Consider the following 807770-nt stretch of genomic DNA (forward strand, 5'->3'; position numbering starts at 1 on the left):
AATGAATCATTTCAAAGAAACATATAATCTCAAAAAACAATTGAAAAGTAACACACAGGGCGAAAATCTACTTCAAAATAAACATATATTTAATATATGATAAGTGTAGAAATCAGGGAGTAAAAGGATTTGAAGCAACCAAACCTAGGGGTCGATTATGATGGTGGACGGATTGCCTCCGCAGGGCTGGCGGGGGCAATCCGTCCGCCATTCTCCCTGAAATGACCCTCCGCCACATTAGGATGGCTGGAGGGGTCCGCGGCGGATGGCAAGACCGTCCGCCGCTTTTCCGCTGGTCGCAAAGCATTAGTTAAACCTACGCATGATAACACTAAGCTCCATGAACAATGCAGTACGTACAAACAATGTATTCTCATTTCAATTCCGTAGCATCCTTTTGAATCCAGAAAACATAATCTGGTCGGCTCCAGTTACTTGATAGAATCCATTAAGAGATTTTCCTGTAAGTAAGCATTAGCAATTATCTGTCTTACTTTACGGATGATGTTTTCTCACTTAAGTATAAAACTAGACATCAGCCAATATATTATTTTGAGACTTACACCCTCTGACCATTCGCATTTTTTGGTGAAGGTTTAAATGTGTTCACGATCCTATTTCTTTCTTTTTTTCACACGGGTGCGTTTATTCTCTTCATTAATCGCTATAATTTAGTTTGGCATAGGATGTTGAAATATTGTTATTTGCATTGTATTGTACAGAGATTTTCACCAACCTTTCGTCCTGAAGATGGTCTGACGGTCTTATCGCCATCACAGACCGAAACGTCGACTACGGCATCTTTTTCTTTATATATTGATTGTTTTGAAGGAACTGTTTATTGATATATTGAATAATATCCTTCTAGGAATCTATGAAAAGATGTCAACATAGGTGTTGTGCAGGTTAGCTCACACCACCTCACGAACTATGTTTGGTTGCTTCAAATCCTTTCACTCCCTGATTTCTACACTTATCATACATTAAATATATGTTTATTTTGAAGTTGATTTTTGCTATGTGTGTTACTTTTCAATTGTTTTTTGAGATTATAGGTTTCTTTGAAATAATTCATTGATTGTTTGATTAAATCTGTTGTTCACCACTAATAAGAGTGTAACCTTGAAAAATATCTGTGAGATAGTATCTCCAAAACTGTTCAATAAGTAAAATCCCTTGTAGGCAAACCTTTCTTTTTTCATATTTTTATCGCCCAAGCCTCCAAGGGTATACTGGGTTCCCCACTTCTTTTGAAACTGTGTTTCAGTAAGGCCACGATCAACACCTCCCTCATTGATTTAGGAAGACGACCAGTGTGTCTGGCTAATTCATACGTCTGTATTCAGTGCAACACTAGTACTGATCCGAAAGTGGCATAATATTTCAAGATGGGACCATCTGGGCCCATTGTCTTGTCCCTGACCATTAGCATAATTGTTTGCATTTCCTCCGGACGAAGGGGTCTGTCTAGTGCAGCTTTCTGTACTGCAATAATGCTAGGGAGGGGAATTGCACTCAGATAATCAGCTTCTTGTTCATTCAATTTGGTCCCGGGTGTATAAAGGGCAGCATAATGTCTTTGAACAACCTGTTAATCCCAGACTGCCCTTTAACTACCATTTCGGCAGTGTCCGGGATCGCGACCACTGAGGTTCTGGGGGAATCAGATTGCAGGAGCCATGCCAACACTCGTCCCACTTTATCCCCCTCCCCACGTTGTCGGGCTGCACTCCCCCTATATTCAAGGCATCCACATCCCTGTAGTGCCTCACTTTACTCTGCTTGGACAGTGAAGAGATCATGTCGTGTTTCTGATGTCTCAAGTGCCTCGCACTCAAGAGAGCATATGCAGTCCTTTAGGGTGCCAAGGTCCCTCCTGAGTGTGTTTCATCCTGTGGAATGTCTTGATAAACAAACCTCGCAACATCCCCTTAAATGCATCCCATTCTATCAATCTATCAGAAGCTGTCCCTTTGTTCTCTGTAAAGTATGTCTTTATGTGGTTCCCAAGTGCAGCCGTTGTCAAAGCGTTGTGCAACATTACTAGGGACATCTTCAAAATAGAGGGCAAAACACACTTCGAGGTTATGGTTATCTTAAGAAGGTTGTGATCGGAGAGTGAGCCCCCAAACATTCTGCATCTAACAGGTCACCTACTAATGTGTTGCTGCAATAAAACAGGTCTATGTTTGTTTGTAAGGTGTGCACCCAAGAGTAGAATGAGTACTCTCTACCAACTTGGCACAGTGCTCGTTATATCACTGACTTAGACATTTCTTGCCCATTGGATTATGCCCTCAATGCCGCCAGTAAGTACACCCCAGAGACTGGGGAAGTGATTTGTCAATGTCAGTGTTTGGTAGAGCGTTGGAGTTCCCTCCACAAACACATGGCAAAGTTGGATATGTAAGAAAACAGTCCATTTGCAGATCCCCCAATTTTTCTCCCCCAGGTTGACAACTAGATCTTGGTTTTGGGGTTCACCTTCAAGGTATTTTCATTATAATAATGTCCTGATGTGTATGCATATGTGTGTCTGAATAATACAGTTGTGTTTGTTTGATTTATGGTTGACTAGTGTTATATGTCCAAGAGAGCCTTCTTTTTATATTCACTTGTGGTACCCCGTCTCTTGGCCAGTGGGGTTGCTCCCTTTTCTTATACACCTTGATTCCCCCAGACACATGGACCCCTGTAAGATCATGAAGCATCTTCAGACTGCCCTCGACTAGTGGCACTAGTCCCCTGCAAACTGCAGGTAAAACAATGCTCCTGATCCAAATAATCGCTGGCCATCAGGCAATCAACCAAATCCAGATGGTCTAGTGCATTGTGAGAACTGTAGTTCTGCCTTGCACAAAGTTACTGGTTGCTACCGTATTCCCTGGGACGAATGGACATCGAAATACCCATTTGCTGGACTTACCGCTGACAAGGCTTGTTGGTCACCAGTCTGGCAACTGACCCCTGCACTCAATGCTGCACTTAGAGGGAACTGCATCAGGCTTTCATCACACATCAACAGAAGCCCTGTTGTTGTGTTTTTACATCCTGTTCTCTGCAGCACTGTGTAAGCGGTAAGAAGCAGATCTCCTGCTCTATCCATTCAGCACCAGGGATAGCCAGGACAACTGTGCACCCACGAACCACAGGCCAGGTAAAATTGAACTGACTATTGTGCCTTGGACATGGGACCTGCATCACCTTTACCCTCTGTGGGTTCCATGTAACTCGACCTGCAAGTGACCGATAGTGATCAGTTGTTTTTACAGTTGACCGCAATACCGTTTCACTGAATTATCCTGCACTGATTTTCTCTTGCTTTTAAAATCCATAATTCTGGTTATATGTATCAGATTCCATTCATTTTGGTGTGGAAATTAAGATACAATTCTGCTTTATTTTTACAGATTGGTGTTGGATTTCTTTTGATATGTGTCAATTACTTACCGTCCATGTTGGTACTCTGAAATGATTAACACATTTTCTGCTAGTAAAGCCAGACTGCTCTACCAGAACTGAGCTAAGGATTTATTATTGTGAATCCAAGGACAATCTTTGGGGTTTGTGACAGTAATGCATGGTGAAACCTAACCAGCATCACCACATAATATTCCACCTTCCTACAGAATCGCAGAGAGCAAAGAGGGGATGAGTGTGGTAAGAAAGGTCACCACTTGCGTGTTGGGGGCGTATATTGCTATCAAAGCTATGCGCTCCACAACAAGCAGCCCCTCCATTATTACATACCAGCCTTCCTGGTCTGCCTTGGAGTAGGTCAGCGGAATGGAACCCTTAGATGCAACCCAAATGAGTATCCCCCTGGAGTAGAGTATGTGGTGCCCACCAGTGCGCCTCGCCAATGTTTGCGCAGTTTGTAGAGTTCCATGGTGATCATGGATGTTTCTTGTAAGCATGCAAAGTGTATACCACTGCCATTAAAGTAAGCATGAATTCTGTAATGCTTGGTGTGGGTGCCCATTTCCGAACATTCCAGGTGAGTATATTATATTGAGAGGGAATGTGTGTGAGTGAGTGTATCCCTTTTGTCGTAGAGTATACAAAACAACTCCACCTCAGCAGGCCTGGCAGGTCTACATATAGTTAGGCCTGTGTGGTGAATTCAGCTACGTTCGCAGAGTTTGCCGTGTTTTCCGCACTGAGTGGAGCACGCAGAGTTCTGGAAAACTACACTCTGCGGAGCAGAGTTTTTCCACGCTCGTGCTCTTCAACATTAAGTTGGCAAGCATGAGCAAGGAAAATCCAATGCTAGTCCACCTGCCAGCGAGATTTCTCAATGTGGGCTGTCGCAGATGGTCACGAACGCTTGTGTTGAGAAACTATCTGTTCACGTTAAAGAAGCTGCCGCTCGAGCAGAATATCTACTCAAGTGGCAGAAAGAAGCAGTGAACTCTTGTGCTGTACATCAGGACAAACACCCAGTGCTAAAAATCATAGTGACAAGCGTGACCTAATGCACTCCATGTGCCTGCAGAACTCTAGGTAGAGCAGCAGAGTTTTTTGGAACTCTGCAAACTCTGTCAAGGCCTAAATATAGTATCCTTACAGTCTGAATTCCAGTACATGCACTCAAAGTTGGAACTATGAAAACCCCAACTCCCCATCCTTGGTCAAGAACTCTGTAACTGCTTTGACAAAACTTCAGTACCCCACAATGGTGCCTAAGTGACATGTCCATTCAGTAGTCAGTGGGGCTGTATGTAGGTATGCGCTCAATTCTGTGTCCCACACCAGGTAGCTCTCCATAGAGCATCCTCCATCCCCATCCCCCTCACTCTAACCTCCACCGCATTTGGTTGGGTTGATGGCCATTGAAACCCCTCATGCAGGGTGCATTATATTACATATGAGGACATATCCGATGAGGAGACATGCCCATGCACTGGTCAGTTTCATTACTACCAGTGCAAAAGAACAGGGAAGCCATTTTAAATCATGCGCTGGACACTGATACAAATGAGTTCTCCAGCTACATGATGGCTTCACTGAAACCAGGGATGTTTGGTATTAGACAGTTCACATTGATAAGCTCACACTGATTCTAGCGTTGATTTAAAATAGATGACCACAGGGGCCACCTTAGAGTTGCTCCCTGAAATCTACCAGTTATTGGTGTGCTGAGTGACTGGTTTTTGCTGGTCTGCCACCAGAGACATGTTTCTGACCCCAAAGGGTGAGGGCTTTTGCTCTCAGGAGTCCAGAAACATTATCTGATCAGGCACCCCCTCCCACAGGATGACCTGCAGATTAGCATTCGAAGTCAGGGGATCTTCAAAGAGCTCACCGCCTTTGGCATGCAAATCTGGCTTTCCTCACAGGAGAGCATGCTGGCCCCCTTTATCCCACATGGAGACGTGATAAAATTAGGTAGTGAGGTAGGCATGTCCACCTTCAGGGTAGTACCACCCCTAAGATGGGCTGCCTGAAGTGTATACAATTTTTCAGAGTTGGCCATCTTGGTGATGGCAAACGTAGGAAGGCTGGGACAGGGTTAGGCCCACTTCCCACAGGAAGTGGTCATAAAGGGACCATAGTGACCCCAGAGGTCAGTAGCCCATTGGTTACTACCCACACTCCCTTAAATTCAGTATATAGGGGAGCCCCTGGCACCAGAGAGGTAGATTCTGATGACCTACGAAGTAAAAGGACACAGAAGAGCCACAAAACTAAAGACTGAAGAAGAGCAACTGACTTGGCCCTAGCCCTGCAGGCCTGTTTGCAGTACCCCATGAAATTGCGCTCAAGTTGTCTTGTCCATCAAGCTGTCATGCCTCTAAAGCTTGGGAGTACTGCCTGCGTTCAAAAAAGGCTCAAGTACTCTCATGGAGCAACGGGAGCTGCTCTCCTGCATCCTGCAGGCACCCCAAGAACAATCCGGGACTCCAGAACTGCCATAACACAATGCCATCAAGCACCACTGCAATCAAGCCCCCAGTCTAAGTCGAAGTAGGTCAATGGCGTCAGCAAGGTCCCTAAGCCCTCAAGACACAGAGTCCGCTTTGGTTTCACCCCTCACAAACTCCCTGATGCCGCCTGCAATGTCTTTGTGCAGGCCCACACAACTGCAAGTGTTCCCAGACAAAGAAACCCGACACCTCAAAGACCATCTGCACCCGGCTGCCCCACCAGAAGGAGAAGAGCACCACCGGTGTCCCCACATCCCCTAACATCGCAAGACCTGAGCCCACTCGTTGGTTGACGTCTCAGTCCCCCCTGACCGGACCGATCCCATTGGATAACATTGGGCACCCCATGCTGGTTAGTAACACTGCACCTGTCTGCACTAGTGCCACTGGAGGTAGCCCGCTGGAGCTTCCTTGGACATCGCCTCATACTCACCTTGAACCCAGGAGATTAGTCCCGTAAGTAGCTGCCCCGGGAGGGCCATTCCCAAGCAGAGATCTACCCACTAGACACCAGGGGGGGAGTGGCCCCTTGGGCAAGGACCTTTGCACCCCCATTGTGTTTCGGGCACAACAGTCTTTCTGCCCCCCTTGGGTTTCGCTTCCACTAGCCATCCCCTAATCATCCAGTAGACCTGAATTTCAGGAAGCAAAATATTATATATATTGAGTGATCATTTCTTTTTTTTTCCTTTTATTTGTTTATTTATATATTTTTTTCCTTTCATATTTTCTTGTCTTTTTTTTCCCCTTTCCTTTAGTGATTCTTAAACCTCCTACCCCCCTAACCCAACCCGGTGCTTTACCCTATATCTTTACAAACTGAAAGAGAGAGAGAGATCTCCCTGGCCTGATCCATTAAATCCCCCCCACCGAGCTCTCCCCCATCTTTCCTAAAAATTTAGATTTTTCACAGCCTGCTGGGCAGAAAATCTGGATTTTATTAAGGACACGGAGGCTAATATTATGCAAATCTCCTTTATTACCACAGCTCAGTAGCAACAATAGAATGTAGAACATCAATGAACATTCTGAGTAAGAATAAAGTCCCTTAGAAACCATCTCCCATCCTTCTTTGTTCAAAAACTGCGAAGAAAGATCAACGTGAGATAAACTTGAGGATCCAAAAACTTGAAGATCCAAATTCCACAGTTAAAATCCAGAATCACGTTATTCTGAAAGAAAAAAGTAAACATCATAAATGTATTCTAAATGGGAGGGTATAATAAAGAGGTGGGATAATATTAGCCTCCGTGTCCTTAATAAAATCCAGATTTTCTGCCGAGCAGGCTGTGAAAAATCTAAATTTTATGGCACGACACGGAGGCCATATTATGCAAGTTTAAAGTGCATTAAGAACATTATCAATCACATTAGGTATTGGTTTGAAATAACATGCTCTAAACATACTATCATTTGACCAATCTGCAGCTCTAAGGATGTCTTGTAATCCTCCTCCTAAACAGAAAGCTTTTGAGGCTGAGGCACCTCTTAATGAATGAGCACCAAAGATGGATATATCAATACCACTTTCATGCATAACATTTTTAACCCATCGAGCAAGGGTTGAGGAAGAGACCCCTTTATGAGGAGATCTATAAGAAATTAAGAGTTGTGATTCATTCATTCTTAAATGTTTCATCTTTTTTCATACTCTTTTAAACAATTAACCACGCAGAGTCTATCATTCGTAGAGAGAAATGGATAGAAAATAGTAGAGGACAGAGTCTTAGTTCTTTTCTTTAGGTAAAAGCAAACTCCTTCAGGTTGAAAAGCCCTACTTGAAATGTCTAAAGCCATAACGTCTGAAGTTCTTCGAAAAGATACCAGACATAATAAAACAGTAATTTTAAAAGAGATGCGTTTGAGTGAAAGAGAAGTATTATCTCCCCATGAAGATAAAGTCCTAAGAACAAGAGTAACGTCCCAGAGTGTGGTATATTTTGGGCCAGGAGGGTTTAGAACCCTCATGCTTCTCATTATCTTTTTAGTTAGAAGATTTTGTCCAACTGATAATCCATTAATTAAGGAATGACCGGCTGAGATCGCCGATCTATAAAAATTAACAGTTCTGTAAGACAGACCTGAAGTAAAGAGATCTGAAAGATAATTGATAACATTGACTAGATCAGTTGAAACGGGATCGTAACACCGTTGAATGCACCAGCGAACCCATTTGTTCCATGCCGTCTATATGCTTTTCTTGTTCCAGGTGCCCACGACTCAGAAATGAGTCTGAAAGCATTTGACGAAAGTCCAGCGACTCTCCATTGTCTCCTGAAATCTTTCATGCCGCCAGAGTTAGAAGGCCCTGCTCTACAAGGGGGTGTGTATGACCCTCTGGATCTAGAAGGATTTCCTTGAAAGAAGGAATTAAGATTGGGAAATCTATGCTCATTTCCAGAATAATTGGAAACCACGCTTGGGATCTCCAAAGAGGGGCTATCACGACCATGCTCTGATTGTAACGTCAGGCATGGAGGAGAAGTCGAGGGAGCATTGAAAAGGGAGGAAAAGCATAAGGTGCTAGGTTTGTCCAGTCTTGTAAAAAGGCGTCCACTTTCGTTGCCTGAGGGTCTGGTCTCCAACTGAAGAAGTCTTTCAGATGGCTGTTTATACGGTCTGCAAACAGGTCTGTTGTGAATGGGCCCCAGATCGATTGGATGGATAGGAATACATCTCTGTTCAGTCTCCAATTGCTGGAGTCCCTGAAATTCCTGGAGTACCAATCTGCAACTTCGTTCTTCAGTCCGGGAATATGTTCCGCAACAACTGAAATACCTTTGTTCAAACAGTAGTACCATAGGCCCTTCGCTAAGTCTGTCAAATCTTTGGAATGGGGACCGGCCAGTTTGCTGACATAGCGAACTGCTGACACATTGTCCATTCGTAAAGTTACACAACATTTCATTGAGTCTTGAGTGAAACAACGAACCGCAAATGAGCCTGCTAGTAACTCTAAGCAGTTGATATGCAATTCTTTTTCTTGTTGGGTCCAACGGCCCCCTGTTGACGAGTTTCCACATCTGGCACCCCAGCCTTCTAAACTCGCATCTGATTCTATTATTAAATCTGGTAGTTCTCCGAAAATGGCTCTTCCATTCCATGCCTCTAGATTTTTGAGCCACCAAAGTAGTTCTGTTTTGGATTCTTGGTCTAGGGAAATTAGTTGGGAATACGATCCGTTGGATCTCAAGTGTCTTGACTTGAGTCTTTGTAATGCCCTATAATGAAGGGGTCCTGGAAATATTGCTTGAATTGTGGAGGAAAGAAGGCCCAGGATTTTCGCCAGGTATCTTAGGGGAAAGACTTTCATATGAAGTGTTTTCCTCAATTCTTTCCTCACTTTCCTCACTTTGTAGCTGGGAAAACGGAGTTCTGTTTTCCCAGTGTCTACTAAAAAGCCTAGGAATTGGGTTTGCTGAGAAGGAATTATACATGACTTTTTTAGATTTATAACAAAACCCAGGTGTTGTAAAAGGCGTATTGCAAGATCCGTATGGAGTGAGACAGTCTTTTTCGACTGGGCCATTAAGAGGATATCGTCTAGATAAATAATCATCCTCACTCCCCTTTATCTCAACCAAGTCGCGACGGGTCGAAGTACCTTGGTGAAGCACCAGGGGGAGGAGGAGAGGCCGAAAGGAAGGCTGCAAAGCTGATAGAGATGGCCTTCCCATGTAAATTGGAGAAACCTTTGATGGGGTTTCCAGATAGGAATTGTTAGGTATGCGTCTTTTAGATCGAGTCTTGTTAACCAGTCCCCTTTTCTTAGAACATCTCTTAGGATGTGAATTCCCTCCATTTTGAAGTGTTGATAAACCACCCATTGGTTTAGTTCTTTCAAGTTTATTACAGGTCTTTGTTCTTGGTTTTTCTTTTCTACTAGGAAAATGTTGCTCAGGAAACCCACAGAAAAACTCTCTATTATTGCGCCTTTTTTCAAGAGTTCCTGGACTTCTTGAGAAACTAATACCTTGTCCTTGCCAGAGAAGGTAATCTCTCTTGGTGTCTTTGTCTGAAAGGGAGTGTCTATAAAATCTATTTTGTAACGTTTTACGGTATTGAGTACCCAGGGGTCTTTGGTCACTAGGTTCCAATTCCCAGCAAACTGGAGTAGTCTCCCTCCCACCTTTGGAGGGGTATCTGAAGGGTCTGACAAGAGTCTTACATGTAGAGAAGGAGCGTTGTCTTCTCTCGCCCCTGAAGTTTCTGCCACGGGGTCTTTGCCTTTGAGGGTAGAATTGTCCAAAGTTGCTGGAGTTATTGGTATTAAATCTGCCTCCTCCACGAGACATGAAGGGTCTTGAATTTGAGTTTCCTCGGCCGGGAAAACGACCCCGCATTCTCCCGGCCCGTGTAAAAACACGATCTTGGAAAACTCTTTTTATATCTTTTTGTGACTTTTGAATAGAGCTAAATGCTCCGACATATCTTGCCATTTCTTTAATAAAATCTTCCCCAAAGAGGAAGCCTTGGATATTTTGCCCCCCCTCGTTTTTTGCTAACTCAATTAGTTTGGGGTCGATCTTGAACAAGATCCCTTTTCTTCTTTCAATGGAAAGAGCAGCATTGGCATTACCAATTAGACATATAGCCCTCTGGACCCACTCTCTCAATTCTTTAGGGTCGACCTGCCGGTCCTGTAGATATGCTGTTTCTGCCATCTCAAAGATTTTTGTTATTGGGCCAATTGAGTCGAGTAGGCGATCTTGGCAGGATCTAAGACCTTTGTCTAGTCCTTTTCTAGGCTCCCGAGAGGTCTTTGAGATGAATGCTACCACCTTAGGATCAAGTTCAGGTGTAGTTGTTATTTTGTTAGGTAGGGAAGATCTGGGACATTCGGATCTAAGTCTTGTCCTGACCTCCTGTGGGATCTCTTTTCGTAGCCAGAATGAGAGGTATTCTCCCACATGTTGGGAGGGGGCCCACTCGGGGGACAGAGGGTGTTTAATTAAGAGTGGGTCGAACATAGGGTCTCCAAATGGGTCTATCAGGGCTATGTTTTTATCTAGGACCTTAGGTGTCCCATCAGAGCTCCCTGTTCCCCTATTTTGTGTCTCATCTTCATCAGTATTAAAATCAGACGAATAGGATAGATCTATTTCTTGGTCTGAATTTTCATCGGAATCAATGTTAATAGGGGGCTCTGGGCCTTCATCTTGCCCGAATGGGGTGCCCGAGGCACCATTCTTGTCACCACCCCGTGGGCGTGAGAGGGCGGAGGATATCTTAGGTTTTTTAGAATCTTTGCGTTCTTTACCTCCAATTGCCCGCTTTCTGGGAGCCTTAGTTGCTCCTGATTCATTTCTTCTGGTAGAAGGGCGGGGGGATTGTAATGCCTCAAGTTTCTTATTAATATTTCCGTCAATGGAGACAAGGACCTTTTCAAAGGCCTTGTTGACTAGTTTTTCAAGTTGTCCCTCAATGTTAGGGATAGGGTCTGACATATTTGGGGTAGAGTAAAGATATATTAAGGGTTAAATCTCGATTTAATATAGAATCGAGGTATAATGAGGTAAGTCTCGTTGAAAAAATATATGAGGCACTCTAGATTAAAAAACGCTGTTGATCTTCGAAAGCCGAGGCTGTCTGTGGGGTTAAACTGTCACTGGATCGAGGTAGTGATCGATCCCAACCTCCTAAAATGGCCGTTCAGTAGGCCTTCAATGTCGAGTTCCCAATCGCCTAAAATGGCCGCCATGCACGCATTACGCGTGCGTCGGGCGTTGCCAAGGGCAATTTTTCTAATCTGGCCCCTCTCGAGCGATTGTTACGAGGGGGCCGGAACATTGCGATAAATTTAGGGACGCACCGTCTTCACGGTGTAGTCCCGGTGAGGATTAGGCGTGTTCCGGGGGCGGGGAGACTCGCAAGGGTGAGTCAGCTGAAGCGCTATTCCGCTTGCGAGCGCGCGTGTATTTAAAGGATAATAGGCAACGAAACCTGTCCGAAATAGAACCGGAGGGGGTATAAATATTATAATGAGACCTATCACCAAAGGGAAAGGGCTAAAAGGTTACAGGTACACCACAAACGGGAAAAGAAATTTAAAACACGAAACATGTAAAAATATCAATAAAATATGTGCTGAATTACAGGGAAGGTAGTTCCTGTTGTAATAGTTACCATATACTGTAAATATAGTATAAAACAAGAGGTAATTAATAAAGTAAGTCAGAGAGTAAGGAGGAGTTACTTATCTTTCTGAGCAGCAGCAACAAAGAAGGATGGGAGATGGTTTCTAAGGGACTTTATTCTTACTCAGAATGTTCATTGATGTTCTACATTCTATTGTTGCTACTGAGCTGTGGTAATAAAGGAGATTTGCATAATATGGCCTCCGTGTCGTGCCATAAAATTCATCCACTTCAAATGGGGATCGAAAGTTGTACATCTTGTTGTACATTACACGCAGGAAAGCGGGGAACCGCATCTGGACCGTGGCCCCTACTACCCTGAGCTTTTTCATCCTCAGCCCCAACTCCCAATGTCGATCTAATGTTACTTTTGAAAGGTCTGACCTAATTTCACACAGAAAGTCGGGGCCCTTGAGTGTTTTTGCTTTCAAAGCAAGGTTCAAAAATTTTTCTTTCAAAGTATATGTTTGAAAACTCACCAGAATCTTACGTGGTTAAACTCTTCCAGGGTTCAGGCGGAAGGCGTCGCGATGAATCCGCTGAATGTCTTTGTCCAATGCCTCGGTTGTTTCATCCAAGTTTAGAGAATCTCTCAAAAGCGAAACCACAAAAGCTTTTAGGTCCCCCCCCCCCTCCTCTCTACCTTCGGGGACTTTCAAAATACGCAGATTATTCCTCCGCGAAAAATTCTCAAGTGACTCAACCCTCTCCTTCATGGCTTTCCCTTCCCTCCGTAGTGTCTGAATCTTGGATTCTGCTGCCTCCAAATTTGCCTTGATGGTCCCAACCTCACCTTTCAGACACTCTGTTCTCTCATGCAACCCGTCCACCTTCTTTTCCAATATTTCACAGACCGCTCCTATTTCGGTTTGGTTTGCCTTAGATATTGCGAAGTCGCTCCTAATTTCATCCCTCATAGCTGACATGGTGTTCAAAATAGTTTCAATGGGGTTATTTGGCTCGCAAGCTTGGTTTGCATCAATACCACCGATAGGGGCATCAGTGGAGATAGAGGCTGAAATAGAGTAAAAAACAGGGGCGGGGATGGAGGTGAGAGGGGCAGAGAGGGAGGGAGGAGATACGGGGGTGCCGAGCTCCCAAGAGAAAGGGCCTGTAGAGGCGAAGGCGTTACTGGGGAAAGCAGCTTACTTATTGTTCCACCCTTATTAAGACCGACGCTTATTTCAGACGAATCAGTTTCAGCCATAGTAACCCCTTTTGGTGGCATACTAGGTCTTTCAGGGTTAATAGCCAGGACCTGATGTGAGCCTTCAGTGGTCACCCATGTCAACTTTGTTTGAACTTTTATTGTAGGAGACCATGATAGAATTGGGCTTTTCATATGTACCTTGCCCTTTCTTTTCTTTCCAGACTCTTTACTCACACGTTCCTCCTTATCCTGCTCACTAGAATTATCTGAACCCCAGCCCCCTTCAGCTTTATCCTTCACAGAGCTAGGTATCTTGAACCGATTCTCCGCCTCTGAATTCCTCAGGCTAGTTTTTACAGCAGTCTTTGAGCCACGTACACTTTTCCCCTTTCCCAGTCTTTTTCCCTTACTTTTTACCGGGGTCTCCCAGAGTACCTTCTGTTGCTTGTTCTGCTTAGTACCTACCCCTTGCTCCTCCGACTTTCCCCCACCCGTACTCTCCTCCCCTGAATCACCCTCCTTATTGAGTTGTGTGCCTCATTTATTGAATATTGTTTGTATTTGCAGATGTCTAACACTTCTCTCTGATAAGTCTAAGGCTGCTCGATCACACTACCTCGTAAAAAAGCACTTCTGGATTCAAGCTCCTATCCAGTTATAGGGGAATATGTGGACTCTTTGCACATCATACCTCTTTTTGGTAACTATATAAAGAGCCAGCTTCCTACACCGCTCTGATGACAATTAGTGATCTAAGAGGAGAGTAAGATGTCATGTAGCTTAGATTCCGATTATACACGGAGCAACATTATGATACATTATATTAAACTAGAGGTTTCTACAGCGCCCATCCTTAGCTCATCTATTTACAGGGGCTCTTATGTGACAAGAAAATGAAAGAATGGTGACAATATTTGCCTTGGTTAACACAATTGGATCAAACGGCAAAGCCAAGATTGATCCATTGATCCCTGGTTTTCTGGTTTCAGATTATGAAACTCAGACATTAGATAGATATGTTTCTCATCAATGTTTTATGCTTGGTTTTCAAATCTTGGCTCAGGAAGGTAGAGCTTGGGGGGCAGGCAGAAGGCACATGCTAGTTTGGTTCAGTTTGAGGCCCTCTTGTCGCTCAAGCCCAAATCGAGCCAGAGGTAGGCCACTGATGTGAGCCTTCAGTGATCGCCCATGTCAACTTTGTTTGAACTTTTATTGTAGGAGACCATGATAGAATTGGGCTTTTCATATGTACCATTGTTTCAGATCCCTCTCACAAGAGAAGACTTTTACTATGATTTTTAAACTCATGGTTTCATTGCCAGGTCAGATATCCGCCAATCCCTTCTCCTAAAAGGGATCCATCACCAGCTTTGTCCAGACTGGTATTGAAGCAGCCTTGTGACCTTCAATGACTTTCCATATCATTTTTGCTAATGAGCCTGACAGAACCCCAAGAAGGCAACTTACACTGCTAATGTAAAATTCAAGTCTGATTTGAGAGATGGACTTGGGTACCCAGAACAGCCTCCCAAAGGTATTACATTAACTAAAGTAAACGGTCCCCCCAAAAGAATAACAGATTGATGACTTTTTAAGCTTCGGCACAAGGCACACCTTGATCGGTTATGTGCTCCAGGAATACCTTTGACCCACACTATCAGGTCTTACTAAAGAGCAGAAGGCATTTAAGCAAATGCAGCATTTCAAACTGACTACTCTTGAGTACCTACATCCAGGGGATTCTTTCCTACTGGTGTTGGATAGATGATCCAGGACACACCATATCCCATCAGATACCAACATGTTGGTTCTCGACTCCTTTACTGATGTTCACCATGTTGGTGACACAGATTGGCTCTGCTTCCACCAGGAAATTGCTCTTCCGGCTATACACGTCTGTGTAGAAAGAAGCACCAATATGCATGCCTCAGACTAAGGTAACATTTCTAGTCTATTTATGTGTGTCTTACTTTTTAACAGTGGACGATTTGTTGCTCTTACTGGGAAACTCATCTTACCCCCAACTACAGAATTAGACTGAGCAATGTAAACTTCAGGCATAGGACAAATGATACTCCTAAACCACTGCATAGACCGGGCTTTAAACATAACTCTAGCTTCACTAGACGCAGGGACCAAAAAGCTGTGTTTCTGCATTTGACATGACACTGCCCATTAGTTTCCAGCTTCTGGGCAAAGATTCCACTGACCCTCATTGAAATTATTTGGCTTGTGGTCCTGACAACTGCATTTATAACCTTACTCAGTGACGTCAGAGTGAGTAAATTACATCTCTTAAGCTAAAGCTTGAGAAACTGAGAGTGGCTGTACTCTGGGACCATGACATCCCCAAAAACTAAAGACTATTGGAGGGATATCACATGCTGTAACTAAAAGAAAATTAGATAATTACTAGGAATTGTTGTCTCTCCAATCCATGCTGTGGGAAATAGGGGAACCCTCCCAAAGAACTTGTCTCCTGCAACACAATGAGTGAGTCTGCAACCACAGACGATCCAGCAACAACTCCAACTCTATAAATTAGAGAGATCTCAGGTATAGAGTGGTCTACCCTTCTAATCAGCTTTCAATTTCTTGTGAACATGCCAGTGGCAATTTATGGTAATCTGTAATGCCTCAGATCTACATGTACTAACTATGGTAGGGCTGCAGTTATGGAAATCATAGGGTGGTGGGGTAAATGCTTCTTGATGTTTAGATGACTGTAGCTGAGATGTGGACTACTGAAACGCTGTTCAGGGGCAAAATATGCTGGAAATTTTAAAATAAAACCAAAAAAAAGTAAAAATGTTTTAAGTTGCTCATGAACGTGCTCATAGGCATTCTCAATCACCCAGCCCAGAGATAATTATAGGTAGCTGAATGTGATAAATAAGGAGAACCCACTTGCTAGGTGCCCCAGTTTTTCCACATATTGCAATTTTTGTTTTGCTTCAATTGAGGACAAGCAGATTTGTCCTATTGTTTTCGGGCAGTACCTTTAAGGATCTCAAGAGGCCATTGAGCGTCCCATCCATAATTCTCATGCCGGTTTGCGACAATACAAAGCCCTAATCAGCTGTGTAGACAAAACGGAATGGGCGCTAAAATGCACCACTGTTTTAAACATGTGTTACTGTTAATACATTCAGATATTGAAGAGCCAGTTTCAAATATTATCCTTGCCTGCGCACCAAGGTAGATAGCCTGAATAGCACGTACCTATACATGTAAAATATCCACATTTTGCAGTTTATTTCACAGTCTGTATTTGTCCCACAAAGTGTGGATAGATTAAAACAAAGTTAATTATAGTGCAAGTGGGTTGAAAGCCAGTGTTGGAGAGGAATGCACCCTGCATGGTATGCAGACAAGTTCCCCTGTCCAGAGGGTCTAACTGCCTGTTCATCTGGTATTCTGACTCTTGTCCCTGGCGTCATGCTAATCTAGGGTGCACACAGAGGTACATCCCTGTGCCTAACAATACAAGATCCATGATCTGTCCTGTGACATGGATGGACACACCAAGTATGCCCTCATTATGGACAGAGGGCTGTTCCTGTCCACGGATAAGCACCTATGCAGTGGAAGCAGCGTACTGTGTTGTACAATTCCTTTGTATGACCACACATTTTTATCTATGTCAAACCGTGGTCTTCTGACCACTTGTGTATAGTTCTACTGTTATGTGCACCAGAAAGTTGTGCTCATATTCCATATGTAAGTCAACAGAATGCAGGTAGTACATGTGTGATAATACAACTGTGTGTATGATTCAGAGTGAAGCCAGTGGAATTCATTTTGGATGCCCCTGATTTGGTTTGACACAATATGGATGGTGGGAGCAGATTCCCCAGTACATGAAAGTTTATTGCCTGTATTCCTCTGGCTGACTGAGGGGGAGGGGGGATGTGGGTGAGGATCCATCCTCTGAAGTTAGGAGGGTGGAGTATGGACTACCTTTAGAAATTCCAATCAAAACTGTTAGCAAGGGGCTGTTGATTAGTTCTTCCTGAGAGCTGCCACCATTTGGTTAACTGTTGGGGTGGGCGGTGGGACTGCAGTGTGTGTTTCTCCATGAGGAAGTTTCTAGGCCATGTCTGCCCTTTTGTCTGTCCCCAATTACTGCTTTAGAAAGGCTGTTAGCCATGTTTAGAAATGCCACACTTCATTGTGTCTGTATCATGGATACTCCATCTTGAAGACAACCCAAATATTACCTCTATGCAAGAAGCATCACTTTACACAATGGCTGTGTCTATAGAGCAGCCTGAGCAGGTCACTTGAAAGGAGGACCAACACAAGGTGAATATGAAGTTAGAGACCTAGCTCAACCAGACTAGGTGACAACCATGTGTGACTTTGTTTTTGTTCTTGATTATAACACTCTTTTTCTTTCCAATGTATTGTTCAATTACTATTATGTACCACAAATATCTGTCTTGTAACATATATTGTTCGTAACTATATAATACAATAAAAATAGATTTTAAAAAAGGATAATGAAGTTAAAGACCTGGGATTCCCATCACATCTCTGGAAAATGTTTATAAAAGTGTGACACAAACAACTCCACTTTCTTCCAGTCCCAAGTTCTTCTTGACCAAGAAAGGGGGCTCTCCATTTGTTTCGGGAGTGAGTACCCTGGCCTCTGCCCAGTTAATACTAGAAATGTCTCTTCAAGACTAGACAAAATCAAATGTGTCCAGCAGTCACTGTGGGTTGTTAATTAGTGCCGCCGTTGACATCAGTAGGTAAAGAAAGTGTCTCACCACAGTGAGCAAGATCGGCCTGGGAGGCATTAACTGCACCTTGCTGAGGTGAACCTTATCAGCCTAGAATGCCACAAATGCCCTTTATCTCTGTGAGATTGATTGGCAGTGGGAGGCTGAAACTGCGCATAGTCCCTTTGAGCCTGATTGGCTGGGAGACCACAACCACTGGAGGATCATGCTGAGGTCCCACAACAGCCATGATGCCTTTACCCAACAATGTTGGCACCAGAGAGGATACAGCAAAAATGGAAGACAAGGGCTGCACCACCTGATCTTTGAGAACTGGTGTGCAAGCATCACGAGGCACAACCAAGACCAGAATAAAAGGTCTGTAATGCGCTTCAAAGATGTGGAGTATGGAGACTTGAGACGTTCTACCCAGAATTAACCAAGGATAAGAAGAACAACTAAGTTGTGCTCCAAGTCCCACAGTGCAAACTGATAATATGCACATTTGCCTAATTCATGCCACCTGATCCAGGGCACTGCAGTTCCTGTTGCAGGGATTCTGCGCAAACACTGAACTCTGCGTGGGATTATGGGACCTTAGTATATAGGAAATGAGTCATCCTACCACCTTAGTACCCATGAGCCTGCGACCGACTAGCTATATATTGTCTCACTTGCCCTCCTACTCATTCACAGAGGAACAAGTGATTAGACACCCCAGAACACAACACTTCAGACTCTCTAAGGAATCGCGGTTGTGAGCAGCCGCGGACGGTAGTGGGAGTACCGGCCGGGCAGTGACGTGGGGAGTGGGAGGGGTAGGGTGGGGGGTAGTAATGTATGGATTAACAGGTAAGTAAACATAAAAATAAATAAAACAAATTTCGTTGCTTGCACTGCATCACCAAATGCGATGCAGTGCGCGCAACGAAATTCGTTTTATTTATTTTCATGTTTACTTACCTGTTAAAGTTCGTAATCCATACATTACTACCCCCGACCCTGCCCCTCCCCCTCCCCACGTCACCGCCCGGCCAGTACTCCCACTACCAGCCACGGCTGGTTGTGAGACACACCCTTTTGTTCACACTCTTGTACTTTGTCCACAATAAGATCTAACAGACACAAACAAGTTTAAAATATTTATTTTAACTAACCTGCTCTAATATGCAGTATACGTGCCACAATAAGGAGAAAAATGCATAACACAAATTAGGTCAACATAGGAAGTAGTCCATGAATCTTAAAGGGAGCTGTCATTGTAAAAGACAGCGTAGCCTAACCTCCCTTCCCTTGCACAGAAGCAGGATGATTATATATTAGAAGATCTCTGGACGTAATCTGCAGACCCCGTACCTTAGTCTATAGATGGTAGATTTTCATCATAGGTACTGTCATGCTCTTCTACCTGGAAAGGTCCCAATCCAAGTGTTAGCTACCTATCTGTGTATTCCAATAAGACAACAGCTGCAACTGTATGTTTTGTATAGGTGCTAGGGCCTGACCAGAACAGAATAACAAGGGGCATTGGTGTTCAACCTTGTTCACAATGTTCAGGCAAAATCTCAGGAACCTGCAGAGAGTGAAAACTGGTAAGTTCTTGCGTGAAAATTTCAAAAGAGGCGTTTGCAAAATAAACTGGAACAGGGGGATGGAGAACCTTCTTTGGAACACAACCTGGATAAAACCGTTATTTGCTTACCATTGAATTGCATTGTTCAGCATGTAGTTCTGTTGTGTGATTAAAGTACTTGCTTTTTCAAAAAAACAAAAAAAAAGATTGGGTTGCACAATGTTATTGTGCCTGCTAGTGGATTGATGAGCTCTTGCCTGTACTCTACAGGCCAGAATAACCTGCAAGTGCCCTTAAAGCTACCTTGAGTCAAGGGCAGAAAGGGTTGTATTTGGCCCAGTTTGCAGGACTATAGCTGGACAGAGCCTAGGACACCAGTGGTAAGCTAGCTCAATCATCAGGCATGGGGTCCAGTAGGCCCTTACTGTCCTGTCCCACACCCTTCTTATCCGCCTGTGACAGAGTCTAAAAGCTGATGATGGTAAGCCAGCTAATGATGTTTGGCCAGCCTTGCGGTGTTGTTATTGGCAAATTCCTTATTTAAAAAACATCTCTGTTCAGTCTCCAATTGCTGGAGTCCCTGAAATTCCTGGAGTACCAATCTGCAACTTCGTTCTTCAGTCCGGGAATATGTTCCGCAACAACTGAAATACCTTTGTTCAAACAGTAGTACCATAGGCCCTTCGCTAAGTCTGTCAAATCTTTGGAATGGGGACCGCCCAGTTTGCTGACATAGCGAACTGCTGACACATTGTCCATTCGTAAAGTTACACAACATTTCATTGAGTCTTGAGTGAAACAACGAACCGCAAATGAGCCTGCTAGTAACTCTAAGCAGTTGATATGCAATTCTTTTTCTTGTTGGGTCCAACGGCCCCCTGTTGACGAGTTTCCACATCTGGCACCCCAGCCTTCTAAACTCGCATCTGATTCTATTATTAAATCTGGTAGTTCTCCGAAAATGGCTCTTCCATTCCATGCCTCTAGATTTTTGAGCCACCAAAGTAGTTCCGTTTTGGATTCTTGGTCTAGGGAAATTAGTTGGGAATACGATCTGTTGGATCTCAAGTGTCTTGACTTGAGTCTTTGTAATGCCCGATAATGAAGGGGTCCTGGAAATATTGCTTGAATTGTGGAGGAAAGAAGGCCCAGGATTTTCGCCAGGTATCTTAGGGGAAAGACTTTCATATGAAGTGTTTTCCTCAATTCTTTCCACACTTTCCTCACTTTGTCGCTGGGAAGACGGAGTTCTGTTTTCCCAGTGTCTACTAAAAAGCCTAGGAATTGGGTTTGCTGAGAAGTAATTATACATGACTTTTTTAGATTTATAACAAAACCCAGGTGTTGTAAAAGGCGTATTGCAAGATCCGTATGGAGTGAGACAGTCTTTTTCGACTGGGCCATTAAGAGGATATCGTCTAGATAAATAATCATCCTCACTCCCCTTTATCTCAACCAAGTCGCGATGGGTCGAAGTACCTTGGTGAAGCACCAGGGGGAGGAGGAGAGGCCGAAAGGAAGGCTGCAAAGCTGATAGAGATGGCCTTCCCATGTAAATTGGAGAAACCTTTGATGGGGTTTCCAGATAGGAATTGTTAGGTATGCGTCTTTTAGATCGAGTCTTGTTAACCAGTCCCCTTTTCTTAGAACATCTCTTAGGATGTGAATTCCCTCCATTTTGAAGTGTTGATAAACCACCCATTGGTTTAGTTCTTTCAAGTTTATTACAGGTCTTTGTTCTTTGTTTTTCTTTTCTACTAGGAAAATGTTGCTCAGGAAACCCACAGAAAAACTCTCTATTATTGCGCCTTTTTTCAAGAGTTCCTGGACTTCTTGAGAAACTAATACCTTGTCCTTGCCAGAGAAGGTAATCTCTCTTGGTGTCTTTGTCTGAAAGGGAGTGTCTATAAAATCTATTTTGTAACCTTTTACGGTATTGAGTACCCAGGGGTCTTTGGTCACTAGGTTCCAATTCCCAGCAAACTGGAGTAGTCTCCCTCCCACCTTTGGAGGGGTATCTGAAGGGTCTGACAAGAGTCTTACATGTAGAGAAGGAGCGTTGTCTTCTCTCGCCCCTGAAGTTTCTGCCACGGGGTCTTTGCCTTTGAGGGTAGAATTGTCCAAAGTTGCTGGAGTTATTGGTATTAAATCTGCCTCCTCCACGAGACATGAAGGGTCTTGAATTTGAGTTTCCTCGGCCGGGAAAACGACCCCGCATTCTCCCGGCCCGTGTAAAAACACGATCTTGGAAAACTCTTTTTATATCTTTTTGTGACTTTTGAATAGAGCTAAATGCTCCGACATATCTTGCCATTTCTTTAATAAAATCTTCCCCAAAGAGGAAGCCTTGGATATTTTGCCCCCCCTCGTTTTTTGCTAACTCAATTAGTTTGGGGTCGATCTTGAACAAGATCCCTTTTCTTCTTTCAATGGAAAGAGCAGCATTGGCATTACCAATTAGACATATAGCCCTCTGGATCCACTCTCTCAATTCTTTAGGGTCGATCTGCCGGTCCTGTAGATATGCTGTTTCTGCCATCTCAAAGATTTTTGTTATTGGGCCAATTGAGTCGAGTAGGCGATCTTGGCAGGATCTAAGACCTTTGTCTAGTCCTTTTCTAGGGTCACGAGAGGTCTTTGAGATGAATGCTACCACCTTAGGATCAAGTTCAGGTGTAGTTGTTATTTTGTTAGGTAGGGAAGGTCTGGGACATTCGGATCTAAGTCTTGTCCTGACCTCCTGTGGGATCTCTTTTCGTAGCCAGAATGAGAGGTATTCTCCCACATGTTGGGAGGGGGCCCACTCGGGGGACAGAGGGTGTTTAATTAAGAGTGGGTCGAACATAGGGTCTCCAAATGGGTCTATTAGGGCTATGTTTTTATCTAGGACCTTAGGTGTCCCATCAGAGCTCCCTGTTCCCCTATTTTGTGTCTCATCTTCATCAGTATTAAAATCAGACGAATAGGATAGATCTATTTCTTGGTCTGAATTTTCATCGGAATCAATGTTAATAGGGGGCTCTGGGCCTTCATCTTGCCCGAATGGGGTGCCCGAGGCACCATTCTTGTCACCACCCCGTGGGCGTGAGAGGGCGGAGGATATCTTAGGTTTTTTAGAATCTTTGCGTTCTTTACCTCCAATTGCCCGCTTTCTGGGAGCCTTAGTTGCTCCTGATTCATTTCCGCTGGTAGAAGGGCGGGGGGATTGTAATGCCTCAAGTTTCTTATTAATATTTTCGTCAATGGAGACAAGGACCTTTTCAAAGGCCTTGTTGACTAGTTTTTCAAGTTGTCCCTCAATGTTAGGGATAGGGTCTGACATATTTGGGGTAGAGTAAAGATATATTAAGGGTTAAATCTCGATTTAATATAGAATCGAGGTATAATGAGGTAAGTCTCGTTGAAAAAATATATGAGGCACTCTAGATTAAAAAACGCTGTTGATCTTCGAAAGCCGAGGCTGTCTGTGGGGTTAAACTGTCACTGGATCGAGGTAGTGATCGATCCCAACCTCCTAAAATGGCCGTTCAGTAGGCCTTCAATGTCGAGTTCCCAATCGCCTAAAATGGCCGCCACGCACGCATTACGCGTGCGTCGGGCGTTGCCAAGGGCAATTTTTCTAATCCGGCCCCTCTCGAGCGATTGTTACGAGGGGGCCGGAACATTGCGATAAATTTAGGGACGCACCGTCTTCACGGTGTAGTCCCGGTGAGGATTAGGCGTGTTCCGGGGGCGGGGAGACTCGCAAGGGTGAGTCAGCTGAAGCGCTATTCCGCTTGCGAGCGCGCGTGTATTTAAAGGATAATAGGCAACAAAACCTGTCCGAAATAGAACCGGAGGGGGTATAAATATTATAATGAGACCTATCACCAAAGGGAAAGGGCTTAAAGGTTACAGGTACACCACAAACGGGAAAAGAAATTTAAAACACGAAACATGTAAAAATATCAATAAAATATGTGCTGAATTACAGGGAAGGTAGTTCCTGTTGTAATAGTTACCATATACTGTAAATATAGTATAAAACAAGAGGTAATTAATAAAGTAAGTCAGAGAGTAAGGAGGAGTTACTTATCTTTCTGAGCAGCAGCAACAAAGAAGGATGGGAGATGGTTTTTAAGGGACTTTATTCTTACTCAGAATGTTCATTGATGTTCTACATTCTATTGTTGCTACTGAGCTGTGGTAATAAAGGAGATTTGCATAATATGGCCTCCGTGTCGTGCCATAAAATTCATCCACTTCAAATGGGGATCGAAAGTTGTACATCTTGTTGTACATTACACGCAGGAAAGCGGGGAACCGCATCTGTACCGTGGCCCCTACTACCCTGAGCTTTTCCATCCTCAGCCCCAACTCCCAATGTCGATCTAATGTTACTTTTGAAAGGTCTGACCTAATTTCACACAGAAAGTCGGGGCCCTTGAGTGTTTTTGCTTTCAAAGCAAGGTTCAACATTTTTTCTTTCAAAGTATATGTTTGAAAACTCACCAGAATCTTACGTGGTTAAACTCTTCCAGGGTTCAGGCGGAAGGGGTCACGATGAATCCGCTGAATGTCTTTGTCCAATGCCTCGGTTGTTTCATCCAAGTTTAGAGAATCTATCAAAAGCGAAACCACAAAAGCATTTAGGTCCCCCCCCCTCCTCTCTACCTTCGGGGACTTTCAAAATACGCAGATTATTCCTCCGCCAAAAATTCTCAAGTTACTCAACCCTCTCCTTCATGGCTTTCCCTTCCCTCCGTAGTGTCTGAATCTTGGATTCTGCTGCCTCCAAATTTGCCTTGATGGTCCCAACCTCACCTTCCAGACACTCTGTTCTCTCATGCAACCCGTCCACCTTCTTTTCCAATATTTCACAGACCGCTCTTATTTCGGTTTGGTTTGCCTTAGATATTGCGAAGTCGCTCCTAATTTCATCCCTCATAGCTGACATGGTGTTCAAAATAGTTTCAATGGGGTTATTTGGCTCGCAAGCTTGGTTTGCATCAATACCACCGATAGGGGCATCAGTGGAGATAGAGGCTGAAATAGAGGAAAAAACAGGGGCGGGGATGGAGGTGAGAGGGGCAGAGAGGGAGGGAGGAGATACGGGGGTGCCGAGCTCCCAAGAGAAAGGGCCTGTAGAGGCGAAGGCGTTACTGGGGAAAGCAGCTTACCTATTGTTCCACCCTTATTAAGACCGACGCTTATTTCAGACGAATCAGTTTCAGCCATAGTAACCCCTTTTGGTGGCATACTAGGTCTTTCAGGGTTAATAGCCAGGACCTGATGTGAGCCTTCAGTGGTCACCCATGACAACTTTGTTTGAACTTTTATTGTAGGAGACCATGATAGAATTGGGCTTTTCATATGTACCTTGCCCTATCTTTTCTTTCCAGACTCTTTACTCACACGTTCCTCCTTATCCTGCTCACTAGAATTATCTGAACCTCAGCCCCCTTCAGCTTTATCCTTCACAGAGCTAGGTATCTTGAACCGATTCTCCGCCTCTGAATTCCTCAGGCTAGTTTTTACAGCAGTCTTTGAGCCACGTACACTTTTCCCCTTTCCCAGTCTTTTTCCCTTACTTTTTACCGGGGTCTCCCAGAGTACCTTCTGTTGCTTGTTCTGCTTAGTACCTACCCCTTGCTCCTCCGACTTTCCCCCACCCGTACTCTCCTCCCCTGAATCACCCTCCTTATTGAGTTGTGTGCCTCATTTATTGAATATTGTTTGTATTTGCAGATGTCTAACACTCCTCTCTGATAAGTCTAAGGCTGCTCGATCACACTACCTCGTAAAAAAGCACTTCTGGATTCAAGCCCCTATCCAGTTATAGGGGAATATGTGGACTCTTTGCACATCATACCTCTTTTTGGTAACTATATAAAGAGCCAGCTTCCTACACCGCTCTGATGACAATTAGTGATCTAAGAGGAGAGTAAGATGTCATGTAGCTTAGATTCCGATTATACACGGAGCAACATTATGATACATTATATTAAACTAGAGGTTTCTACAGCGCCCATCCTTAGCTCATCTATTTACAGGGGCTCTTATGTGACAAGAAAATGAAAGAATGGTGACAATATTTGCCTTGGTTAACACAATTGGATCAAACGGCAAAGCCAAGATTGATCCATTGATCCCTGGTTTTCTGGTTTCAGATTATGAAACTCAGACATTAGATAGATATGTTTCTCATCAATGTTTTATGCTTGGTTTTCAAATCTTGGCTCAGGAAGGTAGAGCTTGGGGGGCAGGCAGAAGGCACATGCTAGTTTGGTTCAGTTTGAGGCCCTCTTGTCGCTCAAGCCCAAATCGAGCCAGAGGTAGGCCACTGATGTGAGCCTTCAGTGATCGCCCATGTCAACTTTGTTTGAACTTTTATTGTAGGAGACCATGATAGAATTGGGCTTTTCATATGTACCATTGTTTCAGATCCCTCTCACAAGAGAAGACTTTTACTATGATTTTTAAACTCATGGTTTCATTGCCAGGTCAGATATCCGCCAATCCCTTCTCCTAAAAGGGATCCATCACCAGCTTTGTCCAGACTGGTATTGAAGCAGCCTTGTGACCTTCAATGACTTTCCATATCATTTTTGCTAATGAGCCTGACAGAACCCCAAGAAGGCAACTTACACTGCTAATGTAAAATTCAAGTCTGATTTGAGAGATGGACTTGGGTACCCAGAACAGCCTCCCAAAGGTATTACATTAACTAAAGTAAACGGTCCCCCCAAAAGAATAACAGATTGATGACTTTTTAAGCTTCGGCACAAGGCACACCTTGATCGGTTATGTGCTCCAGGAATACCTTTGACCCACACTATCAGGTCTTACTAAAGAGCAGAAGGCATTTAAGCAAATGCAGCATTTCAAACTGACTACTCTTGAGTACCTACATCCAGGGGATTCTTTCCTACTGGTGTTGGATAGATGATCCAGGACACACCATATCCCATCAGATACCAACATGTTGGTTCTCGACTCCTTTACTGATGTTCACCATGTTGGTGACACAGATTGGCTCTGCTTCCACCAGGAAATTGCTCTTCCGGCTATACACGTCTGTGTAGAAAGAAGCACCAATATGCATGCCTCAGACTAAGGTAACATTTCTAGTCTATTTATGTGTGTCTTACTTTTTAACAGTGGACGATTTGTTGCTCTTACTGGGAAACTCATCTTACCCCCAACTACAGAATTAGACTGAGCAATGTAAACTTCAGGCATAGGACAAATGATACTCCTAAACCACTGCATAGACCGGGCTTTAAACATAACTCTAGCTTCACTAGACGCAGGGACCAAAAAGCTGTGTTTCTGCATTTGACATGACACTGCCCATTAGTTTCCAGCTTCTGGGCAAAGATTCCACTGACCCTCATTGAAATTATTTGGCTTGTGGTCCTGACAACTGCATTTATAACCTTACTCAGTGACGTCAGAGTGAGTAAATTACATCTCTTAAGCTAAAGCTTGAGAAACTGAGAGTGGCTGTACTCTGGGACCATGACATCCCCAAAAACTAAAGACTATTGGAGGGATATCACATGCTGTAACTAAAAGAAAATTAGATAATTACTAGGAATTGTTGTCTCTCCAATCCATGCTGTGGGAAATAGGGGAACCCTCCCAAAGAACTTGTCTCCTGCAACACAATGAGTGAGTCTGCAACCACAGACGATCCAGCAACAACTCCAACTCTATAAATTAGAGAGATCTCAGGTATAGAGTGGTCTACCCTTCTAATCAGCTTTCAATTTCTTGTGAACATGCCAGTGGCAATTTATGGTAATCTGTAATGCCTCAGATCTACATGTACTAACTATGGTAGGGCTGCAGTTATGGAAATCATAGGGTGGTGGGGTAAATGCTTCTTGATGTTTAGATGACTGTAGCTGAGATGTGGACTACTGAAACGCTGTTCAGGGGCAAAATATGCTGGAAATTTTAAAATAAAACCAAAAAAAAGTAAAAATGTTTTAAGTTGCTCATGAACGTGCTCATAGGCATTCTCAATCACCCAGCCCAGAGATAATTATAGGTAGCTGAATGTGATAAATAAGGAGAACCCACTTGCTAGGTGCCCCAGTTTTTCCACATATTGCAATTTTTGTTTTGCTTCAATTGAGGACAAGCAGATTTGTCCTATTGTTTTCGGGCAGTACCTTTAAGGATCTCAAGAGGCCATTGAGCGTCCCATCCATAATTCTCATGCCGGTTTGCGACAATACAAAGCCCTAATCAGCTGTGTAGACAAAACGGAATGGGCGCTAAAATGCACCACTGTTTTAAACATGTGTTACTGTTAATACATTCAGATATTGAAGAGCCAGTTTCAAATATTATCCTTGCCTGCGCACCAAGGTAGATAGCCTGAATAGCACGTACCTATACATGTAAAATATCCACATTTTGCAGTTTATTTCACAGTCTGTATTTGTCCCACAAAGTGTGGATAGATTAAAACAAAGTTAATTATAGTGCAAGTGGGTTGAAAGCCAGTGTTGGAGAGGAATGCACCCTGCATGGTATGCAGACAAGTTCCCCTGTCCAGAGGGTCTAACTGCCTGTTCATCTGGTATTCTGACTCTTGTCCCTGGCGTCATGCTAATCTAGGGTGCACACAGAGGTACATCCCTGTGCCTAACAATACAAGATCCATGATCTGTCCTGTGACATGGATGGACACACCAAGTATGCCCTCATTATGGACAGAGGGCTGTTCCTGTCCACGGATAAGCACCTATGCAGTGGAAGCAGCGTACTGTGTTGTACAATTCCTTTGTATGACCACACATTTTTATCTATGTCAAACCGTGGTCTTCTGACCACTTGTGTATAGTTCTACTGTTATGTGCACCAGAAAGTTGTGCTCATATTCCATATGTAAGTCAACAGAATGCAGGTAGTACATGTGTGATAATACAACTGTGTGTATGATTCAGAGTGAAGCCAGTGGAATTCATTTTGGATGCCCCTGATTTGGTTTGACACAATATGGATGGTGGGAGCAGATTCCCCAGTACATGAAAGTTTATTGCCTGTATTCCTCTGGCTGACTGAGGGGGAGGGGGGATGTGGGTGAGGATCCATCCTCTGAAGTTAGGAGGGTGGAGTATGGACTACCTTTAGAAATTCCAATCAAAACTGTTAGCAAGGGGCTGTTGATTAGTTCTTCCTGAGAGCTGCCACCATTTGGTTAACTGTTGGGGTGGGCGGTGGGACTGCAGTGTGTGTTTCTCCATGAGGAAGTTTCTAGGCCATGTCTGCCCTTTTGTCTGTCCCCAATTACTGCTTTAGAAAGGCTGTTAGCCATGTTTAGAAATGCCACACTTCATTGTGTCTGTATCATGGATACTCCATCTTGAAGACAACCCAAATATTACCTCTATGCAAGAAGCATCACTTTACACAATGGCTGTGTATATAGAGCAGCCTGAGCAGGTCACTTGAAAGGAGGACCAACACAAGGTGAATATGAAGTTAGAGACCTAGCTCAACCAGACTAGGTGACAACCATGTGTGACTTTGTTTTTGTTCTTGATTATAACACTCTTTTTCTTTCCAATGTATTGTTCAATTACTATTATGTACCACAAATATCTGTCTTGTAACATATATTGTTCGTAACTATATAATACAATAAAAATAGATTTTAAAAAAGGATAATGAAGTTAAAGACCTGGGATTCCCATCACATCTCTGGAAAATGTTTATAAAAGTGTGACACAAACAACTCCACTTTCTTCCAGTCCCAAGTTCTTCTTGACCAAGAAAGGGGGCTCTCCATTTGTTTCGGGAGTGAGTACCCTGGCCTCTGCCCAGTTAATACTAGAAATGTCTCTTCAAGACTAGACAAAATCAAATGTGTCCAGCAGTCACTGTGGGTTGTTAATTAGTGCCGCCGTTGACATCAGTAGGTAAAGAAAGTGTCTCACCACAGTGAGCAAGATCGGCCTGGGAGGCATTAACTGCACCTTGCTGAGGTGAACCTTATCAGCCTAGAATGCCACAAATGCCCTTTATCTCTGTGAGATTGATTGGCAGTGGGAGGCTGAAACTGCGCATAGTCCCTTTGAGCCTGATTGGCTGGGAGACCACAACCACTGGAGGATCATGCTGAGGTCCCACAACAGCCATGATGCCTTTACCCAACAATGTTGGCACCAGAGAGGATACAGCAAAAATGGAAGACAAGGGCTGCACCACCTGATCTTTGAGAACTGGTGTGCAAGCATCACGAGGCACAACCAAGACCAGAATAAAAGGTCTGTAATGCGCTTCAAAGATGTGGAGTATGGAGACTTGAGACGTTCTACCCAGAATTAACCAAGGATAAGAAGAACAACTAAGTTGTGCTCCAAGTCCCACAGTGCAAACTGATAATATGCACATTTGCCTAATTCATGCCACCTGATCCAGGGCACTGCAGTTCCTGTTGCAGGGATTCTGCGCAAACACTGAACTCTGCGTGGGATTATGGGACCTTAGTATATAGGAAATGAGTCATCCTACCACCTTAGTACCCATGAGCCTGCGACCGACTAGCTATATATTGTCTCACTTGCCCTCCTACTCATTCACAGAGGAACAAGTGATTAGACACCCCAGAACACAACACTTCAGACTCTCTAAGGAATCGCGGTTGTGAGCAGCCGCGGACGGTAGTGGGAGTACCGGCCGGGCAGTGACGTGGGGAGTGGGAGGGGTAGGGTGGGGGGTAGTAATGTATGGATTAACAGGTAAGTAAACATAAAAATAAATAAAACAAATTTCGTTGCTTGCACTGCATCACCAAATGCGATGCAGTGCGCGCAACGAAATTCGTTTTATTTATTTTCATGTTTACTTACCTGTTAAAGTTCGTAATCCATACATTACTACCCCCGACCCTGCCCCTCCCCCTCCCCACGTCACCGCCCGGCCAGTACTCCCACTACCAGCCACGGCTGGTTGTGAGACACACCCTTTTGTTCACACTCTTGTACTTTGTCCACAATAAGATCTAACAGACACAAACAAGTTTAAAATATTTATTTTAACTAACCTGCTCTAATATGCAGTATACGTGCCACAATAAGGAGAAAAATGCATAACACAAATTAGGTCAACATAGGAAGTAGTCCATGAATCTTAAAGGGAGCTGTCATTGTAAAAGACAGCGTAGCCTAACCTCCCTTCCCTTGCACAGAAGCAGGATGATTATATATTAGAAGATCTCTGGACGTAATCTGCAGACCCCGTACCTTAGTCTATAGATGGTAGATTTTCATCATAGGTACTGTCATGCTCTTCTACCTGGAAAGGTCCCAATCCAAGTGTTAGCTACCTATCTGTGTATTCCAATAAGACAACAGCTGCAACTGTATGTTTTGTATAGGTGCTAGGGCCTGACCAGAACAGAATAACAAGGGGCATTGGTGTTCAACCTTGTTCACAATGTTCAGGCAAAATCTCAGGAACCTGCAGAGAGTGAAAACTGGTAAGTTCTTGCGTGAAAATTTCAAAAGAGGCGTTTGCAAAATAAACTGGAACAGGGGGATGGAGAACCTTCTTTGGAACACAACCTGGATAAAACCGTTATTTGCTTACCATTGAATTGCATTGTTCAGCATGTAGTTCTGTTGTGTGATTAAAGTACTTGCTTTTTCAAAAAAACAAAAAAAAAGATTGGGTTGCACAATGTTATTGTGCCTGCTAGTGGATTGATGAGCTCTTGCCTGTACTCTACAGGCCAGAATAACCTGCAAGTGCCCTTAAAGCTACCTTGAGTCAAGGGCAGAAAGGGTTGTATTTGGCCCAGTTTGCAGGACTATAGCTGGACAGAGCCTAGGACACCAGTGGTAAGCTAGCTCAATCATCAGGCATGGGGTCCAGTAGGCCCTTACTGTCCTGTCCCACACCCTTCTTATCCGCCTGTGACAGAGTCTAAAAGCTGATGATGGTAAGCCAGCTAATGATGTTTGGCCAGCCTTGCGGTGTTGTTATTGGCAAATTCCTTATTTAAAAAACATCTCTGTTCAGTCTCCAATTGCTGGAGTCCCTGAAATTCCTGGAGTACCAATCTGCAACTTCGTTCTTCAGTCCGGGAATATGTTCCGCAACAACTGAAATACCTTTGTTCAAACAGTAGTACCATAGGCCCTTCGCTAAGTCTGTCAAATCTTTGGAATGGGGACCGCCCAGTTTGCTGACATAGCGAACTGCTGACACATTGTCCATTCGTAAAGTTACACAACATTTCATTGAGTCTTGAGTGAAACAACGAACCGCAAATGAGCCTGCTAGTAACTCTAAGCAGTTGATATGCAATTCTTTTTCTTGTTGGGTCCAACGGCCCCCTGTTGACGAGTTTCCACATCTGGCACCCCAGCCTTCTAAACTCGCATCTGATTCTATTATTAAATCTGGTAGTTCTCCGAAAATGGCTCTTCCATTCCATGCCTCTAGATTTTTGAGCCACCAAAGTAGTTCCGTTTTGGATTCTTGGTCTAGGGAAATTAGTTGGGAATACGATCTGTTGGATCTCAAGTGTCTTGACTTGAGTCTTTGTAATGCCCGATAATGAAGGGGTCCTGGAAATATTGCTTGAATTGTGGAGGAAAGAAGGCCCAGGATTTTCGCCAGGTATCTTAGGGGAAAGACTTTCATATGAAGTGTTTTCCTCAATTCTTTCCACACTTTCCTCACTTTGTCGCTGGGAAGACGGAGTTCTGTTTTCCCAGTGTCTACTAAAAAGCCTAGGAATTGGGTTTGCTGAGAAGTAATTATACATGACTTTTTTAGATTTATAACAAAACCCAGGTGTTGTAAAAGGCGTATTGCAAGATCCGTATGGAGTGAGACAGTCTTTTTCGACTGGGCCATTAAGAGGATATCGTCTAGATAAATAATCATCCTCACTCCCCTTTATCTCAACCAAGTCGCGATGGGTCGAAGTACCTTGGTGAAGCACCAGGGGGAGGAGGAGAGGCCGAAAGGAAGGCTGCAAAGCTGATAGAGATGGCCTTCCCATGTAAATTGGAGAAACCTTTGATGGGGTTTCCAGATAGGAATTGTTAGGTATGCGTCTTTTAGATCGAGTCTTGTTAACCAGTCCCCTTTTCTTAGAACATCTCTTAGGATGTGAATTCCCTCCATTTTGAAGTGTTGATAAACCACCCATTGGTTTAGTTCTTTCAAGTTTATTACAGGTCTTTGTTCTTTGTTTTTCTTTTCTACTAGGAAAATGTTGCTCAGGAAACCCACAGAAAAACTCTCTATTATTGCGCCTTTTTTCAAGAGTTCCTGGACTTCTTGAGAAACTAATACCTTGTCCTTGCCAGAGAAGGTAATCTCTCTTGGTGTCTTTGTCTGAAAGGGAGTGTCTATAAAATCTATTTTGTAACCTTTTACGGTATTGAGTACCCAGGGGTCTTTGGTCACTAGGTTCCAATTCCCAGCAAACTGGAGTAGTCTCCCTCCCACCTTTGGAGGGGTATCTGAAGGGTCTGACAAGAGTCTTACATGTAGAGAAGGAGCGTTGTCTTCTCTCGCCCCTGAAGTTTCTGCCACGGGGTCTTTGCCTTTGAGGGTAGAATTGTCCAAAGTTGCTGGAGTTATTGGTATTAAATCTGCCTCCTCCACGAGACATGAAGGGTCTTGAATTTGAGTTTCCTCGGCCGGGAAAACGACCCCGCATTCTCCCGGCCCGTGTAAAAACACGATCTTGGAAAACTCTTTTTATATCTTTTTGTGACTTTTGAATAGAGCTAAATGCTCCGACATATCTTGCCATTTCTTTAATAAAATCTTCCCCAAAGAGGAAGCCTTGGATATTTTGCCCCCCCTCGTTTTTTGCTAACTCAATTAGTTTGGGGTCGATCTTGAACAAGATCCCTTTTCTTCTTTCAATGGAAAGAGCAGCATTGGCATTACCAATTAGACATATAGCCCTCTGGATCCACTCTCTCAATTCTTTAGGGTCGATCTGCCGGTCCTGTAGATATGCTGTTTCTGCCATCTCAAAGATTTTTGTTATTGGGCCAATTGAGTCGAGTAGGCGATCTTGGCAGGATCTAAGACCTTTGTCTAGTCCTTTTCTAGGGTCACGAGAGGTCTTTGAGATGAATGCTACCACCTTAGGATCAAGTTCAGGTGTAGTTGTTATTTTGTTAGGTAGGGAAGGTCTGGGACATTCGGATCTAAGTCTTGTCCTGACCTCCTGTGGGATCTCTTTTCGTAGCCAGAATGAGAGGTATTCTCCCACATGTTGGGAGGGGGCCCACTCGGGGGACAGAGGGTGTTTAATTAAGAGTGGGTCGAACATAGGGTCTCCAAATGGGTCTATTAGGGCTATGTTTTTATCTAGGACCTTAGGTGTCCCATCAGAGCTCCCTGTTCCCCTATTTTGTGTCTCATCTTCATCAGTATTAAAATCAGACGAATAGGATAGATCTATTTCTTGGTCTGAATTTTCATCGGAATCAATGTTAATAGGGGGCTCTGGGCCTTCATCTTGCCCGAATGGGGTGCCCGAGGCACCATTCTTGTCACCACCCCGTGGGCGTGAGAGGGCGGAGGATATCTTAGGTTTTTTAGAATCTTTGCGTTCTTTACCTCCAATTGCCCGCTTTCTGGGAGCCTTAGTTGCTCCTGATTCATTTCCGCTGGTAGAAGGGCGGGGGGATTGTAATGCCTCAAGTTTCTTATTAATATTTTCGTCAATGGAGACAAGGACCTTTTCAAAGGCCTTGTTGACTAGTTTTTCAAGTTGTCCCTCAATGTTAGGGATAGGGTCTGACATATTTGGGGTAGAGTAAAGATATATTAAGGGTTAAATCTCGATTTAATATAGAATCGAGGTATAATGAGGTAAGTCTCGTTGAAAAAATATATGAGGCACTCTAGATTAAAAAACGCTGTTGATCTTCGAAAGCCGAGGCTGTCTGTGGGGTTAAACTGTCACTGGATCGAGGTAGTGATCGATCCCAACCTCCTAAAATGGCCGTTCAGTAGGCCTTCAATGTCGAGTTCCCAATCGCCTAAAATGGCCGCCACGCACGCATTACGCGTGCGTCGGGCGTTGCCAAGGGCAATTTTTCTAATCCGGCCCCTCTCGAGCGATTGTTACGAGGGGGCCGGAACATTGCGATAAATTTAGGGACGCACCGTCTTCACGGTGTAGTCCCGGTGAGGATTAGGCGTGTTCCGGGGGCGGGGAGACTCGCAAGGGTGAGTCAGCTGAAGCGCTATTCCGCTTGCGAGCGCGCGTGTATTTAAAGGATAATAGGCAACAAAACCTGTCCGAAATAGAACCGGAGGGGGTATAAATATTATAATGAGACCTATCACCAAAGGGAAAGGGCTTAAAGGTTACAGGTACACCACAAACGGGAAAAGAAATTTAAAACACGAAACATGTAAAAATATCAATAAAATATGTGCTGAATTACAGGGAAGGTAGTTCCTGTTGTAATAGTTACCATATACTGTAAATATAGTATAAAACAAGAGGTAATTAATAAAGTAAGTCAGAGAGTAAGGAGGAGTTACTTATCTTTCTGAGCAGCAGCAACAAAGAAGGATGGGAGATGGTTTTTAAGGGACTTTATTCTTACTCAGAATGTTCATTGATGTTCTACATTCTATTGTTGCTACTGAGCTGTGGTAATAAAGGAGATTTGCATAATATGGCCTCCGTGTCGTGCCATAAAATTCATCCACTTCAAATGGGGATCGAAAGTTGTACATCTTGTTGTACATTACACGCAGGAAAGCGGGGAACCGCATCTGTACCGTGGCCCCTACTACCCTGAGCTTTTCCATCCTCAGCCCCAACTCCCAATGTCGATCTAATGTTACTTTTGAAAGGTCTGACCTAATTTCACACAGAAAGTCGGGGCCCTTGAGTGTTTTTGCTTTCAAAGCAAGGTTCAACATTTTTTCTTTCAAAGTATATGTTTGAAAACTCACCAGAATCTTACGTGGTTAAACTCTTCCAGGGTTCAGGCGGAAGGGGTCACGATGAATCCGCTGAATGTCTTTGTCCAATGCCTCGGTTGTTTCATCCAAGTTTAGAGAATCTATCAAAAGCGAAACCACAAAAGCATTTAGGTCCCCCCCCCTCCTCTCTACCTTCGGGGACTTTCAAAATACGCAGATTATTCCTCCGCCAAAAATTCTCAAGTTACTCAACCCTCTCCTTCATGGCTTTCCCTTCCCTCCGTAGTGTCTGAATCTTGGATTCTGCTGCCTCCAAATTTGCCTTGATGGTCCCAACCTCACCTTCCAGACACTCTGTTCTCTCATGCAACCCGTCCACCTTCTTTTCCAATATTTCACAGACCGCTCTTATTTCGGTTTGGTTTGCCTTAGATATTGCGAAGTCGCTCCTAATTTCATCCCTCATAGCTGACATGGTGTTCAAAATAGTTTCAATGGGGTTATTTGGCTCGCAAGCTTGGTTTGCATCAATACCACCGATAGGGGCATCAGTGGAGATAGAGGCTGAAATAGAGGAAAAAACAGGGGCGGGGATGGAGGTGAGAGGGGCAGAGAGGGAGGGAGGAGATACGGGGGTGCCGAGCTCCCAAGAGAAAGGGCCTGTAGAGGCGAAGGCGTTACTGGGGAAAGCAGCTTACCTATTGTTCCACCCTTATTAAGACCGACGCTTATTTCAGACGAATCAGTTTCAGCCATAGTAACCCCTTTTGGTGGCATACTAGGTCTTTCAGGGTTAATAGCCAGGACCTGATGTGAGCCTTCAGTGGTCACCCATGACAACTTTGTTTGAACTTTTATTGTAGGAGACCATGATAGAATTGGGCTTTTCATATGTACCTTGCCCTATCTTTTCTTTCCAGACTCTTTACTCACACGTTCCTCCTTATCCTGCTCACTAGAATTATCTGAACCTCAGCCCCCTTCAGCTTTATCCTTCACAGAGCTAGGTATCTTGAACCGATTCTCCGCCTCTGAATTCCTCAGGCTAGTTTTTACAGCAGTCTTTGAGCCACGTACACTTTTCCCCTTTCCCAGTCTTTTTCCCTTACTTTTTACCGGGGTCTCCCAGAGTACCTTCTGTTGCTTGTTCTGCTTAGTACCTACCCCTTGCTCCTCCGACTTTCCCCCACCCGTACTCTCCTCCCCTGAATCACCCTCCTTATTGAGTTGTGTGCCTCATTTATTGAATATTGTTTGTATTTGCAGATGTCTAACACTCCTCTCTGATAAGTCTAAGGCTGCTCGATCACACTACCTCGTAAAAAAGCACTTCTGGATTCAAGCCCCTATCCAGTTATAGGGGAATATGTGGACTCTTTGCACATCATACCTCTTTTTGGTAACTATATAAAGAGCCAGCTTCCTACACCGCTCTGATGACAATTAGTGATCTAAGAGGAGAGTAAGATGTCATGTAGCTTAGATTCCGATTATACACGGAGCAACATTATGATACATTATATTAAACTAGAGGTTTCTACAGCGCCCATCCTTAGCTCATCTATTTACAGGGGCTCTTATGTGACAAGAAAATGAAAGAATGGTGACAATATTTGCCTTGGTTAACACAATTGGATCAAACGGCAAAGCCAAGATTGATCCATTGATCCCTGGTTTTCTGGTTTCGGATTATGAAACTCAGACATTAGATAGATATGTTTCTCATCAATGTTTTATGCTTGGTTTTCAAATCTTGGCGCAGGAAGGTAGAGCTTGGGGGGCAGGCAGAAGGCACATGGTAGTTTGGTTCAGTTTGAGGCCCTCTTGTCGCTCAAGCCCAAATCGAGCAAGAGGTAGGCCACTGATGTGAGCCTTCAGTGATCGCCCATGTCAACTTTGTTTGAACTTTTATTGTAGGAGACCATGATAGAATTGGGCTTTTCATATGTACCATTGTTTCAGATCCCTCTCACAAGAGAAGACTTTTACTATGATTTTTAAACTCATGCTTTCATTGCCAGGTCAGATATCCGCCAATCCCTTCTCCTAAAAGGGATCCATCACCAGCTTTGTCCAGACTGGTATTGAAGCAGCCTTGTGACCTTCAATGACTTTCCATATCATTTTTGCTAATGAGCCTGACAGAACCCCAAGAAGGCAACTTACACTGCTAATGTAAAATTCAAGTCTGATTTGAGAGATGGACTTGGGTACCCAGAACAGCCTCCCAAAGGGATTACATTAACTAAAGTAAACGGTCCCCCCAAAAGAATAACAGATTGATGACTTTTTAAGCTTCGGCACAAGGCACACCTTGATCGGTTATGTGCCCCAGGAATACCTTTGACCCACACTATCAGGTCTTACTAGAGAGCAGAAGGCATTTAAGCAAATGCAGCATTTCAAACTGACTACTCTTGAGTACCTATATCCAGGGGATTCTTTCCTACTGGTGTTGGATAGATGATCCAGGACACACCATATCCCATCAGATACCAACATGTTGGTTCTCGACTCCTTTACTGATGTTCACCATGTTGGTGACACAGATTGGCTCTGCTTCCACCAGGAAATTGCTCTTCCAGCTATACACGTCTGTGTAGAAAGAAGCACCAATATGCATGCCTCAGACTAAGGTAACATTTCTAGTCTATTTATGTGTGTCTTACTTTTTAACAGTGGACGTTTTGTTGCTCTTACTGGGAAACTCATCTTACCCCCAACTACAGAATTAGACTGAGCAATGTAAACTTCAGGCATAGGACAAATGATACTCCTAAACCACTGCATAGACGGGGCTTTAAACATAACTCTAGCTTCACTAGACGCAGGGACCAAAAAGCTGTGTTTCTGCATTTGACATGACACTGCCCATTAGTTTCCAGCTTCTGGGCAAAGATTCCACTGACCCTCATTGAAATTATTTGGCTTGTGGTCCTGACAACTGCATTTATAACCTTACTCAGTGACGTCAGAGTGAGTAAATTACATCTCTTAAGCTAAAGCTTGAGAAACTGAGAGTGGCTGTACTCTGGGACCATGACATCCCCAAAAACTAAAGACTATTGGAGGGATATCACATGCTGTAACTAAAAGAAAATTAGATAATTACTAGGAATTGTTGTCTCTCCAATCCATGCTGTGGGAAATAGGGGAACCCTCCCAAAGAACTTGTCTCCTGCAACACAATGAGTGAGTCTGCAACCACAGACGATCCAGCAACAACTCCAACTCTATAAATTAGAGAGATCTCAGGTATAGAGTGGTCTACCCTTCTAATCAGCTTTCAATTTCTTGTGAACATGCCAGTGGCAATTTATGGTAATCTGTAATGCCTCAGATCTACATGTACTAACTATGGTAGGGCTGCAGTTATGGAAATCATAGGGTGGTGGGGTAAATGCTTCTTGATGTTTAGATGACTGTAGCTGAGATGTTCAGGGGCAAAATATGCTGGAAATTTTAAAATAAAAACAAAAAAAAGTAAAAATGTTTTAAGTTGCTCATGAACGTGCTCATAGGCATTCTCAATCACCCAGCCCAGAGATAATTATAGGTAGCTGAATGTGATAAATAAGGAGAACCCACTTGCTAGGTGCCCCAGTTTTTCCACATATTGCAATTTTTGTTTTGCTTCAATTGAGGACAAGCAGATTTGTCCTATTGTTTTCGGGCAGTACCTTTAAGGATTTCAAGAGGCCATTGAGCGTCCCATCCATAATTCTCATGCCGGTTTGCGACAATACAAAGCCCTAATCAGCTGTGTAGACAAAACGGAATGGGCGCTAAAATGCACCACTGTTTTAAACATGTGTTACTGTTAATACATTCAGATATTGAAGAGCCAGTTTCAAATATTATCCTTGCCTGCGCACCAAGGTAGATAGCCTGAATAGCACGTACCTATACATGTAAAATATCCACATTTTGCAGTTTATTTCACAGTCTGTATTTGTCCCACAAAGTGTGGATAGATTAAAACAAAGTTAATTATAGTGCAAGTGGGTTGAAAGCCAGTGTTGGAGAGGAATGCACCCTGCATGGTATGCAGACAAGTTCCCCTGTCCAGAGGGTCTAACTGCCTGTTCATCTGGTATTCTGACTCTTGTCCCTGGCGTCATGCTAATCTAGGGTGCACACAGAGGTACATCCCTGTGCCTAACAATACAAGATCCATGATCTGTCCTGTGACATGGATGGACACACCAAGTATGCCCTCATTATGGACAGAGGGCTGTTCCTGTCCACGGATAAGCACCTATGCAGTGGAAGCAGCGTACTGTGTTGTGCAATTCCTTTGTATGACCACACATTTTTATCTATGTCAAACCGTGGTCTTCTGACCACTTGTGTATAGTTCTACTGTTATGTGCACCAGAAAGTTGTGCTCATATTCCATATGTAAGTCAACAGAATGCAGGTAGTACATGTGTGATAATACAACTGTGTGTATGATTCAGAGTGAAGCCAGTGGAATTCATTTTGGATGCCCCTGATTTGGTTTGACACAATATGGATGGTGGGAGCAGATTCCCCAGTACATGAAAGTTTATTGCCTGTATTCCTCTGGCTGACTGAGGGGGAGGGGGGATGTGGGTGAGGATCCATCCTCTGAAGTTAGGAGGGTGGAGTATGGACTACCTTTAGAAATTCCAATCAAAACTGTTAGCAAGGGGCTGTTGATTAGTTCTTCCTGAGAGCTGCCACCATTTGGTTAACTGTTGGGGTGGGCGGTGGGACTGCAGTGTGTGTTTCTCCATGAGGAAGTTTCTAGGCCATGTCTGCCCTTTTGTCTGTCCCCAATTACTGCTTTAGAAAGGCTGTTAGCCATGTTTAGAAATGCCACACTTCATTGTGTCTGTATCATGGATACTCCATCTTGAAGACAACCCAAATATTACCTCTATGCAAGAAGCATCACTTTACACAATGGCTGTGTCTATAGAGCAGCCTGAGCAGGTCACTTGAAAGGAGGACCAACACAAGGTGAATATGAAGTTAGAGACATAGCTCAACCAGACTAGGTGACAACCATGTGTGACTTTGTTTTTGTTCTTGATTATAACACTCTTTTTCTTTCCAATGTATTGTTCAATTACTATTATGTACCACAAATATCTGTCTTGTAACATATATTGTTCGTAACTATATAATACAATAAAAATAGATTTTAAAAAAGGATAATGAAGTTAGAGACCTGGGATTCCCATCACATCTCTGGAAAATGTTTATAAAAGTGTGACACAAACAACTCCACTTTCTTCCAGTCCCAAGTTCTTCTTAACCAAGAAAGGGGGCTCTCCATTTGTTTCGGGAGTGAGTACCCTGGCCTCTGCCCAGTTAATACTAGAAATGTCTCTTCAAGACTAGACAAAATCAAATGTGTCCAGCAGTCACTGTGGGTTGTTAATTAGTGCCGCCGTTGACATCAGTAGGTAAAGAAAGTGTCTCACCACAGTGAGCAAGATCGGCCTGGGAGGCATTAACTGCACCTTGCTGAGGTGAACCTTATCAGCCTAGAATGCCACAAATGCCCTTTATCTCTGTGAGATTGATTGGCAGTGGGAGGCTGAAACTGCGCATAGTCCCTTTGAGCCTGATTGGCTGGGAGACCACAACCACTGGAGGATCATGCTGAGGTCCCACAACAGCCATGATGCCTTTACCCAACAATGTTGGCACCAGAGAGGATACAGCAAAAATGGAAGACAAGGGCTGCACCACCTGATCTTTGAGAACTGGTGTGCAAGCATCACGAGGCACAACCAAGACCAGAATAAAAGGTCTGTAATGCGCTTCAACGATGTGGAGTATGGAGACTTGAGACTTTCTACCCAGAATTAACCAAGGATAAGAAAAACAACTAAGTTGTGCTCCAAGTCCCACAGTGCAAACTGATAATATGCACATTTGCCTAATTCATGCCACCTGATCCAGGGCACTGCAGTTCCTGTTGCAGGGATTCTGCGCAAACACTGAACTCTGCGTGGGATTATGGGACCTTAGTATATAGGAAATGAGTCATCCTACCACCTTAGTACCCATGAGCCTGCGACCGACTAGCTATATATTGTCTCACTTGCCCTCCTACTCATTCACAGAGGAACAAGTGATTAGACACCCCAGAACACAACACTTCAGACTCTCTAAGGAATCGCGGTTGTGAGCAGCCGCGGCCGGTAGTGGGAGTACCGGCCGGGCAGTGACGTGGGGAGTGGGAGGGGTAGGGTGGGGGGTAGTAATGTATGGATTAACAGGTAAGTAAACATAAAAATAAATAAAACAAATTTCGTTGCTTGCACTGCATCACCAAATGCGATGCAGTGCGCGCAACGAAATTCGTTTTATTTATTTTTATGTTTACTTACCTGTTAAAGTCCGTAATCCATACATTACTACCCCCGACCCTGCCCCTCTCCCTCCCCACGTCACCGCCCGGCCAGTACTCCCACTACCAGCCACGGCTGGTTGTGAGACACACCCTTTTGTTCACACTCTTGTACTTTGTCCACAATAAGATCTAACAGACACAAACAAGTTTAAAATATTTATTTTAACTAACGTGCTCTAATATGCAGTATACGTGCCACAATAAGGAGAAAAATGCATAACACAAATTAGGTCAACATAGGAAGTAGTCCATGAATCTTAAAGGGAGCTGTCATTGTAAAAGACAGCGTAGCCTAACCTCCCTTCCCTTGCACAGAAGCAGGATGATTATATATTAGAAGATCTCTGGACGTAATCTGCAGACCCCGTACCTTACTCTATAGATGGTAGATTTTCATCATAGGTACTGTCATGCTCTTCTACCTGGAAAGGTCCCAATCCAAGTGTTAGCTACCTATCTGTGTATTCCAATAAGACACCAGCTGCAACTGTATGTTTTGTATAGGTGCTAGGGCCTGACCAGAACAGAATAACAAGGGGCATTGGTGTTCAACCTTGTTCACAATGTTCAGGCAAAATCTCAGGAACCAGCAGAGAGTAAAAACTGGTAAGTTCTTGCGTGAAAATTTCAAAAGAGGCGTTTGCAAAATAAACTGGAACAGGGGGATGGAGAACCTTCTTTGGAACACAACCTGGATAAAACCGTTATTTGCTTACCATTGAATTGCATTGTTCAGCATGTAGTTCTGTTGTGTGATTAAAGTACTTGCTTTTTCAAAAAAAACAAAAAAAAAGATTGGGTTGCACAATGTTATTGTGCCTGCTAGTGGATTGTTGAGCTCTTGCCTGTACTCTACAGGCCAGAATAACCTGCAAGTGCCCTTAAAGCTACCTTGAGTCAAGGGCAGAAAGGGTTGTATTTGGCCCAGTTTGCAGGACTATAGCTGGACAGAGCCTAGGACACCAGTGGTAAGCTAGCTCAATCATCAGGCATGGGGTCCAGTAGGCCCTTACTTTCCTGTCCCACACCCTTCTTATCCGCCTGTGACAGAGTCTAAAAGCTGATGATGGTAAGCCAGCTAATGATGTTTGGCCAGCCTTGCGGTGTTGTTATTGGCAAATTCCTTATTTAAAAAACTCATGAAATAGGATATTGCATTTTGGCTAAACATATTTTCTATGGTAGTTCGGAGTAAGCCTGGTGCTGGTAATTGTTGTATTATTCGCACCACCTTTCTGTGGGATGCCATACCATAAAACCTTTCTGTTCCGCTAAACAATGTCACTGAGTTTGTGAATGGACTCCATTAAGTGCTGTGATGCCTCCGGGTAACCAGACGCTCTACAAATGCTGATTCATTCATTCATTCGTTCAAATCACCAATGTAAAAAGGGCCAGAAAACTTCAGTATTGGTGAGGTTTGCTGAGCCCCCGTACCCAGTTTAGAATAATGAACTTTTCATGGGTCCTGGTGTAAAAACCAGTTCGGAATTAGACCAAGTGTGATAGGTAAAGCAAGAGAACCCTTCATTCTCTAAAGTTTTTTTAATAGGATTTGCATTTTCTCTCTCTCTCTTTCCCACCCCCCAGCAAACTAACACTACTGCGCTTCAAGTCTCCTTAACAACTCTCTCTCCGATGCATGGTTTTTTTTATAGCGGAAGGCAGTTTAGTTTGGAGGTGGTTGGTGTGGAGAAGCACAAACTCAGAATTTAAAACGTACCACCAAAGTTGAGAATTCTCTTTAACTCCTCCCATGCTCGTGACGGAACCGCTCTGTCACGAGCCTTGGGTGGGCTGTGCAGGTGATGGAGCAGTTCCGTCACGGCCCGCTCGGCGTGCCCGCTCCGTCACAACCACAGCCCTCCCGATGCTCATGACATAGCGGCTCCGTCACAAGCATGTGAGCGCCGCGCGGCCCCCCTTCCCCCTAGCGCTGCGGCGGATTTGCCGTCGTAGGGAAGGGGTTAATAATAAGAATTGTTTTCTACCCAAATGAACCCTTTTTACAACATTAGGATAATGAAAGACGGGTAAAAAATCACAATTCTCTAAACTATTCCTTGCATTTTGCATGCAGCTCTTTGATGACATTTAATAGTTCACTGTGCTATATTAGGATTTTAACTTATAAACTGCAAGTAACAAAATGATCTCTCTCACATAAGTAGTAAATGGCTGACCGGTTTACATTATATGCACTAGTGATGTGCATGGCACACACGTTCTTTGCAGCAAGCATATTAACCCTCAGTGCTGCCTTACAATGAGTCGAAACTCCGATCTTGCTCCAGGAAGAGCTTTAATCACAGGAGTTATCTTGACCTTTTTAATTGTTGCCTGTAAATTGCTACAAGTCGCAACTCGCTCTCTCTCCAGGAAGAGATTTAATCACAGGAGTTATCTTGACCTTTTTAATTGTTGCCTGTAAATTTCTACAAGTCGCAACTCGCTCTCTCTCCAGGAAGAGATTTAATCACAGGAGTTATCTTGACATTTTTATTGTTGCCCGAAAATGACTGGAGGGTAGGACAACGGCAGGAGGTGCTTTTTAAAGCCATAACCTACTTGCAGACGTCCACCCACCCGAAGTCAGTACAAGTGCGGAGGGCACCGGTCGTACAGCTCTAGAGCCGGCGCTGTGATTTTGGTGCCTGGCACATGAACCTTTCTCCAGACTGATGCTTCGTTTAACCCCTTCCATGTTGATGACGGCCCCCAGCCGTCATGCATCAAGGTGGGCGTGTGCTGATAAATGCTGGGGCCCGTCATGAACCCGCCCACTCAATAAAACTGCCGCACAGGCGCAAAATCGCGGCCATGCCCAAGGGGTTAAGTGTGGTGTGACAAATTGTTTATTTGTTTTCGGTAGTTGTGTTCAGCATGCCCAACTGGACAGTATGCAAAAACACTAAACAGCCTTTTTGTTCAGATTGCCAGGTAATTGAGATGTTTTTGCGCTTTCACTGTAGACAATATTGCATACAATAATTCCCAGAGTCAACCATTGCTCATGATCAGATCGTTTTTCTTCTCAGTTCCTTGATCTTAGGGGTGGCTTTCCTCCTTATTTTGGGGTAGTCCCTCCCCTGGAGCTTAGCTCTTTTAAGCGTATCTTTGATTTTCCTATAACAGACTGCAGACATTGCTGGCAGTCAGGAACTATTTTGTTTTTATAATTTAAGTACTCCATGGGAGTGCATGCATTTTGCTTGTTCTTTAGTGTGCTGCTGCACCGTCTGCCTTCCCCCTTACTCTGGGTGGCTAAGCTCTCCCTCCAGCTCATGTGTTGCTTCCCCCAGCCATCCTCGGTTTTGCAAAAAAACATGTCCCGCTCTGAACTTTACTCTCCTCCCCAAACTTTGAACACTGTTGAAGAGAGAACAAGAAAGACAATAACAAGAAGTTCTTGGCCCAATTAAACCTTTCTCAAGGTCAGGCTTTTTTTGGATTTCGGATTTTCTTAAATTTCGCCTCTTTGGATGGACACTTAGGGTTCTTTCCCAGGCTGGGGGGACCATAGCTGCCACCAGCCCTGGCCGGACTGGACAGAAAATAGGCATTGGAACCAAATTAAAAAGTGTCTCCGCTCTCTTCAGCAAATCTCATCAGTAAAAAAAGTGCCCTACATTTGACTGTCACTCAAAGTTTAGAGGAAAGTAAATCGTGTTACTCTCCACATTACTGCACTAAGGTGAATTGACACGCAAATTAGGCAACTGGAGTTCTGTGAAGCACTGAGGTATTAAATCAACTTTCACGCTGGTGCCGGGACACTGATTTAGTAATTCCTCATGGAGCAAACTATCTGCATTTAGCCTGTGCCAGAAGTCGTGGAGGTTACGACCTCTTTGACTGTGTACTGGGCAGACCTGGCAAGCCCTCCTCTGCAACGTACATGGGGTCTTGGGGGGGAGCCAACCACCAGAGGTCTGTTCCCAAGGCAGATTGTGAGGGTGATGCAGCCCATGAGCTGCCATTTTGTGTTGGGCTATTTTTGTAGCCCAAATTAGCCCAATCTATAAATAGTTTCCGGTTGGGCTCCCTGTCACCATTTTAGGTTCAGGTGACCCGGTGGCTGGTAACAGGGAGAAAGTAGGCATTTTTCAGATTTTCAGATGATTTTCATAACGGTATAGTCGAGTAGTGTGAGAGGACTTACTAGTCATAGTTAATAGTGTCAGCAGCAGATTTAAAAGATGCGGAGGGGATGCGTTTGTTGAAGGAGGTGGGGTGCCTCGACCTTGTGGGCAGTTGTGCAGCAGAGGGGCCTGTGACTCGCCTGGCTCATCAAGCATTGGCACGCGTGGCCACCGCTGTAGTCACATGCTCGCCGTCGCACAAGTGGAGGGTGGCGCATCATCCCCAGTGAAGGTAAGTGTGAGGAGAGCGGTGCCTTGTGGTGCGGGTAAAAAAAGAGCAAATGCATCTGGGGCAGGTTGGACTGCGATGCCCAAGAGGTTTCTGGTGTGGGGTGTGAGCAGGGGAGAGGAGCGTTGCGTCAAGGGGGCCGAGCTGGTGGTGGGGATTAATGCGCCACCAGTGATGCCTGCACGCCCCAGTGAATGAGGAATGCCGCACCTGCACGCCAATTCCATGTTTATAAGGGCCACAGGAAGGCCGCAGTTGAAGAGGTGGGCGGCGCCAGCTGGACCGCCTACGTTAGTCAAGCGCCAGGTAGGGGCAGGCCCAACAGGGTAGTGACATGAGTTAGAAGCTCTGCTCCTGGCTGAGGAGTTACATGTGAGGAAAGCCCAAAGGGGGAGGAGCGGTTGGTGGGGTCAAATATGGATGATAGGGATGCCCTTGGGGAACTTATTGAGGAATGGCAGCAGGGGGAGAAGGGAGATAATTTAACACAGTCCCACATGGGGACATTAGTGGAGGGTAGTTCGTTTTTCCAGACCCCGGTGCCTGGCAAGGAGAGTTTAGAGGGCAGTAAGAAAAAGTCATATGGACAGACTCCAGATCTGGCAGGGATACCATGGGGTGACCCAGGGGAGGAAGGCAGGGACATGTTTAAATGGTATGCTAGAGGGTGGCAGGAGTCCAGAGGTGTTGTACATTCTCTTAGGTGAAAATGACTTGGTGAAGGAGATCGGTGTGGTTTTAATGAGGGACATGCAAAAGGATTTGCTACAAATCAATGAGAATTGGTCTGGCTGCTTTGTCTTATGAACAGTTTATCCCGAGATGGCCCAGTTTTTGCAGGGAGGCTGGCTTCAGTAGAATTTGTAAAAATGACATAAAATTTAATGAAGAGGAGTTTTCTTTGGGGACAGCGTGCATCTGTCACTCAACGGCATGAACCTATACTTATTGGAATTGAAAGGTCTTGTCTCTGAACATCAGGAGATGAGGCTTTTCAAAAATGTCTAGAGAGGGGCTGGGGGCAGAAATATTAGCTGTCTCTTTTTTATGGGCGGTGGAGGTCTTGAATGTTTTGCAGGACTTTTCAAAAGTTTGTATGGCAGTGGCAGTTGGACAAGCATGTCCAAAGGGAGGGTAGACAGGTAGTTCAATTGTTATGATGTTTTGATGCTTAGGGGCTCATACATGCTGTCATAGGTTGAATGGGAAATATAAAGTTTTAAATGTTTTAATGCACTCCAGTTAAATGAGATAGCTGATGGGTGGGCTTGCGTGGGGGACTGAAGGCGTGGGGGACATTGGTTAGTTACATTTGATGTTTAGTGAGGTTTCGTTTTGTAAAGTGCTTTGCCAGGTAACATTTGTTATGTGCACCTGTTTCCATAAAGTAGCCTTTTTCACACTATAAGGAGGTCTGTGATATGTGCTGCGCCCTTCTCTCCCACTGAGAATTTAGGGGGCAGCCAACCACCAGGAGGTCTCCCCCCAGGCAGATTGGGAGCATGGTGCTGCCCCTGAGCTGCCATTTTGTGTTGGGCTATTTTTGTGTCCAATATATCCCAAACTATAAATAGTTTCTGGTTGGTCACCCTGTCACCATTTTAGGTTCAGGTGACCTGGTGGCTGGTGACAGGGAGCAAGTTGACAATTTTCCCCGCCCACCCAGCTGTTAAGCTACGCTGCTGAGACAGGTGCACAGGAGCGTTGAGATTGTATCGTTGTTGCTTGGAACAGGTGCGTGTTGTGGTCTCAAAAGTTTTGCAGGATTTGTCCCAAGTTTGGTTGGCGTAGCTAGTTGGGAAACCATGTCCAAAGGGACGGTAGGCAGGTAGTTCAAGATTCATTTTTAGGACATTTGGTTGCTTAGGAGCTCATACATGCAGTCATAGGCTGTAGGTGAAATATAACGTTTAAAATGTTGAAATACACTTCAGTTAAATGAGATGTAGTAGGACCGCAGGGGTGAAAGCTTTTGTTTTGGGAGGCTGTTTGCCAGGTAAAATTTGTGATGTGCACCTGTTTCAATAAAGTGGCCTTTTTCACGCACCAAGGTGGTCTGTGGTATGTGCGGCACCCATCTCTCCCAGTGAGCGGTCATTGTAGTGGAAAAAGAAAAGATGAAAGCGTATGCTATCTTAAGCAATAGTGGGTGCATGGGAACGCGGACTGTTAAGCAAGTGAATCGCTTGAAAGAGACGAAAAGAGCGAGACAGACACTTTCCCTATGAAGTTAAGACATATTAACAAAGGTTTGTAAGAGGATCTTAAAGCGGTGGCTGGTATGACACCCACCAGTGATATGTACGTTTTTCTGGCATTGAAAATGGCATTGGTCAAAATACCACGGCCAATGAGAGTAGAGAACAGGTGCCGGCAACACAGTTCTGTTGAGCATACTAAAACGTCCTGGCAATTAAAGTATACAAGATCCAGGGATGGATTAGGAAGGCTGATACTTGGGACATGGGCCAGTGTAAGAGTTGCTGCTTTGGGCAGTATGGTGGCTGGCAAGGGGTCAGTATGTGATGTTCAGATGCCGGCAGCGGCCAAGTGGGGGTATGTGTAGTCTTCCTTGATGCCTGTGGGTGGAAGCAGATGGACCTCTGTTATCCTCCCCCTGTCCCTAAGGGGCTGGAGTTGTCAATCCCAATCCCAGTCCCCAGCAGGCGGCCCATTATTATAACAAGCATTGACAAAGCCAATAGGTCTTGGTGATGTGAGAGTTATTGTCTTTGTCAATTTTACTGTCTTTTAGCTATATAGCCCAGGAGCACACAATTTAAGTAGGTAAGCAATGATTTATTCCTGTTTTCTGGTTTGCGCCTTTATTTTTCCCTATTTTCTGTTTCTTACAAAGCGCATTGCGGCAGCTGTAAAGACACAGGTCGACATCACCAACATGTATAAATAAATACTCAAGCAGAATGCTGAAATAGTGCTGCTCAAAAGTAACATGTTTGAGCCAGAGTACACTTATTTTTCTGTTTGTATTTCGGAAAGAGTATTTGTGAGAAACGGTGATCTTCAACAGAGAGAAAATATGAAGACTAATGTTATAGCAGAAATGAAGTCAGTTGGTTTTGCTGTGCCTTTATTTCTTTTACGTTCCCTAGATGAAACAGACCACATTTTTTTTTGGACAGCACTCCATGGAAAATCAGGTTTTAGCTCACTTCAGAACTCTGGAAAGATTTATGAGAGATGGAGGCGTAGTCACACATTTGAAGCTGGGGGCGGTTAGGGAAGGACTTTCTAGTGCCCGCCAATGTTTACCTTATCAGAGAGGAAAATAAAATGTGCAAAGGAAGCAGAACCTGGCTGTTTGTTTGAGCTGACACCGACATCAGGCACACCCCTATGGCTGCTTCAGATCATAGATCCCTGCCACGACCCCAGACTCTACTTGTATGTGACAGAATGTTGGCAGAAGGATTCATGCTTCTGTGTGTGCCAGAAGCTTGTCCCACACAGGGTTTAAGAAGAGATAATCACACCTCATCAGGCACAACGTGAAAACAGGTTTAAAACAGGCTAAAAATCACACTTACAAACATACATCTACATGGTGTAGCTTGCTAGACGTGTTGATAAGCGCATCACAGCTTCAAGCACGCAGGTAGTAGCCACTAGACAAATGCTACATAAAAATGTGAAACTATGAGGAAATAAAATGTGGACTCCAACTGCGTTTTCTACAAGGAAATTTTTATAAAATTAGAGCTCCTGTGTAAGATACCTCAAAGTGATTAAAACATGTTAACAGTAAGTTGCCCCTTACTTATTTGCAAAATGAGTCCTCTACAACTGCCCCCAAAGCATAAAATTAGGAAGAACAGAAATGCCAGCTCGCTTCAGTGCTAACAGACTGGGGAACATGAAAGGCGCACCTTGGTTACAAGCAGTGTTCCTGTTAATTCTTTTCCTCTGTGTGTGGCAGCATAAGGACTCTGTGGGCGGCAGCCAAGGCTATGTGCACCAAGAACCCGACCGCGCGTGTTAGTGCAGCGACAGGGGTATTGTGCAGGGTATCCTGCTTGATTGTGCAGATAACTCACCTAGGTACTGGAACCCAGGAGGCCTGCTTGATGGGGCAGGCAGGGCCGGACTGAGATCCCAAAGCAGCCCTGGCAATTTTGCCAAACTGGCCTCTACCCCCTGGGGAGGGTGCACAATGTCAAGCACTACTGCTTAAAAAACACGGTCCCTAGCTCTGCTGCTTTTTAGGGCTCCCGTTTGCGTTGCAGTGCGCAGCACTGCTCCCGCAGAGCGAGAGCCCTTTTGTCTGGGGTTTTGAAAACTGACCACACGCTCGTGCGTATGATCATGCTTTCGCCCTCAGGCATCGGCTTCCGCGTCTTTTTTTTTACAAAAAAGGCACACGATTGGGCAAAGGCGGGCACATGTCCTGCCTTTGCTCCACCCATTCCCGGCGGTGGCTGGCACGCACAGCAGCGCGCGTTCGCCTAGCTGCCGCGCTCCCTCCCCCCGCTTCTCTGTGGTGCACGTGCACCACTACTTTTGATTCCCTGCCCTGCTCCTCTGTGGTGTGCGCTCACAACTGGTTAAGTTTGAGCTGGTCTCCTGTCGGTATCTTGCAAGACTTTTTTTTCTCAAAGTGCATGCTCACAAGATAATGACAAACTTCTTTCCCCTCTAAATCTATCCTGGAAATAATCATTTTGACAAATTTTGAGGAATTTCATGGAATGACCCACCCTGTAGTCAGGAGTGCGAGCCCCACGCAGCCTACAGTATCACTGGTCGCACAGCTGTAGGTGTGTAATGTCACCCGCCCGCCTGGACAGGGGTTCCTGTAGAGTTTACAGTGATGCGGCACAGGAGATGAGTAGTGCTCCCACTAGCACAGATTCATGGGTGAGCAGCACCCAAGTGACTCACTGTAACACAAGCACCTCAGAAATACGGGGGTAACCGCTCCTTCTCTGCCCTGGTTGCTTCTGTGTTTTCCCGGGGTGTTGGGAGCCCGAGTTAAGGCGGCACTGCCAGGAGCCGATCTGCTGTCTCTGGCGAGGGCCTGTGAGGCTGGATGGTGCGGGTAGATGAGCTTGGCTCCGTCGGCGGCATCCGTCAAGTGCCTACGGGCAGCGAGGCATCCATCCGTCTCCGTGCGTGCCTCCTCCCGCGGATTGAAGCCTTTTTATCTGCCTTGTCAGGTTCATTATTCAGGAGGCAATTAGTAACACCCAGTGCTGTAGTACCATCATGGCGACACTCCCCATCCCCAAGCACCTAGCATGCATGTAAATAAATACACACCACACAAATTGTTATTGGGAAAAACTGCTGCAGGTTTATTACATACAACGTTATGTAATATGGTGGGTTATCTTACGGGCGATCCAAGGGAAGGCAGCATACTCTCCACCTGCCCATCTGATGAGCCAAGCAGCACTGGGGCGAAGCCCATTTGTGCTGCCCCTTCTGGTGATCCTCCTCCCAGATCATGTGACACTTATTACTCATGCCCCTTTCAGGGCGGAGCGTAGCAAGGCAAGCCCCCGGTTGTTCAGGCCCACAACCGTCCGAAGGACAAACGGGGCGCCAACACGGTTTCCAGGAACCTCTTATAAGGCTCCTGGGCTCTGGCTCTGACACCCCTATGTGCCGTGCAGAGGTACTCTTCTGTACCCAATTGCTTCCAGGTCGCCCTGTAACTCCGCCTGCAATGAAAAAAGAACAAGATTACAACATTCTCTCCATGCTTCCTACTCCCGACCACGCCGGGTAAGCGGTAGGGTGGGAGACGGCGTGTCCGGTGCGACGACAAAGAGGTCATCAGTGTGGTGAGGGGGGCATATATACCCTCACCCCACCTCCCGCGCCGGACATGACGCGGCACTGTTTGAGCCCAGGAGGGGACTCCCCTAGAGTCCCTGCCCCTTTGGGAGGAAAGGAGGGGTGTGGTCTGCCCGATGGTACTACAGGGCCGCCCTCTTGAGTGGCCTTCTGCGGTGGCCTCGGGCAGCCGCATAGTACCATCATGGCGACACTCCCCACCCCCAAGCACCTAGCATGCATGCAAATAAATACGAACCACACAAATTGTTATTGGGAAAAACTGCTGCAGGTTTATTACATACAACATTATGTAATATGGTGGGTTATCTTACGGGCGATCCAAGGTCAGGCAGCATACTTGCCGCCTGCCCGCCTGATGAGCCAAGCAGCACTGGGGCGAACCCCATTTGTGCTGCCCCTTCTGGTAATCCTCCTCCCAGATCACGTGACACTTATTACTCACGCCCTTTCAGGGCAGAGCATAGCAAGGCAATCCCCCGGTTGTTCAGGCCCACAACCGTCCAAAAGACAAACGGGGTGCCGACACGGTTTCCAGGAACCTCTCATGAGGCTCCTGGGCTCTGGCACCCTTATGTGCCGTGCAGAGGTACTCTTCTCTACCCGATTGCTTCCAGATCGCCCTGTAACTCCACCACAGCTCTGGCGGCGGCCACCGTTGCTGACAGGGCCCCCCACCAAAACCGCTCATTTCTCACCTGCAACTTCTCATGAACAGGCCCCCTGCCAAAATTGGGCAGGAGACCTGATCTATATCCCAGTCACCCTTGACGGAGGCCTTTCAGGCAAGTGAACTTGTGCCAAGAACTAATCCCGCTATGGGAAAGTTCCACTGCTTCACATGACTCTGCCCCATGCCACTCTAGGCGGGGCGGATTTAGACCCTATGGCACACATGGCCCCTTGAATTTGCTGATCTCACCTAGTGCCGTACAACTAGCACCGTGTGTCCCGTAAGCATGGGCGGATCTAGCGGATCTCGCGTACGCGAACTTGCGGATTTACGGATTCGCAATCCGCGAAGATCCGCGAACTCTAGCGGATTTGCGGATTTCCCCGTTTTTTGTGTTTGCGCGCGTTCGCGCCGATTTTGGGACAAGTTCGCAATTGCGAACTTACTTTTCGGCTCGCAACGGCCACGACTATGTTGTTTCTACGTCTGGTTTATCATCACAGGTTCACAGCACCCTCTGTTTCACCACTGCCACCCTCTGGGACACCCATGCCACCCTCTGGTACATCCTCACTGCCACCCATTAGGTTTATTTATCACTGTAGATTATGGTGGTTGAAAAAAGCAAGCACACCTGCCCTTCTTCAACTGCCATCAATTAATTTGTGTTTCATTAATGTGTCAGTAATTTTGAAAGTTCCAGTCTGGCTGGCACCTGCTTCCTTCCTTATCTGTAATTTGCTTTTTGTTGCAGTGAAAATTTTTATTCACAGGACCTTTATGGTCTACTTGTAGCTATTCTATGAGCCTGCTGTTTGGGTCATAGCAGGGTCATAGAATAGTTGCAAACTCTGGAGGGGCCCATCAGGAAGCACTACCTTGAATGTTACTAATGTTAAGTTTGAACTTTTGCACCTGCTCATTGCTTTCAGTTTAGCTAAAATCGTTTTTTTCTGCAATTTCGCGCGTTTTTTGGGGCGCGAATCCGTGCGAGATCGATTTCGGAAGCCGCGAATACGTGCGAATACAAAATTGTTTTTTTTGCGACGTGTATGTTCGCGTGATCTTGCGTGTGTTCGCGAGGCGCTTCTAGCTATACGTTTGCCAAGTTACCCTATCGGTCGTACACGGGCGCGGCCATCTTGTTTGCGTGACGTATTCCGTTTCCGGCCGCTATGTGTAATCTCGCAAAGTGTGCTGCTCGCTAGTACAATTTTGCGCGTACTCGCAAGGAAAATCTTGCGCGAACTTACCCACGCGGTCGTGAACGGGCGCGGCCATCTTGTTTCTCATTCATTGCTATGGTTCTGGGCATGCTTTCTCTATCCTCTCTCAATCACTGCCATCCTTTGCTTGTTTGAAGTTTTTTGGATCTAATTTTACTTATTATCTATCCCTCTATTTTTCTAGCTCTATATTTTTGTGTTTTCTGCAGCTTTTAGTTACTTTTAAACTACTTTTTTAAACTCTTTTCTTTTCTTCTTCACTATTCTATTTCTTGTTTATCATTTAACTCTATTTCTGCCCAGACCATGGTAAAGGGAGCCGGGAAGCACCCTGAGAAGGGGAAGGGTCCCGCACCCCGTGCCCGGCTCCCGTGCGGGCGTTTAAGGGGGGAGCAAGTGGTCCCGCGGGAGATCTTCAGCGCGGAGGAAGTGGCGGCACTGATCTTCCACGTCCAGCGCCGCCTCCCCAAGACGATCCTGGGAGGCGGCAAGATCGCGACTGGCTATGGCATCCGGGAGCGTCGCAAGCGGTGGGAGAAGGTGTGCCGGGCCATGTACAAGATCTCTGGGGTCCGGCGCACATATAACCAGGCCACCCACCGCTGGACCGATGTCATGGACCGGGAGCGGGACTTGCTGGACGCGCTCGGCGTAGAGGTCCCCGGGCTTGGTGAGTAGTAGTAGTAGTACATTTACTACTCTGTTTTATCCTGCTCTGTTATTTGCAAATCTTTGTTCTTTACCAAGAGCAATAATGCTGCCGATTACATTGAGGTAAATTATATTTCAAAATCTTCTATGCATTTCAGGTGCACTGCTCTCCTTCTCAGTAGCCTTGCTTGCTACTATGCTTCTTTGTTTTGTATGTTGTGTTCAGAAGCATTTCATTGGCCTGAGAAATTATGTATGAGTGTAGTGTAAAGATAAGAACTGCGTAATGCTAGACAGTAAGGGTCATATTTTCAATTACCGGCGCATCCCTGCAAAGTAGCAGGGATGCGGCAGTAAATGTGTGCCATGCCACCACCACCCATTGGCCCAAAACGTCACAGAAGCCTTACGCATCTGTGCCGTAAAGGCAGCGCATTGCTGGAGTTGCGTGCCAACGATGGCGCAGCTCCAGCAATGCTCTGGGGTACCCTATCTCCCCAATGCTGCATCAAGCCGTACGTCGGCTTCAAGCGCGCAGGGTTTGAGTCATGCATCATTGTCCTAAAAGTGACTGATTGACATCTTGTAGATTTCCCTCAGCCACTTTTAGGATTCGTTCCTGCGCAGGTACGTCCTCCCTTGCGCCGGAACGCCCCCTGATGGCGCAGGGCTTTACAACGTGATGCATCGCCCATATGCCCATATGTGGTTTTTTTTTAATATATACGCCGCACCAACACCATGGCGAGTCTTTTGTTCTGCCGCTGCGTCACAAAAGGCACGCAACAATGGAGGAAAATGAGCCGCAACTTCCGCAAGGGACTTCTAAATAAGCCCCAACAGACTGAAGTCCAGTCCTTCCTTTAGACACATGGCTATAAGAAGAAATAGTGGCGGTGGTGGCGGGTGGATTGATAGTTTGAGTATTCACTGATCTGCAAGCAGGATGGACTTTGTCGGTCACTTCGCGTGCTGCGCACTGCTGCCTGCAGTGCCAGGCCTAGGCAAACCTCTTTAGTAGTCTGTTTATTGAGTTACATAGGAACTTTCTAAGTCAACGTTCCGCAAATCAGGCAATACGAATAACGTAGTATACCACATGAGATAGATCCCGTGGAATAGTTGTCTATCTATTTGCTATTTTTCCAAAATATTTTGTTATTGTTCTTTTGAGATGTTTGATTTGGTTGAAAAATCTCATCCATGTTTTCTGGTTTTTCTTTCTTTCATGTTGTACATCAGCTCCCCCCAAGGGCAAGAGGACACAGGAGGAGGGTGCTGAGGATGCAGGCCAGGATCGGGCAGGCGAGGGCTCCTTTGCTGGCCCCAGTAAGTTTACATTTTAATAAACAGTACCTATTTTTTCCTAGCGTTCCTCATTCGATTTTTTCTAAATCGTCTTTGATCTTCTTGTAGACTGGATATAAATTCTTATCCTGCCTCGAATATGACTCCCTGTGGTATTACTAGACTATTCTTATTAGTCTGTCTGTGTAGCTAACTAAGATTGGACATTTGGCAATTCCATTGGACTCCCATTCTATTCAGCAATACCTCTATGCACTGTCTCCTTACTGACTAGATAGTGTGGCAGAGTCATTCAGCTCCCGAAGTCACCGATTATAGATCCCCAATGATCTCTAGATTATCGTACGCAGGACAAGAGAGTAGTACGGAGTCACAGCACAGTCAAGAAGTGTCAGAGGCACTCATGCTTGCAAAAATTCCAAAACCTTTAGCTCATCCCCTCTAGTCTGGAGGAACAAAAACCACAGAGTCTATTTAAGTTTAAAAGCTTTATTAAAAGTAAACACATTTATTAAAATCTACTTTGTCATAAAACTATTTAACTGAAAACGGAAAAGTGGTTAGTGCTGACGATTAATTGGACACATTTCTTGTGGTCGAGCCGAGCTCTCACCTGGTTTGAACTTGATCCTGGTCGTGTTCTTAGGAGTCAAGCTTCTGTCTGTTAGGAGAAAAAGTGGTGCGTGTTAAAAATCAAAAGCAAGCATTCATCAGTTGTGCATAAAAGTGCAGCAAGACAACAGCCTTCCCTGGAAAATGGGACATTTTTACTATGGAGTAGACAGTCACAAATTATTAATTGTATTCAGTGTTTTTAACATTTCTCGTAGACCAAATATTATATAGTAGTGAGTGGTGTATTCTAACATTCTTAAATGTACTTTGTAGGTGTAACATCTGGTGACGGGGCCAGCGCGGAGGTGGCTGTGTTGGGCGAGGACTCGGAGGACTCTGGGGAGGAGGCGGTGCAAGAGCCGGCGGACGGTCCTGTGGGGGTTCAAACGGTGGTGGCGGAAACAGGTAAGCTATATATTCCTTACTTATTGAGATTGAAGACTGCATAGTGTGCTTTCTGCACGGGTGTATTACAATTACAAATCAACCAGGTAGTAGCCTCCTCGAAATGTACTTCGACTTAGCTGTGAAGTTTTTGGTGATAAGAATCCCAATAAGTTCTTAGACGAACGTGATGGATGGGATGAGCGAAAAGCGAAAGAAGGGTGTAAGTAAGTGGGACGCGAACTTGTATGATGGCTGGCAAAGAAGAACGATATGTGTTTGCTTGGCCCCCGAGGTGGCTGGGAAGGAAAGAATATGGTATGGTGCATGGCTGGGTCAATGATGAAGCAAGGATGGGTGGAAGGACAGCAGCCTGGGTGGGTGAAACAGAAACTGTATGTGTGCGTATACTTTGACTGAATGGATGCCTGGAGCATGGTATTCTCTGACTCTTAGATAGCACATGTGTATCTAGAGAGAGTAGATGGTCGCCAGGTGAAGTAAGTGTTACCTTGAAGAGCATGTACCACCGCACCCGCACGTCCGTTCCAGTGCAGGGAAGGCATGGAAAAGAAATTGTAAATGTGTCCAATACTACCATGAATAGTAGCAGTACTTTGTATTGCGTTTGCAATCACAGCATATATCTGGTTATTACGGTGGACACTCCGTACCTCTCTTAATAACTTTAGTTTACTTGTAGTACGTCATTCATGTGTGGGTGTATCACTGTTCACTCAATATTAAGCAAAGCACCTAAAGTCATCTCATATGTCATCAAATACGTCCCATGTGAAGTGATAGATAATCAAATTAGTTAGCTTCTTCATTTTCCTTTTCTAGTACTCATTTGCACTGTAGGGTGAAAGGTAAATTAATTAAGCAGTAGCCCTTGTAACAGAGTATTCTCAGTGCCACCCGTAATAGAAAAGTAATAGCTTCACCACCTGCATGTACTGTACCGGTACAGTAACGCAAGTCTGTCTCACTCATCATGGTGTGCAACTTTTTTTCTCGGGTGCAAGTTCACTGTGCTGTCCATGTCATTCTGCCGGCTTGCATAAGATAACGTACCAATTTCCCTAAACAAGAGAGAAGAAGAAGAATAAGACTGGTGTAGGTGTACTGTCATAGTCGACTGTAATGGAAGTCCATAGTGGTCGTAGAATTTGTTCATTAAACTACCACTAATGTTAGTGCAAGGATGCAGAAGTGGGAGGTTACATAGATACTGTCCTCAATAGTTATGTACTGTACTTTCAATTTGCTACTTGTACTCTGTGACCCAACTTTCGGCTCAATCACTTTGTGTTATTAATAAGGAGCATTGGTTACAGACTATGTCTTTCTTTCTTCATATAGTTGCTCCTTCCAAATCAACAACACGGAGGGAGCAGGCTAGATTGGCCCGGCAACGGAGGCTGGAGGCCACTGTCGCCGAATATCGGCGGCTGGTGGCCCTGGAGGAGGAGGAGGACACGCAGTCGAGCGGGGCAACAACGACATCCTCGACCGTGACCACTGCATCCTCCTCCGTGACTAAGCCAGCGGGACCGAGCCGGGCTAAGAAAGACGACCGCCACCGCCAAGCAACCGAAATACCAGCTGCCCCCCACAGTAGCTGCAAGGAACGCCAACGCCGCCTACGAGTCCGCATGTCCAACCTGGAGCAGGAGGTCCTGAAGTATAAGAACTTGGTTAAGGGCCTCCGCTCCGAGCTTGCCACCCTCCGCAAGGAGTATGATGCCCATGCCGCATCATGCACCAGCACCAGCACCCTCCAGTAGTGGAGTGTCCCTTGCCCTTTTTTTATAGACTTTTGGGGGGTGGGATTTGGGAGTTGGGATCGTTTTGGGACGTTTCAAAGACAATCGTTGGGGTTAGGGTGGGTGAGGGAGATTATTTTGTTAGGGCTAAATAAATATATTTTTAAACTTTATCTGACCATACCTGTTTTTTACTGCTTTTCAGTCTGGTGGGTGGGGGGCGGGGGTGTAACAGTAACTTTGTTTTCCTGAACAGTCGTAGGACTTTAGTAGTACAACCGTCAATCTCTTGTCTACTCCGAAATAATACTCCATTATACTACCTCCCACCAAACGCTTATCTTACCTGTAATTTGTGTTAGAAATTAGTGCTAGGCCCAGGGCTGGCTCCAGGTGAAATGGGGATTAACGTTGTCAATCCTGGGCGGGTGACATTTCCTCATTGCGGTGGTACTAGTGGTGTGACACAGTGGCAGTTGCATGCCTATGGAAAAAAAGAAAACGAAACCTTGTTTGTCCTCCTTACTGTAGCATTACAACGGTTACGGTACGATCGAGAAAATAGCAGGTGACAGTACACTAGAACAGTGCCATAATGTAGCCTAACAAATGGTAAAGTATTTGCTTGCAAGTATAACTAGTACTTGCGTTGAATTTATTTGACATTGGCTACTACTACTAGAAGATATAGTACTGAAGCTGAGTAAGTCTAGAAGATATCCTCGTATTCCTTCACCAGCCTGTTGCTATGACCTTATCCTCCCCAGCAAGTGTGTGGAATTATTGATGTCATTTTAGTCAGACATCAAGCAAAACAACACAGCCCGGGGGAAGAGGGTTAGGGTTTGTAAAATGGATGGGAATGGGGGTTTCTTTTTGGGTAGGTTTTGTTGAGAGAAGAAAAAAAAAGCAGAGCATGGACAAACAATAATTGAAGATACAGACAATCTTTGGTTACAAACTAAAGGTAAGCACATGCAGTCACACTCATAGAATAAAAGACAACAATGGATACTGTATCTGTATTGCGTATGTTGTTGGAGTTGTCCTGTTGAATTTGGTAAGTAAGTTGCATGCAGCAAACAATTCCTCTTATTGGCGGCACTCCTCCATTCCAGCTGACGCTTCGTCCATCAATGTGGCTGGTGACCACTGACAGAAGACACCCTGTCCACTGCCTGCCTGGCGGATGTTGACTGAAACCCGGCCTGTAATTATTGAACGGAAAACAGGAAGTGCTATTACAATACCACTGATAAATAAATAAAAGGTATGTACGCTGTGTGGTTCAAAAAGTGACACTTTGATTTCCCTAATAGACAGTACAATATTTTTGAAATTGCGTGCTCTGTCTGAGTCACCTTTTTAAGGATCAATAAGTATGGCCAAAATATTATAGCGGATCTTTCCCCTCAAGGTAGGTGTACTGTAAACTGTGTTTTAGAACAAAATTTGACCTTCCCAGCAATGCTCCCACCAAGACCCTTACTAAAGCCAGTCGCAAAAATGTAGAAGAACCCCAATCAGATCTCCAAAAACGATGCCTAGCAGAAAAATGGTTACAAAACGTACTTTGAAAGTAACAGTAGGCCCAAATACAGACCGTGGATTGTATTCAAACCACTTGCAAGCAAGCAAAAGTATCCAAAGCCAGCATCGCTCCAACAGTGCTCTACAACAACAGAACTGCGTTGCAATAGAACCCCCCGAAACACATGCAATCCTGCTGCTAGGGCTAACCCTAACGAACCCTAACTTACAAAAAGTGCCAAAACTGGTGTTTCCTTATGGATTTTGTCCAACAAACTTCTATCCGGTATTAGACCTTCCCAGGAATGCCCCAGGCAAGACCCGCCAACCCACCCGCAAAAAAACACCCGACAACACCCCCAAACAGCGAAAAAGCTAAATCTCATACTTACAATGTCTCTCGGCCTTCGGTCCAAACGCGGCGCTGTGCAGCTAGGTCATCATCATCATCAATCATCATAACTCCTGTTTTCCACCACGGATTTCCTGAAAAGCAAATGCAATCAAGATTAGACTGTCGCAGCAGTGCTTCGACAGAGACCCCGGCCGCAACCCACCCACGAACAGCAGGAAGCCCCCCAAAACGCTACATTGAGCAAGATGTCAGAAGAAATAGCAAAAAAAAAGGCTGTTCCTTATGGATTTTGTCCAAAACACTTCTATCCGGTATTAGACCTTCCCAGGAATGCCCCAGGCAAGACCCGCCAACCCACCCGCAAAAACAACACCCGACAACACCCCCAAACAGCGAAAAAGCGAAATCTCATACTTACAATGTCTCTCGGCCTTCGGTCCAAACGCGGCGCTGTGCAGCTAGGTCATCATCATCAATCATCATAACTCCTGTTTTCCACCACGGATTTCCTGAAACGCAAATGCAATCAAGATTAGACTGTCGCAGGCTCGCAGCAGTGCTTCGACAGACACCAAAAATTACCCACAAACACCCGGAACCCCGCCAAAGAGCACCTCAAAGGCAAGCAAGTCAGCAAAAACGGCAAGAAATTTCCACCTCATATTTGGTACAAAACACTTTTGTTCATTATTAGAGCTTCACAGCAATGGGCCCAAATCCGTCAACTCACCCGCAAAGAAGTACAACACCCCCACAAGTGCTGAGTCTTTCTTCATTGGGCGTAATCCAGCACTCTGCTTGGAGGGAAATCGCAGTCTGGAGGAGGAGGATAGAGAAGCATGTTCTTCAGAACTTGTGAACCTGAGGAATGTAGACTGCGGCACCTTCAAATCAATAAGCAAACAAGTGAAGACAGTTCTGATGATGGTCTTGTTTTTGGGATTAGGTGATTAAAGTTTGAATTAAATTAACTGTGCAAAACAAAGAAAGAGAGACACAAAGCACACAGGAATAAAAGTGAAAAGGACGAAAAAGAAAGTTCTTGATTGATTGTCTCATTTTCAGGGCTCGGTGTCAGGGAATAAGAACAAGATTTCGTCATCATACTCTGCGAATTCAGGCTGGATGAGGTCAGTGCCACCGAACAGAGAACAAATCCCCTCATCTACGTTGCCGTCCTCCTCGTCTTCATGCGGCGTGCTTTCTCGTACTTTGTAATCTGGTGGTATGAGGTGCTGATTCATCTTGATCATTGTCAGCCTCTCCACATTTTTGGGCGAGAGGCGGCTCCGTTTGGGAGTTACAATGCCACCAGCAGCACTGAAAACACGTTCAGAAGACACACTTGCGAGTGGGCAAGACAAATAGTTTATAGCCAGGTTGAAGACCTGTGGCCACAATTGTTTTTTGCCATGCCAATACTGCAATGGCTCATCATTAAGAAAGACCTCTGTTGAGTCATTCAGATAGTCCTGCACCATCGACTCAAGGTCATCAACTGTTCCTCCACTTTGCTTACTTTTTGCTGAGCCTGTGACATTTTTTCGAGAACCATACCCCATCAAACTTAGCCAATCCTCCTCCGCAGCCACTGTTAGTGTTGTCATTGTGTGTGGTGCAGATGATCCAGTTGCCGGTGTCTTTAACGGCTGAGAGGTCACTTGTGCCCCAGCCACAGGTGCAGAAGTGGATTCTTGTGACTGGGGATGGCCTGCTGATGCTGATGCTGATGTACTGGCTTCTCCTTCAATAACCTGCCGTTCTTTTTCATACCTCTTGGCTGACCAGGCTAACCAATGTTTGTACTTTTGAACATCTGCATCAGCAAAAGGAAAGAATGCTTCGCCTGCCAGCGCCTTTTTGTAGCGTGGATCCAGAATAGTAGCACAAATGTAATGCTGATCTGACTTGATCTTTTCAAGACGTTCATCACCACGTAGGCGCTCTAATAATTTCTCAGACAAAATAAAATGGTCTTTTTTTTTTTCATCTTTTTCAAACTCAGAAGACACCGCCATCAGTTGGTGCTCCAGCATGCACAACAATGGGATAGCTTTTCCCAAATTACAGTCCTCCTGGCTGACTGCACGCGTGAAGAACTCAAAAGGACGAAGCATGTCTGTCAGGCTTTTAACTATGTCCCATTGCGCCGCACTCATCCGCAGGTCCTCCTTCTGAGATGTACCCTCTGTGAAGAAATAGTGATCGAGTACCGTATACTGCTCATACAGACGCTCAAGCATGTAGAAGGTTGAGTTCCAACGTGTTGCCACCTCCTGGATGAGTGCTTTCACTGGAATTCCACGTATAAATAGCAGTCTCCGCAGATGCTTCCGGGCCTTAAAAGAATGGCTGAAATGGTTGCACATTTTGCGGCAGGTGGCCATTACCTCGAACGCTGTACTCTGTTTATCCATCAAGAATTTTTGAACTACCAGGTTGATACAGTGCGCCAAACACGGCACTCTAACATGGTCACCCTTCAACATGGCCTTAACTACATTGGCGCCATTATCCGTGGAAACATAACCAATCTTGAGTTTTAGGGGGGATAGCATTTTCAACACCTTTTTGTTAAACTCTTCCAAAAGGTTTTCTGCTGTGTGACTTTTCTCCAAGCCAAACATGGCTAGTGTTGCATGTTTCCGAGCAGCTTTGAAAACTTTGTCCGGGTCAACACCTGCGTTTAGCTTTGCTATAACACCTGAAAAAGAGACCCAGTGTGCAGTGATGCACATGTAATCAGCGCCTGCGCCACTGGTCCACATGTCTGTTGTCAGATGTATTGTGTGAACAGCACTCTTCTGCAAAGCTGCCCCAATCGCCTCCAGCACATCTTCATGTAGTGCTGGAACCGCAACTCTGGCAAAATAGAACCGGCTCGGAACCTTCCATTTAGGGCAGAGCGTTGCCACTAATTCAAGAAAACCTACCGCTTCTACAAAAGAAAAAGGTAGAAGGTCCACAGCTAGCATTTTAGCCAGCTTAGTGTTATACAGACGCGTCAGTGGGTGGTTGCGTTCATATGGCACGTCTGAAGTAAGCATTGTTCTAATGTTGCCCTGGACCAAGCATTTACGGGCTGATAATGACTTCGTTGACCCAATTTTGCTCGCTGGTGAACTTTTGTGCGTTGGTGTCTCACTCGCTCCAACACTCTTAGTGTGCCTCACATTGGGTGTGCTGCTGACAGGGGTACTGGGTGTAAGGGAAGTGTTTGACACGTCTTCTTCCTGCTCGTCATCATCAGATGAAACATCAACGTTTCCTTGAATTTGGCCTTTCTTGATCGCATCTAGGTGCGCAAACCATTTGACAGTGTGCTGTCTCCTAAGATGACCTCTCTGGCCTCCGGTACCATAGTTGGTACCTGGCTTACCACGACTAACCGCTTGCTTACAAATGGTACAAATGGCAAACTTTGGATTTTTTGGACAAACAGTAAAGAAGTCCCAAACTGGGGACTTGAAGTGTCTGTGGGACATGGAGGAGGCGGCGATACTGGTGGTGGTGGTCATGAAGCTAATGCCAGATGAAGTGGAGGATCTGGATTGCCCAACTTTTGTACGTTTTGCACTTTCACCGCCACTAATTAAGGTCGAGGTTGACGGAGGTCTCTTCTTGCCAGAAAGAAATATGGAAGCGGGACGAGTTGGTGTACTACTTAACTCCAATGATTGTGGTGTTTCCACTGCCTCCTCATCGACAACATTATCATCATCATCACACTCAGCAGCTCTTCGGGCTAGGGTCAAAATGTCTGTTTGCTGCATGCCCGCTGGGGCTGCAGTGACCTTTATGATGACTGGGTCGTCGTTGGCAGAGTCTTCATCAGCAGCAGTATCCGCCACTTCTTGTTGATACTCATCACACTCCATAACTCTGAGACTTTGGACGAGCTTCCTTTTACGCTTAACTACCTTTGTCGGATCATGGTGTGCCTCACTCTCAGACGGCTGTGGTGCTGGTTCCCAAGTTTGATCCGTATCATTAGAAGGAGGTGTGCTTGAAGAAGATGTAGACACCACCCTTGATCTCTTCCTTGCTAGGGGTGTGGAAGACAATGAAGGATCATCAGGAGGAGTGGCTTCCTCAAATGATACCTCGCCTTGATTGTCGATTTCCTGATGTGCCCCTACTTCGGGAGGAACAACTATTGTGGGCACTTGTTGTGACCCTCCATGCACCTCTGCTTGCGCATCTCCTTGCGCTGCCTCTCCTTCCACATGTACTTGGGCTTGTACTTGCACATGTGATTGTTGTTGCGGCTGTGGTTGTTCAACACTCGTCAGATGAGCTACAACAACCTGTGTTGATTCAGGGACATTGCTGCTGCTTTCTTGCGATGAGCCAACATCACTGGTCGATGGTGATTGAACAACTATACTGGCTGCATCTGCAGCACTCAAGGGCTTGGACTTAAGTTGGCGTGGTGGTGGTGGTGGCACTGAGCCCAATGGAGCGGGAGTGCTGCTGCCAGCTTGGTCCCCAGCAGATCCCGCTGCTGCTGCTGCAGGCATACTTTTTTTTTTACTCCCAAAAAAAGGGGCGGGCAGCACACCAGTGTCCTTGGTAACTTGCTTCTTCTGCTCCTTACTGGCACCTTTCTTGCTAGAGGAGCTACGGGTTACTTTTTTGGGGGCCATCTTCTTCAGAGCAGGTCAGCACGGCAGCAGTTGCACGAGTTGCAGAGGGTTCTGTGTCCAGACGTGACGTCGCGTGACGTTATGCTGCACACACACACCGCTGCAGGACTTCTTCCTGGCACTGGTGGTTCTCTTGAGTCTTTTTGTGCACCTAAAAGCAATGGAAGACAGAGGAACATCAGTTCAGTTATACACCCCAAAAAATCGACAAAGCACAGAAAAATGAGCACAATCCCATGCCATCCATGATGTTTACATTGAAGACACCCCACAGAAAGACTAGGGAGTGGGACATGCAAGTAGGCAACACTCAGTCACTACCCCTGGGCATAATGGATGAAAAGTAGGCAAAATAAGTGCAGGCCTCAGACACTGCCTCTCCTCAAAATGGCCCCTCCCTTACACCCCAAGCACATGTTGCCTGTACCAGCCAGCACTCAAGATGGCCACCACCACCACCCACATGGCCAGTCCACATCAACAGTACACCCCCAAAAAACAGAAAAACAGCCAGAAATCACCACAATCCAATGCCATCCATGATGTTTACATTAAAGAGAGTGAGACCACACCACAGGCACACTCAGTCCATGCACCACCACCCCTGGGCAAAAGGCCACACCAGCACCCCCCCAAAAACGACAAAAAACAATAAAATCAGCACAATCCCAGGCCATCCATGGCCTCAATTATGTTTAAATTCAAGAAGACACCCCACAGAAAGACTAGGCCCATGCAACACTCACCACCCCTGGCCAAAGGGCCCCACCAGCAGGCCCAAAAAAACGACAAAAAACAATAAAATCAGCACAATCCCAGCCCATCCATGGCCTCAATGGTGTTTAAATTCAAGAAGACACCCCTCAGAAACACTAGGCCCATGCAACACTCACTACCCCTGGGCATAATGGATGAAAAGTAGGCAAAATAAGTGCAGGCCTCAGACACTGCCTCTCCTCAAAATGGCCCCTCCCTTACACCCCAAGCACATGTTGCCTGTACCAGCCAGCACTCAAGATGGCCACCACCACCACCCACATGGCCAGTCCACATCAACAGTACACCCCCAAAAAACAGAAAAACAGCCAGAAATCACCACAATCCAATGCCATCCATGATGTTTACATTAAAGAGAGTGAGACCACACCACAGGCACACTCAGTCCATGCACCACCACCCCTGGGCAAAAGGCCACACCAGCACCCCCCCAAAAACGACAAAAAACAATAAAATCAGCACAATCCCAGCCCATCCATGGCCTCAATTATGTTTAAATTCAAGAAGACACCCCACAGAAAGACTAGGCCCATGCAACACTCACCACCCCTGGGCAAAGGGCCCCACCAGCAGGCCCAAAAAAACGACAAAAAACAGTAAAATCAGCACAATCCCAGCCCATCCATGGCCTCAATGGTGTTTAAATTCAAGAAGACACCCCTCAGAAACACTAGGCCCATGCAACACTCACTACCCCTGGGCATAATGGATGAAAAGTAGGCAAAATAAGTGCAGGCCTCAGACACTGCCTCTCCTCAAAATGGCCCCTCCCTTACACCCCAAGCACATGTTGCCTGTACCAGCCAGCACTCAAGATGGCCACCACCACCACCCACATGGCCAGTCCACATCAACAGTACACCCCCAAAAAACAGAAAAACAGCCAGAAATCACCACAATCCAATGCCATCCATGATGTTTACATTAAAGAGAGTGAGACCACACCACAGGCACACCCAGTCCATGCACCACCACCCCTGGGCAAAAGGCCACACCAGCACCCCCCCAAAAACGACAAAAAACAATAAAATCAGCACAATCCCAGCCCATCCATGGCCTCAATTATGTTTAAATTCAAGAAGACACCCCACAGAAAGACTAGGCCCATGCAACACTCACCACCCCTGGCCAAAGGGCCCCACCAGCAGGCCCAAAAAAACGACAAAAAACAATAAAATCAGCACAATCCCAGCCCATCCATGGCCTCAATGGTGTTTAAATTCAAGAAGGCACCCCTCAGAAACACTAGGCCCATGCAACACTCACTACCCCTGGGCATAATGGATGAAAAGTAGGCAAAATAAGTGCAGGCCTCAGACACTGCCTCTCCTCAAAATGGCCCCTCCCTTACACCCCAAGCACATGTTGCCTGTACCAGCCAGCACTCAAGATGGCCACCACCACCACCCACATGGCCAGTCCACATCAACAGTACACCCCCAAAAAACAGAAAAACAGCCAGAAATCACCACAATCCAATGCCATCCATGATGTTTACATTAAAGAGAGTGAGACCACACCACAGGCACACTCAGTCCATGCACCACCACCCCTGGGCAAAAGGCCACACCAGCACCCCCCCAAAAACGACAAAAAACAATAAAATCAGCACAATCCCAGCCCATCCATGGCCTCAATTATGTTTAAATTCAAGAAGACACCCCACAGAAAGACTAGGCCCATGCAACACTCACCACCCCTGGGCAAAGGGCCCCACCAGCAGGCTCAAAAAAACGACAAAAAACAATAAAATCAGCACAATCCCAGCCCATCCATGGCCTCAATGGTGTTTAAATTCAAGAAGACACCCCTCAGAAACACTAGGCCCATGCAACACTCACTACCCCTGGGCATAATGGATGAAAAGTAGGCAAAATAAGTGCAGGCCTCAGACACTGCCTCTCCTCAAAATGGCCCCTCCCTTACACCCCAAGCACATGTTGCCTGTACCAGCCAGCACTCAAGATGGCCACCACCACCACCCACATGGCCAGTCCACATCAACAGTACACCCCCAAAAAACAGAAAAACAGCCAGAAATCACCACAATCCAATGCCATCCATGATGTTTACATTAAAGAGAGTGAGACCACACCACAGGCACACTCAGTCCATGCACCACCACCCCTGGGCAAAAGGCCACACCAGCACCCCCCCAAAAACGACAAAAAACTATAAAATCAGCACAATCCCAGCCCATCCATGGCCTCAATTATGTTTAAATTCAAGAAGACGCCCCACAGAAAGACTAGGCCCATGCAACACTCACCACCCCTGGGCAAAGGGCCACACCAGCAGGCCCAAAAAAAGGACAAAAATCAGCACAATCCCAGCCCATCCATGGCCTCAATGGTGTTTAAATTCAACAAAACATTTGTATCATGCACCCCTAACCAACCCTGGTCCTACTGGATACTGTGGCTACCCACAATATAATTTATTTAATGTTCTGAAAAAGTTCCAAAATTTTACTTGCAGCAACTGTAATGCCCCAAACAAACTTACTTGTGAAAGTTGATTTCTAATCCAAAAGTGATCCAAAGACAGTCAAAAAGGCCTCAAATCCAAATATCCAGCAGCACCCACAAAAAGTAATCCTTCCAGCTCCAGATCCAAATGAAAGTGACCAGGAGATGGACAAAGCACTGGGAGGAGCCTGCTGGACAGGAACAGGAAGTTGGAGACTGTGGGGCACTTCCTTCCCCCCCCCCCCAAAATGGACTCCTTGCAAAAAAAAAGGCCATGCAAATGTCAACCTGAGGAGTGATTCTGATAAAAATCATAATTTTCTGAAGGTTTATCCTGTTTGCTGGTGATTTTCTTGTGCGAAATTGCAAAATCTCTATTTCGCAAGTGCGAGATTGTTCCTTTCCGCCGCAACTACGTGTTCGCAATTGCAAACTCTCGCGAGGTGTGCTGTGCAAGGTGGCAAGCCGCGAGTACGTATTCGCGGGCGCTAAACTCCCGCGGGAACACGCAGCAAGATCTAAAATGGCGCGTCACTCGCAAAGAAAAACAACTCGGCAAACGCTAAATGACGGAAAGTGAATGCCGTGCACCACGCCGCGCGCCGCAACCAAGCAAAAAATCCGCCGCGAGCGGATTCACGGATTTTCGACAAACTCGCGAGAGTTCGCGGATTGCGAATTTGCCGAAAATCCGAAAAATCCGCGATCGGAGCGGATTTTACGCCCATGCTTAGTGTCCCGCACCCCTGTGCCCCACCTCTAAGGGACAGCAGCCCACTTTTTAGCTGACCGCTCCCACACGCCTGCCTACTATAGGCTGGTGGGGCGAGAAAGATTATACTTTAGCATTTGCACTGTCCTTTTGCTTCCTAATCATGCCACACCTGAATGTCCATAACTATAAGTATGTGACAATGAGCAGGGGGGGGGGCACTTCTGCCCTTGCACGGCATCCCTTAGCCCTTATGGCGATTGCCAGCTCCGCTCCCTTTCTGGTGAATACACCTAGGCATACCGGCTCACAGCATGTTTGAATTATACAGTGCCCAGTGCCAGTCAGATGGTGCCTAACATTAAGGAGTGACTAAGTCCTATTTACCCCACCCTAACATGTTCACAAATCGGGGTGCGGGGCCTTCACCTGCCCACACTGAGCAGCTCCAGAGGTGGAAAATAACCTGCCCAGCTTAATTAAATTATTGTTGCACACTGGACGTTCCAAATGCTCTATTACAAAGTCTTTCGTGCTTGACACCTTATTTCCCCGTTTCCTGGGACGGCAGCACAGGATGACCGCAGTAAGCTTGGTGTGCTCCCATCACCGCAGTGCTCATGGGAACCTTGAAAAGCACCCAATTTCCACCTGGGCGTACCACCAATCGAGACAGGCCTCACACAGCTGTAAAGCCATAGAGACACATCTTAAACTTATTTACTGGTTGTTGCCACTTGGCACTTTCCCGGTTGCAGCTCTGGGTTTCTGTGAAGGGCACGTGCACCCAGGGCCCGCTGTTGCTGAATGGACGGTATATTTTACCCACTCGTTGATACTGTGTATCACTAACCGCCCTACTTGGATTGAAGGAATGCTGAATGGACCCAAGGACTTTGGACATGATCCTCCACTCAGGTGGCCCCAAGCAACATCCTACAAACACACATCCACAAACTGCATTGGTCATGAGAACCTTAAGAAGCACCCGAATCTCACCTGGGCGTACCTCTGACTGATAGTGGCCTCACACAGCTGTAAGGCCAGAGACACCTCTTAAACCTATTTACTAGTTGTTGCTACTTGGTACCTTTGTGCTTGAAGCTTTGTTTGCAGAGCGAGCGTGCCCCCGGGGCACGATGTTGCTGAAGAGCCGTGTCTGTTACCCACTCCATGTTACTTATCTCTCGCTAAAAGTCCTTACTTGGATAGGAGGAATGCTTCATGCTTCCTAAGGACTGTAGACTTAATGCTCCCACCTAGTTAAACCCCATAACTTAGGGAAAACCCAAGAGGTGATCAGGCCCTTCGTGGTACACCTACCCCCGCTTAGACTATCAACATATTTTGGACACCGGAGCAGAAGATGCCCCTTCAAGTCTCAGGCTGTGACCCCTAGAAAGAACACCCATGGGGGCAGACAAGTTTCTGTGAACCAGACGGGAACATTCAGTGCAAATACCTGCCCTTTCCTGAATATTGCGAATGCAGAACAATAATACCCTGGCTCAAACTGACCAGGCACTGACTTGAGTCTTCACCTGCACAAGGGAGTCACTGTTTTCTCCAGGGTACATCTCCCCAACATGGACTATCAATGAATTTGGGACATCGGTGGTAGAAAAAGCCCCTTCCCGTCTCGGGTTCTGGCCCCTTGAAGGATACCCAGGGAGCAGGCGAGTCTTTGGGAATAGGGGGAGTATACATGCAAAAACATGCCCTTTCTGGATATCGGGCCGCCACAAGGTCTATAATATCCTGTCGCCACTTTGCTCTGACCCAGTGTTACCAAACTTCTCTGCGCCACAGCACACTTGTTGGATGACAACTACCCCCCCGCCTGCTGCCCTGGCTAAAGCGCAGGTGAATGTGTCTTAACTGAAGCGACCTGAAACCTGCCCTTGGCTGCCAAGGCATGCCTACCCAGGGTACAGGGTACCTGGTACCTAATTCTATATGGTGCCCTCTGGTGTTCCCCACGAAGGCCCTCGTAGCCAATCGAACATTGCAGCCTCGGTATTTCGCAGTGCCTCTCTCTCACTGTTTAAATTAGTGTGAGATTGTACTTTCCCACCATTGGGCTGGTAACCGGTGTCAAAGGCAGATTGTTAATTTGAGGCTTCTGACATTACCTCTGAGTATACACTACAAAAACCGTAGTGCAAGTACAACACGCCAGTACCATCGGCTTTAACATTGCTTGTTAGTTGCATAAGATCACTGAAGCCACAATTCTGGCTTTGCTGCGTGGCATATTGAAAATGCATCGATATACACTGGTGGGAATCTAACCATAATATGTTGAGCATTGCATTAAGTGTCTCCCTACCATGAGTAGCAAGCTCAACTGCAATTGGGACCATTACACTAATCAACTTCCGCAACAGCCAGGCAGGTCACCTGCATGTAAGCCAGATGCCAAAAGCAGAAAACGGGAGCCCTTTGGAAACGAAATAGTGGCGCACAATCCCCGCATTGGAGACCAGGTTGACCTCATTGTACTGCAAAAGAGGCACAAGCGGAGACAAAATAGCTATTCTTTGCAAAACAGAGCCTGTCCCTAACTTCTGTCTATATTGGGACAAAGGGTGACCAGCATATTATTACTGATCACGTCTGTGGCGTCATAAATGCTACCTCTGTCATATTTCTCATAGTTCGCCTTATATCACTGACAATGCACCCTCATCCTGTGCTTTGTGTGGTCTTAGGCCAACCTAGGTGTGAGCAGAGCCCAGTGAAGTGATGGGTTTCAAGGCCGCTGCTGCAACGTAATAGGTGAGAAAGATGAAGCCATGCTTGCCGAGCCCCGGCCAGAACCGCAACCATTTGACCCTCTGACCTCAGTAGCATATTCATCCATAAGACCTTGAGAAGGGCCACATGCATAACACCTCGTGGCCAAAGGCCCTTGGTGGCTGAGCAGCGAAGTCTTCGCTCACTGCAAAAATACAAAGCAGACTTCTCACGGCGCACGCCATCCAGTCGCCAAGCAGGACACTGAGGTTTACACCGAACATCCCAACATTAAAGGAAAAGCACCCCAGGCCGTGCACTTAAGCCTGGTGTAGGGGAGGTACTCTACTGCTGTGGATGGTGTGGGATTCTCACACCCGGGCCACCGCACCATATCCTTCAGGTTGTATGCACACAAGACATGGCAGCTAATAGCTAGTTCCCCCGCTAAACCCTACTTGCCATCCTGGCCAGGGTAGACCTAAGGACTACTTTGCATGCATCATTTTACCCAAGTGCCTTAAAAAGACCTTTGTCGTGCTGTAGTTGCCTAAAGATTCTGACCTTGCACTACAAGCTCTCATTCCGGTGCTGGATTAAAACCATTCATCAGGCCCGATCCTGGCATAGTGTGCTGCATGGTTCTGCCTCCTCCGTCGTTACATCCAATTATGTAATCAACACTTAGCATCCCACCTACAGGAAACTGAATTATGGACACAAAAGTTACTTCCAGAGTCACAGCCCCTGTACCGGAGACGGCCGGGCTCACCCCTAACCTAATGCTGCTCAGTGCGAACCAACGCAGCAATACACGTCTCTTCTTCTCTCTCATCCTAGGCACTTCACCCGTGCCATCAGCATCAGGAGACTAGGATGTAAAAAGTCAAAACAGGACAAAACATCAGACTACACCTCTAACAAAGGAGAACAACACCTACAACAAGCCCCTCTAGTGGCTTTGTCAATGCTTACTAGCCACATTAGATAAATACGCCACCCCGTGCACCCTTGCCTGGTGTAGGGATAGTCCTCTAATGCTGTGAAATGTGTAGATGTGGAATTGTCACTACCAGGGCAAGCATTAGAATAGCGACTGATAATCACTTAAAGGGGTAGAGCCCTGAAAACCGTTTGCCTGTTCTGCTGGGCGAAACTGTTGCATTCCTGTGCCCTTGCTGCATGCATCTGAGCGATAACCCCAAGTCTCAAGGCTGGACAGTACCCCCCGGGACCCGGAAAGAGTAGACCAATTTGGAGCCGCAGTACATCCAAGCACGCAATCGCTTATTCTGTCAGCCTCGCAACATTCACTTCCATATAAAGGACGAAGCACAACTTGACTTGCCAAGAAAACACCGGCTCAACTTGGTAAGATTCTTGCGCTCCTGATGAGCAGTTGGAAAGATTAAAACATTGAACCTTCTCGACTTTGTCGTGATGCCATGCTGCAGCTGGTGCCTCCAGTGTTGTAAACAGGCAGCCCCGCCCAGAACAGTAGTCCGCGGTCATTAACACATGCATCACAACTCTGCTACGACACCAAAAAAGGTTTAATAAATTCATAACTATAGATGTTGTGAATTAGTTTACGTTTGGGATGCCCAATGCAAGTGGTTGACTGCCCGGACTGATATAACAACCTTACAAGCCTCTGTGTACCACACTCCTCATAGTGGGGCTGGGTCGCAAGCCACACTGCATGCGGCAGAAAAAGGAGCCGGGCCAAGCCACCTAGCCTTTAACTGGCCAGCATGTGTTTCTGAAAGCAGTGGATCCCGTAGCCTAACATTTTGGTAAATGAGTGACTCGTCACGTTGTCAACAAGGCCGCTTTCAGGGCCCCCGGCTTCCTGGCAGCAGTGTCAGCACTGTAGTACACTGGCCCCTAAGGTGTGGCCCGAAACGTAAAACATGCATGGCACATTGATGCTGAGTAAGTACTTGGGGGCTGAGAACAGACACGCCCAGCCCAGTGACTGCTGCTTGGGCCTAGTGACCTTCCTGCCAGACCTGACCCCCCGCTTGTGTATTCCTGTCCACTGTCCCTTGTGGAGCAGGAAGCAGTGCTCGCTGCCCCCCTCCACAAGCCCCAACCTGCCTCTGCAGGTTGGTGTCTGGGCCGATGCATAGCATCCCTGCCCTTACGTGTTGAGGACGCATGCTTTCCGGGGACGCTCGGAGGGAGTTCGGAGTGAACAATCCCTGCCCCCTCATGGTGGTGGGGGGAAATTCCATGTACATGAAATAAAATTGCACGAGATTTGCACCACCAATTGGCAACATGATCTACGCTCTGAAAAACATCAAATATAGGGCTAGCATAAAATGACCTCACCCTAAACACATCCTTTGCAAATTGGTGGGAAGTGCCAGGGATCCACCGTGGCTGACATCACCTGTATTGGTACCGCAATGTTGCCATGGTGCAAGTGGCCCCCCCCTTGGTGAATGGCCCATCAGGCCATTACTAGTGAGTAGGGTGTGCGCGCTGGATCCGTGGCCCCCTGTTAAGGCCCACCTGGGCAAAGGAGCATGCAACCAGGCCGGGATCGGCAAGTGGTGCATGTACCTGCCCCTGCTCGTGCTCGCACCCCTGCTCTATCAGCTACTCCTGGGCCACAGTGTCAGCTACCCCACAAGTTCCTCCCCACCCACACCGCTTCCCTAGTTGTAGCAGGTTTGGTCCCCCTCCCATTGCTACCGGGGTCGGGTTGTGATGGGTCATGGTCGGTTGGTGGCTAACCGTTCCTGACACTATTGGGGAGGGGTGGGCTCTCAGCCGCAACCTGCACCTCACTCCACCGCCGTGCAACCAGTGCGGGGAGGGTGGAGCAAGCAATCTACCTTGAGACCTCCGCGACTCCGATATCGTTGAGGATAGTGGAAAACAGTTAACAACTTGGACGGACTACTGCGCCTGAGCCTGCGGCCTCTGATCGGGCCCGACCGGTAAACCTCACTGCCTCCCGCACCTGAGTATTTATTCCCAGGTGGTCTCGAACCTGCAATTTGGCAGCATCAGTGGCACCCGGGTCTGAGATAGGCTAGTGAACTCAAGGAAAGCTACGCTTTCAGTTGGTCCAGACTATTACGGCTCGCTGAAATCAAAGTTGTAAAAAACTTGTTGCTGGTTGTTATCCCTTCGAGTCACAATTTATTTCATTAAACCCCGAGGCTCGGACCCTCGTTGACCCTGTATGTTCATGGTGCCTCAGCATGTTGCTGTATACCATTGTGTCGTAATAGGCTCTAACAATATTGGTCATACGAACACTGTGAATTTCACATTGTGTTAATAATGAGTCCTCCAGCGCTCTGCTTCTTTAGGAAATAATCTGCTGCCATGGTCAGAGCATTACTAATAAAGATCTGCGGCCCATTCAGGAGCAAGGGATAGGCATTGCGCGACCTAAAGGCACTGCCTGCCCCACGATCATTGAAACATGCAACACTCAGCTGTGGGGCCCTCAGTGGCTTGCCCCATAGTGATCACTCAAATGTGCCTGGTGAATGCCCACAGTGGGATCCGCACGAGCACCGCATGACTGCTAGGGATCCATAACAAACACATTGTGGCTGGTGCCAGCATCAGTTTACTGCAACACACGCCACACATGCAGCCTCCTCACGGTCTACGCACCGTAATCACAGTCAATGAAGGGGAGAAGCTGCGAGGCCAGTACCGAACTCCCATTGCCATGCCCGCGTCCCGCAACTTATCTATGGAGTTAAACACTCCCTACCCATTACCTGGAAACGTGCTTTCTTTCCAACGGGGGCAGTGCCATTCATAGCAACCACAGCGGATGAATGGGGATGCCGACTAGCCCCCTACCGAATTTGACCGGCAACTCGCTCAGCCATCTGACCTGCATGCAAGAAAGAACCACACGCCTCGCGGACGGGAGGGATAGTGCTAGAGGAGCCCTAGACTCTCCCCTCACTCAAACACCAACAGCATGCGGTGTGCCTTTACACCCCTAGGCAGCCATGCCACCCCAACCCCCTCCCGGAGCCAGTGAAAGCACACCCGCGCATGACACCGCGTGGGTGCCCGGGAGCCTGCCACCGCACAAGCCTGGTCAAGGAGGACCCAGATGGGCTGGAGGGAAAAGCAAGGAGGAGAACCCTCCGGGGCTGTGTGGTCTGGGTGTGTGGAGGCATTGCAACCTAGTCTCGCTAAAGGGGCTCGGGAAGCGAACTGCAATGCGCTGCAAAGGCGGACGACCCCGGCCCAATCCCCGTGAGGCTCACTATGTATCTCTGCCTTAGGGTGGCCTGCGCGATGGTCACAGACGCACATCCCTCACATGCGTGTGTGGGACGGGTGGCATTCCCCCAAAATATCCGCCACTCGCGTTCGGCGGCCCCTTCCATTGCAAAATGACTGCAACCGGGCCAATGTACTCTTTAGACCGGTAGCGCTACCCGCCGGGGGCCACGGAACCAACAGTGAATTGCCAGCCATAGACCTTGGTGTTTGGGCTCGGGTTCCGGCCAGCCCGCCTCTACCCGCCTGCCTGCTTGGGCCACGCTGCACCAAGGCAGTAGTTTCCCCATGGTGGCCTCACCTCGCAGGGCTCTGGGCGCGCTTACCAGCGACGGCATGGCTAGGAGTGAGGCGGCGGGGGAAGGGGGTTTTACAGCACGCACCTGCAATCCCCACGGCCTGCCCCACTACGATGGCCAACGATGCCAGCGACCTGTCGACGACCACCGAGTGCAGCAAAAGATCATGGCATGCACCTAAGACGGAACAACCCTTCGACAGCATGTCCCAAGCGGCAGCGGCAGCGCGTGTCCGGTGCCATGACAAAGAGGTCGTCAGCATGGTGAGGGGGGCATATATACCCCTCACCCCGCTTCCCGCACCGGACATGACGCGGCACTGTCCGCGCCCAGGAGGGGGCTCCCCTAGAGTCCCTGCCCCTTTGGGAGGAAAGGAGGGGTGTGGGCTGCCCAATGGTACTGCAGGGCCACCCTCTTGAGTGGCCTTCTGCGGTGGCCTCAGGCATCTGCATTTAAGCCATTCATCTGCTCGAAGCCCAGCCCGCGCCCCTCCCCCCCGCCACCCATTCAAAGTCCAAGACTCAGGGGGGTAGAAAAAGAACCAGAGGGAAACAATTCATTGACACATGCTGCTAACGCCAAGACTACATTTTAATATGTATCTGTCACGCGGAATGCAGCGGAGTTTGGTGATAGTCAATTACCTACGGCCTCGGTGGGAGATGCCGAACAATAAGGTGGGTGATGCCATGCTGCTCGTTTCCACAGAGCGCTGTCACCCAGTGGCATCCTTCCCGTGCTCACGCCTTACTCCCCCCTAGAAAGCCCGCCTCCCAGACTCTTAAACGGAGCATATTGTACCTGGAGAGGCGCCACTCATGGTGGAGGGGGAGGGGGTGGTAGGCCCTGCATCACTGATTAAATAGGATACAAAATACAGGTGATGTTCACTGTCAGAATCAGGCATGGATTTGACCTTTATGGATCGCAATCAGAAACCCATGGTCTACGTGAATCTCAGGCCTTGCTTATCAAGACTTGGGACTCCATTGTGCACGTAGATGACACTGGACAAATCATCACTGAACCAGTATCATCTTCATCTGCTTCCAAGATGGTGTCCTGGTTCTTGGGTACTGGGGTCCCACTTAGGATAGGACTATCCTTTGGATCATTCTATCCTTATCAAGAAGCTGTCCAATGCCTTCTTCGATGACGCATACACGTTCATATCATTTCTCTAAAATGGGTTGCTTTATGCATGAGAGTGTCACTCTCCTGGGTTGCCCAAGATTTCTGTGCACTCTACCTCATTTACTACTTTAATTGTCCCATCTCTCCCATTATGATGCCATCACTCTTGAACATCAAGTCAGCTCTATTGTAAGCAGGTGTTTCTTTTAGCTTCATTAATTCAGGAAAATCGAGTTGTTGCAGTTTCCTAAACATAAGGCCCTCCACGTTGGTGCCACAATTCATGCCCACTTTGATGATGCCAACTCCCTTCTCTTAGTCCTTCCAGAACCTCTTTTAAATATACTTAGGTTGGTTCAAAATGGTTATGAACTGAGGAAAAGGGTCCATCTGTTGGTAAACAAATGTCTGCATGCCCACCGCTGGTATACGCAATGTAATGTAAATGTGTTGGACTTGTAAAGCACACAGCTGCCCGTAAGCGTCCCGGCGCTTGCTTAGGGAACCCGTCCTGGTATTCCCCTGTGAGAAACCCCGGCAGGGTGTCCACAAGGTGAAAGCCAGGCATCCCGCCGCGAGGGGCCATAGTGGAGATTAAGCAAGCTATTGCCCAGAGTCGCAGAGTGTGACCCCGTGAGTTGAGTAGGCACCAGAGCGAGAATTGTCGAGTCCATGGAATTTTGAGCCCGAGACCCGCCGAGGCGGGGAATCGAACCCTGGTCCACGGTCGATCTCAGCTTCCGGGTCTGCCGCCTCTAACCACTGAGCCACGCTTCTCCCAATGTTCAAGAGTTCTAATCCTGGTCACGCAGACTCAGTCTGCCAGTGCTTAATTTAAACTTTTGGTTTCCAGTGCTCGGCACCAGTACTTAATTGTCAGCTCTGGTTCTATTGACAGTGCACCCATGTGGTAGTGTGGTCTGTAAAATATGTGAGATAAGCACAACAACAGCATTTAATTGTTCGATATACGTTAAAAATGAATAACATCTGTAGCTCATACCATTAATATAGCTTTGGGTGGCCTGGGATAGTTTGAACTGTCACACTTCTAGCAGTGCCTTGGCTAGTACTTGTGTTGGTTCTGTTATTGCCAGCGCTGGCAGGGGCAATTAGTGGTGCAGGATACAGTGACTTCATGAGAAGGGCCCTGGCGCCTATTAGTATTATTATGTCCGGTGGCACTAAGCTCCCCACTCTAAGAAGGGGTGAAAAACAAGATAGCCTTGTTAAGTAAAATGGTTGTATACAGACAGGCGAAGTACTTAGGTGTGGCTGCAGTTAGACAGACACCAGAACACAATAGCTCCTCTTCCCCCCACCACGTGAGCCAGGCAGGGGGCCTGGTGTTGCTCTGGCCCTTTGGCCTTTCACACCTCGGCTTCCCATTCTCCTGTCTGTCTTCGCCCCCTGCACTCTGTGTTGCACTAAACAATGTCAGAACGTTCTTTAATGGCCAGTGAGGTAAACAACGACAATGCTCGACCACTTCAGTGATTCTGAAAAATGTGGACGGATGGTAAATTGTTAGTTACATGCAAGGCAGGAGCCTGATATGCGACTGACTCGGTCTCACACCAATAGGTCTTTAATTCAATCTTAACGTTTCCCTAAATGATATACTTTTGATTTATGTATGGACTTTGCATTAAGCACTCGCTGTATATGAACAAGATCAAGACCCTTTGCAGTCGTAAATAACCTTACTGCAGAAACTAGGCACTCTCTGCAAACAGCATAGGAAAGATGCTCTGGATCAGCAGAATCAGTCATCAAGAGCTCATATCTTTGAGAAAGTATGCCTCAGAGGCAGGTAAAAGCCAGATGTAACAACAAAAATTGCATGTTTAAAAGTGGCAAGCTTTGCACAGATGAATTCCCAATGTGCAATACACTAAATTCAAATTGTAATTTGCAAAACGAACGATGGAACAATTTCAGACATCTTTCACTGTATGAGGGCCAGCTGATGAAGACGGGGTGAGGGCGTGACACACAAATTCCATGGATGGCTGGCGACTTCTAACTTGCAATGTTGGTGCAAGTCAAAAACTAATGGAGAAGTTTATTCCCCAGCCTCCATCCCTTCAATCACTTGCACTGGGTCAAATCCTGTCTCAGGAAAATGAATGACCCGGACTATCTGTAACTCCATTGTGTATGGATCTAATGCACTGTGAACCAGTTGTTTCCGATAGCTGACTCCAATAATGTGCCTCAAGAATGTACCTTGTACAACTCCACCCAAAGGAAGAGGGGGAACCGGAGGTGGGGCGAAAGAAGGTCCCTTGCTCTGTAGATCATAGGAACACACTTAGAGTGGCAGAAGATCAAGCACACTTGCAAAAAGAATATATAACACCCCATCGAAAGACCTGGTCAAAGACAAACAGTAAGCAAACGCTTAAAAATAGGATGTTTTGTTATTCAAAGGTCTATTAAAACATAAGCGGAACACTGATCCATCATTTGTCACTATCTCTAAAAGTGGCAGCCAGGAAGATCTATTTCACTCAGGGGGTTGAGAAGAATTTTGTTGCTCTATCCATCTCTGTAATGCATGTGGACAGACAGAAGGGCAACACCTAGCCATGCAGTGAGAACTCCCACTTAAGGTAAACACCTTGCCATGTAGTGAGAACTCAAAAAGAAGATGACCACACACTGCCTCAGGGATATTAAAAAGCAAGACAGAAACTGATGTACGTTTTCGATCCCCCGCCGGCCTTCTCTTCCTACGGCAAAGACCATTCACAGACAAGAAATTACAATAACAATATCAGGAAGAAACAGGTCTTAGAGAGGCTTCAGGAACGACATTGCACTGTAGGGCAGCTTCGGACAGAGGAATCACTTGTGAGTTGTATCTCTGGTCAAAGAAAACTCAGTGGGTTAATGCGCTCGTTGCAGAATTCTTCTGTTTAATGCTAGAATTGTGGAGCAGCAGCTGATACACCCATGCCTTGCTCTTTGTTATTCTCAGCACTGTCCCATAAGCAGCGTAAGTCAGCACTTAAAACATGTGTGTATGTGAAGGCAACAAAGGCAGAGGCTGTGTGTCATTCTCTTGTTTGTCTTCGCCCCCTGCACTCTGGCGCTCATGAAAAGCGCTCTGATACCTCCGGGTTTTGTGTGCACTATATAAAACCCTCCCCCCTAAAAACGCTTCTAGAATCGCCATTGTGCCCCGGGCCTCCCCCAGAACTTGTCACGGCTCTCCTGTCGGTACCCCTGGAGTTGTGTGCAGCACTCCACTTCAGACCTCGCTCTGGAACTCACGACGCCTTTGATCTTATGAAAAGGAAACTTCTCTTGTTAGGGCTGCACAATAAACACACCCACAGTGGTGCACTTGACATGTTTCAGAGAAAACTCAGTGGGTTAATGCGCTCGCTGCAGAATTCTTCTGTTTAATGCTATAATTGTGGAGCAGCAGCTGATACACCCATGCCTTGCTCTTTGTTATTCTCAGCATAGTCCCATAAGCAGCGCAAGTCAGCACTTAAAACACGCGTGTATGTGAAGGGAACAAAGGCAGAGGCTGTTTGTCATTCACTTGTCTGTCTTCGCCCCCTGCACTCTGGCACTCATGTAAAGCGCTCTGATAATATGTAAATGGTCTTTTTAAAGACCTGTGAAGTACTCTGGTGCAGCTCTGTCTGTGCCTGGGAAGTTTTCTAAGCAGGGGCTGGAGGGAGGGTTTAGACTGCAGCCCTTTGAGCTCCATGGGCGTTGTGGGTCTGCCTGCCAGCATCTTGACCTTCCAACACAGCCTCCTTACTGCTTACTGATTAATTACGTTAATTTTATTATTGATAATAATAACGCAAAGGCAGGTCAATTAATGCACCACTGAACGATGCCCTGCCACCTTTCCTGTAAAACAGCTCCCTCGCAGGACTTATCTGCTGAGTCTTGGAGCACCAGCAGTCGTCGTCTCCTCTTGATATTCAATGCGGGCAGAGATGTTTGGGGACAAATAATCATGACATCAATTAAAATACGATCTGTATTGTAATACATGTGTGCCTGTGATTTTTTTTTTTTTTTAGAGGGAGTGACTCTGTTATTGTTCGAGGTGAGTGCCGGATTGAGATCCCTGGAAGCTGGTTACCTCCCACACTAATTAGGGAGTTTAGCAACTTTAACACTGAATGCATTACCCGCAGAGCACTCCACAGTGGAACACCACCAAAACCTAGCGCAAATAAAACTGACACTTACAGGGGTTGCTCAGTACGCAGTTGCCAACCAATTTGGTGCCCCTAATTTAATGGGGGTGACTCATTGTTTCCCGCTGTTTGCTTCCACAAAGCAAGTTCCAGGATAGTCTGTGTCCCTTTATAAGCTAAGAGAACTCCTTTTGTTGGTGCCGCCCCTCGGGCTGTTCTCAGACCGAGGCGCGACAGGAGACACTCTGCTGCCTTTGTCCAGCGAATGCGGGGCGTGGGCTTCTCTCTGCTGCCCCGCGACCCTGCTGGCTTAAATCCGCAGCAGTGGGAGGACATTCCTCAAGGATAGTTCTTTTTTGTGCTCCTTTGGCTCCCTCAAGTGGCCAAGCGGAGCAACAAATGTGTAAAAAAAATCAGTGACACTCGAAATATATAAAAAATCAGTGACACTCGGTTTAAACCAGGTCATCTTATTTTCAATCGGTAGGGTACTATCGTTTACAGTCGGTTTTAACCGAATTCCGGACAGCCTATTTATTAAGCACTGCAAGCCTGCTATCCCGCCACGCTGGGGAAAGTGCCTACCTTAAGTTGTTAGGTATTAGTAACATTTTTTGTTTATGGTGCTTCAAGATAGCAAAAATGTGATATTCAGAGATGGAAAAAAAAGTAATTTATTGTTATTAGCTGTGTTATTACTTCTTCACCGAATTTCTGACGACAGTATTTGGTTCAAGGTTGTTAGGCTATCATTTAAATTCCAACAAGGCATCACCCTGCTTATCACACATTTAAAGTCGCACCTGACATCCCCTGTATACGCTGAGATGCTCTGCCAAATTTCTCCTGACAGTGCCATATTTTATTCTTTCCTCAAAAGAGAAAATACGTTTACCATGTCAAGCTGCTCTAATAAACCCTATCCTAAATATTTCTTTTTTCCCCCAAGAAAATATTATGTTCCATCATACACAGCACTGTTTACTCATAGCACAGGTATGACACTGTCTTTTAAACTGTTGAAACGGAAAACGTGCACAATAAACGGATCAATCTTAGTGCATGTTTGAGCTATAGCAAGAATCACAGCCAAACTGTTCCTCCACCAATTTTCATCATCACTGAAGTGGATTTTGTTACTTTTCAGGAAGTGTTTCTGTTTTGGAAAAAAAATACTCATGAATATGTTTTTCTCGTATACGGTTGGGAAGACAATTGTGTGCAGTTTTATGAGCCAATAGCTTTCTCCTTCATTCTTTGTGCTCCATGTTACTGCAAGATGGCAGTGTGCTACTGCTTCTTCATCAATTTCCGCTGCAATGTCTGCAATTTGACCATATTATAAAAGCCAGACAAACGCCGCGTCTGAAAAGCAGTGAGTCCTGAATACGACTGCACACTACATGCACAAACTATCACAGCATGGAAAAATTGTGTCGTAGAGAAAGTTTACAAACCATTCCTCAGGAAGAACTCTTTGCTGGTTCCATTTTGTCTCTGTACTAAAGTAGTTTGAGCAGAAAGAAGATTCTTCAGGTATATAGGCCTTAAACTGTGGTATAGGTGATAATAAGTCCTTCACCAGAAAATTCCTCTTAAAATTTATTAGTTAGCCTTTACATTTCTTTTCGCTCCCCCTGTGCAAACCCTTTAATGTAGGAAACCTTATCTCCTTTAAAGTCATGATGCTTCTTTGAGTGAAGGTTTTGCACACTAGAAATAACAAGCATTTGCAATGCAATACGTCTCGCATGTGCGAGAGTTTAAGCTATTAGCATTGTAAATGGAAATGCCTTTTATTTATGTGTTAAAAATCAACACATTAATAAAAGGCATTGTCATTTTCAATGCCAATAGCTCAAACTCTCCTAAATGCGAGACCTATTGCATTGCAAATGCTTGTTTTGCTAGGACCTGAAATTGTAGCATTGCTGCAAAACTACCCGCCAATAAAAAACAGGCCCCATTGATACAAAACTGACTCCCACTCTTCCAGCCTCCAAGCCAAATGCCCGATACCTGCTATGGCCAGTGCGGCCTTTGGGAAGACATTTGTGTTGGCGACTGGCGTACACTGGTTGTGTCATGTTGGAAATTATAAAGTGCAGTGCAGAGCATCTGCAACCATGACAAAGCTACACTGATATATACTTGGAAACCTGGGCAACCTGCCTCATTCCACTGCACCAGTGAACCTCTGATTTCCTAACTAAGTACACAAAAGCGGCTCAGGGACATTGTAAGGATTTTGAGAGCCCTGGGCCAAACGTATTTTGGGGGTGCCCTGTGCGGATCAGCTTTGAATTTTTGAGCCAGTTTCTGCCCTCTCTCGTGTCCTTGTTCGTCAGATCACAAACAGTACACAGACTCACTGGTTCAAATTCTAAATGTGTTTACATTTAATATTCAGGGATAGTGATGTATTTTTCAATGTAACAGTAGAAGCTCTCTAATACTACTGCAAATAATCATTGTGACACAGTAGCAGCCCTTTCTCTGCCAGAGTATGGGAGCCAGCCAGGCCGGAGGAGGGAAGAGGGAGGTGGGATTAGGGGTAAGTGGACAACAACAACAAAATACATGTTTTAAAAAAAAAACGTACCTAAAAACTGCTGCCATCCACCGCATCAGACCTTTGGAACTGGACATAGGCTCACAGCCTGCCCTGCGGCCAATGATGAAGCTGCTCTCACAGACTGGGAGACTGTGCATGCTCTCTCTAGCACCAGTAACGCAGCTGGGGCTGGAGCGAGCTTCACTGCACATGAGGGGTTTGGCCAGCCTGAGATGAGCAGTGAAGGTAGTCCCCACCACTCCCCCTCCAGCGTTTTCATCGCCCTGGACCCGCCCCAATGACTTGTCAGAGTCCTGAGTGCGGGTCCAGGGGGATTAAAAGGAAATGATAATAAAACGGGTATAAAACCCATTTTATTATGGTTTTATTTGCTGGATTTGCTGATGGTGGCGGGAGCGGAGCTCCTCCGCTCAAATGGAGTGGCCACCACTGCTGTGACATCCTCTCATTTCTCATATCTGAAATCCTGTTTGGTTCTAAAAGAAACAGTTTTTATGGATGTTGCATAAAACAAAAACTCATTTATTGTAAAATATCTGTGATAGACTCTCACACATTACCCAGATGAAAAATAATGAAAGGAAAATGCTATTTGCAACAATCTGTTTAAGAATAGTTCAAGGTGATCAGAGCCAGCCTCTCTGCAGAATAGAGCTGGCTCTACTGAGGGAATCACTCCACTCTTCAGAACTAATAATCATTAGTTCACTTATGAGCTCCGAAGATGGTTTCCTGGATACACAGTGGGAGGAATGTACTTAGAAGTCAACCATGTGTGCTTTCAGAATCACTAATATATGTTAGTGATTCTGAAAACACATGTGGTGCGTTTAGGCTTTCTGCGTGCCTTTTGTTAATAGAGTGTGGCTACGGGCAGATTGTGTGCATTTTCTAAAGTACACATGTTAATTGCAGCACTGTATAGGCATGACAGGTGCTGCAATTGACATGAATATTTAAAAAGTTGCACAAAATCTATCTGCAGCTACTCTCTGTTAACAAAAGGTATGCAGCACCTCCAGAAGCACAACGTATATTAGTGATTGTGAAAGCACACGTTGTGCTCTTAGGCTTACTGCATGCCTTTTGGTAACAGAGCGCTGCAAATTGTGTGCTTTTTTGAAAGATTTCATGTTAATTGCTAATACACAGGTTGATTTATAATTAGGGCTCCTGCTTTTCCGTTTAAACGAATATTTACATATAAATACAGACAGAAAACTATTTTTTCTTTGTCTGTATTCATATTTAGAAGCAGTAAAATACTAGCAAATTTTGCTGCGCTGATGTGCTCCAGCCAAGGTGCCTCTCCACACCCATCTCCCTGATTCTAGGGTTGTGTCTGCCCACGAAACACCTGCTGGGCCCTATTGCTTGTGGTTTACTGGAAATTCCTTCCAATTAGGGTCTTTTCAAAAACACATGGGCAGAGCTGTACATTGTACCCGCCTCTCTGCATCCAGAAGATATACTCTCTCTGTCTATCTCCGTCCGGGGAGCTGTTCCAGAAGCTGTGCAATGAAAGTAATTGCAAGAAATAGAAAAAGAGGGATTGTAGCCAGACGTCAGAGTGAACAGTAAAAACTAAGAAATATGTCGAAATACAAAATATACTACAGCAGTAGCGAATTGTGTGAAAACTGCTTTGTGAAAAAAACATGTATCATAGCGGCCTTGCGAAGCTTTATTCTTTTGTGGATTTTTAGTCTTTTGAAAGCCCTATTATATAAATATTTGAAAGATTTTTTAGAAGCCAGCTTCGGCACAAGTGAGGGCCAATCCCTCATCTCTGTTAGCTCCATGCAATGCAATCGGTCTCGCATGTGCTAGAGTTTAAGCTGTTAGCATTGTAAATGGAAATACCTTTTATTTATGTTTTAAAAATCAACACATAAATAAAAGGCATTGTCATTTTCAATGCCAATAGCTCAAACTCTCCTAAATGTGAGACCTTATGCATTGCAAATGCTTGTTTTGCTAGGAGCTGATATTGCAGCATTGCTGCAAAACTGACCGCCAGTACCAAAACAGGCCCCATTGCTACAGAACTGGCTCCCACTCTTCCAGCCTCCAAGCCAAATGCCCGATACCTGCTATGGCCAGTACGGCCTTTGGGAAGGCATTTGTGTTGGCGACTGGCGTACACTGGTTGTGTCAAGTTGGAAATTATCAAGTGCAGTGCAGAGCATCTGCAACCACGACAAAGCCACACTGATATATACTTGGAAACCGGGGCAGCCTGCCTCATTCCACAGCACCAGTGTACCTCTGATTTCCTAACTAAGTACACAGCAGCGGCTCAGGGACATCGTAAGGATTTGGAGAGCCCTGGGCCAAACGTATTTTGGGGGTGCCATGTGCGGATCAGCTTTGAATTCATGAGCCAGTTTCTGCCCTCTCTCGTGTCCTCGTTCGTCAGATCACAAACAGTGCACAGACTCACTGGTTCAAATTCTAAATGTGTTTATATTTAATATTCAGGGATAGTGATATATTTTTCAATGTTGTAACAGTAAAAGCTCACTAATACTACTGCAAATAATCATTGGGACACAGTAGCAACCCTTTCTCTGCCAAAGGAGGGGAGCCAGCCAGGCCGGAGGAGGGAAGAGGGAGGTGGGAATTAGGGGTCCGTGGACAACAACAACAAAATACATGTTTTTAAAAAAAAAAATTACCTTAAAACTGCTGCCATCCACCGCATCGCGCTCTTCAGACCTTTGGAACTGGGCACAGGCTCACAGCCTGCCCTGCGGCCAATGATGAAGCTGCTCTCACAGACTGGGAGACTGTGCATGCTCTCTCTAGCACCAGTAACGCAGCTGGGGCTGGAGCGAGCTTCACTGCACATGAGGGGTTTGGCCAGCCTGAGATGAGCAGTGAAGGTAGTCCCCACCACTCCCCCTCCAGCGTTGTCATCCCCCTGGACCCGCCCCAATGACTCGTCAGAGTCCTGAGTGCGGGTCCAGGGGATTAAAAGGAAACGATAATAAAACGGGTATAAAACCCATTTTATTATGGTTTTATTTGCTGGATTTGCTGATGGTGGCGGGGGCGGAGCTCCTCCGCTCAAATGGAGTGGCCACCACTGCTGTGACAGCCTCTCATTTCTCATTTCTCATATCTGAAATCCTGTTTGGTTCTAAAAGAAACAGTTTTTATGGATGTTGCATAAAACAAAAACTCATTTATCGAAAAATATCTGTGATAGACTCTCACACATTACCCAGATGAAAAATAATGAAAGGAAAATGCTATTTGCAACAATCTGTTTAAGAATAATTCAAGGTGATCAGAGCCAGCCTCTCTGCAGAATAGAGCTGGCTCTACTGAGGGAATCACTCCACTCTTCAGAACTAATAATCATTAGTTCACTTATGAGCTCCGAAGATGGTTTCCTGGATACACAGTGGGAGGAATGTACTTAGAAGTCAACCATGTGTGCTTTCAGAATCACTAATATATGTTAGTGATTCTGAAAACACATGTGGTGCGTTTAGGCTTGCTGCATGCCTTTTGTTAATAGAGTGTGGCTACGGGCAGATTGTGTGCATTTTCTAAAGTACACATGTTAATTGCAGCACTGTGTATAGGCATGACAGGTGCTGCAATTGACATGAATGTTTAAAAATTTGCACAAAAACTATCTGGAGCTACTCTCTGTTAACAAAAGGTATGCAGCACCTCCAGAAGCACAACGTATATTAGTGATTGTGAAAGCACACGCTGTGCTCTTAGGCTTACTGCATGCCTTTTGGTAACAGAGTGCTGCAAATTGCGTGCTTTTTTGAAAGATTTCATGTTAATTGCTAATACACAGGTTGATTTATAATTAGGGATCCTGCTTTTCCGTTTAAACGAATATTTACATATAAATAGACAGAAAACTATTTTTTCTTTGTCTGTATTCATATTTAGAAGCAGTAAAATACTAGCAAATTTTGCTGCGCTGATGTGCTCCAGCCAAGGTGCCTCTCCACACCCATCTCCCTGATTCTAGGGTTGTGTCTGCCCACGAAACACCTGCAGGGCCCTATAGCTTGTGGTTTACTGGAAATTCCTTCCAATTAGGGTCTTTTCAAAAACACATGTGCAGAGCAGTACACTGTACCCGCCTCTCTGCATCCAGAAGATATACTCTCTCTGTCTATCTCTGTCCCGGGAGCTGTTCCAGAAGCTGTGCAATGAAAGTAATTGCAAGAAACAGAAAAAGAGGGATTGTAGCCAGACGTCAGAGTGAACAGTAAAAACTAAGAAATATGTCGAAATACAAAATATACTATAGCAGTAGCGAATTGTGTGAAAACTGCTTTGTGAAAAAAACATGTATCACATCGGCCTTGCGAAGCTTTATTCTTTTGTGGATTTTTAGTCTTTTGAAAGCCCTATTATATAAATATTTGAAAGTTTTTTTAGAAGCCAGCTTCGGCACAAGTAAGGGCCAATCCCTCATCTCTGTTAGCTCCACCCAAACGCTGACAGGTCTATTTAAAAGAATACATATTATGAGAATCAGTTTCTCTATGACGGCCCCTTCTATGTCTCACGGCAGCCGCCACGTTGTAACTGCACTTAAAGGCTAGGGCAAGTATATGACCGCAGCTAATTTCTACACACTGACACTATTGTAAGATCATATGAGATTGCATTAAAATGTGAATATAATAAATCGTGGTAGTACTGACCTGTTGATAGCCTTAAATAAATGTGGAAAATACTAGCTGCAGTGTCATCTTTTGATTGCGGAAAAAATAAATGCGGATAAATACCCAAAATATAAATATGGATAAATACAGACGGAAATGTCATAAAAATAAACACCATAAAACCGGGAGCCCTAATTATGATGAAAATTTTCAAAAAGGCACGCAATCTGCCACACTCTGTTAAGAAAAGCCAAGCAGCAAGTTTAAAAGCACACCATGTGCTTTCATCATCACTAATACATATTAGTGATTGGGAAAGCACATTTTGTTCTTTTAGCCTTGCTGATTGCCTTTTCTTAATGGAGCGCTGCTGAGGCAGATTGCCTCCCTTTTTTTAGGTCTCGCCTACGCAGCGCGCATGCGCTGCTAGGAGGGCCTTTAGCCGTCGCTCTGCTCATTTTCAAGCACACACTCATGTTTGTGGCGGCATCCACCTTGTGGGAGCGAGCAGGGGCATGCCACAAGCACAAGTGCAGTGCTTGAAAATGAGCAGACTGTGCGCGCACGCAGGCACCACTCCCGGGCTCACCTACTGCTCCCCCTCTCTCCAACGCGCATTCCTTGTTTTTTTAAAACTTTAAGTGCGTTTTCACATGGGCATTCCTTGTTTTTTTTTTTTTACTTTCAGCGCGTTTTCCTTGCCCGACAACAACACGCTTTGCGATTATCTTGTTTTTGTTCTGCTTGCCGTGTGCTTCATGTTTTTATCAGCACAGCATCCGCTTCACGGATGCCGCGCTCTATCTAAAAAGGAAAGACTGGTAAGATCTCAGTAGAAAAAGCTTGCTATCTTTCAGGATTTTCTTTTTTTAATCAAAGGTTGTTATGATAAAACAAACTGCTTCGCCGTGTCGGTACAAAAATAAGCCTTCTAACCTGAGGCGGGTGCCTATCTCAGCATTAGACTATGACAACCACCTTAAATGTGTATTGGCTGCGGGGACGTGGACTGTTGTGCGAAGGGCTTGCTCATTAGGTCCCATAAGCACTAATCAGTTTTGTAACCACAGCAAAAAATATATATTCACTGAGGAAACCTGAATAAATGCTGCATTGCACATCAGAGGAACTGGACAGTGTGGTAGAATGTAGAAGTTTTTTTCTCATCTCATCTCTCTTGCGCCCAGCATTGTTAAAATGGACCTGTAACGTCCAAAGTAGATGTCGAGATACCTGCAGTTTTCCAGATACGCATTCCCCCTCCACAATTACACTATACAGGGGAGATTGTCGCTCTTAAGAGAATTTGGTTGGACACATTCGGGCAAGTGCGTCTTCCATTACGGTGGCAGGGCCGTAGCGCCATTCAAGACATTACCTGTTTTGCCTTTCCCGCCTCTGCTGCGCTGGTCGTGTTGAGTTGTTTTTGTGCTACAGAAGGAGATACAGTGTGGGCTCTACACATTTTTTTGTGATCTAGTTTTTTTGCCTTCCACAAGTGTTATGAAATATTGCACTGCTAGGCCATTTTTCATCCGTAGAGAGTTGTGTACAGAGACTCGGGACTCTGCGGACAAGGAAGCAGTGAGCTTAGTACAGTTAAAGTCTCTTGCTCCTCCAATGCTCGTAGACCCTGCTACTGAACATGTCTGCTCTTTCTGAGTCATTATACTGCAAATGTATCGTTAATAACAAATGTATTGGTTTTGCAGTGGTACTGGAATAAGCAGTCAATTGAACTAAAGAGAGTAAATTGGTTTGGGTGATATTGTCGCGAAAGCTTGTCAAATTATAAACTATAATTTAAATGTTATTAAAAGTATGTGTTCAATCAAGCAAGATTAAAGGTGTAAACTTTTACAAAGACTCCTTTCGGAGATACCATTTCCTTTCATAAATCAAGGGTTTTGTCTAGACTCGCATTTCTTAAGATGCGTCCTGGGAAAGTATGGGCATTTCTTGCTCTCCGTGGACATCAAAACTTTGGGTGTATTTTGTAAGGTATTTACCTTTTTGTGTGTTTTATATAGTGTAAGCATGTTGTCATTAACTGTTCATAGAACTTTAAAGCACTATATCCCAACAAACAACAGCAACAACAAAATCATCAGCACAGTGCCACATCTGCATCATTGCACAAACATCAGCATATCACCAACTCCGCACCAACACAGCCCTAACACAGCATCTGCGCAGCACCACCTCAGCACCAGCGCATTAACACCTCATTAGAAAAACCAATAGCTCTAGCTAAACACTTACAAGGTCCCAAAGGCGAGACCTACTGGCTTTGCCAATGTTTGTTTTAAGTATTCATGTTGCTCGCAGTGCCTGTCGTGATTTTAAAGAGGATGCTGCTATTAACATGAATACTTGTCTCTCAGGGGATGTGCTGTGTGTGTGCGCATTTCAAAGAAAACACTGCACACTCGCAGTGACAAGGGACAGTGGTTACAAGACATCACTAACCTTAAAAAATGCACAATGCAAAGCTTCCATTAGAGCCAGACACACGAAGAAGCAAACATGTGCCACAATCATGGAGTTGTGCTGTTTCCAAATACTGGGCGAATTGGAAAGATTAATTGGGAATGCAAAGGTTTTTTATACATAACCCATGCTCCTTTTCCTATCGTTAAAGAATAATACATTGCTCCTTTTACACAAATACATATTTAACCTCTATGCAATTCTTGCATATTTATATAGGTAAAGCATGCAGGATGTTTTATAAACGTTTCAGAAGACTAGGCGGTTCCATATTGAAATTGTAAATCCCAAATTACAAATCCCAACTTAAAGATAATCAAGCAGAAAACTAACAGTATCAACAATTTATGAACATCACACTCACAGCAACACATCATGCTACTATTTACTGTGTCTGTCTTCTATTTCTGTGGTCTACGTCGCAATCTAAAAAATATTTATTTAGAAGCGCTCCTCCTGGGGGTGTGGCTTAGGCGCCGTACGGGATGGCCGCCTGAAACGACAGCTCCGCCGCATCGAAACATTTCTTCAAGTCGTGGACTGTTTCTCACGGACCTTCCTGCCCACAAATTGTCGAACCATGCAGCGGAAACAGTGCGGCCCACAGTGAGAACTCTCTGACGCTCAATCGCGACGCACTTAATGAATTAATTCAACATTTTACCGCTGCCTCGCATATTTCAATGCGGCCGCCATTTTGAAATTGGGCATTTCGTGCCTGTGCCTCTTTTGTCTGCGAACAACATCCTCTGAATGACTTTCTTCATTTTTTGCCTCTTCTCTTAAAAAGAAGGTTCTTCTATTTGCCATATTCTCTCATAACACCTGCTCCAGGACATTGGTTTACTCTCTCACTGCATTATATATGCTCCTGCTTGACTGTACATTCATGTCTCTTCAGGTCGTCTGCCATTTTAGATAGGACCCCCCTGTTGTTTCTTCATATGGTGACAAATTCTAATATTTAAGCTGCAATTATTTTTGACAAGATTCCCTTTGAATTTTATTGCAGAGTGCTCATTTTTATATATTTTTTTTGTGGACCTTGGCTTATATCAATATTCTCTGTGGTTTACCTTTTTCATTTACGTCACCTGTGTGTCTCTGGATGCTGCACTGACTGGCTCTTCCATGACGCTGTTGTTGGCATTTCATTGAATCTGGTAATATTTTTCTGCGCTGTCTACGCCCTGACGGCTTATGTCTATGGGCAAACTGCGCAATCCAAAGTTTGTTTTTGTTCCCTCCAATCCTATTGCTTCAACGCCATCTTCATTGCCATCAACATCAAGTCTTTCCTCTGCTGTAGACCAAATGGTGGGTGTTGCCTCTAATCGCTCCTCTACTACACAATCCACTTCAAATAAGACTTCTCCTCCTGCTATTGCTTCCAAACGTTTGAAACACGACCCTCCATCTCCTGACAAATCATCATCGTCTATATCTATGGATTTGATTTTAGAGGAGATTCGCGCTTTGCGCCCATTTGTTGAAGAGACAAATAGCAAGATGCAACTTCTCGAGGAGAAGTGGTCTACTATGGACAATAGAGTATCGTCTATGGAGCAACAAGTAACAGAAATACAAGATAATTTGCGCATTACTTTCTTGGAAAAATCGGTACTTGCTCTTCAACAACACACTAAAGACTTGGAAAATAGGAATAGGAGAAACAACCTACGTATTTACGGTTTACCGGAATCTCTGGAAGGTGATAACCCTGTACAATTCTTCACTTCCTTTATTCCAAAACTCCTAGACATGCCAACAACGACCTCTCTTAGCATCCAGAGAGCCCATAGACTTGGTCCTTGGTCATCTGACTCCACTTCATCTAAGCCACAGGGTGTTATCATACTTTTCTTGAAATTTACGGATCTTCTTTCAGTTCTGTCTGCAGCCCGATCTAAACGTCAAGTCTCCTTGTTAGAACTAAGAGTATTTCTATCTCAAGATGTATCCAAAGCCACCGCTGCGAGACGAAAGGAGTTTTTGAACCTTCGAGCCCCTTTACGGTCTTTGGGTGCTAGATTCGGTTTATTTCATCCCTGTGTCTTCAAAGTCACTCACCACAACCAAACTTGGACCTTTCAAGACCCTGCAGAACTCAAAAACGTTATTCACATTCAAACTCCTAATAATATGGATATTTCTACTTCTGCAAATGGATGATTATTTAACATTCTTATTCTCCACAGGTTTTTCATTGTTGCTTGTACTGGCTTAATTGAACGCTGTTTTGGTTCTTGTTTCTAATTGACTCTTTCTCAGAATTATACCTTTTCACGTCATTCTGTATTGATATTGTGATACTTCTGTTTTTTCCCTGTTGTTACGCAATATAGTTATTGTGATAATTCTATTTTTTCCCTGTTGTTACGCAGACTGTTGTTCGGTCGTACTTGGCCTAATCTACTTCCTTGATGTTATATATTTCCTATATATGTTTTCTTTTTTCCCTTTTTCTTTATAGATTCGTTGATGTGTCTCTTCTCAGCCCATTTGGTCATTTTTCTTCGTTCCTCATCCTGATGCGGTTTGGATTCCTGTTGTTGGGTGGTTCGTATTGTTAAGTGTCACCACTCCCCCGTTGTCTTCTTTTTTTTGTTACCCTCGGGTATGTGCCTCTCAGTCGTCCTTTTTGGATATGCACTGTCTCTTCTTCTGTTTCTCTTCTTTCTTCCTTTCCCCGCTTTCCTTCTTTTTTCTTCCTCTTCATTGATTATATCTGTTTCTCTATCAACTTTCTCTCTCTCTCATAACTATCTCAATGCAAACTTCCCTTCCTTTGACCTTATTTCCTTTCCTCGCCTTTTCTATTGTTCTCTACTTTCTTTCTTTTTCTTACCTATCGGCAAATCTGTACTCCTCTATACTGTTGCACTTTTTGTTTCTATTAATTTTGTACTTTATATAAATTCTGAGTTGTTTCCTGGAATGTAAAAGGTTTTATTAATCCCATTAAACGGCAGAGTGTTCTTTCCCATTTAGCATCCTATAACCCTGACTTAGTCCTTTTACAAGAAACCCACCTTACTGAAATTGAGTCCCTTAAATTAAAAAAGAATTGGGTGGGTACAGTCCTATTTTCCCCCTCCAACAACAAAAAGAATAGAGTTGCCATTTTGTGTCATAAAAAGTTAAAATGTAAAGTTTTGTCACAGGAAAATGACGACGATGGTAGATGGATACTTACTAAGTTGCTAATCAATTCTATACCTATAACTGTTTTTAATGTCTACGGTCCTACTCAACCTGACTGTTCCTTCTGGCCTCTAATTACGAACAGTGTATTCAGCATAAGGATGAATTATTTATTTTAGGTGGAGATTGTAACCAGATTGTCAATCCATTCCTTGATCGTAAATCCTCAGTTCACTTCATCCCTCATAAAACACTTAAACAATTTCTTGACACTATTTTGAAATTATATTTTACTGACTCTTGGAGGCTCTCCCATCCTGACACTTTGGATTATTCTTTTTTTCTCTCCTCACACATCTTTCTCTCGATTGGACTACATTTTTCTGTCTCAATCCCTATCTCAAAATTTACTATCTTCCTCTATTGAACCCATAGTTATTTCGGGCCATGCCCCCATTGTAACAGACATTGATTTGCTTCCGCCGCATCCCAAGCCATCTCGTTGGCGCTTTAAAAAAAAAAGAAGAAGAAAAAGAAGCAATATCTTCAGAAACGTAAATCTTCCCTAGCATATATAAATCTTTAGAACATACATTTTACACCTCTTCGGATAAACATATGTCACCAGATCTTTTACGTGCAAAATTAGAATTTAATAAATTCACTACTGATACTGCATCTTCTATTCTCCTTCGTAGTAGCGCTCGTCACTTTGGTGGTCGTAATAAATCTGGCAAACTCTTAGCTACTTATCTTAAATCTCGTAAAGAACGGACTCTTATAGAATCCAGTTACTCTACTGATAATACTCTCCTACATAAAGATTGTCTTATTCCAAAAGATAGCCGTGATCACACATTTTGTAAAAATTATCGCCCGATTTCTTTAGTTAATGTGGACTATAAGTTGTTTGCTAAATTAATTGCGTTGCGCTTAGACCCCTTTATGCCACATCTTATTGGCAAGGAGCAATGTGGCTTTGTTAAAGACAGACTCACCTCTGATAATTCTCGTCTTTTTCTTAATGTTTTGAATAAAGCCCCATCTCTTTCTTTTCCATTGGCCACTAACTCTGTTGATGCGGAAAAAGCTTTTGACAGGATCGATTGGGCTTTTTTGTTTGTTTCTTTACGTTGGCATGGCTTTGGTCCTAAGTTCTTATCCCTTATATCTTTGTTATATTCTGCACCCAAAGCTTTAGTGCTTGTAAATGGTCAACTTTCTTCATCCTTTACTCTTCAACGAGGAGTTCGTCAAGGCTGCGCATTATCTCCACTTCTTTTTATTTTAGCCCTTGAACCGTTTCTCTCTTCCATTCGTAACAATAATTCCATTTCTGGTTTTTCCTATGGTGACAATCAATTGAAACTCTCTGCATATGCAGATGATATTATTTTGTTTATTTCTAATCCAGAAGTATCCATTTCCCCTTTACTATCTGAATTCGACTCCTTTTCTCTAGTCTCATATTATAAAATTAACTCGGGTAAGACTGAAATTCTTCCTTTAACCAAATCTTATGTTCCTCACCTTTTCTCTTCGACTGGCTTTGCATGGAATAGTTCGAAGATTAAATATTTAGGTATTTGGTCTTCCAACTCTATTTCCTCCTCAGTTAAATTGAATATGTCTGCAGCCTTGTCCCGAATTGATCACCTCTTCTCCTCCTGGAATCCTCTTTTTCTCTCCTGGTGGGGTCGATTGGATTCAATTAAAATGATGATAGCCCCTATACTAATTTATATTTTTCCATGTTACCTGTTCATATTCCTGCCCTTTATTTTAAACATATTGATTCCTCCTTTTCGAAGTTTCTTTGGAAGAATAAGAAATCTAGAATCTCTCTTGTTGCCCTTCGTAAATCTAAAACTAATGGTGGAGTTAAATTTCCATATTTCCCCCTCTACCATAAATCCTTTTCTCTACTCCAGGCATCGTGATGGCTTTCACCAGAACCTTCCCCTTTTACTCCTCTTTGGCTCCTCTTTGAACAAAATTTACTACTACCCTTTTCTATCGGTGAAGTGGTACGCTTCTCTGCCAAATCTCCTTATACTTCATTTCCTTTATTCAAGCATACTTTTTCTCTTTTAAAACCATTGATTCTCCCATCTACTATCACACGTGAATCTTTTTTAAACACCCCCATTTGGTATAACTCGCTTATCCTTTTTTTTCACCCCATGCTCCTTCCACGAAGTGACGACAGACGCCGAGTGCCGAGTGCGGGAGCTGTGCTGCTCTCCGGTGTTTCCTGCTCTCCGGTGTTTCTTGCGCCCCCATCCGCGTCCTTTCCCAAGCCCCGGGTGCCGTGATCTGTGAGCCGCGCCAGGCCGGGCCGGGGGGGCTGAGACGTGCGGACTTGTGGTGCAACTCGGAGCTATTTTCAGCCAGTTTCTAGAAGGCATAGGACTCGGGCTTCGGGCTTCGGGCTTCAGACCCGCACCGGATCAGACTTGCACCTGACCCTCAGGACCCGCACCAGGCTCACCTGGCCCACCTGGTTTGCTGTGCTTAGAGACTCGGAGACTCGGAGACACAGTTCTCCTTTGTAGCAGGCGGAAGCATCCAGTGCAAGGACCCTGCGGGAGATCGTGCAGGTGCAGGTGGGTGGCGTTGTGCGGCAAAGTGCAGCCCGTTCCAGTCCCCTCACTTATTGGAAATCTGAGGGCAAGGAAAAGTCTGGGGCCGAGGGGTCTGGGGAGTGAGGACCTAGAAACTTGCACACCTCGTCCTTCCCCTCACCCGCCTACATTCCTGACCGGGTCCTCACCTGGTGTAGAGCCATTAAGGGATTGGAACGGGCGCGGGAGTCAATCGGCAACTCACGGCAGCAGCATAAGGCGTCGCAAAGAATTACAAGGTCATTTTGCACACGCGAGCGCGGCTGCCGATAGAGGCGGCTACTGAGTAAGAGCCTGGGGGGTGGCCGGAAGGCAGCTCGACTAGGTCCTGCTGACCTGTGGTCCTCCCCATGTGCACCGCTCGCCAACAACAGTGTCCACTTGTCCCCTCAGTACGCAAGTATGTCAACACACCTTAGATCGTAGACCGACTGGGCAGCCCGCAGCTACAAACCAGCCACCATCTAGAGAAAATATCTGCTACTCTTCGTGCGAGCACCAACTACCAGTGACCAGCTACTACCAACTATATCTGTGATTAAACCTGGAAATCACACGAGCGCGGCTGCCGATAGAGGCGGCCGCTGAGTAAGAGCCTGGGGGGAGGCCGGAAGGCAGCTCGACTAGGTCACGCTGACCTGTGGTCCTTCCCACGTGCACCGCTCGCCAACAACAGCGTCCACTTGTCCCCTCAGCACGCCAGTACGCCAGCACATCTTAGATCTTACACTGACAGGGCAGCCTGCGGCCACAAGTCAGCCACCATCTAGTAATTATCTACTACTCTTCGTGCGTTACCAACTACCAGTGACCAGCTACTACCAACTACATCTGCGATTAAACCTGGAAATCACAGCCTATCGACCAGCTGGCCTCTAGCAGGCCTCAACCATGGGCGCGGTCACACTACCGGAACAAAATTAAGATTAAAATTATAACTCCTGTTAGGGTCACCCAAAAGCATAAGCAAACAAGGATAAAACTGAGAGGCGACATACGACCAAAATAAAGAGATCAGGTAGGGTCAGGCTACAACTAAAGCCCAAACCAAAAGATAAGCATAAAGCATGGAAAAGGAAACTTGGAAATCTAGAACCAACGTCCCCACTAAAACCAAATAACTCTCAGGCCATTAATCCATTCAACCACAATAAAAACACCCAGGAGGATCCAACTGTGTCTGTTATGGAAACTCTACCTTCAAACCAAAACCCAACCTCAATTCCAGCTTTAATTCAGACGACAATTAAAAATGACCAGGTAAATACTCCCCTGAGATCACACTGCCTGATTTTGGCCCCTCAGCACCTAAATGGGTCTGCACAAATTGTATTTTTCTCAGCATCAAAGACCCCTATAACATCTCCGGACTATCGATGGCCTCCCAGCAAAGAAAAGAATATGCATTTTTCAACCCAAGATTTATACCAAATTTTTCTTCCTTAAAGACCATGTAACAGCTATCTACTCTAAGACAGAGAACATTCGTGGCCTCCAAACCCCGCTCCTACAATGCGACCCTCTCTGCAGCCACATGGTGATGAGCCATGAGGATCCACCCCAACCAGTTAACATCTTCCTTCCATCCAGGAACGGGGCCGCCACGGACATACACATACCAACATCCCCTGATCTAAGAAAAATCACAGCTCCTACCAGTCTAGCTGATTATGATCCTGTTACCTTCAACCCCTTGGGAACGGAATCCGACAGCAAAACTTCCTTGAGAGATTGGAGCTCACCAATGAATGCCGAACTGCTTGAACCAGGAAACCATCGACATTTGGTGAAGCAGAGTGAGACCCACAGTATAAAACTTGGGCCACACTCCCTAGGAAGCAAAAACACGTCAATGGCAATCGAGGCCATGATACACAGAGAGGAGGCAAGAGATGAGGCACCCAATCTCCAGCCTGTCAGCAGCGCTCCGATCGCAGTGAAGGTTACCCGAGAGGTATCCACAACCTCTCCAACGGTCGTCAAGGGACAAGGATGTGGTCCTCCTCTCCCCCACCCGTTGGGAACTTCTCTGACTCTGCCTAAAACACTCCATCCGAATTTGAGCAGCATCAGTGAAAAAATTACTCCAAACACCAGGCCAGAAGTACCAACGGCATCTCAATGCCTTACCTTACTTCCGTTTAATGATTCCCAACCCACAAACAACTCCATCAACAATGACATGTCCTCAATGGCAGTCCAGGAGTGGGAGGAACTTGTTGCTACCTATAACGCAAACTCTCCCGAAGGGAAATCGCCTCCCGCCGTCCCGCCTAAAATAGAAGGCCACACTAGCTTAGGCAAACCAGCCCTCGATACTCCATGGATAACAATCCTAAATACCCTGCAATGTTCGGCTTCCGCTCTGGACTTTCAGTCACAAAAAATGGACCTACAACTTTCTGTCTTACAATCAATGGCTGACTCCATTGCCGGGATTGATTTGAAAATCTCAGAATTGAACGGCCTCATAAGGCGAGGCCAAGATGCTGTCTTTGCAGCTCAATCATCTCCGTCAAAACTGGCACTTTATGACCCTCTCCTAGACAAGCTCTCATCTCTCCCATCGATGTTAGGGGACTTGATAAGTGATTTAAATTCAACAACCCTCCGAACCCTAAAGCTACAAACTCCTGACCCAATTCCAGCACCTTCATCATTGCCAACATGGCCAGTGATCAAACCGTCGGGCAACCTGATTCCTGTTACCACCTTACCCTCAGCTCAAGCATTATCCCACGGACCTCTTGAACCAGAGTCGACGTCTACCACTCGGCTCACAGCAGAACCCACCTTATACTCTAATGACAAGTCTAGGAGAAAGAACAAAAGGAAAGGTAGGAACCAGACATTAACGGGTGCAACATACAACAAAGAAGAACATTCGATATCCTCTTCCTTAGCAGCTGCTGATACTGGGAGTTCGACAACTAATGACCAGCCTCTCCCCCTGCACAAAATCGCATGTAGCCCCCCTCCAGTGTCTCCATCACAGAGTGTAAAATCAGGACCCAAACCTGCAAAGAAATCGGCACCTAAAAAAAAAAAAAAAAAAACTTTAAACTTTAAAACAATACAACTGGACCACAACACTGTTACCATAAAATCCAAACCAGCCGAAGAGGTCTTAATCACAGGTTACGTAGACACTCTCACGGCCACCGCCACAGAGACACCTCAACAGACCAAATCAAAATCAAACAGCATATCGGGGTCTACGAGGTTAGACGATCTACAAAGTGGGCTCCCCCCTGTCCCTGATACAGTACCACCAAGTTCCTTTCCTGAACGAGGGCGACTGCAGAACAAGAGCCCGGCAATTGTCTCAGCAATAACGAAGCGTTCAGGCACCCCAACTTCAATCTTTTTCATTCCTGAATATAGATCCACAGGCAGGGCCGACATTCTGAACAGGGGCAACATATTAAAACTCATGCACTCACTAACAAACCTCTTAAATATCAGCACCACGGATCTTTTACAAGTAGAGTTTCAGTCCAACACTGCCCCTCAAGGCCCGACATAACAAAGACTACGTGGATCTCTTTGGAGACAGCGCATAAAATAATGAAGGAAGAAGCAACGTTCCAGCAATGGGGGATCGCCCTGAAGCTCGAAAAGCAACCGCGCTATCCCACTCCTCTTCTACCCCTTACTTGGCCTCAGCCTCAAAAAAACACCAGTTCAATACTAAAGGGAGCCAGGAGCAGTTCACCCGGAATTCTCACCGGAAACTCAAAAAGGCCCAGTCCTGGACAAAATAATAACCAAGCTAGTCAACTCTTGCTTACAACCAACATCAATTGGAAGTCAATTCAGCGCACAATCATCACTACGACTACAGATGACTGAAAAAAAGAGCAAATACTCTCTAATCCTTCAGCGAGGCGTAGGGATACAAGAATCTGTTCCTGGAACATCAATGGTCAACAAAGCAAAAGGAACGACCCCGAATTTCTGCAATACCTAGCCACGTTTGACCTCCTACTACTACAAGAAACCTGGGAAGATAAAGCATTTGACCTTCAGGGGTTTACGTCTTGCTTTACCCCGGCAAATAAAAACTCAATCTTTGGACGCAGTTCAGGAGGGTTGACGGTCCTCGCCTCTATATCAACAATAGGCAAAATTGAGGCAATGGATTTTCATATATCCACACTAAGCATGGGCGGATCTAGCGGATCTCGCGTACGCGAAATTGCGGATTTACGGATTCGCAATCCGCGAAGATACGCGAACTCTCGCGGATTTGCGGATTTTCCCGGTTTTTGTGTTGGCGAGCGTTCGCGCCGATTTTGGGACAATTTCGCAATTGCGAACTTACTTTTCGGCACGCAACGGCCGCGACTATGTTGTTTCTACGTCTGGTTTATCATCACAGGTTCACAGCACCCTCTGTTTCACCACTGCCACCCTCTGGGACACCCATGCCACCCTCTGGTACATCCTCACTGCCACCCATTAGGTTTGTTTATCACTGTAGTTTATGGGGGGTGAAAAAAGCAAGCACACCTCCCCTACTTCAACTGCCATGAATTAATTTGGGGTTGATTAATGTGTCAGTTATTTAGAAAGTTCCAGTCTGGCTGGCACCTGCTTCCTTCCTTATCTGTAATTTGCTTTCTGTTGCAGTGAAATTTTTTTTCACAGGACCTTTATGGTCTACTTGTAGCTATTCTATGAGCCTGCTGTTTGGGTCATAGCAGGGTCATAGAATAGTTGCAAACTCTGGAGGGGCCCCTCAGGAAGCACTACAGTGAATGTTACAAATGTTAAGTTTGAACTTTTGCACCTGCTCATTGCTTTCAGTTTAGCAAAAATCGTTTTTTCTGCAATTTCGCGCGTTTTTTGGGGCGCGAATCCGTGCGAGATCGATTTCGGGAGCAGCGAATGCTTGCGAATACACAAATTTTTTTTTTGCGACGTGTATGTTCGCGTGCTTTTGCGCGTGTTCGCGAGGCGCTTGTAGCTATACGTTTGCCAAGTTACCCTAGCGGTCGTACACGGGCGCGGCCATCTTGTTTGCGTGACGTAATTCCGTTTCCGGCCGCTATGTGTAATCTCGCAAACTGTGCTGCTCGCTAGTACAATTTCGCGCGTGCTCGCGAGGAAAATCTCGCGCGACCTTACCCACGCGGTCGTGAACGGGCGCGGCCATCTTGTTTCTCATTCATTGCTATGGTTCTGGGCATTCTTTCTGTATCCTCTCTGAATCTCTGCCATCCTTTGCTTGTTTGAAGTATATTTAATCTATTTTACTTATTATCTATCCCTCTATTTTTCTAGCTCTATATTTTTGTGTTTTCTGCTACTTTTAGTTACTTTTAAACTACTTTTTTAAACTCTTTTCTTTTCTTCTTCACTATTCTATTTCTTCTTTATCATTTAAGTTTATTTCTGCCCAGACCATGGTAAAGGGAGCCGGGAAGCACCCTGAGAAGGGGAAGGGTCCCGCACCCCGTGCCCGGCTCCCGTGCGGGCGTTTGAGGGGGGAGCAAGTGGTGCCACGGGAGATCTTCAGCGCGGAGGAGGTGGCCGCGCTCATCTTCCACGTCCAGCGCCGCCTCCCCAAGACGATCCTGGGAGGCGGCAAGATCGCAACTGGCTATGGCATCCGGGAGCGCCGGAAGCGGTGGGAGAAGGTGTGCCGGGCCATGTATAAGCTCTCTGGGGTCCGGCGCACATATAACCAGGCCACCCACCGCTGGACCGATGTCATGGACCGGGAACGGGACTTGCTGGACGCGCTCGGCGTAGAGGTCCCCGGGCTTGGTGAGTAGTAGTAGCTATTCATCACTACTCTGTTTTATCCGGCTCTGTTATTTGCAAATCTTTGTTCTTTACCAAGAGCAATAATGCTGCCGATTACATTGTAGGTAAATTATATTTCAAAATCTTCTATGCATTTCAGGTGCACTGCTCTCCTTCTCAGTAGCCTTGCTTGCTACTATGCTTATTTGTTTTGTAAATTGTGTTCATTTCATTGGCCTGAGAAATTATGTATGAGTGTAGTGTAAAGATAAGAACTGCGTAATGCTAGACACTAAGGGTCATTTTTTCAATTATTGGCGCATCCCTGCAAAGTAGCAGGGATGCGGCAGTAATTGTGTGCCATGCCACCACCACCCATTGGCCCAAAACGTCACAGAAGCCTTACGCATCTGTGCCGTAAAGGCGGCGCATTGCTGGAGTTGCGTGCCAACGATGGCGCAGCTCCAGCAATGCTCTGGGGTACCCTATCCCCCCAATGCTGCATCAAGCCGTACGTCGGCTTCAAGCGCGCAGGGTTTGACTCATGCATCATTGTCTTAAAAGTGACTGATTGACATCTTGTAGATTTCCCTCAGCCACTTTTAGGATTCGTCCCTGCGCAGGTACGCCCTCCCTTGCGCCGGAACGCCCCCTGATGGCGCAGGGCTTTACAACGTGAAGCATCGCCCATAATTTTTTTTTTAATATATACGCCGCACCAACACCATGGCGAGTCTTTTGTTCTGCCGCTGCGTCACAAAAGTCACGCAACAATGGAGGAAAATGAGCCGCAAGGGACTTCTAAATCAGCCCCAACAGACTGAAGTCCAGTCCTTCCTTTAGACACATGGCTATAAGAAGAAATAGTGGTGGTGGTGGGTGGATTGATAGTTTGAGTATTCACTGATCTGCAAGCAGGATGGACTTTGTCTGTCACTTCGCGTGCTGCGGACTGCTGCCTGCAGTGCCAGGCCTAGGCAAACCTCTTTAGTAGTCTGTTTATTGAGTTACATAGGAACTTTCTAAGTCAACGGTCCGTAAATCAGGCAATACGAATAACGTAGTATACCACATGAGATAGATCCCGTGGAATAGTTGTCTATCTATTTGCTATTTCTCCAAAAAATGTTGTTATTGTTCTTTTGAAATGGTTGATTTGGTTGACAAATCTCATCCATGTTTTCTGGTCTTTCTTTCTTTCATGTTGTACATCAGCTCCCCCCAAGGGCAAGAGGACACAGGAGGAGGAGGGTGCTGTTCAGGATGCAGGCCAGGATCGGGCAGGCGAGGGCTCCTTTGCTGGCCCCAGTAAGTTTTAATTGTAATAAAGAGTACCTATTTTTTCCTAGCGTTCCTCATTCGATTTTTTCTAAATCGTCTTTGATCTTCTTGTAGACTGGATATAAATTCTTATCCTGGCTCGAATATGACTCCCTGTGGTATTAGTAGATTATTCTTATTAGTCTGTCTGTGTAGCTAACTAAGATTGGACATTTGGCAATTCCATTGGACTCCCATTCTATTCAGCAATAGCTCTATGCACTGTCTCCTTACTGACTAGATAGTGTGGCAGAGTCATTCAGCTCCCGAAGTCACCGATGATTGATCCCCAATGATCTCTAGATTATCGTACGCAGGACAAGAGAGTACGGAGTCACAGCACAGTCAAGAAGTGTCAGAGGCACTCATGCTTGCAAAAATTCCAAAACCTTTAGCTCATCCACTCTAGTCTGGAGGACCAAAAACCACAGAGTCTATTTAAGTTTAAAAGCTTTATTAAAAGTAAACACATTTATTAAAATCTACTTTGTCATAAAACTATTTAACTGAAAACGGAAAAGTGCTTAGTGCTGACGATTAATTGGACACATTTCTTGTGGTCGAGCCGAGCTCTCACCTGGTTTGAAATTGATCCTGGTCGTGTTCTTAGGAGTCAAGCTTCTGTCTGTTAGGAGAAAAAGTGGTGCGTGTTAAAAATAAAAAGCAAGCATTCATCAGTTGTGCATAAAAGTGCAGCAAGACAACAGCCTTCCCTGGAAAAAGGGACATTTTTACTTTAGAGTAGACAGTCACAAATTATTACATTGTATTCTGTTTTTTTAACATTTCTCCTAGACCAAATATTATATAGTAGTGAGTGGTGTATTCTAACATTCTTAAATGTACTTTGTAGGTGTAACATCTGGTGACGGGGCCAGCGCGGAGGTGGCGGTGTTGGGCGAGGACTCGGAGGACTCTGGGGAGGAGGCGGTGCAAGAGCCGGCGGACGGTCCTGTGGGGGTTCGCACGGTGGTGGCGGGAACAGGTAAGCTATATATTCCTTACTTATTGAGATTGAAGACTGCATAGTGTGCTTTCTGCACGGGTGTATTACAAATCAACCAGGTAGTAGCCTCCTCGAAATGTACTTCGACTTAGCTGTGAAGTTTTTGGTGAGAAGAATCCCAATAAGTTCTTAGACGAACGTGATGGATGGGATGAACGAAAAGCGAAAGAAGGGTGTAAGTAAGTGGGACGCGAAATTGTATGATGGCTGGCAAAGAAGAACAATATGTGTTTGCTTGGCCCCCGAGGTGGCTGGGAAGGAAAGAATATGGTATGGTGCATGGCTGGGTCAATGATGAAGCAAGGATGGGTGGAAGGACATCAGCCTGGGTGGGTGAAACAGAAACTGTATGTGTGCGTATACTTTGAATGAATGGATGCCTGGAGCATGGTATTCTCTGACTCTTAGATAGCACATGTGTATCTATAGAGAGTAGATGGTCGCTGGATGAACTAAGTGTTACCTTGAAGAGCATGTACCACCGCACCCGCACGTCCGTTCCAGTGTAGGGAAGGCAAGGAAAAGAAATTGTAAATGTGTCCAATACTACCATGAATAGTAGCAGTACTTTGTATTGCAACTGCAAGCACAGCATATATCTGGTTATTACGGTGGACACTCCGTACCTCTCTTAATAACTTTAGTTTAGTTGTAGTGCGTCATTCATGTGTGGGTGTATCACTGTTCACTCAATATTAAGCAAAGCACCTAAAGTCATCCCATATGTCATCAAGTACGTCCCATGTGAAGTGATAGATAATCAAATTATTTAGCTTCTTCATTTTCCTTTTCTAGTACTCATTTGCACTGTAGGGTGAAAGGTAAATTAATTAAGCAGTAGCCCTTGTAACAGAGTATTCTCAGTGCCACCCGTAATAGAAAAGTAATAGCTTCACCACCCGCATGTACTGGACGGGTACAGTAACGCAAGTCTGTCTCACTCATCATGGTGTGCAACTGTTTTTCTCGGGTGCAAGTTCACTGTGCTGCCATTCTGCCGGCTTGCATAAGATAACGTACCAATTTTCCTAAACAAGAGAGAAGAAGAAGAATAAGACTGGTGTACTGTCATAGTCGACTGTAATGGAAGTCCATAGTGGTCGTAGAATTTGTTCATTAAACTACCACTAATGTTAGAGCAAGGATGCAGAAGTGGGAGGTTACATAGATACTGTCCTCAATAGTTATATACTGTGCTTTCAATTTGCTACTTGTACTGTGACCCAACTTTCGGCTCAATCACTTTGTGTTATTAATGCTAAGGAGCATTGGTTACAGACTATGTCTTTCTTTCTTCATATAGTTGCTCCTTCCAAATCAACATCACGGAGGGAGCAGGCGCGAATGGCCCGGCAACGGAGGCTGGATGCCACTGTCGCCGAATATCGGCGGCTGGTGGCCCTGGAGGAGGAGGAGGACACGCAGTCGACCGGTGCAACAACAACATCCTCGACTGGGACCGCTGCATCCTCCTCCGTGACCCCACGGGACGCCAGCATGCGCAGTGCTTCAGCGGGACCGAGCCGGGCTAACAAAGACAACCGCCACCGCCAAGCAACAGAAAGACCAGCTGCCCCCCACAGGAGCTGCAAGGCACGCCAACGCCGCCTAGGAGTCCGAATGTCCTACCTGGAGCAGGAGGTCCAGAACTATAAGAACTTGGTAGAGGGCCTCCGCTTCGAACTTGCCACCCTCCGCAAGGAGTATGATGCCCATGCCGCAAAATGCACCAGGTCCAGCACCCTCCAGTAGTGGAGTGTCCCTTGCCCTTTTTTTATAGACTTTTGGGGGGTGGGATTTGGGAGTTGGGATCGTTTTGGGACTTTTCAAAGACAATCGTTGGGGTTAGGGTGGGTCTTGAGGGAGATTATTTTGTTAGGGCTACATAAATATACATTTTTAAACTTTATCTGACCATACCTGTTTTTTACTGCTTTTCAGTCTGGTGGGTGGGGGACGGGGGTGTAACAGTAAGTTTGTTTTCCTGAACAGTTGTAGGACTTTAGTAGTACTACCGACAATCTCTCGTCTAGTCCTAAATAATACTCCATTATACTACCTCCCACCAAACGCTTATCTTACCTGTAATTTGTGTTAGAAATTAGGGCTAGGCCCAGGGCTGGCTCCACGTGAAATGGGGATTAACGTTGGCAATCCTGGGTGGGTGAAATTTCCTCATTGCGGTGGTACTAGTGGTGTGACACAGTGGCAGTTGCATGCCTATGGAAAAAAAGAAAACTAAACCTGGTTTGTCCTTACTGTAGCATTACAACGGTTATGGTACCATCGAGAATATAGCAGGTGACAGTACACTAGAACAGTGCCATAATGTAGCCTAACAAATGGTAAAGTATTTGCTTGCAAGTATAACTAGTACTTGCGTTGAATTTATTTGACATTGGCTCCTACTACTAGAAGATATAGTACTGAAGCTGAGTAAGTCTAGAAGATATCCTCGTATTCCTTCACCAGCCTGTTGCTATGACCTTATCCTCCCCAGCAAGTGTGTGGAATTATTGATGTCATTTTAGTCAGACATCAAGCAAAACAACACAGCCCGGGGGAAGAGGGTTAGGGTTTGGAAAATGGATGGGAATGGGGGTTTCTTTTTTGGGTAGGTTTTGTTGAGAGAAGAAAAAAAAAACCCAGCATGGACAAACAATAATTGAAGATAAAGAGAATCTTTGGGTACAAACTAAAGCTAAGCACATGCAGTCACACTCATAGAATAAAACAATGGATACTGTATCTGTATTGCGTATGTTGTTGGAGTTGTCCTGTTGAATTTGGTAAGTAAGTTGCATGCAGCAAACAATTCCTCTTATTGGCGGCACTCCTCCATTCCAGCTGACGCTTCGTCCATCAATGTTGGTGACCACTGACAGAAGACACCCTGTCCACTGCCTGCCTGGCGGATGTTGACTAAAACCCGGCCTGTAATTATTGAACGGAAAACAGGAAGTGCTATTACAATACCACTGATAAATAAATGAAAGGTATGTACGCTGTGTGGTGCAAAAAGTGACACTTTGATTTCCCTAATAGACAGTACAATATTTTTGAAATTGCGTGCTCTGTCTGAGTCACCTTTTTAAGGATAAATAAGTATGGCCAAAATATTATAGCGGATCTTTCCCCTCAAGGTAGGTGTACTGTAAACTGTGTTTTAGAACAAAATTTGACCTTCCCAGCAATGCTCCCACCAAGACCCTTACTAAAGCCAGTCGCAAAAATGTAGAAGACCCCCAATCAGATCTCCAAAAACGATGCATAGCAGAAAAATGGTGAGGGTGACAAAACGTACTTTGAAAGTAACAGTAGGCCCAAATACAGACCGTGGATTGTATTCAAACCACTTGCAAGCAAGCAAAAGTATCCATAGCCAGCATCGCTCCAACAGTGCTCTAAAACCCCAGAACTGCGTTGCAATAGAACCCCCGAAACACATGCAATCCTGCTGCTAGGGCGAACCCTAACGAACCCTAACTTACAAAAAGTGCCAAAACTGGTGTTTCCTTATGGATTTTGTGTAAAACACTTCTATCCGGTATTAGGCCTTCCCAGGAATGCCCCAGGCAAGACCCGCCAACCCACCTGCAAAAAACCACCCGACAACACCCCCAAACAGCGAAAAAGCTAAATCTCATACTTACAATATCTCTCGGCCTTCGGTCCAAACGCGGCGCTGTGCAGCTAGGTCATCATTAATCATCATAACTCCTGTTTTCCACCACGGATTTCCTGAAAAGCAAATGCAATCAAGATTAGACTGTCGCACCAGTGCTTCGACAGAGACCCCGGCCGCAACCCACCCACGAACAGCAGGAAGCCCCCCAAAACGCTACATTGAGCAAGATGTCAGAAGAAACAGCAAAAAAAGGCTGTTCCTTAAGGATTTTGTCCAAAACACTTCTATCCGGTATTAGACCTTCCCAGGGATGCCCCAGGCAAGACCCGCCAACCCACCTGCAAAAAACCACCCGACAACACCCCCAAACAGCGAAAATGCTAAATCTCATACTTACAATATCTCTCGGCCTTCGGTCCAAACGCGGCGCTGTGCAGCTAGGTCATCATCATCAATCATCATAACTCCTGTTTTCCACCACGGATTTCCTGAAAAGAAAATGCAATCAAGATTAGACTGTCGCAGCAGTGCTCCCAGACACCAAAAATCACCCACAAACACCCGGAACCCCGCCAAAGAGCACCTCAAAGGCAAGCAAGTCAGCAAAAACGGCAAGAAATTTCCACCTCATATTTGGTCCAAAACACTTTTATCCATTATTAGAGCTTCACAGCAATGGGCCCAAATCCGTCAACTCACCCGCAAAGAAGTACAACACCCCCACAATTGCTGAGTCTTTCTTCATTGGGCGTAATCCAGCACTCTGAATGGAGGGAAATCGCAGTCTGGAGGAGGAGGATAGAGGAGCATGTTCTTCAGAACTTGTGAACCTGAGGAATGTAGACTGCGGCACCTTCAAATCAATAAGCAAACAAGTGAAGACAGTTCTGCTGATGGTCTTGTTTTTGGGATTAGGTGATTAAAGTTTGAATTAAATTAACTGTGCAAAACAAAGAAAGAGAGACACACAGGAATAAAAGTGAATAAGGACAAAAAAGAAAGTTCTTTATTCATTGTCTCATTTTCAGGGCTCGGTGTCAGGGAATAAGAAGAAGATTTCGTCATCATACTCTGCGAATTCAGGCAGGATGAGGTCAGTGCCACCGAACAGAGAACAAATCCCCTCATCTACGTTGCCGTCCTCCTCGTCTTCATGCGGCGTGCTTTCTCGTACTTTGTAATCTGGTGGTATGAGGTGCTGATTCATCTTGATCATTGTCAGCCGCTCCACATTTTTGGGCGAGAGGCGGCTCCGTTTGGGAGTTACAATGCCACCAGCAGCACTGAAAACACGTTCCGAAGACACACTTGCGAGTGGGCAAGACAAATAGTTTATAGCCAGGTTGGAGAGCTGTGGCCACAATTGTTTTTTGCCATGCCAATACTGCAATGGCTCATCATTAAGAAAGACCTCTGTTGAGTCATTCATATAGTCCTGCACCATCGACTCAAGGTCATCAACGGTTCCTCCACTTTGCTTACTTTTTGCTGTGCCTTTGACATTTTTTCGAGAACCATACCCAAGCAAACTTAGCCAATCCTCCTCAGCAGCCACTGTTAGTGTTGTGTGTGGTGCAGATGATCCAGTTGCCGGTGTCTTTAACGGCTGAGAGGTCACTTGTGCCCCAGCCACAGGTGCAGAAGTGGATTCTTGTGACTGGGGATGGCCTGCTGATGCTGATGTACTGTCTTCTCCTTCAATAACCTGCCGTTCTTTTTCAAACCTCTTGGCTGACCAGGCTAACCAATGTTTGTACTTTTGAACATCTGCATCAGCAAAAGGAAAGAATGCTTCGCCTGCCAGCGCCTTTTTGTAGCGTGGATCCAGAATAGTAGCACAAATGTAATGCTGATCTGACTTGATCTTTTGAAGACGTTCATCACCACGTAGGCGCTCTAATAATTTCTCAGACAAAATAAAATGGTCTTTTTTTTGTACATCTTTTTGAAACTCAGAAGACACCGCCATCAGTTGGTGCTCCAGCATGCACAACAATGGGATAGCTTTTCCCAAATTACAGTCCTCCTGGCTGACTGCACGCGTGAAGAACTCAAAAGGATGAAGCATGTCTGTCAGGCTTTTAACTATGTCCCATTGCGCCGCAGCCATCCGCAGGTCCTCCTTCTGAGTTGTACCCTCTGTTAAGAAATAGTGATCGAGTACCGTATACTGCTCATACAGACGCTCAAGCATGTAGAAGGTTGAGTTCCAACGTGTTGCCACCTCCTGGATGAGTGCTTTCACTGGTATTCGACTTTGAAGTAGCAGCCTCCTCAGATGCTTCCGGGCCTTAAAAGAATGGCTGAAATGGTTGCACATTTTGCGGCAGGTGGCCATTACCGCGAACGCTGCACTGTCTCTATCACTCAAGAATTTTTGAACTACCAGGTTGATACAGTGCGCCAAACACGGCACTCTAACATAGTCACCCAGCGACATGGCCTTAACTATATTGGCGCCATTACCCGTGGAAACATAACCAATCTTGCGTTTTATTGGAGATAGCATTTTCAAGACCTTTTTGTCAAACTCGTCCAAAATGTTTTGGGATGTGTGACTTTTCTCCAAGCCAAACATGGCTAGTGTTGCATGTTTCCGAGCAGCTTTGAAAACTTTGTCTGGGTCAACCCCTGCGTTTAGCTTTGCTTTAACACCTGAAAAAGAGACCCAGTGTGCAGTGATGCACATGTAATCAGCGCCTGCGCCACTGGTCCACATGTCTGTTGTCAGATGTATTGTGTGAACAGCACTCTTCTGCAAAGCTGCCCCAATCGCCTCCAGCACATCTTCATGTAGTGCTGGGACCGCAACTCTGGCAAAATAGAACCGGCTAGGAACCTTCCATTTAGGGCAGAGCGTTGCCACTAATTCTAGAAAACCTACCGCTTCTACAAAAGAAAAAGGGAGAAGGTCCACAGCTAGCATTTTAGCCAGCTTAGTGTTATACAGACGCGTCAGTGGGTGGTTGCGTTCATATGGCACGTCTGAAGTAAGCATTGTTCTAATGTTGCCCTGGACCAAGCATTTACGGGCTGATAATGACTTAGTTGACCCAATTTTGCTCGCTGGTGAACTTTTGTGCGTTGGTGTCTCACTCGCTCCAACACTCTTAGTGTGCCTCACATTGGGTGTGCTGCTGACAGGGGTACTGGGTGTAAGGGAAGTGTTTGACACGTCTTCTTCCTCCTCGTCATCATCAGATGCAACATCAACGTTTCCTTGAATTCGGCCTTTCTTGATCGCATCTAGGTGCGCAAACCATTGGACAGTGTGCTGTCTCCTAAGATGACCTCTCTGGCCTCCGGTACCATAGTTGGTACCTGGCTTACCACGACTAACTGCAAGCTTACAAAGGGTACAAATGGCAAACTTTGGATTTTTTTGACAAACAGTAAAGAAGTCCCAAACTGGGGACTTGAAGTGTCTGTGGGACCTGGAGGAGGCGGCGATACTGGTGGTGGTGGTCATGAAGCTAATGCCAGATGAAGTGGAGGATCTGGATTGCCCAACTTTTGTACGTTGTGCACTTTCACCGCCACTAATTAAGGTCGAGGTGGATGGAGGTCTCTTCTTGCCAGAAAGAAATATGGAAGCGGGACGAGTTGGTGTACTACTTAACTCCAATGATTGTGGTGTTTCCACTGCCTCCTCATCGACAACATCATCATCATCACGCTCAGCAGCTCTTCGGGCTAGGGTCAAAATGTCTGTTTGCTGCATGCCCGCTGGGGCTGCAGTGACCTTTATGATGACTGGGTCGTCGTTGGCAGAGTCTTCATCAGCAGCAGTATCCGCCACTTCTTGTTGAGCCTCATCACACTCCATAACTCTGAGACTTTGGACGAGCTTCCTTTTACGCTTAACTACCTTTGTCGGATCATGGTGTGCCTCACTCTCAGACGGCAGTGGTGCTGGTCCCCAAGTTTGATCCGTATCATCAGAAGGAGGTGTGCTTGAAGAAGATGTAGACACCACCCTCGATCTCTTCCTTGCTAGGGGTGTGGAAGACAATGAAGGATCATCAGGAGGAGTGGCTTCCTCAAATGATACCTCGCCTTGATTGTCGATTTCCTGATGTGCCCCTACTTCGGGAGGGACAACTATTGTGGGCACTTGTGACCCTCCATGCACCTCTGCTTGCGCATCTCCTTGCGCTGCCTCTCCTTCCACATGTACTTGGGCTTGTACTTGCACATGTGATTGTTGTTGCGGCTGTGGTTGTTCAACACTCGTCAGATGAGCTACAACAACCTGTGTTGATTGAGGGACATTGCTGCTGCTTTCTTGCGATGAGCCAACATCACTGGTCGATGGTGATTGAACAACTATACTGGCTGCCTCTGCAGCACTCAAGGGCTTGGACTTAAGTTGGCGTGGTGGTGGTGGTGGCACTGAGCCCAATGGAGCGGGGGTGCTGCTGCCAGCTTGGTCCCCAGCAGATCCCGCTGCTGCTGCAGGCATACTTTTTTTTTTACCACCAAAAAAAGGGGCGGGCGGCACACCAGTCTCCTTGGTAACTTGCTTCTTCTGCTCCTTACTGGCACCTTTCTTGCTAGAGGAGCTACGGGTTACTTTTTTTGGGGCCATCTTCTTCAGAGCAGGTCAGAACAGCAGGCAGCAGTTGCACGAGTTGCAGAGTTGTCTGTGTCCAGACGTGACGTCGCGCGACGTTATGCCGCACACACACACCGCTGCAGGACTTCTTCCTGGCACTGGTGGTTCTCTTGAGTCTTGTGCACCTAAAAGCAATGGAAGACAGAGGAACATCAGTTCAGTTATACACCCCAAAAAATCGACAAAACACAGAAAAATGAGCACAATCCCATGCCATCCATGATATTTACATTGAAGACACCCCACAGAAAGACTAGGGACATGCAAGTATGCAACACTCATTACCCCTGGGCATAATGGATGAAAAGTAGGCAAAATAAGTGAAGGCCTCAGACACTGCCTCTCCTCAAAAGGGCCCCTTACACCCCAAGCACATGTTGCCTGTACCAGCCAGCAGCACTCAAGATGGCCACCCACCACCACCCACATGGCCAGTCCACATCAACAGTACACCCCAAAAAACACAGAAAAACAGCCAGAAATCACCACAATCCAATGCCCTCCATGATGTTTACATTAAAGAGAGTGAGACCACACTACAGGCACACTCAGTCCATGCACCACTACCCCTGGGCAAAGGGCCCCACCAGCAGCCCCAAAAAAACGACAAAAAACAATAAAATCAGCACAATCCCAGCCCATCCATGGCCTCAATGGTGTTTAAATTCAAGAAGACACCCCTCAGAAACACTAGGCCCATGCAACACTCACTACCCCTTGGCATAATGGATGAAAAGTAGGCAAAATAAGTGCAGGCCTCAGACACTGCCTCTCCTCAAAATGGCCCCTTACACCCCAAGCACATGTTGCCTGTACCAGCCAGCACTCAAGATGGCCACCACCACCACCCACATGGCCAGTCCACATCAACAGTACACCCCAAAAAACACAGAAAAACAGCCAGAAATCACCACAATCCAATGCCAATCATGATGTTTACATTAAAGAGAGTGAGACCACACTACAGGCACACTCAGTCCATGCACCACTACCCCTGGGCAAAGGGCCCCACCAGCAGCCCAAAAAAACCGACAAAAAACAATAAAATCAGCACAATCCCAGCCCATCCATGGCCTCAATGGTGTTTAAATTCAAGAAGACACCCCTCAGAAACACTAGGCCCATGCAACACTCACTACCCCTGGGCATAATGGATGAAAAGTAGGCAAAATAAGTGCAGGCCTCAGACACTGCCTCTCCTCAAAATGGCCCCTTACACCCCAAGCACATGTTGCCTGTACCAGCCAGCAGCACTCAAGATGGCCACCCACCACCACCCACATGGCCAGTCCACATCAACAGTACACCCCAAAAAACACAGAAAAACAGCCAGAAATCACCACAATCCAATGCCATCCATGATGTTTACATTAAAGAGAGTGAGACCACACTACAGGCACACTCAGTCCATGCACCACTACTACCCCTTGGCAAAAGGCCCCACCAGCAGCCCCAAAAAAACGACAAAAAAACAATAAAATCAGCACAATCCCAGCCCATCCATGGCCTCAATGGTGTTTAAATTCAAGAAGACACCCCTCAGAAACACTAGGCCCATGCAACACTCACTACCCCTGGGCATAATGGATGAAAAGTAGGCAAAATAAGTGCAGGCCTCAGACACTGCCTCTCCTCAAAATGGCCCCTTACACCCCAAGCACATGTTGCCTGTACCAGCCAGCACTCAAGATGGCCACCACCACCACCCACATGGCCAGTCCACATCAACAGTACACCCCAAAAAACACAGAAAAACAGCCAGAAATCACCACAATCCAATGCCATCCATGATGTTTACATTAAAGAGAGTGAGACCACACTACAGGCACACTCAGTCCATGCACCACTACCCCTTGGCAAAAGGCCCCACCAGCAGCCCCAAACAAACGACAAAAAAACAATAAAATCAGCACAATCCCAGCCCATCCATGGCCTCAATGGTGTTTAAATTCAAGAAGACACCCCTCAGAAACACTAGGCCCATGCAACACTCACTACCCATGGGCATAATGGATGAAAAGTAGGCAAAATAAGTGCAGGCCTCAGACACTGCCTCTCCTCAAAATGGCCCCTTACACCCCAAGCACATGTTGCCTGTACCAGCCAGCACTCAAGATGGCCACCACCACCACCCACATGGCCAGTCCACATCAACAGTACACCCCAAAAAACACAGAAAAACAGCCAGAAATCACCACAATCCAATCCCATCCATGATGTTTACATTAAAGAGAGTGAGGCCACACTACAGGCACACATAGTCCATGCACCACTACCCCTGGGCAAAGGGCCCCACCAGCAGCCCCAAAAAAATGACAAAAAACAATAAAATCAGCACAATCCCAGCCCATCCATGGCCTCAATGGTGTTTAAATTCAAGAAGACACCCCTCAGAAACACTAGGCCCATGCAACACTCACTACCCCTGGGCATAATGGATGAAAAGTAGGCAAAATAAGTGCAGGCCTCAGACACTGCCTCTCCTCAAAATGGCCCCTTATACCCCAAGCACATGTTGCCTGTACCAGCCAGCAGCACTCAAGATGGCCACCACCACCACCCATATGGCCAGTCCACATCAACAGTACACCCCCAAAAAACAGAAAACAGCCAGAAATCACCACAATCCAATGCCATCCATGATGTTTACATTAAAGAGAGTGAGACCACACCACAGGCACACTCAGTCCATGCACCACCACCCCTGGGCAAAAGGCCACACCAGCAGCCCCCAAAAAACGACAAAAAACAATAAAATCAGCACAATCCCAGCCCATCCATGGCCTCAATGGTGTTTAAATTCAACAAAACAGTTGTATCATGCACCCCTAACCAACCCTGGTCCTACTGGATACTGTGGCTACCCACAATATAATGTATTTAATGTTCTGAAAAAGTTCCAAAATTGTACTTGCAGCAACTGTAATGCCCCAAACAAACTTACTTGTGAAAGTTGATTTCTAATCCAAAAGTGATCCAAAGACAGTCAAAAAGGCCTCAAATCCAAATATCCAGCAGCACCCACAAAAAGTAATCCTTCCAGCTCCAGATCCAAATGAAAGTGACCAGGAGATGGACAAAGCACTGGGAGGAGCCTGCTGGACAGGAACAGGAAGTTGGAGACTGTGGGGCACTTCCTTCCCCCCCCCCCAAAAATGGACTCCTTGCAAAAAAAAAGGCCATGCAAATGTCAACCTGAGCAGTGATTCTGATAAAAATCATAATTTTCTGAAGGTTTATCCTGTTTGCTGGTGATTTTCTTGTGCAGAATTGCAAAATCTCTATTTCACGAGTGCGAGATTGTTCCTTTCCGCCGCAACTACGTGTTCGCAATTGCGAACTCTCGCGAGGTGTGCTGTGCAAGGTGGCAAGCCGCGATTACGTATTCGCGGGCGCCAAACTCCCGCGGGATCACGCACCAAGATCCAAAATTGAGCGGCACTCGCAAAGAAAAACAACTCGGCAAACGCTAAATGACGGAAAGTGAACGCCGTGCACCACGCCGCGCGCCGCAACCAAGCAAAAAATCCGCCGCGAGCGGATTCACGGATTTTCGACAAATTCGCGAGAGTTCGCGGATTGCGAATTTGCCGAAAATCCGAAAAATCCGCGATCGGAGCGGATTTTACGCCCATGCTTAATCCACACCAAGTGTCATCCAGGTGGTAAAGCTTTGTCTTGGGCTAAAAACGCAGCCCCAGGAAGCAATTATAATCAACACATATATCCACCCTAAACAGAAACATAAGGTGATAGAAGAGCTTGAGAAAGTTCTAGAAAAAATAAGGGAAGCAAGAGTGTCTGACTTAATCATCCTGGCTGGTGACTTCAACACGCTTCTCATCAGCAAAGATCAAGATAGCGACCTCATTGAAGAACTGAATAGAGTGTGGGGCGTGCCGCCACAGGGCTCCCTAAAAACTAATAACCGAATGAAGCCCTCGAAAAAACTCCTTTGTCAACGGGAACAACTCAATCTAAGGGCCTTAAACGGCCGCTACGTTGAAGACGACCCTCCAGTAGCCACTTTTTCCACACCAACTCACAAACCTCGCACCTCGACTACATGTTCGTATCTCTGAATATGTTTTGCTGGGTTTCTTCATTCAAAATAGAAGCGAGCGATCTTAGTGACCACTTGCCTATAGCGGCCGAAATAAGTTCCAACTCGACACTGGAAATTGAGCACCTTACTGACCCAGACATATACGTCAGCTCAAACGTAAAGCGACTACAGTGCAACCCCGGTAACATCGATTCCATCAGCCTCACTGCAAAAATCCTCTTCTCCCAAGCCTCTGGGTCCTCAACCAAGCTGTCGGACGTCTGGCAAAACTTCATCGACACCATGATGGCAAAAATGAGAAGTACGGTGTCAAAAAACTCTGGCCAATCAAAGGGGATTTCAGTTTGGAAATATTTATCTCCGGACATGAAAATACAAAAACAAATAATAAACCAAACCCTAAGACTTATGAGGAAGGACCAGGCAAACCATAGCTTGCAAACAGCTCTGCGGGAAGCGAAAAAACAGCTCAAAAGAATGAAATGGGAAAGACAAAAGCAAAGAAATGATGATCTTTGGGCTAAACTCGTCCATGAGGGGAAGCAAAAAAACAGCTCCAGGTTCTGGCAAATGGTAAAAAGGTTACAGAACCCCGACCATTTGGGGCTAAACTCGCATATATCAGAGGAAATATGGGCAAAATACCTAACATCACACTTCAACGAAGATGACACCACATATGACATGGTAATAATGCCTTCTGGCACAAAAACCTTAAGGCCTGGCACCAAGGAACAACTTAATCATCACATGGTCGTAAGCACACAAGAAACATGGGAGTGTGAAGGAATAAGGCCAATAAAACATGACTACCCCAATAAGCAAGAAAGACCTGCAAAAGATGTCCAGCTAGGGCCAATGAAAGCTACCCCAGCAGACATCAGAAGGCAAATAAAAAAAGGGAGACCCAATGGAGCGCCAGGGCCGAATGGAATACCATCTATGCTGTACAAATCAGATGCAGAATTCTGGAGTACATCTCTAGCTCCAATATTCAACAACGCAAACCTAACTCTGACGCTTCCAGACTCATGGCATGGGTCCGTCACAAGTCCGATTTACAAACTTGGGAACAAGAGTCATCCAAATAGTTACCGTCTCATTGCCTTGCTCGACGTAGAGGCAAAATACTTTGCAGGTCTTATCCTGGAGGAATTATCATCTTGGGCCTCCGACAATAACATCATCCCTCTTAACCAAACAGGTTTCTGTAAAGGCCAAGGGACCACAACTAACATCATGGCTCTGTCCCTCCTGATGGCTGAAGCAAAAGCAACTAAGTCACCCTTGTTCCTTACGTTCATTGACTATGCTGCCGCCTTCGATCATGTGGACCGCAATAAACTTTAGCAGAAATTATACAACTGGGACATTCCAAAGTGCCTCTTAGACGCCCTAATACTGCTCCATTACAACACCTGGATCAAAATCAAGCTTGGGGCAGGCACACACCTTTCAAACCCAATTAGGATGACAAAAGGATTAAAACAAGGCTGCTCATTAGCGCCAATCTTATTTAATCTTTTTCTAGCGGATCTGCCTGCTGAACTCGATAAATGCAGCAACCACGCACCTAAGCTAGGACGAATTACCCTTTCAAATTTGCTATACGCGGACGATCTGGTGCTGATAAGCCGCACTCAAATAGGCCTTTAGCACCTCCTGAATGTGACCTACCCATTTTCGGAAAAGAACGCCCTCCAAATAAATCTTCACAAGTCAAAGTCCATGACGGTTAATTACAGTAAAAAAAGGAATCTTTGTTGGTACCTGAATGGCGAAAAACTTGGCAGGTTAGCCACATATAAATATCTGGGTGTCCTCTTGGACTCAAACAACAACTCTAGGCCTCAACTGCACTCCATCCGAGGGAAAGCTACAATGACTTATCTAGCACTAAAATCATTAAAGGCAAAACTCCCCGATCTTACACTTAAGCCACTCCTTGGAATCCTGCGTGCGAAATTACAGCCAACGCTCACGTATGGGAGTGAATCACTTCACGGGAAGGATGCCGTACTTCTGGACACAGTCATAGCTAAGTCTTATAGGGCCATTTTTAACCTTCCCTCATACGTTTCCCCCGCCCAGATTCATTTGGAATTCGGCATTGTTAAACAAACTTTAGAAAGGCGGAGTGCGTACGTAGCAAGGTGGCGTAAGATCCGCAACGCAGAGGCCGACTCCCTAAATGCCAAGGTATGGGAAGAGTTACTGTGGCACCGCACCTCGCTGCCTAGAGCCTACCTTTTTGAATCAATTGAAGTCCTAGGTTTGTCCGACATCTGGGAAACGTCTACAGACCTCCAGTCCTTTAAAAAACTGGCAAACAAAATCGGCACGCATCATTTCAGTGATCGAAGATAAGAAAGACCTAGCAAACAGAGCGCATGGATGGACAACCCTGGGGAACTATGGCAAAATACAGCCACAAGCCTATCTTAACATCGGGATGAAAATTCAAGCTAAAAGTTTCTAAAACTACGCCTTGGGGTAATCCCGATACTTGGGAGAGAACACTGGCCTCGCAACAGTGTCGCCTCTGCAAGTCCGGAAAAGAGGACATTGTACACGTGATCTGCATATGCCCTAGACTGAGGGACTTGAGGTGCAACCTTCTGCTTCCATCCTTCAAGACATATGCTGTTTGGACCTGCAGGCAGGCAGTCAAACTATGATTTAACTCTAGTGACACAAAATTCAACTGCCAGGTGGTGAAGTTCTTTGACTCGATAAGAAAAAGACTTGATATCGTTTGAAGTTCTTCATGAACACCCCAGGACAACTTTGATCTGAGCATTGCAATCTTTGATCTTTTTAACCTCAAATACAAAGTGGTTTTAAATGTTCTTATTTGTGTTTTATATTTTTGTAAAGATTTTAATTAATCGTGTACAAATAAAATATTACCTTACCTTACCTTACCGCTTACCCTTTTTAATAACAGGCCCATTTTTTGGAACTCTTGGAGATTAAAGGGCGTCATGTGGGTTGACCATCTTTTTGATGGGTTATTACCTTGTTCTTTTCCTCAATTTAAACTTTTATTCAACTGTCCATGATCTTTTCTGAAGAAATGTACTACTCCTATGGCAATAATTCTTGATTGTTTTTATCCTCTTCCTTCCTCAGCCTCAGTATTACCTCAACCTCCTCTTCTTAAAATCCTGACTACTCTCCCTAAAGCATCTCTTATTTATACATTTTTCTCCTCTTCTAATCCAGATTGTGCTAAAACTAAACTGGAGCTTGCTTGGGAAGTGGATTTAGATTGTACTTGGTCTGTTGCTCTCTGGGACAAACTCTGGTCCAGATCTTTAAAGATTTCTCGTTCTGCTTCTCTCACTCAATCTTTATTTTATTTCTATCTTAGACTATATCTTTCTCCTGTTTCTTTGTCTCGATTCATACTCTCTTCTGATTTTAAATGCTGGACTTGTGGTGCTTTAGATTCACAAAACAAGCACAGGGGTCAGAGCTATACTAGACCAGCACCGATTTCCACTATTTTTGACGCTTTTCTGATGTTAAATTCCTTGTGCGACAAAGTCAGGGATGTGACCCATATACATCCCCTAATCGTGATTAGAAGATCACTTAAATACTGAACAAAAAATGACCAGACTTGTGGTGCTTTACATGCTGATCTTCTACATCTGTTCTTTTCCTGTCCTGTTGTTTCTGCTTTTTGGGACAAAGTTTGGTCATATCTATCTCGCATCTTTACACTCTGTTCCATACTCCATTACTCTTCTCTTTCTGGGTAGTCTTTCAGATTCCTTGGCGCTCCCTGCACATACACATGGTCTCTTTGATCTCATGCTTGCTCTTGCATTTCAACACATCTATTCCAATTGGAAATCCCTTACAAATATTTCAATACAGGGTTGGTGGAACACTTTCTGTCACTTTCACAGGCTGGATGTCGCCTTTGCCTCTTCCTGCAAACCAATACGTAACACTGATCTCTACTGGTTACCTCTCACCACATATCTGGATCGCTTTGCTTTGAAAAAATCTGCTCATGTCAGCTCAGAAAAATGTGCAATGTTAGTGCCTTTCCCCCCTTCCCCTTCTCTCCCCTTTTTCCTTTCTTTAAAATCCCCATAAAATGCTTTTTTGACTTCTAATCATTGACATTAGCCATAATGTTCCCTGCTATGTTTCAACAATTTTATTGTCCTACTGATGTCTTTGTTTCCTTTAAATTTGTCTTCAATAAAGCTTTTCAAACATAAAAATAGCGCTCCTCCTAAAAGCAAACCCAAATCGTAAAAGAAGAGGTGCAAGATTGCAAAGCCTACAAACAGAATTCAAGCAGTTTACCTTGACTATTTGGCTGGAGTTAGGATGGGTTGGGTAGGAGTGGAAAGAGGCAACTGGCGACGGAGTACAGAATGAGGGAAAACACGGGCACTCCAAGTTCTCAAACACAAAGAAAAAAGTAGATTCTAAAACATGAGCAGTGGGTGGACACAAGTACGTGGTCCATGCTCTGGGGGAGGGCACAAGAACAGGCAGGATGCATGCCATGGACACATGGGAACAAAGCTTATAAGAGCATTGATTGAGCAAACAAATGGGAAGCCTATGGGTGGGCTTAAGCCCACTGAAAAGCAAACACGTCTCTTCGAGACAGCACATGTGCTGTCCAGCCAAGGCATAAAAAGCTGCCTTGGGTCTGCTACCAACACATTAATTTATGCAGACTGAGCAGGGTTGCTGAGCAGAAGTGGCCTCACTGATATTCAGCTGTGGTTCATCAGTGTGAACTAATCCCTGCACAAGATGTGCTGGCAACGTTGGACTTTTTTTAAAATCTCAGTGAAGTTAGGAAAACAAAAGTTAAGTGTCAATATGTGCTTGACAGTGCTCTTCAGCTGGACTAACAGCCCCTTAGGTTAATATGCTCACTGCATGTTTATTTTCATCATCAGAGGTTCACAGGTTCAATTCAGTATCCCATAATGCCATGGTATAATAATGTTAACTGCAGTCACAATCTCCCATGTGCTCTCGGGAATGGTACAAGGGTTATCAGTGCCATACATAAAAAAACCTTCTGCTTTCGTCTTCTCTAGCAAAATGGCCCAATTTGCAACCCCAGCTACAATACAATAAAATACTCTTAGCTCCCCTTGCTGGTGGTGCTGTACAACGTCCATATCTTAGGGACTTGCTAAGCCAGCCTACACTGCTCGCAGGAGTGCAGGCGAATCACCATGTCGAAGGTGTGGACATGCATCTGTGCTGTCAGCTGCAGTACTAAAATGCTTGTAGAACATATACTTCTCTCTGAAGTAAAGAAAAATAAATCTTGGTCAGGCTAGCAATGACTTGATTCTCTGGACATTTCCAGTGCACAGTACCTCAGTTTTAACAGGATCGTGTCTGAGTATGGAAGTAGTTTTGAGAAGCTCCGCCTTTTTGATACCCGGTGATCTCCTCTTTGAGATGCTTCCATGCTTCAGAGGGCTACTTGGTTACACATGGCATGGAGCAGAGGTGTCTACCATGTGCCAGATCCATGCTAGTGTTTCAGGACCTACGATGAAGATGCATCACCTGCTTCTCCCCAGCTCCCTCCTAATTTATTTCTCTCCCTCCACCCTTAGTGTTGCTTCCCCTGGTGCTCCTTCTTCCCAACCCTCTTCTTCTTTTAAAGGCGCTTACACTTTTTTTTCTTTAGTTACTGATCCAACTTGGACTTTGATACTGCATTAGAAGGTTAAAAGGCATGTCAATTTCTGCTCCCTCTCACATTATGGCTTTCCTAATTGACATGTTTTTCATGGTTTTCTTTCTGCTCATCTTCTAATGGTGAACTTGGGGACACAGTCTTGAAGCAACAACAAACACAGCGAGCTGCCGAGATACTGGTCAAGCACAGTAATTAAGGTAACATGTTTTAAACCACATCCTTAATCACATGGCCAATGCTTCTTGGAAATAATTCAGTTTTGCATTTTTGGCCAAGACATTGAAAAAGTAATTTGCGAATGGTAATCAGCAAATGTGGACCACTTTTTTGGGGAGTGCTTGGGCATATATTTGATTCAAATCCAATCCTTACGAGATCCTTATCTTAAAGAAGCTAACATACTGGAGTTCTAAGTAACACTAAATATGTGCATTAATTAGAATGAATACTGCACGTTTAGCTGACAGAAATATACTCATTTTCCACTGGTCACCACTTGGAAGATGAATGAATGAATGAAATTACATTTTTATAGCACGTTTCTACCCTGAGGCCTCGTAGCGCTTGTGGACCGGACAGCGGAAAGCACATCACATTAGTGCACAATGCTAAAAAGGTGGGTTTTAAGAAGCTTACGGAAGGCCTGCATGTTTGGTTCCCTTCGAACAGTGGGGGTTAGAGAATTCCAGAAGTTTGAGGCATTCAAGGAGAAAGAACGTCCGCCCCACCTAGATCGACGTACTTTCCTTGTGGTTGCAAGGAAAGCCGAACTGGAGCGAAGACTCCTAGAAGGTTGGTAAGGGGTGACCAGGGAATGGGTGATAGCCGGGCCAGATTTCCAAATGGCTCTATGAGCCAGGCACATGGCCTTGAATTGTATCCTGGTCTGAATTGGGAGCCTGTGGAGATTCCTCAAAGCGGGTTTTTCTGATTGTCTCCGAGTAATTTGGAGCAGTTGGCGGGCCGCGCAATTCTGGATCACTTGTAGTTTCTGGATGGGCGCCTGCGGGGTGCCTAAGTACAACGCATTCCTGTTGTCCAGGCGGGAGAGTATGAGAGCTTGGACCATAATCCTTCTCGCCTGGAAGGGGAGCAGGGGAAGGATTTTCCTTAACATCCTCATCATGCCAAAAGATGTAGCGGCGAGCTTGGTGACTTGGTAATTAAAACAGAGGGAACTGTCCAGCCACATGCCGAGGCTCTTGTTCTGCTGCTTTGGAACAGGCATCGGGCCAAGACAAGTCGGCCATAGGAATGCAGAGGAGAGAGAAGGGGATTTGCCCAAAAACATAAACTCGGTCTTGTCTCCGTTTAGCTTAAGGTAAGATAGTTCTAGCCATTAGGCTACTGCCTCCAGGCAGGTGCCTAGAGAGCAAGAGGATCCCTCAGGGTGGTTTATTGCCACCACCAATTGGGTAACATCTGCGTAGGTGATGATTTTATGCCGAATGGAAGGACTATCTCTGCCAAAGGAGCCATATAGGTGTTAAAACGCGTGGGCCTCAGGGAGGAACCCTGGGGAACCCCACAGCTAAGAGGCTAGCGGTTGGATGTGACACGTCTTCTTCAAAGCACTATGCTCTATTTAATCGGAGTATGATTGTTTCATAGCTGTAGCTCATTCCTGTGATAGAGTGCTTCATGGTATGGTTCTTTGTAGCGGTTACAAAGAGATAGGAACTAACAATGCAACTAGTCGGTCCTGTAAAAAAGAAATAAAAAAGGGGTGTTAGACCATGGATCCCTGGTTGGCTGAGGTAGGTAACTTAGGCCAAATAGGAACCCGCAATTTCACGTCAGGAAAAGGAAGAACACATTCTCAGATAGCCCCTTCTCACTCCCCTGGTAGCTTGGCACGAGCAGCCAGGCTTACCTTCAAGGCAAATGTGTAAAGTATTTGCAACCACGCCCAGGGCAACCCAATGATGACACCACAAATGGACTCCACATAAGTTTCATAAAAATGAGTATAAATTTATATAAAAAGATATACGATAAGACCACACGATATAAATCCAACATATGCATATTTGTAATATTCCTCTTGTAAGTTCTGGCGATATTAATGAGCACTTCTAAACGTTCCACTGCAGTCCTAATACAATGCTATGCAGTTTGTAATGCTAGAATCAGGCACTTTGCAATGTAACCAAAATGCAACTAGTAATGCTAGATTCAGGCACTTTGCAATGTAACAATAATGCAACTTGTAATACACTAATCAGCTAGTGTTGTATGCAGGAATAATGCAATGCGTAATACCCTAATCAGGTAGTTTGTTATGCAGTAATATTGCAATGTGTAATACACTCCAGCACCGATCACGGTGCCTTAGGCAGTCTTTCTGATACTCCTTCTGACTCGCAGTCAGCCTCTGTCAACAGTTGCCCCAAACACAGGTATGGTGTAACAAAAAGTGCAGCTCCGCACTCCGGTCCCGGTACTGCCACTCCCTTGGCAAGTACGGGCTGCGATACAAGCCAAAGCAGAGGCTCGAGTTGCAGGAATGAGAGAGGTCGAGAGCATGTCCCTCCGAGCCTGCACCCCGCCCCAGGCATCGACACACGTTACATGGGGGGTGCGACCTCGCTCTCCTCTCCGCTTCCAGCGACTTGGGCCTCCGATGCAATCTTTGAGAATTCCGGGCAGCGGGACTCAGATTCTCCCTCGAAGAGGTTGGCTCGAGGTGCCACTGTGGCAACGGCAGGCTCGGGCCGGCGGCTCAGCTCCTCCGGGGCTGCCGTTCTGGGTCGCTACTGCTAGGAAGAGCTCAGGCTGCCACAGGGCACAGACACACAGCGTTGCTGAGACTCACTTGAGCTTTGGTTGCAGGATCACCGGGCACTCCTCAAGAAGGTCTCAAGCTGCACGAAGCACATGCACACAGCGCCACTGAGACTCACTTCGACTCCAGGTGTTGACGATAACAAGGCGATCCTCATGAAGGCCTCAGGCTGCACAAAGCATACGCACACAGCATCGCTGAGACTCACTTGGATTCCGGGTGTGCACGATAACAAAGCAATCCTCAAGAAGGTCTCAGGCTGCACAAAGCACAAGTACACAGCGTTGCTGATCCTCACTTGGACTACAGGTGCCCACGATCACAGGGCACTTCCTACGAGGGTCTCAGGCTGCAACACGCACACAGCGTTGCTGAGACTTTCATGGAAACATTTGTGTTCCTGAGTTTCCGCAACAGGGAGCCAGCTCACCTGGGGCCCATGGGGATAAGTTACTTCCTGACACAGCACACAGAAAAGTCTTTTCAAGCAGGGTGACACAGCACACAGCAAAATCCCTTAAGCCTCTCCTTGGTAAAAGCAGCAAACTACAGGCCAGCCCCAGAACACATAGCAAGGGTCAGTCCTTTCCTTCAGTCTCTTTAGCTGTTTCTTCCTAGGCAAAGATTGAGAATTATGGGCGATTTTAACACCAACTCAAAAAAGGACGACTTTAACAGCTGCTCAACAGGTCTTAACCATGAGATTTGGGACATACAGCCAATCAATGCACAATATCAAAGGAGCGAGAAGCAAAGCAAAGCACTTGCAGAGCTATTAACCCAAGTGGGCCTCTGGATCATAAATATCAATGTAGCTCCAGACATTTTTATTTATGTATTTATTTATTTAAACAGTTTTATGTAGCGCTGGCTAGACCCAAAGGTATCAGAGCACTTTACAAGGGTTGGGAGTGAAACAAATTGCAACATAACATTTGTACAAAAAGGAAAAGTGCAAGATAATAAGAACAAAATTCAAAGAACAGTAAATACATGGACATGAAAATAAAGAGTACAATTAGTCCATAACCAGAATTGGATAGATGAGCTAGCATGGGTAATCAGGGATGGGGGGAGTATGGCGGTAGGGAGAAACTGAGGAGGGTGATGGGAGAGGAGATAGCATGTAGGAGTAGGCAGGGATTATAAGAGAACTAGTAGGGGGAGGTTGGAAGTATATGTGAGAATGAGAGGGGGGCAGTAAGTCAGGTGTATTGTGATGAGAGCATAGCAGCGTCATGGGCAGGTTGTGAAACCCTGTTAGGTGGCAGGATTAAGGACTCAAGTATTTGTTGTGAAGGTGCCGCTTGAGATCTTTTTTGAAGCTGAGGTAGGAGGAGTTGCAACGTAGATCTTTGTGGAGTGAGTTCCAGATAGTAGGCACATTTCCGGAGAAAGAGCGTAACTGGGTAGATTTCTTGTTTACCAAGGGAGATACTAGCATGAGAGTATTTATGCTCCTCATTTCTCTAGAGCAGCCCGCTTTGTGGAGTTTTTCTGAGAGATTCAATGGGGTATGATGATGGAAGGCTTTATGCGTAATGCAAGCATTCTTGTAGGTGGATTTGCCTTCGATGGGAAGCCATTTGAGAGCTTTGAGGATGGGGGAGATGTGATCAAACCACTTACAATCTGAAATAAGCCTGGCCGCGAGGTTAAGGACTGATTTGATTGGGGCTAGGTGGACTTTCTGTGTTCCAGAGAGAATGGCATTACCATAGTCCAATCTAGAAAGTACTAGTGATTTAACAACTAATTTAAAGTCATCAGCAGGGATGAAGGGTTTAATTTTCTTGAGGTGATGTAGAGAGAAGAGAGCGCCTTTGGCTGCATTTTTTATGTGGGGAGAAAGTCTGAGGTTCTGGTCCATGTTTATTCCAAGGGATTTAACTGAGTTAGAGGTGGACAAAGAGCAGTTGAGAGCTTAAAGGTCAGAGAGCCAGTGTTGAATGGGGAGCCGGTTGTTTTTAGGAGCAAAGAGAATGACTTCCGTTTTTTAGGGTTGAGTTTAAGGTGATTGTGATGGAACCATTGTTGAATCTTAGTCAGGGCATCATTGAGGTGCAGAATGTCAGCTTGGGACTTGATTTTATTGTAAAGCTAGGTATAGTCAGCATAGAGGTGGTAGTTGATTCCTGCTTGCTTAAGAATGAGTGTGAGGGCTTCAATGAAGAGGTTAAATAGAGAGGGAGAAAGAATAGAACCCTGGGGAACACCCAGGGAGACAGGAAAAGGTTTAGAGAGGCATTTGCCGATTTTAATGTGTTGGGTTCTGTCCTGAAAGAAGGAGGTGAACCATTCGAGGACAGGACCATTGAAGCTGAACCGATCTTTGAGGGTGTTGTGCAAGGCGGAGTGGTTAACAGTATCGAAAGCAGCAGAGAGGTCAAGAAGAAATAGAAGGGAGGCCTCCCCCTTGTCGAGGGAGTGATGGATGTCATCAACAATGTTAAGCATAGCAGTTTCAGTACTGCAGCCCTAGACTAAAGCCTGACTGTAATGTGTCCCAAAGGCTGAAAGAGTCAATGTGCTTGTCCTGTTGGAACAAGGCGCATTTTTTGTGGGCCTTGGATAGAAGAGGAAGATTAGAGATAGGACGCAGATTGTTAAGGTCGGTGGGGTCAGCAGTAGCATTTTTGAGGGTGGGAGTGATTTAGCCAAGCTAGAGGGAAACAGGGACACACCAGCGACCTTCAAGATAGATACCCTGGACTATATGTGGGTGTATTTGGTCAGTTTTTAACGTATAGGCAAATTTAAGGTCACCATGAATTTTCCAGAGACCAGGCCATTCCTAGCTGCAAAGCCACGATACTGCACCCCCAGCGCCCTAAAGCGGGCCTCATCGGAAAGCAAGATGACTTTGAACCCATTAATAGGGTATAGTGGAACTTGGAAAACCAGGAGGGGCATGAAACACGAGTGGACACTGGCAATGAATATCTTAACTCAAATCTTTGGGAGAGTCTCACCACCCATTTAAAGGAGGCAGACGGTATCCAAACAAGAAATGCCAGCAGCATAGAACCAGGCCATACCACGACTACAAGTAGCAAAAATCAAATTGGCGCTTTAAAATGACAATTAAACAAAGCCCTGAAGACCCATTCTAGAAACAAGGGGTGGAACAAATGGCTGCAACTCCAGATTACCACAATAAGCCAAAAATCTAGAAAAGCCCTCTACACTCAGAGAGCTGAGGTAGCCAGAAAATGGGTGGAATAGCATATGATCATAAAATCAAAGGACTAAATGAAATTCTGGCTGTATATCAATAAAAGTCTCACTCCAAAGTCTCAGGTGAGAGGTGGCAATGTCACTCCCACCAACTGGACATCATATATTACAAGTCTATGCAGGGAACAAGTGGGGGATAAACATCAAAGCAAGGCCTCTGTTATGAGCTCTTTATTTCAGCAATATCTATTGGGTCAGCTGTCCCTGAGGCATGGATGGGCTCATCATTGGTACCACTACACAAAAGGGCCTGGGAACTACTGGATACTTGCACTCCTTGATACAGAAGGAAACTGCTTTGCCAGTATAGTATTATAAACAGTGAGCTCCAAGACTGGACAGAGTTAACAAATTAATTCTGATTAGCCAAACAGGTTTTCAATTTGTCTGCCATATTGAGAACAATTTTCTCTGCCTGTCTCACCTGAGCAAAGTAACCCTGGCCATAAAGGCCCTCTATGCCCGGGGAATTCCAAACAATTTACTAAAAGCCATCACAAGGCTCTATTCAGATACGTGGGTCAAAATAAAAGTCATTGTTGGATGGGCTACTATGACAAAAATCAAGACAGACAAAGGCCTAAAACAAGGATGTATATTGGCACCTCACCTGTTTAACTTGTATTTGGCTGACCTACCAACCCTCCTGGAAATGATGATGGTTTTTCTACCAAAAAAGCTATAAATACAGTGGTTCCTCACAAGGAGAAATAAATACAGAAATTCAATTAGATCTATATTGCGCTATCCAGCCGGACAGGAATATCTTTAATATTACAGAATTGGGACAAACAATAAAGTGGGAACGCAATCTTGCGTCAAGCAAGATACCGACAAACAGAAAGGCTCACGCAAAACTTAATGCTTGAAATATTTAAAGAATTAGGCAAGCATAATGGAAGAGAGACACCATTACACTTTGAAATAATAATTATGATTGTGTTTAAGGTGTTGAGGAGTCGACAACGTTTCGATCCTATACATAAAATTGCGGTATCATCATCAGGACATTAAATTGCATGCTGTAGTAATTGCATGTGGAAAAATGTGAAAAAGATAGTCCTGACGATCTATCTCTCTCTGACATTCAGCCTGGTCTTAAAGCGGGAGCTAATGAGGCTGTGATTGGGGTTAATCCCATTGAAATTGTACTGGTATGACCTGAGAAACTTCGATGAGCACAACAGATGCTGGCGAATTTGCACAAGGCAGGTGGAATGACTACTTCACATACTTTACATTTGTGAAATGCTGCTCCAAATAAGAATATGTAGGCTGTGCCTAATATAGCATGCCTTAAACATCAAAATTTGTCATGCAACCATTGAAGAATGCTTCAAAAACGAGTACTCACAGGTGGCAGCTCATTTGCTTAAATTCCTAAGAGCCGTCTGGTTATCACCCACATATGTACCAGATGCTGTGCCCCAATAGACCGTCAATGGCATCATAATCTTTAAATGCTCATCTTGCTTAGCGGGTCTAACATGTTTTTCTACACAGAAGAACAGCCTGAGTTAAAATCATCCCCACATGCTTTGAGGAACAGTTCAGTAATTGCACTTTAATTTGAGCTTTGTTAAGATGTTCTGTGCATGGATAAGTATCTTCTTGACCACATTACATGTCCACTTGTGTGGCTAGTCTAGATGCACAGGCACAGATACCTGCCCCTGACTAGATTACATGCCGGTTATGAGGTCAGTCTTGTAGCTCACTCCGGGGCAATAATTGCACATTAGATTTTTCATAATGCATTTTATTATCTGAACCTTATATTTATGCTTCATTAAAAAGGCACAGAAATCATCTTTTCCAATTTTTGCTAATGCCAGTTTGTGTGGATTTTAAGCCTTTTTTAAGCCTCCATAAGTACTTGCTATGCTGCTTATATGTAAATATAAGTTTGGGGCTCGCATTGTAATGATTTTAAATAATCGCACAAGGAAGCATTTATCTATCTTCTTGAGACCACCTCTGCAGCTGTGGAAGACAGAAGAACTGCACCTGCTTTAGAACTAGTGGAGAAAAACCCCAAGGGCTGGACTTGCTCCTACTTGTAGCCAGAACTGAAGAGTGGACGCCAAGGGCTAGTAGGCGAGCAGGATCTCTTTATAACAGCAGCTTTGAGAAAGGAAATGCAAACCACCTGAGCAAGTGCACGGGGAGTAGAGAAGCAGCTAATATGAGATGAAGGGCTTAGAAAAAAATAGCTGGAAATAAGAAGTGATGATGATGGCGTGCAAGCCCTCTGAGGTGGCAAGAGGCACAGGCTGGTGATATGGTAGCTAGCGAACGGTGTGAATCAAAGATAAAGTGTAATAAGCACACAAGATACTACAAAGTGCCTACCAGTGAAGACTGATTCTCATCAGAAGCATGGCTGGAGAACTAGAGTGAACCAGGGTCAACATCAGCTCAAGTATGAGGTTCTGTATAAGAAAAAGAAAACATCACAAGAGAGGGACAGATGACGTTCCACAGGACAAAGGAAGTGAGGGGAGAAGACAGGATTGATCCAGAAAATGGAATGGGCACGGGGTGACACTAGATAAGGTATAAGCAGATTTAACAAGTGTATCAAACCCATCACTTCGTCTTTTCTGGTTCATGGTCAGGAAGACCGGAACTGGAACACGAAATCAAAACAGAGGGGGCAGCATAGAAAGGACACCCCTGACCAAAAACAGAGTGAGAGGATACATGAGCCAACCAGCAATACTGGAAATAGGGAAACAAAGGGACCCGAAAGATGAGGTTAGCCTGACACAGTAAGGAATGGGGAAAGTGGTGAGGAACTAGGGAGATATTTTCCCACTTTTGCCAAGTGTCAAAAATGTTATCTGTGTCCATGCAGTGATATGAAAAAGACATTTTGGTAAAACATGAAAAGAGACATTTGATTTCTTTAAAGAAGCATCTTTTTTCTCCACATGCCCTGGCTAAAAACATTTGTAACAGATTTTCATGAAACATTTTGATGGAGTGATCAGACAAACCAAGCTATATTATCTTTTAATATTAAAGATATTAATGTTCTTTTTTTCATTGATACATGAGTATCATTATTGAAAAGAGGCTAAAGTCAGATTGGGGACACAGAATATTAAATATTTACTAGCACGTTTTTCTTGTAACAATGGCGATTTTTGAATGGGGAGAGCATGAACTATTCTCCCCTGTGTGCATAAATGTCTGCAGATATGTTACTTTGGATATGTGCATTGATGCTCATCTTTGTCAAGGCTTGTTTTTACGCATTCTCCTTTAAGCAAATTACTTGTAAATAGGTTGAAATGTGCATAGTCTTATTCTTGCTGGTGTGCTACTCACATCCACCTGAATCTAATCTTTGTTCTTATGTCTCTCACCTCCTCATTTATTAAAGACCCAAAACTACATTTACTCCATCAATGGTCTACACCAGAAAAAAAAGGGATACAAACAAGTACACATTTCTAAATAGTTCAAAGAAAAGGACACATTTTATGATCATGTCTTTATTTTGCAAAGATTGTTTATTAAAGTTTATTACAAGCACGAATAGACAATCAGTGTGCCTACATTTGTATTCCACAATATTGTTTGTTCAGTGATTTCTCTAATGGTGACAGGACTGCATCAATTACATACTTCTCTTTCTCTCAGCCAATCAATGTTATCTAAAACTTATTGAGACACAACAGAGAAATCTCTGGTTTCTTCATCTTTTAAGTACATCTAAGACATATGTTTGGAAGATGCCAGATGCCAATTAGCTCTTGTTTGTAAATAAAATGCCATGCTTTCTGTGAATGCTTCTCTCTTGCTGCACTTGACCTATTCCAATAACAGACTGTTTCCGTTTATAGCACCTGTAACACTGGAACTCTTGAAGTGACCCCTGACCAAGGTCCAGTGATGCTAATACTTGACTGGTCAGAATCTAGAACAGAATGGGATGTGGGCCTAGAGATGCAATTTACTCACTAGGGAGGAGCGTGGGATCTTCTTGCTGGTTGTTTAGTTAGTTGCAGTTATATGGAGACGCTGTTCTCAATCACTTTTGGGTTCAGGTAGTTGTACTTGATAGGCAGGGATGCGTTTCTGCTTTCAATCTCTGCAGATATATGGGACAGGCGTTCCTGGAAGGCCTTGATGCACCGTTTGGGTTCCTCCTCTGTAAAAAGTTCATCAGGATATGTGCCTAAAGGCCTCTTAAAAAATAAAAGAAACATTTATTATCATAAATCAAGAGAATATATGAGTGAAGCAACAAAAAAAAGCAAGGAAGGATGGTGGATGTTTTCCAAGTGATCATGTTGGTTTACGACAGCCTAAACATGGAATCAGCTTTACCTGTTTCCCTCACCTCCAACTCTGGGTCTCAAGGGTCTATGCTAGGCCAACTTTTTATTCTCTGTATACACCAGCTTCCTTGATGACCTCACCTGTAACAGCTCTTGCTGCCTTTACACTGATTACACAAATAGTATCCTTTTATACCCTCTACCCATAAATCTGACTGCTTCTCTACGGTCAGATGTAGGGTAGCTCTGATGTCTTTTGTTTAATTCCCCCCCCCAATCTGAGCGTCTTTACTTTCTCTCCACCTCCTCATCGGCATCCCAGATTCCAGATTATAGACTATCATTGAGACATCTACACTTTCTCATACTCAGCCAGAAACCTTGGGGATCACTTTAACTCTTCTATTATCACAGACACTGCAGAATGCGATCACGTTAAATATAAGAGAAATAGACAGGTCTTATTTTTAACACCACCAAGACCAATTAAGTCAGTAACAGTTTGTAAATTAGATTAGCTACTCAGTACCCACCCTCAAAAGCCCTTTTCCCCACTAGACAGGGTTCAGAACTGTGCCTTCAAAAACTTACTCAACCTCCCAAGGCAGAAGGTCACCACTTCCTTTCACAGAAAGATGGGAGGACATGTCGAAAATGCGCCCTTCTGCAAAACATTTGCAGTCACATAAAAAGAGGTCACGCTCTCTCCAGGAATTTACTATCAGAACTTGCTGTCAACACCCAAACCACAGAGTACAGGTCCCAGAGTCTGATTGTGCCATTCTAGGCCACATCACTGGTACTCACTGCTTCCAAAGAATGCCCCACACTCACTGTTTCCAAAATAACTCTGAAGTGCCAACCCATGAGTCTATTAAAGAAAATTTAAAGAAGCACACGGTGCAACAAATGAAAATGACTCTACCTAGTTACTATGCCAAGCATAATTGTATTATTGTTGGTGTGTTGCATTCCTATTACAAAAGCAGCTGTTTTATTCAAAGCGTGAATCAGCTCTTTGGTTCATTCATTCCATCATGCTGAATTATCTATGTAACAATCCACCTTATGGAAGACGGTGTTGGACAAAATGTAATGCCAGTTAATCCTAGGTAAATAATTCACAAGGAGGTACTGTTTACCCACAACTCAAGACTCCTAACATACACAAGGGGAGTAAGCAATGCTTACCCTGTCACCGGGCTCATCACTCAGGACCTTGACAGTCAACATTAAGCTGGCAGTGGCGTCCACATCGGGCAAGATATCGAGGACACTTTCCAGGGTTGCGGTGCCTTTGGTCTTCGGGGGAGGTTGACGCATTGTCCCAGGAGTGTTCGGCATCCAGGAGATGAAATCAAACTAAAGTGGCACAAGCCCAAAAGAAAGAAATAAGCTACATTTGAAGGCTGCAATTATTTTAATGAATTAGATTTATATAGCACAACCAGAACCAGGACTGTTAGACTGCCATATAAAAAAAATCTATTCCACTTGAAAAGCCAAACAAATATAATTCTAAGACAGAAACAAGAGTTCAGTGCAGGAAAAGTGTGATTGCTAGGTATAAAATCACCATTAGAGAGAAGGTTGGAAAAGTATGTGTTTTAATGAAGAGTTAGAATGTCAGCTAGAGTTTATATACAAGGAATTATCACAGACCAAGGGGTAATTCCAAAAGGATATGAACATTGAGTCTCCTTCTTGAGGCATCCATACTCAGGTGATAGCGTACCATCTTTCCAAACGTTGCCTGGTTACTAGGGTGCAATGAAGGAAAACACCTGCGCAAGGAACCATCATGAGTAAAGTCTGCCCCAATTGTTTAAATTCAGATTTGTGCTCCTGTCCAAAAGTGCACTGGGCACATTGGTGAAGACTTTTAGTTCTAGGAAAACCGGAACTTCCCCTCCCAGAGCAATGCCCTCTGGTAACCTCTGAACCTCCTCGGGTCAACTTCTAAGGTAACAAACACAATGTGCTCTAACGAGCCCCTTGTTTTTTTTAAACTATTTTATTTTGCATTTCCCCAAAAAAACAAGTAAACAAGACACATTGTACAAATCTGCCAGGAATAAAGCTTCTTGCTCAGTAAAAAACAAAAACAAGATAATACAAGTGGACAGAATAGCATAACAGCCACACCTGGGTATTTTGGGAATAATCGATACAGATCCTCGCCCCACCACGGGCACAGACACAGATATTACATTTCACCAGATCCCTCCACAGGGTCAGAAGCGGACATAATGTGGCTATCACAGGTGCTTATTACATTGGACATTGTCATATGAAGCCTTCCCGCCCACTGCTGGCTCTTGATATGGGTAGTAAAGGGGCGTCATATAACATTGAATTTGGCCACCCGGTCCTGATAATAGCAGTCAATTTCTCCAGTGTGTAAATGGGCCACATCTTTCCCCACCACATCATTAGGAAGAGGTTGCTTCCACATCTATGCCACACACAACCATGCCACAAGGACCTGAGAGAGGAAGTGACCCATAGGATTTGATATGGGAAAAATTCTATTGTCCCCTGGGTCACTTAAGAGAAGCATAAGTGGTTCCCGTGGGAGTAGAATATTTGTCATGGATTTCACTGTCCTTGAATCTCAACCCAGAATGTGTGTGGAAATGTCCCCCTCTATCCACACCTCTTACAACACAAATCTGAACTCCCAAACATCTTATCCAGTCTAACAGTGGGTCAGTATCTTCTAGGCGCTCTCTTTATAGCAGACACAAATTGAAGGTGTTGCCGTTCTTTGACAAATGCCCCCCCAAGTGTCCTCAGATATCTCTGTTGCCAAACCCCTTTGCAATTGCTGTACATAGGCCATGCTTGCGAAGAGTTGTCAACTGTAAGAGATAGCGGTAGCGGCAAGATATGCCTTTATGATGTACGTTAGTGAGATAGATTGACTATAAGGGATGCACGTTGCCCTGGAGGGCCAGGCATGTGAAGGGATCGCCATACTAATGGGGTGCTTGAGTCATTTTACATTTAAAATTGTTTTTATTTTGTTTAAAAAACCTTAAAAGAGTGCTTGAGTCAATCGAAGCTGTTGTGTCGGGTTAAGTCAAATTTGGGAAGCCGAGGCCACCCTCTGAAACCTGTATACTCAGTGTTGCTCTCGCCACACGTGGGGACTTACCTCCCCATATAAAATCCAGGAGTTTTGCATGAATATGTGCATGAATCAAAAAAGCAAGGACCAGTGGAAAGTCTGGAAAACAACTGAAGTATAAAATTCATTTTCACACTGTTGAGTCTGCCTAACCAAAAGATCTCAAGTTTCCACCAATAATATAAATCCTTAAAGAGGGTCGTGAGTTGAGGGGGTATGTTGCAAGGAGATAAATCTTTGGTCAGAGGCAGGATATATATCCATAGATAAATAATGGATAGGGTTTCCCATTGGAAACCACAGTCTCGAATTGGGCCTTGAAGACTGTTGTGGGGCTCAGCAATCTCCATATCCTTTGACTTCAGATAATTAATTTTGGAGGTGGACACCTGAGAGAAGGCCGCAAGCTCCTCCATCAACCCCAGAACAGTGATATAAGAAACAAATAATGTCATCAGCGCATAAAGCAAGATTATGTTCCACACCATCAACCACCACACCACTAATGCAAGGGTTAGCCTGAACTTTAGCCACAAATGGTTCTATTGTAAGGGCAAATATTGAAGGGGACAATGGGCATTCCTGATGGGTGCCTCATGTGAGCTGAACAGATCGGGAAAAGGAGCAATTAAGTTTAAGCTTAGTGGAAGGTTTCTGAAAGTTGTCCAGAATAAAAGTTTTCATTTTATGTCCTAGGGAGATTTTATCTAGGATCTTAGTGAGGCAGGCTTTCCCATTTTCAGAAGAAGTGTATTCTGTGACACAAACATGGTATCTGTGACCACACCAGACCTCAAAAAAGATTTAAAGACCCGCACCAAAGAATCAATCAGGAGGGCGGCATAAGATTTATAAAACTTTGCAGTATAGCTGTTGGGTAACTACAGAATGCGAGGTTTATGGCGGGACTCTATCCGTTGAGGGAATCTTCCTTTCACACAATTTTTCCTACCCGGTTGAGGTAGAGGAGCTACAATGGACGGAGCTTTTTGAGTGGGTCCGAGGGAAGATTATACTATATCAGAATATTGGAAAACTCAAATTTCGGAATTAATGCTGGAGACGTGGCTGTTCATCCACAGTTTACAACGATTCGATCCCCTCTTTTTGATCTCTATATGTATAAAGACATCAGACAATTCGAACCGCATGTCGAGGCGGTCGTCGCCATACAGTGTTCGACCTAGGATAAGGTCTTTGCTGTAGATAGTCTTCATCGAATGTTGCCTATTTTCTGCAAATTCGATTGACAAAGCTTCAATTATGAGTATTTAATGCCTTGTTAAATGAAAATGAATGTAAAAGACTTAATAAAATATGTAACATACCATCAGCGCCCTGAGGAAGGATGGTACATAAGATTCCGAAACATGTTTCGGCACAATTTTTGTGGTTGTGAATGTTTATAATGTATGTTTTGTTTTTGTTAAACTGTTTTTTTCTGATTATCAACTTTCTTCACTATTTTTGTGGTTGTTGTTTATGTATATATTATTCTGTTTTTGATGTTGTTGAGACATGTACCTCAATTTTCCATACTGCTTCGTCTATGTTGGGACTCCAATTAATTAGATTTAGATGTGAGTCATATTGAATTGTATTGATTATATGTACAAAATATTTATTGAACAATTATGGATTGTTAATTGAAAGAAATTAATATATATTTTTTGAGAATAAAACACAAAAACGTTATATAAATGTGTTGCTTTCTGTGTGGGACTGTCTTGATGTGATTAGGATTCAGGTTTTTTTTCTGCTGTATATTTTGTTGTATAGCTGTTGGGGACCAGTCCCTTACGGATGGAGAGGCGGCCAATTGTCACTTGAACCTCGTCCGGAGTAATGTCATCGCTCTGAAGGCACAACTCCTCAGATCTATTGGGGGGGCATAGGTGGTCAAGTATACTTTTTGAACCTGAGAGCCAAGCTGTTGAGCATGATATTGAGTGGAATAGTAACTATGGAAGATCTCAAGGTCTCCTCTGCCTCTAGATGGATGCGACCCTCTTCATCCACCAGCTCCCCAATATGGCTGCAAGTAGCACAAATGCATAATTTATGAGCCAGGAGTCTGTCTGGTTTATCCCCCTTCTCATAGCAGGCTTGGTTGACATACAGAAGCTTCTTAGCAGCCAATTTCATTAATAGATGTTCAAGCTTGCATCTAAGCTGCCGCTACTTCCTCAAAGGCTTGTCGAAGCTAACCTATTTATGGCGCATCATGCCTGTTGGATCTGATTCTCAAGCTTCTGTCGAAAAAGCTTGTTCACCCTTTCAAAGGCTGCAGAATGGGAAATAAGTCTGCTCTGAAAAAAAGCCTTTGTGGCATCCCACAGGGTTGCAGGTGACAGATCGCCCATATTATGTGTTCAAAAGTGTCCTTAATGCCTTCACTGAGAAGCGCCACCTCATTGAGGATCCATGAATGAGGGGATGGATCTTTGCGGAACTCGGCCAATAGTAGCCTAATTTCCTTTTTTGTCACAGGAGCCTGGGAATCAGGATCTCTGGTGTGGGCCATAGGTTGGGGCTGAGAGTCAGTATCCGCCAATCATGAGGAATAAGACCTTTGAAGTCTGTAGCGGATGGTAGAAGAACATTGAGGTTTAACCTTATGCATGCCATGGTGGGACAAACTTAATACTCCCCTCAGCCTGAAGCACTCAACCAGTTGAAGGCAGGTCCCTCGCCAGCTGTGCTACAGAAGATCAGCAGTGCCCGAGCAAAGGGCTCAAAAGGAGCAAAGGCCCAGTATGTCCAGCTAGGCACAGTGAGTCATCATCAATCAGCTTGGATGTGTACACCACCAACAGTGTTATGCCCACACAGTCACTGGCCCAAAAAGATGAGCTGCAGGGAGCAGTCTGAAGGGTGTCAGATCATCTCACTGTGAAGAATGCGCTCAGAGTAGCACACCAAAAAGTGGATGAACCCAACCCACTGAATTGCATGAGGTGATTGTAGCATCCAGTAAGATGGATGGAATAGTCAAGTTCAAGTTCAAGTTCGGGCATTTGTATAGCGCGCTACTCACCCAGAGGGTCTCAAGGCGCTTGGGGAAGGGGTTCATTATTTGTCGAATAGCCAGGTTTTCAGTTCTTTTCTGAAGGAGATGTGGTTTTGAGTAAGGCGGAGGTGTGTTGGGAGTGAGTTCCAGGTCTTGGCAGCCAGGAAGGAGAAGGACCTGCCACCCATGGTGGATTTCCGGATGCGTGGGACTGTGGCGAGGGCTTGATTGGACGATCTTAGTTGGCGGTTGGGTTTGTAGAAGGATAGTCGAGTGTTGAGGCATTCGGGTCCTATATTGTGGAGGGCTTTGTGTGCGTGGGTGAGAAGGCGGAAAGTAATTCTTTTGTTGACGGGGAGCCAATGAAGGTCTTTTAGATGTCCGGAGATATGATCTTGGCGCGGGATGTCTAATATGATTCTCGCTGACGCATTTTGAATACGCTGGAGTTTTTTCTGTAATTTTGTTGTGATTCCGGCGTAAAGTGTGTTACCATAGTCCAGTCGGCTCGTGACCAGAGCATGGGTGACAGTCTTTCTTGTCTGGAGTGGGATCCAACGGAAGATCTTTTTGAGAATGCGAAGGACATTGAAGCAGGAGGACGAGACGGCGTTGACTTGTCTGGACATCGAGAGAGAGGAGTCCAAGATGAAGCCCAAGTTGCGTGCGTGGTCTGTGGGTGTGGGTGCTGTGCCCAGAGCGGAAGGCCACCAAGAGTCGTCCCAAGCTGAGGGGGAGGATCCTAGGATGAGCACCTCGGTTTTGTCTGAGTTGAGTTTTAGGCGGCTCTGTTTCATCCATTCGGCTACTTCTTTCATGCCTTCGTGAAGGTTGGATTTGGCTGTGTTGGGGTCATTGGTGAGGGAAAGGATTAGCTGGGTGTCGTCGGCGTAAGAGATGATGTTGAGGTTGTGTTGACGCGCGATGGAGGCGAGAGGACTCATGTAGACGTTGAAGAGGGTGGGACTGAGTGAGGAACCTTGTGGTACGCCGCAGATGACTTCGGTGGCCTCTGAGTAGAATGGGGGAAGTCGGACTCTTTGAGTTCTCCCAGCGAGGAATGAGGTGATCCAGTCCAAGGCTTTTCCTTGAATGCCGATGTTGCTGAGTCATTGTATAAGGGTGCTGTGGCAGACTGTGTCGAAAGCGGCGGAAAGGTCATGTAGGATGAGGGCCACTGTTTCACCGTTGTCCAGGAGTGATCGGATGTCGTCGGTCGCTGCAATGAGGGCTGTTTCGGTGCTGTGTTTGGCTCGAAACCCGGATTGAGATGGATCAAGGGAGTTGTTGGATTCAAGGAAGGCAGCGAGTTGGCTGTTGACGGCTTTCTCGATGACTTTGGCCGGGAATGGGAGGAGGGATATGGGTCGGTAGTTTTTCAGTTCTGAGGGGTCTGCTGTGGGTTTTTTTTCAGAAGGGCGCTGAGTTCGGCGTGTTTCCAGCTTTCTGGAAAGGTGGCAGAGTTGAAAGAGCAGTTGATGACATCGCGGAGTTGGGGTGCGATTATGGAGTCAGCTTTGTTGAAGATGTGGTGGGGACAGGGGTCAGAAGGCGAGCTAGAGTGTATTGAGTTCATGAGGCGGATGGTGTCTTCAGTGGTGATTGTGTTCCAGGCACTGAGGTTGTTAGTAGGGGGAGTAGGGTCTGGAGGGGGTGGGGCGTGTTGATCGCTGGGAGAGTTCTTGAAGCTGTTGTGGATGTCAGCAATTTTGTTGTAGAAGAAGGAGGATAGCGCGTCGCAGAGGTCTTGGGAGGGAGTGATGTTGTTGGATGCTGCGGTGGGGTTGGTGAATTCTTTGACGATATTGAAGAGTTCCTTGCTGTTATGGGTGTTATTGTCGAGACGATCCTTGAATGCTGATTTCTTGGCGGAACGAATCAGTTGGTGGTGTTTGCGGGTGGCTGCCTTGAGGGTGGACATGTTGTCGGTGGTTTGGTTATTTCTCCAAGTTTTCTCCAGGGTGCGGCATAGCTTCTTGGAATTTTTAAGGTCATCATTGAACCAGGGAGCCTTTTTGCTGGTTGATTTGATCTGGTGCTTTTTCAAGGGCGCTAATTCGTCAGCGCTGTGGGTGATCCATTGCTTGAGATTGGTTGCCGCTTGGTTTGGGTCCGATGAGAGGGTGGGGGGGTTTTGGTTGAGTGATGTTAGGATTTGTTCGGAGGTGATTTTGTTCCAGTTTCTTCGGGGAATTGGTTGTGGGCTGATGTGGGTCAGGGTGGTTTTGTAGCTGAAATGAACACAGCTGTGGTCCGTCCAGTGGAGAGCTGTGGTGCGATCGAAGGAGATGTGTTTGCTGGAGGTGAAGATAGGGTCGAGCGTGTGTCTGGCTACATGGGTGGGGGTGTCAACAAGTTGTTTGAGTCCGAGGTTGGCCAGGTTTTCCAGAAGGGTGGTGGTGTTGTTGTCGAGTATATTTTCAAGGTGATAGTTGAGGTCTCCTAGAAGAATGTAGTTTTCGGAGGCGAGGGCGTGCCGGCATATGAAGTCCGAGATGTCATCGCTGAATTGGGTGCGGGATCCTGGAGGCCTGTAAATGAGGGTGCCTCTAAGGGTGGTTCTGGGGTCGGTGTGGATCTGAAAGTGGAGATGTTCGGCGGTTGTGAGATTGTCGTCGGGACTGGTTGTGATTTTGATGGTGTTTTTGTGGACGATGGCGAGGCCTCCTCCTGTTTGATCGGTGCGGTCTTTTCGAATAATCTTGTAGGCGTCCGGTATGGCTATGGCGATGTCGGGAGCAGAAGATGTGTTCATGCATGTTTCAGTAAGGAAGGCGATGTCAGGTGACGCAGAGTCCAATAGGTCCCAGAGTTCTGTTGCATGTCTGTGGATCGATCGGGTGTTCAGTAGGATGCATTTCAGGCCGTTGGGTTCGGAGCTGTGTGTGGAGGACGTGGGTTTGGTGAGGGTCCTGGAACAGTTGAGCTTGCAGGAGAGGCAGGCGAATGGGCCGTGGGTGCGTCCTGGGGTGGCTTCGCAGCAGTGTGGTGCGCGTCCGGGGTTGAGGGCGAGGAGAGTAGCGGCATCATATGTGATTCTAGGGGGTTGGGTGCGGCGAGGACCAGGGGGTCTGGCGCTGGGCGCGGTCCAGGCGCAGACGGGCGTAGACGGGCTTACCTTTGGCGCACCTTCGGCGCAACTAGGGCGCGACCGCTGCGCGTGAACGCTGCGCGTAGGGATATCGGTCATATATGGATAGTGGAGGGGGAGGGGCGAGGGCGGAGCAGCTGGGAGGCGGGAGGCGGGGTGGATATCCGGGGAGGGAAGGCTAAACAACAACAACAAGAGACTAAACAAGATGGCAGTCGGCCAAATCCAATGCAGAGATGGGGGCACAAAGTATTAATGACACGCTCAAACTAACAAACAAATTCGGGCACAGACAATCAAAACAAATTATTGAGAGGCAAGGCAATTCAGACAAAGCTCAGCGTTTCAGCACGTTATGGAGGCTAGCGCTGTGTAATTATGCTAATTGGTGCAAGTGGGACAAGCGCTACGTTGCGAAACAAACTGCGCAGCTACTGAGGTGTTGGAGCGCTATGGGGGTGATTCATTAAAGATGAAATCGGGCGCTATGGGAGTAAGTGATTAAGATCCGGTGCAGCTCAGAACAAATCAGGGCGGGGAATAATAATTAATTAATATCGGCCACTATGCAGGTCAATGGTTGAGATCGGGCGCTGTGGGAGAAATAAAAGCAATCGGGTGCAGCTCAGAGCAGCTCAGGGCAGGTTACAATACCGCACTTAGGTCGGGGAGGCAGCTTGAGGTGGAGCGACCGCGTCTGACGAGTCAGGACGGTCACAATTAAATGCATTGGAAATAATTGGAAAAATAATTGTAATGTATATATATTTTTTTATGTATGACCTACAGCCTTGAGAAAGCCCATATGGGGCGAAACGCCCGCCGGCTGTGAAGAACCTGTTTTTAAAAAGAAATAACAATTGATTTGTGTCTACACTACGTGTTTCCTTTGGATTAAGAAATCGTATTTTGGCGTGCGAATTGCACATGGATAAAAGAAACTATTGATGATGTGCACTGATGTGATTCAATTTTTTCATGGATGTGACATTCTATACCACCTTTGGTGGGCGGATTGTCCATGGTTAATGCTTTAGGAGGATAAGCATTTTCATATCATAGTTGCACTCAAAAATTGGTGTATGTTCGTAAATATTGTTCTTGGATAACAAGGAGACAAATGCTGATGTGCAGATCGAATATAGCAATCCTTCCTTCTTTTTGTAAATGTATTATGCCCACACAGTCACTGGCCCAAAGAGATGATCTGCAGGGAGCAGTCTGAATGGTGTCAGATCATCTCACTGTGAAAAATGCGCTCAGAGTAGCACACCAAAAAGTGGATGAACCCAACCCAGAGTTCAGTATGGTGTACATCATAGGCCTCGTTGAAAGCACAATCCATAACCCACTCAACCTCTCATAGATGGGGGGTCGCAGTCCCAAGCGCATCACAGGGCCCATCCTCACAAATAAGTACTATTCCCCCTATGTACTTCCCCAGTCAGGCCTCAGTGCCAAACCTGTCATAGCCTCTGTGTATCACAGGCCCAAGTCAATCATAAAGCCTAATCTTGGGAGGGAGCCGTTTTCAAGTAATCTCGTCAGAATCAAGGGATAGACGGCAAAGGCAGGGGCCAGTGCGCCCCTGTCATGCTCTCTCTGGCATCCATGAACAAACTGTCTGCTGAGTAAGGCATGTGTGAATAACTTATAACATACAAGGAAGAAATAGCTATTATGCTAAAATAGCTATGCTGTAGACTAGGAGATTGCTGCTATGATGTTTGATAGCAGAGACTTTGCAAGGTCATTGACTGTAATTATGGACTCAGTGCTTTAGTGCATGCACTATCTGATTGTGTAAAGTTCATTGTTTCACTTCTCAAATGCAGTAGAATAATGCATCACAGTTTCCTCAGTTCTGCACGTTAGGAAGATAAATTGCGCTTTTTGTTATGTTATTATTCTCTCTTTTAAGTTGTACCCCATGCGTGATGTGCAGACGTTGCGGCCGCCATAGTCCTATAAAGACGACCACACCCTGCCTGAGTGAGGATTATTGCTGTCGTAAGCAGCTGGGTAGTGCCTATATAGGCAACCCTTCCCAACCTTGCAGAACTCAGCATGCTATTGGAAAAAATAATGACGCAACACAATTTTGCTGGGAAAAGTTTGCTGCGGGTTTATTCCATACAAAGTACGCCAATGTGGTGAGTTAAGTTACGGGCGATCCAAGGGCAGGAAGCAGTGACTGACCTAAACTGCCCTGCCCGCCTTAAGAGCCAAATTGCACTGTGGCCAACCCAATCGGTGCTACCAGTTATGAGGGGATTCCCCCCTTGAATACCGTGAACCACAGGTCCACCCCTTTACTCAAGCCCCCAGTTGTTCAGGCTTACAACTACCCAAAGGACCAACGGGGCACCAACGATTTTCTTCCAGGGACCTGCCATAAAGACTCCTGGAGTTCGGCCCAGGCACCCCTATTGTGCTCCTGAAGAGATACCTTTCTGTACCCTTCCACCTCCAGATCTCCCTGCAGCTGCGCCTGCAACACAAATGACAACATTAAACAGTCCTACCTAGATGTGATCTCCAGCCGACAGGCCGGGTATGCCGTAGGGTGGGAGACGGCAAGTCCCGAGCTAAAGAGGTCGCCAGATGGACGGGGGCAGGAATCAGTACCCGAACCCTGCAATCCATGTGCTGGAAATCATGTAACATGCATGCCAGACTTTGGGACTCCTCCCAAGGGTCCCCTTGCCTCGATGGGGGTGGTAGTGTGCCTAATGAGGCACTAAGGTGGCCGCCCTTTTTAGGTGGCCCACAGGGCCGAACTGGCCATAGCGGGCACCGGGCACTCCCCCGGTGCGCCGTACGGGTGGGGGCCGGTTTTGGGCCCCTGGGGCCGTTTTTGTTACAGTGCAAAATCGTCCCTGTACCAAAATCGGCCGAAAACCGGCCCCGGCAAAGAGCTTGGTGGCACCTCCACCCCTCCCCCCTCGAGTGGGGAGGGGGGGCGGCCAAGCACTTAGTTAGGGCCGGTTGTGGTTCCCAGTCTGGTCCTGGTGGCCCACTGCGTGAGCCATGGGCAGCCTCTTGGTGCCTATATAGGCAACCCCCCCACCCTTGCAGAACTCAGCATGCAATTGGAATAAATAATCACACAGCACAATTTTGTCCAAAAAGGTTTACTGCAGGTTTACAAAGTATGCCAATGTGGTGAGTTAACTTACAGGCGATCCAAGGACAGGCAGTGGTGACTGACCTAAAGTGCACTGCCTGCCTGAAGAGCCAAATTGCACCGTGGCCAACCCAATCGGTGCTACCAGCTATGAGGGGATTCTCCCTGTGAATACCATGAACCACAGGTCCACCACTTTACTCATGCCCTTTTAAGGGCAGAGCTTTGCAAGGCAAGCCCCCAGTTGTTCAGGCTTACAACGCCAAAGGACTAGCGGGGCACCGACGATTTTCCTCCAGGGACCTGCCTTAAAGACTCATGGGGTTTGGCCCAGGCACCCCTCTTGTGCCCCTGAAGAGGTACCCTTCTATACTCTTCCACCTCCATATTGCCCTGTAACTCCGCCAATGCTCTGAATTTGGCCACTGTCACCACCAGAGCCCCCCCACCAAGGCTGTCAGTTTACTTCACTTGCATCCAGCTGTTTTCAGCGGTTCTCCAATATCTAATAAGAACCGATCAATGCCCACCTTAGACAGGTGCACCCCGTCCTCTTAAAAATACCCTTTGGTGTTGGCATGTATTAGCCCGTGTCTGATGAAGCCAAACCCCTCTGCTCCGCGAACTTGCGTATGGCACGGTTTACCCTTCTTCGGCAATGTTCTATAGCCTCTCCGACTTGGCACCCTGCCAGACGCTAGGCGGGACTATCTCTAACCACCATAGCTCACATTGACCAATGTATTTGCTGGTTTCACCCATATCAGCCTTCATTGCCTGTAACAATGCCCCTCTTCCCATAACCATGAGGTTGTTGCCTCCAAGGTGGATGGCCAAAATGTTTGGGGGCCCTCCTCACCCAGCTAGTCTCTCGCGCAGTTTGTTGAGCAAGCTGTGCCATCACATGCTGGGGTACCCCAGACAGTCTATCTGTGTCTGGGACAATCCATGCGTCCAAGTCCTGTTTTCTGCCCATTACGCCAACCCGGTGATGTACATGTGGGCGATCACCCACACCTTGAACCCTGGTGAAAATAAAGGGATGCAAATTTTCACAAGCTATTTAATGTTTACACATTACACACATCAAACTCGAGTAGACTGTTTCACCTTGCCATCCCCTTTGTCCCGTTAAAACCATCATGGGTGAATGTAGCTCTCATAAAAGCATGAGTCCGAAGTCCCAACTTTTTAATGTGCTCAGCTGGGAGACCAATCTTGAAAGCCGATGTGGCCGCTCCAACGTAATGAATGGCTAGAAAATTGCTTCCCTGGGTGAGTTTGCCCTGATGACACCAGGCAAGACCTCATAATCCGGTCCACCTGGACTTTTGTGAGGGGCACTAGGTCTGCATGAATTATGAACTACCCTGCTTACCTAGGATGGATGGCTAAATAATTGCTGACCGGCCCAACTGGGCAGTACCCTCTTTCCCCCAAGGGCTGTAACACTACTTTTTTCCCTTGCCCCCCCGCCCAGTCAGTTTTGGATCTTCTGATGTGCATTCTTAGAGAGTTACTTATCAACAGGATAAAGTGTCCCCTGACCCATCCTTTTTCAACCTAGCTACGCGTTCACTGATTCTGAAGGCCCCAAAAAATGCAAGGCTGAATGCAGCCGCAAAGAGACTGGCCTTGAAAGGTGAATATGTGGCCTTATGAATAGCATCCATCATGCCCTGCAATGTGTGGAATTCAATTAGTGACCTGGTGAGAGGAAATGTTCACCCAGTTTCTTTAATCGCTTTTCCACCCAAGAATATGCCAGAGTAGTGCAGGGAGAGGTAGTCTCTGCTCTTGCTCGCCACTATTCCTCCCGGAAACTGAGCCACTGAAAACGAGAGAGAGCGTCAATGGCCATGTTTTTGACTTCTTGAATGCGCCTCACCCGTAAATCGACATTGTTGTGCAGACAAGCCCTCACTAGCTGCCTTAGTAAGCAAAGTACTAGAGGGCACTTTGCTGCCTGCCCATCGATGGCCTGCACCACTGCCATGTTGTCTGACCAAAGCAGAACTCTCTTTGATGCTAAAGCCTCAGGGCATAAGTGAAGGGCTGTCACTATGGGAAACATTTCCAGTACCATGCCATTTGCAGTGATTTTCTTTCTCCTCCAAGCATTCAGCCATTTCTCAGCACACCACTCATTTCCCATTATGGCGCCAAAGCCCTCCCAGCCTGATGTGTCCGTAAATAAGCACAGTTCAGGGCTGCCTGTCCATGGTGATTTCCATATCACAATGCCATTGAAATCCACCAAGAATTCTGCCCAAATTTTGAGGTCATCTTTCAAACCTTTGCTCAGACTGACCATGTGGTGTTTCTTCTTTACTTTGGCTGTGGCTCTGGCTAGCCTTCTAGAAAAAACTCTGCCCACTGGGACTACCCTGGTTGCGAAATGTAGTTTGCCTAAGATGCTCTGAATTACACCTAAGGATGCCTTGTCATTTTCCAGGATGGCCTGGATATCCTGGTATCATTTTTTAACCTTCCCTGCCGGACGTCTTGACACTCCCTCAACCGTCTCCAGCTAGATGCCCAGGAAAGTGAGTACCTGCGCTGGACCCTCTGTCTTACCTGGCACCAAGGGGGCTCGTAGGTGATCCGTCAGCGCTTGGAAGCACTGTAGTGCTTCACTGCAATCCTGTGTCCCCACTTCTCCAAAGAATAGGAAGTCAACTAAGTAATAACTCACCCCTTCTACGCCATGGAACCATGTGAGTGCCCATTGCAGAAAACAGCTGAATACCGCGAAGTAAGAGCAGGATTTAGCGCTGCCCATCAGTATACACTTGTCAGAGTAAAACTGTCCCTGTCACTTGAAACCCTGCATGTGATGACTCTCTGGGTGAAACAGCAACAAGCGGATAGCTGATTCAATGTCCACATTTGCTAACCAGGCCCCTTTCCCCGCTCTCCTCACCATGTACACTGCCACGTCAAAAGAGCAGTAGGAGACTGAACAGGTTCCTTACCCCACCCAGTGGTTCACTGAATTGCCTTTGGGGTGTGACAAATGGTGGATCAATATGAAACTCCCTGGCTATTGTTTAGGGACCACTCCCAAGGAAAAAACCACAACGTTATCAAGTGAGGGATAAGAGAAAGGCGCAGCACACCTTCCAAAAGCTGCTTCCTTTGTAAACTTCTCCTGTACTACCTTTGGGAATTTTTTAGCTGACCTGAGGTTGTCCGCATCCTTGCATCCCAGAGGGCCTAGATAAGGGTTTCTGAGACCTTCAATAAAGCCATTGGCGAAGAGCAAGCCGTCCTTAATATTGTGGTAAGCCCTGAGCAAAGGGAGGAGGTTGTCCAAAGTTAGCAGCAAGGAGCCCTTAGCCACACTGCCACTATCTGGGCAGGCTGACCGGGAGGTAGGCTGGTCTTAGGCCAGAGCTGTCAGCCACTGGTGTGCTGAAGGTGGGGCGGCATGGGCTGGGTGATTCAGCTTCCTGATGCTGGCTAACTGTCCTGTCTGGTTGTGTATGTGGACGGGGTCTCCCGCTTGATGCTGCAGGCCGCTGCTGTGGAGGAGACCCACACTTGTTGCAACTGTGGGTAAAGTTGCACGCCTTCCCCCAAGAGCAGGACTGTGTATTGAACAGCCTGAAAGTGCCGACGTTGAACTGTTTCCCACCCTTCCTCTGGCCAGCACCTCCCTTCGCACCTCGAAAGGGCTGCTTGAAGAAGCACCTCCCTGTCAGGCCCTGTGCTTTGAAAGGTGCCGGCCCATTCTGGTTTTTGCTAAATGCATCATTTTGATGTGGGGTGAACTTACCCATATGCTCCATCCAAAGCTGGACTTCCTTCTGATCCCAACCTAGCTCCGGACACATGGCCATCTTCTTCCTAAACTCTCTGTCGTAGTTGTACCACCCAATGCCACCCGACTTTATGGCCTCATTATGGATAGAATGGTAACACTTAAAAAGCCAGGGACCTGATCTGGATATTTCTCCATTACTACAGCTGAGAGTATGGAGAAAGACTCTAATCAGTTCTCGGTGATCTTCTCAGGCCATGCCTGGTATTGCTTTTTTATCATCATCTTTTCCTCCCATCTTCCTCCTGTTTAAACCATCCAACCTGTGCATAAAGAGTGAAAATCTGTCTACAAATGCCTGCCTCCAGATCCCCTCGATGGCCACCAATGGCACCTGCCATGCCAAAGAGCATTTGCCCGATACTAAGGGGGCAACTGTAACCAACGGCAGCCACTCTGCCATCATGGAAGTTGCTTTAGCTGCCTCATTCACATGGTGCTGGGCCGGACATCTTGGGAATAGATCAGTGGGTCCAGTATCACACATTGCGGGCTGGGCTATAGAGTGCCTGCTGGGAGGACAGGGGTAGTGGGTACTTGTTTGGGTTGACCAATTGATGCTGGGGAGCTGCTGCTTGGTGTTACTAGTGGCCTGGGCCTATGCGGATAAATGTTTTGTTATGTAAATTGTAATGTAATGATTTTGGTGGGGGGGTGGCGACTGGACTCCGTATGCTTGGCACTGGCATGCTTGCCCCATACCGTTGCCATTGCATGGGCCACTCCTCCCAATGAAGCTGTGTCCACGCACGTTTGAGCTGTGGTCTTGGGTTAACAAAACTGGTTTTGAATTCCTCCATAATGCTCAACATGGAGTCCATCAGCTTACTCATTTTGTCAATGTTTTCACTGCTAGCTGAGGTTGTGTCCACGGTGCTTGCCGAGACAGCCACGGTCTCTGCTTCGAGCTGCAGCGCTGTCGCTCTAACTTTTGGTGCAGGTGCCACTGCAGGGAATTCCTGGCCCCTTTCAGCTGGCCTGTCTGGAATGTCAATATAACCCCAGAGTATTCTGGATCTCGCATGTGGAGTATGCCCCGGGCACACTCCAGTCCTTTTGCCTTCGCAATTTCCATCAAACGCATCCAAACTGCATTCTGCGACATGCTAGGCTGGGAGTCACTGACAGTGGTCATCTGCGCAAACAGAGGTGGTGATCCCTGTCTATCCATGCCCTTGCCCTGGAGCACTAGAAACCCCTTAGCAGGTCCTGCAAGGATTGAGAAACGTGATAGAGGTTGGTCCCTGCATCCCAAATCGACAGCTGATCCGAGCAGATCCGGTATGCTTATGTTGCCTCAGGGTTTGTTCCTTGTGGCCCCAACTTTGCCATACTTACTTTCTCACTTTGTTTCAATACAAATGATGACCTGATGAAGCATAGTCTGATGAGTCTGAGGTATAAGATATAAACACTGGTTATCATTCTACACCAAGCTAGCATGCACTACTCCAGGACCCAACGCCTGGGTCCACCCCCCCGAGGCTTCAAACCCCAATGCCAATGCCTTACCTGGAGCACTTTAGACCCCAGTTTTGCCCTTTGCGTGGTTGAACCCGCACCCTAGCCATTTACAGAGATTGAACTTACCAGTCACGCTACTCCTAAAATTATGCATGAAGACCCCACACTAGCAAGCCGGTGAGCCCAACCATAAAACCACCCCCCAAGGGCTGGCTCGACCCCTGGGAATACCTTCTGGGTGGATGACATGCAGACAGGACTTGCCAGGAGGAGCTGGTGTAAATCTTTCCCAGAGCCTTATACCATAACGCCTCCCAGTGGACTATTCTCGTCTATCTTGGTGAGTGTCCCGAGAGGCCAGGGAGGGGGACATGTAATTAAAATTAGGAGCTCAGAATTGTTGCCACCCCTGTATCCCAACACCGAGTGACTGTGCCGCTCTCTTGTAGCCCATGTGCTTGCAACAGCTGCAGAACTGTGGCGGGGGGCAAACTGTCCCATCTACAAGAGACTGGGGACACCAAGAAGAAAAAAGGGGGGAACAGCCAACTCACGGCCAAATCTCCTGACTCAACCAGAGTTCCTGCCCGACAATGCGCAGATACATATATTATGCTTCCTGAGATTCTTTCAATGTGGAACATTGCTATTGTTCTTCTATAAGATAAAGCAATGCCTTTCATATACAGAAAATATATAGACAAGAGCATGCCTTTCGTCTTACAGGTAACCAAATACTACAGGTCAAATGCATATGTGCCAAATAGAATGCTGTAATTGGGGTTTAGAATACATTTGCTCACCTGCTGGATCATCTGTTTTAGGTCTCCCTCCCCACTGTACGCTTCATAATACCCTTCCCCTCATTTGGCCATTCTGATCACCTTTGTTTTAGAAATCAGAGTCAGAACTGCCAGAAGGTGGGCCTCTGGAGGGTACTGCTCCTGAGGAACATATCTTGCCTTGACAGTCCCCCAGCCAGTCCCCCATCCAGCCCCCGTAAACTCCATGGTGGTTGCAGTGCTCCGGGCCTGGGCCCGGCACGGCCCCTGGGCCACCGCAGGCATGTTGGTGCATGAGCCATGTACAAAGGGGATCTGACCCACAGGCAGCACAGTGGGTGGGCACAGAGGGAAATCACCCCCACCAGTGCTCCTGACTCACATAGATGGTGGTTAATGGTGGGCCACCAACACAGTCGTCTGTCACCAGTGGAGGCCTCCACTCAGATCAAATCAGACCACTCGCCTCTCCAGGTCACTCATAAGATGGCCACTGTCACTCCTCTCCCCAGACCGACCAGCCTTCCTGCACCATCTCACCAGGTCAGGGGAAGGTCTGCACACTCATCACCAGGATTTCTGCCCAGGAAGAAATTGCTGAGGAACAACCTCAATGCCAATAACGGGTCATGACGGGGAGATTGGGGGCTCGATGTGAGGAACTCAGGAGAGAAGTACCTTGCAGGGTCACAACTCTGGCCACGCCCCCTACTGATATTCTTGTACTGTTGTTTGTATGTATGCGATATTTATATATCGAAGACCGAGTCTAGAGACAGTAAAGTATCAATACCTGGCAATTGCTTGTCGTCGTGAACACCTTTTTAAGATGTATATCTTACAGATGAGTTTTCTACACACTTATGTTCCGTTAGTTACTTTTTCCACCACTTACAGTACTAGAGACATATTTACAATTACCTGCCCACTGTTGACAGCAGCATGCTGAGCGGAACTTGTGAAAATCACCATAGTCAGATACTTGATCAATTCAGCACGGGTCTGTAGAGAAGATGGCACTCCTGAAAGAATACCGGAAAAAATGTTATGAAGACATACGACACATTTAACTGTGTCAGATCCTGAGCCTCAAGGCCATCGATAGGTAGGCCTGCAGTTGTTTGGTTGAAATGATGTCTGCAGGATATTTATTTTTGGCAAATTAACTACATAGTTCCAATAAGCTGCCACAATCCAATGTCATTGACAGCATTGTTGAAAGTGCTTTCTGAATTCTAGTACACTGAAACATGGTACAGAATTATAGATAAGATTGAGTTATAAAAGCAAAATTTGCATTTTAACAGCATTAAAAAAATTAAGCATACAGAAAATGAATTCCATCCGTCTTAGAAGCTTTTAATTTCTTAACTTTGGAAGACACTTCAATCATGAAAATTCTTTAAACTTTTGGTTTCGCAATCCGTATCAAAGCTTATTGCTTAGGATATCAAGCAATCAAGGATATTGAGGAGAGGTGTGGCGAAGCAGCCAGAGGGGGCTGACTCCAGAGCGTGGGTCTCCAAGTTCGATCCCAGCACTTACAACAGCTCAGCTCAGCCTCATGTGACTCTAGGCAATATCTCACTTTATCTCCCAGATGGCCCCCAGTGCCTTGAGACCCTTAGGAGTCATTAGTTTGTACTTTACAAATAACGGATTATTATTAAGCCATAATCAGTGAGAAGAATGTGAATGGGGAGGACAAACAAAAACACTTGGCAATAAGTTCAAGCAATCATACCAGAGGATTGCCTTTCCAGGAAGCCTTCTTTGAAGATCTCCCTCACCCATGCTTGAAGCTCTTGGTCCTTCTGGATGCTCTTGTCACCCTTATAGTAGAAGTCCACAATTCCAGACACATAGCTAAGAGCAAGATAAAATAGAATAAAGTCAATGGGTACAAGACCACATGGAACACTTCCAAATCAAGAGAGATCAAGCTCTACTCCTTAATACAGAGGAAGTAAATGTTGTTCATCGAACATTTATTTAGTGTGTCAACTGTATAACAATAATTCAACGTATGTCTCCTACTGAGATTACGTCTGTTAGGTTCATCAGACAACCATATCTGATTGCCTTTACAAAAAGTTTTTTGTTTTTTTAATACAGTCTGTTTTCCTCCAATGAATCATGGCTACATTTAAAAGTAAGTTGTTTTTTGTGTGAAAAGTTAAAAAGTTGGCAGTGGTTCCCATGGACCACCGCTTGTTCTTGAACAAGCCTTCTTTTAAATTCGCAAAGGAGAGTGAGATCCTGCTTGCCCCTTTCCCCTTTGTGAATGACTCCCCACCTCAAGTCAGAAGTCTTCAGTTTTAAATTGTGTTGCAACTGGATTTCAGTCATCTCATACCGACTGAGTATTTAAAAGGGACTTCTACAATACACACCTTCCGAACAGTGAATCAGTATGAGTTTGAAATCCTATTTTAGAAGTCAATAAAAGTTTAATGACTCCTAAAATGTTACTGAACTCGGGTTCAGAGTATTTGCGATTGTAAAATAGGTTTGTAAATCGTGCCCCAATTTCCCAGTGGTGTGCATGCTCATCACACCTCCATTCATTCAATAAAGCAGTGTTAATGTGGATTCTCTACATGTATACTCGATGGAGAGCAGACACTTAGTGCAATATGTACGAAGCCATTTTGCATTTCCAAATGGTGTGAACCGCTATTTCAGCCCGTTAGGAAGTGCAAAATGGCTTAACTGTATGTATGAAAGCCATTTTTGATGGTCCAAGGTGAGAATTCCATCATGTAGAAATCGCGTTGTTTGCATTTTGAAATTGGAACTCACAAATTGGTATTACCAAATAGTGAGTCGCCAACACTACATACAAAGGATTTTCTAATTGTGATCGGTCGCAAAATGGCCATTTAGGAAATGCAAATACCATCAATGTGTAACAGGTGGTAATGAGGTGCAAAGGGTAAAAAGTCGTCACCCAAATGCATCTGGCTCTACCAGAATGGCAGGTCTGTATGTCTTGGCAAGTAGGATGAGGATTTTTCGATGGTAGGCAGAGATGGAGGAGGAGAAAGGAGAGGTTATTAAGGCTCAGGGGCCCCTTGTTTGAGCAGAATGAGGAGGAGATTTATGACAAGTATAGACTGAGTAGGGAGGCAATTTTGCATTTAGTTTCTAAGTTACATCCTCATCAACAAACCCCAACAGTTACAAGCAAATCAATCCCACCACCTGTACAAATAATGTGCTGTCTACTCCTTTTAGCTTCTGGCAGTTACCAGTGATTTATAGCAGTGGCAAGAGGAGTATCACTAAGTGCATTTTCTAGGTTCTTTAATAGGTTTATGAACATCGTGATTGGCAAAGTGAACCATATGTTTTTTTTCAAACACTCACTGCTTTATCGGGTAGCACTGTTTCCAAACATTATTGGTTTGTTGATGGCACACATGTTGCAATATGTCCACCACTCTGCAAATGAATGTATTTATAGAAACAGCAAAATGACCCGTTCACTCAATGTACAGATTATGTGTGAGGTCTCATGCTTCATAACTGACCTTGTAGCCAGATTCCTTGGCAGCACGCATGACTACTTTATGTTAAACAACAGTTGAATAAATAACCGTCTCATACTGAGAATTTGGTGATGGTTTTCTTAGTTAGTAAGAGGACTGCAAAGTCAACTCATACAGTGTTTAAAAGTATATTTGGTAAAATTAATCAAATTATTTCTCCTTCTCAAACTATTTAAAGATACAGTACATATGCCTTGGCCCTTGGAAACTGACACCATACTTTCATTCAAGGCCCAGAAGTGAAAGACAGTACAACAGGGCATATAAAAGCAAGTGATCAATAATTGAACAGACTTTTGGAATTCTCAAATCATGTTTTACATGCCTACACATGAATGGTGAAGCACTAACTCTACAGACCGGAGACCTGATGCAAAAACATTACCACATGTACCATTCTTCACAACATAGCCATGAGGAAGAAATCTTCACAATATCAACATAGAGCCAGAATCAGACTAAGATGAAGGGACACAATCCGCAGAGGGTCAATGACAACGCAACTTTTTTATGTAAGAATGATGACTGCATCTAAGAAGTAGCCAACACACATAATGGTAAGGTTTTTACATGACTGAAATAGTACCTTTTATTCATGTTGTAACAATGTATTGTTATTGTGTATCATCAACTGTATCTTTATAGAATGTAATTGTTTAAAACAAGGCAACAACGTTTGGAAACAGAAACATAACACACTAGTATAATACATCAGAGTTTATACAAAAGCCACATTTTACAACTTGTGGTGTTAGTCACCTCAGCAGGGCTTGGCTGTGGAGTTTATTTATTTAAGGAGTTTTATATAGAGCTAGCATGACAGGAGGGTATCGGAGCGCTTCACAACAGTTTTTGAGCAAGATCCATACAATAAGCAGTATTCTAACATATAGGTTTGGTAGTCCAAGTGTGCTGAGCAGCAATAAGGTAGTACGTGAGTCCTGGGAAAACCTCTTAGTGTGCATGTTGTCTAGGGGTTGATACAATAAAGCAGGGTTCAACAAAATAGGTTCAGAAATCCAAGTGTGCTGAGCAGCAATGAGGTCGTCCGTGAGTCTTGAGATAACCTCATAGAGAGCACGTTGTCTTAGGGTTAAACCAATTAAGGTGGAGGGGTGCAATTGGAATAGCAGGGAGGAGGAAAGTATTAGAGCTACAATGTCAGGAAGAGATGACGAGCAGGGAAAAGCGTATTCATGGCGGAGTTGGGGAATATATCTGTTCAAGATGTCTGTCAAGGTATTTGCCTTGTACAGCATTCACCAGGCAAATATATGCCACTGAGCCTACATCTGTCTTTGCCTTCAGATGGTGGTAAAATATTCAGGACAAACGTTGTCACTTGGCCAGCCAGCATGCAACATTTTAGCAGAAGTGCCCCATGTCATTTTGGATGTTCACAGTTCTCCTGGCAAAAGTGGTATTAGCTACTAGAAATCGATTGATTGATTTTGCAAATGCGCCGTAGCATGTCATGTGCTGCTTGTGCCTGTGGCTTTGCATATGTTACTCCTTCTCCGTGGCAGAAATATCTTGGCCTTCCTGCAATTGCAGCATTGAACGTGACATGCTTTGCAGATGCCTATTCACAGTTTTTATCGGTTTGGCTTGTAGGCACTGTACGGTGATGATTGATTTCTCATGGGCACCAAACAATTGAGAACTGTCTGACCTAGAGACAATATCAGTGTAAACTGTTTGCAGTTTGACTTTACGTTGTCTGTGTGTCCAGTGCACATACATTGTTGTATTCCTTCCTTGTGTTTACTCCTCAACACCTTCCTCAAAGTCTGGCAGTGGGACCACATTTGATGTCATAGTAGTTGCAGTTATGGGCATGGGAGTAGCAAATTTGATGTCTTCAATATAGATTTGTGTGTCTATTGCTTCATCAGCTTTAGTGGTTTCAGACATGTTCTGGGTGTCATCTGTGCTATTGTATGTGCAGAGGTATTATGAATAAATGGTTACTAAGTTTGCGTAATATTTTTGAAAATGTGATTTATGTGTTTTTGAAATGAATATTATATATAGATATGTGTAGTTTATTCATCAACACACAGTACACCATATCACTTAGTTGTACTACAACTCCCATAATGCATTTCTAAATTGCAGCAAACATCTACAAGGAGTTTTGTTACTAACAAACAATATGTTATGGAAAAATATATAAAAGAAAATGGTTTACCTGCAGGATTGGATGTGTCAATGTCTTCCACTTCACAGCACTTTCAGGTTTAAGTGTCCCCTTGATAAGTGATTCCACTGGAGAGGGAGAAGGATGTTTATAGGGGGCTACCACCTGTACTACGAGTCTCAGTCATTGTGCTGGTCACCTTCTCTTTGGTAAGAATTTTTAGGTCATTCCAGCGTTTCTTTTTTTCGAGGCTGATCCTCTGAGTGGGACCAAGAGAGCTCACTTTTTCCAGTATGCTGTTCCAAAATGTTGGTTTTCTGGGCCTCAGATACTGAAAATGATGCTTTGCCAAATGACGGAGGAACTTGTGGCACACATGAACCAGCTAACAACTCAAGCACCTTATCAGAAAATGCAACTTTCCGCCTCCCGCCCCAAGGTCCTTTTCCCCGTCATTCTTAGCCTTAGAGTTGTAGGGAAATTTGAATGTCACTGACTGAATTGCTAATAGTGAAATACTATCTTACGTACATCTCATTTTGCAATTTCCGAATAGTGATTCCTATCAAAACGCTATTTGGTAATCGCAAACAGTAACTTTTGTAAATATGGCCCTTAGTCTCTAGATTAGATGGATTTTGTCAACTTGCTCAAACACTTTATAGATGGGTAATTATGTACAATCTCTGGTCTTGCTGCATTCTCCAAATTACTCTCCCATTCATCCTTGATACAGGGGGCTTATGAGGAATTCAATAGAGGCCCAGAATAATAGGCCCATCCTGTAAGTTTAAGCTGCATATTGATTCTTCTGAGCATAAGGAGCAACAAGTACACCATAGGACTGATAACATGCTTCTACCTTAACCACCAGCTTATAGTGGCCCTATTCAAATTGCAACCTTTACGTTCCCCAATCAGCATTGTATCACACTTCCACCATTCTGTCATCCGCACACCACAATAAGAATCTACTGACATTCCCTCCATTACTCCAATTGTATACACAATCTCTAGATGCTACTCTAGAGGTGACCCAGGCTTATTTCCATGGTAAGAGCACAAGTTGTTCAAGTGCACTCGGCGCAAAGCCACTAGTTAGGTCAAAAATCAAGCAACAATGATCTTGCCACAATGACGCCCAATCAATAGAGTTCACCTGTCCTTTCTGATAGTCTGCCTTTCCTGACAGAATGTGAACACATACAGGGCTGGCCTGGAAAAATAACAGCCCTAGCAAAAAAGATCAAATATGCCTCTCTCATTATTTTCTCACCCGGCTATGTCTGCTTCAATAAAACCTGGGAAAATGGAGCATATTTCTGAAGGCCCACCAGGAGGGGTCAGTTCTCAAAAACCTGTCTCCAGTAGCTCCAACCCAGGAGGAAATGACCAATGGGTTAAATGACCAGTCTAGCCTTGCAAGAATTGGAGACTTCTGATGGGGTTCTGTGGACCATTTAATGAAAGATCTGAACTGAAATGTCACATCTTTCCTTAGACCTTGGCTTTCATCCAACATGTACATTTAGCAGTAGGGAACAGGAAACACCATAAACACCATATTCTGTTGCAGAAATATGCTAGCAACCTTCCCCTCACTCACCAGTTGGAAATCAACAGAGAATTTTAACTCCAAATTTAGATTAAAATAGGAGCTAATTCTCCGGTCCCCAGTCTGCATCCAGCAGACAACGTTTTCAAACTGTGTTTAACTTCTCCTAATAAGGCATCCGCAGGACAGAATGGGAGCTGTGTTTGAGAGTTTTTGCGAAGGCCACTGTCCATCCCCACCTCTCCCCAGAACCATCTTTGTTTTCAACATTCTCCATCACTGTTCATGATGGAGAATGTTGAAAAAAAAGATGGTTTGATGTGCAAGGAGAGATTTTCTTTGGAAGAGAAGACATGAAACAAACAAAAATAGATTTCATTTTTAAGCTTCTATGGGAATCCTTATGTCTTTGCTCTGCATGTGAGACTGTTCACGACCTGCATCCAGCATTTGAGGTGGCACTCACTTCACCTGGCACTAACAGGGCTTGGAGTGCTTCATGGAACTATGTCAGATGAGCAAGTAGGCCTTTGCTAGGCCAGTGCCTTGGTTAAACTCAAATTTGTCACTTGTCTTGGTCCTCCTCACTGCTCTATTCCATGGTGCTGATGGTAATAATCTCATCAGGAGAGCCTCTTAGTTTTCAACTGTGGAGAGTGTGCACCTTGGTCTCTGCTTCACTCTAAACAAAAGTGTTTTTTCATAGTTTTGACGCATCAAACATGACAACCATATATGGTCCCTGAGCAATACTTCCATGGTGATAACTTGGAGTCACCTGAGCATCGCTCTAAGGCAAAGATACATCTCTAAAGTGTAGCACTCCTGAAAAGAAACTGACCTTTCACAGGACTGACACTGGCAGCAAAAAGTTTATTAAAGGGCAAGCCCTTTTTGCCTTTCAGCGGTAAACGTGAATTCTTACTGGCTGCTCCTCGTAAAAGATCTACCTAGACTTGCACAACATAGCCTTTTACTTTTTACATGTGACGTAGGACATAAATGGTTTACTGTGTGGCTGTAGTAGTGTGAGCTTCAATTGCATGCATGGTGCTTGACTATATGGGGACAGATGTCCATTTTTGAATGCATGTATATAGATAACTCACAAAATGGTGACTGCAGGTGAGCCTGCTGAGGTTTCATTTTGAGTGTATTCTAGAAACTTCTTGACCAACGTTTGAACTGAGCAAGACCCATAAACCTCGGTCACTGGTGTAACCTAAAATAAAGGGGGCCCCTGAAGAATGTGAAAAGGGGCCCCTGAATCTACTACATCTCACAGCTGCATAATTGAATTTTGGCAGAATGGTAATCCTTTGATGTGTTTGGGGGTCCCTGAGGGATTGTGTGCCACCTCCCCGTGGTAAAGGGCCAAAGGGGCCTGTGTTAATCCCAGGGCTGGATGGTGTAGTGACTGTCCATTCTAGTTTTAACTATATCAAATACAGAAAGTCACCCAATAAAGCCAGAAGGTACTGGGTAGTTCAACACACTAAACATAAAAAGGATCCCTTTTGTGCTGAGGATTTCTGGATCAACCAATGGTCTAGCACAGTGTTTCCCAAACTGGGGTCCGTGGACCCCCAGGGGTCTGTGACACATTCTCAGGGGGTCCTCAGGCAGCAGATTAAAAGCACTACAAAGTTCCTTTTAGAATTAACTGTTTTCGAGCAACAATAGAAGTGTCAAGATAACACCAGTGATTAATGTACCTGCTGGAGAGAGATGAGAGTTTTGTCTAGTGGCAAGTTTGATTTATCTAATGTAGCTCAGAGGGTTAGTATGCCTGCTGCAAAGAACGCGTACCATGCATCTTAAAAAAACGTATTTTAAGTGCGTAGGTCAGTGGGTTACTGTTTTGTCACAGATATTCTTGTGTTACTCTACAGCTCATAAGAGACAATCATAATTTAGCACAGTGACCTATAAACTGTCACCATAGAGCTGCTTACACACTGCTTGGTACAAGTTAGTAACTTATGTTTTTCCCGGTGTTTCATTATCTTGATGCTGCTAAAAGGGTTTCTTTGGGTGGAACAAACCCTGAGCCTGGATAAGATGAACGGATACTCGGTTAAATGGGCAAAAGTAGACCCAGATATTATAACAGCCAAGGTGATAAATAGAGCACTTCCCTTGTTGGAAACTTGTCTTAACCTGGAGTCTTCTAACAAGCTGCTTCTATTTAGTTTTATGGACATCATTAAAATAATTAGTGAAGAGCTATTTCGCAAGCAGAAGCATAATAACAAACTAGATAAGGGGTGGTTTAACCCCGAATGCAGGAAGGCACTTTCACGTTTAAAGGCCGCTACACATAAAACTATTAGCGACCAAGATGAAGTTCGAAGATTAAGAAAGGAATATAATCTGGCCAAGAAAAAATGTAGGCAGGAAATAAAAAAGGGTCTATGGGAACAACTTCATGAGAGTTGTCGCACAAAAGATAGCTCCACCTTCGCGCGAGTAGTAAAAACTCCTTTTCTCTCGGAAACAACCTCTGCTCCCAGAATTGAAGTAGCAGTGAATGCAGAGAGTTGGGTAAGCGATTTCTCGAAAATCTTCAACCCTGAAGAAAGTCTGAATCATACTGATACTGAGAGTGGCTGGGAGTGTACCCCCCCAATCGACAAATATATCCCATTCAGTTACACTTTGATCATAGTGAAGTAATTCACGCTCTGTCTGCCTCAAAGTCCGGCAAAGCACCTGGCCCAGATGGGGTTCCTCTGGACATATTTACAAATAATATGGACTTATGGTCTCCAATTTTAACTCGGGGCATCGAAGCTGCGACATCGAATGGGCTTATTAAATCCTGGTCAACAGCAACGTTACTTCCAATCTTTAAAAAGGGAGATCGTAATAACCCAGCCTGCTACAGGCCCATATCCCTCCTGGATTCCCTCGGCAAAGTAGCCGGTCGGTTAGTCCTCGAACACTTACAGGATTGGGCCGAAACAAGCCACATAGTGACAAATCTACAATATGGGTTCCGTGAGGGCCTGGGCACTGTTGAGCAGGCCTTAAATCTCTCCCTACTGATTGGTAAATACGCTGGGGCAAAGAATGGTAAGTTACATTTGATTTACGTGGATTTGACCACAGCGTTTGATTGCGTCTCTTACTCCAAACTGTGGTCAATTCTCACGAAAATAGGTGTGGACCCTCCGTTGGCTGTATTCCTACGTGAATTGTACTCAGAGGCCTCAGCCAGAGTCAGATACCGTGTTGACGGTGAACTTACCAATTCATTTCCTGTGACTAAGGGAGTCAGACAGGGCTGCATTCTGGCTCCCTTTCTTTTTAATCTTTACACAAATGGTCTTGAATCAGCCTTGCTGGAAGGGAGCCAGGACCTTCCGGCAATTGATCACCGCCCAATCCCCGCATTACTTTATGCTGATGATGCGGTGATCATGGCAAGAACCCCCCTTCAATTACAGTATCTTCTTAATAGTCTTAATAGTTATTGTAAATTCATGGCTTTCTTGGACCTCATGGTCAATATTAAGAAGACCTTTGTAATGCACATAGGCAAAAGGGTAAAGAGGCCAAAACCAATTTTTATCAATAATAATAAACTGGAATGTGCCAACATATACCCGTATTTACGCATTTTATTCGATAATAAATCATGTTGGCAACAGGCCATTAGCACAAGGAAATTATTATTCCTAAGAGCCACGACTGCCCTGTTTGCTTTCGCCCCAAAACTCGGGAAGCCTCCTCCCGAAGAAATTATTAAAATATTTCAGGCGAAAGGCCATAGCGTAGCAGTTTATGGTGCTGGGGTGTGGGGCTATGTTGCCGTAGATTCTCTTCAGAGGGTAGAGAACGGATTTATTAGATGTTTGTTGGCAGTCCTGCAGAGTTCTCCGACCTACGGTTGCCATATTGAGTTGGGTATGGACTATATAACAGATAACATCAGAACCCAGCCATTTCTTTTACGGACCAGTGTAAATTGACTCGTTCCCTTATTACGGACTGTATAGGCCTTGCATACTGGGTATAAATTCCATGGTTGGTATACGTTAGGAACTTCCGGATTTAAATCTTGCCTCCTATTTTTTCCAGCCTTTATCTATAGTAAGCATTACGAGGAAGAATCTGAAAATCCTATGTTTATCTCATTTAAGGGAGTTGCGTTTAACTCAGGAAATTAATAAAGTCACGAATTGTCAGATCTTAACCATCCAGACCCGATTAGGTATTCCACCCTATTTATTGTACCATTTGAATACCTATGAAAAGTATCTTTTGACCCGGTTTCGTTTTAATACTTTTTTTCGTATTGTAATTTTTCCGAAGAAACAAGATTGGTCAAAATTGCATATCAAATGTCCATGTGATGAAATTTCAGTACAGTCCACAATTCATGTAACGCCATTTTGTAGATTTTACGAGTTATCACGCAAGCGATGGATTATTCCACTATTACAAGCCATGGGCCTGAGAAGCTGTCGCCCCGCTTTTCTCGCTCTTCAATATTTAGAATCTGAATTTTATGCTAAATGTATTGCCTGTTTTCTTAAGGCGTGTATAAAACATCACTGTAATTATGACTAACTTTCAGATGCACTAGCACTTTACTAAAATATGACCTGTTTTGCTCCCTTCGAATATTTTACTTTGTAAGTGTGATTGTATAATTAATTCCGCTCTCTTTTTATATCTGTATTTTGAAATGTTTTTATGTACTTTTTGTGGTTCCTACTAAATTAGGGCAACCGAATAAAAGATATATGACTGACTGACTGGGTGGAAATAGATTTTTATTGTTAAAGTCAATGCTAACCACTGTGTTATGTTCTGAATACTGAGCTTGTGCTTTTCCAGACCAAGCACTCTTTTAAAATGCCTACCAGTATGAATGGCATGTGAATCCTACACCCTGTGGTCCGCTTTGTCTTATGTAACATTTTCTCTACACTGATTTACATGTATGGTTTATTGTCTCTATATGTGTGTGATGTAAAGTGCTCTGACATCCTACAATGGTATTAGAGATGCTATTAAAAAAATGTAATGCATGACAGATGTGCTATGGAGAAATGAGAGGCAATGTTGAAGGGTGATAATAAGGGAATCATTGAAGAACCCCAACAAAGTTTGTTGCATCCTGGTGCATAGCAAGGTCATCATTTACTATTCTTTAAAAGCTAATACAATTGAATATATAATGATAAATTGGTTGTAGAAAGCACCAATGTATCCTAAATTTTCTTGAGGGGAGAGCCTCCCAAAGCCCCCTTTGTACTGGTCAGGCTCACTCAATGCACTTGATGTGCACTGTATGGGGACTAGTCTGAAAACATTTGCCAGGGCTGCTTTGGGTTTCCACTCTGGCCTTGGCAGGAGCAGGAGCCTTGTACTGCGAAATAAAACTAACCAATTAAAAGTTAATCACGGCGATACAGCACCAACCTTCCCTTTAAATGTTTCCTTTTTTGCAAACTCTTTCAATATAACATGCTAAAATCCTTAGTATTTCAAGTGTTTGTTTTGTGTGCACTTGTGTGTTTATTTTTGTAGAATTACTCTTTTAATGTTTGAAATTAACAGCTGGTTCTGGAATCCTGAGATCAGCCTATGTAAGGGTCAGAACCAGGGCGGCCATTTTAGAAGTGTGGAGAGGGAGAGTGCAGTTAGGAGATTAGGCTGCTGGGCAGGGAGGCTAGTGCACTGTAGGAGGGTTTGACTGTCCTCCGGGGCTGCTACTCCTCGCTGTTGACGCTTCCCCCTGTGTGTTGACCTAGCCCTGCTGTTTTCAAATTGGAAAATTGCATCTCCCCCCCTTTTAACGCCCCTGTGAGAGAAGTCTTGGACTGATTCTGGGGTGAGAGGGCATACAAGCCGGCAGGAGGTGAGGTGAGGTCAGCGTCCTCCTGTAGGGGACTGGATTTACTTTCATTAACCCCCCCTTGCCCTCACTGAATTGCCCCTGGAGTCTTCCGATTTCCAGACTCCTTATTATACTGTCAGAGCTTCTCAGAATTTGCCCTCCATTGCGGGTCCCAAGATTGTCACAGACCCTGACTTAATCAGCGTGTACCTGAACGTGCTGCTGCAGGCCTGCTTAGAGCCCCTGTAGTGGGGTTGGTACTGTCTGGGTTCCGGACCCGCTGATACCCTGGTTCCCGGTCTGGCGAGCGTAGGAGGAGTAGAGTGGAAGCTGCCAGCCGCCGGAGCTCCTGTCCCGCTAGGGTGGATCGGCGCGGGAGGGAGAGATTCCTGATTCTCTGTGAGGAGATCGAGAGCAAGAACGAGTGGAGTCCCGCCCAGCGCTGACAGAAAAGAGCTCAAGGAGGCGGGACGAACTCGCAGGAGGCCAGACCCCGGGGAGGTTCCTTCCTCCTCGGAGAGCGGAAGGGAGGTGACACCAGAAGCAGGATTTACCAATCGGAGTCAGCGGGAATTCCCCTCTATGAGCCAGCCGCTAAGGGCCCTCCCAGCTGAAGAAGACGTCGGATGTGGGAACTCTGTACCTCCGACTGCCAGAGTACTTGGGGCCTTTTGTTACCGCTTTAAACGACAAGTAAGGTGGGAATTGGGCTTGTGGGAGGCCAGGCAGTGCTCCTAGGTCCCCTGTTGGGCAATGAGGTGATCGGCCCCTTCAGCCTAAATAGGAAGAGTGACAGGAAAACCGGGGAGCGAAACTGACAGAACTAAACTGCCGGGGGGAGTTATTGTCTGACAGAACTAAGAGCTCAGGAACCACACCAGCAAGACTTGGGCTAATCTGAGTCTAGTACTTAGAAAGACAATCGAGGGGAACAGAAGACTGTGCTGAGATAAATGAGAAGCCAGGATTCATTGATGAAATAAGCCCCCCCAGTGATTAATTTAATTCAAGACTTGCCTTCATTAAGTGGGTAATTCTTTCCAGCAATCCAAAGCCTGTATGTATTGAAAATCTGATCTATGATCTTAAACGAATGTAAAATGAATGCAATGTAAGAAAATGATGTACTGTTTTGACCTGCAGATAGCATACTAGGCAGTCAGCTGATTGATTCCTTTATCAAAGCACCAGTGTGCAGAATTACTATTAGAACTTATTCTCTTTCTGATAGGAAATGTAATGAATTTATGATTACATCTAATGATTCTCCAGTAAGGGTGCCAATTCACACTCTATCGGCCCCGTTGCTTATTGTTGTGTCCCCGCTTCTTTATTTTTTCAAAGATGATAATTTTGTGTTTCTATAAATGTTTTTAGATGGATGCTATTTACTTGTTGTATATTTTATATTGTCTTTTTGAGATCTGCCACTCTTGATGGCTAAATTGTATAATTGTTCTCATTTTTATATCGATTTTTTACTGTGACGCTTTTATGAAATGAAATATTTCGAAATAAAGCTATACAACAACAACGATTACATCTAATTTACTTCATGATACTATAAGTAAAACGGAAGAATCGTTAATGTAATGTGTTCCTATGCTACAACATGTGCTTTCAAATATAGATGTAACAGGAAAACGGTCTAGATGATGATTTAATAAATTGCGTGCAACTGCTAAACTAATTTAAGGAAAGATAAAGCTTTTCCAACTTTTATAATTACGGTGTAGTGTCATTTTTGGGTGGACGTACGCTGGATTACTGTGAGAGTGTGGCGCAAGTACCGCAGACAGCCTAAGAGTTAGGCCTTCCCACTTGAGCCAGGCTACCCAAGGTGGGCCGGTTACCCCCGGGTCCAACATATTGGTGTTCAGCGGTGGGATAAGAGCTGATGCTTGCATCCACTTAGCAGTAACGCGGTGTGCACCACATGCCTACACCTGGAGTTTTCTCCTAGCGGACTCCCTAATTAATAATTTTTGCTTTTCCAAATTTATTCCTGGTGGTGGGTGGAGGTAACTCTCACTTTACCCCCTTTCTTAACTTCTTCCAAGTGGCTGTCCCTGTCCCTAATTGGCAAAATGGAATTTGATCTGGAAGAATTGGAGACCTATACTGTGGCCCAACTCAGGGAATTTTGCCAAAGTATGGGGGTGTTTTTCAAGCGTGGTGCTAAAAAGGGGGAACTCCAAACCAGCTTGAGAGCGTGGGTGGCAGCTCACCCAGAGGGGAAGGAGAAGGAGGAAGAGGGGGATCGGGACACTGTCATCGGAGTGGATGGATTGTACCAACCTGAAGTGGGGAACCTAATAACGGGTCCTAGGACACTTTCAAGGGAGGGCAGCAGTGTCTCTAAAAGAAGTTTGACCGAAGCCGAATTAGCTGACCGAAGAGAGAAAAGGCAGTTGAAGTGGGAGCTAGCTAGGTTGGAAAAGGAGAGGGAGGAAAAGAGGATGGCTCATGAGTTGAGTCTCAGAGAGTTATCAATCAATCAATCAATCAATGCATTTATATAGCGCACTACTCACCCGGAGGGTCTCAAGGCACTTGGGGAGGGGGGGTCCGCTACTGCTCGAACAGCGAGGTCTTGAGCTGTTTCCTGAAGGCGAGGTGGTCTTGGGTCAGGCGGAGGTGGGTCGGGAGGGAGTTCCAAGTCTTGGCGGCCAGGTAGGAGAAGGATCTTCCTCCTGTGGTGGCTCTTCGGATACGGGGGACGGCGGCGAGGGCGTGGCCGGTCGATCGAAGCTGGCGTGTGGGATTGTAGAAGTTGAGGGGGCTGTTTAGGTATCCTGGGCCTTGGTTGTGTAAGGCTTTGTGTGCGTGGGTGAGGAGCCGGAAGGTGATTCTCTTGTTGACCGGGAGCCAGTGCAGGTCTCTCAGGTGTCCGGAGATGTGGCTGTGTCGGGGGATGTCGAGGATGAGTCTTGCTGAGGTGTTCTGGATCCGCTGGAGTCTCTTCTGGAGTTTGGCAGTGGTTCCGGCGTAGAGGGAGTTGCCGTAGTCCAGTCGGCTGGTGACGAGGGCCTGGGTGACCGTCTTCCTGGTCTCGGTGGGGATTCACCAGAAGATCTTACGTAGCATGCGCAGGATGTTGAAGCACGACGAGGAGACGGCGTTGACTTGTCTGGTCATGGAGAGGGAGGAGTCCAGGATGAAGCCCAGGTTGCGTGCATGGTCTGTTGGTTTGGGTGCGCTGCCCAGGGCGGGGGGCCACCAGGAGTCGTCCCAGGCGGAGGGTGAGGAGCCCAGGATGAGGACTTCCGTCTTGTCTGAGTTCAGTTTCAGGCGGCTGTTCATCATCCACTCGGCTACGTCTTTCATCCCTTCGTGCAGGTTGGCTCTGGCGGTGGCGGGGTCGTTGGTGAGGGAGAGGATCAGCTGGGTGTCGTCGGCGTAGGAGATGATGTTGAGGTTGTGTTGGCGTGCGATGGCCGCGAGGGGGCTCATGTAGACATTGAAGAGGGTGGGGCTGAGCGAGGAGCCTTGAGGAACGCCGCAGATGACTTCGGTGGCTTCTGATCTGAACAGGGGGAGGCGGACTCTTTGTGTCCTTCCGGCGAGGAAGGAGATGATCCATTCTAGTGCCTTCTCCTGGATTCCAACGTTGCAGAGGCGCTGTACTAGGGTGCGGTGGCAGACAGTGTCGAAAGCCGCGGAGAGGTCCAGGAGGATGAGGGCCGCTGTTTCTCCATTGTCGAGCAGGGCCCGGATGTCATCGGTGGCTGCGATGAGGGCGGTCTCGGTGCTGTGGTTGGCCCGGAAGCCAGACTGCGAAAGGTCGAGGGATCCGTTCGTCTGGAGGAAGGCGGCCAGCTGCTTGTTGATGGTCATCTCGATTACTTTGGCCGGAAACGGGAGGAGCGAGATGGGGCAGTAGTTTTTGAGTTCGGTGGGGTCCGCTGAAGGTTTCTTCAATAGAGCGCTGAGTTCGGCGTGCTTCCAGCTCTCCGGGAAGGTCGCGGTGTCGAAGGAGGTGTTGATGATGTCCCGCAAATGGGGTGCGATGACAGAGTCGGCCTTGTTGAAGACGTGGTTAGGGCAGGGGTCGGTTGGCGATCCGGAGTGGATGGAGTTCATCGTGCGGATGGTGTCTTCGGTGCTGATCAGGGTCCAGGCAAGGAGGGTGGTGGTGGGGGGCATAGGTGCGGTCGTGGGGTGCGTCGGTTGTGAGCTGAATCTGTTGTGTATGTTTGCGATCTTGTTGTGGAAGTAGGAGGCGAGGGAGTTGCAGAGGTCTTGTGATGGGGTGATGTCGTTGTTTCCGGCGTTGGGGTTGGAGAGCTCTTTAACGATGTTGAAGAGTTCCATGCTGTTGTGTGCGTTGTTGTCCAGTCGATCCTTGAATGCAGTTTTCTTGGTGCCGTGGATTAGTTGGTGGTGTTTTCGGGTGGCGAGCTTGAGGGTGGTCATGTTGTCTGGTGTTGGGTTTCTGCGCCAGGCTTTCTCGAGGGCTCGGCAGTTCTTCTTGGAGCTCTTGAGTTCGTCGGTGAACCATGGGGCTTTCTTGCTGCTGGGTCTGCTAGGCGGGGTCCTCAGAGGGGCGAGGTCGTCTGCGCAGTTCATGATCCACTTCGTGAGGTTGTTGGCGGCCTGGCTGGGGTTCGCTGCAATGGTGGGAGGGTTCTGGCTCAGGGAGGCGGCGAGCTGGTCGGCTGTGATCTTGTTCCAGCTTCTGCGTGCAACATGTTGCTGGTGATGGAGTCCGGTGGCGTGGCTGAAGGTGATGTCCTTGGTGGGTGAGAAGACGGGGTCGAGTGTGTGTCCGGCGTAGTGGGTGGGGGTGGTCACCAGTTGCTTGAGTCCGAGGTTGGCGAGGTTGTCCAGCAGGGTGGTGGTGTTGCGGTTGTTGATGTTCTCCAGGTGGAAGTTGAGGTCCCCGAGGAGGATGTAGTCAGCGGAGAGGAGGGCGTGCGGGCTGATGAAGTCGGCGATGTCTTCGCTGAATTGTGTGCGTGGTCCCGGGGGTCTGTAGATGAGGGTGCCTCTGAGGGTGGTCTTGGGGTCGGTGTGGATCTGGAAGTGCAGGTGTTCGGCGGTTTTGAGGGTGTCGTCGGTGTTGGTTGTGATGCAGATGGTGTTCCTGTGGATGATGGCGATGCCTCCTCCCGTCTGGTTGCTGCGGTCCCTCCGGGTGATCTTGTAGCCGTCCGGGATGGCGATGGCGATGTTGGGTGCTGAGGAGGCGTTCATCCAGGTTTCCGTGAGGAAGGCGATGTCTGGGGATGTTGTGTCGAGGAGGTTCCAGAGTTCGATGGCGTGTCTGTGGACGGAGCGGGTGTTGAGCAGGATGCACTTCAGGTGGTTGCTGCTGGTGCTCGACTTGGTGGGTGCGGGTGCCGTGCAGGTCCGGATGCAGGAGAATTTGCAGGAGTGGCAGCTGAAGGGTCCGTGGGTGCGTCTCGGGGTGGCTCGGTAGCATCCCGGGCTACGGCCGGTGTTGAGTGCGTTGAGGTCGGTGGCGTCGTAGGACAGGCGGGTGGGCTGGGGTCTGCGGGGGCCAGGGGTCCGGGCGCTGGGCGTGGTCCAGGCGCGGACGGGCGCAGACGGGCTTACCTTTGGCGCGCCTTCGGCGCACAATCGGCGCGCCCGCTGCGCGTCAACGCTGCGCGTTCGCACGGTCGCCATTTATGGCGAAGTGCAAGGGAGGGAGGAGCAGCTGGGAGGCGGGAGCGGGGAGGGTACAGAAAGAAAAGTGGGCGTGTCGGACCTCATGGAGGCGGGAAGCGGGGAGCGGGGCGGGCGGGCGCAGGGGACGACAATGGGGATAAACAGCACAGGGGGACAGGCGAAATCTAGTGTTTACAGCACAGGGGGGCACACAGATAGCGAAATGAAGGGGCAAAAATGCCTAAATGAGGCAACAGGCAACAGGCAAACTACGTACACACAGACCGCAGGAGACCACGCCGAGCGACGGCAGGGGGCGTGGTCAGCCGGCAGCAGGCAGGCTCAGCGAGGCTGGCGGGGAGCACATGCTACAGCTGGTGGCCGTGCGGCACGGGGGTGTCCTAGGAATAGGTCACACTCACCTGCGCCGCACGGTCGCCATTTATGGCCAAGTGCGAGGGAGGGAGGAGCAGCTGGGAGGCGGGAGCGGGGAGGGTACAGAAAGAAAAGTGGGCGTGTCCAACCTCACGGAGGTGGGAAGCGGGGAGCGGGGCGGGAGGGCGCAGGGGACGACAATGGGGATAAACAGCACAGGGGGACAGGCGAAATCTAGTGTTTACAGCACAGGGGGCACACAGATAGCGAAATGAAGGGGCAAAAATGCCTAAATGAGGCAACAGGCAAACTACGTACACACAGACGGCAGGAGACCACGCCGAGCGACGGCAGGGGGTGTGGTCAGCCGGCAGCAGGCAGGCTCAGCGAGGCAGGCGGGGAGCACACGCTACAGCTGGTGGCCATGCGACGCGGGGGTGTCCTAGGAATAGGTCACACTCACCTGCGCCGCACGGTCGCCATTTATGGCCAAGTGTGAGGGAGGGAGGAGCAGCTGGGAGGCGGGAGCGGGGAGGGTACAGAAAGAAAAGTGGGCGTGTCCAACCTCACGGAGGCGGGAAGCAGGGAGCGGGGCGGGCGGGCGCAGGGGACGACAATGGGGATAAACAGCACAGGGGGACAGGCGAAATCTAGTGTTTACAGCACAGGGGGGCATTTAGATAGCGAAATGAAGGGGCAAAAATGCCTAAATGAGGCAACAGGCAACAGGCAAACTACGTACACACAGACCGCAGGAGACCACGCCGAGTGATGGCAGGGGGCGTGGTCAGCCGGCAGCAGGCAGGCTCAGCGAGGCAGGCGGGGAGCACAGGCTACAGCTGGTGGCCGTGCGGTGCGGGGGTGTCCTAGGAATAGGTCACACTCACCTGCGCCGCACGGTCGCCATTTATGGCCAAGTGCGAGGGAGGGAGGAGCAGCTGGGAGGCGGGAGCGGGGAGGGACCTCAAGGCCCTGCAAATAGGGCTCCCAGTACTCCTGTTGGTGGCAGCGAGCCCAAAGACCTAACCAGGGAGCCCAGACCCTATTTGCCCAAAGACGCAGTCGCCAGATACAGCGCAGGGGATGACATTGCAAAGTGGCTGGCTGCCTATGAGGTCTCCTTAAGAGCCCATGGGCTATTGGAAAGACACTGGGGAGGTGGCTTGTATAAATACATGCATCCTGCAGGAAGGGATACACTTTTGGCCCTAGAGCAGGGAGAGCAGACCCACTACCCCACCATGAAAGTGGCGCTGATAAAAAAGTTCGGGCTGACTCCAGAAAAATACCGACAGAAGTTTAGGAGTAGTCACAAACTAGGCACACAGAATTGGGTGGATTTCCTAGACTATGCAAAGAAGGCTCTGGAGGGGTGGGTACAAGGCAGCGAGGTGGGGGAACTACGAGGGGTTGTATGATCTTATCCTCAAGGAGCACCTACTCGAGAAATGTTTTCCCGAGCTGCGACAACACCTGGTGGACAGCAAGGTGACCAGCCCCCGGAAGCTTGCTGAGGAGGCGGACATCTGGGCTAGTACCCGGGTGTCCTCAAAGGGGACTGGAGGGGATTCCCAAAGGACCGGACAGGTCACTCCCCAGAAGAAAGAGGGGGAGATAAAAAGAGGGAGTTCTCAAGAGGCCCCCAAAACAATTTCCAGGGAAAAGTAACAGGATACAGTCCCAAGGCTAACCCGCCAAGAAACCCTCATCCTGGCCAAAGTCAGCAGCCAAGGGTTGTCCACTGCTATGAGTGTGGTGGGGTTGGGCACTATAAGGGAGATGTTAAGTGCCCAAAGAGACCACCCCCTCCCACTGGAGGAAAAGCCCCGGGAGTAGCTAGTGTAGTGCTCGGGGAGGAATTGCCCTTAGATAAAGGGGGGGAGTGGGCGGGTGTCACCTTAGTGTCCCTGGGAGATCGGGAGATGGTTCCTAAGATCCAGGTGCCCTCAAATACTACTAAGTATGGGCAATGGGTCACCATCAATGGCCAAAGAGGGGAGGCTCTGAGAGATACAGGAGCCAGTATGACTATGGTAAGAAGTCATCTGGTGTCTCCAGAGCAGGTGATTCCACATGTACTCCACCCCGCCGCAATGGCTGACGGCAGAATGGGCCACTACCCAGTGGCCGAGGTTCCATTTGAGTGGGAAGGGGTTGCAGGTCTACTTCGAGTTGCCGTAAGCCCTGCCGTGCCAGTTGATTGTCTGTTGGGGAATGATATGGAGCACAATGCTTGGAAGGAGGTGGAATACCGGACTCATTCGGAGATGCTGGGTACACCTGACTGGGCCTGTGTCAGCACAAGGTCCGCGACTACCCGGAGGGGGAGTTTGCTTGGGCTGGAGCCTGGAACAAAGGCACAACCAGCTACCAGAAAGGGAAAGATTCGGGGACAGGAGAAGCCTGCCCTGGCATCCACGCCCCGTGAGACGGATAGGCCACCTGCGGTGGTAGACCAGGAGTCCACGGAGGGGGATGTTATCTCCCTGGAGAAACTACCTATCCCTGCCGAGTGGCATGTGGAAGGAGGGCCTACCAGGGAGGAGTTTTATAAGGGCCAGAAGGGATGCCCTACCCTTGAGGGACTGAGGCGACAGGCCGAAGCCCAAGCAGCAGGTAACATTACGGGGAACTACCATATTTACTGGGAGGATGGTCTCCTCTACAGTGAGCCAAAGGCACCAGTGCACGGTTCGTCACGGGCCTTGGTTGTCCCTCAACGGTACCGAGCCTTTCTTTTAGAACTGGCTCATGAGATACCCTTGGCAGGACACTTAGGTCAGGACAAGACCTTTGCCCCACTTTTATTGGCCTCAGATGAAGGTGGCGTCCGACACTTACTGCCGGACATGTGTGTCTTGCTAAGCCAGTGGGAAAACAGGGGTGAAGCTGAAAGCTCCCCTAGAACCACTTCCTGTCATTAGCACCCCCTTTGAAAGGGTGGGCATCGACATTGTGGGGCCATTAGATCCACCAACGTCAGCTGGTCACAGGTTTATCCTGGTTCTGGTGGATCACGCCACACGGTACCCAGAGGCCATCCCTCTGAGGACCATTACTGCACCTGCAGTGGCAAGGGCCCTGATGGGGATCTTTACCCGAGTGGGTTTCCCCAAGGAAGTTGTGTCAGACAGGGGGACCGACTTCATGTCAGCTTACATGCGGGCTATGTGGAAGGAGTGTGGGTTTACCTACCGGTTCACCACTCCTTACCACCCACAGACCAATGGTCTAGTGGAAAGGTTCAACAAAACCTTGAAAGGCATGATCAGAAGTTTGACCGAGAGCCTGCGGAGGAAATGGGACGTCCTCCTACCCTGTCTGCTGTTTTCCTACAGGGAGTGGGCTTCAGCCCCTTCGAGCTTCTGTATGGGCACCCTGTGCGTGGACCTCTCCGCCTGGTGAAAGACGGATGGGATAGGACTCCCAGGAAGCTTCCCCAGGATGTGGTGAGCTATATGCTGGCCCAGAAAGTATGGGTGATGGAACCTGGAGAGCTTAGTGCCCTCCAGGATCGCTGGACAGGCCCCTTTGAGGTGATGGAGAAGAAGGGTAAGGCCACTTACTTAGTGGATCTGAAGACCCCCCGGCAGCAGCTAATCGCCTCAAACCCCACCATGAGAGGCCCAAGGTAATCCTGATGATGGTGACTGATGGAGCAGAGGAAGAGGAAAGTGAACCTCTCCCTGATCTATTTTCGTCTCAGGAAAAGGATGGGTCGGTGGAGGGAGTGATTCTCTCCCCATCCCTAACTCCTGAACAGCGGGAGGACTGCCGCCAGGTCCTGGAGCAGTACTCCTCGCTGTTCTCCCTTATCCCGGAAAGGACCCACCTGTGTACCCAGACAGCCCACCAGTGAAGTCTAAGACCTACCGGCTGTCAGATAAGGTGAAGGCCAGCATCCACAGTGAAGTAACTAAAATGCTGGAACTAGGAGTAATTGAACCTTCAAGTAGCCCCTGGTCCAGTCCGGTGGTTCTGGTACCAAAAGCTGCCCCACCGGGCACCACTCCAGAACTAAGGTTCTGTGTGGATTACCGGGGACTGAATTCAGTGACCAAAACTGATGCTCATCCGATCCCTAGGGCGGATGAACTTATTGACCGGCTAGGAGCTGCCCAATACTTGAGTATCTTTGACCTCACTTCAGGGTACTGGCAGGTCTCCTTTACAGATGGAGCAAAGGAAAGGTCAGCATTCTCCACACCTGAGGGCCACTACCAGTTCTGTGTAATGCCCTTTGGGCTCAAGAACGCCCCTGCCACCTTTCAGCGGCTGGTGAACCAGGTCCTTTCTGGGATGGAGGCCTTCTCCGCTGCTTATCTGGATGACATTGCCGTCTTCAGTAGCAGCTGGGAGGACCACTTGTGTCATCTACAAGCTGTTCTCCAGGCCCTGAAACAGGCTGGCTTGACAATCAAGGCCAGTAAATGTCAGATCAGGCAGGGGTCGATGGTGTACCGAGGCCACTTGGTGGGCAGGGGAACGGTGCAGCCCCTCCAGGCGAAGATTGAGCTATCATTGCCTGGGAGCCCCCCAAGACCCAAACTGCGGTCCGAGCTTTCCTGGGCCTCACAGGATACTACCGTCGCTTTATGAAGGGGTATGGCACAATTGTGGCCCCCCTAACTGAACTCACTTCCAAGAAACAACCCCGACGGGTAGTCTGGACTGAGGCTTGTCAGCAAGCCTTTGACAACTTGAAACAAGCAATGTGTGCAGCTCCAGTCCTAAGGGCCCCGGATTTTTCCAAGGAATTCATTGTCCAGAGAGACGCATCAGAGCATGGCATTGGGGCAGTGTTATCGCAACTCAATGAAGAGGGTCTGGATCAACCTGTTGTCTTCCTGTCCAGGAGACTGCTTCCCCGGGAACAGAAGTAGAGTGCAATTGAGCGGGAAGCCTTTGCAGTGGTATGGGCTCTGAAGAAGTTGCGGCCATACCTGTTTGGTTCGCACTTCCTGGTTCAGACCGACCACCGACCCCTTCGTTGGCTGATGCAAATGAAGGGGGAGAATCCCAAGCTGTTGAGATGGTCTATCTCCCTACAGGGAATGGACTTCCGGGTGGAACATCGGCCTGGAGTGGACCACGCCAATGCAGATGGTCTCTCTAGGTATTTCCGCCTTAGTGATGAGAACTCCCAAGGGGTTGGGTAGCTCTCCCCATTTTCAGCTGGGGGGGACACATGTTAGACCTGACAGAACTTTGGGTGGTCCCTCCTATTATTTATTTATTTTGTCCCCTTTTTGCCTTCTACTTCTTGTTATTTTTTAAGTCCACTGGAATTTTTTCAGTGTTTCCCTGGATTAGGTGCCTCTTTTACCCCATTCCTCTTGTTTTATACTTTAGGCCTTAATGCCCTCACAAAATGGTGGCTAGTAACTGCCACAACTGATTACCTCAGGGAATGGACCCATAGGACAACATAGGAAAACTCCAGAACCTTCCAGCTGGTTCTGGAATCCTGAGGTCAGCCTATATAAGGGTCAGAACCAGGGCAGCCATTTTAGAAGTGTGGAGAGGGAGAGTCCAGTTAGGAGTTTAGGCTGCTGGGCATGGAGGTTAGTGCACTGTAGGAGGGTTTGACTGTCCTACGGGGCTGCTACCCCTCGCTGTTGACGCTTCGCCCTGTGTGTTGACCTAGCCCTGCTGTTTTCAAATTGGAAAATCGCATCTCCCCCCCTTTTAACGCCCCTGTGAGAGAAGTCTTGGACTGATTCTGGGGTGAGAGGGCATACAAGCCGGCAGGAGGTGAGGTGAGGTCAGCGTCCTCCTGTAGGGGACTGGATTTACTTTCATTAGCCCCCCCCTTTCCCCCGCTGAATTGCCCCTGGAGTCTTCCGATTTCCAGACTCCTTATTATTCTGTCAGAACTTCTCAGAATTTTCCCTCTAGTGCGGGTCCCAAGATTGTCACAGACCCTGACTTAATCAGCGTGTACCTGAACGTGCTGCTGCAGGCCTGCTTAGAGTCCCTGTAGTGGAGTTGGTACTGTCTGGGTTCCGGACCCGCTGATATCCTGGTTCCCGGTCTGGCGAGCGTAGGAGGAGTAGAGTGGAAGCCGCCGGAGCTCCTGTCCCGCTAGGGTGGATCGGCGCGGGAGGGAGAGGTGCCTGATTCTCTGTGAGGAGATCGGGAGCGAGAACGAGTGGAGTCCCTCCCAGCGCTGACAGAAAAGAGCGCAGGGAGGCGGGACGAACTCGTAGGAGGCCAGACCCCGGGGAGGTTCCTTCCTCCTCGGAGAGCGGAAGGGAGGGGACACCAGAAGCAGGATTTACCAATCGGAGTCAGCGGGAATTCCCCTCCGTGAGCCAGCCGCTAAGGGCCCTCCCAGCTGAAGAAGACGTCGGATGTGGGAACTCTGTACCTCCGACTGCCAGAGTACTCTGGGCCTTCTGTTACCGCTTTAAACGACAAGTAAGGTGGGAATTGGGCTTGTGGGAGGCCAGGCAGTGCTTCTAGGTCCCCTGTTGGGCCGTGAGGTGATCGGCCCCTTCAGCCTAAATAGGAAGAGTGACAGGAAAGCCGGGGAGCGAAACTGACAGAACTAAACTGCCTGGGGAAGTTATTGTCTGACAGAACTAAGAGCTCAGGAACCACACCAGCAAGACTTGGGCTAATCTGAGTCTAGTACTTAGAAAGACAATCAAGGGGAACAGAAGACTGTGCTGAGATAAATGAGAAGCCAGGATTCATTGATGAAATAAGCCCCCCCAGTGATTAATTTAATTCAAGACTTGCCTTCATTTAGTGGGTAATTCTTTCCAGCAATCCAAAGCCTGTATGTATTGAAAATCTGATCTATGATCTTAAACGAATGTAAAATGAATGCAATGTAAGAAAATAGTGTACTGTTTTGACCTGCAGATAGCATACTAGGCAGTTGGCTGATTGATTCCTTTATCAAGGCACCAGTGTGCAGAATTAGTATTAGAACGTATTCTCTTTCTGATAGGAAATGTAATGAATTTATGATTACATCTAATTTACTTCATGATACTGTTAGTAAAAAGGAAGAATCGTTCATGTAATGTGTTCCTATGCTACAACATGTGCTTTCAAATATAGATGTAACAGGAAAACGGTCTAGATGATGATTTAATAAATTGCGTGCAACTGCTAAACTAATTTAAGGAAAGATAAAGCTTTTCCAACTTTTATAATTACGGTGTTGTGTCATTTTTGGGTGGACGTATGCTGGATTACTGTGAGAGTGTGGCGCAAGTACCGCAGACAGCCTAAGAGTTAGGCCTTTCCACTTGAGCCAGGCTACCCAAGGTGGACCTGTTACCCCCGTGTCCAACATCATGTTACTAGAACTTCACTGCACATCTCTTACTAAATCGACACCAGATTTCCTCAAGTTCTTATGGTGAGAATACCGCTACTCTTCTTAGAGTGCTTCTCACCTTCTAAGTCCAGTATTTACACTGTAAATAGATTAAATAAGCATTTACAATGCAATAGGCCTCGCAGTTACATTATTTTGAGCTATTGACTTTGTAAATGACATTGCCTTTTCTTTTTGCTTTTGTTTTTAAAAACATAAAGAAAATACATTGTCATTTACAATGTCAACAGCATTAGCGAGAGTTTAAGCTATTGGCATTGTAAATGACAATGCCTTTTTATCTATCTGTTTTGATAATTAACACATATAAAGGCAGTATGAGTTACAATACCAATAGCTGAAAGTCTTGATCATTTCTTCAATTTCTGTCAGAAATACAGAACAACTTCAACCCTCAATGTATCTGCCCCGCTCAGGCCCCGGCTCACATGGCCCTGTCAAATGCGTTGTACATTCTACGCTCCAGCCTCAGAGTGCCTCAGACTCCATGAGAGACAGTGAATAGTACTCAAAGCTTTCTCCAGCAGTCAGATGTCCCAGTTTTCCTGAGACAGTGAATAGTACTCAATTCTTACTCCACTCTGCCAAGCACATTCATTGTAACATGACTATTTTAAATTAGCCGATGTGACCCCCATACTCATAAACACACACATCTTTCCATTCACTGTGCAGGAGCGCACAACCCCGCATGCAGAGGTGCACAGCCTCGTGCTCAATCTCTGTCTGCTGGTGACCAATTGATATACACACTAAGCCATAGTTTATTCTGTTTTGGTAAAAATAAAGGAACATAAAGGCGCTTAAATTGCACGGAAATGTGAAATCCTTCATAAGAACTATTTGTGCCTTGAAATTAGATCTATCATAACATGGTAGAACTGTTACCAATATTCATGCAAAAACCAGAGCAAGCGATGACTGTACCAATGTTATTTTATTGCTGAAATAAGTATACACCGATCAGACTTCCTCAATTAAGACTGGTAGCTGTTTTTTTTTTAAAAACTGACCATTTCTCTGAAAAAGTGAGTGCATAACATAACAAGCATTTACAATGCAACGGTCTCGCCTTTGGAAGTGTTTGAGCTATTGGCATTGTAAATGAAATGTTTTTATGTGTTGGTTTTGAAAAAAGATAAATAAATGGCATTGTCATTTACAATGCCAATAGCATAATCTCTCGCAAATGCGAGACCTATTGCATTTGCACCCACACACACACACAGAGACACACACACACACAGAACCACACACACACAGAGCCTCACACCCACAGAGCCTCACACCCACAGGGCGCCACACACACATAGAGCTCCACACACACACAGAGCTCCACACATACACAGATCCCCCCACACACACAGACCCACAAAAAACACAGAGCCACACACACACACAGAGCCACACACACACACACACACACAGTGCCACGCACACAGAGCCACACACACACAGAGCCACACACACAGAGCCACACACACACAGAGCCACACACAGAGCCACACACACACACAGAGCCACACACACACACACAGAGCCATACACACACAGAGCCACAAATGCAGATGACCAGACAGCAGGTGCCTGCACCCAAGTTGATTACTACAGTCGAGTTGCGCAGACACACAACGAAAACCTCTGCAATCTATACACGTAGAAGAGCACAGTACAATGCACGAAAAGTGCTACAGTCGGCAAACAACCCTAGGTGGGTGCTTAGAAGTGACCTGAACCTCTGACAGCGCTTCAAAGTGACCTGAACCTCTGACAGCACGTACATATCTTATCAGCGAAGCACCTTTACAACACCCTTCAAACACCTACGTTTGTCATACCAGAGTAATACGAGCATACAGAACAATAGACAATAGACCAATCATTCACTACATCCGTAAAACGAAAACAGAAATCAAAAGTTCTAAAACCTACACCTACACAATAAAGTCAATCGTACAACACGTGCCATTAAAACAACAACATAATAAGCAATCAATGAACCAAACAGCACGTATTCATAAAAGTAACCACATTATGAGACAAAGACCAAACAAACGTATTACACACTGAACTAATGACCTCAGAGGTAAAAGATCCATGCAATACCCACATACCCAAGGATATGTGACAGCTGAGACTGTGCAAATTCGAACTGACAAAAGGTTGAGAAAGGACAGGTGGCCGGGGGTAACACACAAGGGTGAGGAGTGTTTACAAAGCCTTTACTTGTCTGAATTCATGGCAATGTAGTAAGATATGAAATGTGAACACTCGTGCTGATATATTTCCCCTTCTCTCAACTACTCTTACAATACGTAATCCCCGTTTTTCCGTGGCTTATTTAACGTGTATACATGTTGACGTTTTAGACGAGTGTTTTTCGGTACTTGGTTTATATATAACTCAATCCTGGCTTGGGATGAGACCTTTTGACATAAAAATCCCCGCATAGGCGGAGAGTGCCCATCTTGACAAAAGTACCTCCACGGTGAAAATCTCAAAACGGACAACAGATACCGCTAGAGAAAGCGTAAACAAAGAGCTTCCCTGCCTGCTCCGAATTAGAATAGACCCGAGGGAGAAGATGTCTCACTTCCCCCTAGGCAATGCGTGATCTCTGGAACGGCAATGTCCGGGAGCCCTGGGGCACACAGTGTTCCTGGAGCCTACAGCAACCTTCAATCCTACAATTACCACACTGGGGAGGACGGGGTCTCATTCTGAGACAGTACGCATATCCCACTCTCCAGTCACAGTCCCCCCACCCACCACCCCCGATCTGGCCCGGATCTTGAACAGGATGTAAACACCAAACACCCTTAATGCCCGACACCCGACAACAAGCAGGGCACCTTACTCTCCAGCTTTCAAAAGCACTTCTGAGTGAGTCTGGGATATGACTAAAAGCCCTTAAATAAAAAGTGTAACCTGCCCCCACCCCTCTAAACGCTACATATATGTTCCTACTGCCTCTCAACAATTAGGGCAATCTTTAGATAGTAAAGCACACACTCCCTCCGCTGCACATGAGAGTGGGTTGCACACCTCAAAACAGGGGGGAGTCCTCCTACCTCCAACTCTCAAACTTTGACAGGGAGCAAGTACCCTCTCTGAAATCTCACCATGACAGGCCGGAAGTGTCTCCAGCCTCTGGCATCAAGATGCTCACATGCCTTCTCTTGCCCCAAGGCCTACACGCTTAACGACTGGGGCTCGGAAGCGCCCCGCTCCTCCCCTTTGGCTCTCAGGGCTCCAGGCCCTACACTTGAGCCTCAGTGGCAGCACTTCCGTCTCTACCAAGATTCACCTCCGGAGTCACAGCTCACTGTGATGCCCTCACACATGGATCCTGGGACTACAAACATAAACAGAGGAATGAGTGCCACCACTGGGTGATTGAACCACAGAAGCAAAGGGGAGTTCTCAAAGCGAAGACCGTCAGAGAATTTGAACATGCAAAGAGAATGGAGTTTCCAGCATCAATCGTTTTTTTGCCTTTATTTTAGGCCTCATTGAGGCATTTTTAAATCACATTTAATCCATTTTAAAAAGAGTCGGGAATTTCTCGCTGAATGGAGGTGTAGGTAAACCCGAGCTTGACACGCACCCCAGCACCCTTCTACTCTATCAGTGTTCATATCCTTAGTGTAGCTTTTGCCTTCACCGGGAAAAGATGCCTGCAGCTCCACCGCAGCCCCTGCTCGGTCACCGCTTACCGCTCCCTGCAACCTCTGATCACTTGTAAACAGCTAATCCTCAATGTAGGTTTCCCGTTTGGCAGATCCAGCCGCCGCAACCCCAGCTCCTTGCCAGGATCACTGCTCCAGACGACAGCAAGCCGATTCCGGTTCTGAAAATCTGACGTCCTAAACGACCTGCAACGAGAAAGAAACAAGCGAGCTCCGGCTGGAAAGCGGACCACGCCATGACACCACCATGTTTCTCCGAGGTCAAGCAGAAATGCCTCGGAGAATCATTTTCGGATTCGGGGGTGTGTTTTTCTTTCTCTCCTCTTCCCATTGGCTGGAATGTAAAATTCAAGCAAATGGGAAGAGGAGAGAAAGAAACTAAAAAACACACCTCTGAATCCCAAAAAGACGGCGCTTAAATGGACAAACGCCCCTCTCCTCCAATGGCTGGCCTCCGTTTAGGAAGCCAGCCAATGGAGAAGAAGGGCGGGTTCAAGCCCCACTCTGAAAAACATAAGATCTCCCCAGCGAGACAAGCACAGCCTACGCAGGCTGAAACCTAAAAACACCCGTGTGTTTAGACAACAATAACAAGGGCAGTTGTCAATATGTGCTAAATATTTCTTGAATATACAAAATACTCCAAATATGGAGGACTGGGGGTGTAAATTTAATCTTTAAAATTACATTTGTGCAATTATTTATTCAGGGCTGGCGATAAACTACACGCTCATATGTTGTTGAAAATAGATTTCGTGAAAGACAGTCGAATGCTCTCCACAGGCTTTGTTAAAGTTGGTCAGTTGATGCCATTCCCCTCCCCCTTCCTCAGACAGCCCCCCCCCTCCACTCCCCAGAACAGAGCTCTGGTCAAATAAGGAGGGGCAAGGCCTCCAGCAGGGCGCTTATTCATGAATGTTTTGTGCTTGTTAGTAAAGTGACCTGACTCACTACCCAGCACCAACAACTTGGTCTCCTCACACCACACAAATTCACAACAGACCTGGTAGCAAAGAAGTGGGGGTCTGGGGAGAGCCCCTGCAGTCTCTGCCCATCAGAGGAGCCCAGTGCAGCGGTGGCGGGGCATTCACACTGGCCCTCAATTTGTTTCACCGTTGACATCCCATCATCTTCACAGCTCAGACATGAGTCTGAGCTGTGAAGATGATGGCTTGAATTCTGTATGCCATGTGCCCAAACACAAGCACTTGTGTGGGGCGGTGCTTCTTGCTCCCCCACCCCCGCTCAAGGGCACAGGGATGTTGGTTGCAGCCCAAGGCGTGGAAGTTTAAGCCAACAAAGTCTGCTCCAGAAAATAAACCAGGGAGCAGAGGGTGTTGGGGCCCTGCCTTTAGGGGCTCCTGTTTGCACTGCATCCCGGGCAGGCCCTGTGCACACTGCAAAGTCCTTCACAGCACTTCAGAGGCCGCTCGCTGCTGTGGGAGTTAGGGGAGGTGTGCGAGCCCTGCAACCACACTCTCATTGTCTGTGAAGGGAACACAGTAGGGGCATGAACATGTGTGTGTGTACCCGCCTAAGTGTACACACTTGTGAGCAGTCGTTAACATAACGGTATGTCCTTGCCAATGTGTTCTTGTATAACGTAATCGGTGCTAATGTAAAGCACTCACATATATTTGGGTCGCATTCGCGCTATATAAAATATATATAAATACATACACATGCCAGCAAAGTGCTTCACAGCACTTCAGAGGCCGCTCACTGCTGGGGGGATGGTTCAGAGCCCTGCAACCACACACTCCTTATTGTCTGTGAAGGGAACACAGGAGGGGCGTGTGTTTGTGTGCGCGTACCCGCCTGCATGTACACACTTATGAGTAGGCGTTACCATAACGATATGTCCATGTCAATGTGTTCTTGTATAACGTAATCGGTGCTAATGTAAAGCGCTCGCATATATTTGGGTCGAGTTTGCGCTATATAAAATATATATAAATACACACACACAGCAACAAAGTGCTTCACAGCACTTCAGAGGCCGCTCACTGCTAGGGGGATGGGGGTAGGGATGCGAGGCCTGCAACCATACACTCCTTATTGTCTGTGAAGGGAACACCTTAGGGGCGTGTGCATGTGTGCACGTACCTGCCTGCATGTACACACTTGTGAGTGGTCGTTAACATAACAATATGTCCATGCCAATGTGTTCTTGAATAACGTAATCGTGGTAATCTGAAGCACTCAAATATATTCGGGTCAAGTTTGTACTCTATCAAATATATACAAGGTAATAGATTCTGCATTGACGAAACCTAATGCTTTGCCAGTGCTTTCTATTAAAACATTTCCTAAATCATGTTCCTGCATGCGTAATATGAGGCAGCGTACGGACAGATGGCCTAGATAAGTTGTGCCTATTCTGAATCTCCCTGCAGCCCAAAACCAGGGGTACGAATACAGTGGAGGAGGGAACAGGAGATTGAAAGGTGAGGACATACACTGATAAGTAAACATAGCGTGAGAACAAATACTGAGCTAGGCCATAAATTAGTGAATAAAGCCACAATACAGGGTGTGTCTACCAAAATCTACCTTCCATATTGAGGAAACAAACCCCCACATATTCCAAAAATTATCGAGCTCATTAATGACAGAATTTAGGAGGCAATGGGTGTGAGAGACTTCAAAACAATACATAAAATGTGTACTCATTTGGAGAAAATGCAAAATGATGGCAACTCCTTCCACTGCGATACAGGGCAGCACCTGAAAAGCGCTCCTCAGGTTTTCCACTAACACAGGAACGATGATTGATAGAATACTGGTGCATGTATGAATTCACAAATGAGAGTTTTATTTAGCTTATAGCAAAGGTACAAGCACACTCGGCCGGAGGCAAAAATAGAAATCAGTATGAGTGCCTCAACGAAAAAGGCAGTCACCTAGGACGCCATGTTAGGTGAGCTATCATTCGATGAAAAAAATAAACAGAACATTTTAAATAAAAAAAAATAGTACAGATATGACTGCATAATTCGCTTCCGGTGGTAACTGCTGACAAAGTTAGTCTAGGGAAGGCAGGATCCAGAGTTTTGATTGACCTAGCTCTGAAGGTTTGTAGTCTCAGAATATCCTGCAATGCTTCCAGCATTTCACGCAGTGGCGCAAACATAGAAGTAGGGTGACTGGGATTGCTGCCTTGGGATTGAAACAGTACCGTTTAGCCTTCTAGCCATAGTTTTCTTCCCCACAGGACCCTTGCAGGCTTTCTTTGGGATACCTTGCATAGGTAGGTGGAAGTCAGCGACCCTTGCAGAGCACTTTAAACTCTGCGTAAGGGCACACTGACATCCAGGCCTGCAGCAGCTAGTTTCCTTTACTGTAATGTGATGTGATTGCCCTTGCCCCCATACATAATTTAAGCTGTGTAATTGTTGAAGATTCCAGCAGTATTTCACGAGGCCCTTGGCCGTGTATCAGCACAGCCCAAGTAATGGAATAGGAATTGCCATCATGTCAAAATTAAATAAGGTTACCTCAATCATGCCTAACTCCTAGTCCATATGCAGTCTCCCCAATTCTAACAAGCGAGTGGTGCACGCGAGCAGCCCACATCTCTTTCTTTCTTTCATTTAGTTGCTTCCGTGTGAAATGGATCCAAAAACAGAAGAAGCCCGCGAGTGGTGCGTGTGCACGCGCGCCACAGCGAGACATGTGGTTTCAGTTATCGTGCCCGTGTCTGGGCACGATAATTGAAACCACATGACGGCCGGTGCACGTAATAGATACCAATAGGCCACGGGCAGAGCAATGCGCCTGCCTTTGGCTAATTGCGTGCAGTCTTTTATAAAAAGACGCACGCAAAGGCCAATAGCGTGGCCCAAAATGAAAAGCACAATCACGAGCATGTGCGATTCCTAGGGTTATTTTCAAACCCCCTCCAAGAGGTCTCTTGCTGCGCGGCAATGCTGCGTACTGCAACGCAGGTGCGAGACCTAAAAAACGAAAGACCTGTCAAACAAGTGTCCCCATTTCTGTTCTAGTAGCGTGTCCAAAGAAATCTCAAACACGCGTCTCTTACCCGATCACAAGCGACGTTAGTGGTTCAATAAATCCAATTCACCAGTATTGTACACGGACTTCCAAAATGCCGTGTTCGCAAATACAATGATTACAAGCTCTCCACGATCCCAAGAACATTATTTCCTGCTCTCGCGGGAGTCCGTCAAAAACATCACCAAAACAAGCGTCATCTTTAAACGGGTAAAGCCAACCATATCGCTTCCTAAAACATCAACTGCACAATAAGCGCCATCTTTGAACGTGAAAATCAACGCAAACCACCACTGTGTATCCCACACACTCATCCACACAGGACACTTGGCCCACTTACAATCTCATTAGAGATTTCATGATTAATTTCATGTAGTAGAAACATATTAGTGGATGTGATCTCTGACAACTCCTTGCATTTTGGAACAGTAACTGTCAGCGATGTAAATCTACATGTGCTCAGACATCAAGTAGTAGTTAGACATGGATATCTCCAATACTAACATGACTAATAACGTCTGATCAAGAGTCTACTAACAGTTACCCACATCGGTTACAATATGATCTAATGTGTTATTACATTACCCATGAATCAAATGACCAATGGTGATGTGTTATGACTCCTGCCAACACAATTATCAGCATGATGGTTAACCCCTACACAAAAACACAGTTCACATCAAAATGAAAATGATACAAAATAATCATGTCTTGTGATGTATGCAATGATAACTAGGGTAATCTCTGAGTTCTTCTTATGTGTGTTGTCTCTTAGTATAAAAGTATTATAGATGCTTCAAAGGAAACATGTCATGTCCAGTTTGTCATTCAACCCATTTGTCATCTCGGTATTAAGCAGTTTACTCAAATGATCTTCCCTTTGCAACAGTAATTTTTAATTATCCACACCTTCACGAGGGGGTATATGTTCAATAATTTGACATTTGATTTGCGCGATGGTGTTTCGGGCTTCCTCCCAATGAATCGCTAGGCTCGTGGTTGTGTTTTTGTTCCTGATATGACTCTTAAGTCTAGCGAATCTTCTTTTTTTTTTTGTTGGTTTTCCCGACATATAATAGACCGCAAGGATATTTGATCGAGTAGACTATGCAAGTGGAATTACAATAGAATGCTAGTTTGATTTTAATTCGTTCTCCAGTTCTGGGATGTAGTAACGTGTCGCCCACAATGGCATTTCAGCGCTGCCACTCCCACCAATTACTGTGCATGTAAACTCAACAGACCAAAAAAAAAGGGTGGAGGGCTAGCAATCATATACAAAGATCATTTTAAACTCACAATGGTAGAGGCAAAACAACCTGAGTGTGAGGCGCTTTTGTTCACCATTGGTATTTCAGGAAAAACCTCATTTAAGGGTATCCTTATCTATCGCCCCCCCGGATCTATATCGAAATTTCTCACGAATTTGGACAATCTAATTGAGGCCTCTACAGGATCCCCTTACTTCACAATGCTGGGTGACTTCAATTTTCATCTCGAAGCCCTAAATGATCCTGATACATCACTTCTAATTAATGACTTAGAAGCAGCTGGCCTTCTTCAAATGGTAAAAGAACCCACCCATCAAGCGGGGCATACCTTAGATGGGATATTCACTAGCAGTCCTCACATCTTTGTCACCCAGGTAATCCCCCTAATCTGGACTGATCATGCAGCTGTCTGCTTCTCGATAAAAACTACCCCGACCATATTGCCAGCCACCTCCTCTAGTTCAGTCCCGTGTAGGGACTGGAAACATATTAACATCAATTTACTAGAGGAGATGTTGCTTGATAGCACCCTGCCAGATACACAAGATCCGGAGCTAGCCTCCTCCAATTTCCTGAGCTTGCTTAACACAGCATGTAACAAATTAGCTCCAGTTAAAATCTCTCACTGCAAGAGAACGCGCCCCTCGGCACAATGGTTCACTGAACCCTTACGTTTACAGAGGCAATATTGCAGGAATTTAGAGAGGCAATGGCGCCGCAGTTACAGTCCCGACGACAAGACAACTTACAAAAACGCCCTCTCCTACTACAAAAGGCTTATCATATCAGAAAAAAGCTTATACTATTCATCTCAAATCAACCAGGCACAAAATTCGGTAGGACAACTATTCCAGGTCGTCACCCTCTTGTCTAATCCACCGGCCCCGCGCTTATAAGGCTCCCAGGTTCTCTTGGACATTTTGGCCAAATTCTTCGAGACAAAAGTCAGTTCCATCTTCTCAACCTTCTCTCATGCCCCCTTTGCCCCCTCACCCAAAGCACTACCCACCCCCAAAGTATCAAAATTCACAGCCTTTGAACCAACCACCCAGGAACATATCCGACAACTTGTGGCCTGCACGAAATCGGGCTCTCCTCTTGACCCATGTCCGCCCATGATCCTGAATCGCATTCCGGAAGCTATCTCACCTTCCCTAACTTCAATCTGCAACACAATGTTCCTAACAGGCACCTACCCATCTGTCTGGAAGGAGGCTATTATCAAACCTCTTTTAAAAAAAACCATCCTTGGACCCCCTTCTCCCTGCCAGCTATAGACCTATTGCCTGTCTCCCTTTCCCAGCCAAGATATTTGAGAAAGTCATAAATACTCAACTTTCTACATTTATTGAGGACAATAACCTATTGGATGATACCCAATTCGGGTTCAGAAAAGGCCACGGAACGGAGACAGCGCTGCTTAAAGCAGCAGACGAGATAAGGGCCACAATGGACAAGGGAGGATCGGCGGTTCTAATACTCTTGGATCTCTCCGCGGCTTTTGACACGGTCGATCATGTCACTCTGATCGACCGTGTCTCAGCATTAGGAATCAAAAACAAAGCCAAAGAGCTCCTAACCTCGTTCCTGACAAACCGGCCTCAGACAGTTAAAATGGGCAACTACACCTCCCAAACATTCTTCCTCCCCTGCGGAGTACCACAGGGCTCCTCGCTAAGTCCGACGCTTTTTAATATCTATGTTGCGGACTTGGCGAGGGTTATAAAAGCATATGGAATTGCCCTGACAACCTATGCCGACGACACACAACTGGTGCTATCAGTATATAACAACGGTACGTCGGTGGCAGCTAACTTTCAAGAGGGTATGCTGGCAATAAGTTCCTGGATGTCATCCAACTGTTTGAAATTAAACTCTGACAAAACAGAGGTGATGACATTCGGGAACTTGCAACCCATTTGGTCCCCTCAGTGGTGGCCAACACAAATGGGTGCACCCCCCCTGCCGGTGACTAAGGTACGCAACTTGGGAGTAATCTTTGATAACAAGATGACTTTTCTCCAACACGCCAATTCGGTGGTATCATCAGCTTTCTTTATTCTAAAACGGATAAAGAAACTGCTCCCATACCTACCTCCAACCGCGGGGAAAATGCTAATGAGTACACTAGTGTTCTCTCGAACAGACTACTGTAACTCACTCCTACTGAACTCCCAAGAAAAAGTCCTCAATAGACTGCAGACCGTGCAAAACGCCGCAGCCAGAATCCTTTTAAAGATTCCTAGATTCACATCAACCTCCCCGTATATTAAACAGCTACACTGGCTTCCTATCAGGAGCCGCATCAAATTCAAAGCTCTATGCATAGCATATAAAGCCACCAATAAGCAAGGACCACTATATTTACAAAAAGCTTTTGCCCCACCTGAGTACTCAAGAACTCTACGCTCAGCATCAGCCCACTTGTTGAAAGTCCCACGGACAAGAAAGTCCAACTGGGGAGATAGATGCTTCACCACGTCAACGGCCAGGCTTTGGAACACATTACCATTCCATATAAAAACTGCTCCTACACTTCTGCAGTTTAGAAAGAAACTTAAACCGTGGTTGTTCCCAGCATAATCACTACCTTTCCACCTTTTTTGAGAGAGTTCTGCAACACTAGCGCCGAGACACCCGCAAGGGTATTTGTGCGCTCTAAAAATCGAATAAATAAATAAATAAATAAATTATTGCAATGAATTATTAATTATTATTATTAATTAAAACTTATATAGCGCACAGCTACCCTGGGGCATCCCGGCGCTATGAACAGTGCGTCAACCGTGGGACCATGAAATAATAATAACGACTCACAGGGGAAACAGATGTGTTTTCAAACCTCTGCGAAAACGCAGGGTACAGGTCTCAGCGCGGAGTTTTAGGGGGAGGGAATTCCAAAGCATTGCTGTATGCACAGAGAATCGCCTCCCACCCGTGCGTGATCTTTTTACTCTCGGGACCTGGAGCAAACACCTCTGGTCAGACCTCAGTGCTCTATTCGCTTTATAAGGCACTACCAGGCTCCCCAAAAGAGGAGGCCCACCGCCCTGGAGTGTTTTATGGGCGATGGACAGTGCCTTGAACTTTACTCTCTCCCGCACTGGTAGCCAGTGCAGTGCCTTGAGAGCGGGTCTGGCAGATTCAGTTCGAGGGATACCCATGAGGAGTCTGGCCGCCGCGTTTTGCACCTGCTGAAGCTTGTTAAAAGTAGATTCAGGGGCGCCCAGAAACAGACTATTGCTGTAATCAAGGCGAGATGTTATCAAACCCTGAATCAACAGCTTCCTTGATGGAAAAGGAAGAAGCGGAAGAATTTTACGCGCCGCCCGCAGCAGGGCAAAACAAACTCCCGCAGTTCTTTTGGCGTGAATTCTGAGGGAGAGATCTTGCTCCAGCCAGACTCCCAGGCTCTTGATCTCCTCTTTCATGGTTGGAAAGTCACCCATACAGCTTGGCCAACATGATGGTGACAGTTGCGGCGTTTTGTTTCCAAGCAGCATGATCTCTGTTTTAGAGCCGTTCAGCTTCAAGGCTGAACTGCTCATCCAGGTGTGGACGTCCGTCAAACATGAATGCAACAAGTCAGGGTTCTCCACCAGTTGAGGAAGGGCGACCACCAGCTGAGTATCATCAGCATAGCTGATGATTTTGATGTTATAAGGGGTCACCACATCCTCCAGGGGGGCCATATAGACATTAAATAATGTCGGGCTCAGGGACGAGCCCTGCGGCACCCCCCACTGGAGAGAAATAGATGGAGACTTGTTGCTTCCTTCCCAGACCTGATAGGAACGATCTTCCAGAAATGAGCAGAGCCATTTCAAGGCGACACCTGCCACACCCACCTTTGACAGCCGTTGGGTCAACACCTGATGGTCAACGGTGTCGAATGCCGCACTCAGATCCAGGAGGATCACTGCCACTGATCCTCCCGAATCTAAGATGCGCCTCGATTCCTCAACGACCGCCAGGAGGGCCGTGTCGGTGCCTTGGCCGGGACGGAAGCCGGTCTGCGAGTCCCGGAGCAGACCATTCGACTCAAGAAAGTTGGACAGTCGATGGTTAGCAAGCTTCTCAGCAATTTTGCTGAGGCCTGGCAACAGAGAAATGGGCCTAAAATTGGCCAGCTCAGCCGTGTCAAGGTTAGATTTTTTTAGAAGAGCCTTGACCACGGCTTTTTTTCCAGGTGGGTGGCACCAAACCACGAGAGAAAGAAGCGTTAATCAGGTCCGTAATGGGCCCTACCACCGCGATTGCCGCTTGTTTTAGGATTTTAAAAGGGACTGGGTCCGTGGGGGAACCGCTTTTTATGGAAGCTATAGCTTTTAGTGTTTCACTTTCTGAGACTGGGCCAAACGTATCAAGGGAGAGAGGACACTCTTTTATCCCAATAAGGGGGGGTTCTTCTTGAATCCCATGAGATATAGCGACCTGGGGTAAAGAGTCAAGTATTTTTACAATTTTAATATGAAAAAAATTGGCCAACTCCTTACACCTCTCAGGGTCATGGGTGACTGCTGGCTCAGGATGAATGCAATTCCACATCTAGTCGTTCCAGGTTTAGCAACTACAGTGTTAACCTTTCGGCTAGATAAGATTTCTTGAAGTTGCATGCTCTTGTGAAAGCAAACAGAGGTTTACCAGACATGATTAGTTATGTTAGTATTTGAGAGATCCATGTCTAGCTAATATTAAGGGACTAGGGGCCAGATGTAGGTAATTCCTATTTACCGACTCTTAAATACCGAATCATACCGATTCGGTATTTAAGAGTAGGTAAATAGGAAGGAGGCATATGTAGGTAAATCTTATTTTCCAATTACCGATTCGGTAAGAATCGGTATTTACCGATTCTGTAAATACCAAATCGGTATTTCACATTGATTCCTATGGGCCTTGAAGCCCATAGGAATCAATGGGAAATACAGATTCGGTATTTACAGAATCGGTGAATAGCGAATCCTGCAAGGGTGCAGGGGGTATCACTTTGACACCCTCTAGCACCCCAAGTACAGGCTTGTGTGACATGTGGCACACATACATGCCCTAAGGGCATGTCTGTGTGTCACATTGCACAGGTGTGCATGCACAGATGTGCATGCACACCTGAATTCGGTATTTTACCACACAATAGGATTGTGTGGTAAAATACCGACTCTTAAGGGCCTGTGGCACTCTTAGGAGTGTCAGCTACATATGGATTTACAGAATCGGTATATTTACCGATTCAGTAAAATACTGAAGTGGTAAATTTACCGAATCAGTAAATATACCGAATCTGTAAATTACGACCCACCTACATCTCAAAAGCCAAATACCGGTCGGTAACGGCCGAAATCGGCCGTTACCGACCGGTATTTGGCTACCTACATCTGGCCCCAGATGTCTGAGCACATGTACATTTACATCGCTGACAGTTACTTTTCCAAAATGCAAGGAGTTGTCAGAGATCACGTCCACTAATAAGTTTCTACTACATGAAATGCATCACAAAATCTCTAATAAGATTGTAAGCATGCCAAGCAGGGGTGTGCGGAATTTGTGGAATTGTGTTACGCAAATCTCCGCAAAATGGTAAAAAATCTCCGCGAACACGCAGCCATTCCGCGAACATGTCGAATTGCTTGTTTGCGATGCTTTTTTACTGTTTGCAATCGCTGTTTGCGTGCTCGGGGGAAAATATCTTGCGAACACGCATTTGAGAATGCGAACAAGCAAAAAATTTCGCGAAGCCGCGGAACACAGAATTTTGGGCAATTTCGCGTTCTCAGTGGAACGCAAAATTACCCAAATTCCGTGAGCGGAACGGAATTTACCGCCGAGGCCTAGTGCCAAGTGCCCTGTGTGGATGAGTGTGTGGGATACACAGTGGTGGTTTGTATTGATTTTCATGTTCAAAGAAGGCACTTATTGTGCAGTTGATGTTATAGGAAATGATATGGTTGGCTTTACCCGTTTAAAGATGGCGCTTGTTTTGGCGACATTTTTGACGCGCTCCCGCGCGAGCATGAATTAATGTTCTTGCGATCGTGGAGAGCTTGTAATCATTGTACTTGCGAACACTGTGTTTTGGAAGTCCAGGAACAATACTGGTGAATTGGATTTATTGAACCATTAACGTCGCTCGTGATCGGGTAAGAGACGCATGTTTGAGATTTCTTTAGACACGCTACTAGAGCAGAAACGGTGACATGTGTTTGACAGGCCTTTCGTTTTTTTATCTATTTCCAGTGTAAATACCGGGCATAGAAGGTGAGAAGCACTCTAAGAAGAGTAGCAGTATTCTCACGGTGAGGAAATCTGGTGTAGATTTAGTAAGAGAAGTGCGGGAAGGTTCTATTAACATGATCATTGTTTTCAATCACAGTGTCTTTTTGATGGCGTGGACTCTCTAAGTGTTCACTGCTCAACCTGGAACCCCTCACGGGGTCACAATTTAAGGTACGAGTCACGGGTGAACATGTCATAACTCATGACAGTGTATGACGCTAGGTATTTAACTGGTGTTTTCATGGAGTTTTCTTCTGTCATTCAGGAATCATCCACTCCGTATTGGGCAGTGGATTACTGCTTTGAGAATTAGTAAGTGTTGTTTAGTTCAAAGAGTGTCTCCCTTTGTTGTGTGACTTTGGGCACACCATTGTAATTGGATAGACATTGTTCAGACTTGTTGAATGTGGTTTGCATAATAATTCAACCACTTCCTGGAGCACTTTTCAACACAGGGCTTTTGGCATGTGGAGTACTGGTTGGCTCGTTCAGATTTTATGTAAAAGGATAGCGCATCATTGAACAGTTAGCTTTTTTTTAAAAAAAAGTTCTCAAGATGATGGTTCCACAATGTGCATAAGAAATTATTTCACTTGTTGTGTATTCTTTTCAGGTTTTAACCCTGATGAAGGGACAGCAGGTCCCGAAATTATTTGGGCCTCGTTTTCTTTGGATTTTCCTTTGTTTTCATTTTGTTGCAAAAAAGCAATTTGCAATTAATGATGATCATTTGAATGACTGTCTAACGAATATTAAATGGAAAGCATAAGCAGTCAAATTGTTTGCGCTGCATTAAAATAATTTAAGGTAAAAACGGATTTTAGTTAGTATTTATCCCCTTAGGCTGTGCAGGTTTGATTCCAGGTTGAGTTTCAGGGACCAGGCCCCTCGTCACTTAACTATACATGTAGGGCAGACACAAGTCAGACGTAGCACGCACTACAGTTTCAAACAGTGGACTGGTTAGTGTAAGTTTAAAAGTAAGGGTGTGCACGATCTACACTCTCATTACTCCTTTATCCAGCCACACCATCCAGGCCAGACTTGATGCAAATCAGAACAGCAAATGGGAACCTATATTTGTGTTTGCAAGTCAGGTATCAAAAATAAGTACAAAATCAAGGTCTTTGTCTTTGTCTCAGGTTACCTTTAACCACAATGAAAGTTTACATTAATCTTCATGGGTATCCTTTAAGTTTGTATGACGGCTAGTTCCCTTTAGTAAGTCACGGAAAGTTTTACTAATCAATATTTTTTTTTAGTTACTTGCATTTATTTATAAAGCTCACATATGCTCATTTACAGAGTATTTTGGAGCTAATGAACTACTTTCCCCAGTTCAGGAAAGCGCCAGTATTGCGCTTATGTAGTATTGGGCCAAGTTTTTAACATTTTACTCAATTCAAAATTATTTTATTGAACACGGATATGAAGAGTTAGTGAATTCCAGAGTGCTGGTCCTCAAACATGTAGTGATCTGCCTCTCCATTTGGACAATTCAAAATTTAGAACAAGAAAAGTGGGCTAAATATAAGATTTCAACATATGGGTAGCTGAGTATTTCTTTAATCTGCCAGAAAACAATGGCACAGAGCCCAAAATCTTTTCTGTGCATCAGACAGGCAACCTTAAACTGTGTACGTTTGTTCACTGGCAACCAATAAAAATATTCCATATGGGGTGCTATCTTTGGAGACTATCCAGACCATTTTTCAGGAGACCCAGAAACATTGTATTTCCATAACATATTATCCAGCATAGACTGGTTGGAGGAGTTGGGTTAAAAAAATATATGGGAAAATGTAATCTATGAATATGATCGAGTTGTGTCAGCTGACAGATACAAGATTGTATCACAGCCAAAACCTGCAAATCCAGCAAGAGATTGTCAATAAGTTTAATGGAAAGATTTAAGGCAATTTTCACATGTGTGGGACCAAGGCCCATTGCTTGGGGTTAGAGTTGATTCCCATATATCTGTCCTACTGGTAATCAACAATATTTTTATCTCGCTAGAATGATTTATTTTCTACTAGCTGTACCCTGCCACGTGTTGCTGTGGCTCAGTCTGGTTGAATGGGAGAGAAAGAAAAGAGTAAGCGCACATTTCTAATATGTTTAATTTCATAATGCTTGTGGGCACACAATATGTTTTTGTGACTACTCACGTTATATATAAGCACGCGCTAATGTTGCATAGTGAACCAACTCCTCCCCGCTCCCTCCACCCACTTCCCTGTGCCTTCCTGACACCAACTGTTCATCCTAATATATGTAGACTATTGTCTCTATGCATCCCTTGTAGTTGTTGCTCAGCAACCAAATCGATAGGGTGTGTTCGGCCTTTCATTTAAAAACACGCATGTATTGGACACGCACGTATTCTAATCCCACTTTGTGTATTTATAAACACGTGCTTAATCAAATCCAACGTAGTGTCAAAATTTCAAATCAATCAGTGAAGAACTTTAGGAGATTTAAGATTTTGAACAAAGGAACATTGACACTTTTATGTGTCTGTTCGGGCTTTCGATTAAAAACACGCGCATATTCGACATGTGCGTATTGGAATCCAACGTTGTGTATATAAAAACACCCCCCTATTCTAATCCAATGTTGTGTCGAAATCGAAATTTCAAAGCAATCGGTGAAGAACTATTGGAGATTTGCGATTTTGAACAAACAAACATTTAAATTTTTATTTATATAGATCATTCGAGCGCAGAGGCCACATTGGAAATATTCCTAACTAAACTGCCTCAGAAACAGCAAATAAATTGCATGTCCTCTGCATAAAAGTAGTTCTTGGGTCCATATTCTTAAAGTAATCATGCATATGGATTTAAATATGAATTTAAAAAGTGAAGGGTATATAGTCTTTCCTTGTGCCACCCCCATGAGCAGAGGTTTTGGAGGCAAGCAATATTTCTCTGGGTAATTTCTGTTAGATGAAAAGGAAATAATCCATTGTAGATTAGTCCCACATATTCCTAGATCTCTAAGACTTTGAAGAATAGTATAATCAAGCATGTCAAAAGCAGTGGACATGTCCAAAAGAGTTAGGACCACCCCCATCCCCTTCGTCGGCATTCACAATTTCCTGTGCTTAGTCACTCTAGCTCAACTACTTTTATATTTGGCCCTAGTTGTTTCCACTTGACCTCAGGCTCACTTAGGCTCCCTATCTCAATATGGCGTTATAATGGTTGCCAACACCCATAAGTATTCAAAACCTGCACATCACATCCAAAACCATGTAGCAGCAGCAACAATAGCCACACTTTAAGATCCACTTCATGGACCCTCTGTGCTGCATACCACAATGTCTTTGACAGTGTGTATGATCTATGGGCGAAACAAATCTTGACTGTTTGAAAGGTCTCATGACAATGGCCATAAAGTATCCCTCTCTAACCACATTCCTGTTATACTACAGATTTAAAAATTAAGCCAGATTTCAGGTTGATCTTGTCCCCCACCACCTCCAGCAGTTTTAAAGCACTATGTAATGCATAACCGCAGCTGCATTTGACCCCCAGGCCTAGGAATCTTAGTGCTTAGGCACTGCTAACCATCTGTAGCCACCCCTTGTTAATTACTCTTCATTGAGACTACCTCTTATCTCCTCTCTTCATAGCCAGCAAATGGTTTACCACAGTGGACTTGACATTGTTTGGGTGAGAGGCAAGTGTTCAGAAAGTATTATAGAAGTTAAGAATAAGGGAGAAATTTCACCATGAACTGTCTGTGAAAACAATGATGAGCAGGCACTTCTCTCTCACCACTAAGCCTCACATATATCCAGCATGACTGCACTATGTTCTGCCTCACCACCCTCATCAGGCACATGTGTGAACACCATCAGATGAGGGCTGTGAGAACACCCGAAGGAACCTGGTAGGTATTTGTCAGAGTGTGCTATCCAGAGGCATTGTCTTGAGTGGAGAGCTCAGATAGTTGTGTTAAAGAGATTGACTTACTACATGAAAATCCTGTTAACTTGATTTCATCTCATTTTCTTCCTTTGTTTTTTTATTTTATGTGTAGTATTAAAGTATAATACTAGTTTAATATCAAAGTTCCCTAGCAACTCTATTAGTCAATTCAATTCAATATAGATTTATCCGATATTCAATTCAGAAATCATAAAAGCTTACAATAAAGTTATATAGGTTAAAAACAACAACGCTAAAAAGAAAGTAGATATATGTTATTGTACAATTTATGTAGGGGCGTATTCTGTTATATCCTTCGCCCCACGCAGTGCACTTTCTCTATCAATTAACAATAGTTAGAAAGATATGTACAAGTTTATATATAAGCGTATCAAGTGAATAAAATTGTTTTGTTCAACTACGTGTACATTACTGTATTTGATAATTGATTTTAAATAGGAAGATACTGTCTTAACAACCAGTTCGTTCTCAAGCTGTGTTAATTTGAGGAGTGCTGCTCTGCAGCTCCGCAGCCCCCAGGCTTTCAGTAATGGTTTTAAAAATGTGTTCCTTGGGGTTTGATAAAACTTACAGAACAATATGCAGTGGATGTTAGATTGGTATGAAGTATCGTCACATGGGCATGTTACCTTGTCTCTTGTCCACTCATTTGGCTGTGGGAAGGTTATCAGTCTAAAAAAGGTATCAGTACGCAGACGGGTTAACAACATGTGGGTATAGCAGCATGGCTCTAATAAAAGGTAAGGTTGAATCCCTGAATTAATGGTGAATAACACATTTTCTGCGACTGTGGTCTTGGTCTTCTCCACAAGCCATCTTTTATCTTCTAGGTGTTCCATGGCCATCTTTTTAGTGTCTTTCTGGGCACAGTCTCCATGTTTTTTGGGGACTCAAAGAATTCTGGGTGCCCAATCTCTTTCATCATGGTTTTTACGTAATTAAGCCATTTTATATTTGCTACCCCGTCCAGGTTGAGGCACTCATTAATGACATTTCTATTTAAGCTTGTCTCAGGTGTTATCCAGACTTTATACCACAGTAGTAAAGGGGAGATTTTAATAATGTCAGTGATATATGGCAGGGCCACTTCGCTATGGGAGACATAGGTGGCTATTGATTTGGGGGCAGCTAATAGATAAGAACTATAGAAATGATCCCTGAAAGTATAGTCTTGGGGGGGCAGCTAATAGATATACGAATGAAGAGGTTCTTACAGGATTGGATCTGGTCCACCTGCTGGATCCCCCAGATTCCTGCTCCATATGTACCGGTTGGAATACATTTTGCTTTATAAATTTGTAAGAGTTCTCTTACAGGTCTCCCTCCTAATTTTTTTGCGAAGTTTATTACTGCTCTGGAAAAGGCTAATTTCCTGGCAGTCACTGCTGCCTGCCATTTTCCCTGCCTCTCAAAACGTATTCCTAGATAGGAAAAGATATTTGTACTCTCAATCGTATTCCCATCTAGGAAAATCGGGCAGGTCATCTTCTTTCCCCTCTCCCCGCAGCTCATAGTGTAAGTCTTGGAGACATTTACTTTTAAACCTCTGCTGGCCATATAATTTGCAAATTTAGTGACTGCCCTCTGTAGTCCTATCCTGGCCCGCGACATGATTGCGGCATCATCCGCGTATAAGAGGATTGGTATGGGAGTTCCCTTTATTGATGGGTAATCATATTTGTGTTTACTAAGACGTTGCCAATGGAGTTGATATGCAAGGTGAAGAGTAAGGGCGCGAGAATGCACCCTTGTCTCACGCCCCTCTTAATTTCAAACTTTGCTGAACACTCCCCCTTAGTGCCATACCTTACCCTAGCTCCCTCTCCCCTATACAATTCTTTGATGAAAGAAAGTGTTTGGCCGTCAATGCCAATGTCGCTAAGTATTGACCATAATTTCCCATGGTCCACGCAATTCGAACGCACAGCTTAAGTCCACGAAAGTGACAAAGAGATTTTCTGTTTTGGCCTGCCTATACTTTGCTATTAAAAGTGCTAAGTTGAGCCCCTGTTCAATTGTTCCTCTTCCCGCACGGAACCCGTATCGGAAGTTGGAAATTGTCTCGTTATCCTACGCCCATTCCTGTAATCTATTTAAAATTATTCGGCCTGCTACCTTCATTAATGCATCTAATAATGATATCGGTCGGTAGCAGGTAGGGTTATTCCTATCCCCTTTTTAAAAATTCGGCACCACAATGGCATCTGACCAAGTTTTAATAAATCCAAGATTATTTGAGCAGGTTAAAACGTTTGTTAACAATGGTGCTATAGGTTAATTTCAGCTTTGTAGACATCGACCGGCACGCCGTCTGGGCCTGGTGCTTTGCCTGAGATACTTTCCTTAAGTGCCCTTGTCACCTCTTTATACTCAAATGCGATGCTCAGGGGGATGCATCAGGTAGAATTATATCATTGGATGTTGCTTTTTTGTTATTAATTGTATTTACAAGGTCGTCTGGGCTAGCTTTATCATAGAGGGCCTTGAAATGTGACAACCATGTTTCCCCTGTGATTGCTAGGTCAATTTCATCAGTCTCCTTTATTTGGAAAAATGGTGCATTGACTGTTTTCCAGAAGGCTGTGTTGTCGTTTCTTTGGCAAGCTTCATGTAACGCCAACCAGGCGTCCTTCTTTAATAGTTTTTTCCTATCTTTTTTTTGTTGTTTGACAGAGTGTCCTTGCCTGTTTGACTAGTTCAGTTGACCTTGGGGAGTTGTGTAGGGCATGTTTTAAGTTAGTGAGGGCCTTAGTGCAACTCTCATCTAACCATCTATGGGTTTTGTGCAAGTTTTGGTTATACTTCCTGGTTAGCAAATCTTTAGCATCTGCTGTGATTTTATTAAAGGAATCAAGCACTGTATATTTGTCTTCCGTTTGTGAGAGGCAGATAAGCATATGGTCATAAGTGTTTGTCACTAACTTTTTTAAGAAAGTCGCAGGCTTGACTTTATCCCATTTAATGGAGTATCCGTTTTAGTTGCCAAGCTGATCGGAAGGTTGTAAAGGACAGTTCCTGATATTTTTTGTACCAGCTTTTTAGTTTTTATGCCAAGGTAGATAGGATAGTGGTCACTCAGCGCAGTGTCAAGTTAAAGGTGGGCTGGAAGGGCATGATAGGTAAGCATAGTTCATTTGAAAATGATAGGTTGAAATGAAAAATTATATTATTTAAAAAGTCTCCTAGTTTTGAATGGCTGAAATGAGTAGGGGCGTCCTCTCTATACTCTCCTAGGCCACAAGTGCTAGCATGGCTGTTGAGGCATATGGTGCAGTTAAAATCGCCCATCCAGAGCAGAACCATATCTCCTGGCACCTGATCCTCCAAGCTTAGTATGTTATTCATAAGGCTACTTATAACGTTTTCAAATGATGTTGGTGGAATATTGTTATTGAAGTTAATTATTGCCATGTTTTTTATATCACTCCAGGTAACTAATAGGATCTGGTAATGTTCTGTTGAGAGAAATTTAGCAACTGTAAGCCCTCCCGTGGTTGAAACATATATGCACAGTCCCCCCCCTATTTCTGCCATGTGGGCTGGCAAGGGCTGGTGTATGAAAGGTTTGATACCCAATAATGTGTATTTATCTGATAGTCCAGGTTTCCTGTAGACATAGTACACTATAACCAGTTATTAAATCCTGCCATGAGGGATTGTTTATTTTGTTTGAAAGCCCTGCAACATTCCAGCTTAGGATCTTTCTAATGGATGTAATCACATCTGAAGGTGCCTTTGCAGTGTTTTCAATTTCATCATCCTCAGCACACCACCCTCAATATATAATGGCTGGTGTGCTTTGGGTTTTAGCTGTGTATGGTTAACTGGTAAAATCTTATTTTGCTCGTCCTTATCAGTTTTAACTGATTTGTCTTTTTCATCCTGTCTTATCTTAGCATTTACCTCGCTGTGCTTTTCTGTAACCTGATGTCTATTTAATTCTGCTTGTGATGGACTTTTTAGGTCAAATAGTTTTTCCTCCCTCCTACTCTTCTCTTGTCAATCGAGACCTTCCATACCGGATATGGCTTTGTATTGATTGAATAGCGATATACCCCAAATTGGAATATGTCTTGCCTGTTGATTTCTACGCTGATGGTATAGGTCCAGAGTCTGGGGTCCATTGTAATTTGATATAGTGCGATCAGTCCGAGATTTTGGGAGTAAAAACTCTTTGTTGGTAATTGACTTGGTCACAGGTGTCTGTGGAAATACCCCAGGGGAAGAAGAGTTGTGTTGCACTCCCATTGGGACGGGGGGGAGGGGCATTTGCAAGTGTGTTCCATGCCCAGTCTGTGGATCTAAAATTTATAATTACACAGTCCCCGTCTAAGTTTTTCTTAAGGGGACCCACCCAACCTACCCTTTGCCTTTGTGTTAATAATATCTAATGAACCCCTTCCATGGGGAAGCCACAATTTTTAGACAGCCAGTACAGGGTTTTTTTGTTAAGTGTTTTGTGTGTTTCTGGTTGGACAGCCCTTAGTTTTGGTACGTTTATGAGGACCGTCACGTAGGCATCGCATTCAGGTGGTAGGTTGATAAATGCCGGGACCTTATTTGTGGTTGAGGGTAGGGAATCTGGGCGGAATGTCTTAGGCACCTCTGTGGGGGCTGTCATTTCTTTTATATTCTTGTCTGGGATGGGGGCAAAGGTTGATGTTTTTCTGCTAGGGGTAGGGTTGGCTTTAGATGCATCCCTAATTTCTGCAATTTCTTTTGGTAGTCTCTCTATAGTTGGCGTACTCAATTTTGAGGCAGTTTGGAGACTTCCAGTTTCCCTGATATTGTCTGCCCTCTTTTTGCCACTATTTTCTTGCCTTCTTAGTTTGTCTCTCTGTGCTTCTATAGTTATTTTTTCCATATTGCCACTTAGTTTGTGTACCTCCCTGGCTAAGTTATCGACCTTTTCATGGAGGGGTCTAATCAATTCATTGAGCTTGTCGTATTTTATGACTTCCAGATCTAATGTAGTATAATCAGTTGGGGGGATTTATTTAGATCTCGTTATGACCGTATTACCCTTTACAACAATTTTTTTGTCCTTTTTGGCTAACTGGTTTTCATGCCCTTGTGTTTTCTTTTTTACGGCCTTAGTTCTATTCGGGGAAGTCGGTGGGATGTATGGGGGAGATATCCACTGCCGATAACCTGGGAGTAGTGGAGATGCGAGAGTCAATAGTATCAATAGTGATGGAATCCTCCATTAATCCTATGTCAGGGGTCTCCTCATTGTGGGGGGTAAGATCTATACTCAGATTAATCTGATCACCTGACTTAGTACTTGACTCTAAAGAAATGCACCTTTCAGTGCGATCGATTTCTTCAGCGACAGCGCTTACTGTGTTGTAAACTTATCTAGGACCCTATTTAAATATCCCCGATTCATGCCCTTATGTGGTTATAACAAATCATACCCTTATAAAGGCATAAGAATCATATCTATATTTAGTCATAGACAATGCAGTCCAAATACGGGAAGGCTACTCCCATAGACTCCTAGGAAGTACAAGGCGTTCTATAAACAAACCAAGCGTCCAGCAGCCCGGGAATTCCCCCTGCTTTTGTTTTGATTTGTCCAAGAACTCCTGGAGTCCTGAAAGAACTCTACGTTCTTAGTGACGTCTTATGTCCAACCTTACGTCAAACTCGGCACCTTGCAGGTATAAATATGCCGACATCTGCCTTAGCAAACACACGGTGGTTTGGAGCAGATCGGCTATCTACTTACCTGAAGCCCAGCTGTAACGAGAGCCGAAGGAAGCTGACCCTCCCATTGACGCACTGAGAGAGACGCTGTCTTTTCTCCTGCCGAGAAATACAGCTCCAGTGTTTCCAGTCACCCTTGCGGGTTGCTGGGAGATCAAGTCCTGAGAGCGAGATACAAGTCCTCCTCCATTCTATAACCAAGGTACGGAGCTGATTAGATCCTTAGAGAATTCTTGATTCAGATTCTTGGCAAAAACTATCTTAACTTAAACTGCAGTTCACCTACTCCTTCCCACGCACTAGTCTTAGGTTAGGTACACCGGGGTAGGCTTATTTTAGAAACACCAGTTGAGTACGTTTAGTCAACTTTTATCATTGTATGTATTTCATCCGTTTTAAGTATCTTATGGCTCAGAAACCATATAAATGCTTTTACAGTATTATTTCATAATACTCTTTTTACTGTACGCACTTAACTTTATGACAAGTACTGCAATTGTGGCAATTCACTTCTCTTGCATGAGAAAGAAGACTGCTCAATAAATAACCACTTTTATCGAAAACACCCGTCTCTCTATTTCTCTGCACTCCTTGTGAAACTAAGCATGCACAATTGACTGAGTGAAATAGCCATCTATTGTTTCCGCGACTCTGGAGATATACTCCTTGTTCTGGGGGGAGCAAAGTTGTCATGTTTATGCGATTGTCAGACGCTAATCCCTTCTTGCCTATTCAGGGAAGTTAACACCTCCTTGTTTACTCGAGAAAGTTTCTAGTGACCTCTGAGCTAGCTGGCATTCATAATTAAGTCTAACATATTCAATAGAGACCTAGTCGACCTCAGTCCTACGTCTAAACTATCATTTATGTTATTCCAATGCGCAGAGCCTATTGGGAATATAAGAACTACACTAGATGGCGCCCAAAGTTTGGCAAGGCGATAATTTAACGCTAGATACTAGAGTAACTCAGTCGTGCTTTTCACACAGACCCCTTTTTCCCGTAAAAACTCCAATAGACGTCTGGAGTGGGTAAAAGGTTAATATCCGCCAGAACTTAGTAGGATGAGAATCCTATGTATTAGTTTTTGGTTTAGTCAACGTTGAAGGATACAGTGTTCCAAACTATTGTGCACCTAATCTTTGTTTCCTTGAAACTTGCTCTGCAACAAAAACTTTCTGTCAAGAAAAATGTCGGATAGTGACGACGAAAGGGAGAGAGCTAAATTGGCAGCTCAACTGTTGTTAGAAGACACAACTCTCCAAGAAAATGACCAGGGTGCCATACTCATCCCAGTCAATGTAAGGAAGAGTGTAACTTACAAACTAATAAATAATGGAGTATCACAAAGAGGTGGTACAGTCATATTTGTGGTAGAGGCCCATGAATATCGGCAGACAGAGGTATTCTATTCCTGGATACACTTTCCAGCAGCACATGCTGTGACATGAGAATTACACTACTACAAAATAGGGTAATCTCTAACGGAATACGTTCCTTTTGAGGACGTTGAAATTCCTATAACATACCAAGATCACCGGCTCTGGTTTAATGGTGCCCTAAAACATCAAAATCACTTCACCAGGCTTGGTCCACTAGTTAGACCAGGAGTCACATGGCCGGTTCTAGCCAGCTATACACCACATCCCGACATTGAAAAAATATCAGACCAAGAACTTTTAGTTAAACTAAAAGAATTAACAACAGCATATAAAGAATTAGTTAAATTAACAATTGACGGTATAACGATCCGCCAGAAATTGAAAGAAACAGACATAGCAGAACAACCTTTTGAACTTGCCAGAATAATTGAAAAATCCTATGAAGAACTAGGTAGAGATAGTTTGGGTGGGAAACCACTAAAACCACAACTAACTGAAAATCCTGAAAAAACATTTATTAAAAATATTCTCAATACTCCAAAAAAGAGGTGGGAGGGTAATAAACAAACCACTCCCAGAGAAAAACAGTTTCAGTCCAGAGGAAGGTCTCCTCAACGGAGAGATAGATCTCCAGAACGAGGTGGCAGGTCTGCACAACGGGAGCCCTCTGAGAAAAGATATAACCTTAGAGATAGGGATAAATTAAGAAAACCTGACAGATATCAAGATATTGATACACGTCCCTCTCGAACTTTTCAAACTTCCTCACAGAAATCGGAAAGAAGAGGACGTTCAGAACATAAAGAAGAGCACGTCAAGTCCAAAGACAAGGAACCTGCTCATCAAAGTAAAAAATTACAATTTCCAAAAAAGAAGGGAGCTACTATTAAAATAAAACATGCCGAGGATTCTGAGGACACAACTGAAAAACGGAGAATGGGCCCAGACAATGCTAGACAGCGCAGCAGAAGTGACCATAGCTCGCAAGATCAGTGGACACGAATGAATACATTCAGGTGGAAACTGCAGACACCAGAGTTAGCGTGCCCCATAAGATATACGAAATAACATTACGTATAGAAGGGGACAAAATTAGGAAAATAGGAGGTCTCTTTTGGGATAAACTATCTAAAGGCTATGATATCCTTCTAGCAGAAAAAGACTGGCCACCAGCGATTGTCAGGGAGTGCCCACATGGCGAAGAAATGATTATGCCTGCCTTCTCAAATCACATTCCAATTCATAAAAAATACACATTTGCTAGAAAATGGGCAGTAGCCCAAGCCCCTGCATTATATAAAAATCATGTAGGATGGGATGAGGATTCTCCTCACCATAAAATACAGTTAAAAAATCAACCTACTGCACAGAGGCAGTATCCTGTTAAGCAAGAAGCTAAAAAACAAGTCAGGGAGATCTTAGATCAACTTGAATATCAAGGGGTGATTGAAACATGCACCTCACAAATGAACAATCCTTTGTTTCCTGTCTCTACAGACACTTAAACACTTGTTGCAAAACATTTGCAGTACAAAACTCACACAGTGCAGCACTAATGAATAACATCGTGCGCAAAAAATATAAAACGACATTAGATATTTCAAATGGCTTCTTTTGTCAAAACATTGCACCATAAAGAAGGTATTTGACCGCTTTCTCCTGTATGGGGGCCCAAAAACAATTGTGTCGTCTCCCACAGGGATTCAAGAATAGTCCAGGATTATTCTCAGCCAGGGTAACAGAGGTACTACAAATGTATGATGATGAGGCATTATCCTATGTCGATGACATCTATCTTACAGACGATGACCTGGAGACACACTTGAGAAGAGTGAACACCATCATACATGGGTTCGCATCTAAAGGGTACAAATTCAACTTTAAAAAGTCACGAATTGCCCACAACACGGTCCTGTTTTTAGGATATGAGTTATCAAGTAAAGGCAAAAGCCTAGCAGACAACTTCTTAGAGAAGTGTGCAGTACTCCAAGCTCCAAAAACGCTGAAAAACTTACAATCAAATCTAGGTTTCCTGAATTTCGGAAGAACATACATTCTAAATTATGCAGAGAGGGTTAAACCTCGCTATGAATTAATAAAACCTGATTTCAAACCAATTAATTGGACTCAAAAACACACAGAAATTTTAAGATCATTAAAACAGACATGTTAACTAAAACAAAACTGCTAACACGCGCAAACAAACGCAACCTTGTAATCCGAGTCATCCCAGGAAGATGCGGATTCACATACCTGACCTCTAATGAGGGAGAAACGGTACCAATAGCTTATAAATCACACTTGTACACACAAGCTGAAATGAAATTCAGTTCTACTGAAAAAATTCTAACTGCGGTTCAAACTGCTGTAGCAAAAGAAAGAGCGCTAGCTCAAGGGAGGGACATATCTGTTTTAACAGCAGCACCAGCCCTTGAGGCAGTAACAAGACCACGCATTCCGAATGCTGAAGCTTTAGATCCCAAATGGATACAATGGGAAAACTCTCTTGCTGCAACAGACGTGAAACACGCATTTCATCTGAAAATGAAAAAACTAGAAGATCTGGAATACGAACATGAATACCCTCTGTCAATCGAAATTCTGCCTCTTGAACAATACACCTGTGTAATCTACACGGACAGATTTGCACACCACTACGTTGTGGATAAACAAATTTACAATGCAGGGTGCGCGATTGTTAAAGGTCGCTGGCGCCTAGGTAAATTCAGACCGATGGTCACTAAAACTGAATCACTCAGAAGCTGTACAGCTCAGCGAGCTGAAATAAGATCTTTAAAGATGGCGCTTGAAAATGCCGATCGCTAATTCCCCACACTAATAGTGTGCGATTCGCATGTCTGCGTCCAGTCTTACAATAATCACATGCAGACTTGGATCAAAAACGGTTACAAAGATACGGCAGGTGCCACAATAAAGCATAAAAAGCTCTGGGAACAAGTAGTTCTTTTACAGAAAGAACTACAAAAGACTAACGTGATACATACACTGAGTCATCAATGTGATGGGGTTCAGGTTGCAGGGAATTCATTGGCTAACAGAGCCAAAGCGGCAGCTGTCAAACCAGCTTCCGTAGCCACAAAAAAGCATTCCAAAAAACAAATAGACGGTGAAACGCTACTAGCAGTAAAAGCCTCAATGGAAGGCAACTATGCGGCGTTACCTCTAAATTATCCACTCGGAAATAGATATCTAATTGATGCGAACTCCGTTCCTTTTGCTCAAATCCCTGGAGTGGGGGATAGAGTAATTCCAAACACAAACTGGAGAGCTTACTTGATTCAAGAAGCACACATGGGAATGGGTCTGAGGCACCAAGAGATCTTGAAATCTCTAATAGAATTGCAATCAGAATGCTGGTGGCCGGGGATGAGCGTGCAAATTTATAATTTTGCAATGGATTGTCAGGACTGCAACAGAGATCGCAGTTGTGAACCGGACCAGATACCAGCCCAGACACCTCTATTAGACAGCATTAGGCTATCTATGTGCAGACATCCAGACGGAAAAATGCGATTCCATACTTATTAAGACATGATTCATTTAGATGAGGCCCCAGCGCTCGGCTGACGCCAAAACTGTTATAAAAGATTTGTGAGTCTTTATCGGCACATACGCAATTGGCATGCTACATTCTGACCAGGGTCCTGCGTTTAGCTCTCGAGCTTACAAGGAGGCCATGGCCAGCTTGGGTATTGCATTGCGGTACTCTAGTCCATTCCATCCCGAGGGAAATGCGGTAGTGGAGAGAAAAAACCGTGACATAAAGAAATCTATAACAGCGAGGGTATTAGGTTCGGGTGACGGGTGGGTCAAACATCTAATAAGTGTCCAACGTAGTCTTAATAATCTGCCAAGAAATCCTCTAGGAGGTATCACTCCCTACGAACTATTGTTTGGTACTAGAATGATCATTCATGATCTCGATAGTCAGACTTCAGTGGTGAAACAAAAAACATTTGATATCAAAGATCTATTGGCTGTTTTACAGGACTTAAATGAAACAAGAAGAAGTCTAAGTAACACAAAGCTAAAGCCAACGACCACTGAAGAAAAACCACCTGTCCCAGCAAGACCTGTCTGGATTCCAAAGATTGGGGATCTGGTCAGAGAAAAGATCGCGGTGAAGAAGGAATTTGGGCCTTCTTACAGAAAAGCAATACCTGTCTTAGCTGTCAGCGGAACAAGATCAGTAGTAATACCGCCCCTTGCTGGTAAAAAGGAGAACCGTGTTGTATCAATCGACCTGGTAATACCACAATCATGTGGCCAATAATAAGTAGTAGGCCCAGTTGACTCCCAAGAAGTAGCAGAAGATCCAACCTTGCTACAATCCAAGAGGTTCAAACTGAAAGACTAATCACATTTGATAAACCTGCAGTGAAAAAAAAAGGACTATGCAACAAAGCCAAGAAACTTGTGCCTCTTGAAACCTAAATTGCAACAGTTCGTCAAGAAACACCTGTCTACAATGATGTAACCTCTGAACATACAGAATCAAAGATTAATAACAATCCGGAAGCAATTCCAACAATTGACAGAACTGCATCTGGCTACTTCATCAATTTAGATGACTTTTCTGATGATCCAAGTGAACATGAAGAAACGCCAGCAACTAAAACTTTCAAAGAAAAAATGACTGAACTCTTTCATCAACTCAAAGAAAAATATCTGATTTCACCATGGATTGAATTATGGATTGTGTTAGGTGAACTTTTCCTCCTTCTGTGGCTCATCTTGGTTTTAAGTTTGGGTAGATTTATTGATGGAAAATATAGTACAATGGACACAGCAAGTCAGGACACCAACTTGGTTCTAAAACCCCAAAGATCATCTCACATCGAAAAAAGAGAACTGTCATCAGTGAACATCACAGCCAATCCTATACCTGGTGGTGTAGCATGGGACGCAACTGAAAATGCAATAAGGAAAAGCAAAGAGATGAATTTTCAATGAGGAGCAGCAAAGCGATCAATTTCCAAAGTTTTAGATAAAAAAAATAGTTCCAAAAAGCACAAAGGGCCAACTAAGGGCAGGGTCATGTTAGATTGGGGTAGAGGCACTGGGTGGATATGGAGATTGGATTTGTCCTGGTCAACAGTTACCTTCTTTACTTTGAACCAGTTCTGGAGATTGATGGAATTGTTAGTGCGAAGGCAGGATACGGAAGCTGGAGCAAGGTTCGATGACACCAGATCCCATCAAGACAGGTTCCCGATGTGGTGGTCAACAGCAGTGGGAGAAATTTGGGTTTCTATGCCATGGAGATCTTCAGTGTTAATAGAGTTCTCCTCAATGGCTGCGTTGACAAAGCCACAGGATGGAGTCAAAACGCCCTCAACCAATCTTAAGGTAGAAGGGAGAACTACGCAGGAGCTGTGGAGAAATCAGGCCCACCTACGCTGTACATTCAGCAGATCAGCTTGGCGTGTTGGACCCAGACTTCTGTCAGTTCACCAAGTAAAAAAAGTATTGAAAACATTTCTGAACTCCAGCTTTTTGGGTTAGACAGGATACTTACACACTGATGCCAGCCAAGTTTACCAGGGTTTCAAGAACAGCACTTGGGAGTCATGACGCAGTTCAACTGAAGCCACTAGCAATATCCAGTTGAAACTGGTCCGCTGAACTCCTTCATGGAATAGGGCTTCTTGCAGCTTTTGTGTCCCTGTAGCTTAATAGGAGGAAAGCCAACTGACCCCTGGATTCAACTTCTTTGTCCTGGGTACATGTGGGAGCAGGAAAAGTCCTTTGGTTTCCTCTCACAGGTCACAGCAGCAGATGATGCAGTCCTGTTGTAGGGATTCTAGACATACACAGAACTATGCACAGGAAAACAGGGCCTCAGTGTATAGGGGTGTACCAACCTATTACCTTAGTACCCAAAATCCCAAAACCGACTAACTATAGTGTCTCATTTGTTCTCCTCCAAAAATCACAAAGCTACAAATGATTAGACAACCCAGAACACAACACTCCCGACTCTCCGAGGAATCGCGGTAGCAAGACATAGTCTTTCACTCACTCACTCATACCTGTCCACAATGAGAATTGGCAGAGTCACTGAAATAGTTCAACATTTTTATTTTATTTATTTTGCTCTACAATACAGTATATGAGTCACTACCAGCAGCAAAATGCATAAACTCACAACAATTAGCATTGTTACAATTCCATTGAGTACAAAGGGGAAATTCATTATATAAAGACAGTGGAAAAAGGACTTTAAGGCCAACTACCCTCCCCTTGACTGGAAGAAGTTTATTTATGTAATGGAAGATCTCTGGGCTTTGACAGCAGACCCCATACTTAATGCCTGGATGTAAGTTTTACATCATAGGAACAGCACAGCTCTTCTCCATGGAAAGCCTTTCTCCAAGTGTGTTAAAACAACATGCAAGCCAGTAATATCAAAGCACGAGTCTCCAGCTTTGCAGTTGTGTTTAGCATGTTATGTCTAGGTGCTAGGGATTGACAAGAACAGAATAATAAGGGGCATTGTTTATTAACCTTACACATCGTGTTCAGACTAAACTCCAGGAACTTAGCAGAGAATGCGAAAAGCAGACCGTTCTCCTGTGAAAGGCACAAACAGAGTCTTGCAAAAACAAAGTCACTTAGTAACATGCGCTAAAGCAACATCATAGCAGCAAAGCTCATGCTAACTTAGAAATGTTGACAATGTCCCTAAGGAGCATATAACACCCTCCCCTTGGTAAGATCATATGACATAGACAAAGGACAAAAAAGAGTCAAAAAAGCAAGCAGAGTTCAAAAAGTTGGAGAAAACTGAAATTAAAAAAAAATCGTAATACGGCTATTGAAAGAGTGCTGTCTCTGGTATGCTACAGTGATTATAAAGAAGATGGTGAGTGAGTGAACCTAAGAATTCAATTCCGTCCAAAAGATAATACCTATCATTGGTAAAAAGGGATGCCATCCAATTTAGTAGGTCAAAGGAACAAACATGCTCCTCATGATCAGCTGGCTCCAAAAGCATAACTGGACAACTTGCCTGATATTCGATGAAACTCTGATGTAGGAAATTCTGCGCACCCCCACAGATATCCCATTCAGCCAATATTCCAAGTGCTGCCACACGCGCCATACCGCCATCCCCAAAACAAGCCTGGTCATGAGTCTCTAAGGGACCCATCAAATGGTTCAAATCCGGGACGGGACATGACTTGTTGGAGAGGCAGAAATTCATAGCCCAATAGAAGGGGCATCGTCAACAGTAAAATACTGGTTGCACGCAAGTAAAGTAGGCAAATCAAAAAGTTAATCCATATCTCACGCCAATCGTTGCTAATGGCAAGCATCCAAAAACCTGTTGATTCTGATTATGGTACAGTTGAAACTGGCCTGTTCTGTGCATTACCACAAGATGAGCAGCCATTGCACAGCAGGAACAGAAGAAGCAGGATTCCACCACCTAACGCCAATACTAGGGGAAACCCTCCGAAGACGCTGGAAAAAATAGATTGAATAAAAGCCGGTATTACTCCAAATATCGTCGGAAAAGAAGTCACAAGGCTGGATCCCACACATTAAAAAAAAAATGAAAGTCCTTTAGTGTCAGAGGCACTAAATATTTGATGTATGAGCTCCCAAAAGTGAAGTGGGAGGTTAGTGTTCAGAAGGGACTGTATCTCACTAGATATCCTAGCCACCTGTAACTCGAAGGTCTCTCGAGCCAAAGGGAGAGCCACCTCTTGTTTGAATAATAAAGTCGGAATGAAAGGCCAAATGGAACAATCTAGACTCCTATGCAGGGGAGGAAAAAGCACATTGCTACAACAAGTTAAACGCTGTAAAAAACATTACTAAATATGGGATTCCTACCCGTAAACCACAGCAATCTTAGTTGTTCAAAATAACATAACTACTGTTAGTAAGCAAGGTAAAAGTGGGAATTATTGACGGCACTGGTATTCCTTTTAAAAAACAAGCCATATTTGGCGCTGATACATTACACGTGCTGTGCAACTTAACATGTTTACAAACCAGGAATGACCGACTGTAGAATCGCAGCCCTCCCCTAGTAAAACCTACTTATCCTCCCTCTGACATCTGTAAGTGGAAGGTAGGGATCATAATTCATGGAGAAATGCACTGCCCAGGTTCAAAACAGCCAATCGGAAAATGCTGCATACACGATTTAAATTGAAACAGAGAGAAAGGGAGAGGGATAACCCCATAAATAAACCAAACAGCGGAGTCCATTTCCGCTACCTAGAACGGCAGGGGATCCAATTGTTCAATATACAAATGTGTATATGCAACATCTTTCATGGACATAAATCTCTGTGTATAAGTCAGATTAAACGGTAGAAACAAAGCATAAGCATTTGAATATTCCCATGGGACTTTCCCATTTTGAGAGTTTGCAATGTCCATGCTTATTGCATACCAGATCGTAATTGATTTTGAACATGACATAACACAGATACATCACTTTGACCAATATCAATAACAGATTAAACAATATTATCCAATGTATAAATGTGTGATGAAAGTGTATTGATGCTGTTGTCGACCACCGCAAGGACTTTTTCAAAATTAGCTTGATCAATTTAGCACAGACGGAGAGCTACCTCAATCTGCGAAAGTTTCCAAATTTCATTGTAAGCGGCATAAATAAATCTCTTAGATCTAGGAGTCCTAAGTCCTGAAAATGAAATCTGCCAGATTTATGTCATTCGACAAGAGTGTAAGGTGTTGTTGCTCTGATGCTAATGTGGAATGTTTACCCACTGAGTATGTGGTGACCGAATGTGTAAGTGGATAACGGGGATCCGGCCTAGTCTGAGTGAAGTTAGGTGTTACATTATAAAAATGCAATTGGCATGCATTTGTATTTGTGTGACATACCAACCACCCGGATGTATCAATTTCAGAGTCTTTGAAGGTCTCATTTCGGAACAAACCTTGCAGTGCATCAATAGTATAATTTGTCTGAGTGCGCCAATTATCATATTCTGCTAAGGGCGGAATGGATGGGGTATTTACATTTTTTACAGTTGCCAGGTCGAAATAAGTGGTTTGGCACACTGTATCATTTAAAAACACAATTTGAGTCAGGATCAGGCAGGCATGATGTAAATCCGCAGTTCCGTGAACCTGCCAAGGCTTTGTGCCGCAGATTGATTTTAAATCAACCGTCTCTTTCCAGTGATCATAACCCTGTCTGTGTAGCTAATTTAGTCTTAAGTAAGTTGACATAAAGCAATTTAGTATGGGTAAATATAAATTCGGATTGAGATGACAAATGCAGTTTAAAGAAATAGGATTCTGGATTAGACGTTTTATAATCTGTAAAATAAGTGAATTTATCACAATGAGTTTAGAACTCCCTTATACGGGAGTAGGACAATTTTCCCAATGAGTGTAATTAAGAACTGGTCTTAACATGTTTACTTTGTGCAAAAAATGATGCCCATGATATTGATAACAAAAGAGATCAGCATAATTGGCAGAATTTAGATACAAATCTTCAGCATCAAAAGCAGCATTATGTTTTAAATCTTAAAACAATGAATTTACTGCTTGCACATCCCAATCGTCCGAATGTATGTCCTGTGTTATCACATCTCCTAATGTGATGCAAAACACGTATGGCACCCTGAGTACCTCGGCCGTGAATTTCGAAGGCTACTTTGTCCGAAATGATGCCTTCTGCAACTGGGAATGCTGAAAGGCTCACAAGTGTCTGATCAAGTTTCATGATATGGGACAATGTGTGAGGGGACAGAATTCCATCAACCAAGTTCACAGCAGAGCGTTCTGATAAATAATGACCATTAATGAGTAAAAAAATACTGTCACAAATCCAATTGACATGAAGAGGAAAATTAAGATAAGCACCAAGCAAATGTGGGTCTATGGAGGGACCAGGTAAGTCTTTTTGAACCAAGAGAAGAAAATACTTAATTTAGTGGGTGGGACTGCCAAACTGGAAGTCGAGGAGGATGAGTCAGAAGAGAAGCTGGCATTATCTCCAAAGTAAACACTCGCAGTTCTATTAATCAGAGGTGGCAGAGCCGAGTCCACCTGATATTGTCAAGGACTGGTCGGCACCTCACCAATGGACTCATCTGTAGGATATGTATACTCGATGTTCCCATTGGAAGAAAGAGGTCGGATGGGTGAAAGGTCAATTACCGTGTCCACCACTTCCTTAGCCAAACAAACACCAGTGGAAGAGGATGAAGTGAGCGGGTCCAATGAAATTGCGTTGCACGAAACAGCAAGCGTGACACTATTCAATATTGGCCACACTGTGTAACTTGACATTGCCACTGAGATGTATCTGTTGTCTTTCCGACCAGGTAAAGGTGGTAAAATGACTGTATGAGTACCATTCAGTCCAAGCACTGGAACCAGTGCACAATAAGAGGGACCAAATTATTTTTTGTCCTCAGCTTTTCTCATACCAGATCTCCAATTTTGGGAAGCTAGCCGGCAACTGGAATCAGCAGTGCTGCATCAGTGAAAGAGGGTAAATGTTCAGTCGCATAGCTGTCACGGGTCTTTTGTCAATCCTGTAACACAGTGGAATGATTATCTACATCAAAAGTTGTGGCTGCCGCCACAACGTCTAGACCATCAAGATCTGGTGCAAACATTTTAATGTCAAAGAACATTTTATATGGGGTCTGCACACCCAGAGATCTTCTAGGGAGATTATTATGTGCACGTTGAACCCCATACAAGTGGGCAAGACAGTTCGTGCCAGTACCTAAGAGTCTAGCTGTCAAGGATTGCTTTAAGTCACAGTTCATTCGCTCCACAATTGAATTGCCACCAGGCCTGTATGGAGACGAAAACTGCACCAGCATCCCCATTTACTTCATTGCGTCCTTGTACGCCTTAGAGTTGAAAGCTGGACATTGGTCAGAATGGAAGGTGCCACAAGCAAACATCCTGACAAAGACGCCCAAATCCCTGATGACATTTTGAGCGTCAGCACTGCGTTGTGGCCAAACCCAAAGGAATCTAGTCCACAAATCAACTGCAACAAATATATATTTATACGCAGTATCAGAAGAGAGTGGGGAGCATGGCTTGGCGGTCCAGAATGGAGGATGATCCTTAGCGAAGCTCCAGGAGCCCGCTAATTATTGCTTTACTAATCCTGCCACATCTACACATTAAATGCAAATCACAGAATCGGCGGAGCTCAGAAATACTCGACCAAGCTATATTAATAGCTCCAGAGAGTGTGATATAGTGGATTGGTGGCTGGGGTGCAGTTGCTCAGTGGGTGGCCCTGACCTGGGGGTGAGACACACATCCAAGGAAGATGCACTGCTGACATACCTGGACGCCTGCCTGGCAGGGGCTTGCAGGGGCAGCAGCGCCCAGCGAGGTGAGGCAGTGGAGTCGGCTGTCCCTAATTGAATCCTGTCGGCGCCTCGGTGGCCTGATTGTGCCACGGTGTGGGGATAGTTGTGGGCTGTGGCGGTCTCCCGGGCTCTGCTGTGGTGTGGCTTCTGCCCATGGCCCTCCCTGTTGGGTGAGCCCCCGGGGTGAGACGGGGTGCAGATAGGGTGACCAACTGGCATTGGTGCAAATTCAGGACAGTGAGTCTAAAAATTCAGGACAAAGGGTCAAAATTCAGGACAAAAATTCAGGACAGAAGGTCAGAATTCAGGACAAAAATTTGGGACAAAAGGTACATTTTACCGACACATCAGAGGAGGTCGCGCAATATTACATAAGTAAACAGACAACCAACACACGTACAAGTCAAAATAAGTTTACATTAGATTGAGAGAACATTGCACTGCATCTGTTGTGTGCCGGACTGAAACTTAAATACCTGTGTTTGCATATGGGTAACATTAGCCAAAATGAAACCTCCACCCCCCAGAGCTGGGCCCCTGGTGAGGTGACAGAAGCCCATAAACAAAAACAGTTTGCCATGCTCTGGGCTCCGCAGGAGCAGTTGCCGCTGGTTACGTTTGAAAGTGGTGGGCGTAAAAGTTTGTGATGAGTGCCCGGTGGCGAGCGCAGCGAGCCGGAACGTCATTAGGCGAGGTGGTGGTGGTGTTAGGGGAGTTCTTCCCTGGGAAAAGTTTGCAAAAAGAATGGGCAAATGGTGCCTTTCCAAGAATATTTGAGAAAGCAAGATAGTTAATAAAGCAATTGTGAAAGTGTAGGTATTGCATCAATAAGGAGATTTGACGTAGGGAACCGCTTATTTAGTATAACCACATAGCTGTTAGCTTGTGTGACATGGCTACCCATATCTCTCTGCCCTGGCTCCTCTCGAGCCCCAGCCTCTATCTTCCCTCCTGCCAGGCCCTACTGTTTTTGTGCTCTCCCTTATCTCCACCTAGTTCCCAGACAGTCAACCCCTTGTGCTGCCTGTATTCCCTCGGTTGCAGTACAGTGTTTGTGTGCTAGAAGTCTCATGTGCTATCGTTTGACACCTTTACATTGCTCGTATGCTCCCTTTCCACCTGATGCTCATTCTGGGCCATCAGCCTCCTGTGCCTACACACAGGCATGCATCCACCTATCCTGGCCATGGTCCCACCATTTGCTGTCTCTCTAGGTCATATCCACCACCAACATCCATGCACTCACATGTCCACCCACACCAAGTCTGCATGCATCAGTCCAACAATACAACTGCTTCAATCTCCCCACAACACTGTAGACACCCACAGCTTTGAACTGCCTACTCACCCTTCTTTACACAGCCATCAATCCACACATTCATCCAGCTGTCATTTAAATATGACTGTATGGGCACTTATATGTGTTGTTTGACTGAATGCATAACTAAATACATTTCTCTGTGTGTTTCTGAGTGTATATGTGCATCTTGGTATTGTCTAGTGCATATGGGGAGCTTAGATGTGTTTTTTTCTGTTCATGCAGTATACAACTATGGGTTTTTTTTTATAACAAATTTTTATTAGTTTAAGACAAAGCATACATCCATTGGAACAGTCCCCACCTCCCCACAATCACATTCAGGTGGGTCCGTCCGATGGAGTACTCAGTAGTAGTCCCCAAATTAAGCTCGACCCTCCGGATATGCAGTATACAACCATGTTACTGAAGAACATTCAACACATGAACCTAAACAGGCCGTACCTATTGGCTTTGCCAGTGTTTATTGGTAGTGTGGCATAAGCAGTAACCCCCGCCCTCTTGTTTTGTAACAAAGCAACCAAACAACAATGCTGTTAAAAATAAAAAGAATTAAAGGAATACATTCATTTTAATAAAATAGGGAAGGAATGGTAAGTGACAAAAATCACAGGGATAATGCTAAAATATACCTACCTACACAACAAGCAAACATGTTGCAGGTTACCAGTATGTTTTCCAGTAGATTCATGAGAAGAGTTGGATATTGCTCCCTGCTGTTGGTGCGGGAATTATTCCAGGTAGCACACGCACTGGTTTAAGATGTCTCCTGTTCTCGCAGACTGCCAACCTTACATCTGAGGAAATCTCCCAGAAGTCATTGTAAGCAAAATACAACGTGGCCCAAGTCATCATTATCAAGACAGAGCTCTTCACAAGGTTGCCCTTTCCCAAGTACAAAGGAATTCGAGTGCCTTCTAGAACTGATCCCAACAGGGTATACCACAGACAAAAAGCATGTGCAATTCAATAGGTTTCACATTTACGCAAATTTGAACTATTCACATTGTAAATAACAATGCCTTTTGTTTTTGTTTTCGTTTTAAAACATAAATATAAGGCATTGTCATTTACAATGCCAATAGGTTAAACTTGTGTAAATGCGAGACCTATTGCATTGCAAATGCTTGTTATTCATACCTCTGCTCTTCCAGTCCTGCACTGAGTAGTAGTTCCACTACACCCTAACAATGCTGAGCGAGTAGGACAAATAAACTTATCCTAGCTTATTAACCCTCAGTACACTTGCCTAGTTAGTGCCGAGATGCCCCAGGGTGATTTGAGCTCTTTCATAAATATTTACATAACATAACATTTAACATAACACAGCATAGACAGAAGTATATAAAGCTTCACTGTCCCCTGATGACTGAAGCCATTAATGTAACCCCTTAACCTTAAAGATGAAAGTGGCATTGCAGTGGTAACACTCACTGAGCAATGCTGCAGCACACACAATAGATCCGATCTGTGAAAAGAGCAGGGAGTGAAAGAGGAGACCCAGCATATTCTGTCACTGGCCCATTATCACTCTGTATGTGATAATTAGCCAACATACAGAATGATAATGGGCCTGATAGCAATCTGTGCCAGGTCGGGGAGGGGCTGCCACAGGCCTCTGATCACAGCAGGAGCGCAAGCTGGCCCCTGCTGTGACATTTACAGGACTCTCAGGCTGTGTGCAGGGGGGAGCTGAAATTACGGACAAAAGGCGTCCGTGAAAGAATCCTTCACGGACAACGGACAAGAGGCCCAAATTACGGGCAGTCCGTGAAATTTACGGACGGTTGGTCACCCTAGGTGCAGAGCGGCACTCTGTGTCCAGCCGATGTCGATTCTAAGCCAGCTTAGGTGCACAGCAGAGTGTGTGGAGGGGGTGCCCCAGTTTGACTGCCATGAGACTGCAATCCCGTTCTGTGATGCAGCCTGGCTGGATCGGCTTAAATGCATCTCCCCCGCTCCAGCAATTGTCACGTCTTGAGTTGTAGGGACTGAAAAGTACCTGAATGAGACAGCGAATGCTGGGGTCTTGCAGGGTCCTGTATAAGAAAAAGGTGGCAGAACACCCTCAAATTCCATACCTTTACATTGTTCCAAAAATTCATAAACATTCCACCAGACAGCCGTTCAGACCAATTGTGAGTGCACGCAACTCCATCCATGAACCGATTGGCATTTACATTGACAAACACCTGCAACTCAGTGTACGAAAAGTCGTTATTCAAGACACAACATATTTTCTGGGAAAAATTAGCAACATCCAAATGGAGCCTAACTAACAGATTTATCTCTGTACTATGTTATGTTATTAATTTTTATAACGCGCACAGCTGCCCCAGCGAAGGGGCGTCCTGGCGCGTGAACAGGTACTAGAACATAACATAGACAGAAGAGGAAAAAAAAAAACCTAACCAGATACAGAAAACAAAAAAGTTTTAATCGCACGTCTAAAAACAGTAAGGTTATTCAAAGCAGGGATGTGCACCGGGAGAGTATTCCACAGACTAGCGGCAAGCACTCGATAGGAGCGGCCTCCCATCCTGCTAAGTTTAAAACGGGGGCAGACCGCAAGATGAAGAGCCTCCGATCTCAGAGACCTCAACGGGATGTAGGGGCTAAGCAAGTTCGAAAGTGCTGGCGGCGAGGAGAGCTTCATGATTTTAAAAGCCAAGCATAGCGACTTGAACTTAATTCTTTGCCTAATCGGCAGCCAATGAAGGGCAGAAATCGTGCTGGACACAGAGCAATGTTTAGGCAAGCCAACAATAGCTCGAGCCGCAGCATTCTGAACCCTTTGAAGCCTGGATGCCTCAGCCTGGTTGATCCCCAGCAGCAACGCACTGCCATAGTCCAGCCGAGATAGAACCGTGGCTTGAACCACGAGCTGCCGGGTGGAAGCATCAAAAAACTTGAGGACCGGTCTTAGGCCTCGCAAAATACCGTAACAGGTAGCTGCGACCTTCTTCGTATGACTCGAAAAAGTGAGGGCTGAATCCATCCAAATTCCCAAGTTCTTTACCTCGGAAACTGGGATGGGAGTGACGCCCAATTCAGGCGGCCACCACTGATCTCCCCAGAGCTCTGCATGTTTCCCCAACACCATAACTTCCGTTTTTTTGGCGTTGAGTTGTAAGCAATTGGATCTCAACCAATTTGCTACGGCCAAAAGTCCTGCTCGGAATCTAGGAGCATCCACCTCAGGGTCACCACTCAGTGTCACCGCCAGCTGCGTATCGTCAGCATATGAGGTCATCGTCAAACCCCATTGTTTGACGATCGCAGCTAGCGGTTTTACATAGAGGTTGAACAAAGTTGGGCTCAACGAGGAGCCCTGAGGAACCCCTAGATCCAGAGGATGGAAAGTGGACTGGCCAGTTGGTATAGCCACTTTAAAGGACCGACCGGATAGGAAAGAGCAGAACCACTGAAGAGCAGTCCCCGCAATACCAGCCTCCTCTAGGCGCCGAGTCAGAACTCGGTGTGGAGTTCTGGACTTTTTGGTTCCGTCCAGAGGTGTCAGGGATAACACCCGAAGACCCCGGAGTTCCACCTGTCTCGGTGCACAAACAAACAGAAACACGGGCTTCTCGATGGTGGCGTCAAAGACCAAAGGTTTATTACTGCAGGGACACAGAAGTCACAGAAACTACACATGGGCAGTATCTAGGAGCCTGTTCGATTTGTACAAAGAGGGTTGCTCCTTATATACTAAATATTGGGCTTCAGGCAAATTCTTTACATGTTACCACAGTTCTAAACATTCGTGTCTTAAACAATAAATATTTGGCGTTGCACAGGGATCGTCAACAGTATCTGATGTCAAAACATTACAAATGAGGGGTTCCCACTAGTCCATCATAATCCCATGTCAATTCTTCATTCAAGACCCGGACCGCCTCATCGTAAATTTCGTTACCTCCCCCCAATAAAGGCCCTGAAGGAAAGGAGCAGAGCCAGGTGCAGAAGATAGAAAGACAGGATAAGAAATGTTTGTGGGTCGTAAATGGGCACGGTTACCAGCTTCGGCCGCCTAATCATGATCAGGCCAACGAACACAAGAACCAGTATAGCAGGACTGGCCTCAGGCTGGGGAGGCAGTTCTTGCCGAGTCATGCTGCTACAGCGTTGCTGGCCTAAGGTGCACGTGTCACTCGCAAGGTGAATCGCCGGTTAAAGCCTACGTGTCCTTTAATAAAAAAGGAGAGGTCATTGCGTGTCCATTGACTATGTGAGGGCAAGGAATACAAAATGGCTTCCGTGTTCTAAGATGGATGCCACGGGTAGAACAGAAATGTGTTTGTAACTGGAGTGCTCTTGCTCGTAGCATAGCGAAAACACCAGGATATACTAAATGGATCATTTGCGGTTCACTGATACCAAAATTATGTATTTACGACAATGTTACAAACACGAGTAAAATCGTCACGGAACCTCAGACCCTCCTTTTGCCCTTACATAGGCAATTACTCAGTCTATATCAGAGTCAGAGTCTAATTCTATGCTCATTAGGTTAGTGACATGTTGTTGTATCATCATCCTGTCTCGTGCCTTTTCTCCTAATGCAGGTGGTTTTCTGAAACAGGTTGCAGCACAGAGGCTACACAGAGCGGGACCACATTGGATAATAAGACAGCACGAGAACAGAAATACTAGGATGACACCAATGACCATCAGAACCTTCCATCCCCACGCTGAGACCAGAGTCCAAAACCACTCCATGAAGGACCAGTTTCCCTTATCTACGTGTATAGAGTCGGAAATCTTATGTAGCTTAGAGATTGCTTCATAGACTGTTGGAGCATTATTTGGAATAAAGACACAACAGCTCGATTGGATCATTCTGCATACCCCACCTCGATCTGCAAGTATTACGTCTAGAACCATACGGTTCTGCAACGTCATGAGACGATCCGCCTGAAGCTCAGCTGTTAAGTTACTAAGGGCACCAGCAGTTTCTGTAATTGTAGATTCAACTACCCGTGTTAGTTGACGGAGGTTTCTACTATTGGCCATAGGCCCCCAAAACGGAAGAAAACCTTTGAAGAAGTCTCCAGCTTCTTGACCAGCGGTATCTTCCTTGCTGAAGACACCTCTTGCTACTCTGGGTTTGTGATAATCTGAAGAATGAGTGTATGTCGGGGGTAACAATCGAGCAATATAACATGAACCTGAAAAGTCAGCAGGCAGCCATGTATATGCTCTGTCCTGACAAATGAAGTAGGTACCCCTAGCAGTCAGAAAGGCAGGGGAGGAGTTAGACGGAAATACGTAAGTCTCAACGCACTCACTCCTCTCTAGCTGAGCTCTCGGATTTCTCCCATTTCCTTGCAAACAGACCTGACCTCGGTGAGGCACGACCCAAACTGAAGTGGAGCTTTTACGCTTGCTTTCTCCCAAACTAAGGCGATACTCTGTAGAGTTCCAACTCAAATACACCAGTAATTCATCTCTAGGATAAGATGGAGTATTATTGACGTCTTTAATCATATCAATAATTCCCTGGACTAAAGCTTTGTTGGCTGAGTTGTATTTAGTGGACCGTGGTGGACGCGAAGGATAGGTCTCAAGGGCATATGAGAAAATGGTCTGAAAGGCCTGAAATGATCCATTATAGCTGAAAGGCAAGACTAGATAGGGAATGCCTTTATCCATAGTGTGAGGTATCAAGCCACACACCCAGCAGTCTGTAGTATTAACTATCAGTTGGTGTTGATGCAAGAGCTGTACAAATGTATTGTTAATAAATTCTGAGCGTCGAGCTTGTTCGTGTTCAGGAAATGAGTAAAAAGAATGCATAGAAGAAACCGTAGAAGTAGTAGGATCAAGGGAAGGTACTGTAGTTACTGGCATAAAAATCAAATGTACACCAAAGACGATTCCACCCACCAACGTTATCAAAACAATTAAAAATGTAACTGCACATTGCATTAGAAAGCATTTGCTGTGTAGTATTCTGTTCAGTCTATTTCTGCGAACATAAATTACATTTTCTCGTTGTAGCTCAGGAAGCTCCATCTTCTACGACCGTTCGCGACCACTGATGATGTGTACGTAGATGAAAATGCCTCTATCAGCCCTGGGAGTTCCCAGAACTAACAGAAAGATCGACCTTGTGTCGGACCCCCGCAGATTCAACTAGGCACACAGCCACGACCCTACGGCTACCCAGACGGCAAGGCAATTTTAAAACAAAAAAAACAATACAAAGTATTAGCAAACTTCCTGGCCGTAGGCAATGTATAGCAAATTCAAATCTGAAAATAGGCAGTTTCCTGCTTTATTTGTCCATATTGCGAGAACGTAAGTTGTATCTCAGTTTTGCAGGAGCTGTCTGATCTGGAAACAATGTATTTTCAGCTGACGTTGCAATGTTCACGTTCGCAGATGGCAAATGTTCTTTTGGTGCAGATGGCAAACGTTCATTGGGTGTGGATGACAAATGTTCAGGGTTCAAAAGAGCAGTTTCAGGAGGAGAGTCAGAATTTGGTGAATCCGTGATCAGTTCTGCATCGCTGAAAGGTATGAACCTGGGGACTTGTCCCGTTTCAGAGGCACCGATTCCTTTCTTTACCCAGTTGTCGTAAGGAAGTGGCAGAGGCACACGTTTAGCATGTGTCGTATGGATCCAATTTCTCCTTCCGGCCACACGAATAGCAGTTCTCGTTGCTAGCAGGACTTGGAATGGGCCAATGAATCTGGGCTGAAGATTTTTTGTTCTTGCAAAATTTCTGATGACCACCTGATCACCCGGTTTCAGCTGATGGCCTGGACTCTCCGGTGGCTTTGGTAATGCATCGAAAACCTGTTGGTGAATAAGACTCAATTTAGCAGTCAAGTCGAAAAGGTAATCAATTAACATTGGGTATTCCAGCTGCTTAAATTCTTTCGGTCTAGGTACCCCCCAAACATTTGCAGGACGGCCAAAAACTATTTCGTAAGGACTAAGCCCTACTCTAGAATGTACAGTTGCTCTTGTTGATAGCAAAGCCAGAGGCAATGCGTCTGGCCAGGACAAACCCGTGGATGCTTGTATCTTAGCGAGTTTCAGTTTAAGGGTGCCATTGTAACCCTCGACTAAACCCGCGGACTGGGGATGATTCGCACTATGAAATTTCTGTCTAATCCCTAGGCCGGCACACACACTCTGCATAACTTTCCCTACGAACTCACTTCCGTTGTCTGACCATACAATCCGTGGCATTCCGTATCTGGGGAAGTATTCTTTAAGAAGAATTTTGGCAGTGGATAAGGCAGTATTGTCCTTTAGCGGGTATGCTTCGATCCATCTGGAGAAAGCACAAACTACCACTAGGACGTATTTCAGATTATTGCAACGATCCATGTGAATGAAGTCTAGCTGGATCACCTCAAAGGGGCAGGAAGGAGGAGCGAAGTGACCTGCAGGTGTGGGGATTCCCTTGCCAGGATTATGCATCAAGCATACCATACAATTTCTCACCACTCTCTCTGCATACTTACTAATCCCGTCATTCTTCCAGACCGGGGCCAACATCTTACAAATCCCTTTTGAACTGATGTGCGCTGTTCCATGTGCCATCGTTACTACTGCAAGCACATACGCATCAGGCAACATCCAACGCTGTTGTTCCGACAAGTCAATCCAACACCCACTCGAGTCCAATTTACCCGTGCTCTCTCTCCATGCAAGTTTTTCCTCCTCAGTCGCCTCTTTCTGAATTTCCTTCACGCTTTCCACTGTGTCCTCACACATTCCAGACTCAGAAATCCATCTTGCAGACGTTGCAACATACATTCTACTCATCATATTTCTAGCTGTCTGTTTTGCGATCTCATCAGCAAAAGCATTCCCACGACCAACATCATCCGTGATTGCTTTATGAGCACTGCATTTCACAATCGCAACTTCAGTCGGCAAGGTTAGAGATTCCAACAAGTCATTAACTAGCTGACCATGTTGAATCTTAGTCCCATGGGACGTAATGAAACCTCTTTCTTTCCACAAACGGCCAAAACTATGGGCCACGCCGAACGCGTACTGACTATCTGTGAACACATTCACTCTCTTTCCCTTAGCTAAAACGCACGCTCTTGTTAGCGCGATCAATTCTGCAGCCTGGGCAGAATTCTGACTCACTCTTGCAGTCTCCACAATCGTATTCAAAGTTGTTACTGCATAAGCAGCAGTCACATCACCATTCTCCAATTTGAAGCAAGACCCGTCAACATACAACGTGCCATCTGGTTCTGACAACGGAGTGTCTTTTAGATCGATTCGTCCTTTTGTTTCTTCCTCAGTTCTGAAACAACAGTCGTGTGGTTCGGAATCACTCGACTCTTCGCTAGTCGGCAACAATGTTGCTGGATTCAATACATTGCATCTTTTGATCTGAATATGACTAGCTAACAGTGTCAGTTCATAACCTGATAATCTAGCACTGGTAAGGTGTTGCGTCTTGGTTCGGTTCATGAGTGTATCCACAGCATGAGGAACCATGACTACTAGCATGTTGTTCATTACTAAACCAGCAGATTGTCGAATGGAAACTGCAGCTGCGGCTGTAGCTCTCAAGCAACTAGGCAATGCTCTAGCTACTGGATCTAATGTTGATGAAAAATACGCACAAGGGCGTTGTTTATCACCAAATTTCTGCGTCAAAACACTCAATGCACAACCTTCTCTCTCGTGGACATAGAGTGTGAATGGTTTACTGTAGTCGGGTGTACCCAATACAGGTGCTGAACACAGTGCATTTCGTAACTCAGAAAAACTCTGCTGACATTCAGCAGACCATGGTACCGGACTCGGAACACCTTTCCCAGTCAAGGCTACCAATGGTTTTGCTAGAAGAGAAAAATTTGGGATCCATTGCCTACAATATGAGGTAATACCCAAGAAGGCACGTACTTCTCTCTGCGTGCTAGGAACGTTCATCTGTGTAATTGCTTTTATTCTCTCTGGGGTCAACTTCCTTCCCTCCTTTGACAAGAGATGACCTAGGTAGGTCACTTCTTGGCAGCAGTATTGCATTTTTGAAGGTGACACCTTGTGATTCAAATCTGACAAGTGATGCAATAAAGAAATTGTAGCTGTTTTGCAAGTTTCCTTGTCATCGGCAGCCACTAGAAGATCATCGACATACTGTACTAAAGCAGAACCACGAGGAAGTACGAAGGAATCTAACTGGCTTTTTAATGCTTGACTGTAAATGGATGGGCTTTCACAATAACCTTGTGGAGCGCGTTTAAATCTAAAACTTCGTCCTCCTAGAGAGAAACCGAAGATATCTCTGCTTTCCTCGGCTATCGGAATGCTGAAAAAGGCATTTTTCAAGTCGACAACTGAAAACCATGCTGCTGTAGCAGGAATCAACGTTAACAATGCAGTAATGTCTGGAACCACAGGAAACTGTGGGATCACAATTTTATTAACCTCTCTGAGATCAATTACGAACCTATATACTGGAGGCTTTGTAGGGTCAGTTCGTTTCAAAATAGGCAGTACAGGACTATTACAGACATTTCCTCTAGTCTCTTCTACAACATCTTTCTTGATCAGGTCTTGTACTATCAGTAGGAGCGCACGCTCGCCTTCATTAGAGATTCTGTATTGTGGAATTCGTGGAAGTTTGACATTTGCTTTCAAAGTTACTACATAGGGTGGAATTTCCAATAGACCTACATCATTAGGACCAGTCGCCCAAAGAGTATCAGGGAGTGAACGCAGCTCTGGTGGGAGCGCATCCATCGACAGGTACATCGGGGATATTATTCTTTTACCCAACGTAAGCTGTACTCCTGCTGGAGAACAGTACAATGTCGCGTACAGGCGTTTTAACAAGTCTAAACCAAGCAGATTTTCGTTACAACCTGTCGTCAAAATCAGGGGTGCTTTCAATTGACGGGGTCCAACAGAAATAGACAAAGGACCAGAAACAGGGTTGTGAACAGGGGCGCCCGAAAAACCTACTGAAACGTTTGTTGAGCCAGACAAAGGTGCGCCAGGGAGTTTCGCATGTATGATAGAACTTTTTGCTGCACCAGTATCCAACAGAAACGGTTCGACTATACCTGATGTTGCTACTGCGACATAAGGCCCACTCTGATCTACTGGAACTGATACTACTCCCTCTCTTTGTCCATGGCTGTCCTAGTACTCACTTTGCTGAATTTCCTCACTAGCTTCATAATAGTCTTCGACATGATACTGTGGAGACCTATTCTGTTGGGCAGATTGTCCATTTCGCTGGTCGAAATAATTAGAGGGGCGATCACTCGTCTGCGGAGGCATAGCACCTCGTCCTCGACCTCTAGAGTTTTGCATAGAACTACCATGACCTCTCTGAGCTGCCGCAGCATTATTTTGCGTTCGAACTGGACACTCACTTTTGTAATGACCTTCCTTTTTGCAATAAGCACATTGATTCCATTGGTATTGTGGCCTTTGAAAATTATAATCCGTTCTTTGATATGACCCTTGCTGCATATTCGTCTGATTCATGCGAGGCGGATAAGCTTGCTGTAAAAGTACTTTAGTTTTTAAATCTTTCGTCTTTTTATCTGATTTTTCCTTCTCTTCTTTATCCCTATTCTCATAGTACTGAGCAGTCGCAAGTATTTGCGCAGTCGTAGAGACAGCCCACGCACTTTCAGAATTCTTTAATTTACCACTAAGTTCTGGCAACAGATTGTGCACAAATTTATCAACAAATAATCTCTGGCCTCCTTCTGTGCTCATATCCTGACCACTATGATCCACGAAAGTCTCCTCGAATCTTGTGAAAAAGTCGGAGACGCTTTCGTCTTTCTTTTGTTTGCACGCGGACAATTTGTCCCAGTTAACGCGTAATGCTGGCATCAAGGTTTTCATTAAATCGATTATTCTACCAGGCAAATTAGCAATTAAAGGTTCAGGTTTGGAACCACCTATTTGTTGACCATCCGCTGCAATTATAGCTGCCCAGTCACCACCTAGGGCAACTGGATGATTCTCTTTACGAATTTTAGCCCAAATTGGTTGCGGTACTACATTACCAAATAGCAGATCTATGTCAGCAAGATTCAATACACAAGCGTCAACTGTTTGAGCCAACTCTTTGTAGTACCCTGCAGGATTTTTACGCGGATCTGGCAAGGCCTGTTTCACTGCTAATACTTCAGCTCGCTTCCATGGAATATGTATCCAGACTCTCTGGAATTGGGCCGGAGCGGCTGCAATACCAAGGTTTGCATTAGCTTGCACAGCTTCACGCCAAATTGGTGGAACCTCTCTCATTGGATATTGACGATTTCGTTTCGTACTACGTTTCTCTAATTCCCTCGGTGAACGAAGGGATGAGTCATTCCTATAACTTAAAATCAGTTCCATCGCTTCTTTTATATTTTGTCCAACTATCATACCTGCAGCAAACTCTTTTTGAACATTAATTAATTCTCCTAGATTTGATTCAGGGTCATCCTCTTCCAATTCCTCACGTAGAAGGAAACACATTTCATCGAACACATATCGTTGTGTCGGTTCGTTCCATTGCATAAATGTATCTAATACATTTTGTACATTATATCTTCCAACTTTCGAAACCCATCTAAGAGCAGTGGAATCTAATATTCCTTTTTCTTCAGTACTGGGAAGCTGACTACGTCTCTGCACAGAGTCAGAGGTAGGAGTCTTAATCAGAGTTTTATAGAAGGGAGATAGAATATTGGAGACAGAATCAGTGATTCTTCGACGAACAGAAAGCGGAGTCATAATATTAACAGAGGCAGTGAATAGAGTAGCAGTTGGAACAGATAGATCAGGAACAGTAGGAGTAGCAGGAAAAATAGCTTGCCCCGGAGTAGCAGGTGTGAGCGACACAGGCATAGGTAAAGAAGCCGGCAACCCTAGAAGAGGGGTTGTCGAAGGAACATTAAAATTGACCACAGGAGGTACAGGAACTTGATTCAGGGGAGCGGGAACAGGGACACCAGGTTGTCCAGCAACCGGTAATTGAACATTCGGTATAGGTGGAGCCGTAGCACCCTGTGCATACGGTGGGGGTGATCGTAACAAGTAAGACAACAGGGGATCCTTTTCAGGGTCCTCTACTATCTTAGCCGTACTCGATGGCAAAGCAGGATAGCACTTGTCTATCGCTAAATTACGCTCTCTATCGGCCACCTCCATCGCTTTCTCAGACTCGTTGAGTTGCAGCTGTCTAGCAGACTGTTCTAAAGTCAACTCTTGCTCTTTCTGTTCTTCCTTCAACTTTTTAATTTCTCTCTGTTTAGATTCTTTTCGCCAATAACGGAAAGAATCAAACATTGCCGGCCGGGCTTTCTTCTTAAACAATCTTCTTTCTAGATTATCGAGAACTTCAGGTTCAAAACTACCATGTAGTGGCCAACTAAGGACACCATCTTTCTCTGTGTAGCGGAGCCATACCTCGTTATAAGAGATAGGGCCCACACCAAATTTGCAATATAGATCATAAAGGGGAGTTCCAATCGGAGGAACTAAACACGAGTCCTCCAACTGGGAATCACTGTTGCAACTAAAACAAGACAATATACGATTTTTCCGACTTACCATTTTATAATCCGGAACACAAAAAAAAACAAGACACAAACAGAAAAGATGCGCACTCGAACCAAGAACTTAGGCCTACCAGAACTGACAAATGTATCGATACCTGAACTGAACAGAATGATTATCGTAACCAGAATAACCAGTGATAACCTTACAGAACTGAACTGAACTGAGAACTAAAAGGATTATCCAAATAGGAGCAACCCTTACAAAATAACCAACTAGCAACCACTAAATACTTAACTGAGGCACTGAAGACGTCACCAAGGAGAAACCCGTCACGTTTTGCCGTACTGAGGACTGCACCTCGGGTCCAAGACAGGGCGACGGTCAAGGCAACGGACCACTGCAGCCGTCTGAACGGGAACCCTCGTGGAAGAGAACGTCGGGGCCACTTTTGCGATATGCCGGGATCGATGAAGTGGGGCGCCTCCCTCTGAAATCTTCACACGAAGCTCCTCGAACTCTTCAGGCTTTTGGACCGGTACCGAATGACGTCGCCCCACGTTGGGCGCCAATTGGAGTTCTGGACTTTTTGGTTCCGTCCAGAGGTGTCAGGGATAACACCCGAAGACCCCGGAGTTCCACCTGTCTCGGTGCACAAACAAACAGAAACACGGGCTTCTCGATGGTGGCGTCAAAGACCAAAGGTTTATTACTGCAGGGACACAGAAGTCACAGAAACTACACATGGGCAGTATCTAGGAGCCTGTTCGATTTGTACAAAGAGGGTTGCTCCTTATATACTAAATATTGGGCTTCAGGCAAATTCTTTACATGTTACCACAGTTCTAAACATTCGTGTCTTAAACAATAAATATTTGGCGTTGCACAGGGATCGTCAACAGTATCTGATGTCAAAACATTACAAATGAGGGGTTCCCACTAGTCCATCATAATCCCATGTCAATTCTTCATTCAAGACCCGGACCGCCTCATCGTAAATTTCGTTACCTCCCCCCAATAAAGGCCCAGAAGGAAAGGAGCAGAGCCAGGTGCAGAAGATAGAAAGACAGGATAAGAAATGTTTGTGGGTCGTAAATGGGCACGGTTACCAGCTTCGGCCGCCTAATCATGATCAGGCCAACGAACACAAGAACCAGTATAGCAGGACTGGCCTCAGGCTGGGGAGGCAGTTCTTGCCGAGTCATGCTGCTACAGCGTTGCTGGCCTAAGGTGCACGTGTCACTCGCAAGGTGAATCGCCGGTTAAAGCCTACGTGTCCTTTAATAAAAAAGGAGAGGTCATTGCGTGTCCATTGACTATGTGAGGGCAAGGAATACAAAATGGCTTCCGTGTTCTAAGATGGATGCCACGGGTAGAACAGAAATGTGTTTGTAACTGGAGTGCTCTTGCTCGTAGCATAGCGAAAACACCAGGATATACTAAATGGATCATTTGCGGTTCACTGATACCAAAATTATGTATTTACGACAATGTTACAAACACGAGTAAAATCGTCACGGAACCTCAGGTGGGACACAGTATCGAATGCGGCGCTCAGATCTAATAAAAGGAGCGCCGCCGTTCGCCCAGAGTCGAGCACCCCACGTAGGTGCTCGGTCATATAGAGCAATGCAGTCTCGGTACTGTGTCCCGGCCGGAAACCATTCTGACTTGGGTCCAGAATATGATTATGATTACGAGCAAGATGTTCAGATAGGATGGAATTTACATGGGTCTCGGTAACTTTGGCCATCCAAGGAAGAAGGGATATGGGGCGGTAGTTCTCAGGCAAGAGCGGATCTAAATTTGCCTTCTTCAGAACAGGGGTGACTACCGCCCGCTTCCACGAGGAAGGGACCGTTCCTGTAGATAGCGACAAATTAACCAAAGAGAGCATCGGAGCACGACACCAGAGGGGAAAAATCCTGATTTGATCAGGCTTCAGCGGATCCAACGGCGAGCCAGATTTGATCCTCAGACTCAGCGTGTCAAAAGCCTCCGAAGACAGATCCGGCAAGGAAGACAAAATCTCCACAGCCGGAAAGTTAAAGGCCACTGGCTCTGGGTCAGGCAGCGACAGATCAAAACCTCGATAGATAGTCTGCACTTTCTCTAGAAAGAAGGATGCCAAACTTTCACAGTGGGCATCAGTGCAGATTTCAGCCGAGGAAGCCCTTTTATTCAAAAGGTCTTTGATGACCTTGAAAATTAGTTTAGAGGGGTTGGTGCTGGATTGGAATTCCTGAGCATAGAATGTGGCCCGGGTTCTGCAAATTGCCCTATGATAGATCTTCAGTTTGGCAAAATAAGAGGACTTCAGACTAGGATCGTAAGTCTTCCTCCATTCCCTCTCAGCTTTCCGGCAGATTTTTTTAAGCTCGGCAAGAGAGTCATTATACCAAGGGCTCGGTACTTTAGTATGACATTTTGACCAGCGCATTGGTATTAGGGAGTCGAGGGCGTCTGAAATCCATTTGCAGAATAGTTCGTAACCTTGTTCCACATTCAAAATAGAGCTCAGGGGCTCTTTCTCCAATTGATGTGAATTCATTATATACGTCCGTCCCCACAATCTGGGACTCCAAGGTATGGAGGCATTTCTGTTAAACAGCGACAAACCATTGGATTTACAAGTTTTTTTTATGGAAATTATGCAGTTCACTTTACACCACAGCTATTTCAGATGCTTATACAAATTTTTCATTCAACTATCTGGAGTGGCCATGGGCAACTGTGCTGCCCCGGCGTATGCGAATCTATTCATGCATAAATAAAAACTGGACTACATTCTCTCGAATCCTGAGTGGCAAGAACATCTAAGCACGTACTACAGATATATTGATGACATTTTCCTGGTTTGGAAAGGTACGGATACCCAACTACTTGTAGCTATTAACAATTTGAACCAGGTTAATGAGAGAATCCAATTTACTCACCACATAAGTCAGTCGCAAATTGCATTTCTAGACGTCAATTTTAGAATTACTGACAACGGGTTAGAGACCTCAGTGTATACCAAGCCCACAGATCGCAATAACTATTTACACTTTCGCAATTTCCATCAAATGAGCCTGAAGAAGCATCTTCCATATTCTCAACTATTGTGAGCAAAAGAATTGCATCATCCGATAAGCTGTTTGAAGAAGACTGCCGCATCATCACCAACAAATTCACACTAAGTGGTTATCCTAACTCCATTATTCAAATTGCAGAAAACAGAGTGAAAACAACGGATTAAGCTCATTTACTAGCAATCAAACCTGCGCAAACCACAGAAGAACGTGATGTATTTGTTTCCAAGTAAATGTAAATGTACATGTATTTATATAGCGCAAATCACCGACACGGTATCTAAGCGCTTGCTTAGGGAACCCGTCCTGGTATTCCCCTGTGAGATAACCCCGGCAGGGTATCCACAAGGTGAAAGACAGGCATCCCGCCACGAGGGGCCGTAGTGGAGATTAAGCAAGCTATTGCCCAGAGTCGCAGAGTGTGAACCCGTGAGTCGAGTAGGCACCGGAGCGAGATTTATCGAGTCCGTGGAATTTTTGAGCCCAAGACCCGCCGAGGCGGGGAATTGAACCCTGGGCCAGGACCGATCTCAGCTTCCGGGTCTGCCGCCTCTAACCCCTGAGCCACACTTCTCCACTCTACTCTACTCAAAGTACCAAAATCAAACAATCAATTCACAAACACTGGCAGTTGTTACATTTTTCAAATTCATCCCATATTTGCTTATCAATGCACCAAAAACTTACAACACTTACTGAAAGCCCGTAAAACCATTACTGATACAACATACAAGGGGACAATTCCCTGCCACAATTGTGGAAATTGTAACAGTATTATCAAAGGCACGACCATACCTCATCCTAACCAGGGCACTCCCATTATATTGAGAGTGAATGCCACGTGCAATACCACCAATGTTGTTTATCTCCTCAAATGCCCGTACAGTCTTCCGTACATGGGAAAAACTGAACGTAAAGTTAAAACTCGACTAACGGAGCATAGGAGCAACATCTGCACCAAAAATCTGAAATCCTGAGTGGCCGCGCATTTCGTAAACTAATCTCACAACGTCAGCCAAATACGGTTCCTGATATTGGAATTCGTTAACAAGACAGAAGGCAGAGACAATAACAAGTTTTTACTGCAACGTGAACTTTATTGGATGCACAAATTGAACGCCTTATATTCAAAAGGGCTTAATGAGAGACTGGAATTTAGTTGTTTCCTATAATACCAACTGTTCACCTTGCCCTACTCCCCTGGCTGTTGTTTCTCTCTGTCCCTGTGATATTCAGCAAATATTTTTCTCTCTATAGCTTTCAGCTGTTTCCGCTTTTTTCATTTCATACTTTACCACGTGCAGTCCTCTTACTATTTTTTTTGTTGTCGGTAATAATTTGTTTACATTCGTAATTTCTCTTCACCTCACCTCTCTGATTCACTCCTCTTCCATAGCTCCATGAGATAGTTTCCCTCTTTTTTCTTTCTTTTTTCTACTGGTAATGCTTATATGTTCTTTGCCATTTCCACCTACCCTTGCGTCATCCTTTATGTTTATATATTTTTAATTGAATGTTTGTACATGTACAACTTTATTAGTTCACGTGCTGACCAACGCGCGCAGTGCACACTGGACTCCGCTTTAGAAGTCCTCTTTCTATATCTACACCGGCTTACTCCTTGCATTTCACCCAATTCCGGTTTCACTGTAAGGGCTAGCTGCGTTAGTTCTGGTCCACGGCGTCCCTCGAATTTCGGTACACCCGTGTGGCTGCGTTGAGGTAAGAGGCTACGCATGCCTTCAGCCTGTTATAGCACGTACACTTATAATTCGTGAGCACTTTGACACTGCATTTCGCTGACTGAGCATTGGTACTGGCTTCACGCTCTGTTCGTGAGTTAATGACGGCGTATCCGAGCACGCACGCTGCACCTTTTATATATGATCGGCGTTTCTTTACATACGAGTTTGCAGTGCTCACCATGTTTTTATTCAGTCACTTAACACATGAGTTTCTTCCCATTCACGTACGCCCTGCGAGCGCTCACACCTGGTTTAACGCTTACTGTTAACTCCTGTTTCTTTTTCTTCATTAATGTTTGGTTCGATTGAGCTTTTTCACGTGGGTTTTCATTTTGGTTGGGCGGATCTGTAATACCCGTTGCACATCACACACCCTCGGGCTTTACTTTGACCATCTTCCCTCACTTCATTTTATGATTATCACCTTTGTGCACCAGTATCACGCTCGTCTGTTTAGGTCACCCCCTGATTACTTCCCAGCATGTGTCAGTCACTCCACATTCATTGGTACTTATAGATAACTTTCTGGTATCTTCATTGTTGCATTCCCCCTTGGAATGCGATATGTGTGGCTTTTTGTATTTTTTCCAGATATTCCCCCTGAAGAAGAGCTACGGCTCGAAATGCATCGGGGATACACTTTCAACGTGCTAACATTATACTAATGGAGTACTAAAGATTCTATTGATGTTTTCCCATTTGAATGAATTTCCAGATGGAATATCGATCATATGAAATAAAATGATTCAAACTTAAGATTGAATAAATTTGGGACCGTCTTAGAAAACTCAACTGGCTTTTTCTCTTATTCTTGAACACAGCGATTTGGATTGCTAAAGCAGTGCTCTAGATTTTACCTTTCACTGTGAAAGGTCTCTCTGTAGGGTCCTGTGAAGGCCATGGGGGTTTGATTTGCCCCAGTTAAGACCTGGAGTTGGGGTCAGAGTGGAGACCCCCTACTCTTGCAGACTCTCATATCCTGGGGGGAGCAAGAGGGAACACCCGCCCCTGGACTGATAACAGGCCCGGAATTGGGACATCCCAGATAGCAGTATAGCCTAGACACCTGCTTCCAAGGGATCTTCATTGATACTATACGAACACCTCTAGAGACTTACCTGTTGGGACAGTGTCTGATTGGGGGGAGCATAGGCGCCCGCTAGGGCAGGTGCGGATGCCCTGCTTACAGAAGCAGTTGCGCTTGATGCAATGCTTCTTAAAGGCTTGGCACTCTCACCTGGCTGACCCCCCCCAAGTGTAGACCTGCCAGAGAGGGCAAACCATTGCCATTGCTCTGCGCTAAGTGTGGGACCTTGAATCGCTCACGGCTATACACTCAGAGGACCGTCCTTTCAATACCACTACAGAATGGCCAAAGATAAGCCACAGGGCACACCAACCAAGCATAGCACAATGGATAATATAGGGACCGGCTCCGGGAGTCGTCCATGCCAGATAATGCAGCACTGCTTGTAGCAATCACATAGTCTTGGGAAATGCTTGAGGCCAAGATAGGTGCTGTGGGATTGGACATTATATTGCTCAGCCAAGATCTAAGAAATGCTGTGCAGCGCATTGCAGAATCAGAATCCCAGATCTCAACGGTGGAAGATACCGTAAACAGCCTCCAAAAGAAAGTATCCACCCTAGAGACACTCACAAAGGGCCTGGCGATGTGAGTAGAGGATGCAGAATGGCCAAGAGGAGGTATAACATGTGTGGGGGGAAGACATTCTTTAAGATCTGGCTCTCGAACCCAAAGCGTGTTATGCCTAATTGCTCTGCCTTTAGAGTCTCGATAGTCATTTTTAGACGGAAAAAATAAGTTGTCATTAAAAGACTGGACACAGTAATAGAAATCGCACACAATAAGAGTAGGATCAGCAAACTCGAGAGCAAGAACAGGAGCACGCAGCTCCACCAATTGTGCCGTACGGTTCCCAAGTGCCTGAGTGCGCACTATGGAAGACTTAAACTCTCTATTGACAATTGAGCCAGCAACAATTGCGGAAGCCGCTGAATAAGCGTGTTTGAAAACTGTGGCCGGTTGAGCCTAGCCATCGGTATAAATGATGCATTTGTACTCATGTAGAGGAAGCAACGACAAAGAAAGAGGATGAATGTGTTCATATTGTAAAAACTCCTGTGTCTGACGTGCAGCATCAAAGTTAAACGTGAGATCAGAGGATGTCATAGAAGTAGCACATTGTATCCAATGTGGTGCAGTGCTTTTAAGTTAGGTACACTTGCCTTGGTCAAAGCTTCCAAAGCAGGGAAGGGCGTGACCATAAGAATGCGTTTACCTTACTCTAGTGAGCGTTTCTTCAGAACCGCCATCTGTACCGACGTCAAGATTTTTTGAACAGTTTAAAAATGCATTTCAGCAGCAGTATATAAATGTGACTTGTATGTAATAGGTATTGTGTCTCCCTCATTGCACGTTAAGTAAGTAAAACCTACAGACCCTGAAATTATACGTATCACCAGGTTTGTGATGTTATTACGCATCAACAAGTAATTAGTTGCAAGCATGTCAGATTGCAAACAATGCAGGATAGAGGTATGTTCCGGAAGCCAGCTGGCAGAAGAAAATGTGGGCTGTATCAACTCATGAAGTGGTTTGATACGCTGGGCATAATCGGGAATGTATGTCCTACCAAAATTCAAAAAGCCCAGCAAGGACTGAAGTTTCGTCAGTGCAGAAGGGGGTTGCAACTGTGCACATTTTTCCAAGAAGTGGGGGGCTGCCATTCCTTTCATTATTAAGCTTGTAGCCCAAAAAGAGTATCGCAAAATGGGCGATGTGCGATTTTGCAAAATTGAACTTGTATCCATAGTCGGTAAAGGATAAACTAATTCCATCGACTCGGACCTGATCCGGCATAAGTCTGTCGTCCGTTAGACATATGTCATCAATGTATGAGAGCGCATCTGGGTCTATGTCATGTAACAAAGACACAACTTGTGCCGCAAATGACCCGGGGCTATTCGTATACCACACTGGCAAACATGTAAATGTTTTCTGATTTCCAATGGCGATAAAAGCTGTCATGTCAAGTCATGGCTCTCAGGTGCGAGAATATGACTGTAGAAACCATTGGAAATATCTAGTGTAGTTTTGTATTTTTTATGAACAAGATTGTTCCCAGATCAGAGCTGTGTGTGTTCTGCACCGCAAAAGTGAAACAATGACTATTCAAATATTGGTAATCCAATACAATCTGATATGAACCGTCAGGTTTTGATACTGTAAAGAGAGTATTATTCATCGGTGATGTACATGATTCAATCACTCCTTGATACTCAAACTGTGATAGAATGCCACAAACATGAGCCTTTGCTTCATGTCTGATTCGATATTGTGTTTGTGGCTGTAGCATAAATCGTAAATGTATTTCGTGAGCCATTGAATCAACCTCCCAACCCACCTGATTACTATACACCGCTGTGGCAAGGGCCAAGGCCCACTCCGCTGCGAAACCTTTTGCATGCTCCTCAGGGTCGTAACACGAAAAACTCGGAAGTATCAAGTCCTCCCCTCTAGAAGTGGCTAACACAAAGAGAGGTGGCCTGTCCGCCTCTGCATTACAAAATGATATACAAAGAGGTTAGATTCTCCCAGAAAACCGCCTTGATTGGACAAGGTATATCCCCTTCAATCTGGAAAATAATCTCTTAGAGCCTATCCGGGGGGGCAACCTGGGCATCTGCTGTCTCTACTGTAATGAATGTATCAGTTGCTGTCACCTTCAGACAGGGACGCAGAGCCTCCCCCACTATGGTAGCCTCCGCTACGCTGTTGAGCAGAGTAACTCCCATGTCCAATCCAGGAGTTCCATTCTCACCATCTGAAGCATACCTTGCTGTTAACGTACCATTTTTTTTTCTTTTGAAACGGGGGTTGAAAACGAGGTAGATCCTCTTGTTTTCCTTAAACATCAAATTATCAAGGCTGATCTCATCCCTGTGTTGCAGGTTGAGTTTTGCCATGATCCTGGTGTTCTCCTCCACTGACTTGAGAGCCTCATGGGTCCTGTGAAGAACGAGGAGAGCACTGATCAGGGACCTGAAATCTATCAGGAGTCTTAATTTTTGCGTGGTCGCACATATCATAAGTACGCTCAGAAGACTCTGGTATTGGTGAACCAGCACGTGAACCTTGCTTCTGCTGTTGCTGCCCCTGTTTCTTGTTCTTCCAGTTCTTTTTAGGAAAGAACGGACGCCCGTCGTTATCAGACTGGGCCTTTGTTGAGATTGAGTGTGTGTTTGCATTTGAGTAAAAGGCTTAACTCCCAGACTATTGCGGCCTATGGTCTTATAAGCCTTGGTAATAATCTTTGGTAATTTGCGTGGCTTGTCTGCATCTGGGATAGGCCCCATCTATCGATAAAGGACTTAATCAGACTGGTGCAATTGGGTGAGGAAGACCGCCATTTAACCAAATTTGGTGTTGCCAAGCTGTGAGCGGAATCTCAAGAGTACTACACGGTCGATAAGCTTGAGGCAGGGCCATGGCAGTGTATTCATGAAACAAATTATCTGTTCCATCCACTGCCGTAAGGTGACGCAAGAATAAAACACCTCGAAGAGGTATGCTGCATCCGTTTCTAGAACAAAAATAAGTGCAACACCCGCATCAGGTACTCCATATTTAGTCAAATATGCCCCGAGCGGCACGCGGCTATGAGGTTCAATATCTACTGTCATAATGAAAAAGAACGAACAATAATCAAAAGTGCGGCAGCGCAATAACAGGCCATAAAGAGAAAGAACTTTTTAAAACTTCAAGCTTGAAAGAACCTATAAAACATCAATATAGGAGGTTACACCATCACAGCTGGCTCGGGAAACAGAAGTGAGGGTTTTGTGGACAAGCACAAGCACTACTCAGGAGTCTTGCAGATAAGAACCAGACCAAATGTTGGCAGCGCCATGTTGCAGGGACTCTACACATACACAAAACTATGCGCAGGAAAACAGGACCTCAGTGTATAGGGGTGTACCAACCTATCCCCTTAGTACCCAAAACCGACTAGCTACAGTGTCTCATTTATTCTTCTCCAAAAATCATGAAGCTAAAAAATGATTAGACAACCCAGAACACCACACTCCCGACTCTCTCAGGAATCACGGTAGCAAGACATACTCTTTCACTTACTCACTCACTCAATGAGTCACTGAAATAGTTCAAAATGTTTATTTTAACTATTGTGCTCTGCAATACAGTATATGAGCCACTACCAGCAGAAAAATGCATACACTTAAAACAATTAGCATTGTTACTATTCCATAGAGTACAAAGGGGGAAGTCATTACATAAAGACAGTGGAAAAAGGACTAAAAGGCCTAACAACCCTTCTCTTGACTGGAAGAAGTTTACTTATATAAAGGAAGATCTCTGGGCTTTGACAGGAGACCCCATACCTTAAAGCCTGGATATACGTTTTACATCATAGGAACAGCACAGCTCTTCTCCATGCTCTTCTCCATAGAAAAGCTTTCTCCAAGTATGTTAAAACAACATGCAACCCTGTAATATCAAAGCATGAGTCTCCAGCTTTACAGCTGTGTTTACCATTTTATTTCTAGGTGCTAGGGACTGACCAGAACAGAATAACAAGGGGCATTGTTTATCAACTTTGCACATCGTGTTCAGACTTAACTCCAGGAACTTAGCAGGGAACGCAAAAAGCAAACCGTTCTCATGCGAAAGGCACAAACAGAGTTTTGCAAAAACAAAGTCACTTAGTAACATGCGCAAAAGCAGCATCATAGCAGCAAAGCTCATGCTAACTTAGCAATGTTGAAAATGTCCCAAAGGGCCATATAACAGTCCTGACTCCCACAGTTCCAATAGTGTTCTGAAGAGTGTGCCCAGGGGTGCCAAATTTCAGCCTGGCACAATTCTGGCCCCTCCATGACTAATAGTGATTAAGTTTCCATGGGTAACCCTACATACATTTGTAGCAGTGGTTGTGTGCCCTACTGCAAATATTCCCCAAGTGCCCCCCTACACCTAAATCATGAATCCAGCAAGGCAGAACCTCTCCTCCCTTGTTCATAGCTCCTGTGCCCACACCAGAAGAGTGACCAGGAAAATAAACAAACACTCCCCTGTGGTCATTTAAAACTAGCAAACCACAAAATTCCACATCATCTACTGAAGTGTGGTCTGAATTCACTCATGAATTAGACCTCGGAATTAGACCTTACTGGAATTACCTTTTCAGAATCTCACACGAGTGTAACTCAAAGCAACCAGGAAACTCCTATTTGTATGTGTAAACTTTAATCACATTCAAAACTTCAAAAGAACATGGCTCAGGTATGAAGCCTTGAAGGCAGAAAGGAAAGTCTCAAACAAACCTGCTTGCATAGCATAGCACTGGTCTGCACTCTACATTTGAGATGGCAAAACAATTCAATCAAAATGATGAGACAATCTAATGTGAATAAACTGAAGATTTGCAGAACTGGCTTATGAACAATTTACACATTACAGGACATTCTAATGAGAATCTATAAAAAGTTCCCATGGTAGAGAACTAATCTTTTAGTCAAACAAACTACACAACACTGGTGGTAGGCTGAGAATTCCTCACTTTAGTCTGTCACATTCAGCTACTTGGGTTCACTATTAAGTCTTCCCCTCCCACCTGCTATTTTGAGTTTCATCATACTAGGAGTCCTAAAAGTCCATACTTTAATAACGTAACCACTATTTCACTTCTCCACATTTAACTAGCTTTGCTCATTATCTTATTTGGATATCTGCTTCACCTTTATATGGTGGACACTCATTGTTCTACGTTTCTTTTCAGTCCCTTACCCAGCCCCAATGTATCTGCCTGTCTGTCTAAAGGCTTTTTGATGACAAGTTGATTCCTCTGCGGCCATCCCTCTTGCGTCTGTGGCTCAGAAACTTCGATGTAATCGAATCAGAATTACAATTTCATAAGCCCATCACTCAGACTTGATTCTCTCTAACTCCCAGTTTTAAGCATTGGTAGTAACATACCTCAGCTAATAATGTTCTGTATGTAGGATGCCAGGACAGTATAATTCCTCTTTTTTTTCTGTCATTCTCAGCTGACCACATTCTATGTAGGGAATGTACTCATATTTTTTCCCTCCAGCCATTTTTACAATGACTTCTTTCCCTGTGGGCTTCAATGTCATTGCTTATTAAATCCTTAGCACATCACTATGTCATCATTGATCTTTGATTTGTCAACCATTAACCCCTTTTTGATCAGCTTCTTACCTGTATTTAGGTGGATTTGCCAATCTCCACAAGATATCTGGACCCTACATTGCTGCCCCTTACTTTTTATTTGGCACCCTAATGCATTCTGGGAGTAGTAGCTTTAATTTACTGTCAACTGGACAAGAACAGCTAATGTCAATGATCTGTAAAATAAATTCAGAGGATCAGACATCACAATAAAATGGATTGTGGGGACAACTCTGCCAAAGGCCTCCTGTGCCCTCTCTATATCTTGGATGTTTCCAGCATCCGCCTCAATCTGTGGTAGGTGTTATCAATGGTTCTTCTACGTTTCTCCATGCTAACACAGGGTGAATCATGTTTTTTTTATACATGACGTTTTCCTCCTTTTAGCTATTTAGTTGTGTGTCTCATTTAAATTTTCCTATCAATCAGTCAATCACGAATATTCTTTTTCATTTGCAACTGGACTTTGAGCTATTCATATTTTACGTACAATGCTTTGTATCAAGATATTCTGTATAAATTCTTAAAAAGATGATAACCCATTACTTGAAGCAAACAAAAAACTACGAGGAACAAAGAAATCATGCCTCACCTCTCGATGGCTGACCAGATCTTCAACCCATCATCTCTGTAGTAAAAGTTGGGCAAGGACTCAACCTCACGGGATTTGAGATCGTCTGCGATGCAAATGGAAGTGTAGGTCACGGATTGCATTTCTCTCGATATAAGCTCAATAAGACCTGCTACACCAATCCCCGTGCACTGTAGTTGAAAATTGCAGATTCTGGTTAGCTCCCTTTTCTAGGCTGCACCTGACTGATTCACTGCCAGACCAAAGTCATCAATTCATACATTTTGCATATTTTCGTTTGCTCTGTATCTAGGGTGTGTGCCGCTGATTTATTCATGTAGCTTTATGAGTATAGAATGCCACAAAGGTGGTAGTGGAGCATATATCCAATTGTTAATACATTCCACAGGACAGAAATCCAGCTGCCTTTGGTTACAAATAGACTGAGTTTAGGTTAAAGATAATGTAGCCTATTTGACTGTTTTGGGCATTACTGTGGCTCTACCAAATATTTTCCTTGTGAAGCAATGGCACTGAGGATTTGTCCAGGTTCTTTAGTGACAAGCATTTGGAGTGGTGTCAAATGTGTTTCTGTGTTGTCTGCCAATAGTGGATGCCGTATATAACTATGTTGAAGCTTTTCTATATTACTCTGGGTAGTTTAGATTTTGTGTTTGAAGTTACATATTGTGCTTCAGCGTCCCATAATTTTTAGCAACCAATGTGGTATTTTACCAGCAAACTGGACTACAGAAACACTCTCTACGTAGCAAATACTGCACACCTCCTGAAGAGACTCCAGGGAATACAGAACTCAGCAACAAGACTCATACTGTACCAGCCCAGAAGGACCCACATCTCAGAAATTACACTTGCTCCCGAATCAGAAGTGATGCCAGTTCAAGATGCTGACCCATGCCTACAAGGCCCTGCACAACGAAAGACCAGCATACATCAACAAACGCCTGACTCTCCACCAACTGACCAGACACCCTCAATCAGCTTCCCTCTCCCTTGCAGAAACCCCACAGATCCGTCGAGCCAACAGCGGAGGATGCTCCTTTTCACAACTGGCAGCCAAGGGTTGGAGAAACCTCCTCCTGAACCTCAGGACCGCACCATCACTCCAGCAATTCAGAAGAGAATTAAAGACCTGAGGGTTTGAAGGATCAAACCTCCAAGCAGCAGCAAACAGCTCCAGTGCCTCGAGCCTCTCACGAGTGATTTTCTGTGCTCTATGAATGTTTGATTGATTGATTGATTAGTGTAAAATATTCTATTGAATGTTTCAGTAAAACATACATGGTAGTAAATGCTTGTCAGAGCACCACAATAGACAATTATACGACATGTATATTATATTTAATGACAATACCTTCAAACTATTCACATGTGTGAAATAACTTATTTATTGAAAGATGGGATAGGTGAAGGTCTTTTTCCAGTCATCAAAATGCCCACAAATCTGTTAGTGAACCAAGTCCCACGGGAATGATGTGAGAATATGGCACTGAAGCAACATTTGTGAATGATCAAGGCGATTCCAAGAGGCCATGAGCCAGACTACAGATAGAATGGAGGTGGCAATCTAAGAGTAAGAACAAGATTGGCTTTAATTTACACAATGAAGCCTTGTATGAGGGCAGTACTGGTCAAAGCTAGCTGGTTCCTGTCTAGGTTAAGAGGCATCCACCCAAAGGACAGGAGACAAATAGGTGTTTTCCAGAATGTGCAAGGTATCTATAGATTGGAATAGTTTATTTTCCAGGTTCATGTGGTGTTCTTGTATAAGCAAAAAAAATCACAAATATCAGAGCATCCAGCCTCCATGTCATACGGCTGAGAGTATTCTCTCGCTTCAGGATTAAAAACCCTACTCAGAGACAGCCTCTGAAAAACACCCAGAAACAATTAGTGATAGGTTATGGAAATGTTCTACTTTACTTCAAGTAGACCTGCCCAATAAAATAATTAAATCCCATTCCACTGTATGGGCTTCCCCAACAACTTCAGGCAAAGTGAGTGAAGAGATAAAAGTACTGCCAGGTGATACCTTCAAAGCTTATTTTATCAAGTACAAACATCTGTCTACACTCAGTGGCCACAAGGCTTGTAAAAGAGCAAACAAGAATCCTTCATCCTGCATCATTTATGTATGGTTTTTATATGTCAGGTGGGGACTAGGAAGATTCCTTTTTAGGATGCCTCTCACATAACAATGTGTTAACAAACCTTTGGTAAAGAGAAAGTAATTAGTAGCCTGTGTGAAAAGGCTGCAGGTGGATGCACTGTGCAATTATGTTTAATAAGGTCAGGTAAGAATATGTCATAAGGTAGGGAAAAAGCTAATCTCATTCCAAGCAGGTTCCATCTATTTTTTTTCTGAATGCTGTGCTCCTCTACTATGGCATCATAGCTTTCATTCCATCCAACTCATCTAGCTGGGTCTGGTGGGTCAGTGGACTAATGCATTCACTCCATGGATCTGTGTTTGGCCTCATGGTCATAGGTTTGAATACAGGATGTCCCACTTAGCATTTCATACTTCAGAGGTCAATGAAATTAGTAGCACTGAGTTGAGCATCAATAAACATCTGTTATTTCAGCGCCAAGAGGCCGAAGGGTGAACATGTGCTTTACAATGTCCTGAGCCATGTTTATTATTTTATGTATCTTCATCATGGCCTCTCTTGAATGCCAACAACAGAGGTGGTCTACAGATATGAGTTCCAATCTTACCTTATCGAAAGATCCTCCTGGTCCAATAAGGACTTCTCTGGCGAGAGCATTAATTTGCAAAGTATCGCGATGGTGGGGGATCAGGAGCTAAAGAGAGACCATTTGAGTTATTAGAGACATAGGTACAGTGATTGCTTAAAACAGACCTTATATTTTCACTGTCTCTGCTCTTCTATAGCATGTAGCTATATACTCTGTATCTCAATCATTCTTGATATGTTGTACCCAACAATGCTTGGGCATCATGACCCATGAGAGTCCATTTTGTTATCTTGGAATTAACAGTCTCTTTGTGCTGTCCAAATTGTCTTTCTTACCTTGTACAGAGGATGAGACATGGGGAGCTGCCTCAATGTAGAAATGCAGAACACCTCTGCAAAGACGTGCGTACGCAGGAAGTGGGAAAGAGCCTGGTGGGTATAACAACTGGAGTTCCTCACCCACATCTTGGCAAGCAACCAGTCCCACTCATTATCGCTTGGCAGGAAGATGGGATTCTCTGGACCTGGAGTCTGATTTAGCTGCAGAGGAAGATGCACGAAGAGGTAGTCACTGGTCTTTCATGGATACTGACCAAGCGCTGCATTCAGAACTTAGCTCAAGAGTGAAACACAACACATTAGACTCAGAGAATGTTTGCATGATGTTTACTGAAACAGAATGCAAAAAACATTTCACACTTTCTAACAATACGCATTCTTTGATTCTCAGACATCCTACAGGAGGAAAGCGACAGCTAAGAAATTGATCCAGACCTATTGTGAGACACAAATGTAAAACCAACACAAAAGTGAGGTACAGACACTGGACGCATGTTAGCTCTCAGAAAAAAGAGCTGTTAAAATTAAGTGACTATCCACTCATATGACTCAGTCCACTGTGGGAACCTTTTACACTAAATGTGATAAGCAAGAACCATTAGAACAATCAAGATGTGTCTTACTGCGATCTAATAGGAACTATTTAATGAGGTTTTTTTGGACAATGAGTTGCTTGACCTCCTCTTTCAATTGAGGAGTAAGTCAGCATACTCACAGAATAATGCTTATGAATAAAGCACAAGATAAGCAAGAGGGTTCTCTTGTAAAATAGATTTTTCTACTTGAGGGCAGACACCACTGATTACATTTTGAAAAGAAAAAGGGAAAAATGTGCCTGAGAGATGCGAAGGACAGAGGCCACCTACAAAATGAGAAAGAAGACGACAATACATTGGCCTTTCGCAAGGAAAGCAACGACAACTATACAAATAAAGTACATTGCCCATAGATACTGGTCGATACTCAGAGGTAGAGCACGGATGAGAAAGATATGAGCACTGAAATGGACCTTGAGGAAAAGAGATTTGCATTGCCTGATAGTATTCTGTATTAGTCGTTTATATATAAATCACTGTGTGCACATGTAAAAAAAACTATTAGTGGTTACAAATGCAAGTGCCTAGAAGAGGGTTTGATAGAGTGGGGTTACTGAGCTGTTTTCATTTCTTTCTTTGCTCAACCAATTAAAATAGAACTGTGCACAGTTAACATTTTCAAACAGATAAAGTCTAGTTCCATAGTACAAAACATCCCCTGTCGTCATAAAGGCAACATTTTGTGACAATAAAGAGGTGTGTTGCTTCTAGCTAATAGGAACACTATTAGTCATTATTGTTCAATTAACACCTGACACATCCTCTCAGAATGCTGATCACTTATATGTATTCCCATTCTGAATAAATTAACTAAAGTTTTTTTTTTTTTTTTTTCACAACAAATTTTATTTGTAGGATCGAGCAAGGAATACGTGTGGCTCCCCACATTCAGGAGAACACCACCAAGCATTGTGGTACAGTTACAGCAGAGGACCAAGCGTCCAACCAAGTAGTCAAGAGAAAGCAATTATAAAGGAATACAACTATACCCTCTCCTACCCCTATGAACCCCAACTACCCAACCCTCCCACCTCCACCCCTGTGTCCCACCCTACCCCCGTGCACGTGTGTACAAATAGCCTCGGTATGTAATCATGATATGATACTCGTGGCGTAATGCAAGGACTTGCAAATAACATGAGACTAAAGATTTTTAAAAACTAAAGTTTTGAAATGTCAAAGTTTTCGACAGGCTCAATGGCTCAAAGACAACACCTTACCTGGATTGCTAGGGGTATCATCTCATCCTGGGGTGAGAGGTAGAGAAGACACAAGGGAGCAGCTATATACAGCTGACGACCATTCAATATATTTGCAGGAACGCCTTCCAATATCTTAAAATCGGCAACGAAGATCTTTCCTCTCTGCAAACAGAGGAAACAATACAGGTGAGCTTGGACCGGAAGTAGACATACCATGAACACACTCCTATAGAATTGCAAGAAGGCATGGTGGTGCAGGTGCAGGTGCAGAAAATATCATATCTGATGACTCACACGCTCTTGACATCATTCTTGTCCAGATACAAATAAACATGAACATATAAGACACCTCTGATGAACATTCAATAGTGTCTGTACTTGAAAAGTACATATTATTTCTAACTAGGACTCTTTATAAATGGGCACTCTATACAGACATATCTTGTAAAAATATCCCTTCTGGCTTATCAAACAACGTATTCCACTAAAATAACCTTATTTAAGAAGAGGACTGTATATAAATCTGTAAAGAAAATATACAGATTTCTAATCTGCATCTCTGGCATTACATTTCCCCTATTTAGTGGTAGAATTGCTGAAGTTAGCTTCAGTCTCAGACACGATCTGAAGTTAACTTTGTGCTGCATGCATTCCAGGAGCTTCCATAGGGAGGAATGTGCTCAGAAAAAGAGGGAGCACTTATTGTGCAGTCGGTTAGTGCATCTCAGGACTCTGCAAAGGGCAGGGCATCCTCCTGGGCTAGGCTGCACCAGCGTTGAAGCATTTGTGGACACCCCAAGTGCTGCTCTGCTAATTGCACAGAGAATCAAAAGGGAAGAGCAGTGGTTGAAATATAAAGCCCTGCATCAGAGGAAACATCTCAAGTTTGGGGGTTCTTTATGTGCCTAGTTGACAATAGGAATGAAACGGGAGGGGGCGGGTGGACAAGCCTAATGCAAGCCCCTTTCCAAGATTGTGGTCTGTCTAGAGATTATTACCAGAGTTTTCCAACAGGGGCGGCTCTAGGCTCATGGTGGCCCTGGGCAGGGCCCCGGAGAGGGTATCCGGGCGGGGAGGAGCACGGAGGCCAGTGAAGAGGGGGGGGGTCAGGGTGTTTGGAAGTGGAACAGAGCCAGAGGCCGCCAAATCCCTGCCAGGGGCCTCCACGCAAATATGTATCCATCCTCAGAGGATTATTATATTAAGGATATATAGTGGCGTAATGGCCCCTGGGGTTTGGTGGCCCTGTGCATGTGCACAGCTTGCATATGCTTAATGCCGCCCCTGTTTCCAACTCAAGATGACGGTATCTTTTTCTGTCATGTCAGTTCCTATCTAAATCCGATATAAAGGACGCTTTGACAAGTAATGGAGAAATTGTGATACATTAATTCTCTTGAATTTCTCACACACCTGCTACTGATGTTATCTCTGATTATTTCTCTTTTACAGTCAGATTTCCTATTGGATTTTCTTCTGAAAGTCTTTGCTTGGGTCTTTTTCTCTGTCCAGATGAGAGTGAGAGTTTGTTACCTTGCTTACCTACTTCTACATAAATTAACATCTCCAAGCAAGAGCGCCACTTGACAACTTTTGAATGTACTAATGAGTGCAGGGTGGCACACTGGCTACTGGGTGGAGCCACACTTTCCACAGGCATTCCTGATTTAAATGTAACAGACCTTAACAAAGTTGTATGTTTGTCATGATTCCGTCTCAATAGTAAAAGTGATCTCAGGTCTGGGTAAACATCTGACAACCTGGCATGTTATGCAAGATGTACTGATACCTCGGAGTATTTCACAGCTGGGAGCACACTTAGAAGTAAGGGTCAGCCACACATAAAATAGCAAGTTGCAAAACTCTTATCCAGGTTACAGATGGTTTTTACTACCGAGATGGGGGCTTGACGCATATATACAAGTGTATGTTCACAACCTTCCATCACATATTTCCTTGCACTAAAAGAGCCCTAAGGTTCACCATTGAGAGCACACAGCAGATCTACCTAATTTACCATTGTGGCAGTGGGCACCTGGAGCTATCTGAGGCATTTGCTGCATGACTTATTGAAGTAGACTTAATGTTCACACACTAGGTTGTTGAGTCCTGAGGTGACGGAAAGTGAATAGAATGAAATCATCAACCATATGTAATGCGGAGTACACCATGGAAGGCTAAAGAGGGATGTAACTGAAGTTCCCAATAAAAACTGGAAAAACGTGTCGCTATTACACAAACTGGAAACTTGATATTTTCTGAACTATCTACAGGTGGGCCATTTTCAAGTTATAGGACTGGACGTCTCATTGACCAAATTGTGATGTGAACAAGAACAGTGCAGAATTCGAGGAACTTAAATGCATGTACTGTACATAACGTAAAATAAAATTTGATTGGAGAGCTTTCCAATAAGTTGACATTTGGTTAGATTTTTTTTGTCTACTCAACCAGTATAAGATTAGGCGGGAGAGATCGATTGGCCTAAGTACAACCCATATCTACAAAATACAATGTCTAGTAATACTCAAGTGTATTATTGTACCACAGGGAATTTTATGCTAGATCACCATGTTAGGTACTTTTTTCCATTCCAGCAGCACTCCGATGTGAGAGTGGAGGGAGCACTGTTGTATATAAAGTAAATATAAGGACCCCCTGTTACTAATAAATGTTCAGAGGACAGGGAAAATAGAGTCGTTCATATGAGAAATCCCTAGGCAACTAGTTGGTCATAATATATATCAGACAATAAATCTACAGTAATATCACTAAAGTCAATGCACCACTGTTAATATATACAAATAATCTATTTTATTAGTACAAACAGTTGCTCAATAGGCTCCGAATCTCATGAAATCATGAGGTTCAATATCGATAGACAATAAACATACATGAAGTAACAGAACAATAAAGCACAAATTCAGACAAAGAATATTTGAAAACTATTTCACAATAAGATTGTTGTTGCCATAAGTGCCTTGATATTATTTCACAAAGAAAAGTCTAAGTAATCAAACAAAATAATGCAACATCCCAATATATACATACAGGCAAATCACAGTAAATATAGGGACAATAGAATTAATGGACAACATAGTAATAGATAAAAATGATGCAATGTTGGTTCTTCGAGGTGGGTTTCAGCGAACATGGCGCCTTCACCAGGAAAACCACATTGAGCACTTATGCCGGGACCATACCAATCAGGTCTGTTTGAATGCACTCCCAGTCTAATAACTGGAGAACATCCAACAGATTCAGGAGGAGATATATCTTGTCAATAAGATGATAGGCCAGTATATAAGGTTATTGTGGATATCCAATCATGTGGGGTAACATCAAACAATAGGGAAAAATCTTTAGAGTGTATCAATGGCTGATACAAATGTTGAAATATAGGAGAAAAGCATTCCTATATCATTGATTACCAGTAAATTATTTTATAGAGCGAGACAGGGAGTCTTAAATGTGGCGTCAGGGTTTGCAAATGCCTAGAGGCTCAACGCCTCAAAAGGTGTATGGGTCAATGAAGGATATTTCAAAAGGAGCGCTGTTGTATATAGTCTACCCACTACTGATTTGCTGAATGATTGAAATCATAGCAAAATACACTTCCTTTCTCAAAAGTATAACACAACTTCTCTGAATACATATAAATGTTATCCTACAAGGCCATGTTCTACAGCTTAGAAAGATAGCAGTTGAGATCCTTGGCAAAAATTCTATCTGCCTACCATATAACTCCTCTCAAACGTTCATCCCTTGCAACCCAGTTAGGATTACATGGTAAGATAAACACACCCCTTCCAGTAGTCCCTAGCCCTCTGAGTTCTGCATTTGCACATAGATGGAACCAATGGCGTAAAAACTTGGCGACCTCAGAAGTCAAAAGAGAAAAAGGTGGCAGAATACCATACTCTTCCTTTAAAGAGGCTGTTGAGACAGAAGGCAGAAACAAGCAGTCTATCCTTTATCACAGCAGGTCTTTGAGCCGAAAAATCCCATGAGATGTGCCTTTCAAACTGGAGGCAGGGTAAAGCTCAAGGGGCTAAAGCTCAAGATGTCTAGTGTCCCGGGAGAGAGGGAAGTATGTGGCCTATTCACAAATTTATCACTGCTGCTTTTAAGAAATCCAAGCCAAGGAAGTAAATTATATGCAAAAGGTTAAACCTGGTTTAACTGAAAGCAGGACTTGTGTACAAATTAATGTTTACAGTGTATGAAAATACTGGTTAGAACAAGAACTACATTGATGAACTCTTATTGCCTGACCACCTTGTCCATCCAACATGCCCTCACCATGCTATTGGGTGACCTCAACCTCTCAGAAAATACAAACTAAAAAAAAACACCCTCATCGATACACAACATGATACAGTGTGTCACACAACCCATAAACTAAAAAGGCCATGTCTTCAACCCTAACATCTCAGCGTCACCAGCAATCCAAAGCAAACCACTAATGCCCTTGAGCAGACCAACCAATTTGCCATCCCTACCTTCCTGCTCAATGTACTACTTATAATTCAAGGTCAACACCAAAGAGAACACCAAACTTTCAGATCATTTGAGTACTTTAGCCATGGACATGCTTGAATACATTTTTCACCCCATCAATACCAAATCTGATGTAAACACCGTTCTAAACAACATCAAGATTGTTTGGGAAATCTATGTGAAAACCCACACCCCAATACCAACACAGTCTTCAGCATCTGGTATTCTGGAGATGCTGTTGAAAAATAACACATCTGCAGACACAAAAGAAAAAAAAACTAGAACATATGAGGACCTCTTGATACTGAGGTAACTCTGAGCAACATACAGAGAGGTTATCACATTAGCCAAATAAAGTAATACCATCAACATCAATGAAGCCACAAACAGAACAAGAATGCTGTTAAAGACATGTATCACATCAACTCCCTGTTGGACCCAGTTACTCCACACAGAAAAGTTCAATGCCATCAACGTCTGCCACAGTGAATAAATATAGAAAAGTCATCATCACATCAATGATACAAAGCCTGATTCATCTTGTACACCCAACTCTTCCTGTAGAATCCCACAATGGTCAGCCTTCACACCCTTAGCTCTCCGAGATCTGACTGACATTCTTCACTCCTTCAAAGGCACTTCTTATTATGATGTCTAATCATCTTTTAAAGTTCTTTGGGGAGGAGGCAAGATGGCGCCCGCTTAAGAGGCTGACAGCGAAGCTAGCTGGCTGTGGCAGAGTTTCTAGAGTAATGACAGGATCAAGACTTAGTTAATCCTGGCAAAATTAGGAAATTGTTAATACCTCCCCCAGGATCCCCCGTTACCAGCGTTTGCCGCCTGCACAACGACCTCTGTTCCTGCTTGTGCATCCTTCGTCCGAAGGAGCAGCTCGGCTACCGTAGGACCTGCCGGGCGAGTTTTGCTGCTTGTCCCCCCCTTCCTCTCCTATGCACCGGCGGATCTGGAGAGAAGAGCTGGTGCGGGAGGCCGGGTGAGTCCTCCCGCGTCGCTGCCTCCGATGCAGCCTCCATCTGAGTTTTCCGTGCTGCTGCAGCCTTAGCGGATTGCGCCATCACTTTCGGAGCCATCAAAAAGCCATCTCTGAGCAGCTGCCGGAGGAACTAAAACAGGTAACTCTCAAGGAGACACTTGAGTCGCAGCAGCACAACATGCTTTAAGCTTTTCCTGTTGCGGGGGTTCAGCATCAGGTGGAGGTGTTTGGGACTGGTCAAGGCGGCATTGAGGTGAGCCTAAGGAGTGCAATTGTTTGCGAGGAGGGTCAAGAAGGATTAGATGCCGATACCAGCGAAATCTGAAATAATTTAGTTTTGCAGCTGAAGGAAATGGCTACGTGTGGAACCGGGGAGCTGGGGGGCAGAAATGCCGAAAGTGAATTAGCTTTGACATCTGGAGAGATCAGCTCACACCCCCCCCCCCCCCCGAGCACGTGGTCAGGGAGGATCTGCTTAGGGGTAAAAGCAAAAGTGGCAGTAATAATGATAACAGCAACAACAGTAAGACACTGAAGGACAGACATAAGGCGGATGAATTAGAAACGCTTCAGGAGGAAGCTATTCAAAATCAAAACCAAAATAGCAAGCAACCTAGCTGCACCGCCAAGGCTGTTAATGAAGTAAATAATGTGGCGGTTTCACCTGGTGCAACTGATAAAAGTAGGGCTGATGGCGATATAGATCCCAGTGACTGCTTCTTTTCAGTATCAGAAGGGGCAGAATGGTCAGATGATGGTTTGAGTACATCGCAAGGGGGCAGCAGCCTAGAATTAGATCCTGAAGACAGCAATGAAAATCTCCCTTAGTCGACAAAAAAATTGAGGAAAACGGCGATGCAGAGCGGAACGCAGAACAGGGAGAGGAAGGATTTGAGATGGGACCATTCATCAGCTATGTCTCTATCTGGTTCACTCCCTCGTAAATCTCCATTGACATTACCTGATGGGGATCCCCCACATTGGATACAATTCATCAAGCAAGCCGAGGGGGGGTGTTTTTCACTTGGGTGGGGGGGGGGGTAGAAAAGGGGAAAAAATCAAATTACCTGGTATGATAGTGTGTGCATATGGATTCAAGGAGTTTCTGGGAGCTATTTGAAGAACTGGAAATTAATGATTGGCGAGAAACTCCAAAGAAGTAATGGTGAAGCTTAAGGTTTGCTCTATTGATATTGGGGGCTTGAATGCTTGGGGTAAAAGACAAAGGATGGGGCATTTTGTTAGATCAAATCAATTGGATGTCGACTGTCTCCAGGAGACACATCTACCCTGGGCTAAAAACATCTGCTTGATATTGGAGGTTATGATATATTGGCTTGCTCCTCACAAACATCTAATATCAGAGGAGTGGCTATACTGGCTAAGTCTAGTTTGGGGGGCTAGACGCCATCTGGCAGATCCGCATGGTCGATGGGCACTGGCTGAATTTGAGCTGGGTTTTACACTGTGCACAGTTTATGGATCTAACCAGGATGACCCAGAAATTTTTGATAATTTGGATGTAGAACTTGCAAATTGTCCATGCCATCTTTTAGTATGTGGTGACTTCAACATCTCAGCTGATTTTACAGAAATAGTAATACCCCGTATTTGGGCCGTAAGCCTAGGGTTTTTCGAGCGGTGAGCTCATTGATTAAATCTCATGGGCTATTGGATGTGTGGGGAGCAAAAGAGCCGAAGAACCCAGGGTATACGTACTTTTCATGCCCATTCAAAAAATATTATAAGCTAGATTATTTTTTTATTTCAGTAATGGAGGTTAGTAGTGTAGGAATTAAAAAGTACCAGAAAGTTATATCCGGTCATAATCCGCTAATACTACACTATGATGTTGATACTATATCGAGGTCACCTTTAAGGTGGACTTTTGAGAGGAGACTGCTTGCAAACACTAAATTTAGGGAACACTTAAAGATTTGGGCTCAATTTTTTTTATATTAACCGGTATAGTACATCTTGTAATATGGTGTGGGACTCATTTGAAGCAGCCCTGAGAGGCGAGGTAATTAGTTATTCCACCAGGCTAAGGAAGGAGGCTAGGATCAGAATGTGAACCTCTTGATTCAACTAGCAGAGGCAGAGGAACTGCATGTGAGGGATATAGTAGGGGGGCTTGAGGCCGCTGGGAGTCAGCAGAGAGTCCTAGTAATTAAAGCCAAATTAAATAACAGATGGCTCATAAAGCAGCAGTCGAGTACCAAACATATAGGGGTAGGATGTATGAGACTGGGGAGCAGGCGGGTAAATTCTTGGCTCTTAGGATTAGGCAGGATCGTAGCAGGAATATTATAAAAAATATTCGGGAGGGGGCTCAGGATTACACAGATCCAGATCAGATCCGGAATGTTTTAAAAAACCTCTGTCAGGCTCTATATGAACAGGAGGCTAGAGTGGATAGGCCCCACTTAACGAACGATGATTTAGGCCCTAAGCTGACAGAACAGGATGGAATGGCATTGGATGAAGATTTCTCAATGGAAGAAGTAGTTGCAGCACTTGAGGGTCTGGCAATAGGGAAGGCCGTAGGCCCGGATGGTATTCCATTGGAGGTATATAAGTGTCTACAGGATGTTATAGTACCTATACTGTTGGATCTATTTAATGGCATAATCTGTAATAAGGCCATACCGGAATCTTGGAAAGAAACAAATGTAGCTGTTTTTCATAAAAAAAGGTAAGCCTAAGGAGGACCCAGTGCATATCGTCCAAAATCCCTCATAAATTCCGATACTAAGATCTACGCTAAGGTCCTGGTCAAAAGGATAGGAGGAGTCGTCGCAGGTCTGGCCTCCCCGTGGAAGCATGGGTTTATCCCAGGCCGAAGAACAACTGAGCATGTAAGAAGGGTTATCGCGTTATTTGACATGCATGTTGCCTCGGGGGGCGGATGGCGATGATCCTTCTGGATGCCGAAAAGGCTTTTGACCGCGTAATGTGGAGGTATTTATGTGGGATATTAGAATAAAGAGGATTTGGCCCCAAGATAATGGGAGCGGTAAAGGCTATGTATGTCGATCCCAGGGCCAAGATTCAGTTGATGGGGGGCAGTTCGGAAGAAATTTTAATTTCCCGTGGGACACGTCAGGGTTGCCCCTGCTCCCCGATTCTTTTCGCCCTTTATATAGATCCATTGATACGTAGCATAATAAGGTGTGAGGCTATCAAGCCAGTAGTATGCAAGGGGCTTGAGACCAAACTATTGGCTTATGTCGATGATCTGGCTATAACTACTACAGATCAGTCTGCGGCCATGACAGCTCTCACACGGCTAGCTCCTGAATGAGAGTAAAACAAGAGTGGTGTGCACCAACAATGTGGAAGAACAGGATGGGAGATTTGTTGACTCGGCAACCTATTTAGGGGTCAGGATTAACCCTGTAATGACCTTAATTATTGAAGACAACTTTTCTCCGCTGGTGGCGTCTATTACACAGGAGTTAAAGCGAATAGACACTATTCAGTTATCTATAATAGGTCGAGTCAACGTAATTAAAATGACTATGCTCCCTAAAATTTTACACCTCTTTTGCTCGATCCCTCTTATGGTAGGTGAGCGGTGGATAAAAACTAGAGAGTCAGTATTTATGAACTTTATTTGGCAATACGGCAAAGTTAGAAGATCTATGAGATTTGTATCCCTTCCACAAAAAAGACGAGGGTTAGCTATCCCTAATATAAGATTTTATCACTGGGCCTGTTTGCTGAGTCAGATGGCGGTATTATTTGATCCAGCTGTTAATTCGGCTGACTCCCCTTTTGCGAGTGGTAATCTTCCATCTATTTTTGAACTACTTGTCTGTGGGAGGCGTATGGCCTCTTGCTACGTAGGACAGAGAGACAGTATTATAGTAAGACCCGATATAAGATACTGGATGGAATTTGGACAGTATATAAAGGTGTTCAAAAAATGTTGGGAATCCCGAAAAATAATTATTACACGCCTCTCTGGAACTCTAGCATTTTTCCACAATTCAGTAGTGATAGGATGGGCATTGTTTGGGAACAACGGGGAGTTAAAAGAGTAGGGGATATTTTTAAAACTAATGTAGATAACCTGCTGGGCTTTGATGATATCCAATTTAAATTTGGAATACCCTCTAATCATGGATTTAAATTTCTCCAAATCTTCCATACGCTTTCCGGTATTAGGCCGCGCATCCACCCAGGGGGGAGAATAAACATGATTGATTATCTCTTAGGAGGTGGAACTAGAATTAAAATGATTTGTAAAACATTAATTGAAATGCTACAAGATGATATGGATAAATGTGACTCATCATGGATGGAGAAACTAGAGGATCTGGATTTTGATTTAGATAAAGCATTATTTGCAGGCAAACTGTTTCGTTCCACGAATTTAAGAGCGAAACAATATTAGACTCTTTTTAATCTGTATTTTACCCCTGCTAAGCTATTTCAATGGGGTAAAAGAGAGGATGACAAGTGCCTAAGGTGTCAGGAAGGGCCAACTAATCTTATCCACATGTTTTATCAATATGAAAAATTGAAGGGAATTTGTGCTGAGATTGAGAAATTTTGGGAGGGGCTGCTAGGTATTGAGATCTGCCTATCCCCTACCCTTATGATATCGGGATCTGATAGTAATTTAGCCCTTGACACTGATAAGGAGCCCTTTGTGTTTATATGTGTGGCAGTCCTTCCTATTATATTGGCGGCAGGATGGAAGGATAGCTCAGCACCTACTTTCCAGATGTGGTTAGCAAGGCTTATGGGAATTCACAACATCAAGTCCTCTCTTTATACGCGGAGAGGTAAAAAGATGAGAGAGATGGGCCAGCGTATCTGGGCTCCCCTTAAAATCTGGAGGGAATCCCATAGCTAATTTACCCCATTGTATATATATGAAGTTTTTCCCCTGATTTTATTATGGTAATTATAGATGTATATAATATGTATGTTTTTTACTGTATTTGTTGCTGAATTTCTAGTGTCTTAATATATTTATATCTATGTATCTATGTATTGATCATATGAAGGTTTTTTTTTGGACCACTCTGCATATTGTATTGTACCAGGTATTATTTTTTTTTTTTTTTTAAAGTTCTTTGAGGATGCTCCTATCCCAAATTACAATTGTCAATGCTTCCTTAATTCAAGGAATCTTCTCAGAAGTTCTCTAGACAGGCCAGATTCTCCTACTCCTAAAGAAACCTACACTAGACCCGGGTGACCTTGCCATCTACCAGCCCATCACTCACCTACTCTGCAATATCATTAAAAAAGCAGTCTATTTCCAACTTCACAATAATATTACTTATAACTATCCCCAATCTGGCTTCAGATCATGATGCAGGATCGAAACTACAAGGTACACCTTACACATGGTAGACCTTGCCCTCTTGATAACAGAAGATGAAGATAAACCCTGTCTCCTGCTAGTGGTGGAGCTCTCTGCTGCCTTTGACACAGCTGACTGTACCACCCTAATACACACAATTGGGCTGCAAATGGGAATGACTGGCAAAGTCCTTCACTGGTTCTCTTCTTACCTTTCTAACCGACATCAGTTTGTTCACATGGGCACCTCAGATCACAAAAGATCCCCATCGTCTGTGGAGTCCCAAAGTTTCATACTATCTCCTTTTATCTTTAACATTTATATGGAACCATTTGGTGCTCTACTCAAACAGCATAATGGTTCACCAGTATACAATGAAACACAGCTCTGGTTGAAAGCCTTATTTGCTTCACACATCAATCACCTCAACCACTACCTACACATCATCCGGACCTGGTTTTCCAGATCCTACCTGAAGCTCAATCCAACCAAGACAGAATCTCTTTTATTTGCTAAGAACAACAAACAAGATGCAGTACATACCAGACTCAATGACATGAACCTTTTCAGCTTGATCCCAAACTCTTGCTCAATGGCAATGTACTTGGAATCACTTTATACTCCAAGCTTGCCCTAACAGGAAAAAAACAGACAGCCTGGTAGCAGCTCTCTCTAACAAAAGAGAAAATGTTTCTTCCAGAAAGCAACATCAAAGTGGATATTGAAGCCCTTCTACTCTTATATCTAGATGGTGGTAGTAGCCTACTCCATGGTCTCCAAGCATCTGCATTGACACCCCTTAAAGGCATCCACCAGCCACAGTAAGTCTCATCTAGGCGACTGAAGAAACAGGATTACATTACCCCCATCATGAAGGCCCTTCATTGGCTCCACTTGCCAGCCCACATCATTTTCAAAACAAGTCACATTTACAAAGCCATCATGACTGGGACCTATACTTCTCATGTAGATAAGCTCACCATATCTGGTGCTTCATGGCACACATGCAGTTAGGACACTATCAAACTGCAGACCAAGTATAAAAAAGACAAACAATGCAAAACGTTTTCATCTACACAACAAGGGTTTGGGACATCATCCATACATTTATCAGTGACACCCCAATGCTGTTCCAATTCAGGAAGACGATAAAGACTCACATCTTTAATTAACACGATATCACAATTCATTAATCATCCACATCACAGCTTTCTCTCACATAACTTATTGACTACAAGTTTGACTTTTAATCATGTATGCTCTGCTGCCTTTAGGCTAGGTATACACTATAGAAATACCACATACATCCCTAAGGTCTGGAGTGTACATGGGGAAGTGGAGCCTGTCCTCTCATCCTTACACAGGGACTTAAAAGAGCTAAATGGTTAAGATGACTGGCACAGAAACATAGATCATGTTCTGTCCCAGGACGATTACCACAAAGATTTGAAAAAGGCTATGGTTAAAGAGTGTCATTTTGAAGGGTGGATGGAAGCTTGTCACAGGAGTAAAAGGCCTTATAACTCTAGGGCTATATGATCAATCACAGGAAATAGACACAAGAGGATGTAAAGCATGTCACCTTCAGTGCTTTGACAGTGCAAAAGGGCAGACCATCATCTGAAACATGGTATCTGTCACTAATGAGCATTAATAGGTTAACTCTGAGACAAGTCAAGTAATATATTCAGTAGCTGCCTCCTCATAGACCTGTCATCATCCAACCTAGTAGCGTCTAATTGTTCTGAAACAGACTCCAGTGTCATGAACAAAAACCTAGCATCCATTACTTGCGGTCGGACTAGGAGAAATTTAAAAGTTGGCCAAAAAAGGTCAAAGGACATAGGCATGAGATACCTGTATGGTTCCTTACATTTAGTCAATAATAACATTTATATCTTAAAATATTGAATTCATGTCATTCATATTGAATATAATTTTAAGCAATGTTTTATATTTCAAAGATGAAATGGTGAATGGTGAATGTTTGCTATATAATTCCCAAACCAAGGAACCATACACATGAAAGTCACATTGCAAATGTAAACACATATCACCTAGAATGTGGTGGCCATCTTTGAACTGTAGTAAAATATGGCAACAAAAGGATGTGCTGACAATAAGACCCACTCCATGACAACTGAATGTGGGACCCTATATCTGGAGAGGAAGCTCTTTGTGGCACACCTGTTTGGTTTGTCTGACACCCAGATTTTGCACTGCTCTGTTTACAATTTTGTGATTGGGCCTGGTGCTATCCAACAGAGCATTTTAAAGCTGTTCCCAAATTCTGAGCAACTCACATCCGACTTCATAAAGATCATACAGAGTAAACTGCCCAATATAAGCTCAGAATGCTAATTAAGGCCAGGGCATTTACGGGCATCAAGCTCTATTTTAGCTAAAGTTATTCCAATATTATCATGATTAGCAGCATCAACAAACCCAACAAAGGGAGGGTTGGAACACAACTATACCCCCCACTTATCAGGCTAAGCTCCTTGCAGAGGGCGTCCTACCCATAACCTCTCCTGTCTCCAATATAATTTCTCAGAATACAGATTTAACACCTCAACCATTCTAGCATGCTGAGCCAATGAAGCCTAAGCTGAGCACATCTCCAGCCCTCAGGCACAAATTAACTCTACCCACAAGAGGACAGCCCTCACCTAGACCTTTCAAACCACTCAGATTTGTTCTGGCCTGCATTCTCTCCTGGCCAAAATACTACAAGACAACACAAATGATATCTGCACCCCAAACAAATAATAGTTGACATTAAGCGCTACAAAATGTTGGTCAGGTCTCAAGTGAATAGGAAGCAACATACTTTAATTATCAAAACACATCCAAAGATCTGAAATACAATACAGACTCCCATATGTTGCAACCCCCGAGAAAGAGTGGTTAAGTAACTAACATTTATCTTATGATAATCTAAAACAAGCATTGGCAAAGTTAATAGGTCTGCCTTTTGACATGCTGAGTGTCTAGAAAGTAACAAGAAATTTCAGTGTTTCAAGCTAAACGATATTTCATAATTTCTGCATCCGCTGAGGTTGTCGATATGTATGTATAACTTTACTGCTAGGGCCTGTGCTGTATTGAGCTATGTGTGTGAAAGAAGCTTGCACTGTTGCTGCAAGTGCAATACTTGAGCAGTTTGCTGCAGTGAGAAAAAAATTAATAATTTTTTTCATTCAGTGTACCTGCGAGATGTTAAATAGTAGGTCATGAATCTGAATGCAAACACTCCATACATTACACTTAACAGCCCAAAACACGAGAAGAGAGAGAAACAGTCATCTGGGCAGAGATCAACCCAACTTTATGTGAAGGGTTAAGAGCTAGTAGCAATAGCTCTTACAGACAGTTGTACTATAAAGCTACACTTAAAAACAAAAGAGATGGTGAAGCCAACAGCTGAATGCATTTTATACACACACCAGTTTGCAGGTCTTTGAAACCAAGAACAAATGTGCATACCTGTAACTCCACTGCAAGGTTTGTCTCTGGCCCCAGGATGTTTGCCAACATGCTGTCCGTCACTGGAAAGTTGTCCGGGATTTTGTTACACTTCTTTATCATCGTTGGATCAACACCATTGAGGAACTGGTACCCAAAGAAAGCATCTTCTTCCCAGTGTTGGGATACATACTCTAAGTGACAGAGTACAGTAATGTGAATAAGATTACACTGTCAAGAAAATATTTTGCTGTTATCATTAGGAGGATAGGTTCTTAGCACTTATTCCTCCAGAATCTGCTGCCCTATTTAGAGCTTTTTACTTTCCAGTGGGTGTATTCTTCCTTTGTTGGAATTGGAACGAAGAGTCTATTACCATGGAACATGGGAATTAATACATATACAATATTTTTGAAGTATTGACATGGTACAATTAACAGAGCTAAATTAATTTATTCTTAACTCGGGGAGCACAGAGCATTAACTGGTGCTAACAGACGTAGGGCCCGATTCCGATCTCGCTCAGGTAGCATGCCGATCGACTCGGGTCCGGATGCTTTCCGTACGACTCAGAATGGGGGAGTCTGACTGAACGATTATGATGCTTTTGAATGCATCGGATACGATTCAGTCAGACATCCGTTGACTTCAAAGGGAGCCTGTGTGCTCAACGCGTACACAGACTCGCACTAACAAAAAGGGATTGTGGGGGGCAAAGGTGTACCATGTGGCAGGCACCCCATGGCGCCTGCCACCCTGTGCATGATTGTGAAGATGGGACCCATGGATACCCCCATGGGCCCTATTCAGATGGCCCCGGCTGAACCGGAGCCTGCAACGTGCCCCCAAAGACTGATTTCAGAAGCCTTTTCTATCCGGGAAAACCAAATCGGAAAGGCTGTCTTAATTGGCTATCGTACTTGCTCATATGGAAAACCTAGTCCATAGAGCTGTACAAATCAGTTGCTGAGGTTCTATCTGTTCGAAAGCCTTTCAGTACAAATTCGGTCAGCGTTAAGGCTTTACAGGCATCGTACTTGGTAGTTCGGAACTGTGAATGATTCGGTCAAAAACAAGGCCTCTGGATCGGTTTAGGCAATTCGGAATCCGATTCGGAGCCCTTCTGACCGAAATTGGAATCAACCCCTTAGATGCATGGAATTTTGATAAAATAAAGGGTTTTCAGGTAACTCAAAGAGAATGAAGTGGTCATGATTTGCTAAAATGGGAATTAATTGGAAAGGAGTTTGTGAGATACAGTAATCCCTGTACAAATGAACTACCCAAAGCACCTTACCATTAGAATGGCAGATGAATACATGGTGAAATTGGCTAACTTCCAATAGAACCAAACACTGGAAAATGCCTGTGCAATGAATCTAGAGTGGCATGAATATACAATCAGCCAAGTGGTTCAAAGTTTTAGGGTTAATTTAAAAGGAAAAGAAATCAGGGATAGGAAGTACTGGAGCAACAGTGGAAAAAGAAAGGATTGGTTCAGTGTAGCGTGTAGAAAATTAAAGGCGCCGATAAGGAAAAGTGAAAGAAGCTTTAAAGAAAGATATGTTATTGAAAGTAATAATAACCTTGCAAATAAAAGGAACCTGTATCAAACGCTTATTATAAATCAGAAAAGACATTTTAAAGAGAAATATTGCGGAAACTTGCTGGAAGCAATGCAAACAAAAAAATGCAAAAAGTTTTGGAAGTTCGTACAGAAAGGCTCAGGTAAAAGACAGGGATCAATGAATTGTTTGGTGGAGGTAGTTGCATGGGAGGAGGATTTGGAGGAAATATATGGTAAGATGGCAGAGTCAGTGAAAAGAAGTATAATTCCCTGGAAAGGGGTGGATGGTGACATCAGATCCCAATTCACACTATGTAATATGACGCATTATAGCGAAATTAATTTTTGACTCGAGCAGTCGCACCTGATAACCTCCCCACTATCATAATAAAGACACGGCAGGAGTGGTGGGCAGAATTTCTATTTCAGAAGTTCTCTGTCATTTTAGACACAGGGCAGATCTCTGATAGCTGGAGGGGTGCTATAATCAGACCCATCCATACCAGGTTAGACATAAAGGCCCCAAAAAAGTATAGGTTGATTAACCTTAGTTTTTGCAAAAAATATTTGGAGAATATTGAGGGAATGGTTTGACTCAAGACTAACTGTGACCTCCACAATTGATCATTGTTTTGCCCTCTGGTCCATTGCACAGAAATCAATTGAGCAGAGAGACAGTTTGTTCTGGTGTTTTGTAGATTTCCATGCTGCATTTGATCTGGTGGACCAGAACTGCTGATGGGAAACCTTGATAAAATGTGATAGCCACAAGAGAATATTAGTCTTAATCCAAGATTTGCATAGGCATAATGGGCCCATGTCATTAAGGATACTGAGGGGACGATGACACAGAAAATAGCAATTAATAATGGATTAAGACAGGGTTCGTTTTGGCTCTACTACTATGGAAGATGGCGAGTTTGTACTTCTGAGAACCATGCAGGCTGGTTTGGCTCTTCTGAAAACGCAGGGGCATATTCTCGAAGACTTATCGCTGAGTTGTCGGCACATTAGCGCAGCAAAAGTGGGGAAAGAATCATCACCCCATTCTCAAGTTGGTGATATCGCCAGTTTTCCAGCGATAGATTCCGCAAAAACCATTGCCACAGATGAGAGCGACAACTAACGCTAACGATATGCAGAGTAGACATTTCCGTGCAAAAACACATGAAAATGCCACTTCGCAACATGCGCAATGACCAGCCATATCTGCGATGCGATCCAAAAACAGGCGATTATGACGCATTTGCAGCAGGGCTTTAACTCCTGCCTTTTACTGGTGTAAAGCAGGACGAATACCTGCAGTATGAAAGGGAGCCCAGCCCAGAGCCACATCTGAAGACCAAAACATGTCATGGAGACACTGATCATGCAGGTCGGGGACCCAAGAGGTCCACAGCACCCACCGCCACGACCCCCATGCCCCCCCTGGACTGCACCCCCGGACTATCTCCGAGGCAGCCCAGATCAGGACAGTGGATTTTCCTAACACGCACCAGCCTCAGAGACTCAACGCCAGAGGAAGTCATTGCCCACTACAGGCACGAAAGGACAACCATCCCCTGCATCCAGACCCACATTACCCACAGGCTGACGGTACCAACACAGTGGACAACCAACATCCCTCCGCAGACAAAGCTGCTGGCTGTGCTGCACGTGTTGGCCCCTGGTACCTCCCAACCAACAACTGCGAGAGTCGGAGGAGTCTCACAGCCAGCCCTATCAAACTTCCTCACACATGTCTTGGATGGATGTCCACAACAGCAGTGGCGGGCCCCTGTATCCACACCATACAACAGTCCCAATTTGTAGTGTTCCTGGGCAACCAACCCCAACGCCAGCCATTGCCAGATGCCTTAGTGCCCCAGATCCAAGATTGTAGTAACTGAAATGGGGGTGCGCACGGTCATGAAGTCCAGAAGTCAACCGTAGTGCAAAAACAGTTCTTTATTATAAATACACAAATAAACAAAATGAAAAGCACAGCCAACGCCCAACGGGGAACTTCATCAGGGCAACGTGTGGATTCAAGTAACTGCATATGCTGCGGGAACTCCCCAATACAATTCCATACTTCAAAAGTCAATATTCAGAAGTCTGCTGGACAAATGGTGACAATAGTCAAGCATCCATATGGTCACAAACCCAATCTGGTACAGTTTATAGCACGTGGACAAACCAGAATGCTTACAGGAAAGACAAATCCTGCTGAAAAAGACCGTAACACAAGTACGTGTGGTCATAACCTTCGTTGGAAAGAAAAGGAAGGTTACGTCACACGACCTTCTGTTACGGTCTCATGATGCAGGATTTCTCATACATGTAAGCATCACGGTTTGTATCAGCCTGATACCTATGCACCTTCGCTCCCCCACCCAGCCACGAGGGTGCAGCTGTGACCGGTGGTGCCTACGCGACCCTGTGCGCCTGCTGCACCCCAGCCCTGGTCCCCAGACCGGTCCGCCGCCCAGTGATGACTGCCCACCCCTGCGCACCCAGGCCTCAATGCTCACCTGCCGCCACCGGCATGTCTCCAAGAGGGCCCATCATGTGCTGGTGCAACCTCCTCAGCCGATCTCTGGATTCTGTGACACAGGCCCCCAGCGCACCCTGCTACACCGCACAGCAGAGTCATTTCAATGCAGCCTGCTTCCTTTGAACTACACTGCGGTCTAGCTGGGCACACAATTAAAATTGAATGTTGAGTGTCAGGACGGCGTATCGAGGCCTCTGCATCATCGCAGGCTGCACATCCTCTCAGCTCTAGTGCCACTAATTCAGTGCAGCGCATGTCATCGCCACGTGGCAGGAGGCCCGTGCCGGCCAAAGTGCCTCAGCTGCCACCAACTCTGTGCACCGCAAGTCAGCGTCTCGTGGCGGTAGGCCCGTGCCGGCCAAAGTGCCTCGGCTGCCACCAACTCTGTGCACCGCAAGTCATGGGCCATTTATGATTGAGTCTCATGGTGCGGACGCCATCATGTCACCTCTAGCAGCGGGGAATGTGATGTGGTAGGGCCTTAGGCCCTCATGCATAAATAATGACCACACGGACACATTAAGATGGATAGTGGAAATGGCCTCGAACACTTGTGCCTGGCCCTTTTTGTTGGCAGGGTCACATGTCCTGTGACACCTGTGCTGGATGGGTGTGGTGTGGGTGTTAACCAGTCCTCAGGGAGTGGCTGTGGCATGCAGACAACTAGACCTGTGATCAGCAAATCACTACAGGGAAGACCTGGGACATGTAGCGTTGTCACCCCCCCTGTAAGCGTAAGTGGAGTGAGCTGGCCTGGCGTATGCCAGTTCAGTGTAGGGTTTTGAACAATGACCCCGGGGCTCTGGGCGTGGTTCCGTTCTGGGCTCAACAAGGAAGTAACTAATGCATGTATCTCTGTTGTAATGTTGGCGCCACCCGGACCGCAATCTGTAATGTTGCACCCTGTGACTCAAGTCCCACAACATGAGCAATATGGACTAAGGGGGAATCACTGACCCTACATTCATCCATACTTACACACTTGAATGATCATAGACATGACACATCTGTGTGAATTTGAATGTTCAATGCACATTCAGTGGAGTGTTGGAGCTGGAGCAGTTTAGAGCCATGCAAACCCCACTTTACATTGTTGCCCCGTGGAGGGCCAGCCAGGGTCCTTTAGGGAATTACAAGTTCATCGGAAGAGTTCAATCTGCAGTCTGATTGCTGTGTCATTGGTAACCAAACAGAATATGGCAGTCCATGTCGAGGTCCAAGGTGAGTGTCGCAGAGGGAATCGGGGGACAGTGGAAGGTGATGATGCAGAGAGCAGAAACAGGCCATATGGCGGAGATGAATGCTACTGCATCCTTCCTACCACTGAGGCAGAATCTTCTGCATCATTGTCCTCTGATGTATCATGTGCCTCCCATGTGGGTGGTGTTGTTTTATCTGCATCACTGTGTAACAGTGACACATCAGGGGCCAGATGTGGAATGTCCGCCACACTGTGTGGTACTAACACTTCAGGGGGCAGAGATGATGTGGATGGAGTGGCAGCAGCAGTGTTCATTCGCACCAGGCCGTGTGGCAGCAATGCCATGATGAGGTCTGCAAGGCATGGAAGAACCCAGCTACCTCTCTCTGGTGTGCAGCCATGGCAGCCGTTCTTTCCACCTGCGTCCGCTCCATGTTCTCCATGATCCTCCACATGTTTCCCAACTACAAGCTGACATCACTGGAGTCACCTTGACTAGACGGTTGTTCTTGTCTTCGAATCACGACTCCATCGATGTCAGCCATGGATCATTGGAGAGCATATAGCGGACTGTGGGTGTCCGTTAAGGACTGTGAGTTGTCCCTGATGGGACTTAGACACCCACGTACGGCACCTAGTTTGGATGCCATGAGGATGAACCCCAACCACACCTCTTCAGCCATCCTCTCCTGGCACCACAACACACAGCATTTTTTGTGGGGCTCCTGGGAGAAAGCCGTGGTGGTGGGTGCTTCCTGCTGTGTGGTCTGTGCAGGGGGCGGGGTCTCCTCAATGCAGTGGGCTGCGCTGCTCCTGGAGGTTGGGTGCCGAAGCTCTCCATGAGCTCTTGGAGGGCGTCGGTGTCAAAGGTGGGGAGGTCCTCTTCGTTATCAGTGAAGAGTTGTTGGTTCTTCTCTGCAGGAGGTATTCATTTACCCTCTGCAATGTGAAGGGGAGATGCAGTTTAACATTGTGTTCACATGTATGTTGATGTATTTTACATGTTTACATACAGACTACATGACAGTGTAAATTGTGACTGTTTGGGAGGAGCTGCCTATTTGATGTGGAACAGTGGCCATTTCGATGTGTGTCTGTACTTGACCATTATCAACTCACATTTCCCTGCTATGCCAAGAGTGATTAGCTAGTTTCTACACACAAGTGGCACCAGTTGTGTCCTCTGTTCTGAACATGTTGCAGTTTGTACCACATTATTGTCAATGTACATGTGCTATGACTGTTATGTGTGTGTGCTGCATTTTGGGAGAGTTGCCCCTGCAGCTCTGATTTTATGGCTCGACACGGAGGCCATATTATGCAAATCTCCTTTATTACCTCAGCCCAGCAGCAACAATGAGAATGAAGAACATAGAACTTCAATGAACATTCTAGAGAATTATATAGTCCCTTCGCGACCAGCCATCTTCCTTCTTTGTTGCTGCTCAGAAAGATAAGTACTGCCTATGAACATTCATAGATCTTATATACATTCTAATATGCTTAATAGATTGATCGATTTAACTGTTAACTTTGTTTGAAGGTATTTTTTAACCTTGTTTAAGGGTTCTCATGTGCCTTTACCTTGGCTCTCTATTGCCTTTTTCCTACTGATTTCTGTATTGTTGTTTCTTTCTCTACAACCTGAAGGTGTAATCTCACCCCCCTTCCGGGGCTCTTCCCCGCAGGTTTATGCCGCTTAGTTCCCCCCTCCGGTCCGATTTTGGACCGGATTAGGCTTAGTGTACTTTTAAATTTCTTGCCCTATGACGGCCTCGCGCTTTCACAACGCGCACACAATCCTACCTCTCTCTGCCAGCGAGGGTCGTCCCCTTAATTCAATCGGGACTCATCAGCGCGTACACCCCGCGTCTCCTTCCGTTACTCTGCCCCCTGCCCCGATACGCCTAATCGCTTGCGGGGCTGGCCGGGATTAAAGAAAAGTACCTTGCGAAACAGTCACGCACGCTACTGCGTGCGTGGCAGCCATCTTAAGGAATTGAGAAACTTGGATTGTTTCTCATAATGCGGACATATTATATGATTGGGACACCGCGATCTCACATAATTTCGACAGTTTAACTAAACTGCCGTTTTTCGACGATCAGCTGTCAAGCTCTCTCTCTTTCACTCGGTAGGATACCAACCCCACAAACTTTTGCCTTTTGCCTATTACCATCTTATTTTCTATCCCAAAAATTAGATTAATTATTTAAATATATAATTAACCACCTGAGGAATGTATTAACCCAATTAATTAAAATGTCTACTCCTCAGATTAACATTGAAGATAAATGAGAAGACTTAGTTAATAAAGCTCTTGAGAAGGTACTAGGTTCGATTGATGACACAATCAACAGAAAATTAGAGCCCTTCTCCCTCAAGTCCCCGCACCCTTCCACTAGTACCCAACAAGAAGGAGCAGTTGAGGCTCCAAAAAAGAGGACGCTTGGAGGCAATTGTAAAGATTCAAGAAAGAATAAATCCTTTGCGCCAAAAAAGGCCAAAACCTCCGCTCCTCCCTCTCGCTTTCAAGGCGGTGAAAAGACTGGTGCCTCGGGCACCCCATGTGGGCATGATTCAGGCCCTGCGCTTCCGATTAATATTGATAGTGAGGACAGTGAGGACAATTCCGAACTGGAAATTGACCTATCATGTTCTTCTGGTTTCAATACAGATGTGGAAGAGGCTTCTAGGGGGACCGGAAGCTCTGAAGAGGCTTCAAAGGCCTCACAACCTAACATGGGACTCTTGGACCGTCAGGTCCAGACTATGTTCTGAATGCCCAAGACCTACCCTCCAGAATAAGATAGCTGCTACTCCAGAACTGGACCCTAAAGTTGTGGATTTTATAGCCAAGACATCCAGAGATCCCAGGAAGGGCATAGATAAAGGCCTGAAATCCTGCCAAGATCGTCTTCTTGACGTCATTGGACCCCTTGCTAAAATCTTTGAATTGGGCGAATCGGCCTACCTGGGGGACTCTTCTGTCGACCCAAAAGAACTCAGGGAATGGGTCCAGAGGGCCATATGCCTTGTCGGGAATGTGAACACTGCTCTCTCCACCGAGAGAAGGAAGGGGGTGTTGTTCAAAATAGATCTCAAACTCATTGAACTGGCCAAAAATTATGGAGGCGCTAACTCCCAAGGCCTCCTCTTTGGTGAGGAGGACTTTATTAAAGACATGGCCAAATACGTTGGCGCTTTTAATTCCATCCAAAAGTCCCAAAAAGATATTAAAAAGGTATTTCAGGATCGTGTTTTCACCAGGGCCGGGAGAATGCGGGGTCGTTTCCCCGGCCGAGGAAATTCCACCTCAAGACCCTTCATGGCCCCTGGCGGAAGGTATAACACAACTTCGGGATTCAACAGTTTTACCCCCAGAGACAGAGAGGTCGTGGACGTCCCTTCAGAGGTGAAAGGAGACAACGCTCATTCTCTTCAGGTAGGAATCTCGAAAGACCTTTCCGTTACCCCTCCAAAGGTGGGAGGGAGATTGCGTCTATTCGCAGAGAATTGGAATTTAGTTACCAAAGACCCATGGATCCTACAAACGGTGAAAGGCTACAAGATAGATTTCACCGATTCTTCATTCCAGATAAAACTTCCATGGAATATTTCCTTTTCAGACAAAGACAGACGCCTAGTCTCCCAAGAAGTACAAGATTTGTTAAAAAAAGGTGCGATTGTCGAAAGCGATTACCTAGGCTTTCTCAGCAACATCTTCTTGGTAGAAAAGAAAAACAAGGAACAGAGACCAGTCATAAACTTAAAAGAATTAAATCAGTGGGTAGTGTACCAACACTTCAAAATGGAGGAGATACACCTCCTGAGGGACATTTTAAGAAAAGGGGACTGGTTAACCAGACTGGCTCTAAAAGACGCATATCTAACAATCCCAATATGGGGACCTCATCAAAGATACCTCCAATTTGTCTGGGAAGGGAAACTTTACCAGTTTTGCAGTCTCCCCTTCGGACTGTCATCCACCCATTGGTGCTTCACCAAAGTGCTCCGACCCCTAGCCGCCTGGCTCAGACAGAGGGGTGTAAGACTAATTATATATCTCGACGACATCCTCATAATGGCCCAATCAAGAGACACCGTATCTCTTCACACGGACCTCACAATTCGCCTACTGCAACACCTTGGGTTTATTATAAACACAAAGAAATCTTGTGTAATTCCAAGCCAAGAGACACAGAAAGAGAAAGCAGAATTAAGACTTCCTACGGAGAAAGTAAGGAAGGTGAGGTAGGAAATCCGAAAACTACTCAGTCTAGAGCTTTTTCCCTTAAGGATCCTTGCAAAGATCCTGGGCCTACTTTCTTCGACGATTCCAAGGATCATTACACTATCGTGCACTTCAGAAACTGAAGGCCAGGTCCCTGAGGTCGACCCACTCCTACTCTCATCTGATCTCTCTGGATCTAGACTCCAGGACCGAACTCCTCTGGTGGTTGAAGAATGTAGAGGCATGGAATGGCAGAGCCATTTTTGGGGAGACTCCAGATCTAATAATAGAATCCGTCGCGAGTTTGGAAGAATGGGGCGCCAGATGTGGGAAGTCATCAACAGGGATTCTTTGGACTCCTCAAGAGAAGAGGTTGCATATCAACTGCTTAGAATTATTAGCGGGTTCATTTGCAATTCGCTGTTTCACTCAGAATTCGGCGAAATGCTGTGTAACACTACGGATGGACAATGTCTCCGCGGTGCGTTACGTTAGCAAACTAGGGGGGGGGGGGTCCTCATTCCAAGGGTTTATCGGACCTAGCGAAAAGTTTTTGGGATTTTTGTTTGAGCAAAGGAATATCTGTAGTGGCGGAACACATTCCTGGGCTGAACAATGGTGTAGCGGATTGGTTCTCGAGAAACTTCAGGGACTCCAGCAATTGGAGACTAGACAGACAGACTTTCTTAATCATCCAATCCCAATGGGGTCCTTTTCGGACAGACCTATTTGCAGATTGTCTGAATACTCAATTGACCGATTTTTTCAGTTGGAGGCCAGATCCTCAAGCTCTCAGAGAGGACGCCTTCCTTCAAGATTGGAGGGGTCTAGCTACTTATGCTTTCCCACCATTTGCATTAATTCCACGTCTACTCCTTCATGCTCGACGTTACAACCAGAGCATGGTCGTGATAACACCACTCTGGAGATCCCAAGCTTGGTTCCCCATAATTCTGGAAATGTCCATAGACTTTCCCATTCTGATCCCTTCTTTCAAAGAGGTACTCTTGGGTCCAGGAGGGGAGTTTCATCCCCTAGTAGAACAAGGTCTTCTGGTGCTGACGGCATGGAAGATTTCAGGAGACAATGGCGAATCCCAGGACTTTCGTCAAACGCTTTCACACTCATTTCTGAATCATGGGCGTCTGGTACAAGGAAAGCTTATCGATTGGTGTGGAACAAATGGGTTCGCTGGTGCCTTCAACATCACTATGATCCCGTTTCAACTGATTTAGTTCAAGTGGTCAACTATCTTTACGATCTCTTTACCTCTGGTCTCTCTTATAGAACCGTTAACATTTACAGATCCGCAATTTCGGCTGGCCATTCTCTTATTAATGGTATCTCCATTGGACAAAGTTTACAAACTAAAAAGATTATGTGGAGTATGAGAGTCATCAACCCTCCTTCTGCTAAATACACCATCTTATGGGATGTTACTATTGTTCTTAGAACTCTATCTTCTTGGGGAGATAATTTTTCTCTTTCCCATAAACGCATCTCATACAAGCTTACTGTTTTACTATGTCTAGTATCTTTTAGAAGAACCTCAGATGTTAAGGCATTAGATATATCTAGCAGAGCCTTCCAACCCGAGGGTGTTTGCTTTTATCTAAAAAAAAGAACTAAGACAATGTCTTCCTCTATCTTTTATCCTTTCTTTCCACAGAATGAAAGACTTTGCGTAGTTAAATGTCTGAAAGAGTATGAGAGGAAAACTAAATATTTAAGATTGAATGAATGCCAACTTTTGATTTCCCATAGGTCTCCTCATAAAGGAGTCTCTTCTCAAACCTTAGCAAGATGGGTTAAAGAGGTTATGCATGAGAGTGGAGTGGATATTTCTGTTTTTGGAGCTCACTCCCTCAGAGGTGCTTCGGCTTCCAAGGCCTTTTCCATGGGAGGAGGACTACAGGATATCCTTAGGGCGGCTGACTGGTCGAATGATAGTATGTTTAGGACTTGTTATTTTAGATCAATTTCTAATCCGATTGATAATGTTCTTAATGCACTTTAAACTTGCATAATATGGCCTCCGTGTCGTGCCATAAAATTTAGATTTTTCACAGTCTGCTGGGCAGAAAATCTAGATTTTATTAAGGACACGGAGGCTAATATTATCCCACCACTTGTTTATCTTTTATCCCTCCCATTGTGCATAAGATTTTATGTGATCTTGTTCTGTTCTTTCGGAATGAAACTTATTTTTTCCTTCGGACCATTTTTGGAGAGCTATCTTCAGTTGTATTCCTGTGTCTGCATGTTGATCTCTCCTCGCAGTTCTAACAAAGAAGGAAGATGGCTGGTCGCGAAGGGACTATATAATTCTCTAGAATGTTCATTGAAGTTCTATGTTCTTCATTCTCATTGTTGCTGCTGGGCTGTAGTAATAAAGGAGATTTGCATAATATTAGCCTCCGTGTCCTTAATAAAATCCGGATTTTCTGCCCAGCAGGCTGTGAAAAATCTAAATGTTGCTGCCCCTTATCCCTTTCATGCTGTGTGCCTTTGACATCTGTGTTTGTACAATGCTGAGATTTTGCATACTTGGGAACATTGGGCTCTTGGTGGGAGTTGGGAGTCTGGGGCATGGTTTGTCCGCAGATGTGTCATTGACATCAAGGGTTGTTTGTGCACGTGGTTGTGTCAAAGGGTGACCTGTTCCCTTATGATGTGGTCCACACTCAGCCACCTCAGTGTCGTGGCGTGCAACATTTCATGATATATTGACTGCAGCAATGCTATTTGTCATGCAGTGTCAATTGTTTGTCAGTGATGCTCACAGACACGCCGCTTTGCTGGGTTTAGCACATGTGCATGCATTGGTTTTGAGATTGGTGGTGTGTGGGAAGGGCCCCCTCTGGGCACATAGTCGACGGGGCCTTCTTGCTGTTTCTAGGTGTGCTGCAGTGTGCCAAGGGGGTCAGGGACATGATCCAGATTCATTGTGGGTGTGCACTGTGCATGTGTGCCATTGTGCCCATCTCCTCCTGTCCCCCCAGTCCCTGGACTCTGCTTGGTTTTGCACATTACAACATTCCAGCACCTCTGGACCTCTTCCATAGTCTCCCCAGCACTCCTACTGCATTCACCTTGTCCACAATGGACTGCTATATTCAAGTTTTTGTTGCCAATGACACAGTGGAGGTGACGAACAGTAATTGATGGTGTTCTATTATCTCCGTTATCAGGATCCTGTTTTCCTGCCGACTGAACAGCTTCCTCCTCTTCTTCTTCTCCTTGCCCTTCCCTGACCCCAAGGTCCCAGGCTGGTCTTATTCTTGTGGGGTTCTGTTTGTCCTCTGTACTTGCTCCAGCTACCTCCATTGTGCTTTACAGTATTTTTTTTTTTTTTTTTTTTTTTCTACTTTTACAGTGATTTTTCCTGCCTGATGTGTGTGAATTGCAGGCCTGGAGAAGATTATCGCTGAATTTTTTTATCGCAGTTGGGCCCATTCCTACTTTTTTCACGTTTGGGTTTTGACGCGTTATTGGAAAACTATGGCATGTTACTGTCGTGTTGTGAATAGGACGTTAACGCTGAGTTATTTTCCCATGATAGACAGTGGTATGAAACATTGCGTTAACCTATTTTAGTGATGATTATTGCACGTTCTTGAGAATATCCCCCGCAGTTTTTATAAGCGACAGCAGTGTCAAGGGCCTCAATAATCCAGTTACGGAAGCCCTCCACCATGGGAGGGAACGGGCTGTGCCTCCCGGCACTGGCTGCGGCCAAGGCACGCTCCTATTTGGTAGTCGAAAGCTTTTTCAGTCCCCTACAGGGAATGCACCTAGGGATAGTGCATTCCTTTGCAGTGATGGGAAGTGTAGGAAAGACTTTGAACTCAATCAGCCAATGTTCAACCCAACTAAGGGACTGAACATTCTTGATCACTAAATTATCATAGTTGGTGAAAATGCCATCTAAGGTAGGACTGGCGGTGAGCATGGGGGATTGAACAAGTTGCTCAAGTCTCAAGTATGACATGAGGTCTAGGAGGTGTGCTGAGTCATTGTCTTGTTTGTTTTCGAGATGGTAGTTAAAATATCCTAGAATGGTGAGGTGAGTAGTGGTAACAAATGGTTCCAGTGTTTTGCACCATGATTCAGTAAACATGGTTCTGGGACCTGGCGACCGATAGACTAGCAGGCCAGAGAAATTATAGTTACTGGACAGCTTAATCCTAAAGAGGCGGCTTCTGGTGGCTTCTAGTGGCGAGCCAGCATCCCCATCCACTGTAGTGAGGGTGCAACTAAGAGAGTCCCGGGCCACCAAAGCCAGACCGCCACCTCTGCACTCAAGGCGGTCACACCTGAGAATAGTATATCCAGGAGGGACAGCATCCACCAGGTCGGGACCCAAATTGTCCCTGACCCAAGTCTGGGTGACAAACAGACAGTGCAAATTGGGTGTTTGAATAGTCAAAGCAATTTCGATTTTATGTTTGGGCATGAAGCAAGCATTTATCAATGCCCCCAATAGAACTGATCTTGAGACCAGCCGTGGTGAAGGTCCAGGTACTGGTCCTTCTTAATACCCCCCCCCCAGTTCCTAGGGCCCCATGCGGGAGCCAAGTGCAGGTGCCAGACCGTTGGTGGGTCTTAAATTGCAATGTTGGCAGTGCACCGGTTTACCAATGGAGATGTCCAACTTAGCTGAACATTCCCTGTGTTAAGGTTTAGCACGTAATTCAAGGATACCAGGCCTGGAATAAGTTCTTGCCTGGGCGCCCTTGTATCCTGGGGGAAAACGGGAAGCATACCTGACCCCTGGTGCTATCGAGGCAAGGACGGGTGCAAACAGGATTGCCTTTGGCGTGCCAGTGGGGTACCAGCTGCTCGGGACTGCTGCTTACCCGGGGTTATGTCAGCATTTAATGCCCCAACCCGAAAGTGTATGTGAGGCTGGACCGCCAACCTCCAAAATGGCTCGCAGCCAGGGGAAAGTTTTGGTACAGGGGACTCTTGCCGCACATTCGGGAAATCCCGTGGCAGACTGAAGAGACCCTAGGGGAACGAGGGAGAGAGAAAAAATATGCCAGAGATGCCCCCCAGACACCGCCGTCTGTGAAGGTGAGGCGGCAAAGTGTATGCACACAAAATGTGCAGAGTAAAAGACCCACACACCCCAAAAATAGTTTTTTTTAAACACTAGCACTAGTAATTAAGAAGAATTAAAATGTGAGAGCACTAGAGTAATTTAAAAATTAAGTAACATGAATGACAATAAATATCAGCAGAGGCGCATCTGACTGCTCCTTGCATCCGCTGTGTGCCCGCGGTTGTTTCAGCATTTAATGCCCAAACCGGGAAGCATATGTGAGGTTGGACCGCCAACCACCAAAATGGCGGCCAGCCAGGGAAAAGTTCCGGTACATGGAACTCTCTCCGCAAAATCGGGGAAACCCGTGGCGGACCGGAGAGACCCTGAGGGAATGAGGTAGGGAGGAAGAAATCCCCAGACACTCCCCCGGGGCACCTCCGTCTGTGAAGGTGAGGCGACAAAGTGCTCTAAAAGTGCAGAGTAGAAGCTCCCACACACCCCAATTTTTTTTTTTTAATGTTAGCACTAGTAATTAGGCATTATTAAAACGCCTGCATTTCATAAGCGGAGGAATGGAGGCCATTTTCCAGTTGAGAAACCCCTGTAATAAACATTGTATTGAAGATGGCTGCAAAATGTGCACCTATCAAGTCAGAGATAATTTTCAGAACCAAGGGGATGCACAGGTCAGATGATGAGCCAGATTTGGTCTTGCTCACCAGAATGGCTATCTGTTCATTGGTAACCAAAGGGAATTCCATGAAAGTGGAGACCTCGGGCAGCTCCTTGCCTGAATCTGATGCTATATCGGGACAGGCAGAAGCCTCAAAATTGGACTATATTTGGTGTACTTTAGTCTGGAAGCACTGTCCTAAAAAGTCAAAGAAGGCCAAACTGCAGCCCTGGTTGATGTTAGCAGGCGCGTGTAATTGGTGTAGTGATCCGCCGCCTGAGCCCCGCTACAGCTCTGGTTGATGCTAGCAGGCGCGTGTAATGTCATTGAATGAGAGAGTTATCAGCCGCTGGTAAATCCGTTTAATGAGAGAGTTGAGTGACAGCGAGCAGGAGAGGCTGCAGTAATTGTCCCCGCAGACACGCTCATTTGCGTGTTCCCCCGCTTGAGGCCCAGATGCAGGCCTGCTTGATGTTAGCAGGCGTGTGTTCCCCCCGCTTGAGGCCCAGCTGCAGCCCTGGTTGTTGTTATCAGGCGCGTGTAATTAGTGTACTGATCCACCGCCTGAGCCAGGCTAGTGCCTTGGTTGATGGTAGCAGGCGTGTGTAATTTCGTTGAATGAGAGAGTTCAGTAACAGCGCGCAGGAGAGGCTGCAGTAACATTACTTACCAGACCTCCAGGTGAACGTGTTTGTCACGCCCCTAGCACACGGCCACAGCAGACGATCTTCTGATTAATGTACGACCCACATGGCATGAAGGCCGGACACACGCCCCCAGCGTTTCTCACGCTCCCAGCATGTCACGCTCCCAGCGTGCCCCTTGATGCTGTGCAGCAAAGTAATTGGCGCTTGTATGTATGACTCACGTGGCATGAAGGGCAGACACACGCCACCAGTGTTTGTCACGCCCCCATCATTTGTCACGCCCCAGCAGACGCCCACAGCCCACGATGTGATGGCCTTACCACAGGCCCCCAACGTTAGTCACGCCCACAGCACAACGCAGACACGCCCACTAGGGACTACTTTGCTGGCACGGTTCTTTTACCTTTTAAATGTAGGAGTTGGTATAACGGCTAAGGCGATCGACCTCGGACCTGGGGATCTGGGTTTGAGTCTTGGTAACGACGCCAAACGTCCTGTGATTCTGGGCAAATCACTTAATCTCCCCATGCCTAACAAAAATGAAAGTGTGTCCTCATGTAACGTAACTGGTGCTATGTAAAGCGCTCTGATACCTGAATCAGTTGGGGTCAAGCTCGCGCTATATAAAACTCTGCAAAAAAAAATATATATGGTGGCCGTCTGCATAGCCTATGTCCTTCTGCTGCAACTGCCCTTTCCAATCCTGTATTGGGTGTTGTGAATGGTGCTGTGGTTACTGAGATTACCCGCCTCAAAGATTTGGGCTCTCTCTTTATAATATTAGTATGGATTTGTTGGGCTTTCATTTCTGCAACATTTCTTTTGGCGGGTGTACAAGCAGTGATGCAAATAGAGCAAAGCATGGGACCACATTTTATACATATGCAGCATGTAAATAGTATCACCAATAGTATACATAGCATAGTCAGTAGCTTCCAGCCCCAAGTATTAAAGAGTGTCCAGAACCAGTTAAAAAAGTCCATGTACCAGTCTCTGGGTGAATCTCCGCAGCAATCTTATGTAGTTTAGAGATTGCATCATATAGTGAAGGCGAGTGATCCGGAATGAAAACACTGCTGCTGATGATACGACATGCACCACCTCGATCAGCCAAGATCACATCAAGTGCCATGCGATTTTGGAGTGCTACAATCCGCGCCACTTGCAGCTCCTCTGAAATGTTCCCAAGTGCCATGGCTGTCTGACTGGTAACAGCTTCCACAACACGAGTCAATTGCCTTATCTTTCTGCTGTTCAATGCAGCACCCACAAAGAAAAATAAGCCCAACTTAAAGTCGACATACCAGACAATATTGTGGGTCTTGATATGCTCAAGTATTTCAGGGCTACTGTCATTAGGGTTGTAGAGATGATCATATTTGCTGCTGAATGTTAAAATTCTTCCACTCTCATAATCGGTGTAGTCTCAATCTAGTTTCCTCTCTTTCCTTGCCTTGATATCCTCCTCATACTTTTTGAGGCGCTCCTTCATGTTGTTAATAAATTTGTCGACAGCGCCTGTATCGGGCTGTTTTCTAAGATCATCCATGACATCCTGTATTTGTTTTAACAGTAAGTCTCTATCAATCCAAGCGTATTTGACTAGGATTTCTAACATCCTGCGTGTACTCAAGGCAGAATTTTCTGACCATTCGGTAAGCATAGCAGGATTCGAGACCTCATAAGTTGGTGTAGTGAAGATTCGCAATCCTCTAGGACCATTTCCTGATCTATATAGTTTTGTAGGGAAATGGCTTCCCACCATTTTGATATCATCCTTTTCTTCAATTTTTCCAGTTTGGTAATTTTGTCATTTGTAGTTTGTAATTGATCCGTTTTTGCCTCTGTTGCAGCTTGGAGTGCTTTTTTTCTCCTTGTGAACAGCACCTGAGCAGCTGCTCTGCGTTCCTCCTCCTCCTCCATAATGCACAATTCCCTTGTGATATACTCTGAGATAGGCGGTAGTGATTCACCCCTGAGTAATCACAGGTTCCTCCTGCGCGTTCGATTCCCAACCCATGCACAGTATTATGTGTGTATCAATGTTATAACATCCAAAGTCCAGCCTGAACTATTTGGTCCCGCTTCATATTGACAGCACAAGTGTACCAAAAATAGCACGTGCGGCCAAAGCCCACAACAGAAACCAAGTAAATGTACACTTCGTGGTGTGAGAAACGCTGCGAGGGAGTAAAAAATGAACGTTGAGCCACAGATCACCATGCCATTTACCCTGGGGAGCAGAATAAAGACCCAACCAACCGCTAGGCTTACATCTCTCGACCCATCAGGACGGACACATCGGATCTCCCTCGCCAGACTCACCTCGGCTGTGTGTTATGCTGTCTTCATCAAATCTGTTCAATAGGAAAACAAACGCGCCATTCCAATTGCAGCTTCCATAAATATCCACAAAAAGAAGCTCCTTCTGGCTGCTTGGGCCCCGTGGGAGGTGGCACACACGTCGGCGAAGCACACCGGTAATAAATTCTCATGAAAAGTTCCAAATATGTGCGCTCTCAGTGAACAAAACCGCCAGTCTTCAACAGTTCCAAGGGTGTTTATTCAGCTACAACATGTTTCGGCTTGCAAAGAAGCCTTGATCACGTAACTGGACGGTGCAGTGGAGTTCAACTAATAAAGTTACTGGCAGCAAAGTAATAAACATAAGAGAAGGACAACAGTACATCTTCTATGTCATCAGAGTGGCAGACATCTTGGAAAATTCAAAATTCATCGTAATAAACATAAAGCCTATAAATCATGATAGATAATGCAATCAGCGGCGTCACTAGGGGGGTGCGGGGGGTGCGGACCGCACCGGGTGTCACCCCATCTGGGGTGACACCAATCTAGTTACTTAGCTGCCTGGCCACTAGTGCTTCTTTAGTGCAACTTGAAGCGCACGCCGCCACCCCGCCACGCACCGCACCAGATATATGCATAATGCATTGTGATGATCGTCACTGGCGGATGCGCGCGGCACGGCATACCCAGCAGTTTGGTCCCAGGGCCGTCAATCTTAGCTCTACCAATGACGGCCCTGGGACAGCCCCCGCGCGCTGTGCGCACCTGCTCTGACGTGTCACTGCGTGGTCACGCACCCGTCAGTGTGGTCGGAGTGGATACGAGAGTGCGTACGCGGTGGTGCAGAGAATAAAGAATGAATACGCGACGACATCAGAGACTTCTGCACCACTATTCTTAGCGGTCATGGTCTCTCTCCCCTTCAAATTTGGACGGTGAGACGTGAGAGAGAAATAATATATAATTTACATTTATTTATTAATATGCAGTGAATACTATTACTGCATGAACTAAGTAAGCAAAAATAAATGTGGCAGCGCAGTGGCACGCAAATGAACTGATCAGATTCAGTACAAGTAAATGCTTTTTTTTACTGGCACAACAACCGAAAATACGGCCCTCTTCGGGCGGATGCACCAGGCTAAGCTTTCTTCCTTCTCCGACATTGGGCAGTCAGCAGCACGATAGGCCTGGGGACTAGTCTGCGCGGTAATGGTATTTTGTTTGCTTTGTTACTTGCACATCATTGCACAAGTGAAACCATTGCCTATGAACGTAACGTTTGTTCTTGTGTTTGAGTGTCCATTTCAGTATTATCCTTCTACCTCCGTTTGGTACTCCTTTGTAACATGCACAGGTCACTTGTTGGAACACAGTTTGCTACGCTACCTCCTACATTTTGTTTGGTTTAGATACTTGCACAAGTGTGCCACCATTGCCTACGTAACGTTTGTTCTTGTGCTTGAGTGTCTACCATATATTGCAGTATTATACCTCTTCTAATTGTGCTTTGTTTTCTCTCGAGCAGACTTCACTTTAAAATAGTTTATTGGGATTAGACATTTAGAGGCATATTTACAAGCCCCTTGCGCCGCTTTTGTGTCGCCGTTGCCTCACTTTTGTGACGCAGCGGCGGTGCAAAAGATTCGCCATGGTGCGGGGTATTTACAACGTGACGCATCTGGGAGATGCGTCACGTTGTAAAGCTCTGTGCCAGAAGGAGGCGTTCCTGCGCAGCGGGGGGCGTTCCGGCACAGGAACGCCTCCTGAAAGTGGCTGGGTGAGATCTACAAGATTTCACTCAGTCATTTTGGGGCTCATCCTGCATCAAAACCCTGCGCCTGCTTGAAGCAGGCGTAAGGATTGACACAGCATTGGAAGAATAGGGCCCCCGAGCATTGCTGGAGCTGCGTCGTGCTTACGACACAACTCCAGCAATGCGACACTTTTACGGCACAGATGCGGCACGCATCTGTGCCATTTTTGCACCATGGTGCGCCGCATTGTAAATGCAGCGCAACCATGTTAGCGTAGGCATGGCGCACAATAAGTGGCACATCCCTGCTGATATGCAGGGATGCGCCACTTATTGTAAATATGCCCCTATGACTGTAGACACCTGGTGCAGAGATCTTTGTTTACCCAACAAATTCCAAAGCATTGTAGCTGTAAGATTAAGATAACTTTGGTGGTGAATACACTTGCTGGCGTCGCGAGATCTGTGTGCAGTCTAGTTACAGGCCGGACTGACTCATACGAAGTATAAAGATTTAATGTGATGTCCCAGCTGCAAAGTGAAGCATGCACCGTGCAGGTAACAAATTTGTATTTTACGTAGGAAGCTCAGCGAGTTACTGCTTCCATTGCAGACTTAGTAATATACTTATACCTGCTTAATGAATTATGAACCATCTTTAAGGAATTGCATGCTAACTGCAAGGTATAAGTTTAAGAAACAGTGCTTTTTGCTCAGTATTTCATTATTCAAATTTTTCACAAAAGTGTTCCTTTAGTAATAAAGACGCATTAGTAATTGCTTATATACACTGTTATTAGTTTAATTACTCGTCTAGATAATGCATCTGACATTCAGACAGTGGATGTGAAGTTGTTACATTCAGGGATTGGAAAATTCAAAACCTGCCTTCAGTCATAGTTTATCTTTTAAGCACTTGTAACCTGCACACATGTCACTTTTTTCCTCCTGTAATGCACAGTTTGCAACCTCATGTATTTTGTTTGCTCACAATTGTCACTTTTGCCTCTTGTAACTTAACGTTTGCTTTTGTAATTTGTTCACTTGTAATTTTCTCCTCACGTTTCATTACTGTTCCTATTGCGCTCTGACGCCTTTGGGTAAAGTCTGCGCTATATAAAAACGCATAAATAAATAGAAGACCCTGTCTGGCCACGCCCTTCCAGCCTCCTAGGTTAGTCCTGACCAGGGCGGTGCATTGTGCTTGCAGTTGCACACGGCCGGCTGCATGATTCATTGCTCAAGGCAGGGAGCAGGCCAGGCCTTTCCTTGAACTCATCACTTCACTTGCAGGTGGGTCACTTCACAGTTAGTTCACCTCATACGAATACTATGAAGTGAACTGCTTTGGCTGAAATATGCCTGCTTTGCTTGCCGGTCTTCATCCTGCTGCCTTATTGTCCATCCTAGCAGTGGCAGCTTTTATGTCCCTGTGCTTTTGGCTGTGGATTTGTGTTTCTGCTGACTTGTGATTTGTTATTTTGGTCATTCCCTCGGTTGGGGCCCTGCTTCTCTGGGTACACACTGGCTGTGCCATTTCTCTTTTGGGTTTCTGGTCTGTTGGAGGTAAAATCGGCCTTATGGGGTTACCAGTTAGAAAATAGAGCATTCATGCTGCGCCTTTCAAGTGTCCACATGCCCACTTACCCCATGCGGTAAGTCGTGAGGGGGTGACACCATGAGTTACACGCACCGGGTGACACCAACCCTAGTGACGCCACTGAATGCAATAATCGATAGAAAGAAATAGTAGCAATGCTGTAAATACAACAAAGCTGCGGCACCCATTGTAACTACAAATATTGCACATATTTACACTCCAATGTGTACATACTGCATGTTACCTATGTACAATGCGCCCTGTTCATCAGTATAGCAAAAATAGTGGCAGCAAAGTGAAAAATGCTAGTGAGGGACCACAATACGTATTAATTGTGAGCAGAGTGGCAGAAATCTTGGAACACGGGCATTTCACATATTCAGCATCAAGCATATAGATCAAAATGAAAAAATGAAAAAATTCAATAATCGATTGAAAGAAATGAGACCAATGCTGTAAATACAACATAGCCGTGTCACACATCGTAACTGCAGAAATTACACATATTTATGTCTCCTGCGTACAATGTGCCCTGTTAATCTGTATTGCAAAAATTGCCGGCAGCAAAGAGATAAACATAGGAGAAGGACAACAATATGTACTTTCATGTAATGAACGTAAAGCATATAAATCATAATGAAAAAATAAAATAATCAAATCACATGATCTAATTCCAATGCTGGAAAAAGCCTTATAACGTAGAAGTATGTTCCACTAAATAATGCACGTCATGTGCCACAGAGGTCATAGTGATAGCATAGTTATATACAACAAACCCTCCGGAGTTCAGAAGGGAGAGGCCACACAAGGAATCAGAGGGAAAAGCTTTATTGGACAGCAGTTAGGGCATAATGCATTTCAGCCATAGGGCCTTCGTCGGATGCCTGCTGCTAACCTCAGACACAGTCACGCCTCTTCTTTTTAAATGTTCCTGCCGTACTCCAAGTCCTCGGGAGCATGCACCTCCCCCAACCATGTGATCATTCACCTGCTGCAGCGCTATGGGCCTACAGCTCCCAGGATGCAACATACCTGGGAGGGTGGTACGTGGGGAAACGTGAAGAATACAATCCATGTGGCGGTGTCCTGCAGGGCAAGGCACGCTGCGTCAGGTAAGTTACAGTCCTTAAGCTTCCCTGGGTCCCCGCACACGTTTCAACCTTCCAGGTACAAGTCCCGCAGCGGCTGGCTGATATACAGGACACGGACACCAGTTGAGTGCAGAATTTCTTCTTTTATATATATATTTATTTTATATACATATCTTTATATATATAAAAAATATATATATATATATATATATATCAAAACAAAACCCTTTCAGGCATAGAGTGAGGCATAAATTATGCAAAAAAGGAGAGAACTCTGGGTAGTTCTCAAGTTTAGGTGGAAAGCAGCTCCTGTTAAAGCACTCTCAACACCAGCGACACTCTAAATCTGCTCACCTCAAATGTATGTTTTTCTATCAAAGTTTTTAAGCATAGGATTAGCACAGTGCTATCCACGCCGAGATAGAAAATGACAAACTCTTTTGCATTTATACAGCAAAGTCTTTAAGCATAGGACTAGTACAGTGCTGTCCTTGCCGAGCTGTAAAATTACAAAAGCCATTTATCACTCCAGGCACAGTATTACAGCTTTGAATTGGTAAAATACCAACTCAAGCCAACCTGAAATGAGTAAAAGCAACCCCTGACACAGTGTTTCGCTCTAATTAGAGCTCTTCAGAGAGGTATAGCTTTGTCCAGACACAAGGGAGCACCCAGTATTAAGTCAAAACAAAACCCTTTCAGGCATAGAGTGACGCATAAATTATGCAAAAAAGAAGGAGAGAACTCTGGGTAGTTCTCAAGTTTAGGTGGAAAGCAGCTCCTGTTAGAGCACTCTCAACACCAGCGACACTCTAAATCTGCTCACCTCAAATGTATGTTTTTCTATCAAAGTTTTTAAGCATAGGATTAGCACAGTGCTATCCACGGCGAGATAGAAAATGACAAAGTGATTCACGTTGCCGTTCACCTCGCCCGAGCCTGAAACTTTTTGACGGACATAAACAACGACGGTTTCCTTTCTTAATATAATCTAATCCTCGTTCTTAGCGAAGGGATATAACTATTAAAAAAGATTACGGTTGTAAGGAAATCTTTTTCGTCCGATACACCTTCAATTTTACAGAGTCTGTCTTCGGCCTCTATGACTGGGCTCTCTGCCGGCGTTTCCAGTGTTCAAGGAGGGGGTGGAGTAGACGGAGTAGACGGAGGCTGCTCCGTGCCGACCCCCACAGCTTCCATGCCCCTGATGCCCCCGCCGACCGTGCGGAGGTGGTCCGCGGCAGCCCTGGAGCTGCGGCGGGGCAGGAAGGCACGCAGTTTGTTGCATACTTCATGTGCTGAGGCTGGCGTCTCAGTGATTCGTCCCTTGAAGCATCACTTGCAAGCTACAGTGGACGCCTCAGGGACCGAGGGGGAGAGAGACAGCATTGTAAATGAGGCAGGAGAATCGGATCTGCAAAGTATCTCCGGGGGGTCTGAAGAGGAAGAGGGCTCGTCTCTACGCTCTCAGCGCTATCAGCAACGCCATAATTATCAACAGCAACAGCAACAACCTAAAGGTAAGGTGAGAGGTAATCATAGAAGGGGCAAGGCTTTGACCAAAACACAATCAAGGGAGCCTGCCCCCAGCGCCAGCTCAGGCATCAACGTTGCCGCATCTCCTCCATTAGGTAAGAGAGCTTCTCCTTACCTTTCAACTGAAGTTAAGGCTAAGGGTAACAGAGGGAAAGTGAGAGGTCTAACTAAATGTAAACCTACCGCTCTGTCTGAGTCAGGGTCTAAAATCACCCCTTCGCTGCGCTCTTATTTTAAAGCAATACCACAAGTATTGAGCCTCACGGACTCGCAGGGCAAGCCAGCACTTTCAGGATTGGGGATGTCTTCTATTGATAGCCTAGCAGCCGTTCCACCCCCTTCGGACCAGACCCCTCTGGAAAAGGGTTCTACCCAATTTACTGAAGTCGGAGCAGATGGGTCCTCTGTCTCTACAGTTGTACATCAGTTAGATCACCTTTTACCTAATACTCCTTCAACTGATGTAGCTGATATAGCTGTTGTAGCTATGACTAATATAGACGTGACTGTTAATGTAATGGGATCAGGCGAGTTAGATAACGCCTTGGATGGACATATGGTTATAGGCGATAGAACAGGTGACTCCTTTCCGTCCCTTCTGGTTGAGTCAGCTTGTATAGCAAATGCCGGCATGGAGGCGGCAGGGGGATTGGATCCACCAGCTAGATGTTCTGAATTAGCGCAGCATTTACCAGACCCGGACTCAGATACTGTCTTATCTTTGGAGGAAGGTGGTATTACGGCTGCCTCTTTGTTGCTAATGTTTTCAACTCTAACCCGAGATATAAAAAGGGGGTTTGAGGAGTCTGCGTCTATACAGGAACTATTGCGAGTCACTCGACAACAAAATAGATGGCTTAACTTCTATAACTGGTGTGTTAGAAGAGACTGTTGGGGCGATGTCGATACACCTGGATAAGGCAGTAGAAGATATCGGCAATCTAAAGAAGGAGGATCAGGCCCTCCTGGACAGAATGGAGGTGTTGGAGAACAATGCCAGAAGGGGTAACATCCGCATTCTTAACATTCCAGAAGGAACAGAAGGGCCAGATATCAAGAATTTCATCGTTCATCTACTAAAGGAATCACTTTCTTTGGATCAGTCTCTAGAGGCTTTGGCTACTGACATTCAGAGGGTCCATAGGGATCCCTTTAGATTAAATCCACAAAGGTCGAAACCTCGTAAAATGTTGGTTAATTTTCACACTTACGCCCTTAAGGAGCAGATTCTAAATTTAGCGTTAAAGCAGAAGTCATTATCTGGCAAGGGCTTCACTTTTCTTATAAGGTCAGACCTATGTAGGAACACGCTGGAAAAGCAATGGGAGTTGGGTAAGCGATTGGATACCTTTAAGAGGCTAGGTGCAACAGCTCAGCTTATATTCCCGGCCTCATTAAGGGTTATGTACAACAATAAGATGTTGAACATCAGGTCTGTCCAAGCTGCTGATGAGCTCCTTCTAGACCTGGGAAAAAAGCGATCAGATAAATAACATCAGGCCTCCTATTGATATAATCTAATCCTGTGTTACGAATATAAGTGTTTATATCCATATTGAATATACTCAACAAGCAAATAAATGATCCTAAATTAAAAACGCAAAAATTTTAAAAATGTTAAAAAAAAAAAAAAAAAAGAAGTTGGGGAAATTAAGGGACGAAAAGAAGATGAACTATAGTTAAATCTTGCACATAATTCCTCTTTATTTTTCTTATATTTTACGAACCAATCGCCTTAGTATAAGGGCTTTTTTTCATTGATTTTACCTTTCTAGGCGGGCAGCGGCAACCTGAGGGAGGGGTGCCATCTACTGGACTTGATCCGGCTAGATACAGCACGGGTTCTCCAAGGGTGGGGGGCGGAGGGTGGGGGGGGGCACGGGGTCAGGGGGGGTTAAAACTTAACAGAAAATTCCTCATTTGCCAATTTGAGGCTTCATTGGACCTAATAAGTTATAAATACCTTTGTTACGTGCTGCTAACTTTTGAAGGGGGGGCGCAGCATACCTCTGACCCTTATTTTGAGGTTGTGATGGGGTGGAGTTTGAAGTGGCTAAGATGTCTAATTTAAATATAATTTCATGGAACGTCAATGGCTTGCGAACTAAACCCAGAGCCAGAACACTTCTGCAGTATCTTCGTGACTCAGCTGCTCAGGTTATTATTCTTCAAGAGACACATCTGGTTCAGGTCGAGATCGATGAACTGGTTAAGGTTAATAAATGGATTGAGTTTGCGATCTTTACCTCTCAATCTCTGACATGCAGAGGTGTATCGATTATCTTCAAGAAACATCTTAAAATCAAGCTTCTAGACTCAAAAGTGGACCCAGATGGCAGATGGGCTATTGCTTTTTTATCCATTTGGGGGTTTCAATTAATAATAGTGGGGTATTATGGGCCTAATCTAGATAATCCTTCTGTCTTAAGTACTATATTTTCTCATCTCTTGTCTTATCCAGAGCCTGTAATATTTGCAGGTGACTTTAACATTGTTTTAGACCCCATATTGGATAAAACACCTAATAATAGATCAAAAGTCCCGTTGAAGTCAAGATCTTTTTTGATAAATGCTATGAAGCAATATGGGTATGAGGACATTTGGAGGCTAAGGGCGGGCCAACAGCAAGGCATCTCATTTAGGAATTATAAGTATCACCACCAATCGAGAATAGATTATATACTAGTTAACCAGACCTTGGTAGATGCTGTTAAGTCCATTAAATATCTTCCCCTACATTTATCAGACCACTCGGCTGTGCTGCTGGAACTCACAATTCCCTTGACAGCGCCGGTAAGGATTTGGTCTTTTGACCGTTCACTACTTTCTCACTCTGAGGATGTCCTATTCATAAAATCTGAGGTAGCACATTTCTTGAATATAAATGTAGGTTCTGCTGGTATTGGAGTTGTCTGGGACTCACTTAAGGCATTTTTGAGAGGTCTAATTACAGCTAAGGTAGCCTATAGAAGAAAAGAATATAGAGAGGCTGTTACCTCGGTGGAGGCAAATATAGCCATGGTCCAGCTTGAGATTAATTCCAATGCTACTCCCACCGATGACGTTTTGATACCTCTCCACGAGAGATTACTCTCCTTAAAGGCTCAATTAGCCTCAACTCTCAACCAGAGAGTACAAGAAAGATGGGATGCCAGTAAGCTTGCACATTTCCAGTATGGAGAGGGTGCTGGGAAACTACTGGCATGGAAGGCCAAAACGGATCAGACCCGTAACAACATTGACCTGATCAAAGTTAATGAGGCCCCCCTATCTGTGGATGTTGATATTAGAACAGCCTTTAAAGAGTATTTCCAAGCCATATACCGGGAAGACAAAATATTGGATCCGGTTACCATCAGGAATTGGCTTGATAAAATCTCCCTCCCATGTCTTTCTGTTAACCAGAGTGAGAAGCTAGAGTCTGAAATCTCAGAAGATGAAGTTAGGACAGCTATCCAGAAGGCCAAGAAAGGGAAGGCATCTGGCCCTGAAGGCCTACTTGCAGAGATTTATAGATCGTTGGAACAAGAACTCGTCCCCTTCCTGACAATCCTGTTTAATCAGATTCTTTTGGACGGGGTACCTCCTCCAGTGTCATGGGACAATGCTTCAATTACTGTAATATTAAAGCCTGGAAAGCCATCAACGGCATGCGGTTCGTACAGACCAATCTCTATTTTAAACGGGGACTACAAGATATTTTCATCCATACTTGCAAATAGATTAGCCGTAGTTGCACCTTTAATTTTACATCCGGATCAGAAGGAGTTTGTCATGGGGCGACAGCTTTACAAATTGACATACGATTTAATTGGAGCCATAGATCTGGCAGTTTTGAAATCTCTCCCACTCGCAGCTTTAACGTTGGATGCCACAAAGGCCTTCGACAGGGTCAATTGGTTGTACCTGTCGGAGGCCTTGGAAAGGTTGAACGTGGGAGATGGATTTCGTCTAGCAAGCGGCCTCCTCTACTGGAATCCTAAGGCCAGCGTTCTGGTTAACGGAGTATTATCTGACCCTATTGACATCTCGAGGGGAACTCGGCAGGGCTGCCCACTTTCTCCACTTCTTTTTGATCTATATGCTGAACCCTTTGCCCAGAGTTTGAGGGATAGTGTTGACATCAAAGGTTTCACATACAGGGGTTGGGAGAGAAAGGTGGCCCTATATGCGGACGACATTCTCATCTTTACGTCCGTACCTCACTTGGCCCTTCCTGCAATATTCAAACTGGCATCGGAGTTTGGGGACGTGTCTGGTTATGAGATCAACACATTAAAAACTGAGATGTTGACCTGGAACATCGATCAGAGTTCCTTTACTTCAGGTATTCGGCCGGGTAAGGAGATGAGGTATCTAGGTCTTGATGTTGTTGGGAATATTGATCAGATTGCTACTAATAACTTCTTGAAAGTGGCGAAAGAATGTCGCAAGTTGCTCCGGAATTGGGCACATCTCCCGTTATCTTTGTTGGGTAGAGTTAATCTTGTTAAGATGACCATTCTGCCCAAGATTACATTTTTATTTAACATTATTTCTTTACATTTTGAACCTCTTTTTATTAAAAAATTGCAGACTGATATTAACACCTCGATTTGGAATAATCATCTTCCAAGAATTTCTTGGAAGAAAATCAGGAGACGTAGGGATAAGGGTGGGCTTGCAGCCCCTGACCTGCAGATCTACGCCTGGGCCTTCCAGCTATCTCATGCTAGGATGTTATTAAAGAATCCATCAGACCATGGAGTTGGTGCCATTTTTTCAACTTTGCTGATGGCAGAGGGGGTTAGCCAGTCAAGTTTTCTCTTTAAATTCGGAGACCCCAAGTTCTTTAAAAAAGTTAAACTGAAAATCTTACGGGTTATGGCAAGAATGTGGGTCCAGTTAACAAAAGGTATCAAAATAGGTTACTATGGTAGTAAAACACCTTTGTGGAGTCTTCCCGATAGCCCGGCTTGGCTGGGAGATACACTTGCGCTATCTATTAGAGATGCTGGACTTCTGGTGTGGGGAGTTCTATTTGTTGATGGTATGTTGTTACCTTGGAACTGTTTAAGTAACACAATAGGTCCGAACTTTTCCAGACTTAAATACATGCAAATATCTAGTTGGTCCAGAGCATATGAAGATTCACCATCTAGAGGAACTAAATTTCCACTGGGCACTCACAGTAACCTTATTACCCTTTTAGTTGATAAGCCTCCCACTAAGAAGGAGATTTCATTTTGGTATAACCTAATCCTTGAAGAATTGGATGGCGAATTTTTGCTACCGGTACAGCTCTGGTTACCACATCTAAGTATCCCCAACTTACAAGACCTTTGGATTACATCATGTGCTATGATGTGAGATATCGTCAAACCGGCATGGTTACGTAGAAACCATATTTTTACCATTCACCAAGCTTATTATTCGCCTGAACGACTCTCTAAATTTAATCAGGGAAATAGGGTGGCTTGCGCGAGATGTGGGCTCTTAGCTGCAGCAGATACACACATGTTTTTTGAGTGCCCTCATCTTTCTCTGTTTTGGGAAGCCATAAGTAAGACCCTTTCAAGATCACTTCGCACCAACATTGTTCTAGATCTTACCTCCGTAATCTTCAGCATTGTGGACAGGGTTCCAACATCGGCAAGGAAGTTGATTTTCTACTCTATCCTGCTTGCTAGGAGGGAGATATGCAAGAAGTGGAAAGACTCTCTACCTCCCTCTATTAATGACTGGTATACCTCCGCCCTACAGGTCTCTAGGTTAGATTTGGCTAGAGCTGGAAACAGTGACAAAAGATCATTCTGGCACCTCCTGCGGTGGGACCATTGAGAACCTGTTTTTTTTTTCCCAGGTCCAATGATTAAGCCATCAATCCCATCTTTGGGTATAGCCGAATTTTAATGCTATTTTAGCATTCTGGCTGCACTCCTAAGACCTCCGTATGGTTTTCTGTCTTTGCAAGGCTGGTCTATGCACTATGGCTGAGGGATGATAGCCCCGTTCCTTTTCCACACTCCCCCCCCAGTTGAAAATACTGAGGCAGCATGGTGCATGTATATATCGGCAGATTGCACAATCAGAACCTAGGTAGCATATGAGGACAAAAAAAAGAAGGAGAGAACTCTGGGTAGTTCTCAAGTTTAGGTGGAAAGCAGCTCCTGTTAGAGCACTCTCAACACCAGCGACATATACAGTTTTTGTTTATTGATCTCCTTCAATCCTGGGTCTTGTGCTTGAAGGAATTCACATTTTATGCTGACCACCGAGCATGATTTCTAAACCCTTCTTTCAAATGGATGTACTCATGTATTCACTTTTTCTTTATTCTAACTTTGGCCCTAATGAGATAGCCTAAAGATATTAACTGAGTCAAGGGTCACTGCCCATGGATTTCCGATATTCACCGATGCCGTGTTGCCGTTTGGGAGTTGTAATTTTGTGGGGACATGAGCGCGCACCTGCTGGCTTTCATTTATATCAGAAAACCACAATGTGTATTTATTTTGGCCCCGTGGTTTCGCCTATTAACATTATGCCTCACTGTCTCCAAAGGATACTTAATTGGAACAAGTGAGGAAAACAGGCAATAAACAGCATGGGTTTTGCAGCAAAAGAGACAGATCGAACGTAAAGAAACCCTTGGCATCAAACAGTATTGCTTCAAGGGCTTAAGAGAGAGATCGTAGTGACACGAGTCATAGGGTTCCCACAGTCCCTACTATTTCCTTCTGACTGTGGACAGTCTTGGCTCCTGGGTAAGGAGAACCCATATGATCTAAAAAGATGGCAGAACAGATCGGCAACTGATGGGAAAATTCCACCTACCCTTGAGGTTTTTCGTTCCCAGATTTGTTTGCTCACATTTATTTAATTTAATTACACATAATGGATCACTTAGCTTTTCCACCTACTAGAAACTAACACTTGTTATGTCATTGGTTATCTTTGAGTTATACCGGTATATGGGATAACCCCTAGAATTAGGAGGTCTATCAATATGTATTCAACTGAATGTATTACTAACAAAGATCTATATACATTATTTTAGATGCCCGCCATTTACTGAAGAAACCCTGATGGGTTCCACAATACTTTAAAAATTACACATGTAAAAGAGAGAGACGCCATTGGGGATACACCATACTACCATTGGCAATGTAAGTAGAACTATCTGGATATTGTCCAACACTCTAACATGGTACATCATATAGAGCGAATTGTAATTTAGGTGTCTTATTTATTTGTAGATCTTTGTGATGCGGATGATAAATATTGAATACTGTTGTATAATATAGAACTACACCTGAAAATTACATCAAATACGAAAGGGACCAGGAAACACGACTCTAAGTGTAAGTGTCACCTGAATGTGTTTTCTAATATATACCATCCACAAGAATATATATTAACCTAATATGTGATTTCAACATCTCATAGGTCCTTTCTCCTTCTTTTTGGTGTATCTCTGCTCAAGTGATGCGAGCTCTATCCATTACATTTCTACCAATTTTAGAGGTATGACGTAATGTTTTAAAAGGTTCAATAAGTGTGCTGTGTGTGGATTTATTCCATATAAATCTTGGCATTAAACTGATTAAGTTAGAAACATGGTTTTTGTGACATATCTAGAATGCATAACAATTTTTTAGCCATACATGATATTCTAAATATCCGATCAAGTAATAACAGATAGTATTCATTTGATCAGCAGCAAAAGAAGAGGGTAATTTTGAATCTAACTTTCCTCCCTGTGTTAGCTTCTTACCCAAATCTTGTGAAAGACTGTATATGAAATATGAACACAATGTAATCTTGTTTTTCGCTTTCCTAATGTGTGAAGCATAACAAAGTAAATCTGTACTTGTTAGATTAGTTTATAATAAGTGTAGCACACAACAGAAAAAATGAATCTTATGGAGTATAACATCCAAAGGTTAGTTGTACTAGGCTTAGTACAATTACCGGTTTTTAAACTGTATATGTTGCATATACATATATGTGTGTACTCGTTTTTATTATGTAAATATTTTTCTATGAGTAATTTTTTGTTTTATGTACAATTGCTTCTAGCCCTGAAGAAGTCAAGTTTGTGACGAAACGCGTTGGCAGCTAGCAATTTTCTGAACTTCTATTTTTTCATGAATAAAAAGTTTTCCTACACAACTCTCAAGACTTGGACTTCACCTTTTTCTGGAAAGCATTCACGTTATATATTTGAAAAATACTGTTGCATTATTTGGCAAAAATTACAATTTGTGTATAACTTTCCTTGTGCGGGTCATTGTGTTTTTTTCATTGTATGTGATGTTTTGCATCACTATCTAGGGGGTGTTAATGGGTCACGCCCTCGACCTATACGCACAGGTTTTTGAGTAACTGACAAAAGACTATACATAGTGGAATAGTGTGCAGGTAGAAAATAGCTCTGACCCCAGTTTTGTTGTGTGTTTTAGTATTTGAGAGCTTACCTTGCACTGCCCTTAGTCAGAAAAAGAAAATAACTAGTCCTCACACAATGTACTTTGATGATAACAGGGAGGAACTCCTAGGGGGTTTATTCGATAAATCTAACAGTGGGATAACATCCACAGCACCTAAAACACCTAAAGTTGAAGGCCTAAAGAACAAGTTTATAAGGTTAGAAAGGCTTAAAAAATCTGAACTCGCCAAATGGTGGGATGGGGCCACCCTAAAAAAATACCTTGAAAATCGAAGAATACCAAGAGGACTACGAATTCTCATTTTTCCCAACTACGAAGACTTAGAATCAGACCATCTGGTAGAATGGGAGGAGGGCCTCTATGAGGCCTCATACAAAATGATGGATATTCTGATAAGAAATGCTGACCGTAAAGTCAAAAAAATTAGAGACAAAATAATGACTCTAGAAAAAGAAATTAATGAGACTAAACTCACTGAGATCATTAAAAAAAAACAGGCTATTCTTAAAACAGAACTGAACAAATACCAAATGTATCTCAAAGATAAAAAACTCCAAAAAAATAGAACGAGATCAAAGGGATTACGACAAAGGTCGAATATTCACTTTCGCCAGAAAGTATGATGACTTAACAACCAAACCAGCACAGATTTCAAATAAGCCCAGTAAAGAACCAAGTATCTCATCTAGCTCCACATCAATTTCCTCAATAGAGAGTGTAGAGAGTGAGGAACCCAGTACCAGTATGGGAGCTAGCGGGCAAAACTCGGCTTTTTTACAGGAAGTACAGCGCTTCAGGCTGGGCAACAAAAGGAAAAATCAAGGAAGCGAGTCAGGCGGGGTGGCAAAAAACACAAGGGCAGGCGTAAAAGCAATGAACTCGAATGCCCAGATTTAGTGACAAATGAGAATGTGAACCACCAGGTGGGCAGCAATGTTGAAATGAATAATGCTAATGAGTTAAATGTGATCAATCTGTCTTCCAGAATACTGACTCAAGAAGAAAATACAATACTATGTAAAGGCTTGAATTATTGTGTGACTGAAACACCAGCATTGGAAAATGTACATATAGACCTTTACAAGTTTGCACGTAAACTAAAATTAAAAACTTATTTTGCAGAACGTCCGACTGTTTGTAATCTATCTGGTGGGCATGTATCTAATTCTGATTTTACTATTGCTGATATTCAACTATCACATACTATTGCTACTCTGGATAATGATTCAGAAATGGAAAATTTGGTGGATTTTGCACGTAATCTTGATATAGTAGAAGACACCACATTGGACAGTGGATTAAGACCTACATCCAAATTTGTACCACCCACAAATAGCTCCTCAGCAATAGATGAGTTCATAGCCAGAGTTACTCAAGATCTGTACAAGCTAGAAGAAACCCATGGCCCTCAATCGAAGTGTAAGCACCATTACAATCTCACCAAGCACGAGATATCCCTTTTGAAACAACTAAAGGAGGATCCCAATCTGGTGATCCGCGAGGCAGATAAGGGAGGTAACATAGTCCTAATGGACTATGGTGATTATGTTGGTGAAATAGACAGACAACTTGGCCAACAACAGTGATATAGGCGTCTGATGTCTAATCCCACGACTCAAATTGAAAATAACATCAATGCTCACCTGGTAGAGTGGAAAGAATCAGGACTAATATCTGAGACTGAATACAGATATTTACAACCATGCAAGTCGTGACACCCCTGTATCTACATACTCCCTAAGGTGCATAAAGGTGGGATATTCCCACCCGGCCGCCCTATTATATCTGGTAATGGAGGGCCCACGGAGAATCTGGCCGAATATGTAGATACTTTCTTACAACCATTTGTGAAGAATTTACCCTCATTCAATAAAGACAGTAGGGAATTACTGTGCAAGCTGGAGGATTTTCAATGGGAACCGGGTACTCTCACATTCATAACTATGGATGTAGAGAGTTTGTATACCTGTATCGAAATAGAACAGGGGACTCGGGCATTAAATCATTATTTACACAAGAGGAATGCAAGCCATTTGCAACACTCTGAGATGCTTCTGCAAATGGCCAATTTGGTATTGACACAGAACGCATTCTTGCATGGAAACAAATGGTTTTTACAGTTACAAGGTACGGCCATGGGTTCAAGACTGGCACCGTCGTATGCGAACCTCTTTATGGGGTTATACGAACGGGAACATGCTTGGGGACGAAATGCAGGCCAATGGCTTGACAACATCTTATTCTACGTCAGATATATTGACGACATTTTGTTAATATGGAAGGGCAGTCAAACAGCTTTTGCAGAATATTTCAATTATCTAAATGAAAACAATTTCAATGTCAAACTAACCACCAATAGCTCTAAAACTGAGATTGTATATCTAGATTTGAAGTTGTATGTGGTTGAAAATAAAATCCAGAGTGACATGCACAAAAAAGCTACAGCTTGCAACAGTGTGTTGCATGCCGATAGTTGCCACTCCAGCACGACCATTTCAGCCATCCCATATGGAGAAATGGTTCGTGCACGAAGGAATTGTAGTCAGGAGGACAACTTTAATAGAACCATAAAAGATATACAGAGCAACTTCAAGACAAGAGGATATTCAAAAACGTGTCTAAACAAAGCTGAAAAGAGAGCCAAAAAACTTGTTAGATCGGAAACCTTAGTTTCTAAGCAAAACAGAAAGAAAGATGAATTCAATGAGCAGGTTGCATTTATAACAGAATATGGCATGTTCAGTGGCCATATTTATAACATTCTGAGACGACATTGGGGCCTTTTACATTGCAATACAGTGCCAGCCAATGCCATTTCCGTGGGACCAAAAGTAGTTTACCGTAAGGGTAAAACAATTAGAAATATGCTGTGTCCCAGTCATGTTGAAGAACCAAAATCCAATCCGCGTATATGGATGCCGACCAGCCCAGTGGGTTTCCATACATGCGGAAAATGTAATGTCTGCCAATTCGGAATTAACAGGTGTACCAATTTTCAATACAATCGATCAAAAGATTATCGCATATTCTCGTTCATGAACTGCAACACTACTTTCTGCATATACGTGTTGCGATGCCATTGTGGGAAAATATATGTGGGAAGCAGTAGCAGACTGCTCAAAATAAGAATACAAGAACACGTTAGGGATATCAAGAAGAAAGACGAACGTTCTCCGGTAGCCCAACATATAGCAGAGATGCACCCCACCCAGACTGAGATCCAGTTCCATGCTATAGATCACGTATGTGCAGGGAACAGAGGAGGAGATAGAATGGTCAGACTGAGACAAACAGAGGCGAAATGGATTTGCCGTTTGAGGGCCGTCTCTGAAGGGTTACATTTTAATAATGAATTTCATCATTTCCTATAAACCTGTTTGAGATTGCTAATTTGTCTGACACTGGCTATTTGTCTAATATCAGACATAGACACAAATAAGTGCATGTCTTATTGCGTGTTTCAATGCTTAAATATGAATCGCACCTGTTAGCGTGACGATGTTAAAACTGCAGTCATATAATTTGTCGTACGGTGATTTCATTAAGCATTTTATCATAACATGCATTAATAACTTCTTGAAGCATTAATGTCCCCATTAGATATCTCTAAATTGTAATCATCTAATGTGTATGTACCTTGTGTTAATAGATAATAACTGACACTGGACTCCAGGACCTGTTATAGTCACAGGCTAGGGGACCATATATATATTATTCCTTACTTCCGAATTGGTGACATCTAACATGCCGCTGTACTATTCCAAATGCTGTGATATTGAGAAGGTATCGTTACTATTATAGGAGGATAGTTGGACATATAAACTTTGGTACTCGGATCACTTAAATATTAAAAATATCCATCACTCCATCGCCCTTCTTAAATAGTATCATAGGGACAGTGATGACTATAGCGCAATTTCTTTGGAATTTTTAGGATCTTACAGCCATCTATTAGGAATAATGACTTATATATTGTGTCTTAGACATTTGGCAATGGCGCAGGTTTTTCCTGACGAAAAACACAGCTGGATAGTATATTTGTGAATATTATGTATATGTTTGGACCACATTTCCCAGTAATCGCTATCGTTTCCGCCTACAAAAGGAAGTGACAGGTTATAACTGATATCCTGGCTTTAACAACAACATTTCCCATCTCTATTAGTACGTCGGCATGACGCCAGACGTTTTTATGTTTAGAAACGTTAAAAATAAAACGTAATTTCAGTTGTAAAGGGACTTCATTTCCCATGACCATGTCAGCGGTATGAACCACGTGAGCCTCAATGACAGCGTTGCGCGGTAAAAATAATTACGTGCAGCTGTTTGGAAACGCCTAATTTTGTATGGATAATACGGGTATTTAAGATGCTCGCACAAGGGTTCCTCTACTTGCTTGGAAAGGACCCTGTACAAAACGCCGGCGGCACGCCAAAAGTAAGTGCTGCGAGAATTTCTCTGGAGAACTCGTCACTCTTTCAGGTCGATGTGGTTTTCCTTCTAACCCGACTAATAGATTTCTGGCTTGTTTTAATGTTTGTGTGGTCCATTTAGTTTACAACTGCAAAATATTTTTTGCTCGCCAATATATTCGGCTTTAGTACAAACCTTTTGTCTTATATTATGTCACCATAGAGAAATGGTCATATATTTCACCAGTACTACTTCTCTATAAAATAATGTTGAAGAAATTTGGAAAGAGGGATTATTTCAGACTGTTAATGAGGTATAGCTTAAAAATCCTTACGTATCCTCGTGTAAGGTTTCTATATATATTGGAGTGGACTAGAGTAAACTATAGAGAGACTCTATCAGAGAAACAATAGTACACTCATTTTGTGTGTCATTTGGGGCTATGTTTATTATAACAAAAGCCCCAATTAGAGCCCGTATATGCTATACTAGTGGGACAAAATGAGCCACCATAGTTTTCTTTTGCTGACACCTAGACCTTGTGTCATTAGCTCCAGATTGCTATATTCTTTACCTCTCATACAATGCAGGGGACTACCGGGTATTAGGCAGTCACTATGCACATGCAGTATAAGCTACCGTCTACCCGCTATACCGGTATATGGGATAACCCCTAGAATTAGGAGGTCTATCAATATGTATTCAACAGAATATATTACTAACAAAGATCTATATACATTATTTTAGATGCATGCCATTTACTGAAGAAACCCTGATGGGTTCCACAATACTTGAAAAATTACACATGTAAAAGAGAGAGAGACGCCATTGGGGATACACCATACTACCATTGGCAATGTAAGTAGAACTATCTAGATATTGTCCAACACTCTAACATGGTACATCATATAGAGCGAATTGTAATTTAGGTGTCTTATTTATTTGTAGATCTTTGTGATGCGGATGATAAATATTGAATACTGTTGTATAATATAGAACTACACCTGAAAATTACATCAAATACGAAAGGGACCAGGAAACACGACTCTAAGTGTAAGTGTCACCTGAATGTGTTTTCTAATATATACCATCCACAAGAATATACATTAACCTAATATGTGATTTCAACATCTCATCTCATAGGTCCTTTCTCCTTCTTTTTTGTGTATCTCTGCTCAAGTGATGCGAGCTCTATCCATTACATTTCTACCAATTTTAGAGGTATGACGTAATGTTTTAAAAGGTTCAATAAGTGTGGTGTGTGTGGATTTATTCCATATAATCTTGGCATTAAACTGAGTAAGTTAGAAACATGGTTTTTGTGACATATCTAGAATGCATAACAATTTTTTAGCCATACATGATATTCTAAATATCCGATCAAGTAATAACAGATAGTATTCATTTGTTCAGCAGCAAAAGAAGAGGGTAATTTTGAATCTAACTTTCCTCCCTGTGTTAGCTTCTTACCCAAATCTTGTGAAAGACTGTATATGAAATATGAACACAATGTAATCTTGTTTTTCGCTTTCCTAATGTGTGAAGCATAACAAAGTAAATATGTACTTGTAAGATTAGTTTATAATAAGTGTAGCACACAACAGAAAAAATGAATCTTATGGTGTATAACATCCAAAGGTTAGTTGTACTAGGCTTAGTACAATTACCGGTTTTTAAACTGTATATGTTGCATATACATATATGTGTGTACTCGTTTTTATTATGTAAATATTTTTCTATGAGTAATTTTTTGTTTTATGTACAATTGCTTCTAGCCCTGAAGAAGTCAAGTTTGTGACGAAACGCGTTGGCAGCTAGCAATTTTCTGAACTTCTATTTTTTCATGAATAAAAAGTTTTCCTACACAACTCTCAAGACTTGGACTTCACCTTTTTCTGGAAAGCATTCACGTTATATATTTGAAAAATACTGTTGCATTATTTGGCAAAAATTACAATTTGTGTATAACTTTCCTTGTGCGGGTCATTGTGTTTTTTTCATTGTATGTGATGTTTTGCATCACTATCTAGGGGGTGTTAATGGGTCACGCCCTCGACCTATACGCACAGGTTTTTGAGTAACTGACAAAAGACTATACATAGTGGAATAGTGTGCAGGTAGAAAATAGCTCTGACCCCAGTTTTGTTGTGTGTTTTGTTATCTTTGAGTTGAGCTTTCTTTTTCTTCTGACTCCTAGATACTTGTTGTGTATTAATGTTATAGGTAGGGGCGTGTACCTAGTTCTGAGTCTTTAAGATAACTTTTGAAACCTCCTGAGTCACAGCCGGGAGTAGCCTGATAGCATTTTCACTGTTTTAAACTGTAAAAATGTAGTTGTTTTGAAACTTACTCACCCTCCCTGACACACGATTGCAGTGTGCAGGCACCCCTCCTTGTACCAAAACGGGCGCTGGTAAGGGCGAAATCGACGATCTTCCGCAACCGCCATTCCCCTCGCCCTGACTGGGACATGCCCACTCCGAGGCCACGCCCCCCTGCAAACGTTATAAAAGGCGCGCTGACTTGCTAGTGCGCAGATAACTTTTAAAACCTCCTGAGGCACAGCCGGGAGTAGCCTGATAGCATTTTCACTGTTTTAAACTGTAAAAATTTAGTTGTTTTAAAACTTACTCACCCTCCCTGACACACGATTGCAGTGTGCAGGCACCCCTCCTTGAAAGAAAACGAGCGCTGGTGAGGGCGAAATCGCCGATCTTCCGCAACCGCCATTCCCCTCGCCCTGACTGGGACACGCCCACTCCGAGGCCACGCCCCCCTGCAAACGGTATAAAAGGCGCGCTGACTTGCTAGTGCGCAGATAACTTTTGAAACCTCCTGAGGCACAGCCGGGAGTAGCCTGGTAGCATTTTCACTGTTTTAAACTGTAAAAATGTTGTTGTTTTAAAACTTACTCACCGTCCCAGACACACGATTGCAGTGTGCAGGCACCCCTCCTTGCACCAAAATGAGCGCTGGTAAGGGCAAAATCGCCGATCTTCCGCAACCGCCATTCCCCTCGCCCTGACTGGGACACGCCCACTCCGAGGCCATGCCCCCCTGCAAACGTTATAAAAGGCGCGCTGACTTGCTAGTGCGCAGATAACTTTTGAAACCTCCTGAGGCACAGCCAGGAGTAGCCTGATAGCATTTTCACTGTTTTAAACTGTAAAAATTTACTTGTTTTAAAACTTACTCACCCTCCCTGACACACGATTGCAGTGAGCAGGCACCCCTCCTTGCACCAAAACGAGCGCTGGTAAGGGCGAAATCGCCGATCTTCCGCAACCGCCATTCCCCTCGCCCTGACTGGGACACGCCCACTCCGAGGCCACGCCCCCCTGCAAACGTTATAAAAGGCGCACTGACTTGCTAGTGCGCAGATTACTTTTGAAACCTCCTGAGGCACAGCCGGGAGTAGCCTGGCAGCATTTTCACTGTTTTAAACTGTAAAAATGTAGTTGTTTTAAAACTTACTCACCCTCCCTGACACACGATTGCAGTGTGCAGGCACCCCTCCTTGCACCAAAACGAGCGCTGGTAAGGGCAAAATCGCCGATCTTCCGCAACCGCCATTCCCTTCGCCCTGACTGGGACACGCCCACTCCGAGGCCACGCCCCCCTGCAAACGTTATAAAAGGCGCGCTGACTTGCTAGTGCGCAGATAACTTTTGAAACCTCCTGAGGCACAGCCGGGAGTAGCCTGATAGCATTTTCACTGTTTTAAACTGTAAAAATGTTGTTGTTTTAAAACTTACTCACCCTCCCTGACACACGATTGCAGTGTGCAGGCACCCCTCCTTGCACCAAAACGAGCGCTGGTAAGGGCAAAATCGCCGATCTTCCGCAACCGCCATTCCCTTCGCCCTGACTGGGACACGCCCACTCCGAGGCCACGCCCCCCTCCAAACATTATAAAAAGTGCGCTCACTTGCTAGTGCGCAGATAACTTTTGAAACCTCCTGAGGCACAGCCGGTAGTAGCCTGATAGCATTTTCACTGTTTTAAACTGTAAAAATGTAGTTGTTTTAAAACGAACTTACCCTACCTGACACACGATTGCTGTGTGCAGGCACCCCTCCTTGCACCAAAACGAGCGCTGGTAAGGGCGAAATCGCCGATCTTCCGCAACCGCCATTCCCCTCGCCCTCTGACTGGGACACGCCCACTCCGAGGCCACGCCCCCTGCAAACGTTATAAAAGGCGCACTGACTTGCTAGTGCGCAGATTACTTTTGAAACCTCCTGAGGCACAGCCGGGAGTAGCCTGATAGCATTTTCACTGTTTTAAACTGTAAAAATGTAGTTGTTTTAAAACTTACTCACCCTCCCTGACACACGATTGCAGTGTGCAGGCACCCCTCCTTGCACCAAAACGAGCACTGGTAAGGGCGAAATCGCCGATCTTCCGCAACCGCCATTCCCCTCGCCCTGACTGGGACACGCCCACTCCGAGGCCACGCCCCCTGCAAATGTTATAAAAGGCGCGCTGACTTGCTAGTGCGCAGATAACTTTTGAAACCTCCTGAGGCACAGCCGGGAGTAGCCTCATAGCATTTTCACTGTTTTAAACTGTAAAAATGTAGTTGTTTTAAAACTTACTCACCCTCCCTGACACACGATTGCAGTGTGCAGGCACCCCTCCTTGCACCAAAACGAGCGCTGGTAAGGGCGAAATCGCCGATCTTCCGCAACCGCCATTCCCCTCGCCCTGACTGGGATGCGCCCACTCAGAGGTCACGCCCCCTACCATCGTCCCCTCATTACAAAAATGTGCATGTACTGGAAGCGCAGCGGTCGAGCGCAGCGGGCGCGACGATTGCGCGCCGAAGGCGCGCATAAGGCAAGCTCGTCTGCGCTCGTCCGCGCCGAGTCCGGGCCTTGGGCCATCCCCCCTTCATCCCAGTCATCAGAGCCCAGATACTACAACGCGGAAACCCTCCATAGCCTTAGGCCTTCTGCCAGCATTTGCACTCGGCATATTTTTCAAGCCGACGCCCTGCCACAAGTCTGTCCCAAATGCCTTCTTCCCCTCAAAGCCAAACCAAGCTCTGAACTCACATTTGACTTTTGCATGTTCCTACTGAACTGCCGCTACCTGCCAAAACACAGGGCCGAAATGGCTCTTTTAATAGAGGAACACACTCCTGATATTTTCTTCCTGACAGAAACCTGGCTTACTTCTGAGTCCGACCCCGATGTTGTAGATGCTCTTCCGTCAGGCTTCCAAATCATGCAGCAAGACCGACCAAAAGGGAGAGGAGGGGGCCTGGCCATCATTTATAAGGAACAATTTCACTGCCGAGTTGCCTCTGAAACCATCCCGTATTGTGGGAGTCTTGCCTTTAACTTCGAATTCTCACCCAACAGTTGCTTCTCAGGCACTCTTATTTACCTCCCCCCTGGCCCTTCGAAGCAGTTCCAGGAAAACTTACCCTCTAGTGTGGCCGAACGAGTCAGCACTACCTCCAATTTTACTCTGCTAGGCGACTTTAACCTTCACTTTGACTCCCCTTCAGACCACACAGCCGCCACCTTGGCAGACGATCCAGCAGCCTTGCAACTCACTCAAGGGTTACTACTCCCACGCACATCAAAGGCCACCTGCTGGATCCTGTGTTCAGCAACTGTCCTGATCTTTTAGCCGGTCCACTAATCCCTCTGCCCTGGACAGACCACTTCCTGGTCCCTATCAGCTGGACCTCGCTCAAACCATTACCAACTATACCCACTACGAGGCTCACACGAGCCTGGTCCCGTCTCGCGGTTGATAACTGGTCTCTCAAACTTGCCAGCACTCAACCCCGTGATCAGGAGGATCCTGACCTAGCCAACCAGGCCTACGTTAACTGGATCACTCAAACCCTAGACGCGACACTCCCAATAAGTAAGATTACGCTGAAGCGCCCCCAAAAAACTGCCCCTTGGTACACAGAGGCTCTCAGGGACAAGAAACGTCTATGTAGAAGGTCGGAAAGACGTTGGCGTTTAGATTACTCTGTAGACAATAAAACCCGCTACCGAGAATCTATCGGCGAATACAAAGCTCAAGTAAAAGCAGCCCAGGCCACCTATTTGTCCAATAGAATACTACTGGCCAAGTGAAAACCTAAGGAGATTTTTCAGATAGTTAAAAAGCTAATGAATTCCCCCCCCAGCCCCTCAGGCCGAAAAATCCACCACTCACTGCAATAACGTTGCTGAGTTCTTCTATCAGAAAGTAAATACTATCTACACAGCCTTCCCCCCTAAAAAAATCACCTCTTCAGTTCAATCTAATAAACCCCCAGCTCCCCCCCTTTTTTTACCTCAACCCACTATGACTCATTTTCCCCTACTAGACTCTACCACCCTTGAATCATTAGCGCACAGAGTTAAATCCGGCTCTCGGCCGACCCAGCCCTGCCGGACATAATAATGGCTGCTTCTCAGATCACCCTGCCTACTATTAGGGAGGTATTAAATGCATCCATTACCTCCAGCACTGTCCCGACCGTCTGGAAGCAGGCCATGGTCAGATCTTTGCTGAAGAAACCCAACTGACCTGGGTAACTACCGTCCCATCTCCCTGCTCCCATGGGTGAGCAAGGTGTTGGAAAAACACATAAATCAACAGCTAGTAAGCTTTCTGGAAGATCATCACCTACTGGACCCCACCCAGACGGGTTTCAGACCGAAACACGGGACCGAGACCGCTCTCCTCATGGTCACCGAGGAAGCTAGAAAAATCCTGGATCAAGGAGGATCAGTGGCAGTGATCCTCCTTGACCTAAGTGCGGCGTTTGACACGGTCAGTCATGACACCCTACTGTACCGTTTGTCCTGCGCCAGGATTAAGGATAAAGCCTGGTTGTGGTTTAAGTCCTTTTTAGAGGACAGATCTTTTAGAGTCTTTGAGGGCGAGTCCGTGTCCTCCAGCAGACCTCTAAAGTGTGGAGTTCCGCAGGGCTCCTCTCTGAGACCCGCACTCTTCAACCTGTACATGAGGCCACTGGCTGAGGTCGTCCGTCCATTCGGGGTTAAGATCATCTCTTATGCGGACGACACGCAGCTGGTGGTCTCACTGGCGCAGGAGGCCAACCGGCCTACGCCAGGTGGGCTTAGAGAATGCCTAGAGGAGGTGAAGACCTGGATGTCCTCATCATCCCTCAAGCTGAATGGGGACAAAACGGAGCTGATGCTCCTAGGCCCCCCAGATCTCTGTCTCCCCGCCTCTTTGTGGCCTCCGTGTCTGGGTCTTCCTCCATCTCCCAAAGACAATATCAAGAGCCTCGGAGTGTGGTTGGACAGATCCCTGTCTTTCATCGTTCAGGCCACAAAACTGTCAGCCACCTGTTTTGGCATCATGAGGATGTTAAATAAAATCTTTCCCCTTCTTCCCATGGAAGCCAAACAGGTGGTTATACAGGGTCTTATACAGTCACGCCTTGATTTTAACAATGTGCTCTATCTCAGCGCCCCAGAGTACACCCTGCGCAGGCTGCAGACAGTGCAGAACTGTGCAGCGCGCTTACTGCTTAAGATCCCTCGGAGACAATCAGTGAGGGCCGGACTGGTTAGCCTTCATTGGCTACCGGTTCGCCAGAGAGTTCTTTTTAAGGCAATGTGCATAGCCCATCAAGCTTTCTGGGACACTGGCCCTAGCATTACCTGCGACCTAGTCACCCACTACACTCCCAACAGAAGTCTTCGCTCCAGCCAGACCTTTCTAGCAGTGGTTCAGAGAATAAAAAGATCCAGATCGGGCGGCAGGACGTTCGCCCACAATGCGTCCAGAACTTGGAATACCCTGCCACTGCACCTCAGAGCCAATCCCAATCTCTCTGTGTTTCGTAAACAGTTAAAGACCTTCCTTTTTAACTTACCCCTTTAACTGAGCTAACCTCCTTCACAGCTCTCTGGTAGGTTCTGGTTATTTTTAGCGCTTGGACGCCCCCGGGCAGCAATACGCGCTCTACAAGTCCACATCTAAATCTAAATCTAAATCTAAACTAGCCCTTGGACCCCCTTTTGAAAATAGTGTGTGTTGTGAGTAAATTAAAGCATTGGGGATGTCTCTTCCAGGGTTCTCTCCCAGGAGCAGGGGCAGCGCACACAGACTTTGCATGGTGGTGGGTGCTGTGCCAGCTGCGGTTCTCCCACAAGAGCCTTCGCTGAGTCTGTTCGGTGCCCCCGACCCTGGTGTACAGCAAGCTACCGAGGCCAGGCAGTGCCAGGAGGCGCCAAATACACGCTCAGGCGCACAGTATCAAAGGAAGCCTTTAAACACTCCCGTCTGTCTTGAGGGCTGCCCTGCCCCTGGCAGACTCGTGCCTCGCTCTGCCCCGGACCCGGCAAGGCTCACAGGAAGCCGGAATGAAACAAACTGCAAACAGGCCTCAACTCTGGGCAGCCGCAAGGGGTGTAGTGGAGGGCTCCATCGCAGGACCGTGCTGACCTGCAGCTCGTTGGGTCAGTGCACCGGCTGCGGAGATCGGAGGTAACACGAACGCAGGCACTAGTGCCAATCTTCTCCGATTGTATACTTCAGTCACATGTCCCGATATGTCAGAGCCATGGCCTTGCCCCACCGAGTCTCTTCTCGGCCACGAAATACTATTCCCCACCCCCAATGTGTCTATCCTTTCCAAAGTGTCTCTCATCATTCATTCCCCAGTGTCTCCCCTCATCATCCAGAGTCTCCCCTCTACCGCACTGCATCTCACCTCATGTCCTACATGTATCTTCTCGTCCCCCTAAAGAGGCTCTCCTCTTCCCCAAATGTGTCTCATCCCCCTCAAAGTGTCTCACCTGCTCCCTCATCTGTCAGAAATGAAAGCATGTTCATCATGCGAACATGGGGCAATGCATTAATCACATCATACGACTAACACACAGTCGTATGATCGCAGGAACAGGCGGGCAACTAGAGCCAAATTTTGGGGGGGGGGGCTGAAAAATATTTCGGGGGGGGGCTAATTCTTCCACCTTAGACAGAGTGGCTAAGAAGGGGTCAACACACAACAAAAGCCTCATTTGCAACTTAATGGTCTTTTAAAGACCTGTTAAGTACTCGGGTGCGGCTGCAATAAGATGCGCGCCAGCCCGCGAAGCTGTCTCTGCCCGGGCTGACGGACACGACGGGGGGGCTCAAGCCCCGTGAGCCCAATGGGTGTTGCGCGCCTGCGCAGGAATACAACCTGTAGAATGTTTCATTCAAATCATTTCCCCTGTGCTGTTGCTGGCACTGGGAGCGGCGGGCCACCTCCTCTGCACATGCACAGTAGCTCCAGCGGTGCAGCCAGGGGCTACAACGTGTGGCTGGCAATGAGTCCTCTGGGCTAGTGGCCAGCACCCACCTTTTCTTCTAACTGTAACACGGAGCATGGTGTCCTTTATGCGGGCACTGCGCTTAGTGTTAAAGTTAAAAAACAAACAAAAAAAACAAAAAAAAAGAGCGCGGTGTCTCTGAAGTGGACGCCGCGAAAACACACACAAGCAAAAGGCAGAGGGCCCGAGGCAGACTTTTAGCACGCATGCGTACAATGCATTGCATCGCGTGCATTCAAGTTCGGTCAGGTCAGGCAAAAATAAGTGCCAATGCAGGGAGCCAATGAACTGAAAAACAAGCATTTACAAATGCAATAGGACTCGTATTTACGAGAGTCCTATTGCATTGTAAACAAAAATGCGGGTGCCGAAGAAGATAGGAACAGGAGTGGGTGGGGGGGGTGGATGGGGTGGGGGTGGCCAGAAAAGTCAGGGACTGCAGGAGGGATCAGGGGGAGGCAGGGGAACAAAAGAGTGGCTAAAGTAAAGGGGCTGATAGAAGGATAAACATGACATCATGGCAGTAAGGAGGCGGAACTAATACACCTGCAACCAATCAGAATGCAGCTTTTGAGATTTTAGCTAATCAAAAGCATGGGCAGAAAGTGGGCGGAGCTTCCCCCACAATACTGTTTACAGCATCTCTCTGAGGAGACCGTGCATGCGCTGCCTAGTCCGAGACCTAAAAATGAATGAACAGCCTTCATGAACATTTGAACCAAGTAATCACATAGGCCCTAATTAAAACCATTGCCCTGGTTAAACAGATACTATTTGCACGTGAAAATAAATCGTGCTGCATTAATCTTAAGCTGTAGGTGAGACGCCACTTTACAACATTAAGGGGCTCATTAGGATGGCGGACGGACTTGCGCCCGTCCGCCACCCTAGAGGAGGAGGGACCGTCCGCAGCGGCTGCGGCGGTCCCTCCAGTGCAATTAGGATGTGACCGCCAGGGTGGCGGTCACATCCTCTATCTTTAACATTGCGGCGGGTGCAGCTTCAAGCTGCACCAGCCGCAATGTTAAAAATGCATACATTGCATTTGTATGCAGAAAGCGGCAGGCACCGTGCGGTGCCTGCCGCTTTCTGCATACAAATGCAGGGGGGTACCATAGGTACCCCCTATGTGCACCCCCCAGCCCCCCTTCACCTAGGGGGCCCGCAACGGGCCCCCGCAGTGAAGTTCCACATGCTTTTCCAAAATCCGCCGTGGAAAAGCATCTTTTCAAGCCCATCCTAATATGGTGGACGGTGTCTGAGAGACACCGCCACCATAGCAGAGCTTTTCCGCCGCGGTTGTAAGCCAACCGCGGCTGAAAAGCTGCGGACGGAAACCAAGACCCACCAGCCATCCTAATGTGGCGGTGGGTCTTTGGTGAGTCCGCAGAGGATTTTCCGCATCCTCCGGGCCGGCGGTGGCTTCCGCCGGCCCGGAGAATGCGGAAAATCCGCCATCATAATGAGCCCCTAATTCTTTACGAAGGCTGCAGGCCCCTTTCAAAGTAAACTCGAAAGGTCCCATTTGGTTCTTATTTTGAAATGAAAGACAGATATCGATGTGCATTCTCGGGGTTGCTCTTAAACAAACATTACTGTATAATAGCTGTGCGCATGATTCCACACAAGATACAGGAGCCAACATACATATGAAAATATAGCATTGCAAATGTGTACCACGTGCCTCCTTTATCTATACTACTATTATAAAGAGAGAACACAAACCTTTGAGCCAGGTAAACTAGGGAACCACAGCGCCAATCCACACACCTGATACAGGCTATAAAAATTGAAAATAAATACGTTAGTAAAAAATATAAGTTAAAAAAAGTAGTCCCTTCTGAAGTAGCGCCGGCCGCGACGTGTGTGCTGACATCAGGAGCGGCGTACAGGAGCGGCGGAGATCAGCGCAGGAAGGAGCAGTGACGAGGAGTGGCGGAGATCAGGGGAGCAGCGGACATGACCGGCGGACAGGCGGAGAGGATCGGCGGGCAGACAGTGAGGAGCGGCGGCGGGGAGGAGTGCTCAGCGGTGGATGAAGTAGGGAGCCAAGTTACCAGTCAGCAACGTGAAGGAGGATCGGCGGCGGGGATGAGCGGTGAGCGCGCCACAGGTAAAGGAGGAAAAACAAACGTGTGCAGGAAAAAGTAACGTGGGCAGGTTAACAGGAGGAAAAAGAAATGGGAGGAGCGGTAAGCGAGCCACAGGTACCGGAGGAAAAACAAACGTGTGCAGGAAAAAGTAACGTGGGCAGGTTAACAGGAGGAAAAACAAACATGTGCAGGTGACAAAAGCGTACCAAGTGGAGCGGGGAGCAAACGGGCCATTACAGGACGAAAAAGTGAAACGGGGCATTACAGGAAGAAAAAGTGACGTGGGCAGTGACGTGGGCAGGTTAACAGGAGGAAAAACAAACGTGTGCACGGGACAAAAGCATACAAAGTGGAGCGGGTAGCAAACGGGCCATTACAGGACGAAAAAGTGAAACGGGGCATTACAGGAAGAAAAAGTGACGTGGGCAGTGACGTGGGCAGGTTAACAGGAGGAAAAACAAACGTGTGCACGGGACAAAAGCATACAAAGTGGAGCGGGTAGCAAACGGGCCATTACAGGGCGAAAAAGTGATGTGGCAAGTGACGTGGGCAGGTACCAAACGGGGCATTACAGCAGGAAAAAGTGACATGACCAGTGAGGTGGGCAGGTTACACAACGTCAGGGCGAGCGGGGGCCCTGAGCAATAATTGCTCCCGGACAACGTCGGGACGGGCTGCTAGTACTTCATAAACAGTGTCCAAATCTTCCAGCCGGGACTACTGCTCCCATAATGCCTTGGTCTGTATCATGCAAAGCGTTACGAGGCTTCATCAGTATGCCGACACCAAAGAACAAACAGGTACACAAAAATACCATGGCGTTCTTATGCTCTAAGGTAAAGTCTAAAAATCTCCCCAATTTGTAATCGTATATCTTTCATCTCTGAGTTCGAGCCTGGACTCTCTGGGTCTTTAAACATGAGTGAATTGATCCCATATATATCAGGTGTTAGATCAGGGAGTCTCCACTTATTGCAGCCACATGCATTGTGTAAACACATAAGCAGGGTCGGGAGAGGCCAATAAATAAAAATGGGTCAGCCCAATAGTCCTCCCCGCTGAACACGGTGTAACGTCACCACGAGGCACGTCAGCCTTCCGAGTAGAGCATTTTGAGACAGGAGGAGGACTGGACCCTGTGCTGAATGTACAGTGACTTCCTCGCTGCAGGAACACTGCCTCTGATTCTGCTCTCATCCACAACTTCTCTTACTGGCGGACATCATGGGGGCCGTCAGTATAGCATTACCATGCTTGCTGCCTCCAGATTGCAGCTGGAACTGGTGGCCCTAAACAACTAGTGTTGCATGAACAGAGCCAACCGCAAACGCTGATAAGTATCAACATGAAACCTCTGCTCCACTTAAGGAAAAGAGCACGCACATAAGGGCTTTTCAGGTAAAGGCTCTTTTATTCAATTTAAGCCTCCTCCGACCAGCACATAGAGATGCGTTTCGGCTGTTGCAGCAGCCTTCTTCATTCTGATTGGCGCCAATTTGGTATCAGCCTATATACTCTACTGTAATTATAGACATAAAAGAAGTCATGTTAACTAAAATGTGTTCATATTTAAATTTGGTAGACCAAATGCTTGTTTAATACATATATACAGTGTAAATTGTGTCTATAGAGGGAATTATTGTTGTGAACAACCACTAATGCACCCAATAAATTATATCTACTTGCATAATGTACAGAAGTAGCCACTGTGACATATAGAATAAAATCTACTAGAAGCACCAAAATAGTACAATAGAATGAACAGCCTTCATGAACATTTGAACCACGTAATCACATAGGCCCTAATTGAAACCATCTCGCAGGTTACTATGATAATATATATATATATATATATATATATATAAATATGCAGCTCCAATTCCTAAACTTTCAGCTAGGAAAACAGCACTCGAAAACCAGGCTGGTGCTCGTACTTGTTATTTTATTATTTAGAACAGAGTGATATATATGATATATATATCCTACTGGGGGTTGCCATTAGGTAGTTATAGTTAGGACCTAGTTACCATAGGAAAATCTCAACATTCTATTCCCAATAACTTTGGCAGCGATTGACGAATCTTTGCAAAATTTTCAAAACTTATGGCCCGCTTCGGTCCGCTACTATCTTGGAAGTTGTGGGATAATTCGGCAAGCGGGGTTCGAGAAAAAAGGGGGGTCCCAAAACGTGTTTTCTCCATGCAATTTTCCATAGGAACTGCTGAACGGAATTACATTGAATTTGGCAAAAAGGTAGCTGGTTCAGAAAGAGCCCTTTTTGATAAATGGTGTAAATCAGTTCAGTAGTTTTTAAAATATTAATGGAAAAAGAAACATATATATCATTGTGAGATCTGATTGGCTGTCAGCACTTCATTCAAGAAGTGTTGGCAGCTATCTTGGCACCAATATACATGATAGCAACTCATTAAAAAGCATTGCAGTTAATAGAAGGTTTTAAGACTTTAGTTACATTATAAATCATTTGTTGATGGTACCATACTCATTTTAGGAGTTTTGGTGTGTTCTAAGGTGATTTTACCATGTGAAAAAACCTTCTGCTGGAATTATCATGAATCACGTTTGAGAGAAAACTATTTTCTCATGCTTTTCTCACAGAAGTTTGGAAGGTGATCTATAAGCTAAACTGAGAGCATATTTTCTGTAAATTCACATTATCTTTCTCAGTCATGTGAGAATGAAGTCTGACATTCTCAGTAAAACATGTACATCCAGCAAGGGCAGAGACTGTCAGTTGATACCTTTGTGTTCTACTGCACTTTCCCAGAGTGTTCTAAAGAGCAACTAGAGCGCTAACAGTCCTACTTATGACAAATGTATTGCACACTTGAAGCATCTTGATTGGAATAAAGTAGTAACTCTTAAAACATTTAATTTTAAAAGGAACAAAATGAGGGGGTTCATTTTGCCATAGAAAGTATGATTAGTGCTGCAGAAAGAAAAATTAGGGGACATTGTGAGTGACTTCTCAAATCCTCTTCTATTTCATTAAAACATTCTGACATGCAGACTTAAACATGCACTTTCAATACCAGTAGCAGACTTCCCTGGTGAACAGTAGCTTTACTACAGTGATCTAAGTGCTAATATTCTGAATTTATGGCAAATGAGTGACACATCCTCAGCCAATCACAGTGCAGGCGGGGCGGAGTTTAGGCTGCCAGCGGTTATTTCCTTGCCGACTTCAGCGCGGGAACTGTTACTTTGTTTTTATGACCTCCTAGCTCGCTTGCTAAAATCTGTGTTGTGCTCTTTTTAAAATGTGCTACTTTGAAACAATTGTGTTTGGAAAATAACTCACCTTGGGGTAAAATCTCCTGCAACTCGCTAAATCACGAGCGAGGCAGGACCTGCTACTGCCAGCTGATTCCCTCAGCCAATCACAGCGCAGGCGGGGTGGAGTTTAGGCTGCCAGCGGCTATTTCCTTGCCGACTTCAGCACAGGAACTGTTACTTTGTTTTTATGACCTCCTAGCTTGCTTGCTAAAATCTGTGTTGTGCTCTTTTTAAAATGTGCTACTTTGAAACAATTGTGTTTGGAAAATAACTCACCTTGGGGTAAAATCTCCTGCAACTCGCTAAATCACGAGTGAGGCAGGACCTGCTACTGCCAGCTGATTCTCTCAGCCAATCACAGTGCAGGCGGGGCGGCGTTTAGGCTGCCAGTGGCTATTTCCTTGCCGACTTCAGCGTGGGAACTGTTACTTTGTTTTTATGACCTCCTAGCTCGCTTGCTAAAATCTGTGTTGTGCTCTTTTTAAAATGTGCTACTTTGAAACAATTGTGTTTGGAAAATAACTCACCTTGGGGTAAAATCTCCTGCAACTCGCTGAATCACGAGCGAGGCAGGACCTGCTACTGCCAGCTGATTCCCTCAGCCAATCACAGTGCAGGCGGGCGGAGTTTAGGCTGCCAGCGGCTATTTCATGCCAATCACTTCGCGGAAGCGCAGCGGACGCACCGGGGGTACGCCAAAGGCAAGCCCGTCTGTGTCCGTCCGTGCCTATACGGAGCCTGTGGCCTGTCACTGTGCCCAAAACCCTATCCAGTACAGCAACTTTTGGCACAGCACACACTGCCTGCCGCCCTTGATACCCTGCATATTCTACTTTACAATCCCAGGGGATCTTACCGTTCAGAACCTCATTCCCTGAATTAGTTACTTCTCAATCAGCAACCCCCGCCCAGACTCTGGAGACGAATGGCGCTCGAAAACTCTCTGTCATATACCTTAACATCCGCTCTCTGGTCAAGCACCAATTAGATATCTTCTTGTTGCTCAAATCTGAGCAACCAGATTTTCTATTGCTCACTGAAACATGGTTATCTCACAAATCCTCCCCTGACAGTTTAGCTGCTCTCCCCTCTGGCTATCTCATCATTCAAGCCAATCGCCCTCAGGGGAAAAGGGCGGAGGAGTAGCCATTATCACCCGCCATGACTGTAAAAATTCCACGCTCCCCTGTCTAGCTTTACCCTCTGTGGACAATTTAGTGCTCAAACACGAATGCGAATCGATCACGACATCTCTGGTCTGTGTCCTGCTTTATAGGCCCCCTCAAAGGATGCCCCATGTCCCTCATTCCTTGGGTGAACAGTTTGCACCCTTAGTCACCACTCACGGGAAGGTCACGCTGATTGGTGACTTCAACTATTGGGCCAATGATCCACCGGGTGGCCCCCCAATCGATCGAACTCAGTGAGTTACTTTCTGGACTCAATCTGGTGCAACAAGTTACCGCAGCCAGTCACATCAAGGGGCACACCCTTGACCAGATCTGGACTGTTAATATAGCCATGTCCCCGTGTCTGTACTCCCTTGCACTTGGTCTGACCACTATATTATTAAATTCACCATTTCTGACAATTTCTCTGTCAAATAATCCTGCAAAGGAGGAGGCACTTACAGAAATTGGAAGATAAGTGATAAAACATCCTTCCATCACTCTCTTGCTAATTCTCTCCCCCCTATAAATCCATCTATCAACAAAGCTGTCAAACAGATTGCTGGCTGGTTGTTGGCCACTAGTAACAAATTTGCGCTCCTTAAGAAAGCACATGCCCCTCGTCGGCATGATGCTCATAAGTGGTTCTCTGACGAGTTAAACACTCAGAAATTAGGCTTGAGGCAATTAGAAAGAACTTGGAGATGCAAGTACCTTCCGGAAGACAAACGCCTGTATATCAACTCGTTGAAGATCTATAAAAAATCCATCTTGACGGCCAAAGCTACATATTTTTCTTCTAAAATTGTACTAAAGCGATTTTTTTCCATAGTAAATGAGTTATCTAATCCTGAAAGATTTTCTATCAAACCCGTCCCTTCGCAAGAGTTATGTAACTCCTTGAACTCCTTCTTTATTGAAAAAATTGAACTGATAAAGGCTAGCATCCCGTCTTGCAATAACCCGCCGCTCTGTTCCACCATTGTCCAAAACCACTGCACCTTTACGCAATTCCCAAGTATCACCGAGTTTGCCTTTTTGGACCTTCTTTCTAAGGTCAAGACAGGCTCTCCCACTGACTGTTGCCCCCCCAGCATTTTGAAATAAATCTTCACTACCCTACCCAGTCCTGCACTCCATATTCTGAACCAATCACTTTCCCAGGGTATTGTCCCCGCCACCTTCAAGGAGGCCATTGTCATTCCCCACTTAAAGAAGTCCGGGGCTGACCCCCAACTGTTAACAAATTATCGCCCTATTTCCCTCCTACCCTACCTTGCCAAGGTGCTAGAAATTTATGTCACTAGATGTCTTACTGAGTTTCTAGAAGATTCTGAATTTCTTGACTCTAACCAAGCAGGGTTTCGCCCGGCTCATTCTACCGAGACTGTGTTCCTCACAGTCTTAGACTCTCTTTGAGACACAGTCGACTCTGGTTCTCCACAGGCCCTTGTCCTGCTTGACCCCTCCGCGGCATTTCACACGGTCGACCACACTCTTTTGGTCGTTCGTGTCAGAGACGGGGGAATCACGGGACCTGCCCTTGGCTGGATTATCTCCTTTTTGGAGAATCGATCTCAGGCAGTCAGCACAGCACCCTTTATTGCTCCCAGAGTGAGCATCTCCTGCTGAGTCCCTCAGGGTTCCTCGCTCTCTCCCCTGTTATTTAATCTGTACCGTCTCCCTCTCATCCGAGCTCTGAAAGAACGTAAAGTCTGCACCTTCAACTATGCAGACGACTTTCAACTCATCTTTCCCATTAGTAACTCTCCCGAGTCTGTCCTCACTTTTCAGTCCACCATACTGTTCATCCGTCAGTGGATGAACTGTAATCGGCTTAAGCTCAATCCGGATAAGACAGAGCTAGTTCTCACTGGAGGTATCATCAAGAACCCCTGGGGCCCTCATTTTTGGCCCAGGGAACTTGGTCAAGCTCCCTCTCCATCGTCCACGGCCAAAGCTTAGGGGTCATTATCAGCCAGGACCTCACGATGAAGACTCAGATCGGCTCAGTGATCTCTTCCTGCTTTTTCCAACTTAGGAAAATAAAAAAGATCTGCAGGTTCCTCACCTATGAAGCTCAAATCCAGGTGATTCTTGCTATGGTTATTTCCCATGTTGATTATGCCAATTCTCTTTACTATGGCATTCCCCTCTATCTTTCCAAACGTTTACAAATGGTTCAGAACCAGGCGGCTCATTTGATTACTCATCAACCCAGACATCTCCACATCACCCCCTCTTGAAACAACTCTATTGGCTACCTATAATCCAGCGTTGCTTCTTTAAGGTTGGGTGCCTCATTTACAAGTCCCTCAATGGGAAAAGTCTAAAATTTGTGAATAATCTGATCCACAAGCATGCTCCCTCCCGTAACCTTCGTTCAGCTCACAAGCTACTGCTGTCTCCGCCTTCTTACAGACTAAAGCACACTGGTGGTGCCAGGTTTGCTGTCCTGGCACCCATGTTCTGGAACTCTCTCCCTTCTGACATAAGCTTTTGCCACACTCTTCTTAATTGCAGAAGCTGTCTTAAAACTTGGCTATTTCGCCAGGCTTTCTAATTATGCATTCGAACTTGGGTTCTGAAGACATTGTAGCGCCAAGAAACCTCCTTGGTGTATGTACGCTTTTTAATTTTTTTTTAACATAACATCACATAACATATCTGAATGCCTTCTTGATGGAATCAAAGTAAAAAACTGAAAGTATTTCCTACTGAGGAGACTGTTGTAAATGAGGAAATTAGGAAACTTCATAACAAATAAGTCTCCCAAGATGGCCACCAGAGACAAAAGAACCCAAATGTAGCACAAATATCACCCAGATGTAGCCCAAGTATAGCCCAATGACAGAATGTCTAAGAGTGTTGTACAGAACAACTAGGGCGCTAACAGTCTTATTTATGACAAAAGCATGGCACACCTGAAGCCATCTTAAATGGAATAGTGTTAACACTTAAAACATTTAATTTGCAAAGGAACAAAATGAGAGGGTTAATTTTGACATAGAAATTATGATTAGTGCTGTAGAAAGTAAAATGAGGGCACATTTTGACTTCTCAAATCCTCTTCTATTTAATTTAAAAAATCTGACATGCAGACAGAAACATGCACTTTGAATACCAGAAGCAGACTTCCCTGGTGAGCAGTAGCTTTACTACAGTGATCTAATGAGCAAATAGAGTGATAACATTCAGAATTTATGGCAAATGTGTTACTCATCTGAATGCCTTCTTAATGGATCCAAAGTAAAAAAACTGAAAGTATTTCCTACTGAGGAGACTGCGGTAAATGGGGAAATTAGTAAACTTCATATCAAATAAGTCTCCCAAGATGGCCACCAGAGACAAAAGAGCCCAAATGTAGCATAAATATCATCCCGATGTAGCCCACGTATAGCTCAATGACAGAATGTCCCAGAGTGTTCTTAAGAACAACTAGAGCGCTTAATGTCTTACTTATGACAAAAGTATGGCACACCTAAAGCCATATTGATTGGAATAAACTGGTAACACTTAAAACTTTTAATGTAAAAAGGAGCACAATGAGGGGGTTCATTTTGCCATAGAAATTAGCATTAATGCTGAACAAAGAAAAATTAGGGCACATTTTGAGTGACTTCTCAAATCCTCTTCTATTTCATTAAAAATGTCTGACATGCAGACTGAAACATGCACTTTTAATACCAGCAGCAGACTTCTGTGGTGAGCAGTAGCTTTACTACAGTGATCTAATGAGCAACTAGAGTGCTACCATTCAGAATTCATGGCAAATGTGTGACATATCCGAATACCTTCTTGATGCAATCAAAGTAACAAACTGAAAGCATTTTCTACTGAGGAGACTGCAGTAAATGAGGGAATTAGGAAAGTTCATAACAAATAAATCTCCCAAGATGGCCACCAGAGACAAAAGAGCCCAAATGTAGCACATATATCACCTAGATGTAGCCCACATGTAGCCCAATAACAGAAGTGTGCCAAACACTTTTTATTTTTTGGGTGCTTTACATGAGTATTTGTTACATCACACAAGAACAAACTCATTTTGGTTTCAGACATGGGGAGATTAAGTGATTTGACCAGAATCACAGTATGTCAAGCTGAAGCAGAAACTCCAACCTGGTTCGCCAGTTGCAAAGTCTGCAGCTCTGGAAGTAACACCACATCCTCTCCCCTAAGTGCAACATTTAATCAAGTGCTCAACTGGTTAAAAAAAAAAAGATAACAAATAATTTAAAAGTGCTTTGTCGCTATTTGAAAACTCAGAAAATATGTCCTCATTTTAGTTTTAGAGCACTAACCATAATGTTGATGCAAATAAGACCCTCTCATATATGTAATTTCTAAAGGAAATGCTCCAGGTATTACCGTTTTGATGACATCAAGATGACGTCAGGCATTGCTCCCTTTTGTAATAAATATAGAATGTTAGCAATCTAGTTGTTCATTAGGATACTGTTGAGAGGCAGAGGCCAGGGGCACGGACTCTGAAAATTGAAGGCAGGTAGGAAGGTGCAGACGCAACAATTTGACCACACTGGGCAGGCAAGAAGGGCAGTGGCAGCACAACAGACTATAGAGGGCAGTGGAAAGGGGGGCAGGGGCAACAAACAAACAATTCGGGACTAGCAAGAATGGCTGTGGCAATATAATAGATCAGTGTGGGCAGAAGGAAGAGGCAGTGGTAGTACAACCATACATATCTAAAATACAGATAACCTAGGGACAGGCAGCCCTACGACACTTAGCTGAACGCTAAAGATAGATACAACTGATACTAATTTGATACAAGTAGACAAATATCCCCATAATAAGGTGTGCTAGTGGCAACCTATACTTAACTCAATTCAGTACAACCATACATGCCAACAGACCCGATTCAGCCAGGAAACGTCCAATGTTTTAAGCCCAAATTGGCTTAATTTTATCTGTCTTCTGTCTACAATCTCCTCTTTTTGAATGTAAGTCAAATGGGAAAATCAACACCCCAATTTTTTCGAAATCTCCCTCTTACCAAGTTCAAAATTTTTGCAAGAATGGTACATTGGTTCATGGAAGGCAGGAGGAATTGGGGTAGGGACATGGACTTGGATAACAGAGGACAGGCGGGACATGGGGAGGTGCATGGGGAGGGTTTGCAGCAGCACAATACACCACACAGGGCATGCGGGACGGGAGTGCAGCACAACAATCCATAGAAAGCAATAGGGAGGGGACAGGACCATGCACAAGCACATGGACAACAGAGAACATAGGGGAAGAGGCAATTGTAGCTAGCTAACCATAATGGACAGACAGGAGAGAAATCTGCAGCATAACGGACCATAAAGGGCACATGGAAACAGAGGGCTGGGGTCATGGGGGCAGGGCAGGAGCAGCAAGATAACCATGGAGGTCAGGCAGGATGGGCACTAGAAGCAAGATACACCATGGAGAGCAACAGTGAGACTATAATGGCATTCACACAGACCATGGAGGGAAGGTGGGAGGGGTCAGGGGCAGCTAGCTGACCACAAAGGGAAGGTGGGAGGGGCCGTGGCAGCACAGAAGACCATGCATGGCAAGCGGGAGGGTTAGTGGCAGCACAATGGCTATGATGGTCAAGAAGGAGGGTGCAGGGGCATGCACAAAGGACCATGCAGGATAGAAGGGAGGGTCAGGACCACCTGTTCATAGACAAGATAGATCAGGGGAAGGGTCCTCACAACAGACCACGCGGGGCAGGCAGGAGGGCCAGTTGCAGCACAACAGACCAGGGAGGGCAGAAGGGTGTGGAAGTAAAAATCAACCATGGAGGACAGGAGGAAGGGGATAGGGACATGGAATGTGGTCAGACAGGGTAGAGGTGGCAGGGACAGGTTACAGTCATCCGACAATGCTAGGCAGGTGGGAGGGGAGTGGCAGTTCAACAGAACACTCAGAGTAGATAGGAGTGGCAGGTCCATGGAACATGGTGGGCAAAAAGGATGGAGCAGGGGCATGCGCACAGACATCAGAGGGCAGGGGGAAGGAGAATAGGGGCAGCAAGCTAAGCACAGAGGCTAAGCAGGATGTCAATGATGGGGCTTAGAATTGGGCAATGGAGGGCAGGAGGATTGGACTGGTACATCATGCTAAAAGGAGGGCAGTGGCAGCACATCAGACCATGCATGGCAGGAGGGAGGAGGCTATTCCATGGGTTCAGACACCGGAGGATAGGGAGGAGGTGGATAGGGCAGCAAGCTAACTGTTCAGAGAAGGCGGGAAGGCCAGTGCCAGAACAAGGGCCACACAGGGCTGTAATAAGGGAGCAGGGACATGGACTTGGACAATGGATGGCTAGGAGGAGGGAAGGCCGGAGCAGCAAGCTTGGGTGGGGGCAGCACAATGCCAGGCCCTGCTTCCAACGCCCCACCATCCATTGTGATATGCATCTTACTTAATGCAAAAAAAAAATCTAGAAAATCTAAAAAAAACAAAGATTACAGGGATGTATACTTAGACTCAGATTTCATTCATACACAACCAGTGAAATTCAGCCATTATAGTTACCTGAGACAACTAAAGCTTATGCCCCTGCAATGTACATTGCATCATTCATGACATGGTCAGTTACATCACTCATGACATCTCAAATGAGCTGTGAATGGAATGGCACTACAATCGCCAGAACTTCATTTAGGGATAGTGTGTGTATATTAACATCCCTTTTTTTCTTTTCTTTCGTGTAATACACATTATAATACGCAACGTGCCCAAATTAATATGGCCGATAGCCTTTCACTTTAAAGTAATGTGTAGTCCATTGTTTATGTTGATGTTTGCAATCCTAAGTATGTTTATTATGAATAAGTCACGTTGACGAACATACAGGTATGGCAGTCACTTGGCAAGATATGCTGAAATGACATTGTGTGCATATTAACACTTGTTTTCTTTTCTTTATTGTTTCAATTCCTGAATTTTCACATTGTGACCAGGCCAATATGTCCACCAGCTTTTTGGATTAAAGTAATATGTAGTCCTTTATTAATGTTGGCAACTTTAGGCATTTGTACATTTAAATAAGGATGCTAAAATGACATCTTGTATCGTTATCAAGGTTCGGACGGGCCGAAATGCATGGATCACATCCTTTGCAGATTAAATACTTCGACTCTACACCTGAGTGTTGATTCCTTCCTTATAAGAGTGAGAGGAGATTAAATACATATATATACAATTCACTGAAAAAACCACAAGTTTCTGGGACATTATAGTTAGAAATTAGCATTAAAAAAACCTCAGAAATTTACTGAAAAAACCACAGGTTTCATAGACGTCATAGTTAGTTGGACATTTCACCTGTACAAAACAAGAGAAATTCAGCCGTTATAGTTAGTTGTGCTAACTATAACTCATGCCCCCGCAATGCACTGCTGATGACGTCACATATTACATCACTCATGACATGGTCAGTGACATCACTGATGACATCTCAAATGACATCACTGATGACAGCATCCACGTGATCATCTGATGCACCTCCTCACACCCTAAAATACAGACTACCATTCTCGAAACCATAGACATACCAATACTAGTACAGCTACAATATTCTGTGCACCATGCATGCAGACCTCTAACCAGCTACATACTATTGAAACTCTCTTCTAAATACCCAGTTAGTACCTATGCAGTCTAGGAATCCTTCTGTCGGTCCCATGCACTTCTCAATTCACCCATCCAGGACTATCTACGTAACCCATCACTCCACCAATACCTAAGCACGTATACATTCAGCATGCACTTTCTTTGCAACACTGAAATTACTCCAGTTATTAGTCATATACTTTAGGATTGGTGTAGTCTCTAACACAAGTGCAGGTACAATATTTTGTACACTATGCATGCACACCTCTAACCAGCTACAAACTATTGATACGTTCTTCTAAATGCCCAGTTAGTACCTATGCAGTATAGGAAACCTCCTGCCTGTCCCATGCATTTCTCCAATCACCCACCCAGCCCTATCTACTTATCCCATTACTCCACCAATACCTGAGGACTTATAAATTGACTATACACACTGTTTGTAATACTGTAATTATTCTAGTTACTTGTCATGAACTTGTGGAATGGCCTTGCTACCAACACAAGTACATCTATAATATTTTGTGCACTATCCAAGCAGACCTCTAACTAGCTACGTACTATTGATACACCCTTCTAAATACCCAGCTAGTACCCATGCAGTGTAGGAATCATCCAGTCTGTGCCATGCACTTCTTTAATCACTTATCTACCACTATCTACTTATCCTACCACTCCACCAATACGTAAGCACTTATAAATTAAGTGTTCACTCTGTTTGCAGCACTGTCATCTTTCCAGTTACTAGTGGTATTCTTATAAAATGATCTAGGCACCAACACAAGTACACATAAAATATTCTGTGCATAATCCCTACAAATCTCTAAGCAGATACATACTATTGGTCCACTCCATTAAATACTGAAGTAGTACCCATGCAGCGTGGTATACCTCCTGTCAGTCTCACAGTCTCATGCAATTCTTCAATCACCCATCCAGCTCTATGTTCTTATTGTATCAGTCTGCCAATACCTAAGCACTTATGGGGCAGAATTACAAGCACCCTGCGCCACCAGTACGTCACTTTTTGTAATGCAGTGATGGCGGCAGGCACTCCTTCAGATTTACAAGGAGAGGAAAAGCCACCCTGCATGGTTTTTCCTCTTCTTGTAAATACGACCCCTTCATACACAGAACTTTGCGTTAAAGGGGCGTTCCAAATGTGTTGCTGTGGGTGTTCCCATGCAACACCCATAGAACAAGACACATCTCCAGATTCATGAGAAATCGTAAATCTGGAGATGTGTATGAATGCTGCGTCATCCTAGAGTTGGTGTAGCAAGGCGCAATGAGGAGAATTGTTTTAATTTCTCCTATTTTTTTCCTCTTTCAATGCATGCTGCATTCCACAGCATACATTGAAAGAGGAAAATGCGTGTACTGATTGTTTTTGTGCAGGAAGGTGTCCCTTCCTGCACAAAAACAATCTCTGCACGACACAGAAATCATTGCACCATGGTGCAAGGGTGCCTGTGTCACTGCATGACTGCAGTTTTTGCAGCAGTGCAGAGGGAAGCACGGAGTTGCAACACATTCATGTACATATGTCACATCCCTGTGCTTCGGAAGTGCCACAGTGCAGTGCAGCTAAAGAGCTTGCACTGTCATGCTGCAGTACTTCCTCATAAATCTTCACCTATAAATTCACCATACACTACTAATGCATTGTTTCAGTCAATCATGCTGTATACATATATTCAACCAAACGTTCACACATTACCTTGCAATTATAGTTCTTTCTTTAACCAGATAAGGTAGTTCTAATAAGAACTTTTTTTTCTTGTTTTTTCTTTTGTATTTGTTTAACAATTTTGTATTTTTTTGGTGTTTTTTCAAAAAATGAACAAAAAAAGAACAAATAAAACAGGAATTACTTATAATTCTAAAAACAACAAAAACATTTTTATCAACGAAGCTTACGCAGCACAAACTGCTTCCACGGACTGCTCACCGAAGCATATAAGTTTCTTACACTTAACGCAGTGTTGCTCGAGAAAGGCATATTCTGGCCTAATGTCCATTGCAGGTGTTCCTGAGGATGCTCCAGGCGTACTTGCCACAGCAGGTGAGGTGTTCATAGCAGCTCGCCTCATCTCCTCCCGAGCAAGATTGAGAGGATGTGTTGTCCGGAGATGCTTGTACATAGAAGCAGTGCCACAATAGTATTTTTTTTCACTGCCTCTTGACAGGACTCGCTCACAAATTTTGCACGTCACCTTTCTCGCATTTACTTTCTTCTCTCCAGGTGGAAAAGTGTCACATTTCCAAACAACAGATTCCGGCCTCTGTGGACGTGGTGCCTCCTGCAAGAATTCTTCTTCAGAAGATACTTTCTCCTGCTGCTGCTGCTGTCCAGATGCCATTTTGTTTGATATCTTTTGAAAAACACAAAAAAACAAGCAAAAAGGGTTCTTGTAGGAAAAGAGATGTCTCTCTAAAGATGCTCCAACAAGAATGACTAAAATGGGTGGGGTCCTTCAATAGTTACAGTGGGAAATGTTATGAACCAATGAAATCTTTTTTTTTAGGTCACATGGGATCCGCGCACTTTGCGCTCAGGAAGCACGCACCCGACATGAATTCGCGAAAATATATTTATAAGTACACATCGATTATTTTTTTGAATATCTTAGATAATCTCTTGCCCTAATATGTATATTAAAGACACATACATATCATTTGAGAACATAACATTTTTTTACGGGAGTCGCGCACCCAATACGCCCAGCACGTATATGACGTCAGGCGGGACCCTCCACCGCGCAAGCATCGCATACCGTAATGTGCATGTGTCCCAAATGCGCGGGAGTAGGAGTCACGGACTGGTCGCATGCCAATCGCGCACATCACGTAATATTTAATGTATATAATGTAACTGAAAAACACGCAGCTGTCGCATACCATACGCGGATCCTTCACGACTTTTCCAAAATGGCGGCTAGAATCCGCACACCCACCTTGATGTGTACGCTTTGGGTGTGCGACTCCGGAAACTTTTTTGAAAAAAAGTAAATAATATAAATATATCAAAAGAAAAAAGAAAACAAAAAATGTATCAACATTTTAGTTTGAATGTTTTAATTTTTTTTTTACAATTTTCAGAGAAATATATTATGTTATTTAATGAATAAAATATTTATAAATAAACAGTTAAAAGACTAGAAAATCAGCACAAAAAATAGGTATAACTACTAGTACACTTAAAAATTAGCATTTAAAAAAGCTTTGAAATTCACTGAAAAAACCATAGGTTTCAGAGACGTTATAATTAGAAATTAGCATTTAAAAAACCTTAGAAATTCACAGAAAAAACCATAGGTTTCAGGAGTGTTATAGTTAGCTGGACATTTCACTCGTACAAAACCATAGAAATTCCTCCGTTAAAGTTATTTTTGTTAACTATAACTCGCGCACCTGCAATGCACAGCTGTTGATGTTACATATTACATCATTCATGACATGGTCAGTGACATCACTGATATCATCTCAAATGACATCACTGATGATATCATCCAGTGAATGTGATTTAGTTTGAAATTCAAATACGTATTATATATGTACCAATCTGTATTGAAGATTGAGTGGATATATAATTGTCTGGATGGAGGATTTAGTAGCTTTGTGACTGTCTGTTTAAGTGAGTAATTAAACACAGCTCATGGCATACTGTTGCTCGGAGGATGAAGTCCACTTGTGTCCAGAGGACTTCAGGAAACAAGTGGACTTCATCTTCCGAGCAGCAGTGCACCAGAAGCCAGGGGCATAGCCGGCTCTTCGAACTTAGCAATGCTATTGTGTCAGACTTACTGGAGGTAATAGGAGGGGTAGTTGTCCAAGGATGTCCGTGAGGGGGCAACACCCCTCTTGTTACCTCCAGTAAGTCCTGCACAGTAGGATTGCTAAGCCGTCTTTGGAGGCCATGCCCTCCCCCCTTTCATCACCATTCTGCAAACGCGCCTCCTGGCAGACTACGGGATGGGGGATTATGTCTAATTTACTTCTGAGGGACTTTGGGGGCCAAAAAGCACTACTGTTACCTTCTGTAAGCCCTCTGCGCTGGAATTCCTGAGCTCTGGTCAGAGGCTCAGCACCCTTTCTCCACCACTCTGCAAACGCGACTACTAGTTAAAGAAGTGTTTGCAATATAATAGGTTTCACATTTGCGAGAATTAGAGCTATTGGCGTTGTAAATGCAAACGTTTTTTACTAATGTTTTTTGGAGTGGAGTGGATGTGTGTAGTGGAATTATGTGATATGTTGTGGAGTGAAATTATGTGGATAGAAAGTATGTGGTATTTAGTGTATAGGAATTAGGTGAAGTGGGATTATGTGTTATGAAGAGTAATTATGAGGTATGGTAGTCTGTGTTGTGGAGTGGTGACCTCAGGTTTAGTCTTCCTCGTTTCCATAGAAGCTCAACTATGAACTCAGTAAGACAAAAAAGATGTAATCACTGAGAAGCACTTGTGGACCTAGTCAGAGGTATGAGCAGGGCCACTGGAATTATGTGACTGTTTGGCTGAACCGACCTTTCGCATAATTATACACAAAATTCATCATCTGCACCCTAATCTGCAGATTTGAACAAAAAAAGCCTTGTTTCTAGCTGAAACGGGTCAAACGTTACCAAAAATGCAGCGACATGCGTTACAGCGTGGTGGAAGGCCCTTTGCAAACCTAGAATAGTCACCTGTTACTTATTGCTATATGTGAGTGTTAAATTGGAACTAATGGTGTGCAAGCCTCTCTTGCTTCCCTCTGCACCTCTCTTGCCGCTTTCTGCATTTCTGTTGCTTCTTTCTGCATGTTTCTTTCTTCTTCTGCACTTTTTGACCCAATTCTGCAAATCTCTTGTACTTTCTGAACCTCTCTTCCCTCTTTCTACACGTCTGTTGCCTCTCTCTGCACCTCATTTGCTTCTTTCTGCACCTCTGTTGTCTCTTTCTGCACTCGTCTTCCCTCTTTCTGTACCTTTTCTGCCTGTTTTTGCATCTCACTTGCCTTTTTCTGCACTTTTCTTGCTTCGTTCTACACCTCTGTTGCTTCTTTCAGCAATTCCCTTGCCTCTTTGTGCACTTCTCTTGTCTGTTTCTGCACCCCTCTTCCCTCTTATTGCACCTCTGTTGGCTCTTTCTGCACCCCACTTGCTGCTCTGCTTTCTACACTTTTCTTGACTCTTTCTGCACCCCTGTTGCTTTATTCTGCACTTTCCATGCTTTTTTTCTTCACCTGTCTTGCTTCTTTCTGCAACCCTGTTGTCTCCTTATGTACCTCTTTTGCCTCTTTCTGCACTTTACTTTGCCTTTTTCTGCAGTTCTCTTGCCTCTTTCAGTACCTCTGTTGCTTCTTTCTGCTTTTCTCTTGCCTTTTTCTGCACCCCTGTTGCCTCATTCTGCACTTTACATGCTTATTACTGCTCCTGTCTTGCTTCTTTCTGCACCCCTGTTGTCTCTTGATCTACTTCACTTGCCTCTTTCTGCACTTCATTTGCTTTTTTCTGCACCTCTTAGTTAGAGGTAGTTTTAATCCCCCTGCCCTATTATGTACTAAGGCCATACAGGGGAGGTCATGCCAATCACAGGGGTAGTGTACCCTAGTGTATGTAGGTGTTTTCACTGTGTTCTAAGTGTCTTGCAGCACAGCACTTGCTCCAGGCCTGTTTAGTCAGAGTCAGTTAATACCAGTACCCGTCAGCAAAATGTTGGGGGCATAGGATGACTTTGTATCAAGGCCTCTTTCTGCTTCTCTGTTGGTTCTATGTGAACATCTCTTGCTTCTTTCTGTACCTTTCTTCGTCTTTCTGGACTTCTGTTGCCCCTTTCTGCATTTCTGTTGCCTCTTTCTGCGCCTTTCTTCCTCTTTCTGCACATGTTCCACCTCTGTAGGCATAGTTAGAAATTAGCATTAAAAAACCTTTGAAATTCACTGAAAAACACAGATTTCAGGGGTGCTATAGTGAGAAATTAGCATTTAAAAACCTTTTGAAATTCACTGGAAAAAACATAGATTTCAGGGACGTTATAGTTAGAAATTAGCATTTAAAAACCTTAGCAATTAACTAAAAAAACACAGGTTTCAGGGACGTTATAGTTAGTAGGACATTTCACTGGTACGAAACCAGAGAAATTTGGCTGTTATAATTAGTTCAGCAAAACATAACTCGCACCCCCGCAATGCACTGACGATGTTGTCACATATACATTATTCATGACATGGTCAGTGACATCACTGATGACATCACTGATGACATTTTAAATAACATCACTGATGACATCACTGTTGACATCAAATACGTGACAATCTGATGCACCTCTTAATACCCTAATATAACGTTTGATACACCCACTTTAAAATACAGACTACCATTTTCTTAACCATGGACACATCAATACCAGTTAGTATATACCAACTCACTAATCCCTAGGTCAACCCACGCATCCACTTATTCACTCATACAGTCACTCATAGATTGTTAGTCAACATCAATACGGTACTATCATATGCCCTCACACATCTATACAGACACTCACACACCACCACTCATCCGTAGAGTTACTCACACACCTAGTCAGTCATGCAAAGAATCAATCACAGTCCCATTTACTCACCTATATAGTTATACACACACCACCTCACTTATTCAAACATATACTAACACATACTTACACTCATATACAATAACTAATACAAGTACACACTCATCTATACAGCCACTCTAACAATCACTCACTCTCACATATAGTAATATATATTCTCCAACACTCACACATACTGCCTTTCACATATGCAGTTACTCACACATGTACCACTGAGACATCCATTCACTTACCAACACATCCATACACACATTCAACCACCCAAACAGACCTTCACAGATACACCCTTGAACCCATGCGCCCAGTGAATCACCCACTCACATATCTATGCACAGAGTCACAGCCCCCACCCACCTACACAGATACTCAGGCACCCATACAGATACTCAGACAACCAATCAATAACCCATATAGACCCTCATTTAGCTCCTCACCAACCCATGCAACGACTTACACACCAACTGACAAACTAAACTGTGTGAACTAACCCATGCATTAAGTAAGACACATTTATTCACTCATTTATACAGTAAGTCATGCACCTACTAAATCATCCATTCAGACACTTATACACCCACTTGTTCTTCAATACACCTTGGCCTATATATATATATAAAACATAATTAAACTTTACAGAAACACACAGTCACTGGATGATGTCATCAGTGATGTAATCAGTGATGTCATTTGTGATGTCAACAGTGATGCCATAAGTGATGTCACTGACTATGTCATGAATGATGAAATGTGTGATGTCATCAGCAGTGAATTGCAGGGGCGCGAGTTATAGTTAACTGAACTAACTAACTTTCTCTTGTTGTGTACGAGTGAAATGTTCAACTAACTATAACTTTCCTGAAACCTGTGTTTTTTTCAGTGAATTCTAAGGTTTTTTTAAATGCTAATTTCTAACTATAATGTCCCTGAAACCTATGTTTTTAGTGAATATATATATATATATATATACACACATATACCAATATCATAAAATATTATAGATTAAAACATGAAACTATTTAAAAATCTTTAAACTTAAATTTCCCCCTCTAGTCAGTGCAACAGTAGGGAAAGTGTTGGATAACGGAGGGGTAAAAATTACTATTCCCACTGCAGTGAGTTAAACAGTAGGGAAAGTGTTGGATAGCGGAGGGTTAAAATGTACTATTCCCACTCCAGTCAGTGTAACAGTAGGGAAAGTGTGGGATAGTGGAGGGGTACAAATTACTATTCCCACTCCAGTGAGTGCAACAATAGGGAGTGCGTTGGATATTGGAGGGGTAAAAATTACTATCCCCACTCCAATGAGTGCAACAGTAGGGAAAGTGTTGGACTGCGGAGGGGCAAAAATATATATTCCCACTTCAGTCAGTTCAAAATTAAAAACAAACCAAATATCAACAACAAAATATGTAAAAAACAAAATAAATAAAAAACATGTATATATATGTTAAAAAATAAAAATACAAATATATTCCATATTAAAAATTAAAAAAATAACAACATATAATCTTAAATACAAATGAGAAATACCTACACATATTGAATTAAAATGAAAAATAATTTTCAAACAAATATTTAAAAACAAAAACAATAATTATATTTTTTTTTATTTCCTACTCTATAACACCACATAATTTAAAACCCTCATCTAAATGTTTGAAAAATGTACTTCTATAATTAACATATTTAGCAATTAAAGAAATATTAATTAAAAAACAAATTAAAACTCATAAAAATTAATTAACTTCCCAACCTTTACCCCTAATCCCAACAACCTACAGTTAAAATTAAACTGTAAAAGAATGAATTACACAAGTAAAATGTATTTAAAAATGTAAAAACTAATTGTAATTAAGAACTAATTATAAAGTATGTAAAATTAATTTACTCCCTACCCTTTACCCATATTAAAACAAAACTAACAGAAAAAAATGAAAAATACTTTAACTATCAATTAATTAATAATGAATTAAACATAAATTGCTTCGGACCCTTTACTCCTATAAACCCCACAACCACACCTAAAAGTAATAACACAATTTCCATATCTAATTTTCAACTCATTAATTAATAATACCCCAAGGTACCCCAGATTAGGAGAGCAAGGTTAGGAGGGAAAGCCTTTCCTCACCTTGCCCCGTCTTATTGAAATAAGCTTCCCATTCAACTTCGACAATGCTCCGATTACCGTTGCTTTAGAAAGCCATTGGTCTTTCAGCTAAGCCTTATGTGTCCTTTGCCCTGAGATACCCCTCTGGGGGGTGATTCAAGCGCATTATAAAACTTACAAATAAAGAAATTATAACCCCCACAACCCGCATCTAAAATTAATTAAACAATTTCCGTACTTAATTTTCAATTAACTAATACTAATTAATAACTAATTAATAATTAATTAAAAATAAATTACTTTCTACCCTTTTCCCACTATAAACTCCTCAATACACACCTAACAAAAATTACACAATTGCCATAGCTAAATACCAATTGGTTAATTAATATTAATTAACAAAAAAATATTAATTAATTAATAATAAATTACTTCCCAAAATTAACACTATAAAATCTCAATTAAATAAATATCAATACATTAAAAAAATATTATAATTAAATTACTTCCCACCCTATTCCATTATAAACCCACAATCCTCTACAGAGCTAAAAAACACAAAATGTAATTAAAATAAAATTGATAACTACTAAAAATGTAACACATATATTAAAACACAAACAATACTTATACAAAGTCACATACATTTAAAATATATACTAAAATACATAACAACTATCTGGCACATGCATCAACCAAAATTGCCCTTGGTAAAATAGCGAATCCGTAAAACAGGCCATTACCGAACACAAAACCTGAAATCGCAATGCATCAACCCCAATTCCTAATAAAATAAAGAATCGCAAATAAACCCACGCGCTAAATTACCGAATCCCAAAATATCGATTCAGTAATACCGAGAAAAGTATCAGTCTCAGGAAATACCAAATTGCTATTAAAAAACTGCAACGGAATGCATCAAAAATCGCAAATACCAAAAATCCCCTAAATCGCTGTTTAGCATGAGCAAAATAAGGGAATCTCAACCAGGAGGTAAAGTTGGTGATAGGAAATAGAATTTTTTTTTTTAAATACTACAGGTGGATACAATCAGAAACCCTTTCAAGTATGCCTCTGGAGACCCTGTGTGTCTTCCAAAATGGCTGCCCTCTACGTGCTTGCTAGGAGGATGAGAATTAATGTAGCAGCACAGCGCAGGAGGAGGATCCAGGAGAGGGTATTCAGGGTGCGCATCACATTGCTGGGCCAGAATGAGGGCCAAATCTATGACAAGTACAGACTAAATCGTGCCATGATCATGCGCCTTATTGCTGACCTGGAACCACTACTGCAGCACCAGACCCGTAGGACCAATGCCATCCCTGCACACGTCCAGGTCCATTGCAGCCTGCACCTGCTGGTGTCGGGAAGTTTCCAGGGGGTTGTAGAGTTTGCCGGAGGTGTATTGCAAAGCGCGTTTTCACACTTCTTCAGCAAATTCCTAGATGATTTGCTGACAATGATACATACCCACATCACCTTCCCCACAACCCCACAGCAGTTGAACCGGACGAAACAGGACTTCTACCAGGTGGCACAAATTCCAAATGTCATAGGATGCGTTGACTGCACTCATGTTCCCATCTGTCCCCCCTCAGCCAACGAATACATATTCCGTAACTGGAAGTCCTATCACTCTATAACTGTGCAGGTCGTGTGCACATCATTACGGACATTGTAGCGCAATTTCCTCACATATGTAATTGTATTCATGCCGCTAACCCTTTGCTCCCCGACCTGCAGCTGACAGTGCATATGCCTTGCGTGAATATCTCCTCACTCCCTACCTCAACCCAGAAACACCTCAGGAGCAGCGCTACAACGCAGCACATATCAGTACCAGGAATGTGGTAGAGCAAACCTTTGGTATCCTCAAGAGTCGCTTCTGGATCCTACACAAGACAGGAGGTGCATTGCAGTATAACCCTGTAACCTGCTGCCGGATAATAGCAGTGTGTGCCATGCTGCACAACATTGCCACAAGAAGGGGGATACCAATAGAAGTGAGCGGAGATGACAACTTTCATGCACAGCAACTCTCCCCCATCATCGACAGGCACACGTGCCAAACACAGCTGAAGGTCAAAGGAGGCGGGCATACATCACACAACATCACTTCAGAGACAAGTAAGAATGAGCCATCACTACATTATCTGGTGTGCAAATGTTTAAAGCACATGAGCACTTATCAAGTGAATATGAAAAATATGTCAGATACTGGCCAATCACATTTGGCATTGCAGGGAAATGGGAGTTGACAATGTACAAGTACAAACACACATCCATGATGTTGTCGTAATTGGCAGCTCCTCCTAAACAGTTACAATGTACACTGTCATGCAGTCTGAATGTAAATATAAACAATGCGTCAATATACATGTGAATACAATGTTAAATTGCACCTTGCATTCACTTTGCAGGGGGAAATCCAACACCTCCGGCAGAGCAGTCCGAACCTCTCTTCTCTGATGATGAAGAGTACCACCACACCTTTGACTCTGGTGCCCTCTAACAGCTCGTGGAGAGCCTCCGCAGAGCCCACTTCCAGGAGCAGGGCAGACCAGCTGCTACGAGGAGAACCCGCCCCCTGCACAAAACACACAGAAGGCAGCAACTACCACCATGACTGCATCCCAGGACCCCCATGACGAACACATGGCCTTCCAACGCCATGTGTTGGGGTGACAGGAGAAGCTGGCTGAACAGGTGCAGGTGGGTTCCGACTGCAAGGCAGTCAAACTAGAAGCCGTATGTGGGTGTCTAAGTCCCATCAGGGACCACTCACCGTCCCTAACGGAAACCCACAGTCCGCTCCATGCTCTCCAACGAACCATGGCTGACGTTGCTCGAGTCCTTAGAAAAGAATGACTGTCTAGTCAGAGTGGCTCCAGCGAGCTCGCCCGGGAGTTGGGGCACATGCGTTGGATCATTGAGAACATGGATTGGACGCAGGCAGAAAGAGCAGCTGCCACTTATGCACACCAGCGAGAGATAGCTGGGAACCTCAATGCCCTAAAGGCTTGGCGCTGATGCATGCTGCTGCTACCACTCCATCCACATCTCCGGCCCCTGATGTGTCAGTGCCACACAGTGCAGCAGACATTCCACCTCCGGCCCCTGAGGTGTCACAGCCACACAGTGCTGGAGACAGAACACCCCCACCCACATGTGAGGCACATGCAACAGCAGAGGACGAAGATGTGGATGAATCTACCTCAGTGGTCAGAAGGACGCAGTAGCAATAATCTCCGCCATATGGCCTGTTACTGCTTGGTTCTGCCCTCTGCATCATCACCTTCGACTGTCCCCGGATGCACTCTGCGACATTCACCTTCCACCTTGACATGGACTGCCATATTCTGTTTGGTCACCAATGACACAGCTATCAGACTGCAGACTGAACTCCTCTTCTTCTGATGTACTTGTCATTCCCTGAAGGACTCTGGCTGGCCCTCTATGGGCCAACAATGTAAATTGGGGTTTGCATGTCCTGTACTGCTCGAGCTGCAACACTCCACAGAATGTGCAATAAACATTCATATTCACACAGATGTGTCATGTCTATGATCTTTCAAGTGTGGAAGTATGGATGAATGTAGGGTCAGTGATTCCCCCTTAAGTCCCTGTTGCTCATGTTGCGGGACTTGGGTCACAGGGTGACATGTTGTCGATTGCGGTCCTGGCGGCACCGACACTACAACAGAGACACACACATTAGTTACTTCCTTGCCCAGTCCATGACGGAACCACGCCTGAGCCCCGGGGTCATTGTTCACATCCTTACACTGGACTGGCATATGCCAGGCCAGCCCACTCTGCCTACGCTCAAAGGGGGGAACAACACCGCTACATGTCCCAGATCTTCCCTGTAAGGATCTGCTGCTCACAGGTCTAGTTGTCAGCATGTCACAGCCACTCCCTCATGGCTAGTTTACACCCAGACCACACTCATCCTGCACAGCTGTCACAAGACATGTGACCCTGCCAATAAAAAGGGCCTGGCGCACGTGCTGGATGCCATTTCCACTCTCTAACTGGGTGTCTCCGTGTGGATATTGTTTATGCATGAGGGCCTAGTGCCCTGCCACCTCACATTGCCCAGTGTCAGGGTGACATGATGGCATCCACACCTCGAGACTCAATCATAAAGGGGTGATGGCTTGCGGTGCACAGACTTGGTGGCACCGGATACACTGAGGCAGGCATAGGCACACCACCACGGGACGGTGTCTTTCAGTGCACTGAGATAGGGGTATCTAAAGTGCTGAGAGGGTGCTCAGCATGCCATGATGCGCTGTCCTTGCGGTCTGGACTGGGAGGATTAGTGTGAGCCCTGCAGTACTGCAGTGTAGGCCTGAGCCAGCGGGCGGTGCAGGGCTGCATGATGTGGAGGGTGCCATGGCCGCGGGCCCCGGGCTTGGAGCTCCCACCAGCACGTAGTGGGCCCTCTTGGAGACACGCCGGTGGCGGAAGGTGAGCAGTGAGGCCTGTGTGCGCCGGGACGGGCTATCATCGCTAGGCAGCGGGACGGGCTGGGGTGCTACAGCCTGTGTGCACAGGGGTAAGTAAGCGATGATGGCGGGTGCAACTGTATGGATTCTTCCATTCATGTCTCTGGAAAGTGTTTCAGATAAGGGACCTAGGGGACTGCAGTGCATACTGGCATGTGGTAGGAGACACACTGGTGGCATAAGGTGAGCAGTGAGGCCTGGGTCCACAGTGTCGGCACTATCTCTCACTCTTTTTCTCTCTCCCTCTTTCTCTCTTTCTCTTTTATGATTTGATGTGCAATATCTTTGTCCAAAGGGGGGTGCCAGGGGTAGGGATGTGGGTGGGAGTGGTGGGGGTCCTGGGGGTGGTGGCAGTGGGTGTTGTTGCCCTATTGGGGCTCCAGGCTGCATGTTCATTTGCTCCGGGGCATCTGTAGTACTTCATGCGTGGCTCTGGGCTGTGCTCCCTTGTCTGGTGCCAGTTGTCCTCCAACCTTACACCAGGTAAGAGCAGGTGTTAAAATCCTGCAGCTAACATACCTTATCACATGTTTTGGGATCGTATCGCCGATCTGGCTGGTTGTCGAGAATTTTGCGAAGTGGTGTTGTTGCGGCTTTTTGGACGGAAACGCTTACTCTGCATATCATTAGCGCTAGTTGCCGGGGTCATCTGTGACGATGTGTTTTGCGACTGCTATCGCAGGTAAACTGGTGATGGGGGCTGTTAGCACCAGCTTGTGAATTGGGTGATACATTTATAGCCACTTTGGCTACGATAAAGTGCTGTTAACTCGGCGATAAATCCTTGAGAATATGCCCCTTCATCTTTATGTAAATGTAAATGTGGGATACTTGTAAAGCGCACTGTTACTCTACCCGAGTGTCCTGGCGCTGTAGACTGCTGGGGAACCCGTCCTGGTTTTCCCTGTGAGATGGTCCCTTTCTGGGTATCTCCAGGGTGAAACCAGGCATCCCCGGCGTCTGTGGGGGGCCGTTGTAGAGATGAGGCAAGCTTAATGCCCAGAGTTACCGAGTGTGTTCCCTGGTTAGAGTAGGCACTGAGGCGAGAATTATCGAGTCTGTTAACCCTGATCCAAGAACCTGCCGCGTCGGGAATTGAACCCTGGTCCCAGGCCGTTCTCTGCTTACAGGTCTGCCACTTCTAGCCAGTGAGCCACACCTCTCCACAATACGATCCATACATTTCCATGGACCAAATCCCTGGAAAACAAATTCCCGGGGGGTTTGTAAACATTTCCCCAAAGAAAATGGTACTCCCACTGCCAGATATTTCTGGGACTTGGCGTTACATTTTTGGGAGGATAATTAATCATTTTAAAACTCAAGCTAAGTCACTCAATATGTTCTCCTCTTAACAATCTAGGTGGGTCTTGCAGAAGGATTTCTCAAATTATGGTCAGCAAAACCAAGTATACGAGCAGATATTTACACTTCTTTTGATTTCAAACATAGTTCAAGGAATGTTGACATCTTAACGTTAATATTGTCTTTCCTCTTTGAAGTGTAACTTAGTCTTAACATATTATTTTTACATTTCTACGCGGATGCTTTTGAAACTGCAGCTTCATCATACTTTTTACCACAGGAGTAGATGAAAATGACAACTGCCAAGACTGTAAAACAATTTATATACAATGCCTAAAACTCTTCCCTGATGTTGAGAGTTGGGCTGTTTTGTACTATGTGGAGCACCATGCTAGAAAATGGCCATGGCACTTCATCTAAGCATTGTTTTATTCAAATGTATTGAGCTAAGATTGTTTACAAAATAAAATGTAAGCATTATTTGTAGTGTTCTGTAGTCCAGAATCATAATATGGAAAAAACCAAAGCATAATACAATAATGTAATGAGTTTCCCTTTCATGCATTGGTCGCTTTTCTTTCACATTTGGGATCCAATCACAGGACAGCATGCATGGCATGGGCAGGGTGTTAGCAGAGTTTAGCCACTAACGTTGTTGTCAATGTCATTCATATTTTTGATCAGCCAATAGCACAGCCACTTAGTGTTTGAGGTACTATGCAGGGTGAGAGACATTGTGTTGCCTTACGTAGGCTTGCACTGGTAAGTGGAAAACATAAAACACAAGCGTTCTGTTCTACGACCACCACATACATTCAGCACTCCATGCTGTTGTGTGTGGGACAAGTGGTGTGGCTGGAGAAAGCAGCATAGCCCTCACACAATGCAAAACGAACAATTGATGGACGGAATGCTGAACAATGTAAACATTCACCCCCAGGCACAAGGATTGGGGAGCAGAAAAGCGATGGATTTAGACCCAGATCTCTGTCCTTGGGTGAATGCTTGACATTGTTCAACATTCTGTCCACCAATTATTCTTTTTGCATTTGTCACCCGAGTGGGACTGGTATAGCCAGACATGGGTCCAGTGCTCTCTATGCCACTGGAGTGAAGCTAGCTTGGCTGATGAGGATTGAAACCCCGAAACCGTTCCCAGCATGCTTGTTTCCGGTCGAGTGAGGACCTGGCCTGGCAGCTCAGGCTGGACTGTTCCAGCAGGGAGCAGGGTCAAGACTGATTTGCTTATAAGTGCATTTAAATTCGAATGGCACAAGGCTCAGACAGTGTCTAGGTGACTGTGACATTTCTCCAACCCGTCTGTGTAACACAGCCGGGTTGGAGAAACCTAAGTGTGCATGTCTGTTTGGCCAGCCAAAGATGGCAGGCCAAACAGACCTGCGCACGTACGCTGCGCCTACCACTCCACCCTGCTGTGCCAGGCCCTGCCACACCCCACACTGCTGGCATCAGCTCAGTTATTTGCTAGACTGCTGACTGACTGACCAGTGGGGTGACGGTCCTCTGCCATTATGAAGGAACCGCCCCTGTTTGGAACTGGGAAGCAGGTTCAAGTACCCATGTCTGCTCAATATACTGTGATTCTGGGAAAATGGTTTAAACTTCCTCAGTCTCATAAACTGAATCTGACCATGTGTAATGTAGATGGTGCTTGTCTAAAGCAGTCCAATGTCCCTGGCCCACTGAGTGTTACGTAAACTGCTAAAAATAGTTTATACGTCACACAAGTACACACAAACACTAATGCTTCTTGCTGCCCTGTACTCGCACAACCTCTAAGGCTATCTCTGAGGTTAGGAAATCCTGCTTTTCAGCCTAACCAATGTACTCCAATTTTAATCATGATCATTTTCAGTTCCAGTAAGATGACGCCCTGTGTTTTAAAATCTGCACATGTAATGGGTTGATCAGCTGTATAAATCACAGTGGTTAACCAGATTAAACAGCGATGTGCCTAAGGGTTTCAAGTGCCAAGCTGACTCATTCCTCAGCCATCTACAATCAAACACTCATTTGTCCTACAAGCAGGAAAAGGAGGCAACAAGGCAGATTTCAAATGCATAACAGTCCTGTCAGCCAGATAAAGATTCATAAATCCTCTTGTTTATACTGAAAATCACATCCCGGAGTTGGATCGCTGGTAATCCTTAAATTCTAATTTATTTGTGAAGAATTGGAATGCCTGCAAGCCTCAGCAATCAGATTGCCTAAAGTGAGCTGGACACACAATGTACACACTGCCTCTTGAAAGGAAATTTCCTACCTGAAGTAGCAGTTTTATGAGTCCAAAAAACCCTCTTGAGGTCTTGAAGTGATTTCCAGGATTCCTGACATCTCAAAAATCCTTTCAGTTTGACTTCCAGAAATCTAGGAGCATGAGAGACCATTACATCACGATGAGTATAATGCATAATGGAAAGTTCATTTGAACATGGTGTTCTTTTGTTTTTTTACCCCTTCCATGCTCATGACGAGCTCAGCTCGTCCTGCAGCACAGTGCTCGTGTGCTTAGGACGAGCTGAGCTCGTCATGACCACACCCGTTTTTATTGCTGTCCAGCACAGCAGGGGAAACTCTCAAGCAGCGATGAGGTTAAAAGATAGTTTTTGTCAAACATGAATGATGTCTCTATTTTGTCTCTATTTTGAACATTTGTGGATTGTGACAAAGCAGTACAAAATTGAAGCTGAGACACAAACCCAGTTCCCCAGCTTCAAGATTGGCCACTCTAGCTGTTATCTACATCCTCTTGTCTATGCTAGCATAAAGGAGAAATAACAATGTATGAAATACGTCTGTTCTACAGTCAGGAAAGAGTAAGATAGAAACATTTTCTAATGCAAGACTATTTTTAGGACAAAGTGTCATCACAAAAACTATTAGGTTGGGGCATTGGGTTAGAAAAGGACTAGCAGTAGGTTAGAATAGGACGAGCAAACTATTTTTTCACTCAAATATTTACTGATTGCATGGAACCAGTGGACATAACATCAATTTAGTTCAATGAAATCATGAACCACAAACAACCATGATAGTGCCAAGGAAGGAATGACAAGTCTGCCTAATAAATCAGGCCTGTGTCCTTAAGAGTCAAAACTGATATAGAAATAGGAGATGGTCCTTGTGGTGTTTCTATGTTGGATGTCATGCCAAACTATTGGCAAGCAAAATTGGCCAACTTGTAGTGTTTGTCAAGTACTGTTGCCGTTGATAATGAGAGCTTGCCAAACTCTGCTCACTCTGCTCACTCACTAGCAGTGCAGTGCACCACTCACATTTCAGTGGATGGGCAGTAAGCTCAAGTATGACTTTAAAAATAGCATAGTAAAATTTAAAGATTGATTTGTATGAGTATATAGAGTTAAATTACTTGATGATTTAACACCATCATCTCTCTGGTAATTCAGTCAATTCTAGGAGACAGGCATCATGCAGATACAAAGCTTGTGCATAACATGCACACGCCATAACTATGAATGCTTAGATGGAGAACACTAAAGGGCATGTTAGACTTTTAATGACAGAATGAGTTTAGAAATAAGACAAAATGTTCTTTCACTCACTCTTAATTCCATATGGCATGGGCGCAAGACATGGTTCATCTTGAAATGTGTTTAACAAAATGGCTGCTCATTCGTAGTATGGCTCTTAAGCAGGATCCATGCTTTATGAACACTCTACAGTTACAACTACGGTAAAAGAACTTGAAATTCGAAAGAAAAACCTTAATCGAGTCATGCATGATTTCAATTACAAGAGCCCACTCTTATTGTCTTATTATGATTCCAATTGCTGTAGAGAGTATGGCTCCCTTTGAAGCACCAACATATAATTGTTCTGAATGCCATGACACTCAATACTTACGACGTTCCCAGCGTGAGGCCAAAATGCAATAATTTGGTAGTAGAGTATTTAACGTTCGAGTCTAGTTCCTTGGTGTCTTCCACATCAATGCATCTTGGAAAGGCGGTGTGGTACTCTTTCCACCTAGCAGAGGTAGAAGGATAGAGAAAAGACAGTAGAAACGTGCCAATGAATACTTCAGTCTGGAAAAGTGTTCTAGAACCCTGCCCTTATAGGCATAGCAAAATGGCTGCCATTTGTGTCAAAATTCTTTATTAAATAAATATTCATAAGTAATCAAGACATGAAAAGAAAGTGTGTGTGTCTGAAAGCGAAGGGAATGGGCAGAGGTAAGCGTGTTGTGTGGTGTAAGAAATTGGGCTGTTGGTTGACTGGGGTGGGCACTTTGGTCAAACAGCACACATAAGCCTTGTCATGAGGAAGCACAATCTAACCCTAAATTAACCTGTGCTCAACCCCCGGGTAGTTTCAAACAGTAAAAAGTGAAAAATCCCACACAAAAAGGAACTTACACCAATTTGGAAAAAGAGTCTAATACATAAAACAAGACCAGAAATGACAAAAATCCAAGGAGTATAACCGGAGATATGCAATTGTAAACATTCTAGTGAAAATAGCGCCAGGAAAAATACATCTTCCAACTGTGGTTATCTGTTTATGCCGGCAGGGCGTTGCCTTACTTGGCGTCTGTTCCAATGGAGCTTGCAGCTGTGAGGTGAGGTTTTGAGGGGCTATGCATCTGTCCCAATGGGTACACTAGCTGGACTTTGCAGGAGCACCTTCAGGCCCATTTAGAAGGGCCCATGGCTGGGTGGCACCATTTAGGATGGCGAGACACAGATAGAGCCCAGGTGCTGGGTTTAAGGTTGTTGGAAACCTGGTGTGCCCCTGAGGCGTCTGATCAGGAAGCCAGACAACAAGCTCTTGGAGTCACTCTGGGTTCAAGAGATGAAAGTCATGACCCCACCCAGGCAAGAGAGCAGCAGGTCAGCAGTCCTCCAGAGCAGCAGTACAGCCGAGTGGCAGTCCTTCCTGGCAGAACACCCACTGATCCAAAGGTGTATTGAAGAGGTGGTGTCTGAGGTCCATTATTTATACCTGGTGCCCTTCCCTTGGAACTAGTGGAGGGGGGGACTTCTAGAAACTCTCTTTGAAATTCCCAGTAATCTTGCCTTACATGCCTTGGCTTCAGATTACCTACATGGAATGTGTGGCCCATTGTGTGGCAGAAGGACACACCTATTCAAATATAAGTATTACTGTGCCCAGCTCCTCCCTATCATCCTGCTAATGACAGTCCATCCAGGCACACCGAAGCTTTCTATTGTGAGTGACTGTTTAGAAGGAATATCCGAAGTCCAACTGCCAACTACACTGGCTAGGGCAGGAAAATGGCAAATTTCTAAAAGCTTTTCACTAGTTCTATGAGCAGGAGATGCTGCACACATTGATGGACTCTGCTAGACTTGATTTATGTGCTGACTACTTAACCAGTAAGGTTTAGACTCAAACAAATTATTTGTGATTGCTCACCATATGCACTGTTCATTTTCTTTATGAATTCTTATGGGGTCTCCTTACAATTCCTTTAATTTAATTGTACTGACAATGACCTAGAGAACTCTGCACATTGATACCAAAACATCAATACCAAGTCCTACTCTATCCAGTGACAATGTCTGGATCCACATGAGAATAATTTGAGTGGACTTTGCAGACAATAATCTTTGATGTGCGTAATCAATCAATTGTGTTTTTCATAATTAATGTTTATATAGAACCTTAAAATCTGTATCCTTAAGAAATGTCATCTATTGAATACAAGTCTTTTGTTGAGATCATTATTTTTATAAATATATTAAATTTATTTTTGATCGGTTACTGTGACCTGTTGGGACAGATAATAGAAAATTGAACATAGATAATCTTGTGTTGTTAGAACTGAATCCCACATTTGCCAGTGACACTGCAAAATGATTCATACCCATTGCATGCAAGGGTTAATTGGGTTGCCCTTCTTTCTAAAATAACGCTCTAAAAGTGGATTTTCAAAGTTATACTAAGTTATACTATAAAATCTGAAGTCACCATAAGGTAGGATTTTTAAGTACAGTTCCAAAAACACCAAACAAGAACTAGTTACCTGCTCCCATTTGGATATTACAGCTTATTAAATGTAAGTATGTAACTCTAATCTAATCTTATCCTATGGAAGAGTTAGGTCTTGCTGTAGAGAAAATCGAATGGAAGGTTTTTTTTCACTAGCAGGACGTGTAAAAGTAAATGTGTCACTTTATAAATACACTGCATCCTGCCCTCTGGGCTATCCAGGGCCTAACCTAGGGGTGGCATACTTATTAAAAGGGAAGGTATTAGCCTGGCAAAAGGTATATTTGGCCAGGTTCTAATGGCAGTTTAAACTACACATACAGGCTGCAATAGCAGGCCAGAGCAATGTTTAAAGTGCTACTGAAGTAGGTGGCACAATCAGAGCTGCAGGCCTACAAGTAGCATTTAATGTACAGGCCTTAGACACAGGTAGTGATCCCTTTACTTGGGACTACAAGTAAATTAAATATGCCATTTGGCTATAAGCTAGTCTTACCATGTTTTAAGGAGAGAACACAAGCATTTCAGCAATGGTTAGCAGTGGTAATGAGCGCAAAGACCAAAGGCCAGCAAAAAGGAAGTCAGCAAAAACAGGAGGTCTGAAGACAGAGCTTTATGGGGTAATCACACCAAGGATGCCAGGTCTAATAGTGGGTGTATTTCTTGTACAAAACATTTTGCAAGCATTGCCTTCTCTTTCTTGTTCAAATTTTCTTTATGCTCAACAAAGTATGTCTTCTTTCTTTGTTCACTTCTGGACTTTAAGCTCCTCTTCATGAAGAAGAACTAATAAGGCTAGCCTTACAAAAAAAACCTTCAAGGTTTTCATCTGTCCTTTGATAGACACCCTAATGAGTGATCAGCAACCATTCAGCTTCTGTGGAAGAGGTGTGGTGCAACAGCCAGGGTGCCTGACTCTGGACCACAGGATTCACCGTTTGATCCCTGGCTCCGGTGGCAGGTTAGCCCAGCACCATGTTGCTCTGGGCAATTGCTTGCTTAATCTTCCTGATGGCGCCCAGTGCCGGGACACCTCTCCGGAAGTAGCTGTGTGCTTTACAAATACTGGTATTTCATTTTCAATTGTTGCTGGCTCACCACGCCAACTCAGTTCGTTACATTGAGTGGGGTTTTGAGTAATTTATCACTGTATTTGATCTACAGGTGGTTACTCCTGTAGATCAACATTTGTCTTCAAGCCCATCTTGGGAGTGGACAATGTTGAATAGATTGGTGTAGCCTTCTTAATCTCTGAAACAAGAATCCTTCTCCTGCGGAACCTAGCTCCAAATTCTGAAGCACACCCAAGTTTGCTTATGAAACAGGCTTGACATTATTGTTTTGGGGGTTGAAATGAAGCATATGTGCAGAGTTAGTCTCATTTTTATAAGAGCTTATGAGATATGTTGCAGCAGTGAGTTATGTGGTGTTGTGTGATGAGGTGTGTTCTAGTTTAATGAGGTTTAGTATGATGCAATGTGTGCTGTAGCATCGTCTGACATGCAGTACTCTATGATGCACAGTCATGGTGTTGTGTAGCGCGATATTGTGTATTGTGTTACTTAATATGATGTGATATTGAAGAGTGGTATGGTACATGCTAAAATGCATTATGTATTTGACAAACTACACCAGAGACATCGGGTATCAGAACGCTTTACATGAGCACCACTTTCGTTACAGAGGGACATATTCATTTTTGATAGGCACAGGGAGATTCTGGGCCAGATGTAGGTCGGTCGGTAACGGCCGAAAATCGGTATTTTCGGCCGTTACCGACCGGTAAATAAGATTTGGTATGTAGGGCCCCGAATTTTACAGAGACGGTAAATTTACCGATCGGTAAATTTACCGAATCTGTAAAATACCGATTCGGTATTCATACCTATTCGGTATTTTTGCTATGTAGGTGGGACTCTTCTGAGTCCCACAACCCTTACCGATTCGGTATTTTACCATCAAATATATTTGATGGTAAAATACCGATTCAGGTGTGCATGCAAGTGTGCACACCTGTGCCATATGACAGGCAGACCTGCCCTTAGGGCAGGTATGCCTGCCACATGGCCCCCGAATCTTTTTTGGGGGTGCTAGAGGGTGTCAAAGTGACACCCCCTGCACCCTAGTCACAATCTGTATTTACCGATTCGGTAAATACCGACCGGTAATGCCCCATTCATTCCTATGGGCTTCAAAGCCCATAGGAATGAATGGGGCATTACCGGTCGGTATTTACCGATTCGGTAAATACAGATATTTACCGATTCGGTAAAAGGAACATCTGGATGTTCCTACATCTCCACACCTTAGATTTACCGATTTTTAATTACCGAATCGGTATGATTCGGTAATTAAAAATCAGTAAATCTATTTTACCTACATCGGGCCCTAAGTGATTTGCCCAGAATCACAGGATGTTGAGCGTCGGTGCCAAGACCCCGGCTCTTCAAGGTTGACGACTCTAGCTGTAAGGCTACATCCTCTCCCCATCCTCTGGTATTGTTGTGTATGGTATGGTGTTTTGTGCTATGATGTAATACAGTTGGTAGTATAAGATGTGATGGAGCATATGGTGAGGTAGTGTTGCATGGCCTCTGGTGCTGTGGGTAGAGGGTTGTGGAGTAGTTGTGTGATGTTGTATGAGGAATGTGGAACAATAAACACAGGGCTGAAGGTTGTGGATCTGTCTTTCTTCTGCCCTCTCAGGACAGAGGCCAAAGTGAGATGGATATTTCCTGCACCGTCCTGATACGCCTAAAGCCCTACTTGTTGTATGCAGGTTAAAACGGATGTATCAGAGATGGTGGTCCAGCCCTCTTCACTTAGTAGGGATAGGAAATAATATATTTAGCCCCCTGAAAACCTGTCATAAGGGACAGAGATGGTCACCCTAATACTCTAGCATTTATACCTTTAAAGATACCAGGCTCAGCAGGAGCCAAATTGAAATTACCTTCTGGAATACGTATCTGGTATTCACAGATAAATATACAATAATATGAAAATGTGGCAACATAATATGTTTTTTTACAACAATTAATACTCACAGATCACCACATCATATCCCCTATATAAAGGTTGCTAAGTTAGACTTCAGATTGTAAGATAACTCCCTGAATTTTTGTGAAGGGTCTACATCTAACTTTCAATGTAGTTTGGTCAGATTGCGCAGTATCCCTGAGAATATGGAAGCCTTGTATAAAGGTGCTGTGCACAATGGTCTGCGTGGTGGTGGTGGATGATGTAATGTGGTTATGAACAGAGTGGTGTAGAGAAGAGCGGTGTACTACAGTGAGGTGTTGAATCAAGTAATAAAGTGTGATCAAACACATGGCATGTGATATAGTAGGATGAGGCATTAGATGATTGACTAAGTGTGGCACAGTGGTTGGTGTTACATGATGTGGTCTTGTATTCTATAGTGTTATCAAGTGTAATGTGAAGACGTTTATTATGGTGTATGTTTGCGGATGGTGTGTTGGGGTAAATTTTGGAGTGACCTTTTATAGTGTTTTATGGACTACATTAACTATCATTTTGATCTGAAACAGTTCGTTAAGAGGTCTGTTAAGGTACAATGTACTAGCAATCTGGACATTTTATAATTAGTTAAATTATGATGTAATGTGTATGGTTATGATGAGACAGTGTACATTTTGATGCAGTGTGATGTTGAGTTGCATGGTGTGCTATGTATGTGCCGTGGAGGGATGTCAAGTTGGGTGTAGTGTGGTATTGATTTAAATGTTGCAGTGAAGTAGGGCGCCATGTTGTGTTTAGGGTGTTATAGGGTCCTGAAGTGCTGTGCAATATATGATGGTATGTTGACATCCTGTATGGTGAGGTATGTTATAGTATGGTGCAGGTGAAGTCTAAAGTAACTCAGTGAGTGGGACACATGTATTGTGACTCCCTGTGCCCGCAAGACCCTTACCATACAAGCGATCTCCTAAAGGCCAATTCTATATTGCATTTCTCTCCCTTTGCAACCACAGATGGGGCAGGGTTAGGAGCTAGGGCAGTGTGATCAACAGCCACAATAGACACAAGAGTGTTCTTATCTTATTGTTCCACTTATTAAAGAGGGACTGAAAATCAGGATAGCCTCCCTTGAGGCAGGTCTTTATATTGAGAAGCTGGTCATGAATCTGGGTCAGAGGCGGCAGATCAGTCTACTTCTGCTGCAATGCCACTGTCCCATTCCCAAAGGATGAGAGCAATAAGAAGTGTGAGAACGGGTCAATCTGGAACCCATAACAGCCCTTGATGCATTTATTTTTGGAGTCAGAGTCAAAATCAATTCTCTAATTGTGTTCTATCTTTTTACATTGGCGTTTAGATCCTCTTATAGTGTTAGAATAGTATGGGGTGACTAGGTGGCAATTTACTCACTTTAAGCAGTGAAAAGTTGTTTAACAATGACAATATCTAGGAGATAAAGCTAATAGCACCCTCCATGAAAGCGGAAATTAAGTGAAAGCTTTGGATAAATTGTCAGCATCAATCTTAGACCTAGTAGTAGACAATGTATTACAGCTTTCCGGGATGAGTGACAATTGTCTAGGATTGAGGAGTGATCTAACCATAAAAGGAAACAGGTGGTAGAAATTGATTGCTAGGCATGTTGTTTATAAGAAGGTTTAATCTGTGGTTGAGTATAAATATAAAGCACTAATGAAAGTCAAACTCTAGCTTACATAGCAACTATAGGCCTCATATGCCACCATTTTTGGACGTTTGGTTCCATAGTTCTGTATCAAATGGACAAACTTTATTTGTATTTCCTCCTAGTAGAATGTTTGAATGTGTTTTCACAAGCAAGACAATACCCCACAAGAATTTTTAAATATAATTTCTGCAAAGTTTAGCATGTTCAAGGTCCCACCTAGTGGCCTTAGCAGAATCATACTAATTGGAGCAATATTTGTTTTACTGTAGGTGGCATCTGTGAGGTGATCGTTGTTGTAGAATGAGAGATTTTCTAAATGTATTCACTTGCAACTGTTTCACTCTGTTTAATTCTGATTGGTCTATTTTGTGGCAACGTGTACAACTACATTGAATTTAGGAAATCCATTGTTCTGAACCCTATAAAAATGTGTTCTTTTTGGATGCGTTAGGTGGCTTTTTCTTCCGGACCTGAGGAGTCGAAGCCGTATCTGATTGATCTCATTCTATACTCTGTATTTTGCTGACCTGAAATGTACTAAGTTCCTTGAATCTGTATTTTAACTGAGCTTTTATCACTCTTATAAACTATATAATTTGAATTCTGTAATACTATAATTCAAAAATAAACTTTTAAGGTTTAAGCCATCCCTGTCTGTCATTCTTGTAGGACCAACTGGGTTCTACGTGTCAATATTGAAATTGTCATTTAGAATGCTTTAAAGAGGAACAGGTCCAGCTAGAAGCACCAAAATCCATTAAGTTATTAACACTGCTCCTGGTCCATCAGTTGCACACCCAGACAAAAATTGACCCTTGAACCTATCTGCATTCTTGATTCTTGAAGGCAGTGTGGAGTGATAGCAGTTGTTGGAGGGTTTCAGAAGCACTTTGTCTCACTAAGGATTGACTGAAACGTTAAGGCCATGTAATTAATTGTTAAATACGTTTTCATGTGGATAGGTGGAACCTAGTATTTACATTATGAGTAAAGAAACATGGGTAATATTTCTATGAAGTTTGTGAAGGTTAATTGCAAAAAAGTTGTTGCCTCCCAAAGGTTCACTCTCTAGAGAGATGAGCACACAGAAACAGAAAGGGTTTTATATGTGCATGCGGCTCAAACAATGACATAAGTGCACAGTCAGTCAGTCAGTCAAATAACTTTATTCGGTTATTTAAAATAACAACCATAAAAGCATTACACACAAAACGTATATTGACTCATATTTACAGAAAAGAAGTTAAAAATGACTTGGTTAAATTGATTATATATGATTACAAAAAAGTTACAGGCAAGATATACGCTCAAATGTTTAAAAAAAAGGGTTATTCGGCAGACATAAGAAAATTAATATTTTTCTAAAATATGTCTGTTACAAGCACAGTTAGCCTTCCATACTTTTCCTAAATTTGAGTGCTAGTTTTAAAAAAATACACACAAATAAGGTACAATCCCAGCCTAACATCTGAAGATAACAAAGTGCTGGTCTAAATTGAGAAAAATTCAGTTTTTTAAGACAGGGTTTTAAATATAACCTCCGTGGTATAATGTAAAATGGACAAAAAAATAAAAAGTGTGCCAGGTCTTGCGGAGACTTTTCGTCGCAGCCGCAAGCCGGCAACACTTGTCCACGGTGTGCTCCCTTTGGCACGGCCAGCAATAAATGAAATAAATCCAGCCTAAATCTTGTCAGCAGGAAGCGATCATAGCTTGTCATTGGCCATGACAAGTACGGTTCCATGAGCAGGGTTGTTTTTAATAGCACATGTTTGCGTATGCTTCCTTTCCTTATTTCACCGGCCTCCCTGTCTAAGTACCTAGAGGAAACAAAAGCCTTCTTCACAAGAATAACATCCAATTTCGTAATGGATTTTGGGTTTAAGAAGAGTTCAGGGCGCCCAATTTCCCTGAAACAGTTACATAGATACTTTATCCAGGGAACCTTAAGCCTGTTTTCCCATGTTAACGCTTCCCTCAGTATTAGCTGGGTAAGAGGGACATCGTTATTTATCCAACAGTTTAGTCAACATATTAAGGGTTTTACTGCTATTTTGTCACATAGAAATGGTACACCTAGCTCTTCATGTACGGAGAAGTTTGCTGTTCCGCCAGGGACCCTTAGTATCTGTTTGAGAAAATTATTTTCTACTATCTCCAGGGCTCCGAGTGGGACATATTCCCATATCTCACTGCCATAGCATGCAATAGCAACACTCTTGGCCTGATAAAGTTGAAGTAATGCAGCCACTGGGCTGTTGCCCATTTTTCTTGCAAAATTAAGTTTTGCAGCATTTGCCCTAATTACCTCTCCCTTTTTTTCTGTACTACGGGTCCCCAGTTCAGTTGGTGATCGAACAGGACTCCTAGATAGGAGAATGTTTTTGTTGTAGGGATTGAAACCCTATTAACATTTAAGCGATTTGGCTTTTTGTTACCTTGTCCAACCTTCATTACGAAAGATTTAGAGTTATTTATACTCAAATCTCGAGATTTCATGAATGTAAAAAAGGAGTTTAATAATGTTTGAAGACCGTTGGCAGTTCTGGACAAAAGGACTGCGTCATCCGCATAAAGCAGAACTGGCAGTCCTTTACGTCCAATGTAAGGGTAATCAGCTCCTGTGCTTAAAAGATGCTCTTCCAAGTCGTTTATATATAAGTTAAAAAGGAACGGGGCTAAAATGCACCCTTGTCGAACGCCCCGGTGCACACCAAAATCTTTTGTCACATTTAAATCCTGTGTGTACCGGACGTTTGCCCTTGTGTCAGAATGCATATCTGCTAGTAAATTAATTAAATTCTGCTCTACACCCATTTTCATCATGGCGTTCCAGAGCTTTCTACGGCTCACGCAGTCAAAGGCCGACGACAGATCCATGAACGCCATGTGAATTGTACCTTGTCGGGGCTTAGTATACTTCCCTATAATTAGGTACAAGTTCAAACACTGGGTGATTGTAGAGTGACCGGGCCTGAATCCGTATTGGATTGGGGATATTACTTTATTTTCATCTGCCCATGCGACCAATCTATTTAAAATTACACCCCCCACTACTTTGACAACAGAATTGATTATAGATATTGGTCTATAGCAGAGGGGGCTATTTCGGTCTCCTTTCTTGAACACGGGTACAATAGTGGATACCCCCCAAGACTTTGGGCAACCGGAAACCACATCCGCATTAAGTACTGCGGTGAGGACTGGTGCCCATAGTGATCTGCAGGATTTAAAGAGGTCCGGTGGAAGACCATCCGGTCCTGGGGCCTTGTTACTAGTCAGCCCTTCAATTCCCTTTTCAACCTCGTTTATTGAGAAGAGCACTAATTTCTCCTTGGGTTCAACCGGGATACATTCTGCCTGTAACTCATTACTTTTAAAAATAGAACTAAAATGGTTAACCCACTCTTCCTCTGGGATATTTGTACCCATGGTGGAATTGTTTGAATGATCAAATAGGGGTTTATTTATAATATCCCAAAACTTGGCGCTGTTTCTCAATATTTCGGGATCTAAGAGAGACTCCCATACATTTTTCTTTACTTCTCTCTTACGATTAGCAAGGAACTTTTTGTACCTAGCACGCATAACCTTATTATGCACCGGATCTCTAGGTTTGGTTTTCAGTGCTAACTTGAGCTCGCGGCTGGCCTTGGAGCAAGCATTATCAAACCATTTTGGGTTACTACTTACATTCCCTTTAACTGTCACCGTTAACATCGATCCTACTATTTGTGCGACACCCTCAAAGGATGCCAAGATTTGTTGCGATGTTGATTCGGGTGATGTACATAGCAAAAGTTCAGAACTGAATGAGTTATTAATAGAGTTATACAGATTTTCATGGTTCACCATTGACCATTTTAAGCGACGCTTCCCATTTGTACATTTTGTGGACCCACGATCCACTCGTAGCTTTCGCTGTTCAAAAATTCCCCCACCCATTTTGATACATATAGGATTGTGATCACTATAAATACTCATTTGGATGTAGAAGTCCAGAACAGTATTGGCAAGGTCAGCAGACAATAAAATATGGTCTATGTATGATCCAGTAGTGTGGCCTTTAAATGTGGGAATGGGAAAAAGAGTTTGGTCCGCCACCGTAGACATTGCTATAATTAAATTATTTTCATTTATTAGTGTATTTAAGACTGTTCCACGCCGCGAGTGATCAAAGTGGAAACCTTCCAGGCTGGTACATCCTAGTTGGTTAATGACAGTCACTCCGGGGTTTCCAAATGGGTGTGTGTTAAAATCACCTGCGAGCAGCAATTTGCGGGGCAATCTCTCAACATTTTCTCTCAAAAAATCACATAAAGGCTGTTTATTACAGTCACCTGTCTGATTAATTGCATTATAAAAGTTGATCAGGGTGAAAGTAGTTTTGCCTCTCTTTAGCTCTAAAGCCTGAATGTTTCGATTACCAGAATGGTACTCAGCTTTAGAGCATATAAGAGCCAGGTTAACATAGATTGCCAGGCCCCCTTTTGCTCTACCGCTAACTGAGGGTTCTGCTGGGATGAAAAAGCTCTGAAAACCCTCGATATGTAAAAATTTTTCCACCAGCCATGTTTCCTGGAGACATATTATCGCATATTGTTTGACTAAAGACAGCCAACCAATATCATTAGATTTATCACAAAGCCCTGCTATATTCCATGATATTAAGCTTTCATTACAGGGTGATGATAAACACAAAGTTTTGGTATCTGTGTCTGTGTCAGCCTTTTCAGCTGAGGAAACATGCATTTGGCTTGTTCGTCTATCTGCCTGTTCTGCCACAGAATTATGTATTGTGTCTACATGTATAGAGGCTGGATAATACATATCTGATGAATTAATAAGTTGATTTACCTGAGCTGGTAAAGCAGTCAACTCGTGGTTAGATCCGTGCATCACAGTTATAATATCCTCATACCCTAATTCTACACCTTGTTGTGTACAGTTACTATGAGCGGGAGAAAGGAATGTATCAGATAGTCATTCAACCCCTTCCATCCCGCCCTGTCCATAAAGGACGTCAAACCTGTTGGAAATAGGGATGTTGTACTGGTTGTTAAAATGGGTAGGTTATTGATGTTCGTGTTGGTATATCTGTTGTGGCCCTTCCCACCTATCTAAACTGCACCCCCAGTTATTAGCAGGTGCACCTATGCCCCATCCATTTGATGTTCCATTCCAGGCTGACCTTATGGAGGGATGGGTTATCTTAGGATAAGTCATGCTACGCTGTTTCTTGCCAAAGAATTCTAAAGTAAGTGGGACGATGGTGCCTCTCCTGCGTTGGGGGGGGAAGTATGTTTGATAGGATGTTAGGTAGTGTTGCTGAGTTCATAAAGTTTAAGACTATACAGTCGCCAGTAAACTTTTTTGGGTTTTGTCCTATCCATGGTACCCTTCTGGCTGACCTAACCTCTCCTGCTAACTGGTGTTTTCCTCGGGGGGCCATCTGCATATTACCAGACAGCCAATGCAGGGCCTTACTTGTCAATGATGTGGGAGATTCTTTTTGGCCAGTAACCATGCCCGCACTGGCTGAACAACTCTGTCCAACAATTGTAGAACTGTTGAATCTCTCACTTAGCTCAGGTACCGTCCACAAGGAATGGAAACGAGCCCTTGTCAGACCCATAAGGAAAAACACTGCTGCACCATGGACTGACTTAACCAACCTAAGACCCATTTCCCTACTACCTTTTTTGGGGGAAATGATTGAAAAACACGCAAATCGCGATCTATCTGGACACATAGAACTTGCTAATGCCCTGGACTACTCCCAGTCTGGGTTCCGCCCTAAGTGTAGCACTGAGTCCACCCTCTTGTCTGTCACTGATGATTTACACATGTATCAGGACAAGGGCTTCTCAGTCATCTTGGTTCTATTAGATCTGTCGGCAGCGTTCGACACCGTATCTCACACCATCTTGACAGAACGGTTGTCGAACGCAGGCATTAAGAACAAAGCCCTTGACTGGTTGAAGAGTTTCCTATCTGATCGTACCCAGAGAGTCACCATGGGTGCATATCGCTCAGCGGAAGTAGAGATCTCTAAGGGGGTGCCATAGGGCTCCTGTTTGAGCCCCACCCTTTTTAATATCTACGTGGCACCCCTGGCAGGAGTAATGCGTAGGTTCGGCTTTATCCCCGTATCATACGCAGATGATACGCAGCTCCTCTTTCCTTTTAAGACTCTCTCCGCTGAGGTTAGGAACTCTTTTTCTCTAGGCATGAAGGCAGTGGCAGAGTGGATGTCCTCCAACTACCTCCAATGTAATGTCAACAAAACGGAAGTTATGTTGTTTGGAGAGGCTTAAATACTATGGACTCCGGAGTGGTGGCCATCAGACTTAGGAGCAGTTCCTGAACCCAAACAGGTCGTGAAGAATCTGGGAATTCGGTTTGACCAAGAGCTGTCACTCAAACAACACACGAATTATATTTCAGGAATATGCTTCTATACCATCAGTCTACTACTCAAAATCTTTCCGCTGCTCCCCAACTCCGCCAGGAAAACCCTTGTTCAGGCACTGATCCTTAGTCGGATCGACTACTGTAATGGTCTGCTGCTTTCGGCCAACGAAGGGGTGTTGGCCAAGTTACAGGTCATTCAGAACACAGCAGCTCGCCTTGTTCTTAATGTCCCCCCGAGAACTGCCTCAAAACCACTCCTTGAGCAGTTGCATTGCCTTTCTATCCGACAGAGAGCCAAATTTAAAATATGCTGCTTGATCCATAAATGTCTGAATGGACAAAGGCCCGTCTATCTTGAGCGGAAATTTGTCCCCTATGTCCCAACACGATCCCTCAGATCTAGTAACAATCTCCTTTTAGTGGTCCCCCGTGCCAAAAAATCCAGACACGGATGTAAAGCTCTGTCTTTCACGGGACCCAATCTATGGAACAAGCTCCCTCTGGCTCTGAGACAATGTAAAGAACATCTTACATTCCGAAAACTTCTGAAAACTGTACTGTTCAAGAATGAGATCTAGCTCCCATTTTCACGCATCCTATATTACCGGTTCCAAAAGCGCAGAGATACTCTTGTTAGAGTCGATTCAAGCGCTATATAAACCAACAAATAAATAAATAAATAAATAAACCAAAGGTGGGTCATTTGCGAGTACCAATACTAGGGGAGAGGCATCTTCTATGAAATGTAATGAATCATTTTCTGAGTGTAATGGGATCAGTTCAGATGGTTTTGGAGGTGGAGCTTCTCTTAACGGTAAAAGATTATTGTGTGTTACTGATATGTGTCCAGGTGAATTGGTCTGTGCTACATTTGCACCTCCCTCTATCCCACTCATGTTAAGCTCTTTGGTTGCATTAGCTAGATTAGTGACTATAGTTGATAGGTTTGTCACCTCATCCGTTATCGTTTTCTGAGCCGTGCCTAGTTTCTTTACTGCGGCAAAGAGCTTGTCTAGTTTAGCCACCACCGGTTTAATAAAAGCCTTAAGCTTACTATCAAACATATCCGCTATCCTGCTTAATATTTCATCATCCACGTTTTTTTTGTCGCTATCGACCCCTTGCCCCTTGCTTTTGTCCCTAATTTTTGGTGGTGTTGCAACCCTTTTTCTCCCACCACGATTTGTCTGTGCCTTTCTACATTTTCTAATCGCCCGTGTAGCAGGCACAAGAGCTGGGGGATCTTCAGCTGCATTATCCGCCTGTGTGTCCACGTGTATGGGGGAATCCTGTACAGTATCGTCAGGCTGGGACTCAATATCGGTAACATGATCTAAATCTTGATCGGACTCTAAGAGTGCACTGTGATTATGAGACTCGCTATCATGTATCTCAGCGTCTGGGATTTTGTTTCCAACATCCTGAGATGATATATCTACCCACGGGGAGTTTGGTGGTGGGCTCATAGGGTGAAGAATGGGGGATTGGCTTAGTCCCAGCGACTGTCTTCTTTCACTATTGATTTTAGTTACTACATGTACCATGTAACTATCCATAGTGTTTGCCGCGACAACAGGAATCCTTTTTGGCATCCTAAATAGAGTTAGTTGGAACACAAGTTTTTAAACTGTACAATTACAGATGGGTTGAGCGCTGAAAGAAGAAGGGGAGCAGTAGTAGGTTACAATGTAGTTATAACAAGGCGCAGGTACTCTTACTTTAGCCAGGTATCTAATTGCCAGTACGGGCAGTATGGCGTGCCCAGTCCAGTCTCTGCCAGTCTCGGACTGTCTTAGACTGTCCGCCCTTTGTCCGGGCTTCGTCCGGCGTCCCGCACACGCGTCCCGCTCTGCGAAGGAGGGCGGGCCTAAATAGGAGGAGCAGGGGCGGGAAGAGTCACCAGGTGCGCTGTGTTGAGCGTGCGCAAGGTCCCCTGGTACTCGCAGTCCCGACCCCTGTGTGCAATCCGTTAAGGGCGAGGTCCAAATCTCAGGTCTTTACTCCCCCTCTGCAGGGCTCCAAGGCTCTCTACACCAGAGGAAGGCTGAGTCCGTGTGCGTGATCCCAGAGACAGCTGCGAGCGGCTCCCGCAAAGCGGGGGCCGCAAGCTGTAAATGAACAAAAAACGGGGAGGAGCAGGGGCGGGAAGAGTCACCAGGTGCGCTGTGTTGAGCGTGCGCAAGGTCCCCTGGTACTCGCAGTCCCGACCCCTGTGTGCAATCCGTTAAGGGCAAGGTCCGAATTTCAGGTATTTACTCCCCCTCTGCAGGGCTCCAAGGCTCTCTACATCAGAGGAAGGCTGAGTCCGTGTGCGTGATCCCAGAGACAGCTGCGAGCGGCTCCCGCAAAGCGGGGGCCGCGAGCTGTAAATGCACAAAAAACGGGGAGGAGCCGGGGCGGGAAGAGTCACCAGGTGCGCTGTGTTGAGCGTCAGCAAGGTCCCCTGGTACTCGCAGTCCCGACCCCTGTGTGCAATCCGTTAAGGGCGAGGTCCAAATTTCAGGTATTTACTCCCCCTCTGCAGGGCTCCAAGGCTCTCTACACCAGAGGAAGGCAAAGTCCGTGTGCGTGATCCCAGTGACAGCTGCGAGCGGCGCCCGCGAAGCGGGGGCTGCGAGCTGTAAATGCACAAAAAACGGGGAGGAGCAGGAGCGGGAAGAGTCACCAGGTGCGCTGTGTTGAGCGTGCGCAAGGTCCCCTGGTACTCGCAGTCCCGACCCCTGTGTGCAATCCGTTAAGGGCGAAGTCCAAATTTCAGGTATTTACTCCCCCTCTGCAGGGCTCCAAGGCTCTCTACACCAGAGGAAGGCTGAGTCCGTGTGCGTGATCCCAGAGACAGCTGCGAGCGGCTCCCGCGAAGCGGGGGCCGCGAGCTGTAAATGCACAAAAAACGGGGAGGAGCAGGGGCGGGAAGAGTCACCAGGTGCGCTGTGTTGAGCGTGCGCAAGGTCCCCTGGTACTCGCAGTCCCGACCCCTGTGTGCAATCCGTTAAGGGCGAGGTCCAAATTTCAGGTATTTACTCCCCCTCTGCAGGGCTCCAAGGCTCTCTACACCAGAGGAAGGCTGAGTCCGTGTTCGTGATCCCAGAGACAGCTGCGACCTAGTAGTAGACAATGTATTACAGCTTTCCGGGATGAGTGACAATTGTCTAAGAGTTAAAAAAGGATTGAGGAGTGATCTAACCATAAAAGGAAACAGGTGGTACAAATTGATTGCTAGGCATGTTGTTTATAAGAAGGTTTAATTTGTGGTTGAGTATAAATATAAAGCACTAATGAAAGTCAAACTCTAGCTTACATAGCAACTATAGGCCTCATATGCCACCATTTTTTGGACGTTTGGTTCCATAGTTCTGTATCAAATGGACAAACTTTATTTGTATGTCCTCCTAGTAGAATGTTTGAATGTGTTTTCACAAGCAAGACAATAACCCCACAAGAATTTTTAAATATAATTTCTGCAAAGTTTAGCATGTTCAAGGTCCCACCTAGTGGCCTTAGCAGAATCATACTAATTGGAGCAATATTTGTTTTAGTGTAGGTGGCATCTGTGAGGTGATCGTTGGTGTAGAATGAGAGATTTTCTAAATGTATTGACTTGCAACTGTTTCACTCTGTTTAATTCTGATTGGTCTATTTTGTGGCAACGTGTACAACTACATTGAATTTAGGAAATCCATTGTTCTGAACCCTATAAAAATGTGTTCTTTTTGGATGCGTTAGGTGGCTTTTTCTTCCGGACCTGAGGAGTCGAAGCCGTATCTGATTGATCTCATTCTATACTCTGTATTTTGCTGACCTGAAATGTACTAAGTTCCTTGAATCTGTATTTTAACTGAGCTTTTATCACTCTTATAAACTATATAATTTGAATTCTGTAATACTATAATTCAAAAATAAACTTTTAAGGTTTAAGCCATCCCTGTCTGTCATTCTTGTAGGACCAACTGGGTTCTACGTGTCAATATTGAAATTGTCATTTAGAATGCTTTAAAGAGGAACAGGTCCAGCTAGAAGCACCAAAATCCATTAAGTTATTAACACTGCTCCTGGTCCATCAGTTGCACACCCAGACAAAAATTGACCCTTGAACCTATCTGCATTCTTGATTCTTGAAGGCAGTGTGGAGTGATAGCAGTTGTTGGAGGGTTTCAGAAGCACTTTGTCTCACTAAGGATTGACTGAAACGTTAAGGCCATGTAATTAATTGTTAAATACGTTTTCATGTGGATAGGTGGAACCTAGTATTTACATTATGAGTAAAGAAACATGGGTAATATTTCTATGAAGTTTGTGAAGGTTAATTGCAAAAAAGTTGTTGCCTCCCAAAGGTTCACTCTCTAGAGAGATGAGCACACAGAAACAGAAAGGGTTTTATATGTGCATGCGGCTCAAACAATGACATAAGTGCACAGAGACTGGCATATGCACTTCCATTTATTCTCTGCACTTTTCACATAAAGAGACTCGAGGTTCCAAGGAAAAGAATGTACAGATGAAACTCTAACCCAAACCCATACAATTTAAGGCTTTAAACATCTGGAACCATGTGGCAACTGTACAGGAGCGTGAGACAGAAGATTTAGATACAAATAAAGTTAGCCATCTTCATGCTTTGTGGAGGGCTGGGGATGGCTGCTACGGAGAACCACACCTCCGAGTAGCATCAGGTGATCCTTGCTCCTCCCCCGGAAATGGTGGAGTGTACCTGACGGCATGTGAAGTAACAGGCTATGAGCTACTGCCGATATTCACCGGACAGATTCGGCTGGCGGCGTCTCCTATTGTTTTTTCTCGTGGTTTTGCGGTAATTGAAGGAGGCTGCTTACAGCGGTCATACGGCGGAATTCCCTTGCAGCACGAGTCGAGCAGATATTGCCATCACTCAGCGAGGAACCGCGGAGCTCCGTGAGAGGCAGCTACGAGGAGGTCTGGCGCTTTGTAAAGAGGTGGTGGAGGTGAGGAGGCTTTTTGGGAAGTGGCTGTTCAAAACTCAATTTTGAGTAGAGCTGATCCATTCTCCTAAGCGTTGGAGGCAGAGGCGGGCCACCAGATTTAAATACTGACTTTATAAGCCTAAAAGCACTGGGGCAAAACAGAGCTAGCAAGGCAAGGCAAGGCAAGGCTGACTCAGAACGTATTCCTCCGCGCAGAGAGAACTATTGAACTATTGAAGTTTGAATCAGAGGCAGTGTAAGCACCATAAGTCTAGAGCTGGGGAAACAGCTAAATACTCGTCTTGCAAAAGCCAAGGCGCGGGGCTACCCAAGGAGGCAAGGGAAGCTAAGAAAGCGGCACGACTAGTAGGGGTGGAAAGCACCCCCCGCCTCGTATCGTTGATTCAACACCTGAGAGTTCCGAGGGTGAAGTGGAGGAAGAGAGCTTGGACACAGCCACTAAGCAGTTAGTACTCCCTGAAGAGAACACCAGCAAAGACCCGGCCACCATAAAAACTGTTGCCAATGTTGCCACTGCAACCGCTGTCTGCCCTCCAAGATTGACGCAAGATGAATGTATTCTGGACAAGGAACCGGATTTACAGAAGAAGGGATATATAAAGGAGGTCAAGCAATTTCCACTATTCCTGAAAAAGCCTATGCCGCAGGCCCCTTTTCCTAGCTCCTCATCAGATACCCAGAACACTAAGAACGCTAAGAAGGTTGCAGATAACGGGGGCTCGGCCAGACTAGAAAGTCCGAGTCCGGGTTTGGGCCATGATTTTAGTCCACAAGATGAACTTAATATGGTGCACTGCATCACTCAAATTGCCTTATCTAACCTGCCCGCCTCCTGCAATTCTGACAAAGAGATCAATCCTAGTTCTGCTAACCAAATTGAGAGGCCAATGCTTAATCTGCCGAAACCCGGGAAGGTTCAATCAAGAGAGCAATGGCCCAACTCTGCAAAAAATCCTGTCCCTGTTTCAATAGCTCCAACAGTGCCGATACCCTCGGTCCAGGGGCCATCTCGCCAGCAAGAGGATGCAGCGGCAGTGGATCTGAGAATTCCTCCCTCTGCAATGCCTCCACCTCCGCCACAGTTGTCATCCTTGCCTTCACCTCTTTTCAATGCTAATGTTAATATTGATACCGACTCAAATACACTGATCGACTCTACAGGAGAATTCCAGATGAGTATCAAGGATATGCTAAATTTAATCTTAGACGAGGTGCGGGACTTAAAAAGGGTTCATAAAGCAGAATTGGCCTCCCTCAGCCTACGATTGGAGAAAATAGAGAACACTATGGGGAGCTTTCCCATCCAGCTTCAAGAGGCTGAGGAAAGAATTTCGCTCTTAGAAGATCAACTCGCTTCTGTTCTCAAAGTGGTCAAAGTCGCTACTAAAAGTAAACAAGCAATGGAAATGAAACTGGAGGAGTTGGAAAACCATTCTCGGAGATCCAATCTCCGCTTGGTTGGGGTACCCGAGGGTCTGGAAGGGTCCCAACCCTTGAGCTGGGTCAATAACTTCATCAAACAAAAGGTCATCCCTGAATTTAAGGGGGACCTCACGATTACGAGAGGCCACCGTGTCCCACCTCAACCCTTTCCCAACTCAACACTCCCGCGCACGATCTTGATCAATTTTGCAGATTTCCACATCAAAGAGACAGTTCTAACAAAAGCTTTTCAGCAAAGACAGTTCTCTGTGAATGAGACTTCAAAATGTCGAATCTTCTCAGACATGTCTGCCTCTGCGGCTCGCCGCAGGAAAGAATTTGTCAAAATGTTGCAATTATTCAAGGCAAAGGGGGCGCAGGCGTCTATAGCTCAGCAATCCAAGCTAAGAGTCCTGCTGAAGGGGAAGTTTTTCATGTTTACAGATGTTGATGAAGCCCAGCGGCTTCTGGATCAGATATCTCTGAACGTATAAGGGCTAAAATAATTAGAGTCCCAGGATGATATTGACACCTAGTCCGCTGTTAGGATTTATGGGATTGTAGTAAAAGGGTCAAAATTTTTCGCACTAGAGAAAAACATTTTTCTTTCTTCTTTCTCTTTTTTTGTTGTTCTTCTTTTGACTATATGTCTTTGCAGGGTAACTAAATAGTCAGTTAGCTGGCCAGCATTGGAGGCTAGTTGTCAAGGGGCACAGGTAGCCCACACTCCCGGGAAGGCGGGAGCTGAGATCACCAGGGTGTTAAAACACGACACCCGAATTGAGTTGGGGTAGGGGAAAGTGGAGGGTGTGGTGGAGGGGGGTAGTCCACATTCTCTTGGGGGGTGGGGAGGGGTTGGGCTGGCAAAGGGGAAAAAATGAAGCTGGTTGTTTGTCTAGAATTTATTGCTTTTTTCTTTTTTTCCTTATAAATTCATTAGTTTTTATTTTTGGCTAGTACTTCAAATTTAAAGGTATCTTTTAATGTTAATGGACTCAATAATAAGAGACAAATGCAGGCCATTGAAGCTTGGATAAAAACGGAAAACCCTGGTGTAATTCTTCTACAGGAAACCAATATTACTACCACAAAGATATCTGAATTTTCTATGTTCAGACTTTGGGCAGCCTATCGGGGGTTTTCATCCTCTTTGGCCCCCAACAGAGGGACCGCTATATTTATTAATAAAAGCTTACAAGCAGAGTATATCAACTCGGGTAGTGATCCATCGGGGAGGTGGTGCTGGGCTTCCTTTTTGTTCAGATCAAAACCTTACCCTCTCACATTTGTGAGTTTTTACGCACCAGTGGAGGATAATACGAACCCCCACGAGGAACTCTTTCTATCACTGATCAGGATCCCGGTTGATTTAATTGTGGGGGGGGATTTAAATATTTTGATGGACCCGCGGTTAGACTCTACAGTACATGGGAAGAGGCAGACAAACCCAAGATCCTTTAAAATCCTGAGGAATTATGAATCTATATTGAACCTCCATGATCCATGGCGATTAGCGTTTCCGTCTCAAAGGAAATTCACGTGTGGATCAGGATGGTTCTGTTCCTCTTCCCGCATTGACTTTTTTCTGATTTCCCAGGGGTTAGAGTTCATTCAACAAAGCTTTTTTCTTAATGCCTTTTCAGATCACGCAATGCTGACTCTGGAAATCCACCTGGGGGCAGGGTTGAGACTGCTGAAACGGTGGATCTTCAATAAGTAATATTTAAATGATAAGGAGTGGGTGAAACTGATGGATTCAGAGATTAGACAATTCTTAAGCCTGAATACTCTATCTGCTGCTCCTCATATAGTCTGGGATGCACTTAAAGCATTTGTCCAGGGGCAGATAATAGGCAAGGACGCAGCTATGGCTAAGAAAGCTAGGCTCGAGAAGCTACATTGTGAAGATAAGATCCATGCTCTTAATGAGACATTTCTAAAAAGATCCCTCTGTCTCTAATACAAAGCTTCTTGATCAGGCCAAGCGTGAGCTATGCTCTGTCTATAACACCCAAAGTGAGATCTTTTTTCAACGCTTCCAACAGAAGGTATATGAGGAAAGTAATTTCACAGGTAGGCGGTTGGCGTGGCAGGCCAAAGAGCAAGCCGCGGCAAATCAAATAAAGGCATTAAAATCCCCTTTGACAGCTGCTCCCACAGAAGATCCAGGGATAATTGCCTACATCATGATGGCCCATTACGATTCTATTTACGGTAAACTTCAAAGGGTCGATGCCCAACTACTTTCTACCTTCCTGCAGGATAATCCATCACCAACTCTGTCCGAAACAGATAGCCAATCTATGGCTAGCTCTTTTTCTTTGATAGAGTTGGAGGATGTTGTAAAAAGCTTGGTGAACGGCAAGGCCTGTGGCCCAGATGGACTACCGGCAGAATTTTTTAAGGTCTTTTTTGGGGCAATATCAGATTTTTTTTTAGCCCTGATTAATTCCTTATTAGAAGGAGGTCCAGTCCCAGAATCTTTTAGGCAGGGTAACATAGTTAGTTTCCCAAAGAAAGGCAAAGATAAAACTGACCCTAGCTCTTATCGTCCGATCACGTTATTGAATTCGGACTATAAAATTGTTACAAATTTTTTTATCTTGTAGGTTCAACAAATTTGCAGCACAGTTGATCCATGCTGATCAAAACAGGTTCTTAGCGGGTAGACAATTGGTCACCAATACCCACTTCCTTGCAGATGCGCTGGATTATTTTGAGGTTCAGAAAATTCTGGCTCTTGTGTTATTGTTTGATGCAGGAAAGGCCTTTGACCTTGTGGTTTGGGAAACATTAATTTCAATTTTATATTCCTTTAATATCCCACAGTCTATCATACTTTTAATTCAGAACTTATATGAGAATGTGGTGGCTAATATAATTATTAACTCTGAAATAGTAGGATCTATTAAAATCAAGCGAGGCACAAGGCAAGGATGCCCTTTATCGCCTGTGTTATTTGCTTTTTTTATAGAACCCCTAGCAACAGCTATTCAAAATTGTGTTGATATTCGCCCTCCAATTCCAGCAATGCCTTAAATAAAGTTATACGCAGATGACATCTTGCTGTTAATCAAGCCAACAGTGGAGGTACAATCTAAGGTTTTTAAGCTGTTTGAGGAATTTGAAGCTTTAGGGGGTTATCGAATAAATAAAGGCAAGACGGAAGTCAGACAGAGTGGGAGCGATATGATAAATCTAGATCCCGATATACAGCGCTCTGTTAAGTCCACCCCTAAGAGATACTTGAGAATATTTTTTTCCAACTTAATAGAAGATCTATATGAATTGAATTTTGTCCCCTTAATAAAGAAGGTCAAAGGCCTATTTTCCAAATGGAACCTACTACCTCTGTCTATAATAGGATGTGTTGCTTTGATTAAAATGTCTGTGTTGCCATTATTTAATTTTCTGTTCTTCTCAATTCCATGCACTTTATCGGGTTCCTTTTTTGCTCAGGTTGAGTCCATGTTTACAACCTTTATTTGGGAAAAAAAAACACGTCTAGCACTCAGCACTTTATATGAAGATTTAGATCAGGGTGGTTTAGCAATTCCCAATCTTATAAGCTATTATGATGCGTATTTTGCACAATATTTATCAAGGTTCAAGCCTTCACCTCAAGTACATTTTTTCTCTAATATTTTTATCAATCTCATGTGCCATGAAAGTCAAATTCTTTCTCCTCTACTAATGTTTAGGTCTCCAAAGTTGGTCCATTATAAGAGTCTGCAATGGCTTTTTAAAAGAAGGCAGGCATTTTTTTTTTTAAATATTCCATTCCAGTGTTTAACTCCACTTCATTATTAGAAGAAATCCTCCCCCTGATAGGCGTTAGACCAACCACATACTTGGCCACAAAATGGGCGACAGCCGGCTATCTTAAAATTTCAGATTTTATAAGGAATGGCAACTGGGTGTCTATAGCAGACATACACCAATTAATGATTAATGATTTTATTCTAATGAACTCTTATGGCACTATATTCAAATACCTTGCTGAAATAAATGTCACCTCCTTTTTGGATCAAAATCAGTTGGTAGAGGATTTATTAGTCAAGACTTCTGATAGGAAGCCAGGCGCCTGGAAGAAATATTTAGCCTCCATCAGGGGGGTTGATCTTGAATCTAAAGCTTTAAGTAAATGGTCAGGGCAGGAGAACTGTGAAATTTCTCCCCATATTTGGTCTACGATCAATAGGCTAAACTTTACTTCCTTAAGAGGCACAAATTGGCGAAGGATGCTATGTTTTAGTAAATGGCTGCTGTATCGAACTCCAGCTGCCCTTGCAAAGATGTACACCAATCAGTTGTCCCAATGCTTCCGATGTTTGAATTATCCTGTTGCTAATTGGTCACATATTATGCTCCGCTGCCCAAAAATTAATCTGTATTGGGTAGAGGTATTTGAGTATTTGGAAAAAGAGTGTGATTTACAATTGGTATTAAATGACAGGTTAATTCTATTTGGTTTTGATCCTGACCTCCTTTGTTCAGTTTCAGTGACTAGATTTTTGTACATAGCTATGGCAATCGAAAGGTCAAAGGTTTTACAAAAATGGCGCTCGGATTCAATTCCGTCAGCCCTGGAATGGGGTCCCAAGATAAGAAGGGTGAAGAAAAGTGAATATATTTATGCGACAAGAATCGGATTACTCAAGAAATTTAATAAAATATGGGGTTCCAGCTTTGACTAATTAGTAGAGGGAATGACTACAGTCGCTGTCACACGGTAGAGGACTGGAAGGAGATTTTAGACCTCGTTAATTATTTTTCTATCAATTTATTGTGTATATGTGTACAGGGGATTGTTTCTGTATGATTTGTATAACTGGTGAAAATCTTTTTATAGAATGCTCAATAGATTCATAGTGACTTAATGGTGATTTATATTGTCAAGATAGACTTCTTAATTCCGTGTCCTTTTTTGTACGATATAATGCTGCATTTGTAAATGTCTTTGTTCTACAAAACTTGGCTTCAATAAAAAACAAAAAAAAAGTTAGCCATCGGTTGGAAGCGCACTGTAATGAGAGGAAAAGGATCTGATGTGAAGACATGAAGAATGCTGTGGGTGCTTAACCCATGATTGTGTGTGAGAATTCAGAAGAAGAGAAATAGCAGGAGAATTGTATAGGGACAGAAGTTGACGAGGATCTTGAGTTTTTAGATGATGAGCTGAGGTCAAGACCAATCAATGACAATTTAGCCCAGCGTGCAGGGCAACCCAAACAGACGTCCCAAGAGGACAGGGCGTGACAGGTCTCTTTACAGATTCAAGTACACCCCTGATATATGCAGATATTAGTGCTCCTCAGAAACCTGTAGTTCTAAGTGTTACCTAAAGTTCAGCAGCAAAATGTGTTTCCCCAAAGTCATCATACCCAAACACACCCCAGATTTCAGCAATCACAAGAATTCCTCTTATGCAAATATTTATAAGCACTGATTAGGTACAAGGGTAGAGCATGCGGCCTAATGGCTAGACCGGTCAACCTTGAACCTAGAGAACCAGGTTCGAGTCTTGGCAGGGACGCTAAACATCCTGTGATTCTGGGCAAATCACTTAAACTTCCTGTGCCTAACAAAATGAATGTGTCCGTCTGTAACACAACTGGTGCTCATGCAAGCGTTCTGATACCTTCAGGTCGAGTTTGTGCTATCTAAAACTCCCCCAATAAAAGCAATTGGGAGCCACCCCCCAGATCCGAACAATGGTTCACCCTCCACTAACAACCCCAGAGAGAAAGTTCCACTGACAGATATGCTACAGATGGGGCCATTGTGGTTGCAGCTCCCAAATCATCAACCGAGATTAAAGAAAAAGTCCACCAAAAGATCTAGATTGTGCAGTTGAAACAGATTGAAATTATGAAGGGAAATCTAGGCACAATTTTTCTGAAACACCATAGCGAGAGTGATTTGGTGTATATGAGCAAGCAAGGAAGACGCTACAGTTGCGTATGAGACATATGCAAAGATAAAGACTTTGGCTGAGGAGTGTGGGTGTATCACAAATGTAGCCACAAAAGAATTTCTGAATGAGTGACAGGAATTTGAAGGCAAATTTGCTTGGCTTTAAAACATGTCAGAGGAATTAGTAGATAGAAGAGTAGGGAGATTTAGAACAATTTAGAGAGCAGTAATCAAAGAAGGAAAGTCAAAAGTGAAGAAAAGAGTAATGTCAGAAGGAGAGAAAAATAATAGTACCAATGAAGCAGAAGCAAGAGAGCACCCTTTAAGAGAGGTACAGGGAGGCTCACACATGTAGTGATCTCAAGGAGACCTTTTCTATTTCACAAACTGTTGTCCGAAGTTAAGAGATAGGAGATCTAGACATGTTCTTTGAGCTGGTTGTTCCCATAGACTTGTGGTCAGAGTAACAGCTGTTGATTGTCCGACTCAAGAGCCTGGAGAGTTGTAAATGCAAAAGCCCTTTCTCTCTTGGTTAAGGCAAAATATGATGCTGTGATTGTACATTTGAAGACAAGCGTACCACAGAATGAAGTAAACTGTGCCAAGATTTTGAGGATGCTGGAACCAAAAGACTCAATACATACTTTCTTTGAGAGATTGATGCAGGTATACAGGGAAAATTGTGGGATCGAAGATCTGATTGCTGAGAATTTGAACAGTTTTGTCCTCACAAATAAACTCCAGCAAGGTCACCGTCAAGTAACTTAACTCCGCTCTCTCCCGGGGATCTGACACAAAAACCGCAGCCAGAGGACTCAAACTGTGCAGACGAGCTCACCCTGCTATGCAACCTCAGCAAACAACGCCCCAGAAAAGCTGCCTGGTTCACCACCGACCTCCAAGGAGCCAGGCGCACCTGCAGACACCTGTAAAAGAACTGGAGGAACTCCAAGACAACCGATAACTACTCCACCTACAAGGATGCCATGACGGACTACCACAACTGAATCAGAATAACAAAAAGGAATTTCATACTCAACAAAATCCTCACCAACTCCACCAACTCCAAGGAACTCTTCAGTGTCATTCAGGAATTCACCAACCCATGCAGTGACGCTACAGACATCACCCTGTCCCAAGACTTCTGCGACAAGCTCAGAACCTATTTCCACATCAACGTCAGAACTCTCTATGACAACTTTACTGACCACCCACAAGACACCTCAGCCAGCCCACTGCCTACCCAAGACACCAGCCAGCCCACCATCTTGAATTGGACACCAATCACGACCAGGGCCACTGCCGCGACCAATGAAAGTAATCCATTTGGGGGCCTCCACTGGCCCCTGCCCCCAAACATCTACCAAAGAGCCTCAGACACCTTCGCACCCCAATTACAAAACAGGCACTTTCCCAGATAACTGGAAATGTGCCGAAGTCAGACCTCTGCTCAAGAAGCCCACGGCCGACCCCAATGACCACAAAAACTACCGGCCCATCTCGATACTCTCCTTCGCAGCCAAGGTGGCAGAGAAAACAGTCAACAGGGAATTGACACATTTCATTGAACAGCACACCATCCTAGACCTGTCCCAATCCAGATTCCGAACCAACCACAGCACCAAGACCTCCCTACACGCCGCCACACATGACATCAGCAACCTCCTAGACCAAGGCCACTCTGCAGCCCTCATCCTCCTCGACCTGTGTGCAGCCTTTGACACCATCTCTCACCTCACACGGGTTGCCAGACTATATGACGCCGGCTTACAAGGAACTGCCCTCGACTGGATCCGCTTGTTCTTCACTGGAAGAAGCCAGAGGATCAGACTACCGCCTTTCCTCTCCCACGGAAATCACCTGCGGATTCCATCAGGGGTCGTCTCTGAGCCCGGCCCTCTTCAATATCTATATGGCCCCCCTCGCAGACATCGTCCGACAACACTGCCTTAACATCATATCCTATGCCGACGACACCCAGCTCATCCTCTCCCTCACCATAGACCCTCACCTCCACGAAACTCAACTTCCAGAAAGGAATGCAAGAAGTCACAGTCTGGGTGACCAACAGCTGCCTAAAACTCAATGCAGAGAAGACAGAAGTCCTCAACCGTGGAATCTGACCTTCAGCATGGGACAACACCTGGTGGCCCACCATCCTCGGAAGCCCTCAACCCCCACAGACCACGCCAAAAACCTTGTCATCGTACTTGACTCATCCCTCACTATGAACCGAAGGTCAACGCCGTCACCTCCAGCTGCATCAACATCCTCCGCATCCTCTGCAAGACTTTCAAATGGATCCCCTCAAAGTAGAAGAAAACAGTCATCCATGCACTCATCACCAGCAGACTGGACTATGGCAATGCACTCTACGCCGGCATCAACAAGTTCCTACGCCGCAAACTCCAAACAATACAGAACACGGCGGCCAGACTCGTCCTTGTCATCCCCGGGAACGAACACATCAGCCAACACCTGCGGCGACTCCACTGACTTCCCGTGGAGAAGAGAATCATCTTCACAATACTCACTCATGCCTACAAATGCCTACACAACAATCGACCCAAATACCCCAACGACAAAATAAACTTCTAGGTACCCAAAAGAAACCTGCGATCGTCCTACCGCACACTGGCAGAAACCCTGCGGAATATAGTTTTCCCACAGTGCAGCCAAAGACCTGGAACGAGTTACCGGCAGACATCAGACACGCCCCCTCCCTGAACACCTTTAAGAAAACTCTCAAGACCTGGCTCTTCGGCTGAACCAGTCTGACCCTGTGCCTCATGGGAACAGTCCAGCCCGAACTGCCAAGCCATGCCTTCCCTGTACCGGACTCACGCCTCCTAGGACCGGTTTCTGGCATTACAGCCGTCTTCAGCCAGGCTTGCTTGAATCCAGTGGCAAAGTGAGCAAAGGACTCACGTCTGAGCATGTACTGGGGTGAATGTATGACATTGTTCTGCATTCTGTCCATCACCTGTTGTTTTTGCATTTGTCACCCCGAGTGAGATGGGTATGCTCAGACGTGAGTCCCATGCTCTCCAGACCACTGGAGTCAAGCTATCCTGGCTGAAGATGGCTGATAGCCAGAAACCAGTCCTAGGATGCTTGATTCCGGTCCAGGGAAGATATGGCTTGGCAGTTCGGGCTGGACTGTTCTCATGAGGCACAGGGTCAAGACTGATTTGCATATGGCCATGTCTGAACTGGGGTGGCTTGGTGAGCAAAATAACGATGGATTTAGGCCCAGATCTCTTTACTGGGGTGAATGTATGACATTGTTCTGCATTATGTCCATCAACTGTTGTTTTTGCATTCATTCCCATTTTAGACATTGTTGGAAATGGTCCTTTTTGCAGGGTTATCCCCAAACTTTGTACTTCTTCCTCCCTTATTTTTCCTGACCTGTGGTTGTTGGCAACAGGACTCTGGGCATTTTACCACTGCTGATCAGTGCTAAATGGCATATGCTCTCTGTGTAAATTGTTATTGTATTTTGGTTATCAATGATTGGCATATTTGTATCACCAAGAAGTCCCTAGTAAAGTGCAAGGAGTGTTCCAAGGCTGGTGATACAAATGCTACTAGTGGGCCTGCAGCACTGATTGTGCCACCCACATGAGTAGCCCTAAAATGGTGTCTCAGGCCTGCCACTGCAGTGCCTGTGTGCAGTCTGTGTACTGCCATGCCCTCCTGGTCAGTGTCCCCACTGACCAGGCCTAACCCTTCCCTTTCTGTGCAAATTGGTCACCCATATGGAAGGCCCAAGGTACCCCCTTGGGCAGGGTGCAGTGTATGTGAAAGGTAGAGCATGTACTAGTGCAGGTGACATGCTCTGGTAGTGAATGACAGCCATTTTTGTTTTTCACTATTGTAAGGCTACCTTGCCCATAGACTGTCATGGGGAATGCTGGCTACAGTGGCTATCAGCATATCTTCCCATAGGAGCAAGGTAGGACATAAAAGTCTGGTATCCCTGAACTAAGAATTTAATAACACATCTTTTAGGAAAGGTTGTTTTTAAATCCTGTGTTTGAGAATAGCACTTTTAGAAAATGGCTGTTCTCTTGTCTGACCTTTCTGTGTGCCTTGGCCTGTTTGTAAATTGACTGTCTGGTTTGTGAGTGACAGGGGCTGGATGGCTCCCAGAGGCTGAGTGGGCCATCCCTGGGCTGAATAGCTCCATCTGCATCTAGAATGGTGTGAGGGGTTAGCACCTGGGCCTGAATAGGGCTGTGCCTGCCTTCCACAATGCTGGCTCCACCTCTTGCTGGGTGGCTGACGACCCTGCCCCTCTCTCTGAAAGGAAAGGAGAAGCCAGGAAAACAAAGTGCTCAAGGAACACCCAGAACTGGTTCAGACCGGGTTCAAAGCCCCCCTGCACAAAGGCAACAAATAATTTTAGGGGTATAAGTAAAGGACCCCTGACTACAGAAAATTAGATCATCCTGGAATCAAGAAGGAACCTCTGCCAAGGAGAAAGCTGGAAGACTGAAGAAGGAAGACTGTCCTGCTGTTGCTTTGCTGGACTGACCTGCAGTTGCTTTGCTGCCAAGGAGAGGGGAAGGGTTTTGCTTTGTGCTGTGTCCCCTTGCTTGAAGGAATCTCCAAGGGCCTGAAGAAGAGCTGGCTCCCTGTTAAGAAGTCCCAGGCACAAAAGGACTTCACCCCCAGCTTCCCTGAAATCTGCTGAGAGAGTTCTGTCCTTCCTAGAGTGTTTGGGCCAGTTGTGGTGCCTCTGGAAGTTGTACCTGTGTTGGGAAGCTGGAAACCAAAATTTTAAGGACTTTCTGTAAGTTTTATCTCATCGCTCACTTGTGGAGCGCATCCCCATCAGTGCGAGGAAATTCCTGCCTCTACGAAGGCCGAGATCGTCGCAGTGTCTGTTGCCGCTGCCAGAGTCGTTGCATCCTTAGTTTGCGGACGCACCAGTCTGGTGCGGGGAGATTACCATCGCTGCAAGTATCGTCGCACTGGGTGAGATTGTCGCACCGCTTGCTTGTGGACCGCATCACGTCGCTGCGAGAGTCATCGCAGAGCCATTGCATCGAGGGGCCACGAGAGTAGAAGATCGACGCTGAGCCGCGCATCGTCGCCGCACTGGAGATTGTCGCCACCCTGTACCTTTTACGAGCCGCTTCCGCTGAAACCTGTGCACCAGAATCCACACAAGGTAACGCGTCCCTCTCCGTACAGACCAGAGTCACTGCAACACACCCGCTACATCGAGCGGAGTTGTCGCATCGCCTCCCCAGGGTCTCAGGAGAGACGCATCGCTTGCTTTTCACCGCTACAGCTTTTCACTTGGAACCTTTGTCGCAACTAAAGGAGCTGTTGGCTAAAGTGTGACGCAACTGTGAACAATTTTAACGCAACCTTAAGAACTCTTTTTGAAACCATATTCTTGAACTGTGTATGTTGGATTTATGTCATTTTGGTTTTGTGTAGTTTAGATTGAATACCTTTATTTTTCAAAACTGTTGTGGAGTCAGTTTGTGGTGTTTTCACTGTGTTACTGTGAGTGTTGGTACAAATACCTTGCACTTTGCCTTTAATAAGCCTGACTGGCCATACCAAGCTACCAAGGGGGTGAGCAGGGACTATCTGAAGAGTGTTTCCTCCTTACCCTGACTAGAAGCATGTGTCCCTATTTGGACAGTGGCTCCTACCTCTGCCAACTAGAGACCCCCAGTTCTAACATTGTTGGTCAGCGGTGGGATTTGAACTTGTATTTGTACTAGACCCACAGTGACTAGTGTACATCATTAGTGAGTGCAGACCACTATGCCCCCCCATACTACGGTTGAGCTTTTTTTGATTGGTTCTGTTTTGAGGAGGTTGAATAGATACGTGCCACAAATGTCATGTACTGTGCTTGCAAGTTGCTAGTGCTACTGTGACACAAATTTCTGCTGAATTATTTTATGTTAATCTTAAAGAGGATTAGTTACAGTTGTTGTTGTTGAATAGCTTTATTTCGATATATTTATCATATCATAAAAGCATTGCAATACAAAACAGTTAAAAATACAATACAATTTGACAAATCATCCCTCCATTCAATTAATACAGTTTGTCAATTCTTCAGTTTTTAGTAACCCTCCATAAAATAACATAAAAAAGAATTCATTTACCATAAAATTAGTAAAACATGCTAACTCAGTGCAAAACTTATTACTGAAGAAGCAGTTTCCTCACGGATCTTATCCGCCAAACCCATCCCAGAAATGTTGCCAGGCAACAGGCATACAAGGGGCGAGCATCAGATCTTAAGATGCTTAAAGCCTCCAAGTGCGATCGAGTGCCAAGGCTCATGCATAGTGGTTTCAACCATCTGCACCGAGGTGCTACATAGGCTGGGCACTCAAACATTAAGTGGGCAATGGACTCATCCCTTTTTTCGCAAAAAGGGCAATACGGTGTGGTTTGCAGCGGTGGCTTCCAGCTTGCTGTCCACTGACCTAAAGGCAGGACTCCCACCCTGAATTTAAAATACAACGACCTATCCATCGGGTTAACGATCAAGTCCAGGTAGGGTTCTCTAAAGGGGAGGTCCTTGATTAACAGAAACTCGACAGCAGATCTGCATAATTTAAGATTACTCAATCTCTCATTTGCCACCCATGACCAATATAGTTTCTTTAACACCTGTTTGGGAGGAGCTGATCTATTAACCCAAGCGTCTCCAAGACCCAGTGCACAGAGAAGCCGCTTTACTTCCATGAGCCAGCCAACCTTATGCTAGCCAGGGGATGAAAGAAGTTCTCTCAGGGCTTCTGCGTAACTTGACAGTTCTGGTACATTCCATATACGAGCCCACAGTAAAAGGGGGCGTAACCTTGCTTGCTCGGATATTGGGCGTGTACCTACATCTAATAGGAGAGGGAGTGTGGGAGTGCTGTGTGGTAGCCTCATGAGATCTTTGTGGAATTTGTTTTCAAGGTGAGTCAAAATATCGACTCTCTGAACGCCCCACAGTTCCGACCCATACAACGCCACGCTCACCACCCTTGCCCTATAGATGTCTAATATCACCCCAATGGGTTTAAGGGACGAGGCACGATGTTCTTTTAGCAGGGCCCCTGTAACCCTCTTATGTGTCAAGAAGACTTTTTGATGGTGGGCCTTCCAGCTCATAGAGTCACATAGTCGGATGCCTAAATAATCAAATTCCCTTACCCTTTCAAGTGGGACTGAGTCTAGGGTTGGAGGGATGACTGTCTTCCTGGGAGGGTTTAGTACCAGGAATTTGGTTTTACTTATATTAATAACAAGGCCCCTAGAATCACAAAAGTCATTGAACCTGGAAAGCAACGTTTGGAGGCCTATCGGGGTTTTTGAAATCAGGAGGGTATCATCTGCAAATAGGAGGGTAGGTATTTTTCTGCCCGCCAGGGAGGGTGCATCTGCTGGGTGTTTAAGCAGGTGCTCCACCACTCCGTTCACATAAAGTGAAAACAGAGTGGGGGCTAGCACACAAACCTGGCGGACACCCCTATCTACAGGAATACGAGATGTTTTTTGGCCCTGGTCTCCCCACCTGATTTGAGCAAAGTTGCTTTCATGAAACTTAATAAGCAAACCCAGCAAGTACGGAGGGATACCCAAACCCTCTAAGACATTCCACAATTGGTCACGTGGGACTAGGTCAAAGGCAATCCGCAGGTCTATGAATGCGAGGTACAGACTGCCTTTGCCCAATACGACCACTTTCCAATAAAGCATTAAAAAACGAAATGTCCGTTCAATGGTACCAGTTCCTGATCTAAAGCCGGCCTGGAAGTCAGACAAAACCTGATTTTCTTCGGCCCAGTGCAAAATCCTACCTAAAACTACTTTGCCTGCTACCTTCTGGGTGGAATCAAGCAAGCTAATTGGACAGTAGTTGGCAGGGTCGTCCCAACAGCCTTTCTTAAAAATCGGGACGACCTCCGCGCCCCTCCAGGAATCCGGAAGGCCACCTCCCAACACGGCCTCGTTCAGAAGTGAGGCAATAAGTCTGCTCCAGACCTCTACATTGACCCGCAACAAATCGCCTGGAATGCCATCTGGGCCTGCAGCCTTATTAGCAACGAGGCACCTGATTGCCCCTTCAACTTCCTTCGCAGCAAAGGGGTGGTCAACAGTTGTACTAGCGACCAGCGCTCTATGCGAAAAACCCCTATTTGATTCTAGTGCGTCTAATGAAATGGAATAGAGCTTAGAAAAATGGGCAAACCAAGCCTCCCCTGTAATGTTACAAGTTAATTGTGAAGCGACGGGCCTGTCCCTGGCTCTGAGCAAATCCCAGAACCCCTTAGTATCCTTTTTAGAGCTCGCATCCATTAGCTCTCTCCAGAAGTGGGTTTCATGCGCTTCCCTTGCCACGGACAAAACCTTTTTATAACTTGTCCTAGCAAGTTTTATTCGAGCTGGGTCTTTTAGTTTCACAGCTAGGATAAGTTCACCTTTGGCAGCACGACATGCAGAGGAGTACCATTTATCTCTACCCTTAGTTGCGAGTGTACTTACGGCCCTTGCCCTACTCTGAGGAACTATGAACAGTTCACTTAAGGCTGAGACAGTTTCTGTGAGGATCGTAAGGACATCATACTTAGCGGGTGCTGATGTGTCTAAACTGAGCTTCACAGCTGACAATATGGTCTTTGCTTGGTCCATCCTTCCCTCGTCCGCAGCAACTTTAGCCCATTTTAATCGCCTGCCGCAGTTCGAGGGAACACATTTGTGGGGTGATTTCCATATGGGTGGGGGCATAATTACATTCCTATCTTGCCACAAGGCAGTAAGGGTTAGGGCGAAAGGGTTATGGTCACTGTCAGATGTCAATAAGACTTCCATGTCATGGAAATACGACCACAGCTTATGGTTCAACAATATGTAATCGATTCTAGAAGTATGTCCCACCCTGTTGTAGGTGTGCACACCCCCAGGATCTGACTTAGATCGACCATTAGTAGCTCTAAGGTCGTATTCCATACAGAGTGAGTTGATATCTATGGCACTCTGGGTCCATTTTTTAATTGGATCCAGAGAGAGCAAGGGAATGCCTCTCCTAGCATCGTCTACCCAGGTGTCTAGGATGTCCTCACTGGCTAGGGGCTCGAAACAACAGTTGAGGTCCCCTGCTATGACAACAGGGGAATCGATGCTACAAGATCTAAGCTCCTCTTCTACTCCACATGAGGATAACATTGAATTTCCCCCCCTAGCCCCCCTTAAGTAAATGTTAAACACTTCTAACTTCCGACCCCCATGGCCCGATATTGTGAGTCTTTGAAGATCAGGCGAATGTGTGTTTATATGCCTTATAGTTAGTCCCAAAGCAATACTGACCCAAATGAGAAGGCCACCCGACGGGCGACCTTTGCTGCCCTGTGGTTGGGATGCAGGCACAGAGTAGGTTGAATACCCAACCCTGTGGCGGGGTTCCACGCACCATGTTTCTTGCAGAAGACAAATCCCGAAAGGATCCACAAATGAATTCCAATCTGGGTTGTCAACATTGCGTGCAAGCCCCGCCACATTCCAGCTTAAGATCTTCAGCTGTGGGTTGCCTGTGGTTCTCTGTCTAGTCATTGGGGCAATAACAGGGGGATCAAGGTTTGGGACAGGACCTAACCTTGTGCCATGATCAGGGGCTGCCACTACTTCATCAGCTCTAGTTGATGTTTGAGTGGCCGCTTTCTGTGTTCGGATGTTTTCCCTAGTGACGGATATTCGTTTGTCAACAGGCAAAGACATCTGGTGGAATAACAGAGAGGTCATTGGTGATGTAACTATCTCATGCACATTTACATGAGTCCTATGGGTATTAAGAGTATTCAACGCTCCCTGCGCTGGCAAAGCATGTGCCGTTTGTTGGACAAGTGGGGCAGACAAAGTCCCATCAGATTTGGGTACCAAGGAATAGGAGTCAATTTCCCCATAAGATAAAGAGAACTTTGGAAGAAGTGGAGAGTCAGGGGGCTTGAAGAGTCAATCCACTTCTTCGAGACAGGTGTACCTGTTCGAGGTTGGTGCCCCGAACCAGCGTCTAGTTGGAACTTGATCTTTAGTGAAATGCCCCCTCCCGGGCTGATGGTGTACCATGGACCAGTTGCCCCCATAAGTGTGTGCGGTACGTGGTGGGTAAAAAAAGGTTAATGGCCTAGGTGCAATGGATTGGCCTTCGCCATCAGTACACCATGAACAGATATGGTGGGCCGTGTATGGATCCTCAAACGTCACGACTATACAGTCGCCAGATCTAGATTTCCGTGAGGGACCCACCCAGGGAACTCTTCGCACCATTTTAACTCCACTTGTCCGACCATTTGGAATCGGTCTATGCACATTGAGCCAGTGCATGACCTTATTCTTTAGAGACCAATGGTTTTCGTGCTGGCCATTCACGACCTCCGGCACACCCGTCAGCACCACCACGTAGTCATTGGCCTCTGGGGGGAGATCAATATACCCCCCTTGGAAGTTGCTCTTATAGTGTGAGCCCTGAGTGGGTCGGTGGGAAGTGTTGCCAACATTGTGTCTTGGAAGAGCACCCGCATTAGTATGTGTAGGAACTTGGGAGATGGGGTGGTTTGGCTTTGACGCCTTAGGGGGGGGATCAGAGATTTTATGGTCGAGTCTCTTGGTACGAGGTTTGGGGACTGGCTGTGTTATAACTGGTGCCGGAGGGGGAAGGGTTGGGGTCTGTGGGGCTAAATTATTCTCTAGGAGACCTTGGTGTTCTAGACCTCGCAAGCCAAGAGTGGCCAAAGCTATGATGCTCTTTTCCATCTCTAATAGATGGTTCTCAATGCGTGAAAGTCTTAGGTCCAGAGGAGATAAGAGCTTTTTTAAGGTTTCCCAGACTATCCCTATGAACTCCCCATCCCTCCCTTCCTGATCCTTTGAATATAATCCGATTACCTCTGCAATTGTATTATCTTTAGTAGTTGCAGAGACTGCACCATCACTATCTTTTCCCCAGAGAACCTGTGACGAGGGCACAAACCCTCCTATAGCGCTAGACGCAGGGATAATACCAACATAGGATAGATGTGCCCCAGCAATTTTAGCTTTTTTACGGGAGTAAGCAGACCTTGAGGTACGTTTCCTTTTGTACAGTTTGCCCTTAGTGCTATTGCATGTGGATACATCGGAAATAACTGGGGAATAAGGAATGGTAGTGGATTGTTGGTCAGGAGAAGCCACGGGTGGGAGCTGACTTATAAGCGGAGATGTAGCGTACAAGGGTGAGAGTGGGACAAGCGGAGCCGGAGTGTGATGGACAACCGCCTGCGTAATTACGCTGCGCGGGTTATTTAAACGCTCCGGAGTAGTAGCAGATGCTATGTGACCCAAGGATGATTTTTTGGAGTTGGCAAAGTCCTGCGACAATCTTCTAGCAGCAGCCAAATCCAAGGAGACACGAGTTTGCAGTTTGGTAATTTCATTGTCTATGGCAATGTTTGTACGTGTAATAAAGTCATCCATGGGACCATTTTGTTTTAATCCCCCCTTAGCAGCCCTACTGCGGGTAGCCCGTGTGCACATATTTGAAAAGGTATGCAATCAACAAAAACAACAATAGGAGGGAGCAGTGTGAACTGTACAAATGGCGGAACAAGGAGCGAAAGAGATGGGCCCAGACCAGACCTCTTGGACCTCGAACGGCCTCAAACGGCACTCTCTTTGCCCGGTCTTCGCCCCGAGCTGCGTCCCGGGCTGCGGGAGTCTTAAGCTTTGATATAGTGGACGTGGCAGGCGGGGGGCGGGCCCGCAGGGAGAGCTGACCAGATGCTGCCTAACGGTCTCGCAGGGACTCCTGGTTGTTGGAGTCCCCGCACGCTCGCAGCCCCGCTGAGCCTCTTGCCTGGTACCGCCTTGCCGTTCCTCTCCTCTTGTGATGTTGCCCCAACACTCCTGAGCGATGCGGCACCCGCGGAGCAGGTGCGGCGAAATGTGGGCTAAGTAAAGTGCAGCCTTGACGGTGAAACCTCCGTGAAAACGACTTGTGTCCCAGCGAGGGAAAAAGTGCAGGGTGCTTTTCACAGTCCTCAGGTGGGCGGGGGGCGGGCCCGCAGGGAGAGCGGACCGGATGCTGCCTAACGGTCTCGCAGGGACTCCTGGTTGTTGGAGTCCCCGCACGCTCGCAGCCCCGCTGAGCCTCTTGCCCGGTACTGCCTTGCCGTTCCTCTCCTCTTGTGATGTTGCCCCAACACTCCTGAGCGATGCGGCACCCGCGGAGCGGGTGCGGCGAGATGTGGGCTAAGTAAAGTGCAGCCTTGACGGTGAAACCTCCGTGAAAACGACTTGTGTCCCAGCGAGGGAAAAAGTGCAGGGTGCTTTTCACAGTCCTCAGGTGGGCGGGGGGCGGGCCCGCAGGGAGAGCGGACAGGATGCTGCCTAACGGTCTCGCAGGGACTCCTGGTTGTTGGAGTCCCCGCACGCTCGCAGCCCCGCTGAGCCTCTTGCCCGGTACCGCCTTGCCGTTCCTCTCCTCTTGTGATGTTGCCCCAACACTCCTGAGCGATGCGGCACCCGCGGAGCGGGTGCGGCGAGATGTGGGCTAAGTAAAGTGCAGCCTTGACGGTGAAACCTCAGTGAAAACGACTTGTGTCCCAGCGAGGGAAAAAGTGCAGGGTCCTTTTCACAGTCCTCAGGTGGGCGGGGGGCGGGCCCGCAGGGAGAGCGGACCGGATGCTGCCTAACGGTCTCGCAGGGACTCCTGGTTGTTGGAGTCCCCGCACGCTCGCAGCCCCGCTGAGCCTCTTGCCCGGTACCGCCTTGCCATTCCTCTCCTCTTGTGATGTTGCCCCAACACTCCTTTGCGATGCTGCACCCGCGGAGCGGGTGCGGCGAGATGTGGGCTAAGTAAAGTGCAGCCTTGACGGTGAAACCTCTGTGAAAACGACTTGATTAGTTACAGTATGATTTTCTTTCTTCATATAGATGCTCCTTCCCAACTAACAAGGAAGGAGTTGGCTAGACGGGCCCGGCAACGGAAGCTGGAGGCAATTGTCGCCGAATATCGGTGGCTGGTGGCCCAGGCGGAGGAGGACACGCAGTCAAAGTCGACATGAACATCCACGACAGCTGCATCCTCCTCCGCCCAACCTGGGTCATCCAGTCAGCGCAAGCCTTCAGCGGTACGGAGCCGTGGTCCCGCAGCCACCCGCCAACGCCAAGCAGCAAATAAATCAGCTGCCCCCCACAGGAGGTGCAAGGCTCGCCTGCACCGCTTCACCCTCAGAGTGTCCAACCTTGAGCAGGAGGGGGCGAGGCTGAAAACCCTGCTCAAGGACCTCAGCAGAGAGCATCGTGACCACCTGGCCAAAGGACACCTCCGGCAGAAGTAGAGGAGAGACTGTCCATTGCCCCTTTTTTAAAGACTTTGGGGGCGGGGAATTGGGCGTTGGGGTTTTTGGACTTTTGGGGACTGATCTGATTCATGGACATTCAATGGGGTTAGGGAGGGAGGGTGGGTTGGGTCTTCTTGTGGGATAGTTTATTTTTGTTAGGGCTCCAATAATTATTTATTTCTCTACTTAAACATAGCATACACATTTTTTTGACTGTTTTGTGGGGGAGGCGGGGGGCGGTTAACTGTACGTTTGTTTTCCTGAAACTTAACTGGCTGGTTGATTCAAATTGTCTAATCGCCCAAATTTGTACAAAAGTGCCACTGACAGAGTTAGTGAATTCAATTGTCCTACTACTTTACGAGTACTACCGTCAGTCTCTCCTCCTACCCCATTATTCTTCCTCCCCCAAAATGCTTATCTTACCTGTGATTCGTGTTTGAGAATAGGGCTAGGCACAGGGCTGGGTGTATGGCAAATGGTGATTAAGGTTGGCTATGGAATTCTGGACAGATGAAATGTCAATGTTGTGGTGGTGGTAGTAGTAGTGGTACACACTGGCAGTAGCAGCATATGAAAAAAAGGAAATGAAACATTGAGTGGCCTGAACGTAGAAAAAATATTACCTAAGGAGCATCACATATACATATAAATGTCAAGCAACAATTTCTGCCATTACTCAAGAGTCAATGATAAAGAAGTTCTAAGCAAGCTTATCTTCATTACTGAATCAATGTTTTTAATATTTTCATTGATAGATGATATCCATTGTATCTATGTTCATTTTCTTTTCACAGATAATAGTTGCAAAGTCTATACAATTTCCACCTCTACAGCCTACGCGTTTCGTCCCAAACGGGACATCATCAAGGCTGTGAGAAAAAATGGAAAAACAAAAAGTAACCATAGTGGTCAAATAGTCTCTAACCAAACAATTCTTATTGTAAACACATCTAATATTATCCTGCCTATATACCATTCTATGCATACTTCTTCGAGGCTGCCTATATGCCATTCTAAAAGATTTACAATATTATAACTTGTTTATTACTCATGAAACGCAAAACATTTCCCAAGGTGGTTTCTTAACATCACTGAGAAAACATACATCATTACCATTCATGTTTATGAAAATCTGATGTTTACATTCCGCGATACTCATTCATGAAATCATCATTCTTATGTTCTAATCATGTTTCTCACTTTCAGATATAGTTAACCTTTCTCCAATCCCACCAATGGCCGTGCTAACTATTCCCCAATATTCTTCCAACTTGTGTAGATGTTAGCGACTAGTGTTCAAATGACCATCGTACTTAAAAGGAAACAAAAATAAATATAAAAACCACAATGAGTTCGCTGCACTCCCATCTCAGATTCAATGCGCTGGCATGAAACCCTCAAAAAAATAATAATCACACCACTCATTAACAAATAAAAGTGAGTGTGTTGATTAGTGTGATACAGTCACGGTCACGAGTCGTAACGGATACTGCGCTCAAAATTAATTTTGCTCTGACCCGTATTACTTGATTCGTACTTCATTCAAGACTTCCTACAAATAATCAAAATATAACCGGTGGTTTGCCAAAGTCCTCATAGCACTTAGATCTGCTCTCATCATATACCGAAAACTCCAAAAGAAAAACCCATACAAAATGTACTAATGATTACATATTTCCATAATCTCCCAACACTTTAAAACTGCCACCAATGTCCAGATATGTCACCTTGTTCCCCAATGGACCCAGTTGCCCTCTCTACTTTGTTTAATACGGCTCAATCCCAAAGTATTCCCTCATTCTCGTCCCGTCTCCGTGATCTAAAGAGCACCCGAAAACAATAAAAGATAAAATACTATCAATAAGAATGCTCTACCACATTCGAACTTTATGCTGAAAATGCGTACTCAGTCTTCTTACCTCTATTTCTCGACCCTTCTCAATAACGAATTGTTCCGTTCTGACAGCCGGTGCGATAATTCCCGCTGTGCCTGGCTCTCTCTTAGGCCCCAGTATTTATGGCCGACTACAACCAATTAAAACGAGGCAAATTCCCTGCGTAAACCCGTGGTCATTCAAACCATGTTTCCTATGTGGTTCGCACCCACGCACCTAGACCGGAAAGATACCAGTTAGTTTCCTGTTTGTCCAATGCAGCCTATCACGCAGAGTCTGCACAAATGCGGCCCGGAAATACTCATGTTTATTTCCTGTTATCGCCATCAACCAATCATCATCGTTGAGACAACTTCCTGTTTGTCATAAAAAAAGGCCCGATTCTCATCGTTAAAGTTATTGTTCGAATCTCACGTATTATTGAACAAAGTTTAGCGAAGTATTCAAATTCACAATATCGAGTATACAAATTCCGATTAACGACTGTTAGCCTGATGCACATAATTCACACATCGTAAATTGTGAAGACTCCTATTTATTTCCTGTACGTACCTTGAACCAATCACCATCGTTACAATACCCTACCGTCTTTGTGTATCCCAACATCCAATGATCATCCAGATCAATATCTGACCACGGGTTCTAATAATCACATCCTGTAATCTGCATTAAACTTTAGCCATTTGCTAACTACGTGGCTCCACAATGAATTTCTTCACTACATTCCCTATTATTGGCATGTAATTCGGTAAGGGAACGACAGTGGCAGTGTCTCCCGACCCCGCTTGGCGCCAGGTAACACTTGCAAACCGGAAACATTCGAAATAGCATTGTGGAGCACGCTGTAAACTCTGGCACTTTAGAATTGTTTACAAATTTTAAAAATCATTTTCGCCGTTTAAAATTGATTGATAACGAATTTTAAACCACCCACGCTGTGCTGATATTGAAATTGATTGCTAATTTTAATCACTCACTTACCGTGCACCTATGATCCTCCCCGGAGCTGCAAGGGGCATTGGGGCCCATTTTCGTAGTCTGTGCTCAGTGTTTCAGCCTGCCCGCCCTGGTCCGACTCGGTATCCAATACCGTTGAGCGGAGGGTGGGACAGGTAAGAGCCAGACATGCCCAGTCACCCCGAGACAGTCGAGTGGTTAGCGCTCTAGCCTCACATTTGAAAGGGCTTTTTAGGCGGCGAGGAGGCTTGGCCGATTGCGGTAAGGGAAGGACAGTGGCAGTGTCTCCCGACCCCGCTTGGCGCCAGGTAACACTTGCAAAGCGGAAACATTCGAAATAGAATTGTGGAGCACGCTGTAAACTCTGGCAATTTAGAATTGTTTACAAATTTTAAAAATCACTTTTGCCGTTTAAAATTGATTGATAACGAATTTTAAACCACCCACGCTGTGCTGATATTGAAATTGATTGCTAATTTTAATCACTCACTCACCGTGCACCTACGATCCTCCCCGACGCTGCAAGGGGCATTGGGGCTCATTTTCGTTGTCTGTGCTCAGTGTTTCAGCCTGCCCGCCCTGGTTCGACTCGGTATCCAATACCTTTGAGCGGAGGGCGGGACAGGTAAGAGCCAGACACGCCCAGTCACCCCAAGACAGTCGAGTGGTTAGCGCTCTAGCCTCACATTTGAAAGGGCTATTTAGCCACTCGTCGGCCCAAGCGCGCAGCGGTTGCGCGCAGAGGGGCGCCTAAGTAAGCGCCTAAGACGAGCCAAAGACCAGCCAGTCTGCGCCCGTCCGCGACTGGACGAGGCCAGGGGCCAGGGACTATGGCAACTTCCACCGATGCCCAAGTAACCGTTCCTAGCACTCAGAGAACGTATACACCTCAGGTACTGTTTGGTATACAAAACAGCCTCCCGAGGGGTTGTAGAAAGAGGGTAGATATCAGTATGGAAGGTCCGTTCTCCTGTAACAATTGTAAAGCCCAGTTCCATACAATACTTGAGGACAAGACCCCCACTGGCAACCAGGAAGAGATGCTACCACTCGATAGGAAACCGATACATCCTAATATCGTCCAAATCACAGGTCAGACGCGGACACTTCTTTAGGGAGTAAGAATCTGCTCTGTAACATCAGATCTCTATCCAAACATTCCATAGAGGTATGGGACCTTATCACTTCTGAAAACCTGATATATGTTTCCTAACGGAAACATGGCTAAAGCCCCACTCGGTCCCTGCTATAACTTTAGGAATCCCAGCTCGGTATAAAATAGTTAGATTAGATCGGCCTATTAAGACAGGAGGGGGAATAGCAATTGGTCATAAGCAGGAAATAGACATCTCTGTGATTGAAGAACTGTGTACCCCCAAGCTAGAACTTCTGATTTTTAAAATCAAAACCACGCCCAAAGGAAGCAGGAAAGGAGCTTTAGTATATCGCCCCTCTGGTCCATGTACAAACTTCTCCATCTCACTGGTAGAAGCACTAGCCCCTTATGTACATGAACAGGACTACTTCCTGCTTCTAGGTGATTTCAATGTTCACAGTGAACTAGCAGAATGCAATGAGGCACAATCCCTATTAACGGATCTGTCCCTATTGGGACTGAAACAAGCCAATAGCGGTCCTACACATAAGGCAGGACACACCCTGGATCTGGTCCTGACTAACTCCCCTGTGATTAAATGTCTACCTCCATCTCAAGTAGAGTGGACTGATCATTTTAAAATTGAATTCTATATTCCCATTGTGAACCCCCCTTCAACCTGTCAGATTACCTTACCTAGTAAAAGGAGACAATGGCATAAAATGACTCGGGAGTCTTTTCAAGACATATATGTAGAATCTATCCTGACCCCTACTGAGAACATTGAGATTGCTCTGGCTAAATTTGAAGGGGCGATTGCTGCAGCAGTAAATGACATCGAACCACTAAAACATTTTAAACCTCGGCCAGCACATAAACAAGAAGTCTGGTATACAGAGCATTTAAGATCACTATAACAAGCAGCCAGAAAACTTGAAAAGAAATGGAGAATATCCCATTTGGCCGAGGACAAAAAATGTTATTGGCACTCCCTTACCACGTATCACAAAGCCATTCGGGCTGCACGGAAAAATCGTATTGCATCCCAGCTCATGACTGTGGCTAACACTCCAAGAGTGCTCTTTCAAATCTTGCAATCTTTCGTGAAACCAATGGCTTGTGAGAGTTCTGAGCTGGCGTCACAACAACTTTGCGACAAGATCTCGCAATTTTTTACTCAAAACATAGACGGAATATATCACAAAATCATTAGCTCAACTCAGTCTTTTAGTGACGGAAAGTCGCCTCCTCTGATAGCTGTAGAATCCCCCTCTTCCACTCACTCCCTCAACCTGTTTCCCCCTATCTCTTTAGAAGAGGTAATATTGTTAACCTCTCAGATTAAGAGTGGATGTCCAACTGACATCATTCCGGCAAGACTAAAGGCCTGATTCATCAACGGGCCGTTTTGCGAGCCCCTAATAGCGATTCATAGCGAATCGCTATTGAGGACTCGCAAAACGGTATTCATGTAGGAATTGCTAAATAAATAGCGATTATTACACATTCCTTATTTGCGAGTAACAATTTGCTACTCGCAAATAAGGAATAACTCCCCATTCATTCCTATGGGCCAAAAGGCCCATAGGAATGAATGGGGAGTATCCCTTATTTGCGAGTAGCAATTTGCTACTCGCAAATAAGATAGCGATTTTAAGGGTGCCAGGGGTGTCCAAAGGACACCCTGTAGCACCCCTTAAAAGCACATTTGAACAGGTGTTGCGCACACACATGTCCAAAGGACATGTGTGTGTGTAACATGCAAAAGAAAAAAATGCACTAAAGTGCTTTTTACACTATTTTCGCAATTTACCACCAAGTCAGACTTGGTGGTAAATTGAGACCAAATATTGCGATTTCGCTATTTCTAATTGGTTGATGAATTGCATTTAAGGAATCTCTATTAGAGATTCCTTAAATCCAATTCCTCGCAAATATGCGATTTCGGTAATAGAGATTTTTGCATTTGGGATGATGAATCCCAAATGCAAAAATCGCACTCGCAAAGGGCCAGATTCTCAGAATCTGGCCCTTTGCGACCGCAAATCAGCTTGATGAATCTGGCTGTAAGGCCCATGCTTGCCAGTGATCTAGGTCCTGGGATTCAAAAGCTTGTTAACCTCTCTTTAAACACCGGAGAAGTTCCCAAGGAGTGGAAAAAGGCCTTGATTAGACCAATCAGAAAAAATCCCACAATCCCATGGACAGAACTAGCCAATCTAAGGCCAATATCCCTGCTCCCGTTCTTAGGCAAGCTCATTGAAAAGCATGTCAATCGACATCTGTCCAACTACATCGAATTAGCAGGAGGGCTGGACTATTCTCAGTCGGGGTTTAGGCCAAGGCACAGTACAGAGACCACCTTGATGTCAGTCGCAGACGATCTACATATCTATCAGGACAAGGGTCTTTCCATGATCCTGGTACTATTGGACCTGTCTGCGGCATTTGACACCGTGTCTCAGAACATCTTGACAACTCGGCTGGCCAACATTGGCTTGGAACATAAGGCACTTGCCTGGCTAAAGAGTTTCTTATCCAACCGTACCCAACGTGTGACCATGGGGGCCTACCGCTCAGAGGAGGTTGCGATGCGTCTCAAAAGGGGTGCCACAGGGCTCCTGTTTGAGCCCCACCCTTTTCAACATCTATGTGGCACCCCTGGCCAATATCATGCGAACATATGGCTTCATTCCGGTGTCCTACGCCGATGATACTCAGCTCCTCTTCCCTTTTAAACTCCTTACCACCGAGATCAAGAACTCTTTTTCTCAGGGTATGAAGGCTGTGGCACATTGGATGTCATCCAATTGCCTTCAATGCAATGTCGGGAAGACCGAAGTTATGCTGTTCGGAGAAGCTAAACTCCTGAGGACCCCGGACTGGTGGCCACAAGACCTTGGCCCAGTCCCCGATCCAAAGCAGATCATAAATAATATAGGAGTTTGATTGGATCAGGAGCTATCATTAAGACAGCATAGCAATTACTTTGTGGGTTCATGCTTCCACGTAATTGGGCTCCTACGAAAAGTGTTCCCACTGCTCCCCGACTCAGTCAGAAAAACACTGGTGCAGGCTCTTGTCTTAAGCCGCATAGACTATTGCAATGGCCTGTTTCTGTCTGCTAATGAAGGAGTGCTGGCAAAACTCCAAGTGGTTCAGAACACTGCAGGTCGGCTGGTCCTAAATGCCCCTCCCCGAACTCCTTCCAAACCTCTGTTGGAGAAACTGCATTGGCTGCCTGTTAAACAGAGAACCAAATTCAAAACATGCTGCTTAATCCATAAATGCCTTAATGGATTCGGCCCTTCATATCTAGTAAACAAATTCATTCCCTATATCCCTACATGCTCCCTCAGGTCCAGTGACCAAGGTCTACTATGTGTCCCCCGGGCAAAGAAGGTTAGACGCGTTGGCAGGCCTCTATCTGTGGCTGGGCCCTCTTTATGGAACAGTCTCCCTAGAGCTCTCAGACAATGCTCAGAACATTTAACATTCAGGAAACAACTTAAAACTTTTTTGTTCCAATTCTAGCATACATTCTAGCTGGTTTTCCTCCATCTGTGTTGTTGTGGCTGCCAAAAGCGCAGAGATACTCCTCCGGGAGTCGACTCTAGCGCGATATAAACCCGCAAATAAATAAAATATTCATAGAGCCATCATCTGTCACTATTCCATGGATATTAAACTATCTTAAAACCCCTCATTCGACCTAAGTGTTATCTTCAAACAAGTTAGACCCTGATCCTAATGCCATGGCGTGATTCTGCAACTGGCCACTTATTTCTTCCGATCTCTACCATTAACTCCTTCAGATTCCTTGATATGCATCCAATCTTTTGTCATATACTCTTTTAATTTTATTTATTATTTGTACCCAATATCAACAATTGATGTCCTCCAACATGATGCAACAGACAATGTCTGCCTGTAACTATTACATAATTTGCTACTCAAACCTTCAGATTTCATGCCACACAACAATTAGAAAAATGTATAATTACATACAATGCTTGCCTGTACTCAAACATGAATCTAAAACCTAAACTTTACAGAAACTTTACTGAGCATCAAAACAACCCAATCATCGAGAGGCGGATGTCCCCATTTAAACAATCGAAAGATTGCTCCAATATAGGTTAATTCTGAAACATCCTATCATTGTAAAAAGTAGTGTTGTTCTGAATAACTGTTTAAACCCAGCTTGACTGCTCTACAGCCACTGATCCACCTTGCTTCTTGCTTTCTGATAAATAATTCTTAATCACCTCCTCTAATACTCTGTTCTATCTTTTGAATTCCATGGAATTTAAATTCCTTAAGGGTTTTATGACTTTCCTTAATATGTTGAAAAATGGGTGATTTAGTGTCTTGATTAACAATGGCACATAAACCACCCCTGTACTATTGCAGTTGATAAACTCCTGTATCCGATAAGACTTCACACTATTATACCAGAACTCTTTGGTACGATTAATGCCTAGATGGCAAATATCAGTGAACAACAACAGATTGCCAGTACTGCAATTTTCTTCAAAACTTAGTACCTTCAAGATACAGAGTCAGGGGGGGCGTGGCTTATGAGGCTGCGATATGGCCACTTTCTAAGCGAGTTCCGCCGGCCTAGCACATTATCCTGATCAAATCCTGCCTAAACCTACACCCTCAGCGGCGACAAGCACAGGAAGTGAACCCGGAGGCATAGGCGCACGATCCGAGCTGAATTTCAACACACTCGCAGCTGAGAGGTGCGACATCTAAGTGTTTCTGTGCGAGCGGAACGGAGCTGGGGCGGACTGCCGGAAGGGTTATCCTGAACCGGGAGCTGGGGCAAAACTTGAGCCAGAGGCTGCATAGGCCAGGTGTGGAGGCATACAAAGCACCGGCGGAGCGGGACATTGGCGGAGGTTGTTGCTGGCCCCCGCACGAGAGGTTAGTGCCAAGAGCCCAGAAGGGGTGCTGAGGTGCGGACCTGTGACTGTCACGCTGCCCGCAAGCGCGATCGGCGGTGGAGAATCAGACCGCCATTTTTCTGGGGGACCCGAGCAAGATTGCTTTCGGAGTCCCTAGACCAATAAATAATATTTGGGATGCCGTATCTTCCCCCGGAGGGCCTCAGGATTGCCGGAACAAGTTTATCTTCTATCTGCCTGCCTCGATAAGCTACATATAAATTTGGCACGCTAAAGAAGAAGTTTGCGTGCAGTACCCAGCACAGTCACAGATCACTGAACCTTGCGTAAAAATTTGCTGAGACATGGTTCTAAAATGAATGTGGGCGCATCCTGTGAAATACTCCCCTAAACCAGTGACTTAAGTGCTTAGCGCAATATCCACTGGCACTGTACACACTAATGAAACGCCATTTGCTAAGCTGCAAAATGGAGCGCCGCCATTTTGTCTCTTGAAACACCCTCGGCGTATGGTCAAGAAACTGCCACCTTTCTCAGCGAGCTCGACTTACACCCCGAAATCGTGTGAATACTGGGGCGAGTGTGAAAACACAAGGTACAAACGCATGAAGAGATAGGCGAATTCTGGGGTGGTGCAGGTGTAACGGGGGAGCCCTAGCGTCGCAGTCACATCCTGGCATAAACCCATGCGGTGGTGACGGCTACTGTATTGTATTGTATTGTGGCATACTTATATAGCGCAACCTGTCACCACCAAGGGCATCCTGGCGCTGTGCGCTACCAGCCCTATCTAAATCTAACGTCCATGGCTGCTGTGATTAGCTGATTGACCATAACACTGTCTGCGAAGATTTGTACCAGAGGAAGGGTGCATTAGTGACACACGACCGAATTTGGCGACTACACACGGTGCGTGTCAAGATTGTGGGTGCAGGGACACATTGTGAAGGCGGGTTGGGCAGGTCAGACGCCAGACAATCCAAAATCCCATTCCCATCCGCAAAGGGAGGGAAAGCACCTGACCAGGATAAAAGCGCATCGGGTGATGTTGAGGCAATTGATGACCAGGATGTGGACTTGAAATCCCTCATGTTGGAAATGAGATCGAGCTTGAAAAGTATAGACGCCAAATTAGACACCCTAACGTCGCAATTGGATTTGGTGAAATCTCAGGTCTCAACTCACGAAACGCGACTGGACTGTCTGGAGGACAGGCAAACTGAATTTCATGAATTGAGGCAGGAGACGAATGAACAACTTTTGCAAATGGACAAACTCCTCATGGTCATAAGACCAAAGAATGATGAACTTAAAGCGCTCTAGAAGAAGCAACCTTCGCCTCATAGGAATTCCGGAAACTACGGCCATACCTAAGATGGAGAATTATGTAGCTGATCTACTTCACGACTTATTCGACCCTAATCTGTCACAGGTATTTGCGGTGGAAAGAGCACATAGAGCGCTGGGTCCCAAACCACCAGTTGGAGGTACTCCCAGGCCCATACTTGCGAAAATCCTGAACTACCAGGACAGAGACACCATCCTTCGTCTGACTAGAGAACGCGGCCCTATCAACCATAAAGGGAACAATATATCCTTCTACCCTGACTTCACCCCTGCGCTGCAGGCTGCGCGCAAGGAGTTCCTTCCGGCAAGTGCCTTCTTATGCAAGCCCAAATTCCATACTCATTGCTCTACCCAGCTAAGCTTAAGGTGTCTCATGATGGCACGTCTCATTTTTTTGTGGACGCAAAGACCGCACTTAAATTCGCTAAACATGTATGTGGGCCCACTGCAAAGCGGAAAGGGTCCGAAGAGGACCATTTGACGCACCGTCTGAGTGATAATGACTGAATGCGGTCCCAGTACAAGCGAGATTTAGATATGCTGCTCTAACTGTTCAAAATGCCACCTTACCATTAGATATGTTGCTATAAATGTTATTTCAGTAGGCATTGAATGTTGTACTTGGATCTAAAGCTGCGGAAGGTTCCTATCCTTTTGATCGAATAGGGAAGTTTATTTTCACGTGCGGTTTATATATCTATGCCATTCTGCACGTTTAAATTTGCACATCTGGGGTGGGTTTACAACCACTGAGCTTGGCCACCCTGTGTAAATGGGGGAGTATGCCTATGTAACCTCGCCCCCACGGGAAATTACCCATTCTTTCTATGTTATCACGTTTTGCGTGTTTATGGGGGGATCCAGACACGACCTGATTGGGGGGGTGATGTGGGTGGAAACAGTTGGGTGTTTGATGAGATGTCAGTACGGTACCACTTTTGTTTCAAGGGGCATGCAATACGCTGCTATGGGGGGGACTTACTGGGGACAGGTACGATAAGTTGGTTAATTGTGCATGGGAGTGACTAAAATTCTAACATGGAACATCCGAGGTCTAAATGATGGCAGGAAAGCTAGGTTGATGCACGCATATCTACAGAGGCATGAAATAGATGTTTGCTTCCTACAGGAGACGCACATTAACTCTCTACCTTCGGTGAAACTCAAACATGCTAGATGGGGGCACACGTACTCTGCCATATACTCAAATTATGCACGAGGGGTGGCCATATTGATACGTATAGGGATAGACTGGAGAGAACGTGCCACTTACATTGATCCAGAAGGTAGATATGTTATTGCAAATGGAGTGTTAGGGGGTGCATTGGTGACAATGGCGGCTGTATATGGTCCAAATGTGGATGACCCTGAATTTTTTAGGAATGTTTGGGCTAGGATTGTTGGGATGGACTGCACTACCATACTCTGGGGGGGAGACTTTAATGTTGTCCTTGATGACTCCATGGACAGACAGGGTGCACCTAGACCTCTCCACCCACGAGCTAACCAAGCATTACATGACATCATAGTGGAAGGGACATGAACAGACATTTGGAGAATCAGACACCCAAGTGCTCGTGTAGGTACGTGCATTTCTAGTCACCATGCTGCATGGTCCAGATTAGATTTCTGGCTGGTTTCCCTGAATGTAGCCACTTGGACTGCTCAGGTGACTGGCTTAGCCCGCTCTCTGTCAGATCATGCCCCCTGCTTATTAGAACTGAACATCCCCGATGCCCCACCTCGTGCATTTAGCTGGCAACTGCCACCCCAGGCACTCCTTGATGAAGCTTTCAAGGAAGAAATTAGAAAAGACATCACAGATTACTTTGACACTAATGTAGGTTTGATGTCCTCTGATTCAATACTATGGGACGCCTTCAAGGTGGTCATATGGGGTAAATGCATTGCGCGTCAAGCTGGAGTCCTTAAAACCATTAGGGGTACCATCAGCACCATTGAGGGCCAACTGCAAGATCTAGAGAAACAATTCTGTGAACACCCTACGCCAGAAACAGCGGTAAAGCTGAAAGCGAAATTGCTCGAATTTACGGAAGAGGCGCAACGAGAATGTAAATTCCTCGGTAAACATGTGGAAGCCAGGAGATTCGGAGAGGGAGATATACCGAGCCGTACACTGGCGAGAATTCTTAGCACTGCTGGGAAATCTGAATACATACACACAATCCATAACACCGCAGGGGACATAATTGTGGGTCAAACTGAAATCTTACATGAATTCAAACATTTCTATACTGAATAGTACACGGCCAAGCACACTACTAATCTGCAGCACCTTGAGGAGTTTCTTGACTACATAGCGCTGGTTTGGTTCAATGATATGCACCGTAAATACATGGACCTTCCGGTGACAGTTGAAGACATTGCGAAAGTAATAAAGGGTTTGCCGTTAAATAAGGCTCCAGGCCCAGATGGGCTAACCACAGCATTTTATAAAACGTACGTGGAGGAGTTGGCTCCTAGGTTGCATGAGGTTTTTGCAGAATCACTAGAACTAGAAATCCTCCCAGCATCAATGAGAGAAGCCCTGATCATTACATTGTTGAAGCAAGACAAAGACAGCCAATCTCTGGACTCTTATAGACCGCTTTCCCTCATCAATGTTGATGTAAAAAAAATTGTGAAGCTCATAGCGGACTGTTTGCAGCCACTGCTTCCCATGGTGGCCCTCCCGGACCAATCTGGATTTATTCCTGGTCGTTCCACATCACACGACCTGAGAACTATATTCTCAGTACTACATAATCTCCACCCCACTGTTCATGCGGCTGCTGTGTTTCTGGATGCCACAAAGGCATTCGACTCCTTTGAATGGCCTTATTTATTTCGCATACTACAACCTATGGGTTTCAGCACACTATTCCTTAATCAAATCCGCCTTTTATACACAAAACCGACGGCACGTGTGAGGGTTAATGGTATGATATCAGACACCTTCGAGATATCCCATGGAACTCGACAGGGATGTCCCCTATCCCCTCTATTGTTCGCCATAGCAATGGAACCACTTGCAGCCCACATAAGACAACACCACATTAACAAGGGAATTCGGATTTAGTTTACGCAGTTTATTAATTTCTCTCTACGCAGACGACGTCACTCTCTATGTTTCGAACCCGGCTGAACACTTAAACCCTCTGCTACGGGAGTTTGTCAAATTTGGTGGCTTATCTGGAGTGTCCATTAACTGGACCAAGTCAGTACTTTTCCCCCTAACAGACAGTACACCGGAGGTACACTTGGAGTTCCCCCTGCGGTGGGAGGCAGAAGAGGTGAAATATCTAGGAGTATGGATCAGCCGTAATATCCAGAACATTTGATCCTTGAACTTTGGCCGGGCTGTGGATTGGCTTGAGGGTAGAGTGGCAATTTGGTCTAAACTACCACTATCTATCGCAGGTAGAATAGCTCTGGCAAAAATGATAATTTTACCCAAATTTTTATATTTATTCTCAAACATCCCGATCCCACTTACGAAGCACTTCTTTACATGTTTGCGATCTCATCTTCTAACATTGGTGTGGGCCGGCACTCAGGCCAGAGTCTCATGGGCCTTGTTAACCCTACCGTTAAGGCAGGGTGGGCTGGGTGCCCTGGACATGCATTTATATGCCCTGTCGGGCAGGCCCAATTTTTGCACTTCTTTGCACTACTTTGCACCCTATCAGCCACATGTAGCTGTTGAGCTGGACTCAGTGGCCCCGCTACCATTAAGTGTGGCGCTCTATGAAAAGACTCCAAGACGCAACACAGACGTTGACTCAGCTACCACACTGCGATGGGTTTGGCGGGAATTGCAGAGACGAGCGCGAGTTCCATTGCTATATGCCCCGGCCATCCCGCTGACGCAGAACCCAATGGTGCCCTGTTTGGCGGTGAGTGGGGGAGAGATATCCCTAGCCAACACACCGTTGCGTACATTTGCTGATCTATACCCAGATGGGAAATTCAGAGATCCACAACTTGGGGCGGAGGGTTCACCCATGCCGTTCCGAGACCTGTTTACCTACCATAAGCTGAAGTCCTCCTGCCGTGCTCTATGGGAGGGGTTCCCGGATGAACTCCCAATATTGCTAGCATTACAGGACATTCTGACTCGGGCTTCCCCCAAAAAATTAGTGACTTGATTATACACCACAATGCAAGACCAAGCTCCAGTTACACGGCCGACTTCTATACAACTCTGGAATGCAGAACTAGACCCGCCCTTGACTGAGATACAGTGGTCCTTTTGCTGCAAACAACTGCTAGAACTCTCACCGAATTGTAAATTACCCCTGATACATTTCAAATTCCTTCATAGATTTTATCGTACCCCTGTCAGCCTAAAGCATATGGGGTTACGAGAGGACGCTGAATGTTGGAGGTGTGGTAAGGAAGATGCAAAATTCCTACATGTTATTATTATTATTATTATTAACGAATTTTGTACCGCGCACGGTTACCCAGGGGCATCCCAGTGCTTATAGAGACCTAAAGCGAGCTGCACATGCAGAGCAAGAGAGCTAAAGTTATACCGGGAATAGATAGGTTTTTAAATGTTTCCGGAACCTGAGAAGATTTGGTTCAGAACATAATGAGAGTGGAAGGGAGTTCCAGGCCCGCGCTGTATGGATGGAAAAGCTCCTGCCGCCTGAACGAGCTCTCCTAACTCTCTTCGTCTGAAGGAGGTGTTTGTTGTCCGAGCGTAGGGCTCTTGTAGGCTTGTAAGGCCGGATCATATCCTTCAGGATGGATGGTCCTGTCCCCTGTATGCTCTTATGGGCAATACAGAGGGCCTTAAAGGTGACTCTCTCTCGGATAGGGAGCCAGTGAAGTGCTTTTAAAGCGGGCCTGGCTGACTGCCTGGCCGGAATGTTCAGCAGCAACCTTGCTGCTGCATTCTGCACTTGTTGCAGGATCTTGAACGTTGACTCCGGCGCTCCGAGAAAGAGCGCATTACTGTAGTCCAGGCGCGAGATGATTAGACCATGGACTAACAGTTTCCGAGAGAGTTCTGGTAACAGGGGAAGAACCTTACGGGCCGACCGGAGCATTCCATAACACACGCCAGCGGTCTTCTTGGCGTGTGTCCTAAAGGACAAATCCGGCTCCAGCCAGACCCCCAGGCTCTTGATCTTCTTCTTTGGGTCAGGCGGGGTGCCCATACAGTTGGGCCAGCTGCTCAGCGAGAGGGCGAAGCTTGACTGGCCCAAGATCATCAGCTCAGTTTTTGAGCCATTCAGTTTGAGCGATGACCTGGACATCCAATCAAACACCTCTCCCAAGCATGAGTGGAGCATCTCAGGCTGTTTCTCCAGCTGTGTCAGGCCCACTACTAGCTGGGTGTCATCCGCATAGCTTATGGTCTTGAAGCCAAACGGAGACACCACACCCTCCAGGGGTGCCATATACACGTTAAATAACGTGGGGCTCAGGGATGAGCCCTGGGGCACCCCGCAGTGAAGTGGGAGGGGAGGAGATTTTGCGTTCCTTCCCAAACCTCGAAGGTACGCCCCTCCAGAAAGGAGGCCAACCATTCCAGGGCCACTCCTGTGACACCTGACTCTGCTAGACGTTGTATCAGCACTCCATGATTGACCGTATCGAAGGCCGCACTAAGGTCCAGGAGGATCACTGCCACTGACCCCCCTGCGTCCAAAGTGCTTCTGGCCTCCTCTACCACTGCTAGCAGAGCCGTGTCTGTTCCATGACCCGGTCGGAATCCCGTCTGGGAGTCCCTCAGCCGGCCATTCTCCTCGAGAAAGTTGGATAGCTGTCGGTTTACCAACCTCTCGGCGACCTTACTGACCCCTGGCAACAGGGAAATGGGCCTGAAGTTGGCCAAATTCAGCGGGTCCAAGCCGGGCTTCTTCAAAAGCGCTTTGACGACCGCACTTTTCCAATCAGGCGGCACCGTCCCATGGGTGAAGGAGAGATTGACCAAATCGGTCAAGGGCTCTCCTATCGACAAGGCGGCCTGCTTTAAATACCGCATTGGGACGGGGTCCCGGGGTGAGCCACTTTTCAGGCTCCCGAGGACCTTCAATACTTCGCCTGAAGTTACAGGGCCAAATGACGTTAGTCGCTTTTCCGAGATGCTCGAGTCCCCAGAAGAGGCCGGAGCCCCCATAACCGGGGGAAGAGAGCTTATGATGGTTTCAATTTTATTCTTAAAATAAGTGGCCAATTCCAGACATTTTTCCTGTGGTCTGTCGTGGACAAGTGGGGGATCAGGCGGTTTAAGAAGCTCCTTCATCACTAAAAAAGCTTCCCTGGATGAGGACGCAGCGTGCTTAACTCTCTCCCCATAGAAGGAGGCCTTTGCAGCACGTATTGCAAGTTTATATGTTCTTAGTTCCATGCGATATTTTTCCCTGCTATCTGTCCCCAAATTCCTCCTCCATGTCCTCTCAGCCCGTTTACAGTTCTTTCTCAGGGTTCTGAGTTCTAGGGTATACCATGGGGCGGACCCCACTCTCCTATCCCTGATAAGCATCTTTTTGAGTGGAAGCACGTGGTCCACTGCGTTGGTCAGCCAGTTCCTCACAGTGACATCTGCAGTCACCGGGTCCCGACCCTTCTTAGGCAGGGTGACCTCCAAGCGGGCATTCCAGGCCTCTACAGGGAGCCTTGACCATGCCCTGTCTATTCTAAATTTCCTGGATGGGAGAATGTCGTCACACTTTACTTCCCAACTAGCCATAATCAATAAGTGATCGGACCAGGGAAGAGCGAGGGGGGGCATAGCTGATATACCCACCATATTCGCGAAGAAAGGGTCCAGAAGGTGACCCTTAACATGTTTGGCCCCAGTGTTCATTAATTTAATCTGCAGGGCGCTCAGCTCGCTCATCAGATTAGTTGCCATTGGGTCAGTTGCCTCATCAAAGTGGCAATTGAGGTCTCCCAGCAGGATGAAGTTGGACGAGGCCGAAGCCAGAAGCGTGGTAGTTTCCATTAGTGAAGATATAAAATCACCCGCACTCCCAGGTGGCCGGTAGACTAGAAGGCCTGTCAACGTGCTAGTAGGGGAGAATTGAAGGGAGAATTGGCAGCTCTCTCAATCTTTCACCCCTGCCTCCCGTGCCTTACAACCCAGTGAATCCCTGTAGATAATGGCCAGACCCCCCCCCCCCCCCTCCCTACGCCTCTGTCAAGATGGTAGATCAAATATCCCGGGGCCAACGCTGTAACTACGTCCTACATGTAGCTTGGGACTGCCCATTACTAGCTAAATACTGGACTGACATTTTTGAGCTATCAATCAGATAGTTGGCAGGTCAGATGGCCCAACACCACACATTGCTCTCCTGGGATTGATCACTAACACTGTTCCCAAAATGCGCAAGTTACATGCATTACTCCTATTGTATGCCAGGAGACAGGTTGCAATTAGATGCGGTCGCAGAGTTCTACCGACATTTAAAGCCTGGCTATGTTACATACGGGCACACACAACTAGGCACGTATTTGGAGTTGATGCCTACAGCATCTAGGCCCGAGACATCTGGGAGCCATTTCTCACTTGGGCACGGGCAAGAGAGGCATCCCCATCTTCTACACAACAGTTGACTGCGATAGAGAATCCGGTTGGGCAAGGCAGTGGCCTTGTTTCAGATCCGGAAGATCTGGGGGAATTGCTGCAATTACATGAAGATGACAGCGGCTTGTAGATTCTGCGCATGTTAAAATTCTGTGTGCTTGTGGATTGTCCTGCCATATCTAGCTAACAGACACACACTGTCCATCACTGTATGTATTTTTTTTTATGTTGTGCTACCCCGTCCCTCCCTTGTATCCTCATGGCTTAACCGACATCTGCTGTGTATAATGACGTAACTGATCCACACCTTTAATTAGGATACTGTTGGAAGTGCTGACATCCACCTGTTTTTTTTCTCCTTTTTTCGTTCTTCTGATCCTGATAAATGATTACGATTTTATGCATAGCTCAGTACTGTAAAGAATGCTTCTATCCTATTCATGTAACATCATAAACTTAATACATGGACTGTGTTTATCTGAAAAATTTAATAAACAAATTATAAAAAATAAAAAAGACACAGAGTCAAACCATTTCTTGGAACCAATCTTTCAGTTAGAATTAATCAATTTATTTCGCACTTGGAATTACATCATCTCATTTGTGCTTTTTCACAGGACTTGTTTTAATTATTCATCCTAACTACAAATGTAAAGAACTCTATTTACAATCTCTACTTGTACCAGAAGGTGGAAAGAAGACGAGGGACTGATCGCATTCAATGTACTTTTCACTTCTTCGCACTATCATACACGTAGTCACACATACTCTAAGTTTCATACATACTGGGGACAGAGTGAGACAGAAAATAGGAAAAATGGAAGCACAAGTAAAAACGTTAGTCAAATCCAAACATTGGCTTGAAGTATAAAACGGTTTGCTCGCTATGTATATACTTTAACTAAACAATTTACAAATTTCAACACTGGACTATCTATAGATTAAATAACTGTGGAATATTTTTATTTACATTTCAACGATTGACCTAGAGAGACGGTGGTCGACGCCTTTCGAGTTCTTCTGTGCAAGAACTCTCTTCAGGACCTCACCAGTTCTGCAAAAAACAAGGAACCTTGTCTTACTTGACTTTGTACAACCATATGATTCTACTCACAATTCAGCCACGCAGCTAGCGCTCTCTTACCTTCATTCTCATACATTCTGCTCTTTTCAAAAGAATCTGTCATATGTTCTCTGGAGAAACAAAATTAACTCAATCAAAACCTATCTTCTAATAGTCATGTCAAAATTCGGCAGTGGCGTGGAAGAGTGTGGTCCATTTGAACTTACTTTAATGTATAATGCACTTTCCTTTGTTTATCGGGGGAGCCTCTGTTGAGGGGTGGAAATGGTATGAGCTGGTTCTGTAATGAAACAGACAATACCCATGTAACTTTAGGCCCATGTATACTAGGATTCATGGACATTTAAAGGATAGACATTTATCGGCGATTCTCATACCTGCTTGGAATCTTTCTTTTCTTTATGTCATTCAATTTTAGTTCTGCGTGGGATCTGTGAAACAAGCGAGGCGATGTTACTCAATCTGGTATGTACCCTTATAAATTGGTACAAGTTGTATTGGCATAATGGCTTGGATGTAGATATGCTGCAAATAATTTTAATTTCCAACATGAGTGGTGCCTCTAGCGTGGGGAGTCCGGTTGGTAATCATTTAATGCGTGTATTTGTGCTGGGATTACTTTTCTAGCCCAATATGATGTCTTTGTTGGTAAATCAAGGAGTTGCTTCTCCAAATTGTCATGCACATGCCAGGGTACTTAGTCTTTACATGGTTCATCAGTTAAGGTATTAAACCGGCAAAAAGCTCAAGCTTACGTCATGGGTCATTAAGGTGGCTGGGTCTTTTGAATTGGTTAGAAGCAGGACATGGGTAGCGTTAATAATCATTAATTGCTTCTATGTATGTTACAGTTGCTTGGCAGACTTAGGGGCCGATTATGATGGCAGTTTTCCCGCATCCTCTTGGCCGGCGGAAGCCACCGCCGGCCCGGAGGATGCGGGAAAACCGCTGCGGACTGAAAAAGACCCCCCCCAGATTAGGATGGCTGGGGGATCGTTTTTCAGTCCGCAGCTTTTCCGCCGCGGTCGCCTCCCGTCCGCGGCGGAAAAGCACTAACATGGCTGGCGGTGTCTATCAGACACCGCCAGCCATAATAGGATGTCTGGAGTAACATGCCTTTACTCAGCGGCATTTCCGCCGTGCAAAGGCATACAGATTTTTGTTTGGGGGCCCGTTGCGGGCCCCCAGGGGTGAAGTGGGGTGCACTTGGGGGGTACCTATGGTACCCCCCTGCATTTGCGGGCACAAAGCGGCAGGCACCGCGCGGTGCCTGCAGCTTTGTGCATGAAAATGCACAACATTTATTTTTAACATTGCGGCGGGTGCTGCTTTAAGCAGCACCCGCCGCAATGTTAAAGATACAGGATGTGACCGCCGGGGTTACGGTCACATCCTAATTTGCACGGAGGGACCGCCGTTGCCCCTGCGGACGGTCCCTCCTACTCTATGGTGGCGGACGGATTCAGGTCCGTCCGCCATCATAATCGGCCCCTTAATGTGGTGTCTGTTATGGCCGGAAATCGGAGCAGAATCTTTTTCTAATACCATGCGCTTGGCTAAGGACGTAATGTTTAATTAGTTCTGAGGCAAAAATGTTCAGCCAAAAATAATGCTCGTTGTTGGTGCAGCGCTGAGCATGCTGTTTACTTAACTTGTTTCAGGGCTCTTTTAAATGTTAAACTAATTGGTAGCATTTAAATTTACCTTAGTCTCCGGTGCAAACGCCAAACACTCGTATCTCTTGTAGCTAGCTTGATGCATGTGGATTGCAGCTCTGAAGTCTCGCATGATTTCTAGCGTGACTTGGTTTCTAAGGATTCTGGGAGTGGTAGTTGGATTGAACCTGCTCGAAATTTGGTGTTCCGCATACGATCTGGATGTAGTGATTCCAGGGGTTTATCCTTTAAGGAAATGTTGTTTGAAAGAAGGACAGAAAAACGGGCTTCTTGTCTGAAAAAAAGGCACTTACTGTCTGATTTGAACTATTGTATATGGCTGGCGAAACTTTGTTAAATATACTGATATTGGTTAGGACTACTATATTAGAAGTCTTTCCAGGGGAAGAGTGGATTTAGCCGAATAAGTGACTTGATAATTTTGCAGAATGAGTTATTCATAGATGGTAAATTTCAGAGAGTTCATTTAAACCGTCTACCGCTGTGTTAAATGTTATAATTAACGTACCTTCTCTTTGTGATAATTTTTCATCCAGGTCGCCTCCTTGTACATCTTTTTCGACCTTTGAAATTATTGTCCAGCGCAGTTCTTGTTCGGTGTGGGAGTTAGCAATCCAATGGTTAACCAGGGGAGATGTTCAACATTTTTTCTGATCCTTGATTTGTGTTGCGAGATGCGATTTCTTATCTCCTGATTGGTTTTGCCAATATATACTTTTTGGCACGGGCAAGTAATTCCGTAGATAACGTACTTTGACTTGCAGTTGGTAAAGCTTTCATGCTTCCAAAAAATTCCTTTATGGCTGAACAGTTCACCTTCTGTTGTTGAGCTGCAGCAAACGCAAGTGCCCAATTTATGTTGGCCTTTGATGGGTGGCAAATTCATAAAATCGCGTACTGTCGGTGTTGGTTCTCTTGGTAAAGCTGTACGCACAATCTGGTTTGCAATACTCCTAGGCAAACAGTGGTGTTTCTTGCAGTTTGGAATCCAAATTTTGGACCAGATGCCAATTACTCCTGATCTGTTTTTTTAAGCCAATGGGATGTTGAGCAGAAGGTTGAGACGCAGACTATTCAGTCCATGGGTTTGTTTGGTTTAGGTTCTAATAGTACTTCTCTGGGGGTCCACCATGCTAGTTTGATCGCCCGTTTGAGCAGTTTTTTTGGGTAAACCCTAGCAAGCAGGTTATCTTTTAATTTGCTTGCATGGTAGAAGAACCCGTCTTTGAAGGAGCTGTGTACCTGATTCTCAAGAATTGGCCCACCGGTAGATTATCTTTTAAGCTGTGCAGGTGATTGCTGGTGTAGTGGAGGGATTTATTCCTATCTGACTTTTTCTTGTATAAAGTCGTTTTTAAACCTCCTTTGGAGGGGTATATTTGGACATCAAGAAACTGTAGTTTGTTTTTTGAGGGATTTAGGCTGAACTTAATGTCTACTGTTTGGTGGTTCAACCATTCGTGGAATCTATGTAATTCTTCTTCAGGACCGGACCAAATCATAAAGACATCATCTTTGGGTTATTTTGATGAATGTATGTGTCCTCGTATTTTGAGATAAACAGAACCGCTAGCTCTGGGGCAAAGGGGCAACCCATCGCACGCCTTTGACCTGGTAGTAGAAGTCTTCCTTGAATTTGAAATAGTTTTTTTAAGAGCCATTTTGGCTAGATCTAGAATGAAATTTGTAGGCACCTTAATCGGTCTCATTCGTTCATCCAGAAATAGTTGTAATACTGCCAGACCCTCGTCTTGAGGGATCTGTGTATAGAGGGAGACCACATCCATACTCACTAATAGATCTCTCTGTTCGTTGAATTCCATCATTTCAAGTTGGTTAATAAAATCCATTGTATCTCTTATGTAGGATGATTTTACTTGACTCGTAAAAGGTTTGAGGCAGAAATCTACAAATTTTGAAACCGGTGCAAACAGGGATTCACACCCCGAAACTATTGGTCTTCTGGGCGGATGGTGTTCCTCCTTATGAACCTTTGAAAGGACGTAAAAAATTGGTGTCTTAGGGTGTTTTGTTTTGGAGATAGTCAAATTCTTTCTTCCCCAGAAATCCATTGTCAAAGCCAATTTGTAAGATTTTAAAGAGTTCACCTTGCAACTCCCAGGTAGGGTCTTTAGCGATTTTTTTGTAGCATTGATCATCTGAAAGCTGCCATCTGACTTCCATCGTGTATTCGGGTATTCCCCAAATTACTATAGACCCGCCTTTTTCGGCTTGCTTGATAACGATCGAATGGTCATTTTTTAGATTTAATAATGCTTCTCTTTGTGGTTTTGTCATGTTGTATTTAATGAAGCTTTGTCTTGTTTTTTCTTTTGCCGCAATCACCGATAAGATCGTCCTTTCAAAGGTGGTAATGTCTTTAGGTATTTTACTTGATGGTGGACAAAATTTAGAAGGTCTTTTTAATCCTATTGTTTCAGTGCTTTCTTGTTGCTCTTGGCCTGAGAAAAAGGTGGTTAGCCTGATCTTTCTACACAATTCGAGGAATTCTGTTTTCATCTGAACAGAGTTTGTGAATCTCGTTGGGACAAAAGATAGCCCTTTTTCCAATGCACAGATTTCTGTGTTTGTCAAGATTTTCTCTGATATGTTATAGATAGAGGTTTCTTTTAGTTTCTGTATGTTTGTTGTCTCGTGGACATCTCCCATGGTGGATCGTTGAACCTTGTTTCCCCGTGTGTTTTTTGTTGACCTCTCCCTAAAATGGGCTGCTGTTGTAATTGAGGATTTTGTCGGAAATTCTACTGAAAATTGCCTCTTCTATTAAACCCTGTTCTATTTTGGCCGTCGTCAGTTTTACTCCCACTTGATGATGAAGATGTATCTGAGAAAGTGATGAAATTATTTCTCGATCTGCCTTGTTAGTGTGACAAATAAAGTCTTGAATCAGCTCTTGTATAGAAATCCTGCTGCAAATAAGGGTAAGCCTTTTCTAGGGAGAAGTTTTTTTTGTCTTTTTCAAATTTGGTTTCTTTTTGATTTATTGTGAAGTCTTTAAACTCCAAGATGGCAAATATTGCATGATCCACAGGTGAAAAAACCTGTGGGTGGTGGGGGCATCCAACCAATCGTGTTTTTTTGTGTAGGTTTAATATAATTTCTCATAATCATATTCCCTATTGTGGGGCTCCTTCTGTTATTCTTGGCACCTCCCCTATGTTCTCAAGTAAACCTGGCACCCCCTTGAGCATGTGCCAATTCTTCTTGAGCACCCTGTAAATCTTGTCCTTTTGAACATTGTAGGTCGTTATAAATGTCAGCGGTCTCTTGGTATCTTTTTTGGTTTTAGAAACTAGTGTGGTATCTCTTTGGATCTGCAAGACTTTACTTAGAGCTTTGTCCAGTGTCTTTTTCTGGTAGACCCTGGTTCTGAGTCTACCATATAATTTGTTCACTTCCTCCTTAAAATTATTATCTGTGCTACAGTTTCTCCTGATCCTTACCATTTCTCCAAATGGTATACTATAGATGACTGATGCCGGGTGCGCGCTATCAGCCCTCAAAATAGAGTTTGTGGCCGTGCTTTTCCTGTAAAGTTTGCTCTTAATGGACTCCCCTTCTACAAATAATTCTACTTCCAGATTCTCAATCTTACTGTGCTGGAAAGTCATTGTTAGGGTAATATTGAAGTTAGAACAGTACGATAGATAGTACAGTACACCGTAAGAATATATCGTCGGATTCCTTCACCATCCTTGAATTTGATTTTATGTTGCTTTGACCTTATCCTCCAGAGCAACTGTGTGGAATTATTGTTGTCATTTAGTCACACCGCAATGAAAACCACACAGCCCGGGGGAAGAAGGTTAGGGTTTGAAAATTGGATGGAATAGGGTTTTTTTGGAAAGTTTTGTGGAGAGAGGAAAAAAAACACAGCATGGGCAAACAACAAATGAAGAAAAACAAACCTTTGGATACCATGATATCCATAAAACTTTTATGGGACATAAAGGAAGTGCACTACTGCATGCATGAATTTGTAAATGGATGGTTAGGTTACTGGAAAGTAGTACTTACTACAACTTACTAACTATGAAGAAAAGAAACAATATTTGACGGTACAGGGCTGCAGTAATTACGCAATTTCACTTGCCTATTTGCCCTCAGAGAGAATAAACACTAGTACATTAAATTAGTTTTAGAAATAGAAATGAAACTTATCAAATAGCTGGAGGGATGAATTTGAAGCAGAGAGCTAACAAACGCACAGAGTCACACTCATAAAAGTTTACAACAATAACATTATTTAAAAGATAAGGGGAAGTGAAGAGGATACTGTAACTGTATGTTGTAGTTGTCCTGTTCATTTTGGGAAGTTGCATGCATCCAGCCATTCCTCTTATTCGCGGTACTCCTCTATTCCATCTGACGCTCCGTCGATCAATCTTGGTGACCAGACAGACACACTGTCCACTGCCTGCCTGGCGGATGCGGAATTGTGGATCGCTAACGGTAATCCTGAGTTAATCATTTTTCCCATCGCACAGGGAAAAAGCCGGCCTGTAATTGGTGATGGAAAAACAGGAAGTGATATTAAAAAACACCGCGGAGAAAAAAATATAAGGAACGGTGTGTAGTGCAAAAATAACACTTTCAGTTTCAGAGGCGACAGTATTACATACAAGCATCATTTCTAAAGAGGATAGCAATTAGCACACAGCAGGCCAGGGCCATGCAGACGGTCAAGGCAGACACCACTGAGTGAAGCAACCTGATGTAGCATACCTCTTCGACACAGACAGACAAAGCATATCTAATTGTATGCAGCAAGCCACATAGCCGCAATTTTACATGAACTGCTGTCTGGGCTCTGGCATAACAACACTACACTGGCTCGACCACTCCATACCACAACTAGACAGACATGTAGTTCTGCTGTAGTTGTTGTTGACTCGTTTACCTGTTTGCCACTCACGAAATAGCCATAGTTCTTCTGTAAACCCACGATGATGATCCATCCATCCCAGTGAGTGACTGTAAAGAAAAAAGATATTATGTAAGTATGATCATCAAGACTCATCATTCATCATCATGGTATATTGGCAAACTCAATGTTGTTCATGCAGTCGCAGTCTACACACACAGTGATTCCAAGGACATTATACATATTAAAAAAGGCAACGTAGTGGCCCCTGCCGTAGAAGTACAATTTGAATTAAACAAGGTAAAAAAAAACAGAGTAGACTTGAGTTACATTTAGTGTGTAAAAGATTAAATAATAAAAGAAGACATATGATTCATTTCATGTACAACAAACAAACAGCAATTGCTTTCATAAGAACCAGACAGCCAGTGCTGTCCACTGCTTGCCATCTCATTATTCATTACCTGTTCCACTTTTTTGTCCGCATCTTTTTGTTCTTAAAGTGAAGGCCCACAGGGCAGCCTCTCGTGTCACTGTCAATTTCTGAAGTAACTGTCAGCAATCAGCATATTGTCAGTAATTCCAGTCCCACTTCTTTTGATGGGACTCGTCTATAAAGCAGCAGTTTCTTCATTCTGCATATTACAGCCATCTGCCTTGAGGGAAATGGATAGGGGGAGTCTGGAGGAGGAGGATAGAGGAGCATGACTGGTTTGTGAACTTGTGAACTTCAGGATTGGCGGCAGTGGCACCTTCAATAAGGAAATAAGACAAAGAAAGTGCTGCTGATGGATTTGATGTGATTAGAGTTTTGTTGTGCTAAAAGTTGCAAAACAAAGAAAGACACACAGGAGTAAAAATGAGTAAGGAGTCAGGACAAAAAAAAAGGGAGTCACTTTCAGGCCTAGGTGTCAGGGAAGTAGAGCTCATCCTCAAACTCTGTGAATTGAGACGGGAGTAGGTCAGCTAACAGAGAAGAACTTCTGTCACCTAATTCGGTGTCCTCTTCTTCCTGCGCGGATTCACGTATTTTATAATCTGGTGGAATGAAGTGCTGATTCATCTTGATCATTGTTAACCTCTCCACATTTTTGGGCGAGAGGCGGGTCCTTTTTGAAGTTACAATGGCACTAGCAGCACTGAAAACACGTTCTGAAGACACGCTTGCGAGTGGGCAAGACAAATGATTTAGAGCCAGCTTGGTGATCAGTGGCCATTGACCCCTTTTCCCGAACCAATACAGCAATGTGTTGTGATCAATGTAGACATCTGTTGGGTCATCCAGATAGGCCTGCACCATCCACTGAAGGTCATCCAGGGCTGCTCCACTTTGCATACCATCTGCGGCCTTTGCATCAGCACTGGAACGAGCAAACCCTTGATGAGTTATCCAATCCGCTTCCGACAATATTATGGCTGAGCCTGGTGCAGGTGAGGATGATGATACGGTTGCTGGTGTAGGTAACGGCTATGAGGGAAAGTGACTGCTTCGGCCACAGAAGTGGGCCTTGATGCCGGATGGCCTGCTGATGCAGTAGTACTTCTGCCGGTTCCTTAAATTTTCTGCCGCTCTTTTTCGAACCAAGTGGCTGACAGAGCTTGCCAATGTTTTTACTTTGAAACATCTGCTTCAGTGAAAGGAATGAATGCTTTGCTGGCCTGTGCCTTTTTGTACTGTGGATCCAGAATAGTGGCACAAATGTAATGTTGTTCTGTATGTCTTTTTTTAAGCCTTTCATTGTCAACTAGGTGAGTTAACAAGCTCTCCGCCAACGGATATGCGTCTTGCTTGTCAGTATCATCTTTGAACATTGAAGACACCGCCTTCAGTTGGTGCTGTAGCATGCGCAACAATGGGATAGCTTTGCCCAAAGTACAGTCCTCCCTACTGACTTCACGCGTGAGGACCTCAAAAGGACGAAGCATGTCTGGCAGGCTTTTAACTAGGTCCCATTCCTCCAACTCTAGCCTCATGTCTTTCATAGAAGAACCCAGTGCAAAGACATACTCATTGATTACCAAGCACTGCTCAGACAGACGCTCAAGCATGTAGAAGGTTGAGTTCCAACGTGTTACCACCTCCTGGATGAGTCCTCTGACTGGCCCTCTACGGTCATGTTGAAGTTTCCTTAGCTGCTTCCGGGCCTTAAAAGAATGGCTGAAATGTGTGCAGATTCTTCGGCAGGTGGTCAGTAACTTGCTGACTGTGTTTTCTTTTTTCAAGAAATCTTGAACAACAATGTTAATACTGTGCGCCAAACACGGCATTCTGAAATAGCCACCATCATTCATGGCCCTAACTATATTACTACCATTATCCGTGGAAACATAACCAATCATGCACATTCTTGGATGTAGCCATTCAAAGACCTTACTGTTAAGCTCCTCCAAAATGTTTACTGTAGTATGAGATTTCTCCATGGCAAACATGGCTACCGTTGCATGTTTCCAATTAGCTTGAAAAATTGTGGCAGGGTCAACACCTGCAGACATCTTTTCTCTAACCCCTGCAAAAGAGACCCAGTATGCAGTGATGCACATGTAATCAAGGGCTTGGAAACTGGTCCACATGTCTGTTGCCAGGTGGATAGTGTGAACAGCACTCCTCTGCAAAGCTGCCCCAATCACCTCCAGCACATCTTGATGTAGTGCTGGAACCGCAACTCTGGCAAAATAGGACCGGCTAGAAACCTTTCATTTAGGGCAGACTGTTGCCACAAATTGTTGAAAACCCACCCCTTCCACGAAAGAAAAAGGGAGAAGGTCAAGCGCTAACATTTTAGCCAGCATTGCATTATGCAGACGTGCTGTTGGGTGGTTGCGTTCAAATGGCCCCTCCGAGCAAAACATGCTTTTAATGGTGGTCTGGACCATTTTCATATGTGATGAGGATGCAAACCTCTTCAACCCAGTTAGACTCATTGATGTACTTTATCTCATTGGTGTCTCTACCAGACTACTGTGCCTCCTTGATGTTGTTGGGGTAGAGGAGGGTGTGGGCGCTACCACTGCAGTGCTGCTGCCAGGAGTTCTGTGTGTACCAGAAAAAATGTCTCTCAGTTGTTCACCTCCCCCCTACACGATCAGCTCCTCTTCGTCATCAGATGCTGTGGAAAATGGCTAAAATTAGGTATATATAAGCGGCGTTCATTTATGTTCACCACAGCCACTGTTGAAAGTAAAGTGAAAATCGTGAAACAGTGGCCACGCCATCTTGTCCCTTTTATGCCCCTTCACGTGCGCGTAAGCAGCAGCCATTTTGTGTGCCTTGGCCTCTCTGCCCACTGCCAATAGCCTGCACGTCTCTCCCCCCCACTTACCGGCCTCGCAAGCTTCCCCCGCGCCCTGCCAGCCCCCGCTCTCTCCTGCCTGGGCCATAAATGCACCTCCAGCGCGACCCTGCCTCAGAGCCACATCCCGTGCTGAACCCCCGCACTCCTTTCATCTCACTCCTTTTGATAACCTCTTCCTCCCTGCCCGATTGTCCGACCTGATCCCAGGCCATCACCTAGCCCAACAGATGTAGTTTATTGCCCCCTACAGTAGGAACTCACCCCATCAAAGGAGCGGGGATTAATCAACGCTTTCGCACCCCGAAGATCCGACTGATCACACACATCCCCGTTCCCAGCGGAATGTCCAGCTGCGCGATAACCACCACATGCTGAAATCGGGGTGGGAACTCTACTGTAGATGTGTGTGGGAACGGGCCTGGACCGGGGATTCCGAGGATGTCTTTTCTGTCCTTCAAAGAAACATTACGGATGCAATGTATGTAATAAAGCCATAAACCTGTGTATAAGAGGCCAGGCCTCAGAGATGCGGTTAGAGCACCTCGAGAAGATACCCTGTTGTCTGATCCGACGTGTTCTGCTCCGTCGGAATAAACTCCTGTTTCCTGCCTTCCTGTCTCCAGCGCCTGCCTCTTTGTTTGGTTATCTTGAATGGTATGAGAGGCGGCTAACGCCGGGCAAATACTGAAGGGTTCTTGGTCGAATTCGGCCCTACCTTTTCACAATTGGCGTCCCAAACGTGGGGCCCATCAGCGACACGTGGATCCAATGGGAGAGGTCCCAACGACAGAGTGAACGACTGCAACGATCGGGAAGTGCACCTGCCCGATAGACCCTCGTCTGGCAGCCGATCATCCGAACTTCACTGGTTCCGAGCAGACCTCTCTCGAGTGATCTACGGTCCTGACTGGGAACCATCAGGAGTGCCACAGCAATTACGGACAATAGAGGATGATCAGGCGCTGGAAGCGGAAGACGAGAAACTGTCCATACGGTCCGGGTAAGGTCGTGTAACACGACGAATTGCGAATTGATTGTTTGATTGTTTGAAAATACTAGTATTACTCATTTGATTGTTTCTGAGAGATTCTCTGTCTGCAAACAGGGAAGAATAGGAGTATTCTCTCTTTGCAGATACTGAAGGGTAGGTAACGCAGGCTTTTGCCCCCATTGTAATCCGTCGTGCCTGCTTCCCTCTCCTTTGATTGATTGTTATCCAAGCATTTACTGTTTTGGAATTGGTTCTCTTTGGATCATTCTCTATTTGCAAACAAGCACAGAGTCGCAATACTCTGTTTAGTCTTTGCAGATAGTGAAGGATAGGTAACGCAGGCATTTGCCCCCTTTGTAATCCGTCGTGCCTATTTTTATCCCTCATTTGATTGATTGTTTGTCCGAACATTGACTGTTTTGAATTGGTTCTCTCTTTGGGTATTCCCTATTTGCGAATACTGTAGAATAGAAGTATTCTGCCTAGTCTCCGCAAAGTAGTGAAGGATAGGTAGTGCAGACTTTTATCCCCATTGTAACCCGTCATGCCTATCTTCTCCCCATTGTTCAGTAGTTGGTTCAGCCCGGACCGTTATTAGACGTAGATCATTCGGCTCCACCGGAGGACACCCCTAATAAAAAGGACATGTCTATAAAAACAAGGATTAGCCGCTGTATCGTGCTAGCAAACTATAACATAAAAATCGTTACGAAAAACGAAAGGAATCGAGCAAAATCAGTAGGCCACTGATGGGATCTTTTTGACCCCGCTAAAATAGAAACATTAGGAACAACCCCTCATGAGAAATATGAAACTAGTGAGAAGAGCCGAGCTCGACGCCATGATGGCCGCAAGACAGCTAGGCTCCGCCGCCCACCCCGCCCAAATAACGACAAACCCTATGCAAATATTATAAATATATACAACACTCCAGCAAAGTAATATGTTAAAATGTTTTATTATACAACTATTTACATGGCAGCCGGCTGCAACATCAATTTGCCGTCTGCTTGGCGCTGTTCCTGTCCCTCCTTCTTTGGAGTGGCAATGTTGGGCTACTTTTTGGTTGGCTTTGGGCTGTAGAAAGTCTACGGAAGCCATCAGCCAGCGAGGTAGCGTCGGTGGCGGCCTGGGGTGGAGGACCGTTATGCGAATAGGCCGGAGGCTACACCACGCGCCGAGGCACGTCCCCGGATCGTCCAGAGGTGATGTCCAGCAAGGTGTGTGCGGGGGATGCCTTGCTGATGGCTCCCCCCTTTGTTGCCTGGTCGAGCCTTTTTTTATACCTGCGCGAGGAGATGGCGTGGGGCGCCCGCGGAGAAGCGGCACGGACGGCCACCCCTCCCCCTCCAGGTGGAGGTTCCTACCCCGCACCGAGACTGCCATTAGCGTTCCACTCAACGAGCCCCCGCGGTTGACTGGCCGGGGGACCCGCTCCGGTGGCCGTGGTGAAGGGCGCCTGCTGGGGGGGGCTCTCAAGATGGCGGCCGGCTCCCCGGATTTGGGCCTGGTCCACTAGGATGGCTCTGGGCTACCATGGAACTCGGATGCTTGCCTGCTCGGGCATGAGCCCCACTCTTGAAGACGTCCTCTCAGTTTTAAAGATTCTACGAGAGTCGTTGGCCCTCGACTCCTGCGGGCTTCCGGTGGGGGCAACCGCCACTGTTGCTCGACTATCCCCCATGGATATGCCGCTGCCCCGGGCGACCGCCGCCTTACCCACATCTGGTGCCGTAGGAAAGACTGATTCAGTGCATCTGTGGAGGGATACGCCTGCTGTCCCGCTCTCCAGAGTGGCCACAACGCTGTCACAAGATGGTGGTGCTCTCATGCTGACACCAGCTTTTGTCCGAATTACTAAAGAGACACTGTAGACTTCCAACTCGATCAGCTCCGGTGGGACCTCAGCGTGACCCGGTAGGGAAGATTTTGCCTTCCTCGCCTTTAAGTCGCGGTTCATGCCGCCTGTCCTTTCTGCTGGCGTTAACGGAATCTTTTTGAACTGCCGAAAGGGATTCTGGTCCGGCTGCTAGTTATTGGAGGCATTTAAACTATACTCCGGACCCGCCTGGCCTCGACCAAAATGGCGCCAGTATGGGCGGGACTCCTTATGACGATTCTAGTTACTTAGCCTTGATGTTATGAGGGATGTATGCGGTCTTTGTGCACATGGCGGGCGGGAAAGGGTACTGACTGAGCATGCGGACAACCCTATTGATGTCGGGTTTTTACTATTGATTATTGTATTATTAAAGCTCCGAAGTAATGTTACTCGTGATACTCGCCCATGGTGTGCGTATGGACGATTTTATTGTAACTGATCCTGTTATACTTTCAATTATAAAATCAACCTTCACTGATCCTGCAACCGTTTGTCACGTTTAGTTTTTTCAATTAAATGGCTCGCTCGTTACGTACTCCTATACTACAGTGTAAACTCTCCTTACCTCATGCGCTTCCCGTCTGCCCCGTGGCCGGCCTGTATGGTTGGAGGCCCGTATTTGAATGCTGACATTTTTACAATCAAGGTTTTAAAAGAAAAATATATATGGAACTAGCATCATAACAGTCATTTAGATTGATAGGGTTTTTTAATACCATGCTCTGCGAACAGGAACGACCTTATACCACCGTAAACCATTCCTTTTTCCTCGAATGAAAACATGAATCCGTCACCCCCCCACCTTATACTGAATACCCCTGGCCTTTGACCCTCTCCTACATGCGGTCTGTGCTACCGCCCTCGGGCGATCTATGTAATGAACAGACTACCATTGGTTATCTTTGCCACACTACCAGTTCCTCTGGGCTTCAAATGCCGAGACATTAGGGACTGCATCCCAGAGAGATAAGTCAAGTACGTGGTAAGTAAAAACATTTTCGTGTTTATGCGCACTGATGTGCTTTGAACGCTGCCCCCCCCCTCTTTTTCTTTTTGCAGGTTACATCGGAATTTCAGCTGAAGTATGGAGAAGACCTAAAACCGCACCGTGTTCCACGCGAGGAAAATAGGCTAGCTCTGTGAGACGGTACATTATATGTAGGAGCTATCTCTGGGAGCGTGAAAAAAATTGTATGGTATGAATGTGCGCATGGGCCCTGATTTGTACGGTATGAATGCGTATGTGTGGCGCACGTCTGGGCCAATAAAAGAATGCTTTTTGTATGATTGAGGCGTTGATCGAACGGTTAATGGGATAGGAAAATTAAGCTCGAACATGGTACCTGCATGTGAACGACGAATAAAAATATAGCACTTTCCTTACTTAGGAACGACTCTCTCTGGAGCTAGCGAATGAGAGAGTGGCCTACACCAGAAACTTGAAGGCTTATTTCAGTACGACGAACCCAACCCCAACCGATATCCCAAATGTACACCCAAAATAATGCGCACCAGTGAGTCAATTTATGTGCTGACTAAATAAGAAAAGTTAAGAGTACACCGGGTTGGGGTTCATCCAAAATCCCCCTCAGCCCAGATATTAGGGATATTGTTATTTTTTAGATTTACCCCTTCTTCTTCCACCCTTATAGAAAAGTCAGAATTGTACCATTGCACGTCCAACTGACACCCCTCCTTTACCTCAGCTTGGATCATCATTTGCTAGATGTTGGAAGACCCCACCGTGAGTATAAGCGCGACTGGATTAGTGTCCGACCAATTAAAAAGGAGTAAGTATTTTTGAAGCGAGGTTACCAACAAAAATTGTCTACCATTAGGAAGGAAGGAGAACAAAGAGCTCGACCCCCAAAATGAATTAAAGGGAATACTGAGAATACGCAACATGCATGACAAAGTCCTTTTGCCCAAAATAGCTCTGTGTTCTGTCTTAGGTTTCCGTACTTGATGTATGTACTGTCGCACCCTATCTGGTATTTGTGTGTACGTAAACTATGAATTTATGTTTTCCCTCAGCTTGTGTTTTATACGTAAAACTGACCCGTACTGTTCTATGTGTGTGTGCACTGAATAGCCTATTATTATACAAGTTTTTCTCTCTCTCTCTTTGTGTTGTACGTGTACTAATTGCCTATTTGGTGCACACGACGCTCTCTCCCTCTGAGGGCTCCCTTGCTCCCTTTTGAATAAATGACGACACTGTACCTCGCCGGTACAGGTATAATTGGCTTTAGACACGACAGTGTTTGAACAAATTGACAGAAACAAAACGATCGTATTTTGCCATATTACTACCTCTCCTGTCTGTAAAATGATGGAACTTAATTGGCTGAGAAAGAAAGGACAGGTAAGACGACTAATGTCCCCTAATCTGACCCTTAAAAGGGAACTATATGTCAGTGGCTTTTGTTTTAGTGCTTTAGTAACACCACCCTCATCATTCGGATTACCACCGCCCATTGCACAAAAGTAGAATGTCCGAAACATCCCCGTTTTTCCAGAATGGTCCCAGTTCTGTAACCAGCCGTCCCAGAAAATCTTAAAGACTGTAGCTGATGACCTTGTTTTTTAAGATAAATCGTCTAAAACTGATAAAAGTTAGCAGTTGCTGTCAGAAAAGAAAGAGAAAAAAATGCTTAACGTATGTCCTTCCCTGGAAAAAGTAGCTGTAAGCCCATGATAATAAGCACTTCACACTTTTTATGAATTAGCAGACCTTGAAGAAAAATATAGCTCAACAGGATTTGTTTAAGAAAAACACAAGTCTCTACTGGGGGAGCCGGTTTTGAATTCGATGTACCATGTAATTGTTGGATATCAGACTTCTTGCCACGCTCGCGAATATAACAGGAATAAACACCAGACAGACATGATGTTTGAAACTAGAAAGATACTTGCAGACCTGCACCACAGCAATGATGCATGAGTTAACAGCATACACCGATGTAAGGATCACTAAACATCCACCCTATCGTGACCAATAAACGTTTCCCCTACTACTTGGGGTTGGGAGAGAAATTAAAGTGTGTAAACATCTTCCCCTGCCAGTTCTCTAAGACTTGTTTTTTTGTACTCATTTAAAGATAACGTGCGGTCGTCGGAGGAGAGGGGCCGGACGTGACAGCCTGGCTGCAGATCGGGGAATATCTATGACCTCGACCAAGGTGGAGCCACAGAGCAAAGAGTTGCGGGACAAGGCACCATTCTCAACGTGGAAAGTGAAGGAAAGAAGGGCTGTCCAGAAGCCCCTGCATGTTGATTAGCTCGTGCCGAAAGTCCCAGCCCATTGTGCCCGATTGATGGGCCCACTTGCTTGAAATTTCTGGCCTCCTTGGTCCGTTTCAGACCTGATCCCACTCCACCCTCTTTTCCCTCGGCCTCCCAAAGCACGCCCCCATCACCCCTTTTTCCATATGGAGTTTTTGAACTTGAATTAAAGAAGAAGCACAGCACAAAAGATAGAATAGGGTTTGTCCCGAAAGAAGAACGGAATACGGGTACCCCGACTAAAGTACCTATGGTAGATTAGTTAGGTACCAGGACAAACAGGACTGTGGTCTGAGAGCAAAGAGTGGCCACACCCTGCGACGCGAAATCTGAATCCAAGCTGGACGCATAGCTCCACCGCCGGTGCTCAACAGTGCCAACGAAAGAAGAAGAACAATGAGAGCCTACCAGTGATGGCTCGCTGTAATAAGACACTGGAAAGACGAACCCTTTTTTTTAACATTACCACCCCTTGACTGTCACTTGTATTAATTTGAATTCCTCTCCCAACCACTTTGTATTGATTAATCACCCAATTGAGCTTTCAAAACCTTACATCGGTCACTTTCAACTGTACATGGATAACTAAGAAGGCGTTAACTCTGTATCTTGATGATTGTAGAACACCAGTTATGCACACGAACATGCTGTCTAGTTTTGACCCCCATGGAGTCCAGACCTCAAGTGATAATAGCCCTTATCCTGCCAGAACATTTTTGTATGACATCTTGTTTGTATTCGAACGAATCTCCTACATCTTCTAAAGTAATGTCCCCGCCTCCAAGGTCTAACGTATGACGCAGCTAATGTAATTTTGTATACACTGTCTCCCCGCCCATCACATTGACTACATATGGTTATGTGCGATTCTGTCTGCATTGATAGCAGAATTATTTCCATCTACCTGTAATGCATATGGGCTACCAAAGCGAATTGTATAACTAATATCAGCTTGTACATCCTCACCTATGACATAAACAGAAATTAACTAACTTATGATAAAAACTGGGGACTGTGGAAAATGGCTAAAATTAGGTATATATAAGCGGCGTTCATTTATGTTCACCACAGCCACTGTTGAAAGTAAAGTGAAAATCGTGAAACAGTGGCCACGCCATCTTGTCCCTTTTATGCCCCTTCACGTGCGCGTAAGCAGCAGCCATTTTGTGTGCCTTGGCCTCTCTGCCCACTGCCAATAGCCTGCACGTCTCTCCCCCCCACTCCCCGGCCTCGCAAGCTTCCCCCGCGCCCTGCCAGCCCCCACTCTCTCCTGCCTGGGCCATAAATGCACCTCCAGCGCGACCCTGCCTCAGAGCCACATCCCGTGCTGAACCCCCGCACTCCTTTCATCTCACTCCTTTTGATAACCTCTTCCTCCCTGCCCGATTGTCCGGCCTGATCCCAGGCGATCACCTAGCCCAACAGATGTAGTTTATTGCCCCCTACAATAGGAACTCACCCCATCAAAGGAGCGGGGATTAATCAATGCTTTCGCACCCCGAAGATCCGACTGATCACACACATCCCCGTACCCAGCGGAATGTCCAGCTGCGCTATAACCACCACATGCTGAGATCGGGGTGGGAACTCTACTGTAGATGTGTGTGGGAACGGGCCTGGACCGGGGATTCTGAGGATGTCTTTTCTGTCCTTCAAAGAAATATTACGGATGCAATGTATGTAATAAAGCCATAAACCTGTGTATAAGAGGCCAGGCCTCAGAGATGCGGTTAGAGCACCTCGAGAAGATACCCTGTTGTCTGATCTGACGTGTTCTGCTCCGTTGGAATAAACTCCTGTTTCCGGCCTTCCTGTCTTCAGCGCCTGCCTCTTTGTTTGGTAATCTTGAATGGTATGAGAGGCGGCTAACGCCGGGCAAATACTGAAGGGTTCTTGGTCGAATTCGGCCCTACCTTTTCACAATTCAAATACCATTTCCTGCCAAAAAAAATAATTAAAAAAATTGTGAAAAGGTAGGGCTGAATTCGACCAAGAACCCTTCAGTATTTGCCCGGCGTTAGCCGCCTCTCATACCATTCAAGATTACCAAACAAAGAGGCAGGCGCTGAAGACAGGAAGGCAGGAAACAGGAGTTTATTCCGACGGAGCAGAACTCGTCAGATCAGACAACAGGGTATCTTCTTGAGGTGCTCTAACCGCATCTCTGAGGCCTGGCCTCTTATACACAGGTTTATGGCTTTATTACATACATTGCATCCGTAATGTTTCTTTGAAGGACAGAAAAGACATCCTCGGAATCCCCGGTCCAGGCCCGTTCCCACACACATCTACAGTAGAGTTCCCACCCCGATCTCAGCATGTGGTGGTTATCGCGCAGCTGGACAATCCGCTGGGAACGGGGATGTGTGTGATCAGTCGGATCTTCGGGGTGCGAAAGCGTTGATTAATCCCCGCTCCTTTGATGTGGTGAGTTCCTACTCTAGGGGGCAATAAACTACATCTGTTGGGCTAGGTGATGGCCTGGGATCAGGCCGGACAATCGGGCAGGGAGGAAGAGGTTATCAAAAGGAGTGAGATGAAAGGAGTGCGGGGGTTCAGCACGGGATGTGGCTCTGAGGCAGGGTCGCGCTGGAGGTGCATTTATGGCCCAGGCAGGAGAGAGCGGGAGCTGGCAGGGCGCGGGGGGGAAGCTTGCGAGGCCGGGGAGTGGGGGGGAGAGACGTGCAGGCTATTGGCAGTGGGCAGAGAGGCCAAGGCACACAAAATGGCTGCTGCTTACGAGCACGTGAAGGGGCATAAAAGGGACAAGATGGCGTGGCCACTGTTTCACGATTTTCACTTTACTTTCAACAGTGGCTTTGGTGAACATAAATGAACGCCGCTTATATATACCTAATTTTAGCCATTTTCCACAATGCAATATCAATGTCTACATTTGGATATGTACTTTTGGCTTTCCGGATGTTACTTAGGTGTGTCTCCCACTGGATAATGTGGTGTTTTTGGAGATGACCTCTCTGGCCTCCGGTACCATAGTTGGTACCAAGCTTACCCCGACTAACTACTTCTTTACAAATCGAACAAATGACTAGGTTTTCCGCCTTTTTGCTAATATTAAAGAAGTCCCAAACTGGCGACTGGAGATTTCTGGTGGTGGTGGAGGTGCCACTTTCAATGCCAGATGAAGTGGAGGATGGGCATGGCTGAATGTGACTCTGTTGTGCACTTACAGCACCACTACTTGAGGTAATGGAGGTCGAGCTGGATGGAGGTCCCTTCAGGCCCTTCTGACGAGAAAATATGCTAGCTGTAGGTCGTGTTGGTATAGTAGTTACCTGTGTTGGTGGTGGTACCAGTGCCACGCCGCCCACATCCCGCTCAGCAGCAATTCGGGATAGGGTAAAAATATCTGTCTGCTGCATGCCCGCTGGGGCTGGAGTGACGACTGTGATGACTGGTTCGTCATCGTCAGACTGTTCATCAGCAGCAGAATCAACCACTTCTACTTCTTGTTCGTCGTCATCACCCATAAGTGAAAGCCTTGCGGGAACCTTCCTTTTAGGCTTAGCTTCCTTTGTCGGCTCATGGCGTGCCTCCCTCTCAGACTGCATTGGTGGCTTCCAATCAAGATCAAGATCATCAGAAGGAAGGGGGCTTAAAGAAGAACTTGTACTAGCCCTCCTTGACCTTTCTCTTGCTGGGGATCTGGAAGACAATGGATCATCAGGAGGAGTGGCTTGCTCGGATTATACCTCCGCTTGAATCTCGATTTCCTGATGTGCTCCTACTTCTGGAGGAACAAGCATTGTGGGCAGTTGTGCCTCTCCATGCGCCTCTCCATGCACCTCTCCATGCACCTCTACTTGCACCTCTACTTGCGCCACTCCTTGCGCCTCTACTTGCGCCACTCCTTGCGCCACTCCTTGCACCACTCCTTGTGCCACTCTTTGCGCCACTCCTTGCGCCACTCCTTGCGCCTCTCCTTGCGCCTCTCCTTGTTGCACCTGTGGTTGTCGTTGTGGCTGTGGTTGAACACTCGTCAGATGAGTTACACCCTGCGTGGATTGGATGCTACTTTCTTGTGATGAGTCAACGCCAACATCACTGGTCGATGGTGATTGAGCAATTAAAGTGGCTGCCTCTGTGGCACTCATGGCCTTTGGCCTAACTTGGCGTGGTGGCGCTGACACCAATGAAGCTGAGGTGCTGCTCCCAGCTTGGTCCCCGGCGGACACCGCTGCTGCAGTTTTTTCCCCCCAAAAAAGTGTCTGTGGGCATACCAGTCTCCTTGGTAAGTGGCGCCACTTGCTTCTTCTGCTCCTTCTTACTGGCAGTGGCACTGGCAACTTTCTAGGTAAAGGAGCTATGGCCACCTTTCTTTGGGCCCACCTTCTTCAGATGTCAGAACAGCAGGCCGCAGTTGCAGGAGTTGCAGAGTTGTCTGTGGCCACACATGACGTCACGTGACGTTGTGCTGCACACAACGCAGCAGGACTTCTTCCTGGCACTGAAGATGAACGATGAGTATGATTCGTGGTTCTCTTTGTGCACCTGAAGCAAAGCGATACAAAAGGGGATGATGGACGGAGCGCTTGAACAAATCAAACACTCAACTGGGGTGGCAGAGTGGGCTAAAGAACGGTGATGGATTAAACCCAGATCTTTTGCCTGGGTGTGAGTGTTTGATTGATTCAGATGCTCCGTCCATCACCACCCCCTTTTGTACAGCTTTTGGCCGCCATAAGTGTGGCAGGGTATGCTCAGACGGGAGTCCCTTGCTCACTTTGCCACTGGATTCAAGCAAGCCGAGCTGAAGATGGCTGGAATGCCAGAAACCGGTCCTCAGAAGCTTGTTTCCGGTCCAGGGAAGACATGGCTTGGCAGTTCGGGCTGGACTGTTCCCATGAGGCACATGGTCAGACTGATTTGCATATAGCCATGTCTGAACTGGGGTGGCAGAGTGGGCTAAAGAACGGTGATGGATTAAACCCACATCTTTTGACTGGGTGTGAGTGTTTGATTGATTCAGATGCTCCATCCATCACCACCCCCTTTTGTACCGCTTTTGGCCGCCATAAGTGTGGCAGGGTATGCTCAGACGTGAGTCCCTTGCTCACTTTGCCACTGGATTCAAGCAAGTCGGGCTGAAGACGGCTGGAATGCCAGAAACCTGTCCTCGGAAGCATGTTTCCAGTCCAGGGAAGACATGGCTTGGCAGTTCGGGCTGGACTGTTCCCATGAGGCACAGGGTGAGACTGATTTGCATATAGCCATGTCTGAACTGGGGTGGCAGAGTGGGCTAAAGAACGGTGATGGATTAAACCCAGATCTTTTGACTGGGTGTGAGTGTTTGATTGATTCAGATACTCCGTCCATCACCACCCCCTTTTGTACCACCTGAAGCAAAGGAAGCCAGAGGAACATCAGTTAAATAAATGTTGCATATGTCGTGCTTCAATTAATATTTGCAACTAGGCATTTATAAATTATTATTATTACAACACACCCAAAAACGGAAAGATCAAATATAAAAATTGCAATTATTTCTAATCAAAAATGGATGTTAACATTAATAGAAGAGAGACCCCACAGAAAGCCTTGGTCCATGCACCACTGACTACCCCTGGGCATAATGGATGAAACTAAGCAGGGCAGACTGGGTGCAGGCCTATGGCACAAAGCACACTGCCTGCCTTCAAAATGGCCCCTTGACCCCCACCAACATGGCCAGGCCCAGCCTGGACCAGGCCTCAAAATGGCCCCCACCCACATGGCCAGACCCCAACAACACCCCAAAAAATAAAAAAAAACACACAAAAATCACCACAATCCAATGCCATCCATGCCCTAAATGATGTTTAAATTCAAGAGACCCCATAGAAAGTCTTGGTCCATGCACCACTGACTACCCCTGGGCATAATGAATGAAAGCAGGGCAGACTGGGTGCAGGCCTAAGGCACAAAGCACACTGCCTGGCTTCAAAATGGCCCCTTGACCCCCACCCACATGGCCAGGCCCTGCCCGGAACAGGCCTCAAAATGGCCCCCACCCACATGGCCAGGCCCCAACAACACCCCAAAAAATCAAAAAACACACAAAAATCACCACAATCCAATGCCATCAATGCCCTAAATGATGTTTAAATTCAATAGACCCCACAGAAAGCCTTGGTCCATGTACCACTGATTACCCCTGGGCATAATGGATGAAAGCAGGGCAGACTGGGTTCAGGCCTATGGCACAAAGCACACTGCCTGGCTTCAAAATGGCCCCTTGACCCCCACCCACATGGCCAGGCCCTGCCTGGACCAGGCCTCAAAATGGCCCCCACCCACATGCCCAAGCCCCAACAACACCACAAAAAATCGCAAAACACACAGAAACCACCAAAATTCAATGCCATCCATGCCCTAAAGGATGTTTAAATTCAAGAGACCACACAGAAAGACTTGGTCCATGCACCACTGACTACCCCTGGGCATAATGGATGAAAGCAGGGCAGACTGGGCGCAGGCCTATGGCACAAAGCACACTGCCTGGCTTCAAAATGGCCCCATGACCCCCACCCACATGGCCAGGCCCTGCCTGGACCAGGCCTCAAAATGCCCCCCACCCACATGGCCAGGCCCCAACAACACCCCATAAAATCGGAAAAACACACAAAAATCACTACAATCCAATGCCATCCTTGCCCTAAATGATGTTTAAATTCAAGAGACCACACAGAAAGCCTTGGTCAATGCACCACTAACTACCCCTTGGCTCACTGGCTACTATGGCTTTACACGCACCCCAAAATTAAAAAACAATTCCACATATAACAGTGAGCTATTCAATTCCATGACATAAATGATATTTAAGTTCAACAAAACTCACAGAAACAGTTGTATCATGCACCCATGACTAACCCTGTGCCTACTGGATACTGTGCCTACCCTCAATATTTTTTTTTAAAGTTATGAAAAAGTTTAAAAATTGTAGTTGCAGCAACTGCAATGCTCCAAACAAACAACACCAACTTACTTGTAAAATCTCAAATCCAAAAGTAATCCAAAAGTGATCCAAACAAAAAGTCCTCAAATACAAATATCCAGCAGCAGCCACAAAAAGTAATCCTTCCAGCTCCAGATCCAAATGAAAAGTGACCAGGACATGGACAAAGCACTGGGAGGAGCCTGCTGGACAGAAACTGGAAGTTGGAGACTCTGGGGCACTTCCTTCCTCCCACACCCCCCAAAAATGAACTCATTGCACAAAAAAGTGCAGCCAAATGTCAATCTGAGGAGTTATTCTGATCCAAATCATCAATTTCAGAAGGTTTATGCTGCCTGTGGTAGATTTCTTGTGCAGAATTGCAATATTTGCAAGTTCGGGAAAGCGAGCTGTTCAAATCGCCCGCCTGAAGTTGGTTGCGCGTCGCAGCTACGTGTTCGCAATTGTTTACTCCCGCGATGCAGTGCAAGATGGCGGGCCACTATGACGTACTCGCGGTCGAAAAGTCTTGCGCGATCACGCAGCTAGATCCAAAATGGTGCAGCGCACGCAAACCGGGAGGAAAAACAACTTGGCGAACTCAGAATCACTGTAAGTCAACGCCGGGCACGCGAGACTGTATTTTTGAAGCGCGACCAAGCAGAAAAATCCACCAGCTTGTGACTTGCAGGTTTTGGGGCAAATTTGCGCGATTCGCTGACCACGAATTTGCCAAAAATTGCCAAATTCCGCAAGCGGAACGGATTTTCAGCCCAAACTTACTGGAGGGTGAGGCAAAGGGTAGCTTGGTTAACAACTGTGGGGGGCTGTGTGATTCATTTGTTGGAGAGCATATTTTAAGTCCCTATTTTCCAGAGCTATGCAAACACCCGGTGGAGTGTGAGTTCTCTGATCCCAGAGAGCTTGCATTGGAGGCAGACCTCTTGGTGGATTCCAGAGAGTCTGAGAAGGCATTGGGCAGTGATCTCAAAAGGAGTGGCACAGATATCTTCCAGATCTGTGAGGTAGAAGAGGTTCAGTGTAGCCCAGTGAGGTCCCAGTGTAGTGGGAGGGGTGTAGGGGCTCATATCCAGTCTCAGTGGAGAAGTATTGAGTGTCGGACGGTGTGTCTCACGGTCCCCGAAACCCAGTCTCAGGGCCTGGAGGGTTCCTTAATGGGACACCAAGTTGGGGGCCTAGACGGTGCTAGTAGGACATTTGAGGAGGATCTCCTAGTGTCTGGTGAACGGGGAGGGCCTGTAACCAGGACTCCACCAGTTCTGGTGTCTGGCAGTGCCACTCCAGTTGGGAGGGTGTAGAAGTCCATACTGAGGGGTGAGAGGGGGAAGGAGTCCCCAGTGGGAGAACCAGTGGGTCTGGGGCCAGCCAGAAGGGCTGAGTCACCGGTGAGTGACCATGGTGACCTCACTTCTGCCCTGGGGGATATTCCCGCACTGTCAGATGGACAGGGGTCAGGAGATCTGCGCCAGGCAGACTATCACATGACACCTGAGTAATGTGCCACCCTCGGGGGAGACATATGTGCTCCCAATGAAGTCCTGGTGCGCTCGCCAAGTACACAACCGCAGGTACTGGTCCCTGCGTTGGGATACCAGTTTCAGGATCTGCCTGACCTGGAAGGTAGGGCACCTGTAACCAGTGTCCTGACCAGTTTGGCTTCCAGGGGTACCCCTCCAGTAGGGAGGGTGCAGTGCTCTGGAAGGGGGTGCAGAGGGAGGGAGTCCTTGTCTCTGACCCCGGTGCAACCCAAGGGTTTAGACCCTAGGTTGGGAGACCAGTTGCTGGAGAGAGGTCCTGAACTTATGGGAAAGTTGTGTTCGGAGGGTGACTCTGCTGGGAGGAGAGGGCAGGACCCCAGAAGGAGAAGTAGGGGAGGAGAGCCTCGCCCGTGACCTCTCGTCAGTCTGAGGGTACAGGCCCTGGGCTGGCGGGCCAGTGTCAGGATGCCCTACCTGACTTGGCAAGAGGAGGAAAGGTGCAAGGCACCTTGGGGTACTACCCCCACTCTCTGATGCCACAGAGGTCAGAGAGGCCTGACAGAAATGAGGCCTGGCTCTCATCACTGACAGCTGTCAGCGGCCCCTGTGGCTGGTTGTCCTGGTGGACAGGGTTGCCCCTGAAAGGGGCGGCAGGAGTCCACCCTGGGGTTGGACTGGGCCACACCATTGTGTTGGCCAGGTGGGTACTGTGTGAGTCCCCAGAAGTCCTGGTGTGCCAGGCAAGTGTTCAACCGCAGGGGTTGGTCCCTGTGTGGGGAAGCCAGGTTTAGGTATTGTCTGACCTGGAGGCTTTGGAGCCTAGGTTTGAGAGCCAAGTCCGGGGGTTCCCCCTGACCTGGAATACAAGTTGCAGGATAGAACCCCTGAACTGGTGGGCGAATGATACAGGACACCTGCCACAGGTGCCCTGACTATTCTAGAAGGGGGCACCACTCCAGGTGGGAGGGTACAGAGCCCCAAGGAAGAGGAGGACCAGGTATGGGGAAGCCCACCCCAGCCTCCTGTCCAGTCGCCGGATACAGGTCCGGGTCTGGTGGGTCAGTGCCAGGATGTCAGACCTGACCTGACAGGAGGGAGAGTGGACAAAGGGTGCCAAGCACCTGGGGCTACTGCCCCCACCCTCTGATGCCATAGGGGTTTGAGAGCCCTGAGAGGCATAAGTCCTGGGTCTCATCCCTGACCACTGTCTGTGGCCACTGTGGCTTGCTGTCTGTCTGTTGGGACACACCTGTGAGCAAGTTAAGGTTAGTTGCTGCACAGGTGGTGGACACAGGTGAGAAGAAGGTTTCCACATGGATTGGTTTGGTGGACCCTGAGATAATAGATAGAGTGATCCAACTGGGTTTAGGACGGCGTAGAACAGGAATAGTGCCCAGCTGTTTGGGACAGTTTCTATGTTCTATCGCCTTAAGCAGGGAATCCTATTGAGGTATCGTTTGGTCTACCCCTGGCTTTAGGCTGGATGGGGGTTGTGTTGGGAATGGCCCTTTTTGCAGGGTTATCCCCAAACTTTGTGCTTTTTCCTCCCCTATTTTTCCTTACCTGTGGTTGATGGCAATAGTACTCTGGGCACTTTACCACTGCTGATCAGTGCTAAAGTGCATATGCTCTCTGTGTAAATTGTTTTTGTAATTGGTTATCCAAGATTGGCATATTTGTGTCACCAAGAGTCCCTAGTAAAGTGCACTGAGTGTGCCAGGGCTGGTGATACAAATGCTACTAGTGGGCCTGCAGCACTGATTGTGCCACCCACATGAGTAGCCCTAAAATGGTGTTTCAGGCCTGCCACCGCAGTGCCTGTGTGCAGTCTGTCAACTGCCATGTCGCCCTGGTCAGTGTCCCCACTGACCAGGCCTAACCCTTCCCTTTCTGCACACATTGGTCACCCCTATGGAAGGCCCAAGGTACCCCCTTGGGCAGGGTGCAGTGTGTGTTAAAGGTAGAGCATGTACTAGTGCAGGTGACATGCTGTGGTAGTGAATGACAGTAATTTTCGTTTTTCAGTTTTGTAAGGCTGCCTTGCCCATAGGCTATCATGGGGAATGTTGGCTACAGTGGCTACCAGCATATCTTCCCATAGGAGCAAAGTAGGACATAAAAGTCTGGTATCCCTGAACTCAGAATTTAATAACACATCTTTTAGGAAAGATTGTTTTTAAATCCTGTGTTTGAGAACAGCACTTTTAGAAAGTGGCTGTTCTCTTGTCTGACCTTTCTGTGTGCCTTGGCCTGTTTGTGAATTGACCATCTGGTTTGTAAGTGACAGGGGCTGGGTGACTCCCAGAGGCTGAGTGGGCCATCCCTGGGCTGAATAGCTCCATCTGCATCTAGAGTGGTGGGAGGGTATAACACCTGGGCCTGAATAGGGCTGTGCCTGCCTTCCACAATGCTGGCTCCACCTTCTGCTGGGCGGCTGACGACCCTGCCCCTCTCTCTGAAAGGAAAGGAGAGTCCAGGAAAACAAAGTGCTCAAGGAACACCCAGAACTGGTTCAACTTCAGACCGGGCTCAGAGCCCTCCTGCACAAAGGGAAAAAAGACTTTTAAGGGTATAAGTACAGGTCCCCTGACTACAGAAAATTAGATCATCCTGTAATCAAGAAGGAACCTCTGCCAAGGAGAAAGCTGGAAGACTGAAGAAGGAAGACAGTCCTGCTGTTGCTTTGCTGCCAAGGAGAGGGGAAGGACTTTGCTTTGTGCTGTGTCCCCTTGCTTGAAGGAATCTCCAAGGGCCTGAAGAAGAGCTGGCTCCCTGTTAAGAAGTCCCAGGAATAAAAGGACTTCACCCCCAGCTTCCCTGAACTCTGCTGAGAGAGTTCTGTCCTTCCTAGAGTGCTTGGGCCAGTTGTGGTGCCTCTGGAAGTTGTACCTGTGTTGGGAAGCTGGAAACCAAGATTTTAAGGACTTCCTGCAAGTTTTATCGCATCGCTCTCTTGCGGAGCGCATCCCCGTCAGTGCGAGGAAATTCCCGCCGCTACGAAGGCCGAGATCGTCGCAGCGCCTGTTGCCGCTTCCAGAGTTGTTGCATCCTTCGTTTGTGGGACGCACAAGTCTGGTGCGGGAAGATTACCCTCACGGCGAATATCGTCACAGAGCCTGTCGTCACTGGGTGAGATTGTTGCACCGCTTGCTTGCGGACCGCATCACGTCGCTGCGAGAGTCGTCGCAGATCCATCACATCGAGGGGCCGCGAGAGTAGAAGATCGACGCTGAGCCGCGCATTGTCGCCGCACCGGAGATCGTCGCCACCCCAAAGATCGTCGCATTGTACCTTTTGCGAGCCGCTTCCACCGAAACCTGTGCACCGGAATCCACGCAAGGTATCGAAATCCCTCCCCGTACAGACCTGAGTCACCGCAACACGCCCGCTACATCAAGCGGGGTTGTGGCATCGCCTCCCCAGGGTCTCAGTAGTGACGCATCGCTAGCTTTTCACCGCTACAGCTTTTCACTTGGAACTTTTGTCGCAACTAAAGGTACTGTTGGCTAAAGCGTGACGCAACTATGAACAATTTTAACGCAACCTTAAGAACTCTTTTTGAAACCATATTCTTGAAATGTGTATTTTGAATTTTTGTTGTTTTGGTCTTGTGTCGTTTAGATTAAATACCTTTATTTTTCTAAACTGTTGTGGAGTCAGTTTGTGGTGTTTTCACTGTGTTACTCTGAGTGTTTGTACAAATACTTTGCACTTTGCCTTCAATAAGCCTGACTGCCCATACCATGCTACGAAGGGGGTGAGCAGGGGCTATCTGAAGAGTGTTTCCTCCTTACCCTGACTAGAAGCAAGGGTCCCTATTTGGACAGTGGTACCTACCTCTGCCAACTAGATACCCCCATTTCTAACAGACATCAATCAGAACTTTCACTGCAGCTATAGACCGGAAGAATTAGTAGTGATAGAAAGGTGTAGTTCTGAAAATTCTGGACTCGAGAATTAAACTTCATCATAGCATGACGATTTTTATATCAAAAGACCGAGAATGGCTAGTACACTATGTACAAGCATTTTGGTCATATTCGAGTGACGATTTCACCTCGAAATCGTCATTTTCGTCTTGAACCCTTGGCTTCCATTTTGTGTACGGCAGCCATTTTGTGGGTTGCCCTGACATAGGCTTATAATACAGCTAAATTCGATATCAAAGGACACGTACACCTAGATTGACTTTTCTCTGACCTGGGCAAGCGGAAACCTTTGCCTCAGGCCGAACCTGTTTGGTCAGTTCCTCTCCCAGTGGCCGAACGAGATAGCATCAAGGCACAACATGTCATAAACCCTTTTCATCGCACACACACCCTGCCTAATCTTGCTCCCACCTGTCCCTGTTCCTTTCCCTCTGACTTGCTTTACGAGGAGGAGGTGCCCGTTTTTATTGGGGGTCCACCGATATCTGATTAAACTGTTGGGCCTTGCCGGGTGATTTATTATGGGCTGGACGAACTGTAATGTGGGCTTGTCATCATGACTCTGCTTTTTCTATGTAGTGAAAATATGTGAATGACCTACTGTAAATTTAAGAATGTTTGCCTGAAGCATAATATTTTGTATAAAAAGAGAAGCCTGGCTTTGTAAGATTGAGCAGTCTCCTGAGAATATACATCCCGTGCTGTTGTACTTCTAGGACGCCTGTTACCTTGGTTGCAGCCAATAAAATCGATCCTTGACTTCACCTAGAAGACCCTGAGTTTCTGTGGTCTAAATCAGGAAAGTACTCGAGGTCTTTGGGTGTGTACCCTGACACCACTGGGTTACCGGTTCGGTACCGGTTCTGAAAAACCCAGTACCTCAAAGGGTAAACAGGAAAGCCAAACTAAGCTGACAAAATCATATGTCTCCATATCTCTCAAATGCCCTGCAGTACTCCAGCTGGTACTTATGAGCATCTGGATTACCCCCTGCAAAATAATATGTCTCTTCCCAGCACACAATCCTGATGGGGAGGGGCATTAGAATGCCTTCCATGACTGCAGCTATTTTTGTGGATATTACAGACGCAGGTCTCAAAAATTTAAACCGACTGGCTGTTATGGTGTGCTCTATCCCTCATAAGGTTGACTTGGTAACTCCAGCAGTAAGACCAGAACTTTGCTAAAAATTAAACCCAGGTGATTGTGTACTTGTGAAGACGCACATGCTCAAGTCTTGTTTCAAATCCCACTGAGAAGACCTCATCAGATATTGCTTGTGACCAACATTGCCATGAAATGTGCAGGCCTACCGAACTGCATACATACCTTGCATACTAAGAGGAAGATCGGTAGAAGTGTGGAAAACACCCACTGATTCTCTGAGTAGGACTCGATTATAAGCTTGATACATCAGAGGAAGAAGAAGAAGGGGTCCTACCTGAGACCTCAGTACCACCTGCCTGAACTGTAGCCAGAGTAGACTCAAAGAGAAGTTCCATGACCTCCAACTTGGGTAGAAGAACTGAGACCTGGACTACAATTCTACATCTACCAAGTCCCTAATGAGCTCAGAAGCACAGAGAACAGTCAAGCAGGAACCTGTGTGCAACCAGTTAATGCAGATGATGCAGGAGCTGCAGCAAAGCTAGATCCAGACTCTGAAGGTATAAAAGTACTTCTTGAATCAGAAGTGACAAGTACCTCAAGGGAAAGAGTAAATCACAAAGATAAATGGCCAAATAACTAAAATATGAAAAGGAGAGTGCTGACAAGATCAAGAAGGCCTGAGACCATTGGAGATGACCAATATCAAGAGGATGTAGAACAGATAAAACTTAGAGGTAATAACAGTGATCAGCCACAATTCAGGTGAGTAAGAAGATACAGAAAACCAAATATGTACTCAGACCCTGACTCGACTTACTTTGTGAAAAGTGGCACTTACTTAAATGACTATCAGATTATCTTTGCAGAGCCCCCATGAAATGCAGAGACTAGTCAAGAGAAGGAATTGTGTCAAATTATTTTTGAAATTGCAACAACTCACTGAAGGAAGAGACAACTTTTACTATTGTACCTTATGCTGCTCGTTGAAGTACTCCAAAGCCCATATGTATCCAGCTGAAGAAGACTGTCACTTCAGATATCTAGATTGATTAGGGAGCGTAGTGCAGAGTGTTGACTGAACCGACTAAAGCAAAGAACTGAACTAATATTGAACATGGACGAAATTCAAGTTAGATTTTCTTTTCCTGTTTTGAGCTGTTAAGAGATTCACATTGTGTTTAAGGCATAAATGTGCTGTAAAATTGTCAGAGAATTCTTGGCAATTACCTAAATAATTCCTCCTGTTGGATTGTTGTTAGACTTCTATTTTCTGGATGGCAGTGCCTCTCCAAATCATAAGGAAATCATACTCAACTAAAGAAAGCAATAAATCAGAGGGGAGAGTAGCAAAAGGCTAGATCTGAACATATCTTGAGTCACAATGTTTATTATTAAGTGTTAGTAGAGTATATAAGGATTATGAAAGTAGAAAATTGTTAGGCATGTTCTTACTTGGTTGTCTTTGCAGACAAGGCATATACTTATTTTCAACATAGTCAGTCTTTTCAGCTCTCCAGTAGTGTTTCTGAATCTGTTTTATCACCAGTGTGCCATCAAACTGTTTGATTCAGATTATGAATAACATTTAGAGATAGTACCCATCACAAATTCTCCAAATTCGTACCCCTGGATGAACTCTATTTTACGAATCTCAAAGGATACATAAGGTGAATAAAATGGAACCCATGGTGAAATATTTCCAACCTTCTTTTAACACTAATTCTACAAATATAAGAGCCAGTGAGTTTTTGTGTAAATCTAAGCATGCTTAAATAATTTTTTATAGATGAGATTAATGAGAGAATAAAAAAGGAGAGGAAAAGTTTAACGGAAATAACAAAGAGTAAGTCAAATGCAAGAGACGAGAACGCAGAAGAGTCAAAAATACTTCCAAGGTACACTTGGATGTAGCCAAGAGAGGGGGGCCTATGTGTCATTTGTGAAAGAGAAGGGAGCAAGACTGTAGTAGCGTATTTGTATAGTCCATAGGACAAGCCCTTCCATGACGCCAGGTGGTGTTCACACCATGTCAGATCATACACCGATGCCGAGGGTAGCCTCTTCATGTCCAGATATCCCTGGGATATGTAATTCAGCAGATCACCTTACTACAGCAGTGAGCTGGGTGTGCATGGTGGATATAATAAAACAGCATACAGTTTAAACAGTTGCATGCAAGTTACATTCAAAAGGTCACATTTTAGTTCATTTGTTTTGAGGGAAGTGATGTAACAACCAAATATGGAGTCGAAATACAGTCAACAATATCATAGAATTCCCAAACGTAAGTTTAGACTCAACGTTATTGATCAGTCTCAGGAGCTCAATAATTCAACATGCTCCAAACAGAAAATTAAAACAGAGTGTGGAATCAGTCACAGAGATAACTACACAAGTGGCACAATGGACCTTCACTTTCCTTATCTTGTTGGGGCTAGCTAAAGAAACATACCTCATATAAGGATGGACAATGCTTCATTCCTGCATAATGGTAGCATTTTGCTAGGACAACAGTTTGGCTAACATTTTTCTTATGCTTTTTGAAGAGAGAGCAAACCTACAGTATAGGAAGGAGGGGTATTATAGATGGTGGTCTGAGAAATTAGGTTGTTTGTTGAGGCCTGTGAAACCCTACCCATGCTACAACCACAATCTAGGTCAGGGTGAACCACAAAAAGTCAATAAATAAACCTGTGCTTAATCCTCTGGTAGCTTGGCATAACGGTTGATGGGCTTAATTTAGAGGCAATGTGTGAAGTATTTATGCAGCAGACACACAGTAATAAAGTGACCTGATCTGTATGACCCTTTTCTAGTTGTGTGAAATTTTGGGACAGTCCCATAAGATGTGGAAAAAGGAACCTACCTACCCACACTCCTTGGCACAAACATCTGAATCTCAATACCACAGCCAATGCATGAGTACTCCAAAGGAATAGGATCTATGTAGGATTGCAACTAAATCAACCTGCAGTATACACGTATGGCTATCTCTCTGGAACTCTGGAGTGCTTCAGCCCAGTGTTCATTTTCCAGTAATCTAAGATCTGTTTCCTGCACCTCCCTCAAGGGCCCCAGTATATCAGAAGAGTTGTTGAAAATCTTATGATATGTGAGAGAGGTGGCTTTATCTAACATTGGATCAAGTAGTAAACGTTCTTCCAGGGGTGAGATCTGGCAAGTGTTCCCCCTCCGGTATATATTGAGAGAGCACATGTCACAGCTCTAAGTACTGAAACCTTTCACTGTCAATCAAATGCTAAAAAAGCAAATAATAAGCTTCTCTCTCACCTTAAAGAAACTAAGTTACAAAAATTCCATTGGTATACATTCACAGTGATAGTGAATTAGCCAACTTCAGGAGGTTTATGACTTCCCTCAATTAAACCCAGATGTCCTATTGGACGAGTGTGATTTGTTAGGTCTTCCCTTAGGAAGAGGGTGTATTCAGAACTGGTGAGAAGCAGGGTGTAAAGGTTTGGGAGCGGTTCTGACCCAAGAAAATTAGAAAGGGAAAGAGACAATAGCATTTGACTCTTGTTCCCTAAAACAGGCAGAGTTCAACTACTCAGTGATCGAGAAAGAGGATCTTGCTGTACATTGGGCCATCAACAAATGTAGGGACTTTGTGTAGGAAACTAAGTTCGACATAAAGACCGACCATAAACCTCTTGTTGAAGTCCTTCCTAAGAAAGGGGTCAATGCCATCTTGAGTAGAATCAGGAGGTCGGATGTGAGGCTACAAGAATACACCTTTGAGGTCGAATATGTACCCGGAGTGAGGAACTCGGCTGCAGACAGTCTCCCGCATCTTGTGGAAGAAACACTAGAGAAGGTTAACGATGGTAGTAGGCAAGTTGAAGAGGATAATGATATTCTTAATGAGAATGTGTGCAGCATCACTCAAGTGGCAGTGGAGGAATCACGTTGGAAGGATGATCTGAGAGCAGATTTGCTTCTGCAAAGGGTGTGTGAGGAGACCAAGGGTGGCTGGGCAGACCTAGGCAAGAACGAAGAGTCTCTTAGACTATACTGGATGGCTAAAGATGTTCTCTCTGTTATGTATAATTGTCTATTCTGTGGTGCAAAGTTAGTTCCTCCAGAAACTTTGTGAGAGGTTTTGGTCAACTTAGCTCATGAGGGCCATCTGAGCATTACAAACACCAAACAGAGGTTACGCCTAGACTATTGGTGGTCAAACATGGACTTGGAGATTTAGAGGAAAATAAGAGATTGTGTACCATGCTCCTCCAGCAACAAGATACTTAAACAACATACACCTCCCTTGCATTGCAGGTCACTAACTGAGGACCCGGGGGCTGATGTAGCTCTAGATAAAGTAGGCCTATTGGCAGGAGAAAATGGTACTCTATACATACTGATACTCATGGACCTATACTCTAGGTGGCCAGAGCTAAAGTTCGTCTTAGAGATCAATGCCAAATTGGTCATCGAATACCTACTGGAAGTATTACTTCGGGAGGGCTTACCCAGCAGCATTCTGACGGATAATGATGTGCAGCTGTGCTCAAAAGAAATGAGGGAGTTCCTAGAGTGTAATGGGATTAAACACAAGTTATGTGCTCTCTACCATCCAGAGAGCAACATGATGGTCAAAAGATTTAACAGAACCATCAAAGAAGGAATCCAGTTAGCAAGGACCAGTGGATTGTGCTGGAAAGATGAGGTTGTGAAGCATCTAGAGGCTTACAGGTAACCCCTAACTAAACCACTAACATGATAGGCTTTTGAGCTATTGAGAGCTAGAAAGCCGAGCTTAAGATTGGTACCATGTTGGATGAAATGGTAAAAGGGGTACACTGCTCTTACATAAGAGATGCAATGGAGAGAGAGCAAACAGAAGGCCGTGGCTGATAGAAAGGTGAGGTTTTATAAAACTCATGCAGTAAAGGACATTCAGTTCAAGGTGGGTAACTTGGTCAAAGTCAGAGCTCCTACAGGTAGAGCAAGTTGGTCCGAGTTCATAGAGCCCTTAAAATTGTTGTTATTCAGAAATGCAGTCAAAACCTAAGATGGGAGAATTTGGGATTTAGGAAGGGTGGTGAGATGCACTGCTCCTATGGCAGCCGCAAACACCTCAAAGGGAGGAAAATTTGGTATTCCAGGTGCTGCCATTTCTTTTGAGCCTGTTGATGCCCGGCAGATCAACACTCACCGCAGGGTGAGTGACAGACTCGTTTGTTGTCCTAAATATTTAGAGCAGTAATTTGTGTCTTTATTTGTGTCCTCTTTCTTTCTTTTTTTCCCTCCCTTGATTCTGTTAATTGTAAAGGAGGGGGATGTTTGCTATCCTCTGTTCTAGGAGAGGAGTATCAACGTAATCCTCAGTCCCCTCTTCTTTCTAGGCTGTGGTTTATACCCTTGTAAAATGCCTTAGAATGTCACCACTCTGAAAGTTCTATGTCAAACTCCCTGCGTGGAGATCGTTGTGGCACCTGTTGGACAACAGCTGTGGCTGGGGTCCTTTTGCTGATTCTCAAAATAAACCACTACCTGTGGTTCCACTACCAACCTGTGTGCTTCAATTGTTACAGAAGATTTTGCAGGCTTAAGGACTTTTTAATAGCTGATACCCCGAGGCCCTGGAATCTGTCAAGAGGGCAATCCAGCAGTCTCTGATGGGTTGCTTTTCTCTTATAATCAAATCCAACATTTCATTCACGATAAAAAAAACAGGGGACTCAACAATTTCTGTATTAAGCCATGCATGTTATGTCCCTGGAAAAATGGGGTGCCAATAAATGGTACAATACATTGCTTAAACAACTGTATCCCAAGGTAGTGCCAATAAACTTAACAAAATTTGCATCTACCACTGGATGTAAAATAGAACCCTCTTCTTGGAATTTCTACAATGTATGGTACCATAAGGCCATTAGAGGCACAAACTTAGAGAGGATGATGTTCTTTTTGAAGTGACTATTACACTATACACCAGGTTAACTACAAAGGATGTTTCCAACCTCATTGGGGTTATGCTTTAGATGTGAGGTGGATAAGGTTGATTGGCGGCATACAATCTTAACTTGCACACTACTGGTTTTGTTTGGTAGCAAAGTATTTCATTGGATATTGGCAAAGCTCCAAATCATAATACCATCAGAACCATTGGTGGCACTCTTTGGAATATGTAACCTGGTGAATCTGACGGTGCATAAGAAACAGTTATATTTAATTTCGACACTACTGGCCATATCATTGAGCATGAGAAGACCTCTATGCCCTCTGGATGGGGGTAACCTTCAAATTCTGTAAAATATGGGAAAGGGAAGGTAGGATGGGTTAGTGTCCCAGGTCAACTGCCATCACCACCAGGGTCAAAACAATTGATCATTAACTAAGGGTTCCATCAGGAATGCACTGAGTTTTTTTGGGGGGCATCTTGTCAGGTATTCGTCTATTGAATAATCAAAAAGGGCTACCTCACAATGGGTGGGTGTATATCCGGATGTCATTGGAATACACCTTCTTTGTTAAAATACCCCTCACACACCAAAAGGGCCCTTGGTGTCATGCTTCATCATCGGGGTCTTCCCGTCCCGCTGCGGGGCGGGCAGTGCTGCGACAAGCGGATATGCTGGAGCACCTTTAGGTGAAGGTGCTATGTGTTGGGAGTGAGTGTCAGTGGGGTCAGGAGTGAAATAAGAGTGAACATTAAAAAATACCTGGCCTAGTGGAAAAAAGAAATTTTATTAAACACTGGCTGGTATTATTAAAAGAAAAGTGAAGCGGAGAGATGGAGCTATTTAATGGGCTCTCTCTCCTATGTGGGTCAACATGTTTCGAGGCGCGGGGCCTCTTCGTCAGGACCTAGGGGAAGATCCCCCTGTCACTCACTAGTGTTTCTCCACAAAGGTAGAAAAGGTGTATATACAAGAAAAGTGAAAAAAAGGGAAACTGTGTGTAACTACAATTAATAATTACGACACAATTAAGCTTCCACACTAATAATGTAGTATGCTTATCAATGGAGGAGTCAATGCCCCATGAGCCAGCTTGAGACAGAAGGGTAAGGTGGGGTCACGCACGTGCTTCCTCCTTCGTCTGCGGCTTCCGTGGAAGCCGCAGACGAAGGAGGAAGCACGAGCGTGCGAGGGGACCATTGTGACCCCACCTTACCCTTCTGTCTCAAGCTGGCTCATGGGGCATTGACTCCTCCATTGATAAGCATACTACATTATTAGTGTGGAAGCTTAATTGTGTCGTAATTATTAATTGTAGTTACACACATAGTTTCCCTTTTTTTCACTTTTCTTGTATATACACCTTTTCTACCTTTGTGGAGAAACACTAGTGAGTGACAGGGGGATCTTCCCCTAGGTCCTGACGAAGAGGCCCCGCGCCTCGAAACATGTTGACCCACATAGGAGAGAGAGCCCATTAAATAGCTCCATCTCTCCGCTTCACTTTTCTTTTAATAATACCAGCCAGTGTTTAATAAAATTTCTTTTTTCCACTAGGCCAGGTATTTTTTAATGTTCACTCTTATATCACTCCTGACCCCACTGACACTCACTCCCAACACATAGCACCTTCACCTAAAGGTGCTCCAGCGTATCCGCTTGTCGCAGCACTGCCCCGCCCCGCAGCGGGACGGGAAGACCCCGATGATGAAGCATGACACCAAGGGCCCTTTTGGTGTGTGAGGGGTATTTTAACATAGAAGGTGTTTTCCAATGACATCCGGATATACACCCACCCATTGTGAGGTGGCCCTTTTTGATTAACCTATAACCCTGATAAGAGGAGGACGTGCCCACCTCGGTGCCCACCGGCATCACCCCTTCACTCCCCCCTTTTTGATTTCCTTATTCGTCTATTGAAGTCATGTGATATGAATTAAGATTTCTCGAATATGTCATGAAATAACGTGCAAAAATGAGATGTTCTATTTTACCAAGTTTAGATGAAAGAAAGGATAATATGGCTCTATGCGTAAGAAAGGGGATAAGATGACGTGTAGGTGCTTGTTAGCCAATCTTTAACTTTTTTTTGTTATTAACTACCTGGCTGTGTGGAACAAGAGCAAGTGTATTCTATCTATTTATTTGTATTTCATTTTCACATCTTCGTACTCTTGATAGCCAAGTTTCGAACATTTGACTATTTACTACTTGGCTGTGTGGAACAAAATGAATTGTATCCTATTTATTTTTCTGCATTTAACTCCTGCATTTTAGTTGCTCGTAATGAAATGAAAATAAATAAATTAAAAAAAGAAACCTCTCACTATCAGCTAATTGGTATTTTATCTGTAGGTTAATGAGTGCCTTATCCCTCCAAATGTAAATCCAAGGCATTCAATACCTATGAGCCCCCAGTTTCGAAACCCCATTCAGGTTCCCCACCTCCCGCAGTTAGTTGCTGTCCCAAAGCGAGGTCTTTGTTGTTAATTTATTCTCCCACCTGAATAGTCATGTAGCCTCACACTATGCTTGAACCACAATCTGCGTATGGGTTGGTAACTGTCTCTCCTGCCCCCTAAATTTTAGCACAGCTGGATAGCCTTGAATGTTCATGGCATATCAGTCCACCCAGTAGGCGGGCTTGTTCCTGTCTGCAAATACCCAATCATTAATGTTTATTAGTTGAGAAGCCAAGTAGTATCTACTAATATCTGGTACCACAAGGCCCCCCTCAAAAATTCCTCTCTGGGGCTTATGTAGTTCTATATGGGAACTTCGCTATCAATCTTGTGGAAAAATTCCAGCAGCATTTTATAGGGAGTATTTAAGAGAGGGCCATCATCTTAAAGAGGACCTCCCTTCCCATCAGGGACAGTGGCAGCCACCTCCAATGGGCCACATCACACCACAATCTCTCGAGCTGTGGGAGAAGATCCAGAGCTATGAAATTCTCTGCAGTCCTCGTGATTCTGACATCTAAATATTTAAACTCTTCTCTTTCTGTCAAGGCAGAGCAGTAAGATGCCAGGAGAAGCACATCCTCAGTCATGGCGCAGATAAGGGATGTATTCCTATTTATCTGATATCCTGAATACCTACCAAACAATTGGAAAATATGAAACAGCCTGTGATCTGTTTGGCACGATTTTTGAGTGTATCGTAAAATAACATCAGCATAGAGGGAGAATCTTTCTTCCCAGCCACTCTTTCCCTCTATACCTTGCACCAGTGGGTCTTGGAGTACCCACGCTGGAAACGGTTTGAGTACAAGGGCAAAGGTATTTGGGGTCTGGGGACATCTCTGAATCGTGCCCCTACTCAAAGTAATTGGTCTGGATAACAGCCCATTCACCTGAATTCATGCCAAAGGGTTTGATAGAGGAATTTGATCCATTTTCAGAAATAGGTTCAAAGCCCTGTCTAGCTAGGGCAGAAAATAGGTAAGGCCATTCGATACTGTCAAATGCCATGAGGGCATCCAGCGAAAGCAGGATAGCAGTCTCTCCTCACCAGGTCACCAGACCGTGGCCATACACTTAACTCCATATAAACATCACAGGTTCAGTCGGGTACTTCTATGGGGCATGAATCCTGACCAATCTGGGTTGATCACCAGAATAGATAGCCAGTCGCAGACTGTTCACCAAGGCCTTGGTCAGGACCTTAGTTTCCAAGTTCAATATCAAAATAGGCTTATATGAGCAGCACAACCCTGGGGGCCTACCTTTTTTGGGGATGGACACAATAGTGGCCAACCTCTGATCCTCCTGCAAGCAGCCTGCCTTCCTTGCAGCCTGAAACATATACAACATAGACTGCGCCACCTTGTCTTCCACACACTTCTACATCTCCTCAGGCAAACCATTTAGGACCGCAGTCTTTTATGATTGTTTATCGCTAATGGACTCTTCTACCTTCTCCACATTCTCCATCATCAGGTCATGTTCTAGTTCTTCTCTATCTTTTCTCCGATAGTTCTGGGAGGAAAAGCTCTCTGAGGAGATCAGTGCTGTCATCCACTGTTCTCAGGGAGACAGGCACATACTGTGTCTCATAATAGGCTGCAGAAGCTTCTAATATGTTGTTTCCAGTCTTGCATGGGTGCTTACAAGGAGCTGTATCTCAAGGACTAAAGGACTCAATTTCTCTCACTGTCCCTTCTCACCATTCTTTCAATTTGTTTGCCTTATCTCCTAATTTGTAGAGTCTATGCTGCATTTCTATCACTTGTGCAGACTTTATTGTCCTCTTGGTCCCTGATTTCCTGTTCTTTGAGGTGTGGTTGGTGCCCTAGAGGAGCACCGGGACTCTCCTTCTGTGACATCCGAGCCTCCAGTGAAATAATCTCTCGCTCAAGTGCCTCATTTTGGAAAATCAGCTGTCTTCTTTCCCCCTATTGCCTGGTCATGGCCTCTCAGAGCCATCTTGTGGGCCTCCCAGGGGGTACAGTCCGAGTCGACTGCTTCTTCATTTTCTGAAAAGTATTGATCTGTTCGGTCCCTCAATTTATCTCTGAACGCAGTGTCTTTAAGGTGCCAGGGATTTATTCTCGGAGTGTAGTCTCTAGAAGGGCCCTAAAGTAGTATCTCTATTGGGAAATGGTCAGAGATGCATCTCGCCTTATGTTGTGCCCCACAGAACTGCCCTGCCTGCGTTCGGTGCATAAATATATAGTCTAAGTGAGAGTAACTGCCATATGCTGCCCAGAGTTGAGTAAAGTGTTGTGCCGTGGGGTTGTGGTCGCACCATAGGTCTACCAGTCCCATTGTGTACAGAATTGCCCATAGGGGCTTGAGGCCCCTATGGATCTATTGTTTGATTCATGTCCCCCCACTATCAAAGTGCCGAAAGGCATGTCTAGCAGGAGGGCACTGAGCACCGAAAGTGTATCAGTGTGAACTCTCAGTGGTATGTACGTCAACCATATATTAAGTGTATGACCCTTGCACACCCCTGTGAGCAGCCATTACTGCCCAGGGTATCTCGTCAGATATTCCCAGGTAAGAAGGAAACATAATTTTTGGCAAGTATGCCCACGCCTTTACAGCCGGATGTAAACCCCACAAGCATGAGGAGAGAATAAACAAACCTATTTAGCACCTTGTAATGAGTGCCCTTGAGGTGTTTTTTCTGCAGGAGGACCAAATCAGGGGCCTGTCTACGTAGATATTGCAGAACTCTGGCGCATTTTATTTTAACACCTAGGCCATTAACATTCCATGTCATGACCTTCAAAGCGTGTGTAGATCAGGAATCCATACTGTGTCTAGAATAGATTTTGCCATCTCCCCTGCAGTACCATGCACCTCCTCCCCGCCTTTCCATATCCAGCAGTTCTGTTGTTCAGTTCTGGTGCTGCTAAATCTGTTACAAAAACACACGTAGTATATATGCAGTGTAACAGCAAAAACATCTACCCTTAACAAACTCCCCCCTCCCATCTACCCTGCATTGTAGGCCTGAAACTACCCACTTACCCAATTTGCAGAGCACCTAACTCCCAAGCAATATCATTATAAATAACTAGGGTTGGACAGCTGCGCCATTATCTAACAAGATAGTGGTTCATTACCGCCCATTGCTTTTCAATTTGAATGTGAGTCCGTAATTGCAATACAGGAGTTAGCATAGTCACTTGCAACTGCCATTGTTCAATATATGGCCCTCCTGTTGCTTTAGAGGCTCACTTGCCACTGGAATACCTGGACTGACTGTCCATGTTTAGGACACTCTCTCCATCTGTGTCTCACACGAATACCTATTAACCAACCAACGCCAATAGTGTGATCATTTGGGGGGGCTCTTCAAGCGGCCCCCAGGGGCAGCCTCCCCTCTCAGACTGTCATCTTGGGGTTCCAGATGATCATCCTCAGGTCGGTCCCTGGGCCACCCTTTCTTCTTCTCCTTCCGCTGTTGCTGTTGGATGCTCGTCCCCTCTCTAGTAAGTCCCACGTTTCCTCCAGCTTTGTGAAATGCCATGACTTTCAATTGTCCAGCACTCTGAGTGTTGCCAGATAAAGCTTCAAATACTTGAGATCCCTGGCCCGTATCGCTTTTTTAACCTCATCGAAAGTGTGCCATTGGAGTTGCACCTGCTGGGTAAAGTCCAGAAAGAAATGGATTGTAGCGTTGTCGTAGGCCAGGTCCCGTGTGAGCGAGCAGCCTGCAAGATGGAATCTTGATCATTATAGTTGAATTTCTGGCTATAACATTCTGACCGGGGCACTGAGTTTTGGCAGTGGTATTGGTGCTCTGTATGCTGTTTCGATAGAGAAAACGTTTGAGAGGCACCTGGACTTCAACTTGTTCACTATATGTTCGTCAAGGAATAGGCAGCGCTGGGAACCTTTGCCCCCTCGGGGACCCCGACCACTCTAATGTTCTTCCTTCGGGCCCTGCCTTCCTGGTCTTCCAGTTTTGCCACCATCATCCTGTGTTGGTGGACCAGCTGCCGTACTTGTACATCCAAATGTTGAGATGTAGACTGCAATTGGCTGATGTTGGTTTCTGCAACAGCAACCTTCTCTGAAATGTTGTTGATGTCAGCTCTAAGGAGATTAACTTCAATTTTCACATTACCTATTTTAGGTTCTAGGGTGCTCTTTAGGTCTTGGATGGCTGCCATAATTGCCCTGAGGGAGAAGTCAGCACCCTCTGGGCCCCAACCACCGGCGCATACTCGTCTATCGATTTTCTGGATACTGCATATTAATCAATTTTTGTTAATTTGGGGCACAGGCGCCTCCCTAAACCTCATTGTAGCCCCTGGATAGGGTTCACCTGTATATGCTATAGCTCATGTCTCTCGCCCAGCACTCCACAACTGTTGGCCACTCTACCTCCAGATCATAGGCTCTGGTCACAGTATCTTTAACTTTTTACATATCCCCTGGCATGCATTTTAAATGTACCTTTTTGTGTATAAAGAGGGATGTCTCGCCTTAGTAAAATTGAGCAGTTTCTTGAGTTGTACACCGTGTTGTATTGCTGGGATTTCTGCTACTAGCTGCAGCTAATAAATTTGATCTCTGACGCCACCTAGTAGTATTCCGTGTCTCTGTACACCAAGGCAAGGGATCCCAGAGGACTTTGGGCGTGTCCCTGGCGCTGCTGGGTACTTGAAATCCCAGTTCTTCAGTTGGCGCCCAAAGTGGGGCGACTTCAGTGGTAATTAGTGGTAATAATTTTTGGCAAGTATGCCCACGCCTTTACAGCCGGATGTAAACCCCACAAGCATGAGGAGAGAATAAACAAACCTATTTAGCACATTGTAATGAGTGTCCTTGAGGTGTTTTTTCTGCAGGAGGACCAAATCAGGGGCCTGTCTACGTAGATATTGCAGAACTCTGGCGCATTTTATTTTAACACCTAGGCCATTAACATTCCATGTCATGACCTTCAAAGCGTGTGTAGATCAGGAATCCATACTGTGTCTAGAATAGATTTTGCCATCTCCCCTGCAGTACCATGCACCTCCTCCCCGCCTTTCCATATCCAGCAGTTCTGTTGTTCAGTTCTGGTGCTGCTAAATCTGTTACAAAAGCACACGTAGTATATATGCAGTGTAACAGCAAAAACATCTACCCTTAACAAACTCCCCCCTCCCATCTACCCTGCATTGTAGGCCTGAAACTACCCACTTACCCAATTTGCAGAGCACCTAACTCCCAAGCAATATCATTATAAATAACTAGGGTTGGACAGCTGCGCCATTATCTAACAAGATAGTGGTTCATTACCGCCCATTGCTTTTCAATTTGAATGTGAGTCCGTAATTGCAATACAGGAGTTAGCATAGTCACTTGCAACTGCCATTGTTCAAAATATGGCCCTCCTGTTGCTTTAGAGGCTCACTTGCCACTGGAATACCTGGACTGACTGTCCATGTTTAGGACACTCTCTCCATCTGTGTCTCACACGAATACCTATTAACCAACCAACGCCAATAGTGTGATCATTTGGGGGGGCTCTTCAAGCGGCCCCCAGGGGCCGCCTCCCCTCCCAGACTGTCATCTTGGGGTTCCAGATGATCATCCTCAGGTCGGTCCCTGGGCCACCCTTTCTTCTTCTCCTTCCGCTGTTGCTGTTGGATGCTCGTCCCCTCTCTAGTAAGTCCCACGTTTCCTCCAGCTTTGTGAAATGCCATGACTTTCAATTGTCCAGCACTCTGAGTGTTGCCAGATAAAGCTTCAAATACTTGAGATCCCTGGCCCGTATCGCTTTTTTAACCTCATCGAAAGTGTGCCATTGGAGCTGCACCTGCTGGGTAAAGTCCAGAAAGAAATGGATTGTAGCGTTGTCTTAGGCCAGGTCCCGTGTGAGCGAGCAGCCTGCAAGATGGAATCTTGATCATTATAGTTGAATTTCTGGCTATAACATTCTGACCGGGGCACTGAGTTTTGGCAGTGGTATTGGTGCTCTGTATGCTGTTTCGATAGAGAAAACGTTTGAGAGGCACCTGGACTTCAACTTGTTCACTATATGTTCGTCAAGGAATAGGCAGCGCTGGGAACCTTTGCCCCCTCGGGGACCCCGACCACTCTAATGTTCTTCCTTCGGGCCCTGCCTTCCTGGTCTTCCAGTTTTGCCACCATCATCCTGTGTTGGTGGACCAGCTGCCGTACTTGTACATCCAAATGTTGAGATGTAGACTGCAATTGGCTGATGTTGGTTTCTGCAACAGCAACCTTCTCTGAAATGTTGTTGATGTCAGCTCTAAGGAGATTAACTTCAATTTTCACCTTACCTATTTTAGGTTCCAGGGTGCTCTTTAGGTCTTGGATGGCCGCCATAATTGCCCTGAGGGAGAAGTCAGCACCCTCTGGGCCCCAACCACCGGCGCATACTCGTCTATCGATTTTCTGGATACTGCATATTAATCAATTTTTGTTAATTTGGGGCACAGGCGCCTCCTTAAACCTCATTGTAGCCCCTGGATAGGGTTCACCTGTATATGCTATAGCTCATGTCTCTCGCCCAGCACTCCACAACTGTTGGCCACTCTACCTCCAGATCATAGGCTCTGGTCACAGTATCTTTAACTTTTTACATATCCCCTGGCATGCATTTTAAATGTACCTTTTTGTGTATAAAGAGGGATGTCTCGCCTTAGTAAAATTGAGCAGTTTCTTGAGTTGTACACCGTGTTGTATTGCTGGGATTTCTGCTACTAGCTGCAGCTAATAAATTTGATCTCTGACGCCACCTAGTAGTATTCCGTGTCTCTGTACACCAAGGCAAGGGATCCCAGAGGACTTTGGGCGTGTCCCTGGCGCTGCTGGGTACTTGAAATCCCAGTTCTTCAGTTGGCGCCCAAAGTGGGGCGACTTCAGTGGTACCGGTCCAAGCCGAAGATTGCGAGGAGCCACGTGAGGAAACTCTGGAGGAGGGCTCCCACTTCATCGACCCCTGCATGTCGCCGTGGACCGAAGGTCTTTTCTGCGAGGCTTCCCGCTTTCCAACTGCTACGAAGGACTGCTGCCCTGACTGTCGCCTTGTCTTGGACCCTCCGATTGATGTTTGTAAAGCAAGACGATAGACGGTCTTCTGGTGGCGTGACAGATATTTGGTTAAGTATAAGTGGGTCGCTCCCAGAACTTTGTTTGGTTCCTTGGTTTTGATTTGGTTGCTGCAGTACCCAAAGCCGAAGGGCTTGTATATTTACGAGTGTATCATTTTTTGATTCCCTTTGAAGTTTGAAACCAGACTAGTGAGCAAGATGCCTGGTCTTGGTAAATTTGGTAATTGGTTTGTTTGTGGTAGTAACAGAGATTCCCGATTGGAGGATTCATGTCCGATACCTCCGGTTGGAACTCCGACTTATGAGCTCTATTCTAAACACGGAGTGGGTCCCATTACTTATAATGAAGTATGGGTCCACTACACTAAAAAGGATGGTGTTTTGCAATGGCCCCCACATGGTAGTTTTGAAACAGAGATTTTAGACAATGTAAAAGTTAAGCTATTTAAGAAGAAAGCCCGGTCGGCAATGTTTGACTATTTCCGCCTTTGGCGTAAGGAAGCCAAACAGAGAGAAATTAAACAAGCAAAGAGAGATAGGAAAGATAAGAATATGTCAGCACTACAAGCTGCTAAACAGTTTAAGGAAGATGGAGAAGAGCGTGCGAGTGAAGTTTTAGATAGACAGCGTTGTATGGCCATAGATAAATGTTATCCGGCCTTGCCGTCTTCTCCTCCAAAAGTGATTGAAGACCTTGAAAAAGATCCTTTGATCTCTCATTTACTGAGATTGCCAACTCCCTATGTTCAGGGTGCTACTGCGCCTCTATTACCCCCGGTTGTTCCACCCTTTGTTGTTCAACCTCCTGCTGTTGTTCAGCCACCTGGTGCTCCACAGATGGCGCAACCCATTCTAGGGTCGCCAGCCTTGCTACCAGCTTTGCCTCAAACTCCTTTGCCTTCTGCTTCTGCATCTTCGATTTCTACTGTTCTTGTCCCTACACCTTCTTTGCCTCAAAATACTTATTCTCCTGTTCTTATGTCTGCTTCTTCTTCTTCTGTTCGAAAACGAATGACAGAAACGGTTTCTAATTTGCTGTCACCATTGTTTGGGTCACTGAATATGACCCCTGTTTTGGAGCGTAAGCAGAGTCGTAGTCTGCTTCCTGGCTGTGTTGGATTTGTTGGCTCGTAAATGGATTATAAATGCCTCAAGGTATAGTTTGCCAGCAGTTATGGATGTTTTCTTTCAGTGGGAGCCGCCTAAGCAAAGGTATGTTTTTAATGTGATGTGTATATTTTTGCGTCAGGAATGGGAAGATAATGATTTGGGTTTGATCCCGCAGGAACTACTTGATGTTCAGTCGGATTTTGCTAAAGGGATGATAGTAGAATCTGATATTACAGACGCCGTAGAGACGATACTGGCTTTTAGGTCTAGACTTCCGCCTCAGACATTGTTCGAATCTGATTCTTCTGTTAGAAGAAAAGCGAGACAGTATCCAATGAGAGAAGTTCCCCCAATTTGGAATGAAGGTGACCCAAACGCTAATACAGTTATTCTGCCGCATTTTCAGCGAATATGGGTACTTGTTCCATGGAAGAGATCAGAGGTCTTGGCTCTTAAGCAGACCTTACCTGACCCTCGTAAGAATCCTGTTGGTTATTACAAGGAGTTGTCCCAGACAGTTGAAGCGTGTATTATGAATTTAGCTGACACCGATATGTTGATGGGTAATGTAGTCCTGGGGTTGCGGAGTGAGCTAAAGAACGGTGATGGATTAAACCCAGATCAGTTGACTGGGGGTGAGTGTTTGTATTGTCAACGCTCTGTCCATCACCACCTTTGCTTTTTCTGGGTTATGTAGTCCCCCAACCTTTGTGGGAGAAGATTCATCATGAGAATCATGCTTCTGAATTAGGTGACACCTGGGCGAATATTGTTGCCGCAGGTGGTAGACAGGAGGGAGGTGCTAAACCTGAACCTCTAGTTTCAGAATTACCAGGTAGAATTATTAATCTGATGAAAACGATGATGCCTGCTTTACGAGTAAATTGGGATAAGTTAGCAGCATGTAAGCAGAAGAGAGACGAGAGTGTATCTGATTTCTTCACTAGGTTTGAAGAGACGTTTATTGATCATAGTGGTCAGGATATGAGTACGGAGGGTGGTCAAAGGTTGTTTGTGGATATATTTGTCTTTAATTTGCTTCTCGAACTTTCTAATAAGTTAAAGGACTCTGAGAGTGCATGGGCTGTCTCTTTGTCGGCCCAGATATTGGCTACTGCACAATATTACGAGAATAGGGCTAAAGATGAGAATGATAAAGTGGAGAAGAAAACTAAAGAGTTAAAGACGAAGGTTCTTTTGCAGCAAGCTTATCCGCCTCGTCAGAATCAGCCTCAGTTTCAGCAACCTCCACAATTTCGGAGATTGTTACAGAAGCCTGAGCCTTATGTTCAGCGATTCTTTCCTGGCCCTAATCAGTGTGCTTATTGCAGAGAGGAAGGTCATTACAAGAATAGTTGCCCGGCTTTGTTACACCGTGCGAATGGTGTATCTGGTCAGAGAGGTCGTGGTAGTTTTCAGCAAGCTCCTAGGGGTAGGGGACGTGGTGTGATCCCTCAGAATGAGCGTTCCTCTTTCCTACAGAATTCTGTGAAATATTTTGACAGACAGAATGTTCCGAGTGTTCAGTCTGCCCAGTATTATGTTGATGATTACTATGTCGAAGGTGAGAGTTCTGGTTATAATGATAACTAGGACAGCCAAGGACAAAGAGAGGCAGTAGTGTCAGTTCCAGTAGACCAGAGTGGACCTTATGTTGAAGTGATTACATAAGGTGTGGTAGAACCTTTTCTTTTGGATAATGGTGCGATGAAGAGTTCTATTATGCACTCTAAACTTCCTGGTGCACCTTTGTCTGGCTTGACCAATGTGTCAGTAGGATTTTCAGGTGCCCCAGTTCGTAATCCGGTTTCTAGTCCTTTGTCCCTTGCCATTGGCCCTTGTGAATTAGAAGCTCCACTTATTTTAACGACTGGTTGTGGTGAGAATCTGTTGGGTTTGGACTTGCTGAAAAGATTGTATGCGACATTGCATTGTTCTCCTTCGGGAGTACAACTTACCCTTGGTAAGAAAGTGATTTCTCCAATGTATTTGTCTAAGGATTGTTTGCCACTGGAATTGCGTTCGCTTCCTGATACACTTTGGGCTACAGGTCCAAATGATGTTGGTCTTTTGCAAATTCCACCTTATGCTGTCACCCTTAAGTCAAATGCTAGGCTACCTCATATTCCCCAATACAAGATTTCGAGCGATGGTGAGAGAGCTCTTTTAGCGATTGTCTATGATCTGGTTGAGAAGGGTGTAGTTGAGGAAACGAGAGGTAATGTGTGTAACAGTCCTGTTTTGCCTGTTCTTAAACGTACTGATGCTTCTCAGCCACCTGTGTACAGGTTTGTGATCGACCTTCGAGAGGTCAATAAGATAGTAGTGCCACAGTTTCCTGTGGTACCTGATATCACTGCTTTGTTGACTTTGATTCCTGCTTCGGCAGCTTGGTTTTCTGTCATCGATTTGAAGAATGCCTTCTTCAGTATTCCTATTGCTGAGGAGAGTAGGGATATTTTTGGCTTCTCATTAGGAGGCCGAAGCTTCCGGTTTAGGAGAGCTCCCCAAGGTTATTGTGAAAGTCCCTCCATCTATAGTCAAGCGTTGAAAACTCAGCTTGACGGTTTTGTGTTACCTGTTGGTGCTACTCTTATTCAGTACGTCGATGATTTGTTGGTTACTGCTGATGATGAAAAGATTTGTAAAGAGGCTACTCTTTCTTTGTTGCGGTATTTGTCTGACCTTCATCATAAAGTGTCACCTTCAAAGTTGCAATATTGTCGCCAAGACGTGACCTACTTAGGTCATCTCTTGTCGAAGGAGGGAAGGAGATTGACCCCAGAACGAATTCAAGCGATTGCGCAAATGAATGCACCATCCACTCAGAGAGAAGTGCGTGCCTTTTTAGGTATTACATCATATTGTAGACAGTGGATCCCCAATTTTTCCTTGCTAGCGAAACCTCTTTTGGCATTGACTCTGAAAGATACTCCGCATCCTCTTCCTTGGTCTGACGAATGTCAGAAAAGTTTTTCTGAACTACGCAATGCATTGTGTTCGGCTCCTGTGTTGGGTACTCCAGACTATAGTAAGCCTTTCACGTTGTACGTGCACGAGAGAGAAGGTTGTGCGTTGTCACTGTTGACACAACCATTTGGGGACAAGCAGCGTCCATGCACGTATTTTTCAGCAACGTTAGACCCAGTTGCTAAGGCGTTGCCGAGTTGTCTGAGAGCTACAGCTGCAGCGGCTGTTTCTATTCGACAGTCTGCTGGTTTGGTATTGGACAATACGTTGATTGTGATGGTCCCACATGCAGTGGATACCTTATTGAACAGGACTAAGAAACAGCACCTTACTAGTGCACGTCTGTCAGGTTATGAATTGACATTGCTGGCTAGTCATGTTCACATTAAACGATGTAATGTGCTGAATCCAGCTACGTTGTTACCGATCTCTACAGAGACGGATCCTCAGGAACAGCATGATTGTTTTCTTCGTACAGAGGAAGAAACGAAAGCTAAAGTCGATCTAAGGGATACTCCCCTTACGGATGTTGATGGTACCCTATGGGTAGATGGTTCGTGTTTTAAGCTTCCGAATGGTGAAACGACCGCAGCGTATGCTATTACAACTTTACATACAGTTGTTGAGACAGCACGCATACCACAGAATTCTGCCCAAGCAGCTGAGTTGATTGCACTGACTAGAGCGTGCTTGTGGTCATAAGGAAAGCGAGTGAATGTTTACACCGATAGCCAGTATGCGTTTGGTGTTGCCCATTGTTTTGGGCGTTTGTGGAGAGAGCGTGGGTTCCTTACTTCGCATGGGACAAAAATACAGCATGGGCAGTTGGTGAATGAACTTTTGGAATCTCTCACTCTCCCAAAGCAGTTTGCAATTCTGAAGTGTAGTGCGCATAAGAAAGTTGTGGACGATGTTGGTCGAGGGAATGCGTTTACAGATGAAGTTGCAAAAGAAACGGCGAAAGACATGATGAGCCGTATGTATGTTGCAGGCCCAGCTAATTGGGTTATGGCTGGTGGAATGTGTGAAGACACAATAGAAAGTGTGAAAACGATTCAGGCTGAAGCGACTGAGAAAGAAGTGAGTGTTTGGAGAGAAACTACGGGTATGTTGGATTCGACAGGTTGTTGGGTTGAGTTGTCAGAACACCAGCGATGGTTGTTGCCTGATGCGTATGTGCTCCCAGTTGTTACAATGGCTCATGGAATGGCTCACATAAGTACGAAGGGAATATGCAAGTTGTTGGCTCCAGTTTGGCAGAATGCTGGAATTCCGAAATGTGCAGAGAACGTGGTGAAACATTGTATGATTAGTCTGAAGTATAATCCTGGTAAGGGAACTCCAACTCCAGCTGGTCATTTTGCTCCTCCATCGTATCCGTTTGAAGTGATACAGCTAAACTACATTCACATGGAGAGATGCAAAAATGTGAAGTATGTCCTTGTGGTTGTTTGTGCCTTTTCCAGGTGGATAGAGACCTACCCCCTAAAAGATAACACTGCCTTGTCTACAGCCAAGGTTTTGCTGAGAGAGTACTTCCCTAGGTATGGTTTGCCAAGAATTGTATGGTCGGACAATGGGAGTGAATTTGTGGGTCAAATCATGAAGAAAGTGTGTGCTGGATTGGGAATAAATCAAAAGTTCCATGCAGCGAATCACCCCCAGTCTGCTGGACTTGTTGAATGTTACAATGGTACCTTGAAGCTGAAATTAGCTAAGGTACAAGCGAGCACTGGTCTTACATGGCCGGATGCCTTGCCGTTGGCTCTTTTGTCAACAAGGACGACTGTGCATTCTCGAGTGGGACTTAGTCCGTATGAAATTGTGTTTGGTCGTCCTGCGAATGTTTGGGGTGTGCCTCGTCCTAAATAATACAGCAGTATTGAGTACCCTATGTTGGTGGATTACTTACATGACTTGACTGCTAAATTACGTGTTCTCCACCAACAGGTCTATGACAGTCTACCGACAGCAACTGCGGATCCAGGACACACAATTCAACCCGGCGATTATTTTCTCACGAAGAATTTTCAACGAACAAAAAATTTGGAGCCGAGGTGGACTGGACCGCATTTAGTTTTGTTAGTGACTCGAACTGCTGTTAGAGTAGCTGGCAAGAAGAACTGGGTGCATGCCACCCACTGTAAAAAAGTTCCATTGCCATTACCATATGACAAGTGGGTGAGGGGAGGTATAGCCGATTCTGAATGTGAGAAAACCCCTAGATTTGTTCCATTTAGTGATGCTCATTTGACATGGACACGGTCAAAACGCGAGGATGATGATGTTCTGCAAGCTGCTGTGCCTCCTCATCTAAAGATTGACCCCACCAATCCGGACCTTTTATTTAAGGATCGAACTGTACCTAATAAAGAACGCTACGATCTAAGACCGTGAAAGACTGTACATATGGACAAATAAAGTTGAAACTGGAATTTTTTTTATAGTGAATTACACCTCGTCAGATCAAGAGACTTTTTTTGCTTTTTCCTTTTTCGAGTCACCATCCGGACTCAGCTGTAAGGTCGCGGTGCAAAGACTTGGGAGTGCAAGCTGAAGACACAAGGTCGAGGTTCTGGTTGGTCTCAGGGCGTTCCCTGGACTGACAGACGCATTCCTTAGCACGGAACACCCAACCGCCGCGAACAGCACAGTTAGAGGATGGAGTCTTTTGGGTCAATCAATCAATCAATCAATCAGGTCATTTGTAGAGCGCACTACTCACCCGTAGGGTCTCAAGGCGCTGGGAGGGGGGGGGGTGCCGCTACTGCTCGAACAGCCAGGTCTTGAGCTTCTTCCTGAAGGAGAGGTGGTCTTGGGTCAGGCGCAGATTGGTCGGAAGTGAGTTCCAGGTCTTGGCGGCCAGGTGGGAGAAGGATCTTCCTCCTGTTGTCGCTCTTCGGATGCGGGGGACGGCGGCGAGGGCGTGGTTGGTTGATCTGAGGAGGCGCTTGGGAGTGTAGAAGTTGATCCGGTTGTTGAGGTAGCTCGGGCCTTGGTCGTGTAGGGCTTTGTGTGCGTGGGTGAGGAGACGGAAGGTGATTCTCTTGTTGACCGGGAGCCAGTGCAGATCTCTCAGGTGTCCGGAGATGTGGCTGCGTCGGGGGATGTCGAGGATGAGTCTCGCCGAGGCGTTCTGGATCCGTTGGAGTCTCTTCTGGAGTTTTGCAGTGGTTCCGGCGTAGAGGGCGTTGCCGTAGTCCAGTCGGCTGGTGACGAGGGCTTGGGTGACCGTCTTCCTCGTCTCGGTGGGGATCCACCGGAAGATCTTACGTAGCATGCGCAGGATGTTGAAGCATGACGAGGAGACGGCGTTGACTTGTCTGGTCATGGAGAGGGAGGAGTCCAGGATGAAGCCCAGGTTGCGTGCGTGGTCCGTCGGTTTGGGTGCGGTGCCCAGGGCGGGGGGCCACCAGGAGTCGTCCCAGGCGGAGGGCGTGGAGCCCAGGATGAGGACCTCCGTCTTGTCTGAGTTCAGTTTCAGGCGGCTGGTCGTCATCCATTCGGCTACGTCTCTCATCCCTTCGTGCAGGTTGGCTCTGGCGGTGGCGGGGTCGTTGGTCAGGGAGAGGATCAGCTGGGTGTCGTCAGCGTAGGAGATTATGTTGAGGTTGTGTTGGCGTGCGATGGTCGCGAGGGGGCTCATGTAGACGTTGAAGAGGGTGGGGCTCAGTGAGGATCCTTGAGGGACGCCGCAGATGACTTCGGTGGCCTCTGACTTGTACGGTGGTAGGCGGACTCTTTGTGTTCTTCCGTCGAGGAAGGAGGTGATCCATTCCAGTGCCTTCTCCTGGATTCCGATGTTGCTGAGGCGCTGTATTAGGGTGCGGTGGCAGACAGTGTCGAAAGCCGCGGAGAGGTCCAGGAGGATGAGGGCCGCTGTTTCTCCGTTGTCCATCAGAGTTCGAAGGTCGTCGGTGGCGGCGATGAGGGCGGTCTCGGTGCTGTGGTTCGCTCGGAAGCCGGACTGTGAGGGGTCGAGGGATCCATTCGTCTCGAGGAAGGCGGCCAGCTGTTTGTTGACGGTCTTCTCGATGACTTTGGCCGGGAACGGGAGGAGCGAGATGGGACGGTAGTTCTTGAGGTCGGTGGGGTCTGCTGTGGGTTTCTTGAGGAGAGCGCTGAGTTCGGCGTGCTTCCAGCTCTCAGGGAAGGTGGCGGAGTCGAAGGAGGTGTTGATGATGTCCCGCAGGTGGGGTGCGAGGACAGCGTCGGCTTTGTTGAAGACGTGGTGAGGGCAGGGGTCAGTCGGAGATCCGGAATGGATGGAGTTCATGGTGCGGATGGTGTCTTCGGTGCTGATCGGGGTCCAGGTGCGGAGGGTGGTGGTGGGTGGCGTCGTTGCGGTTGTGGCTTGCGTTGGTTGGTTGTTGAAGCTGTTGTGTATGTCCGTGATCTTGTTGTGGAAGTAGGACGCGAGGGAGTTGCAGAGTTCTTGCGACGGGGTGATGTCATTGTTTCCGGCGTTGGGGTTGGATAGCTCTTTCACGATGTTGAAGAGTTCCTTGCAGTTGTGTGCGTTGTTGTCCAGCCGGTCCTTGTATGCATTTTTCTTGGTGGCGCGGATCAGTTGGTGGTGTTTCCGGGTGGCGAGCTTGAGGGTGGTCATGTTGTCCGTCGTTGGTTCCCTTCTCCAGGCTTTCTCGAGGGCTCGACAGTTCTTCTTGGAGCTCTTGAGTTCGTCGGTGAACCATGGTGTTTTTCTGCTGCAGGATCTGCTGGGTGGGGTTCTCAGAGGGGCGAGTTCGTCCGCGCAGTCGTTGATCCATTTCGTGAGGTTGTCGGCGGCCTGGCTGGGGTTCGCTGAGTTGGCGGGAGGGTGCTGGCTCAGGGAAGCGGTGAGCTGGTCGGCTGTGATCTTGTTCCAGCTTCTTCGAGCAACCTGTTGCTGGTGGTAGTGGATCGTCGTTCTTCTGAAGGTGAAGTGGACGCAGCTGTGGTCCGTCCAGTGGAGTCCTGTTGCGTGGCTGAAGGTGACGTCTTTGCTGGATGAGAAGACGGCGTCGAGTGTGTGTCCGGCGAGGTGGGTGGGGGTGGTCACCAGTTGCTTGAGTCCGAGGTTGTCGAGGTTGTCGAGCAGGCTGATGGTGTTGCGGTCGTTGTTGTTCTCCAGGTGGAAGTTGAGGTCCCCCAGGAGGATGTAGTCGGCGGAGGGGAGAGCGTGCGGGCTGACGAAGTCGGCGATGTCCTCGCTGAATCGTGTGCGTGGTCCCGGGGGTCGGTAGATCAGGGTGCCTCTGAGGGTGGTCTTCGGGTTGGTGTGGATCTGGAAGTGCAGGTGTTCAGCGGTGGTGAGGGTGTCATCGGTGTTGGTAGTGATGCGGATGGTGTCTCTGTGGATGATGGCGATGCCTCCTCCCGTCTGGTTGGCGTTTCGGTCCCTCCGGGTGATCTTGTAGCCCTCTGGGATGGCGATGGCGATGTCTGGGGCTGAGGAGGCGTTCATCCAGGTCTCGGTGATGAAGGCAACGTCGGGGGTGGTGGTGTCGAGCAGGTTCCAGAGTTCTACGGCGTGTCTGTGGACGGAGCGGGTGTTGAGCAGGATACACTTGAGGTGGGTGCTGCTGGAGTTCGGCTTGGCGGGTGCAGGGAAGGTCCGGATGCAGGTGAACTTGCAGGCGTGGCAGCTGAAGGGTCCGTGGGTGTGCTTCGGGGCGGCTCGGTGACATCCTGGGATGTGGCCGGTGTTGAGTGCGATGAGGTCGGCGGCGCTGTAGGTTCGTCGGGTCGGCTTCCGTCGGTGGGGGCCAGGGGTCCTGGCGCTGGGCGCGGTCCAGGCGCGGACGGGCGCAGACGGGCTTACCTTTGGCGCGCCTTCGGCGCACAATCGGCGCGCCCGCTGCGCGTCAACGCTGCGCGTGCGCACGGTCGCCATTTAAGGCGAAGTGCGCGGGTGGGCGGGTCAGCTGGGAGGCGGGAGCGGGGAGGGAACACAAGGAAAAAAGGGGCGGGGTCGCAAGTGGTGGCGGGAAGCGGGGGCGGCGAGGGAGGCGGGAAACAGGACAGGGGACGGCGAAACAGGCACAAATTCCAGAAAAAAGACGCTAAACACGGGCCAAAAAGACTAGGGGAGAAAAAATACAAGCACAAATTACAAGTAGCGCAAAACAAGGGCAAAGACAAGAGAAACCAAAGCAAGCACAAATGCAGTCAAAACAGGCAGCGAGGCAGCGCACAGCGGAGGGGCACACGCAGCAGCTGGTGGCCGTGCGGCGCGGGGGTGTCCCACAAGTCTGAGAAAGGTGTTGAGAAAAGTGGTTTCAAAATGAAAATGTGTACATTGGTTCGTAGCAAATGTTTTTTAATAATTTGTTTCCTTATGCTTGTGAATATTACATTAGCTTGTGTGGATTGCATTTTCTATGTAACACAATTACCGCTTACATCTACCTCCCAACCTACTCTTTCTTTTTCTACTGCATCTCCACATGAGTTTCATACTTTACCTGAACATAAATAGACAAGAAGATCAGAATTTGTGAATACATCGTTTATACAGATGTTGCATCAGCATCAGCTAGTCATAAATACCACGAATTGTTGGGTGTGTGGTCTTATGCCACATACTACAGACAAGGGAATGCCATATTTGGTTTTGCCTTTTTCACCTAATGGGTCAGTTTGGGCACTCCAATCAATGTTTATCTATGCGAACGAAGCCTCTCCAGTGCGTTCTGTTAACGATAACGTGAGCAAGAATGCTTTGATACAGGAAATAGTTGATATGTTTAGAGATATTGACGTGTATAATGCTATCCCTAAAGATGAGGTACGAGCATATGTCGGTTGGAATAAGACAACGTTAAATCCTGGGAGCGGAATCCTGCTCCCATGTCAGAAGCACTGCTAGAAACTGCTTGTTGCAATGATTGTACCACAATGAAGTTGCGTAGTAAGTCTTTTATTCAAATTAGTTCCAAATTAATCGTTATTTTACTCCATTTCAGTCAGTCGCTTGTCGGGCCATTTTATGCATTTAAATTCTAATACGGTAGACGTGTGCAACCGGACTTTCAATTTCTACAGCAGGAATATATACATGATTCATCCTCGATAGTGAATAGTATCCAATGCATTCCGGGCCGTATTTTTAGCCCTTCATCAGGGATTTCACTAGAAATATAAATGGGAACAATAAACCATAAGTGTACACGAACAACCGTTATACAATTTCATCAGACAGTCATTTAAGCGTTGGTTTTTACAAGAAAAGATGCTTAACTCGGCGTTTTCCCTCTATTTGTTCATTCTACAGCTCAAGTAAGGTGACTACCTTTTCTAATTTCCCCATGCCAGTTTACGTAAAGTTCCCTTATTACACCACGTATTAAATCCCTTACTCCAACCTTATGCTACACTCCTCATACCTGTCTCGCGTGCCGTGGCCTCTTAGATAGTCTGTTTAAACTGGCCGTCACATCTCTAAACACCTGATGTCATTTTAAATTCATCAAACGTGACTCCTCCCCTGTACGTACCCCGGTCTATCATAATACTCCAAGAACCATAATACACCACAGTAGATGAACAAAACACTGCATCTTTTGTCAATTAGTTTACCCCGCCCACCCTTGTGATGTTAATACCTACGCCCTTATACTAAGCATGTAAAAAGTACTTTTCAAGAAAATGTGCATTCATCATATAATCATTCACAAGATGTATAAACATGAAATAAAGAAAGCATTTGCTGTGCGCATAGTTGCCTGAGTTTCCTGCACAGAATTCGTGCACCTGGAAAATATTTTAACTTCCCCCTGCTTAGTATAAGGGCGTAGGTATTAACATCACAAGGGTGGGCGGGGTAAACTAATTGACAAAAGATGCAGTGTTTTGTTCATCTACGGTGAACAACCGTTATACAATTTCATCAGACAGTCATTTAAGCGTTGGTTTTTACAAGAAAAGATGCTTAACTCAGCGTTTTCCCTCTATTTGTTCATTCTACAGCTCAAGTAAGGTGACTACCTTTTCTAATTTCCCCATGCCAGTTTACGTAAAGTTCCCTTATTACACCACGTAATAAATCCCTTACTCCAACCTTATGCTACACTCCTCATACCTGTCTCGCATGCCCGACCTCTTGATCTTTGGACGGTTGGAATAAGACGACATATAGTGTTAGCTTGACGGAGAAAGAAAGGCAGCAAAGGTCTCCTCCTATTTGGATCATACCCCACCGAGGTCATCTTTGTTTGCAAGGTAATGGTCAGAATCCGAGAGCTCAGCTTGGTAAGAGTGTGTGTGTTCACACATACGTTTATACGTCCCAGAAATCTCCTCCGTTCGTGCCAGCTAAAGGCACGTTTTTTGTCTGTTATGGTAGAGCATACACATTGTTGCCATCTGATTTTTCCGGCACATGTTACGTGGCATTTTTGCTTCTCCCTACATACACTGCTGTTTCCGATTACCATAAGACAAGATATGGTAGAGGTGTAATCGATGCGAAAGATACTGTCGCACAAGAAGCTGGAGACTTCTTTAAGGGTTTCCTACCCTTTTGGGGTCCTGTGGCTAGTAGTAGTAATATTCGTCAGCTTACGAGAGTGGTTGAGGCCACTATAAATGAGACTGCAGGTGCCCTTAGCAATATTACAGCTGAGCTTCAAGCGGATCGCCTTATGACATTACAGAACCGTTTTGCTTTAGATATTATACTTGCAGATAGAGGTGGGGTATGCAAATTGATTAGATCTAGTTGCCGCGTTTTCATACCAGATAATGCCCCGACAGTGTACCAAGCCATCTCTAGACTACATAAGATCTCTGAGTCTATTCATGTGGACGAAGGAGACTGGTCGTTGATGGGATGGTTATGGGAATTGTTGTCCAAATGGGTATGGAAGATTTTGATGTTCCTTGTTATGGCGTTAGCTATCCTTTTCTCGTGTTGTTTATGCATCCAGTGTGGTCCCGCCATTTGTAGTCTTTGTGCTACGATTTGTGTGAGAAGACCAGTCCCGAGAGAAGTGAAGGATAATAAGATGATGTTACAGCAACACCTTGATGACCTGATGAGAATAGATATAGATCTAGATTCAGATTGACATGAGTTTAGGCTATTGCCTACGTAATGGCAAAAGGAGGGTCTGAGGTTCTGTGATTTTGCGTGCTTTTAAAGTTCACGACTTTCTTTTCTAAACATGGGTTTTTGCCATGCGTCGTGACTGCCATCTGGTGTTACCCTTTACGTAGGCCTCAGAAGTTAGTCTGCGAGCAAAGCAGTCTGACCTTTTGTGGGTCATGTGTACATTAACTAAGGTTTCCTTCGTGCGCTGGAGTTAATTTCAGAAGCTGGCCTTTCACCTGGAATTGACCCTGCCAAACCAATTTCCCTGCAAGATCGTTATCCACTTTCCCAATCACCAATCAAGAAATTTGTTAACTTTTAAGTTTCTTTACGTTTCTGTTATCTTGCACATTATCTGAAACTACTTTTCCTTACTGTTTCTTCATTTCATGGGTTACGCTTTCAATTAAGGGTTTGTCCGGGCCTTCCAGATTAATATTTAGATATGCCTAAATATTAACTTGTGGGTTGGGACACTGTAAAATGAACTTTACTATATGATGCTGTGTGATGTCATGTATTTTCTATTGGTTGAATTTTGGTGCAGGAGCGTGCATTTTAAATGTACCTTTTTGTGTATGAATAGGGATGTCTCGCCTTAGTAAAATTGAGCAGTTTCTTGAGTTGTACACCGTGTTGTATTGCTGGGATTTCTGCTACTAGCTGCAGCTAATAAATTTGATCTCTTATGTCACCTAGAAGTATTCCGTATCTCTGTATACCAAGGCAAGGGAACCCAGAGGACTTTGGGCGTGTCCCTGGCACCGCTGGGTACTTGAAATCCCAGTTCTTCAAATGTAGGTGGGGTGCAGAGTCAGTCATACGTGGTCCTGTAGATGTTATATCCAGGAGTGTGAATAATCAGTTTTGAGTAATATCTCCCATTGTGGATATGGAGCAGAGAGGAGCAAATGGGTGTCGGTATCTAGGGATATCTCCCAAAATCAGGTTGGAGGCGCACTTGTCAGTGACAGAGAACAGCCTTAGGCTCCTTCCCAGATGCTTGAGAACCACTTGGCAGTGCAGTCTCACTGCGCACCAACCACCAACCATCCCATCTCTTGAGCGTGCGCAATCAAATAACCAATGGACCACAGCCATCTCGGGTCCCGAACTTGACAATGCAGCCACAATCCAGGAGCCTCCTGAATGCACACCACTTCTGCTGCTAGCAATTGTTTGCATGGGGGGAAATGTTCAACCCTGTATCCTGCTTCGGAAGTCATCACTGAGCCACTGATCTCTGACGGTGCCACCACTCATAGCCTCAATTTTCGGCAGCGTGGAGATACTCCCTGGCTGCGAGCCCTCTCCTCAGTGGTGCAAGATGATAGCCTTACCGCTGCCCCCTGGGCCACTCTCCCACACCCTTGCTCAGGCCACGAGGCAAAGGGGGCTGGCCCAGTTCTTTCATTTAAGGAGCCTAACCCATAGCAGCGATCCCAGGAGGACAGCCCCAAGCACTGGAAGTGGGGTGCCAGGTTGGTCACTCCCCTTCACATAGCATGACAGCAGGCCTCCTCCACACCACCAGCACTTCACTGGCCTGCCACTCTGTGCAGCTACTGCCCTAGACGGCAGTAATCCTACAGGGCTACAGTGATTTTTTTTTTGCCCACGTGGTCCGGTCTGTTGTGCAGTTTCAGATGAATAATGGTCAAAATTTGGCAGATAATTCAACGGCTGCCATGGAGCTTACTTATTATGCGGCTACTTAAGTGGGAGATACAATAAGTGCTAAAAGCTTGCTATTAGCATTTAATTTAAAGGCCCTGGGTTTATGGTCTATGGTCACCACTTTACTAGGGGTTAAGTAAATTAAATATGACAATCACGTGTAAGCCAAATTTAGCATGTTGTGGGGAGTGAGAACAAACACATTAGCACTGCTTAACAGTGGAAAAGTACACAAAGTCCTCAAGACAACAAAAACAATGTCAGAAAAATAAGAAATGTGAAGGTAAAACGTTTGGGGGATGGCCCTGCAGAGAGGACCAAGTCCAACAGTTGAAGAGTGACTGCTGCTGGAGGCTAGGTTTTACATGCTGTCATTAGCATTATCACAGATACCTATGCAAGATAACCATAATATTGCAACCAATATCTACCAGTCACAATGTATGGCATCTGTTTTTATTTGAATTGTGTTTTTCACTTTGACAACCAAGCAAAATTCCAAGCCAAAAGAACATGTGTAATATCTCTGTACACGGTGCAAAGTACAGGCAATATGTGCAGTCGATATTTCATCTGTATTGGGAGGCTCCACTCCGCTACCCTTAAAACGTTTATATTAGTGTAACTTGTTCTTAATTAATTTACCTCAATGACTCTGGTTTGTATAACTGCACCTGGTGAGTTACAAAAGTGCTGCAGAGCACTTCAGTATTTTAGGAGGGATACATATCCTTGCCTGGCCCCTACTGTGATACACTTTGTACAGACACACATTTTGTGCTGTGTATGTTGACTCATTTGCAATGCACAGCTCTTGCCACCACACAAATATTTCATTCCTTTCCACCATATTTTGGACCTGGTTGCATAGGCAAGGGGTATCACAGTGATCCCCAATAAAGGGAGGAAACATAGGCTATTACTTCCCCCTCCCCCTAATGTGCAGCCCAGGCTCTGCCAGCAGTGAAATATGGAGACTACATTTGAACCAGCACTCTGTCTTTCACTGCTGCAAACTCTACAGAATGTACTCCAACCCTCCAAGTTATTACATGCATCAAACATTGCTTAATATGTAAAATGTGTGCACAGCAATGGTCTGCGTCAGGTACAAACAACATGCAGACATACTAACAACAACAGGCACTGTGCACCCATTGCATATCCTAGTATAAATGTTTGGATCTATTTTCAGCCACCTACTGCTCCTCTTTGTATCCTCCACACCTAAATGACTTAAAAGTCAAAAGCAGGAAATATTAAATAGTTCTTGTCATTCCATATACCTTTATGCTTTCCTGATTGGATATTTTTCTACTAATACCTAAATTACAAGTTACCTCTAAATAATCGCTGCTGCTAAGTTTTCGTATTGCTTACTTGTGAAATTTCAATGTTATCAAATTAGCTATGACTGACAATATACTCCCAACTGTGTGACACTTATCTTTTTCTCTGTGTATTACAATTGAAAAATAGTATCTTGCCTATTGACAGTACTTTCTCACTTGCAGGCTGGGACCTTGTGGATATATAGACACACATATACACACACACACATTATTTATATATACCATACCAAATCTATTTATTTTGGATTCATATCAATGAAACAATTCACAAATAAATAAATGCAAGTTCACAGTTGACACTAAAAATAATTCATTGAAGCATGCAAAGTGCACGATATACCGTCCCTGAAACCTATGTTTTTTCCAGTGAATTTCTCAGGTTTTATAAATGCTAATTTCTAACTATGCCTACAGGGGTAGGGCATGTGAAGAAAGAGGAAGAAAGGTGTAGAAAGAAGCAAGAGAAATGCAGAAAGAGGTAACAGAAGTCCAGAAACACGAAGAAAAGTGCAGAAAGAAGTAAGAGATATATAGAAAGAACCAACAGAGGTGCAGAAAGAGGCCTTGTTTCTAAGTCATTCCCTGCCCCCAAATTTGTACTCACTGGTACTAGTAGTAACTGACTCTGACTAACCATGCCGAGAGCCAGTGCTATGCTGAAATACAGTACAGTAGAATACAGTGAAAACACCTACACATACCAGGGTACACTATGGGTCAGGATATTTCTGTGATTGGCATGACCTCCCTGTAAAGCCCTAGTACATAATAGGGCAGGGGAATTAAAGCTACCTCTAACTCAGAGGTGTATAAAGAGGCAAGAGAGGTGCATAAACAGACAAGAAAGGTGCAGAAACAGGGAACAGGGGTGCAGACAGAGGCAAGTGAGGTACAGAAAAAAGTAAGAGCAGTGCAGAAAGAACCAACAGAGGTGCAGAAAGAGGCAAGAGGTGTGCAGAAAAGGTAGGAAGGGTGCACAAAGAGGCAAGAGTATACAGAAAGAGGCTGGAGGTGTGCAGAAAGAAGGAAGAGAAGTCAGAAAGAGGCAGGAGAATTGTTGAAAGAAGCAACAGAGGCGTAGAAAGAAGCAACAGAGGTGTAGAAAGAAGCAATAGAAGTTCAGAAAGTGGTGAGGTGCAGAACAAAGCAAGAGCAGTGCAGAAAGAACCAACAGAGGTGCTGAAACAGGTCTGAAGGGTGCAGAAAGAACACGAGAAGTGCAGAAAGAGGCAACAGAGGTACAGAAAGATGCAAGAGAGGTACAGAAACAGGCAGAAAATGTAAAGATACCGGGAACAGGGGTGCAGACAGAGGCAATAGATGTACAGGAAGAGAAAAGAGGGGTACAGAAAGAGGCTAGATATCTTCAGAAAAAAAGCAACAGGTGTGTGGAAAGAGGCAATTGAGATGCGGAAAGAGGCAATTGAGCTGCATAAAGAGGCAAGAGATCTGCAGAAAGAAGCAAGAGGTGCTGAAAGAGGCAAGTGAGGTACAGAAAGTAGCAAGAGAGGTACAGAAAGAGGCGTGCAGAAAGAAGGAAGAGAAGAGCAGAAAGAAGCAACAGAGGTGATGTAAGAGGCACAAAGGGTACAGAAAGAGTCAAGAGAAGTGCAGAAAGAAGCAACAGAGATACAGAAAGATGTAAGAGTGGTGCAGAAAGTGGGAAAAGAGATGTAGAAAGAGTCAGGATATTTGGACAAATAGGGAAGGGAGGGGCAGAAAGAGGCAGGAGGGGTGTAGAAAGAAGCAACAGAGGTGCCAAAAGAGGCAAAGGAGATGCAGAAAGAAGCAAGCAGAGTTCAGAAAGAGGCAACAGAGGTGCCTGAAGACAGACACAAGAGAGGTGAAGCAACAAGCAAGATAAGTGCAGAAAGCGGCAAGAAAATTGGTGAAAGAAGCAACAGAGGTTTAGAAAGAAGCAATAGAAGTGCAGAAAGAGGCAATTGAGGTGCCGAAAGAAGCAAGTGCGGTGTAGAAAGAACCAACAGAATGTGCTTAAAGAGGCAACAGAAGTGCAGAAGAAGACACGAGGGGTGCAGAAAGAAGGAAGAGGAGTGCAGAAAGAAGCAACAAAGGTGCTAAAAGAGGTATGAGGGGTGCTGAAAGAAGGAAGAGAAGTGCAGAAAGAAGCAACAGATGTGCTGAAAGAGGCACAAAGGGTGCAGAAAGAGGCAAGAGTAGTGCAGAAAGAAGCAACAGAGATACAGAAAGAGGCCAGAGTGGTACATAAAGAGGGAAGATAGGTGTAGAAAGAGGCAAGAGAGTTGCACAAATAGGGATAAGGGGTGCAGAAAGAGGCAGGAGGGGAGGGGTGCAGAAATAAGTAACAGTGGTGCCAAAAGAGGCAATAGAGGTACAGAAAGAAGCAAGTGAAGTGCAGAAAGATGGAAAAGAGGAGCAGAAATATGCAAGAGAGGTGCAGAAACAAGCAGGAGAAGTGCAGAAAGAGCTAAGAGAATTGCTGTAAGAAGCAACAGAGGTTTAGAAAGAAGCAAGAGAAGTACAGAAAGAGGCAAGTGAGGTGCAGAAAGAAGCAAAAGCAGTAAAGAAAGAACCAACAGAGGTGCAAAACGAGGCAAGAGGGGTGCCGAAAGAGGTAGGAGAGGTGCACAAAGATGCAAAAGAGGTACAGAAAGAGGCAGGAGGGGTGCAAACAGAAGGAAGAGAAGTGCAGAAAGAGGCAATAGAATTGTTGAAAGAAGCAGCAGAGATGTAGAAAGAAGAATGAGAAGTGCAGAAAAAGACAAGTGAGGTGCAGAAAGAAGCAAGAACAGTGCAGAAAGAATCAATAGAGGTGCAAAAAGAGGCAAGAGGGGTGCAAATAAAGGTAGGAGGGGTGCACAAAGAGGCAAGAGATGTACAGAAAGAGGCTGGAGGGGTGCAGAAAGAAGGAAGAAAAGTACAGAAAGAGGCACGTGAGGTGCAGAAAGAACCAACAGAGGTGCTGAAAGAGGCAAGTGAAGTGCAGAAAGATGTAAGAGATCTGCATAAAAAAGGAAAAGAAGTTCAGAAAGAGGCAAGAGGGGTACAGAACAAAGCAAAGGAGGTGCAGAAAGAGGCAAAAGATGTGCAGAAAAAGGGTAGAGAGGTGCAGAAAGTAGAAGAGATTTGTAGAAAGAGGCAAGAGAAATGCAGAAAAAGAAATGGGCAGAAAGAGGCAATAGAAATGCAGAAAGAGGCAGGAGAGGCACAGAAGGAAGCAAGAGTGGCATGCACACTAGTAGTACTAATTTAACACCCACATTTAGCAATAAGTAACAGGTGACCATTCTAGGTTTGCAATGGGCCTTCTACCACTCTGTAACATTTGTCGCTGCATTTTTGGTACCGTTTGAGCCATTGAGCTAGGGTTGTAGTTGAAGGCAGTGTGAGTTTTTCTCAGTGGTTCAGTATGGTGCTCAGTGGGGAGAGGATGTGGCACTATGGCCAGAGCTGCTTAATTTGAAACTGGGGAACCAGGTTCAGCCTTAATGACCAGTCCACCAGATCATTCTCTTGAGAGAGCATAATCCCATGCTAGACCTTAGAAGGCTTTGCAAGACCTTAGAAGCCCTGGTGTCTTAGCACCAACAGGTGGACCATAGCGGTGGCAAGTGTGGGTTAACCTTAAAGGCCTGTCAACCACAATCCATACTGAAGTTCACCTCCAGTCTTGCGGACAGGACTATGAAGCAGCACACCCTAGAGCAACAGTGACTCTGTCACTGTGGTCACAGGACCCTTGAGTTGGACCAGCTCTAGGGCAGTGCAACCGGTGTGACTGCACCAGGTGCTAACTTTGGATGGAGGCATTATGTTTGCAAGTATATTAAGGTTTTAAAAGTAAGTGCTTGCTGCCTCCTTCCTGACCTCCAGCAATTTTCGGCAACAATACAAAATGTCATGATGACTCTGGTGTTTATTTCCTAGAGATATATTATTTTGTCTAGTGGAAGTTTTGGTTCATGGAACAGTAGCTCAGAGGGTTAATGTGCCTGCTGCAAAGAACATGTACCATGCAGATCACAGAGTGCTCATAATGTAAATAGGTCAGTGGGCTACTGCTTTTGTCAGAGAGATCCTTTTGTTACTTGCAGTTTATAAATTAAAATACTATTATGGAACAGTGAGCTATTAACTTTCATCTAAGAGCTGCATACAAACTGCAAGATATACGTTAGAGCATTATATTTTCCCCCCAGTCTTTGATTATCCTAATGATGCTAAAAGTGTTCTTTTGGACAGAAATCAATTCTGATTATTAAAGAGAACCCCCAACTATGGTATTATGTTTTAAATTCTGAGTTTGTGTTTCTCCAGATCAATCACTATTACACTTTGTGGCCTACTAGTATGGTTTTCATGTGACTCCTACACCTTATAGTCCTTAGTCTTATATAACATTTTCTGTACAGTGATTTACACACATATTGTTTGTCTCTGAGTAATGTGTGTGATGTAAAGTGCTCTGACACCTTATACTGGTATGAGTGGAGCTGTAAATCAAATTAAATGCATCTGAGAGAAATTGTGGTTATAGAGACTTGAGGGGCACTGTTAAAGGGTGTTAGTGAGGGAATCCATGGCAGAGGTGGTCATTGGGGGGCAATAACAAACATTAATGCACAGGGCACCACCAGTGTTAAGGCCGCCCTGCCCTTGGGGCCAGTCTGCCTCACCCATAGGTACCACCACTGGCCTTGTTTCAGAAGTAGTAGCAGCAACTCACCAGGGATTGGCAATGCAGAATTTGCATGCATACCAAATTAAGGGGTCTATTAGTATGGCATGCGGATCGCCACCGCCCTACCGGCAGTGGCAATGCGCACACCAAAACACCCTTCGGGTTGGCCTTTTTCCCCACCACATTAGCATGGCGGGGGATACCGCGGCGGACTGAAAGACCGTACGCCGCTTTTCTGCCGGTAGGCAATCGTCACTATTGCCTACCGGGTGGAAATGGCCCCCAATATGGGGGTGGTGCCTTGCAGGCGCCGTCATCCATATTAGGATGGTGGCAGTTTCATGCCTTTCCATGACAAAAGTTCTGCCATGGAAAGGTATGCAGAGTTTTCTTTTGGGGCCCGTTGCGGGTTCCCGGGGGGGTGGGGATAGGGAGGGCTGCACTTGGGGGGTACACATGGTACCCCAACATTGGCATGCAAAAGGTGACAGGCACCGCGCGGTGCCTGTCACGTTGTGCGTGCCAAAGCACAACATGCATATATTGCATTGTGGCGGGTGCTGCTCACAGCAATGTCCGCCACCATGCAATATATACGGATATATGCGGGATGCCACTGCCACTGTGGCAGTGGCATCCAAATTTCCGGTGCAAGACTGCCGCACCACTGGCGGCTGGTCCCAGCACCGCTAGGGTGGCGGACAGACTGAAGTCTGCTCGCCATCTTAATAGACCCCTAAGTTCACAAATTTCACAGTCTCTCTGCTTCATTCACAAGCACTTTTAACATGTGCCACTTGAATTAATTATGCAGCAAAGGAGGACAACAGTATGCCACAGTGTTGACTAAATAATGCATTAAAAAAAGGCTGCAGCATAAGGCAGTATATTTTCTTATTTTGACATGTCTACCCATGCTAACAGTCTCTGGAAAGATTTTGCCTTATTGGTATCAGTGTAACATACAAATGCAACAGTGAGAAAGGTGATCAGTCAACCTTTGCAATAAGCCATCCATTCCGCAGCAAAACAAGTCACATTTTTTATTAACATTTGATACGTTTGAGCTATAAACAATTTATTAGTTTAAATGATCGGATCATGCAGCAGATCTTACATTATGAGGCAAATATGGCAGAGCCATAATTAAATAGAAAACATTTGCAAACTAGGATATTTTGCCATTCATGTTTGAACTGCTGTTGTGGAAAAAGGGAGAAGTGCTGATGACAAACTCCATGGCTCGGAGAGAAATGGCTTGTGCTTCCACATTTTATTGTATTTAGGACATTCTATGATAAGAAGCATATCCCACCTTGTGAATGTGTTTTAATGTCAATAACTCATTATAACCTTAAATAATCATGTGTATCCATTGGTTGATTAAACTGGGCAGTGAAATGCCAAACAAATACTAAAAATTGGGATGTTTGTGCATTCTGGCAACACCCCTGGCTCCGCCCACTGATCCAATCCTTGGGTTATTCCCGCCCTCTGATTCTCAACCCACAGTTCCCCTACTTTTTTCCCCCCACTTCAACCACTGCCCCCACCCAATTTGAATAAAGCCCCAGGGAGGTGGTGGTCCCTGGGGCTTGGAGGGGCCTGCGAGGCCTCCACCCGTATTTAATCAAAGCCCTACAGAGATGGTGGTCCCCAGGGCTGCGGGGAGCCACATGCCCTGTGTATAAATTAAAAGGCCCGGGGAGGTGGCGGTCCCCACAGGCCCAACACCATAATTTTGAATTCCTCCTGGGACCTGGCCCACCTGGAAGCTTTTTAGCAAATAAAGTGCGGGAACCTGCGCTTTGTATTTTTTTATAATTTCGGCTGGATTTGCGCACGAATTTGGCAGAAAATATTTTTTTTAAATGATTTTTAGGGCCTGGGGTTCCTTGTTGGACCCCCTGAGCAGCGCTAGGGGGTCAGGGTGTTTCTACCATGCCCCTTTTTCTTGTTTTTTACCTTTTTTTAACCTTTTTTCTTGTGGATCGGTTATCGAGTCACAAGATCACTGCCAACACTTCCTGGTTTGGAGTGTTGGCAGCCAATTAAAATGCAGCTCATGCTCAGGAGGAGTCTCGACTCCTCCTCGGTGCTCAGATATATAAAAAAAAAAATCTTTTAATTTCTCAGCAACTACTGATCGGATTTAAACCATTTTAAAAAACGCATGTTTTCTAGGCAAGATCTACCTTTTTGCCAAATTTGGTGTAATTTCGTTCAGCAGTTCGAGCTGTAGCCTGTTTCAAAATTCCTATGGAAATTAACAAGGACAAAAACCCATTTTGGGACCAGCTTTTTTTTTCGGCCCCCACTTGAGAAATCGCCTCCAAGCTTTCAAGACAGGAACTGACCTGAGTGAACCATTAGTTTTAAAACTTTTGCGGAGATTCATTAAACAATGCGAAAGATATTGGTAAATCAAAAAACGCTTTTCCTATGGAAATATACATATATATTTATATATATATTACCTACTGGCGGTTGCCAGTGGGTAGTTATAGTTAGCACCAAGTTTCCACAGCTAGAGCATTTTTTGTTTTGAATATAACTTTGGCGTCGTTTGATGAATCTTCATGAAATTTTCAAAACTAATTCTTTGTTTATATCGGCTCCTATGTTGGAAGTTTGGGGGTGATTCGTCAAGGGGGCGCGAGAAAAAAGGAGGGTCCAAAAACGTGTTTTCTCCATGTAATTTCCATAGGAAATTTTAGACAAGGTTACAGGTCAAACAGGTGAACGGAAATACCCCAAATTTGGCTGGGCAAAGGGTCCTGGTCTAGAACGCACGCTTTTGTTTATTTGGTGTAAATCCATTCAGTAGTTTGGGAGAAATATGGAAATTTACAGATATTGATATTTGGGAATTCTGCCATCTGATTGGCTGGGGCGTTATGAACACAAGCTTGCTGCTTGTTTGGTTGTGAGCGCTGCAAGCGTTTGCAACTAGTAAGTGTTGGCCGCCATTTTGTGATTTTGTTGAAATATGTAAGGGGAAAATGGGCAAAAAGAGTAGGAAAGAGGAGGGTAGGAGCACTGTAACCTCTGTTGGGGAGTGCAAAGCGAAGTAGTCACTCCTACCGGTCTGACAGTGTGGTGTTGCTTAGAGTGAAATGGTACTGGGATGAAATGCTGCTACACTCGGGTATGAAACCGAGTGCCTAAGCCGTGAGCTCATTGCTGTAAAGTGATGTGCTTTGGTCTTTGTAGCATACGTGTGCAAGTAGTGTTAGTAGGCATTTATACCATACAGGGAGTGGGAAACGAACTACTGACCGCTATCATGCACTTATACTATATCAGAAGTGGGAAGCGAAGTACTCACGCCTACCGGTGTGAAGACTCAGGGATCAAACTGAGCTGATTGCTATAAAGTGATGGGCTCTGGATGCTATAGCATACTGACCGCTGTAGTATATTTTGTAAGTAGTGTTAGTATGCGTTTATACTATACAGGGAGTGGGAAGGGAATTACTCACCCCTACCGGTCTCAAGACTTGTGGATAAAACCATGAGCTCATTGCTGTAAAGTCATGTGCTCTGTGTAGTATTCTACTGTAAGTCACAGTAAAATGTTGGTATATAATAATAGTAGAATGTAAGTATGTAATGTTAGCATGTAGGGCTGTCATGATGGGAACCTTGGGGAGTTTGCACACGGTGCTGGAGAAGACGGTTGCCTTGCTGTCTGCTCCTGTTGGTGGCTGTTCAAGCTGTCTTGTTTTCCTGCAATAAATCTACTTATCGGATCCACTTGTGTCTGCCTCTTCAGTGCATACATTTGGCGACGAGCGGGAGAAGGTAAAAAGAAGGCAGCACTCACCAATATTTCGTGTTTGCTTGAGTTGTGCTGAAGACCCGTTTTCTTCGTGAAGCTGTTCCTACTCATCCCAGGGTTGTTGACTCATTGAACTATGTCATCCGACCTCTGGCAGGATTTATATTTTTATATTTTGCACTTCTGCTGCCTTTTCAGTACACTCTGGTCGATGTACTAAGCGTGTTCATGTAGTGTTAGTAAGCGTTTATACTAATTCTGTAGTTATGCAGTAGCCAATGCATCATGGTCCTAGGGAGCGCCACCTCCTAGGCGCAGCTCATACAATGTGGTGGGCTGTGCATCCGCGGGACATTTCTGTTTGTTATTAGAGGGCAGGTGCATGGCTTCCACCCTGTGATAGCAAATCCTTGTTTGCCTCCTTGAAGCGAGAGGAGGAAAACCTAGAATCGCTTTAATGGAGCGGATCTGGATGGTAAAAATGGAGAAAAAAAAATGAAGCGGGGTATCACCCGTTCATTTAAATGAGCCCCCTGGTGGGTAATGTTACGTGGCCAATCCTATTATTATATTGCTGGGATTCTGCAGCACTGTGGGCCTTAATCTCACATGTAAATTAGGCGCGGGAGGGCACAGAGACATTTCACAACCTAGGGGATCGCCACCTTCCCGGGTATTGTTTACTATTTGTTCGGCGGGCTTCCAGGCCAACTGAAGTCCGGGGATCGCCCCCCTCCGGGGCTTTACTTAAATATGCAGGGTGGGCCTCGCCAGTCCCTGAAGCCTAGGTGGTCCTAGGCAGTGCCTTAATGGTTCTGTAATCACACGGACAGTACTCATCTATCTATCTATCTGTATATATAAAAACAAATGTATTTCTGTCTGTCTGTCTGTTTGTTTGTCCTTTATGCATTACTACACCATTCATCCGATCGCCCTGAAACTTTGGGAAGTTGTTGAGTACACTCCCGCGAAGGTTTATGGCATACATTTTATTTAAATATCAGCCCCACAAGGGCCCTCATAATCTTTCGAATGCTGATGTACGGACCAGACGGAAAAGCAAAAAATCGTGTATCCACAAGCACTCAAATAAATAAATAGAATTAAAACACCATTCATCCGATCGCCATGAAACTTTGGGAAGTTGTTGAGTACACTCCCGCGAAGGTTTCTGGCATAAACTTTTTTTAAATATTGGCCCCCCAGGGCCCTCATAATCTTTCGAATACTGATGTACGCACAAAACAGAAAACCAAAAAATCGCCATGAAACTTTGAGAAGTTGCTGAGTACACTCCCGCGAATGTTTCTAGCATAAAAATGTTTTAAATATCGCCCCCCCAGGGCCCTCATAATCTTTCGAATACTGATGTACGCACCAGATGGAAAAACAAAAAATCGTGTATCCACAAGCACTCGAACAAATAAATAGAATTAAAACACCATTAATCCGATCACCATGAAACTTTGGGAGGTTGTTGAGTACACTCCCGCGAAGGTTTCTGGCATAATAGTTTTTTAAAATATCGGCCCCCCAGGGCCCTCATAATCTTTCGAATACTGATGTACGCACCAAACAGAAAAACAAAAAACTTGTTTTCCATATTACAATGAATAAGGTTCATTAAAAATGACAAAATGTAAATTGAATGTTAGAACAAGTTTCCTTGAATTTCCTTTCTACGGAGATCGCAGCAATGCTCGACGGGTAAGCTAGTGGTGTTAAAAAGTGATACACGCATAGAACCCTTGCAGTTGTAGAATCACGCAGGGTTCATTTATGTAATAGTCTATTGGTTTATATTTGGTATGTGCACCGCAAAATTACACCCTCCTATAAACAGACGAGAGACGGGAGACGAGAAAAAGAAGACCTATACTCTCTTATATTTATTGGTAAAAAAATAAGCTTTATTAAAACAATACAAATAAATGGAAAGGGAAGTTTATTAGAACAAACAGTATAACATGAAATCAGTAGGTAGGACTCCTCCGGAAGCAGCGTACAAAACCTGCATAACAAAAAAGAAACATAAGTATGTAGGCCATGTCCAAGAGATAAAGAAAGGTAGTCAGAATGAAAGGAAGATAGTGATAATGGGACAGGGAGGGAGTGGGTGGAAGGGAAATGAGAGTCAAAAGAACAGAGGGAGGAGGAGACAGAGCGTTGGCCTACTGCACCAAGCCTTCACTGTTTACCTCCTGTCACCCGTGTGTCTAGGACGCTGGGGTCCGCAAGAAAGAGTGCGGTCCAGCAAGTCCTGAAAATGAAACAGATATGAATGAGGCCAGAGATTACATTATTATCTACGGCAACCTCACTTGCCTGCACCTGTGCACCCAGGCTGCTGCACCCCAGCCCCTTCCCTCTCACTGTGCTCAACTGCAGCTCCTGCGCACCAAGGCTTCACTGCTCCCCTGTCACCACCGGTGTGTCCAACAACGTGCCGGTGCAAGCTCCGACTCTGGGGTGCCTCTGTCAGAGTGGCACAGCAGGTCTCCGGTCGGGGATGGTGTCTTGATACCACGATGGAAGGCGCCAGAATGCCCAGGGCATCGTCACGGGTGAGCACCCGCTCCGCCCATTTTGGCACAAGTAGCTCAGTGTCTGAAAAGGGAGGAATAAAATAATGCTGGAAACGTCTTGAGGTAAATGAAGGTTTATTTCAAGCTTAATACAGAACACCAGTTGTGTGCATCCTACCTTCTTGAAATATGATCTACCAACTGTTAGTGGTAATCATGGTTCAAAGAAGAGTTGGAGTGCACGAGAATAGACAAGGTTAAATAATAAAATGTTATGCCAACGTTTACAGAGCGCATGCTAGAAGCATAATGTGCGCCTGTAATGCAGTGGTGCAAGCCTGTGTGCATGTACACTTAGTAATTAGCTCACTACAGTGTTCCAAAAGCCAACGGCACATGTCTATAGGGCAGCGGTGCCCGCTGGCTTAGGCCTACAGTACGGTCCAACATGTCCTTATAATGAGACAGAGATGTAATTGAATAAGGTCAGAGATCACATTACTATGCACAGCAACATCGCTTGTTCGCACCTGCGCACACAGGCTGATGCACCCCACACCTCCTGCAGCACCATGCTCAATTGCAGACCCTGCGCACCCAGGCCCCACTGCTCACTTGCTGTCACTGTTGTGTGTCCAAACACGATGGGCAGCACTGTTCACAATTCATATGCAGTGTTGATTGCCAGGATGGTGTACACCTCATGGATCCTTTTTTTAATTGTGCAATGTGATATGCCAGGTGGATGCGGCCATATCAGTGTGGAAGAACTGGTACATGTGGCGTCGTCGTTATCCTATATATACGTACGTACTTGGAGGAAGGTGTGGTCCCAGAGGCATGGAAGCAGGCAGTGGTCAATCCCCTGCTCAAGAAGCCCTCTCTGGATCCAACGCACCCAGCTAATTTTAGGCCTATATCCCTCCTGCCTTATCCTACAAAAATTCTGGAAAAGGCTGTCAGCAAGTCTCTCTCGTGCTACCTTGAAGATAACCACCTATTGGATAGGGATCAGTTTGGTATCCGGTCAGGCCATGGGACGGAAACAGCTCTGGTAACTGTATTGGACAATCTGCGAATGCGAGCCGCTGTGTTAGTGTTGCTGGATATGTCTGCCGCATTCAACATGGTAAGCCATGCAGTGCTGATAGTAAGGATGGAGAGACTAGGTGTGAAAGGTCGTGCCCTGAAACGGCTGCAATCGTACTTATAAGAAAGACAACAGGTTGTAACCATGACACCGTTCGCTTCATCCAAGTCTCCGTTGTGTCATAGCGTGCCACAGGGTTCGGCAATAAGCCCCATTCTCTTCAATATATACTTACCTCCCTTGATCCCCATTATAAAATCATATGGGATAGAACTGGTCAATTATCCCGACAACACCCAATTGGTGTTTTCCCTGGAAGTGAAGCATGCGGTGTCAATGGACACCTTCCAAGGAGGCATGGGTCGAGTCTCTGGCTGGCTCAAAGTAAACTCTTTGCAGTTGAAAGGGGGGAAAACGGAGGAGGTATACTGCTCGGCTGCTAAAATGACACAGCTCTTACCACGCGAGTTTAGACTTACCCCGGAGGATGGCCCCCTGGCCCAAGTCAAAACAGTACGCAACCTGGGTGTCCTGGTTGATGAAAATCTTCAAATGTTGTCACAGGCTAACAAAACGATCAGTGTGTGCTTTGCCTTGCTGAAAGCGCTCCACCAGATTCTTCCTCTTCTACCTAATGAGGCTAGAACCCGGGTGGTGAGGAGCATAATTCTGTGTCGGCTGGACTACTGGAACTCCCTGTATCTGGGAGCTCCACAATACATCTTGTAGGGGTTTCAAAGAGTCCAGTCTATAGCAGCAAAGCAGAAGACTTTCCGCTGCCACCCCCGGGCCCCCCCACGCTTCCTGGTGACGTCAGCACGCACAGCGCACGCCGACGTCATCAGGAAGCGCTGGATGCGCTGGAAGCCATTTCTTTTCAGCGCGTCCAGGCAGAGGAGGTGAGTTTGTGCCTCCAGTGGGGCGGGGGGCCTTTTCTTGGTACCTTGAGGCATCGGGGGGGAGGTAACACTGTTTCCTCTCCCCTGATGTCCCAATGCAGCGTCGCGATCCTGCACTAGGAATGCCAGGGATGTCTTTTTCTGCAAAAAGGAAGCGACCCCTTGGGCAAGGGAAGCTTCCTGGGGGGCATATTTAATTTCAGACTTTTCTGCCCCCCTGGGTGCAGATCATAGTTTTTTTTCCAGATTCTAGACCCAAGGGGGGCAGAAAAGCCCACTAGACCCCAGGGATTGTTTTTTTATTTGCGCATGGTTCGCTTCCAGGGGGCAATGTTAATATTTTAGACTTTTCTGTCCCCCCTGGGGGCAGATCGGCATTTTTTTTGGGGCCAATTCTTGACCATGGGGGGTAGAAAAGCCCACTTTTTATTTGTAAAGGAAGCGACCCCTAGGATAAGGGTCGCTTCCAGGGGGCAATGTAAATATTTTAGACTTTTCTGCCCCCCCTGGGGGCAGATCGGCTGTTTTTTTCCGATTCTGGACCCAGGGGCGTGGGGGTAGAAAAGCCCACTAGACACCAGGGGTTTTGTTGCTTTTCAAATTGGAAGTGACCCCTTGGCCAAGGGTCACTTCCTTGGGCCCATAGTTTTTATTGAATAGATCAGTGTCTTAATTTGGCATTTCTGCCCTCAGGAGGGAGCAAAAAAAACCACTAGACACCAGGGAAATCTTTTTTTTTAAATGGAAGCGACCCCTTGGGCAAGGGTTGCTTCCAGGGGGCCCAAATTTTGAAAGATTTATATTCTGCCCCCCATTTGGACAGACACCCCATTTGTGACATACCCTGTGAGATAGCCTGTTGTAATATTGTATTGTTTTTTTTTGTAAAGTGTAATGTTTTATTTTCTCTATCGACTGTTGCAGTGTGCGGTTTCGTTACTGGTGGTGCTGCTGATTGTGTAGTTGCATGTGTTTGGTAAGAGACCTTTTTTGTACAATTTTAATGTAAATGTTTTTTTGCAAAGTGTGTAGTAATACGAGTATGTTTGGTTTCTGTTTTTTGTGATTGTGAATAATGTTTTGCATTTGTGCTTGATGTGTATTTTGCTTTCTGTATATTTAAGTTTTTTTTTCTTCTTTCTAGTGGGATATCGTTGACTATTTGCTGTGTCTTTTCAGAGTAGGTGCTGGTGAATGTGGCTGTATTTTGTAAGTGAATTGTATAGTTTTTCAGTATATAGATCTGTGTGATAAAGGCTTACATTTTTTACCTACTTTGCACAGTGTTGGTTGTTGAGTTGTTTGTGCAGTCTCCTTTCTTAGTACGGATAATGGCTAGCCGCCGGATCACTGCTCAGCAAGTTGTTGGAATGCTTTTTGATTCTTCCTCTGACCATGGTGCAGAGACTGACTCTGATTCTGAGGCAGAGGTTTGAGGTGAAGATTCTGGTAGTGAGTTTTCTTTCAACATGGCATCGTCTGATGATGTAGATACTCTGAGTGCTGATGAAGCTACTTTTGGTGTGGAAGAAGTGCCTGTGTTAGAGGAGGACATTGCTGTGCCGATAGTGCGGCAAGAGGCATCTGGGGTGCAGCCTGGGGCTGCTAGACTTCACGTTGGTACAATGAGGCAAGAAGCAGCTGGGTGGCAGCGGGGGGTTGCAAGTCTTCCAGTTGAAAGTTCTGACCTCTGGGTTGCCCCAGGCATGGTGCAGCCAGCATTGCCAGACTTTACTGGTGTTCCGGGGTATAGGGTGAACACTGAAAACTTTTTGCCGATTAATTTTTTTCAGTTGTTCATGGATGATGTGTTTTTGGCAGAGATTGTTGAGCAGATTAATTTGAATGCAGAACAGTTTTTGAGGGAGAACAGTGCCGGTAAGGAATCCAGGATTAACCCCCCTGGTTGTCCGTCCACTTCTGGAGTGACTGAGAAAATTGTGTGGGAACTTGGCAGAGGTTTTTTAACAAAGGCCATCATTTATATGTAGATAACTTCTACACTGGTGTGCGGTTGTTCAGGGAATTGGCCAAGGTGGACACTGTTGCTTGTGGTACAATCCGCTCTAACCGTAAAGGTTTCCCAAAAGAACTTTTCTGTCAAAAGCTTGCTCGGGGACAGTGCAGTGCATTGCGTTGTGAGGAGCTTCTGGCTGTGAAGTTTTCAAACAGAAAAGATGTTGACTTCCATACATGATGAAAGCACTGAACCGGTGACTGTTTGGGGTCAGGTTGCAGAAGCGCGCAAACCTGTGTGCATTTTAGACTATAATAGGCACATGGGTGGTGTTGACAGAGTAGATCAGAGGTTGAACCGTATGCTGCTCTTCATAAGGCTTACATTTGGTACAAGAAGTTGGCTATCCATCTTTTCCACTTGGCAACCTTTAATGCTTTTGTTGTATTCCAGCAATCTTGTCCTCAGTCAAAGATGACTTTTGTAAAGTTTCAGGAGTCTGTAATAGGCAGCCTTGCTTTAGTGGAACAGGCAAGTGTTCCTAGCGTTGGAGTGGTGTAGGATGTTGCCAGATTGAAGATCGCTACTTTCCTGATCAAAGTCCTCCTACATCCTCAAAAGACTTTCCCAGTCGGAGATGTAGAGTCTGGTGGCAAAGAGGTTTGTAGAAGGAGGTTCGTATGTACTGCCCCGACTGTCCTTCTAACCCTGGTCCCCCAACTTTCTCCTACCCAGAATTCCCTGCAAACCTTAAAATTAGGTAAAAAAACACTTTTCCATACATTTTTGCGTGGGATCTCAGTGCCGGCACAAATGTATTTGAAAAAAATTGTAGCGTTCAGTATTTACAAGAAAACACGAGAACTCTACTGTTTTGGGGTCATCCTAGTCACAGGCCTGTGGCCCACCCACACAAGTGAGGTATCATTTTACTCGGGAGAACAAGGGGAACGCTGGGTGGTAGGACATTTGAGGATCCACGCAGATTCCACAACTTTACCACACAGAAATGTGAGAAAAAAGCAATTGTTTTGGCAAAATTTGAGCTCTGCAGCGGATTCTGGGTAGGAGAATTATGAGGGACCCACGCAAGCCATACCTCGCTGGAGTCCCCCAGGTGTCTAGTTTCCAGAAATGTGTGGGTTAGGTAGGTTTCCCTAGATGGCCACCGAGCCCCCGGCCAAAAACTCATGGGAACCCCCTTGCAAAACCAGGTTGCTTTGTGATAGGTAATTTTGATGTCGCCTCATTAGGTTTTGGGCCCTTGCCTGTTGCGGGTCCTTGAGCCACCCACGCAAGTGAGGTACCATTTTTATCGGGAGACCTGGGGGAACGCTGGGTGGGTGGAAATTTGTTGATCCACGAAGATTCCAGAACTTTCCACCACAGAAATGTGAAGCAAATGCATTTTTTTGTCATTTTTTTAGATTTGCAAGGGATTCTGGGTAACAGAACCTGGTGGGAGGCAGTCGAGTCACCCCATCCTGAATTTCCCTGGGTGTCTAGTTTTCAAAAATGTATAGATTTGCTAGGTTCCAAAAGGTGCCGGCAGAGCTAGGGTTAAAAAACCACAGGTAGGCACTTTGCCAAAAAAGGACAATTTTTCAATGAAAATTTAAGGAGCGACAATGTTGTGTTTTGCACCATTTCCGGATGCAGGCACTAGGCAGACCCACGCAAGTGAGGTACAATTTTTCCCAGAAGACTTAGGGGGACGCGGGGTGAGTGGAAATTTGTTGATCCGCGAAGATTCCAGAACTTTCCACCACAGAAATGTGAGGCAAATGCATTTTTGTTTGTCATTTTTTAGATTTGCAAGGGATTCTGGGTAACAGAACCTGGTGGGAGGCAGTCGAGTCACCCCATCCTGAATTTCCCTGGGTGTCTAGTTTTCAAAAACTGTATAGGTTTGCTAGGTTCCCCTAGGTGCCGGCAGAGCTAGGGTTAAAAAACAACAGGTAGGCACTTTGCCAAAAAAGGCACATTTTTCACTGCGAAATTGATGTGCGACCACGTTGTGTTTTGTGCTGTTTCCTGATGCAGGCACTAGGCAGACCCATGCAAGTGAGGAACCATTTTTCTCAGAAGACTTTGGGGAATGCAGGATGAGAGGAAACTTATTGATCCATGCTGATTCCAGAACTTTTCACCACATAAATGTGAGGAAAATGCGTTTTTTCGTAAATTTTTTAGGTTTGCAAGGGATTCTGGGTAACAGAACCTGGTGGAAGGCAGTCGAGTCACCCCATCCTGAATTCCTCTGGGTGTTTAGTTTTTAAAAATGTATTGGTTTGGAAGGTGTCCCTAGGTGCCGGCAGAGCTAGGGTTCAAAAACGACAGATAGGCACATTGCCAAAAAAGGCACATTTTTCACTGCGAAATTGAGGTGCGACCACGTTGCATTTTGTGCCGTTTACTGACGCAGGCACTAGGCAGACCCATGAGGAACCATTTTTCTCAGACTTTGGGGGACGCGGGGTGGGTGGAACATTGTTGATCCACGCAGATTCCTGAACTTTTCACTACAGAAATGTGAGGAAAATGCATTTTTTTGCAAATTGTTTTGCTTTGCAAGGGATTCTGGGTAACAGAACCTGATGGGAGGCAGTCGAGTCACCCCTTCCTGAATTTCCCTAGGTGTCTAGTTTTCAAAAATGTATAGGTTTGCTAGGTTTCACTAGCTGTCGGCAGAGCTAGGGTTAAAAAACAACAGGTAGGCACTTTGCCAAAAAAGGCCCATTTTTCATTGCGAAATTGAGGAGCGACCACGTTGCGTTTTGCTCCGTTTCCGGATGCAGGCACTAGGCAGACCCATGCAAGTGAGGTACCATTTTTCTCAAAAGACTTTGGGGGAGGCGGGTTGGGTGGACATTTGTTGATCCACGCTGATGCCAGAACTTTCCACCACAGAAACGTGAGGAAAATGCGTTTTTTTGTCAATTTTTTAACTTTGCAAGGGATTCTGGGTAACAGAACCTGGTGGGAGGCAGTCGAGTCACCCCATCCTGAATTTCCCTGGGTGTCTACTTTTCAAAAATGTATAGGTTTGCTAGGTTTCCCTAGGTGCCGGCAGAGCTAGGGTTAAAAAACAACAGGTAGGCACTTTGCCAAAAAAGGCAAATTTTTCACCGCGAAATTGAGGTGCGACCACGTTGTGTTTTGCGCTGTTTCCTGACGCAGGCACTAGGCAGACCCATGCAAGTGAGGTACCATTTTTCTCAGAAGACTTTGGGGGATGCGGGGTGGGTGGACATTTGTTGATCCACGCAGATTCCAGAACTTTCCACTACAGAAATGTGAGGAAACTGCATTTTTTCCCCCATTTTTTAGCTTTGCAAGGGATTCTGGGTGACAGAACCTGGTGGGAGGCAGTCGAGGCATCCAGTCCTGAATTCCCCTGCGTGACTACTTTTAAAAAATGTATAGGTTTGCTAGGTTTCCCTCGGTGTAGGCAGAGCTAGGGTTAAAAAACAACAGGTAGGCACTTTGCCAAAAAAGGCACATTTTTCACTGCGAAATTGAGGTGCGACCACGTTGCGTTTTGCGCTGTTTCCTGACGCAGGCACTAGGCAGACCCATGCAAGTGTGGTACCATTTTTCTCAGAAGACTTTGGGGAATGCAGGATGAGAGGAAACTTGTTGATCCTTGCTGATCCCAGAACTTTCCACCACATAAATGTTAGGAAAATGCGCTTTTTTTGTCAATTTTTTTGCTTTGCAAGGGATTCTGGGTAACAGAACCTGGTGGGAGGCAGTCGAGTCACCCCATCCTGAATTCCGCTGGGAGTTTAGTTTTCAAAAATGTATAGGTTTGCTAGGTGTCCTTAGGTGCCGGCAGAGCTAGAGTTTAAAAATGACAGGCAGGCACTTTGCCAAAAAAGGCCCATTTTTCACTTGGAAATAGAGGAGCGACCACGTTGCGTTTTGAGCCGTTTCCTGATGCAGACTCTAGGCAGACCCACGCAAGTGAGGTTCCATTTTTCTCAGAAGACTCTGGGGGACACGGGGTGAGTGGAAAATTGTTCATCCACGCATATTCCAGAACTTTCCACCACAGAAATGTGAGGAAAATGCATTTTTTTTGCAAATGTTTTTGCTTTGCAAGGGATTCTGGGTAACATAACATGGTGGGAGGCAGTCGAGTCACCCCAACCTGAATATCCCTGGGTGTCTAGTTTTCAAAAATGTATAGGTTTGCTAGGTTTCCCTAGCTTTCGGCAGAGCTAGGGTTAAAAAATGACAGGTAGGCACTTTGCCAAAAAAGGCCCATTTTTCAATGCAAAATTGAGGTGCGACCACGTTGCGTTTTGCCCTGGTACCGGACGCAGGCACTAGGCAGACCCACGCAAGTGAGGTACCATTTTTCTCAAATGACTTTGGGGGACGCGGGGCGGGTGGAAAATTGTTGATCCACGCAGATTCCAGAACTTTCCACCACAGAAATGTGAGGAAAATGCTTTTTTTTGCAAATGTTTTTGATTTGCAAGGGATTCTGGGTAACAGAACCTGGTGGGAGGCAGTCGAGTCACCCCATCCTAAATTTTCCTGGGTGTCTACTTTTCAAAAATGTATAGGTTTGCTAGGTTTCCCTAGGTGCCGGCAGAGCTAGGGTTAAAAAACGACAGGTAGGCACATTGCCAAAAAAGGCCCATTTTTCACTGCGAAATTGAGGTGCGACCACGTTGCGTTTTGCACCGTTTTTTGATGCAGGCACCAGGCAGACCCATGCAAGTGAGGTACCATTTTTCTCTGTAGACTTTTGGGGAATGCGGGGTGGGTGGAAACGTATTGATCCACGCAGATTCCAGAACTTTTCACCAAAGAAATGTGAAGAAAATGTATTTTTTTAAATTTTTTTAGCTTTGCAAGGGATTCTGGGTAACAGAACCTGTTGGGAGGCAGTCGAGTCACCCCATCCTGAATTCCGCTGGCTGTTTAGTTTTAAAAAATGCTTAGGTTTGCTAGGTTTCCCCCAGCTGTCGGCAGAGCTAGGGTACAAAAACGACAGGTAGGCACTTTGCCAAAAAAGGACAATTTTTCAATGCGAAAGTGAGGTGCAACCATGTTGCGTTTTGCGCTGGTTCCGGACGCAGGCACTAGGCAGACCCACGCAAGTGAGGTACCATTTTTCTCAAAAGACTTTGGGGGACGCGGGGTGGGTGGACATTTGTTGATCCATGCTGATGCCAGAACTTTCCACCACAGAAATGTGAGGAAAATGCGTTTTTTTGGTCAATTTTTTAGCTTTGCGAGGGATTCTGGGTAACAGAACCTGGAGGGAGGCAATCGAGGCACCCCATCCTGAATTCCCCTGCATGTCTACTTTTCAAAAATGTATAGGTTTGCTAGGTTTCCCTTAGTGCCGGCAAAGCTAGGGTTAAAAAACAACAGGTAGGCATTTTGCCAAAAATGGCACATTTTTCACTGCGAAATTGAGGTGCGACCAAGTTGCGTTTTGCGCTGTTTCCTGACGCAGGCACTAGGCAGACCCACGCAAGTGAGGTACCATTTTTCTCAGAAAACTTTGGGGAATGCGGGATGAGAGGAAACTTGTTGATCCACGCTGATTCCAGAACTTTCCACCACATAAATGTGAGGAAAATGCGTTTTTTTGTCAATTTTTTTGCTTTGCAAGGGATTCTGGGTAACAGAACCTGATGGGAGGCAGTCGAGTCACCCCATCCTGAATTCCTCCGGGTGTTTAGTTTTTTAAAATGTATAGGTTTGCTAGGTGTCCCAAGGTGCCGGCAGAGCTAGGGTTCAAAAACGACAAGTAGGCACTTTGCCAAAAAAGGCCCATTTTTCACTTGGAAATTTAAGGAGCAACCATGTTGCGTTTTGCGCCGTTTGCTGATGCAGGCACTAGGCAGACCCACTCAAGTGAAGTACCATTTTTCTCAGAAGACTTTAGGGGGCGCGGGGTGGGTGGAAAATTGTGGATCCATGCAGATTCCAGAACTTTCCATCACAGAAATGTTAGGAAAATGCATTTTTTTTTCAATTTTTTAGCTTTGCAAGGGATTCTGGGTAACAGAACCTGGTGGGAGGCAGTCGAGTCAACCCATCCTGAATTCCCCTGCATGTCTACTTTTAAAAAATGTATAGGTTTGCTAGGTTTCCCTGGGTGCCGGCAGAGCTAGGGTTAAATAACAACAGATAGGCACTTTGCCAAAAAAGGCCCATTTTTCAATGCAAAATTGAGGTGCGACCACGTTGTGTTTTGCCCTGGTACCGGACGCAGGCACTAGGCAGACCCACGCAAGTGAGGTACCATTTTTCTCAAATGACTTTGGGGGACGCGGGGCGGGTGGAAAATTGTTGATCCACGCAGATTCCAGTACTTTCCACCACAGAAATGTGAGGAAAATGCGTTTTTTTTGCAAATGTTTTTGCTTTGCAAGGGATTCTGGGTAAAAGAACCTGGTGGGTGGCAGTCGAGTCACCCCATCCTGAATTCCTCTGGGTGTTTAGTTTTCAAAAATGTATAGGTTTGCTAGGTATCCCTAGGTGCCGGCAGAGCTCGGGTTAAAAAATGACAGGTAGGCACATTGCCAAAAAAGGCCCATTTTTCACTGCGAAATTGAGGTGCGACCATGTTGCGTTTTGCACCGTTTTCTGACGCAGGCCCTAGGCAGACCCACGCAAGTGAGGTACCATTTTTCTCTGTAGACTTTTGGGGAATGCAGGGTGGGTGGAAAATTATTGATCCACGCAGATTCCAGAACTTTTCACCAAAGAAATGTGAAGAAAATGTATTTTTTTGCAAATTTTTTGCTTTGCAAGGGATTCTGGGTAACAGAACCTGGTGGGAGGCAGTCGAGTCACCCCATCCTGAATTTCCCTGGGTGTCTACTTTTCAAAAATGTATAGGTTTGCTAGGTTTCCCTAGGTGCCGGCAGAGCTAGGGTTAAAAAACAACAGGTAGGCACTTTGCCAAAAAAGGCACATTTTTCACTGCGAAATTGAGGTGCGACCACGTTGCGTTTTGCGCTGTTTCCTGACGCAGGCACTAGGCAGACCCATGCAAGTGAGGTACCATTTTTCTCAGGAGACTTTGGGGGATGTGGGGTGGCTGGACATTTGTAGATCCACGCAGATTCCAGAACTTTCCACTACAGAAATGTGAGGAAAATGCATTTTTTTTTCAATTTTTTAGCTTTGCAAGGGATTCTGGGTAACAGAACCTGTTGGGAGGCAGTCGAGTCACCCCATCCTGAATTTCGCTGGCTGTTTAGTTTTCAAAAATGTATAGGTTTGCTAGGTTTCCCTAGCTGTCGGCAGAGCTAGTGTCGTGTTTTGGCAGCTCCTGAGTTAGCGTTTAGCACAGCTACACGGTCTTTTCTGTTAACTTGACCAAAACGAACGGGGGCCATTTTGAATCCCTCTGACTTCCGTTTCCTATGAACACGCTGCCTCGTGGTCAGTGTGCCCTTTCGTCCTTTCTCGATACCCATGGTCACTATTCTGCTCGGCAACAGGCTATTTTTAGTACTGGTCAAGCGCACATGCGCACTATGCATCAACTGGTCACTCTTTAGGAATGTTCACACTAACTGACCAGTGCCGTTGAACTCCTCCCACGTGCTGGCTGTGTTCCAAAAATGACCTTATATGTACCTAAAATGTGTAACTTGTAACCGCCTATCTTTTTTATTGCTATTAAACTATATAAAAGAGGTCGCGCACCGATGTTCGGTGTGCTACTTCTTACATTGCCGAAGGGTGCTGTAGGAATGTATCACCACCCCATGGGGTCTTAATAAACTTGTCTTTTACCTTTTCCAGTGTCCGTGCCAACTTCTATACTAAGGCGTTCGAGAGTTTAGCAGAGTATGTAGGCCTGATTTGAACCCAACACCACAATTGGCGACCACGAAGGGACTCATCGGCGACTCGGATGCCCGAAGGAGAGGTCGTGACGAAGGTCAGGAAACTCGCCATGGACGCGTACGCTGCCACTGAGTGACCCGAGTCTTGGCACCCACGGTGTGTTTTCCCTTCCTTCCGATCTGACCTTCCAGGTGGCGCCGGTCCTCGACTGAGATTCTGATCTTGGATTGTCGTGATGTGCCGTTTTGGCTGATTTGACCACAGAACTTGGCAGTTGGACTTTGGACGTTTGGAAATATTTGGTAAGCTTTTGAGCGGTGAGGTAGTCTACTGACACTTACTGTGGCTTTTTGAAACTTTGAATTTGAATTTGAATTTGTTAGCTAACGTTTTGAATCTTTGAATTTGAATTTGAATATGTGAAGTGCACCTCACATAGGCAGGCATGTAGGGATATTTCTCTGATTTATTTGATTTGAACGGTACACCGCGTTAGGTGACATTTTTGTAGTATCACATTTTCGTGGTACTTTTTGGAACATGCCTGTTTTTAGCACACTCCGTAGGATGTGCTGTTCTGAAAATGGTACCAATTATCGATTAAGTGAAAAGCAGCCGGCTCCCCCAGAGGGGACTCCAAATCGTGAAATGTATGTCAAATTCGGTATTCCACCTATAATGTATAGTACATTATGGCATAAGTATACTAAGACTGATCGTGAATTACAGTGGCCGCTATATGGGTCGTTTGACCTTCGAAAGGTACAGTATGTAGAGCAGTGTTTGTTTCAGCGAAGGTCTAGACAAGATATGTTTGATTGTGTGCGTATGTGGGAGAAAGAGGTGCGTGAACGAGCGAAGCGTGAGGAAGCCTTGGCGGAGAAAGTGCAGCGGAAGGCTGCACATGACAAAGCTTTACAGCTACAGGAGAAGGAATTACAGGAAAAGAAAGTGAGGGAGAGACGAGAACGCAATTTACAGGTTAATGGTCAATTCCCTATCAGGCGTCCTCTTTATCCAGTCCTTACTAATGAAACAGATGATTTTTCATTACTAGATCGTTGTCCGCCTCCGTACGTCGTACCTACGGCTCCGAACGAGGACTCGGACGAGGATAGTGATCGAACACAGCGTACCAGGTTACATGCGGAACGAGCTGCGGAATTACGTTCATTTGCACGAAAACTAAATATTAATACTGTTACTGTTTCTGACGTTACTGAACAAATGGAACAGTGGCCTGATAAGGAACGACTGTATTTTTTAGATCATTTTGGAGATGAAGTTGTTGAGCGGTATAGAAAATATTCTCTCGAGTTAGAACCAAAGGAGATATCCAAGGGTCGTGAGAATTTTCGTAAAGGTCTTTTTGTTCTTTCAGATGCGGACGACTTCTTCAAGCGTTTGATTGAACTGCGTAATGAGGCGACACGACTACGGGAGTTGGAAAAGTCGAAGAATTCGTCTACGTCCGGAGCGACGGGGATATCCAAAGAATGCCCTATCTTTGAAACAGATAAGATCGCTGCGATTAATGTTAGACCTATGCGAGAAGCTGCGCCTTTATATGTCCCTCATAAAGGGGATGGCACAGATGATGATAAAAGATCCAAAGACGCGAAAGGGTATTTTGTATATAATTGGGTTTATACGCCTTGGAATAGAGCAGATGTCATGGCGCTTAAGAATGCTTTACCTGATACCCGTAAAAACCCTGCGGCTTTTTATGAAAATGTTGAAAGTGCAATTTCTTCATGTATCATGACGTTAGTTGATATTGATCTATTTTTCGGGTTGATATTGCCCCCTGATATGTGGAGAGCGATTCGTAGGTTTGATGACCTCACGACTCTCGGGGCCACTTGGAAAGATCTTGTTCAGGCTGATTTAGATAGAGAACCAGCATGTAAGCCGTGTCAATTAATATTAGACCTTCCAGGGGCCATACTAACAAAACTAAAGACTCTTGCTCCCGCTAAAAAGATTGATTGGACTATATTAGCCTCTTGTAAGCAGAAAGCGGATGAATCAGTTTCCGATTTTTTCTCTCGCTTCGAGGAAGCGTTCCATGATTACAGTGGTCAATTATTGACAGAAGATACTGGCAGGCATTTATTCGTTGATAAGTATGTGGCTAATCTCCTACCGGAGATTGCGAAACGATTGAAAGAGAGTGAAAGTTCATGGACCACAGCAACCCCTGCTTCTTTATTGACTATGGCTCAATATTATGAAAGACAGGAATTAGAGGCAAAAGAAAGTAGTGAAAAGAAAGCAAAGGATTTGAAGACGAAGGTAATGTTAGCCCAGGTTCAGGCTACGAGAGGAAATAACAGAGGAGGGCGAGGATCATACAGTAATGCTCCTCCCCCTCGTTCTGACATTTCTGTGAATCAATGTGCATACTGCAAACAGTTTGGGCATTGGATTGCAGACTGTCCGGTGTTTCGAGAGCAGCGTAATTTGAGGGGACGAGGAAGTGGAAGGTCTAGGAATTATTATGGAGGGTCAAGAGGAGGTTATGGCACGAATGATCGAGGAGGCTATGGTACGAATGATCGTGGAGGATATGGAGCAAGGGGTCGTGGTCAGTCTGATTATAATACGTTTGATAACCGCAATCAATATCAGATAAATGAGGGTGGTCCTGCTGAACCACGGGATGAGCATTATGCATAGGATTGCGTAGGATGGGGTGTGGAATAGGTTGAGGTACCAGTTGATCAAAGGGGTCCATACATAGAAGCACATGTTCTGGGTTCCACTGATCAATTTCTGGTCGATACAGGAGCTACTCGTAGCGCTTTGTCCAAATACTTGGTTCCAAGGGCTCCCCTGTCTGGCGAGGTAATTACAGCAATAGGGTTCGATGGAACACCTACTTCTAGCCCATTGTCTCAACCAGTTGCATTTCATGTTGATAAATTTGCTGCCCCATGTCCCTTTTTGTTGTCTCCAAATACACCAGATAATATTATTGGACTAGATATGTTAAAACACTTTCGAGCTACTATTCGCTGTGCCCCAGAAGGAGTGCGAGTTGTGTTGAATGAGAATTACCCAGACTTTGAGCGAGTGTGTTTTCTCCATGAATCTGAAGTATTGGCCTCCTTACCAAACACGTTGTGGGCCACTTCTGACACGGATGTGGGGCAGATGTTAATCCCTCCAGTACGTATTACTGTAAAGGAGGGAGTATCTCTACCACGTGTCCCACAATATAAGATTTCCAGAGAAGGAGAACTTGCTTTGATGCACATTGTGAACGATTTGATTTTGGCAGGAGTAGTTGAGGAAGTCCCCTACAATGTTTGCAATAGCCCAATTTTACCGATTCTTAAAAGAGATACAGATGCTAAGGTTTACCGTTTCATTATTGATTTGAGGGAAATAAACAAGATATTAGTGCCTCAGTACCCGGTGGTGTCTGACATCACCACGTTGCTTACGTTGGTTCCATCGACGGCAACTACTTTTACAGTCATCGATTTGAAGAATGCCTTCTTTTCGATCCCTGTACATCATGACAGTCGATATCTATTCGGCTTTACATTAAATAATAAATCGTGCAGATTCTGTCGAATTCCTCAAGGCTATACTGAAAGTCCTAGCATTTATAGTCAGGCATTAACAAGACAGCTTGATTCCTTTGACTTACAAGAGGGAGTGGTTCTCATTCAATATGTAGACGATATCTTACTTGCTGCAGACACGCCAGAACAATGTGAGAAGAGTACCTTTTCTTTGCTTTCCTTCCTGGCCAAACATAATCATAAAGTTTCGAAGAAAAAGCTACAATATTGTAGACCAAAGGTGACCTACCTCGGTCATCTTTTGTCTAAGGAGGGCCGTGCATTGACACCAGATCGAATTCAAGCAATCCTAGATACTCCAGTCCCTCGCACTCAGAAGGATGTTCGCGCCTTTATAGGTTTGACGTCTTTTTGTAGGCAATGGATATTGGGTTTTTCACATATCGTTAAACCATTGTTGGCATTGTTGTCTAAAGATACACCGATTCCCATTGAATGGACGGATGAATGTCAGAATGCTTTTGAGCAATTGAGACAAGCTCTTTGTTCTGCACCAGTGTTGGGTACACCTGATTACACGAAGATTTTTACATTATATGTACACGAGAAGCATGGGTGCGCATTGTCAATGTTAGTGCAGACACACGGAGACAAACAGAGGCCTTGTGCATACTTCTCGGCGGTACTCGACCCTGTGGCTCGAGGATTGCCTGGATGTTTTCGAGCAGTTGCAGCAACAGCAGTTGCGATACGACAAAGTGAGGGAATAGTTTTGTCACACAAATTGTTGGTGCTAGTTCCCCATGCGGTAGATGCGTTACTGAATCAAACAAAAACGCAGCATCTAACCAGTGCCCGTTTGACAGGATATGAGCTAACATTGTTGGCGCCGCACACAGACTGATACCACTTTACAACAATATGTAGATTTCAATTTGGGGTTATTCTCATTCGTAGGAGCTGCACTGAATAGCAGGAAGATAAGGCGGCTTACGCGTGTGGTGGAAGCAGTCGCTAACGAAACTGCCTCCGCTTTAGGGAATATTACTGAGGAATTGCAAATTACCAGAATTGTGGCGCTCCAGAATTGAATGGTTCTAGATGTGATACTAGCTGATAGAGGTGGAGCATGCCGCGTCATCGGAAGTAGTTGTTGCGTGTACGTACCAGATAACTCACCTTCTGTATATGATTCGATTACAAAATTACATAAGATAGCTGCTGAGATCCACCCAGAAAATGGAACATGGACCTTTTCTGGTTGGTTCTGGACCCTGCTTAGTACTTGGGGTTGGAAATTATTAACGATTCTCTGTGTTTTTATTGGAGTACTATTTTTCCTTTGTCTATGTATTCAATGTGGCCCTACATTATGTTCTGTATGTATCACAGCCTGTATTCCGTCCAAACGAGCTATTGATAAGCAAGAGAAACTGATCAATGATGAAGTATTGAAAATAATGGCTATTAACATTGAGGATGAACATTCTGACTACGTCCACTATGAGGTAGCTTTTGCTAAACGCTAAAAGGGCCGTCTGTCGTGTTTTGGCAGCTCCTGAGTTAGCGTTTAGCACAGCTACACGGTCTTTTCTGTTAACTTGACCAAAACGAACGGGGGCCATTTTGAATCCCTCTGACTTCCGTTTCCTATGAACACGCTGCCTCGTGGTCAGTGTGCCCTTTCGTCCTTTCTCGATACCCATGGTCACTATTCTGCTCGGCAACAGGCTATTTTTAGTACTGGTCAAGCGCACATGCGCACTATGCATCAACTGGTCACTCTTTAGGAATGTTCACACTAACTGACCAGTGCCGTTGAACTCCTCCCACGTGCTGGCTGTGTTCCAAAAATGACCTTATATGTACCTAAAATGTGTAACTTGTAACCGCCTATCTTTTTTATTGCTATTAAACTATATAAAAGAGGTCGCGCACCGATGTTCGGTGTGCTACTTCTTACATTGCCGAAGGGTGCTGTAGGAATGTATCACCACCCCATGGGGTCTTAATAAACTTGTCTTTTACCTTTTCCAGTGTCCGTGCCAACTTCTATACTAAGGCGTTCGAGAGTTTAGCAGAGTATGTAGGCCTGATTTGAACCCAACACCACACTAGGGTTCAAAAACGACATGTAGGCACTTTGCCAAAAAAGGCCCATTTTTCAATGCGAAAGTGAGGTGCGACCACGTTGCGTTTTGCACTGGTTCCGGACGCAGGCACTAGGCAGACCCACGCAAGTGATGTACCATTTTTCTCAGAAAACTTTGGGGAATGCGGGATGAGAGGAAACTTTTTGATCCACGCTGATTCCAGAACTTTCCACCACATAAATGTGAGAAAAATGCGTTTTTTTGTCAATTTTTTAGCTTTGCAAGGGATTCTGGGTAACAGTACCTGATGGGAGGCAGTCGAGTCACCTCATCCTGAATTCCTCTGGGTGTTTAGTTTTTTTAAAATGTATAGGTTTGCTAGGTGTCCCAAGGTGCCGGCAGAGCTAGGGTTCAAAAACGACAAGAAGGCACTTTGCCAAAAAAGGCCCATTTTTCACTTGGAAATTTAAGGAGAAATCATGTTGCGTTTTGCGCCGTTTGCTGTTGCAGGCACTAGGCAGACCCACGCGAGTGAAGTACCATTTTTCTCAGAAGACTTTGGGGGGAGCGGGGTGGGTGGAAAATTGTGGATCCATGCAGATTCCAGAACTTTCCACCACAGAAATGTTAGGAAAATGCATTTGTTTTTCAATTTTTTAGCTTTGCAAGGGATTCTGGGTAACAGAACCTGGTGGGAGGCAGTCGAGTCAACCCATCCTGAATTCCCCTGCGTGTCTACTTTTAAAAAATGTATAGGTTTTCTAGGTTTCCCTGGGTGCTGGCAGAGCTAGGGTTAAATAACAACAGGTAGGCACTTTGCCAAAAAAGGCCCATTTTTCAATGCAAAATTGAGGTGCGACCACGTTGCTTTTTGCCCTGGTACCGGACGCAGGCACTAGGCAGACCCACGCAAGTGAGGTACCATTTTTCTCAAATGACTTTGGGGGACGCGGGGCGGGTGGAAAATTGTTGATCCACGCAGATTCCAGAACTTTCCACCACAGAAATGTGAGGAAAATGCGTTTTTTTTGCAAATGTTTTTGCTTTGCAAGGGATTCTGGGTAAAAGAATCTGGTGGGTGGCAGTCGAGTCACCCCATCCTGAATTCCTCTGGGTGTTTAGTTTTCAAAAATGTATAGGTTTGCTAGGTGTCCCTAGGTGCCGGCAGAGCTAGGGCTAAAAAATGACAGGTAGGCACTTTGCCAAAAAAGGCCCATTTTGAAATGCAAAATTGAGGTGCGACCACGTTGCGTTTTGCCCTGGTATCGGACGCAGGCACTAGGCAGACCCACGCAAGTTAGGTACCATTTTTCTCAAATGACTTTGGGGGACGCGGGGCGGGTGGAAAATTGTTGATCCACGCAGATTCCAGAACTGTCCACCACAGAAATGTGAGGAAAATGCGTTTTTTTTGCAAATGTTTTTGCTTTGCAAGGGATTCTGGGTAAAAGAATCTGGTGGGTGGCAGTCGAGTCACCCCATCCTGAATTCCTCTGGGTGTTTAGTTTTCAAAAATGTATAGGTTTGCTAGGTGTCCCTAGGTGCCGGCAGAGCTAGGGCTAAAAAATGACAGGTAGGCACTTTGCCAAAAAAGGCCCATTTTGAAATGCAAAATTGAGGTGCGACCACGTTGCGTTTTGCCCTGGTATCGGACGCAGGCACTAGGCAGACCCACGCAAGTTAGGTACCATTTTTCTCAAATGACTTTGGGGGACGCGGGGCGGGTGGAAAATTGTTGATCCACGCAGATTCCAGAACTGTCCACCACAGAAATGTGAGGAAAATGCGTTTTTTTTGCAAATGTTTTTGCTTTGCAAGGGATTCTGGGTAAAAGAACCTGGTGGGTGGCAGTCGAGTCACCCCATCCTGAATTCCTCTGGGTGTTTAGTTTTCAAAAATGTATAGGTTTGCTAGGTGTCCCTAGGTGCCGGCAGAGCTAGGGTTAAAAAACGACAGGTAGGCACATTGCCGAAAAAGGCCCATTTTTCACTGCGAAATTGAGGTGCGGCCACGTTGCGTTTTGCACCGTTTTTTGATGTAGGCACTAGGCAGACCCACGCAAGTGAGGTACCATTTTTCTCTGTAGACTTTTGGGTAATGCGGGGTGGGTGGGAAATTATTGATCCACGTAGATTCCAGAACTTTTCACCAAAGAAATGTGAAGAAAATTTATTTTTTTTTCAAATTTTTTGCTTTGCAAGGGATTCTGGGTAACAGAACCTGGTGGGAGGCAGTCGAGTCACCCCATCCTGAATTTCCCTGGGTGTCTACTTTTCAAAAATGTATAGGTTTGCTAGGTTTCCCTAGGTGCCGGCAGAGCTAGGGTTAAAAAACAACAGGTCGGCACTTTGCCAAAAAAGGCACATTTTTCACTGCGAAATTGAGGTGCGACCACGTTGCGTTTTGCGCTGTTTCCTGACGCAGGCACTTGGCAGACCCATGCAAGTGAGGTACCATTTTTTTATCAGTAGACTTTGGGGGATGCGGGGTGGGTGGACATTTGTAGATCGACGCAGATTCCAGAACTTCCCACTACAGAAATGTGACGAAAATGCATTTTTTTTCTTCAATTATTTAGCTTTGCAAGGGATTCTGGGTAACAGAACCTGTTGGGAGGCAGTCGAGTCACCCCATCCTGAATTCCGCTGGCTGTTTAGTTTTCAAAAATGTATAGGTTTGCTAGGTTTACCTAGCTGTCTGCAGAGGTAGGGTTAAAAAACGAAAGGTAGGCACTTTGCCAAAAAAGGCCCATTTTTCACTTGGAAATTTAAGGAGCGACCATGTTGCGTTTTGCGCCATTTGCTGATGCAGGCACTAGGCAGACCCATGCAAGTGAAGTACCATTTTTCTCAGAAGACTTTGGGGGGGCGCGGGGTGGGTGGAAAATTGTGGATCCATGCAGATTCCAGAACTTTCCACCACAGAAATGTTAGGAAAATGCCTTTTTTTAAAAAGTTTTTTAACTTTGCAAGGGATTCTGGGTAACAGAACCTGGTGGGAGGCAGTCGAGTCAACCCATCCTGAATTCCCCTGTGTGTCTACTTTTAAAAAATGTATAGGTTTGCTAGGTTTCCCTAGGTGCCGGCAGAGCTAGGGTTAAATAACAACAGGTAGGCATTTTGCCAAAAAAGGCAAATTTTTCACTGCGAAATTGAGGTGCGACCAAGTTGCGTTTTGCGCTGTTTCCTGACGCAGGCACTAGGCAGACCCACGCAAGTGAGGTACCATTTTTCTCAGAAGACTTTAGGGAATGCGAGATGAGAGGAAACTTGTTGATCCACGCTGATTCCAGAACTTTACACCACATAAATGTTAGGAAAATGCGTTTTTGTTTGTCAATTTTTTACCTTTGCAAGGGATTCTGGGTAACAGAACCTGGTGGGAGGCAGTCGAGTCACCCCATCCTGAATTCCTCTGTGTGTTTAGTTTTAAAAATGTATAGGTTTGCTAGGTGTCCCTAGGTGCCGGCAGAGCTAGGGTTAAAAAACGACAGGTAGGCACATTGCCAAAAAAGGCCCATTTTTCACTGCGAAATTGAGGTGCGACCACGTTGCGTTTTGTGCCATCTCCTGACGCAGGCACTAGGCAGAGCCACGCAAGTGAGGTACCATTTTTCTCAGTAGACTTTGGGGGATGCGGGGTGGGTGGAAAATTGTTGATCCACGCAGATTCTAGAACTTTTCACCAAAGAAATGTGAGGAAAATGTATTTATTTTGCACATTTTTTGCTTTGCAAGGGATTCTGGGTAACATAACCTGGTGGGAGTCAGTCGAGTCACCCCATCCTGAATTTCCCTTGGTGTCTACCTTTCAAAAATTTATAGGTTTGCTAGGTTTCCCTAGGTGCCGGCAGAGCTAGGGTTAAAAAACAACAGGTAGGCACTTTGCCAAAAAAGGCACATTTTTCACTGCGAAATTGAGGTGCGACTACGTTGCGTTTTGCGCTGTTTCCTGATGCAGGCACTAGGCAGACCCATGCAAGTGAGGTACCATTTTTATCAGAAGACTTTGGGGGACGCGGGGTGGGTGGACATTTGTTGATCCACGCAGATTCCAGAACTTTCCACTACAGAAATGTGAGGAAAATGCATTTTTTTTCAATTTTTTTGCATTGCAAGGGATTCTGGGTAACAGAACCTGGTGGGAGGCAGTCAAGGCATCCCATCCTGAATTCCCCTGTGTGTCTACATTTAAAAAATGTAAGTGCCGGCAGAGCTATGGTTAAAAAACAGGTAGGCACTTTGCCAAAAAAGGCACATTTTTCACTGCGAAATTGAGTTGCGACCAAGTTGCGTTTTTCGCTGTTTCCTGATGCAGGCACTAGGCAGACCCATGCAAGTGAGGTTCTATTTTTCTCAGAAGACTTTGGGGACTGCAGGATGAGAAGAAACTTGTTGATCCACGCTGATCCCAGAACTTTCCACCACATAAATGTGGGAAAAATGTGTTTTTTTTGTCAATTTTTTAGCTATGTAAGGGATTCTGGGTAACAGAACCTGGTGGGAGGCAGTCGAGTCACCCCATCCTGAATTCCGTTGGGTGTTTAGTTTTCAAAAATGTATAGGTTTGCTAGGTGAATCCCTAGGTGCCGGCAGAGCTAGAGTTCAAAAACGACAGATAGGCACTTTGCCAAAAAAGGCCCATTTTTCACTTGGAAATTGAAGAGCGGCCACGTTGCGTTTTGAGCCGTTTCCTGATGCAGGCACTAAGCAGACCCACGCAAGTGAGGTTCCATTTTTCTCAGTATACTTTGTGGGATACGGGGTGGGTGGAAAATTGTTGATCCACGCAGATTCCAGAACTTTCCACCACAGAAATGTGAGGAAAATGCATTTTTTTGCAAATGTTTTTGCTTTGCAAGGGATTCTGGGTAACAGAACCTGGTGGGAGGCAGTCGAGTCACCCCAACCTGAATTTCCCTGGGTGTCTAGGTTTCAAAATGTATAGGTTTGCTAGGTTTCCCTAGCTGTCGGCAGAGGTAGGGTTAAAAAACAACAGGTAGGCACTTTGCCAAAAAAGGCCCACTTTTCAATGTGAAATTGAGGAGCGACCACGTTGCATTTTGCGCCATTTCCGGATGCAGGCACTAGGCAGACCCATGCAAGTGAGGGACCATTTTTCTCAAAAGACTTTGGGGGACGCGGGGTGGGTGGACATTTGTTGATCAACGCAGATGCCAGTACTTTCCACCACAGAAATGTAAGTAAAATGTGTTTTTTTGTAAATTTTTTACCTTTGCTAGGGATTCTGGTAACAGAACCTGGTGGGAGGCAGTCAAATCACCCCACCCTGAATTCCCCTGCGTGTCTACTTTTCAAAAATGTATAGGTTTTCTAGAATTCCCTAGGTGCCGGCAGAGCTAGGGTTAAAAACCAACAGGTAGGCTCTTTGCCAAAAAAGACACATTTTTCACTGCGAAATTAAGGAGCGACCAGGTTGCGTTTTGCGCTGGTTCCGGATGCAGGCACTAGGCAGACCCACGCAAGTGAGGTACCGTTTTTCTCAAAAGACTTTGGGGGACGTGTAGTGGGTGGACATTTGTTGATCCACGCTGATGCCAGAACTTTCCACCACAGAAACGTGAGGAAAATGCGTTTTTTTTGTCAATTTTTTAACTTTGCAAGGGATTCTGGGTAACAGAACCTGGTGGGAGGCAGTCGAGTCATCCCATCCTGAATTCCGCTGCGTGTCTACTTTTCAAAAATGTATAGGTTTGCTAGGTTTCCCTAGGTGCCGGCAGAGCTAGGGTTAAATAACAACAGGTAGGCACTTTGCCAAAAAAGGCAAAATTTTACTGCGAAATTGAGATGCGACCACGTTGCGTTTTGCGCTGTTTCCTGACGCAGGCACTAGGCAGACCCTGCAAGTGGGGTACCATTTTTCTCAGAAGACTTTGGGGAATGCGAGATGAGAGGAAACTTGTTGATCCACGCTGATTCCAGAACTTTCCACCACATAAATGTGAGGAAAATGCGTTTTTTTGTTGTAATTATTTTTCCTTTGCCTGGGATTCTGGGTAACAGAACCTGGTGGGAGGCAGTCGAATCACCCCATTCTGAATTCCTCTGGGTGTTTAGTTTTAAAAATGTATAGGTTTGCTATGTGTCTCTAGGTGCCAGCAGAGCTAGGGTTCAAAAACGACAGGTAGGCACATTACCAAAAAAGGCCCATTTTTCACTGCGAAATTGAGGTGCGACCACGTTGCGTTTTGCGCCGTCTCCTGACGCAGGCACTAGGCAGAGCCACGCAAGTGAGGTACCATTTTTCTCAGTAGACTTTGGGAGATGCGGGATGCGTGGAAAATTGTTGATCCACGCAGATTCCAGAACTTTTCACCAAAGAAATGTGAGGAAAATGTATTTTTTTTGCAAATTTTTTGATTTGCAAGGGATTCTGGGTAACATAACCTGGTGGGAGGCAGTCGAATCACCGCATCCTGAATTTCCCTTGGTGTCTAATTTTCAAAAATGTATAGGTTTGCTAGGTTTCCCTAGGTGCCGGCAGAGCTAGGGTAAAAATACAACAGGTAGGCACTTTGCCAAAAAAGGCAAATTTTTCACTGCGAAATTGAGGTGCGACACGTTGCGTTTTGCGCTGTTTCCTGGCGCAGGCACTAGGCAGACCCATGCAAGTGAGGTACCATTTTTCTCAGGAAGACTTTGGGGGACGCGGGGTGGGTGGACATTTGTTGATCCACGCAGATTCCAGAACTTTCCACTACAGAAATGTGAGGAAAATGCATTTTTTTTCAATTTTTTAGCTTTGCAAGGGATTCTGGGTAACAGAACCTGGTGGGAGGCAGTCAAGGCATCCCATCCTGAATTCCCCTGTGTTTCTACATTTAAAAACTGTAATTGCTGGCAGAGCTAGGGTTAAAAAACAACAGGTAGGCACTTTGCCAAAAAAGGCACATTTTTCACTGTGAAATTGAGGTGCGACCAAGTTGCGTTTTTTGCTGTTTCCTGACGCAGGCACTAGGCAGAGCCATGCAAGTGATGTTCCATTTTTCTCAGAAGACTTTGGGGAATGAGGGATGAGAGGAAACTTATTGATCCACGCTGATTCCAGAACTTTCCACCACATAAATGTGAGAAAAATGTGTTTTTTTTGTCAATGTTTTAGGTTTGCAAGGGATTCTGGGTAACGAAACCTGGTGGGAGGCAGTCGAGTCACCCCATCCTGAATTCCGCTGGGTGTTTAGTTTTAAAAAATTTATAGGTTTGCTAGGTGTATCCCTAGGTGCCGGCAGAGCTAGAGTTCAAAAACGACAGGTAGGCACTTTGCCAAAAAAGGCCCATTTTTCACTTGGAAATTGAGGAGCGACCACAATGCGTTTTGAGCCGTTTCCTGATGCAGGCACTAGGCAGACCCACGCAAGTGAGGTTCCATTTTTCTCAGAAGACTTTAGGGGACACGGGGTGGGTGGAAAATTGTTGATCCACGCAGATTCCAGAACTTTCCACCACAGAAATGTGAGTAAAATGCATTTTTTTTGCAAATGTTTTTGCTTTGCAAGGGATTCTGGGTAACAGAACCTGGTGGGAGGCAGTCGAGTCACCGCAACCTGAATTTCCCTGGGTGTCTAGGTTTCAAAAATGTAAAGGTTTGCTAGGATTCCCTAGCTGTCGGCAGAGCTAGGGTTAAAAAACAACATGTAGGCACTTTGCCAAAAAAGGCAAATTTTTCAATGTGAAATTGAGGAGCGACCACGTTGCATTTTGTGCCATTTCCGGATGCAGGCACTAGGCATACCCACGCAAGTGAGGTACCATTTTTCTCAAAAGACTTTGGGGGACGCGGGGTGGGTGGACATTTGTTAATCCACGCGGATTCCAGAACTTTCCACCACAGAAATGTGAGTAAAATGTGTTTTTTTGTAAATTTTTTAGCTTTTCAAGGGATTCTGGGTAACAGAACCTGGTGGGAGGCAGTCAAATCACCCCATCCTGAATTCCCGGGTGTGTGTACTTTTCAAAAATGTATAGATTTGCTAGGTTTCCCTAGGTGCCGGCAGAGCTAGGGTTAAAAACTAACAGGTAGGCTCTTTGTCAAAAAAGGCACATTTTTCACTGCGAAATTAAGGTGCGACCACGTTGCGTTTTGCGCTGGTTCCGGACGCAGGCACTAGGCAGACCCACGCAAGTGAGGTACCATTTTTATCAAAAGACTTTGGGGGACGTGTGGTGGGTGGACATTTGTTGATTCACGCTGATGCCAGAACTTTCCACCACAGAAACGTGAGGAAAATGCGTTTTTTTTGTAAATATTTTAACTTTGCAAGGGATTCTGGGTAACAGAACCTGGTGGGAGGCAGTCGAGTCAACCCATCCTGAATTCCCCTGCGTGTCTACTTTTCAAAAATGTATAGGTTTGCTAGGTTTCCCTCGGTGCCGGCAGAGCTAAGGTTAAGAACTAACAGGTAGGCTCTTTGCCAAAAAAGGCGCATTTTTCACTGCGAAAATAAGGTGCGACCACGTTGCGTTTTGCGCTGGTTCCTGACGCAGGCACTAGGCAGACCCATGCAAGTGAGGTACCATTTTTCTCAGTAAACTTTGGGGGACGCGGGGTGGGTGGAAAATTGTGGATCCACGCAGATTCCAGAACTTTCCACCACAGAAATGTGAGGAAAATGCATGTTTTTTGCAAATGTTTTTCCTTTGCAAGGGATTCTGGGAAACAGAACCTGGTGGGAGGCAGTCGCGTCACCCCATCCTGAATTTCCCTGGGTGTCTAGTTTTCAAAAATGTATAGGTTTGCTAGGTTTCACTAGCTGTCGGCAGAGCTAGGGTTCAAAAACAACAGGTAGGCACTTTGCCAAAAAAGGCCAATTTTTCAATGCGAAATTGAGGTGCGACCACGTTGCGTTTTGTGCTGGTTCCGGACGCAGGCACTAGGCAGACCCACGCAAGTGAGGTACCATTTTTCTCAAAAGAGTTTGGGGGACGCGGGGTGGGAGGACATTTGTTGATCCATGCTGATGCCAGAACTTTCCACCACAGAAATGTGAGGAAAATGCGTTTTTTTTGTCAATTCTTTAGCTTTGCAATGGATTCTGGGTAACAGAACCTGGTGGTAGGCAGTCGAGTCACCCCATCCTGAATTCCCCTGCGTGTGTACTTTTCAAAAATGTATAGGTTTGCTAGGTTTCCCTCGGTGCCGGCAGAGCTAGGGTTAAAAAACAACAGGTAGGCATTTTGCCAAAAATTGCACATTTTTCACTGCGAAATTGAGGTTTTTCCACGTTGCGTTATGCGCCATTTCCTGAGGCAGGCACTAGGCAGACCCAGGCAAGTTAGGTACCATTTTTCCCAGACAACTTTGGGAAACGTGGGGTGCGTGGAAATTTGTTGATCCACGCAGATTCCAGAACTTTCCACCACAGAAATGTGAGGAAAATGCATATTTTTTTGACAATTTTTTGGTTTTGCAAGGGATTCTGGGTAACAGAACCTGGTGGGTGGCAGTGGAGTCACCCCATCCTAAATTCCCCTGGGTGTCTACTTTCTAAAAATGTATAGGTTTGCTAGGTTTCCCTAGGTGCCGGCAGAGCTAGGGTTAAAAAACTACAGCTAGTCACTTTGCCAAAACATGGTCATTTGTTCCTGCGAAATTGAGGTGTGTCCACGTTGCGTTTTATGCCGTTTCCTGTCGCAGGCACTAGGCCGACCCACACAAGTGGGGTTCCATTTTTCTAGGGAGACTTAGGGTAATTCAGATTTGTAAATCAACTGTTATTACCTATTGAGTTTTCAAGCATTTCTCCCTTTAAAATGAAAGACATTGTGTAAAAAAAAAATCATTTTGAAAAATGACCAATAATTCTCATGCTAGTATGAGTATTCCCAATTTTGAAAACGTGGAAATATATACTGTTTCTAAACTCTATAATTTGTACCCAATTCAGAAATACATAGGTGTCTTTCATACCGATTTTTCCATGTATACATTTTCCCGGAATAATTGCTCTATACCCGGTACATAATAAAAAAACATTGCAAGTTGCTGCTCAGTTTTTGGCTCTGGGTTTGTCCGGTTCTTGGCAAAACTACAAGTCCTGTACATCCTCACAACCAGGAAGGTCTAATGGATGTAACATTATATTGCTGTCAAAGAGCTGATAAAATTACAAGAAGTTACAGGTGAAAACGTTGAGACAAAAGGCTGTTTTTTTCAACTAATTTTCAATTTTTCCAACATTTAACTGTTAGTTTCTATAAAGAAACCTTCATGGATTTAGACAAATGACCCCTTTCTGAATTTATAATTCTGTCTACTTTTTAAAAATGTATAGCTTTCCAGGATCCATCATTGCTTTTGAACTCATTTCTATCATTAACTGGAAGGAGGTTGAAAGCACTAAAAATAGCAAAAATAGGCTATGTCCCAGAAAAATGCCAAAACTGTGTGAAAAATGTTGGTTCTATGACAAAAGACTGTCATTTCCTAAAAGCTGAGAACATTCTGATTTCAGTCCCAGAAACCCTTTTTTGATAACATTTGCAAGGAAAAACCCAGAGGCTTTAATTTGCAACCTGTTTTCCCCATTTTTCTGAAAAAAACAAAAATGTTACTGTACTTTGCTTAATTTCTGGGACCCCTCCAAGGGAATCCCCAAACCCTGCGTATCTTTAGAATCCCCATGATGTAGGAAGAGAATGACGCAAATTTGGCGTGGATACCTTATGTCGTCAAAAAGTTACAGGGGCCTAAGAGCGCACTGACCCAAATCGCCAAAAAATGGCTTAGCCCAGGAGGGGAAAAGGCCTAGCAGCCAAGGGGTTAAGACAGTTTCCAAATTTTTCTTTCCACTTAAAGCTGGTAATATACGTATAGTAAAGGGATGATACAGCTCTGTCCAGCTCCCACCACCATTTTGTACCCCCAGTGGTACTATTTATAAAAATAATCTAATACAGTTCTTCGTATTATAAAACTAGCAGATCTAAGTTTATTGCCATATTGGTAGGGTTTGTACTATATAGAGAATGTTGCAATTAGTTTCAATGGTAAAAAATTGCACTGTGTTATGTTGGAAATATTACATATGTATAGGTTGTGATGTTATATTTTACATTGTGAAGTACATTTGAATATAAGTGAAGACAGGTGTTTTACTGCGAACCCAATCAGAATGTGCACAGATTACAGGGAGAGTAAATGGACACAGTAGACAGGCACGTTATTTTTGTATGTATGCATTGTTAGAATCATTTGATGATACTTTGAGATATAATCTAAACAGTGTTTGTGCTTTATAATTGGGTACACTGCACCTTGTTATTAGTTAACGACTAGATGCTGCTAAAGGGATTATTTATTGGTCGATCTTACGAAATAATGGTAGAGAGGGGCATTTCTTTCAGGAGATATTTTATAAATGTGTGAGAGATAAAAAAGAAAAGAAAAATGTTCTTACTAAATTTTCTGTGCAATTATTTCACACTAGTAAACTAACTGTGATTATAAGTAATGTGAATTGTTAGGTTGTGTCTCCGTCCTGAATATATGCAGGCCTATAAGTGGACCGGGTCTTACCGGTGCAGAACACTGCTACCCCTTTCAGACACCCACCATTTTTTCATTCCACTTAAAGCCATGAATATTCTTATATTAATGGATTGGTACAATAAAAGTTTAGGAATTACACCTCAGTTTACTCTCCTTATATTCCACGCCCATTTTGTGCACCCAACAGTATTGTTAAAAGTAAGTAATACAGCTTTATCTAGTATGAAAATAGTAGTTATTGTTTTATTGGCAGGTTTGTGGGATGTAGTGTAAAGAAAAGGTCAATTTCAATGGTACAAAAGTGATGTGACATATGTTTGAAAGATTACATGTTTTAGGAATAAGCTCTCACTCTGCAAGTCCTCGGGCACGCAGTTGTACCTCTTGAAGCCAATACTTGAAATATACCGCAGCTCTCTTTCTATGACATACCCCCTTCCCGCTCCCTCTCCCCACATCACTTGCCCGGACCTATCTCTTCACAAGTTGATGGTCCGCACCTCTGCTTATACTAGTAGGTCCACAGCTGTTCCTCTATGAGCCGGCCCGCAGCTTTCCCTCTTTGAGCCGACGGGCCGCAGCTCTCCCTCTATGAGCCAGCAAGTTGGCTCATAGCTCTTCCTCTAGGAGCCAGTCCACCGGCTCGCAAGTGTCCCTCTGCGAATCACCGGTCGGCTCCCTGCTCTCCATGTGTGAGCTGTCGGGCCTGCAGTTGTACATTTACAAGCCATCACTGGAAGTATACCGCAGCTGTCTCTCTACAAGAAATCCCTCTCATGTTCCCTCTCTCCACATTACTGTCTTGTACATATGCCTTTGCAAGCCGATGACCTACATCTTTCAATATAGCAATAGGCCCGCAGCGGTTCCTGTGCGAGCCGGCCGGGAGCTCTTCCTCTTTGAGCCGATGGGCCGCAGCTGTTCAACTACGAGCCAGATAGTCGGCTCGGAATTCTTCCTCTACGAGCCAGATCGCCATCCCGCAGCTCCCCCTCTGTAAACAATTGTTTGGCTCGCAGCTCTTTCTCTGCAAGTTAACCTGCAGTTGTATGTCTGCAAGCCAACACTAGATATATAGCGCAGCTCTCTCTGTCTGTGAGATACACCCTTCATGATCACTTTCTCCACATCACGGTGTCACAGCTATCCTTTTGGAAGCCGACGTCCCACACCTCTCCCTATACCAGTTCGCCTGCAGTGGTTCCTCTGCGAGCCGGCCCGCACCTCTCCCTTTGTGACCCGACGGGCCCCAGCTCTCTCTGTACAAGTCTTTCTCTGACAACTATTGGTGGGCTTGGTGCTCTCTCTCTACGAGCTAGCCCACTTGCCCGCTAGTCTCCCTCTGCGAACCACTAGTCGGCTTGCAGCTCTTCGTCTGTGAACCGTAGGGCTCGCAGTTGTAGCTCTGCAAACCAAGACTGGAAAAATACTGCAGGTGTGTGTCTACGCGATACCATCTTCACGCTACCTCTCCCCACATTACCTTCCCACATGCATTATTTGCAAGCCAATGGCCTGAACCTTTCCTTATAGCAGTTGGCCCGCATCTGTTCCTATGCGAGCCGGCCTGCATCTCTCCTTCTGCGAGGCCACAGGCTACAGCTCTCCCTCTATGAGCCAATCAGTCACACCACAGGTTTTCCTCTATGAGCCAGCTCACCAGCTTGCAGCTTACCCTCTGCAAACCATAGTTTGGCTGGCACCTCTTCATCTGGGAGCTGTCAGGCTTGCAGTTGTACCTCTGCAAGCTAATACTGGAGGTATACTTCAGCTCTCTCTCTACGAGATATCCCCTTCACATTCCCTCCCTCCACATTGCTGTCCCGGATGTGTGCCTTTGCAAGCCAACGACCCGCATCTTTCCCTTTAGCAGTAGGCCTGTAGCTGTTCCTGTGCGAGCCAGCCCCGAGCTCTTGCTGTTCGAGCTGATGGGCCACAGCTGTTCCCGTACAAGTCAGCTTTTCAGCTCAGAGCTCTTCCTCTATGACTCAGGTCACCAAACCGCAGCTCTCTCTCTGCAAACCATTGTATGGCTTGCAGCTCTTTCTCTGCGAGCCAACCCGCAGTTGTATTTCTGCAAACTAACACTGGAAATATATAGCGCAGCTGTCTCTGTCTGCGAGATACCTCTTCACGATCCCTTTCTCCACATCACGATGTAGAAGCTATCCTTTGGAAGCCGACGGCCCGCACCGCTCCCTATCCTGTTCGTCCACGGCTGTTCCTCTGTGAGCCGGACCGCAGCTCTCCTTCTGTGACCCGGCGGGCGCAGCTCTCTGTCTGCGAACTATTAGTGGGCTCGCACCTCTTCCTCTACGAGCAAGCCCGGCAGCTCGCAACTCTCCCTCTGCAAACCACTAGTCGGCTCACAGCTCTTCATCTGTGAGCCGTCGGGTCCGCAGTTATAGCTCTACAAACCAAGACTGGAAATATACCGCAGGTATGTGTCTATGAGATACCACCTTCAGGCTTCTTCTCCCGATATCACCTTCCCACACGCATAAGTTGCAAGCCGACGGCCTGCACCTTTTCTTATAGCAGTCAGCCCGCAGCTGTTCTTGTGTGAGCTCACTCGCATCTCTCTTTCTGCGAGCCCACGGGTTGCAGCTGTCCCTCTTTGAGCCAGCCCACCAGTTCGTAGCTGACCCCCTGCAAACTATTATTGGGGTCACAGCTCTTCGTTTGCGAGCCATCGGGGCAAGCCAACACTGGAAATATACCGTACTTGTGACTGCAAGATATCTCCATAATGCTCCCTCTTCCAACATTAGCGGTCCTAGCTATTTCTTTGCAAAGCGATGGCCTGTACTTTTCACTATAGTTTTTGGCTCATAGTTGTTCCTCTGCTAGCCGGCCTGCAGCTCTCTCTCTGTGTGCCATGCAGTTTAGCAATCCTGCCATCAGTGTCATGCAGTTCTTCAATCATCCATCCAGCACTACCTACATGCCCTATCACTCTGCCAATACGTAAGCACTTATAAATGTACCAGGCACTCTGATTGCTGCACTGTAATCATTCTAGTTAGTAGTTATGTACTTATGGAATGGCCTGACCACTGAGACAAGTATAGCTATAATATTCTGTGCAGTATCTATATAGCTATATTATTCTGTGCAGTATGTATGCACACCTCTAACCAGCTACATACAATTGGTACAGTCCTATAAATAACCAGTTAGTACTCATGAAGTCTAGGAATCATGCTGTCAGTCCCATGCACTTTTCTAATCACTCTTCCAGCACTATATACTTATCTTATTACTCCAGTAATATCCATCCACTCTGTTTGCAGCAGTGTAATCATTCTAGTTAGTAGCTATATACTTATGGAATTGGGTAGCTAGTAAGACAAGTACAGCTACAATATTTTGTGCACTATCTGTGCCCACCTTTAACTAGCTACATACTATTGGTAAACTGCTATAAATACACAGTTAATACCTCTGCAGGGTAGGAATAGTGCTTTCAGTTCCATGCACTTTTCCAATCACCCATCCGGCATTATCTAGTTATCCTATCACTGCACCAAAACCTAAGTACTTATAATTTCAAAATGCAGTTTGTTTAGAGCACTGTAATCATTCCAGTTAGTAGTCATGTACTTATGGAATGGCCTAGATAATAACACTACTATAGATACAATATTCTGTGCACAATGCATGCAGATGTCTAACCAGGTACATACTATGTTATGTTATGTTATTTTATGTTATGTTACGTTATGTTATTAATACTTCTAGAGCGCGTGATTACCCTAGGGTGTCCTGATGCTAAGTACTGATTGCCTGGGAAACATAACATAAGCCTAACAGTGAGAGAAAAGCCAAGTCTTAAGGCCTTTGCGAAAAGAAATTAGATCTGGGGCATTTCTGAGTTGGAACGGGAGTTCATTCCAATCTTTAGCTGCACAATGAACAAATGTTCTCCCTCCCCAATTAGTTTTTTTAAAAGGGGGGATCTGAACGAGTTTAGATCCAGAGGATCTCAATGTCCTCCCTGGAATATACCAAGAAAATTTCTACCGCATGAAATCCGGTCCAGTACCGTTGACCGCCTTAAAGACAATAGACAGTGCTCTAAAACGTGATCTTAACGGAATTGGAAGCCAGTGAAGTTTTTTAAGATCTCCCTTGACCAAGGTGAACCTTGATGTTCCGGTCAGCACTCTAGCTGCCGCGTTCTGGACCAATTGCAACCTGTTCAAATGTTGTTTTTGAACATTAAGATATAAACTGTTGCAATAGTCGAGACGCCACATTATGAGTGCTTTAACCACAGTCCTGAGATTATCTTTGGTCAGGAAGACCTTTATTTTCTTAATAATTCTGAGGATCATAAAGCATGCTGAGGTCACCATGTTAACTTGATCTGCCATGGTGAGTTTATTATCCATAATGATCCCCAGATTCTTGGCTTCCCTAGATGGTTCAGGACACAAACCCAAATCCGCCGGCCACCAATCCGATGTCCAAACCAAAGGGTTGTTACCAAATTTCAAAACCTCGGTCTTACCCGAGTTTAATTTTAAGCAGTTGGAAGACATCCATCATGGAAACGCTCACCTGCCTTCTTCTCCGCTCCCTCCGTCAGCGACAGCACAATTTGAGAGTCGTCAGCATAGGAGGTGAGCTGGAAGCCGAAGGATCTGATGATACCGGCCAAAGCTGCTACATAGATATTAAAAAGTGTTGGGCTGAGTGCCGAGCCCTGTGACACCCAACATGAAAGGGTAAAAGGTTCTGAGATGTTTTCGTCAAGGTCAACTGTTTGAGACCTATCTGATAGGACTGATCGCAACAATTCCCATTCTGAACCCTTTACTCCTATATCCGATAGCCGGTTCAGTAGAGCCTTATGGTGCACGGTATCAAAGGCCGCAGATATGTCCAATAGGATTAGTATGGCATTTCCTCCTTTATATACTGCCTCTCTTATTTCCTCCGTTGATTTCAATAAAGCCAGCTCAGTGCTATGAAAAGCTCTAAACCCATTCTGTGATTGGTCTAAGATGTTATTGATCAGCAGGAAATCGCTCAGTTGTCTATTCATTTCTTTTTCTAGCAGTTTCGCTGGCAGCGGGAGCCTAGAGATAGGTCTTTAGTTGTTAGGGTCCTTAGGGTCTAATGACTGTTTCTTCTAAAGTGGCAACACAGAAGCGGTTTTCCATAATTTAGGAAAGATACCAGAAGATAGAGCTGCATTAAGCAGAGGTGTAAGTGCAGTTTCTATCAAATCCAGGATTTGCTTAATGATCCATGCTGGGCAGGGGTCACTGGGTGCGCCAGATTTAAATAAATCTAGCAATTTGATAGTATCTAGTCTTTCTAGAGGGGAGAATGAATCCAATAATCTCAGTGGGGCGGAGCTGCAATCACCATCATTCCTGTTAGAGTTATTCTGATTATTATTAATCAAATCCACTAGAGAGGAAAAAATAATTTCTACTTTTTTTCTGAAAAACCCTGCCATCTTGTTGCAGAATTCTAGATCTCCCTGGATTTTAGAAGTAGTGGGGCTGGATATTTTAATAATGGTCTTACTATTTTTATAGTCTTGGAAATACCCAGTTAGTACCTATGCAGTGTAGGAATCCTCCTGTCAGTCCCATGCACTTCTCCAATCAACCATCCAGCACATTCTATTCATCCTATCACTTCGCGAATACCTAAACACTTATAAATTCACTAGGCACTCTTTTTGCAGCACTGTAATCATTCCAGTTACTAGTCATGTACATATGGAATGGCCTAGTCACTAATACAAGTAGAACTTTATTATTCTGTGCACTATCCATGCAGAACTTTAACCAGCTACATACTATTGGTACACTTCTCTAAATATCCAGTTAGTACCTATGCAGTCTAGGAATCTTCCGGTCAGTCCTATATACTTCTCCAATCACCCATGCAGTACTATCTACTTATCCTATCACTCCACCAATATCTAAGCACTTATAAATGCAGGCATGCACTCTCCTTGAAGTATTGTAATCTTTTAGTCACTATCCATGGAATGATAGAGATTGTTACCTTGCAGTTCCATGATTAGATGAGTACTATTAATGCTGTGCTCTAGTATCTTTCACACAACTCATACACTACTACAATTATGGAGGTAGCACTGTTCCATTGCTAAAATCATTGATCTACTTTCTTTGTATGTATTTTTATAGTTATTTATGTGAATATTTATATATAATTATTTTAATTATATAAAATTGTTTTCAAAACTTTTCTTATTTTACAGATATTTTGCATGAATTTTAAGAAAGAGTAAAAATGAAAAGAAAAGAGCAAATAAAAAGAGAACATAGAGAAGAGGTTTATTTAAAACAAAAGGGAAAAGAGGAATTAGATCAACTACAAAATGGATCTTCAATGAAAAAGTGTTCTGGTAGGAGAAGTAAAGATTTTTTTTAAAAACTTGTGAAAACTGTTAATAATTTAAAAAATAAAAAAAACAGACAGATAGAACAAGGACAGTGAAACGAAAGGAAAAGAAAAATGTACAAAAATGTGGAAAATTGAATTATCGGAAAAAGAATTACGTTGGAAGCAGGAAAAAATAATTTTCAAAAATTCAAAAAGAATCTATAAAAGTAGAGTACTCCAAAATGTACTACAAAATGTAAAACATATAAAAGGAGATCAGCATTTTACAGACAAAAAAGTGAAATTGAAAAAGCCTTTGGATTGAAAATAAAAGAATTGTAACTAGAACTGATAATTGTAAAATATTTTCTGGGGAATGGAAGCATACTTTTAGTATGGAACTTTTTTTAATGAAGAAAGTTATTTTCAAGAAAATAGATTACTGCATGCAGTTGATATTTTCTGGGGAATGGAAGCATACTTTGAGTATGGAAAAATGTTTTAATGAAGAAAGTTATTTTCAAGAAAATAGATTACTGCATGCAGTTGATACCTGTGGTCATTGTTATGAAGTACAAAATGGCTCTCCAATTGAAAAAGAAAAGATAGTTCCTAGAAATGTTGAACAAGTAATAGCTGAGGAAGTTCAAGGGAGATGTACCCAAGCTCCCGTGTTTACATGGGATTGTAGTGGTATTTGTAGTATATATCAACAATCTATTGATATTTTACTAGATTTCTGAAGAGAATATAGAAGAAATCTGTGAAACTGAAAATTAAGATATTACAAGGACTAGATCGTTGCAAAGTGAGAAAATATACAGGGTTGTAAGGTCATTCTCTGGCTTGTCTTTCTAGGAAAGTGTGTCAAAGTCGTTTTCATAATTTAAGCAAGTTAGCAGTACATCATTCCAAAATGGGAAAGTTAGTTAGAAGATTATACTACGTTAAAAGTCCTGTCTCATACTTAAATGAAATGAATACAGCTCTTTTGCATAGTTCAGTGTTGGATGTAAAAAAAGTTTGTAATGATATAGAGTTACTTTTCTTTGCTGGTCAAGAGGAGTGTAGAGAAAATGAGAGTTTGATAAGTGTCGGTGTTGAAGAAGAGATGGAAGATAGTACTGATGTGAAGTTTGAAAAAGAAATAACAAAGTTTAAAGTAGTGTCTGGTGAAATTCCCAACTATATTTGTATTTGTTGTCGACATACTCATCATAAAATTCAAACTAGGAATGTAGATGTGTTTTTAAAAAGTGAAAACGAAAACAATGATAAATGGAAAGAGTTTGCTGCTTATCTGTTTGTGGAAGGTCGTTTTGAGTTAGGTACTGTACAATGTATTTGTAAATATTGTTAAAATAAATTAGAAGAAAACAAAATGCCAGCTAGAACTGTCCATAATGACTTACAATTAGTAGCTCTACCGCCTGAACTTAAAGATTTAAATACATATGAGGCCATCCTTATTCAATCTGTGCACCCTTTTCAGGCTGTAATTCGTATGGAGCCTAAAACAGGTAAGCTGCCTCCAACAGATTTACAAAGAGGTTTAAAAGGAAGTGTTGGTATTTACCTGTAGTCAGTCTTGTTAATGGTGTACCCACAAAGAGTCGGAAAATATGACAAGAGTTAGTAGATGTGAGGAAAGTCCAAAATGCTACATTATATCTGGGGCAAAATAATATTTACTATAAAGGTGTAAATGTAGAGGAAGAAGAAATTACTTTAGAAGATGAAACAGATATTTCAAGTGAACAAATAGAAAAAGTGGAGAATTCTAGAAAAGAAGAAATTTATGAACATTATACGATACACCCTCTACATTCAAAAGAACTGATAGGAGATGCTATTGAATTGTTCCAGATGAAAAAAAGCAAAAGGAACTCCCATGATTGTCTGGGAAAAAAGTTTGGAAGCTCGTTTTCCACAGCTGTTCCCTACTGGAAAAGGTGGACGATATGATGAACGATCAGTTCAGATTCCAGCTCCAGAATATCGTACTTTACGACTCTACTCAGAAGAACCACGATTTTGTCAGTGTATTCCATATTTGTTTAATCTTTTACCTGAAAGTGATCTGTCTGCAATTTCATATGCAGTGAACCATATATTAAAAACTGGATCACATCTTTCACATGTTTCTGCAAAGGAATGTATGGACAAAGTTGAAGAAAGAGACGAACATTTTATAATCACAGTTAATTAATTTAACGGAATGTCAACGTGGAACTAATGAATATTGGTATCGACGTCATGGGGAATTAAAATGTATGTTAAGAAACTTAGGAACTCCTTCCTGGTTTACTACACTTAGCTGTGCTTTGTACGCGTGGGATGATTTACTGGATTTTCTACGAGAAGCAAATTTAAATATAGAAAATGTTGAATTGAAAACACCTGGAGAACTGTGTTCCCTAGATCATGTAAATGTCTGCAGATATTTTAATCATAGTTTTGAAGCTATGATTCCTTTCATCTGTAATAAACAAAATCCACTTTTTGGCAAAGTTATTGATTTTTTTGGGCAAAAAGAATACCAAGTTAGAGGTGCTCCTCATATACATATGCTTTTATAGATCAATGATGCACCCAAATTTGGAACTGATTCGGATGTGACTGTTTTATAATTTATTGAAGAGTATGTTACCTGTGCAATTCCGAACACAGGAGGTGAAAATATCTCAAGACAGCAAGTTTTACGGTTTCAGAGTCATCGATGTGGAAAATATTGTTGACGGAAATATAATTTCAAAGGAGCTGTTTTATGTCAGCAGTGAGGCATACTATCACTCAAAAATCACCCAAAAATACTTATAATATAAAAAGAACAGAAGAATCGAAGTACATTAATGATTAAAATCCTGTGATTTTGAAGATGTTGAATGCAAATATGGACATACAATATGTTGCAGATAACTCAATTGCTGTTGCTTGCTATGTCACGTCATATATTACCAAGTCTGAGAAGACAGAATTGAAAGAAATGTGGGAGGAAATTTCACAGGAGAAGACACTAAGCAAATAATTGTACAGCCTCAGCTTGAAGATGCTTTCACATTGGGAAATTGGATCCTATGAGTGTTCGGATCGATTGACATCTGCAAGTTTATATTCACAGTCAAGAGGAATCATCTGGATAAGTCTAGGCTTTGCTGCAGCACGAAATCGAGTTTTGAAATCTTTACAAGAAATTGAATACTTGGCACTGAATGAACCATAAAGTACAGATATTCTGAAATCAAATATGTTGGATACATAATATCCAAATGGAAATCCATACCTGGAATTATAAGTCTATATGAAATACCACAACATTACAGTTTTTAAAAAAAATGTTACGGAAAAAAGAAATGAAGGAAAATATGTTGTAATTGGATCCGAAGGATGTTTGGTAAAGCATGCTAAAGGAAATTTGATTAATCACAGGTAATTAAGTTGTGATACTCCAGATAAGTGAGAGTTTTTCTATTTAGGTCTTCTGCAACTTTTCAAACCTTGACAGACTGAAATGGAATTACTTGGAGATTTTGACTGCTATGAAGATTCGTTCAATGCATGTAAAGATAGCTTTTAATGTACAGTTTTTCCAAATTATCTGCAAATGTTGAAGGAAAAAAGAACTATTGCTGCTGAAATTGCTAGAGATAGTTCACAAGATAGTCAGAGTTCTGCTCCACAAAGTCAAGATCCACTAGGAGAAGCCATACTTGAAAATGAAGCAGCAATAGCAATGAGTGAAGTGGAAACGGTGATGCAGCAAGCACAACAGGACAATATTGATTTGGAAAATTTGGAGGAACGTCTGAATACTGAACAGAAAGAAATATATCACCATGTTACACAACAAATACAACATGGATTACTGCATGAAAAGAATGATTGCCAATGTACATCATTTAGACCTATTCTTACATACATCAGTTGACAAGCTGGAACAGGAAAACTGTTCTTGATTAAATGTTTGTCAACTTCTCTACAGAAAACATCGGATTCACATTTGTCTTGTGTTGTAACTGCTCCAACTGGGTTAACAGCACACAACATTAAAGGGATTACTTTACGTCATCTACTTATGTCGCCAGTAGAACATGAAAATAAGTTGGAATACCACAAGCTATCTGGAGAATCTTTTTTCGAAGTTTCAAGAGTACTGAAGAAAATTAAACTTCTGGTAATTGATGAAGTAAGCATGATCTCAAACTTAATGCTTGTGTTTATACATTTGAGGATGCAGCAGATTTAAAAAACAAATTATGATGTTTTATTTGGAGGAAAACATGTAATTGTATTTGGTGATCTACTACAACTTACACCTGTGAAAGGCCAACCAGTTTAAAACCCTTCTTCATGAAGACACTAAAAAATCTTTGGGAAGTATTGGAAATGGGAACATTTGGAGTTATTTTGAATATAAGAAATGTATGAAGAACATGGGACAAGCAAATGATGAAGATTATGGAAATATTCTTCAAAATATTAGAATTGGTGTCTTAACAAAGGATGGAAAAATGCTTTAGAAAGTCGGCTACTTAGAAACTTGTTTCCAAAAGAAAATGTTGCAACTGAAACAATCTACCGAAGAATTGCAGGAAAGAAATCTATGATTTGCCTTATGCCAACACTTAAAGAATGCTGTACATTCTAGGAAGAACTGGTGAAACTGGAGAATGAACCAATAATGAAAATGGTAGCTATTGATAACATAGAACATGAAGGAGTAACTATTCTTTTGTCAGAGAAATTGCAGTTAAAATTAGACTCTTTGGAAAAATCAATATCTAAGACTGCTGGTTTGGAAAAGACCCTGTATGTATTTCTAAACTGCCGGGAAATATTACGGCATAATTAAGATGTTGAGAAAAGTTTAGGAAATGGAGCAATGGGGGAAGTTGTTGACTTTTTTTATCTATGCACATAGAGATTGGGTTGAATTTTTGAAGATTACATTTGATCAGATTGAAGAGGTGAAACGGATTGGACGATGTTCTGTTCGTTTCTTGCTGGTAAAATATTTGCATGTTTGTAGAAAACAGTTTCCTCTTTGTTCAGCTTATGCAGTGACTATTCATAAATCTCAAGGTTTAAGTGTAGACAGCGCTTTGGTAATTATTGGAAGTTCTGTGTTTAAGGAGGGTATGGCATATGTTGCATTGTCTCGAGTAAGAACGTTATCTGGATTGTATTTGATTGATTTTGATGAAGAAAAGGTTAGTGCAGAGTTAAATTGTGTAAAAGAGTACAATAGATTAAGAAGACTTTATGTACCTAGTTTAGGTGACTATCCTATTTATGAAAAACATTTAATACATCCAAAATGAAAATATGATAAAGATTTTACTGAGGTTGCAAGAAAAAAGAATTGAAAAGAATGATGAGTCTGAAAAGAAAATAGAAGAGAACACAGTTGCTAATATTGTAGGATATCAGTTTGAAAATAGTTCAGGTATCAACTGCTATGCTAATGTAATCGTCAACATGTTTTTTATAGAAAATCTACAACATGCAATTATGGAAATTGATAAAAAAATATTTTGTTCTTTGTTACGTTATATTTTTAAAAAGTTGAAAACTGATAAAATGAAAATCCATACTGCTTCTGATGTGCGGAATCTTCTGGATATATGTTCTGGATCTTCGCAATTTACACAGAATGTACAGCAAGATGCTCAGGAATTTCGTATGTTTATGTTTGCAGTATTAGATGATGAAGGTATACAAATTGAAAATGTGTATGGACTATGTTACAGATGGGATCTTTTTAAAAAAAAAAAAAAATGTATTGAAGGTTATGGAGCAGAAAAAGATACATCAATTTAAGTTTACACCAGCGAAGCAATAAAAATTAATACGAAAATACAATATCATAGAAAAAACATTCAAAATATTATTAGATTGCTAAATGCACAATACATGATGTGGGGATAAAATACAATTTACAGTTAAATAAATATGTCTGTAAAATACTATTCCAGTTTCACATTCTGGCTTCCCTCCAATTCATAATAGGGGCCCAAATGCGTCTTCCCAACTCTCGTCTTTTAAAACCTTTAAATTAATATAAACAAGACTCGATGTTATGTATGCCCAAGAGTCTGGAAAGCCACATCTGGAAGGAGGGGGCGGTAACATCTTTCCAACCTGCTGAAATTAAAATTCGAAGCACGGCAACCGACATAAAAACCAGAGCTTCCTCATCCTCTGCCAAAGCCAATTTAGAGTCTGTACTCATTAACACCAGAGTAGGGGATAGATCGATCTTGTGACCTAGCAGCCCCTCACAAAATTTCATAATCTCATCCATCAGTGGGCCCAGCTGGTCACAAGTAGCGAACATATGTACTAGATCCGCTTGACCTGCATTACACCTCAGACAGCAGTCATCTGTCCTGACACCCCATGCAAATAATTTGGCCGGAGTGTAATACAGGTTAAAAATGGTTTTAAAGTGTTGGGCCCGCAGATTAGAGGCCCGAAAGAGCTTTTTGTTTAAAGTCAATGCAAGATCCAGATCCACATCCGGATTCCCCAATTTGGCCGCCCAATCACTTTCCATTTTCCCGATATCATCCTGTATCTTCACCACCAAAAGGTAATAAATTATTTTAATCTTCCTGCAACCTCTAACCAAGACCTCAACCAGAGGAATCTCAACCGGAGGCTTCAGTTTAGGTCTTAGGGCCCTTAGGGTGCGTTCAATTTGACCGTACAGAAGCCACTGGTTGACGGGAACACCAAACCTCCTTTGCAAATCCTCAAACCCTATTATCTTGTCCCCCTCCATAATATATCCAATGGTCTTAACCCCCAGTCCTTCCAAGGCCTGGAGATTCCTGTCAGCTCTCAGCTGAGGAAAAAGACTTGAATTTCCCAGGTGTAAATAAGAGTTGACCTTAGGGGCATTGAAAAATTTCAAAATGGCTTTCCAGACCAACCAGGCCCCGTGTAGAGTCTTAAAACGGGCCTTCTTATAGAACCTATGTTCAACTTCGCGCAGCAGCAAGCCTGTTGCTTTCCCCCTATCAACATGTTAAATATTGGGGGAGGCCCCTGGGTACCTATGTTTAAATTTTCCCCTCCAGATCCAAGATCGAATTGAAAAAAAATGGACATTTGAATCAGTAGGCAAGACCAATGGTACAATCGTAGATTTGGTAGTGCCATCCCGCCCCTTTCCCTTGGTAATGACATATGGGTCGTGGATCGTCTCACCTTCCCATACTGCCAAATGAACTTTATAAAAATGGACTCCAGCTGTTTCATTATTTTCCTCTATAAATAGGGGTATAGCCCTGAACAAATACAACACTCTTGGGAACATTAACATTTTTAGAGCGTTAACCCTACCCACCGGAGATAGATGCAACACGTCTATTCTTTTTAATTCTGTCTCTATGGATTTGATTAGAGGGGGATAATTCTCTTCCACTATTCTACCCACTGAAGCATTAATTTTTACCCCTAAATAAACTGCTGAATCCACAAATCTAGAGTCCGATTTCATAATATTTTCTGAGCAGATTATCTGTGTTTTAGATTCGTTAAGGAGGTATCCCGATCGCTGACCGAAAACCTCCGCCATCTGTACCAAAGCTGGAAGTGCCTGCTGGGGGTTCATTGTAAAAACAGCCAGATCATCAGCGTAGGCTAATATCTTCTTCTCATAACCATTAAAAATCACAGGAGGTATACTGGTGCTCTCTAAAAATTCTCCGGATAAGGGGATCAATATACAGGGAGAAAAGAATAGGGGAACAGGGACAGCCCTGGCGGGTCCCTCTACATATATTGTATGTATCTGACCTTACCCCCATAACCGTAACTCTTGCGACCGGATCCACATACATGGCTTTGAGCGCTCTAATGATTTTCTCCCCGAAACCCCTCCCATCCAAAATACCCCAGAGAAAGCTCCAGACAACACGATCGAACGCCTTCTCTGCGTCGAGCAGGATCATGGCGATCTCCCCCCCGTGGCTTCCCGGGCGTCAAACAGTGTTATAGCTCTGCATGTATGATCTGTTGTACCCTGCCCTGGGACAAACCCATGCTGCCACAGGGAAACGAGACTGCCAATGATCCTGCCCAACCTCTTAGCCCAGATCTTTGAATAAAGCTTAGTGTCGGTGTTGATCAACAATATAGGGCGATAGGACCCGGGTCTCTCCACTGGTTTCCCCTTCTTGTGGAAGACTATGATGTTAGTTTCCTTCCACAAGTCCGGGACCACCCCTGAATACAGAATCTCGTTAAATAGGTCAACCAACAAAGGAACAATCTCCCGTTCTATGGCTTTGTACACTTCCAGGGGGATGCCGTCTGGGCCAGACGCTTTTCCGGGAGCTAACTCTCGCAGAGCAGCCAGGACCTTAGAATATGATATATCCTTATCGAGGTTTGCTCTGGTTAAGTCATCCAACCTGGGACCATTATCCCGACATTTATCCCCCTGATTACTCTCAGTATCACCCACATCATACAGTTTTTTGTAGAAATTTTCAAGCACCGTGACTACGTCCTTAACTTCCGTAAATACATTCCCATCCTCTTCTATACGTGAGATCAGGTTCTACAATTTTTCTTGCCTTAGCCGAAGGGCAAGAATTCTACCGGCTTGCTCCCCTGTTTCATACCTTCTAGCCCTTGAAGATTGAAAGTCAAGAATTGCTTTCTGTGTTACCTCTTTCTGTAATGCCGCTTTAACCACCAGCAATGCATTTTGACTTTCCTTACCCTCCCCACCGGCAACAATAACTCTGATATGATGTTCCTCCGCGGTAGCGAGCTTGTCCATTAGTTTCTCTACCTGCCCTCTATCCTCTCTTCTGAGCCTGGCTAAGCAGCTAATTGTCTCGCCCCTTAAAGCAGCTTTAAAAGCGTCCCACACCCCATTTCGAGACGTGCTATACCTATTTGCTGCAAAAAACTCTGCCACCCATTTATTCAGATGATCTAAGTATCTTTTATCCGCCAACAATCTCCTTTCAAACGTCCAATTTGATTTTGGCCTTTCCACTCTCCCCAGAACGAATATTAGCACCAGCGGATTATGATCTGAAATGATTCTTGGAAATTTAGTAATCCCGACTTTGCCTATTTCCGAAGAGGAGATAAAAAAGTAGTCCAGTTTTGAATACCTCTGTGCAGGGTTTGAATAGTACGTAAAACCCGGATTCAGGGGCTCTTTAGCTTGCCATACATCCTGTAGCCCATGTGAGCTAATGAGGGCCTGAACTGATCTAATAACTCTGGATTTCCGCCCCCTGTAGAGTATTCAATTACCCCAGTCACAAGAAATATTTAAATCGCCAGCAACTACTAAAGGGGCAGGCCATTTAGCTAGCTCTACTTCTAAGAAATCAAAAGTTTCCGGATCATCATCATTTGAGCCGTATATCCCGCAGATTGTAAAGCCCAGTTCCAATTCGGCTATCACCCATCTGCCATTACTATCAGATATCACTTTCCTGGCCTTTCCCAAAGCTGTTCTTACTAAAATGGCGACACCCCTAGTATTTGAAGATTGTGTCGAGCATGCCACCAATTCAAAACCATTTAGGAGCAGCAGATTTCTCTTGGCCCAGGGAAGGTGGGTCTCCTGCAAACAGAGGACAACTATTCTATTGTGCTTTACCACATATGCTAATCTCTACCTTTTCTTCCAGTCATTCAAGCCGCCCACATTCATTGTGCAAATTTTAATATTAATCATCTAATTATCCAAAAAGTACCTATAACAACAAACATCTCCAAAATAATTTTTTTCTTGCTTCGTTTGCTCACTTTGTCCTTGTCCAAAACTGCTCCACTCCCTCCTTTTTCCTGTTTTCACCCCTACCCGCACCAACCCTCCCTTCCCCACCCCAAAAAGCCCTCCCCCCCTACCCCCTGACCTCTCCACCCCACTTTGTGAGGCGCTCAGACAAAGTCTGTGCATGTGATGGAACACAGTGTGTGAGGTGAGAACATGCTTACCCAATACCAAATAGCAAACAACAAAAATTAAAGCCGAAGGTCAAACAGTATTCCACAATCAGGTATTAAACAGCAGCCCAGTCCAAAGTCAGAAGAGCATGAAACCAACTAGGTTCCTACGGAGTCCAAATATTCCTTTGCTTTGATCTCGGAAGAGAAAAACAATGTCCTCCCTTCATTAATAATCTTCAGCTGAGCCGGGTTTATTAGAAACGCCTGCATCTTTTTGTCCTGAAAGGGCTTAATCAGACTTCTTAGACGCCAGCGTCTTTCTACCATCGTGTGGCAGAAATCCGGCCGCACGAAAAATGACAGCCCTTCACAACCCCGTTTAGCATTAGGCCTTGCTAGATCAGAGATAGCCTGTCGCAGAATGAAATTTCCCAGGAAAATCAAAATAGCCCTGGGCTTATCCCCTTCCTTCGCATTCCTTCTGACTCTAAACGGGGTACGATGAACTCTCTCTAGCTCAGTGGACCAGTTCCAGCTAACCAACTCGGGGAAAGCCCGCTCAAAGAGCTTGATGATGATAAATGCCCTGATGTCTGACCCCTCTGATCACTCCGGGATTCCCAGGACCCTCAGGTTGTTCCTGCGGAGCCTGTTCTCCATTTCTTCCAGCTTCCACTGAATGTCTACAACCTGGGAGCTTTGTGCATTGACCTTAGTGACTGCGACCTGCACCTCAGCTTCTGTTGAGACAATCCTGTCTTCCAGGTTTGAGACTCTGTCCCCAGTGTTTATACAGGCCTTAGACAGCTTCCTGACCATGCACCTCATTTTCCGCATTGCTGCCTGTGACTTCCGATTTTCCTGTCGCGATTCCTCCCAGTGGGCAATAACTTCCTGATGAATTGTTTCTAGTAATGTCATTTGTGAGTTTTCAATACCCGGACTGCCCTGTAAAGGCACAGTAGCGGGATGATCCAAGCTCAGTTTGCACTGGGGGTCCGACTGACCCTTCCCAGCAATTCCTGATATTTTTAGTATAGTCGCTGGGTGGTCCATCTCCAGCTCACTCTCCGAGTCTTCATAGGAGCTACAGTCAGCATCCTCCTCTTCCTCTTCCTCCGTCCAACCCTGGCCGTCAGATGCTGAGAAAAATGCATCACTTTGTGCCTGATCCCCAACTCCAACGATCACACCGGTCTCCGCCTGATCCAGAGGGGTTAGCTGATCCTCTCCATCAGCATCAGGAGCCCCCTGTGCCTGTACCTGTATTTGGGAATCGGTAGAGACAATTGTAGACCCGGCCATCTCCTCCAGTCCCAAAACAGAGTCTCCAGAGATAATTCCCACTTCTGACAGCGCCTTGACCACCACGGCTGTCTCCGTCTGGAGAGCCTCATTTATTAGGGGGATCGTTTCATTATCACCGCTAACATCGGTAACAGCTTGGGGTACCAGCAGGGCCTCATTCTCAGACTCGGGTGCAGTCACCTCTACCAGCAAGGTTACACCCCCAATAGCCCTAGCCGCTGCTCCCACCACCTTCTCCTTACCAGTCTTGGAAAACATGTTGGGGATCAGGGCGGAAGCCTGCCGAGTCCGGGTTGCAGTCAGCTGTTTTCCCTTAGGGTTCTCCTGCATCGGTGTTTGTGCTCCTGGCGTCTTAACCAAGCCCTCCTCTTGCTGGTTTTCTCGCTGTGCTTTCTTCTTCATAGCGGCTTTAGAGATATGACTGTTTTTTGGGGCTATAATCCCGCTCGACGCTTCCTTCTGCAATCCGGATGAGCCTGGGTATGTGAATAGCTTTTTCCCCGACCGCTCTCCTCCGAGCAGAGAGCTCCTACGCTGCACCTGCTTCCTTGCCAGACTCCGCCCTCAGGTGGAACCGCGGTGTTTCAGGCTGGGGGAGAGAGCCACTAGGACAGTTGTTAGCTCCCGAAGCAGGCGGGTTATGGACCTGCGGCAGGACAGCGTTGTTGCTAGCATGCCTCTGGGGTCCTTGCTTGCCGACCACAATTTGCTCCGAAGCTCCTCCACAATATGAGGTAAGCGTTTGACTTGGGCTGGGCTTTAATTCAAAATCAGTTCAACCTTGAGAGACCGTCCTCACCACACTGCCGTTTCAGCCACAACTAAGCGGCCGCCATCTTGCCCCCCAGGATAGCTTGATTCAGATGGGATCATAGATATGACAGCTGTTCATTTTCATCTACTACTGAAATAGACACTGAACAATTCATATATTTGACAATGCCAGATTTGAAAACAGTGTCTTTCAACAATTTAGTAAAATCAGCTAATCATCATATGGAATGTACTCAGTGCAAATCAGAAATGTTGTCAACATTATTTATACAAAGATGTGGATAATATATTATTTTATTGCTACAGCGTTGTAGAGCAGATGGAACAAAAGTGAAAACCAAAATAAAAAATGTTGTGCAGGGCAAGTTTCAATTTCAGGAAGAACAGTGACTATTGTTTTCCACGATCGAACTACTTCAACATCTGGACACTATACTGTATATTTAAAATGCAACAAAGGATGAACACTATGTAATGATGCATATTTAGAGTATACATTTTGGTTGCCTAATGAATTACCAAATTCATATTTAATATTGTTTATGCCAAAATTCTGAGAAGATGTCAACATGAAGTAATCAGTAAAAATTGGAGATATTCACAACACATAATTTCACAAACATCATTCAGCCTATTGGGAAGGTGTTAATATGAATTCAGAAATTTATTTTGGATATCCTCAATGCAAATGTTTTCAGAAACATCATTTGACCTTTCGTAAAGATGTTCAGAATTACAGTTTAAATAATTGATTCTGTTTTTTCATATTGCATTTTGAAAAATGTGTTCGAAAGAAGATGCTTATATATGTAATCTTTGTATATATACAATGTTAATAAGGTTGTTCATTTGTGAAAATGGAAATAGAGAATTGAATTTGTAGTAGATGTGTTTTTTTAACAATCTTATTGATTGTATTTTTTTTGCCCAATGTCACCTGATGATCAAAATTGAAATCACTGTGTATGGTGAAATCCAATAGATTCTGAAGACAGCAAAAAAGGCAAATTGAATATGTGATGTAATTGTATAGTTATGTGGTGTTCTAAAAACTATAAAATGATATGTAATAACAAAAATGTTTTCTTCTCTTTTACACACCTTATTACTAAAGTTTAAAATATGTTATATTTGCATTACAAAAAGAAGTGAATATTTTACTATTAATTTTATACCTACTGAGAAACAGGTAAGTTTAATTCACCCTTGCAGTCTATCAAAGACACTGTCACTCCGCGTTCCAATCTCCAGTCTTCCAGCCACTATTATATACTAATGCAATCTGTCCACTAATACCCAGGCACTTATAAATACACTATGCACTCTCTTAACAGCTCTATAATCATCAAGTTACTACTCACGTACTTTTGTAATGACCTAATTATGAATATAAATACAGCTACAATATTCTGTACACTATCCATACAGACCTCTAACCACCTATATACTATTGATACACTCCTCTAAATATACAGTTATTACCCATGCAGTGTAGGAATCCTCCTGTGAGTCTGATGCACTTGTCCAATCGCCCATCCAGGCAATACATAAGTACTTATAAATTCACCATGCACTCTGTTTGCAACACTGTAATTATTCCAGTTACTAGTCATCTACTTATGAAATGGAGTAGCTATTTACACAATTATCTGTTATTATTATTAATAGTAGCTTTCAGGGAGGATATAGTTAGCAATTAGCATTTAAAAAAACCTTTGAAATTCACTGAAAAAACATAGGTTTCACGGACATTATAGTTACAAATTAGCATTTAAAAAACCTTTGAAATCCACTGAAAAAAACATGGGTTTCAGGGACGGTATAGTTAGTTGGACATTTCACTAATACAAAACCATAGAAATTCCGCCGTTATAGTTACTTGAGCTAACTATAACTCATGCCCCTCCAAATGCCCTGCTGATGACGTCACATATTACATCATTCATAACATGATCAGTGATAACACTGATGACATCACTGATGACATCTCAAATGACATCACTGATGACATCACTGATGACACCATCCACGTGAGAATCTGATGCACCTCCTCACACCCTAAGATAACTTTGATACACCCCCTGTAAAATACAGAGTACCATTTTCAAAACCATTGACACACTAATACCAGTTACTACAAATGCACTCACTAATTCCTAGGTCTACAGACACATGCACACATTCACCCATACAACCATTCATACATATAGTCACTGATCAATACAACACTATCATATCCTCTCATACACCTATACAGACACTCACACACCACCACTCATCCTAGTCAGTCATAAACTCATCATACTCAGTCATGGAAAGAATGAATCATAGCTCCATTTACTCACCTACACAGTTATAGACACCACCTCATTTATTCATACAGATACTAACGCATACTTACTCTCTTATATAATCACTAATACAAGTATACACTCATCCACACAGCCACTCTCACAATCACTGACTCTCACATATAGTCATTTATATACTTCAACTCTCACATACACTGCCTTTTACATATGTAGTTGCTTGGACATGTACCACTGAGACATCCACTCTCTCACTAACACATCCATACACACACTCACCCGCCCATACAGCTGTTTCCACATGCACTCTTAAAGTCATACACCAAGTCAATAAACCGCTCACACATCTATGCACAGAGTAACACACTTCCCACCCACCCACACACACACTCAGTCTCCCATACAAGAACTCAGGCAACCAATCAATCACCCATATAGACACTCATGTAGCTCCTGATCAACTCATGCAGCAGCTTAAACAAAAACAGACATACTGATAAAGACATTCAGACAGTTTATTCCCTAACCCATGCCTTCAGTAAGATACATTTAATCACTCACTTATACAGTCAGTCACGCACCTACTAAATTCTTCATCCATACACTTATACACCCAGCTATTCTTCAATACACCATGGCATATATATATCAAAACATATTTAAACTTTACAGAAACATACATTCACTGGATGATGTCATCAGTGATGTCATCAGTGATGTCATTTGAGATGTTATCAGTGATGTCACTGACCATGTCATGAATGATGTAATATGTGATGTCATCAACAGTGCATTGCGGGGGCGCGAGTTACAGTTAGCTTAACTAACTATAACGATGGAATTTCTATGGTTTAATATGAGTGAAATGTCCAACTAACTAAACGTCCCTGAAACCTATGGTTTTTTCAGTGAATAAATATATATATATAGGCACAGAAACTGCCCATCCATGAGACAGCTTGAACAAATATGCCCATTTATTTATGTATAAGCACTATATTTAATGGGAAGCCAATACAAACGCTTTCAACCAGGCCAACCCATCTACATCACACATCATATCTCATACAGTCCTTTTTCACTTGCACTTTTCTTCCTCAAGAAATGCACCCCATGAAGAACCAAGCATGCCAGTTGTTGGTAAAAAAAAAAGAAAAATGTAAACATATATATTACCTGTTGACAGTCATCAGTAGGTAGTTAAAGGAAAAACATTTTTTGACTTTCATATACATTTGGCGTCATTCTGCCAATCTTCATGAAATTCACCAAAAAAGCTGTCAAGAGAGGTTCTGATTGTCATAGAGAGTTTGGGGGTGATCCATGCAGTGGGGACTGAGAATTAGGGGAACGAAATACGGGTGCATATGTAATGTTAATTCTTATAGGAAGCTTTAGCCACAGCTAAGGTCTGAACCATTGAACAGACCTACACCAAATTTGGCAGGGAGGTAGATGTTGGTCCCTCTTGCTTATTTGGTATAAATCTGTTCAGTAGTTGTTGAGAAAGGTAAGTTTAAACTTATAGTGATATCTCTGGTCACGAAGTCTCTGCCAACAAATACGAGCTCATGCAGGGAAATGCACTGCCAACACTTCAACCAGGAAGTATTGACAGCCATTTTGAGACTCTGATTTACAGAGTCCCCCCTAAAAAAGGTGAAAATAAAGAAAAGAGGGCAGGGTAGGAATTTACTGACCACCAAGACATGGTTTTGGGATCCCCCTGGGACCTCGCCACGGCATAAAATATAAAACATTTTAAATTGCAGAAAATGTGCGCTATTCGCAAATTTGCTGCAAAATGTTTTTGAAAAGCAAGTATGGGCTCCTGCGCTTGCTTTAAAATAACCCCCAGATGGGCGAGGGCCCGGGGAATATAATTTATATTGGTGGGCGGAGAACGGATCCCCCTCCTAGAGCCTATAAAAGCCCCAGGGAAAGCCACCTTCCCAGGGCTAATATTATTATTGAGGATGGGCCGACCGGACCCTCCCACAGCCCCAGGGACTGTCACCTACCTAGGGCTATTGCATGATATGTGGGGGCGCTTTGCAGACCCCCTGCCCCAGGGACTGCCACCTCTCTTGGGCTAATTGAAACAGTATGGGGGGCCTTGTAGACCCCCCTGTCCTGGGGACCATCACCTTCCTGGGGCTACAATAAATAAATAAATAATGATGTGTGGAGGGCTCCTCCTCCCCCATGCAGCCCCAGGGACTGCCACCTCCCTGGGGCATCAACACACTAATGAAGGGGGTCTGTTGCGGACCCCTGGCCTCTCAGACCACCACCTCCCTGGGGCTATCTATAAACAAGATGGGAGGGGGTCTGTATGCCCTCCCCCTGGTGCCCTACATGGTCCTGGGGATCGCCACCCCCTAGGATTGGCCCTAGCAATACCCTGGGGTACCCTTCCCTGGGACATTACAGTTTGCTATGGAATGCATAGCAAACAGTGTGCTCTACTTTGCGCAAGTGAGAGCAATGTGCTCTCGCTTGCTCAATGTGGAGCACACTTTGCTTTTTACACCCAGGGAACTGCCGTTTCCTGTGTGTAAAAAGCAATGCAGGCTCCGGCTGCGGTCGCCAATGAGATGGCCATGCTCCAGGGGATGGGGTCCACAGGGCTAAAAATGGCCCAGGAGGGGACCACACGGTCCCCTCCATGTCAAGGAAAGAAAATTCCCGGGTCCTGGAGGATGGGCTCCCGGAGCTGAAATCGGCCTGAGGAGGGGGTCTTTGCAGTCCCCTTCCCCTTAAACCCATTTGATGTGTCGGACAGCCCCCGGCCATCCGATGTCACTTTGGGCATGTGCGGAGGATGGCTGGGGGCCGTCCGAACCACGCTCACTCATTTTTTTACCCGCACCGCAGCAGAATTCAGGCTGTGGTCAACAGGCTAAAAATAAAAACCTGGCCCCTGGGGATGAGGTCCTTGGGCTGTAATTGGCCTCAAGAGGAGGGCCATGCGGCCCTCTTCCTTTTCCCCAAAACTTGCATAAAAAAGGGCAGGGGTGGGGGATGGTGTCTGCAGAACTAAAAATGGATCAGGGAAGTGGAGGGCATGTGGCCCCCATCCTATAATCAAACAAAAAAATGAAAAGCTGGGCCCGGAGATAGGGTCCCTGGGCCAAAATTGGCCTGGGAGGGGGACCTCACGGCCTACCTCTTCTTTTTCAAATATTTTGTTTTTTAAAAGAGTCAGGCCTCTGGGGATGGGGTCCACAGCCCCATAATGGTTTAGGGAAAGGGGCCATGCACCCCTTCATTAAAAAAATGCAGGCAAATTGCCGAGGCCAGACCCCTTTCTCCACTACTCTGCAAACGCACCTTGTGGTACTCTCCTGGTTGGGGATGAAGTACTGAAGTCCCCTTAGCTGCTGAGGGTCCTTAAGGAGCAAGGTGACCTTGTGTTGCCTCCAGTAAGCCCCACACAGTAGCATTTCTGATAAGTGGTGAGAGGCTATGCCCCCTTTCTCCACCACTCTGCAACATGTGTCTTTGTGCCCTGCTGGTGGGGGAATGAAGTCCCTTTGCCTCCTGAAGACCTCATGACTAAAATGGACTTAATTCCCCAAGCAGCAGTGAGCCAGGAGGAGTGTTTACAGAGTGATGGAGAAAGAATGTGTGGCCTCTGAAGACCTCTCACCAGCAATCTAGCTGTGTGGATCTTACTGGAGGTAACAGGAGGGCAAGTTGGCCCTGAAGAACTCTCAAGAGCCAAGGGGACTTCATCCCCCTACTAGTAGTGTGCCAGGTCTCAGCGATCGAGCTGTGTGGGACTAACTGGATATAACAGGAGGGGTAGCTGGTCCCAAGGACATCCTTGGGGGCCAACTACCTCTTCTGTTTCCTCCAGGAAGTCCCACACAGCGGGATTGGTAAGAGGTGTTCTGAGGATATGCCCCATTTCTCCACTACTCTACAAATGTGGCTTGTGGTGCACTACCAATTGGGGGATGAAGTCCACTTTACTACTGATGGATCTTGGGGGACAAGATGCCCTCCTTATACCTCTTGTAAGCCCTACACCGCTGGATTCGTAAGAGCTGGATAAAGACCCAACCCCCTTAGAAATTCCCTGAATATAACAAAGGTTACATGGCCATTATAGTGAGGAAATAGAATAAAAAAAATCTTAGAAATTCACTGAAAAATACAAAGGTTACAGAGACGTTGTAGTTAGGCTCAGATTTCACACACACAAAACCAGAGAAATTAAGAAGTTATAGTTAGCTGACCTAACTATAACTCGTGCCCCCACAATGCACTGCTTATAACCTCACATATTACATCACTCATGACATGGTCAGTGACATCACTTATGACATCTCAAATAACATTACTGATGACATTATCCACCGACTTTGAATGTTTTAAAAAAGTTTAAGAATGTTAAATATACATACCAAGGTGTATTGATGAATCAGTGGGTGTATGAGTACCTGATTAGATGATTCAGTGGGTGTGTGAGTACCTGTATTAGTGAAGAATTGTCTCAGTGAATGTATGGGTGAGTACCTTGTGTAAATGTCAGTATCTGTCTGTCAGTTGGCGTCCACGAGGTTGTATAGGTGTATGAGTGGGTACATGACTTTTTGTATGGGTGAGTGATTGTTGTTTGAGTACTGGTATAGGTGTCTCAATTTCTGTGTGGGTGGGTGCGAGTGTGTGTAACTGCCTGTATGGATGAGTGTGTGGGTGAGCCAGTGGCTCTATTGGTTAGTGAGGATATGTGTATTGGGATGTAAGGGTGAGTTAGCATGTGTATGGCTGTGTTGGTGAGTGAATGGATATGTCAGTGGTATAAAGATGAGTAACTGCATATGTGAAATGTAGCATAGGTAAGTGCTGAAGTATATGAGTCACTGTATGTGTGACTGAGTGACTGCAAGAGTAGAAATAAGGGTGAGTGTGTGTTTGTGTCAGTGACTGTATAGGTGAGTGAGTATGTATTAGTATCTGTATAAATAAATGAGTGTGTGTCTATATAACTGTATAGGTGAGTAATTGGCCATGTGATTGACACTAGTAAGTAAATTCTTTATTGCGCGGTTAATTAAAACCATTACAAAGATTAAAATTTCTGCAACATTTAAAACGATTTTTAGGAAGGGGAAGGGATAGTGAGTGGCAAGGAGAGGGGAAGAGAAAGTAGAAACGAAAGTGGGGCTATGTTACAAAGGTCTGTCACTTGTTCCAGTGGACTTTGCCAGAGCACGAAATTGTCATTCAGGATTGTCATTCAAGCAATGTTCTTAGGTCTTGACAAGAGTCAATTCATTGGATGTGGGCCTCGTTTTTTTTTTACAAAGCTGTCCAGAAATTTTACTGATCGGCAGATTAGTTGAGGGTCCACTGAACATAGGATCTGTATTATCGCTGATCGACAAGTGCGGACTCCTTGCTCGTTAAGTTTATCCTGCAGCCAATGCCTCCGATCTTGATACATGGCAGGACAGATGCATACTATGTGCATAATGTCTTGTTTTTCCGCACCACAGAGGTCGCATTCCGTTGATTCTTGCGGTCTCCATTTGGGTTGGTCTAATTTCGTGGGCAGAGTGCCCATCCGTAAATGGAGAAATTTACGTTTAAGTGGCATTGAGAATGCGGTGTCAAGGTAAGCCGCTGGAGTAAGCCTTGTGTACGAATTAATGGTCATCCAGGCGTGGGTTCGGGTGCTAAAAGTTATTTTGTCTGTAAGAAACGAGTGTTTCTTAGCAATCCTTTTAACCACCTGGTTGAACGAAGGAACAGACAGTTTTGTTTCCCACAAAGTTCCCAGCTCGGTTGATTCTAATGAAAGATTTAGGTACTTTAAATAGTCGGATTTCGGACTAGACTGGATTGATTCCCAAAGTGCGCTGTTCATTATGTTCTCATGGTTCATCCAGACATTATACCAGAATTTAATGGCTTCATATTTTTTCAGCAAAGCTTGAGATTGCAGTCCGAACTCGAGTCTAACTTGAGCTGGAGAAGAACTATTTGCTAGCAAAAAAACCCGTTTGTAAACTTTGGTTTGGATTTTGTCCAGGAGGGTGGCACTTTTTCCATGATGCAGAACGCTGCCATATGCTAATGTGGGCAGTAATTTTGCATTCATTGCGATTAGCAAAGGGGATACGAGGGGGCCCTTTAGCTCAGTAGCCAGTCTGACAAAGGCGTGGAGTAGGGTTTCCCCCTTATTTTCTATGGCTTTGAAGTGCTCTTGAAAGTTTAAGCGCTTATCTAGGTATATCCCCAGATATTTATAGCTGTTCACGGCTTCCAGGTAATCATTATTTATTCGGAAAGTTGGCTGATTTTTACGATGTCGTGTTATGAGCAATGTCTTTGTTTTCCTGGTATTTATTGTGAGTAGATTCCTTTTTGTGTAACTGGACAGGTCGTGTAGCAGTCGTTGAAGGTCGATTCTTGTCTGGCTCAAAAGTACCACGTCGTCCGCGTAGGATAGGTGCGTTAGACGAAGGGTACCTAGCCTAGGTGGATGTGCGTTGACCTTGTCTAGGCATTCTGTCAGATCACTCATGAATAAATTGAATAAGTGTGAACCAAGACGCAGCCTTGCTTTAGTCCATTGTCTGTGTAGATTTTCCTGGTCAGATGGCGTCCATTGTTGATTTTTACCTGCATCCACGTGCCGGTGTGTAGGTTGATAATGGGTAAGAGATTTGAGTCCGGTAGGCCTTGATGTTTTAATTTCGCCCAAAGCAGTTGCCTATTGACACGGTCAAAGGCCGCCTTGAAGTCCACGAAGCACGTATAAAGCTCCTGGGAATTCTGTAGACTTTTTTCGTTGATCAGGCATAGGGCCATAGCGTTCGTCATTGTACCCATACCGTGACGAAAACCGGTCTGGTTTGGTGGTATTTTGCTGTTCGTTTCAGACCACTCTATCAGATCAGCTAGTATTGAGGACGCGTAGTATTTTGATTCTGCGTCGAGGAGGGCGATCAGACGATAGTTGTTCGGATCCTTGCGGTCTCCTCCTTTATAAATGGGAGTTATGATCGCCCCCCTCCAGCTCTCGGGGATGCCGCCTGTATAGGTTCCCGATTGAAACAGTAAATTTAATTTGTTAGCCCAGTACTGTGGGTCCTCCTTATAAATGGCTTGTGGAACGCCGTTTGGACCTGGGGCGCTATCTTGTCGACTTTTCCTAATTATTTTTTCCAATGCTTTGTGCGTCAGCTTGCCTGAGGATTAATGCGGTTGTTCCGGGACCCTTTGCGCAGTTCCCTTGGTGAGCTTGGGAGGTGTCTTCCTGCTCGTAGTTTTCTGCTGTTTCCGTGTTCAGTGCCACGACTGGGCTCAAGTTGTTGATTGAGAAAGTTTCCGTTATATGTTTGGTCCATTCAGACTCGGGTATACAGGCCATGCTTACAGGTTGGGCTGTCCGGTTTACGGAGTTGATTTGTAACCAGAAGGCCCGCGAGTCCGCTCTCTTTATATTATGCAGTAGTTTGGACCAAAACTCATTCTGGAGTTTTTGTTTTTCAATCCATAGTAATTTCTTATATTGGGTCTTGGCCTTACGTACTGCTGTCCAGACGCTGGCATGTCGGGTTCTGCCTCGTGCTTGATGTGTTAGTTTGTTCAGGTGCCTTTTTAGTAGTAATACTGATCTGTTAGGTACGATGTTAAGTTTAAATGGTAATTTTGTTTTATCAGTTAGATTTGTCCTTGGAAGTTGCTTCAAGTAGTTGTTCCAGACGTCTGGATTTAAAGCGGTTTCTGTCAGGAACTCTTCTAGTAAATTTTTAGCGTTGTTTGCTATCCGAGGGAGAGATTCACTTGTCCACTTGAGCCGCTTCAGGTTGATTGTTGTGACATTACCTGATAGCATAGGAGCAGGTGCGAGTTTAAGTGTATCGGTCTTGATCTCAAAGTATTGCATAGAGTGGTCGCTGTCCAAGGAGCAGATGATGTGGAAGTCTTGTATTCGAGCGAGCAGGGGTAGTGTGACAAATGTGTAGTCCAGTACCGAGCAGGAGTTGTGGCCTATGTAAGTCATGGAAGGGGGAATGTCTTGGTTAATTCTTCCATTTAATGCTCTTAGGCCAAGGCTTTCAAGGTCCCGCATGAGTTGTTTGCCCTCCTTGTCGGTCTTCCTTACCTGAGGGATCACCTGCGGCAAGACGTTCCAAATTTCATTTGCGGCATTAATATTGACCTCGTCCTCCGGTTCTTGTAGAAGGTTTGAATTGAAGTCACCTGTTAAAATTATCTCCCAGTCTGGGTTTTCCAAACGCAAGTTTGAGATCACAGAAATAATACGTTGGAACAGTACTTTTTTGAAAAGTTTTTTGGGGTTTGCGTATATGTTGATTAGAATCAGTGTTAGGTAGACTTGTTCTGTTAGATGAATGAATGTGCCTGCCATTGCGTCAAGTTTTTTGTTTATGGCAGCTATGTGTTCCGCTATTGTGCCCATTAATTATATTTGTACATCTAGTTTGTCCGACTGCATGTTCAGCGTTTTTATTGATGATTCCAGTATGTGACCCAACGCCTGATGTAGCGTGAGTATAGATTCTAGATTACTTTTGGGATCTGTTTCAACTACTGGTTGTGTTGTATATTCTTTATTATGAGTAGTGACCCGGTCCAGATCGATCTGACCGTTTGGCAAGTTTGTGTGTTTAGATTCGTCTGTTAACTGTTTAATGATTGAATTTCTTTTGGTGACTGCTATGTCCGGTGTCAAGGAGCTTGAGATTTCTAATATGGACACTGGCTTTGGGTTGTCCTTTCCGCAGATGCTTCCATATGTAGGTAGAGACTTTTCTTTTATCAAATCTTGCGCCGGTTTTATTCCAGTGAGGGTCGTTGCCTGGTTGGTACTCAGGGGACCTGTGATTGGTGAAAGGGGTAGGATTATTGACTGCGTGTCATAAATCGTTATTACCGAGGCCTCTAGTGCGGCAAGCAGTGAATTGTCATTTTTGTTGAGTTGGTTCATTCCACTTCCAATTGTGTTGGTGAGCGGGTAGTCCCTGCACCTTGTGGGCCTGCCATTGATAGCTGTTGTGGGTATTTCAGGGTTCTGTTCCTGGTTTAAATCTGTTGTGTTAGCTATCGTCAGTTTCAGATTTTCGTTTGAGCATGGGGCCATTCTAGGGTTTGAGTGATAATTGAGATGAACCTTGCTGACTGATCGCTGGTTGTTAAGCTGGTTGTTAAGCACGTCAAAATTGGGTTCCTGGTTTTTTGGTGTAACGTGGTGCGTGTGACCCTCTAGTAAGTTGTCCAAAGCTATGTTTGAGTCTCGCATTATTGCAATTTTTTCCTCTGCGTCGGTTTCTGCTGCGGATTCGTGCATATTGATTGACACTATAGGTGAGTGAGAAGATGTGTGAGTAGCTCTATGAGTGACTGTGTGTGACTGGCTGTATGGGTCTATGAGTGGATATATCAGTGGCTGCATTTGTGAGTGAATTGGTGTATGAGTGGCTGTATGGTTAAATGAGTAGATGTATGTGTAGACCTATGAATCAACGAGTGGGTGTGTAAGTACCGGTTTAGGTGTGTCTCTATGGTTTTGAGAATGGTAGTGTAGAAGTTGGAGTGGGTGTATGAAAGTTTGTATTGAAGTGTGTGTGGGTGTGTCAGAGATTCTGTGGATTATGACATCAGTTATGTCATTTGAGATGTCATCCGTTGTGACATCAGTGATGTCACTGACCATGTCATGAGCGATGTCTAATGTGAGTGAGACTATAAGCAGTGCACTGCAGGGGGCATTAGCTCAGCTAACTATAACGGCTGACATTATTTTTTGTGTGTGTGAAATCCGAGCCTAACTATAAGGCTTTATAGTGACTTTCTACGTTAATTATAATACCCTATAACCTTTGTTTGTAAGTGAATATATACACACACACATACACACACTTATATATGCAAACACATATACTTACATACACCCAAGTCAACCAGTTGAATCGAAGATACCCATTGCAATGGATCTCTAGGAGGAGGCTCCTGGGTGAGGGATAACCATTTGGTGGGTATCCCTGTGGATCCCCTGCCATCCACCCCCCTCGAGCTACCGCTACGACAGCACACACCCAGACTAGGTAGGCTTGTGTGCACAAACAAGCTTGACTCGACTGAGTGGCCTTCAATAGACAAAAGGAGACATCAGGAGGGCACCTAACGGCCAGGGTACAGCAAACTTTGATCAGCCAATAGCTGCCTGCGACTAAGGTGGGCACGGGAACTGCCTAGAGACATGACCAGTGATGGTGGGTCTGGTTGTAGAATGCTCCTGGAGCGGGCCTATTTCCAGTGAAAAAGAAATATATAGGGAGTGTCTGGCCCGACTGATCCAACTACCTGTAGCCGGATATCGGACTGGTCTCTCAGAGTGACAGGATAGTGGGTGAGTGTGCCCTGCTGGGGCTATTGTCTACTCTTGGTGGATGCCTCCCCTCTCACCTTGGAGCTCCAGTCCTGAGTTGACACACCACCAGCTTGCCCTTGCAGTAGCACTGTAGGCCATTGAGGAAATACAGCAGTGGATATCGGCCATCATCTCCTGTGGAGCTCTGCATGCCAGACCCCTTGCAACTGCGACTTCACCCCCACCCACATCAGTGGAGCCAGAATGTCTGAGTGAAGTACAGTGTGGTCTGATATATGCCCTCCTTCACTGACCTAAGGTGCTCCCTATACAAAATGGACCTTGCATAAAAACAAACAGAGGAGTGAAATCTCAGCCTCATTGATAGAATAGAAAAAGAGGATTTCAATTTCAAATAGACTATAGGCAGCCATCTTACCCTAGTCAATGGTAAAAAACAGAGGATGGAAACCTGAGCCTTACAATAGGACAGTTCTTTCCCGACCCCATAGCACCCACTAAGCCAGTTTTTCAATGTAAATACCTGTGATTATTTTATTTCATTCCAGTATTCATTATTAACATCTTTTGAATCCCTACATGACTGACCTTGGAACCCCTACAGGATTCAGAAGGGTGCATTACTCTCCAACAGTCTTATTACAGACTACTGAGAATCATAAGTTACTAGCCATTATAACTGTTTTTACCTTTCTCCACCCTATGGGTTTAGAGATCCTGTAGAAGCCCTCACCTTGGTCCTACAATCCTTGTGGTATTTCCCTTGTTTGTAAAACAATGGACACCAAATGTTAACCCACGGGCCTTAATGCCTTCACTATGAAATACCCTTCTAATCTCTCCAAAAATGCAGCAAAAAGACTTAAGCATTGATTACCCAAAACTTACCCTGAAAAACTTATCTCAGACCCATACTTCTGCTCTAGCAAGGGAACTCTAACCAATAACCTCATTTTTTACACTAAATGACGAGCTCAATGGAGGAATATATTATACTCCATACTGCAAATTTCCTACACCAGGAAAAAAACCCTTGGTCTTGGAATATCTACCTCTTCTTCACCCTTCTGCAGGGTGGATGTTACCATTTCTATATACAACAACAAAAACATTTTAATACTATCCTCGAATGAAAAACTGACAGTAGTGGACAAGATCGTCCCTATCCTCAAGAATATGGTGAACAACAAGATCCACCTTCCCTCCCAAAATCACCTTAGCGACCTCAAAGAAGCAACCTCTCCCCCTCCAACTCCCATTCCTACTCCAACCTCACGCAGCTCACCTCCAGGCTTCAGGGATTACTACTCCACCTTCTCTGTTATTATGGCCATTTTAGATCTCTCATCTCCAACAGGGCCTAAGAATCAATCCACGACTGGTAGAATTATTGCTTTGGCTTCTCCAGCCACTACTAAGGCAAGCATAGATTCCTCCATCACCGTACCCTTTCCTTCAAATTAGCTCTCACTTTCTTTCCCTTCACCCCCGAGCAAGGCACCCCCAAGTACCCCCATAATCCCCTCTCTACCAAAAAAAACATGTATCCAAACCTCTATTCCCTCATCTATCTAACCGAAGGCCCCCTTGGTCCCTTGACCACCTCCTATTCACCTCTACTGCGCCCCATGCCCAAGCATCAGTTAATACTCAGCCAGGACCTCATCAAAACCTCCCTGACCCACAAGTACCCCATGCGCCTATCAATAGTCTCTCTCATATATCCACTCTCCTCACCTTGAACCCTCATGTGACCTCTCTCCCTACTTGGATCACGCCTCTCAAATCAAGACTACCTGTAAACATACCTATTTGGAGATGCGATTTAATGAGATCTCTCATAGCTTGCTCCATCTCAAGGAAGATCTACAGGGACTCACATCATCACCTTGGAGCTAAGTCTTAATCATAGAATTAATAGGGCCTTCATGACCCGGACCAACCCTCAAACAGATACGCTACCGTATTATGTCCCCCACACTCACAATCCTGGTTCAAAAACAATACCCTTCCCCAACGCCACTTCCCAACCGAGGAGATTGAGTAAATATCTATCGGATAATCATATCCATGACTTGCTCCTCACTTACGCCCACAAGAAAGTTACCAATGAGGCTGGCCTGAATCATATCCAACCAATCCAGGCTAACCCCTTCAGAGAACTGACCTGCAAACATAGAGCGGTAAACAAGGATAACCTCAAGAGCATTAACATATCACAGGAAGACTCGCCTCACACCAATAGCAAACCGAAATGTATGCTTCTCAATTGCAGATCGGCTAATAAACAGGCGGCCAATATTTATGACCAAATCCTCACACATAAATTTGATATAGCTATCCTCACTGAAACCTGGTTAAACAGATCATCTCACCCTATTATAGACCTACTTGTCCCCGCTAGTCACAGGGTCATTCAACTAGATAGACCAAAGAAATATGGTGGGGAATAGCCTGCATCGACTGCAACACCCTCTCAGTAGCTCAGGCAGAATCAATCTTGCGTACATATGAATATTTATACATTAACATCACTAGCAATAATGAAACTAGTTGTAAATGCACGCCTTCTACCACCCACCTGGTGATAATTTGCCATTCATCAAACAAATCATGGAGGTTATCACAACCGATGATAACTCTCAAGTATCCCCGATTTTTCTCAGAGACTTTAACCTCCACTGGAATGACCCAAATGACCAGGCAGTAAATAGCCTGAAGTCTTTTATTTCAGACCATGAGTTGACCCAATTCTGTGACAGTCCGACTCATAACTAGGGTGAGGCTTTGGATCTTATCATCTCAAAGATGGACAACATTATGTTGAAGTCCATTAGCCCCTGTAACTCACCTTCCTCATCAATATAAGAAAACACAACAATGGAAAAGAAATCTCCGGGACATAAATGCCAATGATTCTTTCAATAACGGTAACAATACCTTGACTCCTCAGACCAACATGGATGATGCCCATGACCTCACAGAATTCTACAATATGTCCATATTGGAAGGTCTTAACTTGTTTGCCCCCTTCAACATAATAATTTATTGACTAAAGTCTCCAAGCCCTGGTTCAATGACAACTTGAACTCTGAAAGACGCAATCTCAGATCAACAGAAAGAGATTGGAGATCTTCTCCCTCTTTGGAGATCCTAAAACACTTAAGATCAGTGAGGAACATATACAACACAAGGGTAAGAAACATGAAAGCTAACTTTTTTAGATCTCAGATTGACCAAGCCAGAAATTGACCCAAAACACTATTCAAAATCCTCAAGCAACAATTATGCAATGTATCAAACCCAATTGACAATGGAGCCATCACTCTCCCAAATTGCAAAGAGTTGGCCTCCTCCTTCCTGGAGAAAACAACAAATATTGAGAAGGAACTTCAATCAGCAAAGGAACCGCTCCTTTGGCCTCAGTCACCTTTCCACACCCCCCCTCCAGCCTGGTGAATTGAACAATCCATCCAGGCACATACTCAAAAATAACGCCTCCTGGCACACATTCCCATCAATCAGTGATAATGATATCTACAACATCCTATCATCCTTAAACCCATCTAATCATTTTATTGACCCTCTACAAATTTCCAACTCCTGGACCAACACCAATCAGGCTTCCGTCATGGTCACAGCACTGAATCAGCATTCACGTACGTGATGGCTGACATAAAAATGCTAAATCTAAACAAATCATGCCTTCTGGTACTACTTGACTTATCTTCTGCCTTATACACTGTTAAACATGATAGTATGTTGACCCTACTTGAATGAAGGAAGGGCCTATCAGGGGTCCTATTGCAATTGCTTACTTCATTCCTCCACAAAGGATCCTAAAGAGTCATGATGAACCAATCCTTTCTAAGCCTTCCGCGGTCACTCTGGGTGTTCCACAAGGATCCACCCTCTCACCCATTCACTTCAATATATTCATGGAACCTCTAGCAGACTCTTTAAAATCTGCTAACATTCATTATTATATGTATGCAGACGACACGCAATTATATCTCAAAATCTCATCCCCAGGTGACATCATATCCCTTAACTCTATTCTACAAAACACATTTCTTTGGCTCACCGACAATCTCCTTGAGCTCAACGCCGCCAAAACGGAATTCCTATTCATCTCACCTCTGAACAATATCGCCAAAATTGATCTCTGTATGAAACATCTTACAGCACTAATCTGTTCATCTCACATCATTGACTCTGCTAGATCCTTGGGAATTACATTAGACAAGCACTTGAATATGCAGGATCACATCATCACAGTCACCAAAGGAGCGAATTGTCAGAGGAGAAGTCTAGGGAACCTTAAACCTTACCTCTCTCAGGAGTACCTCAAGCATGCAGTTTAAGATTTTGTTTTGCCCAGAGTGGACTACAGTAGTGCCACACTTAGCTGCCTACCTAGATACAATTTGGCCCCTCTAAGGGCCTCCCTTAATGGGGCTGCCAGATTTGTCTCGGAAACAAAAAAAACAAGCACATTTTCCCAGCTCTAATATCCCTGAACTGGCTATATTATGAGGGAAGAATTCAACTAGAGAAAGCATGCATGATGCATAAAGCCCTACATTTCAATATCCCCAGATATTTGGCTCAAAAAATAGAAAAATCAGGTGGTTGCAGAACATTGCGAAGTGCAAACGCCCTGCTACTGAAACCACATTGTTTCCATAAAAAGAAAAGAGGATACAGAGCTTTCTCAGGTGCCGCTCCTAAGATATGGAACTTTCTACCACCGGACATTCGCCTACTGCTCACTAAAAAAAAATGGCAAAATCTTTTCTGATGAACAAGTTTTTACCTTAAGCTATCCCTTCTGTGTTATATCGATGGTGACCTTACCAGTGACTCTTAATATGATGCCAGACCTTTTCTTCGCTGACTACCTCTGATAACAAGCGTAGTAATTTGTGTATTCTCAAGGCACTTTACATCTCTGATAACAAGCGTAGTAATTTGTGTATTCTCAAGGCACTTTACATCTCTGATAACAAGCGTAGTAATTTGTGTATTCTCAAGGCACTTTACTCCATTATAGATGTGAACATGTAAGTTATTTTAATTATACTCTACCCTCCCTTCTTGGAAAGAGCTCCGATACCCACTAGGGTCATGTTTGTGCTATACAAAACTTTATAAATAAAATAAGTAAATAAGTCACTATCCCCCACAACACCAACCAGGATTCAATTCAGTTTTTTTGCATACGCTCACCTGCAGTAATAGCCTTAATTTACTAATGTTTCATAACGTAAAAGAGTGCATTTCCCACCAATCACTTTAACTTGCATTTGTCTTTCATTTAAGGTGTGTGTTATTTTATATTCAGTTACCTGAAGGTAAAAGACCCAACAAAATTGTTACTGAATCTTGTGACCTTTTTAGCCACATCCTTCACTCTTACCCACACTACGACACAACCTTCATTACACTCAGGATCAGTTCAGTGCTCTGCTGAAATGATCTGTCCCTATCAGAAGTGCTTCCAGTGTCTGCCAGACGAACCCAGAAATAAGCTTTTGTGGTGGCCTGTTGGGCCACTGGGCTGTAGACAGTGCTTGCAGGGACATTAAGGATTTTAGGAGGCCTGGTCCAAACACATTTTGAGGGCCCCCTTGTCGAAACAGCTTTAAATTTATGATCCATTTTCAGGTCTTTCATGCCCTCTTTACCCAGTGACAGTGCACAGACACACTGGTCCAAATTCTTAAATGTGTTTACATCTCATATTCATTGGCAAGGTGGTGTTTTTAATATTGTAACACAGCAGCAGCTTACTAATGTTACTGCAAATGATCTCTGTGACGCCCTCCTATTTCTCATATGTAAAGTCCTTATTTGATTTAAAAGAAACTTTTGGATGTTGCATGAAATATAAGCACAACAGTCCTCTACAATATCTATAACTGACTCCCTCACAGGCTGGGGCCCTAGGCCAGTGTCCACATTGCCCAAGCCTTAAAACGTCTCTGGGTGGTTGCAGGCTGCAGGTGGAGGTGACTGAGCAGGGTCGATGGTGACTAGCCTGGTAATGTCCTGATGCAGCACATAGAGCAAGCTGAAAAGCACTGGATGTTTGTGTTTAATTATATCTGCAGCTCTTTGCCACACATTAATGTGGTTGGAGGAGCTTAAACCTGCATAACTAATGTTTGGTATTGTGGTGGTGCACACACCAGCACCAAAAAAGCTTTAACGTACCACCAGATGTGATAAGTCACTTAGTTTTCAAATATTGCATCAGTACTGAAACAGCTGTCCTTTAAAACGTTCTATTAGACATACCTCAACAGGCACCAGGGACTGACTGTGTCAGAACATTGGTCCAAGCACTGGATTGAAAGTGGCTCCCTTTAGCGAATCAGATACATAAACATGGCCCACATTTCCAAATCAGAGCAGTTTTAAACTTGCAAAGACAGGTTGCACAGATGTTTTGCACTGTATGGATAACTGTATTCACTTGCATTTTTTGCATGCAATTTGTGTGGTAATTAGAGATAAACAACATAAACTGGCCCACTAGACCATAAAAACAGATCCACAAACTGACCTCTCACAACAGCCTTTTGGGCTCTGTCAGATTGCCCTAAAGGTCAGTGTGACCCCAACAGGGGCATTTGCCTCTGCTTGGCCTATATATTATATGTATGCATGTTTGTTTATATCTATGTAGAGGTGCTTATTAAAGCACAAAGCTCACTGGGGTAAGTGCTGAACAATGAGGCAAGTGTCAAAGGGTATATTTTGGAAAATGTTCCCAAAGAGGAAAAGGGGAATTCGGTACCTAAGTTGTGATAGTGTAGGGTCAGATCTGCAACATCGCCCTATTATTTTACTTGTAAGATTGCAGTGCCCTTTAAATTTTTCTGCTAGGGATAGCCCTTCTGAAACTCTATACACATTATTCAGTCAGCACAGTAACAATGTGAGGGGGTGACTCTCACAAAAATGAAAGAAAGTGACCTGAGTTTTTGTTCTACAATTAATCAGATCACCCATAGAGGATGCTGTTCAATACCAAAGATTATCACTGTTCACTTTAGAAAGAACGCCCCCACCCCCTCCCCCATTGAAAACAAACCTTTCCTTAAATGCTTCTGGCTAAATTATAAATTACTTATGTTAGTGTGTCTATATAAATTGTCATTATTAAAGTGCTGACAGTATAAGGATGTCCTATAAACTACAGGGAGGTAGATTTTCGTATCTCAGTTGCTAAAGTCTTAGCGCTATATAAGTTCACATAATATAGAATAACTCACTTGTACGTTTCTTGTCTCTCTTTCAGCTCATTTTTCCTCTGCTTTAGGAGAAAGGAGTTGTGAACCTCTACAGAGGCAAGGGTAGCTGCACAAAAAGGTAAAAAGAAGAGTGATGTTCAGAGAAGCCTTTCATTAAGGAAATGAAAAATATCAAAGGAAACCAATAACATGCACTTGAGTTAGAATGTGATGCCTATCAAATGCAAGAAAGAAGATCTGATTCAGGTGATGTCAAGCTGCCCCAGGTAGAGACAAATAGGACTAACAGGCAACACATTTGAAATTTCAAAGGACTAGTTGTGGTACATTTCTTTTCTATAAGGTGTTCATACTTAGCTTGGTTACTAGCTTTCTGCCATCTTCCTTGGGAATAAACACCACAAAGGATACATTTGACTCTAAAAATGCGTTCCTCCTTGACCCTCTGAACCTCCATGCGACCCCCCTTCAGACTCTTTCCTCTCATACAAGGACAACAAATTAGTCAGTGGTATCAATCTACAAATCCCCATACAACAAAAAAGTATTCCAGTACTTCAAATGGACTGTAATTTGGAGTTGACAAGAGTTCTGGTCCTAGTACATGGGACTACTGAAAAATCGACTTTGCTAAATTCTGAGAACCCTGTTGCCAAGCTACAGATTCAGGTAGCTTAGATTATTCATAAACTCCAACAAATGTTGAAACATCAAGCTCTCCCTGATTGTTCTTCCCCCAAAATACTAGCAGAAACTGGCCATACACTCTTCTTCAGTCACAAATCTGATCATCGTCCACCCTCCGGATTTACTAATGACTATTGAAGAGCATGATACATTGTGACAGGTCTATGGCAGTGCAGTAACCCCGATTGCGGAGCACCATCAACCCAGTGACTAGGACATTTGCTTTTACTAGTTCCAAAGTGGAATATTTAATGACTGTCCAATATTTGATGCTGTGGACGAGTTGGAAACTCAGAAAGGCGTTCAATGATCTCATGTAAACCACAAGAACAGAACACCCTTCATTCGATAACTTTAATGGTTTCCCAAGACACAGTCTGTTGTCATTGTTTTGAGGAACATAACATATTTACGACTTCAGTGGGTCTTCTCCCAAACCTTTTGCCCTTGCATTCCCTTTTGATCAGGTACTCATTTACTGCCTTTCACAGATTGGTTTGAAAAGTTGATTCCAATTGAATTTTTGGTCTGAAATGACACAATTAATTTTTCAGTGCATTTTATTGACTATCAAGTTCATCTGTTCTTCATAGGAAAGTCTGTCACAAGCAACTGCAGAAAGATAAGAATTTGTAATGTTAAAGAAGTTTGACCGCTGCAGCCAATCTCAAGAAGTCATTAGGTGCTGGAATATTTTTCTTGCTACAACAATCAAGCCAAAACTCTTAAAATATATTGTTCATGTTTTACATGCATCAAATTCAGTCTTTTTCTTCATGGTATAGAGGCTTCTTTAAGAATAATCAAATATGGAAACCATTGACAAAGACTGCAGTGATAGTCAGGGCATAATTCTTCATGGCCGTGCTTTAGGACACAATCTAAGTTTAGGGTTTTTCTTTTGAGTTAAATTTGTTTCTTCATATTTAGAAACTCACTACAAATGAATGCAATGTGATGGGCTTTAAATGCTATATAGAACATAACGTGCAGAATAAAACAATTCATTGTTAACCAATGTCCAATAAGTCCTTCTTTGGACACTGTTTGCACCCTAGCAAACCATCTAGTATAATTTCTGGAGTAACTGGAACCCACTATCAATTCATGGGGGAGTTGTAACAAAGATTTTAAAATCTATATACTAGCACTAATATGCAAGTGATGGCCTACAAGGGATATCGTAGAAGATTGATGTCATGAGAGATATAATTTGAGATGTCATAAGTGATGTCACTGACCATGTCATGAGTGATATAATATGTAATGTCATCAACAGTGCATAGCTCAGCTAACTATAATGGCTGAATTTCTCTGGTTTTGTGTGAGTGAAATGTTATCCTAACTATAACATACCTGTGACCTTTGGGGTTTTTCTATGAATTTCTAAGGTTTTTTAAATGCTTATTCCTAACTATAATGTTTCTGAAACTTGTGTTTTTTTCAGTGAATTTCTAAGGCTTTTAAGTGCTAATTTCTAACTATAATGTCCCTGAAACATTTGGTTGTTTCAGTAAATTGTTTTTATTTATTTTTTAAATGCCAATTTCTAACTATGCCTACATAGGTAGGACATGTGCAGTTAGAGAAAGAAAGGTGTAGAAATAAGCAAGAGATGTGCAGAAAGAGGCAAGAGAGGTACAGAAAGAGGACGAAGGGTGCTGAAAGAGAAAAGCAGAAAGAGTCAAGAGAAGTCCAGAAAGAGGAAGAAAGGTGCAGAAAGAAGTAAGAGAAGTACAGAAAGAAGCAACAGAGGTGCAGAAAGAGTGAAGAGGGCTGCAGGAAGAGGCAAAAGCAATGCTGAAAGAAGCAAGAGTAGTGCATAAAGGAACAAGAGAAGTACAAAAAGAAGGAACAGAGGTGCAGAAAGGGGCAAGAGAGATCTAGAAAAAGGGAAGACGGATGCAGTAAGAGGAAAGAGGGTGCAGAAAGAAGCATGAGAGGTGCAGAAATAATAAAGAAAAGTACAGAAAAGGGAAAGAGAGGCGCAGAAAGAAGCAATAGAGGTGCAGATAGAAGCAAGAGACGTACCGTAAGAAAGAACAGAGGTGCAGAAAGAACCAAGAGAGGTGCAGAAAGAGGGAAAAAAGGATGCAGTAAAATGCAAGAGGTGTGCTTGAATGAGCAAGAGAGGTGCAGAAATAACCAAGAGAAGTGCTGAAAGAGACAAGAGAAGTTCAGAAATAAGCAACAGAAGCACAGAAAGAGGTAACAGAAGCGCAGAAAGGGGCAAGAGAAGTGCAGAAAGGGGCAAGAGAAGTGCAGAAAGGAGCACGAAAGATGCAGAAAGAAGCAAGAGAAGTCCAGAAAGAGGCAAGAGAAGTGAAAAAAAGGGGATTGAAAGGTGCAGAAAGAAGCAACAGAGGAGCAGAAAGAGAAAAGGGTACAGAAAGAGACAAGAGATGTAAAGAAAGAAGCAACAGAGGTGCAGAAAAAGACAAGAGAAGTGCAGATAAGGGGAGGACATATGCAGAAAGAGGCAGGACGGTGAAGAGAGAAGCAACAGAGGTGTTGAAAGAGGCAACATGAGTGCAGAAAGAGGCAAGAGACCCCAAAAAATGAAACTTTAAATGGTACGCAAAAGGTTCACCAATAAAGGAGGAAAAGTCTTATAAATACTTAGGTCTTAAGTTGGTGCGAGGATTGACCCACAAAGAACAGAAATTGGACCTAAAGGCGAAAACACATTCCTTGATCTATGCGTACAGGCTTTTGAATAAAAAAAATGGATTGCCCAAACTACATGCATCTTTTGAAGGTGATGGCCTCACAAACTTTACCCACTCTGTCATATGCTCTGGTTACCTGGTGCGGAAAAGAGGCTGAGCTGTTAAACAATCTTCAAACAAAGGTATACAAAGCAGTTTTTAACCTTCAAAATCAGCCTCGCCGGCACATATTTGTTTGGAATTCAGGCTGCGGAACCAGAAGTTTCGGGGCATGAATAGTTTTGGGAAACTATGCCATAAATTACGCCTGTCAGCACAAGGTTCACTAGACAGCCTGTGTTGGAAAGAAATTGAAAATCAGATGAAGCAAACCACCTTAAGTAGTTGGGGAGCTTACCTGAGCAAATCCTTGATGGAGTTAGAAATTCAATCGACATGAGATACCATCCCATATAGAGCTAGCTTTGACAAAATAACAAATAACGCTGCCAAATGGAAGTCCTTCCTGGAAGATAAATCAGCAATCTCCAAGCGCCGACATGGGTGCACAGTGATTAATTCATATTCCTCGATAAAACCCCAGGCGACTTAGAAAGTCATTTTAGCATAATGCTAAAGAAGAGATATTTGGATTATCAGCTGGGCTTACTTCTCTCGAAAGATTTACAACCATCTTGGAAAGGCGTGTATACGGATCCTCACTGTCGCCTATGTGGATATCAAAAAGAATCGCTGCCCCATCTGCTATGTGTGTGCCCGGCTCTTACGGATTTAAGGAGATGGTTTTTAAAGGACATTTTTAACAAACTAAACATTCGTACATGCAGGTAAGCTGTAATTCAATGGCTGGAGGGATCGTCTCCAATGTTGGCATGTAGGGGGGTCAAATATATGAGAAAAGTACAATCTCTCCTACAACAAGCCGAACTTGAGGAAACAAGAAAAGAAGGAAAATAGTATCCTCAAAGTGACAGATAATTTTAGCAAGGTTGTAAAATATGTTAATAATGGGCTAAAATGAACTATTCAATTGAGATGGCCTGCTCAAAACTTTATGTACTATTCGCCCAATTATTTAACACTGCATAAACTAAACCTCCCCCATGATTTCCATGATGATAGCTTACTATAATGAATAAGGCAACCAGATGATAATTTTATGAACCGTGTATTATAAATTCTTTGAATTTTATGGATTGTGTTTCTATTGCGATTTGTAATGATTTTAAATAATCAAAAACAATAAAATTTGACTGACTGAGTGCTGAAAGAGGCAAGAGAGATGCACAAACAAGAGAGGTACAGAAAGAGGGAAGGCAAGTACAGAAAGAGTCAAGAGGGATGCAGAAAGAAGAAAGAGAATTGCAGAAAGAGGGAAGAGGGATAGAAAAAGAGACACGAGGGGTACAATAAGAAGAAAGAGAGGTACAAAAATAGGGAATAGGGGTGCAAGAAGAGGCAAGAGAGTACAGAAAGAAGCAATAGAGATGCTGAAAGAAGCAAGTGAAGTACAGAAAGAGGCAAGTGAGGTGAAGAAAGATGCAAGAAAAGTCCGGAAAGAGGCAAGAGAGGTATATAAAGAGGCAAGAGAAGTACAGAAATAAGAGAGTGGGGTGCACAAAGAGACAAGAGATGTGCTGAAAGAGGCAAGAAAGGTACAGAAAGAGGCAAGAGAATTTGAGAAATAGGCATGAGAAGTGAAGAAATAGGCAGGATAGGTGCAGAAAGAGGCAAGAGAAGTACAGAAAGAGGTAAGAGCGGTACAGAAACAGGAAAAATAGGGAAGCAGAAACAGGCAAGACAGGTGCAGAAAGAAGCAAAAGAAATGCTGAAAGAAGCAAGTGAAGTACAGAAAGAGGCAATAGAGGTGAAGAAAGATGCAAGAGAAGTACAAATAGAGGCAAGAGAGGTATAGAAAGAGGCAAGAGAAGTGCAGAAAGAGGCAAGAGAAGTTCAAAAACAGGCAAGTGAGGTGCCAAAAGAGGCAAGAGGTACAGAAATAGGAGAAGGGATGCAGAAATAGGCAAGAGGGGTGCATAAAGAGGCAAGATGGACAAAGAAAGAAGCAAGAGAAGTATAGAAAGAAGCAAGTGAAGAGCAGAAAGAGGTAAGAAAGAGACAGAAAGACAAGACTAGACAAGTGCAGAAAGAAGAGAGTGGGGTGCTGAAAGAGGCAACTGAGGTGCAGAAAGACACACGTGAGATACAGAAAGAGGCAAGCGAGGTGAAGAAAGAGGCAAGAGAGTAAAAGAAACTGGGAGACGGGGTGCAGAAAGTGGCAAGGGGGTACATAAAGAGGCAATACCATTGCAGAAAGAAGCAAGAGGTACAGAAAGAAGCAAGAGAAGTGAAGAAAGAGTCAAGTGAGTTAAACAAAGATGCAAGAGAAGTCCAGAAAGAGGCAAGAGAGGTACAGAAAGAAAGAAGTTGGGTGCAGAAAAAAAGCAAGTGAGGTGCATAAAGACGCAAGAGAGGTACAGAAAGAGTCAAGAGAGGTGAGGAAAGAAGCAAGAGGTACAGAAAGAGGCAAGAGAGTTACAGAAACAGGGAGAAGGGGTACAAAAAGAGGCCAGATGGGTACATAAAGAGGCAAGACAGGTGCAGAAAGAAGCAAGAGGGGTGCAGCAAGAAACAAGAGAAGTGAAGAAAGAAGCAAGTGAGATGCAGAAAGAGGCAAGAACAGTACAGACAGAGGTAAGAGAGGTACAGAAGAGGCAAAAGAAGTAGAGAAAGAAAACAGTGAGTTGCAGAAAGAGGCAAGTGAGGTGCAAAAAGGCACAAGGGAGGTGCAGAAAGAGTCAAGAGATATACAGAAAGAAGAAAAAAAGGATGCAGTAATAGGCAAGAGGGATGCTGAAATGAGCAAAAGAAGTGCGGCAAGAACCAAGAGAAACGCAGAAAGAGGTATGAGAAGTGCAGAAAGAAGCAAGAGATGTGTAGAAAGAGGCAGGAAAGATACAGTAAGAGGCAAGAGAAGTGCAAGAAAAGAGTGAGGCGGAGAAAGACATAAGTGAGGTACAGAAAGATGCAGGAGAGGTACAAAAAGAGGCATGTGAAGTACGGAAAGAGGCAAGTGAGGTGCAGAAAGAAGCAAGAGAAGTGCAAAAAGAAGCAAAAGAAGTACAGAAAGAGGCAAGTGAGATGCAGAAAGAAGCAAATGAGGTGCAGAAAGAGGCAAAGAGGTGCTATTAAAGACAAGAAAGGTGCAGAAAGGGACAAGAGATGTACAGAAAGAGATAAGGGAGATACAGAAATAAACCAGAGATGTGCAGAAAGAGGCAAGAGAGGTACAGAAAGAGGAAGAAAGGTACAGAAAGAAGCAAAAGTAATGCAGAAAGAGGCAATAGAAATGCAGAAAGAGGATGAAAGGTGCAGAAAGAAGCACAGAGGTATATATAGAGACAAAAAAGGGTACAGAAGGAGGCAGGAGCTGTGAAGCAAAAAGCAACAGAGGTGCAGAAAAATGCAAGTGAAGTGCAGAAAGAGGGAAGACAAATGCAGAAAGATGCAGGAGGGGTGCAGAAAGAAGTAAGAGAATTACAGAAAGAGGGGAAAGGGGTGGAAAAAGAGGCAAGATGGGTGCAGAAAGAAGAAAGAGAGAAGCAGAAAGATGGAATATGGGTTCAGAAAGAGGCAAGAGAGGAACAGAATGAGGCAAGACAGGTGCAGAAAGAAGAAAGCGAGATGCTGAAAGAAGCAAGTGAAGTGCAGAAAGAGGCAAGTGAAATAAAGAAAGATGCAAGAGAAGTTTAGAAAGAGGCAAGAGAAGTGCAGAAAGGAGAGAGTGGGGTGCAGCAAGAGACAACTGATGTGCTGAAAGAGGCAAGAGAGGTACAGAAAGAGGCAAGAGTGGTACATAAAAAGGGGATAGGGGTGCATAAAGAGGCAAGAGAGGTACAGAAAGAGGCAGGACAGGTGCAAGAGAGATGCTGAAATAAGCAAGTGAAGTGCAGAAAGAGGCAAGTGAGGTGATGAAAGATGCAAGAGAAGTCCAGAAAGAGGTAAGAGAGGTACAGAAAGAGGAAATAGAAGTGCAGAAAGAAGAGAATGGTGTGCATCAAGAGACAAGTGAGGTGCTAAAATAGGCAAGGGAGGTACAGAAAGAGGCAAGAGAATTTCATAAAGAGGCAAGAGAAGTCAAGAAACTGGTAAGAGAAGTGCAGAAAGAAGCAAGAGAAGTGCAGAAAGAAGCAGGTGAAGTGCAGAAAGAGACAAGAGAGGGACAGAAAGAGGCAAGACAAGTGCAGAAAGAAGAGAGATGCAGAAGACACAAGAGAAATATAGAAAGAGACAAGAGAATTTCAGAAAGAGGCAAGCGAGGTGAAGAAAGAAGCAAGAGGTCCAGAAAGAGGAAGCAGTAGTCCAGAAAGACACAAGAGAGGTTCAGAAAGAGGCAAGAGAGTGACATAAACAGGGGGAAGGGGTGCAGAAAGAGGAAAGAAGGGTGCATAAAGAGGCAATACGGATGCAGAATGAAAGCAAGAGAGGTGCAGAATGTAGCAAGAGAAGTGCATAAAGAAAAGAGTGAATTGCAGAAAGAGGCCAGTGAGGTGCAGAAAGACACAAAACACACAAGATGATGGACGGAATGTTGCACAATGGCAAAACATTCACCCCCAGTCACAGATCTGGGTTTAATCCATCGTTATTTTGCTCACCAAGCCACCCCAGTTCAGACATGGCCATATGCAAATCAGTCTTGACCCTGTGCCTCATGGGAACAATCCAGCCCGAACTGCCAAGCCTTGTGTTCCCTGGACCGGAATCAAGCATCCTAGAACCGGTTTCTGGCTGTCAGCCGTTTTCAGCCAGGATAGCTTGACTCCAGTGGCTTAGTGAGCACGGGACTCACGTCTGGGCATACCCTTCCCACATAGGGTGAACAGCAAAACACACAAGATGATGGATGGAATGATGCACAATGGCAAAATATTCACCCCCAGTCACAGATCTGGGTTTAATCCATTGTTATTTTGCTCATCAAGCCACCCCAGTTCAGACAAGGCCATATGCAAATCAGTCTTGACCCTGTGCCTCATGGGAGCAGTCCTACCCGAACTGCCAAGCCATGTCTTCCCTGGACCAGAATCAAGCATTCTAGGACCCGGTTTCTGGCTTTCAGCAGTCTTCAGCCAGGATAGCTTGACTCCAGTGGCTTAGTGAGCAAGGGACCAACGTCTGGGCATACCCTTCCCACATAGGGTGAACAGCAAAACACACAAGATGATGGACGGAATGTTGAACAATGGCAAAACATTCACTCCCACTCACAGATCTGGGTTTAATCCATCGTTATTTTGCTCTCCAAGCCAGCCCAGTTCAGACATGGCCATATGCAAATCAGTCTTGACCCTGAGCCTCATGGGAACAGTCCAGCCCGAACTGCCAAACCATGTCTTACCTGGACCGGAATCAAGCATCCTAGGACCGGTTTCTGGCTATCAGCCGTCTTCAGCGAGGATAGCTTGACTCCAGTGGCTTAGTGAGCACGGGACCCACGTCTGGGCAGTTCGGGCTGGACTGTTCCCATGGGGCACAGGGTCAAGACTGATTTGCATATGGCTGGGTTCAAACTGGAATGGCATGGTGAGCTAAAAATGATGGATTTAGGCCCAGATCTCTGTACTGGGATGACTCTATGACATTTTTCTGCATTCAAGCCATCACCTGTTGTTTTTGCAATTGTCACCCCGAGTGGTCCGGGTATGCTCAGACATGAGTCCCGTGCTCTCCATGCCACTGGGATCAAGCTATCCAGGCTGATGAGGGCTGAAAACCCGAAAACGGTCCTTGGATGCTTGTTTCCAGCCCAGGGAGGACCTGGCTTAGCAGTTCGGGCTGGACTGTTCCCATGGGGCACAGGGTCAAGACTGATTTGCATATGGTTGGGTTCAAACTGGAATGGCATGGTGAGCAAAAAACGATGGATTTAGGCCCAGATCTCTGTACTGGGTGAATGTATGACACTGTTCTGCATTCTATCCATCACCTGTTGTTTTTGCATTTGTCACCCCGAGTGGTCCGGATATGCTCAGACGTGAGTCCCGTGCTCTCCATGCCACGGAAACCAAGCTATCCAGGCTGATGAGGGCTGAAAGCTCAAAACCGGTCATTGGATGCTTGTTTCCAGTCCAGGGAGGACTTTTTTTGGCAGTTTGGGCTGGACTGTTCCCATGGGGCACAGGGTCAAGACTGATTTGCATATGGCTGGGTTCAAACTGGAATGGCATGGTGAGCAAAAAAACGATGGACTTAGGCCCAGATCGCTGTACTGGGGTGAATGTATGACATTTTCCTGCATTCTTTCCATCACCTGTTGTTTTTGCATTTGTCACCTCGAGTGGTCCGGGTATGCTCAGACGTGAGTCCCGTGCTCTCAATGCCACTGGAATCAAGCTATCCAGGCTGATGAGGGCTGAAAGCCCAAAACCGGTCCTTGGATGCTTGTTTCCAGTCCAGGGAGGACCTGGCTTGGCAGTTGGGCTGGACTGTTCCCATGGGGCACAGGGTCAAGACTAATTTGCATATGGCTTGGTTCAAACTGGAATGGCATGGTGAGCAAAAAAATGATGGAGTTAGGCCCAGATCTCTGTAATGGGGTGAATGTATGACATTGTTCTGCATTCTATCCATCACCTGTTGTTTGTGCATTTGTCACCCCGAGTGGTCCGGGTATGCTCAGACGTGAGTCCCGTGCTCGCAATGCCACTGGAATCGAACTATCCAGGCTGATGAGGGCTGAAAGCCCAAAACCGGTCCTTGGATGCTTGTTTCCAGTCCAGGGAGGACCTGTCTTGGCAGTTGGGCTGGACTGTTCCCATGGGGCACAGGGCCAAGAGTAATTTGCATATGGCTTGGTTCAAACTGGAATGGCATGGTGAGCAAAAAAATGATGGAGTTAGGCCCAGATCTCTGTAATGGGGTGAATGTATGACATTGTTCTGCATTCTATCCATCACCTGTTGTTTGTGCATTTGTCACCCCGAGTGGTCCGGTATGCTCAGACGTGAGTCCCGTGCTTGCAATGCCACTGGAATCAAGCTATCCAGGCTGATGAGGGCTGAAAGCCCAAAACCGGTCCTTGGATGCTTGTTTCCAGTCCAGGGAGAACCTGGCTTGGCAGTTGGGCTGGACTGTTCCCATGGGGCACAGGGTCAAGACTAATTTGCATATGGCGTGGTTCAAACTGGAATGGCATGGTGAGCAAAAAAATGATGGAGTTAGGACCAGATCTCTGTAATGGGGTGAATGTATGACATTGTTCTGCATTCTATCCATCACCTGTTGTTTGTGCATTTGTCACCCTGAGTGGTCCAGGTATGCTCAGATGTGAGTCCCGTGCTCTCCATGCCACTGAAATCAAGTTATCCAGGCTGATGAGGGCTGAAAGCCCGAAACCGGTCCTTTGATGCTTGTTCCAGTCCAGGGACTACCTGGCTTGGCAGTTCAGGCTGGACTGTTCCCATGGGGCACAGGGTCAAGACTGATTTGCATATGGCTGGGTTCAAACTGGAATGGCATGGTGAGCAAAAAAACGATGGACTTAGGCCCAGATCGCTGTACTGGGGTGAATGTATGACATTTTCCTGCATTCTTTCCATCACCTGTTGTTTTTGCATTTGTCACCTCGAGTGGTCCGGGTATGCTCAGACGTGAGTCCCGTGCTCTCAATGCCACTGGAATCAAGCTATCCAGGCTGATGAGGGCTGAAAGCCCAAAACCGGTCCTTGGATGCTTGTTTCCAGTCCAGGGAGGACCTGGCTTGGCAGTTGGGCTGGACTGTTCCCATGGGGCACAGGGTCAAGACTAATTTGCATATGGCTTGGTTCAAACTGGAATGGCATGGTGAGCAAAAAAATGATGGAGTTAGGCCCAGATCTCTGTAATGGGGTGAATGTATGACATTGTTCTGCATTCTATCCATCACCTGTTGTTTGTGCATTTGTCACCCCGAGTGGTCCGGGTATGCTCAGACGTGAGTCCCGTGCTCGCAATGCCACTGGAATCGAACTATCCAGGCTGATGAGGGCTGAAAGCCCAAAACCGGTCCTTGGATGCTTGTTTCCAGTCCAGGGAGGACCTGGCTTGGCAGTTGGGCTGGACTGTTCCCATGGGGCACAGGGCCAAGAGTAATTTGCATATGGCTTGGTTCAAACTGGAATGGCATGGTGAGCAAAAAAATGATGGAGTTAGGCCCAGATCTCTGTAATGGGGTGAATGTATGACATTGTTCTGCATTCTATCCATCACCTGTTGTTTGTGCATTTGTCACCCCGAGTGGTCCGGTATGCTCAGACGTGAGTCCCGTGCTTGCAATGCCACTGGAATCAAGCTATCCAGGCTGATGAGGGCTGAAAGCCCAAAACCGGTCCTTGGATGCTTGTTTCCAGTCCAGGGAGAACCTGGCTTGGCAGTTGGGCTGGACTGTTCCCATGGGGCACAGGGTCAAGACTAATTTGCATATGGCGTGGTTCAAACTGGAATGGTATGGTGAGCAAAAAAATGATGGAGTTAGGACCAGATCTCTGTAATGGGGTGAATGTATGACATTGTTCTGCATTCTATCCATCACCTGTTGTTTGTGCATTTGTCACCCTGAGTGGTCCAGGTATGCTCAGATGTGAGTCCCGTGCTCTCCATGCCACTGAAATCAAGTTATCCAGGCTGATGAGGGCTGAAAGCCCGAAACCGGTCCTTTGATGCTTGTTCCAGTCCAGGGACTACCTGGCTTGGCAGTTCAGGCTGGACTGTTCCCATGGGGCACAGGGTCAAGACTGATTTGCATATGGCTGGGTTCAAACTGGAATGGCATGGTGAGCAAAAAATGATGGATTTAGGCCCAGATCTCTGTTCTGGGGTGAATGTATGACATTGTTCTGCACTCTCTCCATCACCTGTTGTTTTTGCATTTGTCACCCCGAGTGGTCCGGGTATGCTCAGACGTGAGTCCCGTGCTCTCCATGCCACGGAAATCAAGCTATCCAGGCTGATGAGGGCTGAAAGCCCAAAAGCGGTCATTGGATGCTTGTTTCCAGTCCAGGGGGGACCTGGCTTGGCAGTTCGGGCTGGACTGTTCCCACGGGGCACAGGGTCAAGACTGATTTGCATATGGCTGGGTTCAAACTGGAATGGCATGGTGAGCAAAAAAATGATGGAGTTAGGACCAGATCTCTGTAATGGGGTGAATGTATGACATTGTTCCGCATTCTATCCATCACCTGTTGTTTGTGCATTTGTCACCCTGAGTGGTCCTGGTATGCTCAGATGTGAGTCCCGTGCTCTCCATGCCACTGAAATCAAGTTATCCAGGCTGATGAGGGCTGAAAGCCCGAAACCGGTCCTTGGATGCTTGTTCCAGTCCAGGGACTACCTGGCTTGGTAGTTCAGGCTGGACTGTTCCCATGGGGCACAGGGTCAAGACTGGTTTGCATATGGCTGGGTTCAAACTGGAATGGCATGGTGAGCAAAGCAATGAAGGAGTTAGGCCCAGATCTCTGTATTGGGGTGAATGTATGACATTGTTCTGCATTGTATCCATAACCTGTTGCTTTTGCATTTGTCACCCCGAGTGGTCCTGGTATGCTCAGACGTGAGTCCCGTGATCTCCATGCCACGGAAATCAAGCTATCCAGGCTAATGAGGGCTGAAAGCCCCAAACCGGTCATTGAGTGCTTGTTTCCAGTCCACGGAGGACCTGGCTTGGCAGTTTGGTCTGGACTGTTCCCATGGGGCTCAGGGTCAAGACTGATTTGCATATGGCTGGGTTCAAACTGGAATGGCATGGTGAGCAAAAAACGATGGATTTAGGCCCAGATCTCTGTAATGGGGTGAATGTATGACATTGTTCCGCATTCTATCCATCACCTGTTGTTTGTGCATTTGTCACCCTGAGTGGTCCAGGTATGCTCAGATGTGAGTCCCGTGCTCTCCATGCCACTGAAATCAAGTTATCCAGGCTGATGAGGGCTGAAAGCCCGAAACCGGTCCTTGGATGCTTGTTCCAGTCCAGGGACTACCTGGCTTGGTGGTTCAGGCTGGACTGTTCCCATGGGGCACAGGGTCAAGACTGATTTGCATATGGCTGGGTTCAAACTGGAATGGCATGGTGAGCAAAGCAATGAAGGAGTTAGGCCCAGATCTCTGTACTGGGGTGAATGTATGACATTGTTCTGCATTGTATCCATAACCTGTTGCTTTTGCATTTGTCACCCCGAGTGGTCCTGGTATGCTCAGACGTGAGTCCCGTGATCTCCATGCCACGAAAATCAAGCTATCCAGGCTAATGAGGGCTGAAAGCCCCAAACCGGTCATTGAGTGCTTGTTTCCAGTCCACGGAGGACCTGGCTTGGCAGTTTGGGCTGGACTGTTACCATGGGGCTCAGGGTCAAGACTGATTTGCATATGGCTGGGTTCAAACTGGAATGGCATGGTGAGCAAAAAACGATGGATTTAGGCCCAGATCTCTGTACTGGGGTGAATGTATGACATTGTTCTGCACTCTATCCATCACCTGTTGTTTTTGCATTTGTCACCCCGCGTGGTCCGGGAATGCTCAGACCTGAGTCCTGTGCTCTCCATGCCAAGGAAATCAAGCTATCCAGGCTGATGAGGGCTGAAAGCCCAAAAGCGGTCATTGGATGCTTGTTTCCAGTCCATGGAGGACTTGGCTTGGCAGTTGGGCTGGACTGTTCCCATGGGGCACAGGGTCAAGACTAATTTGCATATGGCTTGGTTTAAACTGGAATGGCATGGTGAGCAAAACAATGATGGAGTTAGGCCCAGATCTCTGTACTGGGGTGAATGTATGACATTGTTCTGCATTGTATCCATAACCTGTTGTTTTTGCATTTGTCACCCCGAGTGGTCCGGGTATGCTCAGGCGTGAGTCCCGTGATCTCCATGCCACGGAAATCAAGCTATCCAGGCTGATGAGGGCTGAAAGCCCCAAACCGGTCATTGGATGCTTGTTTCCAGTCCAGGGAGGACCTGGCTTGGCAGTTTGGGCTGGAGTGTTCCCATGGGGCACAGGGTCAAGACTGATTTGCATATGGCTGGGTTCAAACTGGAATGGCATGGTGAGCAAAAAAACGATGGACTTAGGCCCAGATCGCTGTACTGGGGTGAATGTATGACATTGTTCTGCATTCTATCCATCACCTGTTGTTTTTGTATTTGTCACCCCGAGTGGTCCGGGTATGCTCAGACGTCAGTCCCGTGCACTCAATGCCACTGGAATCAAGCTATCCAGGCTGATGAGGGCTGAGAGCCCAAAACTAGTCCTTGGATGCTTGTTTCCAGTCCAGGGAGGACCTGGCTTGGCAGTTGGGCTGGACTGTTCCCATGGGGCACAGGGTCAAGACTAATTTGCATATGGCTTGGTTCAAACTGGAATGGCATGGTGAGTAAAAAACAGGATGGAGTTAGGCCCAGATCTCTGTAATGGGGTGAATGTATGACATTGTTCTGCATTCTATCCATCACCTGTTGTTTGTGCATTTGTCACCCCGAGTGGTCCAGGTATGCTCAGATGTGAGTCCCGTGCTCTCCATGCCACTGAAATCAAGCTATCCAGGCTGATGAGAGCTGAAAGCCCGAAACCGGTCCTTGGATGCTTGTTTCCAGTCCAGGGAGGACCTGGCTTGGCAGTTGGGCTGGACTGTTCCCATGGGGCACAGGGTCAAGGCTGATTTGCATATGGCTGGGTTCAAACTTGAATGGCATGGCGAGCAAAAAAACGATGGATTTAGGCCCAGATCTCTGTACTGGGGTGAATGTATGATTTTTTTTTGCATTCGAGCCATCACCTGTTGTTTTTGCATTTGTCACCCCGAGTGGTCCGGGTATGCTCAGACGTGAGTCCCGTGCTCTCCATGCCACTGGAATCAAGCTATCCAGGCTGATTAGGGCTCAAAGCCCAAAACCAGTCCTTGGATCCTTGTTTCAAGCCCAGGGAGGACCTGGCTTGGCAGTTCAGGCTGGACTGTTTCCATGGGGCACAGGGTCAAGACTGATTTGCATATGGCTGGGTTCAAACTGGAATGCCATGGCGAGCAAAAAAACTTTGCATTTAGGCCCATATCTCTGTACTGGGGTGAATGTATGACATTGTTCTGCATTCTATCCATCACTTGTTGTTTTTGCAGTTGTCACCCCGAGTGGTCCGGGTATGCTCAGACGTGAGTCCCGTGCTCTCCATGCCACTGGAATCAAGTTTTCCAGTCTGATGAGGGCTGAAAGCCCGAAACCGGTCCTTTGATGCTTGTTTCCAGTCCAGGGAGGACCTGGCTTGTGCATTTCGGGCTGGACTGTTCCCATGGGGCACAGGGTCAAGACTGATTTGCATATGGCTGGTTTCAGACTGGAATGGCATGGTGAGCAAGAAAACGATGGATTTAGGCCCAAATCTTTGTATTGCTGTGAATGTATGAATGAATTGAAGCTTTATTTGTGGTTACTCAAAACCATTAAATAGGACATCAAACTATAATAAAACATTGTTGTCAAGCAAAGGGAAAAGAAGGAAAAAAAACCTTAAAATGGATAAAACGTAAACATAGTTAAAAGCTGCGTTTGTTAGACCATTTCTACGAGGGCTGGAAAGTCTCGATGGTTTAAGATTCATTGTTCCAGGCAAATGGCCTAGCTGTTGGGGGCCGTCAATTTCTGGTGTGACTGTTGAATGAACTTGCTAAACACAGCCATGTCTTTCACTGTTTCCATGGTGGATAGATGGTAGACGGCCTCCTTTATAGATCTAATACCATGTCTAAGTAGGATTGGCTTGAGGTAAAGATTGCACTCAGAGGACAGCCCAGGACAACAAAATTGAATGTGTGCAAAACTTTCTTATTTGTATTTGCATAGCCGACACTCCTAATGCCTTGTCTCAGGTGACCTCATAGGGTAGAGGTCTTTAAGGGGGAGAGGATGTAGTCTGAATGCTAGTATCCTGTTTACTGCTTGTTTACCCGCAGGTTGGGTAAGGTGGAGTTTCGAAGTCTGTACTATCTGCGGAAGTTTTAGGGACTCATGGAAGCCTCTTACTTCCAATGCTTCCAGGTCAGTTGTGCGCGAGCAGAGTCGAACCTGTCTTTTTATTGCGCTTTTAATGGCAGCGTAGTTGATTAAGTCGGGATCCCAGTTGTCCACTGCAAGATTCAAGGCTTCTTTGGCAGAGGAGAGGCTGTTTGACCACGGATTTCCTGCTTCCAGAAAAATATTCTTTATACCAGATTTCATAGAGTTCTCTGGTGCCGCGGTGGTAAGGTAAAAATATTTGCTCATTGAGGCCAGTTCTTCAAGTTTTTGTTGTGTCAGGCCTAATTCGAGCCACACTAAGGTATTTCTGGTGCAGGTGGCTAAATTGAATAGCTTTTTATAAGCCGAGCAGTGGATTTTTTCCAGGGCGCTAGATAGTTTTCCAGGGAAAGCCTGTTGTGCATAGTTCAATGATGGAATTAGCTTCGCCCTTAGTACTCTTTGTATTGCTGTTGTTGTGGGGCTGTGTAAGGTTGCATGCAGCTTCCTGAGGGCGTATGAGATGCATTTCCCTCTTGCCCGTATTTTGTCCAGGTGTACTCCTGGGCGCCCTGTCTCGCTGAGCCAAACTCCCAGATAGTTATATTGTTGTATACAATCCAAAGTCAGCTTTCCTATCCTCCATTTAGTACGTTTTTTTTCGGGAAATGCCCAACTATTATTATTTTTGGTTTGGCTGCATTTACGATCAGTTTGTTCTTTGCATTGTAATTGCCCAGAGACGTAAGAGCTTTTTGAAGCCCGATTTTGGTATGATCTAGTAATACCAGATCATCGGCGTACTGCAGTAATTGAATCTTAGTCTGCCCAAGCCGCGGTGTTGCTAGTGATGCTCCGATCAGAGCTTTGCCCATATCTGCGGTATATAAGTTGAATAACATCGGAGCTAAAACGCATCTTTGCTTCAGTCCGCGATTGGTATCAATTTTCTCTGTGGCTACTGAGTTTGAGAGTTTGATTCTAACCCATGTTCTGGAGTATAATGATATGATGGCTTTTAATAAAAGAGGGTCGATGTTCCAGCTTTTCAATTTCTGCCAAAGAATAGAACGGTCAACGCCATCAAATGCCGCCATATAGTCAATGAAACAGGCAAAGATGGGAAGAGATTTTTGGGCCACAGCCTTGTATGTTAAGTAAGAGAGCGCTATGATGTTGTCCACTGTAGAGGCTCCTGGTCTGAACCCTGTTTGGTAAAAGGGTAGAAGGCCCTCCTTGCTAACCCAGTTTGAAAGGTCCGCTAGTAAGGTACTTGCATAGGCCTTTCCTTCAATGTCAAGCAGGGCGATCATACGGTAGTTTTGAGTGTTGGATTTCGGCCCTTTCTTATGAATAGGGTGCAGTAATGATCCCCGCCAGGAGTCCGGGACATTCCCCGTCATTCAACATTCGGCGTATAGCGCGGTCAGATTTCCAGTCCAAAAGTCTGTATCATGCCTGAATAAGGAACCTGGCAGGCCGTTAAGTCCTGGCGCCCCGTTGGATCTGATTTTTTTTAGAATTGTGTTTACTAAGTTTTTTTCTGAAAGGGTCGCCTGCTTCATGGTTTTTGTTAGGTTGTTGAAGTTGGTCAGTTGAGTTGCGTTATCCAGATCTATGTTTGATATACTTGAGATGCCTTCCTCTTTGTACAAGGTTCTCACATGAGCTATCCATGTATCAGAATCAATTGAATTCTCCCTCTATGTGCTTCCTTGATTTAAGGTGTTGAGGTATTGCCAGAACTCTTGTGACTTGCTTGGGCTCAGTAGTCCAAAAATCTTTAGCCATTTTGCCTCAATTTGATCCCGTTTTGCGGCCCAAACTTGTTTCAAATGTAATTTTGCTGTTTCTTGAAGGAGCTTTTTGTCCTGAGTTGAGCCAGTTTTCAGGTATACCATTTGTTTGGTTCGTACTTGTTTCGCACTTTCTCTGATAGCAGCGATGTAGCCAAGATTGTACTTAGGATATGCTTTAGTTTTATTTGTTTTTCCTCCTTGTAGGTGTAGTACTAAGTTATGGGCGAGCAGGTCCCATTCTTCAATTGTTCCCCTATTTGTTTCATTTAGTGTCCCATCCGCCCATGCTTTTTTCCATTCCTCGAACTTGTGAATAGGAGCCATGCCCCATTTAATCCTACTCACCAAAGTATACAGTTCGACGCTATTTGTTGATCTGATTTGGTTTAACATGTAATGATTGCTTGCTGTAGAGTTTAAAGTGGTTATTAAAGCCGCATGGTCACTTTCCTTGCGTTGTACCACTTTGTACTACTTTGTACTCTCTCATTAGCTTCTGTAGCCGACTGCTTAATAGGATGTAATCAATTGTAGTGTGATTGGTATACGTTGGCGGACAGAGGGCTCCTGGAATGTCCTTTAGGAGTAAGGAGTGGGCTGATGATAGGTGGTAGGCAAGCAAGAGGGCATTAAATGCTTCCGTGGCTGGAGAATTGTTACTTTCGGCAGAATTTACCCCAATGTTATGAGTATTGAAGTCCCCAAGAATTATTAATTCCATGTGAGCAAATTGTAGGAGGAGATTTTCAATATCGGTTATTAACTGGGAAAGCTTGTCCTTTGCTCCCGATCCGTGAGGGTTGTAGTAAACGTTAATTAACAGTATGGTAAGAGGGCCCTCACTTGATGAGAAGCCTTTCAGGATGCCGGCCATGTATAAGTTTGAAGATGTTTTTATTTCCCTAAATTGGATCTTCCGAGAGAGCCTGATGCATATTGAAATTCCTCCTGACGGTCTACCAAAAATGTTCTCCTTAACAGCTGGTTTGTGATAGTCTGCGAATCCCCTTATTGATATTGGGTTAATAGCCCACGTTTCTTGCATGCATATTATGTCCACTCCTTCGTGGAAAGGGTGTATCGCCGGATGTTGTAATAATTTTGCTATCCCTGCTACATTCCAGGACATAATAGTCGAGCACTGTCTATCAATTATCTCAATTTTTTTTGTACCTGGTAGCTCTGCCTGCCGGTAGAGTGGTGTATTCTTGATTGCGAGGGTACAGGGGTTAGGAGCTGTGATTTAAGGCCCTGGGCACCCAAGACCAGTCTTCAATGGAATTATTTTGTATTGAGCAGCACCGGGTGCCTTTACCCGGGATTGTGGTGACCTTGATTAACCCGTCAGTTGTTAATTTTGTGTTTGTTCCACTATAGCTCCCGTGAAGTATGGAGAGTGTTTTTAGATGTGGATTTGATTTCTCCACATTCGGAGTCTTCCTTAGTGTGTCAGGGATCCGAGAGGCGTTTGGTTGCTTAGAGTAGCAATGTTTCAGCGGCATAGGGTATTTTGTCATCGGTCGATCCGTGTTCTTTATGCCAATACTTTCTTATTTCTTTTTAGTGTGTGAGCCATATCTGGGTTGGAGAAGAGCAGTTCTGTGGGTTCATTGGTGTCGCCTGGTCCTTGGGTGAGGAAGGAAACACTTTCAATGTCTGATGACTTTATACTTTCCAAACCTGGGATGTTGGCGAAAAATGTTAGTATATTACTACGATTAAGTATGTCCCATTTGCCGTGCGAGGCGTATCCCGGGTGGAGGCAAAGTTTCCGATCGGTTGTGTGTAGGGAGTCTGGTTCTTATGTGTTCCATTTGCAGGTGAGTCTTGGCGGTCTAGGTCATGTAAGAGTTTCTGTGCCAAAACATTAGCATCATCCTCTGCATGGTTTGTGGTGGCTATCGACCGGAGGTCTATGTTGTCCGTTTTTGGTGTCGTGGATAATGCTTCCCTTACTCCGTATGCTGCAGTCTTAATAGAGTCTTGAGAGTCCCTTCTGCCAACACCCTGGTTGACTACCTTTGTTGAAATTTTGGATTTACTCTGCAAGGCTTTGTCCACCGCTTTCGTCAGCGGTAGGCTCTCTGGATATGGTACCTGATATCCTGGCAAGGCGTGGCTGCCATCCCGAGTTATCTGTTCGTGGTGGTGGTTAGAATGATCGCTGATCTTTGCATCACTTCTGTCCCAAGCTTTGGGCTGTTGGCCTATGCCCTCTTTTCTGTGGTCTCCAATGGTTAATTCAAGTTTGGTTTTGCCTGAGTTAATTGGCATGGTGACTTTTCCGTCTAGAGTTGGTGGCTTTTGGGGGGTGTTGGACTCGAAAGGTGTTCTTACTGTAAATAGGTGTCTCTTTGGTTTCCAGCAATATTCATAGCCTAATTGAGCCGTTTTGATTAGAGTTGCTTTTTCTATATTTGTTCAGCTTTTTAAATTTTTTCTTGTTTTTCCGAGATAAATGGCCGGTATCTAGGCTTGTCACGTGCAGGGTGTTTACGTTTGCATGTTCTATGGTGCTGCACACATCTGTAGTTGTTTCTAGCACATTAGTAAGCATGGGCGGATTTTGCGGATTCGCAATCCGCGAATTTGCGGATTTGCGTATTTGCGGATTGCGAAAATCCGCAAATTCCGCGAATTCTCGCGCATTTGCGTATTTTTTTGGGGGGGTGTGTTCGCACGGGTTTCTGCAAGTTCGCGAGGGTTTTGTACAATTTCGCAAATTGCGAACTTACTTGTCGGGTCGCCAGTTTTGCGAACTTGTTGTTTCTACGTGCCCAGCCTGTTTGCAAGGCTTTCTTCATCACTGCCACCCTCTGTCACCACTGGCACTCTCTTTGGTCACCCATGCCACCCTCTGGCTCACCCATGTCACCCTCTGTGTCATCACAGCACCCTCTGGTTCACCAGTGTACATTATTGGGGCAAAGCAAAGCACTGCCATCCTCTGTCAACACTGGCACTCTGGTTCACCCATGCCACCCTCTGGCTGGCACACCCATGCCACCCTCGGTGTCATCACAACACCCTCTGATTGACCAGTGAGTGTACATTATTGAGGCAAAGCAAAGCACACCTGCTAAGTGCTTTAAGTTATGCAAACCGCAACACCTGCCCTGCCTCAACTGACATTAATGAAGGCTGGCACCTGCTTGTCTGCTCCCTTTCCTTTTTGTTGCATTGTAAAAAAATTTTAACAGGATGCAATGGCATACTTGTAACTATTCTGTGACTGTCAGAGCAGGGTCACACAATAGTTGCAAGTAGGCAACCGGATTCTGGAGGGCCCCTTCAGGAAGCACTACAGGGAAATGGTTCCAAATGATGAGCTCGAACTTTTGCACCTGCTCGTTGGTTTTGCTTTTGCAAAACTCGTTTTTCGGTAATTTCGCCCTATTCGCGAGGCGCGACGTCGTGCGAAATCGATCGTGTAAGCCGCAAACTCGTGCGAGTTACCCCAAGGTTGAGTACGGGCGCCGCCATTTTGTTTGCGTGACGTATTTCCGTTTCCGCCCGCTATGTGTAATCTCGCGCGATGAGCGCCTTGCGAATACAAGTTCCCCTTGTAATTTTTGTACTTTCGCGAGTGCGAGATTGTTGCTGCCCGCGCCGCGGGCCGCGAGCAGTGCGAACACAAGCAAAAAATCCGCTTCGCGCGGATATGCGTATTCTCGCCACATCCGCGAGAGTTCGCGGATTGCGGATTTTCCGAAAATACGAAAAATCCGCGAGCGTAACGGATTTTACGCCCATGCTTACACATTAGTTGGTTGCTCTACCTCCGTCCTTAGGGTATCCTGCTAGAGTTCATTGCCGTTGGGATGGAAAGTCGGCTGTATTCCAGGCGAAGTGTGGTCCCTGTCGATCAGCTTCGATGGATCATTGCTCCTATGCCTGCTGGTTTCTATCTTTACATCTTCAATGAGAGTATTCATTATCCCTGTAAGTTTTTCCAAGCTGAGCAGCACAGGGCTGTATCCGCAGTCCTGCGGTTTAGGTGTAGCTCTGGTATTTGCCTGGGCGCGGTGAATCAGGGAGTTTAGGTCTTCTAGTTTGGAATCTATGCCTGCTATCAGTCCAGCGACTGTGTGAAGGAGGCTTATCTGGACATCCAATTTGTCGGCGTGCATTATAGCAGCATTTGCCATTGAAGACAAGACATCATTAATAAGTACAAGGTGATGATCCAATGTGGCCGATTGCCGCTCCGTTGTATGGTCCACCCCCTGGCCATGTTGGCTGTGTCTCATGCCTTTATGATCAGGTCCGGGGCTACCTACGTTTGAAATGGTTCTGCGTGTACACTGAGAGCAGAAACGCTAGTTGCACTTGCCCCCTTGATGTTGGGCGGCCCTATTGCCCAAGAATCTTCCTTGTCTCCATTGGGCAGAGTGTCCCTTGGCGTATCCCGGGGCTTTTGGATTGTTAAAGTGGGAGTGCTGTCTTGCCGGACGTTATTGCTAAGCAGAGTCTGCATTGTTTTTGTTTGGGCTGTTAGACCACCCGGTGCTATGATTATTTTTGGTGATAACAGGATTGCCAGGCTCCTAGGGAGGTTGGTTCCTGAAGGATTGAAAGAGGCAGCGGTAGCCGACGTAGTTGTGGCTTTCTCTTGGTCTGCGTCCTGGAACGCACAATTAGACATTGTGGGGAGAAAAAAATCTCTTATGTCTCTATCGCCGACACTATTGATAGATGTTTTTCTATTGCTGCTGGAAAGTGAGCCCTTGTCTGGCGTTGGCACATGTGAAAGTGCGGTCTGTCCTTGTGGGAGCTTGTTTGCCCGGGGTGGTACTGGTGGCAGATCTCCCGTGTGATCCACCTCAACCTCTACCTCTTCCTCTACCTCCGCCTCCTGTTCCACTTGTGGTTCTTTATAGCTGGTCCCTATGTTTGAGGCCCCTCCGCCGGGGGGGATAGAGCATTATTTCCTTAAGGCGCTTTGCTGACCTGTGAGGGCAAGGTTTCTCTTGGTGTTGCAGAAGAGTCGAGTTGCTTGTTCTCATCTTTATATTTTCAGCCGGGAGGGGGTCCCGGTTGAGACCTGGGCTGGATCCTAAATACACCAGGTTGCTCCTATTCCAGGCAGACATGCGCTACTCCAAGGTAGGAGCCCCCACTTGTACCTGTGAGTTTTCACAGTCGCTGAGCCCCCCGCCTGCGGGGCTTGTTGAGCTCTCTCTGGTCTGGTTCAATCCTCCCCTCCTGTTCTGCCCCGCAGGTCACAGTTCCTGTTGCGTTGCAGGGGCTTAGCGTGGGCTTAGCATGTGTGCAAGTCTCTGCTACTCCTGTGGCACGCTGCTTTCACTATGTTTGCTGTGCCACTCTAATGGCTCCTTTGAAACAAATTGCGGGAATTCCCCTCCGAAACTTGAGAGCCTGGAGGGCAATTGGTGGGTTAAGGTCGGGCAAGGGTCGAGGAAGCATTCTGCCCCAGTAATTTCTAACAAGCAGGCTGGACGGGCTGCGACGACCCGGCCTGTGAGCCGTCGCAACTCCACAGCTCCAACCCCTCCGGCCCAAGCGCTGTGCTCCACCCGCTCACCGCTTAGTGCCATCGAGAGTCCTCCACGGCTCGGCTCCCCCTCACTCGTGGTTGGGGGGCCGTGTACCGTATGCTGTTGCCGTTTGGCTTATGCCGTGTACGGGGAGGCTGTCCAAAGGCAAGGTGCAAGGTACAAGGTGTTTTTTCAGAGCAGTTCGATGCACCTCACTGCAGTCTCGGCTCAGTCAGGGTCTCGGCTCCGGTTATCAGGGGTACTCTGCCAGAGTCACAGACACGCTGCTTCTGCTTCTGCTTCTGCAGCTTACAGGCTCCCGAGTTCAGCGTTGGTGATGGCGCTTAGGCGTTTTCAGCGTCCGTGCTCGCTTCAGCTTGCTTCGGCTGTAACTGCTGGTGCTCCACTCTGGCTCTCTGCTGCCACCTTTTGGCTGATCTGGGTGCAGCAGTAACTTGTCTCTTGAATGTATGACATTGTTCTGCATTCTATCCATCACGTGTTGTTTTTGCAGTTGTCACCCCGAGTGGTCCGGGTATGCTCAGACGTGAGTCCGGTGCTCTCCATGCCACTGGAATCAAGCTATCCAGGCTGAAGAGGGCTGAAAGCCCGAAACCGGTCCTTGGGTGCTTGTTTCCAGTCCAGGGAGGACCTGGCTTGGCAGTTCGGGCTGGACTGTTCCCATGGGGCACTGGGTAAAGACTGATTTGCATATGGCTGGGTTCAAACTGAAATGGCATGGTGATCAAAAAAATGATGGATTTAGGCCCAGATCTCTGTACTGGGGTGAATGTATGACATTGTTCTGCATTCTTTCCATCACCTGTTGTTTTTGCATTTGTCACCCCGAGTGGTACGGGTATGCTCAGACGTGAGTCCCGTGCTCTCCATGCCACTGGAATCAAGCTATCCAGGCTGATGAGGACTGAAAACCCAAAAGCGGTCCTTGGATGCTTGTTTCCAGTCCAGGGAGAACCTGGCTTGGCAGTTCGGGCTAGACTGTTCCCATGGGGCACAAGGTCAAGACTGATTTGCATATGGCTGGGTTCAAACTGTAATGGCATGGTGAGCAAAGAAACGATGGATTTAGGCCCAGATCTCTGTACTGGGGTGAATGTATGAAATTGTTCTGCATTCTATTCATCACCTGTTGTTTTTACATTTGTCACCCCGAGTGGTCCGGGTATGCTCAGACGTGAGTCCCATGCTCTCCATGGCACTGGAATCAAGCTATCCAGGCTGATGAGGACTGAAAGCCCGAAACCGGTCCTTGGATGCTTGTTTCCAGTCCAGGGAGGACCTGGCTTGGCAGTTCGGGCTGGACTGTTCCCATGGAGCACAGGGTCAAGACTGATTTGCATATGGCTGGGTTCAAACTGTAATGGCATGGTGAGCAAAAAAACGATGGATTTAGGCACAGATCTCTGTACTGGGGAGAATGTATGAAAATGTTCTGCATTCTATTCATCACCTGTTGTTTTTGCATTTGTCACCCGAGTGGTCCGGGTATGCTCAGACGTGAGTCCCGTGCTCTCCATGCCACTGGAATCAAGCTATCCAGGCTGATGAGGGTTAAAAGCCCGAAACCGGTCTTGGATGCTTGTTTCCAGTCCAGGTAGGACCTGGCTTGGCAGTTCGGGCTGGACTGTTCCCATGGGGCACAGGGTCAAGACTGATTTGCATATGGCTGGGTTCAAACTGGAATGGCATGGTGAGCAAAAAAATGATGGATTTAGGCCCAGATCTCTGTACTGGGGTGAATGTATGACATTGTTCTGCATTCTATCTGTCACCTGTTGTTTTTGCATTTGTCACCCCGAGTGGTCTGGGTATGCTCAGACGTGAGTCCCATGCTCTCCATGCCACTGGAATCAAGCTATCCAGGCTGATGAGGGTTGAAAGCCCGAAACCGGTCCTTGGATGCTTGTTTCCAGTCCAGGGAGGACCTGGCTTGGTAGTTCGGGCTGGACTGTTCCCATGGGGCACAGGGTCAAGACTGATTTGCATATGTCTGGGTTCAAACTGGAATGGCATGGTGAGCAAAAAAACGATGGATTTAGGCCCGGATCTCTGTACTGGGGTGAATGTATGACATTGTTCTGCATTCTATCCATCACCTGTTGTTTTTGCATTTGTCACCCCGAGTGGTCCGGGTATGCTCAGACGTGAGTCCCGTGCTCTCCATGCCACTGGAATCAAGCTATCCAGGCTGATGAGGGCTGAAAGCCCAAAACAGGTCCTTGGATGCTTGTTTCCAGTCCACGGAGGACCTGACTTGGCAGTTCGGGCTGGACTGTTCCCATGGGGCACAGGATCAAGACTGATTTGCATATGGCTGGATTCAAACTGGAATGGCATGGTCATCAAAAAACAATGGATTTAGGCCCAGATCTCTGTACTGCGGTGAATGTATGACATTGTTCTGCATTCTATCCATCACCTGTTGTTTTTGCATTTGTCACCCCGAGTGGTCCGGGTATGCTCAGACGTGAGTCCCGTGCTCTCAATGCCACTGGAATCAAGCTATCCAGGCTGATGAGGGCTGAAAGCCCGAAACCGTTCCTTGAATGCTTGTCACCTGTCCAGGGAGGACCTGGCTTGGCAGTTCGGGCTGGACTGTTCCCAGGGGCACAGGGTCAAGCCTGATTTGCATATGACTGGGTTCAACCTGGAATGGCATGGTGAGCAAAAAAACGATGGATATAGGCCCAGATCTCTGTACTGCGGTGAATGTATGACATTGCTCTGCATTCTATCCATCACCTGTTGTTTTTGCAGAAAGACACAAGGTAGGTGCATAAAAAGGGAAAAAATTATGCATTAGATGCAAGAGAGTGCTGAAACGATCAAGAGCGGTACGGAAAGAACCAAGAGAAGTGCTAAAAGAGGCAAGAGAAGTCCAGAAAAAGACAAGAGAGGTACAGAAGAGGCAAGAGAAGTGCATAAAGAAAAGAGTGAATTGCAGAAAGAAGCAAGTGAGGTGCAAAAAGATGCAAGAGAGGTGCAGAAGAGGGAACAATTATGCAGTAAGATGCAAGAGAGTGCTGAAAGGATCAAGAGAGGAACGGAAAGAACCAAGAGAAGTGCTGAAAGAGGCAAGAGAAGTACAGAAAGAAAACAGGGAAGCACAGAAAGAACCAAGAGAAGTGCGGAACGAAGCAAGAAAGATGCAGAAAGAAGCTAGATAAGTGCAGATTATAGGCAAGAGAAGGGGGGAAAGAGGCAAGAGAGGGACAGTAAGAGGCAAGAGTAATGCAGAAAGAAAAGTGTGAGGTGCAGAAAAACATAAGTGAGGTACAGAAAGACACAAGAGAGGTACTGAAAGAGGCAAGTGAAGTACAGAAAGAGGCAAGTGAGGTACAGAAAGAAGCAAGAGAAGTGCAGTAAGAAGCAAGAGAAGTGCAGAAAGAGGCAAGTGAGATGCAGAAAGAAAAGAATGAGGTGCAGAAACAGGCAAAGTGGTCCTGATAAGGACTAGATATGTACAGAAAATGATAAGGGAGGTGCAGAAACAAACCAGAGAGGTGCAGGAAGAGGCAAGAGAGGTGCAAAAAAGGCAGGTCAGGAAACAAGATGGCGAACTGATGCCGTCTCTAGGAGCAGACCGCTGCTGTTGGCTCCCGATGTTCTGGACCCTCTCATGAATATGGGTGATAGCGCTAAACGCGATTATGCAATGAAGGTAAAGGAGGAAAAAAAAGGGAGAAATTACCAAAATCGACGTACCTGGAGGCAAGCAGGAAGGTCCGACCGGCTCCACGTCCCCACGGCTCCGATGCCATTCTTCCCTCAGACCCGCCTCAGCTGTTTCTATCGGCTCTGCTTGCTGCGTGCGCTCCGGCTTGCCGTTCTCCATTTTAGTGCGATTGCGGGTCCTATCTTGGCCATGCTCGGCATCTGCATGTTGCTCCCGCCCCAGACATGGTTCCTACAAGAAGCACATTCCGAGGGGGGCGCGGGACAACTCAACAGCCGGCAGAACTAGCGGTGAGTGGGGGCATGCCCACAAGTGAGAGCCCGGAGGTGGTGGGGTTCGTAGTAGCGCTGGATAATCAGCTGGAAAAAACGGAGAGAACTGTGGCAGCATTAGCAGGCGGATGGTGGCTTTAGAAAAAGCTGGAGCTGAGCATGTCTCAAAAACAAATAAAAAACTTGATGAGCAGGTAATTCAATACCTCCAGTATAACAGGATACCAGAGCTCTCAGAGATTGCTATACAGCCCATCGGGGGAGGCTGCTTAGCAGACACTACCATCACTGCTATTGCTAATAAGCAACTTTGCACTGACTTTCTGCTACAAAGCCCCATTTATTCTGATCTTTCATTACAGTGTCTCTCAACTGAAGCTCAGACTGAGACTGAGATAGGGGATAGAGGAATAGAACCTAAAAAGGTGGACGGAGTGGGGGATCCAGATATTACTAATATTGAAGAGAGCAGCATTGAAGTGCACAGTGGCAAGGGCAAAAATGATGAGTTTCTCGACGACTCTCCAGGGACACAGCGCATTGATGCGTCCAAGGGGGTCTTCGATGGCTCTACTTCTCCTGGCACAATCGCTGCTAATTTAATTACTTTAGATTACAGCCAGGGGCAATTATTAGGAAATTCACCAGGGGAACGACTGGGACAACGGCTCCAAAGAGATGTTAGAAAAAAGATACTAAATACAGCTGTGCATTCTTTAAAGAGAGTTCCTAAAACCAAACATACCAAAGACTTGAAGAAAACAATAAATACATCTAACACAGGTGGGGCAAAGGAAAAGAAAATACAGGCTAAAGAAGAATAGCCCAATGTGGAAATGGGTCCAGGCCAAAGGTGGAATAAAGAAGGTTATTGCCAGACTCCCTGATGTGGGACTTATTGATGGAGGAATAGAAAGTGTGCCTGGCAGCTCAATAGTTGGCATGGACACGGTGGGAGTCAAGGCTATGGGCTCCTCGTCCTATGAGACAATCACAAACCTGAGAAAGATATCTGGCAGACAAGGCGACACTGTTGGATTTAATGGAAAAGGCAGTGCCGAGATCTCTCCAGCTATCACAGACCCCACATCTAATCTTGATTCCCCTTCTTCTGCGCTCCTTGCTCCACCTCCAGGACTATCCTCGATGCTCCCAACCTCCAATTTATCTCACTCAGAAGAAGATTCTCAGGGCAACAGCACTCAGGGCAACGAAGCAGCTAAACATTCTATGATTTTGCAGGCTCTAAAAGAACAGAGAGAAGAAACACAAGTACTCTGTGCCCAAGTTAGAGCGGATAATGGAAATATCCAGCAAACATTGAAGGAGGTTATGGAGAAAGTCGGGTGTGTGTCGGAAGAAATGGTAGAACTCCAGCAGAGAGTTATCTCTGTGGAAGAAATCTCATTCAGAACTGCTAGCTCTGTCGCTCAACATGAGGAACACCTCAGGAATGTGCAGTCTAAACTCGAGGACCTTGAAAATAGACAAAGGAGACAGAACCTCAAACTATTCGGAATTCCTGAGGGACAGGAGGGAGCGGATCCCAGAGCTTATCTAGTTCAGATTATGCGAAAGGCATTTCCTGATCTGGGAGACTGGGACTGCCATATTCAGCGGGCACATAGACTCCCAATGGTACAACGTCGACAGGACTCTCAGTATTCATGACCATTTCTTCTTTACATTGGCAACTTTCTGCTTCGGCAGGCAATCTCACTGAAGGCTGGTCCCAAAACAGCAATTGCTGTTGATTCGGTTTCCATATTCTTCCAGTCAGATTACTGTTAAACTACAATAGATAGGAGATGGCAGTTGGGGCAGCTAATTCATCCATTGAGGGAAATGGGGGCTCAAGACTTCATACAGGAGTTTTTTTTCTCTTCTAAGTCTGAGGCGACTGAAATGATGCAGATATGGCTAAGAGAAGGTGTGGGTCAGAAATAGATGCAGATGCTAAATAATATTTTTCTGTTTTCTTTCTCTCCTATGTATTTATAATTTCATTATGATGGCCTAAAGTATAGAGGGGCCCCAGCTCGGGAGTCAAGGGAGTGGTTGAATCCTAGATGGCTACCGTTACAGCGGCAGCTGATAGAAGAGGATGATTCCTTCTACTAGAAGCAGGGTGGGGGAGGGATGGGGATTGGAGTCTAGGGGCTGGGGAGGGTGTACGGGAGGGACAAAAAAACACAAAAACCACCATGAAAATATCACAAAATAAGAGGATGAAAGCTAGGACTGTAAAAAGATTAATCAATAAAAAGGAAGCAAGAGTTGTATTATTTTTTTTAATTAGATGGAGTTAGTGAAGTGTTTAGCTTTGAATGTTGCAAGGCTCAACAACAGAAACAAGAGACGGCTGGTAGCAGAAGAATTGCGGATGTATAATCCACAGCTAGTGCTGCTTTTAGAAACGCATATTTCTATCAAAGATCGAGGTCTAATAAAACAGCTGGGATACGAGGTGGTTGTTAGCTCGGATCAAAATATCTCAACTAGAGGGGTCGCTATTTTAAAACATAAATACTTTAAAGTTAAGCTTGGTAAAACATTAACAGACAAAAGTGGCAGATGGGCTATAGTACAGATGGAATTAGAGGGTCGAAAATATGTCTTTTGTGTAATATACGGCTCAAATATTGATGATCCTCAGTTATAGATAGATTAATCATGGAATTGTTAAATTGGGAGGGTGAGAGGGTGGTGATGGGAGATTTTAATTGCATTATGAACTATGAGATAGATACCACCAGACAAAGCGCTTCTCAAAAGATGAGAAAAACACAGGCTGCGATCAAAGAGCTTGGTCGATTGCATGCTATTAGAGATGCTTGGCGGGTATTATATTCGAATATACCGGGCTATACTTATTACTCGGTTGCACATAAATTACGCTCTTGGATAGATATGGCCTGGGTTTCAGATGAAGTTTTAGATTCGAGCATAATGGAGATATGCCCAGGCGTCACCTCTGACCACAATCCCATTCTTCTGTCATTTAAAATTTCACGGGAGAGAAGGTGAGTGAGGATCTTCTCGTTTCCTAAATACTTTCTCTTAGATGAAACCTTTATAGTATGTATAAAGAGACATCTGAAGGAATTTCTTGAAATAAATATTGATTCTGCAGCACCTACTGTAGTATGGGATTCATGTAAGGCCAGTATGAGAGGATTCTCCCAACAATTTATCTGGAGACAAAACAGGGAACACAAGAAAGAAACAGAAAAGACGATTAAGGATATTCTCATGGCCGAGAACCAACAAGCGGGAGCACTATTAAGGGGTCTCCCGAATCAGATGCTTTAACGTATGCATTAATCTACTTAAAATCTATGCTTTAAAAGGTACTTAGAAAAAAAAGCGCAGTAAAACTGAATAAGTACCAGATATCTCTGTATGAAAGTGGTGAAAAAATTGTGAAGCTTTTAGCATATAGAGTGGCAGATGATAAAGCTAAGTCACACATAAAGCTAATTATAGGGCCTTATAACGTGGTGTATAAGCATCCAAACCAGATATTAGAGCAGTTTGCTGATTATTATCAAAAATTATATACCCCGGAGGCTCGACCAGAAATGACTGATATGCATAAATACCTGCAGACCTATTTAACGAAAAGTGTGGGTGCCGAAGTATCTGATTTATTATCATCTGATATTACGAATGAAGAATTTAAGCTTGCGATAACTGCTTTGCCTTTGGGTAAAGCATCTGGTGAGGATTCTATCCCTCTAGAACTATACAAGCTCTGTATGGATGTACTACTTCCACTTTTCACTCAGCTGATTAGATTTATCGGGGCAGGGAGAAACGCCCCTCATTCTTGGAATACCACTCAGATTGTCTTTTTTCTAATGAAAAACAAACACCCAGAGGAATGTGGGTCATATCGACCGATATCGCTCATAAACACGGATGCAAAAATCTTTGCTAAAATTCTTGCGACTCACCTTGCCCTGATAATGCCCAAATTGGTGTCCCCTCAACAACATGGATTCATCTGAGGGAGGGACACTACGGCTCATGCGAATAACAGCATTCGATGTGGCAAAGATAAAGTCCATCCCACTAGGGATGATTTTATTAGATGCTGAGAAAGCTTTCGACCGAGTGGGGTGGGAATTTCTCTGGGCCACATTAAAAGCATTTGACATCAAAGGCACGTTTCTACATCTGATTAAATCTCTGTACTGCCATCCTAGTGCTAAACTAGCTTATGCAGGATTACAATCTGCTTCTTTTCCAATATCTCGTGGCACCCAACAGGGGTGCCCTTTGTCACCGCGATTATTTGCACTGTCAATAGAACCATTGATTTAGGCTCTTATAAGCCAATCTCAGATTATTCCTTTTATTTGTGCTTCGAATAGTCCTAAAGTCACGGCATACGCTGAATATTCGACTAATGCTAAGGGAGCATTGAAGGCTGTTGTGGAGGAGGCAAAGAAATATGGTGCAATATCGGGCTACAGACTTAACACTAACAAGACTCAAGTTTTATTAAATTATAAATCTTCTGAACCAGTATCTGGAGTCTGTACCGTGGCAATTTATTTAGGGATTAGAATTTCGGCTAAAATAGACAAGATTATTGTATTAAATAATGAGGAACTTTTGAAGGAAACTGCTAAATCTTTTAAGAAATGGCATAAAGTGCCTATTATTATCAGCAGACGCATAAATATAATTAAGATGAAAATCCTGCCAAAATTTCTATACTTGTTTCGCTCTATCCCTCTACGACGAAATGCTTCTTTCTTTAAGCGCCTAGATGGAGTCTGTAGCGGGTTTATCTGGGGCTATAAGAAGGCGCGCAGAGCTATTGATTTACTAAAACTTCCATTCAATCAAGGGACATCCCAGATTTCAAATTGTATTATTGGGCAGCTTTTTTGGGGCGTCTCCGCAGTTTCATAAATCCCACAAGCAATACCTTTTTTTTTAATTTATGCTAGGAAAAGATCATAATATGTTTCTTTTTAGAACCAATGACCCAAATTATTTCAAGCGGGTTAAATTGAAGACCGCACGCGACATGGTAAACATTTGGCGTGCTATTATGCTTAAATGCAATACATTGTTCTATCACTACAAACTTCCTCTGTGGGGTAACCCGGGTTTACCAGAGATCTTTCAAGATGCAGAGGGCAGACGATGGACTAGCTTTGGGATAAAATGTCTATGAGATTTATATGACTATAATGGGTTTATCTAATTTGAAAAGGCTGAGTAGTTTACATAATCTAACATCAGATATGCAATTTAAATATTATCAAATTCGAGACTATTTTATACGTAGTATGAAATTAATAAATGTATTGGGTTCTGATATATGGGAATCCCTGTACGAGATAAACAAAAAATCTATGATTAGCATCAGATATAAAACCCTATGTACTTATAAGGAAGACGACTGTGCTAGATTAGCTGAGCACTGGAGTCGCAGTATAGGGACACCAGTCTCAGCTAACACTATATCACGTGCCTTTATCAGTATCAACAATTCAGTACATTCTTCTAATCTGAGGCTGCAACAGTATAAAACAATTCGTCAATCATATCAAACACCGGAAAGGATATCGAAATGGTCGTCTCACGATTCTTTCAGTGATCGAAATAAATGCCTGAAGTGTGATTTGAATGCAGCTGACTTTAACACATGCTTTTTCTATTTCCTGTACTAGCAGAATTTTGGCAGAAAGTGACCCAAATAATGTCTTAGAAACTTTGGAGACTGTTTGTGTTTTCAACAGTAGATGTACTGATGGGTGGGCAGAATATAGTAATTAGTCAGGCGGATTTAATTACTGTTTTGTTGGCTTGTGCTAGGCTGACAATTGCCCGGGTCTGGATCTCACGTGTACCCCCATACGCTCTTGAATGGAGGGGACTGGTCAAATAAACATACGATATGGAACTCGCATTGACTACAATAAGAGGGAATCTCGCATTAAGCAAGCTTAAGAAAGTTTGGGGACTATTGTTTTGAGGAATTTATGAAACAGTGTTGAATGTTTCGGCTTGATGAGCTTTGTGTACTTTTTTCCCCCTAGTGTAAAAGTATAAACTTGCATTAACAATTGTTTATTTAAATGTATATCTTGCTATTTGTACTTTATACAAATCCTATTTCTTTTTTTTTTTTACTCTCGCATTCTTTTTTTTTATTTTGCTTTTTTCATGTTGGTAAACAAAAATAAAATAATAAAAAAAGAGAGGTGCAGAAAGAGGCAGAAGGGTGAAGAAAGAAGCAACAGAGGTACAGAAAAAGGCAAGAGAGTGCACATAGAGGATGAAAGGTACAGAAAGAAGAACGAGAACTGCAGAAAGAGGGAATGGGGTGGAAAAAGAGGCAAGAGGGATACAGAAAGAAGAAAGAGAGGTGCAAAAAGAAACAAGAGAACTGCTGAAAGGGGCAACAGAAGTGCAGGAAGAGGCAAGAGAGTGCACACAGAGACAAGAGAGGTACAGAAAGAAGATAGAGAACTGCAGAAATAGGAAATGGGGTTGAAAAAGAGGCAAGAGGGGTTCAGAAAGAAGAAAGAGAGGTGCAAAAAGAAACAAGAGAACTGCAGAAAGAAGCACAGAAGTTCAGAAAGACCTAGGAGAGGTGCTGAAAGAGGTGAAAGAGGTACAGAAACAGGGAAGAGGGGTGCAAAAAACAGGTAAGAGGAGTGCAGAAAGAAGCAAGACAGGTGCAGAAAAAACAAGAGGTGCATAAATAAGCAAATGAAGTGGAGAAAGAGGCAAGTGAGGTAAAGAAAGATGCAAGCGAAGTGCAGAAAGAGGCAAGTGAGGTGCTGTAAAAGGCAAGACAGGTGCAGAAAGGGACAAGAGAAGTACAGAAAGAGGCACGTGAAGTGCTGAAAGAGGTGAGAGGAGCAGAAACAGGGAGAAGGGATGCAGAAAGAGGCAAGAGGGGTACATAAAGAGGTAATATGGGTACAGAAAGAAGCAAGAGAGGTACAGAAAGAAGTAAGTGAAGTGCAGAATGAGGCAAGAGAGGTGCAGAAAAAAACAAGACAAATGCAGCAAGAAGAGAGAGGGGTGCAGAAAGGCATCAAGAGAGGTACAGAAACAGGAAAGAGAGATGCAGAAAGAGACAAGAGAGGTGCAGAAAGAGGGAAGACAAGTGTAGAAAGAGGCAAGGGAGGTGCACAAAGAGACAAGAGAGGTGCAGAAAGAGGAAAGACAAGTGCATAAAGAGGTAAGAGGGGTACAGAAGAAGAAAGAGAACTGCAGAAAGAGGGAAGAGGGTTGGAAAAAGACGCTGGAGGGGTACAGAAAGAAGAAAGAAAGGTACACAAAGAAACAAGAGAATTGCAAAAAGAAGCAACAGAAGTGCAGAAAGATGCAAAAGAGGTGCAAAAAGGCGCAAGAGAGGTACAGAAACAGGGAAGGGGTGAAGCAAGAGGAAAGAGGGGTGCCGAAAGAGGCAAGAGAGGTGCAGAAAGAGGAAAAAATATACAGAAAGAAGCAAGAGAAATGCAGAAAGAGTCAAGAGAAGTACAAAAAGAGGATGAAAGGCACAGAAAGAAGCAACAGAGGTGAAGGAAGAGACAAAAGGGGTACAGAAATAGGTAAGAGCAGTGAAGAAAGAAGCAACAGAGGGGCTGAAAAGGGCAAGAGAAGTGCAGAAAGAGGGAGGACAAGTGCAGAAAGAGGCAGGAGGGTGAAGAGAGAAGCAACATAGATGCTGAAGGAGCCAACAGAAGTCCAGAAAGAGGCAAGAGAGTACAGAAAGAGATAAGAGAGGTACACAAAGACTGAAGACAAGTACAGAAAGAGGCAAAAATGGTGCAGAAAGAAGAAAGAGAACTGCAGAAAGAGGGAATGGGATGGAAAAAGAGGCAATAGGGGTATAGAAAGAAGAAAGAGAGGTGCAGAAAGATACAAAAGAACTGCAGAAAGAAGCAACAGGAGTGCAGTTTAACACAAGAGAGGTGCAGATAGAGGCAGGAGAGGTACAGAAACGGGGAAGAGGGGTGCAGAAACAGGCAAAAGAGGTGCAGAAAGAGGCAAGACTGGTGGAGAAACAGGGTAGAGGGTTGCAGAAAGAGGCAAGGGAAGTGAATAAAGAGGCAATTGAGATGCAGAAAGAAAAGAATGAGGTACAGAAAGAGGCAAAGAGGTGCTGTAAGAGGCAAGACAGGTGAAGAAATGGACAAGAGGTGTACAGAAAGAGATAAGGGAGATGCAGAAACAAACCAGAGAGGTGCAGAAAGAGGCAAGATAGGTGCAGAAATAGGAAGAAAGGTGCAGAAAGAAGCAAGAGAAATGCAGAAAGAGGCAAGAGAAGTGCAAACAGAAGATGAAAGGTACAGAAAGAAGCAACAGAGGTGTAGAATGGGAGAAAAGGGATACAGAAAAAAGCAAGAGCAGTGAAGAAAGAAGCAACGGAGGTGCTGAAAAAGGCAAGAGTAGTGCAGAAAGAGTGAGGACAAGTGGTACAGAAAGAGGCAGGAGGGTGAAGAGAGAAGCAACAGAGGTACTGAAAGAGGCAACAGAAGTGCAGAAAGAGGCCAGAGAGTGCACAAGGAGACAAAAGAGGTGCAGAGAGAGGGAAGACATGTGCAGAAAGAGGCAAGAGGGGTACAGAAAGAGGCCGGAGGGATACAGAAAGAAGAAAGAGAACTGTAGAAAGAAGGAATGGGCTGGAAAATGAGGCCAGAAACGTACTAAAAGAAGAAAGAGAGGTGCAAAAAGAAAGAAGAGAACTGCAGAAAGAAGCAACAGAAGTGCAGAAAGACGCATAAGAGTTGCAGAAAGAGACAAGAGAGGTTCAGAAACATGGAATTGGGGTACAGAAAGAGGCAAGAGGGGTGCTGAAAGAGGCAACATGGGTACAGGAAAAAGCAAGAGAGGTGCAGAAATAAGAAAATGAAATGGAGAAAGAGGCAAGTTGGGCGAAGAAAGATGCAAGAAAAGTCCAGAAAGAGCCAAGAGAGATGCAGAAAGAGGCAAGAGAAGCACAGAAAGAGGCAAGTGAGGTGCTATGAAAAGGCAAGACAGGTGCAGAAAGTGACAAGAGAGGTGCAGAACGAGGCAAGAGAGGTGCAGAAAGAGGAAAAAAGGTACATAAAGAAGCAAGAGAAATGCAGAAAGAGTCAAGAGAAGTACAAAAAGAGGATGAAAGGTACACAAAGAAGCAAGAGAGGTGCAGAAATAGACAAAAGGGGTACAGAAATAGGTAAGAGCAGTGAAGAAAGAAGCAACAGAGGTGCTGAAAAAGGCAAGAGAAGTGCAGAAAGAGGGAAGACAAGTACAGAAAGAGGCAGGAGGGTGAAGAGAAAAACAACAGAGGTGCTGAAAGAGACAACTGGAGTGCAGAAAGAGGCAAGAGAGTACAGAAAGAGATTAGAGAGGTACAGAAAGAGGGAAGACAAGTACAGACAGAGGCAAGAGGGGTGCAGAAAGAAGAAAGAGAACTGCAGAAAGAGGGAATGGGATGGAAAAAGAGGCAAGAGGGGTACAGAAAGAAGAAAGAGAGGTATAGAAAGATACAAGAGAACTGCAGAAAGAAGCAACAGAAGTGCTGTAAGACACAAGAAAGATGCAGATAGAGGCAAGTGAGGTATAGAAACAGGGATGAAGGGTGCCGAAACAGGCAAGAGGGGTGCAGAAAGAGGCAAGACGAGTGCAGAAACAGGGAAGAGTGGTGCAGAAATAGGCAAGAGAAGTGCATAAAGAGGCAATTGAGATGCAGAAAGAAAATAATGAGGTGCAGAAAGAGGCAACGAGGTGCTGTAAGAGGCAAGACAGGTACAGAAATGGACAAGAGATGTACAGAAAGAGATAAGGGAGGTGCAGAAACAAACCAGAGATGTGCAGAAAAAGGCAAGAGAGGTGCAGAAAGAGGGAGAAAGGTGAAGAAAGAAGCAAGAGAAATGCAGAAAGAGGCAAGAGAAGTGCAAACAGAAGATGAAAGGTACAGAAAGAAGCGCCAGAGGTGCAGAATGAGAGAAAAGGGATACAGAAAGAGGCAAGAGCAGTGAAGAAAGAAGCAACAGAGGTGCTGAAAAAGGCAAGAGAAGTGCAGGAAGAGGGAAGACAAATGCAGAAAGAGGCAGGATGGTGAAGAGAGAAGCAACAGAGGTACTAAAAGAGGCAACAGAAGTGCAGAAAGAGGCAAGAGAGTGCACAAAGAGACAAAAGAGGTGCAGAGAGAGGGAAGACTTGTGCAGAAAGAGGCAAGAGGGATACAGAAAGAAGAAAGAGAACTGCAGAAAGAAGGAATGGGCTGAAAGATGAGGCCAGAAAGGTACAGAAAGAAGAAAGAGAGGTGCAAAAAGAAACAAGAGAACTGCAGAAAGAAGCAACAGAATTGCAGAAAGACAAAAGAGAGTTGCAGAAAGAGACAAGAGAGGTACAGAAACAAGGGAGAGGGGTACAGAAAGAGGCAAGATGGGTGCAGAAAGAGGCAAGATGGGTACAAAAAAAGCAAGAGAGGTGCGGAAATAAGAAAATGAAATGGAGAAAGAGGCAAGTGGGATGAAGAAAGATGCAAGAAAAGTCCAGAAAGTGAAAAGAGAGGTGAAGAAAGAGGCAAGAGATGTGCAGAAAGAGGAAAAAGGGTACAGAAAGAAGCAAGAGAAATGCAGAAAGAGCCAAGAGAAGTGCAAACAGAAGATGAAAGGTACAGAAAGAGGCAAGAGAGGTGCAGAATGAGAGAAAGGGGATACAGAAAGAGGCAAGAGCAGTGAAGAAAGAAGCAACAGAGGTGATGAAAAAGGCAAGAGACGTGCAGAAAGAGGGAAGACAAGTGCAGAAGGAGGCTGGAGGGTGAAGAGAGAAGCAAAAGAGGCTCAGAAGTGCAGAAAGAGGCAAGAGAGTGCACAAAGTGACAAACGAGGTGCAGAGAGAGGGAAGACATGTGCAAAAAGAGGCAAGAGGGGTACGGAAAGAAGAAAGAGACCTGCAGAAAGAAGGAATGGGCTGAAAATGAGGCCAGAAAGGTACAGAAAGAAGAGAGGTGAAAAAAGAAACAAGAGAACTGCAGAAAGAAGCAACAGAAGTACAGAAAGATGCAAGAGAGTTACAGAAAGAGACAAGAGAGGTATAGAAAGAGGCAAGACAAATGCAGAAAGTGGAGAGTGAGATGCAGACAGAGGCAAGTGAGGTGCAGAAAGTCACAAGAGAGGTACAGAAACAGGAAAGAAAGATGCATAAAGAGACAAGACAAGTGCAGAAAGAGGTAGGAGGATGAAGAAAGAAGCTACAGAGGTGCTGAAAGAGGCAACAGAAGTGCATAAAGAGGTAAGAGAGGTACATAAAGAGACAAGAGGGATGCAAAAAGAGGAAAGACAAGTTCAGAAAGAGGCAAGAGGCGAGCAGAAAGAAAAAGAGAACTTCAGAAAGAGGGAAGATGGGTGGAAAAAGAGGGACTAGGGGTAGAGAAAGAAGAAAGAAAGGTGCAGAAAGAAACAAGAGAACTTCAGAAAGAAGCAACAGAAGTGCAGAAAGACACAAGAGAGGTGCAGAAAGAGGCAAGAGAGGTACAGAAACAGGGAAGAGGCATGCAGCAAGAGGCAAGAGTGATGCAGACAGAGGCAAGTTGGGTGGAGAAAAACGCAAGAGAGGTGCAGGAAGAAGCAAGTGAAGTGCAGAAAGAGGCAAGAGAGTGCAGAAAGAGATAAGAGAGGTATAGAAAGAGGGAAGACAAGTACAGAAAGAGGCAAGAGGGGTGCAGAAAGAAGCAAGAGAGGTGCAGAAAGAGGGGAGAGAAGTGGAAAAAGAGGCAAGAGGGGTACCGAAAGAAGCAAGAGAGGTGCAGAATGAAGCAAGAGAGGTATAGAAAGAGGCAAGTGAGGTACAGAAATAGTGAAGAGGGGTACAAAAAGAGGCAAGCGGGGTGCAATAAGAATAGCCGCGGCCGGTAGTGGGAGTACCGGCCGGGCGGTGACGTGGGGAGGGGGAGGGGCAGGGTGGGGGTATTGTAATGTATGAATTATGGACTTTTAAAGGTAAGTAGACATAAAAATAAATAAAATGAATTTCGTTGCACACACTGCATCGCATTTGGTGATGCAGTGAGTGCAATGAAATTTGTTTTATTTATTTTTATGTCTACTTACCTTTTAAAGTCTGTAATACATACATTACTACCCCCACCCTGCCCCTCCCCCTCCCCATGTCACCGCCCGGCCGGTACTCCCACTACCGGACGCAGCTGAATAAGAGGCAAGAGGAGTGCAGAAAGAAGCAGGAGAGGTACAGAAAGAAGAAGTGAGGTGAAGAAAGAGGCAAGAGAGGTGCAGAAAGAGGCAATAGAAGTATAGAAATAGGCAAGTGAGGTACAGAAAGAGGCAAAAGAAGTGCAGAAAGAGGCAAGAAAGGTACAGAAAAAGGCAATTGAGTTGCAAAAAGAAGATAGTGATGTGCAGAAAGAGGTATGTGAGGTGCAGAAAGAAGACAGTGGGGTACAGAAAGAGGCCAGAGAAGTGCTGAAAGAAGCTAAAGAAGCACAGAAAGAAGCAAGTAAGGTGTTGAAAGACGAGAGTGAGGTGGATAAAGAGGCAAAGAGGAAGAGTAAAAGTCAAGACAGGTACGGAAAGGGACAAGAGATGTGCAGAAAAAATCAAGAGAGATGCAGAAATTGGCAAAAGAAGTGCAGAAAGAGGCAAGAGAGATGCAGAAAGAGTAAAGAAGTGTGGAAAAAGGGACAGGAAGACTGCAGAAAGAAGCAACAGTGGTGCAAAAAAGGAAAGAGAGTTGCAGAAAGAGGCATTGGTGTGCAGTAAAAAATCAAGAGACGTGCAGAAGTGGGGCAAGAGAAACGCTGAAATTGCCAAAAGTTGTGCATAAAGAGGTATGGGAGGTGCAGAAACAGGCAACAGATTTACTGAAAGAGGAAGAAAGGCACGGAAAGAAGCAAGAGATGTGCACAGAGAGAGATGAATGTGCAGAAAGAAGCTACATAGGTGCAGAAAGAGGGAAAAGGGGTACAAAAAGAGGCAAGAGGAGTTAAGAAAGAGGCAACAGAGGTGCAGAAAAAGGCAACAGAAGTGCAGAAAGAGGCAAGAGAGATGTACAAAGAGATGTGAGAGGTGCAGAAATAGGGAAGATGAGTCTAGAAAGAGGGAAGAGAGGTACAGAATGAAACAAGATAGGTGCAGAAAGAGAGAAGAGGGTTGGAGAAAAAGGCACGAAGGGTGCAGAGAGAAGCAAGAGAAGTACATAAAGAAACAAGAGAACTGCAGAAAGAAGCAGCATATGTGCAGAAAGAAGTAAGAGGAGTGCAGAAAGAAGCAAGAGAGTAGCAGAAAGATGCAACAGAGGTGCAGAAAGAGGCAAGAAAACTGCAGGAAGAGGCAAGGGAAGTGCATAAAGACACAAGAGAGGTACAGATAGAGGCAAGAGAGGTACACAAATAGGGAAAGGGGGAGCAGAAATAGGCAAGAGAGGTACAGAAAGAGGCAGGAGAGCTGCAGAAAGATGGAAGAGGGGTGCAGAAAGAGGCAAGACTGATGCAGACAGAAGCAAGAAAGGTGCATAAAGAAGCAAGAGAAGCGCAGAAACAAGCAACATAGGTGCAGAAAGAGTCAACAGAAGTTCAGAAAGAGGCAATAGAAGTACAAAAAGTGGCAAGACAGGTGCAGAAAGACAGGTGCAGCAAGAAGGGAAAAGTAGTGCAGAAAGAGGCAAGAGAAATGCAGAAAGAGGCATGATGGGTGCTGAAAGAAGCAAGAGAGGAGCAGAAACAGGCAAGAGAGGTGCAGAAAGAGGGAAGAGGGGTGCAGAAAGAGGCAAGAGGGTTACATAAAGCAGCAAGAGGGGTGCAGAAAGAAGAAAGAGAGGTGCAGAAAGAAGTAAGAAAAGTGCAGAGGGGCAAGAAGAGTACAGAAAGAAGCAAGGGAACAGCAAAAAGAGGTAAGAGAGATACATGAACAGGGAAGAGGGGTGCAGAAAGAGGCAAGTGGGTGCAGAATGAAGCAAGAGAGGTGCCGAACACCCAAGAGAAGTGCAGAAAGAAGAAAGGCAGGTGCAGATGGAGGCAAGAGAAGTGCAGAAAGAAACAAGAGAACTTCAGAAAGAAGCAACATATGTGCAGAAAGAGGTTAGAGTGTAGAAAGAAGCAAGAGAGTTGCAGAAAGACGCAACAGAGGTGCAGTAAGAGGCAAGAAAACTGCAGAAAGAGGCAAGGGAAGTGCATAAAGAAACAAGAGAGGTACAGATAGAGGCAAGAGAGGTGCAGAAATAGGGAAAGGGGGAGCAGAAATAGGCAAGAGAGGTACAGAAAGAGGCAGGAGAGCTGCAGAAAGATGGAAGAGGGGTGCAGAAAGAGGCAAGACTGATGCAGACAGAAGCAAGAGAGGTGCATAAAGAAGCAAGAGTAGCGCAGAAACAAGCAACAGAGATGCAGAAAGAGTCAACAGAAGTTCAGAAAGAGGCAATAGAAGTACAAAAAGTGGCGAGACAGGTGTAGCAAGAAGGGAAAAGGGGTGCAGAAAGAGGCAAGAGAAATGCAGAAAGAGGCATGGGAAGTGCATAAAGACACAAGAGAGGTACAGATAGAGGCAAGAGGGTGCAGAATTAGGGAAAGGGGGAGCAGAAATAGTCAAGAGAGGTACAGAAAGAGGTAAGAGGAGTGTAGAAAGAAGCAAGAGAGTTGCAGAAAGATGCAACAGAGGTGCAGAAAGAGGCAAGAAAACTGCAGAAAGAGGCAAGGGAAGTTTATAAAGACACAAGAGAGGTACAGATAGAGGCAAGAGAGGTGCACAAATAGGGAAAGGGGGAGCAGAAATAGGCAAGAGAGGTACAGAAAGAGGCAGGAGAGCTGCAGACAGATGGAAGAGGGGTGCAGAAAGAGGCAAGACTGATGCAGACAGAAGCGAAAAAGGTGCATAAAGAAGCAAGAGAAGCGCAGAAACAAGCAACATAGGTGCAGAAAGAGTCAACAGAAGTTCAGAAAGAGGCAATAGAAGTACAAAAAGTGGCAAGACAGGTGCAGAAAGACAGGTGCAGCAAGAAGGGAAAAGTAGTGCAGAAAGAGGCTAGAGAAATGCAGAAAGAGGCATGATGGGTGCTGAAAGAAGCAAGAGAGGAGCAGAAACAGGCAAGAGAGGTGCAGAAAGAGGGAAGAGGGGTGCAGAAAGAGGCAAGAGGGTTACATAAAGCAGCAAGAGGGGTGCAGAAAGAAGAAAGAGAGGTACAGAAAGAAGTAAGAAAAGTGCAGAGAGGCAAGAAGAGTACAGAAAGAAGCAAGGGAACAGCAAAAAGAGGTAAGAGAGATACATGAACAGGGAAGAGGGGTGCAGAAAGAGGCAAGTGGGTACAGAATGAAGCAAGAGAGGTGCCGAAGACGCAAGAGAAGTGCAGAAAGAAGAAAGGCAGATGCAGATGGAGGCAAGAGAAGTGCAGAAAGAAACAAGAGAACTTCAGAAAGAAGCAACATATGTGCAGAAAGAGGTAAGAGGAGTGTAGAAAGAAGCAAGAGAGTTGCAGAAAGACGCAACAGAGGTGCAGAAAGAGGCAAGAAAACTGCAGTAAGAGGCAAGGGAAGTGCATAAAGACACAAGAGAGGTACAGATAGAGTCAAGAGAGGTACAGAAAGAGGGAAGAGGGGTGCAGATAGAGGCAAGAGGGGTACATAAAGAGGCAAGTGGGTTGCAGCAAGTAGAAAGAGAGGTACAGAAAGAAGTAAGAAAAGTGCAGAGAGGCAAGAAGAGTACAGAAAGAAGCAAGGGAACAGCAAAAAGAGGGAAGAGAGATACATAAACAGGGAAGAGGGGTGCAGAAAGAGGCAAGTGGGTGCAGAATAAAGCAAGAGAGGTGCTGAAGACGCAAGAGAAGCGCAGAAAGAAGAAAGGCAGGTGCAGATGGAGGCAAGAGAAGTGAAGAAAGAAACAAGAGAACTGCAGAAAGAAGCAACATATGTGCAGAAAGAGGTAAGAGAAATGCAGAAAGAGACATGATGGGTGCTGAAAGAAGCAAGAGAGGAGCAGAAACAGGCAAGAGAGGTGCAGAAAGAGGGAAGAGGGGTGCAGAAAGAGGCAAGAGGGTTACATAAAGCAGCAAGAGGGGTGCAGAAAGAAGAAAGAGAGGTACAGAAAGAAGTAAGAAAAGTGCAGAGAGGCAAGAAGAGTACAGAAAGAAGCAAGGGAACAGCAAAAAGAGGTAAGAGAGATACATGAACAGGGAAGAGGGGTGCAGAAAGAGGCAAGTGGGTGCAGAATGAAGCAACAGAGGTGCCGAAGACCCAAGAGAAGTGCAGAAAGAAGAAAGGCAGGTGCAGATGGAGGCAAGAGAAGTGCAGAAAGAAACAAGAGAACTTCAGAAAGAAGCAACATATGTGCAGAAAGAGGTAAGAGGAGTGTAGAAAAAAGCAAGAGAGTTGCAGAAAGACACAACAGAGGTGCAGTAAGAGGCAAGAAAACTGCAGAAAGAGGCAAGGGAAGTGCATAAAGAAACAAGAGAGGTACAGATAGAGGCAAGAGAGGTGCAGAAATAGGGAAAGGGGGAGCAGAAATAGGCAAGAGAGCTACAGAAAGAGGCAGGAGAGCTGCAGAAAGATGGAAGAGGGGTGCAGAAAGAGGCAAGACTGATGCAGACAGAAGCAAGAGAGGTGCATAAAGAAGCAAGGGTAGCGCAGAAACAAGCAACAGAGATGCAGAAAGAGTCAACAGAAGTTCAGAAAGAGGCAATAGAAGTACAAAAAGTGGCGAGACAGGTGTAGCAAGAAGGGAAAAGGGGTGCAGAAAGAGGCAAGAGAAATGCAGAAAGAGGCATGATGGATGCTGAAAGAAGCAAGAGAGGAGCAGAAACAGGCAAGAGAGGTGCAGAAAGAGGGAAGAGGGGTGCAGAAAGAGGCACGAGGGGTACATAAAGAAGCAAGAGGGGTGCAGCAAGAAGAAAGAGAGGTACAGAAAGAAGTAAGAAAAGTGCAGAGAGGCAAGAGGAGTACAGAAAGAAGCAAGGGAACTGCAAAAAGAGGTAAGAGAGATACATAAACATGGAAGAGGGGTGCAGAAAGAGGCAAGTGGGTGCAGAATGAAGCAAGAGAGGTGCCGAACATGCAAGAGAAGTGCAGAAAGAAGAAACCCAGGTGCAGATGGAGGCAAGAGAAGTGCAAAAACAGGCAAGAGTACTGCAGAAAGAGTCATGAGAGCTACAGAAAGATGGCAGAGCGGTGCAGAAAGGGGCAGGACTGATGGAAAAAGAAGCAAGTGAGGTACAGAAAGAAGCAAGGGAAGCGCAGAAACAAGCAACCGAGGTGTAGAAAGACTTAACAAAAGTACAGAAAATGGCAAGAGAGGTGCAGAAAGACAGGAGCAGCAAGAGTGAAAAAGGGTTCAGAAAGAGGCAGGGGATATACAGAAAGAGGTAAGACGGCTACAGAAAGAAGCAAGAGAGTTTCAGAAAGAAGCAAGGAAGTGCTGAAAGAACCAGCAGAGGTGCAGAAATAGGCAAGATGGGTGCAGAAAGAAGCAATAGAGGTGTTGAAAGAGACAACAGAAGTGCAGAAAGAAGCAAGATAGGTGCACTAAGAGACAAGAGAGGTGAGGGGAAGAGGGAAGACAAGTACAGAAAGAGGCAAGAGGGGTGCAGAGAGAAGCAAGAGAGGTGCAGGAAGAGGGGAGAGAAGTAGAACAAGAGGCAAGAGGGGTACAGAAAGAAGCAAGAAAGGCGCAGAAAGAAACAAGAGACTTGCGGAAAGAAGCAACAGAGGCACAGAAAGAAGCAAGAGGGGTATAGAAATAGGCAAAAAGGGTGCAGAAAGAAGCAGCAGAAGTGCAGAAAGATGCAAGCGAGGTGTAGAAAGAGGCATGAGAGGTACACAAACAGAGAAGAGGGTACAGAAAGAGGCAAGAGAAGTTCAGAAAGAGGCAATAGAGGTACAGTAAGAGTCAAGAGAAGTGCAGAAAGAGGAGAGTGGAGTGCAGATTGAGATACTTGAGGGGCTGAAAGAGGCAAGATAGGTAAAGAAAGAGGCTAGAGAGTTTCTGAAAGAGGCAAGAAAAGTGAAGAAAAAGGCAAGAGAGGTGCAGAAGGAGGCAAGAGAAGTACAGACAGAGGCATATAAGGTGCCAAAAGAGGCGAGAGGTACAGAAACAGGTAGAAGGGATGAATAAAGAGGCAAGAAGGGTGCATAAAGAAGCAAGAGAGGTGCAGAAAGAAGCAAGAGAAGTACAGAAAGAAGCAAGTGAAGTGCAGAAAGCGGCAAGAGAGAGACAGAAAGAGGCAAGAGACCTTCAGAAAGAGGCAAGCGTGGTGAAGAAAGAATCAAGAGGTGCAGAAAGAGGCAACAGTAGTCCAGAAAGATACAAGAGAGGTACAGCAACTGGAAGAAGCGTGCCGAAAGAGTCAAGAGTGGTGCATAAAGAGGCAAGACAGGTACAGAAAGAAGCAAGAGAGGTGCAGAAAGATGAAAGAGCAGTGCAGAAAGAGGCAAGTGAGGTGAAGAAAGATGCAAGAGAAGTCCAAAAGGAGGCAAGAGAGGCACAGAAAGGTAAGACAAGTGCAGAAAGAAGAGACATGGGTGCAGAAAGATGCAAGTGAGGTGCAGAAAGACACAAGAGAGGTACTTAAAGAGGTAAGAGAGGTAAAGAAAGAAGCAAGAGATGCAGAAAGAGGCAAGGGAGTTACAGAAAGAGGGAGAAGGGGTGAAGAAAGAGGCAAGAAGGGTACATAAAGAGGCAAGACAGGTGCAGAAAGAAGCAAGAGAGGTGCAGAAAGGGGCGAGATGTCCAGAATGAGGCAAGAGGTACAGAAGAGGCAAGAGAAGTGCAGACAGAAAAGAATAAGTTGCAGAGAGGCGCAGAAAGACACAAGGTAGGTGACGAAAGAGGCAAGGGAGGTGAAGAAAGAATCAAGAGGTGCAAAAAGAGGCAACAAAAGTCCATCAAGATGTAAGAGAGATAGGTGGTGTGAAAAGAGACAAGAGAGGTACAGATACAGGGAGAAGGAGTGCAGAAAGAGGCAAGAGGGGTGCACAAGGTGGCAAGACAGGTACAGAATGAAGCAAGAGAGGTGCAAAAAGTAGCAATAGAAGCACATAAAGAGGCAAGTAAGGTACAGAAAAAGGCAAGAGAGGTGCAGAAAGATATGAGAGCTGCAGAAAGAGGTAAAAGGGTTGCAGAAAGAGGCAAGAAAGAAGCAGAAACAGGCAGTAGAGGTACAGAAATAGGGAAACACGATTTATAAAGAGGCAAGAGGGGTGCAGAAAGAAGCAAGAGGGATGCAGCAAGAAGAAAGAGAAGTACAGAAAGAAGCAAGAAAAGTGCAGAGAGGCAAAAGTAGTACAGCAAGAAGCAAGAGAACTGTAAAAAGAGGCTAGAGTTGTGTAGAAAAAGGCAAAAGAAGTGTAGAAAGACACAAGAGAAGTGTAAAAAGAGGTAAGAGAGATACATAAACAGAGAAGAGGGGTACAGAAAGAGGCAAGTGGGTGCAGAATGAAGCAAGAGAGGTGCCGAAAGACGCAAGAGAAGTGCAGAAAGAGGAAACGCAGATGCAGATGGAGGCAAGAGAAGTGCAGAAAGAGTCATGAGAGCTGCAGAAAGATGGCAGAGGGGTGCAGAAAGGGGCAGGACTGATGGAGAAAGAAGCAAGTGAGGTACAGAAATAAGCAAGAGGAGTGCAGAAACAAGCAACGGAGGTGTAGAAAGACTCAACAGTCGTACAGAAAATGGCAAGAAAGGTGCAGAAAGACAGGAGCAGCTAGAGTGAAAAAGGGTGCAGAAAGAGGCAAGAAAAGTGCACAAAGAGACAAGAGAGGTGCGGAAAGAGGGAAGACAAGTGCAGAAAGAGGCAAGTGGGGTGCAGAGAAAAGCAAGAGAGGTGCAGAAAGAGGGGAGAGAAGTAGAAAAAGAGGCAGGAGGGGTACAGAAAGAAGAAAGAGAGGTGCAGAAAGAAACAAGAGACCTGCAGAAAGAAGCAACAGAGGTGCAGAAAGAAGCAAGGGGGTATAGAAATAGGCAAAAGGGGTGCAGAAGGAAGCAGCAGAAGTGCAGAAAGATGCAAGTGAGGTGTAGAAAGAGGCATGAGAGGTACACAAACAGAGAAGAGGGTGCAGAAAGAGGCAAAAGGGGTACAATAAGAGGCAAGACAGGTATCAAAAGAAGCAAGAGAGTGCAGAAAGAAGTAAGTGAGGTGAAGAAAGAGGCAAGAGAGGTGCAGAAAAAGGCAAGAAAGGTACAGAAAGAGGCAAGTGAGTTGCGAAAAGAAAACAGTGATGTGCAGAAAGAGGCATGTGAGGTACAGAAAGAAGACAGTGAGGTACATAAAGAGGCAAGAGAAGTGCAGAAAGAAGCTAAAGAAGCACAGAAAGAAGCAAGTGAGGTATTGAAAGGCGAGAGTGAGGTGAGGAAAGAGGCAAAGAGGTACAGTAAAAGTCAAGACAGGTATGGAAAAGCACAACAGATGTGCAGAAAAAAAGCAAGAGAGATGCAGAAATTGGCAAAAGAAGTGCAGAAAGAGGCACAATAGATGCAGAAAGAGTAAAGAAGGCTGCAAAAAGGGACAAGAAGACTGCAGAAAGAGGCAAAGGTGAGCAGTAAAAAACAAGTGAAGTGATGAAGTGGGGCAAGAGACATGCAGAAATTGCCAAAAGTGGTGCAGAAAGAGATAAGGGAGGTGCAGAAACAGGCAACAGAAATGCAGAAAGAGGAAGAAATGCACCGAAAGAAGTAAGAGATGTGCCCAGAGAGGGATACATGTGCAGATAGAAGCTACGGAGGTGAAGAAAGAGACAAAAGGGGTACAGAAAGAGGCAAGAGGAGTAAAGAAAAAGGCAACAGAAGTGCAAAGAGGCAAGAGAGATGTACAAAGAGACGTGAGAGGTGCAGAAAGAGGGAAGATGAGTACAGAAAGGGGCAAGAGAGGTTCAGAATGAATTAAGACAGATGCAGAAAGTGAGAAGAGGATTGGAGAAAAAGGCAAGAGGTGTGCAGAGAGAAGCAGGAGAGGTGCAGAAAGAGAGAAGAGGGTTGGAGAAAAAGGCAAGAGGGAGGCAGAGAGAAGCAAGAGAGGTGCAGAAAGAAACAAGAGAACTGCAGAAAGTTGCAATATAGGTGCAGAAAGAGGTAAGAGGAGTGTAGAAAGAAGCCAGAGTTTTGCAGGAAGACGCAACTGAGGTGCAGAAAGAGGCAAGAAAACTGCATAAAGAGGCAAGAGCGGTGCAGAAACCTGGCAAAGGAAGTGCAGAAAGACACAAGAGAGGTACAGATATAGGCAAGAGAGGTGCAGAAACAGGGAAGAGGGGAGCAGAAAGAGGTAAGCGGGATGCATAATGAAGCAAGAAAGGTGCAGAAAGAAGCAACAGAAGTGCAGAAAGAAGCTACAGAGGTATAACAAGAGGCAAGAGAGGTGCAGAAACAGTTAAGAGAGGTACAGAAAGAGGCAAGACTGATGCAGAAAGAAGCGAGAGGTACAGAAAGAAGCCAGAGAAGCGCAGAAACAAGCAACAGAGGTGCAGAAAGGGTCAACAGAAGTACAGAAAGAGGCAAGAGAAGTACAAAAAGTGGCAAGACAGGTGCAGAAAGGCAGGTGCAGCAAGAGGGAAAAGGGGTGTAGAAAGAGGGAAGAGAGGATCAGAAAAAAGCAAGAGACGAGCAGAAACAGGCAAGTTCGGTATAGAAAGTGGGAGGAGGGGTGCAGAAAGAGACAATAGGGGTGCAGAAAGAAGCAGAGGGGTGCAGAAAGAAGCAAGAGAGGTTCAGAAAGAGGCAAGAAGAAGTAAGAAGTGAGAACTGCATAAACAGGCAAGAGCGATGCAGAAAGAAGTAAAAAAGGTACAGAAAGAGGCAACAGTAGTGCAGAACGATGCAAGAGAGATGTACAAAGAGACAAGAGAGATGCAGAAAGAGGGAAGATGAGTACAGAAAGAGGCAAAATAGATGCAGAAAGAAACAAGAGAACTGCAGAAAGAAGCAACAGAGGTGCAGAAAGAAGCAAAAGGGGTATAGAAATAGGCAAAATGGGTGCAGAAAGAAGCAAGATGGGTGCAAAAAGAGACAAGACGGGTACAGAAAGAACCAAGAGAGGTGCAGAAAGAAGTAAGTAAGGTGAAGAAAGAGGCAAGAGAGGTACAGAAAGAGACAAGAGAAGTTTAGAAATAGGCAAGTGAGGTACAGAAAGAGGCAAAAGAAGTGCAGAAATAGGCAAGAAAGGTACAGAAAGAGGCAAGTGAGTTGCAAAAAGAAGACAGTGATGTGCAGAAAGAGGCATGTGAGGTGCAGAAAGAAGACAGTGAGATGCAGAAAGCGGCAAGAGAAGTGCAGAAAGAAGCTAAAGAAGCACAGAAAGAAGCAAGTGAGGTGGTGAAAGACGAGAGTGAGGTGAAGAAAGAGGCAAAGAGGTACAGTAAAAGTCAAGACAGGTACAGAAAGGAACAAGAGATGTGCAGAACGAAGCAAGAGAGATGCAGACATTGGCAAAAGAAGTGCAGAAAGAGGCAAGATAGATGCAGAAGGAGGCAAGATAGGTGCACAAAGAGGCAAAAGAAGTGCAGAAAGAGTAAAGAAGGGTGTAACAAGAGACAAGAAGACTGCAGAAAGAAGCAAAGGTGTGCAGTAAAAGACAAGAGAGGTGTAGAAGTGGGACACGAGAAGTGCAGAAAGAAACAAGAGAGGTGCAGAAATTAGCATAAGAGGTGCAGAAAGAGGTAAGGGAGATACCGAAATAGGCAACAGAATTGCAGAAAGAGGAAGAAAGGCGCAGAAAGAGTAAGGAAGGCACAGAAAGAAGCAAGAGAAGTACAGAGAAAGGAATAAAGGTGCAGAAAGAAGCTACAGAGGTGCAGAAAGAGACAAAAGGGGTACAGAAAAAGGCAAGAGGAGTAAAGAAAGAAGCTATAGAGGTTCAGAAAAAGGCAAGAGAAGTGCAGAAAGAGGCAAGAGAGGTGCAGAAACATGCAAGAGGAGTGTAAACAGAAGGAAAGAGAGGGCAGAAAGAGGCAAGAGTGGTGCAAAAAAACAGCAACAGAAGTGCAGAAATAGGCAACAGAAGTGCAGAAAGAGGCAAGAGAACCACAGAAAGAGGCAAGAGCGGTGCAGAAAGAAGCAAAAGAAGTACAGAAAAACACAAGAGAGGTGCAGATACAGGCAACAGTGGTACAGAAACAGGGAAGAGGGGTGCAGAAAAAGGTAAGCGGGGTTCAGAATGAAGCAAGAGAGGTGTTGAAAGAAGCAAAAGAAGTGCAGGAATTAGCAACAGAGGTGCAGAAAGAGGCAAGAGAAGTGCATAAACAGGCAAGAGAGGTACAGAAAAAGGCAAGAGAGCTATAGATAGATGGAAGAGGGATGCAGATAGAGGCAAGACTGATGCAGAAAGCAGTAGGAGAGGTCTAGAAAGAAGCAAGAGAAGTGCAGAAACAAGCAACAGAGGTACAGAAAGTGGCTAGACCGGTGCAGAAAGACAGTTGCAGCACGAGGGGAACAGATGTGCAAAAAGAAGCAAGAGAGGTGCAGAAAGAGGCACAAGGGGTACAGAAAGAAGCAAGAGAGGTGCAGAAAGAAGGAATATAGGTGCTGAAAGAACGAGCCGAGGTGCAGAAAGAGACAAATGAAGTACAGAAAGAGGCAAGATGGGCGCAGAAAGAAGCAAGAGAGGAACAGAAACAGACAAAAGGGGTACAGAATGAGTGGAGGGCAGAAAGAGGCAAAGGGGTGCAGAAAGAAGCAAGAGGGGTGCAGAATGAGGGGAGGGGCAGAATGAAGCAATAAAGGGGCAGAAAGAAGCAACAGAAGTGCAGGAAGAAGCTACAGAGGTGCAACAAGAGGCAAGAGAGGTACAGAAACAGGTAAGAGAGGTACAGAAAGAGGCAAGACTGATGCAGAAAGAAGCAAGAGAGGTACAGAAAGAAGCCAGAGAAGCGCAGGAATAAGCAACAGAGGTGCAGAAAGGGTCAACAGAAGTACAGAAAGAGGCAAGAGAAGTACAAAAAGTGGCAAGACAGGTGCAGAAAGGCAGGTGCAACAAGAGGGAAAAGGGGTGTAGAAAGAGGCAAGAGAGGATCAGAAAAAAGCAAGAGACAAGCAGAAACAGGCAAGATAGGTGCAGAAAGCGGGAGGAGGGGTGCAAAAGGAACAATAGGGGTGCAGAAAGAAGCAAGAGGGGTGCAGAAAGAAGCAAGAGAGGTACAGAAAGAAGCAAGTGAAGTGCATAGAGGTAAGATGAGTTCAGAAAGAGGCAAGAAGAAGTAAGAAGTAAGAACTGCATAAACAGGCAAGAGTGGTGCAGAAAGAAGCAAAAAAGGTGCAGAAAGAGGCAACAGAAGTGCAGAAAGATGCAAGACAGATGTACAAAGAGACAAGAGAGATGCAGAAAGAGGGAAGGTGAGTACAGAAAGAGGCAAAATAGGTGCAGAAAGAAACAAGAGAACTGCAGAAAGAAGCAACAGAGGTGCAGAACGAAGCAAGAGGGGTATAGAAATAGGCAAAATGGGTGCAGAAAGATGCAAGAGGGATGCAAAAAGATGCAAGACGGGTACAGAAACAGGCAAGTTAGTTGCAAAAAGAAGACAGTGATGTGCAGAAAAAGGCATGTGAGGTGCAGAAAGAAGACAGTGAGGTGCAGAAAGCGGCAAGAGAAGTGCAGAAAGAAGCTAAAGAAGCACAGAAAGAAGCAAGTGAGGTGCTGAAAGACGAGAGTGAGGTGAAGAAAGAGGCAAAGAGGTACAGTAAAAGTCAAGACAGGTGCAGAAAGGAACAAGAAATGTGCAGAATGAAGCAATAGAGATGCAGATGTGGAAAATTAGTACGTTTTGGTGAACATTATCTGCGCCATCTTGCCTCTTCCCCTGATGCCACACTTTTGTCGTGCGCGCCCGCCATTTTTTAAAGATGCCCCGAGCAGAACGAACCCATTTGCATGCCGCTGGCCCCTGACATAGCCCTTCGCCTTCACTAAGACCACCCCCTGCTTGCACCTGCCTTGAGTCATAAACCCCTCTTCGGCGCTGCTCTGCCCCAGGCCCTCATCCTGTTCCCAGCGCGACACCTCCCTGCTTCCCTTTCATGATCTCCGGCCCTTAGATGCAAACCCCCTTTTTCCCCGTGTGCCCGTTTTGTCTTCCCCGTTCCCAGGCCGACACCCAGCTCTGCCGATACCATTCCTTGCCCCTCCCCGTACAATAGAAAGCTTCCCCCATCAAAGGATCCCCGGGTTGATCAAAGCCCCCACTCCATGAGATCCGATCAAACCCCCCACATTCCGTGAATCGGCGGAATATCCAGCTGCGTGATACTCATCACCTGTTGTGACTAGGGTGGGGACTTCAACTGTAAATGTGTGTGGGAACGGGCTCAAAGGGGAGTTCCGGGAATGTCTTTTCCATACATCAAAGCTTTAACATGAATGTGTAATCTACAATAAAGTCATAAAAAAGTGTATAAGAGGCCAGGCCTCAGAAATGTATCCAGAGCACCTCAGAACGATACCTTCTGTCCGTTTCGTTGTGTTCTCCTCCGGAGAAAATAAAAACCTTGTTTCCTGCTTTCCAGTCTCCAGCGCCTGCCTCTTCATTGATTAAATAACTAGAGGGTCACAGAGGCAATACCGCCGGGCAAATATCGATTGTCCCCGACCCGACTCAGGTTTTAACAATTGGCGTCCCAAACGTGGGGCCCATCAGCGACTCGTGGATCCAGTGGGAGAGGTCCCGACGACAGAGTGAACGACTGCAACGATCGGGAGAGCTCTTGCCCAATAGACCCTCGTCTGGCAGCCGATCATCCGAACTTCACTAGTTCCGAACAGACCTCTCTCGAGTGATCTACGGTCCTGACTGGGGACCATCAGGAGTGCCGTGAGAAATACGAGAAAAAGAGGACGATCGGGCGCTGGATTCGGAAGACAAGAAACTGTCCACATGGTCCGGGTAAGGTCGTGTAATCACGACAAGTTGCGAAATGAGTGCTTGATTGTTTGATTGTTTAAAAATACTAGTATTGCTCTTTATTTATTTGGAGATTCACTGTCTACAAACGGAGAAACAACGGGCTCTCTCTTTGCAAGCAGTGGAGGATAGGTAGGGCAGCAGCCGTGCTTATTTTTTCTCCCCCACTCAATAATTACTTGAAACTGAACTGTTGTTCGCAAAACTATTGTTTCCTGGAGATTCCCTGTCTGCAAACAGGGAAGAGACCACCCTTTTTGCAGATAGTGAAAAGGGTAGGTAACGCAGATCTTTGCGGACCTACTCATTCTCCCCATTGTTATTTATTGGTCTTTTTGTTATTTTTTTGATCCATGAGGTATTCACTGCCTGCAAACAACGTTGAATAGAAATATTCTGTCCAGTCTTTGCACCTAGTGATAAGATAGGCAGTGCTGACTTTTTAGTCCCTCGTTACGAGCCGTCATGTCTGTCTTCTCCCCACTGATTAATAGCCTGTTTAGCCCGGACCGTTTATTAGAGGTGGACCATATAGATCCACTAGAAGGCACCCCTAATAAGGACATGTTCATAAACTATGGATTAGTCACCATAGCCTATAATAAATTGTGGCACAGGTATACCGAAGAGAGTCAAGACAAACAGTGGCCACTGGCAGGATCCTTTGACCTTGATAAAATAGAAACGTTAGAAATAGCCCTTCGAAATAATAAGACAACGCCAATTATGCTCGACAGTCTCGGTATGTGGCGCAGAGAGGCTATGCAACGACAGAGAAAAGACGAGGACAAACCAAGTAGAGAAATATACCGACAGGACAACCCCAGGACATCGCTACCCACAACTTATCCCCCGACACTATGCAAAAGACGACCAGACTTAGGGCCAGACCAATGCGCTTTTTGTAGGTATGTCGGACACTGGAAAGCCCAATGCCCGACTCTACTGAGCGTGAGTAAAGGCAAAGGGCCGACAGGAACGACAGACCGGCAGTACGAGAAAAAGCGCGAGACAAAGAAGAACCCGACTTACATAGACAGACCAGACAGAACCACCACGTTTGATTATGCCCGATGGCACAGATTTCGCCAGGACAATTTCAGCGGCATGCTCAAGTTCTCCTAGGTCGGGCAACGTCAAGACGGGAACCCAGCCTCGTTTCAAATTCACAGACGGAAAGAGATAATTATGACCAATAACTGTTTTATATTCGTCTTGGGTCTTTGTATGTCGTACTTGTACTGTCCCCCGTCTGAGTTTGTGTGTATGTAATGTACAAATCTGCGTCATCCCTCTACTCGTGTTTCCGTGTTACTCAACCTCTGTTAGCAGAAACTTAGCATAAAAGCAACCTGGAAAGAAAGAAATGGTAAAACAAAATCCGTAGACCATTAATGAACTTGAACTTTTAATTTAGCACAACAAACAAGGAATGATAACGGTAAACTGTAGAAAATGAAAGTCAAACAGAACATTCGCCCCCCCCCCATTCTGGAACCTTCCTAAGTAGGGCAGGGTTACGGCTACGCCCAACCAACGGCAACCCATATAAGGCGGGCCCGGCCGCCAACTCTTGGTCAGGAAATCTTAACGTATGGGGGAGCCGGAGGAGAGGCAGGAGCCAGCAGCCGGGGCAGTTGTAGGTAGTCCCGCCACATGTCTCCTCAGCCAGCCGCAACGGGCCTGGATAGACTTAAGTAGTCCCGCCACATGTCCAGAGAAGAACGAGGCACCTCTTCCTTTTCTCTTCCGTAACAGCCGCAGCAGCTCTGGACGGCGGGATGTCCTGCACGTGCCTCCACAACAATTTGTCCAAGTTGGGCTGGGAGGGAGAGGCGACGCGGACGAGCCTCTCCCACCTCCACCGATAGGAGGTCTCCCAGCCCCCGGCCCGACGCCGAACACCCCCAGTCAGGCGATGGTGCCAATACTTCCACAGCACCGAACACACCATGGTGGCACCCCAGTACTTGCGCAGCACCGAACGTGCAATGGTGGCCATATTTTCGGAACACCGAACCTGCAATGACTGCACTGATACTCGTGCCGCGCCGAATGCGCGCCACAGGTGACCATACTCCCACAGCACTGAGCACAGGACTTGGGAAACACCGGATGGGGAGAGACCTTCATGCGGGGCGATGAAAAGGAGCGGCATGGAGTGCACCGGGAGAAGGAGACGATGCGAACGAGTCTCCCTCGCCCCCCCCCCCCAGGTGGGGGCATCACAGCTGCACCCCAGCTGAACGTCCCGCTTTCACACAACAGGGACCTCTTCCTTTCACTCCGAAGGATCTCTCCCACTCTTGCAAACTCGACGAGAGTGGCCCCTGTAGGGCCTCAAAATGGCGTCTGGGTCCGCTGGAAGGCGGGCCCCGGCCACTAGAGTAACTTTGACCGGCAATATAACTCGAACATTTGCCCCCTGGAGCACGAGCCCCCATCTCCGACAGCATCTCCGCAGCCTTGAAGATCCTACAAAGGTCCCCGGCGGAACCTTCGGCCTTTGCAGGCTTCCGATAAGGGACGGCTGCCTTGGTCGCCGACGAAGCAAACATGACATTGCCACTCCTTCTGTTAGCATGAATTCTAGAACTGCCGAAAAGGACTCTGGTCCAAACTGCCAGTAATGGGAAACATTTCCCCCTGATGCTGCTTCCGGACTGAGCCGGCCCCGCCCAAAATGGCGCTGGTATCAATCGGAACTTACGAACACCTCGTGGTGTTCCTTCGCACTAATATAAACTTGATGTTCTGAGATTTTATATGATCCTTTGTACACTTGGCTAGAAAAGACAAGGAGAACTCACTCGACGAACAGTATGAAAGGATCCCCGTTACAAATGTTGATTACAAATGTACAATGTATTATATTTTTATAACTGATGTAAACCTCATTTACGACGCACACGTACGGTATGCATATAGGAAATCTGATTACCACTATTATGATTATGCTTCTAAATTATGAAAATAAATGCCCCCGAACCCCCAGCCAATTAATAGACGTTTTAGTCTCTTACAAATGAATGAGTAAAACTTTCCGATGTTTTTATTGCTGCAAACGACACCCCCCACTGTACGCACTTTAGCCATTGCCACGACCGGCCAAATACGACCGCACCCTCATAATCCTCATGCTGAAATGATTTTGCAAAATAAAGTTTTTGAAACTATGGACGGGTATTGCATGCTTTATTTTAAAAAAATGTGGGATCGGTGGGAAAGTTCTTTTCTGTGCACCCTACTCTGCTCTCTCTTTAAGGTTAAAAGAAGATGGTTGCCCAGCCCTGGAGGACGGATCGGATCGACAACACGACACTCCGCCTTCAAAGTACGCGACTGACTCATGAACTCTCGCGTAGAGGAAGACCTTGACTTCCAAGGATGGGTAAAACGAACGGTGTAAATGAGGGAATGTAAAAGGAGGGTGAAATGAAATAATGTAAATGTGATAAAGTACAACGTTCCAAAGTATCAGGGAACGGAGCTGACCCAAGAACCGAAGAACCTTAGAACGCCACAGCGTTGAAAGAGGTTTAAGGATCCCGATAGTGAGATACATCCTTTGACTAGATACCTCGCACTAAGCACCTCTGGTTTCCTTTTTACGTTTCCCCGCACACGACCTATATGGACACACTACCCCCCCTCGACTCCAGAAACCATATCCCCGAGGACCCTGCCCCGAGGAGGAAAGACGAGTAAGAGGTAAGTAAAGGACTTATGAACCCATGTGTTTGAATATGCGCGAATGCTGTCTCCCCCACCCCCCTTTTTCCTCCCTCTGCAGGTTACATCAGAGATTACAGCCGAGGTGTGGCGAAGATCTGAAGCCTCGCCATGTCTAATACACGAAGCGGACTAGCGCCGCAAGGTGGTGTCTACGCACGCCTGCAAACTACTCACGTATCGAACAAACCCGGAAAATTAGCACAACCTGATAAAAAGTGATCACCCTTAAACCAGACCGGACGAATGAACCCATGTCACGTATGATGCGAAACTATGAGGGAATGTGTGTGTGTGACTGAGGCGTCGACCCAACTGGTCGAAGGACCGAGAATGCGAGAAGTGCGACAAAATGGTACCTCCTTTCTTCTTTCCTTTTTCTCAAGGCACGTCCCCTCTACCCTGTCTAATGCTCAAACTGCATGATTACAAGATTCTAACGCAGACCCGTGAATGCCCTTTACTGTGTAATGCACTAAATAGCCTTTCTTGAATACACTGCCACCCTCTCTGTTGCACGTGTACTATTTAGCCTGCCGTTGCACTCTCTCTCTCTCTCTCTCTCTCTCTCTCTCTCTCTCTCTCTCTCTCTCTCTCCCTCTATTTTTGCACTCCCACTCTTCCGAGTGATTAGCCCCGAAATTGGCAGACTGCCACCCCTAGCACACCACCTAATTGGCTTCAAATACCGTCAGTATTTGCACAAAAACGTGTCTTTAATACAATCACCCTGAGGCCGCGTCATTACCTCTCCTTTTCCGCTAGAAGTCAATGAACCAAGGTTGGGCCGTAAGGGAAAGGACAGGTAAGACGACAGAGGTTCCCTAATCTGACCCGAAATAAGGGAACCACATGTCAGCGGCTCCTATGGTATAAAACAAGGACCTCAGAATACGCGACCCTCCCCTCCCCGAATTGTCGCAATACCCAAACCGGAAAAATGATCACCCCTGTTACCTCCCCTGTATCAGCCGCCCAAAAACTGGAATTATGAAACTACCCCTCATTTCCGGTTGTGAGAGATGGGTCGATTTATGCCCTTACCACAAGTTTCCTATGTCCCTGGTTGTTTCCCATAAAACCCCTGTCCTTCCTAATTAAGTAATCGGGCTGTAAAGGGTTACGTAGGATCCAGAATGATGTTTTACAAGGTTAACAGACTAGTCCAAGGTAAAGAAATCATCGAAATGAACCCCGTAGTAGTTGAAAACCAGGTAGCCATGTTCGTCTCTCAGCAAAACACCTGTGTAGTACCATGTTGACGACTCACAGTACCCTTTGTAAATGAAAAACTCTAGAGAACGGCATATCTTTGCCAGGTTCGTCTCACGAAGGTGGGTCACCATCAGATGAACTGTCGTGACTGTAATAAATAATTGTAAAGGAAAATCATAGTAAATCCAACAGGCCCGTCACCGGTCATTCATATGCCAGTTGTGAACACTAATATAACGGGCATTTTCATTCTTTGCCTGGAGCTGGGAGAGAAATAGACTTTTTTGATTATCTTCATCTGCAAATTCTCTAAAGACTGTCTTTTCAAACTTGTTTAAGGGTACTGCTGTTGGAGGAGAGAAGGACCGGATGTGGGAGCACGAGGCCTGACTGCAGACTAAGGAATACCTGCGACATTAGCCAAGGCGAGACCACGACAGAAAAGAGCTGCAGGACGAGGCACTGTTTTCGACAACATGAGAAGAAAGGGTCGACCTGATGCCCCTGCTCGATGTCCAGTGTTGGTCGACAAGTCCCCGCTCTCTGAATTCGGTCACACGCCCGCCTATTTGAAGTCTCTCGTTTCCCTAGTTTGTTCCTAATTTGGCCTTGCTCCATCCCCCTTTTCCTCTGACCTACCCTATGGACTGTTTTGTACGCTCTTCTTCCATCTGAACTTTCTGACAATCACCTCAAAGGACACAGGGTGATAAGGACCTTTCCGACCAGAAACGCGAGGAAAGGGTCGTGCCCTGCAACGCAGAACTTAGAACAGAGCTGGACTTGTAGCTCCACCGCCGGTGCTCAACAGCGCCAACGAAAGGCAACAAAGAATGATGAGAACTCGTTAAACTTCGAACATTGACATCCCCAATCGCCGTTTCTGCTAGACCTCATTTCTCTCCCAGCCGCCATTGTATTGATCATGCTCCAATCCGAACCTGATATATATGTAATAACCTGCCAGTATGAAATATGCTTGCTGCTCTCGCTACAGAATCGTTTTTGTATTGCATTCCTATGACTTTCCTGCTAAACAAATTGATCAAAGTTTATCAAATAGGCCCACCTCCTAAAAACTAGAAATGTTAAAATGTATTGTTTACAACTCTTTTCCTCTAGGGTTCCTACCGTTTTCTTTCTCATGCCCACCACAATAGAACCGAGTAGAAAATGAACCAGCAAGATGTCTTGAATATGTTAAAGGGAGGACTGTGGAAAATTAGTACGTTTTGGTGAACATTATCTGCGCCATCTTGCCTCTTCCCCTGATGCCACACTTTTGTCGTGCGCGCCCGCCATTTTTTAAAGATGCCCCGAGCAGAACGAACCCATTTGCATGCCGCTGGCCCCTGACATAGCCCTTCGCCTTCACTAAGACCACCCCCTGCTTGCACCTGCCTTGAGTCATAAACCCCTCTTCGGCGCTGCTCTGCCCCAGGCCCTCATCCTGTTCCCAGCGCGACACCTCCCTGCTTCCCTTTCATGATCTCCGGCCCTTAGATGCAAACCCCCTTTTTCCCCGTGTGCCCGTTTTGTCTTCCCCGTTCCCAGGCTGACACCCAGCTCTGCCGATACCATTCCTTGCCCCTCCCCGTACAATAGAAAGCTTCCCCCATCAAAGGATCCCCGGGTTGATCAAAGCCCCCACTCCATGAGATCCGATCAAACCCCCCACATTCCGTGAATCGGCGGAATATCCAGCTGCGTGATACTCATCACCTGTTGTGACTAGGGTGGGGACTTCAACTGTAAATGTGTGTGGGAACGGGCTCAAAGGGGAGTTCCGGGAATGTCTTTTCCATACATCAAAGCTTTAACATGAATGTGTAATCTACAATAAAGTCATAAAAAAGTGTATAAGAGGCCAGGCCTCAGAAATGTATCCAGAGCACCTCAGAACGATACCTTCTGTCCGTTTCGTTGTGTTCTCCTCCGGAGAAAATAAAAACCTTGTTTCCTGCTTTCCAGTCTCCAGCGCCTGCCTCTTCATTGATTAAATAACTAGAGGGTCACAGAGGCAATACCGCCGGGCAAATATCGATTGTCCCCGACCCGACTCAGGTTTTAACACAGACATTGGCAAAAGAAGTGCAGAAAGAGGCAAGATAGGTGCAGAAAGAGGCAAAAGAGGTGCAGAAAGAATAAAGAAGGGTGCAAAAAGAGGCAAGAAGACTGCAGAAAGAAGCAAAGGTGTGCAGTAAAAGACAAGAGAGGTGCAGAAGTGGGACACGAGGAGTGCAGAAAGAAGCAAGAGAGGTGCATAAATTGGCATAAGAGAAGCAGAAAGAGGTAAGGGAGATACCGAAATAGGCAACAGAATTGCAGAAAGAGGAAGAAAGGCGCAGAAAGAGGAAGGAAGGCACAGAAAGAAGCAAGAGAAGTACAGAGAAAGGAATAAAGGTGCAGAAAGAAGCTACAGAAGTGCAGAAAGAGACAAAAGGGATACAGAAAAAGGCAAGAGGAGTAAAGAAAGAAGCAATAGATGTGCATAAAAAGGCAAGAGAAGTACAGAAAGAGGCAAGAGAGGTGCAGAAATATGCAAGAGGGGTATAAACAGAAGGAAAGAGAGGGCAGAAAAAGGCAAGAGTGGTGCAAAAAACAGCAACAGAAGTGCAGAAAGAGGCAACAGAAGTGCAGAAAGAGGCAATAGAGGTGCACAAAGAGGCAAGAGGGGTGCAGAAAGAAGCAAGAAAGGTACAGAAAGAGAGAAGAGGGGTGGGGAAAGAGAACTGCAGAAAGAAGCAACACAGGTGCAGAAAGAGGTAAGAGGAGTACAGAAATGTGCAACAGAGTTGCAGAAAGAGGAAAGAGAACCACATAAAGAGGCAAGAGTGGTGCAGAAAGAAGCAAAAGAAGTGCAGAAAGACACAAGAGAGGTGCAGATACAAGCAACAGTGGTACAGAAACAGGGAAGAGGGGTGCAGAAAAAGGTAAGAGAAGTGCAGGAATTAGCAACAGAGGTGCATAAAGAGGCAAGAGAAGTGCATAAACTGGCAAGAGAGATACAGAAAAAGGAAGAGAGCTGTAGATAGATTGAAGAGGGATGCAGATAGAGGCAAGATTGATGCAGAAAACAGGACGAGAGGTGCAGAAAGAAGCAAGAGAAGTGCAGAAACAAACAACAGAGGTACAGAACGTGGCTAGACAGATGCAGAAAGACAGTTGCAGCAAGAGGGGAACAGATGTGCAAAAAAAAGCAAGAGGGGTGCAGAAAGAGGCACAAGGGGTACAGAAAGAAGCAAGAGAGGTGCAGAAAGAAGGAATATAGGTGCTGAAAGAACGAGCAGAGGTGCAGAAAGAGACAAATGAAGTACAGAAAGAGGCAAGATGGATGCAGAAAGAAGCAAGAGAGGAACAGAAACAGACAAAAGGGATGCAGAATGAGGGGAGCGGCAGAAAGAGGCAAAGGGGTGCAGAAAGAAGCAAGAGGGGTGCAGAATGAGGGGAGGGGCAGAATGAAGCAAGAAAGGTGTGTGTAACTGCCACATCAATGCTTCTCGCTTATAGGTAGCATTGATGTGGCAGTTACACACAACCTCCTCTTGGCGGTAATAGCTTTAGATGCCGCCAAGGCGCTCGATCGGGTGAAATGGACATACTTGAAGGCCCTAATCAATCATCTAAAAATGGGGCCACATTTTAGTTCAGTTGTGGAACGGTTATATCAACCTCCCACTTCAAGAGTACTTGTGAATGAGACATTAACCCAGCCAATAAAGGTAATGAGAGGCACGAGGCAAGGGTGCCCTCTATCTCCTCTCTTGTTCGATCTTGATATTGAACCGCTAGCCTGCAGAATTAGAGAGGCAGAGAGGATTCCCCCTTTTGAATTCCAGGTATGGGCCAGAAAGATCGGGCTATATGCGGACGATATAGTTATACTAATTGCTAACCTCCAGCAGTTGATGAGGTGTCTAGATAAGATAACAAAGGAGTTTGGGATGGTTTCTGGTTATCTTATAAACAAAGATAAAACGGAGGTTATGTCCTGGAACTCAAGAAAGACAGAAAATATAGTGTGTAAATCAGAGATTAGATACTTAGGGGTGAGAATAGCACAAGACCTAAGAGACCTTACTAAAATTAATTTTGTTAAAGTTAGGAAAGACATTTCTAAAGCTTTGAGAGGATGGGCACACCTGCCGCTAACTATATATGGCCGTGTTAACTTAGTGAAAATGATGCTTTTACCCAAGATAATTTTTCTGTTTGACTCCATACTGCTTCTTTTTTGAGAAGGATTGGCTTATAAAGATGCAGAGTGAGATAGGGTCATTTATCTGGGCGTCTAAGGTGTCCCGCCTAGCATGGAAAAAGATTAGGAGGAAACTTTTGAAGGGAAGATTGGCGGCTCCTGATTTCCAGATTTATTCTTGGGCTTTTTTGTTGAAGAACTGCAGAATGCTTTTAGCCACCCCTGGGAGTTCGGACAATGGCAAAATGTTGTCTGCTTTGCTGAAATTGGAGGGGGTGAAACAGAATGGATTCATGTATAAATTTGCCGACCCAAAGTACTTTAAAAAAATAAGATTAAAAGTGTTGAAAGATCTAGCGACGGTTTGGTATAGAATCAGGAGGGCAACAAAAATACCATATCTGAGCGATATGGCACCGATATGGGACACAGCAGAAGCACCACCCTGGTCTAAGGATGTCTAGGCATTGGCACTGAAAACAGAGGGTCCCCAGAGGTGGGGCAAACTCTTTATGGAGGGTAGCTTAGCACCTTGGAGATACTGCGAGCAGAAGTGGGGACGTACATTTTCTAAGTTTAAATATTTACAGATACAAAGCTGGGCGGCCGGGAAGGAAAATGTAATTGGTCAGTATAATGAGTTTGAAGAGCAGCTGGCTACGGAGACTCAATATAAGAAAGAAGTGTCAAAATGGTATTGGTCAATTGTGGAGCTGGAGGATGGACCCTTTAAACTACCAGAGACATTGTGGGTAGAGTGCTTGCCCAGGATCGCTACAGAAGATCAATGGCAAGTAACTATGTTGATTCTATACAAGGTGGTAAAACCTGCAAATTTAAGGAGAAATCACTTCTTTACCCTCCACAGGGCATATTGGTCTCCTCGAAAACTGGCAAAGTTTAAATCCGGCGGAATGGTGGCGTGTCCTAAATGTAGCAGCTTAAATGAAGATGATCTACACATGTTCGTTACATGTCCGGGACTAAAAGTCTTCTGGGACGCTGTAAGTAAGTGCCTGTCAACAGCATTGGGCCTCCAGATTGAGGTAAGCCCTGAACTTGTCATGACTGGAAGAACGGACCTTCAAGGTAAGGGCTTGGATGATAAAGCAAAATTGGTGTTTTATTCTGTACTGGTGGCCTGGAGAGAGATCTGTAAGATGTGGGTGTCTGCAGACCCTCCCTCAGTACTGAATTGGTTGAGAGCAATGAGAACTATAGACAGGCTAGATTTGGTGGATCGGCAAAAGAAAAGATATAGATTTTGGACTCCTTTTTTGCTATGTTTTGGGTGATGGGGGGTAAAGGTAAAGGTAAAGGTTTAAAAAAAACAAGTCCTATGATTAAGCCTTTCCAAATCTCGACGGATACAAGGCTTGAGGTAGACCGGACAAGGTGGTGCACTACTTCCTAAGAGCTAAACAATCCCATTATATGAGATGAAGCGCCCAAGGGCGGTATCGTCAAAACTGGGGCGAGGAGAGGCGAATGAGGACAAAAAAAAATTCTATAAAACAATAAAAAAGGAGAGGTGCAGAAAGAAGGAATATAGGTGCTGAAAGAGCGAGCAGAGGTGCAGAAAGAGACAAGTGAAGTACAGAAAGAGGCAAGATGGGTACAGAAAGAAGCAAGAGAGGAACAGAAACAGACAAAAGGGGTGCAGAATGAGGGGAGGGGCAGAAAGAGGCAAAACGGGTGCCGAAAGCAGCAAGATGGGTGCAGAAAGAAGCAAGAGAGGTACAGAAAGAGGCAAGAGAAGTGGAGAAAGGCAAGAGGAGTGCAGAAAGAGACAAGAGAACTACAGAAAGAGGCAAGAGCGTTGCAAAGAGACGCATAAGAAGTGCAGAAAGACACAAGAGAGATGCAGAAGCAGGCATGAGAGGTGCAGAAACAGGTAAGAGGGGTGCAGAAAAAGGCTAGTGAAATCCAGAAAGAGAAAGAAAGGCACAGGGGTTTGGCCTCTTCGTTGGGGACCTGCTGGAGCTGGCATTGCTTATGGGCAAAGGGAGCTGCTGACATGCAGCTCCCTTTTCCCAAAAGCAATTCTGCTTCATGGATGCGAGAACAGTTTGAATTGGGAAGAAGGGATATTTGTTGTAAATGCAATTTTCATTTGCACCACATGATGCCTCTGATGAGGGTGGTGGCCCGAAACGCGTCACACGTCAGGCATGGTATGGCAAGGCAATGGATTCCTGACTACCATTTCCTTTGAGGATGAACCGGCTGAGCAGGGCATTTCTCCTGGGGCAACTCTCGTTTTGTACACGACAACGGCCGGCCCGGTCTCGAAATATACCACCGCAGGATGGTTGCAGGGCTAAAGTCATCCTATTTGGGCAGACAATGAGTGATACAGCGGGACTCAAATGAAGGGGAAGCTGTTATGTTGGAGTATATGCCATTTGATTGTTTTTGGTAAATGTAGCGATGACAGCCCACATGGGTCAAATTGGGTTGCACTACAATTCCCAGGAATCACGGCAGTTGCCGCCCAGATTTTCAGAGGAATGGCAATAAAAAAAGGGATATTTGTTGTAAGTGCAATTGTCATTTACACCACATGATGCCTCTGATGTGGGCGGTGACCCAAAACACGTCAAACATCACGCATTAGGCATGCTAAGGCACTGGAATGGATTCCTAACTACCGTTTCCCTTGAGGATAAACCAGCTGTGCAGTGCGTCTCTCCTGGGGCAAAAACGCATCACAAGGGGATTTATGAAGAAGTAAATCATCTTTGGTATTGCTGACTGACTGGCTACTTCCTGAGTGTGTGGACAATTGTTGTTTATTTTGGGATATATAGCTTGGCTGCATTTGATAGTCTGTTTTTTATTTTTACCAATTGGGCGTGTGTCAGCCTCATTGAACCACCTGTGTGTTTACTATAAATTGATGGTGCATTCTGGGGCGCGTTTTGTGATCAAGCTCTTTCGTGGAGCGAAACGCGCCATGGACTGACATTATGTCTATTTATTTTATTTTGTGAAATAAATTCAATCTGCTTTTCACTTGAAAAACTATTGTTTCTGTTTCCTGACTGCAACGGGGTTTCTTCTCCTTCAAGAGGTCCTCACCTGGTTTACCTCGTCTTGGAATGACGAGCAGGAACATTGTTGCATTTGTCGACCGGGAATAGCTGCTTCCGGTTTGTGGACCCTCCCGCTCTCTGAGGCACAACGTTGGCGCAGCTGACTGCGTTCTACTCATTGGATTTTGACTGGGATCAGTCCTACTTTGCTGTGCCCCCCGCCGAGGTTGAAATTTGCTACCACCTTTGCTGGAGTTTGGTTGAACGGCATGGTTGCTGTGAGGCCGGTCGATCTGGTGACTGACACGGAGCCTGGCACCGATTCCGGTAAGACACTCCTGTGGGTGCCTTTTCTTACTTTTTCCCTCACATTATATTCAGCGGGTTGCGGGATTAATCTCCAAACTATACCAGCGGTCAGGAATCGAGTTTGTCTTTCTGAGCAGAGTAACGGCTATATTTTGTTTAAAGTGCCGATTGAAACACTTAATTTTCACACAATGATTTCCAGTGACGCGCTCCGGAACCGAGAAACTACAGCAGAAGCACTGTTTGAAAACCTTCCGGTTGTTATAAATGAACAACCCATTGTGACAACCACTAATATCAACAGTAATGCTAAATCTTTGATAAAGCACTGGAGAAACTGTTACGTAGTGAACTTTCAAAGTGGTGGGAGAAAAAGTAATTAGAAAAGTATTGTGATGCCAATCGAGTGCCACGTGGTTTGAGCATACTCATAGTACCAACATACGAAAATCCGAATCCACAGATGTTGCAGGAATGGGCGGAAAATAATTTACAAAGCTATATGAATATGATCCACATCCTGATCAAGTATGCGGAGACCGGCCGCGATGCACTTCTTGTGGAAATTGAACGGAGTAATGCACTTTTAGAGGCCACTGGTGAGACTGAGTTTATTAATAAAAGAAAGATTGAAATTGAAGGACGCATTAAATAGCTGGAGGAAGCAATCATAGAGTGCAAAATATTTAAATTCGCTCGAGATAAGAACGATTATGCCACGGGTAAAATCTTTACGTTTGCACGTAAATACGACAACTACAAGCGTAAGGCATTAGCAGGTACCAACAAACAAGACTCAATCCAAACAGCGGGGCCCAGTGAAAGGTCCTCCATTCAAGCTCAAAATGAAGCAGTGTCCTTAACTTCTTTAAAGTCTAATGAGTCTGATGACAGTAGCTCAGTAACTACACCAGGACTTGCTGGTCTGGCCAACTTTTCTCTGGTTGAGGAGTTAAATTTTGTCAACGAGGCCCGGCGGTACTCCTTGCGCCCCCGCAAACCTCTGACCAGGCCAGGAATTAAAGCAGCCAGTGCAGGCACGCAAGGAAGCGCAAACACAGGCAAAAATTTCACACAAGGAAGGGCGAAAAAGAACTGGAGAAAGTAACATCAACTATGGAAAACACAGTGGTTAATCTGATAGACATTGTTCTTACTAAAGCTGAGGAGCAACTACTATTGTTGGGGCTATCTTTTTGCCCAAGCAACAGGTTTTCTTATAACCAAACACAAATTAATGTTTTTAAATTCATTAGGAAAATCAAACTTATCAAATATTTTCAATTGAATTCTGCCCGTAAGAAACCTTCCAAAGATATGGGAGTTGGGGATATTTTAACATCAATACGTGTTGACGATATAACTGGACTTCAAAATCTCTACGATCTTGCTTGTGAAGATGACTCTCAATCAGCTCCCTCTGTTAGTCAGGTCATTAACGTTAATTCACCAGCTCCAAGTCCATTCAGGCCTAAATCTACCTTCCTTCCAGTGATGACGAGGGATGCAGTGGACGTTTTCAGCGACAGGGTGATCACTGAACTTTAGAATCTCAACAGAAGAGTTCTGAGTAACACTAAGCAGACCAACTATAATAACAGTCAATATCACCAGTTGGTTAAGAAACTGCAGAGCAACCATGATGTTATCATCAAGAACTCAGACAAAGGGGGAAATACAGTGCTCTGGGCACGTTCTGATTATTTAATTGAGGCCAACAGACATCTCTCGGATGTTTTTTGTTATGCTTTGTCCACACAGTTTGAAAAGCTCAAGAGTGTTGATAATACTCGCACAAAGGTTCATAATTGGTATAGAAAAGGCCTTCTTTCCAGAGATGAATCTAAATTTCTGAATGTGGAACATCCGATTGTCCCTATTTTGTATTTCCTTCCTAAAATCTATAAGTTGGTTAGCCCTGTGCCTGGTCGCCCTGTCATCTCTGCTATTGGTAGCATGAATGAAAACATATCGAGATATGTAGACTTTTATCTCCAACCACATATGGTTGGCCTATCATCCTATTTGAAGTATACAACTGACTTTTTTGAATAAGATTAAGAATGTGAAATGGTGTTCTAACTATCTTTTTGTGGTTATGGATATTGAATCACTTTATACCTCCTTCAACCACATACATGGTATTAGAGCCGTGGAACACTTCTTAAACAGGCGTGATGTTCTTTTTCGGGGGCATAATGAAATGTTGACTGAAATTATCAGGATTTGCCTTAACTCTAACTACTTCAAATTCCAGAACAATATCTACCATCAGTTACGTGGAGTGGCGATGGGTTCATGCTTCTCTCCCAGCTACTCATGTTTACATGTAGGCTGGTGGGAGGAGCATGTCCTCAACGCTACACACAAACACTGGCAGTCATTTATTGTCCATTATTGGCGGTATATCGACGATGTCTGTATTATTTGGAGTGGGTCTTCTGATGATGCATTAACTTTTGTCAAGGAGATTAACAACAATGAACTGAATCTTAAACTCACTGCTACCATTAATAATAAGGTGGCTGAATTCTTAGATGTTCAGCTATACGTTGACAATGATGAGCTTGAAACCAGACTTTATCGAAAATCGACCTGCGGGTAACTCAATACTCCACGCTCAGTGTGCCCACCCCAGCAAGATTACAACAAGATCACTGGTTCTAATGTTGAAATGCATAATTTATATGTTGTAACCGAAGGTATGAATAACTTATAGACTTCGTGTCCCAGAAACATTATATCCATGTTTCCCACATACATGCTAGCCTGTATTTATCCTTATGATAAACTGTAGCCTTACCGATACACGGTATAAGTATGAGGGATGAGGCATATGACTGTTGTATATTTAAGATTTGTACTGCCATATGCGACATGAAACACATTTCAAGATGGCGCTGATGCAGGAATGCTTACAGTAGTCCTATTTTTGTGTCTATCATCCACTGTGATGTAATATAATGGTGCCGCTTCGCGCGTTCTCATGTAAACACTGACGAAGGGAGTTTCTCCTGAAACGCATTTGTTTGTTTGGACAATAAATCCCTTTTGTTGAGAACTGGAACCGCGAGAGTGCTGTATACTTTTCCAACCTGGCTGGAATTATTTGTGAATTTGGAGCAACTATATATATATATATATATATATATATATATATATATATATATATATATATGAGTCACCCCGTATGACAATATAGACATTTTCCAGGATGCAGTGGTGAAACAGATCAAAGCACTACATGTGAAAACTTTGAAAAGCAACCAAAGCAAATGTCTAAGAAATAACAACTATCAGAAACTGATTACAAAAATTAAAGCGGATGGAAACATGATAGTCAGGCAATCTGACAAGGGAGGCAACGTCGTGCTTTGGCCGAGAACATTATATCTTGAGGAGGCCTACCTACAACTTAATGATCCAGATTGCTACAAACATTGTGATGCATATGCCCTTAAAAAAGCACAAACAGACTTCCACTCTCTTCTTATGGGATGGCGTTCCAGTGGTCTTATCAGCATGGACGAACTGAAATGTCTCAAAAATGACCATCCTGTAACCCCCGTGTTGTACCTTATTCCAAAAGTACACAAAAACCCAGTTAAGCCGCCAGGTAGACCCATCATTTCGGCGTGCGGGGGGTTACTAGAGAAAACTACTTCCTACATCGACTTGTTCCTCCAGGAGCATGTACTGGCATTACCATCATATATCCAGGACTCCAGCGATCTAATGAGGAAGTTGATGGACTTCGAGTGGCAGGATGACTATTGGCTGGTAACCCTAGACGTGGCTTCTTTATATACCAGCATAGTGCATAAAGATGGACTCAGGGCCACAGAATTCTTTCTTGGCAAGCGACCAATTGAGCTGTTAGAACATAATAAAATGTTGCTTGCTATGATGAATTTTTGTTTGCACCACAACTACTTTATGTTCCTTAACCGCTATTATCAACAAACAAGGGGGGTCGCCATGGGGGCCTGCTTTTCTCCCAGTTACGCCTGTCTTCACATGGGGTACTGGGAGAGACAGGTCCTCAATGGCATTCATCAAGATACCTGTACTCGCCATATCATTCGATGGTATAGATACATCGATGACATCCTCATGATATGGCGAGGTACATTGGAGCAAGTCACCAGTTTCATTGATACCTTGAATCGAAATTCATATAACCTTTCATTCACTTCACATATCAGTCAGGATGTAGCACATTTCCTAGATGTGACGCTAGAGGTCAGCCAGGGCAAGCTAGAGACCAAGCTGTTTAGAAAGCCCACTGCGGGCAATACTATATTGCATGCAGAAAGCCACCATCCCCCGCATTTAATTCGAAGCATCCCCTATGGGGAGATGCTTAGAATTAGACGTGTTTGCAGTTCAGAATCCCACTGCAGGGAGGCTCAAGCCGCAAGTAAGCAAAGGTTTCTAGTCAGGGGCTACAAGGAACATCTCATTGATTCAACAATTAGTAAAGCTAATGCCCTATCCCGTACAGAAGCACTGACCCATAGAAAACATCAGAAACCCAGTGCTACCAGCAGTGAGCAGCCAGTCAGACTCATTTGGGCATACAATAGTCAGCATGGGGCGCTCAGGAAAATCGTTAATCAGAACTGGAATTTGATTAAACTGGATCCAGTTATAGGAGATTATATGTCTAACAAGCCAGCAATCACTTACAGGAAAGCATTTGCTATCCAAAATGCTTTGGTTAAATCCAGCCCCGAAGTGATTCCTCCTAGAAACTGGTTAGCGGCAAGCCGCGGATTTAGAAAATGTTCTAGCTGCAAGGCCTGCGCGCAGGGACTCAATAAGACCGAGTTTCTAACAGCTTTTTCTACAGTGCCACGAAAAATCACCAAGCAGCTGACTTGTAAATCAGAATATGTGGTGTATGTGCTGGAGTGCCCGTGTGGCCTGCAATACATTGGTAGCACCAAACTGCAGGTTCACAAGAGGGTGCTCCAGCACATCCGGGCTATTAACACCAGCGACGCCACATATCCTGTGGCTAGGCATTTCAAAGAGTTCCATAACAACAACAGTGGGCTCCTGAGATACTATGCCATTGACGCCATAGGCCCACTCAGAAGGGGTGGCAATAGAGAAGGGATCTTGAGGGCTCTCGAGACCAGGTATATCCTGGACATGGATAGTAAAAGCCCCAATGGGCTTAATTCCACGGAGGATTTTTACACTTGTCTATAGCTCCACATATTCCCACTACCCTTACCAATACCTTTATGATCCGTGCTGCTTACTGTTTTTTAGTATGTCTGTGTTCCGTAACGTATGCCTTAAAATTGCTACTCACTGTATCAGATCTTCCGTAGCAAAGCTAACTGTATCATAGATTACTGTATGGGGCAATATATGAATAACATTGCTTTTTTTAACCTTCCCTTGTTTATTCTGGTGCTTGTATTTCGACGTCTTAGGCAAAGATTGATTTAACACCTTTAGCAGGGTATGAGCGATTTTTGAAAGGGTATGTTTAACTCTCGGCCCTACATGTCTATCCGGCACTAAATTACCAGTTCAAACCCTAATGGTAATCATTGATAAATGTATGTAAAATATTCGTTGTATATAGATGTACATATATGAATTAATGTATATATTTTAATTAGAAGTTTTGCGGACCTTCATGCTGGACATACATATGCTGTTGCATTTATGCAGTGACTACTTGGGAGCCAAACCGCATTTACAGAAGTTAATGCCCTTTTGCACAACTTGTAAATATATGAATTATGTCGCATTAGTATACTTTGGTTAATCACCACGTGTACAGTGATTTAATATAGCTGTCCGCTTTATCTTTTCAGCTTCTTTTTTTAAGGTGCCGGATATAGAATGTGTATTTATACAGGAATAGTGAAAGCATTTTGCACTTTATTGCCATACCTTGCTCCGGTTATTTGCACATGTATTGAAACAGTGTTTACAAGTGTGTTTTCAATCTGTCTATTTAAGTAACAACCAATCAGTAAGGACGCTGATGCCGCACCAGCACTTTAAATTCACGCAACTTTTTTCGTTGCGCCATGTGACCAAGCCCTCTGTGTAGGGCGAAACGTTATCCTGGCGTGGTGTGCGATAAAATAAAAAAACTCACCTGCACTCTGGGTCTTCCGTGTCCTTGTTGGAGTTGGCTGATCATTGATAGCTGGTGCAGCGGCGTGGCACAAGCAGCGATATATATATATATATATATATACATATATATATACATACATATATATATATATATATATATATATATATATATATATATATATATATATATATATATATATATATATATATATATATATATATATATATATATATATATATGGTTTGTGCTTGCAAGGTAAAATGTGGTTGCTTACTAATTTTTCATGACAACTCATTGTATTTGCTAACTTTGATTTTAGGGACGACACACTGAAATTCTTTTCTTTGGGTTTCTAGGCCTATTTATAAGCTATCTGCTATAGGCAATATGAGTACTAAACAATAAGCATTAACCCTGGGTGAAGTACTACGCTAAGCTCGCATAGTTTGCGAAGTTTGCGCTACTTCACACTACGCAGATTGCACGTAGCACAGTGCAAACAGGTGTAGCTGTCATTTTTTGCTTGCTCGCGATCAGCAACATCAAGTTGCCGATCGCAAGCATGGAAATAAGCCCCCTGGCGAGATGCTCAACATGGGGAGGTCAGGTTTCTCATTGCGAGTGGTCGCATATGCTCGCTACCGCTCGCAATGAGAAACTACCAATCCGCGTTGAGAAAGCTGCTGCTTGAGTAGAAATCTACTCAAGCGGCAGAAAACGACCGGTTGCTCTGTGCAAGATGAGGTTTGCACTGATTGCACAGTGCCGGATGCTTGTCTGCACTGTGCAATCAGTGCGAACATCATTTTGCACAGTGCACTACGCAGTTCACGTAGCTAAGCATAGCTCGTGTAGTGTGAAGTGCACTTCGCGTAGCCACGCGTAGTGCTACTATGTGAACTACGCCCAGGGTTAAGAAGCATAGAGAAGAAAAGGTATATTGTCTGGTACAAGTGGTGTTCGAACTGGCTTTCTCCAGACTGATAATGGTGTCATCTATGTCCACATTAAACAGAGTATATCTCAGACAGCAAAGCTGTTCCACATGTTCGCAAGCTTTCACGGGTCACTTTTCAGGTAACACTATATTTGATCTAGAAGTAAAATTCCTAGATTGCATCATATAAAAGTAATAAGCACAAAATGGCCAGTTGAGATAGAGCTTAATGAGACTGGAAACCCAAGCCAATAGTTCCCCATTTGGGGCTTCTTGGAATAGATTGGTTTATTAATGTATGGAGTTTGTCGATATGATCAACTATGAATTTAGAACGACACCTAGTTGGTTTCAATGTAACATCTTTACCAATATCAACTGCAGAATATACCACAACAGGGCATTCAAGCAGCAAAACGCATTCAATTGGCCCTACTAAAGGTGGGCAAAGGTTACACTAAGTCGGTAAAGTCTGGCATATTTCAGAGCCTGATGTTGAATTTGGTGTTCAGAATCTTTCCATTTATGACCAAAGTGCTCCTAGGCATAGCTAAACTCAAGGCGTGGAGCGAGGAAGGTGATAGAGGGTGGGATATTAGGAGGCCTTGGGTGATGGCAGCAGAGGGTGAGACTAGCTGTATCCGGAATTTGCTGCCACAAAGGACTGTTGAAGTTGTCTCTATTAAAACAAGATCATTGTGAGCATTAAACTTAGAAGGTTTTATTTTTAAATCAATCAATCAATCAATCATAGCATTTGTAAAGCGCACTACTCACCCATGAGGGTCTCAAGGCGCTGGGGGGTGCTGCTACTGCTTGGATAGCCAGGTTTTGAGTAGCCTTCTGAAGGTAAGTAGGTCCTGGGTCTGCCGTAGGAGGTTGAGGAGGGTGTTCCAGGTTTTGGCTGTGAGATGGGAGAACGATTGACCAACGGTGGTCGCTCTTCAGATGCGGGGGATGGTAGCGAGGGCGAGGTCGGCAGAGTGGAGCTGGCAGTTCGGGGTGTAAAAGTTGAGTCGTCTGTTGAGGTATGTCGGTCCGGTGCTGTGTAGTCCTTTGTGTGTGTGAGTGAGGAGCTCGAAGGTGATCCTCTTGTTGATGGGAAGCCAGTGCACGTCTTTTAGGTTGGGTGTGATGTGGCTGCGTTGAGGGATGTCGAGGATCAAGTGTGCAGAGGCGTTCTGTATGCGTTGTAGTTGTTTTAAGAGTTTGGCTGAGGCTCTTGCATAGAGGGCGTTACCATAGTCTAGCCTGCTGCTGACGAGGACCTGGGTGACCGTTCTTCTTGTTTCGGTGGGGATCCACCTGTAGATCTTGCGCAGCATGCAGCGGGTGATGAAGCAGGAGGACGAGATGGCGTTGACTTGCTTGGTCATGGAGAGTGTTGAGTCGAAGATGAAACCTAGGTAGCGTGCGAGGTCGGTGGGTTTTAGTGCTGCTCCCAGTGCGGTCGGCCACCAAGAGTCGTCCCACGCCGAGGGAGTGGATCTGAGGATGAGGACTTCTGTCTTTTCTGAGTTCAATTTCAGGCAGCTGATCTTCATCCTCTCAGCAATGGCTTTCATTCCTTCGTGAAGGTTGGTTTTGGCGGTGAGGGGGTCCTTGGTGAGGGAGAGGATCAGCTGAGTGTCGTCGGTGTAGGACATGATGTTGAGGTTGTCCATTCCGGCGACGTGAGCGAGTGATGCCATGTAAATGTTGAACAATATCGGGCTGAGGAATAATCCTTGGGGTATGCCGTGGCTTTGGATCGGAAAGGGTGGAGGCGGATGCTCTGGGTTCTGCCGGAGAGGAAGGAGGTGGTCCAGTCCAGTGCTTTGTCTCGGATTCCAGCATTGAGGAGGTGTGTGCGTAGGGTGCGGTGGCAGACAGTATCGAAGGCGGCTGACAGGTCCAGGAGGATGAGGGCCACGGTTTCACCGTTGTCCAGTAGGATCCTGATGTCATCAGTGACAGCGATGAGGGCAGTTTCGGTGCTGTGGTTGCTGTGGAACACAGAATGCTGTTCTCCTCGAGGTAGTGGGTCAGTTGTCTGTTGACGGTCTTCTCAATGACCTTCGCTGGGAACGGGAGCAGGGAGGTGGGTCAGAAGTTCTTGAGGCCCTTGGGATCCGCCCTGGGTTTTTTGAGTAAGGTGTTGATCTATGCGTGCTTCCAGCTTTCCAGGAAGGTAGCGGTCTCAAAGGAGATGTTGATGGCCTTGGGGAGATGGGGTGCGATGGTGAAGCTGACTTTGTTGAAGATGTGATGTGAGCATGGGTCTGACTGAGAGCCGGAGTGGATTGTGTTCATGATTTTGATGGTGTCTTCGTCTATGTTGGTCCACGTGAACAGGGGATCGGTGAGGATGGTGGCCTTGAGGTCGGAGGTCTCTGTGATTGTCGGGGCGGTCAGGGTGTAGAAGCTGTTGTGGATATTTGTGATCTTGCGATGGAAGAAGGTGGTGAGGGCGTCGCACAGGTCTTGTGAAGGTGGGATGTCGTTGGTGTTGGTGCTGGGGTTGGACAGCTCCTTCACGACGTTGAAGAGCTCTTTGCTGTTGTGTGCGTTGTTGTCTAGGTGGTCTTTGAAGGAGGCCCCTTTAGCGGATCTGATGAGGTGATGGTGTCTGCGGATGGCGTTCTTGTGGGCTGTGCAGCTGTCCAGTGTCTGTTCGCGGTACCATTCCTTATCTCGTTTTCGGCAGGTTTGTTTGGATGCCTGGTGGTCCGTGGTGAACCAACTGGCTTTGTTGTTGGTGTGTCTGTTTGTGGGTTTCTTGAGCGGGCTGAGGGTGTTGGCGCAGTCGTAGATCAACTTTCTAAGGTTGCGGGCAGCGGTGTTGGGGTCGGTGGGGTGAAAGGGGGACTTTGGGCAAGGGTGGTGTTTAGCTGGTCTTTGGTGACTTTGCTCCAGCATCGGTGAGGGATCTGTTGAGTGCGGTGGTATGTGGTGGGTTTCCGGAAGGTGAAGTAGATGCAGCGATGGTCAGTCCAGTGGAGTTCAGTGGTGTGGCTGAAGGAGACATGGGAGCTTCCGGAGAAGATGGTGTCAAGCGTGTGGCCAGCAGAGTGGGTGGGTGTTGTGATGAGCTGTCTGAGTCCGAGGTTGTCGAGGTTGTCAATCAAGGTGGTGGATTTGGTTGTGTTATTGTTCTCGAGGTGGAAGTTTAGGTCTCCGAGGAGGATGCAGTCTGTGGAGGCATGGGCGTGCATACTGACAAAGTTGGTGATGGCGTCGCTGAACTGTGGCTGTCGTCCGGGGGTCTGTAGATGAGGGTTCCTCTGAGGGTGGTGTTGGGATCAGTGTGGATCTGGAAGTGTAGGTGTTCGGCAGTGCTGAGGGTGTCATTGGTGGTGGTCGAGACTCTGAGGCGTTCCTGTGGACGATGGCGATTCCCGCTCCTGTTCCTTTGGTGCGGTCCCTGCGGGTGTTCTTGTAGTCATCAGGGATGGCTATGGTGATGTCAGGTGCCGAGGAGGGGTCCAACCAGGTCTCTGTCAGGAAGGCGACGTCTGGGGAGGTGGAGTCGAGTAGGTCCCAGAGTTTGAGGGAGTGTTTCCTGGCTTGCAAGGTTTTGCCTTGCACTGCTTGAGCTGTTGACAGAGCCTTGTACAGAGTTGTTCTTTGGGAATTTTAATTAATCTAGTCAGAACTGTTGAAAATTGATTCTTTTAGAGCCCATGACATAGCACCATGGTACTCTGACAATACCTTTATTAAATGGAGATGGCATCAATTCACTTTATCGGTATCTTTATAGTCCTGATACTACTTGAATGACTTTTTTTCCAGAGTTACTATTTTCACGCCTATATAATGTAACTACATATATTTATGTTGTGATGGATGTGCCAAAACAATATTATCATGCAAGATAATCTAGAAATTCCAAAAATGAAAAAGTTAAGTTGTGAGTAAGATATCAGGTTTGTAAATTGGGTATTATGTTCTAATTCAAGCAGGTAGGGCACCTGTCCCTTCAGGGAGCTCCACGGTGATATATCCCTCGATCCAGCGGTAGCAGGGGAAGTGGTACATCTTTCCTGTGGGAGATTCCACAGTGACTTTGTTGCAGAACCAGCTATCCTCAGGGAAGAAGGAAAAGGGTTCTTTGTGAAGGCGGATGAGCTGGATATCCCCCAAGTCCTTTTTTTCATGAAAGTGGTAAACGTCGGTCTGAAAATCAAGAAAACCAGAAGCATTATTTTATTGTACAATTTTGTATTTAGATATACCTGCCACCAGGACATTTAAATATCAGAAAGAATGGCATTGCTCAATTTCCTCTATCTGACTAATTTTATGTTACAATAGGTAGATAAATAATTAATTGGTTTGCTAATTCATTTAAAGCTTCCCAAAGACAAACAATTGAAAAATATTTTCACAATTACAAGTACATCATCTCAAATAACTAATGTTGTTAGATTACGCACCCATGCAAGAAATTCCACTGACATCTCATAACGTGATTACCAAGACATTGTTTTGCAGTCTCAGTTGCTACTTGTATGTAATTAATTGAAATTCCATGTGCCCCAGTAGTCCTATGGGGTCCAGTGTCCAAACTTATGATGAAGCAGGATCCAGGAAAAGCTATTCAGTATCTTGATTGCAGGGATTTTCCCAAGAGAGAAAGTAAAGTTATATAAAGTGTTGGGTTGTTAACCCAATAACCTCTAAGTTAGAAATGATTGAAGAAAATTTGGTCCATTTTATTTCACAGATAGCCATAGTAAAGATTTTTGTCAATTTAGGATAAAAAGCACAGTTGCTAGTGAGAATACCAAAGGGCAACACACTTTCTGAAAGGGACAATTTAAGTTAGCTCCTGATTAAGGCAAATACCTCATGGCAGAACTATGGCGATACCGCCACTGGTAGGTTAGCTAAATTTGTATAGCCCTTACTTGGGAGTGAGTAAGCAGGCAGTGTCAAACATGTCACAATGTCCATTTATTTGGACCCATTGTTTTTAGCATAATTCACCAGGTTTTTGATGGAACCTTTAAATAAATTGGTACATACAAATAAATAAATCTAAACCTTACAGGCATGTGTGAAAAGATGCCGTGCACAAAATCACCTTTAATGTTTGTAATTTTTGGTATAAAAGACTAAACTCGTTCTTTGAACCTATTAGCTCTTTAGACTTCTTTGTGGAGCCTTTACTGAAATTCTACTGTATGCAAAAAAAACTAAAAATATGCATTCAGAAGACTTCCAATTTTAAAAAGTGTTAAACTGATGAAAGCCCTTCACCATAAAAGTTTTTTTGTTTTTTTTTTCAAATCATGCTGCATTGCCATATGAACAATCAAGGACATTTACATGATTAATTCCAACATTTGAGGAAACAAACCAGAAATTAATACATCTGAAAAACACTGAGTTTTAGAAATTAGGTTTCTGGTTGACAGAATGCAGAAGCAGGAACCGAAATCCTAGTCAGGGAAAGTCATATACACATCAGAGATCACCTGTGCTCACCCTCTAGTAGCTTGGCACAGAGCAGTCAGGATAATCTAAAGAGGCAATGTGTAAAGTTTTTGTGCAACACACACCTAGTAAAGAATGAAAACAAAACAAAAAGACTCCGCACATGTTTACAAAAATAGATTATTATATTCTGAACAAAGCAAGGCCAAAACAACAAAAATAATAAATGCACTGCAGCGCTCAGAATCAACCTGCTCTAAAAATAGGTTATCTGGTTGCGCTGGACCAAAACAAAGTCAAAGTTTGGGAATGACCGTGATGGGGTGCCGACTAACTACAGCATCCATGCAGGCCCAGGTGAACAAAGCAGCTTTACTGGTTGCAACAGCGAGATGCATCATGGGATGCATAGATGTGGGTCCCGCAGTCAATGGTTGTGTCGATCTTCTCTACGTGGTTATGGTGATGCATAAATTCCTGGGATGGGTGATAGAGTCTAGAGGTTTTGAGCTATGCACTGAGTTTCTCCATGCTGTCAAGGGGATGTCACGATCTCACCAAGCTGCAGCGGCACCGATACGCTGTATGAAGCAATGATCTCTGATGACAAACACTTGTTCTGATGCGAAGCAACAATTTTGCTCATGCAACCAGGTTGATGCACCATTCTACTATCCTCAGACAAGAGATGCATCCAAATCTGTGTTGCAAGTATTTGGACCACTTCGAGAACACACAGGTCTGGCAGGGGTAGGCCTGAGACAGGGCTGGAAGGCTACTTCTGTGGGTGACACAAACAGTGCTGCTACCATCTAAATTGCATTTAACATTCAGGCCCTGGGTATATGGAATACAACTTTACAAAGGACTTGCAACAGAAATTAAATATAACAATCATGTAGACATGAATTACATACATGTTTAGGGAAGAACCACATGTACTTTTTGCACTGATCAGTAGTGGTAAAGGGCTCAGATTCCTAAGGCCAACACAATGAGTCAGCAAAACATGGAGGTCTAAAGCAAAAAGATTGGGAAAAGACCACCCTAATGATGCCAGATCTCACACAGAGCATCTCTTTGATCCCCAAAAAACAGGGTTTTGGGGGCTTATCCCACATTAAAAAACATATGGGTTTGTTTTCCCTCCCCATACAAAGTACAAACATTAGTATAGACTGGACATTTACCCCACTAGTAAATAAATAACTAACAAAATGGTCCTTGAGGGAGTTTACCACCATGAAAATGTATATATGTAAAGTGGATAAATTAGCAAATATCTTTGTTACACCTTCCCCGCTCCATGCCTTTCTTTCTTGGCATGGATGACACTTTGATATTCCTATGCTTAAAGACTTTGATAGAAAAGCAGACATTTGATGTGAGCAGATCTAGAGAGTCGCTGGTGTTGCCGGTGCTCTATACAGGAGCTGCTATATATATATATGTTCACTGAAAAAAACATAGGTTTCACACATGTTATAGTTAGGAATTAGCATTTAAAAAACCTTGCAAATTAATTGAAAAAACCATAGGTTTCACACATGTTATAGTTAGCTGGACATTTCACTCATACAAAACCATTGAAATTCCCCCTGTTATAGTTAGTTCAGCTAACTATAACTCGCGCGCCCCCAATGCACTGCTGATGACGTCACATATTACATCACTCATGGCATGGTCAGTGACATCACTCATGACTTCACTGATGACATGTGTGAAACCTATGGTTTTTTCAATGAATTTGCAAATTTTTTTAAATGCTAGTTCCTAACTATAACATGTGTGAAGCCTATGGTTTTTCAGTGAATATACAAGATTTTTTAAATGCTAATTCCTAACTATAATGTGTGTGAAACCTATGTTTTTTCAGTGAATATATATATATATATCAAGACTGAGTGGATGTATAAGTGCCTGAATGGAGGATTTAGTAGCAATGTGATTGACTGTTTAAGTGACTAATTTAAAGTGTCTCCCTAAATATATGGGATAGTGATTAAACTGTGTGAATACCTGTATCACTCTATCTCTTGTTGTGTAAACTACTACATAAGTTAATTACTAGCTATGTGAAATCTATATTAGTTAGTAATTAGTTAAGTGAGTATTCGTATGGGATAGTGAATGTTTGTGTGGTTGAGTGGGAGGTGTGTGACTGTCCAAAGATGTGTAAATAGTTGATTTACTAGGTATATGAGGTTAAGACTGTATGTGGAAACAATTGTTTGGGTGAGTGAATCTCTTTATGGGTATGGTGATGGGTAAATATATTTCTCAATGATACATGTCTAACAAACTAGAAATATAAAAGGCAGTGTATGTGACAGTTGTATATAAATAAGTATACATAAGACTCAGTGATTGTATGAGTAACTATCGAAAACTGTATACTTGTAATAGTAATTTTATAACACACTAAGTATGAGTTACTATCTATACCAGGGATCTCCAAACCGGTCCTGAAGGGCCGGATCCATGCCAGATTTTTAAAATAACTACATGTATCTAAATGGGAATATGCAAAAAATCTGGCATGGATCCTGCCCTTCAGGACCGGTTTGGAGAACCCTGATCTATACGAATAAATCAAGTGGTGTTTGTATAAGTGTGTAGCTTAGTAAATGTAAGTATGATCAATTGTTTGCATAAGTGAGTAGAATGACTGTATAAGTGAATAGGATGTATGCTGGTGTGTAATGTCGATGTAGGTATATAAGTATATTTAATAGTGTTCTATTGATCATTGACAGCATGCATGAGTGAATCTATAGGTAAGTGTTTAGATGTGTGTGTAGATGTAGGAATCACTTAGTGGGTTTTTAGAAACTGGTATTGGTGTGCCAATGGTTTTAAATATGATACTCTGTATTTTACAGTAAGTGATGAAAGGTTATACTTGTGTATGATGAGGTGTATCAGATTGTCACGTGGATGATGTCACTGACCATGTCATGAATGATGTAATATGTGACATAATCAGCAGTGCATTGAGGGCGCACAAGTTATAGTTAGCAGAACTAACTCTAACAGAGGAATTTCTATGGTTTTGTACACGTGAAATGGCCAACTAACTATAACACCTGTGAAACCTATGTTTTTTCTGTGACTTTCTAAGGTTTTTTTAAATGCTAATTTCTAACTATAACGTCTCTGAAACCTATGGTTTTTTCAGTGAATTTCAAAGGTTTTTTAAATGCTAATTTTTAAGTGTGATAGTAGTTATACCTATTTTTTGTGCTGATTTTCTACAGTTTTTTAGCTGTTTATTTATAAATATTTTGTTCAATAAATAACATTAGATATTTTTCTGAAAATTGCAAAAAAATATTTTTGAAAAACTCAAACTGAAATATTGATAAATTTTTTGGTTTTCATTTTTTCTTTTAATATATTTATATTATTTCTTTTTAAAAAAAAAGTTCACAAATTTTTTTCGGAGCCGCGCACTCAAAGCGTACACATCACGGTGGGTGGGTGGATTCTAGATGCCATTATAGAAAAGTCGTGAAGGATCCACGTACGGTGTGCGAAAGCTGCGTGTTTTTCAGTTACATCATATACATTTAATATTACGTGATGTGCGCGATTGGTATGCGACCAGCCGTGACTCCTGCTCCCGTGCATTCGCGACACATGCGCACTACGGTATGAGACGCTTGCACGGCGGTGGGTCCCGCGTGACGTCATATACGTGCTTGGGCACGCTGGGTGCGCAACTCACGCCAAAAAAAATGATGTTCCAAAATTATATGTATATGTCTTTAATATACATATTAGGGCAAGAGATAATCTAATATATTCATAAAAAATAATATATTTGTACCTAAAATAAAATATTATTTTTAAATATATTTTCGAGAAGTCGGGTGTGTGCATCGTGAGCGCAGAGAACCAGGTCAGCAGAGCTGCTGTAGAGCCAGAGAAACCAGGTCAGCATAGCCGCTGTAGAGCCAGAGAACCAGGTCAGCAGAGCTGCTCTAGAGGCCGAGAACCAGGTCAGCAGAGCTGCTGTAGAGCCAGAGAAACCAGGTCAGCAGAGCTGCTTAAGAGGGAGAGAACCAGGTCAGCAGAATTGCTTTAAAGCCAGAGAACCAGGTCAGCAGAGCTGCTCTAGGGCCAGAGAACCAGGTCAGCAGAGCTGCTTTAGAGCCATAGAACCAGGTCAGCAGAGCTGCTCTCGAAGCAGAGAACCAGGTCAGCAGAATTACTTTAGAGCCAGAGAACCAGGTCAGCAGAGCTTTTTAGAGGGAGAGAACCAGGTCACCAGAGCTGCTTTAGAGCCAGAGAACCAGGTCAGCAGAGCTGCTCTGGAGCCAGAGAACCAGGTCAGTAGAGCTGCTTTAAAGCCAAAGAACCAGGTCAGCAGAGCTGCTTTAGAGCCAGAGAAACAGGTCAGCAGAGCTGCTCTAGAATCAGAGACCCAGGACAGCAGAGCTGCTCTAGAGCCAGAGACCCAGGTCAGCAGAGCTGCTCTCGAGGCAGAGAACCAGGTCAGCAGAACTGCTTTAGAGCCAGAGAACCAGGTCAGCAGATCTCTTTAGAGGAAGAGAACCAGGTCAGCAGAACTGCTTTAGAGCCAGAGAACCAGGTCAGCAGAGCTGCTCTGGAGCCAGAGAACCAGGTCAGCAGAGCTGCTTTAGAGCCATAGAACCAGGTCAGCAGAGCTGCTTTAGAGCCAGAGAACCAAGTCGGCAGAGCTGCTCTAGAGGCAGAGAACCAGGTCAACAGAGCTGATTTAGGGGGGGAGAACCAGCTCAGTAGAGCTGTTTTAGAGTCAGAGAACCAGGTCAGCAGAGCTGCTCTAGAGCCAGAGAAACCAGGTCAGCAGAGCTGCTTTAGAGGGAGAGAACCAGGTCAGCAGAGCTGCTTTAGAGCCAGAAAACCAGGTCAGCAGAGCTGTTCTAGAACCAGAGAACCAGGTCAGCAGAGCTGCTTTAGCGCCATAGATCAAGGTCAGCAGAGCTGCTCTAGGGGCAGAGAACCAGGTCAGCAGAGCTGATTTAGAGGGAGAGAACCAGGTCAGCATAGCTGCTCTAGAGCCAGGGAATCAGGTCAGCAGAGCTGCTCTAGAGCCATAGAACCAGGTCAGCAGAGCTGCTTTTGAGCCAGAGAACCAGGTCAGCAGAGCTGCTCTAGAGCCTAAGAACCAGGTCAGCAGAGCTGCTCTAGAGCCAGAGAACCAGGTCAGCAGAGCTGCTGTAGAGCCAGAGAAACCAGGTCAGTAGAGCTGCTTTAGAGCGAGTGAACCAGGTCAGCAGAGCTGCTTTAGAGGGAGAGAAGCAGGTCAGCAGAGCTGCTTTAGAGCCAAGGGACCAAGTCAGCAGAGCTGCTCTAGAGCCAAAAAACAAGTTCAGCAGAACTGCTTTAGAGCCAGAGAACCAGGTCAGCAGAGCTGCTTTAGAGCCAGAGAACCAGGTCAGCAGAGCTGCTCTAGACAATAGAGAACTAGGTCAGTAGAGCTGCTCTAGAGCCAGAGAACCAGGTCAGCAGAGCTGCTGTAGAGCCGGAGAAACAGGGTCAACAGAGCTGATTTAGAAGGAGAGAACCAGGTCAGCAGAGCTGCTTTAGAGCCAGAGAACCTGGCCAGCAAAGCTACTTTAGATCCAGAGAACTAGGCCAGCAGAGCTGCTTTAGAGCCAGAGAACCAGGTCAGCAGAGCTGCTCTAGAGCCAGAGAACCAAGTCAGCAGAGCTGCTTTAGAGCCAGAGAACCAGGTCAGCAGAGCTACTTTAGAGCCAGAGAACCAGGTCAGCAGAGCTGTTTAGAGCCAGAGAACTAGGTCAGCAGAGCTGCTCTAGAGCCTAAGAACCAGGCCAGCAGAGCTGCTCTAGAGCCAGAGAACCAGGTCGGCAGAGCTGCAGTATAGCCAGAGAAACCAGGACAGTAGAGCTGCTTTAGAGGGAGAGAACCAGCTCAGCAGAGCTGCTTTAGAGCCAGAGAACCAGATCAGCAGAGCTGCTCTGTGGCCTAAGAACTGGGTCTGCTGAGCTGCTCTAGAGCCAGAGAACCAGGTCAGCAGACCTGCTGTAGAGCTAGAGAAACCAGGTCAGCAGAGCTGCTTTAAAGGGAGAAAACCAGGTGAGCATAGCTGCTTTAGAGCCAGAGAACCAGGTCAGCAGAGCTGCTTTAGAGCCAGAGAACCAGGTTAGCAGAGCTGCTCTAGCTGACACTGACTGACTGACTGACACTGACTGATTAACACTGACTGAATCTGATTGACTGACACTGACACCCACTGACACTGATTGACTGACACTGACTGACTGACACTGACTGACACTGATAGACTGACACTGACTGACTGACACTGACTGACTGACACTGATTGACTGACACTGACTGAATGACACTGACAGACACTGATTGACTGACACTGACTGACACTGATTGACTTACACTTACTGACACTGATTGACTACTCTCTATTACTCTACTACTCACTCTCTACTACTCTCTACTACTCTCTCTCTACTACTCACTCTCTACTACTCACTCTCTACTACTCACTCTCTACTACTCTACTAATCTCTACTACTCACTCTCTACTACTCACTCTTTACTACTTTCTACTACTCACTCTCTTCTACTCACTCTCTACTATTCACTCTCTACTTCTCTCTCTCTATTACTCTCTACTATTCACTCTCTACTACTCACTCTCTAGTGCTCTCTCTCTACTACTCACTCTCTAGTACTCTCTCTCTACTACTCACTCTCTACTACTCTACTACTCTCTACTACTCACTCTCTACTACTCTCTACTACTCTCTCACTAGTACTCACTCTATACTACTCACTCTCTACTATTCACTCTCTACTACTCACTCTTTACTACTCTCTACTACTCACTCGCTACCACTCTCTACTACTCACTCTCTACTCATCTCTACTACTACTCTATACTACTCACTCTCTACTATTCTCTACTACTCACTACTAGTCTCTACTTCTCTCTACCACCCCCCCTCTACTACTCTACTACTCACTCTCTACTACTTTCTACTACTCTCTCTCTATTACTCACTCTCTACTACTCTATTTATCACTCTCTACTACTCACTCTCTACTATTCACTCTCTACTCTTCTCTACTACTCACTTGCCACTACTCAGTCTCTACTACTTGCTCTCTACTACTCACTCTCTACTACTCTACTGCTCTCTACTACTCTCTCTACTACTCACTCTCTACTACTCTCTATCACTCACTCTCTGCTACTCTACTACTCACTCTCTACTACTCTCTCTCTACTACTCACTCTACTACTCTCTACTACTCACTCTCTACTACTCACTCTCTACTACTCTCTACTACTCACTCTCTACTACTCACTCTCTACTACTCGCTCTCTACTACTCACTCTCTACCACTCACTCTCTACCACTCACTCTACTACTCTCTCTCTACTACTCTCTCTCTACTACTTTCTACTACTCTCTCTCTACTACTCACTCTCTACTACTCGCTCTCTACTCACTCTCTACTACTCACTCTCTACTACTCACTCTCTACTACTCACTTTCTACTACTCTCTACTACTCACTCTCCACTACTCACTCTCTACTACTCGCTCTCTACTACTCTTTACTACTCACTCTCTACTACTCACTCTACTACTCTCTCTCTACTACTCTCTACTACTCACTCTCTACTACACACTCTATTACTTGCTCTGTACTACTCTCTACTACTCACTCTACTACTCACTCTCTACTACTACCTACTACTCATTCTACTACTCACTCTCTACTACTCACTCTCTACTACTCCACTACTCTCTACTACTCATTCTCTAATACTCTACTACTCTCTCTACTACTCACTCTCTACTACTCCACTACTCACTCTCTACTTATCGCTCTCTCTGCTACTCTCTACTACTCTCTACTACTCACTCTCTACTACTCACTCTACTACTCATTCTACTACTCACTCTCTACTACTCTCTTCTACTACTCTCTACTACTCACTCTACTACTCTACTACTCACTCTCTACTACTCACTCTACTACTCTCTACTACTCACTCTCTGCTACTCTCTCTACTACTCTCTACTACTCACTCTCTACTCTCTAATAATCACTCTCTACTCTCTACCTCTCTCCTTACTATTCTCTGCCTCTACCTCTCTACCTCTACACCTCTACCTCTACACCTCTACCTCTCTACCTCTACCTCTCTACCTCTCTCAACCTCTCTCTACATGCACACATATGCACATATATATGCATATGCATTTAAATATATGTATGTGTGTATATATATATATATACATACATATATAAACATATATATAAAATACATATCTATATAAATACAAATATAAATGCATGCATACATATACATATACGCATACACATGCATGTTATGTACATCAAAGTTTGAAAAACACTAATACAAGCAAAGCTAAAAAGCCACCTAATTACAAACAGAATTGCTTTAACTTAAATGAGGGAGAAACCTATTGCATTTTCAATGCTTGCTTACTTTGGTACCATCGAGAAGGCATTCAGATGTGTCACAAATTTGCCATAAATTCGGAATGTTAGCACTCTAGTTGCTCATTAGATCACTGTAGTAAAAATACTGCTCACCAGGGAAGTCAGCTGCTGGTATTCAAATTGCATGTTTCAGTCTGCATGTCAGACTTTTTTAATGAAATAGAAGAGGATTTGAGAAGTCAAAATGTGCCCTAATTTTTCTTTCTGCAGCACTAATCATAATTTCTGGGCAAAATGAACCCCCTCATGTTGTTCCTTTGCAAATTAAATGTTTTAAGTGTTACCATTTTATTCCAATCAAGATGGCTTCAGGTGTGCCATACTTTTGTCATAAGTAAGACTGTTAGCGTTCTAGTTGTTCTTTAGAACACTCTGGGACATTCTGTCATTGGGCTATATTTGGGCTACATCTGGGTGATATTTGTGCTACATTTGGGCTCTTTTGTCTCTGGTGGCCATCTTGGGAGACGTATTAGGTATGAAGTTTCCTAATTTCCTCATTTACTACAGTCTCCTCAGTAGGAAATACTTTCAGTTTTTTACTTTTTTATCCATCAAGGAGGCATTCGGATGTGTCACACATTTGCCATAAATTCAGAATGTTAGCACTCTAGTTGCTTATTAGATCACTGTAGTAAAGCTACTGCTCACCAGGGAAGTCTGTTGTTGGTATTGAAAGTGCATGTTTCAGTCTGCATGTCAGAATTTCTTAATGAAATAGAAGAGGATTTGAGAAGTCACTCAAAATGTGCCCTAATTTTTCTTTCTGCAGCACTAATCATACTTTCTATGGCAAAGTGAACCCCCTCATGTTGTTCCTTTTTAAATTAAATGTTTTAAGAGTTACCACATTATTCCAATCAAGATGGCTTCAGGTGTGCCATACGTTTGTCATAAGTAGGACTGTTAGCGCTCTAGTTGTTCTTTAGAACACTCTGGGAAGCTGCAGTAGAACACAAAGGAATCAACTGACAGTCTCTGCTCTTGTTGGATGTACATGTTTTACTGAGAATGTCAGACTTCATTCACACATGACTGAAAAAGATAATGTGAATTTACAGAAAATATGCTCTCAGTTTAGCTTATAGATCACCTTCCAAACATCTGTGGGAAAAGCATGAGAAAATAGTTTTCTCTTAAACATGATTCATGATATCCCAGCAGAAGGCTTTTTCACATGGTAAAATCACCTTAGAACACACCACAATTCCTAAAATTAGTATGGTACTATCAACAAATGATTTATAATGTAACTAAAGTCTTAAAACCTACTATTAACTGCAATGCTTTTTAATGAGGTGCTATCATGTATATTTGTCCCAAGATGGCTGCCAACAATCTCTGGTTTGGAGTGTTGACAGACAGTTGACAGCCAATCAGCATGCAGTTCGTGCTCGGAATGCTAGATATATATATATATTTTTCTTTAGATTTTCTCAGGAACTACTGGAGGGATTTACACCATTTAAGTAAAAGTGTGATCTGTGAATCAGACTCTACCAGTTTGCCAAATTTCTTGTAATTCCGTTCAGCAGTTCGGGCTGTAGCCGTGTCTAATCGTCCTATGGAAAATAACATGGGGAAAACACGTTTTGGGACCCCCCTTTTTTGTCAGCCCCCACTTGACAAATCCCCCCAAAACTTTCAGGGAAGGAGCGGAGCGGGCCATCTTCTTTGAGAAATTCACAAAGATTCGTCCACCGGCGCCAAAGTTATTCCAAATAGAATGTTGTGGATTTCCTATGGAAACTAGGTCCAAACTATAACTACCTACTGTCGACCGCCAGCAGGTAATATATATGAATTGAATTTAAAAAGCTTATATAGCGCATCGTACACCATTACGGTTTCTTGGCGCTTTTAACGGCATGCGAAAAAGACAGATAAGGATCTTTAGTGTGGAAAGGCCTGAGCAAACAAAAAGGTTTTCAGGCCCTTACGGAAGAGGGAATATTGATTTAAGGCTCGGAGGTGGTCAGGCAGGGAGTTCCAGAATACAGGAGCTAGGAAGGAGAAGTTGGCCCCTCCCCATTTTTTCCTGGTGAAGCGAGGGACTTGCAAAAGGGACCGATCAGACGAACGAAGGTGTCTGACGGGGACGTAGTTAGTTAAAAGGGAGGAAATGAAAGCCGGGGCCGTTCCCTGTCGTGCCTGAAAGACCATGCACCCAATCTTGAAAAGCGATCGTTGCCGGACAGGCAGCCAGTGCAGTTCCTTCAACAATGGTGTAGAATGATGGAACCGGGGAAGGCCATACACCAGCCGGGCTGCTTGGTTCTGCACAAGCTGGAGTTTGCGTAGGCTATATGCCGGGATGCCGTTGTAAAGGGCGTTGGCATAGTCTAGCCGGGAGATGACCAAGGCAGACATAATAAGTTTAAGTGCCAAAGGGGAAAAGAACCGGGAAACAGTAGGGATAGTTCGAAGCATTAGAAAACAAGAAGAAACAACAGCACCAACCTGTGAATGAAGAGTGAGCTGGTTGTTGATTTTTATACCCAACGTTTTAACCGTAGAAGAAGGAAGGGGGGGGGACCAAGAGTGAGGGCCAAAAAGAAGAATTCCAGGGACTGGAGGAACCACCAGTAAGCACCAACTCGGTTTTATCCGGATTAAGCTTCAAATGATTGTGGCTCATCCAGTCCCTGATAAAAATCATAATAGACTGAAAATTGGAGATAGCGTGAGGGGAGGAAGAGAGGTCAAAGACCAGCTGGAGGTCATCCGCATAGTTATACACAGCGACCTCCAGCTGCTGAAGTGCAAAGATAAGAGGATAGATATAGAGGTTAAACAATAAAGGAGAAAGAGAGGAACCTTGGGGGACACCACAAGTGATCTTCAAAGGATCTGCCATGAACTCTCCCAGCCGAACCGCCTGTGTGCGATCCCGCAGGAAGGACGAGAGCCACACTAGTGCTGACCCTCCGATTCCCGCCGCTCCGATACGTGAAAGCAAGATGGAATGATCCACCGTATCGAAGGCGGCGGAGAGATCGAGGAGCACCAGGGCTTGATGTTTATTTTGGTCCAGGCCCTCCCTGAGGGTGTTTAGGACCGACACCACCACAGACTCAGTAGAGTGTTTGGGGCGGAAGCCAGCCTGGCAGGATGCCAAGCCTCCCGTAGCCTCAACATGGGTGCTAAGCCCCGCTGCAACATGGCGCTCAAGCACCTTGCCCAAGTATGGCAATAAAGAGATAGGCCGATAATTAGATGAAATAGCTGAGTCGGCCCCTGGTTTTTTCAAAATGGGCACAATGGTAGCTACTTTAAGGGCCGGGGTCACGATTCCCTGTGAGAGGGAACTATTAAGAAAGGTGATCGGGGGCTGTGTGCAAACCGAGAAAATTTGCTGCAGAATACGTGCCGGGCAGGTGTCAGCAGGTGAGCCTGACTTAACTTTGAGTAAGATTTCCCGGAACCCTGTTTCCGTGATAGGAGGAATAGATGTTAAGCTAAGCGGCAGGGTTGGTGGGCAGGGGTCAACATAAGAAGCGGAGGGAGGGGGAATGATATTCTTGATGTTGAGGACTTTATCAATAAAATAAGAATTTAATGAGTCACAGAGGGTTTGAGTGGGAAGGGGTTTGGATATACTCCTATCTGAGAAGGCTAACTCGTTAACTATCGAGAAAATTTCTCGTGGTTGATTCTCTGCTGCTAAGATTTTAGATGAGAAATAGGTGGTTTTAGTTTCTACGATAGCTTTTTTATAATCCTGCCGTAATGTTAAATAGCAAGTTTTCAAATGGGGGCAGTATTCCCTTCTCCAGAGTCTTTCGGCGCGCCGAAGGGACAATTTCTTATCTTTTAGATTAGTATCAAACCATCGGTTCGCCTCCTTAGGTCTTTTAATTGAAATCCGACGTAGGGGGGCCACTGACTCGCAGCCTTCTATAAGCCAGGTATCAATCCCAATGGCTTGCGCTGACGATGATAGGCCAGCTAAGTCAGGCGTAGCGGCTAGGAGGGAAGATGATAGCGAGATCAGGTCGACCCGGATCCAATTCCGGGCCCAGATGTTTTTTTCCCGCGGAATCCTGGCTGGTAAGATAAGATGAAGGGTGAAGAAAATGAAGGCGTGGTCGGACCAAGGACAAGGAGACACTGCTACAGAAGAGATAGGGTAGTTAAGAGACCAAACTTGGTCGAGCACATGTCCACCAGTGTGTGTGGGAACATGGACACGAGAAACAAAATTTAGTGACTGGAGCAGGTCGGTAAATTGTTTCGACGCCTGACATTCAGACGGATCATTGGGCCAGTAGTTAAAGTCCCCCAATATAAGGAGGGAGGCATGATTAACCGTCAGCGTGGCCACTAGGTCCTGGAAGGCTGTAGTGAAGTGAGGAGTATTCTGAGGGGGACGATATGTAAGTAAACAAATCAATATATATATATATATATATTGTGAGAAGTTGGCCTGATGTGCAGTGCTCACTATTCTAGTGATCACTATATATCAGTCCAAACAACCCTTATTGATGATTGGTTGTATATTTTATATGATATATTGTGAGAAGTTGGCCTGATGTGCAGTGCTCACTATTCTAGTGATCACTATATATCAGTCCAAACAACCCTTATTGATGATTAGTTGTAAGTCAACCTTATAGACCAGCTATCCTAGTAGCATGGATATGAGCAGTCTAAGGCTAAGACTCTAGAGGGCGTGTTAAGCCAGCTGTTTTACCATCACATTACCCCTTGAACACCCAGTGAAAGGACACCACACAAGTTGTTATGAAAATAAACAGTGTATTTATTTATAACAAGACTACCCTGGCTCTTTATGAGACAGGGAGCTAAGCACACAACAAAACTCTTATAAAAATACTGTAAGTCGCACAATTTACACAAATGCCCGAGGGGCACGAAAAACCATATACTCTAAAAGTGGAATGCGAATTACTAGCAGGTAAGTAACAATTCTCAGAGGCTTTAGAAACGCTAGGCCTACAATACTAAACACTCAGGTTAGGAGCAGGAGGCCTAGGGACACCACGTGCAGAGTGGGAACTCTCACGCGTAAGGCGGGAAAAAGCCTATGGAAGCTAGAACTCACAAAGTTACTGTTCTCGGGCGAACCCGACTAGGTAGGTCGAAAACGACAGTGGATCTGGACCCTTGGATAGTGAGGCTATGCTGGGGCACCGAAATACCGAAGTTACCTAGCCCAGGGGCTGCGGCTGCATAGGTCTGAAAAGACGTCGGGATTCCTCGTTGACGAACCAGGAGCCTGAAGAAGAAGTTGCTGGCAGGCGGCCAGTGAAGAAAAGTTCGAAGAGAGCCAAGCTGAGAACCGTGGGTGCGACGAGACCTCGAGGGACCGGCCATCTTCAAGACTGCACGACTTCTTTCCAGCACGACCACCGAGGGATCCTCTGGTGAGTGCTTTGGGGACCGAGAAGCCCCGACCCTGAGCAGCTCCAGCACCGAAGTCCAGCCTCCCAGCATCTCCACGATCTGCGTGGGGCCCTTCTGCTTGTTGCTGCTCATATATATATATATATATATTACCAACTGGCGGTCGCCAGTAGGTATATATAGGTATAGGTATATATAGTTAGGACCTAGTTACCATAGGAAATTCTGAACATTCTATTGGGAATAACTTTGGCGCTGATTGAGGGATCTGCCTGTAATTTTCCTTAAATTTGCCTTGCTGCCCTCCGCTCCTTCCCTGAAAGTTTCGGGGGGATTCGTCAAGCGGGGGCCGAGAAAAAAGGGGGGTCCAAAACATGTTTTCCCCATGTTCATTTCCATAGGGACATTCTGACAAGGCTACAGCTCGAACGGCTGAATGGAATTACACCAAACTTGGCAAAATAGTAGGGCCTGGTATGCAGATGTGCCTTTGCTATGTTTGGTGAAAATCCCTCCAGTAGTTCTTGAGAAAATTGAATTTGAAATTTTTCAAATGGCATTTTCTATGGGACCTTTAGACACGGCTACAGCCCGAACGGCTGAACAGAACTACACCAAACTTGGCAAAATGGTAGGGACAGGTATGCAGTAGTGCCTTTTCTATATTTGGTGAAAATCCCTCCAGTAGTTGTTGAGAAAATTGAATTTGAGCAAATTATATATCTATATGTGCTCACCGTTCGCGCACCGTACGCGTACCCTTACATGCGCGAGCGAGTATCTGATTGGCTGGCAGTCGACTGTCAACATTCCAAACTGTCCAAACCAGGAAGTGTTGGCCATCATCTTGTTTTTCAGGAGAACTGAGGCACAAGAGAGCCCAAAACAAGAGTGGAAAACACAAAAAGGGGGCAGGGTAGCGACCCCCCAACCCTCTAGCCCTTCTCAGGGGGTCCCAAAAGGATCCCCAAGGGCAAAAAAAATTCAAAAAAATCGCGGGGTACGCGCACCTTACGCGTACCGTGCGCGTTCCCCGCGATTTAAAAAAAAACTTCTGGGACGCCCTGAGAAGGGCTAGGGGGTCAGCGGGTCTCAATCCTGCCCCCTTTTCGCGTTTCCCATTCTTGTTTTGTGCTCTCTTGTGCCTCACTTCTCCTGAGAAACAAGATGGCTGCTCAGGTGGTCCCAGAAGGATAATAACATATATAAACGTTATCCGCTAATAGAATTAGCATTTACAAAACCTTTGAAATTTATTGAAAAAAATATAGGTTTCACGCCTGATATAGTTAGGAATTAGCATTTAAAAAACCTTGCAAATTCACTGAAAAAACCATAGGTTTCAAGCCTTATATAGTTAGGAATTAGCATTTAAAAAACCTTGCAAATTCACATAAAAAAACCATAGGTTTCAGGCCTTATATAGTTAGGACTTAGCATTTAAAAAACCATTGAAATTGCTCCTATATAGTTAGTTGTACTAACTATATTTCGCGCACCCGCAATCCACTGCTGATGATGTCACATATTACATCATTCATGACATGGTGAGTGACATCACTGATGACATCACTGATGACATCTCAAATGACATCACTGATGACATCACTGATGACATCTCATTTGACATCACTGATGACATCACTTGATGACATCATCCAGTGACTGTGTGCTTCTGTAAAGTTTAAATATGTTTTACATATTGAAGAATGAGTGGATGTATAAGTGTCTGGATGAAGGATTTAGTAGGTGCGTTACTGACTAAATGAGTGAGTGATTAAATGTGTCTTACTAAATGCATGGGTTAGTGACTAAACTGTCTGAATATGTGCATCAGTATGTCTGTTGTTGTGTAAGCTGCTGCATGTGTTGATCAGTAGCTACATGAGTGGCTATATGGGTTATTGATTGGTTGCCCAAGTATTTGAATGGGAGACTGAGTGTGTGTGTGGGTGGCTGGGAGATGTGTGACTCTGTGCATAGATGTGTGAGCAGTTGATTTACTAGGTGTATGAGTTCGAGAGTGCATGTGGAAACAGCTATATGGGCGGTTGACTGTGTGCATGGGTGTGTTGGTGAGTGAATGGATATCTCAGTGCTACATGTCCAAGTAGGTACATATGTAAAACACAGTGCATGTGAGAGTTGGCATATATAAATGACTATACATGAGAGCCAGTGAATGTGCGAGTGGCTGTATGGATCATTGTGTACTTGTATCAGTGATTGTATAAGAGAGTAAGTATGTGTTAGTATATGTTTGAATAAGTAAGGTGTTGTGTGTATTACTGTATAGTTGCGATGTTATCCGAGGAGCCTGCCATCCCCTACAGACCAGACAGAATCTTGTGTGTGGAACCATCATCATATGATGGAAGTGAGAAATTCTTTTCACTGAGTCTCATGATTCTGATGTAAGGAGGAAACACAGGCCCAAAGCAGGATTTATCATTGGAGATAAGAGCGTTGAGCTGGTTGATTCAGGGTCACTGTACACTATTATTCCAAAAAGAATCTTTAAGCAGGAGTGGCCCAACAGGAAACTGATGCCCAAAGACATAAATCCTGGCGGGAATCAGGGTGAACAAATAGTCATTTTAGGGTACATGACAACAGATATTTTGTTTAAAGGAAGATCTGTGAGGGGGAAGGTGTATGTAGCAGAATCTGGACCCCCCCATATTAGGATGGTATCATCAATTTGATCTTGACATCAAAATTGACCCACATGCTATTGAGCAGGTTATGGTAGTTGATGACCTTTCAGTAGGAGACATCTTGGAAGGAGGTAAAGGTGTATTCAGAGCACAACTAGGCAACCTTGAAGGTTACGTGCACAAAATTAAGCTCAAACCCAATGCTGTGCCTTTACAACACAAATTGAGGAAGGTCCCCATTGCAGTGAGGGGGGAGGTGAAGGTGATGTTGGATGAGATGCTGTCCAGTGGAGTCATTGAGCCTATTGAATGTTCCTCATGGATTTCCCCGGTCGTGATTTCACAAAAAGCTGATGGCAGTCTACGCTTCTGTGTGGACCTCAAAAGCTTGAACCAGAATGTTATTCCTGACACGTTTCCCCTGCCCAATATAAATGAAATGATGGTTTTGCTTAAAGGGGCAAAGTACTTTTCAAAGCTTGATCTTCGTCACGCCTACCACCAAATACGTTTGCACGAATCTTCCAAACACTTGACAGCTTTCATCACCAACGAGGGCATATTTCAATTCACGAGGATGCCCTTCGGGTTATGTTCAGCTGCAAGTGTATTTCAACGGATGGTCACAGAGGTTTTCAAAGGTGTGAAGAATGTAATCTATTTTCAGGATGACATTTTAGTGTTTGGTGAGAGTGTGAGTGACCACAATGCTGCCTTAAAGAATGCTCTTGCAAGAATTCTAGAATCTGGTTTGACATTGCGCAGGGAAAAATGCTCATTTTTAGCAACGGAGGTGGAATATCTAGAGCATTCCATCTCATCAGAGGGCGTGAGACCTAAGAGAGATCTTTTGGCTTCCATAAAGTTGGCTCCTGTTCCCATAAATAAAGACCAGGTACGCTCATTCATTGGGCTTATTGAGTACTACTCGAAGTTCGTGAAGAACTTTGCCAGCAAAACAGAACCACTCAAGGTGCTCTTGAGGAAAGGGGTCAGATTCAGTTGGGGGGGATGAACAGGAGAAATGCTTTAATGAAATCAAATTTGAGATATGCAATGCTGGCATTCTAGTTCCGTTTGATGTACAGGAGAAGACCATCATCACAGTTGATGCGAGTGACACCGGCTTAGGAGCGGTGTTGTCACAAAGTGACGGAAATAGCGAAAAAACAGTAGCATTTTCATCCCGCACTTTGACTACTACAGAAAGATGCTATTCTGTAATAGAAAAAAGACACCTTGGCAGCTGCTTGGGGTGTAGAGTACTACAGAATGTACGTGTGGGGGCGCAGGTTTAAGCTTCGCACTGACCACAAGCCCTTGTTGAAGATACTCTCTCCAGGGGGAATAGGAAAAGGGTCAGCCAGGCTAGCAAGGTTAGCCTCAAGAATACAAGAGTACAACTTTGATCTGGAATTCATATCGGGCTGGCGCAACGTTCAGGCTGATTGCATGTCACGTTTGTCTTTGAAATGGGAGGATGTGGACAAAACTGGAGTGTCAAAGAAGGAGTGCGAAGGAGCTATCCCGTGTGTGGATGATGTAGTTCTGTGGAGTTGTGGCGCGGTCAGCAAGAAAGAGTGGGCAGAGGCTATGTCGCATGATGAGGTTTTGAGGAATGTAAAGAATCTCATCTCTAAAGGCAGACGTAGGGAAAGTACCTTGCCAATCAGTGTCCGATCCTATAACGCAGTCATTGATGAGTTATCTATTGTTGGTGATCAGATCATCATGCGTGAAGATAAGTTAATTCCCCCTGTTGATGTTCGGAAAAAACTCTTTGACTTGGCTCATGAAGGGCATCTGGGTCAAACTATAACAAAGAAAAGGCTGAGAAACGAGTTCTGGTGGCCTGGAATGGATGGTGATGTGGTTAGGTGGGTGGAGAGGTGCAGTGAATGCTGTGAATCTGAAAAACGGCTTAAAGTGGGACCCCAATCCACCCCTAGTTCCATCCAGGATCCAGGTGTGGTGTGGCATAGTATATGCCTTGATTGGACCCATGCCTGGTGTCCACCCCAGCAAGAGATTTGGTCTAGTAGTTATGGATGTTCATACTCGATGGCTCATTGCTTACCTTCTCCCTGAGATAACTACACGCATTACTATCAAAGTTTTGCGAACGATTTTTAAGGAGGAAGGTTATCCCTCGGTCCTTATCACGAACAACGGGACCCAATTATCTTCCAACGAGATGAGGGGAATCCTGAGTGAGTGTGGTACTGTGTTCACCACTTTGTATAACCCACAATCCAATGGGATTGTAGAGAGAGCCAATCGCATGATCAAGGGCGCCATAAGTCTGGCACTCGTAAATATCCTTGACATTGAAAGAATTCTTGATGAGTTAGTGTGGGCCTATGGCACGACAGAAAATTCCACTACTGGTCTGGTTCCCTTTGTAGCCATGCGAGGAAGGAAACCAACCTCAAAAATGGTGCCTCCGTGGATCCGAAATTTGATTGAAGGAAAGAATGGCGGTGAGCGTGATGTGAGCATCCCCGTGCATGATTCCAGGAAGGTTCAAGAAAAGGGAAAAAACTGGTCTAACATTCTGGTTGGTGATTGCGTCAAAGTACGATCTGGACGTTGGGTCAGAGGTATGCGTACGTTTCTTGGACCATTCAAGGTGAAGGAAGTGCATCCCTTCTATGTGGTATTGGAGAATGGAGATAAATGGAACTTGCGTAGAGTGGCAAAGTACAGCTCTGGAGAACATGCTTATAGAAACTCAATCACCAAAGATACATGCTCAGGGTACATGCTAGCTCAGGATCGCCAATTGCTTCACAGTGCCCGCACAGGTACAGAGGTGAGGGCACCAGGCCCTGGAGGGGATAATTTGGGCACTGATCAAAGGGCAATCAACTCAAGTGATGTGTCTCAGAACCTTCTTGGGGCCCAAGCCCATCAGAAACCCTTACGGATCAGGAGACTTCCTCCACATTTGAATGATTTCCTTGTTGGCTGAATTGTTGTTTATTTCCCTGCTCTTTTCTCCTATTAATTCTGTACTTTCATTGTTTACCACTCAATTCCCTACCTGCGTGTAGAGGAAAGGGGGGTATGTTGTAACTTGACTGTGGTCGCACCCCCGCGCCAGAGTGGAATGTCCCGACGCTCAACGTTCAAAGGTGAGCGCCGTCGGTTCTCGGTCAGTGAGGCTTCGCTGGCGGAAGAGAACGGGCGCGCTGGTGTTGTTGTTATGACAAATAAACTACAGTGAACTCCATGGTGTTTCCGGCTATTGATTTTGACCACAACAGAATACTGTGGAGGTGGTGAGTGGGTTTGTGCGTGTGGTTGAAAAGAAAGGTTTGGTGTGGTGAAGTGTTCATATGGCTGCGGTGGTGTGTGAAGGCGCGCAGATTGTGGGTTTATGTTATGCTGTCTCTGTGGGTAATTACATATGCTTAGATGGATAATTGTGTATTGATGCCAGTAGGTCGGTGGGACCAGCACCCTTTTCAGACAACATGTTGTTGAACGAAGATGACATGCTTTGGCGGGTTCCAGTACTACGTGTTAGGGGTTGGGGGAGGGAGCATACCCGTCCCATCCATTAGGATCGTTTGCCAGAGTGCGTGTGTGTGTTGTGTATTCACCTTTTCATTTGTACTTGTGTGTGCGCTCAGCAGATGCCTATGCCATGTAGTAGTGCATCTGTGTTTTTGTATGTTCGTTGTCTGCGTGAGTGTTTGAGGACGCACTGCGTGCAAGATCGGGGCTGTCAAAAAATGAATAACTTGCTCAGTTACATCTAAAAGTCTATTTTCTCGTAAGTTGCATTGACTTATTTAAAGGGCAGCCGTGCTAACATGGCTTCGGAATCAGAAAGAAAAGCGCTGCCTCTCGGAGCCCTCTCCCCTCGTTCTCGTTCACGGATTGATTCCACCTTAAACGGCGTGGGCTTTTTGGTTACAGGTGCGCCCCGTAGTTCAGGTTTTTGTCCTCCCCACAGCAGCTGTCACCCTGCATTATTCGCAGTCAGCTAAATGAAACATTATTCTAAACATATGCATCGTAATCAGTTCGGTCACACTTACAAGAACACGCGTTAATAAGGCAATCAATCACCCGGGAACAAGCAAGTTGTTCTGTAACAGCTCATAAACAGTGTGTAATGAAGAATTGGAGGTTAGCATGACATGCGTTGATCAGATAATCAATGTCAAAGATGCGATGAATGTCAGTAAATGTAGTTTTCATGTCGTTTCTATAAAATCCTCAATTTACAACAAGCAGTTCAATTACCCAGAAAATACAGTCAATTAAATAGGGGTGATTGGGCAGTAAGGGCGGACCATCGATCTCTGCTATCCTATTTCGCTGGTGGACATTTAATTTCGTTTTTCTATTAGCCGCGAAATAAAGAAAATATAAAATATATTAAACAACCTACACATTTATTTTCTTGTCAAAAACAATTCGGCACGGTGACAGACAGTGTTCGGCGTTTTCTGATGAATCCTTTTGTTGCACTTTGCCCACTGGAGACACAAAATGATTCTGTTTTTTGGACAGGATTTTTTTTTTAAAGCGGGGGGGCTGTCTTCACCTGTTTGTTCTGCCATCTGTCTCAATGCTCTTCTTGTTTTTAAGGGTTACAACCCCTGCCTTAGTAAACAGGGATTAAAAAAACACGACGATATATCACCCAGGCCAAATTTGCTGTTATGAACCAGTTTCTTTAATGGAGACGTGGTGCAAACACAGAGCAAAAAACGTATCGCCCAATCCCCTGGGATCAATCGAGCGTATATTCAAGCAAACTGCAATTAAAGGCGGTATCATTTAGAGCTAATGCAATAATAATGGCAACTTACAGGGCCAGCCTGGCTTTGAGATGGCAGCCGCGGTATTCCCTGCAGTTTTGACGTCGTTGTAATTAATGCCAGGGAGAGCCGCTGGTAAGGAACACTCCGCGTAGGATACCTTGGCTTAATCGGACAGAATTAGGCCGTGCTGTACACACCATTGAGTCCTGCTTTATCAATCGAAATATAGACTTCGCAATTCTTCCTTAAATACACAACTCGAGAGGTGCGGCCGCGGCGCAGTTCCTTTTGGTTCTGCCCGGCCTGTGTTTTATTGCCATGTTCTCTCAGCAGATGGGAGGCGTGATTCGTGCCGGAGCGTCTGGGAGACGTCTCCTGCATTATTATAATGCGATCAGGGGCACGAAAATTGTTAGAAATTGTATCGCACCGGCCGAAGCCCGAACGAGAATTCCAAAAATACACCCAATAAACACATACCCAAATGTAAAGAGCACGCCTCTAGTTTGTGTTCATGTTCAACGTAAGGCCTGTGCACTGTGAAATCAATATTCAGATGTGATCCCGCAAAAAGTCTGCAAGATGTTATCACCTGGACTGGATTCCCCAAAGGTGTTTTCTATGCGCACAGTAAAAACGTTACTGATGTGATGCATTGTTTATGGAGCAGTTCTGTTTATGTTAAACAAAGGGATAACATGCTTTTTTCATAAATACACACGCTAGCATAATTTTAAAGGACATTTATTATTTATTTATCATTTATTTATTTTACATGACCAACCACAATAAATAACATAATATACAAAGCTCTGTAATTATTGCACATTTGTAAAATATATTACAGTAAATTTATACAGCCAGTATTTTTATAGCACAGAGACAATATTTACAGTTATACATATTTCCTCCCAGCCCAACGGACCTAAAATATAAAGCATCTACATTAATTTATATTCACTGAACATAGGTTTCAGGCCTTATATAGTTAGGAATTAGCATTTAAAAAACCTTTGAAATTCACTGAAAAAACATAGGTTTTAGGCCTTATATAGTTAGGAATTAGCATCTAAAAAACCTTGAAAATTCACTGAAAAAACCATAGGTTTCAGGCCTTATATAGTTAGGAATTAACATATAAAAAAACATTGAAATTGCTCGTATATAGTTAGTTGGACTAACTATATTTGGCGCACCCGCAATCCACTGCTGATGATGTCACATATTACATCATTCATTACATGGTCAGTGACATCACTGATGACATCACTGATGACATCTCAAATGACATCACTGATGACATCACTGATGACATCTCATTTGATATCACTGATGACATCACTGATTACATCATTCATGTGATAATACGATGCACCTCCGCACACTCTAATATAACCTTTGAAACACCCAGTGTTAAATACAGACTACCATTCTTGAAACTATTGACACACCAATACCAGTTACTACCTAGGCACTCACTGATTCCTAGGTCTACTCACACATCCACTCATTCACCCATACAATGACTCATACATACTGTCACTCATCAATGCAACACTATCATATGCACTCATACACCTATGCAGACACTCTCACACTGCCACTCATCCATGGAGTTACTCACACACCTAGTCAGTCATGAAAGAACCAATCACACTTCCTTTTCCATATCTATATAGTTATACACACAACACCTTACTTATTAAAACATATACTAACACATACTTACTCTCTTATACAATCACTGATAAAAGTACACATTGATCTGCACAGAGTCACACACCTCCCAGCCAGCCACACACACACTCAGTCTCCCATACAAATACTTGGGCAACCAATCAATAACCCATATAGCCACTCATATAGCTACTGATCAACGCATGCAGCAGCTTACACAACAACAGACATACTGATGCACACATTCACACAGTTTAGTCACTAACCTATGCATTCAGTAAGACACATTTAATCACTCACTCATTCAGTCAGTCACGCACCTACTAAATCCTTCATCCAGACACTTATACATCCACTCATTCTTCAATATGTAAAACATATTTAAACTTTACAGAAAAACACAGTCACTTGATGATGTCGTCAGTGATGTCATCAGTGATGTCAAATGAGATGTCATCAGTGATGTCATTTGAGATGTCATCAGTGATGTCATCAGTGATGTCACTGACCATGTCATGAATGATGTAATATGTGACATCATCAGCAGTGGATTGCGGGTGCGCCAAATATAGTTAGTCCAACTAACTATATACGAGCAATTTCAATGGTTTTTTATATGTTAATTCCTAACTATATAAGGCCTGAAACCTATGGTTTTTTCAGTGAATTTTCAAGGTTTTTTAAATGCTAATTCCTAACTATATAAGGCCTAAAACCTATGTTTTTTTCAGTGAATATATATATATATATGTAAATGTGGTAGCGGAAGAACCAGGCCCACCACTCCATGCAAGAAGAGGAGAAGCGGTGTCGGAGTCACTGTACTCCGCATTGGGCTTGGCACACTGCTGCACTTGCCCCCGTGGACATTACACCTGACTGTGGTGGTTGTGCAGTCAGGGGACGCGAGGAGCTTTGTTGTTGCAGAGGGCAGTGCGGGTCATTGGGAGAGAAGCGCTCGAAGGATCCCCTGTTTCCGCAACTTTGCGGCCAACTTTGCCGAACTACTGCATGTTGGGACTTGCAGTTTGCTCCACCATCTACAACTACAGCAGGTGATACTGATCCCCGCCCACCGGGTGGAGCTTAAATTGAACTGTTTTAACAGGGGCAGCGACCTTTGGCAGCACTTGAACTCACCCCCCGTTACATGCTGGGAGCTGAAGAGGCCACACGGCCTAAATGCATACGCCCGCCTACCTGCCTCAGATCTGCAATAAAATAAGCTTCCCCTTGTTCCCCTACTGAGGCCTCTGCCTTTTTCCTTGGAGGAGGGTTTGTTGGATATATATATATGTATATATATATATATATATATATATATATATATATATATATATATATATATATATATATATTTATATATTACCTACTGGCGGTCACCAGTAGGTAGTTATAGTTAGGACCTAGCTACCATAGGAAATCTGCAACATTCTATTGGGAATAACTTTGGCACCGGTGGAGGAATTTGCGTGTAATTTTCCAAAATTTACCCCAGCTCCGCTCCGCTTCTTCTCTGGAAGTTTCGGGGGGATTTGTCATGCGGGGGCCGAGAAAAAAGGGGATCCCAAAACGTATTTTTCCCATGTTAATTTCCATAGGACGAATAGACAAGGCTACAGCCCGAACCGCTGAATGGCATTACACCAAACTTTGCAAAATTGTAGGGACTGGTACACAGAAGTGCCTTTGCTATATTTGGTGAAAATTGCTCCAGTGGTTTTTACGAAAATTAACTTCAAAAACACATATATATCTATATGCGCGCTTCAAGCGCTTACCGGTACGCGTACCGAGGAGCGCACCGGGCGCGCCACAGGAGTGCGCGAGCGTAAAGCTGATTGGCTCTCGGGTGTCTGTCAACATTCTAAACAGTCCAGAGAGTCCGCCATCTTGTGTCTCGGTAGAATCGAGACACAAGAGGTGAAAAAAAGGGGGAAATGATTAAAAGGGGACAGGGTAGATACCCCCTGACCCCCTAGGTTTTCTGAGGGGGGCCTAGAAGGACCCTGAAGGGCAAAAAAACATTTTTATTTTTTTTATTTTCACGGGGTTAGCGCTGGGTGCGTTCCCATGTAAGCTTCCCGGTACGCCTACCCTGAGCGCACCACGGGGAAAAACTGTGAAAAAAATAGTGTAAAATAAGAATTTGGAGTGCTTAGAGGTAGGGTGGCTCTAAAAAGAGCTGTTGTGTTATGTGGGTGATTTAAGTACCTACAAGTAGGTACTGATGCACAGTCTAAAATTCAACAGAAAGACTCTGTTCCCCTCATCTGAGAAATGTACAACGTCTCATCTCTAGATAACCTGCATGTTGTAGCGCAAGTTATTGTGGTATATGGAACGCATACCTTAGTCTGTCAGGAAAGCAGAAACAGGTCCTTTTGGGACCCCCTGATAAGGTCTGGGGGGTCAGGTGCACTCTACCCTGCCCCCTTTTCACGTTCCCAACTATTACATGTCACTCTCTTCTGAAACTACACAAAATGGCGGCGATAGGGTGCATCAGAGAAAGACAGTGAGAGAAAGGAGGCAGGAGATGAAGAAGAGATGTCAAATACACATTGGAGAAAATATAGTGGGAGAAGGGAAGTAACTATGAGTAATCTTACTTTCTAACATAAAAATGTTGCAGTCTAAACTATAAGTCTCACTTTATACTACAATCACTTCGCTACTACTTCATAAATTACAAATAAAAATGAATAATGTCTCAAACTATTTTAAATTTCTAAATATAAATGTATTTTTCTGAATTTTCATAATTTAAAAGAACTTGTAACATGTCTTCATCAGGAATTTCCTCTTCAATCACATCATCAGGAATCTCCTCATGAAAAGTCTGCAATGATGATTCTTAGAACTCTATGGTCCCCAAACATTCGATTAAATGCGCCGTCAAGAGACTGATCAAAAAAATCACTCATGTCATCTCCTCCAAGAGAAAATATTTCATTATTGGTGCTGTCAATATCCAGGACATTTAGAATCTCAATAAATGTAGTGGATAATTCAAAAGAAATTTCAACGGTCTCTTCATTGTGATCCATTTTATTTTGAATTTTCTTGCTGTAAATTGCAGAAAAAAATAATCACTTTCATTTATCGTTTTTAGTAATACATAATATAAAACTAGCTTTATCAAGTATTTAGTTCTTTAAAATTAATATGAACAAATTAAAAAAAAATGTATATAACTATATCATTAGAGTTAGGGGACTGTAGGGGTCAAGTTGACAAACATACTTACGAGTTTTTAACAGTGAAGTTTTCTTTGGGCAGTGTATATTATCAGGCAAGAACTAGAAATATAAAGCACTGCATGTGATGAAGCCTATCTCAATCCATAACTATAACAGAAGGACTGTAAATAACTAACAGAAAACATTTTTCAAATTATCTTGTAGTGTATAACATAGTTCCCCTTACAAATTAACAACTCACCTTTTTGAAAGTAGGAGAAGAGTTAGTACTGTGTAAATCTTACACCAGAAATTGAACACCAAAAATTCCTCACAAATGTACCTCAGACAGTAGTATCACAAAATGGCTGTGTTTTCCTCTCATTTTAGATATATACATAACCAATCAAACGTCATCACACACAAATTCAAAACCAAAGAAACATTTTAATTGGTTCTAAATTTCAACACTTTCAAATGTGTTTTCCTCATGCAATTTTCCATAGGACATTTAGACACAGCTACAGCCCGAACGGCTGAACGGAATTACACCAAACTTGGCAAAATGGTAGGGACTGGTACGTAGTAGGGCCTTATCCATATTTGTTTAAAATTGCTCCAGTGGTTTTTATGAAAAGTAACTTAAAAAACACATATATATCAATTTGTGCGCTTCGAGCGCTTACCGGTACGCGTACCGGGGAGTGCATCGGGCACGCCACGGAAGTGCGCGAGCGGAAAGCTTATTGGCTCTTGGATGACTGTCAACATTCCAAACAGTCCGGAGAGTCCGCCATCTTGTGTCTCGGTAGAATCGAGACACAAGAGGTATAAAAAAGGGGGGGAAATGATTAAAAGGGGGCAGGGTAGACATCCCCTGACCCCCTAGGTTTTCTGAGGGGGGCTTAGAAGGACCCTGAAGGGCAAAAAAACTTTTTTTTTAAAATTTTCGCGGGGTGAGCGCTGGGTGCGTTCCCATGTACGCTTCCCGGTACGCGTACCCTGAACGCACCACGGGGAAAAACTGTGAAAGAAAATAGTGTAAAATAAGAATTTAGAGTGCTTAGAGGTAGGGTAGCTCTGAAAAGAGCTGGTGTGTTATGTGGGTGTTGCAGAGTCTAAAATTAAAGAGGAAGACTCTATTCCCCTCATCTGTAAAATGTACACCATCTCTTCTATAGATACCTTGCATGTTGTAACGCAAGTTGTTGTGGTATATGGAACCCATACCATAGTCTCTGAGGAAAGCAGAAACAGATTTATTCACATGTTTCCTTGCTTTCTCAATTTGTGGACAAAATTGGTTGGACCAGTTCCATTTGTGCTTTGGCATATATTAGAATATACCAAGGCATTTTTTGGAAAAAGTGACATCAATTGCCCAAAGATTTCCTTTAAAAGCATTTCCAGACCTACCCCAGTCAAATTGCCCAGGTCATTTCCACCACAGTGCACAATTATGAGGTCAGGGTGTGGTAGATGCATAAAGGATTTTACCAATGGTATCAATTGGTGACATCTCAATCCTCTCTGGCCAATCCACATAATATCCACATTTGGTAAATTAAGGTTGTGAATACCTCTGTTAGCTGCATATTTTTCACTCCAGTGAACAAAGCTATGACCCACAATCCAGACTTTAGGCATCTTCAAGGTAGATGTAGTTGTATTCAAATGAGTTGTGGAAATGAAATGGCAGTTTGAAAGTAGGAGTTATGAAAAAAGTGGTTAAGATTAAGTGCACTTGAAAGAGAAGAAATGATTGGTGATTTGTAAAATTCTCCACTGAAAATTAGGGTGCATACTTTTGTTGTTTGAAAGAAGTAATTCTAATGGTTGAGAAAAAGTCATTGAAAGAAACATTGCACATGATTAGCTAGTATATTGAGAGCTCAAACACATTTGCTGGATTCATTTGCAACATAGTATTATGAACTTTTCACCTGTGTGCTAAGTTAGGTGGGAGTTACCATGGTAACAGGCTGAATGAGCACTGGGGGGATGGTTGAATATTATGTGAGTTTGAAAGTGTTGAAGTGTAGAACCAATTAAAATGTCAGTTTGGTTTTCAAATAGTGTGGGAAGAATTTTGATTGGTTAACTCCAGGGATATGTGTGAAGAATTACAGGGAATCAGGGCCATTTGTGGTTGCAGTGTTTGAGGTGCATTTCAGAGATTCTGCTTAAGAAAATCAAATCTGATTTGTGTGACTGACACTGTTCTAAATCTTCTAAAGCATTTTTAAAGGTGAGTTTATATAGATAGACTCCTGTATGCACTATGGGGAAGATTAAGAAGCATATTGGGCTTGTTTATTCTTGCATTGTGTCTCATGTTTCTATGAAATGCTGGCAAAAAAATTAATGGTGCATATTGGAAATGTATTTTGAAAATGAGTCAGGTTTCTGCCTTGTAATGTAGTGATCATTTAAATGGGCTGTGTGTAAAACGATTTACTATGCTACATGTTTTTTGATAAAATGTAAGATGGTGATTGATGGTGAGATGGTATGAGCACAGAAACACATAGTGGAGGCAGAGAAGGACATGGTAGATTACATGTAACATCCTGGTCATGTGCCTAAGATCACACTGTGAGTCAAGCTTGATTTTAAATGAATCTGGGTGAATAATTTGCTCAGTTGATGTTTGTAAAAATATGGGAATACATGTAGTCTTGAAGTCAGTTAGGCTTTAGGATATGTACCAGTAGAGAATCTTAGGCAGCATGTCTGTCTGGCGTCTTAGTTCATAAATAGGCTCTAAATTGTGGAATAAAGATGCAGGGTGTGCTGTTGAAATGAATAAGGAATGTTATGTCTTGCTTATATATATATATGGTCTGTTTTTTGCCAGTAGAGACAGTGAGATAGTATGAGCAGAGACACACATATTGCATACAGAGACAGACATGGTAGATTACATGTAACATCCTGGTCATGTGCCTAAGATCACACTGTGAGTCAAGCTTGATTTTAAATGAATTTGGGTGAATAATTTGCTTAGTTGATGTGTTTAAAAATATGGGAATACATGTATTCTTGAAGTCAGTTAGGCTTTAGGATATGTACTAGTAGAGAATCTTAGGCAGCATGTCTGTCTGGCCTCTTAGTTCATAAATAGGCTCTAAACTGTGCAATAAAGATCCAGGGTGTGATGTTGAAATGAAAAAGGAAAGTTATGTCTTGCTTATATATATATGGTCTGTTTTTTGCCAGTAGAGACAGTGAGATCGTATGAGCAGAGACACACATATTACATGCAGAGACAGACATGGTAGATTACATGTAACATCCTGGTCATGTGCCTAAGATCACACTGTGAGTCAAGCTTGATTTTAAATGCATCCAGGCGAATAATTTGCTTAGTTGATGTGTTTAAAAATATGGGAATACATGTATTCTTGAAGTCAGTTAGGCTTTAGGATATGTACTAGTAGAGAATCTTAGGCAGCATGTCTGTCTGGCCTCTTAGTTCATAAATAGGCTCTAATTGTGCAATAAAGATGCAGGGTGTGCTGTTGAAATGAATAAGGAATGTTATGTCTTGCTTATATATATATGGTCTGTTTTTTACCAGTAGAGACAGTGAGATAGTATGAGCAGAGACACAAATATTGCATGCAGAGACCGAAATGGTAGATTACAGGTAACATCCTGGTCATGTGCTTAAGATCACACTGTGAGTCAAGCTTGATTTTAAATGAATCCGGGTGAATAATTTGCTTAGTTGATGTGTTTAAAAATATGGGAATACATGTATTCTTGAAGTCAGTTAGGCTTTAGGATATGTACTAGTAGAGAATCTTAGGCAGTATGTCTATCTGGTCTCTTAGTTCATACATAGGCTCTAAGCTGTGCAAAAAAGATCCAGGATGTGCTGTTGAAATGAAAAAGGAATGTTATGTTTTGCTTATATATATATATGGCCTGTTTTTTCCAGTAGAGACAGTGAGATAGTATGAGCAGAGACACACATATTGCATGCAGAGACAGACATGGTAGATTACATGTAACATCCTGGTCATGTGCCTAAGATCACACTGTGGGTCAAGCTTGATTTTAAATGAATCTGGGTGAACAATTTGCTTAGTTGATGTGTTTAAAAATATGGGAATACATGTATTCTTGAAGTCAGTTAGGCTTTAGGATATGTACTAGTAGTGAATCTTAGGCAGCATGTCTGTTAGGCCTCTTACTTCACAAATAGGCTCTAAGCTGGGCAATAAAGATCCAGGGTGTGCTGTTGAAATGAAAAAGGATTGTTATGTCTTGCTTATATATATATGGTCTGTTTTTTGCCAGTAGAGACAGTTAGATAGTATGAGCACAGACACACATAGTGGAGGCAGAGACAGACATGGTAGATTACATGTAACATCCTTGTTATGTGCCTAAGATCACACTGTGAGTCAAGCTTGATTTTAAATGAATCTGGGTGAATAATGTGCTTAGTTGATGTGTTTAAAAATATGGGAATACATGTATTCTTGAAGTCAGTTAGGCTTTAGGATATGTACTAGTAGTGAATCTTAGGCATCATGAATTTTTTTTAAAGTGCTCATTTTACTAAAACCATTTATCACAGTCATTTCTTTAAGACAGAGAACTCAGCCCATGTGTTGAATATCTCACTCTGTGCCTGTGTCTCAACTCACTCTGTGCCTGCCCCATCTCTCTCTTTGTGTGTTTCTAATCTCACTCAGTGCCTGTGTCTCATCTCACTCTGTGCCTGTGTGCACTGTGAGCAGACACAGGTGACATTATTGAAAAATGTGAAAATATAAATCCTTATTTCACACAGACACTCAGTGTGATCCTTGTCAAAAATGAGTGAGATAAGACACAGACACAGAGTGAGATGAGACACAGGCACAGAGTGAGATAAGACACACAAATAGAGAAATGACACACACTGAGAGAGAGATGGGGCAGGTATAGAGTGAGATGAGATACAATCACAGAGTGAGATGAGACACAGGCAAAGAGTGAGATGAGACACACAAAGAGAGAAATGACACACACACAAAGAGAGAGATGGGGCAGGTACAGAATGAGATGAGGTACAGGCACAGAGTGAGATGAGACACAGGCATAGAGTGAGATGAGACACAGGCACAGAGTGAGATGAGAAATAGGCACAGAGTGAGATGAGACATAGGCACAGAGTGAAATGACACATACAAAGAGAGAGATGGGGCAGAGACTGAGTGAGATGAGACACAGGCACAGAGTGAGATGAGACATACACAAAGTGAGAAATGACACACACAAAGAAAGAAATGAGGCAGGCACAGAGTGAGATTAGACACAGGCACAGAGTTAGATGAGACACAGTCAGAGAGTGAGATGAGACACAGGCACAGAGTGAGATGAGACACAGGCACAGAGTGAGATGACACACGCAAAGAGAGAAATGAGACACAGAAAGAGTGTGATGAGGCAGGCACATATTGAGATGATTCAGAAAAGGGGGTGGTGATGAATAGAGTGCCTGAATTAAGCAGACCACTCTTACCCAGTCCAAAGATCAGGGCTTGATCCATCACCGTTTTTTAGCTCACTGCACCATCCCAGCTCAGAACTTGGCTATATGCAAATTAGTCTGTTCCTGTCCCAGTGCATGATGGGAACAGGGCAAACCAAACTACCAAGCCAATTCTTATACTGGGAAGGAAACAAGCTACCGGGGACCGGTTTCTGGCATTTCAGCCTCATCGGCCCGGCTTGCTTGAATCCTGATGGTGCAATGAGCAAGGGACTCACATCTGAGTATACCCTTCCACGCTTATGGTGGACAAAATGATTCAGAAAAGGGGGTGGTGATGAATAGAGTGCCTGAATTAAGCAGACCACTCTTACCCAGTCCAAAGATCAGGGCTTGATCCATCACCGTTTTTTAGCTCACTGCACCATCCCAGCTCAGAACTTGGCTATATGCAAATTAGTCTGTTCCTGTCCCAGTGCATGATGGGAACAGGGCAAACCAAACTACCAAGCCAATTCTTATACTGGGAAGGAAACAAGCTACCGGGGACCGGTTTCTGGCATTTCAGCCTCATCGGAGTGTGGAAGGGTATGCTCAGACATGAGTCCCTTGCTCATTGCACCATCAGGATTCAAGCAAGCCGGGCCGAAGACGGCTGTAATGCCAGAAACCGGTCCCCGGAAGCTTGTTTCCTTTCCAGTGAAGAATTGGCTTGGTAGTTTGGTCTGCCCTGTTCCCATGATGCACTGGGCCAGGGACAGACTAATTTGCATATAGCCAGGTTCTGAACTGGGATGGTGCAGTGAGCTAAAAAACGGTGATGGATCAAGCCCTGATCTGTTGACTGGGTAGGAGTGTTCTGATTAACTCAGATACTCTGTCCATCACCACCCCCTTTTTGAAATTACATATTGAGATGAGACACAGGTGCAGAGTGAGATGAGACACAGGCACATAATGAGATGGTGCAGGCAGAGAGTGAGATTAATAAAAAAACTGTAATGCACTGTTGCTGTGACACAGTTGCTGTGGTATAAACTTAGTTATGTTATAAACTAGTGTTTATATCGTTTACTTATTGTAATTGCTATGTAGTATGTTGGTAGTGGTCTATAACATGTTATTTTTCCTTTACCACAGATTGTAATCATCTATAGAAAGATAAAAGAATATGCCGACGAAGGAAAGAAGAAAAAAACATATAAACATGATTTATGGTCCAAGAAAACACCATTAGAAGATTCATCCAAAACACAATCTTCAGTGAAAAAAAAGAATGTTCCTGGTAAGCAAACAAAGGACTTTTTAAGGAAATTAATACAATGTTAAAAAAAAAAGATGTTCTTTCAAAGAAAAAAAACCATCGGTAAATAAAAAGAAAAAACAGAGCCCCTCAAAAAATGTTAGACCTGTAGAAGGAGATGATATTTTCTATAGCAATAGACGTAGAAATCAATTTATTGACATTCGTAGATGAATGTTTTATAACAGAATTGTTTTAAATTTATTAAAAAATATAAAGATGTATCAAAAGAAGAGTGCTTTTTACAAGAAAAAAAAGTATAGTGAAGATTGTGGATCAGGCTTTTAAAGTGAAAAATAAATTATACGGTTTAGTAATCAATAGAATTCGTACACTAGATAAGGTAATCAATGTTTTGAAATCAAAATGTAAGTGGAAACGAGTAATTAATCGGACTAATTTCTGTGATGTTTTTTCTGGAGAATGGACGCATAGTTCAAGTTGTGAGCCATTTTTTAATGAAGAAAGTTACTTTCAGGATAATGATTTGGTGCGTGCAGTTGACACCAGTGGTCGAGCATATGAGGTGAAGGACGGTTGTCCAGTTGAAAAAGAAAAAATTGTGCCTAGAAATGCAGAAGAGGTGTTAGCTGTTGAAGTTTTAGGGAGATGTCCTAAGGCTCCTGTGTATACTTGGAATTGTAGTAGTATTTGTAGTGTGCGACAGGATTCAATTGATTTGTTTTTCAATTTCTTACGGACATATACTTATAAAAGTCTAAAACAAAAGATGAACATTTTGCAAGAGTTAGATCCTTGCAAAGTGAGAGAAAAAACAGGTTTGCAAGGGCATTCACTGGCTTGTCTTTCAAGAAAAGTATGTCAGAGTGTTTTTCACCATTTTAGGATGTTAGCAGTGCATCATACTAAAGTGAGGAAATTAGTGAGAAGGTTGTATTATGCAAAAAGTCCAGCACTTAAGCTAAAACAGTTAAACAGTGCTCTTTTGCATGAAACTGAATTAGATGTGAAGAACATTTGTGAAGAAATTGAGTTTTGTTACTTTGGTGAAAAAGAGGACAGTGCAGAAACTGATACAGTAATAGAAGGTAATGTGGAAGAGAATGTACAGATTTCAAGTACAGAAAAATTTGAACATGAAATTACAAAGTTTAAGGTCAATTCAAGTGAAAGGCCTAATTTATCTTGTGTGGGTTGTCGACGAACTCATTATAAGAATCAGACTAGGTTAGTTGATTTATATGTAAAAAGTGAAATGGAAAATAATGATAGGTGGAAGGATTTTACAACTTATTTGTTGGTAGAAAATTGTTTTGATTTGGGTTCTGATCAACGTATTTGTAAATATTGTTATGATGAATTAAATGAAAACAGAATGCCTGCTAGAGCTGTTCATAATAATCTGGAGTTGGTGGACATTCCTTCTGAATTGATGGATTTAAATACCTATGAGTCTATTCTGATTCAAAGTGTGCATAATTTTCAGGCTATTGTTTGCATGGAGCCTGAGACAGGGAAATTGCCTCCTTCAGATTTACAGAGAGGATTAAAGGGAAGAGTTGTTTATTTGCCCCTAGATTTTAAGAAAAATATTGATACAATTGGTGTAGAAAAAGTAGGAGGTTATTCTAGTTAATGGTGTTCCAACAAAGAGTAAGAAAATCTGGCAAGAATTAGTGGATGTTAGGAAAGTCAAAAAGGCAACGTTGTATTTGGTAAAAAATAATCACTACTACAAAAATGTATATGTTGGAGAAGAGGAAACAACTGTAGAAGAGGACAGTGATTTCTCAGCTGGGCAAATTGAAAAAGTTGATGTCTCTAGAAGTGAAGAAATTTATGAACATTATAGTGTTCATCCATTGCATTCCAAAGAAGTAATGGGGAATGCTATTGACTTGTTTCAAATGAAAGAAGCAAAAGGAAGTCCAATTAGTGTAGGGGAAGAAAGTTTGGAAGCTCGTTGTTTTTAACAGTTATTTCCAACAGGTCAAGCTGGACGATATGACGATCAACCTGTTCAAATTCCTGCATCTGAATACCGGACTTTAAGATTATATGCAGAAGATCCAAGGTTTCGTCAATGCATTCCATATTTGTTTCATCTACTGTTTGGGAGTGACTTGTCTGGACTTTCTTATGCAGTGAACCACATACTGAAAAGTGGAGTACATCTGCAAAATGTTTCGGCAAGACAGTGTTTTGGAATCTCAGCTAATTAATCTCATGGCATGTCAGCGTGGTACTAATGAGTATTGGTACCGTCGTCATGGGGAATTGAAATGTATGCTAAGAAACTTAGGAACTCCTACATAGTTCCTCACTCTTAGCTGTGCTGAGTATGCTTGGGAAGACTCACTTCAATTTCTACGAGAGGCAAATGCAAACATTGAAAATATTGAATACAAGACACCTGGAGAACTGTGCTCTTTGGATCCTGTTAATGTATGCAGGTATTTCAATCATAGGTTTGAAGCTATGATGTCTTTTATCACAAACAAAAAAAATCATTCGCTTGGAGAGGTTTGGGATTTCTTTTGGAGAAAGGAGTGTCAAGCAAGAGGTGCTCCTCACATACATATGGTGCTATGGATCAAAGATGCACCCAAATTTGGAACAGATTCGGATGACTCAGTGATGAGTTTCATTGAACAGTATTCTACATGTGCTGTTCCGGAAAGTACAGAAGAAAACAATTTAAGAAATCAAGTTTTACGCTTTCAAACCCATCGTTGTGGAAAATCCTGTCGTCGAAAATACAAATCTAAGGACAAGTTCTACACAAAATGTTGTTTTGCATTTCCACGTCCAGTAACATCGAAAGGAAGAGTGAACAATTTTATGTCTTCTCTGCGACATACTGTGACAAGAAAATAACTGAAAAATACATACAACTTAAGAAGAAAAGAAGAGTCCAAATACATAAATGACTACAACCCAGTCATTTTGTCCATGTGGAATGCTAACATGGATATTCAATATGTTGCTGACAACTCTATTGCTGTGGCTCGATATGTGACGTCTTACATCACAAAATCAGAAAAGACGGAACTGAAGGAAATGTGGGAGGAAATTTCACATGAAAAGAGTCTAAGTAAGAAAGTATACAGTTACAGTCTGAAGATGTTGTCGCATCGAGAAATTGGAGCATCGGTTATCATCAGCAAGTCGATATGCCAAATCTAGAACAATCATTTGGGTGAGTCTAGGTCTTGCTGCAACACGAAACCGAGTTTTGAAATCTGTACAAGAAATAGAGTATTTGGCAGAGAAAGAACCAAACAGTACAGATATTTTGAAGACAAACATGTTGGATGCATACTATCCAAATAGAAGTAGTCATCTTGAGAACGTTTGTCTCTATGAAGTTCTGCAAACCTATACTTTTAAGAGGAACATCACAGAAGATATCAATAAAATAGTATATGCTGTAATTGGATGTGAAGGATGTCTGGTGAAACAAAGAAAAGGCCATTCGATTAATCATTGAAAATTGAGTTGTGAATCTCCTGACAAAATGGAATTTTACTATTTAGCTCTTTTGCAGCTCTTTAAGTCATGGCGTACAGAAGAGGAACTACTTGGAGATTTTCTCAGTTATGAAGATTCCTTCAATGCAACCAAGGATACCATAGAATGTCCTGTTTTTCAAATTATCTGCAAATGTTGAACGAGGAAATACAGCAAGAAGATACAATAGCAGCAGAGATTGCTAGAGACAGTTCTCAAGAAAGTCATAGTTCTGCTTCATTGAGTCAGGATCCACTAGGAGGACCAATTATCCAAAATGAAGCTGCCACTGCCATGGATGTAGTGGAAAGAGCCATGGAACAAGCTCAGGAGGATGTAGTTAACTTAGAACATTTGGAAAAAGAACTAAACGTTGAGCAGAAACAAATATATGATGAAGTCACAGAACAGATTGAGCATGGTTTATGTAATGAGAAAAAAGAGTGCTCATGTACATCATTTATGCCTGTCCGACTGTACGTGAGTGGAGAAGCAGGAACTGGAAAAAGTTTTCTGATTAAAGCAATTGCAACTTATCTGCAGAAAAGAACGGAGTCATCGCTGTCTTGTGTTGTTACCTCTCCAACTGGGTTGGCAGCACATAACATTAAAGGGATTACTTTACATCGTTTATTGATGCTTCCAGTAGAGCATGATAATAAATTACAATACCACAAGCTATCTGGAGAAGCTTGTTGTTAAGTTTCCAGAGTCCTGAAGAAAATGAAACTTCTTATCATTGATGAGGTAAGCATGGTATCAAATGCAATGCTTGCTTTTGTGCATTTAAGAATGCAAGAAATTCTTAAAACAGAGTATGATGTGTTATTTAGAGGCAAACACATCATTGTTTTTGGAGATCTACTGCAGCTAACTCCAGTGAAAGGACAACCAGTGCTTAAAATGCTTACGCATGAAGATACCAGGAAGTGCTTAGGAAGCATTGGAAATGTTAACATATGGTTAAATTTCAAATATGCAGAACTGCTTCAAAATATGCGACAGGCAAAGGATGAAGATTATAAAAATATTCTACAAGATGTAAGAATTGGAAAAGTAACTGAGCATGGCAAAGAAGCTTTACATGCATGATTAATTTCAAATTTGTTTCCAAATGAAAACATTCTCCCAGAAAATATTTTTAAGAAAATTCCTGAAAACAAATCTGTGATATGCTTGATGCCAACTCTGCACAAATGTTCAATCTTCAACAACAAAATGTTAAAGTTAGAAAATCAAGAGATTGTGAAACTGGAAGCTACTGATAAAATAGAGCATGAAGGAGCAACTATTACTTTGTCAGAAAAGTTGAAATCAAAATTGGATTCTTTAGAGAAGACAATATCTAAAGCTGCTGGTTTGGAAAAAACTCTGTATGCATGTATAAATTGTCGTATAATTTTACGACGGAATTTACATGTGGAAAGAGGTTTAGTAAATGGAGCAATGGGTCATGTTGTTGATTTTGTGAATTACCGAAATAGAGATGGAATTGAATTTATAAAAATTAAATGTTATGGTATTGAAGAAATACAACAAATCAGTCGTTGTTCTGCTCAATTTTTGCTTGTGAAAGATTTATATGTCCGCCGAAAACAGTTTCCTGTTTCTTTGGCATATGCAGAAATTATTCATACATCTCAAGGTTTAAGTGTAGATAGTGCTTTGGTGAATATTGAAAGTTCTGTGTTCAAGGAGGGTATGGCATATGTTGCTTTATCTCGAGTAGGACCTTTATCTGGATTGTACTTGATTGATTTTGATGAGACAAAGATTAGTGCAGAATTAAAATTGTGTGAAAGAATATAATAGGTTAAGAAGAGAGTATGCTCCAAATTTACCTCAATATCCTCTATTTGAAAAGCGTTTGGTAGGCCGAAAAAGAAGAAATGAGAAAAATTGTAGTGAAGTTGTAGCAAAAAGAAAAAAAGTAGATGAACCAGTAATTGTAAGCAGAAAGGAAAAGGATTCAGTTAAAGATGTTGTTGGATTTCAGTTTGAAAACAGTTCTGGTGTCAACTGCTATGCTAATGTAGTGGTTAATGTTGTTTTTTTTCTCCAAACTTTACAAGAACAGATTGTTGAAAATCAGGATCAAAGATTTTGTTGTTTGTTGAATTCTGTGTTTGAGAAATGTAGCAGTGATAGAACAAAAATAGAAAGTGTTTCTGAAATTCGACATGTTTTAGACATATGTTCTGGTCTAAATCAATTTTCATAGAATATTCAGCAAGATTGTCAGGAATTTCTAATGTATATGCTTGTTGTATTGCAAGATGAAGGTATAGATGTAGAAAATCTTTTTGGCCTTTCTTATAAATGGCAGCATGACTGCGACAATTGTTCCTTTTCAAGTACTACTACAATAGACACTGAAAGATTTATATATTTGAATTTACCAGACTGCAAATCAGTGTCTTTTAATATTCTAGTTAGAGAAGCAAATCAAAACATGGTCTGTACTCAATGTAAATCTGCAATACTATCAACATTATTTATACAAAAATATGGACAGTATGTAATTTTAATGTTCCAACGATGTAGACCTGATGGAACTAAATTGACAATTTTAATAAAAAAAATTGTGGCTTCTCAATTATCAATTTCAGGAAGAACCTTTGCACCTGCAGCAATTATTCACCATGATGGTCCTTCGACAACATCAGGACATTACACAGCTTATTTAAAATGTCAAAAAGGCTGGACTAATTGTAATGATACTCAATTGACTTTCAAACAACGTTTGCCTTCTGACTTACAAAATTCTTACCTAGTGTTCTTACAAAATTTTAGGTAAGGTAATTGGCCTATGAAGATTGGAGCAGTTAATAAAACTTAGTCTGCTGTTCAAAATTACTTTGTGAGTGAGATTGATCAAGATAATAAAAAACTTGTAGTTGTCATAGAGGTAGTGTAAGTGTATCACATAGTGAGTGATATGAGTATTATAAGAAATGTTAATCATGAGTAAGTCAGAGGTGGACATATAACTATTGTTTCAAGGACTTTCCATATACTATTTGGCCTCGTGGAAAAGTACGTGGATCAAAAGTGAGTTAAGATATGTTTTTTCTAAATTTTACATTATTTATTGAAACGTTGTATGGGTTTTTTAAACACAATCTTTTTGATTGTGGTTTTGTTTACCCGCTGTCATATGATGAGTAGTATTGAACTCACTGTTTTAAGTGAAATTCAATATATTCTGAGAACAGCAAAAATAAACCATATAACATGTTGTACAAGTTATTTTGTATTTTGTATTGTGAAATATATATTATACTCCCCTTTTCTCACGCTCAATCACCTTTTTCAACCCTATATCACCCCTCTTTCCTCAACCTCACTGCCCTTCTCTCACCCTCCCTCACCTCCCTTCCTTATTCCACTTCCCTCACTTATCCTCATTCCCCATCCTTAACTCCCCTTACCCTCACTGTCCTCCTACAGTCACCTTTTCCCAGTTCCTCTGCTTCACTCCCCTTTCCCTTCTTTCCTTCCTTTGCTCCCTCAGTAGTTCCCCTTCTCTCATTCACCTTACTCCACTTTACTCACTCCTTCTCTCACTCTCTCTGCCCTCTCACTTCCTCACTCCTCTTCCCTCACTCCCTCTTTGTTACCTTCACTTCCTCTATCCCCTCACTATCTCATGCCCCTTCACTCACTCTCACTCACCTTCCATTCCTCATTGTCGTGAATGCACCCTCACTTACTCCCCCTTCCCTGTCACTTACTCCCCTTTCCTTATTTCCCTTTCCTCCATTAGTTCTGATAACTCACATTCCTGTAGTATCTTACTCACCTTCAGTTCATTTCTCCCTCCCTCTCTTGCTCTCTGTCACTGAATCTATCCCCCTCATTATCCTCTTAGTAATTTGCTCTCCCTCTTTTTTTTCCCTCTCTCTGTTCTTCAGCATTCCTTTCTTTCTCTTTCTGTGTCCTTCACTCCTACTTTATCTCTTAGTATTTTTTATGACTTTTAATCTCCTGCCTTGTCTCTTGCATTTTGAAATATATATTATAAAAATTGTAAGTATTTTTTTTTCCTTTTCCACAGATATTAAATGTATTAAACATATGTCATTAAGTTTACATTACTAATAAGGTAAGTTTGACAAACAAAATTAACTTTCTCATCACTCTTTTCCTTAACCTCAGTACTCTTCTCTCACCCATCCTCTCCCCCGTTCCCTTACTCCACTTTCCTTACTTATCCTCATTCCCCATGTTCACTCCCCTTCACCTCACTCACCTCCCACACTCACCTTCTTTTAGTCCACCTGCTTCACTTCCCTTCCCTTCTCTTCCCTTCCTTCGCTCCCTCAGTCATTCCCCTTCCCTCACTCACCTTACTCCACTTCACTGACTCCTACTCTCACTCCCACTGTCCTCTCACATACTCACTCCTCTTCTCTCACTCTCTCTCTCTTAGCCTCACTCTCTCCATCCTCTCACTCTCTCACTCCTCTTCCGTCACGCTCACTCCCTATAACTCAGCCACACTCCCTCGCTTATCTTTGTTTGCTCCCTCACTCAGTCCCTTTTTGTCACTCTTTCCTTCACTCCCTCTAGCCCCTCACTCCCTCACTCCCCTTGTCTTACCCTCACTCACTTTTATCCACCCTCTTTCACCCCTCTTTACTCATGCACTCCGCTGTTCTCTCACCCCATTCCCTTACGTTGTTCCCTCACTACCTCTCATTCCCCATCCTTCTCTCCCCTTCCTTTTACTTTCATCCCCCCCTCACCTTCTCTCAGTACCTAAGCTTCAGTCCTCTTCCCCTCTATTCCCTTCCTTCGCTCACTCACTCATTCCCCTTCCCTCACTCACCTTACTCCACTTCCCTCACTCTTTCTCTCACTCCCTCTGTCCTGTCACATCCTCATTCTCCTTCCCTCACTCCCTCTCTCTTAGTTTCACTACCTCCGCCCCCTCACTCTCTCACTCCTCTTCCTTCACGCTTACTCCCTATAACTCACCTACACTCCCTCACTTCCCTTTCTATGCTCCCTCACTCAGTCTCCTTCTCTCACTCTTTCCTTCACTCCCTCTGTCTCCTCACTCCCTCGCTCCCCTTGTCTCATGCTCACTTGCCTTTATTCAACCTCTATCACCCCTCTTTACTCACCCTCACTGCCCTTCTCTCACTATCCTTCACCCTCGTTCCCTTACTCCACTTCCCTCACTACCTCTCATTCCCCATTCCTTCACTCCCCTTCCCCTCTTTCCCCTCCACCACTTACCAGCTCTCAGTCACTCTACTTCAGTCCCCTTCCCCTTCTTTCTATCTTTTGCTCCCTCAGTAATTCCCCTTCCCTCAATCACCTTACTCAATTTCATTCACTACTTCGCTCACTACCTCTGTCCTCTCACATCCTCACTCCCCTTCCCTCACTCTCTCACTCTTACTCTCACTCCCTCCATCCCCTCAATTTGTCACTCCCCCTTCCCTCACACTCACTCCCTTTAACTCACGAACACTCCCTTATTTGTCTTTCTATGCCCCCTTACTTATGGGCCGATTATGATGACGGACGGATCTGAGGCCGTCCGCCACCATAGAGTAGGAGGGACCGTCCGCAGGGGCTGCGGCAGTCCCTCTGTGCAGATTAGGATGCGACCACCAGGGTGGCGGTCACATCCTCAATCTTTAACATTGCGGCGGGTGCAGCTTCAAGCTGCACCCGCCGCAATGTTAAAAACGCATGCACAGCATTTGCGTGCACAAAGCAGCAGGCACCGCGCGGTGCCTGCTGCTTTGTCCACGCAAATGCAGGGGGTACCATAGGTACCCCCCATGTGCACCCCCCACCCCCCTTCACCAAGGGGGCCCGCAACGGGCCCCCGAAGTCAATGTCCGTATGCTTTTCCACGGCAGAAAAGCGCAGTGGAAAAGTATATGATTTCCACCATCCTAATATGGCTGGCGGTGTCTGATAGATACCGCCAGCCATGTTAGAGCTTCTCCGCCACGGTCGGAAGGTGACCGCGGCGGAAAAGCTGCAGATGGATTTTGAGACCCACTGCCATCCTAATTTGGCGGTGGGTCTTTTGTGCCTCCGCAGCAGTTTTCCTGCATCCTCTGGGTCGGCGGTGGCTTCCGCCGGCCCGGAGGATGCGGGAAAACCGCGATCCTAATCGAGCCCTTAGTCTCCTTCTCTCACTCCTTCCTTTACTACCTCTATGTCTTCACTCCCTCACTCCCCTTGTCTTACACTCACTCGCCTTTATCCACCCTCTATCACTCCTCTTTCCTCAACCTCACTGCTCTTCTCTCACCCTCCCTCTCCCCCGTTCCCTTACTCCACTTCCCTCACTTATCCTCATTCCTCATCCTTAACTCCCCTTACCCTCACTGTCCTCCTACAGTCACCTTTCCCAGTTCCTCTGCTTCATTCTCCTTCCCCTTCTTTCCTTCCTTTGCTCCCTCAGTAATTCCCCTTCTCTCAGTCACCTTACTCCACTTTACTCACTCATTCTCTCACTCCCTCTCACTTCTTCACTCCTCTTCCCTCACTCCCTCTCTGTTACCCTCACTCCCATTGTCCTCTCACTCTCTCACGCCCCTTCACTCACTCTCACTCACCTTCCATCCCTCATTGTCGTGAATGCACCTTCACTCACTCCCCCTTCCCTCTTCTCACTCCCCATTCCTTACTCCGCTTTCCTCATTTAGTTTTGCTAACTCACATTCCTTTAGTATCTTACTCACCTTCAGTTCATTTCTCTCTCCCTCTCTTCCTCTCTGTCACTGAATCTATCCGCCTCATTATCCTCTTAGTAATTTGCTCACCCTCTATTTCCTTTTCCCTCTCTCTGTCCTTCACCATTCCTTTGTTTCCCCTTCTGTGTCCTTCACTCCTACTTTATCTCTTAGTACCCTTTTTTGACTTTTAATCTCCTGCCTTGTGTCATGTATTTTGAAATATATATTATAAAAATTATAACTTATTTTTTTTCCTCTTCCACAGATATTACATTTAGTAAAAATATGTAATTAAGTGTACATTACTTAGAAGGTAAGTTTGACAAACAAAATTTAGTTTCTCATCATTCTTTTCCTTAACCTCACTACTCTTCTCTCACCCTCCCTCACCCCAGTTCCCTTACTCCACTTCCCTCATTTATTCTCATTCCCCATGTTTACTCCCCTTTCCCTCACTCCCCTCCCACACTCAACGTTTTTCAGTCCCCCTGCTTTTCTACCCTTCCACTCTTTTCTCTTCCTTCGCTGCCTCACTCATTCCCCTTCCCTCACTCACCTTACTCCACTTCACTCACTTGTTCTCTCACTCCCTCTGTCCTCTCACTTCTTCACTCCCCTTTCCTCACTCCCTCTCTCTTAGCCTCACTCTCTCCGTCCCTTCACTCTCTTACTCCTCTTCCGTCATGTTCACTCCCTTTAATTCACCCACACACCCTCACTTACCTTTCTTTGCTCCGTCACTCAGTCCCCTTCTCTCACTCTTTTCTTCACTCTCTCTGTCTCCTCACTCCCTCATTCCCCTTGTCTCACACTCACTTGCCTTTATCCACCACTCTTTCCTCAACCTCATTGCTCTTCTCTCACCCTCCCTCAGCCCCGTTCTCTTACTCCGCTTCCCTCACTTATCCTCATTCCCCATGTTTACTCCCCTTTCCCTCACTCCCCTCCCGCATTCACTTTCTTTCAGTCCCTCTTCTTCACTTCCCTTCCCACCTCTTCCCTTCCTTCGCTCATTCACTCATTCCCCTTCCCTTACTCACCTTACTCGACTTCACTCACTCCTTCTCACACTCCCTCTGTCCTCTCACTTCTTCACTGCTCTCCTCTCACTCTGTCTGTCTTACCCTCACTCCCTCTGTCCCCTCACTCTCACTTCCCTTCAATCACCCTCACTCATCTTCAAAGCCTCACTGTCATCAACTTACTCTAACTCACTCCACCTTCCTTCTCCCTCACTCCCCTTGTCTTACTCTCACTCCCATTACTTTATCCTCCCTCACCCTCTTTCCCTCAATATCAATCCCCTTTTTTCACCTCGACTCATTTCTTTCCGTCTCCTTCATTCACTCCACTTCGACTCACTCTTGTTTACAACTCACCTTCTCTCACTCCTCTTCTGTCACTTGATACCTCTGTCACTTTCTCCCCTTCATTCACTCATTTCATTCATTCATTTATTCAGTACACATTCTCTGAAAAAAAGAATTGCAAAATATGTAAAGAATATAGCTCTTTTTGGAGAATTGGAGTTAGTTCTGAAAATAACTTTTTTTTTCTTCTTTTTTTTCTTTTTTTTATACTTTTTTATAACGATTTTATATTTTTTTTGTATTTTTTTCCAGGGGAAAAACAAAACCAGGGATTCCAAAACTGCTCAACAGGAGCAAAAAAAAGGGGAAAAATTAGGGCTGGGGACGGCAGCGGTGTTCCTCTCTCTTCAGAGCGATCAGTTCAATGCTCTGCTCCCCATAACAGAGCAGTTTATCGCAGTCCATGCAGACAATTTTGATGCGTGCAAAGACCGGCTGCACGTTCGGGATCATTCTTCCACCTTGTCTTCCCGAAGCAGTTGCACCACCAGTCGAGGTGTTGGACTCATCTCTCGGTGCATTGCGTGCCAGGTCCCTGACACTCTCCCTGGAAAAGTTGTTGGGGTATCTTCTCTGCACATGCCTAATTAAAGTGGCATTTCCAAAACTATATTTTTTATTTGGATTCCCACGTGATAAGGTGGTGCCACAGATTTTGCAGCACACCTTTGCTGCATTCACTTTTTTTTTACCTTCGGGGAAGGTAAAAAACTTCCGAATGAAGTGTTCTTTCATTTTCCTGGTAGGAGGATCCTCAGGCAGGAAATCATCTTCAGAATCAGAGGAAGTGTTGTGAGAAGCAGCCATCTCCCCAAAATTAGATGCATAAGCAGGCAAGAGGTGTTCTCTTAGCAATTGCAAGGAGGTAGTGAGGGATATGGGTGGGGACTTTCAATATTTGTGGAAAAAAACTGTTATGAACCAATAAAGTGGTATTTTAAGGTCACATGACTTGACGCGCTTATGCTATGCGCTCCAGAACGCTTCCGGGGGCGCTTACGCGGCACGAATGTAGGCGCTTACATAGGCGCTTCCGGTGGCGCTTACCCGGCGCGTCTGAATGACGTTTTGCTAGATTTTCGGAAATGCGTTTAAAGTTAAAATACGGTTATTTAAAATAAAAAATACTGCTTTTATGAGTATGCCACTGAATGTCTTGCATTATTATTTACTTTAAATACATACTTATATTTTTTTCCGCTCACGAAAAATAGTGCTCACGCTACGTGTACGGGTGCGTTTACGGGTGCGCGTACCCTGAGTGTTCCTGGGTTAAAAAAAAAACACAGGAAAAATACATGTAAAAATTAATGTTACAAAAATATACAATATTTAAATAATTAAAAAAAATTATAATAACTAATAGCTTTAAAAATTAGCTATTAAAAAACCTTAAACATTCACTTTAAAAGCCGTAGGTTTCAAACTCGTTATAGTTAGAAATTAGCATTAAAAAAACCTTAGAAATTCACTGAAAAAACCATAGGTTTAACACTCGTTATAGTTAGGAATTAGCATTTAAAAAACCTTTGAAATTCATTGAAAAAACCATAGGTTTAACACCAGTTATAGTTAGCTGAACATTTTACTCATACAAAACCATTGAAATTCCCCCGTTATAGTTAGTTGGACTCACTATAACTCGCGCGCCCACAATCCACAATCCACATATTACATCATTCATGACATGGTCAGTGACATCACTGATGACATCTCAAATGACATCACTGATGACATCACGGATGACATCATCCATTGACTGTGTGTTTCTGTAAAGTTTAAATATTTTTACATATTGAACAATGAGTGGATGTATAAGTGTCTGGATGAAGGATTTAGTAGGTGCGTGACTGACTGTATGAGTGAGTGATTAAATGTTTCTTACTGAATGCATGGGTTAGTGACTAAACTGTCTGAATGTGTTTATCAGTATGTCTGATATTGTGTAAGCTGCTGCATGTGTTGATCAGTAGCTATATGAGTGGCTATATGGTTATTTATTGAGATGTCATCAGTGATGTCTCTGACCATGTCAAGAGTGATGTAATATGTGACGTCATCATCAGTGCATTGCGGGGGCGCGAGTTATAGTTAGCTGAACTAACTATAACAGGAGAATTTCTCTGGTTTTGTGCGAGTGAAATGTCTAACTAACTATAACTTTCCCTAAAACCTATGTTTTTTTCTGTGAATTTCTAAGGTTTTTTAAAAGCTAATTTCTAACTATAACGTGGCTAAAACTTATGGTTTTTTCAGTGAATTTCAAAGATTTTTTAAATGCTAATTTCTAACTATAACGTGCCTGAAACCTATCATTTTTTAAGTAAATTTCAAAGGTTTTTTAAATGCTAGTTTCTAACTATCCCTACAGAGGTAGGACATGTGAAGAAAGAAGAAAAAACACACAGAAAGAAGCAAAGGAAATGCAGAAAGAAGCAACAGAAGTCCACAAAGACAAAGAAAAGTGCAGGAAGAAGCAAGACATGTGCAGAAAGAACCAACAGAGGAGCTGAAAGAGGCCTTGTTGAAAAATCATCCTGTGCCCACAACTCTATCAGACTGTTACTGGTGGTAACTGACTCTGACTAACCAGGCCCAGAGCCAGTCCTATGATAAAAGACACTTAGAATACAGTGAAAACACCTATATACACTAGGGAACACTATGTGTTGGGGTACCCCAGTGATTAGCATGACCTCCTCTGTAAGGCCCTAGTACATAGCAGGACAGGGGGATTAAAACTACCTCTAAGTTAGAGGTGCAGAAATATGCTACTTTAACTAGTAGTCATGTTTGCAGAGTGGTGGAGAAAGGGTGCTGGGCATCCAACCAACGCTGAGGGATTCCGCTTACAGGAGCTACCAGGAGGGATTCTTGCCCCCAAACTCCCTCAGGACTGAATTGGACTTCATCTCCCATCATGCAGTCTGCCACGAGGCACATTTGCAGAGTGGTAGAGAAAGGGGGCCATGGACTCAGAAGACGTCTTAGCAATCCCACGGTGTAGGACTTACTGAAGGAAACAAGAGGGGTAGTTGGCCCCAGAGGACATCCTTGGGGACCAACTTCCCAAACTTTTACCTCCAGTCAGTCCAACACAGCAGCACTGATAAGTACTCGTACCAGGCCATGCCCACTTTGCCCACCATTCTACAAACACGCTCCCTGGCACGCTCTTGGATGGGGATTGAAGTCCCCTTCACTGCTGGGAGTCCTTTAAGGCCCAACTAGCCTACCTTTTACCTCCAGTAAACCCCACGCAGTGGGATTTGTAAGAGGTAGAAACAGGACATGCCCCCTTTTTACACCACTCTGCAAACGCACCCCCTGGCGCGATGTAATTTGGGGGATTAAGTCCCCTTGAATCCTGAGGGTCCCTGGGGTCAAACTAGCCCACCAGGTACCTCCAGTAAGCACCACAGGGCTGTGTTGCAGAAAGGTGTGAAAAGGAGCATGGCCTGGCCCACCTCTCTGCAACGCAGCACAGTGGCACTTACTGGAGGTCCCTGGTGGGCTATAGCAATAGACGGAGAAATCAATTTATTGACATTCGTAGACGAATGTTTTATAACAGAATTGTTTTTAATTTATTAAAAAAATTAAAGATGTATCAGAAGAAGAGTGCTTTTTACAAGAAAAAAACAGTATAGTGAAGATTGTGGATCAGGCTTTTAAAGTGAAAAATAAATTATACGGTTTAGTAATCAATAGAATTCGTACACTAGATAAGGTAATCAATGTTTTGAAATCAAAATGTAAGTGGAAACGAGTAATTAATCGGACTAATTTTTGTGATGTTTTTTCTGGAGAATGGACGCATAGTTCAAGTTGTGAGCCATTTTTTAATGAAGAAAGCTACTTTCAGGATAATGATTTGGTGCATGCAGTTGACACCAGTGGTCGAGCATATGAGGTGAAGGATGGTTGTCCAGTTGAAAAAGAAAAAATTGTACCTAGAAATGCAGAAGAGGTGTTAGCTGATGAAGTTTTAGGGAGTGTGGTAAATAAAATATTACCCTGGCAGAATTTCTAGGCATTAACCAAATATCATGCATCAAATGAGAGACAGGATCCGTGGTGTCCAAGTTAAAATGGGCTTTATTCCAATAACTCGAGTCAAAGGGAGAATATGTTCCATCACCACTGAGGTTCAGGAAGAGTAATCTAACATTCAATAACAATGAACAGCATATATACAATTTTCTCCTTGTACATAGGGAGGAGCGCTCCAGGCCGAGCAAGAAAGAAAGAGATAAGAGCATGTGGGCGTACACTTGATGAGTCATAGGTAGATGATAGGTAGATGTCATAGGTGGGTGGGTACTTAGGGGAGGAGTTTGCATGACCAGCTGGAACTCTGCCCTAATTGTGCAACTTTGAGCATGGCGTGCAACTGACGTGTAACTGGGAAGAGAGCTGACTTTCGACCTAGCAGACACATCTCTTGTGTCAGGGCGAAAAGCACATCTTGTACAATCTGATATGATAGGGGATGTATTGTCTGAAGCAAAAGGTTGTTCACCACTAAGAATCAGAAAAGCATATATTTCTCCGTTCATTGCATGGGGGCTGAGACAGAGAGCTAGGCCTTATCTGTCGCGAACGGGTTCTGTTTACATTTCCTCACCGGGCAGGGATGCCACTCTGTACAGCAAAACAGATAACTGTTATTCATAACACTGTCTTGGCAGAAGTTCAGAAAGTGGTTCAACCACAATAAAATAAAGGGCTCAGTACGATATTTATTTAAAATACACAATGCAGAATGCAAAATACATGGGCCTTTATTTTAGCTTAACGTTTGGGAGACTTTGATGACTTGACTTGCAGGACATGTTTGCAGAGGCCTAGTGATTCAGGCCACTACGAGAAATATGCATGGGTGCCATGCACATGAATGTAACATAGGGTGTATGTAGTGGACATTTTTTTTTGGTCAGGCAAAATATCATTTTCCTCATTCCCTCCTTGTCAACTACATAACCCTTCAGGATACATCTATATTCATGAGACCGTATAGCTGATCATACAGAATCATTTCGCCAGGCCACACTGCAGACAGTGATAGTATCATGGCAAACTGCTCCTGGATCAAGTCGCCAGGGCAGATGCAGTCACATTCACTACTGCTTCAAGGGTTCTTGTTAATTTGCGTAGCAGTTTACTATTTTGGACGGGGCCAACAAAGAAAAAGAAACCTTTGTTGAAATCTGTATATTGCTCCCACGCTGTTTCTGTCTGCTATATAACAAGTTCCACCCTAGTCTAAGGGCAGATGTACATAAGCTGTCTGACCGCAAATGAAATAGGTATGGCATGACGTTTTGAAAGAAGAAAGTCCTTCTGAGACTGAAGTTCCCTGTAAATAGCTCCTTGAAAATATGGTTTATGAAGAGCATGTCATTATTATAACTTGCTGAGTTTCTTGTAAATATGGCTTGTGAATAGCGCCATGTGGTCATGGTTTGTGCAGAGTATGTTGTCATTACGTTAGGCAGGAGAGAGCTGGATCTCTTACAAGTGCTTGGAGGTAACGTTTTGAAGATGTTTTGTTTTAACATGCTGCTTAACAAGGTGTTGAGGGATTTTGGCGTTGTTTGGCGTTTTCGGGGGGGCGTGTTTTTGAGCAGAAATTCGTACCCGTTCCAGTGGAGGGATTCGGCTGCCTTTTGGTGAGGATGTAGGGCATCGCTTGGACTACTGTGATGCCAAATTTGAAAAGGATCTGAGCTGTGGAAGTGGAGGAAAAAGCATGTCTTGTGCGGAGGTGCGATTTGCCATGTTATCCAATGGGCATGTTTTCCTAAAAATCTTTTTTTTTTTTTTTTAGAATCTATTTCGGCAGAACTCCCTTTGTTTTCTGATAAGGGGGTAGTTGGCCACATACCAAGCACTCAGTTGCATTGCTGGTCACGTATGCATACTGGATGAATGTATATGTGAGGAAATGAAAAAGAAAACATGTAGCAATAAACTAACACCGATTATAACAATGCACAGAATCAAATAATAATCAAGGTAACAATCCATCTGCTGCGTAATGTCTTGCAGTATCTGCAGTGTCTTGCAATCTCTCATCTTGCTATTCTCATATGTGATCTTATACATGTCAGAAACTGGTCTAACCGATTCACCACCGGGTGGGCTTAAACAATTAAACTACGTCTGACTTACTAGATCTAAGCTTGGACCTATACTCTTGCTGAGGGGTCTTTTCAAGCAAAGGCGGCACAAAGTCTGTTGTGTCATTAAAGTCAATGTTCTTTTCGAATGTTCCACATTGTCCAAAATAGCGCTTAACGTGATGGGCATGGATCCAGCCCTTGCGTCCCTCCACTTTCAGTGCGGTCCTCGTGGTAAGAAGCACCATCTTCGGGGTCTTCCAGCGCGGCTCGAGGGGGCTGGAATGATCAAAATTCCGGATGCACACAAAGTCCCCTGGGACTATGGCGTGTTCCTTGACCTGTGTGTTGTCAGGGAAGGCGGCAGCAACCTGTGAACGACAAGAGAGTAGTGCAGACATCAAGGAAGCCAGGTAATCTGTCAGCATGTTACTGTCAACATCAGTTATCTTTCTGGGCATAGGCGTACCCCACATATTTGGCAGTCTACCGAAAACCACTTCATACGGAGATAGGCCTGTTCTGGAATGTGCTACCATATGCATGTAAAAGAGGGCAACCGGCAGGGCTACCATCCAATCCACGCCTTTCTCTGCACAGACCTTTGCTAATTTTGTCTTGAGGGTCTGATTATGTCTTTCTACAAGGCCAGCTGCTTCTGGGTGTCTGACACAATGGAACTTCCATGTGTAACCTAACAGAAGGGACACTTGTTTCATTAATTCAGAGGAGAATGGCTGGCCGTTATCTGAATAGACCACCCGAGGTAATCCATACCTGGGGAAATACTCGCGCACTAACTGTCTGGCTGTTGTTACAGCAGTATAATCTGGAACTGGATAAGCTTCTGTCCATCTAGATAGTGCACACACTACCACCAAGACGTACTTGGAACCTCTACATCTGTCCATTTGGATATAATCCATCTGGAGAACCTCAAAAGGGTGGTCAGGAGGATGGAATCCGCCTTGTTCCACCGGGATGCCTTTACCTGGATTGAACTGACAACAGATCATACATGTTCGTACTTTCTGCTTCGCTGCGGCACGCATGTGCTTGTTAAACCAGATGTTCTGTAAGCTGTCTAACATTGCTTTTTCTCCTAAGTGTGCTGGACTATGGGCTGTGTTAATGATTATTTGTACCATGGAATCTGGGAGAAACCATGTGCCTTTTCCCTTAGTCATCCAACCTTGGTCAGTCTGGATCCCTCCTTGTTCAGTCCATTTCTTTATCTCATCTGCAGTGGCATGTGTCTGTATGCCAAGTACGTCTTGAGTGGGATCCCTGACTGTCATACATGTTGTCAGTAATGGTACCTCTGTCCTTGTCGTGTCTGTTGGTGTCTGGGCTGTAAGTTTGGCTGTTCGATCTGCCAGGTCATTACCCTGGGAAATGGTGTCTGTAACTTTGGTGTGAGATTTGCACTTCAGGATAGAAATGGCTGTAGGTAAATGTATGGCTTCTAACAGGGCTTGAATAAGCTGGCCATGCTGAATCTTGGTCCCATGGGAGGTCAGGAAACCTCTCTCCCTCCATAGTACCCCGAAATCATGAACAACGCCAATGGCATATTGCGAATCAGTATAAATGTTTACTTTCAAGTGCTTAGCTCTTATGCAGGCTTGTGTCAGAGCGATGAGCTCTGCTGCTTGTGCTGACAATGTGTCTATTTTCTGTGTCTCTATGACTTCTTTATCAGTGGTCACAGCATAGGCCGCTACTAACTCTCCTGCACTCGTTCTCATGCATGATCCATCTACATAGAGCGTTAAGTCTGGGTCTGAAAGTGCAATATCTGTCAGGTCTTGTCTTGGCTTTGTCACTATATTCATTAGTTCCACACAGTCATGTGATGGTGCATTTACTGTACTTGAGGGCAAAAGTGTTGCAGGATTCAGAATATTACAACGTCTGATCTCTATGTGTGGTTGAAATAATGTCAGTTCATATCCTGTCAGTCTTGCTACAGTCAAGTGTTGTGTTTGTGTTCTGTTTAAGAGTACCTCCACTGCATGTGGGACCTGTACTGTCAGAGGGTGACCCAGCACTATGGAGTCACTTTGTCTTATGGCTAGGGCTGTTGCTGCAACTGATTTCAGACATGCAGGCAGAGCCTGGGCCACTGGGTCTAGCGTGCTAGAAAAATAAGCACAAGGCTTGTGTTTTCCTGCTTGATCTTGTGTGAGAACGGATAACGCTGTTCCTTCTCTTTCAGTTACAAAAAGCATGAAAGGTTTGCTGTAACATGGAGTCGCTAACACTGGCGCTTGACATAAAGCTCTTTTTAATTCCTCAAATGCCAAGGTGTGTTCTTGTGTCCAAGGGAGGACAGTCCCCCCTGCCTCCTGTGTAGTTAACTGTATGAGTGGTTTGGCTAGAAAGGCATACTGGGGAATCCATTGCCTACAGTATGAAGTGAGGCCAATAAAGGCACGTACTTCCTTTTGTGTCTTGGGCTGTGAAAGGTTAGCAATGAGCTGTATACGTGCTTGTGTTAGCTGTCTCCCCTCCTTGGAAAGCAAGTGTCCTAGGTACACTACTTGCTTTTCACAGAATTGCAACTTCGAAGGGGACACCTTGTGCCCCTTGTCAGCCAGAAAATGTAAGACTGTCAGTGATGCATTTTCACATTCTTTTTCTGAACGTGCCGTAATCAGGATATCGTCCACATACTGTAGTAACGCAGTGTTGGAAGGCATGTGAATGCTGTCTAGCTGTCTTTTTAGTGCCTGACTGTAAATACTAGGGCTTTCTGTAAAACCTTGAGGAGCCCTTGTAAAGACAAAGCTACGACCTCTTAATGAAAATCCAAACAGGTACTGGCTGTCTGGGTGAATGGGAACACTAAAGAAAGCGTTCTTCAAGTCGATAACAGTAAAGTAAGTAGCCTCTGAATCAATAGCAGTCAATAATGAAGAAATGTCTGGCACCACTGGATATTGTGGTACTACACATTTGTTCAATTCTCGCAGGTCAATAATCAATCGGTACACTGGCAATACACTAGGATCAGATCTTTTAAGGATAGGAATGACAGGCGAGTTACATACATTTGAGACTGTCTCTACCACTACCCCCCGTGCAATAAATTCGTCAACTATTTTCAGTAATGCTGTTTCGGCGTCAGGTGGTAACTTGTATTGTCTAATACGTGGAAGTACTACTCCTGCTTTGAGTGTGACATGGTGAGGCGTAATGTCCATGTAACCTACATCAGTCGGTCCTTGTGCCCACAGGATCTGTGGTACGTTCTTGAGTCTGTGGTCAAAATCAGTCAGTACATAATGTCCCTTAAAATCACGTAAGAACAGGCGTACTCCCTCTGGAGAACAGCAGATAACTGCTCCTAGATCTTTTAATGTCTTCATACCAAGTAAGTTTTCTGGACATGACTTAGTAAGTAGCAAGTCAGTGGTACGTGACAGTGGACCAACCCCTAGGGAGACTGGTTTTGATACTTCATTAACAATAGGCTTTCCTGAAAATCCCAGGGAAACATTCTGTGAGCCTGAGAGAGGTGCCCCTGGAACCTCGTCATGACTGATGGTAGTTCTGCTCGCCCCTGTGTCAATCAGAAACTTTCGATCCTGACCTAGAACACGACTATGTACATACGGACCCTCTTGATCTACAGGAACCTCAATAAGGGGCAAGCCTACTTCCCTCTCGAGGCTGTTTCATGAGAACTGTTGATATTCTGGATAGTCAGACTGTGTGTGCTGATACATTTGTGGTGTGGCATTAACAGGCGGTGGTGGAGGATAATTCGCTACTGTCTGTTGCGTGTTCTGTTGCGTGTTATTCTGTCTAGGAGTGTACTGTCGCTCTTTTGTCTTGCCTGTAGCAATGTTGTGTTTCAGAACAGTGCAGTCCTTTACAAAGTGACCTGGTTGTTTGCAATAATTACAGTTCCCTTTGACAGGTGTCGTGTTATGTTTGTTTGAAGTCGCCGGTACCGTCTGGGCAACCAGCACCTTCATTTTTGTCTCTTTCATGCGTCTCTTTTCATGATCCTGCTCTTCTCTAATCCTATTCTGATGATACTGTAGCATCTGTAACATTTGTGAAGGGCTGTTTGCTTGCCAAGTACTCTCAACCTTCAGTACTCTATTCTTGATCTGGGGTAAGGAATTCTCTACTAATTTGCTCACAAAAAGATGTGGAAATGACTCGCTACCAGGCTTAAGGCCACTATTAATAGTAAAACATTTCTCAAATCTAGAATAGAAATCACTAGTGTCCTCGTCTTGCTTTTGTTTACATGCTGAAATAGCATCCCAATCTTCCTTTTTAGTAATCAATAATCTTGGCAAAACTTGTATCAGAAATTCAGGTAGTTCTCTAGCTCTTTCTCCAAGACCAACTACTGGGGCCCTGCCCTTCTCTTCTGTTTCCAACGCATCCCAACTTAACTTTTTCTCACCCACTTCCCAGTCTTTTTCCTTAAGTTTTTCATAAATCCCTGCAGGTAACAGTACTTTTAATAGCTTCAGAATGTCAGCGTATATATAATCTCCTATGCGGAGGATGTCTTTTAATTCACGGTGAAATCCCCCTGGGTCTTTATCATGACAAGGCAACATCTTTTTCATTTCAAGAATCTCTAATTTCGTTAAGGGGGTGTAAACATACACTCGTTGTAACTCATTGGCCGCATTCTTAACGGGATGAACCTCTCGTAGGGGGTTCAGTCTGTCTATGTGTACGTTATGTCTGTCATGGTGTAAGACTGGAGGCATGTATGTAGTCAGAGAATCTATGTACTTATGTCGTTGATCCAGGATTACATTAATTAATTCAGTACCTAAACCTGTCCATCTATCTAGTAAAATGTGGTCAAGTATTTTATGCAAGTGACCAGGATCAGAATGCTGACTTTTATACAACGTTATCAAGTGTTGAACCATGTAAATACCAGCCAAACGCTGTTCGTTCGGTGGAAGGCTTAAGAAAGTCTGAGCCACTATATCACTGCTATATATATTGGCATTGGACACCCACTGGGTGGCTGACCGGGCCAACTCTATTTCGTGTTGTGTGGGAGGTCTCTCATTCCCTATCCATTGTTTCAGTGCTTTCTCAGTAGCTTGGAATAGAGCTTCAAGGGAATACCTTTCTTTTATAGCTGGCCCCTGTTTACGGTAATCAAGGCACTTGGGTCTGTCAAACTGTCGCGCTTTTCCTACATAATTAATCTTGTCTTTTGGTTCATCTACTTCTTCTGTTGATAACTCACCATTTTCCTCAGACTCTTTTCTGTGCCTTTCTATTATTTCCTTTCGTATTTTCTTGTACATGGCATCTATCTGTCCCTGTTTCTCATGTCTACCGGCATCTATGTGATCACTCCATTCTATCAATCCTGCTTTTACATCTCCGTCCCCTTCGTCCTGTTCCCTGATCAGGCAGTTAATAATAAAACGTAAGACATGGTTCTTAACCCCTACTTTTCTCTGTGCCATGGCTTGTGCTATACTATCTGGTCCCTCCCCCGTTCTAATAAAACGATACATGCTATCTAGGTGATCTTTCATGTCTGGTAATGTCTCTAGATATGCAACAGCTTGTCTTAGTCTACGTGAAATCACGACCATTGAACCCTTTCCTGGTTCTGTATCATATACACAAAATGGAATGGCTGCATCTACAGTAGGCACCCCTCCCACTGCCCCGGGACCTACGTCATCTTTTGCTAGCTGCTGCTGAAGTTGCTGGAGCTGATCTGCTTGTGGGGGTGGAGGAAAACCTGCATTAACGTAGTCTGGAAGGGACTCGTCTAGATACGAGGAAATGAATGCTTCAGATGCTGTCGGCTTTATTCTATGTACTCTATATGGTACAGGTGGTGGCGTTCGAAACCTACTGGATCTTTCTGAGGTGGTCACTTTAGCTAGTTCTTCTGACAGAACGGGATAAATACCATTAACAACGGCGTTTCTTTCCCTATCAGTCTGTTCTGTTTTGACACGTTCCCCCTCCTCCCGCAGTTCCTTTTCTCTGGCTTTTTTCCCAGCTTGTCTAGTTCTATCTGCTTTATTCAATTCTTTCTCTGTTCTCCTATGTGACTCTTTGCGCCACAATTCGATGGCATCTTTCTGAGAGGGTCTTGACTTCTTTTTCCATAGTGCTTCCTCCACCCTCATAATACATTCAGGATCCCATGTACCCGAGATTGGCCATCTATACTTTTCCTCCAGGTCCTTGGTGTAGTCTACCCATAAATCTAAAAACAAAATGGCGTCTAATCCATGCTTATTATACATATAATGACCAGGTGTGTCTCTAGGGGGGATGTTAACTGGTTCTTCTAGTATACCTTTTCTGGTCCCTATCTGACGTAACTTTGAAAACAGTGGCATGTTTGAAACCAATATTCACAAAAATAGACTGAAACAATCAACAATTATTCACACACAAACAAATATTAAACACTAAAACAGTTACAACCTAAACTGATACAGAGAGCTAAACATGTACTTGAAAAACTTTATGCACTGAAATACAGTACAACCATACCGGTCTCAAAAATGAGACACGTCTTGACCGCGCCCACGTTTACCATGGGCACGTCTTTACCGGTCTCACGTGAATGAGACACGTCTTTACTGCACCCACGTTTACCATGGGCACGTCTTTAATCTTGATGCATTCCCCATAGTGGTACTCACCGGGAAGCAGAATCTTGAAACTTGAAGGCCTCGGACTTCTACGCATGCGCCTTGGAACAGGTGGACCTCTGGAGACCTCGGACCTTGCTCTCTCATGGGCTGGGCTCTGGGTTGAGACGATCCGCTTTCCTCACCGCCTCACATGGATGCCTGGTCGCAGTCCATCCTCCTCCTGGGCCTGAGGGAGTAGCGGGTAATCCCAATGTCGTGTACACTTTAAAGTCCATCACGGCTGTGGAAGGGGGCAAAGACTAGACCTACAAACTCCGGCGAGTGGGGAAAGGGACATGTCCCTGTTCAAGGGCGCCAAATTAATGTGGTAAATAAAATATTACCCTGGCAGAATTTCTAGGCATTAACCAAATATCATGCATCAAATGAGAGACAGGATCCGTGGTGTCCAAGTTAAAATGGGCTTTATTCCAATAACTCGAGTCAAAGGGAGAATATGTTCCATCACCACTGAGGTTCAGGAAGAGTAATCTAACATTCAATAACAATGAACAGCATATATACAATTTTCTCCTTGTACATAGAAAGAAAGAGATAAGAGCATGTGGGCGTACACTTGATGAGTCATAGGTAGATGATAGGTAGATGTCATAGGTGGGTGGGTACTTAGGGGAGGAGTTTGCATGACCAGCTGGAACTCTGCCCTAATTGTGCAACTTTGAGCATGGCGTGCAACTGACGTGTAACTGGGAAGAGAGCTGACTTTCGACCTAGCAGAGACATCTCTTGTGTCAGGACGAAAAGCACATCTTGTACAATCTGATATGATAGGGGATGTATTGTCTGAAGCAAAAGGTTGTTCACCACTAAGAATCAGAAAAGCATATATTTCTCCGTTCATTGCATGGGGGCTGAGACAGAGAGCTAGGCCTTATCTGTCGCGAACGGGTTCTGTTTACATTTTCTCACCGGGCAGGGATGCCACTCTGTACAGCAAAACAGATAACTGTTATTCATAACACTGTCTTGGCAGAAGTTCAGAAAGTGGTTCAACCACAATAAAATAAAGGGCTCAGTACGATATTTATTTAAAATGCACAATGCAGAATGCAAAATACATGGGCCTTTATTTTAGCTTAACGTTTGGGAGACTTTGATGACTTGACTTGCAGGACATGTTTGCAGAGGCCTAGTGATTCAGGCCACTACGAGAAATATGCATGGGTGCCATGCACATGAATGTAACATAGGGTGTATGTAGTGGACATTTTTTTTTGGTCAGGCAAAATATCATTTTCCTCAGGAGATGTCCTAAGGCTCCAGTGTATACTTGGAATTGTAGTAGTATTTGTAGTGTGCGACAGGATTCAATTGATTTGTTTTTCAATTTCTTACGGACATATACTTATAAAAGTCTAAAACAAAAGAAGAAAATTTTGCAAGAGTTAGATCCTTGCAGAGTGAGAGAAAAAACAGGTTTGCAAGGGCATTCACTGGCTTGTCTTTCAAGAAAAGTATGTCAGAGTGTTTTTCACCATTTTAGGATGTTAGCAGTGCATCATACTAAAGTGAGGAAATTAGTGAGAAGGTTGTATTATGCAAAAAGTCCAGCACTTAAGCTAAAACAGTTAAACAGTGCTCTTTTGCATGGAACTGAATTAGATGTGAAGAACATTTGTGAAGGAATTGAGTTTGTTACTTTGGTGAAAAAGAGGACAGTGCAGAAACTGATACAGTAATAGAGGGTAATGTGGAAGAGAATGTACAGATTTCAAGTACAGAAACATTTGAACATGAAATTACAAAGTTTAAGGTCAATTCAAGTGAAAGGCCTAATTTATCTTGTGTGGGTTGTCGACGAACTCATTATAAGAATCAGACTAGGTTAGTTGATTTATATGTAAAAAGTGAAATGGAAAATAATGATAGGTGGAAGGATTTTGTAACTAATTTGTTGGTAGAAAATTGTTTTGATTTGGGTTCTGATCAACGTATTTGTAAATATTGTTATAATAAATTAAATAAAAACAGAATGCCTGCTAGAGCTGTTCATAATAATCTGGAGTTGGTAGACATTCCTTCTGAATTGATGGATTTAAATACCTATGAGTCTATTCTGATTCAATGTGTGCATCCTTTTCAGGCTATTGTTTGCATGGAGCCTAAGACAGGGAAATTGCCTCCTTCAGATTTACAGAGAGGATTAAAGGGAAGAGTTGTTTATTTGCCCCTAGATTTTAAGAAAAATATTGATACAATTGGTGTAGAAAAAGTAGAAGGTTATTCTAGGTAATGGTGTTCCAACAAAGAGTAAGAAAATCTGGCAAGAATTAGTGGATGTTAGGAAAGTCAAAAAGGCAACGTTGTATTTGGTAAAAAATAATCACTACTACAAAAATGTATATGTTGGAGAAGAGGAAACAACTGTAGAAGAGGACAGTGATTTCTCAGCTGGGCAAATTGAAAAAGTTGATGTCTCTAGAAGTGAAGAAATTTATGAACATTATAGTGTTCATCCATTGCATTCCAAAGAAGTAATGGGGAATGCTATTGACTTGTTTCAAATGAAAGAAGCAAAAGGAAGTCCAATTAGTGTAGGGGAAGAAAGTTTGGACGCTTGTTGTTTTTCACAGTTATTTCCAACAGGTCAAGGTGGACGATATTACGATCGACCTGTTGAAATTCCTGCATCTGAATACCGGACTTTAAGATTATATGCAGAGGATCCAAGGTTTCGTCAATGCATTCCATATTTGTTTCATCTACTGTTTGAGAGGGACTTTTCTGGACTTTCTTATGCAGTGAACCACATACTGGAAAGTGGAGTACATCTGCAAAATGTTTCGGCAAGACAGTGTTTTGGAATCTCAGCTAATTAATCTCATGGCATGTCAGCGTGGTACTAACGAGTATTGGTACCGTCGTCATGGGGAATTGAAATGTATGCTAAGAAACTTAGGAACTCCTACATAGTTCCTCACTCTTAGCTGTGCTGAGTGTGCTTGGGAAGTCTCACTTCAATTTCTACGAGAGGCAAATGCAAACATTGAAAATATTGAATACAAGACACCTGGAGAACTGTGCTCTTTGGATCCTGTTAATGTATGCAGGTATTTCAATCATAGGTTTGAAGCTATGATGTCTTTTATCACAGCAAAAAAAATCCTCCGCTTGGAGAGGTTTGGGATTTCTTTTGGAGAAAGGAGTGTCAAGCAAGAGGTGCTCCTCATATACATATGGTGCTATGGATCAAATATGCACCCAAATTTGGAACAGATTCGGATGACTCAGTGATGAGTTTCATTGAACAGTATTCTACATGTGCTGTTCCGGAAAGTACAGAAGAAAACAATTTAAGAAATCAAGTTTTACGCTTTCAAACCCATCGTTGTGGAAAATACTGTCGTCGAAAATACAAATCTAAGGACAAGTTCTACACAAAATGTCGTTTTGCATTTCCACGTCCAGTAACATCGAAAGGAAGAGTGAACAATTTTATGTCTTCTCTGCAACATACTTTGAAAAGAAAATCACCGAAAAATACATACAATTTAAGAAGAAAAGAAGAGTCCAAATACATAAATGACTACAACCCAGTCATTTTGTCCATGTGGAATGCTAACATGGATATTCAATATGTTGCTGACAACTCTATTGCTGTGGCTCGATATGTGACGTCTTACATCACAAAATCAGAAAAGACGGAACTGAAGGAAATGTGGGAGGTAATTTCACATGAAAAGAGTCTAAGTAAGAAAGTATACAGTTACAGTCTGAAGATGTTGTCGCATCGAGAAATTGGAGCATTGGTTATCATCAGCAAGTCGATATGCCAAATCTAGAACAATCATTTGGGTGAGTCTAGGTCTTGCTGCAACACGAAACCGAGTTTTGAAATCTGTACAAGAAATAGAGTATTTGGCAGAGAAAGAACCAAACAGTACAGATATTTTGAAGACAAACATGTTGGATGCATACTATCCAAATAGAAGTAGTCATCTTGAGAACGTTTGTCTCTATGAAGTTCTGCAAACCTATACTTTTAAGAGGAACATCACAGAAGATATCAATAAAATAGTATATGCTGTAATTGGATGTGAAGGATGTCTGGTGAAACAAAGAAAAGGCCATTCGATTAATCATTGAAAACTGAGTTGTGAATCTCCTGACAAAAGGGAATTTTACTATTTAGCTCTTTTGCAGCTCTTTTAGTCATGGCGTACAGAAGAGGAACTACTTGGAGATTTTCTCAGTTATGAAGATTCCTTCAATGCAACCAAGGATACCATAGAATGTCCTGTTTTTTCAAATTATCTGCAAATGTTGAACGAGGAAATACAGCAAGAAGATACAATAGCAGCAGAGATTGCTAGAGACAGTTCTCAAGAAAGTCATAGTTCTGCTTCATTGAGTCAGGATCCACTAGGAGGACCAATTATCCAAAATGAAGCTGCCACTGCCATGGATGTAGTGGAAAGAGCCATGGAACAAGCTCAGGAGGATGTAGTTAACTTAGAAGATTTGGAAAAAGAACTAAACGTTGAGCAGAGACAAATATATGATGAAGTCACAGAACAGATTGAGCATGGTTTATGTCATGAGAAAAAAGAGTGCTCATGTACATCATTTATGCCTGTCCGACTGTACGTGAGTGGAGAAGCAGGAACTGGAAAAAGTTTTCTGATTAAAGCAATTGCAACTTATCTGCAGAAAAAAACGGAGTCATCGCTGTCTTGTGTTGTTACCGCTCCAACTGGGTTGGCAGCACATAACATTAAAGGGATTACTTTTCATCGTTTATTGATGCTTCCAGTAGAGCATGATAATAAATTACAATACCACAAGCTATCTGGAGAAGCTTGTTGTGAAGTTTCCAGAGTCCTGAAGAAAATGAAACTTCTTATCATTGATGAGGTAAGCATGGTATCAAATGCAATGCTTGCTTTTGTGCATTTAAGAATGCAAGAAATTCTTAAAACAGAGTATGATTTGTTATTTAGAGGCAACCACATCATTGTTTTTGGAGATCTACTGCAGCTAACTCCAGTGAAAGGACAACCAGTGTTTAAAATGCTTACGCATGAAGATACCAGGAAGTGCTTAGGAAGCATTGGAAATGTTAACATATGGTTAAATGTCAAATATGCAGAACTGCTTCAAAATATGCGACAGGCAAAGGATGAAGATTATAAAAATATTCTACAAAATGTAAGAATTGGAAAAGTTACTGAGCATGGCAAAGAAGCTTTACATGCATGATTAATTTCAAATTTGTTTCCAAATGAAAACATTCTCCCAGAGAATATTTTTAAGAAAATTCCTGAAAACAAATCTGTGATATGCTTGATGCCAACTCTGCACAAATGTTCAATCTTCAACAACAAAATGTTAAAGTTAGAAAATCAAGAGATTGTGAAACTGGAAGCTACTGATAAAATAGAGCATGAAGGAGCAACTATTACTTTGTCAGAAAAGTTGAAATCAAAATTGGATTCTTTAGAGAAGACAATATCTAAAGCTGCTGGTTTGGAAAAGACTCTGTATGCATGTTTAAATTGTCGTATAATTTTATGACGGTATTTACATGTGGAAAGAGGTTTAGTAAATGGAGCAATGGGTCATGTTGTTGATTTTATGAATTACCAAAATAGAGATGGAATTGAATTTATAAAAATTAAATTTTATGGTATTGAAGAAATACAACAAATCAGTCGTTGTTCTGCTCAATTTTTGCTTGTGAAAGATTTATAGGTCTGCCGAAAACAGTTTCCTGTTTCTTTGGCATATGCGGAAATTATTCATACATCTCAAGGTTTAAGTGTAGATATTGCTTTGGTGAATATTTAAAGTTCTGTGTTCAAGGAGGGTATGGCATATGTTGCTTTATCTCGAATAGGACGTTTATCTGGATTGTACTTGATTGATTTTGATGAGACAAAGATTAGTGCAGAATTAAAATTGTGTGAAAGAATATAATAGGTTAAGAAGAGAGTATGCTCCAAATTTACCTCAATATCCTCTATTTGAAAAGCGTGTTTTAGGCCAAAAAAGAAGAAATGAGAAAAATTGTAGTGAAGTTGTAGCAGAAAGAAAAAAAGTAGATGAACCAGTAATTGTAAGCAGAAAGGAAAAGGATTCAGTTAAAGATGTTGTTGGATTTCAGTTTGAAAACAGTTCTGGTGTCAACTGCTATGCTAATGTAGTGGTTAATGTTGTTTTTTTTCTCCAAACTTTACAAGAACAGATTGTTGAAAATCAGGATCAAAGATTTTGTTGTTTGTTGAATTCTGTGTTTGAGAAATGTAGCAGTGATAGAACAAAAATAGAAAGTGTTTCTGAAATTCGGCATGTTTTAGACATATGTCTGGTCTAAATCAATTTTCATAGAATATTCAGCAAGATTGTCAGGAATTTCTAATGTATATGCTTGTTGTATTGCAAGATGAAGGTATAGATGTAGAAAATCTTTTTGGCCTTTCTTATAAATGGCAGCATGACTGCGACAATTGTTCCTTTTCAAGTACTACTACAATAGACACTGAAAGATTTATATATTTGACTTTACCAGACTGCAAATCAGTGTCTTTTAATATTCTAGTTAGAGAAGCAAATCAAAACATGGTCTGTACTCAATGTAAATCTGCAATACTATCAACATTATTTATACAAAAATATGGACAGTATGTAATTTTAATGTTCCAACGATGTATACCTGATGGAACTAAATTGACAATTTTAATAAAAAAAATTGTGGCTTCTCAATTATTAATTTCAGGAAGAACCTTTGCACCTGCAGCAATTATTCACCATGATGGTCCTTCGACAACATCAGGACATTACACAGCTTATTTAAAATGTCAAAAAGGCTGGACTAATTGTAATGATACTCAATTGACTTTCAAACAACGTTTGCCTTCTGACTTACAAAATTCTTACCTAGTGTTCTTACAAAATTTTAGGTAAGGTAATTGGCCTATGAAGATTGGAGCAGTTAATAAAACTTAGTCTGCTGTTCAAAATTACTTTGTGAGTGAGATTGATCAAGATAATAAAAAACTTGTAGTTGTCATAGAGGTAGTGTAAGTGTATCACATAGTGAGTGATATGAGTATTATAAGAAATGTTAATCATGAATAAGTCAGAGGTGGACATATAACTATTGTTTCATGATGTAAAAGATGTTGGAGCTTTTCTTTCAGAAACTCGGGTATATGGAAGTTAAAGAATACTATTGAGTAATTTCCAAAGAAAAGGACTTTCCATATACTATTTGGCCTCGTGGAAAAGTACGTGGATCAAAAGTGAGTTAAGATATGTTTTTTCTAAATTTTACATTATTTATTGAAACGTTGTATGGGTTTTTTAAACACAATCTTTTTGATTGTGGTTTTTTTTGCCCGCTGTCATATGATGAGTATGAATATATTCTGAGAACAGCAAAAATAAACCATATAACATGTTGTACAAGTTATTTTGTATTTTGTATTGTGAAATATATATTATACTCCCCTTTTCTCAGGCTCAATAACATTTTTGAACCCTATATCACTCCTCTTTCCTCAACCTCACTGCCCTTCTCTCACCCTCCCTCACCTCCCTTCCTTATTCCACTTCCCTCACTTATCCTCATTCCCCATCCTTAACTCCCCTTACCCTCACTGTCCTCCTACAGTCACCTTTTTCCAGTTCCTCTGCTTCACTCCCCTTTCCCTTCTTTCCTTCCTTTGCTCCCTCTGTAGTTCCCTTTCTCTCATTCACCTTACTCAACTTTACTCACTCCTTCTCTCACTCTCTCGGCCCTCTCACTTCCTCACTCCTCTTCCCTCACTCCCTCTTTGTTACCTTCACTTACTCTATCCCCTCACTATCTCATGCCCCTTTACTCACTCTCACTCACCTTCCATTCCTCATTGTCGTGAATGCACCCTCACTCACTCTCCCTTCCCTGTCACTTACTCCCCTTTCCTTATTTCCCTTTCCTCCATTAGTTCTGATAACTCATATTCCTGTAGTATCTTACTCACCTTCAGTTCATTTCTCTCTCCCTCTCTTGCTCTCTGTCACTGAATCTATCCCCCTCATTATCCTGTTAGTAATTTGCTCTCCCTCTTTTTTTCCCTCTCTCTGTTCTTCAGCATTCCTTTGTTTCTCTTTCTGTGTCCTTCACTCCTACTTTATCTCTTAGTATTTTTTTATGACTTTTAATCTCCTGCCTTGTCTCTTGCATTTTGAAATATAAATTATAAAAATTATAATTATTTTTTTTCCTTTTCCACAGATATTAAATGTATTAAACATATGTCATTAAGTTTACATTACTAATAAGGTAAGTTTGACAAACAAAATTAACTTTCTCATCACTCTTTTCCTTAACCTCAGTACTCTTCTCTCACCCATCCTTACCCCCGTTCCCTTACTCCACTTTCCTTACTTATCCTCATTCCCCATGTTCACTCCCCTTCCCCTCACTCACCTCCCACACTTACCTTCTTTTAGTCCCCCTGCTTCCCTTCCCCTCTCTTCCCTTCCTTCGCTCCCTCAGTCATTCCCCTTCTCTCACTCACCTTACTCCACTTCACTGACTCCTTCTCTCACTCCCACTGTCCTCTCACATACTCACTCCTCTTCTCTCACTCTCGCTCCCTTAGCCTCACTCTCTCCATCCTCTCACTCTCTCACTCCTCTTCCGTCACGCTCACTCCCTATAACTCAGCCACACTCCCTCACTTATCTTTGTTTGCTCCCTCACTCAGTCCCTTTTTGTCACTCTTTCCTTCACTCCCTCGAGCCCCTCACTCCCTCACTCCCCTTGTCTTACCCTCACTCACTTTTATCCACCCTCTTTCACCCCTCTTTACTCATGCACTCTGCTGTTCTCTCACCCCGTTCCCTTACTCCGGTTCCCTCACTACCTCTTATTCCCCATCCTTCTCTCCCCTTCCTTTTACTTTCATCCCCCACTCACCTTCTCTCAGTACCTATGCTTCAGTCCTCTTCCCCTCTATTCCCTTCCTTCGCTCACTCACTCATTCCCCTTCCCTCACTCATCTTACTCCACTTTCCTCACTCTTTCTCTCACTCCCTCTGTCCTGTCACATCCTCATTCTCCTTCCCTCACTCCCTCTCTCTTAGTTTCACTACCTCCGCTTCCTCACTCTCTCACTCCTCTTCCGTCACGCTTACTCCCTATAACTCACCTACTCTGCCTCACTTCCCTTTCTATGCTCCCTCACTCAGTCTCCTTCTCTCACTCTTTCCTTCACTCTCTCTGTCTCCTCACTCCCTCACTCCCCTTGTCTCATGCTCACTTGCCTTTATCCACCCTCTATCACCCCTCTTTATTCACCCTCACTGCCCTTCTCTCACTATCCTTCACCCTCGTTCCCTTACTCCACTTCCCTCACTACCTCTCCTTCCCCATTCCTTCACTCCCCTTCCCCTCTTTCCCCTCCACCACTTACCAGCTCTCAGTCACTCTACTTCAGTCCCCTTCCCCTTCTTTCTATCTTTTGCTCCCTCAGTAATTCCCCTTCCCTCAATCACCTTACTCAATTTCATTCACTACTTCGCTCACTACCTCTGTCCTCTCACATCCTCACTCCCCTTCCCTCACTCTCTCACTCTTACTCTCACTCCCTCCATCCCCTCACTTTGTCACTCCCCCTTCCCTCACACTCACTCCCTTTAACTCACAAACACTCCCTTATTTATCTTTCTATTCCCCCTTACTTAGGGGCCGATTATGATGACGGACGGACCTGAGTCCGTCCGCCACCATAGAGTAGAAGGGACCGTCCGCAGTGGCTGCGGCAGTCCCTCCATGCAGATTAGGATGCAACCGCCAGGGTGGCGGTCACATCCTCAATCTTTAACATTGCGGCAGGTGCAGCTTCAAGCTGCACCCGCCGCAATGTTAAAAACGCATGCACAGCATTTGCGTGCACAAAGCAGCAGGCACCGCGCGGTGCCTGCTGCTTTGTCCACGGAAATGCAGGGGGTACCATAGGTACCCCCCATTTGCACCCCCCTTCACCAAGGGGGCCCGCAACGGGCCCTCAAAGTCAATGTCCGTATGCTTTTCCGTGGCAGAAAAGCCGCAGTGGAAAAGCATATGATTTCCACCATCCTAATATGGCTGACGGTGTCTGATAGACACCGCCAGCCATGTTAGAGCTTCTCCGCTGCGGTCAGAAGGCGACCGCGGCGGAAAAGCTGTAGATGGATTTTGAGACCCACTGCCATCTTAATTTGGCGGTGGGTCTTTTGTGCCTTCGCAGCAGTTTTCCTGCATCCTCTGGGTCGGCGGGGGCTTCCGCCGGCCCGGAGGATGCGGGAAAACCGCGATCCTAATCGAGTCCTTAGTCTCCTTCTCTCACTCCTTCCTTTACTACCTCTATGTCTTCACTCCCTCACTCCCCTTGTCTTACACTCACTCGCCTTTATCCACCCTCTATCACTCCTCTTTCCTCAACCTCACTACTCTTCTCTCACCCTCCCTCTTCCCGTTCCCTTACTCCACTTCCCTCAATTATCCTCATACCTCATCCTTAACTCCCCTTACCCTCACTGTCCTCCTACAGTCACCTTTCCCAGTTCCTCTGCTTCATTCTCCTTCCCCTTCTTTCCTTCCTTTGCTCCCTCAGTAATTCCCCTTCTCTCAGTCACCTTACTCCACTTTACTCACTCCTTCTCTCACTCCCCCTGTCCTCTCACTTCTTCACTCCTCTTCCCTCACTCCCCCTCGGTTACCCTCACTCCCATTGTCCTCTCACTCTCTCACGCCCCTTCACTCACTCTCACTCACCTTCCATCCCTCATTGTCGTGAATGCACCTTCACTCACTCCCCCTTCCCTCTTCTCACTCCCCATTCCTTACTCCGCTTTCCTCATTTAGTTTTGCTAACTCACATTCCTATAGTATCTTACTCACCTTCAGTTCATTTCTCTCTCCCTCTCTTCCTCTCTGTCACTGAATCTATCCGCCTCATTATCCTCTTAGTAATTTGCTCACCCTCTATTTCTTTTTCCCTCTCTCTGTCCTTCACCATTCCTTTGTTTCCCTTTCTGTGTCCTTCACTCCTACTTTATCTCTTAGTACCCTTTTTTGACTTTTAATCTCCTGCCTTGTGTCTTGTATTTTGAAATATATATTATAAAAATTATAACTTATTTTTTTTTCTTCTTCCACAGATATTAAATTTAGTAAAAATATGTAATTAAGTGTACATTACTTAGAAGGTAAGTTTGACAAACAAAATTTAGTTTCTCATCACCCTTTTCCTCAACATCACTACTCTTCTCTCACCCTCCCTCACCCCCGTTCCCTTACTCCACTTCCCTCATTTATTCTCATTCCCCATGTTTACTCCCCTTTCCCTCACTCCCCTCCCACACAACGTTTTTCAGTCCCCCTGCTTTTCTACCCTTCCACTCTTTTCCCTTCCTTCGCTGCCTCACTCATTCCCCTTCCCTCACTCACCTTACTCCACTTCACTCACTTGTTCTCTCACTCCCTCTGTCCTCTCACTTCTTCACTCCCCTTTCCTCACTCCCTCTCTCTTAGCCTCACTCTCTCCATCCCTTCACTCTCTTACTCCTCTTCCGTCATGTTCACTCCCTTTAATTCACCCACACACCCTCACTTACCTTTCTTTGCTCCGTCACTCAGTCCCCTTCTCTCACTCTTTTCTTCACTCTCTCTGTCTCCTCACTCCCTCATTCCCCTTGTCTCACACTCACTTGCCTTTATCCACCACTCTTTCCTCAACCTCATTGCTCTTCTCTCACCCTCCCTCAGCCCCGTTCTCTTCCTCCGCTTCCCTCACTTATCCTCATTCCCCATGTTTACTCCCCTTTCCCTCACTCCCCTCCCGCATTCACTTTCTTTCAGTCCCCCTTCTTCACTTCCCTTCCCCTCTCTTCCCTTCCTTCGCTCATTCACTCATTCCCCTTCCCTTACTCACCTTACTCGACTTCACTCACTCCTTCTCACACTCCCTCTGTCCTCTCACTTCTTCACTGCTCTCCTCTCACTCTGTCTGTCTTACCCTCACTCCCTCTGTCCCCTCACTCTCACTTCCCTTCAATCACCCTCACTCATCTTCAAAGCCTCACTGTCATCAACTTACTCTAACTCACTCCACCTTTCTTCTCCCTCACTCCCCTTGTCTTACTCTCACTCCCATTACTTTATCCTCCCTCACCCTCTTTCCCTCAATATCAATCCCTTTTTTCACCTCGACTCATTTCTTTCCGTCTCCTTCATTCACTCCACTTCGACTCACTCTTGTTTACAACTCACCTTCTCTCACTCCTCTTCTGTCACTTGTTACCTCTGTCACTTTCTCCCCTTCATTCACTCATTTCATTCATTCATTTATTCAGTACACATTCTCTGAAAAAAAGAATTGCAAAATATGTAAAGAATATAGCTCTTTTTGGAGAATTGGAGTTAGTTCTGAAAAGAACTTTTTTTTTTTTTATACTTTTTTATAACGATTGTATATTTTTTTTGTATTTTTTTTAGGGGAAAAACAAAACCAGGGATTCCAAAACTGCTCAACAGGAGCAAAAAAAAGGGGGAAAATTAGGGCTGGGGACGGCAGCGGTGTTCCTCTCTCTTTCGAGCGATCAGTTCAATGCTCTGCTCCCCATAACAGAGCAGTTCATCGCAGTCCATGCAGACAATTTTGATGCGTTCAAAGACTGGCTGCACGTTCGGGATCATTCTTCCACCTTGTCTTCCCGAAGCAGTAGCACCACCAGTCGAGGTGTTGGCCCCATCTCTCGGTGCATTGCGTGCCAGGTCCCTGACACTCTCCCTGGAAAAGTTGTTGGGGTATCTTCTCTGCACATGCCTAATTAAAGTGGCATTTCCAAAACTATATTTTTTATTTGGATTCCCACGTGATAAGGTGGTGCCACAGATTTTGCAGCACACCTTTGCTGCATTCACTTTTTTTTAACCTTCGGGGAAGGTAAAAAACTTTTGAATGAAGTGTTCTTTCATTTTCCTGGTAGGAGGATCCTCAGGCAGGAAATCATCTTCAGAATCAGAGGAAGTGTTGTGAGAAGCAGCCATCTCTCCAAAATTAGATGCATAGGCAGGCAAGAGGTGTTCTCTTAGCAATTGCAAAGAGGTAGTAAGGGATATGGGTGGGGACTTTCAATATTTGTGGAAAAAAACTGTTATGAACCAATGAAGTGTTATTTTAAGGTCACATGACTTGACGTGCTTATGCTACGCGCTCCAGAACGCTTCTCGGGGCGCTTACGCGGCACGTATGTGGGCGCTTTCATAGGCGCTCCCGGGGGCGCTTACCCGGCGCGTCTGAATGACGTTTTGCCAGATGTTCGGAAATGCGTTTAAAGTTAAAATACGGTTATTTAAAATCAAAAATACTGCTTTTATGAGTATGCCACTGAATGTCTTGCATTATTATTTACTTTCAATACATACTTATATTTTTTTCCGCTCATGAAAAATAGTGCTCACGCTACGTGTACGGGTGCGTTTACGGGTGCGCGTACCCTGAGTGCTCCGGGGTTAAAAAAAAAAACCACAGGAAAAATACATTTAAAAATTAATGTTACAAAAATATACAATATTTAAATAATTAAAAAAATTATAATAATTATAAAAAACCTTAAAATTCACTTTAAAAGCCGTAGGTTTCAAACTCGTTATAGTTAGAAATTAGCATTTAAAAAACCTTTGAAATTCACTGAAAAAACCATAGGTTTAACACTCGTTATAGTTAGGAATTAGCATTTAAAAAACCTTGCAAATTCACTGAAAAAACCATAGGTTTAACACTCGTTATAGTTAGGAATTAGCATTTAAAAAACCTTTGAAATTTACTGAAAAAACCATAGGTTTAACACCAGTTATAGTTAGCTGAACATTTTACTCATACAAAACCATTGAAATTCCTCCGTTATAGTTAGTTGGACTCACTATAACTCGCGCGCCCACAATCCACTGCTGATGAGTCACATATTACATCATTCATGACATGGTCAGTGACATCACTGATGACATCTCAAATGACATCACTGATGACATCACGGATGACATCATCGATTGACTGTGTGTTTCTGTAAAGTTTAAATATGTTTTACATATTGAACAATGAGTGGATGTATAAGTGTCTGGATGAAGGATTTAGTAGGTGCGTCACTGACTGTATGAGTGAGTGATTAAATGTTTCTTACTGAATGCATGGGTTAGTGACTAAACTGTCTGAATGGGTTTATCAGTATGTCTCTTATTGTGTAAGCTGCTGCATGTATTGATCAGTAGCTATATGAGTGGCTATATGGGTTATTTATTGAGATGTCATCAGTGATGTCTCTGACCATGTCAAGAGTGATGTAATATGTGACGTCATCATCAGTGCATTGCGGGGGCGCGAGTTATAGTTAGCTGAACTAACTATAACAGGAGAATTTCTCTGGTTTTGTGCGAGTGAAATGTCTAACTAACTATAACTTTCCCTAAAACCTATGTTTTTTTCTGTGAATTTCTAAGGTTTTTTAAAAGCTAATTTCAAACTATAACGTGGCTGAAACTTATGGTTTTGTCAGTGAATTTCAAAGATTTTTTAAATGCTAATTTCTAACTATAACGTGCCTGAAACCTATCGTTTTTTAAGTAAATTTCAAAGGTTTTTTTAAATGCTAGTTTCTAACTATCCCTACAGAGGTAGGACATGTGAAGAAAGAAGAAAAAACACACAGAAAGAAGCAAAGGAAATTCAGAAAGAAGCAACAGAAGTCCACAAAGACAAAAAAAGGTGCAGGAAGAAGCAAGACATGTGCAGAAAGAACCAACAGAGGTGCTGAAAGAGGCCTTGTTGAAAAATCATCCTGTGCCCACAACTTTTTCAGACTGTTACTGGTGGTAACTGACTCTGACTAACCAGGCCCAGAGCCAGTCCTATGATAAAAGACACTTAGAATACAGTGAAAACACCTACATACACTAGGGAACACTATGTGTTGGGGTACCCCAGTGATTAGCGTGACCTCCTCTGTAAGGCCCTAGTACATAGCAGGACAGGGGGATTAAAACTACCTCTAAGTCAGAGGTGCAGAAATATGCTACTTTAACTAGTAGTCATGTTTGCAGAGTGGTGGAGAAAGGGTGCTGGGCATCCAACCAATGCTGAGGGATTCCGCTTACAGGAGATACCAGGAGGGATTCTTGCCCCCAAACTCCCTCAGGACTAAATTGGACTTCATCCCCCATCATGCAGTCTGCCACGAGGCACATTTGCAGAGTGGTAGAGAAAGGGGGCCATGGACTCAGAAGACGTCTTAGCAATCCCACGGTGTAGGACTTACTGAAGGAAACAAGAGGGGTAGTTGGCCCCAGAGGACATCCTTGGGGACCAACTTCCCAAACTTTTACCTCCAGTCAGTCCAACACAGCAGCACTGATAAGTACTCGTACCAGGCCATGCCCACTTTGCCCACCATTCTACAAACACGCTCCCTGGCACGCTCTTGGATGGGGATTGAAATCCCCTTCACTACTGGGGGTCCTTTAAGGCCCAACTAGCCTACCTTTTACCTCCAGTAAGCCCCACGCAGTGGGATTTGTAAGAGGTAGAAACAGGCCATGCCCCCTTTTTACACCACTCTGCAAACGCACCCCCTGGTGCGATGTAAGTTGGGGGATTAAGTCCCCTTGAATCCTGAGGGTCCCTGGGGTCCAACTAGCCCACCAGGTACCTCCAGTAAGCACCACAGGGCTGTGTTGCAGAGAGGTGTGAAAAGGAGCGTGGCCTGGCCCACCTCTCTGCAACGCAGCACAGTGGCACTTACTGAAGGTCCCTGGTGGGCTAGTTGCCCCCAGGGACCCTCAGGATTGAAGAGGAATTAATTCCCCAATTTATAACGCGCCACAGGGCGCGTTTGCACAGTGTTGCTGGGAGGGGCGGGGCCTCCGGCACGATCGCAGTGTTTTTTTAAATTATTTTCGGGGGAAGGGGGGCTGTGTGGACCCCCTTTTTTTTACTTTTTTTGAGCCTTGTGGACCCCATCCCCAGGACCTGACCCCCATTTTAAAATAAATAAATAAATATGAATGGGAAGGGGATGCATGGACCCAACTCCCTTGGCCAAATTCGGCCCCAGGGACCCCATCCCCGGGGCATGGTCACATTTTTTTTTTAATGGAGGGGGGCTGCGTGTCACCCCTTCTGAGACCTCTATTGGCCCAGGGCTGGCCTTTATTTATTTATTTATCTTTTTTAAATTTTTGGGGAAGGGGCCGCGTGGCCCCCTTCGTGGCCACTTCTAGCCCCATGGATCCCATCTCCTGGGGCAGGACCTATCCGTTGGAGACCGTAGGGGGAGCCCCAATGCCCCCACTGTCCCGCCGGCTCCCCGCGTCCTGCAGGAGCCGATATTGCTTTTCCATATGGGGGGCTGCTGACATGCATCTCCCTGTGGGGGGCCATGAGACCCCAGCAGCCCCGGGGACTTCCACCCCCGGGGCTTGTGTTCTTTTTAAAATTAAAATTAAAAAACCTGTGTCCGGGGCTTGGCAACTAGTCCACCAGGTCCTTCCAGTAAGCACCGCTGCGCTGCAGAGAAGTGGTCCATGCCGTGCCCAATTTTACACCTCTCTACAACGCAGCTCTGTGGTGCTAACTGGTGATACATGGTGGGCTAGCTGTACACAAGGGACACTCAGGATTCGAGGGAACTTTATGCACCAAAATAAAACGGCCACAGGGCATGTTTGCACACATCAGCTAAGCCCCCCTCCCTTCACCAGTGTGCAAACGTGCCCTGTGGTGCATTTTAAGAGGTAGTTTTAATCCCCCTGCCCTATTATGTACTAGGGGGTTACAGAGGAGGGCATGCTAATAACAGGGGTACCCCAACCTATAGTGTTACCTAGTGTATGTAGGTGTTTAAACTGTATTCTAAACGTCTTTTAGTATAGCACTGGCTCTAGGACTGGTTAGTCAGAGTCGGTTACCACCAGTACCCATCTGAAAAAGTTGAGGGTACAGGATGATTTAGCAACAAGGCCTCTTTCTGCTCCTCTGTTTGTTTTGTCTGCATGTCTTCCTTCTTCCTGCACTTTGCTTCGTCTTTGAGGACTTCTACTGCTTCTTTCTGTATTTCTTTTTCTTCTTTCTGTGTGCTTTTTTCTTCTTTCTTTACATGTCCTACCTCAGTAAGCATAGTTAGAAACTAGCATTTAAAACACCTTAGGAATTAACTGAAAAAAACATAGGTTTCAGGCACGTTATAGTTATAAATTAGCATTTAAAAAACTATTGAAATTCACTGAAAAAAACGTAGGTTTCAGGCACGTTATAGTTAGGAATTAGCATTTAAAAAACCTTAGAAATTCACTGAAAAAACCATAGGTTTCAGGGGCGTTATAGTTAGGTGGACATTTCACTCGTACAAAACCATTGAAATTCCCCCGTTATAGTTAACTATAACTCGCGCACGCGCAATGCACTGCTGATGACGTCACATATTACATCACTCATGACATGGCAAGTGACATCACTCATGACATCACTGATGACATCTCAAATGACATCACTGATGACATCATCCCGTGTGATAGAGTGGCAGACCTCCTCTCACCCTAATATAACTTTTGAAAGACATACTCAATCATAGAAAGTAACATTTTCAAAACAATGGACATACCAATACCACTTAAAGCACACCTATTTAGTAATTCCAAGATCTACACATACATCCACTCATTCACCAACAGTCCCTATACTGTCACTCATACATGTACTCACTCATCATATGTACTCATACACCTATACATCCTGTTACACACCACCACTCATCCATAGAGTTACTCACACACATAGTCACACATGCAAAGTATCAAACATCCATTTACCTTTATATACAGTCATACACACGCTACTATACTTAATTCTACCGAAACATACACATATTTACTCTCTTAAACAATCACTTATAGAAACAGCTACTTATTTGTACAGGAACTCTTCCAATCTCTCACTCTTACATACGCTCACTTATATACACCAATACTCACATATACTAGTTTAAAACATATGTAGTTACTCATAAATAGACTATTGTGATAGCCACTCAGTCACTAACACACCCATATACACACTCATCCCCCTTTACAGTCCGCACACATGCTGTCTTCACCACATACAAACAGTGAGTCACACATTCATGCATCTATGCACTAAGTAATACCCCCACTGAACCATACAGACACTCAGATACTCATACGGGTTCTCAAAAAACCAACTAATAACCCATATAAACACTCATGGCTACTCACCAACCCATGCAGCCACTTATACACAAAGTAAGATACTGGTACAGATATTTACATATTTAAACATTACTCACTAACCCATGTATTCACTAAGATACACTTAATCAGTCAGTTATACAATCTATAACGGAGGAATTTTAATGGTTTTTTATGAGTGAAATGTCCAACTAACTATAACGCCCTGAAAACCTTATAGTTAGAATTCATGCATTTAAAAAACCTTAGAAATGCACTGAAAAAAACATAGGTTTCAGGGAGGTTATAGTTAGTTGGATATTTCACTCTTATAAAACTATAGAAATTCCCCTGTTATAGTTAGTTGAGCTAACTATAACTCGCTCCCCCGCAATGCACTGCTGATGACGTCACATATTACATCATTCATGACATGGTCAGTGACATCACTGATGACATCACTGATGACATCTCAAATGACATCACTGATGACATCATCCAAGTAGAAATCTGACACATCTCATCAGACCCTAATATAACTCTTGATGCACCCATTGTAAAATACAGACTATAATTTTCGAAACCATTAACACACCAATACCTGGTTGCTATACCAGATCGATGACTAGTCCTTGCTTGTGGTTTTGGGACCCCTGGAATCACTATTTTTGAGATTGCCTACTAATATTTGTGGGACGATTCAATTGCTATAGGCCTTTACCTGTCTTAGTTTTTAATAATGAAACAATCAAATATTTAATATCTTTTCTATATTCTTCTAATCGGATTGCCCTGACTTTTAGCCCATCACACCGTGGAGACTCCTCACCAAGTAGTTATCAACCCTCCTACATTCAACCAATAGGTGGCTTTTTCCTTACATTTAGATCTTCTAGGTGGTTTTTGCAAGTGTTCACTCTACATCTGCACATTTTGGGGTTGAGACCATGTTTGGATACATTGGCACTATATTTTTTGGTTCATTCAGATTTACATATGGCTTTAATGGTTCTTCTTCAATAGTGTACCTTCTCATCGGACTTCTTCTTCTTAGGGGTTTCAGTTCAGGGGATTTGGTTAATTGAACCCTTGACTTTATGTCGTTCTTTTCGTTTTGTGTTTTGCTCTTTTCCAGTCTTTATTCATTTGGGAAACTTTTTCTTTGAACACATATCTGTGCTTGAGCTTGCATCAGCTGTGAGATCTCGGACTTTTAATATTTGCACAATGTGTTATACATGTACTTGTTAGTTGGAGATATTGTTTCTCTACATGGATTGTATTGACTGATTACATATTTTATGTTCACAGCCTTGAGAAAGTCTGAGTACTGATCTATTACAGACGGAACACGTGTTGGCTGTTCTTTACATTGGATATGGGTCTGAAAAATAATAAAAATAATGTTTTATACTGAAGCGACGTGGACTGTTCATCTTGTCCTGTGGAACTTTGGATTGCGCTAAAATGCCACACAACTGTTGGAATTGATTATTGAATATGTTCCACAATATTGTGGTATTTCTAGGACCTATTGACATTGATTATGGGTGTGCTGTATTAGCTTATTCTTTTGTTATGTGCATTGGCAGGTTGATTTTTCAACTTGCTAGCAGCACTTCTGGGTAGTGAGTGCTTTTAGCTTGCTGAGCACCCCACTGTACATACAACAACTGTTTATTTATCACGCCACTGACTGTGTTCGCAATATACTTGTTCTTTTTTATGTGCATTTTTTCCGTGTTAGGGAACACTACTACCTTCTTGTGTAATTGCATCAATATTAATGCACACAAAGCCAAGTGTACCAGTGATGTGCTGCACAGACCTCACTATGCAAAGCACAAACCTCTCCATGTGGAGATATAGTATCAATACTTGTAGTGTAGTGCACAGTGGACGCAACCATGTTACCTCACACAATGGGGAAGATCTCGGTCAAGTAGCTGTGTTGTCGCCCCCTGGAAACGGAAGCAGAGTGGGCTGGTCCAACGTATGACACTCCAGCGTAGCAGTATGAATAAATAGGCCAGACCCTGGGCATAGTTCACTTGTGGGCAAACCAACGAGTCTGCCAGAGCGGCGGCCCTCACCCTGGCACGTGGCTGCCGCCATGACCGCGGGCCTCCTCGACACAGGCCCCCTGCGAACCCAGCAGCACAGCTCCGCAGACTTATGTCTGTACTGACTACTGCCTTTGATCAACACTGAGGACAGCAGGGCTCACAATTCAGATGCAGTGGCGATTGCAGATGACGCAGTCCAGTACACAAGACACATTGCTCCCAGTGCGGCCCGCACAGACCACGCATGATTGCAGGTTGCCCACACGCTGTGTGCTTCAGGTGCTACTAACTCACTGCACCATAAGTCTTTGCTATGTGGGCTTATCAAGGCAGAATTCATTAGACAAAAGACATTTCTCCCAGTGCGGCCTGCTGGGACCACGTATCATCACAGGGTGCGCACAGGCTGAGTGCCACAGGTGCCACTAACTGCACAGCTCAACTCAACACCACATGGCTGTGCGCCCATCCTGACCGCTGCCTCCGGCCTTCACTGGGGTTACCACATTTCGCAATTCCGGATTAGTAGCATCACAAAATGTGTAAGAGACTATAATGGGTTAAGAAGACCAAATGTTCCCAATCTGTGGAGCTCAAGTCAACGTCACGTGCCTGTGGGCCTTTGCTGACCTCTGCCTCCGGCCTGCACTCTGGAAAACCGGCAACACGTGGTGCCAACTAACCCTGTTCAACACAAGCCAATCCCACATGTGTAACTGGGTCCTGAGTCCTGAATGGCAGCGACCCCAACTTCTTGGCAGCGACCATAGCACCAGACTCCCTTCATTCAGTGAGGGATATTTGCATATGGAAGGCTGGCAGCACGTGGTGCCACTGAACCTGAACTACACAGGTCGGTGGGGCCACCAACGTATGCACGTTGCTGTGGGCCCTAGCTCACCGCTGCCTCTGGCATACACTGTGGAAGACCAGCGACACATGGTGCCACTGACCGTCTTCAACACAAGCTGATCCCACATGCAACCCCAAATCCATGAGACAACCACAGCTTCAGACTCCCTTCGATGAGTGAGGCATATTTCCATATGCAATGGCGGCAACACATGGTGCCACTAAGCCTTTTTAACACAAGCTGATCCCACATGTGTAAATGTGTCCTGAGTCCTGAGCAGCATTGACCCCAAGTCCGTGGCAGTGACCACAGCAGCAGACTCCCTTCGATCTGTGAGGCATATTTCGATATGCAAGGCCGGCAACACGTACTAGCACTAACCCTCTTTAACACAAGCCAATCCCAAATGTGTAACTGTGTCTCGAGTCCTGAATGGCAGTGACCCCCAACTCCGTGAGACAACCACAGCACCAGACTCCCTTCGATCAGTGAGGCATATTTCGATATGCAAGCCTGGCGACATGTAGTCCCACTAACCCTCTTTAACACAAGCCGATCCCACATGTGTAACTGTGTCCTGAGTCCTGAATGGCAGTGACCCCAAATCCGTGCTACCGACCATAGCACTACACTCCCTTCGATCAGTGAGGCATATTTCGACATGCAAGGCCGGTGACACGTACTACCACTCACCCTCTTTAACACAAGCCGATCCCACATGTGTAACTGTGTCCTGAGTCCTGAATGGCAGTGACCCGAACTTCGTGACAGCGACCACAGCACCACACCCCCTTTGATTAGTGAGGGGTATTTGTATATGGAAGGCCGGCGACACGTTGTGCCACTGAACCTGCACTACGCAGGCCGGTGGGGCCACCAACGTATGCACATGACTGTGGGCCCTTCGTCACTGCTACCGCTGGCCTACACTATGGTCAGCATGCCTCAAAATTCAGATAGAGACCTGATTCCACATTACACAGTCCGATAGGCAACACACATTATTCCCAGTCAGGCCGTCCACACCAAGCACCATAACAGCCTCCTACAGTCTTCTTGTGCCACTAAACCTATTAAACAAAAGCCGATCGATGGCAGTGACCCCAACTTTGTGGCAGTGACCACAGCACCAGACTCCCTTCAGTCTTATTTGTTGTTCTTTTCTTTAAATAAAATGTTTTATATGTAAATCTATACATGACTTAGATTCTTCTTTATCCAACCGCACAGGGACACTTCCGGGCCCAAGAAGGTTGTTGAGGCTATTTTGGGAATGTGGGAAGAGGGTGCATTACCTGCTAATGTGGGGAGAGGGTGCGTCAAAGGGGTATCTCTCACAGAAAGAACTCCGTTATGTTTTCACAAATGCCTCGGACAGATGCCAGCTGACTAACTGAATCACAAAATGATTCTACAATACATATGTAGTGTGAGTTATGAACAGTTGCACCCAGGCTCGCAGAAGGATAGCTGCGGCCCGTCCGCTCGACTCAAAGATCCAGTACTATGAGCCGTCCACGTCATTGTGGCTATCCCTGCACTGTTCCATCGTACGCCACTCCGAATATGTTCTGACGGTGGCCCACATCACTACCTGTCGCAAGCTTGCACACACACCACACCCATCCGGCACATGCGTCACAGGCCATGTGACCACACAAACATCATACATCAACAACATCACATCCTTTATTGTCAGTGCTGACTGGATGGCAGACGCTCCACAGGTCTCAACCATAAAGAGTCAATGAAAAGTTCTGCAGGAGGTTAGTCGCACCCTCAGCTGTATGGCCGTCAGGGGCCTACTACCCCTTGGTACGGACTTCATATTAACAGGATTAGTGCCACCCGAAACTCATGCGGCCATCAGGGGCCTACCACCAGACTTGAGTTCCACAGGTTTAGCAGCACCAAAACCTGGGGTGGTCCCCGTCATTGATGACTCAGGACTCAGCGACATGTGTGAGATCTGCCGGGCCAATGAGAAGCTGATGTGGTCTCCGCCATTCAGGACTCAGCGACATCTGTGAGATCCGCGGAGAAGATGATGTGGTCTCCGCCATTCATGACTCAGGACTCAACAACACCTCTGAGATTGGCAGAGTTTTGATGGGCACGTGGAGTGCCCACTGCTGCACACTCCGATGGCACCAGGTAATTATTTGCTCATGGATGCGCAAAGGCGTCAGAGTCTCTCTCTCTCTCTCTCGCACTCCCCTCTCTTCACTCTCTCTCTCACTCTCTTCATTCATTTCCTTCTATCCCTCTCTCCCTTCTCCCTTTCTCACTCCCTTTCTTTCCTTCCCTCTCTTTTTCTCTCTGTATTTTGTCCCTTCCCCGTTTCTCTCTCTCAGTTCTTTGATATGCGCATTACACACGTCCTTACTTTGTGCTTTATTTTCCAGGATCTGCCGTCAACATCCATGGTCCCCACAGGAGTCTTTCACCTTGTTGTTTTGTATTATTTTTGTTAAATTTTGTTTATTAGTTTATCGTTTATATATACATATATATTAATTAAAAAATTAAGTTTGAAAATAGTTTATCATTTATATATGTTTATAAAAAAATAAAGTTAGAAAAAAATAATAATAACGTTTTGGGTTGTTTTCTTAACTGCTGTGTGACTCTTTCTTATTCTTATTACTGTTATTTGGTGGTATCCACCATGGTGTTAAATTTTGGGGCACTTATCGCGGTAATACTGGTGATGTCTACAGTTTGCACAAACTTCTGAATACTGTGTTATATTTAAAGTGCTGATAATGAAATGCAGAGTAGCTGTTCCCATGCAAAAAGACACGAGGTGCACCTTTGCGATTTATTCTAAATACTAAAATCCTGTATTGAATTGCACTGAGGTAGTAGCTGCACTTACAGTATACACACAAAATCAATGATGAAATATCATTGTATTTATTTTGATTGGGAATAGTGCGTCAGGTGCTGGATCTTGACGCGATACACTGCCCAGTTTGTATATTGTTCTGCACACGCAAAAATCACATCACAACTTTCACAACAACAGAAATGCGAAACAAATTCTGGCGATAACCCAAGTTAGCACCAGGGATTTTACACTTGTTTTCTGATGGTGTTAAGCAGGAAGACTACCTGCAGCAGCCAAGAGCCACATCAGAACATCCACAGGTGCCATAGAGTCAATGAGCATGATACAGGGATACCCATGAGGGCCACAAGACTCATTGCAACAACCCCAGGACCGCCAACACCCCCCAAACCCACATCTGAGCAAGTGTGTCCCTGTGGTGATTGTGTTAGCATGATAGGCACAGGCCCTGCATCATCACAGTCTGCTGTCTTCAGCAGATGTTACCATGTCACCTCCGCGTTGGCAGTGACCCTGGACATGTAGCGCATGCATCCTCCTGCATGCACAACCGGCGTGGGCTGGTCCGGTGTACACAGGTCAGCGCAGGGGTGTGCCTATCCGGCAAGGGGAACAAGATGTCTTGGACATGTCCATGTGCAGGAAGTGCGGTAAGTGTGTCACTGTGTTCTGGTGTTGCCTGCCACAAATGCTGCAGCAGACAATGTTGTAAAGTGGCATGCACCACCACCAAATGGCACTCTCACGGTGTAGTTGGAATGCCGCAGGACATGCCAGAATAGGCATTACAAGGCTGTGCCATATGAGTGTACGGGAAACAACAGCACACCGTAAAAAGGTGGGGGGGCTTGTGGGAGGGAGGAGCAGCTGTTTGGCAATGTAACACACAGTGAACCCGCCCCTTATTCTACGAAGGAACTGCATGAGCTACAGACATCTTTCGATACAATCCAGCTATTCCTTCAAAATGCTAGTGTGGATCGTAGGACATAGCTATATTGTCTGGTGCAAGAGGTATGCAGAACAGAGACATATTGATTTAGACCTAGGTTTACAAAATGTGGACATTAAATGGTTTGCACAGAGAGGATTGAAGTGGCACCAATTGTTGCCTTTTGGTTAAAACCTCTTTGCATCTTCCACACCCTAACCTCATGATTGTGCATTGTGGTGGAAATGACCAAGGCATATTGACTGGAATAGGCTTGGAAATGCTTATGAAGGACACCGTTGGACGATTGATGCTACTTTTGCCACAAACTGTCTTTGTATATTCCAATATATGCCAAAGACAGAAGTGGAAATTGTCAAAACAATTTTGTCCTCAGATTGAAAAATCTAGGAAGAAAGTCAACAAAGCTGTGTCTGCATACCTCAGAGAACATAGAATGGGGTCCATCTACAACAACAACATACGTTTCTGATATCTACAGAAGTGATGGAGTACACTTCACAGATCAGGTAAATCGAGTTTTTCTGAAAAAGAGAAGCTGTGCAGCCGCACTTATATGTAGCTCCAACTAATGAACACAAGGGCTATTTTTAGAACCACCCTATAACTGACAACTTAGGCCCGCTATTTTAGGGCCAGGTAACGGCAACTCCTGGACCCTTGACAAAATGTATTCTCCACACAGCTGAGGCGCAGCGGCCAGACCATGTGACATAGCAGCACAAAGCTCTCGCTTTGATCCCAGGCTCTAGCAACAGCTCAGGAGAGCACCATGTGAATCTGGCCAACAGCTCGCTTAATTTCCACTCCGGCTGCCAGCTCCTGCAGACCCGTACGAGTGAGTAGTTTGCACTTTACAAATACTGTACTGATTCAAAATGGCACAATTGAACTTCACACTCCCTCTGTAGCACCCCCCAATTGCATTACAGACGTCACACTGTTTAAAACCAAAGTTCCTCCTAATACGTATGCACAAATGCTGACACTACTTGGACAGGTGTGCCGCAGCGGACAGAAAACATGAGTTCAGAGCACAGGGCTCACGATTTAATCCCCTGCTCCGGCAACACCTCAGCTCAGCACCATGTGACTCAGGGCAATAACTCACTTAATAGGTCACATACTTTCCACGCCGGCCTCGAAGGCCTTCAGACACATACGGGTGAGTGGTTTGCGCATTACAAATACCATATTCATTTACCTTTGCAATCCCTATATAACACCACCTAAGCACCATATACAAGTTGGAAAGGTGTGGCACAGCACCCAGAGCACATGACTTCACAGCATAGGACACATAGTTTGAGCTCACTGTCTCATCCCTGAGTCCAGCAGCACCTCAATTTAGCAGCATGACACTCTAGGCAATACCTCACTTAATTTCCGTACCCAGCACTTTCAGACCAGTAGGCGTCAGTAGTTCAGTGGCTTTATCCCGAGTCCTCTCGAACTCGCATACCAATTTTCTAGTACTGGGTGATTTCAACCTCTGGCCTTCTGGCCCCCATGATTTGGCCTTCCGAGAACTGTGTCAAGCATGTAGCAATATCCAACTTGCTCAACTGGTTCAGACACCCACCCATGATAGGGGACATATACTAGACTTGGTATTTGCAGATAAGAACCTGGTTGTGGTAGATAAGGTCGAGGCCCAGGGTTGGACCGATCATTCTATGATTGTCCTGTCCCTCCTTATGCCTGGCCCATGGAGACCCAATAAATCGACCAGCAGGAAGCTGAATCGGCAATGGAGTCGTCTCCTTAGGGAACCGATTCGACCCACACTCCTACCGGGAACCTTTCAGATGGAGGAGAATGTGGATAAGAGCTATGCCTCTCTTTGCCAGCATATTGTATCATCTCTCGATGACCTGGCCCCCTTACGCAAGGTAAGAGACAGGCCCAGGGGCCTTAACGCCTGGTTCAGCGAAGAATTAGGGCACTCCAAACTCCGCTGTAAACAGGCGGAGCGCACTTGGAGGAGAGGATATAGGGAGCAGGATAAGGCAGCTTATAAAGCAGCCTTGCACGAATACAAGGCCCAGTTAAGAGCCGCAAAAGCCAAGTTTTTGGAAGACACTCTGGCGAAGGCCTCTAACAAATCTCAGACCCTGTTTAGACTGGTCAAGACTTTGTCTGACCCGCCTTGCATGGTGTCCACTATCCCGGCCTCACAGGCACTGTGCGACTCGCTGGCCCTTGCATTTGAGGAGAAAATCAGGACTATCCTGACTGGACTGAAAAATTGCGATCAATCTGTAACAACCGCAGTCTCTCCTTTGGAACCGTCTGACAACATGGATTCCAATTGGGTACCTAACAAGGAAGGTATGCCTCAGCTGTCCAGCTTTCCCGTCCCCTCGTTAGAGGAATTTGTTATCCTGGCAAGCAGTGTATCGTCAGGATCACCGCTGGACCCCATGCCTCACAAGATCTGGAAGGCCTTTCAAGATGAGCTTTTCCCTCCGCTGCATTCCATCTGCTGTCAATCGTTGACCACAGCGTCAGTTCCAGACAGCTGGAAGTTGGCCATTGTAACACCTCTGTTGAAAAAGGCTTCTCTGGACCCTCTTTGTGCGGCCAATTATAGGCCAATCTCGCTATTACCATTTGCGATTAAAGTCCTTGAAAGATGGGTCACAAGAGCCTTATCCAACTTCCTAGAAACAAATCTGTGTCTGGATGCTGTACAATATGGCTTTAGGCCAGCGCACGGCACCGAGACGGCCTTGGTCACCGTGTTGGACGATCTGCGAACGCGAGTCGACAAGGGCAAGTCTGCATTCTTGGTGCTACTTGACATGTCGGCCGCGTTCGACACGGTGGACCATGAAGTTCTACTTGGCCGTCTTCGGAGTGCGGGAGTGTGCGGCCTGGCCCTAGACTGGCTCACGTCCTATTTGGACAACCGACAACAAGCCGTGGCATTACCACCTTTTCGATCAGCCACTAGGCGGGTGAAACAGGGAGTCCCTCAAGGATCGGCAATTAGCCCGATCCTATTTAATATATATCTCCGTCCCTTGATAGCACTGATAAAGTCATTCGGCATATCTGTTGTCAACTATGCCGATGACACTCAGTTGATTTTTTCATTTGAGGGTTCAGAGACTATTTCAAGGGATGTCTTTCACCGTTGTATGGCAGCCACAGCAGCATGGCTGCGAGCCAATGCGTTGCAATTCAACGGATCAAAAACGGAGGTACTCCACTGCTCCTTGGACCGAACTCCCCGTACACTACCGGCAGATTTCTGGCCAGTGTCCATCCCGGGATCGGTGGAGGCGGCAGAGTCAGCTCGCAATCTGGGAGTTCTATTCGAACCCAATTTGCAGCTTGATGCCTCCGTAAACAAAACGGCAGCAACATGCATGGGTCTGCTCCGTGTTCTACGGAAAATCCTGCCACTTCTTCCACGGGGATCCAGAGCTGAGGTAGTGCGTAGTTCCACTCTCAGTAGGATTGACTACTGTAACGCACTACTTTTGGGTGCTCCGAAGATTCTGATCCTAAAGCTCCAAAGGATACAGAATATGGCCGCCAAATTGGCCTTGTCTCGACCTCGGTCCGCCTCTTCATCGGCAGCTTTGGCCGATCTACACTGGCTTCCAGTCCAGCAGAGAATTGCGTTTAAGTCTCTCTGCCTTGTCTTTAGGGCCCTGCATGGACTGGGACCAATACCTCTTCAGACTCTCTTCCTCTGGTATCAGGCAGCCAGACCTCTAAGATCATCTTCGGCGTTCTTGGTAAAAGTTCCTAAAATTAATAGAACGAGAATGGGTGGTCGCGCTTTCAGTTTTGCGGCTGCCACGCTGTGGAACACTCTCCCCCTGGCATTAAGGAGCTGCCCTGATCTGCTCACTTTTAAAAAGAGCCTCAAAACCTACCTGTTTCCCAGAGTAATGTAGCTGTTTTAATAGATGCACGGTTCGGTCTCAGCGCCAGGATACCCTTGGGGGTGACAGCTGCGCTTAATAAGCAATAAATACAATACAATACAATACAGTCCGGCAGCAGCTTTGCTTACGCCCCCAACACCATCAGACCCATAGGATGAGTAGTTTGCACTTTACAAGCATGTATAACACCCCCTAAGCACCATTCACAAGTTATAATGTTTGAAACAAAAGTTCCTCAGAGAGGGTATAACTACATGCTGACACTACTTGGACAGATGTGGCACAGCGGCCAGAGCACATGACTTCACAGCATATGACACTCAGTTTGGGCTCACGCTTTCATCCCCGAGTCCAGCAGCAGCTCAGCTTAGCAGCATGAGACTCTAAACAATACTTCACATATTTTCCTTACCCCAGGACTTTCAGACCAGCATGGGTCAGTACTTCGTCCTAGTAGGTATAAACACATGCTGACACTAATTCCACAGCTGTAATGTAGCGGCCAGGGCACATGACTTCACAGCATAAGACACACAGTTTGGGCTCACGCTTAATCTCCAAGACCCATAGCAGCTCACCTTAGCAGCATCAGACTCTACGCAACACCTCACAAAATTTAGCCCTGCACTTTTACACCGGTAGGGGTGAATACTTCACTTCGCACCCCCTTTATAGCGCACCCTAAACCCCACACAGAGGTTACAGTGCTCCTACCCTCCTCTTTCCTACTTTTTTCATCCTTTTTTCCCCTTACTCGCTTCAACGGAATCACAAAATGGCGGCCAACACTTCCTAGTTGCAACCCCCTGAACCGCTCGCAGCCAATAAGCAGCAAGCTCGTGCTCGTAACTCCTCAGCCAATCAGATCGCAGAATTCCCAAATTTTATCGATATCTGTAAATTTCGAGATTTCTCAAAAACTACTGAACGGATGTACACCAAATAAACAAAAGCGTGCTTTCTAGACCAAGACCCTTCTCCCTGCCAAATGTGGGGTAATTCCATCCACCCGACCGACCTGTATCCTTAACTAAAGTTTCCTATGGAAATTAACATGGAGAAAACACGTTTGACTAATCACCGCCAAACTTTTACATAGAAGGGGCTGATATGTACAAAGAATTATTTTGGAAAATGTCATAAAGTTTCATCAAACAACATCAAAGTTATAAGCAAAACAAAAAATGCTCTTCCTATGGAAACTTGGTCCTAACGATAACTACCTACTGGCGACTGCCAGTAGGTAACATATATATATATATATATATATATCAATGCTCGAAGGTGTCCACCTTTGAGTAGCACGCGACCTGGGGGTCACTAAAGTGAAGCAGCAGTCGTACTTGGAATCGAGGACGGGCCCATTTGTGGAGTCCATACAGGACTTGATTGTGTGCTTCCCGGACCACACTTCCCAGAATGCACAGTCTCATTTGAGCCTCCCATCGGTGGGTGTGTTATATATAAAATGGGGAAGTGGGTCGGCGGTTGCGCACACCGCTTCCGTTAAAGTCCCTGAAGAGAAGCATATGGAGCTTCGAAACGCGTCGGGCAGATCCCGTACGGAGCGGCGTCTACCAGTGGATCCCTGTCCTCACCTATACATAAACCAAGCTACTGTTCGCGTGCTACTCAAAGGTGGACACCTTCGAGCATTGATATATATATATATATATATATATCGCCACATCTCTCCCAACAAAAAGTGAAACACATTGGTGCGGGCGTGTGATAAATCTGCAGGTAGGTGATGCTTGTCCCCACATGAAGTCCAACATCCACGGCACCTCACTGAGTCCCCTCGTACTGCTGCTACCAATATGGATATGACCGCAATAAAGTAGGGGCAGTCACTCCGACAATCAAGCACCCCCATGTAGGTAGAATATCTGAGATCTCTTGTGCAGGCCGCATTCACATTTGGTGGTCTCCGGACATCTCGGTCCCCCAAGTCATAATACGCTGTGAAACAACGTGGTGCCATTAGGAAGTCCGGGTCTCTTGTACAGCAGGGCCATCTGTTCTGCGCCCCTGGCCGGCTCAGCAAATATATCGCCACATATCTCCCAACGAAAAGATCAGAGGCCAAAGGGGATTTCAGTAAGGAAAACTGATATATATATATATATATATATATATATATATATATATATATATATATATATATATATATATATATATATTACCTACTGGCGGTCGCCAGTAGGTATATATAGTTAGGATTTTTTCCCTATGGGATTTTTGAAAATTCTATGTCTAATAACTTTGGCGTTTGTGGACGGAATTGGCTGAAATTTTCTGGAAAATGGAACATTTTGTTTCTGAGCAGCCCCTGGAAATTTGGGGGGGGTTCGTCAAGGGGGGGCTGAGAAAAAAGGGGGGTCCCAAAACGTGTTTTTAACATTGAGTTTTCCATAGGGCGGTTGGCCTCACTTTTAGCCCGAACGGCTGAATGGATTTCCACAAAACTTGGCAAAATTGTAGGGACTGGTAGCCCGATGTGCCTTTTCTAGGTCTCAATATATGTGCTTCAGTGGATTTTGAGAAATTAACGTTCAAAAAAAGATATATATCTGTAACAGCGGACCGGGCAGCGCTCCGGTTCGCGGACTTTACGCGTAACGGAACTTCGCGTAGCGAAGCTGATTGGCTCTCCGGTGTCTGTCAACATTCTAAACAGTCCGGAGCGGCCGCCATCTTGTCTCTCGGTAGGATTGAGAGACAAGAGGAGGCCAAAACAAAGGGGGAAATGACCATAAGGGGGCATAGTAGATCCTCCCTGACCCCCTAGGTTTAATGTGGAGGCTTTAAAAGGGCCCCGTGGGGCAAAAAAAAAAATTTTTTTTTGTTTTTTTGCGTGGGTAGCGCCCGGTTCGCGAACCGGGAAGCGTTCTGGGCAGCGTACTATAAGGAAAAAAGAATGATAGACTTTTCAAATACTGTATGTTAATTGATTGTTGGTTTTGTTGATTATTTTTTAATTTTTTTTATTTTTTAAGCAATTATTTATTATTGTGATTGTGTTTGAAAATTTAATAACATTTCTAACATTTAACTAGTTTATGAATTACATATAAAAATGATTAAAGACTCAAACTATTTTTTAATATTACATACAATTTTATTTTTCGGATTGTTTTTCAAAATTTAATAGAACGTCTAGCATTTGACTGTCCGATATGTCCTCTTGTTGAGTGAACATAAGTTCCCACATTTGACCGTCATCATAATGAAGTAAATGATCCACAGATTCTACACTTTGAACTAATTCATGGTCCCGTGATTCATCCATGAAATCTGAGTCATCATTGTCCTCAATATCTTTTTCTGTGTTGTTCTCCAGAACAATTTCGAAGGAAACATTCTGCTCACCTTCCATTTTATTGCTGTAATTTGCATAAAAAATAAATATATCAGTAGAGATAGGGCACTGTTGGGTTTAAGTTCAGACAGGTACTTGTGAGTTTATAACAGAGAAGTAATCTATGGGCACTGTATGGTTTCAGGCGTGAAGTAGTACTATTAAAAAGTGCCTGTGAAGAAGCCTAAGTAAATTCATAATTATACCACAGAAACCTAAATCAATCCATAATTATAATAAAGAAGCCTTTCTCAATGTCTAACTCTTACAGAGGGATAGTATATAACTATCTGAAAATGTTTTCAAATTTATAAAATAATATCTCACCTTCTAAAAAGAAGTTTAAGTTGTGAGTGAAAATGATCTTGCAATGTAGTTCAGGAAGTAGTAGTCAAAATGGCTGTGTTTCTCTCTCTTCCTTTATATATATTCAGGTACATAGCCAATCAAATGTCAGGTAAAAAAAGTAGAAAATGAAAGTAACATTTTAATTGGTTGTCAATTCCAACACTTCAGATGTGTTTTGTGAAGTAATTTACCTCAGGGTATTTAGAGAGGTCTACAGGCTAAATGGTTAAATGGAATTTCAATCAAATTTGTGAAAATGGTAGGCATTGGTATGTAGTATGAGGTAATCTATATTTGGTGAAATTGTCTCCAGTCGCTTTTCTGTAAACTACTTTCCCACCTTTTTTGATGGTGCGCTTCCCAGGGAGCGACCCGGTACGCGAACTGGCGAGCGCCCCGGTTCGCGAACCTTAAGCGTTACGGGAGTCCACCATTTTGTGTTTCGGTCGAATTAAGATACAAGATGGAGGGCAAATAATGTTCAGAATGGGTAGAAGGGGGCACGGTAGACTTATCTTGACCCCCTAGGTTTTCTGAGGGTGGCTGAGGAGGCCCATATGTGAGAAAAAAGAACATTTTTTTAAAAATTTAGCGAGGTTAGCTCCCGGTTCGCGTACCGGGTAGCGCCCCAGGGAGCGTACTTTGTTGAAAATTAGTGAAAAATGTTAGAGTAAAATAATAATTGTGAGTGATCAGATGTAGGGTAGCTCTGAGAAGAGCTTTTGGGTTTATGGTACATTTAGGTACTTATAAGTAGGTACCAATGCACAGTCTTAAATTCAGAATGAAAATTCTGTTGCCCTCATCTGAGAAGTGAACTCCATCTCCTCTGTAGATATCTTGCATGTAGTAACGCAAGTTATTGTTGTACAGGGAGCCCATTCCATGGTCTCTCATGTAAGCTGAAACAGATTTGTTTACATGCTTCCTCGACTTCTCAATTTGTGGACAAAATTGGTTTGACCACCTCCATTTCTGTCTTTGGCATATATTTGAATATACCAAGGCAGTCTGAGGAAAAAGTGCCATCAATTGCTCAAAGGTGTCCTTTAAAAGCATTTCCAGACCTACCCCAGTCAAAGTGCCCAAATCATTACCTCCACAGTGCACAATTAACAGGTCAGGTTTTGGCAAATGCATAAAGGTTTTCACCAATGGTATCAATTGGTGACATTTTAATCCTCTGTGGCCAAACCACTTAATTTCCACATCTTGTAAATTGAGGTTAGGTAAATTCCTGTTCTCAGCATACCTCTGAGCCCAATAGATGTAACTATGTCCAACAATCCAGACAGAAAACATGGTGAGAGAAGGTTCTCCTGCAGTCAGATGAAGTGTGGCAATGAAATGGCAGTTGAAAAAATAAGAGTTTAAAATGAAAAAAACTGTGGAGTTTCTGTGTTAATGAAGCAGTAACCGTGATTGGTGGATTTTGATTGCTGAAAACAGAAAGTTAGGGTGCATGGATGAGTTGTTTGAAAGATGTATTTTGAGTGGTCAAGAAAAAATCATTAAATGAAAGAATGCACTGGATATGAGGTGCACTGAGAGTTCAGAGTTCAATTGCAACATTGTTGTGTGAACTTGCAAACACCAGAGGTCTTCCACGATGTGGTTGCCATGCAGAAAAGGCATGAAATGGCAGAGGGGGGAATGGTTTTCATTTGAAAAAAAGTGAGGGAAGAGTTTTGATTGGGTGACATGAGAGATATGTGTGAGGAATTACAGCATTTCTGTGCTTTTGATAGCTGCAGACTCTGGAGTGCATACCTTTTGCTCTGCTGAAGACAAATTGGTGTGTTTCTGAGACTGTTTTGAAACTCAAAGTATTTGCTAAGGTGAGAAAAGATTTCTTTAATTTAGATAGAGAATAGTGTGCTTTAAGGAGAAAATTATGAAGAAAGTTGTGTTCTTCAAATGTTGCTTTGTCTCAAGTGTTTTACAAATAGATTTTGTTTCTTTGAGAAAATGTAATTGGAGAAAATGTGAAGTATTAGTACTGACAGGGTGTTATTGTGCATATGAGCTGTGGGGTCTTTTCAAATTATGACTTGAAAATCGTTTTTGAGGAAAATGAATGGTTATAATATTTATGACAAGGACATAATGGTGTATGCTTCATTATAAGGCAATTGAGTGTCTCTGATGTTATTTTTCCCATTTTAATGTAAGACCTTTCTCTGTGGAGCAAATTGCTTGTAAATATGCTCCCATCTGTGCATGGCAAATTTAGATTTTGAATGTTTGCGTTACATAGCCATGTTAAAAGTGACACAAACATGCTGCAAAGGCAATCAAAAAACGCTTTTATGTGTCTTAAGGACATTTTAAGTCATTTCTCCATGTGCAGTGTTTTGAAATTATGATTTGAAAATCGTTTTTGGGGAAAAGGAATGGTTTTTAAATTTATGACAAGGACATAATGGTGTATGCTTCTTTATAAAGCATTTCAGTGTCTCTGATGTCATTTTTCCCATATTACATTAAAAGACCTTTCTCCGTGGGGCACATTCCTTGTAAATATGCTCCCACCTGTGCATGGCAAATTTAGATTTTGAATGTTTGTGTTACATAGCCATGTTAAAAGTGACCCAACCATGCTGGAAAGGCAATCAAAAAACGCTTTCATGTGTCTTAAGGACATTTTAAGTCATTTCCCCATGTGCAGTGTTTTCAAATTATGATTTGAAAATCGTTTTTGGGGAAAAGGAATGGTTTGTAAATTTATGACAAGGATATAATGGTGTATGCTTCTTTATAAGGCATTTCAGTGTCTCTGATGTCATTTTTCCCATATTACATTAAAAGACCTTTCCACGTGGGGCACATTCCTTGTAAATATGGTCCCACCTGTGCATGGTAAATTTAGATTTTGACTGTTTGAGTTACATAGCCATGTTAAAAGTGACCCAAAAACTTGCAAAGGCTTTAAAAAAACACTTTCATGTGTCTTAAGGACATTTTAAGTCATTTCCCCGTGGGCAGTGTTTTCAAATTATGACTTGAAAATCGTTTTTGAGGTAAAGGAATGTTGTTAAAATTTATGTGCGCCATATGCCCCCAAATTTCTTTTTCAGGGGTGCAGCAGGGTGTTCTTGAGACACCCCTGCACCTTTGGAAAAATTCCTAATTTGCGATGAGCTAATTGCTAATCGCAAATTGCACCTTCATTCCTATGGGCCTCCTGGCCCATGGAAATGAATGGGTAATTTGCAATTAGCAATTTGCTCATCGCAAATTAGGAATGGTAAAGAATCGCTATTTATTCCTTAAAATTCGCTATTTAGGAAATGCAAAATAGTTTGATGATACATATGGCGGTTCATCTGTAACAAGATAAGAAGCTTAGGGATACATTTATGATGACTGGCGCAATGAAGTGGACATCACTTACTTCATTGGTAGAGCTTTACATGTATTATCTCCTCTGTATTCTTCATCAAGCGTAACTTTCATCTGCAATCCTGAGTAGGCCTCACCTTAAACAAACCTCTGGATAGGGCACACCTTATCATCATCCTGAATTAATCATTTAAAATGCTAGGGACAGATTTATGATAGGTGTATGCCTCTTTTGCGCCACTGTGCGTCACTTTTGTGATGCAGCGGCGGTGCAAAAGATTTGCTATGAGGCGACAAAATTACAAATTGATGCATTTAGGCAGATGTGTCATGGTGTAAAAAACACCGTGCCACATGAAACTGATGCAGCAGTGATGCAAAAGATGCACCATGTTGCAAGACAGGCCTCACTTGGGGCCATATGTATGAAGCTAATTAGCATTTGCAAAGGCCGAAGTTCTGTGAATTTCGGCCTTTGCGAATGCTAATTAGACAAATGGTATGTATCAAACAAGTTTGATGCAAAATAAGGAATAGCAAAATTTGCTATTCTTTATTTTGCGATTGCACTGAAGGATTTGCAAATTTTGTGATTTCTTAAATGCAATGTATCAAACAAAAAATATGCAAAAAATGCCATTAAGGATTTGCAAATTACCACCAACTTTTAGTTGGTGGTAATTTGCGAATTCTTTTCAAAAAGCTTTTTTTCCAAAAAACAAAAGGTGCCATATGACGCCCATACATGCCCTTAGGGCATGTATGTGCACCATATGCCCCCAAATTTCTTTTTCAGGGGCTGCAGCAGGGTGTTCTTGAGACACCCCTGCACCCTTGGAAAAATTCCTAATTTGCGATGAGCTAATTGCTAATCGCAAATTGCACCTTCATTCCTATGGGCCTCCTGGCCCATGGAAATGAATGGGTAATTTGCAATTAGCAATTTGCTCATTGCAAATTAGGAATGGTAAAGAATCGCTATTTATTCCTTAAAATTCGCTATTTAGGAAATGCAAAATAGTTTGATGATACATATGGCGGTTCATCTGTAACAAGATAAGAAGCTTAGGGATACATTTATGATGACTGGCGCAATAAAGTGGACATTACTTACTTCATTGGTAGGCCTTTACATGTATTATCTCCTCTGTATTCTTCATCAAGCGTAACTTTAATCTGCAATCCTGAGTAGGCCTCACCTTAAACAAACCTCTGGATAGGCCACACCTTATCGTCATCCTGAATTAATCATTTAAAATGCTAGGGACAGATTTATGATAGGTGTATGCCTCTTTTGCGCCACTGTGCGTCACTTTTCTGATGCAGCGGCGGTGCAAAAGATTTGCTATGAGGCGACAAAATTACAAATTGATGCATTTAGGCAGATGTGTCATGGTGTAAAAAACACCGTGCCACATGAAACTGATGCAGCAGTGATGCAAAAGATGCACCATGTTGCAAGACAGGCCTCACTTGGGGCCATATGTATGAAGCTAATTAGCATTCGCAAAGGTCAAAATTCTGCGAATTTCGGCCTTTGCGAATGCTAATTAGACAAATGGTATGTATCAAACAAGTTTGATGCAAAATAAGGAATAGCAAAAATTGCTATTCCTTATTTTGCGATTGTACTGAAGGATTTGCAAATTTTGCGATTCCTTAAATGCAATGTATCAAACAAAAAATATGCAAAAAATGCCATTAAGGATTTGCAAATTACCACCAACTTCTAGTTGGTGGTAATTTGCGAATTCTTTTCAAAAAGCTTTTTTTCCAAAAAACAAAAGGTGCCATATGACGCCCATACATGCCCTTAGGGCATGTATGTGCGCCATATGCCCCCAAATTTCTTTTTCAGGGGTGCAGCAGGGTGTTCTTGAGACACCCCTGCACCTTTGGAAAAATTCCTAATTTGCGATGAGCTAATTGCTAATCGCAAATTGCACCTTCATTCCTATGGGCCTCCTGGCCCATGGAAATGAATGGGTAATTTGCAATTAGCAATTTGCTCATCGCAAATTAGGAATGGTAAAGAATTGCTATTTATCCCTTAAAATTCGCTATTTAGGAAATGCAAAATAGTTTGATGATACATATGGCGGTTCATCTCTAACAAGATAAGAAGCTTAGGAATAGATTTATGATGACTGGCGCATCACCAGGGATGTGCCAGTCATCCTGCGCTGCTGTTCCGCCACCCATGGTGTGCTGCATTTACAATGCGGCGCAGCATGGGGCAAAAATGGCACAGATGCGTGACGCATCTGTGCCGTAAAGGTGGCGCATTGCTGGAGTTGTATCGCAAGTGTGATTCAGCTCCAGCAAGGCTCAGGGGTGCCCCATCTCCACAATGTTGCGTGAAGACCTATGCCTGCTTCAAGCAGGCGCAGGGTTTTGACGTAGCTTTTTCCTATCTGATTGTAAATGCGGCACACCATGAGTGGCAGAGCAGCGGTGCACGTTAACTGGTGCATGCCTGGGGATGTGCCATTTAACATAAATCTGCCCCTTTACATTTAAGTATGTGCAGGGGACACAGAGTCGGTGAGGCTTATCCAAGGTTAAGAAGAGATGAGTCCTGTTCACTGAAAAATTAGACATAGGCTTCACCTGCTCAGCATCGTTGGACATGGCTATATAATAGCTGCAAAATGTTACTCTTGTTAAACAATTTTACTATTATAATCTCTGAGATTTGTCTCTTACTCTGCAACATCTCATTGTTGTTATCTTTCTTTAAAGATAAAGACAACATCAACATGAGCGACAATCAGCAATCAGTTGATTTTGACCTCATCATTGAACTCGTAATTGAAACATCAGTGGATGTTGATCCCTTGGATGATTTAAATCCTGAGGATGAAGAAGAACGTGATGAGGATGCAGATTTGTCCGAATTATATGACATAGGATGGGAAGCTGACGTGCTTGAGCCTATGGAACTATAAACATTTATTTTAAAAATTTATAATAAATAAAAAGTAAAAATGTAAACCGTTTAATTTAAAAATAAAGACACCTTCAAAAACAGGTTATGTGTAGTGTCTTCAATAAAATATTAAAATATGCTCATAAAATTAGATCAGATTCACATATAAAATAGCACAGGTAACATGAATATAAATTCCATTTCTTTTCTGCTATTTCTGTATTCTAAATTTGCCAAGCACTAAAAAATCTTCTATGTAAAAATGTCAAGTAGTGTTTTAAGTTTTTGATTACTGTTATTGATTTACTGTTGGGTAATAGTGGTTAATAAAATGTTTTATTATATTTTACCACAGATTCAACTGCAGATCATTTCAAGATTTCAGCATGCCAACCAAAGAAAGAGTGAGAAAGGCTGCAAAACGTCAAAGACAGCAGGTTAATGAAAAAAAGCAGCAGTCCTCTAACAAAAAGATTTGTCAAGTCACCAAGAAAGCACCGGGTAAGAGTACAAAAACATTCATAAGAAATATTTGTAGTAAAAAAAATATTACTACAGAAAATGTTTCAGTCCAGAAAAAGAGAAGCAATTCAAACGGAAAGGAAAGACCAATGAAAAATGTTACTGCTAGAGCAAGAGATAACTCTGTGCATGATAGTAGAAGGAAACAACAGTTTAGGGACATTCGTAAACGAATGTTCCGCAACAGGATAATTGGCAATTTGTTAAAAAATATTAAGAAAGGTCAACAGAAAGTGGTTTTTTATAAGAGAAAAAAAAAAGTTGAGAAAGTTATTGATCAGGCATTTGAAATTAAACGTAAGTTATTTATTTTGATAATCAATAGAATTAGGAAGCTAAACAAGGCAATTTATGATTTCAAAAGAAATAGTAGATGGAAGAGAATAGTTAATCGTAGTAATTTTTGTGAAGTTTTTTCTGGAGAATGGATGCATAGTTCAAGCTGTGAGGCATTTTTTAATGAGGAGAGTTATTTCCAGGATAATGATTTGGTGCATGCAGTTGACACCAGTGGTCGAGCTTATGAAGTGAAAGATGGTTGTCCAGTTGAAAAAGAAAAACTTGTGACAACAGAGGCAGAAGAGGTGTTAGGTAATGAGGTTTTAGGAAGACGTGCTAAGGGTCCTGTGTACACCTGGAAGTGTAGTAGTATTTGCAGTGTGCGACAGGATTCCATCAATTTGCTTTGTGATTTTGTACGGTCATTTAATAAGAAAAGTTTGAAGCAGAAAATGAGGTTGTTGCAAGAATTAGATCCTTGCAGAGTGAGAGAAGTGACAGGTTTGCATGGTCATTCACTGGCTTGTCTTTCCAGGAGAGTATGCCAGAGTGTTTTTCATCATTTCAGGATGCTAGCAGTGCATCATAATAAAGTGAGGAAATTAGTTAGAATGTTGTATTATGCTAAGAGTCCAGCAATTATGCTTAAACAATTATGCGCTGCTCTTTTGCATGGTTCTGAAATAGATGTGAAGAATATATGTGAAGAAATTGAGTTTTGTTACTTTGGAAGTAAAGAAGAGAATGTTGAAATTGACCAAGAAGAAGCGGGTAATGTGGAAGATAGTGTACAGGTTTCCAGTACAGATAATTTCCAGAGGGAAATTGCGACGTTTCAGGTCAAATCAAGTGAGAGGCCAAATTTCACTTGTGTGTGTTGTCGACGCACTTATTATAAGAATCAGACTAAGTTAGTGGATTTATATGCAAAAAGTGAAAGGGAAAATAATAGTGAATGGAAGGATTTCGCAACATACTTGATGGCAGAAAATTGTTTTGATTTGGGATTGGATCAACGTGTGTGTACTTATTGTTGTTGCAAATTAAATCAAAACCAGATGCCTGCTGGAGCAGTTCATAATAATCTGGAATTGGTTGAGATTCCTTCTGAATTGAAGGATTTAAATACTTATGAATCTATTTTGATTCAAAGTATCCATCCCTTTCAGGCTATTGTAAGAATGGAGCCAAAGACAGGGAAATTGCCTCCATCAGATTTACAGAGAGGATTAAAGGGAAGAGTTGTTTATTTGCCTCTAGATTTGAAGAAAAACATTAACACAATTGGAGTAGAAAAAGTGGAAGAGGAACCTCTGGTTATCTTAGTTAATGGGGTTCCGACAAAGAATAAGAAAATATGGCAAGATTTAGTGGATGTTAGGAAAGTTAAAAAGGCAACATTGTATTTGAAAAAAAATAATAAATACTATAAGAATGTATATGTTGCAGAAGAGGAAGTAAGTGAGGAAGAGGATAGCGATTTGTGTGCTGATCAAATTGAGAAAGTAGAACCCTCTACTAGTGAAGAAATATATGAACATTATAGTGTTCATCCTTTGCATTCCAAGGAAGTCATGGGGAATGCTATTGAGTTGTTTCAAATGAAACAAGCCAAAGGGAGTCCCATTAGTGTTTGGGAGGAAAGTTTGGAAGCTCAGTGTTTCCCACAGCTTTTTCCAACAGGTCAGGGAGGAAGATATGATGAGCGACCTCATCAAATTCCTGCTTCTGAATACCGGACTTTGCGATTGTATGCAGGAGATGCTAGGTTTCGACAATGCATTCCTTATTTGTTTCATCTCCTGTTTGAAAGCGATCTGTCTGGACTGTCATATGCAGTGAACCACATCTTGAAAAGTGGTATACACATGCAAAACATCTCGGCAAGTGACTTTATGGATAAAGTCAATGTCCAAGACAGTATTTTGGATTCTCACCTGATTAATCTCATGGCGTGTCAGCGTGGTACTAATGAGTACTGGTACCGTCGTCATGGTGATTTAAAATGTATGCTGAGGAACTTAGGAACTCCCACATGGTTCCTCACTCTGAGCTGTGCCGAATATGGCTGGGAAGACTTACTTGAATTTCTACGAGAGGCAAATGCTAACGTAGAAAACATCGAATTCAAGACACCCGGAGAACTGTGCTCTTTGGATCCAGTCAATGTATGTAGGTACTTCAATCATAGATTTGAAGCTATGATGTCTTTCATCATGAATAAGAAGAATCCACCTCTTGGAGAGGTGTTGGATTTCTTCTGGAGAAAGGAGTACCAAGCAAGAGGTGCTCCTCATATACATATGTTGCTGTGGATCAAGGATGCACCTAAATTTGGAACGGATCCAGAAGACTCAGTGATGAGTTTTATACAACAGTATTCTACGTGTGCTGTTCCAAACGCAAAGGAGAAGAAAAGCCTAAGAGAAAAAGTTCTGCGTTTCCAAAGCCATCGATGTGGAAAGTACTGTCGTCGTAAATTCCGAAACAAGGACAAGTTCTACACCAAATGTCGTTTCGGCTTTCCACGACCAGTGATTTCTAAAGGAAGAGTAAACAGTTTGATGTCTTCGCTGCGACATAATGTGATGAAGAAATCACCTAAAAACACATACAATTTGAAGAGGAACGAAGAGTCCAAGTACATCAACGACTACAACCCGGTGATTTTGTCCATGTGGAATGCTAACATGGATATACAGTTTGTGGCTGATAACTGTATGGCTGTGGCTCGGTATGTGACGTCTTACATCACCAAAAAAGAGAAGACAGAATTGAAGGATATGTGGGAGGACATTTCCCATGAAAAGAGCCTCAGCAAGAAGTTGTACAGTTTCAGTCTGAAGATGTTGTCGCATCGAGAAATTGGAGCGTACGAATGTTCTGACCGGTTGTCTTCAGCAAGTCTCTATGCCAAGTCCAGGAGTATCGTTTGGGCAAGTCTTGGTCTTGCTGCAACGCGTAATCGAGTTCTCAAACCTGTGCGGGAAATTGAGTATTTGGCGGAAAAGGAGCCAAACAGTACCGACATTTTGAAGACCAACATGTTGGATACATATTATCCAAATCGAAGCATTCACCTCGAGAATGTTTGTCTGTATGAGGTTCTTCAAAATTACATATTCAAGAGGAACATCAAAGAAGATACTGAGAAAGGAGTGTATGCTGTAATAGGAAGTGAGGGATGTCTGGTCAAGCAAAGAAAATGCCACTTGGTAAACCATCGAAAATTGAGTGGCGAATCTCCTGAAAAAAAGGAGTTTTTCTATTTAGCACTTTTGCAACTTTTCAAGCCTTGGCGTGCAGAAGAGGAACTGCTTGGAGATTTTCTCTGTTACGAAGACTCTTTCAATGCCGCCAAGGAGACCATAGAATGTCCTGCTTTTCCCAAATATGTAGAAATGTTGAATGCGGAAATTGAGCAGGAAGCAATGATTGCAGCCGAGATTGCCAGAGACAGTTCTCAGGACAGTCAGAGTTCTGCTTCATTGAGTCAGGATCCACTAGGAGGACCTGTTATCGAAAATGAAGCTGCCACTGCTATGAATGAAGTGGAAAGAGCCATGGCACATGCTCAGGAGGATGCGGTTAACTTAGAAGAGTTGGAAAGACAACTCACCGTTGAGCAGAGGAAAATATATGACGAAGTTACCATGCAAATTGATCATGGATTAAGTCATGCTCATGTACGTCGTTGAAGCCTGTCCGACTGTACGTGAGTGGAGAAGCGGGAACTGGAAAAAGTTTCCTTATTAAAGCAATTTCATGTTATTTGCAGGAAAGGACAGAGTCATCGCTGTCTTGTGTTGTCACCGCTCCAACTGGACTGGCAGCACATAACATTAAAGGGATTACTTTACATCGTTTACTGATGCTGCCAGTGGAGCATGACAACAAATTACAATATCACAAGCTATCTGGAGATGCTTGTTTTGAAGTTTCAAGAATCTTGAGGAAAATGAAACTTCTTATAATTGACGAAGTAAGCATGCTTTCCAATGTCATGCTTGCCTTTGTGCATTTGAGAATGCAAGAAGTTCTCAAAACAGAGTATGATGTGTTATTTGGTGGCAAACACATCATTGTTTTCGGAGATCTTCTGTAGCTGACACCAGTGAAAGGGCAACCTGTGTTCAAAATGCTCACGCATGAAGATACCAGGAAGTGCCTAGGCAGCATTGGCAACGTCAATATATGGTTAAACTTCAATTATGCTGAACTGCATGAAAATATGCGTCAGGCGAAGGATGAAGTTTACAAGACTATTCTACAAGATGTTAGAATTGGAAAAGTGACCGAGCATGGGAAAGAAGCTTTACATGCACGATTACTGTCAAATTTATATCCAGAACAAGATGTTGTGCCTGAGAATATTTTTCAGAAAATTACTGAGAAGAAATCTGGAATATGTTTGATGCCAACTCTTGCAGAATGTGCCAAATTCAACAACAAAATGTTGCATTTAGAAAAGCAAGAGATTGTGAAACTGGAAGCTATTGACAGAGTAGAGCATATGGGATCAACAATTATTTTGTCTGAGAATCTGAAAACAAAATTGGATTCATTAGAGAAGAGTATATCTAAAACTGCAGGTTTTGAAAAGACTCTGAATGTGTGCTTGAACTGCCGTATAATTTTAAGAAGGAATTTACATGTTGAAAGAGGTCTGGTAAATGGATCAATGGGTAATGTTGTTGATTTTGTAAAATACAGAAATAGAGATGGAATTGAATTTTTAAAAATTAAATTTGATGGCATTGAGGAAGTACAGCTAATTGGTCGTTGTTCTGCTAGATTTTTGCTTGTAAAAGACTTATATGTTCGCCGTAAGCAGTTTCCTGTTTGCTTGGCATATGCGGTGACAATCCATAATCGCAAGGTTTAAGTGTAGACAGTGCATTGGTGAATAATGGCAGTTCTGTGTTCAAGGAGGGTATGGCATATGTGGCATTGTCACGAGTTAGAACTTTATCGGGATTGTACTTGATTGAGTGTGATGTCACAAGCATTTGTGCGGATCTAGATTGTGTTAAGGAATACAATAGGTTAAGAAGAGAGTATGCGCCACATTTGCCTCAATATCCTTTGTTTGAGAAATGTGTGGTAGGCCGGAAACGAAGAAATGTGACCAATACTGGTGAGGTTGTAGCAAAAAGACGAAAAGTCGATGAACCTGAAATTATAAGCAGAAACAAAAAGGATTCTGTTGAAGATGTTGTTGGTTTTCAATTTGAAAACAGTTCTGGTGTCAACTGCTATGCTAATGTAGTGGTTAATGTTTTGTTTTCTCTAGAAAATGTAAAAGAAGAGATTGTGGTCAATTCTGATCAAAGATTTTGCAGTTTGTTAAATTCTGTCTTAGAAAAATGTAGCACTGATAGAACAAACATAGAAAGTGTGTCTGAAATTCGAAATCTGTTAGACAGATGTTCAGGCCAAACACAATTCTCTCAAAATATTCAGCAAGATTGTCAGGAGTTTTTAATGTATATGCTTGATGTATTGCATGCTGAAGGTGTAGATGTAGATCAGCTGTTTGGGCTTTCTTATCAATGGCAGCATGACTGCGAGAACTGTAGGGTATCAAGTACTACTAGTGTAGACTCAGAAAGATTTATATATTTAACTTTGCCAGACAGTAAATCAGTCTCCTTTAATAAGCTAGTAAAAGCAGCTGATCACAACATGGAGTGTAGCCAATGTAAATCTGAAATGATGTCCACATTATTTATACGAACATATGGCCAGTATGTCATTTTAATGTTCCAACGATGTAGGCCTGATGGAACAAAATTGACAACTTTAATTAAAAATGTTGTGGCTTCGCAGTTGTCAATATCAGGAAGGACTTTTGTAACTGCAGCAATTATATATCATGACGGTCCTTCAACAACATCAGGACATTACACAGCTTATTTAAAGTCTAGAAATGGCTGGTCATTCTGCAATGATTCTGTTTTAATTTTCAAAAAAAAATTGCCGTATGACCTTAAAAACTCTTACCTGGTGTTTTTAAAACCAAAATTTTAGGGAAAGAATCTCGGGATGTGCTCTGAGGAATTTCAAGAAGTTCTAATGGCTCCTACACGATTTGGCCTTGAGGATAAGTGTAGTTCAGAGACATAACTTCTAACGATAAGACTGGACGTCATGGAGAAATAAGTGTACTTTGAATGAGTTCAGAAAAACTATTTCTTTTTATAAGCTAATTGAAGCAGCCAATCAAAACATAGAGTAGAGGGAATGTAAGTCTGCAATGCTGTCTACTGTTTTACATTGCTTTGTGATTAAAAGTGATGTAGAGAATTAAATAATTGTAGTAGTCATAGAGGTAGTGTAAGTCTGCTTCATAGTAAGCAGTATCAGTGTCATAGGAAATGTAGAACATGACTGAGGAAGAAGGGGAAGATATTACTAGTCCAGGATTGTGAAAATGATCTTCAACATTTTAATTCTAAAAGTTGCGGAAATGCCAAATGACGGGATTGGCTTACAAGAAATCCAAGAGTTATAAATGGCTCTGACAAGATTTGGCCTTGTGGAAACTTGTGGTAGAGAGCAAGAAGTCATTTATTGTATGTAACATGTTTTTCAAAACGATGGAGGTTTTCTTTCAGAAAGTGGCGGGCTGAAAGTAATAACAGCACAACAGAGTGTAAGCTGTTCATAGGACATCTTTTGACGTCATGGAAAGTAAGTTAACTTTAAGGAGTTCTGAATTCTGATTTGTTATGTTGTATGGGTTTTTTAAACACAATCATTTTGATTGTGTTTTTTTTTCCCCGCTGTTATATGATGAATACCTTCAAGTCACTGTTTTTAGTGAAATTTGATACATTCTGAGAACAGCAAAAATAAACCATTTAACATGTATAATTAATTCTGTACTGTTTCCATTTATGATGTACATTTAGAACTGTGTAGGAGGCATGGAGAAGGAGAGGCTTCTGTAAGTGTCAAAGTTCTTGCATACAGTGCTCATATTCTACGTAGTCTTTCATATGATAGACTACATTTCCACAATGAGATACCTAAGCAAAGGAAACACAGGTCATATGATTGTGGAATGAGCAAAAAAATGTGCATGTTTTTCAATTATATTACCTGTGTTTCCTAACATTACACACCACATTGTGTAGATGAGGTTTAGGCCTGTTCCTGGAGACAGAGGAGGTCTGACATTTGTTCAAGAGTGCAGTGGACATTACTCACTTCGTTGGTAGGTCTCCACATGTATTATCTTCTCTGTATTCTTCAACAAACCTAAATTCCATCTGCAACCCTGAGTAGGACTTACCTGAAACAAATCTGTGGATAGGTTACACCTTATTGGCATCTTGAAACAATCATTTAAAATGTTAGGGTCAGATTTATGGTGGCCGTGCGCCTCTTTTGCTCCATTGTGGGTCACTTTTGTGTAAAAGATGCACCATGTTGCAAGATAGGTTTCAGTTCATCTCCAGCAAGATACCATCAGTTTAAAATGTATATAATTAGCATTGTGTAGGGGGCATGCAGAAGCAAAAGCTTTTATAAGTGTCAAAGTTGTTACATGCAGTGCTGCACTTCTAGGTACTGTTTAATATGCTGGACTACATCTGCACTATGAGATACCTAAGCAAAGGCAACACAGGTGATGTGATTGTGAAATGAGGAAAAGAAACTCCACATTTTTCAATTACATCACTTGTGTTTCCTAAGTTTATGAATGACATTGTGCAGATGAAGTTTAGGTCTGTCCACGGACACAGAAGAGGTCTGGCCTTTGTTCAAGAGTGAAGTGGACATGACTTACTTCATTGGTAGGCTTTCACATGTATTATGTCCTCTGTTCTCTTCAAACAACTCGAAATTTCATTTGGAACCCTGAGTAGGTCTCACCTCAAACAAACCTCTGGATAGGACACATCTTATTGGCATCCTGAAGCAATCATTTAAAATGTTAGTGTCTTGCGACACTTTTCTGAGACAACAGCAGTGCAAAAGATGCACCATGTTTTAAGATAGGCCTCACTTCATCTGCATCAAGATACTGTTAGTTTAAAATGTATATCTTTAGGACTGTGTAGGGGGCCTGGAGAAGCAGAAGCTCTTGTCAGTGTCAAAGTTGTTGAAAAACTGTTTGTCCTTCAATCTTTTCCCTTGTCTTTTGTAATTTTTAAATACATGTTTTAATATTTTTCAAATATTTGTTCTCTCTTTCACAGATTGAAAGTATAAAAACAAAAAGTGAGTAATTTAACGACAATTATAAGGTAAATGTTTTGTATTCTTTTCGTTACATTTCTATCACATTCACCTACTATTAGTTCCACAGCTTCATTTCTTTAACCCTCAGTTTCCTGCCTTTGCTACTTTCCTCATTCCTTTCTCTATTACCTACTTACTCAACTCCTTCCACTCTTTTTCTCAGTCCCTCTCTTCTCATAGTTCCTCACTCTTGTTCACTCACTCCGTCTCTATTACTCTTAGTGTCTTTGACTGATCACTTTTTCACTACTTGTTCATAATGCTTTCTCTGTGTAGTTGAAGCACACTAAGGGGCATATTATGAACACAGCCAATAAAATTATTGCTGTTTTTATTGGCAGAAAACTGGTGCAAAAGTGGTTTTAGCGGCAGTTTTCTGCCGCAAAAGCGGCTTTGGTGACATATTTCTGCCGATAAAAGCTGCAAAACTTTTATTGCCTATGTTGATGATATGGCTCTATGTTATTTACATTTCTTTGCTGTTTCAATTAATCTTTTTCTGTTATTTTTTGTTTTCTGTTTTCTATTTTTTCTCTCTGTTATTCCCCATGTTTTAATCTTATTTTGAACATTCACTCACATTCTCCAAGAAACTCTTCTTTGTTATTGTTCTACTCTCTTTTTTTTCTTTCACTTCCTTATCTATTTTGTTTTCCACAATTATACCCTCTTCCGTCTTTTCTTCGGTAAATAGATCTATTAAACAGTATCTCTGGTTTACTCCCTATAGCTGTCTTTCTTTTAACATCACTCTCTGTTTACTTTCCTTATACTTACTCTTCTTTTTTTTTTTTTTTTTTTTTTTTGGGTTCGCTCCCGGTTCGCGAACCGGGAAGCGAACTGGGAAGCGAACTAAAAGAAATAGAGCTTGCCAGAGTGCTAAACATTCTAGCAATTTTTTTTGAAAGGGGAGGTAGTTCTGAAAAGAACTTTTTTTTTAATGTTTTTGTTGTTTTATATATATATTTTTTTTAACATTTTTTGTTTTTTTTTTATTTTTTGAACAATTTTATATTTTTGGGGGGTTTTTTTGGGGGGGAAACAACAAAAAACAGGCATTGAAAAGGGCTCAACAGGAGCAAAAAAAAAATTACTGTCTGGGGCGGTTAGGGCAATTATGATTGTTATAAGCCAGGTTGATGGAATTAATACTCATGTTACCACATGATATCAATGCACCACAGTGCAGACAAGTATATTTCATATGCCCAAAATTCTCCTGGATGTTTGGCACGGTTTCCCGTGCCTCTGCTGCTTTCAATGATATTAACGATGTTGACCTGGTCACAGGAGTTGCTGTTGGGTTTTGTTCCATGTCACGAATTTCCGCCCGGCTGTAATTGAGTGGATGCCACCTGTTCATGTGCCTATGCATGGTATAGTTCCCATAGCTATACTTTTTATCAGTCCCTATTGATAATTTCTCTTTGCAAATGAGGCAGGTGACATACCTCGCATTCACTTTCTTCTGCCCTGGAGGGATTGAAAAAAACTGCCAAATGAAACTGGCTTTCCTATGGGAAACCCGGGGCACCTCTTCCAAGAACTGTGGTCCTTCTCTCTCCTCTTCCTCTATTTCTTCATCTTCCTCCTCTGTGTTGGTGATGACCTGGGGAGGTGGTCCTCTCTTCCCATGAGGAGGTGGAGGTGGTGGTGGGGGTGCACCAGCTGTAGCAAGTACTGAAGCCATTGCTCTACTATGAATAAAGGTCTTCCTCTCACAATGATGAAAGTCAGAGTGAGGAAAGAAGGAGGGGTTTTCATCATTTGGGAAAAACAATAGTTCTAAACCAATGAAAAGTGTTATTTTTAGGTCACCTGACCTAGCCTTACATGATTATGAAACCAAAAGTTAAATGAACCAATGAAAAGTTTTATTAACAAGTCACATGACCTCTCACGCTTATGTTACGCGCTGCGGAACGTGCCCCGGATCGCTTCCGGGTCGCTGCGCTTCGCGCCTCGGTTCGCGTACCGGAGCACTTCCGGGTGCGCTAACGCAGCGCGTCATAAGACGCATTACGCGACAACGTGATACGTCGTGCTTCCGCGACGCGTCACGATGTTGATTTCTAACGCGGCAGTTGCGCTAACGGAACGTTTACCGATTCGCGGACCGGGTCGCGGCATCAAATTGAGCTAACGGAAAGCTTCCCGGTTCGCGAACCGGGAGCGAAACAAAAAAAATATTTTAAAAAAAAATTATTAATAAATATATAAAATATATTTTTGGATTTAAAGAAGAATACATTTTACAGCTACAGATATTAGCTTTTAAAAAACCAATGAAATTCACTGAAAAAACCATAGGTTATAGACCATATATAGTTAGGAATTAGCATTTACAAAACCTTGAAAATTCACTGAAAAAACCATAGGTTATAGACCATATATAGTTAGGAATTAGCATTTAAAAAACCTTATTTTACTCACACAAAACCATTGAAATTCCATATATAGTTAGTTGCACTAACTATATATCGCGCACCCGCAATCCACTGCTGATGATGTCACATATTACATCATTCATGACATGGTCAGTGACATCACTGATGACATCACTGATGACATCTCAAATGACATCACGGATGACATCACTGATGACATCTCATTTGACATCAATGACCACATCACTGATGATATCATTCATGTGACAATACAATGCATCTCCTCACATTTTAATATAACCTCTGTTACACTCAGTGTTAAATACAGAGTATAATTTTTGAAACCATTGACACACCAATACTAGTTACTACATACGTACTCACTGATTCCTACGTCTACACACACATTCACTCATTCACCCATACAATCATTCATACATACAATCAATCATCTTTACAACACTATCATATGCACTCATACACCTATACAGACACTCACACTCTGCCACTCATCCATGGAGTTACTCACACACCTAGTCAGTCCTGTAAAGAATCAATCACACTTCCATTTTCTAATCTATACAGTAAAACATAGAGCACCTTACGTTTTCAACCATATACTAACACATACTTAGTCTCTTATACAATCATTGATACAAGTACACATTGATCTGCACAGAGTCACACACCTCCCAGCCAGCCACACACACACTCAGTCTCCCATGCAAATACTTGGGCAATCAATCAATAACCCATATAGTTACTCATATAGCTACTGATCAACACATGCTGCAGTTTACAGAACAACAGACATAATGATGCACAAATTAAGACAGTTTAGTCACTAACCCATGCACTCAGTGAGACACATTTAATCACTCACTCATACATTCAGTCATGCACCTACTAAATCCTTCGTCCAGACACTTATACTTCCACTCATTCTTCAATATGTAAGACATATTTTAACTTTACAGAAACACACAGTCACTGGATGTTGTCATCAGTGATGTCATCAGTGATGTCATTTGAGATGTCATCAGTGATGTCATCAGTGATGTCACTGACCATGTCATGAATGATGTAATATGTGACATCATCAGCAGTGGATTGCGGGTGCGCGATATATAGTTAGTGCAACTAACTATATATGGAATTTCAATGGTTTTGTGTGAGTAAAATAAGGTTTTTTAAATGCTAATTCCTAACTATATATGGTCTATAACCTATGGTTTTTTCAGTGAATATATATATATATATATATATATATATATATATATATATATATATATATATATATATTACCTACTGGCGGTCGCCAGTAGGTAGTTATAGTTAGGATTGATTTCCATAGGGAAATCGCAACATTCTATTTGGAATAACTTTGGCGCCGGTTGAGGAATCGGCCTGAATTTTTCAGCAACCTTGCCTCACGGCGCTCCGCTCCTTCTGTGAAAGTTTGGGGGGGATTCGTCAAGTGGGGGCTGAGATAAAAAGGGGGTCCCAAAACGTGTTTTCCTCATGTTAATTTCCATAGGGCGGTCGGTCGCACTTTTAGCTCGAACGGCTGAATGGATTTTCACCAAACTTGGCAAAATTGTAGGGACTGGTAGCCCGATGTGCCTTTGCTATGTCTCAAGATATGTGCTCTAGAGGATTTTGAGTAATTTAGGTTAAAAAAAATTATATATCTATAGCCGCGCCCCGGTACGCGCACCGGGGAGCGCTCCGGGCGCGCCACGCGACTTGCGCACGGATAGCTGATTGGCTCTCGGGTGTCTGTAAACATTCGAAACAGTCCGGAGCGGCCGCCATCTTGTGTCTCGGTAGGACCGAGACACAAGTGGTGGCTAAAAACAAAAGGGGGAAATGACCAAAAGGGGGCAGGGTACACCCCCCTGACCCCCTAGGTTTGATGTGGGGGCCATAAAAGGGTCCCGCGGAACAACAACATTTTTTTTTTTTTTTTCGATTTTCACGGGGGGAGCGCCTGGTACGCGCACCGGGGAGCGTACCGGGGAAAAACAAAAACAGGGATTCCAAAACTGCTCAACAGGAGCAAACATTTTTGAAAAATTAGGGACGGGGAGGGCAGCTGTGTTCCTGTCTCTTTATAGCAATGAGTTCAACGCTCTGCTCCCCATAACAGAGCAGTTCATCACAGTCCAAGCATAGAAATGTTATGCCTGCAAACACCGGCTGCACGTTAGGGACCATTCTTCTACGTGGTGTTCCTGAAGGTGTTGCTCCACCAGTGGAGGTGCTACTGCCATCTCTTGGTAATTTTCGTGCCAGGTCCTTCACACTCTCCCTGGCATAGTTATTTGGGTGTATTCTCTGGACATGCCTAATTAAATTGCCATTTCCAAAGCTATATTTCTTATTAGGATTGCCTCTGGATAAAATACTGCCACATATCTTGCAGGTTACCTTAGCAGCATTAACCTTTTTTTTTCCTTCAGGGATGTCAAAAAATTTCCAAATGAAGTGGTCCTTTGTTTTGTGGTGAGGAGGGTCCTCATGCAAAAAACCATCAGAATCACTGCTGGATGACTCCCTTGCAGCCATTGCTGTATATCAGGAAACTTTGAGAAGCAGATAATGCAAAGAACACCTCTTGCTCTCTCCAAGTACAAAGCAATAGTGAGAGAAATGGGTGGGTTTCTCAATATTTGAAAAAAAAATGTTCTGAACCAATGAAAAGTGTTATTTTAAAGTCACATGGCTTGACGCGCTAACGCTACGCGCCCTGGGGGCGCGTCCCGGGGTGCCTAGCGTAAGCGTGTCGGGGCGCTTACGTTGCACGATCGTATGCGATCGCGTGCTTCCGGGTGAGCTTACGCAGTGCGTCATATGACGCATCACGCGACTACGCGAAATGTCACGATGTTGTTTTCGTTCGCGGGAATAGTGCTAACGGGACGCTCCCCGGTACGCGCCCCGGGGCGCGCCGTAACATTGCGCTTACCTGTGCGTTCACCGGTACGCGCCCCGGGAGCGCTCCGGGCAAAAAATATTTAAAAAATAAATAAATAAATAAATAAATTACATATTTATACAATATAAAATTCATTATCAAAAATATTATTTCATACCTATAGAGATTTGCTATTAAAAAAACGATGAAATTCACTAAAAAAAACATAGGTTTCACATCAGTTATAGTTAGGAATTAGCATTTAAAAAACCTATTAAATTCACTGAAAAAACCATAGGTTTTACACCAGTTATAGTTAGCTGGGAATTTTACTCGCATAAAACCATTGAAATTCCCACGTTATAGTTAGTTGGACTCACTATAACTTGCGCGTGCAATGCACTGCTGATGACGTCAGATATTACATCACTCATGACATGGTCAGTGACATCACTCATGACATCACTGATGACACCATCCAGTGAATGTGTGTCTTTCCGAGAAATAACTATGTGTTATATATGTATATGTAAAAGTTGATGGAAGAATAAATGTTTAAATAAGTGTTTAGATGTTTAAAAAAAAAAAAAATGATTGGTTAACTGGCTTATTAAGTGTATCTTAGGCAATACATATATTAGTGAGTAATGTTTAAATATTTAAATATAATGATTAGTGTTTCACTTTCTGTATAAGTGGCTGCATGGGTTGGTGAGTAGCTACATGTGTATGTATATGGGTTATTAGATGTTTGTTTAAGTATCAGTATGAGTGTTTGTATGGTTTGGTGTGGTTATTACTTAGTACATAGATGCATGAATAACTGACTCTCTGTATGTGTTTTGAAGACAGCATATGTGCAGGACTGTATGGGTGGATGAGTGTGTATATGTGTGTGTTAGTGAGTGAATGACTGTCTCACTAGTGTCTTTATCAGTAACTACATATGTTTTAATCTAGTATATGTGAATATTGATGTATGTAAGTGAGTATATGTGAGAGTATGAGATTGTAAGAGTTCCTGTTTAAATAAGTATGTGTTTATATAAGTGATTGTTTAAGAGAGTAAGTATGTGTAAGTTTCCTTAGAAGTAAGGTGGTTGTGTGTGTATAGCTGTATATGCAAATAAATGGATGTTCAATAGTTTATTTGCATGTGTGAGTATGTGTGTGAGTAACTTTTGGATGACTGTCGGTGTGTAACAGGATGTATAGGTCTATCACTACATATGATGAGTGAGTATATGTATGAGTGACTATGTAGAACTGTTTGTGAATAAGTGGATGTGTATATAGATGGTGGAATTACTGAATTGGTTGTTGTAACTGATATGGGTATCTCCATTTTTTTGAAACTTTTAGTTTCTATTTTTGAATATGTGTTTCAAGGGTTATATTACAGTGAAAGGAGGTCTGTCACTGTGTCACAAGGATGGTGTCATCAGTGATGTCATGAGTGATGTCACTGACCATGTCATGAGTGATGTAATATGTGACGTCATCAGCAGTGCATTGCACGCGCAAGTTATAGTGAGTCCAACTAACTATAACGTGGGAATTTCAATGGTTTTATGCGAGTAAAATTCCCAGCTAACTATAACTGGTGTAAAACCTTTGGTTTTTTCAAAGAATATATATATATATATATATATATATATATATATATATATATATATATATATATATATATATGTATGTATACCATACGATGCAGGAACCCAAATTGACTGGAGCACACGGAGTTCAATATCAGCTCGTTTATAAAATGGCACCTTGCTGGCAGGCGCCTTCCCCAGCAACACAAATCCAAATTTAAAACGCCAGGACGCGTTTCGGGAATAAAATCCCTTCTTCAGCGGCGTAGTGATTCGAGGGAAATGTAAGCGTCATTCTCTGCACACCTTGTTTTAAACACCCCTGCCTCAGTGAACGTGTGGCTGGAAGTGGGGGCACAGGAACTGTTTATTGCCCTGCACAGTGCTACAACATCCCGCCTGAGCCAATTCTAATCAGCCGCTTACTTGAAGCAAGCGATAATCCGGCTGAGAGAGACATTCATTCCAAATAGGAACACACTGCATGCTGGGAATTGCAGTCTTTACCCACAGAAATGATTGCATGGACTCTAATTGAATATGGCGCAGGTGTGTCCTACCCTACTTTAGGAACAGGAAATCGACGAGAGAGAAACTAGGGAACTCGCAGCACCCGTGGCATTTGATAAAGGCTTCGCCGAAACGCGTCATGCCACTGTTTGAAATAAATGGTTCCTGTAAAGCCCCGCTGTTTCCCTGCGTCTCCTTCCACAGAAGAGGACATGGTTCTGCAATATATACATATATATATATATATATGCCAGATGCCTAGAAGAAATTGACTCGCACTCGCGGGGGGTTCAAATCCAAGTCGGATTTATTGCACAAGAAATCAAACGGTAAGACGCGTTTCGGCGGTACGCCTTCGTCAGTATCAGGCGGCCGCCATGACACTGCAGTATATAAACAAGATTACAATGACTGTTGCTTTATATATTCACTGAAAAAAACAGAGGTTTCAGGCCTTATATAGTTAGGAATTAGCATTTAAAAAACGTTTGAAATTCACTGAAAAAACCGTAGGTTTCAGGCCTTATATAGTTAGGAATTACAATTTAAAAAACCTTTAAAATTCACTCCAAAAACTATATGTTTTAGGGGTGTTATAGTTAGCTGGACAATTCACTCATACAAAACCATTGAAATTGCTCCTATATAGTTAGTTGTACTAACTATATTTCGCGCACCCGCAATCCACTGCTGATTATGTCACATATTACATCATTCATTACATGGTCAGTGACATCACTGATGACATCTCAAATGACATCACTGATGACATCACTGATGACATCACCCAGTGAATGTGGTTTGCTTCGTTATTTAAATATGCATTATATATATAGCAATTTGAATTGAAGCTGGTAATTGACTATTTACTTGACCAATTGTGTCTCACTATATATAGTGGATAGTGACTAAACTGTTTGAATATCTGTATCACTTTGTCAGTTGTTGTGTAAACTGGTTCTCCAGTTGGTTACTAGCTATGTGAAAGTCTATATTAGTTATTGATTAGATAACTGAGTATTTGTATGGGAGAGTGAATGTGTGTGTGGTTTGGTGGGGGGTGTGTGACTGCCCAAAGATGTGTGAATAGCTGATTCACTAGATATATGAAGTTAAAACTACATGTTCTAACAGTTGTTTGGGTGAGTGAATATCTTTATGGGTGTGGTGATGAGCAAATATATTTCTCAATAGTACATGTCCAACAAACTAGAAAAATAAAAGGCAGTGCATGTGTCAGTTGTTGTATATAAATAAGTATACAAAAGACTCAATGATTGTGTGAGTGACTGTATGGATAACTTTATACTTGTACTAATGATTTTATAATTCACTAAGTATGACTTACTATCTAAATGAATAGATGAAGTTGTCTTTGTATAAGTGTGTAGCTAAGTAAATATGTAAGTATGATCCATTGTTTGCATAAGTGAGTAGGATGACTTCATATGTGAATAGGATGTGTGCTGGTGTGTAATGTCGATTTAGGTGTATAAGTATTTTTGATAGTGTTCTATTGTTCATTGACAGCATGTATGAGTGAATCTACAGGTAAGTGATTAGATGTGTGTATACATCTATGAATCACTGAGTGGGTTTTTAGATACTTGTATTGCTGTAACAATGGATTCAAATATGATACTCTTTATTTTACAAAGAGTGATGAAATATTTTACTAGTGTATGAAAAGGTGTATGTGATTGTCACGTGGATGATGTCATCAGTGATGTCATCAGTGATGTCATTTGAGATGTCATCAGTGATGTCACTGACCATGTCATGAATGATGTAATATGTGACATCATCAGCAGTGGATTGCGGGTGCGCGAAATATAGTTAGTACAACTAACTATATAGGAGCAATTTCAATGGTTTTGTATGAGTGAAATGTCCAGCTAACTATAACACCCCTAAAACTTATAGGGGCATATTACCAACAACTAGCGATAATTATCGCTATGTTGGTTTAGCGGCGATATTTTTATCGCCGAGCTGTGGCGATTTTTATCGCTTAGGAACCATGCTATTATCAAGGTATATTTCCTAAGCGATAAAAATCGGCCGAAATGCATGAATATCGCTGAAAAGTCCGTGATATTCATGCATTACCGAGCTAATTCTCTTAGCCATGTTATCCCCCTACCATTGGATAACATGGCTTAGAACTGCTCAGGGGCAGGTGTTAGCTTTTGGAGATCTTCGCGCTTAGCGCGAATATCTCCAAAAGTTGGTAATAGGAGATAGCGATCTTGGCACGCCCACTTTGCATGTCATTAGTGATAAATATCACTGACATGCAAAGCGGGGCCCAAGATGGTCGCTATATCCTACTAGCTGTCGCTAACTGGTGTTAGCAACAGCTAGGTAATAGGGAGATATTTTTATTTCCGCTTTCTTGGCTTTTAAAGCCAAAAAAGCTGAGATAAACCCCCTTGATAATATGCCCCATAATTTTTTGAGTGAATTTTAAAGGTTTTTTTTTTTTCTTTTTTTTGAAAACCTTTATTAACACTTCACATAAATACAAGCATGGGCCTACAACCATCCCGGCCGGCCGCTAGTCAATGCAGAAATTCAGCAAAGCAATATAGAAAGATACAGCAGCCCGTAATTCGGGGTCAGGTAAGGATCCAGGATATAACTCGTATTTGAGCGTACAGCGTGATAAGCAGGATTCAAGAAGGTTCATTTTACAGTGAAGAAAAATAAAACAGAAAAAATATCAGAATAATTGCCATACGGTCATATATGGTCCTACAATAGCAACATGAAACAGAAATCCGCGAAGAGTGCGAATACACTTAAAGATATGGGGGCAAGGCATACGAGTCAGGATAAATTTAAACAACACATACATGTCATGTCGAACAGCACCCCAGCCCTTAAAAACAAAACAGACTGTAGGAAACATGAAAGACGACGATACCGAGAAAAAGAAAAGACAAAAGGCCATAGAGACAAAGAAAGAACAAATAAACAACCCCCTTCCCTCTACCGCCCACCCTGCACCCCTGCAGAAGGCTACGGCCTACCCCCCCAGCAGCGTGCCTATCGCCCTAAATGAGAGACCCGAAATATAGAGTAATAGAAAAAGAAAAAAGAAAGAAAAAATATGGAGAAGGGCCATCGATCAAACTACCCGGCCCCCCCTCACCCATCGCGCACAATAAAACATCGGAAAAGCAAGGTCAGAATAGCCACAGTAAGCAATAATTATCAATTCAATCAATAACATCCCCGTTGAGCGTCCCACTAATCACCGTCAGCCAACAACGTGTTCCACTATGTCCTAGATGGTCTCACCCCTGGCCTTCCCTATCAATAGTACCCACATACGGCCACCCATCAGTCGGCATACAAAGCAGTGTGGTGGGTCCAACCGATCCGGGCGGACCGGGCAGCGCCAATACTCCATGGGACTGTAGCCCCCAAAACCCAGCCGAAGACGCATGGCGGAAATCCGTCTGTGTCAGTATCGATACCGGAAACATCCCCCAGTCCGAACACAGTTTCACCAGCCAGGAAGAGAAGGTCAAACAATCCGGTACTCGTTGAAACGCCGCCGGGGCAGCCCAAACCATGGATCGATGTTGTTTCTTCAGCCGCCGTACAGATAATGGCCCAGACGAGTCACTCACATATACAACAGAGCAGTCCAAAGCGGTATCACAGATCGGGTCTATCGGCGTCTCCACGAACGTAGGCGCAGCTGGAACATTCATCACTGACGCAGAGGCGAGCACATCGGCGCTTCCTTGTGATTCAACCATGCCCATGTGGAGCGGCGGGACAACAATGGCGGCCATCCTCCTTCCCACATCCCGGGCGTCCCGGATCAGGGTCATATACAGAGTTGTTAACGCAGCCAATACATCTCTGGACGTGGGCTCTTTCTCGTGTCGCCAGACCCCAGGACTCTCTCGCACAACGGCTTCTCTGTCCTGATGAGGTGTGCGTACGAGGGCGCTATCCGCCATCTTAGCTGATCCGGCCTCGTCCTTCTCCACCTCACCTCGGGAGCGGGCCTCACACCAGAGAGGAACAGGATTCACAATGGGGATCTCAAAAGTCAAGACAGGTTTCTCAGCGGAGAGTCACCAAAAGGCTAAAAACTCCGCCTCTCCCTGGGGCCCGCACGCTGACTCCGGGAAAAGTCGGTAATGTGCCCGGATACAACACCGGAATGGGGGGCCAAGTATCATGCACTCCCCTCGACCCAGCTGTATCGCACTCCCCACATGGTTCTCCGCTAGTTGGGCTGGGTCGGCACTGTCGCCATCGGCCACCAGGTCTTCAGTTCCCTCCGGCCGACTCCTCACCATCACCAGAGGCCGCTGTTGTTGCAGTCGCGGCCGGCCACTCTCCACACTCGAGACCCCGGTCCCAGCTCCGTGAAGGCCGCAAAACATTCGGGGACATTTCAACGGGTCTGCAGCAAGCAGAAGCCTCAGGAGCAAACGGTAAGTGAAAGTTATCCTTCGCCTACATAAATATGCCGTTACAGCTCAGGATAAGTGCCAGGATGCATGCACGGGGTGAGAAGGCTCACAGAGCCGAGCGTTTACGCCGCCATCTCGGTCGCCATCTTGGCTCCTCCTCTTAAAAGTTTTTTAAATGCTAATTCCTAACTATATAAGGCCTGAAACCTATGGTTTTTTCAGTGAATTTCATAGGTTTTTTTAATGCTAATTCCTAACTATATAGGACCTGAAAGCCCACCAGGAATCTCCAGTATGCGCCAGGGGACTGCATTGCAGAGAGGTGTAATGAAGCCAACCCCCTTTTTATACCTCTCTGCAACGCAGCCCCCGTGCATGTTTGAAGAGGGGGAACTTATTCTCCTTGCATACTGGGGGCCCCTGGGGGCCAACTAGCCCATCTTGAACCTCTAGTATGCGCCAGGGGGCTGCATTGCAGAGGTGTAATGAGGCTATGCCCCTTGTTACTCCTCTCTGCAACGCAGCCCCCTGGCATGTTTGCAGAGGGGGAACTAATTCCCCTTGCATACTGGGGGTCCGTGGGGGCCAACTAGCCCACCAGGAGCTTCCAGTATGCGCCAGGGGGCTGCATTGCAGAGAGGTGTAATGAGGCCACACCCTTTTTTACACCTCTCTGCAACGCAGCCCCAGTGCATGTTTGAAGAGGGGGAACTAATTCGCCTTGCATACTGGGAGTCCCTGGGGGCCAGCTAGCCCACATGGAACCTCCAGTATGCACCAGGGGGCTGCATTGCACAGAGGTGTAATGAGGCTATGCCACTTTTTACACCTCTCTGCAACGCAGGCCACTGGCGCGTTTGCAGAGGGGGGACTAATTCCCCTTGCATACTGGGGGTCCCTGGGTCATATCTGCCCAAATGCCGATATTCCGAACGATTGAAAATGACTTTTCCTGAGAAACATTTTGATTTGGATTATCATGTCCTATACTTTGGAATTTTTGAAAGACTGACTTTGAGGATGCTATAAATTACTCAAGTCTGCCCGAATTGTGTGGGTAAAATTGATACCTAGTCACTTTGAATAAGAATGTACTTACGTCTTGTCTAACATTTGGATGAAATATCTAGTTATATGACAACAGGATACCGACATAACTTGAAGGAAATAAGAACGCCCTGAAGAAGTTCTGTTTTACAGAACGAAACACGTTGGCTGGCTGTGGTACATAAACTTAAGGAAAATAAAAGAATTTGAATATACACCAAGATTCAGCGCTTCAATAAGGACTCTAAGTGATATGATTTGATTGGACTTATTGTGCAAGTGGTGCTGTGCCAAACTTTGGAATATTCTCCACTACTCTCTACTACTTACTCTCTACTACTCCACTACTCTCTAATACTCACTCTCTAATACTCATTCTCTACTACTCTACTACTCTCTACTACTCTCTCTCTACTACTCACTCCCTACTACTCACTATCTACTCACTCCCTACTACTCACTATCTACTACTCTCTACTACTCACTCTCTACTACTCTCTACTCTCTCTCTACTACTCACTCTTTACTACTCACTCTCTACTACTCGCTACTACTTACTCTCTACTTCTCACTCTCTACTACTCACTCTCTACTACTCTCTCTCTACTACTCTCTACTACTCACTCTCTACTACTCACTCTACTACTCACTCTCTACTAGTCTCTACTACTCACTCTCTACTACTCTCTCTCTACTACTCTCTACTACTCACTCTATTACTCACTCTCTACTACTTTCTACTATTCTCTCTCTCTGCTACTCACTCTCTACTACTCTCTACTACTCACGCTCTACTACTCTCTACTACTCAATCTTTACTACTCTCTACTACTCACTCTCTACTTCTCTCTACCACTCACTCTACTACTTACTCTCTACTACTCACTCTCTACTACTCACTCTACTATTCACTCTACTACTCACTCTCTGCTACTGTCTCTACTGCTCTCTACTACTCTCTACTACTCACTCTCTACTCTCTATTACTCACTCTCTACTCTCTACCTCTTTACCTCTCTCTACTTCTCTCTCTACTAGTCTCTACCTCTCTACCTCTACCTCTCTATCTCTACCCTTCTACCTCTACAACTCTACCTCTCTACCTCTACCTCTCTACCTCTCTCTACACGCACATATATACACATATATATATGCATATATATGCTGCGTTCATATGCGGAGTATCCGAGGGGGCACTGGATGGTCGAATTGCCTTACCTCCCAACCAGCTTTGACTGTGCCTGCTGTCATTGGCCACTCCGAGAGTGTCACCCCGCACAGATTCTCCTTTCACTGGATGCACCACATTGCGGCATCTTGGGACTTGTAGTCCGTGTTCACAGGACTACGCAGGAGAGACTAATTAAATCAGGGGGCGGAGCAAGGTTTACATATCTCCCTGAGACAGGTGTGCCTACGCCACAGTTCTTGAAGCCGTTGGAGAGGAGCGCAGATGAAGGCAGACACGCCGAAATGCATTCGCTAAAGACACTTCTTCAATAAAGTGCTTCTTTGAATCTCCACATGGGTCACGACTCTTTCTTGGAGGAGTTTTTCGTCACATGCATATATATATATGAATATATATGCATATGCATTTATATAGATATATATATGTGTGTATATATATATATATACACACACATATATAAACATATATAATCTGCATATCTATATAAATACAAATATAAATGCATGGATATACATATATGCATACATATGCATGTTATTTACATGAACATTTTAAAAACACTAATAAAAGCAAAGCTAAAAAGCCACCTCATTACAAACAGAATGGCTTTAACTTAAACGAGGGCGAGATCTATTGCATTTCAATGCTTGTTTACTTTGGTTCCATCAAGAAGGCATTCAGATGTGTCACACATTTGCCATAAATTCTGTATGTTAGCACTCTAGTTGTTCATTAGATCACTGTAGTAAAGCTACTGCTCACCAGGGAAGTCTGCTGCTGGTATTCAAAGTGCATGTTTCAGTCTGCATGTCAGAATTTTTTTAATGAAATAGAAGAGGATTTGAGAAGTCACTCAAAATGTGCCCTCATTTTTCTTTCTGAAGCACTAATCATACTTTCTATGGCAAAATATACCCCCTCATTTTGTTCCTTTTTAAATTAAATGTTTTAAGAGTTACCACTTTATTCCAATCATGATGACTTCAGGTGTGCCATACCTTTGTAATAAGTAGGACTGTTAGCGCTCTAGTTGTTCTTTAGAACACTCTAGGAGGCTGCAGTAGAACACAAAGGAATCAACTGACAGTCTCTGTCCTTGTTGGATGTACATGTTTTACTGAGAATGTCAGACTTCATTCTCACATGACTGAGAAAGATAATGTGAATTTACAGAAAATATGCTTTCAGTTTAGCTTATAGATCCCCTTCCAAACCACTGTGGGAAAAGCATGAGATAATAGTTTTCTTTCAAACATGATTCATGATATCCCAGCAGAAGGCTTTTTCACAAGGTAAAATCACCTTAGAACACACCACAATTCCTAAAATGAGTATGGTACCATCAACAAATGATTTATAATGTAACTAAAGTCCTAAAACCCTGTAATAACTACAATGCTTTTTAATGAGGTGCTATCATGTATATTGGTCCCAAGATGGCTGCCAACACTTCTTGGACACTTCTTGGACAGCCAATCAGATCTCACGATGAGATGTGTGGTTAGGCTCTGCCCAGATATATATGTGTTTTTGAAGTTATTTTCATAAAAACCACTGGAGCAATTTTCACCAAATATAGAAAAGGCACTTGTGCGTACCAGTCCCTACAATTTTGCAAAGTTTGGTGTAATTCCATTCAGCGGTTCGGGCTGTAGCCGTGTCTGAACGTCCTATGGAAATTAACATAGGGAAAACATGTTTTGGGACCCCCCTTTTTTCTCGGCCCCCGCTTGACGAATCCCCCCAAAACTTTTAGGGAAAGAGCAGAACTGAGCTGGCCAAACATTTGGAAAATTTCACGCAATTTCCTCAATCGACGCCAAAGTTATTCCCAATAGAATGTTGTGGATTTCCTATGGAAGCTAGGTCCTAACTATATATACCTACTGGCTATCCGGAAGTGTGGGAGTGAATGAGGACCCGGATACCGAGAAAGCTAGGTCTGCCTTTACGAGAAGCAGAAATCCAGTTGCAACTTGATTTTTGGCTCTGGGGCTGGCTACAAGTTATCAGGAGCTTTCTGACAACTTTTATATGTTTTTGGAACCTAGGAATCTTCTGGTAAACTCAGACTTTTGAATCACAATAAATGGAAGGAGATGTGGCCTAGCAGCTCAAGCTGCCTCCTGTGTAACCTGAGGATCCCGGTTTGAATTCTGGTCTCTGCAACTTGACCAGCAATGTGTGATTCTGGGCAGTCACTTAATCGCCCTGTGCCTGAATGTGGGTAAAATTAAATTGCATAAGCCTCACTTTAAGAAGACAATCTACTGTCACCTCCCAAGCCTTCAGTGTTGAAAAGTATCATCTTCTGAATCGTGTAGAGAGAGATTTTTACCTTGATAATTTTTACTAATTATAGAACTCTGTTCACTTTATTCCTGCTAACCAGTGGTAAAATGATTCTGCTTTTCACTCCAACAGGATGAAATTGGCATCACCTAATTGGCATATTTAGCGAAATGGTACCTACAGTGTGCCTAGAGCTTCTAAGTTAAATATCTCCATCGGACTTGATCCCCATTGTGGCACCTAATGCAGTGATAGTGCAAAGATGGCTGCAGGTCTGCCTGGTGCAGCACCATTGTGTAGGTTTGAACTGCAAATCTGGCCTGTCAAAAGAACACTTTGACAGGCACAATCATTCCTTTAATTGCTAAGTCACGCCTAACTAAGTCATACGTCCCATAAAGGCAGAGTGCATGATATTTAAAAGTAGCTCATGTAAAGGTTTAATGTTAATCATTTCTTTTCATTAATAGACAACCCTAAAAGCTATATTCACCGAAGCAGGGTTAGTTAGTTTCCCCTAGTAAACACAAATACCTTTAGGAAATTGCTTGTTACCAGCTTAAAGCCTCTAGTATTTAATTTGCATGAGCTTCAAAGTATCATCTAGCCAGCAACTTAATAGCCCTTATGATGAGGTGTCAACTTGCTCCCAGAACTGAGGCAAAGGCCTCGGTTGTAGAGACCTGTTCTGTTCTTCTGGCAGGTTGACCATAAGGGCTGTGTCCTGGAGCTTGATTAACATGAAAGGCCTATTATGTCAAAGGCAAATGCTAGCTGACACATGGACAGGGCCCTTCTTTGTTCCAACAGTCAGGCAGTCAACAATCACAGTGAGATAGAAGCCAGTCCTGGTTTAAAACAACCACAGGGGAGAAGTTGCTTATTTCCTGGCCACAGCTCTGGGGTGAGCAAATAAAGAAGAGATCTGTCATATTGGTTTTAGGCAGAAGGGCCCTGTGGGATTGTTTGCAGTAGAAGACACAGAGAAGTGCTGCAGAAGTGGTTTGGATCACCATGGGATCATTAACCCCATTGGTTAAGGAGCAGTCAGGAGCTTCTCCGACCCATAGGGTGGCACTGGGCATATATAGGCCATCTGCAATACTCTCCAGAGAACACTTTAAGGACCAGTGGTAGAAAAGAAGATGATTGGACTTGCTGTCTGTGCAGACCTACTGTGAGTTATAGGGCCATTTTACAACATTACCAGCTGACCAGTTCAAACTGGAACTGACTTGGGTCCTGCAACTGGCCTCTGATTGAGTGAGTCTTGACCCCCAAGTGTTTCCCCCGCAAATCCTGAAACTTGATTTTTTTGCTCTGAGAATCAGCAAGAGAACTTGCCAAGCTGATCTAATGAAGGTACGTTACTGCTGGGCCAAAGACTTAAGTTGCTCCTGCTGAGTTCTCTGCAGCAGCAAATCCAATTCAGCTGGACCTTGCAGAAAGTTTATCCTGTAGATGAAGCCCTCTGTGGCTGAAGGCTTGCCCCACCGGAAGTATCCGAGCTCTGAAAATGTAACTACGTTCACTGGTAGAAAACGTCATCGGATGATAGTGTGAAATTCAAATTTCTCCTGCTATGAGCTTTCCCGACAAAGGTAAACAGCTTCATCGGGACCTCATCCAGCGACAATCTGACAATGTGGAACACTGTGTCCACAGCTTGCTGCCTTCAGTGAAACTGGCCGCTCACAGGTCCATTGCCATAAGCTCCAGCAGAAAGGTTAAATGGTTACCTATGCCAGCTGCAAACTCCATGCCATCTTAGAAAGTCCGACAACAAAGGCCATCCAACGAGTCCTGAGGGCAAAACTATTACCTTCCCTCAATTATGCAATACAGGCGTTTCCAGGCAAATTTGTGCAGGATCTTGAAAAGATCCACTGTGCAGCTTATAAAAAGTTATTTGGTCTCCCAGCATGCACAAGGAATGCTTTAATTCGCCTATAATTCAATCTCAACCGACAGTCTTTGGAAGAACTGGCCACTCTGGCGAAATACTTTTATCTAACAACTGTGGCACCAGAGAGTTGGAAGAAGACCATTATAAACAAACATTTTCAACAACCTGGCAATCCATGGTCAACTGGCCTTGCTTTAGCCAAATAACTTTTGAAACTAGCCACAGAGAGTCGGGACCCCATCATAATTAAGTAAACTACCATTAAAACATCAATAAAAAAACAAGTAAGATCATGCTTTTGTATATTGGACATCGAGGCTCTAATAACTAGAGGTTTTCATGAGACTCATAGTTTCCCTCACATATCACATGGCCTCAAACTACATCTTACACAGCCGGTAGGGAGGCAAGCCCTTCGTAGGATTCTTGCAGCCAGACTACATCTGCTTCCTCTAAAATGTCTGTACCCTTCAGTAAAAGTAAGCCCGGCGGTTACGGAGTGCCGCCTCTGTATTAAAAAAAGCGCAAATCGCTGACTCACATCTTGCTATGCTGTCCTGCCTTGCTGCCAGCCCGCCGAATCCATCTAAGGCCCATTCTTCTTCAACAGGGCACACAAACGGCAAATGAGGCTGTTCAACAGTTATACTTGCTGGACACAGTGAAGCACATGGCCAACTCTGCCAAGTTCATCTATCACGCCCGCACAGCTCTTATGGACAGGTCAACTTTGGCAGCGCACCGGAATTATCTGGAATTCGGGCCTATCCAGTCTGGCCCTAATTTACAGTTTGATTTGGTGTATCTAAAGGACCACTAATAATTCCATAGTGTAAAACAAAAACACCAAAGGAGGTTTTAGGAATAAGATGTGTATATATATTATTCTATTTTAATTATTTCTTTTTACATTGATCATCCTTTTGTATTGGTTTTTATTAACCACACAAACAAAGAATCATTCATTCATTCACTGCCTGATGCCTTGTGCCGCAGAGGATTTTGACTTCCATTTTAGAGACTAAACCCAAAAGTGAAACTTATGAATGGGTTGAACTTGCCTTGTGTATTTGACCTGCACTCCATCACAGTCCCCCTTAACTTGAGCTTAAGTTCCAGCAAAGAGCAAACAGATGACAGAGGTTGCCTCTTAATGGTTTTTAATGCCATTTTGAACCTTAACCTCTATTGGATTTTTAGCATTTTTATGTCACTTTATTTATTAAAATGTACCCAATGTTTGTCATTTGTTTCTAAATTGTTTTTTGATTCTTGTGTTTTGACTTATTTCTGTTTGAGTACTGTGTAAATACTTTACACATTCCCTCTAAATTAAGCCTGCCTGCTCTGTTATATAACTACCAGTGGATTGAGCTTTGGATAACGTAATAACTTTACGGATTGTGGTTAATACTTGAGGTGGGTATACTCTACCCTACAACTAATACCCCAATATCTTACATTTATGTAATGTACAGCACTCCTCTTAGACAGGAAGGTTTGCACTGTATAAATAAAATACATATATACATACAAAGCAGTAACAACTTTTCTTACCTTTTTTATCAAATGGGGATAAACTACTCATTCTCCCCCTCCAAAAAGATATGACTTCAGAGTCTATAATTTCTAATTTTGTATTTCTATGAGCTATTGATTAAATGTTTGAAGCTACTGTAGGTCTGTGAAAATGAGTTACCGGGATTTGTGGTGCCATGATAATGGTCTGCTACAAGTCTTGCCCCACTAAAGATTTTCAATGTCTAGAAAGCCTTTTAAATGAAAAGGTGAATCTCTTTACTGGCAACCACCAAGGGCCATTCCCACACCTTGCTCCATCATCCACTGACTGGATGCTCTTCACCTTTTGAAAAGGATGAACCAACATCTTGTACCCAACTACATTTGATCACCTAATAGCCTCAGGGTGCCTACAAGCTAGTTTATACAGATTGGACAACATATTTGTAGGAAAGTCGTCCTTTTTGCCCTGATCACCCCTATATTTTGGCTGATACTGGTGGGTACTGACTCTGAAAGTGCCCTGGGATATCCTAACCAGGCCCAGGGCCTCTGTTTTGTACTTAAAAGGGATATCGTAGTTGGCATACTTCCAAGACAACCTACATGTAAGTCCCTAGTATATGATAGGGCAAGTAAGTTTGAAGAGCCACATGGATTTAATGCACTTAACTTTGCACTGCTGTGTTGTCTGGTGTCATTTTAAAGCCAGACCTGCCTTGGAGGCTGGTTCTAAAAGAAAACTATGTCCACATTCATCTTTGGAATGAGAAGTACTTCAAAAGTCCAAAACTACCTTTCTGTTACAAATAGATCTCGCCCTAAGGTCTGCTCTAGATGCACCAAGGGTAGTGTGCATTGTTCTAAAAATCAGGGACAATGTCAAAGATGTTTTATATGCCCTGGTAGGAAAATACTGCACAATAATTTCCCCTATTGTAGTGCGGCCCCTTAGGCACATAGGAAGCCTGTATTATACTTTAATAAAGTCTAACTTTTCAGTGGCGTTAGCTAGCAACAAGACTCAAAGTATCAAAATTATGGTGACAATGGATACATAAAATTGCCAAGTTTGGATTTAATATAACTATTACAGTAAAGTAGTTTTCGAATTTGCCATCCGGAAGTTACCTAATAAAGCCCTGTAGCAGCCTTTTCTTGTTAGCCAGCCCTTGGCAGGCGGAGCCAAGCTGCTCCCTGAGTAATTGTGAAAGGTCTAATCCTAAAACAATACAGACATTTGGTGGGAGGAGATTTGCTTCCTGGAGAACCAGGGACAGGAAGGGGGCCAGGAAGATAAACTGGACTTCAAAGGCAGGAAAACAGATGTCACAAGACCCAGGCCAGCCCCACTTCCTTGATCCCCAGCCATATGGGAATCCCCCTAATTATATTAGGAAAGGGGCTGGATGGGGTGTGTAGTGAATTGTTAGCCAATCCTGTAGGTTGGACTAGCTAGACACATTCCTCAAGGAGAGAATTTCTCCATTTTTATATTTGAAGGACGGTGCATTCTGGATTACAAATATGCCACAACTATTGGTTGGGGTGCCCCTCCCTCGTTCTCATCCCAGAATGAAGGATACATATGGTAGAGCATGAGGAACTCCTCAGAACAATGCCTGGAACAACAAGAGAAGAAGGGCTGCTCTGTTGGACCCTTGAACAGCAAAACAGAACGTTTGCACTCAGAAAGACTGCACCTGATGCACTCTCAAGGCTCCACAAGAATACTGTGCCTAACCGAAGGAAAAGGAGTAGACTCCCTGAGCAGGAAAAGGTAGAAGTACTGAAAAAAGACACCTGCAACAGCCAAAGAGATGACTACTCCGGCTGTACAGCTACAACTGGATTCTCCTAGACTGCACAGGTGGATTATGGGAGATGAGTCCTAGTTCAATTCAGAACTTCTGAGTCCTTGGCTAGAGCTAGAGGATAGTGATTTCTCCAAACAAACCAAGAACCAACTAGACTACTGCTCATTGACCTGTCTGCAATAAGTTCCTGACCCTGCCCCCCCAAAAGCGCCTTGAGGTCCTCTGCCCTTGAAGTACTTTCCCGAACCACACCGCTTGCACAGAGAATCAGCACAAGCCTCCAAAAGTTCATCTCTTCGCTCAGCAAGTGTTGTCCGTCGTCATGGATCAGCACAGCAAGGCTCCAGACTGCCCTTCTTCGATGCCTGACTGGATCTTCACGCCCAGGTGACCATCACAAGCGGCACTCGCCTTGCCTCCAAGAACCTTTTCCTAGTAAATGAGACTCTTGGCACAAGAACTTGAAAACATAAAACTTAAGTGGGACTAACCTGGGACTGTATCTGTCCCACGCTCCATTGTGGTCCGCTCCAACATTTAAATTTGATCTGGTCCAGCGCGATCAGATAGTCGTAGTTGGCTCCTTATGTGTTTGAGTGCTATACTACGGTTTATTCTTGAAAAATTCATATCTCTGGTTCCCCACCCTGGTATTGGCATGTGGGTGTCATTTTAAAGATCAAAATATTTTCTAACCTTATAAATCGTTGTGGGATTTTTATTGTGTTGTGTCTTTTACTTATTCACTGTTTAGGTTATATTAATTGCTTTACTCTTACCAGTCTCCTAAGTTAAGCCTAACTGCTCATTGCCAAGCTACCAAGGGTTCAGCAAGGAATAATTTATTGAGGCTTGACTCGACCTTATTAGTGATTGTGATATTATTACTGGCTGAAGATGCATACCCCCACTTACTAATAACCTACCTTCCAACATTATTGTTTCTTTATTTTGTTGACCTTTTTATTAATTCAGTTATATTCTTTTAAAATAAATTGGTTTGGATGTTTTGCTATTTATCAACTGTGATGTTATTTTGACATTGTTGTATATGCATGATATGCATTTCTCTTATGAATCTTTGACGCATATAATCTAAGCTGCCAAAGGTAAACCAGGGATTCATGAAAGAATGAAAGAAACCAGCTGACTCAACCTGAATAGCTTAACAGTCTGGTTCACTACTCGAAGGACTTTTAAAGATTACTAAATTTCTCTAATTTAATCAGCACTTTACAGGTGGGTTATAAGCACTAACCTCAGACATCCACCCTCTGAAGGTAATCCTTTAAAGGCCAGCATTTCAGATCCTACTTTTATCTCAAGTCACTTACCTGTCCTGACTAGTGACAAACAGCATACAGGCTGGCTTTGTGCAACATTCTTTGATGCAATTAGCATTTTCAATATTCTTGTTGTTCATAACCTAATGCTTGGCACACTGTGCAGCCTCCAGTGTCTGAGGGACCCCATGGAGGTGGCAGTAACAGAAGGCTGTAGAAAGCTCAGTGGCTTAGTGTGTCCTCAAACTGACCTATCTGGCATTTTCAGATGTTACTGAGCTGGTGCCTTCCAAGTATTTCCATAAACGGCTTAGACTATACATAAGACGTTTGTAAATTTGTAACAAAATGTTGCAACTAGTTTGTCAAATTATTGTTAGAGTATGGTAGGGCAAACCTGAGAAATGCTTCCTGACTTTAAGCTGAGAGGACCCTCTATTAGCCTCTGCTAATCTCCACTGCCTGAGTGGTAAGCCTTCATGCCTATGCATTCCTATTCTCTCAGCAGAAATCTTCATTCTGCTTTCTGAAGCAGCCAAATGACCTACCTTGCTTGATTTAAATTCTTACAAATGGGCCATTTTATCTTATCCTGAAATATTAACTTAGACTATTTGTAATACTGATAACTAAATTTGAATCAATCTATATACTTATATAAACAAATATATGTCTGTCTGTTTGTCTTTTATGCATTACTACACCATTCATCCGATCGCCATGAAACTTTGGGAAGTTGTTGAGTACACTCCCGCGAAGGTTTCTGGCATATGCATTACTACACCATTCATCCGATCGCCATGAAACTTTGGAAAGTTGTTGGGTACACTCCCATGAAGGTTTCTGGCATATGCATTACTACACCATTCATCCGATCACCATGAAACTTTGGGAAGTTGTTGAGTACACTCCCGTGAAGGTTTCTGGCATAATTTATTTTTAAATATCGCCCCCCCCAGTGACCTCATAATCTTTCGAATACTGATGTATGCACAAGACGGAAAAACAACAAATCTTGTATCCACAAGCACTCGAATAAATAAATAGAAATAAAACAACATTCATCCGATCGCCATGAAGCTTTGGGAAGTTGTTGAGTACACTCCCGCAAAGGTTTCTGCAATAACATTTTTTTTAAATATTGGCCACCCAGGGCCCTCATAATGTTTCGAATACTGATGTACACACAAGACGGAAAAACAAAAAATCGTACATCCACAAGCACTCGAATAAATAAATAGAATTAAAACAACACTTTGAAATGTTTTTCAATAAAAATGACCCAATGTAAATTGAATGTCATCATAACGGGTTTCCTTGAATTTCCTTTCTTCGGAGATCGCAGCAACGCGCAACGTGTAAGCTAGTCTATATATATAAAAACGAATGTATGTATGTCTGTCTGTCTGTTTGTCCTTTATGCATTACTACACCATTAATCCGATCGCCATGAAACTTTGGGAAGTTGTTGACTACACTCCGCGAAGGTTTCTGGCATAAAATTTTTTTAAATATCGGCCTCCCAGGGTTCTCATAATCTTTTGAATACTGATGTACGCACCAGACGAAAAAACAATAAATTGTGTATCCACAGCACTCGAATAAATAAATAGAATTAATACAGCATTCATCGGATCGCAAGGAAACTTTGGGAAGTTGTTGAGTACACTCCCGCAAAGGTTTCTGGCATAATTTATTTTAAAATATCGGCCCCCCAGGGCCCTCATAATCTTTCGAATACTGTTGTACGCACCAGACGTAAAAACTAAAAATCATGTATCCACAAGCACTCGAATAAATAAATAGAATTAAAACGACACTTTGAAATGTTTTCCATATTAAAATGAATAAGTTTCAATAAAAATGACACAATGTAAATTGAATGTTATCATATCGAGTTTCTTGAGTTTCCTTTCTTGGGAGATCGCAGCAGCACGCAACGGGTAAGCTAGTACTTGATAAAGTAATGATCTGGTTTTATTTATTTTTTATTTTTTTATTTTATTGTTTTCTTGCAAGGAAATACAGCGGTACAAGAAGAGAAAGAAAAAAAAAATCCAACTTAAAACATATGACATACAAAACTGAAAAATTCAAGCAATATGGTTAAATCCAGTCAGCAATAGGTGCCCAAATCTTCTCCCCCAAAGCTCTTCTTTTAATCCCTTTTAATTTATAAATAGTGGACTCCATATTATACATAAACAATAATTTTTCACGCCAAGTAAAGAATAAAGGAGGATCTGGATTAATCCACTCCCTAGTAATACAGGCTCTGGCCACCGCCATACATATGAATAGGAAATAAGATACTGGCTTTGATCTAGAGGAAGTATGCTCAATACCTAGTAACATCATCTCCATGGTTACCATAATATCGCATTTAAGAACAACAGAAAGAAAGCTTTTAATTTGTTGAAAAAACAACCTAAGTTTGGGGCAAGAAAAAAACATATGCAAATCATCAGGAGCATATAACCCATCGCAATTACAGTTCATTCCAGTAGTCGTACTCCACTTAGCAACCTTACTTGGAGTATAGTAAAGGTTGTGTATACACATAAAATGCTGAGATTTCATCATCCCTGTAATCAGACAGTCTGAAGCACACTTAATAGAAAACAAAACATCAATATCAGGGATACCTAATTTATTAGCCCATTTCATTTGGCATTGTTCAATATCGTCCCCATATTCTTGAATCAAACTTAAATAAAGAGAACCTATGCGGGCTTTTTTCTGCAAAAGTTCTAATAATGGAATTTTTATCATTCTAGCTGAGGTAGTGGATGAATAACTCTGTAAATAACTTCTAAGTTGAAGAAATTTAAAAAAATCCTTTCTTCCCAAAGAGAAGTTATTCTCTAGTTCTTGGAATGAGGCAATTTGGCCGTTAAAAAATAAGTCACCCAAATATCGTAGTCCTTTCTGCTCCCACCTATAAGTCGTTAAATCACAAAAAATAGCTGGCAAGAGACCAGACGAAGCTAAGGGGGTATAAAAATTCTATTTGAATAGGCCCAGATGCCTTCGAACTTATGATCTGGTTTGAGCTAATTTATAAAATAAAATCCTTTTGGGGTAAATACATTAATTATTAGAAACAGATGTAAACCCTAAAGCATTTGGTGAAAAGGATAGTGATATGTTGGGGTTTTTCATGGGAAATTTCAAGTGTTAAAAATAACAATTTGTACAAAAATGTATGTAGCAATTAAGGGGAAAAACATCGTAGGTTGGAAAGATCTAGCAAAATGGCTCTGTATTTGGTACTTGGTGATGATAATCCCATAAAAGTAAGAGATTTGCCTATTTGCTAAGTCAAAAATTGATCGCATGGATCTGGAAAATAAGTTCAAAAATGTTTTTATTGACAAAATAGGTTTGGTGAAAGGCGTTGAATACAGTATTACATTATTACCTGGTGCATCTCCTGTGTCAGATAAAGTTTGTCCTGTGCCTTTAAGTGTGAGAGGAGAATTTAAAAAAATGCTTGATAATTTGTGTTCTCATGGGATTATTCAACCCACTGTGTCTTCTCAATGGGTCGCCCCCATTGTCGTTGCTCGAAAAAAGAAAGGCGAGATTAGGTTGTGTGCAGATCTCAGGGGTCTAAATAAAAACATTAAAGTGGACTGTCATCCCCTTTCCGGGATCCATGAATTGTTAGCAAATTTAGGAGGGGCAAATTGTTTTTCTTTAATCGATAAGTCTGCCTACCATCAAATTCCTTTGTCCACATGATCTCAAAAGCTGACAATCTGTTACTCCGTTTGGAGCATTTAAATTCGTAAGGCTTCCTTTTGGGTTGACATTGGCAGCCAGCATCTTTCAAAGACTTATGGATACCTTATTTAAAGAACTAAATGGAGTACAGGCACATTTAGACAATATTTAAATTTTTGCCAAAAGCCTAGATGAACGTAATATTTTATTGAGAAAGGTTCTGTCTTTATTAGGGGAACGTGGCATGACAGTAAGAGAAGACAAATGTACATTTGGTGTGACTGAGTAGGAGTATTTAGGGCATACACTAACTGAATCAGGCATTGAACCAAAATTTTCAGTGGTCAGGGTCGTGAAAGACGCAAAAGCACCCTGCGATAAGGACTTCCTGCGCTCATTTTTGGGACTCGCTGATTATTATGCTAGATTTGTGGTCAATTATGCTCAAGTGGTATAACCACTTTGTGCTTTACTAAAAAAGGGACAGAAATTTGTATGATCCAGAGAGCTTGATGAAACGTTTTGCAGAGTGAAAGAAATAATTATTTCAGCTCAGGCACTTCACGCTTTTAGGGATGACTGTACCTCAGTCATTTCAGTGGATGCAAGCATGAATGGTTTAGGGGCAGTTTTAAGTCAAGAAATTGATGGCAAATAACAAACAGTAGCTTTTGCCCCGCGATCACTTAAACAATTTGAGCGCCACTATAGTACTATCGAACTAGAGGCGTTAGCCTGCGTTTGGCCAGCTCAAAAAATTATAAATGTATATTTGGGGAAGTAAATTTGTAATTTTATCAGACCATAAACCTCTTTATTTTATTTTCAGCAAAGTGGCAGGGAATAACAATCTGTCGCCGAGACTAACCAGACTTGTGTCTACACTTCATGAGTATAATTTTGAGTTGAAACACATTTCTGGTGGGAACAGAGCGGATTGCCTGTCTAGGATGTTAATGGAAAAGGATGATGAAGATGATTTGATAGAGGCGGACGTTGAATGTGTGACGGTGGTTGATGCTATTGATGAATGGAATCTGATAATTTCAGAAAATTAATGGAAAGAAGCTAGTTTGAAAGATCATATCTTATCTAAAGCAATGGAGTTTTCAACTAAAATTTGGCCTGATGTGAGAAATTAAACAGGTGAATTAAGAAACTTTGCACAAGTGGCTGATGAACTCTCAGTAAAGGATCACATCTTATTAAGGGGTGATAAATGTGTTCCTCCAAGTGATCTAAGGAACATCATTGTAAAAATGGCTCATAAAGTTCATTTAGGTGTTACAAAAACTTGTATGAGAATTAAGTTACATTATTGGTGGCCAGGTTTAGACGCTCAGGTTAGATCAGTTGTGAATAACTGTGAGGAGTATTTAGTATCAGACAAACATTGGAAAACTTCAGTTTCTCCTTTGCATCCCATTCAGTTGCCTAGTTATGCATGGGAAAAAGTGGGATTGGATTTCTCTGGCCCCTATAATGTTTTGCCTGAGGGTATGGGATACCTTATTTTGGCAATGGACTACTACTCTAAATTGATGTACTATAAATTTGTAGATTCTCCGGATTCAGATAATACCATTTCATTCTTAAAAAGAGTATTTTTATTAGAAGGTGCTCCTCATGTTCTAGTAACAGGTAATGGTACGCATTTTGTATCAGAGAAAATGCGTTGTTTTTAGAGTTACAAGACATTAAGCAACTCAAGGTAGCACTTCACTCTCCTTATTCGAATGGGTTAGTGGAACGCGGTAACAAAATTATGAAGGAAGGAATTCAAACGGCTATTGCTTCTGGTCTTGACGTGGGAAAGTTTCTGGAAGAAAAAGTTTGGAACCATAAAACTTCCCCACATTGTACAACTGAGGTCACACCTTTTGAATTATTGAGAGGTAGAAAGGTTTATTCTACTTTATTTCCCTCTTGGTTAGACAAGACAAATTCAAATGTCATAAAAGAGGGGTATGAGAAAGAAAAGTTATCAAACACGGTTAAAGAGAAACAAGAACAGATGAAAAAAAAATGATAACAGAAATCCTTTGAGGAATGTGGAAATTTCAATTGGTGACTGGGTGATGATTAAAAAACCTTTCAGGGTTTCAAAAGGCAATTCATTTTTCTCAAATCCAGTACAAGTTATTGAAATTAGCAAATGAGCTGCTTTTTCGGGAGAGAAAGGTTGGTGGAACTTAAGACAATTGGTGAAAATGTCTGAAGATCAGGCCATGTTAGTTAGTACAGTGAAAAACAACATAAGCTCAGAAAATTGTGGATGGACACACAGTAGGTTTAGGAGAGCTCCTGCTAGGTACAATGAATTTATCACATATTGATTAAATGTAATTTGTTTGTTTTATGATAAAGGGGAAGGTGATGTAGGGGTGATGTAATTGAATTGAGAATGTTTATATGCAATGTGGAATTTTTATTAGGTAATAAAGAATGCAATGCTTTGAATGTAGATCCGGAGTCTTCTTGGGCTTGAAGTTCGGTGAGTTGCTTCAGTTGCTCATCGGGCTCCCGGCTGAAGAGGCGCTCCTTTTGTGGGTGAAGTACTTTACAATAAACCTACTTAAATCAAGACACAAAGTCTCTGGAGTTTTCTTCAATCAATCTATTACAAAGGCCAAAGGGAAGCACACAGATATGAAAATCCTGCCACAAGGCAAAAAACCCAAAAAATCTTTGTGAAAGAGGAGGAATTGGGATACTGAAGTAGGCATTCAAAAGCACCAAGGGAGCCAGAAATGTCTCAAAATTAACAAGCATACCCACCATCTGGAATATTCATCAGGGTACATAGGAAGGCACTGATTTGTGAATCAAAACTGGCAGAAAACCCACAGAAGTTGCCTACACCTGGAACATCAGAGAACAACATCCCTGGCCAATCTCCAAATCAGGGGCTGGAATGATGGCATCGTCCTGGAGAATTTCAAAAATCCCCTCTTTTGCCCCAGAAACTTCAGAGCAGTTCAAGGAGTCAGGCAACACAAAACAAATCTGGAGACTGGGAAGTATGGCCAGGGACTGCTGGAGGACATCCCCCCTTCCGTTAACCAACTTATAACCAACATTATTAACAAGGACATGAGGGGGATTTCTTTGGAGGTGGGGGTCGTACAACCCCCGGCCTTATTTATTAAAAGATACAAATAAATCAAAAATTGAAATAAACAATATTTACACAATTACACAGAAAACGTTCCATGACATTCGATTACAATTGATATATACAGATATCAAATGGCTAACCTTAACATAATTCTAGTACAAGGTATTTCCTAGCCAAATCTAACGTATGAATCTTACAATACTTAATTTTCTGTGTATCCTATTTGGGCCTACGGCAAGGTCACTAACTGGTGTCAGATCCTTATCACTTAAATCACGCCCTTCTGTCGGAGTGCGCATGTGTAGAGGGCCCGTTTTCAGAGAGGGTACTTCCCCCCTCGGTTACCCCATACACCCTATTAACCACGCCCTTCCGTTGAAGTGCGCATGCGCAGAGGGATCGTTTCCCATGAGGGTACTTCCCCCCCCTGGTTATCCCCTACGCTCCATTAAAGGGGGCCCTTGCATCTCTGTGCCGTTTACTGGCGTCATTGTGCTAGTGCGGGGTGGCCAACCAGCCTAGAGAAAGCGTTACTCCCCTCTCCCCCGCACTCAGGGAGCCAACAGGCTTTACCTGCCCCTGGAGTTGTAGAAGAGACCACTTGTCCCTCCCCTTGGCAACCCCATTCAAGTATTGCACCGCCCTTTAAGGACCTTAAATTTACTGCTCACCAATCATGACCTTACCGCCTGACCAAGCAATAGCAATAAATACGATGATTGATGGCCTGTAAAAGGGACAAAGTTCTAAGGAGCAAAATATATTAGTATGACACACCTGTCATCTAAATGCATTTGGAACAAACCTGTGAAACCTTCATAAAACACAATACCAATCATCTGCTTCAGGGGATGGTGGGTGGGGAAAAATAATGACAGCCTCCTAGAGGCTGGAGGGGTAGGCAATGGAGCGCAGAGTCAAAGAGACAGACTCCCGCTGCCTTTCTCAGAGTCCAAAAAACAGTCCTCCTTCACCACAGAAAAAAAAACGTAAACATCAGGGACACCTCCCAACCAAAAGGAAGAGTATTCACTGCTGTGGTCTTCCACACATTGACAGTCATGCTTCCAGAGTAGAACTGGCAAGGGAGGCACTTAATGGCCGTTGCTGGGACTAATCAGGGGCGGGAGTACGGCCACTTCTCCTCTCACGAAAGTGGCAGAGCTTGTCCCAACCAGCCATCGACGAATTCTAAATGCCTGCCTGGGAGCATGACCCCTTGCCACAGGTTGCAGTAGCGTCAGGAGCAGATGGTCCTCCACAGATTTTTCAACAACTCTAACAGTTGAGGACCGAACAGTCAGTCAGGTGAGACAACGACTATCACAATAAACCACTACTGAGTCAGACTCAGAAGAATGTCTTTGGTAGTGAGAATACCAACCCACTGTGTCTTTACTCTTCTAAAGATTGTCTACTTGCCACATTCACTGTTGCCAAGCAACAGACACAAATTACCTGAAGCACTGAAAAAACTCCCATCAGCGCCTCACAACCAAACCACCAGGCCGCGTTCGCAGATCAAAGGGAATCCCACCTGCCACAGTGGCCCGATCATTTAGTCAACCAACCCCTGTCACTACACCCCGGTGGTCAGCATAGGAGCCGCAGTGTGCTTCAAAAGTTGCCCCTAGAGCAGGCCTTTATGAATGCTGTCAAAAGCACCCGACACGCGAACTTCCAGCACAGGAGCAGCAGTGCACAAAGAGAAACAAAAAGCATCCACTGCTACCCCAGCACAGGAAATGCCATGTCTGGTGGCTCAGTGGACCCATGCATCTACCGCAGAGGCCTGTACTTGAACCCCCACATCTGCCATAGGGCGAGAAGTTGGGCGACCGTAAACATCTATCACACTGCGTCAAGACACCCACAGGTGAACGTGGGCCCCACACATGCCATGCTTTGTGATAGGCCGATAGAATAAACCAAGCAATCAGCACCCATCACTTGTAATAGCTCAGCGAAGGATCGGCAGAGAGGGAAGCACAACCCCCAGCCACTGGAGCTGGCTGGAGAATATGCACAAAAACAATAACCACCACTCCGAATTGCCCAGTCTAGGAGCTATGGGAGGGATACAACCATAGAAATTCCTACAGCAGTAAGCTGTAGTGTAGTTCCTATATTCACAATAGGCTCTACGCATTGGAATAACATAAACGATAGTTTAGACGTTGGACTGAGGTCGACTAGGTCTCTATTGAATATGTTAGACTTAATTATGAATGTCAGCTAGCTCAGAGGTCACTAGAAACTTTCTCGCGTGAACAGGAAGGAGTTAACTTTCCTGAATAGACAAGAAGGGATTAGTTTCTGACAACCGCATAAACATGACAACTTTGCTCCTTCCAGAATAAGGAGTATATCTCCATAGTCGCGGAAACAATAGACAGTTATTTCACTCAGTCAATCGTGCATGCTTAGTTTCACCAGGAGTGCAGAGAAATAGAGAGACAGGCGTTTTCAATAAAAGTGGTTATTTATTGAGCAGTCTTCTTTCTCATGCAAGAGAAGTGAATTGCCACAATTGCAATACTTGTCATGAAGTAAAGTGCATACAGTAAAAGTAGTATTATGAAATAATACTGTAAAAGCATTTATATGGTTTCTGAGCCATAAGATACTTTAAAACGGATAAAATACATACAATGATAAAAGTTGACTAAACGTACTCAACTGGTGTTACTAAAACAAGCCTACCCCGGTGTACCTAACCTAAGCCTAGTACATGGGAAGGAGTAATTGAGCTGCAGTTTAAGTTAAGATAGTTTTTGCCAAGAATCTGAATCAAGAATTCTCTAAGGATCTAATCTGCTCCGTACCTTGGTTATAGAATGGAGGAGGACTTGTATCTCGTTCTCAGGACTTGATCTCCCAGCAACCTGCAAGGGTGACTGGAAACACTGGAGCTGGATTTCTCGGCAGGAGAAAAGGCAGCGTATCTCTCAGTGCGTCAATGGGAGGGTCGGCTTCCTTCGGCTCTCGTTACAGCTGGGCTTTGGGTAAGTAGATAGCCGATCTGCTCCAAACCACTGTGTGTTTGCTAAGGCAGATGTCGGTATATTTATATCTGCAAGGTGCCGAGTTTGACGTAAGGTTGGACATAAGACGTCACTAAGAACTTGCAGTTCTTTCAGGACTCCAGGAGTTCTTGGACAAATCAAAACAGAAGCAGGGGGAATTCCCGGGCTGCTGGAGGCTTGGTTTGTTTAAAGAACGCGTTGTACTTTCTAGGAGTCTATGGGAGTAGCCTTGCCGTATTTGGACTGCATTGGCTATGACTAAATATGGATATGATTCTTATGCCTTTATAAGGATATGATTTGTTATAATCACATAAGGGCATAAATCGGGGATGTTTAAATATGGTCCTAGATACGTTTACAACACCCACTCCACGTATAATGTCCATCATTACTAAATACTAAGCAATACTAAACATATAACGATGCATGTGTTTTCCAACCCACCCCAAAATACAAAAAATGCATTTGAAATGGTATATACACGAAAAATGAGAATTATACGGTACGTTTTTCAAGCAGAGGTATCATTCAGATATGCATATATGGTACGTTGGCTGAATGAATTTGCGAAAATTACATTTATGAAATGCTCTTAATACAGAAGAGAAGGTCGAGACCATTTCATCACATATTTATACAAGACTGTACATGTGGAGGCTTGGTTTGTTTAAAGAATGCGTTGTACTTTCTAGGAGTCTATGGGAGTAGCCTTGCCATATTTGGACTGCATTGGCTATGACTAAATATGGATATGATTCTTATGACTTTATAAGGATATGATTTGTTATAACCACATGAGGGCATAAATCGGGGATATTTAAATAGGGTCCTAGATACGTTTACAAAAAAGCAAAAACAAGTTAATAAAAAAAATATGAATTGCATTAAGAGCAGGCACCCCCGCAGCGCTACCTGAGGCAGACCCCATTGCGCAAAATCCAACATGGATCCCTCCTGCATTGTAACTGTATCAACGAGAACCAACTCCCTCAACTCCCAACATCATGCATGAGCCATCAAAAAGCAGAAAGCACCTGTGAAGAACAAAACCTGCCCCAAATTTGCAGCAGAGCTCCTAACGCAAATCACCTTACAACCATCAAAGGAGCTGGCTGAATCCACAGGAAATAATTTCAAAAAGGGAAGAAGACGGCTGTTATGCCAGAAACCGGTCCCCGGAAGCTTGTTTCCTTTCCAGTGAAGAATTGGTTTGGTAGTTTGGTCTGCCCTGTTCCCATGATGCACTGGGCCAGGGACAGACTAATTTGCATATAGCCAGGTTCTGAACTGGGATGGTGCAGTGAGCTAAAAAACGGTGATGGATCAAGCCCTGATCTGTTGACTGGGTAGGAGTGTTCCGATTAACTCAGATACTCTGTCCATCACCACAACCTTTTTGTAATTATTTTGGCCACCATGAGTGTGGAAGGGTATGCTCAGACATGAGTCCCTTGCTCATTGCACCATCAGGATTCAAGCAAGCCGGGCCGAAGACGGCTGTAATGCCAGAAACCGGTCCCCGGAAGCTTGTTTCCTTTCCAGTGAAGATTTGGTTTGGTAGTTTGGTCTGCCCTGTTCCCATGATGCACTGGGCCAGGGACAGACTAATTTGCATATAGCCAGGTTCTGAACTGGGATGGTGCAGTGAGCTAAAAAACGGTGATGGATCAAGCCCTGATCTGTTGACTGGGTAGGAGTGTTCTGATTAACTCAGATACTCTGTCCATCACCACAACCTTTTTGTAATTATTTTGGCCACCATGAGTGTGGAAGGGTATGCTCAGACATGAGTCCCTTGCTCATTGCACCATCAGGATTCAAGCAAGCCGGGCTGAAGACGGCTGTAATGCCAGAAACCGGTCCCCGGAAGCTTGTTTCCTTTCCAGTGAAGAATTGGTTTGGTAGTTTGGTCTGCCCTGTTCCCATGATGCACTGGGCCAGGGACAGACTAATTTGCATATAGCCAGGTTCTGAACTGGGATGGTGCAGTGAGCTAAAAAACGGTGATGGATCAAGCCCTGATCTGTTGACTGGGTAGGAGTGTTCTGATTAACTCAGATACTCTGTCCATCACCACAACCTTTTTGAATCCACAGGAAGCAGTGTCCCTTCAAAGTGAAGGCGCCTGCGGGGAAACAAAGGGCGAAAGGACGCTTAGCGTCACAGCCAAAAACCAGGAGCAATGCTTGCTGCTCAGAGTAGTGTGGTCCCCTACATGACGAGACTGTTCAAGCAAGTCCAGTAAGAAAAAATGAAGTACATATAAAGAAGAAAGCAGGCTCAAGACCGACCCTGACCACGCTAGGCATCGTTCTGCAGTGCAGAATATAAAGAACAGGCTGTCTTGGTGATATGTTTCCCCTTTATGCATGCTGGGTAGGCTTCGCCATATTGGGGGAAGTGTTTTGACCTCAGCTAGGTGATAGGTTCTGTGGAGCAGGGGAACTGCTCATGTGTAAGGAATGGGACGGGAAGACGGATGTATGATCTCCTTACACATGCTCAGCAGCACATAAAAAATTTACTCATGCCTAGCAATTGGTCTAGTTAACTCCCATGGGCAAATAAGAGGTAAAGCCAACTCCACATGTCTACCAAAGGTCAATTTTATGGTCTAGTGTCCCAACAAGAGGTATAATCAGCACAACATGTCTACCCACTTGTCTAAGTGCACACCACTTACACAGAAGCAGGTACTGTCTGGCTCTTCATGCCCAGTACTATTCATCAGGAAGACAGAGTCTTGTGGCTTTTCCCTCTTCTTGGGGGTGAGTGTAATGACAAAACTAAAGCACTTCACTTCTACTTTGTTCACCATTTAGGTTTTACTCCATTTCTCTTGTGGGAAAGAGTGCCCATCAAGACTCATAATATTTTGCTCAAATAAAGATTTCCATATTTTGTAGAAGTGACATCCAGACTGATTGGGTGGAGAAAAATTGCACACATTGCATTTTATCACCAATATATCTGTAATTAAATATAAGGCATCTATGAGTGCATAACCCCTGCCTTCAGCTTCCGGTGTGATCAACATTTGGGGTGTAGGTTGGGACGGTGGATAAGAACATCTTGTGTAATCAAAAATTCTTTCACCAACAGCGGATATTGCTGGTAAGTGGTCTTTGTTCTTCAATTATCTTCTTGCCTAAAGCTCTTTGCTTACAGGGTCGTCATTCAAATGACAGATCTCTTAAAGATCAGTTTCTGCAGTAAACCAATCTGTGGTAACCCTTGGCGAAAGTACATTTTCTATTGCTTCCTGGATCCGTTTGCTAATTTTATATACTTTCTGTAGTGACTGTGGTTTGAGCCTCAGACACACTTCTGGGCTATTCAGTCACACACAGAAATTCATGTTCGCACGTTAGCAATAATCATAATTTAAAATCAGTATTTCCATGTGCACGTTTAAATGCATATTTAAATATGCTTAACTGTGTTTGGTGATTTGCCACTTTCGGTTGCCAAGGAAGTATGCAGTTTGCCTATTTTGGCACCTCCACAGTTTTGCTAAGTTCCTGATTTTTGCCTCTTTGAAAGTCAGCCAATCTTCACAATTTACATAATTTACCTTTGATGTTGCAAAGTATATCTGTGCCTTGCAAGATTAAATTCCCTTTAACTGAAATCAAACACGCTGTAAAGTATTTTTGAGTTTTGTGAAGGAAACTTACCATTGTAGAGCTTTTTTCTATTACTGTTTGATGGGTTGCATTTGTGTAGCACATTTTAACCCTTTATGTGGCACCAAAGTGTGTGGGTGAAGGGAGAATGTGCTGCAGCATCCCCAAAATAACTACACTTTAGTTTAATTAATTAATTACCGCAACTACTCCCCCATGAAGGTCTCAAGGCTCTAGAGGGGGCACGGTGGTGGGCTTCTTTGAGTGCTGGGGTAATCCAAAGAGCCAGGTTTTGAGGTCCTTCATGAACTGGGGCAAAGTGGGCGATTGCCAGAGGTGGAGGAAGAGGGTGTTCCTGGCTTAGGCTGCAAGGTAGGAGAAGGACTTTCCTCCCGTTCTGGTCTTGTTGGTATGTGGGATGGTCCGTGGAGGTGGATGTTGTTCCCGTTGGGGACTTGCCGACCCTTGCCGATTGGCATGTGGAAGGAGGGCCTACCCGGGAGGAATTCTGTTGGGCGCAAAAGGAGTGCCCCAGGCTTGAAGGCATGCGGCGACAGGCCAAAGCCCAAGCGACTGATCAGGAGACAGGCAGTTTTCACGTGTACTGGGAGGATGGCCTCCTTTACAGTGAGCCTAAGGTTCCGGTGCATGGATCCTCGAGGGCCTTAATGGTCCCTCAATGCTACCGGGCCTTTTTGTTGGAATTGGCACATGAAATACCTTTGGCTGGACACCTGTACCAGGACAAGACCTTTGCGAGGCTAGTCCCCCATTTTTATTGGCCCAGGATGAGAGTTGCCTCTGACACCTCATTGCAAGACCTGCAAGACTTGCCAGGCAAGTGGCAAGATGGGGACCAAAGTGAAGGCCCCATTGGAACTGCTCCTGGTGGTCGGGACCCCTTTTGAGCCGGTCGGAATCGACATCGTTGGGCCGTTGGACCCTCCGACCTCTGCAGGACACCGGTTCATCTTGGTGTTAGTGGACCACGCCACTCGGTATCCAGAGGCTATTCCTCTGAGGATCGTCACTGCACCTGTGGTGGCGCGGGCACTGATGGGGATATTTACCCGAGTGGGATTCCCCAAGGTCGTGGTGTCGGACAGGGGCACAAACTTCATGTCGGCCTACATGCAGGCCATGTGGAAGGAGTGCGGAGTGACCTATCGGTTCTCCACTCCTTACCACCCCCAGACTAACGGGCTCGTAGAGCGCTTCAACAAGATCTTGAAGGGGATGATCCGGAGCCTGTCAGAGGACTTGAGGCGGAAATGGGACATCCTCCTCCCTTGCCTGCTGTTTTCATACCGCGCGGTACCACAGAAGGGAGTCGGGTTCAGCCCCTTCGAACTGCTCTATTGCCATCCCGTTCGGGGGCCCCTCAGCCTTGTCAAGGAGGGGTGGGAGAAGACTTCGAAGAAGCTTCCCCGTGATGTCGTTAGCTACATGCTGGCATTCCACAGCCAGATGGCCAAGCTGTGGAAGGAAGCCTCAGACAACTTGGAGACTAGCCAGGCCGTCATGAACGGTGGAATTGGACCCTGGACAGAAGATGTGGGTCTTGGAGCCTGGGGAGCTTAGTGCCTCCAGGACCAGTGGACTGGTCCGTATGAGATTGTGGAGCGTCGAGGCCAGACCACCTACGTCGTGGACTTGAAGACCCCCCGTCAGCCCCATCGGGTGCTCCACGTCCACCGCCTGAAGCCTCACCATGAGCGATCGGAGCTTGCTCTCCTCATGGTGATGGATGGGAGCGAGGAGGAGGAGATTGAGCCTCTTCCTGACATTCTAGCGGCCCAGGAGAAGGATGGTTCAGTGGAGGGAGTTGTCCTCTCCCTATCCTTGACCCCAGAGCAACAGAGGGACTGCCGCAAGGTATTGGCGCAGCACGCCTCGTTGTTCTCCCTCATGCCTGGAATTATGCATCTGTGTACCCATGATGTGGACACAGGGGACAGTCCGCCAGTAAAAACTAAGTCTTTCCGGCTGTCCGAGAAGGTGAAGAACAGCATCCAGGGTGAGGTGTCCAAAATGCTGGAGCTGGGGGTGATTGAACCTTCCAGCAACTCGTGGGCTAGTCGGGTCGTGTTGGTGCCGAAAGCGACCCCACCGGGCACCGCACCAGAACTTCGGTTCTGTGTGGACTATCGGGGATTGAGCTCTGTCACCAAGACGAACGCTCACCCGATCCCACGGGCAGATGAGCTGATTGACCGGCTGGGAGCAGCCAAGTACCTCAGCACCATCGACCTAACATCAGGGCACTGGCAGATTGCCATGGCCGATGGAGCAAAGGAGAAGACAGCGTTCTCCACCCCCAATGGCCACTTCCAATTCAGAGTGATGCCCTTCGGGCTCAAGAATGCTCCGGCCACTTTCCAGCGGTTGGTGAACCAGGTGCTGTCTGGCCTGGAGTCCTTCTCAGCGGCGTACCTGGATGACATAGCTGTCTTCAGTAGCACCTGGGAGGACCATCTGCAGCATCTCCAGGAGATGCTGCAGGCTTTGCAATGTGCTGGCCTGACCATCAAGGCTAGCAAGTGCCAGATTGGACAGGGATCTGTCGTCTACCTGGGACACCTGGTGGGCGGGGGTAAGGTGCAACCCCTCTAGGCCAAAATTGAGACCATCATGGCCTGGGAGCCCCCCAAGACCCAAACTGAGGTCCGAGCCTTCCTCGGCCTCACTGGATACTACCGCAGGTTCGTCAAGGGATATGGCACCATCGTGTCCCCCTTGACCGAGTTGATGTCCAAAAAGCAGCCACGCAATGTGATCTGGACGGCTGCCTGCCAAGAGGCATTTGAAACGGTGAAGCGCGCGATGTGCACCGCTCCGGTGCTGGCCACTCCTGACTTCCGGAAAGAATTCATCGTGCAGACGGATGCCTCAGAGCATGGCGTAGGCGCCGTGCTATCGCAACTCAACAACGACGGCCAAGACCAACCTGTGGCCTTTATCTCCCGAAGACTCCTCCCTCTGGAACGGCGATGGAGTACCATCGAGCGAGAAGCCTTCGCTGTGGTCTGGGCCTTGAAGAAGTTGAGGCCATACCTTTTTGGCTCTCACTTCCTGATTCAAACCGACCACCGACCCCTTCGCTGGCTCATGCAGATGAGAGGCGAAAATCCCAAGTTACTAAGGTGGTCCATTTCCCTACAGCCTAAAAAGTGAGGCCCTCAGTGTTTAAAATAAAGCAAGCATTTGAAAAATATGCTTTTTTTGTAATATGCAATCACACTGTACCTAATGTAGACCGTTATCTTTTTATTTTCATTGGAAGAATGCACTCTAGAATATCCAGCCGATAACACAGTTACATTACCTCTGAAATAGAATCAATCTTTGGCACTAGGAAACCCCAAATTACTCCATTGATTATTCTTACTACTATGGACAGCCTAAGGTGTTCCACTGCAGCTACCAATTAGTTCCCCTAATGTCGCATTGCTATGTTGCCCATCTCCCTGGATTCACTGTCCCAACCCCACACTTCTAAAGGATTACAATATGGAGAGGCAACAAAGAATGAAAGTCTCTTGAGTCCAAAAACACAGGAAATCCTGAAACCTTTAGAATTATTCTTTATTGTTCTTCTAATGAATGCCATAAAACACAGCAAAGCAACCAACATGTTTCACCCTTAAATCCCAAGCTTCATCAGGGCTTAAGTCCTCGAGGTGAAATTCAAAGCTCATACATTTTCTTTTTTCAGTATGTTGCTACACTCAATATTTTGCAATGTACACCAGATATCGTTACATATTTGTACAATGTTCAGCGTTAAGGTACTAACAAACCAGGTTCTGTCGGCCAAAACCATCCATTACAGTCATATACTGTTTCTGAAACAGCTTTTCCTGATTAATCAGGTGCGCAGATTTACAGTTCTCTCAAGTAGCAGGCACCCTGGCAAGAAAGCATATTTATTATTTTGCTGTCTCTGCCTCCCTTGGCATTTCAGACAGAGGCAGGTGAAGACCAGCATTATCCATTTAGGAATATATATATTTTTTTAACAAAATGTATGGGAACTGCAAAAGATTGGGAACATGGATCTCAATAGAACCTGCTCACTGTGGTCACCGAAAAAGGCATTTAGCGGAAGGAGGCACTTAGTTTTTTTTTTCTTTTCATTGCTTCTAGTACCTTATGGCGTCGTGATCTCCTTGCCTTTCCATCCCACTTGTAAGGTGCACATAAAAGACATGGACCCCAATTCCGAAATGTGCAGAATGGAATTCAGTTCTGAATAATAGAAACTCCGGTGTGCCTACATGCAAATTTACCGGGTGTTGACAATAACAAATTCAGTTTTACTAGCTGGAAAATCCAGCAGGTAAAATAAATGTGGGAAAGGCTGTATTTTAGCTTGAACCCCTTCCATAACCCCTGTCTGAACATCAGCTGCCCCTCATACCTTCACCCTCCGCAGCCCCTCCCTTCACCCCTGCCTTAAAACAGCCAACTTTTACGAGTGTAACTTGTACACTTTTACCAACTGCTCAAAGAAGGTGGTAAATTCTAATGCTAAACCCCACGGAAAATGGAATAACATGCAGAATAGCACCTCGTACGTCTGGGTCCCATTCAGTGGGGATTAATTAATAATTGCACAGTACTGGTCAGCTATTACTGCATGGTACTGGCAACTACGGGCGCAGAGTTTTCACCCCACTAGTACCTTCTAGCCAGGGTTGGCTACTTAAAGTTGCTGATTTAGACGGACGAAAGGCTCTGTTATCAGAGAACCACTTTTACTAATACACAGCAAGGCTGCTTCACCACATTAACTTCAAAAGATAAACAGCCAGATTCATCAAACCAAAATCCGCTTGCAAAAGGCCAGATTCTGAGAATCTGGCCCTTTGCGAGCGCTATTTTTACATTTGGGATGCATCATCCCAAATGCAAAAATCGCAATCCTAGAAATTGCTAAATTGCGATTATTTGCATTTAAGGAATCTCAATTTGAGATTCCTTAAATGCAATGCATGAACCATTTCAGAATTGCGAATTCGCCATCTGGGGCCGCTATTTAGTGCGAAGTCTAACTATGTGGTAAATAGCAAAAACTTAGAAAAATGCACTTTAGTGCATTTTTCTAAGTTGTATGTTGCACACACACACACACACACATGTCCTTGGGACATGAGTGTGTGCAACACCAGTGGACATTACCATTTCAGGGGTGCAACAGGGTGTCCTTTGGACACCCTGGCACCCTTGAAATTGCTTCCTTATTTGCGATTCGCTAATTGCGAATCGCAAATAAGGAATGACTCCCCATTCATTCCTATGGTCCTTTAGGCCCATAGGAATGAATGGGAAAGCCATTCCTTATTTGCGATTAGCAATTAGCGAATCGCAAATAAGGAAGCAGTAGAAATCGCAAAAAATATTGCGATTTCTACATGCATCCCATTTTGCGAGTCTTTAATAGCGAATTCCTAAAATTTGCTGTTAAGGACTCGCAAAACATGACTCTCATGAATCTGGGGGAAAGAATGGCAGATTGCATGAGAATGTTATAAAGAGGCGGTGATATTGTATTGCATTATCATCTGCAAAGCACTTTCTTAACCCTCGAGAAGCATAACCACAAAAATCTTCTTTTGTTTTTGCTAAGTGTTTTGAACCCATTCACATCAGGCACAATTTAAACAGAAACTAAACATAATGATGATATGCTCTATCAGCATGTTTGATCAAGGACCAATTCCTTCGTCCTCCAAAGCCTGTACACTTTCCTGATCCCACGTAATAGTTGAATACAGAGTAATGTGGGGGCTGTACTTCCTGTTGTACTACACTTTATTTTTCTTCTGACAGATTTCACCAGAAAAAGCCTGTGTGGCGCATAACCTATAGGCACACTGAGGTATATCTCAGGTATATGAAGTCTGAACATAGAATGTATGTCTTACTTGAGACATGCTTCTGGTGCAAGACATGCTTCTAGTGCCTAAAGCAAACACCTCTATGGTCAGTTTCTTAGGGTGCACTGTAAGAACGATGTAAAAAAAATGTGGCTCTTCCTTGTGCATTTTTTTCCTGGATGGTATCTATATCGAGACTGGGCACCAGCACTCCCCTTGCTCAGGCATGGCTGTGTCGTGCCTCGTTATAGTTTGGCAGCAAAATGCTTGTGAAACCTTATGCTGTTTTGACAGATCCAGGCTTAGTTTGACATAAATAAGGACCTGATGACAATCTTGGCAGAGGGGATACTCTATCATAATCTTGACGAATATCCCGACCGCCGTATCACAAGGTCCATACGATATAATGATATTGTAATACGGCGGACGGTATCCGTTACATTTGTGACGGAGTAGCGCTGTTCGCCAAGATCGAAATCAAGCCCTAAGTCTGATAATGGGTGTCACAGGCGGCTGATGCAAAAGCTCCATTGATTGGACTATTAGCCGACCTCCATTGGTTGACCTGTTTGCGCCCTCCCACCCCCAGTTCTATGTTGTATCTGATCGGTCTCTTCTTTACCAATCACTAACTCCACACTTTTCTCACCTCTCTAGCTACCCCGCCCCCCCACAGTCTGCACCTCTCACTTCAACCCCACTTGCTGTACCTCAGATATCTGTGTCAGGTCTCTCAACATAGTTCACCCCAGCATCCTTTGACTCTCTCTACATCTCCATGTTCCTACCCCCATCTACTTATCTTTACACTCACCTGTCTTAATGCATCTCTTTCCTACCGTTCTCACAACACATATCACTAACATGTGCCTCCCTTTACACTTCGTCCTCTGTCCTGCTCGGTCTTCCTCAACTCTCCAATTCACCCCACAATAGAAATAGGACACCTTACAACGCACACGTTACAACTCGGGTCATTACAACTAATTGTTTACAACGTGAGATGCATTACAACATATGTCGTTACAACGCACTTCATTACAACGCATACTCCAACGCAATTACTATTCTAACTCCGCGGGGGCGTTACTTTGGGTAATGCGTTGTAATGGATTATATATTGTAATTACAAGTGTTTTAATGGATTTTGCGTTGTAAAAAATGTGTTGTAATGACACGTGTCAACGCGTGCATTGTAATCAATGTTTCCTAGGCTTGAATGAGCTTAAGTGGAGTGTCAAGGTTAAAAGCTTTCTGAACAAGGTGCACCAAACGTTCTCTTGCTCAGGGGGGTCCTACGTACCCGTAGGATGACACTGGGGACAGCATCTAACTGCATGCACTCCGTGTGACTGGCGCGGTGCACTATGACAAAGACCCTCACATGTATGAAAAACTGCAGGGGGTCCGCTGTGATAGCACCCATTTTAGCTTCAGTTCCTAGCGCTTCGAAGCAGAACATTACTCCCCCTAATTAATGAGGATTACAACAATAAACGTCAGTGTATAAATCGCACACCTTACTGTCTCCATCCTCTCCTGCACACACGCCCACAACTGTCCGTCTGTGCCTCTACTTACAGCCCCTGCCAGTAAATCAGCGCCAAAGTGATCGAGAAGGCGCTTTTCACCCTCGGCCAGGGACCCCACCAGGGTGATGGAGATGGAGTCCAAGGTATTGGCATGGAGGGCCGTGCCAGTCATCACTTGTATTTTGTAGGCAGCCATGTCCTCGAGATCAGCTCTATGGTCACTCGGGCTGAATTCCTTGCCTTTGTAAAGAAAGCAGCTGCGCGGGCTTCTTTTTAAACACCCGGCCCCTACCCTCCCAAGGAGGCAGAATAAAGACCTCTCAGGTAGATGTGGGCGCGGCAATAAATTAACAAGCAGAGCCGAGCCAAAGGTCGGCATTGCTTTAAGAGCCCGACGCAGGGGCTGAGCCTTAAGCATTGTTTGTAAATGGTGCAACAATATCACAGTCTTTGCGTCGTTCAAAAAATGTTTTTTTTATAAACACATGAAAGTGTTTACCCTTAGTACATTCAATTATATCACTGCATTGAAAGATATGTATTAAAACCAATGTTTTTTGGTTTTTTAACATGGACTGTCTTTTGCATATGTCCTTTTTGAATTTTGTATAACATTAACAAACAAAGCGGTAAGATCACTCGGCGACAAGTGCATGCGAATCCGGGGCGTTCTGGTTTTATTTAAAGTGTACAGCGTAAATATTTAAATAACAATAGTAGAGCTTGCATTATGTATGTCTGCATATTAACCCCGGGAGTGCCCAGCTGTAACACCAACCAGAACACTTCGAGTGCACTGCGGTGTGGGAGGGATTGAGTGTGTGAGAAGACCAGAGACACTTAAGCATGGAGCCAAACACTGTGTCAAAGGCTACTGCATAGCGCCATTCTCCCTCGTGCTAAGGACCCCATCTGGGGACCCCCCATCCTGTTCTGCGCATTTCCATGTCTGATGTACCACTAACATGTTGATACTGATCAGGGAGGGTGTGTGTCTGATCTAGTTTCAGTTTTTCCTGGTAGGTGCCCCACTCACCGCAGCCCACGGCTCTGTCCCCCTTAACACGAGGACCAGACATCACGTGGATCTCAGCGTGGGTCCATATCCAGAGATCTCTCCCCCAGTCTCCAAGTGTCAGCGCTGTAGTGTTATGGGCCCTGGGGCCCACTTACTACCAGTGATGGACACATACACGCAGTAGTAGGCTACAGTAACTGGCTCAGGGCCCTTTTATTTGCAGAGTCACCTGACTGGTGTTGTCTGTGATGGGTGGGTGTTCAGAGTGGGTACAACAGGAAGCTGAACACTCAAATGTGTCCAGCAGGACCCTACATCCTTCCCAAACTTTAATGGAAAAGAAACAAACAAAAGTCCAATGAGTCTATTCAAGTCATCTGCCGGGAAGTGCTGGAGCTCTGGACCACACGATCAGGATGCTTTAGCCCACCTCGGTGATGTAGTTCAGACCGGCCTGTGTCTCGCGGTGTTGGAGTCTATTTACACAGTTCAAATAGTCGTGCATTTGGAGCGGTGGTGGAGTCCGCTTTGGAGATCTTCTTGCAGGCGCTCAGGCACCTAGAGGGTGGCAAACCAGCAAATATGGAGGATGACCTTAGTGGATGAGGGCTTTCCTTGGAGATGATGATGCTTTCCAGTTCCCGATACGTGAGCAGCTTCAGACTTGCCACTTCTGCCTGAAAGCCCCCTCCCACAGGAGTCTCCTGGAAGGCCTTCCTGCTGGGCTGCCATTGGACTGTATGGACTGTGCAGGCCTCTCGTGGACTACACGAAGGCGTCGCTGACGAACTGCCAACAGGACCACAGCCAAATCGCTCACGCAGCAACAAAGGCTAGTGTCTCAGAGTCTAAGGGCTCTCGCAGTTAGGACTCAGATTCACATGCCTCAGACAGATGGTCTTTAGGTTACCAGCCTTCGTCTGTGACCTCCATGGTCCCGGTGCCTGTCTTGGAGTTGATGCGGATGCATCTCTCCGGTTCGGATTCCCCTCTCACAGGAACTCAATTGAGGCCTTTGCCCCTGGATTTCCAGGTGACCACATGGGCTGTGTGGGCCTTTCATAGGCCGTGCTAAGGGGTCACAGCAGAACTCACAACAGGGCCACGGCAAAACCTCTTATAATCCCAAGGTTTGTTTGTCCATTGGTTGGGTATGCTCTTCTTTGGCAGGCTTCAGGTTTCCGGGGGCACACAGAAGGTTCCGGGGTGGCTTGACTCCCACTGCACCAGGAGTGCCTCGTTGAACTCCAGATGTTTTGAGTGTTTGAATCCACTCTGGTGGTGTGATGCTCCTTAGATGTTCTTTGTAATGATGCACCTGGATGATGAACATGATAATTTTCTTTCAGTTGGGCAGCAAGCAGCGATCTCTTGCCTTCGGTGACCGTGTTGAGTGAGGAAGACTGGAGGGACTTCGTGTCCACTTACAATTGTCTTCTGGCAGGTGCACTTGCTAAATGTTGCACCATCGATCCCAAGCAACCGGTAACAGGTGAGTGGACGGTCCCTCTCTGAAGCGTGGGGCCTGGACACAAATCACGCTTGATAGTGGCTTACAGTTCATCCTACGGCAAAGCTGTCTCCAGGGACATCTCTGCACCCTAGTGGCTGGCTTGTGCTAATGAACTCCCTCTCCAGTGCTGGCACGAGTCCTCTGTCCTGTTGCTGCTCTGCTTTTCCCTCTTGCGTGCCTGTGGTGGTTGTGTGCCCTGTGGTGTTATGTCACTCCTCTTTCTTCCTTCACAAAGTGGCATCATACCACGCTCTTCTCCTTTGCTAAATGGTGTCCACCCATGCTCCTCGCCTCCTTCTGACCAGGATCCTCATTTGGATGTGGCATCCTGCCACATGTCTCATGTTCGCGCCACATGGACATCTCGCTGGTCGTGTCCAGTTCTTAGGACTGTCTGTGCTTGCTGCGGACCTGTGGCAGGTCTGTCCTGTCCCTAGGACATGCTTCTTCTCCTTGTAGACCTTTTGCGGACCCCATCCCCTCCTCAGGGATTTTCGTGTGCTCCTCTGACAGGATGGCATGTGACCTCTTTGCTCGAGGGTTTTGTGCTTGTGCCTCGAGCCTGTGTCATCATGGCGCCTGCTCCTGCCTCCAGGCAGGCATGGTTGGCATCATTGGTCACTTTGTGCGACAAGCTCCTTGCTTGTGGTGCGATGTGGCATCCAGCCATGTGTTGCGTGTCTTTGGAGCCCACATTGAGATGGCAGCCTGCCACGTGGAGAGTGCCACTCTCCTCTTGCCTGTCTAGGGCCACTAGCGACTCCGTCTTGAGGCAGTGTTGATGCTTGTACTGTCGTTGGCCCACTATGGGGCTTCGCTAGTGTAGTGGAGATGTGAAGGATTTCTCTGCTGCCTTCAGCATCTCTTCTTCTCTGTGGAGAGGTCTCTCTCTCTTGCGCGCCTACCTGTGCTGTCAGACTTGCTGGTGCAGCCTTCTGCTCACTTCTGCCCTTGTGCACTCCGTCCTTTTCGTGGGTGTCCTCTTCTAGCATGTTGCTCATTGCTGCATAGAGAGCAAAAACACACTCAGCCACAACTTGGCTGTCTCTTGTAGAGCATGAAAGGGTTGCAAAGTTCCTTCGTGGAACAGATATCCCCATTTTGTGACGTCTCCCTTAGTCCAGATAGGCCTTTCATGTAAGATGGCTGTCACACTTTCTGGAAGGAACCAAAGGGGCAACACTGGAGTGTATGCTGGCTTATTGGAGGCGTCCTGCATGTGTTTCTTCTAGAACCAGAGCCACTCAAAACAGCAGGTGCTGGTGGTTCACTTCTTGCCCGCTCCCCAGGTTCCCTGTAGCAGTGGCAGGACATCCGAGTGTGCACACATTCAATTCAAATCAGCTTTATTTGTTTTTTGACAATACAAAAATCATAAAAGCACACTTGTTAAAAGCAAATAAAAGACTTATTACAGTAATGTCACATGATTCAAGGAAGTGAGGAAGACAGTTCTTATTTTCATAATTAAATTACGTACTACAAGGACCATAAACGGAATCCATATATGTACACAGAGGGTTGCGGGGAGCTAGTTTTAGCAAAAGCTTTACTTTGTGTTCCGGTACCTGATAACAGTCTTTAAAAAGGAGGAAATTATCATGATGATTTGTTGCACAAAGTCACCCCTTTGAAGTATCGTGTCCACTTTCTTTTGGTCCACCTCCCGCACTTGATTTAGAATTAGTCAATCTAGGTCCTCCAGTGAAGTTAGTGGTTCAAAACGGTTGCAAAGTAAGATGTTTCCTCGTGTTATGAATTGTACGTCGGAGTCCCCTGCAAAATTTCTGGCATGGCGAACCCCTGTAGGTTTTCTAGCATCAAGCCTACGTGGGAGCGAGTAAGGTGGATAAAAAGCTCCTAGCAGCAGAACAATAATTCCTTCATTATTCTAGGAAACATTCCCTGTCCTAGTTAGGATGGCGTGCACCAACATGGTATCACTGAAAGTCCAGACTATGCAATCTTCCTGGCGCTCTTTTCGTTCTTTACCCAACCATGCAACTCGCCTCGCCATTTTAACGTTTTTGAATAGCACAACTGTATTTTGGTTGTTAGTTCATTAAAGGTATAACTAATGGTGGAAGATAAGTTAGAGGAAAACTAACTACCAAGGTATTTAAATTTTGTGGGACACTAGGGAAAATGTGTATTATTAAACATATATTGATAGCAGAGAGAGTTCAAGGGTAAGACTTCTGTTTTAGAAAAGTTAAACGTATATCCAGAAATACTGGAATACAACTGAGCCTTATCCAAAAAGGGAGGGATGGAGGTATTAGGCTCAGACATATCAACTAGAATATCATCAGCGTATGCTGACAATTTAGTTTCTATGGAATTATGTGTAAAGCCAGAAATATGTGAATTTGTTTGAATACGCTCAAGGAAAGGTTCAAGACATAAAACAAATCACAAGGGCGAAAGGGGACAACCTTGGCGTGTACCTCTATATAACGGAAAAGATTTGGAAAAATGGTTATTCTCAAAAATACTAGCATGAGGAAAAGAATATAGCAGTTTAACATAAGAAATAAAATCTGGACCAAACCCAAACCATTGGAGTGTATTGAACATAAATTGCCAGTTTATGCGATCAAAAGCCTTTTTAGCATTTAAGGACAATGCTGTAAGTGGAGATTTGTACTGCCTCCTGAAGGAGATAACATTTGCAAACATGCAAGCATTGTCGGAAGCCAATCTGCCCTTAACAAAACCAGCTTGATTGGTCTTAACCAATAATGGAATAATATTCTCAAGGCGATAGGCAAGGATTTTAGCAAATATCTTATAGTCATAATTGATTAATGAAATGGGGCGATAGTTTTTACAGAGGGAATGGTCTTTATCAGGTTTTGGAATTAGGAAAATCAAGGCTTCCATAAAGGAAACAGAAGCCTTGGAATCAGCAATAAAGGAGTTAAAAAGGGCCAGAACTTTGGGAGCAAAAATAGAGGAAAAAGTGTCAAAAAATTCAACTGAGAGACCATCAGGACCTGGTGCTTTCAATTTTTTTAAGGATTTGATGGCTTCCGTTATCTCTTGAAGAGTAACCTCTTTTTCTAGTAATTCAAATTCATCAGGTAGTGAAGGGGGGCTAGGGAGGCCCAAAAAAAGGTGTGTACATTTTGATTGGAGAGATTCGTATCATCAGTGTATAATGATTGATTATATACTTGGAATGCATTAGCAATATCTTCATCAGAGGAGGATAAGTGTTTAGCAGATTCATTAAGAATAGGGCCAATATTTTTACATTCAGATTTAATTTTTAAGTGGTTGGCCAGCATCTTGCCAGCTTTATTTTGACCCCTGTGATACGTAGACTTAATTTTAAGAAGGACGTACATGCATCAATTGTGGCAAGCTTGTTAAGAGCAGATTGGGCCTTAATTAGTTCATGGAGAACAGAGGAAGATCTAGAAGTAAAGTAATTATGTTCCAGCAGTTTGATTTGTTGTAGTAAAGTTGTATATTTGGCCTGAGTGTTTTTCTTCTTCTTTGCTGAGTATGAAATAGTAAAGGCACGAAAGGAGGCCTTAAAGGCATCCGAATTATTAGTATTGGAGGTGTCCAAAGGATTGTTAATAGCAACAAATGTGTTAATAAAAGTAGTAGCTTCAGTTACAAAAGCAGTGGCTGATAATAAATTATTACCTTTCCTATGACGAAATTTTGGATATCTTAGGGAAAGGTCAAGAACAGAAAGGACGGGGGTATGAGCAGAATTAAAAATAGATCCAATCTCAGAGGCTTGAATAGATGGGAGTAAGGGTTTACTGGCCAAAATATAATCAATTCTAGAACAAGTATGATTAACATTAGAAAAAAAGTAAACTCAAGGGTATCAGGGTTACAGGTCTTCCAAACATCATATAATGAATGAGAGGCAATGGCAGATTGAAATGATTTATGAGTTTTATCAGGATTAAATTTACACTTGAATTGTCTGTCCGAGAATGGGTCCAACCATTGGTTACAATCCCCAGCAACAATAATATATGGGCCATCAATAGAGGGGAGTAAAACCTTAATACTATTCTAAAAGTCAGGGTCTGGTTGGACAGGGCCATAAATATTCAATAAAACAAGTACTTTATTATGTATAACAGCCTTAGCCATTACCCAACGTCCATCACTATCACATTGCGTGGATAAAATTTGTACATGTATCAATTTATGAAATAGTATAGCAACACCACCTTTCCAATACGAGGCTGGAGAATAAACAACTTGACCCACTTATTGTCTCTTCTCTTTAAGTGACTCTATATCATTACAATGCGTTTCTTGAATAAACAAAACATGTGAATTCAGTTTAGACAAACGAGAAAGTGCCTTTTGTCTTTTGACGAGGTTTCCAAGACCACGAACAGTCCACTTGACAACATTACACATAATGGAGGGAAGAGAAGGTAACACATGAATGGAGAGGATACACTTCAGGGGGACAGGTGGAAGCAGAAAAACACCACTTATTAGATTAAAACAAAAACAAAATGTATGACAACAAATAACGACAATAAGCACATACATCAAACAACCTATTGTCAAAAAGGAAGAATAAATAGAAAAGAATGGAGAAAGAGAAGAGGATACGAAGAAAAAAAGATAGATCAAGCAAAGCTTTCCCGATAAAGATACGCATAGATGGGGAGAAATAGAGAAAGGTGTAGGGGGAGAAAAAGAAGGATAGAAAAGGTAAACAGATCAAGGAATAGAATCCAGAAATGAAGAAAAACAAGCGACAGGTGTAGGAGGAGCATGGTAACACCAAGGACAAGGATGGCGGAAAGACAAAATAGTGAATGGAAAGCCTCTTAAGAGGTAGAAACTTAACAAATGATAGAAAATAAAAGATAAAGGATGAGAGCAAAGGAGCAGGAAGAAGAGCTGAGAAGTGATAAACATACAAAGAAGAAAAAATGAGAAAACTGTAAAGTCGGGAAGAAGAGCAAGTGATACAGAAAAGAAGTAGATATAGATTATAAGGCCAGTATCAACCAGATAACTGAGAAAAATGTAGTCATTAGTTTCCATATTACGAGAAGAAATGTTATAAAGGAAGAGTTTCAGTTTAGCAGGATCATCGAAAGAATGTGAGTGTCCTTCATGAGTAATTTTACAGAGACAATGATGAAGAATGCCATATTGAATGTTCAAATGTCTCATCTGGGGACGTAGAGCCAAAAATACCTTACGACGGGCATTCATTGCATTGAAGACATACTGAAAAAGGAAAATATTGTGACCAGACCAATGAGATGTCTCTTAAGTTTAACAGCTTTCAGGACATGCATGAGATCAGTAAATCCCAGGAAGAGCATTATAATACCATGTGGCTTATTTGAGGAAGGATTGAGATGACCCAAGCGATGCGCACGCTGAATTTTGAGAGGTGGAGAGGATTGAAGGTCCAGAAGATCCGGGAGCAACTTCTTCAGGAAGGATAGCATATCAGGGCCTTTAATATTTTCTGGAAAACCATAAAGGCGAAGGTTGTTTCTGCGATTATGATTTTCAAGATCTTTGGTGTGGAGTTTGAGTTTGTGAATCTCTTGCTCCAGTATTGGAATTTTTGTAGAGATATCTTGAAGATCACTCACACGTTGTTCAAGCTCAGACACCTTCCCCTCCATAACAATCCAGCGGTCTTCAATTTGTTTTAACTTCTCATTGGTAGCGGACATAAAAGGTTGGAGAACAAGTACTTCATACACAAAAGAGTCAAGAACAGGATTTTGGGAGGATAGAATGGGAGAGGGTGGATAATTTTGTTGTAGTCACATCACGAAGCGGAGACACCATGGGGTTTACTCGTTTATTAACTACAATAACACCAGCGCACCCGTTGTCTTCAGCAAGCGGAAAGTCACTGACTCTGAACGAGCGGCGCTCACCTTAGAACGTTGGGCATTCGGGACATTCCACTGTGGTGCGGAGGTTATCACCACAGTGTAAGTGACGTCACAACATACCCGCCTTTCCTCTACACGCAGGTAGGGAATTGAGTGGTAAACAATGAAAGTACAGAATTAATGGGAGACAGGAGCAAGGAAAATAAACAACAAATCAGCCAACAAGGAAATCATGCAAGTGTTGAGGAAGTCTCCTGGTCCGTAAGGGTCTCTGATGGGTTTGGGCCCCATGAAGGTTCTGAGACACATCACTTGAGTTGGTTGCTCTTTGACCAGTGCCCAAGTTATCCCCACCAGGGCCTGGTGCCCTCGTCTCTGTACCTGTGTGAGCACTGTCAAGCAATTGGCGATCATGGGCTAGCATGTACCCTGAGCAAGTATCTTTAGTGACTGCATTTCTTCTAAAGGTTTCAGAAGAATGGTCTCCAGAACTGTACTTTGCTACCCTTCGCAAGTTCCATTTATCTCCATTCTCCAATACAACATAGAAGGGATGTACTTCCTTTACCTTGAATGGTCCAAGAAACTTGCGCAGACCTCTGACCCAACGTCCAGAACGGACTTTGACCCAAACACCAACCAGAATATTAGACACATATTTTTCCCTGCCTTGTACCTTCCTGGAATCATGCACGGGAATGCTCACATCACAATCGCCACCATTCCTTTCTTTAATCAAATCTCGGATCCAAGGAGGCACCAGTTTAGAGGCTGGTTTCCTGCCCCGCATGGCTACAAAGGGAACCACACCAGTAGTGGAATTTTCTGTCATGCGATAACCCCATACCAAGTCGTTCAAAGTTCTTTCAATGTCAAGATTATTGGTGGGTGCCAGACTTATCGCACCCTTAATCATGCGATTGGCTCTCTCGACAATCCCCTTGGATTGCGGGTTGTGAAAAGTGGTGAACCAATGTTTTATACCACACTCACTCAGGAATTCCCTCATCTCATTGGAAGATAATTGGGTCCCGTTGTCCGTGATAAGGACCGAGGGATAGCCTTCCTCCTTAAAAATCGTGCGCAAAACTTTGATAGTAATGCTGTAGTAATTTCAGGAAGAAGATAAGCAATGAGCCATCGAGTATGAACATCCATAACTACTAGGCCAAATCTTTTTCTGGGGTGGACACCAGGCATTGGTCCAATAAAATCAAGGCAGATACTATGCCACACCACACCGGGATCCTGGATGGAAGTAGGGACGGATTGGGGTCCCACTTTGAGTTGCTTTTCAGATTCACAGCATTCACTGCACCTCTCCACACACCTAACAACATCACCATCCATTCCAGGCCACCAGAACTCGTTTCTCAACCTTTTTTTTTGTTATGGTTTGGCCCAGATGCCCTTCATGAGCCAAGTCAAAGAGTTTTTTGCAGACATCAACCGGGGTGAATCAACCTATCCTCACGCATGATGATCTGATCAGCAACAATCGATAACTCATCAATGACTGCATTATAGGGTCGGACACTAATTGGCATGGTACTCTCCCTACGTCTGCCTTTAGAGATGAGATTCCTGACATTTCTCAAAACCTCATCATGAGACATGGCCTCTGCCCACTCTTTCTTGCTGACTGTGCCACAACTCCACAGAACTACTTCATCAACACGCGGGGAATGTCCCGAATGCTCAACGTTCTAAGGTGAGCGCCGCTCGTTGTCTTCAGCCAGCGGAACGTCACTGACTCTGAACGAGCGGCGCTCACCTTAGAAGGTTGAGCATTCGGGACATTCCACTGTGGCGCGGGGGTGCGACCACAGTGTAAGTGACGTCACAACACATTTTTGACTCTTTTTGGCTTCGCACCTGAAGATGATGGTTTAGATGATGAGTGTGAGTCGCTGGCCATATTGAGTTGGAGAGAAGAACAATGAACAGGAAGTGAAGAAGGATGAAGCTGTCCCATAAAACAGAGAAGAAGGGTGCAAGGACAATGAGCAGTCAAAAATAGGCAGAGAGTCTTGAAAAATTCAGAGAGGCAGAGGCAAAATACGTTGGTCGGTAGAGGAGAGAATATCTCTTAATAACCACTCAAATATGGGAGAGTCTGTATCATGAAATGGTGGAAGGCAGTGACAAAGTGTAGTGAAAGCATCATCGCAGACCCCAGCACAGACGAATAAAAATACAATTAGATTAGTGAAAAGTCCAGCAGGAAACTCGTAGCCATGACTAGGAAAGACATAGGAAGCACCAAGCAATGTCACAGCAACAGAAGGAAGGCATGACAGCTGAATGAAAAAAGTAACGCAAGTGCTGCGATTCAAAATGGAGGTCACTAAAAAGTAATCACCTCCGTAGCTCCTGAGGGTATAACAGCAATGAAGCGGCCCACTGCGTACATAAACTGGTTTTACTGGTTTAAGCCATCAAGCATCCAGAGCAAAGAGTCAGGTTAATGGATAATTGAACTAACTTGCCATAGCAGCTGATATAACTGAGGGGCTCCATAACAAAAAAAAAACAGTCCTTGCTTCTAATTCCCCTCCAATATGCTGCAACCAGTCTCCTCACTCCAATATGCATCTGGCAGCAAGAATCCACTCAATAATCACATTGAGGAATAAAAAGCGAGTGCTGTGGCTCAAAATGGTGGCCACTCGTGGCAAAAACTTAAGAGAAATCACCGCCGCGGCTCCTGGGGTAAAAGCAGCCAAAGAGAAGTGATGAAGCGGCACACAGACTCACCACTGCTTCATCCGAGCTGGGCCAACACCGAAAACATGAAATGCGGCGCAGAAGAGGCACACCGTGAGGAAAAAGCTTTGCATCAGTTCGGAGCTCACTGGAAGTCTGCCATGTTGTTGCGGCATTCAAGCCACGCCCCCTATACTCAGTAAGTTGTCCATGTTATTGCACCTCTTTACGCATGGCAATGGAATGCTCCGACTACATGCTGGTGATCTCAGTCTTTACGCAATTTGTATCCATGCCCTGGAGAAATGAAACATTACAACTCCTCCGCCTCCAGGTGTGCCTGTAACACATCACCTCTACCCTGATCTTCAAGAGCTGCAAACAAAGCAGGCTAACAGCCAGGCAGACATGAGGGAGATAAGAAGGTCACTATCCAGGTGCCAACATTGCAGATATTGTGTCATCATTCAAAGAGCCCTCACCCAGCGGAGATGTCCTTACTGTATGACATCACAGAAGGAAGACGTAGAACATCCTCATGTATTGTGCATTGATAGACAAATATCTGTTGGTTTAAAAATAAGTGCAAGATCACAAAACACTTTACAAAAGAGAGACCTGTCACTTCTAGTAATAGTTTTTGTGAAAGGCCTAGCTAAATCCAATGCTGACAATGTGCCGTTGCGCTATTTAATGGAGATTAGATAAGCTACTTTAGCTGAGCGACTCTGTGGCAGCCATTTTAAATTATTTATTAAAATTAAAATTAAATGAAAGATTCAGGGACTGGGGCAAAATGGGCCTCATCAGAATTCTGACTGCTTCCACTTTCATGTCACCAGCAGCTCCACAACACTGAGTTTCCGTGGCATTTGGGTCACTCCATGTTTTCAATTCTGTGAGAAGGAATCTTAAACAATGAGTTCTATACATGTTGCTTGATTCAAGATTACAAAAAATGGCTCAATATTACTTTTATTACACCAACGGACCCCTCTTTAAATGTCTCATTTGGATGTCGGTCGAAAAGCCTCAGAGGCTTTCCGGCAGACATCCCTGGTTCGACTTCTGACTGCCTAATAACAATGTGGCAATCAGAAGTCAAATCGGCAGGTCATTCTGTCTGGCTTCAAATGGGCTCCAGCTGGAAACCGCAACATAATTCCTACAGATGGAGTTTCCGCCGTCGGGAATATGATATCGGTTTAATGCAGAGTTCAGAACCACCAACCTATGCTAGTTGGCTCCTACCCTGAAATGGTGTTGGGGGACTCAAGTCCACCCAGCATCGTCAGTAGTGCACAAGTTTCTTTCAATGTTCTATATCCTTCTTAATTGAGCTGCATTTAATCTTTTTGATAGTTTTTCTTCCATCCTTCTTGTACAAGAAAGAATGCTGAAAAAAATAAATGGTTTGTTATGCATGCCTTCTAATTCAGAGTAATGCACGTGCTTTCTACGAGAGGAGCTTGACTACTCCATTGCCACCGACTACATTCATACTTTATCAAAACCCACATACATTAGTCTATATGAACCATCAAAAACACAGAGTATAAAGTTAGAAGGAAGACAGTAGTTCTTGTTATGATTAAGACTCCTACAGCCGTATTCATCAACGGGCCGTTTTGCGAGCCCCTAATAGCGATTCATAGCGAATCGCTATTAAAGACTCGCAAAACGGTATTCATGTAGGAATTGCTAAATAAATAGCGATTCCTACACATTCCTTATTTGCGAGTAGCAAATTGCTAATCGCAAATAAGGAATAACTCCCCATTCATTCCTATGGGCCAAAAGGCCCATAGGAATGAATGGGGAGTATTCCTCATTTGCGATTAGCAATTAGCTAATCGCAAATAAGATAGCGATTGAAAGGGTGCCAGGGGTGTCCAAAGGACACCCTGTAGCACCCCTTAAATGTAAATTGAAACAGGTGTTGCGCACACACATGTCCAAAGGACATGTGTGTGTGCAACATGCAACTTAGAAAAATGCTTTTAAAAGCATTTTTCTAAGTTTTTGCTATTTACCGAGAGGTCTGACCTCTCGGTAAATAACGGCCCAAAATTGCATTTTCGCAATTTTAAAATGCTAACCCCCACATGCATCAACCTATTTAGGAAGTGCAAACGGTGCGAATCGGTAAATTCGGCCGTTTGCACTTCCTAAATACGTCTTTGGGATGCATCAAACAGAGTGTCAAAATTCGCTATTTTTTGCATTTCTTAAAAATGCTAATGCAATTAAGGAATCGCATTTGTGCGATTCCTTAAATGCAATGCATCATTTTTTTAAAAATTGCGAATTTTGAAATTGGAAGTGCAAATTAACACGAGGTTGACCCTCGTGTTAATTTGCAAAATTTTTAAAAAAAGCAAAAAAATGCATTTTTTAAACTTGCATGTTACAGACACACATGTCCTTAGGACATGTGTGTGTGAAACATGCACTTGAAAATACATTTCAGGGGTGCAGGGGGGGTCCTTTGGACCCCCCTCTGCACCCTTGCAATGCATCAACAAATTGCGAGTGCAAAAAAAAAAAATGCAAAACGGCATTGATTCCTATGGGCCTCTAGGCCCATAGGAATCAATGTAATGCCATTCCTTAATTGCGATTCACAATTAAGGAATCGCAATTTCCGAAAATTAAGAAATCCTAAAAACTTTTAGGATTTCTTAATGCATAGGATTTTGCATTTCCTAAATAGCGATTCCTTAATTTTCGCTATTTAAGAAATGCAAAATCCTAGATTGATGCATGTGGGGGTTCATGAATTGCATTTAAGGAATCTCAAATAGAGATTCCTTAAATTCAATTCTTCGCAAATGTGCGAATTCTTAAATAGCGACTTTTGCATTTGGGATGATGAATCCCAAATGCAAAAATTGCACTCGCAAAAGGCAAGATTCTGAGAATCTTGCCCTTTGCGAGTGCAATTTAGCTTGATGAATCAGGCGGCTAGTTTCTTGTTTTTACTATTGCAGATAAATACAGAGAGAAAACAGTATGTTTCCTGTTTGTATTTATTTTTAACAGCAGAAACATGCAGAGAATGGGCTACTTTTGATTCTCTCTCAATGTTGCCATGAATGAATTCCATGCCATTAGCTGTGGCGATCAACAGCATTGGTGGGTAAAAATAGCCTGAGAGTTCCTTATGACTTCATACAGCAAGATAATGCCAATATATTCATTTGTGTGTAGTTTTATTATATTTGGCAGTTGAATATGCTAAAAGTAGATAGGCAGCAAAGTATGATTGCACATTTATCAGTTAAATAAATGTGGAAATGTAGACATTATAACTTCATTTATTCACAAAAAAAATTAAATAAAATATGTATAAAGATGGAAATGTTAAAAAAAGAAATACTATAAAATTGAGATTCCTAGTTAAGGTGCAGTAAAGTCCGGATTGTGATTTAAGTTCACAAAGAATCAGAGCATGTACCTTCATCCCTCAGAGCTATTTGTAATATTGTCTGACACAGATTCTACTTGGCGAGAAAAATACAAATAAGATTCACTCCAGGGGCTGTATTATGCATTGTCATCGTTTGTGCGCGGCGCACCTTTGAAAAGGTGCACCAGGTGCAAACAATAACAATGGTCCCTGTTACCATGTAGGTGCTGCCCCCAGGGCAGCTGCGTACCCGCGCTGTCAGGGGGGGCAGCGCATTCATGTGAAAACTCGAATCAGCTGCTCTGTGTTTTCACAGTGCAAGGGGCAGCTGCCTGCACTTTTACAGAGTAATAGAGATCCCCTTGCAGGTGACTGCACTCGCCTGCAAGGGGATTATTCGGTGGTCCCTTTACCCAGGCAGAGTGTTGCTATATGGTGCATTGTCAGTGTGCCTCCTGAGGGCTTCTTTGACTGTTCGCCCACGTCTGTAATATGGCACAGATGCAGAGTCAAAGGAATGCCCTCATTGCATTGGGCAGGCCACTATGCAAATGAGGGAACACTCTCTGAAGGTAGCTGTGACGTTTTCAGTGCACCAGCGCTATTGGTATTAGTGAATGGGATTCAGAAGTGTCTGAGCCCCCTTCTATAATAACAAATTGCCCAGTGGGCGCGCAAAGTGGGAGCAAACGCCCATTGTGCCCCCGGCGACTTATTGTAATATCGCCCCAGGTTTAATGTCAAAAGTCTTCAAACATGTTAAAGGAAATGTGAGGATTTATTGCAACAAATTTAACCACTGGTGATCACTCAGGGTAGCATCCCTACCCATCGTTCTTTTCCTCACCATGCCACCAGAGATTTAACCAAGCCATATGCAAATCAGCCTTGGCCTTCCTCCAAATAGGATGTGTCCAACCGAAACTGCCAAGCCGGATCCTCTCTGACTAGGAACACAAGCAACCCAAAACAGATTTCTCCTTAATCAGGGATAATGTTTGCATTCAGATTGGTTTTCGTGGCACCGTGAGCACTGTACCCATGTGTGGACATGCCCTTGGCCACTTAGGACGGTACATGAAAACACGTAACTGGTGATGGGAAGAATGCTTTCAAGAAGTTGAGGACACATAGAATGTGGACTCCTTCTTTGTGGCCCTCTAAAATGTAATGTCCAGGTTCCTGAGGAATAAAAGGAGTTAGGTTCAACAACAATTTGCTCATTACAGTGTAACCCATTTGGTCAGACAGTAAAGCTCAGTCGATAGATTGGGATTACGTATGGATTGATTCTAGATTCAAAGCCAAGCTGCTTTAAATCAATCTCATAAACATAGTCTAAAAGTAGAGAATCACTAGAGGATAGCCAAAGCAACATATAAAATTGATCCTCGATAACAGAAAACAGATGAGGAATTTAGTAGCCACAATACAAAGAATGACAAATACAGTCTGATATGTCAATTGAAAGTTTTGATCCTCTTGCTTATACATGAGGTTGTCTAAGAAGGCCTACCAAGCCCTATTCTAACTTAGAATCAGGTAAACCCTGTTTAATTAGAGAAGCAAAGTAAGGTGTCAGCATAGCAGAATTCCTGTAGAAGTTCTCAGAAGTAAAGTGTATTGTATAGCATAAAGCCACACAGCAGAGAGGTCGCAAAGAGGTCTAAATCTCTTAGAGTCTAAAGGGAATCTCTCCAAAGGGAGAGGAGTTGGCCTAATGGCTAGGGCGGTCGACCTCGAATCTGGGAAACTGGGTTCAAGTCTCTACAATGACACTGACCATCCTGTGATTCTGGGCAAATCACTTAATCTTCCGGTGCCTAACAAAATGAATGTGTCCTCATGTAACGCAACTGGTGCTATGTAAAGCGCTCTGATACCCGATACCTATGGGTCAAGTTTCCGCTATATAAAACACCATTAAAAAAAGTGCAATGCCCAATTATACCCACCAAAAGAAGCTTTGAGAATCCCAGTTCACATGTCCAATTAATTCCAATCTTCAACCCCCAAGGTGAAACGGCACTCATGGACAGTTTTGTTTTTCACCGCCTGCATAGTACCCTGCAAGGCACACTGCACACATACCCTGAGGAACCAGCAGATTCCCCACCCCTGACTTTAGTGGCATCCACCACAGACAGCGACAGGTTGGGCTCCAGATTTAATTACACCTGTCAGGCGCTATGGCTGGCGGGTATGGAATAATTCAGGGCAGCCTAAGGACATGATTGTCATTCCAGACAGCACCTGGCATTTCTTTTGCAAGCAGACTAAATTGACATCCAACAATCGTAGACACAAGTCACTTCATTGTATTTAGACCATGCTTATGCTAGGCCAAAGGCACTAGCTAAACTGGACCCCGTTAGATGACATCAATGCCCCAAATGCTCGGCATACCCTGCCGACTTTGCACACTTAACTTGGAACTGTCATTTAAACTTTCTGGGTGGCTATTTTAACCCTGATCTCCACTATGATTGACCATTAAGTTGACCCTGATCCTTTGATGGCACTGTTGGGCTATGTTAAGCCCTTGGATCTGGGTCTGCAACATTTCTGACCATAGTGCTGCTGGAGGACGAATGACAAACTGCTCTACACTGGGGCAGCAGAAGGGTCCCTTCCACCAATGCCTGGCTCAGAGATATGACATTGTGTGACACTACTAGCGAACTTTACGACTTCCTACAGCCTTTAAATTCCAGGCCTTTGGACATCTGGCAACCAATCTGGGACTACCTCTTAGCATTAGAACTCGTGGTTGATGCAGACTCCGATAGGTGAACTTACTTACCCACTGCATATCTTACTGTGTTGACTATAGTCAGTTTAGTGTAAGGCAGACAGCTTCAATGATGAAAGTGTTTGAACAAAGCTGGCATTTGCACGCCAGTATCTAGAACAAACTGCAAGAAGACGCTGGCACATAGAGTGCTATTAACTACACCAAAGAAACCGAATGCCTAAATCACGCGGCCACTTACAATGCTTATTTTGTAGTAAAACATTTCATTAACTTTTTGGAAATGACTTGTAATGAGCCAAATCATGTGGCTGCTTTGCAGAAATGCTTTGCATAGTACTTCAAGTGCACTGGTATGTTTCCAGCCAGTGCACACAGGCAGGCAGGTAACGTATGAGTAGTCCTATCTTACTGTTTACTTATCATGTCAAACATTCCTCAAAATGGGAAAGTTATTTTGCCGGTAACAGAAAGCATTAAACAAATGCTTGATTTGATCTATATAAATTCTATCAGGTTAGAGTTCTAGTTTTTTTAAATACTAAAATAGTTACCTTTTCCCAAACATATCAATATTGCAGACCACCATTGAGTTGTCACTTGCTCTGTGACAGTGATCACCACCAAACTTGTGTTAGACTTCTGTTGCAAACTAACAATTACAGTTTGAGGCAGAGCCACCTAGTGATCAAAGTGCCGCTTTTCACACTCATATTCCTATTATTAGTTTAGAATTAAAAAAGAAAAAAACTTTCTAAAGGTATTTTTTTTAAACTTAGTTTTATCAGCTGGCTGTATTAATTAACAAGGAAGGAAACACCACTAAGTTAAGGATGTTCTTCTTTCGTCTCCTTAAATAAACCTAATTTTAAAATTTAATATAAATTGTAAAGTACATACATTTCTACCATACCCATCTGAACCTGTATTTCAGTATATTTGAGGAAAAAAGTTATCCTCAAATCACCTGCAAACGATAAACCAATATAAAAATGTATATCAAGAAGCAACTAATTACCTAAAACAAATGTTCTGAGGAAATCCCTTTTGGGGAGCTAGGCAGTGCCAGGGACACCATTGGAGTAAATTAAGTCCACATTAACAGACTATTGCATCAGCTAATGGACAGTGCCAGGAGGTGCTTATATTGTTTCATAGCTACTATGGAATCATTCTGCTTTACAACAGATTTGCACAATCTCCATATTTTGGAGGAGGTGATACTACTTTGGTAATTTATGAGTCATATATTTTTCTCAAAACCGCATATTTTCATTTTTCCCTACAGCACAAGCAAACCATTCTGAGGTTTTCATCATAGTAAAACTATAGAGCTCCTTATTAATGGAAAAGTCTGTTCTGTCATTGTAAGTATTATAAAGTTGGTACTATTCACACTCGACTGGGGGTGCCCCTCAGGGCAGGTGCAGGACTGTGGTAGGGGGGTCAAATTTACTATTCCCACTACCATGATGGCATCTCTCAGGGCAGCTGATGGACAGTGGCTGGGTGCTAATTTACTATTCCTATTCTGCTGGGGGCGTCCATCAGGGCAGAAGCTGAATAGTGGCTGGGGTGAAAATTTATTATTACCACTCCACTAGTGGTGTCCCTCAAGCAGGTGTTGCACAGTGGTTGGGGCAGTAATTAAGTATTCCAACTCCACTGGGTGGGGGCATCCCTCAGGACAGGTGATGGACAGTGGCAGGGGGGCTTATTTAATATTCCCACTCCACTAGGTGCTTCCCTCAAGACAGGTGCTAGGGGGCTTCCAGATATTTCTGTCAAGCCCTCAGAATGTAGGATGGCCAAGAACTTCTCCTCCCAGGGAAAGAATTGTAATGGGGTGCTGGAAGGACCACCGCCAGTCTTTTAGGCCTCCAGGTGTTGCTTGGAGGTCAACAACACATCTTCCCCCTGAGGTCGTTCCACCTTTTCCTAATTTCCTCCTGTGTGCATATGGTGTTACTGACAGCTTTCACTCTGTCATCTATCCTGGACCACATTTCCCCTTTCCTTCTGAGACGATGTTTGGAGCCACTCACCTGAATCTTAGGCGGTTTCGATAAGGCAACGCTATATGCCTTTATTACTCCTAGGCTCTACCTCCAGTGGCAGGAAACAACACTGTACCGGTTGCATGCCCCATGGGGAAAAGGGGTTGGGATTGAGAAAGACAAACAAGATGATGTGGTGCTCCTCTGTGGCAGCTATAGTTGGATCTCAAAAGGCCTGTCACCCATCTTGTGGAAACACCTGAGCGGAGGAGGAGTATCTATGAATTGCAAGAACAGTGTTTTAACTGACAATATAGTTGTAGGCGAGTAGTGTCTGCTTCCTATGGTCACCCCCACTTTTTGCTGTGATACTCTGGTTTTTCGACTTTAGTGTGGCTGTGGGCCTGCTAATCAGATCCAAAGCCCAGCTGTTCTCTCTCTAAATTGATACCATGTACTTTAGGTACATACCAGACTGAATGTTGGGTCACCTTTGTGAGCCACTGTATAGTGTACCATAGGTATCCAGGGCATAGGGGCATCCAAGGCCTATCAGGGGCTTCAGCATGTATTATGCCACCCCTGACTGGCCATCTAGACTGACACCACAGGCTGATCACTCGGCTTGGGTAAGGTGGTGTAATCACCCCTTACTTAGATATAGTATATCTATATCTACCTTATATATAGACACAAAGTAACCTATAAGTCACTCCTATGGCAGGCCTTATCGATCCTGGAGGCAGAGTGCTTGGTTTTGTGTGAGAGGGTGCCCTAGCATGAGCTGAGCCCCTCTGCAGCTTTCGGAACCATCTCCTTACAGCTGTTCTATGATATAGCCATACTATATACTCTTAAGTGCATTATAATCCTCGCGGTTAATGCTAACTTTGGTTTGGCTTTATCAAAACATGTCGTGTAAGGTGTCAAAAACTTTGGAATACTACCCTCCCACCAGTCCTGGCGGCGGGGGTAGCATTCCACCCTTCTAGAGGAAGAAGACATGTAGTTACTGCTTTACCCGGTTAAAGTTAAACAGAGCCCCAGCATCACAAAATGGATGCTGCTGCCACAGACACAAGTCTGACCTCCTGCTGCTGGACGAAACTCCGGCAGGGGAGTCCTAGACAATAGGTTTCCTGTCCAGGGAGGTGCCAGCACCTCCCCAGACAGGCTGATGTGTTGGGGGCAAGGAGGACTGCATCAGCAGATGCTTTTTGAGACACTGCCTGGGGCACACAAGGTGCTCCATGCATAGCCCGGTTCAAACCAGTTGCTGGGGCACTCCAGCCCCCCTCTGGCGCAAAACTGGACAAAGGGAAAGGGGTGTAACCACCCCCTTTCCAGGTCAACCCATAGGAGGGACCTAGCAGGTAATCCAGCCCCTTTTCCTAGTATAAGTATAGGAGCTGTGCCCCCAGGACTTTAGATTATCCTGGAACGAAACTTTGATTCAGAACTCTAGGACCTTCGACGTTCTATTCTGACTAGAAGACTGAAGACATCTCCCTTGTGGTCAAGGAGTGACCACTCTGTGCAAACAGGCACCACCAGTAACTTGCTGGTCTGCTTTGTCGATGCTCCTGCCGGAACCCGAAGACTCAGCGACACAGGAACTGGACTTCCATAATTCTCTGACTTTGATCCACATCCACAGCAAAGCTGAGACCCATGGCTGACACGAGAGATGTGGGACCAGACACCCTGGACATCCTGCATTTTCCTAACTGCATCTAATCCTGAGGTAACTCGCAGTTGTGCATTGGGGTACGAGAAGCACCAGACCCGAGCGTCATTTGCACTGAAGCTCAGCCCTCCACACTCCACGAGTGCCACGTGGGGCCTGCTCTTGCTTTTCAGCTTGACGTGTCTTCTGGTTGCTAGCCTGTTGGCTAGTTAGCCCTCTGAAGACTTTCCTTTGAATCCAAACCGCTTTTCTAGTTGCTTCAGGCTTGCTCCAGCTTCTCTGTAAAGGAGAAGCTACCCAGACCTTGCTGGTCTGTACTGAAGCCAAACTTCACTTCCTGCATGGGTTGCGTTTGCCAAGGCTTGTTGGGTCCCATCCAAATACTGACACCGCAGTCAACTAGATCCTTCGTGGGACAGCTCAAATCCAGCTCCTGGTTGTCGTCAACACCTCCTGGTCCTCGTGGCTCCAGAGACAAGCTTCACATCTTCACCTGAGATCATCGCGACATCGCCTGGTTCCTTCCTGGTACCTTCCTGGTCCTGATGAGTGACCCAGACTCTGTCCCCTCTGCTTTCAGGTTCTTCAGTTCCTCGATCCACCCTTGGATCCACCCGGACTCTCTTTCTCTGGCCGCCTGCAGCACTTCTTTGCAGATCTCCATTGAAAGCATCAACGAAACCCGACACCAAAATGCACATATGCACCCGGCTTCCCTGGGTGAGGTAACACGAGTACTCCAGTGCTCCAGTGGGTCTTGACTCTCAAAGTGTCCTAGTCAAAGGGGGTTTTGTTGTAGTCCATCTGGAAGTGCCCTAAAACAGTAACTTTGTAATTTCTACGTTCTCCATTATAAGTCAATGGTAACTCGCGACTGTGTTTAGACACTGCACGCGTCTCTCGTGGGTCTCCTACTTCCTAACCTTTGGTTGTTTAGTGTAGCCCCAGTGATTCCCTAGGCCAACTTACTATTTCTGTTGTGACTCTTATACCACTATTTTAGTATATGTTTTGTGAGGCCCCTAGGGCATAACTGTATTTTTGCAACTTATCGTATGCTAATTGAGTAACTTGTGATGCACTTTTACCTCTGACCTCATAAAGAGGGCAGAGGGGTTGTGTTTAGAATGAATACATATATTTGATATATACCTTGTGTAGTGTCCTTTCATTTGGCATTCAAGGGATTATTATTGGTAAAACAACTGGCTTCACATGCTCTCTGAATTTTTAGCCTAAGACTTCTGGTCCATGCCACCACTAGGATAGCTTGTCTATAAGGATGAATTTACAACCACCATCAATAAGGGTCAATTAGACTGGTGCAAGGTGCCCACTAGAATAATGGTCTTCGTATGCCAGGCTAACTTCTCACAATAGTTATTAAATAGGCTCATCGAAATGTATTTGTAAGTCATTTGTTGATATCCCAACAGACCTTGAGTAGTGCTCTGTCTTTCCAGTCAGACTCTTATTTCATTGTGAAGTTGGAGCATGGCTTTTCAATGAATCGCTTGACGGATGTCAACACAATTATCCATAACCATCTCAAGTGTAGCACAAGAAATGTTGGGATACCCACTTATCATGCGCTGAGTCTAAGTGTCCCAATTGTAGTCTGTGTGTCAAGCGGGATCCATCCAACGTGTTCTCGAAGGGGGAACAAAAGTTTTAATACCAGGGAGGTTTATTCTTGGTGGAGACCTGCCAATACAGGAGTCAATTGTACAATTTAAAAATCAAAGGGTAATTTCATTTCTGAGAATCTACCACTACTGAGCTAAGAGCAAAAGAAATGCGAACAGTTTTTTACCAAATATACCCGATTTCAGGTTGTTCCTTTGTGGCCTTTTTCTTCTAATGGGAAATCCGATGCTGGAGCAGTCGCCAGGTCAGAACAGGATCAGGGAGCAGCTGCAGCCAGAAGTAGAGAACTCAGGATGACCAGAAAATCGCAAAGAAGGGGCTCAGTGAAGAGAAGCAGGTGAGTGCGTGACCAAGAGGCCAAGCAGGAAAATGAAGTGCGAGCAGCCTTTGAATAGAATCCAGCCGCGTATTTCCAGAAAACAACACCTGTTGATTTTTGGCAGTTACTCCACATGAGTTTGATTTGCAAGTGCACCTGCTGCTGTTGCCAGGAATATGGAAAATGTAACTTGAGTAATTAGTCTTTGAGTGCAGCTGTTGCTTTTGCGTCCCCCCTCACCCCCCTACCTCCTTCCCCCCACCGGGGTCATGGAATGTTCAGATTTCACAGAGCAATTAGACTTGGCAGTTTCCCCTCATGAATGTGATAAATATGTGCACCTGTCACTGTTGCCAAGACTCTGGAGCCTTCTAATAGATTTGTAACAAGCAGACTATTGACTATTGAGATCTAGGTATCTGACTGCTAAAGCCAATAGTTCCTGTCATACAACTGAGGAAGGCACACAGAGCAACCCACCTCACAGAGTGAACATGCAACTTGTGAAGGGGAAGATACATGGAGAAAAGGCAATACCCAGCCAAATCACAAGGGCATTGAGGGCGTGCAGTGGCTGGGATAATGACAGGGGAGTATGATTGACTTGGGCTCCAAACGATTGTGGCTCTACATTTATGATTTCATCCACCATGACTGCCAACTCAGCCATAGAAAAACTTAACATAATTCTAAATTAAAGTGAGTGACAATGTAAAAAAACACCAAGGGATGTGAGAACAATTTGCAAGAAAAGTGATTTGAGCGGGGATGGGGAAAAAAGGGCTGCCTTATCTCACCAAAAATCTTTTGGTCACTGTCTTGCTGTGCTACAGTGGGGAGGCAAAGGAGTATGGTCTGGTATGGGGTGTGTTTATAGTGTGTTTTGCAGTATGTTCACTTTGCCAATGGACACCCGATGGGCTGTTTTTGTATCCATCCCATTGCCACTGTTTTGGTGCTTTGCTGAGAGTGTACTTCGACTGCCTACTGCCATCAGGGATCTGCCACAAGGGGACCACCAGTATAACTGTTTTTATAATAGGCTCTGCGGAGCGCAGCGGCCCTGACAGCGACTGAATATGCATCACCAACATTGTAGTCCACTGCGCCGCTGGTAGGAGCCACTCCATCGATGCAGTCAGCAGTTCAGGCTGCATGCATCGTTATACAGCGTTCTTCTAGGGACCGCTGTCGTGGCGGTACAGCGGTGAGACCACCAAACTCAGAATCATGCCCCAGGGAGTCTCCTTCTTTAATTTCATTTTTTTTATTTTTATTGAAGGATCATGACCAACTTGACAATAATAAAATGAAGGACCACTCTCTTGCTTCGAGGAGGCACATATCCAAGGTCAATAACTCTCCAAACACCTACTTCATCCAAGACAAGACAACTCTCAGGTAAACACAAGAGTAAAGTCAGATTTATTGAGCAAAAAACTAACATGGTTTTCCTCCCTCAAGGCCTCTTGAAGATTTGGAACTTTTAACACATTGTCTTTTAAAAGTAAATTTCCTTTGTCTGTTTTTCACTTTCATGTGCATATTGCCACCCAGCCAACTGAAAAAGATAAAAGATTTCAATTTCATAAAAAAAATGCATCCAATATGTCTTTTCTTTTTTTACTTTGTTTTGCAGGCATGAACAAGATGGCATCTTCCCACCAATCTTTGCATGTCAAATCTGCACAGGGAAATCAACCTATCAAAGTACAATGCCTATTTGTACTTCAAGGAGAAGATGACTGAGCTCAGGAATTATTTGAGGTATGTGCATTATCACTCATCCCATTGCATTGCCCTTTGTACAACATAACATAAGCACTCAGCAATGGAGACAGATGTTAGAGAACATGTGTACCACATAAAAATGCTTGCATACACCTCCAATGATCCCTGTGGCTCAGTTCTGTGGGAGGTATCACAAAATATTCCCATGAATGTTGCTAGCAGTATGCCCTCCATCCCCAACCTCTGTAGAATGGAACAAAGAAAAACACAGGCAAGTAATTCACAACCTCAAACCTACTCTGATACTGTTATACCTGTTGAACTTACGATAACTTTTAGTGATGAACCTTTCCTTTTGTATGCCAATCAAAACCCTCAAAAATTAATACTAACTTTAAGCACAGCACATAAACTGATAACTCTTGAGAATTCTGAAATTTGGATGCTGGATGAGACCTTTCAATCCATTCCCCATTCATTCACACAAATATACACAATTCACACTAACTTTAATAATACAACTGTACCTTTGGTATGTAGTTTACTACCCGATAAGCAAACCTCAACCTAAATGTAACTTTTATCAGTGGTAAAAGCTACAACTAAGAACAAAAGTCAGAGAAAATAAATAATTGACTTTGAATTATCAATGGTAAATACTGTAACCAAATTGTACCCCGAATGTGAAATTGAAGGATATTATTTTACTTTTCTCAGGTGTTTTGGCATACAATACAAAAAAATCCTTAAGTGAGGATTACTTTACAAATAGTAAACTACAGTTTGAAATATGTAAATTTACCGTGCTAACTTTTGTGCTTCCTGACAGTGTAGAAAAAGTGTACACTACAATATCTGAATCGGATAACTTTCTCTGATATGATGGAAAATGTGCTCCTTTACTAAATTACTTTGGGGACACCTGGATTGGCTGTCTAAGGGGGTGGTGTCGCGGGAGGAAGGCAACGTTTTCAATTGAATGGTGGAACTGCTACTCAACCTGTTTAGAGTGAAGCACAACAACTAACAATTGCAAAAATAACAATTGATGGACAGAATGCTGAACAATGTCATGCATTCACCCCATTACAGAGATGTGGGCCTCAATCCATTTTTTTTGTTCCCCAAGCTATTCCAGTTTAGGCCCAGCCATATGCAAATCATTGTTGACCCTGTTCCAAATGGACTAGATACAAGCATCCTAGGACCGTTATTTGGGTATCACCCCTCATCAGCCAGGCTAGCTTGACTCCAGTGGCATAGAGAGCACAGGACCCATGTCTGGGCAGACCAGTCCCATCTGGGTCACAAAAGCAAAAAGAACAATTGATAGACATGGAAACTCGCCAACCCCCACGGACCACGCACACAACCTGGGAATCATCCCAGACTCTGGGCTCAAAATTGACCAGCAGATCAACTCTTTCTCATTTTCCTGCTTCCACACCCTCCGCCTCCTTTGTGAGACCTTCAAATGGATCCCCCTTGAACCCAGAAAGACCGTCACTCACGCCCTGGTCACCAGCAGACTCGACTACGGCAATGCACTCTAAGCCGGAATAAACAAAAAGCTCGCCCGCAAGCTACAGAACATCCAGAACGCTGCCGGAAGACTGGCCCTCAACCTTCCAAGACACTGCCACATCTCCCCGCACCTGCACACACTACACTGGCTCCCTGTTCAGGCGAGAATCACCTTCAAGATACTCACCCACGCACACAAGGCCCTCCATGGCACCGGACCCGCATACATAAACAGCCGACTCAAATTCCACGTACCCCAAAGGAACCTACGATCAGCCCAGCTCTCCTACGCCATGGTCCCCTCACCAGAAAGACCACATCGGGAGGCCGCTCCTTCTCATTCCTTGTGCCCAAAGCCTGGAACACTCTTCCGCTCCCCCCTCAGACAGACAACATCGCTCCCCATCTTCGCAAGAAACCTCAAAACCTGGCTCTTTGACAGACCCCCTCCTTGATGGAATGGATCCTGCACCTCCCATAGCGCCTTGAGACACTTACAGGTGAGTAGTTGCACTCAACAAACTCCTGATTGATTGATTGATTGATGGACAGAATGCTGAACAATGTGATGCATTCACCCCTGTACAGAGATTTGGGACTAAATCCATAGTTTTTTTGCTCCCCATGCCATGAACGATGAATTAAACCCAGATCTTTGTGACTGGGTGTGACTTTGTGACTGGGTGAATGTTTGAATTGCTCAGCATTCCATCCATCATTGTCCTTTTTGCTTTTGTTGCCCTAATTGGGAATAGTATGGTCAGACGTGGGTCCTGTGCTCACTGGGCCACTGGACCTGGCTGAGGTGTGATGCCCAAAAACCGGTCCCAAGGCACTTGTTCATGGTCCTGGGAGGACCTGGCTTGGCCGTTCAGGCTGGACTGTTCACATGAGGAGAAGGGTTAAGACTGACTTGCATAAGGCTGGGTCCAAACTGAGGTGACATGGTGAGCAAAAGAGCAATTAATTAAATCCAAATCTTTGTGACTGGGGGTTAATGTTTGCATTGTTCAGCATTCCATCCATCATTTGTCGCTTTTACAACAAGTAATAATGCCATAGAGGAATGACACAATTCCTTCAGCAAAGCGATTGGCAAACATCATCCCAATCTATATCATTTCTTGAAAATTTTGAAGAAGGAACAATGTTTTCAAGAAATGAGAATTGTGCAATCACTGTCAGATAGCATGAACCCACATGTTTAAAAAAAGTGTTAGGAAATGTTTGAAAGGCCAAATAGTTTACATTGATGGTGGCTTCAGACTACCTAGACAGTCTTGCATACATCCTGCACTACTTACCTAACCTGTTCATTACTTGCCTGTTTTTCATATTACACCTCAATTCAATTGGCTGTTTTACTATTATTTTATGTTAAATTAGCTGTTTTTGTGTTCGTATTCTTTAACGTTTCTTCTGCATTTATTGAACACATTAATAACCTTTTTTTTATTTTTCCAAAAATCTGTAATCCCGGTCCCTTCCCGTTCTGTTCTTCTCGCCTCACTCAGGAGGCCCAAATCAGGCGCTGCGTTCAGCTGCAGCCGCACCTTAGGCCCGGTCATGTCAGGACTCTGCATGGTCACAACCTAAAGGCTTCAGCGCTTCGATTGTGTAGCTGGTTGATTCACTGTGCTGAGTTTTTGTCAGTATATTATTTTTCACACTGTGGGCGCCAGGATTCCTATAGATTAACAGCCGGGCTTCCAGAGAGCTACTCTATTGCGGCCATCTTGGAACCAGACATGCTCCGCCCGCCTGCTTGGTTATTATTTATGGGAATGGCCATTTTACATCTTTTGCGCCAATCTTTTAAAAATAAAATTAACAGTAAATGCGTATTAACACACTCAAGTATTAAAATTAATACCCAAATATTATGCACTTTCCCACCCACAACCCTTATTTTTTCTAAGCAACCCGCTCTTAAAAGTAAGTGATTTTCATTCAAACTCGTTTAAATGTCTGTTCTTTTTAGAATCAATTTAAGAACAAATGCTCATTAATACTTAAGTGTTAAAATTCGCACTAGAGTATTAATACGCTTACCCTCCCAAAACCCCTATTTTTTCTAGGTAACCCTCTCCTAGAAGTAAAAACTTTCATTCACACTCATTTAAATGCCTGATCTTCTTTTAGATAAAATTAACAGTAAATGCTCTTTAATGCTCACATTCTAAAATGAATACCTAAGTATTATTACACCTTTCCATCCAAAACCCTGATTTTTGCTTGGCATCCCGTTCCTAAAAGTAAGTGACTTTTTTTTTAAATTGTAAAAACACCAGGTTTTTTTAAACATAAAATTAACAGTAAATGCAAATCAAGTACTTCAATAATGGGAAGGCATAGAGTGGTGGCAGGACCCACTAGTTAAGAACCTACATTCAGCAGTAGCACCATTGCTGCCTTCTTGCAGCATGCAGCTGGGGTCCTGGATAAGGAGATTGAGTTGGCTGTCTGACGTTTATCTTGTTCACCTTCCCATCATCTTACATTGATTTCCCCAACAACCCCACATGTTGGCACCTCTACTAGGCCACAGTATCCATTGGTAGACCGGATTGACTTGTCGCCACTTCAGTCGGGTGGTACTGTTACTCTCTCCCCGAAAGACACTACCCGGCCCGGCGCGCCCACCTCAGATCCAGTTCCTGGGTCTGGTTTGGGCAAGCTTCCCAGGAATGGTTTGAGTGTAGGAGGCACAAAGAGGAAGCGCCCCTCAGTGGGAGGACCCTGTAAACGCAGCAAGAAAACTGGTCCACAGTTAACCCAAGCAGCACATGCAGCATCGCCCTTCTTGGATGCCATTTCATTAGATACACTGCAAGCAGCACTATTATCGGCACTCAACACTAAACTGAACCCTATCTTACATCGCCTTGCTACATTGGAAAAGAATCTCAGTGAATTGTCAGCCTCTCTGCATAGGGACCGTGCCTCTCTTGCCACAAGTCTTCCTCCTGGAAGACCCACAATTTTGACCGCTACTCCTAGCCCCAATGGCACTGGCATGGCAGCAGGAGACCCAGTGGTGCCCATTGTCGCACAACAGCCCAACTTCGAGAAAGCAGTTACAACAACACTCACCAGGACCAGGCATGATCCTCAGGCCTTCCCAACTACTCGAAGGAGGGTTAACATCTTAAACTCAGCCTCTCTTCAGCCTCGCCAACCCCAGAGTGTTAATGTAGGTGGTTCGCATCGTCATGGCAGAAGGTAAGACGGGTCGATGTGTTACCACCCTCCCTTAACGTTGGCTCTGTTAATCTTTCCCCTGATTCCACCCTGCTTGTTGTGGTGTTGGCCTAGGTACCGCGCCTTAACCCCGGGGCCAAGGAAGAGTGTTTCCAGTTAAAGATCTAGGGTGGAAAATCATATCTTTATGGTGCACCAGACTCAGTGGATTAGTAGCACAAACAAATACTGCCAGGGGGACTGTATTATTGTTAACTTTAATAACACAATCATCGTTGACCACATCCTAAGTTCAGTAATACAGTCTGAGAACAGGTCTTCGACCTCTGCAATCTTGGCATTACCATTGGGCTTCTTTTATTGACCCAGAACTTCTCATCCTGGATTCCAATGTGAACGGCCTATTGAGGGGGGCTGTGGGGGCCGTATAGGGAGGATGGTTGGGATAAGCACTGCAAACAGGTCCGCCCCTTTGAGCACACTGGAAGATTGTGACTGACATAATGTTGGTCTCTCGGACCACCCGGGAAGGTGTGTCAGATCCCCACCGCCTGCTGCGTGCTGCACCACCTCCCACTGCTACGGAACATCCCTCTCATTGCAGAGGATGGAGACCAGCAGGAACCACCGGGTGAGAATCCTGAAATGCCAAATGATTATGAAAGTGGGGAAGAGGAAGTAGTTGACATATGTCAAGAACTCATCAACAACTTCTTCTCATGAGTGTAAGTATGCTATGAGATGTCATGAATGCATGTTACAGAGACTGTTGCGATGCTGTGAGGAGGTTGTTCATGGATACATGCTTGGTATGTACAGCTGTGGGAAACTCTGTGCATAGCTGTTTGTGGAAGAAGGTCTTGGTACATGCACACATTGTTGATGTTTCTTTGTGTAGGTGACATCTACCCAAGTGCAGTGTACTCCAGAAGTGTACTGTAATTGGTGTCATATGTATGGCTTCCTCGCTAATCTCCTTGTATTAGTCTTTTGTAGGTACCTTTACCATGTCATCCTGATTTGGACATTTCAGAGTTATGACATCAGCAGGTATATAATGCTGTTCCAAAGTACAAAATGTTTCTGTAAATGTCTGGCACAGACTGGGTGTACAACTCCAGTACTAAACCAGCTGTCACAGTGATAGAATGGATGTTACACTGATTACATTGGACTTGCTGCCTTTTGCGTGGTGTTCCTATTGCCATATGTGTGCCAACACAATGTTGTTGGGTCAAATCATGCCAGTCTCCCTTCACATTGGCTAAGTCCTCAATGTGTATGAACTGGATGTAGCTGTTGATATGTCTCCTCATTGTAAGCTACAGTGCTTGTGGCACACCCCTGAAATTTGTTTGCGACATTCCACCAGAGGCAGCAATACTGGATTGGAAATAAGCTGTGCTCAGAACCTGTTGTACTGCCATGTTTGTGAAACTTGTTTTCAAATATGTGGAATTCATATTGTGAGGTAGTTGATATAGCTCCAGCTGATGACCTGAACCAATTGTGATTTGCCTATTCTGTTTGGCATTGTCAAATGTATCTCCTCGAACCATGTAGTTGAGGTTGGGCATGACATTTATGGTAACTAATACAGATAGTTTGAGTGATGCATTATTTTGCTTTATTTATGACATTATGCCAGCCTAAGGTTGGAACTCTGGAGTAAAGCTGTCTGGACACTATACACTTGTATGTCTGTGTGGGTGTTACATGGTTGTGATTGCACATTGTTGACATTCAAATGTTGATGCTTACACAAGTTGGTTAAAGTTACATTTGTTAACTCACAAGGGGGGAACTTTATAAGTTGCTAGATGTGAATGGTACTACAGGGGCTAAAGGTTTTGTGAGAAGTGAATTTGTTGCAGTGCACGTTTTGAAATAACAAAACACAAACTAATAAACATACCAATAGTGATAACACAGGAGTGTAGTAGTCAGTGTTGATGGATGAAAAAATTATTTTAGGAGCCACATTGTCTGAAGTCCAACATACTCCTCCAATCAGAAATGGAAAAGTTGACAGGAATTGTCAACAAATAAATGTGTTGCACACAAAGTAGGCCATCAAGAGTAACTATTCTCCCTGGCGGTGGTTGGTGCCTTGCCACTGGAACCTCCTAGATGTTTCATTGGATGTCCTGACCCACGATGGGGGGGGAGGGGGTCTGCTTCTGCAGGGTCAGAGGTGCCTGAGGAGTCTTTATCTAGCAGATCCTACCTTCCTGTGGCAGCAGCAGATGTGGAAGGGCAAGATGTAGCTGTACCAACCTGCAAAGTGTGGGGTTTATGTCCCTCAGCACCCCAATTAGCTGGCCCATGTTGCTATTGTGGGTGTCCATCCACTGGTAAATGGACCTCTGCAGCTACTTCATCTCCCAGGGTTCCTCAAGTAACTGGCCCATCACTCCTTAGTTGTCCTCCTAGGCGTGAGCGTCAGGGACATCAGTGGCCTCACTGAGCCAGCCCACAGTTATCCTCCCACCTGGTTATCCTGGTCTTATAAATATTTTATATATATGTTATTTATATGTTGTCTTACGTTGTCCACAGCCCTGATGAAGTTCCCATAACGGGAACAAAACGCATTGGTTGTTGTCCTATCTCCTAAATACAACCAAGAATGAAGATTTTTTGATAAAGGTTACATTTGCCTGACGTGTGACTTCATTCTGGTGCTACCTCCACGCTTTTTGAAGTTTTGTCTCTGGATATCCAGTGGGACCCAACCGCAGCAGGTCTCGGAGATGTTGTGCACAGGACTTGACATATATGGAACTTTCAGATTGAGGTGCTCAACATTCAGTCCGATGTGGGAACGTTAGCTTTGCATCATTATTTAATAATTGGCTGTTAATTATTAATAATTAATTATTAGTCAATTATGTTAATTGTGTAATTTTTTTAGGAGTGTGTTGTGGGTTTATAGGGGAATAGGGTGGGAAGTAATTTAATTATAATACATTTATTTATATTTTTATTTATAGATATTTATTTTATATTAATTTATATTTTATAGTTTTACTTGTGGGACTTAATGTATTCATAATTGCTAATTAATTGGTTGTTAAAATAATAATTAATTAATTGGTAGTTAATTATGTTAATTGAATCCTTTTTTTAGGAGCTGGTGGTGGGGTTTATAGGGGAATAGAATGGGAATTAATTTATTTACAATTAATTAATAATTGTTCATAAATTATTGCTAATTAATTAAGTAACATTTAAATATGGCAATTGTGGAATAAATTTTCAGTGTAAGTTGTGGGGTTTATAGTGTTAAAGGGTGGGAATTAAATTCTTTAACATTAATAAGTAAGTTGTTAATTGATATTAATTTACTAATGAAAAGATTATTTATGGAAATTGTGTAGTGATTTTCAGGTGTGGGTTGTGGTGTTTATTAGGGTAGAGGGAGGAAAGTAATTTATGTTTAATTAATAATTAGTTGATTATTAATATTAATTTATCAATTGATAAATATGGTAATTGTTTATTTTTATTTTGTGTGTTTTTTTATTTTATAGAAGTAACATTTTGGGAGTAAATATATTTTTAGCTGTTAGCATTAATAATATTGTTTTAATTGATAATTAATTATGTTAAATGTGGAGGTACATTTAAAAAAAATGTAGATGTGTGTTATGAATTGTGTGGAGTTATAGGGTATGAAATGAAAAAGATCACATTAATGTAAGTAATGTTTTTGTGTAAATGATTTCTATTAAAAATAGTTTTTTTTTTGTGAATTATTTGTAATTTATTTTAAATAATCTTTGTAGGGATTTGTTAGATCTTTTTAACATTATAATCTGTTTCTATCTTTTTAAATATTTAATATATTTATATATTTCTTTTTTTGTTTTTTTAAATCTTATGGGTTTTTGTTGAAATGTTGTTTGTTTTTAATTTTTAACTGACTCCAGTGGAAACATAAATTTTTAACCCTCTGCTATACAACACCTTCCCTATTGATGCACTAACTGGAGTAGGAATAGTTATTGTTACCCCTCCGCTATCCAACACTTTCCCTATTGTTGCACTACTGAAGTGGGAATAGTAATTTTTACCCCAGTGCTATCAAACACTTTCCTTTCTGTTGCACTCACTGGAGTGGGAATGGTAAGTTTTACCCCTCCGCTATTCAAGACTTTCCCCACTGTTGCACTCACTGGAGTGGGAATAGTAATTTTTACCCCTCCGCTATCCAACACTTTCCCTACTGTTGCACTCACTGGATTGGGAATATTAAGTTTTACCCCTCCGCTATCCAACACATTTCCTAATGTTGCACTTAGTAGAGTGGGAATAGTAATTTTTATCCCTCCGCTATCCAACACTTTCCCTACTGTTGCACTCACTGGAGTGGGAATAGTAATTTTTACCCCTCCGCTGTGGGAGGTAATTAAAAGACTTCTAAATTGATGATTAAATATTTTCAGACATGTTACTTTAGTTTTCACTTTCGGAGTATGTGCTGTAAGATTAAAATCTTAACGTAGAGTGGGCCTAAGAACCATTACTAGATAGTTTTATAGGAAACAAATGTAGGATCACACTGCTTCGCATGTGTTTCTGGATTATTATTCGTCATCAGTAGAGATTAGGCATAACATTATTTGGGGTTGCTGAGCAGGCTGCCAAAGTCTTCTTGGGTCACTGTACCTCTCCAGTGGCGCAGGTGCCTCTCCACAAGCTTGTCAGCTGAAAGCGGCTCGAGGGAGCCTTTTAAACAGGAAACAAATGTGGGATCACACTGCTTCACCTCCCAGCGGGGTTGCCCCTAAACATTATGGTGGATGCAGTTCATCAAGCGTGTGTACTTGCACAAACGTTATTTCGAGTGATTTACCAGTTTGGTGCAGATCAATGCTGGCCATCTCTAGACACGTGTTTCTGGATTATTATCTGTCATCAGTAGAGATTAGGCATAATATTATTTGGGGTGGCTGAGCAGTCTGCCAAAGTCTTCCCGGGTCACCGTCCCTCTCCAGGCGCGCAGGTGCCTCTTCACGAGCTCATCAGCTCAAAGCGGCTCGAGGGAGCCTTTTAAACAGGAAACAAATGTGGGATGACACTGCTTCACCTCCCAGTGGGTTCACCCCTAATCATTATGGTGGATGCAGTTCATCAAGCTTGTGTACTTGCACAAAAGTTATTGCGAGTTTTTCACCAGGTTGGTGTAGATCAATGCTGGCAATCTCTAGAAACGTGTTTCTGGATTATTATCCGTCATCAGTAGAGATTAGGCATAACATTATTTGGGGTTGCGGATCAGGCTGTCAAAGTCTTCTTGTGTCACAGTACCTCTCCAGGCCCGCAGGTGCCTCTCCACAAGCTCGTCAGCTCAAAGCGGTTCGAGGGAGCCTTTTAAACAGGAAACAAATGTGGGATCGCACTGCTTCACCTCCCAGCGGGTTCGCCCCTAAGCATTATGGTGGATGCAGTTCATCAAGCTTGTGTACTTGCACAAAAGTTATGTCGAGTGTTTCATCAGGTTGGGGCAGATCAATGCTGGCAATCTCTAGACACGTGTTTCTGGATTATTATCCGTCATCAGTAGAGATTAGGCATAAAATTATTTGGGGTTGCTGAGCAGACTGCCAAAGTCTTCTCGGGTCACAGTACCTCTCCAGGCTCGCAGGTGCCTCTCCACGAGCTCTTCAGCTCAAAGCGGCTCGAGGGAGCCTTTTAAACAGGAAACAAATGTGGGATTGCACTGCTTCACCTCTCAGCGGGGTCGCCCCTAAGCATTATGGTGGATGCAGTTCATCAAGCGTGTGTACTTGCACAAAAGTTATTTCGAGTGTTTCACCAGGTTGGTGCGGATCAATGCTGGCCATCTCTAGACACATGTTTCTGGATTATTATCCGTCTATTCTATTTCTATTTTAATAATTTATAGAGCGCAACAGCTGCCCCAGCCAAGGGGTGTCCTGGCGCAACAACAAAACAGCAGCAATAATACAAACAACGGTCTACACATTGAGAAAAAGAAAAGTTTTAATAGCTTTCCTAAAATCAGTAAGGTTGTTAAGGCCACGAATATGGGGGGGGGCAGAGAATTCCAAAGAATTGCCGCACTATAAAGGAAAGATTGACCTCCAGCTCGAGTTCTCCTGACTCGAGGGACCCGCAGCAGATGTTGGCCCATGGAGCGAAGCTGGCGGGGAGGAACATAGAAAGAAAGTAGATCTGTCAGTGCACTGTGGGATCCGAGCTTCAGGATTTTAAAAGCTATACAGAGGGCTTTAAACTCGATCCTCTGAGCCACGGGCAGCCAGTGGAGGCGGTGAATACTGCCAGACACTGAGCAGACTCCACACAAGCCCAAAAGAACTCTCACTGCGGCATTCTGAACTCTCTGTAACCTTAGTACTTTTATCTTTCTCAAAACACCCCTATTTCTCCTATTTACAACAGTTACAGCGGAAGGGGATGAGGTTAACAGAAAGAAAGAAAATCATGAAAGACTGAAATCTCGAAACATCTATGGTTTACCTATGTCACAAAAACCTTTCCTACAAGCACAACCTAAAATTTCAAATCTACCATCATATATCTGACAGGTTCACACAATTTCTTTTTACATCACACACCTGAAAAGTTTCTTTGAATTTTGATAATCTCTTCTTCACAAGAATAGGATTTTTTAGAACCGTAAATAATCACCATCTTTCACTCTAGACATTTTTGTACTCCCAGTATTCATTCTCTTTGCACTTATTTCATTAGACTTAGTTACTGCTGTTTCCCATATCTCAAGCATGTTCTTCTCTTTGGACTTTACCTTTTCTATCCAAAATTGACACAAATCTTCAGAAGCTTTTATCCCATTAATTCAACAGGATTCTATGCTGTTGCAACATGTAGTGTAGTAAAATAAAACCAAACCAGGTCTTGGGTAGCTTTATACAAGTCGATTTTTTGTTCTATATGAAGATTGATTACGCTCTGCTAAGACTTTGTTTAAACATTCTCCTTGTCCATTACTATGCAGGTGGTAAAGGGGAGGTCTACTATGATTTATATCACACTTTTTAAAAATATCTCACATTTCTTTTTTTTTTTTTTTTTTCTCCAAAAACCTTTATTTGAGCAAGCATAGAAAAATACAAGAACGGGCCTACAACCTCACGGGCTGGCCGCTAATAATAAGGCACAAGGAAATAAGTAGAAATGTATTCCCGTGGTCAGGCACAAATCAAGTACCAAGCATTACTCCAAACATATCACAGAGCATATTGATTTTCTGTTTTATACATAAACACAACAAACACTAAAAAAGGCGAATGCATAGTAATCAAGGTCAGCCCAAAGAACGGAGGGGATGGTCAGCAATCAGGAGAACATAACAAGAGCCCTGAGACTCTAATAAGGTTGGGGGGGGGGAGCAGCGGGGAGAACCGGAAATGCACAAGACAGTATGAAAAGGTTCCGGGAACGCTCGCCTAGGGAGATAGAGTAACAACAGTGGTGCCAACAAGGGGAGGGGTACAGATATCCCCACGATATTCATTCCACTGGCCCCAAATCTTCGTCCACGCCCTGGGTCTGCCCCTGGCCACATATACAGTCTTCTCACGAAACATGGACCAGTCCATGTTGTCCTCCCATTTCGAGACCTCAGGGGGTCTGGATGCGCCCCAGAGTTGCGCAATATCCCGTTTTGCAATCATGTAACCCAAGGTAGCCCATCTGGTCTGGGCTACAGAGTAGTCAGTGGGTTCCCACACATTCAACAGACACCGTCGTGTCTCCGGCCGCAGGGCAACACCAGTCACAGCAGTCATCACCTCAAGCACAGCAGTCCAGTAGGCCGCCACCACTGGGCACTCCCAAAGAATATGTAAAAAAGTAGCACTCGACCCACAACCACGCTTACATAACCCATCCGGGGAAAAGCCCATTGTCACCAGACGCGGACCAGTGACATAAACTCGATGAAGGATTTTAAGTTGAACCAAACGGAGACGGGCAGGGATGGCTACTTCTTTCGGAGAAGAGAGTGCCGACTGCCAATCCTCGTTGTCCAGTTCCAACCCATCGCCAACCCAAACCTCCCGAAGTCGGACCAATAAGTCTGCCCGATTATTGATCAGCTTCTTATAGATCAGGGAAATAGTGCTATCAGGCAGGTGGCCATCAAGGACACGATCTTCGAGGGGGGAAGACTCGGGCAGGGTCTCATCAGGAGTCAGGACTGAGGCGAGGGCATGTCGGACCTGCAGATAACGAAAAAATTCTCTACCATTCAAACCGTATTCCGCCTGGAGGGCCTGGAACGACTTCACACTACCTTTCGAACAGACATCACCCACCTTACATATCCCAATCATATCCCAGCGGTCGAAGCCCTTAGTAGACCAGAGGCACCCCAAACGTTCAGAGGCATAAAGCGGCGTCGCCAATGTCATTCGATCCTCCCATCCCAAACTCACATTCGCGGCTCGCCACACAGTGACTGCAATCCTGGACGGACCCACAAGATGGCGCCCGGCTGATCGAGAATAAAGCGCTCTATTAAAGTCCCCACCCGGCAGCTGGAGTTTATCCATCTCAAATGCAGGATTTCGACCCGGTGAAAACATCACGTGATTAATAGCAGACAACTGGGAAGCCCAATAATATCTCTTGATGTCGGGGAGCGCCATGCCCCCGTCGTACCAAGGGATGGTGAGTTTCGCGAGGGCAATACGTGGACGCCCGTCCCAAATCAATTGCCTTTGAAGACTCTCGATCTCTCGGAAGTAGGTCTTGGGGATGTCGTCATAGGAATTCTGGAGCGCATAGAGGAACCGCGGCAAGGACATCATTTTAAACAGGGCCGCCCTGCCCAGAGGAGACAAAGGGAGCTTACGCCAATGGGCCACGTCCAGTCGCAATCTAAGCAACGGGGGGAGGAGATTACGCTCAAATCGGAGCGAGGAGTCCAACGTAATGAAGATCCCTAAATATTTGAAGCCAGACTGGACCACCTGTATAGGAAGTCTGCTCGGCAATGGGGGTAAAACACCCGAAAGAACATACACGCAGGACTTGGCCTAGTTAATAACGAGGCCTGAGTTGGCTCCAAATGAAGTAAGAACATCAAATAAAACAGTCAGAGATTTACGCGGGGAGGTGAGATATAAAAGAATGTCGTCCGCGTAAAGCGAGACGCGGTCCTCAAAGTCCGGTGACCAGCGAATCCCTTTAAGCGAAGGCTCCCACCGAAGCCATGCAGCTAACGGTTCCAAGGAAAGTGCAAAAAGCAACGGAGACAAGGGGCAACCCTGACGGGTTCCCCTGCCAAGGGTGAAAGGGGTCGAAACTCTACCGTTTACCACTACTTGTGCTAGGGGTTCAGCATACAATAACTTGACCCAACCAATAAACTCAGGCCCGAAACCAAATTTCTCAAGAGCCGCCCAAAGATAAGGCCATTCCACAGTGTCAAAAGCCATCGAGGCATCCAACGACGCCAAAATTGCCGGCTCCGTCAGAAGCCCCGCCCTCGCAATCGCACCGTGGAGACGACGTAGGTTAAGAGCCGTGTTGCGATGCGGGATAAATCCGGATTGATCTGGATGGACCAAGTCACTAATGACCGTCAGAATGCGGGTCGCCAGGAGTTTCGCCAATACCTTGGGCTCAACATTCAGCAGGGATATGGGTCTATAGGATGAACAAAGGTCCCGCGGTTTACCATCCTTGGGGATGACAACTATCGTGGCCAGACGCTGATCATATGGGAGAATACCCCGTTCCCGGGACTCCAGAAACATGGCGCGAAGATATGGCGCCACTCTGTCGGGACGTAGCTTGTACAGTTCAATTGGCAACCCGTTCGGGCCCAATGCTTTGCCCGAACGGAGTGAACGGATGGCAGTAGCTATCTCATCAACAGTAAAGGGGGAATCCAACGCTACAAGATCCAAATCGGAAACACTGGGCAGAGCTATATCACGCAACAGAAGGCGAGAGTCAGCCACATCCCTCACAGACACAGGGGTATAAACCACGCGAAAATACTCAGCAAAACAGTCAACTATTCCAACCGGGTCCGTCACACTCTCACCACTCGATGACTGAATCACGGGCACCACACGATTAGCCCTCTCCTTCTTATCCAACCATGCCAGCAATTTACCCGCTTTGTCCCCCACATCATACAAACGACCCTGTTGCTCCCGAAACATCAATTTAGCAGCATCCGTGACCATAGATTTATAGGCAAATTGTTTCAGACCCAGGGCGTGGAGTTTCGCAGACGTGACCCCCGATTCAAAAGCAGCCTCCAATGCAGAAACCTCCCCCTCAAGGTCCACCACCTCCCGATTCCTCGCCTTCTTAGCTTCCACAATAAGGGAGAGGGCCTGCCCACGAATCACCGTCTTAAAAGCCTCCCACAGGGACACCGCAGAGGAAACCGACCCCTCGTTATCCAGAAAATATGCGTCCAAAGACTTAAGCAAAAGGCTGCGGGTCTCGGGGGAGGTAAGGTACCACGGGTTGATAGGAGCCACCTGGCCCACCGCCTCCATTCCAACCTCAAAACGGAGCCAGAGTGGAGAGTGGTCAGAAATGCCCCTGGGTAGGTGTACAATCTCACGCACCGCTGGCGACTGAGCCGCAGGCATCAGGAAATAATCCAGTCTAGACAGACTCCCATGGGCCCCAGAGTGAAAGGTGTATTGAAGCTGAGTAGGATGCAAAAGCCTCCAGCAATCCACCAAGCCAAATGTATCCAAAAACCCACCCAACCACTGTTGGGCCGCAGGAGTATCTCTAGGGGGGTGGCGATCGTGTAGACCGGAGAACACCGAATTAAAATCACCAGCCATAAATAGAGTACTATTAGGGAGGTCCAACAACACACGGCCCAAATCGGAAAAAGTAGAAGTCTGCAGGCCGGGGGGCACGTAAACCGTAAATAAGGAGAGGGCACGACCCTCATAGCGACCCACAAGGACAGCATATCGCCCCCGATCATCCAGAATCACATCATCAATAGCTAGGGGGAGGGAAGCCCGAACAAGGATACCCACACCCCTAGAACCCGAGGTAAACCCCGAATGTGCTACGAGGCGATAGCCCCACCTATTCATCGCATGACAGATATTGCCCACCAAATGAGTCTCCTGCAGGAAAACAATATCTGGAGATAAACGCCGTATGCATTTCAACACCACACTCCGTTTGATACGGTCCCCCAGACCGTTAACGTTCCACGAAACAAATCTCAACCCGCTACCCCCCATCCCACCCAACAACGCCAAGACCCCCCACCAATGAGCATGACACAAGAAACATCATCAAATACAGGATAGAGTCGCCTTGAGAACAGAACACACAAACAACGAACTTCCCAACCGCCCACCGCCCAACTAACAAGAGAACACCCCCCACCCTGCACCCCTGCAAAAAGCTAAAAAGCCACCCCAACCTGCAGTGTGCCTGTCGCCCAAGAACCCCCATTCTACACAAAGACCCCGGAGGAGGAAAGGCTCCGTCCCACCCGCCACCCCGATCAAGACCAATAACGAGAAAAAACATACATCAAATCACATAAGCAGTAGAGGAACGTAGGCATACACTCCTGGAAAAAGTTATTCAAGACAAGGCACCAGGCGAAGACGAAATGTTCAGCTCTCTACACCACCTTCAGTACCGCCCGGGTGGGCATCGGACTCAGTTTCAGGAGGTCGGTCAGGCAAGGAGTCCAGCCAGTCATTCACAGCATCCGGCCGATCAAAGAAAAGAGTTCGGTCATTGTACTCAACCCGCAGCCTGGTCGGAAAAAGCATAGCGTAGCGCATCCCCATGTCCCTAAGACGCTTCTTGGCACCACGAAATCCCATTCGCTGCTTCTGGACCTGTAGGGAAAAGTCCGGATAAAAGTTCACCGTGGCATTCTCAAAGGCCACCGGGCCCTTCACACGTGATGCTTGCAGGATAGCGTCCCGATCCCTATAGTGGAAAAGTTTTGCAACAATAGGTCTCGGCGGGGCACCTGGCTTACCCTGGCCCCCCGGAACACGATGTGCACGCTCCACTGTGAAAAATTTACTCAGTCCAGATGGAGAGAGGTGGTTTTGGATCAGGTCTTCAACCAGGAGATCAACCGAGTGGGGTTCTGGATTCTCCGGAACACCAACCACGCGAACATTACAGCGACGTGCCCTGTTCTCAAAGTCTTCCAAGCGCCGGGTCATGAAATCGTTCACCCTACGGAGATTGCCAATCTCCGTCTGTATCTCAGAGACGTCTGCCGTGAGGCTGGAGGATTTGATGTCCAATGATTTCACCTTTTCATTGGTTTTTGATAGATCGGCTCGAATTAAGTTCACATCAATGGCCACGGTGTCAATTTTGTGGGCCAAGGTTTCATATTGTTGGCCTATCGACTCCCTCATGCCAGAAATGGCGCCCATGATGTCCTGCAAGGAAGGCTCCGTCGACGCATCCACGATGTGGTCAGACGCGCTGGAACCGGGCAGGGCAGCTCCGGGGGACTCCTTAGAGTGGGTATAACGGTCCATGACGTTAGATTGGACCGGACCCCCGCGCAGAGGTGTCTTCGTCTTCCGAGTCTCCCGTTCCCCTCTGCCCGCCATTTTGGAGATGCGTCACAAGGAGATTCACCAGGGTCAACGGATCGGGCACCAGAAAGTGAGGCCTCGGGACCAAAGGACCGCCACAAGGGTACCGCTAGGATAGGGACAGCCAAATAGGAGAATAGTCCAGCCAAAGGCCCGACAGCCGACTCGTGCCCTGGACCCAGCTCTGGCCCGACTCTCTAGACGATGTCTCAGCCTGAGGCAGAATCGAAACCGAAACTTAAGAGGGGGACCCACAAGTCCAATCCCCCTGCCGTTGTTGTTCAACTCCAAGACGGCCACTGAACCTCACCCAGTCCCGGGCGCACCTCAAGGGCGGAGCCCAAAAGTTTGAATCACCGTAACTCCGGCACCCGGTGTCAAAATAAATTTCTGAAAGGTCCAGGTAGATCAGCCCAACGTCCTCTATACAAATCCTCGTGGAAAATCAGGATTTGTTCAGGATATTATGCCGGGAGTGGCGGGGGTCCGAGGAGCGCTGTGCTCACGCGGCCATCTCGGATGCCCGCCAAGCTCCTCCATATCTCACATTTCTAATGAAACAAACTGAATGCCATTGGTTGTCTTAATCTCATCAGGAATACCTTCTCACACAAATATTTTTTGGAGACATTCAACGATACTCTTAGTTATAGGAATACTGATTACATTTCGTTCAACCCATTTGGAAAGGTAGTCTATCAAAACAATAAAATACCTCATCTGAGATGGTAAAATATGATAAGGTCTTAAAAGTCAACCCC

General features: G+C 44.4%; 1 protein-coding gene and 1 pseudogene across 1 annotated transcript; both read right to left on the bottom strand.

The window, feature by feature from the left end:
* Positions 1 to 133150: 133150 nt before the first annotated feature.
* On the bottom strand, positions 133151 to 765253 carry LOC144798477 (hydroperoxide isomerase ALOXE3-like). Its single transcript, XM_078669375.1, has 14 exons — positions 765107 to 765253; positions 614593 to 614797; positions 537647 to 537731; positions 340629 to 340751; positions 339028 to 339131; positions 261725 to 261897; positions 247443 to 247586; positions 245624 to 245827; positions 245307 to 245393; positions 242589 to 242758; positions 153781 to 153902; positions 152958 to 153058; positions 134801 to 134971; positions 133151 to 133516 (listed from the first exon to the last, which is right to left on the bottom strand). The coding sequence occupies exons 1-14, from the start codon at positions 765251 to 765253 to the stop codon at positions 133337 to 133339; spliced, it is 2016 nt and encodes a 671-aa protein (XP_078525501.1). The 3' UTR covers positions 133151 to 133336.
* Positions 198761 to 198851, bottom strand: LOC144800434 (small nucleolar RNA U3; annotated as a pseudogene).
* Positions 765254 to 807770: the final 42517 nt, after the last annotated feature.

This window comes from Lissotriton helveticus, chromosome 12, assembly GCF_964261635.1.
Source record: "Lissotriton helveticus chromosome 12, aLisHel1.1, whole genome shotgun sequence".
Lineage (NCBI taxonomy): Eukaryota > Metazoa > Chordata > Amphibia > Caudata > Salamandridae > Lissotriton > Lissotriton helveticus.

What these genes read in the sequence shown, in the direction of transcription:
- LOC144798477 (XM_078669375.1), bottom strand. Translation starts at nt 765,253, where the DNA reads ATGGCTGCCTACAAAATACAAGTGATGACTGGCACGGCCCTCCATGCC. An exon ending in ACCTTGCAGTGGAGTTACAG is followed by an intron (nt 247,587 to 261,724) that starts GTATGCACATTT and finishes CTCTGTTTGCAG; the next exon opens with AGAGGAAAGATCTTCGTTGC. An exon ending in TGTCTCATCCTCTGTACAAG is followed by an intron (nt 245,394 to 245,623) that starts GTAAGAAAGACA and finishes GTCTCTCTTTAG; the next exon opens with CTCCTGATCCCCCACCATCG.